At 45.0% G+C, this 959400-nt stretch overlaps 1 protein-coding gene across 5 annotated transcripts; it reads left to right on the forward strand.

Annotated features, from left to right (window-relative positions):
* Positions 1-14812: 14812 nt before the first annotated feature.
* ARMH3 (armadillo like helical domain containing 3) lies at positions 14813-806425 on the forward strand. Of its 5 annotated transcripts, none has more exons than XM_029610203.1 (26): positions 14813-15032; positions 32575-32691; positions 44386-44442; positions 58524-58670; positions 73660-73767; positions 95179-95271; positions 117932-118006; positions 138143-138229; positions 169663-169719; positions 209794-209837; positions 246745-246805; positions 247339-247385; positions 270809-270884; positions 271684-271777; positions 280883-280984; positions 297517-297575; positions 369550-369615; positions 381631-381700; positions 397139-397199; positions 440409-440497; positions 539211-539293; positions 564922-565048; positions 586926-587001; positions 702940-703018; positions 797321-797437; positions 798633-806425. In XM_029610203.1, the coding sequence occupies exons 1-26, from the start codon at positions 14961-14963 to the stop codon at positions 798723-798725; spliced, it is 2157 nt and encodes a 718-aa protein (XP_029466063.1). In that variant the 5' UTR covers positions 14813-14960; the 3' UTR covers positions 798726-806425. The 5 variants fall into 5 exon arrangements, with proteins under 5 accessions (XP_029466063.1, XP_029466064.1, XP_029466065.1 ...); XM_029610204.1 differs by lacking the exon at positions 14813-15032 and adding an exon at positions 17468-17883; XM_029610205.1 differs by lacking the exon at positions 14813-15032 and adding an exon at positions 17468-17831.
* The last annotated feature ends 152975 nt before the right edge of the window (positions 806426-959400 follow it).

Genomic DNA, 959400 nt, shown 5'->3' on the forward strand with positions numbered 1-959400 from the left:
TTTTGCCCAGGATGATATTACAAACACTTCTTTGATTTAAGATTACAAAGTGAAGACATTTGCTAACATTAGCATTCCTAAATGGCCTGGGAATCCTAACTAACCTTGAAGACATGCATTTTTTACAACTCTTCATGTGATACCTAAAACTACAAAGAGATACATTTGTCTTTTCATTATCTAAATGTGAGACAGTTTCAGAGACAGTTTCAAGTTCTAGCAATGCTTCCTGGAGCTCTCTCTCTGGTACTTTACCATTGAATAGATGCCTCTAATAAATTTTATTATTTCAGTATGTACAAAACAAACCCATTTGGCGAAATTGCCCCAAGAGAGAACTGATATTTTTATGCAAGAAACCCCATTTTTTAAACCTCTAGGGCAGTGATTCTCAACCGGTGTGTTGCGACACACCAGTGTGTCGCCAAGCACTGGCAGGTGTGTCGCGGCACCTGCCGTCCCCCTTGCCCCAGGTGTGCTTCCCTTCTCCTCGGGGCGGGGCGGAATGGCTTATCAGGGGATCGCTCATCCCCCGGTGGGCTGATGCATTAATAGCAGAGTTATGCTGCATGCCAGCCACGGAGGCCCAGCCAGTGGGGCCTGAAAAGCGGAGAGATGTGTGCAGCCCCCGCCGGAGGCCAGGCCAGCGGCAGCTGAAGAGCGGAGAGACCCTGCAGAGCATGAAAAGTGGAGTGATGCTGCATGCCGCCACCAGAGGCCAGGCCAGCGGCAGCTGAAGAGCGGAGGCCAGGCTTATTGGGCCCAAACAATGAGAAGAGGTGCCACGTGAGAGAGGAAACTTGCTTGTTTGGGTATGTGAGTGGCAGCTTTGTGTGTGTGGTAGAATGGGTGCCTGAATGACAGCTTTGTGTGTGTGTTTGGTAGAATGGGTGCGTGAGTGGCAGCTTTGTGTGTGTGTGCGTGTGGTAGAATGGGAGCAAGAGCATTTGTGTGTGATTGAGATTTTGTATGTGAGTGAGAGAGCATGTGTATGATTGAGAGAGAGACTGGTCAGAGGTGATGTGTTTTTGTGAGAGAGTGAGAGACTGCTCAGGGAGGTGATGTATTTCTCTGTGTGAGACAGCGACTGGTCAGGAAGGTGACGTGTGTGTGTGTGAGGAAGACAGACTAGTTAGGGAGGTTACTGGTGTGTGTGAGACAAAGACTGTGTGTGAGTGACTGGTTGTGGGCACTAAGGAAGAGGATTGTGAGGATGGAGCTTCAGCAGGCCCTGTTGCTTCTGGTGAGTGCTATTGGCCTGCAAGGGAAAGGAGTAGGAGAGTTACTGGAGAGGGTAAGTAAAGGTGGCTTTTAAAGTTTATTTTTCTTGATTGACTGCCATTTTAGTTATTGGATATTATGTGATGTCTGCTGTTTTGAAATAGTTTATTGATATTTGGACAATTTTTAATAATTTTTTAGTTTTTAATTGGTGGATGTTCTATTCAGCTGTTTTGTAAGATTTATTAGTATAGCTTTACAATTATTTCTGTGTGGGGATCTATAGCAGTTTGGCTTGTTCTGTTTTGAGAATAGGAGGTGTATTAGTGTTTAGGGCCTGATTTAATATTTGTAGTGTTGCCTTTTCATATACAGGTTTGTTACTGTTTGTGTTCTATAATCCAGGTGTAACTTTGTGCAGATTAGTTTGTGTGCATTATTGCAGATCCTGGGACTGTTAGGTGCTCTTTCCATTTCTCCAGGTTTGCACTGTATGCAGAGTGGCTTTTTTTTGTTTTCCATTCCAGTTTGTCTCCATATTTATAATTTGTGGTCTTTCTGTACTTGGTGAAGGTCAGTTCTGTGTGTGTGACCGAGGTGAGGTATTTTACTAGCATGACGGCATTTATATCAATCTTATTTGTTGTGTTTTCTCAATAGGCTATGCATTAGTGGTAAATTACTGTCTTTTCATAAAGAGGGGTATTGTGCCTGCCAGTAAAGAGAGTTTGTTTTGCTTTTACTGAGATGTCATCAGAACCAGAATATCTTTTTAGTAATGTCCTAGATCTGCTCTGCACTCATTGCTAGGGGTTGAGGGTGTTTCTGAGGATGCAAAACGTATGTTTACATTTAGTCCTGTGACGGCACATATTCAGTGTGTCACGCATGTGAGAACCATCTGTCTCGGCACTTGGATTGACCCCGAGTTAAATTTTAAAAAACATATAACAATTAAGATTAAAGAAGGTTACAGTAAATTAGTAATGCTAAAGCGCCTTAAATGACTTTTACATCCTAATGTCTTCAGAACAATTCTACAATCACTATTTTTCACTGGCACTAACTACTGTAACTCCCTCATGTTAGGCTTACCCACATCCACGATCCGACCTCTACAGATTCTTCAAAATGCTGCCGCTAGAATACTAACTGGATGCAGAAAAACAGAACACATCACCCCCATTCTAAAATCATTACATTGGTTACCAATCGAAAAACACATTGAGTATAAGGTACTCTGCCATAAATTGTTTTATGCAAAATGCAATCAAGTAGAATGGCTGAACACTGGTACGATTCCATATACCGCAACGCAACCTTAGATCGGCTAACAAAGGGCTTCAATCACCCTCAATATCTACAGCACGACTCTCACTACAGTTAGAGAGAGAGCAATCTCGCTAGCAGGACCTGGACTGTGAAACACTTCCAGCAAACCTGAGGTTACAGAGTGACTTAAAATTGTTCAGAAAACATCTTAAAACTTGGCTTTTCGAGCAAGCGTACAACGAAAGCATTGGCTAAAGTTCTAATTTTATTTCATCTGCACTGCACCATTTTATGATGTTTATTTGGATTATTTTGACCACCTTTAATTGTTTTTAGTGTTTTGATTACTTTATTTATTCTTAATAAGTACTTAAAATAATTACAAAGAGAAAAATGACAATTCTATCAGGTTTTTTATGATTTAGATGGCTTGTTCTTACAGGCCGATACAGTAAAAGTCACGGGAGAGCAGGTGAATGCCCGCTCTCCCGGCGCACGCACAAGCCACTCTCCTGTGCGCATGATTCACTAAATTTAATTTATTTAAATTAGGCCCGCGGCAAAAAGAGGTGCTAGGGACACTAGCGCGTCCCTAGCGCCTCTTTTTGGACAGGAGCGGCGGCTGTCAGTGGGTTTGACAGCCGATGCTCAATTTTGCCAGCGTCGGTTCTCGAGCCCACTGACAGCTATGGGTTCGGAAACCGGATGCCGGCAAAATTGAGCGTCCAGTTTTCAACCCACGAGCTGCTGGCCCATTTCAAAAATTTTTTTTTTTAATTTTTAACTTTTTTTTAACTTTGGGGGCCTCCGACTTAATATCGCCATGATATTAAGTCGGAGGGTGCACAGAAAAGCAGTTTTTACAGCTTTTATTTATTTAATTTTATTTATTTAAAATTCTTATATACCGCATGAGTAGGCAGGTATTTGCCCATCTAGGCGGTTTACAACATTACATTCATAAAATAGGGACAAAAACAATCAATTAAATACAATAGGTACATCAAATCTGGTACATGATTCAGCAATAGTAGATTACCGGTTATAGAATGCTTTGTTAAACAAATAGGTTTTCAGTTTTTTCTGTGCACTTCCCCGGTGCCAGCAGAAATTAACGCCTACCTTTGGGTAGGCGCAAATTTCTTAAAGTAAAATGTGCGGCTTGGCTGCACATTTTACTTACTGAATCACGCGGGAATACCTAATAGGGCCATCAACATGCATTTGCATGTTGCGGGCGCTATTAGGTTTGGGGAGTTGGACGCGAGTTTTCGATGCGCTATTACCCCTTACTGAATAAGGGGTAAAAACTAGTGCGTCCAAAACGCCTGTCCAATCGCAGGTTAACTGCGCTCCGCCAGAGTGCACTGTACTGTATCGGCCTGTTAGTTATTTAATTATTTAAGTACTCTCTTAAGCATTTTATGTTATATCCTTAGACCCCAATGTTTAATTATTTTTATTGAATTGTAATAGCATTTTTATTATTTTACAGTTTTACCATTTTCTATTTTTATTTTTCTTGCTTGTAAAACGTTGTGACAGCATGTTCCAAACAACTGTATATAAATGTTTATAAATAAATAACTTTGTGCAGGTTAGTTTGTGTGCATTATTGCAGATCCTGGGACTATGTTAGGTGCTATATTTCTCTTCCCATTTCTCCAGGTTTGCAATGCAAGCAGTGTGGCTTTTTGGTTTTCCATTCCAGTTAGTCTCCATATTTATAATTTGTAGTCTTTCTGAACCTGGTGGAGGTCAGTTCTGTGTGTATGACCGAGGTGAGGATATCAATCACACATACACACTCTTTCACACAAACAGGTTTTCAATCATACACTTACATTCATACGTTCTCTCACACACAGGCACTCAGTTACCGTACACTTATACTCTCTTTCACATATACAGGCTCTCAATCATTCACATACATGCTATCACACACACACACACACACACACACACAGGATCTCAAACACGTAAGCTTGCTCATCCACTCTCCCCCCTCCCCCGAACTAGCGGCAGCAGCAGCTTCCTCCAAAGGCAGCAGCAACCTCCTTCACTTTCAATCCTCGCGGAGAAAGGACGCCCATCGGCCACGATTGTTGACGTTGTTCCTCATTTTACTCCGAGCTTCGCTGCTCATCCTTCAGGCTGTGCCTCTCTTTTCTTCGGGCTGAGCTGCCCACACTAGCATGATCTCTTCTTCCCACGCACGCACCTGCTGTTTACCATTTCCTCTTTCAGGGCACGGGAAGAAGAGAGCATGCCGGTGTTGCTGACTCCAGCTCTCCTTCCGCGTTCCGCCTGGGCTATCAGCATTTTAAGCCCAGGTGGAGGACCTATTTCACTTGGGTAGGGGGAGCAGCTGGGTCAGCGGGGGACCGGGAAGTGTGGCGACACACCTGCGTGTTTTTGGCGATACACTGGTGTGTTGCAACACACCGGTTGAGAACTGCTGCCTTAAAGGATTAATCCCAGGGGTCCCTCAAACACCTTAATCTGGGACCAGACCCTTGAGACCAGTCCTTTTTATCTTAAGACAAGGCATTTTGGATGCAGGATGGTTTGCCTGGTCAAGAATATAGCTTAGGCTCAGAGGACAGCAAAGGGAGACCCTGGGAAGCAGGAGAAAACAGTTCCTACTACTATAACAGAGCTGTGCCACAGCCTACCTTATTTATTTATTTAAAATCTTTTCTATACCGTCGCTAAGTTATATACCATTGCAATGGTTTACATGTAGGCACATAATTAATGTAGGTAAAAGCGTACTATAGTACATTCTAACAGGTGCCGCCAAAGGTTCAGTTACAATATATCATTTAAGACAATCAATTGTTTAGTGAAGTAGGTCATGACAGAGTGTACCAGTAAGGTACTGTTCACGGGTAAAATTCATATTCATAGTGTTTACAATTATGTTTATTGTGATATAGAGTTCATAGACTATTTTACTGCACATTCTTGGAATAGTGCTGTGTGCTGGTGCTCTTCTGCCTGTTCCTGTATATTTCCTATTCTCTGGTCTCTTTATAAAATGCTTGTTTAAAAAGCCATGTTTTTAAACTTTTCTTAAATGTTTTGAGATCTCTATGTAATCTGATCTCTGGAGGCATTGTGTTCCAGAGTGTGGGGCCTGCTAATGATAAGGCCCTTTCTCTCACTTGGCTTAGTCTCGCTGTCTTTACTGAGGGAATGGTTAAGAGTGCTTTATTTGCTGATCGAAGGTTTCTGTGTGGGACGTGTACTCATAATGCTGTGTTTAGCCAGTCCGATTTCTCATCATGTATTAGTTTGTGTATGGTACACAGGGTTTTGTATTTAATTCTGTGTTCAGGGTTTGTTATATTTACCAATGCTTACAATCTTTCCTGCTTTCCTCATTTGGACCTGTTTTCTTTTTCCTGAAAAATGTCCTTTTGGCTTTGAATGCCATTGTCACCTCTCCCATTCCCCCCCCCCTCCCCCCATGCTGGCTCCAGAGTGACTGCAGCTGTTTCTGGGCTCTGATTATCCTGAATGCCCTTTGTAGGACAGGAAGCTGATTTCAAGCCACAATACCAATGTAACCCCATCTCCAGGAAAGAGCTCTGCTCCAGTAGGGCCATAAAAGAATTATGTCTCTTTGGGGCAGGAACCTTGGTTAGCTGGCCTCTGTCTCTCTTCCTTCTCAAGACATGAGTTCTTTATTGGGTGGGGAGAAGGTTTCCTTTCCTCTCCCTGAATGCTAAGGATGTTTTTCAGATCTGTATATCCCTGACAGAGGAGTACACAATCTTACGGTTCCACTGTGGACTATGTGTGCCAGAACAAAGCACCCTAGACTCTGTAGTGGTGTCAAAAATAAAGTTTACTGGCAGATACGTAGTTGGATATGGCACAAATGATTCAGTTCTCAGCCTTGCATTTAAGCCATTCAATTTACAGTTCTTTCTCTCATCCCTCACAGGGTCCTGAGGTATCTTCACTTTTCAAGGAGTGAAAGGTACAGCTTCGCTACTTGCTAACTTAATGGAGTCACCCTGGTCCTTCTGTTATCTGAAAGAGTAATAACCCATTCATATTTACCCATTAAAGTCCTTTCATGATTTTGTAGACTTCTGTCATATCCTCAGCTGTCTCTTCTCCAAACTGAATAGCCTTAACCTCTTTAGCCTTTCCTCATAGGGTAGCTGCTCCATGGCCTTTATCATTTTGGTCGCCCTTGCTTATAGGTTTATATGGCCAGCAGACAAAATCTTTTCTTGTCAGTCCGTGCTAGATGTGGATTCTTGCAGGTTCAGGATCACAAAGAGCTGAACCTTTCCTTTAGTGTAACATCCTCAGGACAAACTGCTTTAGCAACAAGGTTCCTTCACATAAGCTCATATACAGTACTTGTGAATAAGAAATAAACGCACTAACTGCATTACAAATAAAATATTTTGAAGTTTCTACTTTTTTTCTTCATAAGCTTCAGGCCAAACTGCAATGGTGATTGTTTCAAACGTTATTTTGCATTATTAATTAGAATGTCACAAATTACTAAGGAAGAGCACAATCCAACCCCCCCCCACCCGCCCCCCCAAAAAAGAGAATGTATGGAGTTTTAAGGTAGAGAGGAAGCAGTCTGAACACTTTTCTACTACAGTAGAGTACTTTAACAGTAGAAATATACTCTAAATGAATTCATCTTTGTAAATTCTTGACATGGATAAGGATTGAGATTACAGGAACGATCCTTTTTATGTATGCAGGTCTGTGGTCCCTTTTCCCTGCAAGGCAGTCTTCTCTCCGAATCCCCATAACGAAAATCCTTTCTCCAAAACACTGAAGAAATCTCTCAGATAGATGAGGAGTATGGGACTATGGCCCTCTGTGAGACCTTGGTGCTGGTTCTCTGGAATATCTCAGAAGTCTGCTAATAGATCCCCTAAGAAAAATCTCCCTTCGCCTAAGGACCTAGGAGCTCCACCCTCATGTCTACCACTCTTTCAGGACAGGACCCAGGAAGGAACTGGACTGAAAGGAACCCAGCGCCAAGTAGACTCATGAGTGTTGTTAAATCACGCAGCAGAATAACATCTCCCATTAGGTAGTATCAGACACATGTTTAAAGATTTAAAACATACCCTACCCTCTCCTATAGTTCTATCTGCATGAACAAGCATGGAACAGGGGGTTTCCCTTAAAAACAGGTTCCTGCAGGGTAATGGCCATGGAATAGTCTTTTGCCAAAAACTGCCAAGAGTGAATCACTCTCCTAAACTCCACTTCTAATCATCAAGCTGCTCTTCCAAGTTCCATTTAATGACCAAAATTATACAAATTTCTGCAAACACAGTTGTTAGGGTTCAGATTATTTTTTATTTTTACGATACTTGTAAAAGAAAGTCATACCCTCTTTATATCATGTAGTATTTAATACAAACAACACACCCCTTCTCTCCCCTGCCTTCTAATTCAGCATCTTTTACAAATTTTAGTAAATCATTTTTTTTTTAAATTCTTCGAGCTGCTTTGCTTACTTTCAGGAGTAGCATCAGTTAAAAATGGCTCCTCCCTAGTACTTGAAAAGTTAAGTCTGTGTTGTATAAAATATGCCTTTTTTTTTTTGACACTCTTCACCTACATAGTTGAGGGGATGTTAATAGGACTTGATGAATACATTTCTCTCTGCACACCTATTTTCCACTAGCACCTGAATTGTTTTCTTATTTTCCACCACTCTAAACAAGTTGAAGACATGCATGGTTTTTTTTTAATTTAAATATTTCCAAAAGTTAAACCAGTACAACAATGACCAATATAACAAAGAACCATGTAGTTGAAACATTGTGCCATGTAAGATGTGATATTTACATACATACCGTCAATCACTATGGGGGTCATTTTCTAAGCCTTTTTGCGTGCGATAACTTGCCGGGGGCAGAGTCTGGGTGGGCAGGGGAGGAGTTGGGGCGGTGAGGAGGCAGATGCGGCGCTATCTTCCCTGGCAGCGATAAGGTAAGCACCGTTATCACCACCAGTAGTGTGCCCAATAGCACCACCTTTCACAGTGGCGCTATTGGGTGTGAAAGCCGGCAGTGATAACACCGCGGTGGTGCGACCGCTGCCGGCTTTCGCAGGCCCGCCCCCCCGCTTAACGCTGGGATTTACCACTAAATGATCAGGGTACCACACAAAGTAATGATCTCTGAGCTGCATATGAGCATAATGAGAGAGACCTGAAAGTAAATAATCTAAACACTTCAAGGTGAGACACCTGATCTACACGCCCCAAATTCCCCTTGAGCCTGTTCCTCAAACCATCTAATATAGGGTTCCCATATTGCATGAAATGGTTTCATACGCTCATGATGTACTGCAGTGAGACGTTCCAATTGGTATATACTGTGTAATCGATGAAAGCTTGAGCAAGACTTGGGAGCGTTACACTTTTTCCAATGTACTGCACTTTCAATCCTAGTGACAATAAATACCTGTTGTATAAACCTCTGTGTAGTTTTATTCAAAGATGCTATAGGCAAAGTTAACAAGGCATGCCATGGCTTTACCTCTAAGGGTACTTGGATGATATAGAAGAGCCACTTAAAGACATGCATGTTTCTAGTGTAACAGAAGGAAGCCGAGCATCCTCTTCTCATACAGTCGGGCAAATGCATGGATGCCTCCACTCTCCTGAGAGCCCTCTTCTTGGATTGATTTAGCTGAAATTTGGTAAGCATGTTGGTACCTCACCAAGTGACTCTGTTACCACCCTAATGCAGCAAGGGAGAGGGCATGTGACATAAGTGGACAGACACGGCAATAGCAAGAGGTTCTTTGAACTGAGAAAACATACCTGAAAACTGGCAAGATATTAAGGTAAATGTAACTTGCAGGAGCAGAATAAAAAAACACTACAATGTTTACTGAATTTATTTCCCATATTTATTGTACAGGTCTATATTGTTAATGGTCAAGATTATATCATCACCATCCAGCTGCTTATTGACAATACCAATTTTTATGTTAAAAGAAGAGGATGAACTTTGTGATTGCTGCAAACAAATTATTTCCAGAAACAAAACAATGTAGCACTACCTCTTCCCTGGAAGACTAGAAGAATTCTGTGTGGCACAAAGAAAATAATGAAAAAGGTATCCTAATGCATAAAAATAACCCCCAATTTAATACTGTGTATATACAAATATGTACAGAACCAGTACATTAAGATACCTGAGATTAAACACTTTGTACAATATGGTTTTGCACCCTGATAAAATCCTGCCAACCTTACCTAAGTTTGCAGACTGACGGTTCAATCTACATCAGCCAACAGAGGATTTGAAATGTGTAGATGCTAAACTACTTCTGCTGCATTCACCACTACTGGAACTGTCCCAACAGCAACTTATTATAAAATGTGCAGAGATAGCAAACAAACAAAAAAAAGTATCAAACTGCCTGCAGTGTCGAGCTGGTTGCAACTTCAACATGCTACCAAGTTGATGCCTTTTAATGGGTTGTGAAAAGGGGGGAATTTGCTGCAGAACTTTTTTTTTTTTTTTTTAATTTTGTGTAGCATAAGATCTTTTCCTTGGAATGTAAACTGTGACTCATGGATAAACTTCATATAGGCACCTTTCTTGTGCTGGTGCACAAGCTGACGTTCAGTGCTTTCCACTACATGAGAAAAAAAAGCATTACGTAGTTACACACATACTCATGAACAGCATTACTGCTCTTACAGCACAGCTACTTAATTGTACTAAAAAAATACATTTTAAAACTAAACAGACAAAAGTGGAAAAAAATAAAATGTGTATTGAATCCCCACTGGAAGCATTAAACAGAGGCTGAGGGAACACAAAACCCAATTGGCCGGATTTTAAAAGGGTTACGTGCATAAGTTATGCACGTAACCCTTTTAAAACGCCCCTGCGTGCATAGGCTCGGCGGCGTGCGCGTAAGTCCCGGAGCTTTGCACGGGGGGCATGCCGGGTGGGTGGTGCGATTTTTGGGCCATTCTGTGGGGGCGTGGTGCCGGTCCGGGGGCATGGTCGAGGCCTCCGGGTCGGGTGATGGTGCGTGCAGAGTTATGCCGGCCTCTGGCTGGTGTAACTTTGCCAACAAAGGTAGGGGGAAGGGTTAGATAGGGCCGGGGGGGGGGGGGGGGGGGGTGGTAGAAGGAAAGTTCCCTCTGAGGCCACTCCAATTTCAGAGCGGCCTCGGAGGGAACGGGCAGCGTGCGCAGGGCTCAGCGTGCGCAAGTTGCACAAATGTGCACCCCCTTTGCATGCACCAACCCCGCAGTTTATAAGATACGCGCGGCTACACGCATATCTTATAAAATCCGGCATAGATTTAGAAAATCTACACCAATGGTTGTGCAGTGGGAACTACTGCAACAGTCCTGACAAGAAAGATGCGTGGAAAATTTACCTGTCTTTTACTCTAAGGCAGTGGTTCCCAAATCTGTCCTGGAGCACCCCCAACCAGTCTGGTTTTCAGGATATCCAGAATGAATATGCATGAGATAAATCTGCATGCAAATTTTATTTCATGCACATTGGGGATAAGTTGAAAACCCGACTGAGTGGGGGTCCTCCAGGAAATAAGAGCCTCTGCTCTAAGCCTTAAACAGCCAACGTTTTTTGTTTTTTTTAAGTTTAAACTAGTTTTGTTATATTAGTCCAGACGCTTAATCACCCAAAAAGGAGGAGATGTCCTGGAAAGAAAATCAAAACTGCCCTCTGCCACTTGCACTCTTTGATCCTGCGCAAGTCCATTTATGTCCACATTCATGACAATCAGGAATTACCAACATCGATCCTTCTCTCTCTCTTTTGGATGATTACATGAAATCCAAGCACCAGGCATGTACTGCCAAAGAAGCCAAGGCTGCATGGAAGCGTCTGAAGTACTAAAAACTCCAAAGCAAGTTTCCATCCTGCTTGAATGGAAGGCACTTGATAAAGCCATCTAATCAGTTCAGCCATGTTTTAATAAGAATGACTAAAAGGTGAACACGATACACCCCTTTTTTTTGGTTCATTAGTCAAATTACAGTATTTACGGAGTGAGAGGAAAAAGGGGCAGGTGGTGGGAAGAGGGGAGGAAAGAATGGGTGCTGTACTCCTGAAAGGGGCTTGCAGCAATGTGTCTTCACCCAGTTTCCCAGCAAAACCAAAACACAAAGCTATCTCGCTCTCACTTTTAACTGGGATGCACACACATAAGGCAATTCTATCCGATTACACCATCTCTTTCCAGCACTGAATTAAATGTTCCAGGCTCAACTAGTTGAAATGATTTTGAAGCTTTGGAGCAAGCATCCTCTCTTTATCAATAGTCCAGAGCCCCTGTCCACGACATACGGAGCCCCTCAATCTTGTGCTTATAGCAAGAATTCTTTATGCTCTAAAAATAAGGAAGTTGTATTTTATTTTCTCAGCTCCCAGCAGCTTCTCACAAACCAATGCACAATACTGAATCTATTTGATAGATGGTGACAAGTAACAGTGCCATGGATACTTGAGCACTCCCAATATCAGATCTGCCTCATCTCTTCAATCCCAGCTCCTGGCGCCAACTGCGAGCAGAGGAGAAAGGCAGATCTGATAGTAGGGTATTCAAGTACCCACACAGATAGAGGAGATTGGATTATGTCAGGCTGAAGACAAGAAAGGGAGCATTCCAACAGCCAACCGCTGCACAAATAAAAAGTGTAGGGGGTTTTTTTGGTGTTCACTTTCATCCAGTTATTTATTTTCTTAATTGGAGGAACAGATTTTTTAAGAAATACAAACCTGAGTGAAAAACAGACCTTTGGCTTGTATGTTTGAGTTTTTGAGCAACTATTCTAAAATTTGTGTTAATACTGAATCCCAGTGTTTTTATTTGCCATTGCAAAGCTTTCTTTTCTTCGGGACAGCAAACCTAGCTGCCTGCCTAATTGCAAGAAAGCAGGAAGACAATTAAACATTAATAAGCAATAAGTAATTTTAGCAGGAGACCTAAACAGGCATATTCAAGTAATTCCCCAACCCGTTCTCGGCTGTAAGTGTCTGACTTTTAACATGGTTAATACGTCTGTGGCAGGCCCAGCTTCCGTTCCAGAGCGAGGTCCTGGTTCTTGAGCCGGCAGGGGTTGCCCTTATTGCATAGGCAGAATTCAGTGTCTGAAGCAGGCACCGAGTTAGAGCAGTCGGCATAGAATGCACTAGGGAAATGCAGTGCATGCCTCTCAGCCAAGGCCAAGAGCCGGGGCAGGGAAAGTGGTGGCACCCAAAAGAATTAAAAATAATCACAATACCTCGTGGGTGAAGGTGTAAGATGGTGGAAAAGCTGCAGGAGCCACAAACCCAAAACTCAGCGGCCGTGATAAAGAGAATAAATATTGACTTTACAAGTTCAAAACAAGCTATTTGGCATGTTAAAAATGCTTCAAACAGTGCACTGTATTATTTGTTAAATCAGTGAGATTTCTAGCTGTTTGGTGTGAACTGAACTGAAAGTCCATCATCAGTTTATTCCTAATTAAACAAGTCTTCTTACTAAAGTGTCATATGTGAGTCAGCAGCAATGAAAATTTAACACACAGCAATAATAATGTAGTCAGGCTAATGGGGAAAAAACAACACACAGCATACCGCACTTAAATGTCAATTAAAAACAATTTTTAGGTAAAAAAAACAGTATATGAAAAATGTTCAGATAATCTGCGGTCCCCATTAACATAATATATAGGATACTGCCACATCCCTATCCATTCCATTGTTAATGTTATTATGTTTGTTTTATTTGTAATCCGTCTTGAACATATTGGAAATGATGGAATAGAAATCTATAAATAAATAAAATAATTTGACACATGCAATACCAAATACCTCTGGTCACCACACAATTCCTAAACTCTAGACTTAGTTACTCAAAACACTGTTCTTAAAAAAAAAATAAAAAATTTCTGACATAATGAAAAGAATTAGAATATAATAATGAAGTCATCTCGTTCAGTACCGTGTACATAAAATGCACACACATCTGAAAATAAAAAGGAAAGTTATGCTGTTACGTTCTGTACTAAACTCAGCAATTTTAAGCATAGAACTCACCCTGCCAAGGACCAGGTATGGCACAATCAAAATAAAATATCAATTAGGGTTCAGTAAAACCGGACAGTGAGGAATGGGTTTGTCCACCTGCTTATCTTGTTACAGACACAAGGAGAGCCCGGTATAGCAAAGTGAGGGGTCAATATCCAGTTATCAGTTAACAAGTGTACTCTCTGATAAAAGATTCACAGCATTTCCAACAGATGATCTACTACCCAGGTCTTAAGATCTTGAAATGAGACCCAAACCACGTCTGTCTTTCAAAGCAAATGGCTTTTGTTTAACCATCAAGCAAATGGATAATTTAATCTCTGCTTTTAAAATGTTCCAGTGTAATGGTGAATTCTTTTCTGTAGCTGTTAACTGGAAAGTAATTCTTGTTTTTACATTTCAGAAGATTTTTCTAGCTACGTTATTCTATTACACAGATTAACGAGAGTGCACAAGGCATAAATGAAAAAGGGTATGTATCCATATCATTCATGGTTTCTAACCCTTTATATAGCTATAGAAATGCTAGAGATTAAGCCACATGCATGTTTTAAAAAAGGCTCTGCCATTTTAACCCACCTCCAATTATTTGTTTTGAAAGTTGAGAACAGTTTGAAACAAAAAATGCACTCATTTCTTGATACAAAATAAGGCAATTAGGAACACTGAAATGTAATACTGAACACATTTTAGAAAAGAAAGCATTACTTTGTATAAATACTTTAAAGATAAGAAAGTTGTCAAAATGATGCTGAATCCGAATAGAAACAAATCACTGATAATGTGATAATACATTCCTAAGGATTCAGTGTTGCTCATTTATTGGTAACAAGGCTCAGATTCATGTCAAGTCAGGACAACTTAACTGGTTGTTGAAGACAGTTGTTTTCTGGGCAAACACAATCTTCAGTTCCAGACAGACTTTGCCTAACTGGTAAACATGATGTGTACACAGCTGCTAGCAACAAGTGGATTTCATGCTTCTGTGTGTGGAAAACAGTATACAGCAGTTTCACTCTACAGTTAGTTCTTGCCTGGCTATTTAAATACATACATATTTGTACAATAGATGCATTTGTATGATTTTCCTCTCACGTGTGGGACTGTATCTTGCCTATTTTATTTCATGTTTGACAGAGAAGTCGTCCTTTGGATTAATTCATGTTGGCCAACTGTATGAAAAGCAGGGTCACTATTAACTTTTATGATTGGCCTTTGCTCCCTTGGTGGGGTGGGGGGAGGAAAAGATGAAGCCTGTACAATGTCTACATATATTTCATCTGATTTAGAATGATATTGAAGCACTCTGTTTAGTAGTGGTTTAAGCAATCCAACAGTCAGCTGGTTTTCACTATTGCTTGGAAATGGATTGGAGTCTTCCTCTGATTTTGGGACATGCTGCAAGACAATATTAAGGATGGTGGTTACTGTCATATCTCTAGGACAGATCTCCCACAGCTTGCCAAGGTAAGGATCCAGTTCCCTGTGCTGGGCAAACTGTGTCAAAAGAGGAATGAAGATGTCTTTATTAACCACTGGGCTTAACTTGGAATGCTTCTGTGCAGCTTCAATAACTCGTTCCCATTGCCTGGAATTAATCAATATATTTACAGCTTGCATTATGGCTTTAGGTCTCTCACTGCAAAGCAGAAGTTCAATCTCTAAGTCAACATCATTATCAACTGTAGTGTTGTCACTTCTCTTTGTTAGGATTGAGAGTGCCCTTTTGTACAACGGAACATTTTCAGAGCTCTCTTTGCTACCATAATTCCAACTAAAACTGATTTGTTGATGAGTCAGTTCTGCTACAAAACTGGGCAGCCACATTGGTTTAAACTTGTGCAAGGACCGGCATATCAGCTCAAATAGTGGAAGCACTCCATTTAGAGTGGTGTCTTGTGACATGGAAGTGAATGGACCCAAAATTTTCTTCCACACGTCAGGTACAGCTCTGGCCACAAGTTTGCCATCTCCATTCCACTGGAGCTGCAAGTTCCTTTTTATAGATTTCCAAGCTGCTTTAGGGAAAGTATTAAAAATAGTGTTGATATAAATCAGGTTCTCTCTGTCCACATCTGAATTAAGAAGCCGATTTATCTCCTGGTCTACCAAATCCTCACAATACTGCTGGCTGACTCTTTCTGATGCTTCAATGATTTGTGACTTAAGGAGCTCCAGACTTAAGTAGCTCTGAAGCTCACTGCTCAGAGTACTCAATAAATTTGTATAAGGCTCCTGAAGACGATTCTTGGCATTTTTTTCCTTTGTACAACTTTGTAAAATGGATGCTAATGCAATGGGAGCCTGGAACATACCTCCCCTTTTCAGATTATCCACAGTGAGTTTTGTATTACTAAGGCTTCTCCTCTGATAATACTTACACGCCTCCTCAAATATCATCTCCACCAACGCAGGTTCAGATTTGCGGTGATCCCCTTGAGTTCCAGCACCATCACTGGACAAACCGATATTGTAAATGCCAGATTTTGTGATGATTTGGATATCATCCTCTTTTAAGGGATCCATGAATAATATCTCCTCCGTGTTCAAGATCGTCTTCTCCATCAGTCTCCCAGTGTTTACATCAATGAGGTATAAAATTCTATCCAGCACACAGGCCAAAGTATCGCCGTAGATCTGCATCTGGACCTCCTCTTCGGCAGCGAGGGAGAGCCCCCCGAAGTCATACACGCGCCTCACAGCCCCGGTCCCATGCAGTAAATCCACAGCACCTTGTTTGCCAATCAACAAAAGCCTCCCGCAGTGGGAGAGCGAAAAACTCTGGATGTCGGTGGCTTCTATAGAAGGCAGGAGCCCCGCGCACTCCGACAGGAGCTTCTTGAAATCCGACTCGCCCGGGGCTAAACTCGTGCTATGGACGAAGCCTCTGGAGGGGGCGGCGATGGTAACTCGCTCGTCTCTGGGCGACCAGACAAGCAGGAGTTTGGAGAGGCCGCCCCAGGAGGAGACGGCGGTGGCAGCCGGCACCAAGAAGACGTCGCAGGGAGAAGCCAGGAGCCGGTACTGCGGGCAGTGGTGCAGGACGATGTTCACGGGGCCCAGGGTCACGTCGCGGTCCTGCACGGCCAGCGTCCGGCGACAGACGCAGTAGCGGAAGCCGCTAGCCCGGGCCGCGGCGGCGGCCAGGCTGACTTCGGACGGAGGCCTTTCCTCGCACCAGACGATGCTCCTCGCCTGACAGCAGACGGAGGCGACCCGGGCGCGGGCGCTGCTGCACAGCTCTAGGGTCTGCAGCTGGCCCCAGCCGCCGGCCGCGGTCTGCCCGTACCGCCACACCTCCGCCCGGCCGCTCTCCCAGACAATCACCAGCGCCCAAGGCGAGTCCCGCGGCCGCACCGCGCCGCCACCCGCTCCTCCCCCGGCTTCCACGAAGAGCAGCCCGGCGATGGGCAGCTGCAGCGGCGGCCACCTCCTATCCAGGCAGCCGGGGGCCTGCAGGCAAAGCGTCGCCCGCGGGAGGCGGTCAAAGGAGAGCAGCCTCCGCTCTGCCGCCAGCAGCAGCAGGAGGTGCTGTCCGTCCGGGCTGGTTCGGAGCAGCCTCAACGGCTCGGGTTGGTCTTGCAGAGCCTCTCGTAGTTGCTGGGAGCGGCTGAAATCGCTGAAATCCGATAGCTGCTCCGGCGCCCCGAACTTCTTCATGGCTGGAGGCGGCCACTTCCCATAGGGCCGACATCTAAGGGTAACGAGGCGAGTGGACACTTTCTGAATTATCCTGCTTGCCCGCTCAACCCTGGGAAAGTCCCATCAGTCTTATTTACCCCGTCCTTTCCTTGCCCGCAGGCCCTCCTCCTCGCGTCACGAGGATTCCTAGGCCCGGACGTCAATTTATTTATTTATATCTGGGTTTTTTTTTTTAAATTAAACTGGGAGAAAGCAGAATATTACTTCCGTCCCTATAAAATGAGGTCAGCAATCAGCGCCGAAGCCGCAAAGTGGGCGGAAGGGTTTGCGTGTTTAGAAGAAGAGCGCCAACAATTATTACTGTAGACCGGAGCAGCACGGGGCGGGACCTAAGACAAGGGAAGGATTTTTTTCGGTTGTTTATTTAAAAATAGAAGGAGAAACTGTGGCGTCAGAGACGAGACAGCTCGCGCCTTATGTTTCCCCTGGAAGCCCTTCCTACCGTGGTTAGATCGGTATGTGCCGGAGCTTCCGACTAGCTCTTGCTGGGAAGGGGGCGTGGCTTTGGGCGGAGCGTTCGAGTGACGGCTGCTAGCTTGTGGGCTGACCCCCTCGCGTGCTGAGGTGAGTGGCGGTGCGCGCGAGGCTGTTTACCTCAGGCTCACTTGCGAGTGAGGTAAGTAAAACTTGAGAGGGGGGGGCCTAAGATTCCCCCCCCCCTTCTCCGGTCCCTCCCGCGAAATAACAAAATCTAGCTGTTCAGGGCTAAAGAAAACAAACCCTACCCGCACCGTTTCCTGTCAGTGCCCAGGGTTCACATCCTCCCCGGCCTCCGGGAAGACTTCCTGGCTTCACCTCGGTCTCTCTGCAGCTTTACAGCGCAGAATGAAGTGACTGGGAAGGGGCCGCCGGCGGGAGATGGAGAGTCACTGGTTAGTCAAAGGTGGAAATGCCGGAGGTGGTTGGTTGTAGGCCAGAGCCGGTGGCATCATGATGAAGAAAGTAGCAGAGCTGGTGACCCAAGCTCCCCTCTCAGGGGCCTTATTTAACATGAGAGAGTGGAGAAGAATTTGTGCTTCTGAACTCGCAGAACCTGGTTTGTAAGGGGAAACTCTGGAAATACTCTTGAGTACCCGAGTCAGAGATGCATATGAGCTCTTTAGGGTGCGTACTTGTTGTTTTCACTGCCAAACGATCATATTACTTCGAAGGCCTTGGATTCTGAATCTCTGATTTCTCAGCTTCATGTTTGTTTTGCTAAATAGGGGTGTAAATATAACAGACTGTCAATCGTCTTGCTGAATTCGGCCAGCTTTCTTTTTCATGTTAAAACATTTTTATTGAAAAACACCAAAACAATAGTTGACTTTCTTCTTGAGGGTGCCACATCCTCATGAATTTTGGCTGTGGGAAGTTACCTCTGGTGAAGGGTATTGTGGAAATAGTCCTTTCTTCTAGTATTGACTTGCTGAGGAAAACTGTATAGAAATGTTTTAATGTTGTACTTTGAAAATAAAGGTGAATACATCGTTAAGCAACCATAATGAGAAACATTGATTTTGTTTACAGTAACATTTTTCAAACACCAAATAATATAAAATACAAAGTACTATGAACAAAGCTATAGTGTTATTTTGTAGCTCCTTTATTCCATAAAATAATTCAACTTCTATTTCATTTATGATATTAGTTGAATCTTCTAATGGCTTTATAATCTTGCAGCTTAAATTTTCTTATTTATGTTTTAACTTTTTTACTGATTTTCACAAAGATAACATGATACAACTTAATGGGATGAGGGGAGGGTGGTATGTCTTCACACTTCCTGAAATGCTGCCACAACATTACAACTAGACAGACCTCAACAATTTTCCCTATCCCCATCCCTCCCCCTCCCAGCACAGGTAATATGTCTAAAATATGTAACCCCTGTGATGCTTGAACCTGGATAATATTTCCAGAGGCCATTTCTCACATTTCTATTAAGTTGGACACTGTTCTTATTCCATTAGATTTACTTTCCAGGGTTTTCTGCGTGGAGGGAAAGTTTCCTTTCAAGGCCCTTACATTGCTCTTTACTTTTTTCATTGTTAAGTCTCTTGCACACAGCACTGATAATCTCAGCATAGATGATAACAAAGTCACTACTCAATAAGACACATGAGAGTTGTTTGATTCCTAACATTTCTCTTTTTACTGATAAGATGCAATGATGAATTAAAGTCTTTACAACTGTATACTTCATTTCAGGTTGATACAGGTTAAAGGCTGGGGAGCCCGATCCCCCACTGCTGCCATTAACATCGGGCCTCTATTTTTATGCCGGATAAGGTGGGGGGTAGGTGTGCTGCACCTCAGAGACCGTTGCAGCATTTGTAAATATCTTTGAAATGCTGCATGGTTATTGGCCCTGAGGGCAGCGCGGGGTTTTTTCCTCAGCGATATTGGGCTTCAGAGTGTAGTGCAGCAGGGACAGGTGGCAGGCAGCAATCTTTCCCTTCTTCCCTAATTTGTGTTCTGTGATTGATTATTTTAGTGCGGGTGTTATGTCGCAGTCTGGAGGTGGAAACCCAAGCCCAAATTATCAATTGTTAATGATTGTGCTGATAAGAGGTACAGGTTGGGGGGGCTACTACACGAGATGGCTGGTGAGCAGTGGGGAGTTGCTGCTCGGGCTGTAGATTTACCCTCACTGGGATGAGGCGAGAAATAATGAAGGACTGTTTAACTCTGTATTCCCCTGGAGCATGGTGGTATGTGGTTGGGGGTGGGGTGGGCTGATGAGGATTTAATTTATGATGACTTACGTTCAGGCACGGGTTATATTTTGTTGCATAATAAACTGTAGCCTTTTGTAAAGCCAAACAGTGTTTATTGTTTTGTTTTGTGTGGGGAAAGGGGAGAAAGTAAATGTGCATGATTTCCTGTCGATAGCTTCGCCCCGCCTACCTCTCTCGGCTCCTCCCGCTCACCTTGGACTGATGGCCGCTGCAGCATCTGCTTGCCGTTCTCTCCGGACGAGCTTTGGTGCTGCCTCCCGCCATTCTCCTTCAAGGTACCTCTAGGGCGCGTGCGCGCACGCTGCCCTCATCTTTAACTCTATGTTGGCGTGAACCTCAGGGGCGTCCCCCTGTTCTGACGTCACGTCTTCCGGGTATATCTGCCTACAGTATTTACTAGCTTGTTGAGTTAGCAACAGGATTCGTACGGATGGGATTCGCTCTCCGTTCCTAAGCTACTCTGCCACTCCAGCATTATCTGGAACTCTTACTACCATTTGGGGTCTCTAACGGGGTAACATAAGAAATTGCCATGCTGGGTCAGACCAAGGGTCCATCAAGCCCAGCATCCCGTTTCCAACAGAGGCCAAAACCAGGCCACAAGAACCTGGCAATTACCCAAACACTAAGAAGAACCCATGCTACTGGTGCAATTAATAGCAGTGGCTATTCCCTAAGTATAATTGATTAATAGCCATTAATGGACTTCTCCTCCAAGAACTTATCCAAACCTTTTTTGAACCCAGCTACACTAACTGCACTAACCACATCCTCTGGCAATATATTCCAGAGCTTTATTGTGCGTTGAGTGAAAAAGAATTTTCTCCGATTAGTCTTAAATGTGCTACTTGCTAACTTCATGGAATGCCCCCTAGTCCTTCTATTATTCGAAAGTGTAAATCACCAAGTCACATCTACTCGTTCAAGACCTCTCATGATCTTAAAGACCTCTATCATATCCCCCCTCAGCCATCTCTTCTCCAAGCTGAAAAGTCCTAACCTCTTTAGTCTTTCCTCATAGGGGAGCTGTTCCATTCCCCATACCCGCTCCTTGGGGGCCTCTTTGCTTCTTACAGGTGCTATCAGGAAACCTGTACTCGCTTCTCGAGGGCCCATGTTCCCTGTGTCGCTGCCTGCACCCTCTACCCTTCTACTTGGAAGAACTAACTTACAGTTATCATCAGTGAGTACAGAAACCATCTCTCTCCGCAGTACTTCTTCACTGGAATCAGGTACTCGCTCTCCGCTCCGGTGCCAGACCTCTCATCTCGTGGAATCTGTTACTACTAAGTGAGTACAATGCTACCGAGTCTCTCTGCTCTAAGGGATCAGGTACTCGCTCCTCGAGGGCCTGCTCTCCCTGTCTTGGAGTTTCTCCTATTTTTACATTGGGACTCTGAATGTTAACCTTATTGTGTGCTCATAACTCTCAGTCTCTTTCCACTACAGCACTGCCTTGCAGAGGATCCGCTGTTCCAGCGTTCTGTGTGAGACGTACCCAGCCGGGCTGTACACCACTGTTCACTACTGCCACCTCTGGTGGCCATTCACACTGTCTAATAAAAGATTCAAATCTGAGTTTGTCTGTCTGGAGTCTAGCCTGACACCGTGGTCACTCACGGGACTGCCCCCCATGAGCGTGGTCAGCTGCCACAGTGACCAAGGATCCACCCAAATACCATTAACCATAACAGTTTCGCATGTGGGGTTTTTTTTTTCTCCTCTTCTCATCTCAACTTTTAAAGATTTTTTGGCACCGCGATGGCTCAGAAGCCATCAGGTTTCAAATATTGCCAATGTGGCAAGGTTATGTCCATAACAGATGGACATAAATATTGCTACATTTGCCTGGGGCCGGACCATGACCAAGCCTCCTGCCGAGACTGTGGTCGTATATCCCCCTGGGCCCAAAGGCAATGCGTAGAGAAAATGGCGTGATTGAGAACAACTACTTCGACTCAATCCTCGCCGGGACCGGCGAAGACAACAAAGAAAACACCGTCAAAAAGAGCCATCTCATTGGAGCTGGGGGATTATCTCCGCACCGGGTCCAGGCGTGGAAAACCAACAGTGCTCGAAAAAAAAGAGTCGGGGCGCCGACTCAACTCCCTCCTTGGGATAAAAGACCCCCCCATGAGTCGATCGGGATACAGGGACCTATTCCCGATCAACTCCGCTCCTCGGCGCCTAAGCCATCGTTGCATACAACATCGAAGTGTCCGAAACCGTCGACGCACGACTCACCTTCACATATGAAGCGCCAGCAGACTATGGTGCATTCGAAGCATGATGCATCTTCGACGCACAAGACACATGCGAAGCACGTGAAGCAAAATACTCGGCGCATTCACTCATTCCACGTGCCCGGCGCAAACCCCGACGCATGTGATGCATGTTTTGATGCAGACTGTGCTTCAGGGGCACAAGGAACACCTTAAGAAAACAGACAAGACAAAACATATACACAGAGCCCCGTCTACACACTCAGAGCTCTCTAGCCGTTCCATCACATCCAAGTGTCCAAGTACAAACTTTGATGTAGAAGTAGAACTCTTGTCTGATCATGATTCTATGTCCTCAAGAGAGGCTTCAGTTAGTGGAGGATCTTTCTAGGGATTATCATCGATATCCCGTAGCAGACAATATTCCCCTCAAATGCAGATGCGTCTTCATAAAAGGTACAAGCCATCTCCTCTTGTTACTTCAACTTCACAAATGCAACATATGACCCCTCAAGATCTTTTTTTGGCAGCACTACCTCCAAGATCAATCCCATTGCTTGGTCCATCGCATCCACAGCCGGAACATCTAGCATCCAAGGCTATGCTATAAACCTCTCAAGCCTCCAAAGTCGTCTCTTCAATCTTCTCCACCTACATCACCTCAGTTTATATCAGCTAACCAGCCAAAATTATCATCACCAACTCGCCCATACAGCCCTGATTCTCAGCTGAAATCATCTTCACCAAGTTCCTCCACTGGCATGCTTTCCGACCCACCGGAGCGTCTGCCAGAACCGTATTCACCACCGGAATGGTGAATAAAATGGAAAATGTCATAATGTCTCTGTATCGCTCCATGGTGAGACCGCATCTTGAATACTGTGTACAATTTTGGTCGCCGCATCTCAAAAAAGATAGAATTGCAATAGAGAAGGTACAGAGAAGGGCGACCAAAATGATAAAGGGAATGGAACAGCTCCCCTATGAGGAAAGACTAAAGAGGTTAGGACTTTTCAGCTTGGAGAAGAGACGGCAGAGGGGGGATATGATAGAGGTGTTTAAAATCATGAGAGGTCTAGAACGGGTAGATGTGAATCGGGTTTTTACTCTTTCGGATAATAGAAAGACTAGGGGGCACTCCATGAAGTTAGATGTGGCACATTTAAAACTAATCGGAGAAAGTTCTTCTTTACTCCATACACAATTAAACTCTGGAATTTGTTGCCAGAAGATGTGGTTAGTGCAGTTAGTATAGCTGTGTTTAAAAAAGGATTGGATAAGTTCTTGGAGGAGAAGTCCATTACCTGCTATTAATGAAGTTGACTTAGATAATAACCACCGCTATTACTAGCAACGGTAACATGGAATAGACTTAGTTTTTGGGTACTTGCTAGGTTCATATGGCCTGGATTGGCAACTGTTGGAAACAGGATGCTGGGCTTGATGGACCCTTGGTCTGACCCAGTATGGCATATTCTTATGTTCTTAAGTTCATAGAAAAGGTGGGGAATCTGCTGAACGTGGAAATGGGAAAGATTCCAGATCCCAGGTCAGAGATACTAGGTATCCTAAAAATGTTGAGATGCCATCAGAACCAACAGCCTTACCCCCTCATTCGGTTTTGGATGGCTTCCTCCACAAGATGTGGGAAAACCCCTTTTCCACTATAGCCACATCTAGAAAAACGGACTTCAAATACAGAATGCGCAATTCAACCATCTATGATTCTACCCAATTGACTCACAACTCCATTGTGGTGGAGTCTGCACTGGCAAAGGCAAATCGATCCAAGCTTCATGCCAACTCACCTCCAGGAAAAGAACACAAGTCCATGGATGACTTCGGCTGCAAGGTATATCACTCCTCCATGTTGACAACCAAAATACAACATCACCAGTTTTATATGACTCTATACTTGTTTGAATGTCTTCAAAAATTGCATCCTGGTTGTCTAGCTGCTGATAACACCTTGCCGCAGGCCTTCCTGGATATGGAAGAGGGACTTCGCCACTTGCTTAGGTCAGTTTACGAGTCTTTTGAATCCACTGCAAGATCTTCTGCGACAGCTATAGCGGCACGGAGCATGGCTTGGTTAAGAGCAAGTGCAATTCATGAAGACGTTCATGACAAGATGGCAGATATCCCTTGCATTGGGGATAACTTGTTTGGGGATAAGTTTGGAGAAACCATAACTCATCTAGAACAGCAAAGTACAGCAGTACTGTCTCTCACATCTCATTCTAAGTCTCATCCAGCCTCTCGAAAATTTTACCCTTCTTATAGGAGAAGATCCCATCCAAGAGGATCTTTCAAACCTTTCAGTACATACTGTTCTCAACACTATGGTCAACCAGGACCTTCTTCTCAACCTCACCAATCACGTGGATGCCCACGCCAACCGCGACCACATAAACGAACCATAGCTCCACAGAAGCAACCGCTGGCTTTTTGAGCTACCTCGAGCCACCCCCACCACCACCACCATGCATAGGAGGTCGCCTTCAACATTTTTACGACAATTGGGAGGCGATCACCTCAGATCGTTGGGTGCTCGACATCATTTATTTAATTCCTTTCTATACCGGTATTAGTGGTTACATCATCCTTTACATCCGAACTGAAGGTAGAAAGTACATCAAACAGGGACAGAGGAAGGGACAACAAGGAACAGGAGAGAAGGGTAGCCGAAAATTGGCAAACAAGATCAGAATAAAGAGATAAGATGATAAACAATGTAACATAACTTAACAACATTCAGGTCGATACAGTAACGTTGAGTTAAAGATTCCCCGTCTGTAACGTGCTGGGAGCGCACAATACAGACGAGTAAGGCCATCCAGCGATACAGTCTCCAGTTTCACGCGTCCTTAGCTCTTCCTAAACCCTTTCCTAAACCCTTTCCGCACCCAGCATGTAAATGAACGAAAAAGCTGTATAATGAAGGAATTAGCTATTCCCCATGTAACGGGCGCTGATATTATCTCCTCCGTAACCCGCTGTTCTGCTGCGGCCTTAACCTGCTAGTTTACCGCCTCCCCCTAGTAGGAGTTAGTGTAGTGTAGTGTAAAAACATTGCTTACCCGCCCTGGTCCCGTCCGGTCTCCTGCAGCCCCGTCCGGTCCCCTCCTCCCGAAGCAAAAAAAAAAAAACAAACGAAAAAGTAGCAAGGCTCGGGCCTGCTACGGTAAGTGTAAAAAGTGTAAAAAACAAAAAACCTGTGTGTTATATAAAAAAATAAAACAATTTTAAATACCTGTCGGAGGGTCGTGGGTCCAGGCGGCCGGTGGGCGGCGGGCAGCCATCAGCGGCATCCGGTAGTCCCTTCTCCCTTCCTCCCGATTTCGCACGGGCATTCATCCAGGCAGAGGGAGCCGACGGCGAACGACCTCCGGCTCCCCCTGCCTGGATGAGCGCCAAAATCGCACGGGCGGGGGGGGGGCGGCAGCAGGATCCGGGAGCGGCGGGTAGGCAGCAGCGGGGTCCGGGGGGCAGCGGCAGCAGGATCCAGGGGCGGCAGTGGCAGCGAGATCCGGGGGGCGAGTAGCGGCAGCGTGTTCGATCGGGCAGGTAGGTGGGAAAAAAAGATGGCCGCCTGCACGGGGGAAAGCTGCAATTGGCCGCTGAAGACGTGACGTCACACCCCGTGACGCCAAACGTCGTGACGTCACGTCTTCAGCGGCCAATTGCACGCTTTTCCCGTGCAGGCGGCCATCTTTTTTTTGCCACTTACCTGCCTGCCCGATCGAACACGCTGCCGCTACTCGCTCCCCGGATCTCGCTGCCGCCCCTGGATCCTGCTGCCGCTGCCCCCCCGGACCCCGCTGCGGCCCCCCCCGCTGCCGACCCACCCGTGCGATTTTGGGAGAAGGGACTACCGGATGCCGCTGATGGCTGCCCGCCGCCCACCGGCCGCCTGGACCCACAGCCCTCAGACAGGTATTTAAAATTTTTTTATATAACACACAGGTTTTTTGTTTTTTACACTTTTTACACTTTTTTACACTTCCTGGTGCCTGTCATTTCAAATGTCATTTGAAATGACAGGTACCAGCGCACCCAGGTTACTGTATAGACGCTGTTACAGCGCGGGCATAACCCTTCCCTAACGCTTCACAGCCGCGGCATGCATTTGCATGCGATTAGAAGAGAGAATCAGGCGTTAGGTCAGGAGAACTGTGCGTGCGGGGAGGAAGGGTGCGCCTGACACTGCCGCACTGTTTTTACCGCGGCCTTACTGTATCGAGCCGTAAGTTCAAGAAATGTACTGATGCAGCAGGGGCGTAGAGGCGCAGGGGATCTAATCAGGGTAAGCCTGTTTGAAAAGCCAGGTCTTTAACTTATTTTTGAATTTGATGGTTCAAGGGAATTTTGATGGTGCAGGGAAGGTTATCGCCTGAACTTTATGAATCTTCCATCCCTTCCTCATGTACCACCTCTTCAACGTACATCGACCCACTTACCATCCCTCCAAGAAGAAATTACGAACCTACAAATTCAAAGATCTATTCAGAGAATCCCACCCCAACAACAGAATCAAGGATTCTATTCCCATTACTTTCTCATCCCAAAAAAGTCCAGAGTCCTTCGCCCCATCCTAAATTTACAAAACCTCAACAAACACATCCAAAGAAAAAAGTTCAAGATGACCTCTCTCAAGAGCATCCTACCTCTCCTACAACCCGACTGGCTATGTTCTATAGACCTCAATGATGCATACTCCCATATACCCATGCACCCCTCTTCCTGGCGCTACCTTTGTTTTCGAGTTCAAAGCAGGCACCATCAATACAAGGTTCTACCCTTTGGCCTGTCTTCTGCCCCGAGAGTATTCACGAAATGTTTAGCAGTGGTGGTGGCTCATCTCAGACAACTATCGATCCATATTTTTCCTTATCTGGACGACTGGCTATTAGTGGCCTCAGATCAGACTACTCTATGAGCACACACGGTGCGCACAATCAACTGTCTTCAAACAGTAAATTACGAAAAATCACATCTACAACCTACCCTAACACTGCAGTTCATAGGAGCTCTCATCAACACATTGGAGGAGAGAGCCTACTTCCACAAGACAGGATGCAAACTCTCTCAAGCCTAGCGCAAAGATTATACAGTCAATCTCAAGTCCTTCAGCTGCTGGGTCATATGGCGATGGCTATCCATGTGGTCCCCCACACGAGACTACACATGCAATGGGGTCTCAAAACTCAATGGTCACAGTTCCTGCAACCTCTCTCCTCCAGTATAAGACTTACCATACCATTGCTCACAGACATTCAATGGTGGATCTCTCCCACCAACCTGTCCTCAGAGGCTCCCTTTCGGGTGCCTCCACATCAGTGACGCTCACGACAGATGCCTCCAGGAAGGGTTGTGGAGCCCATCTTGCCGATATCAAAACTCAAGGTGTATGGTCTTCCCAGGAGTCCATGTACCAGATCAACCTCCTGGAACTCCGTGCAATCTGGAGAGCGCTACAGACATTCTCTTCTCAAGTTCAAGGAAAACGCCTCATGGTGTACACAGACAATTAGGTCGCCATGTTCTACATAAACAAAGAAGAAGGGTCCAGTTCATGGACAATCTGTCGGGAAGCTCTTCAGATACTGCTTCGGGCGAACGTAAAGAAAGTATCACTTCATCTGCCAGGTCTGGACAACGTCACAGCAGATCGCCTCAGCAGAATTTTTCACTCACACGAATGGACTTTAAATCGGGATGTAGCCCTCAACATATTCCGACAGTGGGGCTTTCCAGCAATAGATCTCTTTGCCATGGAAAACAATCGACAGACACAAGCCTTTTGCTCCATTTACCCCAGCAAACTTCGATACGCTCCAGATGCCTTCCTCATTCTATGGATGGAGGACTTACTGTACGCCTACCCCCCCCATACTGCTGATATCAAGGACAATTCAGAAATGTATTCAAGACATAGCGGACATGATTCTCATAGCTCCAGCATGGCCGAGACAACCATGGTATGCGTATCTCATTCGACTTTCCATACACCCACCAAATGTTATTAACTCAAGACGGAGGCTCCCTCCTCCATCCAATGCATCACTCCCTCCATCTGATGGCGTGGAGATTGAAAGGCAAATATTGAACCTCCTGGGCCTTCCTTCGCAACTGGAAGATATACTTATCGCATCCAGGAAGTCTTCAACCAGACATAACTATGCAGGAAAATGGCATTGTTACACCGAATGGTGCAAACCACGGAACCTAGATCCTTTCTCATCTATAGCCATAAAACTACTAGAGTATCTCCATACTCTCTACCAAGCTGGTCTAGCTGCCATGTCAGTTCGAGTACATATCAGTGCTATTGCAGCTTTTCATCATTCTCATAATGGCCTTCCCATTTCTAATCATCTTTTGGTTTCCAGATTCATGCGAGGCATGACACATCTGCGACTGCCGGTAACAAAGCCACCTGTACCATGCGATCTAAATGTCATCCTAGAACAGCTAATGATGTCTGTCTACGAACGTTTAGATTTATTTATCTATCTATCTATTTATTTATTTATTTATTTATTTATTTGTGTGTTTTTATATACTGAAGTTTGGTACAAGCCTTCACTCCGGTTTACAAATATAACAACTTCTTATATTAAAGGTCATAACATATAATATTATATATTAACAGATAGACTTTGTTAACATTTATCTTTTCTAACGGTAGCATGGTAACATTTAACTTTACTAACAGGCATGGTACCTAGTAGTTAATGTTAAGCATTTTAATATTTACTTGCCGAATTTTAGGTGAAAATCATTTCATATCTTGACATGTATAGTTGGAGGGAAAGGGCTGGTTTTCGGAAGGGTATAATGAAGTTTGAAGATGGAGGGAAATGTGGATCATTGGGTCTGGAGGGTGTGTGGTTCAGTTTTCGGGTGTGGGGGAAGGTGGACGTCATGAATCAGTTCTCACGATTGTTTGTGAGGAGTTTATTAACCAAAGCCGTCTTTGTACGTTTGTTGAAATAGCCATGTTTTGAGGAGTTTTTTTGAATAGTTTAGAGTTGTTTTGTAACCTTAGGTTTTCAGGTAATGAGTTCCATAGGCAAGGTCCAGCTATTGAAGTTGCTCTTTCTCTGACTGTTGTGAGGCTAGCAGTTGGGACTGATGAAAAAAGAGGGAGAGATGGTGGAAGCAGGACTGAAAAGGGTGGGTGAGTGAGAGTAGGTGGAGAGGTAGAGAAAGAGAATATACATTTTAGTGCCATATTAAATAAAGACTTTTTTACATAGGTAAAATTTTGGAAAATCCTTCTTTAATAAAGTTCGTCAGGGGCATTATGAAACTGAAGAGGGAAGACAGGTTTGCAGGGGAAGAATGGGAGAGGGAGGAAGAAAGTCATACAAAGACACAATGGAGAGAGGAAAATAGTTTTCAAAAAAAATCTCATGATTTTTTTAGTATGTATTTTGTGTAAATGATAAAATATTGAGGATGGCATCTTATGAAGCCAAAGGATTAATTTTCTTTACCATCTCTAATCTGCTACAGGCCTTCTTGCATTTGTGATGCCAGATAAAATAGAACTGCTAGGTCATCAGTATTGTGGAGTCTGGATTCCGTTTGCATTTCTCCTGGCTACAATCTCTTTCACATCGCTCGATTCTTAATCCAGATATATATATATTTTTTCCAAGCTGTAACCCCTCCAATCATAACACTATTCCCCTTCTCCCTCCCTCTTCTCTTCCTTTGTCATGATTCCTATGGAATACAAACTACACCTCTAAGAAGCTTGCCTTTATTCATGAACTTTTTACCTCTCGTTCTCTTCATCTCATTGCCTTAACAGAGACCTGGCTTTTTGTAAACCAGAGTGAAGGCTTGTACCAAACTTCAGTATATAAAAACACACAAATAAATAAAAATGAATCTAAAGGTTCGTAGGCAGACATCATTAGCTGTTCTAGGATGACATTTAGATCCCATGGTACAGGTGGCTTTGTTACAGGCAGTCGCAGATGTGTCATGCCTCGCATGAATCTGGAAACCAAAGGATCATTAGAAATGATTAAACACTTTCTCCTGCTTATATGCCCTTCTCTCCAGTTAGAAATTGTTTTAACCTATCCTCTTCTAACAGCCTAGTTCCACTTTCCCTGTTATAATGTAACTTCTTGCTTTCTTTGTTAACTGGTTCCCCCTAGTTTATTGTAAACCGGTACGATAAGACCTTGTCTTGAGTATCGGTATATTAAAAGAATTTAAATAAATAAAATAAATAAATAAATGCTCTTTGTCATGGAGGTTATCTTTTTTCCCACACACCTCGCCCGGTAGGCCATGGTGGTGGTGTTAGACTGCTGCTCTCCCTCTTCTGCAGATTTCAGCCCCTTCTCCCACCTCAATCCCACTCTTCTTTTTTTTCTTCCTTTGAAGCCCATTCCATTTGCTTATTCACTCCAGGTAGCTGTTGGTCTGACCCAGTGTGGCAGTTCTTATGTTTTCTTATATTTATTTAAAATTATTTATAGTCTACATTTCCTAAATAATCAAAATGTGTAAGAAAAATAACATGTATAAAACTATCAAGTAAATAAAAAAAACAGATAAAGCACAGCAAACAACCTGTCTGGCCCTAGATGAAACAATATTGTCTCCAAGCCCATAAATTTTTCAAGGCCCACCCAGCTAGTGCTGTTATCATATTAAGCCTGCTCTCATACCTAGAGTCATTACATAGCTGTGTTCATCTTGGACTGCCCTATTGGCTATTCTCTCTTTAGAAATGGAACACCTCTATGCAACATGTGAGCTAAGTGACTTTAAATGTCCTCAGAGCATGTCTAAGGTTATCTGGAAGGGTATACCTGGATAACTTTAGCTTTAACCAGCTATATTCAAATTTTATAGCCAGTAAAGTGACCTAACTAAAAACCAAAAATCCTAATTGGCCTACTGACCCGATCCCTCACTCCTACTAAAAAGGCAATATTAATATGGGCCATTGAATCTGAATCCCTTCCTGCTCCCCTCCCCCAAGCTCTCCAAAAGAGACAAAATAAATTGCGGACGTATAGCCTGAGAAGCCTTTCCACCTTCCATCCCCTGAATTTGCAAAATAAATCCTGAATCCAGCCCCCTCCTCAAGCATACCTTCACCCTCCCCCTGTAAGCCTGACCTAAACCCCCCCAAATTCATCACAGCTGCTAGGAGCTCAGTTCAAGTGCTGGGAGCTGGATAATTGAGCTTCCAGTGGCTGTGGAAGTGTTTGGATTGGGCTTTGGGGAGGGAGGGTAGACCTGAGGATAGAGCCTTGATTCAGAATTTATTTTGCAAATTAGCAGGCCGATACAGTAAAGTCCGCGGGAGAGTGGGCTTTACTTTTTTTTTTTTACTTCTTTCCCGGTGCCGGAAGAAATTAGCGCCGACCTTTGGGTTGGTGCTAATTTCTGAAAGTAAAATGTGCGGCTTGGCTGCACATTTTACTTTCAGCATGGGATATACTTCATTTTTGAGTACTTTCCAGGTACTTGTAGCCTGGATTGGGCACTGTTGGAAACAATGCTGGGTTTGATGGACCCTTGATCTGACCCAGTATTTATGTTCTTATATCTGGAGAAGGGAGAGGATACAAATGGGGGTTGGGCAGTACACAACTTGCCCCTCTTACCTCAGTCCTCCTGTTCCCCCCTCCCTCAGGCTTGCCTACTCATATCAGTGGCTCTACCTGCAAGCAGTGTGTCTTGAAGCTGCCAAGAAAAAATGTTGCACTATATGTATGTTTTGGTCAAGATTTGCTTTTACAAGATAAAAGGTCTGATTCACTAAGCTTTTTTTCCCCATAGAGACAGAATGAGAGAAGTTTTAGTTAATCAGGCTAAAAATGTGATTTAGTTAATGAAATTGCATTGTATTTATGTTTTTAATTTTTTGTTTATTATTGACTGTCATATTTCTATTTCTTTTGTAAGAATTAAAAGTTTGATAGTTATATTTGGATTTTGGTGAGCTTTTCATATTTTGGGAGTTTCCAGTGGTCTTTGAAACTTCTTGATTTTGCTTTGTTACTTGGGCTGAAAATGTGCATTTTGCCAACAACTGGTGTATTCTTTAACAAAAACTATTTTGTCTTTCACAGAACTGATGATGTTCTGTATCTTCATAGAGAGACAATACTGCTAAAAATATCGCAATGAAATAACTCCAGTTCTAAGCTTATTGTAGATGCATACAAAAAGTTAATATTGTTTTTGCAGTTGATCTTGAAAAGCAATCACATTCACATCTATCTAAATTCAGCTAGCTAAGTAATGGTCTTTTTATTTCTGGCAGTGAAACAGGTAAATGTAGTATTGTGTATTTAATTTTATTCTTGGTGATTCATATCTTAGGCTGCAGTAAGAACCATGGCACAAGTGGAGAAGAAAGTTGGACTACTTAGAAAATCTTCAGCCTCTAAGAAACCCTTGAAAGAAAAAGTAGTTCTGATGTATGATGAGATCTTTATGGTAAGCTTTAAAATCTTTCCCATCCTGTAGCAGATGGGTTTTTAAATATTTTTTTTTAATCTCCATGCTTTAATGTGAAATGTTTTGCTAATGTGTTATATTTTCTATATGATATACTAATAGGAAGTCATCTTGTTTATCCCAGGACAAGCAGGATGATAGTCCTCACATATGGTGACATCAGCAGATGGAGCCCTGGTACGGAAAACTTCTGTCAAACGTTTCTAGAAACTTTTGGCTGGCACTCTGGGCCTACTGAGCATGCCCAGCATGCCATGATATTCTCAGCCACAGGGGTCTCCCTTCAGTCTCTTTTTTTTTTCCGCCTTGGGGAATGTTGATCAGGAGCTCCGGAAAAAAATTCCCTCATATTTCTTAAGGGAAGAAAACCTTTTCAGTCACATTTTCAGTCACATTTCTTCATAATTGGGTCTCCCTTCGACATAGTCTTGGTGAGTACATATTTTGGTTAGTTTTTGGTCGATTCCGGTCACCTCACTATCTATTCCCGCCGGTCATCGACCGTTATTAGGCCACAACTTTATCATGGCCTCCGGCTTCAAAAAATGTCCGGATTGTAACCGGACTATGTCCATTACTGACCCACATTATGTATGTGTTCTGTGCCTGGGATCAGGCCACGATGTCTGGGCTTGCTCAACCTGTGCCCAGATGACACCGAAGGGCAGGCGTGCCCGTTTGGATAAGATGGAAGAATTGTTTAAAAAGATTCCATCGTCATCGTCGACGTCGTCCCCAAGGATAACACCTCCCTCGGTAACTAAACATCGAGGTGAGAAATGAACAGATGACCGTCCGTCACTGGCACCATCGACATCTTCGATAGCATCTTCTTCAGCATCGAAGGGTCACCGAGAAAAGAAGTGGTATCGACACCGATCCATCGGATAGCAAAGCATCGACGTCAGGATCGAAATCCATCGAACCGATGCCAAAGAAGGTCAGTAGAGTCAACTCCACTGGCTGTACACGAGGAACAGCGGCGCTCTCCACCGGGCTCGGTGTCATAGGATGTGCCACCACGAATCATCGTGGAAGTGCCAATAGCGCCAGCAGTACCTTCCCCAGTGGCAGTGGACACTGCCCCGGTTTCAAGGGAACCGGATGATTAATTTAGTCCAACAAGCCGTTGTCGAGGCTTTAAGGAATCTATAGCCGCCGACAGTACCATCGGCATTGGACCAGTCAATTTTTCAACCTTTGCTGAATAGACTCGATGCCTTGATTAGGAGCCTTTCCTCCGACACCGACAGCACCGATTCCATTGATACAACCATCGACGCCATCAATGCCGATACACCCACCGATGGCTCCAGCCATCCCGATTCCCGGATCATCGGATGAGAACGGTGGGGACTCCGATTCTGCCCCAGGACCGTCGGGGCTTCATTGGCATCGAGTTCCGAAGAAACCCTCGATGCCTTTCAAGGATCCATTGATGCCAATACATCCAGGTCCATCGGGGGATACACAGAATAGATTTCCACCAATGCCATCGAGGCCCATCGATTCCCCATCGATGCCCTCACTACCAACGATGCCAAAACACATTCCAACAAAAGCTGTGTTTAAATCAAAGCATCTAATACAACCAGAGGACCCTGACTCCCCTTATCATCCTCAATATACTCCTTGGAAGGATGTTGATAAGGATACAGAGTCAGAAGAACTGCAATCAGATCCCTCTCCACAAGAGGAAAGAAAGAAATCTCCTCCAGAAGATTTGTCATTTACAAATTTTATTAAAGAAATGGCAGATACAATTCCCTTTGAATTGATCACAGAGGAGGATACCAGACATAAGGCCCTTGAAGTCCTGCAGTTCGTGGATGCACTGAAGGAAATAATGACTATCCCAATCCATGAAATACTTTTGGAACTACAACAACGAATGTGGGAACATCCCTGCTCGGTCCCAGCAGTAAATCGGAGAACAGATGCCACTTACTTAGTGCAGCATGCTCCAGGGTACCAGAAACCCCAACTACCTCACCATTCGGTAGTTGTAGAATCGGCTCAGAAGAAAGCCGAGAAACAAAAACCTCATTCATCTGTTCCACCAGGGAAGGAGCAACGCTTCTTAGATACCTTAGGGAAGAAAGTCTATCAAGGTTCCATGCTGGTAGCACACATTGCAGCATACCTATTTTATATGACACAATACCAAAGAAACTTGTGGAAACAAGTACAGGGTATTGTGGATAACCTTCCACAACAACATCAACTACCTTTGGCTACATTAGTTGAAAAAGGATTGGAATCTGGCAAACACGAGGTGAGAGCAGCTTATGACGTATTCGAAACATCAACTCGTTTATCAGCCTCTGCAATAAATGCGAGAAGATGGGCCTGGCTCAAGACCTCGGACAGGAAGTCCAGGAAAGGCTAGCAGATCTCCCTTGTGTTGCAGACCATCTTTTCGGAGAAAAGATCCAAGCTACAGTATCTCAGTTGAAAGACCATCATGAGACACTCCGACAGCTCTCAAAATTGCCAGCAGATCAGCCATCCTCCCTAAGATGGCCAACTCGCAGAGACATGGGGTGACCCTTCTATAGACCTAGAAGGTATTACCCATCTGCCTCTTCAGCACGTCAGTACCGTCCCTCACAAAGAGGACATCCACGACAGCTGAAGCAACAAAAGACCCAGCCACCACCCCAAACTGGACCAGTGGCGGGTTTTTGAACAGAGTCAAGAGAACAGCAGCCTCTTTCTAAACCCTATGCCCTCCCTACCAGTCGGAGGTCGACTTCATTATTTCCAACAACAATGGAGTCTCATCACAAAAGGCCAATGGGTATTAGCCATACTAAATCGGGGATATTGCCTAAAATTCAAAACAATACCCCTGCATTCTCCTCCCATTCCACTTTGGAAAAACAGTCAACACACCTCAATTCCAAGTAGAACTCTCTACTTTGCTGACCGCCAAGGCCATCGAACCAGTTCCCCGGTCTCAACAAGGGACAGGGTTCTACTCCTGCTATTTCCTCATTCCAAAGAAAACAGGCGGCCTTCGTCCTATCTTAGATCTCCGCAATCTCAACAAATTTCTTCACAAAGAAAAATTTCGAATGGTATCCCTGGGAACCATTCGAAATCTGTTCTCTGGATCTTCAAGACGCTTATGCACACATACCAATTTCCACACAACATCGCAAGTACTTACAATTCGTTGTGGGAAAGAATCATTACCAGTATCGAGTCCTACCATTCGGACTAGCCTCTGCCCCTAGAGTATTCACAAAATGTCTAGCAGTGGTTGCTGCACATCTAAGAAAAAACAGCATTCATGTTTTTCCATACCTAGACGATTGGTTAAACAGAAGTCCATCCAGACAGGGAGCTCTCTCTGCCTTGGAAACCACAATAACACTATTGCACCTCCTGGGATTTCTCATAAATTATCCAAAATCCCACATCGAGCCATCTCAACTCCTCACATTCATCGGAGCAGACCTCGAGACCACAGTGGCGAAAGCTTCTCTTCCAAGCGGCCGTGCCGACAATCTGGCACGCTTGGCGAACATTATAATTCATCACCAGTTTGCATCCGCCCATCAAATTCTGGTGCTGCTAGGACACATGGCCTCGACAGTACATGTCACTCCTATGGCAAAGTTAGCCATGAGAAGAACCCAATGAACTTTGAAATCTCAATGGCTACAAGCTTTCCAACCACTGTCTTACACAATTCAAATTACCCACCAGCTACGCGTGTCGCTCCACTGGTGGACAAATCAAACAGCATTGAAAGCTGGTCTCCCATTCCAACAGGCAAATCCGCAAGTCATCCTGACTACAATTGCCTCCAACCTGGGATGGGGAGCTCACATCAACAACCTTCAAACACAAGGGATGTGGACTACTCTTGAGAAGCAGTGTCAGATAAACTTCTTGGAACTTCGAGCGATGCGATATGCCCTTTATGCCTTCAAAGACTGCCTCTCAAACAAGACTGTGCTGATACAAACAGACAACACAGTAGCAATGTGGTACATAAACAAACAAGGAGGCACAGGGTCTTATTTATTTTTATTTATTTTTAATTTTTATATACCGAAGTTCTTGTGGGAATTACAAATCACTCCGGTTTACATAAAACGATGAACTGCCCAACAGCGGATGGGGGCTTTACATAGAACTGTAGAACATAAGGAACAATAAAACCGGATGTCAATTTAACATAGTAATAATAAATATAATATAATATAATATGTACATACAATTTAACTATTTAACGTAGTAGAGATGACCTGTCAAATCTACCATATAGATACAATAAGAGTAATATAGTGAACTTATGGATTCAAAAATTGATTGAGCAGTTGTGGAGTCCTGATAGTAGAAATTGGTGAGATGTCGATAATTTAGGGATACTATTATTTAGGAAGTCCTCTTGTCTAAGTATCATTGAGAATCTGGGAAGGCTTGTTGGAAAAGCCAGGTCTTCAGTCTTTTTTTGAACTCTTGATGACTGGGTTCTAGTCTTAGATCTGGGGGGAGAGCGTTCCACTGGTGGGGTCCAGCTGAAGATAATGCTTGTTTGCTCAATGCTGATTTTACTTGTGGGACATGCAGTGTTCCTTTGTATGCGCTTCTAATTGGTCTGGAAGATGTATGCGGTTGAAGTTGAGTGCTTAGCATGATAGGAGCCAGATTGTATATTGCTTTGTGTACTATTGTGAGTATCTTATAGAGTATCCTATATTTGATGGGAAGCCAATGTAAGTTACGAAGGATTGGGGTGATATGGTCTTTTTTGTTAGAACTTGTGAGGATTCTAGCAGCGGAATTCTGTACCATCTGTAATGGTTTGATGGTGTTGAAGGGTAGACCTAGCAGAAGGGAGTTGCAATAGTCGAGCTTTGATAGTATGATGGATTGCAGTACGAGCCTGAAGTCCGAGAAGTAGAGGAGGGGTTTAAGTTTTTTAAGGACTTGCAGTTTGTAAAAGCAGTCCTTAGTGGTAGTGTTTACGAACTTTTTTAGGTTTAGATGGTTGTCTAGCCAGGCTCCAAGGTCTCTGACGTCGGGTGAGAACTTGCTATTTGAGTTATGAGAGAGGTTTGATGAGATTGTAAGGGGATCCTGGGAGACAATGAGCATTTCGGTTTTATTGTCATTCAATATTAGGTTGAGGTTTGAGAGAATGTTTTTAATCGGCTGTAGGCATTCGTTCCAGTATGTGATGGTTTTTTCAAGGGATTCTGAGATCGGGAGAAGGATTTGTATGTCGTCTGCATAGAGGTAGTGTGTAAGCTTGAGGTTTGAGAGTAGGTGGCAGAGAGGGAGGAGGTAGATATTGAAGAGGGTGGGTGAAAGTGAGGAACCTTGTGGGACTCCTAGATCTGTGAGGACTGGATGCGATTCTTTGTTGTTTATTCTAACTTTGTAGAATCTGTTGCTTAAGAAGGACTGGAACCATCTTAGAGCTGTGCCTTTGATCCCTATATTGGCAAGTTGGTCTATAAGTATCGTGTGTTTTACCGTGTCAAACGCAGCAGAAAGATCAAGAAGAACAAGCAGGTACGATTGTTTTTTCTCCAGGTTAATGAGGATGGTGTCAGTGAGAGATAGTAATAGAGATTCGGTGTTTAGGCGTTTTCGGAAACCATATTGAGCCGGGGATAGAATATTATGATCTTCCAGGTATTCTGACAGTTGCTTGTTGACAATTTTCTCCATCAGTTTGACAATGAGTGGTAAGTTAGCGATAGGTCGAAAGTTAGCTGGGTCCGATGGAGAGGCGTTTGGTTTTTGTAGTAGTGGTTTGAGGATTGCCAATTTTAACTGGTTGGGAACTAGACCTTGAGAAAGGGATGAGTTAATAATTTCTGCAATTGGTTTTGAGATGGTGTTTGGTATGGCTATGAGGAGATTAGTTGGTAATGGGTCTGATGGATGGGAGGATGGTTTGAGTTTCTTGAGTGTATTTTCTATCTCCAGTGAAGAAGTGAGCTCGAATGAGTCCAGGCATGTGTTTTGTTGCGGCAGGGCTGTTATCTGCTATGCCAGGAAGCAGTACAGATTTGGGCTTGGGCTCTAGAGCATTCCATACATCTCCGAGCAACTTATCTGGCGGGCATCAAAAACATCCTAGTGGACGATCTCAGTCGACATTTCAATCCCCACGAATGGTTGGTGGACCCACGTGTAGCGAGCAAAATCTTTCAATGCTGGGGTCGCCCAACCATAGACCTCTTTGCGTCCACACTGAACCACAAAGTGGAAAGGTTCTGCTCCCTTCACGGACGTCGACAAACAGTCCCCAGGGACGCATTTGCTCGCCCCTGGAACACAGGTCTTCTATATGCGTATCCTCCAATTCCGCTCATAGCGAAAACTCTCATGAAGCTACAACAGGACAGAGGGACAATGATCCTTATAGCCCCATACTGGCCTCAAAAAGTATGGTTTCCCATACTCCTTGACCTCTCGATCTCACAACCAATCCGTTTGGGCACAGAGCCCACTCTCATAACTCAGAATCAGGGCAAGTTGCTTCATCCCAACCTGACAACTCTTGCCCTAACAGCTTGGATGTTGAAAGCTTAATTCTGCAACCTCTTAATCTTTCAACACAAGTCTCTAAAGTTCTTGTAGTTTCATGAAAGCCTTCCACACGTAAATCCTACCAATTTAAGTGGAATAGATTTACAAAATGGTGCACGCAAAAAGGTATAGAACCTTTCTTCTGCCTCACTTCTTCCTTACTAGATTACCTATACCACCTGTCGGATTCTGGTCTCCAGACATCCTCTGTAAGGGTACACCTAAGCAGCATACCACAAGGGAATAGGGGATGCGCCAATAACAGCACAACCCCTAGTAAGTAGGTTCATGAGAGGATTACTTCACCTTAAGCCTTCCATTCGACCACCGATCACTGAATGGGACCTGAATTTAGTACTAACAAGGCTCATGCGCTCACCGTTCGAGCCTCTACACTCTTGTACAGAAAAATTCCATACATGGAAAGTGCTTTTCTTAGTAGCCATTACATCGGCTAGAAGGGTCAGTGAGTTGCAAGCTCTCGTCACATACTCACCCTACACAAGGTTCCTGCATGACAGAGTAGTCCTTCGCACTCACCCCAAATTCTTACCAAAAGTGGTAACAGACTTTCATATCAATCAGTCAGTAGTCTTACCTACATTCTTTCCAAGACCTCACTCTCACCAGGGAGACAGAGTCTTACACACCTTGGACTGTAAACATGCACTAGCTTTTTACCTGAACCGCACGGTGGTCCATAGGAAATCCACCCAACTCTTTGTTTCTTTTGACAAAAATAAACCAGGAGTTGCGGTAAGAAAACAGACTCTCTCCAACTGGCTAGCAGACTATATTGAATTCTGTTATGAAAAAGCAAACATTCCTCTCCAGGGGTGAGTAAAAGCACATTCAGTAAGGGCTATGTCCACATCAGTAGCACACTATCGTTCAGTGCCCATCCTAGACATATGTATACATATGTATACCCAGGATACTGTATAGGTGCTATACAGCACCTATACAGTATCCTGGGTGCGCTAGAAGCTGTCATTTCAAATGTCATTTCAAATGATGTTTGAAATGACAGATACCAGGAAGTGGATGGTTCTCCTACAGACCCCACTGCCTTGAGCGCCCGGTGCCAGCAAGCCCCAGCAGCCGGCGATCGGAGGCAGGGAGTGCAACAAAGCACCCTCCTTCGGATGGGCAAGAGAGACGAAATTTCACAGTCCCAAACCAAACCAACCCAATCCAAGCCCCAGCAGAGAGAGACGAAATTTCACAGTTCCGGGCAAACTTTCCCCCAGCTCCCGCTCACCTGCCCTGGCCATGGCCACGCAAGCCCACAGCAGCAGCAGTAGAAGGGCGGCGAGAGACGGAGCGGCTTCAGCAGCCCGGGGCGGATCGGGCACTCACCATGCAAGGCGGCTTCCAGCAGCCCCGCTGGCGAAGGTGAATACGTGCACGTCTGTACGTCCAATGTGGGCGCTCAAGGCAGCAGGCGCATGAACGCATGCCTTGACCTGAGCGCCCGGCTGGACGTCTGAGGTCACAGTGTGTGTGTATTCACCTTCGCCGGCGGGGCTGCTGGAAGCCGCCTTGCATGGGGAGCGCCCGATCCGCTGAAGCCGCGCTCTCTCGCCACCCTTCTACTGCTGCTGCTGGGGACTTGCGTGGCCGTGGCCAGGGCAGGTGAGCGGGGGCTGGGGGAAAGTTTGCCCGGGTCTGTGAAATTTCGTCTCTCTCTGCTGGGGCTTGGATTGGGTTGGTTTGGTTTGGTTTGGGACTGTGAAATTTCGTCTCTCTCTGCTGGGGCTTGGATTGGGTTGGTTTAGTCTGGGACTGTGAAATTTCGTCTCTCTCTGCTGGGGCTTGCCTGACGCTTGGATTGGGTTGGTTTGGGACTGTGAAATTTCGTAATTTACCGTCTACCCTGACCCTGGCGTTAGTGTGAAACCACACTAACGCCAGGGTCAGGGTAGGCGGTAAATTAGCAGGTAAAAGACGCGGCAAGATAGGTTAAAAAGGAGATAGTCGGGGCGGGGCGCACATTACTGTATGGGAGGGAATAGCTAATCGGATCGTTTACATACATATACATGCCGCGGGCGGAAAGGGATATGCGTCGAGTAAAAGAAGCGGTAAGGATCGGTAAAAACAGATAGTGAATCGCGGGTTAGACTTACGCGGCCAAATTGTGAGTACACAGCGGGTTAAAAACGGGGTAACTGCGGCCGCGCTTTACTGTATTGGCCTGACAGATAGCTTAATTCTGTCCTTACTCGCAGACACAGGAGTCTGCTTCATCAACTCCAAACTTTTATTAACAGAATAATTAACAGAGTCTTACTGTGCAAAAACTGAAGATTACAATGACCAGTGTAGTCTGGACCACAGAAATAAGGACAGATAAAATGAAAATAATTATGCAGGATTGGCCAGATTAGCTGCTGATTCACATAAGTCTGATCAATACTCACCAGAGACGACTAGAAACCCGCCCCCCCACAAATCAAGAACAACTCCCACATACCCCTGCTTTCAGTTAGTTAACCATTTAGAGCCTGCTGCACTGAATTCAGTAGACTCTGTGAACATGTAGGCTTACACTCTGCAGTTTCTATATTTACTATTATACTGCCAACTGGTGGTTAACGCATGAATAACATACTCCTGGGGGAATTCTGTGCAAAAAATGTAAAATTCTGCGCACAAAAACGCAAAATTCTGCAAACTTTATATTGGTCAAAATAACACAATTTACATAACAGTCTTTAAGTAATCAAAAAACCACAGAAGCACCCTCGTCTTTGTAATAATTATCACACACAGCCACAACAGAGGGAACACTATTCAAATCCACATTGCCAAAGATTTTTGAAGAGAGTAATAAATCATTTCTTTATAAGGAAGACAGTATCAGAAAATTGTGTTTATGATTGTAATCCACTGTCTCTCGCCACGCAATGGGCCACAGGCAGTATCAGCCTTTAAAGCACTATCAATTTTATCATTTACTGTCTCCTTAATAATAATTTCATATATCAAAAAATAGTTAATTATTTATTAGAAAAAAACTCTTGCTCTATTAACTCTATCTATGGCATCTAAATTTTTATTCTTATATTTCTAATCTTGATTTTTTAAGATAAAAAAAGGAATACTTAGCCGAATAAGACGTTCCTATTCATTACAGTTGCACCCACACATTCATGTTCATTACAGTTTTACCCGACATGGGCCATGTTTCGGCTAAAAAGCCTTCATCATGGAAACTTTCTGTATACTGTATTGTACACTTTGAGCCAAATATTCTTTATTCCTAAAAACAAAATGACAAAACATCACTTACTCAGATTGACTCACAAACACACCTTTTAAACCACTTTTAACCAACACTCACATATATATTAATATAAATATATTGCTTTTCTATTACTTCCCACCACCCTAACAGATCGCATAAATATTATTTCAAAGATCAATTATGAAAACTCACCAAAGGGGTGTACACAGTCTCTCACAACTCTGGAGGAGACCATAAATGATAAAATCGATAGTGCTTTAAAGGCTGATACTGCCTGCGGCCCACTGCATGGCGAGAGACAGTGGATTACAATCATAAGCACAATTTTCTGATACTGTCTTCCTTATAAAGAAATGATTTATTACTCTTTTCAAAAATCTTTGGCAATGTGGATTTGAATAGTGTTCCCTCTGTTGTGGTTGTGTGTAGTCTTTAAGTAATTACATTTTAAATTAATACAGAAAAAAGTTATTACTTAAAGATGCAGAATTTTAAATATTTTGAGCAGAATTTCCCTAGAAATTCACTGTAAGAGTGTCCCTTCCACTCGCTCTCCCTACTCCCCTGGCCACTTTGCCCTCTCAGGCCTCAACTTCTCCACCTGCCAGTATCTCTCCCCTCCACCTCTAGGCTCAACCCCTTCCACTCTATTGCCAGTCCCAGAGTTTGACCCTGTTCTCAGTACTGCCCCTCACACAGGCTCCCTCTGTCCCTCCCTCTGTCACACACATGCTCCCTCTCTCTAATACGCATACACACACCCTCATACAGGCTCCCTCACTCTCTCATGCACACACACATCCCCTCATACAGGGCCCTCTTTCTTGCATACACACCCACACAAGCTCCCTTTCTCTCACACTCATACATCCTCTCACAGGCTACCTATGTCTCTCTCTCATGCATCCGTTCACACCGCCTCTGTCTCACACATACACAATCCCTTCACACAGCCTAGCACCCTCACATATAATCCCTTTTTCATACACATGAGCTCCCAATCTCTCACATACACATACACACTCCTTCACAATCTCCTCCTATAGGCTCCCTCTCTCTGAAACCCACACTCAAGCATCTCCCCCCCGCTCTCTTACCTCCCATGCTCTCTCTCGCACCCTCCTACTCTCTCACCCACACACACATTCTCTCTAATCCGGGGCCTTCTATCTTCACCACGAGCGGAGCACATTCCGTTCACGGCACAAGGGGCCTTCCATTTCGCCGCGAATGAAGTGCCTGAGCCTTCATCTTCGCCGCAAACAGAGTGTGGCCTGCGACACATGCGGGACGCACTCAGTTCACGGCATGCCGGGGTCTCCTCTGCTATTTTCTGTGCAGGGGGGAATTCTGCACAAATTCTGCACTCCGCAGTAGCGAAGAATTCCCCCAGGACTAACAACAGTATTAGTAAAAGAAACAGACAAGCTGCTGCGGCATCAGGACAGTGCCTTTGGAGGCAGGACAGTCAGTGCAGTCAAAAAAATAAGACACTAATATGATTTTTCGTGGGTTTCCATTTTTTACTCTGAATTCCAGTACATTTGGTTTTTAACTAGCTTTGTTTCCCAGTACAAGCGAAAGAAAAAGAGAAAATTCCATTGTGTTTTTGCATTGCGGACAGGCAGACATTATTGATAACAAGTTGAGGTATTATATACCTGAAAGAAGGACTGAGTATTGTTAGACAACCAAAATAGTTTCTGTTTTGGGGAATTTTCTGCAAGAATATATAAACAATAGATGCTTTGTGAATCAAATGCAATATTTGTATTGTATATGTGATTTCTTTTTCAGTTTTTGATGGTTTTTAAATTAAATATATATGTAGAGTGGTAAAGTTGGTTATCTGTTCTTTTTTTCAGAGAGAGGATCCAACTAAGTCAAACCCCCGATTTTGGGAAGAGCTTTTCCTTATGAAGGTAATGTAAGTTTGAAGAAGATTCATACGGTCTATTAGGGATGTGTGCACTTACATTTTTTTCATTTCTTGTTTTTTGTTTCGTTTATAGTTTATTTTGTTTCACTTCGTTTATTGGAAATAAACAATATCAATGGGGAGAACCCCCAAAACAAAATAGGACTCCCATTCTACTCTGCTGAAAAAAATTCAGCACCTAAACATTTAAAATAAAATTCAAGATACCCACTCCCCCAGATGCCTCTTACCTCATCATTGGTCAACTCCAACTGGGGCAGGGTGGCCCCTCCTCCCCAATCAATCCTGCCCTGTTGGGTTACCGTTTTGTTGTACAGGTGCTTTTTTTTGTATGTCTATACGACAAAATGGAGCTCACCAGTGAAATTTTAAAATACCAACCTGGCAGGAGAGGAGCAACTCAGGCTTGTTTCTGCCCCATTTGGACTTTAAAGACCAATGATAGGGTAAGTGGTATTCGGGAGTGGGGGTGGGGGTGAGAACAGGCTCAAGGGGGCTTTAAATTTTTAAATTTTTTAGGAAGAGTCAAGGAGTGGTGGGGAGCATAGGCAGGGACTTGTGGCTACACAGTGAGGAAAATGAAACATGAACAACATTGTTTTTCTTTCATTTCATTTTGTCTTTTTTTTCTACTTTCATTTATAAGATTACTGCAGATATATGACCAGAATAGTAATAAAAAAAAAAATTAAACAGGTTTCATAAGTAGAATGCATACCATTGCATGCAATTTGGAATTTTTAAACTATGATGAATCAACCCTACCCAACTTAAATCTCACCAGACCACCCCACACAAACAAGTCAAACTATTATACCAACCAGAGCCACAATCACATCTCAACACACCACAGCATTCACACTATTCAACTCTTGATTAGACATCTACCAAGTGGGATGATATCCTATTTTTATTATTAGATTTAGATTCTGATTTTTTTGGGCACTTCAAATGAATTACATTCAGGTACTGTAGGAATTTCTCTGTCCCCAGAGGGCTTACAATCTAAATCTGTACCTGAGAAAATGGAGAGTGAAGTGACTTGCCCAAGTTCACAAGGAACGGCAATAGGATTTGAACACTAGCTTCCATGGTTTACAGCCCATTGATCTAACCACTAAGCTACTCTTCCACTGTTTTGCACGTACTTTTAATTTATTCCAAAGACGAGTATATCCTTGTCTTCCAAAAGAGTCTGTGATGCATGAGGTCCACTACCTTCACACCAGGCAGGCAAGATTCCAAGCAATCCTTAGGTCTACTAACTGCCCAGCTATCTACATTCCTAATAATCAAATCATCAACCATTGTGGTCGTTCTAACTTTTCCCTCTTGGGCACATGCCCCCAAAGACATATCCTCTGTTTAAGAGAATACTACATCACCTTGAGGTCAGGTCCTAGCTACAGGATTGCTTTCTGCCTCATCAAGCTTGTGATCTCCTTCCAGGTGACCTTTCTCCTCTAAGGCAGCGCAGAGGCTGCCAGATTGGAGGTACTCTACTATGTCCTTGAAGGTCTCCCCTATATATCTCTGTTTCCCTTAGCTCCTCCAGGTCTGCCACTCTAGCATCCAGAGATCGGACTCATTCCCTGAGTGCACACATATAATCTCTTCCCAACTGGGAGATAATAATTTATGGGGCACTCAGTGCAAAAGACTGGATAGCCTCTCTCGCTGCTAGACTGCTATTTGCATCTTAATTTTGTTGATTTGTTATTGAGTTAACATTTCTAAGGGAGTAGGAATGTAAAGCTAATCTAATATACTTTGTTGATTTATATGTGTATTTCAGTGACCCTCAAAACACTATAATTAGTCTACTTATACTAATTTACTCATCTTATTGTCTCTTGTTTTGAATTAAATTCCTTCTATATCAAACTTGTAGTAAATTTATGATAGGTTTTGAGGTGCGTGCATTCCGGTCCTCTTCTACTGCAAGGGATTTGGGGGTTGCTGGAAGCTGGGGCTGTGGATACTGAAGCCTGGATAGCTTTCAGTGACCTCTGGAGTCCTCTCCCAGTGCTGCTGGGTAAGGTATGCATATGAGCCTTCTGGTCCTCTCCACAAAATCAATATATGAGCAATAATACCAGCTTATGTGGAAAGCTAAACTAAGAAAAACTGTCTACTGCATATATTTAGTTCCAAAAGAAAGGGTCATGTCTCTCCAATATAACAAAAGGGAGAGGAAAATATAAAAGAAGAGGAAGAGTTCATAAAATCAATTCATATTACCATCCTTGATTCCATCTTAAGTAAGAACAACGTTGACACCTCATAAACTGAGCACAGGAATACACTCAACAGTCCCCTACAATCTGTGTCATCTTTCTGCAATGCTGTTGACATCTTGAGGTCCAAAAAAATATAGAAAGGAGAAAAAAATTGAATAAACAGTGATGTAGAGTTCTTCTTTTAAACCTCCCAAAAGTCAATTAAAATTGAGAAACAAATAGAATCCGTCACTAGAATCCATTTACAAAGTCAGCGGTTTCTCCTTTAGAAGTAAGCAATGTGGTAGAACCTTGATAAGTAACCTTCATTTTGGTGGGAAATTGCAACTTAAAATGAATTCCTTTCATAAATAGAGTAGTAAGGCATATTCTCCCAACAATCCACAATCACTTTTGTTGAAAAGTCTGAAAACAGAAGAATGCGATTATCTTCGTAGTTGAGATCTCTTTTCTGATTTGCCACCATGATTGCCAGTTTATCAGCAAAATTAAATTTTAGCAATAACTTGCCTAGATTTTGTAGCATTTTCTTTAAAAGCTCCCAGCCTGGGCACTCATTCCGTCAGCATCAAGATCAGTTTGTGAGCAAACCTAGCTGGTCAGGAAGCTACTTTTTGCAGAACTCTTCCAGGCCAGCCTCCTTCACCGATTCTGGAACGCCAACAACTCTGATATTACTTCTCTGAGATCTATTCTTCAAGTCCTCCACTCTTGGTCAGAATGGAATTGCTGTGTAGGAGCTGGGAAATTTGAGCCTGCATATCCGCAGAACTAATTTCTTGTTGGGAGATGTGGTTTTCAGCCACCTGGATTTTGTTGATATGTAATCCAATTCTCATATTCAAATGACTGCATGTTCGAAAGTCTACATAGTAATGATGGCAGAAAAAGACCAAAATGGTCCATCTAGTCTGCTCAGCAAGCTTCCCAAGGTAGTAACTGCTGCTCTGTGCAGGTTACCCCCACGTCTCTGTTAAGGGTAGTAACTGCTGCTCCATGCCGGTTAAGCTTTTCTTATTTATTCCCATCCTCTAGCCTTTAGGGATCCACAGTGTTTATCCCATGCCCCTTTGAAATCCTTCACAGTTTTAGTCTTCACCACTTCCTCCGGAAGGGCATTCCAGGCATCCACCACCTTCTCAGTGAAGAAATATTTCCTGACATTGGTTCTAAGTCTTCCTCCCTAGAGTTTCAAATCGTGACCCCTAGTTCTACTAAATTGTTTCCAATGGAAAAGGTTTGTTGACGACCATGGATCATTAAAACCTTTCAAGTATCTGAAGGTCTGTATCATATCACCCCTGCTTCTCCTCTCCTCCAGGGTATACATATTCAGGTTCTTCAACCTCTCCTTATAAGTCCTTCGATGGCGACCACCCACCATTTTGGTCTCCCTTCTCTGGACCGCCTTCATCCTGTCTCTGTCTCCTTTGAGATGCGGTCTCCAGAACTGAACACAGTACTCCAGGTGAGGCCTCACCAAGGACCTGTACAAGGGAATTATCACTTCCCTTTTCTTACTAGATATTCCTCTCTCTATGCAGCCTAGCATTCTTCTGGCTTTGGCTATCGCCGTGTCACACTGTTTCATTGACTTCAGGTTGTTAAACGCGATTACCCCAAGGTATCTCTCCTGCTCTGTGCACATCAGCCCTTCACCCCCAACGTACATAGTTCTTTCAGATTACGTCACCCCAGATGCATGACTCTGCATTTCTTGGCATTGCATCCCAGCTGCCATATCTTCGACCACGCTTCCAGCTTCCTTAAATCCCGTCTCATTCTCTGTACTCCTTCTGGCGTGTCCACTCTGTTGCAGATCTTAGTTTCACCCGCAAATAGACAAACTTTACCTTCTATCCCTTCCGCAATGTTGCTCACGAAGATGTTGAACAGAACCGATCTCAACACCGATCCCTGTGGCACTCCACTTAATACCATTCTCTCTTCAGAGTAGGTTTCATTTATCATCACCCGTTGTCTTCTATCCATCAACCAGTTTGTAATCCATGCCAACACCTTGGAGCTGACTCCCAAGCTTCTCATTTTGTTGAAGAGTCTTCTATGTGGGACCATATCAAAAGCTTTATTAAAATCCAAGTAAATTACATCGAGCGCTCTTCCCTGATCCAGTTCTCTAGTCAACCAATCAAAGAAATCAGTTAGATTCATCTGACAGGACCTTCCCCTGGTGAATCCATGCTGCTTGTGATCGAGCAACCCACCGGATTGTAGATAGTTCACTATCCTTTCCTTCAGCAGAGTCTCCATTAATTTTCCCACCACCGAGGTGATGCTAACTAGCCTGTAGTTTCTAGCTTCTTCTCTGCTCCCAATCTTGTGAAGCGGGACCACCACTGCTCTTCTCCAGTCACTAGGCACTACACCCTTTTCCAGGGATCTATTGAACAGGTCACACAGTGGACCCGCCAGCACATCTCTGAGTTCCCTCAGTATTCTGGGGTGAACCTCATCAGGCTCATGGCTTTGTCCACTTTCAGTTTTCTTAGCTCTTCCCATACATTATCTTCCATAAATGGAGTTTCATTTACTCTACCCCTTCTACAGTCTTGATAACAAGTGAACGGAAGTATTTGTTTAATATTTCTGCTAATTCATCATCTCTCGCGACCGATTGATCCTTATCCCCTTTCAGTTTCACTATACCACAATGTACCTTTCTCCTTTCTCTGATATATCTGAAAAATGTTTTGTCACCTTGCTTTATGTCCTTGGCAATACTTTCCTCTGCCTGACTTTTTGCTTTCTTGATTACTTTTTTTCATCTCCCTCAGTTCACCAGATAATCTTCCCTAATTTCTACTCTTTGGGATTCTTTATATTTCTTAAAAGCTGCTTTTTTTGCTTTTGTTACATCAGCCACCTCCTTTGTGAACCAGATTGAATTCTTATTTCTATTATTTTTGTTTACTTTTCTAACATACAGATTTGTTGCTTTTGTAATTGCTTCTTTTAGTTTGGCTCATTGTTGTTCGAGCTCTCCTATTTTCTCCCAGTCTTCAAGTTCTGCCTCCAGATATTTTCCCATTTCTACAAAGTCTGGTTTTTTTGAAGTTCAAAACTCAGGTCTTTGTGACACTTCTCCGGATCCTATTTGCAATATCAAACCATACTGTTTGATCACTGGTGCTGAGGTGGGCACCCACCTGGACATTAGAGACATTAGTCCCATTAGTGAGCATTAGGTCAAGTATAACTCCCTCCCTCGTGGGTTCCACTACCATTTGGACAGAGCGCCTTGCAGGGCATCCACTATCACTCTACTTCTTTTAGATTCTGCAGAAGGGATTCTCCAATCCAAGTCCAGCAGATTAAAGTCACCAACAATCAACACATCCCCCGTCTTTCCCACCTTTATAATGTCTTTGATTAGATCTCTGTCTAGTTCTTCTGTTTGAATTGGAGGCTTGTACACCACTCCAGTAGAAATGGATGTACCATCATCTTTTTTTAGGATGGCCCATAATGCTTCTTCTCTACCCTACTTTCCTTGCAGTTCAGTTGCCTGGATATTATTTTTGACATAAAGTGCTACTCCTTCCCCTTTTTTGTCCTTTCTGTCATTCCTTAACAAGTTATAGCCCGGTATGGCCGTATCCCAGTCATGAGAATCCGTGAACCATGTCTCCGTAACGGCAATAATATCCAGGTCTGCCTCCACCATTAAGGCCTGCAGGTCTGGGATTTTATTGGCTAAACAGCGAGCATTTGTAGTCGTAGCTTTCCAATTTTTCTCCCTTGCTATGTTGCACTTCCTAGGAACCTTTTCTGTTTTTTTTGAGCTGATTGATTTTGTTATTTTCACTTCGCATGTCCATCACAGGTCTTATTCTGCCAGAACCTACTGTTATCCAGTTGATTCTTGGTTTTTGAATCCTGGATGACTGAGAACTCTGTGAGAGTGGGGGTTGAGGTACAGGTTGCTGTAAACTTAGGGAAGATGGGTGCCTGATTGTCACTTGTCTAGTTCTACCAGAGCCCACTGTAAAACATTTTTTCCTGGGATTCCGTAACCGCTGTGGGAGATGGGTGACAGATGGATGTTTCAAGGAAGGGGGGGGGTTAATTGAATCCTGGCCAGTTGCTCCCTTAGATGATCAGCTTCATTTTAATTTTAGACAGCTGAAGGCAAAAGGGACGGTTCTCCAAATGATAGGCCTTGGGACATAAGCACCACAATTGTTGCATTGAATTAAAGCCATTCTCTCTGATTAATTAAAATCCTAAAGATAAGGTAAGGTATGGTTAGTCCCTAGCAAAGATTTTTAATAGGTATTCAAACTAAGAACTAAAAGTATGTGTTATCCAGTAAAGATTAATAGGTAGATTATGCAAACCAAATTTTACAAGCAATATCTAGGCTGTAAGGAACTACTAAGTAATTGGGGATGAGGTAATTTAAGCTAATTATTAGGAGACCAGGGAAGAGTATATACGAAAATAAAGCCGGGGTGGATGAGTAGAAGGGCAGGGAGGGAGGGAAATAAACAGTAGCTAGGAGGGCTGGCTATCCTTTTTTTAATTCTTAGCCCTAGAAAGCAGACAAAATAGCTCTCTTTCAGATTTCAATTTCATATCTGCCCCTTTCTAACAGACAAGGCACAATCTTTTGCAAATATAAATCCCTATTACATTAAGCACAGGTAAATAACAAAATAAAATTGCACTTAGTTTCAGCAAGGCTTTGGCTCATGAAGATCCCAGCTCCAAAAAGACCTCCATTGAGATTTCTTTGATGATCTCCTCCTAAGTTGTAATCTTAACCACTGGAGATTCCAAAGCAAGTTTGCCTTATCTGTCAGCATTTTCTTTGACTTTGGTCATTTCAGGAACTCTCCTGATGACGAATTTGTCCATATACTAGGCAATCACATAAAATAGTAGTTCAAGAAAGTAGGGAGGATAAAAAGAAACAAAATAAAAAAGTCTCAAAAAGTAGGTGGTCCAAATTTCAAAAAGAAAACTTAAATGTTGAGGGTCTGCTCAGGATGTCCTCTCACTAGCTAGTCATCACGTCTCCAGGTTCATTTTGTTTTACAAACATGCAGGCTGATCCAGAATGGTGCGCTCGGCCCTGTTTGACCATGCGTTTTACACTCGCTATTATTACACCTTTACTGTAAGGGGTAATAGCGCGTGGAAAATGCGCAGCCAACCCCCCCCCCCCCCCCCCGAAACTAATAGCACTCATCACATGCAAATGCATTAGTTATTCCCGCGGGATACTGAAAGTAAAATGCGCGGCCAACCCCCCCAAAACTAAAAGCGCTCATCACATGCAAATGCATTAGTTATTCCCGCAGGATACTGAAAGTAAAATGTGCGGCCAAGCCGCACATTTTACTCTCAGAAATTAATGCCTGCCCAAAGGCAGGCATTAATTAGGGACAACACCGGGAAAGGTGTACAGAAAAGCAGAAAAAATTTGCCCTCCGGCTGGAAAACAGACACTCAATTTTGCCGGCGTCTGTTTTCCGAACCCATGGCTGTCAGCGGGTTTGACAACAGACACCGGTAAAATTAAGCGTCGGTTGTCAGACCCGCTGACAGCCACTGCTTCCGCTAATATTACTGCGGGCCCTAATTGAAATAAAGAATCGCGCACCCAGGAGAGGTGCCTGGGTGCGCGTCGAGAGCGGGTGCTCGCCTCGGAGCGCCGGCTCTCCTGTGGAGTTTATTGAATCGGCCTGAAAATGAAATGAAACAAAATGTTTTGTTAACATTTCTGTTTGCTTTCAAATGAAAATACATTCCTACTGTTCATGCATGTTAGGAATAAACTGTAATCTAAAACTGGGGATTCAGGTAGTGCTATAATGCATATTTTAATGTCTTTTTGCTTTTTTTTCAAGATATATGTCTAACTTGCATGTGTATTATTGATTCTGAGAAGTACAGGATGTCATAGATAAGCTCCTTATGTGAAAAGGATTTCTTACTGCACCTGTGTGCTGACCATAATACTTTATTATATTAATAATATTAAAAAAATAGGGGCGGATTTTCAGAGCCCTGCTCGCGTAAATCCGCCCAAAACCGGGCGGATTTACGCGAGCAGGGCCCTGCGCGCCGGGAAGCCTATTTTACATAGGCCTCCCGGCGCGCGCACGTCCCGGGGTTCTCGGAGGGGGGCGTGTCGGGGGGCGGGGCCGGAGCGCGCGGCGTTGCGGGGGCGTGTCGGCAGCGTTTTGGGGGCGGGTACGGGGCGTGGCTACGGCCCGGGGGCGTGGCCGCGCCCTCCGTACCCGCCCCCAGGTCGCGGCCCGGCGCGCAGCAGGCCCGCTGGCGCGCGGGGATTTACGTCTCCCTCCGGGAGGCGTAAATCCCCCGACAAAGGTAAGGGGGGGGTGTAGACAGGGCCGGGTGGGTGGGTTAGGTAGGGGAAGGGAGGGTAAGGTGAGGGGAGGGCAAAGGAAAGTTCCCTCCGAGGCCGCTCCGATTTCGGAGCGGCCTTGGAGGGAACGGGGGGAGGCAGCGCGGCTCGGCGCGCGCAGGCTATACAAAATCGATAGCCTTGCGCGCGCCGATCCAGGATTTTAGTGGATACGCGCGGCTCCGCGCGTATCTACTAAAATCCAGCGTACTTTTGCTTGAGTCTGATGCGCAAGCAAAAGTAGGCTGATCGCGCTTCTTTTAAAATCTACCCCATAGTGTTTGGCCTGGCAGTTTCTTTCTGCTCCAGTGGACAAACAGCTTACTTAGAATCAGCCTCTATGTTGGGCTACATGCCATAAGCCTTATGTACAACTACCTTGGCATTTTACCCCTATTGGTATATTTCCTCCTACTTCAGCTATCATAGTGATGATCCTTGATCTCAGGGGCCATGCATTGTGGCTACCTTCGAAATACACAATCGTGGGCCCTCAATCTGGCCATTAGGTGTTTCTGAAGAGTAATGGCTGAGGCTTCCTTTTCTCCTGGGGCTGTAAATCGTGTCTCCATAGTGAACAGTGAACCGGGAAATTAAGAGAAAAAAGGGAGAAGAGGGCTCAGAAACCTGAAAAAATAAAGAGAAGCAGCAGGACCACGTGGTGAGTGATACTGCTCCCACCCCCAACCCAGCCGGTCTAGCCCAGCACTGTTTTCAGGCGTTTAAATTACAGACGCTTCCCTGGGCGTCCCTCTTTCTGCCGCGATCCTTTCTCAATCTCTCTCCTCCTCCACTGCAGGGGCTTGTGCGGTCGGCACAGCCCAGTCGGGGCAAGAGCCCGCTCACCCCTCCCTTCTGTGAGCCAGCAGTGAACCGGGAAATTAAGAGAAAAAAAGGGAGAAGAGGGCTCAGAAACCTGAAAAATAAAGAGAAGCAGCAGAACCACGTGGTGAGTGTTACTGCTCCCACCCCCAACCCAGCCGGTCTAGCCCAGCACTGTTTTCAGCCCCTTAAATTACAGACTCTCCTCGGGGCGTCGCGCACCGGGCGTCGCGCGCCCGAAGGAGCGCGACCTATGGGGCCTAGTCGCGCTCCTTTGTGCAGACCCGGAGGGCAGACTGTATATTTTTTTTCTGACAAGATTTTCCATCCTAATCCAGCATTCAGAAAACATTCAGCTGATTAAGTCCCGCACTCTTCACGCTTGCTTCCAATCAGCGGACCAATTGCCCACACTTCAACCACTGTGCACCCACCCGCTCGTACAGCCTCTAAGGGCCCCACTCAACTTAACTAATCACTTTCCCTCAGAGACAACTATACATAACCTCCATCCTCAATATTTTTTTGGGACCTCAGCCATGCTCATGTTCCCTATTCCAATCATCAAAAACCTCTACAACAACCGGAAAAAACGAGCCGACCCTACTACAGCCGTCCAACACAAATGTCTGATACCAATAATGACAACCCCACTCACTCAATTCCTCGGACTATCCTTATTCTCACTAACACTCTTTAACGCTCAATCAATCTCGAAAAAAACACACATAATCAACGACTATCTCCAGGACACCCAACCGGATATATGTGCTATGACGGAAACCTGGTTGAAACCCACAGACCTAGCTCTAATCAACCAACTACCCCTTCACATCTACGACATCTATTCTATACCCAGACCCAAAAAAAGAGGGGGCGGACTCTGCTTAGCTGCAAAGAAGGAGCTGAGACTATCCCTACAGACCACTATTCACTCCTCTCGACTGGAATTTGCTCTCTTCAGCTCAAAACAACTCCAAATTTGTTTATTATATGCTCCGCCCGGTCTCCTGGATTCGGATCCATCACCACTCATTGAACTCATCGCCAAACACCTAAAAAATGACACCCCAGCAGTCATCCTAGGAGACTTTAACCTTCACACGGACGTGATCCCATTATCCGCCAATTGCGATATGCTACTATCCTCCTTCAAGGATATGGGCTTCTCCCAAATTGTTAAAAGTCCCACGCACAAAGTAGGGCACACTCTGGACCTTATATTCATAAACTCGGGCCTTTCACAATCTTCCCCACCACAATGCTCCCCTATCCCATGGTCAGACCACCTGATGATCACAACTAATCTCTGTATCAAGGACAACCCTGTATCACCTATCACTTAAATCACAATTCATTACAGGAACTCCTGCTCTAGAGAGGACCTCTCCTCTCTCTTATCTTCGGAACTCGCTAATCTTGACCTTTCAGACGCAGAAGCAGCTATCTCGTCATGGCACAACATCACGAACAAGGTGGCAGAAAAACTTTGCCCCCAAAAAACCAAAGAGATCAACCCATCCTGCAAAAACAAAAAACCATGGTTCACGCAGGAACTAAAAACCATCAAATTAGAATTGAGAAAAAAAGAACACGCATGGCGGAAGAATCCGTCCAACGCTACACTAAATGAGTACAAAACCCTCATGCACAGTTACAGAAACAACATCCTTCGCACAAAGAGAGATTTTTATGCCCACAAAATTCACAATTTTTCCTTTGATCCTAAAGCGCTGTTCTCATATGTCTCAGAGCTCACAAAACCCACCTCACCAGCTATCCCAGATGACCAAGCACAATCCAGATGCACAGAACTTGCTCAATTTTTTGAAAACAAAATCCTCAATCTAATGGCTCTTCTGGCAACCAGTAATACAGTACCTCCTTCTATCCACACTCCTTCATGCAACCAGAATACAAACCTAGATTCATTCGAACCTATTTCCTCACTCGAAATCGAAATGACTCTCAAAAAGATGAAACCTTCCACTCATCCGATAGATTCCATCCCATCTAAACTCCTACTCACCATCCCGAACATCATAGCGAAGCCCTTAGCAGAGATCATCAATCGCTCGCTAACCCAAGGCCTAGTACCAGACACACTGAAACTAGCCACCCTCAAACCTCTCCTCAAAAAACCCAACTTGAACCCTGCAGACCCGGCTAATTTTCGCCCCATCGCTAACCTACCATTTGTAGCCAAACTTATGGAGAGGATAGTCAACAAACAGTTATCTGAATACCTAGAAGATCACAAGATCCTCACAACAGCCCAATTCGGATTCCGCAAATCCCTTAGTATGGAATCCCTCCTAACCTCTCTAACTGACAGAGTCCTCGCAGGTCTGGAGAAAAAGACCCCATACCTCCTGATTCTTCTCGACCTATCAGCTGCGTTTGATACCGTAAAACACTCTATCTTAATCGACCGGCTCTCAGACATAGGCATCTCAGGATCAGCCCTGGGATGGTTCAGATCTTTCCTTCATAATAGGACATTCAAGGTCAGAATCAGCAACAAGGATTCCCTCCCGGTCAAGTCCACTTTCGGAGTTCCTCAAGGATCCTCCCTCTCCCCTACCCTTTTTAACATCTATCTTCTCCCCTTATGTCACCTACTCTCAAGTCTTAAGGTCACACACTTCATATACGCAGACGATGTCCAAATTCTGCTGCCAATGACTGACTCTATCTCCAGCACCATCAACTTCTGGAACAATTGTCTACAGTCCATAAACTCACTCCTCTCTAGCCTTAACCTAGTACTTAATACGTCAAAAACGGAACTTTTGCTAATCACTCCAGATGAGAACCTTCAGCCTACCAACAACCTAACCACACCTCCAATGATCAATTCCACTCAAGTAAGAGACCTTGGGGTTACCTTAGACAATAGGCTATTACAAAGAATTTGTCAAGAACACAACGAAAGAATGCTATTACAAACTACACATTCTGAAAAAGTTGAAACCTCTCCTACATTTTCAGGACTTTAGAACAGTCCTCCAAACAATTCTATTTTCTAAAATAGATTACTGCAACTCTCTGCTTATAGGCCTTCCAGCCATCACCACCAAACCTCTACAAATGTTGCAGAACTCCGCTGCCAGGATTCTTACTAACACCAGCAGAGGTGAACACATAACACCCATACTAAAAAACTTACACTGGCTCCCTATCAGATCCAGAATCATTTTCAAAGTGCTAACTATAACACACAAGACCATCCATTCCCAAACATCGCTTGATCTAAGCTGTCCACTTCGTCCACATGCATCATCAAGACCAATCAGAACCAGTTACTTAGGCACCTTATATGTACCTTCAGCCAAGTCCTCACTCAAGAAACGTGCATTCTCGACTGCCAGCCCCCTCCATTGGAATGCCCTCCCCACGGACATTCGTCTTGAAACCTGTACTCGAACATTCAAAAAGAAACTCAAAACCTGGCTCTTTACAAAAGCCTTCACTTAAAGTTTTCGCTCAGAGCCACGTCCCAGAACTAGACTCATTCACGCATTTCATAATCACGTTAACCAGATGTCTGATGCCGCAACTCTTAATTGTATTTCTTGGTCTCATATTCCCAATCGTTAAATTTACAGCATGCTACACCAATACCTTTTAAGTCAGATGTAACCTCAGCTTTGAAGTCTACAAACCTTGAAGATGTAACCGTTAGTTCTTGTAGATTTAAACATTATTCTGAAGATGTAAACTTAGATTTTGAAGACTGTATTCTGTAAGCATTTGTATTTATTGTAAGAATTTGTATGTATTATTTAGCTATTTACATTGATCTGTTACCACTTGGTCCTGTTCTCTCCTTTACCTCAAGTTCTAAGTTCCTACAAAGTTAGCCTTGTTATTTTATACCCACTTGTTTGATGTAATTTTCCAGTATTGGTTCTGTGTAAACCGAAGTGGTATGTACTAGTACATGAACTCCGGTATATAAAAGCCTTTAAATAAATAAATAAATAAATCTTCAGCCATGGGCAGACCTTGGGAGCAGGGTCTTGACCCAGGAATTGAGCCTGGGTCTCCCTAGGCAAGCACCAGGTAGAGTAATTTTAATTGATAGCAGAATGATGGAATCTGATTGTTTCAGGCAACTATAAAATCTGATTTGGTCACTAGTTTGACTCCATAGATGATTGTGTCCAGCAGTGACTATTAGTAATTCAGGCATAATAAATTCCTCTCCCAAACAGCTTATAATCCAAGTGACTAGCTGAAGAATGGGAGATAATGTGAGTTGCCAAAAGCCACAAAGAGTGTCACAGGGGGAACCAGGAACCAAACCATGGTTTCCCTGGTTCTCAACCCTCTGCTCTAACCACTAGCCCACTTAATGAAGGCATTTACTATTCTCAAAACAGCATATAGAATTTTCACTCACTAATGAGTCTAACCTTATTAGTGAGTGAAAAATTAATTTGGCCTCAAGTAGGAGGCCCTGCTGTTTTAAGACTTCTTTGCTTACAAAGTACCCAGAATCTCCTGGTACACATGACAGCTAACAGCATTATTTGGAATGGTGGGTTAAAAAATTCAAAATAAGTAATTTTAAAGAAATTATCATTTCATTTTGCCACTTTGCAGGTGAACCTGGAGTATCTAGAAGCCAAGCTGGAGTCTCTAGATGGTGAAGAATTAGTGAAGATAAAAGAAAACATAAACAGTTTGTTCCAACACTGCATCCAGGCTTTAGGAGAGGAGCACCAGATTAAGGTTGTCAATGCATTACAGGTACTGCATACTTTGACTATTCCTAGGAAACTATATTGTTAATGGTCAGAGACTTCAACATGATATATGAAGCTCATCATTCCTTAGCTTTTCTTTCCTAAGTAGTCATTACAAGCTCACATTTATCAGTGCTAATGATCGTTGGAACAGAACAAACAAGCTATAGGGAGTACAGGAGGAATAAAATACTGTGATAACCACCAGAGTTGCTTTGTTATGCTATGTTTTCTTGTGGGATTATAGGTTTGATTCCTAACCTTTTAGGCTTCATTTATCAGTCTGACAGGGCCTAGAAATGATTTACAATGAAGGTCTTAGAAGACTGGAGGAAAGGTGGGACTATTTTTTGAAGTTCCCCATACTGTGGATTCTCTGAGCAATTAAAGACAGATTATAAAAGAAACACATTGACGCGCTGATTTTATAACATACACGCGCATGTTATAGAATCCACTACCCATTTGCACATACACACCCGATTTTATATTGGCACACGCATTTGCATGTGAGTACCGACTCATGCATGCAAGGGGGGGATTTTCTTAGAAACATGCGACGATGTGATAGGGCATTTCCCCAGTTCCCTCCCAATCCACTCCAATAAAGGAGCAGACTGGGAGGGAACTTACTTAACCCCCTACCTATCCTGCCTCCTTTTTCCCCTCTCTGCCCTGACCTTTAAAACCCCTGTAACTTTGATTTTTTAAATTTACCTGCTCTCCTGAGCAGTAGTAAGTTGCGCATGCAGGCTGGCTGCTGGTGTGCGCTTCACCGGGACAGTGCCTAAAGGTGCAGTCCTGGCTGGCCCCTGCCCCGCCCATACCCCACTCCTTGCACACCCCTCTTTTTTTAATTGGCTTTTCTGCATGTACCAGGAGATACACACCTGGCCGAGCTATGCACATATCTCCGTATTTTTACGTGCGCCAGTGTTTAAAAATTCACCCCTTAGTGTTCTTTGATCAGAAGTGGCTCGTGTCATTGGAGAACATGTCTAGAGATCTCTGGTGAAAACTTCTGTGTATGTGCAGAGAACTTCCCATGTTCCACCAGACCTGCTACTTGTTAGATTTTTTCCTTTCTCTTTGCCAGAGGAGGTCACACTCCTAATCACTGTTACTGATGCTGTTTTTGACTTGCAGACATTTTCTGTGTAATTGCCCGAAATATTTGAACTTTGGCACACACATTTTTTGTAGATGTATGAGACTGGCTATTGTATTCTTACTCTGCTTTGAAATTTGAAAAAAATAAAATAAAAATGTAAAAGTAAAATAACCCAGGAATGTGCAACAGGATTCCATATCCCCTGTTATATTATCTTAGCATCTAAAAGTAATTTCTGAGAGCACTAAGGTGAGGTATAATTGGGTACAATTTCTTTGTGCAACTCTTTTTATCCATACAGATTTCCAATATATTTCACATTTTACTGCTTTAGAAACATACATGCAGCCACTTTTGTGGTACTCTTGGTTGCATGACAGGCTCTGAATTAATGAAGTGAGAAGAAATATTTGTTGTTACTCAATTACAGTTCTGTAAACTGAGGCATCAGGAAATAAATGGGCTTTCCAAAGGTCACAGATAGTCAGCAGTAGAGAGACTTTGTACTTGTCAGGTGTTTTCCTTGCTTCTAGTTTAATGTTCTAAACATTACTCCACATCTCCTTTTACAAATAATATAATGCAAAGCATAGACACAAGACACCTATAGGCATTCATGCCAGACTAAAGTTGTTCATTAGCAATGATACATTGCTACTACCTGGGCCAGGGATGAGGTTAGTGTGGGGTGATGGGCAGCAGGCTGTTGCTGAAAACAAGGGGAAATCCATCTTTCTTTATAATCTGTCTGTGGTAACTCGAGTGTAGTGGGTGAGAACAGTCATAGGAAAAAGGATACAGTCTCTGGCTGTTCCTTCAGTGGCCTTTATTTACAGTGGAAAAACACACATAGAAAATGAAAAGGGCAGCACAACTTAACTTCAAGTCTCAAAACATACCATGCAGTTCACTTTAACCTCAGGTCAAAATCATTTAGCGCAGCTCAGTGCAGTTTACCTTAATTTCAGGTCAAAACATTAGTGCAGTGCAGTTCACCTTAACTCCAGGTCAAAACATATAGTGCAGCTCACCCTTAGGCATAACAGGTTCTGGCGTATGGAATGTCTTTCTTGCTTCCTGGAGCCTGTCTAACCCTTCTAGGCCCTGAGGTCTTATATTCTGGTGATGGGCTCCTCCCTTCACCCAGGATTCCCCACATTGGACTCCTTGTTCCTATTTATCCATAGGAGCAGTTGGTGATCCGTTATGAGCATGAGCTGCCATCCCAGCAGGTAATAGCGCAAGGCCTCTAAGGCCCACTTAACTGCCAAAGCCTCCTTCTCAACTGTTGAGTACCGTCTCTCGCGTGGCATCAGCTTCTGGCTAATGTATGCCACAGGATGTTCTTGGCCATCTTTCTCCTGGACTAAGATGGCTCCCAAGTCGACTTCTGAGGTATCTGTTTGCATCGTGAAGGGTTTGGTGAAGTCTGGGCTTATCGGGACCGATTCAGAGCATATCACCTCCTTTAGGGCTCTGAAGGCCTTCTCTGCTTCCTCTGACCATCGGACCTTCTCTGGTGCTTTCTTTAGCAACAACCTTTTGAGAGGTTCCGCCTTATATGAATAGTTGGGAATAAACTTGTAGTTTCCCTTAAGGCCTAGGAATGCTCTCACTTTTTTTGCGGGACTGGCACCTGCGTGATTGCCTTTATCATCCTGGTCTGTGGATGGACCTTGCCTTTCCCCAGGGTGAAGCCAAGATATTGGACCTCTTGCTCTTCCAGCAAGCACTTCTTAGGGTTAGCTGTTAGCCCTGCTTTCTTCAGACTGGTTAGCACAGCCTAGAGTTGGCTAAGATGTGTCTTCCAGTTGGACCTCTAGACCCCAATATCATTCAAGTAGATGACTGTGTACTCTTGATGTGGGCAGAGCAGGCCATCGACCAATCGTTGAAACATTGCAGGGATACAATGAAGACCAAACGGGAGTACAGTGAACTGGAAATCCCCCCCCCCCCCCCCGGGTGTCAAGAATACAGTCTTCTCTTTTGCCAAAGGCATGAGAGGCACCTGCCAATATCCTTTGATAAGATTGAGGATAAAGATGAACTAGGCCGATCGCAGATGCTCAGTCAGTTCATCCACTCATAGCACTGGATAAGCGTCAAGTTTTGAGACCCTGTTGACTTTTTAAAAGTTGATACAGAACCTGATGCTCCCATCTGGCTCTGGCATACTGGACTCCCATCTGGGAGTCTAGTATGACGAGAATGTAATTATTTCCCTGAGCCAATCTCTCTAGTGGCCCCACAAGATTCATGCCCATTCTTTCAAAGGGGTCTCTATTAGAGGCATTGGTATGAGAGGTGCCACCTGTACTTTGGCAGGTTTTGTGAGCTGGCAGATAGGGCAGGTCTGGCAATACAACTGGACCTGATTATGAAGGCCCAGCAAAAAGAAGTGTGCCAGTATCTTTTCCTGAGTCTCTTTCTCCCCCAGGTGACCCTCTAGAAGATGACTGAGTCAACTTGCATGACCTTTTGATGACAGGGTTTGGGAACCAGGAGTTGTTTTGTCACTTCCCCTTCCACACTTCCCTTTGTGACTCTAAAGTAAATCCCCTTTCATAACAAAATAGGAAGGAACAGGGTCTGCAAGCTGGGCCCCAGGGACTACCTTTCAAACCACCGTTGTACATGCTTGTGGGCCCACTTAAAGGACTCATCCTTCCTCTGAGCACGCCTAAAGTTTCCTGGATCACCTCATGTTTCCCAGTCTGAGGGTAGGTAAGACATTCTGGGTGGGTGATTGTTCTCCCTCCGACTCCAAACCCTCCTCCCGGCTGTCTCTAAATTAGCAGCATAGGAGTATTTGTCCTGTCTGCATTGCTTCCAAGATTTAGGAGTCTGAGTTTTTATGAAAGAGGTCAGGGTCCTCCAATGGAAAGAACTCTGGAAACACCAACTCTTCATGATCGTGGCTGGACAAACTTGTAAGCTGATTCCAAAGAGACTTGAAGGGAGTATTCCTACCTCAACCATATCTTGACTGTCCGGGTCTTTGGACATACTCAGCTTGTTGGTTATTGTCAATGATCCCTGTGTTATAGTTATAGTTAACTTGGTTAATTTGGACTCGCTTTAGCAAGTCCCTTCGAACGAGCATTTTATCCCAGGACAAGCAGGATGATAGTCCTCACTTATGGGTGACGTCACTGGATGGAGCCCTATCATGGAAAACTTTCTGTCAAAGTTTCTAGAAACTTTTGACTGGCACACTGAGCCCACTGAGCATGCCCAGCATGCCATTATCCTTCGAGCCACAGGGGTCTCCCTTCAGTCTTCTTTTTTCCATGTTGCACTTTGCCTCATGGTCAGGAGTCCTGTGTGATTTTCACACAACTTTTCCTCACGGAAAACCAAATAATTTTCCTCAGAAAAATCCCCTCATTGGGGTCTCCCAGTCTCGGATCAATTTTTCTTCAATCGGTGACTAAAACAAATATTTTGTGGTCGATACCGTTCCTTAGTTTCATCGGTGACTGCAGGCTGTCAATGGCTGTCCAGCCTTTCACAATGGCAACTGACTTAAAAAAATGCCCTAATTGCCCCGTACAATGTCAATCACCAATCCCCACATAGAGTGTGTCTTGTGCCTCGGCCCCAGACATAACGTTTCATCATGTCCCCAATGTGACGAGATGACTTCCAAAGGTAGACTGGCCTGTCTAGACAAAATGGAGCACCTTTTTAATATCCAGCTCATCCCATTGTCATTGACGCAGTCATCACCGGCAGGAGTTACAAAAAAGCTAATCCTAAAGACCCGCCGGGTAGTGGGGACTCACTATCCCCAACTCCATCTAAGGCGTCGACGAAATCAGAATTGGTGCTCGAAAAAAGAGAGCACCGTGAAAAAAACCATCATCAGCATCGGGAACCACCCAGTGCCGATTCCGATCCGGGGATGAGTTCCATTGCCGGCGACCCACCCGCTAAGAAGCCTAGGATCGAGGACTCATCGACACCATCGATGCCAGAACAGAGGCAATCCCCATTGATATTGGTGCCGGTTACTGAGCCCCCACAGGGACCTGTGGTGCAGCCAGTTTTGCCGCCTCTGCCACCCTCTATAGCTGCTCTGTCCACATCAGCTATCAGGGAGGAACTGGACGGATTTATCTGCCAGACAGTAGTCTATGCCATCCGCGAACTCCATCCACCACCGACGCCGGAGACATCGATGCTTCAACCGCTACTATCCCGGCTCGATACCTTGATCGGTGCCCTGCTGACTCAACTGGTACTATCGAGGCCGAAGATACCAATTAAGCACCCGAATCAACCGATTCCGATTCCGGACTCTTTGGATGCTGATTCCACTGACTCCGACCGTCACCCATCGACTCCTCAGCCGATGCCAGGGCCATTGGGTCTCTCAGGAATGAGCCGCCCGATTCCAACACCGATTCCATCGATGCCGATATCGATGCCAGGGAAGAAAAAACAGAAATCATCAATGGATCCTTCAAAGACCAAGTCACCATCGATGCCATTCTCCTTTCCTCCTTCTAGTCCACGACCACACACTTTATCAGACACCTGGGAGGATGTGGACTCCGATTCCTCTACTGAGGATATCTTATTGGATCCCTCGCCACCGGAAGAAAGGAGAAAATCACCTCCTGAGGATCTCTCCTTCTCTAATTTTGTGAAGGAGATGTCTGAAACAATTCCTTTTCAGCTGCTTACAGAGGAGGATACCAGACATAAGACTTTAGAAGTCCTACAGTTTGTTGAAGCTCCTAAAGAGATTGTTGCCATACCAGTGCATGAGGTCTTGGTTGATCTCCTACGCCGCCTTTGGGAGCACCCATGCATGGTGCCACCTGTAAATAAAAGAACAGATGCCATCTATTTAGTGCAACACATACTTGGGTTTCAGAAGCCTCAACTCCCACATCAGTCTGTTGTGGTAGAGTCTGCGGAGAAGAGATCAAAAAGGATTAAACCACACTCTTCCACACCTCCTGGAAAGGACCAGAAATTCTTAAACACCTTGGGTTGTAAAATGTTCCAAGGTTCCCTATTACTATCCAGGATTGCCTCCTATCAGTTATATATGACACAGTACCAACGGAATTTATGGAAACAAATGCAGGACTTTTCAGAAACCCTTCCACAACAGCCTCAAGACTCTTTCAACTCCATCATACATAAGGGTCTAGAAGCTGGAAAACATGAAGTCCATGCAGCCTATGATTCATTTGAGACATCATCCAGAATGGCAGCAGCTGGAATCAGTGCCCGAAGATGGGCATGCTCAAAGCATCCGACCTCAGGCCTGAGGTCCAGGAAAAGTTAGCTGATCTTCCTTGCACAGGTGAAAACCTGTTTGGTGGTGATGTGCAAGCGGCAGTTGCACAGCTAAAAGATCACAATGAAACTTTGCGCCAACTCTCCATGATACCTGCGGAAACTCCATCTTCTGCAAGACTGCCTTCCAGAAAGGATACAAGAAAACCTTTCTACAGACCACGCAGGTAGAACATCAAGACCATCACAAAGTGGTCAATCCAGACAAATAAAAATATCCAGGCCTCAGCCTCCTCCTCAGACAGGCCAGGCATCTGGGTTTTGAAGAAATCCCAGGGAATAGCAGACTCTCCAGAAACCCGAATCCAAACTTACTAGTCAGAGGCTGGGTTTCCTATTTTCTACCCAACTGGTCAACCATCACCACAGATCAATGGGTTCTATCCATTATAACACAAGGTTACCATCTGGATGTTCTCACAGTGTCCAGAGACTCTCCTCCAAGGCCTCTTTGGGTACACAAAGATCATACCACTCTTCTACAAACAGAATTATCCACCCTCCTGAAAGCCAGGACCGTGGAACCAGTTCCCCGACCTCAGCAGGGCAGAGGATTCTACTCCCGCTATTTCCTCATTCCAAAGAAAATAGGAGGCCTACGTCCCATCTTAGACCTCTGAAATCTCAACAAATTTCTATGGAAAGAAAAATTCAGGATGGTCTCCTTAGGCACCATGCTTCCCCTTCTTCAAGCAGGAGATTGGCTCTGTTCTCTGGATTTTCAAGATGCTTAAGCTCACATCCCAATATTCTCTCCTCATCGCAAGTTCCTGTGCTTTCTGGTGGGTCATCAACACTTTCAATACCGCATCCTGCCATTCGGACTCACCTCGTCACCCTGAGTATTCACAAAGTGCCTAGTGGTGGCAGCGGCCCATTTTTGCAAGGAAAGCATAGATGTTTTTTCTTATCTGGACGACTGGCTCATCAAAAGCCAATCCAGACAAGGAGCTCTCACCTCTCAAGCACACAGTCAATCTGCTTCACTCGTTGGGATTTCTTATCAACTACCAAAAATCCCACTTCCTACCATCTCATCTTCTACAGTTCATCGGAGCAGAATTGGACACAATCGTATTAAAAGCTTTCCTACCAAAAGACCGCGCAGACACACTCTCCAGATTAGCGAAATCTCTGAATGCAAAGCAAACTGCTACAGCCCATCAGTTCCTCACTCTGTTAGGCCACATGGCTTCCACAGTCCCATGTCACTCCTATGGCCAGATTAGCCATGAGCATAACGCAGTGGACTTTGAGATCACAGTGGCTCCAAGCCATTCATCCACTGTCGTCTCCAATTCAGATAACGCATCAGTTGCGTTCATCTCTCCTCTGGTGGATGGACACGAACAATTTGTTCACCGGCCTACCTTTCCAGCAACCAGTTCTGCAAGTAACCTTGACTACAGATGCATCCACCTTACTTTGGGGAGCCCATATGAACAATCTTCAAACTCAAGGTACTTGGACGAGCCTCGAAGTAACATTTCAAATCAACTTCCTGGAGCTTCGAGCTATACGTTATGCTCTCTGTGAGTTCAAGGACTGCCTTTCACACAAGACTGTTCTAATACAAACAGACAACACAGTTGCCATGTGGTACCTGAACAAACAAGGGGGTAAGGGCTCTTATCTCCTTTGCCAAGAAGCCACACAAAGTTGGGACTGGGCCCTGACACATTCCATGTTTCTCCGTGCCACTTATCTGGCAGGCATACACAACGTAGTTGCAGACTGCCTCAGTCGTCAGTTCCAACCACACGAATGGTCCCTGGATCCTTTAGTAGCGACCAGGATATTCCAACGTTTGGGTCAACCAACAATGGACCTTTTTGCATCCGAGCTGAATCACAAAGTATACAGATTCTGCTTCCTGCACAAACAGAGAAACCAGTTAGCCATGGACGCCTTTTCTCGCCCCTGGAACTCAGGTCTTCTATACGCGTATCCCCCAATACCGCTAATAACCAAAACTCTAGTGAAGCTACAACAGGACAAAGGGTTAATGATACTCATAGCCCCATATTGGCCTCGACAAGTATGATTTCCCATACTCCTCGACCTCTCGATCAGGGAACCAGTTCGCCTGGGCAGAGCACCCACTCTCATAACTCAGGACCAGGGCAGGTTGCGCCATCCCAACCTTCAAACCCTATCCCTCACAGCCTGGATGTTGAAAGCTTGATCCTGCAACCACTCAATCTTTCAACTAATGTCTCTCAAGTGCTTGTAGCTTCACGAAAACCTTCCACACGAAAATCCTATCATTGTAAGTGGAAAAGATTCACCATGTGGTGTATGCAGAAAAGTATTGATCCCTTTTCCTGCCCCACGTCATCTTTATTAGACTATCTCTGGCTCATTTCAGACTCTGGTCTACAGACTTCGTCGGTAAGGGTACACCTGAGTGCTATCTCAGCTTACCACAAGGGAGTAGGGGATGCCCCGATATCAGCGCAACCCCTTGTCAGTAGGTTTATGAGAGGTTTAATTCAACTTAAACCCCCTTTGCGGCCACCAGTCACAGAATGGGACCTTAATGTAGTACCAGCAAGGCTCATGCATTCTCCTTTTGAGCCCATAGATTCATACGATGTTAAATTTCTTACATGGAAAGTTCTCTTCCTAGTAGCTGTTACATCTGCTAGAAGAGTTAGTGAGTTACAAGCACTTGTAACATACTCACCCTATACCAGGTTCCTACATGACCGAGTGGTCCTCCGTACTCGCCCTAAATTCCTTCCCAAGGTGGTTACTGACTTCCACTTGAATCAGTCTATAAATTTGCCCACATTCTTTCCAAGACCTCATTCACATCAAGGCGAAAGAATTTTACACACCTTGGACTGTAAACGCGTGCTAGCATATTATCTAGACTGCACTAAAGTCTATAGAAAATCCACCCAACTCTTTCTTTTGAGAAAAACAAACTGGGTATGGCAGTGGGCAAACAAACTCTACTGGCTAGCAGACTGTATAGACTTCTGTTATGAAAAAGCAGGCCTTTCTCTCCAGGGATGAGAAAGGCACACTCAGAGCAATGGCAACCTCAGTAGCACACTATCGTTCAGTACCGATTGCTGACATCTGCAAAGCTGCAACATGGAGCTCTCTTCACACATTTGCAGCTCATTACTGCCTGGAAAAGGAAGGATGACCAGATTCAGCCTTTGGACAATCTGTCTTAAAGAACTTATTTCCAGTATAATTCCAACTCCTTCCACATCCAACCTGCTGTGATTTCAGGCTGCCTCATTTTTTCCAACAGTACACCAGTTGTTGTGCCTGTTGCACAAGTTGTACGCTGTTGGTCCAAAACAAAGATGACTCAGCCTGTAGCTTGCTAATCACCCATATGTGAGGACTATCATCCTGCTTGTCCTGGGATAAAGCAAAATTGCTTACCTGTAATAGGTGTTATCCCAGGACAGCAGGATGTAGTCCTCACGAAACCCACCTGCCATCCCATGGGGTTGGGTCCGAAACGTTTTATTTTATTTTTTCGCTTACACTTATTGCTACAAACGAGACTGAAGGGAGACCCCTGTGGCTCGAGGGATAATGGCATGCTGGGCATGCTCAGTGTGCCAGTCAAAAGTTTCTAGAAACTTTGACACAGTTTTCCGTGATAGGGCTCCGTCCAGTGACGTCACCTATATGTGAGGACTACATCCTGTTGTCCTGAGAACTCCTATTGCAGGTAAGCAATTTTGCTTTTACACTCCCAGAGTCTACTAACACTTGTGCTGAAACACCATCTAGCTTGACCAGGATCACGAACTTAGAAACTCCCTGGCTGGAGACATTTACAAAGTTACAAGAGTGTGGAGTCACAACTTTAATTTCCACCTGCAAGGACAGTCTATTGTGAAATGGCCCCTTTCTCCACAACTGAAGCATGGCGGTCCAACTGAGGGTTGCAGGTGAGGTGAAAAGTCCAGCTGGACCGGTACTGCTGTCAGTCGAGACCTTAGTGTCTTAGGACTTCACCATTCTCTCTCTGCATTGAGGGGCTTCTCTTGGAAACGTGGCAATTCGGACATGGTCTGGGCTTGATGATAGGCCTCTGCTACTTCCAGAGCCTTTAAGTGAAAGGCTTGGGTGTTGGAAAACCCACTGCCGTAAGTGTGGGTTGAGGCTGTCCTGGAACTTTTCCAGCAGAACTGCTTTGGCTACCTCTACTCCAGTTTTCCCTTCTGGGTGCAGCCACTTCTAGGTGGCATCTTTAAGCCTGTGGAATAGGTTCCTAGGGTTTTCTCCAGCCTGTAGATTTTCCCACCGCATCCCCAATCTTCCTAGAATGGCTGCCTTGACTTCTGGGTAGGTGGCCCTCCTTTCTGGATTAGCTGATTGGTAAGCATCTTGACTAATCCTGGTCAGAAGATTTTATCTATTTATTTAAATGTTTATATACAGTCATACAATGTGAGAATCACTTGTTCATAAAGATTAACAGATAAAACATATAAAATTTAATGTGTTACAAGATGGAAAACATTCATAGAAACAGAGGAAATACAACGGACAATATCAAATATGAAGATAGAGTAGTATTAAAGGGAATTGCAAGGGGGAGGTTATTGTACAAGAAATAGGTTATCTGAGTCACAGGGAACTGGGTGTTTCAGTCAAGTGGAAGGTGTTTTTGAATAGCTGAGTTTTTAAATCACTTTTGAATTTTTTATCTGTTAATGTTCTAAGTTCTTCTGGCACGGAATTCCAAAGTTTTGAGCCAACAATTGAGATCACTCTAAATCTAGTTAGTGTTAGGTGAGTGTCTCTTAAGTTTGGGATTTCGAGGAGGCCTTTTTTCTGTGATCTGAGAGTTTGCCGGGGGTTGTGGGGTTTAAAAGTTATTCCTAGTAGATCATTGTTCAGGTTGATGTCATTGAATATTATTGGTAGAACTTTATAATGAATTCTTGACTATACAGGAAGCCAATGCATAGCCTTCAGTATTGGGGTGATGTCAAATTTTCTTGCTCCAGACAATAGTCTAGCTGTGGCATTTTGCAGAAGTTGCAAGGGTTTTAGGTGACTAGTCGGAAGACCTAGAAGTAATGAATTGCAGTAATCAAGGTTAGAGAAGATAAGAAATTGTAAAACTGTTCTGAAATCAGTACTGTTTAATAGAGGTTTTAATCAGCTCAAAATCCAAAGCTTGTGGAAACCATATTTAATATAGTTTGCTTATGTGGATTTTCATTGATAAATTTTCATCAATTTGGACGTCTAGATTTCTCACTTGAGTTGAAGGTTTTACTTTGCAACTTCCGAGATCTGTCGCTGGGGGTATAGTTTTTTGTGGGTTGCGGCTCAACCAAATTATTTCAGTTTTATTTGGGTTCATCAAGCGTTTCCATTGAGCTAATTTTTCTTTTTTTTTAATCATATAATCAGAGATTAGAGATGTTGCATTTTCAAACAATTTTGTTAGGGGGATATAGAATTGTAGATCTGCATAAAGGAAAAAGATAGGTAGCTCATCTGTCTTCTGGCCAATCTGCCAGTTGTGCTGTGCACTCAAAGGTTTTTCAAGAAGTCATCTGGGTCTTCTGCAGGGTTCATTTTGAGGAATGTCAATGACACTGAAGATGTGCGGGTTATGGCTGTTTGCACAGCATTAGAACCATATGCTGCTGTGTCACTTGCTCACACAATCAGGTCGATACAGTAACATTGAGTTAAAGATTCCCCGTCTGTAACGTGCTGGGAGCACACAATACAGACGAGTAAGGCCATTCAGCGATACAGTCTCCAGTTTCACGCGTCCTTAGCGCTTCCTAAACCCTTTCCTAAACCCTTTCCGCACCCAGCATGTAAATGAACGAAAAGCTGTATAATGAAGGAATTAGCTATTTCACTGCGATACTGTAACGGGCGCTAATATTATCTCCTCCGTAACCCGCTGTTCTGCCGCGGCCTTAACCTGCTAGTTTACCGCCTCCCCCTAGTAGGAGTTAGTGTAGTGCAGTATAGTGTAAAAACATTGCTTACCCGCCCTGGTCCCGTCCGGTCCCCTCCTCCCGAAGCAAAAAAAAAACAAACGAAAAAGTAGCAAGGCTCGGGCCTGCTACGGTAAGTGTAAAAGTGTAAAAAACAAAAAACCTGGGTGCGCTGGTACCTGTCAGGTGTAAAAAAGTGTAAAAAACAAAAAACCTGTGTGTTATATAAAAAAATAAAAAAAATGTTAAATACCTGTCGGAGGGCCGTGGGTCCAGGCGGCCGGTGGGCGGCGGGCAGCCATCAGCGGCATCCGGTAGTCCCTTCTCCCGATTTCGCACGGGCGGGTCGGCAGCGGGGGGGCGGGCAGCCATCAGCGGCATCCGGTAGTCCCTTCTCCCGATTTTGCACGGGCGGGTCGGCAGCGGGGGGGGGGGGGGGGGCGGGCAGCCATCAGCAGCATCCGGTAGTCCCTTCTCCCGATTTCGCACGGGGGGGCGGCAGCAGGATCCGGGAGCGGCGGGTAGGCAGCAGCGGGGTCCGGGGGGCAGCGGCAGCAGGATCCAGCGTGTTCGATCGGGCAGGCAGGTAGGTGGCAAAATAAAGATGGCCGCCTGCACGGGAAAAGCGTGCAATTGGCCGCTGTTACAGCGCCTATACAGTAAAATGGGTTGCGCGGGCATAACCCTTCCCTAATGCTTCACAGCCGCGGCATGCATTTGCATGCGATTAGAGGAGAGTATCGGGGAGTTAGTGAAGAGAACTGTGGGTGCGGGGAGGAAGGGTGCGCCTGACACTGCCGCACTGTTTTTACCGCGGCCTTACTGTATCGAGCCGAATGTCTACTGCTGATTAATTTGCGTTTGCAGGGCATTTTGTAATTGCTGCTGGCTGGTAGCAAGGACATGGAACAATGTCTTCTTTCCTTCAGAAAGAAACTGAAAAATTGGCTATTCTCTCAAGCCTTTCCAGTATGAGATTCCCCCCAACTAACAATGACTTGCAAATCTATATTGTATATAGTTGCCTGTTGCACATTTTCAAAAAAAGTGTTATCTAAATCTAATTCCTTCTACTTTCAATTATCCTGAATTACTCTCCCCTTTCATTGTAACTTTCACTTTTATTATTTATGGTTGTCCCCTGGTTTTATGTAAACCGGTACGATAAGACATGGTCTTGAGCATCGGTATATTAAAAGAATTTAAATAAATAAAATAAATAAATCTTCCCTGCTTAATGTATACCTCCAAGTTTCATACCTCTCCGGGTACAGAAAGCAAAAAAACCCCCAAACAAACATAAAAAAACCCTACTAGTCTATCTAGCCCTTACTTACTACTTGACCCCTGACTATACAGGTGGGGATAGCCCCCTTGGCCTGTTGTGCAAAGCTGGACAATGGAATTGGGAGACCCCCCCCCCCAAAAAAAGAAGAAACTCTGCAGGGTTTTTTTTTCTCTCTTAACTGTGGCTATGCACACTTGTTTGTGGCTTTCCAGTTAGACAAGAGATCCCACTGCATGTGGTAACTCGAGCATAGTGGGTGAGAACAGAGGAAAAAGGATACAGACTCTGGCTGTACCTTCAGTGCACTTTATTTACAGTGGAAAAACACACAGAAAACAAAAAGGGCAGCATAACTTAACTTCAAGTCTCAAAACATACAGTGCAGGTCACCTTAACTTCAGGTCAAAATCATTTAGCGCAGTTCAGTGCAGTTCACCTTACCTCCAGGTCAAAACATATAGTACAGCTCACCTTTAGACATAGCAGGTTCTGGCATATGGTATGTCTCTTTGCTTCCTAGGACCTGTCTAACCCTTCTAGGTCCTGAGGTCTTATACTCTGGTGATGGGCTCCTCCCTTCACCCAGGATTCCCTGCGGGTCGCAAACTTAAGGAGAACCGGGCAGGACAGCTGTGTCTAGTCCCTTAAGGTAGTTTGAGGGAGTTTTCTGTACACTCTCTCACAGTGTCTTGCAGAAAAGCATTTCAACAGTAACATAATAGTAAAAGAAATAACCCCCTTCTCTGTGATAATTGAAATCACATTCCCTAGTAGGATGTAATGACATGATGCTGATTAAGATGTTCATTGTGAGAAATATTTTCAAAGCAATTTACTTGGATTACTAATGTTTTACACGCATTATTCAGGTAACTTGCCCTCCCTTAATGCATCTAAAAGTGTGCATGTTGTTCCACAATAGGCGGGACTTTAGCCACATTGAGAGGAGACTTTCCCAATGTGTACTGAGGTCAGGGGAAGAAAAGCATGTGTGTAGTTGGTATTTTTAAATCTTCATGAATACTTTTCTAGCAAAAATGTACCTGCAGAAAAAGCAGGATCTAGGGACCGTGCATACTTTGTATCAATGATAATTTCCAAAGCGAAAGTATGCATATACTTTTGCTTTGAATATTGGTGCAAAGCCCACGGATAGAAAGTGTGCACAGTCTTTATCCCAATGTGATAGCTTGAAAATTGTTCCTTGTAGGTTTGAATTTTTCAGGAACTGCTGTTTTGGCCATCCATAGATGCTCAATGTATTGATCAGGAAGTAGTAGACCTAAACTTACACTTCGTTTCATCTATATTTTTAATTTATTTTTTTTTTTAGACATTATGTGCCCTTATCCGAGGGGTCCATCAAAAGAACAAATCCACCTCTGGCTTTGACATCATCAACATGCTTATGGGGTTTGATAAAGCAGAGCTACGCATGAAGGTGGGAGATTTAACAATGAAAATATATAGTGTTTCAGAGACATGTCATGCCAGTAAAGAAAGCTATTGTTAAAAAACACAGCTAAAGCTAGTCTGAAAACTGGTGAAAGCAATCCTGTATGTGAAAGTTAGAATAATAGTTTATATTATAGTGACACAAGACCCGTAAATTGGGCTAGATATTGTTTTCAGACAATCTTTATTTTTTTTGCCACAGAATGTGGTTTATGTTGATGGATCATGTGACTTTTCACATGCAATCCTGAAGTTGCCAAGAGAGAACAAATGCTCACTCCAGTCATCAGTTGGTTTTCTTTTATCTCTCCGCAAAGAGCTGTTCCCATTTGTCATACTTTAGTCACTTATTTTAATTTTGCTTTCTATTTCTTTCTCTCTCTAACTGTTGATGAAGAAATTACTGTCTAGCCCTAGGGCACATTCTTCTCTTGGGGTGTGCTCTGGAGAGGCTAGCCCTCTTTTGTTAATCTGGCTAGATTTGTCATATAACTGCATGTTTTCACATAGCATTTGATTTTTTTCCATTCTTTGTTTCTCACATTTCCAAGAGTTAATGATAGGATCCTGTGGATGGTGGATCCATGGGTGCCAGTGGCCTAAGTATCTCTGGTGCTTTACATTTGTTGCACCTCATGCTTGAGTTGGCCACTTTACTGCCTTTATATGTATCTTATATTTGGCGGAAGAAATTCAATGTCCACACGAAGTTCAGTAATATAGTGTTTTCATTTTAAACGGCAACTCCACAGTGTATATTACAGCAGTTTAAGGTGCAAAGCAGGTCCCCTAACACGGACTCGTGTTTCGCTGCGAGGCTGCATCGGGAGGGACAAACGAAACTTTAGTTGTTCTATGTTCAATTCAACATTCAAGTTGCCGTTTAAAATGAAAACACTATATTACTGAACTTCGTGTGGACGTTGAATTTCTTCCTGCACGTTTTCTGTGGTTCGTTGAAATTATTTGCATGCAGTAGTGCGCCTGTTTGTTGTTTGTCTTACAGTTGTGATCAACTACACAGCAAGGAATATAACTTTAAGTTCTTGGTCAAGAGTACAGAGAATAGGTCAGGGGAAATGGTCTCTCAGCAGTGAAGACCTGGTTGGAAAGCCAGTTCTCCTGAAACTAAGTTACGAAGGTTCAAGTCGTAGGGGTAGTGGAATCTTGTTACTACTTTTTGGTACATAACAGCTGGATCTGGACAATCTGGCAGAGACCAGGGAGGAGATGAGAGAAGAGCCATTGAGGAAGACAAGAGATCTCTTATTGGTGTGTTGGAGGAAAGAAGTTGGGAGAAGTTGGGAGAAGTACTCGGCCACTTACTTGTTTATGCACTTGTAAACAAAGCAGAGTTTTGATTGGGAGTCAGTATAGTTGGTGGAGTATTGGTTTTATGTGCTTGTTTGCTTTGGCTCCCACCAGAATTCTAGCAGCAGTACTTTGAAGGAGCTGAAGATACTTTATACTATATTGTGTGATGCAATTGAATAGGGAGCTGTTGTAGTCAATTCGGCTGGTGATTACTACATAGATTACTATAGCAAGGGTGTGTTTATTAAGATAGATGTGCAGTTGGCAGATCTGGCACAGGTACATATTACCTTTGTGATGTGAGATGCAGAAGCCTGAGGCAGCGGTACACAATATTGGGTGAGATGCCATTGTCCATGAAGCAGAAAAGAGAGCAGGGTGGTTATTTCTGATGATTTCAAAGTAGTGAAACAGTGCGACAAGTTGGTGGTCAGAGCTAGAGGGATGCTAGTATAGATAGGGAGAGGCATAACTAGTAGTAAAAAGGAAGTGATTTGTGATTAAACAAGTCCTTGGTGAAACCTCACTTGGTATATTGTCCAGCTCTGAAGGCTGTACCTCTGGAAGGATGTAAATATAGTGGAGCTAGTTCAGAGAAGGGGTAACCAGAATGGTGCAGGGTCTGCATCAAGGTCTATGAAATGAGACTTAAGGATCTAAATATGTAGACCCTAGAGTAGAGGAGAGATAGGGGAGATATAACAGACATTCAAATATCTAAAAGGTATTAATAGTGCATAAACAGTAGCCCTTTTCAGTGGAAAGGAAGTTCTAGAACAGGAGATGATAATATGAGGCTCTAATAGGGTAGACTCAGGAACAATGTCAGGAAATATTTTTTTCACGGAAAGGCTGGAAGATGCCTTGAATGCCCTCCTGGAACAGGTGGCAGAGACTAAAACAGTCAACCTTCAAGAAGGCATGGGTTAATCCCAGAGGATCCTTAGTTGCGAAAAAATGAGGAGAGAGTGGAAGCATGACCTAGTGACAAGTGTTTATGGTGCCCTACCAGAATGATTAAAAAATGAATTTTGGGGCTGCTGGAATGGTGTGTAATATGAAATGTTAGAATTTCTAGTGGAAAATTCAGCAAACTTGCAGCTGGGTCTGTCTGGCAGGCTGCAAGTACAGTAATAACTGGAAGTCCTGAAGGAAACATAGACGTTCACATAGCTGGGTCTGTCTGGCAGGGTACATAGGCCATGGAGACCTAAAAAACTAGTTATGGTCTGGGATAGAGGATAAAGCAGATAGTTGAACATGTGGTATTCTCCCCCATCCTTCCAGTCAAGGGTAAAAGCCCAGGCAGGGGGATGCTTGCATTCTTGAGCTGAATGAATAACTGCATAGAAGGTGTTGATGAGACCATCGGATGATGTTTCAAGGACTGCTGAGCAGAGATGGGGGTTCACCTGTCGAAGAAGGGGCACAGTGTCTTCCAGCACATATAGCAAGCCTGACAAGGAGGGCTTTAAACTAAGATTGTCATGGTTGGGTGAACAAAACCCTGATGTAAGTAAAACATTTTCTCCCAGGACAAGCAGGATGGTAGTCCTCACAAGTGGGTGACATCATCAAATGGAGCCCTGTCATGGAATACTTTTGTCAAAGTTTCTAGAACTTTGACTGGCACACTGAGCATTTTTTTCCGCGCAGCAAGTTGCCTCGTGGGTAGGAGCTCTGAGAAATTCCTCACAGAAACATTTATTTATTTATCTTCTTAAAATCACCCTCACCGGGGTCCCCCGTCACGCTCCATTCCCTCCGACGCTCGGTAAGTGTATCTTCCGCAGTTTGCAGTTGGTTCCCGGTGGCTTACCTCTTGTTACCCAACGGTCACTGACTGCGCACCCGCCAATTTCTTCGGCATGGCGTCCGGCTTTAGGAAATGCACCGAGTGTCCGAGGACCATGTCCATAACGGACCCACACAATGTTTGCATTTTATGCTTAGGCCCCTCGCACGACGTCTGTCGATGCCCCAGTTGTGCACAAATGACCCCCAAAGGCCGGCACGCTCGACTGGACAAGATGGAGCATCTGTTTGCATTGAAACGCTCTGCTCCATCGACTCCAGCTCAAGTGGCTCTGACCGGAGAGGGTCCATCGACTTCGGAGGCGCCCCGCCAGGAACATCGTGGAGCGGGTGATCTCCCGTCACCGACACCCTGGAAGGCATCAGCGTCATCACCCTCTGTACCGGAGAAGGCCTGGACCGAGCACCAAGGGAAACATAGTCACTGGCACCGACGTGCGTCCCCACCCGGTGCCGGCACCAGTATCGCAGCAGCATCGATTCCCATTGAGCCGCCTGCGAAGGGGGCCCAGAGAGAGGAGCCCCCATATTCCTCTAGACCCAGGACCCTAAGGCGTTCCCCACCAATATCAGTGCCGGGTACTGAGTCTCCACAGATTGCTGTGGACCGGCCAGTAACGCCTAGCCTGCCTCCTACCCCAGGCACAGTGCTATCAATGCCAGCCTTCACGGAGGAATTAGACAGACTGGTCCAAGAGGCAGTGCTCAATTCCCTACAGGGTTTCAAGTCTCCACCACTGGCCCCCATACCAGCGCCAGAACCGGCGCCCTCGATGTTCGCACTTCTCCTCAAGTGCTTGGACTCGCTCATCGGTGCTCTACCGACACAGCCCGTGCCATCGGACACACAGGCATCGAGTCGACTATCGAAGCCTCCGCAGGTCACGATTCCCATACTGGGTTCCTCGGAGGATGAAGAGGGGACTTCCGGCCCGATCCCAGCATGGGATCCACTGATGCCGGAGTCCATTCCAGGGCCATCGGGGCTGTCTGTGTCTCATCTGCCTCGGTGCCCTTGAGGCCAGCACCGATTCCTTTGATGCCAGTGCCGCATCCATCGATGCCACCTTGATATCCATAGATGCCTTCTCGCCCTCTAGGCTCTGGCATCCTTCCTTCCTCAGAAATATCAGCAGGTGAGGAAGAAGCTCCCTATGATCCATGGGAGGACGCATCCTCTGACCATTCCTCATCCTCGGAATTGCTCTCAGAGCATCACTCCCGGAAGAAAGGCGTCAATTTCTTCCTAAGGACCTCTCCTTTGCAAGCTTTATCAAGGAGATGTCTGAAACTATCCCATTTCCATTGGTGACGGAGGAAGACGCTCGCCACAAGATGCTGGAGGTCTTACAATTTGTTGATGTTCCAAAAGAGGTGATGGCGATACTAGTACATGAAGTTCTGCTTGACCTCTTGCACTGCTTTTGGGACCATCCAGGTACTGTACCTCCAGTCAATAGAAAGACAGATGCTACGTACCTGGTTCAACAAGCTCCAGGTTTTCAAAAGAGCCAGCTGCCCCACCATTCTATAGTGGTGGAATCAGCTCAAAAGAAGGCTAAAAGATCCCGTCCACACTCCTCTGCTCCTCCTGGTAAAGAACAGAAGGCATCGGATGCATTGGGGCGTAGAGTCTTTCAAGGGTCCATGTTGATAGCACGAATAGCAGCATATCAATTATACATGACCCAATATAACAGAAATCTCTGGAAATAAGTCCTGGAATTTGCAGGGACCTTACCACAGCAACAACAAGAGACCTTGACCTCCACCCTACAAAAAGGATTGGAAGCAGGTAAACACTAGGTCAGAGCTGCTTACGACTCTTTTGAAACAGAATCCAGAGTCTCAGCAACAGGCATTAGTGCTAGGCGCTGGGCCTGGCTCAAGGCTTCAGACTTACGCCCGGAGGTGCAGGACAAACTTGCAGATCTCCCCCGTACAGGAGAAAACCTATTCGGGGATAAGATCCCAGATGCAGTGGCCCAGTTAAAGGACCATCATGAGACCCTGCATCAACTTTCAACTGTCACCTCCAATGCACCCTCCGTAGCCCGCAGGGCCATACGCAGGGACGCCAGGAAACAATTTTATAGACCACGTAGGTACTATCCTCCTGCATCCCGTGCTCGACCAGCTCGGGCCTCTCAGAGAGGACATCCACGCCAAGCGAGGACACTTAGAGCACAGCCAGCTCCACAAGCTGGTCCTGCGACTGGATTTTGACTCCTTTCCAGAGAGCAGCAGCCATCTCCCCTTGATCCCACAATCCACTTTGCCAGTGGGAGGCCGTCTTTGCCACTTTGCAACCAATTGGCACCCAATTACTATGGACCAGTGGGTACTGTCCATCATAACCCATGGCTACCGTTCTAAATTTTTCAATTATACCCACGGACTTCCAGCCCATTCCATCCTAGAGCCGGGACGATCACAATGGACTTCTCGAGTCAGAACTCTCGACCCTTCTGTCGGCCAGAGCCGTAGAACCAGTTCCGTCGAATCAGCAGGGGAACGGGTTCTACTCCAGGTATTTCCTAATTCCAAAAAACACCGGTGGCCTCCGACCTATTCTGGATCTCCGTGCCTTAAACATGTTTCTTCAAAAGGAATGGTTCAGACTGGTGTCCTTGCTCCCTCTACTACAACAAGGGGATTGGCTCTGCTCTCTGTACTTTCAGGTCGCATACGCCCATATTGCAATCTTCCCTCCTCATTGCAAATAACTGCGATTTGTAGTAGGTCACGGGCACTATCATTACAAAGTACTGCCATTTGGGCTTGCCTCGGCGCCCCGAGTGTTCACAAAATGCATGGCAGTCATGGCAGCACAGTTACATCGCAAGGGCGTCCATGTCTTCCCTTACCTGGACGATTGGCTCATAAGCCAATCCAGACAAGGAGCCCTCTACTCCCTCGATTTCACCATATGTCTGCTGCACTCATTAGGGTTTCTGATCAACTATCCGAAATCCCACTTGACACCGTCTCACCATCTCTCCTTTATAGGAGCAGATCTAGACACCAAAGTGGCCAAAGGGTTCTTACCCAGCGGCCGCGCATCCACGCTGTCTAACCTTGCCAGCTTTATCCGCAGTCGACGAACAGCCTCGGCTCGCCAATTACTAACATTACTCGGCCACATGGCATCAACAATCCGTGTCACCCCAATGGCCTGCCTAGCCATGAGAGTGACACAATAGACTCTAAAATCTCAGTGGCACCAAGCCACTCAGCCACTTTCGTCCCTTGTCCACATAACAACCCAGCTTCATCTGTCTCTTGCCTGGTGGATTCTCAAGGCCAACTTACAAAAAGGTCTTTCCTTCCAGCAACTAGCTCTTCAGGTGACCTTAACCACGGACGCCTCCAGCCTAGGTTGGGGAGCCTATGTCGAAGGTCTTCAAACCTAAGGAGCTTGGGCAAAAGCCGAAGCTACCTATCAAATCAACTTTCTAGAGCTTTGAGCGATGCAGTCTGCCCTTTGTGCATTCAGGGACTGCCTATCCAACAAGGTCATGTTGATTCAAACAGACAACCAAGTAGCAATGTGGTACCTGAACAAACAGGGGGGCACGGGCTCTTATCTGCTCTGCCAAGAAGCGGCGCAGATTTGGGCATGGGCCCTGTCGCACTCAAATTCTACTGCGAGCCACTTACCTGGCAGGCACACAGAATGCAGTGGCGGACCACCTCAGCCGGAGTTTCCAGCCCTACGAATGGTCTCTGGATCCCTCTGTGCGAGCAGAATCTTCCACCTCTTTGCATCTAGCCAGAACCGCAAAGTGGACCGATTCTGCTCTCTACACAGGGACCGAAAAGCACCATCCATGGATGCCTTCGCCCTTCCCTGGAACACAGGCCTGCTATATGCGAACCCTCCGATTCTGCTAATAAGCAAGACTCTCGTGAAGCTACAACAGGACCGAGGCTCAATGATACTCATAACCCTGTATTGGCCACGCCAAGTCTGGTTTCCCATACTTCTCGACCTATCTGTCCAGGAACCCATTCGCTTTGGCACATCGCCCAACCTCATAACACAGAAAGCCCTTGATCCCTTTTCTTGCCCCACACCAGCACTCTTGGATTATCTCTGGCACTTCTCTGGCCTACAGACTTCCTCCATAAGAGTACATCTCAGTGCCATCTCTGCTTACTATCAAGGAGTAGTTGATTCATGAGAGGCTTAATACAGCTTAAGCCACCTCTACGACCACCAATTGTGGAATGGGACCTCAACATGGTACTTGCAAGGCTCATGCGTCCTTCTTTTGAGCCACTGCACTCCTGCGAACTCCAATATCTTACATGGAAAGTAATTTTCCTAGTAGCAATCACATCTGCTCGCAGGGTAAGTGAGTTACAGGCTCTTGTGAAATACTCACCCTACAAAGGTTCCTCCATGACCGGGTGGTTCTCCGAACTCACCCTAAATTCCTTCCTAAGGTGGTAGCAGATTTCCACTTAAATCAGTCCATAGTCTTGCCCACCTTTTTTCCAAGGCCTCACACTCGACTGGGTGAGTGAGCTCTGCACACCTTGGACTGTAAGCATGTGCTGGCATTTTATTTAGACCGCACTACAGCCCACAGGAAGTCAACCCAACTCTTTTTGTTTCTTTTGATAAAAACAAACTTGGAGTTGCGGTGGGCAAGCAGACTCTCTCCAACTGGTTGGCAGACTGCATTGAATTCTCCTATCAACAAGCTGGCCTTCAACTTCAGGGACGAGTGAAGGCCCATTCAATCAGGGCCATGGCAACATCAGTAGCACATTACCGTTCAGTACTGATTGCCAACATCTACAGGGCTGCAATATGGAGCTCTCACCACACCTTCGCAGCCCACTACTGTCTTGACAAGGCCATGTGACAAGATTTCGTCTTTGGCCAGTCTGTCCTACGGAACTTATTTCCAGTGTAAATACCCAACTCGTCCTACCTCGACCAGCTGTGAATTTCAGGCTGCCTCATCGTTGCCAACAGCACTCCAGTTGTTGTGCCTGTTGCACATGTTGTGAGCTGCTTGGCCTACTTCATTATGAGTCAGCCTGTAGTTTGCTATTCACCCACATGTGAGGACTACCATCCTGCTTGTCCTGGGAGAAAGCAGAGTTGCTTACCTGTAACAGGTGTTCTCCCAGGACAGCAGGATGTTAGTCCTCACGAAACCCGCCTGCCACCCCGCGGAGTTTGGTTTGATAACATTTTCTTATTTTATTTACTGCTCGTATGTTTTTGCTACAAAAGAGACTGAAGGGGGACCCCGTGTGGCCACAGGGTTAGTGGCATGCTGGGCATGCTCAGTGTGCCAGTCAAAGTTCTAGAAACTTTGACAAAAGTATTCTGTGTCAGGGCTCCATCTGATGATGTCATCCACATGGGAGAACTAACATCCTGCTGTCCTGGGGGAACACCTGTTACATGTAAGCAACTCTGCTAAATACTTGTATAAAAATATGAAAAAAAGGTAACATCTGGAAAGCTTTGTAAATTAATGCTCATAGTATGGGAAATAACATCCTGGATCCAGAAGCAGTCATGGAAGAAGATGACTTAGATGTAGTAGCCGTCACAGAGACGTGGTACACGTAAAATCATGACTGGAATATAATCATAATCCAACAAAGAACTGCGGCACTCGTCTTAACAATCAAAAGCACAGCACAAAAAAGACGAAGTAAAGTAATTTTTACTGCTGTGCACACTCTGATTAAATAAGCTATTTTTAGTTGAGTATAAAACCGCATCAGCAAGCCTGACGGCGGCAGTGCAAACCACTTGCCGCCCGGACTACTCGTCACTTGCGGGGTAGAAGTGTTTGACACAATGTATTAATGGTAGTCTTTAAATGTCAGCTGGTCCCTGCTATTTTAGATAATAAATCCCCGACAGCGGCCGGTGTTTCGCGATGCTGAGATCGCTTCTTCAGGAGAGCTGTATAAAACGTTAATGAGGGCGCTGAGAAACAAAAAATCAAATTACCAAATAGATTCCAAGCCAAAAAACAAAGTTACTTATCTTAAAGTGACATAGCTGCACACCTTCCGTGCGGACGATACCGTCTCAAGCAAAGAATTCAGCAAAACGGGACAGCAGGAGCCTTGAAGACGCCATGACTTTAAAAAGCCCGCGTTTCTGTAACGTAGTGACGTCAATGCGATGCTGGCGTCACTGACGTGTTGTTGCCATGGTCTCAAATAAACATAATTTAAAGGAACACTTGAAGTTCCAAAGAAGAGTTCAGACCTTCAGGTTCCACACATCCAAGTCGATGAATCCAACGTTGTTCGGCGCGAAGAAGCCGAACATTGAAGTCTCCACCTCTCCAACTGGGGGAGAGCTGTTCAAGAACTCAAACTTTGAGATCGTCAAATGTGTGTTGTAGACGAGAGCAGTGAGCGGTAAGCGGAGCTGTCAGCTTGCCTGTGGAAATGCATGACCGATGCTCGATCAAATGGGTCTTCAGTGCTCGTTGTGTTTTGCCCACATACAAAAGGAGACAGGGGCATTGTATGATGTAAATGACCCCTGTAGACCGGCAATCTGTAAATTGTTTAAGAACAAACGTGAAATCCTTTCTGATGAAATGAATAGCTGATGTGTCAATCATCACATGACACAGGGGAATCAGAGGAAGGAACGCAGGCCACAGGAGAGAACTGCACTGAGCTTAGCAGGGACCTCTAACATGGGTTGAGGTTGGTTTGCAGATCTTAACCCTTCAGAAGCATCCAGCCCACAGATGCTTCACAAACACTCTCTCTTAATGAACTGCTGCTCCTGGTAATCCAGCTCTTTTCCTTTTTTTTTGGAATAAGGTTTTTTGCAGGACTTAGCCACAAACAACAGAAGGAGAAGAAAAACAAGAGAGAACAGGGGAAGGGAACTGCCAAATGTTCACTGCTAAACACATGGAATCATCCCAAAGGATGACTGTTGCCCAAGGAGCAAGTCCAGTCTCAGCTCTCATCCAGTCCAAGGCATGAGTCAAGGATTCTGAAAGCCTGGAATCTTGCTGCACCAATCCACACATGTTCATCATCTGTGAGAAACACAAATTACTGGCAAGGGCTAGGGTCAGTCTTAAGGAGCGGAAATCTTTGCCATGGCCAGGGACCCTGAGCTTTCAAAGTGCCCTGCAGGCTGAATTAATTAATTTAACATACAATAGAATGTCTTGACCTGAATCGACGAATTCGATGTATTATCCACTATGACGCCTAGATCTCTTTCCTGCGTGGTAGCTCCTATTATGGAACCTAACATTGTGTAACTATAGCATGAGTTATTTTTCCCTATATGCATCACCTTGCACTTATCCATATTAAATTTCATCTGCCATTTGTATGCCCAATTTTCCAGTCTCTCAAGCTCCTCCTGCAATGTATCACAATCCGCATGTGATTTAATTACTCTGAATAATTTTAAGAACATAAGAAATTGCCATGCTGGGTCAGACCACGGGTCCATCAAGCCCAGCATTCTGTTTCCAACAGAGGCCAAAACCAGGCCATAAGAACCTGGCAATTACCCAAACACTAAGAAGATCCCATGCTACTGATGCAATTAATAGCAGTGGCTATTCCCTAAGTAAAATTGATTAGTAGCCATTAATGGACTTCTCCTCCAAGAACTTATCCAAACCTTTTTTGAACCCAGCTACACTAACTGCACTAACCACATCCTCTGGCAACAAATTCCAGAGCTTTACTGTGCGTTGAGTGAAAAAGAATTTTCTCCGATTAGTCTTAATTGTGCTACTTGCTAACTTCGTGGAATGCCCCCTAGTCCTTCTATTATTCGAAAGTGTAAATAACAGAGTCACATCTACTCGTTCAAGACCTCTCATGATCTTAAAGACCTCTACCATATCCCCCCTCAGCCGTCTCTTCTCCAAGCTGAACAGCCCTAACCTATTCAGCCTTTCCTCATAGGGGAGCTGTTCCATCCCCTTTATCATTTTGGTTGCCCTTCTCTGTACCTTCTCCATCGCAAATATATCTTTTTTGAGATGCGGCGACCAGAATTCTACACAGTATTCAAGGTGCGGACTCACCATGGAGCGATACAGAGGCATGATGACATTTTCCATTCTATTAACCATTCCCTTCCTAATAATTCTTAACATTCTATTTGCTTTTTTGACTGCTGCAGCACACTGAGCCGACGATTTTAAAGTATTATCCACTATGATGCCTAGATCTTTTTCCTGGGTGGTAACTCCTAATATGGAACCTAACATCGTGTAACTACAGCAAGGGTTATTTTTCCCTATATGCAACACATTGCACTTGTCCACATTAAATTTCATCTGCCATTTGGATGCCCAATCTTCCAGTCTTGCAAGGTCCTCCTGTAATGTATCACAATTTGCTTGTGATTTAACTACTCTGAATAATTTTGTATCATCCGCAAATTTGATAACCTCACTCGTCGTATTCCTTTCCAGATCATTTATAAACATATTGAAAAGCACCGGTCCAAGTATAGATCCCTGAGGCACTCCACTGTTTACCCTTTTCCACTGAGAAAATTGACCATTTAATCCTACTCTGTTTCCTGTCCTTTAATCAGTTTGTAATCCACGAAAGGACATAGTCTCCTATCCCATAATTTTTTAGTTTTCTTAGAAGCCTCTCATGAGGGACTTTGTCAAACGCCTTCTGAAAATCCAAATACACTACATCTACCAGTTCAGCTTTATCCACATGTTTATTAATCCCTTCAAAAATATGAAGCAGATTTGTGAGGCAAGAATTCCCTTGGGTAAATCCATGTTGACTGTGTTCCATTAAACCATGTCTTTCTATATGCTCTGTGATTTTGATCTTTAGAATAGTTTCCATTATTTTTCCTGGCACTGAAGTCAGGCTCACTGGTCTATAGTTTCCCGTATTGCCCCTGGAACCTTTTTTTAACTATTGGGGTTATATTGGCCACACTCTAGTCTTCAGGTACAATGGATGATTTTAATGATAGGTTACAAATTGTAACTAATAGGTCTGAAATTTCATTTCTGAGTTCCTTCAGAACCCTAGGATGCATACCATCCAGTCCAGGTTATTGCTACTCTTTAGTTTGTCAATCTGGCCTACTACATCTTCCAGGTTCTCAGTGATTTGGTTCATTTCATCTGATTCATCACTCTTGTAAACCATCTCCGGAACGGATATCTCCCCAACATCCTCAGTAGTAAACACAGAAGCAAAGAATTAATTTAGTCTTTCTGCAATTAAAAAGAAACATATAGAAACATAGAAATGACAACAGAAGAAGACCAAACGGCCCATCCAGTCTGCCCAGCAAGCTATGCACTTTTTTTTTTTCCTCTTACTCGTTACGCTTGGCTCTTAGTACCTTTTAGTTCTATTTCCCTTCCACCCCACCAATAATGTAGAGAGCAATGTTGGAACTGCATCTAATTGAATATGTAGCTTAGTTAGGGGTAGTAACCACCTCAATAAGCAAGCTACACCCATGCTTTTGTTTACTCGACTATGTAATTCAGTCCTTGTTGGTTGTTGTCTATATATAGATCCTCTTTTCTAATTTGCCCCTGCCGTTGAAGCAGAGAGCTATGCTGGATATGCGTTGAAAGTGAAGTAACAGACTTTCTCCCCTGCCGTTGAAGCAGAAAGCTATGCTGGCTATGCGTTGAAAGTGAAGTAACAGACTTTCTCCCCTGCCGTTGAAGGAGAGCGCTATGCTGCCTATGCGTTGAAAGTGAAGTATCAAACTTTCTCCCCTGCCGTTGAAGCAGAGAGCTATGCTAGATATGCATTGAAAGTAAAGTATCAGGCTTATTTGGTTTGGGGGTAGTAACCGCCGTAACAAGCAAGCTACACCCCGCTTTTTTGTGAATGCAAATCCTTTTTTTTTCCCCACATTTCCTCTTACCACTGACGCTTAGAGCAATGTTGGACTCGTATTAACAGTGTGTATGTATATTGAATAAGGGTATTATCTCTAGGTAGTAGCCTTCATTCCCGCGAGCCACCCCCTCTTCATTCATGTCCTCTAGACTTGATGGATCCACAGTGTTTATCCCACGCCCCTTTGAAGCCCTTCACAGTTCTGGTCTTCACCACTTCCTCAGGAAGGGCATTCCAGGCATCCACCACCTTCTCCGTGAAGAAATACTTCCTGACATTGGTTCTGAGTCTTCCTCCCTGGAGCTTCAGCTCGTGACCCCTGGTTCTGCTGATTTTTTTCTGACGGAAAAGGTTTGTCGTTGTCTTTGGATCGTTAAAACCTTTCAAGTATCTGAAAGTTTGAATCATATCACCCCTGCTCCTCCTTTTTTCCAAGGTGTACATATTTAGATTCTTCAATCTCTCCTCATAAGTCATTAGATGAAGACCCTCCACCTTTCTGGTCGCCCTTCTCTATACCGCTTCCATCTTGTCTCTGTCTCTTTGTAGATACGGTCTCCAGAACTGAACACAGTACTCCAGGTGAGGCCTCACCAAGGACCCTGTACAAGGGGATAATCACTTCCCTTTTCTTACTAGATATTCCTCTCTCTATGCAGCCCAGCATTCTTCTGGCTTTTGCTATTGCCTTGTCACATTGTTTCGCCGACTTCAGATCATTAGACACTATCACCCCAGGGTCTCTCTCCTGCTCCGTGCACATCAGCCTTTCCCCCCCCCCCCCCCCCCCCCCCATTGAATACAGTTCATTCGGATTTCCACTCCCAATTGCCTTATTTTCCCTTAGAGTCCCTTTAACCCCTCGATCATCTAACGGTCCAACCAACTCTCTCACAGGTTTCTTGCTTTGGATATATTTTTTAAAGTTTTTATTATAAGTTTTTGCCTCTACGGCCAATTTCATTTCAAATTCTCTCTTCACCTGTCTTATCAATGTTTTACACTTAACCTGACAATGGAAAGAGACACAACAAGTGAGGTGATCAAATTTGCAGATGACACAAAATTATTCAGAGTAGTTAAATCACAAGCAGATTGTGATAAATTGTAGGACCATCTTGTGAGACTGGAAGATTGGGCGTCCAAATGGCAGATGAAATTTACTGTGGGCAAGTGCAAGGTGATGCATATAGGGAAAAATAACCCTTGCTGTAGTTACACGATGTTAAGTACCATATTAGGAGCTACCACCCAGGAAAGAGATCTAGGCGTCATAGATCTAGGTGTCATCACCTCAATATGCTGAGATGGTCAAAAAGCAAACAATGTTAGGAATTATTAGGAAGGGAATGGTTAATAAAATGGAGGATATCATAATGTCTCTGTATCGCTCCATTGTGAGACCGTACATTGAATACTATGTGCAATTCTGGTCACCGCATATCAAAAAAAATATAGTTGCACTAGAGAAAGTACAGAGAAGGACGACCAAAATGATAAGGGACATGGAACGGCTCCCCCTGTGAGGAAAGGCTAAAAAGGTTAGGGTTGTTCAGCTTGGAGAAGAGACTGCTGAGGTGGGATATGATAGAGGTCTACAAAATTATGAAAGGATTGGAATGGGTAAATGTGAATTGGTTATTTACTCTTTCAGATAATAGAAGGACTAGGGTGGCAATCCATGAAGTTAGAAAGCGCATTTAAAACAAATCTGAGAAAATTATTTCACAATGCACAATTAAGCTCTGGAATTCATTGCCAGAGAATGCGGTTAAGGCAGTTAGTGTAGCTGGGTTTAAAAAAAGTTGGATAAGTTCCTGGAGGAGAAGTCCATAAACTGCTATTAATCAATAAGGAATAGCCACTGTTTGTTACCAGCACTAGTAGCTTGGGATCTATTTAATATTTGGGTATTAGTCAGGTACTTGTGACTTGGATTGGCTACTGTTGGAAACAGGATACTGGGCTTCATGGACCCTTGGTCTGACCATGTATGGCATGTCTTATGTTCTGTTTGTTTTTTGAACTGGCCCCGCATAGTGGCCTTTTGTTTGTCTTTCTTTGTTCTAGCGTTTTGTCTGTTCTTGCTCTGTTGGTGCACTCCTTTGTCTTGTCTTTCCATGTGGGCACATTTCTATTCTGGCTTGTTTTATTTGCAGTCCTGCTCTGTCTTTGTGACTGTCTCTTACCAGTCAAGTCCTGCCAGCCACCGTGAGGGAGAAATGGCTGGTACAGGTGAAGATTCTGTACCTGGCCAGTCTCATCCTATTCCTGCCAGTCCAGTTTCTGGGTCCAGTGTACTCCTGCCTGGGGGGGGGGGGGGGGCGTTACCCTAGAATTATCCATTGTGGCCTGACACTCTGTCTAACTCAGTATGGCAATTCTTATGTACTTCCATTTGAATTTTTGCATTCCTGACTACTTTCCCAGCTTCTCTTAGCTTTTCCAGCTATTTCTTGTCTTCCTCTTTCTGCCATCTCTTGTAGTTTATGAATGCTAACCTTCTCTCTCTTACATTGGTTATATTAGTAGCTGGGGCCGTGTTTGGAGCATAAAAGGTTATACTGCAAGAATGGTCTACATTTGTTCTTGCTGGAAAAAGAATGTTAAGGGAGAAATTCAGAGCACACATTATCAGGCATTTAAACCAGAAGGTTAGGGCTGTTCAGCTTGGAGAAGAGACGGCTGAGGGGGGATATGGTAGAGGTCTTTAAGATCATGAGAGGTCTTGAATGAGTAGATGTGACTCTGTTATTTACACTTTCGAATAATAGAAGGACTAGGGGGCATTCCACGAAGTTAGCAAGTAGCACAATTAAGACTAATCGGAGAAAATTCTTTTTCACTCAACGCACAGTAAAGCTCTGGAATTTGTTGCCAGAGGATGTGGTTAGTGCAGTTAGTGTAGCTGGGTTCAAAAAAGGTTTGGATAAGTTCTTGGAGGAGAAGTCCATTAATGGCTACTAATCAATTTTACTTAGGGAATAGCCACTGCTATTAATTGCATCAGTAGCATGGGATCTTCTTAGTGTTTGGGTAATTGCCAGGTTCTTATGGCCTGGTTTTGGCCTCTGTTGGAAACAGAATGCTGGGCTTGATGGACCCGTGGTCTGACCCAGCATGGCAATTTCTTATGTTCTTAAAATTATTCAGAGTAATTAAATCACATGCGGATTGTGATACATTGCAGGAGGAGCTTGAGAGACTGGAAAATTGGGCATACAAATGGCAGATGAAATTTAATATGGATAAGTGCAAGGTGATGCATATAGGGAAAAATAACTCATGCTATAGTTACACAATGTTAGGTTCCATAATAGGAGCTACCACGCAGGAAAGAGATCTAGGCGTCATAGTGGATAATACATCGAATTCGTCGATTCAGGTCAAGACATTCTATTGTATGTTAAATAAATTAATTAAGTGCAGCCTGCAGGGCACTTTGAAAGCTCAGGGTCCCTGGCCATGGCAAAGATTTCCGCTCCTTAAGACTGACCCTAGCCCTTGCCAGTAATTTGTGTTTCTCACAGATGATGAACATGTGTGGATTGGTGCAGCAAGATTCCAGGCTTTCAGAATCCTTGACTCATGCCTTGGACTGGATGAGAGCTGAGACTGGACTTGCTCCTTGGGCAACAGTCATCCTTTGGGATGATTCCATGTGTTTAGCAGTGAACATTTGGCAGTTTCCCTCCCCTGTTCTCTCTTGTTTTTCTTCTCCTTCTGTTGTTTGTGGCTAAGTCCTGCAAAAAACCTTATTCCAAAAAAAAAGGAAAAGAGCTGGATTACCAGGAGCAGCAGTTCATTAAGAGAGAGTGTTTGTGAAGCATCTGTGGGCTGGATGCTTCTGAAGGGTTAAGATCTGCAAACCAACCTCAACCCATGTTAGAGGTCCCTGCTAAGCTCAGTGCAGTTCTCTCCTGTGGCCTGCGTTCCTTCCTCTGATTCCCCTTTTTATTTAAAAAAAAATAAATAATAATAATAATAATAATAAAGAGAGACATTAACTCACTACTATAATGAACCGTGGCTGGAGATGTGTTGTCTGTGGGGCCTGCCATGTTCCTAGCTTGACAGGCTCAAACTGCCCCATATGTGACACTGATATGGGGCCTCCTCCCCTTACCGATTCACTCTTGGACCTTAGAGCTCCTTCATTCCTGCAGGGCAAAGGGAGCGGGCAGCCACGTGTGCAGTAGAGGATGTTGTCAGCTTCATCTCTCTCGTTGTCTGCCATCTTCAGCCCCACCCTCCAAGGCCTCTGCCTCAGAGGGACAGGGATCTCTGGCCCTCTCCCCTGAGGGGAATGGTACCCGGGAATTCCTAGATATGTGGTTATCTCCCTGCTCCCTCAGGGTGAATTTTCCCCAGAGTTTGTGGTGATTATGCACCAGTCCTTTTGCACTTTGCACTGGTCAGAACAATTTTGCACTGATCTTGGGGCTTGGCATGTGTTTCATCCCTTCTGACTCTCATGGCTCTTCTCCAAAGTGACTGAAGGTGGCTCCAAATGCTTTGGATTTCCTGGCTGTCCCAGGATCTACCTAGGATTCCCTAGGTATGAGTAACCAGTCAGACTTAGATAATTTATTGGACTCCCTAGAGGAAGGGGAGTGCCCTTCTGAGGGTGAGGGCTCCTCTGTCTTTAGTCTGTTCAATAAGGAAAGGCTTTCCATTCTCATTAGACAGGTTGTTTCATCACTCAAGATGTCTGACTTTGAGGTAGAGGAATTTACAGAGAAAGGTCTGATTTTGATGGGAATCTTTAAGCCTCTGAAGGCCTTTCTTCTCCATAAAGCCTTGAAACACATGGTACTGCAGAATGGAAATCTTCACAGGGAGTACTTAAAGGGAATATGCTCATGAACAAATTGTACCCCCTTCCTGCGAAGGACAAGGAGAGCCTCCTTAAAGTTCTTTGTAGATGCTCTGGTATTGTCTGTAACACACAAGACTACTATACCAGTAGCAGGTAGTATGGTTCTCAAGGACCCATGGGATAGGAAGGTTGAATCTGTCCTAAAACAGGCCTTCTCAGCAGCATCACTGGTCTTTCAGTCCTCTGTTTGTGGAGGATATGTTGCTTGGTCTTTGGTCAGCTGGATTCAGCAGCTTCCTGAGAGTTTGGCGTCAACACGCTTGAACTGAACATTGCTTTTTTTGTGGACATCATGTATGACCTTGTTAGGTTCTCTTCTCATTCAGTGGCCTCTGTGGTAGTTGCCGAAAGACTTCTGTGGTTGTGTCCATGGAAACCACATGCAAAGCCCTCCTCAGTAAGCTGCCCTTTAAGAGCAAGTTAGTACTTGTTGAAGGACTGGAAAAGCTGGTCAAGAATCTGTGATATTCAAATCCCCAGAGACTTCCTGATTATGGAGCCTGTTTGGGACCTTGGGGTGCCAGATGTTTTGGACATTTCTAGGAATCCAGAAGATTCAGGCCAGAGAAGAAACTCCCCTTACAGGGAAGTCATTTTTGTGGCAGGAATCGCTCCTTTCGTGGGGCTAAGAAGTGAAAGGGATTCAGTAGTTTCCGTCAGAAGTGGGTATAATGAAAAAAAAAAGTTACAAACACCACAAGAGATTGGAAGTTCTTTTACTGTTAACCCTTTATTGATTCATGCGCACATGGGGAACCAGTAAGCAATACTGAATGACTCCAAATTGACATGGCATAAGCAAGATTTAAATACACTTTCTTACCAAGATAAAATGTTAAGATAAGCACATTTAATTAAAGATGAAAAGGGTGAAGACATGCACATTCCTAACCCCTCTCTGGGAAAACTAACCTCCCCGCCAATGTTTTCAAGGTTAGTTTATATTCATAGCCTTCCTTAGTCACACAGAAGAAATGAAACATTTGTTCTTATCTTTGTATCATGCTCTTGCTGTTTTCTGTGTTCCACAATTTGTAAATGCTTGACTCAATATTATATACACTCCGCAGAGAGCCCTAAGATCGAAAAACAAAGGCCTTTTAAAGGTGCCTACAACATGGAGCACACACTTAACACAAATAAGAGACCGAATGTTCTCCCTAACGGGTCCCAAGTTGTGAACTGTCTTCCAGAGTCACTACGTCAGATAACAGAAAGTTTTAAAGGATAATTGAAAACATGGCTCTTTCGAAATGCATATGACCTATCGTAAAATATCAATATTCCATTCTCATTAGACAGGTTGTTTCATCAATCAGGTTGTTACATATTCCACTCGACTTACAAGTCCCTTTCCAAATATACAACTCCTCCAGACCAATTAGAGACACACTCAGAGGATCTCTTCAAGTACCTCCTACTAAAACCACCAGACACATCACTTTAAGAGATCGGGCCCTCTCAACAGCCGGCCCCACCTTATGGAACTCCATCCCTCCCGACCTCAGACAAGAACCTAGCCTCCCAACTTTCAGGAAAAGACTTAAGACCTGGCTGTTTAAACAAGCATTCCCGGACACCAACTAATTCTCACACCATCAACCAAACGTTATCCAGCCAGTCCTACTAGACGTTATCCAACCAGTCCTACCGCCTTCTCCATGTAAATATCTATAGCTTATATTATAGATATTGTAAATATCTTTATCTAATGTAAATATCTTTATCTAATGTTATCCTCTCCTTTTTTTCTTCTCTTCTCCCAGTTTTAATTCCCTTGTTATTTGTAACTGCTCACTTCCACAGGTTACTCTGTTGTTCATTGTACACCCTGTTATATGTAAACCGGCATGATGTGATTGTATCATGAATGCCGGTATATAAAAATCTTAAATAAATAAATAAATAAAATATGCCAGTAACGTCACTGTCAGAACATAAGATTATGATAGTAGTTTGAACAATTAGTATTGACCGATGTAAAGTGTAACAAGACAACATACTGAGTATAACATGAAGAATAATGAATTGAAAATTATAGGTTGTAATCCATCATAGCACGCTAGTTAACTTGCACTTGATATTAATGTGTTGACTTAGAATATGTATTTGCTATTGTGATGAACTAGATTATGTAAAAATATGACCTCAAATATGTATCCACCGTTGTACTGACCTAGAATTTGAATGTTGACCCATTATGGGAATGTTGACCCAGAATCTGAACACTGATTTTGTAAACTGTTGTGATCTCATTTTTGAACAACGGCATATAAAACGCATAAAATAAATAAATGCATAAATATATTTTACCCTGACATCCTTTATGCAAAGACGATCTTAACCATTTTAACTATTTCATGGTTCACCTGTATTATATTTGCTATCACACTGATAGTCTTGCTCATCCTCTAGGATATTGCCATGACTCATGTCTTTTTAATATATGTTGTATTTTCCACGTTTTTATGTACTTGTTAATTTCATTTTCTTGAGTCCTGTTAGATCAGGCCAGGATCCACATGGGAACAAAGCCACTGCACATTTCTCTTTTTCTCTCTACTTGCCTCTCCTTCAGGAGGCATAGGGATTATAGGCCTCTCCTTGGAGGCAGCTGGACCCACTTTTTGTTATGTTCTGTTTTTTCCTCCTTGCTTCTCTCCTCCTATATCGCTCCTTAGTGAGACTGCATCTTGAATACTGTGTGCAATTCTGATTGTCGCATCTCAAAAAAGATATAGTTGCACTGGAGAAAGTGCAGAGAAGGGTGACCAAAATAAGTGGCATGGAATGGCTGCCCTATGAGGAAAGGCTGTTCAGTATGGAGAAGCAATGACTGAGGGGAGGGGGGGGGATGTGATAGAAGTCTACAAAATCATTAAAGGACTTGAACAAGTTAATGTAAATTGGTTATTTACTCTCTCAGATAATAGGACTAGGGGGCATGCCATGAAGTTAGCAACTAGCTTATTTAAAACAAACTGAAGAAAATTCTTTTTCATTCAGCGCATAGTTAAGCTCTGGAATTCATTGTCAGAGGATGTGGTTATGGCAGTTAGTGTTACGGGGTTTAAAAAAGGTTTGGATAAGTTCCTAGAGGAAAATTCCATAAACTGCTATTTATAACAATAATAACTTGAGATTTATTTAATGTTTGGGTACTTGCCAGGTACTTGTGACTTTGATTGGCCACTGTTGGAGACAGGATACTGGGTTTGATGGACCCTTGGTCTGACCCAGTATGGCATATCTTATGTCCTTATGTTCCCTTCCCCTGGCAAGGGTAAAAGTACTATTGGTTTAGGGGTTCGCTCCATTGCTTTGACATAAGGTTACTGGCAAGGGCCAAGGCTGCAGTCCCTTTATTCACTGATGATGATATGGAGAAAAATACATTTTGTCTGTCTCCATCAGCTGGAGGATGAAGTAAATCCCACTTGCAAGGACTGGTCTAGCAGGACTCAAGGATAGGAAATTAACAGGTATGATTACATTTCTCCTTCTCATCCACAGAATCTGATGGAAAGTTTGGATTCACTGCTTTGTGGCGAGAGTTCTGTATTTCTGAAGAGCTTGTGTCTTAAGCTTCTCCTTTGCTTAGTAACTGTAAGTGGCATACTTATTTATTTATTTTTTTAAACTGGTGAGGGGAATGGGATTAGAATATCCCATATCTGTGGATGTTGATGAAATGCCAGTGTTCCACTGGCTATGTGCTGCTGGCATGTAAATAACTTTATACATAACATCAGTAAAATGTTTTGGGAAATTAAGATAAGAAAAAAATGTAGAGCACAATATAGGTTACAGTTTTAAAAAGCATACTTTGTGAGAAAATGATTCAGGCATTTTTCTTGACAATATATCTGTGCTCAACTAGGTAATCTGGTAGCTGTGAAAAATGAAAAATCCTGGCTACCACAGTGTACAGGAATGCAGTATTTCATGTGGTTTGTCCTTACCCAGGTCTGCCCATGAAGTAGTTTTACTAAGCTATTTCACATTTGGGACTCTGGGAGGACCATAAGAAGGCTAAGCAACCTCAGATTATTGCCTGCCTTTGGAGCCCTAGACTTTTTCAATGATTGATTAAAAAGGTAATATTTTCTGGCTTAATTCCTGAAAAGACTGATTTATTTTATTACTAGATTAAAGCAATGCTTGAAGAACAAACTTTTTTTTTTAAACAGACTTGCATTATAAAAGTGAGTTTGCTTACTGTAAAGCTGTTTTCCATAGATAGGATGAATTAGGCTTTACATGCGGGTGACATCATCCAGTGGCACTAAACGGACTCATCTCTTCAAACTAGTATGACTTTGAGCACTATTGAGCATGTATGAGAGTTCCTGTGCAGGCGCTGGCTTCTGAGTCTTCTTAGTTCATACCAGAGCTAATCTCGCCAGGGAGAGGGGTGGGTAAGCCATGACTCATTCAACATGCTATCTATGGAAAACACAGTTTATAGTAAACAAGCAGGATGGTAGTCCTCACATGTGGGTGACGTCACTGGACGGAGTCCTATCACGGAAAACTTTTCTGTCAAAGTTTCTAGAACTTTTGACTGGCACACTGAGCATGCCATAATCCCTATAGCCACAGGGGTCTCCCTTCAGTCTCTTTTTTTCCCGCGCTGCAATTTGCCTTGCAGTTAGGAGCTCTGTGAGAATTTTCTCACTACTTTTCCTCATGGAAAAACTTGGAAGTTTTCTTCACAAAAAGTTCCCTCATAGGGGGTCTCCCATTGCGATATCGTTTTCCTCGATGTTTGGTGAGTAAATTCCACCGTTTTTCGGCCTGTTCTGGCTACCTTACCCTCTGTTTCTGCTGGCCAATGACCATTTTCGTGGCCCTTTTTTGTAACATGGCTACGGGCTTTAGAAAATGCCCGGAGTGTCCACGTACGATGTCAATTACAGACCCACATGATGTCTGTGTGTTGTGCTTCGGCTCAACACACGATGTTCATCGATGCCCAAGCTGTGGACAGATGGACTGAATCAAATCACGGTGAACCTAGAAGATGTGGTAGACCTGATTGACAAACTGAAGAGTAGTAAATCACCTGGACCGGATGATATACACCCCAGAGTTCTGAAGGAACTAAAAAATGAAATTTCAGACCACCTGAGCCCCCTTCTGAGCCCCCTTTCGCAATGTGCTACTTGTCATATCCCTACGACCTTGACTTCCCTCTCTTGAAATGCTCCCTCCTTTAAAGATTTAATACTTCTGCAATCTGCCATGCATTTTTCCTTATTTTTTTCCTTGCCCCTCCATGCATTCACCACACGATTAAGTTCTGTAAATTTTGTACTAGTCGCTGCGCTCTCTAAAGTACTTCCAATAATATCTCTATAAATATGTTTCCTTTAATTAATCATTGTTACTAACCATTTAATGCTAGTTTATTTAGTTAACTCCCCCCCGTTTGCATTATCATTTATTATTCGCCGGACAGGCCCTCCCACCGCGACCTGACGTATGCACGGCGAAGGGCACACAGCTGATCTCACGCGACGCGATCGATCAACAATTTAAAAACAGGCGTGCTCCCAGGCGCCGCGCGCCGAAGGAGCGCAACAAAGGGGCCTGCCCCTTTGTGCGCCCCTTCATGCAGCCCCTTGGAACAGCAAAAGACAACAAAGAAGATCAGCACAAACTTTCCATTACAACCCATCTCTTAAACCTTGCTCCTTTTAATACAACCACCACAACAACAACAAAATCCCGAATAACTCCAAGAATAACGTGCCAAAATCAGTAAGCATCTCTATTAACTTTAGTAATACCTCTAATTTCTTTACTAACCTTCTCCTAATTCTCATAAATCACCACTCAGACTTCTCCAGCATTCAACGAAACACTACTAACAACCATTAAATCAATCACAACACTCATATAAAAAATCTCAAACACGCCTACATACACACAAACACACACCAAAAAACTAACTTCCCCTTATACTCATACAGACTTCACCAACACTATTCCATATATATCCAACTCCACTCAAAACCACTCCAACACTCACCTAAACAAACACTGAACTCCCAAAATAATATTATCCACTCCAACACTCATCCAAATTCTTTACATCATGCACATTTTTGCTATCCCAATCATCCACACCCAACGAAGAAACCTCATAAAAAACCTTAATACTCCCAAACTCCAACAAAAAAGAATTATACCAATCATAACATCACCAATGAACCAACTACTAGGACTTTCACTTCTATCCTTAACCTTACTTAATGCACAATCTCTCCCAAAAAAATCTCATCTCCTTAATGATTATTTAATAGAAACAAATCCAGACTGCTGCGCTATTACAGAATCCTGGCTAAAACCTGAAGACCCGGCACTAATTAACCAACTCCCCATAAACATTTACGACATATTCTCTATTCCCAGACATAAAAAAAAAAAGAGGTGGAGGTCTACTACTAGCAGCAAAAAAAGAACTAGGTCTAACCATTCAACTAACAAACTCTTCAACCTCCCTAGAATTAGCAATATTCAAATCTAAACACCTTCAAATATGCCTGATATATGCACCCCCAGGAAAACTAGAATCAGACCCATCCTCTTTAATTGAACTAATAGCCAAACACATCAACTCAGACACTCCCGCTGTAATAATGGGAGATTTCAACCTCCATGTAGACAAAACCCCTCAATCCTCCAGCTGTAAAACTTTTCTTAACACACTCAAATTTATGGGTTTCAAACAAATCATTAATGACCCGACACATAAGGCAGGTCACACTCTAGATTTAATTTTCATTAATGAAAACCTTATCTCGACTTCATCTACGAACTGCTCTCCAATCCCTTGGTCGGACCACCGATTGATCTCTACAACATTAAAATTCATCCAACCTATCAACCAACTAACACAAAAAACCTCAATACAATATAGGAAATTGTGCAATGCAGAAACTCTCAGCCAACATCTTTCCACAGCACTATTCAAATTAAACCTCTCAGATGCTAATTCTGCTACTACATCATGGAACGAAATAACCAAAAATGTTGCAGACCAAACCTGCCCACTAACCACAAAAACAATCCAATCTAACACGAATAACAGGAAACCATGGTACACCCCTCAACTAAGAACACTAAAACAAGAACTTAGAAAAAAAGAACATGCATGGCGTAAAAGTCCATCACCATCTAACCTGGAAACCCACAAAGCTTTCATGCACCGCTACCGGATTTCCATCCTACAAACAAAAAGAAATTTTTTCTCACAGAAAATTCACCACTTCATATTTGACCCTAGAGCATTATTCACCATCGTCTCATCTCTCACCAAACCCCCCCCTACTACCATCTCAGACGATCAAGCAGCTACCAAAGCTTCAGAACTAGCAAACTACTTCAAGAAAAAAATCTCCGACCTGATCAATCCACTAAAAGCTAAGAATACTCCTATTCCTCCACCAAACCACACCACCTATACTCCACAGAACTCAAGCCTGGAATCCTTTGATTTGACATCATCATTAGAGATTGAATCAGTACTAAAAAAAATAAAACCGGCCTCTCATCCTTCAGATTCAATTCCCCCTAACTTACTCATCTCCATATCGGAAACCAAAGCCAAACCAATCTCTGATTTGATTAATTGCTCACTAATACAAGGAGTAGTTCCAGTCTCTCTAAAACTCGCTATTCTAAAACCACTGTTGAAAAAACCAAACCTATCCCCAGACGACCCAGCCAATTATCGCCCAATTGCTAAACTCCCCTTCATCTCTAAAATTCTAGAAAAAATAGTTAATAAACAACTCTCAGAATACTTGGAAGACAACAATATTCTAGCACATTCACAGTTCGGCTTTCGAAAATCACGAAACACCGAAGCACTATTAATCTCTTTAACAGACACCATCCTCTGGAACCTTAATAAAAAACAACCAGGATTACTCATCCTCCTTGATCTATCAGCCGCGTTCGACACGGTAAACCACGCAATTCTCATGGACAGACTAACCGACATCGGAATCAAAGGCACAGTCTTTAATTGGTTCAAATCTTTCTTGCACAACAGATTCTACAAAGTCAAAATCAACAATTATGAATCACACCCAGTCTGCGCATCTCTAGGAGTTCCCCAAGGCTCTTCACTATCCCCCACCCTTTTCAACATTTATCTTCTTCCACTCTGCCAGCTCCTCTCTAAGCTAAAACTAATATACTACATATATGCAGATGATGTGCAAATTTTCATACCAATTACAGTTTCTCTACAAAATACCCTAGAATTCTGGAACAAATGCCTCCAATCCATCAACAACCTGCTAATGAGCCTTAACCTAATTCTCAATACCAACAAGACGGAAATACTTTTGATAACACAAGACGATAAACCTACGATATCCAACTATAACAACAATCAACCATCCTTTTCAGCTCAAGTCTGAAACCTTGGAGTCATCCTAGACAAACAATTAAATCTAAAAAAATTCATTAATAATACCACAAAAGAAGGGTTCTTTAAACTACAAATACTAAAACGAATCAGACCGCTCCTCTGTTTCCAAGACTATCGTACAGTTCTTCAGGCAATTATCTTCTCAAAAATCGACTACTGTAATTCTCTTCTACTCGGCCTCCCAACTAATACCATTAAACCCTTACAAATGCTCCAAAATGCATCAGCAAGAATTCTATCGAAGACCAAAAAAAGAGAACATATTACACCTTTATTGAAAAATCTACACTGGCTCCCAATTAAATATAGAATCACTTACAAAGTGTTAACTATCATACACAAATCCATACACAACCTCATTCCTCTGGACATCAATATACCTTTTCAACTGCAATTACCATCAAGACCGGTAAGAAAAGCATATAGAAACTCTCTCTTCGCTCCACCAATCAAATCATCTCTAAACAAAAGAGCTTTATCCAAAGCAGGCCCCGCAGAATGGAACTCCATACCATCAGAACTAAGGCAAGAACAATGCCCGAACACTTTCAAAAAGAGACTAAAAACCTGGCTATTCATATATATAGAAACATAGAAATGACGGCAGAAGAAGACCAAATGGCCCATCTAGTCTGCCCAGCAAGCTTCACACATATTTTCTCTCATACTTATCTGTTTCTCTTAGCTCTTGGTTCTATTTCCCTTCCACCCCCACCTTTAATGTAGAGAGCAGTGATGGAGCTGCATCCAAGTGAAATATCTAGCTTGATTCGTTAGGGGTAGTAGCCGCCGCAATAAGCAAGCTGCACCCATGCTTATTTGTTTTACCCAGACTATGTTATTAGCCCTTATTGGTTGTTTTTCTTCTCCCCTGCCGTTGAAGCAGGGAGCTATGCTGGATATGTGTGACGTATAAGTCTTCTCCCATGCCGTTGAAGCAGAGAGCCATGCTGGATGTGCATCGAAAGTGAAGTATCAGGCACATTTGGTTTGGGGTAGTAACCGCCGTAACAAGCCAGCTACTCCCCGCTTTGTGAGTGCGAACCCTCTTTTCTTCTCCCCTGCCGTTGAAGCAGAGAGCTCTGCTGGATGTGTGAAGTATCAGTTTTTCTTCTCCCCTGCCGTTGAATCAGAGAACTTTGCTGTATATGCATTGAAAGTGAAGTATCAGGCTTATTTGATTTGGGGTAGTAACCGCCGTAACAAGCCAGCTACTCCCCTCTTTGTGAGTGTGAATCCTTTTTTCCACATTTCCTCTTGCTGTTGAAGCTTAGAGCGATGTTGGAGTCACCGTAAGCCTGTGTATGTTTATTTAATAAGGGTATTGACTCCAGGCAGTAGCCATCATTCTGGCGAGTCACCCACTCTTCATTGGCAGCCTCTTGACTTTATGGATCCACAGTGTTTATCCCACGCCCCTTTGAAGTCCTTCACAGTTCTGGTCTTCACCACATCCTCCGGAAGGGCATTCCAGGCATCCACCACCCTCTCCGTGAAGAAATACTTCCTGACATTGGTTCTGAATCTTCCTCCCTGGAGCTTCAAATCGTGACCCCTGGTTCTGCTGATTTTTTTCCTTCGGAAAAGGTTTGTTGTTGTCTTTTGATCATTAACACCTTTCAAGTATCTGAAAGTCTGTATCATATCACCTCTGCTCCTCCTTTCCTCCAGGGTGTACATATTTAGATTCTTCAATCTCTCCTCGTACGTCATCCGATGAAGATCCTCCACCTTCCTGGTCGCCCTTCTCTGTACCGCCTCCATCTTGTCTTTGTCTTTTTGAAGGTACGGTCTCCAGAACTGAACACAGTACTCCAGGTGAGGCCTCACCAAGGACCTGTACAAGGGAATAATCACTTCCCTTTTCTTACTCGATATTCCTCTCTCTATGCAGCCCAGCATTCTTCTGGCTTTAGCTATCGCCTTGTCGCATTGTTTCGCCGACTTCAGATCATTAGACACCATCACCCCAAGGTCCCTCTCCTGCTCCGTGCACATCAGCCTTTCCCCCCCCATCGAATACAGTTCATTCGGATTTCCACTCCCCATATGCATGACTTTGCACTTCTTGGCATTGAATCTCAGCTGCAATATCTTTGACCACTCTTCCAGTTTCCTTAGATCCCGTCTCATTCTCTCCACTCCTTCCGGCGTGTCCACTCTGTTGCAGATCTTAGTGTCATCCGCAAAAAGACAAACCTTACCTTCTATCCTGTCCGCAATGTCGCTCACAAAGATATTGAACAGGACCGGTCCCAACACCGATCCTTGCGGTACACCACTTAAAACTGCTCTCTCTTCAGAGAAGGTTCCATTTACCATCACACGTTGTCTTCTGTCCGTCAACCAATTTGCAATCCAGGTCACCACCTCGGCACTCACTCCCAAGCTTCTCGTTTTATTCACCAGTCTCCTGTGCGGAACCGTATCAAAAGCTTTGCTGAAATCCAAGTATATGATATCGAGTGCTCTTCCTCTATCCAATTCCTTGGTTACCCAGTCAAAAAAGTCAATCAGATTTGTCTGACAGGATCTTCCTCTGGTGAATCCATGCTGCCTCTGGTCCATCAATTCTCCGGACTGTAGATAGTTCACTATTCTCTCTTTCAACAGTGACTCCATTACTTTTCCCACCACTGAAGTGAGGCTAACTGGTCTGTAGTTACCAGCCTCCTCTCTGTTCCCATTCTTGTGAAGAGGGACCACCACCGCTCTTCTCCAATCTCTCGGCACCACTCCCGTTTCTAGGGATCTATTGAACAGGTCGCACAGCGGTCCCGCCAGCACATCTCTGAGCTCCCTCAGTATCCTTGGATGAATCCCATCAGGCCCCATGGCTTTGTCCACTTTCAGATTCTTTAGCTCTTCCCATACATTATCTACTGTAAATGGATTTTCCTCTGTTCCGCTTCCCTCCAGTTTCTTGTTGTGTAGAGATGGTCCTTCTCCAGGGTCTTCTTTAGTGAACACAGAGCTGAAGTATTCGTTTAATATTTCTGCCATTTCTTCGTCTCCCTCCACACATTGATCATTTCCACCTTTCAATTTCACTATACCACTTTGGACTTTTCTCTTTTCGCTGATGTATCTGAAAAATGTTTTGTCACCATATTTTATCTCCTTGGCAATCCTCTCTTCTGCTTGACTTTTTGCCAACTTGATTAATTTCTTAGTCTCCCTCAGTTGAATCAGATCATCGACCAAGCATTTGATTAAAATCTAAACAAGTATTTGTTTCCTCATTTCAACATACATCAGATTTTTTCCCCTCTTATCCTAGTTCACTCCCCTGTTGTAATGTAGTTGCATTCGTATATGCTTATTATTGTTTTAATGTAAACCGAAATGATATGTAACTTTGCTACATGAATTGCGGTATATAAAAATGTTAAATAAATGAATTACTCTGTTTTTCGCTTTCTCTTAGCATTGTTATGAAACATTGTTGACTGTCATTCTCCTAAGTTGAACATTAATTGTAAAGCACTGCTGCTAATCTCTGTTTTTCTAGCGTTGATGCGAAACATTGTTAACTGTAAACCGACATGATGTTACTAAACGAATGTCGGTATATAAAAAACTTCAAATAAATAAATAAAGATTAGCAAAAATTTGTAACCTACCATTAAAATCATCCATTGTACCTGAAGACTGGAGGATGGCTAATGTAACCCCAATATTTAAAAAGGGCTCCAGGGGCGATCCGGGAAACTACAGACTGGTTAGCCTGACTTCAGTGCCAGGAAAAATAGTGGAAAGTGTTCTAAACATCAAAATCTCAGAACATATAGAAAGACATGGTTTAATGGAACAAAGTCAGCATGGCTTTACCCAAGGCAAGTCTTGCCTCACAAATCTGCTTCACTTTTTTTGAAGGAGTTGATAAACATGTGGATAGAGGTGAACCGGTAGATATAGTATACTTGGATTTTCAGAAGGCGTTTGACAAAGTTCCTCATGAGAGACTTGTAGGAAAAGTAAAAAGTCATGGGATAGGTGGCGATGTCCTTTCATGGATTGCAAACTGGCTAAAAGACAGGAAACAGAGAGTAAGATTAAATGGACAATTTTCTCAGTGGAAGGGAGTGGGCAGTGGAGTGCCTCAGGGATCTGTATTGGGACCCTTACTTTTTTTTTTTCCAATTTATATTTTATTAGTATTTCAAAAGAGAAACATACAAAATAAAGGTAAACGTAATGAATATGGACATGAACAGCATGAAAGAGTAACCAAACGTAGTAGATACAGCAATGTACATGTACGTGTCATCGATAGTTCCCAAATTATCCCTCTACACCCCCCTCCCCCCTCCTCCATGAGTCCTTCCAAAAACAGCGAAAACCAGAGAAAATAATGAGATAGGGTTGTAAGATGAAGTAGTAAATCAAAAGCCCGTAAGGAGTCACCGTTAGTCCTGGATGAATAATGTATCCCGTTTAGCTCTTTTGGATGCCCATGGCAATCATCATTGTGGGAAAAAAATTATGTTCTAGCTTGTCTTGCTTCCCATTGCAGATAAGGAGACCACACGACTCGGAACTTGGATGAAGAATTATGTAATTCCGCTGTTATGGCTGCCATTTTGCAATAATAATGTACCTTTTGTTGTACCATTGCTAGTGATGGTGTCTTGTCTTGTTTCCAAAAAATCGCAATAGTGAGCCGTGTGGCAATAAAGACTTGTTGGTAAAAAGTTTTGTGTGTCGTCTCCAAGGGTTTATGTGGCAGGTGAAGCAGCATAAAGCCCGGGTCTAGAAGGCCCTGCAGTTCTAATATGTGCTCCGTCCAATTCGCCACTTGCTGCCAGAGAGGATAGATTTTATCACAGAGCCACCACATGTGTAGGAAGGTACCTAAGTGGCTACAGCCTCTCCAGCATCTATCACTGACATCTGTATATCTCAGGTGCAGGGTACTTGGTGTGAGGTACCACCGTGTTATAAGCTTATAACAATTCTCCTGCATGGTGGCAGACACGGAACAGCTGCGAGCTGAGGTATAAATTTGTATCCAGTTTTCAGTACTAATGGTATGTCCCAAGTCTTGTTCCCATTTCAGCATATGACTATAAGGTTGCGGTTCTAATCCCAACAGTAAATCATATAGTTTAGATATCATACCTCTCTTTCTGTCAGCATCCTCACATAAGTGTTCAAACATAGTTTTACCCAATGCTAATGATTTAGAAATGGAAGGCGTCCTCAAAAAGTGAATAATCTGACTTCCCGCTAGAAAATCCTTCCATGGAAGTGTAATCTATCCAGGACATAAGAGAGCCCCCGTAAAATAAATGTTCCACCCTGAGGATACCTTTCTGTCTCCAACCATGGAATGATCTATTGTCTCGTCCCGCTGGGAAAAGAGTATTATAATAAAGAGGAGTAGAATAAAAGTAAGTTCTAGCTCCTACAAGGTGTACTTTCCATTTAGTCCAAATTTTGAGAGTGGTATCTAAAGCCATGGTCAATGTCCGTATAGGAGGCCAAGTGTCACGCGGTTGCCAGAAGATTGCCCTGAGAGGACACCCTCCTAACAAAAATTCTTCAAATTGCACCCACTGTTTCACATACAATGATCTATGTATATCAATGATGGCAGTGAGTTGTACCGCTGCATAATATTTTTCTAAGTTTGGCATTCCTAACCCCCCTCTGAGCTTGGGTTGTTGCAGTACCCGTTTAGTTACCCTAGGTGGTCGCCTCCGCCAAATGAAATCAAACAGGATTTTTTGCCAGGATTTTAACAAAGCACTGCTGTTATAAATGGGTAATGTATTAAACAGGTACAACAATCTGGGCAAGAGGTTCATTTTTACAACAGCTACTTGACCTAGCCAAGAGAAATCTTCTCTGTCCCATTTTTGTATATCACTTTTCATTTTGTCTACCAGGGGTATATAGTTAAGAGTAAATAGCTGTTTTACGTCAGGCCCAATATGCACTCCTAGATATTTAAGAGATTTGTGCGCCACCTTGAATGGATAATTCTTCTTTATCATTTGAATTATGGATGGATCCGCAGATACATTCAGCAATTCAGTTTTATCTAGGTTAATTTTGAAGCCAGACACATTGCTAAAAGCCCTTATTTCAGCCGTGACTTCATGTAAGGATTGAAGAGGATTAGTGAGAGTCATAAGGATGTCGTCTGGGAATAGGGACAATTTGAGGTTAAGGGAGCCAAGCGTAGCACCCTCGATCCCCTCTGTTGTCCGAACTCGAGTAGTAAATGGCTCTAAAAAGAGGGCAAATAAAAGGGGTGACAGTGGACATCCCTGTCTCGTTCCTCGCTGTACAGGAAAAGGGTCCCCATATCCCCATTTACTTTTATCCTAGCCACTGGGTTATGGTAGAGGCATTTAATCCAATTAAGGAATCGAGATCCAAAACGCATTTTGTCTAAAGTGGCAAATAAGAAATCCCAGTGCACAAGATCGAAGGCTTTTTCGGCGTCCACAGCAAGGAGAACCAAGGGGATCTGTTTAGTTTTAGCCCACCATATAATATCAGTAACTTTTCGTACATTGTCAGCTGCTGTACGCTGGGGTATAAAACCAACCTGATCTTTGTGTACCAACTGAGCTAGAATTACATTTAAGCGATTAGCTAAAACTTTAGCAAACAGCTTAAGATCAATATTTAAAAGGGAAATGGGACGATAGGATCCACACTGAGTGGGGTCTCTTCCTGGTTTTGCAATGACTGTGATGCTGGCAACATTGGAGTGAATGGGTAAGTGTTCATTTTCCATTAAACTGTTGAAAAAATCTACTAGGGGTTCAGTAAGTTGCACTTGACATTGTTTATAATAATCCCCTGTGAATCCATCAAGACCTGGAGATTTTCCGCTTTTTAAGTCCTTTATTGCGGTCTGCACTTCCAGCATCGTGATCGGTGCATCCAGAAAATGTTGTTGTGCTTCCGTCAAGGTTGGTAGCGTGATTGGTGAGAGGTAGCGATGTATAGCTTCCAGGGATATATTAGTATCCTTGCTATAGAGGGTGGCGTAAAATTGTGTGAAGCATTTTCTGATGTCACGGCTGTTAGTTTGGATAGTTCCTTGTTTATCCTTGATTTTAGTGATGTTGTTAAGTAGCATGCGTTGTTTTAGCTTTCTGGCCAAAATCCGGCCCGCTTTATTATTGCCCTCTAAATACTGTTGTTTAGTTCTGTCAAGGGCATAAGCAATTTGGGTGGAGTCAATAATGTTTAGTTCTGAGCGAGCTGTCCGAATCTGCTGTAATATTGATGGAGCTTGATTCCTGGCACGTTGGTGCGTTAGAGAGTTAATTAAATGAAGCAGTTCAGTTCGTCGCTTTTCTCGTGTCTTCTTCAGTGCTGCAGAAAGTGCAATGAGACGTCCGCGGATAACCAATTTTGAACATTCCCAGATGGAGCCAGTTGCTGGTACTGATCCCTTGTTAATGTTGAAATAATCACGGAGAGCATCTTGGATAACATGGAGATTGTCTCTAGATTTCAAAAGATCCTCCCTGAGGCGCCAGTAGTGAAGACCTGGGTCAGAATCAGTGATGATCAGTGTAGCCGACACCAGTGCGTGGTCAGACCATGTGATGGTGGCTATGTCCACATCAATCACTGAATTTTGTAGACTTTTGTCAATGAGTAAGTAATCAAGTCTGGAATAAATATTGTGAGGATTAGAGTAAAAAGTGTATGTCCTCTCACTGGGGTGACGTTGTCTCCATATATCCACCAGACTCCAGCTATTCATCAGATGAGAAAGTTCAGAAGAGACTGTCCATCCCCCTGTTGTTCGGTAGCTGGAGGTATCCATCCTCGGGTTCCGTACTAGGTTGTGATCTCCCCCCCCAGATAATATTGCCTTCAGCAAATGTTGTTAATGCCTCATTCACGGATTGTAGAAAGGCCTTCTGGCCGACATTGGGTGCGTAGATATTAACGATAGTAAGTAATGTCTTATCAAACTGTAGTTTTAACAGCTGAAATCGACCCATAGGGTCAGCAAGGTGATCTTTATAGGTAAATGTTACTTTTTGAGCTATTAAGATGCCAACCCCTGCATACTTGGAGTTTTTGGTGATGGCTGCGAGAAATGCGGATGGAAAATTTCTGAATTGTAAGAGATGTTCATGATGTTTACGAACGTGGGTTTCTTGGATTAGGGCAATATCCACATGTTGAAGTAATAAATCTTTAAGTAGGGACTGACGCTTTGTATGTGTATTAAGTCCCTTAACATTAAGGGACCAGATCTTTAAAGCCATATCACATCCATAAAGATGCTAAATAAGCGTCTCCTGTTAGGATTGAACGATGAACAAACCCCGCTCAGAGTCCTCGGGACTTTCCTTTGGAACCCATTAATGGAGTGAAAATCCCCCCTCCCTACCCTTCCCCAAAACATGTGTATCCTCCTTTTGGATACCTCCCATCTCAGGGGTCTTTGTCACCAACGGGAAAGCCGCTATCCCTGCGGCATATTCTAGCCAAAATAAATCACAGATCACAGCCTCGTATCGTAAAGCTGAAACCTTTTAACTTATTAAAAGCGTGAATGCACCCAGTAGTTGTTTTTAGCTATCGCTTGGTGTCCACTCCCATTAGCGATCGGGGAGCACTTGAGATGGTCTGGGTGAGCCTTTCTGGCGTTCTAAACGCTTGGCATTACCTGCTCGCTGCCATCTGGGAGTGTCAGGCACCCTGCCAGATTTTAGCTGGGGGTTTAGGGCTACTTTTGGTTGAGGCAAGTTAGCCTTACAGAATGCGTCATTCGCCTCCTCCCTATCTCTGACCCGGTATGTGACTCCGTTAACCATGAATGAGAGTCCGAAAGGAAATGTCCACCTATAGCGTATGTTATTTTCCTGAAGTATGGAGGTGATAGGACGTAGGTCAAAGCGTTTACGCAGGGTTGAGGCAGCCAGGTCATTAAAGATGTATAGCTTATGGCTTTCCCAGAGCCGCTCCCGCTGTTTCTGAGAAGTATTATAAATAAAAGTTTTTTCTTGAAATGTCTGAAGACAGGTCAAGATGTCTCTGGGTCGTTCAGAAATACGTGGGCCTTGTACCCTGTGGGCTTGTTAAATATGAAAGGCCACGGTTCCCGAGGGTGGGCTTTCACCCGCCTTATCAGCATGGAGAAGAATTGCATTAAATATTTTTGTGACAACGTCTGTGCAGTCAGCATATTCGGGAAGTTCAGGGACACCCCGAATGCGGATGTTATTACGACGGAATCTATTTTCTAGATCCTCTACTTTTTTGTTCAAAAGTTTAATAGCAGCTTGTGACTGACTCGTGTCACCCGCTATTTTGTGCAGTACCTCCTCGTGGTATTCAATTCTAATATCAAGATCATCAACGCGATGCCCTACGGCCGCCAGGTCTTTTCTTACCTTGGAGATAGAGAGCATGAGATCCTGTTTGTGTTGTTTGAGATCCTTCCTTAAATCGATAAACCATTCTCGCAGCTCCGCGCGTGTGGTAAGTTCTGCCAGTGAAGCTGGCGCGGCGTGATCGAGATCATGCTCCGGGGTTTCGGTCGCGGCCTGCTCCTCCGCACTACGCTCAAGGTTCTCATGCGGTTTAATATAGGAGAATTGTGCCAGGTCCGGATTTTTTCATTTAGATGTCATCTCTGCTGTTTGTCACACAATCAGATGGTATGTGCAGCATTGTTTCCGGCGAAAAGAGTGCGATTCGGGCTGTTTAGGTGAGATGCCGCAGGGAGCATTCACTTCAGCCAGCCATTCCTGTTGGTGCCGTCAGCGCGCCCCCCCGGGACCCTTACTTTTTAATATATTTATAAATGATCTGGAAAGAAATACGAGTGAGATAATCAAATTTGCAGATGATACAAAATTGTTCAGAGTAGTTAAATCACAAGCAGATTGTGATAAATTGCAGGAAGACCTTGTAAGACTAGAAAATTGGGCATCAAAAAGGCAGATTAAATTTAATGTGGACAAGTGCAAGGTGATGCATTTAGGGAAAAATAACCCATGCTATAGTTACACAATGTTAGGTTCCATATTAGGTGCTACAACCCAAGAAATAGATCTAGGCGTCATAGTGGATAACACATTGAAATCATCGGTTCAGTGTGCTGCAGCAGTCAAAGAAGCAAACAGAATGTTGGGAATTATTAGAAAGGGAATGGTGAATAAAACAGAAAATGTCATAATGCCTCTGTATCGCTCCATGGTGAGACTGCACCTTGAATACTGTGTACACTTCTGGTCTCCGCATCTCAAAAAAGATATAATTGCGATGGAGAAGATACAGAGAAGGGCTACCAAAATAAGGGGAATGGAACAGCTCCCCTATGAGGAAAGACTAAAGAGGTTAGGACTTTTCAGCTTGGAGAAGAGATGGCTGAGGGGGGATATGATAGAGATGTTTAAAATCATGAGAGGTCTAGAATGGGTAGATGTGAATTGGTTATTACTCTTTCGGATAATAGAAAGACTAGGGGGCACTCCATGAAGTTAGCATGGGGCACATTTAAAACTAATCGGAGAAAGTTCTTTTTTACTCAACGCACAATTAAACTCTGGAATTTGTTGCCAGAGGATGTGGTTAGTGCAGCTAGTATAGCTGTATTTTAAAAAAGGATTGGATAAGTTCTTGGAGGAGAAGTCCATTACCTGCTATTAAGTTCACTTAGAGAATAGCCACTGCCATTAGCAATGGTAACATGGAATAGACTTAGTTTTTGGGTACTTGCCAGGTTCTTATGGCCTGGATTGGCCACTGTTGGAAACAGGATGCTGGGCTTGATGGACCCTTGGTCTGATTCAGTATGGCATTTTCTTATGTTCTTATGCACTGCAGACCATAGGAAATCCATCCAATTCTTTGTTTCTTTTGATTAAAAACAAACCAGGAGTTGCAGTGGGCAAACAAACTCTCTCCAATTGGCTAGCAGACTATATTGAATTCTGCTATGAGAAAGCAGGCCTTCCTCTCCAGGGACGAGTGAAGGCGCACTCAGTGAGAGCCATGGCAACCTAAGTAGCACACTATATCGTTCAGTACCGGTTGCTCAGATCTGTAAAGCTGCAACATGGCGCTCTCTTCACACATTTGCAGCACATTACTGCCTGGACAAGGAATTCCTTATCCATTTGCTGTGATTTTCAGGCTGCCTCATTTTTCCCAACAGTACACCAGTTTATTGTGCCTGTTGCACAAGTTGTATGCTGTTGGTCCAAGTTAAATATGAGTCAGCATGTAGCTTGCTGATCACCCACATGTGAGGACTACCATCCTGCTTGTCTGGGAGAAAGTAGAGTTGCTTACCTATAACAGGTGTTCTCTCAGGAGAGCAGGATGTAGTCCTCACGAAACCCACCCGCCACTCCGCAGAGTTGGGTCCGAAAGGTTTAATTATTTCATTTTACGCTCGGACCTTTTACTACAGAGACTGAAGGGAGACCCCTGTGGCTGCAGGGATTATGGCATGCTGGGCATGCTCAGTGTGCCAGTCAAAAGGTCTAGAAACTTTGTCAGAAAAGTTCTCTGTGATAGGGCTCTGTCCAGTAACATCACCCACATGTGAGGATTACATCCTGCTGTCCTGGGAGAACACCTGTTTACAGGTAAGCAACTCTGCTTTTTCCATTGATTAAGCAGTCTGAATTAGCTGATATATGTGGCGAGTAATGGCTGTAATGGTCTGTTTACTTAGTAAGCAACCTGGCCCTCACTATGGAGAGTGGACTATTGCAAGATCAGACTTTGCAAAACTGTTTGTCCAAATTTAATGTCAGTTTTTGAGATGTTATCAAGACAGTAGTATGATGTAAAGGTATGAGCGGAAGATCAAGTTGCAGTTTTGCAGATCTCTTCAATAGGTACTTCTTGAAGGTGCATAACAGAAGCAGCCATGGTTCTCATTTGATGAGCTTTCACAGAGTTTGTAGTCCTACCCAGTTAGACAAGGTGTGCTTGACAACAGCTACTCCTATTTAGTTGGGATTGTATGAGATGAACAGTTGGGAGGTTTTCTGATGTGGCTGAGTTTGTTTCTTATAATAAGCTAAGGTCCTTTTGTACTGCAGAATATGCAGGGCTTTTTTGCCCTCATGCATTTGGGGCCTAGGAAAGAAGGAAGGAATATGGATGGAATGATATGTAAAGCTGAGGCAACCTTTTTGAGAAACTTTGGGTATGGAGAATCACCCTGCTGTAGAAGAACTGCATATACATAGGATGGTGGATGAGAGCTTGGAGTTCGTTGACTGTACTAGCTGAAGTCACTGCAATGACAAATACCTTCAATTTCAAGTATGTTAGAGAAACTGACTACAGTGGTTCAAAAGCAAGCTTCATTAGTTGGGAAAGGACTATATTCAGGGTCCCACGGAACAGGTGGTTTTTGTACCGGGGGTTTGCATGCCATAAGTCTTTTAAAGAAGCAAGATATCAATGGATAAGTAGAAATCTGTTTACTGTCCAGCGGTTCTCAACCAGTGTGTCGCCAAGCACCGGCTGGTGTGTCGCGTGCTCCCGGTCTCTCCTGCTGCTCTTTCTTCCCTGCTGCCGTTGCCACCGGGCTATCAGCACGTTCAAGCCCAGTGGGAACGACAGCAGTGCAAAAAGAAGCTGTGGCACCCGTGGCTGGCCTTTTCTTCTTCCCACGCCTGCATCCCCCCCGGACCCGGAACAGGAAGTGATACGCGGCGTGGGAAGAAGAAAGAGCTGTGCCACGTGATAAAGTAGCAGCGGCCGCTGCAGCATCGGCCCCCGAGCAATTGAAGCAGCCGGTAATCGAGAAAGGAGACAGCAACATGAGCCTCCCGCGGTTGATGGAATTCTTCCTTCTTGGCCTGCGGGGGCTGGAGGAGGAGGCTGCTGCAGCTACCATTTGTGCTCGGGGCATGGGGGGAGAGAGAGGAAGTGAGTGAGAGAAAGAGAGAGAAGCAGCCAGCCAGCGTGTGAGAGAATGTGTGTGTGATTGAGAGCCTGTGTGTAAGTGAGAGAATGTATTTGATCGAGAGCATGTGTGTGATTGAGAGAAACTGGTCAGAGAGATGATGTATGTGTATATGTGAGAGACAATGAAAGTGACTGCTCAAGGAGATGACTGATGTGTATGTGAGAGTGTGAGACAGTCAGGGATGTGACTGATGTGTGTGTGTGTGTGAGAGAGAAAAAGCATGGAAGTGAGAAATCTGGGTATGTGAGAAAGCATGGGAGTAAGAAGCCTGGTGTTGTGCGGGTGTATGTGAAAGAAAGCATGGGAGTGAGAAGCCTGATTATGTGAGAGAGAGCATGGGAGTGGGAAGCCTGTGTGTGTGTGCATGTATGAGAGAGAGACTGGTTGGTAAGGTGACGGTGTGACTGGTGTGTATGTGAATGTGAGAGAGAGAGAATGTGATTCAGGGAATGAGAAGCCTGTGCATGTGGAGAGCGAGCATGGAAATGAGAGAGAGACTGGTGTGTGTGTGTAACAGAGAGAAAGTGATTATGGGAATGAGAAGCCTGTGCATGTGAAGAGAGTGAGCATGGGAGTGAGAACCTGGGTGTGTGTGAGACACAGCATGGGAGGGAGAAGCCTGTATATGTAAGAACATGGAAATGGGAAGCCTGTGTGTGTGTGTGTGTGTGTGTGTATGCATGAGAGAGATCAGGTGACTGGTGTGTGTGTTTGTGTATGTGTGTGAGAGAAAGAAAGTGATTATGGGAATGAGAAGCCTGTGCATGTGGAGAGAACAAGCATGGGAGTGAGAGACTGGTGAGTGTGTGTGAGAAAGAGAAAGTGATTATGAGAGTGAGAAGCCCATATATGTAAGTGGAACACGGGAGTGGGAAGCCTGTGTGTGTGTATGGCATGAGAGAAACTGTTCAGGAAGGTGACTGGTGTGTTTGTCAAAGACTGTTTGGGAGATGATTGGTGTGTGAGAGACAGAAACAGGTCATGGGGGCATGACTGATATGGTGTGTGTGTGAGAGACATGGGCCCTAAGGAAGAGGACCATGAGTATAGAGCTTAGCCACTACTGCTGCTTCTGGTGTGTGCTACAGCCTGCATGGAAGAGGAGTAGGAGAGTTGCTGGAGGGGGTAAGTAAAGGTGGCTTTTTAAGTTTATTTTTCTTGATTGACTGCCATTTTAATTATTTAATATTATGTGATGTGTCTGCTTTTTTTGAAAAATTTTATTGGTGTTTGGAGAATTTTAATAGTTTTTATGAGTTTTTGATTGTTGGATGTTATTCTGTTCATAGTTGTGAAACATTTATTCTGCTTATTAGTATAGTTTTACAATTATTTCTGTGTGGGGATCTATAGCTGCTTGCTAGTTCTGTTTTCCTAATAAGAGGTGTATTGGTTTTTAGGACCTGATTTAATATTTATAGTGTTGCCTTTTCATAGATAGGGTTGCTCCTGTTTGAGTGTGTTCCATAATACAGGTGTAACTTGTGCGGATTCGTTTATGTGCATTACTACAGATCCTGGGAGTATGTTAGGTAGGTTCTGTGTCTGTTACCGAGATGAGATATTTTACTAGCATGTAAGAGTTTTATCAGTCTTATTTGTTGTGTTTTCTCAAGAGGATATGCATTGGTGGTAAACTGGTGTGTCTTCTGGCCTGGCATAGGTAGTGGAACATCCTCTTCCAAGTCCAGGATGGGCTCCTTCATGAGGGCAAGGTGGCCTGTTAAAAATGAGTGGTAGTGTAGAGGTCATTGGGTCTGTAGTCTTCAGGTGAAGTCCCTCTGCCACTAGTCTAGGCATGGTAAATGCCCTGGTTATTGACAGTGGCAGGGGCAACCTGACCCCCCTCTCCTGTTCTTCAATGTGCTGTGTGCCTCTGGCATTGGTGGAAATTGCAGTGGACAAGTTGATGCACTGTGCATTGCTGATACTGTTGGCGCCAATGAAGGCCACATCAACAGTGTGCTGCGTTCGTGCCTGTTCTCGCCCTTGCTCCACCCTCTCTACCTTTGTGGCGACTCCCTTCGGGTCTGACTGACAGTTGCTGCCGCGGCTTCTCCTCGCCTCTTTGCCCTGGAATCCCCGGGCTGGCCTGATGCTGCAGATCCGCCATGTTCTTGATGACATAAGGGCGCGCGCGCTCCAGACTTTGTACCAGCAAGGGTGCGAACCTCGGGGGCGTCCCCCCGTAGTGACGTCATCCGCTTCCAACTTAAAAGATCTTTGCTTGCAACTATGAATCGAGTTAGCAAGGGGCATTCTTTCTCCTCTGCCTCTACAAACTCTGCCTCTACAAACTTTCCTAGGGGTACCCACTCCTCGGGGGCCCCGCTCTCTCTCTTCTTGATTTCAGATTGCTAAGACGGGATCCGGTACTCACTTCTCGAGGGCCTATGTTTCTGAATGCTCAGAAGACTCCTTACTGCCTGGAAGTGATCGCAGACATGAACACTGTGAGTTCTATTACAGATAGGAACCGGTACTTGCTCTATGAGGGCCCATGTTCCTAAACCCCTTTACAGACTCTCTTCTATCTCAGAAGCTATCACACACCTATATCTTGAATTACTATTACAGATTGGAGATAGGCCCTCGTGGAGCGAGTACCAGTTCCTATGTTCCTAAATCCCTCCAAGACTCTCTTCTATTCCAGAAGCCATCTCATACACAGCTATTGTGAGTTCTTATTTCAGACTGCCTATAGGAACCAGTACTCGCCTATGGCTCCTGTTCCTGAATATACTGAAGACTCTCTGTTGCTTAAGAGGCCATTACAGATATCTACAATTGTGAGTGTATCATCTACTACTGGTTATGTATGCAGCATACCCTGTCTACTCACTACCTATAGTCTCTCTCTACAGCTCAGCAACCCAGAGATCGCAATTCCAGTATCTGAGGGACTTCAGCCCTGCTGGGCACATCAGCTCACTACTGCCACCTCTGGTGGTTCAACTTCCAGTCTAATAAAGAACTATCTGTGCTTGTCTCAATACTCCAGCCTAGCCAGTGGTTCCTCTCAGGATCTCCACCTGGGTGCGCTGTCATCTGCCATCGGCCCAAGGATTCACCATTTCTACTAAGTGTTTATTCCTTACACTACCAGAGCGGTATCATACCGACTGCCACTCTGTGGGAGCCAAACCACATCAGATCGCTAACTCTGCCTACGGAGTATTACATATCGCTAGCTTCTCTCCTTGGGGAAACAGCATTCTACAGAAGACTAACTCCGCCTCCCTGGCGGTCACATCACTAACAGATTGCTACCCCTCTCTTCTCGAGGAGTGATCTACAACAGATTGCTAACGCCTCCCCTCTGAAGGAGCTAAGCCATACGTATTGCTAACTCCGCCCTCCTGGCGGGGTTATCCATAACAGATGCTAGCTCCTCTGTCTACAGGAGTATCCAGTAGCCAGATCGATACCAGATTGCTAACTCCTCCCCTCTGGGGGAGCAGATCAATAACACAGTGCTATAGCTGATGCATTGCACTTATAATGCTTATGTTTTTTAGATGCAGGCTGTGATTGATGCCGCTTTGCCATTTAGGGTGCCTGGTGAAACTCGACTCCACGGCTTCAGCCTGAACAGATAGGGGAATTTTTGAAGAGTTTCTGCTCAACTCCTTACTCAGTAAGACAAACAAGGCTGCACCATGGAACGAGGACCTACTGTGGCTCTGGAGACATTTACACAGTTCCTTGATTCAAAACACCCTGGATCTCTGCGCGTGTAGGGACATCTGTCCGCAGGCCTAGCAGCTCTTTTGGTTGTGATCCGGCCTGAGGCATCTAACACAATTCATAGACATCTTTGAAGGACATCATCTTCCCACAGATACAACTCTTAAAACTGCTCACTATAGTTGATTTCTTCTTCTGCCCGGACAGGGTAGAAGAGATGGGCACATTTTGTCGTTAAGGTTTTTTTTTGTTTAATAGCATTGACAATTACTGTTGTGGGGCTGCAGAGGCAGTGAGGCAACTTAAAGAAGAAATTAAAGTAAAAATATATTAAATGAGGTTTTAGGATTTTTATAGAAAAAATATAGGAGAGAGTGATCATGTCTGTGCTATGACCGTACAAAAAATGACCAAGGAGCAGGGCCAGAGAGAGCAGGAATTAGGCCCGTGCCAGCTATGGAAAGTAGTAGGCCTCTATGTAAGGCCTGATGTGATACTTAATAAGAGAAATCGTTTTCTAAATTTCTCAAATAATTTTTATTTATTTAAGAAGGCTTTATGAGCTTTTTTGTTAGCAAATTCTTCAATTACAATTGAAATTTTTATTTATACATGTTAGAAATAGATATATTTAGCTTTTTTTTTTACATTTTGCCCAACAAAAGTAGGCCCCTTGAACATTGTAGGCCCTAGCCGAATGGCCATGCTGGCACCTCCTCTCTCCTGGAGTGCCAAGGAGACTCACAAGGCACATGCTCAGTAGAACTCAAAGCTCTACTAGCTTGGAGAGAAGTCCATTCAGTGCCACCAAATTATGTCACTCACATCTAATGGCTAATTCAGTCTGCTTATCGATGGAAAAAATGAGGTTACATAGTACTACCAGTCCTATTTAACTGCATTCTATGTAGTAGTATGATCACAATAGAATAAGAGTTAACATTTATCTTCATTTTATTTATTATTTATTTTATTTAAGAGCTTTTTTATACCAAAGTATAGCTAGCTGCCTTCACTCCGGTTTATAGTGCAGGATCAGCAGATCCTTAGAAAAGTGTATATAGGGAACTAAAATCATGCATCTTTAGAGAGATTTTTGCATTTATTAATGTTTGAAAAAGGCTCAGCAAGTTAATAGTTTGTATAATTGAAAGATGATTAGAAATTGTAAAATAGTGCTGACACCAATATGTTTTTATTTCATACAGGTAACAGATAACATCAGCCAGAACACAATCTTAGAATATGTTATGATCAACAGCATATTTGAAGCTATTTTACAGGTAGGAAATATTTGGAATCTTTTTTCCTCAAAAGTATTTACTGCAGTAGTTTGCAAACCTATCTTCATGACTCCACAGCCAGTTGAATGTTCAGGATAAACACAATCAGGCTTTCAGAACACGCACACCCCCCCCTCTCCTGGGCACGTGATACACAGTGCAAATGAGGGGTTGCGCTAAAAGGAGGAGCTAGGGACGATTTTGCATCCCTAGCGCCTCCTTGGTCCAGGAGAGGTGGCTGTCACGGGTTTGGAAAACGGATGCTCAATTTTAGGAGCGTCCGTTTTTTCCTAACCTGTGGCTGTGCACCAGTTAGGAAAACTGACGCTCCTAAAATTGAGCGTTCGTTTCCTAACTTGACCCGCCAGCACTTTGTTTTTTTTTAATTGTTTTTTTGATCTTTATTTTTTTTTTACCTTTTGGTTCCTTTGAATTAATATCGCACCCAACACACACTTTTTAATGCAACAAATTTAAATGCCAGCCCTGGAGCTGGCATTGTCAATCTACGAGTCAAGGACTCAGGAGAAATTAAAAAATGACTGTCCTCTGTGGTTCCTCCTAATAGTATCGTTACGATATTTAAAGCTACTGCTTGCAATGTTTAAGAATAAAAGTATAATGTAATGGCTTGATTGAAAAAAAAAAAAATCTGGATGCACAATAGACACGCTCCAGGACAATTTCGTCCTTTGCTATTGTGCTTGTACATTGGGCGAAATCGACCTGATCCAGGATAAAACGGATGCTCATATTGAGCTCCCGTTGCAATTGTGGGCGCCCAATGCATTTGAGTGCTAGGGACCCACAAATCTTCCCTAACATGTCCTTTTTAACACAGCAGCTCATTTAAATATTGCATCAGGTGCCCAGGAGATGTGCCTGTGCGCACGTTAAGAAAACAGGCACGCAATACGAGTGCCCGTTTTAATGTGCGTCTTATTGCATCGGCCTGCAAGTCTTCGCAACTTGCATTTAGAGTCTCCAGCTTTCAACTTAACACTGTATTCCGGGCCACAGTGGAGTGAGAGGGGTGGGGTGGCTGCCACTCTGACGCCATGTTAAAAATGGCTGAGTGATATTTCGCTCACCAGCCTCTAATTATCATAGTGCCAACCGACATTTGGTCTCTACTACGTGACTGCGTTAAGTGTTGTGTTTATTTGTCCTTGTTATTACTGTTCGTTATTCAGTTGTTCTAATAATTTGATGTCTAAGAGTTCTTTGTGATTTACATCGCTTTGAGAGATTTATTATGATCTGTAAGGCAATTTATAAATGTTCCTAAATAAATATATTTCTAACAGGTAGTTAGAAATTCTAAGCATTTCTGGTTCCCCATGCTGTTGAACTCGCGTGCCAAGTCAGCATCCCAGAGCTGGTTGATCCTGCCTTCAAACAAATGGCGATCCTACTGATATTTGCTTTTAGACTCCCTAGCCATGCTCAGGGCTCTGATTTCATGACGTTGTTCCAGCCCTCCTCCTCTTCTCTAACACTTTCTGGCAGTTTACTTCAACTGGATTAAAGAGAGCCAATCTCTAATCGCCTTCAGCTGGCCTCTCAGCTAAGCATGCCCAAAGACTACAGATCCTATCAGGCTCTTTCTAAATGTGACCTCATTTCATGTCTAGGCTTCAGCAAATCCTCTAAAGTTCCCCTTGGTGCCAAACTGTCCCAGTTTCAAGAAGGGAATGCGCAGTTACTTTTATGGGTCTTTGGTGTATGCAAATTTATGTCATGCCTATTCATCGTGGATATCCTGAAAATCTGACTGGCTCTGCAGGTCATAGGACAGGTTTAGGAACCACTGATTTACAGCATTTTCTATTTAGGGGATTATCCTGTAACTTGACTGTAACAAGGTGCCTGGGAAGGAAATGCAGCAGAGGGGAGACTTAGAAAAATGTTCTGGTTTAACCACTTTTCAGCACATTTTGTTTAGGTAGTAACAGAAGTTGCAGGCCTCTGGTCATTTAATCAACTCTATATTCTCTTTAAGCCAGAGTAAAAAACTGTCTTTGACCTTTGTTACAGGAAATAAGATCCCAAATAACATTATACTGTATAGTAGTCTTCTGCCTTTCAACAGATTGTCTTGCCAAATGGAGCAGAGCTGGTGAGAGCTCCTATAATAAGAAATTTGAAGTGGTAAGAGCCCTATAATGAGAAATTGGTAGCATATCACCAAATCAGAGTGTGGTTAAAAAGGAGTTAGCAGTATCTGTACTTATATGTAACAAGCCTTGTGTTTTTCTGTAAGGACAAGAAAAGTAGTTCATTTAAAATTTGTAAGAGTGTAGATAGTATAAAAGCCTCTATTTTTTTAGGAGCCCATAAATTTTCTCCTATTCCTTTGGTCTTCCAGCTGAACTGGGTGGGGATCTGGTACCATGAGCCTTTATTTGCAACAACCTAGGGATTTGTCCTCTATTTTATATCCCCTCTCAACTCACTCAGTCCAGACATTGCAGTGACAGTTCTCAGCTGAAGACCATACACCAGGTAATAGAAGGACTAGGGGACACTCCATGAAGTTAGCAGGTAGCACATTTTAAGACTAATCAGAGAAAATTCTTTTTCGCTCAATGCACAATTAAGCTCTGGAATTTGTCGCCAGAGGATATGATTAGTGCAGTTAGTGTAGCTGGGTTTAAAAAAGGTTTGGATAAGTTTTTGGAGGAGAAGTCCATTAATAGCAGTTAATCAAATTGACTTAGGGAATGGCCTCTGCTATTACTGGTATCAGTAGCATGGGATCTTCTTAGTGTTTGGGTACTTGCCAGGTTCTTGTAGCCTGGTTTGGCCATTGTTGGAAACAGGATGCTGGACTTGATGGACCCTTAGACTGACCCAGCATGGCGATTCCTTATGTTCTTATGTAGGGCTCCTTCTGGAACCCTGCAGTCAGGAGCTCTAGCTGTCACTGTTGCACAATGACTGGGAGTTCCTTCCCTCCTGGGGGTATGAACACCAGCACTGACCAGCCTGACCTATGAATCAAACCTAGATCCTTTGTATGGTAGTGCACTGCACTGCCAGTGAGCCACCAGACTGTCCCTAAAAGTCTCTATATCAAATTTGTGACATGAGTTTGGCGGAGTATGATGTAAAGGTGCCTTGTCTATTGCTGCATGACATGCCATGGTGTACCTTTAATGGAGAAGCTCCTATAAAAGAGGACAATAAAACACTTAAGAATGAGGTTTATTCCTGTTATGGTATGCACAAACTCATTTGGAGACACTGCCCCTACAGAAATCAGGCCAACAAAACTATTCTCAAAATTTAAAATCTCAGCTGTGGCATAACAACACTTAATTTCATTTAATTTGTGATTTCTGTTCTGCTTTTCATAGTTTGTATGCCACTCCATAGTAGATTATAATGGCGAGAAACTTAGACATTGTGTAATTTACTCTTACATATATATAATCTTGTTTACATTAGAATTGAAGGTTACATCACTTATTATACATCACACACCTTTCATAGAGCTCATAACCAAAGAATTGGGAAATCTTGCAAACTCTCTGGGTTGCTACATCTGTAGTGGCAGCTTTCTGAATCTTCAGCGTCCTCCTCTTTATCAGTCTCTTGTACCACCTCCAGCAAGGGAAGATGGTGATGGACACAAATGTTGTGTGTCATGCAGCTGATTTTCACTGGTGCATGTGAAAGGAAGCCTCTAGTGCAGGGGTTCCCAACCTTTTTGGGAGCATGGATCCCTTTTCAACCTCCCAAATTGTCAAGACCCCCACTTGCTTCCCTTTCATTTTTACCTGCAGTTATGTGCCATATATAGAAAAGTGATTAATGTAATAACAAAGAATTAATTATATGCACACCAGGCTTATTCATAATATATAGAACTTTATTAAATAATGCTTACTGATATAAATGGAATACATACAGTGTAATTGCAAAGCACAGCAGTAAATTTGCAAGAATGTACTTAAATTCAATAACTTACGTAGTGAAACTACAGGCAACCACATAGCTGGATCTGGAGCAACTGTGGGGAATGGACTAGGGGTGGGAGGGAGAGAAAAACAAACTGGTGGAGATGGACTGGTGGAGGAAAAGAGACTGACCAGAATGGACTAGGGGGTGGAGAGAGACTGGCAAGAAAGAAATTGGTGGAAGGAAAGAGATTGAGAGAATGTTGGGGATGGACTGATGGAGGGAGGTAGACTAGTGGAAGGAGTTAGAGAGACGGACTGGTGGAGGGGACGAGAGAGAGAGAGAGAGATTGGGGGCATTCCATGAAATTAGCAAGTAGCACATTTAAGACTAATCGGAGAAAATTCTTTTTCACTCAATGCACAATAAAGCTCTGGAATTTGTTGCCAGAGGATGTGGTTAGTGCAGTTAGTGTAGCTGGATTTAAAAAAGGTTTGGATAAGTTCTTGGAGGAGGAGTCCATTAACGGCTATTAATCAAGTTTACTTAGGGAATAGCCACTGTTATTAATTGCATCAGTAGCATGGGATCTTCTTAGTGTTTGGATATTTGCCAGGTTCTTGTGGCCTGGTTTGGCCGTTTTGGAAACAGGATGCTGGGCTTGATGGACCCTTGGTCTGACCCAGCATGGCAATTTTTTATGTTCACAGGACAAGCAGGATGGTAGTCCTCACATATGGGTGACATCATCAAGGTGGAGCACAATCACGGAAAACTTCTGTCAAAGTTTCCAGAACTTTGACTGGCCCCTACTGGGCATGCCCAGCATGGCACTAACCCTGCAGCCAGCAGGGGTCCTCCTTCAGTCTTCTTTTTTCCGTGCAGCAGTAGCCTCGCAGTTTAGGAGCTCTGAAGAGATTCCTGACAGGAATTTTCCTCACAGAGTTAATTAAAATTAAATTGCCCCACAGGGGTCCCTCCTCTAACTTTTCTCAGGCCACGGTACTCTGGTAAGTTTTTCACCGTTTTTCGTCGATTACCGTCGAGTTTGGCCCTCGCGGCCTACTGGCCGTCGACCGTACCGCGGCTCGACTTTTTCTATGGCCATGGCGTCGGGGTTTCGTCAGTGCCCGGACTGTACTCGCACCATGTCTATCACAGGCCCTCATAGAGTCTGTGTAATGTGTTTAGGCCGTGAGCATGATGTCCTGACTTGCACCAAATGTGCTCTCATGACAACAAAAGGTCGCAAAGCCAGAATGGAGAAAATGGGACTCCTTTTCCGTGCTCACACCCCAACGCTGTCCATCGCATTGATGTCATCGGGACCGGCACCGTCGAAGTCGCACCAGCATCGACATCTGTCCGGTGACCGCCCGCCATTGACGTCTTCACGGCCATCGACTCTCGATTCTCCCCCTCAAGATCGAGGGGATCATAGGGAGAAACATCGCTATCGGCATCGTAAGTCTCGGAACGTCGAGGGAGTGAAATCATCGACTTCGCCACCGTCCGAGCCACCATTGAAGAAGCCCCGTCCAGGAACGGCACCGACCACTCCTGCGACCGGGACATCGAGGCCACCCTCACCCGATCAGGGTTTGGGAGTCACGATTCCACCTGTAAAGGTGGTCCCTCTGACTGTGCCTCAGCCTCCCTCTTCCGTCACGGAGCCGGGGCTGATTGCCCCAAGTCTCCGGGAAGAACTGGACTGGCTGGTCCAGGAGGCCATCGACAAGGCGATGCAACGACTCCAAGTTCCTCCGCCACCGACACCGGCACCGAGAGTGGAACTGGTCACCGACCCGATTCCAGCAGCACTGGCACCGCTGCTCTCCCGGATGGAGGCGCTCATGACTGCCGTTCCACCGGTGATTCCCGGGTCTCCGATGGCTCCGGTGCGCTCCCCGATGACAGCTTCATCGGGAGGAAAAACACCGTTTTGCATTCCTCCTTCGGGGGTATTGCCTCAGCCATCGATGCCATGTCGTCCCTCGCCACCGATTCATAGGGGGCGATACACACATCTGTGCCATCGATGCCGGCACCGATACCCCCCAGGGCGTCCATGGTGCCCCCGGTGATTCCTTCGATTTTCTCGGAGCCTCAGCCGGGTCCTTCGGGAATCCAACCCCCTTCTCATCCTACAGGTCAGCCTGCTGATCCATACGACACCTGGGGTGATGATACTTCCACAGACACCGATGACTTACCTTCACCTCCCTCTCCTACTGAAAGTAGAAAGCGTTCTCCTCCAGAGGACCTCTCTTTCATTAATTTTGTGAAGGAAATGTCGGAATTGGTCCCTTTTCAGCTTCAGACGGAGCAAGATGATAGGCACCAGATGATGGAGCTTCTCCAGTTCCTGGATGCCCCTAAAGTTATCACTTCTATTCCCATTCATCAAGTTCTTCTTGACCTCCTCAAAAGAACTGGGAAAACCCTGGATCCATTGCCCCAGTACACAGAAAGGCTGACACTACCTATCTAGTACAGTCAGCCCCTGGCTTTCAAAAATCTCAGCTCGACCACCACTCAGTTGTGGTAGAATCAGCTCAAAAGAAAGCAAAAAGGACAAAGCCTTACTCCTCTACCCCTCCTGTCAAGGAACACAAGTTCCTAGACAGTATCGGTCGACGAGTGTTCCAAGGGGCGATGCTCATCTCCAGAATTGCTTCTTACCAGCTGTACATGACCCAATACAACAGGGTCATTTTCAAGCAAATACAGGACTTCTCCGAAATCCTGTCTGACCAATTCCAAGAACATGTTCAAATCCTTGTCAACAAGGGTTTTGAGGCAGGAAAGCATGAGATAAGAACAGCTTACGATATTTTCAACACCTCCACTAGAGTGTCTGCAACTGCCATTTCGGCAAGACATTGGGCCTGGCTCAAGTCTTCTGACCTTCGCCCAGAAGTACAAGACAGGCTCTCTGACCTGCCCTGTATAGGAGATAATCTGTTCGGTGAACAGATTCAGCAAATAGTGGCTGAATTAAAGGACCATCATGAGACCCTCAAACAGCTCTCATCGATACCTTCTGACTTCCCTTCTAGACAGCCCTTCAAGAAGGACTCTAAGAAGTCATTCTTCCGCCCAAGGAAGTACTATCCTCCACCATCAAGGTCCTGAGTTACGAGGCCTTATCAAAAATCTCAGCCTTGCCAGCCCCGGAAGCAAAAGCCACAAGCAGCCCCCCAGCCGGGGCCTGCTTCAGGTTTTTTACTTTCCCTTGGAGAGCAGCAGCCTGATTCCTCTGCCAGGCATACCAGTGGGAGGTTGATTGTGCCACTTTCACGGCAGGTGGCAATAAATCACTACCGACCAATGGGTGCTAACAATCATTGCTCAGGGTTACCACCTGAACTTTCTTGCTCTTCCACCGGAATCACCACCTCTACAAGTGTGGAGAGTAACCGACCACTCTGTCCTTGTGGAGCAGGAGGTTTCCCTTCTTCTCCAGTTAAGGGCAATAGAACTCGTTCCTCTTTCGCAAAAAGGCCTAGGGTTCTATTCCCGGTACTTTTTGATCCCCAAAAAATCCGGGGGGCTTCATCCAATTCTGGACCTACATGCCCTCAACAAGTACCTTCACCGGGAAAAGTTCAAGATGGTAACCTTGGGCTCGCTTCTACCTCTTCTGCAAAGAGGAGACTGGCTCTGCTCTCTGGACCTCCAGGACACATACACCCACATTGCGATAGCTCCAGCTTATCGCAAGTACCTCAGGTTTTTAGTAGGCCCAAGGCACTATCAATACCGGGTGCTTCCATTCGGTCTAGCATCAGCACCACGAGTCTTTACCAAATGTCTCGTAGTTGTCGCAACCTTTCTCAGGAAAGAAGGTGATCACGTCTACCCCTATATAGACGACTGGTTAATCAGGGCCCCAACCCAGCAAGCCGCTCGATCGTCCCTGGATTTGACCCTACACACTCTAATTTCTCTAGGATTTCTTGTCAATTACGAGAAATCCTATTTAGTCCCATTTCAAGCCTTGTCGTTCATTGGGGCAGACTTGGACACCTTACAGGCAAAAGCCTTTCTACCTCAACAACGAGTGCAAACCCTCGTGTCCCTCGCTCACCAGTTGCAGTCTCAGTATACAGCAACAGCTCGGCAATTCCTTGTCTTTCTCGGACACATGGCGTCCTCAGTCCATCTCACACCAATGGCCCGCCTGGCCATGAGAGTCATGCATTGGACTCTGAGGTCACAATGGATTCAAGCAACTCAGCCTCTGTCAACCATTGTCCACATCACCGTCGCACTCCGTCTGTCTCTCACCTGGTGGAAAGATCAGAACAACCTCCTCCAGGGACTGCCTTTTCACCTACCAGATCCTCAACTCATTCTCACCACCGACGCTTCCAACCTCGGCTGGGGAGCTCATGTGAACGATCTGCAGTCACAAGGATTTTGGTCTCCAGAGGAAGCCAAACACCAGATAAATTTCCTGGAGCTTCGAGCAATGCGATATGCTCTCAGAGTTTTTCAGGATTGCCTATCGAATCACGTCATTCTGATTCAGATGGACAACCAGGTGGCCATGTGGTACATCAACAAGCAGGGAGGCACAGGCTCCTTCCTTCTGTGTCAGGAAGCTGCGCAGATTTGGGCGGAAACACTCTCCCACTCAATGTACCTCAGGGCCACCTATTTGCTGGGAGTGCACAATGTCTTGGTAGACAAACTGAGTCATGTCTTCCAGCCGCACGAGTGGTCTCTCTCAATCCCTCGGTAGCGACCTCTCTCTTCCAGCAATGGGGTCATCCCCAAATAGACCTCTTTGCGTCCCCTCAGAACCACAAAGTGGACAATTACTGCTCCCTCATTCGGAGTGAGTGCTCTCAGCCCAGAGATGCATTCTCCCTCTCGTGGGCAACCGGTCTGCTTTATGCATTCCCTCCACTTCCTCTTCTCTCGAAGACTCTCGTGAAGCACCGTCAGGACAAGGGAACCATGATCCTGATAGCACCTCACTGGCCACGCCAAGTGTGGTTTCCCATACTCCAGGATCTCTCCATCCGCAGGCACATTCCCTTGGGAAAGCACCCGCTTCTGATCACTCAGAACGACGGATGTCTACGCCATCCCAATCTTCAGGCCTTGTCCCTGACGGCATGGATGTTGAAAGGTTATTCCTTCAACCACTTAACCTTTCAGATTCGGTTTCTCGTGTCCTGATTGCTTCACGGAAGCCTTCCACAAGAAAGTCTTATTCCTATAAATGGAAAAGGTATACATCATGGTGTTCTTCACAATCCCTTGATCCCTTTTCCTGTCCAATCCCAAGGTTTTTGGACTATCTCTGGCACTTATCGGAATCAGGTCTAAAAAACCTCTTCCATCAGAATGCATGTCAGTGCGGTAGCCGCCTTCCATAAAGCTGTCGGGGATGTCCCTATATCAGTACAACCCCTCGTAACACGTTTTCTTAAAGGCTTGCTCCATATCAAGCCACCTTTACGTCCTCCGGCCCCTTCTTGGGACCTTAATCTGGTTCTCGGGCGGCTCATGAAACCACCATTCGAGCCTCTTCACTCCTGTGACCTAAAATATCTCACATGGAAAGTGATTTTCCTTTTGGCTGTCACTTCAGCTCGCAGGGTTAGTGAGTTACAGGCCCTAGTTACCTATCCACCTTACACTAAACTCCTGCAGGACCGGGCGGTACTCCGCACTCACACTAAGTTTTTGCCTAAGGTAGTTTCGGAGTTTCACATTAATCAATCCATCATACTACCTATCTTCTTTCCCAGGCCTCACTCCAACCCAGGGGAACAGGCTTTGCATACCCTTGACTGTAAACGGGCTCTAGCGTTCTACCTAGACCGTACAGTTGCCCACAGGAAGAGCACTCAGTTATTCGTCTCTTTCCATCCTAACAAATTAGGGCAACCTGTGGGTAAGCAGACTCTCTCCTCCTGGTTGGCAGACTGCATATCTTTTTGCTATCAGCAAGCAGGCATTACTTTCCAAGACCGTGTTAAAGCACACTCTGTAAGGGACATGGTGACTTCAGTAGCACACCTACGATTGGTGCCGCTGCCTGATATTTGCAGGGCTGCCACCTGGAGTTCTCGCCACACTTTCGCAGCCCACTATTGCTTGGACAAAGCCGGAAGACAGGATTCCATCTTCGACCAATCTGTCCTGCGTAACCTATTTCCAACGTGACGTACCAACACCCTTCCGCCTGCCCGGTGGGGTTCAGGATGCCCTCTACCAAATTCCACCCCAGTTGTGCCTGTTGCACGCCGTTGGGTACATTTGGTGCATATTCGGATATCCTCAGCTCGGTACTCACCCATATGTGAGGATTACCATCCTGCCTGTCCTGTGAGAAAGCAAATGTTGCTTACTTGTAACAGGTGTTCTCACAGGACAGCAGGATGTTAGTCCTCATGAAACCCACCCGCTGCCCCGCGGTGTTGGGTTCGTAACGTTTTGTTGTTTTATTTTTTCGGCACTGCCTGTAGCTTTGAAACAAGACTGAAGGGGGACCCCTGCTGGCTGCAGGGTTGGTGCCGTGCTGGGCATGCCCAGTAGGGGCCAGTCAAAGTTGTAGAAACTTTGACAGAAGGTTTCCCTGGTTGGGCTCCATCCTCGATGTCACCCATTTGTGAGGACTAACATCCTGCTGTCCTGTGAGAACACCTGTTACAGGTAAGCAACATTTGCTTTCTTATGTTCTTGGTGGGGATGGACTGTGGAGGGGGGAGAGAGAGATTCTTGAAGGATGGACTGGTGGAGAGAGAGAGAGGGGGACTGGTTGGGATGGACCATGAAACAGAGACAGAGTGAGAAGACTAATGGGGAATGGGAAGGAGGGATGTTTGAGATAGGGCCACATCACTAAAAAGGAGAGGTGGATAGAGGTTTGGTACAAATATACCTTCCAATCTCCCCCCCCCCCCCCCCAATGGTTGTATTTATTTATTTATTTTTGAAGAAGATCATCTATGACAGGGAAACCACCCTCTTAGTTCGATCTTGGGGGTCCAGTGCTCTCTCCACACCTGCCTGTTAGCAAATTCCATACTTGCAGAGATAGGACACCCCCATTCCTAAATCAAGAGGCACCACTACAAACATTTTGCACCATTGTCACAAAATGCTGGGCATGTATGTCAGAGGCATCTCTAGACAGAAGATCCTTCTAAGTAACAAAGAAACCCCTGGCCAGTTTTAACCACCACCAAAATTATTCAAACGTATTAATCAATGAAAATTCTTCCCTATAAGAGTAGGAGGACAGAATCCTAATATAAAACCTGTACTTCAAGTTCTACAATACCCTGCATTCATAGAAACTCACCTAACAAAGGGTGCAGAGCAGAACAAGGGTACTTCCCTTTAACATTCAAAAATAATCAAATTCTGATGTCACCTCATTAATAACAACACAAACTCCTTCCATTACCAGGAATATTGTATAAGGGAAGGAGGGATGTTTAATACAAAATCCTGCAAAAAATGTACTTGGGACCTATAGGAAGCCTGCCATACCATAAAACCCTAACTGCCAGACTCAAACAGTAACAGTTCTACCTATGAAAAGGCAATACTGCAAATATTACAACAGGCCCTAAAAACTGAACAAGTCCAGCTTTAGTAGGTCCCTATATAGAAGCTACATGCTAGAAGAATACCTCGCCTAAGTCACACATGCAAAACACTGACAGACCCTTGCCAGGAACAGAATAAAGAGACCATAAAGTATAAATACAAACGCACAGACAACAACGGAATTGGAAACAGCAATGCAATAATAGAAAAACAAAAACATTGCATTCCTCATTAAACAATATAATCAAGAAATATAAATTACCAATAGTAAAACCATACTAATAAAAAGTATATTTCAAAACATCTGATATATAGAACAACCAATAATTAAAATCTAATAAATTATTTTTAAATTTCCCCAAACACCAATAAAATATTTCAAAACATTAGAAATATCAAATAGCCAACAATTAAAAACTAACAAGGATTAAAAAATTCCTCACTCTCCATGCCTGGGAACTTTTGATTTCTAATCACCCTCAGATTGCTGTGGATTAGGAGGGGAATGCACAGTCTGTCTCCTCTCTCTTATACATACACATACACACAATCATTTCTCACTCACACACACATGATGTTGTGTTTGAGGCATTGTGGACCCTTGGTTGCAATGGAGATGACTCCGCCCAAGGGGAGGAGCCCTGTGGGGAACCACTGCGATTGGCTGACACAGATAGTAGACACAGAATGGATAGAGTCTTTATTGTACTGCTGTAAATAGATGGTGAAGCAGGAAGGTAAGGCACTGATCCACGAGGTGCCAATACGCTCAACAGGCTCAGAAGTATAGTCTCACTCAGATGTTCACGATGGGCAGGAGCCCGCAGTGTGGGTAATGCCGCTGCTGGTGGGTGGAGTTGGAGCGCCGGATCATAGAGGTAATCAGAGAGTGAAGGCGTCTTCCTGATGGTAGAATGGTGGGACCGAAGGTCCGTGGTGCAGGATATGAAGTAGATAGGCCTTTGAGGAGCGAGTACCCAGTGGTCCAATATCCTGGAACTGAAATAGAGAGAAAAGACCCCCAAGGAGCGGTTGTCTGGTTAGTGAGGACCCCAAAGGGAAGTTGGAAGCGAGAGACCCCCAAGGATCAGGTGTCCAGAGCTTCTGCTGGAGCGAGGCCCTTAGCGTGAAAGTAGTGTCTAAGAGAGCAGCTTAGAGCAGGCAGAGTAGCAAAGCGAAGACTTTGCTAACTCAAATTGGTAGCAGAAGCAGAGGCTAGATATACCCGGAGGTACTGACGTCATGTGGTGGGGCCGCCCCCCGAGTTTCCCACCATGACGTGTATTTGAGCGTCTGAGATGTGCGCGCTCGTGCCCTAGGAGACCTCGGGAGTGAGCATGGCGGATGGGGACACCCATGCTGGTCTGGAAACGCTGAGGCCCTCGGCACCAGACAGCCATCTTGCCCAAAGAGAGAGAGAGGGGAGAAAAAAGAGGTAAGGCAGAGCAGTCACAGCCGTCTGCGACTGACGGACGCAACACATGATCTCTGTGTCTTTCTCTCTCAAACAACACACAGTCACTTTCTCATAAACGATGCTCATGCATTTAAGCGCTCTCTCATAAATACGCCGTCTCACAGACATGCATGCATTCTCATACACACATGTTTTCATACACGTGCTCTCACACATACACTCTCTCATATGCACATGCTCTCACAGACACACATGCTCTGTCTTATACTGCTGCTCACAGATACTTATGGTGAGGTGAAAGAGGCTATTTTAGCCAAAAGATCTTCATTCAAAAATTGGAAGAAAGATCCAACAGAAGAGAATAGATAAAGCATAAGTGCTGGCAAGTTAAATGTAAGACAATGATAAGACAGGCTAAGAGAGAATTTGAAAAGAAGTTGGCCGTAGAGGCAAAAACTCACAGTAAAAACTTTTTAAAACATATCCGAAGCAGAAAGCCTGCGAGGGAGTCAGTTGGACCATTAGATGATGGGTTAAAGGGGCACTTAGAGAAGATAAGGCCATCGAGGAAAGATTAAACGATTTCTTTGCTTCGGTGTTTACTGAAAAGCATGTTAGGGAGGTACCCATTCCGGAGAAGGTTTTCATGGATAATGATTCAGATGAACTGAACCAAATCACTGTGAACCTAGAAGATGTGGTAGGCCTGATTGACAAACTGAAGAGTAGTAAATCACCTGGACCGGATGGTATGCACCCCAGGGTTCTGAAGGAACTCAATGAAATTTCAGATCTATTAGTTAAGATTTGTAAACTATGATTAAAATCATCCATTGTACCTGAAGACTGGAGGGTGGCTAACGTAACCCCAATATTTAAAAAGGGCTCCAGGGTTGATACGGCAAACTGCAGACCAGTTAGCCTGATGTCAGTGGCAGGAAAAATAGTGGAAAGTGTTCTAAAGATCAAAATCACAGAACATATAGAAAGACATAGTTTAATGGAACAAAGTCAGCATGGCTTTACCCAAGGGAAGTCTTGCCTCACAAATCTGATTCACTTTTTTGAAGGGGTTAATAAACATGTAGATATAGGTGAACTGGTGGATGTAATGTATTTGGATTTTCAGAAGGCATTTGACAAAGTTCCTCATGAGAGGCTTCTAAGAAAAGTAAAAAGTCATGGGATAGGTGGCAACATCCTTTCATGGATTACAAACTGGTTAAAAGACAGGAAACAGAGAGTGGGATTAAATGGACAATTTTCTCAGTGGAGGGGGCTGGGCAGTGGAGTGCCTCAAGGATTTGTACTAGGACCCGTGCTTTTCAATTTATAAATGATCTGGAAAGGAATACGATGAGTGAGGTGATCAAATTTGCAGTTGATACAAAATTATTCAGAGTGGTTAAATCAGAAGCAGATTGTGATAAATTGCAGGAGAGGACCTTGTGAGACTGGAAAATTGGGCATCCAAATGGCAGATGAAATTTAATGTGGATAAGTACAAGATGATGCATATAGGGAAAAATAACCCATGCTGTAGTTACATGATGCTAGGTTCCATATTAGGAGCTACTGCCCAGGAAAGAGATTTAGGCGTCATAGTGGATAATACTTTGAAATCATCGGCTCAGTGTGCTGCGGCAGTCAAAATAGCAAACAGAATGTTAGGAATTATTAGGAAGGGAATAGTGAATAAAACGGAAGATGTCATAATGCCTCTGTATCGCTCCATGGTGAGACCGCACCTTGAATACTGTGTACAATTCTGGTCGCCGCATCTCAAGAAAGATATAATTGCGGTGGAGAAGGTACAGAGAAGTGCGAGAAAAATGATAAAGAGGATGGAACAGCTCTCCAATGAAGAGGTTAGGGCTGTTCAGCTTGGAGAAGAGACTGCTGAGGGGGTGGGATATGATAGAGGTCTTTAAAATCATGAGAGGGGGGGTGTCACGTGGGATGATCTGCTAGGGAGGACGTGCTCTCCCTGAGCTCCGGATGCCATGGACTTAAATTCATCGATATCATCCCCCCTGAAACGGTGAACTGGTGTGCAACGAGCTATTTCTGGTACAGCTCATGTCGATTGTGCACTATATGAGCAAATCACCACAACCGATGGCTGCATGAGGAGGAAAACGCGAAAAAGAAAAAGACAAGCTGAAAACGGCAGATCCCAAAATGGCGGCGAGCCCAGGAGACACAGGCCCTTCGCAGGCAATGCCGCTCACGGTGGAAACCCTGAAAGCCACGCTAGACTCTACGCTGGATGCAAAGTTAGCCAGGATCACTCAACAACTAGAGGAGGTAAAATCCTCACTAGCGGATCTTCATCTGCGGCTCGACGGCTTAGAGGAAAGGATTGTCGGGTTGGAGGAGGGGCTCACCGCCAATGTAGAGAAAACCAGCGTGCAAGACAAGGCCCTCACCGACTGCTTGCAGAAGATGGACGACCTAGAAAATCGGCTCCGCCGAGATAATTTGCGATTCCTGGGGCTGCCAGAGACCGTGGACGATCAAGGTCTGATGGACTTTCTAGAGGACTGGTTACCGGCGGCGGTGGGCCTCCCTGACCTGCAAGGCACGCTAAAAGTTGAAAGAGCGCACAGATTGGGGATACACCGAGATTCGGATAAGCGCCCTCTTATAGCTATTGCGAAGATTCTTAATTCAGCCATTAAGCAAAAAATCTGGCTAGCCTATCTGCGAAACCCGGAGGCGAAATACAAAAACTACAGTGTGAGAATCACACAGGACTACTCAGCTCAGGTCTCACAGCAGTGGAAAACATTTTCAGCGATTTGCTAACAGCTCTTTGAGAAGCGAACAAAATTCGGCCTCCTTTACCCTGCCACGTTAAAGGTTTGGTGGGAAGGGAAAACCCACCTACTTAAAACTCCAGAGGAGGGGGAAAAGACGTGGGACAGTGTTACATCAACAGTGGTACCTACAGGTTGACTATGAGAACCAGGGTTAAGGTTACTGGTACTCTTTCTTTTCTTTTCTTTTCTTTTCACTGTTGTGGGTTATCAGTGGGTGTGTATACATTACCAATAGTGACCAATTGGCCTTTCCACCATGATGCTGTACATGGCGGACCTTTGATGTAATGTTCCCCCTTTCCTCATTTTGCAATGTCTGTTACCTTATGGTTACGAGTGAAAAACAAAACCCAATAAACAGAGTTTACAAAAAAAAAAAAAATCATGAGGTCTACAATGGGTAAATGTGAATCAGTTATTTACTCTTTTTTTTTAATTTTATTTTATTAAAGTGTCAAAGATAATACATGACTTATAAATTGCATTTCTATGGCATATTTAACATTTAGTCTCCATCCATTTGACTTAGATAGCATAATAATAATGATAATAATACCAATACTAATAATAATCATAATAATAATCATAATAAGAGTGATAAACGAGTGAACCACAACAACAGTGTTGATATCATAGAAGTAGTAATCCTAATAGAAGGACTAGGGGGCACTCCATGAAGATAGCATGTAGCACATTTAAAACTTATCGGAGAAAATTATTTTTCACTCAGCGCACAATTAAACTCTGGAATTTGTTGCCAGGGAATGTGGTTAGTGCAGTTAATGTAGCTGGGTTTAAAAAAGGTTTGGATAAGCTCTTGGGGAAGAAGTCCATTACCTGCTGTCAATCAAGTTGACTTAGAAAATAGCCACTGCTATTACTAGCATTTTTAGCGTGAGATATACTTAGTTTTTGGGTACTTGCCAGATACTTGAAGTTTGGATTGGCCACTGTTGGAAACAGGATGCTGGGCTTGATGGACCCTTGGTCTGACCCATTATGGCAATTTCTTATGTTCTTATGCTCTCTCTCTCATACATATGCCCTCACAGATACACATATGCTCTCACAGACACATACACTCCTTCTCTGTCATTCACACAGGCTCTCAAACCCTCACTCTCTCCTGGGCCTCTTCCTCTTTATTTCCTGGAGTCTGCAGGTGGGAGGTCTGTGGCTGCTTCCTCTCTCATGCTGCCAGCAGGTAGGAATGCTGTGGTGGCTGCCCTGTGGCATTTTTCAATCTTCAGTCGTTGGCGGGATGGGTGCGCCGGTGGCTTATGGACCTCTTTCAGTCTTCAGCTGTCAGTGGGATAGATGCGCTGGTAGTTCTGCTGCCTCCTTCAGTCTTCTGTGACTGGGATATGCCAGCGGGCTGTCGGGCCTCTTCTTTGACGGTGCAGGATTTCTTCTTAGGAGTATAGGGGAGAGAGAAAAGGTAGCAAATCCATATCACTTCCCGTGGACCCCCTGTTATGATCTGGCGAAACCCTAGGGTTCTGCGGACCACAGATTGGGAACCCCTGCTCTAGTATAGTCTACTGAATGAAACTAGCTTTTCAGCATCCCATGAGTGCATTCAGTAAGTTGGAGTGATGGGACCTTGAACTGCTCTAGAGGAGGGGGAGGGGAGGGGGGGAGAAATGGACTTTGTATCTCTGAAGACTGAGGGGGATACAGTCCTGCATTTGGAATTGAAGAGGCGAGCAGTTCTTAAGTAAATAATAACTTAAACTCTAGAGCCTGAAAAATGCCTGAGTTACAAGTTACATAAATCACCCAATATTAGGAGATATTCAGCCCATGGTATTTCCTCTCATGCTAGCAAAATCATATTTGGGGGATAGTTTGTTCTGTCTCATGAACATGTACTTCTGTGCCTAATTTTTTGGCCATCTCTATTTCACAGAATAGGAGCGATAGTTGTGTTTGGGGTTTTAGACCCGTTGTTTCTCTCTCTTTATAGCTCTCCTACTCCAGACAGCATACTCAGACCACCGTGAACTCTTATGTATCTTGAATGCTGGATGAAAGTTTTTTTCTGAGATTTGCTCTTAATGCTATTATTTGGCTGGTAAGGGTCACTGCATATCAGCATCTGTCTGAAGCTTGAATGCTGAACTAGAGGTCTAAAATCTGTGAAGCCTCTTGAGCTAGTTTGCCTTTGAAAAAGGGATACAAACTTCTTGTACTTATGAACAGAACTTGTGGTTGAGAGGGTGGCTTTGGTTGAGGTAGAGAAGAGTTTATGATAGCATGAATAAGAGTATCTATCTCCATTAGCAACTAGTGATGTGCACAGTTTATTTCTTGTTAGAATTTGCTGTTTGAAGGCAGCAGATGTTTGGTAAAAGTTCTACTTAGATGCTTGGAATGTGAACACTGATCAGATGCCCATAGTCTGTCATAAAATATAAAAAATTGAAACAGACTAAATTAGTGTTGTCTGAGAATCCCATTTCATAATTGGTTACAAAACAGAAATAGTGCCACGGCTATTATTCACATTTAAATAGTGAATGCTGGCACTGAAGTATTGATGGCAATAATCAGAAACATTTCTGCAGATAAGTGTTTTACCTTCAGAAATGGGCTCTTTGATTATTGAACACAATAAATAAGTTCCTCTCTATCACTTTTGTACTAGAGAAATGCTAAATCTTGGACCTTCATACACATACAGATGGTGTGCTCACAAAGTTCTATTAAAAACTCTACTGAAAGCTAAGTTGGGGAACTTTTAGTACAAATTAATGACTTGTTTTATATGCAGTTGAAAAAGAAAAATTAAGAAAAAATTGACCTTGTTTTAGATACTGATATGGACCAATGATTTCAACTGAGGGCAAAAAGTGAATAAGTATACAGTTTGTTGTAGTTGTGAAAACATACCTCCCTTATGTATATGAAGGTCCAAGATTTAGAGAGGAAGTTAGTTATTGTTTATGATTAATTCCTTGTAGAAGTAGGATTATTGAGCTCTTTGATTATTGCCCACTCTGTATGTGGGTAAAAGTATGCGTGCATTTCAGTAGCATGCATATGTTTGTTTGCATACTATGGAGGTGGTCCTAGGGGAGGGGGGATGATGGAGAATGTAACTATGCACATAGGGGTAGATTTTATAGATCTGCGCGCACACGCGTACTTTTGTGCGCGCACCAGGCGCGAACAAGAGTACGCAGGATTTCAATAGATACGTGCATAGCCGCACATATCCATTAAAATCCGGGGTCGGCGCGCTCAAGGCTGCCCAAAATCGGCAGCCTGCACGCGCCGAGCCGCACAGCCTGTCTCCGTTCCCTCCGAGGCCACTCCGAAATCGGAGCGGCCTTGGAGGGAACTTTCCTTTGGCCTCCCCCCACCGTCCCCTACCTAACCCACCTCCCCGGCCCTATCTAACCCCCCCCCACCTTTGTTGTACAAGTTACGCCCGCTCGAAGCAGGTGTAACTTGCGCGCGTTGGGCCGGCCGCCGGCGCGTCGGGGTCCGGAGGCTGGTCCGGAGGCCACAGCCACGCCCCCGGAACGCCCCCAATGACACGCCAGCCGCGACACGCCCCCCGGAACGCCCCCCCAGCAAAGCCCCGGGACTTACGCGCGTCCTGTGGCTTTGCGTGCCGCCGAGCCTATTCAACATAGGCTCGGGGCGCGTAGGGGGAGTTTGGGCCAGGTTTTCGGGGTACGCGTGTATCCCTTTGAAAATCTGGCCCACAGTTATGAGCCAAAAACTTATGTGCAGAGAAAGCAGGAGCAAATCTGTGTGTGCAATTTTTCCTTAGGCAATAATCAAAGCACAATTACTGGCATAAGTTTGCTTTGATTATTGGTGCAAATCCCTTTGGGGGAAAGTACTTACAAGGGTTTGCACCACAATATACTCAGTTTTAAATGTTTACTCCCTAATTTTATTTGCATGCATTAGCAGAAATATCAGTAAGATATCACAAAGAAATGGCATGGCCTAATTAACTGATTTTTAGTTGTTTATATTATATTAAGTGTTTATGTAACAGTAATATTATAACATGCTCTGAAACTGTAAATTTGTACTTCTGAAATAAAATGGGAACCATGTTTGTAATTTTGCTAACCTTATTTAGGAGTTAAGGATTTTGATCGTTTTCTTGATCTCTCAAATTGAGTTGAATATTTCAGGCTACATAATAGAAATTGACTATGCAAAAGTTTTATTGTATACTGTTATTTTGTGACATGATATTGCACATTTCATATGAAGTTTTATATATAGAAATAAAATACTCAAAATATGAAATATTTTGCACTTTCAGCACAACTGAAGAAATAAAAAGAAAGATTACATCCATTTGTTGATATACTTATAGTAGCTAGGTGACGTTCTCAGTGATCAAGAAACCGTGTGTTCAGCAATATTATTTATTTCTAATGCTTCTTGTAGATTCTTTCCAACCCTCCTACTCGTAGAGAGCATGGTTATGATGCTGTTGTCCTTCTTGCCTTATTGGTCAACTACAGAAAATATGAGGTGAGTTTATATATCTAGTAGGGATGATCTTAACCAACCATTTTTACTGTCATTAATGTCCTTTCCAAAGTCTATGGGGCCAATGCAATATCGCGGGTTGTAGAGGCGCTAATTAATCCCCTTATGCAATAAGGGGATTAGCGCCTCTACAACCCAAATCCAATGCGGAATGAATCTAATAGTGCTAATCACATGCAAATGCATGTGATTGAGGCTATTAGCATTCACTCCAGATGCAAAAAAAAAAAAAAAAAAGTGCATCTAGGACGCACATTTAGTGATCAGCAATTAACGCCTGCCTGGAGCAGGCGTTAATTGCTGAGCACTCCTTAAACCAGTACAGAAAAGTAGAAAAAACTGCTTTTCTTTTTCTTTTTTTTTTTTTTTAAACTTTATTTATTAAATTTTTAAGTCAAATTAACAAGTTAATCTTAACTTGACAAGAAACAGAGTATAGAGAATACATTTATTTATTTATTTGTTCAATTTTATATACCGTCATTCGCTGCAGCCATCACAATGGTTTACAAAAATCAAACAGAGAATATACAATTAAAACATATTTGCATAAATTAACAGTGGGAGAGATGAAGGGAAGGGGGTGAGGTTGGTGGTGAAAAAGGGAGGACAAGGAAATAAAGGGAAAAGGAGGATGGTAATAGTCTTGTTATGTATTCATCTTTGGGATGGACTTCTAGCGTTGTTAATTATAAGTTCACATTGCTGCTACAGTGGTTGATGCCAGGTAAATCAAAAGAAATATTCTGTACTGCCTCCTACTTAATATCATTGTGATATTAAGTAGGAGGAAAAAGTAAACACATTTTAACCAAAAAAAATCCAAAACGCCAGCAGTTGAGTGCAGGAAATGGATGCTCAATTGAGAAGCATCCGTTTTCCTGAACCCCCTGTCTGTGCGGTGTTTAGGGAAACCGACACTGATAAACTCAGCATCGGTTTTCCTAACTGGCAGAGGGCCGACGCACTCGGACTCTCCTTAGCAAGGAGGCGCTAGGGGCACGCAAGCGAACCCTAGCGTCTCCTTGCTAACGCAACCCCCTAATTTAAATATTGCATGGCACCCCCAGGGGGGGCGCATGGGGGCGTGTTAAGAAAGCGGGTGCTAACTGTTCAGTGCCCGCTTTCTGCGCCAAAGTATTGCATCGGCCCCTTTGATTGTTAGTTTAGTTAAGCTTTCTGCTGATAATGTAAGATAAGTACCTCTTAGATCTAACTTTGTGGTTTAATGGTAGCGCCACATGCTGCTGGGTATAAGAACATAATTTGTGTCCTAGTGTTTGAGCCCTAGCACTGTGGTGAGATTGGCGCTGCCCCCCCCCCCCCCCCCCCCACCAACAATAGGCAGACTTGCTAGACCTGTGACCGGGTCTGGACTTTCATTTATATCAGCCCCCTTCCCCTGAAGGTTGAGCCCTTAGATTTGGAGACTGGCAGGGTTAGGTGAAGGTCCTGTGGAGAGTAGATAAATAATATCAAGAAACAGGTCAGATCAGGAACAGGCAGAGATCAGTGCAAGAAACAGGTCAGGGCAGGCAGCAGCAGCAACGTCGAAGTCCAAGCAATGGTTGAGGCAGATGGAGAGCAGGCGGCATCAGAATCCAGGCATGGGTCAGGGCAGGCAGAGATCAGTGCAAGGAAGGGTAAAGCAGGACAGGACAGAGCAAGGAGAAATTGGAACTAGGTAAGGAGAGACAAAAACCGGAACAAGGAAAGACTGAGATGAGGCTGGTGTGTGTTTGTGTGTTCACCGTCTTCTGTATGGATCGTTTACTCCCTCTTCCTTCACCTGTCGCTAAAACACAGTCTTCAACGTGATAGCTTACTTGGATTTTCTTGCATCTGCTCCAAGCAACCGTTCATTAACCAAAAACAGTTTACTCCTTGAGGGAGCAGATGCAAGAAAACCCGAGTCAGCTCTCACGTTGAAGACTTTTTGCTTTAGCGATAAGTGAAGGCCGATGTAGTAAAATATCCATTGGTTACTGAGTGGTCTGTTGAAAAATATGTAAGACATTTTGAGGGAGCGCTGAAGACTCTTCATTTAGCAAAGTTAAAACATTTCAAGATTGTTTCCTCTCTCATTCTTTATATGTTGTTCCATTTAGCTTTCTAAACCATTGTTTACTTAACAATAATACTGCAAATATTAATGGATTAATAACCTGCTTGCCTCATTAGCAAAATTGTTATAGCTTAATGTCTATGAAATATTTCAGTATCACTATGTATTATTCTAATATGTTATAGTCATTTTGACATAGGATGTTTAAGGGCTGGCTATTTAGCTTTTTTTATATTGTTAATTTGTTTTAGATAAAAAAATAAACCAATATAGAAAAAAGTAGAAAAAATACATCTTATATTAAATAGTAATTTTTAAAAACAGTTTATAATAACTATTGTTCCTGAACATACCCAGATCAGTCCAGACCAATGGGTTATACATCCCTACCAGCAGATGGCAGCAGAGAGTACAACTTTGAGGCTGTGCCCTATAAATGAGAGTGCTCCCTGCAGCCCTTCAGAATTTCTCTGCCGCCAGCAGATGGTAGAGGTGCATACCTGCAGTCCTGACTGTTTTGGTGTTCATATTTCTGCTCCTCAAGGTTGCTAGGTCTTGATTTCTCAGACCATCCCTTGGGTTGAGCCAGGCGAACGGGGGGGTTGGACACCCATGGCAGTGCTAGCCTGCTGCTTCAGGGGCCACTGAAAGCCAGGGGACTGGCTCCCTCCATGGCTTCGAGGTCCCCTCCTTTCAACAGCTGCCAGCTCAGGGAAGTATCCCTTTAAGGGTTTTTAAAAAAAAATAAATTTAATTTGTTTAAAAAAAAAAAGAAGTGTTTTTTTTCCTCTTGATTTCTTCTGAGCGCAGCAGCTCTGCTGGTTTAATTGACCTGCTTGGCAGGGTTGCACCAGTCTGGTCGTGTGTGGGGAGTGGGAGACCCGCAGTTTACAGCGGGGTTTTGCTGGTCTTTTTCCGGAGGGGAAAGTAGTGCTCCCGCGCGCGGTGCCTGAGGGAGTATTTTTGGCTCAGCCTCCTGCGCGGCGTCGAAGGCACCGTGGTAGCATGATTCTTATGTGCTTTGCCTCGTTGACAGGCCCGTCTTCAGGAGGGATCCCTGTGTAAAAAAAAAAAAAAAAGGCAGAACCTTATTTTGCCAGCTATGGAAAATTGTAAGACCTGCGGTGCAGTGTCAGTACCTCTCGAGTCCCTCTGCTTGGGTTATGCACGGGCAAGGGAGGGGTTGTCGGCGAAAGACAAGAGAGACAGGGGATCTTCCCATCCAGTAGTGGCTGGGGTGGATTCCAAGGATAGGTCCCCCGGGTTTTCTCTCACGGATGGTCCTAAATGGAGTCAGGCTGGTAAGCAGGTTGTTCACGGCCCGCCCCTCCTTTTCTCCGTGGTTCGGGAGTTGAGGCACAGTCAAGAGGAGGACACTGATTCTTCGAATAATGAGCCTGAGGGGGGGCCCTTATCTTCTAAGGTGTTTTTTTCCTGAATTTATCCTTCTAATGCATGAAGCCTTTCTAGCTAGGGGGTCTTTTAAAAGGCAATCTAAGGATAAGCACGACACCTCCTCAAAAAGGTCCCGGAGGAACCCTTTCAGGAGTCAGCCAAGTGAAAAAGAGCCCAGACTGTATGGGCAGCAGGGAACCGTGAGGATCCGGTGGATTTGGATGACCTACAGGGCGACTGTTCTACCTCTCCAGGGGCAGATCCGGAAGGGGACCCAGATGGGGATCAATTCCCGGATCCAGATCCATCTAAGGAAGATCAGGCCTTTTTGGAGGGGCTGGTCTCGGAGGGTGATGACCCTCGAGCTGTCCATCTCTTCAAGAAAGAAGAGCTGTGTCTACTTATTCGCCAGGTTCTGGAGGTACTGGGGGTCAAAATGTCTCAAGAGGAGTTCGACAGTGAGGGAGTGAACCTGGTCCTGGATGGGCTTTCTGGGACCTTCCAGTGCCTTTCCTAAGATTCAGAAGCTCATTCCCCGTTGATAAGCAGTACTGAATTAGTCACAACCCGTGGGTGATATCATACAGTGACACCAAACTGACCTCTCTCTCATAGCTAGTAGTGCTTTTGCTCCACTACACATATGTGGGAATTCCCACTTCGGCAGTTGCTTCATGAACCCCATCAGATTTTTTTTCTTTTTCAGCCAGGCACTAACATAGATGTATATCCTCTTCTCTCTTTTTTTTAATTAAAAAATGTTCAAAACTTTTATCTTTAAATTTGCCTTGCTGCCTCAGCAGCCCCCTAACAGCACTTTTCAGTGCTACCTTTATAAAAAAAAAAAAATAATATTAATAATAATTTTTTCGTTGGAGTGTCATCCAAGAAAAAAGCCACAGTAAGTGGGTTTGATGACTGTGTTTGTGTTGGAAAATGTCCATGATGGACACGAACTCTGCTACCACTTCCTGAGTCCGGACCACGACCAAGCAAATTGTTACAATTGCAGAAGGGTTTCCCCATGAATGCAATGGTCCAGACTTTAAAATGAAGGAACTGCATAAGTCTCATAGTAGCTGTAGAAAGTCGTCTGCCTGGAGCCAAAATGGCCGACGCATAGGGAGCAGGAGAGAGTTGTTCTGCTGTCCCGATTTCTTTTTGCAATATTTCAGCTAAGAATTGCTTGTTAAAAATGCCGCTTACCAAGTGTAAGGTGAAAGTGAGAGATAATTTACCAGAATTGGAGTTTGGATCAACGGGACAACAGAAGATTGACAGCTTTCTCGTGTCCATGCCACAGATGTAGGAAGCGTGGGCCGCTGAGAGGGAGGACCAGGAGCTTGGATCCCCCACTTTGGCCGAGGAAATCTCGCTTAGCCCGGGAGAACCAGATACGCCCTCCCCATCCCAAGGGTTTTTAAAAAAAAATAAATTTAATTTGTTTAAAAAAAAAAAGAAGTGTTTTTTTTCCTCTTGATTTCTTCTGAGCGCAGCAGCTCTGCTGGTTTAATTGACCTGCTTGGCAGGGTTGCACCAGTCTGGTCGTGTGTGGGGAGTGGGAGACCCGCAGTTTACAGCGGGGTTTTGCTGGTCTTTTTCCGGAGGGGAAAGTAGTGCTCCCGCGCGCGGTGCCTGAGGGAGTATTTTTGGCTCAGCCTCCTGCGCGGCGTCGAAGGCACCGTGGTAGCATGATTCTTATGTGCTTTGCCTCGTTGACAGGCCCGTCTTCAGGAGGGATCCCTGTGTAAAAAAAAAAAAAAAGGCAGAACCTTATTTTGCCAGCTATGGAAAATTGTAAGACCTGCGGTGCAGTGTCAGTACCTCTCGAGTCCCTCTGCTTGGGTTATGCACGGGCAAGGGAGGGGTTGTCGGCGAAAGACAAGAGAGACAGGGGATCTTCCCATCCAGTAGTGGCTGGGGTGGATTCCAAGGATAGGTCCCCCGGGTTTTCTCTCACGGATGGTCCTAAATGGAGTCAGGCTGGTAAGCAGGTTGTTCACGGCCCGCCCCTCCTTTTCTCCGTGGTTCGGGAGTTGAGGCACAGTCAAGAGGAGGACACTGATTCTTCGAATAATGAGCCTGAGGGGGGGCCCTTATCTTCTAAGGTGTTTTTTTCCTGAATTTATCCTTCTAATGCATGAAGCCTTTCTAGCTAGGGGGTCTTTTAAAAGGCAATCTAAGGATAAGCACGACACCTCCTCAAAAAGGTCCCGGAGGAACCCTTTCAGGAGTCAGCCAAGTGAAAAAGAGCCCAGACTGTATGGGCAGCAGGGAACCGTGAGGATCCGGTGGATTTGGATGACCTACAGGGCGACTGTTCTACCTCTCCAGGGGCAGATCCGGAAGGGGACCCAGATGGGGATCAATTCCCGGATCCAGATCCATCTAAGGAAGATCAGGCCTTTTTGGAGGGGCTGGTCTCGGAGGGTGATGACCCTCGAGCTGTCCATCTCTTCAAGAAAGAAGAGCTGTGTCTACTTATTCGCCAGGTTCTGGAGGTACTGGGGGTCAAAATGTCTCAAGAGGAGTTCGACAGTGAGGGAGTGAACCTGGTCCTGGATGGGCTTTCTGGGACCTTCCAGTGCCTTTCCTATCCCAAATAAGATTCAGAAGCTCATTCCCCGTTGATAAGCAGTACTGAATTAGTCACAACCCGTGGGTGATATCATACAGTGACACCAAACTGACCTCTCTCTCATAGCTAGTAGTGCTTTTGCTCCACTACACATATGTGGGAATTCCCACTTCGGCAGTTGCTTCATGAACCCCATCAGATTTTTTTTCTTTTTCAGCCAGGCACTAACATAGATGTATATCCTCTTCTCTCTTTTTTTTAATTAAAAAATGTTCAAAACTTTTATCTTTAAATTTGCCTTGCTGCCTCAGCAGCCCCCTAACAGCACTTTTCAGTGCTACCTTTATAAAAAAAAAAAAAATAATATTAATAATAATTTTTTCGTTGGAGTGTCATCCAAGAAAAAAGCCACAGTAAGTGGGTTTGATGACTGTGTTTGTGTTGGAAAATGTCCATGATGGACACGAACTCTGCTACCACTTCCTGAGTCCGGACCACGACCAAGCAAATTGTTACAATTGCAGAAGGGTTTCCCCATGAATGCAATGGTCCAGACTTTAAAATGAAGGAACTGCATAAGTCTCATAGTAGCTGTAGAAAGTCGTCTGCCTGGAGCCAAAATGGCCGACGCATAGGGAGCAGGAGAGAGTTGTTCTGCTGTCCCGATTTCTTTTTGCAATATTTCAGCTAAGAATTGCTTGTTAAAAATGCCGCTTACCAAGTGTAAGGTGAAAGTGAGAGATAATTTACCAGAATTGGAGTTTGGATCAACGGGACAACAGAAGATTGACAGCTTTCTCGTGTCCATGCCACAGATGTAGGAAGCGTGGGCCGCTGAGAGGGAGGACCAGGAGCTTGGATCCCCCACTTTGGCCGAGGAAATCTCGCTTAGCCCGGGAGAACCAGATACGCCCTCCCCATCGCAAGGTTTCGATGCGGTGGGGGAGGAGGGGCCATCCGAGTCCCCAGGGAGGATTGGCGCTGACCCCAGAACACTGGGTGTGGATGGAGAGGCCTCAGCCTTTCCGTGTGCAGCGTTGGAGGAGGGGAGGGAGACGGCCCTAAGATCAGTGAGGGCAGCTTTGATGCCTGGAGGCACAACGAGGCCTGTGCTCCCAAAGGAGGCTGTACTGGCAGGAGGTAACATCGAAGTATTGAGCCATGGTGACGCCATTTCATTAATACCTGGAAATGTTTTTTCTCTGAAGAAACCAGCTACTGTGACTTTAGATACCATTTGGAATTCCTTGGTATCCATTGAATCAGCAATAACTTCTTTAACTAAAGCATTTCTGGAATCAAATGAAAGAGGAATGGATACTGAGAAAATTGTGCGTTTACAGCAAGAGAGATTAGAAAATATGGAGGAAAGAATTATTCCAATTGAAAAAATTCAAACGAATTTAATTCAATTCGAAAGCTCTTCAATGAAGAAACTTGAGAATATCGAGAATACATTGAGATTTTTGAATCTTAGGATACTTAATTTCCCTATTGTGCATAAAATTCCTGTGGTGGTCTTCTTTAAGTCATACCGTACAGAAAGTCTTAAAATTCCAAGGGAAGCCATGCCTGTGGTAACCAAGGCTTTCTATATACCACGGAAGACTCCGGATTCTAATGGAACAGTGCCATAAGAGCAACAATCTATGAATATAACTGAGCTGTTGGAAATGTCTTCGGAAACAGAAATCTCAGCTAGAGGAACTTTATTTGTTTCATTTGCTTTTGAATATGATCGTAATTTAGCATTGAGGTTCTTCTTTAGAAATAGAACAGCCCACTTTCATGGGCATAAAGTATGGGGTTTCCCAGATATTATGAGATCTACACAAGATCGGAGAAAAAAGTTTCTAGAAATGAGACCGGAGGTGCTAAATTGTGGTGCTAGATTTCTTTTGAAGTACCCTTGTAAATGTTGAATAAGATTTCAAAATGAAAATTATGTATTTTTTGAACCTGTACAATTAAGGTCTTTTCTAGATGCGCATGTCCAGGAAGCTCAGTCTTGAAAGTATGCTGTGGAAATGCTCTATTGTGCCTGATTCTAGGAGGTATCTAGTTTATTTCTTGAGTTGAGCTCTTTTTTTCTTTCTTGGCTCCCCCTCATATTTCTTATAAAAATTTGAGATTGAGAGATTACAGATACATTTCTTTGACTGTTATTGTAATAAGTGATATTTCATTGACAATCTCTGTTACTTTTGAATCGTGATATATTGTTATATATCTGAAAATAAAAAATTATAGAAAAAAAAAAAGAAAGTCGTCTGCCTCGCAGAGAATAGAGTTGAACACAAGCACCTCTAAAATATTTCCCCATTGATAGAACAGGCTGAATCATCAGGGTCAACTAAACATAGCTGCCATGTGTCGAAGAAAAAGACGCCACTTCACAGAACCACCAGAACATCTGGCACCGAAGAAGCGCACAGAAGCTTGACTACACTGGTGCCATCGATGCACAAAGACCCCATTGATGCTGTTGATGTACAAGACATTGTTGTATTGAGCCTTAGAACATCGATCACAGAAGTCTTTGCTCATTAAACCATTTGAAGCATTAATGCCTCGTACTACATATTTTCCTTTGCAACTATATGCTGGTCAGAGAAAGCTCTTCCCTGGAGCAGAAGGGATATGATCCCCCTTCCACACCAATTACTAGAGTAATCTTGCCAATGAAATTGCTGTCACAAGGTCTGCATTTAGAAATACTAGGTCTTGGAGGAAGTGACGTCACTCCTCATATGAGCAGCTTAGCTCTGTTGCTCCCCGAATACCCCGGGCTAATTGCATGTCTTTCCAGCATACTTACGCCTAAAACTTATTAATATCCACTTTGGAATACCCTCTCATCTGCTGGATATGGCCACCAGAAGGAAAACCGCGGATTTAAGCAAGTTCTCTTTCACCTTCGGCGGAGACGATGCCGACCCCTGCCTTTCAAACATGACGTCGGAGGACGCGCTCGCGGCAAATGAGGGAGGTAATGGCGATCAGCAAGATCTGGGCAGAGAATACCCCACCCGTACAGAAATGAGGGTGGTTTGCGGAGCTACAGCAGGACATAAAAACTTATAAGGCAGAGGTGGCTGCTTTGGTAGAAGAGCTGAGAGAAGATAATGCTGCGTTGGGCTGCCGGGTTGATGAGGCTGAGACTCGGCTTGATACTCACAGAGAGGGATGGCTAGCCTTGCAGAAGGACCATCAAATATTGCAGGAAACCTGTCGCAATCTAGCTGAGAAACTAGAAGATGTTGAAAATTGCAGCTGCCATAACAATATTAGAATACGGGGTGTGCCAGAATCCGAGGAGTTCTCAGATTGTGCTGAAGAAGTGGATAAAATCTCACTTTTTCTTCTGAAAGAGAGTACCTCGCTTGAAGATCCCCCTGCTCAGCCTATCCGTATCGATAGGGCTCATAGGACTCTAGGACCTCGTATTGCGAATAAGCCTAGAGACATAGTGGTCTGCTTCCACTCTTATACTCTGAAAGAAAAGATCTTTAACGCTGCTCGGTGGCAGTGCACGTGGCTTTGGGAAGGCCACGAAATTGCTATTTTTGCTGATCTTTCCTCTGCCACTCTGAGAAGACACCAGGAGTTCCGCTGCATCACCTCTAAGCTGAATGAGGCACATATACATTATCGCTGGCTTTTCCCTGGAGGAATATCCTTCCTGGTTCAAGGAGTAACCCACAAGATCAAATCAGTACAGGAAGCTGTTGGGGTGCTGAAGGAGGCAGGTCTCAGCATGGAGATTCCACCGCCATTATCAAAGGCAAGTGGTGCCTTGCTCACAACGGCTATGCAGCAGTCCCGCTGGCAACGGGTTCCTAAAGGCAGACGTCGGCTCCAGAGGAACCCTGAGGATAGCGAGAGTGGAGAGGCTCCGGAGTGATAGACCGTTCTATTTCAGCTTCTGGTTCTGTTAACATGTTCTGTTCTCACAGGGCAAGCAGGATGGTAGTCCTTACATATGGGTGACATCACAGGATGGAGCCCAGTCACGGAACACTTTTGTCAAAGTTTCCAGAACTTTGACTGGCCCTTACTGGGCATGCCCAGTATGGCACTATCCCTGCAGCCAGCAGGGGTCCCCCTTCAGTCTTGTTTAAAAGCTACAGGCAGTGCCGAAAAATAAAATAAGAAAACGTTACGAACCCAAAACCGCGGGGCGGTGGGCGGGTTTCGTGAGGACTAAAATCCTGCTGTCCTGTGAGAACACCTGTTACAGGTAAGCAACATTTGCTTCTCACAGGACAAGCAGGATGGCAGTCCTCACACTATGGTGAGTACCGAGCTGTGGATGTCCGAGTATGCACCAAATGTACCCAGGCGTGCAAGGCACTAGGACTGGGGTGAAGTTTGGCCGAGGACATCCTGAACCCCACCGGGCAGGCGGAAGGGTGTTGGTAAGTCACGTTGTGAATAGGTTACGCAGGACAGATTGGCCAAAGATGGAATCTTGTCTTCCGGCTTTGTCCAAGCAATAGTGGGCTGCAAAGGTGTGGAGAGAACTCCAGGTGGCAGCCCTGCAAATGTCAGGAAGCGGCACCGATAGTAGGTGTGCTACTGAAGTCGCCATGGCCCTCACAGAGTGTGCTTTAACACGGTCTTGAAAAGGAATGCCCGCTTGCTGATAGCAAAAGGATATGCAGTCCGCCAACCAGGAGGAGAGAGTCTGCTTACCCACAATCTGCCCTAACTTGTTAGGATGGAAAGAGACAAACAATTGAGTGCTTTTCCTGTGGGCAGCTGTACGGTCTAGGTAGAATGCTAGAGCCAGTTTACAGTCAAGGGTATGCAGAGCCTGTTCCCCTGGATTGGAATGGGGCCTGGGAAAAAACGTAGGTAGTATAATGGACTGATTGAGATGAAAGTCTGAAACTACCTTAGGCAAGTATTTTTTTTTTTAATTTGCATATTTTATTACATTTTTCAATTTTAAGATACATTCCACAGATGTTAAAAAGAAAATAAAAAAAAGAAAATAAAAAAAAAGGAACTATTATCAACCAACAATCTGTGATATCTTAATCATTACAGTCATAAGAAAAGAAATGAGATAATTGGAGGAATAAATAGACAAAGGAGCAGATTACCACAACATAATCAAAATACACGTTCATGTCAAGTCCCCCACCTACTACTATAATACCAGCACAATAGAGATTTAGGACTGGTTATCAAGATATGATCTTAATTGTTCTGGTTGATGAAAAACATATCTTACTTCCTGATTAAGAATGATGCAACGACACGGGTATCTTAATACAAATTTAGCCCCCCTCTGTAAGACTTCCTCTCTCATCAACAGAAACTTCTTTCTCCTAACTTGTTTCACGGGCAGTGTCCGGAAATATCCTTACATTATGACCGTAAAACTTCACATTCTGATGTCGAAAGTATGTTCTCAATACAGAATCTCTTTCTGATATAAAAGGAAATTGAACAATAAGTGTAGCACGTGCTGTAATATTTGTTTCGAAGGATTTTTCCAAAAATTCAGATAAGTTCAGATTATCATTTTGATTATCCTGACCTTGATTTTGCTGGTTTTCTAATCCAGGATTTTGAGGTATATAATATATCCTAGAGATAGTGTTATGAGCGCGCGCGGTCGTCTCCAGCGGGTGGTGAGCCCTTGGGCCACGGCAGGACTCAAGGAGGAGCCCAAAGCCACACCGTGGGAGGTGAGCTGAGCAGGCATGGGGAGCCAGGCGGGTACAAAAGCAGGGAGTCCGACCCTCAGCCGGACCTGCACGCCCATGGTAGCCAACACTGGGAAGTTGACTGATGAACGGTCCTCCGACTGTTCCCAGCCCTTTCGGACCTGCCGCTGGGGACGGCAATGGGCGGCAGGCCGGACAGAGGCGAGGGCAGACAGAGTCCTTACACTGAAGACATCGTAGACAAGGCAGGTGCAAACAACGAAGATGAGGGCTGGAAGGAAGACATGGCACTGTCCATCAGGGCGCCCTACTCAGCCCACCCATGGGACTGAGTCGCGGACCACCCCGTCCCAGACGCGCCCTACACAGCCCAGGAAGGCTGGTTGCGGACCACGCTGAGGAAAGGAGGGTGCACCAGGAAAGGTCCAGTCGAGAAGGAACTCCGATGCCGGGACCAATGACATCCGAAGCCCCGTCGGCTGGCAGGAACAGAAGCTCAAGAGCCCGGGGGACGAATCCCTCCTGTTGGCCACACCAGGGCCCAACAGGCCAGAAGGCTCTGGAGCCAGACGAGGACATCAAGGAAGAGCAGGAACTGGATCAGACATCAGGTAACACATCAAGGCAGACATCTGTAACATCAGGTAGCGGACATCAAAACAGGACATCAAGGCAGAGACACTGGACAGGGACCCATCAAGGCATAGGCGATCATGGAGGACCTGGATCGGCAAGGTTACAGACAACTGTAGAGCCCGATCCGAAGGCAGACATCAGTAACATCAGGTAGCGGACATCAAGGTAAGACAGGACAAGGAGCCATCAAAACAAGGTAGACCATGGAGGACCTGGATCGAGGAAGAGGTACAGGCAACTGTAGCACTCAATCCAAAGGCCGACATCAGGACAGAGACAGGACAAGGAGCCATCAAAACAAGGTAGACCATGGAGGACCTGGATCGAGGAAGAGGTACAGGCAACTGTAGCACTCAATCCGAAGGCCAGTTGCAAGTGACAAGAAAGTCCTTATATACTGGAGGTTGTAGGCAACTCCCTGGGAGGAGTTTGCCAGGACCGCCCCTCACTGGTCCTATAAGTAAGGTGGAGAGCTGCGGGCCAGCCCCTAGGGAAACGGGCATGGCTGGAAACCAGGAAGTCCAAACAGCCAAGCAAGCCACAGGAACAGCTAGGCCTCTCAGGCCCTGGAGCAAGTCCCGGATGGAACACAGGCGAGGCCCTGGCTTCGGAGCGGCCTCCAGTGGAAGGTGAGAGACCACCTGTAGCGCAGCAACAGGGGAGATCGTATGTGATAGCTGGTATTACATCATTTGTATATTTCAAAATGTTAGTCAGGTAACTTTTAAATAATTCTAACGGGGAGGCCAGGGAAGTTTTGGGAAAGTTCAATATCCTTAAATTATTATTTCTGATCTGGTTCTCAAGTACTTCTAACTTATTCAAATGGATTTTATCTGATTTAATTAAATTTACCTGTACCTTCTCTAATTCAATCATTTTATTCTCAAATAATTTTACTGAACCACCTAATCCTTCTACTTTAGATTGTAAGGCTACATTTTTATTTAAAGCATCATGAACCATAATGGTTAAATTATTGAGAGATTTCTGCATAGAAAGCAACATTACCCCGATTTCTTCAAGAGTAAAAGTCTTAGGTGTTGTTAGAGGCATATCTGTTAAAGATCTCACTTGATAGACTCCACTTCCTCCCTCCATTGGAGCTTTCCCGGACAAATCCACTTGAGAAGAGAACGCACCAATTTGTTCCCTGGAGCCCTGACAGGGGCTCTCTGAGGAAAAAACTCCTCTCTGGTCAGAAAATGGTGAGAAATCAATTCTCAGTTTTGGATCTTCCAAAAGAGGTATCCCTTCTTTCTTTCTGGTAGGTGGCTCGGGTGTTGCTGGTGCTCCAGGGGTTAAGGATGTTTCAATGGTCTGAGGGAACATCCCCTGCTCCCGGTCCATACCCTCTGCGACCTCACTTCCTGGAGAAATTATGGGAGTTTTTGCAAAACAATCAACGATTGTTGGCTGCTTGCCTGATGTAACCGGTGTTGATGATAAATCACGCAGCTTAGCCTTCCTCTTTGTATGCGGCATTACAAAGAGGGAAGGGTTAGCAACCACACTTTAAAAAAAAGCAAGTAATTTAAGATAAAATAAATTTACCATTGATTCCTTGCTAACTTGACACAGTTTCTTCTTTTATCTTCCTTCCAAGAATCTCATGGCAGCTTAGTTGCAAAGATATATCCAATTTATCCACTCAAATCCACTCGAATCCAAGTGAAGCCGAGCAAAGCCGCGCGCCCCTTAGGCTCGTGTGGCTTTGGCGGGGTGCCGGTGGCTGCGGTGTGCCGCTATGACGCTGATTTTATAGGCGCCTCCCTCGTCTCCTCCCTCGAACGTCGGGGTTGCAGGAAATGAAAGACAAAGTAAAGTTCCGGTGTTCACTCCACGGCGAACTCCTACCAGGTAATGGCAGCTGCAATAGGGAGCCGCTATGACGCCGATTTTATAGGCACCTCCCTCGGCTCCTCCCTCGAACGTCGGGGTTGCAGGAAATGAGACAGAGTAAAGTTCCAGTGTTCACTCCACGGCGAACTCCTACCAGGTAATGGCAGCTGCCAGTTTTGGGGGATGTTAATGTTCTTTATGCGATACTGCTGTTACATGTGTTGGGTTCGGTATTTGTTGTCACTCAGCATCCTTACGCGAGGGATTATCAGGATGAGGGGAGGGATGTTTGTTTATGATGGCTACCTTTAAATTTCTCTCCTTGAATGTTAAGGGCCTCAATACCCCCAGAAAGAGGAGCTTGCTGTTCAAAGAACTTGATAGATTGCAAGTAGATGTGGTCCTGCTACAAGAGACTCACTTGAGGAAGTGTTATCAACGTTTGATGTGTAATTCTAAATTTCCACACCAATATTGGGCTGTGGCTACCGTTCAGTGTAAATACTCCGGGGTAGGGATCTTGATACATAAAGATTTACATTTTGAGCTAAAAGAGATGTATGTGGATCCTACTGGTAGATTACTATTGATTAAAATATCTGTGGGGGGGAAACTCTTTTTCTCTAGTCTCTATCTTTGGCCCTACTTCTCATAAGGCTGAATTCTATCAGTCCTGGCCCCAGACTTTATTTCCTAGGCTGGAGGGCCAGTTAATCATGGGGGGTGATTTTAATTTAACTCTTAATCCTGGTTTGGATACTTCTGCAGGTTATAGCTCCGATCCTAAACAGGCCAGACAGGCATTAAAATCTTTCATGCATAGTCAGGGGCTGTTGGATATCTGGAGGTCTAGATTTCCAAAGTCCCGGAACTATACTTTCTTTTCTTCTCCTCATGGTAGTTACTGTAGGATTGATATGATGTTGGGAAGTGCATGTTTATTACTCAGGGTTCGGGCAGTGGATATAGAACCTATTCTGTGGTCAGACCATGCCCCCTTATGGTTTACTCTCCAACTCTGAGATTATGACCAGGGAACCCGATTCTGGAGATTTAACGATTCTCTTCTAGATGACCCTAGCTATGTTGCTCAAGTGGAGTCCAATATCCAGGATTATCTGCTACACAACGATATGGGGGAAGTGAACCCAGTAGTGCTCTGGGAATGTTTGAAGGCATACCTAAGGGGTAAATTTATTGCTAGGGCGACTTACCTCAAAAAGCAACGTGAAGCTACATTGGCCACTCTTTTATTACAACTAAAGGACCTAGAGCGAGCCCATAAGGTCACGACCTCATCCCGGGTCGCTACTGCTAAGATAGATGAATTACGATCCCACATTGCATCTTTGGATGCCTTGACGATTGCCCATCAATTGGAACAGACACAACAAAAATATTTTGAGGGGGGGTAATAAGGCTGGGAAAATGCTGGCCCAAACTTTAAAACGCAGGCAGGCCCAAATCACTATCGTTAAGATAAAAAGCAAAGAGGGAGACATGTTAACTGATAACAAATCTATTCGGCAGCGTTTCCATCAATTTTACTCTGAACTGTATGCGGATGCCGGTATTGACACTGGGGATATCGATACTTATTTGGAGGCCTCTCAAATTTCGGGGTTGGAGGAATCACAGTGCCATTTATTAAATAAGGATATATCCGCGATAGAAATCCTGGCGGCTATCAAATCTTTGAAGCCTGGAAAGTCACCAGGCCTAGATGGGTACACTGGACAATTTTATCAAAAATTTGCTCCTCAATTGGTTCCAGTCTTGGTGCAGTTCTTTCAGGGTTTAAAAGATGGACAAACGGTGTCTGCTGCCGCTAATACAGCTGGTATTACGATACTCGCCAAACCCGGCAGAGACCCTACCGTGTGCGGGTCCTATAGGCCGATTTCTTTAATAAATATCGACCTGAAAATCTTGGCTAAAGTTTTGGCGACCTGATTAAATCGCTTTATTGCTAAAGTAATTCACCCTGACCAGGCAGGTTTTATCCCGGGGCGGCAAGCGAGTGATAATGTCCACAAAATACTGGACTTTGGTGGGTTAAAAAACACAACATACCTGCGTTGGCTCTCTCGGTGGACTGGCCGTATCTTTTTGCCTTACTTCGGAAGTTAAAATTTGGGGACAATTTTATTCAGTGGGTTCAACAGCTATATACTGACCCTCTAGCTTGTATAAAGATAAATGGTGGTTACTCACCTACCTTTCCAGTACAGCGTGGTACTAGGCAGGGTTGTCCCCTGTCCCCGCTGTTGTTCACTATATTCCTAGAGCCCTTTGCAGCCATGATGAGGCATTGACATAGGACACTTTTCTTCAAAGTTGTCCCTTTTTGCGGACGACATTATGATTTTGGTGACGGAACCCAAGTTTTCCCTTACCCATCTGACTATGGCTCTTGAGGAATTTAGCAAGATTTCTGGATTTCGTATTAATTGGGAGAAATCGGAAATCCTCAATGTCAGTACTCCCCAAGACCAAGAGCAACTAGATCCCCAGTATCTCTCTGACTCCAGCAGATGTGAGGAGGGGAACCCGTTGTTCCCCCTACTTAGTGGTTCTACGCTATATATATATTTTATTCTTATCTCTTTCTTTTTGGTGGATCAAGCTATAAAAAAAAAAAAAAAAAGTTTTGTTCCTGTCAGTAGGAAGCCGGTTTGTGCTTGGCTACAGTGCACAACCTGCCATCAGGACTGCCTCTTCCTTTTCCCTTCCTCGCTCACTCATCTGGTGATCGTCAGGGGTAAGCTTGGGGGAGGTTTTATTTTCCTTGTGTTTCATTCATTTTCAGCTCAGGTTCGGCGCAGTAAGAGGTGGATGCTGGTGGTGCCAGCCTCTCCCCTCCTTTCCTCCGCGGTTTCTCACCTCCCCCGCGGCCCTGCGACGTTTCATTCCCTGGGGCCGCAGGCGGCACGGAGGTCCCATTCCCCTGCCGCCCCCGGGGTTGAGGGTGATTTGGCAGTTGAGTGAGGGCAAGGCAAGCCCCCTCCTCCCGCGGCACGATCTCCTGCTTCGCCGCTCTCGGCGTTCTGCGCCCGACTTTGGCCTCGCGCGATGCAATGCGCTCGTTGTCCGTCCTGCGGCGGCCCGGGTCAGGGCGCCTCGAGGGGCGGTCCATGCGGCCGGTGCCTCCCCGGGGGGGGGGAGATGAGCACTGCTCCACCGAAAATTTCGCCGCCGCGCTCGGAGCGCCGCGGGCCTTGGGGGGTAGCCCCACCCCCTTCTTTGGCGGGAGCGGCGGCCATTTTAGAACTAGAAGGCAGCGTGGGCTCAGACGCAGAGGAGCCGACAGAAGATTTCTTGCCACTCGCACCCCCGATCTTGGATTCGGGGCCTCTTTCTTCCACGTCCGGACTCTCCAGGGACCTCTTGCCCCCCCGGCTGGGCCGCTCAGTTTTTCGGCGGATTTCGTGGTGCTCATGCACCAGGCTTATCTACAGAGTTTGAATCCACAGGGGGGGTCAGTCGGCTCTCCTCCTCCCGCTAAGGCTCCCAGGACCTCGGGCACTACGGCTTTGGGACCGGGGGCCGTGGGGGGCAGCCCCAGGTTGCCCCTGAGTATACCTCTATCCCTGGGTGGAACGTCGCCCTCGCCGGACCTGGGGGGTGACCTAGCGTCGCACGTGGACGACGATTCGAGCTTGGCAGCGCACTTAGAATGCGATGACCCACGGGTGCTCCATATTTTTCGCAAAGAGGAATTGGCGGACCTCATTCCCCACGTTCTCCAGGAATTGGACCTCGATCCCCCCATTGAGCCTCCAGGACCCCCAGCCCCCTCCGTAGCCTCCGCTACCACCAAGGGAGATCCCGTCTTGGCGGGCCTGCGTCCCCTGGCAAGGACCTTTCCTATTCACGATTCCTTTCTCCAGCTTCTCGTGAGGGAGTGGGACAACCCGGAGGCGTCCCTTCAGGTTGGCAGGGCTATGGACAAGCTCTATCCTCTACCGGGGGACTTCCTGGACCTTCTCAAGGTCCCCAAGGTTGATTCGGCGGTGTCCGCCGTCACGAAGAGAACTACAATCCCGGTCACAGGGGGGCACTGCGCTTCGGGATATACAGGATAGAAAGCTGGAGGTCGCCCTCAAGAAGATCTTTGAGGTCTCGGCGCTGGGGGTCCGGGCAGCCATCTCCGGTTCTCTTACCCAGAGAGCCGGTCTTCGATGGGTTCAACAGCTCCTCACCTCTCAACAGTTACCACCAGAGGAGGCGGCCCAGGCAGACCGTCTGGAGGCGGTCATTGCTTACGGGGCAGATACGTTGCACGACCTGCTGCGGGTCCTGGCGAGGACCATGGCATCAGCTGTTTCCGCCAGACGCCTTCTGTGGCTCCGGAACTGGGCAGCGGACGCTTCCTCCAAGGCTAGTCTGGGGGCTTTGCCCTTCAAGGGCAGGTTTCTCTTTGGCGAGGACCTCGATCAAATCATCAAGACCCTGGGGGAAAATTCGGTACACAGGTTGCCTGAGGATCGCCAGCGTGGTTTTCGTCCGTCTTCTGGGACTACCAGGACTTGGTACCGCACTCAGAGGCGTTACCGGGGCTCCAGGCCACAAGGCCTAGGACACCATCAACCCGGTCACAAACGTGGACTCGGCCCTTTCGAGGTCGCAGACCCTCCAGGGACTCCTCGACCCAGGGAGCCTCTGGCAAGCCTCCTCAATGATGCCAGGCCAGTCCACTCCTCGCTACCCCGGATTGGAGGTCGCATTGCTTTGTTTCGCAAGGAGTGGACCAACATCACCACGGACCAATGGGTCCTAGACATCCTAAGACACGGTTACGCGTTGGAATTTGTTCGGTCTCCCAGGGACCGGTTCGTCTTCTCTCCTTGCGGGTCAAGTCTCAAGCGCCTGGGGGTACAACACACGCTGGACAGGCTTCTGGACCTGGGAGCCATCTCGCCCGTGTCCCGTCAGGAGAGGTGGGCTCGGGGCACTATTCGATTTACTTCGTGGTTCCCAAAAAGGACTGATCCTTTCGTCCCATTCTGGACCTCAAGGAAGTCAACAAGATGCTCCGGATCTCCAAGTTTCGCATGGAACCGCTCCGCTCTGTCATTGCAGCGGTGCATCAAGGGGAGTTCCTGGCCTCCCTCGATCTCACGGAAGCATACCTGCATATTCCGATCCATCCGGCCCATCAGAGATTCCTTCGCTTCAAAATCTTGGGTCAACATTTTCAGTTCCAGGCGCTGCCCTTAGGGCTGGCGACCGCGCCCAGAACCTTCACCAAGATTATGGTGGTGGTAGCAGCCACACTCCGAAGGGAAGGCATTTTGGTTCACCCTTACTTGGACGACTGGCTCATTCGAGCGAAGTCTCTGCCGCAGGGACGGGCGGCGGTCGACAGAGTAGTGACCTTCTTACAGTCCCTTGGTTGGGTGGTGAACTTCAGCAAGAGCAGCCTGCTGCCAGCCCAACAGTTGGATTTCCTGGGGGCGCGTTTCGACACGGCTCTGGGCAAGATCTTTCTGCGTCCGGACAAGGCTCAATCGCTGCGGGATCAAATCATCCGGTTTGCTTCCCTTCCGGCACACACGGCGTGGGATTATCTCCAGGTCCTGGGCTCCATGGCGTTCGCGATCAGCTTGGTAACCTGGGCCTTTGCACACTTGCGGCCTCTGCAAATGTCACTGCTATCGAGGTGGAAACCAGTCTCTCGGGACTACCAGGCGATTCTGCCGCTTACTCCGACCGCCAGGTCCAGCTTGAGGTGGTGGTTGAATCCCAGGAACCTAGCTCAAGGATGCCCTCTGGAGACACCGGACTGGGTAGTGGTCACTACCGATGCCAGTCTGTCCGGTTGGGGAGCAGTGTGTCTCAGGAGCTCGGCTCAGGGCCAGTGGACGAAGGATCAGTCGACCTGGTCGATCAACCGCCTGGAGACCAGGGCGGTTCGCCTGGCCCTCGTGCAGTTTCTGCCTCTGATCAGGGGTCGAGCGGTTCGAGTCCTCTCGGACAATGCGACTACGGTGGCTTACATCAACCAGCAAGGGGGCACCAGGAGCCGTCTGGTAGCTCTGGAAGCCGCGCACCTGATGGCGTGGGCGGAACGTTTCCTAGATCAGCTGGCGGCATCCCACATCGCCGGGGTGGACAACATCCAAGCAGACTGAGTCGTCAGGTCTTGGATCCCAGGGGATGGTCCCTCTCCGATGAGGCGATGACGCTCATCTCCCGCCGTTGGGGGACGCCCGCGATGGATCTCATGGCATCCGCCTCCAACGCAAAAGCTCCCCGGTTCTTCAGCCGCAGAAGGGAGCGCGGCACGGAAGGCGTCGATGCTCTAGTTCTCCCATGGCCTCCTCAGCTTCTACTCTGTCTTTCCTCCCTGGCCTCTGGTGGGAAAGGTGATACGGAGGATAGAGCAACACCACGGTCGGGTCATCCTAGTGGCTCCGGAATGGCCGCGGCGCCCATGGTTCGCGGATCTCCTCAGCGTGACGGTGGACGGTCCACTTCGGCTCGCGCACCTCCCGCGTCTCCTTCATCAGGGTCCAGTATTTTCGGAGCAGGCGGCACACTTTTGTCTTGCGGCGTGGCTTTTGAAAGGAGGGGCCTCCTGAGCAAAGGCTACGCTATTCCCGTGGTGGATACACTCCTCAAGGCGTGTAAGACTTCAACATCGGTCGCCTATGTGCGGGTATGGAAGGTATTTGAAGTTTGGTGCTCGGCGCGGGGCGCTCTCGCGACCGCAGCTTCCCGCCAACAGATCCTGGCGTTTTTGCAGGAGGGGCTGGAGAAGGGTCTCTCCTACAATTCGCTGAGAGTGCAGGTGTCCGCACTCGCTTCCTTGGCTCGCGCCTCGGGAAGGCCAGTCCCGTCATTCCATCCGGACATATCACGGTTCCTCAGGGGAGTCAAGCAATTGCGGCCGCCGGTGCGTCCTCTTTGTCCGTCCTGGAACCTCAATTTGGTGTTACGACCCCTGGGAGGGCTCCCCTTCGAGCCTTTGCATCAGGCTTCCCTTAAGGACGTCACCCTAAAGACGATTTTCCTGGTTGCTATAGCCTCGGCACGGCGTATCTCAGAACTACAAGCGCTGTCGTGCAGGGAGCCTTTCCTGCGATTCACGGACTCCGGGGTTTACCTACGAACAGTTCCTTCATTCCTGCCTAAGGTGGTTTCCTCGTTTCACATGAACCAGGTAGTGGAACTTCCATCCTTCCCGACGGATGCCCCTTCGGCCCTTAGGCGCCTGGATGTGAAACGGACACTTCTCCGCTATTTGGAGGTGACGAATGAATTTCGGGTCTCCGATCATCTCTTCGTACTCTGGTCCGGAGCTAGAAAGGGCCACCAGGCGTCGAAGACTACTATCGCACGCTGGCTCAAGGAGGCGGTGGCTTCCGCTTACATTGGTTCTGGGAAGGATCCTCCGGCAGGCATCAAGGCCCATTTTCTGCGAGCCCAGGCCACTTCCTGCGCAGAGTCTCAGTTTGTCTCCGCACAGGAAATCTGTCGGGTGGCGACTTGGAAGTCCCTCCACACTTTTTCCAGACACTACCGGCTCCATGTACCGGTAGCGGAGTCTGGATCTTTTGGGGACAGGGTAATTCGAGCAGGGTTCTCAGGGACCCACCCGGTTTAGGGAAGCTTTGGTACATCCCACCGTCTGGACTGATCCTGTACGTACAGGGAAAAGAAAATTACTCTTACCTGCTAATTTTCGTTCCTGTAGTACTAAGGATCAGTCCAGACGCCCACCCTGATTGTGTTAGATCTAGGGGTGAACCTGCTCGGCTATTCTCTCCTGTCCTACTGTTCTCTACTCTTTCCCCTTCAGGGGTTCTTGACTTTTGTGTCTTGTTTCTGTTTGACAGTTCTAATTGCACGTTGCATAATTTTGTTCAAAGTTTGCGTTCTTATGGTTGCGAATATGCTTGATCCATCATCCTTTGTCTGTCCAGGGCTCTGGCTTGGCTTTGATATTCTCGATACTGGGGATCTAGGAGGGTGCACCAGCTTATATACCAGCACCCTCCAAAGTTTACTCTGACTCCATCTGCTGGACGGGGGACATAACCCACCATCTGGACTGATCCTTAGTACTACAGGAACGAAAATTAGCAGGTAAGAAGTAATTTTCTTTTTCGCTTTAAATGGGCTACTAATAAATTAAAGTACTTGGGGGTTTATATCAGTGTCTCCCAGAACTTATTTCAACTGAATTATGATGTTTTGTGGTCCAAAATTGTTAAGGATTTGGAGGAATGGAATAGGTACAGCATATCCTGGCTTGGTAGAATTGCTGCAGTTAAAATGACAGTTTTCCCAAAACTGCTCTATCTTTTTCAGACGTTGCTGATTGATATTCCCCCATACCAGGGCTAGTGCACATTTCCGCCCACCGGCGTCTTTTACTTTTATGTACTACCGCCAATTTGGCTGCCCTATTAAATTGCAATCATGGGGTAACCACTTTTTGTTTAAACCAGCCAAATTGGCGGTAGTACATAAAAGTACTGAGTACTGAGACCGACCAATAGCAGCGGTCGGTCCCAGTGACATAGTGAGGGCAAAGGGCCGTCGGCGCCATTTTGATTACTGGCAGCCGACGGCCCACGCCCAGGAGATCGTTCCCGGACCGCTCCTGGACCCCCGCTGGACCACCAGGGACGTTTGGCAGGTCTTGGGGGGGTCAGGAGGGTGGGGGGTTGCGGTAAATTAAGTCGGCAGGTCTTGGGGGGGTCAGGAGGGTGGGGGGTTGTTAATTTAAAGGGTTGGGATGGGGGTTTTTTTTGGGGGGGAGGGGTTCCCAGAGAAAAAAGTTTTCTGATCTGGGGAGTGGACCGAAATGGCCCTCCCCAGACCCGAAAACAAAATGGGGAGAAAAAAAAAAGCTATGCACTCCCCTAATTTGCTCCATAAGACGCCCAGACGCAGAGCCGGTTTAGCACAATTTTTTTTTTTTTTTTTTTAATTTTCCCCCTCTGAATCCTAGGTGCGTCTTATGGTCAGGTGCGTCTTATGGAGCGAAAAATACGGTACCTATATGCCAATCGGGATTTTACTCCAGGTTATGGGTCTAATGCCTATTGTAGGTGGAAGTCTCGAGGGATACGATCCTGGGAACATCTTCTATTCCCTGATTTACAAACTAAATATGAGTTGCGGAATTCTGATGTCTATCTATATCTACAACTACGTCACTATGCTCAATCCACTCATCTAAGCGGACATGTTCAGCAAGGAAAGTCTGATTTTGAGCAGCTCTGTCAAAAGGCAGATCGATCTACGAAACTGCTCTCGACCCTCTATGCTATGCTACCAACAGAGAAGTTCGCAAAGCCCAATTTTGCAGTAGCTTGGGAATCCGATTTACATATCTCTCTATCTCAGGAGTGGGAAAAGGTTTTTTCATTTACTGGTAAAGGTTTAATTGCATCCCATTTAATTGAAAACTCCATAAAGTTGCTAATGAGATGGCATTTATATCCGGTCAAATTGCATCGCATGATCACCTCTATCTCTGAATTGTGCTGGAGGGGTTGCCACATACCTGGTAGTTTTATCCATATGTGGTGGGAATGCCCAAAGCTTCATGCTTTATGGACATCAATTGAAACATGGTTACATCAGCTGACTGGGGAAGCGGTGCGGATTCTTCCTCAACATGCTTTGTTGGGCCTACCGCTGTTCCAGGGTAAGGACCACTTCAATCGACTGGCAACTTTTATTTTCACGTCTGTTCGACTTGAAATAGCATGGACCTGGAAGTCCCCTGTCTCACCATCGTTAGTTGAGGTACAGACTAAGCTTGGGAAACTCAATCGCCTAGTGGAAATCACTGCGCATTCCAAGAAAAACTTTGGAATTTTCCAGAAAACATGGCAAGTGTATTGCAAATGGAAGAAAGGACTCTGTTAGCCTTAACCTTCCCGGGTCTACTCTGACATGTCTGCTATGATTTGTTTGTTTACCCTCACAGGTCATGTTATACCTCAACTCATTGTATCGTATTCAACTATGTTTTTTTAAAGGCGTATCCTATCAACATCTTTTATGAGCATTCTAATTCTAGGGGGGGGGCGTATTTTGGGGGTATTCTGGTGGTGGAATTAGGCAATGTTAGACACTCAATGACTATGCTACATGGGGTACAAATGTTTTATAGTTTTCATTTATTCTTTGTCTACATATGTTTATCCCAGGACAAGCAGGATGCTAGTCCTCACATATGGGTGACATCGGTAATGGAGCCCTATGTACGGAAAACTTCTTTTAAAAGTTTCTATGAAACTTTTGAATGGCACCGGAGTGCCTACTGAGCATGCCCAGCATGCTATGATATTCCCTGCCACAGGGGTCTCTCTTCAGTCTTCTTTTTTCCGCGAAGCGGTTAGCCTCGCGGTATAATTGGAGTCTGAGGTGAATTTTCATCTCCAAAAAATTCGGAAAATTTCGAAAAATACTAACTTCATCGCAGGGGTTTTTCCCATTAGTTACCGGCGGTAACTTTTTTCTCTCTCGAATCCCGGCTGGGATCGAGATAATTCGGTTTTTCGCCGTCGACGGCCGTCCGGCGTTATGGCCTCCGGGTTTAAAAAGTGCCCGAATTGCAATAGAACAATGTCGATTACCGACCCGCATTTCGAATGTGTTCTTTGCCTAGGCAAGGATCACAACATTCAGACATGTCCATCTTGTGCTGAAATGACCAGTAAGGGTCGGCGACTTAGGGCCGAGAAGATGGAACAGCTTTTTTCAGTTCAGCTGCTTCCAAGACCGTCCACTTCGACTCAGTCGTCTCCATCGGCCTCGGTTCGGCAACTGCTGTTAAAGAAAAAACTTCCAGCTGCGGGGGACGCATCCACTCCATCCCCGTCTATTTCATCGAAGGCATCGACTTCAGGAAGCGACAAGCAGCCCGAGAAGCATCGCCATCGACATCGACGACGGCGGGAATCGGTGGCCGGAGACACTACCACAGGTACGGCCTCTCCGGCTAAGAAAACCCGGACGGAGGCAGAGGCTCCAAGGCCTACTGACGGGCGATCCCCACCGATATCGGTGCTGGGTTCCGAACCTCCTCAGGGCCCTGAGGAGGAGTCAGCATCGCCAACACCGCCTCCCTCCACAGCTGCTCTGTTTTCACCAGCTGTGCGAGTGGAACTTGACTCCCTAATACGTCAAGCGGTGCAACAGGCTCTCCGAGAGGCGATTCCACCATCGATGCCGATTCCACATCCATCGATGCCCATCTCCGCACCAACGATTCCGGGGTCATCGACGATGCCGCGGGAACCGATATCGATTCCAACCCCAGTGCATTCACCGATACCACATACGCCCCCACCGATTCCTTCTTCGGTGCCACCGATGCCCATGCCGGTGCCCTCACCAGGAAGGCCGATTCCAGCACCGATTCCTCAGGAGGATGTTCCCATTCTGCACCCAGTTTTCAACAAATTGGACACACTACTGGGAATCCTGACAAAACAATTACCACAGGATCCACTTCCAGGCCCTTCAGGGGTGCCAGGGCCCCCTAGGCCACATTCACCTGTAAAGACGTCAGTTCCTTATCCAGGGCCACAGGATGAACCGGATGATTCTCATTCTGAATATTCTTCGGAGGAAGATTTATTCTCTGAACCGTCTCCAACTGAGGATCACACAAAGTCTCCACCGGAAGACCTCTCCTTTACAAATTTTGTTAGGGAAATGGCTGATACCATTCCATTCCCTATACAAACAGAGGTGGATCAGCGACAAAAGACTTTGGAAGTCTTACAGTTTGTAGACTCTCCAAAGGAAATGTTGGCAATTCCGGTTCATGAAGTCTTACAAGAACTTCAACACAGGATCTGGGAGCATCCAAGTTCTGTCTTACCGGTTAACAAAAGAGCTGAAGCCACGTATTTGGTACAACCAACTCCAGGATTCCAAAGAACACAACTGCCCCACCAATCAGTGGTGGTAGAATCTGCCCAAAAGAAGGCAAAGAGACAAAAGTCCCATGCTTCAGTGCCGCCTGGGAAGGAAAGTAGGTTGTTAGACAACCTAGGCAGAAAAGTTTTCCAGGGTTCCATGCTGGTATCAAAAATTTCATCTTACCAGCTGTACATGAACCAATACCAAAGAAACCTTTGGAAACAGGTTCAGGAACTTTCTCTTGCTCTTCCGGATCAATATCAAGAGGCATTTCAAACACTTATACATAAAGGCCTTGACTCTGGCAAACACGAAGTCAGAGCAACTTACGACTGTTTTGAAACAGCAGCAAGGTTGTCAGCATCTGCTATAGCGGCAAGACGATGGGCATGGCTGAAGGCCTCGGATCTTCGCCCAGAAGTCCAAGATCATTTGTCCGATCTACCATGCTTAGGGGATAATCTCTTCGGAGACAAAATAAAAGAAGCTGTAGCGACCCTTAAGGACCACTCGGAGACGTTAAAACAATTGTCGTCTCAGCCTCAGGAGTCTCAGGCCTCTTCTAGAAAGTTTCCAAGAAGAGACACTCGACGGCCTTACTATCGCCAACGTAGATACTACCCCCCAGCAAGTAGACAAAGACCTAGCCGCCCAGCACAACGCCAGCAGCCTAGACAAAGACAACCGAGGGCTCAACCACCTCCACAAACGACAGCCACTTCTGGTTTCTGAACATCCCCAGAGAGCAGCAGCCACATCAATCCGTTCCCAGAAACACCTGTAGGAGGTCGCATTCATCACTTCCTCAACAATTGGGCCTCCATCACCACCGACCAGTGGGTGTTATCCATCGCAACTCACGGTTACAGGCTGGATTTCTCAACTACCCCTATAGAGAATCCACCACTTCACTCTCACTCAATAAATCAACACTCCATAATTCTTCAAACAGAATTATCCACCCTTCTGAGAGCCAGGGCCATAGAACCAGTTCCTGGACCTCAAAAGGGCAGAGGATTCTATTCCAGATATTTCCTCATTCCAAAGAAAACAGGAGGCCTTCGTCCTATCCTAGACCTCAGGAATCTCAACAAATTTCTCAAAAAAGAAAAATTCAGAATGGTATCCCTAGGCTCCATTCTACCTCTTCTTCAAAGGGGAGATTGGCTCTGCTCTCTGGATCTTCAAGATGCCTACGCTCACATCCCCATCTATCCTCCTCATCGCCAATACCTGCGATTTCGGGTACTGGATCAACACTTTCAATACAGAGTGCTGCCATTCGGTCTCGCATCAGCACCAAGAGTATTCACGAAATGCTTGGCGGCAGCAGTGGCACACCTACACAAACAAAAAGTGCACGTGTTCCCTTACTTAGACGATTGGCTTATCAAAAGTCAATCAAAAGAAGGAGCTGTCACTTCCCTCAAGCTCACCATCCAAGTCCTTCATTCCTTGGGTTTTCTCATCAACTATCAGAAATCCCATCTGTCACCAACTCATCTACTACAGTTCATAGGTGCAGAACTAAACACTACGCTAGCGACTGCTTTTCTACCAAGAGACCGTGCTCAAACACTTGTCCTCTTAACTCACGATCTTCGCAACCGATTCAAGGTGACAGCTCACCAGTGCCTCATTCTTCTAGGGCACATGGCTTCCACGGTTCATGTAACTCCCATGGCCAGACTGACCATGCGACTTCTACAATGGACACTCAAAACACAGTGGATACAAGCCACTCAACCAATGTCCACTCCTATTTACATCACACCAGAGCTCAGATCTGCACTTCTCTGGTGGACTCTAATGCCCAACCTGCTCAAAGGCCTACCTTTTCAGCAACCAGTTCCACAAGTGACGTTGACTACAGATGCATCCACCTTAGGGTGGGGAGCACACATTGGTCATCTAAAGACACAGGGCAAGTGGACACGACTCGAAGCCACTTTTCAAATAAACTTCCTAGAGCTTCGAGCTATACGCTATGCGCTGCATGCATTCAAAGACTGCCTATCACACAAGACTGTTTTAATCCAAACGGACAACACAGTAGCCATGTGGTACATCAACAAACAAGGAGGGACAGGTTCTTACCTTCTTTGTCAAGAAGCAGCACAGATTTGGGACTGGGCCCTGACACATTCAATTCTTCTACGGGCCACCTACCTAGCGGGCATACACAACACAGTGGCGGATCGCCTCAGTCGTCAGTTCCAACCACACGAATGGTCCTTGGATCCAGCAATAGTATCCAAGATCTTCCAACGCTGGGGACAACCGACGATAGATCTCTTTGCATCCCAGCTCAACTACAAAGTGAACAATTACTGCTCTCTACTCCGACAGCAGAACAGCCTACCAAAGGACGCATTTGCTCGCCATTGGAACTCAGGCCTGTTATACGCGTATCCTCCAATACCACTTATAACCAAAACACTAGTGAAGCTACAACAGGACAAAGGGACAATGATACTCATAGCCCCATACTGGCCTCGACAAGTATGGTTCCCCACACTGCTAGATCTCTCAGTCAGAGATCCGATTCGCCTGGGAGTAGCTCCCAATCTCATAACTCAGGAACAGGGTCAGTTGCGACATCCCAACCTTCAATCCCTGTCCCTGACAGCATGGATGTTGAAAGCTTGATCTTACAGCCACTCAACCTTCCATCCGCTATATCTCAAGTACTTATAGCTGCACGTAAACCTTCCACTAGAAAGAATTATTCCTACAAATGGAAGCGGTTTACGCTGTGGTGCACTCAAAAAGATTTAGATCCTTTCACTTGCCCCACTACCTCGCTACTAGATTACCTTTACCACCTCTCAGACTCTGGTCTTAAGACATCATCTGTAAGGGTACACTTAAGTGCAATCTCAGCTTACCATAACAAGCTGGGAGATGCATCTATCTCCACACAGCCTCTCGTCAGTAAATTCATGAGAGGCCTCACTCGCATTAAACCTCCACTTCATTCCCCAAGCATACAATGGGATCTGAACGTAGTACTCACTAGACTTATGCGTTCTCCTTTTGAACCCATAAATACTTGTGACCTTAAATACCTTACATGGAAAACGGTATTTCTCATAGCCATTACATCTGCCAGAAGGGTCAGTGAACTACAAGCACTAGTCACATATGAACCTTTTACAAAGTTCCTCCATGACAGGGTAGTCCTCCGGACACATCCAAAATTCCTTCCTAAGGTTGTCACGGAATTTCACTTGAACCAATCAATAGTTTTACCTACATTCTTTCCTAGGCCTCACTCTCACCAAGGAGAAAAAGAGCCTTACACACTTTGGACTGTAAGCGTGCATTGTCTTTCTATTTAAACCGCACTACAGCCCAAAGAAAATCCAATCAGCTGTTTGTCTCCTATGATCCAAACAAGCCAGGTAAAGCAGTGGGTAAGCATACTCTGTCAAACTGGCTAGCAGATTGCATACAGCTTTGTTATGAAAAAGCAGGCCTTACTCTTCAAGGGCGAGTAAAAGCACACTCAGTCAGAGCAATGTCAACCTCAGTAGCACACCTTCGCTCTGTACCTATTCTGGACATTTGTAAAGCAGCAACATGGAGTTCCCTTCACACCTTTGCAGCTCACTACTGCTTAGACAAAGAAGGAAGACAAGATTCAGCCTATGGACAATCCGTCTTAAAGAACTTGTTTCCAGTATAATCCCAACTCCTTCTACATCCAACCTGCTGTGATTTCGGCTGATTCATTTCAATAACAATACCTTACGGTTACTTCAGCACAAATGACTCAGCCTCTAGCTTGCTAATCACCCATATGTGAGGACTAGCATCCTGCTTGTCCTGGGATAAAGCAAAATTGCTTACCTTGTAATAGGTGTTATCCCAGGACAGCAGGATGTAGTCCTCACGAAACCCACCTGCCGCCCCTCGGAGTTGGGTCCGATACGTTTTATTATTTTATTTTTGGCTAACGCTTATTGCTACAAAACAAGACTGAAGAGAGACCCCTGTGGCAGGGAATATCATAGCATGCTGGGCATGCTCAGTAGGCACTCCGGTGCCATTCAAAAGTTTCATAGAAACTTTTAAAAGAAGTTTTCCGTACATAGGGCTCCATTACCGATGTCACCCATATGTGAGGACTACATCCTGCTGTCCTGGGATAACACCTATTACAAGGTAAGCAATTTTGCTTTGCGCTTTCGCATCACAATTACTGTAACATACCTGTGCTCTGATTTGACGAGTACCACATGTAAGGTCTTATATGCTTCTATTATAATCTACATGTCATTTGTTACTTTTCTACTGTTCCACCAAATATAATAAAAAATATTTAAAATGGAAAAAAAAAGAAATACTAGGTCTTATTTGCTCTCTGAAATCTCTTATTTCCAATTAGTTTCCAGTACAAATTCTACAAAGCCCAAAAAATGAGTAGTATTCCATTCTAGTATCAAAAGATGATGTTCCACTACATTTAGTCAGAAGGCTCATCAGCCTCTTGACCAAATAGCGAGGTTGGTGAAGGGTTTCTTTACATCATTATCAAAGCATGCCGAAAAGCGAAATTTGGACAAGCAGTTTTGCTCAGGCTGTTCACACAGAACTCTACTCTCCATGGTGGTGTCCAGATTGCTTATTTAGTAAACACTCAGCTGCAACTTTCAGCTAATGTTATGGCTACTTCAGCCCTGCTTATCAATGGAGAAAGCAAGTTTATTGTAAACAATGTTTTCTGTAGATAGGATGAATTAGTCATACTAAATATCTGCCCATCTCCCTGGAAAATTGACTACCTAGCTAGACTTAGCTCTAAATTCAACTGAAGGGGGCTCATGAGGCAATGCCTGAGTGAGAATTCCCGCATATGCTCAGTAGAGTAAAAGCTGTGAGAGAGAAGTGTGTTCAGTGTCACTGGATGATGTCACCCAAATACTATGGCTAATTCATCTTGCTATCTATGGGAAACACTGTTTACAGTAAGCAAGCTAGCTATATGTGTGTGAGAGAGAGATGGAGCATCAAAGGAGGTACTGGGGGACATCTGGAAGGGAGTTATGGGGTTAGCACAAAGTTGTAGTGAATGGAGACAAATGGCATTTCCGCCTCTGACCTTTCTGGCATATAGAAATTATTGTGATTTGGGAGACATAATCAATAAAAAAAAATCTAAACAATATCTTGACAATGTGGTATAGGATAAGTAGTACTGTAAATACAACTTGAAAATAAGAGCTTGACGCAGCAATTTTTTGCTAAGTGAAAATTCATAGTTTTAGCATTTTTGCTGATTAACTGTTGAAGTAAGTAAAATGTTTTATTCTTTTTTTGACAGTCTGTAAATCCTTACATTGTGAAACTATCTATTGTAGATGATGAAACTACTCTTAATGTGAGTATTTAATTTGTTTAACCTTGGTCCTTTGGACTTAATTCTGCATGTTTGTATTTTAATCTATGTGGATTAAATATTGAGTGAAGATTCTTCACAGTAGTCGGCAGTGGTTCAGTGTGGAAATGTGCAGAGTATTGTATGGCATTTTCAGTGTCTGTGAAGTATAACGTATATGCAATTTATTCATTTTTGTTTCATTTTTAAAGAGATAAAAGGGGATTATGTTGAAGTGAGGTTTTGCCAAGTATGGGTGATATAAGAAGGTTTGGCCTTGAACTGATGTGTTATCTAGAACAAAGTAATAGGGTCATTCATCAAAATGCGTTATGGTGTTAATGCCATAACACGTGATAATTGCGTTACCACATGGCACAAATGCAAATGTTTTGAAGGGGTGGGATTGGGGAGGGGTTTGGGCAGGATCAATTAAAATGAGGGCCAATATCACACTGTGCAGTAGCATATCATATGCTATTGCACGTTTTTAACTCGGGAAATAACTAACACCTTTTTTCCTGGCATTAAGCTGTGTGATATGCCCGGCCGTAACACAATTTGTGTTAAAGATTGCAAATTGCATTTCGGCTATTACTCTGCATGTAAAACTGGCCCCTAAATCCTAAACTACCACCAACTCCTCACCTCGAACCATTTGCTGACCCTCCTATAGAGAGATAAATAATTGACTACTATGAAGGCCTTATAAATAGTCTGTCTGTCTCCCTCTCTCTCTCACACCCCATGATACATCCTATGTGAAGCGCAATGTTAGCGCATGGTGCGGTAATTCTAAAATTGCCATAAACATGCCCCTTTTTCTTATGTGGGCATTATCCATGCATTACAGTATTTTGATGAATCTAGGGGTAACTTGGTAATCAGAAACTCTTTAGAGGCAAAGCCAAGATAGCACCATGAATGCAGCACTCCAGAGCAGCTTTGGAAGATTCTTCTTTGATTTTATTTTGATTTAGTTTCCTCAATGATTGGTAGGGAGTTCAAAGGTGGAGGAATAGCCTAGTGGTTAAAGCAGTGGGCTGTGAATCAGGGATATTAAGATCCAAATCCCACTGCCACTCTTTGTGACCTTGGGCAAGTCACTTTACTCTCCATTGCCTCAGGTACAAACTTAGGCCTAGATGCATCAAGCCATGTTTTTTTTGTTCTTTGTTTTTTTTTGCGGGGTGAGGGGGAGGGTGTTACTGCGATAATTGGCCTCTCCCTTGAAAAAACATTGCAGCTGTATGTCGCTTTGTTTTATCTCACGGCCAAACACTGCGGGTCAAAACAACGCGGCTAGCGGCCCTCAAGGGATAGACATCTCCTTATAGAACTGCCCACATAAAAAAATTGCCAACAAAATTGGCAAAGTCAAGCCCTTGGCTCAACCCAGGATTGCCATGCAAAGCAGCCCAGACACTTCAAATTATAAAAATAGAATATAGTCCACAAGCGGCAACGGCTCCCCCGATCCTGTCATCCAAAAATAAAGTTTGCACCCCTTTCCAAATATTTAGATTGTCAGTGGCCCCCCTCCTCACCCCGGTAGGGACCATTTTTTGATGCCAGAGTTGGGAATTGAGGGTGAGCCGTCACTATGTGTGGATTATATTCTATTTTTTACACTTCGGGGTGTTGGGGCTACCTTGCTTGGCAGCCCCAGGTTGATCCATGGGTCAACCCTGACCCCCACTCAACTTTGTCTTTATTCTGCGGAACTTGATCTACTTGCATGCCCCTTTTTATATAATGTGGGAGCCTGGGGACCTGCATTAGGTTCCTGGGGCTCTAAAGTTACATTTAACAAATCCCGAGGAAGTGTTATTTTATTGCAGCTGACCATTTTCTTCGTTGACCGTGACAAAATATTAACATGAAATTGCCTAATAATGAGCTACTTTGCATGCATTTACATTATTCATGCTTGCAAAAGGCAGCTCCTTGTAATAATGGAGGCAACCTGGGCAGGGCCAATCAAAATATTGTATATATTGTGTGATATACGCTGTTTAGCATGCTTTAGAGCCCTACTGCGGCATGATACATTTCTCAGTTAGATTGTAAGTCATCAGAGGACAGGGAAATATGTATCATTACCTGAATATAATCCTCTTTGAAGTACCGAAAATCGGAATATATATCAAATAAATATCCCATGGTTTCCGTTGCACCAGCAGTAGATTCCATTGACAGATTCATTGCCACTAAGGAGAGATTGGCTCTGGGGTACTAGATGGAGCCATCCCCTGATGCTTTTCTAAGTCCAGTGCCATGGTCTCCACTGCCCCCAGTAGGAGGAAGATTTGGTGAAGTCTTTCTTTGTGCTGTTCCACTGGGTGCTGGATCAGTGTGAACCGTTGAGGATACTCTTGCTAAGGATACCTCCAAATTGAGTCTTGAAAGGCATGTTTACATTCCAGGCGCATCGGAAATCACATCAGTTGCATATGCTGAAGGAGAGTGAATGAAGCCAGGGGAGTTACAGTGAGTTGCCATCACTACTGGGGGCTCTGCAGATCGGGGCTTTGAAATCGGTAACCTTTCCCCAAATTCCAGCTGTAGCAACCAGATCTGTTTAACAAACTTGCAGCTATAGCGTCCTATGATTAGAATGGAAAATACCTTTACAGGTACTCTATGCCCAGTAGTGCAGATTTTCTGGGGAACAGAGGCGTACCTAAAGTATGCGACACCTGGGGCAGATAATACTTTTGGAGTTCCCCCCCATACATACACAGCAACACCCAGTTCACTCGCTCTCCCTTCTCCTCTGGATCCCTCATGCAAAACTAGTAAAATCATACTAAGAACATTTCCAGTGAGCTGATGAATAGAATAATATCCAATAAGAGCTCATACAAAATTTTAAAATTTTCTAAAAAGCAAAAAAACTTTTCAAAATGGCAGACATATCAGTTACCCAATAATTAAAACTAATAAGGATGGAAAAATTCCCCACTCTCCATACCTCAGAATGTTTGAATTCCAGTTAACCCTGAGCTTGTCTGGGAAGGGAGGGGTAGCACAAAATTTCTTCACACGCACAAACAATCCCAACAGGCTCCCATTCACTCACACACAACCCAGGGGGAGAGTAGAGAATCTCTCTCTCTCTTTATATCTATCTATATCTATCTATCTATCTAAGTGTATATCTATCTATCTATGTATGTATGTATATATATATATATATATAACTCTCTCTCTATATATCTGTATATGTGTGTGTATATATATATATATCTATATATATATATATATATATATATATATATATATAACTCTCTCTCTCTATATATATATATCTATAACGCTCTCTATATATCTCTCTCTCTCTTTATCTAACTAGATAAACGACGCTTGACCGACGTGCCGCAAATGCGCAGTAGAGAGCAGCTCTACTGCGCATGTGCGGGCGAGCACGTCAGTCTTAGGAAAAAAAAACATGGCGGCGGGCGGCAGCGGTGGTGGTAGAGGTAGCGGCGGCGGCGGGCGGCAGCGGCCAGTAGCGAGGGAGGGAGGAGAGAGAGAGAGAGGGAGGGACGGACTGAGTGGGAGGGACGGAGAGAGAGAGTGGGAGGGAGTGACTGAGTGGGAGGGACTGAGTGAGAGGGAGGGAGGGAGGGATTGAGTGAGGGGGAGAGACTGAGAGGGAGGGATTGAGTGAGGGGGAGGGACTGAGTGAGAGGGAGGGACTGAGTGAGAGGGAGGGACTGAGTGAGAGGGAGGGAGGAGTGGGTGAGTGTGGGAGGGAGGTAGGGGGTGGGGAAGAGTGAGGGGAGAGGGAGAGGTGAGAGTCAGGGATGTAAGTGGAAGGGGGAGAGGGAGAATGTAATGTAGCCCGTTTTAACGGGCTTAACGGCTTGTGTATATATATATATATATATAGATATATATTATATATATATCTATATATATAACCTCCTATACCAAAACACAAAATGCCAGGACTGAATCCTGCTGTTGAAAAGGCAACACTGCAGATATTACACCGGTCTCTTAAGCACTAATGCACCTTCTATTAGGAAAACAGAATTAGCCAGGCTGCTATATATTCCAACACAGAAACTACATGTTAGCACAATGCAGAACAGACACAGACCCTCACCAGAAACACAATAAAGAGACCACAAAATAAAAATATACAGACAAATATTGAACTGGAGACTGCTATAAGCCAGACTCTATATGTGTTACGGTTGAGCGATAGCTAGGTGTAGTGAACACCACCTGCAGGGGTGACTTAGGACAGGAGAATGGGAGCAACAGCAGAATATCTGGTAAGGCTGGTTAGTGTCTCTGGATGATCAGAGTCTCTGGTGCTGGCTGCTGGCTGAGAGGAGTCTCTGGTGATAGCTGGAAGAGTCTCTGGTGCTGGCTGAGAGGAGACTCTGGTGCTGGGTGCTGGCTGAGAGGAGTCTCTGGTGCTGGCTGGAAGAGTCTGTGGTGCTGGCGAGACGAGTCTCTGGAGCAAGGTGCGTGGGGGTAAGGGTGAACATCAGGAAACACTGGAACAGCATGGGGGTACATGTGGGTGTGAGTGCAGGTAAGCGTGGTCTGTATACAGGAACTGAGTGCAGGTATGGGTGGAATCAGGATAGTGTGCAGGTAAGCGTGAGACTGAATGTAGGTAAGTGTGAGCTGGATGAGAGAACCATGGTGAGCAGGACAGATAATGACTGGACTAGACAAACCAAGACAAGACTACACTGAACAGGAACCACAAAGGCCAAAGGCAACGAGGCAAGGAAGCAGGAGGAAGTAGGACAGCAACAAGGAGGGATTCAGGAACAGAGAACAAGGAAGTAGGCAAGGCAGAATGCCTACAGGACCGAATAAGCAGAGGCCCAAGGCCACAGAGCAAGATAGGTAAGCGAGAAGCCCGGAGGCGCACAAGATAAGTAACAGGAGGCTAAAGCAGGGAGCCCAAGGGAACTCGATGCCGAAGCACCGAGGCATGGGCTAGGCAGAGTTAAGTAGGGAGTTCGGGAGATGGAGCAGATAGGCAGGACAGACTGGGCCAGCCAGGGGAGTGTGCTCATGAGGGGCCTCTGGTGGTGAGGAGGCTGCACAGCAGCCATAGTCGTAACAGTATACAGTGCAATGATGAAAAAATAGAATCTCCATTCCTCATAAAATAGTACACGTTCTCACTCTCTCTCTCTCTCACTCTCTCTCTCTCTCACTCACACACACAGTCTCACACACACACACACACACACACACACACACCCCCACACGCTCTCTCAATTATGCTCTTGCTTTCTCATACACAAATACATTCTCGCTCTTTTACACAAACTCTCACACACAACTCACATTCTGTTTCATGCATGGTCTCGCAGTCACACCACCAACACTCTCATTTTCTCTCACATTCCCTCTCATATGCTCTATTACTCACACACGCTGTGAATTGCATTGGGTCTCTTCCTCTCTTCTTTGACTATTGAGAGAAACCCTGAGGGCTGTTCCACTGTTTGGCTGCTAGTGGAGGCTCACTAGGGATGACCTTAGAGGGGTAAATCAGACAGAAAGGGGCCCCTACCCATGATTGAAGGACAAGAGGGGTTTCCTTCCTCAAGACTGAGATTCTACTCTGCAGTCCCCTAAAGACGCATGACACCCATTCCCTTTAAGAACATAAGATGATTGAGGGGTTAAAAGAGCACTTAGAGAAGATAAGACCATCGCAGAAAGATTAAAACAATTAATTTCTTTGCTTCGGTTTAACCCATGCTATAGTTACATAATGTTAGGTTCCATATTAGGTGCTACCACCCAAGAAAGAGATCTAGGCGTCATAGTGGAAAACACATTGAAATTGTTGGTTCAGTGTGTTGTGGCAGTCAAAAAAGCAAACAGAATTGGGAATTATTAGAAAGAGAATGGTGAATAAAACAGAAAATGTCATAATGCCTCTATTGCTCTATGGTGAGACCGCATCTTGAATACTGTGTACAATTCTGAGCGCCGCATCTCAAAAAAGATATAATTGCGATTGAGAAGGTACAGAGAAGGGCGACCAAAATGATAAGGGGAATGGAACAGCTCCCCTATGAGGAAAGACTAAAGAGATTAGGACTTTTCAGCTTGGAGAAGAGACAGCTGAGGGGGGATATTATAGAGGTGTTTAAAATCATGAGAGGTCTAGAACAGGTAGATGTGAATCGGCTATTTACTCTTTCAGATAATAGAAAGACTAGGGGGCACTCCATGAAGTTAGCATGTGGCACATTTAAAACTAATCGGAGAAAGTTCTTTTTCACTCAACGCACAATTAAACTCTGGAATTTGTTGCCAGAGGATGTGGTTAGTGCAGATAGTATAATTGTGTTTAAAAAAGGAGTGGATAAGTTCTTGGAGGAGAAGTCCATTACCTGCTATTAATTAAGTTGACTTAGAAAATAGCCACTGCTATAAAATGGAACATGGAATAGACACTGCTATAACAGTAACATGGAATAGACTTAGTTTTTGGATACTTGCCAGGTTCTTATGGCCTGGATTGGCCACTGTTGGAAACAGGATGCTGTGCTTGATGGACCCTTGGTCTGACCCAGCATGGCATGTTCTTATGATGTTGGGGAGATACCAGTTCCGGAGACGGTTTCCAAGGGTCTCCAAATCATGGTGAACCTGGAAGATGTGTTAGGCCAGACTGACAAACTGAAGAGTAGTAAATCACCTGGACTGGATGATATACACCCCAGGGTTCTGAAAGAACTAAAAAATGAAATTTCAGACCTATTTCAATTAATTTGCAACCTATCATTAAAAGTATCCATTTTACCTGAAGACTGGAAGGTGGCCAATGTAACCCTGATATTTAGAAAGGGCTCTAGGGGTAATCCGGAAAACTATAGATTGGTGAGCCTGAGTTTGGTGCCAGGAAACATCATAGAAACTGTTATAAAGAATAAAATCACAAAACATTTAGATAGGCATGGTTTAATGGGACACAACCAGCATGGATTTACCATAGGGAATTCTTGCCTCACAAATCTCCTACATTTTTTTGAAGGGATGAATAAACATGTGGACAAAGTTGAATTGGTAGATGTGGTGTATTTGGATTTTCAGAAGGCGTTTGACAAAATCCCTCATGAGAGGCTTTTTTTTTTTGTAACTTATTTTTATTGAGTTTTGAACATAGAAATCCAAAATGTAAAATGTACAAGCAACCCACAATAACAGGTCTGTTACAAGAACGACAGACAACGCAATGACACTTGTAACAATGACATAGGATTCTGTAAACCACATGTAGTCAAGAAGCGCCAGCATATCAATAAAGCAAAAGGTTCTAGGTGTGCGGGTTCCAATCTCAAATACTAAATCAACCGATATCATAAAAGAACAAGGCAGACATAATGGGGAAGAATCAGTAGCACACACTTTGGCATTCAAGATAAACAGTTATAAACAGATTAACAGTTCCAACTAATCCCCAATCCCCCCTCCCCTTCCCCTTCCCATCCCCCCCCCCACCCCTGGAACTTGTGTGAGGGATAAGCCATTGTACTGGACTAACACAGCAAATACCTGGATGAGGTACGAAAATGCCCATGGGTGTGTGTCTAGCTATGAGTGCGAATTACTCCACTGAATGATTCCAAGTGCCCACAAAGACCGTTCCCCATCCAGTACCAAATCAGGGTATTATGTTAGGCTTAAGATATAGCTCCAACGGCTTCCAAATATTACCCATAATTTTCTGTCTGTGTTCAGTAGCTGTTTGGGCACAGGTATACTCCAGAGTGAATAGCTTGATCAACAACCTGAACCATAAGTCATGTTGAGGAGGATCTGCGGAAATCCAACAAGCTAAAATGGCCTTTTTCCCAGTCAGGCTTACTCTACGTAAAAATTGCAGCTCATACTTTCCTAGTCCCACAGTGGAAGTCTGCATCAGCCCAAAGAGCCAGAGAATAGGGTCTGCAGGGAGCTCCATGGAGAGCAAAGAACTGCAGGTACCAATAAGTTCCGTCCAAAACAAAGAAATAGCATTACACGACCAAAATTGATGGGTAAAGGTGCCCGTCATTACATTACACTTGGGGCACTTGGCAGAGGACGTAATGTGGGCCAAGAAAGCCCTGTCAGACGCCATATAATACCTTCTCAAAAATTTAAATTGGATCTCCCGATACAGCACATTCGCTGACCATTCCGGGATCTTCTCAAAGCATGATAGAAACTCCTGACTGGTAAGAGTGAATTCAGGCCACTGCACCCATTGTTGCCAGATTGTGGTGACTACATCACTCTGAAGATGTAACAGTAGGGCCTGATTGAAATTCGCAATCGTGAACTTTTGCGGTTTGTGAATAGAGACTACTTTGTGAACCACCCAGAAATGAGGCGTAATCAGCGAGGTCATTTTATGCGTATTACAAAAATCACGCAATTGCCTATAGGCAAAATGGTCTGAAGGCGCCAGGTCGAATAATTGTTGCAAGTCCGAGAAGGGATGAAACTGATCCCCCTCAGAAGAAAAACACTGATACAACCAGGTTAATCCCTTCTCCCTCCATCTGTGAAAGACGGAAGTAGACATCGCTGGAGGAAAAAGTGGGTTACCACAGATCGTTAGGAAAGGTGTAAGTGACGGGGAAAATTTCGCCTGAACGCATAGATACGCCCAGGCCTTCCGACTTGCCCAAATCAGCGGTTGCGTTAGTAACCCCGCAGGCATTTGGGCTCTAGAGAGTTGGAGTAGGGGGTTTAAGGACTGCTGTTGCCACCAAGAACAAAGGAGTGCAAGGGGAGTGTATTGTGACGTATTACCCAGAATATCTTTCACATATCTGAGAAGGCACGCTAGATTATATCTACGTAAATTGGGACATCCCATACCTCCTTTTTTGGGGGGCTGAAATAGAATCGTTAAGGATAAACGAGCTTTACGTCCATTCCAAATGAATTTCCGAAATAGAGCATTTACCCCCCTACAATCCCTCCCCGTCAGCCAGATCGGAGTCATTTGTAGGACGTAAAGCCATCTGGGGAGAATCATCATTTTGAGTAATTGAATTCTTCCAGAGATAGACAAGGGTAAACCTTGCCATTTCCTCAATAAAAACGATGTAGCCTCTAAAAGTGGTTCCACATTCAATCTATGGAAATCCCGCACATCGGACGGTATCTGAATACCAAGATATTTCATATGTGTAGTTACCCATTTAAGAGGAAAAGGGCCTCGCCACATAGGCTTCACTCTACCCCCAACATCCAGAGCTTCCGATTTATCCTTGTTAATACGGAGGCCAGCAAATTCCCCATACTGCTCCAGGATACCCAACAAAGGAGTTATGGACCGCTGTGGTTCCGTAAGGTATATTAATATATCGTCCGCAAAAGCAGCGATAGAGAATGTTTGATGGACTGTGCCATAACCCGGTATGGAGGGAGACCCCGCTATTTTCCTAAGTAAGGGATCAATAGCCAAAATGTACAAAAGGGGTGATAGGGGGCAGCCCTGTCGCACCCCTCGTTGTATAAGTACCTCTCCTGACTTACCACCGTTAGCCGTTATGTGCGATTTGGGCTGAGCATACAACATATGAAGATAGGTCAGAAAGTGTCCCTCGAATCCGTATCTCCGTAATACAGAGAATAAATATGGCCAAGACACTCGATCGAATGCTTTTTCCGAGTCTAGACCAATCACTAAGGCTGGGGAACACTGCGAGAGGGAGGAGCTCATAGCTGAAAGCAATTTAAGAATGTGCTTACAGGCTGGTCTGTTTTTAACAAATCCCACCTGATATTCTGAGATTAATTGCGGGAGTATCACGTTAAGTCTGTTGGCTAAGAGCTTGGCAAGTAACTTTAAATCACAGTTCAGCAGTGAGATAGGGCGGTAAGACGCCGGAAGTAGCGGATCTTTACCGGATTTGGGGAGAACCGTTATATATGCCGTATTGAAAAATGAGGGGAATGCCCCCTTATGGACTGCATCATTAAAAAAATCAGTCAAATGGTTGGCAACATGATGTTGTAGGAGCTTGTAAAAATCAAAAGAAAAGCCGTCAGGACCTGGCGCCTTCCCCAGTTTACTAGTTGAGATGGCAGCTAAAACCTCCAGGGGTATTATAGGTCGGTTAAGGAACGATATCTGAGATTTAGTTAGATTCGGTAACTTAAGATTCACAAAGAATGCTTCTTCTTCTTCTCTGCCTCCTTCTACGTCATCTGTGTATAATTGTTCATAGAACTTACGAAAAACCTCACAGATTTCAGCTCGGGAGGAGACCCTAGTGCCCCCCTCAGTACGCATGGCAGGAATAAAGGTCTTCCCTCTATGAGCTCTAACCAAATTGGCAAGATGTTTCCCCGCTTTGTTACCAAACTTAAAAAAGTTCCTTTCCGCTACTTGAAAGGCCCTTTGTGCCCTCTGATGTAGAACACAGTTCAGATCCCTCAAGACAGCGAAATACGCCCTCTGAGAAGTAGGAGACGGGTGGGAGGCAAACTCCTGTTTTAGCTTACCCAATTTACCTTCCAATTCCAGAATAGTTTTGTTAAGATTTTTCGTTCTAGCCGCTACAAAGGAAATAATTTCACCCCGTATAACGGCTTTAGCTGTTTCCCAAAACAGTTGCGGATTCGAGGTATGTTGGCTATTGTGATTGACAAACTCTTCCCATTTGTTTTGCAAAAAAGTTTTGAAGTGCAAGTCAGAGCGAAGAAACCCAGGAAATCTCCACAGCCTTTCTCCACTGTCACGAGCGTGAAAATGTATATCCACCCAAATTATTGCGTGGTCAGACACCCCCTGTAAGCCAATCACAGCATCAGAAACAAAATGTAGCCCTTCTTTCGGTATCAGGATATAATCTATACGTGATAGGGAGGCATGCACCCTAGAAATGTGGGTAAAATCTTTTTCTGTGGGATGTAACGTCCGCCATATGTCCAGTAAAGAGAACTCAGAACATAAGAATGGGACCCCCTTACCCTCCCTGTTAGGGAGCAAGGCACTCGAAGGCGTCTTGTCTATGCAAGGATCCGCTGGTAGGTTGAAATCCCCCGTCACAATTAAATAACCCTTGGCGTGTTCTACCAGCTGTTCCAATACAAAAATGAAAAAGGGGTGAGAGTAGGCATTAGGAGCGTAGAGAGTGCAGATAGTCACTTCTTGACCATTAAGATGGCCTGACACCAAGAGAAATCTACCTTCCTCATCTCGCACCGTGTTAGAGACAGTAAAAGAAGCAGCTTTATTTACTAAAATAGCTACTCCCCCTTTCTTCCCTTTAGCCTGAGTGTAATAGCAATCACCCACCCAATCCCTTTTGAGTTTACTGCTTTCTAGTGCAGAGAGATGGGTTTCCTGCAAACAAGCAACCGTCGGTTTATGGGATTTAAGTTGTTATGAGAGGCTTTTAAGAAAACTAAAAAGTCATGGGATAGGATTGCAAACTGGTTAAAAGACAGAGTAGGATTAAATGGTCTGTTTTTACAGTGGTAAAAAGTTAAACAGTGGAGGGGGGGATAAGATAGAGGTCTACAAAATCATGAAAGGACTTGAACAGGTTAATGTAAATCGGTTATTTACTCTCTCAGATAATAGGAGGACTAGGGAGCACTCCATGAAGTTAGCAAGCAGCTCATTTAAAACAAATTGAAGAAAATTCTTTTTCACTCAGCGCATAGTTAAGCTCTGTAATTGATTGCCAGAAGATGTGGTTACAGCAGTTAGTGTAACTGGGTTTAAAAAAGGTTTGGATAAGTTCGTAGAGGAAAAATCCATAAATTGCTATTAATTAATAAGCAGTAGTAGATCAAGATCTATTTAATGTTTGGGTACTTGCCAGCTACTTGTGACTTGGATTGGCCACTGTTGGAAACAGGATGCTGGGCTAAGTGGACCCTTAGTCTGACCCAGTATGGCATATCTTCTGTTCTTATGTTCCTATGCCTCCCACTCAAAATATCCCATGAAACCCTTTCCCTTCCAACCAAGATTCTATCAGTAAGCACTCTCCCCCTCCTCCTAGTCCCCAGGAAACACTTCTCCATTCTCCCTAATAATCTCAGGCAGCTTGTTGATGGTGAAAGTCACCTTTAGCCCATGTCAAGCAGGATGCTAGTCGTCACATATGGGTGACGTCACTGAACGGAGCCCAGGCGGGAAAGCTTTCTGTCAAAGTTTCTAGAAACTTTTGACTGGCCCTGAGAGGCCACTGAGCATGCCCAGCATGCTATGATATTCTCTGCCACAGGTGTCTCTCTTCAGTCTTCACTTTTCCGCGCTGCCGTTCGCACCGCGGACCGATAGACCTACCGTTGGGAATCTCTTTTTGACTGAAAAGTCATTTTTTCAATATATTCTCTGTCACGGGGAAGTCTCTGCCACGCCGGCTGGTGAGTACTGTCTTTTAAATAAATTTTCGGCTGAAAATTTTTCACACACACACACACACGTTCGTTTCATCGACTGCCGTCGATCGAAAATGGCGACCAGTTTCAAAAAATGCCCGGTCTGCAACCGAAATATGTCCATCACCGATCCTCATTTGGAATGTGTACTGTGCCTCGGGGAACAACACGATGTCAGTACATGCACCAAATGTGCAGAAATGACGGTCAAGAGACGAAAAGCCAGGCAAGAGAAGATGGAACACCTCTTTTCTCTTCAGCTAATCCCTTCTCCCTCAAAAGCACCGAGGTCGTCTCCGGCTGGAGCAACAAAGAGAGTTTTACTGAAGAAACCGCGTCCGGATGGATCCAGTGATTGTCCGTCCTCGCCATCGTCTGTGATCTCCACAAAGTCGGCAGAACGTTCAAAAACCAAACATTGCCATCGACATCGATCATCGTCCGCATCGGTGTCCCAGGACGAGTCGATGCCAAAGCGGCCTAAACATCAAGATACGTCGGTGGTTGGGCCTTTGCCGTCATCGATGGACATCGCGGCACCGCCACCGCATACACCATCGGTGTCTTCACGCACACCACAGCCAGAATTGTCTACACTTATTAGACAAGCTGTTCTACAAGCTCTACAGGAGCAACAAATTCCGACAGGCCTGTCGATGCCAACCTCAGGGTCGATGCAGATACCCTCGATATCGATGCCGATGCCCCCAGCATCGATGCCGATGACTTTAACATCGATGCCGATGACTCTGTCATCGATGCCGATGTTTTTTCCTTCAACATCGATGCCGGTGATCACACCGATAACTACAATATCTCTCCTTCCAAGATCCTCGACTGGTTTCATCACCACAACACCGAGGCTCCAAACACAATCTACATCGATGTTATCTCAAATTCCATCGATGATTCCAGTGACAGCATCCCTGCCACCACCTGATCAACCACTAGAAATACAAGATGAGGCATTCTACCGTCGCCTCCTACAAAGATACCAGAATGTCATCGACAACTTACCACCTGTCACCCCAAGAACATCATCTGCAGAAATTTTCATCGATGATCCTCAACCTGGGCCTTCAGGACTTCATGTCCCACCAGCACCAACAACCCAGACAACTTATAGGGAAGATTCAGAAGACTCCTGGGATGATGAACCCTCTCATTTCGTAGCGTGTAGCAGATGGACTCAAAACAAGTGGGTATAGTGTGCTCTTGCTAGCAGTTGGAGACGGATCTGACGTCCGCACGGGTACATATACCCCCGCAGGAAGTGCAGCAATTCCGTAATTTCCGTCTCCAAAGCAGTTGGAGCTACCTCACGCTCGCTGAGCGTGTTTCCAAATTCTACACAATTAAATTCATAGAAGAAACCTACCTGAAGACGAGCCCCGCACTCCTGCGGTGATACCAGTCGGTCCCTCACCCAGTTGAGTTTCCCGAGGCGATTTCTGTGGTCCCTCGGAGGTAATCGGTCCGGTGGCCGGCTCGCGGCAGGGACCTAGCCCCCGAGTGAGAAGGGCTCGGGCGCGGCATAGAGGCAGCCTCGGTCCCGGCGTGGACTTGGCCCCCGAGCGAGACGAGTTCGGGCACAGCCCAGAGGCAGCGGGTGCACTTCCTCGAGCGCGGCGGTGACGGTACTCACCCTCTCCCCCCGCAGCCGGAGACCGCCCGGGTCGCAACCGGGAAGCGCCGAAGACAAGGTAAGGCGTACATCTTTACTTGTTGGTCTCCGAGGAAGCGAGGATTCGCAGAGTCTGCCTATGTGGCAATCCGCCACGGAGGTCGCCATTTTCCTGCCTGGTTTGTCACCGCGCGATAGGCGCACGTTGTTAGGCGCGCGTTCATGGGCGCCCGCTGATACGTCCGTTCCCAGGCGCACATGGACCGTAAGAGAGCCCATGCGTCAGCGGAGCCAGCCCCTCCAGCATCAGGCATGAGCCTCTGCTCGGCATGCAACCTCAGAGCCACACAGAGCGAGGAAGCAGACTCCCTATGTGCCCAATGTGAAGAGGCCCTGGGAGTTCCAGGCCAGGACCGGTCGCAGCCCAGTGTACTTGCCAGTTCCTCAGGGAACACCCCGGACCTAGCAGGCAGCAGTGAGCAGCCGGGGACCCCGAGGGACCTGGTACCCCTCAGACCAGATCCTGCTTCGCTCTCCTGGGTGGAATTATTCAAGGGGATTCATGCCTTTGTCACAATGCAGGCTGCTCCCTGAGTGGGTCCATACGTACCGGATGACCCGGCCCCTGGACCGTCACGGCCTAGGCACCGCCACGCGTCACCCGGAACCCCCACTTATTGGGATTCAGATTGCCCTGAGGAAGACGACGAGTCCCCCGAGGAGGGAGAACTGCCCTCGGGGGTTGAACCATATCGGACCATGAGGCGCTTCTTTTTGAAAGGGGATCTCCCAGGCCTGATCTCTCAATGCCTGTCGGAGCTGGCTATTCCGGGCCACGATGCCCCTGAGGAACCTAGAATGAACCCCCTGTTAGAGGGCCTGCGCCAAACGTCTCACCATTTTCCCCTCCTACAAGTAGCTCAGCAGTTAATCGATTTGGAATGGAATACGCCGGAGGCCTCATTCAAAGGGGGTCGGGCCTTGGCTGGCATATACCCCTTAGACCCGGCAACCAAGGAGAAGCTGGCATGCCCCCAGGTAGACGCAATTGTGAAGTGCACCACCATTCCGGTGGAGGGGGGACGGCCCTCAAGGATACACATGACCGGCGCATGGACACCATTCTGAAACAAGCCTTTGAGGTGGCAGCCATGTCCCTACGAATTGCGACCTGCTGCACCGTGGTGACACGTTCCTGTTTATCACAGGCTAGGAACAACACCCCGGGAGAAGAAATGGAATCAGCTCTCTCGTTCCTCACTGATGCAGCCTCCGACTTAGTCCGTACGGCAGCCAAAGGAGTGTCATCCTCACTGGTGGCCAGGAGACAGCTCTGGCTACGTACTTGGTCGGCCGACTCCTCCTCCAAGACACGCCTCACGAGAATGCCCTTTGAGGGATCCCTCCTGTTCGGCAGCGACCTTGAGAAACTGGCCAATAAATGGGGCGCCTCCCCATTACCCTGTCTACCAGAAGACCGGTCAAGGAGGAACCAGCGCCCCTTTCCTAGACCATCCAGAGGTAGAACCTCTCAGCGCTTCAACCCTTACAGGACTCGCTACCAAGCACCTCGTTCGCAGGCTAGGAACCAGTCCTTTCGGCCTAAGCACAACAAGAGGGGAACCGGCTCGGGTTCGGGTCCCGGCCGTACCCCACAATGACAATCAGCCGACCCATCCGGGGGTAGCAGCCATAGGGGGCAGGCTATCCCTCTTCTACCGAAGGTGGGTCGAGATTATCTCGGATCAGTGGGTCCTCGCCATCATCCGAGAAGGCTATTACCTGGATTTTATTTGACTCCCGCCGGACAGGTTTGTGGAATCTCCTTGTTCGCCCATCAAGAGGACGGCCCTAGAGGTTACTTTGCGGAGGCTCCTGTCCCTAAAGACCATAATCCCAGTGCCTGCAAGGGAGATGAATTCTGGGCATTATTCCATTTATTTCATTGTGCCCAAGAAGGAGGGCACTTTCCGGCCCGTCCTGGACCTCAAGTCAGTCAACCGATACCTACGGGTCCCCAGCTTTCGCATGGAAACTCTGAGGTCTGTCAAGAATTCAGTACAGCCAAGGGAGTTTCTCACATCCCTAGATCTGTCGGAAGCCTACCTGCATATCCCAATCCATCGGGATCATCAGCGCTATTTACGCTTCAATGTCCTGGACCAACACTTCCAATTCCAAGCTTCACCCTTCGGGTTAGCCACCGCGCCGCGGACCTTTACCAAGGTCATAGTAGTAGTGGCAGCGTCCCTCAGGAAGGAGGGAATCCTCGTCCATCCCTACCTGGATGATTGGCTGATCCGGGCGAAGTCACCAGAGGAGAGCCACCAGGCAACCAACAGAGTTATAGCTCTTCTGGAAAGCCTAGGGTAGGTTGTAAACTTGAACAAGAGTTCCCTACAGCATTCTCAGTCGCTGGAATACCTAGGAGTCTGATTCGACACCCAGGAAGACAAGGTCAGCCTGACCTCCAAGAGAAGATCAAAGCTCCGGAATCGTCTGCAGGTCCTGCTGAGCGCCACCCGGCCCACAGCTTGGGATTACTTACAGGTCCTCGGCCTTATGGCATCCACTCTGGAGGTGATACCATGGGCGCGGGCTCATATGAGACCATTACAACGCGCCCTCCTATCTCGGTGGAGCCCACGATCACAGAACTACACCACACACCTACCTCTACCAGCCAGAGTGCGGAATCAGATACGGTGGTGGTTGCAGTCCGGCCACATGAGCCGGGGGTCAAGAATGTCCTCCCCAACCTGGACCCTGCTCACTACAGATGCCAGCCTGAGCGGCTGGGGAGCACACTGCAAAGAGCTAACCGCCCAAGGGCGGTGGAGCAAAGAAGAGTCGGGGTGGAACATCAACCAACTAGAGGCACGGGCAGTCAGGCTAGCGTGCCTGCGATTTGCCCACAGACTTCGCAACAGAGCGGTCAGAGTGATGTCAGACAACGCCACCACGGTGGCATACATCAACCGACAGGGCGGAACCAGAAGCCAACAAGTATCCCTAGAAATAGCCCCCCTGGTGACTTGGGCGGAAGCAAATCTCCAGGACATCTCCGCCGTCCACATCGCCGGGAAGGACACCACGGAAGACTTCCTCAGCAGAGAAAGCCTAGATCCAGGGGAATGGCAGCTGTCGCCCACAGCTTTCCAGATGATTGTGGATCAGTGGGGGACGCCGGGCATGGACCTACTAGCGGACAGGTCCAACGCTCAAGTTCCCAAATATTTCAGCCGCAGGCGGGATCCTCTATCCCAGGGGATCGATGCCCTGGTACAGCCATGGCCTCAGGAGATCCTGCTATGTGCCTTTCCTCCATGGCCCCTGCTGGGTGCCATTATACACAAGATCCAGTGGCACAGAGGCCTAGTTCTTCTAGTGGCCCCGGACTGGCCAAGAAGACCCTGGTACGCAGACATGAGAAGACTACTGGCAGGGAATCCACTGCCACTGCCTCCACACAGGGACCTGTTGCGGCAAGGTCCCATCCTCCACGAGGATCCAGCTCAATTCTCTCTTATGGTCTGGCCCTTGAGAGGGCTAGACTGAAGAAAAGAGGATACTCGGGGCTGGTAATAGATACACTCCTCCGAGCACGCAAGTTCTCCACATCCCTAACATATATAAGGATCTGGAGAGTATTTGAAGCCTGGTGCGAAACTCACGGCACCAATCCACATGCCGCTAAGATCTCTATCATTTTGGATTTCCTGCAAGATGGACTTCAGAAGGGTCTGTCCCTCAGTTCCATCAAAGTTCAGGTGGCAGCGCTGTCCTGCTACGGTCCCCGGAGTGACGGCAACAGCATCGCCACACACCCAGACGTTTCACGTTTCCTGAAAGGAGTCAAACACATTCGCCCGCCACTGAAGTGGCCAGTACCCCTGTGGAACCTCAACCTAGTTTTGGAATTTCTAGCGGGACATGCCTTCAGACTGCTTTGAGGCCTGTCCCTCCTTTTGTTAACCTTGGAGATGGTGTTCCTGCTGGCTGTATGCTCAGCACACCGCATCTCGGAGCTACAAGCACTGTCCTGCCGGGATCCGTTTCTCAGAATCACTCCAGAGGCTATCCATCTTCGCACGGTTCCTTCCTTCTTACCCAAAGTAGTCTCACACTTCCACCTCAACCAAACCATATCCTTGCCTACCACGGAAGGTTTGAAGAAGTCGGAAGAAGGTCAAATACTACGCCATCTCGACATCGGCAGGCTGCTGTCCAGATACCTGGACATGTCAGAAGCAGTACGAAAGACGGACCACCTGTTCGTCCTTCACAGCGGGAAGAAGCAAGGGGAAGCGGCCTTACGAGCAACCATCGCCCGCTGGATCAAAGAAGTTATCAAGGCGGCCTACATAGAAGCGGCAAAGCCACCACCTCTACGGGTCAAGGCTCACTCTACCAGAGCGCAAGCGGCCTCTTGGGCAGAAACGAGGATGCTGTCGCCTGCAGAGATCTGCAAAGCGGTGACGTGGTCCTCCCTCCATACCTTCTCCAGATTCTACCGTCTGGATGTCCAGGCCAGGGAGGACACAGCATTCGCGAGGGCTATCCTGAATGGACCTCGGGTAGCCTCCCGCCCAGTCCGGGAGTAGCTTTTGTACATCCCACTTGTTTTGAGCCCATCTGCTACACGCTAGGAAATGTTGAGATTACTTACCTTATAATCTCCTTTTCCTTAGTGTATGCAGATGGACTCAGCATCCCGCCCGGCTGCCGGTATACATGGGGACTCACCGACTCATGGTAAGCCATGTTTTCTGATAATAGGGCATCCACCCTGCCGGGTGTCGACGCCTTCCGGTTGACAACACTGTTGGTCTCCAGCTACTATCAATCGGTCAGGGTAATCCTGTTCATTTAATCGATCGGTCAGTTACACATATATCCATAAAGCTTTTGCAAGGAAAGATTACTGAATTGCTGCACTTCCTGCGGGGGTATATGTACCCGTGCTGACGTCAGATCTGTCTCCAACTGCTAGCACGAGCACACTATACCCACTTGTTTTGAGTCCATCTGCATACACTAAGGAAAAGGAGATTATCAGGTAAGTAATCTCAACAATTTTCTTCAGAGGAGTTCATGTCTAACCCTTCTTCACCTGACCGAAGGAAGAAGTCACCCCCAGAAGATCTTTCCTTCTCATCATTCATACAAACTATGTCTGATTCCATTCCATTTAAGTTGACTGCTAAGGAGGACACAAGAGCACAAACGCTTGAAGTATTACAGTTTGTGGATCCACCCAAACAGGTATTAGCAGTACCTGTACATGAAGTCTTACTGGATCTTCAGAAGAGAATCTGGGAACACCCAGCTTCTATCCCTGCAGTGAACAAAAGAGTGGAAACCACCTACATCGTTCAACCAGCTCCAGGGTACCAAAAACAGCAATTGCCACACCAGTCTGTCGTTGTGGAATCAGCACAGAAAAAATCTAAGCGTGTGCGGCCACATTCCTCCATCCCACCAGGCAGGGAGCACAGGTTCCTGGACACAATGGGTAAGAAGATCTACCAGAGTGCCATGCTGAGCACAAAAATCTCTGCATATCAGCTCTATATAACTCAACACCAGAGAAATCTCTGGAAAGAGATGGAACAATTCATCACTTCCTTACCCACACAATTTCAAGAGCCTGCTCAAGGAATTATATCAAAAGGTCTTGAAGCAGGAAAACACGAAGTAAGAGCAGTGTATGATAACTTTGAAACTGCTTCAAGAACAGCAGCAGCAGGAATCACTGCTCGCCGGTGGGCCTGGCTCAAGGCATCTGACCTCAGGCTTGAGGTCCAAGATAAGCTTGTTGACCTTCCCTGTCTTGGGGACAATCTCTTTGGAGATAAAATTCAAGAGGCTGTACAACAACTAAAAGATCACACTGAGACCCTTAAACAACTGTCTCAAACCCCTCAAGAACCTGCTAACCAACCTTCTCGTCGTCCTCCACGTAGGGATGTGAGGCGGTCTTATTACAGGCCACGCAGGTATTACCAACAAGCAAATAGGGGTAGATCTACCAGGCCAACACAACGATCCCAAACCAGGCAACCCAGACCGGCCCGTCCACAACCTCCTGCACAGACAGGGCCTGCAACAGGCTTTTGAGGACTACACCAGAGGACAAATTCAACCTTGCAATCCCAAGCCAAATCTTCCAGTAGGAGGCAGAATATCCCTTTTTCACACAAATTGGCAATCCATAACCACAGATCAATGGGTTCTTTCCATAGTCGCCAGAGGTTACAAACTAAATTTCACCTCCATTCCTCCAGAGTTTCCACCAACATCCTGTCATCAACAAAACTCTCAACTTCATCAATTACAAACAGAATTATCCACCCTTCTGAGATCCAAGGCCATTCAACCAGTGCCCCGGACACAGAAGGGCAGAGGATTCTACTCCAGATATTTCCTCATTCCAAAGAAAACCGGAGGCCTATGTCCTATCCTAGACCTCAGAAATCTCAACAAATTTCTAAAGAAAGAAAAATTCAGAATGGTTTCTCTAGGCACCATGCTTCCACTTCTCCAAGCAAGAGATTGGCTTTGTTCTCTGGATCTTCAAGACGCTTATGCTCACATTCCAATATATTTATTTATTTATTTCACATTTTTCTATACCGAGCTTCATGGTTGAATACCATATCAGATCGGTTTACATCGAACGAGGGATAGAAACTTGTAACCAAAAAACAGAACAATAAGTTATAATCAGAAAGAGAGCAAGAAAGTTACATTGAACAAGGACTATAAACTTGGAGGCTTTACAGCTTGGAAGTAAATAGAGTAAAAAAGGCCCGAGCAGGGCCGTAACTTAAAACACAAAAGTCATAATGAGCTCAGTTCGAGCAAGATAGTTTAATTGCGGAGGTATTGGATAAGAGGCATCTCACGGAGAGGCATGGTCCCATGGCTCGTGAGTAGGATGGTAGATTATTGTGTGTCTGAAGGATCCGAGAAGGCTAGTTGGAACAGCCAAGTCTTAAGTTTTTTTTTAAAAGTTGGTAGGCATGGTTCCAACCTGAGTTCTGCGGGAAGGCTATTCCAAATGTTTGGACCTGCTAGAGAAAAGGCTTGGACCCTGGTCGAAACTAGGCGAATGGTTTTGGTTGGAGGGGATTGTAACTCTCCTTTGTGGATTTCTCTAATCGGTCTGTTGGATGTATGGAGTTTGAGGGGAAATTCAAGGTCAAGATGAAAATAGTTATGGATGGACTTGTGTATCAGGGTGAGAGATTTGTGAAGGACTCTGTGGTAGACTGGTAACCAGTGAAGGTTTCGGAGAGTGGGTGTAATATGATCTCTTCGGTTGGTACTGGTTAAGATTCTGGCAGCAGCATTCTGTATCATTTGAAGAGGTTTGGTGGTTGAGCTGGGTAGGCCAGTAAGAAGAGCGCTGCAATAATCTATTTTTGAAAAAATTAGGGATTGCAGAACAGTTCTAAAGTCGTGGAGATATAGGAGAGGTTTGAGTCTTCTCAACACCTGTAGCCTGTGGAAACAATCTTTGGTAGTCGAATTGATCATAGTCTTTAGATTAAGGCGGTTGTCTAGAATTACTCCCAGATCTCTTACTTGAGTGTGGGTGAGTTGGAGATTGTGATGGGTTTGTGGAGGATGGATGTCTGGGTTGGAAGAGATAAATAGAAATTCAGTCTTAGCGGAGTTGAGGACCAAATTTAGATTATTGAGGAGATTGTTTATAGATTGAAGGCAAGTTTTCCAAAGTGAGAGAGCTTTAGTGATGGATTCTGTAATGGGAAGCAGAATCTGAACATCGTCAGCATAGATATAATGGATGAGATTGAGACTTGTTAACAGATTACAAAGGGGGAGGAGGTAAATATTGAAAAGGGTGGGAGAAAGGGAGGATCCTTGAGGTACACCAAGAGAAGAATTTGTCGATGGCGATTCTTTGTTGTTGATCCTGACCCTGAATCTTCTGTTATCAAGGAAGGACTTGAACCAGCTGTAGACTGAGCCGGTTATGCCAATGTCAGATAAACGGTCCAGGAGGATGGTGTGGTTGACCGTGTCGAAGGCTGCTGAAATGTCTAGAAGGATTAGAAGAAATGAGTGTCCTTTGTCCATTCCCATAATAATATGGTCTGTTAGTGAGATGAGCAGGGTTTCTGTATTGCGTGATTTGCGGAAACCATATTGGGAAGGGGAAAGAATATTGTGTTCTTCTAAGAAATCTGATAGCTGGGTATTGACTACTTTTTCTGTAATTTTGGCTAGGAATGGAAGATTAGAGATTGGACGGAAATTAGCAAGAATGCTAGGGTCTAAATTGTGTTTTTTCAAGAGGGGTTTAAGGGAAGCATTTTTTAGGCTATCTGGGTACAGACCTTGAGTTAGGCAGCAATTTATGATGTTAGTCAGAGGTCTTGAGATTGTGTCTGGGATGAGTAGCAATAATTTGGAGGGTATGTTATCTGTTGGGTGGCTGGATGGTTTCTGCCTTTTTAAAATGGTTTCGATTTCTTTAATGGAAGTTAATTCGAAGTTGTCGAATTTAGTATCCTTGAGTATGTGGTTGGAAGTGCTTGAATCAGGAGGGTTGGTCTTAGTTGGAAGAAGTGCTATAGTGTTTGAAATCTTCTGCTGAAAGAACAGGGCTAGCTCATTAGCCTTGGATTGAGCATGATCATCTGGTATTGATGGAGGAATTGGCTTTGTGATTTGTGATACATAAGAAAATAAAGCCTTTGCATCATATTGTAGGTCATGGATTTTATTAGCGTAGTATTGTTTTTTTGATTTTAGGATGGATGATCTGTAAAAATGTAAAGTTCCTTTGTATGATGAAAGAGTAGACGGAGAAGGGGCTTTGCGCCATCTGTTTTCTTTGTGGCGTAGATCTTGTTTTATCCGTTTGAGTTCGCTGGTGAACCAAGGTTGGTTACCTTTTTTTGCTGGGTTGATTAATTTCGAGGTTGATGGGCAAAGATTGTTTGCTACCCTTTCCGTGATCTTATGCCAGGATAACACAGCTGAATTGGGGTTGGATGTGTCTAGGTTTGTGAGTTCCTTGGTTAGCTGCTCGCTGAGAATTTCTGAAGCGCAAGATTTCCTGAAGTGAATGGTGGAGAGGTGTTGATCAGTTGAAGATTGTATCTTGGTGGAGAGGGTTGTAGTTATCAGGAAATGGTCTGACCAGGGAATGGGGGCACATGTAGGATCAATAGAGCAGAGGAAATTAGCATTGATGAAAATAAGATCCAATGTGTGTCCTGCTTTGTGAGTTGGATTGTTGATAATCTGGGTGAATCCCGTAGCGCTAAGGGCGGTGAGGAATGCTTCACAATTGGATGAGTGTGGAGAGGCATCAAAGTGTAAGTTAAATCTCCCAAAATTATGGTAGGAAAATCTGTGTTGATGTGTTTCACTATGGTTTCTATAAGGGGTGAGGAGTCTGCTTCTAGGATTCCTGGGGGAGCGTAGACTAGTAGGATTTGAAAGTGATTCGATTTAAAAAATCCAAGTTCAATTGTAGATTTTAACTTGATAGGATGAAGTGTTAGTCTGAATTCTTTCTTTGTGGCTAGGAGCAGGCCACCCCCTCTTTTATTGTGTCTGGGGATTGAGAAGAAATCGTATTTGTGATTGGGTAGTTGGTTAATTAGAGCAATGTCTGAGTTTTTTAGCCAAGTTTCTGTAATGGCGCAGATATCAGGGTTACAGTCCAAGAGGTAGTCGTGAGGATATGCGTCTTTTTTGTCAGAGATTGTGCATTGACCAGTGTTACTGAGAGCATAGTTAGCCCTAGGAACTGTGTTAGAGGAGTGATCATGATTGGAATGAGAGATCTGGGATTTCTAATTGGTAGTTCTTGCACAGGTGACATGTTGTGAAGGAGACGGTGGTGTCTGATAGGGATGTATTGGTTTTGCATTTCTTCTGGGAGTTATTGAAAGAGAAGCCCGGGAGAAAAAATCTTAGAAGCTCAAGCTGGGAGTAGATGCTGTCTATAATGAGATGGATGAGAGAGTTTGGGAGAGAGGAGAGGCTGTAAGGTTTCTGAAGTATCAGCAGGAAGCGGAACTGTTGTTTGTGATAGTTAGGTTTTAAGGTTTGAGCTAATGTGACAATGGACTTCGTGCAGAGGGTGGTTGTATTCTTTCTGCTAGTTCGAGTACCTGTTGGGTTTTTGATGGTCATGTGTTCCTGGATTCGTTGTTGAATTCCTGTCTCTGAATCTTCTGTGGTTGAATAGGTGACATGAGCCGAGTAGCCCTAGGGAGAGCTGAGCGAGAAGGGTGCAGGGCTGCACTGGGGGCTGCACGAAGGGGCAGCCTCCTCATCGCAAATACCTGCGCTTCACAGTGGGCCATCAACATTTCCAATACAAGGTTCTACCATTTGTACTGGCCTCTGCTCCCAGGGTTTTCACCAAATGTCTAGCAGTAATAGTAGGACACTTACACAAAGAAGGTGTCCATGTTTTTCCATATCTAGACGACTGGCTCATAAAGAGTCAATCTCAAAAGGGAGCAATAACTTCTCTCAACCGGACAATTGCTCTACTTCACTCCATGGGGTTTCTCATCAACTATCAAAAATCCCATCTCACTCCAACTCATCTACTTCAATTCATAGGCGCAGAGTTGAACACAAATCTAGAAAAGGCTATTCTACCTATAGAACGAGCAGAGGCCCTCATTCTACTAGCAAAGTCCATTTCCTTACGGACACAAACCACAGCTCATCAGTTTCTGATACTGCTAGGTCATATGGCCTCCACAGTTCATGTTATTCCTATGGCAAGGCTATCCATGTGAGTTACCCAATGGACTTTAAGGTCACAATGGATCCAAGCCATTCAACCACTCCACTCTCCAATTCAAGTGACCCACCAACTAAGATCATCTCTACTTTGGTGGACCAACAAGGACAACCTGTGCAAAGGCCTACCTTTCCAACAACCAGTCTCAGAGATTACTTTAACTACAGATGCATCCACCTTGGGATAGGGAGCTCATGTAGACAATCTCCACACACAAGGGACTTGGACAAAACTCGAAGCAACATATCAAATCAATTTTCTGGAACTTCGAGCAATACGTTATGCACTGCATGCGTTCCAGGACTGCCTTTCACACAAGTCTGTTTCTCATCCAAACAGACAACACAGTTGCCATGTGGTACATCAACAAACAGGGAGGTACGGGCTCGTATCTCCTTTGTCAAGAAGCTGCACAGATTTGGGGCTGGGCCCTGAATCACTCAATGTCCCTACGAGCCACTTATCTGGCAGGCATTCACAATATAGTGGCGGATCGACTCAGTCGTCAATTCCAACCACACGAATGGTCCCTGGATACTACAGTAGCAACCAGGATATTTCAACGTTGGGGGTCAACCAACAATAGACCTCTTTGCGACACATCTGAATCACAAAGTGGACAAGTTCTGTTCTCTACACAAACAGAACAATCAGCCAGCCAAGGACGCCTTTGCTCGCCCTTGGAACTCAGGCCTACTATACGCGTATCCTCCAATACCGCTCATAACCAAAACTCTAGTGAAGCTACAACAGGACAAGGGCACCATGATTCTCATAGCCCCATATTGGCCTCGACAAGTATGGTTCCCCACACTGCTAGGTCTCTCAGTCAGGGATCCCATTCGTCTGGGAGTAGCTCCCACTCTCATAACTCAGGATCAGGGCCGGTTATGACATTCCAACCTTCAGTCCCTATCCCTGACAGCATGGATGTTGAAAGCTTGATATTACAACCACTCAATCTTTCATCTCACATATCTCAAGTGCTTATAGCTTCACGTAAACCTTCCACAAGAAAGAACTATTCTTCTAAATGGAAGAGATTTACTTTCTGGTGCTCAACAAAAGATATAAATCCTTTCACTTGCCCCACAACTTCTCTACTGGAATACTTATACCATCTGTCAGACTCTGGTCTCCAGACTTCATCTGTCAGAGTACATTTAAGTGCAATCTCTGCTTACCATAACAAAATAGGAGATGCACCTATATCCACTCATCCTCTCATAAGTTTATTTATTTATTTATTTATTCTACCCTCCTCCCCTCCACCCACCCATCTCCCCTCCTTCCCTCTTAGACTCTCCTCTCCCTCCTCTCCTAGTGTCTCTGTACTACTATAGAAAACGGGGTCAACTATTCAGGCTAAAAGCCTGTTCGAATAGCCAGGTTTTTATCTGCTTCCTAAAGCTGTTAATGTCCTCCTCTGTCCGAATCTCAGCGGGTAAGGAATTCCACATTTTTGGCCCTGCTAAAGATAAGGACCTCTCTCTCACTGAACTAAGGTGAGCCAGCTTGGGCGATGGAATGGTCAACAAGGCCTGCCCAAGGGACCTCAAATTTCGTGATGGGACATGGATACGTAAGGAGGCATTCAGCCATTCCGAATTCGTGCCATATATTGCTTTATGTATTAAAGTTAGGCACTTGTATTGTATACGGAACTGAACCGGCAACCAATGTAAACCCATCAGAACTGGGGAAACATGATCAAATTTTTTGTGTCAGATATTAGCCGTGCAGCGGCATTCTGCAACAATTGCAGCGGACGGATAGTCGATGAGGGCAAACCCAACCATAGGGCATTACAATAATCTAACTTGGGTAGAATTAATGCCTGGACTACAATCCGGAAATCATTTGAGTGCAATAGTGGTTTTAATCTCCTTAACACTCTTAATTTGTGAAAAACGTCTTTTAGGATAGCCTTCACAGAAGATTTCATTTTAAGCTCAGAGTCTAGCATACACCCTAAATCTCTTACCTCAGATTGAATTTTATATAAAGGGAGACAGTTAAGGATGTCCTTTTCTACTTTCTCTGTTACCTTGTTACCGATAAAGAGTATTTCGGTTTTTGAATTGTTTAGCGCTAATGACATATGCGTAAGAAGTTGGTTTATTGATTGATAATAGACATCCCAGAGTTTCAATGTAGCTGACAAAGAATCTTTTATGGGTATCAATATCTGGATATCGTCCGCAAAAACGTAGTGTACCAGCCCCAGACCCGCTAAGAATCTACATAATGGGGCCATATAAATATTAAATAAAGTTGGTGAGAGGGAAGAACCCTGAGGGACTCCAGTATGAAGATCAATTACCTCGGATTCAGCTGTTCCCAATTTAACAACATATGATCTATTGGCCAGAAACGATTTAAACCAATCTAATGTTTTGTCTTGAAGACCCACTTCGCTCAATCTAGAAATAAGTACTTCATGATTGATGGTGTCAAACGCCGCTGATATATCCAACAGAATCAACAGATAGGAGGTATTCTGGTCGAAACCTCTTTGTATGGTATCAAGTAGTGAGATTAGCAGGGTCTCTGTATTCTGAGCTTTCCGAAAACCATATTGGGCCGGGAAAAGCAGCTGATGTTCTTCTAGGTGGTCCATTAACTGTCGGTTGACCACTTTTTCAATCAATTTGGCCACGAATGGAAGAATTGAAATTGGTCTGTAGTTTGTCAAGATTTCTGGATCCAGATTAGTTTTCTTCAAAATAGGTTTCACCATTGCACATTTCAGACTGTCAGGAAATGTGCCTTCTTCTAGTGATAGATTGACAATATCAGCTAGTGGTTTGGCTATAATATCTCGCACTACCTTCAAGTGATTGATCGGCATTTTGTCCATGGAGTGATTAGCCGGTGTCATTTTTTTATTAAATTCGCTATTTCTAGCGATGAAATGGAATCAAATGTTGACCAATTCACAGATGGATTACTAGGTAGAACAATATTTTGTAAGGTCTGTGTATTGAGATTTTTTAATACGATTTGAATTTTTTCCTTGAAAAAGGCGGCAAATTCATTGCTCTTGTTTTTTAAGTTAATTCCCCCAATTAGCTACGTTGCCTCTAATATTGGTCAGTTCTGATACATATTGAAACAAACTCCTAGGATTAAACTGAAATTTATGTATCCTATCCAAATAAAAATTGCGTTTGGCCGTGTTAATTGCTTCTCTATAGTTATGTAAGGCCATTCTATAGTTTACTTGTGACACTTCGTCTCGGTAGATTTATGAGAGGTCTAACTCACCTTAAACCACCAATTCGAAAACCCGTCCCAAGCTGGGACCTGAATTTGGTACTAACAAGACTCATGCGCTCTCCTTTCGAACCCATTGACTCTTGTAATCTTAAATTTCTCACATGGAAGACTATCTTCCTCATAGCCATTACCTCAGCTAGAAGGGTTAGTGAGTTACAAGCACTTGTCACATACGAACCTTATACAAAATTCCTGCATGACAGAGTGGTTCTCCGTACACATCCAAAATTCCTTCCCAAGGTAGTTACGGAATTCCACTTGAACCAATCCATAAATTTACCCACATTTTTTCCAAGGCCTCATTCCATCCGGGAGAAACAGCCTTACACACCCTGGACTGTAAGCGTACACTTGCTTTCTACTTAAATTGTACTGCAGTCCACAGAAAATCCACTCAGCTTTTTGTTTCTTATGATCCAAACAAACCGGGTAAAGCAGTGGGTAAACATACCCTTTCCAATTGGATAGCAGATTGCCTAGAGTTCTGCTATGAACAAGCAGGCCTTCCTCTTCAAGGGCGAGTAAAGGCACATTCAGTAAGAACAATGTCAACTTCAGTAGCACATTTTCATTCAGTGCCAATCCTAGACATATGCAGAGCAGCAACATGGAGTTCTTTTCACACTTTTGCAGCCCACTACTGCTTGGACAAAGAAGGAAGACAAGATTCAGCCTATGGACAATCTGTCTTAAAGAACTTGTTTCCAGTTTAATCCCAACTCCTTCTACATCCAATGTTCTGTGATCTTCGGCTGATTCACTCAACAACAATACTTCACTGTTGCCTCAATACAACATGACTCAGCCTCTAGCTCGCTATTCACCCATATGTGAGGACTAGCATCCTGCTTGTCCTGGGATAAAGCAAAATTGCTTACCTTGTAATAGGTGTTATCCCAGGACAGCAGGATGTAGTCCTCACAGAACCCACCCGCCACCCCGCAGAGTTGGGCCTCTCATACCTTTATTATTTTATTTTTGCTAACGCTTTATGCTATATAACAGAGTGAAGAGAGACACCTGTGGCAGAGAATATCATAGCATGCTGGGCATGCTCAGTGGCCTCTCAGGGCCAGTGAAAAGTTTCCAGAAACTTTGACAGAAAGCTTTCCCGCCTGGGCTCCGTTCAGTGACGTCACCCATATGTTAGGACGACATCCTGCTGTCCTGGGATGACACCTATTACAAGGTAAGCAGTTTTGCTTTTCCTGACTACCATTGATTCCCCTGTATTGTACAGGAAGATACAAATAAACGGCACCACCCCTTCTTTTGTGCCAGCAGACACATGCTGCTGACACTTTCTACCAACATGCATAGACACTATTGGAGCTATTGGAGTCCTTCCTCCAGCACAAGATGGTGTCTGCTGGGAACTGCTAAAGCATGGCTTCTGGCACAGTCACCTCAGTTCACCATTTGTCCACATCAATGTTCCCTCTAAGGATTAGGTAGCTGTGTGCACAAACCTTTGCTCGTGAGCAAAAATTTTTGGTTTTATTACTCTGTGAGTACTACTTTCTTTGATGCAAAAAGCTTATCAATTTTATGCTCACAGCAACTCAGACCTTAGAGGAAACATTGACATTGGCATTGGCAGGACTGTTGGTTTCGTCGGTGGATAGGGGTGCCAGAGACTGATCGTTGTCGTTCTCCTCTGGGCCGAGGATGTCAGGTTCCTCATCATCATCATCGGCCTTGGTACCCAGGGAAAGACTGGGCCGAGTATCGAGGGAAGCTGAAGAACCATCGGCACTGGTCCCCATCAGTGCACAGTGCCGGGCAAGGGGATGCACCGGCTTTTCCTGCAATGCCCTTGAAGCGATCTCGTGGCAAGGATTGCCAATTCTCCATCGATGCTGGGGGGGTCCATGAGGGTCTCCACCGGTCCTGATCCCAGTCACAAATCCATCTTGTGGGTCCGAAGAGTATCTGGTTACCCCTCTTTCCTCCCAGTCTGTGTTGGCATCGGCAACATTTGAGGCAGAGCTGGGGCACAGAGTCTAGCTGGCGGTTGACCGAGCGCTGCAAAATTTTGGTCCTGTGGTACAGTTGGCACCGGACCCAGTGCCGCCCGTCCTTGTACTGCTTCTGTAGAAGCTCAGTGCGCTCATCGGTGCTTTACCAACCCAGCTGGTGCTGGTTCCCAGGACAGCATCAGTGCCTGGTGGAGCACTGAAGCCTCCTCCTACCGATTAAGATGATTGTTGCCGGTTCCTCTGAGGAGGAAGCTCCACTGAGGCCGACAGAGATGCCGTCCACTTCTACTGGTGCCTGCATCCTGGTGAAAGGCCGTGCACCGAGGGACCCATCCCCTGTGGCTTACAGTGAGGATGAGGAACCCTATGACCCATGGGGGGATGATGCCTTGGGGTCCTCCTCAAAGACTCAGAGGGTCTTCCTTCAGAGAAGCGAAGGAAGTCTCTGCCTGAGGACTTGACCTTTGCAGATTTTGTGAGGGTGATGGTGTAATCCATCCCGTTTCAGTTATTGACAAAGAAGGATGCCAGGCACAAAATGCTTCAGGTTCTCCAGTTCGTGGAGCCTCCTAAGGAGATTGTGGTGGCCCGGTACACGAGATCCTTAAGGAGTTGCTGCTGAGGATATGAGAACACCCCCTCAAAGTGCCTCCTGTTAATAAGAAAGCAGATGGGGTCTACCTGTTCAGAAGGCTGCTGGATTTGATAAGCGTCATCTGCCCCACCAGTCGGTGGTGGTTGAATCTGCCCTCGAGGTGCCAAGCACTCTTGGACTCATTCCTCAGCCTCTCCAGGAAAGGACCATAGAGCGATGGAGTCCAGTTTGCTGGCTGCAGACCCATCTGTCTTGCAGCATCTGGATATTATCTTCCTGCTTCATCTGGTGCTTGGCCTTTCAGTGCCAGAAGTTGGCAGATGTGCTTCAAGAAAGCTGTTTTAAAACTGAAACGTAAAACATTGTTTTAAGCATAAGTGAGAAATGCCTAATATGTAGAGGTTGAATGGAAAGAGGAAGCCAAATCCTGTGAAAGAAGTGAAAAGATAAACAAGCTAGCAAGTGCCTTTTAAAGATCCCACTAAACTTCATGTGTTACCTTCTGAGTCAGTAATTATTTTCTTAATTATTTTGCACACGTTCCCTATGCTTAAACACAGATCCATGATTGTCTTGTCTTATCTTATATTTCTGTGGTGTTTTATTAGCTGGAGCACTGAACCAGGAAACAGAAGGTTCAGAAAATGTTATTTAAGTTAGAAATGTTACTGCAACTTCATTCAGATTTCCTGTGTTACTGATTTTGGATGGATTTGGCCATTAGTCACACATTTTGAAGTGACACGAAAGGTTTTACTTCTTATAGCTTCTGGAGTGCTATTTGACATGTACATTGCACACAGGTTTTCTGGATGATGTATAGAGAATTGGGTTTCTTCTAGGACAAGCAGGATGGTAGTCCTCACACATAGGTGACATCATCGGATGGAGCCTGGCACTGAAAACATATGCCACTATCCACGCGGGGTCCCTCTTCAGTCTCTTCTTTTCCGCGGAGCTGTCGTCTCGTGGTTGTGGAGGTCATGCTCCTTTTGTTGGGAAAATGTTTTTTTTCTTATGCTGGGTCCCTCTCCATCCCCCGGCTTTAGTTAGAAGGGTGGTGCAGTAAGTTTTTCCCTTCTGTGTGGTCGATTCCAGGTAAGGTGTCCTTCGGGATCTGCCTGTCATCGACTGCTTGCTGGCCATTTTTTGTAATGGGGTCGTCTGGTTTCCACCGGTGCCCTCGGACGATGTCCGTCACAGATCCACACGAGGTGTGTATCCTTTGCCTGGGGGACATCACACGAAGTCCGGTGGTGTCGTTTTTGCAACCAAATGATCCTCAAGGACTGGTGTGCCTGCCTGGATAAGATGGAGAAGCTGTTTCGATAAGGTTGGGGGGAGCCGATAGACACTGATCCCTCGGTGTCCTCTATGCCACCGGGGCTTCAAGTGGAGAGGGGGGCTGGGGATTGGCTGGCATCAATTTCCTCTCACTCGAAGACTTCTGGATCATCTCCTTCCTCTGTGCTGGGGAAAGACCAGGCTGAGCACCGTGGGAAATCCCGGAAACATTGCAGTCTGTCTCCGTCTTCACACAGTACCGAGCTCGAGTTGGCACCGGCTCCGAGGGAGATCCGGTTACACTGCTACCTCCTCAGTCTGTCCTATCATCGTCTGCTGTCGAGGAGCAACTGGAGCGCAGGGAGCAATTGGCAGTTGTTTAGGCCTTGCAGGGCATCGAGCTGCCAGCTTCGCCTGTGCCTCCACCGGTGTCAGAGCCTGCACCTTTGATGTTGGCTCCGCTGCTGGAACACCTCAACGTTCTTCTTGGTGTCCTTCCTACGCAGCCATTGCCAGTGGCTCGGGTACCGTTGATGCCCCAGTGGCCACTGTTGCCTCCTCCTTCTGGTACAATACCCATTGCAGGTTCCTCTGAGGAGGAAGGTCCTTCGAGGCCAAAGACACATTCAAGGTCCCTAGTTCCACAGCCAATGTTGTCTGGACCGATTTCATGGCCCTTGATGCCCTCTGTGCCCAAGATGTTGGGCTGAGGAGGGCCCCCACCATGGACGGCTGTGGGTGATCATAGTGATGACGATACCCTTACGACCCATGGGGGGATGATTCAACTGAGTCTTCCTCCGATGAATCCGGGGACCTCTCCTCGACCCATCTCTGTGCCTTTGTGGAATAGGAAGGCTGATGCTGTTTATCTGGTACAGCATGCCTTGGGGGGGGGGGGGGGGGGGTTTGAGATGTGTAAAGTCCTGCACCAGTCTATTGTACAGTCTGCCCTCAAAAAGGCCAAGCGTTCCCGCACCCATGCATCCGCCCCTCCGGGTCGGGAGCACAGGGCACTGGATGCGCTGAGTAGTAAGGTGTTTCAGGGCGCCATGCTGATTACCTGTATTGCTTCCTACTAGCTGCACATGACACAATACTCTCGGAACCTCTGGCAGCAGGTCCAGCAATTGTCCGAGCACCTGCCCCAGCAACAGCAGGATGCTTCTGGGGCTGTCATTCAATAGGGCCTGGAATGTGTCAAACACGAGGTGCGCTATACCTATGACATGTTTGAAATGGCAGGTAGGGAGACAGCAATGGACACTGGTGCCTGCAGGATGGCCTGGCTCCAAGCCCCTGATCTCCGGCCGGAGGTCCAGGAGAAACTCACGGACTTGCCGTGTACTGGTGAGAAACTCCTTTTGTGACAAAGTGAGGGATGCTGTGGCTCAGTTGAAGGATCACCATGAGACACTTCAGCATCTCTCTACCAGCATGACAGACCCTCCATGCTCTGCCAGGAAATCCTCCCAAAAGGGCCCAAGGAGGTTTTTTTATCGCCAGAAGTATTATCCTCCCGCCTCTCGTGCCCGTTCTCAGCCTGTGGGCTCTTGGGGCCAATTCAAACAGCAGCGGGGCCCCTAGCCTCAGCCGGTGCCCAAGCCAAGCCACACTACGGGATTTTGACTGGCTGCAAGGGAAATTTGTAACCTATCATTAAAATCATCCATTGTACCTGAAGACTGGAGGGTGGCCAATGTAACCCCAATATTTAAAATGGGCTCCAGGGGCGATCCGGGTTATTATAGACCAGTGAGCCTGATGTCAGTGCCGGGAAAAATAGTGGAAACTATTCTAAAGATCAAAATCGTAGAGCATATAGAAAGACATGGTTCAATGGAACACAGTCAACATGGATTTACCCAAGGGAGGTCTTGTCTAACAAATCTGCTTCATTTTTTTGAAGGGGTTAATAAACATGTGGATAAAGGTAAACTGGTAGATGTAGTGTATTTGGATTTTCAGAAGGCGTTTGACAAATTCCCTCATGAGAGGCTTCTAAGAAAACTAAAAAGTCATGGGATAGGAGGCGATGTCCTTTCGCGGATTACAAACTGGTAAATTTTCTCAGTGGAAAAGGGTAAACAGTGGAGTGCCTCAGGGATCTGTGCTTGGACTGGTGCTTTTCAATCTATATAAATAAAAATGTTAAATAGTTTGGACAAAATCGCTAATCTCAGAAACCACTGAACAAATTGCTTTCAAATTTGGACACAACCTTCATTTCGCATACAGGAAGGTTCTTCTGTACCTGCATTACAGATATGTCACACCTGTGACAGGTAAAATAGGTTTAAAGATTTTTTTCCAGAAAACAGCGACATCTGCTGGATGTAAGCGCCATCTGTTATACCTTACACTAACACACGCTACACTAATCATTTCGCCAGTCCAGGTCCACATTTCACTTCCATTTTAACACATTCGCGCACTTTTTTCACTGGAAGATAACTATTTCCTTTACAGATAAAATACACCCACCACCCTCCTCACCCCCCCCCCACACACACATGCCAAATTTATTTACTTCCCAGGCCCTCACAACACACACAAAACCTGACAGAAGTCCGGGAGGCTCCAGTGGGGGGCCAGGACCGGTCCGGGACACATCTCCTGCACTACGGCCGTCGGCTGCCAGCAATCAACATGGCGCCGACGGCCCTTTTCCTTATTATGCCACTCGGGGACACCATTGGCGGCAGTAGACCATGTGACATAGTAAGGGCGAGGGCCCCTCAGTGCCATTTTCAGGATTGGCAGCCGGCGGCCCTTTGCCCTTACTATGTCAGAGGACCTACCGCTGCCATTGCTCCATCCCACTGACATAGTAAGGGCAAAGGGCCATCGGAACCAGTTTCAGTGCTCGCAGCCGACGGACCAACACCAATACATCGCTCCCAGACTGCTCCTGAACGCCCGCTCCACCGACTGACATTTTTATCAGGTCTCAGGGGGTCTGGAGGGTGGGGGGTGGTAATGAATTTATTGCGAATATCTTAGGGAGGGTCACAAGGGGGGGGCCGGTTTCATTCTTCGGCAACTGGGGGGGCAGGGGTGTGGGCTACTTTTTTTCGCAGGGCTGGGGGGGGGGGGCAGGAGAGTGTGGGGTGGTTAGTTTAAGAGAACGTTTCTCATAGGGTTGTTTTTTGGGGGAAGGGGGAGGTTCACACACAAATACATACACTAAACTTGCACGATCTCGGGAACGCACCAAAATAGCCCTCCCCAGACCACAAAACAAATTTGGGAGTGCAAATTTGGTTAGGCACTCCCCTATTTGGCTACATAATGCGCACAGACGCCCAGGGACAGATCACATGTAGCACCAACAATTTTAATTTCCCAGGTCTTGGGGGGGGGGGGGCAGGAGGGTGATTTAAAGGGTTGGGATTGGGTTTTTTTTGGGGGTGGGGGGTTCCCACAGAAATAGAAAGACATAAGTTTTCTGATCTGCAGGGTAGGCAATAGGCGGGGGGAGGTGACAGTGAGGGGAGTGAGAATGAGGGGGGAGGTGAGTGTCAGGGGAGGGAGAATGAGGGGAGAGGTAGTGTGAGGGGAGAGAGTTGGAGTGGGGTCAGGGGAGGGAAGGGGGGGGTGAGTGACCAAGGGGGAGGAGGATGAGTGACTGAGGTAAATGAGCAAGGGGAAGTGGGAGGGAGGGAAAAGAACCTGACTCTGCCACTGCAACACGTGGCAGGGTACCGCTAGTATATATATATAAATGATCTGGAAAGGAATACGACGAGTGAGGTTATCAAATTTGTGGACGATACAAAATTATTCAGAGTAGTTAAATCACAAGCGGATTGTGATACATTACAGGAGGACCTTGCAAGACTGGAAGATTGGGCATCCAAATGGCAGATGAAATTTAATGTGGAGAAGTGCAAGGTGTTGCGTATAGGGAAAAACAACCCTTGCTGTAGTTACACAATGTTAGGTTCCATATTAGGAGCTACCATCCAGGAAAATGATCTAGGCATCATAGTGGATAATACTTTAAAATCGTCAGCTCAGTGTGCTGCAGCAGTCAAAAAAGCAAACAGAATGTTAGGAATTATTAGGAAGGGAATGGCTAATAAAACCAAAAATGTCATAATGCCTCTGTATTGTTCCATGGTGAGACCGCACCTTGAATACTGTGTACAGTTCTGGTCACTGCATCTCAAAAAAGATATAGTTGCGATGGAGAGGGTACAGAGAAGGGCAACCAAAATGATAAAGGGGATGAAACAGCTCCCCTATGAGGAAAGGCTGAAGAGGTTAGGGCTGTTGAGCTTGGAGAAGAGACGGCTGAGGGGGGATATGATAGAGGTCTTTAAGATCATGAGAGGTCATGAACGAGTAGATGTGAATCGGTTATTTACACTTTCGTATAATAGAAGGACTAGGGGGCATTCCATGAAGTTAACAAGTAGCACATTTAAAACTAATCAGAGAAAATTCTTTTTCACTCAGCGCACAATTAAGCTCTGGAATTTGTTGCCAGAGGATGTGGTTAGTGCAGTTAGTTAGCTGGGTTCAAAAATGGTTTGGATAAGTTCTTGGAGGAGAAGTCCATTAACTGCTATTAATCAAGTTTACTTAAGTAAAAGCCACAGCTATTAATTGCATCAATAGCATGGGGTCTTCTTAGTGTTTGGGTAATTGCCAGGTTCTTGTGGCCTGGTTTGGCCTCTGTTGGAAACAGGATGCTGGGCTTGATGGACCCTTGGTCTGACCCAGCATGGCAAATTCTTATGTTCTTATAAGTCAATCGACCGTACCCTTGATGGCGGGCCCTTCTATGGGAGTTCAGCAGTGGTGCTTCATGGACTGCTGGCCCAGTGTCACCTCAGACTGGTGGGTTCTGTCCATCCTTCTTTGAGGGTATCGGTTAAATTTCCTGAATGTCCCCTCGGACTCTCCCCCATGACCCTCATGGGGGTCTGTCCTCTCTTCTGGAAATACTCTTGATGGTGGTCTCTGCCCTCATAATGGTCAGAGCAGTCGAGCCCATTCCGCTGCAACAGCAAGGGCAGGGGTTCTACTCTTGTTATTTCCTGATTCCAAAGAGAACAGGAGGATTTTGCCTGATTTTAGCCCTGAGAGCTTTGACCAAATTTTTAAGAAGAGAAAAGTTCAAAATGGTCTCTCTGAGTTCCCTGATTTCCCCTCCTGCAAAGAGGGGACTGGCTTTGCTCCCTTGATCTAAAAGATGCATATGCCCACATCAAGATCTCCTCTGCTCACAGGAGGTGTTTTCGATTCATCATGGGCGAGAGGCATTTCCAGTACAGGGTGATGCCTTTTGGCCTCACTTCGGTCCCACGTATCTTCACCAAGTGTCTGGCAGTAGTGGCTGCACACCTCCACCAACTGGGGGTGCAGGTGTTTCCCTACTTGAACGATGGTTGGTCAAGCGCGCCACCCAGGAGGGAGCACTTCGGTCCCTGCACTTGACCATTCGGGTGTTGGAGTCCCTAGGGTTTGTTACCAACTACCCGAAGTTCCAACTCACCCTGTCGCCTCAGTTGAACTTTACCGGTGCCTGGCTAGATATTGCTCAATCCAGATCCTATCTTCCTCACGATTGGACACTCACACTGGCATCCCTTGCAGGAGTGGTTCACCGGAGCTGGCAGTTCTCAGGCCGCCACTTTCTCCAACTACTGGATCACATGGCTGCAACTGACTGTTACTCCCTTGGCTCGCTTACATATGCGCAGAGTTCAGTGGACCTTGCGGTCCCAGTGGCAGCAGGCCACCCAGGACCTCCACATACGCAAGCGCATTACTCTGCCTCTCCAGACCTCCTTGTCTTCGTGGGAGAGCCTGGCCAGTTTGGAGAAGGAAGTTCCTTTTCAGTCTCCCCCCTACCCAAGTTGTGCTTACCACGAATGCATCAAACCTGGGGTGGGGCACCCATGTGGAGGGGCTCTGCATGGAGAGTCTGTGGTCTGCCTAGGAAGCTCAATGCCAGATCAACTTCCTGGAGCTTCGAGCGATCCATTACATGCTTTGGGCGTGCAGGGATTGCCTGTCCAGCAAAGGGGTCCTGATCCAGACTGATAATCAAGTGGCGATGTGGTATATCAACAAGCAGGAAGGTATAAGGTCGTTCTTTCTGTGCCAGGAGGCAGTCCAGATTTGGTCATGGGTTTGGTCCCAGGGTCTGAACCATGTATCTTGCCGGGACGGAGAATATGGTTGCAGACCGACTGAGTCGAGCCTTCCAACCCCACGAGTGGTCCCTGGATCAGGAAGTGGCAGAACGGATCTTCCGTCTCTGGGAAACCTTGGACGTGGATCTCTTTGCCTCCCCCCTGCAACAGCAAGGTGAGACAATTCTTCCTGTACAGGGTGGATGGCAAACCATCCTCAGATGCCTTTGCCTGTCATTGGGGTAAGGGCCTTCTGCATGCGTATCCTCCGTTTCCTCTGGTGATGAAGACTCTCCTGAAGCTGTGACAGGACAGGGGGACCATGATCTTCATAGCCCCTTATTGGCCAAGGCAGATCTGGTTCCTGCTCCTACGGGATCTATCTGTTCAGGAACCGATCGGTCTGGGGACTTCCCCTGACCTCGTCACACAGGATCAGGGCAGACTGCGCCATCCCAACCTTAGGGCATTGTCGCTCATGGCCTGGATGTTGAGAGGCTAATTCTGTAGCCCCTTGACCTGTCAGACAGTGTGTCCCGAGTCCTGGTGGTTTCCAGTAAGCCTTCCACTAGGAAGTCTTACGGCCTGAAGAGGAGGAGGTTTTCTGTGTGGTGTGAGCATCATGGCCTATATCCGTTCTCTTGCTCTACATCGAAACTGCTTGATTATCTACTGCACCTCTCGGATGCTGGCTTGAAAACCAATTTCGGCAGGGTACACGTGAGTGCCTTCGGTGCCTATGACCAGGGTGTAGATGGTTCGTCCATTTCTGTGCAGTCCATAGTGGGGTGTTTTATTCAGGGTCTGCTTCAGTTGAAGCTTCCCCTGTGGTCTCCTGTTGTGTCCTGGGATCTCAATGTGGTGCTGGCTCAACTCATGAAAGATCCGTTTGAGCCACTGCGCTCCTGTGACCTGAAGTACCTGACCTGGAAGTTCATGTTTTTGGTTGCGGTCACTTCAGCGCGCAGAGTCAGTGGACTTCAGACTTTGGTGACATATCCACCATACACGAAGTTGTTTCATGACAGGTTGGTTCGGCGTACGCACCCTAAATTCCTCTCTAAGGTGGTGATGGACTTCCATCTTAACCAGTTTATTGTCCTACCCACCTTTTTTACTAAGCTCAATTGCACCTGGACAGGAAATCCACGCAGCTCTTCATCTCCTTTGACAGGAATAGATTAGGAGTGGCTGTTGCCAAATAGACCCTGTCTAATTGGCTGGTGAATTGTATTTCCTTCTGCTATGTGTAAGCGGGACTGCAGCTTGTGGGCCATGTCAAGGCTCATTCTGTCAGAGCTGTGGCGGCTTCAGTAGCCCACTTAAGAGCGATCCCCGTGGCCAAGAATTGCCAGGCTGCAACATGGAGTTCTCTACACACTTTACCAGCCACATCAGTGTTGTTGTGCCAATTGGCACCTGGTTAGATGCTGGTTGATCTTGCTATTATTTGGGAACAGTCTGTAGATAGAGATTCACCCATGTGTGAGGACTACCATCCTGCTTGTCCTAGGAGAAGGCAGAGTTGCTTACCTGTAACATGTGTTCTCCTAGAATAGCAGGATGCTTGTCTTCACAAAACCTACCCGCCACCTCGCGGAGTTGGGTTTCTCCTATGTTTATTTTATTTTTTCTTAATTCTATGTTACAAGATTGAAGAGGGACTGTGCATGGACACGTGGATAGTGATGTCACCCATGTGTGAGAACTAACATCCTGCTGTCCTAGGAGACCACCTGTTACAGGTAAGCAACTCTGCTATATTAGTTGTTTTTATTTCTGTTTTCCTAGTTATTTGAGCCCATAAGATATCTTTCGTCAGTTTAGCCTGAGGACAGTGCTGCTGTTTCTTGCTCCAGTTTTTGTTAATTGCATGTTCAAAGCCCCATACACCAAAATTTAAGTTTACACCAGTATTTTAAATCAATCCTTTATGTGATTCTAATATATTTTTTTGTTTTGTGTTTATTCAGGGAATGGGGGTGGTGATAACTCAAGCTTTGTTTGAGTATAACAGGTATGTTTACTTTCAGATTTTGATTTAGACAAGTTTCTGACTCCTAGAAATGCATTTTATAGAGATTGTGGCAAGAGGCCCATTGGGAATACTATATGTGTATGTGTATGGCCTGCTGGTGCTGGGAGAAAATCTGGCTCTCCCCTGCATGCTTGCCATCTGGACATGGAACGATGCACAGCATGTACTTCAGACCTTAAGATTTGCTCAGACCAAAAAGCACATACTCTTAAATTTTGCCCTGACAGGATATAATGCAAGTGGTAGGGCAACTGGGGTGTTTTTAATATAGTATCAGTAAATATTTTAATTTCTACATCTCTTCTTCTCTCCTATAGCAAGAAACAAGATTCACGTGCTCTAAACAAGACCCTCTTATTCACTACATCCTGGATTTTAAATGCCCTGTGAGCATAAAATCTGGGCTTTACGCGCGTGGCCGTGCCTTGTGTGCACTGAGCCAATTTTTGAAGGGGCCTGGCCACGCGTGTAAAACCTGGTATGTGCACAAGTATCTGGCTGCTTTGAAGGGGCGGGCTGGGGCGTGTTATGGGTGGGGGGCGGACCAGGACAGCTCCATTGTTTGCTGTCCTGAAGACCTGGCTGCTGGCGCACGCAACTTACTTCAGCTCGGGAGCTGAAGTAAGTTGTGAAACAACAAAAAGAAAAAGGTAGGTTTTAGGGGGTGGGGAGGAGAGGGGAAGGGGAAGAGAGGTTAGGTAGGCGGGTAGTAGAAAATCAGTGCGTCCATGTGTGCACGCCGGGAAGCGCACGCGCAAAGTGGAAAATCTATCCCTAAGAGAGCTTCTCCCTATGAATCTGGACAAGATAGTAAGTTGGTGTGTTGAAGCCTGGAATTGGGCTTTTCCAACAACTTATATAACAACTTAGTTCCAGAAAACTGCTATTGTATGAGGAACAAAAATGCTTCCCCATTGTTCATGGAAAAATTGCTGGAAGAAAAGGTTCACTGCTTCTTTGTGGGTGATCACAAAGCACAAATGTTAAGGGTGTGTGTATGGTATCCCAAGGGACCCTATTTTCTCTAGAATTATGTAATACTTATTTGAAATCATTAGCATCCTTGATCAAAGGACATGGGGTAGCTTTTCAGTTCTTTGCAGATGACATCTAGCTGCACATTCCTTGGGCTCTAGTAAATCTGTTTCTCAGTGGAATTGCAGGCTGCTTGCATGCAATTCCAGACTTAAGCTTAACCCTTTAAAGAGTGAGTTGGAAAGAGAGGATGTGCTCTGGAATCCATGCATTATGATTGATGTCATTATTCTAGTGAAGGATCAGATCCTCAGCTTGGGAGTCGTCATTGCCTCAGGACTTCGCTTAAAGGCCCACGTGTCGGGTGTGGTAAAGAGCTGTTGATGGGCTCTGTCGATTGCACCAGTTAGTTCTGCTATTTGATGAGGCAAATTTGTTAATATTGTGTAAGACACCCTGACAGCATGGTTAAATTATTGTAATGTGGAGGAAGTGACATCACTCTCCATGTAAGCAGTACTCCTGAACTGCTCCTCGAGCCTCTGGGACCTTTTGCCAGATTACTCGCTACAAACTAGCCCAAAATCGAACCTGACGACTGCTGAGTGCCTCTTAACAGCTTGTGAGATGGCCACAAAAAAAAAAAAACGCCCGACCTACGCAAGTTTTCCTTTGTCCGCGGCGACGATAATTTGGACCCGGGAAAATTAAAGACTGCGGCGGCGGAATCACTCCACGAAACGGAGGGGGAGAGTGACGATCAGTCAGCTTCAGAGGATCTCCTGCCAATCCGAACGGAGATGAGACGGTGGTTTGGGGAGCTCTGGCAAGACCTTAAATCTTACAAATCTGAGATCGCAGCACTGCTGGCCGAGATGAAGGAAGAAACGGCAGAGCTGGGCCGTCGTGTGGAGGAAGCAGAGCTCAGACTCGACATGCAGGGAGAAAGCTGGGACACCTTGTGGAGGGAACATGTGCAATTACAGCAGTCCTACAGCTCTCTATCAGAGAAATTAGACCTAGAGAACCGAAACCGGAGGTGCAACATTCGGATCCGGGGGGGTTCCTGAGACTGAAGATTTCACTGACTGTATAAAGGTTGTAGAAAAATTTCTTCCTTTTTTCTTGACATGGACGCCTCCAAGGGGGAGCTCTCTGCTGCTGCTGCTGCTGCTGCTGCTGCTGCTATCAAAGTGGAAAGGGCCCATAGGACCTTGGGACCCAAAGTTGCAAATAAACCACGAGACATTGTGGTCTGTTACCATTCCTACACTCAGAAAGAAAAAATTTTTAATACCGCCAGAAGGCAGAGAACGTGGCAATGGGAAGGCCATGAAATAGCTATATTTGCAGATCTCTCCACTGCTACATTGAAGAAGAGGCAGGAGTTCTGTTGTATAACTGTGAAGCTCAATGAGGCCAACATCAGATACCAATGGCTATACCCTGGAGGACTGGCGTTCACGATTCAGGGCACTACTCACCGGGCCAAGTCCGTGCAGGAGGCCGCTGATCTTTTGAATGCTGAGGGAATGCTGATTGAGACTCCACTGGCTAAGTCTGGGGAACAGAGCGGTCTAACAACACGGAGGGCTCCTCAACCCCGTTGGCAAAGGGTATCTAAGGGTCGGTGGAGACTCCAACGCAATTCGACTGAAGGTGGCACTGTGGAAGATCCTGCCTGAAAGACCGGCCGGCCATCATCCGTTGAATTCTGACTTTCGTCAAGTTGAGCCACGATAGAGCTATGGCTGTGGTCAGAGACTTACTAAGAATTATACTACTGTTCCTATTGTTTCACAGTTGTCAGGACATACAGGACTGGACTTTCTCTTTGTTGTTCAGGCTACTTTGTTCACATGAAAAGCTTGCCCAGAGGCGGAGTGTCATGCGGAGTGCTATTTGTCTTCCTCCATGAGATTCTGGAACACCATGGTTGGGCTCCAGGTGGTACTGGGAAGGGTTGGGGGAGGGGGGTTGGGGGTGGGGGACATTGGGCATGGCAGGGAAGGTGGGTGTACATACCGTTTTGAGTTGGAGGTTCAAAGCAGAGGAGGGTGTTTTCTCATGAGCTGGGAGGGAAAGTATGAGTGTCAGTCTGATGGCTACCTTTAAATTTCTCTCGCTGAATGTGAAAGGGTTAAATACCCCGCGAAAGAGGAAGCTGTTGTTTAAAGAGCTTGATAGAATGAATGTGGATGTTGTAATGTTACAAGAGACGCATCTCCGGAAGAGATATTAAAGTCTGATGGGTCATTCTCAATATCTGCATCAATACTGGGCTGCTGCTACGGTAGCTTCTAAATACTCAGGGGTGGGAATCATGATCCATAAAGACTTCATTTTCGAATTGAAGGAGACCTACGAGGACTCTAAGGGACGATTTTTGTTAGTGAAGATATTAATAGGGGGGGAATTATATACTTTGGTATCAATTTATGGCCCCACTACCCACAAGGCGGATTTTTATCACTCTGTAAATCAGGTTTTGACTTCCAGGGCTGAAGGCTCCTTGCTGCTGGGCGGGGACTTTAACTTGACTCTTAACCCTCGCATTGACACCTCACAGGGTTGTAGTTCTGACTCCAAAACAGCTAGGAGAGCTCTGAAAACTTTCTGTCACGGAATCCGGGAAGTGTGGAGGTATAAGTACCCAACCTTGAGAAATTATATTTTTTCCTCTGCCCCACATACTAGTTATTCCCGAATAGATATGTTTTTAGGTAGTGCGGGTTTGCTCCCACGAGTTGATAAGGTCGACATTGAACCGATTCTATGGTCTGATCATGCTCCTATTTGGCTTACGATACAACTCCGGGACTATGATCGGGGAACTAGATTTTGGAGGCTAAATGACTCTTTTTGAAGATCCCGCCTATGTGTCACAGGTAGAATCAGATATTCAGGAATATCTGAAACTAAACGACAATGGGGAAGTTAATCCGGTAGTACTCTGGGAATGCTTAAAGGCGGTACTCCGGGGGAAATTTATTGCCCGATCGTCCCAGCTCAAGAAACAGCGGGAGAAAGATAGGACTCAGCTCCTTCTTAAGCATTCCGCTTCCTCCTCGGGAACTTATGCCCAATTGAACGATATCAGGACTCGTATTGCTTCCCTCGATGCGGCATTTATAGCCCATCAATTACAAGTGTCTCAGCAAAAATATTTTGAGGGAGGGAACAAAGCTGGGAAGATGCTGGCTAATGTTTTGAAGAGATGGCAAGCGCAAACTACCATCATTAAGATAAAAAGTAAAGAGGGATGTATGTTGACGGACAACAAAGCTATTAGGCAGCGATTCCACCAATTCTATCCCGAATTATATTCGATGGATAGGGATATCTGCTCAGAGGACATTGATAACTATTTAGAGGCTTCCACGGTTCCTGTCCTAGAAGAGTCTCAACAGCGCATCCTGAATAAAGACATATCGGAGCAAGAGATTCTATTTGCTATCTGATCCCTCAAACCAGGGAAATCACCGGGAATTGATGGTTATATGGGGCGCTTTTATCAAACGTTCGCTTCATGTTTAGCCCCTTTGTTAGTTAAGTTCTTTGTAGCTCTAAAAGATGGGACACCACTCTCTGCAGCTGCTAACACTGCTGGTATTACGATATTGGCAAAACCCGGGAGGGACCCGACCGTATGTGGCTCTTATAGGCCGATATCCCTCATAAACATTGATTTAAAGATCCTCGCCAAAATCTTAGCAACAAGGCTAAACAGTTTTATTGCCCAAATTATTCACTCTGATCAAGCAGGGTCGTCAAGCCAGTGACAATGTACACAAAATCATTGACATGTTTTGGTGGGTAAAGAAGCATGATATCCTGGCAGTGGCTCTCTCGGTTGATGCCGAGAAAGCTTTTGATATGGTGCACTGGCCCTATCTTTTTGCACTGCTACGGAAACTGCAGTTTGGGGACCATTTTATACAATGGATTCAGCAATTATACACTAACCCCTTAGCTGTATTAAAATAAATGGGGGTTACTCATCTACCTTCCCGGTGAGAAGGGGTACAAGGCAGGGATGTCCTCTTGTCACCTCTTTTGTTTGCAATATTCTTAGAGCCATTTGCCAACCTAGTGCGGACTCACCCGGGTATTAAGGGTGTGGAGGTGGGTTCCTTCTCCTCAAAATTGTCTCTATTTGCGGATGACATCTTAATCCTGGTTACTGACTCTGAAACGTCTCTGCCCCATCTGACTGCAGCCATGGAAGGGTTTAGCCGGGTCTCTGGTTTTCGGCTTAACTGGGAAAAGTCGGAGATTTTAAACATTAATGTCTCACATTCTTCTGAATTGCAGCTTAAGACACGGTTTTGTTTTAAGTGGGCCCAGCATAAATTAAAATATTTGGGGGTGTATATCAGTGCCTCACAAGACCTGTTTCAATTGAACTATGGCAGATTGTGGTCCACGATTCTCAAAGACTTGGAGGAGTGGAACAGATACAGCATATCTTGATTAGGCAGAATTGCTGCTGTTAAAATGACAATCATCCCCAAATTGCTGTATCTGTTTCAGACCTTACCGATTGATATCCCCAGACAACGACTAGCTCAATGGCAGAAGAGACTAATGCTATACATATGGGGTGGTAAACGCCCCAGGATTGCTAGGCGTATCCTTTATAAGCCTCGAGTGCAGGGTGGCTTGGGAGTACCAAATTTAGAACGATACTTTCTAGCTGCACGTTTTAAAACGATTGTGGACTGGCATAAACAGACCAACCCAAAGCCTTGGTTTCTATTTAGTCAGCAGTTGGTCGGTGAAATACCTTTATGTAGTTTATTCTGGCAGCCCAAGCACACCTGGCTTGTACATGCCGAGGGGATTCTTCCTCTGACTATGCAGCTATCTCTTAGGACCTGGTCTGCCAGTAAACACTTACTTTTGGGGAATCGAGAATACCACCACTCCACTTATCTTTATGCTAATAAGGATTTCACACCCGGCTATGAAAATTTGGCTTTCTTGAGATGGAAAAAGAGGGGGATTAGCACTTGGGCACATATTCTGGGGTCTGGAGGACTTCTTCCCTATCCAGACTTGCAATCGAGATATGGTCTTGAAGGGTCTGATATCTTTTTATATTTACAGATTCGTCATTTTGCACAGGCTTCCCTGCTTAGAGGGCACTTTCAGATGGGGCAATCTGATTTTGAGAAAATATGTCAAAAAGCAGATTTCACCGTTAAACTGTTGTCAGTGATATATTCCCTGTTGGGGGGAGATGCATTTGTAAAATCCACAGCTATGCTGGCTTGGGAACATGATCTACATGTTACTTTCTCGCAACGTGAGTGGGAAAAGATTTTCAGAGGCTTGGGTAAAGGGCTCATTTCCACTTCACTAATTGAAAACTCTTTAAAGCTACTGTATAGATGGCATTATTATCCACAACGTTTACATCGTATGCTGCCGCATGTTTCAGAACAATGCTGGAGGGGTTGCCTCTAGGTGGGCAGCTATTTTCATATGTGGTGGGATTGTCCTTTAATTCGTCCACTGTGGAAGACCATAGAAACGTGGATTCAGCAGATGTGCGGGGTCTCAGTGGGGCTGCTACCACAGCATGCATTATTGGGAACAGATATGATCCCGGGCAAGGAGGGATCAAATAGATTAATAAATTATGTTTGTACAGCTACTTGGATCGAAATTGCAAGGAAATGGAAGCTCGCTCAAACGCCGACACTGGCTGAAGTACAAGTTAAACTGGGACACCTGTATGTTATGTCAGAGATCACTGCAAGGCTTAAGAAACAGCTTAAACGGTTTCAGGACGTTTGGACAGGGTACTCCACATGGAAGATGCAATTCTGTTGTGCTGGAGAGTGTTGAGGTGTATCCTGCTTGTTTTCCAGTTTTGTCTGACTAGCTTCACCCTCTTATCACTTGACACTGTATGACTTACTCACCGTTCTATCCTTATCAGTATCATTAACAGCCTACGGGGGGGGGGGGGGGTATAATGCATATCACAAATACATTATGAGACATGGAATATGAAAATGTCTTTTTTGTTAGGTGATGCTGAGTTTACAATAGCATTAAGGTATTGTTTGTTGCCTCGAGTTCGGTATCCTGTTTACTACTTTGTATTTGCTTGGGGCCTCGACCCTTGTTTCCATATGTCCTATTTTGTTGTCAATAAAAATATTTCAATTAAAAAAAAAATTATTGTAATGTGCTATTTTTGGGATATCCAGGAAATATACTGCAGCATTGTATTTTTAATGTTTGTGAATGTTTTTAAATCCTTTTATGATATTTTTATTGATTTAGGGTTTGTTCCTCACTGAAAGCTTTATTGATTGAGCATGTAATCAAGTGCAAATAATCTTCCTCCAATTCAACTTGAGTTGATTGGAGTTGCATGACGTTTGTTGACCCAGTTACAGACTAGAAATCTATTTTCAGATCTCTCTTAACCTTTACTTCTAATTCTCCATAAATCTCAGTCATCTGAAAGAACTATTCATTCATTTATGTTATTTCAATGTATATACCATTTTTTTAAATACCACAAAAAGTTTTATAACATGGATAAAAAGTGGCAATTGAAACTATAAAAAATATAAAACATTTAACATAACTTATTATATATATTCTAAATAACATAATACAAATACTACATTATCATTGAACACTATGATTATCAGTGAACCCCAGTACTCAAACATTCTCATATACCTCTCCTCGATGGTGACTGACACCCTCTAACAAAACCGGACTCCAATCCAGCTCTTGTATATTCAAAATTGAATCTATACTTCACTGATAAGCTCTAATAAAATCAGTCTCCCATCTAGCTCCTGGCTAACCAGAAATATATCTGCATTTGATAATTCCCCTTCAAAACAGTCAGGTCTTCAGTGTATATCTAAAACACAACACCTCTTTGTTGGAACTACACGTGAAACATCGATTTCTAAATCTTTATACTTTCTCTCTTCAGGTTATAGTTCAGCTAAACCCTCATGTTGAAAACATAGAGATAGATGGGAACATACCCAGCCAGTTTATCCTTCAAATATTTAGGGCTTACAATATGAAGTGACTTAAAAGCCAGAGTGAGAGCTTTAAATTTGATCCTTACTACAATAGGTAACCACTCGAGCTCATACTGGACTATAGATGTATGTTGGTGCAAATATACTCCCTTTACCAGATGCACTGCAGAATTTTGAATAAGTTGCAGATTTTATTCCTTTCCTCATACAGCAGACTCTAATCAAAACTGATTACCCCCAACCCTGTCATAATATATCAGGCAAAAAGTTATCTAACCATCCCCGCGATGGCAGCAAGACCTCATTCACTGAGGAAACTTGAGAAAAAGCCAAGTTTTTACATTTTTTTCCAAAATTCTGACAATTTTGTTCTAACTGCAGCTCTTTTGGTATCAAATTCCATATAGAGGATCCAAAGAAAGCAAAAGATCTTCTGCTTTGTAGTGGTCAATCTCACATCTGCTAGCCCAGCAGGCTCTGATGCTGAGAGATCTAATTGTGCTATAAACCAGTAGACCAGCCAGATATTTGGTGCATAGCTGTAAAAACAGTGCACAGAACTTTAAACAATATCCTTTTATCTGTGGTATATAAGAAACTGGAAATAAATAAAATTAAAAATACAGGTGTTAACCAATGCATCACAAAAAGTAAAGGGGTAACACGATCATGAACCTTCTTTCCCAATAGCAGTCTCGCTGAAGTATTTTACACAACTTGCAAACACTTAGGAGCATCTTTAGTAACCTCTGATACAATGTATTACAATAATCTATATTATTACAAACTAAAGCATGGACCACAATCCATCAACTCCTAGGCCTGGGCATGGGAGTAATCAGCTGTGGCTGATGATAAATACTGCCAAGCCCTGAAGACATTGGGTGCCAATGCACTGATGGGAACTGATATCGAGTGTTATTGCGCCAATGGAATAGATGGGTGCAGTGGCGCCAATGTTAGGCATCACGGTACGAACAGTGTCAATGGAAATTGTCAACTGCTGCTGCGCTAATAGAAATTGATGTTTGGCACTACTGCACAGTTAGGAATTGCTGTTGAGTGCTGTGTGCTGATGAATGAACTAATGGAAATGGGCACTATTGCAACTTGGAATGAGTAAGATCCTGCCTACTCCTGGTCGGGCTATCTAGACCGGATGGGATTATCAGGGGTGGGACTGTGGTTCAGAGTCCTGATTCACCTCCTTCCTCTGAAAGCTTGTGACCTTGGTTCCTATTGCTGAGGAGCTCCCAGGAGTTATACTATCATAGAAACATAGAAATGACGGCAGAAGAAGACCAAATGGGCCATCCAGTCTGCCCAGCAAGCTTCACACATTTTTTCTCTCATACTTATCTGTTTCTCTTAGCTCTTGGTTCTATTTCCCTTCCACCCCCACCTTTAATTTAGAGAGCAGTGATGGAGCTGCATCCAAGTGAAATATCTAGCTTGATTAGTTAGAATCCTGAGTTCTCTGGGGAGAAAGCTCTATTACTAGGGGCTATGCCTGATGGTGGCACAACATATGGTCAGCCAAGGGGTTGTCAGAGCAGCTCTTCTGGGATCACTAGGGTATAAAGGGCTGCAAAGAGGAACTCTGGGTTTGTTAGAGACCTAGTGTTTTTAGTACAAGTTACTGGTGAGCTCTTGTTGGAGAGCAGTGGTGGCTTAGTGTTAATATTACCACATGTCCTCTCCACTATTACTACAGCCCCACTATCCATAGCCGGGGACTCATGGGTGAGGCATAGTAGAGAGTGTTTCTCGCTCATGTGAAAGAATAGAGGGCACAAAGATTACAGTGTAGCCCAACTTTCTCCCAGGACAAGCAGGATGATGGTAGTCCTCACATATGGGTGACGTCATCAGGCGGAGCCCTTTTACGGAACACTTTTGTCAAAGTTTCTAGAAACTTTGACTGGCACACTGAGCATGCCCAGCATGCCATGATCCCTGTGTCCACAGGGGTCTCCTTTTAGTCTCTTTTTTTTCCTCGCTGTAGTTTCCCTCGTGTTTAGAATCTCTGTGAGATTTTTCTCACAACTTTTCCTCATGGAAACACTTGAAGTTTTACGTCACAAATAATTTCCCTACATGGGTCTCCCTTCGCGCACATTTCATCAACGCTCGGTGACTACTATGCCCTGTTCTCCGGTCGGTTCCTGTCACTTCACTATCAGTTCCCCCGGGTTACCAACTGAATTGCAGCCCTCTTTCTCCCTATATCACCCTCGGTCCGCCCCATGATGCCCGCGAGTGTCCTTGCTGCGATCTCCCACCGGGTCCATCGAGGCTAGAGGGATTGGAAGATCCACGGTTCCCATTGCGGGGGCCGCCATTGAGGCCATTGGTGCCTCAGAGGCCCCCGTCGAGGCCATTGGTGCCTCCATCGAGGCCATCGGTACTTCCGTCGATACTATCGAAGCTGCCATAGACGCCTCCATCGATGCCCTCGACTAAGGAAAATGCTCCATATTTCGGGTTCTCAACCAGAGCCCCATGCAATCCTTGGGCAAGAAACAATGCCTCTGGGCACTACAGTCGCAACGATCTTCCTGCCCAACAACCGCGCAGACATCCTATCAAATTGTCCACATCTCTGCGCGCATGCAACATAGCCTCAGCCCATCAATTCTTCCATTGCTGGGCCACATGGTTTCCATGATCCACGTCACTCCTATGGACAGACTAGCCATGAGAAAATCTCAGTGGATTTTAATATTTCAGTGGCTCTAAGCCGTTCAACCACTTTCGTCCCTGATCCATATCACCAATCCAGTAACCAAATCCTCAGATGATTTTGGCCATGGTCGCATCCAACTTGGATTGGAGAGCTCGTGTCAACACCCTCCAAACCCAAAATGTGTCGACGCTGCTCCATGAAAAGTCTCAGTTCAACTTCTTGGAGCTTTGAGCCATGCGTTATGCCCTTTATGCCTTCAAACACTGCCTTTCGCACAAAACTTTGTGCATACAGACAGACAACGTAGTGGCAATGTGGTACTCGAACAAACAGGGACACACAGACTCTTACCTGCTCTGCCAGGAAGCCGCGCAGTTCTGGGCCTGGGCCCTTGCACACTCCATGCATCTCCGGGCCACTTATCTAACAGGCATACCGAACATACTAACAGACCATCTCAATCAATGTCTCCATCCGCACACGTGGTCTCTGAATCCATGTGTAGCGAGTAAAATCTTCTAGCGCTGAGGTCAACCAACTATCGACCTCTTGCGTCCGAATCGAACCACAGATTGGACAGATTCTGCTTCCTACACAGATTTCGAAATGCGTTAGCCAAGGACACCTTTGTTCGCACCTGCAACAAAGGCCTCCTATATGTGTCTCTTCCGATACCACTCATAGCCAAAACTCTCGAACGTACAGCAGTACAGGTTTTCAATGATTCTCATAACCCTGTACTGGCCTTGACAAGTATGCTTCCCCATACTTCTCAACCTATCACTCCAGGAACCAATTCACCTGCCCACAGGTCAACCTCACAGACTCACTGATATTCTCAGGTACTTGTAACTTCACGAAAACCTTCCATGCGTAAATCTTACCATCCGAAATCGGCAAGATTTATCAAATAGAATGCAGAAAAAGGTATTGGCCCCTTTTTCCTGCCCCACTGCATCTCTATTAGGCTATCTAGGATACCTTTCGGATTCTGGTCCCCAGACAATCCTCTGCATGGGTACACCTCAGTTCCATCTCAGCGTACCACCAGGGAGTAGGGGATGCCCTGTTAATGGCTCAACCCCTTATGAGTCAGCTTATCATGGGTTTTCTACGACTTAAGCCTCCTCTACGATCACTGGTTACAGAATGGGGCCTAAATGTAGTGCTTACAAGGCTCATGCGTTCCCCATTCGAGCCTTTGTATTTTCACGTAGATAAGCAGCTGAATTAGCCATGCTGTATGGGTATGTCCTCCGTGCCACTAGGTGGCGGAACTCTCTAAGACTAGCAAAGTCTTTTAGCTAGGTGCTCCCTCCCTACTGTATCCTGACAGGATTACCTCAGGCTCCTCAGTCTAAAATTTTCCACGCAACAGAGTTTGTGGAGCTCTCTACTTCTCCTCACTAAAAAAAAAAATAAATCTGAGAAAAGAAAACATCAAAATCTAAACTGATTCTAACAAGGAGGAAGAAAGAAGATTAAACCCCCCCCCCCCCCCCAAAAAAAAACCAAAAACCCGCTTCAAGAGCCTTGCCCTTACCAGACTTATAACATCTCGGGGCATTCCCCTCCTCCCCCCTTCACACTGACTGCTGCCTTCATCTTCATCTCCTTCATTACCCCCCACCCCTGTTTTTTTCTGGGCTGGCACCAAGTAGAGACTGGGGGAGGGAAGTCCTTGCAGCTGCTGATTCACTCACCGATCTGCTGACAAAAACAGCACCCAAATCACCGCAGGCGTCGATGCTAGTGCCACAGTGCCGAAGCATCCACACGAGCGCCGGCGCGCCAACAGATTCCAGCATATTGGGCTCCCCGAAGCATCGACGCAGAGTAGCATTGATAATGAAACCCTGTTGCTAACTCAATCCGTTAGCAATTTCTGAGACTTTTTATATTGGAAGTGGATGATGTCAGTTCAGGGGGACGCCCCCGAGGTTTGCGCCCTTGCTGGTACATCATTCGGAGCGCGTGCGTGCATCCTACATCATCAGGAACAAGGCGGATCCACAGTGTCGTGCCGCTCCGGGGACGCCGGAGGAAGACGGAAAGAAGACGCCGCGGCAGCAAGCTGTCCATCAGGCCTAGAGGGAGTCGCCACAGTGGTAAGGAGGGCAGAGTGAGGGCGTTGAGCAGTGACGGACGTAACAACATGAAAAGAGAGAAAAAACTGATGGCATAATAAAATGTTTGTTTGAAGGCATCTCCTATGTCATTGTTCCTGGCATCAAGAAAGAAGAATTGCTTACCTGTAACAGGTGTTCTCACAGGACAGCAGGATGAGGATCAAAAAAAAAAAGAAGAAAAAGCTTAAGCCTCATTCCTATTATAAGCCTCCGTCTCACTAACCATCGAGACAACACACTACTCAACAACAGGTATCATGTCAGCATGCTACCACAACTCGCCAGCTGCTGCAGCCGCCGAATCCTCAACAAAACAAATTGGTTTTTTGCAATCATAAGGCCACCATCACCACATCTGGGATGACGATTGCCCACTTGTCTTTCAGCGTGAAATCGCATTACATCGACTTCCATTGTCGTCTTAAGACTACACTTGTGCCTAACAAGAGACATATCCTGTAAGAACTACAGATACTACAAACCCCCCCCCCCCAAAACCAAAGGGGGAATTTTTCGAAATGACTTCTCTCAAGTCCATTCTTCCATTTCTTCAGTCCCAGGGCTTGCAATGGCAAAAAAAAAAGGGGGAGGCATATGCTCGCATATTCATACACCCTAGTTCCTAGTGTTTCCCTCTGTTCTTCTGAGCGGACAACCATCACTTCCAATCCAAGGTTTTACTTTTGCCCCAGGGGTTTCAACGAATGCATAGCAGTAGCGAATGCGCTCCTTCATCGACAGGTGGTATCTCGACGATTACTCCTACTAGCCACCAATCCAACACACCTACGACACAATTTTCTTCACACGATTCTTGCTTGAAAACTCTGGGTCTGCTGATCACCTTCGAAAACTCGAAGCTGGAACCATTCAAACTTTGCAGTTAATAAGAGCTTTCATCGCTACCATTAAGGACAGGGCTTTCCTACCTTATCCGAGAGCTTCGCTCTCTCCATACTATCGACAATTCTGTGTCAGTACCATAATACCAGCTCGCCAAGTTCTACCTGTTCTAAGACACATGTTGGCAACCATTACGTAGGTCTCCATATGCGCCTACATGTGCGCTGCCTATCATAGGGTCTCAAACACAATGAGCTCATTCTCTTCATCCATTGTCCACACCTATTCCTTCAACAGCATCATAGACGGGAACCTGAAATGATGGCTACTCCCGTTCACACTATCGACGGCTCGCCTCTCCGACCCTTCGACATCATGTGATGCTCACCACAAATGCATCCCCAATGGAATGGGCAGCTCAATTTGAACAAATTGCAAACAAGGCCCATGAACCTCGTTAAAGCATAAACTGCATATAATTCTTCTGAAGCTCAAAGAAGTAGACACACCCTTAGAGCCTTCAAGGAGTTCCCACACAGGAAGTTCATCATACTTTACATGGATAACTACCTGTCATCTTTCTCTATACGCCAGAATAATTTTTCGCCCCAACGAACTACACCTGACTCCGAAGATGACTCAAGATCTTTCTCAATTTGGAGCCTCCCTACATCAGATCTCGTGGCAACAGAGAACAAGGGGATAATAGAGACCTTTTACTCGGTTTAACCGAGCCCATTAGTCTGGCTCCAGATGCCTTTCTCATCTAGGGGTACACACACTCTACTCTGTGCATTCCCTCCGATACCACTCATCTTTCACACACTCCAGAGATGCATACCAGCCCGAGTGGCTCTGCACCTATCCCACCCACAGGGCCACGACAACCATGGTGTTGATAACCTACTATACCTACTAATCCACAACCCAATTTCCCTGACCGACAGCCCACGGCTTCTTACCCAGGACAAGAGAACACTGCTACCTCCCCTTCACTCCTCCCTTTGGTGGAGTCGCTTAACAGCGCTTACATCTTTTCTTCTGCCCTTCAAGACATATATAACTGTCATCGAAGACACTGTCAACTAGACTCAATTACCAGGCGCAGTGGTTCTGTTGCACTTCCTGGTGTACATCAATCAGTCTCAACACATTCACTTACCGCCTGAATGGCTTCTCTCCTTTTTTCCATCTATTTTCAGCAAGGGCCTTGCTACGTCCTCGCTATGAGTTCATTTAAGTGCGTCAACACCGTATCACATCCATCTAAACGGAGATCCTGTTTCATGTCCTTCCTTACTATCCACATTCATAAAAGGAGTATTGCACCTATGTCCACCTTTGCAAAGCCACAGGTGCCGTAATGCATTAATGTATTTCTCGACCAGCTGATGCTTTCACCTTTGAACCTTTGGATACTTGTGTTGTGTCCGTCACTGTCCGACGTCTCTGCTCCGCCACCTACCTAGTTGGCGACTCCCTTCGGGGTTGATGGAAGGCTAGCTGCTGCGACGTCTCCATTCCATCCTCCTCCGGCGTTCCCGGACTGGCTCGACGCTGCAAGCCGCCATGTTGACCAGATGCCTAAGGGCGCGTGTGGCCCGACTGATGTACCAACGTTGGTGCAAACCTCAGGGGCGTCCCCCTGCGATGACATCACTAGCTCTAGATATTTAAAGTCTCCGTTTTCGCTAACAAGATGAGTTAGCAAGGGGTTCGCTTCCTCCTGGTCCCTGCGGATGGGATTCGCTCTTTGCAAACGCAGCTACTCTGCCTCCTTGGACTTCACTAGAGGTACCCACTCCTCGGGGACCTCTCTCTTTCTCTTTTCTTTTCAGGTCGCAGTCCAGAACTGGTACTCGCTCCTTGAGGGCCCATGTCCCTGACATGCCCCTGGATATCACTTCTGCTAAGAAGTCATCGCTGCTTACAACATCAGTGAGTTTACATCTATCTCTCAGAGCTTTCCCTGGGACCAGGTACTCGCTCCTCGAGGGCCTAATGCATACCATCTCCTGGGCTGCCTTAAGAGACTTTTGTGTGAGTGTTACCAACAAGAACTTGTTTCAGAACTCTGCATATCCTACCTACTCACTTTCTTGGTTTTCTACAGCTGAGCTACCTGGGGATCGCTGTTCCAGTACCTGAGGGTCTACAGCCCAGCCGGGTGCTTCCAGCTCACTATTGCCACCTTTGGTGGCTTAACATATTGCTTACTAAGAAGTCTTTATTGCTTAACATCAGTGAGTCTATATTTATCTCTCAGAGCTTTCCCTGAAACCAGGTACTCGCTCCTCGAGGGCCTAATGCATACCATCTCCTGGGCTGCCTTAAGAGACTATTGTGTGAATGTTACCATCAAGGACTTGTTCCAGAACTCTGCATATACTGCCTGCTCACTTTCTTAGTTTCTCTGCAGCTCAGCCACCTGGGGATCGCTGTTCCAGTACCTGAGGGACTACAGCCCAGCCGGGCGCTTCCAGCTCACTACTTCCACCTCTGGTGGTTTACTATATTGTCTAATAAAGGAACTAGTTTGTGTCTGTCTCCTACACTAAGCCTGACCAGTGGTCCCTCTCGGGATTTCCCCGAGGGCGTAGTCATCTGCCACTGGTCCAAGGATCCACCCACAACTATTCTAAATAACAACAGATAGCTCATCACAGAGCTTTCTGACAGATTACTAACTCCTATCAGAAAGCCTAACAGATTGCTAACTCCTATCTGATTGCTCCTCCCATCAGATAGATTCACTACAGATTGCTAACTCCATAGATCCGGCTTTACTACATGATTCCAGGGTTCCGGTTAATTTAATGGATCCAGCTTGACTACATGACTCCAGGGTTCCGGCTAACTCTAAGGATCCAGCTTGACTCCAGGGTTCCAGCTTGACTACGTGATTCCAGGGTTCCGGTTAACTTCATGGATCTGGTGGTCTCCAAGGTTCTGGTTAACTCCTAGGATCCAGCTTGAAAAGGATTCGGCTTGACTCCAGAGTTCGGGTAACTACATGGATCCAGCACAACTCAATGCTTTGCAGGCTATACCGGGCCTGGCTCAGCGCATTGCAGAACAACAAGACGCCTTGGAAAAACTTACTTCAGCTTTTCATCAGCTACACACACAGAAGGTTCAAAGTACTGCTTCTAACCATGAAACTCAGTTACAGGAAGTAAATTTAAAGACTGCTGTACCACTGGCGGCTCCGATTCGCTTCTCTGGAGAGATACAGAAGACTCGGGGTTTTTTAAACCAGTGCTGCATGCACTTTACCTTACAACCATCTTTATTTCCTACTGCTTTCTCCAAGACTACCTACATCCTTTCTTACTTGGATGGTAGGGCCTTGTCTTGGGAATCTACCTTGTGGGAGCACAAGGACCCTATTTTGCAGGACATAGAAGGGTTTATGGACTTATTTAAATCCGTTTTTGATGACCCTGCTCGAAATTCTGTAGTCTGTTTTGCTTTGGTGGATTTGAAGCAAGGCAACAGATCATTGGCTGAGTTTGCCATAGAGTTTAAAACTCTTGTGGCAGAATTTTGCTGGGACCCCAAATGTCTCAAGACTCTTTTGCAGAGGCCTGGATACCCGTTTAAAAGACGAGCTGACTGCTCGTGAAACACCTGACTCACTGGACGAATTAGTAGCCTTAGCTACTCTGATAATTGGCTCCGGGACAAGGTGAAGGAACTCCAGCCTAGGATGTTATCTGGGTTGAATCAGGCTAACTCGATACCTGCATCTCAGAAGGTTCCAGTAATGTTTGCTGCTGATAAAGATGAACTGATGCAGCTTGGTCGTGGACATTTGACTTCTAAAGAGAGAAGATTTCGGAAGAAGCGCGGCCTCTGCATGTACTGCGGTCGTCTTGGCCATGATGGCTCCATTCGTACGGGAAACGGACGGGCCTAAGTCCTGCAGGAGGACTGTTCTTGGGCCTTACTGCATCTTCTCCTCCACATTCTCTTCCAGTCTCTTTGACCTGTGGACCGGGTTCGGTTCGGACTCCTGCCCTGGTGGACTCAGGGAAAGGAGGCAACCTTATTTCTCAAACTCTAGTGGAATATCTGAAGAGTCCTCTCGCCAGTTCAGAAGATCCACTATTGCACTACAGCTTGAAGTGGGCTTTGGATGTTTTCTCAACACCACCACTTCTATTGAAGAACACTATGACGTCCCAGCAGCCCTTTCCATTGCTGCTGATATTCAACACGCCTTCACCGTTCACTGTGGCTCGAAGACGCTCAACATCAATACCGTATTCACGGATTCTATACCGTAGAGTATTTCTGTTACGCTCTTTTCCATTCGGAGGATGTGCCTGATGAGCCTCAGCACATATTATTCCCGAAGAAGATACTCTTGGTAACTTCCCAGTCCGTATCCGCTGGCAACATCATCAATTCTCATCCAGCTATTTGTTCTGGACTGTCATCTTTGAAGTGGTTTTTTGGACGTTCCCTAACATCGCCACTTCCACTGAAGTTTCAGTGATGTCCCAAGCAGCTTAACCACTGCTGATGAATTCCATGGACTGTGGCTTCAGTCCAAGGACTTGCTCATTTAAGTGAGTGACCGTGCTAAGAAGTACTATTATGCACTCCTTGCGCAGGCTTCAGTCTTCAAGCCAGGAGACAAGGTCTGGTTGTCAACCAAGCACCTCTGATTCATCTACTCTCCTTCGGATTGTTCCTCGCTACATGAGTCCATTCCCAGTTCTTCATCTTATTGGCAAGTCACCTACTGTCTGAAGCTACTACCTGGTCAATTTCCATAACGCATTCTACGTTTCATCTGAAACCGCTCATTTTCAGCGAATTGTCTTCAAATTTCAAGATTCACCTGTCATCTTGCAGAAGAAGACTAGAGATCAAAATCAAGAGATATTGGATGTTCATATTGAGACAAGAAATTTTGAATACCTTCTAGATGGGAAGGGTTCTGCCCCAAAGTATACACTTGGGAGTCTCAGACCATTATCGTGAATAAGTGATGCTTCGTCGATACCATCTCACGCATCCTTTAAAACCTGGTACCCGAAGAGGAGATAGCCCTTTGAAGGGGGGTACTGTTGTGTCCGTCGCTGTCCGACGTCTCTGCTCCGCCCATTTACCTAGTTGGCGACTCCCTTCGGGGTTGATGGAAGGCTAGCTGCTGCGGCGTCTCCATGCTGTCCTCCGGCGTTCCCGGACTGGCTCGATGCTGCAAGCTGCCATGTTGACCAGATGCCTAAGGGACTTGTTCCAGAATTCTGCATATACTGCCTACTCACTTTCTTAGTTTCTCTACAGCTCATCCACCTGGGGATCGCTGTTCCAGTACCTGTTATCCCAGGACAAGCAGGATGCTAGTCCTCACATATGGGTGACATCACTGACGGAGCCCTATCACGGAAAACTTTCTGTCAAAGTTTCTAGAAACTTTTGACTGGCACTCGGAGGCCACTGAGCATGCCCAGCATGCTATAATTCCCTGATCCACAGGGGTCTCCCTTCAGTCTTCTTTTTTCTGCGCTGCTATTAGCCTCGCGGATCAGGAGCCCTGTGTGGTAGCCATGAGGGTCACTCAATGGACATTGAAAGCGCAGTGGCTACAAGCCATTCAACCACTGTCATCTCCAATTCAAATAACTCAACAACTACCTTCCTCTCTCCTCTGGTGGGAGAACATGGACAACTTGCTCACAGGAGTACCCTTCCAACAGCCAATTCCGCAAGTAACTTTGACTACCGATGCGTCCACCTTAGGGTGGGGAGCGCACATAGGAAATCTCCAAACTCAAGGTACTTGGACGAAACTTGAAGCAACATTTCAAATCAATTTCCTAGAGCTTCGAGCTATACGTTATGCGCTGCATGCGTTCAAGGACTGCCTTTCTCACAAGACTGTTTTGATACAGACAGACAACACAGTAACCATGTGGTACCTGAACAAACAGGGAGGTACAGGCTCGTATCTCCTTTGTCAAGAAGCAGCTCAGATTTGGGAATGGGCCCTGACACATTCCATGTTTCTCCGGGTCACTTATCTGGCAGGAATTCACAACGTAGTAGCAGACTTTCTCAGTCGTCAATTCCAACCTCACGGACCCCTTGGTAGCAACCAGGATTTTTCAAAGTTGGGGTCAACCAACAGTGGACCTCTTTGCATCCGAACTGAATCACAAAGTGGACAGATTCTGCTCCCTGCACCAGCGGAGAAACCAGTTAGCCAAGGACGCCTTTGCTTGCCCCTGGAATTCAGGCCTTCTATACGCGTATCTCCCGATATCGCTAATAACCAAGACTCTAGTGAAGCTACAACAGGACAAAGGGTCCATGATACTCATAGCCCCGTATTGGCCTCGACAAGTATGGTTTCCAATACTCCTCGATCAGAGAACCAATTCGCCTGGGCACAGCACCCACTCTCATAACTCAGGATCAGGGCAGGTTGTGTCATCCCAACCTTTAATCCCTCTCTCTAGCAGCCTGGATGTTGAAAGCTTGATCTTTCAACCACTCAATTTTTCAACCACTGTTTCTCAAGTGCTTATAGCTTCACGTAAGCCTTCCATACAAAAAAACTATTGCTCTAAGTGGAAAAGATTCACCGTGTGGTGTGCACAGAAAACTATTGACCATTTTTCCTGTCCCACATCATCTTTATTAGACTATCTATGGCACCTTTCAGACACAGGTCTCCAGACCTCGTCAGTAAGAGTACATCGCAGTGCAATCTCAACGTACCATAATACAATAGGGGATGCACCAATATCAGTACAACCCCTTGTTAGTAGATTTATGAGAGGTTTAATTCATCTTAAGCCCCCCTATATGACCACAGGTCACAGAATGGGACCTTAATGTAGTACTCTCAAGACTCATGCGTTCTCCTTTTGAACCCATGGATTCCTGTGATGTTAAATTTCTCACATGGAAGACTATTTCCTTAATAGCCATTACATCTGCTAGAAGAGTTAGTGAGTTACAAGCACTTGTCACATACTCACCCTCTACGAAGTTCCTACATGACAGAGTAGTACTCCTTACACACCCAAAATTCCTTTCCAAGGTAGTTACAGAATTCCATTTGAATCAATTCATAGTCTTGCCCACATTCTTCCCAAGACCGCACTCTCACCAAGGGGAGAGGTCTTTGCACACCTTGGACTGTAAACGTGCACTTGCATTTTACTTAGACCGCACTGCAGTCCATAGGAAATCCACTCAACTCTTTTTGTTTCTTTTGATCCAAACAAACCAGGTAAAGCAGTGGGCAAACAAACTCTCTTGAACTGGCTAGCAGATTGTATAGAGTTCTGCTATGAAAAAGCAGGCCTTCCTCTCCAAGGGCGAGTAAAGACGCATTCAGTAAGAGCAATGTCAACCTCAGTAGCACACTATCGTTCAGTGCCAATAGCTGACATATGTAAAGCTGCAGCATGGAGTTCTCTTCACACCTTTGCAGCTCATTACTGTTTAGACAAAGAAGGAAGACAAGATTCAGCCTACGGACAGTCTGTCTTAAAGAACTTGTTTCCAACTTAATCCCAACTCCTTCTACATCCAACCTGCTGTGATTCCAGGCTGCCTCAATTTTCCCCAACAGTACACCAGTTGTTGTGCCTATTGGACAAGTTATACGCTGTTAGTTCACTAAACATTGATTCAGCCTATAGCTTGCTAATCACCCATATGTGAGGATTAGCATCTTGCTTGTCCTGGGATAAAGCAAAATTGCTTTCCTTGTAATAGGTGTTATCGCAGGGCAGCAGGATGTAGTCCTCACGAAACCCACCCACCACCCTGCAGAGTTGGGTCTGAAACGTTTTATTATTTTATTTTTGGCTAAAGCTTATTGCTACAAACGAGACTGAAGTGAGACCCATGTGGATCAGGGAATTATAGCATGCTGGGCATGCTCAGTGGCCTCCGAGTGCCAGTCAAAAGTTTCTAGAAACTTTGACAGAAAGTTTTCTGTGATAGGGCTCCGTCAATGACGTCACCCCTATGTGAGGACTACATCCTGCTGTCCTGGGATAACACTCTGCTGAGCCTAGCTCAGGGTTTTGACTGGATTTTGGGAACATTGCCTAGATCCCAGTGTTACCACTGTAATACCTCCTAGTCCAGGGGAGGATGAGAGTTTAACTAAAACCCTCGGAGTGAGGAAATTCACTCAAAGATGAGATTTGTGCAATGTTCTCTCAACCTAGTTTGATGGACTCTCTACCTGGGTAATATCAAATCTTCACAAGAGAGCACTGTTCTGTTTGTACGTCTCACTTTGAATGTCAAAGTGGTCCCTAACCCCTACACTAATACCTAAACCTCACTTCGAGGTACTAGGTGGGCCTCCCATAGAGATATAAATACCTATCTAAATTTGGGGCATTATGGCTAGTCTCTCTTTCTCTCTCCCTCTCATCTCTCTCTCTCTCTCTCTCTGTGGATCTGATAGTAAACATGATCCCCCCAGTGGTTGTATGTAGGAAATGCCACACTTCTGGCACTTATCTCAGTGCGAAAAAGTTATTGCAATTTGCGGTAACTTATCTCTTTGCGTAGGTATTAGCACAAATTGCGATAAACTGCCTATTACCATAAAACACGCCACTTTTTCTATCGCATGCGGTATTTAGTGCATTTTGATAAATCCAGGTCTAAGAGTCATATAAGTTTTATGCTTTTACTGTTTCTTTTAAGTAATGAATTTAGATATCTTTTAGTTGTATTTTATTTTTATTGGATGGTTTATGTAATTTTTATTCTAACTCAATATTTTTATTTATATTATTAACATGTACACCGTGGAGATAGAAACTTGTTTTCAGTATAACAGTATAGAAAAGTTGTATAAATAAATAAAAATACATAAACAAGCAGGGAGGCACAGGCTCCTTACTGCTTTTCCTGGAGGTGGTACAGATTTGGGCCCGGGTCCTGTCCAAGGACATGCTGTTGCAAGCAGTTTACCTTGCAGGGATAGAGAATGTGGTGGCAGACCACCTGAGTTGGACATTCCACCCCCATGAGTGGTCACTCAACCCGACAGTTGCGGACAGAGTCTTCCAACTGTGGGGCATTCCGGACGTGGATCTCTTTGCCTCCCCCCGGAATTACAAAGTGATCCGCTTCTAATCCCTGTGCAGGGAGGACGGAGAACCTTCCTCTGATGCCTTTGCCCGATTTTGGGGCAAGGGCTTACTATACCCATATCCTCAGCTCCCGCTGATGGGGAAGACTCTTGTGAAGCTCCAGCAAGACAAGGGCATCATGATGTCTGGTTGCACCATACTGGCCGCGACAAGTCTGGTTCCCAATCCTGTGCGACCTATTGATCCATACATCTGGGCACCTCCCTTCTATCATGCAGGATCAAACCAGATTGCGCCAAACCTCCAGTCGCTGGCCCTCACTGCCTGGATATTGAAAGGGTAGTCTTGCAGTCCCTCGACCTCTCTGATACTGTGTCGCAAGTACTGGTGGCTTCCCGAAAGTCTTCCACCAGGAAGTCTTACTGGTTGAAGTGGAGGAGGTTCTCTGTCTGGTGTGAGTGGAAAGGCCTAGACCTTTTCTCATGCCCCATTCTGCGACTATTGGACTATTTGCGGTCCCCCCACCTTGATCAGAGTTCACCTGAGTGCTATCAGCACTTATCACCAGGGGATAAGTGGTACCCCCATTTCTCACAGGACAAGCAGGATGGTAGTCCTCACATATGAGTGACGTCAGTGGACGGAGCCCTGTTACGGAAAACTTTTCGTCAAAGTTTCTATAAAGCTTTGACTGACACTGGCACACTGAGTGCACTGAGCATCCTCAGCCTGGAATTATACCTGTGACCACAGGTGTCTCCCCTCAGTCTTCTTTTTTCCGTTCTGCAGTAAGCATAGTGTTAAGAGCTCTGTGAGAAATTCTCACAATTTTTCCTCATGGAAACACTTAAACTTTTACTTCACAAACGCTTTTTCCCTGCATGGGTCTCCTTTCGTGTACATTTAATTGAAGCTCGGTGAGTACTATGCCCTGTTTTTTGGTCGGTTCCTGTCACCTCACTACGGTTTCCCCGGCCTACCAACCGAATTGCGGCCTTCCTTCTCCCTATGTTTTCACAGTTGGCCCCAAATAGCCTTTGAGTGTCCTTCTGTGACCCTCTGCCTGGTTATTAGTGCTAGTGGGATAGGGACTTCCACGCTTACCGTTTCCGCCAGGGCCTCTGTCGAATTAATGCCTCCATTGATTACCTTGTTACTTTCGTGCAGTCGATGCCCCCATTACTACCATCGGTAGCCCCATCCAGGCCGATGCCATTATAGAAACATAGAAACATAGAAATGACGGCAGAAGAAGACCAAATGGCCCATCCAGTCTGCCCAGCAAGCTTCACACATTTTTTCTCTCATACTTATCTGTTTCTCTTAGCTCTTGGTTCTATTTCCCTTCCACCCCCACCTTTAATGTAGAGAGCAGTGATGGAGCTGCATCCAAGTGAAATATCTAGCTTGATTAGTTAGGGGTAGTAGCCGCCGCAATAAGCAAGCTACACCCATGCTTATTTGTTTTACCCAGACTATGTTATACAGCCCTTATTGGTTGTTTTTCTTCTCCCCTGCCGTTGAAGCAGGGAGCTATGCTGGATATGCGTGAAGTATCAGTTTTCTTTTTTTTTTCTCCCCTGCCGTTGAAGCAGAGAGCTATGCTGGATATGCGTGAAGTATCAGTCTTCTCCCATGCTGTTGAAGCAGAGAGCCATGCTGGATATGCATCAAAAGTGAAGTATCAGGCACATTTGGTTTGGGGTAGTAACCGCCGTAACAAGCCAGCTACTCCCCGCTTTGTGAGTGCGAACCCTCTTTTCTTCTCCCCTGCCGTTGAAGCAGAGAGCTCTGCTGGATGTGTGAAGTATCAGTTTTTCTTCTCCCCTGCCGTTGAAGCAGAGAACTATGCTGTATATGCATTGAAAGTGAAGTATCAGGCTTATTTGATTTGGGGTAGTAACCACCGTAACAAGCCAGCTACTCCCCTCTTTGTGAGTGTGAATCCTTTTTTCCACATTTCCTCTTGCTGTTGAAGCTTAGAGCGATGTTGGAGTCACAGTAAGCATGTGTATGTTTACTTAATAAGGGTATTGTCTCCAGGCAGTAGCCATCATTCTGGCGAGTCACCCACTCTTCATTGGCGGCCTCTTGACTTTATGGATCCACAGTGTTTATCCCACGCCCCTTTGAAGTCCTTCACAGTTCTGGTCTTCACCACATCCTCCGGAAGGGCATTCCAGGCATCCACCACCCTCTCCGTGAAGAAATACTTCCTGACATTGGTTCTGAATCTTCTTCCCTGGAGCTTCAAATCGTGACCCCTGGTTCTGCTGATTTTTTTCCTACGGAAAAAAATGTCTACACATTGACACCCCTCCCCCCGCGGTCCGTCAATGCCATCGATCCCCGCATTGATTCTTTCAGTGCCATCAATGTTTTCATCCATGGTGCTGATTTTTTCCATCGATGCACACATTGGTGTCGTCGGTGACATCGATGCCCGGGTCAATGGCACCGATGGGCATCGATGCCCGTGGCCAGGCCACCGATGCTGTCTGTGCCCGTCTCCATCCTGTCAATGCCGTCGACGCCCACGTCGTTTCCATCAGTGTCCTCGTCGTTCCTATCGATGCAGCCATCGATTCCGTCGATGCCAGTTTCAATTTCCCGATGCCATCAATGTCTATTTGATTCTTTGATGCCACATCATTTCCATCGATACCTATGCCGATGCCGTCGGTGCCTCAGTCACTGTTATTGTTGCTCAGCCCGGGACGTCGATGTTTTTTTCATCTATATTTTTGATGATCCCTCCAGGCCGCTTCTATGCCGCTATCGATACGTCAATACTGACATAGCACCTACACACAATGCCCTCGCCTAAACACAGTGCTCCATGCTTTAAGTTCTTAACTAAAGCCACGTATCAGCCTACGACACTACATAGTGCCAGGAGCAGTGCAGGCATGCTGACAGTCCGTCATCATTCGCCATCCAAGACAGCAAGGGCATCCATGTCGGCGCTGGGGAAAGACCGGGCAGAGCACAGTGGCACTCATTGTCACCGGCACGGTAACCGTCCCCCACCGACGCCATCCAAGACATTGGTGCTATCCTACTCGGTGCTGGAGAATGCCTGGGCCGAGCAACATTGCTACTGCAACCGCCACTGTTCCACACAGTACTGGCAGTCCTCGGTGCTGCAGAATGACCGGACCGAGTTCTGAGGAATTCTGCACTGGCGTCACGATACATCGAGCTGCTGCAAAGAGGACCGGGTTCATGAGTCATAATGGCTCCCCTGTACCCGAGGCGTTCCCCACCGACACTGGTACGGGGTTCTGACCCTCCACAAATTACTGTGGTAGCACCAGACATGCTCAGCCTGTCTCCTCTGTACCTGCGCTACCATACCAGATTACAGAGTTGAGTCAGACGTTTACGTCCTTCAGGCTGTTTCACGATGCCTCCTGAAATCCATGGAGCCATCGATCTTCACCGGCTCGTCCTTCTGTGATCCACGATGGATGGTAAGTACTCTAATCCCACTTCAGCGACAATCCCATTGAGATCTGTTCTCTAAATCGGGCCACATGGTTCGAAAGGTTCTAGGTCGTCTTGTCTTCCAAGAACCATATTAGTGTCACATATCGCTATTGCCAGTTATGTCGTACACAATACCAAGAGAACCTCTCTACCAATCATTTGGGATTGCATCAGGACATCCTCCCGTTGTCAGCAACGGGACTCTGTACTGATTAATACTCTGGCTTCTGGTTCCTAATTAAGGACCGAAATCCCAGATGCATTCGCTGATCTGATAGACACAAGATCCAGCAAACACTGCCTCCATTGCAAATCCACCTCGAGGCCTGGCGACAGGTCTTGACATTTTCTTGTACAGCACACAGAAATGCGGGTAAGACTTTTACTGCTCACACTCCCGTGGGAGATTACATGATATCCAGATTATATCAGCCCTGCCAGTTGGACACCTCCTGGTCTCTCAACTTGCCGGATATCAGAGCGGCCACCCCACTTGGTACCAAGGTTCAGGGTACAGTCCCCCGGACGCTACAGAGCGCGGGGGGGGGGGGGAGTTTTAATCTCACTATTCTTTCTTTCAACAGAAAGTAGTTGCTCTCCGCCCATCCTGGACCTCAGAAATATCAACTTTCTTCAGAAAGGACAGGTAAAATGGTGTCTCTGTCACCATACTTCCATACTGCAGTAAGTAGGTTGCCTTTCTCCTCTAATCTTTCTATATGCTTCATGGTGAGTCAACAATATTATAATCCCAAGCTCTGTTGGTTGCTCCAGCTTCAGCAACTTGGGTATTTCATTAAATCACTAGCAGTGACTGCTTTTTCTCTATGGAGTAAAACATCATTCATGCTTTTCCTTGCATGGACAGCTGCATAACAACAGTCAATCCAAGCAAGGAGCTCTATCTTCTTCATGACTCACTATAAATCTACTACCTGGGATTGCTGTTAACTACCATAAATCCCATATAGAACACTTCTGGACACCACAGTCACAACGAACTTCCTGTCCAACAACCGCGCAGACATTCTGACAAATTCCTATATATCTCTGCGCGCATACAACATAACCTCAGCCCCTCAATTCTTTCATTGCTGGGCCACAGGATTTTTTCACCTTGCACTTTACTCATAGGTCCAGATTTGCTATGTGTAAGATTCAGTGAAATTTCAATTATCAGTGGATCTAAGCTGTTAACCGCTTTCGTCCCTGATCCATATTGCAGATCTAGAATCAAATCCTCAGCTGGTCCTGCTCATGCTTGCATTTACTCGGGGTTGCAGATTTCGAACTAACATCTTCTCAACCCAATATGCATCTATTCCGCTCCATGCGGAGTTTCACATCAACTTCCTGGAGCTTCGAGCCATGAGTTATGCCTTTATGCCTTACATTACTGCCTTTGCAACAAACCTTTGTGCATACAGACAGACAGCACAGTGACAATGTGGTATTTCCAACACACAAGCACGCACAACCTCTTAGCTGCTCTGCTAGGAAGCTGCGCAGTTCTACCCTTGGCCCTTGCTCACTCCATGCATCTCCGGGCCACTTATCTAACAGACTTACTGAACGCACTAGCAGACCTTCTCCATATAGGTTTCCATCCTCTCGGATGGTCTCAGACTACATGTGTAGCGAGAAAAATCTTCTAGCGCTGAGGTCAACCGACCTTGCCCTCTGCGTCTGAATCGAACTTATACGGTGGACAGATTCTACTCCCTACACATGTCTCGAAAGCATTCCCATGGACACCTTTGCTGCAACAAAGGCCTCTTATAAGTGTCTCTTTCGATGCCTCTCATAGCCAGCACTCTTATTATGCTGCACCGGGACGGGATTCACTATTTCTCAGACTCACGTCCTGGCCGAGACCAGTATGCTTTCCCATACTTCTCAGTCTATCACACCAGTAACCAATTCGCCTTCTCACAGGTCAGTCTCATATCATGGACTCACTGATGTTCTCAGGTACTGGTAGCGTCACAAAAACCTTCCACACATAAATCTTACCATTCAAAATGGCATGATTTACCACATGGCGCATACAAAAGGGTATTACCCCCTTTTTTTCTACACCACTCTTTTCTCTTACTCCCTCAGATTCTGCTCCCCATATATCCTCCACATGGGTACACCTCGGTTCCAATTGGCGTACCACTTGGGAGTGGGGATACCCGATTAACGGTTCAACCCCTTCTGAGTCAGCTTACCATGGGTTATCCACTGATTAAGCCGCCTCTATTTTTACTGGTTATGGAATGGGGCATATATTTAGTGCTTACAAGACTCATACGTTCCCCGTTCGAGCCTTTACATTCCTATCACTTAACAGTCTAGCATGGAAAATTATTTCCTTCATAGTCATCACTTCTGCCAACAGGGTCAGTGAGTTCCACACCTTGTTGTATACTCACCTGACCCTGCGTTCCTCCATGACCAAGTGATCTTATGTATTCAACTTCATATCCTCTTAAGGTAGATGCAGCATCTCACCTTACTCAGAATATACTCTGCCCACTTTTTCCCAACACCTCTCTCTCACCAAGGCGAGAGGATTCTCTATTCCTTGGACTGTAAAAGTGCACTTGCATTCTATCTAGACCACACTACACTCCATAGGAATTACACCTAACTCTTTCTTCTGTGGCAAAAGCCAAGCTGCGAGTTCCAGTGGGCAAACATACCTTTTCCTCCTAATTGACTGTCTGTATCTCTTTTTCCTACCAACATGCAGACATTTCACTACAACACTGTGTGTAACCACACTCTGTTAGGGCCGTACCAGCCTCAATAGCTCACCTTCGGCTGGTGCCGCTTGTATATATTTGTAAGGCTGTGACCTGGAGCTCTCTCTATACCTTCGCAGCCCATTATTGCTTAGGTAAGACTGGCCGGCATGCTTCCATGTTTGGCCAGTCTGTCTACTCATCTTCTTTTCGGTTTAACTACCCAACATCCTTCCACCAACCCGTTAAGGGTTTCAGGATGCGATCCTTACCAAATTCCACCCCCGATGTTGCGCCTTTTGCACGTCTTTGGGTGCATTTGATGCACTCTCGGGCATCATCAGCTTGGTACTCACCCATATGTGAGGACTACCATCCTGCTTGTCCTGTGAGAAAGCAAATGTTGCTTACCTGTAACAGGTGTTCTCACAGGACAGCAGGATGTTAGTCCTCACGAAACCCACCCGCCACCCCACGGAGTTCGATCTTCATACGTTTTATTATTTTAGTTTCGCTTGCACTTTTTGCTATAAGACGAGACTGAGGGGAGACACCTGTGGTCACAGGGATAATTGCAGGCTGAGCATGCTCAGTGCACTCAGTGTGCCAGTGTCAGTCAAAGCTTTATAGAAACTTTGACAGAAAAGTTTTCCGTAACAGGGCTCCGTCCACTGACATCACCCATATGTGAGGACTAACATCCTGCAGTCCTGTGAGAACACCTGTTTACAGGTAAGCAACATTTGCTTTCTGTGCAGTCCTTGGTGGGGCGCTTCATGAGGGGCCTGTTGCAACTAAAGCCCTCTCTGCATCCTCCTGTTGTGTCCTGGGACCTCAACGTGGTACTAGCGTGGCTCATGCAGTCTTCTTTTGAGCCTATGCGCTCCTGCGAGCTTAAACATCTCACCTGGAAAGTCATTTTCTAGGTTGCAGTCACCTCCGCTTGCAGGGTGAGTGAGCTTCAGGCATTAGTGACATATCCGCCCTATACGAAATTCTTTCATGACAGGGTGGTTCTTCGCATTCACCCTAAGTTCCTGCTTAAGTGGTGAATGATTTCCATCTCAATCAGTCCATCGTTTTGCCCACCTTCTTTCCAAGGCCCTATTCCCACCAGGGTGAAGGGCTCTGCATAGCCTGGATGCAAGCGTGCACTTGCCTTTTATCTTGAGCGCACAGCGGCCCACAGGCAATCCATGCAACTCTTTGTCTCCTTTGATAAAAACTGCCAACCTTCTATTAAATTAGTGAGTTCAGGGAGTTCAGGCAAACAGACCCTGTCCAACTGGTTGGTGGACTGTATATCATTCTGCTACAAGCAGGCAGGCCTTCTGCTTGGAGGCCACGTTAAAGCGCACTCAGTTAGGTCCATGGCAGCATCGATGGCGCACTTTCGTGTGGTCCCCATCGCTGAGATCTGCAAGGCTGCGACGTGGAGCACCCTACACGTGTTCACTGCCCATTACTGTTTGGACAAGGATGATCGACATGACAGTACCTTTGACCAATCTGTCCTTCGTAATCTTTTCCAAGCATAAGAACCCAACTCTCCCTACCTAGGGCCCAGTATCTGGTTCATGCTGCCTCCTGTTCTCACCCTCAGCACTTCTGTTGTTGTGCACGTTGGCACGTGGTTAAGTGCTGTAAGTTCTGTTAACTTATTCACCCATTTGTGAGGACTTCCATCCTGCTTGTCCTAGGAGAAAGCAGAGTTGCTTACCTATAACAGGTGTTCTCGTAGGACAGCAGAATGTTAGTCCTCAGGAAACCCACCTGCCAACCCATGGATTTGGGTTCTCCGTTGGTTTTATTATTTTTATTTTTTTCGCTTGTCTTTTTTCGCTAAGATACGAGACTGAAAAGGGACCCCACTTGGCCACGCAGATCGTGGTATGCTGGGCATGCTCAGTGTGCCAGTCAAAGTTTCAATAAACTTTGACAAAAGTTTTCCATGCTGGGCTCCATCTGATGATATCACCCATCTGTGAGGACTAAAATCTTGCTGTCCTAGGAGAACACCTGTTACAGGTAAGCAATTCTGCTTAACCTGTGGCTGGTACCTTGCCTGGCTGTCTGGAATGCCCCCTAGGCAATGGGGTTGTCAGTTTTGCTGAATTGGAAGTGGCTGTGCCACCACTGACCAATGCAAGGTAACTAATCAGCATACAAAGTTTTGCACTGACTTTGACTAATTTAAGAAAATATGGCTAAACAAATGTGTCAAAAGTTAAGTGTGAGAACAGTAAACTGATCTGCATTGTAAATTTCACATCTCTAGCTCATTTGCATGTTTCATAATTGGGTGCCAAGGATGGTTATTTTTAACATAGTGCATTTACACATGCAAATGATGCTTGTTTTTGGGACTATAATTCTGACCAAAGCAAGGCTTGGGTCCAAGACGAAACAGGGTGATTTTTGTAGCAAAAACGGTGCTTTTTCAAATGACATTAGAAAGAGAAAACAATTAAAAACTACACAGTAGAGGTATTTGTACCCCAAAATGGCCACAATTTGCATCAAAAGGTGACAAGTCTTTATGTAACTGTACCTTTGCTTCCAGTAGGCTGCAAAGCCTCCTAGTGCAAATCCTAGATGTAAGTCATGGACCATGACTACTGATCCAGTTACGGCCTGATTCAAAGTATACATCAGGAGCAATGAAGAGTCAAAGTAGGCCTTAAATTTATTTTGTAAAATTTTTCACGTAGTTTGCTGGCCCATAAAAAGGGTGGCAAGCTCATGTTAGGTTCCAAACTTTGCATAGGAACTTAGCACCAGAGGTTGTAATAATCTAAAAAATTTCAGGCCCCTAATAGGGCTTGTTTGTTTGCAGTGCCCTGTGTTGCATGGAGCACAATACTCTGAGTGACCTTCATTCAGCTGCTTCTAGCTCTTGAATCAATAGAGATCCAGCCAAAAAAGTTTGCATAGTTTTTGAGGCCCTAGTGAACATGCACACAAAATTTTATTCAATTTGAAGGAGGTCAAACATGGATGATTTTCTAAACTGGTCCATTTGACATGGAATGTCCCTCTTGGATAACAGGCATAACTAGACCTTGTGGCCTAGCATACCCACCACATTTTGACATTTAATACATATGTTAGAGTGGGTAAGCCTCAATAAACATTCCCATTTTTTAGAATAATAGAACCTCATAAAAAAAACATATTGAGTTTCCTGTAAAAGACTGCTTGTTGTCAGGGAATGGATCCTAAAAAAAAATAAATGCAAGTTTGGGAAGTCAATTCTGGTCCCAATTTCTACTGCCAATCTTTATTAAATTAGTGAGTTCAGGGAGCCCTTCCTCCTAAGACTTTTGTATAGAGAAGAGATAGTGTTCCTTACCATATCCTCATGAACAAAAAGATCTGACAGTAAGTCCCTATTTTTATATCATAACTCCTGTATATCTAAAGAAAGAACATAATGCCTGAACTGTAGGAAGCCAAAGAACTGCCTGAACTGTGAGATATTGAATTATTGTTGAAGATCCCAAAAAGAAGGCATGCCACCCTCCTCATTAAGTAAATTAGATACTGTTTGAAGATTCTTCTCCTACCACTCAGCAAACAGACTGGAGCAAAGACCGGGGGGGGGGGGGCAGGGAATGTATTCCTTTTAATGGGCAGCTTTAATTTAATCATAGCCACTTCCAAGCTTTCAAATTATCTATTTATCTATCTATCTCTATTTATTTATATTCTGCTTTTCGGCACTTCAGAGTGGATTACATTCAGGTATTGAAGGTATTTCCCTGTCCCAGAGGGTTTGCAATTTAGTTTGTACCTGAGGCAGTGGAGGGTGAAGTGACTTGAACAAAGAGCGGCAGTGGGAGAACTAGAATACAATTTTGTAGATGAACAGGGAGCAATCAGGGAGTAGCATGTATTATATGGCGAAGTTCAAAGCGGAAAAGCAAGTCTCTTTCCAGCAAAAGTGGAGTGTAAAAAATTAGCTTCCATGAGCCAGTCCCCCAAGTGACGGAAAAGACATGCTATGTTGTCTAGTTTTAAATCAGAGAGAACCATACCTCCCTTATCCCACAGCTTCATTATAGTGAAAAGAGGAATATATAATTTCCTCACCAGTTCTGTCCTTTTCCTGAATCCAGCATAGACTACTGACCCAAAGAGATGGACAGAATTCCTATTCAGGAGGAAAGAAAGCAGCTCTCCAGCATATCCCAGACATGTTTGTTTTAAGCATCTAGTACAGTTATTCATCAGCCCTCCAGTCTTTCTTGGATCATATTCATTCTTATTAACTCAAGAAGAGGGAAGTCTGTTTCATCTGAACCTTTCCACCATTAACCTGATGGCTTGGATGTTGAGTGCTCAATGATCACCAAATTATCCTTACCCAAGGAGGTTGAAGACATAATAGTGTCTGCCAGAAAACCATCAACTAGAAGATCCTACAGTTTTAAATGGAAAATCATGAAAGGACTTGAACAAGTTAATGTAAATAGACTATTTACTCTCTCAAATAATAGAAGGACCAGGGGGCACTCCATGAAGTTAGCAAGTAGCTCATTTAAAACAAATCGAAGAAAATTATTTTTCACTCAGTGCATAGTTAATCTCTGGAATTCATTGCTAGAGGATGTGGTTACAGCAGTTAGTGTAACTGGGTTTAAAAAAGGTTTGGATAAGTTTCTTGAGGATAAATCCATAAACTGCTATTAAGGTAATTAATAAGCAATAGTAGCTTGTGATCTATCTAATAGTTGTGTACTTCCAGGTACTTGCGACTTGGAAACAGGATACTGGGCTTGATGGATCCTTGGTCTGACCCAGTATGGCATTTCTTAAGATTCCTCACATGATGTCAGTGCAATACTTTGGATGGGATTGCATGCAAACCCAAAGAATTACTGAGCTATTTTCTCTATCTTTCTGCTTTAGGACTTAACACCTCATCAGTAAGTGTACATTTTAGTGCCATAGCAGCTTACCATTCTCAAATTGAGGATAAGCCTATTTGTACTCATTTGTCAGTTTCCAGGTTCATGAAAGGCTTATGACATTCTAAACCTCCAGTTATGAAACCACTTGATCCATGGAACCTTAATGTGGTTTTGGCACAACTGATGAAGCCAGCATTTGAACTATTGGTGTTAGCTTCTCTCAAGTTTCTAACATAGAATGTAATATTCCTTGTAGTATAAATGTCAGCCAGAAGAGTCTGCGAGCTTCAGGCTTATAGTTCATTATCTGCCTTATCTGCAATTCTTCCACAATTGGGTAGTGCTCTGCACTCACCTGGAATTTCTACAAAAAATAGTATTAGCTTTCCATATCAATCAAGCCATTGTGTTACTTACCTTCTTCCCAAGACCACTTGTACATGAAGGTGTGAGAAAACCTTTTATACACTAAACAGTAAAGGAAGGACTCGGCCCCATTCTCAGATTTTGCAACTATTCTTCTTTTATGTTCCTAACATACTGGGCATAGCAGTGATCAAATGTACAATGTCCACCTGGCTAGCAGACTGTATCAAGTTAAAGCTATAGCTGCATTAGTGGCTCATCTATGAGCCGTGCCGCAACATCTGCAAAGCTGCAAGTTGGTCATCAGTACACACCTTTGCATTCTACTACTGTCTGGATATCTTCTCACTATTGTACTAAATCTGAGCTACAACTTCATAGCACATCTTTGCTCTGCTTCAGTTCAAAAAATCTGTAAAGCAGCCACTTGGTCCTCAGTCCACACCTTTGTTAAACATTACTGCCTCGAAAATGACTCCTATAGGAATAGTAACTTTGGCCAAATGATACTTAAAAGCTTTTTAAAATAATTACTTCAACTCTTCCTCCATCCTCTCTACTATAAGGTTGCAATTCTACCATTACTGGCCAAAAATAAATGTTATGTTAAAACCCTCAGCTTGGGAATCCCCACTTGTGTGGCTGAATTGAGTCCTGCTTGTCCACAGAGAAAGTGGAGTTGCTTATCTGTAACAGATGTTCTCCATAGACAGCAGGATAATTCAGCCACACAATCCCACCTTTCTCCTTGTAGTTGAAACTTAGCTTGTGAAATGACTAAGGAAACTCATGCATTGATGGTTTCATTGGAATATCATAGCATGCTCAGAAAGACTTATAGGTCTTTATGAACTCGAGAGAGCACGTTCTGCATTGATGTCGTTCATTGATGTTAGTCACTGTGTGACTAAATTGTCCTGCTGTCTATGGAGAATACCTGTTGCAAGTAAGCAGCTTCACTTCTGCAGATTTTCTAAGATAGTGGGGAGATTTCAAGATTTTAATCGGTATTGGTCTACCCATTCCAATGAGGCTAAATCATGGGAATCCTGTATGGGCTCTTGAGTAGTGCCCAAGGAAAACTCAGAAGGCTTACAGACCACAGCAACTCTGAGAAAAATCTTAGGGGGAAGTGTGTGAAGAATAGGGATGTTCAGGCCAAATAAATTCATGTTTTTTCATTTCAGGTTTTTAAACTTTTTTTTAGTTCATTAAATGTTTATTTAGATTCTCTTTATTTCCTCAACCAAACTAAATATTAACAAACAAACAAAAAAAAGGAAACAGATACTTTCTGAGGCCCTCCAACCCCTGTCCCATCCTCCAGCAAACCTGCAATGCCTGGTCTTCCTGGCTGCACTAAGTCAAGTTGGGGGTCTCCTTAGGTTGCTTCTGCCCCCAAAGAAAGCTGCAGGGCTTAGACATACCTGACTGGGTTGAGCTGGGCTCCTGTGAGCCCTTCCTCCTAGACCCTGAGAAATATGCCAGGCCGGGGATCTCACTGGTCCCCACTTACCCTTCCGATAGAAGTCCTTGCTGAAGAAATGGTTAGGAGTGATGCATATTCACTCCTGTTCTGGTGCATATTTTTTTTAAAATGGCATCGCCTGGTACCCTGCGATGTCAAAATGATGCTAGTCTCAGGTTAGGCCAGCGCCATTTTCTTGTTTGGCCATATATGATACTTGATAGAGTAGTTCTGAGGTGTTCTCTTGACAAACTGTAGCTCACTGCCAAGTCTTGTAATTTCCTTTTTTAAGACAATTTTGCACAGATGACATCACAAAGAAATATTTTTAAGTTTGTGCTTCAGAATTGGCTATAGACACTTATGAGGTCTATATTCGGCCACTGTCCAGCTAAGCAAGTTAGCCGGATAAACATATGTGGCTACTTGGCCAAAATATTCAATGGCATGTTTGTGTTGCTGAATATATGCAGCTATCTAATAGATGGATAATTCTAACTAGCTTACTTTAGACCTGCTCAATAGCAGGTCTGATTTATCTGGCTGATTTAGCTGGATAAGGCTGAATATTGGCACATACTTGGCTAAGGGGGTTATTTTACAACCCGCGAAAGGCCATTATCGCGGGTCGTTATCGCGACGGCAACATTCAAATTAGGTGGTCTGGAGGAGTTGGGGAGGACTTAGGGAGGGGATTAGGGAATTAGACTGGCAGCACCTTTACGGTGGCGCTATGCCCGCAATAGTGTGCAGCAACAGGGTTTATTTTTGGTTTTTTTTAGTCTTACCTAGAGATAGATTTTAGGAAATTGGAAAATTCTTGGACTTGGACACCTCTGATCCTTTTTCAGCTTCTCGAAAGCGTATATTTACTAAAACGTGCATTAACGCACGTTGTTTGTAAATAGACCTCATTGAGATTAATGGGGCCTGCAGGTAAACAATGCATGTTAGTGTACAACACATTCCAATAAATATGGCCTGAAGTATGGAATTGACATAGAAACTATTCTGCACAATTTCTCTCATGCTTTCTTTGTCAGGATGTTACCTTTTTTCTGCCTAACCAACAATGTAATGACTAATTCTTGCCATGTTTTCAGGTGATGTATGTTTTTGTTTATGAGCATTACTATGATTTACATAAATTTATATGTTCTTTTTTCCTTTTTTTCAGGCAGTACAGAGATAAAGAGGAGGAAAACCAGAGTGGCTTTTTCTCAGCCTTAACCAATATGGTAAAACAGGACAGCATATCTCTTATGTACGGGTTTTGAAAAAGAATAGGGTTTCTGTTCTGGTGATTTCTTTAATAATTGTTTATGTGGCAGTATTACTGTGCATAGTTCTTTACAAGGTAATTTATATGGTTTGGTACACCACCACTAAAGAGTTTATAGTCTAAATTTGAGAACCGGTATCTTTAGCAACTTGTTTAAGAACACACAGAGTCTCCAGGTTTGCAGTGACCACTACACTATATATAATGCTAATATGACCAATATAATAATGGAGAAAGAAGAAATGTTATTTACAGGATGATATAAATAATTGGATTATATCTCTATTCCTTTATAGCCCTTTCAGTTTAGAGAACACAGAGACCTATAGTTACATAATCAGGTTAATGGACATTAAAGTAAGACTGAAATTCTGATGGTATATTTTGTTAGAAATTAATGTAATTTATAATGCCTAGTTTTTGATGGATTTCAGTAGAAATATATCATAAAACAATGCCTAAAATACTGCAATGTTGTTACAACCACAGGTGGGCAGTATGTTCATAGCTGATGCAGATGAGAAAATATCAATACAGTAAGTGATTTAAAATACCACAAGTCTAACCTCAGCAGGTAACTGGAGGCAGAATTTTGAAATTCTAATTTTGTTGTCAATTAGTATATTGTCCGTATAGTTTGAGTTATAATCAACATTTTTGTAAGCTTGTGTCAAAGCTGAATAGTAATCTGCATCAAGTTTTTGCCACTCTTTGTTTTTAAATATGAAGAAGACTTGTACCTTGAGGATGCTACAAAAATCTCAGGTCTTGCACAGTGTCAAAATGGTGGCTCTGAGGATTTTCTGTCATTTACATTTTTATTGGACTATTTTTTGAGAGCAAATACATACATTTTCAAATGAAACATAGAAACATAGAAATGACGGCAGAAGAAGACCGAATGGCCCATCCAGTCTGCCCAGCAAGCCTCACACATTTTTTCTCTCATACTTATCTGTTTCTCTTAGCTCTTTGTTCTATTCCCCTTCCACCCCCACCATTAATGTAGAGAGCAGTGATGGAGCTGCATCCAAGTGAAATATCTAGCTTGATTAGTTAGGGGTAGTAGGGGCAGTAACCGCCGCGATAAGCAAGCTACACCCATGCTTATTTGTTTTACCTAGACTATGTTGTACAGCACTTGTTGGTTTTTTTCTTCTCCCCTGCCGTTGAAGCAGGGAGCTATGCTGGACATGCGTGAAGTATCAGTTTTTTTCTCCCCTGCCGTTGAAGCAGAGAGCCATGCTGGATATGCATTGAAAGTGAAGTATCAGGCACATTTGGTTTGGGGTAGTAACCGCCGTAACAAGCCAGCTACTCCTCGCTTTGTGATTGCGAATCCTTTTTTTCTTCACCCCTGTCGTTGAAGCTATGCAGGATATGCGTGAAGCATCAGTTTTTTGTTTTTGTTTTTTTTTCCCCTGCTGTTGAAGCAGAGAGCCATGCTGGAAATGCGTGATGTATCAGTCTTTCTCCCATGCCGATGAAGCAGAGAACCATGCTGGATATGCATGGAAAGTGAAGTATCAGGCACATTTGGTTTGGGGTAGTAACCGCCGTAACAAGCCAGCTACTCCCCGCTTTTTGAGTGCGAACCCTTTTTCTTCTCCCTTGCCGTTGTAGCAGAGAGCTCTGTTGGATGTGTGAAGTATCAGTTATTCTTCTCCCCTGTCATTGAAGCAGAGAGCTATGCTGTATATGCATTGAAAGTGAAGTATCAGGCATATTTGGTTTGGGGTAGTAACCGCCGTAACAAGCCAGCTACTCCCCTCTTTGTGAGTGCAAATCCTTTTTTCCATTACCTCTTGCTGTTGAAGCTTAGAGCGATGTTGGAGTCACAGTAAGCATGTGTATGTTTATTTAATAAGGGTATTGTGTCAATAGCCATCATTCTGGCGAGTCACCCACTCTTCATTGGCGGCCTCTTGACTTTATGGATCCGCAGTGTTTATCCCACGCCCCTTTGAAGTCTTTCACAGTTCTGGTCTTCACCACTTCCTCTGGAAGGGCATTCCAGGAATCCACCACCCTCTCCGTGAAAAATTACTTCCTGACATTGGTTCTGAATCTTCCTCCCTGGAGCCTCAAATCGTGACCCCTGGTTCTGCTGATTATTTTCCTACGGAAGAGGTTTGTCGTTGTTTTTGGATCATTAAAACCTTTCAAGTATCTGAAAGTCTGTATCATATCACCTCTGCTCCTCCTTTCCTCCAGGGTGTACATATTTAGATTCTTCAATCTCTCCTCGTACGTCATCCGATGAAGATCCTCCACCTTCCTGGTCGCCCTTCTCTGTACCGCTTCCATCTTGACTTTGTCTTTTTGTAGATACGGTCTCCAGAACTGAACACAGTACTCCAGGTGAGGCCTCACCAAGGACCTGTACAAGGGAATAATCACTTCCCTTTTCTTACTCAATATTCCTCTCTCTATGCAGCCCAGCATTCTTCTGGCTTTTGCTATCGCCTTGTCGCATTGTTTCGCTGTCTTCACATCATTAGACACTATCACCCCAAGGTCCCTCTCCTGCTCCGTGCACATCAGCCTTTCCCCCCCCCATCGAGTACAGTTCATTTCGATTTCCACTCCCCATATGCATGACTTTGCACTTCTTGGCATTGAATCTCAGCTGCCATATCTTCGACCACTCTTCCAGTTTCCTTAGATCCCGTCTCATTCTCTCCACTCCTTCCGGCGTGTCCACTCTGTTGCAGATCTTAGTGTCATCCGCAAAAAGACAAACCTTACCTTCTATCCCGTCCGCAATGTCGCTCACAAAGATATTGAACAGGACCGGTCCCAACACCGATCCTTGCGGTACACCACTTAAAACCGCTCTCTCTTCAGAGAAGGCTCCATTTACCATCACACATTGTCTTCTGTCCGTCAACCAATTTGCAATTCAGGTCACCACCTCGGCACTCACTCCCAAGCTTCTCGTTTTATTCACCAGTCTCCTGTGCGGAACCGTATCAAAAGCTTTGCTGAAATCCAAGTAGATGACATCTAGTGCTCTTCCTTGATCCAATTCCTTGGTTACCCAGTCAAAAAAGTCAATCAAATTTGTCTGACAGGATCTTCCCCTGGTGAATCCATGCTGCCTCTGGTCCATCAATTCTCCAGACTGTAGATAGTTCACTATTCTCTCTTTCAGCAGTGACTCCATTACTTTTCCCACCACCGAAGTGAGGCTAACCGGTCTGTAGTTGCCTGCCTCTTGCCTGTTCCCACTCTTGTGAAGCGGGATCACCACCGCTCTTCTCCAATCACTCGGCACCACTCCCGTTTCTAGGGATCCATTGAACAGGTCACACAGCGGACCCGCCAGAACATCTCTGAGCTCCCTCAATATCCTTGGATGAATCCCATCAGACCCCATGGCTTTGTCCACTTTCAGGTTCTTTAGTTCTTCCCACACATTTTCTACTGTAAAAGGATTTTCATCTATTCCCCTTCCCTCCAGTTTCTTGTTGTTTAGAGATGGTCCTTCTCCAGGGTCTTCTTTAGTGAACACAGAGCTGAAGTATTCGTTTAATATTTCTGCCATTTCTTCGTCTCTCTCCACACATTGATCATTACCACCTTTCAATTTCACTATACCACTTTGGACCTTTCTCTTTTCGCTGATGTATCTGAAAAATGTTTTGTCACCATTTTTTATCTCCTTGGCAATCCTCTCTTCTGCTTGACTCTTGTGCCAACTTGATTAATTTCTTTGTCTCCCTCAGTTGATACAAATATTCTTCTTTGTGCTCCTCCCTTTGGGATCCTTTATATTTCTTGAATGCTGTTTTTTTTAGCTTTAATTTTGTCAGCCACCTCCTTTGAGAACCAGATAGGTTTCAGTTTTCTTTTGCTTTTCTTTACATTTCTAACATATAGAGCAGTTGCCTTGGTGATTGCTCCTTTTAGATTTGTCCACTGCTGATCCACATCTCTCTCGTTCTCCCATCCTTTAAGTTCTTCCTCCAGGTAGTTCCCCATTTCCTCAAAGTCTGTGTTTTTGAACTGTAAAACTCGGGTCTTTGTGGTTCTTTTCCCTATTCTTTTAGTGATATTAAACCATACCGTTTGATGATCACTGCTGCTGAGGTGGGCGCCCACCTGGACATCTGAGACATTATCTGCATTAGTGAGCACTAAGTCGAGTATAGCTCCTTCTCTCGTGGGTTCCAACACCATTTGTTTGAACAAAGATACTTGCATGGCATCCACTATCGCTCTACTATTTTTAGTTTCTGCAGATGGGATTTTCCAGTCTACATCTGGCATATTAAAGTCACCCACGATCACCACTTCTCCCTTCTTACCTATCTTATGGATGTCTTCAACCAGATCTCTGTCCAGCTCTTCCTTTTGGTTTGGAGGCCTGTAAACCACTCCAATATAAATGGACGCTCCAGTCATCTTTTTTTAGGTCGACCCATAGAGCTTCTTCAATACCCCAACTTCCTTGTAGCTCAGTTGCTTGGATGTTGTTTCTGACATAAAGAGCCACACCTCCCCCTTTTCTATCCTCTCTGTCCTTCCTTAACAAGTTGTAGCCTGGTATTGTTGTATCCCATTCATGAGATTCTGTGAACCATGTTTCTGTGATAGCAACAATGTCCAATTCTGCGTCAGCCATTAGGGCCTGCAGATCTGGGATTTTATTTCCCAAACTATGAGCATTTGTGGTCATAGTCTTCCAGGTACTCTCTTTACGGTTATTGCATTTCCTGGACTCCTTGTGAGATATTTGTTGAGATTTGTTATTCACTTCACTATTTCTTTTTGCGGTAGTGCCACTGTTGACAGAGTTATCCATCTAAATTAGATTTTTCTTTTGCTTATGGATCTTGAAATACTGCATGCATTGTGTTTTCTCTCTCTTTTCTGGTAATACTGCAATGCTTTTCTCAAGAACTTCTTCAGTTTTTATTTTAGAGAAGGCTTGTTGTTCTTTTTGCATTTGGTACATTGTGTGTCTCCTCATCACAGGTCTAATTCTACCAGAGCCAACTGTATTCCTGGTTTTTAAAGAATTTCCTAATGACCTGTTTGAGTGGGGGGGTATACCTGTTGGCTGCTCTTCTGTCAAGAATGGGTGACTGTGGGTCCTATCTGAGCCTAATGGATCTCCTTTTCTTGACTCCTGGTTTGTTTGTGGTATTGGGGAATTATTTTCTGAGTAATGCAATGTGGGTGTAATTCTTTTAATTGAAGCTAATTGATCTTTAATCACAGTCAGCTCCATTTTCAAGGAAGAGAGTTGTGCACAAATTAGGCAAGCTCTAAGTTTCCAGATGCTTTCCTTCAGAATAAAGGCTCCACAGCAGTTACATTGGATAGTCCTCATCTTGGTAATTTGTGACTTTATTTCCTTGACTGTAACCAATGTACTAATTTATCTTGCTGCCAATGGTAATCTAGGCAGTCTTATTAGAAACAAGCCCTAGGGGTGGGAGGGAGTCAAACAGTTTAGCCTGGGACAAGCTGGGTAAAGCAGGGCACTACTGGACTGTTGTCTTTGCGTTTTGGTCAATTCTTTTTTAAAAAACAGTCTTTATGCCCCAGTTTTTTAGTTTGTGCCAGCTAACCCCAAACTAGAGAGATTTTACCAGTTTAAAAGCTGATAGCTTTGCAGACAGGAAATAATCACAGAAGCTTTCTACACAAGCTTTCTACACAAAATGAAACAGACTATAAAGAAGTTAAAACACAGGCAGGAAATAATCACAGAAGCTTTCTACACAAGCTTTCTACACAACTTCAGATCAATAAGCAAAAATAAGTAAAAATAAGCAGAAAATACTTAGCCACAATGAAGATTTCGCAATGCAGTAAACAGTTCCACCAGAGAAATCCCTTTAGCATGTGCTCAGGACAACAATGGCTAACAATGGCCATCTAACAATGAGTTAGATATGTAAATCAAACACTATTGTAGCAAGTTTCAAAAGCCATTTACCCACATTAAATGCACTTAAAGGTGAATTTTAAAAGCCCTACTCGCACCAAAACCAGGAGATAAGAACATAAGAAATTGCCATGCTGGGTCAAACCAAGGGTCCATCAAGCCCAGCATCCTGTTTCCAACAGAGGCCAAACCAGGACACAAGAACCTGGCAATTACCCAAACACTAAGAAGATCCCTTGCTACTGATGCAATTAATAGCAATGGCTACTCCTTAAGTAAACTTGATTAATAGCCGTTAATGGACTTCTCCTCCAAGAACTTATCCAAACCTTTTTTGAACCCAGCTACACTAACTGCACTAACCACATCCTCTGGCAACAAATTCCAGAGCTTTATTGTGCGTTGAGTGAAAAAGAATTTTCTCCGATTAGTCTTAATTGTGTTACTTGCTAACTTCATGGAATGCCCCCTAGTCCTTCTATTATTTGAAAGTGTAAATAACCGATTCACATCTACTCGTTCAAGACCTCTCATGATCTTAAAAGACCTCTATCATATCCCCCCCTCATCCGTCTCTTCTCCAAGCTGAACAGCCCTAAACTCTTCAGCCTTTCCTCATAGGGGAGCTGTTCCATCCCCTTTATCATTTTGGTAGACCTTTTCTGTACCTTCTCTATCGCAACTATACCTTTTTTTAGATGCGGCGACCAGAATTGTACACAGTTTTCAAGGTGCGGTCTCGCCACGGAGCGATATAGAGGCATTATGACATTTTTCGTTTTATTAACCATTCCCTTCCTAATAATTCCAAACATTCTGTTTGCTTTTTTGACTGCTGCAGCACACTGAGCCGACGGTTTTAAAGTATTATCCGCTATGATGCCTAGATCTTTTTCCTGGGTGGTAGCTCCTAATATGGAATCTAACATCGTGTAACTGCAGCAAGGGTTATTTTTCCCTATATGCAACACCTTACACTTGTCCACATTAAATTTCATCTGCCATTTGGATGCCCAATCTTCCAGTCTTGCAAGGTCCTCCTGTAATGTATCACAATTCGCTTGTGATTTAACTACTCTGAATAATTTTGTATCATCTGCAAATTTGATAACCTCACTCGTCGTATTCCTTTCCAGATCATATATATTTTGAAAAGCACCGGTCCAAGTACAGATCCCTGAGGCACTCCACTGTTTACCCTTTTCCAATGAGAAAATTGACCATTTAATCCTACTCTCTGTTTCCTGTGTTTTAACCAGTTTGTAATCCACGAAAGGACATCGCCTCCTATCCCATGACTTTTTAGTTTTCTTAGAAGTCTCTCATGAGGGACTTTGTCAAACGCCTTCTGAAAATCCATATACACTACATCTACCAGCTCACCTTTATCCACATGTTTATTAACCTCTTCAAAAAAATGAAGCAGATTTGTTAGGCAACACTTCCCTTGGGTAAATCAGTGTTGACTGTGTTCTATTAAACCATATCTTTCTATATGCTCTTCGATTTTGATCTTGAGAATAGTTTCCACTATTTTTCCCGGCACTGAAATCAGGCTCACTGGTCTATAGTTACCCGGATCACCCCTGGAGCCCTTTTTAAATATTGGGGTTACATTGACCACCCTCCAGTCTTCAGGTACAATGGATGATTTTAATGATAGGTTACAAATTTTAACTAATAGATCAGAAATTTCATTTTTGAATTCCTTCAGTACCCTAGGATGCATACCCATCCGGTCAGGTGATTTGCTACTCTTTAGTTTGTCAATCTGGCCTACTACATCTTCCAGGTTCACAGTGATTTTGTTCAGTTCGTCTGACTCATCGCCCCTGAATACCATCTCTGGAACTGGTATCTCCCCAGCATCCTCATTAGTAAACACGGAAGCAAAGAATTCATTTAGTCTTTCTGCAATGAGATAGGCTTAGAAGTCGGGCTGGCGTGCGCTGCACAGATTTTAAAAAGTGCGCGAGTGACGAACATATCTCCCGGTATGCGCATAGAAATGTTTGTGCAAAAAAGGGGTGGGGTCGTGGGCATTCCTAGATTTCTCAATGAAATCTATGCATAAGTATTTACATGCACAAGAGCACGCTGGGGTCCAGTACTGTGTAAGTTGACTTCTGCTGTGAATGGCATGTAAGTCCTGAAACAAAAAAACTAAAGAAGTTAGTGGTGTTTTAAGGGTTGGGGCTAACAGGGTAAAAGGGAGGGTAGTTAATTAGGGGGGGTTAGGAAGTTGTATCTTTTATCTGGGTGAACTGGGAACAAACTTGGGAAACTGGTAATTGCATCAGTGTGCTTGTCTTCTAAAATCTCCCCACTTAAATGGTAAATACGGCATTTGTGCAGGTCTACATAAAATTATGTGCACATGTATGCGCACGCAATCTTTTATATTATATGCGCATATATGCGCGCATATTATAAAATGGCGGCATCTATAAGAAATCATAACATAAGAAATTGTAATACTGGGTCAGACCAAGGGTCCATCAAGCCCAGCAACCTGTTTCCAAAAATGGCCTATCCAGGCTACAAATACCTGGCAAGTATCCAAACACTAAATAGATCCCATGTTACAGATGTCAGCAGTGGCTATTCCCTAAGTCACCTTGAGTAATAGCAGTTAATGGACTTCACCTCCAAGAACTTATCCAAACCTTTTTTAAACCCAGCTACACTAACTGCACTAAGCACATCCTCTGGCAACAAATTCCAGAGCTTAATTGTGCGTTGAGTGAAAAAGAATTTTCTCCGATTAGTTTTAAATGTGCTACTAGCTAACTTCATGGAGGACCCTCTAGTCCTTCTGTTATCCGAAGGAGTAAATAACCAATTCACATTTACGTGTTCTAACCTCTCATGATTTTAAAGACCTCTCTCATATCCCACCTCAGCTGTTTCTTCTCCAAGCTGAACAGCCCTATCCTCTTTAGGCTTTCCTCAGAAGGTAGCTGTTCCATCCCCTTTATTATTTTGGTCGCCCTGCTCTGTACCTTCTCCAGTGCAACTATATATTTTTTGAGAGGTGGTGACCAGAATTATACACAGTACTGAAGGTGTGGTCTCACCAAGGAGCGATGCAGTGGCATTATGACATTTTTAGTTTTGTTGCACTTGTCCACATTAAATTTCATGTGCCATTTGGATGCCCAGCCTTCTAGTTTTGCAAGGTCCTCTGAATAATTTTGTGTCATCTGAAAATTTGATCACCTCGCTCGTATTCCTTTCCAGATCATTTATTGTTGCGATCGTCGCTGCCCGATGTCTCCGCTACGCCCACCTTATCTCTTTGGCGACCCCTCTTTGCCTGTTGGAAGTTTGGCTGCCGCGGCGCCATCATGCCGTTCCCCCTCTGGTGTCCCTGGACCAGCTAGATGCTGCAATCCGCCATGTTTCCCAGCAGCCTAAGGGCGTGCGCGTGGCGCGGCCACGATTCAAGAACCAGCAATGGCGCGAACCTCAGGGGCTTCCCCCTGAGATGATGTCATCTTCATCGGATATTTAAGGTCTCTGAAATCACTAACGAATCGAGTTAGCAAGGGTTTACTCTCCTAGCTACTCTGCCTCCTCGGACTTACGAGAGGTACCCGCTCCTCGGGGGCCTCGCTTTCTCTTTGCTTTTCAGATCACAGTCTGGAACCGGTACTCGCTCCTCGAGGGCCCACGTTCCCTGACTTGTTCCTGAATACCACTTCTGCCTGGAGGTCATCGCTGCCTACAACACCAGTGAGTTACCATCTCTCTCTGAGAGCTTTCCCTGGAACCAGGTACTCTCTCCTCGAGGGCCTACTTCATTCCAGCTCCTGGGCTGCTTCTAAGAGACTATTGTGTGAATGTTACCATCAAGGGTTCTGTTCCTGAACTCTGCATACCCTGCCTACTCACTATCTTCAGTTTCTCTACAGCTCAGTTATCCAGGATCGCTGTTCCAGTATCTGAGGGACTACAGCCCAGCTGGGCACTTCCAGCTCACTACTGCCACCTCTGGTGGTTCCATATACTGTTTAATAAAAGAACTAGTGTGTGTCTGTCTCCATACTCTGAGCCTGACCAGTGGTCCCTCTCGGGATCTTCCCCCGGGGGCGTGGTCATCTGTCACCGGCCCAAGGATCCACCCACAACTACCACGAACACTAACATTTATAAATATATTGAAAAGTATTGGTCCAAATACAGATCTCTGAGGCACTCCACTTTTTACCCTTTTCCATTGAGAAAATTGACCATTGAATCCTACTCTGTTTCCTGTCTTCTAACCAGTTTGTAATCCATGAAATGACATCGCCTCCTATCCCATGACTTTAGTTTTCGTAGAAGCCTTTCATGAGGGTCTTTATCAAACGCACTACATCTACTGGTTCATCTCTATCCACGTGTTTTATTAACCCCTTCAAAAAAAATTAAGCAAGTTTGTGACGCAAGATTTCCCTTGAGTGAATCCATGCTGACCATGTTCCATTAAACCATGTCTTTCTATATGCTCTGTTATTTTGATCTTTAGAATAGTTTCCACTATTTTGTCTGGCACTGAAATATAGTTTCCTGGATCGCCCCTGGAGCCCTTTTTAAGTATTGTTGTTACGTTGGCCACCCTCCTGTCATCAGGTATAATGGATGATTTTAATGATAGGTTACAAATTTTAACTAATAGATCTGAAATTTCAATTTTTTGGTTCCTTCAGAACCCTGAGGTGCATACCATCCGGTCCAGGTGATTTGCTACTCTTTAGCTTGTCAATCTGGCTTACTTACATCTTCCCGGTTCACAGTGATTTGGTTCAGTTCATCTGACTCATCACCCTTGAAAACCATCTCTGGAATTGGTATCTCCCTAACATCCTCATTAGTAAACACAGAAGCAAACAATTCATTTTGTCTTTCTGCAATGGCCTTATGTTCCCTAAGAGCCCCTTTAACCCTTCTGTTATCTAATGTTCCATCCAACTCACTCCGACTTCGGATATATTTAAAAAAAGTTTTCATTATGAGTTTTTGCCTCTATGGCCAACTTCATTTCAAATTTTCTCTTAGACTGCCTTATCAATGTTTTACACTTAACTTGACAATGCTTATGCTTTTCCCTATTTTCTTCAGATACAAGCCGGCATACGTGTATACATGTGTGCCTGCGCAGCTGTTTCAAGGTTACCATCCCCACGTGTTGACAATTCAATAGTATATGTTGTAGCAAATTTCGAAAGCCCACTTACATAGGTAAAGGACATTTACACATCTAAAATGGTTTTAAGTGTGTAAATGCTTTTGAAATTTAGACCCTTACTATTTGTGTAAGAATAAAACAATTGATCATATAGAGGAGATAATATACAAGGTAAGATGTATAGAAAAGATGTAGCTCTCTCTGCCTGCGTATATATAAACTGTGCAATATATAAATAAAAAAAAAATCAAATTGGATATAATGACCCACTGTTATTGAATCATAACAATAGGCAACAAGAGGGAAGATGAAAAATATGTTAGGATTACCAAATAGACCAATGATTCTATGGAAAATGTATAAAGTGGTTGGAATGTTAAGTGTTGTGTAATTAAAATTGAGTTATGGATTTTTGGTTTAACATATGAGATCTGACCAGCCTGAGCAGAAAAACAAAAATTAAACTAAATTGTGTAAATTCTTGGCAGGTCTAGATTTATCTCACTATACATACGCGGATGATGTGCAGATCCTAATTCCAGTCATTGATTCTATTGAAAAAACATTTAAACTTTGGGAAATTTATTTAGCTGCCATTAAGCGTCTACTTGCACAACTCTATCTTTAAATCTGGCAAAAACAGAGTTCCTGATTATTCGCCCCAAAGTAAATGATCCCATTACTCTGCATATTTCTACATCCTCTAATAATAACCTTACGATTTTACATGAAATTAGAGACTTAGGAGTAATCCTGGACTGTGAGCTCAATTGCAAAAAATGGATTAATAACCTCATCAGAGACGGATATTTTAAACTCCACGTTTTAAAAAAACGTAAACCTTTACTACATAGTCATGATTTTAGAACTGTTTTACAAGCATTTACTGTTTTCTAAGTTAGACTATTGTAACACTCTTCTTTTAGGCCTCCCAGCATCCACCACAAGGCCCTTCCAGTTGTTACAAAATTCAGCAGCCAGAATCCTCACAAACATAAAACTTTCCGAGCACATAACCCCGGCCTTAAAAAAACCTACACTGGCTCCCCATAACCCACCGTGCTCAGTACAAAACATAAACTTTAATCCTTAAAACTTTATATAACGACAGTATTGAATGGCTTACCGGAGCACTTTATTTCCATACACCTCACAGAAACAGCAGATTGGTCAGCAATGGTACATTACCCATTCCCTCCCCAAAATCAGCTCACCTCAACTCTGTCAGACAGAGCTTTGTCTATAGCAGGTCCACAAGTGTGGAACTCGATGCCACTTGAACTTAGAATAGCACCTAATACTAAAATATTTAAAAAAGGTATCAAAACGTGGCTTTTTAAACAAGCTTTCACTTAGTATCTTATTAATTTACCTTTTTTAATCTTGTTTATAGTTTATTTTATTTCATTTTATTTGATTACCAATATGCTAGGAATTTTATGCACTTTCATTTAGTTTTTTAATATTTTAAATATATCTTAGTTAATTAATTTTACAGGTCGTGATGACAAATGACCTTTTAGTTGTTATAGATGTATGCATTAGAATTTCTATGATGTTCTATTATTTCATATTGTTTTATATTTATGTTCTTGATCCCTGTACTGCTTTTATTCAATGTTTGTTTTACTTTATTTTATATTGTCATGTATTTCTAAACGTCTGTATATAAAAATGAACAAATAAATAATTTGAAAGCAAATGTTTATAATTTAGAAATATGTGAAGAAATCAAGCAAGTATATAGCTGAGCTATGGTCAGCATGGACCTACTCATTGAAATATAGGTTTAAGTTATCATCTGGCTCCTTCAAGCCAGTTGTTAACCAAGACAACCTTCTGGCCAGTAATCACCTACATAAATATCCATCCTGACAGTAAAAGGTCTAGTTTCTTGTTTATTAGTTTTTTTTATATACCATCGCATCAGTAAAACCTTCACAACGGTTTACAATAAAATGAAAGTAAGAAAAATACAATAAATCATTAATAGAATCAAAATTCAGGTAAATAGATAACTATAAAATAATAAATAATTTAGAGCCAGTACAAATACTAAAAAATCGTAAAATCATAAAAAGGCACAGCTACAATATTTTATTTATTTACCAGGTTTTTTTATACAGTCATTAAGATAAATCCATCAAAACGGTTTACATAATATTCATAAAGAGTAAAATAATTAAAACATAGAGTAAAATCATAAATACAGTATAACAATATTTCTTCATAGATTAATAAATTGTAAAAGTTAAATAAAATATATCAGATGAAAATAATAATCACATGCATTAAATAGTGCTAAAAAAAGTACGATGAATAAATAAGCTAAGAGCCAAATAAAATAAATGAATAAAATAAGTAGATAAAAAACATAAATAACTCTGCTGTTTCTTACTGCTATGTTTTATCTTGTGCTGTTATTCCACAAAGCATATCAGAGTATGCTTTGTGGAATAACCATGTTTTAAGTTCTTTTTTGAAATCACAAATATTATTCTGTAGTCTTAGGTTTTCGGGTAGGTCATTCCACATTTTAGGTCCGGCTATGGAGATCGCCTGGGTGCAGATCCGTCTCTGATATCTCAGAAAAACGGTCAACTGCATCACCCGAACCTCCAGACCCTGTCCCTGACAGCTTGGATATTGAAAGGTGAATTCTGCAACCATTAAACCTCTTGGACGATGTCTCTGTTATGGCCGCCGGTTGTGGCAGACCGCGACCGGGGCCAGACACTCACCGATGCGGCAGACCGCCGAAACGCTGACTGCATGCAGGCATCAGCTGGGTCCCCTCGTGGCGATTCCTGCTGCCGTCAATCATGGCTGCAGCGTCTGCTGCCTTCCTGTTCCTCCTCTGACTCCTCCCCTGCCGGGCCTCCCTAGAGCCGCGCGCGGCAGAAGCTATTTCTTAAAGGAGCCACGACAGGATATGGATTGGCCCCTTCCTGATATCAGACTTTGCCTTGGCTTCTTGGCTCTTGTGCTGTGTTCCGTTCCTGTGTTCTGTTCCTGTTTCGCTGTTTGGATTTCTGGTACTTGACTCCTGGACTGGCTGCTGATTTTCCTCTGGTATTGACCCCAGATTGGCTGCTGAATTTCCTTTGGTATTGACCTCTAGACTGGCTGCGGAGTACCCTTTGGTCTTGACCCTTGGACTGGCTGCGGACTATCCTTTGGTTTGGACCAGTGGACCGGCTATTGACCCCGCTTTGGCTTTGACCCTGGGACCGGCTTTGACTTCTCTCGAGCTTGATTTAGAGCAGCACACGACATGCTGGAGGCGCCAGCCATCTGGATTACACGACCTGCTGGAGGCGCCAGCCATCTGGATCACACGACCTGCAGGAGGTGCCAGCTATCTGGACCACACGACCTGCAGGAGGCGCCTGCATCCAGATTCTCCTCCTTAACTTCACAATATCTTCTGAGTTCAGCCTTGCTTTCCGACGGTAGGAACTTGGGAGGGTTTTTACTCTCTTAAGTAGTGCCAACTCTACCTCGGACCAAGGGTCCACCTTCTGGATCATAACAGTCTCCCATGTCCTCATAGCTACACGAAAGCCTTCCACCAGGAGATCTTATCGTTCCAAATGCAAAAGGTTTTCCTTGTGGTGCACGTCAAAGAAAATAGATTCTTTTACCTGCCCTATAACGAAGTTCCTTGACTACCTCTTGTCCTTGTCAAAGTCTGGTCTACAAACTTCGTCCATTCGAGTACATTTAGCGCCATAGCCACTTATCATAAAGGCATAGGGGAGATGTCGATTTCAACACAACCCCTCATATCACGCTTTATGAGAGGTTTGCTACATCTAAAGCCCCCACTATGTCCTCCGGCCCCTGCTTGGGACCTCAATGTAGTGTTATCACGGCTCATGAAACCTCTGTTTGAACCTCTGCATTCCTGCGAGCTACGTCATCTTACTTGGAAAGTACTCTTTCTCCTTGCTATAACATCAGCTCGCAGAGTAAGTGAGCTACAGGTGCTTGTTACATACCCACCTTACACGAAATTTCTCCATGACCGTGTGGTGCTTCGCATTCATCCAAAATTTTTACCAAAGGTAGTATTGGAGTTTCATTTAAATCAATCCATTATACTACCTACTTTCTTTCCAAGACCCCACTCACATCCAGGTGAGCGAGCTCTGCATTCCTTGGAACACAAACATGTACTAGCCTTTTATTTGGAACACACTACAGCCCATAGGAAGTCCACCCAGCTATTTGTCTCGTTCGATAAAACCAAACTGGGAATTCCGGTGTGCAAGCAGACCATGTCCTCTTGGCTGGCAGACTGCATTTCCTTCTGCTACCAACAAGCAGGCCTTCCACTCCAGGGACGCATTAAAGTGCACTCTATCAGTGCGATGGCAACGTCAGTAGCACACCTTCGTGCTGTCCCTCTTGCCGACATTTGCAGGGCTGCTACATGGAGTTCTCTCCATACCTTTGCAGCTCATTATTGTCTGGACAAGGCTGGCAGGCAAGATTCTATCTTCGGCCAGTCTGTTCTGTGCAATTTATTCTCAGCTTAATACCCCAACTCCTTTCAGCGACCCAGTGGGGAATTTAGGCTGTCCGTCTAACCAAGGCACCCCTATTTTCTGCCTATTGTATGTCATTGGGGGCTTTTGGTACATTACTCGGGCATCCTCAGCTCGCTATTCACCCAAATGTGAGGACTACCATCCTGCTTGTCCTGTGAGAAAGCAGAGTTGCTTACCTGTAACAGGTGTTCTCACAGGACAGCAGGATGTTAGTCACCCCACGGAGTTGGGCTCATTCACGATTTATTTTATTTTTTGCTCGTATTTTACTATACAAGGGACCGAAGGGGGGGACCCCTGCTTGGATGCAGGGTTGGTGGCATTCTGGGCATGTTCAGTGTGCCAAGTCAAAGTTCTAGAAACTTTGACAAAAGTGTTCCGTGATAGGGCTCCATCCTGATGATGTCCTGGTCCTGCTGTCCTGTGAGAACACCTGTTACAGGTAAGCAACTCTGCTTTGCAGTAAGTTTGAGAGTGGATTCGATTTATGAAGTAATCAGGATGAGAATTTGGATGTCATCGGCATATATAAAGTAGGTTAAACCAAGACCGCTTAAAAAAATGAAAAATTGGTATCATATATATGTTAAATGATATAGCTGATAATGAGGATCCTTGTGGTACTCTGGTGATTAATTCAAGTTTATCTGAGGTCTTATTTTTAATTTTAACTTGGAAATGTCTATTTTTGTAAGTAGGAGGATAACCATTTTAATGTATTATTTGTTAATCCTATTTCAGTTAACCGATCTAATAGAATATGGTGGTCAACAATATTGAATGCAACCGAAAGGTCCAATATAAAACTTTGACCATTATCAAAGCCTCTCATGATGGTATCGATTAATGCTATCAGCAGAGTTTCTGTACTATAATATTTTCTGAAGCCGTGTTGTGATGGAAATAGTATATTATTTGATTCTAGGTGATTGGTTAGTTGAATTTGGACCTCTTTTTTGATTATTTATTTATTTATTTATTTATTTAAAATCTCTTCTATACCGATAGCCGTTCGCACATCGTATCGGTTCACAAAAAACAGAAACTTTTGGGAAGTGCCCTTACAAGTAACCGAAAAATACAATTAACAGGGGGAGAAGAAAATATTGTAAGGCAAAGCAAATACAAAAACTATGTATAACAACTATAACATCAATAACAATGTACACTGATCAACGGTCATACAGCATTCTTAGTCAGACATCGGTGGCTGATTCACAGAGGAATTTTAGGTAGTGGGAGGTGACATGGGGTAGGCTTGCCGGAATAGCCAGGTTTTAAGTTTTTTTTTTAATTTGGGAGTGGAGGTCTCCGTGCGTATATCATGCGGCAAGGAGTTCCATATGGTGGGGCCGGCGAGTGAAAAGGCTCTGCTTATAGTGGAGGAGAGTTTGAAAGCTTTGATGGATTGTGAACGTAGGGTTCCTTGGAGGGTTGGGCGTGTGGGTCTATCAGAAGTACGGGGGAGGAAAGGGGGGTTGATCCAATTGAGGTTTGAATTTAACATACTTTTATGTATGAGGGAGAGTGCTTTATAAAGTATTCGTGAGTGTATTGGGAGTCAATGTAGTTCGATGAGTGTGGGAGTGATATGGTCCCTTTTTTTAGAATTTGATAGTATACGAGCGGCGGCATTTTGTAATAGTTGTAACGGCTTGGTGTGTGTTGCGGGGATGCCAAGAAGGAGTGCGTTACAGTAGTCTATTTTAGACAGAATAATAGACTGAAGTACTGTACGGAAATCAGAGAAGTGTAGCAGGGGTCTGAGTTTTTTTTATTGTTTGTAGCTTAAAATAGCATTCCTTTAAGATAGATTTAATGAATGGTTTAAAAGTAAGGTGATTATCAATGAGGACACCTAAATTGCGAATGTGCGCGGGGAAAGAGGTGGAAGAGTATGCAATTGGGATGGCTGGAAGCGGCTGCTTATTGGAGATGATTAATAGCTCAGTCATTTTGGCTAAGAAAGATAGATTGGAAATGGGACGATAATTAATAGGTAGATTTGGGTCTAGTGATGGTTTTTTTAATATAGGTTTTACGGAAGCGGTTTTAAGAATTTGGGGAAAGTGGCCTTGAGTTAGAGATAGATTAATTATAGATGCTATGGTGTTTGAAATTAAGTGAGCAGTAGCTTTCGAGCAGTAATAGGTATTTTATCTAATGGGTGTGACACAGGATTCAGTTTTTTTTAATCAATTTTTCAGCTTGAAAGGCAGATATTTCTTCGAATGTTTCCCATTTACAAACATTAAAAGAAAAGTAAGCCGAGAAAATAAGTTTCTAGCTAAAGATCTAAAGAAAATCATTAATTTAGTAATTCTTTAATTAAAGTAAACACCAGACTAATTCTGCTGAGAATTAACAACTATTACTTCATGGGAAACAAAACAAAATACATGTAATCATAATGTTTTTCTTAACCCACGAAGGTAAACATTTCTAAGGGGGACTGATGCATTGGTATTATGCAGTTTTGTAGCATCTATCATTAAATTTATGAAACTCGGTATGCTTGGACATTTTACTCTGGGCATGTTAGAAGTGATCCTTCTAACACAGCCCAGGAGAGGAATCAACTGTTTCCAGAGCAGATAAGCCACTGAGTGCTAAAAATTGAAATTATTATATTGTAGAAGCTTTCTGTGTATAAATACTGCTCTGTGCTATCCATTATCCCCTCTCTACTAGTGCTCTGTGTTTCATTATATTTGGGCTCTCTGTGTATAAATACTGCTCTGTGCTTACATTATACCTTTCTCTAGGTCTGGTTATTGTATATTATTTTGTTTGGTTCCTTGCTAATTGTTTGCTTTAAGATTCAGTAAACCTGCATCTCTCTTATTGTATAGCTGTCTTTAATAATCTGTTTAATATTGGCACATAAATGCTGTGGGATCATTTAATAGCTAAAGGACTAGTAAAGTTCCAGGAAGTGTCCTGCTCTAACCAGATTGACCTAGGTTTAAACTGTTTGACTCCCTCCCACCCTACCCCTCTACCCACCCACCCCTAGGTTTGTTTTTCTTATGTAGACTGCCGAACTTAAAATTAGCATCAAGATAAATTAGTACATTGGTATTTCCTTAGGTGTTAACAATCAAATAATTTACCAAAATGAGGACTATCCAATGTAACTATTGTGGAGCCTTTATTCTGAGGGAAAGCATCTGGAAACTTAGAGCTTGCCCCATTTGTGAACAACTCTCTTCCTTGAAAAAGGAGCTGGCTGAAGTTAAAGCTCAATTAGCTTCAATAAAGAGAATTTCACCCACATTACAGTACTCAGAAAATAATTCCCCAGTGCCACAGAAAAACCAGGAGTCAAGAAAAAAGAGAGATACAGTAGGCTCAGGTAGGTTAACCCATGTGACCCACAGTCACCCATTCTTGACAGAAGGGCAGCCCACAAGTATACCCCCCCACTCAAACAGGACATTAAGGAACTCATTAAAAACCAGGATTACAGTGGGCTCTGGTAGAATTAGACCTGTGATGAGGAGACACACACTGTATCAAGTGCAACAAGAACAAAAAGCCTTCTCTATATTAAACACTGAAGAAGTTCTTGAGAAAAACATTGAAGTGTTACCAGAAAAGAGAAAAAAAACCCAATGCAAGCAGAAATTCAAAATCCATAACCAAAAGAAAAAGCACATTGAGATGGATGACTCTGTCATCAGTGGCACAACTGCAAAGGGAAAGAGTGAAGTGAATAGCAAATCTCAACTAAAGTCTCAAAAGGAGTCAAGGAAAAGCAGTAACCTTAACGGGAAAACCTGGAAAGCTATGACTCAAATGCTCATAGTTTGGGAAATAAAATCCCAGATCTGCAAGCCCTAATGGTGGAGGCGGACTTGGACGTTGTTGCTATCACAGAGACATGGTTCACAGAATCTCATGATTGGGTTACAGCAATACCTGGCTATAACTTGTTAAGGAAGGACAGAGTGGATAGAAAAGGGGGAGGTGTGGCTCTTTGTCAGAAACCACATCCAAGCATCTGAGCTGCAAGGAAGATGGGGCAATGAAGAAGCACTATGGGCCGACCTAAAAAAAGATGACGGGGCGTCCATTTATATTGGAGTGGTTTACAGGCCTCCAAACCAAAAGGAAGAGTTGGACAGAGATCTGGTTGAAAACAGCCAAAAGATAGGAAAGAAGGGAGAGGTGGTGATCGTTGGGAGACTTTAATATGCCAGATGTAGACTGGAAAATCCCATCTGCAGAATCTAAAAATAGTAGAGTGATAGTGGATGCCCTGCAAGTAGCTTTGTTCAAACAAATGGTAATGGAACCCATGAGAGAAGGAGCTATACTCGACTTAGTGCTCACTAATGGAGATAATGTCTCTGATGTCCAGGTGGGCGCCCACCTCAGCACCAGTGATCATCAAATGGTATGGTTTAATATCACAAAAAGGATACAGAAAAGAAACACAAAGACCCAAGTTTTGCAGTTCAAAAACACGGACTTTGAGGAAATGGGGAAGTACCTGGAGGAAGAACTAAAAGGCTGGGAGAACGAAAGAGATGTGGATCAGCAGTGGACTAATCTAAAAGGAGCAATTACCAAGGCAACTACTCTATGTGTTAGAAAAGTAAAGAAAAGAAAAATGAAACCTATCTGGTTCTCAAAGGAGGTGGCTGACAAAATAAAGGCCAAAAGAACAGCATTCAAGAAATATAAAACATCCCAAAGGGAGGACCACAAAGAAGAATATTTGATTGAACTGAGGGAGACGAAGAAATTAATCAAGATGGCACAAAGTCAAGCAGAAGAGAGGATTGCCAAGGAGATAAAGAATGGTGACAAAACATTTTTCAGATACATCAGCGAAAAGAGAAAAGTTCAAAGTGGTATAGTGAAATTGAAAGAAAGGATCAATGTGTGGAGAGTGACGAAGAAATGGAAGAAATATTAAATGAATACTTCAGTTCTGTGTTCACTAAAGAAGACCCTGGAGAAGGACCATCTCTATTTAACAAGAAACTGGAGGGGAGTGGAGTAGATGAAAATCCATTTACAGTAGAAAATGTATGGGAAGAGCTGAAGAATCTGAAAGTGGACAAAGCCATGGGACCTGATGAGGTTCATCCCAGAATACTGAGGGAGCTCAGAGATGTGCTGGCGGGTCCACTGTGTGACCTGTTCAATAGATCCCTAGAAACGGGAGTGGTGCCGAGTGATTGGAGAAGAGCGGTGGTGGTCCCACTTCACAAGAGTGGGAACAGAGAAAAGGCTGGTAACCACAGACCGGTTAGCCTCACTTCGGTGGTGGGGAAAAGTAATGGAGTCACTGTTGAAAGAGAGAATAGCGAACTATCTACAGTCTGGAGAATTGCTGGACCAGAGGCAGCATGGATTCACCAGGGGAAGATCCTGTCAGACAAATCTGATTGACTTTTTTGACTGGGTAACCAAGGTATTGGATCAAGGAAGAGCGCTCGATGTCATCTACTTGGATTTCAGCAAAGCTTTTGATATGGTTCCGCACAGGAGACTGGTGAATAAAATGAGAAGCTTAGGAGTGAGTGCGAGGTGGTGGCCTGGATTGCAAACTGGTTGACGGACAGAAGACAATGTGTGATGGTAAATGGAACTCTCGCTGAAGAGAGAGCGGTTTTAAGCGATGTACCGCAAGGATCGGTGTTGGGACCGGTCCTGTTCAATATCTTTGTGAGCGACATTGCAGACGGGATAGAAGGTAAGGTTTGTCTATTTGCGGACAACACTAAGATCTGCAACAGAGTGGACACGCCGGAAGGAGTGGAGAGAATGAGACGGGATTTAAGGAAGCTGGAAGAGTGGTCGAAGATCTGGCAGCTGAGATTCAATGCCAAGAAGTGCAAAGTCATGCAAATGGGGAGTGGAAATCCGAATGAACTGTATTCGATGGTGGGGGGGAAAGGCTAATGTGCACAGAGCAGGAGAGAGACCTTGGGGTGATAGTGTCTAATGATCTGAAGTCGGCGAAACAATGTGACAAGGCGATAGCAAAAGCCAGAAGAATGCTGGGCTGCATAGAGAGAGGAATATCGAGTAAGAAAAGGGAAGTGATTATCCCCTTGTTACAGGTCCTTGGTGAGGCCTCACCTGGAGTACTGTGTTCAGTTCTGGAGACCGTATCTACAAAGAGACAAGATGGAAGCGGTACAGAGAAGGGCGACCAGAAAGGTGGAGGGTCTTCATCGAATGACATACGAGGAGAGATTGAAGAATCTAAATATGTACACCCTGGAAGAGAGGAGGAGCAGGGGTGATATGATTCAAACTTTCAGATACTTGAAAGGTTTTAACGATCCAAAGACAACGACAAACCTTTTCTGTCAAAAAAAAAAAAATCAGAACCAGGGGTCACGAGCTGAAGTTCCAGGGAGGAAGACTCAGAACCAATGTCAGGAAGTATTTCTTCACGGTGAGGGTGGTGGATGCCTGGAATGCCCTTCCGGAGGAAGTGGTGAAGACCAGAACTGTGAAGGACTTCAAAGGGGCATGGGATAAACACTGTGGATCCATCAAGTCTAGAGGACGTGAATGAAGAGGGGGTGGCTTGCGGGAGTGAAGAAGCACTATGGGCCGACCTAAAAAAAAGGCTACTACCTGGAGATAATACCCTTATTCAATATACATACACACGGTTAATGCGACTCCAACATTGCTCTAAGCTTCAATGGTAAGAGGAATTGTGGAAAAAAAAAAGAAGGATTTGCATTCACAAAAAAGCGGGGTGTAGCTTGCTTGTTACGGCAGTTACTACCCCCAAACCAAATAAGCCTGATACTTTACTTTCAATGCATATCTAGCATAGCACTCTGCTTCAACGGCAGGGGAGAAAGGCTGATACTTCACTTTCAATGCATAACCAGCATAGCTCTCTGCTTCAACGGCAGGGGAGAAAGTCTGATACTTCACTTTCAAAGCATAGCCAACATAGCTCTCTGCTTCAACGGCAGGGGAGAAAGTCTGATACTGATACTTCACTTTCAACGCATTTCCAGCATAGCTCTCTGCTTCAACAGCAGGGGAGAAAGTCTGTTACTTCACTTTCAAAGCATAGCCAACATAGCTCTCTGCTTCAACGGCAGGGGAGAAAGTCTGTTACTTCACCTTCAACGCATAGCCAGCATAGCTCTCTGCTTCAACGGCAGGGGCAACGTAGAAAAAGAGTATATATATAAACAACCACCAACAAGGACTAAATTACATAGTCGAGTAAACAAAAGCATGGGTGTAGCTTGCTTATTGAGGCGGTTACTACCCCTAACTAAGCTACATATTCAATTATTCATTATGAGTTTAAATGTATAATATCCAAGTTCTTTATTTCCTGTTCTCTGTAAGACTCAAGTCAATAGTTGTATGTAAACCGAAGTGCTTAGTGATTTTGTCTCTAGAACCTCGGTATATAAAAAATGTTAAACAAACAAATAAATAAATAAATTAGATGCAGTTCCAACACTGCTCTCTATATTAATGGTGGGTGGAAGGGAATTAAAACTAAAAAGTACTAAGAGCCAAGCGTAACAAATAAGAGGAAAAAAAAAAGTGCATAGCTTGCTGGGCAGACTGGATGGGCCGTTTGGTCTTCTTCTGCTGTCATTTCTCTGTTTCTATGATCCCTTTTTATTTTATAACCTAGTGCATGCTTAGGATACAAAACCACTCAAGGTTCCTGAAGCAAATAAACTTATCAGCTAATGCTCCTATTCTTATCTCCGTGTGATTCATGCAGCTCATTGTAAGGGTCCTAGTGTCTTTAACCCATACTTTTCTGTCATAAAATTGACTTGGTGCTTGGGGTGTACTATTGTGAAAACTGTTTTGCGACATTACTGTTCAATAACTAAAAATGGCCCTACAGTTTTAAATAATTTTTATTATACCAGGTATACAGAGGCTTGGGGTCTGCTTTGCAGTGAACAAATATATGAGGACTTTATGAGGTTGGGGCGACTTTCATCAAGCTGGGAAATTTTCCGTTTATAGTGTGTATTTTCAGTGTGGTTGGTTATAAAAAGTATTACTATTATTATTATTATTATTATGCTGTTTATTATATTTTAACTGCATCCATTTCCCTAGTGAGAGTAGGTAGTAGGGTCTAGTTGTTAGTGTTTTATGAATTGTTTATGAATTATACTTAATATTTTACATGTAATTTATATTTTATATTTTTTATTATGAATTTTATTTTGTTAAGTGAATTGTATTTTAAGACAATTTGAGCATTTCCATTGGGTTTTGTTAAGATGGAATACAAGTCCATATCTAAATGGAAACAAATTTTGAAGTTGCATCCCTATTAACCGATATCTTTTTATTTTCTTTTTCTAGGACTAATGAGGCTATCTTGCTGGCACTTTATGAGGCAGTGCATTTAAATAGGAACTTCATTACAGTTTTAGCACAGGTTGATCTCATTTTTTTTCTTCTTTTTATCTTTGCTTGACCTTTGTTAGAAATAACCTCCTTGTATGTTAGCAAGTTTGTGCTCAGTCAGAACCATGACTGACATCAGGTGCCATGAGCCTTCATAGCTACCCCAGGGATTTTCCCCGTAATTTATATCCCTAGTAGACTGGGGGGAAAGTCTGGGTCTGGAGGCTAAGTACCAGAGCTACTTCTGGAACCTTGCAATTATGGGGGGAAAGGGATAGTCTGGGTCAGGAGGCTATGTACCAGAGCTACTTCTGGAACCCTGCAATTATGGGGGGAAAGGGATAGTCTGGGTCAGGAGGCTTTGTACCAGAGCTACTTCTGGAACCCTGAAATTATGGGGGGAAAGGGATAGTCTGGGTCAGGATGCTATGTACCAGAGCTACTTTGGGAACCCTGCAATTATGGGCCTTGAATATAGCCAGCAGGTATTGCACTCGAGCAATGACCATGGCTTCCTTCTGGGGGCTTTGCATCCTCCTCCTGCAGAATCCCCAGCAGAAGAGACAACTCGGGGGATTGAACTGGAGACCTTCCACATGACTATGCACAGCACTTGCCACCTGAGTCACTGGGCCAGCCCTAGTGGTGTTTTCTAAGACCTGGCTCTTATTCTCTTCTTCTGTTGTGTTGATATTGACTGTAAATTGTATTGATTATCTACTATTTGTAAGCTTGGTTATTTTAAATAATTTATAAAAGTGCATATTCATTCCCATTCTTAAATGTTTGTATTGCCAAATGGTTACCTACAATTGCTTCTGTATCTCCAGAGTCATCCTGAAATGGGATTGGTTACAGTACCAGTCAGCCCAATTCCAACAACACCAACTACACCACTTGGGACCACTCCACCTTCTTCAGATGGTAGGGCATTTTGCCTACTTTCAATATCTGTAGAACTAAAATGATTTTGAAATAATCTGATTTTGGCTTTTATTTTCAAATTTGGAACCAAAAATTAGGTAAGAGTCTTTTTGCAAGTTAAGTTTTGTAAATATAGAATTTTACTGTGTGGCTAGCAATGTTTTAAAGGGGGGAAGCACCATTAATGTCAAAGGATAAAAATAAAAACACTCATCCTGTACTTTGTGTCTCAGATTCTTTAAAAGTTTTCAGCTGCGGAGTGGGGCAAGATGGCCGCCAGATAGGACGCACGGGAAGCGAGCTCCGTGGCGTTTTTTCCTTTTACAACTTAAACATAGAAAATACCTCATACTAAACGTAAGGGGAAAATCCGGGGAGCATTGACAAGCTCACCGGTAGTTGACCGTTACCAGCCACGTATTGAGGGCTTCCTGGCTGGAGCAATCGGGACGCCAGTCGGACAAGTCGCTGGAGGGGAGCAGGTTGAACGAGTGCGCTCCCCCATGATCCCGGATGTTACCTTGAGCCCTGGTGAGCCGATCAGGCCCACACACCCAGCGCACACTGTAGAGGAGGGGAAGGGAGGTCACAAACTTTCTCCTTCCTCATACACACACACATTCATCCTCATGCTCACACTGACATACATAAACACTCTTTCAAAAATCACACATGCTCATAGACACACAAAAGCTGGTTAGCTCCCTCTGTATCAGGCTCTCACACACACATGGGCTCGCTCTCTCCCTCTCTTCCACACACACATACACCGGTTCCATATCCTCTCCTCCACATAGACACATGCTCCATTCCCTCTTCTCCATGCACACACAGGCTGGCTCCATTCCCTCTCCTTCACATATGTTGGCTCCACTCCTTCTCCTTTACACACATACGCAGGATTTACTCCTTCTCCTATACAGACACATGCTGGCTCCACTCCCTCTCCTTCAATCACAAACTGGGTCCACTCCCTCTCCTACACACCACACACCTCCCTCTCCTTTACTCTCTCTCACACTCTCACACACACACACACACACACACACACCTCCCTCTCCTTTACTCTCACACACACACACACACACACACACACACCTCCCTCTCCTTTACTCTCACACACACACACACACACACACACACACCTCCCTCTCCTTTACTCTCACACACACACACACACACACACACACACACCTCCCTCTCCTTTACTCTCTCACACACACACACACACACACACACACCTCCCTCTCCTTTACTCTCACACACACACACACACACACACACCTCCCTCTCCTTTACTCTCACACACACACACACACACACACACACACACACACACACACACACACACACCACTCTCTCTCCTTTACTCACACACACACAGACACACACACACACTCCACTCCCTCTCCTTTACTCTCTCTCTCACACACGCTCCACTCCCTCTCCTTTACTCACACACACACACACACACGCTCCACTCCCTCTCCTTTACTCACACACACACACTCCACTCCCTCTCCTTTACTCACACACACACACTCCACTCCCTCTCCTTTACTCACACACACACACTCCACTCCCTCTCCTTTACTCACACACACACACTCCACTCCCTCTCCTTTACTCACACACACACAGACACACACACGCTCCACTCCCTCTCCTTTACTCTCTCTCTCTCACACACACACACACGCTCCACTCCCTCTCCTTTACTCATACACACACACACACACACACACACACACACACACACGCTCCACTCCCTCTCCTTTACTCTCACACACACACACACACACCACTCCCTCTCCTTTACGCTCTCTCACACACACCACTCCCTCTCCTTTACTCACATACACACACACACACGCTCCACTCCCTCTCCTTTACTCACACACACACATGCTCCACTCCCTCTCCTTTACTCTCTCTCTCACACACACACACACGCTCCACTCCCTCTCCTTTACTCTCTCTCTCTCTCACACACACACACACACACACACACACGCTCCACTCCCTCTCCTTTACTCTCTCTCTCTCTCTCACACACACACACACGCTCCACTCCCTCTCCTTTACTCTCTCTCTCACACACACACACGCTCCACTCCCTCTCCTTTACTCTCTCTCTCTCACACACACACACACACACACGAGCTCCACTCTCTCTCCTTTACTCTCACACACACACACACGGGCTGGTTCCACTCCCTCTCCTCCATATACACACTAGTCTTGGGGGAATTCTGCGCTACTGTAGAGCGCAGAATTTGTACAGAATTCCCCCCCAGTGCAGAAAATGGCAGAGGAGACCCAGCGTGCCGCGAACGGAGCGCACGAAGATGAAGGCCTCCAGCATGCCGTTCGAGGCAAAGATGAAGGCCCCTTTGTGCCTCAGGATGCGCTCCGCTCGCAGCGAAAATGAGAAGGCCCAGGCGTGCCGTTTGCGGTGAAGATGAAGGCCCCTGTGTGCCGTGGAGTGTGCGCCGTTTGCAGTGAAGATGAAGGCCCCCTCGTGCCACGGAACGCTGTCCACTTGCGGCGAAGATGAAGGCCCTGGTGAGAGTGAATGTGTGTGTGAAAGAGGGGAGGGGTGTGAGAGGAGGGGAGGGGGGAGAGGTGAGAGGGGGGATGGGAGGGTCAGAGAGAGAGAGAGAGAGAGCAGGGGGTAGCAGGAGGATGTGAGAGAGAACCAGGGGTGGGGGGGGGTGGGGATGCTTGAGTGTGGGTGCCAGAGAGACGGAGCCTATATGATGAGATTGGGAATGATTGTGTATGTGTGTGAGAGATTGAGAGTTCATGTATATGAAAAAGAGATCACGTGTATGTGAGGGTGCTAGCCTGTGTGAAGGGATTGTGTATGTGTGAGACAGAGCCTGTGTGAAGGGGTGCATGAGAGACATTGGCCTGTGTGAGGATGTATGTGTGAGAGAGAAAGGGAGCTTGTGTGGGTGTGTATGTAAGAGAGAGGGACCCTGTATGAGGGGATGTGTGTGTGTGTGCGCGAGAGAATGAGGGACCCTCTATGCGGGTGTGTGTATGTGTACTAGAGAGAGGGAGCATGTGTGTGAAAGAGGGAGGGACAGAGGGAGTCTGTGTGAGGGACAGTACTGAGAACGGGGTCAAACTCTGGGACTGGTGATAGAGTGGAAGGGGTTGAGCCTAGAGGTAGAGTGGAGAGATACTGGCAGGTGGTAGAGTTGGGGCCTGAGAGGGCAAAGTGGCCAGGGGAGTAGAGAGAGCGAGTGGAAGGGACACTCTTACAGTGAATTTCTAGTGAAATTCTGCTCAAAATATTTAAAATTCTGCATCTCTAAGTAATAACTTTTTCTGTATTAATTTAAAATGTAATTACTTAAAGATTGTCATGTAAATTGTGTTATTTTGACCAATATAAAGTTTGCAGAATTTTATGTTTTTGTGTGCAGAATTTTATGTTTTTTTGTGCAGAATTCCCCCAGGAGTAGCACACAGGCTGGCTTCATTCCCTCTCCTTCCTACATACACACATGCTGATTCCATTCCCTCTCCTTCATATATACATACATGCTGGCTTCACTCCCTTACCTTCACACACACTCTCACACTCTGGCTCCAGTCCCTCTCCTTCAGTTAGGCCTCCTCTGCTGCTGGGCAGGATGGGTTCCCCTGGTGGCCACAGGCCATTGCCTCTTCTGCCGTTGGGCGGCATAGGTGCCCTCCGGTGGTCATAGAGCCTTTTCTTCTTTTGGCAGTATGGGAGCCCCTGCCCCCTTGGCGCCCCCCCTCCACAGCCTGGTGCCCAGGGGCCTTGGCTTCCCTGGCCCCCACTCGCTATGCCACTGATGCCCACGTACCTAATAGTTAGAAAAGTGTATGCTCTCTGGAGAAGGCAACACAAGCTCCACAGTAAGGAGTTTCCTGTTTGGCTGTTGCTGCTCTGCATTGGAAACATACTATGAGCTTTGCTTTTTAAGGCCTAGGCCACATGGTCTTGCATGTGAGAAATTTGCCAAGTTGGAATAGACAGTAGCACTCTTGCATGCAAAGTCATGTGGGTCCCAAACCTCTATCCTAGTGAAACCTTAAGAAAGAAACCATACAATAAAAAAAATACAACCAGAAAGTAAAGTTTCAAAATATGTGACATCTTTATTAAACAACGTTTGTAGTCACAGCATTCAAAGCAATTCAACATCTTTGGTAATCACATTCTGTAAGGACAAGATCTCAAATAGTACATGACACTGTAACTGAAAAAACAGCACATTTTGTGGATAATGTACATACATTGTTACAAATGACAACACTACATCAGAACAATTATCTGATCCTTCAGCAAAATGATGATTACAGCAAAGAACCTAGTAAGTGGAAGTGGCAACCCAATTTCTACAGCTCTAATGTTAGAGCTGAAGCCAGCACAACTATATGATGGTAAGAGAGAGCCCCCAACAGTTCATGTTGAAAGAGTGCACTGAAATGGAAGAACTAAGGGCCATGGCAGCAAAGTTCAAGAGAAGGTCTCTAACAGTCCATGTTGAAAGAATCTACTCAAATGGGAGAGCTAAGGACCATGGCAGCAACATTGTTGTAGCAGGACCAGGACTGGAGAGCACAGCATGGAGGCAGCAGCAAGATGAGATGAGACTACAGCAGGACCAGCAAATAAGATGAAATGAGACATGATGAGAAGAGACACCAGTGGGACTGTGACTGGAGACTGAATCAAGGAGACAGGACTACAGATAGAACATAGAGGAGGACATAAGAAGGAAGCCATAGGACAACACTGGCAGACAGTAGACCATCCACATCGGCAAGCTGTCACAGGAATTCTGTAGACAAGATGGGCCCAGCAAGCTTCTTTCATTTAACTGGCACAGGAACTGTACAGAGGACAGGCCTGTCTTTATTGGAACTGTCATCTTTAAGTGTCATTTATAAGGGCTGGTTGGCACCAGGTGGCTTCATGGACCTTTTCCTTCTGAGGACTTGGTGCTGGCTAGGGGTGGCATTTGTTTTGGAGGCCTACCCCTGGGCCATCCTGAGAGCCAGGGACTGCTTTTAAGAGTGGACCCCTATGAGGATGGTGATGGCAGGCTCTGGCAAACACTGAATGAGCTGTATGATGGCTATTGTTAAATTATTAATGGAGGTTGAGATGGTGGTTAAGCCCTTTGTAAGAGCTGCTGTCTGCTGCTGCACAGCCTGGGTATGGGCGACTTGAGCCCTCCTCAAGCAGGTCACCTCTACCCTTATATGATGAAGTTGCAGCCCATGCCTCCTCTCAGTGCGGTCTAGCGTGACCTGCACGGTTGGATCCACTGCTGGTGCTGCAGGTAGTGGAATTGGTTGCTGAGGTGCTGTCTATGGCTCCAATGCTGACATCACAGGGTTCATGGGATGAGCTGGCTGACTGGCTGTCTTCTACATCCCACTGGTCATGCTGGAGGCCGGTGGTGACTGGGTTGCTTCCTCCCATGGCAGGGCACTTCCCTCCATATACCTGGAGAGATTTAGGCTGGCGTCAAGAGGTAGGAGCGAGCCAAGGGGTTGAAGTAGCAGCTGCTACTACAGCTGCTACTCTTCTTCCTCGCTCTACTGCATCTTTGCATCCAATTGAAAGGGGCTGCTGAGACCCTGGGCCTTCATGACTGGGACCGGGGGTTTCCTGGGCGAGAGGGGGGATATGATAGAGGTCTATAAAATCATGAAAGGACTTGAACAAGTTAATGCAAATCGGTTATTTACTTTCTCAGATTATAGAAGGACCAGGGGCATTCCATGAAGTTAGCAAGTAGCTCATTTAAAACAAATCAAAGAAAATTCTTTTTCGCTCAGCACATAGTTAAGCTCTGGAATTCATTGCCAAAGAATGTGGTTTCGGCAGTTAGTGTAACTGGGTTTAAAAAAGGTTTGGATAAGTTCCTAGAGGAAAAATCCATAAACTGCTATTAATTAATAAGCAATAGTAGCTTGTGATTTATCTAATGTTTGGGTACTTGCCAGGTACTTGTGATTTTGATTGGCCACTGTTGGAAACAGGATACTAGGCTTGATGGACTCTTGGTCTGATCCAGTATGGCATATCTTATGTTCTTATGTCAGGACGATTGGGTAAGAGGCAGCTCCTGTCTGGCGCATGTATTTGTTCCTGCTTGTCACCTTATTCTTTAACTGTGCCTTCATTTGCCTGTAGTGGCGAGCCACCTGCTCTCCAGTCCAGTTGATGCCGCTGTGTCGCGATATCACCTGTGCGATAGTCTGCCATATCTGGCCTTTGAAAACCCTGGAGGTCATCTCAGCCTGGTTGCTGAACAGCAGGTGGTAATTCTAAAGGATGCCAGCAGTGAGCTGCTCATTGTCCTCCAGGCTAGTTGCATAGATGTGGCTGAGCTGCTGCCTGGCTGTTGGAGGATTGGGTTGCCACTTCCACTCTGGAGAGGTGTCACTGTCCTCACTCTTGGCTTCTACTCCCTGCTCCCCTCCCTCCCCCTCCTGCCCTCTCTGTCTTGCCCTACCCTTCCATCCTTCTCCAGCCAGACTCACCTGCCTAGCCCCTTCCCTATCCCGCTGCCTCCTATCCCTTCCCTCCTCCTTATCTCTATTCCTACTGTCCCTCTCCTCCCTCCTCCTCTCCCTCCTCTCCTCATGCCTCTCCTCCTCTCTCCACGTGCCTTCCATGCTCCTCGCCGCTCCTCTCCTCACCATTCCTCCACCACTCCTCCACATAAAGGGACAAATAGACAAACAAAAAACCCCACAAAAACTTCCTCACACAGAAAGACAAGAGACAAAGGTAAAGGAAAACATGAGAATACCAAACAGGGCAACTCACTCAGGTAATAGGAAAAACTCCTAAACTCCAACTAACCACTAGCCACCAACTCATCTCCTCTCCAGTTTCTCCAATGTCTGACACACCCTCAGAGAGGCAGCTGCAGGAAGCTGATATATATAAGCGAAGAAAATGACAGACGAGACATTAAATGATGCGTGATGCGTAAAAATATTGCACGACACAATATTTATATACACGATGCAGTATGTTGTTAATTTTCCTATCTATGTCCATCTTTTTTTGCAGGATGCTAATGCGCCATATTTCTGCTATATTTACCACCATTTGATGAATGTAGGCCTTAGGTTGATAGGAAGATAGACAGATCTGGCAGTTTCCTTCTGCTGCTTTGGGCTTTCAGCTCAGTTGGAACCATAGCTGGAATCTGTCACCTGCCTGAGGATTTATTTCCTATTTTATATCCCCTCACAATTTATTTTAGTCCAGTCATTGCAGTGACAGTCCTCGGTTGGGACCGTGCACCTGGGCTCCTTCTGGAACCCTGCAATCATGGGCCTTAAATCTGGTCACAAGATATAGCCATTGCATGATGACTGATTCTTCCTACCCCAGGGGCTGTGACTAATATGTTTAGGTTCTCCTCGACAGCCACAGGTTAACCCTTGGAGGTTTCAAGGGTGTTCAAACCTGCTAAACTCACTGTTTCCATAAGTTGCAGTCTAGATTTAGACATCTTTTATTTCAACTACAGAAGAGACTGAAATATCCAAACTTCTGGGGTTCATCTCAAAAGCTAAGCTAAGAAAAGGTATAAAGCCTCAGTGGGCAGAGAAGCCCTTGATGCATCTTCCCTAGTGTAGATTTCTGGTACTCTGGCATTGGGACCCCTTCAATCTCATTGTATACTACTTCACCATTGTCATCATTTTGGATGCTATCATCATTTAGGTGCCTCATTTTGGAGTAATATTCATTGTGTTTTTATTCCATCTCCTCCCATCTTGTAGCACATCTTCAGAAAGGGTCAAAAGTATAGAAATTACAGCAACTCTCTGCTTGCCACTGTAGCCTTCTTCTACACACACGATGTAGCATTTCACTTTTTTTGCCTTTGTGTGTACTGTTCCAATTTTAAGCAGGAAGAGAATGACAAGAAATCTGTCAACATATTTCTGTTTTCGTATTCAGAATCCAAATAGGTAATGGTAGCGACAAAAGTAATTTGTGTTTGGCTGATAGAAAAATAAATAAAGACTGAGGGAGCTTGATTCCACCACAAGCTTTGAGGCCAGCCCCCTTTTTCATTTGAAATTCAGGTCAATTAAATATCTCTACTTAAAGACAATTCATCTTTTGAGAATGAAACCTGTCATGTTGTGATGGTTATCGAAAGCTTCTTGTGCAGAGAAATCTGTAAAACCTTTCCCTGTCAAACTGTTCACTGCTGATGGTATCTCCCACGCAGCTCATTATATAATTGCCAAAAATGTTTGCTTACCCATATTTATTCTTTTTTCCCCTCTAAAAATAAAGCAGCCTTCATTTAAACAGTGGAAGTAGAAAGCAATGTGCTTTCTGATCCTTTCTATTGAGCCTGAAGAAAGGGAGAAGCAGTGTGAACTGTGATAGCTGTGGTCACACAAAGGCTTTCTACTTTTTTCTCCTCTGACTGTAATAAAGAATTGGGCTTGAGTGTGTTGGTAGTGTTTTTAATAACAAGATGCTGATTGTTATCTGTGGGTTCTTCTTTCAAGAATATAAGCATAAGTTTCATGTGCCATTTGAAAAGCTATAAAGATATAGATAGGGAGGGCAATTTTCAGACTATCTGCTGGGGATAAAGTCTGCAGGTATTTTTTATCTGCAGCCTTTGCTCCAAGTTTCAAAGAGAAAGTATGTGTGTTCTTTCCCTTTAAAACTTGCCACAATTTCAGAGTACCCATGAACTTTTGCACTTTGTGAGTGTGTAGAATTTGTAATGAAAATATCTCATGGAGACTTTAAAGTGCAATCCACTTAATGTTTTCCATTTCTGTCCAAAATATGCCCCTGGGAATGTCTTCCCTATGGAAGGAGGGCAATTTTTCAGACAGCCAATTTATGCACATCAATCTCTGTTTAGCTACTGAAATGACTCTGGAAAATTGTCCTTCCCATAAATAGTCTGACACTTTTCATTTCTTGAAACTTCACTTCAGATGTAAATGAGAAGCTTTTCAGTGATTGGGATGTAACTGGGAAATCTGTTTCTCTGAGCTGATATTGTTACATCTGAGGTGCAGAAATAAAGCTGATCTTATCTGTTTCTTTTTCAGTAATGAGTTCTGCAGAACTGCCTTTGGATGCTGATGTGCAAAGCAGCAACCTGCTGATAACCTTCTTAAAATACAGCTCCATTGTCATGCAAGACACTAAAGGTAAATAGGTAATCATAATGAGCAAAGGGCATTTTTTTTATCATGTTGTCAGTTTTAATGTACACACTTCTTGAAGTTACTTGCAGGCTCTTTGAATATCTTTGATGCTTCATGCTATAAATATTTCCCGAGCACTCTGTTTTTGGATTTTCTTGTTTGAAGCTGAGATTTGGATTTGTTCATTGCTGCTGATATTAAAATGTCTTTTATCCAACTTCTGCCATTTTCATACCTTTGATCTCATCAATTTTGTAACAGGAAAGGAAGCGTGCTAGTTTGGGTTACAGCTGCATTACTTGTAATCATTTTCAAGTTTTACAGCCATTCTCACTGGATAAAACAGAAATGTGCTAGTTTCCATGCTTAGTTTTCTAGTTCAAAGTCTAGATGTAGATAGCATAAAAAGCTCTGTTTGTGTCTGAAAGCTGAAGAGAGATGCCAGAAGTCTGATGACACAGCCCTCTCCAAATTCTCTGTATTATAGCTGTTAACATGCCTTTGTTTTTGTGTATACACTGGATCCTTGGCTGTAATTTCAAGAGTATTTACTGAAGAGGGAAGCTTGAGAAATTCTTTCTGCTCCTTGAGTGATTTTGTTGCTAGGATAACAAAATGTCTGTGACAGACTGTATTTCAGGACCTCTTTCTAAGGCAGGAAACTAGAAGAGATGCTCCCTGACATCCTCTTCTCAGGAGAGCTACAGCCTGAAGTTTTTAACTTTGGCCATGCAAGAGGGAAACTAAGCTAAAAAGGTCAAAATTTGAATTTTTTTGCACGGATGAATTTATATACTTGCTGAGGAAGAAAAACCAATTAGAACTGAAAATTCTATGAAGAGGAATCTTTTATGTTATCATAGTTCTTCAGGACTTTGAAACAATTAGTTTCTAACACCATTATATCATCAAATGGGCTAAATGGCCATTGATCAGGAAGACCTTTCAATATGATAATGCTGAACTATGAAGTAGGATTACTCTACAAGAAACTCAGAATCAATAAAGGATTAAAAAATACCAAAGTCTGTTAGGATAGATATTTTTGTTTTAAAAACAAATTGTGAGACCTTTCTTTTCAATGAGTGTCCTTTGACTTCTATCCCACTGTTCTAAGTTTCTTTATTACCAGGTAGCCTATCAGTCTCCTTCCCATTTGTGCAGCCAGTGACTAGAAAAGCGGGCAGGTAGGCTAAAGTGTATCTGTATTGTTACGCTGACTGCTCACCTGCATAGCTCCTCAGCGAGTCCCGGGACGACCTCCCTCGCGGTAGTTGCTATCCCAGCTAGGCCCCGGTGTCCCACGGCCGGGTCTTCCACTGCATGCCAGGCCTCACGCTGAGGTCTGGCATCTCCTACCATGCTAGCCACACCCCTACCTTTGTGCGTGGACCGCCCGGACACTTGTAGGGCCGAGGGCAGGTCTTGGTTCTGCGGCGCGCCCTGAATGATCTAACTATATAAGGAAGTTCCTGTCTCCCTTCATGCCTTGGCAATCGGGTCGGCTTGTATGCTAGATTGTCTCTGCGCTTGTTCCTGCTTGTTCCTAGTCTCGTTCCAGGATCCTTCTGTTCCAGTTCCGTTCCTGACTTGTTCCTCCATCCTCGTTCCTGAGTCCTGCCTTTTCCTGTGTTCGTCTGCCTGTCTACCCAGGTAGTACCCTCAGACTTCTTTCTGGTACTGACCTCAGCTTGCTCCAGACCTGCCTGTCTGCCGCCTGCCTATTACCTCAGCTTCTTCCTGACTTGTCTGTCTGCTGACTGCCTCAAGACCTCAGCCTGTTCCAGACCTGCTCGCCTGACTGCTGCCTGCCTCAAGATCTCTGCTTGCCTCTGACTTCGTCTGACCTCCGGTATCTGACCCTTGCTTCGTTGACCACTCCTTGGACCAACTTATGGACATTGACCTTTCTCCTGCCTGACCTCGTCTCCAGATTCTGGCTCTGTTCCTCGTCATCACCAACTCTGTTCTGGTTCTCCCTGTTCCAGCTCGAACCCAACTGCGCTCCTTCTGTGTCTGTGGGCATGCCGGACTTTCATTCTCCCAGGAGACCCTGCGAGGCCCACCTAAGTCCAAGCGGCCCGGGTCCCTACGGGCTCCTCCTGGGGGGATCTCGGGCTTCCAGTGGTGAAGCTCTTCCTAGCCTCTATCTCCTCCAGTGCTCCGCCCCCTGGGGGCAATTACCTCCTGTTCCCTTTCAGGAGCCATTCCATCCCTGCCCCAGGACAAGGGTCCACCCCCGAGCGCAACAGGTTGCCAAGGCCATGGACTCGGCGGAGTCTCCCTCCTCCAGGGCCCTACCAAGACTGGCCACCACGGTAAAGCAACATCATCAAGCTTTAGAGATGCTGGCCTCTTCGGTAGAAGAACTGCATTCTCAATTACAAGATGCAGCAATGGCCAATCCGGTGGGCCTTTTGGCCACTATGCTTCCCAAAGCAATTTTGGCACTTCATGCACCCCCCAGGTACAATGGGGATCCACGCTCCTGTCGTGGCTTCCTTAATCAGTGCTTTATGCAGTTCGCACTACAACCCTCATTGTTTTTGAAGGAGATTACCAAAGTCACCTTCATTCTGTCCCGGTTGGCAGGGAAGGCTCTGGCATGGGCCTCTCCCTTATGGGAACGTTCTGACCCCATCCTTTCCAAGTTATCTGATTTTGTTACTCTGTTCAAGCAGACCTTCGGAGACCCAGGTTATATGGCTGTTGCCAGTCATAGTTTACTCCATCTCTGTCGAGGGTCAAGGACCCTCTCCAAATATACAGTGGAGTTTCGGACTTTGGCCACAGAACTTGGGTGGCAAGAAGATTGTCTGCAAGCCATCTTCCTAGATGGACTCTCTAGTGCTCTAAAGGATGAGCTTGCTGTCTGTTAGAGGACCTGATCTCTCTTGCTGGTAGGATTGATCATCGCCTCTGATAAAGATGTCTAGAAGTAAAGGCTCCATGCCCTCCAGCCGCCCACCCCTCAAATGCATCAAGCTCTCCAGTGAAGACCCCGGTCTTACCACTTTCCTCTACCATGGAACCTATGGAGGTGAATCATGGACGATTATCCCTGACCGATAATCTCCATCGGAGAAAGGAGGGGCTTTGCCTTTACTGTGTCACTTCTGGACATCATCTGCAGTGTTGCCCCGTCCGTCTGGGAAACTGCAACACCTACGCCTGAGCCCGACGGGGGTCCCGAGCTTGGGCGCGACTGTTTCTGGCCCTCAACTCTTGCTTCCTGTAACCTTGGGCATTAAGGCCCACACCGTCTCGACCACTGCACTCATCGATACCGGAGCGAGCGGTAGCTTCATTACGGACGACATTGTCAAACTTCTGAAAATACCTCTTCAACCCCTTGAGGTGAGTCTTCGTATCCCCTCCATCCAGGGTGAACATCTTCCAGGTCTCATTTCTTACCAGACGGTGGCAATCTATCTCACCGTAGGTACGCTTAGAAGGAGGAAGAAACCTCCTATGTCCTAAAATGCTCTACTCATCTGGTGATCCTGGGGCTTCCCTGGCTCCAGGCCCACGAACCTCAGTTCGATTGGCAGTCCCTGCAGTTGGTACAGTGGGGCCCAAAATGCCAAAAGATTTGTCTGCATCCAGTATCCCCCGTGATACCTGTCTTGAAATCGGTTACGCTTCCAGGTTTACCTCTGCAGTACTCTGACTTCAGTGATGTGTTCTCTAAGCAGAAAGCGAATACCTTACCCCCATTACATAAGTTCAACTGTCCTATTGAACTCCTGCCGGGGACCACGCCTCCCAAAGGCAGAACCTACCCATTGTCTCAGCCTGAGACCCAGGCCATGTCGGAATATATTAGAGAATCTTGAAAAAGGCTTCATTCGTCCATCTGATTCCCCCGCAAGAGCGGGGTTCTTCTTTGTGAAGAAGGACGGTGAACTCCATCCCTGTATTAATTACAGAGGCCTCAAAGCGATAACCAGTAAGGATCGCTACCAGTTACCCCTTATCAGCAAATTGTTCGATCGCCTTGAAGGGGCATGGATCTTCAATCGCCTTGAAGGGGCATGAATCTGAGAGGTGCATACAATTTGGTACGCATTCAACCTGATAATATCTGGAAGACTGCGTTTAAAACCAGAGACTGCCACTATGAATACATGGTAATGCCTTTTGGGCTATGTAACGCTCCAGATGTCTTTCAGCGCCTCATGAATGAAATCTTCTGAGATCTCCTGTACAATTTTGTGATTGTCTACCTCGACGACATCCTGATTTTTTCTAAGGATATAGAGTCACACCGTGAACATGTCCGCATTGTTCTCCAACATCTGAGGGAGAATCACCTGTATACAAATCTAGAAAAATGTTTGTTTGAGCGGAACCGCTTACCTTTCTTGGGATACATCATCTATGATCGTGGATTCTCGATGGACCCAGAGAAGCTTCAGGGAATCTGCGACTGGCCTCAGCCAATAGGCCTCCGGGCATTACAACGCTTCCTAGGATTCACTAATTATTACTGGAGCTTCATTGCGAACTACTCATCGATAGTTGCCCCACTCACTGCTATGACTAGGAAGGGGGCCAACACCCGAGTTTGGACGTCTAAAGCAATTGCTGCCTTTCAGAGAATTAAAGAGGCTTTCAGCTCCGGCCCCTGTCTTGTCCACCCTGATCCCAGACGTCCATTCATTGTGAAAGTCGATGCCTCAGCGTTCGGCGCCGGTGCCGTCTTGAGTCAACATTCTCCCACAGGCAAGCTAGTACCCTGCTAGTTTTACTCTCATAAGTTTTCTCCCATGGAGCAACGTTACACTGTCTGTGACTGCGAACTTCTTGCAGTCAAATTGGCACTTCAGGAGTGGCACCCCTAGTTGGAAGGGGTGCCACTCCTGGTTAGAAGGGGTGCAACATCTTCACGGACCACAAGAATCTCTAACATCTCAAAGAAGCTCAACTTCTGAATCCCCGTCAGGCCCGGTGGGCTTTGTTCTTCGAGAGGTTTAACTTCAACCTTTGCTTCCGTCCTGGTTCTAAGAACTTGCGCGCTGATGTGCTCTCCAGATCCTTTGAGCCCGATGACGTTCCAGAGACCCCCAGCTTCATTATTGACCCTGCTTGTATTTCCCTGGCTGCGACTACCACAGTCCCAGTTGGGAAGACAGTCGTTCCCCGCCGATTATGTGAGCGTGTTTTAAGGTGGGCTCACGATTCCAAACTGGCAGGCCACCCCGGTCGTGCCCGGACCTTGGAAATGCTGAGAAGGCATTATTGGTGGCCTACTATGATACAAGATTCCCGAAACTACGTGGACTTATGTCCCACTTGTGCTCAGCAAAAACTGCCTATGGGAAAGCCTTGGGGCTTGCTTCAGCCTCTCCCAGCATCTACTGAATCATGGTCCATCATTTCTACAGATTTTATTACGGATCTGCCTGCTTCCCAGAATAACACAGTGATATGGGTCATCATCGACCAATTCTCGAAAATGTGACACGTTATCCCGCTGCTGGATCTTCCTTCAGCCCCGGAACTTGCCAGACTTTTTCTGAAGAATATCTTTCGTCTTCACGGAATCCCCAAGGAGATTATATCCGACTGGGGACCACAGTCTGCCGCCAAGTATTGGCGTTTCTTGTGCTAAAAGTTTAATATTACCCTGAATTATACATCAGCCTACCATCCTCAGGCTAATGGGCAGGCCGAGAGGACCAATCGGATCTTGAAGACATTTCTACATTCCTACGTTAATGATCAGCAAGACAATTGGTCAGAGCTCCTCCCCTGGGCCGAGCTGTTGCACAACACTCATGTCGCAGCAGCCACCGACACATCTCCGTTTGCAGTAGTCTTCGGACGGGAGCCCCAACTGCCTCTTCCTGTACCTTGGAAGGTTCCATCTCCAGCAGCTCAATCCATGGCTCAAACCATTCGCCACGTGTGGACCCGAGTAAAGGAGCGACTGGCGCAAGCTGCGGAATTCACCAAGCGCACCTCTGATCTTCATAGACGACCTGCTCCACTCTTTCATCCAGGCCAGAAAGTATGGTTGAATGCTCGACACATTCACCTAAGGCTCCCCTCTCGCTGTCTGGCTCCCAAATACATACGACCGTTTCCAGTAATCAGAAGAGTGGGAGCTGTTTCGTATCAACTCCAGTTACCTCGTTCATTGGGTATCCACAACACGTTCCATGTGTCCCTGTTGAAGCCATTGGTTCTCTCCTGGCCTTCTCGTAAAGACCCTCCTGCTCCGCGTGTCTCTGCATATCTCTCCAGGTAAGAGAGGTCCTCTACGTCCAGTGACGCCAAGGCAAGTGGGACTATCTCTTAGCCTGGGAGGGCTATAGGGCCGAGGAGAATTTGTGGGAAACATCCCAAAACATTCTCGATAAGGATCTTCTGAGGACCTTCCATAGAATGCACCCTTAGAAACCACAGCCATGTAGGGGGAGGCCTAGAAGGGGGGGGGGGGGGTACTGTTATGCGCCCCGCGCACAGGACCGCTCATCTGCATAGTTCCTCAGCGGGTCTCAGGACGACCTCATTTGCGGTAGTTTCTAGCCCAGCTAGGCCCTGGCGTCCCATGGCGGCGGTCATCGGGCCTTCCAGTGCGCGCCAGGCCTCACGCCGAGGTCCGGCGTCTCCTACCATGCTAGCCACGCCCCTACGTGCGCACACACGCGGACCACCTGGATACTTGTAGGGCCGAGGGCGTGTCTTGGTTCCGCGGCGCGCCCTGATTGATCTAACTATATGAGGAAGTTCCTGTCTCCACTTCCTTGCCTTGGCAGTCGTGTCGGCTTGTATGCTAGATTGTCTCTGCGCTTGTTCTTGCTTGTTCCTAGTCTCGTTCCAGGATCCTTCTGTTCCAGTTCCGTTCCTGACTTGTTCCTGCATCCTCGTTCCTGAGTCCTGCCTGTACCTGTGTTCATTTGTCTATCTACCCAGGTAGTACCCTCGGACTGACTATCTGGTACTGACCTCAGCTTGCTCCGGACCTGCCTGCCTGCCGCCTGTCTACGACCTCAGCTTGTTCCTGACTTGCCTGTCTGTCTGCTGCCTGCCTCAAGACCTCAGCCTATTCCAGACCTGCTCGCCTGACTGCCGCCTGCCTCAAGACCTCTGCTTGCTTCTGACTTCATCTGACCTCCGGTATCTGACCCTTGCTTCATTGACCACTCCTCGGACCGACTTATGGACATTCACCTTTCGCCTGCCTGACCTCGTTTCCAGATTCTGGCTCTATTCCTCGCCTTGTTATCACCAACTCTGTTCTGGTTCTCCCTGTTCCAGCTCGAACCTGACCGCGCTCCTGTGTCTGTGGGCACGCCAGACTTCCATTCTCCCAGGAGCCCCTGCGAGGCCCACCTTAGTCCAAGCGGCCCGGGTCCCTAGGGGCTCCTTCCGGGGGGATCTCGGGCTTCCCTTTCAGGAGTCATTCCATTTCTACCCCAGGACAAGGATCCACCCCTGACCGCAACATGTATGTCACTCCTGAGTTAAACAGGTTGCCTCCTTTGAGGCCAACAATATTACTATGATGATAGATGAGATGTGGTTAGTGCAGTTAGTATAGCTGTGTTTAAAAAAGGATTGGATAAGTTCTTGGAGGAGAAGTCCATTACCTGCTATTAAGTTCACTTAGAGAATAGCTACTGCCATTAGCAATGGTAACATGGAATAGACTTAGTTTTTGGGTACTTGCCAGGTTCTTATGGCCTGGATTGGCCACTGTTGGAAACAGGATGCTGGGCTTGATGGACCCTTGGTCTGACCCAGTATGGCATTTTCTTATGTTCTTATGTTCTTAACAGCTGTCAGTTGAATGGAGGAAAGGAGCTTGTAGTATAATTTGGTCTGTGTACATATTTAATCTGGATTTTTTTTTTTTAACTCTTGAAACACCTCTCCTACAGTAAATACAAGCACACATTTCAGGACACATCTTGAATTTGGTATTCTTGGCTTCATTCTTTTTAGAGAGGTCCAGCCATGCATGCTTTAACACCTTAAAACAATCCTGACACTGGCTTTATCCCAGGACAAGCAGGATGATAGTTCTCACATTTGGGTGACATCATCAGATGGAGCCCTGGTACGGAAAACTTCTGTCAAAGGTTTCTAGAAACTTTTGGCTGGTACTCTGAGCCTACTGAGCATGCCCAGCATGCCATGATATTCTCAGCCACAGGGGTCTCCCTTCAGTCTCTTTTTTTCCGCCTTGCTGTAAGCAAAGCAGATCAGGAGCTCTGGAAAACTTTCCCTCATATTTCCTTAAGGGAAGAAAACTTTTTTTCTGTCACATTTTCTTCATAATTGGGTCTCTCTTCGACATAGTCTTGGTGAGTACATTTTTTGGTTAGCTCTCGGTCGATTCTGGTTACTTCACTATGGATTCCCTCCGGTCATTGACCGTTATCAGGCCACAACTTTTATCATGGCCTCCGGCTTCAAAAAATGTCCGGATTGTAACCGGACTATGTCCATTACTGACCCACATTATGTATGTGTTCTGTGCCTGGGATCAGGCCACGATGTCCGGGCTTGTTCAACCTGTGCCCAGATGACACCGAAGGGCAGGCGTGCCCGTTCGGATAAGATGGAAGAATTGTTTTAAAAGAATTCCATCATTGACGTCGTCCCCAAGGGTAACACATCCCTCGGTTACTAAACATCGAGGTGAAAAAAGAACCGATGACCGTCCGTCACCGGCACCGTCGATATCCTCCATAGTGTCTTCTTCAGCATCGAAGGGTCATTGAGACAAGAAGCGGCATCGCCACTGATCCATCGGATAACAAGGCATCGACGTCAGCATCGAAATCCATCGAACTGATGCCAAAGAAGGTCCGTGTACTAGAGCCATCTCCTCCGGCTGTACACAAGGAACTGCGGCGCTCTCCACCGGGCTCGGTGTCAGAGGATGTCCCATCACGAATCATCGTGGAAATGCCAATAGCGCCAGCAGTACCTTTCCCAGTGACAGTGGACACTGACCCAGTTTCAAGGGAAGAGGTGACTAATTTAGTCCAACAAGCTGTCGTCGAGGCTTTACGGAATCTACAGCCTCCGACAGTACCATTGGCACCAGCATCGGCATTGGACCAGTCAATTTTTCAGCCTTTGCTGAAAAGACTCGATGCCTTGATAGGAGCCTTTCCTCTGACACTGACAGCACAGATTCCATCGATACAACCATCGACGCCATCGATGCCGATACACCCACCGATGGCTCCAGCCATCCCAATTCCTGGATCATCGGATGAGGATGGTGGGGACTCTGATTCCGTCCCAGGACCATCGGGCCTTCATCGGCATAGAGTCCCGAAGAAACCCTCGATGCCATTCAAGGATCCATCGATGCCAATACATCCAGGTCCATCGGGGGATATCCGGAATTGATTTCCACCGATGCCATTGAGGCCCATCGATTCCCCATCGATGCCCTCATTACCAACGATGCCAAAACACATACCAGCAAAAGCTGTGTTTAAATCAAAGCATCATATACAGCCAGAGGACCCTGACTCCCCTTATACTCCTTATACCCTGACTCCCCTCAATATACTCCTTGGAAGGATGTTGATACGGACACGGAGTCAGAGGAATTGCAATCAGAGCCCTCTCCACCAGAGGAGAGAGAGAAATCCCCTCCTGAAGATTTGTCATTTACAAATTTTATTAAAGAAATGGCAGACACAATTCCTTTTGAATTGATCACAGAGGAGGATACCAGACATAAGGCCCTAGAAGTCCTTCAATTCGTGGATGCTCCTAAAGAAATAATGGCAATCCCAATCCATGAAGTACTTTTAGAACTACAACAACGGATGTGGGAACATCCTTGCTCGGTCCCAGCAGTAAATCGGAGAACAGATGCCACTTACTTAGTACAACATGCTCCAGGGTACCAGAAACCCCAACTACCTCACCATTCGGTAGTTGTAGAATTGGCTCAGAAGAAAGCTCGAAAACAAATACCTCACTCATCTGTTCCACCAGGGAAGGAGCAACGCTTCTTAGACACCTTAGGAAAGAAAATCTATCAAGGTTGCATGCTGGTAGCACGCATTGCAGCATACCAGCTGTATATGACACAATACCAAAGAAACTTGTGGAAACAAGTACAGGGTATTGTGGATAACCTCCCACAGCAACAACAACTAGCTTTGGCTACATTAGTTGAAAAAGGATTGGAATCTGGCAAACACGAGGTGAGAGCAGCTTATGACGTGTTCGAAACATCAACTTGTCTATCAGCCTCTGCAATAAATGTGAGAAGATGGGCCTGGCTCAAGGCCTCGGACCTCAGGCAGGAAGTCCAGGAACGGCTAGCAGATCTCCCTTGTGTTGGAGACAATCTTTTCGGAGAAAAGATCCAAGCTACAATATCTCAGTTGAAAGACCATCATGAGACACTCCGACAGCTCTCCAAATTACCAGCAGATCAGCCATCCTCCCTAAGACGGCCAACTCGCAGGGACACGAGGCGACCCTTCTATAGACCTAGAAGGTATTATCCACCTGCCTCTTCAGCACATCAGTACCGTCCATCACAAAGAGAACGTCTACGTCAACCAAAACAACAAAAAACCCAGCCACCACTCCAAACTGGACCATGTACATAATTTTGTGTACACAGGGACAGGGCAATCAGAACACTTCGATTCAGAAAAAGATTTTAAAATATAATTTATTCAGCTGTTTATAAGAAAGTCCAAGACAAGTGTTCTGGGAGATGCAATATAACTGCCCTCTATCTGTAATAACTTGCATCTCAGTGAATCTCTGACATGCCCTGACTTATATAATCAAAATACAACATTCCCGAAGCTTCCAGAATGAATGACGTAACTGCCCAAAGATTTTCTTACAAAAAATACCTTATGCTGTTGTCATGACAATCTATCATGTATAGGAAATGCTTGTGATGACACCTCCCATTCAATTGTAAAAATCATTCTATACTAGTCTTCCCTGAACCATCCTCCCATCATACAAGTTCCTGTATCACTCTGGCTTTGATGCAATGTATTCTTCGGTTCTTCTTTTGTTGTGTAAACAAATCGCAGTCTGGGTCTTGAATAGGAGCTAGGCTTGAATTCCATTTCTTGGCACCAGGGTTTAATTAAAAACTGTCACCTCACAGGATCTTCTTTTCAAATTGGTTTCTGTCCGTTGAAACCATGCATCTGCAAGACAAAAGATTGCATCCTGGACCCAGTTTCTCTGTATTGTGAAGTAAATGCTGCCATTAAATAGGCCTCTGTCCTGTTGTTGCCAGCAAATCTGTCTCAGAGATTTTCTGCAAGTCATGCTCAGAAAAGCACTCAAAGTTCATTCACCTCTGACAGGCCACAGTACAGCAGAGGCATCTGGGAATTCTTGGTTATCTGCTCGGCCTATTCTTCAACCAGGAGTGGGTTTTTGAACCGAGTCAAGAAAACAGAAGCCTCTTTCTCAACCCTATGCCCTCCCTACCAGTTGGAGGTCGACTTCATTATTTCCAACACCAAAGGAATCTCATCACAAAAGACCAATGGGTATTAGCCATACTAAATCGGGGATATCGCCTAAAATTCAAAGCAATACCCCCGCATTCTCCTCCCATTCCACTTTGGACAAACATAGTCATCACATCTCAACTCCAAGTAGAACTCTCTATTTTGCTGACTGCCGGGGCCATCGAACCAGTTCCCCGGTCTCAACAAGGAAAAGGGTTCTATTCCCGCTATTTCCTAATTCCAAAGAAATTAGAAATTAGACCTCTGCAATCTCAACAAATTTCTTCACAAAGAAAAATTTCAGATGGTATCTCTGGGAACCATCCTTCCATTGCTTCAACGGGGAGATTGGCTCTGTTCTCTGGATCTTCAAGACGCTTATGCACACATACCAATTTCCACACAACATCGCAAGTACCTACGATTCGTCGTGGGAAAGAATCATTACCAGTATTGAGTCCTATCGTTCGGACTGGCCTCTGCCCCTCGAGTATTCACAAAATGCCTAGCAGTGGTGGCCGCACATCTAAGAAAAAACAGTATTCATGTTTTTCCATACCTAGATGATTGGCTCATCAGAAGTCCATCTAGGCAGGGAGCTCTCTCTGCCTTGGAAACCACAATAACACTATTGCACCTCCTGGATTTTCTCATCAATAATCCAAAATCCCACATCGAGCCGTCTCAACTCCTCACATTTATCGGAGCAGACCTCGACACCACAGTGGCGAAAGCTTCTCTTCCAAGCGACCGTGCCGACAATCTGGCATGCTTGGCAAACATTATAATTCATCACCAGTTCGCATCCGCCCATCAAATTCTTGTTCTCCTAGGACACGTGGCCTCGACAGTTCATGTTACACCTATGGCAAAGCTAGCCATGAGAAGAACTCAATGGACTTTGAAATCTCAATGGCTACAAGCTTTCCAACCACTGTTGTACACAGTTCAAATCACCGACCAGTTTCGTCTATCGCTTCACTGGTGGACAAATCAAACAGCACTACAAGCGGGTCTCCCATTCCAACAGGCAAATCCGCAAGTTATCCTGACTACAGATCCCGCCAACCTTGGATGGGGAGCTCACATCAACAACCTTCAAACACAAGGGACATGGACTACGCTCGAAAAGCAGTGTCAGATAAACTTCTTGGAACTTCGAGCGATGCGATATGCCCTTTATGCCTTCAAAGACTGCCTCTCAAACAAGACTGTGCTGATACAAACAGACAACACAGTAGCAATGTGGTACATAAACAAACAAGGAGGCACAGGCTCTTATCTGCTATGCCAGGAAGCAGTACAGATTTGGGCTTGGGCTCTAGAGCATTCCATACATCTCCGAGCAACTTATCTGGCGGGCATAAAAAACATCCTAGTGGACGATCTCAGTCGACTTTTCAATCCCCACGAATGGTTGGTGGACCCACGTGTAGCGAGCAAAATCTTTCAACGCTGGGGTCGCCCAACCATAGACCTCTTTGCGTCCAAACTGAACCACAAAGTGGAAAGGTTCTGCTCCCTCCATGGACGTCGACAAACAGTCCCCAGGGACGCATTTGCTTGCCCCTGGAACACAAGTCTTCTATATGCGTATCCTCCAATTCCGCTCATTGCGAAAACTCTCGTGAAGCTACAACAGGACAGAGGGACAATGATCCTCATAGCCCCGTACTGGCCTTGACAAGTATGGTTTCCAATACTCCTTGACCTCTCGATCTCACAACCAATCCGCCTGGGCACAGAGCCCACTCTTATAACTCAGAATCAAGGCAAGTTGCATCATCCCAACTTGACAACTCTTGCCCTATCAGCTTGAATGTTGAAAGCTTAGTTCTGCAACCACTTAATCTTTCAACACAAGTCTCTCAAGTTCTAGTAGCTTCATGAAAGCCTTCCACACGTAAATCCTACCACCTTAAGTGGACTAGATTTACAAAATGGTGCACACAAAAAGGTATAGACCCTTTCTCCTGCCCCACTTCTTCTTTACTAGATTACCTATACCACCTGTCAGATTCTGGTCTCCAGACATCCTCTGTAAGGGTACACCTAAGCGCCATAGCGGCATACCACAAGGGAATAGGGGATGCGCCAATAACAGCACAACCCCTAGTAAGTCTGTTCCTGAGAGGCTTACTTCACCTTAAGCCTCCCATTCGACCACCGGTCACTGAATGGGACCTGAATTTAGTACTAACAAGGCTCATGCTCTCACCGTTCGAGCCTCTACACTCTTGTGAAAGTGCTTACATGGAAAGTGCTTTTCTTAGTAGCCATTACATCGGCTAGAAGGGTCAGTGAGTTGCAAGCTCTCGTCACATACTCACCCTACACAAGGTTCCTGCATGACAGAGTAGTCCTTCGCACTCACCCCAAATTCTTACCAAAAGTGGTAACAGACTTTCATATAAATCAGTCAATAGTCTTGCCTACTTTCTTTCCAAGACCTCACTCTCACCAGGGAGAGAGAGTCTTACACACCTTAGACTGTAAACGTGCACTAGCTTTTTACCTGAACCGCATGGCGGTCCATAGGAAATCCACTCAACTCTTTGTTTCTTTCGACAAAAATAAACCAGGAGTTGCGGTAGGAAAACAGACTCTCTCCAACTGGCTAGCAGACTGCATTGAATTCTGTTATGAAAAAGCAAAGATTCCTCTCCAGGGGTGAGTAAAAGCACATTCAGTAAGGGCTATGTCCACATCAGTAGCACACTATCGTTCAGTGTGCCCATCCTAGACATATGTAAAGCTGCAACATGGAGTTCCCTTCACACCTTTGCAGCTCATTATTGTCTGGACAAAGAAGGACGACAAAATTCAGCCTTTGGACAATCTGTCTTAAAGAACTTATTTCCAGTATAACTCCAACTCCTTCTACAAACCTGAATGTAATCCACTTTGAAGTGCTGAAAGTGCGAAAAGCGGAATATATAAATAAATTAATACATCCATCCTGCTGTGATTTTCAGGCTGCCTCATTTTTTCCAACAGTGCACCAGTTGTTGTGCTTGTTGCACAAGTTGTATGCTGTTGGTATACTGTAAGGATGACTTAGCCTGTAGCTTGCTAATCACCCATATGTGAGGACTATCATCCTGCTTGTCCTGGGATAAAGCAAAATTGCTTACCTTGTAATAGGTGTTATCCCAGGACAGCAGGATGTAGTCCTCACAGAACCCACCCATCTTCCCGCGGAGTTGGGTCCAATACGTTTTATTATTTTATTTTTTTAGTTCACGCATATTGCTACAAACGAGACTGAAGGGAGACCCCTATGGCTGAGAATATCATGGCATGCTGGGCATGCTCAGTAGGCTCAGAGTGCCAGCCAAATTTTTCTAGAAACTTTTGACAGAAGTTTTCCGTACCAGTGCTCCGTCTGATGATGTCACCCATATGTGAGGACTACATCCTGCTGTCCTGGGATAACACCTATTACAAGGTAAGCAATTTTGCTTTATCACTATCATATATTTATTTTTAAAGGCACTGCATTTTTGTATGAAAATTCTCTTTTTTTTTTAGTTAACTTATTTTAATCTGTGTAGCCACCTTTATTTTAAACTTCATTCCTTGCTGGTAAACTCACAACAGCACAGATAATGTCTGAAAGTCTTAGGTAATTCTTCCACCTCATTTCTGATGGCTTGAGAAAGAACATATCTTCTCTTGGGTAACAACAGCAAAAAATGAAAGTGCACATACAAAACAATCAATTGTGATGCCCTGATTCTGTTAACTGGACATATTGTCTAATAATGAAGAAAAGGAAAGTGAGAAACAGTAGAACTAGGGGTCATGAAATGAAACTCCAAGGGGGAAGACTCAGAACCAACGTAAGGAAATTCTATTTCACAAGGGGGGTGGTGGATGCCTGGAATGCTCTTCCGTAAGTATGGTGAGAACGAAAACAGTAAATGAATTAAAAAGGGCACGGGATAAACACTGGATCCATAAAGGCTTGTGGATGATGATGAAGAAAAAGGTGTATGGGGGTAACCTGTGTGGCGTGGTAGTTAGTACCCTTAACAGAAGGCATGGGGGATTACTACCCTTAACCAATTAGCCTTGATGCTTTGATAGTGGGGAGAGGAGTATTGGATTTTGAAGACAGCCAACACTGGGTCCTGACTTTTACGGTCTGGGGTATTGATATGATGACATTAGGCCAAGTCCAAAAGCAAAGCACATTTAAGCAGCATTGTCTGAATTATCAGGAAGGCTGCTCACCACATAAAAATTTTGCTAGCAGTAATTGTTATAGGTTTGACAGTTGCTTGGCTTTAATTGTATTACTATCCTTAACTTAAGGTGTGGGGGTAACCTACACAGAGCGGCAGTTACTACCCTTAACAGTCACATAGGGGGTAACCTGCACGGAGCAGCAATTACTCCATAAGAAACTTGTTGGGAAGACTGGATGACCATTTGGTCTTTTTTTTTTCTGCCAACAATACGATATTCCTATGTTATAAATACGTTAAGTAGTTCCCCTTTCAGATGTCTAACAAATTCACCTACCATTTTCATGTCCCTCAAAGTGTGTTAGCTACAGCGCATCAAAGAGGATAATTTCTCTTTGACAACTCTAAAATAAGGCAGCATTTCATTAATAGTTAAGTGTAGCTAGGTTTAAAAGATGTTTGGACAAGTTCCTGGAGAGAAAAGTCCATAAACTGTAAATAACCAGGTAGATTTGGGGAAAGCCACTGCTTATGCCTGGGTGTAAGCAGCATAGAATATATCTACTGTTTAGGATCCTGCTGGGTACTTGTGACCTGGATTGGACACAGTTGGAAACTGGATTGGGCTTGATAGACCCTTGGTTTGATCACTATAGCAGTTCTTATGTTCTTAAGCATTGGGTATCTCGGACCTATTTTCAAAAGGTTTGCCAAATTTTAAACAGATTTGAGAATCCAGTCTCTCTTGTTCTGTGATGTACATTTATTTAATTGATTTTGTGTGTTTTTTTTTTCTGCTTTGTTTGGTATCTGCTTATTCATATTAATGAGAGCCCAGGTTAAAGGACTTTTATTTTTATTTTTGCAGATGAACACAGACTTAATAGTGGCAAACTCTGCTTAATTATCCTTACTTGTATAGCAGAGGTAAGTCTCCTTGTATAGTTTATAGAACTAGTTTGCATAAGTCAAATATAAATTGCATTCATTTTAAGTTGTTTTATGGTAGGTGCTGTTGGTGGTCAGAGGATTATATTGTTTGTTTCCAGAGAGATGTCTGAAGCTCAATACTGATACAAAATCATCTCTCTTGACTTTTATGAAGTAGTGCACAAAAGTAAAATACTGTACACTTATATCAGACATACTAAGAGAAAATTTGGGTTAGTGGATTTGCAGAGGGTAAGTTCATTTCTAATTCTGATCTGTAGCTGCTACAATGCTCAGTCCAGTTTCCAGATATTGATGTCACAAAAAGCAGTTCACTGCTGATAGTAATTAGTGTCTTCATCAAATAAAAGCAAGTTTGCTTACCGTAAACGATGTTTCCGTAGATAGCAGGATGAATTAGCCATGCTGTCATGGGATCTGTCAATCAGGCCCGGGAGGCGGAGCTTGTCAAAGCAGAGAACAGAGCTTTGCTCTCTGCGGCTGCGCGTGTGTTCCCGCGCAGGAAAGTAACGGTATCTCCTCAGTCTGTAATAAAGCTGTAGTATAGTCGAAGACTTGGTGACTGCCAGGGAGGAGGGTGGGTCAGCATGGCTAATTCATCCTGCTATCTACGGAAACATCGTTTACGGTAAGCAAACTTGCTTTTTCCCGTCGATAGCAGGGCTGAATTAGCCATGCTGTCATGGGAGTCCAAAGCTCCCGATCACGTCATTTATGACATATATGGTTGGACGTGATCTTTGACAGTGTGGCAGTCACCGAGGACAGGAGGATAGAGATTGCAGTATTGCTTGCCCTATCTTCGCATCCGTGGCTGCTTGTTGGTCAAGGCAGTAATGAGATGTGAAGGTATGCAGTGATGACCATGTAGCTGCCTTGCAAATGTCTATGGGTTGCACATTCTTTAGGTGTGCTAAGGATGTTGCTACTGCTCTGACTTGGTGAGCTTTAGGAGTAGACTGTAAATGTAAATTCTGTTTGTCACAGCAGAATTTGATGCACTGTGCTATCCAACTGGAGATGGTGCGTTTAGCCACTGGCAGTCCAGGTGCCTTTGGGTCAAAGGAGACAAAGAGTTGAGAAACACGGGAGTCCGAGTTCGTCCTTTCTTTGTAGTGTGTTAAAGCTCTCTTACAATCCAGTGTGTGCAGTAGCTTTTCCCTATCGTTTGCATGAGGTTTAGGGAAAAATATTGGTAATTCCATTGTCTGATTGAGATGGAATGGGGTAACTACTTTCGGTAGGAAGGATGGGTGAGTTCGTAGAACTACCTTCTGTTGATGAAATTGCAAGTATGGAGGATAATGGACCAAAGCTTGTAACTCACTAACTCTTCGTGCTGATGTTACCGCAACCAGGAATACCACCTTCCAAGCGAGGTATTTAATGCGTGCTGAGTCCATAGGTTCAAATGGAGAAAGCATGAGCTGTTCCAGAACTATGTTGAGGTTCCATGGAACTGGAGGTTTAGATACCGGAGGACGAATGTGTGTTAAACCCTTTATGAAACGAGTCAGTAATGGGTGATTGGATATAGGAATGTCATTGATTGGTCTATGATAGGCGCCTATGGCGCTGAGGTGAACTCTGATGGATGATGTTGCTAGACCAGCTACATATAGTGTATGAAGATAATCAATGAGCAATTCCGGGGAACAGTCCAATGGTGGTACACCTTTGGAAGAGCACCAGGCAGAGTAGCGTTTCCATTTATAGCTATAATTTTTCCTGGTCGAGAGTTTCCTTGATTGTAACAAAATGAATTGTGCTGAAGTGGAAACTCCTTGTTCTGTTAGAAGGAGCCTTTCAATCTCCAAGCTGTCAAGTGTAGAGATGAGTGTAGCGGGTGTAGGAGTATTCCTTGATCTTGGCTGAGAAGATCTTGACGATTCGGTAATAGAATTGGATCCTTGATGGATAGTCGAAGCAGGAAACTGTACCATGGCTGCCTCGGCCAGGCCGGGGCTATGAGTATCAGTTGAGCTTTGTCCACTATACACTTCTGAATTGTTCTCGTTATGAGAGGTATGGGAGGAAAGGCATAGAGAAGGCCTGTCGTCCACGGAATGAGGAAGGCATCTTGGGCAATCCTGAATTGGCTTGGTCGTATGGAGCAGAAGTTGGGAACCTGTGCATTGGTCTCTGTTGCAAAGAGATCTATCGAAGGTGTTCCCCACTGCAGAAATATGTCCTGGACTATTTCTGTATTGAGTGTCCATTCGTGAGGATGAAAGATGCGGCTTAGTCTGTCCGCTCTTGTGTTTGCAATTCCAGGTAGGTAAGTTGCTTGGAGATGTATGCAATTCTTGTGAGCATGTTCGAAGATTGTCAGGGTCTCTTTGCAGAGGGACCATGAACCGGACCCTCCTTGTTTGTTGATGTAGAACATCGCTACTTGGTTGTCTGTGTAGATCATGACCCTGCGCCCTTTCAGGTGGTCTTGGAAGACTCGCAGTGCATTGCGAATCGCTCTGAGTTCCAGTAGATTTATTTGTAGATTATGTTCCGATATCGTCCATAACCCTTGGGTTTCGTAAATCTCGAGGTGTGCACCCCATCCCTTGCGAGACGCATCTGTGGTTAGGACTGCATTGTGAGGAGGGGGGCTGAACAATGCTCCCTTGGATAAGGTGGAGTCTAGGAGCCACCATGCTATATCTTTTTTCATTTCTGCGGTCAGCAATACCTTTTCCGTCAATGGTTGTGAATGCTGTTTCCATTGTCGTTTTAGACCCCATTGTAGGCGTCTCATGTGTAGCCTGGTGTTGGGAACCATGAAATTCGCCGCTGCCATGTGGCCCAGAATTACCAGGACTTGTCTTGCTGACGGCCTCTGAGTATGTTTCAAGGTGTGCAGAAGTTGACGGAAATGTGATATTCTGTCGTCTGGGAGGTATGCCCTGTTGCACGTAGTGTCCAGGCATGCGCCTATGAACTGTAACTGCTGTGTTGGTTGTAGATGTGATTTCTGAAAATTTATCACCAACCCTAGTTCTTGTAAGCAATGTATCACCCGATTGAGGTGATCCTGTAAGATGTTTGGAGTTGAGGCGATTATGAGCCAGTCGTCCAGATATGGAAAGATGGTTATACCTTGTTTCCTGAGATGAGCCACCACCACTATCATGCATTTGGTGAAAACTCTGGGTGCAGCCGATAGTCCAAAGGGAAGAACTTTGTACTGGTAGTGTTGATGTCTGTAGCGAAAGCACAGGTAACGCCACGAGGATGGATGGATTGGAATGTGCATGTAAGCATCCTTCAGATTGATGGAGCACATCCAATCGTTGGTTTGAATGAGAGGAAAAATTGACTTCAACGATACCATTTTGAATTTCTCCTTGGTGAGAAATTTGTTCAACTCCCTTAGGTCTAGTATGGGGCGAAGGCCTCCAGACTTCTTGGGTATAAGGAAGTACGGGGAATAAAATGCTGCTAAATTGGGGTGTGGGTGGATTTGTCGAATTGCTTGTTGCTTGCGAAGTAAAGCAATTTCCTCCCCCAGTTGTGGATGGGAATTGTAGATCTTGAGTGTGGAAAGATGAGGCAAGATGGGTTTTGTTACAAATTGGAGTTGGTAGCCTTGACGTACTATCTCCAGAACCCATTGATCTGAGGTTATGCTTTCCCAGACATTCAGGCAAGCACGAATTCTGCCTGGAGGAGCTTGATGTTGTGGTGGCGGCTGAGTAACTAAAAAGATGACGTTGGTTTTACTGCAGTAGTCGGCTGTTGTGCCTGTTGCCTCTGGTTACGTGGTTTACCTCTTCGTTGATTTGAGGTATTGTTTTGTGGAGCAGGACGTTGGTAGGCAGGGTATGGCTGCGTACGAAAAGATTGATAAGATCTATAGGGTCTTCTGGCATATGATTGTCTACGGGTAGACCCCACATAACGACGTGTAGTCGAATAAATAGGATGCGATGCTAGCGATTGTACTGCTAGAGCTTCGTCTTTTAATTTACTTACTGCTTCCTGGAATTTTTCTCCGAACAGGTTATCTCCTGTGCATGGGAGGTTTGTTAGTTTCTCGTGCAAGTCATCCCGTATGGAACTTGAACGTAACCATGCTAGTCTGTGGGCTGCAATAGCTGCTGCAGATGCTCTAGATGATGTTTCATGTGCCTCATAGATTGATCTCAAGAGGTGTCGAGAACATTCTTCCATGTCATGAAGAGGCTGAGGTATTTGTTCAGCTACTGAGGAGTGTATACCTTTCATAGCTTGCATACACTCATATAAATATTGTACCATGTAGAACTGATTTTGCATAATTCTTGCGGTTAACATCGAGTTATGGAATATTTTCCTACCAAATTCATCTAAATATTTGTTGTCTTTCCCCGGTGGGAAAGTAGTGTGCAACTTTGTTTTCCTGAACCTTTGCATTGCCGACTCTACTACGATGGATGCGTGAGGCAATTGTGGTAGAGTGTATAGTGATGCTTTCTTCATACGAAATTTCATGTCTGTTTTCCTGGAAACAGCTGTCGTTGTATAAGGCATTTCCCAGGATTTTTGTAAGACGGAATGCAGGATTTCTTGTGGTGGAAGAGATGTTGGTTCCACCTGAGTATCAAATATCTTTAGAAGTCCAAGGGTTTCCGCTCTAGGGTCTGTTTCTTTTTGGACCTCTAGGTGTAGAATGGTACCCATTTTTTCTATAAATTTTGGGTATGTAAGGTCTTCAGGAGGGGAATATGGCTCCTGTAGTTGGTCCTGCGTATCTGACAGACATCCCACCGATGATGATGGGGATGTTTGTAATGAAGGAGAATCAAAAGATGTATCCTGTATGTGAGTAGGCGAGGTTGGTTGGTTTATCCTGGGAGATGTCGGTGGTTCTGCCGACTGCTCCTCATTAGACTGTGCTTTATGTTTTGTAGCATTGTCCTGAGAAGTATTAGTTATTTTAAATGATGATTGAAGCGTCTCGTAAAATCCTGCTAGAGACTGCAACAATTGAAAAAATGCTTCTCTTGTATGAGAGGGCATTACCATACGATTGTCTTGTTGATGTGAGATAGTTGTTGTAGGCGAAGTTGCAGGAACTTCCCTATCTCTCTGTGTCTTAGTGATGATTGGAGTATGTTTTAAATCTTCCGAATCTGAAGAAGTAGTAGATGAAGGAATTTGTACCAGTTCTCTTAATGAGCCCGTAGTAGATGGAACTTTATGAGATGATTTAGAAGTCGAAGGACTCATCTCCCATGTAGCACTCCTCTTTTTTAATCTTCTAGAATGGGAGTGATGTGAGTACTTATGATAGTCCTCAGATGAAGATTCAGTATCTGTGACTTCAGCCTCTGAAGAAGAGCTGTGTGAAGGGTATCGTTTTCGCTTCAACTCTCTCTTTAACTTTTGAGGCGAGTAATTTTTTTTTCTACGCGCAGATCTTGATCTATGCGCTGGTTTAGATTTATGCGCGTATGTATATTTACGCGCAGATGTAGAGGTATGCGCAGGTATGCGTGTATGCGCGACTGTAGACTCATGCGCGGTTGAATTTCTGTGCGCGGAAGTAGAACTGTGCGCGGTTGTAGTTTTATGCGCATATTTCTTTGATCCCGAGCGCACAGGGTTTTTCGGCGCCGTGCACATAAGTTTTCTTATAGTCGGCGCCGTGCGCGCAGGTGTCTCCGGCGCCATGCGCATAGGTGTTTCCGGCGCCGTGCGCGTAAGTGTTTCCAGCGCCATGCGCCTAGGTGTTTCCGGCGCCGTGCACATATCTGGTCGGCGCGGTGGTCTTTTCTGCGCCATGCGCACCGGAAGCACTAAGTTGTGCGCAGACTCTGTCTTTGGTGCCGGTGTATGCGCATTTGGCGCCATAGGCATAGAAGTCTTCTGCGCCGAGGTCTCCTTCTCCGATGAGGTATGTTGCGGCTCTTTAGGCACTGAGGATTTCTGAGAATCCATTGGCCTTCGTCTTTTTGGCTTTCCATTTCGTCCTAAATTGGAGGATTTAGGATCTGACGAGACAGTTTTCTTTTTTGTTGGAGCCGAAGAAGTTAACGGGCCCGGCGATGAGTGAGCCTCCGACGGATCCCATGAGGCAAACAGTTCTTGAAGCCTATAGGCTCTTTGTTTTAATGCTCTAGGTGACATTTTTGAGCAATACTCACAATTTGCTGGATTGTGGTGTGGTCCGAGACATTTATAACATTGATCGTGTCCGTCAGTGACCGACATTCTTTTTCCACACGGACAGGGTTTAAACCCCGGTTTTGACTTTTTTTTTTTAAACTGAGGAGAGATCAGCTCCGCGTGCGATCCCGCTCGCGGAAAAAACAGACTGAGGAGATACCGTTACTTTCCTGCGCAGGAACACACACGCAGCCGCAGAGAGCAAAGCTCTGTTCTCTGCTTTGACAAGCTCCGCCTCCCGGGCCTGATTGACAGATCCCATGACAGCATGGCTAATTCAGCCCTGCTATCGACGGGAAAACTAAGACATGACTAGACCTTGAAAGCAATCAGCAATCCCTGGGGCTGAACATTGCCTCCTTTCCCACCCCTGTGGCTAAATCTAGCTCCTGAGTTTTTCAGCTAGATTTAGCCAGAGGAAAAAAGATTGTTCTCAGGAGTGGTAACACTTCCACGTTAATTTTAATGCTCTATTTACTAAGGGGGCAGTTTTTAAAGTGTATGGTGGACTTGCAGTCCCACAGTTCCTTGACTGCAAACACAATTTCAAAGGTAGTTTCCCTTTGAAAATCCAGTTGTTAACACGCTGTGAGTACTTCAGTATCTGCCTACATTTGTACCTGTGGGAAGGATGCTGGGGGCTTTGAAAGCCCTGCATGTATTTTCCTAATCATGCTTCCTCCTCGCTTGTTTTTAATATGGGTAATAGCATGGGTACTTTTATCTGCAGTGAGGGGGGGGGGGGTGGTGGTGGTAATTTTTTTAAGATCTCACTTCTGTGGGTAAAACGCTGTTTTACCTGCAGAAATGGCTTTTAACATTGCCCTCTGAGGGGGTAGCTTTTTTTTTTTTTTTAAACTACTTCTTTAATTTTACAAGTCAACAAAAACTGAAATCTAAAGAAATATTCCAAAATTATAAATAATAAACATTCTCATATATAACTATATATAGATACAATAGATCACAAACATGAGGGGCATTAATAAAAAAATATAATAACAGAAGAAAACCAGTATTAATGAGCCCATGATATTAGCTAATCACTATTGCTGGTTAACCTTTGTGTCCACAGACTTTTAACTAATTGCTGAAGGCAACTCTCTATTTGATAGGAAACCTTTCAACTAACTAGGATCATAGAAAACATGTTTGTTGCTATTCCATGTAACTTGGCACTTATAGGAAAATTGTAAGCTAAATATGGCACCAAGGGCAGAAATCCTCTATTGCATCACAGTAAACAATTTGCATCTATGTTGAGAGGTTCTAGCAACATCAGGAGAAATAAAAAACTCTTTATCCTAAAGAAACAAAACTTAATATGAAAGAACACTTTTAATGACCATTCCTTGTCAGGTTCTAGGACAAAAACCACTAATAGGATTGCCCGAGTCTTAACTTCAAGTTGAGAGTTCTGCAAAGGAGTAGTTAGATCCACACTATATCTGTAGGATTATCAGTAACACATTATTACAAATTCCTCGTTCTGTAACCTTATCTGGAAGATAAAATACCTTAGATACAGGTGGAAAAGATTCTGAAGGTATTTTCAAAATTTCCAAAAAAAGCCTTTTTAATATATCAAGATATCAAATCCACTTATGGAAAATTAAATCTAAAATTTTATCTCCTAGAATAATTATCCAGATTTTCAAGTTGATGACACATCCATTCCTTATCCTTAATCATTGACACTTGACAATCCTGCATTTCTTAGCCTCCAGACAGATGAATCCAGAACCAGTGTGTTATGCACCTCTACCAGCAGATGGAGATGGAGCAGAGCTGATATCATATATATCTCTGCAGTGACATCAGCCCACCAGTATTCTCCGTTTCTAGCAGATGGTGGACGTGCATCTCCCTACTTGGGGATTGCTTTAAGTTTTATAAGGAGAAAGAAGAAGGAAATTTAATTTGCGGTGATACCAAATGGTTCCTCCCCCAGTTGAGAATCCCTGAGGTAATTTCCGTGGTCCTTCAGATGAGTGCGTTCGTCTGGTAGCTGGTTTTTCAGCCGGCATGGTCTTAGCTGTTAAAACAGCGGGTGAGGAAGCTGAGGGCGACAGTGACTGTATAAGCCCTCTTCCCCCGCAGCCGGAGGCAGACTCTATTCTCAGCTGGGACGGGCTGAGCCCAGGTAAAGCTTAAAAAAAGAAAAGAGAACAAAGGAGGGATTTTGTAGGGTTTCTTCCGGTTTCCGTGCTTGGCGCACCGATCTGATATTCTTTCCCACCTCCAAGGGAGTTTAAGGGACGTGGACAGGTTGAGCAGCCCACTCTTAGGCTTTTCTCTGTGCGCTGTGTGGTAGGCCGCAGCAGCGTTTTTGTGCATTTTCTTGCGCATTAGGCTGCCCTTTTCAGGAATGTCAGTTTGTGCAAGTGCATCCAGTTGTGTACCCAATTTTTGGACGCTAAGTTGGACACTTGCATGGGCGTTCATTTGGTAGTGGCGTCTAATTTAGGAGCACGCTTTCCTGTATGTACAATCTGGGCGGCATTGAAGGGTGCTCAGTGTTTGAGTGCTCATTGAGGCACAGAGTTGTACGCTTAAATTTTGGACGTCTATTTTTTACAGCCCAAATTCAGCTGGATGCACACCATCTGTTAAGCATATTGACAGACTGATGGCGCCTATAGCTAAGAAACCTAAGCGCCTTACTGTCTTTGCTGCTTTTCATATTCGGGCATCTTAGCCTGGCATTCCCTCTAACTTGTGCCAGCGCTGCTAGGAGACTCGGGTAGAATTGCCTTTGTCTGATTTTACTAAGCCCAGTTCTTCCCAGCCTGATGAGGGCCTGGGTAAAGACGTGTTTGAAGGGGCGCCTGACCTTGGATCTCCCTTAACTGGTTCATCAGCGGGAGAAGTTAGTTCAGTGGGCACAGATCAGGTGCCTTCTGGTTTTTGGGTGGAGTTTTTTCAAGGATTGCAATCCTTTCTTCAGGTGTAGTCCTCAACACCGCGCAATCTTAACAGGTCAGAATCGCAGGTGGTGACCTCCCGCATGTTGGGTGCTGCGGATAAGCATCAAAGTAAACCTAGATCAGCAGCCGGTCTTCCCGATAGGGGCCTAGATGACACAGATGGACCCAGATGGCACAGATGATTCTTACTCCCTGGAGGATGGGGAAATTCCTCTGGGATTGGAACCTTATAGGACTAAGTTGCATTTTTTTCATAGAGATGAGTTACCGGCTTTGATTTCCCAGACATTAAAGATGCTGGAGATCACTGGGACTAAATCTGTCTGAGCCAAAGCAAAATCCCATTTTGGTTTCTTTGCGTAAAGCCTCTTGTTTTTTTCCCTGTTATGGAGGCCATTCAAGAATTGATTGATCTTGAGTGGGGCCCCCCCCAGAGGTTAATTTCAAAGGAGGCAGAGTCTTGGAAGGCCTGTACCCCTTGGATCCAGTGGCGAGAGAGTGGTTGCGTTTTCCGAAAGTGGATGTGCTTATGTGTGCCATCACCAAGTGGACCACTGTCCCCATGGAGGGAGGAGAGGACTTGAAGGATGTGCATAATAGTAGGATTGAAGCCATCCATAAGCAAGCATTTGAAGCAGTGGCAATGACTTTGCAGACAGCTTCTTATTGTTCCTTGGTGGTTTACTCCTCTGTACTTCTCAATCAGGAGGTTGATGAATCTGGTGTGAGTTTCAGAGCAGTGATGGAACCAGCCACCTTTTTGGCGGATGCAGGCTGTGATTTGGTCCGCACCTCAGCCAGATGGGGGTGGCTTCAGTAGTAGTGGTCAGGTGTCAGTGATGGCTGAGAAATTGGTCAGCCAATGCGACCTCCAAGCCTAACCTTAAGAAGTTGCCCTTTAAAGGCTCACTCTTGTTTGGGAGTGAGTTGGAAAAATGGCCAATACATGGGGCAAGTCCCCGGTTCCTTGAGTGCTGGAGGATAAGAACCAGGTGCCGCGTTGTTCAGCATGAGCAGTTATGCTATGGGATCCAAGTGTTTTTGACCCTCCAAAGGAGCAGTCTTTCAGAAGACTGGACCTTTCAGTAGATCTCAGACCTTTCGTCCCAGACAGCCCAGAAGGGGCACAGGCTTGAGGAGTGGAGCCCTCCCCCCCTGAGCCTCCCAGTGAAGGTGTGCCGACCTACCCCCAGGAACAGGAGATAGGGGGACCGCCTCTCTTTTATCAGAGATGGGACGAGATCATGTCAGATCAGTGGGTGTTGGAGGTGATACAAGAAGGATATGCGCTGGAGTTTCGCGCTGTGCCTCGGGATGTGTTCATGGTGACTCCTTGCCACTACCCGCAGAAGAGGCAGGCAGTGGAGTGTACATTGTGAGTCTAAGGGCTGTGGTTCCAGTGCCCACATCTCAAGAAAATACTCGCTGATATTACATTTATTTCATTGTGTCCAAGAAGGAGAGCTCTTTTCGTCCTATCCTGGATCTCAAAGGGGTCAACTGTCATTTGTGAGTGACTCATTTTTGCATGGAAACCTTGCACTCAGTGATAATGGCTGAGCAGTTAGGGGAGTTCTAACCTGATTTTTGCATGGAAACCTTGCACTCAGTGATAATGGCTGAGCAGTTAGGGGAGTTTCTAACCTCACTGGATCTGTCTGAGGCGTACCTGCTTATTCCCATCCCATCCCACCCAACATTTTCTGCGATTCGTGGTTTTGGGACGTCATGATCAGCTTCAGGTGCTGCCTTTTGGTCTGGCCACTGCACCCAGAACTTTTTCCAAGATTATGTTGGTGGTGGTGGTGGCAGAGTTGAGAGAGGATGGGATTCTGGTACACCCGTACTTGGATGACTGGCTGATTCAAGCCAAGTCTCTCAAAGAGAGCCTCCTGGTATCGTGCAAGTTGATCTCAGGAGCTCAGTTGTGTGGTGAATTTAGTCAAGAGCAGTCTTCAGCTATCCCAGTCGCTAGAGTATTTCAGTGTTCGGTTCGACACGAAGCCAGGCAGGGTTGATGACGCAGGTGCATCTGTTGATGAACACAATATGCCCAACAGTGTGGTCTTATCTGCAGGTGCTCAGATTTATGGATGTGACCTTGGAAGTGGTGTCATGAGTGAGGGCGCATATGCATTCTCTTCAGCAGTCCCTGCTGTCTTATTGGAGCCCTCAGTCTCAGGACTATTCAATTCAGCTCTACCTGCCAATGGAGGTCTGCTCTCAACTACAGTGGTGGGTTTTTTTTCTCTCCCTCACTACCCACGTTGGACTTCTTAGTGTGCACTATGTTTCTTCTGATGCGTAACCTTTCCTTGTGGTTACTGAACTTGAAAATGGTGTTTCTTTTGGTGATTTCTTCTGCGCATAGAATATCCGAGCTGCAGGCCTTGTCTTGTTGGGAGCCGTTCCTTCGAGTGACTCCAGGGGCAATACAGCTGAGTACTATTCCTTCCTTTTTGCCAAAAGTGGTCTCAGATTTTCACTTGAATGAGTCCATTTCCCTGCCATCTCTGGAAAGGGAGAGAGATGAGGAGGAATATTGACCTGTTGAGACCCTTGGATGTTAAGCGACATATTGTGAGGTATCTGGAGTTTTCTAGACCTCTGGGGAAGACGGATCACCTGTTTGTCCTCCATGGTGGAAGTAAACAGGGCAAGCCAGCTTCATGGACTACAATAGCTCACCGGATTAAGGAGGTAATCATGGCCGCGTATGTAGTTGCTGAGCAGCTGTTACCTAGTCAGGTTAAGGCTTATTCCACTAGGGCTCAGGCAGTGTCATGGGTGGAAGTTAGATTCCCCAACCTCTTCCCTTAATTCAACATTTACTGAGCTGTGACATGGGCCTCTTTACACACCTTTACAAGATATTATCATCTGGATGTGCAGGCCTGAGAGGACATAGCCTTTGCACGTGTGGTTTTGACTGGACCACGGGCCACCCTATTCGGGAGTAGCTTGGTTCTGGATTCATCTGTCTGAACGCTAAGAAATGAGAAATTACTACTTATCTGATAATTTCCTTTTCTTTAGGACAGACAGATGAATCTAGCTTCCCATCCTTGGATATGCTATGGTCCTCCTGCGTGGCTACGTATTCCAGGGAGTACTGGTAAGTGTTAATCCAGTCCCTAGACTAGTGTTAATACATTCTTTGTCTGAGCTCAGTGTTTCCTGTTGGCTGAGTACTGTTATTAATCAAGTTTTTGTTAGTCTGTCCACAGTTGGCTTTTGCAGAGGATACTGGTGGGCTGATGTCACTGCAGGGGTATATATACTGTGATGTCATCTTTGCTCTGTCTCCATCTACTGGTAGAGGTGCATAACTCGCTGGTTCTGGATTCATCTGTCTGTCCTAAAGAAAAGGAAATGATCAGATAAGAAGTAATTTCTCATTTCCTTATATCAATTTTCTCATTATCCCAGGACAAGCAGGATGCTAGTCCTCACATATGGGTGACGTCACTGACGGAGCCCTATTGCGGGAAAACTTTCTGTCAAAATTTCTAGAAACTTTTAATTGGCACTGTGAGGCCACTGAGCATGCCCAGCATGCCATGATATTCTCTGCCACAGGGGTCTCACTCTAGTCTTCGTTTTTCAGCGCTGCTGTAAGCATCGCGGAGATAGGAGCCCTGTGAGTTTACTCACAAGTTACTGACTGAAAAGTCATTATTTTCAAAAAATTTCTCCCATAAGGAATCTCACTCTCTTTTTCCACCGGACGGTGAGAAATTGGTATCGTTTTTACTGTAAGTAGAAACAATTTTTCTCTCACAAAATTTCCCCCGTTTTTTCATCGACTGCTGTCGGTGAAAAAAATGGCTTCAGGCTTTAAAAAATGTCCAATTTGCAATTGGACTATGTCTATCACAGACCCACACCTTCAGTGTGTTCTCTGCTTAGGCGAAAAACATGATGTTTCAGCCTGCCAACAGTGTGCAGAAATGACTCCAAAAGAAAGGAAGCTTAGGCAGGAAAAAATGGAACACCTTTTTCACCTCCAACTCCTTCCTTCTCCTTCGACGTCGATGAAATCGTCCCCAGCAGGAGTTACCAAAAAAGTTCTGCTGAAAAAATGTCGTTTGGAGGGATTGGGTGATTAGGCATCACCAACACCGTCGATAAAGTCTGTAATCGAGCAAAAGCCTAAACATAAGCATCAACACCGACATGCCCCAACACCAACGTTAACTCCCTCCCCGGGAGAACCGATCGCAAAGCGGCAAAAACATAAGGAAACACCGCCACCGTTAGGGCCTACATCGATGGAACCCATACAACCATCGCATGAAGTAGTATCCACTACTCCACCGCCACAGACTATCCCAGCTGGATCACAGGACTTGTCCATGTTAATCAAGCAAGCAGTGATGCAGGCCCCGAAGGAACAAATTCTGGCGACCATGCCGATGCCGGTGATACTGCCGATGCCGGTGACATCATCGATGATGGAGGGACTACTGATACCAGTGACATCACCGATGCCGGGGACAACCCTGATGCCAGTGACAACACCGATTCGAGTAACAACTTCGATGCCACTATCGATACCAATGTCGGTGCCTTTGTTTTTGCTGGTCACCGCGCTGATGTCGATGACCCTATCGGTTCTGTCACCGACGCCAATCTTTACGCTTGCGCCGATGCCAGGCATTAAAGACAAGACCACTACGGTGACTTTGAAGAGATCATTGAGGACACTAGTCCCATCTTCGATCCCGAAGCCCTCATCAACTGTGCCACTTCGTCCTGGGAATTCAGGACACCCAGAGTCAGCACTACATCAAATTCTAATGAAAAGGTATCAAAATCTACTGGATTCTCTCCCTTCTAATCCAAGGGAAGAACATCTGGAAGAGTTATATCCTGAAGATCCATTACCAGGACCTTCTGGCATTCCTCCTCCACCTAAGGCTTCAGCAACTCCTCAACACATCCAAGAATATGACACTTGGAGTGACACAAATTCAGAAACGTCATCTGAGGATTTTATGTCTGAACCATCACCACCAGATCCACGAAAGAAATCTCCTCCAGAGGATTTTACTTTCACAACTTTTGTCCAAGAAATGGCTGACTCCATTCCTTTCAAATTAGTCACTGAGTAGGACACCAGACAGCAAACCTTGGAGGTACTTCAGTTTGTCGACCCTCCAAAACAAGTGGTAACCATACCAGTACATGATGTTCTCCTAGAATTGCAACATCATCTGTGGGAACATCCCTGCTCCATTCCAGCTGTCAACAAGAGAATGGACAGTACATATCTAGTACAATCTTCTCCTGGGTATCAGAAGTTGCAGCTCCCTCACCACTCAGTAGTGGTGGAGTCCGCACAAAAAAGATCAAAAAGAATCAGAACACATTCATCAAATCCCCCAGGTAAAGGCCACTGGTTTTTGGATTCCCTGGGTCGTAAAGTGTATCAAGGGGCCATGTTGAACTCAAGAATCTCGTCATACCAGCTCTACATGACCCAATATCAACGAGATTTATGGAAACAAATGCAAGATTTTGTTTCATCTCTTCCAACTCAGTATCAGGAGGCTGCCCAGGCCATCATCCACAAGGGTCTGGAGGCCGGAAAACATGAGGTCCGTGTGGCTTATGATGGATTTGAAACAGCTTCTAGGGTAGCTGCATCAGGGATCAGTGTCAGAAGATGGGCATGGCTTAAGGCCTCAGACCTTAGACCCGAGGTTCAAGAAAAATTAGTGGATCTCCCTTGCTTGGGAGATAACCTTTTTGGATCCAAGGTCCAAGATGCAGTGACTCAATTGAAGGAGCACACTGAAACACTGAGGCAGCTTTCTTCCCTTCCACAAGATCCCCCTACGCACTCTGGGCATAGGCCCCAGCGAAAAGAAGCTAGAAGACCTTTTTACAGACAAAGGAGGTATTACCCTCCTGCATCTCGAGCCAGGCCTTCTAGAACTCAACAAAGACCGCAACGAAGACAGTCGAGGGCAGCTAGGCCTCAACCTGCTCCGCAGACAGGACCTGCTGCTGGTTTATGAAACCACTCCAGAGAAGTCAGCTACTTCTCCAATCCTCAGCCAGAACTTCCAGTGGGAGGCCGCATATCCAAATTTTACAACAATTGGATGCCAATAACATCAGACCAATGGGTTCTGGCCATAATATCTCGAGGATACCAACTCGATTTCCTCTCAGTTCCCACGTATTTTCCTCAGAGTCATTTTCATCTCAGCGAAAATCACATGCTCCAACTACAAGTAGAATTATCCACCCTTCTGAAAACCAGGGCTGTAGAGCCGGTGCCGTGGCCTCAGAGAGGCAGAGGATTCTATTCCCATTATTTCCTCATTCCAAAGAAACCCGGAGGTCTTCGTCCCATCCTAGACTTCAGAAATCTCAACAAATTTCTGAAGAAAGAAAAGTTCAGGATGGTTTCTCTAGGCACCATGCTTCCACTTCTTCAAACAGGAGATTGGCTTTGTTCTCTGGATCTTCAAGACGCTTACGCTCACATTCCAATATGCCCCCCTCATCGCAAGTATCTGCGCTTCATGGTGGGTCATCAACATTTCCAATACAGAGTACTGCCATTCGGACTTGCTTCTGCTCCCAGAGTATTCACCAAATGTCTGGCAGTAGTAGCAGCAAACTTGCACAAGCAAGGTGTCCATGTCTTTCCCTACTTAGACGACTGGCTCATCAGAAGTCAATCTCAACAAGGAGCTCTGACTTTTCTCAGTCGAACAATTACTGTACTTCACTTCATGGGCTTTCTCATCAATTATCAAAAGTCCCATCTTACTCCATCTCACCTGCTTCAATTCATAGGAGCAAAATTGAACACCATCCTTTCAAAGGCCTTTCTACCCGAAGATCGTGTAGAAACACTTTCCTTGTTGGCAAACTCAATTCACTCAAAGAAACAAGCAACAGCTCATCAGTTTCTAACCTTACTAGGCCACATGGCCTCCACAGTTCGTCACTCCTATGGCAAGGCTCGCCATGAGAGTAACACAATGGACTCTAAGATCACAATGGATCCAAGCTATTCAACCACTGCATTCTCCAATTCAAGTAACCCACCAGCTATGCTCATCTCTACTTTGGTGGGTGAACAAAGACAATTTGCGCAAGGGCCTACCCTTCCAACAACCAGTCCCACAGATAAGGTTAACTACAGATGCATCCACCTTGGGTTGGGGAGCTCACATAGACATCCTCCAAACCCAAGGTACTTGGACAAAGCTTGAAGCAACATTTCAAATCAATTTCCTGGAGCTACGAGCTATACGTTATGCACTACATGTGTTCAAGGACTGCCTTTCACACAAGACTGTTCTCATCCAAACGGACAACACAGTTGCCATGTGGTACATCAACAAACAGGGAGGTACAGGATCGTCAAGAAGCTGCACAGATTTGGGGCTGGGCCCTGAACCACTCAATGTTTCTCCGGGCCACTTATCTGGCAGGCATTCACAACGTAGTGGCAGATTGACTCAGTCGTCAGTTCCAACCACACGAATGGTCCCTGGATCCCGCATTTGCAACCAGAATATTTCAATGTTGGGGACAACCAACAATAGACCTCTTTGCATCACATCTGAATCACAAAGTGGACAACTTCTGTTCCCTACACAAACAGAAGAACCAGCCAGCCAAGGACGCCTTTGCTTTCCCTTGGAACTCAGGCCTTCTATACGCGTATCCTCCAATACCGCTCATAACCAAAACTCTAGTGAAGCTACAATAGGACAAGGGGACCATGATTCTCATAGCCCCGTATTGGCCTCGACAAGTATGGTTTCCCACACTTCTAGACCCCTCGATCAGGGATCCCATTCGCCTGGGAGTAGCTCCCACTCTCATAACTCAGGATCAGGGTCTGTTGCGCCATCCCAACCTTCAATCCCTATCCCTGACAGCATGGATGTTGAAAGCTTGATCTTACAACCACTCAGTCTTTCAACCAATGTATCTCAAGTGCTTATAGCTTCACATAAGCCTTCAACACGAAAGAATTATTCTTCCAAATGGAAAAGGTTTACTTTGTGGTGCAAACAGGATATTGATCCTTTCACCTGCCCCACTACCTCTCTACTAGACTACTTATACCATCTTTCAGACTCTGGTCTCCAGACTGCATCTGTAAGAGTCCATTGAAGTGCAATCTCAGCTTACCATAACAAGATGGGAGATGCACCAATATCCATACAACTTCTTGTCAGCAGGTTTATGAGAGGTTTAACTCACCTTAAACCACCAATTCGGCCGCCAGTCACAGAATGGGACCTGAATCTGGTCTTAACAAGACTCATGCGTTCTCCTTTTGAACCCATGACCTCCTGTGATGTTAAATTTCTCACATGGAAGACTATCTTCCTCATAGCCATTACATCAGCTAGAAGGGTTAGTGAGTTACAAGCACTTGTCACGTACTCACCCTATACAAAGTTCCTACATGACAGAGTGGTTCTCCATACACATCCAAAATTCCTTCCCAAGGTAGTTACGGAATTCCACTTGAACCAATCCATAGTTTTACCCACATTCTTTCCAAGACCTCATTCTCACCAAGGAGAACGGGCCTTACATAACCTTGGACTGTAAGCATGCACTAGCATTTTACCTAGACCGCACTGCAGTCCACAGGATATCCACTCAGCTCTTTGTATCTTATGATCCAAACAAACCGGGTAAAGCAGTGGGTAAACTTACTCTATCCAACCGGTTAGAAGATTGCATACAGTTTTGCTATGAAAAAGCAGGCCTTCCTCTCCAAGGGCGAGTAAAGGCACATTCAGTAAGAGCAATGTCAACCTCAGTAGCACACTATCGTTCAGTGCCAATCCTTGACATATGTAAAGCAGCAACATGGAGTTCTCTTCACACCTTTGCAGCTCATTACTGTTTGGACAAAGAAGGACGACAAGATTCAGCCTACGGACAATCTGTCTTAAAGAACTTGTTCCCAGTTTAATCCCAACTCCTTCTACATCCAACCTACTGTGATCTTCGGCCGACTCATTTTCAACAACAATACTTCACTGTTGCTTCACTACCAAATGACTCAGCCTCTAGCTTGCTAATCACCCATATGTGAGGACTAGCATTCTGCTTGTCCTGGGATAAAGCAAAATTGCTTACCTTGTAATAGGTGTTATCCCAGGACAGCAGGATGTAGTCCTCACGAAACCCAACCACCCCGCAGAGTTGGCTCTCATACCTTTTATTTTAGTTTTTGCTAAAGCTTATTGCTACATATGAGACTAGAGTGAGATCCCTGTGGCATAGAATATCATGGCATGCTGGGCATGCTCAGTGGCCTCACAGTGCCAGTCAAAAGTTTCTAGAAACTTTGACAGAAAGTTTTCCCGCAATAGGGCTCCGTCAGTGACGTCACCCATATATGAGGACTACATCCTGCTGTCCTGGGATAACACCTATTACAAGGTAAGCAATTTTGCTTTATATGCCTTAAAAGTCTGTTCATAAGAGGCTATATGTTGCTTAAGAACATCATATTTTGATAACAGAGAATCAATTTTTCGAGACAGTGAGGTGCCTAAACCTATTATAGCAGACTATAAAGAGTCCATAGTAATCGCAGCCGGCTTAGCTAAATGAAAATCAGAAATGGTAACCTGAGACACTGGGGTTGATGTAATAACTCCACCGACAGCACCATGGGTGATCTGACTGGCCCCCAAAGACTTCCCATCACCAGGGACAGGGATAAAAAATACCTCATTAGATGATGTATTTCTGCCCTCAATCTGGGGCATAGAATTAAGTCCAGGTGGTATCCGAGCATAGACTGAGTCCTCACTTGAAGCTGCACTAAAAGTGCCAAGCTGATTTGCTCTGACTTGTTCACTCATGGGTATCATAAAACTCAAAATAGCTTAGTCATAGACAGAGGAACAACAGGGCCGGATGAGATAGACCTTCCTCTTCTTCCCCATATAGCCATCCCAAAGAGAAATATGTCAGAGAGAGAAGAGAAACTTGTGATCCTAGGAGACTTCAGAACAATTCAAAATACGCTCCATAAGGGGTGTGCCCGTTTGGCACATGACTTTGGCTGAGTGCTGCAGATCCTGCTCTTTAATGGCTACTTCAGACGTTGCCCGATGACATCACACAGCAGCCTGTGCAGTGAGGAAGGCAAGAGATGTCTAGCATCTCCTCTCATGTCGGTTTCCAATGGACTCATCACAGGTCCTTCTCTTTTACGGCCACTTCTGATACCACCCAATGACATCACTCAGCAACATGTGCAATGAGAGAGAGAAAAAGCCCTTGCACATGCAGGCAAGAGATGTCCACATCTTCTCTCATGTCAGCTCCCCCCCTTCCCCTCCTGGGGTAATTTTTTTTTTTTTTTTTTTTTTAACATTGAGCATGTTGCACCATTTTTCAAAATAGAATTATGCATATAAATCTGCTTATTAGCCCACCAAATTTACCCTTAATACACTTATACTGTTATTATTTGTGTGGAAAGATTTTGGGAAAATTTACATGCATACATTTTGAATTTTCAGATGTATGCGCATAAGTCCAGACCTTTCCCTAGCTCTGCACCCAGGAATGCGCCCACTCAGTCTGGGAAAACATACATACGAACAGGATATACGCACAAGCATGATAATACCAACCAAATAAATGGGTGATGTCATCTGATGATGTTGAGATGGAAAAAGCTCTTTCAGACCTCAGAACAAATCAGAAATGTATCTGAGCATGCACAGACTTTCCCACACAGCTACCTACTGCTCAGTTTTAATTTCTGCTGATGCAAAAACATGTGGCTTACTCTCTTTTATCCACTTGGAGTTTTTCGGTGTTTTATTGTTACTTGGTTATTTTTAAATAACTTGCTTTTTTTAATTTCTTTTTCCAGTCTCCCTAAAAAATAACTAATATTTTTGGAGGGTCTTAATTTTTTTGTTATTTATATTTTATTGAATTTTAACAAAACACTTTAATAAAATTCAATGTAAACATAGTGGAATCTGAAATTATTATCAACACATTTTCACATTGAATAAGTATATATAGAATTCCAATAGACAAGTCCCCATTTTGGGAGGCTAAAATGGAAACAGATTAAAGAAAAAACAACTGCAATAATTACAGCATAAGGAGAGACTATTCTAATTAGTTTACCATTTATACCCCACACATTACATTATAAACCACTTAACAAGTCTGCTTATTCACAATAAACGTCTCTAGTGGGCCGATACAGTACAGTGCGCTCCGATGGAGCGGCCTGTTAACCCGCCATTGGACGCACATTTTCCCTTACCCTTTGTTCAGTAAGGGGATGAAAACGCGTGACCAATCCCCCGAACCTAATAGTGCCATCAACATGCAAATGCATGTTGATGGCCGTATTAGGTATTCCCGCGCGATTCAGAAAACAAAATGTGCAGCCAAGCCGCACATTTTGCTTTCAGAAATTAGCGCCTACCCAAAGGTAGGCGCTAATTTCTTCAGGCACCATGGCGAAATTGTCGGAGGTCCCAAAGGGTAAAAAAAAAAAAAAATTTTTGAAGTCGGCCCGCGGCTGTTGGATCGAAAACCGGATGCTCAATTTTGCCGGTTTCCGAGCCCGCGGCTGTCAGCGGGCTTGAGAACCGACGCCGGCAAAATTGAGCGTCTGCTGTCAAACCCGCTGACAGCCGCCGCTCTGGTCCAAAAGGAGGCGCTAGGGACGCGCTAGTGTCCCTAGCGCCTCCTTTTACCCGTTTTTACCGCTGGACCTCATTTAAATACAGAATCGCGCGCACAGGAGAGTGGCCTGTATGCCCGGCGTTCGCTCGCTCTCCCGCATTTTTACTGTATCGGCCCGTAGGTGAGAAGGGTCTTGAAATATAAACCTATTTTTCTGATAAATTACCAGACACTTACATGGGAATTTTAGAAAGAAAACCACCCCTAGGGATAAAACTCTTGGTTTTAACAAAATTAATTTTCCTCCTCATTTGAGTGTTTCTAGAAACATCAGGAAATACCTGAATTTTTTTTACCACAAAAGGAAACATCTTTATTTTTAAAATATTTCTGAAATACCAAATTTTTATCCTGCTTACTACAAAAGGATACCAAGAGTACAGAACCTTAATGGCACCTGTGTAATTTGATATATTTTAGCATCATTTTTATGTGCCTTACTGTAAACCGTTGTGACGGTATAGAAAAACGTTAAAATAAAAATAAATAAATAAAGACGCCTCCAAAAAGGAGGTCAAATTAGGACTATCCCCCTGCAAGATGTCTATCTCCTCTTCCCGACCTATTGAACTCACCTTAAAACGAGGAATATAATATATTTTAGATATAGCCATTTCGTTCACAGGTGATATGGATAATACTTCACCTATATATTTTCTAAACTGTTCAGTAGCTGAAAGTAATCATGAAACTGGAAAATTTAGAAAACAAAAATTCCTCATTCAGATCTCATTCTCCAGATTTTCCAATTGTTTTTGTGACATTAGACTATCTTTAATAAAAGCAGTACTAGATGACTGAAAAGAAGTAATTTGAGATGTTGTAGACCTAGAAATTACTTCTAAATTATTTAAACATGATCCATGATCTTCCAAAGTATTCTTAATTTCACTTCACCAATTTACCAAACTGAGATGTTGAAAAAGAGTTGAAAAAGAGTGATTTTTTTCCATAAGAACATAAGAAATTGCCATGTTGGGTCAGACCAAGGGCCCATCAAGCCCAGCATCCTGTTTCCAACAGAGGCCAAACCAGGCCACAAGAACCTGGCAATTACCCAAACACTAAGAAGATCCCATGCCACTGATGCAATTAATAGCAGTGGCTATTCCCTAAGTACATTTGATCTTCTTAGTGTTTGGGTAATTACCAGGTTCTTGTGGCCTGGTTTGGCCTCTGTTGGAAACAGGATGCTGGGCTTGATGGACCCTTGGTCTGACCCAGCATGGCAATTTCTTATGTTTTTATGAAAGTCCACCTGGGAATGCAACTTATTAATAGATACAAAGTACTATCAATTTTAGTAGATAAGGACTGTTCCATACCCACAATAGTCATCCGTAATGTCTTCAAAGTTATCACAACTGGCTTTGCTGGAAGGGCAATAATAACTTGAACACCCTGAGAGATAGATCTCTCAAGTTCTCCTAATCTCGGTGTTGAGGGCTCAGCAGAAAACTTTCCATCTAAGGAGTCAGAGCCATTTCCAACTTTGGACTGTGGCCCAGATGCCAAAGTTCCTGTGATAATACCATTTCCAGATCTAAGGAGAAGTGTGAACATCAGGGCTATGGAAGATCACTGTCTCATTAAGGACAGCAACAGGAACACTTAGCCCATTCACCCCTGCTGAGATGTCTTGAGATGAGGGGACCAAAAAACCTTCAATTTTCTATTGAGCCATAAAAGAGGGTAGAGCTGGTCCAGATTGGATTGCCCACACAAACCCTTTCCTCTTTTTTGCCCATGTACAATCCTACCCTAACCAATCGAAAGAGATCCCAGAATTAGAAAAAGCTGCAATGAGAGAGTAACTTACAATTTGCTGCACAGTCCTACTTATGCTCCCCTGGTGTGCCTTTATCTGAGCATCTTGAGCTGTTCGCTTGCGGCTGTGTATCACAGGCCGTGGATTTTATTTCAGTCAGGGGCATGACTTGATAATGCCTGCCACTTGATCTGATGTCCATCCCTCAACAAGAGCAGCACCTCCTGGAACAAGATAGTAAACAGCCTCCCTCACTTCTGCAGTTATCCCCCATTCATTTCTGTTTTAATGCTTCCTTTCCCTCTTACCTTTTTCTTTTGCCTCTTCCCTTCCTTCCTCCTTTTTCCTGCTCTTCATTTCTGCTCTCTTTTCTGCCATAGAGCCACAATTTTGAGCATTATGTGCTGTTCGTGTGCATTGCTAGAGTTTAGAGGGCAAATATGTTAAACTGAAGTAAGGGGATAAGATCAGGATATTATAAATTGGTATGCATTGTCCATCTCACCCTAAAATTGGTATTGAAGGAATTTAAAGATTCATTTATTTAAATTAGCTTTTGAGGGCATGTAAAGCACATACAGTGTATGGCAGACTATTACATTAATGTTCATCCTTTGATTTATTTTTTTTTATACTTTGTTTTTAATATGTATGTTCAACTGTAATCCGCTATGCAAACAAGAAATTGATTTTAAATAAATAAATGTCACTATGTTGCCATAATGGAGGTAGGGTTTCATAAAACAGTGTTTGCCTGCAGAAATATATATTTTTTAATATTTTAGTGAGAATGCAAGGAATACCTTGTTAGACCTATGCAACTCTTAAGTTTTCTTAAAAGAGCGTTGTCACTCATTCAGCAGCTCTGTTCATTTAGAACTGAATGAATGTTTATCCTTGCTACCTACTCATTGTAGACGTTATAGTCCTTAAGTACTGAAGTATTGAACATGAAAAAATATTCAGCCAAATAATATTGCTGTCAGTTTTTTATGAATTATTGAGTAAATAATACAATTATAATTTGTTAAATACTTGTGTTCTCATGAAAGAAGAGATTTAAAATGTGCCGGAAAAACAGGGCAAGTGGGGCCATTAGGCAGGCTAAGGAGCAGCTTCAGAAGAGCGTTGGTGCTGGAGGTGGGTTGGGCACCGTAGCGCAACTTGAGGGCGGCAGTTTTTAAATTGAACTAGGCTGGAGAGGCAGCGCAGAGGAGTTCGCTTATGTGAAGGGAGGTTGGTAGGTAATCAATCTACAATGAGAGCGAGAGGGACGTAGTGACGCCGTCACTGCCTAGGGTGGCTGGACACACTTCTACTGGCCCTGAGGAAAAATGTAATTTTAAGCTTTAGAAAGACTCAAATATTATTAAGAGTCGCACCTTGACAGAGGCAAATGATTTCTGTATATATATTTTATAAACATATGTTGCATTCTATGCTGAACAAAACAAAGAGCACTCAGAGGTCCTGTGATAATGAATAATAACCAAAGAAGGCACCTTTTATATGTTTTTCATTGTCGTGGCTCGGGAAAAATATATAATAGGTGTAATGAAAAGACAGAACACCCAGCGGTTGTATAAACGCCGCATCAGCAAGCCTACTGACGTGTTCAATCTAAAGGACCTGAACCATCCGGTCTAACCGGTTATACAACCGCTGGGTGTTCTGTCTTTTCATTACACCTATTATATATTTTTCCCGAGCCACGACATTAAAAAACATATAAGAGGTGTCTTTTTTTATTTAGCATTCTATGCTGAAACATTTTGTAATATATTGTTTTCAAGTAGAAGCTATCCTTTGCACTATTGTTTTCTGAATTCCTGAATAATTTGTGCTGTGTAAAAACATTAATTTCAGTATTAGCATGTATTTGATTGCAACACAAAAGTGGTACCTTAAGGCAATAGATAATGAAAACTGTTTAATTTCATTCAGCATTAACCTAAGTATAATAATAGTTCCTCTAATTGACAGACATTTTTATGCAAGTTGTTGCTGTGGTACTAAGGCACAGGTAGCAAATCATCAATTTTTTGTTGCCTAGAAAGGAGTTAGTTTTTTGCTTGGACAACGTTCTGTTTGCTTCAGAAGATTGGAAGCCTAGATAATTGTTCTCCCTCTGCATATAACTGAATATATTGTTTTTCATCAGTGTGATTGAAAACTTACAATTATACTCTTTTTAAAATTATTATCCAATGTAGAAAGGCATGTGCAAAGATACAGGGATAATATCTTGCATTTACATATTGAGCTGAAACACATATTTAGATTCAGTAATCTCAGAAAGGACAGAAAGAAAAGAAAAGGGGAAGAGGATAAAAAAGAGAGAAGATCGCTAAATATTTAGGTAACACTTTCCTTATTGGGGTTGTGAAGCTCCATAATAGATTACAGGCCAGTCATCCATTCTTTAAAAATAACTTTTCTCTAGTGCCTTCTGCTCTCCAAGTGTGTCTACAGAACCCTTCCAATTACCAGCAAACAAATTCACATTCTTCTCCTGAGCCCAGCATTCCAGAAAGCAATGGAGTAGGTTGGCCTTTTGTGCACTACATTTATTGCCATTTTGCTGAGTTGTTATCCCCATTCTTTGTGCACTTTTAAGGGTGATACAGTATATCTATAGAAGCTGTAAACGGACTCCCTATAGTAATTTGACATTGAATATTTAATAGCATATTGAAAATATCTGCTAAATATGTATTCAGAAATTACTTCCTGTTCTTGTTGCCATTCTCTTGCTAATTTTTCAATGTCTCTCTGCTTCTTCCCTAAGAAGAAATTTATAAACAGCTGATACAGATATCCTATTCAACTGTAGGATATCTATGTATCAATGTATCAAGTGGTTGCCCTTCACTGCTGATTTATCTTCCTTCAGCAAGGAAGAGATATGGAGTACATTTTCAAAGTTATCTAGTCATGTAAATAAACATTTAGCTGGCTAGATCAAAGCCTTTGAAAATGTATCAGGCCTTTGTGGTTCGTTTTTACAGCTCAAAAAATGGGCAGGGCTAGATCAGATGGGGGTGGGGAGGGGATTTTCAGCGCTGGCCATCTATCTTGGCCAGCCAAAGCTAGGCATAGAGATAGCTGGCTATCCATGTACTTCCCTGTTGCTGTAAAATAAAACTTGCAATCTGATGCCCTCTCAATGCCTTCCCTTCTCTAAACCCAAAAGGCAGTACCAGAGCAATTGTGGACACTGAGCCAGTAGATAGTTTTCCATCTCTTCCTGGTGTTTCAGCATTGGAAGCTTTTTGGAAGTTCAGGGTTTTTGTGAGGTAGGCGGGATAGTGAGAGGAGATCAGGCTGCTATTTTTGTTAATATTGGGTAGAAAGGAGGGGGCTTGAGCCTCAAGGATTTTTTTTAAATCATCTTATTTATTTTTTTATATTGTGTAAAAAGGAGGGGATTCAGGCCACAGGTTTCTTTCCATATCAGGGGAGGAGGGATGCCAACTTTTTCATGGAGCAGGACTGGACACTTGGGGGGGCAGGGGGCCAGCTACAGCCACAGCCACGACACCTTTTTTCCAATACAAGTTTAGCATTGATTGTCTCCTAGGCAGATTCTGCCTGCCTGTCTTTGAGGCTCAGGTTCAACTCTCTCTTCCTCTGCGACTCCCAGGAGGACAGCATGGAGCACAGCTGTGGGAGAGGCAGAGGAGGAGGAGAGTCAAACCGAGCCCCAAAAACAGGCAGGTGGCGCTGCCAGGCTGCCACCACTGATTGGTCCCTGGCCTTGCCTGACTGGGGTTTACAGTATCCGGTTACCCATCCAAAAGGTTGAATGGAATTTCACCAAATTTGGCGTACAGGAAGAAAATGTGAATATCTTGGATCAGATTAGTATATTCAGAGAACCAAGACTAAAAAACAAAATCCTCATTGCTTTCAATAGGAAATTGTTAGAATGCTGGCCAGCACTCTAATGCAAATGCATCCCCCCTCATCCTATCCAGACTTTGTCACAGAGCAACATAGGCAGAGAGAGACAGAGATGGGAAATAATCGAGGCAACTGACAAATGATGGCACAAAAAGGTGCTTCCAAAGTCCACACACAGAATGCACTATTGGGATTCGTGGGTTTCGTGGACCCTTGGCCTGAGGTGAAGGTTGATACAGCCTGAGGGGTGGAGCCCCACAGGCTGTATCAACCTGTATCAACAGCTGACCTCACCATCGGGAGGTGAGGTCAGCTGCAGCAGGGGACATGACTGTAGTTCGGTAGAACGAGAATGTCCTGCGTCACTGCCATGTGACCGCAGGTATCTTCACTGAGATGTACTGAGAGGCACCCCGAGGAGCGGGATGAGGAGGCGCAGTTCAGTGGAGTTACAGTACTCAGGCAGGACTGAAGGTACAAGTATCAGAGCAGGAACCTCCGACAGAGGAGCGCTAGGCAGGCCCTGAGGAGTGGGGAGCGCGAAGACAGGATCTTCTGGAGATGATATGCAGAGACTGGCCCGATGGGCGGGACAGCATAGACAGTCTCTGGTGCGATGACGTAGGAGCTGCCCTGAGGAGCGGGGAAGCGCTGAGTCGAGTCTCCGATGAAGTTACAGCCCCAAGGAGCAGAAATGTGTAGAGTAAGGTCACTGGTGTAGAGATGTAGGCACTGCCCCAAGGAGCGGGGAAATGTAGAGTACAGACACTGGTGTAGAGACGCACCAGTGAGGAAGTGCAGAGTCGAGTCTCCAATGTAGTAAGGTAGACACTATCCCAAGGAGCGGGGAAGCTCAGAGAAAGGGATCTCCGATAGGCAGTTCACGTGAGGCAACACCGAGGAGCAGGGAAGCCAGCAGGCAGGACTTCTGGAGAGGCACAGGGACTACCCCGAGGAGCGGGGAAGCCTGGAGACCAAGTCTCCCACAGGAAGTGCAACAGGCCCCCGAGGAGCGGGTACCCGAGCTATAGACCAAAGCAGGAGGTTGAGATCCAAGGCACAGGTCCGAGGAGATAGGAACAAGCACCAGTAGAGGCGAAGGAACTCTTTGCCAAGTCAGCTAGCGAAGGCCAAGGGGAGGTGCTTATGAATCCCCAGCTTGTGATGTCATCAGTCGGGGACGCCCCTGAGGTTCCCGCCATAGTGCCTTTAAAGTGAGACCCGGTGGCGCACGCACGCCTAGGAAGGTCCAGAGTCGGCATGGAGGTTGGCGGCGTCCCAGCCGCCATGAGGAGTCTTGAGAGCTAGCTGGTACACGGCGGTAGCAGCTAGCCAAAGCCGCGAGTTCACCCGGAGAGGACAGCGGGGCAATACATTTATTTATTTATTTATAATTTTTTTTTTATACCGAAGTTCAGGTAACAGAATTACTTATCACTCCGGTTTACATTATAACAAGTAGAAAACAATGACAACATATGTCTTACAATGAACAAGGGAGTGAACAACTTGGATAATATAACATAACTAGGAACAGTAGCAGTATGCACTATTAGAGCGAGACTATTAGAGCGAGACAACTCACATGATGTGAGTTGGGTCAGCTGCGGCCGCCCGCGGCCGACTGTCATAATTTATTATTATTATTATTTAAAATTTTTTATATACCGATGTTCATTAGTAGCATCACATTGGTTTCCATAAAACAGAAATGCAGCAAGAGGCTTTACAATTAAACTGATATTAAATAGGGGGGAGGGGCTACTAGATAACAGGAGCTAGGAAGCAGGGGGAAGGGTAAGCTATAAATATGAAGGGGGATATTACAATTAATGGTAACAATGATAATAATTATGTACAAACATTAAATATGCGATGATGTTGTTACAGGGGGGTAGAAGGTGCAAATAACATGCTGGAGATATGAGATGGCATAAGGGAAAAACATTTTGAATTGGGATATTAAAATATTATGCGTTAGGATAATAAAACATTGTAAACAAGTTAAATCAGGAGGTTCAGAATTGAATAGGTAGTAATACGATATTAGAAGGGTAATTTACATTTTACAGGTGAGACAGAAATTTCAGAGCTTTGTATGGTACAGAAAGATAAGGTGGGAAATGAGATATGTGCAAGAGAGTGGGTCTCAAGGGTAAGCTTGCTTGAACAACCAGGTTTTAAGTTTTTGCTTAAATTTTTTAGGACAGCGTTCTTGGCATAAATTGGTGGGCATGGAATTCCATAGCGCTGGTCCTGCTATGGATAGTGAATGTTCTTTGGTGGAAGTGGGTTGGGTGAGTTTAGGGGAAGGTGTTTGTAGTGTTGCAAGATACTGTGTTCTGGTAGGTCTGGTGGAGGAACGAAACTGTAAGGAGTTGTTGAACATCCACACTCACACACATCCACACCCTCACACATCCCCACACACTCACATTTTGGATATTCATCCCCACACTTGTCCAATACATTCCTACAGCCCCTCACACACATCACATACACAAAACCTGTTGTCGACACACTCGTACCCATCCATACATTCACCCCTGGCAGAGATAATGAAAATAGTTGACACAGCTTCATAGCTTATCCCCTACACCTATACAAGCATACCTCAGAATTCCACTTACATACACAATCCTGCCATACATTATACCCCAGAGAACTCCCTCAACTCACCAAACTACCCAAATACAACCATCCTCAAACACATACCCCAATGCCTACACATACCTATTTACATACCCCCTTCCACATAGTCATACATACGCATATCTCCAGATACCTCCATGCACGCAACCCCGCCACATCCATTTAATGTATACATAATCTTCAGGTCCACCCTCACAACTACATCTGCTTCCTATAAACACACAGCCATAAACCCATACACACAATTCCAATGTAAAAGTATGCACATAGTTTTTGCTGTGAAATGTAGCTGCACAAATTAACAGGTGCAAATGTGTGCTAGTAATTTTCAAAGTGAAAATATGTGCATACTTTCACTTTGAAAATTAGTGTAAAGGATGCAGGTAAAACATTCCCACAGACTTTGCATTTATGCGGACAGTCTTAAAATTATGCCCATTGTTGTCAAAATTCAGAGAGCTGGCAAGTGGCAAATTTATCCAGGTAAAGATATATGCATAACTTTTGATGGATATTTAGTGGGACTTACCAGGTAAGTCTGCTGCTGAATATGTACGGATAAAGGTATGATGGTGATTCTTCCAATCAGACTTGCATATGTAACTTTAGATGGAAAGCTGTCAATATGTGCACTCACTACTAAAGTTTACTCCCGCTCTTGGAGCACCACCATTGAAGCCCATTTTTGGTGCATACTTCTTGTGTGGGCATTGAGTTCTGCACATAAATTTATACAGTCAGCAGGGGGAGATATTTGAACATCAGGTTTTGTTTGGTTAACTCCAAAAGTTACCTGCACAAAGGCTTTGAATAGCAACTTTATAATGTCTAACTTATTAATATCTGAATGTGTCCCTCTGTCAGCTCAAACTTTTCCATAAGTTGTTTAAAGTCTATTTCTGTTATATGGTGTCCATCCAAGATTTCAGATATGGTTCTAATACCTTTCTTATAATATTTACTAAAAGCAGAATCATTGCAGTCTGCTTGGAAACTGAGGATCCCTATCAAAGAGAGAAAAGAATTTCTAGGGCTTGACTTACATAGAAACATATAGAAGTGACGGCAGAAGAAGACCAAATGGCCCATCCAGTCTGCCCAGCAAGCTTTCACACCTATTTGTTTTCATACTTATCTGTTACTCTGACCACTGAGGTCAGGGCCCCTATTGGTAACTTTTTGGTTTCAATTCCCTTCCACCCCCACCATCGATGCAGACAGCAGTGCTGGAGCTGCATCTAAGTGAAGTATCTAGCTAATTGGTTTGGGGTAGTAACCGCCGTAATAAGCAAGCTACTCCTGTTTGTTTACCCTGCCTGTGCAATTCAGTCCTTGTTGGTTGTCTGAATATAAATCCTCTTTACTTCATTCCCCCCTGTTGTTGAAGCAGTGAGCTGCGCTGGATATGTATTCCAAGTGAAGTATGCTTAATTGATTCAGGGCAGTAGCCCCCGCAACAAGCAAGCTACACCCATGCTTATTTGTTTACCCAGACTATGTAATTCATTCTTTGTAGGTTGATGCTGAATATAAATCATCTTTTCTTCATTCTCTCTGCCATTGAAGCAGAGAGCTATGCTGGATGTGCATTGAAAGTGAAGTATCAGGTTTATTTGGTTTGGGATAGTAACCGCCGTAACAAGCATTCCAAGTGAAGTATCAGGCTTAATTGATTTGGGGTAGTAACCGCTGTAATAAGCAAGCTACACCCATGCTTATTTGTTTACCCAAGACTATGTAATTCATTCCTTATTGGTTGATGCTGAATATAAATCATCTTTTCTTCATTTTCCCTGCCATTGAAGCAGAGTGCTATGCTGGATGTGCATTGAAAGTGAAGTATCAGGTTTATTTGGTTTGGGGTAGTAACCGCTGTAACAAGCAAGCTACTCCCCTGCTTTTTTGTGGATGCAAATCCTTTTTTCCACATTTCCTCTTGCCATTGAAGCATAGAGCAATGTTGGAGTCGCATTAACTGTGTGTATGTTTATTGAATAAGGATATTAATCTCCAGGTAGTTGCTGTCATTCCCGCAAGCAAGCCACCCCCTTGCCTCTTCTCTTCATTCACATCCTCTAGACTTTATGGATCCACAGTGTTTACCCCACGCCCCTTTGAAATCCTTCACAGTTTTGGTCTTCACCACTTCCTCCGGAAGGGCACTCCAGGCATCCACCACCCTCTCCGTGAAGAAATACTTCCTGACATTGGTTCTGAGTCTTCCTCCCTGGAGCTTCAGCTCGTGACCCCTGGTTCTGCTGATTTTTTCTGACGGAAAAGGTTTGTCGTTGTCTTTGGATCATTAAAACCTTTCAAGTATCTGAAAGTTTGAATCATATCATCCCTGCTCCTCCTTTCCTCCAGGGTGTACATATTTAGATCTTCAATCTCTCTTCATAAGTCATTCGATGAAGACCCTCCACCTATTTGGTCGCCCTTCTCTGGACCGCCTCCATCCTGTCTCTGTCCCATCGGAGATACGGTCTCCAGAACTGAACACAGTACTCCAGGTGAGGCCTCACCAAGGACCTGTACAAGGGGATTATCACTTCCCTTTTCTTACTCGATATTCCTCTCTCTATGCAGCCCAGCATTCTTCTGGCTTTAGCTATCGCCTTGTCACATTGTTTCGCCGACTTCAGATCATTAGAGACTAAAATATGTTTTAGTAGTCTGCATCTATGCCATAAGTACTGGCCTAAATAGATAGTTATTTTTAATTATTGAGGGGGTCTTTCCCATAGAGAAGTGCCAAGTGTCCATCTTGAGGTCATTTTCTTTTTCATTTTCAGATGCCATAAATTGATTAATCTTTCAGCCAATTGAAAGTGAATTTTGAAAAATTTGAAATTTCACCTGATAGACATTACCTTTATTTACACACAAGAAATTCACCGTAAAGCTGAGGAACAAATTTTGTTCTCCATGAAACCCAAAAATGTTAGAGAGGTTTTCAAGTGATCTTGAGTTGAAAGATGAGAAGATATCCCATATCTACAGGTGCTTTCTTGACACGAACAGATCCTCTAAGGATCCAGTTTTCTAAATAACTGGAATGGTGAGTTTACAGGAAGATCTTGATGAATATAACTGAATCATAATATAGCAGTCTGCATATTCAGTCTCCATCTGCTGCAGGAAGGTACAATTGATGGTGTAACATCTCCAGCACGTAATCAGATGCCCATTATATTTTACAAAGTTTTCCAGGACAGCTTCACCTCTGTGATGGCAGGGGTGTGGATTTTCCAGGTTGCATATATGGTGGTACTGCCCCAAGGTTCTTCGATTTAGGGGTGAAATTGAATTGGAGATTAATAAAATTTCTGATGGCAATATTTCCTTACTGCTGACTCTGTGGCTACTGGGAAACTGGAAAGATATTGATATTTCAGAAAAAATAAGAAGCTTATTACCATTTTCATTCATGCCACTAGATATACCATTGTTTTATTATGGAAGGAGACTCTGAGCATAATACAATGGAAAAAGCTATTTGAAATAGCATTGATAGAAAAATTACTTATATTCTTAAGGGAGAACTTGATGCATACAACAAAATATGGAATAAAGTCCAGCATAAAAAGCAACACCCTTATTAACGGAAGATTTGCTCTGAAAGCACACTCTCTAATCATTAAGTTGCTTGAAGGTCTTGTGCGACTATTTGAGGTTACTTAATTCTGTATATGAGATATATATATCTTATAAATATGCAAATGTTCAATAGCCTGTGTATTCTGTCAAGATGTATCTCATGGATGCATAAATTTCCAAGAAACTGGGTTGTCTGTTAGAAAGAAAGGGGCAGATTTTATAAATCTGCGCACACGCGTACTTTTGTTCGCGCACCAGGCACGAACAAGAGTATGCGGGATTTCAATAGATAGCGCGTAGCCATTAAAATCCGGGGTTGGCGCGCAGCCTGACTCCGTTCCCTCCGAGGCCGCTCTGAAATCGGAGCGGCCTCAGAGGGAACTTTCCTTCACCCTCCCCCCACCTTCCCCTAACTAACCCACCCCCCTGGCCCCATCTAAACCCCCCCCCCACCTCTATCATGAAAGTTATGCCTGCCGTGCCGGCTGCCGCGCTCCATGTTCCAGTCCGGGGGCTGGTCCGGAGGCCGCGGCCATCCCCCCCGGAACGCCCCTGGGCCGAAACCACGCCCGTGGTGCCACCCCTGGATGATGCGCTGAATGCGCCACGCCCCCTCGACACCCCCCCTATGACACGCGTATCGCGACCCGCGGCTTTGCGCGCGCCGGAAGTCTATGCAACATAGGCTCGGCACGCACAGGGGGTGTTTGGGCCAGGTCTTTGGGGGGTACGCGCGTATCCCTTTGAAAATCTGGCCCAAAATGAATCTCAGTTGTGCAGCCGTGGTATACATTTTCTGGTTTGGGAAAGAATTCTCCTCTTGTCCATTGGCTAGCTTAAATTTTGTTTTGAGAGTCCTGCCTTCTTTCCTTTCTGAAGAAACTTGGAAGTAGACTTATTTAGTATCTTAATATTAATATTCTTAAGTAAAGTACGTGGGCAAAATAGCCATTTTAATCAAATAGGATTTGCCTATTAAAGAAAGAAATTGTTTTAATGATATTTTCTCTTAACCTAAAACAATGCATAAAGTATATTATCCATATATAAATCCCTAAGGTTATTTAAGAAGAAAAGCCCAAAATATTTAGTTTTATTATTTATCTATTCCAAACTTATTTGATCTTTTATAGGTAATGTTTTTGAGTTATCAAAATTGAATTTCTTGTATATTACTGATAAAGACCAGCATGTCATCAGCAGAGTGCTAATTTGCAGGACAATTTTGAAACTAATCGCTAGGCTTACATTGTACCTGTGGAACTGCAAGCTTATTTTCAAAAGGAAACCTTGCATGAGATTTCCCTTTAAAAAATTATGTGGTCGCAGACAATGGATATGATGTACCCAAGTATATTTGCAACTGCTTTGAAGTTACCTGTAATGTTGGCAAAGAATCAGGTGATGGTAAACCCTTGGTGCCGAGAGGTGATTGGTGCAGCCTAGCAGGCGAACCCACTAGGCCCATCCCTTCAGCTGGTGGACACATCATGAGGTAGGACAGACTGGAGCTTCATCAGTATCAACCGCCTTCCCTGCAGGTTGAGCCCTTGGGTTCCGGTGGCCGGCAAGCCTTAATTGGGTCCCCAAGGCTGTGGCAAGGACAAGAGTTCAAAAGCCAGGTTGAGGGCAGGCAACAGACATGGAGAATCACTAGTCAGGCCAGAGGTCAGGTCAGGCAGCAGACAAGAATGGTCAAAGGTCAGAATCGAGGTCAGAATCCAGGAAGTCAGGCTGAGAGAGGGACAGACAAGATGAGACAGAACGATAAAAGACTGGGCAAGGCAAGGACTCAGTAATAAGACAGGAGACAATGGTAGGAGACAGGGCCGAAAGTCAGGAAATCAGAACAAGCAGGAACTTAGGAACAAGGCAACACGCACTGACGAGCAAGGCATATCAGGAGACCTGTTGCTGAGGCGAGGAGCTATTGCGGGAACATGTCTTAAATAGGCAGGAGGCTGTTATCAGGAAGCGCCGTTCAGGTTCTTCCTGCCACTGTGTGCATATTATGTGCTCTCCGTATGCGCACACATGCGCCTAGGGGGAGACTGGGCGCAGCAGCGTTCCTACCATGTGAAGACTGGTTGATTGCCATGAATCTTAATATTACTCTCAGAAAATTTCTGAAGCTTCCAACATATTTTCCATCCCCCGATCTCCCTCTGTCCCACCTCAGCCCCTTTTAATGGCGGATAAAAATAGTCATGCTGTTTATTCATGTAAAAATCTTTGAAAATTACTTTCTTAATTTGCCAGCTTGTATGTTCTTGAAGTTATGTATTTCTCTGAGCTTGACTGAAATATACATGGCAGTGTTGCTTTGGGTTTATTATAAAGATGTGTAATGCATGGCAGTGCATTCCCTGAAAGGCCTAATATACCTCAGATTTCTAACATATTTCAGTGACACCACTCTAAACATTTTTTCTGGATCAAGGCAACAATCACGGTATCAGTTTTGTTCTTTTGGGATTAACTACCTGGAGATTAATATCCTTATTCAATAAACATACACGCAGTTAATGCGACTCCAACATTGCTCTATGCATCAACGGCAAAAGGAAATGTGGAAAAAAGGATTTGCATCCACAAAAAAGCAGGGGAGTAGCTTGCTTGTTATGGCATTTACTACTCCAAACCAAATAAGCCTGATACGTCACTTGGAATACATATCCAGCATAGCTCTCTGCTTCAGCGGCGGGGAGAATGAAGAAAAGATGATTTATATATCAGACAACAACCAACAAGGAATGAATTACATAGTCTGAGTAAACAAATAAGCATGGGTGTAGCTTGCTTGTTATGGCAGTTACTACCCCGAATCAATTAAGCCTGATACTTCATTTGGAATACATATCCAGCGCAGCTCACTGCTTCAACGGCAGGGGGGAATGAAGAAAAGCTGATTTATATTCAGACAACCAACAAGGACTAAATTGCACAGGCAGGGTAAACAAGCGTGGGAGTAGCTTACTTATTACGGTGGTTACTACCCCAAACCAATTAGCTAGATACTTCACTTAGATGCAGCTCTAGCACTGCTGACTGCATCGTTGGTGGAGGTGGAAGGGAATTGGAACCAAAAAGTTACAAATAAGGGCCCTAACCTCAGCGGTCAGAGTAACAGATAAGTATGAAAAAAATAGGTGTGAAAGCTTGCTGGGCAGACTGGATGGGCCGTTTGGTCTTCTTCTGCCATCACTTCTATGTTTCTATAATTTGAAATGGTAGCTAGTGATGTGTTGATGTATTAATACTGGGTGTTTGGAATAAAACCTATTTGAGCCATACGGATTAATCTAGAAAGGTATTTTTTAATTTGATCAGTCACGTTTTGCTGTAGTTTGTCATGGTTGAGTAATAAGCCAGTCTTTATTTAATTGGTTTATATTCCAACTTTCAGTTACTTCAGAGTGAATCATATTCAGATACTGTAGGTTTTTCCCTATCCCCAGGGGGTTCACAATCTAAGTACTTGATTCCCTAAGGGTTTTTCTCATAGACACAAAATGGGAGAAAAGCCTTAATGAATCTGGCCCTAAGGGCCCTGTTTACTAAACATTTTTCCCATAGACATAAAATCAGAGAAGAGCTTTAGTAAATAGGGCCCTCTACATCAATTAGGAGGTATTCAAGTAGGGCACAAGGAGACATGTCTATCCTCAAAGAAGGCATTGTTCCCTGCCCCTTTATCTCTATCAGCAACAGAGGCCTCACTCTCAACTCCAACAACAGAAGACTCCTAAGTTAAAACCTGGGATGGTGTTTTCATTGGATCCAGGAAAACATAGCCAGTATTCCGGTATATATTTCAGAGAATCTACCTACGGGAAGAAGGCTGACGTTTTATGGAAACCATTAACCCAGCATAAATTCAGACAGCTGGGTTCTCAATATAATTCAGAACAGACACAGATTACTTTGATTGGAAACCCCATCAGATTGCCCACTGAGGGGCTAGTGGTCTACCTTTCAGCATCAGGAATTTCTTTTAAAGGAGCTCTTCTTCCTCTTGGAGGCCAAAGTGGTTGAACCTGTTTCACACAATACAATGAAGGTACAAATTGTGTTTTCACACATACAGATATAATAGATACACCAAAAGAGAAAATAGTCCTTTAAATACTTAAACATCAATTTTAATTGTTAATCAAATGTGTGTAATCATGCAATACAAATTCAAATATTTTCATCCTTATACACATTAAAACTCCTGTCATACATTACCCACACTCATTACAAACCCTATATTACATTCACTCCTTCACACACACTATTAAAAGGCCAATATCGATCTTACAAAGTTATTATAACAATGTTAAAATGTAGCTTGTGCTTCAATCTAATTCAAACAAAATCAACAAGTCAAATATAATATAAAGTTCTTCAGGAGGTATTGACTATCAATATATGCAAAATACACCAAATTTTCTGATAGAAAATTTTTTATAACCAAAAAATATATACATCGGATCACTTCTAAGTTCATACACCAAATTTTTCATATGCTTAATTTTCCGCTTATTCGTGTCAGACTCTCTTCTTTTTTATGTTAATCCCATTAGGGTAATCCTCCACTGAGACTCTCTATTCATTCATTCATTCATTCATTCATTCATTCATTCAGACTCCCATTAATCCCAACAAAGAATTCTTCCTTTTACCCTAATGAGGGCGTCATCAGGGGAAATTTTAAATTTCTTATCTCGATTTACCTACGTTGTGGTCTCTTTCTCATAAAACACTCAGTGGCTTCTAAGTAAAGCGAAAACCTCGATCATCAATTAAATACCTCCCGAAATATTTGTAAATGTTCTTAAACTGCTCCATTCTTCAAATCCAATGAAGTTTTTAAACTTCAAACCGGAAGTAACCATAAACATGTGTGAAGGAGTAAATGTCATATAGGGTTTGTAATGAGTGTGGGTAATGGTGGTAAAGACAGGAGTTTTTAATTGAACCTGCTGATCTTCCAATAAAATTGGCCCAAAGAAGATAGAAGGACTCCTTTCTGTCATAGACTAAGAACCGTGAACAACTTTCTAATAAAGGAAATATTTGATGGTTTTCCTAGGCACCTTAATCCCTTTCCTGGAAAAAGGAGACTCCTTTGTTCCCTGGATTCAAAGGATGCTTATATCCTTATAGAAATATTTCCAGGAAATATCTCAGATTTCTATTAGGAAAACACCATCTCCAGTGTTGCGTTTGCCATTTGATGTAACATCAGCACCACATGTATTTATGAAATGCTTAATTGTGTTGGAGGTGGCTATACGACTTCACATATTGGGAATACAAATAGTTCCCTATCTGTATGATTGGTTGATCAAGAGCACATCTCAAGGAGATGCCATAAAATCAGTGAGCAAAACCAACCCAAAATGCTATTTAAGTACCTGATTCACTAAAGGTTTTTCCTATAGACACAAAATGGAAGTGTTGCGCTCGCCACTTGTGGGGTCCATCCCGCAAGCAGCCTTACTCACCTACCTAGCCCGACGCCAGCCCTGCTGCTTTTCGTGGCTGTGAGCCGCTGCTATTGGCTGCTTCCTTGCGGCCTGGATGCCGCCGATGCCGCTGTCCATCCCGCAGCCCGACGCCGCCTGCCACTGTTGCCTGACAGCTGTGTGCCAGTCTTGGTCTCCTGCATGGCTGGGGGGCTGCCGCCGACGCTGCTCTCTGCGGCAAGGAGAGGGCCACCATTGATTCCAGTCCTTTCTGGCAGGGACGCCGCTGACACTGCTACTCCTGCCTGTTCTTGGGCTCCTGCAAAGGTGCGCATGCACCTCTCTTCAAGATTTAAAGGGCCAGCTGTGGGAAAAGACCCGTGGCCATAACAGATGATATATCGCCTCACCCTGCCTACAGACCAATATAAGGGCTCTTTGTCAGTTCCTTGGGGCCTTTGCATCAGATCCTCATGGTTGTCCATGGTCTCTTTGTCTTGCAAGGTCCTCCATTGTCTATTTCTGTCTAGATGATTCTGTGTTCTTTGTTGGACTGTTCCTGTGCCAATCCCGGTTCCTGCCTTCCTTGTCCCTTTGGAGCCCTGTCATGTTGCCTGCTCTGATTTCCTGGTCGTCTCTTGGTCCCTTGTCCAGTTTTCTTAATCTTTGTCTCATCCGACTCTTCTATCAAGCTCCTGATATTCCAGTCTTCTGGATTTTCCCTCATCCTTTTTCCAGGTGTGCCAGCGTCGTGGTCTGCGACCAGCCATGAGCAGCTGTGTAGGGCGCTTCCTGGTACAGGGCCTGTTTTTCAAATTTCTTCTTCACTGGATCAAGAACCCATCCTTGTTTAGAGTTCCAAGTTTCAAATTCCAAGTTCCAAGTCAAATCTCGAGTTCCTGTTCGTGTTCCTTGTTCTGGGCTTATGGAGCTTGTCCATCCAGCAGATCTCCTTGTTCCTCGTTCCAAGTGATGTTCTGACTTCTGTCCTTCTCTGAGTCTCACTTCTGAGCTTGTCCCACTCCCCATGTGGTCCACGACTAATCTGTGGCGAATTGTGTAGGGAGTGCAGTGGGACAGCGTGGTCCGCGACCAGCCCACGAGAGGCTGTGTAGAGTGCACTGTGGTACAGTGTTCCGGGAGGTTGGACTCCTCTAGTTCCTGTCTCCGTTTCTAGTTCCGAGTCTCCAGGGTCTCTGTTTCTAGTTCCGAGTCTCCAGGGTCTCCGTCTCTAGTTCCATGTCTGAGTTCCATGTCATGCCGTGTCCTGTCCTCGGCCTTCGCCTGTCCTGACACACTAGCCGTTCCCAAGTGCAGGTCCGAAAGGGCTATCGAGTGGCCAGAAGGCTACCCCTGAGGCCAGCATTGCATTGTTGGGTTACACTCTGTGCGTTCAGGGTCAATGGAGGTCAGAGTAAGACTCTTTCCAAGCTCCCAGCTATGTTCCAAGAATCTAGCTGTGTTCCAAGACCTAAGTTATATTTCAAGACTCAGCTACGTTCCAAAATCCAAGCTACATTCCAAGTTCCGAGTCCAGCGTGTGCCTGAACTGCTTGCCCCCCACGGTGCCTTCCTGGGAATCTCGCTCTGGGGTCATGCCGTGGTTTATGGGCCCACTTTCCTCGAGCAAGCGACCACATCCCCCGTATTCGCAACAGGATGTGAAGGCCATGAACTCGGTGAGCATGTTCCTGTGACGGGCTCAAGTTTCCTGGATTTTTTGATATCCTGTCCCCTAGCCAAGATTTTTTTTTGGTTGATGTAGCTGAATCATTTGACAACCCACAGGAGGCGCCTGCATCCAGATCTACCTCAAGTTCAGTCCGATCCTGGAGCTCTTCTTGACCTGCAGGAGATGCCTGCAATTGTTCCAGGGACAATTTCTGCTCTGTCCATATGAGATACCTGCATTCTCTCCTGGGTTCCATACGACCTGCAGGAAGCACCTGCACCCAGGTTTCAACTTTGTAGTTGTTTCAAGTCTCCTTGTTCCTCTATCAAGTACAGTCGGTCTTCAGGAGCATATATCCACTTAAATTAGAGATTCTACAGTAGCTCCAGGTCCTTTGGGTTTGTACAACCTGCAGGAGGCACCTGCATTCAAGGCCTGGTTTCATTTTTCAGTCAAGATCCCGACTCTACACCAGTTGTGGCTCTTGCCATTGGTATTGTTTCAGGCTTCCAGCTACATTTTTTGAGTTTACTATTTCATGATATTGTTGTGGAAAGTTGTTTGAAATTTTTAAGAACCTGCAAGCCACCAGCCAAAGAATTTAATAGCCATCTTCTGTCTTGTCTGGTAGGGTTACATGGTCCTTCTGCTCCATGTTCTTCAAGAAGGACCCATTACTATCCATCTGAGGACCCTGTTGTTAACTATTTTCTCTAGAACTGTTTTTGGGATTTAGCACCACTAAATATGGATCAACTTAGTGGTGTTGCTGTCATCTTCTCCTTGAGCTTCATTTCTTCTGTGCTTCGGGGAGCTGACCATCGATTTTGAATCTTGAAGATCAGTTTTAGGAGAATGAGACTGCCCTTCAGGAAGGACCAAGAATTTCTCCAGTCCCTCAGCGTGTTCTACTTTAAATCTGAAACGCTGTCCCTATGAGGATTCGTATTGCCATCCACTGCATATAAGATTTGCTTGGGAATCCCCTCAATTAAGGATCAAGATGGGTATCCTTCTACGACAGTGGAAGAGAATGTGATACTTGCACTAGAATTGCATAAAGCAAGTCATTTCCTATTCTAGAGCCTCTCGCTTGGGAGACAGGAATTCTCCCAAGAGAGAGTCAGCCAATAAATTGATGGTTCAATTTCCCTTTCTTGTGATTGGAAGCCTACTCGCTCTGTTTAAGCTCATACCGACGTGTTGGTGGGAAGTTAAGGACTAATACCTCTTTCAGTTCGCCTATTATCAGGTTTCCCAATTAGTCAAGAGTTATTATGGTATACAAGTCACTTAACATGTGGATTGTCAACCGAAGAATCTAATTGTCCTCTTGCCTTTTATCAATTAGGCCATTCCATCTATCTGTGCTGCTAAGCCTGCTGTTGGTAACCCTAAGTTCCACCTTACCTGTCAACCTTAAATTCATACAGCATCTGCCATTAATGATGCTTTTTCAAGATCAGCCTACCATCATCTGATTATTGTCCATTACAGTTTCTAGCTACACTGTCTTGCTTCTAACACCAGTGGCTATCCAAGAGCTAGTCTGTGGTAATCTGCAGGTTTGGCCATTCATTTTCCTGGTATAACACTTCCACTATGTTAAGTGCACCAAACACGCTTAAGGCACTTCTCCACGGACACAAGGATACCACACCAAAATTTTGAAGAAACAAATTTCAATTTTTTATTGTATATTAATAAGCAATATAGGCATCCCTGGGAGATAGAGGATCACAGCAGTTCTCTGGCAAGACGCTCATGAGAAGCACTACTCTCTGTCTCTCTTTGTACATCAGCTAATTCTTCTTTTATAGGTGAAATAGGCAATCTCAAGTAAGTAAAATACCTACAGTACCTGAATGTAATCTACTTTGAAGTGCTGAAAAAAGTGTGAAAAGTGGAATATATAAAATCAAATAAATAAAAAATAAATCCCTAAATTGCATAAACCTATGGGAGTATCACGTACACAGTTTCTCAAGTCAAAAAGAATATAAATTAGACCTATATTACCCTGATCCCCTTCCCAAATTGGGGCCTACTTGCCTGGTGTTCACATCAATCTTCTGTTAGTCCTTTGTCCTGTCATTTTTTCACCCTCAGGGAGATCTTCATGGCTTAGGCTGTTTTTACAGGTGCCACTGTAATTGAAATTCTAGCCTGAGATTCTTATCTATTCCTTCTGCTGTTGTGACCCTATGACCATTCATCACAAGTTTTAGACAGCTCTGGCTGTTGTCCAGATGTCTCCTGGAATTTCTCCAAATCAGGTTCAACAGGGCATTTAGGGTTCATATGGCCAGAACTGCAAGCAGGCCAAGGCAGCAAAGGATTCTGGGTCAATCAGTCTCCATGTTAGTCTCAGACTCAGACACACATATCAACTACTAAGAATTTAGTAATGATGCTCCAAGTTATCTACCTCCGCCATGGCTAATACTTCTGTCTCAACCAAGTAAGAACCTAAAGAACTGGACTAATATTCCAAGATGCTACTACTACACCTGCGCCTTCAGTTAAATCTGGGTCATGCCTCCTTCTGTTTTTTTGGGGTTTTTTTTTTTTGTGTCCAGTCTTCAGTATGTTCCAAATGTTTCTTTGCTTCAGCTCCTTTCCAAGCATCTTTAGATCCTGTGTTTGGACCCCCATATTCCCCAGCTGGTATAGAAGATAAAACTTCTTGTCATCAGCTGAAGAGAAAAAGCTGAAGAGGGGGACTTTGAAGAGGGGGTGCTGTTGCGCTCACCGCTCGCAGGGTCCATCCCGCAAGCAGCCTCACTCACCTCCCTATCTCGACACTGGTCCTGCTGCTTTCTGTGGCTGTGGGTGCCGCTATTGGCCGCTCCCATGTGGCCTGGATGCCACCAAACCTGCTGCCAATCCTGTGGTCCGATGCCGGCTGCTGACTGTGTGCCAGTCCTGGTCTCCTGCGTAGCTAGGGGGCTGCTGTCGCCACTGCTCTTTGCGGCGTGGAGTGCCGCCACCACCTTTGTCTCCTGTGTGGTTGGGGAGCTGCCGCCATTGCTGCTCTCTGCGGCAGGGAGGGCTGCCGTTGATTCCACTCCTTTGAGGTAGTGATGCTGCCGACGCTGTTTCTCCTGCCTGTCCTTGGGCTCCTGCATAGGTGGGTGCGCTTCTCTTCAAGATTTAAAGGGCCAGTGGCGGGAAAATCCTCGCGGCCCCAACAGATGATGTCATTGCCTCACCTGCTTACAGCTCTATACAAGGACTCTTCGGCAGTACCTTGGGGCCTTCACATCGGATCCTCATGGTTGTCCATGATCTCTTCGTCCTGCAAGGTCTCCTTGGTCTACTTCTGTCTAGATGGTTCTGTATTCTTCGTTGGATGTTCCTGATCCTCCTGTTCCTGTGCCAGTCCTGGTTCCTGCCTTATTTGTCCCTTCGGAGCCCCGTTATGTTTCCCGTTCTGTGTTCCTGGTCTCCTGTTGGTCCTTCGTCCAGTCTTCTGAACCTCAGTCTCATCTGACTCTTCAGTCAAGCTCCTGATGTTCCGGTCTCCTGGATTTTCCCTCGTCTTTTCTCCAGGTGTACAAGTGTCGTGGTCCGCGACCAGCCAAGGGCAGCTGTGTAGAGCAATTCCTGGCACAGGGCCTGTTTTCAAGTTCGTCTTCACTGGATCAGGTCCTCTGAGTCTATCCTTGTTTAGAGTTTCAAGTTCCAAATCAAGTCTCGAGTTCCTGTTTGTGTTCCTAGTTATGGGCTCATGGAGCTTGTCCATCCAGTGGATCTGACTTATTTATTTATTTCTGACTTATTTATTTATTTATTTGAAGCTTTTATATACCGACATTCGAAGAACATCACATCGGTTTACATGTAACAAGTAGAAAAATACAATTTAATCGATTTAAACTTTTTAAACATTTACAAGGAACATGAAGTAAATAGAAAAATGAACTTGATTATGCATGAGAGAAGGGTGGTACAAGAATAAAAAGTTAATATTTAAACAAGGTGCGTAAATTTAATAAATTAAACATGGTGTGGAAGGAGAAAGCAGAGGGATTTGTACAGGAGGATTGAAGGGGGTGCAGTGAGAAAGGACGAAGGAACGGGGAGGTGGATTATGCAAAGGCCTATTTGAAGAGCCAGGTTTTTAGTTGTTTTTTTTAATTTGTGGGAGCAAGGTTCCAGACGAAGCTCAGGGGGCATTTCGTTCCAGTTTGAGGGGCCTGCTATAGAAAGTGCTCTTTCTTTCGTGGAGGTATGATGGTAAGTTTAGGTGAGGGTATGTATAAGGTACCAATGTAGGCAGATCTGGTGGGTCTATTGGAGGTATGGAAGTGTAGGGAGTCGTTTAACCAGTGTATATCTTGGTTGTGTAGTGTCTTGTGTATGATAGAGAGACTCTTATAGAGACTTCTGAAGGAGATTGGGAGCCAGTGGAGGTCTCTGAGGATAGGAGTGATATGATCCTTTCTGCAAGTATTGGTGAGTACTCTAGTAGCAGCATTTTGTAACGTTTGGAGGGGTTTGATGGTAGATGAGGGGAGGCCTAGCAGAAGGGAGTTGCAGTAGTCAGTTTTGGAGAGTATTATGGCCTGATGGACAGTACGGAAGTCGTTAACGTGAAGGGGAGGGGTTTTAGTTTTTTTAGAGTATGAAGTTTGTAGTAAAACCTTCTTTCATAGTAGAGTTTATGAATTTTTTTTTAGGTTCAGTTGATTATCTAAGATAACGCCAAGATCTTGTACATGTTGAATTGAAGGGGGAATGGAGTTGATGTCAATGGTGGTCATGGTATTGTGGTTGTTGATATGATAAGGAGTTCAGTTTTGGAGGTATTGAGGGCGAGGTTAAGATTTGTGAGGAGATGGTTAATTGAAGTGAGACAATTTTCTCAGGTCTTAAGGGATTTGGAAATGGATTCTGTAATGTAGATAAGGATTTGGACATTGTCCGTGTAGATGAAATGAGTGAGACCTAGAAGGACTTCTGTCCTTCTCTGAGTCTCACTTCTGAGCTTGTCCCACTCCCTGCGTGGTCCGTGACCAACCTGTTTCAGGTTGTGTAGGGTGCACAGTGGGGCAGTGTCCTGGGATGTTGGACTCCTCTAGTTCCTGTCTCCGTCCCTAGTTCCAAGTCTCCGTGTCAAGTTCCATATCTTCCGAGTCTTCTGAGTCTTTGTCCAAGTTCCATGTCATGCCAAGTCCTGTCCTCTGCCTTTGTCTGTTCTGACACACTAGCCATTCCCAAGCAGCAGGTCCAAAAGGACTATCGAGTGGCCGGAGACCAACATTGCATTGTTGGGTTTCACTCTCTGCATTCAGAGTCAGTGGAGGTCCGAGTAGGACTCGTTCCAAGCTCCCAGCTATGTTCCAAGATTCAAGCTATATTCCAAGATCCTAGATTTGTTTCAAGTTCTGAGTCCAGCCATGCCCGAACCACTCACCTTCCATGATGCCTTCCTTGGAGTCTTGCTCTGGGGTCATGCTGTGGTTCAAGGGCTCACTTTCCTCGAGCAATCGACCACATCCCCCGCGTTCACAACAGGAAGAAAAGCCTTAATGAATCTGGTCCTCAGTTTATCATCTGAATTGGAGTTCACAGGAGCTCTGCAATTATATGACTCTGCAAAAACCTTCCTTCCACAAGAAAGACTAAACAACTTGGTATTCTTAGTAAAAGGAATTAAAAAAAAAAATCTGCAGACATCAACATGGGACATGTTGGGGATGTATGGCCTTATGGCATCAACAGCATGCAGTTTATCTCCACGTGAGACAAGCCCATGTAAGATATTTGAGATAGCAGCCAAATCACTGAGCAGCTCAGAGATTCACTGTTCTCATGGCTAGACCAAGAAAATTTGGGGGTATCTTTAAATTCCACCTTCCCAAATTACCATAACAGATGAGACCAGCCTGGATTTTGAGAGAGTGTGTGTGTAGATGGGCTCTGCACTTAGGGTCTATGTCTGCTCAGGAGAAATTTAACCACATAAATCTGCTATAGTTGTGGGTGATCTGATATGCTTTAAAGGCTTTCAGAGATTGTTTGGCTAACAAAAGTTTTCTAACTCAGATAAAGTATCAAGTGGCCATGTTTTATTAAACAAGCAGGGATTGCTTCTTCCTCCTGTGTCAGGAGTCTGTCAGAATTTGGTTTTTGGCCACCTATCTGGTGCTACCTATTTGGTGGGCTGGAACAGTATCTTTGTGGACAAACTGAGTCAAATGGCTCTTGAACAGTGAAGTGGGTTTGCAATTCCAATATTCTGTGAGTGGGGAACACCTGTGATCTGTTTTGTAACCCCTCCGAACAGAAAGGTTTCTCACTTCTGTTCCAGGAAAGGATCATAGGAAAAACATGCATCGGAAACCTTATTGCTAAATTGGGGATATGGTCTTCTGTAGGTATATCCTCTGATTCCTCCAGTGAGAAAGACCTTGCTGAAACTCAAGAACTAAAAAATTATGATATTTATAGACCCTTATTGGCTGAGACTGATTTGGTTCCCTCTCCTGTAGGAGTTATTCATCAGAGAACTACTCAGGTTGGAGAATTCTACTGCTCTCATCACATAAAATCAGGTAATGTTGATAAACTCCAACATTATGACCCTACACTTCTTAGTCTAGTGATTGTGAGGATAGTTTTGGATTCCCTAAACTTACCAGAAGATGTGTCTAATATTCGCTTGGCTTCTAGAACAACTTTCAATAGAAGGACTTATGGTTTTAAAGATTTGCCTTATGGTGTGAGGAAAGACCCTAAATCAATTTTCCTGTCTCACACAAAAACAGTTTGAATACCTTTTACATCTTTCAGAGTCTGGTTTGAAAACTAATTCTGTTTACTTTAGTGCAGTTGGCATTTATCATCACCATGTAGAAGGTAAACCCATCTTTGTTCAATATATGCAGGTTGCTTCTAATGAATCCTTTTAACAAGCCTCCAGCTGTGTCATGAGACCTAATTTTGGTTCTGATCCACCTGATGAAAGCCATTAAACTCTTATTAGCTGAAGTACCTGACCTGGAAGGTCATATTTTTTATGGCAGTTCTTTTTGCATGCAGAGACAGTGAACTGCAGGCACTAATGACTTATCCACTCTGCACAAAGTTTTAACGTAATAGTGTGGTTCTCTGCATGTATCTTAAATTCCTGCCTAAGAGGTGAATTTTAAGACCCGCACATGTGTGCACCTGGATGTGGCAATTTTATAACTTACGCATCCCTGTTATAAAAATTTTATATTGATGCGCATGTGTGCGCAAATACCGCCTCAATTACGTAAGTGAAGGTGAATTTAGGTGATACACCTGCTAAAGAAATTACCTGTTTCCTCAATTTGTTTCCAATTCACCCCAATAAAGGCGAGGACTTTCTAAATCCCCTAGCTAACTTGCCTCCCTTTTATCATATTAGCCCTGACCCTTAAAACCCTGCTGACTAGCCTAATATATTTTATTTTAATACTTACACACCGTCCATAGCAGAAGTAAAGTTACACGTAGGGGACCCTGGCTCATGCTTGTGTACGTAAATACTTACAAGCAGGGGATCCAAGATGGCTGCACGTCATGAGTAGGAGCTGAGAGAGGTCCTGCTGCTTGTGCAAACTTTTCTATTATCCTTTCTAGCTTATGCCTCCAAAAAGGAAGGGGAAGTTAGGGTTTATCCCTCAATACCCCCACCATCTTCGGCAATGCAGCAAGAAATCATTTGGTTTCTTAACTCACCAGCTTCAGGAATCCCAGCGGTCGAGGAACCCTTGGAGCAGGGGACTGAGGGAGAAGTTCCCACTCTGGATGAGACAATGCTGAGCAGAGATCTCAGACTAGCCCCAACACAAAGCTCAGGGCTCATGTTCCAGCACGACGCGCTGAACGAGAGGATCCCTTCCGGGTTGCTAGCAGCGAATTCATCTGACACTGCGGCCTTTCAGGCTGTTCCAGCAATTGTGGTGGCAACGAGAGTGCCGAACAGCGTGGGGACATCAAGAATCGAGCGGGAAGAAGGGGCAGTAGGGGTAAGTCCTATCGGTAACAACCTGCAATTACTGCAAGAGACTACCCCAGAATTTAAGCCCCTAAGGATTCCTGAATGCCCTGAGATTGTTACAATGGCTGCCTTATGGGACTTGATGGTGGGGGTTGCTACAACGATGAATAATCTTAACAATAAAGTTGAGTATTTGGCATCTCAAAATACTCAAAATTCTCATGAGCTTCAGAAGAAAGTTGATTTGATTTCAACACAAATTTCAACTTTACAGGAGAAGGAACGTGAGAACTTAACATTAAAAGCTGCAGTCGTTAAAGATAGACTATTTCTTACCAGAAGAGTGGAAGTGCTTGAAAATGCTACCAATATCTAAATATAAGGATCTTAAATTTTCCTCGAATTTTGGGAGAAATCCCTTATGTTTCCTTAAAAAGATTCCTTCAAGAGGTCCTTGGTTTTGAGGAAGGGAATTTACCTGCAATAAACAAATGCTATTTCCTACCTAAAACTTCTGCAAATTCTAATAGATTAAATCTGCAGAACAATCTGACTGAAATATTAGAAAGCTCAATTCTAGAGCTGGATAGAGCCACCCTTTTGGTGTCATTAATAACGATTGCAGATGTGCAGAATATTATGAAAAATTACTTCAGGAAATTCCCAACTTCATTTATAAATGGAAATGTAAAAATTTTCCCAGACCTTTCCTCCATAACACAAGAGAGGCGTAGGGGGTTTCTAGCCCTATGCCCTGAAATAATTTCTCTGGGTTATAATTTCATGTTGAAATTTCCATGTAAATGCGTGTTAAAGAGGGGGGTGGAATTAAATGTTTTCTTTACAGTTGAAAAATTGAAGGCTTTTCTTCAAGCGAAAACCCCCACTACTTCATCTCCCATAAACTTGTAATAGAAATGTGAAGCTGGTAGATGTGCATGCTATTATCCTACGAAGATTGTTTGTTTATGGTCTCTCTTTAAGTTTCAGACCCTTGCAATTAGTACTATATTGGTTTATGGTCTATAATGGAGGCTAATTTCTTTAAATTTTGATTAATATGTGTTCAATGAAAATCAATGTTCAGTTATCCATTTGTTTTTCATATTTTGCAAATTAAGTTTTATAAATTTAAAAATTGATAAAGAATAAAAAAAAAACAACTTACAAGTAGACTTCATGTTACAGACTCTACCTACCCATCCCCTGCTCATGTCCTGTCCAGACCCCACCCATGCCCCACCTCTTTTTGAACTTTATGATTTGTACATGTACTTGGGCACGTTTTAAAATCCATGCAGTGCATGTCGGGCCAAGTCACGCACGTATCTACCGGCTTTGGTGCACGTAGAGCTTTTAAAATAGACCAGAAAGATAGTGTTGGATTCCCACTTTAAACAATCATTTGTCCTTCCAATATTTTTCCTTAGGCCACATGTCTACAAAACTGAACAAGATTTTGCATAGTTTGGATTGCAAAAGAGCCTTATCCTATCTAGATTGGACTGAACTCCTTAGAAAGTCTATCCAGTTTGATTCCAGTAGACCTGGAATTGCCATAGCCAAATGCACAGTCTGATTGGATAGCAGATTACATCTCTCTCTTACTTATGCCCAGGCAGATCTGACTCTAGATGGGCATAAGAACATAAGATGTTGCCTTATTGGGTCAGACCAAGGATCCATCAAGCCCAGCTTTCTGTTTCCAACAGTGGCCCATCCAGGTTACAAGTACCTGGCAAGTACCCTAAACATTAAATAGATCCCATGCTACTGATGCCAGTAATTAGTAGTAGCTGTTCTCCCAGGACAAGCAGGATGGTAGTCCTCACATGTGGGTAACATCACTGAACGGAGCCCTATCACGGAAAACTTTTCTGTCAAAGTTTGTAGAACTTTTGACTGGCATACTGAGCATGCCCAGCATGCCATAATCCCTGTAGCCACAGGGGTCTCCCTTCAGTCTCTTTTTTTCCACGCTACAGTTTGCCTCACGGTTAGAAGCTCTGTGGGAACTCTCACAAAATTTTCCTCACGTAAAAAACTTGAAGATTACTTCATTAAAAAGTTCCCGCATAGAGGTCTCCCATCGTGATATTGTTTTCATTGCTTGGTAAGTAAAGATTCACCGTCTCCGGTCGGTTCCTGCCCCCACCTTTTTTCGGTGTCCGCAGGCCATAGATCGTTTTTGGGCCTCAACGTCTGCCATCATGGCAACAGGTTTCAGAAAATGTCCAGAGTGCCCCTGTACCATGTCAATTACCGACCCACATGATGTCTGTGTGCTGCACCTCTGCTCATCACACGACGTTTCTCACTGCCCAAGTTGTGCCCAGATAACTCCGAAAGGTAGGCGGGCTCGCCTCGACAAGATGGAGACCCTGTTTAAAATCAAGCTGACTCCATCGACGTCCACCCAATTGTCACTGGCAGGAGCATCGAAGAAACTGGTCATCAAACCTCACCAGGAGCACCAGGGCAGCGTTGACCGCCCATCACCGATTCCATCTAAGGCATCTGTATTATCTTCCTCTGTGCTGGAGAAAGACCGGACCTAGCACAGAGGGAGGTACCGACACCGGCACGAACGCGAGTCTACTCCCGCTGCCGACACCGCATCGGCCTCGATGGCTATCAAGCCGATTGCGAAGAGGACACGGGTAGAGGAGCCTTTCACCCCCTCTCCACCTGAGAGACCAAGGCGTGATCCCCACCGATATCGGTGCCGGGTACTGAGCCCCCACAAGTTCCTATGGAGGTGCCAATAGCGCCTAGCCTGCCTCCCCCTGTAGCTGCGATATCTACACCAGCTTTCAGGAAGGAACTGGACGGTTTCATCCACCAGGCAGTGCTCGATGCTCTCCAAGACTTACAGCCATCGATGCCGGCTCCCATACCGACACAGATACCGAAGCCATCGATATTTACACCATTGCTAACCCGATTGGATACACTCATTGGTGCCCTTCTGACACAACCCGGGCCACTGATGCCAAAGCAACCCGCAAAGTCTCTGAAAGCCCCGATTCCTATTCCAGGGTCCTCAGAAGACAAAGACTTGGACTCCAGTCCCCTTTCAACACCGATTCCAACGATGCCAGAACCTAAATGGTCCATCAGGGCTCTCGCGACTGAGAGGCCCATGTTTCCCCTCGATTCTTTTGGTGCCACAGAAATCCAAATCAGTGCCACCGCATCTTCCATAGAGGCCATCGAAGGATCCATCGGTGCCAACATATCCTACACTACCAACATTCTTCCTTCCCTCAGGATCTCGACTAGAGACCCTTTCTAATACGTGGGAAGATGTTGACACCGACACATCCACGGAGGACATCTTATCAGAACCATCTCCTCCGGAAGAAAGGACAAAATCTCCCCCAGAAGACCTCTCCTTTGCTAATTTTGTAAGGGAGATTTCAGAGTCAGTCCCCTTTGACCTGATTACAGAGGAGGACACACGCCATAAAACATTGGAAGTTCTCCAATTTGTTGATGCTCCGAAAGAAGTTATGGCTATCCCTGTCCACGAAGTGCTAGTTGATCTCCAGCATTGTCTCTGGGAGTATCCTTGTATTGTCCAGCCAGTGAATAAGAGGACAGATGCAACTTATCTGGCCCAACATATTCCTGGATTCCAAAAGCCACAACTACCCCATATACCTGGATTCCAAAAGCCACAACTACCCCATCAGTTGGTGATAGTTGAGTCCGCACAGAAGAAGGCCAGAAGACTGAGCCCTCACTCTTCAACACCTCCTGGCAAAGACCAAAATTTCCTTGATATTTTGGGTCGCAAGATGTCTCAGGGCTCTATGCTAGTGTCACGCGTAGTTGCATACCAACTTTACATGACACAATATCAAAGGAATCTCTGGAAGCAGGTTCAGGGAATAGCCGACTCTCTTCCCCAACAACAGCAAGATAGTCTCAACGCCATACTATGGAAAGGCCGTTAGGCTGGGAAACATGAGGATCGTGCTGCTTACGACTCGTTTGAAACAGCTTCTTGCTTGTCGGCGATGGGCATCAGCACCAGGAGGTGGGCCTGGCTGAAAGCATCTGACTTGAGACCTGAAGTCCAAGACAAACTTGCTGATTTGCCATGTACCAGTGAAAACCTATTCGGAGGGTTGGGCTCAGGGATGGAGATAAGTGCGGCGGTCCGCATCCCCATGCATCGAACTACTGAGCACAACATTACCCAGTCAATACTGAGGAAATTGAAATCTCCCATTATTACTGCACTACCAAATTGGTTAGCTTCCCTAATTCTCTCTTAGCTTTTCATCATCCATCTTATCATTTTGGGCAGGTGGACGGTAGAATACTCCTATTGTTATACTCTTCCCCAAAACAAATGGGAATTCTACCCTTAAAGATTTACTGTGTATTTAGTGTCTTGCAGGATATTTATCATGTTGGACTCTATGCAATCCCGGATATATGACGCCACCCCATCCCACCAATTTGGCATATAAAGGCACATAGTTTCAGAGCCAGGGAAACCTAGGTAGCCCACTTAAAATCAACTTCCATGAAAGAGATCTGTAAAGCAGAGATGTAGATTTCTGTTCACAATCCAAGGCACATTACTGTTTGGATAGAGTTTCCTGATGCAACAGTAGTCTTGGTAATTTTGTCTTGCATGGCGTATTTAGGGTTTAAAATCCAACTCCATCACACTCAACATATATAGACAGTTGCACTTTTTCATGTGGGTTTTAATGATACCGATATCTGTATTAAATGTCAGATAAAGGTTCATGTAAGCATAGTTTTTTCATTTGTGCCAAGCTAGAGATATTTTGGAAAGAGATAATTACAGAAGTTCATAGGTTGTTCAAAGAAAATATTCAGTCTGGTAGTGTAAGAGCCTTATTAGGTCTTACAGAAATGGAAAGTATTGTGTCTATTGTAAACAAGAATATGATAGGTCTTTCCCTAATAATCGCAAGGAAAGATATCAATTGTGCCTGCTTATTCTAATTATTATTGTTGTTGATTTGCTCTCACTGTTTATGTAATAATTTGTCATTGTACAATCTTCTGTGACAATAGTCATTTAAAAAAAATAAAAATCCATCCTTTTAGGGCCTATTCTTTAATTTTCATAAGAACATAAGAAATTGCCATGCTGGGTCAGACCAAGGGTCCATCAAGCCCAGCATCCTGTTTCCAACAGAGGCCAAACCAGGCCACAAGAACCTGGCAATTACCCAAACACTAAGAAGATCCTATGCTACTGATGCAATTAATAGCCGTGGCTATTCCCTAAGTAAACTTGATTAATAACCATTAATGGACTTCTCCAAGAACCCAGCTACACTAACTGCACTAACCACATCCTCTGGCAACAAATTCCAGAGCTTCACTGTGCGTTGAGTGAAAAAGAATTTTCTCTGATTAGTCTTAAATGTGCTACTTGCTAACTTCATGGAATGCCCCCTAGTCATTTTATTATTCGAAAGTGTAAATAACCGAGTCACATCTACTCGTTCAAGACCTCTCATGATTTTAAAAACCTCTATCATATCCCCCCTCAGCCGTCTCTTCTCCAAGCTGAACAGCCCTAACCTCTTCAGCCTTTCCTCATAAGGGAGCTGTTCCATCCCCTTTATCATTTTGGTTGCCCTTCTCTGTACTTTCTCCATTGCAGCTATATCTTTTTTGAGATGCGGCGACCAGAATTGTACACAGTATTCAAGGTGCGGTCTCACCATGGAGCGATATAGAGGCATTATGACATTTTCCATTTTATTAACATAGAAACATAGAAATGACGGCAGAAGAAGGCCAAACGGCCCATCCAGTCTGCTCAACAAGCTACGCACTTTATCCATTTTTTTCCCCTTTTTCTCTCTCCCACCTGTTACTATTGGCTTCCAGTACCCTCCAGCCCTAATTCCCCTCCACCCCACCACCAATTTAGAGAGCAGCTCCGTATCTGCATCCAAATGACATCCAGCTAAATTATGGGTAGCAACTGCTGTAACAAGCAGGCCACACCCGTGCCTGCTTGTTTTTATTTTTTTGTTTGTTTTTTTTCTTTTTTTCTTTTGGAGATAGCAGTCCTCTATCCTTCCACTCCGTGAAGGTGGAACACTAACTACTGGCCACTGGCATCCCGCTCCGTGAATGCCTCTGTGGCTACTGCCGCTCCGTGCAGTGTTTGAATGCCTCTGTGGCTACTGCCGCTCTGTGCAGTGTTTTACTGCCTCCACTTTATTCACGCCCTCTAGACTTGATGGATCCACAGTGTTTATCCCACGCCCCTTTGAAGTCGTTCACAGTTTTAGACTTCACCACTTCCTCCGGAAGGGCATTCCAGGCATCCACCACCCTTTCCGTGAAGAAATACTTCCTGACATTGGTTCTTAGTCTTCCTCCCTGGAGCCTCAGCTCGTGACCTCTGGTTCTGCTGATTTTTTTCTGACGGAAAAGTTTTGTCGTTGTCTTTGGATCGTTAAAGTTTTTCAAGTATCTGAAAGTCTGAATCATATCACCCCTGCCCCTCCTTTCCTTCAGGGAGTACATATTTAGAAATTTTCAATCTCTCCTCGTATGTCATCTGATGAAGACCCTCCACCTTCCTGGTCGCCCTTCTCTGTATCGCTTCCATCTTGTCCTTGTCTCTTTGTAGATACGGTCTCCAGAACTGAACACAGAACTCCAGGTGAGGCCTCACCAAGGACCTGTACAAGGGGATAATCACTTCCCTTTTCTTACTCGATATTCCTCTCTCTATGCATCCCAGCATTCTTCTGGCTTTTGCTATCGCCTTGTCGCATTGTTTCGCAGACTTCATATCATTAGACACTATCACCCCAAGGTTTCTCTCCTGCTCTGTGCACATCAGCCTTCCCCCCCCCCCCCCCCCATCGAATACAGTTCATTCGGATTTCCACTCCCCATATGCATCACTTTGCACTTCTTGGCATTGAATCTCAGCTGCCATATCTTCGACCACTCTTCCAGTTTCCTTAAATCCTGTCTCATTCTCTCCACTCCTTCCGGCGTGTCCACTCTGTTGCAGATCTTAGTGTCATCCGCAAAAAGACAAACCTTACCTTCTATCCCGTCTGCAATGTCGCTCACAAAGATATTGAACAGGACCGGTCCCAACACCGATCCTTGCGGTACACCGCTTAAAACCGCTCTCTCTTCAGAGAAAGTTCCATTTACCATCACTCATTGTCTTCTGTCCGTCAACCAGTTTTCAATCCAGGTCACCACCTCGGCACTCACTCCTAAGCTTCTCGTTTTATTCACCAGTCTCCTGTGCAGAACCGTATCAAAAGCTTTGCTGAAATCCAAGTAGATGACATCGAGCGCTCTTCCTTGATCCAATTCCTTGGTTACCCAGTCAAAAAAGTCAATCAGATTTGTCTGACAGGATCTTCCTCTGGTGAATCCATGCTGCCTCTGGTCCATCAATTCTCTGGACTGTAGATAGTTCACTATTCTCTCTTTCAACAGTGACTCCATTACTTATCCCACCACCGAAGTGAGGCTAACCGGTCTGTAGTTACCAGCCTCCTCTCTGTTCCCACTCTTGTGAAGCGGGACCACCACCGCTCTTCTCCAATCACTCGGCACCACTCCCGTTTCTAGGGATCTATTGAACAGGTCGCACAGCGGACCCGCCAGCACATCTCTGAGCTCCCTCAGTATCCTTGGATGAATCCCATCAGGCCCCATGGCTTTGTCCACTTTCAGATTCTTTAGCTCTTCCCATACATTATCTACTGTAAAAGGATTTTCATCTATTCCACTTCCCTCCAGTTTCTTGTTGTGTAGAGATCCAGGGTCTTCTTTAGTGAACACAGAGCTGAAGTATTTGTTTAATATTTCTGCCATTTCTTCGTCTCTCTCCACACATTGATCATTTCCACCTTTCAATTTCACTATTCCACTTTGGACTTTTCTCTTTTCGCTGATGTATCTGAAAAATGTTTTGTCACCATTTTTTATCTCCTTGGCAATCCTCTCTTCCGCTTGACTTTTTGCCAACTTGATTAATTTCTTCATCTCCCTCAGTTGAATCAAATATTCTTCTTTGTGCTCCTCCCTTTGGGATCTTTTATATTTCTTGAATGCTGTTCTTTTAGCTGTAATTTTGTCAGCCATCTCCTTTGAGAACCAGATAGGTTTCATTTTTCTTTTGCTTTTCTTTACATTTCTAACATATAGAGCAGTTGCCTTGGTGATTGCTCCTTTTAGATTGGTCCACTGCTGATCCACATCTCTCTCATTCTCCCATCCATTTAGTTCTTCCTCTAGGTACATCCCCATTTCCTCAAAGTCCGTGTTTTTGAACTGTAAAACTCTGGTCTTTGTGCTTCTTTTCCATATTCTTTTAGTGATATTAAACCATACTGTTTGATGATCACTGGTGCTGAGGTGGGCGCCGACCTTGACATCAGAGACATTATCTCCATGAGTGAGCACTAAGTCAAGTATAGTTCCTTCTCTCGTGGGTTCCAATACCATTTGTTTGAACAAAGTTACTTGCATGGCATCCACTATCGCTCTACTATTTTTAGATTCTGCAGATGGGATTTTCCAGTCTACATCTGGCATATTAAAGTCACCAACGATCACCACTTCCCCCTTCTTACCTATCTTATGGATGTCTTCAACCAGATATCTGTCCAGCTCTTCCTTTTGGTTTCGAGGGAATTAATCATTCCCTTCCTAATAATTCCTAACATTCTGTTTGCTTTTTTGACTGCTGCAGCATACTGAGCTGACGATTTTAAAGTATTATCCTCTATGATGCCTAGATCTTTTTCCTGGGTGGTAGCTCCTAATATGGAACCTAACATCGTGTAACTACAGCAAGGGTTATTTTTCCCTATATGCAACACTTTGCCCTTGTCCACATTAAATTTCATCTGCCATTTGGATGCCCAATCTTCCAGTCTTGCAGTACACAGTCCGCTTGTGTTTTAACTACTCTAAATAATTTTGTATCATCCACAAATTTGATAACCTCACTTGTCGTATTCCTTTCCAGATCATTTATATATATATTGAAAAGCATTGGTCCAAGTACAGATCCCTGAGGCACTCCACTGTTTACCCTTTTCCACTGAGAAAATTGACCATTTAATCCTACTCTCTTTTTCCTGTCTTTTAACCAGTTTGTAATCCACGAAAGGACATCGCCTCCTATCGCATGACTTTTTAGTTTTCGTAGAAGCCTCTCATGAGGGACTTTGTCAAACGCCTTCTGAAAATCCAGATACACTACATCTACCGGTTCACCTTTATCCGCATGTTTATTATCCCCTTCAAAAAAATGAAGCAGATTTGTTAGGCAAGACTTCCCTTGGGTAAATCCATGTTGACTGTGTTCCATTAAACCATGTCTTTTTATATGCTCTACGATTTTGATCTTGAGAATAGTTTCCATTATTTTTCCCAGCACTGAAGACAGGCTCACTGGTCTATAGTTACCCAGATCGCCTCTGGAACCTTTTTTAAATATTGGGGTTACATTGGCCACCCTCCAGTCTTCAGGTTCAATGGATGATTTTAATGAAAGGTTACACATTTTAACTAATAGATCAGAAATTTCATTTTTTAGTTCCTTCAGTACCCTAGGATACATACCATCCGGTCCAGGTGATTTGCTACTCTTTAGTTTGTCAATCTGCCGTACCACATCTTACATGTTCACAGTGATTTCATTCAGTTCATCTGACTCATCACCCCTGAAAACCATCTCCGGAACTGGTATCTCCCCAACATCCTCATTAGTAAACACGGAAGCAAAGAATTCATTTAGTCTTTCTGCAATAGCCTTATCTTCCCTAAGAGCCCCTTTAACCCCTCGGTCATCTAATGGTCCAGCTGACTCCCTCACAGGTTTCTTGCTTCAGATATATTTTAAAACGTTTTTATTATGAGTTTTTGCCTCTATGGCCAACTTCATTTCAAATTCTCTCTTCGCCTGTCTTATCAATGTTTTATACTTAACTTGACAATGCTTATGTTTTATCCTATTTTCTTCAGATGGATCCTTCTTCCAATTTTTGAAGGATGTTTTTTTGGCTCAAAAAAAATAAAAGGGAAAAATTTACAAAATGGCCTGTTGCCAACAAAAAATATGTTGCTTGCGCATTGGCATTTTTGCATTTCCCCTTTTTATTTAGGGCCAAATTGTAGCTAGGGATTCTCATGTGTCAGAACTAATGTATCCTGCTTGTCCTCGGAGAAAGCAGAATTGCTTATTTTGTAATAGGTGTTCTCTGAGGACAGCAGTTTATATAGTCCTCATAATCCTCCCCTCATCCTCTAAGAGTTGGTTCTAACACTGTATAGCTTTATACCAAATTGAGAGAGGCCCCATGCACACTCCACTGATGCGGGAAATTCCACATATGCTTAAAGGTGAATTTTCAAAGGTTGCATTTATGTAAAATAGCATATACATGAATATATGCTATTTCAGAAACTTCAACCTAAATGCGTAAATCTTGGGTCTGTGAGTAACTTTGCACATATAATAAAGGGGCAGGACAGGGCATTCTGAAACAGTGCCAGCATTTACGTGCGTAAGTTGCTATTTTATAAGCAATTTGCACATGTAAATTAGGCAGCTTCTGTGTGTATATTTATCTGGCAAATTCCAATTTATCCGGCTAAGTAGCAGCAAAGCTGCTATTTAGGAGAACTCTTACAGAAAGGGGAGCGGGAGAAGGATCCTGAGCGCACGATCCTATATTTAAATGAGGGGTCGTACTAAAAGGAGGTACTAAGGACGATTATGTGCCCCTAGCACCTCCTTGGCCCAGGAGAGGTGGCTCTGTCAGCGAGTTCAGGAAACCGATGCTCAATTTTACGAGCTTTGGTTTTCTGAACCCGTTGACAGCCATCAGTTAGGAAAATGGACGCCAGTAAAATTGAGCATCCGTTCTCCTAACTGGACTGGCCGATAGATTTTTTTTTCTTTGGTTCCTTCAACTTAATATCGCTAGGATATTAAGCCGGAGGGTGTACAGAAAAGCAGTATTTTCTGCTTTTCTGCACACTTTTCCGGGCTGCTCATAAATAAACGCCTGCTCAAGGACAGGCATTAATTTATGAGCGTAAAATGTGCGGAGTGGCCTCACATTTTACCTTCTGAATCCCAGGTGACCAACTAATAGTCTTATCAGCATGCATTTGCATGTGATGAGTGTGATTAATTTTCAGGAGGTTTAGGTGCGTGTTTTCAAGATGCTAAACCCCTTACGGTATAAGGGGTAATCGAAACCCCTCGAAAACACGTGGCCAAACCCGTGTTAAACAGTGCACACCACCAAGCGTACTTTACAGAATTGGCCTGTTAAAGCGCTATTTATCTGGCTAAGTCAGATGGCCAGATAAGTCTAAAAAGCATTACTTATCTGGCAATCTGATTTAGCCAGATAAGTAGCACTTTTTAGACTTATCTGGCTAAGCAGGGGCTTTGCTGCTTCCTAGCCAGATAACTTGGAGTTTATCTGGATTAGTTAAGAAATGTATTTGCATGTTTTTTTACTTGTTTATGCATGTTCCTGGGTACATTTATGCCTATCCTGAACACATCATAAACATGCAGGTTATATAATATGGAGCAGTTTTGTGTGTGCCCATATATATATGTGTATATGGGCATGCATGTTATAAAGTTATCCTCCCTGTGCGCAGTTTTATTAAAAAAAAAAATAAAAAAGTGTTGAGCTTGATGGGTGATTGATGTCACCCATCTGTGAGGACTATATATATCCTGCAGTCTTCAGAGAACACCTATTACAGGTAAGCAATTCTGCTTTATCGACATATAGAAGTGTTTTGATTATTGGCCCCACTCTCCTGGTTGAGCAGAAGTACGCACACCATTCTTAGCACATGCACTATTACCCATACAAAAAAGGGGTGGAGCAGGTCAAAGAAGTGAAAGCATATGTGGAGATTCTGTGTTGTGCATATTGCCTGGAGTTTCTTAGGGAAACTGCGAGGAGCTTGCAGTATTGTATGTGGAAACTTCCCATAGAGATTCAAAATTGCTCTCTAAATCTTGTCTCCACATTGGGTGGAGCTGTGTCAACAATTTTGGTGCAGCTTCTTGTTGTGCAGTGTCTCTGGGGTTTACTGGTTTCTGAAAATTGTTTTTTTAACAAATCTTTATATTGATTTTTAAAGTTACAAAATACAAATAAAAAAATGTATAAAATAAAAAGCAAAGTATACCAATAACAAGAAAGAGAGAGAGGTATCTGTGTATTTATTGTAACAACCTATTAGTGAAAGACAGATATTGTGTAGAGACTGATCACATTATATCACATGCATTTCCTGAAATCTGCATACAGTCCCTCCATTCTTTCCAAATATTAAGATGCCTGGCTATACTTTGCCTATTAAGATATACCACCTTCTCTCTGGGTATTGTATTCATGAATCTGCAGGCCACACCTCTCTAGTTGGAGCAGTCTGATCTTTCCAGTGTAAAGACAGCCTTTAGCAGGCCATTGCTATTACTACTCTGAGATTAGCAATAGCAGAATTAGTAGGGACCGTAGTTTTCAGTTTTTATTTTATTTTGCCAAGGAATTTCAATACTAGAACAATAAAGAAATCAATGAAAACATGGTGTTTCCACTAATTTTTCTCGAGTATGTTATATATCATTTTTTCCATTGACTTCTTTATTATAACATTGAAATTTCCAGGTAAAGTTAAATAGAAACTGAAAATGAAGGTCCTTAAAAATTAGGAAGCATAACAGTAGTATAGCCCAGTAGGTATACCACCAAAAAAGGAGGAATTTTGAGCTCATAGGTTCTATACTAGAATTAATGTATCGCAGTCCATTAATCAGATATCGATAGACAGCTCCTTGTTTTTATTTATTTATTTTATTAAGATTTATAAATCGCCTATCCACAGTGGACTAAGTGACCAATGCATCTTAAAAAGTCAAACCATTGTATATATCCAGTGAATAAACTTAAAGTGAGTAAACCTAAGATTTTGATTAACTGATATTGTTCTTGGAGATTCAGCTACAGCAGTCCACTTAATACCAGTCATCTCATTATCATTCAATGCTCATTTATCTTTCACCAGCGATTAGGGTTGCCAACTGGCTGGTTTTGGACTGGACAGCTAGGTTTTCAGATATGCTATACAGTGTCCAGTCAGAAGTACTGATCAGGCACTGATAATCCAGATATTGCAGGAGGCTGTTCCTCTTTCCCACAGCTTCTTGGTTACAGGGAAAGACAAAGCTGAGAGCTGAGCTGTGTTCCTGCTCTCTTGCCTCCTTTCCTGTGTTGTGATTGGGTGAGATGGGGAGAAGAGGCAGGGCACAGCACAGCCCTCAGTTCCCAGTGGCTCCACAGATCTCTGCAGTAATGGCTCTCTGGGTCCCTCCCTCTCCCTCACTGTGTGCTAGGCCAAAACCCGAGAGAGGGGCTGCAGCAAGCTAGCTGAGAGATACAGGAACAGAGGAGGGAAAGTGGAGAAAGAGAGTCACAGGATGAGGAAAGGGAAGAGATGGAGGGGAGAACATAGAAAAGGGGAGGGAAATGAAGGTAGATATATGGGGAGCAGGGAGGAAAGAGACACAGAGTGGGTAAGGAAGGAAGGTCACAGGGAAGGAGAGAGGCACAACGGGAGCATGAGGGAAGGAGGGAGATGGGGGAAAGAGGAAGAGATGAGGTACAAAGGAGACAGGGGAACACAGGAGGAAAAGGAGATAGAAGAAGGCACTGGGGAGGAGAAGGAGACAGGAGGGAGAGAAAGACAAGCATGGAAAGGGGACTGGAGACCAGGAGGGCAGCACAGAGGAAGGGGAGGGCATACTGAGAGATGTGGCACTGGGAGACAGATGAAAGGCTGGGAATGTTTTAAGGAAAGGGAGAGCAAAGCACCTGTGTCTGAGAGAGGAGGTTGTATGTTTGGGAGTGTGCATGTGTGTATGAGAGAGGAAGCTGGGTGTGTGTATGGGAGAGGAGGTTGTGCATTGGGGAGTGTGCATGTATGTATGAGAGTGGAGGCTGTGTGTATATAAGATAGGAGGCTGTATGCTTATGGGGAAGTATGGAGGTGGGTGTGTATTAGGCTTTAGTTGTGATAGCAAAACTGCATAAGAGGCTGCGGGTGATGTATTTATGAGAGTGGCTGAAATAACTTGTTATAAACAAAGTATACTGAGGGGGGTGCTTGAAAGCCAAGTAAGGAGTGGATCAATAACTGGCAGTAATCTAACACCTCCCCCCCACCCCCCCAAAGCATGAGGTTTAGTGGGTTGTATAGTTAAGGTCCATGATAAAGTTTGCCACTCTAACAGCAAAAAAACCAAGTCCTTGGAGTAAGTTATTATCCTGTAAAGCACTCTCACATTTTGGTCTGGAGTTCACAATGACCTTACTACTTGGCGACAACACGGAACTTTCTTAATAGACCCATTATAGTACAAAAGGACATGCCTGCATTGTAAGTATTTGAAGAAATAAGTATCTAGAATTTCATATTACCCTTTAATTTGTTGAAAGGATTTTAAATTATCGTCATTATATAATTATGCAGGGATAACTATACTTTCTCCCAGGACAAGCAGGATGGTAGTCCTCACATATGGGTGACGACAGTGGATGGAGCCCTATCAGGGAAAACTTTCTGTTAAAGTTTCTAAAAAGCTTTGACTGGCACACTGAGTGCACTGAGCATGCCCAGCATGCCATTATCCCTGTGTCCACAGGGGTCTCTCTTCACTCTCTTTTTTTCTGCGCTGCAGTTAGCATCGCTTCAGGAGCTCTGTGAGAAATTTCTCACAACTTTCCTCATGGAAACACTTGAAGTTTTACTTCACAAATAAATTTTCCCTTCACGGGTCTCCCTTTGCGTACATTTAATCGGTGCTCGGTGAGTACTGTGCCCTGTTTTTCGATCGGTTCCTGTCACCTCACTAACGGTTTCCCCGGCTTACCAACCAAATTGCGGCCTCTCTTTTCCCTATGTTTTCATCCTCAGTTAGCCCCACAAAGCCTGCGAGTGTCCTGCGATCCTCCACTGGGTTATTAGGGCTAGAGGGATAGGGACGTCCACAGTTACCGTTGGTACCAGGGCAGCTATCAATACTCTCATTCCATTGAATCCCTCGGTACCTTCGTTGTGGTCGATGCCATCGATCCTCCCCCTCGGTCCATCGATGCCATCAATCCCCACATCGATTCTGTCAGTGCCATCAATGTTTACATCCATGACACTGATCTCTCCATTGATGCCATCGATGCCTGGATCAATTCCATTGATGCCATCGATGCCTGGATCAATTCCATCGATGCCATCGATGCCCAGGTCGATGCCATCGATGGCAGTGTCGATTTTGTCCAAGCCATTGATGCCCACGTCGTTTCCATCGGCGCCGTCGATGCCCACGTCGTTTCCATCGGCGCCGTCGATGCCCACGTCGTTTCCATCGGCGCCGTCGATGCCCACGTCGTTTCCATCGGCGCCGTCGATGCCCACGTCGTTTCCATCGGCGCCGTCGACGCCTTCAATGTTTCTACCGGTGCTGTCTATGCCCTCGTCGATTCCACCGGTGCTGTCGATGCCCTCATCGATTTTGTCGATGCCGTCGATACCTACGCCGATGCCATCGGTGCGTCCGTCGATGCTTTCAATGATACCCTCGAGGCCGCCTTCCATGCCGTTATCGATACCGTCAATACTACTGTAGCACCTAAACACAATGCCCTTGACTAAACAAAATGCTCCATACTTCGGGTTCTTAACCAAAGCCCCATATCATTCTAGGGCACTAGACTGTGCCAGGAGCAATGCAGGCATGCTGACAGTCCGTCACCACTCGCCATCCAAGACAGCGAGGGCATCCACCTCGGCGCTGGGGAAAGACCGGGCTGAGCACAGTGGCAATCATCGTCACTGGCCCGGTGACCATCCGCCACCGACGCAATCCAAGACATCAGTACTATCTTACTCAGTGCTGGAGAATGACCGGGCCTAGCGCCGAGGGAGACATCGCCACTGTTCCGCACATCGGTGGCAGTTCCTCGGTGCTGGAGAATGACTGGGCCGAGCTCCGAGGGATACCTATTCCACACCGGCATCAATGTACATTGAGCCAGTTGCAAAGCGGGCCCGGGTTCATGAGTCATGTACTCCTCTGCCCCCGAGGTGCCGAGGCATCCCCCACCGACACCGGTGCGGGGTTCTGAGCCACCACAAAATAATGTGGAAGTGCCAGACATGCCTACCCTGTCTCCTCTGTTGCTGTGCTACCATACCAGATTATAGAGTTGAGCCAGACATTTACATCCTTCAGGCTGTCCTCGATGCCTCCCAAAATCCACAGAGCCATCGATATTCACCAACTCGTCCTTCTGCGATCCACCACGAAGGACAGTAAGTACTCTAATCCTGCTTCAGCAACAATCCCATCGAGACCTGGTCACTAAATCGGGCCACATGGTTTCGGAAGGTTCTAGGTCGTGTTATCTTCCAAGAACCGTATTAGTGTCACATATCGCTATTGCCAGCTATGTTTCACACAACACCAAGCAAACCTCTCTACCAATAATTTGGGATTGCATCGAGACATCCTCCCGTTGTCAGCAACGGGACTCCGTACTTGATAATACTCTGGCTTCTGGTTCTTAATTAAGGTCCAAAGTCCCATATACATTAGCTGGTCTGCTAGACACAAGATCCAGCAGACACTGCCTCAATTGCAAGCCCACCTCTAGACCTAGCGACAGCTCTCGATGTTTTCTTGCAAAGCAGACAGAGATGCGGGTAAGACTTTTACCGCTCCCGTGGCAGACCAGCTGATATCCAGATTACATCAGCTCCACCAGTTGGACATCTCCTGGTCTCTCAACTTGCCGGATATCGAAGCAGCCGTTCCACTTAGTACCAGGGCTTGGGGTACAGTCCCCCAGATGCTACAATGTGCGAGGGGTGGGGGTGGGGGCGGAGTTTTTAATCCCACTATTCCGTCTTTCAACAGAAAGCAGATGCTCTCCGCCCATCCTGGACCTCAGAAATGTCGTCAACTTTCTTCAGAAGGGACAGGTAAAATGGTGTCTCTCATCACCGTGCTTCCCTTACCACAGTAAGTGGGTTGCCTATCTCCTCTAGTCTTTCTATGTGCTTCATAGTGAGTCAACAATGTTCCAATGCCAAGTTCTGCCAGTTGCACTAGCTTCGATAACTTGTGTATTTCACCAAATGCCTAGTAGTGACTGCTGTTTCTTTATGGAGTAAAACATCATTCACGCTTTTCCTTGCATGGACAACTGCCTACCAGCAGTTAATCCAAGCAAGGAGCTCTAAATTCTCCACGACTCACTATAAATCTACTACCTGGGATTGCTGTTAACTACCATAAATCCCATATGGAGCCGTTCTGGACACTACAGTCGCAACAAACTTCCTGCTCAACAACTGCGCAGACATACTGTCAAATTCCTACACATCTCTGCGCGCATGCAATGTAACCTCAGCCCCTCAATTCTTTCAATGCTGGGCCACAGGGTTTTTTCACTATCCACTTTACTCATCTGCCCAGATTGGCTATGAGTAAGATTCAGTGGAATTTCAAATATCAGTGGCTCTAAGCTGTTCAACCGCTTTCGTCCCTGAGCCATATTACCAATCTAGATCCAAATCCTCAGATGGTCCTGGTCACGGTTGCATTTACTTAGGGTTGAAGAGTTCGAATCCACATCTTCCCAACCCAATATGCGTCTATTCCGCTCCATATAGAGTTTCACATCAACTTCTGGAGCTTCGAGCCATGAGTTATGCCTTTTATGCCTTAAGATACTGCCTCTGCAACAAACCTTTGTGCACACAGACAGCATACAACACACAAGCATGCACAACCTCTTAGCTACTCTGCTAGGAAGCTGCACAGCTCTAGCCTTTGGCCCTTGCACAGTCCATGCATTCCTGGGCCACTTATCTAACAGACTTACCAAATGCACTGGCAGACCACCTCCATAGATGTTTCCATCCTCTCGAATGATCTCTGACTATATGTGTAACGAGCAAAATCTTCTAGCGCTGAGGTCAACCAACCTTGCCCTCTGCGTCCAAATCGAACCATATGGTGGACAGATTCTACTCCCTACACATGTATCGGAATGCGTTCCCATAGACGCCTTTGCTCGCTCTGCAACAAAGGCCTCTTATATGTGTCTCTTTCAATGCCTCTCATAGCCAAAACTCTCATTATGCTACTACAAGACGGGGCTCACTGTTTCTCAGACCCATGTCCTGATTGCGACAAGTATGCTTTCCCATACTTCTCAACCTATCACGCCAGTAACTAATTCGCCTGCTCACAGGTCAGTCTCATATCACAGACTCACTGATGTTCTCAGGTACTGGTAGCGTCCCAACAGCCTTCCACACGTAAATCTTACCATTCAAAATGGCATGATTTACCACATGGTGCATAAAAAAGGGTATTAGCCCCTTTTTTCTACACCACTCCTTTTCTCTTACTCCCTCGGATTCTGCTCCCCAGACATCCTCCGCATGGGTACACCTCGGTTCCAATTCGGCTTACCACTTGGGAGTGGGGATGCCCGATTAACGGTTCAACCCCTTCTGAGTCAGCTTACCATGGGTTATCCACTGATTAAGCCGCCTCTATGTTCACTGGTTACTGAATGGGGCCTACATTTAGTGCTTACAAGACTCATACATTCCCCGTTCGAGCCTTTACATTCCCATAACTTAACAGTCTGGCATGGGAACTTCTTTCCCTCGTAGTCATCACTTCTGCCAATAGGGTCTGTGAGTTACACACCTTGTTGCATACTCACCCTACCCTGGGTTCCTCCGTGACCGAGTGGTCCTACGTACTCATCCTAATATTCTTCTTAATTTAGACGCAGCCTCTCACCTTATCAGAATATACTCTGCCCACTTTTTCCCAATGCCTCTCTCCCACCAGGGCGAGAGGGTTTTCCACTCTTTGGACTGTAAGAGTGCACTTGCATTCTATCTAGACCGCACTACACTCCATAGGAATTACAGCTAAGTCTTTCCTTCTTTGACAAAGATAAACTGCGAGTTCAAGTGGGCACACAGACTCTCTCCAACTGACTAGCACAGTGGTTCTCAACCTTTTTTTGGCCGGGACACACCTGACAAATGGTTCTCATATGCGTGACACACTGAACATGTGACCATCACGGGGCTAAGTGTAAACATGCACTCTGCATCCACAGGAATCCCCTCAACCCTCAGCAATGAGTGCAGAGCAGATCTAGGGCATAACCCGTACAACTCACCATACAAAAAAAAGATATTCTGGTTCTGATGACATCTCAGTAAAAGCAAAACAAACTCCCTTTACTACCAGGCACAATAGCCTTCCTTATGAAAAGACAGTAATTTACCACTAATGCATATCCTATTGAGAAAACACATCAAATAAGATTGATACAAATGCCTACATGCTAGTAAAATACCTCACTTTGGTCACACACCCAGAACTGACCTTCACCAAGTACAGAAAAAACACAAATTATAAATATGGAGGCAGAAACTGGAACGAAAAACCAAAAAAGCCACTCTGCATACAGTGCGAACCTGGAGAAATGGAAAGAGAAATATAGCACCTAACAGACTCAGGATTTGCAATAATGCACACAAACTAACCTGCACAAAGTTACACCTGTATTACAGAACACACGCAAACAGTAACAACCCTATCTAAGAAATACAACTATTAAACCAGGCCCTAAACACTAAAACATTTCCTATTGGGAAAACAGAATAAGCCAAGCTGCTACAGAGCCCCACACAGAAATCATTGTAAAGTTATACCAAAAATGTTACAAAGCAGCTGCTGAACAAAATAATATTCAATTAAATACTCATAAAAATTATTAAAACATGTCCAAATATCAATAAAATATTTCAAAACAGCAGACATCGCATAATACCCAATAATTAAAATGGCAGTCAATCAAGAAAAATAAATTTAAAAAGCCACCTTTACTTACCTTCTCCAGCAACTCTCCTACTCCTTTCCCTTCCAGGCCAATAGCACTAACCAGAAGCAGCAAGGGCTGCTGAAGCCCTGTCCTCAATCTTCTTCCTTAGCACCCACAACCAGTCACTCACAACACACACCCCCCCAATTAAACCCCACGACCAGTCTCGGTCTCTTTCACACCAGTCATCTTCCTGACCAGTTTCTCTCTCTCACACAGAAACACATCACTTCCCTGACCAGTCTCGCTCTCTCAATCACACTCATGTTCTCTTATATACAAGCTCTCAATCACACACAAAAGCTCTTACACCCATTCACACCAGCTCTCACCCAGGCTTCCATTCACACCCCTACACACAAGCTCTCACCCAAGCACCCATTCACACCCAATGACACAAGCTCTCACCCAGGTACCCATTCACACCCACAGACACAAGCTCTCACCCAAGTACCCATTCACACCCTCCGACTCAAGCTCTCCCCCAGGCACCCATTCACACCCACAGACACATGCTCTCACCCAGGCACCCATTCACACCCACAGACACAAGCTCTCACCCAAGTACCCATTCACACCCTCCGACACAAGCTCTCCCCCAGGCACCCATTCACACCCACAGACACAAGCTCTCCCCCAGGCACCCATTCACACCCACAGACACAAGCTCTCATCCAGGCACCCATTCACACCCACAGACACAAGCTCTCACCCAGGCACCCATTCACACCCACAGACACAAGCTCTCACCCAGGCACCCATTCACACCCACAGACACAAGCTCTCACCCAGGCACCCATTCACACCCTCAGACACAAGCTCTCACCCAGGCACCCATTCACACCCTCAGACACAAGCTCTCACCCAGGCACCCATTCACACCCTCAGACACAAGCTCTCACCCAGGCATTCATTCATACACAAGCTCTCACCCAGGCCCCCATTCACACACAAGCTCTCACCCAGGCCCCCCATTCACACACAGACACACCAGCTCTCACCAAAAATAACTTCTTCCTTCATTGCAGGGATGGGCTCCGGTTCCGCCGTTGCTTTAATCCGGCGGGCCTTCTTTTTTCGGCGCCACGGGGATGGGCGCCTCAGTCAGAGGTCGGGTTTTTCTCTTCACCGCTACGGGGCTGGGCTCCCTTAGCGGCCTTGCACCGTCGGGGTCGGGTTTTCTCTTCACCGCTAGGGGGGATGGGCTCCCGTAGCGGCCTTGCACCGTCGGGGTCGGGTTTTCCTCTTCACCGCTACGGGGCTGGGCTCCCGTAGCGGCCTTGCACCGTTGGGGTCGGGTTTTCTCTTCACCGCTACGGGGCTGGGCTCCCGTAGCGGCCTTGCACCGTCGGGGTCGGGTTTTCCTCTTCACCGCTACGGGGATGGGCTCCCGTAGCGGCCTTGCACTGTCGGGGTCGGGTTTTCTCTTCACCGCTACGGGGCTGGGCTCCCGTAGCGGCCTTGCATCGTCGGGGTCGGGTTTTCCTCTTCACTGCTACGGGGCTGGGCTCCCGTAGCGGCCTTGCACTGTCGGGGTCGGGTTTTCTCGTCACCGCTACGGGGATGGGCTCCCGTAGCGGCCTTGCTTCGTCGGGGTTCTACACTGCTATTCCTCCCACACCACTCCCGGGCAGTGCCATGCCTGCCTTACCGGCCAATCAAAGGCTTCCTCCCTTCTTCCTACTCCCACTGGCAGGTGGCAGGGAGGAGGCTTCCGATTGGCCTGCGCGGGGGAAGGCAAAATGAAGGAGGCTTCCCATTGGGCAGTGGGGGTAGGAAGAAAGGAGGCTTTCAATTGGACCGCGGGGGCTGGAAAAAGGGAGAAGGAAAGAACAATGGGGCAGTGGGACACCGGGAGACACGACACACCTGCCGGTGTTTGGCGACACACTAGTGTGTTGCGACACACCGGTTGAGAAGCCCTGGACTAGCAGATTGTATCAAATTCTGCTATGACGCACCAGGCCTTCCTCTCTAAGTGTGAGTACAGGCACATTCTATAACGGCCATGACAACATCAGTACCACACTATCGTTCAGTACCAATGGCCACTATTTCCTAGGCTGTGACTTGTAACTATCTTCACACATTCGCAGCCCCCTTCTATTTATCAATGAAAGTTTGTTAAGACTCTGCCTTTGGCCAACCTGTCTTGTAAGCTTTCTTCCATGATAATCCCCAACTCCTTCCACAACCACCTGCTGTGATGTCAGGCTGCCTCATCTTTACCAATAGCATCCCAATTATTGTGCCTCCGCAAGAGTTGTCTGCTATTGGCCTGTTATGATACAAGTCAGCCTGTAGCTTGCTAATCACCTATATGTGAGGACTACCATCCTGCTTGTCCTGAGAGAAAGCAGAGTTGCTTACCTGTAACAGGTGTTCTCCCTGGACAGCAGGATGTTAGTCCTCACGGAACCCACCTGCCACCCCGTGGAGTTGGGTCCGCTAACTTTAATTATTTTTCGCTCGCACTTTTTGCTACAAACGAGACTGAAGGGAGACCCCTGTGGACACAGGGATAATGGCAGGCTGGGCATGCTCAGTGCACTCAGTGTGCCAGTCAAAGCTTTTTAGAAACTTTGACAGAAAGTTTTCCGTGATAGGGCTCTGTCCACTGACGTTACCCATATTTGAGGACTAACATCCTGCTGTCCTGGGAGAACACCTGTTATAGGTAAGCAACTCTGCTTTTCAGCTTTCACAGTTTAAATCCTTCCAAAGCACATAAATCCAGAAATCTGTTATTTCTCCATAACAGAATCATCAAAGGAAGTTCCCATTCTTTTCCCAGATATTTATGTACTGTTTTTCAGATTACAATTGATAGTCGTATGAGACAGATAGCACAGCTATCCTCCTCCTCCCATCCAAACATGCCTGTCTGCCGGTTTCTGAAATTGACCTCCTGTGCCCTCAACTATTTTGGGCTTGCAAGCTCATTTTTAAATGCAAATTGTTTGCAGAGTTTACCTTCGAAAATATGGGTCAGCAGGGGAACCCACCTTCTGCTGAGTTTGTGCATGAAAGTACATGTGGAAATTCCTAAACTAAATCTTTGTGCATGCTTTTGTTCCCCTGATCTGCTCCACCCCTTTTTTCAAGCAGGGATAAGTGTGCATGCTGTTCATAGCACACTTACTTTTACCCACACTGAGGGAAGGGGGAAGCAATATTCAAACAATGTTTTTATGCATTTACCTGCATAAAAACCTTTGATTATCGCCCCATGCCCCATTGTGTTCATCTGCTTTAAGGAGTCAATTTTAAACTCCCCACCTAGGTGCAAATCATTGTGAACCTTGAACCTAATTATTGAAAGCAAAGTACATACGTACTTTCCTTTTGAAAATTGCTATGGATACAAAGTACTTGTAGATTTTTGCACCTGTTTTTTGTGCAGGTAAAATTGAAATGGAAAATAATGCATGTGTGTTTAAAAATACATGCTGTATATTATTTTCTAATCTTGCCTAAAATACGCCCCAGAGAGTGCCTCCTGAATGCAGCTAAATGTATTCATATTGTAAAACAGCTTGCCTACTATTAGCTGCTTAGAGGGGGGCAATTTTCAGACAGCCAATTTACCTGTGTGAATGGCTTTGAAGATTGCCCTCCCCTTAGAACAATGTGCAAATTAATCTGCTTGTTTTTCACCAATTACAGATATTCTATTAGTGTGTGCCTCTGACAGAGGCACTGATTGTGTTCACCTTTTGCCTTTACCCAAATAATGGCCCCTCATGATGCCATGGCAACAGCATAACCCTTTTCAATTTATAGGAAAGACTAAAATAAGAAGCACAGGCAGGACAACTGACTCATACATTGTAAATAGAATACTGTCATTTAAAGAACTTCCAGCTGAATTCTTTACAAATAAAGATGAGATGTACAGTACCTGTAAAATGTATAGTAAAGTAAAATCGTTTGTAACTGGTAACTGCTTTTCTTGTTTGTAGCAAAATGGTTACAATATCCATAATTTCTTGAAGCTGCTATTTTAAACAGTAGCTAAACACTAACCCAGAGAAATACCAGTTATCCAGGAATTGAGGGAAAAATCTTCTAAATGAAATAATCTGTTATATTTCCTAACCATTATCATTTTTTTAAATAGGATCAGTATGCAAATGCATTTTTACATGATGACAACATGAATTTCCGAGTAAACCTGCACAGAATGGTAGGTATTCCTGACTTATCTCCACAGGTGTTTTAATGTTTGTTTGCTGTTCTCCTGTTTTCATAGTACCTGCTTCCACAACAGCTTGCCTGTTTCTCTTGCTAATGCTGTTGTTCATGCTTTACTCTGCATTGTTTCTTTGCTTACTATTATACTGTTAGCTGGTGTTTAGCCTGCACATTAACAGCTTCTGCTTTATTCAGTGCAGCTGGCTCTAAAGCAGTGTTTTCCAACCTTTTCAAGCCCAAGGCAAATTTACATTAAGTAAAATGTAGCCTCCATGGAGCAAGCAATGTAGAAGAAGACTTATATGGTCAAAAGAAGAGTTAGGGATGAAGTGAAGGCCCATAAGTATCTCTTCCAAATTTTAAAATTAAAGGAGAGAAGCAACAGACACACATGAAATTGTCTCAGTGGATCAGTTCCCTATATATATACAAGTAGTAGGAGAAGAGAGCAGTTGGTATGATGTGGGCAGCCAACTCGGTTAATTACTTTCGGGCCGATACAGTACAGTGCGCTCCGACGGAGCACACTGTTAACCCACCATTGGACACGCGTTTTCGACGTGCTAGCGTTACCCCTTATTCAGTAAGGGGCCGAAAACACGTGTCCAACCCGCCGAACCTAATAACGCCCACAACATGCAAATGCATGTTGATGGCCCTATTAGGTATCCCTGCGCGATTCAGAAAACAAAATGTGCAACCAAGCCGCACATTTTGCTTTCAGAAATTAGCGCCTACCCAAAGGTAGGCGCTAATTTCTTCTGGCATCGGGAAAGTGCACAGAACAATAAAAACTGCTTTTCTGTGCACCCTCCGACTTAATATCATGGCGATATTAAGTCGGAGGTCCTGAAAGTTTCGAAAAGTAAAAAAATAAAATAAAATTTGAAGTCAGCCCACGGCTGTCGGGTCGAAAACCGGATGCTCAATTTTGCTGGCGTCCGGTTTCTGAGCCTGTGGCTGTCAGTGGGCTCGAGAACCGACGCCAGCAAAATTGAGCGTCGGCTGTCAAACCTGCCTACAGCCGCCACTCCGGTCCAAAAGGAGGTGCTAGGGATGCGCTAGTATCCCTAATGCCTCCTTTTGCCTGTTTTTACTGCCGTGCCTCATTTGAATAGAGAATCGCGCGCACAGGAGGTTCGCCCGCTCTCCCGCGGACTTTACTGTATCGGCCCGTTTGGCTTTTCAGTGTGGCTGCCAGAGCTCCTCACTGCCTCTGCTTCAAACATTCAGAATGAGTTACATCCACCGCTCAGTACACACGCTTCCCATCTCCCTTAAAGGCCAATGCAATTGTTAGTGATCGTTCACTTAGTTAATTTAGATTTGGGATATGTTCTCCAAGCCCCTTCAGCTAGTCTTTCCAAAGAACTAGCCCACCATGTTTTACTGACTCCTCTACGCTGGACATGGAAATCTCTTATGATGAGGTTACAAATTTTGACAACATGAATTTCGTTTTTACTTATTCACTTTCCAGCCAGGCTTGTCTTCTCGTTGTTTCTTATTTTGGAAAGAGAGGGGAGTTACACAGCTTCAGCATGTTCTATCAGGGGGAGAGGGGAATTATTTTCCCTTTTCAGATTCTACAAACTAGTTATGGCCTAAAACTTAGATTTTTTTTTTCTTATTTCCAACTGTGCTATTATACTAACTCCCTAAGATCTGTGGATTTACTCTCTTCAGTCATAGATAAAATAGATACCTTTTTTGGTGTGGAAAGGAGGAAACTCTCTTTGTCTCTGATTAATAAAGAACTGCAGCAATTTAGCTAAGTTGGGTGAAAGCATTCCCTTTGGGAACATTGGAGAATGGAGGGTGGGTTTTTAATAGATTGCAATCCTTTGTCAGGTTGCTTTCAGGCTGTGCGGAGTTTATCTACTAATAGTTACTTAAGAGAAATGCAATTCAAATTCTTACATAGGGCTTTTTTTTTTTTTCCCAGCAAATGGATTTTAAGGCACAAATGTCATCTACAGTGCTGGGTCTGAAATGTGACTCAGAAATGGGTTCCCTTACCCATGCTTTCTGGGGATGCCCTATTATTTCTCATTTTTGAAAGAAAATATTGTCTTAGATAAATAACCTGTTGGGATGTGATTTGCCCTTGCAGCCCAAAATAAAACTGTTTGAAATGTGTTTATCCACATATATTAGGAAGTCAGGTGAGAGGATTCTTGCAAGGAAATTATTGGCTCAGGGGAAGTTCTCAGTCTTGCTAGTTTGGAAGGAAAATAGCTTTCCTTATTGGCAATGGCACAATGCAGTACATTCCATGATGTATATGGAGTCTTTGGCGGCTCATTCGTCTTTTAGATCCAAGACCAGATTTTTGGGTGTATGGGATCTGCATATCCAAAATCTTTCAAGCAGAGTCAGGAGCTTAATTTTGAATACTTTGTAGAGAACATTGGTTATGCACACACTTGGAGGCAGAATTATGGGGGGGAGGGAGCAGGGAGAGGGAGTTGGGGGACTGGAAGGGTAGGGGTTTGAGTAGGGTCAGATGTGCAAGAACAAAGGCGTCTGACTGGTTTGGTGAAATTTAATTTAACTGGTAGGTGGGGTGGTGGGTTGAGATGCAGGGAACCAGAAGGGAGTCAGGAAGTTTATATTTACATTTGCATGAACAGTCTTGCTTTAGAGCTGGTTTGTTAGCATACTGGGTTAATATGGTTTTCAGTGCACATTTGTACACCAAGATTATTATTTTTTTAAATCCTGATGCAGTAAGCTAATGATATGCTAATGGATGGGAAGTTAAAAAACCATGTAAAGCTGTAAAATGTGCATTTGGCACAGTTTGAATGCACATTTTAACTAGAGAAGGGGGTAGAAGCATCCCAAACAGATTATTTATTTTATTTATTTATTATTTTTATATACCGACATTCGATCTCAATCAAGATATCACACTGGTTTACATTCAGGTACTGTAGGTATTTCTCTATCCTACAGAGGGCTTACAATCTAAGTTTGTACCTGAGGCAATGGAGGGTAAAGTGACTTGCCCAAGGTCACAAGGAGTGACAGCAGGACTCAAACCCTGGTCTCCTGGTTCATAGTCTGCTACTCTAGCCACTAGGCTATTCCTCCTCCCTTATCAAGGTAAGTGGCGGCAACCGATGCCACTATTTATCTGGATAAATTCTGATTTATCCTTCTATCTGGCAGTGGGAAGCAGCCACCAGGTAGATGCATACATCAGTACTTGTATGGCTATCTGCTGCATGTCGCCACTATTTAGCCGGATAAGTACTTTAGCCATCTAAGTAACAGCGAACCGCACCAAATAGCCATGTAAGTACTGACTTGTGTAGATATCTGGTCTGCCAGATAGATACATCAGTATTTATCCAGGTAAGTGGCAGCAGCGACTGCCACCACTTACCCGGATAAGTCAGCACTTAAGCGAGTAAGTGCTGGCTGCTGCCGCCACTTAGCCAGAGAGTTTTTTAAACTTTTTAAAAACTTTTAAAATCTTATTTTCATAGTGCTGGAAACTTAACTCCAGCTCTAACCAGGGATTAAGTTTCCAGCTCTAAAAAAAAAAAAAAAAAAAAAAAAAAAAAGGTGCGTTGGCCAGATGCGGTCTCTCTGCATCGGGGAGTACTGCTTAATGCCCTCATTTACATAGGATTTCCATGCGAGGGTGGACATGCACATTTTCTCTCTGCATAACTCCTTACTGCATTCTCAGTAAGTTTTGCACGCCGAAAATGCATGTTGAAGTGCACGCAGAAAGGTGCGTACAACTGAATGCACCTTTCTGCATCAACTTGTTAGCCTGGAGATAAAGAGAGAGGCTGGAAGAAGTCAAAAGAGGAAGCTCAATAAAGGGAAGATGAAGAGATACTGTGTGCACTGTATGTGCTGCATAAAGGGGGCCCCATCTATCCAAGGCCTGAATGCTGCCCGTTAATTATCGCACTGTAGGGCTCATACTGTAGTTAGGAAGCAAAAGTATGCATGATTAACGTTCTCAGAAAGGAGCTCCTACATGTTTAAGAACCACGACTGGTGATTGTTGATGCTGTGAGGTACTGAGAGGAGAGCTCAGGTGCTGGTCTGGATCTGAACATCAGGCAATGGTGACTTTTCTATGGCACCCCTGATCAGGTCTGAAGGCAAACCAATGTGCCATGGCACATTGATTGGGAAACAATGCACTAAAGAGTTAACTTCTGATTTGGAACAGAGGTTTCTGGGTGTTTTTACTCATATTTTTGATCAGCTCTGTCCAGCATGTGTGATTCAGCATCTAATCTGGCCAGCCCTGAAAAATAATCCTAATTTTACCTGTCTTTATTGCGTGGCCCAGACTGCTGTGATTACTGTTCTCTTGTTTTATGCACAGTAAGACTTTGTTTGCTTGTTTTATCTGTTAATAAAGTTTGGAGTTGAAGAAGCAGTCTCCTCTGTCTGTGAGTAAAGACTGAGTTAAGCTATATGTGTAAGTTGTGCATAGGAAATGCATAGCGGAAACAGAGCATATTTATGACTTGTTTGAAACCGTGCTAGGACAAGGGGGTGGGGTGCCAGCTGGACACATGTCCTGGGCATCATGGCATAAGGGCTGACATCAAGTTGCTCATGGGGACCATAGCAGAAGCCACTAGTAACTCATGGGGGTGAGAGGAGGTAAATCTAAATATCTGCCCCAGGTGCTGAAAAAGCTGGTCCTGGAACTGTTTGAAAAGGCTTTTATTGCAAAAACAATTCCCAATAGATGCTGGCTTGCTGTGAGAAAGCATCCCATTTTCACAAACAGATTTAAGCTTGCTTTTTTGTAAAAGGGTGGTTTTAAGGTGAAAGGAAGAGACGTTCAGGGTGAGTGAGAAAGGAGCTACCACCCAAGAAAGAGATCTAGGTATCTTAGTGGATAACACATTGAAATTGTCTGTTCAGTGTGCTGCGGCAGTCAAAAAAGCAAATAGAATGTTGGGAATTATTAGAAAGGGAATGGTGAATAAAACGGAAAATGTCATAATGCCTCTATCACTCCATGGTGAGAATGCACCTTGAATACTGTGTACAATTCTGGTCACCACATCTCAAAAAAGATATAGTTGCGATGAAGAAGGTACAGAGAAGGGCGACCAAAATGATAAAGGGGATGGGACAGCCCCCCTATGAGGAAAGACTAAAGAGGTTAAGACTGTTCAGCTTGGAGAATAGACGGCTGAGGGGAGATATGATAAAGGTGTTTAAAATCATGAGAGGTCTAGAACGGGTAAATGTGAATCGGTTATTTACTTTTTCGGATAATAGGACTAGGGGGCACTCCATGAAGTTAGCAAGTGGCACATGTAAAACTAATCAGAGAAAGTTCTTTTTCACGCAACACACAGTTAAACTCTGGAATTTGTTGCCAGGGGATGTGGTTAGTGCGGTTAGTGTAGCTGTGTTTAAAAAAGAATTGGATAAGTTCTTGGAGGAGAAGTCCATTACCTGCTATTAATTAAGTTGACTTAGAAAATAGCTACAGCTATTACTAGCATCAGTAGCAAGGGATAGACTTAGTTTTTGGGTACTTGCCAGGTTCTTATGGCCTGGATTGGCCACTGTTGGAAACAGGATGCTGGGCTTGATGGACCCTTGGTCTGACCCAAAATGGCATTTCTTATGTTCTTATGGGGAGAGGGGCGGAATCAGGTTAGTTTTAATTGTGCATCTAGGCTGACATTAGGGAAGATTCCTTTCTCACAGGACAAGCAGGATGGTAGTCCTCACATCAAAGGATGGAGCCCAATCAAGGAACACTTTTGTCAAAGTTTCTAGAACTTTGACTGGCACCTACTGGGCATGCCCAGCATGGCACTAAACCTGCAGCCAGCAGGGGTCCCCTTCAGACTTCTTTTTTCCTCGCAGCAGTAGCCACGCGGGTTAAGGAGCTCCACAGAGATTCCTGACAGGAATTTTCCTCATGGAATTACTAAAAACTTTCATACCCCACAGGGGTCCCTCCTTTGAATTTTTGACTCCGTGGTATTCCGGTAAGTTTTTACCCGTTTTTGGTGGATTCCTGTCGAGTTTGGCCCTCGCGGCCTACTGGCCGTCGACCGTACCGCAGCTAAATTTTTCAAAGGCCATGGCGTCTGGATTCCGTCGGTGCCCAGACTGTACTCGCACCATGTGCATAACAGACCCGCATAAAGTCTATGTAATGTGTCTCGGGTGCGAGCATGATGTCCTGACTTAATAACACCTTAATAACACCAAAAGGTCGCAAGGCCAGAATGGAGAAAATGGAACTTCTCTTCCGTTCTCAAAATCCGACACCTTCTATTGCATCAACGTCATCTGAACTGGCACCGTCCACTTCACACCAGTATCGGCCACCGGCCGGTGACAGATACGGCATCGACGACTTCTCGGCCTTCGACTACCTCTACTCCCCCTCAGGACCGAGGGGATCGTAGAGAAAAACATCGGCATCGACACCGGAAGTCTCGGACTATCGATGAAGGAAAATCATCGCCATCGTCCGAGCCGCCATCGAAAAACCCCGTCCAGAAAAGGCACCGATCCTTTCTGCGACCGGGTCACCGAGGCAACCCTCACCCAGATGGGTATCGGGAGCCGCAACTCCACCTTTAACGGTGGTCCCTCCGGCTATGCCTCTGCCTCCTTCTTCCCTTCCAGAGCCGGGGCTGCTTGCTCCAGGTCTCCGTGAAGAACTGGACCAGATGGTTCAGGAGGCCATCGATAAGGCGATGCACAGACTCCAAGGTCCCCTGGCGCCGAAATTGGTGCCGGTCGCGGAACTGACCATCAATCCCATTCCGGCAGCATTGGCACCACTGCTCTCGAAGATGGAAGCGCTCATAGCCACTTTTCCACCAATGGATCCTGGGTCACCGATGGCTCCGGTGCCTTCCCCACTTACCCTGTCATCGGGAGGGGAAACACCGTTCCACATTCCTCCATCGGGAGTCCTTCCGATGCCTCCACCATCGATGCCGATGCGCCCATCAGTGCCACCAATCCATCCATCGATGCCTTCATCAGTGCCTCCAGTACTTCCATCGATGCCTTCAGATCCTAGACCATGACCTTCAGGAATACCATTGTCCCATCCTTCTCAGGTTCCTACAGGGACAGGTGCTGATCCCTATGACACCTGGACTGACGATTCATTTCAAGACACCGATGATTTACCATCGCCACCTTCTCCTACTGAAAGTTGGAAGGGTTCTCCTCCAGTGGACTTGTCCTTCATAAATTTTGTGAAGGAAATGTCTGAATTGGTTCCCTTCCAATTACAGACTGAGCAAGATGATAGGCACCAAATGTTGGAGCTGTTACAATTCCTGGATGCTCCCAAGGAAATAACCTCCATTCCTATTCACCAGGTTCTTTTGGATCTCCTCAAAAGGAACTGGGAACACCCTGGTTCTTTTGCTCCAGTCAACAGAAAAGCTGATACCACTTATTTGGTCCAGTCAGCCCCCAGGATTCCAGAAACGTCAGCTGGATCACCAATCTGTGGTTGTAGAATCTGCCCAAAAGAGGGCAAAACGATCAAAACCCCACTCTTCCTTTCCCCCAGGTATGAACAGAAATTCCTGGATGCCATTGGCCTGCGTGTCTTCCAGGGATCGATGCTTATCTTTCGGATCGCCTCCTACCAGCTGTATATGACCCAGTACAACAGGGTCTTATTCAAGTAGAAACAGGACTTTGCAGAGTCCCTGCCTCAGCAATTCCAGGAACAGCTTCAAACCGTGGTACAGAAGGGTTTTGAGGCAGGGAAGCATGAAATAAGATCCTCTTATGATATCTTCGACACCGCTTCCAGGGTATCTGCAGCTGCTATTTCGGCAAGAAGATGGGCCTGGCTTAAGTCTTCGGACTTGCGCCCTGAAGTACAAGATAGATTATCTGATCTGCCCTGCATAGGAGACAATCTGTTTGGCGAACAGATTCAGCAGACGGTGGCGGAACTCAAGGACCATCATGAGACCCTTCGCCAGCTCTCTCTGATGCCCTCTGAGTATTCCTCCAAACAGCCTTTCAGGAAGGATACTAAAAAGTCAATCTTCCATCCAAAGAAGTCCTATCCACTTCCGTCTAGAACTCGTTCCACAAGACCTTTCCAAAAGGCACAGTCTCGTCAATTGCGGAAACAAAAGCCGCAGGCAGTTCCTCAGCTGGGCCCTGCTTCCGGCTTTTGACTCCTGCATAGAGAGCAGCAGCCAGTTTCCACTGCCTGAGATACCAGTGGGAGGTCGATTGTGCCATTTCAACAACAGGTGGCACATGATCACCTCAGACCAGTGGGTCCTTGCCATAATCTCGCAAGGTTATCACCTGAACTTTCTCTCCATCCCATCGGACTCCCGACCTCTACAGACGTGGAGAACATCCGACTACTCACTTCTCCTGGAGCAGGAGATCTCCCTCCTCCTTCAGTCCAGAGCAATAGAGCCAGTGCCCTACTCCCAACAAGGCCTAGGATTCTATTCCCGGTACTTTCTAATCCCCAAAAAATCAGGCGGCATTCGTCCAATTCTGGACCTATGCGCCCTCACAAGTACCTCCACCGAGAAAAGTTCAAGATGGTGACCTTGGGTTCCCTCCTTCCTCTTCCGCAAAGAGGAGACTTGCTCTGCTCTCTCTATCTCCAAGACGCGTACACACACATTGCGATAAATCCATCTCATCGCAGGTTCCTGAGATTTCTGGTAGGCCCCAAACATTATCAGTACTGAGTGCTACCATTCGGCCTGGCATCTGCACCACGAGTCTTCACCAAGTGCCTCGTAGTAGTAGCAGCCTTCCTCGGGACTCAAGGTGTTCACGTCTACCCCTAACTAGACGATTGGTTGATGAGGGCTCCCACTCAGCAAGCTGCTCTGTCGTCCCTACGTCTTACCTTACACACTCTGATTTCTCTAGGATTTCTCGTCAACTATGCGAAATCCTGCTTAGTCCCATCTCAAACTTTATCATTCATAGGGGCAGACTTGGACACCTTCTAGGCAAAGGCATTTCTACCTCGACAGCGAGCTCTCACTCTCATCTCTCTCGCACACCAGCTACAGTCTCAGCACCGCATGACTGCACGCCACTTCCTCTTCCTGCTAGGACACATGGTGTCCTCAGTACAGGTTACCCCAATGGCCCGCTTGGCCATGAGAGTCATGTAGTGGACTCTAAGGTCACAATGGACTCAGTCCGTCCAATCTCTATCGACCACTGTCCACATCACCGACTCACTTCATCAGTCTCTAGCCTGGTGGCAAAATCAGATCAATCTCCTCCAAGGCCTGCCCTTCCAGGCTCCAGACTCACAAATAATTCTCACCACCGATTCTTCCTACCTTGGCTGGAGAGCCCATGTCGCCGATTTGCAGACACAAGGAACTTGGTCTCCAGAGGAAGCCAAAAACCAAATCAATTTCCTGGAGCTGCGAGCAATCAGATATGCTCTCAGGGTATTTCAGGATCACCTTTCCAACCAGGTCATTCTCATTCAAACGGACAACTAGGTGGCCATGTGGTACATCAACAAACAGGGAGGGACTGGCTCCTACCTACTGTGTCAGGAGGCTGCACAGATATGGGCAGAGGCCCTCTCCCATTCGATGTACCTCAGGGCCACCTACTTGCCGGGAGTGGACAATGTGTTGGCGGACAAGCTGAGTCACGCCTTTCAACCGCACGAGTGGTCCCTCAACTCCACTGTAGTGGACTCAATATTCCAACATTGGGGTTACCTCCACATAGACCTCTTTGCATCACCTCAGAACCGCAAAGTAGAGAACTTTTTGCTCTCTCACTCGCAGCCAACACTCGAAACCAAGAGATACGTTCTCCCTCTCATGGGCAACCAGTCTCCTATATGCTTTCCCTCCACTTCCACTTCTATCAAAGACTCTCGTGAAGTTACGTCAGGACAAAGGATGCATGATCCTCATAGCACCTCACTGGCCTCGCCAAGTGTGGTTTCCAGTACTTCAGGATCTCTCCATTCACAGGCACATTCCCTTGGGAACGGACTTGCTTCTGATCACTCAGAACGATGGGTGCCTATGCCACCCTAATCTTCAAGCTTTGTCCCTGACGGCTTGGATGTTGAAAGGTTAATTCTTCAGCCACTTAACCTTTCGGAGCCAGTTTCCCGTGTCCTGATTGCTTCACGGAAGCCTTCCACGAGAAAGTCTTACCTCTACAAATGGAACAGGTTTAAGTCATGGTGTTCTTCGCAATCCCTTGATCCCTTTATCTGTTCTACCACAAAGTTTCTAGACTATCTATGGCACTTGTCAGAATCAGGTCTAAAAACTTTCTCCAACAGAATGCATGTCAGTGCGGTGGCCGCCTTCCATAAAGGTGTCGGGGACGTTCCTATTTCGGTACAACCCCTCGTAACACGTTTTCTGAAAGGCTTGCTTCACCTCAAGCCTCCACTGCGTCCTCCGGCCCCTTCTTGGGACCTCAATCTGGTTTTGGGTCGGCTCATGAAACCACCATTCGAACCTTTCCAATCCTGTGATCTTCGCTATCTCACATGGAAAGTGATTTTTCTTTTGGCAGTCACATCTGCTCGCAGTTAGTGAGTTACAGGCCCTAGTTACCTATCCACCTTACACTAAACTTCAGCAGGACCAGGCAGTACTCCGCACTTACCCTAAGTTCTTACCTAAGGTAGTATCGAAGTTTCACATTAATCAATCCATTATACTACCTACCTTCTTTCCCAGGCCCCACTCCAATCCAGGAGAACAGGCTCTGCATACCCTTGATTGTAAACGGGCTCTAGCATTCTATCTAGACCGTACAGCTGCCCACAGGAAAAACGCTCAATTGTTCGTCTCTTTCCATTCCATCAAATTGGGGAAGCCTGTGCGTAAGCAGACTGTCCTCCTGGTTAGCGGACTGCATATCCTTTTGCTATCAGCAAGCAGGCATTCCGCTTCAAGACCGTGTTAAAGCATACTCTGTGAGGGCCATGGCGATTTCAGTAGCACACCTACGCTCGGTACCGCTTCCTGACATTTGCAGGGCTGCTACCTGGAGTTCTCTCCATACCTTTACACCCCATTAATGCTTAGACAACGCCGGAAGACAAGATTCCATTTTCAGCCAATCTGTCTTGCGCAACCTTTTTACAACTTGACGTACCAACACCCTTCCGCCTGTCCATTAGGGTTCAGGATGTCCTCTACCAAATTCCGCCCCAGTCCTTGTGCTTATTGCACATCTTGGGTACATTTGGTGCATTTCTCGGACATCCTCAGCTCGGTACTCACCCATATGTGAGGACTGCCATCTTGCTTGTCCTGTGAGAAAGCAAATGTTGCTTACCTGTAACAGGTGTCCTCACAGGACAGCAGGATGTTAGTCCTCACGAAACCCGCCCACCACCCCACAGTGTTGGGTTCGTTTTCTTATTTTATTTTTCTGCACTTCCTGTAGCTTTAAACAAGACTGAAGGGGGACCCCTGCTGGCTGCAGGTTTAGTACCATGCTGGGCATGCCCAGTAGGTGCCAGTCAAAGTTCTAGAAACTTTGACAAAAGTGTTCTGTGATTGGGCTCCATCCTGTGATGTCACCCATATGTGTGGACTAACATCCTGCTGTCCTATGAGAACACCTGTTACAGGTAAGCAACATTTGCTTTCCCTTCTGTTTCCTGTGAATTGAGGCTGCTCAAAATAGATGATGAAATCCACAAGAAAAAATAATATAAATAATGTTAAAAGATGAACGGATGGAAAAAAAAACCCCACAAGGAATATTTTCTTATCCATCACTTTAATCTTGCTGTTATTATGAATATAGCAAATGAAACAAAGGAAACAGCCCTATGTACAGAAGAAAACCCTTTCTGACTGTGATAAGAAATTGGAAGCCATTTTCTTTTCTTCATGCTATATTTAGACGCATTCAGAGGCACATTATAGAGAGGGAACCTGCTGTGGTGATGCATTTTACATGAATTTGATTAGATGATTTAAGGGTGTTCAGTGATTTCCTTTTTGTCTTTTTGTATTTGAAGCCTATGAGACACAGGAAGAAAGCAGCAGACAAGAACCTTCCGTGTCGACCCCTGGTGTGTGCTGTGCTGGGTGAGTGAGTATCAATTGAACTGGTATTTTCAGGGAACAGCCATTATACTCATAACTTGACAGATAAAGACAGAGAAAGTTAAACTGTTTTTTAACGTTTTCAAGCAGTTCCTGCAATCCCCTGCTTTTCAACTTAATCCATACTTAGTAAGATTTCTCCTCTGATTTGTCAGGGTGAACTTGATAAGCCTCTATACTCATGAAAATGAGGATCTTATAACAATGTATAATCTCAAATTTTGTAAGCACAGGGTTATTCACATAGTTTAGCTCTGACACATTTTCTTTTTATGGAAAGAAATAAACACTACAGTCTTCCATTTTTGATGGGTTTATTTATTTATTTATTTAAAAACTTTTTTATACCGGCATTCGTAGGACACATCATGTCGGTTTACAAAAAACTGAGAAGGAAAGGAAATTACAATGAACAGGGGAGGGGTAACTGGAAGATATACATAAGTACAGGAGAGGAGAGTCAACAGGCAGCATTACAACTATTTGCATTGGATTAGGATTATATATGCAAATGAACTAATATACAATGTTAAGTGGCATGTGCACTTGATACACTTAGTATATGAAGGTTATTTACATTAATACAGGTGCAAGTAATACAGTAATACAGGAGCGTGCAAGAGCGATAAGAGGCTGGTGATGGGGGGAGGGGAGGGGAGGGGGAGTGAGGAGAAGAGGGGGTGGAGTGGGGGGAGGGAGGGAAGGGGGTACAGGGGGCACTGGGGGAGGGAGCCGGGGGGGGAGTGGGGATGGTAGGCGGGGGGGTGTGGGGTAGGGGGAAGGGGAGGGAGCGGGGAGGGTACTGGAATGGTGGATTGAGGTCAGGGAAAAGGATATGGGCTGGGAAGGGACTGAGGTGGATCAAGGATCCACCTCAGTCCCTTCCCTTCCCTTCATATCCTAGAACCCAGGTTCTAGGATATGAACTGTGTCAAATCAGCCATTGTGTAATGTTCTGGAATGTAGGACAAAATATGTAGAGACTAATTTACCCATCACATCTGTGACCTAACATAATTCTGTATTCTCTGATAGCAAGCAGGAAAACAATCCATGTGGATGGGTCATACAATGTGTCCAGCTGGAAGACTCTTGTAGAGATTTCTAGGAAAAGATTGAGCTAGGGTGGAAGGCTTCTGCGTGATGCCAAATCTGCAGCTCCTCAGTTTTCTTCTGACCATTGAATATTCTGCTGGCACACTGTCATCACCACTTTAAGCCTTCAGCTGTGTTTTTTCATAGATTCTTGGGTTCTTCAGCATTCTGTGCAAAAGTTGTTGTTTGTGTTGGGGTCGTTTTTTTTTTTAATAAAGTTTGAGGGAATAGAAAGAATAAGAAGTGATTTAAGGAAGATGGAAGACTGGTTGTCAGCTAAATTTCAATACAAAAAAATGCAGAGTTATACATTTGGGCATAGAAATCAAAGCAAATTTAGGCACATAATTCTGCTTTGAAAATTTGCAGGGAAGGGGACAAGTACTCACTGAGATTCAGTCATGAAAGTTACATTTCCTCTTTCGAGGATGTTACTTACATGTACACTTGTGTGCATATTTTTTAAAATTAAAAAAGTATGTGTGCAAGTGCCAACTCTGCCGCCCAGAATGCCTCTGTTCAGTACATTTAAAAGAATGCACAAAACTGGTTACACACGCGTTTATATGAGCAGAACTCTGGCAGATTTTGTAATGCCAGTTACGTGCATAAAACCAGGTTTATACACATAAGTAGCTTTGAAAATTACCCCAAAAGGCTAAAGTAAATCCAGTGATGCTAGTTATTAGTGCCATTGATGTTAAAGGTTGAATGGGGGGGAGGGGAGGGGGAGGAGGTTGAAAGAGTGACTATTGGGATGGGGATTTAAAGATAGTGTAACCGCTGGGATGGTGGGTGGAAAGAGAGGGAGTGACTATTGAGGATGGGGATTGAGAGGAAGTGACTGCTGAAGATGGGGGATTGAGAGAGAGGAAGACAATGCAAGTGACTGCTGGGGATGAGGAGGCATTAGAGAGAGAGGGAGTGATTGTAGAGGATGGAGGGTCAGAGAGAGTGTGATTGCTGGTGGTGAGGGGGACAGAGTGAAAACGAGAGAGAGTGATTGTTGAAAGTGAGAGAGATAGTAACTGAGGGTGATTTGAGAGAAGGAGTGCCTGGTTGGGTTATGGAGGGGCTTATAGAAGAAGTGACTGAAGGGACTGAAGGAGTTAGAGAGTGTGATTGCTGGGCATGAGGAGGATTGAGAGAGAAAGACGGAGACTGTAATAGATGGGGGGAGATGGAGGCAATGTACATGAGTGTCTTATTTACGACAGAATTGCAGCTCTCATACTATTTTTGAAAAAAATAAATGGCTCTTCTGTTTTGAAAAGATTGCAGGCCTTTACATTATTTCTCAGGCTGGGTGTGTGTTGTGTCATCAGATTCCCATATAGAGGGAATCGTATTCAGATAGCTGGCGCATGGTAAATTCATCCAGGTAAAATTACCTGCGTATCCTTTCATAGATATTTAGTAGGACTTACCTGGATAAGTCTGCTGCTGAATCTATGCGGATATAGGTACATAAGTAACTTTACCTGGAAAAAGATACACTTTTTCTGACCAGACTTATGTGCCTAACTTCAGCTGGAAAGTGCTCAGTGGCTAAAGTTTATCCCCGCCCGCAGAATCCTCTTTTTGTGCACAGACTTTGTGTGTGCAGGGGGAGATATTCAAACATCAGTTTTTTTATGGGTAAACTCAGCTACATAAGTCTGATCAGAAAATTCACTGTCCTAAAGTTACCCATGATAAAGTGACTTGCCCAAGGTCCCAGTGAGCAGAAGTGGAATATGAACCCTGGTTCTCTGCACGCTGTTCCAACCACTGGGCTATTCCTCCACTTCATCTAGGTACATTCAGTGGACTACTTATCCAGGTATGTTCCACTGGTATTATTTCCATAATTTAATCAAATATTGTCAGAGACTCACTCAGCTCCCCCTATCTCCAGCAGTCTCTTTCTTCTTGTCTCAGACCCCCCCATCCCCAAAAGTCATCCTTTCTTTCAATACCCCCCTCTCAGGCAGTCATTCTCTCAATCCCCCATCCCCAGCAGTCACTTCGTTTTTCAATTCCTTCTATCCCAAGTAATCTCTCTCTTGAGGTGTCTCTCTTCAACTAACCCATACATGAGCACAGTCCTTCCAGCAGGTAGTGGGCATTTCATGAATTGGCAGCTGGTACTTTAGCAGTTTACCTCCTCCCATAGATCCACTATCCATAACAGTTCACCTTTTACCCCCATGAGCTAAATATATTGCTTTCTTTCCTTTTCACCCCTGAATGCTGATGAAGCAAACCCAGGTCTCCCCCTTCCACAGTCTCACACCAGCACCGGCCAAAGACACCTCTTCCTTCTCCCTTTACCCTCACAATTGATGCTGCTCTCAGGCCTCCACCCAGGGAAGCACTAGGGTGGGCAGAAGACATAACCTCCTGACTTCTATTCAATGCTAGCCAATAATGCTGCCTCTTTTTTTTTTTTTTTTAGTTTTAACATCTTCATTGAGAATTTTTTAAAAACTTTTTATTTAACATGCCAAACATTACAAACAGCCATACACAAAAGAAAATAAGATACATGGGAACAAACTCGTTAACAGAATAACATATCCCTACAATGGTGAATTCCTACATGCATTGTACAAATTCCAGTATAACCCCTGTACAGGCTCACCAGGTGGAGTTGCGCTGCTGGAGCTTCTTCCGCTGGTTCCTCACTGCAGTATCCCTTCATTTTCCCCGAGATCTGGCACTGGATTCAAACTCAGGTGAAACCACACCCACACGGGTTGTAAACAAAATTGGTTAGTCAGGCTCTGGACTCCCCAAGTACAGCCTGCCCAGGGGGTTCAAACATAGTCCTGTCAGTCCGGCTTAGTCCTGGCACTATGGTGCCACCAAATTCACATCCCCAGGCTGTGCCTGTCCCAGCGCAACAGCCTGTAGCAGAAAAGACTTTTAAAGTTTGTCCCGAACGCTTAGCTTGGCCCTGATAACACCGGCTTCTTTAACCCAGTTCAGTCCTGGTTGTGCCCATCACCCCCCCCCCCCCACACACACACACACCCCTTCACTGCTTATACCCCAAAGCCTTTAAAGGCAGTCCCACACGGCTGCTTCTGCTTTCAGGGATCCCACGCACCACAATCCGTAAGATTCTCTTTGCCCCAGCCCAGGTGACTCTCTGGAGCTGGGGTGAATTGCCACCGCCCCTTCAGTAGGAAAACCAACACTGAAAAAGTCAGGTTCAAACAAATACAGGTATTTCAACGTTTTCCTACTCCGCCCCATGGCAATTCCCTAAGGGTCCTTTGTTCAGTTAGTATCAGCTGCTTCCACCTTCGCTGTCCTTGTCCTCCTGTCATTCCCACCAGTCTTGTGTGTCGGTCTCCTCTCTTTTAATCCGCTCTACACCTGGTTCCCAGCCATGCTCAACTTCCTCTCCCTTCAGGTGCTCAGCGTCCTTTCCCTCGGCCCTCTGGGAGTTGTAGTCCTCCCCTCCCCCAACTGAGCTTTTGGTCCATTCAGCCCTGGTTTGCATTCCCCTCCTGTTCAGCTGTCGTAATGGGACGTATCTCCCATTACATACCTCCACCCCTTTTTTCAGGGGTCCCCGACCCTCCTCCTCCTTTTCGGGGGGAAAGGATTGCGTCCCGGGATAAGAAGTCCGCATTGCTATGCTCTTTCCCTGCCCGGTGTTGTATTGAGAATCTAAAGGGTTTTGTAGGGCCATGTACCACCTCATCAGTCGAGTATTAGTGGACCGCATTTGGTTGAGCCACTTCAGGGGCGCACGGTCTGTGGCCAAGGTGAAACACCTTCCCAGGAGATAGTACTGGAGACTCTCCACGTCCCACTTAATGGCCAGAGATTCCGTCTCGATCATGGCATAATGCTTTTCATTTGGGTTCAGCTTCCTGCTAAGACAGAGGACTGGGTGTTCCTCCTCACCCACCCTCTGGGACAGAACAACCCCCAGCCCTACATCTGACGCATCCGTCTGTAATACAAAAGGGTGCTGGAAGTCCACGCTATGTAGCACCGGGTATTGGCATAACTTCCGTTTTATTTCTACAAAGGCATTTTCAGTCCATTGGTCCCATCGGACTTGATTGGGTTGATCTTTCTTTAGTAACTCGGTTAAAGGAGTTATCAGATTGGCAAAATTGGGGATAAACCTCCGATAGTACCCTTCTTTCCTGCTTTTATTTCCTTTCTCATCTTCCAATCTTTTTTTCAGTTTGCCAATGACTCTATCTGCTTTCCGTTCTTCCCCGAAATGGGGTAGCTTCTGAAATATCTCCGGGGCAAGCCTTATACCCTCTCCATCTTGCCCTGGCCGGTTCCCTCTATTCTTTAGGGGGGTTCTCCCCATGTACTGGGATCGGGCTGCAATACGAACCCGTGGGGTTTCCACGATATCTGTGTTAACAAATGGAAAAATATTCCCCAGGTCTTTCGGGTCTCCCCACACTGGCTGAACCTGACTGGGGTTAGGGTTGGCCCTAGTGGCTAAACAGGCATTCTGCCCCGGTAGCTGTTCCCCCAATCCCTCCCAGTCTTTTCCCGGGATCAAAGGAAAAGGCAGTCTCTCAACTACCGCTAATCTTAGGGCTACAACCCTCTTTCCCCATGCTAGGGGGATCTCTACAGAATGGCAAATTCGGGTGTCTCTATGCACATACCTCACCCAAGTCCTTCCGACCACTCTGTTGCCGGGGCCTATAAGCCTGAAGCTCCTTGCCAGGAGCCCGGAGATAAGCGACTGATTACTTCCAGTGTCTTAAGATATCTCTTACCTGGGTGCCCCCCACGTGCATGTTGCTTAGGTATCGATTCTCCTGCACCCCTGCCCGTTTGTTTTTGACCTTTCCCCAGTCAGAGAAAGAGCAGTCCATGTAGGGACAGTCTCTTTTAAAGTGGTCCTCTTCCCCTTAGGTAAAACACCATAGAGGACCCTGTGTCGACTGTGTGGGGAATCTCCCTACCTTCCCCGGAGGCATTCTCTCCTCCCTCCCTGACCCGGGGCCCAAATTTGCATCCCCTGGGTCCTTCCCTTTGGTAGGGGAGCCTCTCCAGCTTGCTTCCGCGCCTATAGGGCTCTCCCCAAGTAACCCCCGAATCCTACTTTCCTTGGCTGGGTGCCTGTCCGGGACCGCTGCCTCATCGATGTCTAGGAATCCTTTGCTGTACTGTACAGCCCCCCCTAAATCTCGGGGTCCTTGGTGTCCCACCCAAGTTCGCATGGGGGTTGGTAAAATATTCATATACTGTTCTAATACTATTGGCCCCACTGCTTCCTAACTAGTTCGAACTGCTGGACAAAGCCATCAGGTTGCTAGGTCCTTGAGCTTCTGTGCTGTCAACCAGGGTCTCTCTCCTCTACCTACCCTGAGAGACCTAAAACGTCTCCGGGAGGCTTCTGGGTTATGACCCAGCCGGTCCACAATGGCAGCCTTCACGGCCTCATAGTCTCTTGCCTGGTCCTTATCTAGGGTCCGGTAAGTGACCTGGGCCTTGCTGGTCAGCTGAGAGGCTAACCGGATTGCCCACTGCTCTTTTGGCCACCCAGCTACTTCAGCGACCCTCTCAAAGGTTACTAGGAAAGCCTCTGGATCATCATCCGGTCCCAGTTTCGAAAGATTGAGGCCCCTTGCCAGTCCCACCAGTCCCTTCTCGGCCTCTCCGGGTACTCCCAGCCAATCTCCCACCTCGCCTGAGGAGAACAGCCGCTGCTGTTGGCGTATCAAGGTCTGAGTTTCTTTAATCTGTTCCTCCACAAGCTTTAGTAGCGGTTGCAATTGTTCATTCTGCCGCTGTAGCGTCACCTGGAGGAGCTGATGAGTAGTCTCCTGCTGCTTCTGCATCTGCTCAACCATCCATTTCAGCATGTTCTCCATCTCCATCCTTGTGGTACCTTCAGGAACAAACAAAGCAAACAAAACCAAGTGCAGTCTCCCAGCCGCCTCTAAGTTCACTCCCTACCAGAGCCCAGCCCAACGCCCACTTTACAATCAAACTAGTGCTGCTCCCTTCCTCTTCCTTATCCAGTTATCCTCCCCTCAGAGCCCAGGTAATTACCTCCGTTCTCACAGGACAAGCAGGATGGTAGTCCTCACATATGGGTGACATCATCAGGATGGAGCCCAATCACAGAACACTTTTGTCAAAATGTCTAGAACTTTGTCTGGCACCTACTAGGCATGCCCAGCATGGCACTAACCCTGCATCCAGCAGGGGTCCCCCTTCAGTCTCGTGTATAGCAAAACGTACGTGCGAAAAATAAACTAACAAATCGCAAGCGAACCCAACTCCGAGGGGTGGCGGGTGGGTTTCGAGAGGACTAACATCCTACTGTCCAACAAGTCGTCGTCTATGTAGGACACGCAGCAGGTCGAACGGCAGATGCCTTGTATGACTTGATACACACTTCCTCTCAGTCGAGGTCTGCAGATTCTGCCCGAAGGTGGCTTTGGTTAAGGAACTGGGATGCGGATGTTTGGTCTAAGTCCTAGTTGGGGTCTGTTCCTTCTAAGGGAAAGTTGCTTTTTGGAGAGGACTTAGAGCAGCTAGTCAAGCTACTCATGGAGATTAAAGGGCACAAGTTGCCAGAGGGACAAACTGAGGCTCAGCAGAAGTTTCTCCTTGACACGGTCTCGTTTCCGGTGGAGCTGGCATTCCTGCCCGTCTTGTCCTCTGGCTGGGAGTCAGAGGCAGGGGGCTGGAAGGCAGCAGTATTGGAACCAATCCTTTCAAAGCCAGAGACCGGTTAGAAATGGTTCTGTTTAAGGGGCCTCTGGTGTCAAATCCTCCCAATGAAGCGGGCTGGGCCCATTCGTCGGCTCCACACATCGGAGATAAGTTAACATTATTTCTCGAGGAGTGGGCCAAAATCACGTCGACCGATGGGTCCTAAGTGTGATAGAACATGGTTACGCATTAGAATTTGCTCGGCCGTTAAAAGATTTGTTTATGAAATCCCCTTGCACTTTTGAGCAGAAGCAGTGAATGGAAACCATCAGTCATCTCTGTCTCTTAGGGGCCCATAGTACAACTGCCGGTCAAGGAAAGAGGTTAAGGAAGGTATTCCATTTATTTTGTGGTCCCAAAGAAGGACGGCGCCTTTCGTCTAATTCTGGGTTTAAAGAAGGTGAATCTGGTGCTCAGGGTGCCCCGTTTTTGGATGGAAATGCTGAGGTCGGTGATTGCTGCGGTGCACAAGGGGGAGTTTTTGGCTTCTCTGGATTTGACCGAGGCCTATCTTCACATTCCCATTCATCTGGACCATCAAAGGTGCCTCAGGTTCATGATCCTCAGGGATCACTTTCAGTTTTGTGTCCTGCCATTCAGATTGGCGATGGCGCCAAGGACTTTTACAAAGGTGATTGTGGTGGTAGCGGCAGCAGGGTGTTCTGTATGTATTTCCGCCATGGCTGCTGGTGGGCAAGGTCTTGTGAAGAGCAGAGCTTCATCCAGGGCAGGTGATTCTGGTGGCTCTGGAATGGCAACTTCTGCTATGGTTCATGGATCTAATCAATTTTGCCGTGGATGACCCGCTTCATCTGGCTCACCTTCCCAATGTGCTTCACTAAGGGCCTATATTTTTGGATCAGGCGGATCGCGTCTCTCTCAAGGCTTGGCTTTTGAGAGGAGGCGGCTAAGAGATAAGGGTTATCCTGATGACGTGGTTACCACTCTGTTGAAAGCAAGGAAGAAGTCCACCTCCCTGGCTTACGTGCAGGTTTGGAAGGTGTTTGAGATTTGGTGCAGGGAGTATAGTGTAGATCCCTTTCGGGCTTCAGTGGCACATGTTTTATCTTTTTTACAGCAGGGGTTAACGAAAGGTTTAACGAAAAGCCCAGGTGGCTGCTTTGGATTGCCTTAGGGAAGGAGATACGGTGTGTCTTTGGCTGCTCACCCGGACGTGATACGTTTTTTGCGAGGGGCCAAACATTTGCGCTTCCTGGTACAGAAGGCTTTTCCCTCACGGCGCTTGAACTTGGTTCTTAAAGCTTTGTGTGGGGTGCCGTTCGAACCACTGCGCAGAACAACGATAAAGGACCTTACCTTAAAGGTCGTTTTTCTGGTGGCAACTTCTGACCTACAGGCACTGTCATGTAGAGATCCTTTTCTCAGGTTTTTGGACTCTGGTGTTTCTTTGCGTACAGTGTCCTCTTTTCTGCCAAAGGTTGTTTCCTCCTTTCATTTGAACCAGACAGTGGAGTTACCGGCTTTTGCAAATGTGGATAGGGCGGTACCTTTGGATAAGGAGTTGAGGTGTCTGGACATGAATCGGGCGCTATTCCAGTATCTGGAAGTCACTAACAGTTTCCAGGTTTCCGAACATCTGTTCCTTCTCTGGAGTGGCATGAAGAAGGGGCAAAAAGCTTCGAAAGTGACCATAGCACGATGGTCTATTTTGTATGGGTCCCACAAAGCAGACCGGAAGATGGTCTGTCAAAGCCAGAAGGCAAAACAGGAGTAAGACAGACCAGTCACCTTAGCTTAGAAATATTTATTCGCACGTATTTTCAAATAAAAGTTGCCCAACTCTGGCCGAGTTTCACACAGTGGCTGCGTCAGGGGCTTTTGGTTGAAAAACTTTGGTATGAATTGATTTTACTAGGTGCCAATTCTGATCTATTAAAAGAATTGTAGGGTTAAGACCAAGAAAGTACTTTGATGGTGTGCTGTATCTAAAAGTATTGCTGAGGAGATTATGCGCAGTCATGTATTACCTCCACCATAGTTTTTTCTGTACAGAATAATGAGAGGCAAAACTAATAATCTTGCCTCTCCACATAGGTTTTAAGGTTTCCCAAAGAAAAACCAGAGAATAATCACCTCTGTTATGGATCTCAAAAAATTATTTGTCGCTTTCCACATTATAGCACCAAAAGGTTGATAACGAAGCAGAGCAGCATTAAGCCACCAGCAACAACCCGTCTCAGAGTGCATTGTTATACACCATGGCAAAAAGATAGGACTATGATCCGAGACAAAACTGGGCAAAATGTCCGCCATCCCACTGAGGGCATTAAAGACCCCGAATGCAGAAAAAAGTCAATATGACTATAGGTCTTGTGACACAAAGTAGCATGTATAATCTCTCCCAGATGGGTTTTGAGCTCTCCAGACACCCACGAATCTCAAGTGCTTCATCATAAACTTAAGGTAGTCAACCGGACCCTCAGATTGACCTGCAGAGGTTCTATCTAATCATGCGCACAAGCAAACATTTAAACCGCCTCCAAAACCATGGGAAGTGAGGAAAAAGCTTCCACCGTTTCCAGTTCCCACCCGTAAAAGGCTTTCTGAGAAACATTAGGACTGTACACACAGGCAAGCATAAATCCCATTCCATGAAGTGAACACTCCAGCATAACAAGTTTACCCTCTGTATCCTGATATACTTTATTAACTCTCAAGGGCAATGACCTATGTATCAAAATACATACTTCCCTACTTTTAGAGTTATAGGAAGCATATTCCACCCACCCCATCCCCGGACCAGTTTGTCATGCTCCCTATCAGTAAGGTACATTTCCTGCAATAAGGTAACCTGAGCTTCCTTCTTTTTGAGATAACCCAGAATTCTACGCCTTTTTATTGGGGATCCAATTCCCCACACATTGTGAGATTATATTAACAACAGGATTAGTCATAATCCCCATTCAATTCAATAACTATCAATACAATAAAATCCTCATCCCGATCAAAGACTCTCTTCAAAAAACTTTTAACCTCTGGACTACCTACCCGCAAGAAATTAACCAACTACTTTCCACGCTCAACCTGGTCCTAAACAGCGACAAAACCGAGATGCTTATCTCAAAGGAAATCCTCACCAAACCTCCAACGCCACCACCCCCCTCTCATTTGGTCAACTCAACGATTAAATCATCTCCTTTCGTCAGAGATCTAGGCATGATCCTAGATAATCAGTTCAACCTAAAGAACTTTGTGAACACCACCGCGAAAGATTGTTTCTTCAAATTACAAGTTCTCAGAAACTTAAAACCTCTCCTTCACCTCCAAGATTTCAGACTAGTACTGCAATCCATCATCCTTTCAAAACTGGACTATTGCAACTCCCTCTTGCTCGAGCTCCCAACCAACACCATAAAACCTCTTCAAATGGTTCAAAACTCAGCAGCCAGGATCCTCACCAACACCAAAAAAAGAGATCATATCACCCCCACTCTTCAGCACCTCCACTGGCTACCCGTCAAGTTCAGGATCCTCTTCAAAGTCCTCACAATCATTCGTAAAGCCAAACACAACCTCACATCCATCGACACCACTATTCAATTCACACCATATACCTCATCCAGACCAATTAGAAGCGCCTATAAAGACACCCTGTTTGCCCCACAAGCAAAATCAGCCCTAAGAAAGAGGGCCCTTTCGACAGCAGGACCTCATCAATGGAATGCATTACCATCGGACCTCAGGCAAGAGCATTGTCCATCTTCTTTCAAAAAAAGACTTAAAACATGGCTATTCAGCCTAGCCTTCCCTGACTCTTAATGCTATTCTTCCCATACTCCAGACTCTAGCCTTCACAAACTCCTAATTCTCGCAACCTCAGACCGTTAATTCCTCCTCTCTCTCTACCGAAATTCGCTCCTACCATGTTTCTTAGCCACTTCTCCAACGCATTCTGCTAAGACGCCATTTTATGTTATAAAAAAAGAAAATCTCAGATCAAGTTATGTTGTCTCAGTCATCTCATCTATTTACGAGATGTTAAGTTATACGATAGGATAAGTTACAGTTTACGATATGTTAAGTTATAATTCATTTCATATTTATATGCCTTCATTGTTCTATGTAACGCTCCTAAGCGAATTTTGTTGTTAAAATGTAAACCGGTGTGATTTGTATTCTTACAGGAACATTGGTATAGAAAAATAAATAAATAAATAAATACCTAATAGAGGGGAAAAAAAAGATAGGAAAATATTCCCATATACCACACAGACCAAATAACCGCAATGCATGCCCGGCTTTTTATAAAGAAAACCCCCACAACCAACCACAAACTAAACCCCCAACTCTCCACCCTAACTAAACACCCCAGATCCCAACATAGATGACAGCAATATCTCAGAGACTGATCCTCAGCCCCAAGAGAATCACTAGTCCCAAAGTCCACTAAACACCCCACTGCCCAACAAACCAGAAGCGGGGATCGAGTGGGAGAACACCCAAGACCTGTTTGCTCCTCCAAAAATCAATCCCCCAAACAGCCCACCCAACCCACCCCTCCCGCTCCCTGAAACCAAACCCCCCAGCTCCCCTCCCCCATATCTATATACACACACGAGTCCAAATATTCAGTCCATAAAAGAGTCCGCCACTCCAGGCATATTCCCATTGCTGAACTGCCAACACTGTCATTGGAAGTTCAAAATCATTCACCCATTGAATTTTCTCTCCATTCTCAGTGGACTGACTGCTGTTCCTTACCCAACACCCGCCCACACTAGGGTGCTGGTACCACATATAGATATCTGAATAACAGATGACAGGAAAAACCATTCCACAAGTGTCCCCTTCTTCTCACTCTCTACCCCCTCACTGCTTTTTCAACCTACCTCTCCTAATCTCACTGTTGACAACCCAGCCCCCTCCTGCCCCGACCCAAACCTCTTCACTCTACATGAAGTAAAAAGAAAAAATAACTAACCCCGTGCCCAGAAAGAGAAATCGACAACATAAATAAATCACAAGTAAAAAGCAAGATAAAGGATATCCATTGTCGAGCAAACTCGGGGCACTGCTTCTGGAGTCTCTTCCTGTATCTTCTTCAGGAAGGCCTGCACCTCTTTGACTGACCCAGATTCAGCAACTTTACCAATGTGAACAACCTGCAGCCTGGCAGGATAAAGCATAGCATATACCAAGTCTCTATACTGCAACTTGTGCTTCACCTCCGCATACTCCAGTCGGCGATGCTGAACTTCAGTAGAATAGTCCTGAAAAATGGGGACTTGCTGCCCCATGTAGTGCAGCTCTTTTTGCTGCTGCATGCCTCCACCACATGACATTTGTCACCAAAATTGTGCACGTGGAGAATAAGTGCTCTTGGTTGCCCGTTCTCTTGTAGAGGCAGTGATAATGCCTTTTGGGCCTGATTGAGTTTGATCCTATTATTTTTGAAAGACAAATTCAGAAGCTCAGGAAGCCAGGTTGATAGAAATTTTATTGCATCTGCTCCCTCAACCTTTTCCAGGAGACCAGTGATTCTTAGATTGTTTCATCTATATCTATTTCTATTTTCTAAATCATCCTGCTTCTCCTGCGTATGCTTATGCAAGTGCTTCAAAATCTCCAGATATTGCCTCGTGGCAGTCAGTGATAGCTCAAGCTCTTTCATCTGTTCTGTGACCCTATCAAGATGGGCAGTTGTTTCATCCACAGTCAAAACCAGTTCGATCACATGGTCAACCACCGATGCCAGTTTTGTATCAATACTAGTATGAATTTTTTCCCCAAGCTGACTCATTGCTGTTTTTCCACTTCAGCAATGTCTGCGGGAAGAGCCATGTCCACCATGTTCTTCTCATCAGATGCTTTCTCCTTGCTGCAGGCCACTTTCTCTGTTGCTGTTTTACACACTTTGGAATTCCCTCCCCGTCCACCTCTGCCTAGAACCATCCCTGAGCCACTTCAAAAAAGGAATCAAAACATGGCTCCTTAGACAGGCATACCCCAACTCCTCTCAATCCTAATTTTGTCCTACGAACCACCTCAGCTCACACTCAGCCTTTATACCACCCCTTCCTGTTTCCTTCCCTTGCACTCCTAGCCCCCCTTTACCCCTCCCTCTCACCCCCTAGCAACCCCTCCCTCAAAGTACCCGTGCCTTACTGTACCCGTCTTCACTCTACCCCACCCGCCCCTCTCCCCCTGCTCCCTCCTTCCTTTCTCCCCCCCCACTAGCTTTTAACTATACATATGTGCACTTGCTTCCTCTTACTGTAAATAAGCCCTCATATGCTAATTTCTCAAGTGTACATGCCTCGCTTAATTTGTTTATAAGTTCTTTTGCATATTTAACCCTAACTTGAATGCAAAAAGTTGTAATTCTGCTGTTGACTCTCTTCCTTTGTATTTTGCATATTACCCAGTTAGCCCCTCCCTTGTTCATTGTAATTTCCCTTCTCAGTTACTTGTAAACCGACATGATGTGTCCTACGAATGCCGGTATAAAAAAAGTGTTAAATAAATAAATAAATAAGTTCTCTTCGCCCAGATTCTTTTTCCCCCCATATCATGGGCAGCAACATCTTAGCTGCCTTTATTCAAGACTCCAAAAAATTCACTTGGAATGGGGGTAGGGCCCAACACAAAAACTCAGGGTTGGGAGCAGCGGAGATCAGTGTCTGCTCAGCCCTGATGCATCACACGACCCCCCTTTATTGAGAATTTTGAAAAAGAGAGCAAGAAAGCAAAGCTTCCAAGAACAAGTATAGTAAGAAAAATAGCAATACAATTAAACACCATCGTATGCAAATAAACAATAACATTATAATGATACAATGAAGATTTGAACAGAAATGAACAAGCAAAGAAAACTCTTGTATGAGAGAATTAGGGAATTTTTGGGGACGATATCAAAGACTGGGAAAGTAATGGTGTCCCGACCTCCACATTGCTACCCAGCTAGTGATATGATGATATTGCATTGCCACCAAAAAGTAAGATTTAAATTAGCAAGCTTCTTCCAATTAAGCAAAATCATTTTAAGTGCGATGGACACCAAAAAATCTATCAGTTTCCTTGGTTGAGGAGGCAGGGAGGGGAGATTGGAAGAGATTTGAGTATAATAATATAAGATAAGGAACAAGATAGATTAAGCATTTGTGATATCATGTTCCAAACATCATACCAGAAAGCATTCGTTAAAGGACAATGATATAAGAGATGAGATAAGGTGGCCTTAGGAGATCCACAAGTCCAACAAACATTTGACATGGATAGACCAGCCTTATGCTTACTCCATGGAGTCAATGATGCCTCTTTCAACTGGGACCTGTGATACAGATGACCACCTTCCTTCCCCTGCAGCATAATCTTCAGCCAGGGCTGCACGTGCTGATGATGAGGTCATCTCCTGAACCTGTGTGGCAGAGGACTCTGCCTCCTGCAGCATGTGCCTTGGGGTCTGATGGCAGCTTCTCCTCCTGCAGTTCACATGCCTAGTGATTCTGCTCCCATCAGCTGGGGCTATACAAGTCCAATGAGGTGTCTTCCCATGCAGCTAGTGTGGGTTGCTGATGCCAGCAACGAAAAGCTGCTGTTTGTAACTGAAAAAGCCGTGAGTTGCTGAACCATGCCTTAACTCTTTTTTATTAATTTTCTTTCTAGATCTGGTGGTTGAGTTCATTGTGACACATATGATGAAAGAGTTTCCAATGGACCTCTATGTGTAAGTACTGCCTCAAGCTGCCCAGCTTTCAGGATAATATGCTTCAGAATTTGAGTGTAATTTCACTTACAACTCTTCATTTCACAACTAACCTTTCTCATTTTATTGAGCATTCTTTCCCAATTCCAACAAATTTCAAGTGCACAAAATACCTTTACGTTGTTAACTGGGTAAAAGTAATTAAATTGTTGGTAGTTCTTACAGTGATAAAGACTATCATTCATAATGAGAAGAAATCAGAAAGAATAAAAAAAAATAGACCAACAGTAGTACAAAATGTATTTCTGAGACAAGAAAAAACAAATTCTCCCAGGACAAGCAGGATGGTAGTCCTCACATTTGGGTGACATCATCGGATGGAGCCCTGTCACGGAACACATTTGTCAAAGTTTCTAGGACATTTGACTGGCACACTGAGCATGCCCAGCATGCCACTAACCCTGTAGCGACCAGGGGTCCCCCTTCAGTCTCTCTTTTTTTCTGTGCAGCAGTTGCCTGGCGGTTCTTAGGAGCTCTGTGAGACTTTCTTACAATTTTTCCTCACGGAACTTTTTCGAATATTTCTTTAAAAGTTTTCTCCATCCCAGGGGTCCCCCATTGTCTACCAACCTCCACTAACGTTCCGGTAAGTTTACCACGTTTGTTGTGGTTGGTCCCCGGCAATGTTCTTATCTGTGCCCGACGGCCACCGACCGCACACCGCCTTCTTTTTCACTATGGCGACCGGGTTTCAGAAGTGCCCCGAGTGTCCGAGGACTATGTCCATAACGGACCCTCACGATGTCTGCGTTTTATGCCTTGGGCCTTCCCATGACGTCCAAGTTGTGCTCAAATGACCCCTAAAGGCCGCTGTGCCTGCCTGGAGAAGATGGAGCACTTGTTTCCCTCAAAGCGCTCGTCTCCATCGATTCCAGGTAAAAGCGCACCAAGTCATAAGATTTTCTCGTCCAGATGATCAGGCCCTTCGGGTCTTAGTCACCAATGGCGCCGGCCCTCATACCGACGCCCAATCTGATGCCTGTTATTTTGGCTCCGCTCCTCGAGCGTTTGGACACCCTGATCGGTGCCCTTCCATCGGTGCCCATACCTTCGGGTTCATCTGCGCCTTCCCAGCCATCAATTCCTCCTCCGACATCAATCCCAATTCCTGTGTCTTCGGACGATGATGCAGATCGTGGCTTCTCTCCTCTCTGGGAATCACAGATGCCGGAGCCGATTCCTAGACCATCAGGCTTAGCTGTCCCTCGATGTCCATCGAAGACACTGCCATCAGGCCAACGCCACCGTCCTTGGTGCTGCCACCACCGATCTCGGTGCCTAGTCATTTTCCATTGGTGCCACCTTCTCATCCAACTGGACTTGGACTTCTGCCTCCATCTGAAGGGCTGCAGGGTAAAGGAGACCCACCATATGACCCTTGAGGAGATGAGTCCTCTGACTCCCAAGCTTCTGAAGACCTTATGTCAGAGCCTTCACCCTGGAAGAAAGACGCCGCTCCCCTCCGGAGGACCTCTCCTTCGCTAGTTTTATCAAGGAGATGTGTGAAACCATTCCTTTTAAATTGCAGATGGAGGAGGATGCCAGACATAAAATGCTGGAGGTGGTTCAATTCGTGGATGCCCCTAAAGAGGACATGGCAATTCTGGTCCACAAAGTTCTGCTTGACCTCTTATACCACATCTGGGAGCACCCTGTAACTGTGCCTCCAGTCAACAGGAAAGCTGATGCCACATACCTGGCCAGGAAGCCCCGGGTTTTCAAAAGAGCCAATTAACCCACCAATCCATAGTGGTGGAATCCACCCAGAAGAAGGTTAAGAGGCTTTAGGCCGCAGAGTTTTCCAGGAATCCAAGCTGATGGCCCGTATTGCAGCCTACCAGCTTTACATGACACAATATACCAGAAATCTCTGGAAAAAAGTCCAAGACTTCTCAGAAACCCTACCTGAAGAAATCCAGGAAGGATTGTCCTCTATCCTCCAAAAGGGATTTGAAGCTGGAAAACATGAAGTCAGGGCAGCATATGATGCCTTCGACACTGCTTCCATAGTATCAGCAGCCGGAATTAGCACCAGGCACTGGGCTTGGCTTAAAGCTTCTGACTTACGCCAGGAAGTTCAGGATATGTTAGCAGACCTTCTCTGCACAGGGGACAATTTGTTTGGTGACAAAATTCAAGAGGCAGTGGCGCAACTCAAAGACCACCATGAAACCTTGTGCCAATTGTCCACTGTCCCCTCAGATTTCTTGTCCACAGCCAAAAGAGGATTCAGACGAGACACCAGAAACTGACCTATAGGCCACATAGGTACTACCCTCCTCTATCCTGTGCTAGACCGACCAGACCCTCTCACAGAGGCCAGCCTCGTCATTACGGACCCCTAAGGCTCAACCAACCCCCCAGACTGGTCCTGCAGCAGGTTTTTGACTCCCATCTCAAGAGCAGCAGTCAACCCTCCCCCCCAACCACTTTTCTCGTGGGAGGCCACCTGTGCCACTTTGCCACCAAATGGCACACATTCACCACCAACCAATGGGTTCTTTCTGTAGTAGCCCATGGTTCCCATCTGAATTTCCTTACACTACTCTCAGACTCTCCACCACATCCGGCGTGAAGTCTAACCAACCACACTCCATTCCTCGAGGCACAGCTCTCTATCCTCCTGCAGTCCAAAGCCGTGGAACCGGTTCCTCGAATGCAGCGAGAAGAGATTCTACTCTTGATATTTTCTGATTCCAAAAACATCTGGTGGCATACATCCCATCTTGGACCTCCGCACCCTAAACAAACATCTTCGCAAGGAGAAATTCAGGATGGTTACCTTGGGCTCCATACTCCCTCTCCTGCAAAAGGGAGATTGCTTCTGCTCTCTAAATCTTCAGGAGGCTTATGCCCATATAGCAATGTCCCCTCCTCATCGAAAATATCTCAAATTCATAGTAGGTCACAGACATTTCCAATATAGAGTGCTGCTGTTCGGCCTGGCATCAGCACCCCAAGTATTCATGAAATGTCTGGCAGTCGTGGCAGCTTACTTGAGACAGCACAGTATCCATGTCTCCCCATATTTAGACAACTGGCTACTCAGTCCATTCAGGGAAGGAGTGCTTCAATCCCTCCGTCTTACCATACAACTGCTACAGTCATTGGGATTTCTCATAAACTACCCCAAATCTCATCTGACTCCATCACACACCCTCTCGTTCATCGGAGCAGATATAAACACCATTCAAGCCAGAGCATTCCTCCCAAAGGACCGAGCACGCACACTGTCAACCTTGGCCAAAGCAGTACAGACTCGTCAGACAACTTCAGCTCGTCAACTGCTAACCTTGCTGGGACACATAGCATCTACAGTTCGTTACCCCAATGGCTCAACTAGCCATGAGAGTAACACAATGGACTTTAAAGTCCCAGTGGTCCCAATCAAATCAAGATCTGTCATAGATTGTCCACGTAACCAGCCAGCTTCGCCACTCACTAGCTTGGTGGATACAGGAGTCTAATCTCCAGATAAGACTACTCTTCCAACCACCAAATTCTCAGATTACATTGACTACAGATGCCTCGAACCTAGGTTGAGGAGCCCATGTCAACCAATTACAAACCCAGGGAACCTGGACCCAGGGCGGAAGCAAACCACCAGATAAACTTTCTGGAGCTCTGGGCGATACGGTATGCCCTATTCGCATATCAGGATTGCCTATCCAACAGGGTAATCCTAATTCAATCAGTAAACCAGGTAGCAATGTGGTATATCAACAAGCAAGGGGGCACAGTCTCTTACCTGCTATGCCAAGAGGCAGCACAGATCTGGGCCTGGGCTCTCTCACATTCCGTGCTGCTGAGAGCAACCTACCTGGCAGGCATAAACAATGTGATGGCAGACCGTCTCAGCCGGACCTTTCATCTCCACAAATGGGCCCTAGATACCACTGTAGCGAACATAATTTTCCACCAGTGGGGTCGTCCGCACATCAACCTCTTTGCGTCATTTCACAACCGCAAAGTAGACTGCTTCTACTCTCTACACCGCAGCCGCAAGACACCACCAATGGATGTCTTTGCCCACTCGTGGAGTACGGGTCTTCTATATGCATACCTTCCTATTCCGCTCATCAGCAAGACTCTCGTGAAGTTACAACAAGACCGAGGCACAATGATCCTCATAGCCTCTTACTGGCTGCGACAAGTTTGATTTCCCATTCTACGCGACCTCTCAGTCCAGCAACCAATTCACCTGGGCACAGCACCAACTCTAATAATGCAGAACGATGGACTGTTGCATCATCCAAATCTCCAGTCTCTATCTCTGGCGGCATGGATGTTGAAAGGTTGATTCTGCAATCCCTTAACCTTTCTAATGATGTGTCCACGTCCTCGTAACTTCACGGAAGCCTTCTACTAGGAAATCTTACCGTTCAAAGTGGAACAGATTCTCCTTGTGGTGCATGACAAAGGGAATAGATCCTTTTTCCTGCCCCACAACAAGGTTTCTGGACTACCTCTGGCACCTCTCAGAGTCTGGCCTACAAGCTTCCTCCATCCGGATACATGTAAGTGCCATAGCCGCTTACCATAAAGTTATAGGAGATGCCCCAATTTAGGCGCAACCCCTTGTAGGGCACTTTCTGAGAGGCTTGCTAAAACTGAAGCCTCCACTGCGTCCCCCAATTGCGGCATGGGCCCTCAATGTTGTGCTAGCATGGCTCATGCGATCTCCGTTCGAGCCACTACACTCCTGCTAGCTTAGACATCTTACTTGGAAAGTGATCTTTCTAGTGGTTATAACATCAGCTCGCAGAGTCGGTGAGCTACAGGCCCTGGTAACATACCCACCTTATACAAGATTTCTCCACGACCGTTTGGTGCTCCGCACTCACCCTAATTTCCTGCCAAAGGTAGTGTCTGATTTCCACTTAAATCAATCCATAATACTACCCACCTTTTTTCCAAAACCTCACCCAAAGGTGAGCGGGACCTTGCTTTCCTGGACTGTAAGCGTGCGCTCGCCTTTTATTTAGGCCACACTGCAGCCCATAGGAAGTCCACCCAACTCTTTGTCTCCTTTGATAATACCAAATTGGGAGTTGCGGTGGGCAAGCAGACCCTGTCCACCTGGCTGGCAGACTGTATTTCCTTCTGCTACCGACAAGTAGGCGTTCTGCTACAGGGACACGTGAAAGCGCATTCGGTTAGAGCCATGGCAACGTCAGTAGTGCACCTCCGTTCGGTACCTATTGCTGATATCTGTAGGACTGCTACTTGGAGCTCTTTCCATAGTTTTGCAGCTCATTACTGTCTCGACAAGGCTGGCAGGCAAGATTCGACTTTGGCCAGTCTGTATTACGTAATTTGTTTCCAGTTTAATAACCCAACTCTTCCTACATACAGCCCACTGTGAAATTTAGGGCTGCCCGACATAACCAACAGCACCCCTGTTGGTTGTGCCTGTTGCACATTGTTGGGTGCTGCTTGGTTGACTCTGTTCAGGCATCCTGTAGCTCGCTATTCACCCATATGTGAGGACTACCATCCTGCTTGTCCTGGAAGAAAGCAGAGTTGGCTTACCTGTAACAGGTGTTCTTCCAGGACAGCAGGATGTTAATCTTCACAAACCCACCTGCCACCCTGCAGAGTTTGGTTCGCTTACGTTTTATTATTTTATTTTTCGCTCGTACTTTCTGCTACAAATGAGACTGAAGGGGGACCCCTGGTGGCTACAGGGTTAGTGGCATGCTGGGCATGCTCGGTGTGCCAGTCAATGTTCTAGAAACTTTGACAAAAGTGTTCAGTGACAGGGCTCCATCCGATGATGTCACCCTATGTGAGGACTAACATCCTGCTGTCCTGGGAGAAACACCTGTTACAGGTAAGCAACTCTACTTTCTAAGGCAGTGGTTCTCAACCGGTGTGTCGCGACACACTAGTGTGTCGCCAAGCACCGGCTGCTGTGTCGCGTGCTCCCGGTCTCTCCCGCTGCTCTTTCTTCCCTGCTGCCGTTGCCGCTGGGCTATCAACACGTTCAAGCCCAGTGGGAACGGCAGCAGTGCAAAAAAAGCTGTGGCACTTGTGGCTGGCCTTTTCTTCTTCCCGCACCTGCCCCCCCCCCCCCCCCGTGACCCGAACAGGAAGTGATACGCGGTGCGTGGGAAGGAGAAAGAGCAGTGCCGCGTGATAAAGTAGCAGCGGCGGCTGCAGCATCGGCCCTCGAGCAATTGAAGCAGCCGGTAATCGGGAAAGGAGATAGCAGCATGAGCCTCCTGTGGCCGGGAGTCTTCTTTCTTGGCTTGCGGGGGCTGGAGGAGGAGGCTGCTGCAGCTACCATTTATACTCTGGGAGGGGCGGGGAAGAGGAAGTGAGTGAGAGAAAGAAGCAGCCAGCCTGCGTGTGATTGAGAGCATGTGTGTGAGTGAGAGAAACTGGTCAGAGAGCTGATGTATGTGTATATGTGAGAGACAATGAAAGTGACTGCTCAAGGAGATGACTGATGTGTATGTGAGAGTGTGAGACATTAGTCAGGGAGGTGACTGATGTGTGTGTGTGTGTGTGTGAGTGAGAGAGAGAAAAAGCATTGAAGTGAGAATCTGGGTATGTGAGAAAGCATGGGCGTAAGAAGCCTGCTGTTGGGGGGGGGGGGGGGGTGGATGTGTGTGAAAGAAAGCATGGGAGTGAGAAGCCTGATTATTTAAGTTTTATTTATTTAAGTTTTTTTTATATACCAACATTCAAGACGATAGTCCCATCATGCTGGTTCACAAGAAACAGGGGTGCAATTAAAATAAACTTTACAATTTGAACAATAGTGCAGAAAAGCAGTTACATGTAACAGGGAATCAATAACTTGGAGTAAGAAGGAAAATGAAGATCAGATAATTATAAATATATATAATAACATTAAAGGGGTGGCTATTAATGCTATACTAGCGAAGTATGTTGATTGAAGGGAGTTAAGTAATGTGGAGTTAGCAAAGGCCTGCGTGAACAGCCACGTCTTGAGTCTTTTCTTGAATGTTGAGATGCTGGGTTCCATTCTAAGATCCGGGGGAATGGAGTTCCATAAAGTTGGACCAGCTGTGGAGAAGGCCCGATCTCTAAGCGTGATGTGTCTGGTAGTTTTGGCTGGAGGTACTTGAAGTGATCCTTTGTAAGCATCTCTTGTCGGTCTTGTTATCAAGCCGAACCCCTAAGTCTCTGACCGAGGAGGAGTGGTTGATGAATGTTTTTGCGAATTGAGCTGCGCTTTGTGAGTTAAGGGGATTGTGGGTATCATCTGGTGAGATGATGAGAATTTCTGTCTTATTAGAGTTAAGGATGAGGTTCAGGCTGGTGAGCAGGCTATTGATAGATTGTAGACAGCAGTTTGACATCTCTGTGAGGAGAACGGTCAGCATATCCTGTCTCTGAAATCGTATGGCCAGGTGTACCAGAGTGTAGCCCACATCAAAAGCAGAAGGTCGATTCAGTAGGCGAACTTCATCTGCAGATAGCTGGCGAGCAATATCACCTCCAGAGGACTTGTATGCTTCAACTGCAGACAAATCTCCTTCTACAACACCAACACACGCATTCAGGAAGAGCCAATCCCTCTTTCGCAAGCGGTTTTTTATTTGCTTTAATTTTTTAAAATCAACTTCAAGTTCCTCTTTGCTACCAACAGCTCCAGCCAGTTCAATCCTCTGAAAATCCATTTTCATTTCCGATTCACGTTTGGAAGTGGTAGGAGATCTTCTTTGGCTGTTGCTACTGCCAGAGCTCCCCCTCCAGCGAGCACGGTCTTGTTCATTAATAATTGAGGAAGCTTCTTCTGTTTCGGCCAGTTCTATTGCCTCCATGTTATTTGGCCTGGGGTGATCACATACCATACATTTTTTGGCCTTATGTGAGAGAGCATTGGAGTGGGAAGTCTGTGTGTGTGTGCATGCATGAGAGAGAGAGACTGGTTGGTAAGGTGACGGTGTGTGTGTGAGAGAAAGAGACCGGTGTGTGTGAATGTAAGAGAAAGAATGTGATTCAGGGAATGAGAAGCCTGTGCACATGGAGAACGAGCATGGAAATGAGAGAGAGACTGCTGTGTGTGTGTAACAGAGAAAGTGATTATGGGAATGAGAAGCCTGTGCATGTGAAGAAGAGTGAGCATGGGAGTGAGAAATCTGGGTGTGTGTGAGACACAGCATGGGAAGGAGAAGCCTGATTATGTGAGAGAGAGAGAGCATGGGAGTGGGAAGCCTGTGTGTGTGTGTGTGCATGCATGAGAGCGAGAGACTGGTTGGTAAGGTGATGGTGTGTATGAGAGAAAGAGACTGGTGTGTGTGAATATGAGAGAGAGAATGTGATTCAGGAAATGAGAAGCCTGTGCAGTGGAGAGCGAGCATGAAAATGAGAGAGAGACTGGTGTGTGTGTGTGTGTGTGTATGTATGTGTGTGTAACAGAGAGAACGTGATTATGGGAATGAGAAGCCTGTGCATGTGAAGAGAGTGAGCATGGGAGTGAGAAACCTGTGGGGGTGTGTGAGACACAGCATGTGAGGGAGAAGCCTGTATATGTAAGACAGAACATGGAAGTGGGAAGCCTGTGTGTGTATGCATGAGAGAGATCAGGTGACTGGTGTGTGTGTGTGAGAAAGAAAGTGATTATGGGAATGAGAAACCTGTGCATGTGAAGAGTGAGCATGGGAGTGAGAAACCTGGGTGTGTGTGAGACACAGCATGGGAGTGAGAAGCCTGTATATCTGAAAGAACATGGGAGTGGGAAGCCTGTATGTGTGTATGCATGAGAGAGATCAGGTGACTGGTGTGTGTTTGTGTGTGTGTGAGAGAAAGAAAGTGATTATGGGAATGAGAAGCCTGTACATGTGGAGAGAACAAGCATGGGAGTGAGAGACTGGTGAGTGTGTGTGAGACAGAGAAAGTGATTATGAGAGTGAGAAGCCCGTATATGTAAGTAGAACACGGGAGTGGGAAGCCTGTGTGTGTGTATGGCATGAGAGAAACTGTTCAGGAAGGTGACTGGTGTGTGTGTCAAAGACTGTTTGGGAGATGATTGGTGTGTGAGAGACAGAAACTGGTCATGGGGGCATGACTGGTATGGTGTGTGTGTGTGTGAGAGACATGGGCATTAAGGAAGAGGACCATGAGTATAGAGCTTAGCCTCTACTGCTGCTTCTGCTGTGTGCTACGGCCTGCATGGAAGAGGAGTAGGAGAGCTGCTGGAGGGGGGTAAGTAAAGGTGGCTTTTTAAGTTTATTTTTTTTGATTGACTGACATTTTAATTATTTAATATTATGTGATGTGTCTGCTTTTTTTGAAATATTTTATTGGTGTTTGGAGAATTTTTAATAGTTTTTATGAGTTTTTAATTGTTGGTTGTTATGCTGTTCATAGCTGTTTAGAAACATTTATTCTGCTTATTAGTATAGTTTTACAATTATTTCTGTGTGGGGATCTATAGCTGCTTGCTAGTTCTGTTTTCCTAATAAGAGGTGTATTGGTTTTTAGGACCTGATTTAATATTTATAGTGTTGCCTTTTCATAGATAGGGTTGCTCCTGTTTGAGTGTGTTCCATAATACAGGTGTAACTTGTGCGGATTAGTTTATGTGCATTACTACAGATCCTGGGAGTATGTTAGGTAGGTTCTGTGTCTGTTACCGAGATGAGATATTTTACTAGCATGTAAGAGTTTTATCAGTCTTATTTGTTGTGTTTTCTCAAGAGGATATGCATTGGTGGTAAACTGCTGTCTTTTCATAAGTAGGGCTATTGAGCCTGGAAGTAGAAGGAGTTTGAGTTGCTGTTACTGAGATGACACCAGAACCAGAATATCTTTTTTGTAGGGTGAATTGTATGGGGAATGTCATAATTCTGCTTTACATCCATTATTGTGGGTCAGGGGGGTTCCCGTGGATGCAAACTGTACTTTTACATCTAGCCCCGTGACGATCATGGGTCAGTGTGTCACGCATGTGAGAACCATCTGTCAGGTGTGTCCCGACAGAAAAAAGGTTGAGAACCACTGTTCTAAGGTATAGGATTGGGAGAACACCTATTACAGGTAAGCAACTCTGCTTTCTAAGGTAGAGGGATGGCGGAAATTAATCTAAAAGCATTAAAATGCAGCAGGCCTCAAAACCTTCCCAAATTTAGCAATGTACAGTGGTAGGAATTAAAGTGACAATGCAGGGGGCACTCCATGAAGTTAGCATGTGGCACATTTAAAACTAATTGGAGAGAGTTCTTTTTCACTCAGTGCACAATTAAACTCTGGAATTTGTTGCTAGAGGATATGGTTAGTGCAGTTAGTATAGCTGTGTTTAAAAAAGGATTGGATAAGTTCTTGGAGGAGAAGTCCATTACTTGCTATAACATGGGGAAGAAAGACACTGAGCGCGATTGCTGTCCCATGTAGTCTCCCAATAAACACTCAACAACCTGTTGGCTTTAAAATAGGCCGCAGGTAAATAACAAACTAACCCGAGCCCTTACAGCAACTTTAACAATAATGAAACCATCTCCCCCAAACCCCCTCCTCCCCCACCCTTTCCTTGGCCTCCAATAGTGGAGTTACCCGCCCCCCTTTCCACTTGCTCCGCCTCGTACCAGCGAGAGCAAGCTCCACCATGAACCTTAACCCCACGGTTCTCCGGTCCTCCCGTGTAACAGCCCCCCCCCCAACTACACAGGGCACTCCCCCCCCCCACCAACCAATTCCCCCCCCCCCCTCCCCCGGCATTACAACATAACATGGGCTCGGGTTTACCACCACCCCTGCGGCAAGTATCACTCATTACAGTATTGATTAAACATCCAAACGATATAACAAGGGTGGGCCGGCCAAAAATTTGGGCGCTCCTCTCTCGGTTCGTGCCTTCTAATTCTGCTGCCTTCCTCCTTGACGTCACTGGGCTGATAGCCAATCAGTGCCGCATATTCAAACATTTCCCTCAACTGCTTGCTCCTAATCCCCCCTCCCGTTTCCCTTCCCTACTCGCTCTTCCCGCTTTGCCCTATCTTGCCTTCCCCTCCCCCTTTCAATCCTTGCTGTCCCTCTCGCGTGCTTTTCCCATTTTATGGCCGCTGCGCTGTATGCCACAGCTCTGCTTGTCTTAACATGGGGAAGAAAGACACTGCGCTTGATTGCTGTCCCATGTAGCCCCCCAATAAACACTCAACAACCTGTTGGCTTTAAAATAGGCCACAGTTTAATAACAAACTTAACCCGAGCCCTTACAGCAACTTTAACAATAACAAAACCCCCTCCCCCAAACCCCTCCTCCCCCACCCTTTCCTTGGCCTCCACCACCTTAAACCCCAATAGTGGAGTTTCCCGCCCCCCTTTCCACTTGCTCCGCCTCGTAGCAGCAAGAGCAAGCTCCACCGTGAACCTTAGCCCCAAGGTTCTCCGGTCCTCCCGTGTAGCAACCCCCCAACTACATAGGGCACTCCCCCCCCTCCACCAAACCCCCCCCCCCGCCCGGCATTACAACATAACATGGGCTCAGGTTTACCGCCACTAAGAAGCTGACTGTCGGCTTGTTCCCCCACAGCGGCCCTTTTTACCATCTGCTAATCCCCTTCTCCAGACCCTCTTGCAGCGCATTGTTGAACAAGTCCCTCCCCACTTCTGAGAGATGAACCCCTTCCCCGCCAAATTATCCCACTTCTACTTCCCAAGACCATGAGTGTTTTACCCAGAATCCCCCTTCCCAGCCCATCCACTTCCCCATTTGTCTGTTTAATTTTTTAACACCCGAGTTCTAAATTGCTTCTTCCTTATTCTTCAAACGGACTATAATGTCCGACCACCCTACCCGCACCTGAAGCCACTTGCGCCAGATCCTTCTTTATGCATATAAGCAGGGTGCGGCACGTTTTGGAGTCAACGTCATTGCCTGCCAAGTGGATTAACAAGATATTCGGAATACCCAAATGTCAATCCTTTCTTGTAGAAATGGCAGCAAATCGTCCCAATGCATGCCTCTTCTACTGAACCGTGCCAGCTGCCATCCCAAGCACTCCGGTTCCAGGTTCTCTCCGAAAAGGCGTTTCAAAACTCATCTCTGGGCTCTGCGTATAAACGAATCGCCCACAATCCAGGCACATCCGGTCCCGCGCCTCCGCCCCAAAAATTCTGAAACGAAAGACATACCCATTAGTGCAGCTATTCCTCTTAACCCCCACCCCTCCCACCTGTTCCACCCTTTCAATTATCTTCCCCCATCCGAATGTATTATCTGAAAGCCCTGCACCTCCATCTCCCTATTCTTTGAATCCCCGCCGCTGGTAGCCCTGCCTCTGCCGCTGAAGTCGCTGCACCTATCCTGAATGAATGCGAGCTATTCCTCTGGGCATCTCTGCCGTCCGCACTGACAACCCTACGTAAAACCTGCGCAAACTATCTTGTCAACGCCGATCCATCTGCATGTACTAGGAAAAAACCTTCCACAGCCGGCCGTATCCGTGAATATAATATTGCTGTCTGTACCGGGCATGCCACTGCACTCTCGGCTGGTAAAAGATTGATAAATGTGCCTTTCCCTAATTGATCAGTCTTGGATTTTGGGATAAACAATGTTACTGACTGTGCCTTAATTCGAACGCATTGTACCGTAATTCCTTGTTCATTCGTACTCCTTCGGGACTGGGCTATTAACTCACTAACTCTCATGGCGCCAAAGAAGGCCCATGAAAAGACAATCGAAATAGCACCACTTCAAACCTTGACCAACATACCTGTTCTAACAGTACAGAAAATCGGATCAAGTCGTAATATCTAATATCCGGACGCAGCACTGCCGAGCAGAGGGAGAAAATCGGTGCTGGGCCTGCGCGATCGGCGCCGGAGACCCGCCGGGGTAAGGCCCAACTTATTTCACCTACCCACGGCCGCCTCCGACCCCGACCACGAGGCAGCCCCTGCCATCTTCCCTGAGCCGCAGACGCCGACGACATCCTCCAGCCCTTCCTCCGCCTCCGAGGGGAACGCTGAGCACGCACAGCCAATCAGGGGACAGCCCTGATTGGCCTTTAAATCTGAAAGTCCCGCCGACCGAGCCCTCTTCATCCGGACGCAGCACTGCCGAGCAGAGGGAGAAAATCGGTGCTGGGCCTGCGCGATCGGCGCCGGAGACCCGCCGGGGTAAGGCCCAACTTATTTCACCTACCCACGGCCGCCTCCGACCCCGACCACGAGGCAGCCCCTGCCGTCTTCCCTGAGCCGCAGACGCCGACGACATCCTCCGGCCCTTCCTCCGCCTCCGAGGGGAACGCTGAGCACGCACAGCCAATCAGGGGACAGCCCTGATTGGCCTTTAAATCTGAAAGTCCCGCCGACCGAGCCCTCTTCATCCGGACGCAGCACTGCCGAGCAGAGGGAGAAAATCGGTGCTGGGCCTGCGCGATCGGCGCCGGAGACCTGCCGGGGTAAGGCCCAACTTATTTCACCTACCCACGGCCGCCTCCGACCCCGACCACGAGGCAGCCCCTGCCGTCTTCCCTGAGCCGCAGACGCCGACGACATCCTCCGGCCCTTCCTCCACCTCCGAGGGGAACGCTGAGCACGCACAGCCAATCAGGGGACAGCCCTGATTGGCCTTTAAATCTGAAAGTCCCGCCGACCGAGCCCTCTTCATCCGGACGCAGCACTGCCGAGCAGAGGGAGAAAATCGGTGCTGGGCCTGCGTGATCGGCGCCGGAGACCCGCCGGGGTAAGGCCCAACTTATTTCACCTACCCACGGCCGCCTCCGACCCCGACCACGAGGCAGCCCCTGCCGTCTTCCCTGAGCCGCAGACGCCGACGACATCCTCCGGCCCTTCCTCCGCCTCCGAGGGGAACACTGAGCACGCACAGCCAATCAGGGGACAGCCCTGATTGGCCTTTAAATCTGAAAGTCCCGCCGACCGAGCCCTCTTCATCCGGACGCAGCACTGCCGAGCAGAGGGAGAAAATCGGTGCTGGGCCTGCGCGATCGGCGCCGGAGACCCGCCGGGGTAAGGCCCAACTTATTTCACCTACCCACGGCCGCCTCCGACCCCGACCACGAGGCAGCCCCTGCCGTCTTCCCTGAGCCGCAGACGCCGACGACATCCTCCGGCCCTTCCTCCGCCTCCGAGGGGAACGCTGTGCACGCACAGCCAATCAGGGGACAGCCCTGATTGGCCTTTAAATCTGAAAGTCCCGCCGACCGAGCCCTCTTCATCCGGACGCAGCACTGCCGAGCAGAGGGAGAAAATCGGTGCTGGGCCTGCGCGATCGGCGCCGGAGACCCGCCGGGGTAAGGCCCAACTTATTTCACCTACCCACGGCCGCCTCCGACCCCGACCACGAGGCAGCCCCTGCCGTCTTCCCTGAGCCGCAGACGCCGACGACATCCTCCGGCCCTTCCTCCGCCTCCGAGGGGAACGCTGAGCACGCACAGCCAATCAGGGGACAGCCCTGATTAGACATTAAATTTAAATTGAGAGACACCCAGGCGCCGCGCGCCTAGCGTCGCGCGCCGAAGGAGCACGACAAAGGAGCCTGCTCCTTTGTGCGCTCCTTCGTGCACTCCCTTTGTGCACTCCCTTTATGTTCTACAACCTCGTTAAGTGACTCAATCCTCTTAGACCTCCCCTGAAACCCCCCCACCACCCTAAACCTCCGACCCACCCTCCTCCATCCACCCCTCACCCAATCTCTTGAAATCTTCTATGCACCTCTAAACTAACAAAACTCTCCCCACATCATTATACAGTCACGCAGCAACCAAGCAGGCTCTCTCACACAACAAAAACACACGCCATGGATCTAATACAATGCATTCCCAAACTTCCCCACCACTACAACCAGTACCACCCTCCCAAATTCACTCCCTCCACCAGACGTCTCACCAAAATCCAAACTAACCCTAAAATATACTTTAATACCCTCACACTCATCACTCTACTACTCATCAATGCACAGTCTATCACCAAAAAAATCCCAATCATTCATGACCTGCTCTCAGACTACCAACCAGACATATTCTGCATAACTGAATCATGGCTCAAACACACTGACACAGTCCTACTCAATCAACTGCCCAGAAACACATACAACATATTCTCCATACCTAGGAGCAAAAGAAAGGGAGGTGGACTACTACTCCTAGCCCACAAAAAACTTAAATTCTCCTCTTTCTCCCTAAACCTACCCCCTCCTTTCGAGACTAACCTATTTAAATCGAAACATCTACAAATTCTCCTCCTCTACGCTCCTCCCGGCTGCCTACAACACAACCTCTCCCCCCTGATCGAAGCCATCACAACACACATCAACCTACAAGAACCAGCCATCATACTAGGAGACTTCAATCTCCATATTGACACCCAACCAACATCTCCCACCTGCGACCTCCTCCTATCTTCCATGACAGCTCTCGGATTCTCCCAAATCATTAACACCCCCACTCAGAAATCTGGGCACACCCTTGATTTAATTTTCATTAACAATAAAATATCTGCAACTGAATCACCCACTACAACTCCAACTCCATGGTCCGACCACTACCTCATTCAAGCCAAGCTTCAACATCAATCGAACACAGCAAAAACAGACTCCTGCTTCATTGAATACACCAAACCTTGCTCCAGTGAAGACCTAGCAGAGCTACTCCCGGAAGCACTAAAAACAATCAACCTACATGATGCCAACTCAGCTACAAACTCCTGGATCTCCATCAACGCTGACATAGCCAACACATTATGCCCCACAATAAAAAAGGAAATCAGACCATCTACTAAACAAAATGCTCCTTGGTACACCCCCGAACTGAAAACATCCAAAAGAACGCTGAGACAAACCGAAAAACAATGGAGACGAACACCTACACCAAACCTGAAAGACAAATATAGAACACTTCTACACAAATATACAGCTGACCTCAACATAGCAAAGCGCAATTTCTACACATCCAGAATTCATGAATACCAATTCAACCCGAGGACCCTCTTCTCATACGTCAAAGAACTCACCAACCCAATCCAGAATGACACAACGCCAAACTCCAACAACATCTCCAGTGACAAACTAGCTCAATTCTTCAAGGACAAAGTCGACAACATCATTGCCAAGATTCCCCAATCCCACAACGACTCAACAAACATCCCTCCACCCATCCACATTTGGACCCAATTCACGCCTGTTGCATCTACAGAAATTGAACCCTTCATCAAAAAAACCAAACCAGCATCCCACCCCGTAGACTCCATCCCCATCAAAACACTAAAACTCATTAAAGAGATTATTGCCAAACCTATAACCCAAATCATCAACCTATCCCTCGAACAAGGAATCTTCCCAGACAAACTCAAAAACGCCATCATCAAACCAATCATCAAACCAATCATCAAAAAACCGCAACTCGACAAATCTGATCCCGCAAACTACAGACCAGTCTCCAACCTCCCATTCCTAGCAAAAATCATCGAGAAAACTGTCAACAATCAACTCACAGACCACCTCGACGCCCACAATTTTCTCCATCCAACACAGCACGGCTTCAGAAAATTCTACAGCACAGAAACTCTCCTCCTCTCCCTCACCGACACCATCCTCAGAGGCCGAGACAGTGGCAAGACATTCCTACTGATCCTCCTCGATATATCAGCCGCATTTGACACCATCAACCACAGAATTCTCCTCACCAGACTTAAAGAGATCGGTCTGCAAGACACTACACTCAACTGGTTCAAATCATACCTCTCTAACAGATCCTTCATTGTCAAGACAAACTCTTCTGAATCCTCCCAAATACCCCTCACCCATGGCGTCCCTCAAGGTTCTTCTCTATCCTCGACCCTCTTCAACATCTACCTCCTCCCACTATGCAAATACCTCTCTGATGCCAACCTCACCTACTTCGTTTATGCAGACGACATTCAAATTCTACTCCCCATCACCAAATCCATTGAACTCACCATGGAAAGATGGAACAAACTCAGTTCAAATTTATCTCAACTGCTATCACAACTATCACTCTGCCTCAACCAAGCCAAAACAGAAATCATTCACATCCAGGACGACCGTCCCTCTTCCCCCCTCGAGAGCACCCCCTCAAACAACCCAGGAAGCGCAAACAACACTGGGATGCCAAACTTATCAAGAACCTCACTCACACCATCCACAAAAAACCTAGGAGTAACCATCGACAGCCAACTCAACTTTAAACGACACATCTCCAATATAATCAAAGATGGATTTTTCAAACTTCAAACACTTAAAAAACTCAAACCTCTCCTCCAACCGCATGATTTCCGAACAGTACTGCAATCAATTATTTTCTCAAAACTCGACTACTGCAACTCCCTCCTCCTTGGACTTCCTGAAATCCACATCAAGCCCCTCCAAGTACTACAAAACGCCGCTGCCAGAATTATCACCAATCACAGAAAATCCTCCCACATCACACCTACTCTCAAAGACCTCCACTGGCTGCCCATCACACAAAGAATCCAGTATAAAACCCTCACCCTTCTTCACAAAAAAATAAACAACAACAGAATGGTCTGGCTAAACAACACCATCCAACCATATATCACACAAAGAAATCTCAGATCCTCCAACTCAGGTCTCCTCTCCATCCCAACTCTTAAAAATGCTCACCTCAATACAACACGCAAACGAGCCATTACAATAGCTGGCCCTACCCTGTGGAACTCCCTCCCCCCTCAGCTCAGAAACGAACCCTCACCGCAAGTCTTTAAAAAACAGCTCAAAACATGGCTGTTCTTGAAAGCATTCCCTCCTGAACCCCAACATCCCAAAATAAACGCTCTTGAAAGCCTTACCGCATAACTTCTACCCTGCACGAACTCATAACCCCTCCTCCCCCTCTCTATCCTCCCTTTTTCCCTGTCCCCCACCCTACTCGTAACCAAGTCATATTGTACATATTGTATATAGGCTATATGCCACTTCTATATACCCACATTTAATATTTAATTTTAATTGTATCCATATGTTACAATGTTCCTTATATTAATTGTTTAATCAACTGTTATCTTGTTACAATGTAAAAATAGGGCAGTTCCGGCTCTATTCAACCTGTTATCTGGAAACCGATGTGATATCTCGATCGAATGTCGGTATACAAAAGAAATAAATAATAATAATAATAATCTAATAGGTAACCTTTTATCCCTGTGTCTTCCCACCCTTTTTTGCCAACCCTCTAGAACCTTTCACAACCAAAAACTTTGCATAGGATTTCCCCATCCCTTCAGCTTTTGAAAAAATGAGAAACCAGCCAATTGAGCTCTAACAGTGGCCACTGAATAACCTGCTTGTTTTGCCCACATCACAAAACCAACCAACAATCCATCGGACACCTTTCCCTCTACCCACCCCCAATACTGCAGATAATTCGCCAAGGCTGCGCTTCCTTTTAAGTATGTCGTCCACATGCTAGGGGCCACTGAGCCCTGTATTAACTCCCATTCGTCTTCATAATTTGTCTCCCGTAAATATCCACCTTCTTTCCTGTGCCTGGAGTCCATGGAACCTTACATGAAAAAAAGAAATCGTCAACTACCTGCGTGCTTGTTGATCTCTACTGACCCCCCACCCCCCCTTTTCCCGCCCTCTGTGCAGACCTGCACCCATTATCCTTATATCATTATTATTATTTTTTTTTGAAGGACGTTGTGACTCATAACCCTTACTCTGCACCTTTCCCTACCATCACAACCCCTGCTGCCCGCTCCCCTCTCCTGCTGCCCTGTCCACACCGGAACACCGTCCCCCCCGTCCCCCCCCCCCCCCCCCTTCCCCGCCTTACACCTGTCCTTGCCTCTATGGACCCACCTCGCCCACCAGCCACCCCTAACCGTGTCCCAAACCCATATTCCTTATGGCATACTAAGGTTTTATACCCTTCATGAGTACTTTGGCATTGGCCTGGGTGCATTTTGTACTGGGGTGAGTGCCGTTGCACGCCGCGCAAGCATGTCTAAACTTACACTCAGGAAATAGGCAAGTGGCCCTGTTAAATCTCCAGCAAACATCACTACTTGCCATCACCGCTTTTAACTCTCTGCCCCCTTGGCTACCACCTCCTGTCCCCTTGTCCGCCCAGGAGTTGCCGCCTGTACCCCCCATTCCTCCCATTAACCCTCCAGCTGTCCCCGCCCCTGTCTTTCCTAACCTTGCACTCTTGTTAGTCATCTGTGTAAGCCAAAGGTTAATGTCCTGCGTGCCCCAGGACATGAATTTGTTGCCTGCCATCTTTTCCCGGAATTTTTCATTGTAGTTGAGCCAGGCCCAACCTTCGTAATCCTTAAAAGCCCCGAGAATACTGTCGCAATATGCTAATAACGCCTCATGTTGTTCCGGCTTGTAATACTCTACTACGCTGGCTAAGCGGAGGAAACCCCTCTTCCCTGTACGTACCTGGATCAGTCCAGACAGTGGGTTATATCCCCCGACCAGCAGATGGAGTCAGAACAGAGTTTGAGAGCGTCAGCATATAGAGTAGTGCACCCTCTGCTGGAGCTCAGTATTCTTCTGACTCCAGCAGATGTGAGTGGGGGGATCCACTAGCTCCCCCAGATTGACAGGGTTTCTTCATTTTTGGTTATTTCTTTCTTTTTCTCCACAGTATTTCCCTGTCTTATGTTTCTCTTCATTTTGGATCCTTAAAATTAAAAAAAAAAAAAAAAAAAAAGACTTTTCAATTTTTGAGGAGGCATGTGTCTGTGGCTCTGCCTTCTCTATTCTGTACTCCTTTCCTCTTCCGTTGGGGTAAGTGGAAGTTTTTTGAGTTTCTTCTCCACAGGTTTGCTTCTTTTTGGTGGTGCCCCGTGGATGCCGGTGGTTCCGGCCGCTCCACGCGTCGTTTGTGGGTCCCGCGGTTCGCAAGCTCCGCCCGCGGGTGTGTGCTCAACTGAAACGGGGGTTTTCCCCCGCAGTTCCTGGACCCCTTCGGCGGGTTGTTAGGGCCATTCCAGGCCCCCCCGCGGCACTAGCTCGTTTTTGGCCCCCCCCCCCCCGAGGCTTTTTTCCCGGTGCTGACATGCCGCGGTCCTCGAGGTGTAAGGCCTGCGGCGAACCGGGGAATCAATTTCTGAGGGAGGGGCTTTGTGAGCGGTGCTTCCCCGACGGGGAAGGCACCCTGCAGTCCTCCGGTGCGATTTCGGACCTGCCTCCTCTTCAGCCCGGGCGGCTGCCGTTCCCGCCTTTGGCGGGAACGGCAGCCATTTTAGGGGGACAGTGTGAGACGGACTCGCTCCCAGATGCAGACAGGATTGGTTGCACTGGCTCTCAACAGGCTTTGCCCCCGGCGGGGGGTTTGCCCGACCGGGGCTCCCAGGACGGTCCCCCCCAGGGATTCCAATCAGCTCCCCGTTTTTCTCACCTGATTTTATTCTGGCAATGCACATGGCTTATTTGCAGGGTATGGGAGCGCAGGCGCCGAATCCCCTGGGGGCCCCTCCCCCCAAGGTTCCTAAACTTGCTGTTGGTCTCACCGTCTCGCCCGTTATGCCTGGATCCCTGCCGGGTCCTTCTCCCGTGCCACCCCGGCGTACCACGGGGGCGGCTTCGCCGGTGAGAGAAGACTCCCCGGAACCCCCGGAGGCGCATCCGGATGGACATACGGAGGGGGACGACCCTTGAGCCCTACGGATTTTTCAAAAAGAAGAGCTGGATGAACTCATCCACCATATTATTCAGGAGCTGGACCTCGACCCACCTCCAGATCCGCCGATCCCTGTGGCTCCTGCCGTCGCCACCTCTTCTCGCAAAGGGGATCCAGTACTTGCCGCCCTCCGTCCTAGGGCAAGGGCTTTCCCTATCCATGAGTCCTTCCTACAGCTTCTCACCAGGGAGTGGGACACTCCCGAGGCGTCCTTGAAAGTCACACACGCCATGGAAAAGCTATACCCGCTCCCTGAGGATTTTTTGGATCTTATCAAGGTGCCCAAGGTGGATTCAGCGGTGTCGGCAGTGACCAAGAGGACGACCATCCGGGTCACGGGTGGAACGGCCCTGCGGGATACGCAGGACCGTAAACTAGAAACCTTCCTCAAGAGGGTCTTCGAAGTCTCCGCCCTAGGTATGCGGGCCGTGATGTGCAGTTCGCTCGCGCAAAGGGCCAGCTTACTCTGGGTACAGCAGCTTCTCACCTCTCAGGAGTTGCCCCCCGAAGAGGCCGCCCAGGCGGACCGTCTGGAATCTGCCATAGCATAAGGGGCGGACGCCTTGTATGATCTCTTTTGCGTAATGGCACGGTCCATGGTTTCGGTTGTAGCAGCCCGACGGCTCTTGTGGCTTCGCAACTGGGCGGCGGATGCTTCCTCCAAGTCGAGCCTTGGCTCCCTCCCCTTTCGGGGGAAGTTTTTATTTGGAGAGGACCTGGATCAGATCATCAAGTCACTGGGGGAAAATTCGGTGCATCGGCTGCCGGAGGATAGACAGCGTTCCTTCAGGTCATTTTCTTCCGGTAGAACCAGGGCCAGGGCACAGCGACGTTATAGGTCTTACCGGCAGTCCGGTTCCCGGACCAGCCGACAAGATCCCAGCCTTGGTCTCGTTCCTTTCGTGGGCGGAGGCCCGCGAGAGAGGGTCCAGGGCAGGGAATTCCGCCCACAAAGTCCTCCCAATGATGCCAAAGGAGCTCACTTCTCACCTCCCCGGATCGGAGGCCGCCTCATGGACTTCTACGAGGAGTGGGCAGTTATCTCCACGGACCAGTGGGTGCTGGACACCATAAGAGACGGTTACGCCTTGGAGTTTGTCCGCCCCCCGAGGGACCGGTTCGTCTTCTCCCCCTGCGGTTCGGATCTCAAGAGGATAGCGGTTCAACAAACACTAGACCGACTGCAGGAAATAGGGGCCATCGTTCCTGTCCCCTTCAACGAGGTGGGCTTGGGCCACTATTCCATTCACTTCATCGTTCCCAAAAAGGACGGTTCCTTTCGGCCCATCCTGGACTTGAAGGAGGTAAACAAGGCCCTCAGGGTCAGCCGGTTCTGCATGGAGACTCTTCGATCAGTGATTGCCGCAGTGCACAAGGGAGAATTCCTCGCTTCACTGGATCTCTCGGAAGCATACTTGCACATTCCCATCCTGCAGGCTCACCGGTGGTATCTTCGCTTCCAGATTCTCGGTCAACACTTTCAGTTCAAGGCGCTTCCCTTCGGTCTAGGTACATCCGTACCTAGACGACTGGCTGATTCGAGCGAAGTCCTTCTCACATGGTCAGACCTCAGTGGCCAGAGTAGTACAATTCCTACGCTCTCTGGGCTGGGTGGTGAACCTTCCAAAGAATTCCCTTGTGCCCTCGCAACACCTGGATTTCTTAGGAGCGAGCTTCGATACCCGGCGGGGTATGGTGTTCCTGCGCCAGGACAAGGCGCAAGCCCTGAGGGAGCACGTGTCTCGGTTTTCGGCTTTGGAAGAACCAACCGCCTGGAATTATCTGCAGCTCCTGGGAGTAATGGCCTCCACCATCGACATGGTACCCTGGGCGTTTGCACACCTGCGTCCACTGCAGGCGTCCCTGCTATCCCGTTGGAAACCAGTCTCCCAGGAGTATCAGGTGATCCTGCCGCTTCCACCATTAGCCAGGAAAAGCCTGGATTGGTGGCTTGTCCCCTCGCATCTGGCTCGGGGAGTCTCGCTCGAGGTTCCCAATTGGGTGGTGGTGACCACCAATGCCAGCCTCGCAGGATGGGGCGCCGTCTGCGAAAGTAGCGCCACGCAGGGGACTTGGACGCCAGAGGAGGCAAAGTGGCCGATCAATCGCCTGGAAACGAGAGCCGTGCGTTTCGCTCTCCAGCGTTTTCTTCCCCTGGTGCGACACAGAGAGGTGAGGATCCTCTCGGACAACGCCACCACCGTGGCCTACATCAATCGTCATGGGGGGACAAGAAGCAAGCATGTCTCCCTCAAGTCAACTCCCCTGATGGAGTGGGCGGAGAGCAATCTCGTCCGGATAGCGGCCTCTCACATCGCCGGGGTGGACAACGTTCAGGCGGACTTCCTGAGTCGTCAACAGCTAGACCCCGGCGAGTGGGCTCTCTCCGACGAGGCAATGCATCTCATCGTCTGTCGTTGGGGGACTCCACGCCTCGATCTAATGGCGACCTTTCTCAACGCCAAGGCTCCACGCTTCTTCAGCCGCAGAAGAGAGCGCGTTGCGGAGGGGGTGGATGCCCTCGCCCTTCCGTGTTCGTCGGATCAACTGCTCTATGTGTTTCCTCCTTGGCCTCTGGTCGGCAAGGTTCTCCGCAGGTTGGAACATCATCGAGGGACTGTAATTCTCGTCGCCCCGGAATGGCCCCGTCGGCCATGGTTCACAGATCTACTTCAGATGACGGTGGACGGCCCACTTCACCTGTCCCATCTTCCTCATCTTCTGCGTCAGGGGCCGGTATTTTTTGAGCAGGCAGAACTCTTCTGTCTTGCGGCCTGGCTTTTGAACGGCGCCGTCTCCGCCACAGAGGCTACCCGGAGACAGTGATCTCAACGATGCTTCGTTCCCGCAAGCCTTCGACCTCCGTCGCTTACGTTCGAGTTTGGAAGGTCTTCGAAGCCTGGTGCTCCGACCACGGGGTCCAAACCATGGAGGCGACTGTCCCGCTGATCCTTCATTTCCTACAGGATGGTCTGGATAAGGGTCTCGCCTATAATTCGCTCCCGGTTCAGGTGGCGGCCTTGAATGTCTTGGTACAGAAGGACTGCTCTCTACCCCTTCAGCCGGATATCGCACGTTTTCTGAAGGGTGCCAAACACCTACGGCCACCGGTCAGGGATCCTTTCCCTTCTTGGAGCCTCAACTTGGTGCTGCGAACGCTGTCGGGCCCTCCTTTTGAACCCCTGAGGGGGTCCTCCCTCAAGGACCTGATCCTCAAGACGGTTTTCCTGGTAGCTATCTCTTCTGCTCGCCGAATCTCAGAGCTCCAAGCCTTGTCCTGCCGGGACCCTTATCTGCGTTTCTCCGACTCCGGGGTTTCCCTTCGTACGGTGCCATCCTTCCTACCAAAGGTGGTCTCGGCCTTCCACGTCAATCCAACGGTGGAGCTTCCAGCGTTCGCTCCAGAGGAACCCTGGTCTCTCCGGCTCCTGGACGTCAAGCGTGTGCTGCTCCGTTACCTGGAGGTTACCAATGACTTCCGGGTATCCGATCATTTGTTTGTCCTCTGGTCAGGACCGAGGAGAGGTTCTCAGGCATCCAAGATGACTATTGCGCGCGGGATAAAGGACGCCATCTCATCGGCTTACATTGCGGCGGGGCGGGTGCCGCCTCGCAGCATTTTGGCTCATTCCACGCAATCCCAAGCGGCGTCCCTGGGCGGAATCTCGCTCCGTTTCCTCCCAGGAAATCTGCCGTGCAGCGACGTGGAAGTCGTTGCACACTTTTTCCAGACATTACAGACTACACCTGGCGCCTCAGTACACGGGTTCTTTTGGCGATCAAGTTCTCCGAGCAGGTCTCTCAGGACCCCACCCGGTTTAGGGAAGCTTGGGTACATCCCACTGTCTGGACTGATCCAGGTACGTACAGGGAAAAGAAAATTATTCCTTACCTGCTAATTTTCGTTCCTGTAGTACCATGGATCAGTCCAGACGCCCACCACTAGGGGTTTCATTAGGTCCTGCTCGGATTCTTCCAGGTAACTTTCATTCTGTTTGTCTCTGATTATTGTTACTGTTCACAGCTCCTCACAAGTTGACTGTTGGTGGTCCCGTTGACCGTTTGTTTACTTATATCTTTCTCTGTTCCTTTTTGGGGACGGATCTGGATCCAAAATGTTGTGTTTTGCTTTTGGGCTTTGCTATGCGTAATACTGAGCTCCAGCAGAGGGTGCACTACTCTATATGCTGACGCTCTCAAACTCTGTTCTGACTCCATCTGCTGGTCGGGGGATATAACCCACTGTCTGGACTGATCCATGGTACTACAGGAACGAAAATTAGCAGGTAAGGAATAATTTTCTTATCCAATTTAGGATGCTCTTGGGCACTTTGGTCCTTGTCTCCCTCTCACCCTTCCTCTTGCTGCCCTTTCTCTGTCATCTCTTGCCGCCCCTCCTTCAAGTCCAATATCTGGAAAATGTTAACATATCTTCTCCGTCTAATTCTACTGCGCAATTTGTCTGGTATCCCTTCCCACAATTCTGTTAAGGATGCCAACGCTGGGTGACCCATGTCCTGATCTGGCCCTAAACCACTAGCCTGCTCCACTCTCTCTTTGGAGCTGGAGTCCATAGAAGACTCTGTCGAGGAACTGCTATCCATGGAACTTGAAGAAGTATCCCTCCTTCGTTTTGCCCTGTTTTTGTTCCCTTTCTTGTTATCTCCATCCCTCTCTTTACCTTCTTCCATACCAGGCATCCTGTTCCTGGCTGCTTCCCTGGCGGCTCTGTCCTGACGACTCGCCTGCTGCATGTCCCTTCCGGTGTACTCCGTCTGCCTCACCCGCCTCTCATCGCTCCTCGAAGTGCCTGGATACGCTTGTTCCTTTGTACCTGGAATAACAAAAAGACTGGCCACAGTGCCTATCTCCAAAACCCTTTGCTGTTCCGCTTCATACTGCTCTGTGCTCTGTCTCCTTTCCCCTTCAGGCACACCGACGAAAACCCTGTCTACCCTACTTCTTGTCTCGTCTGGCCTCTGCCTCACTGTCGTAGAACTCCCACCCCCTCCCATGGACCATGCAGGCCAAGCCCCGAAACCCCAAGTTCCTGACAGATGCCATGGGTGGGGGGGGGGGTCACCCCGTACATCCTGACTTAAACTCCATGTTTCCCTACCCCTCTTCCTCTCTCTTTGCATCCTGCCGCACTCACCGCACACGTCTGCCGTCTCCTCTCCTGCTTGAGCTCCTCCTCCGCTTATCCTCCGATCAGCTCTTTGCGGGCCTCTGCCCCTTCCTCTGCCTTCCTCCCTGGTCTCTGTGCTTGCATCTTCTCCCTTCTGCCTCTCTCTCTGCCCGCTGCTGGCACTAGGGCCTCGCCGCACTGTAGGCCTTGTCCCTCGCCGCTCTGTCCTCTTCCTCACCGCACTACCTCTCTCGACCTCCGTCAGGCTCCCTGGCTTCCGGCTGGGCGCCCGCCCTATGCACTGCTTGTATCGGTTCGCTGGCCTCAGCTGATCCCATGCTTCTCTCTGCCATGCTGGACCTGCTCGACTCCTTCTCCGGCCCTTGCAGCAGTTCAGTGTCTGACTCTGAAGCATGCAGTGACAAATCAAGCGGGAGGTCTGCCCCTCATCCTGCTGCCTGCTTCGTATCCCGACCGACCCCTGAACCTGCTTCAGGGCCGCTTTCACCCGAACTGGCTGCATAGGTTCTTTCCAACGACGCTTCTGGGGCGGGGGGAGGGGAGCTGCTTCGGTCCCACGCTGGTCTGACAAATCGTGCTGTGACAGTGCCCCATTGTCCCCGTTTTTTGATCACCCGCCCTTTTAGTCCCGACCTACCACCTCTATCTCCGTTCCGCCTCATGTCCCCAGACCGAAATAAAGGCAATATGCCGCTTATTCTACTACTCCTGTGAGACAAAAATTCGGGCGCTCCTCTCTCAGTTCGTGCCTTCTAATTCTGCTGCCTGCCTCCTTGACGTCACTGGGCTGATAGCCAATCAGTGCCACGTATTCAAACGTTTCCCTCAACTGCTTGCTCCTAATCCCCCCTCCCTTTTCCCTTCCCTACTCGCTCTTCCCGCCTTGCCCTATCTTGCATTCCCCTCCCCCTTTCACTCCTTCCTGTCCCTCTCGCGCGCTTTTCCCATGTTATGGCCGTTGCACTGATGCCATAGCACTGCTTGTCTTTAATTAAGTTGACTTAGAAAATAGCCACTGCTATTACTAGCAACAGTAACATGGAATAGACTTAGTTTTTGGGTACTTGCCAGGTTCATATGGCCTTGATTGGCCACTGTTGGAAACAGGATGCTGGGCTTGATGGACCTTTGGTCTGACCCAGTATGGCATGTTCTTCTTATGTTCTTATTTTCAGTTAATAACTAACATTGATAGGGTGCTATCAGTTCACTCTGTAAGGTAATGGTTATGTTCTTCGGAGCAGTTCAAGTATGGCTATCCAGTTATAGTCCTGGTCATGTAAAAAATCCCTTTTGATTAGTCCCACAATATTTTAGTAAGAAGAAAGCAGCACTCGTACAATTTTTTGCAGCTAATTCAGTTGTCAGTTAAAACAAACTGTAACTAAAGTTTGCTTTTTTCAGACTGGTTTTCTACAGGGAAACTGGCCGTATAAAGATAATCATGTCTGCCTGTGTGTCTTCCCCTGTAAGCATGCCTCTTTTCTAACAAGGTTTGCAGTTTTGTGAAGGAACTGTCCCCACTTATGTCTCATTTTCCAGTTATACTCAGTCAGCAGTCCATAAGTTAGTGCCTGGCCTGGTTTTCTGCTGCTTGAGAAGATGCTGCTTCTAATACAACTGCCTCTTCGATGTTGCTGAAGCATTGTGTTACCTAGAGTGCTGCTGAATCACTACAGTCAATAAGCTGGTGTTTTCCGGTTTCTGCAATGCTGAAACACAACGCTACTCTAGAAACCGTGACAGGAACACTAAATTTATTTATTTATTTTTATATACCGGTGTTCGATTTTACATATCACATCGGTTTACATTTAAACAAAATTTGCAGGAACTTATGCGTTACCTTTGTCAAAAACATTAAACATTTAAATATGGGGATTGTTAACAAGGGATATAAAAGAACATGGGGAATGGCTAACATGGGATGCACGAAGGGATGCACAAAGGGGAGCGCTGTTTAACGTCCGTCACAGTCCTCAGTGACATCAATAAAGTCAATAAGTTGGAGACACTCTCAAGTCAATATTCAGTGATGTGGCAAATTTATCTGGAGAAGTTTTATGTGTGTAATTTGGCCCACATATTCAGTGGGACTCGTGCACACAAGTCTCCTGCTGATTATACTTGGATAAAGTTATGATTACTCTTTTTCCAAACTGACTTCTGTGGGTAGCTTTAGCTGGAGAATGCTCAATTTGTGCACTCACTAACTATAGTTTAAAGCCAACCCTGAAACACCTGCATTGACACTCTTTTCTGTCCAGATAAATCCATAAATGTGAATATAAAATATATATAAAAATAAATAAAGCTACCCTGCTACTGGTTAGTAGTCATAGCCATATGCAAATTTCCATACCAAAGAAAAAATTAGGCATCATGAAATGTTTACATATTTCTTTGTTGTTAATTTGCATGTTTCTCCCATGAAGATAATGTTGGAAATCTTTTAGATCTCTCCCTATAAGCTTGAATCCATGCAGGCTCTCGTTAGAATCTCATGTAGACATCATATTGATACACACAAAATATGGAGCGAGAATGAGATTTTTAATGAAACTCTTCTAAAAATTGTCTAAAAATATTCCAGGACCAGAAAAAGAAAGAATGCTGTCAAGAAACTGGCAAGACATTATATATCAATAGCAGCATGACAAAACAAAATTGTTGTCTCTCCCCATTTTTGCTTTGATTTTTAAATTTCTAGAAAACATTCATTTTTCAAGTTGCTGAAATTTCATAAGAACAAAAGATATGCCATACTGGGTCAGACCAAGGGTCCATCAAGCTCAGTATCCTGTTTCCAACAGTGGCCAATCCAGGCCACAAGTACCTGGCAAGTACACAAACATTAGATAGATCACAAGCTACTGTTGCTTATTAATTACTGTCATGGCTGTTTATGGATTTATCCTCTAGGAACTTATCCAAACCTTTTTTAAACTCAGTTACACTAACTGCTGTAATCACATCCTCTGGCAATGAATTCCAGAGCTTAACTATGCACTGAGTGAAAACACATTTTTTTTCCAATTTGTTTTAAATGAGCTACTTGCTATCTTCATGGAGTGCCTCCTGGTCCTTCTATTATCTGAGAGAGTAAATAACCGATTTGCATTAACTTGTTCAAGTCCTTTCATGATTTTGTAGACTTCTGTCATATTCCCCCTCAGTCGTCTTTTCTCCAAACTGAGCAGTCCTAACTTCTTTAGCCTTTCCTCATAGGGCAACCATTCCATGCCCCTTATCATTTTGGTCACCCTTCTCTGCACTTTGTCCAGTGCAGCTTATATCCTTTTTGAATGTGGTGACCAGAACTGCACACAGTATTCAAGGTGCAGTCTCACCATAGAGCGATACAGAGGCATTATGACATCCTCTGTTTTATTTTCCATTCCCTTCTTAATAATTCCTAACATTCTGTTTGCTTTTTTGATCACCACAGCACACTAGGCTGACGATTTCAGTGTATTATCCACTATGAAGCCTAGATCTTTCTTGGCTGGTAATTCCTAAAATAGAACCTAACTGTTATGACCGTCAGTGGCAGATGGCTGCGACCGCTATTACTCACTTCGTGTGTTGCTGCCCTCTCTCCTTTGGGAAGACTTGTGGCTGTGGCTAGCCGCTTCCAACACTCATGGCTCCGTTCCAGGACTTCCCAGGGCAGCGAGGACACCGCCGACAGCCATGTCTCTTCTGGGCCTTCCTAGGTGCGTGCACGTGCCCCATGGCCCTCCTTTAAGGATGCCAGGGTGGGAACCTCAGGGGCATCTCCCCTTGATGACATCACTAGCCCTGGACTGTTAAGCACCATCGGGGCCTGGCTCTAATCGACTTGGCAACGAGTTCCCTCCTTGCTGAATCCTGCTGATCTCGCTACAGACACTGGTTTCTGATTCCTGCTCCCTGGCGTAATACACTCTCGGGTACCTGCTCCTTGGGGGCCCTGTTCCTGTCTCTGGCTATCCGCTCCTCGGAGGGCCCTGCGCCTCGGATGCTGTTTGCCATCTTCCCCACTCCTCTGGAATGCTCCAAGAACTTCTCTACCCGTGAGCCTCTACATCGGTGTACCCCGCTCTGCGGACCATTGCTGTTCTACTCTGCTTCGTGGAGACTCAGCGTGGTGTACCCCACTCTGTAGACCATTGCCATACGACTCTACTACTTGGAGACCAACATAGGTGTACCCCACCCTGCAGGCCATTGCCTCACTACTCTGCTTCGTGGAGATCAACGTAAGTGTACCCCGACCTGTGGGCCATTGCCTCACTACTCTGCTTTGTGGAGACCTAGCGCTGGTGTACCCCGCTCCGCGGGCCATTGCCTTCACTTGTGACTGCCGCCCCCCTGCTCCTCCGGGTAGAGCATTGTGAACTTGGGGCAGCGCCTTGTATTTTATTACCATGTTCTGCTCCCTGATCCTCAGGGTAGCGTCCTGCCTATCTCTGAGACTGTACTGCACTCCCCCGCTCTTCAGGGTAGTGTCCTCTTACACTGCCAGAGACCCCTGGGCTTCCCCGCTTCTCGGGTAAACCTTCGTCATACTTCCCGTGCTGACACTCTCGGTGGCTCCCCCCCTGGGGTTGCCCTCGCAAGCATTCCACCTTACTCTGCCTGCATTCCCTGCTCCTCGGGGCCTGCTCAGCACTCCATTGCTCCATTGTGTCACCTACTGCTCAGACCTCGCCTCCCGAGGTCTGAGCAATAGGTGACACAGCCCAGCGAGTATAGGGAGAGCAGGAGGCTGGGGTGTGTATGTGGTTGCCAGAATAGATCCCCCTAGTGATGGAGTGCTGAGCAGGCCCTGAGGTGCAGGGAATGCAGGCAGAGTAAGGAGGAGTGTTTGCGAGGGTGACCCCAGGGGGTGGAGCCACCCCAGGTGTAAAAATACAGCTTGAACCGTCATGGAAGGAGTATTTTAAAATTAGGCTTTGTGACCATGATAAAATATGTATGCTTACTAAATAAGAAGTTGGAGAAGTGTATATGCTTCTAGCACAATACAAAATAGGTGCATGTCAAGGTGTTTTTGGTTCAGTATTTTTATTAATTTTCCAGTCATCTAAAAAAATACAGTACATGGGGTAGGCAAAGTCCCTGTTTGAATGGGAAGGACTAGCAGTATTATGACATCAGCAGGGTATAAACAACTTTTAGGAGCTTTGGGACTTACTAGAATCAGTATATTCACTACTTTAAATACACAAAAAATAAAGATACATTTTCTGAACAAATATGGTCTCATTTGGTTTCCTACTTTCCTACTAGTTTATTTTACCAAAAGTGTTACAAATTTATTGTAAAACATTCAGAAAAATGACTATAAAAGGATAGACAGACAAAATGTAAATGAAATACACCTAAATAGGATAAAACAAATGTAAGACATCAAGAGGTCAGTATTCAAAAGCCATTTAGATGAATAACTTAAAAGTTATCAGTCTAAATGGCAAAACCTGCACTAACCACATCCTCTGGCAACAAATTCCAGAGTTTAATTGTGCGTTGAGTAAAAAAGAACTTTCTCCGATTAGTTTTAAATGTGCCCCATGCTAACTTCATGGAGTGCCCCCTAGTCTTTCTACTATCTGAAAGAGTAAATAACCGATTCACATCTACCCGTTCTAGACCTCTCATGATTTTAAACATCTCTATCATATCCCCCCCTCAGCCGTCTCTTCTCCAAGCTGAAAAGTCCTAACTTCTTTAGTCTTTCCTCATAGGGGTGCTGTTTGGTCTTCCTTACTCTTCAATTTGTCTTCTCTGACTACTCCAGAATTTTGTTGCCTGGCTGTTGTACAGAAAACCTTATTTCCCCCACATCTCTTAGCTTCTCATCATTGATTTCTTGTAAATTTCTACTTGATGCTTAAACTACTGGCATTTGCTTTGAAATGCATAGATGGTCAGGTACCACCCTATCTCTCAACTCTGAGTTATTGTTACTCTCCTTGTTCTCTTTGCTCCCAGTTATTCACCCTCCTTAGTGTCTCCTGTACCAGTCAAGCCATCTTGCACTTCTCTGCTTCCTCTTTTCTTTGAAAGAAATTACTCACTGAGTTCGAAGATGCTTCATCACTATCTTCAAGGTCAAAAACCCATTTTTTAAAACTCTTATATCTTAATACCTAATTTCTCAGGTAGTTAATTCATTTATCTTGCCTCCTAAATTCTAAATTCTTTCTGCTGCCCGACCTGCACCGGCCGCTGCCTCCTTGTGCGATCGGCACAGACCCACCAGGGTCAAAAAGAGCGCTCGCACCCCTGAGCCACGCGGCCCTCCTCGCTCTCACCTGCCTTCCTGCCTGCCTGCCTGCCACTCGTAAGTGCACCAAACCCCGCCCCCCGAATCGTCATCAGCAAGGGGGCCGGGAACTTTAAATTCAGGGCACCATCACAGGCGTCGCGCGCCGAAGGAGCACGACTAAGGGGCCTGCCCCTTAGTGCGCCCCTTTGTGCCGCCCCATTGCCCCCCATTGGCAAACAACTGTGACTTTCACTGTACCACGTTGCTTAATATTGAATATCTGTGTTTATTTTTTCGCTCATTACCGAATGTTATCCTCTCCCTCTAAGCTTAGTGCAACCTGAACCAGTCTCTTCCCTCTCCCCTCACACATCAGACCACATAGATGCCTACTACTGTGGCTACCTACCACTGTTAGCCCTTAGCAGCCTCCCCCCTAAACCCCAGCTGCTTCCTCACTCTTTTCGGAGCCTCCTCATAACCTCCTCTCCTCACCTTATACCCCCCCCCCCCATTTTTTTTTTAAACCTGAGGCCCCACTCCCCATATTCTGTTTCACCGCATCAGACATGTGTATCCTATCTATCCCCACTTTATACCTCCCTCACCTGTGCAAACCCAGTGCATCCCATCCTCACATTTCTAACCCACGGAACTCACTGGTACCCATCATGATCTCACCCCTCACCCAATTCCTTGGCTTAGCCACACTCACCTTAACCCTTCTCAATGCACAATCCATCCTCAAAAAAGCACCCATCATCCACAACCTGCTCACGGACAACAATCCTGACTTATGTGCAATTACTGAATCATGGCTCAAAGAATCAGACCATGTCTAGCTAATCCAGCTCCCCGAAAACCAATACGACATTTTCTCCATCCGAAGACCTAAAAAGAGAGGTGGCGGGCTACTCTTGGCCGCAAAAAAGCACCTTAACCTCAAACCCCAATCCTCCTGCCCCCCCCCCCCCCCCCCAAGGCTAGAAATCGGGCTCTTCAAATCACCTGCCCTGCAGATATGCCTCATCTATGCCCCACCTAACCTACTTGAACACGACTCTTCCCCCCTCATTGAATTTATTGTAGACAACCTCAAAACAGACACCCCCGCAGTCATCCTCGGAGATTTTAACCTCCACGTGGACTCCATCCCCCGTACCCCCGCCTGTGAAACCTTTCTAACCACTTTCGAAGCCCTAGGCTTCAGACAGCTCATTGCCTCCCCCATGCATAAGGCAGGCCATACCCTCGACCTCCTCTTTGTCAACTCCCACCTTTCAGTACCCAACACTCCTGTAGCCACCCCCATACCCTGGTCCGACCATTACATCATCGATGCCCAGATCTGTCTCAATTCCCCCTCCATGACATCACGAACCCAAAAAAAACTATCTCCTTCCGTAAACCCTGCTCCTCAGAAGGCATGACTACAGCACTCGACAAAGCAGTAAAGAACCTTGACTTATCAAATCCAGATGCAGCCCTTCACTCTTGGAATCACATCACCAAATCCATAGCCAATGAACTCTGTCCCATGATGCATAAAGAAATCCCCCTCCTACAGAACAAAAAAAAAACCTTGGTACACTAACGAACTACAAAAATTAAAGCAGGACCTTAGGTCAAAAGAACGCCTGTGGCACCACCAAGCCACCCCCCAACACAAAACAGTGTATAAACAATCACTGTACCGCTACCGTCAAGCCACCATCAATGCCAAAAGGGACTTCCATGCATCAAAAATTCACGACCTACAATTCAACGCCCTCTTTTCTTATGTCGCAGACCTCACAAAGTCCCCCCACCCCACCATCCATGAAGAACACTCCAAGGATAGATGCGAGGAGCTTGCTAAATACTTCCAACATAAAATAACCAGCATCCTCCTACGCTTCCCCCACAACCCCACGACCACCTCCCCCCACCAAATCACAGTAGCACCAGCATCAGATCCTTTGACCTCACATCTACCCTTGAAATTGAGTCCATCCTCAAAAAGATGAAACCGGCCACACATTTCGCAGACGCAATCCCCTCCAAAATCCTCCTCACCATTCCCACCACCATCGCCAAACCCTTGGCTGATATCAATTGCTCTCTCACCTTCGGCAAAGTCCCAGATCCCCTCAAACTAGCCGTTGTGAAGCCTCTCCTTAAAAAACCCTCCATGGATCCCTCCGATCCTGCAAGTTAACGGCCTATCTCCAACCTTCCCTTCCTTGCTAAAGTCCTCGAGAAAGTAGTCAATACCCAGCTCACCGACTACCTCGAGGAACACAACCTCCTGCACCCATCACAATTTGGATTCCGGAAAGGCCGAAACACCGAGAATCTCCTTTTAGCTATCACTGACACCATACTTATTGGTTTAGACCAAGGAAACTCTTTCCTACTTGCCTTACTGGATATATCGGCAGCCTTTGACACTGTCAATCATCATATCCTTCTCGCCCGCTTGGCAGAGATAGGCATTGCCGACACAGCACTTGACTGGTTCGCCTCTTACCTTACAAACAGAGAATACCTTATAAAACTTGATAACTTTGAATCTGCTCACGTGCCCCTCATGCAAGGCGTCCCCCAGGGATCTTCCCTATCCTCCACCCTATTCAATATCTACCTCCTCCCCCTCTGCAACCTACTCTTGGACCTAGGCCTGGACTTTTTCTTATATGCTGACGATGTGCAAATTCTCATCCCCATCCAAAAAACGCTCAATGAAACCATCCTTTTCTGGGAATCCTGCCTAGTCAGTATCAACTCCCTATTAGCCAATCTACACCTTGCACTTAATGCAACCAAAACCGAATTACTCCTCATATCCAAGCAACCTGAACACGCCTCCTCCTCCACATCCCCCCTTTCCACCATTACCCAGGCCCTACCCTCCTCCGTAAGAGACCTGGGAGTCACCCTCGACCAACACCTCAACTTCAAGCCACACATCAAGTCCCTGCTTAAAGCGGGTTTCTACAAACTCCAGATCCTTAAAAAGCTCAGACCACTACTCCATACACAAGACCTCCGTTTAGTCCTGCAGTCCACCATATTTTCCAAAGTGGACTACTGCAACGCCCTGTTGCTAGGCCTCCCATACTCCACCATCAAACCGCTACAAACATTACAGAACGCCATGGCATGAATCCTAACTAACACACGCAAAAGAGAGCATATTACACCCATTCTTGTAGATCTGCATTGGCTGCCCATCCATTTCCGCACCCAATATAAAACTTTAACCATACTTCACAACATTCTCTACAAAAGCAACTCTGCCTGGCTTAAGGAAATGCCCCACTTTCACATTTCCCATTGCCCCACAAGATCCACTCTTGCAGGCACCCTTCACACCCCCCCCCCCTCAAGACAGCACACCTCTCCACCACCAGGGAAAGAGCTTTCACCATCGCAGGCCCTGCCCTCTGGAACTCCCTCCCCACACACCTCCGTCTTGAGCCATCCCTGCCCAATTTCAAAAAAGGCATCAAGACCTGGCTTTTCAGACAAGCCTACCCTGAAACCAACCCCCCGTAGTCAATCCCCCCCCCCCCCTGAAATCACCCCCCTAGACACCCCCCCCTCTTCCCCCCCCACCTACCACAATACTTGTACGCTTCCATGGATCCCCCTCCAGCATGCTACCTAATAGCTTGCCATAAGCCAATTGTATCATTCACCCTGGTGTAAATAAGTTATAATGTATAACCTGCTGTAAATAAGTTATATTGTATAACCTGTTCTAAACTTTCACACCTCTGCAGTCATTCTGCTGTAAATATCTCCCCCTATAAATACCTCCTCCACATTTTTAGTTACTCTCCTCTACTTTCTCAGCTTCTGTACATTCCTCCTATCTATCCCCCCACTCCCGCCCCTCTTTTCACACCTGCTCCCTTACCCTCTCCCTCTTTTTTGTAATTTTCCTCCTTTCTCAAGTTTTATTGTAAACCGGCGTGATGTGCCACACGAATAAATAAATAAATAAATTTATACTGCCTTTTGTTTCACTTTTATTTTCTTGGAGAATATAATATAAACTAGGGGTAGGCAACTTTTTTGAAGTAGTATGCCAAGATTTAAATCGGGGATACGTAACTCTGGTCCTTGAATGCCACACGCTGGTCGACACCCTGATCCAGCAGATTTTTTTCATAGAACTCTTGAATATTAATTTCAAATCAAAATATTCAAGAGTTATGTAAGATTATGATTGAAACGGATATGTTTTTCCTCATGTAAAAACAAAATTATAAAAAAGAGAAGAGAAATATGTCTCCTACTCACTCCCTCCTCCTCACCAATACATTCTCTATTAGGAAAACAGAACAGGCCAGACTGCTGTAGATCCCTATTCAGAAACTACATGCTAGCTAGCAGAATACCTCACCTCATTCACATATGCAGAACCTCACCAAATAGAATAAAGTGACCATAAAAAAGTATAAATAGAAACATCTAGTCAAAAACTGACTGAAAACTTAACAAGCCCAAACTCCTGTATGCGGTACAACTTGGAAAAGCAGAAACATTGCGATAGCTCATAAAACATCAAACACAAAATTCTGAAATGTAAAACATCAAACATAATAGCTAAACCATACCAATAAAAATATTGGAAACTATTCTCAAGATCAAAATCGTAGAGCATATAGAAAGACATGATTTAATGGGACACAGTCAACATGGATTTACCCAAGGGAAGTCTTGCCTAACAAATCTGCTTCATTTTTTGAAGGGGTTAATAAACATGTGGATAAAGGTGAACCGGTAGATGTAGTGTATTTGGATTTTCAGAAGGCGTTTGACAAAGTCCCTCATGAAAGGTTTCTACGAAAACTAAAAAGTCATGGGATAGGAGGCGATGTCCTTTCGTGGATTACAAACTGGTTAAAAGACAGGAAACAGAGAGTAGGATTAAATGGTCAATTTTCTCAGTGGAAAAGGGTAAACAGTGGAGTGCCTCAGGGATCTGTACTTGGACCGGTGCTTTTCAATATATATATAAATTGATCTGGAAAGGAATACGACGAGTGAGGTTATCAAATTTGCGGATGATACAAAATTATTCAGAGTAGTTAAATCACAAGCGGATTGTGATACATTACAGGAGGACCTTGCAAGACTGGAAGATTGGGCATCCAAATGGCAGATGAAATTTAATGTGGACAAGTGCAAAGTGTTGCATATAGGGAAAAATAACCCTTGCTGTAGTTACACGATGTTAGGTTCCATATTAGGAGCTACCACCCAGGAAAAAGATCTAGGTATCAAGGTGGATAATACTTTAAAATTGTCGGCTCAGTGTGCTGCATCAGTCAAAAAAGCAAATAGAATGTTAGGAATTATTAGGAAGGGAATGGTTAATAGAACGGAAAATATCATAATGCCTCTGTATCGCTCCATGGTGAGACCGCACCTTGAATACTGTGTACAATTCTGGTCGCCGCATCTCAAAAAAGATATAGTTGCGATGGAGAAGGTACAGAGAAGGGCAACCAAAATGATAAAGGGGATGGAACAGCTCCCCTATGAGGAAAGGCTGAAGAGGTTAGGGCTGTTCAGCTTGGAGAAGAGGCGGCTGAGGGGGGATATGATAGAGGTCTTTAAGATCATGAGAGGTCTTGAACGAGTAGATGTGACTCGGTTATTTACACTTTCAAATAATAGAAGGACTAGGGGGCATTCCATGAAGTTAGCAAGTAACACATTTAAGACTAATCAGAGAAAATTCTTTTTCACTCAACGCACAATAAAGCTCTGGAATTTGTTGCCAGAGTAGGTGGTTAGTGCAGTTAATGTAGCTGGGTTAAAAAAAGGTTTGGATAAGTTCTTGGAGGAGAAGTCCATTAATGGCTATTAATCAATTATACTTAGGGAATAGCCACTGCTATTAATTGCATCAGTAGCATGGGTTCTTCTTAGTGTTTGGGTAATTGCCGGGTTCTTGTGGCCTGGTTTTGGCCTCTGTTGGAAACAGGATGCTGGGCTTGATGGACCCTTGGTCTGACCCAGCATGGCAATTTCTTATGTTCTTAAAACAGCTGACAAATAGAATAGCATTCAATAATTAAAAACTCATACACAAATGTTTTAAAATTTTCCAAACACTAATAAAATATTTCAAAACAGCAGACACATCAAATAACACCCAATAATTAAAACTTCTATGAATCAAAATAGCTTGCTCTCCATACCTGGAAACGTTTGATTTTTAGTCACCTTGAGATTATCATAAATTAGTTGGGACGGGGAAAGGTGCACACAAACATTCTCCCCTCTCTCTCACATATACACATTCTCCAACAAACACACAATCTCTATCTCTCTCTCTCACATACACACACTCTCCAACAAACACCCAATCTCTCACATACACACACTCTCCAACAAACACCCAAACTCTCTCTTTCTCTCTCTCACATACACACACTCTCCAACAAACACACACTCTCTCTCTCTCTCATACACACACTCTCCAACAAACACACAATCTCTCTGACATGCAAACACACAAGCTCTCACACATGCAGTCATATACATTCATGCTCACTCTCTCTCCCACATGCAATCTCAAATGCACCCTCTCTCCCACATGTAATCACACACTCTCTCTCTTTCTCCCACATGTAATCACACACATACAAGCTCTTTCGCACATGCATCATACACATTCATGCTTGCTGTCTCTCCCACATGCAATCACACAAACACATGCAGGCTCACACACACAGACTCTCACCCACCCACCCAAATGGTTCAGGAACCAACGAGAGAAGGAGCAATTTTAGATCTAATTCTCAGTGGAGCACAGGATTTGGTGAGAGCGGTAATGGTGGTGGGGCCGCTTGGCAATAGTGATTATAATATGATCAAATTTGAATTAATGACTGGAAGGGGGACAGTAAGCAAATCCACGGCTCTCTTGCTAAACTTTCAAAAGGGAAACTTTGATAAAATGAGAAAAATAGAAAAAAAACTGAAAGGAGCAGCTACAAAAGTAAAAAGTGTGCAAGAGGCGTGGTCATTGTTAAAAACCAGCCTAGAAGCACAGTCCAGATGTATTCCATACATTAAGAAAGGTGGAAAGAAGGCAAAACGATTACCAGCATGGTTAAAAGGGGAGGTGAAAGAAGCTATTTTAGCCAAAAGATCTTCATTCAAAAATTGGAAGAAGGATCCAACAGAAGAAAATAGGATAATGCATAAATGTTGGCAAGTTAAATGTAAGACATTGATAAGAAAGGCTAAGAGAGAATTTGAAAAGAAGTTGGACATAGAGGCAAAAACTCACAGTAAAAACTTTTAAAAATATATTCAAAGCAGAAAGCCTGTGAGGGAGTCAGTTGGACTGTTAGATGATCGAGGGGGTTTAAGGGGCACTTAGAGAAGATAAGGCCATCGCGGAAAGATTAAATAATTTCTTTGCTTCGGTGTTTACTGAAGAGGATGTTGGGGAGGTACCCGTACTGGAGAAGGTTTTCATGTGTAATGATTCAGATGGACTGAACCAAATCACGGTGAACCTAGAAGATGTGGTAGACCTGATTGACAAACTGAAGAGTAGTAAATCACCTGGACCAGATGGTATACATCTGAAGGAACTAAAAAATGAAATTTCAGACCTATTAGTAAAAATTTGTAACTTATTATTAAAATCATCCATCGTACCTGAAGACTGGAGGATAGCTAATGTAACCCCAATATTTAAAAAGGACTCCAGGGGCGATCCAGGAAACTACAGACCAGTTAGCCTGACTTCAGTGCCAGGAAAAATAGTGGAAAGTGTTCTAAACATCAAAATCACAGAACATATAGAAAGACATTGTTTAATGGAACAAAGTCAGCATGGCTTTACCCAAGGCAAATTTTGTCTCACAAATCTTCACTTTTTTGAAGGAGTTATTAAACATGTGGATAAAGGTGAATCGGTAGATGTAGTATACTTGGATTTTCAGAAGGCGTTTGACAAAGTTCCTCAAGAGAGGCTTCTAGGAAAAGTAAAAGGTCATGGGATAGGTGGCGATGTCCTTTCGTCTATTACAAACTGGCTAAAAGATAGGAAACAGAGAGTAGGATTAAATGGACAATTTTCTCAGTGGAAGGGAGTGGGCAGTGGATTGCCTCAGGGATCTGTATTGGGACCCTTACTTTTCAATATATTTATAAATGATCTGGAAAGAAATACAAGTGAGTTAATCAAATCTGCAGATGATACAAAATTGTTCAGAGTAGTTAAATCACAAGCAGATTGTGATAAATTGCAGGAAGAACTTGTGAGACTGGAAAATTGGGCATCCAAATGGCAGATGAAATTTAATGTGGATAAGTGCAGGGTGATGTATATAGGGAAAAATAACCCATGCTATAGTTACACTCTGGGGCGGATTTTAAAAGCCCTGCTCGCCGGTGCGCCTATGTTTCTTAGGCCTACCGGCGCGCGCAGAGCCCCGGGACTCGCGTAAGTCCCGGGGTTTTTCGAGGGGGGCGTGTCGGGGGCGGGGCCGATCGGCGAGGCGTTTTGGGGGCAGGACGCGGCGTTTCGGGGGCGTGGTTTCGGCCCGGGGTGGTCCGGGGGCGTGGCCGCGCCCTCCGGAACCGCCCCCAGGTCGCGTCTCGGCGCGCTAGCGGCCCGCTGGCACGCGGGGATTTACTTCTCCCTCCGGGAGGCGTAAATCCCCCGACAAAGGTAGGGGAGGGGTTTAGATAGGGCCGGGGGGGTGGGTTAGAGGAAGGGAGGGGAAGGTGAGGGGAGGGCGAAAGCGAGTTCCCTCCGAGGCCGCTCCGATTTCGGAGCGGCCTTGGAGGGAATGGCGGCAGGCTGTGCGGCTCGGCACGCGCTGGCTACACGAAATCGGCAGCCTTGCGCGCGCCGATCCAGGATTTTAGCAGATACGCGCGGCTACGCGCGTATCTACTAAAATCCAGCGTACTTTTGTTTGCGCCTGATGCGCCAACAAAAGTACGTGAAGACGTGCTTTTTTAAAACCTACCCCAATGTTAGGTTCCGTATTAGGTGCTACAACCCAAGAAAGAGATCTAGGCGTCATAGTGGATAACACATTGAAATCGTCGGTTCAGTGTGCTGCGGCAGTCAAACAAGCAAACAGAATGTTGGGAATTATTAGAAAAGGAATGGTGAATAAAAAGGAAAATGTCATAATGCCTCTGTATCGCTCCATGGTGAGACCTCACCTTGAATACTGTGTACAATTCTGGTCGCCACATCTCAAAAAGGATATAATTGTGATGGAGAAGTACAGAGAAGGGCTACCAAAATGATAAGGGGAATGGAACAGCTCCCCTATGAGGAAAGACTAAAGAGGTTAGGACTTTTCAGCTTGGAGAAGAGATGGCTGAGGGGGGATATGATAGAGGTGTTTAAAATCATGAGAGGTCTAGAACGGGTAGATGTGAATCGGTTATTTACTCTTTTGGATAATAAAAAGACTAGGGGGCACGCCATGAAGTTAGCATGTGGCACATTTAAAACTAATCAGAGAAAGTTCTTTTTCTCTCAACACACAATTAAACTCTGGAGTTTGTTGCCAGAAGATGTGGTTAGTGCAGTTAGTATAGCTTGGTTTAAAAAAGGAATGGATAAGTTCTTGGAGGAGAAGTCCATTACCTGCTATTAATTAATTTGACTTAGAAATTAGCCACTGCTATTACTAGAAACGGTAACATGGAATAGACTTAGTTTTTGGGTATTTGCCAGGTTCTTATGGCCTGGATTGGCCACTGTTGGAAACAGGATGCTGGGCTTGATGGACCCTTGGTCTGACCCAGTATGGCATGTTCTTATAGTCACACCCAGGCAGACAGCTACCCATCCACACCAGCTCACAACACACACACAGGCTCACATACCCACCCACAGGTTCACACATACACTCTCAGGGCCTGGGCCTCTTCTTCATTGCCAGTGGCTGCTGGCCCCTCCCTCTCTATTTGTCTGCTGTAGGATGAGCTCTGAGGTGGTCTTCCAGGACTCTTAGTCTTCAGCTGCCAGCGGGATGAGGTGTGCTGGTGGGCCGGTTGGTCCCCTCTCTCTCTCTCTCTCCCTCCCTCTCATCGCCACAGCATGGGCTTCATCGTGGCCTGCCGGATCATGGGATGTGCCCCAGCAGGAGTCACATTTAACCATCATTCATTATCTTTTGCCGTGGAGCCAGTTTTGTGATAAAAGCTGTGAGACTGTCCCTGCGGCAGCAAGAGCTGATATTCAATTAAAAGTGACAACTGTTGCCGGTGTGGACGTATGTATTACCAACCTAAAGTGATGCATCTGCAGGTCGGGGCTATCTGCTTGCATCAGTTGCAGCAGCAGCAACCAGTCTCCACTCAGCTGCTATTCCATGCTGTTTGATGCTGCCATTGACACTGCCGAGCCTGAGTGGCATGCATGCCATAGTTTGCCAATCCCTGATATAAACAATAAAAAGTAAATAAACATATTTAGCATATTTTTCATAGATGTTCAGACATCCTATTTCATGTCCAAGTTGTAATGCATTTCCCAATTTCTTGGAAATATGTTTTATTATTTATTTTATTGTAAATATAATCCATCTTGTATGTTAACCAAAGGCAGATAATCAAATCTTAGTAAATAAAAGAGTTGTTACACATTTCTTTAAAGGCAAAAATAAGCCTTTAAAATCTTGATTCAGATCCCCCATCTTATAAGGGTTATTTGGGCATGGGTGTGCAATACAGATGATATAATAAGTCCTTGGGCAGGAAGAAAGATCACTATTGCAACTGTAGTGATTCCTGCTTGCTAGTGAGAAGTGCTTGAAGATATGGTGCTGAGGAGGCAGACCTTATACGATCCGGTCATTCCCCACTTCTGGGAAGGGGCTGGGTGTCGAAGAAGGGCAATAAAGAGGGAAAAGGCAAAAAGAAAAAAATTAAGGCAAAACAAAAAAGTCCCCTTAAAATGAGAATAACTGGGATATAGCTTTTACCCTTTAGAATAAGATTTCCCCATGTTTATGAGTACAATTTTAACCCTATGCAAAACAAATCTAAAGCATGTTTCCTACAACATAGACTCTGAATTCTAGAGTTTCTGCTTCAATAGAATAAACTGCTATAAAAGTGTGAACATACTTTATCATGTGCTTCTTTTTTCTGTGTATTTTTTTATATAGCCGGTGTATCCAGATAGTGCATAAGCTGCTGTGTTATCAAAAGAAATGTAGAGTGAGGCTGCACTATACCTGGAGAGATCTCTGGTCAGGTAATCATGTAAGATGTCATTGCTTTACTGTCCTCTCTTTTCATGCTTTTTTTTTGTTTACCGTAGTTATTTCATAAAAGTAGTGTTAGCCAAATGTAAAATTAATTATTTTGCAAAATAGTAGTATAGAAATGATACCTTATTAAGCCAATGAATGTTTTAAGATCTTGTTTTTTCACACTACTAAGGGCATTTACCTCAGTTAAAAGCATTAAGAAATCCTTAAAGCTTGCATGTTCAAGTTATTTTCTCATTTGTAAATATCTTTTGAAAACAACATGTCACAAACAAATATCTCCAATGTGAATAATACATGTTGAGCTATATTCAAATACAAAGAAGTGCAGATGAGCTGCAGTCATTTGATAAAAATATTGGTTTGAAGTGACTATTAGAAAATGACAGCTTTTTAGGCCTGGTGGCTCAGTGGAAGGTCCCTGCTTTGATCCCTGGCTTCTGCCTGGGTTGGCCGGGGATGGGGATGCAGTACAGGTAGTGTTTATAGCCCCTGGTAGGAAGTGGACCAAGCAATGATAGTCATGCAATGGTAACGCCTAATGGCCCATGATTGCAGGGTTCAGGAAGGAGCCTTAGTACATGGTAATCCAGCTTTGGACTGTCACTGCAGTGACGAGTCTCGATATATTGGGGGCATTATAAAATAGGGGAAAAATCTTTAGGTCTTAAAGACCCAAAGTCGCAGAAGAGAACTTCCAGGTAAGAAAAAAAAGAAACAGAAAATAGCAATATATGAAAAGTGATGATCCAACTTTTAATATCAAAATGTTTCTCTGGCATATTGAACTCTATTTATTTGTTTATTTGTATAAACTTCTTGTTCAATGCTGCTCCCCCAAGGGGGGAGGAGCTAGCAATTTATAATACTCCGTAGGCGGAGTTAATGATCTATTGTGGGTTGGCTCCCACAGAGTGGCAGTCTGTATGATACTGCTCTAGTAGTGTAAGGAATAAACACTTAATGGAAATTGGTGAATCCCTGGACTGATGGCAGATGACAGCGCCCCCAGGAGGATACCCTGAGAGGGACCACCAGCTAGGCTGGAGTATGGAGACAACACAGATAGTTCTTTATTAGACAGGAACTAGAACCACCAGAGGTGGCAGTAGTGAGCTGATGTGCCCGGCAGGGCTGAAGTCCCTCAGATACTGGAATTGCGGTCTCTGGGTTGCTGAGCTGTAGAGAGAGACTATAGGTAGTGAGTAGACAGGGTATGCAGGATACATAACCAGTAGTAGATGATACACTCACAATTGTATATATTAGTAATGGCTTCTATGCAACAGAGAGTCTTCAGTATATTCAGGAACAGGAGCTGTAGGCGAGTACTGGTTCCTATATGCAGTCTGAAATAAGAACTCACAATATCTGTGTATGAGATGGCTTCTGGAATAGAAGAGAGTCTTTGGACGGTTTTAGGAACATAGGCCCTCGTGGAGCAAGTACCGGTTCCTATCTGTAATAGAACTCACAATGTTCACGACTGCGATCGCTTCCAGGCAGTAAGGAGTCTTCTGAGCATTCAGGGACGTAGGCCCTCAAGGAGTGAGTACCGGATCCCGTTTTAGCAATCTGAAATCAAGAAGAGAGAGTGGGGCCCCCGAGGAGCGGGTACCCCTTGGTAAGTTTGTGGAGGCAGAGCAGCAGAGAAAGAATTCCCCCTTGCTAACTCGATTCGTAGTTGCAAGCAAAGACCTTTTAAGTTGGAAGCGGATGATGTCACTACGGGGGGACGCCATGCTGGGTCAGACCAAGGGTCCATCAAGCCCAGCATCCTGTTTCCAACAGAGGCCAAACCAGGCCACAAGAACCTGGCAAGTACCCAAACACCAAGAAGATCTCATGCTACTGATGCCAGTAATAGCAGAAGTCATTCCCTAAGTCAACTTGATTAATAGCAGTTAATGGATTTCTCCTCCAAGAACTTACCCAAACCTTTTTTGAACCCAGCTACACTAACTGCATTAACCACATCCTCTGGCAACAAATTCCAGATCTTAATTGTGCATTGAGTGAAAAAGAATTTTCTACGATTAGTCTTAAATGGGCTACTTGCTAACTTCATGGAGTGCCCCCTAGTCCTTCTATTATCCAAAAGTGTAAATAACCGATTCACATCTACTCGTTCAAGACCTCTCATGATCTTAAAGACCTCTATCGTATCCCCCTCTCAGCTGTCTCTTCTCCAAGCTGAACTGCCCTAACCACTTCATTTATCATTTTGGTTGCCGTTCTCTGTACCTTCTCCATCGCAACTATATCTTTTCTGAGATTCGGCGACCAGATTTGTACACAGTATTCAAGGTGCGGTCTCACCATGGAGCGATACAGAGGCATTATGACATTTTCCGTTTTATTAACCATTCCCTTCCAAATTATTCCTAACATTCTGTTTGCATTTTTTTGACTGCTGCAGCACACTGAGCCGATGATTTCAAAGTAGTATTCACTATGATGCCTAGATGTTTTTCCTTGGTGGTAGCTCCCAATATGAAACCTAACATTGTGTAACTACAGCAAGGGTTATTTTTCCCTATATGCAACACCTTGCACTTGTCCACATTAAATTTTAACTGCCATTTGGATGCCCAATCTTCCAGTCTTGCAAGGTCCTCCTGTAATGTATCACAATCCGCGTGTGATTTAACTTCTCCGAATAATTTAGTATCATCCGCAAATTTGATAACCTCACTCATTGTATTCATTTCCAGATCATTTATAAATATATTGAAAAGCACCAGTCCAAGTACAGATCCCTGAGGTACTCCACTGTTTACCCTTTTCCACTGAGAAAATTGACCATTTAATCCTACTCTGTTTCCTGTCTTTTAACCAGTTTGTAATCCACGAAAGGACATCACCTCCTATCCCATGACGTTTTAGTTTTCATAGAAGCCTCTCATGACATGAAGGACTTTGTCAAACGCCTTCTGAAAATGCAAATACACTACATCTACCGGTTCATCTTTATCCACATAGCCAGAGACAAGGAAACGGCCTCCGAGGAGCGGGTACCAAGAGCATCGCACGCCGAAGAGGCAGCAACAGGAACGGGAAGTCCGTAGTGAGCGAAGCGGATTCAGCAATGAGGGAACTCGTTGCCAAGTCATCGGTAGGCAGGGCCAGCCAGCTTAAGTGTCCTGGTGGAATGTCGTCATCCGGAGGGGACGCCCCCGAGGTTCCCTCCATGACGTGCTTAAGACTGGCCCATGTGTGCGCGCCTAAGGGATTCTGAGGGCAAGATGGCGGTCATAAGCGTCCGTGCTGTCCAGGGAGGCCTGGGAGTGGTAGGCAGGCCGGCGATATCTGGCGGAGGCCGCAAGTCTACTCAATTGAGTCAATGCTGTAAAGAAAGAGGTGAGCAAGAGCGGTCTTGCAAGGTCTCCATTCACTTCTCATGTAGGCCCGCAACCCATCTTCAAACCCCTATCCAGATCATGTGGGAAGGAGTCCATGTTCTCTATAAGAACCTCCAGATTTCTGGGATGACAAATCACAGTTTCTCTGAGCCTCGAGGCCGCCCTTGCCTATCCGATGCCAATTCGATTGTTCTGATGTCATTTGGCCTCCGGGCCTCTTCTCCACTGATGGAATAGACAGGCCTGCCACATGGAGGATCATATGTGCCTCCCTTTCTGTTTTAACTCTGGATGTCACCCTGTTGATCGAAAACACCATCCCCTTGGGGTACAGCCAATGATATTGTATATTCTCGCACCGTGCCGTCATTCCATGCAGCTACCTTTTCCGTTTTAAAGTTGCTGGTGAGAGATCATTGTAGATGGCAATACTGTGTCCTTCCCAGGAAAAAGTGCCAGCCTTCACAGCAGCCCACAAGATCTTCTCTTATCAAATAGCTGTGAAAACATGCTATAACTTTAGGCGTATTTCGTGGGGTGGGTGGGGGGGTAAAGCATCTAATGCTCGATGCGCCCGTTCAGCTACTATGTCCACATCATCTCGCTGTTCATGAACATCAACAAAATCTTTTGTTTCAGGTAGGCCTCAGATCCGAATATTGGAGCACCCTGAATGATTCTCTAAATCTTCAACATTAAGAGAGTTCCTCATTTAATTTGTATAAATCGGTCACCTCTGATTTCAGCTTTTTCACTTGCGTGCCTTATTCTTCCACTTGCAGTTCCGCGTCCTCCACGCATTTACCAAAATCTAATAGACAGGAACGGCGTTCAGACACAGTCTCTCGTATCTCCAAATGTCTATTTGTATTTCTTTAAACTAGGTTTGAAAGTCCTGTTTGTAAGTGAATCTCCCTTACCAACTTCATTTCGACTGCTGCCTTCAGGCAGGCCAGATTCGGGCTCGCACCCATCCATGTTTTCTGATGCGGTGCTCAGGGCCTCGAGAATCTAGATCCTCCTGCATCAAAGGAAAAGTGTTCGAGATCAATAGATTTTTAGCAGCTTGCCATGATCTCCACTTGGCAGCCTTTCTTTCAAGGATGAATGGGTAAAAAAATACGTTGAAGAGCGAGGAAGGATGAGGAGCAAATGATTCAAGCATCCATCCTACTCAATGATGTCACTTCCTCTTATTTTTAAATTAATTTGCACAAATTTCTACAAACCTAATTTCGCTTTGTCATTATGGGGTATTGTGTGTAGACTGAGGAGGGAAAAATTGCACATTATCCATTTTAGAATAAGGATGTAACGTTACAAAATGTGGAAAAACTGAAAGAGGTCTGAATACTTACTGAATGCACTGTAAAAGCAAGGCCCCTGGTTTAATGTGACATTTAATGAATAGGTTTAGAAAGACAGTTTCAGAGATTGTGGCAAGTCTGTAGAACATATGCATATATTAACGTGGTTTTATATTGTTAGATACAATTCTTTGTTATGGAATTTATTATTTACTTTTCATTCTTTTCTTTTTTCATTTCAGTTTCTGCTGCCTTTTTTTCTATTTTCTTTTTATTTCTATTTCTCATTCCTCTTTTGGTTTATTTCTTCCTCATTTCTCTTCCCCTAACCTCTCTCACATCTGTTGAGGTGCCTTTTTTTCTCCTTTACCTAACTCCACTACCCCAATCAGTAAAATACCTATTGTTTAGGCCAAAATAAAATAAAGCATATACAATAAGTGGTCCCGTGGCATTAAATGCACACATGGAGGATGAACAGGGGCCGAAACAATTAGTAAAATACTTAATGAATTGGTTTATTAATAAGGTGGCTGATGAAACAGAAGAGGAGAGTTGTAAAAGAACATCTTGAAAGTGCGAAAGTAGAAATGCAAAAAATTGATTAGCATATAGGAGGAGATCAAGGGGCGGATAATAGACATTGGAATTGCCTGACATGGAAAGGAAACATAACGGACGTTACAGTGAGGTTAGTTTCCAACCACGTCCGACTGAACACATTGGAATAAGATAGAAAGCTCTGAGAGCGGTTCCCCTTCAGGTCCGCCTACAGAAAAAAGGCACCCAAGGGTGCTCTGAGCCTTGTTTCAGACTGGACACTGGTGATTGGCCAAGAATGGGTTAAAAATACGCGGGGTAGAGACGAACACTGGATTCAAAGATGAAGGTGTCACTCACACAAGAAGGCTTGTACAACGAATAGTAAATACGATATTTCCCCTCATAGCTATGGCAATTATAACATGGATTTTAATTGTATAGTTGATTATGTCTTTTAAAGAAAAATTAACATGCTTTAGGAAGAGTGGACCCGCGTAGCGGACACAAGAGTGAACTCTCCCAAGATACCTGAAGCAGGCAGCACTCTGCGAAACACAGCCGATGTCCAGGAGTGGTAATAACCAAATGACAATATGAAGAATTTATGAATAACTGTTCAGCCAAGTGGGAAAGCCCCAGGCGGGTCGGACAAACAGCCGGGGAGTAGAAATAAAGCACAAAAAAAGCTAAAATAAAAAAAAATAAAAAATAGGTTGATTTAAGCAAATAAAGAATAAAATATGGGAGCTATAAAGTGGGACAGCCGCAGAGTGGTTGCCCTAAAGATAGCGACCGCACAAGGCTATGCAGCAGGGGGTTTCCTTGAACAATGGTTGTTGAGGATCTTTTACACAAGGGAGCAAGGTTGGTAGTTGTGTAGAGGTTGTAGTTATGGCAGTTAGAGTAACTGGGTTTAAAAAGGCTTTGATAAGTCCCTAGAGGAGAAATCCATAAACTGCTATTAATCAATAAGGAATAGTAGCTTGGGTCTATTTAATGTTTGGGTACTTTCCAGGTACTTATGACTTGGATTGGCCACTGTTGGAAACAGGATGCTGGCCTTGATGGACCCTTGGTCTGACCCAGTATGGCATGTCTTATGTTCTTATACGGTGTAACTGGCAATGGGACAAGCAGCGGGTACTGAACTGACTGATAATAGCGAGAGGAGAGATTGCTTCCTGGTTATGATAGTGCAGATGGATCCTTTGGAAATTTAAGCTTTGCTGTATAGACAGATAGATAGATGTGTATGTGTCTGAGTGTACATATGTAGATATGCTCTTCAGTATTATCTACTTTTACTTATTCCCTGTTCTATCCTCTTATTGCTTAAATAAGACCATCAGAAATACCTGGAACCTCATTGTACTGAGTCAGGATATATGTGTCAGTATTTGTGTGGTAAATAAGTTCCTGGGCTGAAGCCCTCAGGTGTAACCCTCATTAATTGTGTATGTGTGTGGGGCGGTGTTAACACTGGATAAGCTCCCAAGATATAGTCCTGCTGGTGTGCAGGCAGAAGCTCCTTGTGTAAAATTCAGTGTTTGCAGTCAGAAACCAGAACAGCTACTGCTACTAGTTTTTTGAAGAGTCCCTTGCTATGAGGATTTTTACTGAGGCAGATAGAAGGGTCCTTATTTGCCAGAGACACCAGGGAGAAGCAGAAAAGTTTGCCTTGGACTAGTTTGGGACAAATTCAGAAGGGAATCCCAGGATTTTCCTGACAGCATATGAACAAAGATTTTGGGAAGAAGAGACTTCACCCAAACCAGCTTCTATTGCAGCTCCCACAAGGAAACTGGCACCCATTACCAGTGATATCCAGACTGTGCCTCAATACCCTGAGCCTTTCGATGGTGCCAGAGGGAAACTGCAATGATACCTAAACCAGTGCCATGCCTGGATACTACAAACCCCACTTGACTTCGGACATAAGACTACCAAAGTGAAGTCTGAGTTTCCTACTCACAGGGCAAGGTCTACAATAGTGGTGGCCATTAAAAGACTGCCTGACTTTATACATCTTTCAAGGATATTTCTCAGCCTTGGTTCAAAGGTTTGGGGACTCAAAGGAGATAACTATTCCTACCTTTGAACCCTACTTTTGCCAGCCTGCTAGAAACCCATCTTCAGGGCCAAGTATTATACCAGCTTACCAACCTGATCCTGACTTCAGGCTGAATCCAGCTAAAAGCCTTTTGCTAAAGCCAGTGCCTGTGTTACAGCACTGAAGCTATACCCAGAAAGGATACCCTTGACCTACCAGGAATCAATGACCAAGTAAAATGTAGCATGCAGGAGGACCAAAGGCTGTTGAGCAGGATCAGTACCCCCTACCAGTCTTATAAAACTTGCAGCTACTGGAATGGACTCTTTACCTGCCATGCTGAACCCTGTCCCCAAGAAGGGTGCTGAAGCTGATGAGACTAACCATGTGCCAGAGCAGGGTGTTTCAGCTAGTGCTCCAGATGCATTGCACCCAGTGCCAGAGTGGGGAGTGCTTTATCCAGTGCTCCAGATGTACTGTACCCAGTGCCTAAAGAAGTTTTAACCAGTGCTCCAGACACATTAGACCCTGGGCTTGATGGGGGCACTTTACTCAATGCTCCAGGCACAGCGGACTATGATCTATTGCCAGAACCAGATAGGAGTCCTATAACTCACATTCCAGGATACATTTTTATTCCTAATTGTAAAGGCCCTGGTTTCAGTTACCCAGGCTCAGATATTGAATGCATAACATGGTCAGACCATGCTCCGGTATGGTGGGAGATGGATATTAGAGATGATGGAATATGCAGACGTTTCTGGAAGTTAGACTGCTTGATCAAGGAAAAAGGAGGAAGTGACAAAATGAAATGCTGTATTGAAGAGTACTTAGCTCTTAAAGACCAGAGGACATGTCTCCTATCATTGTGTGGGACTATCTCAAAGCCAAGCTTTGGGGAAGTTTGATAGCTATGGGCACCCATAATAAAAAAGAGAAGCAATTATTGCTTCAGGAATTAAGGGGTTTAGAGCAAAAGCATAAAGCAAATCCAGGGCTATAGAGTTGGGGAGGTTGGATGATATCAATCATAGAATAAGCTTATTAGATACATATAATATTACCTTTAAACTAGATCAGGTGAAACATACTTGCTCTCATGAAACTTCAGTATATAAAAATTAATAATAAATAAATAAATACTTATTATGAGTATGGAAATAAAGTGTTCAAGCTGCTGGCCTTGAAACTGAAAGATAAGGTGAGCCAATCCCTCATTGGACGAATTAAGGATATGGGGGGAATCTGTTATTGGAAACCAGAGATATTAAATCTAGGTTTGTTCAATTTTATGAATAACTTTATTTAGTAGAGACTACAGTAACTGAGGAGGATATGAATTCCTACCTAGATAAGTTGGATATATCGAAAGTGGGACTTGATGTGGAGGAAAACTTTGACAGACCTATATCAGCACTTGAGGTGCTGGAGGCCATCAAAGGTCTTAAATTTGGGAAAAGCAACAAGTATACGCTTTAAAAGCTATACGCTTTAAAAAAAAAATGTAAGAAGATCATAGTACCTCCATTGGTTAAGATGTTCAATGCTTTAAGAGAGGGGGAATGTCTTTTAACATCAGCGAATGTAGGGGGGATTGCAATACTAACTAAACCTGGAAGGGATTCTTCGCTTTGTAGCTCCTACAGATCAGTATCGCTGATAAATATAGATTTGAAATTGTTGGCTCGGATCTTGGCTCAAAGATTGTGGTTAATGGTGGGACGAATAATTCAGACTGATCAAGCTGGTTTTATGCAAGGGAGAACGACTGGGGACAACGTGCAGAAGATTGATTTGATTCACATGGCCAAGGATGGAAAAATATCTTCTGTACTTTTTGTTGTCAAGGCCGAAAAAGCATTTGACAGGGTACATTCACTATTCCTGTTCTTAGTAATGGAAAAAATGGGGTTAAGGGACCATTTCTAATGTGGGTAAAAGAGCTTTATAGGAATTCTGAGGTTTGTCTAAAAATAAATGTGGGTTATACAGATAATTTTGTGGTGTAGAGGGGGACAAGGCAAGGTTGCCCTCTCTCCCCATTATTATTTGCTATCACTGTTGAACTCTTGGCAGAGGCTATACGTAGATCAACAGATATAGCGGGTATTAGAATGGGGGATAATCGATATAAAATATTGTATGCAGAAGATATTATGTCCATGTTGTCAATTCCAGAGGTCTTCCTTAAGGCGGTAGTACATGAATTGCAGGAGTTTGGATTGGTTTCCGGATTTAAAGTAAATATGGATAAATCTGAAATTCTTCCTATTTGCTTAACCGAATCTCAGTGCCACTCGTTGAAGAGGAGTCATCCTTTCAAATGGAGTATAGTTAAGCTATGATATCTGGGAGTAAATAGCCCAGAATATAGGGATTTATTCATGCTGAATTATTCACCCTTTTTAAGTACATTGACCCAAGATCTAGACAAGTGGGGGAGGTTTAGAATGTCTTGGTTAGGCAGAGTGGCTGCAATAAAAATGAATTTTCTTCCCAGAATATGTTATTTATTCAAGACCTTGGCCTGTACTGATTCTGATGTTCACCTTTAAAATCTCAAAAATAGTTTCTTGTGTTCATTTGGAAGCGGAGACCCCTAGGGTGGCAAAATGTTTTGTTTCGTTCTAAGAAGGAGGGAGGTTTGGGAGCCCCTAATTTTGTGAAGTATTTTGTGGTTTCACAATTGAAATCCGTGGTAGAGAGCATGTTGATATCAGTAGGAAACAATGGGTAGACATTGAACAGACTTAGTAGGCTCGATACCTATTCAGTAAGTTTTTTAGGTTGGAGGAGTGTCTAGCAAAGATCTGGCCCTGAAGTCTCCATGTTTGGGTTGTACTTTTCAAATCTGGCTCAAATGGAGGAAAAGTATCACCGGGAAAATGGATTTTTTCTTTCTAATTCCTAGTAGATTTAATAAATCTTTTACCGTTGGACTTGAATATGGGGATTTTCATAACTAGGAAAAGAAGGGATTGTGTAGACTGGGGCAGTTGTGGGATGGGAGGGATATAGTAAAGTTTCCAGACTTAAGGGATCTCTGTGGAATTGACTGGCCCGATTTCTTGGCCTGTGCACAATTACGCCATTTTATAAATATGCCTAAAGTGAAGAGCAGTCTCTTATTGGGCTCTTCTCCATTTGAAGGTTATTGTGTTCAGGCCAATAAGTTAATAGGGGTGATTTCCAAAATTTGTTATATTAAATAAAGATGACCCACTTGTTGCTAAGCACCTCCAAGCATGGGAGGCAGATTTGGGAGCCAGATGGGACAAGGAGCAATATGAGGAGTGCTTTTGGGAGGTAAGTCAGAGTTCTGTCTCTTACTCCTAGTAGAGAACGGGTATAAAATGTTATTCCGCTAGCATTTATATCCTCAGAAGCTGCATAGGATATATCCGGCTTGTAGTAATATATGCTGTAGGAATTGTCATATAGTTGGCTCCTTTATGCATATGTGGTGGCTATTCCCTAAAGTTCGTCAGTTTTGGGAGGGTGTGAAGAATATGGCTGAAGGGCTTATCGGGATCTGAGTTTCTTTCAATCCAGAATGCTCGTTACTAAATGTCAGGGATGAGAATCTTTCATTACCTCACCAAAAATTGTTGATCTTCATTGCTATAGTAGGTAGGTGTAGAGCTGCAGCATGGTGGAAATGGGCTGATGTTCCTCATGTATACCTGGTTATAAGGAAATTGAGTATTGCACTATATGGAGAAGTTTAACAGTCATGCGAAAGGATAGAATGCTGAAATTTAGAGAAATCTGGGAACCATTTGACAGTTGGGATATAGTGCATAAAACAATGTAAGCCGCCTTCGTGTGTGTGTTGGTTGGCACATAGGTGAGGGATGGGATTGGGCTTAGAGATCGGTGGGTTATTGGATTTGCGGGGGTGGGAAAATAAGGGGGAAAGGAATAAAATGCTTTTGAATTGGGATGGTATTGTAGACATTAATATCAATGCTGTTAGCTGTTATTTATTGTTGAGTTTCTGTATGGATTGGTATTAGTATGCTGATGGAAAGGTAATATATTTATTTAAAAAAAAAAACTGAAATATCACGTTTACATAAGTATTCAGACCCTTTATTCAGTACTTTGTTGAGGCACATTTTGCAGTGATTATAGCCTCAAGTCATCATGGGTATGTTCTGTTAGGAGTTAGCAGTCTGCTAGGGAGTTAGCAATCTGTTGTTATTTAGGAGAGTTGTGGGTGGATCCTTGGACCAGTGGCAGATGACCACGCCCCCGGGGGAAAGATCCTGAGAGGGACCACCAGTCAGGCTCAGAGTATGGAGACAGACACACATTAGTTCTTTTATTAGACAGTATACTGAACTACCAGAGGTGGCAGTAGTGAGCTGGAATGCCCGGCTGGGCTGTAGTCCCTCAGATATTGGAACAGCGATCCTTGGAGGCTGAGCTGTAGAGAAACTGAAATATAGTGCGTAGGCAGGGTATGCAGAGTTCATGTTCCGAACCTGATGGTAACACTTACACAATGTCTCATAGAAGCCCAAGAGCTGGAATGTATAGGCCCTCGAGGAGCGAGTACCTGGTTCCAGGGAAAACTCTGAGAGAGCGATGGTAACTCACTGATGTAGTTGGCAGTGATGACTTCCAGGCAGAAGAGAATATGGAGCAAGTCTGGGAACGAGGGCCCTCGAGGAGCGAGTACCGGTTCCAGACTGTCACTTGAAAAACAAAGGAGAAAGTGAGGCCCCCGAGGAGCGGGTGCCCCTGGTACGTCCGAGGAGGCAGAGTAGCTTAGGTAGAGTAACCCGAACTCTTGCTAACTCAATCTGTTAGCAAATTCTAAGACCTTATATATCCGTCGCAGGTGACATCATCTCAGGGGGACACCCCTGAGGTTCGCGCCATCGCCGGTACTTCAGTCGGGGCCATGCGCGCAACCCTAGGCCTCCAGGAAACATGGCGGGTTGCAGCGTTTAGCCGGTCCGGGGACGCAGAGGACCTCGGCAGAAGGACGCCGTGGCAGCCAATCTTCCCGTGGGCGAAGAGGAAGGCGCCAAAGAGATAAGGAGGGCGGAGAGAGGGCGTTGGGTACCGACGGACACAACAGGGTATGATGCTACAATCTTGACACACCTGGATTTGGGGATTTTCTCCCATTCTTCTCTGCAGATTCTCTCAAGTGCTGTCAGGTTGAAAGGGGAGCGTCAATGCACAGGTATTTTTAGGCTTCTTCAGAGATATTTGATCAGATTCAAGTTCGGGCTCTGGCTGGGCCCACTCAAGGACATTCAGACTTGTCCCGAATCCACTTCTGCATTGTTATGGCTATGTGCTTAGGGTCATTGTCCTGTTGGAAGGTGAGTTGTCATCCCAGTCTGAAGTCCAGGGCACTCTGGAGCAGGTTTTCATCAAAGATTGCTCTGTATTTTGCTCCATTCATCTTTTTCTCAATCTTGAGTAGTCTTCCAGTTCCTGCAGCTGAAAAACATCCCCGAAGCATGATGCTGCCACCATCATGCTTCACCATAAGAATGGTATTTGCTAGGTGGTGAGTGGTGCCTGGTTTCCTCCAGACATGACGCTTGGCATTGAGGCCAAAGAGTTATTCTTGTTTTCATCAGACCAGAGGCTTTGAAAGTCCTTTAAATGCCTTTTGGCAAACTCCAAGCGGGCTGTCATGTGCTTTTTACTGAGGAGTGGCTTCCATCTGGCCATTCTACCATAAAGGCCTGATTGGTGGAGTGCTGCAGAGATGGTTGTCCTTCTGGAAGGTTCTCCCGTCTCCACAGTGGAACTCTGTCAGAGTGACTATCAGGATCTTGGTCACCTCTCTGACCAAGGCCCTTCTCCCCCGATTGCTCAGTTTGGGTGGGTGGCCAACTCTAGGAATAGTCCTGGTGGTTCTGAATTTCTTCCATTTAAGACTAATAGAGGCCCCTCTGTTCCTCGGGACCTTCAATACGGCAACATTTTTTTTTTGTACCACTCCACATATCTGTGCCTTGACACAAGCAGGTCTGCAGGCAATTTCTTTGATTTCATGGTTTTAATTTTGCTCTGACATGCACTGTCAACTATGGGACCTTATATAGACTGGTGTATGCCTTTCCAAATCATGTCCAATCAATTGAATTTACCACAGGTGGACTCCAGTCAAGTTGGAGAAACATCTCAAGGTTGATCAATAGAAACAGGATGCACCTGAAGTCAACTTGGGGTGTCATAGCAAAGGGTCTGAATACTTATGTATATGTGATATTTCAGGTTTTTTACAATTTAATTTGCAAAAATTTCTACAAACCTGATTTTGCTTTGTCATTATGGCTATTGTGTATATACTGAGGAGGGAAAAAATGCATATCCATTTTAGAACAAGGCTGTAATGTAACAGGTCTAAATACTTTCTGACTGCACTGTGGTTTGTCTTGTTTGAAAATATCTTTATGCCATTCTTTAAAGTAGCATGACTTGTTTAAATCATTTGCAAAATCACCATCTACCTGTAAAAATGGCTTTGAAAACTACCCTCAAAATGCACAGTGTGAGAAAGTGGATATTTCATAGGATGTATGGTATGAAAAATTATTACCAAATACAGTCAGTTGTTAAACAGGTGTGCTATTTTCTACACACACAATTTGAGATACAGGGCTGTATATACAGAAGTTTTTTTTTTGTTGTTTTTTTTATTTTATATTTATTGAACTTACAATCAATTTAAGCATAACTTTCTTAAATTAAATCACAGGTTAATAAACCATTTTGGATTTAACAGTAATAAAAAGATATATTACCAACAATTCTCAGTATAATTGACCAGATAATACACTTAGAAATATACTTTCTTAATAATCTATATATATAATATATACCATTTTACTTAATTATTTGATCAATTAATTTCAGGCATTTTAAACATTTAAACTCAATTTCATTGTTTTATCTACCTGTGTCTAGCCCACATTGAAACCAAGGTACACCTTTCCAAACATTCATTAATATTAATATTTAAGGCACATCTAACTGGGATTACTTTAACCTTTTGGAGAGAATCACTTCATATCGTTTATGACTAGGCTAATCAGGTTTTGGGGTGGAGCTGATGGTACAAGAAGTTTTACTCTGAATATATTGTGTTAATTGATCCACCTGTGAAAAAATGTACATATTACCTTCACTTTTTATGAGGCACTTACATGGATATTTCAGAATAAATAACATTCCCATCTGAACTACTTGTGACTTCAATGCTATAAATTGTTTTCTACATCTTTGTGTTGCAGGTGCCAGATCGGGAAATAATTGCACCTTGCACCCCATAAATTCCTTAGATCTATTTAGAAAGAATTTTTTAAAAATCCAATCTTTGTCTGTTTCTAACATAAAGGATGCTATTGGAGTAGATGGTGTAACAGATTCTATATTTGATTTTTCTAACATTTCTGTTACTTTACTTTATTTACTTTACTTCCACTTTTACTTTATTTACTTTATTTCCACTTTTACTTTATTTAATTAGATTTTTGTTACCATGAGGTATATACCAGTTATTGTATTTTTAATTTTATTTTATTTTTATCTTTAATTTTTAACTCTATTTATTTTATTTTCATTTTACAATGTAAACCGTTTTGACAAAAAAACCTTGTTTTGAAAAACGGTATATAAATACTTTTAAATAAATAAATAAAATAAATATATTGAGATCGTTATTTTGAGGTGTAACATTATTAACTAACTCTTCTATTTTTAAGTTTCCAATTTCTCTAAAGATCGTTGACTTTTTCATTGATGGTAGATAAAACAGTTTAGACATTATAGGTAGGGTAGCTTCTGGGATATTTAAATTTTCCATCAAATATTTTCTCCAAAGAAATATTTTCTCCAAAGAAACAATGGAGTCAGAGTAGAAGATTTTGGAAAATTAATACATCTTATATTCTTCACCCTAGCTGCATTCTCTAGATTTTCCATTTTTAATTGTAATAATTCAAATCATGGTGATGAAAGAAAATGTATCTCCCTAGATTTTCCGATTTCTTCTTTTACTTTCTTTAAATCACTTTTAACTGTTATATTTTCTATTTCTATTTCTTCAATATTTTTATTCGTTAACAGAACAATTTTTAATAATGCAGACATTTGATCCCCCATATTTTTATTTACTTCATTTATAGCCTCCCAAATGTTTTCTAAAGAAAAATCTTGTGGTTTAGCTAAAGGTTTAATCTGAATAATACAAGCCCTATCCTTTCCCCCCTCATTACCCTCTACCTCTGTCCCGATTGAAGCTTGCCCGGTTCCAATGTTGTTACTTGAATCTGAGGTATTGTCCATCTGATCTCCTTGCCTCATGGGGGGGCTAGCACCAGCTTCATCGGCAAGGTGTTGTCCCCCTGGTATCAGATGTACCCGCTCAGCAGGATTCCCAGGCGGAGTTCTCTCTCTAGGGGAGAATGATGTTGATAGATCTAGGAGTGCGGAGAGCTCTTCTTCTCTCCTCCTTTCACTCAGCGATCTTTCTTCCCCTTGTTGTAATCCGCGTCGCACATGCATATCCATGGGACCAACTCTAGAGATAGGCTCCATTGCGTCTGAGGCCTGGCGCTCTCTTGCCCTTCTCTTTCGCGCTGAATGTGGCATTTAACAATAATAACTATAGAATATGGTGCGAACAAGTTAGATGTTTTACCTTGGTTCCAACACAAAATGGCAGTTCCAGCAATGAGTGACAATCCTTTAATCAAAAAATTTTACCGAAGAATCTGAAGAAGCTGAAAAAGCTGCGCGCGCCTCTTTGGCAGCGCGCCGGCGTCGACTGCGCGCCGCCAAGGAGCAGGTTTTAAGCCCCTTCCGTCTCGCAGCAATGATGTCACAAATTATCTCAGCTGTTGTCCGTCGGGGCCGTCCGAACACCGCACCCCCGGTAGGAGAAATGAACACCACAGTCACTCACAAATGCTGGCGCTGCCATATACAGATGTTTTATCTCTCTCTTATACAGATTTAAACTCTAGTATGCTTTTTTTCATTGGGGTATACACTAAAATGAACTAGGCTATAATTGTTTGACTAGATTAATGAAACTTATATATAGGACTGGTAATAGGCTGCCTCGTTGCAGCTCTTTCTTGGAAATATCAGAGAGAAGCAAGCTTTTTAAAAGATAACCATTCAGGATTATGGGATCCTTTCTTAAGACATTCTGAATTTAGCCATGAATGTTTTTCTTTGATAGCTGCAGTGTGGCTAGATGAAGAATGACTACAAAGTGAACCCAATTATTTATGATTAATTTTTCTCATGTGGCAGGTGTTTTCTAAGTGCACATTAAAAGCTTTCTAAGTTTAGCTCTGCACAGTATCAAGTGGATAGTTTTTATTAACTGGCCAGAAAGGTTTTTATTCATTACTGAAAATTATTTCCCTTTCAAGATCACATCTGTAAATATTGAGGTTTCATTGACTAAGGTAACAAGGTAACCCCAAGTTTAGGCATCTGCAGCTTACCTGATTGATAACATTTTGAATAGGAGAAATCCTTTAAAGTGTCACTGAATGAAAAAGAAAGCTATATGAAGCCTCTGGGCTAAGGTCTTCACTGAGGAGTCCAATTCCAAGGGCTTAAGATGCCCAAAATACCTATACTTTTCTTAAACACACTACTTTCCAGGATTCCCTGTAAGAGAGGAGAATAATCTCCAAGGCCCTGAGCATTGTTTTAACAGTCTTTAAGATACAGAGTAATAATTACGCTGGACAATGAATGTGTTTCCAACATAACTTTACTGATAATTGATTGTAATGTGAAATGAATAACAATTTGCAAGTCCTTGTTCCATACACTCCAGTCCTTGTTCCATACACTCCAGTCCAGTAAATCTGTAATGATGGTTTTATTTAATCTTTTTTTTCACATCCCAACCCAATTTCAGGGGCAGTTTTGGAGCTTCCTCCCAAATTGGTAGACATGATACTTGAATTTAATCTAGATGGCATAACTCAGTGTTATGTTTGGAAGGCCTTGCATGCTGTTATGTTAGGACTGCTAGGAGAGCGATACCATTTGAGGGGGTTGTGTGCCCTTGGGCCTCGGCATGACCCCAGAAGAATCCAAGACAGCACCGAGGGTTGGCGAGGCGTGCCCCACCATGGGCGAAGACAAAGTCTAACCCTCTGCCGGACCTGCATGCTTCTGGAAAGCCAACAACATTATGTTGGTTATTGAACAGTCCTCAGACTGTTCCCAGCCCTTTCGGACCTGCCGCTGAGTATCGACAAGAAGCAGCAGGCTGGACCGAGGATGAGGGCAGATGGAGGCCTTGTGACACAGAAGACTCAAGACGAGAAGACTCTGGATGTGAACCAGGAACTTGGAAGACTCTAGACGAGACACGTAACTTGGAAGAGTCTGGACGAGACGAAAAGCTTGGACGGTTCGGACATTGGCACTGTCTCTCACAGCGCCCTACACAGCCCACCGAAACGGGTGGACCCAATGGGCTGGTCATGGACCACGCGGAGAGTGGGACAAGCGCAGGAAGGGAATCCAGCTGAGATGAAACTCCAATGACGAAAACAGGAACCAATGAGACGGATTTACCCCAACAAGGTGTCATCTGGAGAACCAAAGGAGCTGGAGGGTCAGGAGGACTCGGAACGAGCGAAGGAGAAGTGGAACCTCGGAACATCAGGAAACCTGGACTGGGAACCTCAAAACATGAAGACATGGAACATCAGGAAACCACAAGAAGCAACGAAGTCTCAGGAAGCAAGACGAGATATGGAGCTCCAACGAAGAATGAAGACCTGACGGAGCACTGGAAGACGAGACTTCCAGAGACTGGAATCTCCAATGCAAGGCAACACAGGAGTGCAGGAGAAGCCCTCTTATAGGGCTGAACTAAGAAACCATCATCAGGTGGGTCCCAGGGCATATCCGGCCATGGGCCCTTTAAATCTGGTAAGGAGGAGCGGCCACGCGCCTACAGAGGCAGGCAGAAGCAGGGAGAGCCCGATAGCGGCGTCCCTGCCACAAGGGAAAGTTCAGGGGTGGCCCCAGGCCACTAGCAAGGCCGAGGCAGGCTCGCGGCTCTCTGCCACTGAAGATAACGCTGAGACTCGTGGCCTCCTGCCGTGAGGAACAAGGGGAGAGCTCTGGTTGCCGCGGAACGCAGCTTTGATGTCGGCGGCTTCGGCCACATGGGTGGTCGGCAGCGTGGCTTCGGGCCGCGCAGAGACGGCAGTAATGGCGGCCTCCTGGCCGTGTGGAAGCAAGCAGGGTGCATGGCTCCTGCCGCGATAAAGGCCCAGCGTCAGCAGTATCCAGCCACGAGGGAGACAGCGCAGCAGGTGAGAGTCCTGCTCGCGAGGAATAGCTCTGCAGGCAGGAATCATAACACTCAAGTCTCCTTTCTCATACCTTGATTCAGATGTCAACAATAAGCTCCTTTTTTCTTATATAGCTTCCTCCTGATGATATTGTAGTTGTTAACACCTGATAGATGTCGCTGTTCTCCTCTCTTCCTGTTCTCTTCTCCTTCCAGGAATAAATGAGAATACATTCTTTTACATGACCTCGGAAGGGTCACTGGATCTCTCTGGGTGAGAGACTCCTCTGAAAAAACTTCTCTTCCAATGAGGGTAACTAAATTCCTATGCCATGGGGAATTTAGTTAGCTGGCAAAAATAAAAAAAAAACAGTCTTCAACATTCAAACAAAAAGAAAGGAAGGCCAGGCAAAAACTTCCTTCAAAAAAAAATAAATCCTGGCACACAAGACTAGAAGGAAATAATATTCCTTATTTATTTATTTATTTATTTATTTTTGGTTTTTATATACCGGAAATTCCTGTATAGTTTAAAATTAATTTAAATTAATTTAAATTAAATTAATTAAAATTTAAAATTAAAATTAAATTTAAACTTAAAATTGGAATAAGAAGCACCTAGTCTATCTTTCCATTCAAAGGCCTTAATCCATAAGACCCAAAGGCTCCCCCCTCCCCAAAATAAAAGATAGGGGCAGGAACAGCCTCCTGGAAAATATAACTAAAAATCCACACCCTCTCTAGATATTTCCCTTTTTATAACAGTTCGAAGTAGCTAACTCAGCAGCTCATGTGCAGGAGCTATAAATCACTTGGAATACTTTATCTCTTCCTACCCCAATGGTATGGTCCTCTTAGTAGAGACCCAATAGGGCACGCTCTATATATTTTTCTTCAAAGGATATTTTTGACCTCAGTTTTTGAATGACTGTTTCTTACAGGTCAAGCAGGATGGTAGTCCTCACATATGGGTGAAATCATCAGGATGGAGCCCAATCACGGAAAACTTCTGTCAAAGTTTCCAGAACTTTGACTGGCCCCTATTGGGCATGCCCAGCATGGCACCAACCCTGCAGCCAGCAGGGGTCCCCTTCAGTCTTCTTTTTTCCGCGCAGCAGTAGCCTCACGGTTTAGGAGCTCTGAAGAGATTCCTGACAGGAATTTTCCTCACGGAGTTAATTAAAATTAGATTGCCCCACAGGGGTCCCTCCTCTAACTTTCTCAGGCCGCGGTACTCCGGTAAGTCTTTTGACCGTCTTTCGTCGATTACCGTCGAGTTTGGCCCTCGCGGCCTACTGGCCGTCGACCATACCGTGGCTCGATTTTTTTCGATGGCCATGGCGTCGGGGTTTCGTCGGTGCCCAGACTGTACTCGTACCATGTCTATCACAGACCCTCATAGGGTCTGTGTAATGTGTTTAGGCCGTGAGCATGATGTCCTGACTTGCATCAAATGTGCCCTCATGACACCAAAAGGTCGCAAAGCCAGAATGGAGAAAATGGGACTCCTCTTCCATGCTCACACCCCGACGCCGTCCATCACATCAATGTCATCGGAACCGGTACCGTCGAAGTCGCACCAGCATCGACAACCATCCGGTGACCGCCCGCCATCAACGTCTTCACGGCCATCGACTCCCGTTTCTCCCCCTCAAGATCGAGGGGATTGTAGGGAGAAATATCACCATCGGCATCGTAGGTCTCGGACCGTCGAGGGAGCGAAATCATCCACCTCGCCACTGTCCGAGCCACCATCGAAGAAGCCCCGTTCAGGAACGGCACCGGCCATTCCTGCGACTGGGACATCGAGGCCACCCTCACCCGATTGGAGTTTGGGAGTCGCGATTCCGCCTAAGGTGGTCCCTCTGACTGTGCCTCATCCTCCCTCTTCCGTCACGGAGCTGGAGCTGATTGCCCCAGGTCTCCGGGAAGAACTGGACCGACTGGTCCAGGAGGCCATCGACAAGGCGATGCAACGACTCTAGGTTCCTCCGACACCGGCACCGAGAGTGGAACCAGTCACCGACCCGATTCCAGCAGCGCTGACACCGCTGTTATCCCGGATGGAGGTGCTCATGACCGCCCTTCCACCGGTGATTCCCGGGTCTCCGATGGCTCCAGTGCGCTCCCCGATGACAGCTTCATTGGGAGGATAAACACTGGTCCGCATTCCTCCTTCAGGGGTATTGCCTCAGCCATCGATGCCATGTCGTCCCTCGCCACCGATTCATTCATCAGGAGTGATACGCACATCGGCGCCATCGATACCTTTGTCTAATTTTGGGACTCATAGCTTAGGGCACAAGAACACTGCAATTCAGCAAGAGGTTTTAAAATTTAGTTTATTTTGGCTTTTTTCAAAAGACATGCAAAGACAAGTGTTCTTGTGAGATGCAATCTGCCCTCTATCTGTAATAAGTAGCATCTCAATGAATTTCTGCCCTGCTCTGACTTATATAATTAAAATCCAACATTCTCGAAGCTTCCAGAAAAGTGTAACCGCCCACAAACACATGATACTGTTTGTCATGACATTCTATCCTGTATAGGAAATGCTTGTGAGGACCTCCCTCAACTAAGAATTCTTCTAACCCTGTTCCTCCTCCCAATGTAAACAAGTTCCTGTATCATACTGGCTTTGATGCAAGTATTCTCTTCTTGTCTTCTGTTGTTCTTCTTTGTTTATTGTAAACACCTCCCAGTCTGGGTCTTGAATAGAGCTTGGCACCAGGATTCATTCAAATTGGTTTCAGGTCATTGAAACCAATATCTGCAAGATAAAGGCTTGCATCCTGGTTTCCCTGCAGAACGAGTATCCCTGCATTGTGAAGTAAATGTGACCATTGAAATAGGCCTCTCTCCTTTTGTTGCCAGCAAATCTGTCTCAGAGATTCTCTGCAAGTCATTGATGCCTTCCTGGCCTGTAATTATAAGCTTTGCAGGATTTACCAGTTTCCCAACTCTTCTGCATCCTTTGAATCTGTGATAGTCAGAAAGTCTCTCAAAGTTCATTCACCTCTGACAGGCTAGTACAGCAGAGGAGTCTGGGTATTCTTGGTTATCTTACTCAGACATATTCTTCATTTCCCTCTATGGGACACCTTAAAATGGATAGGTGTCACATCAATCAGTCTTCGATGAAAAGCCATGACAGAGGAACTTAAAAGTGTAACCTAACCCCTAACCTTGGTATTTATCAGGTGTAGTGCATAGGTGTGTGTCCCTCTAGATTCCTAATTAATATGAATGATACTCTCACAAGCATTCACTAGTTAATCAAAAAAATAACATAGAAGAAAACCAAGAATCTATAGAAAAACTCATACTGTGTTGTGCATACATGATGTAAAAGTGTTGCAAAGCATAAGACATATTCTAGTCATATGCTGTAGTGATGGAAGATCAAATACAAAACATATGCATGATAGACAAAGGCATAGCAAAAGTCTGAAACATCATACTAATTCTGTAGGGTATGTATAGTACTATCCAGTATTATGACAATAAACTGTAGCAGTGAAAGCACTCACTGTATGGACTGTCCTAATTCACTTGTAGCAGTCATATATCCAAGAGATAATACAGCTGTGTAGGGCAAGTATTAATTATTAAGGTAAATGATGGCTAGTAATACTGCTTCGTCTTCAGATACTTCTAGGGGAAATGGGGCTCATACCCTTCTCAAATGATAGTAAGTCTAAATATATTGGGGATAATCATAAAAATAAATGAAAGCTAACTCTGTGAGAAAGTCTTTAACATATTATGTGAACCATCAGTGTAAGATTTTACACAGGGAAGGAAGGAATGTCATATAAATAAAAGACAGAAATAAGGAAAATTATATCTTCCCCTTTGGAATCCTAAATAGAAACCCACTAGCTTATAAGTCACAGATAGAGTTTATAATGAAAGGACCAAAATAAAAAGAAAAGAACAATGAGCAATTAATATGCCGAAAGATATAGTAATAGAATGTTGCAAATCCCTATAGCAGAGCTCCTCATGTGTAAGGTATGTATTTGTTTCAAGAAGAAAAGAAATCTTTGTGAAAGAAAGTAAAACAGTCATTAGGTAAAATCTAGTAAATAGTGTCATAGGAAAAGATATTCAAAGAAGGGTTCAGCGAAAACATTAGAATAAGAGATAGAATATTGAGATATTAAAGATCAGCAAAGTGATTACCCTAAGTGCAAGCTGCAAAACAAAAGAATAGAAATAGCTTATAACTTAGGCTGGTGTGAAAGAGAAATATAAAGAGATCTCCCTCTTGAACCCTGAATTATCCTATTTGAATCACAGTGAAACACATCACCCTCTATGTGATCAAAGCAGCTTCCATAGATAAAGATAGGAAAACCTAGTACATATGCATTTAACTGAGTCTGCATATAAGTATTATAAAGTCTAAGACTGGAAAATACTACTTAACTTGGAACATACAAACTAATAAAAACAGCATCACTTCAAATAATATTATTAACTTGAACACCTAAGTGCTGACAGAGAATGAAAAAACCTAAATTCTGCATAAAGTCATTCCCACAAAACATAGAAAAAAGCAAATATCAGGTATAAATTGTAAGCCTTGCAGTCCATATAATATGTAAGAAAGTCTGTGACCATAATTTCTGCATTCAGGGCGTATATAGTTCGTTTAGTAGGATTCAGTGATGATGTCAAGGCAGAATCTCTTAGCTCCTTAGATTAGATGCATGTGTATGAATTCAAACCTAAATAAAAGTGCAACAAATCCGATTAAGTAGTAAGAAAATACTTTTATGTCACGTACTCCCTATATTTAATTCGCCAAATAATCCCCACATTATTTCAAAACATCATGCAATGGTCCAAACATAAATACTCAGACTATACATTAAAACATATATGTCACAGCACTGACCACATAATACATTCATTCATTCATTCCTCCTTGTACACATGTAACATAGAACAGACAACATGTCAAACGTTTGAGCTCAAAAAAGAAAAACGTATTTTAAAAAATATAAAAGAATTGGATCGATCCACAAAAGAAAACAAAAACTCAGAATGAAAATTAAAATAGATCTATTCCAAAATTGAAAAGGAATCAAACTGAAAAAAACTGATCTTCATCTCCCATAGCATAGAGACAGATGCGCTTTGTGCTTTAGTACCCTGGAAAGAAATCTAATATATAACAGTTAATATAATGATTAAAATGAAAATTAAAAATGACATTACATGTTCTTTAAAAGTCAAACTACTGTTATACCTTAATTCAGCAAAAAACAGTCATAAAGCTACTTTCCTTTCTCTGATGGTCCACCCCTAGGAGGCGCTGTCCCCTGTGATAAGAGCTACTTCCTTTTACAAATCTAAAATCTCTTTTTGTTTTCCTATGCTTGTAAACTCCTAACTCGCCTAAAGAAAAACTTAAAACAAACAACTTTACACTTAATTAGAAGTCATTCTATTTCCATCCAATATACATATGTTCCACAAAGTTCTTACTACCAAATCCTGCAAATACCCTAAATAGAAATACGAATCATTTCCAAAAGCACAGACATATCAGCTAGGAGTCCAGAAGTCTGCAAAATAAAAGGATGGCACAGACTAATATGCATTAACCAAAAGTTTTTCTTACTGGCATATAAATAGATAATAGGCATTGCTGCTTAACTCTCTGCTGTTCACCGTCTCACAATCTTTCTCCTTTACATATCATCTAACCAGTCCACAATACAAACATGTAATACCTGAACTCCCATCAAAATAAACCACCTAATTCATTCCCTTACGTCTAAAAGTTAGCAGCTAGTGAGATATAATCAAAACTAAGAACTAACGTACTTAACACATATTGCCGCAGAAAGGTCATGCATATTAGTGCCGTCCGTTTATTTCTGACCTGTGTTTAATTTAAATTAAATCATATCTTCACACAATTTTAATGCAACCTACTTATATCTTTTCTCTCCTTTTACCCAAAACAGTCTAAATTTCTCAGCATACAGCCTTCTGCATATTCCTTAATCTCTTCCCTCTTTAACATTACGTCATCTCTCATCCCTAATATTCACTTTCCCCATACTTTCAACACAAATTTCTGTTTTCACATTAAACAGATCAATTCATTAGTCCCTCTTCTATCACCTTTGCACTTTGTCCTATAACATACTTAAACCTCAAACCTTTCAGCAGAACTGTAAAATCCATTTTAAAAGTGACTCACTCCCAGGTTTTTTTTTCCTTTCTTCTCAACCACATTCCTAAAGGGGGGTCACCTCCTCTCCCGCCAAACAACTGTTACCCTCAATGAATAGGTTTGTTAAGTGATAAAACCCTTAAACAAATCATTTCATTAAAATAAAGTTGCTCTCTTGTAGTATATCTATAGATTGTTTTCCTTTCTATCTCTCTGCCTATACCCCTGACCAAAGAAAAAACCATACATCCCTCTCCAATGATAAATCAAATCTAATTATAAATGACTTTAAATAAACACAAGTTCATGCTTTTGTTCCTACCAAATGAAATGAAACACAATGCACAATAAACTCTCGGTAATCACACAATTCTAAAAACTTAGATGCAAATATGAGCATCTCTGCATTAATGGTAGGAAATAAAACCAAAAACTAAAAAGCTTACTGGGCTGGTTATTCTTTTTCTACGTTTACAGTGAACATAAGAGTCCTTGTGGCCAGCCATGGCTACATCAGTCAGCTCTGTACCTTGAGGGGGAGAGGGGAGAAGCAAAACACCAAAAAACTGAAAAACTTCATTTCTCTGGTTAATGATACCCTAACAGCAATCACGCATTAACTCCAAAGCAAACTTAAATATGAACTGATAACAATAAATCTCATAGACTAAAATAAACTGGAGACATTTATGTACCTCTAATCACAGACAGCTATAAACTATAATATCCAGCCATGCAGTTTCTAGTTTTAAAAGCACCGCATTTGTTTTTGTTTAACAACTAAACTTTGGTAAAAATCCACTAAACGAAAAACACCTTATCATACTAATTATAAAACTTTCAACGTACCAATTGTATCTTATTCCCTCTTTCTCCTTCTGAATCTACACACTTACAACAGCCGCTCCCCCGATATAAAGTGAAAGTGAAAGTGAAACTGCTTGAGCGCAAGCCATGCGGTCTAAGAACAAAAGACCCCAGACTGACTAGTGCTGGCTACCCCTCTGTTTTTCAACTGTTCAATCTGAAAATACCAGAACTTAAGTTAGATTTTAATCAAATCATCAACTCATGTCCTGTCTCCCTAACATATATTAAAGAACAATTTGCAAAAAGTATTCTAAACCTGATATAACACACAAGCTATATACACTGTACAACAAATAAAATAAAAACATTGCTACTTACAGATTTTTCCTTTTTTTTTTTTTTTTTTTCTTGTTACATACTCACAAAATAGATCCAACTTCATTCCACATCTGCTCTGAACTCATAATTCTCCGGGATAAGCCTCCAGTGTACCTGGGTAACTCAATCTTTGAACGGCAAGCCAAATTTTACCCTTCAAGAACCTAGTGATAGGTTGTCCACCAACCATAACACTACAGCTTATTAATAATTAATAATTATAATAACAACAGCTATTAGTGTCCCATCTGGGGTGCCAAAATGTCTAATTTTGGGACTCATAGCTTAGGGCACAAGAACACTGCAATTCAGCAAGAGGTTTTAAAATTTAGTTTATTTTGGCTTTTTCAAAAGACATGCAAAGACAAGTGTTCTTGTGAGATGCAATCTGCCCTCTATCTGTAATAAGTAGCATCTCAATGAATTTCTGCCCTGCTCTGACTTATATAATTAAAATCCAACATTCTCGAAGCTTCCAGAAAAGTGTAACCGCCCACAAACACATGATACTGTTTGTCATGACATTCTATCCTGTATAGGAAATGCTTGTGAGGACCTCCCTCAACTAAGAATTCTTCTAACCCTGTTCCTCCTCCCAATGTAAACAAGTTCCTGTATCATACTGGCTTTGATGCAAGTATTCTCTTCTTGTCTTCTGTTGTTCTTCTTTGTTTATTGTAAACACCTCCCAGTCTGGGTCTTGAATAGAGCTTGGCACCAGGATTCATTCAAATTGGTTTCAGGTCATTGAAACCAATATCTGCAAGATAAAGGCTTGCATCCTGGTTTCCTGCAGAACGAGTATCCCTGCATTGTGAAGTAAATGTGACCATTAAAATAGGCCTCTCTCCTTTTGTTGCCAGCAAATCTGTCTCAGAGATTCTCTGCAAGTCATTGATGCCTTCCTGGCCTGTAATTATAAGCTTTGCAGGATTTACCAGTTTCCCAACTCTTCTGCATCCTTTGAATCTGTGATAGTCAGAAAGTCTCTCAAAGTTCATTCACCTCTGACAGGCTAGTACAGCAGAGGAGTCTGGGTATTCTTGGTTATCTTACTCAGACATATTCTTCACCTTCGATGCTGGCACCGATACCCCACACGGTGTCCACGGTGCCCCCGGTGATTCCTTCGATTTTCTCAGAGCCTCAACCAGGCCCTTCGGGTATCCAACCCCCTTCTCATCCTACAGGTCAGCCTGCTGATCCTTATGACACCTGGGGTGATGATACTTCCACAGACACCGATGACTTACCTTCACCTCTCTCTCCTACTGAAAGTAGAAAGCATTCTCCTCCAGAGGACCTTCCTTTCATTAATTTTATGAAGGAAATGTCGGAATTTTTCCCTTTTCAGCTTCAGACGGAGCAAGATGATAGGCACCAGATGATGGAGCTTCTCCAGTTCCTGGATGCCCCTAAAGTGATAACTTCTATTCCCATTCATCAAGTTCTTCTTGACCTCCTCAAAAAGAACTGGGAAAACCCTGGATCCATTGCCCCAGTACACAGAAAGGCTGACACTACCTATCTAGTACAGTCAGCCCCTGGCTTTCCAAAATCTTAGCTCGACCACCACTCAGTTGTGGTAGAATCAGCTCAAAAGAAAGCAAAAGGGACGAAGCCTCACTTCTCTACCCCTCCTGTTAAGGAACACAGTTCCTAGTAGACAATATTGGTCTACGAGTGTTCCAAGGGGCCATGAGAGAAAAAATGTGTGAGGCTTGCTGGGCAGACTGGATGGGCCGTTTGGTCTTCTTCTGCCGTCATTTCTATGTTTCTATATGCTCATCTCCAGAATTGCGTCTTACCAACTGTACATGACCCAATACAACAGGGTCATTTTCAAGCAAATACAGGACTTCTCTGAAACCCTGCTTGACCAATTCCAAGAACATCTTCAAATCCTTGTCAACAAGGGCTTTGAGGCAGGAAAGCATGAGATAAGAACAGCTTACGATATCTACGACACCTTCACTAGAGTGTCTGCAACTGCCATTTCGGCAAGACGCTGGGCCTGGCTCAAGAATTCTGACCTTCGCCCAGAAATACAAGACAGGCTTTCTGACCTGCTCTGTATAGGAGATAATCTGTTCGGTGAACAGATTCAGTAAATAGTGGCTGAATTAAAGGGCCATCATGAGATTCTCAAACAGCTCTCATCGATACCTTCTGACTTCCCCTCTAGACAGCCCTTCAAGAAGGACTCTAAGAAGTCATTCTTCCGACCAAGGAAGTACTATCCTCCACCAGCAAGGTCCCGAATTACGAGGCCCTATCAAAAATCTCAGCATCGCCAGCCCCGGAAACAAAAGCCACAAACAGCTCCCCAGCCGGGGCCTGCTTCAGGTTTTTGACTTTCCCTTGGAGAGCAGCAGCCTGATTCCTCTGCCAAGCATACCAGTGGGAGGTCGATTGTGCCACTTTCACGGCATGTGGCAATCAATCACAACTGGCCAATGGGTGCTAGCAATCATTGCTCAGGGTTACCACCTAAACTTTCTTGCTCTTCCACCGGACTCACCACCTCTACAAGCGTGGAGAGTAACCGACCACTCTGTCCTTCTGGAGCAGGAGGTTTCCCTTCTTCTCCAGTTAAGAGCAATAGAACCCGTCCCTCTTTCGCAACAAGGCCTAGGGTTCTATTCCAGGTACTTTTTGATCCCCAAAAAATCCGGGGGGCTTCGTCCAATTCTGGACCTACGTGCCCTCAACAAGTACCTCCAGCGGGAAAAGTTCAAGATGGTAACCTTGGGCTCGCTTCTACTTCTTCTACAAAGAGGAGACTGGCTCTGCTCTCTGGACCTCCAGGACATATACACCCACGTTGCGATATCTCCAGCTCATCGCAAGTACCTCAGGTTTTTAGTAGGCCCAAAGCACTATCAATACTGAGTGCTTCCATTCGGCCTAGCATCGGCACCAAGAGTCTTTACCAAATGTCTCGTAGTTGTCGCAGCCTTTCTCAGGAAAGAAGGTGTTCACGTCTACCCCTATCTAGACGACTGGTTAATCAGGGCCCCAGCCTAGCAAGCCGCTCGATCGTCCCTGGATTTGACCCTACACACTCTAATTTCTCTAGGATTTCTCGTCAATTACGAGAAATCCTATTTAGTCCCATCTCAAACCTTGTCGTTCATTGGGGCAGACTTGGACACCTTGCAGGCAAAAGCCTTTCTACCTCAACAACAAGTGCAAACCCTCGTGTCCCTCGCTCACCAGTTGCAGTCTCAGTATACTGCAACAGCTCGGCAATTCCTTGTCCTTCTCGGACACATGGTGTCCTCAGTCCATCTCACACCAATGGCCCACCTGGCCATGAGGCTCATGCATTGGACTCTGAGGTCACAATGGATTCAAGCAACTCAGCCTCTGTCAACCAATGTCCACATCACCGACGCACTCCATCTGTCTCTTGCCTGGTGGAAAGATCAGAACAATCTCCTCCAGGGACTGCCTTTTCATCTACCAGATCCTCAACTCATTCTCAACACCAACGCCTCCAACCTCGGGTGGGGAGCTCATGTGAACGATGTACAGACACAAGGATCTTGGTCTCCAGAGGAAGCCAAACACCATATACATTTCCTGGAGCTTCGAGCAATGCGATATGCTCTCAGAGCTTTTCAGGAATGCCTATCAAATCACGTCATCTTGATTCAGATGTACAACCAGGTGGCCATGTGGTACATCAACAAGCAGGGAGGCACAGGCTCCTTCCTTCTGTGTCAGGAAGCTGTGCAGATTTGGGTGGAAGCGCTCTCCCACTCGATGTACCTCAGGGCCACCAACTTGCTGGGAGTGCACAATGTCTTGGCAGACAAACTGAGTCGTGTCTTCCAACCGCACAAGTGATTTCTCAACCCCTCGGTAGCGACCTTCCTCTTCCAGCAATGGGGTTATCCCCAAATAGACCTCTTTGCGTCCCCTCAGAACCACAAACTGGACAATTACTGCTCCCTCGTTCGGAGCGAGCGCTCTCAGCCCAGAGATGCATTCTCCCTCTCGTGGGCAGCCGGTCTGCTTTATGCATTCCCTCCACTTCCTCTTCTTTTGAAGACTCTCATGAAGCTCTGTCAGGACAAGGGAACCATGATCCTGATAGCACCTCACTGGCCACGCCAAGTGTGGTTTCCCATACTCCAGGATCTTTCCATCCGCAGGCACATTCCCTTGGGAACGTACCCGCATCTGATCACTCAGAACGACGGATGTCTACGCCATCCCAATCTTCAGGCCTTGTCACTGACGGCATGGATGTTGAAAGGTTAATCCTTCAACCACTTAACCTTTCAGATTCGGTTTCTCGTGTCCTGATTGCTTCACGGAAGCCTTCCACATGAAAGTCATATTCCTATAAATGGAAAAGGTATACATCATGGTGTTCTTCGCAATCCCTTGATCCATTTTCCTGTCCAATCCCAAGGTTTTTGGACTATCTCTGGCATTTATCGGAATCAGGCCTAAAGACCTCTTCCATCAGAATGCATGTTAGTGTGGTAGCCGCCTTCCATAAAGGTGTCGGGGATGTCCCTATATCGGTACAACCCCTTGTAACACGTTTTCTGAAAGGCTTGCTCCATATCAAGCCACCTTTATGTCCTCCGGCCCCTTCTTGGGACCTTAATCTGGTTCTCAGGCGGCTCATGTAACCACCATTCGAACCTCTTCACTCCTGTGACCTAAAACATCTCACATGGAAAGTGATTTTCCTTTTGGCTATCACTTCAGCTCGCAGGGTTAGTGAGTTACAGGCCCTAGTTACCTATCCGCCTTACACTAAACTCCTGCAGGACGGGCGGTACTCCGCACTCACCCTAAGTTTTTGCCTAAGGTAGTTTCGGAGTTTCACATTAATCAATCCATCATACTACCTATCTTCTTTCCCAGGCCCCACTCCAGCCCAGGGGAACAGGCTCTGCATACCCTTGACTGTAAAAGGGCTCTAGGATTCTACCTAGACCGTACATTTGCCCACAGGAAGAGCACTCAGTTATTCGTCTCTTTCCATCCCAACAAATTAAGGCAACCTGTGGGTAAGCAGACTCTCCTCCTGGTTGGCGGACTGCATATCCTATTGCTATTGGCAAGCAGGCATTCCCTTTCAAGACTGTGTTAAAGCACACTCTGTGAGGGCCATGACGACTTCAGTAGCACACCTACTATCGGTGCCGCTTCCTGACATTTGCAGGGCTGCCACCTGGAGTTCTCTCCACACTTTCGCAGCCCACTATTGCTTAGACAAAGCTGGAAGACAAGATTCCATCTTTGGCCAATCTGGCCTGCTTAACCTATTTACAACGTGACGTACCAACACCCTTCCGCCTGCCTGGTGGGGTTCAGGATGCCCTCTACCAAATTCCACCCCAGTTGTTGTGCCTGTTGCACGCCGTTGGGTACATTTGGTACATGTTCGGACATCCTCAACTCGGTACTCACCCATATGTGAGGACTACCATCCTGCTTGTCCTGTGAGAAAGCAAGTGTTGCTTACCTGTAACAGGTGTTCTCACAGGACAGCAGGATGTTAGTCCTCACGAAACCAGCCCGCCGCCCCACGGTGTTGGGTTTGTAACGTTTTGTTGTTTTATTTTTTCGGCACTGCCTGTAGCTATAAAATAAGACTGAAGGGGGACCCCTGCTGGCTGCAGGGTTAGTGGTTGGTGCCATGCTGGGCATGCCCAGTAGGGGCCAGTCAAAGTTCTGGAAACTTTGACAGAAGTTTTCCGTGATTGGGCTCCATCCTGATGATGTCACCCATATGTGAGGACTAACATCCTGCTGTCCTGTGAGAACACCTGTTACAGGTAAGCAACACTTGCTAAGTGTACAATTTGAATTTCAAGTCCTTACTATTGCCAGATAAGTTATTGTTAGCAACTCCCTCTGTAAAAAACAATATCCCTTCTCCCCTAATGGAATTCATTGTCGACTGGATAAAACCTGACATCCCCTCCTTCATTCTGGGAGATTTTAACCTCCATGTTGACTCCCTCCCTCACACCGTTTCATGCGAATCCTTACTACAGTCCCTACATGCTTTAGGATTCCAGCAAATCATAACATCCCCCACTCACAAAGCCGGACACACTTTAGACTTAATGTTTGTCAACTCAACTGTCCGTGCTACCAACCAGCCAACCTCCACCCCCATACCATGGTCTGACCACTTCCTGATAGAAGGCCTTTTCTCTATCAACACCCCTCTCCCCAGCAACAACAACAACAACAGTAAGACCATAATATTCAGAAAACTCTGCCCTAGTTCTGACCTAGCGACAGCATTAACCACCTCACTATCCAATTTAAACTGCTCAGATCCGGATACAGCACTAGCATCCTGGAATAATCTCACAGGAGTCATCGCCAATAAACTCTGCCCAGTCTCCAAAAAAGTTATAAGGAACTCCTCAAAACCTACCAACCCATGGTACACTCCAGAACTTAGAACCTTAAAAACTACTCTAAGGCAAAAGGAGAGACAATGGCGCAAAGACCAGACCCCTCAAAACTCCTCCATCTACAAATCAGCTCTGCACAGCTACAGACTCTCCACCCAAAAACATAAACGAGATTATTACGCCGAAAAAATCCATGATTTTAGATTCAACCCCAAAATACTCTTCTCCTATGTCTCAAGTCTTACCACTCCTATCCCTCCTACTATACCTGACTACGATGCCTCCGCCAAATGCGAGGAACTAGCCAACTACTTCTTCAACAAAATCGCAACCCTCCTAAAGAGATTCCCCCCCTCGTTGAACAGTCCCTCACCCACCTTGCCTGCTCCTTCCACCTCCACCCAACCCTCAATGCCCGCTCTAGAAATCCAATCTATCCTCAAAAAGCTCAAACCTTCTTCCCATCCTGAAGACCTTATACCCTCCAAAGCACTACTAGCTATACCTGACGCAATAGTCAAAGCCATAGCAGATATCATCAACTGCTCTATTGCGCATGGGTCTGTCCCAGATGCACTCAAGCACGCAGTAGTCAGACCCCTTCTCAAGAAACCCTCACTTGACCCTAAAGATCCCTCTAATTTCCGCCCAATCTCCAACCTCCCCTTCATTGCCAAGCTATTGGAAAGAGTTGTCAACTCACAACTCATGGACTATCTTGAAGACCATCTGATCCTCCACCCGTCACAATTTGGATTCCGGAAACACTTCAACACTGAAACCTTACTTCTCTCCCTCTCTGACCATCTCCTTCGGGGCATGGGTCAAGGCCACAGCTACCTCCTTGCCCTCCTCGACATTTCATCAGCCTTCGACACCATTAGCCACCATCATCTATTAACACGCCTGGAAAATATCGGCATCTCAGATCTGGCTCTTGCCTGGTTTAAATCCTTCCTCTCTAACAGAAAGTTCTCCGTTAAAATCGGGAACTCCACATCCACCCCACAGCCCCTCCAGCAGGGAGTCCCCCAAGGCTCATCACTTTCTTCCACCCTCTTCAACATTTACATCACCCCCCTATGCCAACTCCTTTCTGACCTCAAACTTAAGTTCTACCTTTACGCTGATGATGTTCAGATCATCATCCCTATACAGAACTCTATCTCTGACGCCCTAGAACATTGGGAGAAATGCCTCTCAGCCATTAACTCCCTTCTCACTAGCCTCCATCTTGCCCTCAATACGAACAAAACTGAACTTCTACTCATCTCCCCTCACTCCTCTTCTTCCCCTTTTCCGTCTAATTCCACCAAACTCAACCTCCCCTCAGCACAACCCTTTGTGAGGGACCTTGGAGTTCTCCTTGACCATCAATTAAGTATGAAGAACTACGTAAACTCCATACTCATAGCCTGCTTTTTCAAACTTAATGTGCTTAAAAAACTCAGACCTCTCCTACACACCCAAGATTTCCGTACAGTTATCCAGGCCACCATCACATCCAAATTAGACTACTGCAATGCTTTACTCATAGGTCTCCCCTACTCTACCATTAAACCTCTACAAATGTTACAACATGCTACAGCGAGACTCATTGCAAACTCCCGCAAATATGACCATATCACTCCCATCCTCAGAGACCTACACTGGCTCCCCATAGCCTCACGTATTATCTACAAAACCCTCACCATAATTCACAAAGCAATTCACACACACAACTCCAATTGGTTAGACTTCCCTTTCACAACTCCTAACTCCAGTCGACCCACCAGAACGGCCAAATCAGGCACCCTACTTGTGCCCTTCCTGAAAACAGCCCATCTCTCCTCTACACGTGACTGTGCTCTTTCGATTGCAGGTCCAACGCATTGGAACACACTACCGCCTGACCTACTCCTCGAACCATGTATGAACAACTTCAAAAAGAAATTGAAAACATGGTTGTTCAAACAAGCGTACCCAGAATAAAAGGCTTTCACACTGTTTCTAATAGGAGACCACATTGCGTCTACTCTTTTTCCTCACATTGAGGAACTATATTTGTTATACTCGCTATCCTCATCTTGAGGAACCACGTTTTGTTATCCTGTCTTTTCTCAACTACCTCTTGTTACCCCATCTCCCAGTTTTGATTTCCCTGTTAAAATGTAATTTCCAAGCTTAACCCGTTTACTGTAAACTGGCATGATGTCCACAACTAATGCCGGTATTTAAAAATGTTTAAATAAATAAATAAATAAAATATTGAATGCAGATCACTCGATCAAGGGCCTTTTAATTTGTAGGCCCTGTATTGTGGAAAAGTTTGCCACATGCCCTCATAGATAGGAGTCTGACATAGTGCTATGCAGAAAAATCTAAAAGCTCATTTATTTGCTGAAACATTCTTTCTAAGGAATTAAGTAGGATCTTTGAGTTGCTGAGGCTTATAAAACTGATTTTATTTATTTTTATTGTATCGTATTATTTTTTGTCTGATGTCTATGTTGTATATATTATTCCTCACTTTGATCCTTGAAGAGTACTTGTAAAAAAATCTTTTTTAATAAATAAAATATCTCGATGTTTGATGTTTTAATAAAAATTCTGCAGGAAACAAAATGCAATGTTGAATGTTTATGGCTAGAAATTCCAGGTGAAAAGGGAAATAAAATAGTAGTGGAGGTGTAACACTGTCCACCTGGTCAGAATGAGCTGACAGACAATGAATTCCCAAAAAAATTTAGGGAAGCTAACAAAGTCAGCAGCACAGTAATGGTGATTTCAATTATCCCAGTATTGGCTGGATGAACGTTACATCAGGACATTCTAGAGAGGTGTAAAGTTCCCTAAATGAAATAAATGACTGCTTCATGAAGCAACTGGTCCAAGAGGGGAAACTGTTTTAGACCTAGTCCTTAGTGGAACACAGGATTTGGTGTGAGAGGTAACAGTGATGGTGCTGCTTGGCAATAGTGCACTACAGCACCAAGAATCTCACTTCCCGCCCCCCCCCTCAGCCGTCCCCTCCCTCCCTCCCTCCCTGCCCCCAAGCCTCTCCTCCCTCCCTGCACCCCCAAATCCTCTCCTCCCTCCCTGCACTTGGCAATAGTACACAACAGCACTTAGAATCTCACTACCCCCCAAGCCCTCTCCTTCCTCCTTGCACCCCCCTCCAGCCCTTCCACTCACTCCCTCCCTCTCTCCCCCTCTCCACCCTGATGCCAGCAAAAAATAGAGACCGCCAACTGTAAATACTTTAAAATACTTGCTGCCTGCCAACTGTAATTTTTGTAAATAATTGTTGCCTTGTTATTATCTTAAGCCCTGCCATTCCCCCTCCTAGTTGCATTTCCCCTGTTCTATGTACTTTCTCTCTTGTTAAAAGTTATATGTAAACCGATATGATGTCACCACAAATACCGGTATATCAAAACGTTAAATAAAATAAATAAATTATCAAATTTGACTTAACTGGAGGGAGTGCACTAAAGAAATCCACTGTGACAGCATTTACCGTATTTTTCGCTCCATAAGACGCACTTTTTTTCCCCCAAAAGTGGGGGGAAAATGTATGTGCGTCTTATGGAGCGAATATAAAAAACAAACAAACAAAAATCAAACAACCCCCCCTCCTGACCCCCCCAAGACCTGCCGACTTAATTTACTGCAACCCCCCACCCTCCTGACCCCCCCAAGACCTGCCAAACGTCCCTGGTGGTCCAGGAGCGGTCCGGGAACGATCTCCTCGGCTTCGGCCGTCGGCTGCCAGTAAACAAAATGGCGCCGACGGCCCTTTGCCCTCACTATGTCACTGAGACCGACCAATAGCAGCGGTCGGTCCCAGTGACATAGTGAGGGCAAAGGGCCGTCGGCGCCATTTTGATTACTGGCAGCCGACGGCTGAAGCCGAGGAGATCGTTCCCGGACCGCTCCTGGACCCCCGCTGGACCACCAGGGACGTTTGGCAGGTCTTGGGGGGGTCAGGAGGGTGGGGGGTTGCAGTAAATTAAGTCGGCAGGTCTTGGGGGGGGGGTCAGGAGGGTGGGGGGTTGCAGTAAATTAAGTCGGCAGGTCTTGGGGGAGTCAGGAGGGTGGGGGGTTGCAGTAAATTAAGTCGGCAGGTCTTGGGGGGGTCAGGAGGGTGGGGGTTTGCAGTAAATTAAGTCGGCAGGTCTTGGGGGGGTCAGGAGGGTGGGGGTTTGCAGTAAATTAAGTCGGCAGGTCTTGGGGGGGTCAGGAGGGTGGGGGTTATTAATTTTAAGGGTTGGGATGGGGGGGTTTTTTTGGGGGGGGGAGGGGTTCCCAGAGAAAGAAACGTTTTCTGATCTGGGGAGTGGACTGAAATGGCCCTCCCCAGACCCGAAAACAAAATGGGGAGAAAAAAAAAAGCTATGCACTCCCCTAATTTGCTCCATAAGACGCCCAGACGCAGAGCCGGTTTAGCACAATTTTTTTTTTTTTTATTTTCCCCCTCTGAATCCTAGGTGCGTCTTATGGTCAGGTGCGTCTTATGGAGCGAAAAATACGGTAACTTTCAAAAAGGTGACTATGAAAAAATGATGAAAATGGTTAGGAAAAAACTGAAAGGAACAACTGCAAAGGTTAAGGGGTAGATTTTAAAAAGGTGTGTGCGCTACCCAGCGAGCGCACATGTACACCTGATTTTATAACTTTCATGCGCAGGTGCGCACAAGTTATACAATCAGGGGTCAGCGCGTGCAAGTGGGTGCACAATTGTGTACCTTGTGCGCACTGAGCCATGCTGCCTTCCCCCATTCCCTTCCCCCTAACCTGACCTTCCCACCCCTTCCCCTAACCTTTCCCCCCCAGCCCTACTCTAACCCCCTCGTTCCTTTGTCTTACCTTTTGCACCTACCTCTGGGCAGGCGGCCAGCACGAGATCCTCCGACACAGCGGCAATGGCCACTTTGTCAGAGGCCTCTGGCCCTGTCCCTGCCCCTGGACCGCCCCTTTTGTAAAGCCCTGGGACGTATGCGCGTCCCGGGGCTTTACGCTCATCGCCGGGCCTTTCTAAAATAGGCCTGGTGTGCGTAACCTTTTTAAAATCCGGCCCTAAGAGTTTAGCTCAGGCATGGACGTTGTTTAAAAATACCATCTTGGAAGACAAGACCAAATGAATTCCACACATTAGAAAAGGTGGTAGAAAGGCAGTAGTTGTTTAGCCATGGCTAAAATGTGAGGTGAGAGAGGCTATAATATCTAAAAGAAAATCTTTCAAGAAACGAAAAAGGGATCTGAATGAAAAAAACAAACAGGAAACAGCATAACCACTGGCAAATCAGACACAAAGCATTGATAAGGAAGGCAAAAAGAATTTGAAAAGAAGCCTGATGTGGAAGCTAAAACTTATAATAAAAAGTTCTTCAGGTACATTTAAGGTAAAAAGCCTGCAAGGGAGTCAATTGGACCATTAGATGATCAAGGGGTAAAAGGGGTACTTAGGGACAACAAAGCCATAGCAGAGAGACTAAATGAATTCCTTGCTTCAGTATTTACTGAGGAAGAAGTAAGTGATATTACCCATGCCAAAAATGATATTCAAATATGATGATTCAGAGGAACTGAAACAAATCTCGGTGAACCTGGAAGATGTACTAGGCAAATTGACAAACAAAAGAGTAGCAAATCACCTGGGCCAGATGGTATACATACCAGAACTAAAAGAACTGAGAATTGAAATTGCAGACCTGCTGTTGGAAATTGGTAAACTATCAGTGACATCATGCATGGTACCTGAAGACTGGAGGGTTGCCAGTGTACTGCCAATTTTTAAAAAGGGATCAAGGGGTGATCCCTTGATTTGTCATGATGAAAAAACATTAATAAGGTGCTGTATTTAGTGTACTCTTTACATTTTAGATTTCTGCTCTAAAAAGAAAAATTAAGATGCTGTGAAAAATCCAACAAAAATAGATTTTCATTGTTTATTTGCTTTAAACATACAGCCTTGCCTCCACATTAATTTTCATTTCATTTTTTCATTCATTCATTCATTCATTTATTTATTTATATTCGCCTTTCAGACTGTGTTGAATTGATAACATAGGCTTGTGGAATAGGAATGTGATGGTCCACATTTTACAGTTTTGTTCAAGGGACCTGTTACCAACATATAAAAATATTACGCAAGCATACTGCTGCATCCTGTTAAGTTAGATTACTCTTGTCAGTTCAGTTTGTTTTAGCTTTAGCATTTTCTGGAGAATGTAAGAGAGACTACTAACGTCAGTAGTAGTAGTTGAAGCTTGCCAGTTCCTAGAGGATTTGTATGCCGCTGAATCTTTTGGTAATAGTTTTTGAGCTGTTGACCCATTTACTGTACATATGTACATTGATCTGGGTTATTTCTGTACATTGATTTATGTGGCTGAGCAGTTTTTAGAATCTACTTGCAATATAAAATCAGTTAATTAAAAACTGTTTCAGGCTGTGTAGCAGTTTGATGTGAGAGTCTTAAATCAAACCCTTTTGCTCTTGCAGTCATTTTCAATACCGTCAGAATTCTTCTTAATTGCTGTAGTACTAATGAACAGAAGGACAAAGGAGACATTTGCATTGTTAATGATTTCAAAATATTTATGTCCATGGCTTAAGAAGTGTAACTGTGGAGTGGGGTTGGGAGGGAGCAGGACCAGGGCTGGGTATGACTTGTGAGGGTGGGGGGGGGGGGTACATTTTTTTTGAGATGCATACATGAACACAATTTTCATACTGTTCCTCCTCCTTATCCCAGTTTTCCGCCATTTCCAACCACTAGCTAGCCTTTCCCCACTAGTTCTAGATGGAGCTCTACTCTCCTCCTTCTCATTGCCCAAGTGTTCTTGCTCCTCCATCGCTAGCCCACCCACTTCCCCATGAGTCCTCTAGTGGTCCTTATTCCCCTCCCCCACCCAATAATCTTGGAACCCCCCAATCCTCAACCTTTGTCAGGGTAACACCCTAACAATAGCTTGAACTGCTGTCAGCTCCAGATATCTGGGCACCTGAAGTAGGTAGAAACAGTAGGAAAGAAGACTGGTTCCAAAAGCCCTTTAGATCACACCCTTGGCAGCAAGATTGACTGGATGTCAGCTAAAAGGAGTTGCTAGGAAGTAGGAAGCTGTTTGCAGTCACCCAAAAGTTCACCCGCCTCCTGCCATAGAACCTGTTACTTCAAGCTCTGATCTGCAAGTCCAGTTTAATACTCAAGCCTACTTCATTGTGAACTTGTTCCTGACTCCTATTCTCTGAGGATGGGCTGGTGGCATCTGTGAAAAGAGAGAAATGTGTGTGATCAATGACCAGATGTTGTGAAAAAAGATGTAATCTGGAGGTACATAAAAGATGTCAGTGTGTGGGTTTATTGGAGGACATGAGGTTAGGGAATGTGAAGGAAGTGGTGGGGTACCCTTCATTGGTGTGAAGGGTTGCAAGGCAGTTCCTAAATATTGGCAGAAACAGAGGTTTCTGTAAGGCAGGCAAAAACAACATAGTGGTTGAGGTAAGTTGCATGGCCCTAGTGAGGCTGGTTCAAATGCCTTGGCTTCTGTGGTGATGATTTACGCCATGGTTACATGATTAAAGTGGCAAGAGCCCCCCTAGACACCAAGAATACTCAATGAGTTGAGCAGTGGCTGTAGTTAGAGGGGTGCCTCTCGGAAAGGTTATCGATGTGTATTAGCTGCCATTCTCCTGAATGGTGGTCTGTGGGTACAGTGTGAGTTGACCAGATGTGGCTGAATGGAAAGTTATAGTTGCAGCCTTGGCCAGAGGTGGAATGGCTTAATGGGCACTAGTGGCAAGGTGATGGAAGTTACACAAGGATAGACAATGCTGAAACATCCCAGATGTGAGTTAGGTGTTCTTACCACTGGCCCATTCCTGCTTCACACACAGCTGCTGTAGCCACTCATCCTCTAATTGGTGCATCTACTGGGCCGCCTTCTTGAGATCTCTTATCTGTTGTGATAGGAAGATTGGAAGATATGATGATAGATTCCTTATATAGCTTAAGGGCCATCCACAATGGTGCATTCCTTTAGGTGAACTTTACTCTAGATCCCCATAACTGTAGTTTTTTCATACCTTTTTTAGGCACCTGTAATGTGATTTTCCGAAATCGGAGCAGCCTCGGAGGGAACTTTCCTTCCACCCCCCGCGCCTTCCCCTCCCTTCCCTCGACCTAACCCACCCCCCCTACCTTTATCGCACAAGTTACGCCTGCTCAAAACAGGCGTAACTCGCGCGCGCCGATGGCCCGCTGCCACGCCATCGCCTGACCCTGGGGCTGGTCCGGAGGCCTCGGTCACGCCCCCCGGAACGCTCCTGGGCCGGCACCACGCTCCCCGGAACGCCCTGAACATCGCACCGCCCCCCGACACGCCCTCCTAGCAAAGCCCCGGGACTTACGCACATCCCGAGGCTTGCACGCGCCGCCGAGCCTATGCAAAATAGGCTCGGCGCGCGCAGGGTTTTTTTTTAAGGGTTTTGCGCTTAACTTAAGCGCGTAAGCCTTTTAAAATCCGGCCCAATATGTGGAGACATTCCTGGGAGGATTTGAAACTATACACATGCCTTTGAATTTTCATAAATATTTGCCTAATTTTTGAGGAACATAAAATATGCCATACTGGGTCAGACCAAGGGTCCATCAAGCCCAGTGTCTTCTTTTCAACAGTGGCCAATCCAAGTCACAAGGTTAAAGTACCCGTACAAATTAGCAGGCGTAAATATCTGCAAGTATTTTTCCTTAGGCTATTTTCAAAGTGAAAGCATGTGAATGGTGAAATGAGAGCTATGTTCCATTTTCCCAGGGAGATCACAGAAAAGGCTTGTCTAGGCCAAATAAGACACTCTTCAAAGCAGAAGCAGGAATAATAGGGACAAAAAGACCACAACTCGCAGAAATCCAAGGGGTTCTGGAGGGAAGGAGGTTCATGAGATCAGGGAGGATGGGAACCTCTCAAGCCCTAGTACCAGGTTGGTAATTAAGGAAGGGATGGGACCACAAGGATTTGAGCAGCTGGAAGCAGGCAGTGGAGAGGATACCTGTGGAAACGAACCATGTATCTGAGAGTAGCAGCCAAGCAAACAAGAGGTAAAAGTATCTTACATTTGAATGTACAATTTGGAAGAAGTTTACTGCTGGTGAAAGAGTTGTTGGATAAGGCTGAGAGCATTATTCAGAGGTCTAAACCAAGTCCTTTCTTACAAGTGGGGAGTGGTAGTTAATTCCAGACAAACTTAGAGTAGAAACAGTGCAGGTTATAGAAGAATGAACTGAAGCAGATACAGCTAGTTATAGAGCCAAGGCATTGCTGGAGTTTATTAAAAGCCATGCTATCTGAAATGATTGAGTTAGGAAAAGCCTAGGCACTTCTGGAGTTTGAGGCTTTGCTATCTGAACTGGCAGAGCTGGAATAAACTCATGGGGGTGAATTTTCAAAGAGGAATCAGGAAGGAAAATTGTAAAGCAAGGGGATTGAGTCAGACCAATCTCAGGAAGTATTTCTTCACGTAGAGAGTGGTGGATGTATGGAATCTCCTCCCAGAGGAGGTTGTGAGGACAAAAACTGCAATAAAATTCAAAAGAGCATGTGATAAACACAGAGAATTCTTAGTGGCTAAATGATGGTGTCGAAGAAAGGGTTGACTGGGGTAACCTGCACAGAGCAACAATTATCATAAGAATAAACAAAGATTGCTGGGAAGACTGGATGAACCACGTGGGTCTTTTTCTGCCGATATTTACTATGCTACTTACACGTGTATATTTGGTAACTTACGTAATTTTACACCTGCTAATTATCTTGCAAAATTGATATCAGACTTATTTATTGTGTATTATTGGTTGGGTGGGAGATCTGAGTATACTGGGGGAGTTCAGGTTGAAGAACCAGGAGGGTTTCAACCTGGAAAAGGACTGGGGAAACAGGTGGAATAATTGATAAACTGGTAATTTCAATTATGCATGCATGTTTTAAAATATGCTGACCTACGCATGTAAATCGGGTTTTATAGTAGTTCTTTTTATTTTCACATTTAAAATATATATACATATATTTTAAAAATAGGTAGGAAAAGTATGCTTGTGGTATATTGCATGTATTCACACTTAAGCATAAGAACATAAGAAAATGCCATACTGGGTCAGACCAAGGGTCCATCAAGCCCAGCATCCTGTTTCCAACAGTGGCCAATCCAGGCCATAGAACCTGGCAAGCACCCAAAAACTAAGTCTATTCCATGTAACCATTGCTAATGGCAGTGGCTATTCTCTAAGTGAACTTAATAGCAGGTAATGGACTTCACCTCCAAGAACTTATCCAATCCTTTTTTAAACACAGCTATACTAACTGCACGAACCACATTCTCTGGCAACAAATTCCAGAGTTTAATTGTGCGTTGAGTAAAAAAGAACTTTCTCCGATTAGTTTTAAATGTGCCCCATGCTAACTTCATGGAGTGTCCCCTAGTCCTTCTACTATCCGAAAGAGTAAATAACCGATTCACATCTACCCGTTCTAGACCTCTCATGATTTTAAACACCTCTATCATATCCCCCCTCAGTCGTCTCTTCTCCAAGCTGAAAAGTCCTAACCTCTTTAGTCTTTCCTCATAGGGGAGTTGTTCCATTCCCCTTATCATTTTGGTAGCCCTTCTCTGTACCTTCTCCATCGCAATTATATCTTTTTTGAGATGCGGCGACCAGAATTGTACACAGTATTCAAGGTGCGGTCTCACCATGGAGCGATACAGAGGCATTATGACATTTTCCGTTTTATTCATCATTCCTTTTCTAATAATTCCCAACATTCTGTTTGCTTTTTTGATTGCCGCAGCACACTGAACCAACGATTTCAATGTGTTATCCACTATGACACCTAGATCTCTTTCTTGGGTTGTAGCACCTAATATGGAACCCAACATCGTGTAATTATAGCATGGGTTATTTTTCCCTATATGCATCACCTTGCACTTATCCACATTAAATTTCATCTGCCATTTGGATGCCCAATTTTCCAGTCTCACAAGGTCTTCCTGAAATTTATCACAATCTGCTTGTGATTTAACTACTCTGCACAATTTTGTGTCATCTGCAAATTTGATTATCTCACTCGTCGTATTTCTTTCCAGATCATTTATAAATATATTGAACAGTAAGGGTCCCAACACAGAACCCTGAGGTACTCCACTGTCCACTCCCTTCCACTGAGAAAATTGCCCATTTAATCCTACTCTCTGTTTCCTGTCTTTTAGCCAGTTTGCAATCCACGAAAGGACATCGCCACCTATCCCATGACTTTTTACTTTTCCTAGAAGCCTCTCATGAGGAACTTTGTCAAACGCCTTCTGAAAATCCAAGTATACTATATCTACCGGTTCACCTTTATCCACATGTTTATTAACTCCTTCAAAAAAGTGAAGCAGATTTGTGAGGCAAGACTTGCCCTGGGTAAAGCCATGCTGACTTTGTTCCATTAAACCATGTCTTTCTATATGTTCTGTGATTTTGATGTTTATAACACTTTCCACTATTTTTCCTGGCACTGAAGTCAGGCTAACCGGTCTGTAGTTTCCCGGATCGCCCCTGGAGCCCTTTTTAAATATTGGGGTTACATTTGCTATCCTCCAGTCTTCAGGTACAATGGATGATTTTAATGATAAGTTACAAATTTTTACTAATAGGTCTGAAATTTCATTTTTTAGTTCCTTCAGAACTCTGGGGTGTATACCATCCGGTCCAGGTGATTTACTACTCTTCAGTTTGTCAATCAGGCCTACCACATCTTCTAGGTTCACCGTGATTTGATTCAGTCCATCTGAATCATTACCCATGAAAACCTTCTCCAATACGGGTACCTCCCCAACATCCTCTTCAGTAAACACCGAAGCAAAGAAATCATTTAATCTTTCCGCGATGGCCTTATCTTCTCTAAGTGCCCCTTTAACCCCTCGATCATCTAACGGTCCAACTGACTCCCTCACAGGCTTTCTGCTTCGGATATATTTAAAAAAGTTTTTACTGTGAGTTTTTGCCTCTACAGCCAACTTCTTTTCAAATTCTCTCTTAGCCTGTCTTATCAATGTCTTACATTTAACTTGCCAATGTTTATGCTTTATCCTATTTTCTTCTGTTGGATCCTTCTTCCAATTTTTGAATGAAGATCTTTTGGCTAAAATAGCTTCTTTCACCTCCCCTTTTAACCATGCCGGTAATCGTTTTGCCTTCTTTCCACCTTTCTTAATGTGTGGAATACATCTGGACTGTGCTTCTAGAATGGTATTTTTTAACAATGACCACGCCTCTTGGACATTTTTTACTTTTGTAGCTGCTCCTTTCAGTTTTTTTCTAACAATTTTTCTCATTTTATCAAAGTTTCTCTTTTGATAGTTTAGCACCAGAGCCTTGGATTTGCACACTGTTCCTTTTCCAGTCATTAAATCAAATTTGATCATATTATGATCACTATTGCCAAGTGGCCCCACCACCGTTACCTCTCTCACCAAGTCCTGTGCTCCACTGAGAATTAGATCTAAAATTGCTCCCTCTCTCGTCGGTTCCTGAACCAATTGCTCCATAAAGCTATCATTTATTCCATCCAGGAACGTTATCTCTCTAGCGTGACCCGATGATACATTTACCCAGTCTATATTGGGGTAATTGAAGTCTCCCATTATTACTGCACTACCAATTTGGTTAGCTTCCCTAAGCAAATATATATATGAATGTATGTCACGGGGTAGAGATATGCATCTTTTATTTTTTAAAAATTGCTGTCGTAGATGTATGCATGATCATGTGTTCTGCGTTCAGGACACACACACTTGCACACTGAGTCAGTATACCAGGATCCAGGTATTGATGTTAAGTTTATTTGAGCACTTGCTAAGCAAAAAGATAACAGCAAGCACTAGAGAGTTGATTACAAGCAAATAATAAGCTTGAAGAATGGTTAATGCCTTGGCAGCTGGGATTCAATGCCAGGAAGTACAGAGTCATTCATCTGGGGTACGATAATCCAAAAGAGCTGTTTGTGATGGGGGATGAAAGACTGATGTGCATGGACCAAGAGAAGGATCTGGGGGTAATAGTGTCTGGAGATATCTTTAGATGGTGAAGCAATGTGACAAAGCAATAGCTAAAGCCAGAAGAATGTTGGGCTGCATAGAGAGAGGAATAACCAGTAAGAAAAAGGAAGTGAAAATGCTCTTGTACAGGTCCTTGGTGAAGCCTCACTTGGAGTACTGTGTTCACTTCTGGGGTTCTTATCTCAAAAGGCACAAAGACCTGAAAGTTTTAATGATACACAATCGACAAACCTTTTCTGGTGAAAAGAAATCAATAGAACTAGGGGTCACGAAATGAAACTCCAGGGAGGACAACTCAGAACCAACATCAGGAAATATTTCTTTATGGAGAGGGTGGTGGATGCCTAGAATGTCTTTCCAGAGAAGGTGGTGAAGACAAAAACAGTGAAAGAATTCAAAATGGCATGGGATAAACACTGTGGATCCCTAAAGACTACAGATGGAAATGAAGAAATGAGTGCATGAGGGTAACTTGCTGGTGTGGCGATTACCACCTTTAATCAATAATCTGTTAATGCAACTCGATTATCGCGCTCTGCTTCAACAGCAGGGGGAAAGGGGAATTGGATTTAGACAGCAACCAACAAGGGCCCCGACTTCTACAGTCTGGAAAAACAAATAAGCATGGGGGTAACTTGCTAATGCAGCGGTTACTCTCCTTAACCAATACAACTGATACTTTTGATATAACTTAGCATTGCTCTCTGCTTCAATGGCAAGGGGTAACTGGGAATTGGATTCAAACTGCAACCAACGAGAGCCTGACTTTTACAGTTTGAGAATCTGTTAAGCATGGGAGTAACCTGCATAACGCATTATACGTTTTTCCTTAAGATGAACTGCATGTTTCACTGTAAATAGATGACCAAGGCTCCCTTAGCCTGGGGACTTTTAGTTCTATAGGGGTGGTATTTGGAGCCCTTGTTAGCCTAAGTAGCAAGAATTACATCTGGAAATTGAACTGGGTCTCCTGCATGGCAACCTGCTGGGCCATTATCATGAGGTTTGTCTAACCTGGCTTCTGATTTGTCTTAGTAAAAAGTTATTAGGGTGCTTGCTTTGCTTTATTTTCTGTTTTCCCCAGCAGATATGAATATTTGCCTGACAGACACCCCTTTGTTTTGAGAGATTTGACGTTGTCCTCTTAAAAGAACTCTGCCTTGAATTTCACCAGCTGTCCGGCTGATTGACAGTAAGGCTGTCGTTTCGTTGGCTGAGTACAGTATTTACTTGCCATATACATATATGCTGGGATAGGCTATAGTTTAGTGTGCCTCAGGGAACTTTGTTGTATTAGTGTATGTAATAATGAGTAACTATTTCTAGGACATGAATAACAATCCCTAAAACACAGCAGTGAGTGATTTTCTTTTCTTTTCTGCCATTCATGCTCTAGTAGTAATATTCATCTCTCCTACTGAGGATGGTTGACCCATTTGTTGCTGAGTTTCAATTTAAGATCACATGAGTTCAAGCAAACATGCCTGAAGCTACCATCTCTGCATAAAAAAATCTTACTATCCATGGTGAAGGCAGTTTTTTCAGAAGATTTTAATTACCCAGGTAAAAATTGTGGGCTGAAAATCGCTCTCGCCATCTGCAAGCAAAAGTACATGTGCTGTCTCAAAGCACGGGTACTTTTAACTGTGTTGCAATGGGGCAGAACCATGCGCGGGGGGGGGGTTGAAGGGAACAGGTGAGTTTGCATGCCAGTAGCAGCATGCATATAAACTTTCTCACATACACACATATACAGCACAGTGTTCACTCTCATAGTCTTTCACACACACATATGCTCATTCTGAAACATACACATTCACTCTCATTCATCCACAGACTCACGCACATGCACACTCAGTTCTCCCCCTTTTTCACACACACAGGCTCTCACTCTCATACGCTGTCTCCATCAGGCGCACACACATACAGGGTCTCACTCTCACACATTCCTATCACACAAACACACAGGCTCTCATTCTCACACGCTATCTCTATCACACACACAGGTTCTCACTCTCACATGCTATTTCTATCTTGCAAACACACATTCAGGCTCTCACAGCAATAGTAATACCAATAACTGCACCAACCCAACCACTTCTTTGATTTACCTGAAGGCCCCCTACCCATCGTGCTTACCTAATAGACAACGAGGAATCTGTAGATCAATGATACCACCAACAACCTATACCTCGAGCAAAAGTTGTTACGCATCCTTTCTGTCTCGCCTTGCCTAGCCTTTTCATACAGCTGTAGGGCACACACGTCCAGGTTTCGGTGCAGCACATGCAAGGCTCCACAATGTTTGACACCCCCAGCAATTTGAGGCTGGACTGCACGTTTCCCAACTCTCATTGGTCAAGGAAAGAAAAACCAGAAGAGTGCTAACAGATGGGAAGAAAAAACCAATTCCTGCTTAAACTGTCAACCGCCACCGACCTACAGTTATGGGAAATCTGTGGTTCTTACCTAGAATGAAGGAATGGTAGTCATTTTCCTTGCGTGGCCTTCTGCTGCTGCTGTTGGAGGCTACAATCATTCCCGACTTTGCCATGCCAGCTAAAGGATGGCACTGCATACGCGTTGATGGTGGCCCCAGCATTCAGCCGCACATGGGATTGGAGCAGAGTGGAGACCTAGAGCAGCACATGGGAAAACTAGCGAAGCATCTACACCCATCAGTCCGGAGATTTTATGGTCTTGCCCGGAGAGCCGGTAAAATGTCTAAATATCTGGAGTCTCCAGACTAAATCTGGAGAGTTCCCAGGTATGGGCAGATCCAGCAGACAATTCATAGAGAAATACACACATCACTCCACCCAACCTCTCATAAACTCTCTGATCATTCCTCCCCTACCCTCCCCTGTGCTGATTGGATTGGCAGTAGGAGAAGGTGAGCAGCAGTGTCTTAGGCCACATACTCTACCTCTGCTGCCTGGTACCGATTGCTGTTTTGAACTGTACAGTGCCTCACAAATCAGCAGCCCAAAGCACTGCTGCTTTCCTCCTCCTCCTCCCCCAGTCAGTACCGGGGGGAGGGGGGGGATTGGTTGGTGAAAAGGGGAGAGATTTGCAAACATGCCACTGGCCATCCACCACCAATTCTGCTTGGCCCCCAATCTCCCATGGTGATTCCATAGGGACCCGCCACGTTTATAGCCCTGGTTGGATTTTGCTGTCGTGGAAGCCAGGGGCACTGATTATATGTAAGTAATAAGGCTGCAGCTGAGTAATACGTCATCAGGCCTAATAAGTCCCGCCTTGTAGAAAGTGCAGGTTAAAAATCATTTTAAATTAAAAAAAAAAAAAAAAAGGCGGTGGAAAAGGGAGAGAATTTACCTGAGCTGAGGCTAATTCCAGCAGTATCCCCGGGGGTCTTTCAGGCCCCGACGGCTGGTACCAAGCACAGCTGAACCTTTTCTGACGTCATCTCAAAAGGACCGATTGAGGACTATAAAATTCCGTTTATCTGCTGTGTTCTCCGCGGTGGAAAAGGGAGAGAATTTACCTGAACTGAGGCTAATTCCAGCGGTATCCCCGGGGGTCTTTCAGGCCCCGACAGCTAGTACCGAGCACAGCTGAACCTTTTCTGACGTCATCTCAAAAGGACCGATTGAGGACTATAAAACCCCGCCCATTAGCGGCGCGCAGCAGAGCTGGCGCGCTGCCTAAGCCACGGGCGCCGAAGGGGCGCGCGACTTTGAAATTGATTGCCTGGATTTTTGATCCGAACGATGAAAATTTGGGGACTTTGAATCTCTCCCATGAATTTCCACCAGCCCGGGTTTAACCTGTGCAACAGATCCAAGACTTTCAGAAGCTATCGGTGTGGAGTGAGTAGTGCCTGTTGGCTTAAATTTTTTATGCCTCATTCCGTTAGGAAAAGGAGGGCCAAAGAAAAAGAGGCCCTGCCGGGACCACAAAATGTTATTGGCCCAATGGACGCACACATACACCGTGATACTGAGAAACCGGGTGAAGTCTCGCTGAGGGTGGGAAAGGAGAAAGATTTACCTGACCCCTGTCCTGAGTTATGTATTTATTTATTTATTTAGCATTTTTATATACCGATTTTCAAGTAACAGAGTTACCAATCAAGTCGGTTTACATTCTAACAATAACCATGACAAGAGAAAGTCTTACAATAAACAGGATAATCGAACTTGGATGCTAAGTAGCTAGGATTAACAACATAAATAAAAAAGGTAGGAGTCTAATTCTGGCTGGAGTTAAGAACAGAGGTTTATAGAAGAGCAAGGTTTTAAGATTTAACTACGTCGAGATACATAGGATGAGCGTCCTCTTCAGGGAGTTACCAAGACTGAGATGACTGTTTGGAGTTCTAATAAGATATTGAAGTTAGGAGAAGGCTTGGTTGAACAACCAGGTCTTAAGTCTTTTTTTTAAAGGTGATTGGGCATTGTACTAGTCTGAGGTCTGGTGGAAGAGAGTTCCAGTGCTTAGGGCCGGCTGTGGAGAAAGCTCTTTTACTTAATGCTGTTTTTATCTGTGGGGCCCGTAGGTTGTCTCTATATGCTTGTCTCACCGGTCTGGAGGAGGTGCGAGGTTGAAAAGGGATCGTAAGCTCGAGAGGGGTGATATTATGTATCGCTTTGTGGATTGATGATAGAACTTTGAACAGAATTCTGTATTTGATTGGGAGCCAGTGCAGGTTCTTTAGAATGGGTGTTATATGGTCTCTTTTGTTGGTTTTGGTTAGAATCCTTGCTGAAGCGTTTTGCAACATCTGTAAAGGTTTTATGGAGTTAGCGGGGAGGCCGAGTAGCAGTGAATTGCAGTAGTCAATTTTAGCGAAAATTATTGCTTGTAAAACTGATCGGAAATCTTGGAAGTGGAGGAGGGGTCTCAATCTTTTTAAGACTTGAAGTTTGAAGAAGCCATCCTTTACGGTGTTATTGATGAAGGTAATCAATAATACCGGGGAAAGGGTAGAGTTGTACACTACCCTTTCCCCGGTAGTGCGGAGTCCACCAAGCAATCCTGCTGAGACAAGGCCTGAGACCCCAATGATGGACCACTTGGAAGTAGGAGAAATCCGAACTCCGGGTGCTCAGGGGAGTGAAACATCACAGGCTTATGTTAGTCTCCCCATCTTTCGTGAATTGCAAACTGGCTAAAAGACAGGAAACAGAGAGTAGGATTAAATGGGCAATTTTCTCAGTGGAAGGGAGTGGACAGTGGAGTGCCTCAGGGATCTGTATTGGGACCCTTACTGTTCAATATATTTATAAATGATCTGTAAAGAAATACGAGTGAGAGAATCAAATTTGCAGATGACACAACATTGTTCAGAGTAGTTAAATCACAAGCAGATTGTGATAAATTGCAGGAAGACCTTGTGAGACTGGAAAATTGGGCATCCAAATGGCAGATGAAATTTAATGTGGATAAGTGCAAGGTGATGCATATAGGGAAAAATAACCCATGCTATAATTACACAATGTTGGGTTCCATATTAGGTGCTACAACCCAAGAAAGAGATCTAGGTGTCATAGTGGATAACACATTGAAATCGTCGGTACAGTGTTCTGCGGCAGTCAAAAAAGCAAACAGAATGTTGGGAATTATTAGAAAAGGAATGGTGGATAAAACGGAAAATGTCATAATGCCTCTGTATCGCTCCATGGTGAGACTGCACCTTGAATACTGTGTACAATTCTGGTCGCCGCATCTCAAAAAAGATATAATTGCGATGGAGAAGGTACAGAGAAGGGCTACCAAAATGATAAGGGGAATGGAGCAACTCCCCTATGAGGAAAGACTAAAGAGGTTAGGACTTTTCAGCTTGGAGAAGAGACGACTGAGGGGGGATATGATAGAGGTGTTTAAAATCATGAGAGGTCTAGAACGGGTAGATGTGAATCGGTTATTTACTCTTTCGGATAGTAGAAAGACTAGGGGGCACTCCATGAAGTTAGCATGGGGCACATTTAAAACTAATCGGAGAAAGTTCTTTTTTACTCAACGCACAATTAAACTCTGGAATTTGTTGCCAGAGAATGTGGTTAGTGCAGTTAGTATAGCTGTGTTTAAAAAAGGATTGGATAAGTTCTTGGAGGAGAAGTCCATTACCTGCTATTAAGTTCACTGAGAGAATAGCCACTGCCATTAGCAATGGTAACATGGAATAGACTTAGTTTTTGGGTACTTGCCAGGTTCTTATGGCCTGGATTGGCCACTGTTGGAAACAGGATGCTGGGCTTGATGGACCCTTGGTCTGACCCAGTATGGCTTTTTCTTATGTTCTTATGTTCTTACCATCTAATGCTGGAGGTAGAAATGATATCTCATCGGAGAGGAATATTGGGGAGAAATATGTGCTTCCTCAGTTAACGAAATTAGAATTACTGAAACCAACTAATATTTCTCTTGAATCAATCTGGGACGCTATACAGGCATTGAATCTCAATATTTATAATCAGATAGCTCCAGTTTATTTATATATAGGGAAAATGGAAATAAGTATTGAAAAGTTTGAAAAAAATTGTAATAGAGAGAGAATGTATTTCAAATATAAATGTAGATTTGGGAAATACTGTAGGGATCTAAAATGCCCTAATGAAAGAAAATAATATCTTAAATTCTAGATTAGAAAATATGGAAAATGTTTTAAGGGGCAGGAATCTTCAGTTTATTAATTTTCCTAAGAGTCAGTTCATATCTGCTAAGGAGATGTGGAAGAAATACATGATAGAAATATTGAAGATTTCTGAACAGGCTATTCCTGTGACAGCTAGGATTTATTATATACCATCTACTATAAGTAAGAATTATGTAAATGACAAAGAGAAAAAAAGAACATCTAATTCAGACCCATTACAATTAAATTTAACTGAAATACTGGAGACATCATTAAAAGATCAGGTTACCCCTGCCACTTTGGTGGTAACTTATCTGCTTGAGGCAGATAAGGAGTGGACATTAAAGATGTTCTTTAGACATAGAACAGAAAAATTCCTAGGTCTTAAAATAAATGTTTTTCCTGATTTATCAAAGCCACTAAAAAAAGAAGGAAACGGTTCCTTCTTTTAAGACCTAGAGTATTGGAAATTGGGGCTATGTTTTTGATAAAATATCCCTGTAAATGTCTCATAAAATATCAAGGGTTGTCATATGTTTTTTTATCAACCTAATCAACTTACTGCTTTTTTAGTGGGGAAAACTATTTTACCTGAAACTTCCTCTCCAATAGAATGAATATCAGGTCCGCCAAAGAGTAAAATACATATCTAGATCCATCTTATAGCTTCCTTTTCCTCGATATAAATTGTAAGTAACAATTTGTTTTTTCCTTAGGTAGCAGTCTTGTGATCTGGTAATTGTGGACTTTGGATTGAGAATAAGATGTTTATTTTTCTTTAAAAATAGTTATATTCCTTTTTCTTAAGTTGATGTATTTCTCTATTTTCAAACAAGAATTTTTTTCTTGAAAAATTTGTTAAACTTATAAAATATAAAATTTAAAAAAAAATGTATTTCCTCATATATTTTGAACACTTACATCACTGAAAATTCTGTTGTGAACGGCCACTAATAAGAATGCTATTATCTAATGAGGCAACATGTGTTGCGATCCTGCCCGCGAGGAGCGCGGGCAGGCTCTTACCTTCGCGGCCAGTCGGGCCGCTGACGCTGCTGCTTCACCTGAATCAGCTGGGGCCGTCCCCGCAGCTGTTTCCATGCTGCCGGGAGCTCCTCCATGCAGCCGGGACTGCTGCTGTTGGTCCAGCTCTCCCCCGATGTCCTGCTTCACTGTCGGGGTCTTCAGCCGGCAGGGAGACTGTCTAATTCAGACCCTGCCGGTGCCTGCAGCCTGCTACAGCTCTCTACTCTGCCTGCAGTCTTACCTCTCTTCCTGGGGCTGTCTTCACGGCATGGAACCGTTCCTGCAGCCAGCCCTTCCTGCAGCCAGCCCTTCTTCTCTTCCTGCCTTCCTGCTTCAGTCTTCACGGCTGGAAGCCGCTCCAGCAGCCTGCCACCTCTCCAGCTTCAGGGCAGGGCTGCTCCGCTGCCTGCCTGACTTCCTTGGGCCCTCCATGTGGCTGAGGACGCCACCAGCTTCCAGCTCTCTTCTCTCCAGCTTCCTAGGGCGCGGGTGCGTGCCTCTCTCCTCCTCTTCTAGGGCCAGCCAGGTGTGGCCCCCTGCTGACCCCTCCCTGGGCGTTGTCCTCATCAGCCCTACAAAAGGGCTCAGCGTCCAGTCTAACTTTGCCTTCGCAAGGAGTTGGTCACTCCTGAGATCCTTCGCTCCAGGAGTCGTCCGTGTTCCAGCACTTCTACAAGGTCCTGTGTTTCCTGTTACTTGTTGGAGCTCCTCGTCTTGTCCTGATGTCCGCCTTCTGTTCCAGTCCTGATGTCCGCCTGCTGTTTCAGTCCCAAGGTCTGTCTCTTGATCCAGTATCCGTGTTCCAGTCCTGATGTTACCTGCTGTTCCAGATGTCCATGTTCCAGCCCCGAGGTCTGTCTCTTGTTCCAGTATCCTTAGTGTTTGTTCCTGACCCTGATGCTTTTACCTGCCATAAGCTGCCAGTGTGCAGCAATCTTGCTTTCGGCTGCCAGGAGTGCAGCACCAGCTTTCGGCTGCCAGGAGTGCAGCAACTTGCCTCGACTGCCAGGAGTGCAGTAAACCATCGCTTCCTCTTCCCTGTGCTCTCCCGTTCTCAGAGTGGTCCGTGACCAGCCTTCCAGGGCAGTGTAGGGCGCGCATGGGACAGGGTGGTTCGTGACTCAGTCCCGCGGGTGGCCTGAGTAGGGCGCCCTGAGGGATAGTGCCCATGTTTTCCTTCAGCTCTCGTTCCTGAGTCCACCTCTTTGCATCCAGTACCTCGTCCTGAGTCCACGTCTGTGCCTGAGTCCACCTCTGTGCATCCAGTACCTCATCCTGAGTCCACATCTATGCATCCAGCACATCGTTCCTGAGTCCACGTCTATGCCTGAGTCTACGTCGTTCCTGAAGTCTCGTCAGTATCTCAACGTTCCAGTCTTCGCTGCCCTGGCCTCCATCCGGCCTGCCGCTTCGTGCCGTACCCTGTGGCAGGTCCGAAAGGGCTGGGAACGGTCGGAGGACTGTTCATAAGACCAACATTGCGTTGTTGGGTCTTCCGAAGCGTGCAGGTCCAGAGGAGGGCATGTCTTCCCAGTCACCACTCCAGCCTCGTTCCTGTCAAGCCCATGCTCGGGCATGCCATGCCTACCACGGCGCCTCCTCAGTGTTCTGCTGGGGTCGAGCCGTGGCCCAAGGACACACATCTCCTGGGAAGTGGGACTGCTCTCCTGGCGCTCCCAAACAGATTGCGAAGGCCGTGTGTTCGGCGTTCATGTCCTTGTGATGGGCCTGTGCCAAGTCCCAAATTTTCTTTGCCAAAGGAATTTTTTTTTTTTTTTTTAAGGAAAAAAACTTCAGTCCCAGTTTTTTTGCTGTGCTTTACTGACCTGCTGTAGGCGCCAGCTTACTTGAACTTTTGTTTTCCCATGCCGCTAGAGGCCTAGCACCCGTTTTCACCAAGTGCCTTCTTGGGACTTTTGCTTAGCCTGGGTACACTTGCTGTACGACCTGCAGGAGGCGCCTGCACCCAGGTTCACCACCATCTTCCACGCAGCAGCATCTGGTTCCTGTGCTGCATGACTATCTAGTCCAGAATTTTTATTTTTTCCCTCCGAGAATGCTTGTTCACCAGCAAGAGGTACCTGCTCTGAAGAGCTTAATCTGCTGGAATTCATGCGCATCTCGCTCACTGAATTCACCATCCTACAAGAGATGCCTACTACATGCCAGCTTGTGGTACACCTCTCCAGACGACCTGCAGGAGGCGCCTGCACTCCATCTGTGGTCATCTTTCCAATGGGGCCTGGAGTGTAAGTCATCTCTTCCAGCTGAACCAGCAGATGTCTTCCCTCTTCCCGCTCAGCCTCTACAGTACTTGTTACCACATGCTTGTCTCGCTCACCACCCCGAGCGCGAGTCCAGCAGCCTCTTCGGGGATCCGCTGCAAGCTTCACCATCCTAGCAAAGGTACCGGTCCAAGTGTGCCTTTCCAAGTAACCTACTACCAGCTTGCTCTCAAGCAATCCTGAGGATGTCCATCTCTACCATCAGCCTAGGACCACTCGTGTGTGAGTGTCAACTAACCAAGCACCGTAAGATTCCGCCCTGCCTTGGGCCCACTCCTACGGGAGTTACAGAACTTTTGTGCCTACAAAACTTCTGCGCTGCCCCCAGTCACTTTAACTACCTGTTCAACCAGCCTGGACATCGGCCATACGCTAACTCTGAGGAATCCTATTACCAACCGAAGAACCTCAGCTTACATGCTTTGCCAAGCATATTTCCATCTGTGACCACCAGCAGTGACTAGCAGTCCATCTGCCCTCTTGCATCTACACCTCAAGGGAAATCACACTCTCTCGTACTGCATATCTTCTAAAGACTGCCAAGTCATCCGGTCACCAGGGCTCTTCAACCCTGACCCTCGAACTATTGAGTAGTACCCAACTCCGAGCGTGCCACCATACTTTTAAGCCAACTTGAACCAACCGGGGAATGTCTTCCATCTTCTAGTGAAACCAAGATCATTTCTCGCCACGTCTTGCATTGCTACCTTGACACCTTGCTTCAGCTCTTCCACCTTGTGTCACTGGAGTCCCAAGTCTCTGGAACCATTAATCAGCATCTAATCTCCACCCTGCACTACTGCTTCAGCCTTAAGTCTCAGAACCTCCATTCAAGTCGAGTCTTGGAGGTAGTCTTACCTCTGCCACTTGATCCTTGAACCAAGATGCCATCTTGCGGTTCAGCATCCTGCCTGACCTACGCCTTCAGCATTCCGTGTTCTATGTTTGTCTTGCCTGGACCTTGACCACTTCTGCCTTGTCTTCTGCTCTAGTATTCTTCCCGCTACAGCTACTCACCAAGACGTTCCAGCCTTGACCTTGGATCCTTGATTGCCCCTGATGGTATTTGGAATACCGCCTTCTTCTCAAGCTGTTGACAAGAGGCTTGAGGGGGGGCTTTGAGGAGGGGGTACTGTTGCGATCGCGGGCAGGCTCTTACCTTCGCGGCCAGTCGGGCCGCTGATGCTGCTGCTTCCTCTGAATCAGCTGGGGCCATCCCCGCAGCTGTTTCTATGATGCCGGGAGCTCTTCCATGCAGCCGGGACTGCTGCTGTTGCTCCAGCTCTCCCCCGATGTCCTGCTTCACTGCGGGGGTCTTCAGCTGGCAGGGAGACCGTCCCTGCCGGTGCCTGCTTCAGCCCGGGTCCTCGCCCGGCAGGGAAGCCGTCCCTGCCGGTGCCTGCAGCCTGCTACAGCTCTCTACTCTGCCTGCAGTCTTACCTCTCTTCCTGGGGCTGTCTTCACGGCATGGAGCCGTTCCTGCAGCCAGCCCTTCTTCTCTTCCTGCCTTCCTGCTTCAGTCTTCACAGCTGGAAGCCGCTCCAGCAGCCTGCCACCTCTCCAGCTTCAGGGCAGGGCTGCTCCGCTGCCTGCCTGACTTCCTTGGGCCCTCCACGTGGCTGAGGACGCCACCAGCTTCCAGCTCTCTTCTCTCCAGCTTCCTAGGGCGCGGGCGCGTGCCTCTCTCCTCCTCTTCTAGGGCCAGCCAGGTGTGGGCCCCTGCTGACCCCTCCCTGGGCGTTGTCCTCATCAGCCCTACAAAAGGGCTCAGCGTCCAGTCTAACTTTGCCTTCGCAAGGAGTTGGTCACTCCTGAGATCCTTCGCTCCAGGAGTCGTCTGTGTTCCAGCACTTCTGCAAGGTCCTGTGTTTCCTGTTACTTGTTGGAGCTCCTCGTCTTGTCCTGATGTCCGCCTTCTGTTCCAGTCCTGATGTCCGCCTGCTGTTCCAGTCCCAAGGTCTGTCTCTTGATCCAGTATCCGTGTTCCAGTCCTGATGTTACCTGCTGTTCCAGATGTCCATGTTCCAGCCCCGAGGTCTGTCTCTTGTTCCAGTATCCTTAGTGTTTGTTCCTGACCCTGATGCTTTTACCTGCCTTAAGCTGCCAGTGTGCAGCAATCTTGCTTTCGGCTGCCAGGCATGCAGCAACTTGCCTCGACTGCCAGGAGTGCAGTAAACCACCGCTTCCTCTTCCCTGTGCTCTCCCGTTCTCAGTGTGGTCCGCGACCAGCCTTCCAGGGCTGTGTAGGGCGCACATGGGACAGGGTGGTCCGCGACTCAGTCCCGCGGGTGGCCTGAGTAGGGCGCCCTGAGGGACAGTGCCCATGTTTTCCTTCAGCCCTCGTTCCTGAGTCCATCTCTGTGCATTCAGTACCTCGTCCTGAGTCCACGTCTGTGCCTGAGTCCACCTCTGTGCATCCAGTACCTCGTCCTGAGTCCACGTTTGTGCCTGAGTCCACGTCTGTGCATCCAGCACCTCGTTCCTGAGTCCACGTCTATGCCTGAATCTTCATCGTTCCTGAAGTCTCGTCAGTATCTCAATGTTCCAGTCTTCGCTGCCCTGGCCTCCATCCGGCCCGCCGCTTCGTGCCATACCCTGCGGCAGGTCCGAAAGGGCTGGGAACGGTCGGAGGACTGTTCATAAGACCAACATTGCGTTGTTGGGTCTTCCAAAGCATGCAGGTCCGGAGAAGGGCCTGTCTTCCCAGTCACCACTCCAGCCTCGTTCCTGTCAAGCCCATGCTCGGGCATGCCACGCCTACCACGGCGCCTCCTCAGAGTTCTGCTGGGGTCGAGCCGTGGCCCAAGGACACACATCTCCTGGGAAGTGGGACCGCTCTTCTAGCGCTCCCCAATTACATGAGTCATGTTAATGCTAGCTTTAATGATTTTAAATTTAAATTGTGGTATAAGAAACTAAGCAGTTGGTGAAATGACTGCAGTGGCAGTGCCACCTTTACTATATTATTCATTTAATTTTGTTTGTACTTCATTTCAACTGTATAACTGGAATGAAAATTATACACATAAATGTGTGTATGTCCAACATTTATTTTTTATTTTCTCTACCTCTTTTCTAGTAGTGTCTTGCCATCACAACAGAGCATACAAGCTTTTATTGTGCCAGCAAGACATTTTTTGCTCCATTTATGTACTACCATTTCTGAGTAAGTTTAAATAGTCATTGTTGAATGCTGCACTTGTATATTTATGAGCACTGTATATGAAATTGCCATATTGCATACGAACTAGCAAGTTCCTAGAATTGGATATCTCAGTATAAGTCACTGATTGATTACATACCTCTACATAGGGCTTCTTAGTCAACATATATACCAGCTTTTGGAGATGAGGGACTTTCTGAATCCAGTTCTGTGCTCAGAAGCACTTGTATGTCAGATATCATCACAGTACCCTTCCAGCTTGTAACCTGTTTTGACTTTTATGTTTGAATTTGAAGAAGATCCCAATTGAGAAGTTTATCATTAGGCTGTAGACCAGGAGCTCCTAAAGCATCAAGCACAGCAAGCATCAAAGTTGGTGTTCTCTGTTTTTTTTCCATTCCACCAAAAGATGGAAACGTTCACAAAGTACTAGATGAAACGTAAATGTCTTTCAAATATCACAGAAGTCTGGGAGGATCACAGTTTCTCTTGAACAGGAAATTCAAAGCTGGATTCTATAGGATTAGGCATTGTTAAAAAGTCCCTCGATAATGTTTCTGCATTAGAAGGTTTCTCAACAAAATGATTACTTATTGTAGTTTGTTGATTTAAATTATGCTTTCTCACAGGACAAGCAGGATGGTTGTCCTCACAAATGGGTGACATCGAGGATGGAGCCCACCACGGAAAACTTCTGTCAAAGTTTAAACAGAACTTTGACTGGCCCCTACTGGGCATGCCCAGCAAGGCACTGACCCTGCAGCCAGCAGGGGTCTCCCTTCAGTCTTCTTTTTTCCGCGCAGCAGTTGCCACGCGGTGAAAGGAGCTCTCTAACCACGTTCCTGACAGGAATCTGGAAATTAATTTCCTAAGAAAATTTGCCCCTCAGGGGTCTCCCTTCGACAAATTTTTTAGTCATCTTTCGGAACCCGGTAAGTTTTTTGCCTTCTTCCATCGACTGCCGTCGATTTTGGCCCTTGAGGCCTGTTGGCACTTACCGATCCCCAGCCTAAATTTTGGCTTCCAGCCATGGCAACGGGGTTCCGCCGTTGTCCGGATTGTACCCGGACTATGTCCATCACAGACCCCCACAGGGTTTGTGTAATGTGTTTGGGTAGTGAGCATGATGTCCTGACTTGCACCAAATGTGCCTAATGACACCCAAGGGTCGCAAAGCCAGGATGGAGAAGATGGGGCTCCTCTTCCATGCACCCACCCCAACGCCATCGATAGCATCGACGTCATCGGAACCGGCACCGTCGAAGTTGTACCATCATCGCCAACCCTCCGGTGACCGTCCGCCATCGATCGCTTCTCGGCCGTCGACTCCCGTCCCTTCCCCGGATGGGCGAGGGGATCGGAAAGAAAAGCATCGCCATCGACGGCACAAGTCTCGGCCTGTCGAGGATCCACAGCCATTGACCTCTGTTCAAGCCGAGCCACCGACAAAGAAGCCGCGAACAGACCGGACACCCTCCACGTCTCGTTCGCCGGCATCGAGGAAACCCTCACCCTCCCGGGGTGCGGGGGCCGTGATCCCACCGGTTACGGTGGTCCTTCCGGCCCTGCCTCAGCCTCCCTCTCCCGTTGAGCCGGGTATAGTTACCCCTGGTCTCCGGGCAGAACTGGACCGGCTGGTCCAGGAGGCCATCGAGAAAGCGATGAAGAAATTACAACCTCCATCGGCACCGTCTCCGGCACCGGTTCCAGTGCCGCCCCCAGCACCGACACCGGCACCGGCTTCGCCACCGAGGAGGGAACCGACCACCGAGCCGTTGGTACAAGCGTTAGCACCGCTACTCAGCCGTATGGAGGCGCTCATGACGGCCCTTCCATCGGTGATTCCAGTGCCATCGACAACACCACCGTCTCCGACTGGATTCTCATCGGCAGGAGAAACACCGTTTCGGATTCCCCCTTCCGGGGTGGTTCCATCGGTACCTCCTGGCATATCTCCACCGATATATCCTTCGGCTCCATCGATTCCGCACCAGGCACCGATTCCATCGGCAGCACCGAAGCCATCGATGCCATTTCTGATTCCACCTACGGCACCGATTCCACCTCGGTTTCCATCGATGCCCTCAGAACCTCAGCCAGGTCCATCGGGGCTACAAGCCCCACATGATCCCTACGATACCTGGGGTGATGATGATGATACATCTTCTGACACAGATTTGCCTTCGCCGCCATCTCCTACAGAGAGTAGAAAAAGATCTCCTCCTGAGGATCTCTCTTTCATTAATTTTGTAAAAGAGATGTCAGAAGTTGTACCTTTTCAGTTACAATCTGAAGCCGATGATAGACACCAGATGATGGAACTACTTCAATTTCTGGATGCTCCAAAAATCATCGCTTCCATCCCTATACACCAGGTGTTTTTGGATCTGCTCAAGAAAAACTGGGAATCTCCTTCATCGGTGTCTCCAGTTAATAAGAAAGCTGACTCCACATACCTTGTCCAGTCAGCACCAGGTTTCCAAAAGCCTCAACTGGATCATCGCTCTGTTGTAGTTGAGTCTGCGCAGAAGAAGGCCAAGCGTCTTAAGCCACACTCTTCTACCCCACCTACCAGGGACAACAAGTTCCTGGATAGTGTGGGACGAAAAGTGTACCATGGAGCTATGTTGATTTCACGCATAGCTTCATATCAGCTCTATATGACTCAATACAACAGAGCTATCCTTAAGCAGATGCAAGACTACGCTGACACGTTACCGGACCAGTACCAACCGCAACTTCAAGCCCTTCTTCACAAGGGATTTGAGGCAGGGAAGCACGAGATTAGGACTGCCTACGATATATTCGATGCTTCCACGAAGGTTTCAGCCACAGCCATCTCAGCCAGACGTTGGGCTTGGTTAAAGTCATCCAACCTTCGCCCAGAGGTCCAAGATCGTCTTGCTGATTTACCCTGCTTAGGCGACAATTTGTTTGGAGAACAAATTCAACAGATTGTGGCAGAGTTAAAAGACCACCATGAGACGTTGAAACAACTCTCGTCTATCCCACCTGAGGTGACCTCCAAGCAACCGCAAAAGAAGGACTCTAAAAAGTCGTTCTTTCGACCACGTCGCTACTACCCTCCGTCAACTAGGGCTCGTCCTGTACGGTCCTCTAACAGGCCTCAGCCTCGTCAGCCGCGAAAGCAAAGGCCTACTGTAGCCCCACCTCCTGGGCCTGCGGCGGGCCTTTGACTTCCCTGTATTGAGCACAAGCCAACTCCCTCTTCCACACATCCCTGTGGGAGGTCGTCTGTACCACTTCTTACACCGTTGGAAACAGATCACCTCAGATCAGTGGGTGCTAGCAATTATCGCACAGGGTTACCACCTCAACTTTATAACACTTCCGCCAGACTCCCCGCCCCTTCAGGCATGGAGTCTAACCAGCCATTTGACTCAATTACAACAAGAAGTATTCCTTCTTCTACAATCAAATGCTATAGAACCCATTCCCTCCTTGTCAACAAGGGAAAGGATTCTATTCCAGATACTTCCTAATACCAAAGAAATCAGGGGGGCTTCGTCCAATTCTGGACCTTCGAGCCCTCAACAAGTATCTGCAAAAAGAAAAGTTCAAGATGGTAACCCTGGGCGCCTTGCTCCCTCTGTTGCAAAAGGGGGATTGGCTGTGCTCTCTCGACCTCAAGGACGCTTATACCCACATTGCGATAACACAATCTCATCGCAAGTATCTGCGTTTTCTGATAGGCCACGACCATTATCAATACCGGGTACTACATTTCGGTCTGGCATCTGCTCCACGAGTCTTTACCAAGTGTCTCGTAGTAGTAGCAGCATTTCTCAGGAAGGAAGGTGTCCACGTCTACCCCTATCTGGACGATTGGCTCATCAGGGCCTCTACCCCTCAGTTTGCTCAATCCTCCCTAAAATTGACAATTCACACACTCCTTTCCTTAGGGTTTCTTGTCAATTACGAGAAATCTTGCTTGGTCCCATCTCAGACCTTATCCTTCATTGGGGCAGACTTGGACACCTTACAGGCAAAAGCCTACCTTCCAATTCAACGAGTCCACACTCTCATGTCCTTAGCTCGCCAGCTCCAGTCGCAACACACTGCCAAGGCTCGCCAGTTCCTCATTCTCCTAGGACACATGGCATCCTCGGTTCAAGTCACTCTCATGACCCGACTAGCCATGAGAGTAACGCAATGGACTCTACGACACCAATGGATTCAAGCTTTTCAGCCTCTGTCCTCCATTATCACAGTCACACAGGCGCTACGCCTATCCTTAACCTGGTGGACGACTCGGGTCAACCTCCTTCAGGGCTTACCCTTTCTTCCACCGGATCCACAAGTAATCCTAACCACCGACGCTTCTCACATCGGTTGGGGAGCCCATGTGGACGACTTCCAAACCCAAGGGTTATGGTCCAAAGAGGAAGCCGAACACCAGATCAATTTCCTGGAACTTCGAGCAATCCGCTATGCGCTCCGAACTTTCAAAGATCATCTATTCCATCAGATAATCTTAATCCAGACGGACAACCAAGTGGCCATGTGGTACATAAACAAGCAGGGAGGCACAGGCTCCTTCCTTCTGTGTCAGGAAGCTGCGCAGATCTGGGCGGAAGCCCTCTCCCACTCCATGTACCTCAGGGCCACTTACTTGCCGGGAGTAGACAATGTATTGGCAGACCAGCTGAGCCGTGTCTTCCAACCACACGAGTGGTCACTCGATCCTCTGGTAGCGACCTCTCTGTTTCACAAGTGGGGTTCTCCCCGCATAGACCTCTTTGCGTCCCCTCAGAACCACAAAGTGGACGATTACTGCTCTCTCATTCGGAGCCAGCACTCTCGGCCGAGGGATGCATTCTCCCTCAAGTGGACAACCGGTCTACTCTATGCATTCCCTCCACTTCCTCTTGTGTCAAAGACTCTCGTGAAGCTACGCCAGGACGGAGGAACCATGATCCTGATAGCACCTTACTGGCCACGCCAAGTATGGTTTCCAATACTCCAGGATCTCTCCATCCGCAGGCACATTCCTCTGGGAATGGACCCGCATCTTCTCACTCAAAACGACGGATGCCTCCTCCATCCCAACCTCCAAGCCTTGTCCCTGACGGCATGGATGTTGAAAGGTTAGTCCTTCAACCATTTAACCTTTCGGATTCAGTTTCTCGGGTCCTGATAGCTTCACGAAAGCCTTCCACAAGAAAGTCTTACTCATACAAATGGAAAAGGTACACATCATGGTGCACTTCTCAGTCCCTTGATCCCCTTTCCTGTCCACTCTCCAAATTCTTGGACTATTTATGGCATCTCTCTGAATCAGGTCTTAAAACCTCTTCTATCAGAATGCATGTCAGTGCGGTAGCCGCCTTCCATAAAGGTATTGGGGGTACTCCTATTTCAGTACAACCCCTAGTAACACGCTTTCTTAAGGGCTTACTCCATCTGAAGCCACCCTTACGTCCTCCGGCCCCATCTTGGGACCTTAATCTGGTTCTTGGTCGTCTTATGAAACCACCTTTCGAACCTCTGCACTCCTGTGAATTGAAGTATCTCACATGGAAAGTATTATTCCTGTTGGCTATTACTTCAGCTCGCAGGGTTAGTGAGTTACAGGCCTTAGTCACCTATCCGCCTTACACTAAACTCCTGCAGGACAGGGCGGTACTCCGCACTCACCCTAAATTTTTACCCAAGGTAGTTTCTGAATTTCATATCAATCAATCCATCATACTACCTATCTTTTTTCCCAGGCCCCATTCCAACTCTGGGGAACAGACTCTGCATACCCTAGACTGTAAACGAGCTCTAGCGTTTTATCTAGACCGTACAGTTGCTCACAGAAAGAGCACTCAATTGTTTGTCTCCTTCCATCCTAACAAGTTAGGACAACCTGTGGGTAAGCAGGCTCTTTCCTCCTGGTTGGCGGACTGCATTTCCTTCTGTTATCAGCAAGCTGGCATTCCTTTCCAAGACCGTGTCAAAGCACACTCTGTGAGGGCCATGGCGACTTCAGTAGCACACCTTCGATCGGTGCCGCTTCCTCACATCTGTAAGGCTGCAACCTGGAGTTCTCTCCATACCTTTGCAGCCCATTATTGTTTGGACAAAGCTGGAAGACAAGACTCCATCTTTGGCCAATCTGTCTTGCGTAACCTTTTTCCAACATGATGTACCAACACCCTTCCACCTTCCCGGTAGGGTGCGGATGCCCTTTCCCAAATTCCACCCCAGTTGTTGTGCCTGTTGCACATCGTTGGGTACATTTGGTGCAGGTCAGGACATCCTCAGCTCGGTACTCACCCATTTGTGAGGACAACCATCCTGCTTGTCCTGTGAGAAAGCAAATGTTGCTTACCTGATGTAACAGGTGTTCTCACAGGACAGCAGGATGTTAGTCCTCACGAAACCCACCCGCCACCCCGCGGTGTTGGGTTCGTTTTGTTTTTACTTTTTAGGCACTGCCTGTAGCTTTGAAAACCAGACTGAAGGGAGACCCCTGCTGGCTGCAGGGTCAGTGCCTTGCTGGGCATGCCCAGTAGGGGCCAGTCAAAGTTCTGTTTAAACTTTGACAGAAGTTTTCCGTGGTGGGCTCCATCCTCGATGTCACCCATTTGTGAGGACTAACATCCTGCTGTCCTGTGAGAACACCTGTTACATCAGGTAAGCAACATTTGCTATATCCTTGCAAGAGAGGAAAAGGGAGAGAAGTTAAGCCCTATTCATGTGTAGGGAGCGGGTTGATATAAAATTGTAATCTGTCTTTTTTGCAGATTAATTCTTTTGTATACCTGTGCTGTCATGCTTTCTGGCATGAATATGTGTTAACTTTTCTTATTCCTAATAAATTGTTTTTAAAAAATCAGCAGTTTCTCCCTTGCAGTACTCCATCACAATTTTTATTTCTACTGTCAAGATACTTAGTTCATCTGTCAAATGTAATATGTAATATGGCCCAATAGCATTACTTCTAGTTTTCTAAGAACAACTTCTCTTGCCTCCCCACCTCTAGCAGTCTTGTTAATTGTTACTGGATGGATGACAGCCACAGCTTTGCCTTGGGCAAATCAGGCTTGCTAACAGGCAATGAATTCTGAGCATGAATTCTACATTCTGCTTACTCCGGTAGTAATTATATTGTTTCTGTCCATCTTATTCTGTGTAGCACATATCATACAAACAGAATAACACTTCATATTGACACTGTAGCAATTCAAAAGTTTTGTTAGAGTATACTATTTTTGTTTAGTAAAAAGAGCCCATACTGCTAAAGTATCAGTGCTAATAATAGAGTTTGATTGGAGGATGTTGTAATATGATGATTCCTTTTCCACAAAGCCATATATATATATTTTTATTGTGACATGGACATAAGTAATTGGGGAACTGGAAAAAGGTCTAAAGATGACAGCTACCCAAACATGCAGTTTACTGAACACCATGGGATATATAATTTAAATTGGCATCTCAGAAAATATAGCCTTCTGAACCATGTTGCTCATGATTCTTAGCCAGGAAATAAAACAGATACCAGAAGGGTTCAAATGTTTCTCCTCCTGTGTATCTTCTTATCCAGGCTCAAAACACTGCCTCCAGAGTAATACTTCATTTTTGGATGAAGTCAGGGAGGGAGGCAAGAGGGCTTGGGGTAAAGTCTGTAAATGTGCTGAGGGAATTTGAGGGAAAGCCAACAAATAAGTCTGGATCCAAGGTGGATAGGAGAAGAAGTGAGTGGGTCTGGGGTTATTGGGAGAAGGCAATGAGTAGATTGAGAAAGATTGGAGAAGATCAGCGAGGGAGTCAGGACGGGGATAAAGGAGCGATCGAACAGGCTGCATAGGTACAAACGGTATTCCTGTGTTTTGTATATTGAAATTATCTGGGATGGGGATGCATGTGGATAAACAGAGTAATTGGATAGCGCTCCCACAAAGGGGAGGCCCATGCCAACCCCTTACCATGCAAAAGAGACAAAATAAAGGTCATTTTGACCAAATTGTTGAGGAGCAATATCGCTTGGAGAGTAAAATGCATATGGCATTGATTTAAGAATCCCCGACACCGTTTGGGAACCCCTGAGTAACGAGGCGGGGCCGGCAGAGGCATGACCGCCCGGCCAGGGTCAGGTGCCGGTACGGAGGCCACTGGGGAATGTGATGGGGTGTTTAAATGAGTTAGGGAGTCTTGTCAGGTAGCAAGACGGTTCACATCCGTCACCACCTGTTCCAAGGTTGCCTGGAGATTTTGAACTGTGTTCACATAACTCATTTTGTAATTGAAACATTGACAACGAACTATAAGCTGTATTTGTGTTACTATTGGGAGTATTAAAAGTTTGTATACTTAACATAGTAACATGGCAAATAAAGACCAATGGCCCATCCAGTGTGCTCAGTTGTCTTCATCTCTGGTTCTCTACTGCTTTCAGTTGAGCATATACATTTTTATACTTAAACACCAGCAACCTCCATGTCTTATACCCAATCTCTCAACCCTATTCCTACCGCTGCCCTCTATATCTGCCCCAGTATGCTTACATTTTATTACAATGCTGGCCTCCACTACCTAGTAGGTTATTTTAGGCCTTGTCAGCTTTCTGTTTGGTTCTTTTTTCCCAAACTTAATCCAACCCCAAACCTTCTCCTATGTCTTTCCATGAAATTTTGTAATAAGATTAGAATAATCTTTTTCACAGACTCCTATTAGTCATTGTCCCCCTGTAAAAATAATTATGGAAGTAAAATAATGTAAAATCTTTAGGCTATAGTACACTATATCTTAAATCAGAAGTTAAGTCAGTGTTGCTGTGTAGAAAACAAAGATTTAAGTTCCAGGTCTAGCCTCTACTGTTTGGATGCAGCATGGCTTGGGATGCTGCAGAGACAGGTGTTCCAGTTCCCAGGAGGAAAGAAGTCTCAGCCATTGCTTAGCAGTGACATCTACTGACTGGCTCAAAAATACTTATGCTGGGTTCAGGAGGGAACCATAGTCCATGCCTCGCAAACAGAGGACTGCCACTGCAAAGGCCTAGAAATGTAGGAGAGGGATGAGAAATAGGTGAAATCAATGAGTAGCTCTGGGTTAAAACCTACTATTCATCAGTATTGAATGTGCACAGATGGGGCAGGTTCCAAATTGGCTGGAAACCCAAGTTCTTTGGAAGAGGACTCAAAGGACTTGGAAAACTTGAGTCAGGTTAGCTCATGCTCTGTATTTTGTTTTGGATAAAAACTTCTGAACATCTGTATCAAGCTTTAGTAAATGAGAAGTATTCTCATTTACTAAAATAACAGGTGGGACAGCTAACATGTCCCACCTGTTATTTTTGTTTGTTATGGTGTTAGCAAGTGCAGTGGAACGGAGGTTGGACCATTCAACTATGGTCTGTGAGAAAATCTTTCTTGCAGCCCCCCCTCCCCAATAAATATTTATTACGAAGCACCTACAAATATAAAATTCATAGGTACTTTATAGTGAGTTAATAGATATGGCTGCCAGGGTCTTACTGTTTAAGATTGTCACCACACACATTTAGCTTATCATTACTACTTGCCTTGTTCCACAAGTCTTGTAATCATCATGCTTAAGCTTTTCCTTTTACAGGCTTAAACTGCAAGATGTTCTGCCAGCAGCCCATGCTAACTTATGGTTGGGTATATAATTGTTTTCTATCTGCAAATGTTCATATACAGCTGATGGCTTCATTTAGTGACATATGCAATGGCCATTTATAATTGAGGAAAAGAGAGAAAGGGGTGCAAGGGTGAAATTGAATTATATAGATATGCAAATTCCTTGGAGAAATAAGTAGTAAACATTATCGAAATTGTTTTGTTTGCACATGACTGCATTTTTAAAGCTTTCTGTTCTCTAACGTGTTAAGTCAGCCGGCCGCAGAACTCGGGACAGGCCCTCCTTACCTAGCCTGCCTCTCTGCTGCTCCTTCGGGCCCAAAACGCAGCCAAGATGCCACCGACGGGCCAACCACGGCAGACACACCGCCACCGTCGGCCTCTTCTCATCTGGGTTCCCCAGGTTGCACGCGCGTGCCTCTTTGATCGATTTAAAGGGCCCGTCCTGCAAAATTCATGTGCCAGGACCTATTTAAGGCAAGTTCCGACAGTCAGAGCTTGCCTTTGCAACAGGTTCCTTTGCTCCTAGTTGCCTTCTGGCCTTTCTTCAAGTTCCTGATTCCTGCTACTATTGGACTGCCTCCTCGAGCGTTGACATCTGCTTTGCCTGACCACGCCGTTGACTCCAGACCCAGACCTCTGCATCGCCTGACCACACCGTTGACTCTCTCCAAGCCCGGACCTCTGCATTGCGATGACTACGTCGTTGTCTCTCTCCAGACCCAGACCTCAGCATTGTTTGACTACGCTTGACTACCTCCGTGATCAGACCTCAGCCTTGCTTGCCACTGTTTATAGATTGCCGCCAACCCTGACTCACGCCTGTTCTTCGACGCCTCTTCAGCCTACTCCCTGGAGTTGGTCTATTCAGGCTTCGGCCTGCACTTGCTCGGGCGCCCCCTGTCTACCTTCGTTCCTTTGGCACCCAAGTCTCCAGGACACTACCTTGTCCAGTGAAGGCTGTACCATCTCCCTTCTGCTGTCTCTGGGCGGATCTCGATCTCCTCGATGATGACATACTGAGGCCCATCTAAGTCCAGTCGGCCCCGGCACCCAAAGGCTCAACCCGCGGGGAACGAGGGCTGGTATAGGTGAAGCACCAGCTGGCCTCCGTTCATCAGCCCACTCCGCCTGCCGATGGTGGGGACCCGTAGGTCCCTCCCTAACAGGTAGGGTTGCATCAACCCCACCTTGGCCTAAGCGTCCACCTCAGGTGCAACAGGTTGCAAAGGCCATGGACTCTGTGGAGCCGTGTGCCCTCCAGGCCATCCCTGGTCTGGCATCCAAGGTACAGGAGCAGCAACGATTTCTTGAGGCTTTGGCTGCCTCCCTAGTGCGTCTGCATGCCTGACTGGATTCCTACCCGGTGGATCTGGCGGCACTGAAGTCCATTCCCGGGCTCGTTGTGAAGCTTCAAAATCTCCAGGCAACCTTGGAACACGTGGTGATGGATGTGAACCGTCTTGCTACCTGACAGGACTCCCTGACTCATCTAAATGCCCCACCGCATTCCCTAGTGGCCTCCGTACCGGCACCTGACCCTGGCCGTGCGGTCATTCCTCTGCCAGCCCCGCCTCGTTACTCAGGGGTTCCCAAATGGTGTTGGGGATTCTTAAATCAATACCATATGCATTTTACTCTCCAAGCGATATTGCTCCCAAACGATTTGATCAAAATGATCTTTATTTTGTCTTTTGCATGGTAAGGCATTGGCATGGGCCTCCCCTTTGTGGGAGCGCTCCGACCCTATGCTTTCCAGTCTTCCGCAATTTGTATTAGCCTTCAAGCAGGTATTCGAGGAACCTGGTAGGCTTCCTGTCATGGGTTCTTATCTTTTGCAGTTACACCAAGGAACTCGCTCGCTAACTGATTATGCAATAGTATTCTCTACCCTGGCCACGGAATTGAATTGGCAGGGGGACAGTCTGCACGCTATCTTCCTGGAGGGATTGGCTCCCTGAATTAAAGATGAACTTGTGGCGAGGGAGCTTCCCACATCCCTTGAAGGCCTCATTGATTTAATAGGGAAGATTGACAGGCGACTCCAAGAACGGTCCCTGGAGAACCGTTCCACTCCGAAAAACCGCCCCAAGGAATTTCTTCCCAGCGATCACTCTTAGCTGTCCGGAAACTCATCAGAGGAAACCATATAATTGGATCATTCCCACATCACAGAGGAGGAAAATCTCATCTCCGTCAACTAGGCCTCTGCCTATACTGTGGGAACCCGGATCATCTGCTTCCCCAATGTCCCAAGAAAGGTGTTGCCCCACGCCAAGAAGCTTCAGGCTCAATAGCTCTTGGTCTCACCACGGCATCGCCTCTGTTTCTCTTGTCAGCTACCCTGGAACAATCCTCTACCTGTTTTTCCACCCAAGTTCTAGTGGACTCGGGCGCCGGGGGAAGTTTCATTCAACAGGATCTCGTGGACCAGTACCAGATATCCACATGTCCTCTGACACCCCCGCTTGCCCTTTCCTCCGTCCACAGAGATTATCTTCCTGGTCTGGTGACCCAAACCATTTGTCCTCTCATGATGAAGATTGGGCCAGATCATGCAGAATTTATTTCTTTCTATGTCCTCCCTAAGGCTGTAAAACCAGTTATTCTGGGTCTACCCGGGCTACAGAAGCATCAACCACAGTTTGATTGGGCCTCGACCGATCTCATCCACTGGGGTCCACAGTACTCGGAATCTTGTGTAGAACCAGTAGAGTTTCCTCATTCATTGGTTGTGGCCACCACTCTTCCTAAACTCTCTCTTCTTCATAAAAAAATCTCAGGGAACTCAGACCAGCCCTTGCTCTCTCCGAGGGAAACGTCTTAAAGGCAGTCTTCACGCATTCAAGGGATCAGTTACTACAAAGTATAGCCGAGAATGAAGCCTTTGTAAAGAAACATAACCGAGTCATGAAAGGATTAATTTCCCTCCTGACCTTCAAGGAGGAGGAGATCCAGAGATTGTATGCCCTTCTGCCACTAGAGAAGAAAGAAGGGCTTTTCTCTACTTCGTCGAGGGCCCCAGTTGTTCCTTGAAGCAGTTCCGGAATGGTTCTCCCTCAGTGCCTCGTGGGATCCCAGCCCACAATTCCGCAAGTGTTGGGAAATGATGGGTGCACAGGCTATTCTGACCTTCGGAGGGAGGGGGGGGGTCTTAGAGGAGGGGGTACTGTTACGTCGGCCGGCTGCGGAATTCACAACCGGCCCTCCTTACCTAGCCCACCGCTCTGTCGGGGGCGGGCCTCGGCCTCTTCGCTGCTCCTTCAGGCCCAAGACTCGACCGTCGGGCCACACTGTGGCAGAGCCGCCGCCACCGTCGGATTTAAAGGGCCCGCAGCACGCTAAGGCTGCCGGCCCTTCCTGCAAATGTCAAGTGCCAGGACCTATTTAAGGCAAGCTCTGACAGTCAGAGCTTGCCTTTGCAACAGGTTCCCTTGCTCCTATTTGCTTTCTGGTCTTTCTTCAAATTCCTGATTCCTGCTACTATTGGACTGCCTCCTCAAGCGTTGACCTCTGCTTTGCCTGACCATGTCATTGACTCTCTCCAGACCCAGACCTCTGCATTGCCTGACTACGTCCCTCTCTCCAGACCCAAACCTCTGCATTGCATGACTACGTTGTTGCCTCTCTCTAGACCCAGACCTCAGCATCGTTTGACTATGCTTGGCTACATTTGACCTCAGCCTTTCTTGCCACTGTTTGATTGCCGCCAGCCCTGACTCAAGCCTGTTTCTCGACGCCTCTTCAGCCTACTTCCTGGATTTGGTCTATTTAGGCTTCAACCTGCTCTTGCTCGGTGCCCCCTGTCTGCCTCCGTTCCTTTGGCGCCCAAGTCTCCAAGACATTAACTTGTCCACTGTAAGACTGTACCATCTCCCTCCTGCTGTCTCTGGACTGATCTCGATCTCCTCGATGACAACATACGGAGGCCCACCTAAGTCCAGCCGGCGCCCCGGCACCCAAAGGCTCAACCCGTGGGGAGCGATGGCTGATATTGGTGAAGCATCAGCTGGCCTCTGTTCATCAGCCCACTCCGCCTGCCGACGGTGGGGACCCTACAGGTTGCGTCAATCCCACCTCAGCCCAAGGGTCCACCTCCGGCGTAACAACATGCTTGTGCTATCTTTAGTATTTCAGGCACAATATAGCACACTCCAAAGGTTACCACCTCAAAATGAAATCCTGATAGTTTATTTTGTTTATATTATCTTTCTAGAATGAAATGTAAATAATTAGCACTTATTTTCATTTCTTTCAGAAATGTACTAAAAGATCAAAATGGTCCAACTAGACTGACCAATTGAGATACATCCTCTTTTGGTAGATCTGCATATAAAATTCCCATATACAACCTAACATTAACTCCCGACTTTGGTCTTCCACCTGAGTTTTAAACCCTCCTGTCATCTGTCCTACTGTTTTTGTCTCTGTCACCTCCTCCAGAAGGATATTCCAGACATCCACCACCCTTTCTGTAAAAAACAAAAAAAAAAATGTCCTTTTATTTCCTGAGTTGTCCTCCAGGGAGAACAACTCAGAATCAACATCAGGAAATATTTCTTCATGGAGATGGTGGTGGATGCCTGGAATGCCCTTCCGGAGGAGGTGTTCTGATACAAACAGACAATACAATAGCCATGTGGTACATAAACAAGCAGGGAGGTACAGGCTCGTATCTCCTTTGTCAAGAAGCAGCACAGATTTGGGACTGGGCCCTAACACACTCAATGCTTTTACGAGCCACTTATCTGGTAGGAATTCACAATGTAGTGGCGGATCGCCTCAGTCATCAATTCCAACCTCACGAGTGGTCTCTGGATCCAGATGTGGCGACCAAAATCTTCCACAGTTGGGGCCAACCAACAGTAGACCTCTTTGCATCACAAGTGAATTACAAAGTGGACAATTATTGCTCCCTGTTCAAGCAGAACAACCACTTACCCAGGGATGCCTTTGCTCGCCACTGGAACTCAGGCCTTCTGTATGTGTATCCTCAGATACCGCTAATAACCAAAACTCTAGTGAAGCTACAACAGGACAAAGGGTCCATGATTCTCATAGCCCCATATTGGCCTCGACAAGTATGTTTTCCAATACTCCTCGATCTCTCGATCAGAGACCCAATTTGCCTGGGCACAGCACCCACTCTCATAACTCAGGATCAGGGCAGGTTGCGCCATCCCAACCTTCAATCCCTATCCCTCACAGCGTGGATGTTGAAAGCTTAATCTTACAACCACTCAATCTTTCCACTAATGTCTCTCAAGTGCTTGTTGCTTCACATAAACCCTCCACACGAAAGAACTATCGTGCTAAATGGAAAAGGTTCACCACGTGGTGCACACAAAACAGTGTTGACCCTTTTTCCTGCACTACATCATCTTTATTAGACTATCTCTGGCACCTCTCAGACTGTGGTCTCCAGACATCATCTGTAAGGGTACATTTAAGTGCAATCTCAGCTTATCACAATACCGTTGGGGATGCACCAATATCAGTACAACCCCTCATTAGTAGATTTATGAGAGGTTTAATTCAACTTAAACCTCCACACTGACCACCGGTCACACAATGGGACCTTAATGTGGTCTTAACGAGGCTCATGTGTTCTCCTTTTGAACCCATGGATTCCTGTGATGTTAAATTTCTCACTTGGAAGACTATCTTCTTAATAGCCATCACATCTGCAAGAAGGGTTAGTGAGTTACAAGCACTTGTCACATACTCACCCTACACAAAATTCCTACATGATCGAGTGGTACTCTGTACACACCCAAAATTTCTCCCAAAGGTAGTTATGAAATTCCATTTGAATCAATCTATTATTTTGCCTACTTTCTTCCCAAGACCACACTCTCATCAAGGAGAGAGGGCTTTACACACCTTGGACTGTAAGCGTGCACTTGTGTACTACTTAGATCACACTACAGCCCATAGAACCAGCTCTTTGTTTCTTTTGACCCAAACAAACCTGGAAAAGCAAGCAAACTCTGTCCAGTTGGCTAGCAGATTGCATACTGTTTTGCTATGAAAAGCAGGCCTTCCTCTCCAAGGGTGAGTAAAGGCGCACTCAGTAAGAGCAATGTCAACCTCAGTAGCACACTATCGTTCAGTGCAGATAGCTGACATATAACATGGAGTTCCCTTCACACCTTTGTGGCTCACTACTGTCTCGACAAGGAAGGATGACAAGACTCAGCTTATGGACAATCTGTCTTAAGGAACTTGTTTCCAGTATAATCCCAACTCCTTCCTCATCCAACGTTTCGTGATTTCAGGCTGCCTCATTTTTTCCCAACAGTACACCAGTTGTTGTGCCTGTTGCACAAGTTGTAACCTGTTGGTCCAATACAAGGATGACTCAGCTTGTAGCTTGCTAATCACCCATATGTGTGGACTAGCATCCTGCTTGTCCTGGGATAAAGCAAAATTGCTTACCTTGTAATAGGTGTTATCCCAGGACAGCAGGATGTAGTCCTCACGAAACCCACCCGCCACCCTGAGAAGTTGGGTCCGATACGATTTATTATTTTCTTTTTGGCTAACGCTTATTGCTACAAACGAGACTGAAGGGAGACCCCTGTGGCTGAGAATATCATGGCATGCTGAGCATGCTCAGTGGGCACACTGTGCCAGTCAAATGTTTCTAGAAAATTTGACAGAAGTTTTTCCGTATAGGGCTCCATTACTGATGTCACCCATATGTGAGGACTACATCCTGCTGTCCTGGGATAACACATATTACAAGGTAAGCAATTTTGCTTTCTCCCAGAACAAGCAGGATGGTAGTCCTCACATGTGGGTGACATCATCGGATGGAGCCCTATCACGGAACACTTTTGTCAAAGTTTCTAGAACTTTGACTGGCACACTGAGCATGCCCAGTGTGCCAGTCAACCCTGCATCCAGCAGGGGTCCCCCTTCAGTCTCTTTTTATCTGCACAGCAGTAGCCTCGCATCCAGCAGGGGTCCCCCTTCAGTCTCTTTTTATCTGCACAGCAGTAGCCTCGCAGTTTTCAGGAGCTCTGTGAGAATTCCTCACAATTTTTTCCTCACAGAAACTTTCTTTAAAATTTTCAAACTTTTTCCCCATCCCGGGGCCCCCACCTACCTCTGTCTATGCCGGTAAGTTTTACTTCGTGTTTTGCGGTCGATTCCACCGACTGCGCACCATCCTTCTTTTTTGAAAAATGGCGACTGGGTTTCGAAAATGCCCCAAGTGCCCGAGGACCATGTCCATTGTGGACTCTCATGACGTTTGTGTCTTGTGCTTGGGACTCACTCACGACATCCAATGGTGCACTAGCTGTGCCCAGAGTACATCAGGTCAAAAGCCTACATCTTCATCGACTCCATCGCCATCGACATCTCAGTGCCATCGAGACACCGATGACCGTCCTTCACCGGCTTCTTCATGTTCGAAGGCATCGACATCTTCCTTCTCGGTGCCGGAGAAGGACCGGACCGAGCATCAGGAAAAGCACATCACTGCCATTGATGTGAGCCTTCTTCCAATGCCGGCACTGACAAGCCATCAGCATCGACAGAGCCACTGGCCAAGAAGTCCCGGGGAGAAGGGGGCCCCATCCCCCTCTGGCGTTCCCCACCGGCACTGGTGTTGGGAGCCGAGACTTCACTGATAAAGGTGGACTCTCTGGCAACGGCTTCTGAGTGTTGTGGTTTTGAGGTGTTGGAGTGGATTCTTGGGTACTACGGTGATGGTCACGCCCATGGGGAGCCCCGTGAGGAGTTGCAGTACTAGGCTATACTGTATACACGCAAACACAGAGAATTTGTATTTATTATATACCTCGGTGGTACTGCCCAGGAGGGGCAGCAGTGAGATGACTTAGTAGAAGCAGTCCGAGGGTCCTCAGCAGAGGAGACCAATCCCACACTCGAGTAGATGGTAGGCAGAACAAGGTAGTAGAGGAAAGTCCCGGATGCAGACTCTGAGCGCTGAAACTGGAGGTGAAACAGACTGATAAGGTTAGTTACTCACTGAAGTAGATAGCTGTATTGATGAAGATCCTGGCAGGCAGAAGTAGATCAGTAAGGCACCAGAGTAGGAAGAGCAGGCCCTCGAGGAGTGAATACCCGATATCCCAGAGGGGGTACCTGTAAGAGAGCATAAGGGCCCCCGAGGAGCGGGTACCCAGGTTAGCGATGAATTACCCCGAAGGGCAGAGAGAAGGCTTTCTGCGGCAGCAGGGAAGCGGCAGAGCAGCTTAGACCGGAGGCAGTCCAGTCCAATCCTTGCTAACTCTGTTTCAGGCGGTGGAGAGCACTGTTAACCAGCATTTGGACGTGCGTTTTCGACACGCTAGCTTTACCCTTTATTCAGTAAGGGGTAATAGCGCGTCGAAAACACACGTCCAACCCCCCCGAGACTAATAGCGCCCGCAAAATCAAATGCATGTTGATGGCCCTATTAGTCATTCCCACGCGATACAGTAAGTAAAATGTGCAGCCAAGCCACACATTTTACATTATGAAATTAGCGCCTACCCAAAGGTAGGCGTTAATTTCTGCCGGTGCCGGGGAAGTACACAGAAAAGCAGTAAAGACTGCTTTTCTGTGCACCCTCCGACTTAATATCATGGCGATATTAAGTCGGAGGTCCCAAAAGTTAAAAAAAAGTAAAAATAAATTAAAAAAAATAAATTTAAAAGCAGCTCGCGGGTTGAAAACTGGACGCTCAATTTTGCCGGCGTCCGGTTTCCAAACCCGTGGCTGTCAGCGGACTCGAGAACAGACACCGGCAAAATTGAGCGTCGGCTGTCAAACCCGCTGACAGCCGCCGCTCCTGTCGAAAAAGAGGCACTAGGGACGCGCTAGTGTCCCTAGCACCTCTTTTTACTGCGGGCCCTAATTTAAATATTTTAGTTTACTGAATCGCGCGCAAAGGACATTGGCACTCGCCCGCTGTCCCGCGAACTTTACTGTATCGGCCCTTCTGTTAGCAAACGAAGGGCAGGCTAAATACCCAGATGTCGTGACATCACTCAGAAGGGACGCCCCCAAGGTTCCCGCCATGACGTGGATAAAGACGTGCGTGGCCTGCGCGCGTGCACCCTAGGAGGCCCTCAGGAAATACATGGCGAACACCGTCGCCGTTGCCATTCCGGGGACGCCGGAGAGAGCGGCATGAAGACACGGCAGCAGCCATCTTCCCAAGGCTTGAGGAGAGAGAAAGAAGAAAGGTGAGGCACAGAGGTCGAAGCCATCTGAGACCGACGGACACAACACTGAGCCTCCAACAGAAGCCTTCCAGGAGGATTTGGACCGGCTGGTCCAAGAGGCAGTACTTCAGGCACTTCAGGTAGGCACCGGCTCCCATGCCGACACCCGATCCGATGCCTACCATGCTCCACTCCTCGAGCGCCTGGATACACTGATCAGGCCATCAACACCGATCCCCATTCCATTATCCTCAGATAAGGAATACATTTTACCGATGCCAGAGCCAATTCCAGGACCATCGGGTCTATTGCCACCCCGACGCCCACCAAAAGCGCCGATTCCATTGATGCCATCACATCCTCTGTACCTGCGTCGGTACCTCTGTGCCACCTCCAGATCTGGCTTGATTTGGACCCTTACCTCCATCTGAAGACCCACATGTTGCTGGGGATACACCATATGATCTCTGGGGTGATTATTCCTCTGACACTCAGGACTCCGATGAACTCCTGTCAGAGCCTTCACTCCCAGAAGAACACCACCAGTCCCCTCCTGAAGACCTCACATTTGCCAACTTCATTAAAGAGATGTCTAATACCATCCCTTTTAAACTACAAACAGAGGAGGATGCCAGGCACAAGATGCTTTTGAGGTATTGCAAATGTGGATGCCCCTAAAGAAGTGATGGCATTTCCAGTACATGAAGTGCTCCTTGACCTGTTACAACGCACCTGGGAGCACCCTGGCACAGTTGCACCAGTGAACAGAAAAACTGATGCCACCTATCTGGTTCAATCAGCTCCAGGGTTTCACAAAAGCCAATTGCCTCATCAATCTGTAGTCATTGAGTCTGCCCAGATGAAAGCCAAGAGATCACAGCCTCATTCTTCTGCCCCTCCAAGTAAAGAACAGAAATCCTTGGATGCCTTCAGACGAAGGGTGTTCCACGGTTCTATGCTGATAGCACATATAGCAGCCTCTCAATCACAATAACCGCCCAATACCTAACGTATTCCAGAAACCCTCAAAAAGTGCAAACACTCACAAATCACAATAGGTTTCACTGGTCAAATTTATTCAATTTAGATTATAGCCACATATCCAGTAAACTCTCATATATGCTTTGTAGGACCCGCACTCAATGAGTTTGTCTTTATATCAAACTCATAATTATGGTTGTTGGTCCATTTGCTTTATTTAATTGATAACTAATTTTATAGGGTTTTTTGTTTTTTATCACAAGGTTTTCTTAAAACCAACTGAAGCTAACACCCTCCGATATTGATCCCGCCAAGGGTGTATCAATGGAGAGCGAACAATGGAGCAAAATATTTGTAATCCGTACGCAAAACTTTGCAATATGTTGAAAACAATCCCGTATAAATAGTCATATGAGAATCTCAAAAACAATACTCATCTGTACTTGATGAAGCAAAACAGTCCTGACACGATCGTGCTTCGGACCACTCGATCCTGCTTCAGGGGAAACCGCTCTTCAAAAACAAAACTCCATCTCCTGTAACGACTTCAGTTAAATACCATTTATTTCAAAGACTTGCATCCGTGGCTAAACCAACAAGTTGTCAGCGCGGTCTGCACTCAGTACCGCCATTTCACAAAAAACATGGCGGAACCTCTGGCTATTTATCCTAAAACCAGAAGTACATACGTCACATCTTAGTCCTCAATTAGGTTGTATCAACAAGAGCTGAAAAAACTAATTTTTATCTCTAAACTGACATCCAATCTAATGCACAAACATTATCATATATGTGTGGCCAACAAAAACCAAACAGCATCGGTAAATTTTAGTTAATTCTGAAGCCGAAAAATGTTTCTGATGTCCAAAACCAAATTGAGAAAATGAGAGACATAGACATGGATGTCAATCAGGTCCGGATAAAGGATTAACACTGAAGAATCAAAACACTCCATGTTTATCAGCAGTTCTCAATCAGGTCCACAAGAAACCCCCAAGGAAGGCAGATACAAACAGTATATCCACCCTCTAGATTAACGAGTACCAGTTGATTTTCTCGTTTAAACCTTGGGGACACACAGAACCAAGTTTAAAAATCCAGAAATGCTCACGTCTATTAAGACGTGCTTGAATGTCTCCTCCTCTGGTATTCGTCTGAAGTTTTTCAAAATAGACCATCGCAAATCCAAAAAGTTATGTTTGGCATCTAAACAATGCTGAACAAGAGGAGCTGTGAGCTTGGAGGTCTTAATACAGCTTCTATGCTCTATGAGTCCCGTCCAAATTCTCCTCTTGGTACGCCCCACATATATCTTGTCACAGGAGCATTGGATCACATAAACCACACAGTCAGAGTCACAATTAGTTAATACCACCTGTTTCACTGTGATCCCTGATTTGGGACATACCCATCGGTTACCCGTGAGAGCCAGGGCACACAATGTCACATTTGCCACAAATTTGATGGCCACCTGTTGTTAAATCATCATATGTGGAATCAAATGCCGATCTCACCACCAACTCTCTGATGTTAGACGCCCGGGAAAAAGCAAATCTGGGGACCATCTGAAAGGCACTGTGCAGGGATAACACCTGCCAATGAGATCTCACAATATTGACCACCTCATTACTCAAAGCAGAATATCTCAGAACACACGTCAATTTCTGAGAATAAGGTTTCTGTTTGTATTGGAGTAGAAGGTCCGTATTGGCAAACAGAGTGCGTTTCAAAGATTTTTTAATCACAGATTTAGGATAACCTTTCTGGAGAAACCGTTCGCATAGCTCTGCTGCTTGTTTCTGAAATTCAGCCGTGCTCGAGCAAATTCTTCTCAACTGTAAGAATTGCGAGATAGGGAGACCATCTTTCAACTTTTTTGGATGATAACTCGAATAACGGAGAAAATGATTGCGTCTGTTTCTTTTCTGAATAACGTAGTCTCAATCTCACCACCCTCACGCTGAATCAAAATATCCAAAAACGCCACAGTATGCTGATGATATTGAGCCGTGAATTGTAGATGGGGATTTTGCTCATTCAACCATTGAAGGAAATGAAGGAGATCCTCTTGTGAGGCTGTCCAAATACAAAGCACATCATCAATGTACCGTCGCCACAGTAGAATGTTAGTAAACCACCTGGATGGATATAGTGGGGTCAAGGGTTCTACTCTCGGTATTTTCTAATTCCAAAAAAGTCAGGCGGCATTCGTCCTGTTCTGGATCTACGCACCCTAAACAAACATCTCCACAAAGAAAAGTTCAGAATGGTAGCACTGGGCACCATGCTTCCTCGCCTGCAACGGGGAGATTGGCTCTGCTCTCTAGATCTTCAGGAGGCTTATGCCCATATTGCCATATACCCTCCTCATCGAAAATACCTCAGATTTATAGTTGGCCACAATCATTTCCAATATCGAGTGTTGCCATTCTGCCTAGCATCTGCACCCTGAGTATTTACTAAATGCCTGGCAGTAGTCGCAGCTCACTTGTGACAACGCAACATCCACATCTATCCGTATCTAGACGATTGGCTCCTCAGAGGTCCATCCCAAGAGGTGTAGTGCTCCACTCCCTCCATTTCACCATCAACCTACTGCAATCCTTGGGGTTCCTAATAAACTATCTCAAGTCACATCTGACTCCATCACACACCCTCTCATTCATCAGAGCAGATCTAAACACTGTCCAGGCCAAAGCATTTCTCCCAAAGCACCAAGCACATGCACTATCAAAGTCCCAGTGGTCCCAACTAAATCAACACATGTCCCACATTGTCCACATCACCAGCCAGCTTCATCTCTCACTTGCTTGGTGGATACAGGAGTCCAATCTTCAGATAGGACTACGCTTCCAACTTCCGCAACCTCGAATTACTCTGACAACAAATGCATCCAACCTGGGTTGGGGAGCCCATGTCAACAACCTCCAAACCCAGGGAACCTGGACCACACAGGAAGCAAAGCACCAGATAAATTTTCTGGAGCTCCGGGCAATTCGATATGCCCTCTTTGCTTTTTGGGATTGCCTCTCCAACAAGGTAATCCTAATTCAAACAGACAACCAGATAGTAATGTGGAACCTCAACAAGCAAGGGGGCACAGGCTCCTACCTGCTATGCCAGGAAGCGGTGCAGATCTGGGCCTGGGCTCTCTCCCATTCCATGCTACTGAGAGTGACCTACCTGGCAGGTGTGGACAATGTGATGGTGGGCAACTTCAGCCGGACCTTTCATCTCCACGAATGGTCCCAAGATCCCACTGTAGCAAACCGAATATTTCACCAGTGGGGTCACCCGCACATAGACCTCTTTGCGTCAATTCACAACCGCAAAGTGGAGAATTTCTGCTATCTACACCGCAGCCACAACACACCACCACAAGATGCCTTCGCCCACTTGTGGACAACGGGTCTTATATATGTCTACCCTCCACTTCCACTAAGAAACTCAGGCTGCCCTCCTACCCAAAACCACCCCAGTTGTTGTGCCTGTTGCACATCATTGGGTGTTTTTGGTTCATTCTGTTCGGGCAACCTGTAGCTTGCTATTCACTTACATGTGAGGACTACCATCTTGCTTGTCCTGGGAGAATGCAGAGTTCCTTACCTGTAACAGGTATTCTCCCAGGACAGCAGGATGTTAGGCCTCACGAAACCTGCCCACCACCCCTCAGAGTTGGGTTCACTTACGTTTTATTATTTTATTTTTTGCTCACACTTTTGCTACAAACGAGACTGAAGAGGGACCCCTGCTGGATGCAGGGTTGGTGGCATGCTGGGCATGCTCAGTGTGCCAGTCAAAGTTCTGGAAACTTTGACAAAAGTGTTCCGTGATATGGCTCCATCCGATGATGTCATCCACATGTGAGGACTAACATCCTGCTGTCCTTGAAAAACACCTGTTACAGGTAAACAACTCTGCTTTTTGGTTTGGTAGTCTTATTTTTGCCTTCCAGTTCATTTGGAGCCAATGCTGGGATCCTAGTGACATGAACCTTCATTTGCAACCACCTCGGTATTTTTCCTTTATTTTAATGGACTCTTATCATTAGTCCTAATCTGGCTAATGTTGCAGTGGTCCTTAGGTTGGGAGCTACGCATCAGGGCTCCTTCCAGAACGCATTATCATGGGCTTTGAATCCAGCTACCAGGTATTGCTCTTAATAGTGACTATCTCTTGTTCCTTCCAAGGGTTGTGAATAATGCCTCCACAGCATCCCCAGATAATCCAGAGTGTAAAAGACTTGATTCAAGAACTGAACCAAGGACTTTCCACAGGGAAATGCAGAATACTGGTCACTAAGCTACCAAATGGCCCATATCTTCCAAATGTAAACAAGATAGCACTTTTACACTAAAAGAGACATCTCATGCTTGATATATTGACTTTTTAAAAGCCATCTATTAAGTTCAAATTTGTAGATGATTTATTAAATTCTGTTCAAGAAAAGATGGAGAAACAAACATCCCTTTGTGCATAGGAAGGCAATTTTAAAAATCATTTCTATGGGTAAAACTGTTCTTTAGCCATGGAAATGTCCTTCTCTACATATGGGTAAAATTACACACACAGGGACTGTATGCACTTACTTTTTCCCACAATATGAAGAGGTATTTTTATGGACAGGGTTTGTAATTACACACATTGATGAACTAGAGTAACAAGTCACCGGGATCAGATGGTATTCACTGCAGAGTTCTGAAAGAACTCAAAAATGAAATTGCAGGCTTATTACTAATAATCTCTAATTTTTCATTCAAATTGGCTCTAATACCGGCAGAGGAAGTATTACCCTCCGGCCGCTCGAGCTTGCATGCTCCAAACCGGTTCCAGAGGTTTCCCCCTCCAGCAGCCGGCCCCCAGACCCCAACCGACACCCCAGCAAGCCCCGGCCACGGGCTTTTGACTGGCGGCAAGGGAGCATACATCATCTGGAAGTTCTCCTGGCGTCCGATCCCCCTTCAGCGGCAAGCTCCTCAGCTTCGCCCGGCACTGGGAAGAGATCACGTCGGTCTGCTGGGTCCTCTCCATCGTCTGCCAGGGGTACCATCTGCACTTCAGCTGGCTCCCAGAGGCCTCTTCCCCATGTCCTTTGTGGGGTTCATCCGCCCATTTGTTCTTCACGCAGAACTCTCCACCCCCCTTGCAGCAGGCGCAGTTGAACTAGTCCCTCGGAAACAACAGGGCCAAGGGGTTCTACTCAAGGTATTTTCTTCATCCCAAAAAGGAATGGTGGCTTGCGCCCTATTCTCAACCTCAGGGCACTGAACAAGTTTCTCATAAGAGAAAATTTCAAGATGGTCTCTCTGGGCATGCTGATCCCCCTTCTCCGAAGAGGAGACTGGCTTTGCTTCCTTGACTTGAAGAAGGCATACGCACACATTGCAATTGTCCCCAACCACAGGAAGTACCTCCGCTTCATGGTGGGGAATGAACATTTTCAATATAGAAAGCTACCCTTTGGGCTGGCATCAGCGTCTTGGCCAAATGCTTGGCGGTGGTGGCTACCTCCCTCAGGCGTCGCTCAGTCCATGTGTTCCCATGTCTGGACGACTGGCTGGTCAGGAGCGACTCCCACTCCAGAGCCTTGCAAGCTCTGGCCCTGACAGTTCAGACCCTGCAAACTATGGGGTTCGTTATCAACTTACCCAAGTCGCACCTTTGTCCATCCCTGGAGCTAGATTTCATAGGTGCCAGGTTGGAAACGGCATAAGTGAAGGCTTTCCTGCCCAAGGACTGGACAATTGCCCTCGCCTCGCTGGCCATCCTCATCTGCAACAGCAGGAGGGTGCCAGCCCATCTCCTGCTCTACCTGCTGAGCCACATGGCGGCCTCTGTCCATGTGACTCCCTTAGCCCGCCTCCGGATAAGGAGCCCTCGGTGGGCCTTGCAGTCCCAGTGACAGCAGACATCTCAGGATCTAGAGGCTCCGATCATGGTCACAGACCCTCTCAAGCTATCTTTGACCTGGTGGGAAGCCCTCCCCACTCTAGAGGACAGATTTCCCTTCCAGCCCGTGCCGCCCCAGGTGACCCTCACCAATGATGCTTGTCCACAAGGATGGGGAGCCCACACAAACAGCCCACGCACTCAGGCCTTTGGACCGCCGCTGAAGCACGTTGCCAGATAAATTTTCTGAGCTTCGGGGCATTCTGGGATCAATTGTCGTCCAAGGAAGTTCTGATCAGGAGGACAACCAGGTTGCGATGAGGTACATCAACTAGCAGGGTGGCACGAACAGGGTGGGACGAACTGGGCCCTCTCCCAAAGGATGTCTCTGCGGGCGACCTACCTGCCAGGCCACCTCAACATGCTGGCAGACTGCCTCAGCTGGTCCTTCCAGCTATACGAGTGGTCCCTCAACCTTGCGGTAGCAGCTGGCCTATTCCTCCGCTGGGGTATGTCGGATGTGGACCTGTTCACCTCCCCTCTCAATCACAAGGTGAGCAGATTCTGTTCCCTAGTAGTGGGGAACGGCCATGCGGCCTGCGATGCCTTTTCCCTTCACCGGGGGCAGGGCTTCCTGTATGCGTACCCACCTCTCCCGTTCCTCTCAAAGTCTCTGTCGAAGCTTCAGGAGGACGGGGGGACCATGATTCTCGTGGCACCCTCCTGGCCTCAGCAGGTTTAGTTCCCACTTCTCCAGGACCTGTCTGTGCATGCACCCATCTTGCTAGGGACGGCACCTGACCTCATATCACAGAACCAAGGCACTCTGCGCCACCCGAACCTCTGGGCACTGGCCCTCACGGCTTGGATGTTGAGCGTATAATCCTCCTGCCTTTACACTCTCGGATGGTGTTTCTCGGGTCCTGATTGAATCCCGGAAACCTTCTACCAGGAAGTCCTACAGCTCAAAATGGAAACGTTTTTCCATCTGGTGCGGAGAGCATGAGTTGGACCCTTTCTCGATCTCTCTCCCCCAGCTGCTGGACTACCTGTAGCACTTGTCTGAGTCTGGGCTCAAGACCAGCTCCGTCAGAGTGCACCTTAGCCTGTCCGCGTGTACCACCAGGATGTCGCTGGTATGCCCGTTTTGGTCCAGCTCCTCGTTGGCCGTTTCATGCGGGGTCTCCTCTAATTGAAGCCCCCTCTTCGGCCTCCGGCAGCATCCTGGGACCTCAGCATTGTCTTGACAAGACTGATACATCCTCCCTTTGAGCCTCTGCAGTCCTGTGACCTGAAGTTCCTCACTTGGAAAGTCATGTTCCTGATGGTGATCACTTCCGCTCGCAGGGTCAGTGAGCTTCAGGCCCTGGTTACATATGCATCATCCACAAAGTTCTTCCACGATCATGTGGTCCTGCTTATGCATCCTAAGTGCCTGCCCAAGATGGTGACTGATGTCTACATCAATCAGTCAATTGTTTTACCCACCTTCTTTCCAAGGCCACATTCCCACCCTGGGGAACGTGCTCTCCACACCGTGGACTGTAAACAGGTGCTAGCCTTCTACTTAGATTGCACGGTGAGCCACAGATATTCCACCCAGCTCTTCTTATCATTTGACCCCCAACAAGCTGGATCAGTGGTGGGTAAGCAAACCCTATCGAACTGGCTGGCAGATTGCATTGCCTTCTGCTATGCGCAGCTGGCCTTCAGCTAGCCCACTCTGTGCGGGCCATGGCAGCATCAGTGGCCCATTTGCGTGCAGTCCCCATTGCAGAAATTTACCGGACTGCAATCTGGATTTCTCTCCACACGTTTGCATCTCACTACTGCCTTGACAGGGATAACCGTCAGGACAGTGCCTTTGTTCAGTCCGTACTGTACAACCTGTTCCAGACCTGAACTCAGCTGTCTCTTCTCGTGCTCCTTGTGGGACCAGACCACCCCTATTTTCCCCACAGCGCTGCAGTTGTATTGTGCCCATTGGCACCTTGTTCGGACGCTGTTGGTTTCTCTGGTTGCATAGGGCAGTCTGGAGCTCTGTACTTTCCCACATGTGAGGACTACCATCCTGCTTGTCCTAGGAGAAAGCGCAGTTGCTTACTTGTAATCTTCCGATCATTGCCAAAATCCTGGAAAGAATAGTCAACAAACAGCTCTCTGAATTTCTTGAAAATAACAACATCCTCTCCCCGGCTCAATTAGGCTTTCGCAAATCCCGCAGTACCGAAACTCTTCTTTTATCTCTGTCAGACAACATTCTCATGAATCTAGAAAACAAACATCCCTGCTTGCTCATCCTCCTTGATCTTTCGGCCGCCTTTGACACGGTCAACCATGATTATCTCATTGAAAGACTATCTGAGATCGGCATCAAAAACAAAGCTCTAAACTGGTTCAAATCTTTCCTCCAGAACAGATACTACAAAGTTAAGATCAATAGCAAAGAGTCACCACCGTTCAGTTCCACATTAGGGGTCCCTCAAGGCTCTTCGCTATCTCCTACGTTATTCAATATCTATCTTCTCCCGCTTTATCATCTCCTTTCCAATCTAAAGTTAACCCATTACTTATCTGCATATGACTTCCAAATCCTTATTCCTATCACCGAATCACTTCAAAAGACCGTACTTTTTTGGAACTCCTGCCTCCTCTCCATTAACAAACTCCTGTCTAACCTTAACCTGATACTCAACACTGACAAGACAGAATTCCTCCTGATCACTCAAGATGGCACCCTTCCATTGAATAGCTCTCACCTTACGCCGCTCCCAATTCTCTCCCCACGGGTCAGAAACCTTGGGGTGGTTATGGATAACCATCTGAGCTTTTCTGATTTCATCAACACTACGGTTAAAGAGTGCTACTACAAACTCCAAGTTCTAAAAAGGCTTCGACCCCTCCTTCATTTTCACGATTTCAGGTCAGTGTTACAATCCATCATCTTCTTGAAAATGGACTACTGTAATTCACTGCTTCACGGTCTCCCAGTCTACACCCTAAAGCCTCTTCAACTGTTACAGAACGCTACAGCAAGGTGTCTCACTAAATCCAACAAAAGAGATCATATAACACCAATTCTAAAGAAGCTCCACTGGCTCCCAGTCAAATCTCGAATCCTGTTTAAACTTCTATCAATCACCCACAAAGCCGTATTCAACAACACTCCACTGGACCTCAGAATCCCTCTTCAGCTTCACACCTCTTCCCGACCGCTAAGATTAGCACAAAGAGGAACTCTACATGCACCTCCCATGAAAACATCTTTAAGTAAAAGAGCTCTATCCACAGCAGGCCCCAAACAGTGGAATCTGCTTCCTCCGGAGCTAAGGCTGATACATTGCCCCAACACGTTCAAAAAAAGACTCAAGACGACTATTCGGTCAAGCATTCCCTTAACTTACTTAGTCTTCCACAGCTCCCATAGACTGTTTTCAAACTGTTGACGTCCAGAACCTATGCTCATGTTTTTACTCATCAATAAGAAATTTCTCCCTCCTCCCCCCCTCCACGAATAACCTTCCTTCCCCCTCCCCCCCATTAGCAAACCTCCCTCCCCATGCGCTAGTTTCGCTCTAATAGTGCATACTGCTACTGTTCCTAGTTATGTTATGTTATATTATCCAAGTTGTTCACTCCCTTGTTCATTGTAAGACATATGTTGTCATTGTTTTCTACTTGTTATAATGTAAACCGGAGTGATAAGTAATTCTGTTACCTGAACTTCGGTATAAAAAAAGTTATAAATAAATAAATAAATAAAGGAAAATTGGTTCTTATCTGCTAATTTTTGTTCCTGAAGTTCCACGGATCAGTCCAGACTCCTGGGTTTTGTCTCCCCTCCAGCAGATGGAGACAGAGAAGTTTTGACTGACCCTGTCCTATACCCTGAGGTGGTAAAAAAAGAAATACATGCCTCACAGCTTTTATAGATCCGCCTACCTTTTTGTTTTGTGGGCCTATACCCTGAGGTGCTCCCTACAGTCCATCAGTATTACACTGTATTCAAGCATATTGATTAAAATCAGCATAAACAATTAATTTGACCCCCTCATATGCCAAGGGAGGAGAAACCTTGCAAAGTCAAAAACACTCTGCTCACATTTGAAAACCCCAAGTGGGAACAGAACCTGTTATAACTTTGAGAAGCAATCTGCAGAGAAAACAAATTTAAAACGTACTGAACAAGTGGACTCTCTGTTACCCCAATGCTGAAATGGGCAAGACTCTGGACTGATCCGTGGTACTACAGGAATAAAAATTAGCAGGTAAGAACCAATTTTCCTTTCCCTGTATGTACCCGGATCAGTCCAGACTCCTGGGATGTACCAAAGCTTCCCTGCATGGGGTGGGACCTTGAGAGTCCCGCTCGAAGCACATCTTCTCTGAAAGTCCCCGAACCTGGGGCCTGGACATCCAACTGATAATGCTTTGCGAAGGTGTGCAAAGACTTCCAAGTAGCCTCCTTACAAATCTGCGGCGAAATTTGCTGACACTCAGCCCATGAGACTGCTTGCGACCGTGTAGAATGCACCCGAAGACCGACCGGAACCGGACGACCGTGAACTAAATATGCCGAACCTATAGCCTCTTTCAACCAGCGGGCAATAGTAGCCCTAGCCGCCTTATGCCCCTTTCTAGGGCTACTCCACAGTTCAAAAAGAGAAAAAGAAAAAAAAGGGCAACAACGACGTCCAAAACAACAAGGAGGGGGGAAACAGACTCAGGCTGGACAGTAAGAGGAAAAAATGTCAATTTCAATTTTTTTTTTCAAACCTGACTTCACTGGGACACCGGGTCCTGTTCCCTGCAGGGTGAGTGAACCGGGCTCCCCAGTATCACCCTGAACGCCATCAGCAGGGAGGGCAGCAGGGTCCCCGACCCTGAGCTCCACACAGTCTAGAATACCAGGAGGGATGGTCCCACCAGAACCTGTCAACCCCCTGGGGAGGCTAAGAATACTCTTCTTTCTAGAATTGAAAACCTATTACAGACTGTAGGATTTTGCACCTCCACCATCTGCTGGAGACAGAGAAATACTGGTGGACTGTAGGTGGCACCTCAGGGTATAGGACAGGGTCAGTCAAAACATCTCTGTCTCCATCTGCTGGAGGGGAGGCAAAACCCAGGAGTCTGGACTGATCCGGGTACGTAAAGGGAACTGGTGTTCTCCTAGGCAGCAGGATATTAGTCCTCAAGAATCCTGCCTGCCTATGATGTTGGGTTCACCTCCAGTTTCTTTGTTTCATTTTTCGCTCATATTTTTGCTATGTTACAAGACTGAAGGGGGACCTCGCATGAACGCATGGATAGTATCAGGCTGGGCATGCTCAGTCTGCTGGCCAAAGTTTGTAGAAACTTTGACAAAAGTTTTCCGTGCCTGGCTCCATCAGATGATGTCACCCACATGTGAGGACTAATATCCTGCTGTCCTAGGACACCTGTTACAGGTAAGCAACTGTGCTTTTCATAAGGTGTTTGACAGTCTTTCATTAGAGACCCATCTTGAAATTAAAAAGACATGAGATAGGAGGAAATATTGAATTGTGAATTGGTAACTGGGAAAAGGATAGGAAACGGACAGGACTGAATGCTTAATTTTCTCAATGGAGAAACGTAAATAATGGAGTGTTTCAGAGACCTGTGCTGAGACTGGTGCTTTAGTATGTCTTAAAGTAAGGATGGTGCACTTTGATCTTTGAGTGCTACAGACAACAACTTTCAGAATAACATAAATATGTAAAACACATCTAGGAGTACATTTTTATAAGCTTTGTTTGAACTTAGGTAAAATAAGGATGATTTTGTATAATTATACCTCCAGTTGTATTGTTCCTTGTATTGATATAAACTTCTTTGAAATAAGGGAAAAAAAAGTTACACAATAAGATGCCCAGATGTAACAGATTTTCATCCACATAAAATTACATGCATTAAGTTCAAGGTGTTCATAAAGTTGGCCTCATAAGAGGCATCCTTTAATTGGGGGAAGAGACATTTCAGGAGTGTTACGAATTTATGCGCATTAACTTAAATTTTCACAAGTTATGCACATCGGTAGCATGCAGTTTACATGCATAATTTACACCCTTTAAAATTATGAATTCAACTTTGCAGGTAGGCACATTACAGGAAAATTAGGTTCTTACCTTTGCTAATTTTCGTTCCCGTAGTACCATGGATCAGTCCAGACAGCTGGGTTATGCCTCCCCTCCAGCAGATGGAGTCAGAGAGAAAACTGAAAGCACCCCCTAGATATACTGGTGTGCCACCTGCGATCCCTCAGTATATGTGATATCAAAGCAGAAGCAAGTAATGAATCACCTTCAACTGTACCCCCAAGAGAATGTCAAAAATTGTTATCTATATCATAACCTAAATGACCAGATCAAGTAGAAACCTCCTCGAGAACAGGGAAAACCAGAAATAACAACTAGGACACCACAGAGCGAACAATAAAACACGAGGAAAGGAGACACTTCACCTCGAAACTGTGGCATCTATTACAAATACAAACTGTAATGGAAGAAAAAACAGAAATGGAACACGAGCGGACTCCCAGAAGTACTGAGGGCGGGCGTCTGGACTGATCCATGGTACTACGGGAACGAAAATTAGCAAAGGTAAGAACCTAATTTTCCTTTCCCTGTACGTACCAGGATCAGTCCAGACAGCTGGGATGTACCCAAGCCGCCTTAACTGGGGTGGGACCCTGAGAGTCCCGCTCGAATTACACTGCTCCCAAAGGACTCTGCAGGAGGACCACGGACATCCAGGCGATAATGCCTGGCAAAAGTATGCCAGGATTTCCACGTGGCCGCCCTGCATATCTCTTGGCAAGAGACCAAGTGATTCTCTGCCCATGAAGTCGCTTGAGATCGCAGAGAATGAGCCTTAAGCCCAGCAGGAACAGGCTTACCACATCCAACATACGTGGCCGCAATAGCACCCTTTAACCAGCGTGCAATCGTAGCTTTGGACGCCTGAAGACCCTTCCTGGGTCCATTCCACAACACGAAAAGGTGATCTGACTTTCTAAAGTCATTGGTAACCTCCAAATAGCGTAAAAGAATCCGACGGACATCCAGACGCCTCAAGTCCCTACCGTGAGAAGACTGTAGGTCCTCGTCCGAAAAGGAAGGTAATTCCACCGTTTGGTTGACATGAAACGCGGAGACCACCTTGGGTAGGAAGGAAGGAAGGAACAGTTCGTAGGGAAACCCCTGACGCCGAAATGCGCAAAAACGGTTCCCTGCAAGAGAGAGCCTGAAGCTCCGACACCCGACGAGCCGAGGAAATGGCCACAAGGAAGACAGCCTTGAGAGTCAGATCCTTCAAGGAAGCCGCCTTAATAGGTTCAAACGGAGCCGCACACAAGCCACGGAGTACCAAGTTCAAGTTCCAAGACGGACAGGGAAGCCTGACGGGAGGACGCAAGTTTCTAACCCCTCGCAAAAAACGTGCCACATCTGGATGACTCGCAAGGGAAGAACCTTCGACCTTACCTCGCAAGCAGCCCAAAGCCGCCACCTGAACTCGTAGCGAATTATACGCTAACCCCTTCTTCAATCCATCCTGTAAGAACATAAGGATATCCGCCACGGACGAACGTCTGGCCGAAGTACCCACCGTGTCACACCAATCATGGAAAACCTTCCAAACCCTCGCGTAGGCGAGCGTAGTGGACGACCGACGGGCCCGAAGGAGAGTAGACACCACCGCGTCCGAAAACCCTCTCTTCTTCAACTGCTTCCTTTCATAAGCCAAGCCGCCAGACAAAAACGATCCGCCAGATCGAAAAATACTGGACCCTGACGAAGAAGATTGGGAAGATGACCGAGGCGTAGTGGGCCGTCGACTGCCAAGTTGACCAGATCCTCGAACCACGGACGCCGCAGCCATTCCGTAGCCACGAGGATCACCGGACCGTGATGGGACTCTATGCGTCTTAGCACTTTCCCTACCAGAGGCCACGGAGGGAACACATAAAGAAGAATGTGACGAGGCCACGGAAGTGCTAGCGCGTCCACCCCTTCTGACGCGTGCTCTCTCCTCCGACTGAAGAAGCGAACCGCCTTTGCATTTTGACGGGTCGCCATGAGGTCCAAGCGCGGAGTCCCCCAACGCCGCGCGATGAGAGCCATCGCCTCCAACGAGATCTCCCATTCTCCTGGATCTAGGTGCTGCCGGCTGAGGTAATCCGCTTGAACGTTGTCCACGCCGGCAATGTGGGTGGCCGCGAGACGCTCTATGTGCCTTTCCGCCCAGGACATCAACAGCGCCGCCTCGGTCGCTACCGCCCTGCTTTTTGTGCCTCCTTGTCGATTTATGTACGCCACTGTGGTCGCATTGTCCGACAGAACTCTTACTGCTCGTCCGCGTACCAGTGGAAGGAGACAACGCAAGGCCAGGCGGACCGCTCTGGTCTCCAATCGGTTGATGGACCAAGTCGCTTGGAGTGCTGACCCAGGTGCCCTGGACTGCACGGGACTGGCAGACCGCTCCCCAGCCCGACAGGCTGGCATCCGTTGTCACCACCAACCAAGGCGGGGGTTCGAGGTCCACCCCTGTAGGAGATTGTCTGGAGTCAGCCACCAAGAGAGACTGGAGCAAGCCGGCTCCAGCAAAGGCAATTCTATCCCGTACTCCTCCGAGCGGGGATCCCAGCGAGATAGAAGTGCTCTTTGTAACGGACGCATATGCGCAAAAGCCCATTGTACCATTTCCATAGTAGACACCATATGACCAATGACTTGTAAATAATCCCAGACCGTGGGAATCTCGAGCTCCAACAGGCGCCGTACCTGAGTCATGAGATTGAGCATGCGTTGCTGCGGAAGAAAAACCTTGCCCACCAAGGTGTCGAATCGAGCTCCCAGGAACTCCAGCTGTTGGGTCGGCTCGAGTCTGCTCTTCGTGAAGTTGACTACCCAACCCAACTCCTGCAGCTGGTGCACCACTAAGGAGACCGCCCGGGTGCAAGCCGCCTGCGACTTTGCTCGAATGAGTCAATCGTCGAGATAGGGATGCACAAGGACGCCTTGACGGCGGAGGGAAGCCGCTACCACCACGAGAACTTTGGTGAACACCCTCGGCGCGGTGGCCAACCCGAAGGGGAGGGCGCAAAACTGGTAGTGGTCCCCCATCACCATGAACCTCAAGTACCGTTGATGCCGTTCTCTTATTCCGATGTGAAGATAGGCCTCTGTCAGGTCTAAAGAAGCCAAGAATTCTCCTTTGTGGACGGCCGCAATAACAGACCGGAGGGTCTCCATCCGGAAGCGGGGCACACGCAACGCCTTGTTTACTCCTTTGAGATCCAGAATGGGTCGGAAGGTGCCCTCCTTCTTGGGAACCAGGAAGTATATGGAATACCAACCCGTCCGTAGCTGGTCCCGCGGAACCAGAACCACCGCCCCCAGAGCCTGTAGATGGGCGACCGTTTGGGCGATAGCTACCTGTTTTTCTACCGGGCCGCAAGGCGATACCAGAAAGAGATCCCGGGGGGGACGTACAAAATCCAACTCGTAGCCGTACCGAACCACGTCGAGGACCCATTGATCCGAAGTGATCTTGACCCACTCCTCCCAGAACCGGGACAGCCGACCCCCGATAACGGGAACGGAGGAGTGGGCCCGCGCACCTTCATTGTGCGGGCTTGATGGCAGGAAAGCCTTGGGAAGAGCCTCCGCGTAGAGGCCTCCTGCCGCGAAAGGAAGAAGAAGACCAGGCCTGGGATCTTGTCGCCTGCTGCCGCTGGGGAAGGGAACCCCCTCTTCCCCCACGGAAACGCCGTTGCCCCCGAAAGCGAGCCCTAGCGTTACCAAACGACCGAAGTTGCCGAGGCTTATCCTCAGGCAACTTGTAAACTTTGTTGTCACCCAGGTCCTTAATGAGCTGATCCAGCTCCTCGCCGAACAGCAACTTGCCCTTAAAGGGGAAGGAACCTAATCTCGCCTTGGAGTTGGCATCCGCCGACCAACGACGGAGCCACAGCAACCTCCTGGCTGAGACCGCCGAGGACATAATGCGAGCCGATGTGCGCAACAAGTCATACAGGGCATCCGCAGTATAAGCGACCGCCGCCTCAACACAATTTGCCTGTTCAGCCTCTCCCGGAGGGAGCTCCTGCATGGTCAGCAGCTGCTGAACCCAGCGGATGTTGGCCCTCTGCACAAGGCTGCTGCAAGCCGCCGCTCGGACCCCCAGAGCCGCCACGTCAAAAATACGCTTTACCAAGACCTCAAGCTTGCGGTCTTGGAGGTCCTTCAACGCTATACCCCCGTCACAGGGATAGTCGTATGCTTCACCACAGCCGTGACAGCCGAATCTACCGCGGGCGTCTTCAAGAGCTCCAATGACTCCTTGGGTAAGGGATATAGCCTTTCCATGGCCCGATTCACCCGCAGGGACGCCTCTGGGAGGTCCCATTCCTTTGAAACGATCTGTAAGACCTTGTGGTGAAAGGGAAAGGTCTGCGGGGGAGCTCTAATCCCTGCCATTGCAATATCCCCTGTAGACGTGTCCGCCTCCTGCGGCGGAGTCGTTAACTCTAGCTCCTGTAACACGTGGAGAATAAGGGAGCTTAATTCCTCCTTTCCAAACAAACGGAGCACCTGGGGATCATCCCCTTCTACGGCCCCCTGAGTATCCGCCGTCAGCAAGTCCGGAGCACCCGGGGACTCCGGCACGGCTCCTGAGTCCTCCGGGTCCTCAGCTCCCCCCCCCCCCCCCCCCGCGGACTGGGACCCTGGCCCCCGGAGGACCCCGCGCCTGTCGGGGTCCCCTGGGGCAAGGCAGTGGTCCTGGGGACCTTCGGGGGAGCGGGCGCCTCTGCCTCCCAGCCGGATTCTGCCTGCAAAAAGGCTTTGTGCATTAGGAGCACAAAATCAGAAGAAAAGGGGACCGCCCTTTTCAAACCTTTCTTCGGGGCATCTATAGAGGGGGGGGCTCGAGGAGTCCCCAAATTGGGCTGGAAGCGAGCGCTCTGTGCACCAGGAGAGGGAGGAGGGGAGATTTCCTCCTCCTCCGACGCTGACGACTCAGCCTGCCTCGTGGCCAAGATGGCCGCCGCACTCCTCCCCGAGGGAGGAGGGGCCGGAGCACAACTGCCTGCAGCGCTGCGATGCCGGGACGGAGAGGGGAGAGGAGACCTGCTGCGGGCAGCGCTCGGCCCCCGAGAGGATCCCTCGTCCCCGGGAAAACATCGGGGACAGAGACCCTCTCGGGAGAGTCGCGCCCCCGCCCCCCCACAGGACACGCAGAGCGACGACCGCGGCATCAGAGAAGAGAACGGAGCTGCAACACAAAAACGGCGCCAAAAGCAAGGTGAGGAAAGAGCCTCACAGATACAGCGCGCCGGGTGAACTAGCCACCCCCTCCGGGTCCAAGAAAACGCTGGCAGGCCGGGGTTAAGGGAAAAAAATAGCTCACTGCCTGTCCCCAACAGGACTTAAGTGGCTCAGCTAGCCCAAGTTAAAAAAACTTTTAATTTCTTTTTTTTTTTTTTTTTTGCAAACCCCCTTCAGGGCTGAATCCCCTGGAATTGGGGGGAGGGTGACCGGCCCACCGGTAAGCTCTCCCCCAGTTTCAAGGACACTGTAATCCGGGAAATTAAGGAGGACACTGCCCTCCTGCCTGCCCACAATGAGCTCCAACCGCGCTGCGCCAGACACTAAAAACACAGACAGACAAACGATAGGAGGGAAGAAACCAATTGATTTTGTCCTTTTTTTTTTTTTTTTAAATGTTTCCCAGTACCGATAAACTGACCAGACCAGGACCGCAGGTTATGCCTCTCAATCTGCTGGAGTCAGAGAATATACTGAGGGATCGCAGGTGGCACACCAGTATATCTAGGGTGTGCTTTCAGTTTTCTCTCTGACTCCATCTGCTGGAGGGGAGGCATAACCCAGCTGTCTGGACTGATCCTGGTACGTACAGGGAATAATGTTTTACTCCTACATAAATATTTATTTTAGGTATTCCTCAAAATTGGACCCATTTGTGTTTCCTGAAGATTGGAATTAGTTACCTCCCTCTCATTAAATCTGTTTTCCCTCAGCATTAACAATGATATAAAAAATGACACATCAAATTGTTCTTGTGTGTGCTTACTTTTACTATTTTTTTTTATTGAAAGGAGCCACCTGCAGCCAAAGAGATAGTTGAAAGATAAAACCTGTGACAGCTCACACTGGTTTGGGGTTTTGGGGTTGGGTTTTTTTGCATCATATCTGTTATTTCATTGTTTCAAAATTTTAAAATTAAGTTAAAGTAAATAGGGTTTAACCTGTTGAACAAGGTGTACCCCGTGAAGCTCCTGTGGTTGAAGTTTTTTTAAAATTTAATTTTTATTAAATTTTCATAAATCTTTCAGAAACTTTAAGAAAAACATAAGCATATTCATCACAAACCGAAAGGAAATTATCAGAATCTTAAGCTATCTATTAATATATTCATGTGCAAGTCCACATTTCCAAGGGGAGAATAAACCAGAAAAAAAAATTACACAAATAAAAGAAATAGCGATATAGGAGAGTTATGGGTAGATTAACTAACATCTACTCTTCCCTTTATTCATACCAGATATATTTCTAGCTCTTATCAGAAATGAAGGTTTCCAAATGTTGTAGATTGTAAAATACAAATTTGTTATTTTGGAAAGAAATCGGACACTTGCAAGAGAATTTTAGGAAAAAAGTTGCCCTTAGGGATAACACCTTCTGCTTCAAGGACAGAAATTGCCTCCTCCTTTCTTGCATTTCTCTATAGACATCAGGAAAACATGTATTTTATTTCACAAAAAGAGAAATCCTTATTCTGGCAATACTTTTGGAAAACCACATCCCTTTCTTTCTCTAAATTGAAGGATACTACTAAAGTAGTCCTAGTAGGCACTATATCTATAGAGGCTTCCAAAAAAGATGATTATGTTAGGACTAACCTGTTCAGAAGATAATACTCCATCTTCCATATTTAAAACTCTTTGCTTAGGTAGATAACAGATTTTTTAAATACTAAGAAGTTGATTGTCTTCAGCGCGTAGAATCTTCTTAAGATACTTTTTGAACATTTCAATAGGAGACAAGAGTCTCATAACTGGAAAGTTCAAAAACCAAAGATTCTTTGATCACAAATTCTCTAAAGCTTCCAGATGTTTGTGAACAATTATTTTTTTTATAGAAGAAGCCCCAGCATTTTTCACAGATAATATAGTGGCATTCAATGTAGTTATAATATTCCCTAAAGAACTTAAATGTTAATCCTGCTCCTCAAATTTAGCCCTGGTTTCAATAAAGAAATCAGAGAGCTGACAGTCTGGGTCAGGGTTTGGTCCAGCTTGGCAAACATCTTCGAAATATCTTTCAATGTAACATATTTCTATAGTCACTCACTGAGCAAGATATAATTGGTAGAGGACTTCACTGTACTGCATTGAGAGGATCCATCCAAACATTCAACTGTACTCAAAGAAAAATCTACATTTGTGGTAACAACTTGTTCGACATTACCAGCTGTTGAGGCAGGTCCACCCAAAAAGGAATCAGGTTGAAATTCAGGGGCCATAGACTGTCCTGAATGTTGAAGGGGAGCCTGGACACTGCCTGGACTTAACAAAACCTCAAGAGATGAGTTTCAGTACTACTGTCCAGTAAATGCAACTCACGCAATCGCCTTATATGATTATCCATTGGTCCTCGAATAACACCAGATGCAGGAGAGGAGGTCTGGATCTTAATTTTTCTCTTTTTCCCCATCGGACATAAATGGCACACCCCTTTGGCATATGGCTTCGGCTGTGCCCCAGAAGCTGTGCACCACTGCATCCGTGCTTATTAACTTGAAGGACGATGCAAACTGATGACATTACAACAGTGGGGGAGGGGGACGCGGAGCAGAGCATTAGCCAGCAACGTAACAAGTACCACAGTTCTTCCAGACTCTGGGCAGGTACCTCGGCGCTCCCTCCTTCTTTCTCTTCACCTCCAATCTCTCTCCTGAATCACATGCCGCTGCATCCGCACTTATGAACTTCAAGGGTGCTACAAACAAATGACATCATGACGGGCAGGGGAGGGGGACCTGGAGCAAAGCATTAGCCAGCAATGCTACAAGTGCCACAGTTCTTCCAGACTCCGGGCAGGTACTTCTACACTCCTCCTCCAGTCTTTCCCCCCACTGTGATTTGAAGATTTTGACTGTTTAACCAACTGTGCTGATTTATTTTGCTGCTGTTTATGGTGAATTAGGTAGATAAACTCTGCATTCTAAAATCACAATAATGACTGCAAATGGAGGTAGTGAAGCCATTTATAAGATTTTCTTAATTGTACTGAATACTGTGTGAATGTACCTTGCTTCATATTTCTTGCCTTAAGAAATCTATCCGGCCCTATTTGAATGCAGGCGTAATGTGTTTTCTACCACATTCTTCGGTAGATCATTTCACAGACTCACTGTGTGTGAAGAACACTGCATTCTAATTCCCTTCCTGCAGAAATATCATCTCTGTTTTGTTCTTTTCCAGCTTTGATAAATCTGTTGAAGTTTCTTATGTCTAATGAGACCGTGTTATTGGCAAAACATAACATCTTCACTTTAGCCCTTATGGTAAGTATAAAGAAAACTGAAATTTGTTTTAGCATAAAGTAAACCTGGTAATACAATTTGTAAGTGGAATTATATTGGAAGGAATAGTTTATTGAATTGCACACTCCCACCCTCCCTTCAGCTCTACATAAAATAAAAAAATTTGAATGTAGAATGTCTCAGACTAGAAAATGGAAAAAATGGAAAAACTTTAAGCCAATGGTAAAATGATTTTAGTTTGATATCATGGGGTAATTTTTCAAACTGCCTGCATTGGTGCAAAGTCAGAAGGTACTTTTACCCTAGGGCTTTGCAGCAGTAATCAAAGGGAAAATAGAAGCAAACCCTTTGAAAATTTCCCCAGGAAAAAAAGGACCTACAGAGATTTGCACCTGCTTATTCTGCGGGTGCCTTTTCCCTTGAAAATAATCACATTTTTGAAAATGTAACCTATGATGCTATTGCCCTCCCTGACCTAAACTTGTCCCCAGGCCTGCCTACTTTTTACCAGGCTAAAAGGGTGTATGTTGTCAATCTCCATTCATACTTTTAGTCAGATAAGAGCTGGGCAATTTTCAGACAGCCAAAATACCTAAGTGAATCCCTGTAAATGTAACTCTTCAGAAAATGTTATTTAAAGTACTTGCTTAAAAATCACAGAGAATTGCTGAGATGGGAATGAAATATTGATTTATCGAGGTAAATTGACAGTCTGAAAATAGCCCCACCCATATTTTGTATTGCATTGTTGTCTTCACAACAGAAAACCTGAAATGTTAGAGCCAGCCAGTATGCACAAAAGAAAATTAATTAAAGTCTGATTAAGCTAAAGATTTTCTGGGCATCACTAAGAGCCCTATTTACTGAAGTACCTTAGCAATAATATAGGAAATGAACATATATTAAAATATGTTAATGGGTTTGTGTTAATGCTAATGGACAGCTTTTTCTATTAACTTATAAAATATTTAAATAAGCTGCTAAAATTCTAAATCATGCAAAGCAGCTAATGTAAATATAGCACATCTTAGGTTAATGTGCATATCTGCATTAACACAGCTATTAACACAAAACTGTAAGTACACATCTAGAGGTGCAAAGAGTTTTGCAGTGCAAAGAGTTTTGTACCACAAGCTCATGTTAACACTAAACAAACACTATTCATTAAAGGCTTTCTTCTTCCTAAGCCCTTTAATGAATTTTTGAAACATACTGTAATAATGCATGCTTTTCGTGCACTTTGCTAAATTTGCTGTAGGATTTTATTTTTTCTTACAGAATCCTCTTTTGTCTATAACTTTCATATCAAAATACAGATGACTTTGAACATGAGTTTTTTACTCAAGTTTTGCAAAGCATTGCTGCACAAGAAGAATTTTGTGTTGTATTGAGTATGAAGCAAGTTTAAATTGATGATAAAATTAAATATTTTTCAAACTTTTTTGGCCTGTCTGACTCTGCTCTTATTTTCTATTTTATTCTCTTTTAATTCATTGTTTTTTAATAAAACTCCTATCTTGATTTACCCTGGTTTTATTCCTTCCTCTTCCTTTGTTTTGTATTTTTCTATCCATTTGTATTCTCCTTCTGCATTTGTTTCATTCTTCACCCTAGTGCTTCCTTGTTTCCTTTTCTGCTTGCCTTTTCCTTCATATCATTCTTTTGCCTTTTTTCTCCCTTCCTTCCTTTGGCAGTATTGACATTTTTCTCCTCTGTGCATACTTTCCAGGGCTGTTAGTGAGCCGAAGCTGTTGCCATAGGGATCCCTTAGTGTAGGAGCCTCATCTAAACCCCTGGCATCCTCTGCATCTCTAAATGACAGTAGGCTAAGAAAGGATGTGCTATTTCTACTGCATTACCTTTTCTTCTACGAGTGCCTCCTGCTGGCAGGATGACTGCACTAATCTAAATATGACATTTTCAATGACATCCTCTGCTGTTAGCAGAATCGGCAGAAGGAAGTGAGAAAAAAAAAGATGCTGAGGAGTGAATGCTGTGCCAACTTGGTATTGTTTGATTTGTTTTAGGGATTGGGAAGTAGTGGTTGGTAAATTGCTCTTTTAAATGTGTCAGAATGAAAATGAGCAAATGTTTAGAATAGAGAATTGTGAGATCTGAAAACCTATATTTCATTCCTATCTCAGCTTATAATGCTCTGTACTTTTAAGCAAGTACTTTAGAGAACATTTTGTGAAGCCTTCCATTTAATTTACATATATTATTAATTATAATACAACATTTTTTTAAATAAAAATTTGGATTTTTAGCCCACCTTTCCAAATAATGCTCTGGGCAGCTTACAGCATTGTTAATAATTCAGGTACAATGAAAGATTACAATCTAAAAGAGTATCTGAGATGTTTCATTTGACTGTCTGTTTTGTTTGCTGACTGTACTCTACTGAGGGTAATTACTGTAGGATCCATGAATTCTAAGCATTTTTAAATGAATAATTAAATAAATATACTTGCCTAAAGTTACAAGGATTGTCAGTGAGGGGAAGTGTGATTTGAACCCCAGTTTCCCTGGTTCTCAGCCCACTGCGCTAAAGCGATTAACATTTCAAATAGATTTCTATTCTCTTTTTTTTCTCTTGCATTTTCTGCCTTTTGCTGCCCTGTTTTGATCAACTTCTAAATGATGTGTGCCCTAACTTAGATAGAGGTCATATTATCTCTCGGGCCATTGTTGATTGACTGTCTTTTGAAGAAGTCATTGACCTGAAAGAAAATTATTTCAGGGAGACAGAAGCAGTCATTACTGTCATTGGCAGTATCATTGAAGTATCTTTTGCAGTGTCATAGATTAATCCCTGCACCAAATTAATCAGTCAGATGCTCTTTTTTTATTTCTGATAATTATATAATTCTTGTCCATCTTTGTGCAAAGTAACATCAGTAGCAGCAGTACTGGGATTTTGAACATGATGCTGTGCAACTTTTCCCATTTCATTCCAGTATAAATGTAAAATATTTTGACAAATGATGACTCAAAATATCATCAAAATACTTGCATGACCTAAATTGGAAAAAGAGGATTTTTGCTTATAAGAACATGTTTTATAATTTGTATGACTTTTGTTTTAACTTCCTCCTACTTATCACAGATTGTTTTTGAAGATGTTCATGCTTATTCTTCGAAGGCTAATCTGGTTATACATTCTTAGAAACAAAGCACAGGCAGCAGTTAGTATTAGCTTTTGTTATTGCAGACATGACGGAGATAAGTACTGCACCATCATCGGGCACCGGCCGGATTCCGACCAGCATCGACGACTCCACAGCCATCGACACCCTCTGTTCCCCCTCATGAAAAGGACAGAGGTGACCGTCGAGAAAAGCATCGGCATCGACTTTGCAGGTCTCAGACTGTCGACGCAGGCAAGGCCTCGACGTCGTCATCGTCTGAACCGCCATCGAAGAAAGCCCATCCAGAAAAGGCACCATCCCTATCTGGTTCAGGGTCACCGAGGCAACCTTCATCGGGACCGGTGATAGGAGCCGCGCTTCCACCTCCAACGGTGGTCCCTCCGGCTATATCTCCGCCTCCTCCTCCTCCGGCATCGGGGCTCTATGCTCCAGGTTTCAGGGAGGAACTGGATCAGATGATTCAGGAGGCCATCAGCAGAGCGATGCAAGCCTTCAAGGTTTTATCGACGCCGATACCGGTACCGATGCCTGAAACGGTAGCCGATCCCATTCCAGCAGCGCTAGCACTGTTACAAGAATGGAAGCGCTGATCGCTGCTTTTCCTCCGAGGGATCCGACGACTCCAATGGACCTGGTGCCTTCCTCTCCGATTCCTCTTTCATCGACAGAAGAAGGAGAAACACCATTCCTTCCACCATCGGGAGTCCTTCCGATGCCTAGATCATCGGTTTCACCGATTGCATCTTTGTTTCCATCGGTGCCACCAACCCGTCCATCGATGCCCTTGGTGCCACCACTGGTGACACCATCGATGCCTTCGGTACCTCACCCGGGATCTTCAGGTATACCAATTTTTCGTACCTCCAAGGATACTAGGGGTGCTGTAGATGATCCCTACGATACCTGGACTGACAATTCATGCCAGGATACTGATGACTTGCCATCGCCACCCTCTCCTGCTGAAAGCAGGAAGCGTTCTCCGCCAGAAGACTTGTCCTTCATTAATTTTGTGAAGGAAATGGCTGAAGTGGTTCCTTTTCAACTTCAGACAGAACAAGATGATAGACATCAGATGATGGAGCTTCTTCAATTTTTAGATGCTCCTAAAGAACTAACATCTATTCCCATCCATGATGTCCTCCTGGATCTTCTCAAAAGAAATTGGGAACATCTTGGTTCTGTGGCACCAGTCAATCGGAAAGCTGACACTACATACCTAGTCCAGTCAACTCCTGGTTTCCAGAAGTCCCAATTGAACCAACATTCAGTGGTGGTTGAGTCAGCCCAAAAGAAAGCTTTAAGATCCAAGCCTCATTCTTCCTATCCTCCAAGAAAGGAACAAAAATTCCTGGATGCTATAGGTCGCCGTATCTTTCAAGGGGCTATGCTTATATCCCGCATCGCCTCCTATCAACTTTATATGACCCAGTACAACAGGGTCCTCTTTAAACAAATACAGGACTTTGCTGAGTCCCTACCTCAACAGTCTCAAGACCAATTGCACGCCCTAGCTCAAAAGGGTTTAGAAGCGGGCAAGCATAAGATAAGATCCGCCTATGACATTTTTGGCACAGCTTCCAGGGTTTCAGCAACAGCCATTTCTGCAAGGTGATGGGCCTGGCTAAAGTTGTCCAGGATAGACGCTTTTGTGAATTCCAGAACTGCCATTGTATAATACACCGTTTTTCCCTGTTCCCTACCCTGCATAGCTTTAATCCTTGCCCCCTTTGGAGTATGTAACTTACCATTTGCCGTTTGAACTCATTTTATCCCTCTAAATATTTATTTTTATTTATTTATTTATATTCTTTTTTATACCGAAGTATAGCAGAGTGCCTTCACCCCGGTTTACAGTGAAACAACTTCATACAATGAACAGGTTATAAATTATAACACAATATACACTTAGTTATAACATCTCGGCAGCAGCAGAGAATAACATGTTAGAGTGAGACAGTTTAAGGTTTAATTTAGAAGAAACTTATTAAAGGAGTATTAGAGTTCAAGATGAAGGTTGATATTTATATATACATTGATCATATCAGACTGTGAATGATTGTCTAAACAACCATGTTTTTAGTTCTTTTTTGAATGACTTGGAATCTTTGATGGCACTTAGGTATCCTGGGATAGAGTTCCATTCTGTTGGACCAGCTATAGAGAAGGCTCTGTTTCTGGTAGAGGATAGTTTCGCAGATGAGAGAGGAGGAATGATTAGCAGTAATTTGTCGGAAGACCTTGAAGGGCAGGGAGATTTATGAATTGCAATCATGTTGTTCAGAGATGAATTGTTGTCTTTGTAAATTTCATTATGTATGATGGATAAGGATTTGTATTTAATTCTCTGTGAAATTGGTAGCCAATGAAGGTTTTTTAGGGTTGGGGAGATGTGATCAAACTTCCTTTTGCCGGTGAGCACTCGTGCAGCAGCATTTTGAAGTAATTGTAGTGGTTTTAGGGAGGATTTAGGTAGTCCTAAGAAAATAGCGTTGCAATAATCTAGGCTTGAGAAAATGAGGGTTTGAAGAATTGTTCTGAAGTCATTTGGGTACAGTAATGGTTTGAGATGTTTGAGGATCTGGAGTTTATGAAAGCCTTCTCTCGTTTTTAAAGCTATACAATTCTTAAGACTCAGATCATAATCAATCCAGATGCCAAGGTCTTTTATTGGATTTTTCATTTGAATGTTGGAGTTGTCGATTTGAATGTAGGGAATTTGAGAAGAATGAGTTGAGAAGATTCTTTTTATTAAGATCCATTTGGTTTTGTTCATATTTAAGCATAATTTTAGTTGGTTGAGAAAAGTTTTGATTGAATTGAGGTATTTTACTGTGAGGTAAATTGCATCTTCAATGGTAGATGTTATGGGGATAAGTATTTGAATATCGTCAGCATAAAGAAAGAATGTGATGCCAAGGTTGGAGATGAAGTGACATAGTGGTAGAAGATAAATATTAAAGAGGATGGCAGATAAGGCAGATCCTTGTGGCACTCCTGTATCTAGATATAGTTATTTATATATATATAGTTGCTCTTCATTTGTTGTTGAATCTATTTAACCGATGTTTACATTCCTATATTTTCTTACCTCTGCTTTAGTTATTCTCTTCAGTCATCTTCCTTTTACCCTGTTATAATGTATTTCCCTCGCTTTTGTTAATATGTGAACCGGCATGATGTGCCTTTCTAATGTCGGTATATAAAAATTACTAAATAGAAAGAGATCACGTGACCTGCTGACGGGAGAGGATGTGATCCCCCGTCGCTGCGCTCGGCCCTCGCCTTCGTCCTTATCCCTCGCCATCCGCCGCCGCCAAAATTGTGCCTGACCTGACTCTTCCCGCCGGTAACGATACGCTGCTGCCCCATTCCGATGGTGACGCGTGGGGGCAAAAAGGATAAAGAAAAGGATCGCGAGAAGGCGCGCATGGCGGACGGCAACCCGGAAATGCCGGGGGGGATGCAGGAACAGGGCGCTCCTGCGCCGGCCGCAACGGCGGAGCTGACCGCGGCGGTTCTTGCGGCACTTACCCCGGAGTTCAATAAAATTTCAGAGCAGCTGAAGGAGCTCGGTTCGGGGCTGGCCGCGTTTGATCGCCGTTTTGAAGAGTTGGAAACGCGAGTCTCGGGAAACCAAGATGGCCTCCACGCGGCCACTGCAGAGATCACTGCCCTGAAGGCGGAGCTGGGTAAGCAGACCCTCAGACTTGAAGACCTTGAAAATCGCTCCCGACGAGCAAATATTCGCCTAGTGGGGCTGCCAGAAAGCTTGCCTGACTACCAACTGCCCACCTTTCTCGAGGGATGGCTTCCTCAGGTGTTGAAGCTGTCGGGGCTGTCGGGGCCCCTGCGGGTGGAACGGGCCCATCGCCTGGGCCCCAAGCGTGGTAATTGCCAAGATCCTGAATTACTCCCACAAGGCTGCTATCATTAAGGCTTTTCAGCAAGGCACTAAACCCAGCTATGAGAATCAACCAGTCCTGATTTTTCAGGATTTTTCTCAGGCGGTGTCTCAACAGCGCAGGGCGATGGCGCCGTATTGTTCACAGCTCTTTCAAAGGGGCATCCGTGCGATCCTGGTTTACCCGGCAAAACTGCGGATCCAAACAGACCAGGGGGTGCGCTGGTTTACCGAGGTAGCAGCAATCCAGCAATTTATTCAAGCCTTGCCCCAGCCTGCAGCGTCGGTCACTTGATGGAGGGCTGCGTACGCTGTGCGCACTACTACGACTCGAGCACCCCAGGCGCCTTTCTGTTCCCCGGCGAACTCACGTGGTTTTCTTGGACACCCCGAGTTCCATGTGGGATGTTTTGTTTCCCGGAGCGGCCCTGGAACCCTGATGCAGTATTTATATACAGCTCAAGGCCTACTGACATTTTCATCTGGCTGGCTACAGCGACCAGTGGACTGTGTTGGACCCGATTGTTCCTGGCAGGAGGGGGAGAAGCCCTCAGGTTGGCCGTTAGCTTTGGGCACTAATTCCACGAAGAGGGCAGAGATTCTCCGGTGGCAAAGTGTGAGCGCACCTTTCAAGACTGGCACGGACTACTTACCATTTTGATTGTTATGGTTTCTCTGCAAGTTTACATGTTCTTGGTTATTTGGGTTTGTAGAGTGATTGGCGGGGATGGCTGGGGATGTGGGGGGGAGGGGGCTGAGCCTAGGGTTGGTGTGATCTTGGACTGGGGGTATTGGCTACGGGGTGTGTGAGGGGTGGGGTTTGGAGGGGTGGGGTGGGGGGGAAGGGTAGGGGACTAGGGGTAGAGACCATGTTTAGGTTCCACGGGGGAACCTACCTTACACTTCCATTACTCTCTTGTCCAGGTATGAGGGGGACGCTATGCTGGGAGGTGTGTCCCCTCTTCAATGTGACTCGGTTATGTCTTTTTTCATTATTTTAGTACTGATTACACTGGACCATGAGTAGTTTTCGTTACGTTTCTTGGAACGTAGGAGGTATAAATTCTCCCATTAAAAGAACCAAAATTCTGCAGCTATTGCATAAAAAGAAGACAGATGTGGCCTTCCTGCAGGAGACCCCATCTGTCGGATGTTGAGCATGAGAAGTTGAAACAAAGGTGGGTGGGCTCGGTATATTATGCCACTGCCAATTCTCACTCGGCTGGCGTAGCCATTTTGATTCGGAAGTCATTCCCTCTCCAGATTACTAAGGAAATCAAGGACCCTAGTGGTCGATATATTGTGCTTTTGGGGGAATTATATCATATGCCGGTGATACTGTGTAACTTATATGCCCCCAATGTGTATCGAGCCTCCTTTTTTCATGAGCTTTGTGCACTCCTTTTACCGCATATCGATGATATGCTTATTGTGGGCGGGGATTTTAATGCAGTCAAGGACCCTTTATTAGATTCGGCCACCCCTGCTAAGACTCTAAGGTCCCCTAGTAAGGGGCTTGCCCTTTTGGAACACTCTTTACATCTCACTGATGTGTGGCGTACGCTACACCTACTAGACAAAGAATTTACCCATGTTTCCAGGGCCCATGCAACCCACTCCCGCCTGGACTATTTGTTGTTGAGTACTAATCATTTTAGCAAGGTGGTGGGGGCTGGGATTGAGGATATTCTTGTTTCCGATCACGCCCCAATTTGGCTTGAGCTGACGAATCCGCTAGCTTCCCACACCACTTTTATCTGGAGATATCCCTATTTTTTAGCGGAGGATGTCGCTTTTCAAGCCTATTTAAAAGAGCGCTGGGCGTTGTTTGAACACTCAAATGCCCAACATAAAGTTGATCCAGTACTTTTTTGGCATACAGCCAAATCAGTGCTTAGAGGAGATATTATCTCATATGTGGCTCATAGAAAGAAATCTCAAGATCAGCAACTCCTCCGGCTCACGCTCAGTTTCACAAAGCGCGTCGGGCGCTTGCGTGTCGACATTCCTTGGAAAATAGGGAAAATTACCTAACGTTACAAACGGCCATTAATTCCCTTATTCATCAACGTACAAATAAAAGTATACTGTTTTATCGATATCAGCTATTCCAATTTGGGCAAAAGTCCGGTAAGCTGATGGCGTCTCTCATTAAGTCGGCTAGAGGGAGTCGGCATATCCCTGTGATTAAGAACTCACAACAAGTAGTTCATGATGTTGGTAAAATCCGCCAAATTTTCACAGATTACTTTTCCCAGCTCTATAGCTCAGAGGGTTGGGATGCGTCCAAATGGGAGGCCTTTGGGGATTGCATTCAACTTCCGACCTTGACTTTGGAATATTCCCAATATTTGAATGAACCTATTCGGGAGGAAGAAGTGCACCGGGTCATTATGAAAGCGAGTAAGCTGAAAACCCCGGGCCCTGATGGCTATGGCTCTGAATTTTATAAATGTTTGGTTGATCCGCTCTCTAAATTGCTTCCTATGGTGTTTCATTCCTTGATTGGACAGGGGTACTTTCCCCCGGGGGGCAACCAGGCATATATTACACTAATACCTAAGCCAGGAAAGGACCCGCTACTGCCTATGTCTTATCGGCCCATTTCCTTGTTGAATATGGATCATAAGATTCTGGCAAAGATTCTAGCGGAGCGTTTGGGGAATGTTCTGCCTTCTTTGATACAATCGGGACAAGTGGGCTTTATCAAAGGACGATATGCATTACGCAATATTCGTCAAATTGTAACTGCAATGGCGCTCTGTCAGAGGGTAGGAGATCCTTATTTGGTGGTGAGTCTTGACGCCGAAAAGGCCTTTGACAGGGTGGAGTGGGGCTATATGTTTCATGTGTTAACACTAATGGGGTTCGGCGGTTATTTTTCCCAAGCGGTCGAACTCCTGTATGCCACCCCGGAAGCGCGTATATTAGTTAATGGGGGACTGACTGATTCATTTGTGGTATCCAGGGGCACCAGACAAGGTTGCCCGCTATCCCCCTTACTTTTCCTTCTTGTTTTGGAACCTTTTTTGTTGGCTATACAGGCTACGCCGGCAATTAGAGGTATACAATTCCAGGGTGGGGGACAGACAGAGATCTTCAAATATACAGCCTTCGCTGACGATGTGCTGTTATTTCTTACATCCCCGCATAGGTCTCTACGGATGCTTTTGGAAGTGTTTACCACCTTTGCCACCTTGTCTGGCATGCGTATTAATTGGGACAAGTCCGAGGCCCTGGCTTTTCCAGATTCACTTAAGGAGCGTTGGGGGGAGCCCTTTCCTCTTCAGTGGGCGCCAGGTTCTCTTAAGTATTTGGGGATCTTCCTGGCGAATGATTTATCCCAAATTTATCACCTTAACATAATTCGGTTGTTACATATTACTCAGGAAAAACTGAGCACTTGGCACACCTTGCCGCTCTCTCTAGCTGGGCGGGTTAATCTGTTTAAAATGGTGATACTGCCCAAGTGGCTGTATGTTTTCCAAAATTTCCCTTTGTTACTTTCCGCCAGCCATTTGAAACGCATAGATCAGTTACTTCGACGATTCATCTGGCGGGGAAGAAGGCCAGGATTCCATTGTCATGGTTACGGTATCCTTGGCATAGCGGTGGTTTGAGAGTTCCGAACCTTTATACTTATGGGCTGGCGGCCAGTTTCCGTATACTCTGGGGCTGGCTTCTTGGGAAATCTGCTTATATTAATTATGTGGCTGAAGCCACCTTGACCAGGCCTCTGGCCTTACCTTATATTCTTATGAGCCAAAGTCCTGACATTCCCCCAGGGTTGATTACTCATCCGCTCATCGCGCCAATCAGGAAAACATGGGTCCGTCTGACACGTCAATTAGGGGTTCCCCGCCACTGTACGTTATTGCTACCCATTCGTGACAACTTGGATTTTACCCCCGGGTACACGACAGCCCACTTTCGGCAGTGGTATCAAAAAGGTATCTTATATCTGGGCCATGCTATGGAGGAGGATGGCAGTCTCCTGCCGTTTGATCGTCTGCAAGAACTATATGATCTTCCTGGGTCTCACCTTTTTGGATATGCGCAGCTCACTCATTATTTCAAGTCCTTGGGTTCCCGGGCCCTGCACTTAGCAGCCTTTAAATCTTTAAATGAGTTTTTTCATTTTGACCAGTCTGCAGAGCTGTCCCTCTCGATTTACTATAAGCGGTTCCACCGTAGGCTTTCTAGCGATTTTTATCAAGTCCCTGTGGACCACTGGACTCGAGATGGCGTTTTTGTTCTAACACTCCCTATTTTTAAGTCCAGTGTGAGAAGTATTCTTACTATCACTGGAAACATGTACTTTAGGGAAATGCATTTAAAATTTTTACATAGGACCTATGTTTCGCCCCATATTGCCTTTAAGGCTGGTCTTGCTCAGGCTGCTGGGTGTGTGTGCTGTGGGAAGCAGAAGGGGACTCTGTCTCATGTTTTCTGGGAGTGTCCCCCGTTGCAACGGTATTGGCATTGCATTGGGGAATATTTGGAATCATTGGGAGGGGTGCGCCTGCCATTCTCTCCATATCTTTGGCTGTTTCACTGTGTCACTTCCCACTTGGTGCGCCCCCGGGTTTCCGGAATTTGCTTAAAAAGGCTGGACTGGTGGGGAAAAAGGTGTTGCTTCTCCATTGGTGCGATGAGGAGCCGCCCTCTTTTTGGACATGGCGGATTCATTTTCATAAACTTATGCAGATGGAACAGCTTTACGCCCGGGGGTCGCCAAAACGGAGGAGGCTGCGCAGATATGGGCGGAGGCCCTCTCCCACTCGATGTACCTTAGGGCCACCTACTTGCTGGGAGTGGACAGTGTGTTGGCAGACAAGCTGAGTCGCACCTTTCGACCACACGAGTGGTCTCTCAACCCCACAGTAGCGGACTCGATATTCCAAAGTTGGGGTTACCCTCACATAGACCTCTTTGCGTCACCTCAAAACCGCAAAGTAGAGAACTATTGCTCTCTTACTCGCAGCCAACACTCACAGCCAAGAGATGCATTCTCCCTCTCATGGGACGCCGGTCTCCTATATGCATTCCCTCCATTTCCACTTCTCTTGAAGACTCTCGTGAAGCTACGTCAGAACAAGGGAAGCATGATCCTGATAGCACCTCACTGGCCACGTCAAGTGTGGTTTCGGATTCTTCAGGACCTCTCCATTCGCAGGCACATTCCCCTGAGGAAGGACCCGCTTCTGATCATGCAGAACAACGGGTGCCTATGCCACCCCAATCTTCAGGCCTTGTCCCTGAAGTCCTGGATGTTGAAAGGTTAATCCTGCAGCCTAACCTTTTGGAGCCAGTTTTCCCTGTCCTGATTGCTTCACGGAAGCCTTCCACAAGAAAATCTTATCTTTACAAATGGAACAGGTTTAAATCATGGTGTTCTTCTCAGTCCCTTGATCCCTTTACCTGTTCCACTATGAAGTTTCTAGACTATCTCTGGCACGTGTCAGAATCAGGTCTAAAAACTTCTTCCATCAGAATGCATGTCAGTGCGGTGGCTGCCTTCCATAAAGGTGTCGGGGACGTTCCTATTTCGGTACAACCCCTCGTAACACATTTTCTGAAAGGCTTGCTTCACCTCAAGCCTCCACTGCATCCTCCGGCCCCTTCTTGAGACCTCAATCTGGTTTTGGGTCGGCTCATGAAACCACCATTCGAGCCTCTCCAATCCTGTGATCTTCACTTTCTCACATGGAAAGTGATATTCCTATTGGCTATAACATCTGCTTGCAGAATTGGTGAGTTACAGGCCCTAGTTACCTATCCGCCTTACATTAAACTTCTGCAGGATCGGGCAGCGCTCCGCACTCACCCTAAGTTCTTACCTAAGGTAGTATCGGAGTTTCACATTAATCAATCCATTATACTACCCACCTTCTTTCCCAGGCCCCATTCTAATCCAGGAGAGCAGGCTTTGCATATCCTCGACTGCAAACGGGCTCTAGCATTCTACCTAGACCGTACAGCTGCCCACAGGCAAAGTAATCAATTGTTTGTTTCCTTTGCTTCCATCAGATTGGGTCAACCTATGGGTAAGCAGACTCTCTCCTCCTGGCTAATGGACTGCATTTCCTTTTGCTATCAGCAAGCAGGCATTCCACTTCAGGACCGTGTTAAAGCACACTCGGTCAGGGTCATGGCAACTTCTGTAGCGCACCTTCACTCGGTGCCCCTTCCTGATATTTGTAGGGCTGCTATCTGGAGTTTTCTCCATACCTTTACAGCCCATTATTGTCTAGACAAGGCTGTAAGACAAGATTCCATCTTTGGCCAATCTGTCTTGTGCAACCTTTTTGCAACTTGATGTACCAACACCCTTTTGCCTACCCATTAGGGTTCAGGATGCCCTCTACCAAATTCCACCCCAGTTGTTGTGCCTGTTGCACGTCTTTGGGTACATTTGGTGCATGTCCGGGCATCTTCAGCTCGGTACTCACCCATATGTGAGGACTACCATCCTGCTTGACCTGTGAGAAAGCAAAATGTTGCTTACCTGTATCAGGTGTTCTCACAGAACAGCAGGATGTTAGTCCTCACGAAACCCGCCCGCCACCCCGCAGTGTTGGGTTCATTACGTTTACTTATTTTTATTTTTGGCCCTTACTTTAGCTTTCAAACAAGACTGAAGGAGGACCCCTGCTGGCTGCAGGGTTAGTGCCATGCTGGACATGCCCAGTAGGTGCCACTCAAAGTTCTAGAAACTTTGACAAAAGTGTTCCGTGATTGGGCTCCATCCTGTGATGTCACCCATATGTGAGGACTAACATCCTGCTGTCCTGTGAGAACACCTGTTACAGATAAGCAACATTTTGCTTTTTTGAAAATACTCCCGGGGGAGGGGGAGGGGTGGGAATCATGTGCATAAAAGTACAAGTGGAAGCAATTTTATATGCACTTGAAAGAAGCATTCCGGGGGTGGGAAAACCATTTCCATGCATACTTTTGATTTGCGAAAGTATGTATGTAAATCCATGCCTATATATTTACACCTGTTCCCAAGCAGGATTCTGCTTAAAGCCATCAATTTTCAAAGTGGAGTTGCGCGTGCAGGTCCACTTTCAAATTTCAGGATGAAGTCTGTTTGTATTTTCTGTATGTAGACTTCAGTCCTATATGTGCTGTTCTAAAATTACCCTCACTGTGCTTGTCAAATTATCTATCTATGGCTATAGTATTTCCTAAAACTATGTATAGCCCCCATCCCAGTCAGCAATTGGGCACGGACCACACAAATTTCCAAGAATTCCTGGGCTTCTTGGATAGGGGAAAAAAATTCCGTTAGGTTTTCCTTTCACTCTAGGTCTCTTCTGCAAACCAGTCAGTCACACTAAAAATCACTCTTCTCTCCAGTTCTGTTGCTCAAAATAAAGGGGGGTAATTTTCATAAGAATTTAAATGCTTAAAACTGGGTTTTACATGTGTAAATGGACTTTATGCATGTAAGTGGACTTTTGAAACTTGCTACAATCATATGTTACATTTACATGTGTAATTCCTTTGAAAAATACCTAAAAAGTCTTTACTGAAATTAGTGGCAGGAAAAATATAAAATCCAGAGAACATTACTTCAGTTGTTAGTGCACCACACCATACACAAAAATCTAAAAATACAAAAAATAGGTCTCAGCCTCTTTCATATTCTCCTTCTTACAAAGGGGAATGTACCCTTCCACCCTGGGCCCTCCAGTTACCTTGTGGGTATTACAGATCATCTCAGCTCCTTTCTTTCTCTTTAGTGAGCTTCTGGCTGACTTGTTGGCTTAACCAACACTCTATGGATTTTCCCAGGCAAACTGTTCTTCCTTAGGGTTCCCTCATATACTAATTCAAGATTCTGTAGAATTTCCTTCTCTTGGGTCTCCTCAGGAACACTTCTTCCAAAAAGTCTGGAGACCCAGTACTCTACCCTTCCTGGGCTCTGGAACTTCTTTCCCCTTTCAGGCTCCTAGCCCAAGGGATATCACTTCTTTAGGTTCTGTCTCTGTGAAGGAATAGACCCCCCCTCCCCCCCCCCCCCCCCCAAAAAAATGTATTCTGCAAGAAGAGACACCTGCACACCTTCATCCCTGTTCTACATATAGAAACATAGAAATGATGGCAGAAAAAGACCAATCGGCCCATCCAGTTTGCCCAGCAAACTCCCACACCTATTTTCCCATACGTATCTGTTTCATCAACCACCAATTTCAGGACCTTTGTTGGTAACTGATTCAAGTTTCCTGCCATCCTCTGCCATTGTTGCAGAGAGTAATGTTGAAGTTGCATCAAATGTGAGCATAAGGCTTAATGGTTAAGAATAGTAACCGCCGCATCAAGCAAGTTACCCTGATGCTTGTTTACCCAGTCTGCACAGATCATTGCCTTGTTGGATGTTGTCTGAATGTAAATCCTGTTTTCCACATTTCCCCCCTGCCGTTGAAACAGAGAGCAACGTTGTATATCAGGGGTGGGCAGTTCCGGTCCTCGAGGGCCACAAACCAGTCTGCTTTTCAGGATATCCCTAATGAATATGCATGAGAGAGATTTGCATGCACTCTGCCTCCGTTGTATGCAAATCTATTTCATGCATATTCATTAGGATATCCTAAAACCTCGACAGGTTTGTGGCCCTCGAGGACTGGAATTGCCCACCCCTGCTGTATATGCATTCAAAGTGATGTATCAGGCTTAATTGGTTTATGGTAATAAAGCAAGCTACCCCCACGCTTATTTGTTTATCCAGATTGTGAAGTTAGTCCTTGTTGGATGTTGTCTGAATGCAAATCCTCTTTTCCACATTTCCCCTTACCGTTGAAGTAGAGAACAATGTTGGAGTTGCATTAACCTTGCGAAGGCTTATTGAGTAAGGGTAGTAATCACCAGGTAGTAGCCTCCACTCCAATAATCCACCCCCATGGCTCTTCTCTTCATTCCCATCCTCTAGGCTTTATGGATCCAGTGTTTATCCCATGCCCCTTTGAAGTCCTTCACAGTTTTAGTTTTCATCACTTCCTCCGGAAGGGCATTCCAGGCATCCACCACCCTTTCCGTGAAGAAGAAATAATTTCTGACATTGGTTCTTCCTCCCTGGAGCTTCAAGTCATGACCCCTAGTTCTATTGATTTTTTTCCAACGTAAAAGGTTTGTTGTTGACCATGGATCATTAAAACCTTTCAAGTATCTGAAAGTCTGTATCATATCACCTCTGCTCCTTCTCTCCTCCAGGGTATACATATTTAGGTTCTTCAATCTCTCCTCATAAGTAATTTTATGAAGACCATCCACCTTTTTGGTCGCCCTTCTCTGGACTGCCTCCATCCTGTCCTTGTCCCTTTGGAGATACGGTCTCCAGAACTGAACACAGTACTCCAGGTGAGGCCTCACCAAGGGCCCTGTACAAGGGGATCATCACTTCCTTTCTCTTACTAGATATTCCTCTCTCTATGCAGCCCAGCATTCTTCTGGCTTTAGCTATCGCCTTGTCACATTGTTTCGCCGACTTTAGATCATTAGACACTTATCACCCCAAGGTCTCTCTCCTGCTTCATGCACATCAGCCCTTCACCTCCCCCCAATAAAATACAGTTCTGTTTTGGATTTCCACACCCCATATGCATGATTGCACTTCTTGGCATTGAATCTGAGCTGCCATATCTTCAACCATTCTTCCAGCTTCCTTAAATCCCATCTCATTCTCTCCACTCCTTCCGTCGTGTCCACTCTATTGCAGATCTTAGTATCATCCATTAAAAGACAAACCTTACCTTCTATCCCATCCGCAATGTCGCTCACAAAGATATTGAACAGGACCGGTTCCAACACCGATCCTTGCGGCACTCCACTTAACACCGCTCTGTCTTCAAAGTAAGTTCCATTTACCATCACACATTGTCTTCTGTCCGTCAGCCAGTTTGCAATCTAGGCCACAACCTTGGCACTCACTCCTAAGCGTCTCATTTTATTCACAAGCTTCCTGTGCGGGACCGTATCAAAAGCTTTGCTGAAATCCAAGTAGATGACATCGAGCGCTCTTCCTCAATCCAATTCCCTAGTCACCCAATCAAAAAAGTCATTCAGATTTGTCTGACAGGATTCCCCTGGTGAATCCATGCTTCCTCTAGTCCAGCAATTCTTCTGACTGTAGATAGTTCACTATTCTTTTTTTCAGCAGCGACTCCATTACTTTTCCTACCACCGAGGTGAGGCTAACTGGCCTGTCGTTTCCAGCCTCCTCTCTGCTCCCACTCTTGTGAAGTGGGACCACCACTGGCTCTGACCTTCCAAGTCCTCTTACATCACATGGGTATAGGGGTTTTCTCCTAGGACAGGCAGAATGGTAGTCCTCACATATGGGTGACGTCACTGGATGGAGCCCTATCACGGAAAACATTTCTGTCAAAGTTTCTAGAAAGTTTGACTGGCACACTGAGCATGCCCAACATGCCATGATCCCTGTGTCCACAGAGGTCTCCCTTCAGTCTCTTTTTTTCCTTTCTGCAGCTTGCCTCATGTTTAGGAGCACGGAAACACTTGAAGTTTTACTTCACAAATAATTTCCCCACACAGGTCTCCCTTCGCGTACATTTCATCGATGCTCGGTGAGTACTATGCCCTGTTCTCTGGTCAGTTCCTGTCACCTCACTATCGGTTACCCCGGGTTACCAACTGAATTGCAGCCCTCTTTTCTCCCTATGTTTATCACCCTCGGTCTGCCCCACGATGCCCGCGAGTGTCCTAGCTGCGATATTCCACCGGGTTCATCGGGGCTAGAGGGATTACGATGTCCACGGTTCCCGTTGCGGTCACAGCTGATGCTGTCGTCGATGCCGGCGATACTATCGAAGCCGCCATCGATACCTCATCATGCCCTCGACTAAAGAAAACGCTCCATACTTCAGGTTCTCAACTAGAGCCCCATGTAATCCTTGGGTGAGAAACAATGCCAGGAGCAGTAGAGGCACAGTGACCATCCATCACCAATACCATCCATGACATCGGTGTCATCTTCCTCTGTGCTGGAGAATGACCAGGCCGAGCACCAAGGGAAACATTTACTGCCACAGTAACTGTCCATCACTGACGCCATTCTGGACATCTGTGGCAGCTTCCTCAGTGCTGGAGAATGACCAGGCCAAGCACTGAGGGAAACATAGTCACTGCCACGGTTACCGACAGTCACCGGTGCCATTCTGGAACTTGGTGGCAGTTTCCTCAGTGCTGGAGAATGACCGGGCCGAGCACCGAGGGCAACATCATCACCAGCACCGACGTGGTTCCATGTTTGGTGCCGGCACTGATACCGCACCAGCATCAATGTCCATTGAGCCAGTTGCGAAGCTGGCCCAGGTACAAGAGTCTCCATGCTCCTCTGCACCCAAGACGTTCCCCACCGACACCGGTGCTGGGTACTGAGCCACCACAGATTCATGTGGAAGTACCAGTAATGCCTAGCCTGTTTTCCCCTGTAGCTGTGCTACCTATAACAGCTTCCAGGGAGGAGCTAGATGTCCTCGTCCATCAGGCTGTCCTCTATGCCTTCTGGAATCTACTAACACCAGAGCCATCGATATTCGCACCGCCTCATTGTGGCCCTACCAACGACAGCCTAAGCCATCGACGCCGATTCGTCCTTATGAGCCTCCACGGACCCCTACACCAATCCCGGGATCTTCAAAGGGCGATGGGCATTCTAATCCTGCTTCGGCACTGATCCCATCGAGACCTAAGCAAAGGATGCGTCTGAAACCATCCCTTTCGACCTGGTCACTAAAAAGGACCAGAAGTTTTTGGGAGGGTCTAGGTCGTAACATCTTCCAAGAACCATATTGGTGTCACATATTGCTATTTACCAGCTATGTTTGACACAACACCAAGGGAACCTCTCTGCCATCCACATGAAATTCAAGCAGCATGTGATGGAAGCCAAATTTAGGATTTTAGGTAGGAAGCTGAAATCCAGAACCTCCAGGGTGGCATTCTCTGAAATGCTTCCTGTTCCACGTGCAGGTCCCCAGAGGCAGGCAGAGCTCCAGAGTTTCAATGCATGGATGAGACGATGGTGCAGGGAAGAGGGATTCAGTTTTGTAAGGAACTGGGGAAACTTTTGGGGAAAGGGGAGACTTTTCCGAAAGGATGTGCTCCACCTTAAACAGAGTGGAACCAAGCTGCTGGCACTAACTTTCAAAAAGGAGATAGAGCAGCTTTTAAACTAGAACAAGGGGGAAAGCCGACAGTCACTCAGCAGTTCATGGTTTGGAGAAATGTATCCTTGATGGATACTAATGAAACAGGAGAGTTAGGGCATCCCAACAGAGAGGTTCCATTAAATGCAAACATAGTTCATATACCTATATGTAAAAAATCACCGAAGCTAATGATTTCCGAATTATCCCAAACAACTGAAAAGCAGGTTGTTAAAACAAGCAAAAAACACACTTTGAAATGTCTATAAGCCAATGCCAGATGTCTAAGTAGTAAGATGGGAGAGTTAGAGTGTATAGCAGCAAATGATGAGATTGACATAATTGGCATCACAGAGACTTGGTGGAAGGAGGATAACCAATGGGACAGTGCTATATCAGGGTACAAATTATATCGCAATGATAGGGAGGATCAACTTGGTGGGGGTGTGGCACTTTATGTCCGGGAGGGTATAGAGTCCAACAGGATAAAGATCATACAAGAGATTAAATGCTCAGTAGAATCTATATGGGTAGAAATCCCATGTGTGTTAGGTAAGAGTATAGTGATAGGAGTATACTACCGTCCACCTGGACAAAATGGTCAGACAGATGATGAAATGCTAAGAGAAATCAGGGAAGCAAACCAATTTGGCAGTGCAATAATAATGGGAGATTTCAATTACCCCAATATTGACTGGGTAAATGTAACATCAGGACTTTCTATAAAGTTCCTGGATGTAATAAATGATTGCTTCATAGAGCAATTGGTTCAGGAACCAACAAGAGAGGGAGCTATTTTAGATTTAATTCTTAGTGGAATGCAAGATTTGGTGAGAGAAGTAACGGTGGTGGGGCCACTTGGCAACAGTGATCATAACATGATCAAATTTAAACTAATAACTGGAAGGGGGACAATAAGTAAATCTGCAGCTCTAACACTAAATTTTAAAAAGGGAAACTTCGATAAAATGAGAAAAATAGTTAGAAAAAAACTGAAAGGTGCAGCTCCAAAGGTTAAAAGTGTTCAACAGGCATGGACATTGTTTAAAAATACAATCCTAGAGGCGCAGTCCATATGTATTCCACGCATTAAGAAAGGTGGAAGGAAGGAAAAACGATTACCGTCATGGTTAAAAGGTGAGGTGAAAGAGGCTATTTTAGCCAAAAAAAATCCTTCAAAAACTGGAAGAAGGATCCATCTGAAGAAAATAGGATAAAACATAAGCATTGTCAAGCTAAGTGTAAAACATTGATAAGACAGGCGAAGAGAGAATTTGAAATGAAATTGGCCATAGAGGCAAAATCTCATAACAAAAACTTTTTAGAATATATCCAAAGCAAGAAACCTGTGAGGGAGTCCAGATCACACCAGCTCCGCCAGTCGGGCAGGCTCCTGGATTTTTCAACCTTGCCAGAGAACAGAACTGTCCATCCCACTGAGGACCAGGGCTCGGGATACTGTTCCCCAGACACAATAAGGCAGAGGATTTTAATCCCACTATTTCCTACTTTCAAAGAAAACAGGCGACCTCTGCCCATCCTGGACCTCAGAAATCTAACAAATTTCTTCAGAAAGAAAAGTTCAGAATGGTGTCTCTCGGCACCATGCTTCGCTTACTACAACAAGGGGGTTGCCTCTATTCTCTGGACTTTCTGTACGCTTCATAGTGAGTCAAAACATTTTCAATACCAAGTTCTGCCATTCGAACTAGCTTCGACAACTTCTGTTTTTCACCAAATGCCTAGCAGTGACTGCCACTCATCTACAAAGAACAACCGCATTCATACGTTTCCTTACCTGGACGATTGCCTATAAGGAGGCAATCCAAACAAGGAGCTCTAAATTCTCTAAGACTCACTATAAATCTACTAAATTTGGCTGGGATTTCTGATTTAACTACCATAAATCCCATAGGGCGCAGATTTAGGCACTACAGTCGCAACGGCCTTCCTGCCCAACAACTACGCAGACGTCCTATCAAATTGTCCACATCTCTGCGCGCATGCAACATAGCCTCAGCCTATCAATTCTTCCATTGCTGAGCCACATGGTTTCCACAATCCACGTCACTCCTAGGCCAGACTAGCCATGAGAAAAACTCAGTGGATTTTAAAATTTCAGTGCTGTAAGCCGTTCAACCGCTTTCGTCCCTGATCCATATCACTGATCCAGTAACCAAATCCTCAGATGATCTTGGCCACGGTCGCATCCAGTTTGGGTTGGAGAGCTCGTATCAACACCCTCCAAACCCATAATGTGTCGACTCTGCTCCATGAAAAGTCTCAGATCAACTTCCTGGAGCTTCAAGCCATGCATTATGCCCTTTATGCCTTCAAACACTGCCTCTTACACAAAACTTTGTGGATACAGACAGACAATATAGTGGCAATGTGGTATTCGAACAAACAGAGATGCACAGTCTCTTATCTGCAGTGCCAGGAAGCCGCGCAGTTCTGAGCCTGGGCTCTTGCACACTCCATGCATCTCCGGGCCACTTATCTTAACAGCCATACCGAACGTACTAGCAGACCATTTCAATCGATGTCTCCATCCTCACGAGTGGTCTCTGAATGCATGTGTAGCAAGCAAAATCTTCTAGCGCTGAGCTCAACCAACCATCGACCTCTTTGCGCTGAATTGAACCACAAAGTGGACAGATTCTGCTCCCTACAGGCATCAAAATGGATTAGCCATGGACGCCTTTGCTCGCCCCTGCAACAAAGGCCACCTATATGTGTCTCTTCCGATACCTCTCATAGCCAAAACTTTCGTGAAGCTACAGCAGGACAGGTCTTTTCATAACCCCGTACTGACCTCGACAAGTATACTTCCCTATACTTCTCAACCTATCACTCCAGGAACTAATTCGCCTGCCCACAGGTCAATCTCATAACACAGACACTGATATTCTCAGGTATTTGTAGCTTCACGAAAACCTTCCACACTTAAATCTTACCATTCGAAATGGGCAAGATTTACCAAATGGTGTGCACAAAAATGTATTGGCCCCTTTTTCCTGCCCCACTCCATCTCTATTAGGCTATCTAAGATACCTTTCGGGTTCTGGTCCCCAGACATCCTCCGCACGGGTACACCTCAGTTCCATCTCAGCGTACCCTCAGGGAGTAGGGGATACCCTCTTAATGGCTCAACCCCTTATGAGTCGGCTTATCATGGGTTTTCTACAAATTAAGCCTCCTCTACGATCACCGGTTACGGAATGGGGCCTAAATGTAGTGCTTGCAAGGCTCATACGTTCCCCGTTCGTCTTTGCATTCCTATAACATTAAAATTGTAACATGGAAAATTCTTTTCCTCATAGCCATCACCTCTGCTAAAAGGGTCAGTGAGTTACAAGCCTTTGTTGCATACTCACCTGACACTAGGTTCCTCCATGACCGACTGGTCCTCCTTACTCACCCTAAATTTCTTCTTAAGGTGGACACAGCCTCTCACCTTATACAGTCTATAGTCTGCCTACTCTTTCCCAAGGCCTCACTCTCACCAGGGTGAGATGGTGTTGATTACCTTGGACTGTAAGCATGCACTTGCATTCTGTCTAGACTGCACTGCACTCCATAGGAAATCCACCAACTCTTTGATTCTTGACAAAGACAAGCTTCGAGTTCCAGTGGGCAAACAAACTCTCTCCAACTAGCTAGCAGACAGTATCAAATTCTGCTATGAGAAAGCAGGCCTTCCTCTCCAGGGAATACGACACCAAGATCTAATCTCCCTCTCCATGGACTTGTTTCGCTCCAATAGTTTGTAATGTTCTTGTTCCCAGTTATGTTATCCAAGTTGTTCTCTCCCTTGTTCTATGTAAGACACTTGTCATTGTTTAATATCTGTTGCAATGTAAACCGGAGTGATAAGTAACTCTGTTACCTGAACTTTGATATAGAAAAAGTTATAAATAAATTAATTAAATAAATACATTTTGTAAGGGCGATGGCAATATCGGTAGCACACTATCGTTCAGTACCAATTGCCAACATCTACTAGGCTGCGACATGGAGCTCTCTTCACACATTCACAGCCCTCTACTGCTTAGATAAGGAAGTCCGTCAAGGCTCTGCCTTTGGCCAATCTGTCTTGCAAAACTTTGTTCTAGTATAATCCCCAACTCCTTCCACAACCACCTGCTGTGATTTCAGGCTGCCTCATCATTGCCAATAGCACCCCAATTATTGTGCCTGCTGCACGAGTTGTCTGCTATTGGCCTGTTGTAATATGAGTCAGCCTGTAGCTTGCTAATCACCCATATGTGAGGACTACCATCCTGCTTGTCCTGGGAGAAAGCAGAGTTGCTTACCTGTAACAGTGTTCTCCCAGGACAGCAGGATGTAGTCCTCACAAACCCAACCGCCACCCTGCGGAGTTGGGTCCACTTACGTTTATTATTTTATTTTTTGCGTGCACTTTTTGCTACAAACGAGACTGAAGAGAGACCCCTGTGGACACAGGGATCATGGCATGCTAGGCATGCTCAGTGTGCCAGTCAAAGTTTCCCGTGATAGGGCTCCGTCCAGTGTTGTCACCCATATGTGGGGTCTACATCCTGCTGTCCTGGGAGAACACCTGTTACAGGTAAGCAACTCTGCTTTATTAGAGCTCAAACCCTTCCCAATGGGGAATGGTACACTACACTAACACACCTCAGTAAACTGACTTTATACATTGGGCAGGGTCTGGATGGAGACCTTTGACTCATACTGCTGTTAAGTGGATATGTTGAGACCAGTAATGCCATACCACTAATAGATAACCACTACCAGAAAGAGGCAAAATTGGGCACTTCCAATCTTTTCAAGCCCAAGGCATTCCTACATTAATCAAAGTGTATGGCACGCCACCCTCTGCGGAGCAGGCAATGCACAGATGGCGCGGACTCATATGGACGAAAAAAGACTAGGGAAGCACTGAAGTCTCACCAGTTTCTCTTCCAAATTTTAAAACAAAGAGAGAGAGAGGCCATTGACACACGTGAACCTGTCACAATGGGCCAGTTCCTTCTATATACAAGTTCAGAAGAGAAAAGTTGGAGTGGCATGGGCAGCAGGCTCAGTTGTCACATGTGACTGCCAGAGTTTATCTATTGCTGCTGCTTCCAATGTTTAGTCACATGCTTAGTGCACATACTCCTGTCTTGCTCAGCTAGGAATAAGACAGAGGCTGAAAGGACTCAGAGGAGGCTCAGAAGGAAGAAGAGGAGGAGGAGGTACTATGTACAGTATAAAACAGGATCCAGCTATCCGTGCCCTGAATACTGCTCATGAATTCTCTCACTCTGAGGCTCATGCTGTAGCTAGGAATGCATAAATACACATGTTCTTAGAAAAGAGCTCCTGCCTGAGTAAAAGCCACCACTGATGTCTCTTGTTGCTGAGAGCTGCTGAAAGTATACCCCTGGTGCTGGTCTGGATCTGAGCATCAGAATGTGATGACTTTTCCGTGACACACCTAATCAGGTCTGATGGCACACACCATTTGGGAAATGCTGGCCTAAAAATCTGAAGAGGTTTACCTTTTCAATATTCACAGTTAAAAACTGGAGAAAAAATTTAAACTGCTCTAAACTGATTTAATTTGGTGATAATAAGTTTGGTGATTTTGTTAGCTTATAAGTTGGTTTCAATAGCAAAGGTGCAGAGTATGCATACAGTATGTTCCTGACAGTCTGATGCATCACATGTGAGTCCATTAATATCATGACTTTTATACTGTCCTCCTCCAAATGCATATATTGTCTCCATTGCTGGACAGCATCTGCTATGTAGATGATTCTTATTTTCCTAGTATTCTATTGTAGTTTATACCATAAATTCAACCTGTAGTTCTAAAATTCTTTATATTCAAGTACATTAATATTTGAAATATACAATTGCTACCAATTACAAGTGAGGCAAATTATGCACTGCTGATGTATAACTATGAACATGAATGATGTTAATGCTTGTGTATGGTACCATTTCCATTATTTTATTCATCAAAATGAATCTCAAATATATTTTGGTTTTTTTTTAGTTTGGTACTTATTGAATTAAATTTTATTGTATATGGTGATCCATTTTCAGCCAATGTGTGGCTTGGCAAGTTAGCCAGATATACCTGCTACTCCCTTTGTCTTCATGTATTAAACTCAATATCTAAGCTTTGATCTCCAGGACGGTCCACTACTTTGTATATAATTACTCCCATTAAGTTATTATTATTTATTTTTTCCAAGTTCTATTTACCCTGTTCATTGTAAGACATTATTCTTTATACTGTCAATCTATTGTTGTAATGTAAACCGAAGTGATTAGTAACTTTGTTACCAGAACTTCGGTATATAAAACTGTTAAATAAATAAATAAATGTAGTGTTATAATAGCCCTTGGATACATGCACCCATCTCTAATCTTGAGTTTATTTTCTAGATAGTAAATTTGTTCAACATGTTCATCACATATGGAGATACCTTCCTTCCGACTCCAAGCAGCTATGATGAGCTATACTATGAGATTATCCGTATGCATCAGATTTTTGATAACCTCTACTCCATGGGTGAGTAATACATACAGTTAAGGCCAAGTAGAGAAAGCAAATCTGAATTGTGTGCATACATCCTGAAAGCAAGTTTGGGATTGCAGGATCCTTGCTGCTACAGGACACTTCCAGTTGCCCTCCCACCTTACATCATGATCCTAAGCCAGGAAAAAGATAATGTGTTCTCCTCAGAAATAGACTTTTATTTATCAGACTTGGCAGGATTTAGCATTTAGAAAATAACAATTCCTGTCTCTAACATCCTGGCCACTAAGCATCAGTTTTCCTTAAAGAAAGTTCTGTACCATGGGTGGTTTCAGACCTGCCATAAACCTTAGCCTGCTTAACATATTAATACTTATGACTAACTTATTTACCCCTGGTTCCAACTTCAGGTGATTGTTCACCTCTGAAGCAGATGCTAGCTGGAGGTCTGGAGAACATGTGCAGGGAAGGAGACTGGCTTCCTGGGTTTGGTACTGCAGAGTTGGCAGGAAGTCCGGGAAAGAGACTGGCTTCTGGCACTGATACTTGCCAGGCTGTCTTTCTCTGGTACTTGGATTAAACCCACTGTCTTTTTCTTGCACTGCGGCTAAAGAAGCTTCTGCTTCTGCTTCGCATTAGATGTGAAGCAGAAGCTTCTTTAGCTGCAGTACAAGACCAATGTGATGTCTGAGTTGAAGGTCCAATAAACACATCACATTGACAAGATTATGAATTACGAATAAAATAAAAAGAATCATTGTTACAGCGGATTACACTTGGATTAACAAGAATACAGTTGCTTCAAACTGAGTCCAAATATACTTGAGCCCCTGAGGCAGCCGTTCAACGGCGAAACTTGGCCAGAGTGGGCTTTAAGAATATATACGTCTCCACTTCAATAAAGTTTTGAAAAAGACAGTGGCGTCTAATCCTTGTTTTTCTTCCTGACAGCTTTCTTAGACCGCCTACCTTCGTGCTTTTTGGAACCTTGCTCTGGTACTTGCCAGGCTGTCTGGGGCTTGCTTTCACCCCTCACTGTCTCAGGCTCTGTGTCACTCCCTGAACCTGAGCAGTGTGTCTCCTCTCTCTAGTCTCCTGCCCCGGTCTCCTGGCCACACCTAGTCTTCTCCTTCCTCGATAGAGGGGGTGCTGGTCTGCTTCGGGCTCCCCTTTCGCTCTTCTGGTTCTTTTTCTTTCAGAGGTCCCTTCTCTGGTTTCAGGGTCGCTCTCAGGGCTTCTTTTCTGGTTTTGCTTCCTTTCTCTTATTTTACCCCTGTCTTATACTTTCTAGCACTTAAATATGCATAAGTTCATGCATAATCAAGTGTTGGGTGGAGGGTCTTTGCCACATTGCAGGTATTTTCCCCCCTCCCTATTTCTTCGGGGGAGTGGGGGTTCTGCCACTTCTGTATGCCAAGCTATTATTCCAGAGTGCTTTTCTGTGTGTCAGACTGCCCCCCCTTCTTCAAAGGGTGAGGGTCTTTCTGATCTTTGGACTTGTTTTCCCGGTACATGTATCTTGCTTATGAGTTTAAGTTGTTGCTTTGTCTCTCTGCCTTAGTTATTTACTCAGGCACTTACAAACAGGCAGATCTGTTCAGAGTAAAGTTCTCATCAGGGCAAGGTCTTTCGTTTTTCCACTGAGACAATGTTTTAGCCTGTCAGTATTTGGTCTGCATATTTCTTGGGTATTATGATTCAGCCCGGACGTATTATGATTCAGCCCGGACGTACCTGGACGAGGGGGAGACCTTGAAGCAGTGCAGGGCCTGCGCAATCGGCGCCGGAGACCCGCCTGAGTAAGGCCTATTTAATTCGCACTTACCCACGACCGCCTCCGTCGCCGACCACGAGGCAGCCCCTTCCTCCCTCCGCAGACGCCATCCAGCCTGTCCTCCGCTTCCCTGCTACGTCAGCCAGCACACGCAGACCAGCCAATCAGGGGACAGCCCTGATCGGCCTTTAAATCTGCGTGGCTCCCGGACAGAGCCCTTTCAGCCTGGATGTACCTGGACGAGGGGGAGACCTTGAAGCAGTGTAGGGCCTGCGCGATCGGCGCCGGAGACCTGCCGGGGTAAGGCCTATTTAATTCGCACTTACCCACGACCGCCTCCGTCGCCGACCACGAGGCAGCCCCTTCCTCCCTCCGCAGACGCCATCCAGCCTGTCCTCCGCTTCCCTGCGATATCAGCCAGCACACACAGACCAGCCAATCAGGGGACAGCCCTGATCGGCCTTTAAATCCGAGCGGCTCCTGGGCGTCGCGCGCCCAGCGTCGCGTGCCGAAGGAGCGCAACAAAGGGGCCCGCCCCTTTGTGCGCTCCTTAGTGCAGCCCCTGCCGGGCATCCCCTCCGGGAAACTATCTAGTCGGACCTTACGACGTATAGACTTGTTGGTGACGACCAGCGAGGCAAAAGGAAGCCAGGTAAGAGCCCTTTAAACCTCGGGCTCTAACTCCCGGCGTACGCCCTTTCGTACAGCTCCTGAGGTAAGCCTCTGCTAACGCTCAGACTCGGCTTTACCCTGAGAACCCATTTTCAACGTTTGCTGCCCCCTATCTTCTCTCATAGCACCCCTCCACAACTCAACTATTTATCACCCTTGGATCCTCCCTCCCCGTCTAAATACCGTCACACCTTAGTCTGCACCTTACAGGCATGCTCTACTCTGCCATCCCAATCATTCACAGTCATAGGAGAAACTCTGCCACTATACTTGGACAAACACCCCTACATCAGCAACAACAACAAAATAGACTCATCCCCATCATGATTTCACCCCTGAACCAACTATTGGGCCTCACCCTATTCTCCTTAACTCTATTGAATGCCCAATCACTCTCAAAAAACCCCCACCTCGTATATGACTACCTCACTGATGAGCAGCCAGATCTGTGCGCCACCACAGAAACATGGCTCAAACCAGAAGACACTGTCTTCCTGAATCAATTCCCCCTACATTCCTTCGACTTTTTCTCCATCCCCAGACTGAAGAAAAGAGGAGGAGGGCTGCTACTTGCAGCAAAAAAAGAATTAGGATTGTCCCTCCACGTGGTGGCCTCTCAACATACTCTGGAATTCGCAGTCTTCAAATCACCACAGCTACAGATTGGTCTCACCTACGCCCCCCCCAAGAACGCCTTGATTCTGACCCATCTCCTTTAATTGAATTGATAGTTAAACATATCAACACTGATACGCCAGCTATACTGCTAGGAGATATCAATCTCCATGTGGATGCCAACCCTCGCTCCCCTAACTGTGAATCCTTCCTTAACACCCTCCTCTGCATGGGATTCAATCAACTCATTCAAGAACCTACTCATAAAGCAGGGCATACCCTGGATCTAATTTTTATCAACCAAGGCGTAACCCAATCTTCGCGCATTGCCTGCCAGCCAATCCCCTGGTCTGACCACAAGCTAATCTCCACCACCTTACTATACCAACAGCCAAACCACACAGCAACTCAGAAAGCCACAGTCAAATTCAGAAAACTCTGCAACCAGGAAACGCTCATTTCCCAGCTCTCACAGGAACTAAACCAACTTGACCTCACCGACGCTAACACGGCCTTAGCTTCTTGGATCAAAATTTCAAACAAAGTGGCTGACAAGACCTGCCCTCTTATTACCAAAGTTATTAACTCCAAAAAAGGCAATAAAAAACCATGGTTCACTCCAGAATTAAAAACCAAGAAGCGTGAACTCAGAAAAATGGAACAGAATTGGCGCAAGAACCCTTCACCTTCAAACCTTTTGGTCTTTAAATCTCTCATGCACCAATACAGAATAATCATTCTGCAAGCAAAAAGAAACTTCTGTTCTCAGAAAATTCACCATTTCATCTTTGACCCTAAAGCTCTCTTCTCCCTGGTATCATCCCTTACCAAACCTCCGACATCAGAAATCCCAGATGACAAAGCATCTTACAAAGCCACTGAACTTACCACTTATTTCAGGAACAAGATAGCTAACTTAGTCGCCTCCCGTACAGATAAGAATGCTCCTACCCAACCACATCTGGTCTCCACCTCTCAGCCCCATTCCCACCCAACTTCTCATTGACTTATCGCCACAGACAGCAACCCTAGAGGATTTTGAATCCACTTCAACCTTAGAAATAGAAATTCTATTAAAGAAACTAAAACCAGCCTCCCACCCACTTGACCCGATTCCTGCTAACCTATTGATAGCTTCTGCCCAAAACTTCGCCAAGCCTTTCGCTCAGATCATCAACGCCTCCCTATCCCAGGGTCACGTCCCAGACTCTCTCAAACTTGCCATCTTGAAACCTCTACTAAAAAAACCCAACCTCTCCACAGACAACCCAGCAAATTTTCGCCCTATTGCAAATCTCCCAATCATCGCCAAGGTCCTCGAAAGAATAATTAACAAACAGCTCTCCGAATTCCTGGATAACATCCTCTCTCCGGCGCAACTTGGTTTCCGCAAAGCCCGAAATACGGAATCTCACCTATTATCACTGTCGGACAACATCCTCATGAACCTTGAAAAAAACCAGCCCTGCCTGCTCATCCTCCTGGACTTAACTGCCGCATTCGATACAGTTAACCACGAATGTCTCATTGACAGATTAACTGAGATCGGTATCAAAAACACAGCCTTAAATTGGTTTAAATCCTTCCTCCAAAACAGGTTTTACAAAGTCAAGATCAACAGCAAAGAATCGGCTCCTTTCAGTTCCACCCTCGGAGTCCCTCAAGGCTCTTCATTATCACCTACATTATTCAACATCTATCTACTCCCGCTTTGCAAACTCCTATCTGAGCTGAAGTTAACACATTATGTGTATGCAGACGACGTCCAAATCCTCTTACCTCTAACCGACACCCTGGACAACACTCTACGCCGTTGGAATTCTTGCCTCTGCTCCATTAATAACCTCCTTTCAAATCTCAACTTGATACTTAACACCGACAAGACAGAGTTCCTTCTAATCACACAGGATGGTAATTTAACTCTAAACAACTCTCTCCTTACAGCGCTCCCAACTACCTCTACCAGGGTCAGAAACCTTGGTGTAGTCATGGACAATCAACTGAGCTACACAGGTTTCATAAATAACACGGTAAAGGAGTGCTACTTCAAACTCCAAGTTTTAAAAAGATTAAGACCCCTCCTTCATTTTCACGACTTCAGGTCAGTCTTACAAGCTATCATTTTCTCAAAAATCGATTATTGCAATGCACTTCTACACAGCCTGCCAGACAACTCTATTAAGCCTCTCCAGTTGCTTCAAAATGCAACTGCAAGGATTCTCACAAAGTCAAACAAAAGGGACCATATAACACCGATCCTAAAGAAGCTTCATTGGCTCCCAGTCAAATTTATGATCCTCTACAAGTTTTTATCAATCACCCAAAAAGCCATTTTTAACATATCTCCGCTGGACCTCTCGACCCCCCTGCAACTTCATACCTCAGCCCGACCTCTGAGATTAGCGCAGAGAGGCACTCTTCAAGCACCTATAATCAAAACTTCTTTAAGTAAAAGAGCTCTTTCCTCCGCGGAACCCAAACAGTGGAATTTGCTCACACCGGACCTTAGGCTGGAACAGTGTCCGATTACTTTCAAGAAGAAACTTAAGACTCTTCTGTTCAGACAAGCTTTCCCATAAGCTACGCGTCCCCGCCACAATCGCCATGGACCATCTCTTCCCCAGCTTTTCCTCCTAAATATATTTTTCCTAAGCAGATTTTTCACTGCCTAGGCTTTTAATTCATGCATTTGTCTTCCTATAAAGCTCCAGTAACCTCCTTCCCTCACCCCCCCCCCCCCCCCCCACCTTTCAACCTCCCTTTCCCAGTTGGCCCACTACCTCAATAATCCTGTTCTTACTAGTTTTGTTACTTTGTTTTTTTCCCCTTGCTTAAGTTATCCAAGTTTATTTCCTCCTTGTTTCATTCTAAGACAATTATTTGTTACTGTCTATTTTATGGTTGATATGTAAACCGTAGTGATAAGTAACTCTGTTATTTGAACTTCGGTATAGAAAAGTTATAAATAAATAAATAAATATTTGTGCTTTCAGTGGTAAAACATGGGATATCTCCCTACAATCCTATGTGGGTGTGAATGCACTAAGGACACATGGTGAAATGAACTGATCTGTACAATGAAAGTTATTATATATAAAGCAGACTTAGTATGCATGGTGTTTAGAATAATGCTGAGAACGTTACTTATTTTCTCACAGGACAAGCAGGATGGTAGTTCTCACATATGGGTGACATCACAGGATGGAGCCCAATCGCGGAACACTTTTGTCAAAGTTTCCAGAACTTTGACTGGCCCCTACTGGGCATGCCCAGCATGGCATTAACCCTGCAGCCAGCAGAGGTCCCCCTTCAGTCTTCTTCTTTCCGCACAGCAGTAGCCTCGAGGTTAAGGAGCTCTGCAAAGATTCCTGACAGGAATTTTCCTCACAGAATTACTAAGTTAAGTTGCCCCACACTGGCCCCTTCTTCAACTTTTTCAAGCCGCGGGACTCCAGTAAGTTTTTTACCGGTTCTACGTCGATTACCGTCAAGTTTGCCCCTCACGGCCTACTGGCCGTCGACCGTACCGTGGCTCAATTTTTGCCATGGCATCGGGGTTCCGTCGGTGCCCGGACTGTAATCGCACCATGTCCATCACAGACCCCCATAAAGTCTGTGTAATGTGTCTTGGATGAGAGCAAGATGTCTTGACCTGCACCAAATGTGCCCTAATGACACCAAAATGTCACAAAGCCAGAATGAAGAAGATGGAACTTCTCTTCCATGCTCAAACCCTGACTCCGTCCATTGCATCGACGTCAGAACCAGCTCTGTCAACTTCACTCCAGCATCGACCACTGGCCGGTGACCGTCCGGCATCAATGATATCTCTCCTTTCGACACCCTCTACTCCCCCCTCAGGACCAAGGGGATCGCAGAGACAAACATCAACATCGAAAGTCTCGGACCATCAAGGGAGCGAAATCATCGACCTCGCCATCGTTCGAGCTGCCATCGAAGAAACCCCGTCCAGAAAAGGCACCGACCTTTTCGGTGACCGGGTCACCAAGGCAACTCTCACCCGACAGGTATCGGGAGCCGCGACTCCGACTTTAACGGTGGTTCCTCCGGCTATGCCTCTGCCTCCTTCTTCTGTTCTGGAGCTAGGGCTCCTTGCTCCAGGTCACCGAGAAGAACTGGACCGGATGGTTCAGGAGGCCATCGACAAGGCGATGTAAAGACTCCAGGTTCCTCCGACACTGGTACCGATTGTGGAACCGACCACTGACCCGATTCCGGCAGTGTTGGCACCGCTGCTCTCCAGGAATAAAGCGCTCATTGCCGCTTTTCCACCGATGGACCCTGGGTCGCCAATGGCTCCGGTGCCCTCCCCGCTTACTCTGTCATCGGGAGGAGAAACACCGTTCCGCATCCCTCCATCGGGAGTTCTACCTCAGCCTTAGATGCCGATATGTCCATCGCCACCGGTCCAACCATCGGTGCCAATACGCCTGTCGGCGCCACCGAGCCATCTATCCATGCCCTCGATGCCTGCGCTGGTGTCTTCAATGCCTTCATCTGTACCTCCAATTATTCCTTTGATTCCTTCGCAGCCTAGACCAGGACCCTCGGGTATCCCACCACTCCGTCCTCCTCTAGTTCCTAGAGGGGCAGGTGCTGATCCCTATGATACCTGGACTGATGATTCCTCCCCAGACACCGATGATTTGCCTTCACCACCTTCACCCACTGAGAGTAGAAAGCATTCTCCTCCAGAGGACCTTTCCTTTATAAATTTTGTGAAGGAAATGTCTGAATTGGTTCCCTTCCAATTTCAGACTGAAGAGGATGATAGCATCAGATGATGGAGTTGCTACAATTCCTGGATGCTCCCAAGGAAATAACCTCCATCCCTATCCACCAAGTTCTTCTGGATCTCCTCAAGAAGAACTGGGAACATCCTGGCTCCATTGCTCCAGTCCACAGAAAAGCTGACACTACCTATTTGGTGCAGTCAGCTCCGGGTTTTCAGAAAACTCAATTGGATCACAAATCTGTAGTGGTAGAATATGCACAGAAAAGAGCAAAGAGATCAAAGCCTCACACTTCTTTTCCCCCTTGCAAGGAACAGAAGTTTCTAGATGCCATTGGTCGCCGTGTCTTCCAAGGATCAATGCTCATCTCCCGAATTGCCGCTTATCAGCTCTATATGACCCAATATAATAGGGTCATTTTTAAGCAGATACAAGATTTCACAGACTCCCTGCCTCAGCAATTTCAAGATCAGCTCCAAACCCTAGTAAACAAGGGTTTTGAAGCAGGCAAGCATGAGATCAGATCATCTTATGATATCTTTGACACTGCTACGAGGGTATCTGCTGCTGCTGTTTCGGCAAGAAGGTGGGCCTGGCTCAAGTCTTCCGACCTTCGCCCTGAGGTACAAGACAGGTTATCCGACCTGCCCTGTGTAGGAGACAATCTGTTTGGCGAACAGATTCAAAGAACGGTGGCGGAACTTAAGGACCATCATGAGACCCTAAGACAGCTCTCTCTGATGCCTTCTGACTACTCTTCAAAACAGCCCTTCCGAAAGGACTCTAAGAAATCATTCTTCCGCCCAAAGAAGTCCTACCCGCCACCAACCAGATCCCGTTCCACGAGACCTTTTCAAAAAGCCCAGTCTCGTCTGACATGGAAACAAAAACTGCAAGCAGCTCCTCAACCAGGTCCTGCTTCAGGTTTTTGACTTCTACCTAGAGAGCAGCAGCCAGCTTCCATTGCCTCACATACCAGTGGGAGGTAGACTGTGCCACTTCAACAACATATGGCACTCAATCACCTCAGACCAATGGGTACTGGTGATAATTGCTCAGGGTTACCATCTGAACTTTCTCTCCGTGCCACCGGACTCACCACCTCTACCGACATGGAAAACATCCGATCACTCCATCCTTCTGGATCAGGAGGTCTCTCTCCTTCTCCAGTCCAAGGCAATAGAACCCTTACCCTACTCTCAGCACGGCCTAGGTTTCTATTCCCGGTACTTTCTAATTCCCAAAACATCGGGAGGCATTCGTCCTATTCTGGACCTACGGGCCCTCAACAAGTACCTCCAGCGAGAGAAATTCAAAATGGTAACCTTAGGCTCGCTTCTTTCTCTTCTACAAAGAGGAGACTGGCTCTGCTCTCTGGACCTCCAGGACGCATACACTCATATTGCAATAACTCCTTCTCATTGCAAATACCTGAGGTTTCTAGTAGACCCCAAGCACTATCAGTACCGAGTGCTTCCATTCGGCCTAGCGTCTGCACCTCGAATCTTCACGAAATGCCTTGTAGTAGTTGCAGCCTTCCTCAGGACTCAAGGTGTTCACGTCTACCCCTATCCAGACGATTGGTTAATCAGGGCTTCCACTCAGCAAGCTGCTCTGTCGTCCCTCAATCTAACCTTACACACTCTAATTTCATTAGGATTTCTCGTCAACTACGACAAATCCTCCTTAGTCCCATCTCAAACCTTGTCGTTCATTGGGGCAGGCTTGGACACCTTGCAGACAAAGGCTTTTCTGCCTCGACAGCGAGCTCTCACCCTCGTATCTCTTGCACACCAGCTGCAGTCTCAGCACTCTGCGACTGCACGCCACTTTCTCATCCTTCTGGGACATATGGCGTCCTCAGTTCAGGTCACACCAATGGCCCGTTTGACCATGAGAGTCATGCAGTGGACTCTAAGGTCTCAATGGACTCAAAGCATTCAGCCCCTGTCGACCATGGTCCACATAACCGACTCACTCCGTCAGTCTCTTGCCTGGTGGAAAAATCAGATCAGTCTCCTCCAAGGCATGCCCTTTCAGGCTCCAGACCCTCAATTAACTCTCACCACCAATGCTTCCAACCTTGGCTAGGGAGCCCATGTGGCCAATCTGCAGACACAAGGATCTTGGTCTCCAGAGGAAGCCAAACACCAAATAAATTTCCTGGAGCTTCGAGCAATCAGATATGCTCTCAGGGCATTTCAGGATCACCTTTCAAATCAAGTTATCCTGATCCAGACGGACAGCCAGGTGGCCATGTGGTACATCAAAAAACAGGGAGGGAAGGGCTCCTACCTTCTGTGTAAGGAAGCTGCACAGATATGGGCGGAAGCTCTCTCCCATTTGATGTACATCAGGGCCACCTACTTGCCGGGAGTGGGCAATGTGTTAGCAGACAAGCTGAGTCGCATCGTTCAACCGCACGAGTAGTCTCTCAAACCCTCAGTAGCGAACGCAATCTTCCAACAATGGGGATATCCTCAGATAGACCTCTTTGCGTCTCCTCAAAACCGCAAAGTAGAGAAATTCTGCTCTCTCTTTCGCAGCAAACACTCTCAGCCCAAAGACTGATTCTCCCTCTCGTGGGCAACCGGTATACTTTATGCATTCCCTCCACTTCCTCTTCTCTCGAAGACTCTCGTGAAGTTACGTCAGGACAAGGGAACCATGATCCTGATAGCACCTCACTGGCCACGCCCGGTGTGGTTTCCAATACTTCAGGATCTCTCCATTCGCAGGCACATTCCCGTAGGAAAGGACCCCCTTCTGATCATTCAAAACGACGGATGCCTCCGCCACCCCAATCTTCAAGCCCTTGTCCCTGACGGCATGGATGTTGAAAGGTTAATCCTTCAGCCACTTAACCTTTCTGAACCAGTTTCCCGTTTCCTGATTGCTTCACGGAAGCCTTCCGTGAGAAAATCTTACTCTTACAAATGGAACAGGTTTGCGTCATGGTGCTCTTCTCAGTCCCTTGACCCCTTTACCTGTCCAATCACAAAGTTTTTGGACTATCTCTGGCACTTATCAGAGTCAGGTCTAAAAACTTCTTCCATCAGAATGCATGTCAGTGCAGTAGCCGCCTTCCATAAAAGTGTCGGGGATGTACCCATATCAGTACAACCCCTTGTAACACGTTTTCTGAAGGGCTTGCTTCACCTCAAGCCTCCACTGCGTCCTCCGGCCCTTTCTTGGGACCTCAATCTGGTTTTGGGTCGGCTCATGAAATCACCATTCGAGCCTCTTCAATCCTATGATCTTCGCTATCTCACATGGAAAGTGATTTTCCTACTGGCAATCACTTCAGCTTGCAGAATTAGTGAATTACAGGCTCTAGTTACCTATCCGCCTTGCACTAAACGTCTGCATGACCGGGCAGTACTCCACACTCACCCTAAATTTTTGCTTAAGGTAGTTTCGGACTTTCATCTCAATCAATCCATTATACTACCTACCTTTTTTCCCAGGCCCCATTCCAATCCAGGAGAACAGGCTCTGCATACCCTTGTCTGTAAATGGGCTCTAGCATTCTACCTAGACCGTACAGCTGCCCACAGGGAAAGCACTCAACTGTTTGTCTCTTTCCATCCTAACAAGTTAGGGCAGCCTGTGGGTAAGCAGACTCTCTCCTCCTGGTTGGCGGACTGCATATCCTTTTGCTATCAGCAAGCGGGCATTCCATTTCAAGACCGTGTTAAAGCATAGTCTGTGAGGGCCATGGCGACTTCAGTAGCACATCTACGAACGGTGCCGCTTCCTGACATTTGCAGGGCTGCCACCTGGAGTTCTCTCCACACCTTTGTAGCCCTCTACTGCTTGGACAAGTCTGGAAGACAAGATTCCATCTTCGGCCAGTCTGTCCTTCGTAACCTATTTACAACGTGACGTACCAACACCCTTCTGCCTGCCCGTTAGGGTTCAGGATGCCCTCGGCCAAATTTTTATCCCAGTCCTAGTGCCTTGCACACCTGGGTACATTTGGTGCATTTCTCAGACATCCTCAGCTCGGTACTCACCCATATGTGAGGATTACCATCCTGCTTGTCCTGTGAGAAAGCAAATGTTGCTTATCTGTAACAGGTGTTCTCACAGGACAGCAGGATGTTAGTCCTCACGAAACCCGCCCACCGCCCCACGATGTTGGGTTCATAACGTTTCCTTATTTTATTTTTCAGCACTACCTGTAGTTTTTAAACAAGACTGAAGGGGGACCCCTGCTGGCTGCAGGGTTAGTGCCATGCTGGGCATGCCCAGTAGGGGCCAGTCAAAGTTCTGGAAACTTTGACAAAAGTGTTCCGTGATTGGGCTCCATCCTGTGATGTCACCCATATGTGAGGACTAACATCCTGCTGACCTGTGAGAACACCTGTTACAGGTAAGCAACATTTGCTTTATAAATGCATGTGAAATTTTATTGCTATCCTATTTTTTATATATGTAGTTTGTATTACAGGTATTATAACATCTTTAGATCAGGGTTTCCCAAATTCAGCCCTCAGGATCCTCAACTAGGTCTGTTTTTTAAATTACCAAAAATGTGCAAATGAATTTCTTCTAAGCTAAATATATTCAAAGAATCAAGAATATTTATGTGAATATCCTAAAAACCAGGTTTGTGAAACACTACTGTAGATCAGTTCTATGTGTGAAGAAGTTAATTTGAGAGAAAGTCCTTGCAGACATGATTTGACTTAGAAGAAAATTTTGCTTCCAGTTTATTACATAATATTTCAAAGTAGTGAAGAGATAGCAGAAGCACAAACTAGCAATACCTCAGATCATGGGAAAAGCCAGGTGGCTACCAGCAGGCAGCAACTTGAGAATAAGGATGAAAAGAAAAAGAGACAGTAACTGAGTTGGTGTTGCAGACTACAAGTTAGGGGGCTGGCTGAGCTGTCTGACAGGTAGACTGTATCAGGTATGTCTGGCAGACTGTATAGAACTAGTACTAATTTACAAATTAGTGCATCAGCTGGATGTGCCTGGCAAGCCTGCTACAGCCAGGTCTGTCTGACAGGCTGAATAAAACTAGTGGTAATCAACAGGGATAGACTGTGTAGAATCAACAATGACGAAAAAGAATGGGTTCCTGACTGCTATATATACAAGTGTAATATGACTTCTAATGTTGTGGTTATTATCAACAATTATTCAATCTGCAATTTTGTAAATAAAGTTACTACTCTCCATAGACCAGCCAGGTCGCTGCAGGAAGGTTTCTGGGATGCTGTCCGGAAAGACCATGGAGATCCAGGGGGCTGGATGTCAAGGGGCAGCCATGCTGGTATTGGTGGCTGTTGGACATAGAAAGGGAGGGGTAGGTGAAGTAAATAGAGGATCTTGTATGCTCATCTACCCAACATGGTAGTGTACAAAGTGGTAAAATAAAATCTGTCTTAGATAAGGAGTGATAGCTTCAAAATGGCCATGCTGGAAGCTGAGATACATCCTAAGCAGTGTGGGCAGATTGGATGGGCAGGTTGTTCATTTTCTGATGTCTTCTACTATATTGTTACATATTGTTAAACTAGATGTAGCAGGTGTATTTTGTATCAGTTGAAGTTCTTTTCAAAATCCTTATGGCAGCTGAGTTCCCTTATATCTAGGGCTCTTCATTTTAATTTTACTTTTCTTGTGAATATCAATGTTAAAACAAAAATCAATGGAAAAATGACTTTGTTATAAAACATAGGAGAAAAATCAGTGGAAAAGTTATTTTTCACCAGATATTTTTTTGTTATAACATTGAAATTCCCAGGAAAAAAAAAAAACTGAAAATGAAAGTCCCTTCTTATCCTAGGAGTGATTTTTGTTGGACAGTTATACATACTGTATCTAATTTCCTTGACCCATTGCTATAACAATATTTGTATCTTCAAACTTAGTATGGGCTAATGTGTGATATTATATGTTACACTTCTAAATATGGATACTTGTTGAAATTCAAGTAATATCTTCAGTAAAATTAGTACATGGGATGGTTGGCATTCAAAGGCATTTAGACAGATAACCTGTGAGTTATCTAGCTAAAAGGCTAATTTATGAATATTTTGAGCACTTAATCTGGCAAAATTTTAATTGGATTACTTAGGATTTGGCTAAATTTTAGATGGATTACTCAGGATACAGCTAATAGTTAGCAGGATAACATAGCATTCTGGGAATGCCCTAAGGTGGAGTTAAGTTAGCTTACTAAGTTATCCAGGGAATTCCAATATTCAGAGTTAGCAAGATAACTTATCCGGCTAACTTTATTCATGCCATCCTAAAGTTAGCCGGTCCTAAAGTTAGCAGGATAAAAGTATCTGGCTAACTTTAAGATAGTCGGGTACTAATACTACTTAACACTTTCATAGCATTACTCGACATTTGTGATGGTGACGGTGGAAGCCATCCCATTTCAGTTATTGATGGAGGAGGATGCCAGGCATAAAATGCCTGAGATCCTCCATTTCGTGGAGCCTCCTAATGAAATTGTGGTGGACCCAGTACATGAGATCCTTAAGGAGTTTCTGCTGTCGATATGAGAACACCCCCTCACAGAGCCTCGTCTTAATAAGAAGGCAGACGGGGTCTACCTTGATAAGCGTCAACTGCCTCACCAGTCGGTGGTGGTCGAATCCTCCCTCAAGAGGGCCAAGTGCGCTCAGAATCATTCCTTGGCACCCCTGAGGAAGGACCATAGATCGATGGATGCTCTTGGGAGGAAGGTGTTTCAAGGCATCATGCTCATTGCCCGCATCGCTGCCTACCATCTCTACTTGAGCCAGTACTCACGGGTCATCTGGAACAGATGCAGGAGGTGGCCAAGCAGCTGCCTCAACAGCAGGAGGACACCCTCATCTCGCTGGTGCATAAGGGCCTGGAGTGCAGAAAACACAAAGTCTGTGAAACATTCGATGCCGTTTTGAAAACATTGTGAGTCTCTGCAGCGTGAATCAGCACCCACAGAATGGTATGGCTGAGGACCTTGGATCTCCAACCAGAGGTACAGGAACAACTCTGACGTGCCGTGTACTGGAGAGAATCTCTTTGGAGATAGGGCGGGGAACGTTTTGGCCCTGCTTTGCGACCGCCATGAAACTCTTCAATAACTCTCCGCCAGTATTCCAGAACCATCCTCCTCTTCTAGGAGGCCGACGTGACCGGGGCCAAGGAAATCTTTCTTTCGCCAAAGGAAATACTGTCCTCTGCCCCCTCGCTTCCGTCAGTACCTTCAGGGCTCCTGTGACTGTCCTAGCCAGCAGAGAATCCCCAAGCCCCAGCTGGCCCCTCAGTCAACACCGGGGACGGGGTTTTGACTGCGTCATAGGGAACATATGCCAGTTGCCTGTACCTGGGACAATGAGCCCTCTGGTCAGGGGAAGGTTGTGGTTCTTTGCGAACCAGTGGCCCAGTATAACCTTGGACCACAGGATTCTGTCCATTGTCCGTCAGGGATACAAATTGAACCCATTGGGTGTCCTGCCAAATTACTCTCCGTGCCCGTTTTGGGGCCGGTAGCACATCAGGGAGGTACTACTTGTGGAGCTCTCCTCTCTCTTAACAGCCAGAGCAGTCGAGCCTGTACCACCATGGCAAAGAGGACAGGGATTCTACTTCAGGTATCTCCTGATTCCAAAGAGAACAGGAGGACTCCATCCCATCCTGGACCTAAGTGCCTTGAACAAGTTTCTAAGAAAAGATGGGTTCCCTGGGCACCTTGATCCCCCTTTTTCAAAAAGGGGACTGGCTATGCTCATTCGACCTAAAGGATGCATACACTCATATCAAGATCTTCCCCGGTCACAGGAAGTATCTCCAATTGTCGTTGGAAAACAGCACTTCCAGTACTGAGTGTTGCCCTTCGGGCTTGCGTCAGTCTCACAGGTCTTCACAAAATGCTTGGTCGTGATGGTGACGCATCTCTGCAAACTGGGAGTGTATGTTTTCCCATACCTGGATGATTGACTGGTCAAGAGCATGTCTCAGGCAGGGGCCACCAGGTCCATGCGCTTGACCATCATTCTCAACTACCCAAAGTCCCATCTCAGCCTGTCACGTCAGTTGGATTTTATAGGAGCTCTGCTAGACACGGCTCAGGCCAAGGCCGTCTTACCTCGCCAAAGGGCCGTCGCCTTGATGACCATCGTGGCAGAGATCCAACAGAGCCAGCAGGCCTGGCAGATGTTAAGGTTGTTGGGCCATGTGGCCGCAACCATCCATGTCACTCCTTTGGTACGTTTACACATGCACAGAGCCCAATGGAACCCGAGGTTGCAGTGGCGCCAGGCCACTCAGAGCCTCCAGGATTGCATCTGAGTCACCCTGTCTCCAGGACTCATTGTCCTGGTGGTGGGAACTTTCAAATCTGGAACAGGGGATCTCGTTTTGAAGTTCCCAAATTGTCCTACACATGGATGCTTCCACCCTGGGGTGGGGGGTTCATGTAGATGTGCTCACCACTCAGGGTCTCTGGTTCGCCCAGGGAACACTCTTGTGAAATCAGTTTCCTGGAGTTTCAGGCGATCAGATATGCACTATGGGCTTTGAGATCGGCTGTCCAACAAAGTTGTCCTGATCCACACTCACAACCAAGTAGCTATGTGGTATGTCAATAACGAGGGAGGCACAGGATTGTACCTCCTTTGTCAGGAAGCAGTCCAGATTTGGTTGTAGGTCCTGCCCCATGGGATGGTGCTCAGGGCCATGTACCTGGCTGGGAAAGAGAACATGGTAGCAGACAGGCTGAGTCGAGCCTTCAGAACCCACAAGTGATCCCTGGACCAGGGAGTAGCGAATCAGATATTCTGCCTCTGGGGGAGCACGGACATAGATCTATTTGCGTCCACCTGCAGCAGGAAGGTGCCTCAGTTATGCTCCCTGTACAGGTCAGACAGCAAACCAGCCTCAGATGCCCTCTCCCATCATTGGGGCAAGGGTCTTCTATATGCGTATCCTTCTATTCCCTTAGTGGCGAAGACTCTTTTAGCTTCGCGAGGACAGGGGGATTATGATCCTCGTAGCCCCTCATTGGCTGAGACAGGTCTGGTTTTCACTCCTATGGGAGTTGTCGATCCGGAGACCGATCAGTCTGGGGACTTCCCCAGATTTTAATCACACAACATCAAGGCCGGCTAAAGCATCCCAACCTCCAGGTCCTGACACTTGCAGCCTGGATGTTGAGAGGTTTATCCTGCAGCCGCTTGATCTTTCAGAGGATGTGTCTCATGTCCTGGTGGCTTCTAGAAAGCCTTCCATTAGAAAGTCCTATGGACTGAAGCGGAGGGGGTTTTCTGTATGGTGTGAGCAGAAAGGCCCTAGATCCTTTCTCCTGCCCCACTCAAAGACTGCTTGACTACCTCCTATACTTATCGGAGGCTGACTTAAGGACCAACCCTGTTAGAGTTCATCTCAGTACAATTGGTGCATACCACCACGATGTAGATGTTACACTCATCTCTGTACAGTCTATAGTTGTATATTTCATGTGGGGCCTGCTTCAATTGAAACCTCACTTAAGGCCTCCCGCTGTGTCTTAGGACCTCAACACGGTGTTAGCTCAGCTGATAAAAGCACCTTTTGAACCGCTGTACACCTGTGACCTGAAGTACCTGATCTGGAAGGTCATATTTTTGGTGGCGGTCACCTCAGTATGCAAGGTTAGTGACTTATCCACCTTACACTGGTTTATCATGGCAGGATGGTCTTGCGTACGAACCCTAAGTTCCTGCCTAAAGTGGTAATAGACGTCCATCTTAACAAGTCAATCGCCTTGCCAACATTCTTTCCCAGGCCCCATTCACACCAAGGTGAACGAGCACTGCACAGTTTGGACTGCAAGAGAGCCTTAGCCTTCTGTCTGGAGTGAACAGAAGCCCATAGACAGTCCACCCAACTTTTTATTTCTTTTGATAGGAATAGGTTGGGCGTTGCCATTGCCAAACAGACACTATCAAACTGGCTAGCAGATTGCATTTCCTTCTGTTATACCCAGGCAGGACTGCATCTTGGGAGTCATGTCTTGGCTCATTCTGTTAGAGCCATGGCAGCATCAGTGGTCCACTTGCAAGTAGTTCCCGTGGAGGAAATCTGCAAGGCTGCAATGTGGAGTTCTCATTCACATCTCATTACTGTCTGGATAGGGATGGCCGATGTGACAATAGGTTCGGCTAGTCTGTCCTTCAGAACTTGTTCGAGGTGTAGAACCCAACTCTCCCACCTAGGGCCCGTTGTTTGGGTTCAGGCTGTTTCCTCTGTAACCAACAGCACTGGTGTAGGGACTACTATCCTGCTTGTCTTCTGAGAAAGCAGAGTTGCTTCACTGTAACAAGTGTTCTCCGAGGACAGCAGAATGTTAGTCCTCACGAAACCCGCCTGCCACTGCATGGGTTTGTTCTATTTTTTGTTTTAATTATAATTCTATGTTACAAGACTGGAGAGGGAACCCGAGTGGACCCGTAGTATAGGGCATGCTGGGCATGCTCAGTGTGCTTAGTCAATGTTCTAGAAACTTTGACATAAGTTTTCTGTATCAGGGCTCCATCTGATAATGTCACCGATGTGTGAGAACTTAACATCCTGCTGTCTCCAGAGAACACCTGTTACAGGTAAGCAACTCTGTCTTCCCCACGTATGTATGCTCCTAATTTTAAGCAGTTACAGGAGGAAACATTATTCGCGTATCTTTCATTAGGACTTGTCTGATTTTTCATGCCAAGTGAGCACATTTTAAAACATGGGTGCAGTTTGAGCACTTAGTCCACTAGTTTGCCCAGTCTATCTCTAAGTCATCAAGACTCCTCTGCATCTTCAGCCTGCACTCCCCTCTAGTTTAGCCAGACTCTTCATTCAGTCAATTTTTGGCTATAATTAGTTTTATTCTGATTTACACCTGGAAAAGAGCAGAAGTAAATATGTACAGGTAACAGCCCGCCATGCGCTGCATTCGCTGGTTTTAAAGTTAGTATTTACATGCATAAATGTTGGCCCCACTCTGGAACACCCCTGCCGACCCCAAGCCCCTTTTCTTCACATGAGTTTTGTTACCAGCTCACAGGCATATACGTGCGTAATTTGCTGATTTCAAAATGAGTTACTTGCACTCGGCCCATATACTCACATATATGGGCTTTTTAATGTGAGCAACTCTTTTAAAATTCACCCCTATGTGCACAACTTGGTAAATTAAGAGATCATCATACCATAGAGTTCAGTGCCAACTGTTTTCAGGTAAATAAAACTCAAAAATATAATCCTAGGTCTCCTTATTTTTCATAGAAGCTCATTTAAAAACCACAGAGCACTTAGAAGTTTGTGAATACAGTGGGCCCTCGAGTTACAAACAACTCAGGTTACGACCAACTTTTCAGGTTTTGAGTTATGACCAAATTTCTAGTTACCACTAAAATTTCCGGTTTTGAGTTACGACCAAATTTCGAGTTATGACCCATGCCGCGTGCAGTTTTGTTTTTTTTTTCGCGGATTGGTTGTAATTGGCCCTTTGTTACTGCCTATCGCACTCTTTTGGTCTTGGAAAGCGGGACTTCCACAGAGATTGGCTGGCTAGTGTTGCTGCTGCTACCAATGGGACCTGTTCATCCTAGCCGCATGTGGGCAGAACCGGCACGGAATTGCAGCAAACATCAGCATCAGGGGACAGCATTCAGCTGGCAAGGTACAGTAGTTGTGCTCAGAAGTGGTGTGGAGGGGGAAATGAGTTTCTGGAGGGCCAGAGATGTGCTTAGAAGTGGAGGGGGAGGGGGAAAAGAGTGTCTGGGGTTGGTGGTTTTTTTGGTTGTACACCTTTTTAGATGTGTTCAAAATGGTCCCAAAGATAAAGAAAGCAATCACAATTGAAAAGAAGAAGGAAATTAAGGAAATCCTGAAAAAATGGACAGAGCTACAAACATTTGTAGAGAAGACCCACCCAGACAGAGGAAAAGCCAAACATTGCATTCATTTGCTTAATGATGTCATGTCATACTACAGAACAGTGTTGAAGAAAAGACAGAAACAGACAACCTTAGACCAGATTTTAGTTGCGAAAGGGTTGAGACCAAGAGATCCAGAAGCAGGTCCTAGTGGGCTGCAGACTCCCCCCAAGGAGAGAAAGGATACCAGAGAGCCAGATTCCAGATGTTCTTATGGAATGGGACTCTCATTCCGAACAATAACCACCTTCCATTTCGTCCTCCTCCCTCCTCCCTGTTGCGTCCGTCAGTCTCAGACGGCTTCTCCCCGTATGCCTCACCTTGTTCTTGGCTCCTCCCACTTACCTTGGGAAAATGGCTACCGCCACATCTGCAAGCCACCCTCTCCAGCGTCCCTGGAACGGCTATGGTGTTGCCTTCCGCCATGTTCCTCCCAAGGGCCTATTAGGGTGCGCGCGCACGCACTACCCATGTCTTTATTCCAGCAATGGAGCGAACCTCGGGGGCATCCCCCTCAAGTGACGTCACACCATCCGGGTATATAGCCTGTACTTGTTTGCTAGCTCGTTGAGTTAGCAAGTACTGGATTTCGGATTGGTCTCGGCCGGTCTAAGCTACTCTGCCGCTTCCGTGCTGTCGCTGGAAGCTCTCTCTCTGCCCTTTGGGGTATTGACTAACCTGGGTACCTGCTCCTCGGGGGCCCTCTGCTTTATTTCAGGTGCCTTACTGGGATCAGGTACTCGCTCCTCGAGGGCCTGCTCTCACTGCCTCGATGCCTGTACCATCTACTTCAACCTGGTGGAATCGCCAACCTACAGCTACCATCTAGTGAGTAATCTAACTCTGTCTGTCTCATCTACCGCATTACCTTGCCTGGGAAATCCACCCAAACACCGCTAAACCATAACACTCCCTTCCTGCAAACCAAAGATGTCAACTTTTATATAAATAAATAAAAAATAAACTTGAATTGTTGTTTCTGGTAGGCTAAGCACATTTTATAACTTTTTGGTGAGTACGCTAGGGAAGTATTGGTGTTTTTGATAATTACAGACTTTATACAACCATTTTTTACTATAGAAATGGTTAGATAAGGGATGCTTTTGGGAGGTTTGGAACGCATTATGGGTTTTTCCATTATTTCCTATGGAAAAAATAGTTTTGACTTACAACCAACTTGAGTTACAACCAGCCCTCTGGAACCAATTGAGTTCATAAGTCAAGGGTCCACTGTACTTATCACAACATGCAACATCAGATCCAGACCCAACATAGGCAACATAGAAATGACAGCAGAAGACCAAACGGTCCATCCAGTCTGCCCAGCAAGTTTTGCACCTTTTTTTTTTTCCTCATACTTATGTTACTCTTGGCTCTTAGTAACCTTTTGGTTCTATTTCCCTTCCACCGCCACCATTAATGAGAGAGCAGTGTTGGAACTGCCTCTAAGTGAAATATCTAGCCCAATTAGGGTAGCAATCGCCACAAAAAACAAGCCACACCCACGCCCACCTGCCCACCCAGACTAAATAATTCAGTCCTTGTTGGTTGTTGTCTGTATATAGATCCACCTTGCTTCATTCCCCCTGCCGTTGAAGCAGAGAGCTATGCTGGATATGCGTGAAGTATCAGTCTTTCTCCCCTGCCGTTGAAGCAGAGAGCTATGCTGGATATGCATTGAAAGTGAGGTATCAGACTTTCTCCCCTGCCGTTGAAGCAGAGAGCTATGCTGGATATGCTTGAAGTATTAGTCTTTCTCCCCTGCCGTTGAAGCAGAGAGCTATGCTGGATATGCATTGAAAGTGAAGTATCAGGTTTATTTGGTTTGGGTAGTAGCCGCTGTAACAAGCAAGCTACTCCCCAACTGCTTTGCTCTGGCCGACGTGACTATTATAAATGGATACTTCCATAGTATTGGATGTGTGGGGCATGTGATGGAAGATTGATTGGGTTACATTTTCTTTTAAGTTTAGCAATTTGTAGAATTTGTATTTTTTTAAATTGAATTGTAATCATCTTTGAGGGTTAATGAAAAGCAGGTAATCAAGTAAATCTAAATACATTTATTTTTTACTATGTATATTTGTATAATCTAAAATATATTATTACCTAGAATGATTTTTTTGTGTTTTATTTTGTGCATTTTAGGGGAACTTAACACATTGTTTCTTTTCTTGTTTTAGTTCTGAGACTTTCTACTAATGCAGGCCAGTGGAAAGAGCCAGCTAGCAAGGTTACCCATGGACTTGTTAATATTAGGTAAGGATAAAATGAGGGCATTTTCAAAACTTAACACATTTATTTTTGTAAGTAGTTGGCCTTACTTTGTGTTTGTACTTCCTCTTTTATAAAATGCAGATTCTACTTACATCTAATTAATAGACTAATATGTTTTATTGTAGCACTGGAAAGGATGCTTAGTGCAATATGTATGTAAATTGTACACACCTTTTGCATACTTGCAGGTGGTCTTTATATTATGTAGACATATCTTCTAATAGTCTCCTATTTTCCTACCTGGTGTCCTTACAATAAGTGATTAATTCCTTTCTGAAGTTTTGACTCTCTCCATTCATCTGCTAATAGAAACATAGAAACATAGAAATGACGGCAGAAGAAGACCAAATGGCCCATCCAGTCTGCCCAGCAAGCTTCACACATTTTTTCTCTCATACTTATCTGTTTCTCTTAGCTCTTGGTTCTATTTCCCTTCCACCCCCACCTTTAATGTAGAGAGCAGTGATGGAGCTGCATCCAAGTGAAATATCTAGCTTGATTCGTTAGGGGTAGTAGCCGCCGCAATAAGCAAGCTACACCCATGCTTATTTGTTTTACCCAGACTATGTTATACAGCCCTTATTGGTTGTTTTTCTTCTCCCCTGCCGTTGAAGCAGGGAGCTATGCTGGATATGCGTGAAGTATCAGTCTTCTCCCATGCTGTTGAAGCAGAGAGCCATGCTGGATGTGCATCGAAAGTGAAGTATCAGGCACATTTGGTTTGGGGTAGTAACCGCCGTAACAAGCCAGCTACTCCCCGCTTTGTGAGTGCGAACCCTCTTTTCTTCTCCCCTGCCGTTGAAGCAGAGAGCTCTGCTGGATGTGTGAAGTATCAGTTTTTCTTCTCCCCTGCCGTTGAAGCAGAGAACTATGCTGTATATGCATTGAAAGTGAAGTTTCAGGCTTTTTTGATTTGGGGTAGTAACCGCCGTAACAAGCCAGCTACTCCCCTCTTTGTGAGTGCAAATCCTTTTTTCCACATTTCCTCTTGTTGTTGAAGCTTAGAGCGATGTTGGAGTCACAGTAAGCATGTGTATGTTTATTTAATAAGGGTATTGACTCCAGGCAGTAGCCATCATTCTGGCGAGTCACCCACTCTTCATTGGCAATGTGTGTGTTTCTTTACGAACTAATATATTACTAATATGTTTTCTTGGATATTCTGACTCTTACTTTCTCCCAAATATGATCATGTAACTCTTAAAATTAGTATTGACCTGTGTATAAGCCAAAGGAAAAAAAGTCTCTTTGAGACTACATATCTATTAAACATATCAAACAGTAGGAGACTTGCAAGTCATGGATGGAGACTGCACAAAAGTTCTGTGTATGAAGATTTCCAGACACTTTACTATATCATGTGAATAAATGAAATCTACTGGTTCATGTTGCATTTTACAAAGGGGAATGTCAATAGGCATAGATCTTCAGGGGCTTGGTCTTTTATTTCTAGCTTGTTTTGACAGGCAATGTGGGTGATTTCATTCATGTCTACATTTAAAGTAGTCAAATGACCTGTGTATAAGAGCATAAGAAGTTGCCATACTGGGTCAGACCGGGGGTCCATCAAGCCCAGCATCTTGTTTCCAACAATGGCCAATCCAGGTTGCAAGTACCTGGCAAATACCCAAACATTAAGTAGATTCCATGTTACTAATGCCAGTAATAGCAGTGGCTATTCTCCTCCAAGAACTTATCCAAACCTTTTATAAACCCAGTTACAGAAACTGCCCTAACTACATCCTATGGCAACAAATTCCAGAACTTAATTGTGCACTGAGTGAAAAAGAATTTTCTCCAATTTTTTTTTTTTTTTTTAAATGTGCCACTTGCTAACTTCATGGAGTGCCCCCTAGTCCTTCTATTATCCAAAAGAGTAAATAACCGATTCACATTTACCCATTATCATGATTTTATAGACCTGTATCATATCCCTCCTCAGCTGTCTCTTCTCCAAACTGAACAGCCCTAACGTCTAGCCTTTCTCCCCAATATCCTCATTATCCTCATTATCTATCTCCCCAACATCCTAATTAGTGAACACAGAAGAAAAGAATTCATTTAGCCTTTCCGCAATGGCTTTATCTTCCCTAAGAGCCCTTTTAACTCCGCGGTCCAACCAACTCCCTTTCAGGTTTCCTGCTTTGGATATATTTTAAAATGTTTTTATTATGAGTTTTTGTCTCTATGGCCAACTTCATTTCAAATTGTCTCAGCCTGTCTTATCAATGTTTTACACTTAACTTGACAATGCTAATGCTTTTTCCTATTTTCTTCAGATGGATCCTTAGTCTAATTTTTGAAGGACTTTTTTTTAGCTATAATAGCCTGTTTCACCTCCCCTTATAACCATGTGGTAATCATTTGGCCTTCCTTCCACCTTTCTTAATTTGTGGAATACATCTGGACTGTGCTTCTAAGATGGTATTTTTAAACAATGTCCACACCTTTAGTGCCCATTTAACCTTAGCAGCTGCACCTTTTAATTTTTTTCTATTTTCCTCATTTTATCAAAGTTATCCTTTTGAAAATTTAGAGTGTGAGCCGTACATTTACATGTCTCCCTTTCAGTCATTTGTTCAAATTTGATCATGTTATGATCACTATTGCCAAGTGGCCCCACCACCGTTACCACTAAATCGTGCACTCCACTAAGAGTTAGATCTAAAATAGCTCCCTCTTTCGTCAGTTCCTGAACCAATTGCTCCATGAAGCAGATGTTTATTCCATCCAGGAACTTTACGTCTCTAGCATGTCCTGCTGTTACATTTACCCAGTCAACAATGGAGTAGTTGAAATCTCCCATTATTATTGCACTACCAAATTTGTTAGCTTTACTGATTTCTCTTAGTATTTCATCATCCATCTCATCATTTTGGCCAGGTAGACGGTAGTATAATCCTATCACTATACTCTTAGCCAACACACATGAGATTTCTACCCATATAGATTCTACTGTACATTTAGTCTCTTGTATGATCTTTATCCTGTTGGATTCTGTGCCCTCCTGGACATAAAGTACCACGCGCCCCCCCCCCCCCCCCAAGTTGATCCTCCTTATGATTGCGATATAATTTGTACCCTGATATAGCACTGTCCCATTGTTTATTCTCCTTCCACCAGGTTTCTGATATGCCAATTATGTCTCTCATCATTCAGTGTTATATACTCTAACTCTCCCATCTTACTTCTTAGACTTCTGGCATTGACATACAGACATTTTGAAGTGTAGTTTTTGTTTGTATTAACAATCTGCTTTTCAGTTGATAGGGATAATTTGGTCTCCTTTAGCTCAGGTGATCCTTTACTTATACGCATATGGACTACTTTTGCTTTAATTGGAACCTCTCTGTTGGGATGCCCTAACTCTCTTGTTTCATTAGTATCCTTCGAAGATACCTCCCTCCAAACCATGCACTGCTGAACAACTGTTGACTTTCTCCCTTGTTCTACCTCAAAAGCTGCTCTATCTCCTTTTTAAATGTTAACACCAACAGCCTGGTTCCACTCTGGTAAGGTGGAGCCCATCCTTTCAGAAAAGACTCCCCCTTCCCCAAAAGGTTGCCCAGTTCCTTACAAAACTGAATCCCTCTTCTGGGCACCATTATCACATCCATGCATTGGGACTCCAGAGCTCTGCCTGCCTTTGGGGACCTGCACATGGAATAGGGAGTATTTCAGAGAACGCCACCCTGGAGTTTCTGGCTTTCAGCTTTCTACCTACAATCCTAATTTTGGTTTCCTTAACCTCCCTTCTACATTTTCCTGTCATTGTTGCCCACATGTACCATGATAGCCAGCTCCTTCCCAGCATTGTCCAAAATCCTATCTATGTGATGCTTGAGGTCCGCCACCTTCACACTAGGCAGGTAAGTTACCAGGCGGTCCTCACGTCCACCAGCCACCCAGCTATTTACATTTCTAATAATTGAATCACCAGCTAATATGGCCTACCTAACCCTTCCCTCCTAGGCTTTAGCCCTGGGAGACTTGACTTTGGTGTGAGAGGACAATGCATTATCTGGAGAGCAGGTACTTGCTACAGGGTTACTTCCTGCTATGCCAGGGTGAAGCTTTCCAACCAGGGGACCTGTCTGATCCAAGACAGCACCAGGGCTGCCAAACTGGAGTTGGGACTTGGCTACTATGTCCCTGAAGGTCTCATCTATATACCTCTCTGTCTATCTCAGTTCCCAGGTCTGCCACTCTAGCCTCCAGAGATCTGACTCTTTATCTAAGAGCCAGGAGCTCTTTGTACCGGGTGCACACATACAACTCCTCACCTGCGGGTAAAAAATCATACATGTGACACTCGATGCAATAGACTAGAAGGACCCCCTCTTGCTGTTGGATTGCTTCTTTCATCTTAATTTTGTTGAATTCCTAGTTAAGTTTAGGTTGCTACGGGAGTACAAATGAGGTTGGCCCAAAGCCCTACAGCTCTGGGACAACCACCTCTCCTCCATCAAGCAACTCCTCAACCAAATGCAACTAGCACTCAACACCAACAAAACTGAAATGCTATTAATAAACCACAAATCCGCTGATTATAAGCATCACCGAAACCTCCCTCCAACAAACACATCCCCTCCTCATAAAAGAGGTCAGAAACCTTGGCGTCATAATAGACAATGAATTAAAGCTTAAAAAATTCATAAACACAACCATAAAAGACAGCTTCTACAAACTCCATGTACTAAAAAAACACAGACCCCTCCTTCATCTACAGGACTTCAGAAGAGTCCTCCAGGCACTCATACTACCCAAAATAGACTATTGCAATTCCCTACTTTTAGGTCTCCCAGCAACCTTACTAAAGCCCCTACAAATGCTCCAAAATGCCACCGCCCGAATCCTCCTAAACACAAAAAAAAACTGAACACATCACCCCCATCCTAAAAAACCTACACTGGCTTCCTTGTACAATGCAGAATTCACTTGAAAAGCCTCTCCCTAGAACACAAAACCCTACACAACCAACATATAAACTGGTTCAACACCTCCTTCCACTTCCAACTCCCCGAAGATCCACAAGATCCGCCAATAACAGCACGCTACCCATAACCTCCCTGAAACTCACAAACCTCATCTCCACAAAAGAACGTGCCTTCTCTCTTGCATGCCCTACCTTCTGGAGCACAATGCCCCCAGACTTAAGGCTGGAACCCAACACTCAAACCTTCAAAAAAACCCTGAAAACCTGGCTCTTCAAGCAAGCCTACCAATAACCCCCCTGTCCCTTCAAACACTCAATCCCTTCCCCCCCTCAAGCACTTTTCTGTAAATAATATGCCGCCTATACCTTACAGTCACAATCAGGCCGATACAGTAAGGAGCGGTAGGAAGAGGTGCGTTAGTGCTGGGCGCACCCGCGTTTGCCGCACGCACAGTTCGGATCACCTACCACTCGATACTGTATTTAAATAGCATGCAAATGAAAGCCGCGTCCAAGAAGCGTCCGTGAAGCGTTAGGCCCGCGCAATCCATTTTACTGTATAGAGCGCTATACAGCGCCTATATAGTATCCTGGGTGCGCTGGTACCTGTCATTTCAAATGTCATTTCAAATGACGTTTAAAATGACAGGTACCAGGAAGTGGATGGTTCTCCTACGCTCGGGCATCGGGGATTGTGAGTCCTCTCTCCCCCCTCCCGAAGCAAGGCGCAGGGCGAAAATTAAAACAAAAGTGAATAAAGTGTAATAAAAGTAAACTTACTGCATGTGAATTTTCTTTGAACAGTCCTCTCTCTCCTCCTCCCGAGGCACGCACCGCGGCTCCCCTGCCTCCCCGGGGACAGCCGGCGGTGAAAGCGGCTTCCAGCAGCCCCCGCCGGCGAAGGTGAATGAATGTGCGCCTGTGCGTACAATTTGGGCGCTCAAGGCATGAAATCACGACGTTTGGCGTCACGGCGTGTGACGTCGGCGTTCGCTAATGCACTGCCTTGAGCGCCCAAATTGCATTCATTCACCTTCGCCGGCGGGGGCTGCTGGAAGCCGCTTTGGCTCCCCTGCCCCCGCCGGCAAAGGTGAATGAATGTACGCCTGTGTGTGCAATTTGGGCGCTCAAGGCAGTGCATTAGCGAACGCCGACGTCACACGCCGTGAAGTCAAACGTCGTGACGTCACGGCTTGAGCGCCCAAATTGCACGCACAGGCGTACACAGGCGTGCATTCATTCACCGCCGGCAGGGGCTGCTGGAAGCCGCTTTCGCCGCCGACTCCCTCCGCCTGGATGAATGCACGCCCGCCGTCTCCCTCCGCCTGGATGAATGCACTGTATCAGCCTGAATGTTATAGTTATTCGTCACATTGTTATAGTTACTTGTTCCTATCTACTCCTAATCTCTTGCATTCCTACCTCCTTCCTGCCACCTAACTACATAGCAATTACTGATTGTTATTGTTAAGTTTGTTAATCAATTTGTTACGATGTAATTTCCCTTCCTCCTTCCTAAGTTATACTGTAAACCGATGTGATGTGTCAAACGAATGTCAGTATATAAAAGCGTAAAATAAATAAATAAATAGAATTAGTCCTTTAATTTATAGGTGTATTCACTATTAATCTGTTAGTGGCCTACAAGGGAATGATTAAACTCTCATAAGAACATAAGAACATGCCATACTGGGTCAGACCAAGGGTCCATCAAGCCCAGCATCCTGTTTCCAACAGTGGCCAATCCAGTCCATAAGAACCTGGCTAGTACCCAAAAACTAAGTCTATTTCATGTTACCGTTGCTAGTAATAGCAGTGGCTATTTTCTAAGTCAACTTAATTAATAGCAGGTAATGGACTTCTCCTCCAAGAACTTATCCAATCCTTTTTTAAACACAGCTATACTAACTGAATTAACCACGTCCTCTGGCAACAAATTCCATAGTTTAATTGTGCGTTGAGTGAAGAAGAACTTTCTCCGATTAGTTTTAAATGTGTCACATGCTAACTTCATGGAGTGCCCCCTAGTCTTTCTATTATCTGAAAGAGTAAATAACCGATTCACATCTACCCATTCTAGACCTCTCATGATTTTAAACACCTCTATCATATCCCCCCTCAGCCGTCTCTTCTCCAAGCTGAAAAGTCATAACCTCTTTAGTCTTTCCTCATAGGGGAGCTGTTCCATTCCCTTTATCATTTTGGTCGCCCTTCTCTGTACCTTCTCTATCGCAATTATATCTTTTTTGAGGGCTGGTGCAATACTATGATTTAGATAGGAGCCTGATTGATTTTTAATGAAAAAGTGTCTCTTGCCTATAAATCAAAGGATGAACTAGGTGTGGGTGGGAGGGAAAGAAGACACTAGAATTAACTCCATCTGGCTTGCTTATTATCTTAGACACACACAAACCCTAAAGAATATACTTCACTATTTCATCTCTTTCCAAATTTTTAAAGTCCTAAGATTTCCCAACACAATACTTACCAATCCATTTCAGCCACCAGCAGGATGATCTTCTCTCAATGCTGCCACTGGATTGAGAGATTTGAGTTTCGCGTGCCATTTTGGTCCTTCTCTTCTGCAAGGGGTGCGGGGTCCCTGGAAGCTGGGGCTGTGGAGTTCGAAGCCTGGATCGCTCGATCTGATCTCTGGAGTCCTCTCCCGGAGGTTTCTGGGAAAAGTATGCAGATGAGCCTTCCAGGCCTCTTCTACTACCCATATAGTAATGATGTAATTTTAAAATTAGGTAAAATGTATTGGCTTATATGCACGTATGTATGTTAGATATTCAAAAATTATCATTTTCCAACTGCAGCTTCTTTATGATACATTTGACTGTATTTGGTTTTGTTTTTTTTTTTAATTCTAGTATGCTCAAATTATCACAGACACCCAAATGGCTAAGTAGAATACTGTGCCTTTAGGATTTTGGGATGTTGATTCAGTAAATGTTTTTTCTTGAATTGTGGTAAGTGAAGTAGATCCTTAGTACGAATTCTTTACTTTTCAGCACTGTAGTGTTTCCCAGTTGCTACACTGTTCTAGACAGGATAGTCAAGCTAGGGCTATGGGAAGCAAAGTTGATGGTATTGTGGATCGAAGTAATAGTATTGAGGATTCAGGAGTCATACTGTTGAAGAGATATGCACTTCATTGTTTTATACAGAGCTGAGAGCATGATGAAAACTAGCTTAGTCTGAAATATTTTACCTCACCTCAAGTATTCCTGGCCTTCCAGGGTAGGTATGCTCAATCATTTTACATCATGATGAAGGCTCTATCAGTTTATCGAACCATCTCTTCACATACTGGACATATCCTCACATACTCTTTTTTGTAAATCTGGTCAGCTGATCATCTTATTCATAGTCCAGATCTTGACTGGTCATTTTTTCATCTAACATAACTTGTCCTATGGTCAAGAAATTTTTTGTAATACTTGAAATTAGTCTCAGAAACAGAAGTACAGAAAGATATAGATTGCCATGGGATTATATTTTTGTATAAGGCAAGCTTAATTTTAGATTCTAAAATTAAGCAATCATAGTGCTGTTCTCGTGTAGTTCAACAATCCATTTTGGGGCTGCTAGAACATATAGCAAAAGGGGCAAAGTGAAATGTTAGAAATTTGTTGCGCATAGCCCATTTCGTACAAGCTGGTGACTGAGAGGCTTTACAGTCAGTTAAATATAATATAGGAAGTTTTTCAGTGGTGACATGTTACTAAAGGATTGAATCTAATTTTCAAAAGGTTTTTTAAAATTATTTTTTTGTGCAATAGATTTTGAATAAAGACACAGATAAAATATAGGATGGTAGGTTAGAAATGGTTAAATGATATAAGCTGTATTGCTTTCGCATGAAACAGTTTGTAGACCATAGCGAGCAAGAGACTGCAGACTGATGATTAAGCACATGCAGAGACTGATACCAATTCCTGCAGATTTATAAATATTAAGCTATATATTTGTGTGGTTTGCACCTTTATGTACACCTGTACATAACATTTCCATAAAAGTGTTGCGACCGTCGCTGCCCGACGTCTCCACTCCACCCATCTTACCTCTTTGGTGACTCCCTCTTTTGTTGATGAAAGTTTGGCTGCCGCGGCATCATCTTGCCAACCTCTTCTGGCGTCCCCAGACCGGCTAGACGCTGCCTTCCGCCATGTTCTCCTGAGGCCTAAGGGCGCGCGCACGGTGCGGCCCCGACTCAAGTACCAGCTGTGGCGCGAACCTCAGGGGCGTCCCCCTGAGATGACGTCATCATCACCAGATATTTAAGTTCTCTCGTTTTGCTAGCTAATCGAGTTAGCAAAGGGTTTCCTACCTAGCTGCCTCCAGGTATCGCTGCGGTTGGGATTCGCTCTCCGCTTACCTTGCTACTCTGCCTCCTCGGACTTTACCAGGGGTACCCGCTCCTCGGGGGCCTCGCTCTCTCTCTCTTGCTTTTCAGGTCGCAGTCTGGAAACCGGTACTCGCTCCTCGAGAGCCCATGTTCCCGGACCTGCTACCGAATATAACTTCTGCCAGGAAGTCACCGCTGCTTACAATACCAGTGAGTTACCATCTCTCTCTCAGAGCTTTCCCTGGAACCAGGTACTCGCTCCTCGAGGGCCTACTTCATTCCAGCTCCTGGGCTTTTCCAAGAGACTATTGTGTGAGTGTTACCATCAAGGTTCTGTTCCTGAACTCTGCATACTCTGCCTACTCACTATCTCAGTTTCTCTACAGCTCAGCCATCCTGGGATCACTGTTCCAGTGCCTGAGGGACTACAGCCCAGCCTCTGGTGGTTCTCTAAAACGGTTTAATAAAAGAAGTAGTGTGTGTCTGTCTCCCAACTCTGAGCCTGACCGGTGGTCCCTCTCGGGATCGTCCCCTGTGGGCGTGGTCATCTGCCACCGGCCCAAAGATCCACCCACAATTATCACAAATAATAACAAAAAGCTTGCAAATTATATGTGATCTCATACATTTTTTGAATTGGGATTGTAATGTATATGTGAAATTTATCCAAAAAGATCACACATCCAAAATCATCAAAATGTTATTTGTCTGTTCCTAAGAGTTATTTCCTGATCATGCATGCCAGAGCAGTCCAGATAAGTGGATTATGTCCTCCTGACAGCAGATGGAGACAGAAACTAAAAGCTCACAGCTGACTTCACCCCCCTTAGAAAGGTTTGGTGCTGCCTTCAGCGCTCTAGTATTTGTCTCTTGCAGATAGTGCAAAAGTGTTGTAGCTAGGAGTAGGCTGCTCCCAGGAAAGCTTTAGACCCAAGTTCTGGTGGAGTATAGGCTGAGTCCTGGGCATTCTGCAGGCAATGGTCCTGTTAGATTGATTCTCCTTTCCCCTTGAGAAATGACTCAGTTGGGGGTCTAAGTTCCCACACCAGTGGGTCAAGTACCAGGTAGTCCCTACTGATTTTGTTCCTTGGTGAGTAGGCAACAGAGTCTACAGACAGGGCTCCAATGATTTCCCAGATAAAGTAGGCTCCTATATTATCAGTCTTCAATAGTCTTCAGACTGATTTCCCTGGTAGAGCGGGGCCCTAGGGCAACAGTCTTCAGACTGATTTCCCTGGCAGAGTGGGAGTAGAAAAGAGGAGAAAAGAAGGATGGCACCCTACCTTAAGCAAAACTGGGTGGGTTCCCCAGTTCAAGCCCTGGCCCACCAGTCTTCCCACCACTGTGGGGGGAAGACAGTGCTATGGTGCTCATGGAACAGGGCCTGATCAGTGTGCTGACTCTGCAACCACCTTTTCTCCTTGCATGTGCTGCTAGGAAGCCAGTCAACTTTTTGATCCAGCTTCAGATAACAGATGGTTGCAATAATTAACTGTACAAATTCTGGAATCATCACAGCTGTGATGAGTTTCTATGGTGATAATTGAGTTTAGTGAAGCAAACTGCAAGTGTCTTAGAAGCTGGAGTTCAAACTACAAATGGTAAGAAACAATGCCTTTCTCTGGAATTTATGTATAAAGGATATATAAGGAGTAGCTAGCTTGCTGATTGTCTCTTTTCAACTTAAATCCCTCCAAGCAATGAATTGTCCCAAGTTGATTTGGATCAAAGAGACCAATTTAAAAGAAAAGGAAGAAATACTCAGAGAATAAAAACTAGAACCGGCAATGTCCAATCAGAAGTTCAAAGCAATCAAACAGCCACGCTAATGATCTATTAGAGAAAAGGTCTCATGTCCTGCAGAAAATCTAAGCTAAACGATATTTCAACAGGTCACTGGGTGGCAGTGTAATAAGGGAAACATAAAAAATGCTGTGAAAACAGAACAGTCCGTGTTCCTGTTTTGGCAGGATTAGCAACCAGTTTACTGCTACTTTGGGCTAAAAAAAAAGGATATTTATATAAATAAGGCAAACATGGCAGACCCTTTACTTCTCTCTTCCCTCCAATAGTGGAAGGGAGAAGTGTCATGGAGGGAGCCACAGATTTCCCCTCAGGCATGGTGAAGTCTGAACAGCTCCAGTTGGCTATAGAATTGTTATTATAGCAGGTGCCCTCCAGACATGTTGGAGCTTATCTCGCCGATCCTCTCTGATAGTGGAATGATTGAGATAATGGCCTGTAGAACCAGCTCTCTTCCCCTTTACATAAAAGAGGCTTCCTAGATGGGTTGGTAAATCCAAACTAAGCTTGTGCTGCTGTGAATTTATTATTTATTTATTTAAAATATTTGTATACCGCATATCAACATTTCTATGTGGTTTATTATAAATACAGTTATAATTGGCTCGACAGACAAACCATGGGAACATAATATAAGAAATATAAAAAAGAATAAAAATAAAAGAATAACATTTAAAAAAAAATAAAATAAACTTAAATTACTTAGTGACTGTAGCTTGTTTTAAAAAAAAAAAAAAAATCTCAGGGTGTTTCTGCTTGTGCAGCATCTTTGGATTTCTCCTTGAACGCTTCTCAGGTTCCCTCATGGAAGAAGCTCCTTAGTGTGGGACACCTGATTCCAGTCTTAAGGTAGCCAACACTATGAGGGATTTATACACCCCTTCCTAGGGAAGAGAAGGATAGGGTATGGGATTGCCAGAGGGGAGTTGCTCTCATTTTTTAAGACCTCAGTTGGTGGAGAAAAGCAAAATGTTCAGGAAGCCCTATGACAGAAAGGGGTTCCGCTTCAACAGTCTTTTTATTTTTCCCCTCTAAAATGTGTCCCTCCAGGCTGCTATGTTCAATGCCCTTATGACTCAAATCCTCCTGCATTAGAGTCAGCATCTCTCATTCCCTGTATGTACCAGGATCAGGCCAGACGGTGGGTTATGTCCCCCGTCCAGCAGATGGAGTCAGAGCAAACTTCAGAGGGTGCTGGCATATAAGCTGGTGCAACCCTCCTAGATCCTCAGTATCTCTCTGACTCCAGCAGATGTGAGGAGGGGAACCCGTTGCTTCCCCTAGCTAGTGGCTTTGTTCCACATTTTTTCCTTATTCTTCTTAGTATTTTCATCTCAGGTTGGATCAAGCAGTTAAAAAAAAAAAAAAAAAAAGGAAAGGCTTTATTATTTAGTAGAGAGGAGGTTTGGGCTTGCCGCCCTAATTCTTCTTGCCATCAGGACTGCCTCTTCATTATTTTTCCTCTCTTCTCCTTCCTGTGCTTTCCCTCCACGACTCTTCAGTCTCCTCGGGGGAAAGTTTGTTTGGTGAGTTTCTGTGTTATTTTTTTTTCCCTTGGCAGCTTTGGATTTAGCTGTGAGGAGGTGGATGCTGGTGGTGCCAGCCGCTCCCCTACCCTCGGTCGCGGTCTCTTCTCCCCCCCCCCCCCCCCCCCGCGGCCCCGCGACGCGCCAATTCCCTGGGGTCGAAGCGGCACGGAGGCTTTCTTTCCCCTGCCGCTCCTGGGGGGAGGACTTTGAGTAGAGCGAGGGCGAGGCAGGTCTGCTCCTCCCGCGGCGCGACTCCCAGCATCGCTGCTTCAGTACCTCGTTCCCGCCCCCGGGCCCTTCGCGATGCAGCGCGCTCGCTGCCCGTCCTGCGGTGGCCCGGGACAGGGCGGCTCACGGGAAGGTCCCTGCGGGGGGGAGCAGTGCTTGTCTCCCCCCCGGGGAGACAAGCACTGCTCCCCCGACGATTTCGCCGCCGCGCTCAGAGCGCCGCGCTCCTCAGGGAGGAGCCCCGCCCCCTCCTTTGGCGGGAGCGGCGGCCATCTTAGAATTGGAGAGCAGCGTGGGATCCGACCCGGAGGAGACTCAGGATGAACTTTTGTTTCTGGCACCGCCGATCCCAGATCCGGGTCCGCTCCCATCCACCTCCGGACCCCCCAGGGACCCTCTAATTCCCCCTCCCCCAGTGCCTCTAGGATTTTCAGCTGACTTTGTGGTGCTCATGCACCAGGCCTATCTCCAAAGTCTTCACCCTACGGGGGGGGGGGGGGGGTCAGCTGCGGTTCCCTCGCCGGCCAAGTCCCCAAGGATCACAGGTGCTGCGGCGGCGGTACCAGGGGTCGCGGTGGGGGGACCCAGGGTGCCCCTGGGCCTTCCGTTGTCCCTGGGTGGGACGTCTCCCTTGCCGGACCCAGGGGGGGACCCGGCATCGCAGGGGGATGATGAGGCGACCTTGGCAGCCCACCTGGAATGTGACGACCCTCGGGTGCTCCGGATTTTTCGCAAAGAGGAGTTGGCGGAGCTCATTCCCCATGTTCTTCAGGAATTGGACCTCGATCCCCCCGTTAAGCCACCGGCTCCCCCGGTCCCCTCTGTAGCTTCCTCCACCAAGAAGGGGGATCCAGTGCTGGCGGGCCTGTGTCCCCTGGCCAGGACCTTTCCTATTCATGATTCGTTTCTCCAGCTTCTCGTGAGAGAGTGGGACACTCCGGAGGCGTCCCTCCGGGTCGGCAGAGCTATGGACAAGCTCTATCCTCTCCCTGGTGACTTCCTGGATCTCCTTAAGGTTCCTAAGGTTGACTCAGCGGTGTCCGCTGTCACGAAGAGAACCACGATCCCGGTCACAGGGGGTACAGCTCTTAGGGATCTACAGGACAGGAAGTCAAGCATCTGCGGCCGCCGTTGCGTCAGCTTTGCCCTTCCTGGAACCTCAATCTGGTGTTGCAGGCTCTCGCGGGACCCCCCTTTCGATCCCCTGCATCAGTCCTCTCTCAAGGACATCACTCTGAAAGCGATTTTCTTGGTGGCCATAGCCTCGGCGAGGCGCATCTCTGAGCTCCAAGCTCTTTCATGCAGAGAACCCTTCCTTCGGTTCTCGGACTCGGGGGTCTACATCCGGACAGTCCCTTCGTTCCTGCCCAAGGTGGTTTCGGCGTTCCATTTGAACCAGGTGGTGGAACTACCGTCCTTTCCACCAGACGCCCCTAAATCTGTCAGGCGTCTAGACGTGAAGCGAGTTCTCTTACGTTATTTGGAAGTGACAAACGAATTTCGCATCTCCGATCATCTCTTCGTCCTCTGGTCCGGGAATAGAAAGGGCCACCAAGCGTCAAAGACTACCGTTGCGCGCTGGCTCAAGGAGGCGGTGGCCTCGGCATACATCGGCTCCGGGAGGGATCCTCCGGTAGGAATCAAGGCCCATTCCCTGCGAGCCCAGGCCACCTCCTATGCGGAGTCTCAGCATGTCTCCGTTCAGGAAATCTGTAGGGCAGCGACCTGGAAATCCTTGCACACGTTTTCCAGACACTACCGGCTCCATTCGCCGGCAGCGGAATCAGGCTCTTTTGGGAACAGGGTTATCCGAGCAGGGTTCTCAGGGACCCACCCGGTTTAGGGAAGCTTTGGCACATCCCACCATCTGGACTGATCCTGGTACATACAGGGAAAAGAAAATTATTCCTTACCTGCTAATTTTCGTTCCTGTAGTACTAAGGATCAGTCCAGACGCCCGCCCTGGTCGTGTTCGGATCTGGGGGTATACCTGCTCGAATTCTCTCTCTCCTGTCCTATTGTTCAGCCTTCTCCTTCTGGACTATTTATCTGTGTGTGTTTTGTATCAGTTGTCAGTTCTCTTTGCAAGTTGCATAGTTGTTGTTGCTCACAGTTTTATAGTTTGACATTGTGGATATGCTTGATCCATCCTCCTCGGTCTGTCCAGTTTTTCTGACTTGGCTTTGATATTCTCGATACTGAGGATCTAGGAGGGTTGCACCAGCTTATATGCCAGCACCCTCTGAAGTTTGCTCTGACTCCATCTGCTGGACGGGGGACATAACCCACCGTCTGGACTGATCCTTAGTACTACAGGAATGAAAATTAGCAGGTAAGGAATAATTTTCTTGTAGAGGCCATGATGACCTTTCCTGCAGGTAACAGTGTGCAGGAGGGAGGTCTCTGTCCTTCCTACTCAGGGACCAACAGCTCTCGGACGGATTCACATCTGATGAGTCACACACAAAATGGAGGTAAGTGATGCTGGGAGTTCCTTTTCTAGATCCACTATCCAGCCAGGTCAGTGCCAGTTCAAGATGGAGCCACAGAGTTTACAGCTCTGCCTCTCGGGAAACTCCCCTCAGAGTGACAGCCACTGCAATCTTGACCTTGTTCAGTTTTATCCTCTCTAAAAACGGTCTTGTGGAGTGGTTCTGGAAGTTTAGGGATCAAAATTCAGAGGTAAGCTAGAAGTAAATATCAGAAGGTTCTCCACCTCTCACCCTCCAACCAAGACCTGTTCTGGTTGGGGCCATTTCAGAAGCTAAAAGTAATCTGCTGAGACAGCTTGCGCTCCTTCTCAGGTAAGTATTCCAGGACATTGAATTTGACTGGGACATTTGCCTCCTTTTTGTGGGCTGCTGGGTTCTAGGTATGTTCCTTCATGGAAACACTTGAAGTCTTCTGCACTGGGTGCTGCAACACCACTAGGGGGACTTCCCTGCCCCCTCAATATAGGCCTCATGGACAACAGTATTAAACTGGTTTGGTCAGTCACAGGTTTTGGGGTACCATCTCTTCCTTGAAAAGAGGTCAGGGGCGTCATACTATGATTTTCAGAACTTCTAACTGAGGCGATGAATTATCTTATTCTTGTGGTCCCCATAAAGAATGGCAGACCTTTTCTTAGGTGGTTCCTACAGGGGCATTCCCTTTTATTCCCTCCAGGGCTTACTACCAGATGTTTATCAGATGCTGTATCCTGGATCTCTCACTGGCAGCTATGAGGCTCTCCCCTTGTGTTAACCAGGACTCCAGAAATCTGTTGATCAAGGAGTAGTAAAGGCCTCCCTTTGCATGGAAGGAATCTTGTACTTACTTTAGTCAGATATCTGACTATTCAGGGCTGAGGTGGAGTAGGAAAGCCCTGGATTATGCAGCTACAGAAGCCCTTTGCTAACTGCTGATTATCTCAACTAGCAATTAGTCCTATAGTCCTCTGCAGTAAGGGAAACCTTTATGTCTCCAAAGAAGAAAGATGACCTTAAGGCTTTGGATATCATGGGCTCAAAACTTCACTTTTGTCCAGTTCTTCCATTCCACATACACCCTGAGCAGGGTCTGTTGTGCAGGTCCTAGACTCCCAGGCAGTGGATCTGAATATAGTACTTTAGGTACAGACCCGTGTGCACCTCATGTAATTTGCTCTCCTCTCAGGGGTGATATTCAGCAGCCAAGCATCACATGACTATTTTTCCTCCCTCTAGGGAGGTTATAAGGAGCTTAAGCAGGTGAGTTTTCACAGTTCCGGCAGGGTCTATATCTTGAGTTTTCTTCATGGTTCTTTTACGCTGTAGGCATGAGCCTTATAGGTGAAAAGGGGAGTTATGATCAGGGCAGCAGAAGCAGGGACAGGAATCCTAGTCAGACCAGTGGGTCAAGATCTAGGCAGAGGGCCAGAGCCAGCCATCTGGCATTCCAGAAATCATGACTTCTAGCTCAGAAAGCAGTCCAGGCAGTAACAGTAAATGTAACGCCATTATTGAAGTGAACAAACTGAGGGAATCTAGTAGCCCTCAGGTTCCCTGATAAATGAGTCAGATTTGGTCCCGTAAAAGACCTAGCAGCAGTTTTTACAGTCAACAGCATCATCGTACAGACAAATGTTTTGAGTTGACATTTTGGAGACCCTGAAGTGAAGGACCAGAGGAAGTGGCTTTGGCCCTACCTTCAGTCAGGTGGTGCGCTTCCATGAGGGTATTTCAGATCAGCCTCATGAAGCTCCAAGATAAGCAAGTTCTTCAACTGAAAAAGGAAAGCAGGAACCAGGAGGGTTGGATATCCTGGTAGAACCATGACTAGCATTCAGTCTTTGTCATGGATTTCCACCAGAAATCTGGACATTCCCTGGACTGAGTTCTGAAGGTGCAAGCAGGGGTATTACTTCACCTTTTCACCCAGTCAGAAGATTCTTCCCTAGAAAATCTCTTCCATTTCTTTTACAATCTTGGTTGTTAAGAGAACTAGGCTACATTACAAAGATACTTAAAGTTGGGGATTACAGCCTTCCATGGTGTGAAAGCGAACCACATAGCAGAACTGAGAGTTTGGAGCAACTGCGAGATCAGTTTACAGAGATAATATTTTATGTTGAGGGGCCATCTCTTCATTCTTGTCTTTCCACCAAAAGAGATTGTGATGAAGGCATATCTCACAAATTCTGCAAAGAGCAGAGACTCACTCTGGCTTGCTGCAAGTGATGCAGGCATGGAAACTCGCTCACTACTCTCTCAGGTTAGATACTTTCTTCTGAGGATTCAAGAACACAAGGGGAGGTCTCCTCGACTTGGAAGTGAGCTTAGTTTTAAAAGGATTTCTTTATTTAGATTTTTTTATATTCTGCTTTTCATCACTTCAAAGCAGCTTACATATAGGTACTGTAGGCATTTCCCTGTCCCCCAGGGGGCTCACAATTTAATTTTTGTACCTGAGGCAATGGAGGGTTAAGTGACTTGCCCAAGGTAACAAGGTCCGGCATCTCTTCCTTTCAAGTTTTGTAGGGTGAGTCTTTTTGTTGGTTAGGTTCCTAGTGGCCTTTGCTAATTTTAAAGGAAAGGGTATCTGTGTACCCTTTTTTGGAGGGCAGTGTTTCACTGTTGTCAGAATCAGGCTTTTCTTACTTATGAGGGTAAGAATGTCAGGATGTAGGAGAAGATAGCCTTTTTAAATCCATTGTAGGTTACCTTTGAGATGTTTGTAGGTGATCAGGTTCTTCTCAGATAGGCCTTTGGTCTATTGATTTGTCCTTTTAAAGAATAGTGGTTTCTAAGACATCAATTTCAGGAGTAATTCAGGAGATGAGCATGCTGGCCCACTCCAGCAAGTATTTGCAGGTCTCAGTGACCCTGCTCAATGAAGATGTAGGAGTCCTCATAGGCAGGTATTTCCAGAAGATAATGGTGGGGCAGTGCCCTTGTCCCGTTGCATCCCTGTTGTAAGACCTCAGTATGGGCGTGCAGACAGTAGGAGAGGCTATGCCTTGGATACAGGAGTTCTGAGAACTATGGTGGCTTCTTCCCACCTAGACTGGGTAGAGTTTTGTACATCCCACTGGTCTGGAATGGATGATAAGGAAGGTAACATTTTAAATTGAATGTTAATTTCCTTTAGTTCTGCCAGATCAGTCCAGAAACCATCCAGAGAAGCTGTGTTATCAAGTACTTTTAGTCTGATAAGGTTAGTAATCTAACAGCAAGTATGTTTTGTTGCCCATGCTGAAGGCAGCAGGCCTAATTGTGAGCTTGGTGTACAGATTCTTATTCCTGGGTAAATAACCATGAAGTGAAAGTTTTGGGCTTTATCAGGTTTTGGTTGTGATGGTGATTGAGAATCCAAAACAAACAATTGCTTTTGGTTGACTTAGCTTTGATATAGGACATTGAAGAGCTGAAGCAGCAGCAGGAGGAGTGAAATCAGCTTTAAACTTTTTTCTCTTTCTCCATCTGTTGGCAGGAGGACAGAACCCACTTATCTGGACTAAAGGAAAGGAAATTAACAGGTAAGTTAAAATTTTGCCATCTCACCTTATTCTTTACCTGGAGAATATATTTTGAAACTCCAGTAAGGAATCCCTTTGAGAGGCTCTTCTCAAATAAATAATAATGGAACCCACAAGGGAAGGGGGTGATACTGAATCTGGAACTTATAAATAAAGAAAACATTTCTAAGATCCAGTAGATGGCCACCCGAGCACCAGGGATCATCAAACTATATGTTTTGATATAACAGTGCATAAAGGAGTTGCACAAAAGTTCAAACCCTGGATTTCAAACATGTCATCTTTGGTAAAATGTTATGGTTTTGGGCTGTAGCCTGGCGTGTTGAACACCACCTGCAGGAGTGACACAGGACAGGAGGACGGGAGCAATAACATGTAATCTGATGAGGCTGGGTAGAGTCTCCGGAGCCGGATGATAAGAAGACTCTCTGGAACTGGGTGCTGGCTGAGAAGAGTCTCTGGAGCTGGATGCTGGCTGAGAAGGGTATTTGGTGCTGGCTGAAAAGGGTCTCTGGTGCTGGGTGCTGGCCGAGTGGAGTCTCTGGAGTTGAGAGCATGGTGGTAAGGGGGAACTTCAGGAAACACTGGAAAAGCAAGTGGGTATGCGTGGACGTGAATGCAGGTAAGCGTGAACTGTTACACTGGAACCCAGTGCAAGTATAGGTGAAATCAGAATAGCATGCAGGCAAGCATGGGACTGGATGCAGGTAAGCGTGAGCTGGAGGAAGGGAACCCAGAGCAAGGGAAACAGACAATGACAGGAGTAGACAAACCAGGACAAGGACTACACTGAATATGTAAACACAAAATGCCCAAAGGCAGCAAGGCCTTGAAGTCCAAAGGAAGTAGGTGGAAGGAAGGCAAAACGATTACTGGCATGATTAAAAGGTGAGGTGAAAGAGGTTTCATTCAAAAATTGGAAGAAGGATCCAACAGAAGAAAATAGGATAAAGCATAAGCGTTGGCAAGTTAAATGTAAGACAATGATAAGACAGGCTAAAAGAGAATCTGAAAAGAAGTTGGCCTTAGAGGCAAAAACTCACAGCAAAAACTTTTTAAAATATATCCGAAGCAGAAAGCCTGCAAGGGAATCAGTTGGACTGTTAAATGATCATGGGGTTAAAGGGGCACTTAGAAAAGACAAGGCCATCGCAGAAAGATTAAATGATTTCTTTGCTTCTGTGTTTACTGAAGAGGATGTTGCTGAGAAACCCATTCCAAAGAAGGTTTTCATGGTAATGATTCAGATGAACTGAACCAAATCACAGTGAACCTAGAAGATGTGGTAGGTCTGATTGACAAACTGAAGAGTAGTAAATCACCTGGACCTGATGGTATGCCAAATTTATCAGTATCCATTTTCCTAAACGGAACTGAAGGAACTCAACAATGAAATTTCAGATCTATTAGTAAAAATTTGTAATCTATCATTAAAATCATCCATTGTACCTGAAGACTTGGAGGGTGGCTAATGAAACCCCAATATTTAAAAAGGGCTCCAGGGGCGATCCGGGAAACTACAGACAGTTAGCCTGACTTCAGTGCCAGGAAAAATAGTGGAAAGTGTTCTAAATATCAAAATCACAGAACATATAGAAAGACATGGTTTAATGGACCAAAGGCAGCATGGCTTTACCCAAGGCAAGTCTTGCCTCACAAATCTGCTTCACTTTTTTGAAGGGGTTAATAAACATGTAGATAAAGGTGAACCAGTAGATGTAGTGTATTGATTTTCAGAAGACTTTTGACAAAGTTCCTCATGAGAGGCTTCTAGGAAAAGTAAAAAGTAATGGGATAGGTGGTGATGTCCTTTTGTGGATTACAAACTGGCTAAAAGACAGGAAACAGAGAGTAGGATTAAATGAACAATTTTCTCAGTGGAGGGGAGTGGGCAGTGGAGTGCCTCAGGGATCTGTACTGGGACCCGTGCTTTTCAATGTATTTATAAATGATCTGGAAAGGAACACGACGAGTGAGGTAATCAAATTTGCAGATGATATAAAATTATTCAGAGTAGTTAAATCACAAGTGGATTGTGATAAATTGCAGTAAGACCTTGTGAGACTGGAAAACTGGGCATCCAAATGGCAGATGAAATTTAATGTAGACAAGTGCAAGGTGATGCATATAGGGAAAAATAATCCATGATATAGTTACACAATGTTAGGTTCCATATTAGGAGCTACCGCCCAAGAAAGAGATCTAGGCGTCATAGTGGATAACACATTGAAATCGTCGGTTCAGTATGCTGCGGCAATCAAAAAAGCAAACAGAATGTTGGGAATTATTAGAAAGGGAATGGTGAATAAAACGGAAAATGTCATAATGCCTCTGTATTGCTCTATGGTAAGACCACACCTTGAATACTGTTTACAATTCTGGTCACCGCATCTCAAAAAAGATATAGTTGCGATGGAGAAGGTACAGAGAAGGGCGACCAAAATGCTAAAGGGGATGGAACAGCTCCCATATGAGAAAAGACTAAAGAGGTAAGGACTGTTCAACTTGGAGAAGAGACGGCTAAGGGGGGATATGATAGAGGTGTTTAAAATCATGAGAGGTCTAGAACAGGTAAATGTGAATCGGTTATCTACTCTTTTGGATAATAAAAGGACCAGGGGGCTCTCCATGAAGTTAGCATGTGGCACATTTAAAACTAATCGGAGAAAGTTCTTTTTCACCCAACGTACAATTAAACTCTTGAATTTGTTGCCAGGGGATGTGGTTAGTGTAGTTAGTGTAGCTGGGTTTAAAAAAGGATTGGATAAGTTCTTGGAGGAGAAGTCCATTACCTGCTATTAATTAAATTGACTTAGAAAATAGCCACTGCTATTACTAGCATCGGTAGCATGGGATAAACTTCGTTTTTGGGTACTTGCCAGGTTCTTATGGCCTGGATTGGCCACCGTTGGAAACAGGATGCTGGGCTTGATGGACCCTTGGTCTGACCCAGTATGGCATGTTCTTATGGAGAAGCAGAAGAGCAATAGCAGTTACAAAGTGATTCAGGGAGAGATGGGACAAGAAGACAGGCAAGAACTGGAATGCCTGGAGACTGCAGAGCAAGATCAGCAAAAGCCCATAGGCACAGAGTAAGGCAGGAAAGCAGGATGCCCGAAGGCGTGCAAGGCAAGGACCAGATGGCTAAAGCAGGGAGCCCAAAGGAACTCTGTGCTGAAGCACTGAGGCATGGGCTCGGTGGGGTTAAATATAGAGTTCTGGACATGGAGCAAGAAGGCCAGGCCAGCCAGGGGAGTGTACTCATGGGGGGGGGGGGGGGGGGCGCGCTCTGTGGTCAGTAGGCTGTATAGCAGCCAGAGTCGCAACATAAAATAGGTAAGTGTGTTAAGAAGCTGCTAGCAGGGTGGGAGAATGTAGGTGAACTGGAGGAACAGTGAACTAAATTTATCTAAACGATAGCTATATCAATAAATTATGGGGCCGACCTGCAGTTGGACATTGGTTGTATATTTTATTTTTATTTATTTTTGTTTTTATATACCGACATTCGATTGAAATATCACATCGGTTTACATGTAACTGAACATAAATAAGGCAGAAGCTGCTTATTTTACATTGTAACATTGTAACTTAAATAATAACTTAGAAAGATAGATTTACATAACTTAGGTTAATTTACATAGTAACTTTGAGAAATAATATTTAACATGTGACTTGGAGAAGAAAGAGAGAGGGATGGGGTAGCATAGAGGATTAAATATGTACAGTTATTTTACAAGGTAAACCACAGGGGTGGTTGACGGCGGACTGGGGAAGATTCATTTCAGAGCAGGGGAGGGGTGCCTGGGCAAGGGTCTACGTTTCTGGCGGGAAGGCTTTTAAGAAGAGCCAGGTTTTGAGGTGTTTTTTTAAGATGCTACCTAATCCACTTACGCAATTAGGGGATTAGCACCTCTTCAACGCGTGTCCAGTGTGGAGCGAAATTAATAGCTTTCATCACATGCAAATGCATGTGAATGAGGCTATTAGCTATTCACTCTGAATGCAAAAAAAAAAAATGATGCACATTTATGTTCCGGGCAGGCGTTAATTGCTGAGCACTCCCAAAAGTTGCACAGAAAAGCAGAAAAAACTGCTTTTCTGTACATCGTCCTACTTACTATCGCTGCAATATTAAGTAGGGATTTTCAGCCCGCCTCTGGAAATTTTGTATTTCCTGCGGTTCGGGCCTTTAAAATTCGGGGAGACCTGAATTTCGGTTTAGTGCGCACTAAAACAAATTTTTCCCAAAATTTCCCCTAATATTAAGTAGGAGGAACAAATCTTTTAAAAAAGTAAAAAAAATAAAATAAAAAGCGCCGGCAGTCGGGTTCAGGAACCCCTGGCTGTGCGCCGTTTAGGAAAATGGATACTGATAAATTTGGCATCCATTTTCCTAACCGGCAGACAGCTGACACGGCCTCCTCGATAACGCGACCCCTATTTTATATATTGCATGGCACCCCCAGAAGGGGTGCCTGCAGGTATGACATAAAAGCGGGTGCTGAGTTTTCAGCACCCACATTCAGCGCACATTTATTGCCTCGACCCCTATGTTGTTAATAAAGAGGTCAGTATTCACAGCCAGCTGAACAAATAGGGTAATTGGCTAACAGCTGAAAATTCAGATAAATCTAGCTGGTCAAAATTAAACTTGCTAGCTGTAGTACTCATGGGTTTCCCTGCAAAACTTAGCTGGTTAATGCTGAAAATCAGGTGCTAACCAGCTCAGTCTTTTTAAAGAACACAACAACCCGGAGAGCCTGCCCTCCCCCTTCTTCCATTCCCCATCTGCAAAAATGAAAGAAACCCCTGGCATCTTTTCCCCCTTTCTCTCTCTCTAAATTTGTTTTCACATGCCAGCTGGCAGCAAGGATTCTCTCTTCCTTCCTCTCTCTCTGCACTGTCAGGGCATAAAAAAGTTATAAACCTAAGCTGCTCCACTATATCACTTACGATCAAAAAATATGAGTTACTAGCCAGGGTTCAAATCCTGTTTCTTCTACTGGTGCTTCTTGTGTCTATGATCAAGCCACTTAACCCTCCATTGCCTGTTTACTTCAGGTTTTCTCCCATTCTGTATCTATGGGAAAAATGCGTAGTAAATGACTCCCATAAGGGTAAATTTAAGAGTTCGGTGCATGCCAAAGCCAGGAGATATATACGTCTCTTGGGCCAGCATGTGCCGTGTGGATTTTTTTAAAATGCGTGAGTAGCGCACAAACATTTTTTGGGGAAAAGGGGGTGGGTATGGGCATGGTCTAGATGGGATGTGTATGTTCCCGGATTTTAGCAGTAAAACAGCACGTAACTATTTACGTGCATAAGCACACACCTGGGTCACTATCTGCATATCTTTATTTTTGCTATGGATGATGTGTAACTAGTATAATAAAAAAAAAACAAACGATGCTAGTTAGCGAGAATTGAAGGGTTGGAGCTAAAAGGGTAAATGGGAGGAAGGGTAATTAGGAAGATTAGGAAGGCCTAGCCTTTACCTGGGTAAACTGGTAATTCCGTCTGCGCACATATTTAATAAAATCCCCCCATTTTCGTAGTAGAACTGGCATTTGCGCACAAATGTGCATGCCCATATTAAATTGCACGTACTGCTGATTTTATACCATGAGCGCATATACACACGTATATTATAAAATGGCCACATCCATTCGCGTGAGACAGCATACACGCATACATATATTCCTGCGCAGCTATTTGAAAGTTACCATTTTAGAATGTAAGCTCTCTGCAGCAGGGAGCTATCTACTAAACCTGTTTGTAACTCGCCTTGAGCTTAGATTTGGAAAGATAAGTAATAAAATCTAAAATCCAAATTAAAAAAAGGATAGTGCAGGCTCACGGGATCCTCCCCTCCCCATCCCATGGAAGAAGAAATTGAAGCACCCTTCTGATTCTTGGTGAGGGTATGTATAGTGTTATGATTAGCGGCTCGCGGGATAGCTCCACGAACCTCCACACTTACCTCTAATGCCGCCAGACAGACCTGAGGCCAAGATGCCGCCTCCTATGAGGACCACGCCACATGGTAGGAAATACCGCCAGCCACCATACCCCATGTCCTTTCCTAAGCGCGCATGCATCCAAGCATTCCCTTAAAGGGACTACAGTGAGAACAGGGCTGCGGCGCCCACTGATGATATCTGTGTTGTAGCTCACCCCGCCAGGAGAGCGGAGATATCAATCTGTTAGAGTTTCTGCTAGGAGTTAGCAGTCTGTTATAGATTAGGACTGCTGCGTAGCAATCTGTTGTAGGAGCTGCTATGGAGTTGCTCTCCAGAGGGGAGAGGTCAGCAACCATCTAAGATCTGTTCTTCCAGAGAGGAGGAGTTAGTATCTGTTATGGATCTCCGCACAGAGTGGCAACCTGATATACGAGAGTTCCCCTGAAGGGAGGTGTTAGCCATCTGTATGGTTCCTGCTAAGAAGTAGCAATTGGCTATGATACAGTTCCTGAGGAAGAAGATGTTAGCAACAGTTGAGGGTAGACTGCAAGGTAGCAGTTTGTTGTACTCATCTCTTGAAGTGTGAGAGATGAGCACTCTAATGTAGAATGGTGAATCCTTGGGCCGATGGCAGATGACAGCGCCCTCAGCAGGATGTCATGAGAGGGACCACCGACTAGGCTGGAGTATGGAGACAGACACAGATAGTTCTTTATTAGACAGCTAGTAGAACCACCAATGGTGGCAGTAGTGAGCTGATGTGCCCGGCAGGGCTGAAGTCCCTCAGATCCTGGAACTGCTATCTCTGGGTTTGCTGAGCTATAGAGAGAGACTCATAGTGAGTAGACAGGGTATGCTGGATACATAACCAGAAGTAGATGATACACTCACATAGATTAATAAGAAGGCTCAGTAGCTGGAGAGAGTTAGGCCCTCAAGGAGCAAGTGCCAGGGACAGCTCTGAGAGAGCGATGGTGACTCAGTTATCTATCTCTGTAATGGTTTCTAGGCAATGGAGAATAGTTAGTATATTCAGGAACAGGAGCCTTTAGGCGAGTACTGGTTCCTATATGCAAACTGAAATAAGAACTCACAATATTTATTTTATTTATTTATTTTATATACCGACATTCGATCGAAATATCACATCGGTTTACAGGAAACTGGGAGATAGGGGGGGGTCCGCCCTATTTTACATTATAACATGGTATATTAACTATTTAACATTATAACATGGAAACAAAATACAAAATAACATGGGAACATTCCGTTATGGCTTAAGTAACAAGAGTGGTTAAAATTTGAAGAGAAGAAGGCGGTATAGGTAGTTTAACATAGAATGTATCTATATACAGGTATCAGGAATGCTAGTAGGTGGTATAAATAGTTTAACATAAATAGTATAGTTTAACATAAATAGTATATATATACAGGTTTCAGGAATGCTAGGAGGCTAGGGGGTGGGCAAATGTAAGGGTGGGAGGTGGGGGTGAGTAGGGTCAGGGTGCAGGGGTGGGGGGGAAGGGGGTGTGTGGGTGGGTCTGGGGGAGGGATGATGGCTGCAGTGAGGCAGGGTGAGGTGCGTTCGGGCAGGTTAGGAGTCTGGTGGGAAGGCTTTAATAAACAGCCATGTTTTGAGATGTTTTTTAAAGACTTGCGATGAGGGTTCATTTCTGAGTTGGGGTGGGAGGGAATTCCACAGGGTGGGGCCCGCTATCGATATGGCTCGTTTGCGGGTTGCGTTGAGGTGTGCAGTTTTGCAATTGGGGACAGATAGAAGGCCAGTGTTGGAGGACCTGAGATTTCTTTGTGTGGGGTATGGGCGAATTGCAGTGTTTAGCCAGTTCATTTCGTTGTTGTTTATTTTTTTGTGTATGAGGGTGAGGGTTTTATATTGGATTCTTTGTGTGATGGGGAGCCAGTGGAGTTCTTTGAGGGTGGGTGTGATATGGGAGGATTTTCTGCTGTTAGTGATGATTCTGGCGGCAGCGTTTTGTAGAACTTGGAGGGGTTTGATGTGGATTTCTGGAAGGCCAAGGAGGAGGGAGTTGCAGTAGTCGAGTTTTGAGAAAATAATAGATTGAAGGACTGTTCGGAAATCGTGCGCTTGGAGTAGGGGTTTAAGTTTTTTAAGTGTTTGAAGCTTGAAGAATCCATCCTTAATTGTATTGGAGATGTGGCGTTTGAGGTTAAGTTGGTTGTCGATGGTTACGCCTAGGTTTCTTGTGGCTGGCGTGAGTGAGCTTCCTGGGATGTATGGGACCGCTGGGTTGTTTGAGTTTCCTGATTTATTTGAGTTTCCTGAGTAGTTTGGGGGGGTGATGTTGAGGGGGGATGTGGGACGGTCATCGTGGATGTGAAGGATTTCTGTTTTGGCTTGGTTGAGGCAGAGAGATAGTTGAGATAGCAGGTGTGATAGTTTTGAGCTGAGTTTGCTCCATCTTTCCATGGTGTGTTCAATGGACTTGCTTATGGGGAGTAATATTTGTATGTCGTCTACATAAACAAAGTAGGTGAGGTTTGCATCTGAGAGGTATTTGCAGAGAGGAAGGAGGTATATGTTGAAGAGGGTTGAGGATAGAGAAGATCCTTGAGGAACACCATGTGTGAGGGGTACTTGGGTGGATTCTGATGTGTTGTCTTGACGCTGTAAGATCTGTTTGAGAGGTAGGACTTGAACCATTTGATTGTAGTGTCTCGTAGACCAATTTCTTTGAGTCTGGTGATGAGGGTTCTGTGGTTGATGGTGTCAAAGGCGGCTGATATATCAAGGAGTATCAGGAGGAAAGATTGGCCTTTGTCGCGTCCTCTGAGGATGGTATCGGTGAGAGAGAGGAGAAGGGTTTCAGTGCTGAAGAATTTCCTGAAACCATGTTGTGTTGGCTGGAGAACATTATGAGCGTCAAGGTGATCTGTCAGTTGGTTGTTGACTGTTTTTTCGATGATTTTTGCTAAGAATGGGAGGTTGGAGACTGGTCTGTAGTTTGCTGGGTCAGTTTTGTCAAGTTGAGGTTTTTTGATGATTGGTTTGATGATGGCGTTTTTGAGTTTGTCTGGGAAGATTCCTTGCTCAAGTGATAGGTTGATGATGTAGGTGATTGGTTTGACAATAATCTCTCTAATTAGTTTTAGGGTTTTGATCGGGATGGGGTCTAAGGGGTGGGATGCTGGGTTGGTTTTTTTGATGATGGGTTCAATTTCTGTAGATGCAACGGGGGTGAATTGTGACCATGTGTGGATGGGAGGGAGGATGTCCGTTGAGTCGGTGTGGATTTGTGGAATCTTGGGAATGATGTTGTCGACTTTGTCCTTGAAGAATTGAGCTAGTTTTTCACTGGAGATGTTACTGGAGTTTGGCGTTGTGTCGTTCTGGATAGGGTTGGTTAGGTCTTTGACGTAGGCAAAGAGGGTCCTCGGGTTGAATTGAAATTCATGAATTCTTGTAGTGTAGAAGTTGCGCTTTGCTGTGTTGAGGTCAGCTGTATAGTTGTGTAGAAGCGTTCTGTATTTGTCCTGCAGGTTTGGGGTAGGAGTTCGTCTCCACTGCTTTTCGGTTTGTCTCAGTGTTCGCTTTGATATTTTCAATTCTGGGGTGTACCATGGAGATTTTTGCTTTGTTGATGGTTTGATTTCCTTTCTTATCGTGGGGCATATTGTATTGGCTATGTCTGCATTGATGGATATCCAGGAGTTTGTGGCGGAGTTGGCATCATTTAGGTTAATTGACTTTAGGGCTTCGGGTAACATTTCAGCGAGGTCTTCCCTGGAGCATGGTTTGGTGAATTCAATGAAGCGGATATCTGTTTTCATTGGGGTAGATTGGAGCTGAAGCTTGGCTTGGATGAGGCTGTGGTCGGACCAAGGGGTGGGGGTTACAGTGGGTGGTCCTGTTGCGGATATTTTGTCGTTTAGGAAGATTAAGTCTAGGGTGTGGCCAGATTTTTGCGTGGGAGTGTTGATGATTTGGGAGAAACCAATGGCGGACATAGTAGATAGGAGTAGTTCACTGGTGGGAGATAGTGGGTTGATTTCCATATGGAGATTGAAGTCTCCTAGTATGATGGCGGGCTCCTGTAAGTTGATGTGGGATGTAATGGTTTCAATCAGGGTGGAAAGGTTGTGCTGTAGGCAACCTGGGGGGCGTAGAGGAGAAGTATTTGGAGGTTTTTCGATTTGAATAAGTTGGTCTCAAAAAGGGGTGGTAAGTTTAGGGAGTGGGAGGAAAATTTGTGTTTTTTGTGAGCAAGGAATAATAGACCTCCTCCTTTTCTTTTGCATCTGGGAATGGAAAATATATTGTATGTGTTTTTGGGCAGTTGATTTAGTAGGACTGTGTCGGTATGTTTCAGCCAGGATTCTGTAATACAGAATATGTCTGGTATGGAGTCAGTGAGCAGGTCATGGATGATTGGAATTTTTTTGGTGATCGACTGTGCGTTGATGAGGAGGAGAGTGATGAACGTGAGTGTAGTATGGGGTATGTTATGGTTGGTGTGGATTTTGGTGAGGCGTCTGGTGTTGGGTGGGGTTTTGGGGGTGTGGTGTCGGTTGTAGTGGTGGGGTAGTTTGGGAATGTAGTGTGCTGTAGCCATTGTGTGTAGTTGTCGTGTGAGCGAGGTTGTCTGGTGGGGGGGAAAGGGAGGGGGGAGGCACACAGAGAGGCACAAGGGGAGGCACGAAGGGGCGCACTAAGGGGCATGCTCCTTAGTCGCGCTCCTTCGGCGCGAGACGCCTGTATGGAAGTTCAAATTTATAGAACCAGGTGAGGGCGGATGTGAGGTAGGCGATGGTGCGGGTCGATTGCCGCGGGAAGGTTCGTTCCGGGCCTGTTGCCGCAGGCCTCTCTGTGCTCGGACCCCGATGGGTCTAGGGCGCCGACCGCACCAAGCCAGACGGGAGCGATGGCGGGCTTGGAAGAGGGCGAGTCGTCGCAGGATTCTTACTTTTAAAGTTCCCCCCAGCCGGATGTGAGGTAGGCGATGGGGCGGGTCGATTGCCGCGGGAGGGTTCGTTCTGGGCCTGTTGCTGCAGGCCTCGCTGTGCTCGGACCCCGATGGGTCTAGGGCGCCGACTGCACCGAGCCAGACGGGAGCGATGGCGGGCTTGGATCTGTATATGAAATAACTTCTGTATAACTATCTGTATATGAAATAACTTCTGAAATAGAAGAGAGTCTTCGGAGGGTTTTAGGAACATTGGCCCTCGAGGAGCGAGTACCGATTCCTATCTGCAATCTGTAATAACTTACGATCTCCGTACCTGCGATAGCGTCTTAGAAGAGAATCTTCAGAGTTCTAGGAACATGGGCCCTCGAGGAGCGAGTACCGGTTCCTATATGCAACTGGAATAGAAACTCACAATGTTCATGTCTGTGATCGCTTCCAGGCAGTAGGGAGTCTTCTGAGCGTTCAGGGACGTAGGCCCTCGAGGAGCGAGTACCGGATCCCGTCTTAGCAATCTGAAAACAAGAGGAGAGAGCAGGGCCTCCGAGGAGTGGGTACCCCTGGTAAGTACGAAGAGGCAGAGCAGTGGAGAATGAAGCGGGTAGAGATGATCCCTGCAAACAATCCCTTGCTAACTCGATTCATAAGCGTAAGCAAAGACCTTTTATGTTGGGAGCGGATGACGTCACTACGGGGGGACGCCCCTGAGGTTCGCACCCTTGCTGGTACAAACTTTGGAGCACGCGCGCCCTACGTCATCAGGAACATGGCGGATCCGCAGCATCAGGCCAGCCCGGGGACTCCGGGAAGAAACGGCGAGGAGAAGCCGCGGCAGCAACTGTCCATCAGACCCAAAAGGAGTCGCCTCAGAGGTAGAGAGGGTGGAGCAAGGGCAAGAGCAGGCACGAACGCAACAATCTCCAACTTTAGCCCTTATAAGGGCTTTTCTGTCAGCCTTTCCTTGCCTCAACAACAGGTCCTCTGATGCCCTTGTGTTCCAGTGTGTGCTGCTTGCCTTTTCTTGTACCTTGCCTTGTTATTCCTGCCTTGCCCTGTCTGTCTCCTTCTCGTTGCCTGTGTGTTGCTCCCATCTTCTCTGTGCTACATTGCCTAGTCCTGTTAGTCGGGTGTGTCTTGTTCCTTGTCTGTCCTTGTCTTGACTTCCTAGTATTGACCTTGGCTTGGATTCAGACCTTCCTTGATTGATACCTGGCCTTGACACTTCACTTTGGAACCAACCTCGCTCTGTTTGCCATCTGCCCTGATCTCCATTTCCGCTGTCTGCTGCCTGCCTCGACCTCTGGCCCATTTTCAGTTTCTGTTGTCTGCTGCCTGCCCTGACCTTCACCTGGGCTTGGACTTTTGTTCTTTGACTGCCCTAGGGACCCACCTAAGACCTGCATGCCGCCAGAACCCAAGAGCTCAACCTGCGGAAGGGGCGGCTGGTATAGGCAGCAGTAACCACACCCCAGCACTAGGGGTCCACACATCCGGCGAGCATTGCATATAGTAACAGGTTAAATGCCCTGCCATTTATAAAAGAGAGGGTTTATGTGGCCTTTCTCCAACAGTGGTTATTGAACAGATCCTTCTCAATGGTTGTTCCAAGAATGTAGAAAAATTTGCTACAAGATTTGAAGGAGGAAAGGGATCTTTTGAAGTTTCATAAGAAACTAAAAATATGGCTTATGTCTACATCTTGTAATTGATTACAGGGAAGGTGATTTTGTAGAGCTTACTGCTATTGCAATTGTTTTATTTTTGTTTTAAATGCTATGTTGTTTGATTTTATGATGTCATGTGGCGATGTAAATCACTTTGGGAGATATTAGTAAAAAGATAAATAATTTCAAATAAATAAACCATAAAAACAAAGCCATGCAGCTGGACAGGATACATCTTAGGATATTAAGGAGGTCAGAGAGATTCTGGTGAGTCCATTGAAAGACCTGTTCAGTAGATCTTTGGAGACAGGAATGGTTCTATAGGATTTGAGAAGGGTGGAAGTTGTCCCATTTTATAAAATGGTAATAGGAAAAAGATTGTAAATTATAGGCCGATTAGTCTGACTTTGGTGGTGGTAAAATTAATGGAGTCTGTTTGGAAGGAAAAGACAGCGAAACATCTCAGACTCGGTTGCAGAATTTGAGGCAGCACAATTTTTCTAGGTGTTGATCACATCAGACAAATCTTATTGATGTCTTTGGGTGACCAGGGAATTAGATTGGAGCAGGTACTGGATGTAGTGTACTTGGATTTAAGCAAACCTTTTGATACTGTTCCACCTGTCTATTATAAATAAACCGAGCAGTCTAGGAGTGGAATCTAACTAAAATGGACTGTATTCTAAAATGGTTGAAGGATAGACAATAGTGCATTCGGAAGAAGGGAAGGTGAAGAGTAGAGTTCCTCAGAGATGAGTCCTGGAGGTGGTTCTGGTCATTATCTTTGAGAGCGATATTGTGAAGGGCATAGAAGGAAAGTTTACCTTTTGTGGATGGCACACAGACCTGCAACAGAGTAGACATGCCTGAGGGAGTGAATGGTATAAGATGTAATCCTAGAAAGCATGATGAATGATCAACAACTTGGCAGCTAACTTTCAGTACTAAAAAATGTAGAGTTATATACATGATGGTGGATAACATACTGATGTCCAAAGAGTAGGCAAGACACCTCAGTTTGATTATATCTGATAGTTTCAATATGGGAAAACAATGCAACAAGGAAGTGATTATAGCTGGAGGGATCCTAGAGTGTATCAGGAAAGACAGAATTAGAAGGAAAAAAGGAAGTGATTATGCTATTGTACAGTTTGCTATTGAGACATTATTTGAAGTATTGTGTACATTTCTGAACAGATAGACAGGTTAAAGGAGATCCAAAGAAGGGATATCAAAACTGTGCAAGATCTGCACCAAAAGTCCTATGAAATGATACATAAGGATCTAAATATGTATACACTACATGAGAGGAGATAACAGGGGAGATATGATGGAGAATTTAAGATACCTGAAAGGTTTAATAATCACAAGTAGTAAATCCTTTTCAAAGGAAAGGAAGCTCTAGAACAGTGATGGCTAACCTATGACACGCGTGTCAGAGGTGACACGCCGAGACTTTTTGCTGACATGCGCAGCGTTTTGTGGACTATCGGGAATTTATTTTTTTTTATCGGCTGCGCAGAGCCTTTTTTTTAATCGGCTGCGCCAACCCTTTAAAACTAGTTTTTTATTAACCCCCCCAATGCCCCCCGGGCACAGCGACAGGCAGATTGGCAAGGCCAAGAAAAAGATCGCGTTTAAACGCGCTGATGCTCCTCCTCCTTCCTGCCTGTGCGTCCCCGGAAGTAAACGTTGCCGGAGCCGCGTGGGCAGGAAGGAGGGGAAGCATCAGCGCGTGCAGAAGTGGAGCAGTACTTGCGTTTACAGGCCGCCGCGAATCTCAAGTCGCAGCGGCCCGAGAAGAAGAAGAGGCCCGGTAGCAGGGCCACCGCAGAGCCCATCCTGCGGCGACCCGCGAAGAGGAGGCCCAGAGGTGAGAGAGAGGCTGAGGGTCTGTAGAGTGTGTGTGTGTGTGTGTGTGTGTGCATGTATGAGATGAGTTGAGAGATTGTGTGTGAGAGTGAGGACCTGAATGTTTGCAGAGACAGCATGTGAGAGCCTCTGTGTGTGTGAGAGAGACAGCATGTGACAGTGAGAGCCTGTGCTTGAGCAAGACAGCATGTGGGAGTGAGAGACTGAGTGTATGAATGATTGTATGAGACACAGCATGTGAGAGTGAGAGCCTGTGTGTGTGTGTGTGAGAGAGAGAGAGAAATGCATGTGAGAATGAGAACCTGTGTGTTTGAGGGAAGAAGATGGAGAGAAAAGAAATAGAAAAAAAGACAATATAAAAGGAATTGGCAAAAAAAAATAAGAAAGGGAAGGTGGGAAAAAAAGCCTGTGACCAACCAATTAGAAAACGAAGATCAGACAGCAAATGTAAAAAAACAAAATAAATTACTTTTTACTGATTGGCACGTGTAATCTTTGGGAATGGGCAAGAATAGCACTTTCTCTATGCGGATCTGACAATGTACGAGATCAGCATGGAGGATGTGGAAGCCCACGGGGCCTGCACAGAGGAGGCAGCAGAATGGGCTTCAGTGCCAGCAGCAGCAATCGGCTCCTCCCCAATAGGCATGCCGCAGCAGTGACAGTGGCAGCAGAGGAATGAGAGAGGCTCCGAGGTTGCTGGCAAAAGAAAGAGAGGAGGGTCTGCCTTTAAGTGTGTGCATGTGTATGAATGGGAGTCTGCCTGGGGGTGTATGTGTGAATGCATAGGTGCCTGCCTGGGGGTCTGTGTGTGTGAGAATGAACTGGTGCCTGCCTGGAGGATGGAGCGGGAGTGGTGTGAGAATGACTGGGAGCCTGCCTGGGTGTGTGTGTTTGTGTGTATATGAGGGGTGAGGGAGCCAGTGAGTGTGAGAGCATGAGTGTGTATGAGAAAATCCAGGGGAGTAAGAGTTTGGGGGGGAGGGGTGGAGGGGGAGAGAGTGTTTTAATTGAAGATTTAGCCAATGAAATTCAGCAACAAAAAAGTCACTAAGCAGGTAAGGTAAAGAATTATTTGTTTTTGCTTTATTAATAAATACAGAACATATATTAAAATTATAACTTTTTGTTATTAATATTAGAGCTACAAATATCACAAAATTATGGATTTTTCTAGAAGTGACACACCACCCGAGTTATGCTCGTTTTTTTTTTTTAATTTTGACACACTGAGCGCAGAAGGTTGGCCATCACTGCTCTAGAACAAGGGGTTATGATATGAGACTAACATTTTTTCATGGAAAGGATGGTAGATGCATGGATTTGCTACCAAAGTGGTTAGTGGAGGCTAAAACAATAGACTTTAAGGAAGTAATTTTCAAAAGGATTTAAATGCATAAACCCTGGTTTATATATGTAAATCACCTTCTGAAAATCAATCATGACGTCATATGGGAAAAGTACACATGAAACATGATTTTGCATGTAGTTTTCCCAGCACTCACAGTAGGCATCTTGGGAGTAGAATTGGAGTAAGGAAGGCATTTATGCTCATACTTTTGATTTTCAAAAGTATGCACATAAATATACATGCAGGAAGTTACACCTGCTTTGAAGCAGGTATAACTTTCTGCACATGTGTACTGGCACAACCCAGGAATTTTCAAAGCGGACTTAAGCACATAAATTTGCTTTGAATATTCTGCTCAAGTCTTTGAACCCAACTACTTTAGCCCTATTTGAGCTGCTGAATATTACCTTCTCTGAGGGCATGGGATAAGTAAAGGATCCTTAGTTGCAAAAGGTGACTGAGATAGCAGAAATATGACCTAGCGGCACAAATTTAAAGAGCCTAGTCCAACAATTCAACAACTAGTGTTGGGGACAGTTTGCCAGAATGAATGGTTATGAAATGTCAGAAGTCCTGTTGGAAATGCTTGTACAGACCTTCAAAAACCTGAAAGGTTTTAATGATACACATTCAACAAACCTTTTCCATTGGAAATGGAAATGAAACTCCAGGGAGGATAACTCAGAACCAACGTCAGGAAATATTTCTTCACGGTGAGGTAGTGGATGTCTGGAATGCCCTTCCGGAGGAGTTGGTGAAGATGAAAACAGTGAAAGAATTCAAAGGACATGGGATAAATGCTATAGATCCCTAAATGTTAGAGGATGGAAATGAAGAAAAGATTACATGGGGGTAATTTGCTGGTGCGGCAGTTACTACCCTTAACCAATAAATCTTCATACTGTTGATGCAACTCTATCATGGCTCTCTGCTTCAACAGAACGGGGAAAAGGGGAATTAGATTTGAATAGCAACCAACGAGGGCTCAAACTTGTCCAGTCTGGAGTAACAAATAATTATGGGGGTAACTTGCTGACGCGGCGATTACCACCCTTAAACAATAAACCTGATATTTTGATGCAATTCCAACAATGCTTTCTGCTTCAACAGCAAGGCATATCAGGGAATTGGATTCAAACAGCAAACAATGAAGGCCCTGACTTTTACGATCTAGGAAACAGATAAGTATGGGGTAACCTGCATGACACAGCAAATGCTACCATAAGCTTGCTGGGCAGGCTAGATGGAGCATTTGGTCCTTTTCTGCCTTCATTTCTATGTTTCTATGCTTCTATAACACTATAGCCAGATCTATTTGGCAAACTATACAGGAGACATAATAGGCTGGATATTTTGGCAACAGCCACATTCATATTGGAATTTAGGCTTGTGCGTAGACATGGGAAAGGAGGATTGTTGGATTCAAGCTAAGTGGGTGATCTTATATGCTCACCTTCGAAGATGGTAGAGTGCAAGGGAGAAAGTCGATAAACGGTTCTGGATAAGGAGCAATATCTTGCAAGCAGTTATGCTTATAGCTGGCAGTTGGGGTATATCATTGGCAGTTTAGACAGCAGGCAGACGAGATGTGCCAGTTGGTCTTTTTTGTAATCAGATATGTTACTAAAAAGTTATTAAAGTTAAACAGCATTTTATAAACCATACTGTTCTTGTTCTATCTAGATTCATCATGTATTTATCCATGCAGTTTCTCACTTACATAATCCATCAGTGAAGCTCTCTCCATTGTGTTCTAAGGAATGACATTTTTGAAAAAAATAAATCTCTTCAAAATTGACTGTTTTGCCAGTTAATGGAAGGCAGCAAATGCTCAATTCACCGTAATTTTTATTTTAAAGAAGCAGTACTACAAATTATTCAAAGAATATTAATGTAAATAACACATCACTTACCATAAGAGACAGTTATTGTAACACCCTCAGTAATGGTGGACCCTTGGTGCTCTGGTGTAGGTGGTGCAGCTTAGCGAGCAAGCCCACTGGGCCCATACTGACACAGCTGGTGGATGAGCCCATTGCGGGACCAACTGGAGCTTTGCTTATACCAGCCACTGTTAGGAGTTAGCAATCTGTTAGGAGTTAGCAGTCTGCTAGGGAGTTAGCAATCTGTTGTTATTTAGGAGAGTTGTGGGTGGATCCTTGGACCAGTGGCAGATGACCACGCCCCCGGGAGGGACCACCGGTCAGGCTCAGAGTTAGGAGACACACTAGTTCTATTATTAGACAGTATACTGAACCACCAGAGGTGGCAGTAGTGAGGTAATCTGGATGTAGCAGTCTCAGGACCCTCAGCAGAGGGGACCCTTCTCACCCTGTTGGTAATGGGGGGATTCCGGTGTGGATTTCCCAGCAAGGCAGTACTGTGGATGAGATAGACTGAGAGTTAGATTACTCACAAGATGCTTGCTGTTGGTATGTGATTCCACCAGGTTGAAGAGGTTGGTAGCGGCACCAAGGCAGGGAGAGGAGGCCCTTGAAGAGCGAGTACCTGATCCCTGTAAGGCACCTGAAATAAAGCAGAGGGTCCCCGAGGAGCGGGTACCCAGGTTAAAAATACCCCGAAGGGCAGAGAGAGAGCTTCCAACGGCAGCAAGGAAGCGTCAGAGTAGCTTAGACCAGCCGAGATGAAGTCCTTGCTAACTCAATGAGCTAGCAACATAGTACAGGCTATATACCCGGATGGCGTGATGTCAGTAGAGGGGAACGCCCCCGAGGTTCGCGCCATAGCTGGAATAAAGACGTGGGAGGTGAGCGCGCGCACCCTAGTAGGCCCTTGGGAGGAGCATGGCGGGAGGCTGCACCATAGCCATTCCGGGGATGCCGGAGAGGTCGGCTTGTAGACGAGACGGTAGCCATTTTCCCTAGGGATGCAGGAGGAGCCGTGAACAAGGTGAGGCAAAAGGGGCGAAGCCGCCTAGCACCGACGGACGCAACAAAGACAACTTGGGCTAGGCAGGGCAAGATGAACCAGGACTGGACAAGACAAGGACATAGGAATGCGGAAACACAGGAACAGAAGCAGGAACATCGGAGTAAGAGAACAGGAACAAAGCAAGGACAAGCAACATGCTCTGAAAGCCAAAGAACTCCAGAATACTTGTGGTTGAGGCATCGATGGAGTGCCCAACCTGGTCTTAAATAGAGGGAGGCTTCTGATGTTATCAAAGGGCACCGCAGTGATTCGCCCTCCACAGGCCCTTTATGTGCCCACACTTTGGGTGCACATGTGCCTAAGAGATTCTGGGAGGTGTGGCAGCGAGACTCTTGCACCTGTCGGTCGCAGACGGCTGCGACCTCTCATGCTCACCTCTTTTCTTGCTACTTCGTCAATTCTCGGAAGAATGGCAGCCTCCGCCAGCGAACTCCGACCTCCCTGGCGTCCCCGGGATGGCGTGGGCAATGTCAACAACCATCTTGTTCCTGGAGTCACCTAGCACGTGCACGGGCCATCTTTGGTACACGTCATGGTGGGAACCTCGGGGGCATCCCCTCCGCATGATGTCATCGCCTTGCTGTATTTAAGCTGACTGGCCCAACTCTCAGACGAGTTAGCAAGGAGTTCTTCTCGTTGCTGAATCCACTTCTCCTTGGAGTTCCGGTTCCTACTTCCTGTCTTGCTGGGTGAACGCTCTGAGTACCTGCTCCTCGGGGGCTCTTCCTCGTTCACAAGCTATCCGCTCCTCGGAGGGCCTTCTTGCCTGAATTCTTGGAACCTACCCTTGTGAGTATTTCTACTTCATCTTATTCAGTTTTGCTGAGATCTCCCGCGGAATACCCCAGACCTCAGGCCACTACCGCATCTTCACCAGCAGTAGCCGCTATACTCTACCCTGCGCTGCAGGATATTTGCTCATCGTTCTCAAAACATCTCTTGAGCTCCAGACCCTCAGACTACCTCAGCATCTTCATGTCCGTGCAAGTCATCTTCGGTGTACCTCGCGCTGCGGGCCACTACCGGGCCGGTATACCTGAGGTACTCTCTACTGGGAAGACTATCCGGCGTGCCCCACTCTGTGGGCCACTACCGGACTGGGACCGTCCTTTCTGGAGTACTACTTTGGATATTTCTCTCAGCTCAATAACTGTACTTTCCTGGCGTGTAGCCAGATGGACTCAGTACAAATGGGATAGTATCCGCGTGCTAGCAGTTGGAGACGGATCTGACGTCAGCACGGGGTATATAGCCCCACAGGAAGCGTAGCTATTCAGTAATTTCCGTCTCCAAAGCAGTTTGGAGTGCCTGCACGCTAGTTGAGCGTGCTTTCCAAGACTACTTTAATTTTTCTCTTTTCTTATCGTTCTAGATTCTACGTTGTTTTTCCTCTCTTCAACCTTAGAGCCCCGCGCTCCTGCGGTAGATACCCGAGGGTTCCTCCCCCAGTTGAGCTCCCGGGGTGATTGCCATGCTCCCCTGGCGGTGGAAGTCCTCGGTCCTGCCGAAGCGCGGCAGTGACACAGCCCCCGGGCAAGGTTCGGGTGCGGCATACGAGGCCCTCAGTCCCGGCGTGGACGAGGTAGCGGGTGCATATCCTCCATTGCGGCGGTGAGGAGGTCCCTCCCCCCCGCGGCCGGAGACCGCCTGCGTTCCAACCGGGAAGCGCCGAAGCTGGTACGGTTTACATCTCTTCCTACGGGTCTCCGAAGCGCAGAGGATTGGCGGCGTGGCACGCCGTGGAGGACGCCATTTTGGGGCCTTGTTCAGGTATTCCGCGCCCGTGATAGGCGCGGCTTTCTTCCTCCTTGGTTACTGTGGATGCCACTGAGCGTATATCGCTAGCCGCATATTGCTGAAAGCCTATTGCATGCCATTGAGCGTATATTGCTGACTCCATATTACTGAAAGCCTATTGCATGCCATTGAGTGTATATTGCTGACTGCATATTACTGACGGCCTATTGAAGGCCATTGTGCGTATATTGCTCATTGCATATTGCTGAAAGCCTATTGCATGCCATTGGGAGTATATTTGCTGACTGCATATTACTGAAAGCCTATTGAGGGCCATTGGGCATATATTGCTGACTGCATATTACTGAAAGCCTATTGAGGGCCATTGGGCATATATTGCTGACTGCATATTACTGAAAGCCTATTGAGGGCCATTGGGCATATATTGCTGACTGCATATTACTGAAAGCCTATTGCATGCCATTGAGCGTATATTGCTGACTGCATATTACTGAAAGTCTACTGAAGGCCATTGCGCGTATATTACTGAATGCGTATTGCTGAACGCCTATTGAATGCCATTGAGAGTATATTGCTGATTGGATATTGCGGAAGGCCTATGGAATGCTATTAAGCGTATATTGCTAACTGCATATTGATAAGTGCCTATTGCATACCATTGCGCTGGTCTCTTGGTCGCCTATGTTATATTAAGCGCCTTTTGCCGCCGCATACTATTCTTGAGCGCCTGTTGTATTAAGCGCCTTTTGCTGCCGCATACTATTATTAGGCGCCTGTTATATTAAGCGCCTTTTGCTGCCGCATACTATTATTCAGCACCTGTTGTATTAGCGCCTTTTGCTGCCGCATACTATTATTGAGCGCCTGTTGTATTAAGTGCCTTTTGCTGCCGCATACTATTATTAAGCACCTGTTGTATTAAGCGCCTTATTGCTGCCGCATACTATTATTAAGCGCCTGTTGTATTAAGCGCCTTTTGCTGCTGCATACTATTATTAAGCGCCTGTTGTATTAAGCGCCTTTTGCTGTCGCATACTATTCTTGAGCACCGGTTGTTCCATGGATCAGAACACAGCAGCGTCTTCAGCGGCGGCGCCACCTGCTTCGGGCATTGCTGCCCTTGGCCTCTGCTCTGCATGCCAGCTTCGGGCTACGCGCAGTGATGAGCCAGACTCCCTATGTGCTCAATGTGAGGAGACTGTGCGACCCTCAGGCCAGGACCAGTCTCAGCCACGATTTGTTGACAGTTCCCCAGGGGCTACCCCAGATTTAGGGAGCGGTCTCGACCAATCAGGACTCCCGGGGGAGCTTGTACCCCGGCGATTCGAGACGGCTTCAATTTCCTGGGTGGATCTCTTTAAGGGAATCCATGCCTTCGTACAGATGCAAAAGGCTTCCCATCCAGGCCCTGTGGCTTCGGCTGTTCCTGTGGGCCCTGCGGTGGCTGCAACTGCAGCGGCTGCTGCTGCTGCAGTGGCGGCTCCTGCGGATCCTGTTCCTGGTCCCTCGCACTCTTATCGTGAGCGGGATCTCCCGCTGTTGGATAGTCCAGATCAATCAGACCAGGAGGTTTCACCGGACGAGTCAGAGCTCCCAGACGAGGGAGACCTCCCCCCGGGAATTGCGCCATATAGAACCATGAGGCAGTTCTTCCCTAAGGAGGACCTCTCTGACCTGGTGTCTCAATGCCTGACGGAGTTGGATATTACAGGTCCCAGCGCTTCGGTGCCCTCTGCGCAGAACCCTCTGTTGGAAGGTCTTCGTCCTACAGCCCGCCACTTTCCATTCTTGCAAGCGGCACAACAATTGATCGATTTGGAATGGGCGGCTCCGGCGGCTTCTTTTAAAGGGGGCCGGGCCCTAAGGGGCATGTACCCATTGGCACCGGCTCTCCAGGACCTGCTGGCGTGCCCTCAGGTGGCCGCCTTGATTAGCGCGGTGGTCAAGCGCACTACCATTCCTGTTGAAGGGGGGGACGGCCCTCAAGGAACCTCATGACCGGCGGATGGACGCCATTCTAAAACAGACCTTTGAGGTTACAGCGCTTTCTTTACGGATCGCGGCCTGCTGCACAGTGGTGACACGCGCTTGTTTGTCACAGGTCAGAAACAACGCTCCGGCGGCTGACATGGAATCTGCTCTTTCATTCCTCACGGATGCAGCATCAGATTTGGTCAGGACCACAGCTAAGGGGATTTCGTCCTCCGTAGCCGCCAGGAGGCAGCTATGGATCCAGAAATGGTCAGCTGATGCGCCTTCCAAGACATGCCTCACCAGATTGCCCTTTAAGGGCTCCTTGCTGTTTGGCAGTGACCTTGATAGACTGGCCACTACTTGGGGTGCCTCCCCTGTGCCTAGACTGCCGGAAGATCGGTCCAGAAGGGGCCAGCGCACCTTTCCAAGGCCCTCCAGGGGCAGGAGTTCACAGCGCTTTGTTCCTTACAGGGGTCGATATCAGGCACCACGTTCTCAGGCCAGGAATCAGTCCTTTCGATCCAGGCAGCGCAAGAGGGGGGCTGGTCCAGGCTCGGGGCCTGGCCGCGCCCCACAATGAGAATTTGCCGATTCATCCGGGGGATGGAGCCATAGGGGGCAGGTTGACCCTCTTCTACCCCAGATGGGTCGCGATCATGTCGGACCAGTGGGTCCTCGCCATTATCAGGGAAGGATATTTTCTGGACTTTCATCATCTCCCTCCGGACAAGTTTGTGGAATCGTCATGTCCCATACACAAGAAAGCAGCATTGGAAGCTACCTTGGCGAGGCTCCTGTCCTTGAAAACCATCATCCCAGTACCTGCCTGGGAAATGAATTCTGGACGCTATTCCATTTATTTCATGGTCCCCAAGAAAGGGGGTACCTTTCGACCTGTCCTGGACCTCAAGTCCGTCAATCAATACTTACGGGTACCGAGGTTTCGCATGGAAACTCTACGCTCCGTCAAGGCAGCAGTACAGCCCGGAGAATTCCTCACAGCATTAGACCTGTCAGAGGCATACCTGCATATCCCGATCCATCCGGATCATCAGCGCTACCTACGCTTCAAGGTTCTAGGCCGCCACTTCCAGTTTCGGGCTCTGCCCTTCGGGTTGGCAACGTCGCCACGGACGTTTACCAAGGTGGTAGTAGTGGTAGCGGCGGCACTCAGGCGGGAAGGAATTCTGGTCCATACCTACCTAGACGACTGGCTGATCAGGGCGAAATCTCGAGAGGAGAGCCTTCGGACAACCGACAGAGTAATCGCCTTTCTGGAAAGCTTGGGCTGGGTAATCAACCTCAGCAAGAGCTGCCTACAGCCTTCCCAGTCACTGGAATACCTGGGAGTACAGTTCGACACCCGGGCAGACACAGTCAGTCTCACAACCAAGAAAAAGATGAAACTTCAGCAGCATATCCAGTATTTGATGGCAGCCAGTCGGCCCATAGCCTGGGATTATCTGCAGGTTCTTGGTCTCATGGCATCCACCCTGGAAGTGGTGCCCTGGGCGAGGGCCCATATGAGACCTCTCCAACACGCCCTGCTCTCTCGCTGGAGCCCCCGTCTACGGACCTATTCCACGCACCTACCTCTGCCAGCCAGGGTGCGGACCCAGTTGCGGTGGTGGTTGCAGTCCAACCACATGAGCAGGGGGTCAAAGATGTCCTCACCCACGTGGATCTTGCTCACCACAGATGCCAGCCTGAGCGGCTGGGGAGCACGCTGCGAAGAACTCACTGCACAAGGGCGGTGGAACAGAGAGGAGTCGGCGTGGAACATCAACCGTCTAGAGGCCCGGGCAGTCCGATTGGCATGCCTTCAATTCGCTCACAGACTGAAGAACAGAGCAGTCAGAGTGATGTCCGACAACGCCACCACGGTGGCATACATCAACCGTCAGGGCGGAACCAGAAGCCGACAGGTATCTCTGGAGATCGCCCCTCTGATGACTTGGGCAGAGGTGAATCTTCAGGACATCTCCGCCGTCCACATTGCTGGGAAAGACAATACCACAGCAGACTTCCTCAGCAGAGAAAGCCTAAATCCAGGAGAGTGGCAGCGGTCACCCACAGCATTCCAGATGATTGTGGATCATTGGGGAATTCTGGACATGGATTTACTGGCGGACAAGTCCAATGCTGAAGTGCCCAGATACTTCAGCCGCAAGCGCGACCCATTCTCGCACGGAATCGATGCCCTGGTTCAGCCATGGCCTCCAGGGACTCTACTGTACGCCTTTCCTCCATGGCCTCTGCTAGGCGCGGTCATCCGCAAGATTCAGAGACACCGGGGCCTAGTTCTTCTAGTGGCGCCAGACTGGCCAAGAAAACCCTGGTACGCGGACATGAGAAGACTACTGGCGGGGGAGCCTCTTCCCCTGCCTCCTTTCCGGGACCTTCTACATCATGGTCCCATTCTTCACGAGGATCCGGCTCAATTCTCTCTTATGGTATGGCCCTTGAGAGGGCTAGATTGAAGAAGAGGGGTTACTCGGAGCCCGTGATTGATATCCTCCTCCGAGCTCACAAGTTTTCCACATCCCTCACATACATCCGGATCTGGAGAGTTTTTGAAGCATGGTGCGACACTCATGGCACCAATCCACATGCAACCACAATCCCTATTGTGTTGGATTTCCTGCAGGATGGACTTCAGAAGGGCCTCTCCCTTAGCTCCATCAAGGTTCAGGTGGCTGCGCTGTCTTGCTATGGTCCCAGGAGGGATGGCAAGACCATCACTAAGCACCCAGATGTTTCTCGCTTCCTGCGAGGAGTCAAGCATATTCGTCCGCCATTGAAGTGGCCTGTGCCTTTGTGGAACCTCAACCTTGTTTTGGATTTCCTCGCGGATTCCACCTTCAGACCCCTTCGGGGCCTGTCTCTCCGTTCTCTAACATTGAAGATGGTGTTCTTGCTGGCTGTATGTTCAGCCCGCCGCATCTCAGAGCTACAGGCACTGTCCTGCCGTGATCCCTTTCTCAGAATCACTCCGGAGGCTATCCATCTTCGTACGGTTCCCTCCTTTCTTCCTAAGGTGGTGTCACAGTTTCATCTTAATCAAACCATATCCTTGCCTACCACGGCGGGTCTGAAGAAATCTGAAGAAGGGCGTTTATTACGCCATCTCGACATTAGCAGATTGCTGCCCAGATATTTGGAACTTACACAAGACCTACGAAAGACGGACCATCTGTTCGTCCTGCACAGCGGGAAGAAGCAAGGTGAAGCGGCCTCGCGGCCCACCATCGCCCGCTGGATTAAAGAAGTTGTCAAAGCAGCATACGTAGAGGCTGGGAAGTCTCCACCTCTACAAGTCAAGGCTCATTCTACCAGAGCTCAAGCGGCATCCTGGGCGGAATCCAAGATGCTATCGCATGCGGAAATATGTAAAGCAGTGACATGGTCCTCCCTCCATACCTTTTCCAGATTCTACCGTCTGGATGTCCAGGCCAGGGAGGACTCCGCATTTGCCAGGGCGGTATTACACGGTCCTCAGGCAGCCTCCCACCCAGGTGGGGAGTAAAGCTTTGGTACATCCCATTTGTACTGAGTCCATCTGGCTACACGCCAGGAAATGTTGAGATTACTACCTGATAATCTCCTTTTCCGTAGTGTAGACAGATGGACTCAGCATCCCGCCCAGCTGCCTGTGTACATGGGTTTCCCCGATGCAAGGTAAGCCAGGTCCTCTCTTGCTATACGAGGATGCACTATACCAGGTATCAACGCCTTCCGGTTCGGTCTGCTGGCGGTCTCCAGCTCCTATCAATCGGTCAGGGGAATCCTGTTTTCACTTTTTCTCTGAGCGTCAGTACACACATCTATAACAGCTTTTGCAAGGAAGATTACTGAATAGCTACGCTTCCTGTGGGGCTATATACCCCGTGCTGACGTCGGATCCGTCTCCAACTGCTAGCACGCAGATACTATCCCATTTGTACTGAGTCCATCTGTCTACACTAAGGAAAAGGAGATTATCAGGTAGTAATCTCAACATTTGACAGCATTTCCCGCTTCACAGGTTCTGCTCAGAACTGCACCTTATTGCATTCCCCGCTTCTTGGGTTATTCTTCCTTTCTCTCTCCTTCATAATAAAGTCTGATTTACAGCTGTGTCCTGATACTGAGACCGCGCCTACCGACAGTGAGACTCACAGGGCTTCTCCCTGTGGGTGGAGTCATCCCTCACCTCGGCCCAGGGTTCACATCCAGACCAAAACATAACAGAGACAGGAGGGGAGCTGCGCAGAGCAGCCATTGTTTTGCTGACCGATGTCCCAGCCACTGAAGGCCTCCAGCGACATTGAGGGTGAGTAGGGTGGCTCGTGAGGCCATCCTGTGAGCACCAAATGTAACAATTATTTTAGAAATCCCATTTTCTTAAAAATTGGTCCTTTTTTATGGGCAGAATTTTCAAAGTCCTTTACATATATAACCCAGTTTTGTTACGTACGTAAACCGAAGAAAGGTGTTCTGGGGCAGAGTTGGAACTTATATGCTAACAGATGAATTTTCAAAGGAGTTCTGTATGTAAATGTAACATGCTATTGTAGCAGTTTTCAAAAGTCATTTACCTGTGTTAAGTGTACTTAATGCAGGTAAAACCTATTGACTATGTAATGGCATATATTGCAGCAATTTTCAAAAGCCCATTTACATGGGCAACGTGCATTTACATATGTAAAACCCATTTTTAAGCCTGATTATGCTTTGGAAAATCAGGCCCATAGAGGATAATTTTCAAACAACTGCACGTGGCAGCATATACGTACGTGTATGGCCACTCGCAGATTTACAACAGTTTTTTTTTATAATCCGCTCACATTTAATAAATTATGCATATCGTTACCCTGCAACATATGCGCATATGTGTGCTTATACATGAATGTATTCGATGCATTGGAAGCAAGTATTTCAGTGTACTGAATGCATGTACTTTTCCTACCTATTTTAAAAATTATATAAAATAGGACTTGTGTAAATTGGGATTTATGCACATAAGTCAGTATATTTTAAAACACACATGTGTAATTGAAATTTCCAGTTTTACGAATTACTCCTCCAGTTCGCTCAGTCCAGGTCATCCAGACCCTTCTGGTTCTTCAGCTTAAACTCCCCACAGTTCACCCAGACCTCCTACCCGACCAATAGTACGCAATAAACATGTATAATATCACTTATGCAAAATAATTAGTAGGTGTGACATTATGCAGGTAAGTTGGAAAATCTACATTTGTAAGTGTATTTTAAAATAGCAACTTACGGATGTAAATTTTAGCCCATTCCTGGAGTTCCCCTAGACCACTTCCTTTTTACACATGTATATGGGTTTGCGATAGCAAAAATACGTATGTGTGTTTCATGTTTATAAAATAGCATGCAGGTGAGTAGATGCTATTTTTTACACGTATAACTCTTTTAAAATTCACCCCATAATTTTTTATTTTAAAAAGTGTGCGTGTAAGTTAACTCACACAAGTTACCTCCTGCAAAGAATAGGTATAATTTTATGTGAGTTCTTCTGTGTGCATACCTGTCAATTAACCACAAACTTTCAAAGCAATCTCATGCACCTAAGTTTGCTGTAAAAATTCAGGATAAAGTCTGCATGTAAAAGGTTCAGACTTTACCTGACTGTGCAGTTCTAAAATTAGCCTCCCTGTTTTTAATGTACTGAGGTAGTGGATCATCATAGTTCCTTAGGCAATGAAATAATAACTCTTCAGTTCTCCTTCACTTCCGTCTAGCACAGTTGGAAACCCTAAATCTATAATTTAGGATTCCCTGAGCTGTTTTCCAAAGATTCACTTTTAAATGCATTTTCTCTTATCACATTTGACAGCTGTGATAGTTACCTTCTTTAGTGTTGATTCCTCTGCTCAGTATTTTTATGTCACTCATGAGAACAATCAACATTGATGAGAAAAGTCCTTTCTCAGGGTCAGTGATTATGGACTGCCTGATAAAATGATCCCCCACATCTGCTGTCTATGGAATGTATTGCATAGTAAATGACTGTTCATTCCATTTTTTGACATGTCACAAATAAGTAATTGTAGAGGACTAGAAATTAGATCAGCATATTTGTTTCTCAAATGTTCTAGGTCATAGGTTCTGTAGGTCGAGGCCATCTCCATCAGTGAAAATGTAACCCATTCAAATATATTTTCCATAATTAAGGGCATGTAGTTAGGGTGACTCATGGCTGGTGAAGTTCCTGAATTCCAGTAGTCAAAAAGAAGGTACAGAACTGGGGCCAGCCATGGAAACAGAGGGAGAAGCGACAGATAGATCTTTTGTAACAGGGACAGACAGTAACTTTTAAACCAACACTGGGGCACGCATGTGCGCGCATTTGTCGGCCCACACCCAGGGACGTGGCCATTTTATAACATACGTGTGTATATGTACACATTTTATAAAATAGCCTGACTGTGCACACAATTTTAAGTGGACATAAAACATTTAAATAAATAAATAAATTTAATACAGTGTCTGTACAACACATGCTCATTGTCCTTAAGTGCTGGGGGAATTCTGGTGCCAACTGGTGAGAGGAGTCCATAATGGGTCCGGGTGCTCATCTTAGTCCTCAGTGAAATCTCCACAATTGGGAGAGTCCCTGTTCCATTTATAATGCATCTACATGCAAAACAGCATTATCTTTAGTTATGGGTGCCAGCATTCCTCTAAGAATACTCAGCCAAAGGACAAACACATCTAAGGCTCTTGTTTTCAGTACAAATAGGCAGTGATCATGCACTGTGTTTACTGTGTATGACTTATTCTTGTGGTATGTGCTGGGAGTCTCTGAAGACAAACAACGAGTTCACACAAAGTTCAATTTATCACATTCCAGGGGTGGATTTAGAGGATCCCAGACATTCCATGGGTAAATATTAAGTCTATATTTCAGTTTTAGGTACAGTAGCATTTGAAGGAGGAGATGTTTGGTGATATATTACATTAGTATAAAAACAGTTTACTTTATTCTGATAGAGAGATACAATATATTGGCAGCTTAAGCAGAGAGTTAAGCATAATACTAGTATTATTGCTATGATCCCCAGTATAACCAATGAGTTCCTTCCCAAAACTGATACTAAGAAAAACCCAATCTGTCGTGTCCAAAATAGGAATATGAACCTGTTGAGCTAAGTCATGCAAATTGTAAGGACTTGCTGTATTTTCCTCAAATTATGTATATTTGTACAGTAGGATATGTTAACAAACTGGCTTATCCCTCCCCTCTCTGGTAAGATAATGTCTAGAGCCATTCTATTATTCATAAAAATTTCCAATAATAATTGTTGTGTTTTTCTTGTAATTTACTTATTCCTGATTTAGTTTCATTTGCTAATGTTTTGATAATGGCTGAAACATTTCAAACTGCATTTTCTAAATCATACATTTTTATATTTGGAAACCAAATCCTAATGAGGTTAATATTCAAAGCCATTTAGACAGATAACTCACAAATTATCCATCTAAATGGTAAGGCTTTGAATATGGAACCACTTATCTAGCTAGATTAAGAACATAAGACGTGCCATGCTGGGTCAGACTTGTTGCGCTGGAGGTGGACCCTTGGCCTGGTGCAGGATTGGTACGGCCCTCTGGTCGGACCCAGAGAGCGCCTGCCACCAGGAGCCAGAGCACACAAGGAGACAGAAGCTAGCTGGAGCTTCACCAATAACAGTCCAGGGTTTCCGCAGGTTGTGCCCTTGGGAACCTGGACCGCCTGGACTTAGGTGGACCTCAGGTATTCGCCCGGAGAGGTAACAGAGGGGTGTGCCCACCACGAGCAAGGTGCAGAGAGGATGGACCAGACCTGAACTGGAAGCTCCAGAGATCTCAGGAAGGTAACAGTTCAGGAAGGCTCTCCAGGCGAGACAGGCAGCGTCTGTGGGCCTGGTCGGGTGAAGGCCGTGGATGGAATCTAAGCAGGTTGGTCTGGTTGTCATGGAAGGCCAGAAGAGAGTGTCCAAGTGAAGCGCAAGGGTCAAAGCCAGAGTATCCATCCAGAAGTGGTCAGCCAAAGCAGGGTCAATACCAGGGTCAGTCCGAGCATAGTCAAGGCAAGCAAGGGTCAGTTCCAGGCAGTGATCAGTTCCAGGCAGCAGACGAAGAGAGTAGTCAGACAGGCCGAGGTCAGTACCAGAGATCAGTCCGAGAAGGTACTACCCGAGTAAGGACACAGGAAGGAACACAGGGTGCAGGAACACTGGAACACACGGAGATGCTGGAACAAGGAAATGCTGGAACCCGGAATAGGCAAACTAGTACACCACCATGTTGACCCGATGCAGTGCTCGATGGACATCATGCTGGACCAGGACTCCAGCCACCGAGGGATTTGGATACTGGACGGAACGGCATTACTAAAGGAGACGGTTGACTGGTGCGAGGCCCGGAGCGAGCATCTGAGCAGGACAGAATGACCCGATTGCCATGGCGAGGGCCTTGGGACAGGGCCTTGCCTTAAATAGGAAGTTCATGTGACTTCACTGGGCAGAGGCCGAGCTTCCCAAGCTGGGACCTTTAACAGGAGTGACGTCAGCCACAGACACGCCTAGGGGCGGGACCGAGGCGACCGAAGACATGGAGCCCCGACAGGAGCTCCGCTGTGAGGCCTGCAGCGTGGAGGAAGCTGGAGAGGGCCTCGGTGAGCATCGGGGATGCCGGGAGCTGGCAGTAGTGGCAAGACCGGAGCTAGTGGAGGGCAGCGTGAGGTGAGCAGGCCTGGTCGCGGCACCCACGCAGCCCGGAATGTGCAACAAGACCAAGGTCCATCTAGCCCGGCATTCTGTCTCCAACAGTAGCTAAACTGGTTCACCCATTAGATCCCCAGTAGTTGAGCTGTTTCTTATTTTTAGCTCCCAAGGATAAGTGCCAGCTTTCTGCATATTCCTGGCTAATAATTGGTTATGGACTTTTCCTTTGGGAACTTCTCCAGCCCTCTTTTGAATCCCACTATGTTACTTACCTTGACCACGTTCTCCGGGAACAGGTTCCATATCTTGATTGTGCACTGAGTGAAAAAATACTTCCTACCATTTGTTTTAAATTTGCCTGTTGCTACTTTCATGGATTGTCCCCTACAACTAGTATTATTTGAAAGGGTAAATAACCATTCCCTATTTACTTGTTTCACTCCATTCCATTCATATCTCTTCTCAGTCATCTCTTTTCCAAGCTAAAGAGCCTTTGTTTCCAGTGCAAACAAGGCAGTGATCTGTGTTTACTGTGTAAAACTTGCTCCCATGGCAAGTGCTGGGAGATTCTAAAGACAAAAGAGTTCACACACAGTTCCATTTATCACAAGTGGGAATCCCACTAATCACCAAAAAGGATAGGAAACACTTGGTGTTGCAGAGATGAGAAACATGAGAGAGAAGCAATTGGAGGGGGAAAGTGGCGCAGGGAAAGGAGGATGAGAGGATCGAACATGACAGGCAAACAATAGGAACAGAGTCTATACAAACAATAAGGAGAATGTTCTTCTGTTTCTCCCTCTCTTTTTCTCTTCTTCACTTTACTTTCTCCCCATCCCTAGTCCCCATTGTTCATTCTTATTGTGTGTGCTCACTGTATCCCTATCTCTTGTTTCAAGCTTCCTGCTGCTACTGCATCTGCTATGACCCTTGGGGAAAAAAAGAATATTTATTTATTTATTTATTTTATATACCGACATTCGTCGGAACATCATGCCGGTTTACATTGTAACTGATTATAACAAAAGAGCGAAAATACAATAAACGTGGGGGGGGGGGGGGGGAGGGAGCAGCGAATGAAAGAGGAGAGAAGACAGCAGTAGGAAGGACAGGGAAAGAGAGAAACTGATAGGAACCTTCGAAGCATATAAATTAACTAGAGACAATATAGATACAAATTAGCTGGGAATGCCAGACCATTGATGGCAGGGACTGGGAGAGGTAAGGGGGAGGGGGGCAAGGGGGAGGAGAGGAATTATAATCCTTTATAGAGATATAAATGTTAAAAGAGAGTAACCAGAATGGGAGAAGGGAGGGGAAAGCAGGACCCTTGGAGGGAGAAAGAAGAGAACATGAATGGGGAAAGAGGGGGAGAGATAGAAAAGAGGGTGGGGAGAAACCTGAAGGGGGAAGGAGAGGAGAGGGGAACTTAGGCAGAGTTAAGGGGAAGAGAATAACTTGAAGCAAAAGAGATGGTGAAGAAGAAGAATCTAAAGGGGCAGCAGATATGTGACAATGGAGGGAGGGGGATATTTTGGATTAAGGGAAGGTATGGGGCTGAAAGGTGGGTTGGGAAGAAGGAAGAGAGGAAAGTGGACTGAGATGAGAGATAATTGAACAGTTGATGAAGGAAAGAGAAAAAGTGAAAGATATGGGTGGAGCATTGAATGGGTGATGAGCAAGGAAGGACAGAGATTAGAGGGCTAGAAAGGAGGGAGAATACCCTATTTTTCCCTCACTTTTGATCCCTTTTAGATCACCAACATACTGACAGTAACTCTGCAGACAAACTCAATCTTTTCCATTCAATGTGTCATCTTTACAATGAGCTGAGCTTCGGAGAATTACTTCATGTTTTTCTAACCACAGATTTTGAATACTTGCTTTGTTTAATCTTGTGATTTTGTAAAAAACAAAAAAACCACTTGATATGATATGGAGTCAGTATTCATAACCCTTGGGAAGGGAAAAGAGTTCCAGCCATCACACAGTGGTGACACCTAACAGCCAAATTCTGGGTGCACATGCACTTGATTCCAGAGGAAGCTGGAGTCTGTGGCTCTTGGGTGAGGGCTGTCACAGCAATGGCTGTGCTCAACTGGACACAAAGGTGAGCAAGATAAAATTGGAGAAAAATCCCTGGATGTTTGCTGCAAGGGAAGTCTTATGGTATTGTAACCGCAGTAGAAACATTTTCCAGTTTAGCTGGAAGCCCAGAGGAGCAGGATGAAATTCCTGGGCCCAAAAAAGTTGCATGGGGCTCCATGGGTTGAATATCATTGTGATGATAGTAAAAGCCTGTCCAAGGACAAGGAAATACTGTGAAGTATAGGAAATGCATAATTAACATATGTGGCAATAGAGAATGCACGCTGAGGTCAGTTGTACTGTGTAGTAGTAGAGAGTGGATTGACTATTTAAAGGGGAGGGGGGATTTCTGGCGAGTACAGCTAGAGAGGGGCAGAACTCAATTTCCATATGTGGTTGTAGGGAGTGGCTTGGATAATACAGAGAAAGCATAGCAGGGCTGAAGAATACAGTGAAAGAGAGCACTGGAGCTAAATTCCCATACAGAGAGAAGAGGGGTGGAGCTAGAGAATATAAGGAAGAAAAGGGGTATAGCTCAATTTATTTATTTATTTATTTAAAATTTTTATATAATTTTTATATACCGTCATACCGACATACCGACATTCATCCAGCTGTGCAGGTGTGGGGCAGCTTTCTTCTTTATTATAGTTAGATGTTCTAAGTTTTTCTATAGAATAAGGTTCCTGTAATATGTTTTGCCTTTTATATGGAATAAGGTTTGTGACATATCCTTGTGTATGTTCTTATTGAAATTCTATGTGAATTTACATGTTTGTAATTTTAAGTGTCTCAGTTTTGCTTTTCTTATTGTGTAATTGTATGCTTTTATTATTTATAAGCAAATTGTAAAAATTCATAGAAATAAAGGTCAACATGCAATTTGCAGGTTATTGTGTGCTAACCTTTATTTGTATGAATTTACGTGAACTAATACAAATACAGTAGTCCATATAAAAATCCATGAAATCACTTCCTCATATTGGATAAAAGTCTGCTTTCTTTTATAAATACATTTTGAATGTCTTCTGTAAAATACAGAAACAAGGGAACAAATTGCAAATAATACAAATTATAGATGATAAATGGAATGACCTTAAAAGAAATTTCATTTTGTGTGGTGTTCCAGTGATTGATTGCCAGACTAAATTATCCCAGTGAAATACATAGCATATTATTAAATTTTTCTTCATGGTGATTAATTAGGTATAATAATCTTTCCCTTGGTAATTACACACTTATTTTTCACTCCTTCTTCTTAAAAGATCACTTACTAGTTCATATTTTACTATGTCTGTGCTGATAGGAGGCTTTACGGGAAGAGAGTTGAAAGGAGACGTGTACAGGAAAAGAAACCGTACATGATTTTTGAACAGTTTTGTTTACTTCCATGATCACTAAAGTAAAAGATTTGGACATTGATGTTGTGAAAGATGTACATGTAACATTCTGCTATAATATGTTGACATTTTTCCATTTTGTTCACATACATTTTTTAAATGGCCTCTATATAAATGTATTTTAGCAGATATTCATGCATTAGTGAGAAGTGCAGCTTTTCATTGCATTTCACAATATCATCAGGCATTTAAACTAAAGGATGGGGTGGCAGAAGGAAGTCAATGAAATTGAATTATCATCCCAATACATACAAATGCAGGAAGTGGTTGGAGATAAGAACAAAATTAGTCCACATTTAGACAAAAGCACAGAAAAGGTGTCTAAGAAGAGCAGCGAGCCAAGGTTAAAAAAGCTCAAAAGCTATGTGCACAAATACTCGCAGTCTGAGGAGCAAAGTTCCAGATTTGCAAGCCCTAATGGTGGAAGCAGACTTGGATATTGTAGCTATCACAGAGGTATGGTTCAGTGAGCCTCATGAATGGGATATGGCCATCCTGGGCTAAAAACTGAGAGGGCAAAAAAGGAGGATTAGCTCTTTATGTCAAAAACAATATCTTAGTAACTGAAATGAGGGGATGTGGGAAAAGGAAGAAGCACTGTGGGCTGTCTTAAAAAAAAATATGATGACACTTCCATAAGAACAAAAGACATTTATTTATTTATTTATTTATAATTTTTATATACCGACATTCTTACATTAAAATGCATGGCATATTGGTTCAGACCAAGGGACCATCAAGCCCAGCATCCTGTTTCCAACAGTGGCCAATCCAAGTCACAAGTACTTGGCAAGTACCCAAACATTAAACAGATCCCAAGCTACTATTCCTTATTGATTAATAGCAGTTTATGGACTTCTCCTCTAGGAACTTATCTGAATCTTTTTTAAACCCTGTTACACTAACTGCCATAACCACATCCTCTGGCAATGAATTCCAGAGCTTAATTATGATTTGCTAACTTCATGGAGTGCCCCCTAATCCTTTTATTGTCTGAGAGAGTAAATAACCGATTTACATTTATCTATTCAAGTCCTTTCATGATTTTGAAGACTTCTATCATCCCCCCCCCCAGCCATCTCTTCAAGCTGAGCAGCCGTAACCACTTTAGCCTTTCCTGATAGGGAACCGTTCCATCCCCTTTATCATTTTGGTCACCTTTCTTTGTACTTTCTCCAGTGCAACTATATCTTTTTTGAAATGCGACGACCAGAATTACACACATTTTTCAAGGTGCAGTCTCACCATGGAGTGATAGAGGCATTATGACATCCATTTTATTTGCCATTCCCTTCCTAATAATTCCTAATATTCTGTTTGCTTTTTTGACTGCCACAGCACACTGAGCTGACGATTTCAAAGTATTATCCACTATGATGCCTAGATCTTTCCTGGGTGGTAATTCCTAATATGCAGCCTGACATCGTGTAACTATAAGAAGGGTTATTTTTCCCTATATGCATCATCTTGCACTTGTCTACATTGGGCATTCAAATGGCAGATGAAATGTCATCTTCCATCCTCACAAGGTCCTGCAGTTTCACAATCCGCTTGAGATTTAACTACTCTGCATTTTTGTCATCGGCAAATTAGATCACCTCATTCGTCATACCCCTTTCCAGATCATTTATAAATATATTAAAAAGCACCAGTCCAAGTACAGATCCCTGAGACACACCACTGTTTAACTTCTTCCACTGTGAAAACTGTCCCTTTAATCCTACTCTCTGTTTCCTGTCTTTTAACCAGTTTGTAATCCACAAAGGACATCTCCTGCTATCCCATGACTTTTTAGTTTTCTTAGAAGCCTCTCATGAGGGACTTTGTCAAACACCTTCTGAAAATCCAAATACACCACATCTACTGGTTCACCTTTGCCACATGTTTATTCACGCCTTCAAAATAATTTAGGAGATATGTGAGGCAAGACTTCCCTTGGGTAAATCTATGCTGGCTGTGTCCTATTAAACCATGTCTATCTAAATGTTCTGTGATTTTGTGCTTTATAACATTTACACTGGTGTGGTCTAGAGGCCTTTAAATCAGACAGAAGAATTACACAGAGATTTGGCCAAAGACATCCAAAGATGGGAAAGAAGGGAGAAGTGTTGCCAAAGATTTTAATCTGCTCGATGTGGATTGGAGCCTCTCCTACTGCAGAATCTGTAAGGAATAGTGAGAGTGTGAATAACTTATAAAGGGGCTCAGCTTGGACAAATGGTGATGGAACCCACAGGGGAGGAGTGATACTGGACCTGGTGCTAACAAATAGAGATAGCATCTCCAGTGGCCGGGTAAGGGCCTATCTCAGCACTAGTGATCGTCAAACAGTATGGTTTGCTTATAGAGGCCAAGATGGAGAGAAGTCACATAAAGATCAACGTCATGGATTTCAGAAATACAGACTTTGTTAAAATAGGGAAATGCCTTGAGGAGGAGCTAGAAGGCTGGGAGGAAACAGGAGAAGTAGATCAACAGTGGGCAAAATTCAAAGAAGCTATAACAAAGGCAACAAATATTAATTTAAGAAAAGTGAATAAAAGCAAGAGAAAAGGGAAACTGATATGGTTTTCTAAAGAGGTGGCTACAAATTAAAGGCAAAAAGATGGGCTTTCAAAAAGTAGAAAGGAACACAGAAAGAGACTCACAGGGAAGAATATCTGGTGAAGCTGAAAGATACGAGAAAATTAATCAGGATGCCACAAGTTTGAGTGGAAGTGTTGCATCCCTCGGTCTCAGACGGCTTCGCGCGACATGCCTCACCTCTATTTCAGCCTTCTCCACCAGCCTCTGGAGAATGGCGTCTGTAGCGTCTCCTTGCCACACCCCCTGGCTTCCCCGGAGCAACTCTGGTGCAGCGTCCCGCCATGTTGACCTGAGGCCTCCTAGGGCGCGTGCCTCACATCTTGTAGCAGTGTTGGCGTGAACCTCAGGGGCGTCCCCCTCTAGTGACGTCACTGCTTCCGCATTCAAAAGGTTGTCCATTTGCTGACTCTTGCCGAGATAGCAACAGATTGGATTCGTTCTGGTCTGAAGCTGCTCTGCCACTTCTACTCTACTGGAAGCTACCTTCACCCTCCAGGGTTCTACTAACCTGGGTACCTGCTCCTCGGGGGCCCTTTGCTTATTTCCAGGTACCTATCCTAAATACAGGTACTCGCTCCTCGAGGGCCTGTGTGTCTATCCTGGTGCCTGCTGCCAATTCTTCAACTGTGGGAACTCTATCTACTCAGCTACAAGGGAATGTATTATAACATCTGCCACTCTGTCTCTCCTACAGTGCCTTACTGGACATCTGCATCGGGGCCTTACACCATCATTGTGGGACGGGTCTCCTACGCCAAGGATCACAGACTGTTGTTACCTAATCTATACTCTTTACTGCCACATCTGGTGGCCCACACTAGCTGTATAATAAAAGATATTCTCTGTGTTTGTGCATCTGAGTCTAGCCTGGTGCTTCAGTTCCCTACGGGGCTCCTCCCTGTAGGAGATATCATAACTGTTGCCCCTGAGAATCCACCAAACACCTCGATATCATAACAGGAAGAAAGGATTGCCAAAAAGGTAAACCAAGATGGCAAAACATTTTTCAGATATATCAAAGAAAAGAGGCAAGTCAGAGGTGATGGTGTAAGATTGAAAGGAGACAAAGGTCATTGTGTGAAGAAAGACGAGGAAAAAGCAAACACAGTAAACAAACACTTCATCACACTGTTGACTAAAAAATACCTTGGAGAAGGATCATTGATAGTTGGTCAGAACCCGGATGGGAATAGGGTAAATACTACAATTATAGAAGAGAGTGTTTGGGTGTAACTAGCAAAACTGGAAGTGGACAAGGTCATGGGGCTGGATGAGATACATCCCAGGATACTGAAGGAGCTCAGAGAGGTGCTGGTGGGTCCACCATGGCCCATGCATCTATCCTGTTCTGATGCCTATGAACTGCAGGACCGGGGACAACAAGAAAGATGCCCCATGTGATGGGAAGAAAAGTCATGGGTCAGAGGAAGTTAGGGGTGAAGAGGCAGCAAGAAAGAGGACAGATGCAGCAGGAAGGAAGAAAGATTAGTGTAGAGATGGGGGACAAGGCTAGCATTGGTCTGAGGAAGTAGGAACATTATTTTCTTACCACTTTTTACTCCAAAAATCAAAGTGGCTGTTTCTTCCATGGACAGTTATATGTATCACTCACTAGAGTTGGCTAATGGGAGAAGTCAAATATATTCTCCCAGGACAGGCAGGATGGTAGTCCTCACATGTGGGTGACATCAGCAGATGGAGCCCTGTCACGGAAAACTTTTCTGTCAACGTTTCTAGAACTTTTGACTGGCATACTGAGCGTGCCCAGCATGCCATAATCCTTGTAGCCACAGGGGTCTCCCTTCAGTCTCTTTTTTTCCACACTGCAGTTTGCCTCGTGGTTAGGAGCTCTGTGAGAATTCTCTCACTATATTTCCTCACGGAAAAACTTGAAGTTTACTTCACAAAAAAGTTCCCTCATAGGGGTCTCCCATCGTGACATCGTTTTTCGTTGCTCGGTGAGTAAAATTCCACCGTCTTCGGTCAGTTCCTGCTCCCCTTCCCTCGGTGTTCACAGGCCATCGACAGTTTTTGAGGCCCCTTTTTTCCATCATGGCAACGGGTTTTAGAAAATGCCCAGAGTATCCCCGTACCATGTCGATTACCAACCCGTATGATGTCTGTGTGCTGTGCCTCGGCTCATCACATTGATGTCCAAGCTATGCTCAAATGACCCTGAAGGGCAGGCGGGCCCGCCTAGACAAGATGGAGTCCCTTTTCAAAATTAATATAACTCAGTCGATGTCCACCCAGTCGTCACCGGCAGGAACATCAAAGAAATCCATCGACAAACCTTGCCGGGAGCATCAAGGCAGTGGTGACCATCCGTCACCACAACATCTAAGGCATCGGCATTGTCTTCCTTGGTGCCAGAGAAAGACCGGACCAAGCGTCGAGGGAAATATAGTCACCGGCATCGACACGATTCTATTCCCAGTGCCGGCACCAACACCGCATCGGCCTCGATGGCTATTGAGCCGACTGTGAAGAGGACACGGGTAGAGGAGCCTCCAACCTCCTCTTCACCCGAGATACTGAGGTGATCCCCACCGATATCAGTGCCGGGTACTGAGCCCCCAGAAACTCCTGTGGAGGTGCCAGTAGCGCCTAGCCTGCCTCCCCCTGTAGCTGTGTTACAGATACCAGCTTCCAGAGAGGAGCTGGACATGCTTGTCCGACAGGCAGTCCTCAATGCCCTGCAGAACCTACAGCCGCCATCAATGCCGGTACCCATACTGGCGCTGACACCGGAGCCATCGATATTTACACCGCTTCTCGACTGTCTGGACACACTCATCGGTGCCCTACCCAAACCAGCCTGGTCCGCCGATGCCAAAACAACCTATAGAGTCTCTGAAACCCCCGATACCCATTCCGGGGTCCTCAGAAAACGAAGGCATGGACTGCAGTCCTCTTCCAGCACTACTTCCACCGATGCCGGAACCAGTTCCTGGTCCATCGGGGCTCTCTGGACCAAGACGCCCATGATTCCCCTCTGTGCCACCGCATCCTCAGTCGAGGCCATCGAGGGATCCGTCGATGCCAACACGTCCTGCAGTACCAGCTTTGTTCCCTCCCTCAGGATCTCAGCCAGAGACCCCGTATGATCCATGGGAGGATGTCGACACCGACACGTCTACAGAGGACATACTATCAGAACCATCTCCTCCGGAAGAAAGGAGACGGTCTCCCCCAGAAGATCTCTCCTTTGCTAATTTCGTAAAGGAAATGTCAGAGACAATCCCTTTAGACCTGGTCACAGAGGAAGACACACGTCATAAAACATTGGAAGTCCTCCAATTTGTTGATGCTCCCAAAGAAATTATGGCTATTCCCGTCCACGAGGTTGCCAGAGGATGTGGTTAGTGCAGTTAGTATAGCTATGTTTAAAAAAGGATTGGATAAGTTCTTGGAGAAGAAGTCCATTACCTGCTATTAATTAAGTTGACAGCCACTGCTATTACTAGCAACAGTAACATGGAATAGACTTAGACCATTAACGGCTATTAATCAAGTTTACTTAGGGAATAGCCACTGCTATTAATTGCATCAGTAGCATGGGATCTTCTTAGTGTTTGGGTAATTGCAATGTTCTTGTGGCCTGGTTTGGCCTCTGTTGGAAACAGGATGCTGGGCTTCATGGTCCCTTGGTCTGATCCAGCATGGCAATTTCTTATGTTCTTACTCTCATCGGAGAAGATTTGGACACCACAGTCGCAAAGGCCTTCCTACCCAACGACCGCGCAAACACACTCTCCAAGCTAGCTTCTTCTCTACGCACAAAAGAGACAGCCTCAGCCCATCAAGACCTAATATTGCTGGGCCACATGTCTTCCTCGGTGCACGTCACTCCTATGGCCAGAATGGCCATGAGAATAACTCAATGGACATTAAAATCTCAGTTGCTCCAAGCCACTCAACCTCTTTCATCCCAGATTCATATAATCCACCAGCTACGTCTATGGCTTCTCTGGTGGACAAACAAAGCAAACTTGCTGACAGGTCTACCCTTCCAGCAACCACTTCCATAAGTAACCTTAACCACAGATGCATCCAACTTGGGTTGGGGAGCTCATGTGAACAATCTTCAAACTCAAGGCACTTAGACACAGCTGGAAGCACATTTCAGATCAACTTCCTAGAGCTTCGAGCTATACGTTGTGCTCTATATGCGTTCAAGTACTGCCTTTCGCACAAGACTGTTCTCAATCAAACAGACAACACAGTTTCAATATGGTACTTAAACAAGCAGGGCGGCACAGACTCTTATCTTCTCTGCAAAGAAGCTGCGCAGATCTGGGCCTGGGCCCTTGCACACTCCATGCATCTAAGGGCCACTTATTTGGCAGGCATACAGAACGTGGTAGCAGATCGCCTCAGTCGACAGCTCAATCCTCACGAGTGGTCTCTGGATCCTGTGGTAACGAGGAGAATCTTCCAGCGTTGGGGTCAACCAACAAGTGACCTCTTTGCATCAGAACTGATTCACAAAGTGGACAGATTCTACTCCCTGCACAGGCATCAAAATATGTTAGCCATGGACGCCTTTGCTCGCCCCTGGAACACAGGCCTCCTATACGCGTATCGCCCAATACTGCTAATAGCCAAAACTCTCATGAAACTACAACAGGACAAAGGGTCAATGATTCTCATAGCCCTGCATTGGCCTTGACAAGTATGGTTTCCCATGCTTCTCGACCTCTCAATCAGAGAACCCATTCACCTGGGCACAGCACCCACTCTCATAACTCAGAACCAAGGCATGTTACGCCATCCGAACCTTCAGACCCTGTCCCTCACAGCCTGGATGTTGAAAGCTTGAACCTGGAACCGCTCAACTGATGTCTCTCAAGTGCTTGTAGCTTCACGAAAGCCTTCCACACAAAAATCCTATCATTCTAAATGGAATAGATTTACCACATGGTGCACGCAAAAAGGTATCAACCCTTTTTCCTGCCCCACTTCATTTCTTTTAAACTATCTCTGGCACCTTTCAGACTCTGGTCTCCAGACTTCATCAGTGAGGGTTCACCTGAATGCCATCTCAGCATACCACAAGGTAGAGGGGGATGCTCTGGTAACAGCGCAACCCCTTGTGAGTCGATTTATGAGGGGCCTGCTGCAACTTAAGCCCCCTCTACAGCCACTAGTTACCGAATGGAACCTAAACATAGTATTTGCAAGACTCATGCTTTCCCCATTTCAGCCTCTGCACTCCTGCGATGTTAAATTTCTTACATGGAAAGTTCTGTTCCTAGTAGCCATTACATCCGCTCGAAAGGTTAATGAGTTACAAGCACTTGTCACATACTCGCCCTATACAAGGTTCCTACATGACCGAGTGGTCCTACGTTCTCACCCTAAATTCCTTCCCAAGGTAGTTACTGACTTCACTTGAATTAGTCTATAGTCTTGCCCACCTTTTTCCCAAGGCCTCACTCTCACCAGGGCGAGAGGGTTTTACACACCTTGGACTGTAAACGTTCACTAGCTTTTTACCTCAACCGTACTGCAGTCCATAGGAAATCCACCCAACTCAGTTTCTTTCGATAAAAGCAAACTGGGAGTTGCAGTGGGCAAACAAACACTCTCCAGCTGGCTTGCAGACTGTATCGAATTCTGCTATGAAAAAGCAGGCCTTCCTCTCCAGGGATGAGTGAAGGTGCACTCAGTAAGAGCCATGGCAACCTCAGCAGCACACTATCGTTCAGTACCGATTGCTGAGATCTGTAAAGGTGCAACAGAGAGCTCTCTTCATACATTTGCAGCAAATTACTGCCTGGACAAGGAAGGACATCAGAACTCTGCCTGTGGCCAATCCGTCTTGAAGAATTTATTTCCAGTATAATCCCAATTCCTTCCACATCCATCTGCTGAGATTTTCAGGCTGCCTCATTTTTCCGAACAGTACACTAGTTGTTGTGCCTGTTGCACAAGTTGTACGCTGTTGGTCCACATAAATATGAGTCAGCCTGTAGCTTGCTAATCACCCACTTGTGAGGACTACCATCCTGCTTGTCCTGGGAGAAAGCAGAGTTGCTTACCTATACCAGGTGTTCTCCCAGGACAGCAGGATGTAGTCCTCACAAAACCCACCCACCACCCCGCGGAGTTGGGTCTGATACAGTTTTATTATTTTATTTTTTCGCTCGCACCTTTTGCTACAAACAAGACTGATGGGAGACCCTATGGCTACAGGGATTATGGCATGCTGGCCATGCTCAGTGTGCCAGTCAAACATTCTAGAAACTTTGACAGAAAAGTTTTCCGTGATAGGGCTCTGTCTGCTGACATCTCCCACATGTGAGGACTACATCCTGCTGTCCTGGGAGAGCACCTGTTACAGGTAAGCAACTCTGCTTTCTTACTGCCAGACAACAAGACTGTCAATGGAGTTTATGGAGAAGTTCTCTAAGTTTTAATATGCTTTGTGTTAATTAGTTAATGAAATGAATAATATTTACCTTTTTCACTTTTATTTGCTTTTAATTTTTAAATGAGTTATACACCAGACAACCTGTGGCGTAGCCACGGGTGGACCTGAGTGGGCAGTTGCCCACCCAATTTAGACCCAGGCCCACCCAACCGGAAGAGGCCTGTTAGAGCAGTGCCATTGCAGGATCCCATCCCTGCGACGGCGAAGGGGAGTGCCAGAACTGCAAAGCCGCCACGGGATCCCATCCCCGTGATGGCGAAGAGGAGCGCCGGAGCTGCAAGGCCACCGCGGGATCCCATCCCCGTGATGGCAAAGAGGAGAGTTGGAGCTGCAAGCCCAGGCCCAGTGTGACTGGGTGTGCATGGCAGCAGGAGTGGTCGGAGGGCACCAGCAGAGCTTAACCAGCCAGCGGCCTGTGGCCTTGCTGGCTGCTATTATGGTTGTGGACCCTGGATCGTAGTGAGAGTTGACTCCACCCACAGGGAGGAGCCCTGTGGGGACGCACCGCGATAGGCATGGCCTCAGCTGAGACGGACACAGATAGTAATGAGACTTTATTAGACTGGAACATAGATGAAGTACCTACCAAGTGGGAGAAGAGACACAGTCCAGAGTAGTAAGGTTGCCCAGTGACGATATCCCCGGTAGTGGTCCGCGGAGCAGGGTACGCTGGGGAACTCCTCCTCCAGATAGTACACCTCTCAGGTAGATCCGGTAGTGGCCCGCAGCGCGGGGTACGCCGAGAATCACACTGTCGTTGGTAAGAGAAGTGCAGGAGGTCAGCAGAGCTGGGTAGATGATGGTACTCACTCTGAAGTGTAGAAGGAGGTTTGATGAGGTGAGCACGGGGCACCGGAGGTTCTGTCAGCAGATGATAGCGTACTCACAATGCTGAGCAAGGCTGTGTCCCGATCAGGTGTAGATGGTATCTCCAGGCAGGAAGGCCCTCCGAGGAGCGGATAGCCAGAACGTGACAAAGCCACCGAGGAGCGGGTACCTAAGACGTTCAAGTCCCAGAATCAGGAACAAGTTCAGTGTAGCAATAGCGAAGTGTCTCCAAGTGGAGTGGAATTCAGCAGGAAGGAAGTCCTTGCTAACTCGTAGGAAGCATAAGCCGGATAGCTTAAATATACTGGTGGTTGACGTCATGCGGAGGGGACGCCCCCGAGGTTCCCGCCATGATGTGTATAAGGAGGGTCCAAAGAAACAAACCGGAAACCGATCCAATATTGCCCAGTTTGTAAAGATTGTGATAATAAAGAATCCCTGGTGTTTTTACTGATCCAGTACTCGGTCGCTACATGTATAAGGAGGGGCCTGGCGCACGTGTGTGCCCTAGGTAATCCCCGATTCAAGATGGTGGACGGGATCGCACACGCCGTCCCGTGAATGCCGAGGAAGGTGTATTTGCAAGCGGAGGCCGCCATTCTTCCAAGAATCACTGGTGCAGGAAAAAAGGAGGTGGGCAACAGAGGTCACAGACATCTGCGACCGACAGGCACAACAGCTGCCATACAGCCCAAAGAAAGCAGGAGGCCCTCGGGGCCATGGTGGAGCTCATTTCACCACGGCCCAATAATAATAGGAGACCATGATGTGTGTGTGAGCTTGTATGTATGTGTGAATGAGTGAGAGCTTGTGTGTGTCTGAGAGCCTGTTTGTGTGAGATCCTATGTGTGTGCATGTGTGTGTGAGAGCCTGTGTGGGTGGGTGGGTCAGAATAGGAGCTTAAATGTGTGGGTGGATGAGTGAGAATGGGTGTATGTGTGGGTGAGAATGGGAGCTGGAATGTGTGTGTATGTCTGGATGAGAATGGGAGCTTGAATGTGTGTATATATGGGTGTGAATGGGAGCTTGAATGTGTGTATGTGGGTGAAAATGGGTGCCTGGGTATGGGTCTGCGTGTACATAAGAATGGGAGGTGAAGAGAGTGAGAGAATGTGAGTTTGGGGGGGAGGGGGATAGAGCATATGAGAGTGAGAGCTTGTGTATGTGAGGGAGTCTGTGAGAGAAAGTGAGTGAGTAAGTGTGAGGGAGGAAGGGAACAATTCAAGAGAAGACACTGAAAAGGAATTAGGAAATGAGCGACAAGGAAAAAATGGGAAAAAGAGACCAGGACCAACTGATTAGAAAAATACAAAGATCAGACAACAAAGATTAAAAAAAAATATTTTGATTTTAACAATTTGAATATGCCATCTTTGGAAATGTGCATTTCATATATTTCTGTTTTTTGCTCTTTCTTAGGTATTCCACTGTTCAGGGACTAGTTTCTCAGGCTTTCTGTTTTTTTTTTATCTGCATGTTTCTGTTTCTAATTTGTAATCGCTTATTTCTATATTAGGTAAAGTTTGGTCTCTTTTGCCTATGTGTATGTGACTGAAGTGCACTATTTCTGCTCGCATGTAGTTTTTCTGTAGTAGTCCAGCTTGTTCAGTTATTCCAGTAGGTGATATATTAATGTTCTAGAGCCTGGTGTAGTTTTTGCATTGCTGCTTTTTCATAAGGTTGCTGTTATTTGAATCCTGAGAGTCAGTGCTGTGACTATAAGGTATGGCAAGGCTCTAGATTTCTCTTTCTTTGCAGGAGTTTGTGTTACTTCACAAAATAGCAGTGGAGGGATATTTTTTTGCTGAGGTGTCACCAGAATTTCAATATATTTTTTTTCATGTATGTTATAATGTGAATTGTTCTAGCTCTGCTATGCACCTGTTTTGATGATTAGTGAAATTTCATTGTTGTTATGATGATTTCTGGCTTTCTGCAGAGACGATTCATGAAAGAATACATTATTTTTTGTTTTATTACATGATTGATTGGATCTGATTGTTTTCTTTGCTTTTTACATGATATACTTGTGCATTTATAAACTGCAATAAATATAACAAATTAATATATATTAATAAGGAATTTTTAATGCTGGTAAGTGCTTGAAATAATTGAGGTAAAATATTTTAAAGTTTCATGAATGATGCATAATGGCTGTTGCAAACTACTTAGAAAGCCATTGTAGGGTGGAGTATACAGCATTTTATCCCAGGACAAGCAGGATGCTAGTCCTCACATATGGGTGACGTCACTGACGGAGCCCTATTGCGGGAAAAACTTCTGTCAAAGTGTTTAGAAACTTTTGACTGGCAGCCTGAGGCTACTGAGCGTGCCCAGCATGCCATGATATTCTCTGCCACAGGGGTCTCACTCTAGTCCTCGTTTTTCCGCGCTGCCCTCAGCATCATGGTGACAGGAGCCCTGTGAGATCTTCTTACTAAATTTGACTGAAAAAGTCACTTTTTTCTCCATTTGGGGTCTCACAAAATCTCATTTGTCACCGGACGGTGACAAAAACAATTATATTGGATTTTCTTCTCTTCTCAGGATTTCTCTTCTCTTCTCAGAAATTTTCCATCGACGGCTGTCGATAGAAACATGGCTTCAGGCTTCAAAAAATGCCCAGTCTGTAACGGGACCATGTCTATAACAGATCCACATCTTGAATGTGTAATCTGTTTAGGAGAGAAACATGAAATCTCTCATGTGTACAATGCCAGGAAATGACCCCGAAAGGCAGAAAGCTGAGGCAGGAGAAAATGTCACAGCTTTTCCACCTCCAATCAGTGCCTTCACCGTCTACTTCGACGAAATCATCACCAACAGGGGTCACTAAGAAAATTCTTCTTAAAAAACGGCGAATCGAGGGATCCGGCGATGCTCCGTCACCAGTACTGTCGACATCATCGACCAGGTCAGTATCGGAATCGAGGCCTAAACACAAGCACCGACGTCATCAATCCTCGGTGTCTCCGTCGCTCCCTCCCCCGGGGGAACCGACTGCAAAGTGGCACAAGTCATCCAAACCTCCGTTGACCTCCGTGTCCTCGATTCCCTCGCCGACACCATCGATATCGACGTCGGCATTGACATCCCAGGCACTACCATCGAAGCCAGACTTAATCAGCCTAACAAGACAGATGGTAAGGGAGGCCTTCCAGGCTCAGATGCCGGCGGTCGCACTGATGCCGGCGGTTACGTCGATGCTGGCGGCTGCATTGCCACCTCCAGCCGTGCCAATGCCGGTGGTTCCACCGATACCAACCTCGATGCCGCAGATGACGATGCTGTCGGAGCCATCGATGTCGATTCCTCTTTCGACTGTACAAGTTCCATCGATGCTACAACCCTCGATGCCACTGATGCTTTCGGTGACTGTTCCAATCTCGTTGTTTTCTTTTCTCCATACATCGACTTTGACCGTCCCTTCTACCTCACAGCTGAAGTCGGTTTACACGACGGCACCCACCTTACCTCCTCCTCACAAGGCATCGGCATCGAGACATAAGTCATCGACAAAATTAAGACACTCGATGCCAAAACACCCACCTGCATCTTCTGAAGCTCCAAGTGCAGAAGCAGCAATGCACGGTATCCTGACTAAAAGGTACCAAGAATTACTTGCTTCCTTGCCTGCTAATCCGGTGGAGGAGGACGTAGAGGACATTGTATCTGAAAACTCTCTACCTGGACCCTCAGGCACACCTCCAATTCCTAGGACTACACCTACTCAGCAACCTTCTGGATATGATACTTGATCGGACACTACATCAGAGGTCTCATCAGAAGACTTCATGTCTGATCCCTCCCCACCTCAGGCCAGAAAACAATCGCCTCCAAAGGATTTCTCTTTTTCTACCTTTGTCCAAGAAATGGCGGATTCTATCCTGTGCAACTTGCAGGCAGAAAAGGATGACAGACAGCAAACTCTGGAAATACTCGAGTTTGTAGATCCTCCCAAACACAATCTCGCAATTCCTATCCATGAGGTGCTCTTACAGTTACAACAACGCATCTGGGATCATCCCTGCACAGTTCCTGCAGTGAACAAAAGAGTAGATTCTACGTACCTTGTGCAATCGGCACCAGGATATCAAAAACCTCAACTTCCCCATCACTCAGTGGTCGTAGAATCTGCGCAGAAGCATTCCAGACGTACAAGAACCCATTTCCTAGCTTGTAGCAGATGGACTCATTACAAATGGATATAGTGTGCTCGTGCTAGCAGTTGGAGACGGATCTGACGTCAGCACGTGGTACATATACCCCTGCAGGAAGTGCAGCAACTCGGTAATTTCCGTCTCCAAAGCAGTTTGGAGCTACCTTACGCTCGCTGAGCGTTTTTCCAAATTATATCGACTAAATTCTTAGAAGAAATCCTGAAGACGAGCCCCACACTCCTGTGGTGATACCCTCGGGTCCCTCCCCCAGTTGAGTTTCCCGAGGTGATTTCCGTGGTCCCTCGGAGGTAAGCGCCTCGGTCCGGTGGCCGGATCGCGGCAGGGCCCTAGCCCCCGAGTGAGAAGGGCTCGGGCGCGGCATAGAGGCAGCCTCGGTCCCGGTGAGGACTTAGCCCCCGAGCGAGACGAGTTTGGGCGCGGCTCAGAGGCAGCGGGTGCACTTCCTTGAGCGCAGCGGTGACGGTATCTACCCTCTCCCCCCGCAGCCGGAGACCGCCCGGGTCGCAGCCGGGAAGCGCCGAAGATCAGGTAAGGCGTACATCTTTACTTTACTTGTCTCCGAAGAGCGAGGATTAGCAGGATCTGCCTACGTGGCAGCCCGCCAAGGAGGTCGCCATTTTGCCTGCCTGCTCGCCGTCGCCAGCCCTGGTTCGCCGCCTCGATCTAAGCGGGGCGACGGGCGCGTATGTTAGGCGCCCGAAAAAGATTTGGGCGCCCATTGTTTGAGATAGGCGCACGTTACTAAGCGCACGCTGATAGGCGCACGTTACTAAGCGCACGCTGATAGGCGCACGTTACTAAGCGCACGCCGATAGGCGCGCGTTAATAGGCGCACGCCGATAGGCGCGCGTTGATAGGCGCACGCTGATAGGCGCGCGTTGATAGGCGCGCATTGATAGGCGCACGCTGATACGCGCACGTTCCTACGCGCACGCTGATAGGCACACGTTGAGAGGCGCACGTTGATAGGCGCACATTCATAGGCGCTCATTGATAGGAGATCAGACGCGATGGAGCGTATGAGAGCCCATGCGGCCGCAGAGCCGGCACCTCCAGAATCAGGCATAAGAGCTCTAGGCCTCTGCTCAGCATGCCACCTCAGAGCCACACAGAGCGAGGAAGCAGACTCCCAATGTGCCCAATGTGAGGAGGCCCTGGGAGTTCCAGGCCAGGGCCGGTCTCAGCCTAGTTTGACTGCCAGTTCCTCAGGGAACACCCCGAACCTGGCAGGCCGCGGTGAGCAGCTAGGGAACCCCACAGACCTGGTGCCCCTACGGCTAGAACCTGCTTCCCTCTCCTGGGTGGAATTATTCAAGGGGATTCATGCCTTTGTCAAGATGCAGTCTGATCCCCGACCGGACCCATACGTACCGGATGACCCTGCCCCGGGACCCTCAAGACCTACGCATGGCCACCCGCCACCCGGAAGCCCCACTTATGGGGACTCGGATTACTCTGAGGAAGATGGCGAGCCCCCTGAGGAGGGGGAACTCCCCTCGGGGATAGAACCGTATCGAACCATGAGACGCTTCTTTCCTAAGGAGGATCTTCCAGACCTGGTCTCTCAATGCCTGTCGGAGCTGGCTATCCCGGGCCAGGGCACCCCAGGGGAACCTAGAATGAACCCCCTGCTAGAGGGCCTGCGTCAAACGACTCCCCATTTTCCCCTTCTACAAGCTGCACAGCAGTTAATTGATCTGGAGTGGAATGCGCCGGAGGCTTCATTCAAAGGGGGTCGGGCTTTGTCTAGCATGTACCCCCTAGACCCGGCAACCAAGGAGCTGCTGGCGTGCCCGATGGTAGACGCCATAGTTAGCGCAATTGTGAAGCGCACCACCATTCCGGTGGAGGGAGGGGCGGCCCTCAAGGATGCACATGACCGGCGCATGGACGCCATTCTGAAACAAGCCTTTGAGGTGGCAGCCATGTCCCTACGAATTGCGACCTACTGCACCGTGGTGACGCGCTCCTGCTTATCACAAGCCAGGAACAACACCCCGGGAGAAGACATGGAATCAGCCCTCTCGTTCCTCACTGATGCTGCCTCTGACCTAGTCCGTACAGCAGCCAAGGGAGTGTCATCCTCAGTGGCAGCCAGAAGACACCTCTGGCTACGAAATTGGTCGGCCGACTCCTCCTCCAAGACTCGCCTTACAAGAATGCCCTTTAAGGGATCCCTCCTGTTCGGCAGCAACCTCGAGAAACTGGCTAATAAATGGGGCACATCTCCATTACCCCGTCTACCGGAAGACAGGCCAAAGAGGACCCAGCGCCCTTTTCCTAGACCATCCAGAGTTAGAAGCTCTCAACGCTTCAATCCTTACAGGGCTCGCTACCAAGCTCCTCGTTCTCAAACCAGCAACCAGTCCTTTCGGACCAGGCACAACAAGAGGGGAACCGGCTTGGGGTCGGGTCCCAGCCGCACCCCACAATGAGAATCAGCCGACCCATCTGGGGGAAGAAGCCATAGGGGGCAGGCTAACCCTATTTTACCGCAGGTGGGTCGAGATTACTTCGGACCAGTGGGTCCTCGCCATTGTCCGGGAAGGGTATTACCTGGGCTTCCTTCATCTCCCTCCGGACAAGTTTGTGGAATCGCCTTGTCCGCCCCTCAAGAGGGCGGCGCTGGCGGCTACCTTGGAGAGACTCCTGTCCCTAAAAGCCATAATCCCAGTGCCTGCATGGGACATAAATTCTGGGCATTACTCCATTTATTTCATTGTCCCCAAGAAGGGGGGCACCTTCAGACCCGTCCTGGACCTCAAGTCAGTCAACCGGCACTTACGGGTCCCAGGATTTCGCATGGAAACTCTGCGGTCAGTCCGAAGTGCAATACAGCCAGGGGAGTATCTCACATCCCTGGATCTCTCAGAGGCCTATTTCCATATCCCAATTCTTCGGGATCCACCAGCGTTACTTACGCTTCAAAGTCCTGGATCAGCACTTTCAATTCCGGGCTCTACCCTTCGGGTTAGCCACCGCACCACGGACCTTTACCAAGGTAATAGTAGTGGTGGCGGCGTCCCTCAGGAAGGAAGGCATTCTCGTCCATCCCTACCTACACGATTGGCTGATCAGGGCAAAGTCACCGGAGGAGAGCCACCGGGCATCCAACAGAGTTATATCTCTTCTGGAAAGTCTAGGATGGGTAGTCAACATAAACAAGAGTTCCCTACAGCCTTCGCAGTCGCTGGAATACCTAGGAGTCCGATTCGACACCCAGGAAGACAAGATCAGCCTGACCTCCAAGAGGAAATCAAAGCTCTGGGATCGCTTGCAGAACCTGCTGAGCTCCACTCGGCCCACAGCTTGGGATTACCTGCAGGTCCTCGGCCTAATGGCCTCCACTCTGGAAGTGATACCATGGGCACGGGCTCATATGAGACCGTTACAGCGCGCCCTCCTATCTCGGTGGCGCCCACGATTACAGAACTACTCCGTGCATCTACCTCTACCGGCCAGAGTACGGAATCAGTTACGGTGGTGGCTGCAGCCCGAACACATGAGCCGGGGGTCGAGGATGTCCTCCCCAACCTGGACCCTGCTCACTACAGATGCCAGCCTGAGCGGCTGGGGAGCACACTGTGAAGAGCTAATCGCCCAGGTGCAGTGGAACAGAGAAGAATCGGGGTGGAACATCAACCGACTAGAGGCACGGGCAGTCAGGTTAGCCTGCCTGCGATTTGCCCACAGACTTCGAAACAGAGCAGTCAGAGTGATGTCGGACAACGCCACCACAGTGGCATACATCAACCGACAGGGCGGAACCAGAAGCCGACAAGTATCCTTAGAAATAGCCCCCCTGATGGCTTGGGCGGAAGCAAATCTCCAGGACATCTCCGCCGTCCACATTGCCGGGAAGGACAACGCCACGGCAGACTTCCTCAGCAGAGAAAGCCTAAACCCGGGGGAATGGCAGCTGTCACCCACGGCCTTCCAGATGATTGTGGATCAGTGGGGGACCCCGAGCATGGACCTACTAGCGGACAGGTCCAACGCTCAAGTACCCAGATACTTCAGTCACAGGCGAGATCCTCTATCCCACGGGATCGACGCCCTGGTGCAGCCATGGCCTCCGGGGATCCTGCTATATGCCTTTCTCCCATGGCCCCTGCTGGGTGCCATTATACACAAGATTCAGCGGCACAGAGGCCTAGTTCTTCTGGTGGCCCCGGATTGACCAAGAAGATCCTGGTACGCAGACATGAGAAGAATACTGGCAGGGGATCGTCTACCCCTGCCCCCTCACAGGGACCTGCTGCGACAGGATCCCATCCTCCACGAGAATCCGGCTCAATTCTCTCTTACGGTCTGGCCATTGAGAGGGCTAGACTGAAGAAAAGGGGATACTCGGGGCCGGTAATAGACACACTCCTCCGAGCACGCAAGTTCTCTACATCACTAACTTATATAAGGATCTGGAGAGTATTTGAAGCCTGGTGCGAAACTCGCAGCACCAATCCGCATGCCGCTAAAATCCCCATCATTCTGGATTTCCTGCAAGATGGACTTCAGAAGAGTCTGTCCCTCAGTTCAATCAAGGTTCAGGTGGCAGCGCTATCCTGCTATGGCCCCAGGAGTGCCGGCAACAGCATTGCCACGCACAGACGTTTCACGTTTCCTGAAAGGAGTCAAACACATTCGCCCGCCACTGAAGTGGCCAGTGCCCCTGTGGAACCTCAACCTAGAGTTGGAATTCCTAGCGGGACCCGCCTTCAGACCCCTCCGGGGCCTGTCCCTCCATTTGTTAACCTTGAAGATGGTGTTCTTGCTGGCCGTATGCTCAGCACGCCGCATCTCCGAGCTACAAGCGCTGTCCTGCCACGATCCGTTTCTCAGAATCACTCCAGGGGCTATCCATTTTCGCACAGTTCCTTCCTTCTTACCCAAAGTAGTCTCACACTTCCACCTCAACCAAACCATATCCTTGACAACCACGGAAGGTTTGAAGAAGTCAGAAGAAGGTCGAAGACTGCGCCATCTTGACATCTGCAGGCTGCTGTCCAGATACCTGGAAATGTCGGAAACAGTACGAAAGACGGACCACCTGTTCGTCCTTCACAGTGGGAAGAAGCAAGGAGAAGCGGCCTCACGGGCGACTATTGCTCGCTGGATCAAGGAAGTTATCAAGGCGGCCTACGTAGAAGCGGGAAAACCACCACCTCTACGGGTCAAGGCTCACTCTACCAGAGCCCAAGCGGCCTCCTGGGCAGAAACTAGGATGCTGTCGCCTGCAGAGATATGTAAAGCGGCAACGTGGTCCTCCCTCCATACCTTCTCCAGATTCTACCGTCTGGACGTCCAGGCCAGGGAGGATACAGCATTTGCAAGGGCAATCTTGAACGGACCTCGGGCAGCCTCCCACCCAGTCCGGGAGTAGCTTTTGTACATCCCATTTGTAATGAGTCCATCTGCTACACGCTAGGAAATGGAGAGATTACTTACCTGATAATCTCGTTTTCCTTAGTGTAGGCAGATGGACTCAGCATCCCGCCCGGCTGCCGATAGACATGGGGTTTCACCAATTCGAGGTAAGCCATGTTTTTCTTACATAGGGCATCCACCCTACAGGGTGTCGACGCCTTCCGGTTGAGAACACTGGCGGTCTCCAGCTACTATCAATCGGTCAGGTTAATCATGTTTGGTTAATCAATTGGTCAGTCATACATATATCCCTGAAGCTTTTGCAAGGAAGATTACTGAGTTGCTGCACTTCCTGCAGGGGTATATGTACCACGTGCTGACGTCAGATCTGTCTCCAACTGCTAGCACGAGTACACTATACCCATTTGTAATGAGTCCATCTGCCTACACTAAGGAAAACGAGATTATCAGGTAAGTAATCTCTCCATTCATCTATCCCTCCAGGCAAGGATAATAGATTTCTGGATCAAATGGGTCGAAAAATCTTTCAAGGAGCAATGCTGACCTCCAGGATTTCAGCATACCACCTCTACATGACCCAGTACCAGAGGAACCTCTGGAAACAAATGGAAGAGTTTGTGCCATCCCTGCCTGCACAATATCAAGAGGCAGCACAAAACATCATTAACAAGGGGTTAGACACAGGGAAACATGAGGTCCGAGCCGCCTATGATGCCTATGAGACGGCTTCGAGAGTTGCTGCATCCGGCATTAGTGCCAGAAGATGGGCCTGGCTCAAAGCCTCCGACTTAAGACCAGAGATGCAGGATAAGCTCGTTGACCTTCCTTGCCTTGGGGATAATTTGTTTGGCTCCAAGGTACAAGACGCAGTTTCACAACTACGTGAACACACTGAGACCCTGCGACAATTATCTTCTCTTCCGCATGATCCATCAACACATGCTAGCCGCAGGCCCCCACGAAGGGACACTAGGCGCCCATTCTATAGACAAAGGAGATATTATCCTCCTTCATCCAGACCGAGGCCTCCCAGGTCCCAACAGCGACCACAACAGAGGCAACAAAGAACAACTAGGCCTCAACCAGCTCCACAAACCGGACCTGCCACTGGATTTTGAGATCATATCCAGAGAACAAGGCCTCTACTCCAATCCTCGACCAACACTGCCAGTGGGAGGAAGACTGTCCACTTTTTACAATACTTGGACGTCAATAACATCGGACCAATGGGTCCTCTCAATTATACACTGAGGATATCAACTCAACTTCATAACCATTCCTCAAGATTTTCCACTGAGTTCCTCTCATCTCAGCAAAAATAATTTGCTTCACCTAAAAACAGAATTATCCACTCTCCTGAAAGCCAGGGCTGTAGAGTTGGTGCCCCGGCTTCAGCAGGGCAGAGGATTCTATTCCCGTTATTTCCTCATTCCAAAGAAAACCGGAGGCCTACGACCAATCCTAGATCTCAGAAATCTCAACAAATTTCTAAAAAAAGAAATATTCAGGATGGTCTCTCTAGGCACCATGCTTCCCCTTCTTCAAGCAGGAGATTGCCTTTGTTCTCTGGATCTTCAAGACGCTTACGCTCACATTCCAATATTCCCTCCTCATCACAAGTACCTGCGCTTCATGGTGGGTCATCAACATTTCCAATACAGAGTACTGCCATTCGGACTTGCCTCTGCTCCCAGAGTTTTCACAAAATGTCTGGCACTAATAGCAGCCCACTTACACAAGCAAGGTGACCATGTCTTCCCCCTATCTAGACGATTGGCTCATCAGAAGTCAATCTCAACAAGGAGCTCTCACTTCTCTCAATCACACAATTACTCTACATCACTCCACGGGTTTTCTCATCAATTACCAAAAGTCCCATCTTACTCCATCTCAACTGCTCCAATTCATAGGAGCAGAACTGAACACCATCCTTGCAAGAGCATTTCTACCCGAAGATTGGGCGGAAACACTATCCTCATTAGCAAACTCGATTCACTCCGGACATCAGGCAACAGCCCATCAGTTTCTCACCTTACTAGGCCATATGGCCTCCACAATTCATGTCACTCCTATGGCACGGCTTGCCATGCGAATTACCCAATGGACTCTAAGGTCACAATGGATACAAGCCATTCAACCGCTTCCTTATCCAATTCAAGTAACCCACCAACTAAGATCATCTCTGCTTTGGTGAGCAAACATGGACAACTTGCGCAAGGGCCTACCCTTCCAGCAACCAGTCCCACAGATAACGTTAACTACAGATGCATCCACCTTGGGTTGGGGAGCTCACATACACAATCTCCAAACCCAGGGTACTTGGACAAAGCTCGAAGCAACTTTTCAAATCAATTTCCTGGAGCTTCGAGCTATACATTATGCGTTACATGCGTTCAAGGACTGCCTTTCACACAAGACTGTTCTCATCCAAACGGACAACACAGTTGCCATGTGGTACATCAACAAACAGGGAGGTACGGGCTCGTATCTCCTTTGTCAAGAAACTGCACAGATTTGGGCTTGGGCCCTGAAACACTCAATGTTCCTCCGGGCCACTTACCTGGCAGGCATTCACAATGTAGTGGCGGATCAACTCAGTTGTCAGTTCCAACCACACGAGTGGTCCCTGGATCCCTCAGTAGCAACCAGGATATTCCAACGTTGGGGACAACCAACAATAGATCTCTTTGCGTCACATCTGAATCACAAAGTGGACAATTTCTGTTTTCTACACACGCACAAGAATCAGTCAGCCAAGGACGCCTTTGCTCGCCCTTGGAACTCAGTCCTACTATACGTGTATCCTCCGATACCGCTCATAACCTAGACTCTAGTGAAGCTACAGCAGGACAAAAGGGTCCATGATACTCATAGCCCCGTATTGGCCTCGACAAGTGTGGTTTCCCACACTCCTAGACCTCTCAATCAGGGATCCAATTTGTCTGGGAGTAGCTCCCACTCTCATAACTCAGGATCAGGGTCAGTTGCGCCATCCCAACCTCCAATCCCTATCCCTGACAGCATGGATGTTGAAAGCTTGATTTTACAACCACTCAATCTTTCAACCAATGTATCTCAAGTGCTTCTAGCTTCACGCAGACCTTCCACACGAAAGAATTACTCTTCCAAATGGAAAGGATTTACTATGTGGTGCAGACAAAAGAATACAGACCCTTTCACCTGCCCCACAACCTCTCTGTTAGACTACTTATACCATCTATCAGAATCTGGTCTCCAGACTTCATCTGTAAGAGTCCATTTAAGTGCAATCTCAGCTTACCATAACAAGATGGGAGATGCACCAATATCCACACAACCTCTTGTCAGCAGGTTTATGAGAGGTTTAACTCACCTTAAACTACCAATTCGGCCACCAGTCACAGAATGGGACCTGAATTTGGTATTAACAAGACTCATGCGTTCTCCTTTCGAACCCATAGATTCTTGTGATGTTAAATTTCTCACATGGAAGAGACTATCTTCCTCATAGCCATTATATCAGCTAGAAGGGTTAGTGAGTTACAAGCACTTGTCACGTACGCACCCTATACAAGGTTCCTACCTGACAGAGTGGTTCTTCGTACACATCCACAATTCCTCCCTAAAGTAGTTACAGAATTCCACTTGAACTAATCCATAGTTTTACCCACATTCTTTCCAAGGCCTCATTCTCACCAAGGCGAACGGGCTTTACATACTTTGGATTGTAAGCGTGCTCTATCTTTCTACTTAAACCGCACTACATTCCACAGGAAATCAAATCAACTCTTTGTTTCCTATGATCCAAACAAACTAGGGAAAAGCAGTGGGTAAACATACTCTACCCAATTGGCTAGCAGATTGTATACAGTTTTGCTATGAAAAAGCAGGCCTTTCTCTCCAAGGGCGAGTAAAGGCACACTCAGTAAGAGCAATGTCAACTTCAGTAGCACACTGTCATTCGGTACCAATCCTTGACATATGTAAAGCAGCAACATGGAGTTCTCTTCACACCTTTGCAGCTCATTACTGTTTGGACAAACAAGGCCGACAGGATTCAGCCTATGGACAATCTGTCTTAAAGAACTTGTTTCCAGTTTAAACCCAACTCCTTCTGCATCCAACCTGCTGTGATCTTCGGCTGACTCATTTCAACAACAATACTTCACTGTTGCCTCACTACAAAATGACTCAGCCTCTAGCTTGCTAATCACCCATATGTGAGGACTAGCATCCTGCTTGTCCTGGGATAAAGCAAAATTGCTTACCTTGTAATAGGTGTTATCCCAGGACAGCAGGATGTAGTCCTCACGAAACCCACCCGCCACCCCGTGGAGTTGGGTCTCACACCTTTTATTATTTTATTTTTTGCTAAAGCTTATTGCTACATACGAGACTAGAGTGAGACCCCTGTGGCAGAGAATATCATGGCATGCTGGGCATGCTCAGTAGCCTCAGGCTGCCAGTCAAAAGTTTCTAGAAACTTTGACAGAAGTTTTTCCTAGGGCTCCGTCAGTGACGTCACCCATATGTGAGGACTACATCCTGCTGTCCTGGGATAACACCTATTACAAGGTAAGCAATTTTGCTATTTATCAGTAAGAATGCAACTAGTAGGTCTCAGACCTGCATGCTTACAGCCCACCCATGTTAACCTCGTGCTCACCCTAAAAGTCAATTCTGGCTATGCCACTGCAGACAACTTGGGCTGTTTTGGCTAGTAGCTATCTCTCTCTCTCTCTCTCTCGCTATATATATGTTTTATGTGGAGTTGTTACTGTGTATCCATTGTTGCACTGCATACAGAGTCTGGCTTGTTGCAATTTCCAGTTCAGTTTTTGTCTGCACATTTCAGTTTATACTTTATGGTATCTTTATTCTGTATTTGATGAGGGTCTGTCTGTGTTCGGCCTGTATCAGACCGAGGTGAGGTAAGCGTATGAGTGAGTCAGATACCCTGTAGGCTGGTTTTGAAAAAATCCCCCCGGTTGATATTTTCCTGCAATCTGCCCCTGCTAGCTAGCAATTTCAACTGTAAAAAATATTGTTGAGAAATAGAAGCTGCAATATCTTGTGGGATTGTGGCTGAACAGTTCATTTTTTTTCATCAGTCCAAAGCACTTGGTTCGAAAAATTTTCAAGTGTATTAAGATTGTTTTGCATACTTTAAACCATGGCTTTTACAATGAAGTAGTAGAAAAAGTTCCTTCTAACAATTTTCCCACACAGATCCTTGTGTGAGCAATTCTGTACTGTGCACCTGTGAACAGCAACTCCAGTGTCAGCTAAACCTTTCAGTATGTTTGCATTGATTTGTGGGTTCTGTTTCGCAGATCTGACCAGTTTTCGGGCAGTTATATCAGAGAGTTTTCTTGGTTTCCCAGATTTTACCTTGACCTGGATTGGCCACTGTTGGAAACAGGATGCTGGGCTTGATGGACCCTTGGTCTGACCCAGTATGGCATGTTCTTATGTTCAACAGTTCCATGTAACTTCCATTTTTTAACAGTGTATCTGACAGTTGAAATTGCTAGAAGGAAATGTATAGATATTTTTATTAGCCTTCCCCTGTTTTGTAAGAGTTAATTATCTTCATTTTCAGATGCTCAGACTGCTGCTGCTTAAAGGAGTTTAAATTAGATAAAACAACAATTGCAGCCTGATAGGTTTGAAAGGTCAGAGTATTTGTTCAATCATGGAATTGTCTTCATCTGAGTAATTGAAGGCCTAGTGATTCAATCAACTTTTTGGGCCTTATTAAACATTAAAAAAAAAAAGTAGTAATGAATCAACTGGAAGGGTGTCCATACTTTTGCACATGCCTTATTCACTGTTTAATTCTTTTCAATCTGGTAAAATTAGCAAATAGTAATTTTGCATTAAAAAACTGCAAAAAGATGTCATGTTTAACTTTGTACAATGTAGCAGTTGGGTCAGCTTCTGTTTACTTAGGTATTCATTGAAACACAACAAATTGGGGTACCTAAACTTTTACATATAACTAAACATATACCCATAATCAATCTCCAAGATAATTAGACCCAAACTTTTTCTAGGCCCTGATTGTTAGACATAGGGCCGGATTTTCAAAAGATTACGCGCGCCGGGCCGCATGTAAGTCCCAGGGCTTGCAGAAAGGGGAGGGGGCAGGGCGGGGTCAGAGGCTCTCGGCACAGGGGCCATTTGCACCCATGTACCTGCATAAATGGGCGGATGCAAGCAGTTTTCAAAATTGGGCTCTTAGTGTCTGTAGTTTGAATCTATCCTCTGTCTCTGCTTGCCCTTGGCTTTCTCTTTGTTTCCTCTCTGCCTCCTCATACATTATATTCTGGTCTTTCTCGCACGTCGGCAGTTGGCCAGCACACACAACTTACTTCAGCCCCAGGGCAAGTAAGTTTTAAAACAAAAGGAAAAAAAAGAAAAAGTTAGGGGGAAAGGGTGGGGGAGGGAAGGGAAGGTGGGAGGATAGGAAACGGGGGAAGGCAGTGTGGCTTGGCGTGGACTCTGCGCGCGCAAGGTGCACAATTGTACAGCCATTTGCACGCGCCGATCCGCAATTTTATAACATGCGCGCGCCTGTTTGCGCATGTTATAAAATCGGGCATACCTCTGAAAATCTACCCTATAATGAGGCCAATATTAAAAGAAACTGAAAATGGATAATTTATCTGTCTCAATTTAGCCGAATAAGTTATCAGGGATATTCAGCCAGATAAACATCCTGCTGAATATCCCTGAATAAAGTTATCCAGGTAACCATAGATGGATAACTTTAATCCTGTCTATTTTTGAATATCGCTGGTCAGGTTTAAAGTTATCCAGCTTTGGTTAACTAAATAACATTAGACTTAACTGACTATATTCAAAAGAATACAGCTGGTTAAGTCCTGAGCTGCAGGATTAAAAAAAAATCAAGGGCCTAGTGCCCTGTTACAAGCTCCCTTGCCCTTCCACCCTCACTACAAATGATCAGCCCTGTGGGGCCCAGCTTGAAATCTCCCCCCCCCCCCCCCCAATCCCCTCCTCCTCTGATAATAAAATATGGTGCCGGTCTCCTGTGCCTCCAGCCCTGCCCTGCTCCCCCCGCCTGCCTGCTCCCAGGTCAAGAAATGTATTTTTAAAAGTTGCCTCCAGGGTCCCCCCATCCTTCCATCTCCCATTCCAACCTTTACCTTACCACACTCCCAGTACTTTCTGTCTGAACATTCTTCAGCCCAGTTCATGGTAGCAGCCTACTGCGACCTGAGCCTGATGCTTTTGCAGTTGTTAAGGGAAATACCCTGGAAGGTTTGGCAGCTGGGATTCAATGACAAGTGCAGAGTCATGGGAGCTATATGAGATAGTAGACAAAAGACTGATATGCATGGACCAGGAAAGAGACCTCAGGATATGTGCCTTACGATCTGAAGGCAATGAAGCAATGTGACAAAGTGGAGGTTAAGCCCAGAGGGATGCTGGGCTGCTTAGAAAGAGAGGTATAACCAGCAGGAAAAAGGAGGTGATTATGCCCTTATACAGATCTTTAGTGAGGCCTCACCTGGAGTAATGTGTTCAGTTTTGGAGACCTTATCTCAAAAAGGATAGAGATAAGCTATAAGTGGAAGGCAACCAATATAGTATGGGTTCTACATCAAAAGCCAAATGAAATGAGACTGAAGGACCTTAATGTGGAGGAGAGGAGTGGCAGGGGCTATATGATTCAGACTTTTTAATCTTTATTCAATTTTCATTCAAAACTTTTGAAACAAAAATATCACGTAAGTAACTGATACAATATATCAAACAAGATAATTATTCATACCCAAAAGAAATCAATTTGTATCATAATTACAACCCATAAACTGGGGGAGAAAACATATTTTTGCATTTAAACAAACAAAAATATAAAAAGGAAACATAAGAAGAGAGAGGATTCGGAATTTTTAACCATCTACAATATCTTCCACTTTATTTTTATCTTGTAAAAATGTCTCCAAATGTAGTGGGTCCAAAAAACTATATTTATTTCCCTGAAAGGTAACATAACAAATACTAGGATATTTTTAAAAAAAACTAGCCCCAATTGCTAGCAATTTTCCTTTCAAGGATAGGAAATGTCTCCTCTTGGCCTGTGTGGCTCTTGAGACATCAGGAAAAATGTATATTTTTTGACCGCAAAAATTCAGATCTTTGTGTTTGAGAGAGTCTCTAAACATCCTGTCTTTGTCAGATTCAAACTGTAAGGATACAAATAAAGTAGCTCTCTTCTGTATGATGTCTATAGATTCCTCTAGTAACGTTGAGACACCAATAGATGAGGCCTCAATATTCTCTCCTTTCTGTTCCACTAGTTTATCAGGGAAATAAAAGATTTTAGAAATTAGTGGGAAGTCTTTTTCTTCATATTGCAGTATATCTCTCATATACTTTTTGATCATCTCTATTGGGGATAATAATCTCGTATGTGGGAAATTATTTATTCGTAAATTTCTAATTCTCATCATATTTTCTAATTTCTCTATCTCCCTGTGGATAGTTAAACTATCCCTTATATGTGCTGTCCCAGTATCCTCCAACAATTTTATTTTCGTTGTTACCTTCCCCATATCTTCCCTTAAACTAGAGACACCTTGTTTTTGTTCCTCTATTTGCAACTTATTAATATTCACAGTAGCTGACACAGACTTATTCATTTGTATAACATTTTCGTTCATTTTTGCCATCATTTTCCAAATGTCTCTTAATGATACATCGTCCGGAGGTTCAATGGGCCATTAATATGGCTCTACTGCTTCCCCTTCAGATTTGTTAAAAATCCCAATAACACCAGAAGCACAACCATCACCATCTTTAGGTGAACTGGCAGTCTCTAGGTGAAGAAATCCATCTGGTAATGGTGGCAAAGGTTTTGTGGGAGACGATGGTCCAGAGCCAGGGCTCAGGGAGGCTGAAAACTGCCCTCCTGAACTATTCCCCTGTGGCAATTCAACCTGTCTAAAGACATGGTTGTCCATTGGGCCCCTAGGTGTTATAGGGGATATGGGGAAGCTCTTTACCTTTCTTTTCCTCCCCATAATGAGTTGTACTAAGAATACAGGAAAAAAGCCTCCACAATCCACAAGTGGTGTTGGAACTCACCAGCTGCTTCCTTCCTTCGATCTTCCTCTGGTCTGTCTCCACTCTTCCGGTCTTCTCCGGGCTAAGCCGGGCAAAGCCGCGCGCCCCTTCGAAGCGTGCGGCTTAGGCGTGCGCCGCTGTTCTCACGTTTTTAAAGGGAGTCTCTCCCCGATGACGTCACTGGTCCCGCCCCTCAGATCGGGGCTCAGGTGTTTCACTCAGCGGGGATACTCAGCAAAACAGTCCGGTTTGGTTCCAGACCTCTGGGGGCCTCTCCTCTCTCCTCTCAGCCAGCTCCCCAGGTAAAACGCCGCTGTTCTCACGTTTTTAAAGGGAGTCTCTCCCCGATGACGTCACTGGTCCCGCCCCTCAGATCGGGGCTCGGGTGTTTCACTCAGCGGGGATACTCAGCAAAACAGTCCGGTTTGGTTCCAGACCTCTGGGGGCCTCTCCTCTCAGCCAGCTCCCCAGGTAAAACGCCGCTGTTCTCACGTTTTTAAAGGGAGTCTCTCCCCGATGACGTCACTGGTCCCGCCCCTCAGATCGGGGCTCAGATGTTTCACTCAGCGGGGATACTCAGCAAAACAGTCCGGTTTGGTTCCAGACCTCTGGGGGCCTCTCCTCTCTCCTCTCAGCCAGCTCCCCAGCTAAAACGCCGCTGTTCTCACGTTTTTAAAGGGAGTCTCTCCCCGATGACGTCACTGGTCCCGCCCCTCAGATCGGGGCTCAGATGTTTCACTCAGCGGGGATACTCAGCAAAACAGTCCGGTTTGGTTCCAGACCTCTGGGGGCCTCTCCTCTCTCCTCTCAGCCAGCTCCCCCTGATTCAGACTTTTTAAATACCTGAAACGAGGTAATGATGCACAAGAATCAAGCCTTTTCCAATAAAAAGAATGCTGTAAAACTAGGGAGTCATGATATGAAACTCCAAGCATATATCAGGAACAATGTCAGGAAATATTTCTTCACAGAAAGGATGGTCGATGCATGGAACTCCCTCTCAGAAGAGGTAGTGAAGACAGGAATGGTAATATAATTCAAAAGACTGTGGGATAGACACAGAGCCTAGCGGCTAAAGAATGGAAATGGTTAACCTAAGTTAACTGAAGTAACCTGCACAGAGGAAAAATTACTATCCTTTAAAAAAAAAAAATTGCTAGGCAGACTGGATGGACTACTTGGGCTTTCTGCTAGGAGGTAGATTAATTTTTCAGGAGGTAAAGGTTTATTACTTTATGTAGGCATTTGGTTTTGACATCCAATATTATTTGCAATCACATAGTAATTTTTGGTTAGTGAGACATCTGGAACACACAGTTGGAGTGACTTAGATTATATATTTTCCATTTTTATTTATTTGCTTTTATCAGATATTTTGTCCAGTTTTATTAATTTTGTAATTGGTTTAGATATGTTATGTTTTGTCACATTTTGCTTTGTGTAGATTTGTATTCTATATTTTTATTGTACTTATTTGTGGAATAATGTTTATTTTTAAACACAGCCTAACCTGTTCTGTACTGTAAGCCAGTATAGTGCCTTACTACTACTTAACATTTCTATAGTGCTACTTGATGTACGCAGCACTATATAAAACACATAAGACTTCAGACATAGGTGCCAGCACTGTGAGTGTTTGAGTACCCCCAATATTGTCTCTTGTACTCCTTTAGATTAGGAGCTGAGAATTCCATGCTGCAGGGCTTTGTTGGGGGGAAGGGGTCAGGCAATAAATGCTTCTGTCTCCCTTTTACTGTTCCTGCAGCCTGTTGGTTGGCTTTGTAATGTCTGACCAATGGGCTGCTTGGGAGGGCAAGAGGATGCTTGTGTCTCCTTTGATACTGTTCCTGCCTTCCTTTGCAGTTGTGGAATATCTGACCAGTGGACTGCTCTTTTTCAAAGGGGACCAAACAGCAGCAGCAGTTTAGGGCAGACAGGCTTTCTGAGGTGCAGTGATCATGAGGCAAGCTGCTGATAGAGGGACAAGAAAAAGGGACAGAGGGACAGAGGAGCTATAAGGAGGGGCTGAGAGAATTGCTGGGAGATGGAGTGAGGAAGAGAAGTAATGCAGGCTAGGAGATGGGAAGACTGACTCTAAAAGGAGATAGTGATTGGGAGAGAGAACACTGCTGTGAGGGTCTGGGAGAAAAGCTGAAAAGGAATTCTGGCTGGGAGAGGAGGAGGAGTGCTGAGGGAGAGAAATAGACATGGGCCGGAAGGGTAGCAGAGTGTCACAGTCGCACTGGCCAGTTGTTAGGGGTAACCCCAGGATAGGAGTGGCAAGCAGGTTGGATTCAGGGACAAGATAGGAAGGTATCTTCACCTGTACCAGCCACCACTCCCTTGGGTTAAGCCCTTGGGTTCTGGTGGCTGGCAGGTCTTCAAATGGAGGTGCATTGGGGACAGGGAACAGGAGGGCAACCACTAGAGCAGAACAAACCTGCAGAAACATGGGAGGATCAGAAAGGTGCCCACAAACACAAGACAAGACACAGAAGTGCACCACAAAATAGAACACAAGAACAAGGCAAAAAGAAACAGAACAGAAGGCCACACAAACTGAGGTCACACAAAGAACAGCAAAAGCTAAGGTCTGAGGCCAGAGTCAGAATGGCCACAACAAGGAGTGAAAGAGAGTTCAAGCTGAGGCAAGGAGCTTACTGTGAGTCAGGCTTAAATGGAAGTGGCAGTGCTGCGTCACTGCCAACATAGCTGCCAGAAGGACTTCCAAGCCATAGGAGCTTGGAGGACTGAGGCAGCATGGAAAATAGCCTACTGAGGGCCCCTGCTGGCAGAAGAGCCAAGCTGAAGTCAGGATACTCAGAGAGAGGGCTGAGAGTGGGGACATGGGTTTTGAGAAGGGAAACGTAGCTGAGAGAAGGGAAAAATGAATACAAGCTGGAGTGAGGACATGGGCTCTGATAAGAGCCAGAGGTGAGTGATTAGGTGAAGGGGACTTTAAGAGGAAAAGGGAGGTGAAGAGGATTGGGAAAAGAACTATATGGACAGAGAGCTGATAGGGGAGGTAAACCAAGAGAAGGGTTTTGATGAGAGATGATCATGAAGGAGGGACAAGGCATCAAGGGGGAGGAGAGAGATGGAAGTGGCAGGCTAAGATGAGACTAAGAAGAAAAGATAATGAGCTAGGGAGACAGCCAGTGGATAGAATGAGATATACATATGGGGAAAAAATAACAATAAGTAAGAGAAAGACCAGAATATAATGTATGAGGAGGCAGAGAGGAAACAAAGAGAAAGCCAAGAGCAAGCAGAGACAGAGGATAGATTCAAACTACAGACACTAAGAACCCAATTTTGAAAACTGCTTGCATCCGCCCATTTATGCAGGTACATGGGTGCTCGTAAATTTGCTACTTTATTTTATAAGCAGCGCGGTAAGGTTATAAAATATGAGCACGTATGCGCACACAAATGCTCACGTATGTAAAACCACAAGTTGAGGCTTATCTGAATAAATGCTGATTTATCCAGCTAAGTAGCAGCATGTAGCCAGATAAGTTCAAAAAGCACTACTTAGATGGACAAGTAGTGATTTCCAGACTTACCCAGTTATGTAGGCCTGCTGCTACTTAGCCAGATAAATTATAATATAGCTAGATAAGTGCCACTATTTATATGAATAAGTTCAAATTTGTCCAAGAGCAGGAAAGGCACTACTTAGCCAAATAAGTTGGAAATTAGCCAGATATGTGTATGCACCTCATATACCCGTATATTTATACTTCCAGTTTTACAAGGATATACATGTAGATTTTTATCACGTTAATTCGATGCTTTTACCCTTCATAAGTCAGCTTTTACACACATAAATCAGGGTATTTTATAACATGCACATGGCAATGAAAGAACCAGTTCGCCTAATCCATCTGCAGCTCGTGAAGACCTTCCTTGTTCTTCAGCCTAAAGTTCCCCCATTGCACCCAGACCCTCTACTCAGTCATTTTTTTTAATTTAACGATGTTTACGATCACTTACACCAGATATTGAGCAGAAGTAAATATACGCGAGCAAAAAATGTACACGTGTCACTTTGGCAAGTTTTAAAATTGCAAATTATTTGTATAATTAGTGGCCCCACACTGGCACGCCCCTTTCTTACACGCACAAAGTTGTTCAAGGACCTCAATTTCCATGTGTAATTCAGAGTTTTGAAAATAATATGAATTGGCGTATGTGCTATCTTATGAAAGTAAGTGCTAATTTTTGCATGCGCAATGTTTGAAAATTCACTTATTAGGTTGGAAAATTGTTTATCGAAGTTTGGTGAAGATTTCTGTGCTAGCTGGGCAGGTTCGGGGGGGGGGGGGGGGGGGAGGTGGTATCTGCTGTTTTCTTTCAGCCCTGCAGTCACCAGGGTAAATAAGGTATTTTACTGGAAAGATGGAAAGGGGAGGAGGTTGTGGTGGCTTGCGATATCATAGGCTCAAACATCATTCCCCTTATTCACTAAAATAAAAAAAATTCCCCCGTTATATTCAAAACTAGACAGTAATTATCTCTAAGATTTCCAAATTGAGGGCAGAGAGCTCCATATGCAGCTGTGGCTCTAGGGCTGGGGAGATACTGATTGCTGAGCTGCTAGGGCTCAGGACATGCAGGTGGTGGAGTGCCTTATGTGGGCTTTGCAGGCTTCAGATTGCCTCTGGCTTGGAATTTGTGAGTACCGAGAGAAATGCTGCAGGGGATGGGGAGCCAGGATCAGTTCCAGGAGAAGGAAAATTTCCTGGCCTCAGGGATTGCAGAGCAGGGAAGTGATCCAAGGCTGTGGAGGGGAGGGATCACAAATTACATAGTAACATAGTAATGACGGCACAAAAAGACCAACATAGTCCATCTAGTCTGCCCAGCAAGCTTCCCAAGGTAGTAACTGCCGCTCCGTGCAGGTTACCCTCATGTTTCTCTTAAGGGTAATAACTGGTGCTCCGTGCAGGTTACCCCCATGTTTCTCTTAAGGGTAGTAACTGCTGCTCCGTGCAGGTTACCCTCATGTTTCTCTTAAGGGTAATAACTGGTGCTCCGTGCAGGTTACCCCCATGTTTCTCTTAAGGGTAGTAACTGCTGCTCCGTGCAGGTTACCCCCATGTTTCTCTTAAGGGTAGTAACTGCCGCTCCGTGCTGGTGAAGCTATTTTATTTATTCCCATCCTCTAGCCTTTTAGCGATCCATAGTGTTTATCCTATGCCCCTTTGAAATCCTTCACAGTTTTAGTCTTCACCACTTCCTCTGGAAGGGCATTCTAGGCATTCACCACCCTCTCAGTGAAGAAATATTTCCTGACATTGGTTCTAAGTCTTCCTCCCTGGAGTTTCAAATCGTGACACCTAGTTCTACTAAATTGTTTCCAATGGAAAAGGTTTGTTGACGACCATGGATCATTAAAACCTTTCAAGTATCTGAAGGTCTGTATCATATCACCCCTTCTCCTCCTCTCCTCCAGGGTATACATATTCAGGTTCTTCAATCTCTCCTCATAAGTCATTCGATGAAAACCACCCACCATTTTGATCGCCCTTCTCTGGACCGCCTCATTCCTGTCTCTGTCTCCTTTGAGATACGGTCTCCAGAACTGAGCACAGTACTCCAGGTGAGGCCTCACCAAGGACCTGTACAAGGGGATTATCACTTCCCTTTTCTTACTAGATAATCCTCTCTCTATTCAGCCCAGAATTCTGGCTTTGGTTATCACCGTGTCACACTGCTTCGTCAACTTCAGGTCATTAGACACTATCACCCCAAGGTCTATCTCCTGCTCCGTGCACATCAGCCCTTCACCCCCCAATGCAAATTTGAGAGTTGCGCTGAGCCTGCCAATGAAGGGAACCTTAATATGCTGATGAGGGGTGGGAAACAATGAAAGGATGGGTGAACCAAGCCTGCAGAGCAGGGAAGTTAACTAAGGAGGGGTGAGTACAAACTTGCTGGGGAGTGGAGGGATGGAAAGAGGAACTGGGAGGGGAACACAGAAGGTCAGATGAGTGATAAATAGGGAGCAGAGCAAGCTAAGAGTTTACACATGGAAGAGGGGTATTTAACCTCCTACCTCAGATTAAAAAAAAAAAATTCAAAGTAGGCCCATGCAGGAGCTGCAAAATTAAGAGTGCAGAGATTAAGGAAGGGAGGAAGAAAAGATGGGAAGAGAATGAGAGGAAAGGTGGGTTGAGAGACAGTGGTGGTGACAGGTGAGGGTAGGGGACGAGACTATGGTGTGGATGGGCTGGTGGGGAATGGAGCAGGAGGGAGGAGACTAGTAGTAATGAATTGGTGTTGGGGAGAAGAATGACTGATGGGACTAGTGTGAAAAGGGGTATTCTTTGATATGCATCTGGCTGTCACCATTTTCCTTTAGATTACATAAGGCCCTGAGTATAGAGAGCTCTCTGTGTCCCACTAGGCCATCATGAATTTTGAAAGTTAGCCTGGGAGGGGTACGGGTCAGATGAGGGGGTCCTATTGCTGTTGGGGGAGGTGATGGTTTGAAAGCCAGGGGAGGGGATTTTGATGTTAAAGGGGCGGAATGGGATGGGGGCAGTGGCCACCCTCAGTACACAACATTTATTACCTATTTTTCTTATTTAAGCCCTGTGGGCCACCTCCAGAAGTGGTAGAAGAATGGGATGGTGTCCCATAAGAACCCTGGTGGGGATTTTAAGATGGAGGGGGGGAGTTGCTTAGGGCTACTGCTGGCCCTTTAAGAAGATAGTGGCCTGAGCGAAGGGGAACATATTTGTGCTATTTTTCTGTCATTTCCCCATGGTATTTTTTCCTGATGAATTTTACTATATGTTACTATGATAATTTGTCAATACTGGAACCAGGGCAGTCGCCGGACAAATGGCATCCTGAGCAAGGGTTGCTTTTGGCACCCTTCTTCCCTTTTGAACTCATAGACTGACTCAGAAAGATAGCATGGTATCCCTTCCTCCTCTGGCTTGGTGCCCAGGGCACTTGCCTTTCTTGCCCACCCTTTGTGGTGGCTCTAACTGGGACCTGTGAATAGATATAAAAAACTGTTTTGTGAGGAAAGCTTTATTAATAGCAAAAAGGTTATTTTAATATATTGGAGAATAGAAGAAGCTCCATTCCTCAAACAATAGAGAACAGTATTACATAATTTAATATTTATGGAAATCTCAATGGCAAAATTGGAAATTCTTCAAAGAGAGGAATTTTTGTATACCTATTTCAAGGTCAACTGGGTTGAATCTGCCGCGGTCTTGGGAGTTTCAGGTGGTTAATCTGTCACAGAGCTACAGAAGCTGCTGGCTCTCCAGGGAATCCTAGTATTTTTATCCTCTATACTATGGAGAGCTAAACATGCCTCTGCAGTAGTCCGATTAGTGCAACATGGGGTGTGCCCTAATTGACACCAACATTTAAGGCATGTTCAGAGGTCACACAGTGCTGGTCCAACTATCCTTCTCAGTATCCACCCCACAGAAGCACCATCCATCTGGCTTCTGATCCTGACACTGTTTAAAATATTCCTGTCCAGTGATCTTATTTCCAGTATTCCTGCCTAGTAATCCTGCTCCTGTATCCTGACTCCTTTCCAACCCCTCTGCTCCACCATCGTGCCTCAGCCTTGCCTCTCTAGGTATCCAGCTTCCTTCTGGGGTGACCTTTGATCGCCAAGTTCTTATAGCCCTGACAACTTGGAAAGTTTATATTCGATTCTTACCACATAGGGTAAGAAGTGATGTGCATAATACCAGAGTTAGGGACCTATGCAATAAAATTTAGCATTCATGTTAAACTCCTCTTGTGCTAAAAATAGCAAACTATGTAGGGGGGGGGGGGCTGTACCATACATGTGAAAGGGATTCTAGATACAAGATGTTAATATAAGCATACAAAAATTTGTGAGCCAATGCATGTAAAGGAAAGAATATCATATGCAACATTTAGCAAACTCATGCTAAATAATCTGGTATACTTACTCTTCATGCTGTTTAGTGAGAGCTCAGTAACTAGCTCCTGTTTAATACCTGCCTCACACCGGTGTTTAGTACAAGCCTGTTATTTACCATTTTGGAAACCCCTTGGAAGCATATTGGGACTGTCTTGTCATTTTTTTGGCTGGTTGTAAGTAACTATCTTCATGTGCTCTTTTGACTAATGTTGTTTTATATTTATTTATTTATTTACAATTATTTCTATTCCACCTAATTGCTTGACACTGTTCTAAGCGGATTATAAGACATAGAACATATAATATCAAACAAAATAAAAACAAAACAGTAAACATATCCATATAAAAATGATTGTGTTAGTTTCTTGTAGCATCTTAGGAGCATCTTGTGACTTTTGGAATTATTTCTTGGTTGTACTTGTTTGACTGCTGTTTTAAACATTTGCTGCATTTTAATTTTGTTCTGTTTTATTATTTTCTGTTTGTAAGTCTGTGTTATGATTGTTTTTTTCTTATTTTATTTTGCCGTTTGTATTTTTCTGTTTTAATTGAGACCTTTATTAGTTCTTATTAATGTATTTGAGATAATTCATTTTTATTTGACTTTTAAGATTTTGTGTTTGTCCTGGAAATTCTACTCTTGTGAAGCATACTGTAGTAAAGCAAGCCAAGAGATTAGGTGGGTATGGATAGATAGAAATATAATGGGACAAAAGTCCCTTATTGTAGGAATGCAGCGTGCTCTAAACTCTATTCATTTCTTGTAATAAACTTGTTGGGACTCTATCAAGTGATAAGGCAAATTCCCAGTTTTTCTTAGAATATTCTTATTAAATGTGTAATTCTTATCCAGAAAAATATCTACTGTGTATGATCTCATGCTGGAAGAATTGAAGGATGTGCTTTTTATTACAGAAAGATGGACTGGAGTAATGGGTGTTATTTTTTTTAAATCTGTCCACCTGGTTTCTCTGTACTATACTAATCACGTCAAAGAAAAGAGGTGGTGGGACAGCATTGTTTGTTTGAGATATTATTTCTACTGCTAAGATACCATTGTTTAGCCGCTTGCAGTTTAAAGCATTTTATACAAAATGGAAGTATTTTAGTACTTTATCATACTCCTCAAATCTGGAATTGTATGGGTTTCCTCAACTCTCTTGGCATTTCCTCATCTGTTAATTGTCAGAGATTTCAGTGTATATGCAGAATCTCTAACAGGACGATTCAGAAAAACGCGCGGGAGAGCTAGCAAGCGCCCGCTCTCCCGGCTTGCGCACAGGCCACTCTCCTGGGCGCGCGATTCAGGAGGGTGGCCTATGCAAATTAGGGCCCGCAGTAAAGGAGGCGCGAGGGACACTAGCGTGTTCCTAGCGCCTCCTTTTTGATAGGAGCAGCGGCGGTTTGACAGCCGATGCTCAATTTTGCCGGCGTCCGTTTGAGAACGGACGCCGGCATAATTGAGTGTGTCTTTCGACCCGCGGGCCGCAGGCCGATTTTTACTTTTTTTTTACTTTTGGGGCCTCCGACTTAATATCGCCATGATATTAAGTCGGAGGGTGCACAGAAAAGCAGTTTTTACTGCTTTTCTGTGCACTTCCCTGGCACTGGCAGAAATTAACGCCAGCCTTTGGGCAGGCGTTAATTTCTGAAAGTAAAATGTGCAGCTTGGCTGCACATTTTACTTTCTGTATCGCGCGGGAATTACTAATAGGGCCATCAACATGCATTTGCATGTTGCGGGCACTATTAGTTTCGGGGGGGGGGGGGGGGGGGGGTTGGACATGCGTTTTCGATGTGCTATTACCCCTTACTGAATAAGGGGTAAAGCTAGCGTGTCGAAAACGCGCATCCAAATGCGGGTTAATAGTGGGCTCCACCGGATCGCACTGTACTGTATCAGCCTGATAGTGAGGTTTTAGATATTGTGCAGGTGGTGGTGTGTTTTTTTGGGTTTTTTTGAATTGGTAAATAGCCCTATACATCAAGCTAGCCATACACTGGATTTAATATTTTTCCTGATGAAGAGAATGACATTCTTAGACTGGATGATATTAAAATCGCACCTATTTCCTGGTCTGGTCACTAGTTAATGAAGTTTAACCTTACTTATTCTCCTTCAGTGAGTGAACAAAATACTAAGCATTTTTTTAGGTATATGTATTCTAAAGCTAAAATGACCCTAGAAAATGTTTCATTTGTATATGCACTCGTTATTTCTCTTGATATACAGGGGAAATCAGCAGATGAGGTTGTAAAGGATTGGAATAGAGAGACCCATCAAGCTATAGACTTGATAGCTATTCTCAGAAAACACAATATTAAATTAAACCTGCTCTGTGGTACACTAGTGATTTACGCAAATTAAAGTAGCTGGGCTGGAGACTAGAAAAGCATTGGCATAAGTTTAAATAAGAATCAGATAAATTAAATTGTAAATCTCACTTACAATAATGCAGTAGACTTGGCAGAAAAAGACAATTTTATGTCTTTGATCTAGTCTTCACAAAATTCTGCAAAGGAGTTTTTTGGGTTTTTTTTAGCATAGGCTTATCAGTAGAATAACCTCAGCTTATGCTCCTGTTCTTTCATCAGATGAGTGATTTTTCAGTTTCCCATTTCAAGGAATTTGCTAAATATTTTTCTGATAAAATTTCAAACATCAGGGGCCTACTAGATGTAAAAATCAATGATGCTTATGATAAATCTGAATTATTTCCCCATTTCATCCTTTGATCATTTCATTTTAGTAAGTAATGAGGTTCATAAAATTTTGTGGGGATTTAAAAGTGTACTACATGTCCCCATGACCTTTGCCTGTCGTGGCTAATTAAATAAGCCTCTCATGGCTTATTATCACAGATTAAGCATATAATAAATCGGGTTTTTTTTCAGAAGGAACAGGTCCTAAAACATTGAAAGAAGCCATTATTAGGCCTCTTGTTGAATGTCAGTGATTTTGCAAACTACAGGCCTGTATCTAACTTCTTTGTTCTAGGCAAATTAATGGAAAAGGCAGCTGTTCTTCAATTATTGGACTATGTTGAGAAGGCTGAGAGTTTAAACGTTTATCAATCTGGATTCTGTCCGAATTGTACTGGGACTGCTTTTGTAGCAACTTTGAATGACCTGTACCAGGTGTGAGATAAAGGATTTAGCTCTCTACAGGTCCTTTAGGACCTGTATGCTGTGTTTGGTACAATTAATCATATTTTATTGACTTAACCATCTGCCATAGGGATTGGTGGAAAAGCATGGCTATGGCCCATCAACTTCCTTAAAGGAAGATCTCAGAGAGTTATTTTGGGCAACTCATCTACTCGTCAATCTTTATAATATAACCTAACCTAGGGCTCTCTTTTGGCCAATGTATTATTCCAACTACAATTCCATTGGATCATATAATTGGGAAATATGCAGTTCATTTTCAAGGGTATGCAGACAATGTACAGCTTTGTTTCTGACGAAGGGGATCTGATCAAAGAGATAAAATGTTTGAATTCTTGCTTAGTGTAAGGGTCCTTTGGTTTCCCCTTATAAAAAAGAGTGTACCATTAAGCTGGGGAGATCCAATAGGAAGCAATTGCGAGAGGTTTGGGTTTTGCATCTCCATGTGGGAACTGGCAGGTGGTCCTATACGTGTGGATTTTTAGTTGAACTTTCAAGCTGTCAGAAACTTGCTGTTTCCTTTGTGTAATTTTTCTCCTAATTTAAGGGAAAGGAGTAAGGAAGTTCTCATTTAGGGATCAGCCTCCCGTTGACTACCTGCCTTTATACTTGTTTTAACTCTTTTAAACCAATTTTTGAGATTTCCTATCCCCCTTGTTGCAGTGGATTGGAGCTTCCCTGTGTTCAAGGATGGATGTGGAGTAAGGAAGGCCTGCTTGTGCTAGGTTTCCTACCAAGCATACACAGTGACAGTGACCTGCTGCTGAGAGGGATAAAGCCCTCTCATCCATCAACTGTCTACTCACACAACTCAACCTAGCCCTAAATCCTAATAAAACAGAACTTATGATCATTTCACCCCAACCCATCAATCCTCTACCCACCTCCTCAGCCACCTCCTCAGCCAACTCCCCCCTTGCTCCCCCAGTCCTCTCGCAAGCCGTAAGAGACCTAGGAGTTATTCTTGACCCTCAATTCAGCTTACAGAAATTCATCTCCTCCACCCTCAAAGACTGTTACTATAAATTACACACCCTCAGAAAACTTAAACCCATCCTGCACTTCAACGACTTTAGAACAGCCTTACAAGCCCTAATATTATCTAAAATTGACTACTCAAATGCCCTACTCCTAGGTCTCCCGAAAAACAGCCTTGCCCCCCTGCAGTTGCTGCAAAACGCAGCTGCACGCGTATTGACAGGCACCCGTAGAAAAGAACATATTACACCCATTCTGAAGCAACTTCACTGGCTCCCCATCACTGCTAGAATTCAATTTAAAACCCTTACCCTTATCCACAAAGCTATACACAATCCTGACATGCATTGGTTCCCTGACAGCTTACACCTCCGTGCCTCTTCCAGACCCACCAGAACGCCCTACACCACAAACATTCACACTCCTTCTCCCAAACTCTTCCATCTCACAGCCACTAAACAACGTGCAATATCCCTAGCTGGTCCATCTTTATGGAACGCCATGCCCACCCACCTACGCCTTGAGAAATGCCCTAAAACATTCAGACAGAATCTCAAGACCTGGCTGTTCACACGAGCCTACGCATGAGCCACACTTCCCTTCTCTGCTATTCTCCCATGCCTATTCTTTCGCCACCCCTACTGAATTCCCCCCTCAATTCTCTCCTCCCAGTATACTATTATACTTTTTCTTGTATTTAAGCATGATATTTTGTATGTAAATATTTGTACAGTTTAAAATTAGTTTCCCTTACCCCTCCACCCCCTCCACATCCCCTCCCTTAATATCTCCCCAGTTTCTATGTAAAACCTCCTCCCTCCACCCCGTCCCCCCCTTTTTGCCCCCCTCCCCCCTAGTTCTTTTATCAGTTACACTGTGAAGCCCTGTTGGCCAGTTTGTTGTTCTATGGAAACCGATGTGATGTTTTCTAAACGAATGTCGGTATATAAAAAACTTTAAATAATAAATAACTGTTTTGAGCTATTCTTTTTGTTGGAGGCAAGGAAGTTTTATTCCATCCTTCCTGCTTCTTGCTTGATTTTTCCCCTTTTTTGGTTTTGGTAATATTTTTTCCACTTAGAGCTGATAACCCATCATACCTGGAAGTTAGTATACCAAATCTTTGGAAGAGGGGAAGTCTTTCATTCAGAAAGATACAGAGATATTAGAAATTCCATTTCAAGCAAGGGATCCTAGTAAAGTGCTCTGTCAGGAGAAACAAAGAAGATACAACAGAAAGGTAACAAGATCTTTGTTGCTATTAATGGAAGTATTACATAAAGGGGTGAGAAGTGCCCACAGGCACTGCATAAGGTGTTAAAAGAATCAGGAAAGAGAGTGAAGTACTCTTCTGGTTCTGTCTGAGGAGTTAAACAATGTCTAAAGGATTTCTTGGAAGACATTACATCTGGGACTAAGTTCTGATTAAATATAAGGTTTAAGGTTTATTAGTACTTATATACCGTTGTCTCGGCATAGCCTTCACAGCGGTTAACATGGGACTGTATACTTTCTAACCACTTTCAGTGGGATTAAATTGGGTGGTGAAGGAGAATTGAACCAATTTCAGTCTACATAATGTGAGGAATTTGAGTAAGTGGGAGAAGAAGAAATTTCAATGTAAATAAGGAGTGCTTCCAAAGTGATTAACAGACTTTGCTAGAAGATATGAAGTCACAAGTTTATGCTATTTGCAGTCTTATTTATTGCTCTACTCTATCAAAAAAGAAATGTAAATATTATTCAGTCATCTGATCAAACTATCAGTAAAGAAGTTAGAAACCACCATTCATCTCCTATGTGTTGTTGTGTTAGTATCCTGCCTGCTATGCAGCCTCTCTGCCATTAGAGGTCCCCATGGAGCTACACCTGCTCTCGCTCCAGCCATAGTCTTCATGGCTCTTGATTCAGCAAGGTTTGACCTATTTAGCCCTGCCTCCTTTAATACTTGATGCCTTGTCATCAAGTCTACTAGGCTCCCTGCTGACCCCATTTTACCTTGTATTGCTTCTTTGGCCTCATAGCACTGTCTTGCTTAGCCTCTGTGTCCTTCTCAGGCCTTCTGCCTAGCTTATTATTCACACAGAATTAATCAAATATTTCCTAAAAAGGACAAAACCTTTCTGATACAAATGAAATTAACTGATCAGACTACAGAAAAATATTTCTCAGGCAGCTGCAACAGTCTTCCAAGCTCTAAATCAGTGTTTTGAGGATTGAGTCCCATTATAAATCCGCAAAAAGTATTGTCTGTAGACTTGTGTAAGCTTGATCCAAAGGCAATCCCACTCAAAATTTGATTATTTGGCTTGTCAGCTATTGACAAACCAAATGACAGCTACTTGCGCTCTCTCATTTGCAGAATTATAGGCAAGAAGGGAGCCACTGAAGTTACAATGAAGATGGCAGGGACTCTTTCTTGATAACCCATGGAAATTTAAGAGTGGGGACAAATACGGTATGCTGGGAAGGCCAGAACATGCAGCGTTTTGAATGGGGACAGTGATATTGATGCCATTTCCTTTCAGCAGAAACAGTCTGCTTATGTCAGCAGCTTAACCAAAGCTTCCAGTGTTCACAATCTTGGCAGGATATTTGCCTTCTCTTCCTTGGTTCCTCCCTGGGCCTTCTTGTTAATGCCCCTATTTATGGCCACAGCCTGCTTCCTGAGGTTCCCCTTGGTTCCTGTGTATTAAGGTGGACCAGGCTAAATGTTTGGTCCTGGTCTTTTAAGGGGACCTTAATATACACTCCTTCATATACCTACCCCCTCAGTGTGACCTTCACAGGTCAAGCGCCTGCCCCTACTAAGGTTACCTCCCTGGAACGGAAATCGTTTTCTGGCTTTCCCTTCGCTACCCGATGCTTTACCCCTTTCTTTATTATAAATAAAGAGTAAATTGGATTTATGGCCCTTGGACTTAGGGACTGACTAGTGTCTACCTTTTATTACCGGGCAGAATTGACTGGCCCATCTTCCTTTTGAGTACGCCTGAAACTATCTGGTATACTCTCCCCATCCTCTTCTGTCAGGACTATGGAGTGTTTGGAGAACCTCCTATACCCCAGGTGGAAGTCTGTCCATGCCTATTTCTAAATACTGAAACCGAGTTTTCTTCTCTAGCATTGCTGTTGTGGTTGATCTGTCATCTCTTTAATAGCACCCTCTAGATAAGAATCTTTACATTGCCCAAGTCTACCAGTTCTTCTGTGGAAATCCTGTCCAGCTCCACTGGAATCATGCAGGTAGAGAAACCCAATTGGGAACTGTTCACAAAGTTGCAAATATGTAGGGTCCTCCCATTGATATCTAATTGGTCACCGCTTGCACAAGGACAGTTATGGGCAAAGTGCTATCTATCTTCACAGGTGAAGCAGAGTGCCAGACCTAGATCCCATGACTGGTGTCTTGTTTTCGGACTCCAACATCTCGGTCCCCATGGTGGCAGTCTCAGGTGTCCTGGGGTAACCTGGCACTGATGGAAAGCATCTGCTGCTTCTAAGGCTGTCTCTGTGGTAATCTTCTGGTGCTGGCATACTCATTGTCGCATAGGCAGGTACAAGCCATCCACAAACTGCGCATGTAAAGTCAGTATGGCTACTTTAGCACCTTTCTTCCTCTCAGGCTGTAGTCATTTCCAGCCTATATCATTTTAGTGAGTAGAAAAGGCTTCATATACTCTCCCTGGGTTGAAGGACTTCTCACCGAAAGTGTTGCCGGTACATTTCTAGGGTGCACCCAGCTCTCTCAAGTATGGCAGCTTTAACTTCTGCATAGCTGGCCCTTCCATCAGGGTTTGCAGTTTGAAAGGCAGCCTGACTGCTGCTTGCCAGTAGATTCCATAAGTATGTGCTCCATGTGGACTCTGGCTATTCTAACAGCTGGACAGTTTGCTAAAAATTGACTAGAAATCAGTCTGGATCCTCACCTGGAGCTGTCTTAAATACCCCAGGAGATAGTGGGGTATGCTGTGCTTTAGTGGCTTGTACAGCTTGTGCTAATTGTGAAAATTGTTCTTGTAGCATCTGCTGTTGGGCATGATGATTTTTTACAATCGTTTGTAACTGCTGTTTCTCCTCTATGAGGACTTGGAGTAATCACTCCATGCTGGCTTGAACATTTTTTTTCCTAAGCCGGAGCCTTTCTGTCTTAAGTACCACTATTTCACTGAAGTCATAGAGATAAGAAAAATAAAAACATTTTCTCCTTTATTCTCCCCCTCCCCCCAAAAAATCTCTTCCAGTTCAGCTCAAACTCACTTACTTCCCTATTTGTCAAGGCAGGGCGTTCCCTCTTAGCCTGCTGTACTTAACCTCTGACTGCCACTGCAGCGAGGCCTCCAAAAAAAAGTTTCCTCTTCTTTTTTTTGGCATTGCTCTCTGTTCTGTGCTGGCCCTTAAGAGCAGAAATTCCACTTCTTATACCATATGTGATGCCACGTGAACAGTCTTTGGTTTTAGAAGGGCCTGGAGACGGAGCAGTCTGGACTCCAGCCTTTCTCCACTGAAAATACTTCATTCACAATGCAACAGAACAATAGCAGAAACAGCCTGCTTACCTCAGCAGCTTAAACCAAAATTTCCAATGTGCACAGTCTTGGCAGGCTATATACCTACTCCTCTACCCCAGAGCCTTCTTTGTCCCTCCTAGACTTGTTCTTTATTTGTCCTCCTTAAGACCATATCCTGTTGCCTGAAGTTCCTGGCCTTTAGGTGGACCAAGCTAAATGTCTGGTCCTGGTCTTTTATGGGGGTCTTGATATATATTCCTTTTACAGACATTTAAAACCTTACTTGTCAGCTTGAAGGTCTTGTGTTATAAATTATCTTTTGACATCACAAGTTGTATTTTTATTCAAATTATGCAAGTTGCAGTCTAGACTATTAAGAGAAAAAAAGTGTGATTTAGAAATGAGTTTTGTGACAATGCTTTTAGCAAGGAGAATAGTTGCATATAGACTAGAATCCATGACAGCTTAGCTTGGCTGGTTCATTATAAGCAGGCTATAAATGTTTTTAATAAATAATAAATCAATAAATGACAGCTATTTTATTGTATAAAAAGGAGATGGTAGGTTATATTACACCAAAAAATTTAATGCAAGGCTCAAGAGCTGGTATAATAAAAAGATTTTGGATTTCTTGGATATCTTGAGAAAGATACAGGATTTGTACAGGGAAGATGGCCTGAATCTGCCAGAGAAAGGAACCAGGATCCCAGCTGAAAGGTTTAGATCACACGTCGTCAAGAATTTAAATTAGACTAATGGGGTGGCAGATGCAAGCTGATTAAATTGAGCTGTTGCCCCCCAACACATAAACAAAATTAATGGTGAAAAACACAAGCATGTCTGTCTCACAAGGTTTCCTGTAAAGAATGAATATGGGGGGGGGGGGGGGAAGAACAAGGATAAGCAGAGAAGCTCAATGAAAGAAATATTTAGAAGGCTATAAACATAAATGCTTGTAGTCTAGGGAATAATATTCCAGACTTGCAAGGCATAATTGCAGAGACATATCTAGATATTGTGGCTGTTACAGAAACATGGTTGAATGACTCCCGTGACTGGGATATATCCTTACTCTGCTATAATCTTTTCAGGAAAGATGTGGTAGGCAGAAAAAGAGGAGGAGGAGTACTTTACATAAACAATAATATTAAAGTAACAGAAATGCTGGGTATATGGGAAAAGGAGGTGCTGTGAATTATCTTGGAAAGAGAAAATGGTACTTCCATCTACATTGGAGTGATCTACAGACCTATGGCAGAGACATACCAGAAGTTGCAGTGAACAGGAAGGTGCAGCTGGTTGGAGATATTAATCTCCCATATGTGGATTGGACCATCCCAGCTACAGAATCAGTTAGAAGTAGAGAGATCTGGATTCCCTTCAAAGGGCTTTCTATAGGGAATTATCATGGAATCCACAAGGAAGGAGGCAATACTAGATCTGGTGCTTACAAATGGAGAAGATGTTTTGAATGTCCAGATTGGTGGTCTCCTGAATGCAGGTAATCAGGGACATAGTAGTCAAGTCCCAACTTCAGACTGGCAGCCCTGGTGCTGCCTTGGAGGAAGAAGGTCTCATGATGGGAGAGCACCAACCAGGTGTAGCAGGAAAGGATCGTGTAGCAAGGACCTGCTCTCCAGGTGATGCATTATCCTTTCGCACTGAGGATATCTCCCCAAGGCCTACTGCCCAGGAGGGAAGGGTTAGGTCGGCCGTCATAGTTGGTGATTCGATTATTAGGAATGTAGATGGCTGGTGGGCATGAGGATCGCCTGGTAACATGCCTACCTGGTGCAAAGGTGGCGTACCTCACGCGTCACCTAGATAGGATTTTAGACAGTGCTGGGGAGGAGCCGGCTGTCGTGGTACATGTGGGCACCAACGACATAGGAAAATGTGGGAGGGAGGTTCTGGAAGCCAAATTTAGGCTCTTAGGTAGAAAGCTTAAATCCAGAACCTCCAGGGTAGCATTCTGTGAAATGCTCCCTGTTCCACGTGTAGGTCACCAGAGGCAGGCAGAGCTCCGGAGTCTCAATGCGTGGATGAGACGATGGTGCGAGGAAGAGGGATTCAGTTTTGTTAGGAACTGGGGAACCTTTTGGGGAAGGGGGAGTCTCTTCCGAAGGGATGGGCTGCACCTTAACCAGGGTGGAACCAGACTGCTGGCGCTAACCTTTAAAAAGGAGATAGAGCAGCTTTTAAACTAGAACAAAGGGGAAAGCCGACAATCGCTCAGCAGGGCATGGTTCGGAGAGAGGTATCTTTAAAGGATACTAATGATGCATTAGAATTAGGGCATCCCGACAGTGAGGTTCCAATAATTAGAAAAGTAGTCCAAGTGCCTGTAACTAAAAACTCACCTGAGCTAAAAAATTCGAACTTATCCCTATCAATTAAAAAGCAGAATGAAAATACAAACAAAAAACAAACTTTGAAATGTTTGTATGCTAATGCCAGAAGTCTACGAAGTAAGATGGGAGAATTAGAATGTATAGCAGTAAATGATGACATAGACTTAATTGGCATCTCAGAGACATGGTGGAAAGAGGATAACCAATGGGACAGTGCTATACCGGGGTACAAATTATATCGCAATGACAGAGAGGAGCACTCGGGAGGAGGTGTGGCACTTTATGTCCGGGGTGGCATAGAGTCCAACAGGATAAACATCCTGCATGAGACTAAATACAAAATTGAATCTTTATGGGTAGAAATCCCTTGTGTGTCGGGTAAGACTATAGTGATAGGGGTATACTACCGTCCACCTGGTCAAGATGGTGAGACGGACAGTGAAATGCTAAGGAAATTAGGGAAGCTAACCAAATTGGTAGTGCAGTAATAATGGGAGACTTCAATTACCTCAATATAGACTGGGTAAATGTATCATCGGGTCACGCTAGAGAGATAACGTTCCTGGATGGAATAAATGATAGCTTTATGGAGCAATTGGTTCAGGAACCGACGAGAGAGGGAGCATTTTTAGATCTAATTCTCAGTGGAGCACAGGACTTGGTGAGAGAGGTAACGGTGGTGGGGCCGCTTGGCAATAGTGATCATAATATGATCAAATTTGATTTAATGACTGGAAAAGGAACAGTGTGCAAATCCAAGGCTCTCGTGCTAAACTTTCAAAAGGGAAACTTTGATAAAATGAGAAAAATTGTTAGAAAAAAACTGAAAGGAGCAGCTACAAAAGTAAAAAATGTCCAAGAGGCGTGATCATTGTTAAAAAATACCATTCTAGAAGCACAGTCCAGATGTATTCCACACATTAAGAAAGGTGGAAAGAAGGCAAGACGATTACTGGCATGGTTAAAAGGGGAGGTGAAAGACGCTATTTTAGCCAAAAGATCTTCATTCAAGAATTGGAAGAAGGATCCAACAGAAGAAAATAGGATAAAGCATAAACATTGGCGAGTTAAAAGTAAGACATTGATAAGACAGGCTAAGAGAGAATTTGAAAAGAAGTTGGCTGTAGAGGCAAAAACTCACAGTAAAAACTTTTTAAAATATATCTGAAGCAGAAAGCCTGTGAGGGAGTCAGTTGGACCATTAGATGATCGAGGGGTTAAAGGGGCACTTAGAGAAGATAAGGCCATTGCGGAAAGATTAAATGATTTCTTTGCTTCGGTGTTTACTGAAGAGGATGTTGGGGAGGTACCGTTAATGGAGAAGGTTTTCATGGGCAATGATTCAAATGGATTGAATCAAATCACGGTGAACCTAGAAGATGTGGTAGGCCTGATTGACAAACTGAAGAGTAGTAAATCACCTGAACTGGATGGTATACACCCCAGAGTTCTGAAGGAACTAAAAAATGAAATTTCAGACCTATTAGTAAAAATTTGTAACTTATCATTAAAATCATCCATTGTACCTGAAGACTGGAGGATAGCAAATGTAACCCCAATATTTAAAAAGGGCTCCAGGGGCGATCCGGGAAACTACAGACCGGTTAGCCTGACTTCAGTGCCAGGAAAAAAAGTGGAAAGTGTTCTAAACATCAAAATCACAGAACATATAGAAAGACATGGTTTAATGGAACAAAGTCAGCATGGCTTTACCCAGGGCAAGTGTTGCCTCACAAATCTGCTTCACTTTTTTGAAGGAGTTAATAAACATGTGGATAAAGGTGAACCGGTAGATATACTTGGATTTTCAGAAGGCGTTTGACAAAGTTCCTCAAGAGAGGCTTCTAGGAAAAGTAAAAAGTCATGGGATAGGTGGCGATGTCCTTTCGTGGATTGCAAACTGGCTAAAAGACAGGAAACAGAGAGTAGGATTAAATGGGCAATTTTCTCAGTGGAAGGGAGTGGACAGTGGAGTGCCTCAGGGATCTGTATTGGGACCCTTACTTTTCAATATATTTATAAATGATTTTATTTATTTATTTATTTATTTAACATTTTTCTATACCGACCTTCATAAAAAAATTCATATCAGATCGGTTTACATGTAACAAAGGGTATAACTTAAACAAGAACAATTCACTAGAAGCGGAAGTTACATATAACAGGGGCAGATAACTTGGGGCTAGGCTAGTCAGAGGTAAAGGACAGTGTAACTGAGGAGAACTAGAAAAGGCAATGAAACAAAAGAAATGGCGGCTTAATTATAATGTCTAAACATGGCGAGGCATTAGCCGGTAAAGCAGAGTCCTGTCCGGTTGACAATTAATGACTTAGAAAGTTAGGGGAAGGCCTGGAGGAAAGATGATCTGGAAAGAAATACGACGAGTGAGATAATCAAATTTGCAGATGACACAAAATTGTTCAGAGTAGTTAAATCACAAGCAGATTGTGATAAATTGCAGGAAGACCTTGTGAGACTGGAAAATTGGGCATCCAAATGGCAGATGAAATTTAATGTGGATAAGTGCAAGGTGATGCATATAGGGAAAAATAACCCATGCTATAATTACACAATGTTGGATTCCATATTAGGTGCTACAACCCAAGAAAGAGATCTTGGTGTCATAGTGTATAACACATTGAAATTGTCGGTACAGTGTGCTGCGGCAGTCAAAAAAGCAAACAGAATGTTGGGAATTATTAGAAAGGGAATGGTGAATAAAACGGAAAATGTCATAATGCCTCTGTATCGCTCCATGGTGAGACCGCACCTTGAATACTGTGTACAATTCTGGTCGCCACATCTCAAAAAAGATATAATTGCGATGGAGAAGGTACAGAGAAGGGCTACCAAAATGATAAGGGGAATGGAACAACTCCCCTATGAGGAAAGACTAAAGAGGTTAGGACTTTTCAGCTTGGAGAAGAGACGACTGAAGGGGGATATGATAGAGGTGTTTAAAATCATGAGAGGTCTAGAACGGGTAGATGTGAATCGGTTATTTACTCTTTCGGATAGTAGAAAGACTAGGGGGCACTCCATGAAGTTAGCATGGGGCACATTTAGAACTAATCGGAGAAAGTTCTTTTTTACTCAACGCACAATTAAACTCTGGAATTTGTTGCCAGAGGATGTGGTTAGTGCATTTAGTATAGCTGTGTTTAAAAAAGGATTGGATAAGTTCTTGGAGGAGAAGTCCATTACCTGCTATTAAGTTCACTTAGAGAATAGCCACTGCCATTAGCAGTGGTAACATGGAATAGAGTTAGTTTTTGGGTACTTGCCAGGTTCTTATGGCCTGGATTGGCCACTGTTGGAAACAGGATGCTGGGCTTGATGGACCCTTGGTCTGACCCAGTATGGCATTTTCTTATGTTCTTATGACATGGTTTATTATAAGAGTCAAAACAGAGAAGGATCATGCAAAAGTCAAATGTCATGGTTACTAAGAACTGGGTATACCACCCCAGGAGCTGTGCAGAACTACAAGGCAGGACACTGGGCTAGACAAGGGCTGATCTTCCACCTAGCCAACCCCCTCCCCTGCAGGTTGAGCCCTTGGGTTCTGGGTGCTGGCAAGTCTTTGCTGCAGTGACAGTACATAATGATGAGTCCGGGCAGGCTGGACGAGGGAAGGCAGGCATTGTGGACAGAGACAGATGAAGCAGAGGTCTGGGTATTAGCATAGGCAGGGAGCTGAGTATCAGATACTGAAACAGGCTGGACAGAGTACAGAGCAGGGACTGAGACAGGATACAGATACTTTAGCAAGGCAGGGAATGGATGCTAGGAACTGGGATGGACAGGGAAAGACCAGACCAGACAAGGGCAGGACAGGACCAGGCAAGGACTAGGCAAGAGAACAAAGAACATAAAAACCCAAAGGCAGCAAGGTTGGAGGCCACTAGTGTACTAGGCTGTAGACCCAAAGGCCCCTAGGTACTAAAAGGCCTGGAAAGGCCAAAGGCAGGATACAAGATAAGGGTGGGCCCTGAAGCCCAAAGACAAGGTAGGAAACAAGACTAGAGCAGGCACGGAGGCCTCTAGGTAAGGTATAAGGCTAGAATGGCCATGAAGAGGCAAAATAGTTCTGGCAAGGCTGGGTTACGTAGGGCTGAGATCTGAGCATGGTGACAGCAGCGAGGAGGAGCTTAGCAAGGCTGGTGGTGAGGTTGCTGTAGGCCTCTGCAGGTGAGGAGTCGTCATAGCAGGCAGGACCAGGGCATGGAGAGGCTACATGGCAGGCAAAACCATGAAGGTACCTTCAGGACTTCCTCCAGGATCCTGTTTTCTGTGGGGGCTATGACAAGCAGGAACTTGATTCAGAAGTGCTAGACTGGTGTTTCTTTGGACCTGTACTTGACAACTCAGGATGTTTCCATGGATGGATGAGAGAAGGATGGACGTCCAGAATAGTGTCCCCCTCAGGGCACTTGACTTCAGAAATAGTACCCCCTCTGGGCACTCAGTCTTTTTTAAGGCTGTATTATAAAGGTTCAGGGTCTCTCCGAGGTCGGACTATTGACATAGAATTACCAGACAACTGGATCGCTGGCTCAGGATTACTTGAGAACTGGACCGCTGGCTCAGGGTTGCATGAGAAATAGACATCAAGCAGAGCGCCCCCTTCTGGTGTTCAGTGTCAGGAATGGCGCCCGCTCCTGATCATTTGGTGTCATGAATAGTGCCTCCCTCTGGGAGTTCTTTGTCTGGAACCAGCACCTGTCTGGGTGCTCTCTTCCCCATAGGATTAAAGGACTGGAGTCCCTTGGAGGTAAAGGTAGAGGGCTGGTCGAGGCAGGCTCCCACTGGAAAAGGCTGTGTCTGCTGTTGCGTCCGGTCCTAGACGGCTTCGCCCAGTTTGCCTCATCTTATTCACGGCTCCTCCCGCTTACCTGGGAAAGATGGCTACTGTCGCATCTACAAGCTGACCTCTCTGGCGTCCCCAGAATGGCTATGGTGCAGCCTCCCGCCATTGCTCCTCCCAGGTACCTACTAGGGTGCGCACGCACAACCCACGTCTTTGTACCAACCTTGGCGCGAACATCGAGGGCATTCCCTCATGCTGACGTCACGCCATCCGGGTATATTACCTTCACTAATTTGCTAGCTCGTTGATTTAGCAAGGACTCGGATTTAGCAAGCTCGTTGATTTAATTTAATTTTAATTACCTTCACTAATTTGCTAGCTCGTTGATTTAGCAAGGACTCGGAGCACAGGAAGAGCAAAAGTAGCCACATGAAACACAGCGCATCGGCGCAACGACGCACAGCGCATCGCAAGGCGCATCTCACGGCGCATCAACGCCTCGACTAGCTCAAGGCGCGGATTTGAAACCTGGTGCTTCAGATGCTGCTTCAGGGAGAACTGCTTCGCTATCTGGGTCATCCCATCAAACATTCACAAAAGAAAACATGTTCGCCATCACAATCATGGTAAAGCGTACAAAACATCATGACCCACCTATAGCTCCACTTCTCACCTCTCCCCAAAATGCATCTCAATAGGAGCACCATGTCAAACAAAAGGCCAAGACAAAACATCTCCAAATAGCTAATTCACCATGTACAGATTCTGAGGTGGAAATAGTTTCATCAGAGGGGGGGAGAGTTCTCAATCTGATTGGTCCTCTTCCTTGAGATCTCAGTCAAGTCGCCATATGGAACCAAGTCGCCCTTCTCAAGATTTCTCTCTGGGGGCACCACCCCCTCCTTCAGAACCATTTCCTACGCCTTCACATCATACATTAGCTCTTGCTTTGTCGTCTTTTTTCCATGATCTTGATGAGATACATCCAAGGGATCCGGGTTCTCAATCTCCAATTTCTACTCCACATATCCCAACGGTCCCGCCAGCAAAGCAAAGAGAAAAATCAATTCCAGTTCCGGATCGACCAGATTCTCCACATTCACAATGGTCTACGTCGTCCCCTTCGTCATCTACGGGGTTTCCATCAGACCCGCCCGAGGGTCTTCCCGAACCATATTCTCCTCCCGAGGATCTATCCCACACTAAATTTATAGAAAAAGTAGGATCTCTACTAAACATCGAAACAGGAAAACTTCCTGACCCTCGGGCGGAAGTTCTCAGCATCCTGAAGATATTTGAAATGCCGCTTGAACCAACTGCCTTACCACCACATGCGGTGTTGGATGCGGTTTTACATAAGATGTGGGAGAAACCTTTTTCTACCTCGGCGGCCTCAAGGAAAACAGATTTAAAATACAGGATGCGCAATTCCACAATATATGACTCCACCCAGTTACCTCATAATTCGGTAGTGGTGGAATCGGCATTGTTACGGGCCAAAAGATCAAAACTCCATGCAAATTCACCACCAGGGAAGGATCATAAATCCCTGGATGATTTTGGCCGTAAGGTCTATCACTCCTCCATGCTGGCCACGAAGATACAACACCATCAGTTTTATGTAATACAGTATCTCTTCGAATGTTTGCAGAGATTATGTCCAATATGTGTGGCAGAGGATAATTCTTTACCACAACCATGGTACATCAAAGGCATATCTACCACATGACAGGATACAAACTCTGTTCTCTCTGGCTCAACGTCTGTTCAATCAATCACAGGCATCGGCACGACAAATTCTTCAACTGTTGGGTCATATGGCAGCAGCCATCCATGTAGTCCCATACACAAGACTCCACATGCGTCACTTACAATGGGGTCTCAAGAACCAGTGGTCACAGTTCTGGCAACCACTGTCAACCAGAATACGCCTCACCAGACAAATGCGAACAGACATTCAATGGTGGATGAATATAAACTACCTGAACTCAGGAGCACCGTTCCAGCGACCTCCTTATCAAGTCACTCTCACTACGGATGCCTCACGGAAAGGCTGGGGAGCCCATCTAAGCAACTTAAAGACTCAGGGCCATTGGTCTCTATGGGAGTCCAATTTTCAAATCAATCTCCTCGAACTTCGAGCCATTTGGAAAGCACTTCAAACCTTCTCAACCACTCTTCGGGGAAAATATATCATGGTGTACATGGACAACCAAGTAGCCAAGTTTTATATAAACAAAGAAGGAGGGTCAGGTTCCTGGATCCTCTGTCAAGAAATGCTTCGCATTCTGATGTGGGCAGTATCCATTCAAGTCTCAATACAAGCCACCTACTTTCCCGGTCTCGACAATGTAACAGCGGATTGCCTTAGCAGAATTTTCCATCCACACGAATGGACTATGAACCGGGATGTAGTGGCCAACATATTCCATCAGTGGGGATTTCCAACAATAGATCTGTTTGCCACAGAGAACAACCGACAAACTCGGACATTTTGCTCCATCTACCACAGCAAACTTCGTTACACTCCAGATGCTTTCCTCATTTCATGGAGGGAGGGCCTACTTTACGCTTACCCTCCCATTCCACTAATTTCCAGAACAATACAAAAATGCATCACAGATGCAGCGGACATGATACTAATAGCCCCATCTTGGCCGAGGCAACCATGGTATCCATATCTCAAGCGACTATCCATTCGCCCACCGATTCTGCTAGAAAACCATCCCCAACTCCTAACTCAGGAGGGGGGATCCCTTCTTCATCCAATGCATCAATCCCTCCATCTGACAGCATGGAGATTGAAGGGCATGTACTAAACTACCTGGGACTCTCATCTCAACTTGAAGATGTTCTCACTGAATCCAGAAAGCTATCCACCAGGCGCAACTATGCGGGAAAATGGCGTCTGTATGCAGAATGGTGCAGACCAAAAAACCTAGACCCTTTCTCTACAAAGATAGCACATCTTCTAGAATATCTCCATACTCTGTTCGCAGCGGGTCTCGCATACGCCTCCATTAGAGTACATGTTAGCGCAATTGCAGCTTTTCACAATACTCAAAACGGACTACCTATTTCCAACCACCCTTTAATCTCCAGATTCTTGCGTGGTATTCTACATCTGAGACCACCGGTCACAAAGCCGCCGGTACCATGGAATCTCAATATCATGCTCGAACAACTAATGTTACCTCCTTTCGAACCTCTAGAAGCCTGTCATATCAAATACCTCACTTGGAAAACAGTTTTCTTAGTAGCAGTAACATCAGCAAGGAGAGTACGCGAATTACAAGCCCTAGTTCACTACTCCCCGTATTTACAATTCTTTCATAATGAAGTCACACTTCATCCTCATCCCACCTTCCTCCCGAAAGTGGTATCGGCGTTTCATATCAATCAGACCATTACGCTACCGATTTTCAAGCCAAAACCTCATCAGAATGACAGAGATAAACTTCTCCACACCTTAGACTGTAAAAGGGCATTGTCTTATTACAAACAAAGAAATCATTCGGAATCCAGACCATCTCAGTTATTCCTCTCTTTTAACCCAAACTCTCTTAACCAACCAGTCTCAAAAAGGACTTTAGCTAGTTGGCTGTCCCAATGCATTACCTTTTGCTACAATAAGCGTAATCTACCACTACAAACGACACCAAAGGCACACCAAATAAGAGCAACTGCAACACAACTGCAACATCAGTCGCCCATTACAGAAACGTTTCACTGATAGACATCTGCAAAGCGGCAACTTGGTCTTCTTTACATACTTTCACTGTACACTACTGCTTACAACAGCAAAGCGCTTCTGATGCAGCCATGGGCTCAGCAATCCTGTTCTTCTTATGTTCTTATGTCATCCATGACACAAAAATAAGACTGTCTACTGTATAAACACTTATGGGTGGCGTCCTAACCTACAAACAAACATCTAGACACCACCCGGGAGCTTGGGACTCCCAGACAGCATGGCTAATTCAGCCTGCTATCACCGGGAAAAAGCAAGTTTGCTTACCATAAACGGTGTTTCCGTAGATAGCAGGATGAATTAGCCATGTGATCCCTCCCACCTCCCTAGACAATCTTCACAAATACACAAAAATACTTTTACGTTTTATATTCTTCTCCCTTTGAAACAAGAGACTGAGGTAAACTAAGCAATCGCGCGGGAACCTCACCGCACAGAGTTCAAAACTCTGCACTCTAGGAGAAGCTCCTCCTGCCGGATGCGCGACGACGCTCCCAGACAGCATGGCTAATTCATCCTGCTATCTACGGAAACACCGTTTACGGTAAGCAAACTTGCTTTTATTTTTACAGATATAAGATATTCCAGTGGGTTATTAAGTAGAGGAATGACAGACTGTAAGAAAATTAGAAATGTATTTTTGAAAATAAGAAGTCAATGTGTAATTTGTGTTTTTATAGAATTATACATGTTAATTATATGCCATCTTGGGCCATTTTTTATTAAATCAGGGAGGCGGGCTATAAATATTTTAAATAAATAAATAAGGCCATAAAAGAGGCCAGGTTGAAAACAGGTAGTCCCCAGACCATGGTAGGGGTGACGGAGAGGCTTTAAAGGAGGTCAGATTAAATGTTTACCCAGGCCATGGTAAGGATGGTCTGGGGAAGGCTGCAAGGGCAGCCAGGGAAAAATGAGGTGACAGCACACTGCACAGAACGAATGTTGCCACACGCCCAGGCCAGCGATATTCATGGAGCAGAATTTAGCTGGCTTACCAATTTTCACAAAGCAGAAGATTGAAAGGCAGCCGCTTCACTAGTATTGTTGGTTAATGTTGTTGGTTGGTAACTGGGGTCTGTGTTTTAGTTGCTATCTTATAACAAAGCTTCTATAGGACAGTGAGGGGTGGGGAAGCTAGTGTTCTATATGTATCTGATATAAATTATGGTATATTTCATGTTGAAGAAAGAGTGTGTCCATGTTTATCTATTCAATAAAAGTTCAATTATAAATGTTTGTGAATGTATTATTAATGAGTAATGAGAGGGGGCAAGAGGGGTGGGGATGGGAATGGGGCAGAAGGAAGGACATGGATAGGAAAGTTATGGCATGCCTTAGTCTATTCAACTCTTCCATCCCTAAAAGCATGGATACTGTCTAGTACCTTTTCAGTCCTCCTAAAAGATCATTTTAAGAAGTACCCTGCATTGGTTGGTGCTTGAAGACTGCATTCCTCTGTATTTTAAAATGGAGAACTTCTGTTGACTCTGAGATAAAGCAAAGGCGTTTCTGACTTATAAGCACAATTATATTCACAGAGAAGAGAGAGTTTACTAAATGGATAACAGCACCAATTAAGGTTAAAAACATGAGGTAGATTGTAGGTAATCATCTGTATTGTAGCATAACATGTAGAAGATAACAGAATATAAAAATGAGTGCAAGAGCATAGCTCTGCCCCCCCCCCCCCTTCCTTGCTCCTCCACTAGATCCACACGTCCTGCCCTCCAAGGAACACTCCGTTCCCCTTCTATCAAACCCTACAAGCTAATCTATACAATGAATAGAGCATTCTCCCTCGCCGCCCCCACTCTTTGGAACTCCCTCCTTCCAGATCTCCGCACAGAAACATCCACCCCAAAATTCAAAAAGAAACTAAAAACATTGCTCTTTCAACAAGCCTACCCCCCCTCTACTCCCTCCACATGATGTATGAAAACCATTTGTCCATATGACTGTTGACTCTCTTGTAAATATATTGTACATTAGTTCACAATTATTATTAATTTGTTTACTTTGTCTCTTGTAATACCTGTTAACTTTAATTTTATAGTTACTGTTCCATGTAAAGGCTCCGCCTATTAGTTCTGAGTTAAATGTACACCGATACGATGTGCAAACGGTTGTCGGTATATAAAAAATATTAAATAAATAAATGTATATTCATCATCACAGACAGGCTTCTGGAAAGAGCATAGCATGGAGTCTGCCTTACTTGCTTTGTCTAATGATATCAGAGTTCAGGTCGACGGTGGCAGGGATACCCTTATTGTCCTACTGGACTTGTGTGCGTCCTTTGACACTGTCTACCATGAACAACTCCTCTTGTGATTAGGGAATATTGGATTGTCTGATACTGTCTTGTCTTGGTTTGTTGCTGTCTCCACAAGCAATCATTGTATATTGAATGGAATATGCAACTTTCTGATCGTATTGTCTTTCTGGAGTCACTCAAGATTCTGTTTTGGCACCTTTACTCTTCAATATTTTTCTTGCCCCACTAGCTACATTGATCCAGGATCTTGGATTTAGACTGTCTATGCAGATGACATCAAGATGACAGCTTTTATTAACAATGAAACTTATTTCTCTTTAAGTACATCTAACAATTGCCTTGATCAAATGGCGAGTTGGCTTACTGATCTCAGGCTGAAGGTTAAACCTTCAAAATCTGAAGCCCTTTGAATTAGTCATTGAGATATTGATCTGTCTATCGTTCCAATTATGATCAGAACCCCTAAAAATGTTGAGTCTACACTTGACGTACTGTTTGATTGTAAACTCTCAATGATACTATACATTGCTAATATAGTTCAGAAATCTTTCTTCTTTTTCCGTTATATTTGCTATTTGTACTCATTGCTTGAATCTAATGACCTACAACTTTTTATTCATTATTTCTAGAATTGGCTACTGCAATTCCTTCTTTCTTGGATTCCCAAATTATCATCTCGGGCATCTTCAGTTACTTCAAAATACTGCTGAAAGGTCAATTGTACCCTGAAGAAATTTGATCATATATCTTCAGTATTGCAAGTGTTGCATTGGCTGTCTATGTTCCTTGCAGAAAGTTCTCCTGTATCTTCCTCTCTCCCCCATCTCTTACATAGAAACATAGAAATGACGGCAGAAGAAGACCAAACAGCCCATCCAGTCTTCCCAGCAAGCTTTCACACTTATTTTTTTTCTCATACTTATCTGATACTCTTGGCCTTTATTAGTAACTTTTTGGTTCTATTTACCTTCCACCCCCGCCATTGATGTAGAGAGCAGTGCTGGAGCTGCATCTAAGTGAAGTATCTAGCTTAATTGGTATGGGGTAGTAACTGCGTAATAAGCAAGCTACTCCCACGCTTGCGTATTGCGGCAGAGAAAGTTGTTTTTCACTCAATGCACAATTAAACTCTGGAATTTGTTGCCAGAGGATAAGGTTACTAGTACAGTTAGTGTAGCTGTGTTTAAAAAAGGATTGGATAAGTTCTTGGAGGAGAAGCCCATTACCTGCTATTAATTAAGTTGACTTAGAAAATAGCCATTGCTATTACTAGCAACAGTAACGTGGAATAGACTTAGGTTTTGGGTACTTGCCAGGTTCTTATGGCCTGGATTGGCCACTGTTGGAAACAGGATGCTGGGCTTGATGGACCCTTGGTCTGATCCAGTATGGCAATTTCTTATGTTTCTTAGTATGCTTGTACTTTCCTTTTGAGAACTGGTGCAAAGTTCACGGCTAAACAAACTAGACAAGCATAAATATATATATGTATATATATATTTTTTTAATTATTTATATTCCATCTTTTGGGATACTTCAAAGTAAGTTATATCCAGGTACTATAGGTATTCCCCTAACCCTGTCTAGCTGGACTCATCTTTCTCAGGGGTAACCATGTTCCTGTGATATTCCTTCCTCCCATCTCCCCCCCACCCACTCCCCTTAGGTACTTCCCACCTAACTGAGTCACACAGACGCAGGTTATGGTAAGCACATGGCCATAACTTTATTATTTAAATCTATCCTCATTTTACACAGCTGGGGTTCATCTGGACTTTATTATTCATGGATCACCACCTTGACATGGGAGATTCTGTTGATCACCACCTTGACATGGGAGATACCCTTATGGCTCATTCAGGAGCTAGGAGTGGGCCTGACCCCTCCCCCTTACTTTCAAAGGGGTGATGTTAGCCTTGCAGGTCAATAGGCCCCATCCACTTGTGCAAGCTGAGATTGTCCAAACTTCCCCCTTTCAAACCTTTCATGTAAGTATGAAGGCTCCACCCCTGAATGAGAACAAGTGGAGGCCAGACTTTCTGACCCAAATTAAAAATTGGTTTGTTCACTTCAGTTGTTCATTGAGGGCCCATCCCTGCTATAAAAGCATGTAAATGGGCCATCTTTGCCATACGTTGTCATAAGTAAACTGGGACAACTTTATTGGAACTTAACACAAAAACAATAAATACCAATGACAGACATGTCCAGATGTATGTCATTGGTATTCCAGAAAAGCTGTGGCAAGGAAGGTTCTATTCCCCCCCCCCCCTTCCCACTCCTGCTTCTATCCCCCAGGCCATACCTATTCTAGTCCTGTCTCAGCCCTCCCATCAAAAAACTGGGTTGGTAGGACATGCTGGCAGCAAGGAGCGCAGAAAGAGGCCAGGTATGGGACTCTGGCCACTTTTGAACTCACTGCCAGACTCACCCCAACCCACTTCCTCTGCAACCATTGGTTGACCAGGGTTACCCAGCCTCACATCCCTGAGCCCATGCTAAGGAGACTGGGCTGGAATTAGAGGCCAGGCTCCCCACCCCCAATAGCTCTCCATGTTATTCCTTCAACTGCATGGTAGGAGCAGCAGTCTTGAGGCTCTCTCCAGTGGGTTTACATTCTAAAGGCCTGATTTACTAAGGATTTTCTCCTATTCTGTGTCTATGGGGAAAATGCTTAGTAAATGAAGCCTCAAGTATGTACCTGAGGCAATGGAGGATGAAGTGACTTGCCCAAGGTCACAAGGAGTGCCAGTGAATTTGAACTCTGGCTTCCCTGGTTTTCAACCCACTGCTCTAAGCACTAGGCTACTCCTCCAATCCCAATATTTGGGCAGTTTTAAAATCAGATTTTAATTTTAAAACAATTTCAAATTTGTGACCTGAAATAAGATTTCATTTAATAAAATGTTAATCTGAAAATCATTGCAGAAAAACTATCTTTAACTTAACCAATTTGTTCCTTTCTAATAGCACAATATTTCAGCTTTAAGAAAAAAATCTTACATTGTTCAAAGTTCTCAATAAAGTTTTAAGAATTGAAAGATTCCACAGGGCAGTGATCACAGGTTTTTCATTTTAATCCCTTGTCCTTACTTTATCTGCAGTTTATATCTCGTTTGTGAAAAGCATACAGACTGAATCTGTTGTAGGTACTTTTTGTGTTAACTAACAGGCAGACCGATACAGTACAGTGTGCTCCGATGGAGCGCACTGTTAGCCTGCTCTTGGACGCGCGTTTTCCCTTATCCCTTATTCAGTAAGGGGAGGAAAACGCGCATCCAACCCGCGGCACCTAATAGCGCCTTCAACATGCAAATGCATGTTGATGGCGCTATTACGAATGTGCGCGGGATACAGAAAGTAAAATGTGCAGCCAAGCCGCACATTTTACTTTCAGAAATTAGTGCCGACCAATTTCTTCCGGCGCCGGGAAAGTGCACAGAAAAGCAGTAAAAACTGCTTTTCTGTGCACCCTCCGACTTAATATCATAGCGATATTAAGTCGGAGGTCCCAAAAAGTAAAAAAAAGTTTAAAAAAAAAAAAATTGAATTCGGCCCGCGGCTGTTGGGCCGAAAACCGGACACTCAATTTTGCCAGCGTCCGGTTTCCGAGCCCGTGGCTGTCAGCGGGCTCGAGAACCGACGCCGGCAAAATTGAGCGTCGGCTGTCAAACCCGCTGACAGCCGCCGCTCCTGTCAAAAAGGAAGAGCTAGGGACGCGCTAGTGTCCCTAGTGCCTCCTTTTCCCCGTTTTTACCGTGTCACCTAATTTAAATACAGAATTGCGCGCACCGGCAAAGGGCCGGTGCGCACGCCGGGAGAGCAGGCGTTCGTCCGCTCTCCCGCGGACTTTACTGTATCAGCCCGAGGATTATTACATCCTCCATTTTTAAGCTTTTCATACCTCAAAGCATTGTGCATCTTCCCTGAGCAAAAATGGAGAAAATCATGCTGCAGAGAATTGACTAAAATCTTCAGATCCCATTGGTTAATTTCCAGTTAGGAAATCACTCTTAATGCTTTCCTATGAGAAATGAAGCAGAATCCATTTTAGCAACAGCTGCCACAGTGAATTTGATGAACATGACTAAATTGGCTTTTAAATTTACACATTGTTCTTTCAGAGCCATTATCAACCATTTTAACCCCAAGATCGAGTCTTATGCTGCAGTGAATCACATATCTCAGCTGTCAGAGGAGCAGGTAAGCTATGGGAACATAGATTTACTTTTTTGTGGGCATTGTTTCATGGCATTAGAATGATGCCTGATGCATTCTGAGGTAAATTTTCAAAGGCTTAGTCAGAAATTACTTGGTTAAAAACAAAGTTTATGCATCTAGAATACATCTAAATGAAACTGTGTGCTTGCTTTAGCCACAGTAAAAAGAGGCATTGCTAGGTATGTACTTTGAGGGAGAAAATTATGCACATACATTAAAATTAAAAAAATGTATGTGTGCACCTACCATGTTAACTTTACACCATCATTTTCGATGTTATAAGTTTATGCATGCAGGTTTAGCCACATAAGCTGATATTCGATCACAAAATATTCAGGTATCTTGTGTTTGAATATTTCATTCCGTTTCCATTTATTCATTTCTATATCGCCACTACCGAAACCCAAGATGGTGTACAATATAACATCCATAAGTACTGAAGAAGAATGCAATGAGATGCTCCACTGAATATTTGCCGTTATATAAAAGATGATTGTAAAGTTTATTAAACAAGCCTTTGATTCTTAAGTGTCAACAATCATTCTTTCTCAGTGTACAGTATTCGGCTTATGGTTAGTTCATTTTAGACTGAGCATAGATATATCCACATGGATTAGGACATGATATTTGAATTCTGAACTTTTGAGCACACAGATATAGAGAATTCCCTTTGTCAATAATAGAAATGCTATTAATTGCAAGAGGTTGGTGTAGAGAATAAACCCACAAATCCCTAAGAATATATATCTTGTAGTTTTATTTATTTACTGGATTGAAACTCTGAGTAAAGATTTATTCGATTTGGCAAGATTTAAAGTGAGTTGTTAGTTTTATTAATTAAAATATATTGGATGAATAAAACAATTGTTTCAGTAATTTAAACAGTTGGATGAACTTTCACAGTTTCTAAACATTGGGAAAAATCTTAGAGAAATGTTTCCTTTCTCAATTGGTGGATTATCTTGATTATAATAATATATTAGATGCACAATAGTATGGTTTCCAAAAACATCATGAAACAGAGACACTCTTACCTTCTCTAATTGATCAGAGAGACTCAGGAATCTTAGTCCAACTAGATCTGATAGCAGCATTTGATACTATGAATCATACTCTTTTGCTGCAATGACTGGCTCAGATTGTTATGTTCAGAATTGGTTTAGGTCCTTCTTATTAAATAGGCAAAAGCATGTGCAAATACATGACGATTACTCCTGGCGAGCCCTAAGTACTGGGGTCCCTCAGAGATCCACCTTATCTTCTGTTTTTTTAATTTGTATTTTCATAGCATGTAGCCAAATGGTCTCAGGACCAATGGGTATAATTTACTCCTGATAGCAGATGGGAGACGGAGTCAGATTTCAAAGCTGATGTCAGCCTACATATACCCGTGCAGGAAGTTTAGCTCTTCAGAATTTCTCCGTCTCCTAAGCAGATAGGGACACTACACACCCTAGAATAGTGTTAGAAATTTTAAACCAAAGAAGAAAGAAAACGTACCTCTAGAAGACGAGCCCCGCTCTCCTGCGGTGATACCTAACTGTCCCTCCCCCAGTCGAGAATTCCTGAGGTGATTTCCGAGATCCCTCAGAGGCAAGCTTCAGTCCGGTAGCCGACTCCTAGTGTGGACTTAGCTCCCAGGGCGGCTGAGAGGCAGCAGGTGTAGAATTGAGTGTGGCGGTGAAGGTAATTCCCTCTCCCCCGCAGCCGGAGACCGCCCGGCATGAGACTGGGAAACACCGAGACCAGGTAAGGTAGAAACCTCTCTTAAGTCTCCGGTCTCCGAGGCTCGAATAGCCGCACAGATTCTCCCTTCCGGCCTCTGTTTAAATCGGGTTGAGCAGACCCGTCTGGGCTAGACCCCGATCCGGTGCGAGGGTCCATACACATGAAGACCCTCTGAGGAGGTCGCCATCTTGTCCGTGTGGTCGTCTGCGCCATTTCCCCCCTTGACTGCCATATTGCCCGCTCAACTGAGCTGTGCGCACAACTGTGCCGTGCGCACAGCGGCATGCACAACGGTGCCGGGCACATAGCAGCCCGCACAAATGGCCCGAGCACACAGATAGGCCTGTGCGCACAGTGGCGCGCGCATCTTAGCCAGGCACACAAATTAGTAGCCTGTGCATACATCTTGCACATCCCGCACGCACATTGTCGACGCAACCGGAGCACACAACTAAGCCTCCCAGTGCATGTACCAACATGCATAGATGAGTTTTGAGTTACTCCACGCGCAGAATTCATGGCATCGCTGGCCAAGAAAGCCAAGGGACAAGCCCTCTGCCCAGCCTGCCACCTGAGAGCTGCGCAACCTGAAGTGGTCTCCACCCTATGCCAGCAGTGCGAAGACGCTCAGGGGGAACTTAAGCAAGGTCTCCCACAGCCATTAGAGGGATCCGGATCCACTAATGATAGTACCCCGGACCTCTGTATCTCCGACTCAGCACCTACACAGGAGGGCACCTCAGGGGTCTCCACCATAACCCCACCTGGATTCAATATGGACCCAGGAATCTTTTCCTGGGTGGAATTCTTCAAAGGGCTGCAAACCTTTGTCCGGGCGCAATCAGTACCACCTGCGACACAGTCCCAGTCTCCACCAGAAGCACAAGACCTTCCAAGCACCTCTCGAATATCTCGAGACATGCCCCATCTAAGCAAGAGCCTCCCTTCAGGGGATACAGACACCTCGGGAGACGAAACTGACTCCCTGGAAGAAGGGGAAATCCCCCCAGGGATGGAACTATACCAAACCATGCTGCGATTCTTCTCCAAAGATGAGTTACCAGCTCTCGTGTCCCTGTCCCTGAAGACGCTGACCATTCCAGGCATGAGTACCACAGCAGAGCCAAAGGCGAACCCCGTCTTGGTGTCCGTCTGTCAGGCCTCATGCTATTTCCCAATGTTGCAGGCCGTACAACAACTGATTGACCTGGAATGGAATGCCCCGGAGACCAGCTTCAAAGGAGGACGGGCCTTAGAAGCCCTATACCCCCTGGAACCCACGGCCAAGGAACTCCTACGGTTCCCAAAAGTGGACGCCATGGTCTGCGCAGTCTCAAAATGCACAACCATCCCAGTTGAAGGTGGAGCGGCACTCAAGGATGCCCAGGACAGACATCAGGAATCCATCCTTAAACAGTCCTTTGATGTAGCGGCAGTGACCCTGCAGATCACTTCCTGCTGCGCCATAGTGACACATACCTGCTTGCTTCTCTCCAGGGACGCAACCACGCCCGCTGAAACATTGGAACCAGCAATATCCTTCCTCACGGATGCGACCTCAGAACTAGTTCGCACCTCAGCCAGAAGACAACTATGGCTCTGAAATTGGTCAGCCGATGCGACCTCCAAAGCGAACCTCACGAGAATGCCTTTTAAAGGATCCCTCTTGTTTAGAAGCGAATTGGAGAAGTTAGCCAACAAATGGGGCAAATCTCCAGTACCTCGTCTACCAGAGGAGAGGAACAAAAGAAACCAGTGCTCCTCTCCCTGAAGAACCAAGGGCAGAGGAGCCCAGCGTTTTAGACCATACAAGAATACATCCAGATGTTTCCCGTTTCCTGAGAGGGGTCAAACAAATCCGACCACCCCTAAAGTGACCGGTGCCCCTATGGAATCTCAATCTAGTAATAGACTTCCTCGCGGGAACTTACTTCAGACCAATACGTGGTCTGTCACTACGGCTCCTGACCTTGAAGACTGCATTCCTAGTGGCAATATGTTCAGCCCGTCGCATCTCTGAGCTTCAAACGCTTTCCTGTCAGGAACCGTTCCTCAGGTTCACACCGGGAGCCATACAGCCACGCACTGTCCCCTCCTTCCTACCGAAAGTGGTTTCTCAATTTCATCTAAACCAAACCAAACCATCTCGCTGCCATCTCCAGACGAACATAAGGACATGGAAGACTCACGCCTTCTTCGCCATCTTAGCGTCGGCAGACTCCTAGTCCGATACCTGGAAAGATTGGAATCTGTGCAAAAGATGGACCACCTATTTGTCCTTCACAGCGGGAAGAAACAGGGGGAAGCGGCCTTGCAGGCAACCATAGCCCGCTGGATCAAAGTAATAATCAAGGCGGCCTATGTAGAGGCAGGGAAGCCTTCACCTCTGCGAGTCAAGGTCCATTTAACCAAGGGCCCAGGCAGTGTCCTGGGCGGAAACCAAGATGCTGTCACCCGCCGAGATCTGCAGGGTGGCAACATGGTCCTCCATACACACCTTCTCCATGTTCTACCGCCTGGATGTCCAGGCCCAGGAGGGCACAACCTTTGCAAGGGCAGTACTAAGTGGGCCACGGGCAGCCTCCCGCCCTGTTCGGGAGTAGCTTTTGTACTTCCCATTGGTCCTGAGTCCATCTGGCTGCACACTAGGAAATGGAGAAATTACTTACCTGATAATTTTGTTTTCCTTAGTGTAGACAGATGGACTCAGCATCCCGCCCACGGCTGCCCCGAAATCTGGAAAACTCGGGTGACAAGCACGGGTAAGCCAGATATTACCCCTAATTCAAGACACCCTAGTTGCTGGGTGTCGGCGTTATTTGATTGAGTGCACTGGCGGTCTCCAATTGGAAATCATTTGAACCAGTCCTAGTTAATCAAGTTAACCAAGTTAATCAAGTTATTATTTATTTATTTATTTTATTTATTTAAGGTTTTTTTATACCGGCATTCATGAACTCGTTCACATCATGTCGGTTTACAGAAAACAGGGGTGCGGATAATACAACCAAAAAACATAAATAACGTGATGAAGAGAAGCAGTTACAATTAACAAGGGCTAATGAACTGGGAATGTAAGAAATAGAAAGAGATAGAGGAGAATAATTATGTACAAAAGTTCAATATAAATATGGTGTCTCATATGTACAGTCTCTGAGTAGAGAGTTTGTTTATGGTGCATATTAGGTAGAGTTCGAGAAGGCTTGCCTGAAAAGCCATGTCTTGAGTCTTTTCCTAAAGGTTAGGAGACATGGTTCATTTCTGAGTTCTGGAGGGATGGAGTTCCATAACTGTGGGCCTGCGGTGGAAAGGGCTCGGTCTCTTAAGGTGCTGTGATTAGTGGTTTTCGTGGGTGGAACAATGAGGCATCCTCTGTAGGCTTCCCTGGTCGGTCTTGTGGATTTGTGGAAGCGGGGAGGAATTTGTAGATCGATTGTGGTATGTTGGTGAATGATTTTGTATATCAAGGTGATGGATTTATAAATGACTCTGAAATGAATTGGTAACCAGTGGAGGTCTTGTAGCACTGGGGAGATATGGTCTCTTTTCTTAGTGTTTGTCAGTAGACGGGCTGCTGCGTTTTGGACCATTTGGAGCGGTTTTGTGTATGAGGAGGGGAGGCCAAGTAAAGTGGAGCAGCAGTAGTCCAATTTTGAGAAAATGAGGGCTTGGAGGATGGTTCTGAAGTCTTTGGCATGGAAGAGTGGTCTTATCCTTTTTAAAACTTGCAGTTTATAGAAACAGTCTTTGGTGGTTTTATTGATGTGGGCTTTGAAGTTTAGTTTATTGTCGATTAGCACACCTAGATCTCTTACATGAGTGGTTTGTAGGTTGTTTGGCAGAGAGGTTGTGAGATTGTTATCAGGAGTTATGAGTAATACTTCAGTTTTGGCGGAGTTTAGTACCAGATTGAGGCTGTTGAGGAGGTTTTTGATTTCTAGGTGACAGGATTCCCAGTATTCAAGGGTTTTTGAGTATGATTCTTTGATGGGGATCAGGATCTGGATGTCATCTGCATAGAGAAAGTGTATTAACTTGAGGTTGATGAGGAGTTGACATAGTGGTAGGAGGTAAATATTAAAGAGTGTAGGGGATAAAGAGGAACCTTGTGGGACTCCGATGGTCGAGTCGTGGCGTGATGATTCTTTATTCTGGATTTTTACCTTGTAGCCTCTGTTGGTTAGGAACGATTTGAACCAGGAGAGCGCTAAACCAGAGATTCCTATCGCAGCTAGCAGTTTGATGAGGATAGCGTGATTTACGGTATCGAAAGCTGCTGAGAGGTCCAAAAGGATCAATAGAAAGGATTGACCTTTGTCTGTACCTAAGATGAGTAGGTCTGTTAGGGAGGTAAGTAGGGATTCTGTGCCCCTATTTTTGCGGAATCCATGCTGTGAGGCGGATAGAATTTTGTTGTCTTCGATGAAGTCCGATAGTTGGGCGTTCACAAGCCTTTCCATAATCTTAGCTATGATAGGGAGATTAGCTATTGGACGGTAGTTGTTGGGGTCTTTTAGGTCCAGGTTGGGTTTTTTAAAAGAGGTTTGAGTGAGGCTTGTTTGAGGTCTTCTGGGAAGGAACCTTGGGATAGCGAGCAGTTGATGATGTCTGCTAATGTTTTGGATATGGTGTCTGGTATTGAGAGGAGAAGTTTTGAGGGAATATGGTCCGCTGGGTGCGAAGATGGTTTCATTCTTTTAAGGATGGTTTGGATTTCGGAAGACGAAGTGGGTTCAAACATTTCAAGATGAATGTTTTTGATGTGAGGCATTAGGGCTGGAGTTAGAGGGATGATATTGGAGGGAAGTTGAGTAAGAAGATTTGTGATTTTGTTTTGAAAGAAGATGGCGAGTTCATCTGCTTTAGCTTGAGCTTGGTTACTAGGGCATTCTGGTGAGGGTACTTGGGTTAGGGAGGAAACATAGGAGAATAGAGCTTTTGCATCAAAGACTAAGTTGTGGATTTTGGAGGCAAAAAAGTCTCTTTTTGATTTGGAGGTGCTGGCCTTGTATTGTTGTAGCGAGCGTTTGTAGGCTGAGAGTGTGCTAGCAGTAGGACTTTTCCGCCAGTTGGATTCCATTTGTCTTAATTTTTGTTTTAGCCTTCTAAGATCGTCGGTGAACCATGGTTGTTTTTTGGAGGCGTCTGGGTGGGATTTTTTTGTTGTTAGAGGGCAGAGCTTATTGGCTATGGATTCTGTGATGGAGTTCCATGATCGTAAGGCCGTATTGGGATCGGTGAGAACAATAGCGGGAAGGTGTTTGGTCAGCTGATTGGTGAGGTCGTCGGGGTGACAAGGTTTCCTGTAATTAAAGGAGGGAGTAGGTGGATGAGGAGCAGTAGATTTTTCCAATGCGAATGAGGTAGAAATCAGGGAGTGATCCAACCAGGGTATCTTCGTATTTTTTGGTGGGGAAGATGATTTTATGCCTTTGTTGATAAAGATCAGGTCCAACGTATGTCCTGCTTTATGTGTCGGGTTATTGACTATTTGGGTAAAGCCCATCGCTGAGAATGCTAGAAGGAGAGTTTGGCAGCTAGTTGAGAGAGCTGAGTTATCCATGTGGAGATTGAAATCTCCTAGTATTATTGCTGGGGCGTCCAGGTTTAGGAAGGTTGTGGTTATTTCGATGATGGGTGAGACGTCGGCTTCTAAGAGTCCTGGGGGGGCATAGATGAGAAGTATTTGAAGTTGGTGTGATGTGAAGAATCCAATTTCAAGTTTGGTATCGGAGTGGATCGGATGTTGTGAGAATTTGAGGTCTTTTTTAGTTGCAAGTAGGATTCCTCCTCCCCTCTTTTTCAGTCTAGGCAGGGAGAAGATGTCGTAGGTTAGCGTCGGTAGTTGGTTTAATATTGCAGTATCTGAGGGTTTCAACCATGTTTCAGTTATTGCGCAAATATCTGGTTTATCGTCAGTGAGGTAGTCGTTGAGGATTAGTGATTTTTTGGTTATAGATTGCGCATTGAATAGCGATAGGGTGAATAGGGAGAGGCCTAGTAGTTGGGTTATCGGAGCTATTAGGATTGGTGTGAGTGTTTTAAGGTTGCGAAGGTTTGCTTGTCTGGTTGGATTTCTTTTCTGTGAGAAATAGTGAGGTGTGATTGGGATTGCAAATGTTGGATGCATTTTAGAGGCTAGGTCCATTTTAATTGTGGGTGTTGTTATAGAAGATGCTGTGTTTGTTTGAGTGGAGTTGTTGAGTGGAGTGGCGTTGTTGAGCGGATGCTGGAGTCCTGGAGTGGACACATATATCCACAATATATAGCACACATATATCCACAATTATCCACATATATCCACAATCCACATATATCCACAATATAAGCACACATATATCCACAATTGCTTTTCGAGGAGAATACTGAAGAGCTAAGCTTCCTGCACGGGTATATGTAGGCTGACATCAGCTTTGAAATCTGACTCCATCTCACATCTGCTATCAGGAGTACACTATACCCATTGGTCCTGAGTCCATCTGTCTACACTAAGGAAAACGAAATTATCAGGTAAGTAATTTCTCCATTTCTATCCCTCTGCTCTGTTCTTCAAAGGTTAAATGTTATATATTTTCTTTATGCGAACAATATTCAATTCTATGTTCCTAGCTCTAATGTTGCTTTTCCTATAAAATGGAAGGCAGGTCAGATTCATCCTGGGCTGCCAAATATAATTTGGGCCCCAGGTGAGCCAGTAACGTGAACACTCCTCCCATCTTTTTCTTTTAATTGACCTTTGGTCAATTTAAATTTAAAAAAACCCCCCAAAAACCTACCTTTCCTTCCCGAGGCTCTTTGTGCATCACCAGGACAACAGATTAATATCAATCCCGGTTGGCTGCGTCACAAGTGGACCTCTTTTCAAATTCTGCTCCTCCCTTCCACTCTTATTTATATTTGGATGTCCCCCACGCTTTCCTTCACAACCTGTACAACTGTTCCTGCCCTTCACTCTATTGTTTTTCAGTGGTTGTTAATATACTATTATTGGTTGCATTTTGTTGTTTGTTTGTCTACATGGTATTTTATCTCAGTGAACGGGGTACCCGAGCAGGAAATGTAAACTTGGTATGATTTGGAGTTTCTTGGAGTTGTATTGTTCTGTGGGTGACTGGCTCCTAGCTGGCTGTGGCAGGAGCCTGTGGTCAAGTGGCCTACAGGTCAAGTTGCCTGGGAGTAGTGTCAATTTGCTGTGCTGTGGTTGTTGACCTACCAGGGCTGGTATGTTGGGAGTGTTTTCTGCTGATTATATATAATGATTATGTTGTTTGACTTGGGTACTTGATTGAATTAAAGCTGTGGCCTTTGACCTCCCAGACTTGTGTTTTTATAGAGTTATTTATGTGTGTGAGAGATGGGATATGAGCGAGAGAGGTGAGTCCCAGGTGTCTTCATATTATGCTTTCAACAATGTATGGTTAACTTTAATGATTGGTTAACAGTCATTCCCTGTACGTACCCGGATCAGTCCAGACTGTGGGTTGAGCCTCCTTTCCAGCAGGTGGAGACAGACTAAAACTTGAAGGATGCCCTATATCAGGACAGAGCCTATCCTCTGACCCTTCAGTATTCGTCTGTCTCCAGCAGGTGCAGCAGCTCACCCTTCGTTCTCTGCTCTAGGCTGGTCAGCCTTTTCCTTCTTCTTTTCCTTACGGATCAAGCAAGTACTTATTCCTTATGGATTTTGTGATTTGTTCTTCCTGTTTTAATCATATTGGCAGGTTAGTTAGAAAGTCTGCAGAATTTTTCTTCAGGAGACGGCTCCGTCTTCTGGCTCTTGCCAGGCTCAGGGGGGCTTTGCCCCTTTTGCACTGCATAGCCTGAGTCCGTGTACGCTTCCAGGTGTGGGGACTGAGGCTCTCGGGGTCTCGTTCCCCCTCTGGCTGCCGAGAGGGTTTTTGAACCCGCTGCTGCGCTCAGTAAAATAAAATTTAAAAAAAAAAAAGTTTTAAACTTCAATAAGTTGCAGGTACTCACCTACCTCTAACTTATTTGCAGCAGTTGACCAGCATTTTTTCATTTTTCTGGTCATAGCAGGCCTTGAACCTGCAGCCAGACAGGCAGGAGGCAGCAGGTTTCCCTCCTGCTCTCTCCGGCCCTGCAGGCTGTCAATCATGTTTCTCTCTGCAGCCTTTTTTCTCCTCAGAGCGGCTCTATTTTTGCCACGGGCAGGCAGCCTGCCTCTTTTCTGCCAGCCCCCATCGAATTTTTGCCATGGGGAGTTCCTTCTATGCCTCCCTGCTGGGTGGGGAAGGTCCCTCCTCGGCAGGGAAGGCAAATTTAGCCCGGGGATCCTCTCCCCAGAGCTTGGCCAGGCCGTTTTCGGGTCGGGCAGCCCGGGAACGGTGGCCATTTTGGATTTTTTATCGACTCTGTTTCCGGAGCTCCCTGGGGCTGGGGGGGGGGGCAGATTGTTTTGCAGCTACCCCCCGATTTGAGCCCCCCAGCCCCCCAGGGAGGTTTTTTTGTCACCCCTCCACCCACCCACCCCCCCCCCCCCACCGGGGATTTTTGGGGTCGTTTTTTCTGTGGTTTTTTCCCTCCTCCTGCGTAAATTCCCTTTAGTGAGCATGCAGGAGGAGGTGGAAGGTCGTCCCGTTCCCCCCCCCCCCCCCCCCCGGGACAAATCAATTTTAAAAATAATTAATTAATTAATGTAATTAATTAAACTAAAATTTCCCCGCTCTGTGCCGTTGCTAGTTCGGCCGGTTGCTGAGCCCCCGGGGTCCCTTGGGGCACGGGTGGTACCGGAGGTGCCCCCTCCCTGTTCCCCGACGGATCCCGGTACTCCCGGATCCTATAGCCAACCCGGGTGCGTTAGCTAATCTTCCTGGTGCCGCCTCTTCTCCACACGGATGTGGCCCCGGTCCTAGCGGGATCCTGGTTTTCTCAGGCGCCTTCTCCTTCCTTTCCCGCCCAGTTGTGCCTGCGGTTTCGCAGGCTCCCCGGTCGGGCTGTGCCCTGAACGAGCTCCCCTCTAGGTGGCATGCTTTGTTTAAAAAAAAAACAAAAAACCCATAAACACTCCATGGACTCCTTCTGTGGTCGCGTTTCAGGAGGGGTTTTCCAGTTTTTAAGCGGCCCCGGTCTGCCTGCTGACCACGATTCCCAAGGCTCTTTGAAGCGCACTCTGATGTTTTAGCGCCGTGGATGTGTTCCACTATTTGCTGCAGTTCCTGCTGTGCACAGGTCTCTCATGGGGTCAACGGCACAATCCTCTGTGCCCGGGACCTCCCGTGGCCAGAGGCTGCGCATTCGACCCTTCGCCGCCTCTAGCCGGAGGCGATTGCCTCAGAGATGTCCGCCACACGGCTCCTGTAGCTGCGCCACTGGTCGGCCGCTTCGGCCTCCTCCGCCCAGTGGGGTACGTTGCCATTCAGAGGTAAGCTGTTCCTTGTCCAGGACCTTGAGAGACTTTGGATTCTTTAGGGGACGGTAGGGGCCATCAGCTGCCGGTGGCCCGTCTGCAACCATCCTGGTCCTTTATACCCTCTAGTCCATCCTGGTCCTTTATACCCTCTAGTCCATGCTTCGGGGCCAGAGTTGGTATACCCCACGTGGGCACGGTTCCCCTCAGGGGGGTTTGTCTTTCGTGATCACAGTTTTTTGTCGCAGCATTCTGTTGGATGCCTTCTCTTGCGCGAGGGTTAGCCCACGCTCTCAATCCTTACGCCTGCACATACTCCGGAATATCTTTGCCTCTCCCTCTTCTCCGCGGACTGGGTCGGGCTCCGGTCGGACCAGGGGGTCCTCGACATTCTCGGACATGGGCACGTCTTCGCCTTCCTCGTGTTTGGCTGGATCTTTTTTCTGTTTCCCCTGGTGGTCGGTCCCTGCGACATACGGTGCAGCTACCCCCGCCAAGCTCCTGTGTCTGGGCACGGAGGCCTCGGCCCCAGCCAGCGTACTTGTCGCAGGCCACTATCCTATTTGCTTCGTTCACTCTTAGACCTCACAAGAGTTCCCGGGCTCTCAGTTCCCGCTTCTCCACAAGCACACCCTGTGAACATACTCGTGCCGTCCTCCCCCCGGGGCATCCCTCGGCCCACTCGTTTCTCTCAGTGGCATATTCCATTTTCCGTTTCATCATGGCTGCCATAGTCTCTTCGTGTTCGAGTCCTCCGCCGGGTCTCCGAGTTCTGGACGCTTCCCTTTGATCTCGCGATGGAACCTTGCATCTTCACCAATGTTTGAGTGTTGATGGCCGCAGCTCTCCGCCGGGCAGGACTCCTCGCCTACTCTTATCTAGGCCACTGGCGCGTCAGGGCCAAGGCAGAGGTTCTTTGTCGGCAGTCGGTGTATCACGGGCTACCTTTCTTTGCGTCCCTGGGGTGGATACTGTATTTCTCTTAGAGCAATCTTACGCCCTTCCCGGAGTTAGAGTACCTGAGACTCCACTTCGTCACCTGGGTAGGCAAGGTTTTTCTTGCCTTGTGTGCGGGCCCTCAAGTTGTTTGGCTGGTCTCAGAGTCTGCCCTTGCTCCCTTCTTGACGGCTTGTGTCTGCCTGTAGATCTCGAGCTCCTCGGCTCCTACCCTCGCCCTTGTCCCTTGGGCCCTTGCTACAATACGACTGTTCTAGATAACTTTGCTGTCCCGTTGGCAACCACTGGCAGAACAGTCTCACACAGTTTTCCCGTTCTTGGGCTCTACCGTCGCCGTCTCACAGGGGTGGATCCCCCCTGCTTTTTCTTTTGATACTGGGCCTACCGCTCCAAGTTCCCCAGTGGACGATAGTGCCCATGGATGCTAGATGTTCGGGCTGAGGTGTGGTCGGCCTCTCCTAGTATGCCCAAGGGACCTGGCCAGTGTCTCTGTCTCGCTGGCACATTACGGAGTCTTGGGCAATGTTCCTGGCTCTTCTGGAGTTTTTTCCTCTCATACGTGGCAAGGCGCTATGGGTCTTGCCCGACAACTCCACCACTGTGGATTGCTTCCATCGCCCAGGGGGTGCTCGCAGTCCGTGGGTGGCCCTGGACACCAGCCTTCTCTTCCCCTGGGCAAAGCGACACCTACAGTGCCTGGCGGCCTCCCACTCCACGGGCTAGGGGGAATGTTCAGGTTGCTTTCTCCATCGTCAGTCGCTGGATCCCGGGGAGTGGGGACTCTTGGCTCAACCATGGTTTCCTCATCGACAGGTGGTCCCCTCCCACCTGGGCCCCATGGCGACTCTTCTCATACCATGGTAGATTGGTTCTTCCGCTGGAGGGACCACGGCTCGGCGGGCATAACTGCCTTGGTTCTCCCTCGGCCGGCAGAATGTCTTTTTCTACACACACACACTCCCGTGGTCTCTGGTCGGGAAAGTTCTTAGACAGATAGTTCTCCTCCGGTGTTCCATGGTTCTAGTACCGCCCGAGGGGCCGATTCAGGCCTTGGCTCACAATTTTTCTCAACCTAGCGACGGTCGGACCCCTGCGGCCACGCCACCTTCCTCGGCTCCTTAGTCAGGGCCCTGTATTTTTTTCGACCAGGCCGTTCACGATTGTCTAGCGCCCTGCCTTCTTGAACGGCGATATCTCCGGTGTGAGGGTTTTTCGGAGTAGGCCGTCTTCACCTTCCTTCGGGCCCGGAAACGGTCGACTCCCTGGCTTACGTGCGCATCTGGAACGTGCTTGGGTTTGTTTGTGCGAAGTCAGGTTTTCAGCGTACTCCGCACCAATCTCCTTAGTCTTTTCTTCTCTGAGGCAGTCTCTCTGAGGATCCTTCCTTCGTTCTCGGCGCGTACCAGTCTACCCCCTCTGCTCTCCTGGGTCGAGTGGCAGGTCATCCCTGAGTGGCCACCCATGTGCAACTACTTTCAGGGGCGTCGGGCATCTACATCCATCTTCTCGCCCACTTGTCCGTTGTAAACTTTTCACTCGGAGGTGCGGACCCCTCTGTACGGCTCTATTCGACCCTCTCCGTCGCGTCACCCTGCAGGCCCTTATGCTTAAGACTGTCTTCTGGTCTTCTCTCCGCTGCTTGTCGGATCCAAGCACTGTCCTGGCAGGATCCCCTCTTTGCGAATTTCCGACTTCAGGGTAGCCCTCGTACGGGTTCTTCCTTTTTTTGTGTAGTTTCGTCTAATTTCTTTGTCCTTCGGTCGACGGAGCTCCCCGCCTTACTCCTGCGTCTGGTGACGGTCTCCATTCTCTTGGTGCCATATGGGTCTTCGTTGCCTCGCTTCCATACGAGTTCTCTTGCTCTATTTCCTGGTCCCCAATGGCTTCGTGCATCTGTCCATCTTCCTGTTCCCTGGAGTGGGTCCAATCGGGTAAGCCGGCTTCTGAGTCCACTATAGAGCGCTAGTTGCAGGAAGTGATCTCTCGGTTGTTCTTTGTCATGGCCTGGCGGTTCCCCGAGGGTCTTCCGACTCATTCTTTGCGTTCTCGAGTTCTTTATTGGGCGAACATTCTTTGTTCTCTCCGTGGACGATTTGCACAGTTCATACTTGGGCGTCCTTATCTCTTTTTGCTCGACACTATCACCTAGCTGTGTAAGCTCTGCTTCGGTTCTTTTGGGCTACCAGTGCTTCGAGTGGGACTGTCTTGATCCCACCCGTTTTAGGGAAGCTTTGGTACATCCCACAGTCTGGACTGATCCAGGTACGTACAGGGAAAGGAAAATTAGTTCTTACCTATTAATTTTCATTCCTGTAGTACCACGGATCAGTCCAGACGCCCTTCCCTGTTTGTCTTTTTCTGTCCTCTCGAAGCTGGTTTTGTTTCTTGCAGTTCTGCAGACTCTATCTCATTTTTGTACAAAAATACTGAGCAAAAACACTGGAAGCCTTGGTTGTTCTCATGCCAAGAATATGCAAGAGCAGGTAGTTAGGCCATGTTCCTTACATTTTTCTACAGTTGCTCCATTTGAGCTTTATGGCTACTTGCTTGATCCTACTTTGATCCTACTTTGGTCTTCTTGTTTTCTGCTTTGACATACGGTATACTGAAGGGTTAGAGCAGAGCTTTCCAAACTTTTCATGTTGGTGACACACTTTTTAGACAAACATAATTTCGGGACACAGTAATTCAGTCTACTAGCAAACCAGAGGTTAAAGGTTAAATGAACGAAATGTATTTCGACAATTTATGTATGTTTCCTTAAATATATACATAATAAAATGATTCACGACACAACCTATCTTGTGAAAACCTTTCATTTATATTAAAAATATATAATATTCCAAGATTAATGTTATTGTTATAATTTATGAATAACAATAATAAAACAAAGTTATTGTGTTATTCAATTTACCTCTTTAATGAGATATATGAGCTTGATGGGATGAACACAGCTTTTGAATATTTGGTGTTAATAAGAAAGTCCAAAGGGTCTTCTGCGTAATTTTAAAAAGCTGGCCAGTTTCACACTATATAATTATTTGATAGCCTCATTCAACTAATTCTATATGGCTATGAGAGTGAAGTCTGGAATTTATAGGAAGGGACAGAATGTCAATATAAATCCTGCACCTCCAGTTCTGTAACTCTGTGCATCCACTGAAATTCCCCCAAATAATGGAGCTTGGATGTTTCCCTTACAGCTCATCATACTAAAAGATATTTTCAAATTCTGGTGTCACCTCACAGTAACAGCAGCACAAACACCTTCCACTGCCAGGCATATTGTGAACTAATACAAAACCTCGCAAAAAAGACACTCAAAATCTAAACTGCAATCCCATTGTAACACAACAGAAAAAACACCAAGGACTCAAACAACAATAACCCTACCTGTGAAAAAGCAAGGGTAAATATTACACTGGGTCCTAGAATACCAATACACCACCTACTGAAGAAACAAAACAAACCAGATTGCTATAGATCCCTATGCTAGCAGAATCTCTCATCATGGTCACACACACAAGGAGCAGAGACAGACCCTCACCAAATACAGAATACAAAATAAAGGAGCACAAATTAGACAAAAACTAACCAGACTCTGTGTATTACCAATGGAAAAACAGAACCACCATTCCTCATAAGACAAATAAAATCAAGAAACATAAAGCATCAGTTATAATAGTAAAACCATACTAATAAAGAATATTTTAAAACTACTGATAAATAGAATTTCTATTAATTAAAATCATATACATTTTTTACAATTTCCCAAACACCAATAAAATATTTCAAAACAGCACATATATCAAATAACACCCAATAATTAAAACTAATAAGGATTTTAAAAAGCCCCTGCTGTCCATACGTGGGAGCTCTTGATTTCCAGACACCCTGATATTGTCGAGGATTAGGAGGTTATCCTCTCTCTCTCACACATACTCACATGTCCATTCTCTCTCACGCATACACTGTCACATACATACACATTCATGCTCTTATACCCACCATAACCTCTCGCTCTCACAGACACTGACACACTCTCAGGCTCTAAGACACTCTCTCCCCCTCCACACACACCCCCCACACAAACTCTTACTCCCCTGGATTTTCTCATACACACTCATGCTCTCACACTCTCTGGCTCCCTCACATACACACAAACACACACACACACACCCAGGCAAGTTCCCAATCATTCTCACACAAACACACACACCCAGGCAAGCTCCCAGTCATTCGCACACACTGAAACTGACCCCCAGGCAGGCTCCCATTCATTTTCACACCACTCACTCACTATCCCCCAGGCATGCACACATTCATTCTCACACACACAGACCCCAGGCAGGCACCAATTCATTCTCACACACACACATACACCACACACAAGCAGGCACCTATTCTCACACATACAAACCCCAGGAAGACACCCATACATTCTCATACACAGACACACCCTCAGGCAGGCAACCATGCATTCACACACATACACCCCCAGGCAGACTCCCATTCATACACTTGCACACACGAAAGGCAGACCCCCTCTCTTTCTTTTGCCAGCAACCTCGGAGCCTCTCTCATTCCTCTGCTGCCACTGTCACTGCTGCCGCGTGGCTATTGGGGAGGCGCTGATTGCTGCTATTGGCACTGAAGCCCATTCTGCTGCCTCCTCTGTGCAGGCCCCGTGGGTTTCCACTTCCTCCATGTTGATCTCGTACATTGTAAGATCCACATAGAGAAAGTGCTACTCTTGCACATTACCAAAGATTACATGTGCCAATCAGTAAAAAGTAATTTTTTTTTCTTTTACCTTTGCTGTCTGATCTTAGTTTTCTAATTGGTTGGTCACAGGCTTTTTTGTTCCACCTCCCCTTTCTTATTTTTTTGCCAATTCCTTTCATATTGTCTTTTTTTTCTATTTCTTTTCTCTCCATCTATCTTCTTCCCTCAAACATACAGTCAGGTTCTCATTCTCACATGCTTTCTCTCTCTCTCTCTCTCACACACAGGCTCTCACTCACACATGCTCTCTCTCATACAATCATTCATACAGTCTCTCTCTTGCACATGCTGTCTGACTCTCACACACCCAGGCTCTCTCTCACTCCCACATGCTGTCTTGCTCAAGCACAGGCTCTCACTGTCACATGCTCTCTCTCATAAAATCATTCATACACACAGGCTCTCACTGTCACATGCTGTCTCTCTCACAGACACACAGGCTCTCACATGCTGTCTCTGCAAACATTCAGGTCCTCACTCCCATACACAATCTCTCAACTCATCTCATACAAGCACACAATCTCTCAACTCATCTCATACATGCACAGACACACAATCTCTCAACTCATCTCATACACGCACAGACACACAATCTCTCAACTCATCTCATACACGCATTCTACAGGCCCTCAGTCTCTCTCTTACCTCTGGGCATCCTCTTCACGGGTCGCTGCAGGATGGGCTCTGCAGCGGCTCTGATCTTCACGAGCCGATCCGCGGCAGCGGCGGCCCTGATCTTCGCGTGCCAATCCACGATGGGGACCCTGCGACCGGGCCTCCTCCTCCTCTTCTCAGTCCGCTGCTCCTCTTCTGCACGCGGCAGATGCTCCACTTCCTTCCTGCCCGTGCGGCTCCGGCAACATTTGTCTTCCGGGGCCGCGTGGGCAGGAAGGAGGAGGAGCACCTGCACGTTTAGACGTGACTTTTTCTTCGGGCCGTGGTGACGTGAGCTTCACCAGGCCCTTCCGATCTTCCTGCTGTGCGTCCTCGGCACAGCCCAGCCCAGCCGAGCAAAACGTCACTGCTCAGCCGCCAGTGGGATGAGGTCCACCGGCGGCCGCATTGGCTCCCACTTGCCGGTGTGTCACGTGCACCGGGCTTGCGCGACACACCGGCACACTGCAGGCGACACACCAAAGTGTCGCGACACACACTTTGGAAAGCTCTGGGTTAGAGGATAGGCTATGTCCTGATATAGGGCATCCTTCAAGTTTTAGTCTGTCTCCACCTGCTGGAAAGGAGGCTCAACCCACAGTCTGGACTGATCCGTGGTACTACAGGAACGAAAATTAACAGGTAAGAACTAATTTTCCTATAAGTTGACTCTCAATATTCTTAAAACTACAATTTAAGGATAGGTAAAACCTCTCCTCCAGATGTTGATCTCTGATTGTTTTTAGCTAGAATATAACTCCAGATTATTACAGAAGCTAGGAATTTAGGAATAATAATGGACTTCAAATTAACATTTATTTCACAGATTAAGCAAGAAATGAAGCGAATGTTTTATAAACTAAAGATGTTAAAACCCTTAAAATATGTTACTATCTGATTTGTTTCAATTGGTTGTACAGGCTCTTTTATTTGGTCAATTAGACTATTGCAGTATTCTCTGTTGTGGCCTGCCAAAGAAATATTTATGAGCTCTACAATTATTGCAGCATGCTGCAGCACTGGCTGCCTGTTAATTTTAGATTATAGTTTAAAATGTTGGTGATCATTTTTAAACTATTGTACAGTGATGCTCCCTGTGCATTGGTAATTAAATTTAAAAAGTACTCTCCAATGTGGGCTTTGCGATCACAGGATGTAAATTTCTTATGTATTCCATCTGTGCAGACTTGCAAGTTACAAACCACAAGAGCTAGGGCTTTTACCTTTTTGGCTCCAATTCTGTGGAATGCTTTGCCTATTCAATTACAAAACATGATGTAAATCAAAATTTTCCGGAAACAGGTCAAGGCTTTTTTTTAACACTGCTTTTAACATTTAAAGTTGCTTTTTTATGATTTGCTGTTTATTCAGTATTTCTCACAGGACGAGCAGGATGGTAGTCCTCACATATGGGTGACATCGCAGGATGGAGCCCAATCACGGAACACTTTTGTCAAAGTTTCTAGAACTTTGACTGGCCCCTACTGGGCATGCCCAGCATGGCACTAACCCTGCAGCCAGCAGGGGACCCTCTTCAGTCTTCTTTTTTCCGCGCAGCAGTAGCCACGCGGTTAAGGAGCTCTGCAAGTATTCCTGACAGGAATATTCCTCACGGAATTATTTAAAGTTAAATTGCCCCACAGGGGTCCCTCCGTTAACTTTTTTCAGTCCACAGTACTCCGGTAAGTTTTTACCCGTTTTCCGTCGATTACCGTCGAGTTTGGCCCTCGCGGCCTACTGGCCGTCGACCGTACCACGGCTCGATTTTTCTATGGCCATGACGTCGGGGTTCTGTCGGTGTCCGGACTGTACTCGTACCATGACCATTACAGACCCGCATAAAGTCTGTGTAATGTGTCTTGGATGAGAGCACGATGTCTTGACCTGCACCAAATGTGTCCTAATGACACCAAAAGGTCGCAAGGCCAGAATGGAGAAGATGGGACTTCTCTTCCATGCTCAAACCCCGACTCCATCCATTGCATCGATGTCATCGGAACCGGCACCGTCAACGTCGCGCCAGCATCGTCCACCGACCAGTGACCGCCCGGCGTCGATCACGTCCCAGCCTTCGACACCCTCTTCTCCCCCTCAGGACCGAGGGGATCATAAGGAGAAACATCGCCATCGGCACCGAATGTCTCGGACCATCGAGGCATCGAAACCATCGACCTCGCCATCGTCTGCGCCGCCGCCGAAGAAACCCCGTCCAGAAAAGGCACCGACCTTTTCAGCGACCGCGTCACCGAGGCAATCCTCACCCGACAGGACGTCGGGAGCCGCGACTCCGCCTTTAATGGTGGTCCCTCCAGCTATGCCTCTGCCTCCTTCTTCTGTTCCGGAGCCGGGGCTGCTTGGTCCAGGTCTCCGAGAAGAACTGGACCAGATGGTTCAGGAGGCCATCGACAAGGTGATGCATCGACTCCAGGTTCCCCCGGTACCGATAGTGGAACCGAGCACCGACCCGATTCCAGCAGCATTGCCACCGCTGCTATCAAAGATAGAAGCGCTTATTGCCGCTTTTCCGCCGGTGGATCCCAGATCACCGATGGCTCCAGTGCCCTCCCCGTTGACTTTATCATCGGGAGGAGAAATACCTTTCCGCATCCCTCCTTCGGGAGTTCTGCCTCAGCCATCGAGATCGACACCGATACCCCAATCGGCGCCATCAAGCCATCCACCGATGCCATCGATGCCTGCGCCAGGGCCTTCATTACTTTCATCGGTGCCTCTGGTTATTCCTCCGATGCCTTCGGAGCCTAAACTGGGACCATCAGGTATCCAATTACCCTGTCCCTCTACAGTTCCTAGAGAGACAGATGCTGATCCTTATGATAGCTGGACCGATGATTCTTCACCAGACACCGATGACTTACCCTCACCACCTTCACCCACTGAAAGTAGAAAGCGTTCTCCTCCAGAGGACCTTTCTTTCATAAACTTTGTGAAGCATGTTTGAATTGGTCCCCTTCCAGTTACTGATGGAACAGGACGACAGACATCAGATGATGGAGTTGCTTCAATTCCTGGATGCGCCCAAGGAAATCACCTCCATCCCCATCCATCAAGTTCTTCTTGACCTTCTCAAAAAGACCTGGGAGCACCCTGGCTCCATTGCACCAGTCCACAGGAAAACTGACTCTACCTACTTGGTGCAGTCAGCTCCAGGTTTTCAAAAGCCTCAATTGGATCACCAGTCTGTGGTGGTTGAATCTGCACAAAAGAAAGCAAAAAGGTCCAAAACTCATACTTCCTTTCCCCCTGGCAAGGAACAGAAGTTTTTGGATACCATTGGTCACAGAGTCTTTCAAGGATTCAATGCTGATCCTTTGAATTGCTACTTACCAGCTATATATGACCCAATATAATAGTCATTTTTGAGCAACTACAAGACTTGACAACCTCCATGCCATGAATTTAAGCATAGATTCATATGTGTTAAAACTTGTTTGATGGCGGAGAGATAGACGTTCCATACTTTTAATGAATTTTCAATAGAATATTTAATATAGAGGTCTGCCCGGTCCCAAAATGACATTAGAGATGATAAAATTTTAGTCAGTATCCAAACTTTTTGTTTCAGAGTGGCGGCAGTGCCAAGGATATGTTTTATAACCTAGGCATTCTTTTTGCAAGGATTCAACAATCATGGAACAACAAGTTTCCAAATGATACAAGAGAATAAACTAGTTGAAAAATTCTAATATGCTTGCCCAGAATCTCATTAACAATTGTTTAAATAATCAAAACTGTTAAAAGATTTCTTTTTTATTTCAATTCAAATAATTACCTTTTTTTAATTATTTAATTTTTAATAAAAGGAAGGCCTTGGTACTGGCACTAGATCTGATAAATTCAGAAACTGTCAAGCCAGTTATTTCAGTCACCGGTCTTAACCCTTTCTTTTTCTTTTTTGTATTTTTACCTAAAATATTCTACTGAACAGCAATTCTATTTTTTACTGGATTTGTATATAGCAGCATCCGGATGTGGAAGAGCACTTTGTTCTGTCCCCAACAGTGGGTACATGTTTGAATCTGTATATACTGTAGTTTAACTGTGTTTAGTGCAGTCCTCCCTTCTGAGGATTTTTGATACTGAAACATTATGATAAAAATCTGTGAGCCTTTCCCTTTAAGAGGAGCCTTTGCCCTTAAGAGAAGCTCCCTCCCCCTTCCACTTTCTCTCACTATCAGAAGAGCTTGAATGCCCCTCAATCTAACTTGTCTTCCTAGGTGCCTTATAGACTCAAGGGACTGCCCTTCATACTCACCCTGTTTCACATGGTTCTTAGGCTCGCTGCCATTGGACCTTTCCCCCCTGCCCCTAGCTTGTGGAGGCATTTCCTCTGGCAGCTCTCGATGAGAGTTCAGTCTTGCCCAAGCTTTCTTCTGAGCCAGCAGCGCTCTGTAAAACCCTGTGAAATGATCGGGTTTTTACTTTTTCTCTTACTGCCTTCGTCTGAAGACTAAATCAGCCTCATATCCCTCAAGCTTCCTACCTCTACCATAAACTAACTCCTGCAACACAAAGACCTCCTTCTCCCTCCTGCTACCCTGTCTCCAGTTACCAAAGATCTTTGCCTTGGGGCTTACATTTGAGATGCAACAATTGTAAGTAGAATTTACCTGTACAATAAATAATTTCAAACTTAAAGAATCTTTGTCTTGAGGACTGATTGGAGAAAAAGTTTAGCTGCCTGGATGGCAAACTCGGATGTCTGCCTGATCCAGAACAGTAAAAACCCGTATCAAACAGGAAGATAGTAAAAGTGAAAAGCCAGTGAACTGAAAGCATTTTTAAAAGAACTGCGTACAGTGCAATGAAATAGGAACTTCATCCCCAAAGCACAGTGTGACAGGGAAGTCTGCATTGAGTAGAAATCGTTAAAGACCTGAATAAGCCTTCCACACCTTCAGCTATGGTGAGAGGCCAGGGAATCAAATATAAAAACCCTAAGATCATGAAGATTTATACTTTCGGAACTGACTTTGAGTCTGCAAAGCATTAAAGAAGCAAACGCAGATGTAAAATGAGCCTATACTGCAAGCAAGGAATACAAAGAGTTGCAAAGAAAGCATTTTAACTCCTTGCAACTGGCACCAGAATTCAAACTCTAGACAAAGGACTTAACAACAGTACTTAAGCCCATTCAAGATTCCTTCTTGCCGAGCAAGGAATTTCTCACCTGTAAGCAGCTCTCCCCTCCCTTTGCTACGCTCCTACAGACTAGAAGCAGAGAGCAATTAGTTGCCATAGATACCAGATCTGCTGTCTCTACAGACAGGACAGCGAGAAGATTGAAAGGAAAGTGAATGCGAAAGCTGCTCTGCCCCTCCCCCATCCCTCTGGTACACATTACCCGCCAAAGATTGCTATAGATACCAGATTTCTGCTGACTCAAGGGACAGGTAACAGAAATCCCGAAGGCAAACCTTCCTGAGGTGTCAGCTGGCTTGTCCCCCTGCATCTAAAGCAATTCAAAGTTTATTCCATTTAACTTAGTGGCTGAAAGAAGTGTTTGCTGTTGACATGGCTAAAGCAGCAATACAGGTAGACAAAGACACTTTGAAACAGCTAGCTGAAGCCATTGAATTAAGAGATGGCACAGAGCAAAAAGGGGAATGAAAGCAATAATTTGAAGAGATTATCTAAACCAACAGAGAAAGCTGCGCAGAGATATGAGAAAAGGAGACAGAGGCATGAACACAGGATAGAAAAAGAGTGGCATTACATCGAGTAGGAAAGGGAGAAGGTCTCAGAAAGACCCACCAATCTTAAGTACCATATAGAACAGCTGCAGCTTCGTTCCCAAACCTATTGGCCTATCACAGAAGAGTATCTCAAGTTCTTAACACAAACTAACACTACAGAAAGCCTTGAAGAAAAAGGCCGCCAACAGAATTTATGCCAAATACGCCAGAGAATGGTAATGGATGCCATTAACAGTGCAGAAGTAAGCGACTCAATAAGCGAGGTCGACTCTCAGCACTCTTACACCTCTAAGTATACAATGGGGTCCGTATGGTCAAGATACTCGAACCATTCTCAACTCAGGTCAGTCGTCCTCCAAAAGAAAGCAGATTCTCGAGCAGCCATAACACGCATACAGTATACTGAACAAGCAGCAGCCCTTCAAAGAGAAGGGCTCAGAATAGAACAACAGAAAGCCGCCGAAGCATGCAGATATGCTGAACTAGATATCACCCTGGACTTGTTGCGGCAGAAAGGAGAAGCAGCAGCCCTTGAAGCTGAAATTAAGGTATTTGCGGCCCTGGACCAAGGCGATGGGGGGGACCCACTCAGCTCCATGACACAGCAGGACACGGCCATTGGAAGCTTGAGTATGTCACAGTTCACCCTCCAACTCACGCCAGCGCCAAAATGCCGCTTCCCTCAGAGCAACCCACGCATCATGGGAGAACACACTCACCCTCACAAATGGCTGGCTTCACCAAAGATATTGGACCTGAAGCGCAAAATGCTATGAACACTAAATGCCATGGCAGCGATCCACCAGCTCTAAATCACACGGATGCATGGCAGTTATCTCACGTGCCAAGCACGCGCCCCAAGGAAAACACTTCTGTGCAACCATGGATCCAGGCGTCCCGTGGGGACTGGGAACGAGAAAGATCTAAGCAACTACACTCAAGAAGAGCTCCAAATGCGTACCCTGTGCCAAAACAGGAGACAATTGATCAACCATGGCCCAAGCCGATGTACACAGTCAACCACAAGACACCCGCCCATCAAGACCTACTGCCTTCCAGAATGAGTCTTCAGAAAGAGAAGACCTAGCAAGGTACACGACCCTCCAAGAATTCATAATCGCAGGGCTTTACAAGTTCAATGACTGCCCTGAGAGTTACAGGGTATGGCAATCTGACTTCCAAGATGCCGTGAAGGATATGAGATTGAATCCGAAGGAAGAGATAAACTTGTTAGTAAAATGGTTGGAACGTGAATTGGTCAAACACGTGAAAGGATTAAAAAATGTCTACCCGTGTGATCCCTTTAAAGCGCTAAAAGAGGTATGGGAGAGACTTGAGCGATATTATGGGGCCCCAGTTGCCATAGAGAATGCATTGTTCGAGAAAATGGAAAACTTTCCAGAAATATCCAGTAGAGATAACCGAAAGTTGCAAGAATTGGGAGATCTCCTCCAAGAGGTGGAGACAGCTAAGGCTGAGCTCATTTATCCGAGTCTCAACCTTCTGGACACACTACGAGGCACAAACACCATCATAAACAAACTGCCATGTGATATACAAGACAAATGGGCATCTCATAGTGCACGGTACAAAGAAGACCACAAAGAGTATCCACCTTTCCACGTCTTCACAAAGTTCATACAAGATTTAGCAAAGTATAGGAACGACCCTAGCTTCTCATTCAGTACACATGAAATACACAGAATCAGCCACCGAGTGGGCGAGAGGCCAACCAATAAGCATAGCAGCAGAAGGAAGCCCATTTCTGTGCACAAAATGGAAGTGTCGCCTGCAGCACCTACATCAGATCAACTTCCTAGTATGTATAGAGTAGAGGATCCAGACCGACAGTGTCCAATACACAAGAAACCTCATCCACTCAGAAAGTGTCAAGGATTCAAAGGGAAACCTTTGAAAGAGCTCAAAGAACTGTTAAAAAATTACAGAATTTGCTACCAGTGCTGTTCTTCATTTAACCACATGGCTAAAGACTGTAAAATAGCCATTAAGTGTTCAGAGTGCGGGAGTGACCAACATGATAGCGCCCTGCACCCTGACGGAGCAAACCTTCATCCTTTGGGAACCTCACACCCTAGTTCAAACCACGGCGAAGAGGAAAGGGCAGAACAAACGCCAGAACCTGAAGTAATCCCCAAATGCACACAAGTGTGCGGGAGAAATAACGGGAAATCCTGCACAAAAATATGCTTGGCTAGAGTGTATCCCAAAGAGCAACCTGAGAAGGCAGTCAAAATGTATGTCATCCTAGATGAGCAGAGCAACAGATCCCTGGCAAGGACAGAATTCTTTGACTTGTTTGATATCCATGACCACTACTCTCCATACACCCTTGAAACCTGCTCAGGGGTTACCTTAGTGACAGGGAGGAGAGCAAGCGTATATGTAATAGAGGCGATAGACGGCAGCAACAAGTCAAACTTGCCCACGCTCATCGAGTGCGACCAGATGCCTGACAACAGAGATGAGATTTCTACACCAGAAGCTGCTCGGAACCATTCTCATCTAAAGTCCATACTGCATCAGCTCCCACCACTAGATCCAGAAGCAGAAATCCTGCTGTTACTGGGCAGAGACACACCAGCACTGATCAAGGTCCTGGAGATATGTGATGGCCCACCAACCGCTCCCTATGCTTACCGACTCACCTTGGGATGGGTGATAGTCAGCGATGTCTGCTTGAATCGAACGAGGAGATCAGGCATTCATGCATATGTTACGAGTGTCTTAGAGAATGGACGTCCTACTCTATTTGAACCATGTCCTACCATCTAAGCACCAAGGAGATCTTAAGCTGCGAGGAACCGAATCTCAATTCAGCTACCAGTCATATCACCTCCCCATCAGATGTAGAAAAACATCTAGGTGACTCAGTGTTTCAAGTCACCAAGGATGACGACAAACCTACTCTCTCTGTAGAAGACAAAGAATTCTTAAGAATTATGAATAAAGAGTTCTTTACAGATGAACCAAATAGCTGGGTAGCTCCTCTACCATTCCGGACACCCAGACCTCGACGCCCTAACAGAGAACAAGCACTCTCACGACTTATGTCACTGCGAAGAACTCTGGAAAGGAAACCGGAGATGAAACAACACTTCATTAATTTCATGAACGACATGTTGGACAATAGCCACGCAGAGCTAGCTCCACCCTTGAGGGATAATGAAGAGTGTTGGTACTTGCCTACCTTTGGTGTATACCATCAGCAGAAACCGGGCCAGATCCGGATCGTCTTAGATTCTAGTGCGCAGTTTCATGGAATCTCACTCAACAATGTGCTTCTCACGGGACCTGACATGATCAATAAGTTGTTAGGAATAGTGATCCACTTCAGAAAAGAAGCAGTCGCTGTGATAGCTGACATCCAACAGATGTTCTACTGCTTTGTCGTGCACCAAGACTACAGAAATTACCTAAGATTCCTGTGGTACCGTGACAACGACATCAATAAGGAGATTGTGGAATACCGGATGTGAGTGCACATCTTCGGTAATAGTCCATCACCTGCCGTAGCCACATACGGGCTCAGAAGGACAGCCCAAGAAGGAGAAAAAGAGTACAGCACAGATGCCAGACACTTTGTGGAAAGGAACTTCTATGTAGATAACGAACTAAAGTCTTTACCTACTGCAGAGGAAGCAATCAATTTAATAAGGACGACACAAGCAATGCTGGCAGGCGCCAATCTAAGGCTCTACAAAATAGCCTCCAATAGTTCTGAAGTAATGAGAGCATTTCCTTCAGACAATCATGCCAAAGACTTAAAGAACTTGGACCTGAGAGTGGACACACCTCCTCTCCAATGAAGCCTTGGATTAAATTGGGATCTAAAGAGAGACGTCTTCACATTCCAAGTCTCAACCCAAGATAAACTGTATACTCGCCGAGGTGTTTTGTCCATAGTCAACAGTCTGTATGATCCACTGGGGTTTGTGGCACAGGTCACGATACAAGGAAGAGCCTTGTTAAAAGAACTCTCCTCAAGTACTATCCAGTGGGACACCCCACCACCTCAAGCAATGAAGCCAGAATGGGAAAAATGGAAGAGCTCCCTAAAAGTGCTCGAACAGTTCCACATACCACGCACTTATGTCCCAATACCACTCAATACAACCAGCCGCAAAGAGATCTGCGTTTTCTCTGATGCATCTGTGAAGGCCATAGCTGCGGTAGCCTTTTTGAGAGTGACAGACGCAGAAGGAATAATGTGTGTGGGCTTTGTCTTCGGCAAAGCCAAGCTAGCACCACAGCCTAACCACACCATACCACGTCTAGAATTGTGCGGAGCGGTGCTAGCAGTGGAAATAGTGGAGTTAATAATAGCTGAAATGGACATGCAAATTGATGCTACCTGCCTTTACACGGACAGCAAAGTAGTACTGGGCTACATCTACAACCAGACAAAGAAGGTTCCATGTATACACTCAACTCTGGGATTCAGCCACTCAGATCCGCTCTGACTGCAGAACTAACTTCGCAGGAACCTGCAAAAAGCTGAACATTGCAGCTGTTAAAATTGACTATCCTACGTTAAAGGTACCTCTGTGATCAGAAATGTACGTGGATATTCAATCCGCCCCATTCTTCACACATGGGAGGATCGTGGGAGCCATGATAACAGAAACCAAGCCAACTCGACTCACCCATGAAGTCTTAACCATCCGTCTGGCAGAAGTGGTAGCCATCATAAATGCAAGATCGCTAGTTCCAGTGTCATTTGACCCTGAATCGCCATTGATCCTAACTCCAACCATGCCTTTAACGCAAAAGACTATCAACATTCCTGTGCCACATGGAGATTTTGACTGCAAAGAGCTCTACAAGCGTCAATGGAAACAAGTCCAACAGCTTGCCAACTCCTTTTGGAATCGTTGGAAGAAAGTGTACTTGCCAACTCTCCAGTATCGAAGCAAGTGGCAGTCCAACAAGCCCAATATCCGAGAAGGTGACCTCATCCTTCTCAAAAACAGTCAAGCCCAACACAACAGCTGGCCTCTGGGACGCGTCGTCAGACTTACCCCGGAAACGATGGACGTGTTCGCAAGATTGAAGTAAAGACTGTGAACCAAGGGACAGCCAAGATCTTCTACAGGCCCATCAACGAGGTGGTGCTCCTCATGCCGCATGAAGAAACTTCAACTCCATGGACCGCTGTCCACCCCAGAGACTCTTTCTCTGTCTCTCGTTTCAGCTTGGTGAAACCCTCTGAAGAAGACATCGCCTGGATGACTGAGAGACCGAGATGATCATGAACCTCCCTGAACGTCGAAAGATCCAGTTATAATGAACTTTGCACTGTTGCATAATGATACAACAACTGATATAATGGTATCTTGTGGTACCAGACGGGGAGTGTTCTGTCCCCAGCAGTGGGTACATGTTTGAATCTGTATATACCGTAGTTTAACTGTGTTTAGTGCAGTCCTCCCTTCTGAGGATTTTTGATACTGAAACATTATTTGTAACCCATGATAAAAATCTGTGAGCCTTTGCCTTTAAGAGGAGCCTTTGCCCTTAAGAGAAGCTCCCTCCCCCTCCACTTTCTCTCACTATCGGAAGAGCTTGAATGTCCATCAATCTAACTTATTTATTTATTTATTTAAAATTTTTATATACCGACGTTCATCAATGATATCACATCGGTTCACAGTGTAAAGCAAACAGGCGCCTGGGGTAGCGCTTTACATCGAACAAAAGTAACATGTTAACAAGAGTGTAATTTAGGGGGGGGGAGATATATAGGGGAATATAGCATTAAATGTTGTAAACAAGATTTGCAAGTATATACAATATGTACATTAATAGGAGAAAACATAAAATATAAATTTAGGCAGAATTTGAAATGGGAAGGGGGGTGAAAGGAAAAATGAGAAGGGAGTGAAAGGAGGGGGGCAGCGCAGGGGAGAGGTGGAGAGGGAATGGAGAAGTTAGGTGTATGCTTTAGTGAAAAGCCAGGTCTTAAGCTTCCGTTTGAAGGTTTTTAGGCATTCTTCTTGCCGTAGTTCAACTGGCATTGTGTTCCAGAGGGTCGGCCCGGCGATCGAGAGCGCACGGGCTCTCGTGGAAGTGAGTTTGTAGAGTTTGGGAGAGTGAATGGGCATGGTAGCGAGGTGTGGGTGTCTAGTGGGCTTATTAGATTGGTGGAAGCGGAAAGAATCGTTAAACCAGTTCATTTCAGGATTGTATAAGGCCTTGTGGACGAGAGAGAGAGCCTTATATTGTATGCGGGATGTTATTGGGAGCCAATGCAGATCTTTTAGCACGGGTGTGATATGGTCGTGTCTGCGTGAATTGGTCAAAATCCGGGCTGTTGTGTTTTGCAGTATTTGAATGGGGTGGATGGCGTTGTTCGGTAGGCCGAGGAGGAGGGAATTACAGTAATCGGTTTTGGCAAAAATGGTGGTTTGTAGTACTGTACGGAAGTCAGGGGGATGTAGTAGGGGTTTAAGTTGTCTTCCTAGGTGCTATATAGGTTCAAGGGACTGCCCTTCATGCTCACCCTATGTCACATGGTTCTTAGGCTCGCTGCCGTTGGACCTTGCCCCCCTGCCTCTAGCTTGCGAAGGCGTTTCCTCTAGCAGCTCTCGAGAGCTCAGTCTTGCCCATGTTTTCTCCTGAGCCAGCAGCGCTCTGTAAAACCCCGTGAAACGATCGACTTTTTAACTTCTCTCTTACTGCCTTCGTCTGAAGACTAAATCACCCTCATATCCCTCAAACTTCCTACCTCTACCATAAACTAACTCCTGCAACACAAAGACCTCCTTCTCCTTCCTGCTACCCTGTCTCCAGTTACCAAAGATCTTTGCCTTTGGGCTTACGTTTGAGATGCAACAATTGTAAGTAGAATTTACCTGTACAATAAATAATTTCAAACTTAAAGAATCTTTGTCTTGAGGACTGATTGGAGAAAAGGTTTTACTGCCTGGATAGCAAACTCGGAATCTGCCTGATCCAGAACACACTTTAATGTCATTTACTGTTTGTTTTCACAAAGGAAAACTTCTTCCCACGCTGCCATGCACTTCAGTTACTTTTAAAGTCTTCAGCTGGACTCCTTATGGTTTTATAACAACCAGTATTTTAAACGGAAAGCCTAATATGTCTTATTGCTGAGAACGGGAAAACCTCATTCATTCAATAGCATGTCGGTACTGTAAAACGTATCCCGACATATATAACAGCAAGAGGCACTTATCTCACTACTTGTTGTAGATATTCTGTTTTCTGTTAACAAGTGTGCGCCTTCAACAGCCACTGAATTTTATTTGGCCACCGCCAATGTTATCAACGTTTCGCTTAAACGCTGCATCAGGGCAGACTCTATGGTGCAAAAGCAAACAAGTTAACAGCGCTCTTATTTTGAAGATATATTACAAATTTAGGTAATGACTGTAGTTGGCAGTACTTACAGTTACTGTTTCTACCTTCCATCTTAATAGTCGGGCTTGGTTTTAACTCTGCAAACATGGCTGCTTAATTTAAACTACAAACTTAACTTGAGATATAACCAATCAGGACTCACGTTCTGACATGTCATGCCGTTATGACATAACAATTTAAATGTCACTTTCTATACCACTTGTTACCCTTATCTGAGAGTGTCGCTGTAATTTTGACAAACTCAATTTATCAAACTGTTCCACTCGATTTTACTATTAAGACAGTTGGGTTCTTCAGAAAATAATCTAAAAATACATTCTTGTTCCCTCCGATAGAACCATTTCTCCCTGTTGCCTCCCCTTGGATCTTGTTTAACATGATCTGTTATGAACCAACGTAGATCTTCCATGTTGTGATTTTCTGAAATACAATGTGTAACAATAGGCGCTGTTTCTCTCTTATTTTTAATGCAGCTTTTATGTTCCCCAATATGAAGTTTCAACAATCTGGTAGTTTGACCAACGTAAATTTTGTTACACGGACGTTTTATAATGTAAATCACAAAATCAGTTTGACAGGCAGTGAAATCATTCAGTTTATAAGTGTATTGAGTGTATGAACAAGTTAATTCTTTTAATTCCAATGTTTGCATATTTTACAGTGTCCACATTTATAATGTCCTGTGGGTGTTGTGTCATCTATGGCTCTCATTCTATCAATTTTTTCAGGCAACATGGACGGACTTAAAATTTCTTTTAAGTTTTTACTTCTAGAAAAAGCTACTCTGAATTCCAAGTTCTGCATTCCAGGAATCATCTTAATGAGAAACCGATGACTGCGCATCGATTGAATTATTTTACATGAAAAAGGGAAATATTTTGTTACACAAATAATCAAATTTTTCTCTTCCTTTTTTTGCCTGGGGGTCAACAAAGCATCTTGATTGTAATACAGTGCCCTTTTAAAAGCATTTTTTATGCATTTCGGAGGATAACCTCTCTGTTTAAATCCCTAGCAGGACCTATAATATGGAACACCATGCCGGTGGAAATCAGATTGGAAAGAGACATCAAAACATTCAGAAAAAAATTAAAAACATGGCTATTTAAGCAAGCATACCACAAAGAGAATCGAGAGTAGACCCCAGGGAAATGTTAGTTGTGGTCAGGCAAACACCCACACACACACACCTTTCTTCTTAAAGCGTGTCTTCTCTTCTATATTCTAAATTCTTTTTATTTTAAACAACAAAGAACTAGAGTTAAGTAACACCAATCTTATAGCGGAGTTAGAAAAACTGGACATGACTTATAACACTCAACAAATAGTATTTATTATGATATTATGTTACAGTATTTTTGATGGCACCTGTTTAAGAGTTAGAATTCTAGACACTTTATACAACATAGTTTTTGTGCCCTATTGTGAACCGTTGTGATAGCACCCGCTTAACGACTGTATAGAAAAGATTTTAAATAAATAAATAAAATCTTGCATTAGTTTTTCAGATTGTTGTCTATAAATATGATTGTTAGAACAGTTCCATGTATATCTCAAAAACTGAGAAAAAGGTAAGCTGTTTTAAAGCGGCAGTGGGTGTGCACTCTCAAAATGAAGCATGGGGTTTCGGTCAGCTGCTTTTTTGAAAAATCTGGTGGTTATTTCTCCTGATTTTGTTTTTTCCAATAAAATATCCAAAAATGATATTTCCCAAAAATTGTAATGCATTACAAACTGAATCTTATCATCACAAGTGTTGATCCAATGTTCAAATGACTTCAACTCCTTTTCATTGCCACCCCATAAAATAAAAATGTTGTCAATATATCTTTTATAAAAGAAAATGTTTTGCAAGAATGGAGAGTTGTTAATCCACTCACTTTCAAATTCAGACATAAATAAATTGGCAATGGTCGGAGCCATTGTCGCTCCCATCGCTGTACCAGAAATTTGTTGGTATTACAATTTGCATTACAATTTTTGGGAAATATCATTTTTGGATATTTTGTTGGAAAAAAACAAAATCAGGAGAAATAACCACAAGAGTTTTCAAAAAAGTAACTGTCCGAAACACCATGCTTCATTTTGAGAGTGCACACCCGCTGCCACTTTAAAACAGCTTACCTTTTTCTCAGTTTTTGAAATATAAACGGAACTGTTCCAACAATTTATGTATTTATTTATTTATTCGTTTTTATATACCGTCATTCGGTTTAGCCATCACAACAGTGTACAGAATCAAAACAACAATCAGATAAATTTTACATAGTTGCAAAAGAAGAAAACAATAACAATAGTGAAATGATAGGTAGAGGAGGATGGGGTGAAAGAGGGGGAGAAGGGAAAGATGTAAAAAGGAAAGTAACAAAAATAGTATTAATTCACCTTAAAGGAGGGCTTCATATTAAATTTCTGAAATTGTAATACTTAAGGTTGATGCCAGTTGTAGTTACTGTTTTTTTCTTGTTTGGGTTTGAATGGTTGAATTGATTGTAGATGGATTGTTGTTAAGGATGATCATTGACGTAGACTGTATGGAAGAGGAAAGTTTTTAGGTCCTTCTTGAACTTTTTGATGTTAGATTGGGTTCTTAAATAAGGCGGTAGAGAGTTCCATTTTTTGGGGGAAGCAATGGAGAATGCTGTATTTCTAGTAGTTGATAGTCGAGCATCTTTAATGGGAGGAATTTTTAGACAAGAAGTGTTGTTAGATCGAAGATTTGTTCTGGTAATTTGTGGAGTGATTTTTAAACCAGTATGTTTATGATGATCAGTATGTATTAATTTGTGAGTGATGATCAGGATCTTATAATCTATTCGAGATTTAATAGGAAGCCAATGAAGCGACATTAGTATTGGGGTGATGTGAACATATTTTTTTGTTCCTGTTAAAATTCTAGCTGCTGAATTCTGAAGAATCTGCAGAGGTTTGATGCTTGTTGATGGAAGGCCAATCAGAAGAGAATTACAATAGTCTATTGTTGAGAAAATTATAAGTTGCAAGACGGTTCTGAAGTCCATTGAATTTAAAAAAGGTTTTAAATGTCTGAGAACTAGGAGCTTATAATATCCTTCTTTGATTTTAGTTGTTATATGTATATTGTAGTATAGGTTCCTATCCATGATAATTCCAAGATTTCTGGCGTGATTGACAGGGAAAATAAAGTTGATTTGATTGTTAGTGGTGAATTGAGGTGGTGGAATTATGTTGGGTTTTTTGTTCTTGATAATTCAGTTTTATCAATATTGATTATTAGTTTTAAATTTGAAAGGAGTTGTTTTAGTGCATCAAGAATCATGGAAGTATCTTTGTATGTTTCATCAATGGATTTTTTTATAGGAATAAGAAGTTGTATATCATCTGCATAGAGGTAGTATGTTATTTGAAGATCATCTAGTAGTTGGCAGTTTGGTAAAAGGTAAATATTAAAGAGAGTGGCAGATAATGCAGATCCTTGTGGTACTCCAGTTTTGAGGTCAATTTTCTTTGATACGTTATTATTGAATGAGACTTGGTAGCTCCTTGTGTTAAGAAATGATGTGAACCATTGTAGAGTATTGCCAGCTAGACCAATTTCTGATAATCGATCTAGAAGTATTTGATGATTTATAGTATCGAATGCTGCAGAGAGGTCAAGTAATACAAGTAAGTATTGTTTTTCATTGTCAAAACCTCTTAATATGCTATCATTTAATGAAAGAAGGAGCGTCTCAGTATTGAGATTTTTTCTAAAACCATATTGGTTTGGAGATAATATATTGTTTGATTCAAGGTATTCATCAAGTTGTGAGTGAACTACTTTTTCTATTATTTTGGCAATGAAGGGAAGGTCTGAAATTGGGCGGTAATTTGATAGTGCATTTTTGTCAAGGTTGGTCTTTTTTAGGATAGGTTTTATTATAGACATAATCATATTTATAGACAACAATCTGAAAAACTAATGCAAGATTTTAAACAGAGAGGTTATCCTCTGAAATGCATAAAAAATGCTTTTAGAAGGGCACTGTATTACAATCGAGATGCTTTGTTGACCCCCAGGCAAAAAAATGAAGAGCAAAATTTGATTTCTTGTGTAACAAAATATTCCCCTTCGTCATGTAAAATAATTCAATCGATGCGCAGTCATTGGTTTCTCATTAAAATGATTCCTGGAATGCAGAACTTGGAATTCAGAGTAGCTTTTTCTAAAAGTAAAAACTTAAAAGAAATTTTAAGTCCATCCATGTTGCCTCAAAAAAATGATTGCATGAGAACCATAGATGGCACAACACCCACAGGACATTATAAGTGAGGTCACTGTAAAATATGCAACCAAATATTGGAATTAAAAGAATTAACTTGCTCATATACACAATAAACTTATAAATGCAATCATTTCATTACCTGTCAAACCGATTTTGTAATTTACATTATAAAATGTCCGTGTAACAAAATTTACGTGGGTCAAACTACCAGATCGTTAAAACTTCGTATTGGGGAACATAAAAGCTGCATTAAAAATAATAGAGAAACGGCGCCTATTGTTGCACATTGCATTTCAGAAAATCACAACATAGAAGATCTACGTTGGTTCGTAATAGATCGTGTTAAACAAGATCCAAGGGGAGGCAACAGGGAGAAATGGTTGTATCGGAGGGAACAAGAATGGATTTTTAGATTATTTTCTGAAGAACCCAATGGTCTTAATAGTAAAATCAAGTGGAACAGTTTGATAAATTGATTTTGTCAAAATTACAGAGACTCTCTCAGATAAGGGTAACAAGTGGTATAGAAAGTGACATGAAAATTGTTACGTCATAGCAGCATGACACATCAGAACGTGAGTCCTGATTGGATACATCTCAAGTAAGTTTGTAGTTTAAATTAAGCAACCATGTTTGCAGAGTTAAAACCAAGCCCGACTATTAAGATGGAAGGTAGAAACAGTAACTGTAAATACTGCCGACTACAGCGATTAGCTAAATTTGTAATATATCTTCAAAATAAGAGCGCTGTTTACTTTTGTTTTTGCACCATAGAGCCCGCCCTGATGCAGCGTTTAAGCGGTGGCCAAATAAAATTCAGTGGTTGTTGAAGGCGCACACTTGTTAACAGAAAACAGAATATCTACAAGTAATATATATGTCGGGATATGTTTTACAATACCAACATGCTATTGAATGAATGAGGTTTTCCCGTTCTCAGCAATAAGACATATTGGGCTATCCGGTTAAAATACTGGTTGTTATAAAATCATAAGGAGTCCAGTTGAAGACTTTAAAAGTAATTGAAGTGCATGGCAGCGTGGGAAGAAGTTTTCCTTTGTGAAAACAAACAGTAAACGACATTAAAGTGCTCTTCCACATCCGCACGTTGCAATATACAAATCCAGTATAAAATAGAATTGCTGTTCAGTAGAACATTTTAGGTAAAAATACAAAAAAGAAAAAGAAAGGGTTAAGACCGGTGACTGAAATAACTGGCTTGACAGTTTCTGAATTTATCAGATCTAGTGCCAGTACTGAGGTTTTCCTTTTATTAAAAATTAAATAATTAAGAAAGGTAATTATTTGAATTGAAATAAAAAAGAAATCTTTTAACAGTTTTGATTATTTAAACAATTGTTAATGAGACTCTGGGCAAGCATATTAGAATTTTTCAACTAGTTTATTCTCTTGTATTCTTTTTGCAAGGCCTACATTTCTCAGTTCTGGCTCATATAGAAGAATATCCATAATGCTTTGCTGCCCTTCTTCCATTTTTGGTTGGTTCAGAGAGAACAAGCTCCTTTAAGATATACTCTGAAAGTGGTGGCCTAAATTGTCCCTATATAGGCAGTCTGCTAGTTTGACACAGTAGGTTAAAGTTTTTCATAACAGGAAGGTTCAAATAAAATTATATTCAAATTTAGTTGTATTTAATATAGTTTTATAGGCAGTTAAATAGTCATTTGAATTTTTGATTATTTGAAGCAAGAACTAGGGAATGGTGACATTGCCAATTAGTGTGTCTCTGGAGCCGATTTAACTTGAAGCACTGGAACTCATTAAAACATGCATTGCTTGATGCATAATGTATTGAAGGGCTGAACCTAGCGTGATCTGAATTTAATTTATATATTTTTTTTTCAATGGTATTGCTCTGATGAGGATAGCTATTTGTTTTTGTTTTTTTTTAGAATTTTCTTTTAAACAAAGATTCCTGACATCTTTAGTTTGCAATACAGTGATTGTTTTTAGTATCTGGAATTAAAGAGGATTTCTGTAAGGAAAGCTTTAGAAGAAATGTAAAGTTACACTGTGCCATGTAATTTTGCATTGTACTAGCTTATTCCATAGGATTACTAGAGGAAAAGAGGAGGATAACCTGGCTCAAAAGAAAACTCCACTTGCTGTTCTGGGGGGTGTACTGTGATTGAAAGTAGCAATATTCTATGCATCAGGAATGGCTTCTGGGATAAGGAAATACGTATCTGTAGCTCAGGTGGTGTTGGTTAAGTATATGTATAAAATAAGATGGAAGCCAGATGCTTAAAAAATCCAATTTTATTTCTTGAGAAGAAATTTAAAGTGCTGTTTCATTTGGAGTAGGAAGTTCATTAGATTCTCTTGAAGCCAAATGTAGGAACACTGCTGTGAACACCTGCCTTGTATTGAACCTTGAAATAACTTAAAAATGTGCACAGTAGAAGCCAATTCAGATAGTTGCTGAAGAGCAGTAAGGTATGCTATATAGTTTAAAAAAAAAGATGTCAATCTGCTGCTATCCAGCTTGTGATTTAATCTTTGGTTTGAGTGAGAAAAACAGGATTTTCAATCACCACCTACTTACACAGGTGCATGTTTAATTCTTTGTTTCTAGGCCAACCATACAAGGTACTTATCAAAACTAGTTTGCAAACATGGATTTATACAAAAGGATATTTCACAGCCAGAACTGGTTTGTAAAACCTGTAGCACAATATAGAATTTCTGTCATACACATATCTGTAGGAGCTCTGATGTATTGACAAAAAATCAAATTAATTAGAACACCATCATTTACTAATGTTGTGGTCAGGAGCGGCTCAATGCAATCTGCTGCCTGAGGCAAGGGAAGAGATGGTGCTCCCCTCTCCGGCATGGTACAGGCCAAATCACCGAACAGGCCGATTGGGAGAGGCTGGCCCCCCTTGAAAGCTGGCCCTTTCATTGATTTCAAATGCTTAGGAAGGGGAGAGGCAGGGCCCAGGGTTCCCAGAAGAATGGCAGACTGTCACACACACATAGGGGTGGAATTTCAAAGGGTTACGCGCGTATATTATGCTCATAACCCCGAAAACCTGCTCCTGCACACGCCGAGCCTATTTTGTATAGGCTCAGCGACGAGCGCAAGCCCCAGGATGCACGTATGACCCAGGGCTTTGAAAAAGGGGCAGGGTTGGAGCCTTCAGGCACAGCGGCCATTTGCTGCTGTGCCCGGGATCGCGGGCCGGCCATTGGCCGGCGCACGCAATCTACGCCTGCCCAGAGGCAGGCGCAACTTATAGGACAAAGGTAAGGGGGGGTTTTAGGTAGGGCTGGGAGGCGGGTTAGGTAGGGGAAGGGAGGAGAAGGTGGGGGGGAGGGGCGGAAGGAAAGTTCCCTCCGAGGCCACTTCGATTTCGTAGTGGCCTCGAAGGAAACAGAGGAAGGCTGCGCGGCTTGGCGCACGCAAGTTGCACAATTGTGCACCCCCTTGCGCGTGCCAACCCTGGATTTTATAACATGTGCACAGCTGCACGCACATGTTATAAAATCGGGCGTAGATTTTAAAATCTGGCCCTAATTCTAAGAAGCTGACAACCCCGCCACGCTCCTAAGAATCCTACCACTTCCATTCTACCCTTCCCCAACATTTGCCCCCGAGTGAAGTGGGAGATAGATGAATGGTGGAGGTCTCTGTGTGATGCACATTGTTAGGGCCAGTGCAAGGTTATTAGACGCCCTAGATGAACTTTACAGCCTTGACCCCCCCCCCAAGCTCTCACACACAATTAAAACTTACGCATTTATAGTAATAGGTTTTACATGAAAAAAAGACAAAGTATAGTTTTCTGAGGTAAAAATATCACTTATAACAGCATGTATATAACATTTATGTGCAGTACTGGTGTGCCAGTGAGGAAATCCTGCAAAAAAGACTCTTGGAACTCATATAGTATTAGGCTTATTGTAAAGTGCATTGGATATGGGTTTGGCGCTCAGAAAGCTATGAATTCAACTTTGTGTGCACTTGGATGCTGGATGGGCTCCGCCACACATGGCGCACGCATGTCGGAACTTGCAATCTGGGAACAAACAAGTGGCATTGTTAAATCTCCAGCATACATTCGACCCTCTGACTGCCACTTTGACCCCCATCCTTGCTTTAATATTACTCCCCGCCGCCCGAAAGGAGCTTGTCCCTCCTCCCCTGCTACCTGCATTTGCCGTCGCGATGAGCCCTGCACCACCACTCCCTGCCCCCTTTGCGCCACCTGAGCTCTTGTTGGTCATCTGAGTAAGCCACAGATGAATCTCCTGCGTACCCCACGACATATGGCAATTCCCTGCCATTTTGTCCGTGAACGTCTCATCATAGTTGAATCATGCCCAACCTTCGTAGTCCTTAAAAGCTCCTAGTATGCTATCCGCAAGTGCCAATAACGGCCCGTACTGTGATGGCTCAAAGTGACCCACTACACTTGCCAAATGCAAGAACCCCCTGACCCAATTCAAAATATTCTTTGACACCTTGGGACCCACTGCTTCCTCTTTTCCCCTTTTCTTACTTTTCTTTTTGTCCTTCCTTCTTCCCCATCTGCCCTCCAATAATTTGAAAATATTGACGTACTTACACTTTCGAATACGCCTCCACAGCTTCCTAGGTACTTCCTCCCATAGTTCCGTCAACGACGCTAATGTGGGATGCCCCATGTCCTGCCAAGGATCCTCTCCTGGCTCCACTCGCCTATCCACCTCCGATTCGCTTGAGGTGGATATTGAAGACGATACCGAGCTGGTATCGGACTCAGAACTAGGCTGACATGCCCTTTTTCTCTTTTTCTCCTTACCCGCCATCCTCTGCTCCCCAGTAGGCTCCAACTCACCAGCTCCTGCTCCCGAAAAACTGCCGCCTGCCGCCTCGGGTGCTCTGTCCAAAGCTGGCGAACCTCGATGCTCCCATCTTTCCATGGGCCGCGAGAACGCCCTTTCTCTCCAGGCCTCCTGCTGGGTCGTGCCGGGATAAGCTGGACCCGCCGGATCTGTAGAAACAGACATACAGCCCGCAGACCTGCCCCGGACCTGTAATCCGGGTGTCCTTTCGCACCCCGCCCTCTGCCACTGGCCACTGGAACCCCAGCTGGAGCTTCCGCACCCTCGCCCTCCCCACCCCACCAGCCCTGCAATGCGTGCCTGCTCTAGCAATGCTCCCATAGAAGCCATCCCCGTACCACATTGGCCAACCTCCAAAACCTCCCCATCCCCAGTAACCCCTGCCCGCTGTCGGGAAGGGAGGGCTCCCTCTGGACTGCATACCTGGAAAGCTGAAAGAATCCCCTGTCGTAGTGAAGGGAATCCGCTCAACCCTCTCTGTGATGCCCTGATGAGTGTAGTGCTATGTCCTTCTGCACCGCCTCCCACTGAGTCACTGGGCACACTACCTGTCAGCCCCGACGCCTGCCTTTTGCTTTTTTGGGTGGCACTGCGTGCACCTGTACTGCGGTGCGGAGTGTTACCACGAGGGGGGGTGCCTACAAGTATATAACCCAGGGCCTGCCCCTCAGCTGCAGATACCACCTGACCCCTGCCGCTTTTTCTGGGCACTGGGGCTTTACCCTTGCTCCTGCCGTGGCTAGGTGCCCCCCCTGCGGGACACAACACTGCCTCCCAGGTGGGAGGAGGAGGACCAAGGAGGGTGGGGAACAAAGGGGGGGGGAGGGTTATAGGAAAATTTGGCCCCGGAGGCATCCAGGGAAACATCTGGGTAGCATTCTATCCCAGGGCTGAGGGGGGGGGGGAAGGAGGGGGTGGGGAGGACCGACCTCCAGGCTGCTCTCTCCCGAACTGGAAAGGGGGGAAAGGGGGCGGGGTGGAACACTTGCCTTCGCTGCGGAGAGGTCTGCGGAGGCTGGAGAAGGCAGGGGCCTGCCCTGAGATCCTGACCTGCGGTTGCCTGAATGAGGTAGTGCCGGGTGGGCTCAGGTTATTTGGGGGGGGGGGGGTCACGATCACGTCCGCGCTTTTGCATGCTCGGTGAGCTTTGCAGTTTCCCTAATACCTACTTTTACTTTTTTTTTTTTTTTTTAATGGCCTAACCCATGCTTTTTTTTTTTTTTAAGAAAATACAGAAAACGTGCTCGCAGCCTGCCTCTGCAGCTAACCCGGTCCATCTGGCATAGAACCTGCCACGTCACAGGCTGGCTGCCTGCTGCAACCAATAGCGGTGCAGCGATTTGAATCGCTACACTTGCCGGCCGTTGTGCGCTCCATTCGCTCTGCCCCCTCCCCCTTCTCTGCTTCCCGCTGTCACATGCTTTACCCTATTTATGTTCTGCGGCGCAAGACGAGCCTGTGCCTCCATTCATATATTTCAAAACAGCAGAACATTAAATATTTCTTCACAGAGAGGGTGATGAATTCCTGGAATGCCCTCCCGGAAGAGGTACTGAGGACAAAAACAGTAAACAAATTCAAAAAGGCATGGGATAAACACTGAATCCCTAAATGCTAGAGGTTGGAAATGAAGAAAAGAGTGCATGACGGTAACCTCCATTGAGCAGCAGTTACTGCCCTTAGCAGAAGACATGGGGCTTACCATCCTTAACTAATTAGCCTTGATTATTTTGACGGTACTGCAACATCACTTTCTGCTTCTACAGCGGTAGGGGAAGGAAAAAAGGAGAATTGGATTCACATGACAGCCAATGCTGGGCCTCAACTACTACAGTCCAAGGTACTGATACATAGACATTAGGAAAACAATACAGGAATGCTTCAATGGCCAAGTCCAAAAGCAAAGCACGTTGAAGCAGAGTTGTCTAATTTATCAAGAAGGTTGCTCGCCTCGTAAAAATGTTGCTAGCAGTAATTTTGTTCTGACTTTGACAGTTGCTTGGTTTTGATTGTAAATATTATTACTCTTAATATAAGGCTTGGGAGTAGCCAACCCGCCTTTGCTCCTACCAGGTGAAAAATGGCACTGTGAGGTAGGAGCAAAGGCTGGTTGGTGCCATTTTGGAAAATGACACTGAACATGGATAAGGGGTGCCCTGGGCCATCCTACTGGCCACCAATGATTATTTTAAAGGTAAGGGGTGTCCTGGGGGAGGGTCTGGGGTAGTCCCACTAGATAATGTTTGGGGGGTGGGAGGCCCTTCCAGCCTGTACTTTATATGGAAAGGGGAGAGGTTGCAGGACTCTGATCGGACCACGTGACACAAGATGGCGGCATAGCGGGTTGCTTGGGCGTCTTGCTCTCTTACCTGATTCTTTTTTCCTCACAAATATGCCCCGGAGACATCCTCACCTCAAGTGTAGGCGCGGTTGATGGATGCCCACGTGAATCGGGTCAGAGAAACCATGGAGGGCTCACTGGGAATGGAGCAGGGAGAAGAAGAGCCTGCAACCTCCCCTAAGCTGATGACAACTTTATCTCCAGTTGTAAGATCACCGCCCAGGAATCCAGCAGAGGCCCGGCCCCGACATCGTCGGAGGGATCGGAAGTCGGTGCCCTGGGTGAGACTCTTGTTCTGGAGTCCTCGCTGTTGATGGGAGAGGCCTCTTTGTATCCTGGTGAAAATGCTGCTCCAATTGCTTTAATTCAGGGCTGTGAGATAGAACCCAAATATCCTCCATTTCAGTTAACGGAGTTGGTGAGGCCTTCGGAGTTTAGCCTTGAAACGATTTGGGAAGCAATTAATATATTGAACAGTAATGTTTCTTCGCAAGTTACCAATATTTCTAAAATGGTAAAAGAAGTGGATAAAAGACTGGGACTAGCAGAAAAAGATTCGGGTGAAGTTAAAAAGATTCAAGATTCACAAAATACAAAAATTGAAAGTATAATACTTACCCAACAAGAAATCATAAAAGAAAATAATTCATTCAATTTCAAGTTGGAGGATCTAGAAAATATGCTAAGAATATACGCTGCATAAATTTTCCAAAGATTCCAAGTATTTCTCCTAAGGAAACTGGGAAAAGATATCTAATAGAATCTTTAAAGATTCCAGAAGAAACACTTCCTATAGTTGCTAAAGTATATTACATGCCAACAACTAAGAAGGTTACAGCTCAGGAAGAAGATAAGGCTCAAGTGAGTTACCAAAGATGAATATATCTGATTTATTGGAACAGTCAGATGAAGAAACAGCAGTGCCATCTACCTTGATTGTTACGTTTTTACTTGATTCAGACAAGGAATGGATTTTCAAAAGTATTTTCAACATCGAAAGAAACTTGTTTTGAAATGTAAAATTCTGATGTTCCCGGGTCTATCCAGGCAAACGCAGAAGCACAGGCGCCAATTCCTGCTATTAAGACCTAGAGTACAGCAATTGGGAGCATTATATGTTCTTAAATTTCCATATAAATGCTTGTTAAAATATCAAGGGGTTTCATACCAATTTTTTCTTCCCTCTCAATTAGTAAATTTCCTTAGTAATAAGGGGGAGGATTTGGGCCAGCTTCCAGTATCCGGTTAAAGAAGTATTATGGAGCGCAAATTGATCTTGAAATAATGAAACTGACCGCTAAATTTCTTGAGTTATTTCCTTTGGATTCTGGATATCAGGAGTCATGATTGGTCCCTATAGTGGTATAAAATTTTCCATTTTGATGTGAAATTTATGCCTGAAAATGTTTTTGCATTTCAAGTGTGTTTGCTTGAAAAATATTGTAAAATGATTGATAAATAAAAAAATTTTTTAAAAAAAGGGGAGAGGTTGGGGTGAGGGGGGACTAATGGACCCGGGGGGAGTCGGCTTGATTGGGGAGGAATTTGGGCGGTGGGGCAGTATCCCCCAATGGTGTGCTTTATTCTATTTTTAAACTTTTTTTTTTTTTTTTTGCAGAGTTGCCTTGAATGGCAGCCCCAGGGTTGGTGGGTGAGGGGTTCTAGTAAGAACCCTAGTGACTTTTTTTAAACTTTTGGGGAGAACTTACTTGGGCTGCATGGCCCTTTAATTCTACCATGGAAGCATTAGGACCTGTATTAGTCTCATTGCTCCTGTGGTAGAATAGCAATTCTGGCAAAGGTGTAGATAAAATAACATGGCTGAAAAATGTCTAAGTCAGCCATGTTATTTTATTTACAAAGTAGTAAGTATGCATGAGATGCTTTGCATGGGTGTGCAAATCCCATGCAAAGCAGCTTGTAAGAAGGATGGCGCCCAAACATTTCGATATATTGCCGTGATAGGGCAATATCACGTGATTTACAGCTTTGCCATGTGATATATGCTGTTTAATACATAAGAAATTGCCATGCTGGGTCGGACCAAGGGTCCATCAAGCCTAGCATCCTGTTTCCAACACAGGCCAAACCAGGCCACAAGAACCTGGCAATTATCCAAACACTAAGAAGATCCCATGCCACTGATGCAATTAATAGCAGTGGCTATTCCCTAAGTAAATTTGATTAATAGCCGTTAATGGACTTCTCCAAGAACGTATCCAACTTTTTTATTTATTTATAGTTTATTAGAGTTTTTACAAATTATACAAATTGCAAAAAACAAGAAACAAATTTTGGTATAACATCTTATAAATCCACTTAATGTTTACAGGAACATTTTTCAATACCTCAATCTATAGTCCACTACATGGGAGGAATCCTTTTCAAGCAAAAACACAAAGGAAAATGTATTTCTATCAGATTACATAAGCAGGATTACTTTATTTATGCAGTCAATCCTAATTCAACCTCTTTCTTTATCTACCAAAAAAGTTTCTAAATGAGATGAGTCCTTGTTATATGTAACTGCTTTTCTGCACTATTGTTCAAATTGTAAAGTTTGTTATATGCACCCCTGTTTCTTGTGAACCAGCATGATGGGACTACCGTCTTGAATGTTGGTATATAAAAAAACTTAAATAAAATAAATAAATAAAACTTATTCTTCTGGTACACTATTACACATTTGCAGGGGAATTTAAGAAAATATGTTGCCCCGATGGACACTACTCTAGGTTTCAACATAAGAAATTGCTTCCTCCTGTACTGAGTAGAATGTGATACATCAGGAAATACCTGGACTTTATAACCACAGAACAAAAATTCTTTATTCCTAAAATATTTTTCAAGAATATTAACCTTATCCTTCTCTCTGCAAAAAGTCACAAGAAGTGTGGCTCTTTGTGGTAAGTGGGTGATGGAACAAGAATTTGTTCCATCACCCACTTATGTAAACAAATTTTTCCATATTTTTCATGCATAGTATCTATTAAAGAGGTTGGCTCCTTGCCCCCCTCTTTTGTATATAGTATTTATTTATTTTTTTCGTTCACCCCCTCTTTATTTCTTACTCCAAGTTAAGGCATCCTTGTAATAATGTAACTTTTATGCTCCTTTATCTCTTGTTGATTGGTTAATTATATTTTCTGCTTAGTTCATTGTAAACCGAGTTGATTTGATTTGTATCAAGAAAGTCGGTATATAAAAGCCTTTAATTAATAAATAAATAAAATAAATCTATTGATGACTCCAGAAGGGAGGTTAAATTAGGGGACTTTTGTTGGATACTGTCCATACCTTCCTCTCCTTCCTGTCTCTTTATTCTAGAACTCAAAACATAATATATTTTTGAGATAGATTGATCATCCATATTTAGTATGAACAAATGTTCTTTTAAATATTTCTTCAACAACTCAGTGGCTGAAAGGAGTCTGGTCATTGGGAAATTCAAAAACCTCAAGTTCCTAACCCTATTTTCATTTTCCAGTCTCTCAATTTGCTGCTGAGTTGTTAGGGAATCCTTAATAAAGGAATTATTTGCAGTTTGGAGGGCTGCTAGCTGCACTGTAGCCCCCCTGCCTGCTTCCTCTAATTGTTTTAAACGGTTATCATGTGACTCTATATCATTTTTTAACTCTAGGTTTCCTTTATTAGTCTGAGCCATAAATCCAGTCATTACTTTTTGCAAATCATTAATTGCTCTCCATACATCCACCTGGGTTATATTCTGAGGATCTATGGTTACAGGACTAGATATCTGTAGTCCAAGTCCCTCATTAGATCCCAGTTCCACCACCTCCCCAATATCTGTGGGGAGAGGTGCATCATTATCCATAGTACTCTCTTCCATCCTTAAAACTGGTTGGATAGGGACATTAAAGTCCAGGTGGGGTTGAATTTGTAACTGCTGGCTCGGGCTGTCTGAAGCTCCTGAGGAAAAAGATATTTCAGGAATTGTATTGCAGGCAGCGTGACTTACCCGCCTTACAATTTGTTGGTCTATCGGCCCTCTAGCCTCCGTAGTCGCTGGAGATGAAGTCCAAACTTTTGGTTTCCTTTTCCTGCCCATATGGTTAGGTAAAGTAGAGAACATTTTCGCCCAGGGGTGCGCCCCTTTGGCGCGCGGCTTCGGCTGCGCGCCGCTGCTCTCCTGAATTTATCCCAGCGATTCTGGCCCCTCCCGATGACGTCACTTAGGGGGCGTGGCTGCAGGGCGGCACGATGGAACGGCTCAGTAGGTGAAAAAAGAGATTGTAACCTGCCCTTCTCTGCCGACCTCTCAGAGAGAGGTTCCCAGCTGAAAGTCCTCCAAAAGTCGCCGCTACTCTCCTGAATTTATCCCAGCGATTCTGGCCCCTCCCGATGACGTCACTTAGGGGGCGTGGCTGCAGGGCGGCACAATGGAACGGCTCAGTAGGTGAAAAAAAGAGCTTGTAACCTGCCCTTCTCTGCCGACCTCTCAGAGAGAGGTTCCCAGCTGAAAGTCCTCCCATCCAAACCTTTTTTGAACCCAGCTACACTAACTGCACTAACCATATCCTCTGGCAACAAATTCCAGAGCTTTATTGTACGTTGAATGAAAAAGAATTTTCTCCAATTAGTCTTAAATGTGCTACTTGCTAACTTCATGGAATGCCCCCTAGTCCTTCTATTATTCGAAAGTGTAAATAACCGATTCACATCTACTCATTCAAGACCTCTCATGATCTTAAAGACCTCTATCATATCCCCCCTCAACCGTCTCTTCTCCAAGCTGAACAGCCCTAACCTCTTCAGCCTTTCCTCATAGGGAATCTGTTCCATCCCCTTTATCATTTTGGTTGCCCTTCTCTGTACCTTCTCCATCGCAACTATATCTTTTTTGAGATGCGGTGACCAGAATTGTACACAGTATTCCAGGTGCGGTCTCACCATGGAGCGATTATAGAGGCATTATAACATTTTCCTAACCATTCCCTTCCTAATAATTCCTAACATTTTGTTTGCTTTTTTGACTGCTGCAGCACACTGAGTCGACGATTTTAAAGTATTATCCTCTATGATGCCTAGATCTTTTTCCTGGGTGGTAGCTCCTAATATGGAACCTAACATCGTGTAACTACAGCAAGGGTTATTTTTCCCTTTATGCAACACCTTGCACTTGTCCACATTAAATTTCATCTGCCATTTGGATGCCCAATCTTCCAGTCTTGCAAGGTCCTCCTGTAATGTATCACAATCCGCTTGTGATTTAACTACTCTGAATAATTTTGTATCATCCGCAAATTTGATAACCTTACTCATACGAGTTATAGCCCTATTGCAGCTTTATAAATCTCCCTGTAAGATGATAGTATACAAATGAGGAAGATAACAAAAACTGTCCTGGATAAGGAAAGATATCTTACAAATGGTTATGCTCTATGACTGGCAATTTGGATAAATCTTGGCAGTGTGGACAGGAGTAAATGAGCAGCCTGAATGGGTTAGTTGCTCTTTTTTTGCTGTCATCTACTATGTTGCTGTGTTAAGATACTTGTAGTTTCTGCCCTTTTAGTTTTTTTTTTTTGTTACAGAATTGCTTATTACTTAGTGTTTTATTTAGTGCAGATAATAACATAGAAACAAAACAGCAGAAAAAGACCATATGGTCCTTCCAGTCTGCCTGTCCATCCAATTAATTTCGCATTATAATTCTAGTCATTTCCTTAGAGATCCCCTGTATTTATTCCATGCTTTCTTGAATTCAGATACTGGTTTTGTCTCTACCATTTCCACTGAGAGGCTGTTCCAGGCATTCACCACCCTCTCTGTAAAGAAATATTTCCTAAGATTATTCCTTAGTCTACCCCTTTTCATCCTCATCTCATGATCTCTCATTCTAAAGCCTCCTTTCCATTGAAAAAAGCTTACCTCCTGTGCATTGCAACTTCTTATTTCCTAGCGTGTAGCCAGATGGACTCAGAACAAGTGGGTATAGTGTGCTCGTGCTAGCAGTTGGAGACAGATCTGACGTCAACACGGGTACATATACCCCCACAGGAAGTGAAGCACTTCAGTAATTTCCATTTCCAAAGCAGTTTGGAGAGCCTGCACGCTCGCTAAGCGTGTTTTCCAATACTACTTTTCTATTCTTTACTTTCTATATTCTACTTACTAAATTTCTCAGGAACATCGAGCCCCGCACTCCTGCGGTGATACCCTCGGGTCCCTCCCCCAGTTGAGTTTCCCGGGATGATTTCCGTGATCCCTCGGAGGTCTAGGCCTCGGTCCGGTGGCCGAATCGCGGCAGGGATCTAGCCCCCGAGCGTGAAGGGCTTGGGTCGGGCTAAGAGGCACCTCTGTCCCGGCGTGGACCTAGAGGCAGCGGGTGCATTTCCTCAGAAACGACGGTGAAGGTATTTCCCCTCTCCCCCCTTCCAGCCGGGAAGCGCCGAGGATCAGGTAAGGCGTACATCTCTTATATTTGGTCTCCGAGGTACGAGGATCGGCGGCGTTGCCTGTATGCGGCACGCCGTAGAGGTCGCCATTTTGTCGGCCTTGTTCAGGTATTGAGCGCCCATGATAGGCGCCTGTATACTGTTGAGCGTATATTGCTGACCGCATATTATTGTGCGTATATTGTACATCATTGAGCGTATATTGCTGACCGCATAATATTGTGCGTATATTGTACATCATTGAGCGTATATTGCTGACCGCATATTATTGTGCGTATATTGTATATCATTGAACGTATATTGCTGTTGCAAATTATTGAGCGCATATTGTGTTAAACGTATATTATTGAGCGCATATTATTGAGCGCATATTATTGAGCGCATATTATTGAGCGCATATTGTATTAAGCGTATATTGCTGTCGCATATTATTGAGCGCATATTGGATTAAGCGTATATTGCTGCCGCATATTATAAAGCGCATATTATTGAGCGCATATTGTATTAAGCATATATTGCTGCCGCATATTATTGAGCGCATAGTATTGAGCACATATTATATTAAGCGTATATCCTTCGCAAGCCGCGATGGAACATTCGAACGCCCCGGCGTCTCCTGCGGCAGCGCCTCCTGATTCCGGTGTGAAAGCTCTAAGCCTCTGCTCAGCATGCCAGCTTAGAGCCACGCACAGCGAGGAGCCAGACTCCCTTTGTGCCCAATGTGAGGAGGCAGTGGGAGCCTCGGGCCAGGACCAGTCTCAACCGAGGTTTGCTGACAGTTCCCCAGGGGCCACCCCGGATCTAGCGGGCAGTCTCGAACAACCTGGGATCCTGGGGGACCTGGTACCCCGACGACTAGAGACCGCTTCCATTTCCTGGGTGGATCTCTTTAAGGGGATCCATGCCTTTGTACAGATGCAATCAGCTTCCCGTCCAGGCCCTGCTGCTGCTGCTCCAGCTGATCCTGCCCCAGCTGATCCTGCCCCTGGACCTTCGCGCCCTTATCGTGGGCACCCGCCTCCGGGCAGTCCGGCCCAGACGGACCCTGATGTCTCGGAGGACGAGTCCGAACCCCCCGAGGAGGGGGAACTTCCCTCGGGGATTGAGCCATATCGTACCATGAGGCGGTTCTTTCCCAAGGAAGATCTCTCCGACCTGGTATCTCAGTGCCTGGTGGAGTTGGCTATTACAGGCCCCAGCGCTACGGTGCCATCTACGCAGAACCCTCTGCTGGAAGGTCTTCGTCCTACAGCCCGCCATTTTCCCTTCTTGCAAGCAGCACAGCAACTGATAGATTTGGAATGGGCTGCACCAGCGGCCGCATTCAAAGGGGGTCGGGCCCTGACGGGCATGTACCCCCTGGACCCGGCAATCAAGGAGATGCTGGCGTGCCCTCAGGTGGACGCCTTGGTGAGCGCTGTGGTCAAGCACACTACCATTCCAGTTGAGGGGGGGGCGGCCCTCAAGGAGCCTCATGACCGGCGACTGGACGCCATCCTGAAACAGACCTTTGAGGTGGCAGCTCTAGCTTTGCGGATCGCAACCTGCTGCACAGTGGTGACACGTTCCTGTTTGTCACAGGTCAGGAACAATGCTCCGGCAGCGGACATGGAGTCAGCTCTCTCGTTCCTCACGGATGCCGCATCCGATCTAGTCCGTACAACAGCCAAGGGGGTCTCATCCTCTGTTGCTGCCAGGAGACAGCTCTGGATATGGAATTGGTCAGCCGATGCTCCTTCGAAGACACGCCTCACCAGAATGCCCTTTAGGGGTTCTCTCCTGTTCGGCAGTGACCTTGATAAACTGGCCAGCACCTGGGGTGCCTCTCCAATACCTCGCCTGCCGGAAGATAGGTTCAAGAGGAACCAGCGCGCCTTTCCGAGGCCTTCCAGAGGCAGAAGCTTCCAACTCTTCACTCCCTATAGGAGTCGCTACCAAGCACCCCGTCCTCAGGCCAGGAACCAGTCCTTTCGGACCAAGCAGCACAAGAGAGGAGCCGGCTCGGATTCAGGGCCCGGCCGCACCTCCTAATGAGAATCAGCCGATCCATCCGGGGGACGGAGCCATAGGGGGCAGGTTAACCCTCTTCTACCCCAGATGGGTCGAGATTACGTCGGATCAGTGGGTCCTCGCCATCATCCGAGAGGGGTATTTTCTGGACTTCCATCATCTCCCTCCGGACAGGTTTGTGGAATCTCCGTGTCCAATCCACAAGAAGGCAGCATTGGAAGCTACCCTGGCGAGGCTCCTGTCCTTGAAAGCCATAATCCCAGTACCTGCATGGCAAATGGATTCTGGGCATCTTTCCATTTATTTCATGGTACCCAAGAAAGAGGGCACTTTCCGGCCCGTATTGGACCTCAAGTCAGTCAACCGATACTTAAGGGTCCCGAGGTTTCGCATGGAAACTCTGCGCTCAGTCAAGACCGCAGTACAGCCAGGGGAATTCCTCACGGCCTTAGACTTGTCAGAAGCCTACCTGCATATCCCGATCCATCCGGATCATCAGTGCTACCTACGCTTCAAGGTTCTGGGACGACACTTCCAATTCCGGGCTTTGCCCTTCAGGTTAGCCACGGCGCCGCGGACCTTCACCAAGGTGATCGTAGTGGTAGCAGTGGCGCTCAGACGGAAAGGAATCCTGGTCCATCCCTACCTAGACGATTGGCTGATCAGGGCGAAATCATGAGAGGAGAGCCATCGGGCAACCAACAGAGTGATCGCTCTTCTGGAAAGCCTGGGATGGGTAGTCAACCTAAACAAGAGTTGCCTACAGCCTTCCCAATCACTGGAATACCTGGGAGTCCAGTTCGACACCCAGGCAGACAAAGTCAGTCTCACCACCAAGAGAAGGTTAAAACTTCAGACGTGTCTCCGGTCCTTGATGGGAGCCAGCCGGCCCATAGCTTGGGATTATCTGCAGGTTCTCGGCCTCATGGCATCTACCCTGGAAGTGGTACCCTGGGCAAGGGCCCATATGAGACCTCTACAACGCTCCCTGCTCTCTCGATGGAGCCCCTCTTCCGGAATTATTCTGTGCCTCTACCTCTATCAGCCAGAGTGCGGACCCAGTTACGGTGGTGGTTGCAGTCCAACCACACGAGCAGGGGGTTGAAGATGTCCTCCCCCACGTGGATTCTGCTCACCACAGATGCCAGCCTGAGCGGATGGGGAGCACACTGCAAAGAACTCACCGCACAAGGGCGGTGGAACAGAGAAGAGTCGGGGTGGAACATCAACCGCCTAGAGGCACGGGCAGTCCAGTTAGCCTGCTGCGATTTGCTCACAGACTGAGGAACAGAGCAGTCAGAGTGATGTCCGACAACGCCACCACGGTGGCATACATCAACCGACAGGGCGGAACCAGAAGCCAACAGGTGTCCCTAGAGATAGCCCCGCTGATGGCTTGGGCAGAGGAGAATCTCCAGGACATCTCCGCCGTTCACATTGCCGGAAGGGACAACACCGCGGCAGACTTCCTCAGCAGAGAAAGCCTAAATCCGGGGGAATGGCAGCTGTCGCCCACAGCTTTCCAGATGATTGTGGATCAGTGGGGGATTCCGGACATGGACCTACTAGCGGACAGGTCCAATGCTCAAGTACCCAGATACTTCAGCCGAAAGCGAGATCCGTTCTCTCACGGGATCGACGCCCTGGTTCAGCCATGGCCTCCAGGGACCCTGCTATACGCTTTTCCTCCGTGGCCCCTGCTGGGCACCCTTATCCACAAGATTCAGAAGCACCGGGGCCTAGTTCTTCTAGTGGCACCAGACTGGCCAAGAAGACCCTGGTACGCGGACATGAGAAGACTGCTGGCAGGGCAGCCTCTTCCTCTGCCTCCTCTCCGGGACCTTCTACGTCAAGGTCCCATCCTCCACGAGGATCCGGCTCAATTCTCTCTTATGGTCTGGCCATTGAGAGGGCTAGGCTGAAGAAAAGAGGTTACTCGGAGCCGGTGATAGATACACTCCTCCGAGCTCGCAAGTTTTCCACATCCCTCACCTACGTAAGGATCTGGAGAGTATTTGAAGCTTGGTGTGACACTCATGGCACCAATCCACATGCGACCACAATCCCTATTGTTTTGGATTTCTTGCAGGATGGACTTCAGAAGGGTCTCTCCCTCAGCTCCATCAAGGTTCAAGTGGCTGCTCTGTCTTGCTACGGTCCCCGGAGGGACGGCAAGACCATTGCCACGCACCCAGATGTTTCTCGCTTCCTGAAAGGAGTCAAGCATATTCGTCCGCCGCTGAAGTGGCCAGTGCCTCTGTGGAACCTCAACATAGTTTTGGATTTCCTCGCGGGATCCAACTTCAGACCCCTTCGGGGCCTGTCTCTCCGTTCTCTAACTTTGAAGATGGTGTTCTTGCTGGCCGTATGTTCAGCACGCCGTATCTCGGAGCTACAGGCGCTGTCGTGCCGTGACCCCTTTCTCAGGATCACTCCAGAGGCTATCCATCTTCGCATGGTTCCATCCTTCTTGCCTAAGGTAGTCGCACAATTTCACCTCAACCAAACCATATCCTTGCCAATCACGGCAGGTTTGAAGAAATCAGAAGAAGGGCGTTTACTACGCCATCTCGACATCGGCAGATTGCTGCCCAGATATCTGGAAATGACAGAAGCCGTACGAAAGACGGACCATCTGTTCGTCCTTCACAGCGGGAAAAGACAAGGAGAAGCGGCCTCTCGGCCCACCATCGCCCGCTGGATTAAAGAAGTTATCAGAGCGGCCTACGTAGGGGCCGGGAAGTCACCACCTCTACAAGTCAAGGCTCATTCTACCAGAGCGCAAGCAGCATCTTGGGCAGAGTCTAGGATGCTGTCGCCCACAGAAATATGTAAAGCGGCGACATGGTCCTCCCTCCATACCTTCTCCAGGTTTTACCGTCTGGATGGTCCAGGCCAGGGAGGACACAGCATTTGCGAGGGCAGTCCTACGCGGTCCTCAGGCAGCCTCCCGCCCAGTCCGGGAGTAAAGCTTTTGTACATCCCACTTGTTCTGAGTCCATCTGGCTACACGCTAGGAAATGTGGAGATTACTTACCTGATAATCTCGTTTTCCTTAGTGTAGACAGATGGACTCAGCATCCCGCCCGGCTGCCAGTATACATGGGTTTCACCGATTCAAGGTAAGCCATGTCATTTTCTTACATAAGAGCGTCCCCTTTGCCAGGTGTCGACGCCTTCCGGTTGGGAACGCTGGCGGTCTCCAGCTACTATCAATCGGTCAGGGGAATCCTGTTTCACCATTTCATTGATTGTCAATACACATATATCCATAACAGCTTTTGCAAGGAAGATTACTGAAGTGCTTCACTTCCTGTGGGGGTATATGTACCCGTGCTGACGTCAGATCCGTCTCCAACTGCTAGCACGAGCACACTATACCCACTTGTTCTGAGTCCATCTGTCTACACTAAGGAAAACGAGATTATCAGGTAAGTAATCTCCACATTATATCTCATCTATCTCACCTTTCCTCTAGGGCAGGGGTGCTCAAAACCGGTCCTAAGAGGCTCCCCTAGCCAGTCGGATTTTCAGGATATCCCTAATGAATATGCATAAGAAATATTTGATACACAAGAGGTAGTGCATACAAATAAATCTCATGCATATTCATTAGGGAAATCTTGAAAACCCAACTGTCTGGGGGCGTAGGACCTGTTTGAGCATGCCTGCTCTAGGGTATACATGTTCGATCTTTAAGCCTATCCCCATATGCTTTAGAACAAAGACCACTGAGCCCCTGTAGGGGAGGCATTTATCATCAATAAAAGTAACACGTGTCTATATAAAGCCCATGATAGAGGGTTCTTCTAAGGCACTTTAGAGATATAATACACAATTATCTGCAGTGACGTTTTTCTGTAATACATGGACCTAATTTTACTACCGTTGTTACCAAGGGTGCAGTAGAATTAGCAACAGGTTGCCACAGTTTGTTTTAACAACTCCTCAGTCGCTCATCAGATATTTCTTTGTATTGCCTTTGCACTGTTAGAAAAATTACAAGTTTACCCTTTGTAAATTTTGGGCCTTATTTTCAGACATTTCTGAAGCATACTTTTCAACATCAGTGAATATGCACTTATAAAATAAGCATTCTTTTTCTTCTCGTATTTATCCATCAAAAACATTTCTTTCCATTTATAAGCACATTTGAGAACTCATGAGCTGGCCTCACAAGATCTGTCTTCAAGCAACAGGCAGATCAAAAGATGTTGTATGATCTGCTTGTCACCACAGTTGTAGGTCTCTGGTCTAATAGAGTATCCCCATGTTGACCCTTGACCTGCCAGCTTGGATACAGAGGTGCATTAGGGCTTTTCCAAGAGGTCCATTCTTCCTCTGCTCCTGCAGAAAGCTGCTCATTTGCTCTATTATCCATCCTGATCCCAGCGGCAAGATAGGCATTCATAGTAATAGAGGAGTATATGTTGACTCATAAGGAACATTTGACCCACCTAGTCTACCTGGTTTCTATCATTTGAAAGTATTTAAGATGTATTGTGCCTGCCATGTTCAATGTATAATTTATATTTGGTGCATATTCGGTACCAAGCATATAAGGAATGAGGTAATTATTCTAATGTTTTAAAACTTGCAGTTTTGTTTTGTTTTTCAGTTATTTTTACATGTTTCCAAAAATAGCTGAGAGTAGATAACAAATAAGCTGTAAAAAGAACATACAATATTTCAAGATAAAATATAATAAAGAAAATGAATACAAAATAAACAGTATTATAAAATATAGTACATTATGAATAGAATATCAACATTGATACATATACATAGAAACATAGAAATGACGGCAGAAGAAGACCAAATGGCCAATCTAGTCTGCCCAGCAAGCTTCACACATATTTTCTCTCATACTTATCTGTTTCTCTTAGCTCTTGGTTCTATTTCCCTTCCACCCCCACCTTTAATGTAGAGAGCAGTGATGGAGCTGCATCCAAGTGAAATATCTAGCTTGATTCGTTAGGGGTAGTAGCCGCCGCAATAAGCAAGCTGCACCCATGCTTATTTGTTTTACCCAGACTATGTTATTAGCCCTTATTGGTTGTTTTTCTTCTCCCCTGCCGTTGAAGCAGGGAGCTATGCTGGATATGCGTGACGTATAAGTCTTCTCCCATGCCGTTGAAGCAGAGAGCCATGCTGGATGTGCATCGAAAGTGAAGTATCAGGCACATTTGGTTTGGGGTAGTAACCGCCATAACAAGCCAGCTACTCCCCTCTTTGTGAGTGCGAACCCTCTTTTCTTCTCCCCTGCCGTTGAAGCAGAGAGCTCTGCTGGATGTGTGAAGTATCAGTTTTTCTTCTCCCCTGCCGTTGAATCAGAGAACTTTGCTGTATATGCATTGAAAGTGAAGTATCAGGCTTATTTGATTTGGGGTAGTAACCGCCGTAACAAGCCAGCTACTCCCCTCTTTGTGAGTGTGAATCCTTTTTTCCACATTTCCTCTTGCTGTTGAAGCTTAGAGCGATGTTGGAGTCACCGTAAGCCTGTGTATGTTTATTTAATAAGGGTATTGACTCCAGGCAGTAGCCATCATTCTGGCGAGTCACCCACTCTTCATTGGCAGCCTCTTGACTTTATGGATCCACAGTGTTTATCCCACGCCCCTTTGAAGTCCTTCACAGTTCTGGTCTTCACCACATCCTCCGGAAGGGCATTCCAGGCATCCACCACCCTCTCCGTGAAGAAATACTTCCTGACATTGGTTCTGAATCTTCCTCCCTGGAGCTTCAAATCGTGACCCCTGGTTCTGCTGATTTTTTTCCTTCGGAAAAGGTTTGTTGTTGTCTTTTGATCATTAACACCTTTCAAGTATCTGAAAGTCTGTATCATATCACCTCTGCTCCTCCTTTCCTCCAGGGTGTACAGACCATCATTGTTGAACCTGCTTATAAATGTAAAACTTATTTTATTTTCCTTTTATAAAATGAATATGTTATCAGTGTTTAAAATTGATTTTATGCTGTTATACTATGAAATGTGACTCTATAAACTGCCCGATCAATATTTCTTGAAGGGTGCGGTATATAAAGCGTTCAAATAAATAAATATCAAATATAATAAATTAATAAAAATAAAGAAATGGTTCATAAAAACTTAAAAATCACAAACCTTGCATCAGGAAAATTCAAGAGTAAAGAGATTTGCTTTATATTGCTTCTCCTAAATAAAAGCAAATCAGATGTGAAACATACTTCTCTTGAAAGGGCATTCCAAAAAATGGAAGCTAGAATGAAAAAGTTTCTTATCAGGTTCAAGAACAAATTAAATATTAAAGTCTCTTCTTTGAATCTTTTCAACCAATGAAAACTCCAGCTCTTGTGTTACAGTAATCTTAATTCATAAACTGCCTTAACTATAGGAGGTAAAGTCTCATGAGTAAATTGTAGACGTTTAACCAAATACCTCTTAAATAATTCCAGACAAGAGGTAGAAGCACTATTTGGAAAGTTAATTAGTTGAATATTCCTCTTCTGAGTATAGTTCTGGAAGTGTCCCTTCTGGATGTAGATAAACTGCCCTTAGTAACAGAGAAATTGCTTTCATTACATATTCTTGAAAAGCCACTTTCTCACCTCAGCATTGCAGCAACAACCTTTTACTGAGGCTCACATACTAGTGCTTTCTCTGTAACCCTGCAGTCATGATCCCTAAATCCAGCCACTAGGTGACATCATTGTATAATGACTGACTCCCTTCCCCCAGAGTCTGTGATTGCTTCCTCTGCAGCATCCCAACCGTGAATAATCTGGGGAAAAGAAAACCTGAGCTGGGAATTGAACCCATGTCTCTCTCAGCATGTCATTGCACAGCACTGTTACCAAGTCACCACCCAGACTAGACTCTACTTCATATGATTTTTATACCTCAGAGAGTTAATAGAAGCATTCATTAACTGCTTAATGCAGCAGTTGATCAAGTTTAAAATCTGTCCTTCCTTTCCATGACTACCTGCCATTTCTACTTTTGAAGAAACATTGCTCAATGGCTTCAAGCCAACTGTTCCAGTTAGTTCATAGATTATTTAAAAGCATAGTTCTGTGAGTTTTGAATGTCTGTCTCTCTTTTTACTCTTCAAAGGAAATGATAATACTTTATATCTCTGATTTTACAAGAATAAAAATTATTTCACCCTTGTACTAAAAGAATAAAAAAAATTAAGTGTATCTGAACATTGTAAAGATAGGATTTTTTATTTTATATTTTTAAATCATTTTTGAAAGATAAAGACATGTAAAACAAACTTCTGCCCTGCTGTTAACCGAGGAGCTGAATCAACTGCAGGTCAGCACCAATACTTTTTACAAGACCATGAATCTTTCAGACATTTTTTTAAATTATGTATTGTATTTAGACTTGTGCTAGATAAGTAAAAGTAAAATTTCATGTATGTGAACAATGGATGGTAGATTATGGGATTCCAGAGTCTTACCCTTATGAAACACCATGCAACAGCTGTTTTGAAAAATAGGTAGATTCAGATAATAGGAAGTATATATGCACTGGAGATGCATGTGTGCAAATCAAATTTAAGAACAAGTTAACTTTGTAGTTTAAGATAAGTATACTCGACAGCTTTCTGTAACAACTACTATTACCGGGTACATTCTGCTTTTCTAAGCATTTATTGTAATGCATGATTTCCAGTTCCTGATGTTTATAGACATTTTTTTATTGTACTGATGATTAGGATTTTTACTCTGTAGACAAACAGGACTAATATCTAAATAAAGAAATAATACAGCCACACAGGTGGGATCATGTCATTGACTGCAGCAATGTGAAATATGCTCTGTCAGAGCTCAGAAAGAGCTAGACGTTTTACTGAGTCTGCTCAGGTGTTCACTCGCAGCCACCTCATGCAGGTCTCCTCTGTCAGTCCCAGGGATCTTCCAGTGGGTGGAAGACTGATATTTTTTCACCTTCAATGTCTCATATCACCACAGACCGTTGGATTCTCTAAATAATTAAAAAAGGATATCTGAATTTTCAAACTCCCCCTCCCCCCTCATTATAATCATATCTCCACAGACCAACTCCACATTTTAACGCAGGAAATAACTGCCCTATTGTTCATGCTATACAACCAGTTCCGGAATCAGAAAAAGGAAGAGGTTCTTATTCAAGATATTTCTTAATTCCAAAGAAATCAGTGGGACTTCGATCAATTCTGGATTCAAAATCCTCAAGAGAGGAAAGTTCAAAATGCCCTTGGCACCACCATTTTTCCCTGCCTAAAAGACATAGGGGTAGAGTTTCAAAGGGGTACGCTCGTAGGATACGCGCGTACCCCCCGAAAACCTACCCCAAACCCTCCCTGCGTGCGCCGAGCTTATTTTGCATAGGCTCGGCGGCACGCGCAAGCCCTGGGACGAGCGTAAGTCCCGGGGCTTGCATGGAGAGGCGTGTCAGGGGCGTGGCGGTCGTGACGTGGTGTTTCGGGGGCGTGGCATGGGTGACGCGACGTTTCGGGGCGGCGCCGCAGGCGTGGTTTCAGCCCGGGGCGTTCCGGGGGCGTGGCCGCACCCTCCGGAACAGCCCCCGGGTCAGGTGATGGCGCGCCAGCAGCCCGCTGGGGCACGCAGATTTACGTCTGCCTCTGGCAGGTGTAAATCCGGCGATAAAGGTAGGGGGGGTTTAGATAGGGCCGGGGGGATGGGTTAGGTAGGGGAAGGGAACGGAGGCAGGCTGCGCGGCTCGGCGCGCGCAGGCTGTCCAAAATTGGCAGCCTTGCACGCGCCGATCCCAGATTTTAATGGATATGCGTGGCTACGCACGTATCTATTGAAATCCGGCGTACTCTTGTTCGTGCCTGGTGCGCGAACAAAAGTACGCGTTTGCGCTAAATTATAAAATCTACCCCATAGACTGGCTGACTACTTTAGATCTCAAAGATGCATGTACGCACATCTTTATACATTCAAACCACAGGTAATATCTATGTTTCTCAGTAGCAGGAGAGCAGCTGGTGCAGCTCTGAGAGTCTTTACCAAATGCCTAGCATTTCCATGTCAGGAAAAACAATGTCATCGTTTTTCCATATTTAAACAATTAATATCAAGTAGATCTTCAGAAGAAGCACTCAGGACATCTTCTCACAAAATTCATATACTTATCTCCCTGGGATTCGTTCTGAACTGTTTGTTGTTTGTCGCTAGTCAAATGGCTACCCGACCGCAAGGGACCACAGCGGAAGGTGCCCGGCGCCTATAAAAAAAAGAAAATGAAGGGAAAAGAAATAAAAAGAGAAGGGCAGGTGCCCCAAACAGAGACCCAATTGGGAGGCCCGCCCCCAACGTCATCAGCACAGGCGCCGACCTAAAAAAAAGAGAAGAGACCTGACCAGCAGGAGTCGCTAGTCAAATGGCTACCCCACCGCAAGGGACCACAGCGGAAGGTGCCCGGCGCCTGCAAAAAAGAAAATGAAGGGAAAAGAAATAAAAAGAGAAGGGCAGGAGCCCCAAACAGAGACCCAATTGGGAGGCCCGCCCCCAACATCATCAGCACAGGCGCCGACCTAAAAAAAGAGAAGAGACCCGACCAGCAGGAGTCGCTAGTCAAACGGCTACCCCACCGCAAGGGACCACAGCGGAAGGTGCCCAGCGCCTATAAAAAAGAAAATGAAGGGAAAAGAAATAAAAAGAGAAGGGCAGGAGCCCCAAACAGAGACCCGATTGGGAGGCCCCCCCCCCCGACGTCATCAGCACAGGCACTGACCCACAAGTGAATCTCTCGCTTCATAAAGAAACGCGATACCCAGGCGTCGCGCGCCTAAGGTGTAGACAAAGGGGCATTCCCCTTTGTGCATCCCTTAGTGCAAGCCTTAGTGCTAGCACAAAAGCTCTACAAACCTTAAAATACTTTCTTTTCAAACTATTCCAATCTACACAAGAAATGACAAACCCTCAACCCCTAAATACAGCAAAAAGCACAGAAAAGACCTGAACTTAGTTAATAAACAAAATGAGAGAAGCAAGAAAACAAAGAAGAACCACAAATACCAACACTCTACCTTAATTCACAACAACACAAAAACATACACCAGCTACTTAGCACTATCATTCATGCTATTTAATGCACAATCCATAATAAAGAAAATACACATCATCACCGACCTTCTTCAAGATGGCAAGCCGGATTTCATAGCAATCACGGAAACATGGATAAAAAAAACTGACACAGTACTAATCAACCAAATCAACAACCCTCTCTACAGAGCTTTCTCAATCCCCAGACCAAAAAAGAAAGGTGGAGGACTAATGCTACTCAAAAAAAAAAACCTACAAATGAAATTACTCCCAACTAACAACTACAGCCCACTGGAAATTGCACTATTTGACTCACCAAAACTTCAAATCTGTCTGATATACTGCCCCCCCCCCCCCCCCCAATATTCTGGATCGGAACTGCTCACTACTTATTGAATTCTTCTTGACCAAAATATCTATAAACAAACATGTAATCATATTAGGTGACTTCAACATACATATAGATCCCATCCCCCACTCCCCCACATGTTCCTCAATCATTGATGTGCTCTCATCACTAGGCCTTAATCAAATCATCAATGGCCCAACGCACTAAGCAGGTCACACACTTGACCTCGTCTTCTTAAATACTGACATATGGACAAACCACCAAACAAAAATCACGAAGATACCCTGGTCGGACCACTCTATAATCCACGCAAATTTATTTTCAAACCGTAACTTTAATACAATAAAAAAACCACCTAAATCCTTCTGATACCAACCACCTTTTCACACCGAAACACTTCAAGAAAATTTACAAACAGAACTAACAAACATAGACCTTTCAAATGCAGAGAATGCAACTTCGTCCTGGCTCATTATCACTAAAACAGTAGCAGATAAGATAAACCCCATCATAAAGAAAACAATAAAAAACCCAAAACAGACGTGAACTCAGAAAAAAAGAAAAAACCTGGAGGAACAAAAATACATCAACCTCACTACAGAATGCATACAGAGCACAACTAGCAGAATACAAAAAACTCATCCACAAAACAAAAAAAGACTTCTACTCAAATAAAATAAACAAATACCAACATAACCCAAAGATGCTGTTCAATATAGTAAAAAGCCTAACCAAATCATTCAATGATGACCAATTATCATCGTCCAAGATCACAAGTTACGACTTCGCAGAATTCTTTAACGAAAAAATAAAAAACCTCATAAATAACAACCTCAACAACAAATCACAAGTCCAAAAAATACAAAACTTTCAAACATTAAGTTGGTCCAACTTTAAGACAGCGCCTCACTGGAAATCCAAATGATGATAAAAAAAAATGAACCCAACGAAACACCCTATTGACTCCATTCCCATAACAATGATAAAAATATTGAACCATCAATAACTAAAACAATAACTGAAATCATGAAACTATCCCTCACCGAAGGAAACTACCCAGAATGCCTACAATCTGCAATTATCAAACCCATACTGAAGAAAAACAACCTGGATCCAGAAAACCCACTGAACTACCGACCCATATCAAACCTACCCTTTATTGTCAAATCATTGAGAAAATCGTCCACTCCCATCTCAGTGACCACCTTGTAGAAAACTGCTTCCTACTACCCACACAATTTGGCTTCAGGAAACAACTGAACACAGAGACACTACTACTATCATTAAACGACACCATACTCAAAGGTTTTGAAAATGGACAAAGCTACCTTCTAGTCCTACTCGACCTATCAGCAGCTTTTGACACGGTAAACCACTCTATCATGATTGAACGACTATCTGAAATTGATGCAAAAGAAAAAACCCTACAATGGTTCACATCATACCTATCACAAAGATTCTACCAAGTATTGATTGATACCCTTTCAAAAAAAATAAACTTAGACACCAGAGTCCCCCAAGGCTCCGCTCTATCAACATTTACCTGCTTCCGATATGCCACTTCCTCTCAAACCTTAATCTGACCCACTTCATATACGCAAATGACATTCAAATATTAATCCCAAGAAACCTACAAAAAAACAGCCACTTACCTAAACAAAATAAAACTACTAACCAACATGAAACTCATACTAAATTTCGATAAGACTGAAATAATAATCCTGAACAGAAAAAAAAATTCCCCTCAACTACCACCACTCAACCTAATGAACCAAAAAGGGACTATCTCTCCGGTCAATCATGCACGCAATCTTGGAGTCATAATTGACAGAGAACTCTCCTTCAAGAACCACATCACAACTAAAATGTTATGGCTGCCGGCCGCAACAGACCGCGACCGGGGCCGGTCACTCACCGGGACGGCTGGGCCAACCGCCGATGCGGAGGCCGGCGTGCCTTTTCCGCGGCAGTGCCACTGTCTCCAGCATGGCCGCGGCGTTCTCTCCGTGCGGCTAGCCCCGCCCCCTGAAGCTCCATAGAGTCGCGCGGGCGGCAGTAACCAGGACTTAAAGGAGCCTCTACAGGAAGTAGGGTGAGTTCCTTCCTGCAGGCTCCATCTTCAGGGAGCTATTTAAGGCAAGGTCTGAGCCTTCAGACCTTGCCTTGGCTCTTGTGGTTGTTCCTGTTTGTTATTCCTGATTTGACCCTCCGTGTGTGATCTCTGGACTGGCTGCGGTACTTTCTGGCGTTCGACCCCTGGACTGGCTGAGGAGAACTCTCTGGTACCGGATCTCTGGATTGTCTGGGGACATTCCTCTTGCTTGGATTTCTGAACTGTGTTTGTCTGTTCTCACGACCTGCTGGAGGCACCAGCTTCTGTTCTCACGACCTGCTGGAGGCGCCAGCTATCTGGATTATACGACCTGCAGGAGGCGCCTGCATCCAGATCTTCACCTATCACCGCCAGTGACCCTCGGGATTGGCCTTGCCTTTCGACGGTGGTGTAGCGGCGCAGGGAAAGAAGAGTCACGTCAGACAGGAGTCTTAGGGAAGCAAGCATCCTCTGATGATTCTCTGATGATCATTCCAGACTGAGGATGTTGTTTTTTATTATATCGAGTTACAGAATTCCACAGCAACTACTATACAGTATATGATTGGCTAATACATCCTACGTGCTAATACAACATGTTGCCTGCGTGCATGCCTACGTAGCTATGGCTACAATCTCTCATGCTGTGCCGGTTTCTATGTCAAGCGATCTGTGTAAAAGGTAAAAGGTTGTTTATGCTGAGCTTAAGAAATGCAGACTTTGTGTCTGTTCAGAACGAGATAGGCAAAATGCTGAGAATGTTTATGCAAACTCAGCGAACAGTGTTAAGGTAGGCCTTTCAGTGAGGAGTGCTGATGCAGGCCCTTCAGCCTCTGTGGTTTGCCAACAGAAGAGAAAGTGTTTGCATAGCAACAGGTGGGACTTACGTTCACTGCCGGACCAAGGGTCCACCTCTCAATTCGTAACAGTAAGCCAAGGCCATGGACCCGGCAGAGGCTTCCGCACTGCGCGCCATTCCCGGCTTAGCTCAGAAAATCATGGAGAAACAGAATATGCTAGAATCCATGGCGGCGTCCATGGAGTGTCTCAATGCTCGACTGGACGCAGTAGTTGCTACACACCCCAGTACTCCAGCCGCAACTCCTCCACCTGCATCGGTTCCATCCGCAGCACAAGGTTGTCCTCGCCCGGTTCTTCCTCTACCAGCTCCACCACGATACGCCGGAGATCCTCGTCTCTGTTTGGGGTTCCTGGATAAGTGTAATATGCATTTTCGCCTACAATCCCCCTTCTTTCCAGACGATATAACCAAAACCACCTATATCTTATCATTATTGGAAGGAAAGGCCCTTGCCTGGGCTTCTCCGCTGTGGCAGCGCTCAGATCCAGTACTCTAGGACTTTCCACGGTTTATAGAACTATTCCGGACTATCTTCGAAGAACCAGGGAAACAAGCCGCCGCCGCTACTGACTTGCTTCATCTCCGTCAAGGAGGGCGCTCTCTCACGGATTACAATATTGATTTTCGTACTTTCTCTAACGAACTTCATTGGGAGGAGAATGTCCTTCAGACCATTTACCTGGAAGGATTATCAGCCAAGATTAAGGACGAGCTGGCCACTCGGGAACTTCCATCCTCCTTAAATAGCCTCATTGAGTTAGCAACTAGAATCGACTGCCGGCTGCAAGAAAGGACCCGAGAGAGCATAAGTTGGAGGAGACGGCCAGCTATCTCCCATTTTCCTCAATCTACCTCTGCAACCCCCCGAGAAACCTCCACCAGTGAAGGGTCTGAGGAGGAACCCATGCAGCTTGGAAGGGGTCCCTTATCTCCGGAGGAACGCCTGAGACGTCGCAAATCAGGTCTATGTTTGTACTGTGGAGGGTCCAGACATCAACTAGTTAACTGCCCTATTCGTCCAGGAAACTACAAGGCCTAGGAACCTTGGGGGGTGTTTCCCTAGGCCTCACATCTCCTAAACCCCCACTCACCTTACCATTGACCCTTCGCACCGAAGGACAGGAATTTACTACTCTGGCTTTAGTGGATTCGGGAGCCGGAGGGGACTTCATCTTACAAGAAATAGTGGATAAACTTCAGATCCCAACCCGACTCTGTCAAAAGCCATTAATCATTTCTTCCATTCACGGGGAACCCTTACCAGGAAGAATAACCCATCACACGGAACCTCTGGACTGCTACATTGCGCCCGACCACACTGAACAAATTACCTTTTACATCCTCGAGAGAGCCATTCATCCGGTGGTTCTTGGTATACCCTGGTTGCAGCACCACAATCCCCAATTCGATTCGTCTTCCCTACGACTTATTCATTGGGGATCAGAATGCCGTACGACTTGTTTGAAGGGAACAACTCCTGCTTCCGGTTTCATCTGTACTTCAGTCTTGAAGGAGTTACCTGGTCCGTACAAACAATTTGCAGATGTATTTTCTAAGAAGGCCGCTGACACATTGCCCCCACATCATGCTTTCGACTGCGCTATTAAGTTGATTCCAGGATCCACACCGCCGCGAGGGCGCGTCTACCCCTTATCTGCAGCTGAGACCCAGGCTATGTCTGAATATATTCAGAACAATCTGCAAAAAGGTTTTATTCGATGATCCACCTCTCCTGCGGGGGCCGGGTTTTGTTTTTTTTTGTTAACAAGAAATATGGGACATTACGCCCTTGCATCGATTATCGTGGGCTTAATGCTATCACTATCAAGGACCAATATCCTCTGCCTCTTATTGCGGAACTGTTTGACCGCCCACAAGAAGCCCGAATATTTTCCAAACTGGACCTACGAGGAGCCTACAATTTGGTCCGGATTCGGGAGGGGGATGAGTGGAAAACTGCTTTTAACACCAGAGATGGACTCTATGAATACCTTGTTATGCCGTTTGGGTTAACCAATGCTCCTGCTGTTTTTCAAAATTTTGTTAACGAAATTTTTAGAGACCTGTTATATATCTGTGTTGTGGTATATCTTGATGATATTTTGATTTTTTCCAAGGATCTACAGACTCATCGCCAAGTTATACAAGTGTTGCAATGACTAAGGGAACACCAGTTATATGCCAAACTAGAAAAATGTGTTTTCGAAACTGAATCCTTACCTTTCTTGCGTTACATTATTTCCAAACAGGAATTCCAAATGGACCCGACTAAAGTCAAATGTATACAAGAGTGGCCTCAACCTAACGGGCTACGGGCACTTCAACGGTTTCTTGGATTTGCTAATTATTATCGACATTTCATCAAAGATTTCTCCAAGTTGTCCGCACCACTCACCGCACTCACACGAAAAGGAGCTAATGTCAAAACTTGGCCTGCAGTGGCGGTAGAAGCATTTCAAGCCCTAAAAGACTCCTTTCTACAAAAACCCTGCCTTCGTCACCCTGATCCTAGACGCCCATTTACTGTAGAAGTCGATGCATCCACTGAGGGGGTTGGAGCAGTGTTGAGCCAGAATGACGTAAGAGGAACATCCCATCCATGCTCCTAATTTTCGAGGAAGTTTTCACCTGCAGAGCGCAATTATTCTATTGGCGACAAAGAATTATTGGCCATCAAACTTGCCTTCAAAGAGTGGCGACAATGGCTAGAGGGGGCCCAACATAGAATTACAGTTTTTACAGATCACAAAAATTTAATTTATCTACAGCAAGCTCAACGACTGAACCCACGTCAAGCCCGTTGGGCATTATTCTTTACACGTTTTGACTTTGAGCTAAGATATCGACCAGCAAACAAGAATATCAAAGCTGACGCATTGTCTCACTTTTTTGTCAGTGAAGATGGAGAGGAGCCTCTACAGAACAGTATTGATCCAGCCCGCATCATTCTCTGAGCTACCTTTTCTGTTCCAGTCGGGAAAACCGTGGTACCCAGTAGACTCCGCAATAAGGTACTGAAGTGGGGGCACAATTTTCAGTTTGCTGGGCACCCAGGACGTAAGTGAACACAAGATCTCCTTCAACAATTTTACTGGTGGCCTGGGATGTGCAAGGACATTCGTGCATACGTGGACTCCTGCCCTGTTTGTGCACAGCATAAGAATCCTGTGGGGAGACCGTGGGGGCAGTTACAGCCGCTTCCGGCACCGATGAAGCCATGGACTCACATCTCCACCGACTTTGTTGTTGATTTGCCTGCTTCAGAGGGCTGTACTGTTATTTGGGTGGTGGTCGATCGGTTCTCCAAAATGGATCACTTTACACCCCTACCCGCCCTCCCTTCTGCTCCCCGTTTTGGCTCAATTATTTATGTCCCATGTGTTCCGGCTTCATGGTCTACCCCAGCACATCACATCTGACCGAGGATCGCAGTTCACAGCTAGATACTGGCAGAACCTCTGTGCCAAGTTCCATATTGCTTTAGACTTCACCACCGCTTTTCACCCTCAGGCCAATGGGCAGGTAGAACGGACTAATCTTACTTTAAAACAGTTCTTGCGCTTCTATGTTAACGCTCGACAGGATGACTGGGCAGCATTGTTGCCCTGGGCGGAATTCTCTCATAACTTCCACACCTGTACCTCGACTGGATCTTCTCCTTTTCAAATTGTCTTTGGTCGACAACCTACACAACAGGTGCCTCTACCCCTATCTGTTCCCTCTGCAGCAGCTCAGCTTACTGCCACACAGTTAAAGCAACTTTGGATACACACCCGACAGATGCTACAGAGGGCCGCACATACTGCTAAAAGATTCGCGGACCGACATCGGACACCCGCACCCCAATTTTGTATAGGAGAAAAGGTGTGGCTCAGCACCAGAAATATCCGTTTGAGGGTCCCATCGATGAGACTGGCTCCCCGCTATATTGGCCCTTTTCCTGTAACTAAGCAAATAGGTCCTGTGACCTTCCAACTATGTCTACCCGCCTCACTACGTATCCACAATGCCTTTCACGTATCCTTGTTGAAACCTTTGCTTCTCAAATGGCCCTCTCGGAAGGTTCCTGTTTCTCCACAATTGCAACTGGAGGAAGACACAACTTATCAAGTCCGGGAAGTTCTCGATGTCCGGAGACGAGGTCGTAGATGGGAGTATCTTCTAGCTTGGGAGGGATTTGGGCCAGAAGAGAATTCTTGGGAGCCCGCTACTAACATCTTGGACAAGGATCTTCTCAAGAACTTTCACATCACTCACCCAGGGAAACCCAAGCCTTCTAGGGGGAGGCCTAAAGGAGGGGGTACTGTTATGGCCGCCGGCTGCGGCAGACCGCGACCGGGGCCGGTTACTCACCGGGATGGCGGGGCCAACCGCCGATGCTGAGGCCGGCGTCGGCGAGCCTTTTCCGCGGCAGTGCCGCTGTCTCCAACATGGCCGCGGCGTTCTCTCCGCGCAGCTAGCCCCGCCCCCTGAAGCTCCATAGGGCAGCGCGGGCGGCAGTAACCAGGACTTTGATAAAATGAGGAAAATAGTTAGAAAAAAAAACTGAAAGGTGCAGCTGCAAAGGTTAAAAGTGTTCAACAAGCATGGACATTGTTTAAAAATACAATCCTAGATGCGCAGTCCAGATGTATTCCACGCATTAAGAAAGGTGGAAGGAAGGCAAAACGATTACCGGCATGGTTAAAAGGTGAGAGAAAAGAGGCTATTTTAGCCAAAAAAAAATCCTTCAAAAATTGGAAGAAGGATCCATCTGAAGAAAATAGGATACAGCATAAGCATTGTCAAGTTAAGTGTAAAACATTGATAAGACAGGCAAAGAGAGAATTGGAAATGAAGTTGATCGTAGAGGCAAAAACTCATAATAAAAACTTTTTAAAATATATCCGAAGCAGGAAAGCTGTGAGGGAGTTGGTTGGACCATTAGATAACCAAGGGGTTAAAGGGGCTCTAGATAAGGCCATTACAGAAAGACTAAATGAATTCTTTGCTTCCGTGTTTACAATGAGGATGTTGGGGAGATACCAGTTCTGGAGATGGTTTTCAAGGGTGATGAGTCAAACGAACTGAACCAAATCACTGTGAACCTGGAAGATGTTGTAGGCCAGATTGACAGACTGAAGAGTAGCAAATCACCTGGACCGGATGGTATGCATCCTAGGGTACTGAAGGAACTCAAAAATGAAATTTCTGATATATTTGTTAAAATTTGTAACCTATCATTAAAATCATCTATTGTAACTGTAGAGTGGAGGGTAGCCAATGTAATCCCAATATTTAAAAAGGCTCCAGGGGCAATCTGGGAAACTATAGACCAGTGAGCCTGACTTCTGTGCTGGGAAAAATAGTGAAAACTTTTCTCAAGATCAAAATTGTAGAGCATACAGAAAGACATGGTTTAATGGAGCACAGTCAACATGGATTTACCCAAGGAAGTCTTGCCAAACAAATCTGCTTCATTTTTTTGAAGGGGTTAATAAACATGTGGATAAAGGTGAACCGGTAGATGGATTTTCAGAAGGCGTTTGACAAAGTCCCTCATGAGAGGCTTCTAAGAAAACTAAAAAATCATGGGATAGGAGGCGATGTCCTTTCATGGATTACAAACTGGTTAAAAGACAGGAAACAGAGAGTAGGATTAAATGGTCAATTTTCTCAGTGGAAAAGGGAAAACAGTGGAGTGCCTCAGGGATCTGTACTTGGACCGGAGCTTTTCAATATATTTATAAATGATCTGGAAAGGAATACGACAAGTGAGCTTATCAAATTTGCAGATGATACAAAATTATTCAGAGTAGTTAAATTACAAGCAGATTGTGATAAATTGCAGGAGGACCGTGCGAAACTGGAAGATTGGGCATCCAAATGGCAGATGAAAGTTAATGTGGACAAGTGCAAGATGATGTATATAGGGAAAAATAATCCACGCTGTAGTTTCACAATGTTAGGTTCCATATTAGGAGCTACCACCCAAGAAAAATATCTATGCATCATAGTGGATAATACTTTGAAATCGTTGGCTCAGTGTGCTGCAGCAGTCAAAAAAGCAAACAGAATGTTAGGAATTATTAGGAAGGGAATGGTTAATAAAACGGAAAATGTCATAATGCCTCTGTATCGCTCCATGGTGAGAATGCATCTTGAATACTGTGTACAATTCTGGTCGCCGCATCTCTAAAAAGATATACCGTATTTCCACGACAATAACCCGCCCACGTATATAACCCGCCCACACACATAACCCGCAGGTTTTCAAGATTTATGAAAAAAAGTTTTAATATACCCCGCCTCCTCATATAACCCGCAATTCAAAAAAAAATAAATTTTTAAATACCTGTCGGAGGGCCGCGTGGGTCCAGGCGGGCGGCGGGAGCCGGGTGGTCGCGTGTTAAATCTAGGCCGCGGGCGGGTGGGCGCTTGTTCCAGGCGGGGGCGGGTGGACGCGCGTTAGTTCGAGACGGCCGGCGGGTGGTCGCGTGTTAAATCTAGGCCGGGTCGCACAGGCGCGCATTCATTCACTGCCGGTGGGGGCAGCCCCCACCGGCAGTGAATGAATGCGCGCCGAAAGCAGCTTGTTCCAGGCGGCGGTGGCGGGTGGACGCGCGTTAGTTCGAGGCGGGTGGTCGCGTGTTAAATCTAGGCCGGGTCGCTCAAGGCAATCTAGGCCGGGTCGCTCAAGGCAGTCACATGCCGTGACGTCACGGCATGTGACTGCCTTGAGCATCGAATCGCAGGGGTCGCATTCATTCATCCAGGCGGAGGAGCCGGCTGCTTTCGCCGCTACTGCCTTGAGCGCCGAAAGCAGCCGGCAGCGGCAGCTGAAAGCAGCCGGCTCCTCCGCCTGGATGAATGAATTCATTCACTGCCGGTGGGGGCTGCCCCAGCCCCCACCGGCAGTGAATGAATGCGACCCCTGCGATTCGATGCTCAAGGCAGTCACATGCCGTGACGTCACGGCATGTGACTGCCTTGAGCGACCCGGCCTAGATTGCCTTGAGCGACCCGGCCTAGATTTAACACGCGACCACCCGCCTCGAACTAACGCGCGTCCACCCGCCACCGCCGCCTGGAACAAGCTGCTTTCGGCGCGCATTCATTCACTGCCGGTGGGGGCTGCCCCCACCGGCAGTGAATGAATGCGCGCCTGTGCGACCCGGCCTAGATTTAACACGCGACCACCCGCCGGCCGTCTCGAACTAACGCGCGTCCACCCGCCCCCGCCGCCGCCTGGAACAAGCGCCCACCCGCCTGCGGCCTAGATTTAACACGCGACCAATCAGGAAGCGGCCGGGCGCAGGGATAGGACGGACTCCTCTCAGCTGCAGCCTATTCAGAGTCGGGAAACTTTATTGGTTGTAAAATTTTTTCTGGATAACCCGCCCACGTTTATACCCCGCGGGGGGCATGCGGGGTAGGTAAAAACGCACATTACCCGCGGGTTATATGCGTGGAAATACGGTAGTTGTGATGGAGAAGGGCGACAATCGGTGGTAGTTGAATCTGCACAAAAGAAGGCCAGAACACTGCGGCCACATTCTTTAACACGTCTTGGCAAGGACCAAAAATTCCTTGACATCTTGAGTCGCAAGATGTTTCAAGGTTCTATGCTAGTGTCACGCATAGCTGCATACCAACTTTACATGACACAGTATCAAAGGAATCTCTGGAAGCAGGTTCAAGGAATAACGGACTCTCTTCCCCAACAGCAACAAGATAGTCTCAACGCCATACTACATAAAGGCCTTGAGGCTGGTAAACATGAGGTTCATGCTGCGTATGACTCCTTTGAGACAGCTTCTCGCATGTCAGTGACAGGAATCAGCGCCAGGAGGTGGGCCTGGCTAAAATCCTCTGAGACCTGAAGTCCAAGACAAACTTGCCGATTTACCATGTACCAGTGAAAACCTATTCGGTGACAAAATACAAGACACAGTAGCTCAATTAAAAGACCATAATGAGACCCTGCGGCAATTTATCAGCAGTGACTACCGAGGCCCTTTCTTCTGTAAGAAGATCCATTAGAAGGGACCCTAGAAAACAATTTTATCGCCCATTCAAATACTACCCACCTACATCTCGTGTGAGACCTACTAAGCTGTCTCAGAGAACATATCCTCGACAACTCAAAACATCCAGGCCTCAGCCACCACCACAAACAGGCCAGGCCTCTGGATTTTGAAACATACTCAGAGAACAGTAGTCACTCCACAAATCTAAAACCAGATTTGCCAGTAGGAGGTTGAATTCTCCACTTCATAACCAACTGGCTCAACATTACCACAGACCAATGAGTTATAACCATCATAACCCAGGGCTACCATCTAAATTTTCTCATGGTACCCCCGGACTTACCACCCAATCCTCTTTGGATGCAAAAAGATCACACAAGTCTTCTAGAGTCAGAGCTGTCCACCCTTCTGGGCGCCAGGGCTGTGGAAACTGTTCCCCGGGCACAGCACATATATGATTAGAAAAACTGCACCTATAAAAACCCATGTAACATGTGGAATTAAAGGGGCAGATTTTTAAAATTACGCGCGGGGGATACATTTGTGTGCGCTACCCGGCGCGCACAAATGTACACCCAATTTTATAACATGCGCGTGCTACCGCGCGCATGTTATAAAATCCAGGGTCAGCGCGCGCAAGGGGATGGCAAGCGTAACTTGCGCGCGCCTGCTGTCTGCCAGCGCGGCAGGCCCCAATACATGCCACTGTGTCGGGGCACTCGGCCACGCCCCGGACCACCACCACACCCCCGGGCACGCCCACGGCCCCACCCACGGCACGCCCGTTTTTGCAAGCCCTGGGGCATACCCACGTCCCGGGGCTTGTGCGCGCCGCCGAGCCTATGCAAAATACATTGTTTCTTTCTATTGTTTTCAGCTACAGGGGTATTCATAAAAGAAAGCTATGCAAAATAGGCTCGGCGTGCGCAGGGGGGGAATTTAAGGGTTACGCGCGTAACGTACGCCCCAAAGTGTATGTGAAGAAATATAGACTAATATAATGAGAAGTATAGCAATATATGTATTGGATCCTAGAAATGGAGGTCTTTCTGTGATCAAGCTAAATCTAATACATTGTAACCTATGATTACTTATTGAAATGGTTTATTCCAGCACTTCTATGTGACTGTTTCTGATGGTTTGATCTTTTTTTTTTTGTTCTGAGCGTGCTCCAGTTTTGAAGATTTCTGGTAAGAGGTCGCAAACTGGGTGGAATGTTTAATCAGCATGCAGCCCTAATGGATTTAGCTCCCTGTAGAGCATTTGCAAACACCAGGGAGGTTATATCATTTAATCTAGATGGATCTCTCCTTAATTGGGGATCTGTGTCAAGTCATTTCTGTAGTGAGTACCATCAGTTGCACTAGCCTAATAATGTTTAATCTCAACTAATCATGAGAGCAAAATGCCTGAGTTGGATAGTGCATAGTACCAGGTTACATTTTTTTTTCTTTATTAAATTTTTTCGATGTTACAAAATTTGCAAATATTCAAAGAAAAATTAGTGAAATACAGTCAAATTTTATCAACCACTTAATTATAACTCTGAAAATAAAATACTGCTATCTCACAATACTTAGCCCTCAATAAAGCCCGGGAGATCCCACACAGGAGATGTCTTTAACTAATAGGAAATTAATGTTACCATTTACCACCTCCAACATTCTGAAAGCATTATGATAATAGGCAGTTTATTGCAATTTGCGCTAATTTATTTATTTATTATTATTTATTTATTATTTTTTCTATATACCGACCTTTGATCTCAATCAAGATATCACACCGGTTCACACCCCGACACCGTCCATCGCATTGACATCATCGGAACCGGCACAGTCGACGTCGCACCAGCATCGACCACCATCCGGTGACAGTCCTCCATCGACGTCTTCACGGCCATCGGCGCCCGTTACTCCCCCTCAAGATCGAGGGGATCGTAGGGAGAAACATCGCCATCAGCATTGTAAGACTCGGACCGTCGAGGGAGCGAAATCATCGACCGAGCCACCGTCTGAGCCACCGTCGAAGAAGCCCTGTCCAGGAAAGGCACCAACCATTCCTGCGACCAGGTCATCGAGACTACCCTCACCCGATCGGGGTTTGGGAGCCGCGATTCCGCCTGTAAAGGTGGTCCCTCCGGCTATGCCTCTGCCTGCCTCTTCTGTTCCGGAGGCGGGGCTGCTTGCTCCAGGTCTCCGAGAAGAACTGGACCGGCTGGTCCAGGAGGCCATCGACAAGGTGATGCAACAACTCCAGGTCCCTTCGGCACCTAGACCGGCACCGATTGTGGAACCAGTCATCGACCCGATTCCAGCAGCACTGGCACCGCTGCTATCCCGGATGGAGGCTCTCATAACTGCCCTTCCACCGGTGATTCCCGGGTCTCCGATGGCTCCAGTGCGCTCCCCGTTGACAGCTTCATCGGGAGGAGAAACACCGTTCCGCATCCCTCCTTCGGGAGTTTTGCCTCAGCCATCGATGCCAACTCGTCCCTCACCACCGATCCATTCATCGGGGGTGATACATACGTCGGCGCCATCGATGCCTTCGATAGCGGCACTGATGCCTCCAGGCCATCCATGGTGCCCCCGGCGATTCCTTCGATTTTCTCAGAGCCTCGGCCGGGGCCTTCGGGTATCCAACCCCCTTCTCATCCTACAGGTCAGTCTGCTGATCCTTATGACACCTGGGGTGATGATACTTCTTCAGACACCGATGACTTACCTTCACCTCCCTCTCCTACTGAAAGTAGAAAGCGTTCTCTTCCAGAGGACCTTTCTTTCATTAATTTTGTGAAGGAAATGTCTGAGTTGGTCCCTTTTCAGCTTCAGATGGAGCAGGATGATAGGCACCAGATGATGGAGTTGCTTCAGTTCCTGGATGCCCCTAAAGTGATCACTTCCATTCCCATTCATCAAGTTCTTCTTGACCTCCTCAAAAAGAACTGGGAAAACCCTGGATCCATTGCCCCAGTCCATAGAAAAGCTGACACTACCTATTTAGTGCAGTCAGGCCCCGGCTTTCAAAAATCTCAGCTCGACCACCACTCAGTTGTGGTAGAATTGGCTCAAAAGAAAGCAAAAAGGACAAAGCCTCACTCATCTACCCCTCCTGTTAAGGAACATAAGTTCCTAGACAATATTGGTCGACGAGTGTTCCAAGGGGCCATGCTCATCTCCAGAATTGCTGCTTACCAGCTGTATATGACCCAATACAATAGGGTCATCTTCAAACCGATAGAGGACTTCTCTAAAACCCTGCCTGAACAATTCCAAGACTAGCTTCAAATCCTTATCAACAAGGGGTTTGAAGCAGGAAAGCATTAGATAAGAACAGCTTACAATATCTTCGACACCTCTACTAGAGTGTCTGCAGCTGCTATTTCGGCAAGACAATGGGCCTGGCTCAAATCTTCTGACCTTCGCCCAGAAGTACAAGACAGGCTATCTGACCTATCATGTGTAGGAGACAATCTGTTCGGTGAGCAGATCCAGCAAATAGTGGCTGAATTAAAGGACCATCATGAGACCCTTAAACAGCTCTCATCGATTCCTTCCAACTTCCCCTTAAGACAGCCCTTCAGGAAGGACTCAAAGAAGTCATTCTTCCGTCCAAGGAAGTACTATCCTCCACCAGCAAGGTCCCGAACTACGAGACCTTATCATAAGCCTCAGCCTCGCCAGGCCCGAAAGCAAAAGCCACAAGCAGCTCCCCAGCCGGGGCCTGCTTCCGGTTTTTGACTTTCACTTGGAGAGCAGCAGTCTGATTCCTCTGCCAAGCATACCAGTGGGAGATCAATTGTGCCACTTTCACATCATGTGGCAATCAATCACAACCGACCAATGGGTGCTAGCAATCATTGCTCAGGGTTACTACCTAAACTTTCTTACTCTTCCACTGGACTCACCACCTCTGCAGGCGTGGAGAGTATCCGACCATTCTGTCCTTCTGGAGCAGGAGGTTTCCCTTCTTCTCCAGTTAAGAACAATAGAACCCGTCCCACTCTCGCAGCAAGGCCTAGGGTTCTATTCCTGGTACTTTTTGATCCCCAAAAAATTCAGGGGGCTTCGTCCAATTCTGGACCTACGTGCTCTCAACAAGTACCTCCAGCGGGAAAAGTTCAAGATGGTAACCTTGGGCTCGCTTCTACAAAGAGGAGACTAGCTCTGCTCTCTAGACCTCCAGGACGCATACACACACATTGCGATCACTCCAGCTCATCGCAAGTACCTCAGGTTTTTAGTAGGCCCAAAGCACTATCAATATCGAGTGCTTCCTTTCGGCCTATCGAGTGCTTCCTTTCGGCCTAGCGTCTGCACCACGAGTCTTCACCAAATGTCTCGTAGTTGTAGCAGCTTTCCTCAGGAAAGAAGGTGTGCACGTCTACCCCTATCTGGACGACTGGTTAATCAGGGCTCCAACCCAGCAAGCCGCTCGGTCGTCCCTCGATTTCACTCTACACACTTTAATTTCTCTAGGATTTCTTGTCAATTACGGGAAATCCTATTTAACCCCATCTCAAAACTTGTTGTTCATTGGGGCAGACTTGGACACTTTACAGGCAAAAGCCTTTCTACCTCGCCAACGAGCGCTAACACTCGTGGCCCTCGCTCACCAGTTGCAGTCTCAACATACAGCAACTGCTCGCCAATTCCTTGTCCTGTTAGGACACATGGCGTCCTCCGTCCATGTTAGTCCAATGGCCCGCCTGGCCATGAGACTCATGCATTGGACTCTGAGGTCACAATGGATTCAAGCTGTTCAGCCTCCGTCGACCATTGTCCACATCACCTACTCACTCGGTCTGTCTCTCGCCTGGTGGAAAGATCAGACCAAACGCCTCCAGGGACTGCCTTTTCAAGTGCCAGATCCTCAACTCATTCTCACCACTGACGCTTCCAACCTCGGGTGGGGAGCCTACGTGGACAATCTACAGACACAAGGATCTTGGTCTCCACAGGAAGCCAAACATCAAATAAACTTCCAAGAACTTCGAGCAATGCGATATGCTCGCAGGGCTTTTCAGGAACGCCTATCAAATCACGTCATCCTGATTCAGACGGACAACCAGGTGGCCATGTGGTACTTCAACAAACAGGGAAGCAAGGCTCCTTCTTCCTCTGTCAGGAAGCTGCGCGGATTTGGGCGGAAGCGCTCTCCCATTCGATGTACCTCAGGGCCACCTACTTGCCGGGAGTGGACAGTGTCTTGGCAGACAAACTGTGTCGCTTCTTCCAGCCACATGAGTGGTCTCTCAACCCCTCGGTAGCGACCTCCATCTTTCGCCAATGGGGACACCCCCAGACAGACCTCTTTGCGTCCCTCAGAACCACAAAGTGGACAATTACTGCTCCCTCATTCGGAGTGAGCACTTTCAGCCCAGAGATGCATTCTCCCTCTCGTGGGCAACCGGTCTGCTCTATGCATTCCCTCCACTTCCTCTTCTTTCGAAGACTCTTGTGAAGCTACGTCAGGACAAAGGAACCATGATTCTGATAGCACCTCACTGGCCATGCTAAGCATGGTTTCCCATACTCCAGGATCTCTCCATCCGCAGGCACATTCCCTTGAGAACGGACCCGCATCTGATCACTCAAAACGACGGATGCATACGCCATCCCAATCTTCAGGCCTTGTCCCTGATGGCATTGATGTTGAAAGGTTAATCCTTCAACCACTTAACCTTTCAGATTCGGTTTCTCGTGTCCTGATTGCTTCACGGAAGCCTTCCACAAGAAAATCTTATTCCTATAAATGGAATGCAATTCACAGTTCCTTGATCCCTTTTCTTGTCCAATCCCAAGGTTTTGGACTATCTCTGGCATTTGTCAGAGTCAAGTCTAAAAACCTCTTCCAACAGAATGCATGTCAGTGCGGTAGCTGCCTTCCATAAAGGTGTCTGGGATGTCCCTATATCAGTACAACCCCTCATAACACGATTTTTAAAGGGCTTGCTCCATATCAAGCCACCTTTACGTCCTCCGGCCCCTTCTTGGGACCTTAACCTGGTTCTTGGTTGACTCAAGAAACCACCATTCAAGCCTCTTCACTCCTGTGACCTAAAATATCTCACATGGAAAGTGATTTTCCTTTTAGCTATCACTTCAGCTCGCAGGGTTAGTGAGTTACAGGCCCTAGTTACCTATCTGCCTTACACTAAACTCGTGCAGGACCAGGCGGTACGCCGCACTCACCCTAAGTTTTTACCCAAGGTAGTTTCAGAGTTTCACATTAATCAATCCATCATACTACCTACCTTTTTTCCCAGGCCCCATTCCAATCCAGGAGAACAGGCTCTGCATACCCTTGACTGTAAACGGGCTCTAGCTTTCTATCTAGACCATACACTTGCCCACAGGAAGAGCACTCAGTTATTCGTCTCCATCCCGACAAATTAGGGCAACCTGTGGGTAAGCAGACTCTCTCCTCCTGGTTGGCGGACTGCATATCCTTTTGCTATCAGCAAGCGGGCATTCCTTTTCAAGACCGTGTTAAAGCACACTCTGTGAGGGCCATGGCGACTTCAGTAGCACACCTAAGATTGGTGCCGCTTCCTGACATTTGCAGGGCTGCCACCTGGAGCTCTCTCCATACCTTCGCAGCCCACTATTGCTTGGACAAAGCCAGAAGTCAAGATTCCATCTTCGGCCAATCTGTCCTGCGTAACCTATTTCCAACGTGACGTACCAACACCCTTCCGCCTGCCCGGTGGGGTTCAGGATGCCCTCTACCAAATTCCACCCCAGTTGTTGTGCCTGTTGCACGCCGTTGGGTACATTTGGTGCATGTTCGGACATCCTCAGCTCGGTATTCACCCATATGTGAGGACTACCATCCTGCTTGTCCTGTGAGAAAGCAAGTGTTGCTTCCCTGTAACAGGTGTTCTCACAGGACAGCAGGATGTAAGTCCTCACGAAACCCACCCGCCGCCCCGCGGTGTTGGGTTCATAATGTTTTGTTGTTTTATTTTTTCGGCACTGCCTGTAGCTATCAAATAAGACTGAAGGGGGACCCCTGCTGGCTGCAGGGTTAGTGCCATGCTGGGCATGCCCAGTAGGGGCCAGTCAAAGTTCTGGAAACTTTGATAGAAGTTTTCCGTGATTGGGCTCCATCCTGATGATGTCACCCATATGTGAGGACTAACATCCTGCTGTCCTGTGAGAACACCTGTTACAGGTAAGCAACACTTGCTTTACTATCAGGGCCACTGAGAGGGGGGGGGGGGGAGAGAGAGAGAGAGAGCCTTACCGCAAGCTATCGCACGGTGTAACGCTACTGAAAAAGGTAAACCCAGCCCACTCCCACCCCTAACTCTTTCTCTTTTCGGATTTGCATCGCATCATACGATATGGTGCTATTGCATGCGTTAAAGGCGTTTTCGCATGCGTTAACGGTGCTTTTCGCATGCGAAAACGCCTTAGCGCATTTTGATAAATGACCCTATTTGTCCACATTTCTGTTGGAGTTACGAAATTTTCTTGGGGAAATTGATCATTTTCAAATTTTGAATTGTTGATTTTCCAATTTCCTCAGTATGTACAAATTATCTTTAATCATACATTGGTTTAATTTTTTCATTTTCCCCATTTCAGCTTTCAATTGAATAACCTCCCGTTTGTTATCTGTAATTTTCTCTTTTATTTTCTGTAATTATACCTCGGTCTGTCCAATTTTTCTTAGTATCGGTTTAAATTGTGCTAGCATATTGTTGTTCATTGCTTCAATTGCCATCCATATTGACTTAAGAGAAAAAGTCTCTGGCCTTACCAGTGGTGTTAATTCGGGATATAGTTCCTGCAATTCTTTCTCTGTAGGTTCAGCAACTTGCCAGAAAATTATATCTTTGAACGCCTGCTTCTCTCCTCCATCAGGTATTTCACCCTCTAGCCCAGCAGTTCCTGGAATCGCCGTCCTTCTGGAGCTATCTCCGGCTCCAGTTCTTGGCGGTTCCTCCTCCCTTGTACAATCCAGAAGAAACTCCTGGTGGTTGAGGATAGCTGTCCGACTGGCTGCTGGGTTTCCGGGGGCTGTTCTTTTATCCAGGGAGAGAGATAGTAATGAGTGGAAGAGGACGCCGGCTGTTTCAGCGTCTCCACAGCCTTCCCCCAGCGACTCCTCACCCGGTGTTTCCATTCCTCTGAGGAGGTGAGCATCCATCGGCCCCCATATCGCACCAACTGGGGATTCCAAAATCAGCCTCTCTCTGGCCCTTCACCCAGAGTGGTACATGAGGAAATCTTTCAAACACAAATTGGTCGAGATGGGAGAGAGAGACGTTACACATCCTCACTTTAAATCACCATCTTGGATCTCACCAGGTTACATTTTAACCACATTATGGTGCACTGGCAGTTCAGGATCTGATGTTTTGAAATGAAACTACTACCTCTTTCTGGTAAAATACTGATTTCGTGTTATGAGGAAGTGGTGAAGACTAAAACTGTGAAGGATTTCAAAGGGGCGTGGGATAAACACTGCGGCTTCATAGAATCTAGAGGATGTGAATGCAGTGAAGAGGCATGGGGGTGGCTTGCAGGAATGATAGATACTACCTGGTGATTAATACCCTTTTTCATCAAACATACACAAGGTTAATGCGACTCCAACATTGCTCTATGCTTCAACGGCAAGAGGAAATGTGGAAAAAAGGATTTTCCATTCAAAAATAAGCGTGGGAGTAGCTTGCTTGTTGTGGCGGTTACTACCCAAATCAATTAAGCCTGATACTTCACTTTGAATACATATCCAGCGCAGCTCACTGCTTTAACGGCAGGGAGGAATGAAGAAAAGAGGATTTATATTCAGACAACAACCGACAAGGACTGAATTGCACAGGCTGGGTAAACAAATAAGCATGGGAGTAGCTTGCTTATTGCGGCAGTTACTACCCCAAACCAATTAAACTTGATACTTCACTTTGATGCAGATCCAACACTGCTCTCTACATCAATGGTGGGGCTGGAAGGAAATTAGAACCATAAAGTTACCAATAGGGCCCTGAACTCAGCAGTCAGAGAAACAGATAAGTATGAGAAAAATAAGTGTGAAAGCTTGCTGGGCAGACTGGATGGGCCTTTTGGTCTTCTTCTGCCATCATTTCTATGTTTCTATGTGTTCATGTCAAACAAGCTGGTTAGACTCAGATGAAGTGTCCCCAATGGTGCTTGAAGTGCACATGTATTTGTAGTACAGTGGAAGGCAGTGAGAGGGAGAATGCCTCGGACCCTCCCCCTCAGAGAATGCCAGCTCAGTAGAAATTAGGAAGATACAGGTTTCAGCATCAACAGTATTTTTTCCATTATTGCTTAGTGATAGTCAATATATTCTCACAGGACAAGCAGGATGGTAGTCCTCACATATGAGTGACATCATCAGGATGGAGCCCAATCACAGAACACTTTTGTCAAAGTTTCTATAACTTTGACTGGCACCAACTGGGCATGCCCAGCATGGCAATAACCCTGCATCCAGCAGGGGTCTCCCTTCAGTCTCTTTTTTTCCATGCAGCTTTTGCCATGCGGATTAGGAGCTCTCTCACGAGTTCCTGACAGGAATTTTTTCTTCAGGAATTCTTGCGAATTTTGCAAAGGCTTCTACCCCCTTGGGGTCTCCCTTCTCCGCCGTCAATAGCCGCGTCTGCATGGTAGGTTTTACCCCGTTTTTCGGTTGGTTCCCATCGAAAACCTGTATAGGCCTCATTGGCACCGACCGCGTCCGGTGTAAATTTTCGATGGCACCGATGGTGACGTGTTTTCGTCGGTGCCCTGATTGTCCTAGGACAATGTCTATCACAGACCCTCACCAGGTCTGTGTACTTTATCTGGGCCCGACACACAATGAAAAGTCGTGTACCAACTGCGCCCAATTGACCCCGAAGGGCCACCGGGCGCATCTGGAGAAAATGGCGCTCTTATACTACACGAAGCAGCACCTGCCATCTCAGACTTCATCGGCACCGTCTCCTCTAAGCTGCGCCATCGAGCCGATACCGATGACTCTCAGTCGGTGTCGAAGTCTTTGGTGTCCCCGTCTTCGGTGCCGGACACAGGTAAGGCTGAGCACCAAGAGAAGCATAGGCATCTGAAATCTATGCCGTCGGCATCGGAGACACCGGTGGCTTCAACATCTGGAATCGAGCCACTGAAGAAGAAGGCCCGGGCTGAGGAGCCTAAAACCTCCTCTAAGCCAGATGCACCGAGGCGTTCTCCGCCTTCTGTAGGTGCGGCAGCCGAGACTCCACTTATAAAATCCAGCATACTTTTGTTCGCGCCTGCTGCGCGAACAAAAGTATGCGCTCGCGCAAGTATTTAAAATCTGCCCCAGAATGCACTGGCGGGACTGCCTTAGCCAACGTTTCCAGCCCCACGAATGGTCTCTGGATCCCTCGGCTGCGAGCAGAATCTGCCACCAGTGGGGTCATCCGACTATCGATCTCTTTGCGTCCAGTCAGAACCACAAAGTGGAAAGCTTCTGCTCCCTGCACAGGGACTGGCATGCACCAGTCAGTGATGCCTTCACCTGTTCCTGGAGCAAAGGCCTGCTTTGTGTATCCTCCGATTCCGCTAATAAGCAAGACTCTTGTGAAGCTACATCAGGACCAGGGCTTAATGATTCTCATAGCCCCATACTGGCTGCACCAAATTTGGTTTCCATGCTTCATGATCTTTCTGTCCAGGACCCCATTCACCTGGATATGTCGCCCAACCTCATAACACACAATCACAGCAAGTTACGCCACCCGAACCTCCAGGCCCTCTCTCTGACAGTCTTGATATTGAAAGGCTGATACAGCCCTTCAAGTTACGAATCTCATGTCCTAGTAGCTTCATGGAAGCCTTCCACGCGGAAATCCTACCGCACTAAATGGAAGAGATTTACCTTGTAGTGCACACAAAAAGGCTTGGATCCTTTTTCTTGCACCACTTCGAGTCTGTTTGATTATCTCTGGCACCTCTCGGAATCTGGTCTCCAGACATCATCTATCCGAGTGCACCTTAGTGCCATCTCTGCTTACCATCAAGGAATAGGGGATGCCCCGATAATGGCTCAACTCCTGGTGAGTCGCTTCATGAGAGGCTTAGTACAACTTAAGCCTCCTCTACGGCCACCGGTCATGGCATGGGACCTCAATGTCGTACTTGCACAACTCATGCACACTCCTTTTGAGCCCTTGCACTCCTGCAAACTCAGATACCTTACATGGAAAGATCTTTTCCTAGTAGCCATTACATCTGCTTGCTAGCAGGTCAATCCAGTAACAAGTGGTAGGAAGAGCTGCGTTAGTGCCCGGCGCACCCACGGTTGCCGCACGCACAGTCCAGCTCACCTACCGCTCGATCCTGTATGTAAATAGCTTGCAAATGCAAGCTGCATCTAAGAAGCGTCCGTGAAGCGTTAGGCCCGCGCAACCCATTTTACTGTATAGAGCGCTATACAGCGCCTATACAGTAACCTGGGTACGCGGGCCTAACGCTTCACGGACACACTGGTATCTGTCATTTCAAATGTCATTTGAAATGACAGGTACCAGGAAGTGGACGGTTCTCTGTTTTTTTGCAGCCCCCCTCCGGAGACGGACATCTGCGAAGACGACCGCGGCACCCCTGCCTCCAGCTGCCCGCGAACATGGACGCACGGGCGAAAGTGGCCCCTGTGCGTGCAATTGGGCCGCTCAAGACGTGACGTCACATGCCATGACGCCAAACGTAGTGACGTCACGCTTGAGCGGCCCAATTGCACAGCAGGAGCCACTTTTGCCCGTGCAGGCGTCCATCTTCGCGGGCAGCTGGAGGCAGGGGAGCCGTGGTCGTCCTCGCCGATGTCCGTCTCCGGAGGGGGGCTGCAAAAAAAGTAAGTCGCTTCGTCGCTTTACACTGCCAGTCCTCTCTCCCCTCCTCCCGGAGCAAGGCTGTTTTTCGCGCCTTGCTTCGGGAGGAGAGGAGAGAGGACTGGCAATCCCGAGCATAGGATTGCCCGTCCTCTCTCCTGCAACTTTTTTTTTCGCTTTTTTTTTTTCACTTTTTCGATTTTTTTCGCTTTTGTTGCTTCGGGAGGAGGGGAGAGGACTGGGGCTGCCCCGGAGACCAGCACCCATGGACGCGGCCAGGGAAGGTGAGCGGGGGCTGGGGGAAAGTTTGCCGCCTACCCTTACCCCTGCCTCTAACACAGGGGTAAGGGTAGGCGGTAAGTTAGCAGGTTAAACGCGCGGCAAAACGGCAGGGTAAAAAAGCGATAGTCGGGGCGCGCGTTACTGGATGGTTGGGAATAGCTAATTCGATCATTTGCATGTAATATACATGCCACGTGCGGAAGGGGTTACCCGGGGATTTAAGGACGCGTTAAGAGTAGGTTAAAGGGGATTTTGGATTGCAGGAAGGACTAACACGGCCGGAAAGTGAGTAGAAAGCGGGTTAGGAGCGGGGTAAACGCGGCCGCACTTTACTGGATTGACCTGAGAGTGAGTGAGTTACAGGCCCTTGTGACCTACTCACCCTACACAAGGTTCCTCCATGACCGGGTGGTTCTCCGCACTCACCCTAAATTCCTTCCTAAGGTGGTAACTGATTTCCATTTAAATCAGTCTATAGTCTTGCCCACTTTCTTTCCAAGACCTCACGCTTACCCAGGTGAGCGAGCTCTCCACACCTTGGACTGTAAGCGTACTCTTGCGTTTTACTTAGACTGCACTACAGCCCGCAGGAAGTCCACCCAACTCTGTCTCTTTTGATAAGAACAAACTTGGGAATGCGGTGGGCAAGCAAACACTGTCAAACTGGTTGGCAGACTGCATCGCATTCTGTTACCAGCAAGCAGGCCCTTCCACTACAGGGAAGAGTAAAGGCACACTTAGAGCAATGGCAACGTCAGTAGCACACTACCGTTCAGTACCGATTGCTGACATCTGCAAGGCTGCGACATGGAGCTCTCTCCACAGCTTTGCAGCTCACTACTGCCTGGACAAGGATGGGCGACAGGATTCCGACTTTGGCCAGTCTGTCCTAAGAAATTTGTTTCCAGTGTAGGAATCCAACTCATCCTACCTCAACCTACTGTGAGTTTTAGGCCGCCTCATCCTTGCCAACAGCACCCCAGTTGTTGTGCCTGTTGTACATGTTCGGTGCTGCTTGGCCTCATACGAATGACTCCGCCTGTAGCTTGCTATTCACCCATATGTGAGGACTACCATCCTGCTTGTCCTCGGAGAAAGCAGAGTTGCTTATCTGTAACAGGTGTTCTCCCAGGACAGCAGGATGTAGTCCTCACGAAACCCACCCGCCACCCCGCTGAGTTGGGTTCGCTCACGTTTTATTATTTTATTTTTCGTTCGTATTTTTGCTACAAACGAGACTGAAGGGGGACCCCTGCTGGCTGCAGGGTTAGTGGCATGCTGGGCATGTTCAGTGTGCCAGTCAAAGTTCTAGAAACTTTGACAAAAGTGTTCAGTGATAGGGCTCCATCCAATGATGTCACCCATATGTGAGGACTACATCCTGCTGTCCTGGGAGAACACCTGTTACAGATAAGCAACTCTGCTATCTGGAGAATGCTGGTTGGAAAATAGCAAAAAACAAAAAAAAACTAGCATGCAGAGTGGGTGCCAAATTTTCCATCCCCCCTCCCCTGATCCTTACCTTAAAAAATGGTGTTGGCCAAATCCCCACTCCAGTCCCTGAATTCTCAAAAGTGACCTCATAGACAGAATATTAAGTTCAATAGAACTGATCATTTCTGGCACATTAATGTTTATTCAATTCACTTTAACTGAAAAGATTGGTTATTTCACTGACAGCTGAGTAATCTGAACTGGCCAAAGTTAACCAAATAATTTTATCTTCCTAACCTTAACACCAATTAAAATTATTCAGTTCTGGTCATTTCAACTGGAATGAAATGAATAAATTAATACTAATGTGCCGGGAGCAGTTAGATGTATGGCACTCAATATTCAATCCTGGGAGCCACTTTTGGAGGTTTGGGGGGGGGGGGGGGTGATGGTTGGGGTAGAAGTGGGTCTAGGGATTTGGCCAAAACAATTTTTAAGACAGTAGATAAGTGAATCATGGCAGCCATACTATTTTATATTTCCTGGAGTTGCCATCTTTTGAATTCTGACCTGTAGAAGAGAGTATTATCTCTCGAAAGCTAGTCATGAAATGCATGATTGGTCTAATAAAAGGTATCATCTTGGAGAGACTGGATGTTATAGTCCACAAGCATAAAGTCACTGAGCATTATGTGACAGTGTGGAAGCAATCTTTCAATTTCTTACCACAAAATATGGAGCAGCATCTGACTGATTTGAGGTATTCAGTGGATTGACAAAATTCAACATCTCCTGCTGGCAGGGGAATCTTGGGCCAATTGAAATCAATACTAATGTTGCAAAATTCTTTTAGTGGGCGGAATGAGTGATTGTATGAGTGTGAGTCCTGGATGGAGAGTGTTAAGCACTACAAGGGGGAATGGGTGCTGGGAATGTGAGTTTGGACTGGATGTTTAGATGTGCCCATATAAAAGGTTTTTGAGTGGGTGAGTGATGAATGGGTAAATAGAATATGGCTTGAAACAAAAACACTGTGGCTATGCAAGGCATTTCAGTGTTTCCTGTTCACACCTTGTTGATGCACATTATAGTATTTATTACGTTCAGTGTTGGTATACTAATATACTTCATGTGTTATATTGTATTGTGCGGATGCAGAATAAAGATTATATTTAGAAAGTATAATATTTCATATAACGTTTATTGGCACAAGGTATAGTGTGGATTGACAGGTGTTACACACACAGTCAATACATGAGAAGCTCCAGTAGAGACAGCAGTTCAAATAGTGTGCAGTCAGGGACTGCACGCTGTTTGAACTGTTGTCTCTTATTAGAATTTCTTTTGAATAAAGCAAAAATTTTCAGCTGAAACAGCTTGAAGTTTTGGTTACATTCTTTCCTCATGTAACTATTATTGGCATCCAAATTGTTTTAGTAAAAGCGGTAACTACATTATTCATTCATGTAGACTCTTAAGGCTCGATTTTAAAGGGGCAGCGCACATAAAAACGGGGGGTTACATATGTGGCTGGGCCTTTCGCGCATTTTTGGAAGGGCCCGGCCACGCGAATAACCCCTGTTAAGCGCCGAAATGCCGGATCTCTCAAAAGGCAGGCTGGGGGGCGTGGTCTGGGCGGAGACAGGCCAGGACAGCACAATTAGCCGCTATCCCGGGGAAGCGCGCGCAGGCAACCCGCCAGTGTGTGGAGGTTACTTCAACACAAAAGTTGAAGTAAGTATTAAAACAGAAAAAAAAAAACTAATAAGGAGGGATAGGAGGTCGGGGAGGAGAGGGGAAAAGGTAGGAAAGTTAGGGTGTTGTGTTTGAGGCATTGCGGACCCTTGGTCGCAATGGAGATGACTCCGCCCATGGGGAGGAGCCCCGTGGGGAACCACTGCAATTGGCTGACACAGATAGCAGACACAGAATGGATAGAGTCTTTCTCACAGGACAAGCAGGATGGTAGTCCTCACAAATGGGTGACATCGAGGATGGAGCCCTGTACGGAAAACTTTTCTGTCAAAGTTTCAATAAGCTTTGACTGACACTGGCACACTGGGTGCACTGAGCATGCCCAGCCTGCAATTATCCCTGTGAGCCACAGGTGTCTCCCTCAGTCTTCTTTTTTCCGCTCTGCAGTCAGCATAGCGGTTGGAGCTCTGTGAGGATTTTTTAACTAATTACCTCATGGAAACACTTAACTTTTCACTTCAAAAAACACTTTTCCCTGCACAGGTCTCCCTCCGCGTACGTTTTTACGACGCTCGGTGAGTACTAATTCTTATTTTTCGGTCGGTTCCTGTCACTATCTTAAGGCTGTTAACTGACTGAAGCCTTCCCTTCCCCCATTTTTCAGTTAGCTTTAAACAGCTTGCGAGTATCTCTGTGACACTCTGCTTGCTTATGCTAGTGGGGTAGGGATTTTTTTCCTTAACTTTAGGACCTCTGTAGCTTCAAGTCCTTCGTTCCCTGGTACCCTCACGCAGTCGATACCCTATCGCTACACCGGGACCCTCCTAAACCGCCCTGGGCTTTTATATGTCATCAGCGCCCCTCCCCCCACGGTGCCCTGATGCCTTTATCCATGTTTTTTGCTTTTCAGTGCTACCAGGCTTTTTCCTCCTACGCACTGTTTTTTTTCCTTGGGCTTCCTCGGTGCCGTCCCTACCCGGATGCATGCCATTGACGCACACGCTGTTAGTCACTGCCATGCATACTCGGGTCGCCGCCACCGCTGCCCGAGACACTTTTTAACGATCCCAGGGTCACTTCATCGATGCCACCCCCCCTTTTGGGGATGCCATCGATGCCCCATCCTCCCCACCGATGTCCAGCCCTTTTCCATCGGTGGGCATCGGTGCCACATCGATTCGTCGGTGGGCATCGATGCCGGATGGTCCCCATTGGTGGACATCGGTGCCGGATGGCTTGTCCGTCGATGGCATTGGTGCCGGATGGCCGTCCGTCGATGGCATCGGTGCCAGGTCCTTTTGCATCGATGGACACCGATGCCCAGGTGTTTCATCCATGGGCATCTATGTTAGAATGCATCCATCGAGGGCAGTCGATGCCAGGCTGCTCCCATCGGTGAAATTCGATGCCCAGGTGGGTCCCATCGGTGGGTATCCATGCCGGCTCGATTCCGTGGATGGGCATTGATGCCAATGCCAGCCTTATGGCTGGCATCGATGCCCATGCCGATTCCAGGGCTGGCGTTGATGCCGGGATGGAATTCATTGACTGGGAGATCCATGCCATCGATTCCATACGTGTCCATATCGATGCCACCGACACACGTGTCTGGGGCACCGATGCCATGTACACTTGGAAATCTGAGTCTGTCCAAATCGATACCGTCAACGTCTGTGGCCCTATAGTTGATGCCCGTGGCCATGCCACAAACGGCATAAATGCCCGCCTCCATGCATCGATGCCCTCGACACCTCCGTTTTCCTTCGGTGTCCTTGACGCCCTATTGATTCGACGTCGACTCAGTCGATGCCGGTATCTTTTTCAATAACGGCAATGTTTTTCGATTATTCGATTCCACATCATTTCAAAGATACCTATGCCACTGCTGTCAGTGCCCGTCACTGTCATCATTCTCCTGGCCAGTCATCGACGATTTTTCATACCCATTTTGATGATATCCTCGAAGCCCCTTAGGTTGCCTTCAATATCGTCAATACCGACATAGCACCGCCACATAATACCCTCGCCTCCTCACATTGCTCCACGCTTTGGGTTCTTTTTTAAGCCCCGTATTAGCTTAAGACACTCCATTGTGTCAGGAGCAGAGCAGGCGTGCTGACAGTTCGTCATCGATCGCCTTCCAGGACGACGAGGGCTTCCATCTTGGCGCTGGGGAAAGACCGGGCCGAGCACCGTGGCACCCATCATCGCCGACATCGTGATCATCCGCCGCTGACGCCATCCAGCACATCGGTGCCATCCTTCTCCAGGCTGGACAACGCTCGGGCAGAGCGACATCACTACTGCCATCAGCACTGTTCCTACAGTTTTGGCAGTCCTTGGTGATCCAGAACTTCCGGATCCAGGTCCGACAGCTTCTGCATTGGCGTCACGACACATCGAGCCGCTGTGACGAGGGAAGGGAACATGAGTTCCGTTAGGGCTCCTCTGTTCCTGGCGTGCCCCACCGTCAAGTGGTGTGGGACTATGGCCATCTGTTACACTTAGCAGTCTAAACGCCACTCACGCCTGGCCTGTCTCCTCTGTACCTGTGCCACCATACCGGGTTTCAGAGCGAGATGGACGTTTACGTCCCCGGCCTTACCCTCGAGGACTCCGGAGACCGTCGGAGTCAACAATCTTCACCGGCTCGTCTTGCGGCGATCCACGTCGGATGGTAAGTACCCGCTTCGGCGGCATTCCCATAGAGTTGTGTTCTCCCATTCGGACCGTGGTTCGAAAAGTTCTGGGTCATGTGCCTTTTAGAACTGTATTAGTGTCACATATCGCTATGTTAGCCACAATATCAGGAGAACCCCTCTATCTTCTTGGGATTGCAGCAGGGCTTCTTCTCTTGTCAGTAACAAGTCCCTGTGCCGACCAATGCTCTGACTCTTGGTTCCCTCCCAACCAAGGTCCAGCTGCATTGGCTGATCTGCTAAACATGAGATTCAGCAACCATTGCCCCATGTACAAGTCCACCTTGAGGCCTGGCCACAGGTCTCAGTGTCTCCTTGTACAGCATACAGAAATGCGGGTACCACTTACCGCTCACACACCTGCAGGAGCCTACATGATATCCTCCATTGGGACACCTCCTGGTCTCCCATCTGGTCAGATATCAGAGCGGCCACCCCACCTTGTACCAAAGTCCCGGTACACTCCCCCAGGCGCTACGAAGTGCAGAGGGGAGAAGGGAGGGGGGTTGGGGAGTTTTAATTGCACTATTCTTTCTTTTAACAGAAAATAGTTACTCTCCGCACATCCTGGACCTAAGAAAATCCAACTTTCTTTAGACGTCACAGGTACAATGGTATCTTTGGTTACCATCACTCCATACTGCAGTAAGTACATTATTTTAATGTTTCTATGTGCTTTATGGTGAGTCAACATTACAACCCCAAGCTCTGCCGCTGGCACCAGCTTCGGTAAGTGAACTGTCTCTTGCATCACTGTTGGTGAATGCTGTTTTCTCTGCGGAGTGTAACATCATTTACTTTCCTTGCATAGACTACTGCTAACCACTTTCAGTACATGCAAGGAGCTCTCACTTTTTTCAGGACTCACTATACATTTACTAACTGGGATTACTGTCACTGCCATAAATCCCTTCTGTAACACTTCTGGACACCACAGTCTTAAGACCCTCTTGTCCAGCATGCGCACAGACATTCTGATACATTGTTATATGTCCCTGCGCATATTTTCCATAACCTCAGCCTTTCAACTTTTCATGGTTGGGCTATGGGGTTTCTTCCCACTATGCATTTTTCTCATAATTCAAAACTGCTATGGGTTATATTCAGTGACATTCTATACTCAATGGACCTAAGTGGTTTCATTGCTATCGTCCCTGATTCTTATCCCAGTTCGAACTAGGACCTAGTCTCCTTCGACTCATGCTCGCAATTCCTTAGGGTTATAAAGTTTCTCCTGAAAGCTGTCAACCCATTATGCATCTATTGCACTCCAGCATAGTTTCTCATAAACTTCCTGGACGTTGCACCCATGAGTTATGCCCTTATGCCTTCCAATACTGCTTTTGCAACAATTCTTTGTGCATACAGACAGACAGCATAGGGACAATGTGCTTTCCAACTCATAAGCACGCATTACCTCTTAGCTGCTCTGCTAGACAGCTGCGCAGCTCTACCCTTGGCCCTTGTTCACTTCATGCGTCCTTGGGCCACATATCTAAGAGATTTAATGAACGCTCTATCAGACCTTCTCCACGTAGGTTCTATCCTCTCGAATGGTCTCAATTACATGTGTACAGGGCAAATCTTTTAACGCTGAGTTTAACTAAACTTTCCTCGGCGTCTGCATCATTCCATACGATGCACAGGTTCTGCTCCCTGCACATGTTTCCTATGCGTTCCCTTAGATGCCTTTTCTTCCATCAAAGGCCTCTTCAATATATCTCTTCTGCTGCCTCTCGTAGCCAGCATTCTTCTAATGTTGAACTGGGATGGGGTTCAGTATTCTTTTCCCCACTCCCTGACTGAGATCAGTATGCTTTCCCATACTTCTCAATCCATCATATCAGTAACCTTTTATTCTCTCACCAGTCAGTCCCAAATCATAGACTTACTGATGTTCTTAGGTTCTGGTAGCGTCACAAAACCTTCTAAACATAAATCTTGCCGTTTAATATGGCAGGCTTTACCTCCTGACGCTAAAAAAAAAAAAAAAAAAAAAGAAGAGGTATTACCCCTTTTACTTTTCCACCATTTTTTCTTACTCCCTCGGATTCTGTTCTCCAGACATCCTCCACATAGATACACATTTCTCTTAGGAGGTGTATCGTTTTGGGAGTTGGGTTCCCGTTTTCGGTAATCCTCTCTGAGTCGGCTTACCATGGATTATCCACTGATCAAGCCGCCTCTATTTCTCTAATCACGGAATGAACATATATATTCTCCTTATAAGTCTCATACATTCTACGTTTGAGCCTTTCCATTCCTCTCTTCCACAGTTTGGCAAGGGAACTTCTTTCCCTCTTAATGTCATTCCTGCCAGCAGGGTCCGTGAGTTATGCACTCTTTCCATACTCACCTGACTCCGTTCCTCTGCCACTGAGTACTTCTACGCATTCAACTTTCTATCCTTTTCAGGTAGATGTTGTATCTCCTTTCCTCAGGAAATACTCTATTAATTTTTCCTAACCTCTCTCTCTCGCCCTAGGGAGAGACTGGGTTTTCCACATTCCTGGACAGTAATGCTGCGCTTACATTCTATCTACATTGCACTGCATTCCATGTGAATTCCACTTGACTCTTTCCTTCATGCAAGGGTCAAGCTGCTACTTCCAGTGGCCACACAGACCTAATCCTTCTGATTAAGTGGTCTATATTTCCTTTCCTACCAACAAGCAGACATTTCACTACAACACTGTGGGTATCCACATACTGTTGTGTCCGTCTTAGCCTTAACAGCTTCCCTTTGGTTACTGCTGCTTGTACTTTTTTATCAGGTTGCAGCCTGGAGTCCTCTCCATACCTTCGCAGCCTATTATTGCTTACATTTGACTAGCCGGCATGCTCCATGTTTGGCCAGTCCGCCTACTCTTACTTTTTTCAATTCACTACCCAACATCCTTCCACGAACCCATTATGGTGTTGCGGATGCCCTCCGTTCCCATTTCCACCTCAGTCGTTACGCCTTTGCGCATCTACGGTGTATCTGGTGCATTCCCGGGCATCCTCAGCTCGGTACTCACCCATTTGTGAGGACTACCATCCTGCTTGTCCTGTGAGAAAGCAAATGTTGCTTACCTGATGTAACAGGTGTTCTCACAGGACAGCAGGATGGTAGTCCTCACGAAACCCGCCCGCCACCCCGCGGAGTTGGGTCTGTATACTTTTATTTTAGTTTCGCTTGCGCTTTTTAGCTATAAGACGAGACTGAGGGAGACACCTGTGGCTCACAGGGATAATTGCAGGCTGGGCATGCTCAGTGCACCCAGTGTGCCAGTGTCAGTCAAAGCTTGTTGAAACTTTGACAGAAAAGTTTTCCGTACAGGGCTCCATCCTCGATGTCACCCATTTGTGAGGACTAACATCCTGCTGTCCTGTGAGAACACCTGTTACATCAGATAAGCAACATTTGCTTTATACTGCTGTAGATGGATGGTGAAAGCAGGAAGGTAAGGCACTGATCCACAAAGTGCCAGTACGTTCAACAGGCTCAGAAATATAGTCTTACCCAGATGTTCACGAAAGGCGGGAGCCCAGAGTGCGGGTAACGCCGCAGCTGGTGGGTGGAGTTAGAGCGCCGGATCATAGAGGTACTCACAGAATGAAGGCGTCTTCCTGGTGGTAGAAAGGTGGGACCGAAGGTCCGTGGTGCAGGATATAAAAGTAGATAGGTCCTCGAGAAGCGAGTATCTAATGGTCCAATATCCTGAAATAGAATAGAGAGAAGACTCCCGAGGAGCGGTTGTCTTAGTTAGTGAGGAACCCTGAAGGGAGGTTGGAAGCGAGAGACCCCCGAGGAGCGGGTGTCTAGAGCTTCTACTGGAGCAAGGCCCTTGGCGTGAAAGTGGCGTCTAAGCGTGCAGCTTAGAGCAGTCAGAGTAGCGAAGTGAAGTCTTTGCTAACTCAAAGTGGAGGCGGAGGCTAGATATACCCAGAGGTACTGATGTTATGCGGTGGGGCCGCCCCCGAGATTCCCGCCATGACATGTATTTGAGAGTAGGAGATGTGCATGCTCGCGCCCTAGGAGGCCACGGGAGTGGGCATGGCAGCCAGATAGGGATGCCCATGCTGGTTTGGAAGTGCCGAGGCCCTCGGCACTCTGCACGGAGGCAGCCATCTTGCCCAAAGAGAGAGAAAGGGGAGAAAAAGAGGTAAGGCAGAGCAGTCGCAACATAGGGGTGTAGGGAAATTCCCTCTCAGACTGCTTCTTAATTGGAATGGACTGATAGGGAACTGGGGAAGGCCTAATTCATCGCCGCACGTTGGTTTAGAAAATTACCCCCCTGTACGCGCAAGTGCCGACCCGCCCGCACATGCACACGAGAATTTTTAAATCAGCATGTTTTATAACATGTGCACACCGACACACGCATGTTATAAAATGATGGTATCCATGTGCGCGCACTAGGAACCGTGTGCACATGGATGCACAAGCGGACTTTATAAAATCTACCTGTTAGATACATAATTTCCTAGGTTTCCATAAACAGTATCCCATAACTGTCTGCTTCAATTGCTTTTTCCAGGTTTTGGAAGTTGTACGTTCCAATTATGACACCCTGACCCTGAAACTTCAAGATGGTCTGGATCAGTATGAACGATACTCAGAACAACACAAAGAGGCTGCCTTCTTCAAGGAGCTGGTAAGTCAGACCATCTTCTTAAAACTGAAGAAAATTTTCTTTGCAATCTTAAATCAATGAATTGGATTTATTGGTAAAATGAATTTTGATTTCTGTACTATTGTTTTCATTGGCATATGTAGCCCCCTTTTGGGGCACATAAAATGAAAGCATATCTGCCTGTTTATGAGCTAAACACCAATCTCATGGGTTTACAGAAAATAAAATTGTTGAATGGATGTTATAGTGGACTTGGCACAGAAGTAAGAGTAGTATTTAAGAAGCAGAATAGGGAAAAACTCCACAAAAATATTGTGACCTCTCTGACCCCAATTTCTTACATGGGCTGATACCTCTCTCGAACCCACAACTTGGGATAAAGGAGGGTCTCACACCAAAAAGTATCTTCAACAAAACATTTTTTATTTGTGGGGTTTCCAGCAGTTAGAGCTAAATAATACCAAAATTCACCAAATTAATCAGAGTTCACAGGCTGTTACAGCATTGATGAGCAGCAGCAACAACAATAAATCATTCTTCCTCCAACAAAGAAATGGTTTTTAGTACTCATAATCCTACATAGAATTCTTCTCAGTGCTAATCCCATCTGAACAATTCACTTCCTTTGCAAAAAGCGTCCCAGGGCTATTGTGATCCATATTTGTCCCTGGTTGTCACTGGACCCCACCCAGGAGCCCAGTAATGAATGGTTCACTGACCCCCATGCCTGGTACCGTTGGACTAAGCAGACCAGCTACTCTCCTAGGAGCTATGAAGTTCCCCACTCCCCAACTACGCTACAAGTCAAATCCTCAGCAGAAAATCACACATTCTTAACGCAAAGGAAGCTCTCCTTGTCTTCCTCACACCATCACTTAAAGCAATATACCAACTCCCCTTAATAAACTTCAGCAACCATGATTCATCACAATAACCTACAAGTAGAGGTTAAGAGAAATCCCTGAACATTTCTTCCAGGAGCAAATCTCTAGTGACTAGGACCTGATGTAGGGACCCAGTCACACATGCATTTTTGCTTTTTTCTAAATTAATTGCCACTCACAGAAGAGTTACTTGGTAATAATGGTTGAGAAATTTTGAAAGCGTGGGCAAAAGTAGCTAAGAAGAAAAATATGCAGTCTTCACTGTTATCGAATGGGAATAGGGAACACTGGAATCCCAGTCCATATAAGCCTTTGTATTTTTTTTCTTTCAGGTTCGATCTATTAGCATCAATGTACGGAAGAACCTTGCTTTTAACACTCTAAGCCAGGAAGTTCTACTGAAAGAATTCTCTACCATTTCATGAAACTGGCATGTAGTTTGAGGAGGGGCCTCTGTTCCAAGCCTATCTGGTAGTAGCAGCTCTCATACAACAGTGTAAAACTACCGTATTGTGGTCATTATTACTGTCCAGCTCAGCCCAGCCCATAGAACTGACTACTGACTTTCTGTGAAGGGAATCACGGCTGAGACTTTACTTCTACAATGTGCATTTTCAAATTCACTATGTAGGCAAAAAAAGAGCCAAACGTTACATTAGTTTTGTTATTTTCCCATGTGTGATTTGACCATGTATAGAAATCTGATCGAAGTAGATTTTAAAAAATGAAACAAAAAGCCTTGGTTTTGTTGCAGTGACTGAAGTTGTATATGTGTGTGGGGGGCAGGGGGAGGCGACTGAGAAGGAGGAGGAGGGCAAAACAAGGAGAATGTGCTGTTTTTCCTGCAGTACTATACATTGATACTGGTTTCTGTTTGCTGGCATTATCAGGACAGTTATTGGATTTTCAATTGGGGGAATATTTGTATAATTTGGAGTGCTGGCATAGAACACATGGTGACGCCATTAAGTCTCTCTGGTTCTGAGTATCATTTGTGCTGATGCGAGAAAAGTGTGAGTGTGGGGATGATCACCCTTCAGGGTCCTCCCACCCCCCTTTTTTTATAATGCAAGTTTTGTTTGCTTTTATACTCAGAAAGTAATGTTTTTAAAAAATATATGGCTAGGGAAAAACATAATTTCAATATTTTTTCTTTAATTAATACCCCCAAAAGATGTGGAGAGGGATTTTCCAACAATTTTACCTCAGTAGGTAAACAGTTACTCAGGTAAAATCAGCAGCTGAAAATTGTCCTTCCACTCTGCAAGTTTCTCAGTGTTGGTGCTTCTATTCTTGCCACAAAGAGATGATGGGAGGGCAGGGCTGGCAAGCAACATTCAGGGATTTCATTTTGATCTCCAACTATATTGCTTTATGGTGACAGGTGCAAAGTCTATGGGATGTAGAGGTACCCTTGGCGCCAGCCGGCCTGTTAATTTTTAACAGGAAAATGCAAGGAATTTCCCTTTTGAAAATGTACTTGCTTTCCAAGTTCGGGTCTTGCGCTCCCCAGGTTGGCCAGGGCTGGGGATGCTGTGGAGTCATGGTTATTACCTTACAAGTAACACCTAATGACTGGATTCAGGGTCACAGAAGGAATGCTGATGCATGGCCCCCAGCCCTAGACCATCATTGCAATGACTGGATTAAATATAAGTTGGGAGAGAATATAAAATAGGGGAAAAGGTCCATGGAGAGTTGTGAATGAAGGCTCATGGTGGTAGATCCAAGCCTTGGTTCTGACTAAGCTGGAAGTATAAAGAAGCAGGAGGAAACTGCCAGGTCAAAAAAGAGATCTTGCATGCAAGCAATGCAGGGATTTTTAATATTGCCCCAAAATAAAGAAGAGTATAGTGTATATAAAATATATCACAAGAGGCTGTCATTCTTTATATTTCACAACAGATAGTGTTGCAGCTGTGCTGTAAAAGTGATGGCATGGGAGTAGGTGTTGCATCTGTTTTCAGAAACACAAAAATGACTGGTTGCCGTGCAAATTAATTTAAATCTGTGTATACATACAGTATATATGTTAGTTTTATGTTGAGACTCAATTGCATCATTTGTGATACTTTTTTGTTATATTTCATTTATTTACATTTATATACTGTCAGTGCACAAAACTCTAGGCAGCTGTCTACTTTTTATGCCATGACTATATAGGTTCAATAGCCAACACACAAAGCCTTTTTTAGGCAATCATTAATTAAATGTCCAGGAATCATTATGAATATTTATTCAACTAATTTTAATGTATCTATTATTCGACCTTTAAGCATTGTGCGAGAATTGATATGTACCTGTGTACTGGGCTACTCAGGCTCAGGAGATGTGAATGACATCACAGAACTGACTGTTTCCACAGTGCTTAGTGGCATCACAAAGGCACTCTGTCAGTTACACTGGAGCAAACATAGCCTAAGCAGTTACATTATGAGGCAATCTTTCTCAATATACTGCTATTCATGTACCAATTTGTTGTAGGACCTCCTCCCCTGCCTCATGAGCAGCGAGGGAAACAAAAACTTTTATCAGTCAGGCCATACTATATATGAATGGCATTCTATTTTCAAATATGTTAAATTAACTTGTCTTGCTGATCTCTCAGTCTGGCTTGGTTTGACTGTAACTGCTAAAGTGCCTTTGTGTTTCATTCACTGCCATGAAAGTCATTACTTCTCTGATTGCAGAGCTGCATTCCAGTTCCAGGGCATGCTGGTTTAAAATTCTAAAAACAAATAATGGAATTTTTGTGTTAGTTCCTGGAAGCTTGATTAAAGTTTTCTTAAAGCTTAGGTAGAGGTTGTTCTAATAGAGATTTTCATGTTTACTGAGCCCACATATCTGTTCTAAGTAATATGTTGTACTTCAACAAATGTCTTACCAGTACTGAGTTTAGTGTTTCTTCACTCTGACCCCATAGATCATTTTGCACAGTACCATTGCCTAGCTATTCATTTCCCGTTTTATATTTGAACATTTGATTTATCCTTGTATTTTATTCTATTTATTACTGACCATTTCGCCAAAAGATCAAGATTTTCCTCAGGGCTACTCCTAACTTAGTAGCAGCAGCAGCAAAGTTTAAAGGTATGCTCTTTATTCATCCACTGTATTGTTAAAAAAAAATTATTGGAACCAGGACCCGACTCCCTGCAGAACACTTACTATGTCCTCCTATATAGACATTAATCCATTAATAGCTTCTGTTTGCATTCAATTTTCTTCCCTTGGTATGACAGTTTTGTCCTCCAAAGAAAATGAGCATCAGTGGTATGTAAAGGAGCACAGATATGTGCTGTCATAAAAATCTTTGAGCTCTGGGGCAAATCACATTAGCCTGTCAGTGCAGCCCAGATTTATCTTTAGCACTGCTTTGCCAGAAAAAAATAACTGGCTTCCATCATATTTATGTAGTTGGCTACTGCAGGTAAACTGCAAGTATACCATTAGTGTTCCAACTGGATGATAAAAACCCATTAAAGTTGCAGCTTCAGTTTGTCTCTGCACAAGCAAATATGACAGACATAGGGTAGAAACAATTGACAAGATTTCAGAATACATTTGACTTTTCTTTTCAAAGTACAAGAAAATGACTACTTTTTAACATAAAATGCATTGCAGTTCCCAGATTTACCATATGCTCCTTGAACCTACAGGGGCTGGGAGTGCTGCAGTGCTACTGGTCATCTCAAGGACGCATATATACAGGATTTAAAAGAGAAGCTGGGGTCCATGACCCCCTAATCTGGGGGATTATTTCAGAGGTAGGTGAAAGAAAGAAAACCCAGCTGCTGAGAATGAAGGCAAATAGCACCTCAGTTTTTTATGCCCTTGGCATAAAAGTCAATGAACAAGGTTAAAACAAGATCCAATGAGTTGGAGGTGACTAACTGCTTTAAAAAGTAAAAAGAGACAAAAATTGAGTTATTCCTGAGGCTAAGCAGCGGCAGTGTTAGACATGCGACTCTGGTTCTGGTCCTCTGTCTTACTTCTAAACAGGTAAAAGACTCTGAATTCCTGTGCTTCTTTTTTGAACTATGCAGTCTCTGGGGAAAATGCCTGTTAATATTGTACAATTACTTATTTACAGGTTATTTATCCTTTTTGCATTATTACATTTTTCCCTGCTAATGTTATATTGATTTTGTTTCTGGCTTCAAAGTTAAAGTAAACATATTTAGAAATTGGATGGATTAGGACTAGAACTGATCGAAGACACATGGAGAGGATCAAGCTCTCTATTGCAAAAGGGAAGAAAGAAAAAAGTGTTTTTGCCTAGCACCTCTTAAGTGTCTGATCATGGGAGATGCCTTTTAATTCAGAGTCTATTGCAACCATCAGTTTCTTCCATCACAGTTTCCCTGCTGTTAACCATCAGACCTTTACACTCTATCCAGAAAAGTAAAATATATGCCCTCAGCACATTTTTCTATAATACGTTTTGAAAAAAGTAGAGTGTTACCTAAAAATATCACAAATAGGTAGAGATCATGATTGCGACTTTCAGATTGTGTCAAAGTTTCTGTAGAATGGAAAGAGACTCTCAAGCTTACCATTAAATTTTATTCTCCTCCATCCTTGTTTGATCCTCAGCTGGCACTATGCTTAAGTCAATGCACTGAATTATGTACGTAACACAAATAGGTCCTGATTTACACATTTTTTCTAATGAGTATAAAATGGAGTAAAACCTTTTATATATCAGACCCATGATGTGATACTGTATTTTATGATTCAAAAGTGGTTTTCTTAGTTCTCTCTCATGAAAATGCTGAAAATGATTCTATTTAATATTAATGTGGATGCTAAGAATGGCACATTTTATCCCCAGAATAAATACAGCTTGGGAAGAGGCACTGAAAGCTTCCCTTCCCTACCTTATTTAATATGCTTTGACTCTTTCCTTCAGGGACCACTTTTGGTGATGAGACTAATTCTGTCTCTATGCCTGTTCACTGCGTGGCCTCTCTGCTTAGATTGTCAACCAAGTAATTTGAACCAGGTGTTCTAGTAGTTTTAATAATATGCCACTGGGAGCTGGACGGAGGCCAGCAACTCATTTCACAAGCTAGCCAGCTGACGGTAATGACACTTTCTGTCACTAGCTCCCTTTCTCTTGTTTTGCTGCCAAGCTTTCGATTCTTTACTCAGAGATACAAGGCTTGGTGCTTCTCTTTCTCTGCTTTTGGGCTATCTTTATTTTCCTCCTGCTCTTCCTCTTCCCTCCAATCTCTTTTCGTTTCCATCACTTTTCTAATTCTGTGCTCTCTTATCCTTTCCATTTTTCTGACTCTTCATTTTTCTTTTTATAACTAGGTCATCTCACTCTTTTCTACCAGGCCCTCCTTCTCTTATGATACTTTTCTATTTTCCAAGAAAATCCCTTGTGCAAGAACAATAGCATTCTGTCAGCAGTTTCACAGGAGGGGAGCAGAGCACCTTGAAGATGTGGCTGTGCTGTCCATATTTTTAGAATTACTTTCAGAGTTACTGTTCTTTGATCACTTTATACTGTGAAATCTTTTATAAAATCCTAGTTTCCTGATAGAATGTAACTACTTTCAGGTTTATTTCTGTTTGCTTCTTAGAAATAAGACATCAGTATTATTATTATTTTGGCATTTATATAGCATTCTAATCCAGTTTGTTTATAAGCTAATGCTACATTATATCTAAGTTTGGCATACAAGTAAACTAAGGGGGATTATCTAATGATTAATAAGCACCACGGTGAGAAAAGGAATGAAGAAAATCCCAGACAGTGTGTAGTATATGATGATGCCATTCTGGAAGTTATTGTCTTTCTGAATTTTAGAGAATGCCCTATAAACAATCTCCAAATTAATATAGTAACATAGTTTATAATGGCAGAAATAGACTAACTGTGTCATCCATTTGTGAAGGGAGCACGTAAGGAACTCCCTCAGAATACCTTAAAGGACCGGGTACAGCTATCTGTACCGGTCCTCCTTAACTCTCAAGCCTGAAAGGGATTCTGGAATAGGGTGGAGCCTTGCAAGCAAGCATAAAATGACAGGGCCAGAGGGATGAAGGAGACCCGGGGGAGAGACAGAAACCTCAACAATATGAACTGTAAGTTATGATTGTTTTTATTGAAGTGCTCGAACCAGCTGTTTTGTTTATTATTGCTTAACAATAAAGATACTTATAAAGATTATTGCCAGAGTCTAGCCTGAAGTCTGTTCTCTGGCTAGACCTGACTGCTTGGCATCACACCATTCTGCCCAATTATTCTGGGCCAGCTTGCTAAGGATATATTCTAGGTGCCTCATTGCCTGTAGAATATCGTTACTGTCCAAATGAGTTTTTGTTGTTTTCCTCTTTGGATTGCCTCCATTTTGGGCAGATAGGCATACAAATTCCCAAACCTAACCCAACACTCATCAGCCCCCTTTCACCCTGTCTCACCACTAAGTATTGCAACATTGCAAACAACTATCAAAACCAGTGAGGTTACTACCCAAGCATCTAGCTATCTAGACCAGTGTGGCCTTCCTGGATGGTATAGAGGCATAGAAACATGAAAGCAGAAAAAGACAATATGGTCTATCTAGTCTGCCCATCTGCCCAACTAATTTATCTTTACAATTCCAATCAGTCCCTCAGAGATCTTCTGTGTTTATCCCATGCATTCCACTGGGAGGCTTTTCCACATATCCACTACCCTCTCTGTAAAGAAATATTTCCTTAGATAACTCCTGAGTTTACTCCCTTTCACTATCCTCCTATGACCCTTTGTTCTAGAACCTCCTTTTCAATGAAAGAGGCTCATCTCCTGTGCATAGAAATCTTTGAGATATTCAAATGTCTCTGTCATATCTCCCCTGACTCTTCTTTCTTCTAGGGTGTACATATTTAGATCTTTAAGTCTATCCCCAGTCACCACCAACTGGCCAGCAGCAACTCAAGTTTGTTTCTGGGGAGTTGTAATCTGCTGGTACCAGCCTGGCTACTCCATGATCTGTGTGTATTGTGGCTAGTTCATGCTTATTCACCCCCTTGTTTTTTCCTTATCACCTTGCTGGACAGTACTTGGTTATCAAGCTACTGGCACCAACCCAGTTGGTTTCTGGAGAGCTGTGGACTGGGGTACCAACCAGTTACCCCAAGACCTCCTGTGTCACTAGCAATGTTTTGTATCTGTGGAGCCTTAGGCTAAGGCAGGATTGATCCTACCTACATGGAAGAGCCTGCAGGTTACCACCGTTGGCAAGTGGACCCAGGTGAACCAGAGACCCATCAGTACCTTCACCTATACCAACCCATGTTCCCTTTGGGTTGAACCTTTGGGTACCAGGGCTGGCAGGACTTAGGTGGAGTCTCTGCTGATGGAAGAAGAGAAGGTCTGTGGTAGTTAGGGTCTTTGGCAGGCAGCAATCAAGCATACCTGAGGTCCAGGCAATGGTCAGAGGCAAGTGGCAGACAATGGTCAGCGGCAGATGGCAGTCAGGTATATCTGGGGTCTGAGCTGAGGGCAAAATCAGGTATCCATCCAAGTGAGGTGAAGAGGGGATAGATAGGTAGGATGAGAAGGCTAGGATAAGAACAAGCAAGCAGTGTGGTATGAACTGGAACAAAAACAAGACAACCTGAAGACAGCAGCACGAAGATGAAGGCAAGCTGGAATGAAGACTGAAGACAAGGCTGGAACGAAGATTGGAATGCTGGGAAGCAACATGCTCTACTAAGAAGTAGCTGGACCTGTTGCTGAGGTGAGTTGCTGCTGGGAAGCTACCCTTTTATAGGGCAGCACTGGTAATGTCATCTCTTGAGTCCACAGGGGCTTTCCTGCCACAGTCCTATTAAAAACTGCAGAGTGACAGGAGTCAGCAGCATCCTGCTGCATGAGGGGCCAGCTGCCTCTCACCTTGTCTGAGAGCAACATCCTGCTGCGTGGAGGGACTTCTCCACATCAGGGCTTCTCCACATTAGGGGGTGGTGTGGCCAGCCTAGGACGGAAGGTGAGGGTGGCAGTTCACAGGATTAGCCCATGGACTGCTGAACATAACACAATGTATCCTGTAAGCTGTGAGTGTGTGCATGTGCACACAGATCATGGGCTAAGTATTAGAGATGTGAATCGTGTCCTCGATCGTCTTAACGATCGATTTCGGCTGGGAGGGGGAGGGAATCGTATTGTTGCCGTTTGGGTGTGTAAAGTATCGTGAAAATCGTTAAAATCGTGAGCCGGCACACTAAAACCCCCTAAAACCCACCCCCGACCCTTTAAATTAAATCCCCCACCCTCCCGAACCCCCCCCCCCAAATGCTTTAAATTACCCTGGGGTCCAGCGGCGGTCCGTAGCTAAATCGGGGGAAGGGGGAGGGCAGGAAAACCGGCACACTAAAACCCCCTAAAACCCACCCCCGACCCTTTAAATTAAATCCCCCCCCCCCCCAAATGCCTTAAATTACCCTGGGGTAATTTGCGGTGGCCATTTTGCAAAATGGCGCCGGCTGAAGACGACGCGATTCAATAGCAGGAGGCCGTTTCGGACCGCCGCTCTACCCCAGGGTAATTTAAGGCATTTGGGGGGGTTCGGGAGGGTGGGGGATTTAATTTAAAGGGTCGGGGTGGGTTTTAGGGGGTTTTAGTGTGCCGGTTTTCCTGCCCTCCCCCTTCCCCCGATTTACGATTTTTTGACGATAAATCGGGGGAATTGGTATTGTATCGTGGCCCTAACGGTTTTTGACGATTTAAAATATATCGGACGATATTTTAAATCGTTAAAAAACGATTCACATCCCTACTAAGTATATCCCTTGACTGTATTTTGTATTATTTTGTGCCTTGGGGGGGGGGTTCTTTTACTTGTGAACAAAAGGGTAAAGAGTATTTTGTGACTGAAAAAGAAAAAAAAAGTCCCAAAAGTTTTATCAGTGTCTCTAGGGGGAAGGGCTCTTTTTAGAATTCATTTGCCTGGAGACCAGTATTTTGCAGCAGAAGTTAGCATTTGTCTGCATGTATTCTTGTGTGAGGCAACTACAAGCTAAGTGGAAGAGTTATTTCCAGCAAGTAATCTTAACTGTATAGTTCCCTCTCTCCCTACCCCTCTCGCCATCCATCCCTGATATTACTTTTCTTATATAGTCTTCCCTGGACTCCTACTTAATTATCTTCAATTACTTCATCTCCCATTACATAGTAGTTCCTTGCAGCTCAGATAATAGAAACTTAAACTGTCTTATTGCTTATAAAATTTGGTTTTCAGATTCTGCCTATTAATCTTTACTGGCTTGTGTTTAATACTTTTACTTTTTATTTCAAATACCTATTAAAATTTCTTTGCTAGAGTCTAAATTTTACCATACCTTATTTATAGGATTTTAAGGGACTAGTGATGATTAACAAATGTCTTTCATTCAATGCAACAATTGTAGTGCTTATGTCCCAAGGCATATGATTTGGAGAATCAGAAGTTGTCCATTTTGCCTTCAGCTATCTGCGATGAAAATGGAGCTGACTCATCTGAGATAGGAATTGTCCGGGTTTCAATTAACCTCCCCTTCCTTGAACTATCCAGTATCTCTCAACCATCTCACACAGAGGATTCAGAAATCCAGGAAAAATGGTTTACAGTGAGCTCTGGTAGAACATGACATATGACAAAGAGATACCCAATTTCCCCAACTTTGCTGCATCCTGTGTATCAACTCCCACTCCCACAGAGATATCAGACATCTAGGATTCAGAAACCCAGGAATAATTGGATAACACTGGGGTCTGGCATGTAATGAAGAGACACCCACTCTCCCCACTATTACCCCTACATAATGCCTTTTCTACATTGGAAAATGAAGAAACCCCAGCAATAGAATTTGAAGTGATAGCTGAAAGAGAAGACACCCAATGTACCCAGAAACCCTTCAATGGGATCAAATATCATAAAAGAAAGCTTCTGCTGGGAGACTCAGTCATCAGAGGAACCAATATGAGAACTAATTTTGGTGTTGCCACTACAGTTAAATGCCTTCTAGGATCCTTATCTAGTAGAAATGCAAACCAGATAGTCAAAGCCATTGTAGAAGAAAGTAGGAATTTTGATATCATTTTGATGTCTGGGGACCAACAACTTCGCTAGAAATAGTATCCATGAAGTACAGAAAGATTTCCAAAATCTAGAGAAGATAAGACACATGGAAAAAACTATTGCCTTTTCGGACGTGTTACCTGTTCACGGAAAGGGAAAAGAAGGGCTATGCCGTATAGATAAATTCAAGTCCTGGTTCAAAACCTGGTGTACAGAAAGTGGTTTTGGATATATTGGAGGCTGGGGCCATGTATGGAGCAGGAAACATAGAAATGACGGCAGAAGAAGACCAAACGGCCCATCCAGTCTGCCCAGCAAGCTTTCGCACTTTTTTTTTCTCATACTTATCTGTTACTCTTTGCCCTTAGTAACCTTTTGGTTCTATTTCCCTTCCACCCCCGCCATTACTGTAGAGAGCAGTGTTGGAACTGCATCTAAGTGAAATAGCTGAATTAGGGGTCAAATGGTGGTCAAAGCCCCATTCTTCCTTCCCTCCAGGCAAGGAGCAGAAATTCCTGGATGCCATTGGTAGGCGTGTCTTCTAGGGATCAATGCTTATCTCTCGGATCGCATCTTACCAGCTTTATATGACCCAGTACAAAAGAGTCCTATTCAAGCAAATACAGGACTTTGCGGAGTCTCTCCCTCAGCAATTCCAGGAACAGCTGGAAGCCCTTGTTCACAAAGGTTTTGAAGCAGGGAAACATGAAATAAGGTCCTCTTATGACATCTTCGACACCGCTTCCAGGGTTTCTGCAGCTGCTATTTCTGCAAGAAGATGGGCCTGGCTTAAGTTTTCGGACTTGCGCCCTGAAGTCCAGGACTGATTGTCCGATCTGCCTTGCATCGGAGACAATCTGTTTGGTGAACAGATCCAGCAAACAGTGGCACAACTCAAGGAGCATCATGAGACCCTTCGCCAACTCTCTCTGACGCCTTCTGAATATTCGAACAAACAACCATATAGAAAGGACTCCAAAAAGTCATTCTATCGTCCAAAGAAGTCCTATCCACCACCGTCTAGATGTCGCTCTACAAGGTCTTTCCAAAAGGCCCAGTCCAGATAGCCTCATAAGCAAAAACCAAAAGCAGCTCCTCAGCCGGGCCCTGCTTCCGGTTTTTGACTCCTGCATAGAGAGCAGCAGCCAGCTTTCACTGCTGCATGTACCAGTGGGAGGTCGATTGTGTCATTTCAACAACATATGGCTCACAATCACCTCGGACCAGTGGGTTGTAGCCATAATCTTTCAAGGGTATCACCTGAACTTTATCTCCGTCCCACCGGATTCCCCACCTCGGCTGAGGTGGGGAACATCAGACCATTCATTACTCCTGGATCAGGAAGTCTCCCTCCTCCTTCAATCCAGAGCAATCGAACCAGTGCCCTACTCCCAACAGGGCATCGGGTTCTATTCCTGGTACTTTCTAATCCCCAAAAAGTCGGGCGGCGTTTGTCAAATTCTGGACCTGCATGCCCTCAACAAGTACTTCCAACGAGAAAAGTTCAAGATGGTAACCTTGGGTTCCCTCCTTCCTCTTCTGCAAAGAGAAGACTGGCTCTGCTCTCTAGACCTCCAGGACGCTTACACACATATCGCAATAACTCCGTCTCATCGCAAATTTCTGCGATTCCTGATAGGCCCACAGCACTATCAATACCGAGTGCTTCCATTCGGCCTGGCATCTGCTCCACGAGTCTTCACCAAGTGCCTCGTAGTAGTAGCAGCATTCCTCAGGACTCAAGGTGTCCAGGTCTACCCCTATCTCGACGATTGGTTGATCAGGGCTCCCACTCAGCAAGCTGCTCTGTCGTCCCTATGTCTTACTTTACACACTCTGATTTTGCTAGGATTTCTCGTCAACTACACAAAATCCTGCTTCGTCCCATCTCAAACTTTATCATTCATTGGGGCAGACTTGTACACCTTGCAAGCAAAGGCATTTCTGCCTCAACAACGAGCTCTCACTCTCATTTATCTCGCACACCAGCTACAGTCTCAACATCGCTCAACCGCACGCCATTTCCTCATTCTGCTAGGACACATAGCGTCCTCGGTACATGTTACCCCAATGGCAGGCTTGACCATGAGACTCATGCAGTGGACCCTAAGGTCACAATGGACTCAATGCGTTCAACCACTATCGACCATTATCCACATCACCGACCCTCTTCCTCAGTCTCTAGCTTGGTGGAAAAATCAGATCAATCTCCTCCAAGGCCTGCCCTTCCAGGCCCCAAATCCTCAAATAACTCTTACCACCAATGCTTCCAACCTTGGTTGGGGAGCGCATGTTGCCAATTTGCAAACCCAAGGAGCTTGGTCTCCAGAGGAAGCCAAACACCAAATAAATTTCCTGGAGCTTCGAGCAATCAGATATGCTCTCAGGGTGTTTCGGGATCACCTGTCCAACCAGGTCCAGACAGACAACCAAGTGGCCATGTGGTACATCAACAAGCAGGGAGGAACGGGCTCCTACCTACTGTGTCAGGAAGCAGCACAGATATGGGCGGAGGCTCTTTCCCACTCGATGTACCTCAGGGCCACCTACTTGCTGGGAGTGGACAATGTGTTGGTAGACAAGCTGAGTCGCATCTTTCAGCCGCACGAGTGGTCTCTCAACCCCACAGTAGCGAACTCAATATTCCAACGTTGGGGTTATCCTCACGTAGACCTCTTTGCGTCACCTCTAAACCACAAAGTAGAGAACTTTTGCTCTCTCACTCGCAGCCAATACTCACAACCAAGAGATGAATTCTCCCTTCATGGGCCACCGGTCTCCTATATGCATTCTCTCCACTTCCACTTCTCTCGAAGACTCTCGTGAAGTTATGTCAGGACAAGGAACCATGATCCTCATAGCTCCTCACTGGCCACGCCAAGTGTGGTTTCCGATTCTTCAGGGCCTCTCCATTCACAGGCACATTCCCCTGGGGAAGGATCTGCTTCTGATCACCCAGAACGATGGGTGCCTTCGACACCCCAATCTTCAGGCCTTGTCCCTGACTGCCTGGATGTTGAAAGGCTAATTCTTCAGCTACTCAACTTTTCAGAGCCAATTCCCGTGTCCTGATTGCTTCGCGGAAGCCTTCCACAAGAAAATCTTATTTTTACAAATGGAACAGATTTACATCATGGTGTTCCTCACTATCACTTGATCCTTTTACCTGTTCCACCACGAAGTTTCTAGACTATCTCTGGTACTTATCAGAATCAGATCTAAAAACTTCTTCCATCAGGATGCATGTCAGTGTGGTAGCCACCTTCCATAAAGGTGTTGAGGATGTACCCATTTCTGTACAACCCCTTGTGACACGCTTTTTGAAAGGCTTGCTCCACCTCAAACCTCCACTGCGCCCTCCAACCCCTTCTTGGAACCTCAACCTGGTTTTGGGTCGGCTCATGAAACCACTATTCGAGCCTCTCCAATCCTGTGATCTTCGATATCTCACATGGAAAGTGATTTTTCTTTTGGCAATTACATCCGCTCACAGAGTTAGTGAGTTACAGGCACTAGTTACCTATCCGCCTTACACTAAACTTCTGCATGACCAGGTAGTACTCCGCACTCACCCTAATTTTTTGCCTAAGGTAGTATCGGAGTTTCACATTAATCAATCCATTATACTACCAACCTTCTTTCCTAGGCCCCATTCCAATCCAGGAACATAAGAACATAAGAAAATGCCATACTGAGTCAGACCAAGGGTCCATCAAGCCCAGCATCCTGTTTCCAACAGTGGCCAATCCAGGCCATAAGAACCTGGCAAGTACCCAAACACTAAGGAGAGCAGGCAAGTACCCAAACACTAAGGAGAGCAAACAAGTACCCAAACACTAAGGAGAGCAGGCTCTGCATACCCTTGACTGTAAACAGGCTCTAGCGTTCTACCTAGACCGTACATCTGCCCACAGGAAAAGCACTCAATTGTTTGTCTCTTTCCATTCCATCAAATTGGGGCAGCCTGTGGGTAAGCAGACTCTCTCCTCCTGGTTAGCGAACTGCATATCCTTTTGCTATCAGCAAGCAGGCATTCCACTTCAAGACTGTGTTAAAGCTCACTCTGTGAGGGCCATGGCGACTTCAGTAGCACACCTACGCTCAGTACCGCTTCCTGACATTTGCAGGGCTGCCACCTGGAATTCTCTCCATACCTTTACAGCCCACTATTGCTTGGACAAGGCCGGAAGACAAGATTCCATCTTCGGCCAATCTGTCCTGCGTAATCTATTCACAACTTGACGTACCAACACCCTTCCGCCTGCCCGGTAGGGCTCAGGATGCCCTCGGCCAAATTTCACCCCAGCCCCAGCCTTGCACACCTGTGTACATTTGGTGCATACTCGGACATCCTCAGCTCGGTACTCACCCATATATGAAGATTACCATCCTGCTTGTCCTGTGAGAAAACAAATGTTGCTTACCTGTAACAGGTGTTCTCACAGGACAGCAGGATGTTAGTCCTCACGAAACCCGCCCGCCACCCTGCATTGTTGGGTTCGTTACGTTTCTTATTTTATTTTTCGGCACTTCCTGTAGCTTTTTAAACAAGACTGAAGGGGGACCCCTGCTGGCTGCAGGGTTGGTGCCATGCTGGGCATGCCCAGTAGGGGCCAATCAAAGTTCTAGAAACTTTGACAAAAGTGTTCCGTGATTGGGCTCCATCCAATGATGTCACCCATATGTGAGGACTAACATCCTGCTGACCTGTGAGAACACCTGTTACAGGTAAGCAACATTTGCTTTCTCCCATGCCGTTGAGGCAGAGAAATACGGTGGATATGCATTGAAAGTGAAGTATCAGGCTTATTTGGTTTGGGGTAGTAATCACCGTAATAAGCAAGCTACTCCCTGCTTTTTTATGAATGCAGATCTTTTTTTCCACATTTCCTCTTGCCGTTGAAGCTTAGAGCAATGTTGGAGTCGCATTAACCGTGTGTATGTTTATTGAATAAGGGTATTATCTCCAGTTAGTAGCCGTCATTCCCATGAGCCACCCACTCCACATTCACATCCTCTAGACTTTATGGATCCACAGTGTTTATCCCATGCCTCTTTGAAGTCCTTCACAGTTCTGGTCTTCACCACTTCCTCCGGAAGGACATTCCAGGCATCCATCACCCTCTCCATGAAGAAATACTTCCTGACATTGGTTCTGAGTGTTCCTCCCTGGAGTTTTAAATTGTGACCCTTGGTTCTTCTGATTTTTTTCCAACAGAAAAGGTTTGTCATTATCTTTGGATCATTAAAACCTTTCAAGTATCTGAAAGTCTGTATCGTATCACCTCTGCTCCTCCTTTCCTCCAAGGTGTACATATTTAGATTCTTCAATCTCTCCTCATAAGTCATTCCATGAAGACCATCCACCTTTTTGGTCGCCCTTCTCTGGACCACCTCCATCCTCTCTTTGTCCCTTTGGAGCAGGGGTGGGCAATTCCGGTCCTCGAGGGCTGCAAACCAGTCGGGTTTTCAGGATATCCTTAATGAATAGGCATGAGAGAGACCTGCATACACACTGCCTCAGTTGTATGCAAATCTATTTCATGCATATTCATTAGGGGTATCCTGAAAACCCGACTGGTTTGCGGCCCTAGAGGACCGGACTTGCCCACCCCTGCTTTGGAGATACGGTCTCCAGAACTGAGCACAGTACTCCCCAAAGACTATATGGTAAGGATGGCCTTTATTTGTCTGTAACAGAAAGGAAGATGCTAAGTGAGAAATTCAAATCATGTATTAGACATTTAAACTAGAGAATGAGGGTAGCAGGAGGTGGCCAATTAAATTGGCATGTCACCCCAAATGATATAGGAAGTGGGAGGAGAAAATAAAATCAGTCAGATCAGAAAAGTTAACTAGGAAGTGCAGCAAATCAAGGGAGAAAAATTGGAAAGCTAAATACTTGTAGTTTGGGCAATAAAATCCCAGATCTGCAAGCCCTAATGGTGGAGGCAGACATGGACATTTTTGATGTTATGGAGACATGGTTCACTTATTCTCATGATTTGGATATGGCCATTCTGGGTTATAACTTAAGAAAGAACAGAGAGGACAGTAAAGGGGAAGGAGTAGCTATTTAGGTCAAAAACTATCCAAGCAACTGAACTGCAAGGGAAATGGGGTAGAGAAGAAGCATTATAGGCCGTCCTAAAAAAAGATGATTGTGCATCTATGTTTACTGGTGTGGTCTACAGGCCTTCAACTCAAACAGAAGAACTAGACAGAGATCTGGTTGAAGACATCTGAAAGATGGGAAAGAAGGGAGAAGTAGTACTCATTGGAGATTTTAATCTGCCGGATATAGACTGGAGAATAGATTCTGCGGAATCTATGAGAAGTAGAGAGATGATAGATGCCCTTCAAGGAGCTCTGCTCACACAAATGGTAATGGAACCCATGAGGGACCTGGTGCTCACTAATGGGGGTAATATCTCTAAAGTCTGGGTTGGAGCTCACCTGAGCACTAGTGATCATCAAACAATATGGTTTAATATTGCAAATAGGACACAGAGAAGTCACACAAAGACCCAAGTTTTGAATTTCAAAAACACGGACTTTGTCAAAATGGGGATGTTCCTGGAGGAAGAACTAGAAGACTGGGAGAAAATGGGGGAGGTGGAACAGGAGGCCAAATTAAAAGGATCTATTACAAAGGCAACAAATCTATATGTTACAAAAGTAAACACAAATAAGAGGAATAAGAAACGTATCTGGTTCTCAAAGGTGGTGGATGAAAAAATAAAAGCAAAAAGAACAACATTCAAGAAGTATAAAGGATCCAAAAAAGAGGAACACAGGGAAGGATACCTGATGAAACTGAGAGAGACAAACAAAGAAATCAAGAAAGCAAAAGGTCAAGCAGAAGAAAGCATTGCCAAAGAGATAAACGAGTTGACAAGACATTTTTCAGATATATCAAAGAAAGAAGGAAGGCCCAAAGTGGTATAGTGAAATTGATGGGTGACAAGGAGCAATGTGTAAATGGAAGTAATTTTAAACAAATATTTCAGTTTGGTGTTCACCAAAGAAGAACCTGGAGAAGGACCGTTGCTGATTGACAAGAATGTAGATGGAGGTGGAGTAGATGAAACTTCGTTTACAGAAGAAAATATATAGCAAGAGTTAAGGAAACTGAAAGTGTACAAGGCCATGGGGCTTGTTGAGGTACATCCTAGGATACAGAGGTAGCTCAAGAGATGTGGTGGCTGGTCTGCTGAAAGACATGTTTAATAGATCCCTGGAAATGGGAGTGGTGCCAAAAAAATTGGAGAAGAGAGGTGGTTGTCCTGTAGGGAGATATCCCATGTTTTACCACTGAAAGCACCAAATATGAATCAGTATAGCCAAGAAATATGCAGATCAAATACTGACAGGCCAAGACACTGTCTCAGTGGAAAAAGAAGAGACCTTGCCCTGATGAGAACTTTACATTGAAGGATACTTCATCTAGATCTGCCTGTTTGTAAGTGCCTCTGTAAATAAACAAGACAGAGAGACAATGCAACAACTTAAGCTCATAAGCAGGAGTCACGGACCAGCCAAGCAAATCCAGAGGTCAGAAAGATTCCCACCCTTGGAAGAGAGGTTGGGGGGCATACAGCTTGGCATACAGACATGGTAGTTCTCCCCCCAAAGAAATGGGAGGAGGGAAGAGATCTGCACCGTGGCAGGGCACCCCCCCCCCCTCCAAAGAAACGGGGAGGGGGGAAAAGACCTGAAATGCAGCAAAGACCCTCCACCCACCACGTGATTATGCATGAGCTTATGTATATTTATCATCTGGAAAGTATAAGACATGGGAACAAAGAGAGAAAGGAGCGAAACCAGAAGCAAACCCTGAGAGCAATCCTGAAACCAGAGAAGGGACCCCTGAAAGAAAAGGAGCCAGAAGAGTGAAAGGGGAATCGAAAACACCCCCTGCTATTGAAGAGGGAGAAGACTAGGTGTGGCCAGGAGACCAGGGAGAGGCGACACCCTGCTCAGATTCAGAGAATGACATGGAGTCTGAGATAGTGAGGGGTGAGAGCAAGCCCCAGACAGCCCGGCAAGTACCCAAATCAGAAGCTTGTCTCCTTCCTGGACTGTCTGCCAGCTCTGCCAGTACCAAACCCAAGAAGCCAGAATCCTTCCCTGCACATGTTCTCCAAACCTCCAGCCAGTGTCTGCTTCAGAGGTGAACAGATATTCCCTAAGTTGGGACCAAGGGTAAGTAAGTTAGCCATAAGTGTTAATATGTTAAGTAGGCTAAGGTTTATGGCATGTTTGTAACCCCCCAGGGTCAGAACTTTCTTTAGGGTAATCTGGTGCTTAGTGGCCCAGATGTTAGAGACATCTAAATGCTAAGTCCTGCCAGATCTAATAAATAAGTCTATTTCTGAGGAGAGCATGTCTTTTTCCTGACTTAGGATCGTGAAGTAAGGTGGGAGGACCACTGGAAGTTTCCTGTAGCAGACAGTTCCTGCACTCCTAAACTTGCTTGCAGTCCCACTTCACAAGAGTGGAAACAGAGATGAGGCTAGAAACTACAGGCCGGTTAGCCTCACTTTAGTATTGGGAAAATTAATGGAGGCTCTGCTGAAGGAAAGGATAGTGAACTATCTATAATCCAGTAGGATGCTGGACCCAAGGCAGCATGGTTTCACCAGGGGAAGGTCCTGTCAGCAAACCTGATTGATTTTTTTGATTCAGTGACTAGAGAATTGGATAGAGGAAGAGCACTAAATGTGATTTACTTGGATCGCAGCAAACGTCTGATACGGTCCTGCATAGGAGATTAGTGAACAAAATGAAAAGTTTGGGACTGGGTGCCAAGATAGTGGCATGGATTGCAAACTGGTTGACTGATAGGAGACAGCATATAATGGTAAATGGAACCTACTCTGAAGAAAGAACAGTGTTAAGCAGAATGCCACATAGATCGGTTTTGGGTCCAGCTCTGTTCAATATCTTTGTGAGTGACACTGTGAAAGGGTTAGAAGGTAAAGTTTATCTATTTGCAGATAATGCTAAGATTTGCAACAGAGTGGACACATCTGAAGGAGCAGAGAGAATGAAAAGTGATTTAAGAAAGCTTGAAGACTTGTCAAGGATTTTGCAGCTGGGGTTCAATGCCAAGAAGTGCAGAGACATGCATCAAGTTTACGATAATCCAAAACAACTGGGGGCTGAAAGATTGATGTGCACGGACTGGGAGAGGGACTTTGAGGTGATAGTGTCTGCCGATCTGAAGATGGCGATGCAATTTAATAAGGAGGTAGCTAAAGCCAGAAGAATGCTAGGCTGCATAGAGAGAGGAATAACCAGTAAGAAAATGTAGGTAGTGATGTCTTTGGCAAGGCCACTCCTGGAGTACTGTATTCGGTACTAGAGCCCATATTTCAAAAATGATAAAGACAGGATGGAGGCAGTCCAAATAAGAGCAACAGAATGGTGTGGGGTCTATATCAGAAGACTTATGAGGAGAGGCTGAAGGATCTGAATATGTATACCCTGGAAGAGAGGAGATGCAAGGTGGATATGATACAGAGCTTCAGATATCTAAAAGGATTTAATGATATGAAAACATTTGAAGCCTTTTCGTTGGAAAGGAAACAGTAGAACCTAGGGGTCACAAAATGAAAATCCAGGGGGAAAGTCTCAGAACCAACATAAGGAAATATTTTTTCATTGATAGTGTGGTGGATGTCTGGAATGCCTTTCCGGAAGAGGTGATGATGACTAAAACAGTAAACAAATTCCAAAGGGCATGGGATAAACACTGGATCCCTAAAGGCTTGAGGATGATAATGAAGAAAAGAGTGCATGGGGGTAACCTGCACAGAATGGCAGTTGGTATCTTTAACCAGAAGGCATGGGTGATTACTACCCTTAACCAGTTAGCCTTGATGTTTTAGACACAACTGCAACATTGCTCTAGACTTTGACGATGGAGTGGGGAAAAAGGGCATTGGATTCTGAAGACAGCCAACAATGGGCCCTGACTTTTATAGTCTGGGTTACTGATATGCTGACAATGGGGATAAAGCTTCTAGGGCCAAGTCCATAAGCAAAGAACATTAAAGCAGCATTGTCTGAATTATCAGGCAGGCTTATCACCACATAAAAAATCACCACTTAGACAAGAACCTTGCATACTGACATTCAGAAAGAAACTCAAGACATGGCTATTTCTTCAAGCCTTCCCTGATCTATAATCGCCCCAACTATAATAACTCACCATGGTTTTCCAGTTGACGTACCACATCCCTGACTTGGCTTCTGACTATACATTATAGACAATGTTCCTAGGTAACACAAATGAATATGCAATAATTTCATCTTGTTTTTCATTTTTCTTGTGTATAAATGCGATGTGCATATAGATTGTGTGTATCTTTTTAAAAATGAAAAGTTCAATAAAAATAAAATTAAAAAAAAAAAAAAAAGAAAAAGAAACTAGTTGAGTGGGAGGCGATAAAAGGAAGAGGTAAATTAAGCTCAATCCACATGATGTGCCGCAGGGATCTGTCCTTGGACCAGTTTTTTTCAACAGTTTCATAAATGATGTGGAAAGATGGTCAGAAAAGGTTTGTCTTATTATGGATGGTACCAGAATCTGCAACAGGATAGACACCCTGGAAGGATAGCATGAGAAAGGGTCTAGAAAAGCTTGAGGGAATGGTCAAGTGTTTGGCAGCTAAGATTTAATACTAAAAAAAATGCAGTCATGCATTTGGGCTGCAAAAAAACAAAGGGAGCAGTACAGTCTAGTGAGTGAAATTCATCTATGCATGAAACAAGAGCAGGATCTGGGGGATGATCTTATCTAATGAGATCAAGGTGACCAAATAGGTGGATAAGACAACAGTAAAAGCCTGAAAGGTGCTTGAGTACATAGGGAGAGAAATAGTCAGCAGAAAAAGGAAGGTGATATTGTCCCTGTACAAGTCTCTAGTGAGACCTCATTTGGAATACTGTGTGCACTTCTGGAGACCACACCTTCAAAAGGATGGAGATAGTCCAGAGGATGGCTACTAGAATGGTCAATGATCCTCATTGTATAGCGTATGGGGACAAACTTAAAGATCTAAACAATAAACATGTTTCTCTGAAAACAAGTAGGATGGCAGTCCTCACAAGTGGGTGACATCATAGGGATCCATGATGGATATAACTCTGGTACATTGGGGGCATTGTTGGAAGCCAGTGGTTTGCTTATCCATGACCAGATAAATTTAAGGGAAGCAAAATCAAACTTGATGACTACATGTAGCTAGCATACCAATCAGGCATAAGGAATCGAAAGGAAATTTGGAAAAACAACCAAAAAACCTGCCTAAGACATACGGACGGTAACTTTCAAACTGGTGCATATACACACGTGTGTGTCGGTGCAAGCCCAGAGACGGCCATTTTATAACATGTGCACACATTTTATAAAATAGCCTAGGCTTGCATATATGTTCGCCTAATTTTAAGCTTGTGCGCATTCAACAGCGTAAGTCAGGTTATAGATGCCAACTGACTGTATTTTAAAACAGACACTTGTCCAGCCAAGGACTAGTTTCGTCAGTTCATCTACCAGTTCGTTCAGCATTCTCCTAGGTCCTTCCAAACCCTCTGGTTATACAGCTTGCACTCCCCCCAGTTGCCCCATATCCCTCAAACCCCTCACAGATTCCTATATTTTTTTCAGACTTGCACCTCCTCCATAGCAGAAGTAATTACTCGGCACTGGACCTGGGCACATGTCCAGGTGCAGGTACTTATGTGCATATCTCTTGGCCCCTCCCTGGAATGCCCACACCATGTACCTTTTTCTTCTGATGCGAGATGTGCACGATTTGACACTTGTGCATACATTTTGCTTTATAAAATAGGGTGGACATGCACTAGTGTGAGATGTGCACACTCATCTTGCGATTTCGACCATGGAGCCCTATGACAAGCTGCCAATCTTTTGGTGAAAATAACTGAGGAGAGTGAGGAGGAACATGTGTGCACATTTTATAAAATAGCCTAGGCTTGCATATATGTGCTCCTAATTTTAAGTTTGTGCGCACTCAACAGTATAAGTCAGTGTAACCCCTGTGGGCTTCACAGAAAACAGATTGAATGGGCCCCCATGTGAATGCATGACATACTGGTATGTTGGGCATGCCCAGTGAGGCAAAGTCAAAGTTCTAGAAATTATGACAAAAATGTTCCTGGCTGGGCTCCATTGGATGATATCACCTTCTTGTGAAGACTGACATCCTGATGTCCCCTGAGAACATCTGTTAAAGATAAGCAATTCTGCTATATTCTAGAGGAAAGACAAGATGGAGATATAATAGAGGCTTTTTAAAAACTCAGAGGTATCAATGCACAAGAGGAGGGTCTATTTCAGTGGAACAGAGACTCTGGAATGAGGGGATCATGGTATGAGGGTGAAAAGGGTAGACTCATGAGTAATCAAAGGAAATATCTCTTTATAGAAAGGGTAGTGGATGTATGGAATAGCCTCCCTGTGTAAATGTTGGTGAAAAGGACAGTATCTGAATTCAAGAGAGCATGAGAGAAGCGCAAATGATCTCTGTAGGAGAGGCAGGGATTGTTGAGTTGAGCAGTTGTGTGAATGGGCAGGCTACATAAGCCATATGGTCTTTTCCTGCTGTCATTTTCTATTTTAAGACTAATCAGCATTTCCACTGGCAAGGCCTCAGAAGACTGTTTGAACCAGCAAAGGTGTGTCAGGTGAGGACTCTTTTATCCAGCCTTCAATCTGGGGACACACCCTGTGCTGGTCCAGGTACGAGCTTCCAGGGGTATGGCAGCTTCCACCAAGATGACTAGATGATTACTACTGAAGTGTTCTAAGATCAGCCAGTCTTGTGGCTAAATCCAAATGTCTGAGCTGCATTGGTCACTGGTTCCTGATATCAGTCTATTCCAGGCATTGTCATCTTCCTCTTTGATTCTTACAGTCCCATATTAATTCAGTATCCAGGCCCTCTTCCATTTCATATCACCAAATTCTGTAACATCCAAACAGCCATCAAAACTAAGAAAGCAATTGTCCAAAAAGTCTTGACCTCCCCCTGCTTATTGATGTTTGGGATTTAACCATGGTTTCTCCTTGTGGATTTACCAGTTTTCTTGGAAGCTTGATGCAGCTGTACCACTGCTGTTAGGATTGTAACTAAGACCACTTGAGCTACTGCAGCCTCCTTGGAAGCCTGATGCTGCTGCTGTTAGGGTGGTCAGTGCTGCTTGGTGCGAGCTACCCTAGCCGTTTTGTAAGCCTGATGAAACCATACCATGTCTTTTAGGGTTGTAACCGCCACTCCATGCAGGTTACCCTTGCCTGATGAATGCCTAATGCAGTTGTACCACTGTTGTTACAGTTGTAACTGTTGCTTCTTGTAAGTTACCTCAGGATAGTTAAGATTTAACCATGGCAACCTGATGCAGCATTTCACTGTTAGGGTTTAACCAAGCCTGATTCAGCTGTACCTCCACTCTGACCAGTAGCTCATGTTTCCCTCTTTTTGGACCTCCAAGTTTCATACGCTTGAGCAGACACTCCCCCCTCCTTCATTTTTTCCATTTGTCATTCCCTCTCCATTTGTATTGCCTGTTACCTACCCTTACCACTGTGCTGTTTGTCTGCCCCAAGCATGTTTAAATTGTCATAGTTTTGATTTTTTTGGCTTCTTCTTAAAATAGGAAACAAATATGACAATGGCCTAATATTTTTTAAATTCTTCATCCCTGTAATTCCTTCTAACCACCCTTACATATTAGGGGACGGATTTTAAGAGCCCTGCTCGCCTAAATCCGCCCAAATCCGGGCGGATTTAGGCAAGCAGGGCCCTGCGCGCCGGTGAGCCTATTTTACATAGGCCTACCGGCGCGCGCAGAGCCCCGGGACTCGCGTAAGTCCCGGGGTTTTCTGAGGGGGGCGTGTCGGGGGCGGGCCGGGTCGGCGCAGCGTTTCGGGGGCGTGTCGGGAGAGTTTCGGGGGCGGGTCCGGGGCGTGGTTACGGCCCGGGGAGGTCCGGGGGCGTGGCCGCGCCCTCCGGACCTGCCCCCAGGTTGCGTCCCGGCGCGCGGGGATTTACGCCTCCCTCCGGGAGGCGTAAATCCCCCGACAAAGGTAAGGATGGGGTTTAGACAGGGCCAGGCGGGTGGGTTAGGTAGGGGAAGGGAGGGGAAGGTGAGGGGAGGGCAAAAGAAAGTTCCCTCCGAGGCCGCTCCGATTTCAGAGCGGCCTCGGAGGGAAAGGAGGTAGGCTGCGCGGCTCGGCGCGCGCCGGCTATACAGAATCCATAGCCTTGCGCGCGCCGATCCCGGATTTTAGCGGATACGCGCGGCTCCGCGCGTATCTACTAAAATCCAGCATACTTTTGCTTGCGCCTGATGCGCCAGCAAAAGTACGCCAAATCGTGCGGTTTGAAAATCTACCCCTATATAAAAAATGATGTCTTTAAAAATTGAGATTTTCACCCCTTAAGAAATTTTTCATACAGTTGCTAGCTTATCAGTTTGAACAAAATCTAAAATTAGGCAGCGTACACATCTTGAAATTGCTCTGAGATAATTTGTCTATAAAGGGCTAAAATGACAGTACTCTAGCTTCTAAGATTTTTTTTATTTGAGATTATTGGCTGAGATCCTAATTCTGCTGGCTATTTAATAACTTGGCTGAACTCATACATGGGCAACAGGGCTTCAAATACCAAGCTGTCAAGATTCTGTCTTTTTCTAATACTTTTCTGTATCTATATAGCACAAAAAACAAGATTACTACGGAAGGGAGAATACTGAAAATGTATTTTTTTTTAGAGCTTAACCTTCTGGGTTATTTATTTCTGAAGATTATTCTGTTTAACATGTTTTAAGGATGAATCATGGACCAGAAAAAAATAGAAAGATTAGAGTGCACATATATTCAATAGTTTGCACAGCAAAGGGACCGTAATCTGATCAGCACTGGTTTAAAAAAATATTATTCTGACCAGATACCAAACATCAAATACCATTTTCACAACACAGACACTGGCTATGAATAATGAATGAGTATGTCACTTTTGGCTTTACCTATTGATTCTCTGCTGATTTCCTACACTAACTTATACACCATTAAAGCATGTCAAAAATAATGTTGATTCACGTCATAAACCATGTTGTGTAGCAGGCCAGACTTGGGGAGGTCTAGGTGACATTTCTCTTTCAAACTTTCGTTTGGCATAGCTGATCTGGTTGATAGCAGCCTGAAGGAAAAATTAACTGCTTTTACTGGGCATAACTGAAGAGCTATCCATTTGAATGTCAACACTAATGCTTCTTGGTTATTTATTCTAATTTACTGTAGTACGAGCACAGTGCTCTCTTGCTTTGTTTAACTATATTATAGAATGTTCTCCTTTATTCAGCCTGAATTGCTATGTTCTCTATAGAGGCACATATGTTATATATCTTTCTCACAATCTGACACCTGGTCTCAGGCAGCTCAGTGGAAGTGTTGTGACCCTCGCTGCCTGACGTCTCCACTCCGCCCTCCTTACCTCTTTGGCGACTCCCTCCTGGGTTGATGGAAGTTTGGCTGCTGCGGCGTCATCTTGCCCACCTCCTCCGGCGTTCCCGGACCGGCTAGATGCTGCCTTCCACCATGTTCTCCTGAGGCCTAAGGGTGCGCGTGCGGCACGGCCCCGACTCAAGTACCAGCAGTGGCGTGAACCTGAGGGGCATCCCCCTGAAATGATGTCATCATCTTCGGATATTTAAAGGTCTTTCTTTTCGCTAACTAATCGAGTTAGCAAAGGGTTTCCTACCTAGCTGCCTCCAGGTATTGCTGTGGATGGGATTTGCTCTCCGCATACCTTGCTACTTTGCCTCCTCGGACTTTACCAGGGGTACCCGCTTCTCGGGGGCCTCGCTCTCTTACTTTACAGGTTGCAGTCTGGAACCGGTACTCGCTCCTCGAGGGCCCACGTTCCCAGACCTGCTACTGAATATAACTTCTGCCAGGAAGTCACCGCTGCCTACAACACCAGTGAGTTACCATCTCTCTCTCAGAGCTTTCCCTGGAACCAGGTACTCGCTCCTCAAGGGCCTACTTCATTCCAGCTCCTGGACTATTCTAAGAGACTACATTGTGAGTGTTACCGTCAAGGTTCTGTTCCTGAACTCTACATACTCTGCCTACTCACTATCTCAGTTTCTCTACAGCTCAGCTTTCGTGGGACCGCTGTTCCAGTGCCTGAGGGACTACAGCCCAGCCGGGCTCTTCCAGCTTACTACTGCCACCTCTGGTAGTTCTCAAAAACTGTTTAATAAAAGAACTTGTGTATGTCTGTCTCCCAACTCTGAGCCTGACCGGTGGTCACTCTCGGGATCTTCCCCCGAGGGCGTGGTCATCTGCCACCGGCCCAAGGATCCACCCACAACTATCACAAATAATAACAGGAAGTAGATAGTGCACTACGGTGTTTGTGCTAACATATCAAATAATGTGGCACTGAAGTACAAATATAACCCATAGCCAGAGCATCAGATGTGTTCATTTTTCAGATTGCATGTTAATTTTGTACTTTTAAACTAATGGGACAGAAGCCTTTAAAAACAAAGTATTACTTCAATGAATCAGCTGTGAAGTTCATCAAAGTGAACTAATCACAACTGAAGCTGTGCTTCTGGAGGGGTACATTTCTGTGATCCTAATCCCGTGTTCACTATTGCAGTGCTTTAGTTTTTAGTTCATGTCATGACACACTTGGCACTGGATTCATTTTCTCATGGCACCCCATTACCTTCCCTCCCCTCCTCCCATCCACTAACATCATCACCTTCCCTTCCTTCTTCCCCACCATACCCCTGGCATCATCACCTCCCTTCTCACTCCCCTGGCATCAGCATCTTCCTTCCCACTCCACCCCTTGGCATTGCCACTTTCACTTCTCTCCCAGCTCTCTAGCTTCACTATCTTGTCTTAGCTAGCTTCCCTTCACCGGTATAATCAGTATTTTATATATTTCTTGAGAAAAATGTTTTAAACATCATTAAGATTAAAACACTTACAATCCAGTTCAATCATTAATCGTTCATAAATTCATCCTAGTTTATATTAGCAATTTCAAAACATGGAATATTTCATAAATCTAAAATACAGAATGAATATATGAGATGACTTGTTTGATGAGTGGAGTGCATGAGGAGAAGTATAGAAAGAGAGGAGAGGTGAGAAGATTCAGAGTGAAGGCATTTGTAGGTGAGTTAGAGGAGCTTGAACTATATGCGGGAACAGACAGCCAATGCTGCTAAGGCCCAGGGTTAAATAGTGGCTTTCCCCAAGTCTTTATGATTAATATTTATTTTATTTATTTATTTGTAAGCTTTTATATACCGAAGTTTAGCAAAAGGCCCTCACTCCGGTTTACAGTTATAACAACATATTACAGGCGTAACACAATTGGTATAACATCAGATACAACTAGGTTATAGCATCAGATACAGCTAGGTTATAACATCAGATACAAATAGGTTATATATAACCACTTGTATAGCATCAGTTACAAAAAGATTAACTACCGCAAACATAACTGGGAGGTGACATGGGTTTTCCTTCCGGAGAAACATTACAGAAACATTACTGAGAACATATGTTTATAGGGGTAGAAATGAGGAAAGGTAGGAGACTGTAGGGTGTGCTAAAGCTAGAGACAGGATGATAACAGTTTATGGACTTCTCCAGGAATAACAGTTTATGGACTTCTCCAAGAATGTGTCCAAGCCTTTTTTTAATCCCAGCTATTCTAACTGCCTTTACCAATCCTCCAACAATGAATTCCAGAACTTAATTGTGCATTCAGCAAAAATGAAATTTTTTTTGATTGGTTTTAAATATGCTACTTACTTACTTCATGGTGTGTCTCATAGATTTTGTGTTTTGAAAAAATAAATGGCTGATTCACGTTTACCCGCTCTATTGCAGTCATGATTATATAGACCAGGTGTGGGCAAACTATGACCCATCTGCCACCCGGGAGTTTTTCCAGCTCTCCTTTCTATCAAATTTCCCCATTGTAACCGGTCTGCCGCTGCCTTGCATCGATGTCATCAACAATGGCCTTATATAAACAAAAACTGATTCGATATGATGTATATTCAGACAATGAACTCACTATTTATTTATTTATTTATTTATTTAAAGGCTTTTATATACCGGAGTTCATGCACTAGTGCATACCACTTCGGTTTACAAGGAACAAGGAACAGAAAATTACATCAAACAGATTGAACAATTAAACAAATATACAATTACATCCAACAATTGGGTATAAATAACATGGCTAACTTAGTAGGAACTTAGAGTTAGAGGTGAAGGAGAGAAATAGTACCAAGTGGTAATAGAACAATGTTAATAGCTGAATAATAAATATAAATAGTAAATACAAGTTCTTATAATAAATACAGGTGTTTACAGATTACAGTCTTCATGAAAAGTTTACGTCTACAGAATAGGGTTAAGTAAATAAGAACTGGCGGTTATTTCTATAGGAATGAAGACTTCAAAAACTAAGGTTACATCTGGATTAAGAGGTATTGGTGTAGCATGTTCAAATATTTAATGATTTGGAATTGTGAGACCAAGGATAAAATTAGGAGTTGTTTGATATGATTATAAAAGCGAGAATGATTCAAGTTCTGGGATGTGGTTCTGAGCTAGACCTTTAAGTGTAGGCTTTTGTAAAGAGCCAGGTCTTGAGTTTCTTTTTGAATGTTCGAGTACACGTTTCGAGGCGAATGTCCGTGGGGAGGGCATTCCAATGAAGGGGGCTGGCAGTCGAGAATGCACGTTTCTTGAGTGAGGACTTGGCTGAAGGTACGTGTAAGGTGCCTAAGTATTTGTTTCTGATTGGTCGTGAAGACTCGTGTAGGCGAAGTGGAAGGCTTAGATCTAGCGACGTTTGTGAATGGATGTTCTTGTGTGTTATAGTTAGCACTTTGAAAATGATTCTGGATCTGATGGGGAGCCAGTGTAAGTGTTTTAGTATGGGTGTTATGTGTTCACTTCTGCTGGTGTTAGTAAGAATCCTTGCGGCGGAGTTCTGCAACATTTGTAGAGATGTTATAGAACATTTGTAGAGATGTTATAGAATGGTGTTATAGAACATTTGTGTTCTATAACACCATTTACATAAGCTGAAAAATTATTTATTTATTTATTTATAATTTTTATATACCGACATTCTTACATTAAAATGCAAATCATACCGGTTTACATAAAACAGAAAAAGCAGGAAAAAATATTTCCGTAGTCAAATACAGAGAACATTTATAATAAAATTGTTAACAAAGGCATAAGGTAGGAACTTGAAAAAAAGGTTACTTAACAAAAAACGTAAAAGAAAAAATATTAAATGAAGCACAAAGAGTTGCACGAAGGGGTGCACAAAGGGGAGAGCCCCTTTTATCGCGCCCCTTCGGCGCGCGACGAACGGCACACAGCGCCTGATGGTGAGGCGCTTTTCAACCGCCGCCTGAGCTCACAGTGACGTCGGGGGAGGGGCGTGGTCACACATCGCAGTCACCTATTTCCCCTCACCTCCTGATGATAGTTCTGTTTCTTTTTTATTATTTAAGATGGTGTTCACTTCTTGCAGGGGCCCAGGATGGAGGGTGGCCTCCCCGCTCCCTGGCGCCTGGTGGTGAGGCGCTTTTCAACCGCCGCCGGAGCTCACAGTGACGTCAGGGGAGGGGCGTGGTCACACATCGCAGTCACCCATTTCCCCTCACCTCCTGATGATAGTTCCATTTCTTTTTTATTATTTAAGATGGTGTTCACTTCTTGCGGGGGCCCAGGATGGAGGGTGGCCTCCCCGCTCGCTGGCGCCTGATGGTGAGGCGCTTTTCAACCGCCGGCTGAGCTCACAGTGATAATAATAATAATAAAATAATATATTTTAATCGTGTGGACACCTCATAAATTTACGTGGGCTTATCACTGAATACCTCAAGTTAAGGTTGTGCAGCATTTTGAAGGCTGCTATGCACGTCTATTAACTTTACTTAGACTGTGCCCTTAATATATAATCATTGATGACCACAATTCATTTATACCTCCACCTGGTTTTCCAATATCCCATTTTGGGTGTGTTACATAGATGACATTATTTTTTTGGACCGCGGAAAGATCTGCTCTGAATGAATTCAGTCAGTGGATTAACAGCTTGAACAATAACTTGCAATTTACAATGCAATTCAGTCATGAATATATCGCATTTTTGGATATACAGATTCATAAGCAAGGAGTTAAGCTATATACAACTGTCCATCGCAAATCCACTGATAGAAATAATTTACTAATGTACAACAGTTTTCACCCTCGTACCTTCAAAAACGGTTTCCCGGTTAGTCAATTTTTTAGAATTCACAGATTGTGCTCCACCGACTATGAGTTCAAAAATCAAGCATTAATACTTGCCAAAACATTCTTCGATCATGGCTATCCATATTCAATAGTGCTTAAAGCCTATAGACGAGCATATTATTCTCCCCGTGAGGCATTGTTACAATACCAATCTAAGTCACCTGTCACAGCAAGTATTTGTGTGCTCCAGCACACGGACAAATCTTATCTAATAGCCCAAAGCATTAAAAAACACTGGCATGTGTTACAACTCCATCCAACATTTGAGGAAATGCCATTAATAGCATATCAGAGAAGTAAGAACATCCGTGATCATGTAGTGCGGGCTTCCCTCACGCCGAGTAATCCAACACAGTTTAATGGGACACATAAACAATGCGGAAAATGTGATATGTGCAACACCACTCTTGAAGGGAATAAATGGAGTCACCCTATTACAGAACACACTTACAAGAAAAACAACGATACCACATGTGAATCAGCTCAAGTTGTTTATTTGATAATGTGTCCTTGTCCACTTCTGTACGTTGGTCGTACCAGTAGGGCAATTAAAATCCGCCTACGTGAACATAGAAGCCGTATCAACACCGGTAATGTGGAAGCTCCCATTGTGAATCACTGCCTGCAAATGCGTCATTCTTTTGAAGAGCTTAAATGGACAGTATTGGAACAAATAAGCAGGGATGATCACAGTGGTGATCTCAGTTATCAACTCAATTACCGTGAACAATGGTGGATCTTCACTCTGGCCATTGAAGCACCAGAAGGACTAAACGACAGTGTTGAATGGTCTTCTCTGATTTAGAAATTGATTGGCAGTTGTAGCCACTCCCCCAGAACAGATTGGCCAACCCTGTACTTCCGGCTTAGTTTAAAAAGACAGGTAAGAGTAATGGTGGGTCGCTGCTAGTTTAAAGCTGAAACCGAGTAGCAGTGCATGCAGAAAGACAGAGACAGAACGTATGTCAGCTTGCATAAAGTCTTGGAATGTTTTTCAAATTTATCAAAAAGATAAGTATAATGTCTTGTTTTTTGTATTATAGACACCTCATATGTTTTCCACCCCTGATGAAGCCCACAAAACACGTATCGTGTTGGGTTGGGTCGGTGTTGTCAAATACTGTTCAAGCAATGCTCAGATAAGTGTCCAGTTTTTTCTGCAAAACAAATATGAGTTAAAATTCAAAAACAAAAAGACAAAGATAGTGTGGTCATCAATGATTATATATTAAGGGCACAGTCTAAGTAAAGTTAATAGACGTGCATAGCAGCCTTCAAAAAGCTGCACAACCTTAACGTGAGGTATTCAGTGATAAGCCCACGTAAATTTATGTGGTATCCACACGATTAAAATACATTATTTTTCAGCTTATTTATATGGTGTTATAGTGAGTTAAACAACAATGGACTGACATCACAGGGTGTCAGTGGCTGGCTTTGACATCCCCCTCAATATTAGCAGAGCATGGTAGCCGGCGGGCAGGAAAAGGAGGAGCATCGCAGCAGGAAGAATAGAAATGTCAGGTATCCAGCGGAATTGACTGCCCAGCTGGTAGAAGAGGAGCATCGTGTCCCCAGCAGAATTGGCTGCGTGGCTGACGGGGCAGGAAGAAGAGCATTATGTCCCCAGAATTGCCTGTGGGGCCTTAGAAGAAGAGCCTTGTTTTCTGCTGGCGAGGAAGAAGAGAGAACATATGTGTGTGTGTGTGTGGGTGAGAGAGAGCATTATGGGTGAGTGAGAGCATTGTGTGTATGGGAGGGTGAGGGAGAGTATGTGTAAATGTATATAGATGGGTGAGAGCATGTGTATATGGGTATGTAAGAAAGCATATGCATGTTTATGGGTGGGTGAGAGCATTGTTTGTGAGTGTGTATGGTGGGTGAGAGTATGTGTGTGGGTGAGAGAAAGCACATATATTTGCAACAGCTCTTCCTTTCTGTCTGTGCAGCTAATCCACGTTAAGCTCCGGGCCTCTGGAAATCAAAAGTTCCCAAGTATAGAGAGTGGGGAATTTTTTAAAATCCTTAATAATTAAAATAAGTGAGTATTATTTGATGTGTCTGTGTTAAAATATTTTATGAATGTTTGGAACATTTTTATATGAGTTTTGAACTATCTAGATGTCGTTCTTTTTAACTGGTTTGAATTAATCTTATTAGTATGGTTGCTGCTTTGGTCCTCACTGTGCGGTGTATTTGCCACCGTCATGCCTGCCATCACCAGCTCCCTACCTCCACCTCTGCTCATGGAGTTCTAAGGGGGACCTGACCTCCAGTCCCAATAAGCACCAGTAATGTGGTCCTGTTTAAAGGCCCACCCCTGATATAGACCTCTATCATATCCCCCCTTAGCCATCTCTTCTCCAAGTTGAACAGTCCTAATCTCTTTAGCTTTTCCTCATAAGAGAGCCATTCATCCCCTTTATCATTTTGGTTGCCCTTCCAGTTCAACTATATCTTTTTTGAGATGTGACCAGAAGCATCACAGTGCAGCAAAAGAGTAGCCTAGTGGTTAGAGCAGAGGACTATGAACCAGGAGACCAGGGTTCAAGTCCTTATGGCCTTGGGCAAGGCACTTTACCCTCCATTGCCTCAGGTACAAACTTAGATTGTAAGATTGCTGAAAAAAAAAAGTGCAAAACAGAATATAAAAATCTAAATAAATACTACTACTTATTATTTCTATAGTCTACTGGATGTTTACTGCACGAAACAGATCCATGCCAGTCCATGCTCCATGGAGCTTTTATCTTGCTTGATGAGGCAGTAATAATTTTGCCAAATGCCAAATGTTCTGCTTAGAAGTTTGATTTGTTAAACACTGATAAAGGAAGAAATTATTGATTTGGAACATAATTTTCTAATGTAATATTGGAGAAAAGATTTACTGGAGTCATTACTTTGACGTTTCTTCTAAAATGTCAGTGTTCAGTGATTTATGGCAGCACCTGCAGAACAGATGGGAGATTTTGAAGCAAGCTTATAGACACTGTAAATTGTTGGCATTAGTTTCTTGCTGTTCTAGGCAGAAGGCAATGTGCCACTTTGAACGTCGCATAAGATCTTGATTATAGATGGATTCCCACATGTGGGTCACGTGACTTGTGTTGCAGCAGAAGCTTGGGATACCACTTGAGCAGGTGTGGGAAAGTGTATCAGGAATGAAAATATAGAAATTTAAAAAAAGAAAAAGGGGGGAGAGGGGTACTGGGACAAGTAGCTGCTTCAGTATCTTTAAGTGGAGCTGGTAGCTGGGCTAAGAAAGCCCATGGCTGTGAAATGATATATAAGAAAAAGCATATAGCAGGTAAACAAATGACAGACTTGAGAAGATTTGGCAAGGATTAGAAGTCACTGCCCAGAAAATAATCACAGCAGCAGTTCTTTAAGAGAAGTGTAAGGAGCAAAGAGGCTGATGACTGAATTGTCCATTTTAACTTACCTGCAAACATTTATTGCCTGGGACAGAGATGCTGGGAGATCTAAGGATTCTCTTATAAAGGAGACAGGTCCTGAGAAACAAAATCAATAAGGGGAATTATTAATCCTTTTCCTGTGATAATGTTAAGAGTTGGGAAAAACGTTGGGAGTATATGTGTGAGAAAACCTGAACTGGCTATGCTGAGTCCTTGCTGAAGCAGACAACAGGGGAATCCAGAAGGGCTAAAGCCAGAACTTTTAACAGAAACTAACATGCCTGCTTTAGTAAAGTTGCTGAATTGTGACAGAATATGGGGAAAGTGGAGCTTGCTGGAGTAGTTACTGAAAAAGGACCTACCAAAAGAATAATGTTTTTTTAATATGAATGACTGTAAATGGAGATAAGGTAACCATCAACGACATTGAGACTGTTCCCTCTCACTTAGACTATGAGACATATTCCAGTGCACAATACAAACTGCTATGATTTGAAGGTATAGAGAGGCAGGTAATTGCTGGAAGACAGAGTAACAGGATCAAGAGGGGCTGAGAAAGCCCGCATCAAGGTACCTGCTTCACCTCATGTGTATCTGAGTGTGGGACCATCTTCAACTGGGTCTCCTCCAAGTAATTGTCAGCTCTTGACACATACTTCATGAGACCAAAAATTCTGATCAGAATTTTATTGCTTTGGGTAAATCACATTAACATGTCTGATGTAAACTGAGTTGCTATAAGTTTTTTCTAGATCACAGTATTCTTCTGTTGATGTTCATGTGTGTTGTATAATCTGTGCTGTAAAGAGAAACAGGGAAAGAAAGGAAATATAACTACGAGAGTTAAGCCTGAGGTACAAAACTGGAAAGGATAGGTGACTACAAGGGGGAAAAAAAAAAGAAACTTTCCTGCTTGAAGTTGTGTTTGTAAGGAAACAGAAGTATACTTGTGAACAGAAAAAAAAAATGTTTTAGTGTATGTGAAGACACATCTGAAAGTTTTAATGATTTAATTGTTTTACAAATTTCGTACTTCTAGTAATAGCCACTCTTCTTTCTTAACAGAAGAAAAGAAATAAAAGTTGCATAGATCAAAAGTCTTGGGACAGTTTTATGGTTTTGGTGTACCCTCCAAGCTACCTGGAATGAAATAACCTTTTAGCTTTACATCTCAGCCTCTGAACATGTGGGTTTTTCCATTATACATGGTAGGGAGGTGGGCTGGCAGGGTTCAAATAGGGGCCCCATTTCATGTAAATCCCTGGGAAGGCAGTGAGGACTGATTCCATCTAGTAACATCAGAAGGTGCTTGGAGTCACCGTGACTTGGATAACTTGCAAGAGGGACCCAAATAATGTATGCTGGCCCTCAGCTGGTTTACAAAAGGACCCATGCAACACTAGACTAAGGATGTGCATTTGTTTAAAATGAAACTGCAAAAGGCGATGAATAAGGCTAGTTCATTTCATTTGGGTGGGCCCTGAAACGAATCAGGGGTCCCCTGAATGAAACAAATTTTATTAGTTTGTTTCATTTTAAACTAATGATTTGGGCATAGGCCAAGGCCCGAGCATGACACTGGGGTCTTGGCGGAGGCATGGATCAACGCCAGAGCCTCGATCAAGACCCCCAAAACTTAAACAAAAAAATGAACCTTATCCATCAGGTATCTGACGAAGGCTGTGTCCTGATGCCAGGACCTAGGCCCTGACCAAGACTCGACCAGAGGCTGGGTCCTGACCTGTACCTCGGCAGCTTTTCTGTGTCCTCTTCTTTTTTGGCATTTACAAGCCAAATGATGCTATCCATTGAGGTCGTACCGAAGTTAAACTCTGGTGCATTCACCCCAGCAGATGGCACCATTTTGACATACGGCAATGCCATACATCATAGCTCTGGCACAACCCCAGTGGACAGCATCATTTGACTTGCAAGTACTGAAGGAAGAAGAGGAAGAAAAGGCTCCAAGGCCTGGGCCTGACTCTGGGCCAAGTACCAGGCATTGGGACCCAGCCTCCAGGCCAAGGCCCCAGCATCAGGACCTGGTCTCTGGGTCCTGATGCTGGGGCCTTGGCCTGGGTCCAGGCGTCGGTTTGCGGGGTTGAGCCTGGGTCTGGGCCAAGGCCCCGGCATCGGGACCTGGTCTCCTGGTTGGGTCGTAACATCAGGCCTGGGTCTGGGCCCCAGCCTAGGCCAAGGTCCTGGCATTGCTTGGGCCTGGGTCTGGGCTGAGGCCGCAGCATCGAGATTCAGCCTCCTGGTCAGGCCAAAGCCTCAGCCTTGAGTGGACCAAGGTCACGGTGACCTACTGCTTCCTTGGCCTAAGCCGGCGGATCTCCACTGGGTAAGTGGGGGCCGGGGGGATCCTGGCCCCGGCATTTTTCGGGTGGGCGGGAGGCCTCAATTTTGGGTTTTTTGGTGCTTGGGGGGGGGGGGTGTTAAATTGTTTGATTCATTTTTTTCTCATGAATGGCAACAAATCAAACAATCCAGGAACCCAAAAACAAATTTTTTTTCTCCTGCACATCCCTACACTAGACCAGTTGATGCTGTTTTTATTTCATTCACCATCGGAGGAGGAGCATCCTGTCAGACTTCTACTGTTTTTATATTGTTGCTGTGCAGAATTGTTAGGCTACAGGCAATAGAGATATTTGCCATCTCTACTAATTGTATTAAATGTAAATGCTTTTAGAATCTGATGAAAGATCAAGAAGAATAAGTTCAAAACGTTAAGAGTAATACTGAATTGATTGAATGTTATTGTTTTGGCATGGATTAAAAAAGTAATTTTCTTACAATCCAGCTCGAGGGTAACAGCAGCTCACTTGTTTCCATTTGTTTTCCAGTTATTACAGCACATCTCTTTTATTGTCCTCTGATTTTCTTAGCATTTCAATTCTAGTGTTCTCCCCTATATTGCTGCCTTGTTTCCTGTCATGTTTATAATCAAATGAATCTTAAAAAGTTCAAAAATAAAAAAATGTTTATTATTAAATTAATTTACAGTTAAAAACCTGTGCATGCCTAATTTTGTTGGAGGTACACTGTAGTTCACATAAGAAAAATGGATCAGAATGGGAGAACCATGCAGATTATATTACTAGGCAGCTACAACTTGCATAGAGAATTGCTTTGTGTAATGTTACCGGCACACAACCTTCTAGGTAAACATTATATTTGATTGCTTGTGCTTGTAAGTTGGTCTTTCTCAAGAAGTTCTGTTCCAGCCCATATCCTTGTAGCCAGTCTTTCATTTTACCTGGAGGCGTAAATCCAGCGATAAAGGTAGGGGGGGGGGTTTAGATAGGTCCGGGGGGTGGGTTAGGTAGGGGAAGGGAGGGGAAGGGAAGGTGAGGGGAGGGCGAAAGAAAGTTCCCTCCGAGGCCGCTCCGATTTCGGAGCGGCCTCGGAGGGAACGCGGGCAGGCTGCCCAAAATCAGCAGCCTTGCGCGTGCTTATCCCGGATTTTAATGGATACCCGCGGCTACGCACGTATCTATTGAAATCCCGCGTACTCTTGTTCGCGCCTGGTGCACGAACAAAAGTACGCGCTCGCACAAAATTATAAAATCTACCCCTATATGTTGTAAAACTTAAGCAATGCCAGTAAGTAAATAAAAAGCACATTTGTAAATAGATGGAACCAAGGGCAGATTCCTGATGATGACCGGCCCGGGCCGCCCCAGGAGATACCATGTGGTCTGTCGAGCGCAGCTCTGTCACAGCCGCGCTCAGCAGACCACGTGACTAGAGCAACCGGCCCACCGGGTGATGCCCGATCCCCCGAAAGGGCAATCTGCCCCTGGATGGAACAGGCGGACATAGCAAAAGACTGAGTTAGGAAACTGTGAGGATTAAGCTGACCTGAACCACCCACTTACCCTATAATTCTGATGTAGTCTGACAGTGTGGTTCTGTAAAGTATGATGGGTGCATACAGTAACTCAGTTTTCTAGGGCAGGGGTTTTTATTGTATCTGTATTTGTTACAGGACACCATATAAATGCTGAAATAAACTCAACTGAATAGAACACAAGAGTTTTCAATAGTTCAAACACTGTTATTTTGTAATACATTTTGACTCTCTGCTCTGTTGTTTAGTCCTTGCTGATCCTGTTATTCTGTAACATGCTTTGAGCTCACTCACTGAAAGAGCATGTGATAAATAAACGATGATGATGAGGGGTGGAGCATATCCAGCTCAAGCTCTAAATCATATGCAGTTCTGAATAACAGTGGCAGGAATATAATATTTCCAAGACAGATCAGGTATATAAAAAGGTCTGAATACTAGAACATTTTATTTCAGTTGTTAAACAGAGTCAGCACAGAGATCACAGACAATACTAACTCAGTAGGTTTTGCAGCGAGAACTGCTTACACAGGTCTATTTATCAGTCAGCGCCATAGCCAGGCAGTTTGTCACATATGGCAAGTGAAAGGTACAAGTGAAAAAGTATACTTTCATCCAGTGCACAACATGTGACACCATGAGCTAGAATAGATTCTATTAATATTTTTTTATTTTGAAAATGTAAAACAGCACTATCACTATTATAATCTATAAATAGACACGTGTGACCTTGGTCCCAAAAGTTGCCAGGCCCTAAAACACCAATACTACTACTATTATGAAAACAGAATGCGATAGATCTTTACACAGAAAACTATACATTAGCAGAATAGCTTACCTCAGTCCAATGTGCAGAACACAGAGATCATAAAGTATAAATAGAAATGTGCACACAAAAACTGAGCTAGAAATTGTGACAAGCCAGGCAGTGCCACAATGGAAAAACATGCCGTACATCACTGTTCCTCATAGAACATTAAAAAATAAAATCATGAAATATAAAACATCAATCATAATAGTAAAACCATACTAATAAAAGACATTTTAAAAGAACTGATGAATAGAGCAGTAGCACTGAGAGGAGAGACAATCCAGCAGGAGCACTGAGAGGAGAGGATCACCTTGCTGGTGGCTGAACAGAATCAGTAAGTTTTGCATGGGAAAAGTTTTTTTAAAGTATTGGGGAGAAATAAACTATTGGGGTATATTATTTAGTGTGTTTATGGTTTGTGCTTTTAATAGTAAGGCAGCTAATAAGCATAAGTTAGTGAGTTTGTATTTCCAAACCCACCCACCCCTAGCTCATCCTTTAATTTATAGGCAGGTGCCACTTTCACACTAAAAAAGAAAAAAAAAATCAGCCTTTTAACTTCACGAATTCCCCACACCTTATTGAGAGTTTGATCATTCCCCTGTAGGCCAACCACTTTGAAATGTTTGTTTGTTAATGCCAGAAATCTAGGAAATAAGATGTGAGAATTAGAATGTATAGCAGGGAATGATGACATAGACTTAATTGGCATCTCAGAGACATGGTGGAAGGAGAATGACCAATGGGACAGTACTATACTGGGGTAAAAATTATATCGCAATGACAGAGATGAACATCTGGGAGCTGGGGTGGCGCTTTATGTCCGGGATGGCATAGAGTCCAACAGAATAAAGATCCTGCATGAGACTAAATGCATGATTGAATCTTTATGGGTAGAAATCCCTTATGTGTTGGGAAGAGTATAGTGATCGGAATATACTATCATCCACCTGGCCAAGATGGTGAGACGGACAGTGAAATTCTAAGAGAAATTAGGGAAGCTAACCAAATTGGTAGTGCAGTAATAATGGGAGATTTCAATTACCCCAATATTGACTGGGTAAATGTAACATCAGGACATGCTAGAGAGATAAAGTTCCTGGTTGGAATAAATGACAGTTTTATGGAGCAATTGGTTCAGGAACCAATGAGAGAGGGTGCAATTTTAGATCTAATTCTCAGTGGAGCACAGGACTTGGTGAGAGAGGTAATGGTGGTGATGCCGCTTGGCAATAGTGATCATAATATGATTAAATTTGAATTAATTGCTGGAAGGAGGACAGTAAGCAAATCCACAGCTCTAGTGCTAAACTTTCAAAAGGGAAACTTCGTTAAAATGAGAAAAATAGAAAAAAACTGGAAGGAGCAGCTACATAGGTAAAAAGTGTGCAAGAGGCGTGGACATTGTTAAAAGATACCATACTGGAAGCACAGTCCAGTTGTATTCCACCCATTAAGAAAGGTGGAAGGAAGGCAATAAGATTACCGGCATGGTTAAAAGGGGAGGTGAAAGAAGTTATTTTAGCCAAAAGATCTTCATTCAAAAATTGGAAGAAGGATCCAACAGAAGAAATTAGTATAAAGCATAAGTGTTGGCAAGTTAAATGTAAGGCATTGATAAGACAGGCTAAGAGAGAATTTGAAAAGAAGTTGGCCGTAGAGGCAAAAACGCACAGTAAAAACTTTTTAAAATATATCTGAAGCAGAAAGAATGCGAGGGAGTCAGTTGGACAGTTAGATGATCAAAGGGTTAAAGGGGCACTTAGAAAATATAAAGCCATTGCGGAAAGATTAAATGATTTCTTTGCTTCAGTGTTTACTGAAGAGGATGTTGGGGAGATACCTGTTCCGGAGAAGGTTTTCATGAGAAATGATTCAGATGGACTGAACCAAATCACGATAAACCTAGAAGATGTGGTAGACCTGATTGATAAACAGTAGTAAATCACCTGAACTAGATGGTATACACCCCAGGGTTTTGAAGGACTCAAAAATGAAATTTAGATCTATTAGTAAAAATTTGTAACCTATCCATCAAGTCTAGAGGACGTGAATGACGAGGGGGTGGCTCACAGGAATGAAGGCTACTACCTGGAGATAATACCCTTATTCAATATACATACACACGGTTAATGCGACTCCAACATTGCTCTAAGCTTCAACGGTAAGAGGAAATGTGGAAAAAAAAAGGATTTGCATTCACAAAAAAGCGGGGTGTAGCTTGCTTGTTACGGCGGTTACTACCCCCAAACCAAATAAGCCTGATACTTTACTTTCGATGCATATCTAGCATAGCTCTCTGCTTCAGTGGCAGGGGAGAAAGTCTGATACTTCACTTCCAACGCATAGCCAGCATAGCTCTCTGCTTCAACGGCAGGGGAGAAAGTCTGATACTTCACTTTCAACGCATATCCAGCATAGCTCTCTGCCTCACCGGCAGGGGAGAAAGTCTGTTACTTCACTTTCAACGCATATCCAGCACAGCTCTCTGCTTCAATGGCAGGGGAGAAAGTCTGATACTGATACTTCACTTTCAATGCATATCCAGCATAGCTCTCTGCTTCAACGGCAGGGGAGAAAGTCTGTTACTTCACTTTCAACGCATATCCAGCACAGCTCTCTGCTTCAACAGCAGGGGGGAAAGTCTGATACTGATACTTCACTTTCAGCGCATATCCAGCACAGCTCTCTGCTTCAACGGCAGGGGGGAAAGTCTGATACTGATACTTCACTTTCAGTGCATATCCAGCATAGCTCTCTGCTTCAATGGCAGGGGAGAAAGTCTGTTACTTCACTTTCAAAGCATAGCCAGCATAGCTCCCTGCTTCAATGGCAGGGGAGAAAGTCTGTTACTTCACTTTCAACGCATAGCTCTCTGCTTCAACAGCAGGGGAGAAAGTCTGATACTTCACTTTCAGCGCATATCCAGCATAGCTCTCTGCTTCAACTGCAGGGGAGAAAGTCTGATACTTCACTTTCAATGCATAGCTCTCTACTTCAACGGCAGGGGAGAAAGTCTGTTACTTCACTTTCAATGCATAGCCAGCATAGTTCTCTGCTTCAACGGCAGGGGAGAAAGTCTGTTACTTCATCTTCAACACATAGCCAGCATAGCTCTCTGCTTCAACGGCAAGGGCAATGTAGAAAAGAGTATCTATATATATATAGACAACAACCAACAAGGACTAAATTATGTAGTTGAGTAAACAAAAGCATGGGTGTAGCTTTCTTATTGAGGCGGTTACCACCCCTAACTAAGCTACCTATTCAATTAGATGCAGTTCCAACACTGCTCTCTACATTAATGGTGGGGTGGAAGGGAAATAAAACTCAAAGGTACTAAGAGCCAAGCATAACAAGTAAGAGGGGATAAAAAAAAGTGCATAGCTTGCTGGGCAGACTGGATGGGCCATTTGGTCTTCTGCCGTCATTTCTATGTTTCTATCATTAAAATCATCCATTGTACCTGAAGACTGGAGGGTGGCTAATGTAACCCCAATATTTAAAAAGGGCTCCAGGGCTGATCTGAGAAACTACAGACCAGTTAGCCTGACTTCAGTGCAAGGAAAAATAGTGGAAAGTGTTCTAAAGATCAAAATCACAGATCATATAGAAAGGCATGGTTTAATGGAACAACGTCAGCATGGCCTTACCCAAGGCAAGTTTTGCCTCACAAATCTGCTTCACTTTTTTGAAGCGGTTAATAAATATGTAGATAAAGGTGAACCAGTAGTTGTAGTATAGTTGGATTTTCAGAAGGCATTTGACAAAGTTACTCATGAGAGCCTCCTAGGAAAAGTAAAAAGTCATGGGATAGGCGGTGATGTCCTTTCGTGGTTTACAAACTGATTAAAAGACAGGAAAAAGATTAAATGGACAGTTTTCTCAGTGGAGGGGGGATGGGCAATGGAGTGCCTCAGGGATCTGTACTGGAATCCATGCTTTTCAATCTACCTTATAAATGGGCTCTGACCGACGACCCGCAAATGCGCAGTAGAGAGCAGCTCTACCGCGCATGCGAGCACGTCGGTCAGAGCCGAGCGTGCCCGAAAAAAAAATGGCGCTGGGGCCGCAGGAGCGGCGGCGGCGAGAAGCAGGGGCGGCGGCAAGAAGCAGGAGCGGCGGCGGCGAGGAGCAGGAGTGGGAGGAGCAGTAGCAGCGGCAGCAATGACAAGCAGGAGCGGGAGGAGGAGTAGCGGCGTTGCGCGCGTGGGAGGGACACCCCCCCCGGAGATCTTTGTCTGCCAGTTGTGGATGAGCTGAAAGGGGAGGGGATTGAGAGAGGGGGAGTGACTGAGGGGAGGGAGGGAGGAGAGAGTGAGGGGAGGGGAGGAGGGGAGAGGAGGAGAATAGAGGGGGAGGGGGGAGAGTGAGGTGGGGGGAGAGGGAGGGAGAGAGTGAGGTGGGGGAGGGGAGAGGGAGGGAGAATAGAGGGGAGGGAGGGGAGCGGGAGGGAGAATAGAGGGGAGGGGGAGAGAGTGAGGGGAGAGGGAGGGAGAATGGAGGGGGAGAGAGTGAGGTGGGGGGAGGGGGGAAGTGAGAGGGAGGGGGGAGGGAGAATAGAGAGAGGAGGGAGAATGAGGGGGAGGGGGGAGAGGGGAGGAGGGAGAATGAGGGGGAGGGAGTGGGAAGGAAATGGACCGAAAACATTTTTTGTAAATGTAGCCCGTTGTTACAGGCTTAACGGCTAGTATATTAATAAATGATCTGGAAAGGAATATGATGAGTGAGGTAATCAAATTTGCAGATGATACAAAATTTTTCAGAGTAGTTGAATCACAAGCAGATTGTGATAAATTGCAGGAGGACCTTGTGAGACTGGAAAACTGGGCATCCAAATGGCAGATGAAATTTAATGTGGATAAGTGCAAGGTGATGCATATAGAGAAAAATAACCCAGGCTATAGTTATACAATGTTAGGTTCAATATTAGGAGCTACCACCCAGGAAAGAGATCTAGGCATCATAGTGGATAATACATTGAAATTGTCGGCTCAGTCTGCTGCAGCAGTCAAAAAAGCAAATGGAATGTTAGGAATTATTAGGAAGGGAATGGTGAATAAAATGGAAAATGCCATAATATTTCTGTATCACTCCATGGTGAGACCGCACCTTGAATACTGTGTACAATTCTGGTCGCCACATCTCAAAAAAGATATAGTTGAGTTGGAGAAGGTACAGAGAAGGGTGACCAAAATGATAAAGGGGATGAAACAGCTCCCCTATGAGGAAAGACTAAAGAAGTTAGAGCTGTTCAGTTTGGAGTAGAGACAACTGAGGGTGGATATGAAAGAAGTGTTTAAAATCATGAGAGGACTAGAACGGGTAAATGTGAATCGGTTATTTACTCTTTTGGACAATAGAAGGACTAGGGGGCACTCCATGAAGTTAGCATGTGGCACATTTAAAACTAATCAGAGAAAGTTCTTTTTCACTCAATGCACAAATAAACTCTGCAATTTGTTGCCAGGGGATGTGGTTAGTGCAGTTAGTGTAGTTGGGTTTAAAAAAGGTTTGGATAAGTTCTTGGAGGAGAACTCCATTACCTGCTTTTAATCAAGTTGACTTAGAAAATAGCCACTGCTATTACTAGCATCGGTAGCATGGGATAGACTTAGTTTTTGGGTACTTGCCAGCTACTTATAGCCTGGATTGGCCACTGTTGGAAACAGGATGCTGGGCTTGATGGACCCTTGGTCTGACTCAGTATGGCATGTTCTTATGTTCTTAACGCAAATTCCAATAATTAAAAATTAATATAAAACTTTACCAAACACCCATAAATATTTCAAAAAGGCAGACACATCAAATAACGCCCCAGTAAGTAATACTATTCAGGATGGAAAAAAAAATCCCCTGCTCTCCATACCTGAGAACTTTTGATTTCCAGATGACCTAAGATTGTCGTCAATTAGCAGGGGAAGAAGAGAAGATTGTCCTATACAAACTTACCCTCTCTTTCTCATACACATACATGGATATATACACACACATATGCTTTTTCACTCATACATATACATGCTCTCATTCATACACATGCTGTCTCACACATGCACCTGCTCTCTTTCACATGCTCAATCACACACATACGTTCTCTGATTCTCACACACATGCTCGCATTCTCTCACACATGTGCTCTGACGTGCTCATTCATATACACATGCTCTCTCTCACATGCGTATTCAGTCATGCATCTGCTCTTTGATATTTCCCTCCTCTGAAGTCATGCTGCTTCTCCTGCTCTTGACCACTGGGAGTGGAAGCAGGAGGCTGATGCTGCTTCTTCTGGACCAGTGGGCCGAGCTGCTCCACACTGATTCTTCTGGCCCCACAGGCCACGCTATTTAGCCTGCTCCTGAGTGCTGGGGGAGGTCAATGCTGCTTCTTTCTTTCAGGTCGGCCATGCTGCTCCTGACTTCAGGGAAAGGAGATGGATACTTTTTCTGGGCCCCTGCCTTGCCACAATACCCTTTCCTGGTCTTGACTGCCAGGAAGAGGTGGAGAAGAAGCCAATGCTTCTGCCCCAGTGGGCTGTACTGCTCCTGGACTGGGGGGAATGATGATGTTCCTTCTGGCTTTGTGGGCCTCGGGACACATCATTCCTCCTTTTCCTGATCATGTTAAGATCAGATGGCTTCTTCCAGCCACACTGCCCCTTCTCCTGTTCCTGGCGGCAGTAGCCATGGCACAGATCCATGCAATATCACTTTCTTGGGCAGGAAGAAGGAAGTGCCATCACAGACTATCCCCAGGAGTCCCCCATGAGAGACATCACAGGAAATTACAAAGTGATGGGATAGGAGGCAGTGTTCTATTGTGAATTGGTAACTGATTAAAAGGCCAGAAATAGAGGTTAGGACTAATTTGTTTTCCAAATGGAGAAAGGCCATATCGGTACTGGTGGTGCTGTTTAACATATTCATAAATGATCTGAAAAAGGGAATGATGAATGAAGTGGTCAAATTTGCAGATGACACAAAATTATTCAAATCTGTTAAATTGATAGCAGATTGCAAGGAACTGCAGAAGGACCTTGTAAGATTAGAAGACCAGACAACTGGGTGCCAGATGAAATTTAATGTAGAAAAGCACAAAGTGATGCTCATAAGTAAAAATAATCCCAGCTACAGATACATGATGCTGAATTCTTTATTGGGATTCACTCCCCAGGAAAAGGACCCTGGAGTTCTTGTGGACAATATGTTGAAATCCTCGGCTGAGTGCATGATAGCAGTTGATAAAGGAAATAGATTGTTAGGAATGATTGGAAAAGAAATTGAGAATAAAATGGAAAATATATTTCCTCTGTATTGAGCCATGGTACGACCGCACTGAGTATTGTGTGCAGTTCTGGTTTCTCCATCTCAAGAAAGACATAACAGAACTGGAACATGTGCAGAGAAGGGTGACAAAAATGATAAGAGGATGGAACATTTCTCCTATGATGAGAGAGTATGCAAGCTTAGAGCTCTTCACTTAGGAAAAGAGATGGCTGAGAGGGGACATGATAGAAGTTTATAAAATTATGTGTGGGGTGGAACAGATAAATAAAGGATGGTTAGTTATCCTTTCAAACAATACTTGTTGAGGTAGTGTGATTAGGTTTGAATAGAGAACAACATTTGTTAATCAAGGGAGCTGTGAGTCACTCAGGCTGACTAACTAAAGTTAGACTGTTTGTAATTCCCAACCCTCCCACCCCTCGCCCACCCACCCCAAGCTCATCCCTTAATTTATAGGCAGGTGCCACTTGCACAAAAAAAAAAACCCCCAAAAAAAAAAACCCCATCAACAAAAACTTTATTGAGAATTCGATCAGACCCCAGTAGGCCACTACCAGACATATAGTGAATTCACTAATACATTTAAAGGAACTTAGACACATTCCTACTCCCATAGCAACCTAAAACTTAACTAGGAACTGATCAAAATTGAGATGAAGGCAGCAGTCCAGCAGCAAGAGGGGGGCTTCCCAGTCTTTTGCATCGAGTGTCACATGTATGATTTTTTACCCACCGGTGAGAAGTTGTACATGTGCATGCGATGCAAAGAGCTCCTGGCTCTCAGGGAACGAGTCCGATCTCTGGAGGCTAGAGTGGCAGACCTGGAGGAGCTGAGGGAGACAGAGAGGTATATAGATGAGACCTTCAGGGACATAGTAGTCCAGTCCCAACTTCAGACTGGCAGCCCTGGTGCTGCCTTGGAGGAAGAAGGTCTCATAATGGGAGAGCACCAACAAGATGTAGCAGGAAAGGATCCTGTAGCAAGGACCTGCTCTCTAGGTGATGCATTGTCCTTTCGCACTGAGGATATCTCCCCAAGGCCTACTGCCCAGGAGGGAAGGGTTAGGTCGGCCGTCATAGTTGGTGATTCGATTATTAGGAATGTAGATAGCTGGGTGGCGGGTGGGCGTGAGGATCGCCTGGTAACATGCCTACCTGGTGCGAAGGTGGCGGACCTCACGCGTCACCTAGATAGGATTTTAGACAGTGCTGGGGAGGAGCCGGCTGTCGTACACGTGGGCACCAACGACATAGGAAAATGTGGGAGGGAGGTTCTGGAAGCCAAATTTAGGCTCTTAGGTAGAAAGATTAAATCCAGAACCTCCAGGGTAGCATTCTCTGAAATGCTCCCTGTTCCACGCGCAGGTCACCAGAGGCAGGCAGAGCTCCGGAGTCTCAATGCGTGGATGAGACGATGGTGCAAGGAAGAGGGATTCAGTTTTGTTAGGAACTGGGGAACCTTTTGGGGAAGGGGGAGTCTCTTCCGAAGGGATGGGCTCCACCTTAACCAGGGTGGAACCAGACTGCTGGCGCAAACCTTTAAAAAGGAGATAGAGCAGCTTTTAAACTAGAACAAAGGGGAAAGCCGACAGTCGCTCAGCAGCGCATGGTTCGGAGAGATGTATCTTTAAAGGATACTAATGATGCATTAGAATTAGGGCATCCCGACAGTGAGGTTCCAATAATTAGAAAAGTAGTCCAAGTGCCTGTAACTAAAAACTCACCTGAGCTAAAAAATTGTAACTTATCCCTATCAATTAAAAAGCAGAATAAAAATACAATCAAAAAACAAACTTTGAAATGTTTGTATGCTAATGCCAGAAGTCTAAGAAGTAAGATGGGAGAACTAGAATGTATAGCAGTAAATGATGACATAGACTTAATTGGCATCTCAGAGACATGGTGGAAAGAGGACAACCAATGGGACAGTGCTATACCGGGGTACAAATTATATCGCAATGACAGAGAGGAGCAGTCGGGAGGAGGTGTGGCGCTTTATGTCCGGGATGGCATAGAGTCCAACAGGATAAACATCCTGCATGAGACTAAATACAAAATTGAATCTTTATGGGTAGAAATCCCTTGTGTATCAGGGAAGACTACAGTGATAGGGGTATACTACCGTCCACCTGGTCAAGATGGTGAGATGGACAGTGAAATGCTAAGAGAAATTAGGGAAGCTAACCAAATTGGTAGTGCAGTAATAATGGGAGACTTCAATTACCCCAATATAGACTGGGTAAATGTATCATCGGGTCACGCTAGAGAGATAACGTTCCTGGATGGAATAAATGATAGCTTTATGGAGCAATTGGTTCAGGAACCGACGAGAGAGGGAGCAATTTTAGATCTAATTCTCAGTGGAGCACAGGACTTGGTGAGAGAGGTAACGGTGGTGGGGCCACTTGGCAATAGTGATCATAATATGATCAAATTTGATTTAATGACTGGAAAAGGAACAGTGTGCAAATCCAAGGCTCTCGTGCTAAACTTTCAAAAGGGAAACTTTGATAAAATGAGAAAAATTGTTAGAAAAAAACTGAAAGGAGCAGCTACAAAAGTAAAAAATGTCCAAGAGGCGTGGTCATTGTTAAAAAATACCATTCTAGAAGCACAGTCCAGATGTATTCCACACATTAAGAAAGGTGGAAAGAAGGCAAAACGATTACCGGCATGGTTAAAAGGGGAGGTGAAAGAAGCTATTTTAGCCAAAAGATCTTCATTCAAAAATTGGAAGAAGGATCCAACAGAAGAAAATAGGATAAAGCATAAACATTGGCAAGTTAAATGTAAGACATTGATAAGACAGGCTAAAAGAGAATTTGAAAAGAAGTTGGCTGTAGAGGCAAAAACTCACAGTAAAAACTTTTTTAAATATATCCGAAGCAGAAAGCCTGTGAGGGAGTCAGTTGGACCGTTAGATGATCGAGGGGTTAAAGGGGCACTTAGAGAAGATAAGGCCATCGCGGAAAGATTAAATGATTTCTTTGCTTCGGTGTTTACTGAAGAGGATGTTGGGGAGGTACCCGTAATGGAGAAGGTTTTCATGGGTAATGATTCAGATGGACTGAATCAAATCACGGTGAACCTAGAAGATGTGGTAGGCCTGATTGACAAACTGAAGAGTAGTAAATCACCTGGACCGGATGGTATACACCCCAGAGTTCTGAAGGAACTAAAAAATGAAATTTCAGACCTATTAGTAAAAATTTGTAACTTATCATTAAAATCATCCATTGTACCTGAAGACTGGAGGATAGCAAATGTAACCCCAATATTTAAAAAGGGCTCCAGGGGCGATCCGGGAAACTACAGACCGGTTAGCCTGACTTCAGTGCCAGGAAAAATAGTGGAAAGTGTTATAAACATCAAAATCACAGAACATATAGAAAGACATGGTTTAATGGAACAAAGTCAGCATGGCTTTACCCAGGGCAAGTCTTGCCTCACAAATCTGCTTCACTTTTTTGAAGGAGTTAATAAACATGTGGATAAAGGTGAACCGGTAGATATAGTATACTTGGATTTTCAGAAGGCGTTTGACAAAGTTCCTCATGAGAGGCTTCTAGGAAAAGTAAAAAATCATGGGATAGGTGGCGATGTCCTTTCGTGGATTGCAAACTGGCTAAAAGACAGGAAACAGAGAGTAGGATTAAATGGGCAATTTTCTCAGTGGAAGGGAGTGGACAGTGGAGTACCTCAGGGTTCTGTGTTGGGACCCTTACTGTTCAATATATTTATAAATGATCTGGAAAGAAATACGACGAGTGAGATAATCAAATTTGCAGATGACACAAAATTGTGCAGAGTAGTTAAATCACAAGCAGATTGTGATAAATTGCAGGAAGACCTTGTGAGACTGGAAAATTGGGCATCCAAATGGCAGATGAAATTTAATGTGGATAAGTGCAAGGTGATGCATATAGGGAAAAATAACCCATGCTATAATTACACGATGTTGGGTTCCATATTAGGTGCTACAACCCAAGAAAGAGATCTAGGTGTCATAGTGGATAACACATTGAAATCGTCGGTTCAGTGTGCTGCGGCAGTCAAAAAAGCAAACAGAATGTTGGGAATTATTAGAAAAGGAATGATGAATAAAACGGAAAATGTCATAATGCCTCTGTATCGCTCCATGGTGAGACCGCACCTTGAATACTGTGTACAATTCTGGTCGCCGCATCTCAAAAAAGATATAATTGCGATGGAGAAGGTACAGAGAAGGGCTACCAAAATGATAAGGGGAATGGAACAACTCCCCTATGAGGAAAGACTAAAGAGGTTAGGACTTTTCAGCTTGGAGAAGAGACGACTGAGGGGGGATATGATAGAGGTGTTTAAAATCATGAGAGGTCGAGAACGGGTAGATGTGAATCGGTTATTTACTCTTTCGGATAGTAGAAGGACTAGGGGACACTCCATGAAGTTAGCATGGGGCACATTTAAAACTAATCGGAGAAAGTTCTTTTTTACTCAACGCACAATTAAACTCTGGAATTTGTTGCCAGAGAATGTGGTTCGTGCAGTTAGTATAGCTGTGTTTAAAAAAGGATTGGATAAGTTCTTGGAGGAGAAGTCCATTACCTGCTATTAAGTTCACTTAGAGAATAGCCACTGCCATTAGCAATGGTTACATGGAATAGACTTAGTTTTTGGGTACTTGCCAGGTTCTTGTGGCCTGGATTGGCCACTGTTGGAAACAGGATGCTGGGCTTGATGGACCCTTGGTCTGACCCAGTATGGCATTTTCTTATGTTCTTATGTTCTTATGTACTAAAACAAGGGAACACTCAAGGAACTAACAACTAGCAGATTCAAAACAAATCGGAGAAAGCACGTTTTCATTCAGCGCATGATCAAGCTGTGGAATCTGTTGCTAGAGGCCGTGCTCAAGGGGACTAGCACAGTGGGGTTAGAGGTTTGAACAAGTTCCTGGAGGAAAAGTCCATATACATTATTAGCCAGAAGACAAAAGAAAGCTATTGCTGGGCGTGAGTAACAGGAATTCGATCTATTTTATGGGATATACCAGGACCTGAAATAGCCATTGTCAGAGACCAGATGCTGGGCTTGATGGATCTTGGTCTGACTCTGCATGCCAATTCTTACACTTATATGAATGTGGTGCTCTCTCTGGCAGCCTGCCTAGAGGTACCTCCAGCCCTCTCAAAGCCATCTCCTCAGCACTTCTGAAGCCACACGTGCACACACAGCTCACAGAGACAAGGAAAATAACTGACATACACCTTACATCCCCTCTTCAAGCAACAACCCCACACAACCTCTACCTACTCAAATATACACACATAGCTTTATACCCTTAAACACACTTCCACACACCCCAAAAAACATAATCACAACTCCTGCTCCGCCCCACCCCCCCCCCCCACCACCACACACACTAACTGGTAGATTTTTAAACCCCTAAGAGCGCCGAAGCTGGGAGATATGTATGTGACTCGGCACCTGCCGTGCAGATTTTAAAACCCACGCGGGCACGCTTGTATCTCCCAGTACATGCACAAAAATCATTTTTGACAAAAGGGGCAGGGTGAGGGTGTATTCTGGGCAGGGCATGGACAGGACATGGGTGGGCCGGAACTGCACCATGAAGTGTAATGGTTTGTGGGTTTGTGGACCCTTGGCCCGAGGTGGGAGTTGTTACCACCGGTGGGGAGGAGCCCCACAGGTCCACACCATCAGGAAGCGAGGTCAGGTACAGCAGGAGCTCTGGGTGAGAATCTGTGGGGAGGTCCTGAGGAGCGGGATAAGAGACACAGCAAGGAGAGGGACCCCCACAGTAAGCAGATAGGTTGGAGATCAGTACCTGAGCAGAGGCCTCCAAGGGGGGTGGCGCTAGGCAGACCCGAAGAGCAAGAAGCGCGAGAAAAGATGTGCAGGAGGTATACTTCATAACATGAAGTTTGCACATAGGTCTTTACGTGCACAAGCATGTGCCAGGATCCCCTATCACGTAACTTTACTTCTGCTATTGATGGCGTGTAAATAATATAATAAAGAAAAATATGGTAGTCAGCAGGGTTTTAAAACTTGGGGCTAAAATGTTAAAAATGAGGTGAGTTAGCTGGGGGGGGGATGGGTTAAGAAGTCCAATCCTTTACTAGGGGGACCTGGGAACAAACTGGGAAAAGAGATAATTGCATCTGCGTGTGTGCCTAGTAAAATCCCCCCACTTATGCGAGCAAGGTGGCATTTGCACGTGGCATTATGAAATCGTGCACACATACAAGCGAATAGCTGATTTTAAAACGCAAGCATATACACATGTATGTTTTAAAGTTGCCGCGTCCACATGCTCACACTGGCAAATATGTGTGCACATGTGCGCATGCGTGCGGCTCTTAAAATTTACTTCTAAATGTTCTCCCACTGAGCATTTTAGCATGATACCCTGTATTATATAGTTCCTCGTATTTAACATATAGTTATTTTACTGTTCCTCTTATCATATAATTGTTACTGTTCCATGTAAGGGCCACGCCCAAAGGTTCCTAGTTATTTGTAAACCGATACGATGTGCAAATGGCTATCGGTATAGAAGAAATTCTAAATAAATAAATACTGACACACTTGTACTATGCTTCTACAAATCTATGTCGGAAAGCATCTCAAAGCCATGCATCTGTATGCTTGTCTTTAAACTTATTTGTAAGCATTTGATATTCCACCTTTTCCTAAAGATACGCCCAAGGAAAAGTAATGAGGCACTGAGTACATAAATAATGGGCACATACAGATATGATATACAGATATGAGGTAGATTGGGGAGATCCAAGATGGCATTGCCATGAGAGGAGTTGGTTTTAGGAGCTCCTAATTCGTTTGTCTCTCGGTTCTTTTTTCTTCTTACCTGAGCATTGGGGAAAACGATGCCTCACACGAAATGAAAAGGCAAGGTTAGACAGGACGTCTCGACTCCTGCGAGACCCATGCTGGTTCAGGCAATGCTACCAGGCTTCTACCCACATGCAGAGCCTTTGACCCCGGAGAATCCTGCGAGAGTGACTGGTAGTGAGCAAGTCCCAGGGCCCCAACTATGCCTTTACCTCCTATGAGCGTCGCAACGACCATGGACCCAGACTCACTACACCGACGGAAGGCGTCCCTGGAAGTGAGCCCGATCGAGGAGGGACCAGCAGTGGATATGGCGGCACGAGGAGCGGTAGAAGGTCTGACAACCTCCTCCCCTCTGGTGGAGAGCTTTCTTGGTGAAAGCCGAGTCTTTAGCGGCAGAGAAACAGCTTCTGCTGCAGAAAGGAAGCCGGCTCAGTTTATGGGGACCCACAACCTGCAGGGGCAATCTATGCCTCAACCGGTTACTTTTTTGCCTTCTTTACTGACTGAGAAACCTAAGACCATTACACTGGATGTGCTATGGCAAGCAATTGTTTCGTTACAAAATAATATAATGAATCTGAATGTGAATATAAAAGAAATGCAAACAGCTTTATATAATCTGAATCCAACTGTGACTCAACATACAGAGACTTTAGAAAAAGTTGAACAAGAAATAAGTCATATTAAAAAAGTACAGCTATCGATTATTCAAGGAGAATCTTTGTTAAATAGGAAAGTTGAAAACCTAGAAAATGTTACTAGATACACAAATCTTAGGTTTATAAACTTTCCGAAATGTAAATTAGTCTCTCCAAAACAGCAATTGAAGAACTACTTTTGGGAGGTGTTACAAATACAATCTGAACATTTACCATCGGTATCAAATGCATACTTTCTTTCATGGAAAAATGAAAGACAAGAAGAAAATCAATCAAGGGATAAAGTTTCATTAAATGTCACAGAATTAATTGAGTCTTCAGTTCTCAGGTTGAAAAGAGAGATACTCTTTTGGTTAAATTAGATAGAGATAAAGTTCTAAAATTGTATTTGCTGAATAGAACCTCTCAATACTTGGGACAACAACTTTGGATCTATCCGGATGTTTCTAAAGACACTCAGATCAGACGTAAAAGGTTTCTGGGTTTAGCGAACCAAACAAGAACTTTTGGCATACAATTGGTGATCAGGTTTCCCTGTAAGTGTATAATGTGAGTTGATAGCATAAGATATGTCTATTATGAGCCAGATCATCGGAAGCTCGTCGGAATCAAGGAACTGAGCCTGGAACATCAGTTCCTGAATAGTTGGATTTAGAATTAACTCTGCAACCTCTCATGTATTTTTGAGTGAAAATGTTTGAGTTTGCATTTGAATTGCTCTAGTAATTGGATCTCCCTCACATTGTTTTGTAATAAGGAATGCAAGGAATAATTATATTTTGATTGTAACTTTGAGAATTGTAAAATCAAAGTTTGTATTTCCTTTCTTTTTGCATTCAATGTAAATTGAATAATTATATTAATATGGAAAAAAAAAATAATAAAAAAAGATATGAGGTAGATTGCATGTAAATAGTTGCTTGTCACTAGTAACAATGTTCACTCAAATATGCGTAGAGGGGGGTGCCATTTTCTGTCTCTAAGAAAATATCCCTGCCCCTAACAACAGTATGTAAGACGTAGCTTTAGCTGGTCTGAGTACCCTCAGTTTTTCTGGGATTTCAACAGACTCGACTCTTTTTTTGATGTCAGACAGAGTCAGTGTGTTAGGAAGGAGCGCAGCGCCCCATTGGAAGTGGTAAAGTGCTGGTATAAAAAAAATCTGTGCTCCCACATGAGTAGCAGTTGAGAGTGATCTATTAATGGGACATGATTAATAATTTTGGAGGAGTTTGGGGGATGGGGGGGAGCATGACCCTACAGGGCCTTATATGAACAAAAGAGAGATCGGACTGCAGGCCCATTGACATTATTTTGGGGAGGTGTCTATACAGCACTATCGGGAAATCTTTTGAAGATATTCAGATAAGTAGAAAGTTATCCGTCCACACAGGCTTGAAAACCTATATGGCTAAATTCAAACTTAGCTAGTTGGGTTTTTGGGTTGTGTGGCTATATGGTTAGATATAGCTGGAAAACCTTAAGCAAGTACATTCAATGGGATGATTATCCATGGGACAAGTTATCCTACAAACTTTAGCCTGGCTATTTGAATATCAGCCTGATTATATTTATATGCATTGCTGTGGTGCCAACGAGAAAACCCTACAAAAGAAACACTTGGAGCCTGTATGGTATTAGGTCTATGATGTGATGTGCGTTGGGTTTAACATTGGCCTCATACACCCATGAATAAACTGAACTACAATTACAATATAGTAAATCTCCCATCCAAAACTGCACTAACTGCCAGTACTTAAACAGTAAGAACCCTACCCATGACAATTCAGTATTGCAAATATTACACCAGGCACTAAAACACCAATACATCTCTTATTAAGAAAACAGAACAACAGATGCTGAAAGCTTTTAGTATAGCTGGGTTTAAAAAAGGTTTGGACAAGTTCCTGGAAAGAAAAGTCCATAAACCTTTTTTAAGGTGGATTTGGGGAAAACTAATGTTTATCCTTGGGATAAGCGGCATGGAATCTATTGACTGTTTGGGATCCTGCCAGGTACTTGTGATCTGGATTGGCCACTGTTGGAAACAGGACACTGGCTTGATGGACATTTAGTCTGACCTAGTATGGCAATCTTATGTTCTTATGTGTACCTAGAGCCCTCTCCCCCAGAAATGCTCTATAGAGCCTATCTCCCATTGAGCAGGTCCTAGAGAGATTTAAGATGAGAATAGTTCCAGGATGGAAGTTCCTGGGAGTTCAGGAAAGAGAGAGAAGAATTTCTAAAAGAGTTTGGTGGATCAATGTGTTAGAAGGTGCCAGGAGAAAGGGTAATCTGTCTAGGAAAGTCACCAGTCGAAGATTGATACAGCTAACATCAGCCTGAGAACCTCAATAGAATAAGCTGAAGAGAAAAGGACATTGAAGAATCATATTACATCTGCCAAACAGATACTGGGAGGGCCCTGGGTAGCAGAGGGGATCTTTCCAGAAGAGCTGACCTGTTTGAGGGAGAGTTGGAAAGAGACTGTGATTGTGGTGCAGCTGTAGTGCACTATGCTATGTGTTACTGTAGTTGGACTTGTGTTTTGCCACCAGTTTTTTTTGAGTAAAGACTTTGTTTTGAACAACACGCTGCAAGTGAAAACTGATTTTTAGTGTGGCTCACTGGTGTGCAGAAGAGCACCCAATAGAGAAAACCCTAACCCTGAGTTCCCTCTACCCCCATGCAGGAATTTTGGAGGCATTATGGTGCCTTGCATGGTCCATGGGCCTTCCCTTGTGCCCCTGTGCTTAAGAGCTGACTGGGATGGGGGCAGAGGGTTCATTTCATTTTTTTCCCCTTCTTGTTTTATTTTTTTTTTCTCCCTATATATTATGCATCTTTCAAATCTCTAATATTTTGCTGACATTTTTAGCACTCATGAATCCATTTAAATGTATTTGTATATTTGGTCAAATCAACAGTGCTCCAGAGAAAGAGTTTCCTCTTTTTCAATGCATCTGTCTCTCAGCCTCTTTTGTCTAAACCCTAAACTGTCTCTTCCTTTTTCCTCCTGTTTCCCAATGATTTCTTAACTTACCCACTCTGCCTGTCCTTCAGGCTCTCTCTTTGTCCCCATCCTATCCTCTCTTTCTGTCCTGCTCTTAACAAATATCTCACTTCTCTCATCTAAGTCTCTCTGGTTATGTGCATCTGTTCCCTCCTCCTCAAATCTCTCACTTTCCCTTCTCCAAACTACAATGTCTTAGTTTCTTTCCCCTCTTTGACTCCCACCTGTTTCTCCCCCCTCCCAACAGTGCTTTTATCTTCCCTCTCTCCTCCCACAGCCTGTGGTCGCCAGCCCTCTTTCTTCTCTCCCCCCATGACTACCCCCATGGTCTGTTTCCCTAGTTTGCTGCTTGGGCCCATGCAGTTCCTGTAGTGCCAGAAGTCAAATGATTCCTTGAGTCACGGCTCAAAGTTATTTTTCTATCTAGTATGTGGTTTTAAGTGTAAGTAGATCTTTTAAGTAGCCAAACAGGTTTGTTTTTTTTTAACAATTGGGTCCTAAAACATGAGCTTCTGCAAGGCTTCTCCCCGAGATAGGAAGGTCCTCTAAATTCAACACAGAAAATATTTAATTCCAATATTACTTTTTTCATGCCAGATGCTTAAGTCATAGGGACAAAGGGGTGAAACTTAGCTATTCTGATTGTTATGTTTCTGAGACTGTGTAATAGAAAAACCTATGGCCATGGAAGAGTGTTTCTCAATATTGTTTAAAAAACAATACTTCCAGTCTGAACTTACTTTACTTTTCTTTTGTAATCTTTGGACTTGTATATTCATTATAAACTTTCTGTGGTAGGATATTATTACTATAGATGGCTGTCTACCTATTATTTTACCATATTTATTACTAAAGCTTGAAGTGTCAAAACCAGATAGAGAGAACCTCAAGAGTAATTTAGTTTAGAAATCAGTGCAGCATAACAAGATTTGAGTAATACTGGAAGCATAATTTTGTCTTAAACCTTCCTTTATATTCTATGAACTCAGGTGTCTTTCTAATTGATGATTCTATTTATTCCAGAGTGGATCACTTTGTCGAGAGGATGCTTTGGACAGATAGTTAAATTGCCTTATAAAATGTCAGAGGGGTAACTTGTCAATACTGTGATTTGCATATTCATCTCTGTAATACTGTTTGTGATACTGAAGCTGAGAGCCACAAATAGTGAGGCAAGAAAAAAAGAGCATGAGAATCACCTTATTTCAGATCTTAGATCCTTGTATGATATGTAGGTAGTCTAAGTTATCTTGTCCCTTAGATCAGCAAAGAGAGGGGATTGGTGCTGGTTGTATATGAAGGTAATCTTTAAGAAAAATACTGTATGTTGTAACTACAAATGTGCATTCAGATGATCCAAAAGTGCTTTGGGTCATCCAAACCAAATTGGTACACTCCTCCAAAAAATCTGAATCCTTTTCAGCTCATTTGGTTCTCTCTCATTAAAGTCTATAGGGGAAGAAATAAAATACATTGTTTGGACTTGAAGTGGAGTCAGTTGGGAAGGGACAGAGGAAGGACAGGACCAGGACCAATCAGCCTATCCCAGCGGGCAGTTCCATGTTATGACGTCATCATTATTTTTAGGTGAAAGTGAAACTAAGAGCACTTTGAGCAGTGACCATTTTGTCCTCCATCATTCCTCTTCAGAACAGAGTGAAAGGAAGATTTAGAAAAAAGATAATTTATAGGAGAAAGCAAAGGGGCAGATTATAAAAGGGTTATGCGCGTAACCCTTAAAAAAAAACCATGCGCGCGCCGAGCCTATTTTGCATAGGCTCGGCAGTGCGCACAAGCCCCGGGACGCGCAAAAATGGGCAGGGCCACGGTCCGGGGGCGTGTCCGGGGCGTGGTGGCGGTCCAGGGGCATGGCCAAGTGCCCCAACACAGTAGCCTATGTCAGGGCCTGCCGCGCCGGCAAACAGCCGGCGAGCGCAAGTTACACCTGCCAGAGGCAGGCGTAACTCAACAAAATAAGGTGGGTGGGATTTAGGTAGGGCTGGGGGATGGGTTAGATATGGGAAGGGAGGGAAAGGTGGGGGGGAACAAATAAAGTTCCCTCCAAGACCGCTCCGATTTCGGAGCAGCCTTGGAGGGAATGGGGAAAGTCATCGGGCCTCCCCTAGGGCTTGGCACGCGCAAGGTGCACATGTGTGCACCCCCTTGTGTGCGCCAACCCCGGATTTTATAACATGCACGCGGTAGCGCACACATGTTATAAAATCAGGTGTACATTTGTGCGCGCCGGTAGCATGCACAAATGTACCTCCCGCGCATAATTTTAAAAATCTGCCCCAAAGTGTGCTTGCTGTTAGTCACTCACCGACTCTACGCCTACCTGTGGTTTGGGGTGTTACCTAGTAGTAGGAGAGAGAATTATCTTCTACAGCAAATTTTTAACAATGGTGCCAGACTCAGGTCAGCAGTGCAATTGTCTACTCCTACACCAAAGGGGAAGGAGCAATTAGGATTGCTCCTGCCCAACGAAGATTGAAGAACTGGAGTAAGAGGCTAGGGTGGAGTTTTTGGGGATTGGGAGAGTTTCAGGATGATGGTAAGGAAGGGGTCACAGGGTTCACATTTTTTTTATATTTTATTGTTTTTCATTAATTTTCTTTTTAATTTGTTTGGATTTTTTTTTTTTAATTTTAAACAAACCAAAAAAATGAAATAGAAACCAAAAACATGATAAAACAAAATTAGAAAACAAATAAATAATTCTGTGCGCACTTCTTCTACATTCTACATTCACTTCTTCTACATTCACTCTCCAGCCACTTCTGCATTCAGTTCAAGCTTCTGTTATTCACCTACAACTGCATTAAATATAGAAACATAAAATAATATGCCATGCTGACAGTGACCAATCCAGGTCACAAGTAACCCAACAGATCCCAAAGAGTAGGTCCATTTCTTGTTGCTTACTCCCAGGGATAAATGTTGGCTTTCCCAAATCAATCTGGCTAATAGGAATGCCAGTGATATTGTCTGTATCATTTTTTAAAAGAAATGATAGAAAAAAATTCTTTTTTAAATTTTCTATTGTTTTTAGTATGTACTATTTCTGAATAGTTCATGCTATTCACTAACGGTCGGATTTTAAATTGGCCACGCGCGTAGAAATTGCCACTTACGCGTGTGGCCGGGCCCTGCGTGCATTTTAAAAAAGGCCCGGCCACGTGCATAAGTGGCAATATGCACATTAGTGCCGAGCTCTCACAAATGGGCAGGGCGGGGGGGGTGGGGATGGGTGGTCCAGGGGCGGAGTGGGGTGGGCTGGGAGGAGCGATCCGGGACAATGCCATTCATCGCTGTCTTGGAGCTTTGAATGCCGGCTGGCTGCCGGCGCGCGCAAGTTACTTCAGGGCCCAACCTGAAGTAACTTGTAGAATAAAAGGTACCAAAAAAAAAAAGGCGATTTAGAGGGTGGGGAAGAGAGGGGAAGGGGAAGGGTGGTTAGGGTAGGGGGTAGGAACGTTCTCTCCCAGTCCACTCCTAAATTGGAACGGACTGGGAGCGAACTGGTGGAGCCCCGATCTCGTCGCCGTGTACATTTGCATATGTTTACCCCCCCCTTATGCATGTGGATTATAAAATCCTGTGCGTATGTGCGCGTAGCCCACGTATTTTATAACATGCGCGTGCCACCGGGTAGGGCGTGCACATGGACACGTGCGCGCGTGTTTTAAAATCTACCCTTGATAGTGTGTGCTATTTTAAAATAATGTGTGCTATTTAGAAATAGTGCACGCTATAAGGGGAATTTTAAAAGCCCGATGTGTGCCAAAATCAGAAGATACACGAATATGTCAGGCCAGCACACGCCAAGCTGATTTTAAAAGCCACCTGAGTATGCATGTATCTCCCGCTGCGTGCACAAATGAAAAGATTCAAAAAAGGGGCCGGGTGTGGGCGGGAAATGGGTGTCCCTGGCTTTCAACTTCAAATTAGTGCATAAATACATACATGCAGAGCCATGCGCCGGAGTCCCCTGCTGCGTAACTTTACTTCTGCTATGGAAGGTGTGTAAGGAATAAAATAAAGATAAATAAATAGATTGGCAGGGTTTTAATGGTTGGGGCTAACAGGGGAGAAGGAAAGCTTTTAAACTAGGGGGGGGGGGGGGGTGGAAGTCCTATCTATTACCTGGGTAAATTGGGAATGAACAGGGAAATCTGGTAATGGCGTTGGTGTGTGTGTCTATTAAAATTCCCCCACTTACATGGTAGAAACAGCATTTACACGCATAGGCATTCGTCCACTTAAAATTGCACACATTCAGGCAATTTTATAACATGCGCACATAAATGCATGTATGTTATGAAATGGCCACATCCCTGGGCATGGGCCCACAAACATGAACCTGTTTAAAAGTTACCGTCTATTTCTGAATTGAGTGCACTGTTTGCCAAAATGAAAAAAAAAATGAAAAATTCCCTGAAAATAGCCCCCAACAAAACAAAACTGAGATCATTTTCCCCCAATGAATCGACACAACATGAACTGATGATATTTGGCCTGCACACCTAGGGTGGCCAAGTTGATTCCAGATTTTCAGGACAGGTTGATCGGAGTCTGGTTTTATTCCATTGCATGCAGGAGCTTCTTTTGTTTTACTTAAGGAATGCATAGTTAAATCAGAACTGCATGTCCCTGAATGCAATGGGGTAAAACTAGACCTGGATCAACCTGTCCTGAGAATATAGAGCCGCTTGGCCAACCCCATGCACACCTTTAGCTATTAATGGTTAATAGACTTTTCCAAAAACTAGTCCATACCCCTTTTAAACCAAGCTATATGCTCAATGCCTTCACCAAGTTCTGCAGGCAACACATTCTATAGCTTGATTGTGGGTTGAGTGAGCAAATACTTTTCCTGATTTGTTTAAATCTGCTACCTTTTAGTATCATGGAGTGTCCCCTGGTTTTAGTACGTCTTGAAATGTTAAATAACTGGCCCTTATTTGCCTGTTCCACCCTGCTCATGATTTTATAAAGCTCTATAATATCCCCTCTTAGTTGTTTCTTCGCTAAGCTGAAGAATCCTAACCTGTTTAATCTTTCTTCGTATGGGAGTCATTTCATTCTGGATATCATTTTTGTTGCTCTTTTCTGTACTGTTTCTAGTACCTTTTATCTTTTTTGAGATGGGGCGACCAGAACTGCACACAGTACTAAAGGTGTGCCTGTGTGGTTGCATCATAGATCAATACAGAGGTATTATAATATTATCCATTGAATTTTCCATTCCTTTCTGAATAATTCCTGATATTCCATTTGCTTTTTTTTATTTAATTTTTATTGGCCTTTAAATCATTCTATTTTGCTTTTTTTATTATTTAATTTTAATTTGCCTTTAAATAATTCTATTTGCTTTTTTGACTGCTGCCACACACTGAGCTGAGGATTTCAATGTCTTGTCTACAATGACATCAGGATCCTTTGCCTAGGCGGTGACTCCTAATACAGAACCAAGCATTGTGTACCTATAATTAGGATTTTTCCTGCTGCATGCATCTCTTTGCACTTATCCATATTAAATATCATCTTTAGATGTCCAGTCCTCAATCTCCAAGGTCCCTCTACAATTCCTTGCAATCCATTCATGTTTTAATGAATGTGAATAATTTTGAATCATCTGGAAATTTGATCACCTCACTCATTGCTTCTTCTTACAGATTACTTATCAATACATTCAACAGCATTTGTCCTAGTACAGATCTCTAGGAAAGTGTACTATTTACCTTTCTCTGTTGAGAAAATGGCTCTCTCTGTTTCCTGTCTTTTAACCATAATAAGACATTGTCTCATGACTTTTTGATTTCCTGAGGAGTCTTTCAAGAGAGACTTTGCAAAATACGTTCTGAAAATCCAGGTACAGAATATCGACTGGCTCACCCTTTTCCACACATTTATTAACACCTTCAAAAAAATCCAGTAGATTTAGAAGGCAAGACTTCCCTTTGCTAAACCCATTTTATCTCTTCCACATCAAGCCAGTTTATCCATGGCTATGGCTAGTAGTGTTGTTTTTAAGAATACCGTCTATCATTTTGCCAGGTACTGACATCAGGCTCACTAAAAATTGTCATTATATTGGCCACCTTCCAGTCTCCAGGTACTATAGCTGCTTTTAGTGATAGGTTACAGATTATTAGTAACACGTGTGCAGTTTCAGATTTGAGTTCTTTCAGTACTCTGGGTTAAATACCATCGAGAGAGAGAGAAAGGTGACATGATGCGGTGATGATGTCACCATCTAGGGCAGCTGGACACCCTTACATAAGCTTTGCCACACTGGGTCAGACCAATGGTCCATCAAGCCCAGTATCCTGTTTCCAACAGTGGCCAATCCAGGCCATAAGAACCTGGCAAGAACCCAAACATTAGATAGATCACAAGCTACTATTGCTTATTAATTCCCTTCATAGCAGTTTATCAATTTATCCTCTAGGAATTTATCCAAACCTTTTTTAAAGCAGTTACACTAACTGATGTAACCATATCCTCTGGCAATGAATTCCAGAGCTTAACTATGTGCTGAGTGAAAAAGAATTTTCTTCGATTTGTTTTAAATGAGCTACTTGCTAACTTCACGGAGTGCCCCCTGGTTCTTCTAGTATCTGAAAGAGTAAATAACCGATTTACATTAACTTGTTCAAATCCTTTCATGATTTTGTAGACTTCTATCATATCCCCCCTCAGTTGTCTCTTCTCCAAACTGAACAGCCCTAACTTCTTTAGCCTTTCCTGATAGGGCAGCCATTCCATGCTGCTCATCATTTTGGTTGCCCTTCTCTGCACGTTCTCCAGTGCAGCTATATCCTTTTTGAGATACAGTGACCAGAACTGCACACAGTATTCAAGGTGTGGTCTCACCATGGAGCGATACAGAGGCATTATGACATCTTCTGTTTTATTTTCCATTCCCTTCTTAATAATTCCTAATATTCTGCTTGCTTTTTTGATCACCACAGCACACTGGGCTGATGATTTCAATGTATTATCCACTATAACGCCTAGATCTCTTTCCTGGGTGGTAACTCCTAATATAGAAACTAACATTGGGGTACATTTTCAAAAACAGTGTGCGCGCGTACTTTTGTTCGCACACCATGCGCGAACAAAAGTACGCTGGATTTTATAAGATACGCGCGTAGCCTATAAAATCCGGGGTCGGCGCGCACAAGGAGAGGTGCACATTTGTGCAACCTGCGCGCGCCGAGCCTGGCGCGCGCTGCCTGTTCCCTCCGAGGCCGCTCAGAAATCGGAGCGGCCTCGGAGGGAACTTTCCTTCCGCCTTCCCTCACCTTCCCCTCCCTTCCCCTAGCTAACCCACCCCCCTGGCCCTATCTAAAACCCCCCTACCTTTGTCGGCAGATTTACGCCTTCCCGAGGCAGGTGTAAATCTGCGCACGCCAGCGGGCTGCTGGCACGCCATCAACTGACCAGGGGGCTGGTCCAGAGGCCTCGGCCACGCCCCCGGGCTGGTGCCATGCCCCCGGACCCGCCCCGAAATGCCCCCTGACCCTGGACACGCCCCCTGACCCCGGACATGCCCCCTCCCGCCCTTTTTACGAAGCCCCGGGACTTATGAGCGACCCAGGGCTATGCGCATGCCGGCGGCCTATGCAAAATAGGCGCACCGGCGCGCGAGTGCCCTGCGCGCGTAAATCCATCCGGATTTAGATGCGCAGGGCTTTTAAAATCTGGCCCATTGTGTAACTACAGTAAGGGTTATTTTTCCCTATATGCATCACTTTGCACTTGTCCACGTTAAATTTCATCTGCCATTTGGAAGCACTGACTTCAGTTCCTCTAAATAATCACCATCAAAGAACATTTCCTGTGTGGGTTTTTTTCCAACATCCTCTTCAGTAAAGACCACAGCAAAGAATTTGCTATGGCCTTCTCATCCCTGAGTGTTCCTTTTGTACCTCATCATCTAGTGATCCAACTGACTTTCTCACAGGCTTCTTGCTTCCAATGTATTTGAAAAAGAAGTTATTAGTTTTTGCCTCTATGGCAAGCTTCTTTCCAATTTCACGCTGGACTTGCCTGTATTAATGTTTTACATCTAACTTGCCAATGCTTTTACTCTTTCCTATTTTCTTCATTGGGATCTGCTTTCTTTTTTATGAAACATGTCCCTTTGGTTTTAACTGACTTTTTCACCTCACCATTTAAGAACATAAGAACATAAGAAATTGCCATGCTGGGGTCAGACCAAGGGTCCATCAAGCCCAGCATCCTGTTTCCAACACAGGCCAAAACCAGGCCACAAGAACCTGGCAATTACCCAAACACTAAGAAGATCCCATGCCACTGATGCAATTAATAGCAGTGGCTATTCCCTAAGTAAACTTGATTAATAGCCGCTAATGGACTTCTCCTCCAAGAACTTATCCAAATCTTTTTTGAACCCAGCTACACTAACTGCACTAACCACATCCTCTGGCAACAAATTCCAGAGCTTTATTGTTCATTGAGTGAAAAAGAATTTTCTCCGATCAGTCTTAAATGTGCTACTTCCTAACTTCATGGAATGCCCCCTAGTCCTTCTATTATTCGAAAGTGTAAATAACCGAGTCACATCTACTCGTTCAAGACCTCTCATGATCTTAAAGACCTCTATCATATCCCCCCTCAGCCGTCTCTTCTCCCTAACCTCTTCAGCCTTTCCTCATAGGGGAGCTGTTCCATCCCCTTTAACATTTTGGTTGCCCTTCTCTGTACCTTTTCCATCGCAACTATATCTTTTTTGAGATGCGGCGACCAGAATTGTACACAGTATTCAAGGTGCGGTCTCACTATGGAGCGATATACCGGCATTATGACATTTTTCTTTTTATTATTCCCTTCCTAATAATTCCTAACATCCTGTTTGCATTTTTGACTGCTGCAGCACACTGAGCTGATGATTTTAAAGTATTATCCTGGGTGGTAGCTCCTAATATGGAACCTAACATCATGTAACTACAGCAAGGGTTATTTTTCCCCATATGTAACACCTTGCACTTGTCCACATTAAATTTCATCTGACATTTGGATGCCCAATCTTCCAGTCTTGCAAGGTCCTCCTGTAATGTTTCACAGTCCACTTGTGATTTAACTATGAATAATTTTGTATCATCCGCAAATTTGTTAAGCTTACTCGTCGCATTCCTTTCCAGATCATTTATGTATATATTGAAAAGCACCGGTCCAAGTAGAGATCCCTGAGGCACTCCACTGTTTACCCTTTTCCACTGAGAAAATTGACCATTTAATCCTACTCTCTGTTTCCTGTCTTTTAACCAGTTTGTAATCCACGAAAGGACATCACCTCCTATCCCATGACTTTTTAGTTTTCGTAGAAGCCTCTCATGAGGGACTTTGTCAAATGCCTTCTGAAAATCCAAATTCACTACATCTACTGGTTCACCTTTATCCACATGTTTATTAACCCCTTCAAAAAAATGAAGCAGATTTGTTAGGCAAGACTTCCCTTGGGTAAATCCATGTTGACTGTGTTCCATTAAACCATGTCTTTTATATGCTCTAAGATTTTGATCTGGAGAATAGTTTCCACTATTTTTCCCGGCACTGAAGTCAAGCTTACTGGTCTATAGTTACCCGGATCACCCCTGGAGCCTTTTTTAAATATGGGGGTTACATTGGCCACCCTCCAGTCTTCAGGTACAATGGATGATTTTAATGATAGGTTACAAATTTGAACTAATAGATCAAAAATTTCATTTTTTAGTTCCTTCAGTACCCTAGAATACTACGTCTTCCAGGTTCACAGTGATTTTGTTCAGTTCATCTGACTCATCACCCCTGAAAACCATCTCCGGAACTGGTATCTCCCCAACATCCTCATTAGTAAACACGGACGCAAAGAATTAATTTATTCTTTCTGCAATGGCCTTATCTTCCCTAAGAGCCCCTTTAACCCCTTGGTCATCTAATGATCCAACTGATTCCCTCACAGGTTTCTTGCTTTGGATATATATTTAAAAAGTTTTTATTATGAGTTTTTGCCTCTATGTCCATGCTGACAATCATTTGGTCTTCTTTTGGCCTTTTTTAATACAAGAAATATATTTTATCCGGGCTTCCAATATGGTATTTTTAAACAATATCCATGCCTCATGCAAACTTTTAATCTTTGGGGCATAAATGGAGGAAGGATCTGATGGTGGAAAATCTAAACAAATGCAAGAATCATGCAGGCTATCATGGAGACCTAAAAATAACTTATATCTAGGTAACTTTAATCAGCTAATAAGCCTAGGAAATTGGCACAGTTTGTAGAATGCTTCTCACAGTCCATAGAGTTGAATGTTGCTGAATTTTTGAGCATTACAGCAGAGGAGTTTACTCAATTTTTTATTTTAAAAAATTGTTGACATTTGGGTTTTTACTGAAAGTCTCTTTGATGTCGATAAGCCAAAACCAAGGACCAACTGATGTCATTTACTAAATGTTTGGATTGTGGCTTTGGTGATGGATTCATCACTCATTTTACACTCAAGGTCAGTGTAAGGGTAGTAAGTACCCTAACCAAAACCTACAGACTTGCAACTCCTGGCCCCGCCCTCCCAACACATAATTAAAATTGTGATTTTATAATAGATTTTACATGAAAAGGGACATTCAAACTACAGTTTTCAGAGGTTCAAAAAATCACAACAAAATGCATATTATATTTACTTGCACTCCTGTGATGCCAATGAGAAAACCCTGCAGAAAAGCAAAAATGACACTTGGAACCCACATGGTATTAGGCCTATTGTAACACATCTTGGACATGGTTTTAACCCTGAGAAAGCTATGAGTAAGCTGAATTACAATTGCAATATAGTAAACTCTCCCATATCAAAACAGTATTAATTGCCAGCAAACAATAACAACCCTACTTATGAAAAGGCAACAATGCAAATATTACACCAAGCCCTAAGACACCAATAAACCTCCTACACTTTTTGGGCTGTGAAGATCCCTACACAGAAACTACATGCTACGAGAATACCTCACTTCAGCCATACATACAGAACACAGACAAACCCTTACAAAATATAGAATAAAAAGATCATCAATTATAAACAGAAATGTGCAGACAAAAATTGAATTGGAAACAGCAACAAGCCAGATTGTGTAGGTAGTGCAACAATGGAAAAACAAAAACATCAAGTCATGCTAATTAGTAAATCCATGTAATAAAAAGAATACATATTTAAAAACACCTAACAAATAGAATAACATCTAAAACTCACATAATATTCATTACAATTTTTCCAAACACCAATAAAATATTTCATGTTAAGAGACACATCAAATAGCATCCAATAATTAAAACAATTAATGAAAAATATATCCTTTACTCTTCATATCTAAAAATGTTTGATTTCTAGATGCCATGAGATTGTTGTGAATTAGTGGAGAGTGGGGGGAGGGTTGTTTTACACAAATGTTTTCCTCTCTCTCTCTCATATACAGACACATGCTCACTCACCTACATGCTCTCTCACACTCACACCCCCTCACACATGCTCTCTCTCATTCACAAACACACAAATATTCACTCACAAGCTCACTTTCACTTACACAATCCCTCACTCGCATATGCCTTCTCTCACACATACTCTCATATACTTCCTTTCACTCACACATACATTCTTTCTCTCATTCACTCACACACATGCTCTCTGTGTCACAAACACATACACACATATCTTACTCTTCTTCCCCTCTGGAGCCACAAGCAGCAGCAGCCTCCTTCTTCAGTCCAAATGGCTGACTGGACTATGCCTCTTTCTTCGGGATGAACAGGCTGAAACTGCTCCTGCTCCTGCCTGATGCTGCTCTGCCTCCTACTCCTTCTTCTTTCTTTGGCCATGCAGGATGACTGTGCTCTGACTCCGACTCCTCCTTTTGACCATGAAGGCTGATGCTGTTCCTCCTCCTTTTGGCTCATGTGCCAATGCTGCTCTGCCTCCTGCTCATTCCAGTTGCAATGATGACATCTCCTTCTTCCTACCTTTTTGAATCCACACAACATTACTTTCTCTTCCAGGCATATGTGGGCAGAAAGGAGGAGATGTCATCACCACACCAGCCCCCAAAATGGTGGCAATCTAGGCACCCACCTAGTGCTTCCACTGGCTTGAAACCACAGCTGAGAATATGGATAATCTGAAAAAGATGAAGGTGGAATATTGTTCTCTGGATCCTTTGCCCTCTAGATTTGTTAGGGAAGGATGGGATATATATTTGTCCCAATTTTGGCTCACATTATCAACTAAGGATGTGCATTCATTTTAAATGAATGCAAAAAATGCAATGAATGAGGACAAAAATAGCCTGTGATGAAAATACCCAAAAGGGTTTGGGTATTTTTGTATTTGTTGCATTTTAAAAAGAAAAAAAATAGTACTCTTGTAGTCTGGCCTAGCCCCAAGAAGGCGGGGGTCTTTATCAAGTGCTGGGACTGGGGAGCTTGCATCCCGGCCCCCTGTATCCCCCTTCCTGTATCCAGCAGTAAAATGAGCAGGAGCGATGCCCAGTCATTCCTGCTCGATTCCTGATGCTTTAAAAATGGCACCATCTGCATGGGGACAGTGCTGAAGTGCCATCACTTTGGTGCTTTCCACCAGTGTGGCCTCTCCACCTGGTACTTGGCTCAGGACAGTTTTTTGTCCTATGAAAGTCAGCCAAGGCTGCTGGAGGCCTGATTTTTATGTTGTTTTGTTGTTCTGTTTGACAATGAACTGAACCACAAAAAAACCCAAACCATTAAACAAACCAAATAAAAATGAAAAAAGGAATCACACAAACATTTTTGGGGCTGCATTTCCCTAATATCAGCATGTCCCTTGAAAGAGGTGAAATTCTTAAATTTTTGAAACAGGCAGTTATAAAACAGATTTTAAAGAAGGGTGATTTAGATCCCTCTATACTTTCCCATTATCATCTGGTATAGAATTTGCCATTTGTGGGGAAGGTATGACAGAGGCATCCTTCCTTCTACCATTTCAATTGGGGTTTTGGCATGGGCACAGGACAGCAGCAGTCCTGGTATGCAGGGTAAGTAAGATAAGGATGGTAGTCAACGGAGGTGAGAACTATTTGTTGAGTTTGATAAAGTGGATCATGCGCTGTTACTTTTCTAGTTGGAGGAAATGGGGATGGTGGTATTGCTCTAGAAAGGGTTTGGCTTAGCATTCTTTGTTAACTGAGTTCGGCTTTAGTTTGAGATGCCCTGCGATGTTCTGTTCACTCTTCTGCTCTTTTTAATTTTTTTTTTTTGGTGTTTATCATTTTTATTGAGGATTTTACATCAAATATCAAAATCAAGGTTACATACATTTTCAATGGATACCACAAATTACAAACAAACCAAGTACAACTAAACATTTGCTCTCCTGCTTTTACGGTATAGAACAAGAAAAGTTACAAAGTCTGAGGTAGCCACTACCAAGACATAGTCAAAACTAGATGTTTCACCCTCCCTATATCCCCCAACCTATCCCTCCCTCTCCTGTTCCCAACATCCGGACATTATTGCCAGGTTTTGTGTTGTATTATCTATCCAGGTTCAGAAAAGGTTGTATTTTTTTTATTTCATATAGAGGTGCAAAACTATATCCGTACTAAATATCAGTAATATGCCTGTCTTTAAGGCTAAATTTTTGGTAGATAATATAGAAATCGAAACATGATGAGTGTTAATGTTAAAAATGAGTAGGTGCGTAAATAAGTAAGTAGGAGGATGTATTTGGTAGTGGGAGCCTAGGAGCCATACTCAAATCACATCCAAGCTGGCCTCTGCTCGCCCAACCAGCTATAGAATTACAGTGAGAAAATCTCAAGTTGAGCCCCATCTTAACAGAATCATGAGAAATTGTGACATGAACCCATGGTATGGTTAATAAGCTGCTGCTCAGACGAATTAGGTTCCGCCCTGCAACTTCCACAAATGACTTAAATTTTAACTTAAATTCAACTCCAAAATTAAATTTAAAATTAAATTAAATTCAAAATAAATTCATAATCAAATTTGAGGAAGGCTCTTTCTAGTTTTGGCCAGTAGGGCATTTTGGAAGGGGAGCCAGGATAAACGTGTTCTCTCTTTCAGTTTAACAGAAGATAGAGTAGCTGACATGTATTCCATGGTTAGTAGCTTAATCATTTTCCTTTCCCATGCTGTGTATGAAGGGGGAAGTGGGCCTATCCAGCACGCAAGAATAGATTGTTTTGCTGCCAGTCTAGCCTTATCCAGTAGTATGTTTGTTACCTTGGGCCAAGCGGGGGAGCCTGCCAAGGCCCTTCCAAATAGCCAGAAGTGCATATCTAGAGGGATTGTCGTCGAAACGATAGTGGAAAGTTTCTTGCACATGGACTGCCAAAAGATCTGTATGTGTGGCCATGTCCAGAAACTGTGTAAATAATCATTAATAGATAGGGTGCACTTTTCACATATTGGAGATGTGCAACTTTTCCATTTGAACACCAGAGACTGGAATGTAGATTTGCCAGATAAATTTATATTGTAGTTCCCGTAACAAAGTGTTCTCAGAGACTTTTGGGATTTGTAGAAAGAATGTTTGAATCTCGGGGAGCAATAGTTCTATGTTGGGCCATCTGGACCAGCGTGTTAGAACTAATGGCATATGCGAGGAGGGGGGGAGATTTCTAAAAGCCTTCTAGCAAAAGAAGCACAGGAGGGTTTTTGGGAGTTAGCGAAATGGAAAAAAGAAGAAAGAGCTCCATTGTTTCCCAGATTCGGGTTGTCTACAAGTAAGTTGGTGATGTAGTGGTGAATCTACAGGTATGCGAAGAAGTCAGAACGAGAGATTTGGTACAAGTTTTGCAACTCTACGAAACTAGACATTGCATTGGAGTTAGGCCCAAAGAATTGATGAATATAAACGAAGCTCAAACGTTGCCAACGTAAAAAAAACCCCTGTGAGCACCCTGGGGGGAAATCAGGATTGGCACATATTTCCATAAGGGCAGTGCATTTTGTCTTGAGATACATTCTTGTACGTAGTGCTGACCATGCCTTTCAGCAGGTATAAAGGATGATGAAGGCTGAAGAAAGAGAAGATATAGATTTGTCGGAGCATTGGAGTAGGATCGAAAGGGCGAAGCCACCAAGCCAGGCTCTGGTTAGTTCGTATGGAGAAAATATGGACGATTTGTAGAGCCAGTCAAGAATAATACGCAGCATGCAGGCTAAATTATAGTGTCACAGGTCCGGGCAACTTAGACCTCCTTTAGTCCAAGGGGCTTGGAGTATGGGGATTGGAAGTCGGGCTTTCTTCCCTCACCATAAAAATCTCGTGAATTCTCTTTTGACAGCCCGTATATCTTTACGAAAGAGCCATTTAGGGGCCATTTGCAGTAAATAAAGCCATTTAGGGAGTTCAATCATTTTTAAAAGGTAGATTCTGCCCATTAGAGAAAGTGGTAGATTCATCCATTTTTTAATGTTTTTACGTAGGGCCATATATAACGGTTGGACGTTTGCTTTATAGAATTGGGAGGGTTGTGTGGGGATATGAATGCCTAAGTATTTCATTGTGGAAAAGACCCACTTTAGAGGGAAGGAGCTCAGCCAAGTCTGATGGAGTTTACCTGTGACATCTAATGCTTCCGACTTGTCCTGGTTAATTCTGAGACTGGCAAAACTGCCAAAGAGTAATTGGTGGTTTAGGACTTTCTGTAGAGAACAGGTAGGATTTGTTAAGTAGATGAGGACGTCGTCAGCAAACACAGCAACCTTGAAAGATGTGGCCTGGAGCTCTAGCCCATAAATAGAGACATCTTCTGCTATCTTTCAGAGAAGCGGATCAAAGGAAAGAAGATAAAGAAGAAGAGACAATGGGCATCCCTGTCTTACTCCCCAACCCACCAGGAATGGATCTGATCTACCTCCGTTTGCCAGAATATATGATTTGGGGAAATTATACAGAAGAGCAATATTGCTAACAAAGTCTCCCGAAAATCCAAATCTGTCGAGAACCGAGAACATATATGGCCATGAGACTCTGTCGAAGGCTTTTTCAGAGTCAAAACTGACTGTCAAGGCTGGGATACCTATTTTTATAGAATATTGCATAGCTGTGATGAGTTTGATGATATGGGATCTAGCTGACCTGCCTTATACAAAGCCCACCTGATGATGTGAAATAATTGAGGGGAGAATGAGGTTTAATCGGTTAGCTAGTATTTTAGCGAAAAGCTTTAGGTTGCAATTTAATAAAGAGATTGGTCGGTATGAGGCAGGAAGAGTGGTATCTTTCCCAGGTTTTGGTAGAATTGTAATCTAGGCGTCTGTAAAGTTTTTGGGAAAGCTACCATTCGAAAGAACCTGCTGATAGAAAGCTTGTAGGGGACCCACGAGTTTTTCTTTTAAAAGTTTATAATTGTCAAAGGGGAAGCCATCCAGGCCCGGTGCTTTTCCTAGTTTGCTATCATTAATAGCACACAAGATTTCATGTGTTTGAATGGGACTATTTAAGAAGACTGATTGTTGTGAGGAGATGCAAGGGAGGTTACAAATTGTGAAAGAAAGCTTTCTCCTCTGCAGTGGAACCCAACCTATCTTCCCTATAGTGTTTGGTGTAGAAGTCTTTGAAGGAATTGCAAATGTCGTTAGGCTGGGTAGCCCAACTTCCTTGTAGCATTTTTAATTTCTCAATATATGATTTCCCCTTAGCAACCCTGACTGAATTTGCTAAGATTCTGCCAGCCTTGTTTCCGAATCTAAAAAACCTGTGTTCATAGTGTCTTAAATTAAGCTGTATTCTTTGGTGAAAATAGGTATTTAAAGAAATAAGAGTGGTGAAGTAGGCCGACCTAGTTTCGGGATTTAATGTTCGGATCATTTTAAGTTTGGCTTCTCTCAGTTCCGATTCTAGATCTAGAATGGCTTTATTGATCTTTTTGTTTCTGGCTTTGACATAGGCTATAATTTCACCTCTTAGAACTAATTTACTGCAGCCCAAAATAATGAAGGATTAGAGACGTGTATGTTGTTATGATGGGCATAAGCTTCCCATTTATCTGTCAGGAATTGTTTAAAAACTTTATCAGCTTGCAAAGAGGCTGGAAATCTCTATTTTCTGAACATTTTAGTATTGTCTGAAAGAATGAGGTCGACCCATATGAGAGAATGGTCTGAAATAGCCATCAGGCCTACCTCCGCTCTAACAACATGGGAAAAGAAACACCTGGATCCTAATAGGTAGTCAATTCGAAACAATGAGTTGTGGGCCCTGGATGTGTGCATAAAATCCTTGGAGGTAGGGTGGAGACTCATCCAATAATCTAGTACCTGTAGTTGTTAAGAACTGAATGCCTCTAGGGGAACTGACAGATTGTGGGATAGTCTGTGCTGGAAGCCTGTCCAGTGACGGGTTGGCAACACAATTAAAATCACCTGCCAAGAATAGCCATCCCTGCTGGTGGGTTAAGACAGTTTGAGTTAAGTTTTCAAAAAAATCATGTTGATAATTATTCAGTCCATAAGCGTTACACAAAATAATCATACAACCATTGATAGATCCAACCAAAATGATGAAACGACCCATCGGATTTTGACTTCTTTAGACAAAGTTAACAAGAAGGATTTATGAGCCACACCCGCTTTTCTGCCCTGCGCATTTGAAAAGAAACATGAACCAACCCATTCTCTTTTTAATTTTCTATGTTCCACTTCTGAGAGATGGGTTTCCTGGAGGCACACTAAGGGGCGGATTTTAAAAGCCCTGCTCGCGTAAATCCACCCGGATTTACGCGAGCAGGGCCTTGCGCGCCGGCGCGCCTATTTTCCATAGGCCTGCCGGCGCGCGCAGAGCCCCGGGACTCGCGTAAGTCCCGGGGTTTTTTGTCGGGGGCGTGTCAGGGGCGGGGCCGATCGACGTGGCGTTTTGGGGGCGGGACGCGGCGTTTCGGGGGCGGGACGCGGTGTTTCGGGGGCAGGCCCGGGGGCGTGGTTTCGGCCCGGGGCGGTCCAGGGGCGTGGCCACGCCTTCCGGAACCGCCCCTGGGTTGCGTCTCGGCATGCCAGCGGCCCACTGGCACGCGTGGATTTGCTTCTCCCTCCGGGAGGCGTAAATCCGTGGACAAAGGTAGGGTGGGGGTTTTGATAGGGCCGGGGGGGTGGGTTAGGTAGAGGAAAGGAGGGGAAGGTGAGGGGAGGGCGAAAGAGAGTTCCCTCCGAGGCCGCTCCGATTTCGGAGCGGCCTCGGAGGGAACGGAGGCAGGCTGCGCGCCGATCCTGGATTTTAGAAGATACGCGCAGCTACGCGCGTATCTACTAAAATCCAGCGTACTTTTGTTTGCAACTGGTGCGCCAACAAAAGTACGCGAACGCACATTTTTTAAAAATCTACCCCTAATTGTGCTTTTTGCCTTTTCAAAAACTGTAAAATATTTGCTCTTTTAATTGGTGACCCCAGGCCATTAACATTCAGGGATGCCACTCGTAAGGGGTCACCCATTGTCATTTGTCAAGATCGATGGACCGCCCAGAAAGCTTGGACATACCCAACCCTGAGTTTCCCAGCCCAAACTCAGGGGTAAACAGGACATGTAACTGAAAAAATAAAGATCATGGATTGCTTTATCTGATGAATAGGTGCATCCAAACTGTAAAGAAGTACCTTTTTCTGAACCATAATGAAATAACAGAGTGCCAGGAACTCTACCCGCCCTCACTCCCCACTTTCTTCCCTCCTTCTCTCCCCCCTCCCCATCCCGTTTAAGCCGCTTCTCTATGGGCTGTGAAAAACCGATAGAAAGGGGAGGTGATTCTCTAATGTGTGAGCATCAACACACCTAAGGTATTAAACAATACGCCAAAGACTCGTTCCAGCTTTGCGCTTTTTGTATTTTTTTTTTTAAGATAATGCAATATATCTACACAATGCCATTCTCCATAGTAGACCTGGTCCCAAAGGGAAAAATAGCCAAATTGTTGCGATCCTGCTCGCAGCCCCGCTGCTCGCAGGCTCTTACCTTTTCCTCGGCGGGCCTGGCCCGACCCCCAACGTCGTCACCAGCACGGCAGGAGCCGTGCCGGGGTTTCTTGTAGCGGCAGGAGGCCGCCATTGTGCCGGGGCGGCAGGAGCCGTGCCGAGGCTTTCCCTCGCGGCTTGTGTCATCTTGTGCAGTCTGGAGGCCACCGATGCATTGCACACATGGCAGGAGCCGCGCTTCTACCTCCCTTGCGGCCCGGAGGCCGCCCTTGCCTTCCTTTGCGGCATGGAGCTGCCTACAAAGCCCTCATGCGACCTGGAGGTCACTAACCTTACCATGGGCCCTCCGTGGAAGAGGGCCATCATCTCCGGTCTTGCCTGCGTCCTGAAACCGCCTCCAGTGCTTTCCCTGTGGCTTGGGAGTAGCTGACAGCCCTAGGCCTGGGTTGAGGCTTACTTCTTTAGCTCTGCAGCCTCCCCTGCAGCAGGGCTGCTGTCCAGGGTCCTGCACTGCTTCCTGCTTCCTCCTAGGGGGAAAGGCCGGCTCTCTCTTCAGTATTTAAAGGTATCTCCAGTATAAAAAGCTTCAATCTTCATTCCAGCTTTGCCTTCGCAAGGAGTAAATCCTCCTTAGGACTCCACGTCTGCTTCTCCTCCTAGGCACTCTGTTCCATGTGGGATCCCATGTCATCGCCTTGTTCCATGTGCCGGTCTCTGCATTTCCTTGATGTTCCTGATGTACAGATGTCCGCCTGTTCCAGATGTCTTAAGTTCCACCTGACCCATCCCTCGTGGTCCGTGACCAGCCCGGCTGGGGTGTTTAGGGTGCTGGTGGGCCTTTCCATCAGACGGTGCCGAGGAGTCATCTCTTCCCTCATCAGTCTGCCTTGATGTCGATAACCTTGATTTCTGCCTTGCCTTGATGTTCTTGCCTGATGTGTCTTTCCCTGGACAGGTCCTGTCCTGCAGTGTGGTCCGCGACCAGTCCGGCTGGACTGTGTAGGGCGCCTGAGGGACTGGGTTGCCTGCCTGTTCCTGTCCTTGGATTTCCGTGGCTCTGATGCCTTCTCGTGTGGTCCGCGACTCTGCCCTGCTGGGCTGAGTAGGGCACCAGAATGGACATTGTCTGCCTGGAGGTTCTGAACTTTTAACCATTGGTTTTAGTCTTGCCTTGTCAAGCCTTGTCTTGCCTTGCCTTGCCCCGTCCTGCCTTGCCTTGCCTGTCCGTACCTTGCCATGCCTTGAGTCTTCATCTGCCCTACAACGTCCTGAGTCTTCATCTGCCTTGCCAAGCCCAATATCTTCGTCTGCCTTTCCACACCTGATGTCTTCGTCTGCCTTGTCCTCTGTCTGGCCTGCTGCTTCCCGCCGCTCCCTAGCAGCAGTTCGAAAGGGCTTGGAACGGTCGGAGGACCATTCAGAGACCACCATTGTGTTGGTGGTCTCAAGGAAGTGTGCAGGTTCGGTCGAGGCTCAGGGGTAGGACGTTTCATCGCAAGGGCACACATCTCTCGTCCCGCGCTGGAGAGCGCCCCCTGGAGCTCTCTCCCATCCACAGCACAACACAAATCATGATTCAACACCGTGGGAGCGGGGGGATACCAAAGACAACTCTTCCGATCTAGACATACGTGCTACCAGCTATCTTGCGGGCTTGTGATGACATCAGACTGCCATGAAACCGCTGCCAATCAGCTAAGGAGATGTTGCTGCCTAATAGTCTACAAAGAAAGATTGATTTCTTCACCCTGGTTAATATTGTTTCTTCCAGCAGACTGCCTCCTTGGTTGCCAGGGCCAGCCAGTGCGTGTATATCCCCTGTGGTAGATACCGTTGAGTCATGCTGCGTAGGTTCGGAGGTCAGGACCTTCCTGACCTGGAAAAGTATAAAATGATGTGAGCCCATGCTCAAAAGTGCCCGTGACCTCAGTTGATCCAGATAGATTGGAGTCCCTGAGAAGAATTTCCCGCTCCAGTGATACTGGTATAATCAAGTAAAGTTCCTGCGTCTCATTTTCCCGGTCCATGGTGACATCTGCAGTTCACATAACGATGAGGTAGGGGGTGATGTCATTGAAGGACCCAACAAACTTTATTAAAACATCCTGATCCAAACAGTTGGGTATTTTATTAACCAAACGCATTTTCCACAAAATAACAAAACAAAACCAGTAGACCTGAATGAAGCTTAATATTAGAACATACTTGTATCCTAGCTAGTACACAGTCCAAGCCCGATGCACTTCAAGCCAGGCCTTCCAAAATGTTTGCACTTGTGCAGGTTCTTCAAAGAAGTGGATAGAGTTAACATGCCATACCTTTAATTTTGCTGGGAACTGAAGCGCAAACCTGACTTGCTTTGCCACTAAGGCAGAGCAGACTGGAGAGAACAATTTGTGACTTTGGGAGACTGAAAAAGCCTCACCGGAGTGCCCTGGTAATTGAGCTCTCGTCGCTGACGGTAAGATTTTAAAATGTCTTGTTTATGGGCTCCATTTAAAAACCGGGCAATGACAACTCGGGGTCTAGAATCCTCTGACCTTTTGTTACCCAGTCGGTGTGCTCTCTCTAATTGTATAGGTGTTCCATGTGGGGCTGTCTCCAGAGCCTCGGGGAGCCATTTTTCCAGCACTTCAACTAGGTTGGCTTCAGCAATAGATTCTGGCAGACCATTAAATCTTAAACTGTTGCGCCGTGATCTGTTTTCCAGATCATCAATTTTGTCGCAGTATGATTTGACTTGCATTTCCAGCACTGCTAGTTGCCTTGTTACCGAGTTTGAATCATCTTCCAGGATGGAGACCTAGCCTTCTATAGGATCTATTCTCGGGGATAATTCATTCATCGAGTTTTGTAACACAGATATCTGGAACAAGATGTTATCAAATTTAGCATCCAAAGCAGCCACTACTGCCGCCGTAACTTTTTCTTAAGGGCTTCCAGTGTGGCTGGTGAGGGGCTTGCTTCTCCTTTATCTCCATTCTCCAAAGCGGGTCTCTCTGGTGCAGGCCTCAGTTTTTATTTTTCTTTCTTTCCTCCTTTAAGAGCCATAACGGATGGTGATTTGTGCATATATTTGTCTATGGACATAAGCATAGTAATTTTTAAAGAAAGTCAGAGTTATATTGTCACGGATGGCTTTGATTAAAGCAGATTGAAGATGGCTGGTGCCCAGAGCTCAGGAAAGCACGTCTTCTCAGCTCATCGCATCGTGTAACCTCCCTCTTTTTAATATTTATCATAGTCCACTTGTCCCTACTATTTTGGAGCATGAACTGGGGTGCCATCTCTCTGCCAATGACATCCATTTACTGGTTACTATCCTGGAGAATCAGGTTGCCAAAATTGTGAAAAGTGACCACTGTTTATCCGCTGTTGCAGATTGGCAGAGTTTTAGCAAGCTTAAATTCCCATAAAAATGGAACTATTGTGGTTGGGTAGGAAGGTTAGAGTTGTCTTTGTTTTACCATCTACTGAAGAGGGAGGATATGATACTACAATCTAAAGGACTTCTTAGAAGTATAGGGGTTTTACTTGACTTCATTCTTTTAATGCAAAAGCAAATCACTGGCATGATTCAGAATGTTTTCTTGGTTTGTTCAAGATTAGTGCCATTCAATCACTTCTGCAGGAAAATTATCTTGGTTTTCAGTAAACTGGATTACTGTAATGCACTGTGATAGGGGTTGTCAAAGAATGCCATTAGGAATTTGCAAGTGGTGCAGAATACTGCAGGAAGATTGCTTCTAAAAAATACAATTTCAGATCATGTAGCCCCTTTACTTTGCCAGCTGCATGGACAGGATCGGTGTAATAGTATTTGGTGCCCTAGGAGAACCTTTGGTCATATACCCCCTTCCCCAACATAAGAACATAAATATTGCCATGCTGGGTCAGACCAAGGGTCCATCAAGCCCAGCATCCTGTTTTCAACAGGGGCCAATCCAGGTCACAAGTACCTAGCAGGATTCCTAAGTTTAATAGATTCCAAGCTGCTTATCCCAGGGCAAGCAGTGAATTTCTCCAAGTCCACCTTAATAATGGTTTATGGACCTTTCTTCCAGGAACTTGTCCAAACATTTTTTAAACCCAGCTACACTATCATCTTTTACCACATCCTCTGGCAATGAATTCCAGAGTTTAATTATGCATTGAGTAAAAAAGTATTATCCTATTTGTCTTCATTGCATGCCCCCTAGTCTTTGTACTCTTTCAAAGCATAAACAACTGATTTACGTTTACCTGTTCCAATCCACTCATTAGTTTATAGACCTCTGTCATATCTCCCCTCAGTCATCTCTCCTTTAAGCTGAAGAGCTCTAACCTCTTTAGCCTTTCCATATAGGGGAATCGTTTCATCCTTTTATAATGTTGCCCTTCTCTGTACCTTTTCTAATTCTGCTATATTTTTTTTGAGATGCAGTGACAATAACTGCATACAATACTCAAGATACGGTCATACCATGGAGTGATGTGATACAGAGGCATTATGATATTCTCTATCTTATTCTCCATTCCTTTCCTAATAATTCTTAGCATTCTATTTGCTTTCTTGGCCACTGCCGCATACTGGGCAGAGGATTTCAACATATTATCCATGATGAAGCCTATATCTATTTTCTGAATGATGACTGCCAATGTAGAATCTTGCATCATGTAACTATAGTTTGGGTTCCTCTTCCATGTTAAATGCCAACTGCCATTTGGATGCCCAGTCTCCCAGTCTTACAAGGTCCTTTTGCAATTTTACACTTCCTCTTCTGATTTAATAGATTTGAATAATTTTATATCGTCAGCAAATTTGACCATCTTACTCATTATTCCCATCTCAAGATAATTTACAAATGTGTTAAACAGCAGCAGTCCCAGTATAGATAACTGGGGCATTCTGCTAATCACTTTTCCCCAATAAGAAAATTAACCATTGATCCCTACTCTCTGTTTTCTATCTTAGAACATTGCCTCATATCCCATGACTTTTTAATTTTCTCATGACTCTCTCATGAAGTACTTTGTTAAATGCTTTCTGGCTCACCTTTGTCCACAGGTTTATTCACACCTTCAAAAAAATGAGGCAGATTAGTGAGGCAAGACTTCAGTTGGCTAAATCATGTTGGGCTTGTCCCATTAAACTATGATATAATCAACAATTTTGTTCATTATAATAGTTTCAATCATTTTTCATGGCACTGTCATCAGCCTTACTGGTCTGTATTTTCCTGGATTACCTCTAGAATCTTTTTAAAAAATTGGCATTACATTGGCCACCCTCCAGTCTTCAGGTACTGTAGCTGATTTTAAGGTTTCAGATTAATAATAATAGGTCTGCAGTTTCATTTTTCAGTTCTTTCAGTACTCTGGGATGTATACCATCCAGTCCAGGTGATTTGCTACTTTTAAATTGTCAATTTGCCCTATTAAATCTTCCAGGTTCACTGAGATTTGTTTCATTTCTTCTGAATCATCACCTTTAAATACAATTTCTGGCATGGGTATCTGCCTTACATCCTCCTCAATAAAAACTGAAGCAAAAAAAAAAACCTATTTAATCTCTCTGCTATGACCTTGATCTCTTTTAGTGCACTTTTTACTTTTGATCATCTAATGATCCAACTGACTCCCTTGCAGGCTTTTTTGCTTCAAATGTACCTGAAAAAGTTTTTATTATAAATTTTTGCTTCTTCAGTAGCTTCTTTTCAAATTTTGTCTTAGTCTTCCTTATCAATGCTGTGCATCTAACTTGCAAGTGCTTATGCTGTTTCCTGTTTTCTTCATTTGGATTCCTTTTCCATTTTTTGAAAGATGTTCTTTTTGCTCTAATAGCCTCTCTCATTTCACCTTTAAACCTTGCCAGCGGCCTTTCTTCTACCTTTTTTTAATGCATGGAATACAGCTCATTTGGGTTTTTAAGATTATATTCTTTAACAGCATCCATGCCTGCTGTAAAGTCTTAACCTTTGCAGTGTAGATTACCTTAATGTCCTCCCTCCAGTTATCAAATCAAATTTTATCATGTTTTGATCACTATTGCCAAGAGGCCCCAACATTATTACATCTCACATCAAATCATGTGTTCCAGTAATGACTGAATCTAAAACAACTCCCCCCTCTTCTCGGTTCTTGTACTGGCTGCTCCATAAAACAGTCATTTATTTCATCTAGAAACTTTACTTCCTTGGCATGTCCTGATGTGACATTTACTCATTCAATGCCAGGGTAATTGAAATCACCCATTATTACTGTGTTGCTACTTTTGTTAACTCAAGCATATATCTCCCTTCTTTGACGGTACTGGTTCTAGCACAACACTCCTCTTGGCTTCATGCTGGTGGAATTTTACCATCTCCAAAATGTTGGTGCTCTAGGTAATAACCTAGTTTGCCTAATGGAAGTACTGGCTTGGGGATCCCATGCAGGTGTGAGATTGCCTGGCCAACTTCCTCTTGACCTTGGCAAAAGAAGCACTCTTCCTTGTGGGCAGAGCACTTCCACATCAGGTCCATGGAGGAGATCACACACCTGTGGGCATGAACAGTGCCTACTCTTCATCCCTTTGAATTTTTCTCTTGTTTTAAATATGTAGGTCCTTTTTTTTTTTGTTTGTGCAGTGGGAAGACCTGACATGTCTGTATGGGGATAGTGCAATGACCCCTCTCCCCTACTATCTGCGAGTCTCAGAATTGCATTTTGGGCATGTGAGAGCAACCTAAGCCTGCCCTGCCAGGGACATAATGCCTGCCCCTGCCCTTGTGTTCTCACCATCCCTTTCCCTTCCCTTCCTTTTTAGGCCACTTACGTTTATATGGGTGTTTTCCCTTGATGCGAGTGCCCATAGTTTCCTGAAGGATCTTCTTCCATGTTGGGCTTCCATAGTCATATTAGGCACATATGGTGCCCATCCTTATTTAAGTCTGGAAACTTGTGGCATCCAGAGAAGGTGCAAGTCCACAAAGGTTTTTCTGTGTGCCAGGGTCACTGGGATCTTTGTCCTTTGCCACTTTGGGTGTTGGTTTAAAAAGAATCTTTGCAGATCTGCTCTCTGCTGCACAAGTTACCCAATCCTTGACCAGAGCTCAGCCAATTTAGGAAGGAGATTATGTTCCTGCAGGCAATCACAAATGAACAGGTTACATAACGTCACCAGATAATAGGCTGGCAGAGGAAAGCAGGAGAAAAAGAATGAGAAAGTTTCATCTTTTCTGAGCTGGCTCTCTCCCCTTCCCCACCTGTGCTCTCTGGCCCAACTTTCTTTCCTCTGTTCTGTAACCCCCCTGGGTTTTTTTTTCCTAGACAGAGGAGATGAACTGGCTGCGTTACCTGCAGCTCATCTTTCAACTGTGCTCCTCAGCGCTCAATCTCCATGGCCCGGATTTGAGGTCCTGCTGCCTCCAATAGCCCAGTACGCTGCTTCTGCTGCAAACGGTCTCTGTACTCAGCTTCCCTTGCGCTAGATCTGCTCGGTTGGTGGGGGCAGGGCTCCTCTTCCTCTTTCCCAGGCACCCCCTGCTCTTGCTCGATTCTTCTTCCATTGCACATGCAGCAGATAGCATGAGCTTCGCTGCTGCATATGCACTCGGGCATTTCCTGCCCACCTTCCAGGCTCGCCATGATGACGGAGATTGCTGAGTGTGCACGGGGGGGAGGGGAGGCCACCTCTCTTCATTTCGAGCACATCGGCCCAATTAATGTTGGGCTGCCTTGCCGCCGCCCCCAGAATGGTGGCACTTCAGGCAGCCATCTAGCCTGCCTAGTGCTTCCACCGGCCCTGTGCATGGAGCGCCAGATTTTGTTTCAAACGCTCTCTCTCTCTCTCCCAAATCGCACAGAACGCAGCTCTGTTCGCACACGTGATCTCTCACACATCCATGTCACCGCACCTGCCTCTCCAGCCTCATTCCAAATCAAGCATGTCGCCCTCGCCTCAGACTAATGGTCCCACTGGCCCTGGGCTTTAGCCTTTTTTCGATCAAACTATGGGAAACTCAATCCCAGTTGAGTTATGGTCAGAAATGAATTGTTTGACCTTCTGTAAGAAACTTAACGCTTTTTTTTTGTGTGCAGGCTTTTTCATTGAATGGGAAGGCTTTCATCTATGTGGGTTGCAGTTAGTGTACCTCTATTACAGGCCGATACTGAATGGTGTGTTCGGCCGAGAGCACCGTTTAGCCCCATTTGACTGCGCATTTTACACACGCTATTATTACCCCTTATACTGTTAGGGGTAATAGCGCGTGGAAAACGCGCGGCCAACTTCCCCCCCTCCCCCCGAAACTAATAGCACTCATCACATGCAAATGCCCAAAGGCAGGCGTTAATCAGGGACAACACCAGGAAAGGTGTACAGAAAAGCAGAAAAAACTGCTTTTCTGTACACCCTCCGACTTAATATCGTGGTGATATTAAGTCGGAGGTTCCCAAAAAAAAAAAACTTTAAAAAAAAAGCTGTCCGCCTGGCCCGTGGGTTGGAAAACGGACACTCAATTTTGCCGGCGTCCGTTTTCCGAACCCACGGCTGACAGCCACCGCTTCCGCTAATAAGGAGGTGCTAGGGACATGCTAGTGCACCGGCTCTCCCGCGGAGTTTATTGAATTGGTCTGTTAGGTCCATAATCATTGGAGGATAAAACTTGTTTTTGGGGAAGGGGGATAGTTTTATTGGGTAGTTTTACTGGTTGTATTAGTTGATTGTGTGTGATCATTCCCATGCCTTTTGGGATTGGGTGTGTACCTGTCTTAGAGCTACTTTTGAAGGATCAAGTAACAAAGTTGAAAGAAATAATCTTTTTTTTTTTAATTAAAGATCTGTAGTGTCCTTTATTTTATTTTATTTTTTTAATACATGTTTTGTTTGAATTGTTCCATCCTTATGATTCTGTTATGCCTACTCAGCCCAGGCTGGAAGAAAAAAATGTGAAACCGTCAACTCTTCTTCCGGGAGGCACAACAGGACCTCTCCTTGAGATTACTGGGTGATATGAAGTGAGTCTCTTTGCAATGAACTCCTGTTAGACAACTGAGGTGCTAGCGAACAGTTAATTAATTTAGACAGTGAAGATATGTGTGGAGCACATTTTACAATACTAAACAGCTCTTATTTATTTATTTATTTATTTATTTATTTATTTTTAAGAGCTCTTATCTGTGCACATTTTCATCCATACCTTCTCCAGACTCCCATCATTATTTTCATCCTAACAAACTGGAAATTGGCCCCTTCTCCCTTTCCTGCCTTGAGTTGGGAGTCTTTGCTAGGATTGTTCTTTATGTTTAATGGAATTGTAATGTTCTTCAGTGAATGGAGAAAGCTGCTCGTCAGTTTTCCCATCTTCCGTTCCTGCTCAGTATTCAGAAGCTGGCTTTGCCTCTCATTGGCTGAACTTTGCAGCACTCTCATACACAATTCCTCTAGGGCTAATTGAATAAAGTGCATGGAAATTGAATCCAATTGAATAGATTAAATGAAGCTGGGCTTGTTTCAGTGTAAAACTCAGTACCTCAGCAGTTTATTATATATGAGGAACTGCACAGGAGTTACAAACAGCCCAGAAAGTCAATGAAGCAATCAGCAGGAAAAAGACGCCCACTGTTCACTACAGAAGAGAGTCGTACGTACTAAAGGGCGTTAGCGTTAACATTCACATTTAACAGAAGTCAACAGCAGCCATTACCTAATGACCATGTACAACACACAGTTTTTGCATGCACATTAACATTGCTGTGCAGAAACATGATACCCATGGCAATGAGCTGATCGAAAGAAAACGTTTTGCTAACTGGCTCAATAAGTATTCTGGAAGGAAGTATTAAAACTGGATAGTACTCCCCCTCTCAGAGTCTCCCCCCCCGTCCCCCCCGAAAATCCTACAGTGACTGGTGCTCAGGGTAAACACGCAGGGCTTCCAAAATGAAGTTCCCATGTGTAGTTCACTAGGCCTGTCAGAACCCTCTACCCCCTCCCACCAGCACCCCCCTCCCCCCCTTTAACCCCATTGGGGAAAGTATGCATTGCGCTGTACAGCATAAATGGGATCAGCAATTTTTAAAGTTTTTTTTTCTGCTAGTAAACTCTCATTCGCCCGCAGAAATCCCTTTGAAAATTGCCCCCTCTATGTATACATTTATAATGTAGCTCTCTCAACTTGACAGTGAAGCCAGGGTTCAAATCCCACTGCCTTGTGACCTTGGGCAATTCACTTCACTCTCCATTGCCTCAGGTACAAACTTAGGGGCTCATTTACCATAAATATTTTTCCCATAAACACAAAATGGGAGGAAATCTTTAGTAAATAGCCCTCTTAGATTTGAAACCCTCTGGGGATAGAGAAATGCCTACGGTACCTGAATACTTTGAAATGTCTGAAAGGCAGAATATAAATCAAATAAAAAAATACATAAATAAATAACTTTTGAGCATAAAAGTACTTTTAAAGAACCTGTAGTAATTTCCAAACCTGTGTTATGTTGTCACTTTTCTGTCAGATCTATAAGCGAGCCTACTGTGTAACTGTGGATTAATCTCTTGTGCAAATAAGAAAGTAATACCGAGGTATGAGAGTAACCTGAAATGTCATTGTCAAATGAAGTTACTGCAAAGATTATATCATCCCCTCCTCCCCTCCCCAAAGCAATAACCCCTTATAATGCCTCATCTGAAGGAAATCTTTGGGATAGATTTTCAAACACTTATGCGCATAACTCATGTTAGCGCGCACTAACAAAAACCATTACTTTTTGTTACTTTTTGTTAGTGCGCACTAACAGGAGTTAGCGCGCACTAACGGGGAGTTAGCGCGCACTGACTCCCGTTAGTGTGCACTAATCGGAAAAACGAATTTTTGCCAAAAAATGGGAAAATCCTGATTTTTTTCGGGCTCCCTGAAACATGCCGAATTGGACAATTTCGTTGCAATTTTCCAATTCGGCAAAAACGAATGCACATCTCTAATATGCATAAGTGTGAATTCCAGTTCAACTCCATCACTCCCCTCTCAAAACACACTGCTCAGTTCATGTAAAGCAGGGGTAGGCAACTCCAATCCTCAAGTGCCGCAAACAAGTCTGGTTTTTAAGGATTTTGACAACTAAGATGCATGAGATACATTTGCATGCATTACCTGCATTGCATGAGAATATATCTCATGTATGTTCATTGTGGATATCCTGAAAACCAGACCTATTTGCGGCACTCTAGGACCGTAGTTGCCTACCCCTGGCATAAACGTATGTGCAAAACTGGGTTACACATGCACTTTAACATAAGCAGAGCCCTGGCTGATTTTTCAACAGTCATTTACATGCATAGAACAAGATTTTATGTGCATAAATGATTTGAAAATTACCTCCTTTACTGCAGAGATCATAGGCCTATCTTAGTTTTTGAAAAGATCTAATAGTTCTCTTGGCCTCAAAGAGAAATTGTGCTATTGATGCAAGTCCTACACTTTCCCAGTTAAAGATTACTTTACAATTTAATCCTGGATGTAAAGCAAAATTGCTTTTAAAGGCAAGATACATAGATACTATAGGAGGAATCTTATATTTTTCCCTTGCTACTACCCAGACCCAGTAAACTGCTCTCCCTAATTTTAGTGGTAAGACCGTCTGGTATGGCCTGCAATACACGTCATAAATGTAGTACTTTAACCACCGTTCTCTCTCTCTAGTTCTGTCAGTGTTTCCCAACCTTTTCATGCTCAAGGCACACCTACATTAACAAAATTGTTATGTGGCACACCAACTTCCACGGAGAAGACATAGGGCCAGATTTTCAAAGGGTTACCCGTGTCAAGCCTATTTTGCATAGGCCCGGCAATGCGTGCAAGCCCCAGGACGCGCGTATGTTCCGGGGCTTTGTGAAAAGGGAGGGGCAGGCAGGGGGTGGGACTGAGGCCTCCGGCACAGCGGCCGTGCCGGGGGATTGCACGCCGGCACTCGGCTGGCGCGCACAACCTACGCCTTCCCAGAGGCAGGCACAACTTATTAAACAAAGGTTAGGGGGTTTAGATAGAGCTGGGGGGAGGGTTAGGTAGGGGAAGGGAGGGGAAGGTGGGGGGGGCGGAAGACGGAGGGAACGGGAAAAGCCATCGGGGCTCCCCTAGGGCTCGGCGCGCACAACGTGCACTAGTGTGCACCCCCTTGCGCGCGCCAACCCTGGATTTTATAACATGCGCACGATTTCGGAGCGGCCTCGGAGGGAACCGAGGCAGGCTGCACGGCTCGGCACGCGCAGGCTGCCGATTTTGGGCAGCCTTGCGCGTATCTATTAAAATCCCGCGTACTCTTGTTCGTGCCTGGTGCGCGAACAAAAGTACGCGTGTGCGCAGATTTATAAAATCTGCCCCTCTGTGAACTAGGCAGCTGCCGGAAGTGCCACAGGTTTGGGGATGGCTGCCCACTGCTTCCACCGACCCTGCTCAGAATTGTGGAAGCAACACTGGTGGCAGCCTCAGGACTGCAGCAATCGGGCCTCTTTCTTCCTGTCCGCAGAAGCTGGAAGAAGAAATATATTGTGGGCTTGCACAGGCAAAAAGGAGGCCCGATTATTGCAGCCAGAAGGAGTAATAGATATGAACCTCACGGGGCTGGAAGTAAAGACTCTGAAGTCACGACTGGGCAGAAGCAGAAGCAGCATTGGCAGGCCCCTCCTCCTGTCTGAAAAGCGCTAGTTCAGCAGCAGACCAGGCCGCATGGCTGAAGAGCGGTGGAGCACCAGCAAGGCAGACTGCATGGCTGAAGAGAGGAGGAGCAGGACCCAAGCCATACGGCTGAAGAGAGGAGGAGCAGGGCTGGGCGGTAAGAGAGGAGGAGCCACGTTAATGCCATAATGAAGAAAGAAGAGACCTTTTGATGCCATAGAGGCTGAAGAAAAAAGCTGCCTCCACATTTTGGGGAGAGGAAAAAAAGAGTGTGTGTGAGCATGTGAGAATACATGTATGAGTGTATATGAGCATGTGATAGAATGTGGAGGAGAGAGAGATCATGTGTGTGTGATCATGTGGGAGAGAGAGCATGTGTGTGTATATGTGTGTATGATCCTGGGGAGAGGGAGAAAATGTATTTGTGTGTGTGAGATCATAGGGAAGAGAGTGTATGTGTGTGTTTATGAGATCATGTGAAGGAGAGAGAGAGAGAGCATGTGTTTGTCTGAGATGGGGAGAGATGTGCGTAAGATGTCTGTGATATGTGGGGGAGAGAGTGCGAACATGTGTGTGATATTTTGTATGGCATTTCATATAGTTTAATGCAGAATAGCTATTGTGGATGAGGAATTTTAGATTATCATTTAAAAAGGGAGGGATGGCAGGTGGGTTGGATTATTTTTTTTGTATTTATTCTATTATGTATATGTAGTATATCTGTTTGATGTAAACCGCATCCTCATTTGTTTATATGTTACTTCGTTATATCTGTTCGATGTAAAACGCCTTCCCAGGCGCCAATTTCAGTTACACTGTAAACCGATGTGATATCCCTGATGAACGTCGGTATATAAAATTTTAAATAAATAAAATAAATAAATAAATAGTATATTTCTTATTATATTGCGTATTTGTTGTATGATGCTGGAAAGGAGAATGCTTGTCATTTTGTATTGTTTTATGATTTGGCTTGATAATTGTTAGTTTATATAAACTTTTGTCTTTTGTTTTTATTATTGTAGTAATGTAAACCTCTTTCTAACAGTGGCCAATCCAAGTCAAAAGTACCTGGCAAGATCCCAAAAGGTCGATAAATTCCATGCTGAATTTCTCAAGGGAATTTCCTTATATCCACCTTAATAATAGTTTATGGGCTCTTTAGGAGCTTTTCCAACCTTTTTAAAACTCAACTACACTAACAACTTTTACCACATCCTCTGGCAACAAATTCCACAGTTTAATTATGCTTTCATTCAAAAATATTTCCTTCTATTTGTTTTAAATATATTATCTAGCATCTTAATTGCATATCCCCTAGTCTTTACTTTTTAAAAGAATAAACAACTGGTTCATATCTACCCATTTCACTCCACTCATTATTTTATAGACCTCTCTCATATCTCATCTCTGCCATCTCTTCTTCCAACTGAAGAGCCCTAACCTCATTAGCCTTTCCTAGAAGGGAGATTGTTGCATCCCATTTAGCATTTTGGTTATCCTTCTATGTACCTTTTCTAATTCTACTTTATCTTTTTTGACATGAGTTGACCAGAATTGCACACAATACTCAAGGTGTGGTCATGAAGCAATATAGACGCATTATGATGTTCTCTGTTTTATTCTCCATTCACTTCCTAATAATTCCTAGCATTCTATTTTCTTTCTTGACCATCGCTGAACACTGAACAGAGGATTTCAACATGTTATTCATGATTACACCTAGATCCTATTCTTGGGTGGTGACTGCCAATATGGAACCTTGCATTGTGCATCTATAATTTGAGTTGCTCTTCCCTACATGCATGACTTTGCACTTGTCCACATTTAAAGGTCAATTTCAAAGGAGTTGCATGCATAAATGTAACATACTATCATAGCAATTTTCAAAAGCCATTTATATGAGTAAAGTGTACTTACGCGAGAAAATCCTCTGGACAATTCAATGGCATATATTGTAGCAATTTTCAAAAGCCCACTTACATGGGTAAAGAGAATCTACATGTGTAAAACCCAATTTATGCATGTAAATGCTTTTGAAAATCAGCCTCTAAATATCATCTGCCATTTAAATGCCCAGTCTCCCAGTCTCAAAAATTTTTTTTCATTTTTCAGTTTGTTTTTGAGAGTTTTTTCCCCCACAAATTTTGGCTCATGGAATATTTGATTCATTCACGTGAAAAAAAATGAATCAAACATAATCCCCCGAAAAAAAAGAAAAAAAAAAAAGAAAAAGGGGCCTCCCACCCACTCAAAAAATGCCAGGGCCAGGATCCCCCCTGGCCCCCACTTACCTAGTCCCATGGGGATCCACCATACATCAAAATGGCACTGTCTACCAGGGGGAATATGCCAGAGTCAATTAAAGCTGACATGTTGCCAACATACGACGTCAGTTGGCATTCAAAAGCCAAAGAAACAAGACGAAGAAGAGGACCTCCAAGACCTGGGCTCTGAGGCCTAGGCCTGACCTGGCCCTATGTCCAAGCATCAGGACCCAGCCTTCGTGCTGGGTCCTGGTGTTGGGCTGGGGTCCAGGCTAGGCCCCAGTATTGGACCTCAGTCTAGGCCCTGGCTAGGCTGGACCAGGTAAGTGTTTTATATTTTCTGGGGTCTAGGTCAAGATCCCAGTGTCACACTCAGGTCTAGGCCGCAGCCTCTGATTTAGGCCTCGGCTTATACCCTAAGTGAGGCCCTGGCTTCAGGCCTAGGCCCGATGCCTTCTTTTAAAACAAATGAACTGAATAAAATGTGTTTCATTCAGAGGTCCCCAATTCATTTTGGGGGGCCCCCAATGAAACAAATTGCCCTTATTCCTCACATTTTGCACATTCATTTTAAACTAATGCCACATCTCTATTAAAGAGCAGTAGTCCCAGTACAGATCCCTGAGGCATTCCACTATTTATCTTTCTCCATTGAGAAAATTGACCATTTAGACCTACCCTCTATTTTCTATCTTTTAACCTGTTCTCAGTCCACAATAGAACATTGCCTCCTATTCCATGACTTTTTAATTTTCTCAAGACTGTCTCATGAGGTACTTTGTCAAATGCTTTTTAACAATCCAAATACATTATTTCAACTGGCTCACCTAATCCATATGTCTATTCATGCCTTAAAAAAATGTATAATGTAAAACATTGGTGAAGCAAGACCTCCCTTGACTAAATCCATGTTGGCTTTGTCATATTAAGCTATGACTATCTATATGTTCAGTATTTTTGTCTTTATTATACAGCACTGACATCAGGCTCACCAGCCTGGATCATCCCTGAAACCCTTTTTTAAAAAATTGGTATTATGTTGGCCATCATCCAGTCATCAGGTACTGTAGAGAAAAGAGCTGTGAGCTCCAACCCCACCTCCTTTTATGTATGTACTTACTATTTACCAGTGACTCTCCTGTTTGTTTCTTAGAAAATACCCAAGTGTCTAAAGAATAACAAATCTCCTTTATTGCTAAGTTACACAGAGCTAAGTTTAACACTTTGTCAGGCAACACGCAGGCAATTAGGGACACAGACTATAATAAAAGCAATAGTTACAAAAGCATATTTGATATCCAGCATTTATCAGATTAAAATTAATTAATGCCAACCCCACATCTCTGTAGCTGTGTAGTATAGAAGAATACTAATGAGCTCTACCTTCCTGTCCCACAGACTTGGGAAGAAAAGTAACAGTTCTTATCACAGGGGCCGGCAGCTGAACCCTCTCTCCAGATCTTCAGCTGGCTTATCTCTCCCTGACCGTGACTCAGGAGTCTGAGGTGGCAGGGTCTATTCCCCAGACCAGGACATCCTGAGCTGAGAAGGGCTTCACTTTTTCCACTTTCTAGCAGCAAGATGTACTCAGCTCCTCTACTCAGGGATACCTGGAAGTGGCCCAGTCTTTTCTTTCTCCAGTGGTGTGGGGAGCTCAGCCAGGTTGGAGGCAACAGCACTCAGGTGGATTGCCATCTTCTCTTTGAATGTTAACAATTGGATAACGATGGATGGCCAAGAGTGCTGGCAGCCGGCTTCTATTCAAGGGCTCACCTATGCATAATTCAGTAGCTCATGCATAGTCAGGTGAATGCATAATTAAGGCTTTTAATTAGCAGTTTTTCCCACTCTTTGCCCAGTCCTTTGTTTGTTGGCACAGTTCAACAAGCGGTCAGTATAACAAATGACAAATTGTCCAGGTTTGACAGGGCTCTGATAAACTCTGATCCCATATAGGGAAAGAGGACCATAAAGAGAGGCCACAGTGTTATTTCAGAACCAATTCATATAGTACTAGATGGTCCAAATGTTGCTTTTGGCCTCTTTTAGGCATCACTGGGCTAGAAAGGGCCCATAAACCTATTGTCTTAATCAAGTACACAGCACTGCAGTATCCCTTATTTTCCCTGTATAGCTTTATATAGCCTGCATAGGCCTATGTACATTTATGCTGACGTCAAAGGGTCCATCTTAGCTGCTTGTCCTTGTTAGAAGGAATTGGGATTTTCCTACAGCACTGTAGCTAATTTTAATGATAGTTTACAGATTATTAATAGTAGGTCTGCTATTTCATTTTTCAGCTTTTTCAGCACTCTGGGATGAATACCATCTGATTCAGATGATTTGCACCTCTTTAGTTTGTCAATTTGCCCTATTATATCTTCCAGGTTTACTGAGATTTATTTTAGTTCCTCTGAATCATCACCTTTGTTTGTCACTTCTGGCATGGTTATCTGCCATATAACTTCTTCCGTAAAGGCCAAAGCACAGAATTAATTTAATCTCTCTGCTATGACATTGTCCTCTTTTAGTGTCCATTTTATTCCTCTATCATCTAATGGTCCACCTGACTCCCTACAGGCTTTTTAATTTGAATGTACCTAAAAAAGCTTTTATTATGAGTTTTTGCTTCCACAGCAAGCTTCTTTTCAAATTCTGTCTTTGTCTTCCATATCAGTGCTTTGAATCTAACTTTCCAGTGCTTATGCTATTTCCTGTTTTCTTCATTTGAATCCCTTTTCCATTTTTTTAACATAGACTCTCTTACCTCACCTTTTAAACAAGTTGATCATCGTTTGACTCTCCTTCCACCTTCTTAAATGTGTGGAATATATTTGACCTGGGCTTCCAAGATGGTATTTTTAAATAATGTCCATGCCTGATATAACTCTTAATCTTTGCAATTGCTCCTTTCAATTTTTCCTAACCATTTCCTAACTAGCTAGTAATTCTAACACAGGCAAACATTCTAACACTAGCAAACAAATACCATTGTTTACTAGCTCAGAGTTTCAGTCTAATTTTCCATAACACAAACAAATATAAACTTTTACTAGTTAAGAGAATCAAAGTATAGTGTCCCATTATGTAGACAATACTAATACTGGCAAACAATACTAACCTCACAACTAGCAGATAATATATATAAGCCAGTAATAGTTTTAACCCTTCAAGAATTATTATTTTATATTTTGCCTTAACAGTAAGTGTTCCTTCCCAGCAAATCCAAACTTACCTCCAGCAAATTAAAGTTCTGCTGTCAGCACTCTCTCTGAACCATCAGTACTCCCTCTGCAGTTGGTTTGTCTTCATCACATCTTCAGTGCATATTGGTTCTTTCACTTTATGATGCATACTATTGCAATAAGACTTTTCCTTTGGTTTAAGTACATCTATCAGTGGGTCCTGATTTACACGTTCAGTGACGTAGTTCTTGCTTGTCTTGTTGTTTCTGTTCTTGTTCTAATGAGATTTTACCATGCCAGAGATCATGCAAGTTCATATGACGACTCTGTTTCATTGTCAAAAACCTTCAGGGCTGGTGCAAGGGTATTAGGCGCCCTAAGCAAAATGTATAGCCTGCACCCCCCCCCCCCCAATCACACCCTCCCCATACACATTTAAAAATTATGCATTTATAATAGATTTTACATGAACAAGAACATTTAAATTAAAGTCTTTTGAGGTAAAAATATCACATGAATATTATACTTACAAGCAGTGCTGCAAAACCCTGCAAATAAAGTAAAAAAAGACCCTTGGATTTGGAATTAGGTCTATTGTAATGTGTGTTGGGTATAGGCTTGACCTCAGAAAGACACAAGTAAATTGAATTACAATTTCAGTATAATAAATCCCCCATCCAAAACTTCAATAACTTTCAGCACTCAAAAACTAACATCCCTACTTATAAATAGGCAGTACTGCAATTATTACACCAGGCCCTAAAACAACAATACACCTACTATGAGGAAAACAGAAAAAGCCAATCTGCTATAGATCCCTTCACAGAACCTATTCACTAGCAGAATACATCAACTTTGTCACACTTGTCTATATTAAATTCCATTTGCCACTTGGTTGCAAATGTTCTCAATTTTCTAGATCATTCTACAGTTTTAAACAATCTTTTTGTGTTTTAACTACTCTACATAGTTTGGTATTGTCCATGAATTTTGTAACCTCATTCCACTGGTCTATTAAGCCCAGTATCCTGTCTCAAACAGTTTGGGGTAATTGGAGTACCCATCAGATTCCGAATAGGAAAGCACATTTCCTGTTGCTCATTCCCAGAAGTGGGAGATGAAGATACCTAAGGCTATCCAATAAATAATGGTTAATGGACCTGTCATCCAATAAATAATGGTTAATGGATCTGTCCTCTAGAAACGTATCCAAATCTTTTTAAACTCAGCTTTATTATTAGAGGGTAACTTTCAAAATTGCTCATGTTCGCCTATTTACGTGTATGTATAGGTGCATGGCAAAATTGCTACTGTATTTTATAGCCAGCACAGAAATGTTATACAATACGAGTACATATGTGTGCACTACTTAGATTGACAAGTAGCGCTTTTCAGACTTATCCACCTATACAATATTAGAATATAGTCTGATAAGTGCTGATACTTATTTGAATAACTTTAAATTTGTCCAGCTAAGTAGTGGGAAAGGCGCTACTTAACAAAATAAGTTGCAAATCAGCTGGATAATGTGGGGTGCAACTCATATACCCATACATTTCTACTTCCAATTTTACAAGGTTATGAGTGTAGATCTTTAGCATATTAATTTGATGCTTTTACAGGCATAAATCAGGGTATTTTATAACATGCACGCGGAAATAAAATAACCAGTTTTTCCATTTAGTCTACCAGTTCATTTAGTCCATCTGCGGCTCATGAAGACTCTCCTGCTTTTCAGCCTGAAATCCCACCATTTCACCCAGACCCTCTATTCAGCCATTTTTTCACTTTAACGATGTTTACAATCATTTACTCCAAATATTGAGCAGAAGTAAATAAAAAAGCAAATAAAAGACACATGCACTTCACTTTGGCAAGTTTTAAAATGACAACTTATTTGCATAAATGTTGGCCCCACCCCAGACACCCTTGGCACACCCCTTTCTTTCATTACTCACAGACCCAGATTTATTCACATAAGTTGCTGTTTTGAAAATAGCATGTATTCGTATATGTGCTATTTTATGTGCACAGGTGAAAATTTTTACTCTCGCAACATTTGAAAATTCACCTGTTAGGATTGATGTCATTTTCTGACAGTAACTTCCATAGTTTAATTATGCATTGACTGAAAAATACTTTTTAGAATTTTTAAAATGTGCTTCTAGTTAGTTTAACGGCATGTCCCCTAGTCTTAGTGTCATGGTTTTGCCTGTTACACAGTCTCTCCTTGCCAAGGTTCAGCCTGCAGTACAGCTTTTCCTCCACCAGGGGTCCTCAGCAAGCATCACCTATAGCCTGGCCAAGTACCTCCTTGTTGATCACACTACGCCCAAGTCTCAACCCTACTTAATCCATAAGAACATAAGAAAATGCCATACTGGGTCAGACCAAGGGTCCATCAAGCCCTGCATCCTGTTTCCAACAGTGGCCAATCCAGGCCATAAGAACCTGGCAAGTATATTCCATGTTACCATTGCTAATGGCAGTGGCTATTCTCTAAGGGGCGGATTTTAAAAGGCGCGCAAATAGCCTACTTTTGTTTGCGCTCCAGGGGCAAACAAAAGTACGCTGGATTTTAGTAGATACGCGCGGAGCCGCGCGTATCTGCTAAAAACCTGGATCGGCGCGCACAAGGCTATGGATTTTGTATAGCCGGCGCGCGCCGAGCCGCGCAGCCTACCCCCGTTCCCTCCAAGGCCGCTCCGAAATCGGAGCGGCCTCGGAGGGAACTTTCCTTTGCCCTCCCCTCACCTTCCCCTCCCTTCCCCTACCTAACCCACCCGCCCGGCCCTGTCTAAAACCCCCCCCCCTTACCTTTGTCGGGGGATTACGGCCTCCCAGAGGGAGGCGTAAATCCCCGCGCGCCAGCGGGCCCCTGCGCGCCGGGCCGCGACCTGGGGGTGGGTACGGAGGGTGAGGGCCACGCCCCCGGACCGCCCCGGCCGTAGCCACGCCCCCGTACCCCCGCCCCAAAACGCTGCCGACACGCCCCCGAAACGCCGCGACGACCGGGCCCGCCCCCGACACGCCCCCCTCGGAGAACCCCGGGACTTACGCGAGTCCCGGGGCTCTGCGCGCGCCGGGAGGCCTATGTAAAATAGGCTTCCCGGCGCGCAGGGCCCTGCTCGCGTAAATCCGCCCGGTTTTGGGCGGATTTACGCGAGCAGGGCTCTGAAAATCCGCGCCCTAAGTGAACTTATCCAGACTGCTCAAAGCCTCCCTGCCTCTTTATAGAGTCACCCTTGGCTCTCTGACCTGGCCACTCTTATCGTAGTAACTGGTTCCTTGCTCTGTAGCCCCCGGGCCTACTCTTAACTGGTATCTTGTCTTCTGGCCTACTTAGGCCTTTCCTTGCTCTGTGGCCTCCGGGCCTGCTCTTACCTGGTACCTTGTCGTGTGTCTTACTCAGGCCTTTCCTGGCCTTGTGGCCTCTGGGCCTTCTGCCTCAATTAGTGGCCTCTGGACCTTAAGCATAGTATCCTACAGGCCTTCCACTTTTTGGCCTTCAGGCCCTCTGTGTTCTGTGTTTTGTGTTGTCCTTGCCTAGTCCTTGTTTCGTCCTGTACATATCTGCCTTGTCTTCAGTATCTTGCCTCAGGCTGTGTAGGTATCCAGCCCCAGTCCTTGCTCTGTATCCTACTACCAGCCTGTTCCAGTATCCAGTCCTCGGCTTTCAACCTGTGTTTGCCATCAGTGTCTGCCATCAGTGTCTGCCTGTCTTTGTCTTTGGCCCTGCCCAGTCTATATCCAGTCCAGCCCAGTCTGACTTGTTCCAGTACAGCCTGCCTAGCATCTGTTCCAGCTCAGCCTGGCCTGTACCAGCTCCAGCCCAGTCTGCCCTACATTGGTATCCTGTCCTCAGTGTTCATCAGGTCCTGCCTTGTCCTGCCTACTTAGCCTTGTCCAGCCTGCCCAGCCTCGTCCAAACTGTCCCTCCTTGCCTAGCCTGCCTTACCTTGCAACCATGATGTTCAGCAGAAGACAAGCCCTATTGGCTCCCAGAACCCAAGGGCTCAACCTGCAGTGGAGGGGGGCTGGCTAGGCAGACGACCAGCCTAAGCCCAACCCAGCAGTCCCTGCACTGCTCCTGAGAGTGTATTCCCTGAGTCAGCCTGCACCCACATGACTCTTAGTAATATTGGAAAGAGTAAATAGCTATCACTATTTACCTGTTCCATCCCATTCATGGTTTTATAAACCTCTATTGTATCTCTCTAAGTCACCTCCAAGCTGAAGAGCCCTAAACTCAGAAGGAAGCAGCCTAAGGTCCTTTCAAGATCACAATCCTCCTACTCTTAAACATGTGGGCAGACCTGAAGAAAACTGCAGCAGCACAGTAATGACGAATCCATGGAGTTCCCACTCTCGACGGGCTGAAGTAAACCTCAGCGATGCCAAAGAGGTGCCAGCAGGCTAGAAGAGGTAAAAGGACTAAGGTGGAAAGGGAAGGGAGGGAGAGTGAGAATTACTCACTCCCCCAACTCCTCTTTCCTTCCCAGAGCTGCATCAAGAGCTGCCTTCTCTTGGAGATCCAGGCCTGTCTGTTCCTGTCTGGGCCTATGCCCTTATTTCTGCTCTTAAGGGACATGCCCACAGAGCTACCTGCATGTCTAACTTTTAAGGTGGACCAGGCTAGATGCCTGGTCCAATACTGTTTAAGGAGGGGTTTTAGGGATACTCCTTCACATACCCTCTCCCTCAGCTTGGATTTATTAAGTTGAGCGTCCTTACCCACCCTGAATACCTTCCAGGGAGGTAACCCATCTCTCCCATTGGGGGGCCAAAACAAAGCAAGCCCTTTGGCATCTGACATTACTTTCAAATTTATATGTTTTCTATGGAATTTTTCGGACCTTTTGCCCAGTAAACCCAGAGGGCTACAATGTCTCTGCTTTCGCTTCCTGCTAGGGTTACCCCTAAAAGTGCACACAATTTCACCACTGCCCAATGTGCTCTTTGACCAGTGTCCCCACATTTTATTTTACATGAGTCCTATATAAGCTTCGAGATCCAATTCTCTTCCTCAAGGCAGATTATTTCAGGCATCCCTTCCAAGAGGACTCACTTTTACTCTTTGAGGAATTGCGCTGTCTCAGGAAAAATCACAGTCCTTCCTCTGCTTCTAGGTTGTATTTTCTCCTTCTCACACTCCGTGATGTGTATTTTTTCATTTTCCACTGTTACAGGTTCTACTCCTGTTCCAGTCTTTGTCATGGTCTCTTCAGGCCCCTTTACAACACCTCTAGTAGGCCTTTCTATAGCCTCTACTTTACCATGAAACAGTTCCTCCTGAATACCAAGGCTAATCTCAATCTCTTTTCTCTCTGCACTTTGGATTTGTGGCTCTTCAGGGTGGACTTGTTGCTCTCCACTTTTCAGTGAGACCCAAACCACAAGGCCCCACCTTGGGTTTTCTTGTACATGAACCACAGTCACTATAGGTTTCCTTCACCTGGCTTCCACCCTCTTTCTCTGCAATCATCTGTATTGGTCCTTGTAGTTCTGTATTCACTTCCAATATCTGCTCCATCGGTGCCTTCACTGGCTTCTCTAGTGTTTTGCCATGCTTCCTGCTAGCGTCATCCCCAGGCCACTCTCTGAAATGATCCTGGTTGACCTTGGCCAAGCAGTCCTTCTTTAGTGTAGTGATCTCTTTGACGAGTTGTATCACCTTGCTCTCTACCTGGGCGACTTGCATAGCAATCTTCTGAACCTCCACAGAGCAATTCACGCCTTTGTTTGGTCTGCCCTTCTGAGGTTATGTTCTCTGGCTCCTCTACACTAGCCGGCTTTTCTGACTGAATCATCTTCCTAGCTTTTCCCCATTCCAGTAGCAAAGGAGGAGGAAGCAGCCCAAAGTACTGCTAGGCTGCGATCCTCTTACTCTTTCAGTGTCTGGAGGATGAGTGAGGGGATGAGGGCAGGGGCAGCAATAGTGGTGGTGACTACCACCAGGGGAGGCAGGGGTTGCAGAAATTTTGGATGGGCAGTGGCCACTGCAGCCCCCCCTGTTCTGGTGCCTATGGAGGAAACCCAGAAAAAAATACCAGCAAGCCAGAAACTGAGAACTGGGGAGTCTTTCTGTGGCCTCACCTCAGGCTGGGTGCAGGCAGGAATACATTGAGGAGACTGTCAATTGAAGAGGAGATCAGATAAGTGAAATTTGGTGTTCAGCAAGTATTGGGAGAAAGAGAAATTGTTTTATAGCTTAATACCCCAAAGCCCCAAAAAAGAATAAGACTTTAAACCCATTGTTACTCTGCTAGAAACCTTGCTGATTGTTTGCTTTCCCTGGAGGTCAGAATTTGACCAGGAGCTTTAGAAAGGAGTTGCACTACAGCCTGTTTCTTCCTAAGTTACAGGGTTTTGATCTGTCCACAGAAACATTTGGATTCGTTCACTTTTATTGGGGTTTTTTTTTCATAATAAAAGGCCCCATTATTACTATTTAAGGGGAGCACTTCTATAGTACTAATGCCTGTCCATTGCCTAGTTCAATGACCTACTGCAAATCTTATATCTGCAGTATACTCTGTTATTATCCATTGTGTTGTTTTACAATGCCTATGTGTGCATGAGAAATTCCTTGATATCAAATGCCTTTTAATATTCTGTGTTTGTTTGTCTCTTTGAACATATTGATTTACACTCAGTTATTAGTAAAATCATCAATTGTTCTTAACTGATGGGTGATTGCCTGGGTTATATTATGCAACAGGAAAACAAAGGGCACTTGAAGTAGTATTAGGGGTAGAGGACACTGTCTTGAATCTCCTCAGGTTATGAACCCACAGGTATATATAGTTGTTCTTTTTCTTGTCATATGACATCTCTCCCCCTTGGCATAGGGGAAAATTACATACCTCATAAAGAGAGAGAGGGCCATAAAGAGAGAGAGGATCACACTAGTATGGGATGTGATTAAATAATAAAGTCTTGAAAATAAACAAAATCTGAATAAAGAGTGTGGATTATAGAAGAAGAGTGACCATAAAATGTAGATGTAAAAAATAGTTTTAAATATATTTAATTACATGCATAAGTGTTAATAAATGTTGAAGGGTGCTATATGTTTTTACATGGCATGAATATAGTATGTGTGGGATAGTTAGATTTTAATTGTCTAGATAGGTTTTGATATGCACGTTTTGCTTAAATAAATATTTTGTAAAAATAATATTGAAAAGTATATATTTTCTGTGTGCGTGCACTTACTAACTCAGAAATTAGCCATCTAAATGAATATTTGGGCACTTATCAGCTAAATTCTACCTGTCTAATCAGATAGTCATCTAGAATTTAGACAAAAAAAGTTAGGAGTGTTCCAGGGGCGTAACTGGGAGGAGCTGAGTTAAGCTGGTTATGTTAACTGTCTAAGGCCTGGATTCTCTAAGGTTGCAGACCTTAGAGAATCTGGCGGTGTGATCGCTGCCGGCTTTCGCTGCCGGCTTTCGGCGCGAAACTGGCGGCGATAAGGAATCTTACCTTTCGCCGCCAGCGATCTGCCCGCAGTGTCGACCCCGGTGCCGCCCCGACTCCTCCTCTTCCAGGGCCGACTCCGCCCCGAGCTAGCTATCGCACATGAAAAGGGAATGACCCCTCTAAATCTGATATTCAGAGTTAGTAGGTTAACATTGCTGGCTAAGTCTAGTGAGGCCAAAGAGCTGTCTTAATGTTAACCGCTTAACAATTAGCTGGCTAACTTTAAGATAGCCGGTTATATTCAGTAGTGCGGCTGCGTTATTGGTTAACCCTGCTATCCTGACTGTGTCTGAATATGGACCTCTGTATGTTTCTTAAAAGATAAATATTCAGTCAAACTTCAAAAGTAAATATTCTTTACTGGTTATGCCTCTCCCTATAGAGCTTAGCATCTCTCTGGTTCTAGCTATTGCCTTATCACACTGTTTCACTACTTTGTGATCAATAGACATTATCACCCTGAAGACTCTTTTTGGTTTAACTAACAAGAAGTAATATTATCCCTGTACAGATCTCTGATAAGAACCCTCACCTTGAATACCATGTCTGACTCTGGAACCCACATCTATAAAACAACATTGAGAAGGTAATGGTGATACAAAAGTAGGAAAGCAAATTGTGCATGGCCTGCATTATAGCCTTTGGGGCAGATTTTAAAAGCCCTACGCGCACTGAGCCTATTTTGCATAGGCCCTGCGACACGCGTAAGCCCCGGGGCTTGAAAAAAGGGGCGGGGTGGGGGTGGTCCGGGGTGTGGTGGGGGCGTGGCCAGAGGCCTCCGTAGGGCCTCTAGGCCGGGGCATCGCGCACCGGCACTTGGCCAGCGCACGCAACATACGCCTGCTCAGAGCCAGGCGCAACTTGCAAAACAAAGGTTAGGGGGGTTTTTAGGTAGGGCTGGGGGGCGGGTTAGGTAGGGGAAGGGAGGGGAAGGGAGGGGAAGGTGGGGGGAGGGAACATGGAAAGTCATCGGGGCTCCCCTAGGGCTCGGCACGCGCAAGGTGCACAAGTGTGCACCCCCTTGCGCGCGCCGACCCTGGATTTAATAACATGCGTGCTGCTGCGCGTGCATGTTATAAAATTGGGCGTAGATTTGTGCGCGCCGGGTTGTGCGCACAAATCTACGCCCGTGCGTAGGTATTAAAATCTGCCCCTATATGTGGAGGGATTTAAGAAGCTAAATATATATTCTATAGAAAAAAAGCAAAGGGGAGATATGATAAAAACATTCAAATATTTAAAAGACCTCTGCAAGATATTAGAAGGTAGCATTTTCTTCAGAATACGATGCTCAGAAACAAGAAGTTACCATATAGAGTTGGAGAGAGGTTTGAATGGAATGCAAGAGAATATTTCTTTACTGAAAGGGCAGTAGACACATGGAAGAGACTTTCAGAAGAGGTGGAAAGGGCCATAAACAGTGAATTCAAACATGCCTGGGACAAATAAAGGACCCTAGTAGCAGAACCAGGGAAGGAGAAAACCAGGAAATGAGTGGTGTCTGTGGCAGTGCAACAGGTAGAAACTAATCGGCAGCCTGAGTCTACTAAGCCATCACAATTGTTTCCGTATAGGTAGCATAGCTTTATTTAAACACAAACAAATGCTCGTTTCTCTAAGTAATTTATACCTCATTAGGTAGTGCAGAATGTTTTAGTATCATCTTCCTAGACTTAATTGTTTTGGTCTGTGAACCTGATTTCTGCTCCAACAACTCAGGAAATGTTAGAACAGTTTGTATAAATAAACCAACAAATGCAGTCTTTCTTTGTGTTAAAAAAAAGTAATTTTCTTTTTTATTTTACATTTAAAGCTGAATGCAGATGTTTTCTATACATATTGTCTTATCCAGCATTAAGTCTTTCCGATTGGCTGTTGAGTTTCTAAAGCCTAAATTAATTTTTATAACTGTGCTGGACAGATTGGCAGTCATGTCTTCTAGCACACAAATAACAATAAAATGCTCATTAGCCCAAGGACACACAGACGCTTCCTATTCATAACAAGGCTCGGGGTGTCTCTGTCAGAACGTATAATGACCTTTTCAAGAAAGTAAAGGTATTTGACTGTTTTCCATCTTTGTAATCACCCTCCAATGCTTTATTGTTAATTAAACCATTTATAGTTTCTTTTCTGAATGGTACAAATGTACACCAGATGGCAATAGGAAAGGAGAATAACTTAACTGGGGTATTTTCTTTACTTTTTAATGTGTTTGTTTGTTTTTTTAAACTATGCTCTTTCTTCTGTGCAGTCTGCACCTGCAGTGCTAGTGGAAGCACTTGGTAAACTAGGTGGCTGCCTGGAGAGGTACAGTTCTGGGGGTGCAGCAATGACATCTTCTTCTTCATGGTCCCAGAGGGGAGAGAAAAAGGAGATGGCATCATCGTTGTTGCCACCATGCTGCCAGATGGAGCAGGAGCAGGCTGTAGTATTGGCCTGCGTTGTCTAAAGGAGCAGGAGGTGGAGCAGCTTGGCCAAAAGGAAAAAGGGGCCTATGTGAAGGAGCGTCAGACCATGTGGCCAAAAGGGGGTGTGCAGCGGAAGAAAGGAGCAGGAGCAGGAAGCAGAGCAGAGTCGCCCCTACGGCCCAAATGAAGGAGTCATCTCGTCGTTATGGGAGCTGAAGAAGGTGGCTGCTACTGCTGCCGCGTGTGCTTCCAGAGTGGGACTATGTGAGAATGAAAAAGAGAGAGATCATAAGTGTGTGAGGGAGAATATATGAGTGACAGAATATGTGTGTGTTTGTGTGTGTGCGGGTGAGTAAAAAAGAGAGAATATGTGTGTAATTGAGTGTGTGTGAGTGAGAAGATGTCTAAGGGTGTGTAAGAAGGCATGTGTGAGAGAGAGAGAGCATGTGTATGTGATTAAGCATGTGTGTGAGTGTGTGTGATTGAGCATGTGTAAATGAGAGAGTGAGAGCACTTGTGTGTGTGTCTATGATTGAGCATATATATGTGAGTGGAGTGTATGAGTAAAAGGGAGAATGTATACAAGTGAATATGAGTGAGGATGTGCGTATATATGAGAGAGAAAGGAAAAACTTTGTGTGTAGCAACCCTGCTATCCTTACTAATTCATGACAATTTCAGGGCACAAGAAAATAAAAAATTCCTAGATATGAAGAGTAGGAGATTTTTTTAATCATTATTAGTTTTATTTATTAGTGGTGTTTATAAAGTTTTTAAAACATTTAAATTACTTTTTAATTATTAGATGTTATTCTGTTTGCCAATTATTTTGAAATACTTATTCTTTTTATTGGTATGGTTTTATAATTATTAATTTATATTTCTTGATTTTCTTGATTGATTTGTTTATGAGGAATGGTAATGTTTTTTGTTTTTGTATTGTGCACAGGCTTGTTGCAGTTTCTGGTTCAAATTTGTCTGCATCTTTCTATTTAAATGTTATGGTCTCTTTATTCTGTATTTGGTATGGGTCTGTCAGTGCCTTGCATGTGTAAGGAGAGGTATTTTGCTAGCATGTAGTTTCTGTATAGGGATCTATAGCTGCTTGGCTTGTTTTGTCTTCCTAATAGGAGATGTATTGATGTTTAAGGACCTGTTGTAATATTTGAAGTATTGCTTTTTCATAGGTAGGATTGTTGCGCTTTGAGTGCTGGCAGTTGTTGCTGTTTTGGTATGGGAAGTTTACTATATTTTATTTCATTTACTCATGGCTTTCTGAGGGCCAAGTCCCTACGCAGTATACATTACAATAGGCCTAATACTATATAGTTATTTAAACAAAAACTCAAGACATGGTTATTCACTCAAGCTTACACATGATTCCAATCTCCTCTGCCATAGTTTCCATCTGCCACTCCTCTCATTCTATATCCTGTCTCTCTCACCCTCTCCTCTCTTCACCTTATAACACTAGTTGATCACATAGGTATCCACTTCCCGGGATATCCTTGACACCCAATCCTATTGACGCCCTCATGTTTTCACACTTATCGCCTCCCCTTTTCATGTTACGCCTGTTACAACCTCCCTCTCCCAACTTTTCCTCTCTCTCCTTCTATCCCACTCCCCACCTTTCCTTGTCATACTAATATACATTCACCAATACTAATCTTAAGCTATATGTAATCCTAATTTGTCATATCTATTATTGACCCTTTGCCACGCATATTTAATTTAAGCCTTGATTGCCTCCCCCGCATTATTAAGTTGTTCTCTGTATTAATTTTATTTTATTTTTACATAATTGTTCTATATATAATTCTTTGGCGTATAGTTTTTTAACTCTTACTATCTTGTTCTATGTAGAAAGTTAATGCGTTTTATGTATAAAGCTACGGCGTTCGTTTTATAACGCCAAGGCGTATGTTAATATGTTCTCTGTACACCAACGTGATATCTTGATAAACGGCGGTATATAAAAACCAATACATAAATATATATATATTTCCAAGTGCCTTCTCTGCTTTTTTGTAAGGTTTCTAAGTGGCACTCAGCAGTGTATGTAAATGTAATATGCATGTTGTAAGTAACATTTTTACCTCATGAGATTATACTTTCAATGTCCTTTTCCATGTAAAATCTATCAAAAATTCATAATTTTCAATTGTGTGAGGAAGGGGGAGGTAGGAGGAGAGGGAGATGGCGCAAGGCTGTAAGGTTCACTTTGGGTGCCAATACCCTTGCACAGGCCCTGTGCACCTGTTTATAACTTTCTGGTTCAAAGTAGTTCTGCCCATGCAATGCATCATTTAAACAATGTTCAGGGGAAACAAATTTGTAAAGATTATTCTGATCCTTTTTTACTTTTCACTATGCAGTTGCTGTCTTCTCCTGATTATGAAATTACTCTACAATGATGGGCATGAATGGAGCTTTCTGATTAGATGTCATTGAAATCAGACCCATTTCAATAAACACAGGAGTGAGTATACTTTTCTTCAATTGGATTTTAGATCTGTTTAAGTCAGTGTTTTCTAAGATATTAATGTTCTTCTTTAAGAACATAAGAAGTGCCATGCTGAAACCAAGAGTTTATCAAGCCCAACATCCTCTCTCAGGCAGTGGCCAATCCAGATCTCTAGGAAATACCTGGCAGATAAAGTTTAGATCCATTCTTTGTTGCCCAATCTCAGGGATAGGCAGTTGTTTCCCCAAGTCTGCCTGGCTGCTACAATTATTTATGGACTTTTTTTAAAACCCTTTTTAAACTCAGCTATGCTAGATCAATTTTTCCCATGCACACTGGTGCGTCTTCAAACCTGATCAGATGTGCCCCAGAAGAGTCACCACTGCCTGATGTGTAGATCCAGACCAGCATCTCATGGCTCTTAAACAGGTAGGAGCTTTTTTTTTGCAATGCACACTTCACCTCCTCATCTTCCTGTGTGCACTGAGCATGACTCATTTTGAGTGTTAGCAGTAGAGGAGCTCTGCCAGTCACATATGGCTGCAAAGATAACTAACTAAGCCCCTCATTCAGAGAGAGAGAGAGAGAGAGAGAGAGAGAGAGAGAGAGAGAGAGAGAGAGAGAGACTGACTAGCCATAATACCATCACCCTAGGTAGGTATTTATATCTCTATGAAAGGCCCACCTAGTAACTCGAGGCGAGGTTTAGGTATTAGTGTAGGGGGTTAGGGGCCACTTTGACATTCAATGTGAGACGTACGAACAGACGTACGTGCTCTCTTGTGAACATTTGATGACCTTCGGAGTGAGGAAACTCACCCAAAGATGAGATTTGTGCAATGTTCTCTTAACCTAGCTTGATGTTACCCAGGTAGAGAGTCCATTTTGGCTAGGTTCTTTCCCTCTCTCATAGTAAACATGGTCCCCCCAGTGGTTATATGTAGGAAATACCACATTCTGGTACTTGTCAAAAAGTGATCACAATTTGCAGTAACTTAGCTCTTCACACAGGTATTAGCACAAATTGCAATAAACTCCTTATTACCATAACACACACCCCTTTTCCCATTTTGATAAATCCAGGCCTGAGTTGGCTGCCCACATCACAAAGAGCAGCGGATACTACCCTTCACAGAAACATGGGGATAACCTGCACAGAGCAGCAGTTACTACCCTTCACAGAAACATGGGGATAACCTGCACAGAGCAGTAGTTTTTAGTTACTACCCTTCACAGAAAAATGGGGGATAACCTGCACGGAGCAGCAGTTACTACCCTTCACAGAAACATGGGGATAACCTGCACGGAGCGGCAGTTACTACCCTTCACAGAAACATGGGGATAACCTGCACGGAGCGGCAGTTACTACCCTTCACAGAAACATGGGGATAACCTGCACGGAGCGGCAGTTGCTACCCTTCACAGAAACATGGGGATAACCTGCACGGAGCGGCAGTTGCTACCCTTCACAGAAACATGGGGATAACCTGCACGGAGCGGCAGTTGCTACCCTTCACAGAAACATGGGGATAACCTGCACGGAGCGGCAGTTGCTACCCTTCACAGAAACATGGGGATAACCTGCACGGAGCGGCAGTTGCTACCCTTCACAGAAACATGGGGATAACCTGCACGGAGCGGCAGTTGCTACCCTTCACAGAAACATGGGGATAATCTGCACGGAGTGGCAGTTGCTACCATAGGAAACTTGCTGGGCAGACTGGATGGACTATTTGGTCTTTACACTGACTTCTCCCTTCTGCACTTGTATATTGAGGAAGTTGGTCCACTGTGACAGGTTCATGTGTGTCTCTGTCCCTTCTCCCTTTGTTTTAAAATTTGGAAGTGAGACTGATGGGACTTTCAGTTCTTTCTTTCCTTGCTCTTCTTTTGGCTATATGAACCTCTCCATATACGCACTGATTACTCTGTGGAGGTTGGTGTATCATGGGCTTGTAAAGGTTGGAAATTAATGTGCTACATGCCTTGACCACATCTTCCAGCAACAAATTCTTAATTTTTAATTCCACGTTGATTGAAAAAAATGGTTTCTCCAAATGTTTTAAATCTGCTACCTGATAGTACAAGGACAAGGGGACACCACATTAAACTATCTGAATGAGTAAATATCCATTTCCTATTTACCTGTTCCAACCCACTCATGATTTTATAAACCTTTATCATATCCCCTCTCAGTTACATTTTCTCCAAGCTAAAGAGCCCTAGCCTGTTTAGCCTTTTTTCATAAGGGAACCATTCCATTCTCTAAATTATTTTTCTCACCCTTTCTAATTCCACTCTATCTTTTTGGAAATGAGATGACCAGAACTACATACGGTACCTTAAGGTGTGGTTGAACCACAGATCTATGCAGGGGCACTATGATATTCTCAGTTTTATTCTCCATTCCTTGATTAGCCCATCGAAAAGATATTTAGCTAAAAGAGAACCAGTAATGTAGCTGGATAGAGAAGATGCTAATCTAGGCTAATGAATGATTAAAGATGCAAGTGTTTAGGACTACTACAGTCCTAGCATTTCCTGGGACTCTCTCAGCCTTAGACTGTATAATTTACAAAGCAGATACAGTTTACTGTTCAAATTACACCTCTCATGCAATCTCTTCAGACCTTCCCACATCTGTCTCATGGTGGTACAGACATGAATATCTATTCATTGATTATCCTCAACAAGAAAAGACATACTTTTTGCATGCATATTTCTGTCATCCCAGACTTCTACATTTTTAGTAGGTTTGTCCTTGTATATCACATCCCATAATTTATCCTTATTCAACAGCATTTCCATTTTAAATTAACATATTCGATTATCACTTGCATTTAGCTTGGTTCCAGTTGCTTTGAGATCTATGCTGAAAGTCATGCTCTCTGCAGTTAATTGCTTTCTTTTATTGTTATGCTCACAGTTTCTTTGTGGTCAGTTTAAAGGTGCCTGCTTATCCGCAGCTTGCTTCAGGCTTGTATCAGCTTTCTGGGCTTGCTGTCCCTTTCAGTGATTCCTTGGCTCCTATCACGGTAATCCTTACAGTCCTACCTCTTCTCATGCAGGCTCAGGTGACACAGCTGGGGCATGTTTACCTCTTGTTGCTGGTCCGGAGGATGACCTTTCGCTATCTGTCGCCAACACTTGGTAACATTAAAATATTCTCAGCTGAATTCCTTCAGGTCCCCCAATTAACATGCAGGTCCACGTGCATAACATCGATGCAATCTCTTCCATAGCCTAACTCTCAACAGGATAGGCTAAATCAAAGAGCCAGGTCTTAAGGCCCTGTTTAAAGAGTCTAAGATCTTGCTCTGAATGCAAATCATTGGGCAGGGCAATAGAGAAAAAGGCCCTGCTTCTTTTCCTTGATAACCTTGCGTTTCTAGTTGCAGGAACCAATAAATGAATTTTAGATGATGATCCCAAGGCTCTCCTAGGGACATATCTGATCACTCATCCCTGTAAATATTTAGGTCCCTGCCCAACTACCGCTTTAAAAGTGAAAAGCAATATTTCAAAATGAATACAAAATGTCACATGCAACCGATGGAGGGATTTCAAACGAGGGCTCCTATGCACTGCTCCCCTAAGGTAAGCATGCGTGAGGCCACGCCGCATTCTTCCAGCAGCTGCACGTGTCAGACCTCACCCTGCGCAGGACCGGGCTGAAGGAGCAGTGGTTGCCTATCCCAGTGGCTGCTGACTGCTCAGATGAATCTGTGCCGGCATGGAGGAGCAACTTCAGGACTCTTGGGCGGTCCTTCTCGCTTCTGATCTTGACAAAGAAGGAAAGTTGGCCACCAGCCTGTAGTTATTTAGATCCTTTGGATGTAATAAGGGCTTTTTTTTTTTAAAGAAATGGATGTGTCTGCAAAATGTGCAAGAAAAATAAGAAAGGTTTATTACAGAATTTTCTCATTCTCCTAAATGTCTAAGACCAACGAGAGGTCCTCTTCTTCAGGACACTGTGATATAATAAACAAGGTTTTTCGTATTGCAAGCATACTTAATTGTGTCCAATGACAAAATATATTACACTAAAACCACTTTCAGTTTTGATTATTTTAATTTAATATCTATAGCTTTAATAATCTGTTCTTGTCCTTTGTGAAAAGTATAAGCGGGGGAGGGGGGTAACTGGAGAGAAAGGGATTGTATGAACTGTAGATCGAAGCTTCTCAGTACAGGAACCCAGGGATTGTACTATAAACAAATCTTTCTAGTTTATTTTCCCTTCTTATCGGTTTCTTTTTCAACTTTATGACAAAATTATTAGCTGCCTCTTTATATATCTGATCTGAAGACAATGCAGGTCTGTCCCATAAAACTGATATCCACAATGTATCTTAATTAGATCTTTTGTCAGTACTTGCTGGGCTAGAAAAATATGCGTGACGGCTATAAATCATTCTACTAACATTTTCTGTTATTTCTTTACAGCTATAAATATCTCTACACTAAAGACATAGGGAGCTTCAAAAATCATTTTACAGAACTGACACTGCAGTATGACTACACAGTAGGTTGCAGGCACATGTTGTTGTACTTATAATAATACTAGCTCCATATATAGTGCTTATGAGAACTCAGTGTATTATAGTGTATAGAAATATTATTGACAAAGTAAAGATTTGTACCGCCTTAACTTTACAATGACATTCAGGACAGAAAATTGACTTTCCAGACATCCCTATAATACTCTTCCGACTTTTAAGGAGCAATAAAAGAAAATATATTGAGACCTGGTTAGGAGTGTTCATTACACCCTCCTTAAAAGTCCAGGACCAAGCATTGAATCTATTTCATCTTAGGGCAGCCAGAAGTGAATCCAGGTGGCAGGGTGTTTCCCCTGGGGAGAGGGATAAGACACCAGGCTCAGAGGGAATAGAGGAGATGGAAGTAGGAGTTTGTTAGAATGGCTTAACTGTGACTCGTGATCTTTTGTTTACCAGCCCTGCTGAAGGTAAGCAGGTTTTCTTTTCTGTTTTGTTGTCTGAACAATAATATATGTTCATGGAGAAAGCTGGAGTCCAGTCTTCACTCTGCTCTATCCTTTGGCAAGCCTAAGACTGCTCATACTGCGCCCCATAAGGTGGCATGCATGGGATATTCCTGGTCTAAGCGACTACACAGATAAGTACCCACACCAGCAGTAAAGCAAAACAAGAAAAAAAGGAAAGGACTTTTTTTGGGAGGGAGAAACCAGTGCTGCTCTAAGCACAGCACAGTGCAACAAGCTGTGTTAAAAAAAAAATGTTTTGACTGGCCTAGCTGTAGTGACAGCTACAAAGGAAATTACTCACAGGCCAAGGGGATAGCCCTGCCTGGACAGACAGGATTTAAAAATAAGTTAGAGCCAAACAGGCAGATTTTTTTTTCCTGCGCTCCCTTTACTTCCTGAGATGGAGTGAGTAATACAAGCCCTCACAGAGGGGCAGCTGCAGCTCCAGAAATAGATTCAAACCCTACACAAAAGATTAAATAGCAACTAGGGGTAATGAATCAGCAACAGTGGGCACTAAACATAGAAACATAATGGCAGAAAAAGACCATATGGCCCATCCATTCTTCCCATCTGTTCAATTAATTTAGCATTATAATTCTCATCACTTCCTTAGCGATCCCCTGTATTTATCTCATGCTTTCTTGAATTCAGATACTGTTTTTGTCTACACCACTTCCACTGGAAGGCTGTTCTTCACATCCACCACCCTCTCTGTAAAGATATATTTCCTAAGATTACTCCTGAGTCTACCCTCTTTCAATCTCATCTCATGATCCCTTGTTCTAGAGCCTCCTTTCCATTGAAAGAGGCTCCCCTCCTGTGCATGGAAACCTTTGAGATATTTAAATGTCTCTATCATATCCCTCCTATCTTGCCTTTCCTCTGGGGTATATATATTTAGATCTTTAAGTATATCCCCATATGTTTTAGAATGAAGACCACTGACCATTTTAGTAGACAGTACGCTGACACATTGCAAGCCACCACAACACAGACAAGCCTCTCGCCTCTTATGTTCATAAGAAGACAGGGGAAGGCCTGGATGTTTTAAGGAATTTTGCAAGGACTGCCCACTTGGCTGGCTTGCCAGAACCCACCTGGACCACCTACCTGGCAAATCTGCTTACACTCAGAAGCCAAGCAGCTTTTCAGGCTGCCAATCCCAATAGGAGAGCCAGCTATTTGTAAATTAAAACCACTATCTTGGAAAGGGTGGGGCACACTACAAAAACATAGTGGCAAAGGTTCCGGTGTGACACCATTCGGTCCAGGAAAACCCCATGGAGTCTTTTTTAATGCCTAAAGGATGTATTAACATATGAACATGGTAATGACGGCAGAAAAAGACCAAAATGGTCTATCCAGTCTGCCCAGCAAGCTTCCCAAGGTAGTAACTGCCTCTGCGTGCAGGTTATCCCCAAGCTTTTTTATTTATTCCCATCCTCTAGCCTTTAGGGATCCACAGTGTTTCTCCCATGCCCCTTTGAAATCCTTCACAGTTTTAGTCTTCACCACTTGCTACGGAAGGGCATTCCAGGCATCCACCACCCTCTCAGTGAAGAAATATATCCTGAAATTGGTTCTAAGTCTTCCTCCCTGTAGTTTCATATCATGACCCCTAGTTCTACTAAATTGTTTCCAATGGAAAAGGTTTGTTGATGACCATGGATCATTAAAACCTTTCAAGTATCTGAAGGTCTGGATCATATCACCCCTGCTCCTCCTCTCCTCCAGGGTATACATATTCAGGGTCTTCAACCTCTCCTCATAAGTCATACGATGGAGACCACTCACCATTTTGGTTGCCCTTCTCTGAATTGCCTCCATCCTGTTTCTGTCTCCTTTGAGATACGGTCTCCAAAACTGAAAACAGTACTTCAGGTGAGGCCTCACCAAGGACCTGTATAAGGGGATTATCACTTCCCTTTTCTTACTAGATATCCCTCTCTCTATGCAACCTAGCATTCTTCTGGCTTTGGCTATCGCCGTGTCACACTGCTTCGCCAACTTCAGGTTGTTAGACACTATCACCCCAAGGTCTCTCTCCTGCTCCGTGCACATCAGTCCTTCACCCCCCAATGTATACAATTCTTTTGGATTACCACACCTCAGATACATGACTCTGCATTTCTTGGCATTGAATCCCAGCTGCCATATCTTCGACCACTCTTCCAGCTTCCTTAAATCCCGTCTCATTCTCTGTATTCCTTTCGGTGTGTACATTCTGTTGCAGATCTTAGTATCATCCGCAAATACACAAACTTTACCTTTTATCCCTTCCGCAATGTTGAACAGAAATGGTCCCAACACCGATCTCTGTGGCACTCCACTTAACACCATTCTCTCTTCAGATTAGGTTCCATTTACCATCACCTGTTGTCTTCTATCCGTCAACCAGTTTGTAATCCACACCAACACCTTGGAGCTGACTCCCAAGCTTCTCATTTTGTTGTTTTATGTGGGACTGTATCAAAAGCTTTACTAAAATCCAAGTAAATTACATTGAGCGCTCTTCCCTGATCCAGTTCTCTAGTCACCCAATCAAAGAAATCAATTAGATTCATCTGACAAGACCTTCCCCTGGTGAATCCATGCTGCTTCTGATCGAGCAACCCACCGGATTGTAGATAGTTCACTATCCTTTCCTTCAGCAGAGTCTCCATTAATTTTCAAACCACCGAGGTGATGCTAATCGGCCTGTAGTTTCCAGCCTCTTCTCTGCTCCCACTCTTGTGAAGTAGGACCACCACCGCTCTTCTCCAGTCATTAGGCACTACACCCTTTTCCAGGGATCTATGGAACAGGTCATACAGTGGACCCGGCAGCACATCTCTGAGTTCCGTCAATATTCTGGGGTGATCTTCATCAGGCCCCATGACTTTGTCCACTTTCAGTTTTATTCCCATCCTCTAGCCTTTAGGGATCCACAGTGTTTCTCCCATGCCCCTTTGAAATCCTTCACAGTTTTAGTCTTCACCACTTGCTACGGAAGGGCATTCCATACATTATCTTCTGTAAATGGAGTTTCATCTACTCCACCCCCTTCTATAGTCTTGTTAACAAGTGACAGTCCTTCTCCAGGGTCTTCCTTAGTGAACACTGAACTGAAATATTTGTTCAATATTTCTGCTAATTCATCATCTCTCCCTCCACCCATTGATCCTTATCCCCTTTCTATTTCACTATACCACTATGTACCTTTCACTTTTCTCTGATATATCTGAAAAATGTTTTGTCACCTCACTTTTTCTCCTTGGCAATTCTTTCCTGTGCCTGACCTTTTGCTTTCTTGATTATTTTTTTCATCTCTCTCAGTTTTACCAGATAATCCTCCTGAGTTCCACTTTTTGGGATTCTTTATATTTCTTAAAAGCTACTTTTTTTGCTTTTATTACATCAGCCACCTCCTTTGTGAACCAGATTGGATTCTTATTTCTCTTACTTTTGTTTACTTTTCTAACATATATATTTGTTGCTTTTGTAATTGCTCCTTTTAGTTTGGCTCACTGTTGTTCGACCTCTCCCATTTTCTCCCGGTCTTCAAGTTCTGCCTCCAGAAATTTCCCCATTTCTAAAAAGTCTGGTTTTTTGAAGTTCAAAACTTGGGACTTTGTGACACTTCTCCGGATCCTATTTGCAATATCAAACCATACTGTTTGATGATCACTGGTGCTGAGGTGGGCACCCACCCGGACGTTAGAGACATTAGTCCCATTAGTGAGCACTAGGTCAAGTATAACTCCCTCCCTCGTGGGTTCCATTACCATTTGTTTGAACAGAGCCCCTTGCAGGCATCCACTATCTCTCTAATTCTGTTAGATTCTGCAGAAGGGATTCTCCAGTCCACTTCTGACATAAGAACATAAGAAAATGCCATACTGGGTCAGACCAAGGGTCCATCAAGCCCAGCATCCTGTTTCCAACAGTGGCCAATCCAGGCCATAAAAACCTGGCAAGTACCCAAAAGCTAAGTCTATTCCATGTTACCATTGCTAATGGCAGTGGTTATTCTCTAAGTGAACTTAATAGCAAATAATGGACTTCTCCTCCAAGAACTTATCCAATCCTTTTTGAAACACAGCTATACTAACTGCACTAACCACATCCTCTGGCAACAAATTCCAGAGTTTAATTGTGCGTTGAGTAAAAAAGAACTTTCTCCGATTAGTTTTAAATGTGCCCCGTGCTAACTTCATGGAGTGCCCCCTGGTCTTTCTATTATCCGAAAGAGTAAATAACTGATTCACATCTACCCGTTCTAGACCTCACATAATTTTAAACACCTCTATCATATCCCCCCTCAGCCGTGTCTTCTCCAAGCTGAAAAGTCCTAACCTCTTTAGTCTTTCCTCATAGGGGAGCTGTTCCATTCCCCTTATCATTTTGGTAGCCCTTCTCTGTACCTTTTCCATCGCAATTATATCTTTTTTTAGATGCGGCGACCAGAATTGTACACAGTATTCAAGGTGCGGTCTCACCATGGAGCGATACAGAGGCATTATGACATTTTCCGCTTTATTCACCATTCCCTTTCTAATAATTCCCAACATTCTGTTTGCTTTTTTGACTGCCGCAGCACACTGAACCGACAATTTCAATGTGTTATCCACTATGACACCTAGATCTCTTTCTTGGGTTGTAGCACCTAATATGGAACCCAACATTGTGTAATTATAGCATGGGTTATTTTTCCCTATATGCATCACCTTGCACTTATCCACATTAAATTTCATCTGCCATTTGAATGCCCAATTTTCCAGTCTCACAAGGTCTTCCTGCAATTTATCACAATCTGCTTGTGATTTAACTACTCTGAACAATTTTGTGTCATCTGCAAATTTAATTATCTCACTCGTCGTATTTCTTTCCAGATCATTTATAAATATATTGAAAAGTAAGGGTCCCAATACAGATCCCTGAGGCACTCCACTGTCCACTCCCTTCCATTGAGAAAATTGTCCATTTAATCCTACTCTCTGTTTCCTGTCTTTTAGCCAGATTGCAATCCACGAAAGGACATTGCCACCTATCCCATGACTTTTTACTTTTCCTAGAAGCCTCTCATGAGGAACTTTGTCAAACGCCTTCTGAAAATCCAAGTATACTACATCTACCGGTTCACCTTTATCCACATGTTTATTGACTCCTTCAAAAAAGTGAAGCAGATTTGTGAGGCAAGACTTGCCTTGGGTAAAGCCATGCTGACTTTGTTCCATTAAACCATGTCTTTCTATATGTTCTGTGATTTTGATGTTTAGAACACTTTCCACTATTTTCCCTGCACTGAAGTCAGGCTAACCGGTCTGTAGTTTCCCGGATCGCCCCTGGAGCCCTTTTTAAATATTGGGGTTACATTTGCTATCCTCCAGTCTTCAGGTACAATGGATGATTTTAAAGATAGGTTACAAATTTTTACTAATAGGTCTGAAATTTCATTTTTTTAGTTCCTTCAGAACTCTTGGGTGTCAATCAAACTCAGTTTGTCAATCAGGCCTACCACATCTTCTAGGTTCACCGTGATTTGATTCAGTCCATCTGAATCATTACCCATGAAAACCTTCTCCATTACGGGTACCTCCCCAACATCCTCTTCAGTAAACACCGAAGCAAAGAAATCATTTAATCTTTCCGCAATGGCCTTATCTTCTCTAAGTGCCCCTTTAACCCCTCGATCATCTAAAGATCCAACTGACTCCCTCACACGCTTTCTGCTTCAGATATATTTTAAAAAGTTTTTACTGTGAGTTTTTGCCTCTACAGCTAACTTCTTTTCAAATTCTCTCTTAGCCTGTCTTATCAATGTCTTACATTTAACTTGCCAATGTTTATGCTTTATCCTATATTCTTCTGTCACCAACAATCAACACTTCCCCCCTTCTTTCCCATCTTTATAATGTCTTTGATCAGTTCTCTGTCTAGTTCTTCCATTTGAGTCAGAGGCTAGTACACCACTCCAGTAAAAATGGATGTATCGTCATCTTTTTTTAGGATGGCCCATAATGCTTCTTCTCTACCCCACTTTCCTTACAGTTCAGTTACTTGGATATTATTTTTTATATAAAGTGCCACTCCTCTCCCTTTTTTGTCCATTTTGTCATTCATTAACAAATTATAGCCCAATATGGCCGTATCCCAGTCATGAGAATCTGTGAAACCATGACTCCGTGACAGCAACAATGTCCAGGTCTGCCTCTACCATTAAGGCCCGCAGGTCTGGGATTTTATTGCCCAAACTGCAAGCATTTGTAGTCATAGCTTTCCAATATTTCTCCCTTGCTATGTTGCACTTCCTAGGAACCTTTTCTGCTTCGGATATATTTTAAAAAGTTTTTACTGTGAGTTTTTGCCTCTACAGCCAACTTCTTTTCAAATTCTCTCTTAGCCTGTCTTATCAATGTCTTACATTTAACTTGCCAATGTTTATGCATTATCCTATTGTCTTCTGTTGGATCCTTCTTCCAATTTTTGAATGAAGATCTTTTGGCTAAAATAGCTTCTTTCACCTCCCCTTTTAACCATGCTGGTAATCGTTTTGCCTTCTTTCCACCTTTCTTAATGTGTGGAATACATCTGGACTGTGCTTCTAGAATGGTATTTTTTTAACAATGACCTCGCCTCTTGCACATTTTTTTACTTTTGTAGCTGCTCCTTTCAGTTTTTTCTAACAATTTTTCTCATTTTATCAAAGTTTCCCTTTTGGAAGTTTAGCACGAGAGCCGTGGATTTGCATACTGTTACTCTTCCAATCATTAATTCAAATTTGGTCATATTATGGTCACTATTGCCAAGCGGCCCCACCACTATTACCTCTCTCACCAAGTCCTGTGCCCCACTGAGAATTAGATCTAAAATTGCTGGCTGTGTCACCAGGCTAACCTATGGAAGTTAGCCTGGTGACACAGCCAGCACCAAAGGCTAAAGTACACATGGGAAAAGGAAAACCACTGAAAGGGGGACTGTTGACAGATCTGAATGGAGAAAGAGTACCTAAGAACATAAGAACATGCCATACTGGGTCAGACCAAGGGTCCATCAAGCCCTGTATCCTGTCTCCAAAGGTGGCCAATCCAGGCCATAAGAACCTGGCAAGTTCCCAAAAACTAAGTCTATCCCATGTTACTGTTGCTTGTAATAGCTAGAGATATGATTCAGCCAAACCTTTCAGTTCGGCCTTCGATATCGGCCCGCTGTAGGAAATTTCGTTTTCCCGCGATTCAGACCGATTTTATTTCATCTGCCCCCAAAATGATGCCAAAACCCACCCCAAACCTTCAGATTAAAAAAAAAATCCAAACCCACCCCAACCCTTCAAATTTAATTAATTGCAACCCCCCACCTTCCCGACCCCCAAGACTTGCCCAATCCCCCCCCCAAGACTTACCGAAAGTCCCTGGAGTTCCAGCGGGGTCCCGGGAGCGATCTCCCCCTCTCGGGCTGTTGGCTGCCACAAATCAAAATGGCGCCAATGGCCCTTTGCCCTTACCGTGTGACAGGGATATCGGTGCCATTGGCCGGCCTCTGTCACACGGTAGGAGCAATGGACGGCCAGTGCCATCTTAAAAAATCTTTAGCGCTGGCTGTGTCACCAGGCTAACCTCCATAGGTTCATTCCCTTCATAGCAGTAGTCTCTGGCCAAATACCCTCTCTTCCCGCAATTAGCACCTTCTCTGGCCTATGCAAACTGACTTGGCAATGAGTTCCTTCGCTAGTGCTTGCTCCTGTCGCCTCGGATCATGGTTCCTGCATCGGACCTGCCTTTGGCTCAGGACTTTAACTTGGGTACCCGCTCCTCGGGGGCCTGCTCGCACTCCAGTTGGGGACTCCATCTCCAGGCTTCCCCGCTCTTCAGGTTAGCTCCTGCGCTTTCAGAGTTCCTTCCTGCTGGCTTCCCTGCTCCTCAGGGTTGCCTCTTGAACCACCTTCCTGCCTGGGAGTCTGCACTCTAAGCTTCCCTGTTCCTCGCGGCAGTGTCTGCCTTCCATAAAAGACTGTGCTCCGTACTTCCCCGCTTCTTGGGGTAGGGCCTTCGTCTTCACCAGTGACTGTACTCAGCAGATCCCTGCTCCTTCTGGCAGTGCCTTGTTTCTCTACAAGCTCCTGTGCATGGTGACAGAGGGAGCTGTGGGGAGTCTGGGGACCCCTAACTGATTTCCCAAGAAAGGGTGAGGGTGGGTAACCCTAAAGAATTTAAGAAAACCCCTTGCAAAATGAGTTCCCTTTAATTGAGCCGAAGGCATGTATGAGTGTTGGAACATAAGATAAACTTGGGCCTAGGAGACAGCACACCGACCCTACCCCCTACCCAGTTCAGGGTAGGAATGGGAAATAAGAATGGTGAATTATTTCCCAAGAGTTAACCAGGGTACAGGCAGACGCTTGATCTGACAAGGTCAAGCTGAGGAGGAGGGTATGTAAATTAGTATATGTTAGACCCTCCTTAAAAGTCCATGACCAGTCATTTAGCTTGATCCACCTTAAGATAACCAAAAGAGAATTCTGGTGGCAGGGTGTTTCCCCTGGGGAGAGGGATAAGACACCAGGGCCCAAAGGGAACAGGGAGGCCGCAGACCAGAGGAGATGGAAGTAGGAGTTTGTTAAAACTGTTTAACTTTGAATCATGTTGTTTTATTGCCAGCCCTGCTGAAGGTAAGCAGGTTTTCTTTTCTGTTTTATTGTCTGAACAATAAAGGATTTTATTTGGAAAAAGCCAGAGACCAGCGAGCTCTATCCTCTGGCAAGCCTAAGACTACTCATGCTGTGCCACAAGGTCAATATTCAGTAAGCTGGTTAGTGGAGAAGTTATTTGGCTAAAGTTAACTAGACAACTTGTTCCAGATATTTAGCAGGATAAACATCCTGCTGACTATACTTGGCTAAAGTTATCCGGCTACACATAGCCAGATAACTTTAAAATCTAATCGGTTATGTCTGAATATAACCAGTTAGGTTTTAATGTTATCTGGTAATGTGCCACGTAATTGTATATATTAAAAAATATCTGGTTAGATGGCAGCAAACAGAAAAAAAAAATTCTCTGGGGCCTTCAGGGCTGATCCTTCAGCCCTCCCCAACCCAACACAGTGAAAGTTAAGTGCTGGCCTATGGCCTAGTGCTGTATAAAGCTGCTTACTGCTTACTGAATTGTGTCCTACTAAGCTTGTATGTCAGTACATGTGAACAGCAAGGACAGCTGCAGGATGCTGATGGTCAGCAAAAAGTGAAGGACTTGGGACATATGTGTGTTCTGTGTGAAAAATATCTAAAAAGGATGTTTTTCCTTAGCAAAAGAAATCAGAAAAAAATGTATATAAACCTTGTAAGAATGAGAGATAAGGAAGGACAAGCAACTTGCTGGGCCTGTGCTTCTCCTTCCCAGACATTTATATTGTGATTGTCAATCATTCATTTACTATAATAAACATTTTACTAAATTTCTAAAATATCTCTGAGTCTCATGGCTGGTATATTGGGTCTAAAACCATACATTTTGGTGAGCCAGATGTGATTACCAGGCATGGCTTGAAAGGTTGCAAAAGCTGTTTTTCTCCGTAAGATGGAAGGACCTTGGAATACTCCGACTGAGACAAACGGGAAGTTCAGTGGAAAGTAAGTGAAGCAATAATGTACGATGACAACTCCATAAGAGATTGTAAGCATAATTTTTCTTTGTTGTTTGCAAGTAAATGATTTTTCTTTGGGTACCTGTAAATTAAGGTGTACTGTTTACTTTGATTTGCCATAGGGATGCCCATTCATTTTTAGGTTCTTTCTAGCATATTTAGTGAAAGCTTATCATAACTGATTCTGGTTCTATTTTGCCCGTAGATTTGGTTTGCGCAGCATTTCCACATAATAAGAAGCTTGTACTGGAACATAATAGAAAGTGGTTCAAAGCAGCAAAATCTTGCCTTTGTTTATGTTGGCTACAGGAAGGCTTCTTGATGGTAGACTTACTTGCGGAGCTCCGAGATTACTTACAGGAGCAAAAGGGAAAGTCTCTTGAAAAGCATTTGCAGGTTTTGGATTTGTGGGAGAATTATTGTCAGACTAGGGAGGGAGAAAAGGATAATCCCCCCACCAAAATTGTTTTGAATCAGGTCTTATGTTTGTCTAATTGCTGCCACGGTGTAACTGTGTTAACGAATTGCAGTGAAGAACTGCTGTCTGCTCAAATCCTGGACTGAGGATCTGCTCTAGGAATCACAGCCCAGTCTCAATTTACACTTGCCTTGGAAGTTTTAGAACTTGAAAGGATACATGGAACTGAAGAGTTAACTGAGTTGGCAGATAAGAGGAAGAGGAGGATATGTAAAACTGAAAATTCTTCTCATACACACATTCAAACGGAGGAGAAAACTCGTTTAAATGAATTGATTTTTTTGTTTAAAAGTTATAAACAAATTGATGGGGAATTAAAGATGTCGAGAAATGTATTGATTTTTGCAGAAAATTAATTTAATTTAGTAAATTGTTTAAGAAAGTCTAGTCTCTTTTGCAGTAAAGTGAGAACTGTAACTTGTCAAAGTGATAGCATGTATACCTCTCTTAATGGCTAGCATTGAATTTCTACAGAAACTAATAACGTATAGTTTCTTTAAATGCTGGATAAATACTTGTATATGAGTTAGATAAGGAGGGTGAATGGTTCCTACCAGGAAATAGAGAGATTATAGCTGTCTTGTCTATTTTCCTTGAGTATAATGTATGTTTTGGCTTACACTTTTTTTTTTATTTCTGTCTTAAGCAGAATTGCCTATTAGTTTGTTGTCTGGTAAGGAAATGCCTTTACGTTTGATGTCCTGCTACAAAAGAAAAAAAAAGTGCATCCTTCTGGTCCTGAATCAGCAGGTGGAAGCCCCTATCTTATGTCTAATTGTGTTCATAAGTTTTTTATTTATTATCTTCATTATATGTAATGAAATATTATATATACTGTTTATTTAGGGGCAGATTTTAAAAGCCCTAAGTGCGCCAAGCCTATTTTGCATAGGTCCGGCGACGCGCGCAAGCCCCGGGACGTGCTTATGTCCCGTGGCTTTGTGAAAAGGGTGGGGCGGGGCGGGGGCGGGACCGATGCCTCTGGCACAGTGACCATGCCAGGGGATCGCGCGCCAGCACTCGGCCTGCGCGTGCAACCTACGCCTGCCCAGAGGCAGGCGCAACTTATGGAACAAAGGTTAGGGGGGTTTAGGTAGGGCTGAGGGGCAGGTTAAGTAGGGGAAGGTGGGGGGTGTGGAAGGAAATTTCCCTCTGAGGCCGCTCTGATTTCGGAGCGGCCTCAGAGGGAACAGGAAAAGCCATCGGGGCTCCCCTAGGGCTCGGCGCGTGTAAGGTGCACAAGTTTGCACCCCCTTGTGTGCGCCGACCCCAGATTTTATAACATGCACGTGCATGTTATAAAATCGTGCGTAGATTTGTGCACACCGGGTTGCACGCACAAATCTACGCCCACGTGTAAGTATTAAAATCCGGCCCTTAGTGAAGGACTCTATATGTTACAACATATATCGCAGAATGAGTTGAAAATGCAATTAATTTTCGGACTGCTTTGATCTTTGAATAAAGCAGATGTGAGATAAGTTTCCTTTTTACTTTTCTGCTTTTTGCTTTTTGGCTTAATAAATCAAAATCATGCATAGGGTCATTCATCAAAATGTGTTATGGCGTTAACATTTGCGATAATACATTAACGCATGTGTTAACGCCATAACACATGTGATAGTTATTGTACAAATGCAAATTTTTCAAAGGGGAGGGATTTGGGTGGGATTAATGAAAATGAGGGGCAATATCTCACATTTTTAATGCCAGAAAATAACTACAAAACCTTTTTCCTGGCTTTAAGCTATGTGATATGCCCTAATTGGCCATAATGCAATTCACAATTGCATTATGGCCATTTCTGGACTTGGGGGAGAGGGGGAAAGAGAGAGAGAGAGAGAGAGAGAAAGCCTCTGGGGGGGGGGGGGGCTTTCACAGTATTCAACTATTTAAGTCACTATAGAAGGGCCAGATAATAACTCAAGGTGAGGGTTTGTTGGTGGTTTAGGGTTTGAGGGCCAGATTGACATGCAGAGTGAGACATACAAACAGCACAATACACTTCAGTGAAGATTTGACACAATTTGAAGTGGGAAAAGTCTCAAAAAGATGAGATTTCTACAATGTTCTCTCACCCTAGCTTGATGGACTCTATAATAGGGTACTATGAAGCTTGGGACATATGTGTGGTCTGTGTGAAAAACAGCTACAAAGGAAAGTGCAGATAGTAAAAAAAGATGATAGATGTCTTTCTACAAGATGTGGGGAGATAGTACAGAAGGAGAACAAACATTTGGATATGAAAGAAAAAAAATAAATGTTGGGTTATAGGGAAAGGAAGCCAGGCTGGAATGACACATTTAGAAGTGGTCAATACTTGGCAAAGGAAATCATAAAAAAATGTATATAAGCCATGTAAGAATGTGAGATAACAAAGGACGAGCTTAAAGGCATCTAGCAACTTGCTGAGCCTGTGCTTCTCCTTCCCAGAGACTTATATTGTGATTGGCAGTCATTTATTTACTATAATCATTGTACTAAATTTCTTAAATATCGCTGAGTCTCATGGCTGGTATATTGGGAATAGAACCATACAGTGCTCAATTCCTCCCCCTTCCCAGCCTCCCACAACCTACCAGATAAAGAATTAGAGGAGCTACTACTGCCCTTTCCAGCCCCCCCATGACATTTTTTTAATTCTAAAATTGTGATCCCTCTTGTCTTACTCCCTAGACCTACTCGCAACTTCTTCTCTACACTCCCGACCCTCTACAGCAGGGGTGGGCAAGTCCGGTCCTCGAGGGCTGCAAACCAGTCGGGTTTTCAGGATACCCCTAATGAATATGCATGAAATAGATTTGCATACAACTGAGGCAGTGTGTGTGCAGGTCTCTCTCATGCATATTCATTAAGGATATCCTGAAAACCCGACTGGTTTGCAGCCCTCGAGGACCAGAATTGCCCACCCCTGTCTACAGGCACCCTTCTCTCCCTGGATCTTGTAACTTGACTTACCCACTCCTGTTGCTTCCAGTGATGGCTCTGACAGCAGCGTTCAGAGTATAAACTAACAGCATTGTAGTCAGAAGAATTTCTACATTGTGACAATTTAACAATGGTTGATATGAGACTTAAGCAATGAACCCCATTGTCTTTGTTCTTGGACCCCTCAAAAAACTGTAGTTTCAGGAAGGTAAAGATCTTCAAGGACTGATGACTGTATATCAGTCATCCATGAATATTTTTTTCACTCAAAACACGTTTCTCACTCTACACCCAATTAAGCTATGAAATTTGTTGCTGGAGGATATGGTCAAGGCATATAGCATAGATGAGTTCTATATTCAACTCTTTATATTGAATTTTTAAAATTCAACACTGCATAATACATAATGGTTCCTTTTTACAGACCATGCCCGGGTCTGTAAACACATAGAAATCCATATTCAAAAGACTTTAGCTGGCTAACCGAGAAGTTACACAAAGCAGGCAGTGTAAACAGCATACACATAAATTGAATATACAACAAAGAAATAATGTGTGGCAAACTATTTTCTGGTCAATATTATTTACAATAAATTTTTTGTAAGTGCATACAATCACAGATGTGTCACACAGTTTTATATTGAATATACATTTATAAAACAATGGTATACACAAGGACCCCGATTGGGTGAACCCACCCGCGGAACTAAATCAGTCAAACTTGCGCACTTAGAGGCATCAACTGGGACCTTTGTCACAACAAGAATATATTAAAATATGAAGGCATGAATGCTAAAGGCTCATTATAGATTTTTTAGTGGAGAAATTTTGACGTTGGGCAGCGATATAGCAGCCCCTGATGCAAAACATGGCCGTGTCGGGGTCCTTGTGTATACCATTGTTTTATAAATGTATATTCAATATAAAACTGTGTGACACATCTGTGATTATATGCACTTACAAAAAATTTATTGTAAATAACTGAGAAGTTAGCCAGCTAAATGAAAATGTAGGCACATATCTGACAAAATTCTAGCCAGCTAATAAGTTATATGGCTAGAATTTAGCCAGATAAGTTAGGAGCATTATGGGGACATAACTGAGAGGAGCTGAGTTAGCCAACTATTTAATCTGCCTAACTCTCAGGTCAATACAGTAAAGTGCGGCCGCGATTACCCTGCTTCTAACCCGCTTTCTACTCACTTTTCGGCCGCGTAAGTCCAACCCGTGATACACTATCCCCTTTAACCCATTTTTACCGCCTCTTTAAATCACCGGGTAACCCCTTTCACCCGCGGCATGTATATTAGATGTAAACGATCGAATTAGCTATTCCCTCCCATACAGTAACGTGCGCCCCGACTATCGCTTTTTTAACCTGCTGTTTTGATGCGCGTTTAACCTGCTAATCTACCGCCTACCCCTACCCCTGCGTTAGAGGCAGGGGTAAGGGTAGACGGCAAACTTTCCCCCAAAAGGAAACCTAAAATCCCCTCCTCCCGAAGCGACTTGACATGTTACCAACTTACTTTTTGTTGCTTTCAGCCCCTTCCCTTCTCTGCCATCCTCCGGAGGGGGCAGCCAGCGGCGAAAGCGGTCCCCCCCGTACAGGTCCCAGTTCTCCTGGCTCAGCTCTCATCTGCTTAAGGAAGATTGTGAAGTCAGGTAAGAGTCCACTGTTCTGTGCCCTCTCCAGTCACGGCGCGAGCGGAGCGAAGCGTACTTTCATTGGCTTGAGTGCTCGTCAATTTGGGCGCTCAAGCCAATGAACGCACATGGACGGGCGTGCGTGACGCACACCGTGACGTCACGCCCGCCCATCCATGTGCTTACATTGGCTTGAGCGCTCGTCAATTTGGGCGCTCAAGCCAATGAAGCACATGGACGGGCGGGTGATGTCACGCCCGCCCATCCATCAGACACCTTACTCATCTTGTCACTTCAAGGCCCTCCATAGCTGAAGCTGTGCCCTCACAAAGCCTTCGCCAGCTCATCTGCCTCCCTTAACCTAGTGGGACTTTGAACCTGCCCACCAGTGACATCATCTCCAGGGTGCTGGGTTAAGATGAACAACAATGCCATAGGCTTCTCTCCACTTTCACTTCTGCGCAATACCTCATCCGCCTTTCTCTCTGCCTTATCTTGTCATCTTGAGAATCTCTATAGTCGTTAGCTGTGCCGTTGCAAAGCCTTCTTTGGTTTATCTGCTCCCTTAACCCAGTGAGACTTTGAACGTGCCCACCAATGACATCATTCTGGGGCACTGGATTAAGATAAGAGTGACACCACTGTAGGCTTCTCTCCACTTTCACTGCTGCTGAAGACCTCAACTGCCTTACCACATGTCTTGTCATCTCGAGGCTCTCTATAGCCGAAGGTGTGCCCTCACAAAGACTTTGCTGGCTCATCTGCTTCCCTTAATCTGGTTGGACTTTGAATCTGCCCATCATCTCCAGTGTGCCAGTTTAAGACAAGAGCATCGACAGTATGCAGCATGCACCACAGGAATGCACTAATGGAGCAGGCCTCTTTGTGCGCCCTTTTATGCCCTTCTTGAGTGCCAAAGCTATTCTTTATCCAGTTTTATTTCCTCCAGCTGAGAAGTGGAAGATCTTCATATGATCCAGTCAATTCAAACAATCACTAGCCAAGGTAGATATGTACATTTAGCCCAATCAGACATTGGAAGTGCAGTCATAAGCTATATTTGTTCTATCCAAATATAATTAATCAATCATCACTTGCTACCTATTGACTTGTAATTTCTGCATTTCTTCTCAATGCTCAATTGATTATGAAAAAGATTTCTCTGATTTATGATATCCTTCAAAGAACAATCCTTCTGTATTTTCTATCACTGAAGCATGGTTAAGAGAAAGTGACAGCATTTTGGTTAACTAGATTGCTTAACGATTATGATGTTCTATCGATATCTAGACCTGGGAGAAGAGATGGTGGTTTAATGATTATTGCCAAAAAGTAACTTAATTGTTCCCTTCCTAATGTTTCTGTTTCACCTCCCTTTGATGATATGTTAGTTAAATCAAAACTTTTTAATCTCTGTTTGGCATACTGTTCCCCGGGTCTCTTAGAATATAACTCTTCACCTCTCATAGAATTGCTGGCAAGTGCCTCCCTTGACCCTTTCTCAACTCTTATTATGGGTCATTTCAGTCTCCATGTAGATGCTTCACATTGTTCCTCAGCATGTCAGTCTTTTCTAGATTCCATGGATGCCTTAGGCTGGGAGCAAATAATTCATGAACCTACACATTAGATCACAACATCTATATTACCATTCCCATATCATTTCAGCACTGAAATATGTTGCAACCCAATGTGAAGTACCCCCTGAAGCAGCTTTTTTTAAGAGCGAAACATGGCCATATCAACAAGACAATGCACAGACAAGTACTGTCTCACTATGCAATCAAGAGATATTTTGACATCAAGTGGGTTGGTTATCAGTGTCCAGTAAATAAACTTGTTACCTTTCCTCAATATAAAGGGCATTTTTAAGAGATTATGTTTAATGATAAAAGAAAAGAAACAGAGACTTTGCTGAAAAGGATTTTTTTCTAGTGAAGACAGTACAGTTATGTACACTATAAGCACTAAGATGGTAAAGAAACAAACTTTCCAGGTAAGTGCTGGTGCTTTCTGAGGTTTTCCTTTTTCTCCATTAGAGATATTAAGTTGGATTTATTCTAAAGATAATTTTTTAATCAGATGAGTTGTGTTAAAAAAATAATAAAAAACAACAGTAATTAAAATGAGGACACCAGTAAGCTATTGGGTCATAGTTGAATTTGCTTATTTTACTGGGAAATTAGCTTTGGGAAATTATACAGTAACCTTGACAGAATCCGAAGCCAGTGTATCTGGCAAAGCACTGGGAAGAGGTGTTCCCTCTTAGAGCGCCCAGAAATTAAGTTACACTGCTGAACTCTGCAACAATTGCAACGCTTTCAACACATTAGCAGGAAGGCCAATATATAGAGCGCTCTAATAATCTACTGTAGACAAAATCAAAATCTGAACGAATGCTCGAAAATTGGCCGAACTAAATAAAAGCTTTAAACTATGCACCAATTGAAGCTTGAAGGACCCAGCGTGAGTAACTGCTTTAATTTGGCGGAATCAATAATCATGCTCTTTACCTGAGAGGAAGATTGCAATGTTATATTATCAACTAGAAAGGAAAGGGGATTACCAGTGGGTCCCCATACTGGAGTACTACCATCTTGTTTTTTTGTGAGGTTCAATGTCATTTTATTATCCTTATAGAAGAATTGGTTGAATGATGCAGTCAATAATGTTAATGGGAGTTTTAATGGGTGCTTAAAACTAGTTAACATATTTTTTTCTAATTGCATAGAAAGTTCTTCGCATTTCTTATTATTGTGTCCTTTATAGCCAATTTAAAGGCAGGAAGCCATGCTGTGGGAGTAGGTGTAATGTCTGGAAATGTCACTTTGGCTTGCCCTCACTCCATCACCCCAAACACTTCTGTTTAGAGATGCCACTGTGAATACTATTTTCTTAGTGATCTAATCTGTGGCACTCTGTGTTTATATACATAATTCTTGTTAAATTCGGTTGCCCCCTCAGCAGTTGACATTCATTCTAGAATCTCCTTCTCTACCAAGTGCAGGTTTTGGTGACATTCCTTCGAGTAATTTGTGTGCACTATTAAACAGCCAGATCTATTGGCCCCTGTCACATACTGTATTTGCTTGTACTACATGCAGAGTTCTTTCTTTCAACATTGCAACAGGGTCATATCCAGCTTTCCCTTTCAAATTCCTTAAGGAATTATTACGATAATTGTTTAACAATCAACTTCAAACTATTTTTTGTTTGTTCATATACAGCGCTCAACTTCTTTTACTTGTCTTAGGCCTGGATTTATCAAAATGCACTAAATATTGCATGCAATAGGAAAAGGGGTGTGTTTTATGGTAATAGGCAGTTTATTGCAATTTGTGCTAATAACTATTGGGGTAGATTTTTAAAAAAAGCGCGTTCGCATACTTTTGTTGGCGCACCAGGTGCAAACAAAAGTACGCTGGAGTTTATAACATACGCGCGTAGCCGCACGTATCTTATAAAATCCTGGATCGGCGTGTGCAAGGCTGCCAATTTTGGGCAGCCGGCGCACGCCGAGCCGCGCAGCCTGCCTCCGTTCCCTCTGAGGCCGCTCCAAAATCGGAGCGGCCTCGGAGGGAACTCTCTTTCGCCCTCCCCTCACCATCCCCTCCCTTCACCATCCCCTCCCTTCCCCTACATAACCCATCCCCCCGGCCCTATCTAAACCCCCCCACACCTTTATCCATGGATTTACGCCTCCTGGAGGGAGACATAAATCCACGCGCGCCAGCGGGCTGCTGGCGCGCCGAGACCCGACCAGGGGGCGGTTCCAGAGGGCGTGGCCATGCCCCTGGAACGCCCCGGCCCAAAACCACGCCCCCGGGCCCGCCCCCGAAACGCTGCAACCCGGCCCCGAAACGCTGCATCGTTCGGCCCTGCCCCCGACACGCCCCCTTCAGAAAACCCCGGGACCTACGCGCATCCCGGGCTCTGCGCGCGCCGGCGGCCTATGGAAAATAGGCGCGCCGGCGAGCAGGGCTTTTAAAATCCGCCCCATTATTATTAGTGAGACGAACAAACAGAACAGTGCTCTCTTGTGAAGATTTGATGTTACCCAGGTAGAGAGTCCATCAAGCTAGGTTGAGAGAACATTGCACAAATCTCATTTGGGTGAGTTTTCCTCACTCCGATGGTCATCAAATCTTCACAAGAGAGCACTGTTCTGTTCGTACGTCTCACTTTGAATGTCAAAGTGGCCCCTAACCCCTACACTAATACCTAAACCTCACCTCGAGTTACTAGGTGGGCCTCCCATTGAGATATAAATACCTACCTAAGGTGAGGGCATTATGGCTAGGTTCTCTCTCTCTCTCTCTCTCTCTCTCTCTCTCTCTCTCTCTCTCTCTCTCTCTCTCTTCTTATTTGCATCGCACCAAGCGTTATGGTGCTTTCACATGCATTAAAGTCGTTTTTGCATGCGAAAACGTCATATAGCACTTTGATAAATGACCTCCTTAATTTGGTATCCAAATTCTCAAGAAATGCCCATGCTACTTCCATTCTTTCAAACATCATTTGTTTCCCTACACGTATTAACCTGCATCTGGCAAGAAACTGCAGAGTGAATTTTTTTCACCACTAGCTGCATGCATTAGGGAGAACATTTTTGTATCTCATAGCTTCTCCCCCTGAATAATTTTGGAATATCAGGATCTTAGTTCTTTCATATTTAAGTTTTCTAGTTTTCATGCAAGCTTGCATAATTGTAGATTTATAGGTAAAGTTTAAGATTCTTGCAATCACCGTTCCCTGTTTTTTGGACTAAGGCTTCTCTGTTTTCCTTTTATCTTTAATTAATGTGACAGTCATGACTTCACCAAGCCCACCAGGTCTGTCACAGCAGTTGATGCTGGGAGGCCTATGAAACGCAACTATTCCTACATGATCATTTCTAAGCCTTACAGTTTCCCTTCATATTTACTTGCCATTCTTTTAAGTATTTCCATGTCTGTTTACAGCTTCTATACTCAGAAATTCTCTATGTAGTTTTTCTCAGTTGCTTTTTTCATATCCCTTCAAATTTTTCATATACCTTTTCAAATTTCCCTTATTCTCGATTTATCTTCCTGCAGCTGCTTTTTTATTTCGGCGATCTGGCCATTTACCCCTTTTGACTTTTTCATATAACCCTGTCAAATTTTCCTATCAGCGCAAGCACCACTGCTGGCACCACTTTACTTATCCAGGGTTCATTAGCAGAAACATGGTTACATAGTAACAAGGTATTGACGGCAGAAAAAGACCAAATGGTCCATCCAGTCTGCCCAGCAAGGTTCTTATGGTAATAACTGCCTCTCTGTGCAGGTTACCCCCACGTTTCTGTTAAGGAAAGTAACTGCAGGTTACCCCCCAAGCCTTATATAATAACAAAGCAACATTTTTACTGGATGAGGAGTCTTCTTGAAAATTCAGACAATGCTCCTTGATTTTGAACTTGGCAGTAGAAGCAGCCCTGTACTTTTCCTCTAACGACTCTGTATCAGTACCCCAGACTATAAAAGTCGGGCTTCATGTTGAATGTCCTCTGAATCCAATTCCCCCCCCCCCCCCCCCCGTCAAAGACGAAAGCAATTGCGTCAAAAGCATCAAGGCAGTAGCCCTTTTTTCTGCGGATCTGCTGTTTTGCTCTTGCCAGGTCTCCCCTTATAAGGATAAGCCGATTTCATGACCATATCACTGTTATACATCTTTGGCGCTTCTTTATTTGCGGAGTGTATGTTTTAACATTAATTGCTGTAGCTGTTACTTATGGTGCACATCTTATCCCTCTCAGCACATGGCATGACTATCAGCATAGCTGGGTTTAAAAGGGGTTTGGACAAGTTTCTAAAAGAAAAGTCCATAAACAAGTATTAGCCAGGTAGACTGGGGGAAGCCATCACTTATCCTTGGGAGTGGGCAACAAGAAATCGATCTGTTCTTTGGGATCTACCTTGTCCTTCTTAGAGATATGGATTGCCCTTGGTCTGACCCAGCATGGCACTTCTTATGTTATGAGCTGTTCATTCAAACCCAGTAGAAATCATTTGATCGTTTTTCCACGGATAGTTGTCTATTAGACTCAAAGGACTATATTTTGAAAAGCTTGTACAGCAGCTATACATCAAAAATCAAAATTTGGATAACTGTCATGTTTAAATCCTATGTCTACTGAGTTTACATACAGTAAGGTTCTGCCTATAACTTTAACTGTTGACATGACTGATCCAGGTCTTTGGTTTTACTTCAGACGCTCAGCTGTAATTTTTGAAACATTGGCCATGTGAATATAATTCCAAATATGTGTTCAGTCTTACACCAATTATTAAAGTATCTAAGTAGTAATGTGGTTTAGCTGGGAGTTTTTCTGTATCTTTTAAACTTTTCTTGCACCAATCTACACCCACTGGGACTAAAATAAATGCTTATGTCGTTTGACTGCATTGGTTTTCAAAAATGCCTATGAATTCTTCAAATGTCTTATTAATTCCCACACACTCTTTGCTATCACACCATTTCATACTGCAAAAATTTTAATTTATGGATTTGATTCACCCAAATTTGAGATTTGAAACATTTCCAGCAGAAAGTTATTTGTCGATTTTGGAGATTAAAAACAAAATTTCCTATATTAAAAAAATACGCCTCAAATGACCAGGATATCTTGTGAAAAGAATAATCCTTTTTTCTACAGCTTTCTCTGCCACACTGGCTTAGAATTGCATAATGCATTATCATCCGCATGTCCCTCATTATCTATTTCTGATATGTAAAGTTACTTTGGAAGTAATGGAAATTTCATAGTTATGGCTTGGCCTTATGCCAGTTTTGAGCAGAAATGCATATATTGAGTTCTTAGAGCTCTGTGAGGTGAATAAAAGGCGTGTGTACATATGGCTGAATTGTACTGTGTGGGTATGTCTGTGGGGTGTGTGGAGGATCATCTATGTTAGCTCCTCCTCTTGGGAGCACCAAGTCTCTTCTTTCAGGACATAAGGAACATCTTTCTTTTTTTAATTAATATCTTTCAAATTATGTTTTTTAGTGATAAGTAATACTCCTGTGAGGTTCCTTAAACTAAAAAATAGACAGTTTGTCAATGCATTTGTATGTATACTAAAGGAAGAAAAGAGTACCTCATTCATCTAGACAACTGTAAGTCACAGTCTACAAGTTGGGAGACAATCCATGAAGTATTTTGTGGTGGAATCAGAGGCGGACTGATCATTTGTGCAAGAGGGCATGGCCCGAGGGACCATAGCACTCTCCCCTAGCCTTGGTTAGGGGCCAATAACTCTTATTGCATAGGGGCCCAGATCACTGTCAGTCCACCCCTGGTTGGAATTAATACAGTACACATCATATCACACAAATGAACTTAGCAAAATAAAATAAGTAAAGCCAGAGGGTGAATTGACATAAGTGTTGCATGCATGAGATATTTGCATGCAACACCTCCATTGTATGCAAATATATCTCATGCATATTCATTAAGAATATCCTGAAATCCAGATCTATTTGTGGGATGGACTGAAGGACTGGAATTGCCTACTATTGTTCTACAATCACAGAAAAAACCCCTAATAAATAATGGGTTCGTGGAGAGGGAGGGGAGGGTCCTAAATGTCCACCTTGAAAATATTTACCTTAAAATAGATTTTTTTTAAAGTCAGATATAAATTTGACAAATGTAGAGCTGGTCTCGTAGCTAAGTGACAGTGCTGCCATGCAAAGGACGTGGATTTGATTCCTGATGGAGCGTGGGATTTTGCAGAGGCATTGATCACAGTCCATGGGGGAGGAGGTTCAAGTCATTATGCAGCATCCACACCTACTGGCAGGACTTAGGGCCTGTGATTTCAGATAGGAGCCCTGGTGTATGGTTACTGGCTAAGGACTGTCGCTGCCATGACCGGATTAAATAAACTAAGCGAACCTAAGAACATAAAAAAATGTCGTGTTGGGTCTGGCCAAGGACCATTGAGCCCAGAATCCTGTCTCTGACAGTAGCCAGTCCAGGTTGTCTGGAAATGCCCAGCTGTTTCCCAATAAGAAAATCTGTTTCTGGCCCAAGATGGCGGCGTGAACGGCTACAAGGAAAAACGCTTTTGCCGGTAACTATTTCCTGACAGAAATGCCTTCTAAGAGAAAAAGTAAAATACGGGTTTTTCCCCCCCGGAACCCATTTTACCTGAAGGACAGAAGCAGATAACATCCTTTGCGCCCCAATGGTGGTAAAAACGGAGGATTTTGTCCCTGCTTCGGTGCCTGGAGAGGGAGCTCTGGCACTGTATGGGGAACTACGCTCAGCCCTCCAGATTGTCGACCTCCACCACCCCCTGTGCCATGGGAGAGCATGCAAGATGCAGCGCTGAATGATGACATCACCCCCTCAGTAGGGGGAAGCCGAGTTGGAGGAAAGGAGCTGGCAACTTTGTTTCTCCTCAAGTATGCTGGCTCCAGCATCAACAAGGGCCATAGAGGAGCTTGAAACATCGCTGTCTCCAGTTGACCCTTGTGATGAAGATAGAAGGATCCTTGGCGGCACAAACGGTGGGACTCTCCAGGGTTGCCAAAAGCCCATGAAGGGGGTGAGTTTTTTCAGTTGCCCCCTAAGCCAGCTATAGTAACCCTGGGATACATTGTGGGACCTGGTTTGCTAGCCTTGGACGGCTAGTTAAGGAATGTGAAAATAAATATGGAAAAATGGAAACTGAGATTCCAAACCCTCAACCGTTACCTAGGTGGACAAATCAAAGACGTTGATAATAGAATTGAAGAGGTGGAACATAAAACTGAGCACGTTCAATCAGTGAATTGTAAATTAATAAAAGATTATGGGATCCAGTCTGAAAGGCTGGAATCCTTGGAAAATTATATTAAACATCTTAACTTAAGATTCTTAATTTCCCCTGGGCTCTGGGAGAAGATACCCAAAGCATGCTAAGAAATGTTTTCCTGGAAAACTTGAAATTTGAAGAATCTAAACTTCCTCTGGTTAACAAGGCATATTTCTTAACAAAGTTAGAAGAAATATTGAAGATAATCGGATGGAAGCTCTTGATAACTTGACACAATTCTAGAAAATTCTGGCTAAGGAGATCTTAGACCAAGGAACATTACTTGTGTCATTTGTGACAGAGAAAGACATTAGTGATGTTATGAGAAAATATTTCCAAAATATTTCTATTGCTTTTTATGGGCAAGTTGTTAAAATATTTCCGGATTTTGCTAGATCCACCCAAACAAGGAGAAGGGAATTTTTGAATATGAGATCACAGATGATAGCTTTCGGTTATACCTTGTATTGAAATTCCCATGCAGGTGTACAATACGGGGAAAAGATTTAAAGTTTTATTTTCACAAAGACAGAACAGCTGAAATCCTTTTTGAATGCCAGGAATTTAAACATCCATCCTGTCTAACAGGTATCCCTAAGATAATCAAGTATTTTGAATACCACTATATCCGTTAAGCCAGTTTTTTTCCTTTAATTTTGTTTCCTATGTACTCCCTAAATTTTTGTGGGCTGAGTCTCCTCATTTTTGATTATTACAACCTCGTTGAAAAGTATTGTAATGGGAATTCTGTATTTTGATGTAATGTTAATTTTGTTTTCTTACATATCTTTTCTTTTTCTGTAAAGTAAGATGTTTGATTACTTTATGAAAACTAATAAAATATGATTATAAAAAAAAAAAAAGAAATCTGTTTCTTGTTGCTTTCTGCAAGAAGAGGAGAGAAAACCAAGGTCTATATGGCTAATAATTTTATGACCTGTCCTCCAGAAACCTGTCCAAACCTTTTTTAACTTAGTTATATTACTAGCTTAACCACATTTTCTGGCAGCAAGTTCCCATAACTTAATTATGAAAAAATTATTTCTTAAATTCTTTTAAATCTTGCTACCTGTTAGCTTCAGTGGTCTCCTAGTCTTGTACTATTTGGTAGTGTAAATAACCGCACACCCATTTACCTGTCCCTCCCCACTCATGATCTTATAACCTCTTTCATATCCCCCCCCTTAGTCATCGCTTCTCCAAGTTAAACTCATAGGGGAGCCGTTCCATCCCAATAACCATTTCTGGTTGCCCTTCTAGTTCTGCTGGGAGAGGATGTATAACAGGGGGAAAACCTCCGGCTGCATATCATGGAGGTCCATGAGGTTGGATCCCATCCTCAGTTTCTCACCGAGCTCGAAACCCAAAAGGAAAAGGAGGAAACTGCCGGGTCAACAAAACAAACTTTAAAAAAAAAATTTTTTTTACCAATGTAAAATGCTTATAAAAAGGCAAAACCAAACCTGGTACATTGTAGGGAGACTGTGCTTTCTATTCCTCTCAATACACTCAAATTTTTGCCCTGCTGTTTCTCAGAAAAGCACAGTGCCAGGAAAACGAGGCATAGGGAGATTATATTATTTGCTTAAGTCTTCACCCCTGGACCTTCCATTTTACAGTTTATGATTTTTGAACCACTAGGGCTACAAATCAATCCAAGAAACTCAACTCGGGACACCACTTCTTCACCCCTGCCGCTCCTTCCACCGTGCTTAAAGCAAATGTAAAACGCAGCGAACAGCTCCATACTTATTAGTAGCGACATATTTACCTTTACTGTTCCTGGCAAACAAGAGAAAAAGGCTTCTTGACCTTTAACAATCTATTTATACACCTCCTTCTGTTTGTATGCCTCTCGGAATGTGGCTTCCACATGAAAGGTTTTTTTATTTTCCTCCCACCTCGCAATACTTTCTGCCTTCTTTTAAATGCATCATATGTTAGTAATGCACAAGCCCTGCAGCTAACTCCTTTATAAAACTTAGACAATTATCTGAAACCACTCAGAATCTTTTGATTTCCCTAACTAGGTGGGGATGTGCATTAAAACAAATGCATTTTTCGAAATGAAAAAGTTGATTTTTCTAATCGTTGCGAATAGAAACATTTTTGGATATTTTTGGTTTGTTGTCAAACATCCCCCAAAAAAGAGAGGGTACCACTCTGGGCTAACTGCCCCTCCTTCCTCCCCCCCCCCCCCCCCCCACCACCCCAGGGCTTCTGGGCGTGACCCGGGCTTCCTGAGCTGCACTGTTCTCCCCAGCACCCCACAAATAAGCCAGGGATTCCCAGATCCACCTCACCACTATGGCCAAACAATGGGGCCCTCCCACTCCCTGCCAATATCCCCATCCCCCACTTACTCTTTTCATGAGATCTCCAGCGAAGAAAGGAGCAGGAATGATCCCCAGTTGTTCCTGTCCTGACCTTTCCGGATGGTCCTTCTGCAATATCACTTATGAAAATGCTGAAAAGGACTGCTCCAAGGACTGATCCCTGTGGAATACCCCTTGGAAGGGGTGAGTGGGTGCCCAGGAGGCTCCAACCCAGGCATGTTTGGGGGGGGGGGCCAGGGGTGGGAGGGTCTGGTTATTTGGTGACAGTGGCAGGGCAGCCCAAATAGGATCTAGCTTATTTGTATGGAGAGGGGAGGGTGGAAGGGACCAAGGAAAGCCCGTCATCCCAGAAGTGGCAGTGGGGAGACTCTGTTTTGTTTTTTTGGGGGGTTTTGGTTGTTTCTTGAGGTTTTTTAAACCAAAATAAATATAGGGAGGATAACTTTAATACATGACCTAGGAGACCTAGGAGCAATCATCGATAACCGCCTAAACCTTAAATCATTCATAAACCAAACAACCAAGGACTGTTTTCACAAGTTATACATCCTCAAAAGAATCAGACCACTGTTCCACTCACAAGACTTTAGAACAATTCTACAAGCAATAATCTTCTCAAAGCTGGATTATTGTAATTCTATTCTACTAGGTCTCCCTGCCGCTCATACAAAACCCCTTCAGATGGTGCAGAACACAGCCGCCAGAATTCTGACCAACTCCAGAAAATTCGACCACATCACCCCCATCTTGAAAACCCTTCATTGGCTTCCCATTCACTACAGAATCATGTACAAATCTATTACCACCATTTTCAAAGTCATACATCAACTCGCACCATTAAATCTACAAATACCCTCAAGAAACACACCTCTGTCAGACCAACTAGAGAACACTACAAAGAATCACTTCATGTTCCAAAAGCCAAAACATTCCAACACAAATCTTTCGAAGACAGAGCTCTATCCACAGCAGGACCGCGCCTATGGAACTCCATCCCTTCAGAGCTTCGCCAGGAACCATGCCTACCTACTTTTAGGAAAAGACTAAAAACCTGGCTTTTCAAAAAAGCCTACCAGAGTTCAGATTGATCCAGGTTCCCTTTCAACCACCATTGTCACCCCTAACCTCCTCTTCCCTCTATCCTAGTGTAAACCCCACATCCCATACCCCCCCTTCCTTGACTCATTTAGCCCTCGACATCCTCTAGACACAGATCCTTTATTGCATACTATGTAAATATTCACTGTAAATGCGTTTTACTATGTAAATATTCCTGTCCCTTTTCTCTTTTTCCTCCTATCCCAGTTGGTAATTTCCTTGTTCATTGTAACTATTATTTTCTGCACCAGTTCAATTACCCTAGTTCTATGTTTATTACACGACTTGTTAAATGTAAACCGACTTGATGCAACCTTTGGTCGTGAAAGCCGGTATAGAAATAATAAATAAATAAATAAATAATAAATGTGTGAGCACTCTGACGACCGCATGTAGGTGTGCATGTGCAATTGCTTGTATTTTGTATCATGTGCGCAAATGTGCGGACACTACGTAAAATATGCTTAAATCTGTCCAACAACATGCTTGCATAAGTGGTCTTTGAGATTTACCCGGCTAAGTGGCAGCAAAGCTGCCACTTCCCAGACAAGTCAAAATATATCCGAATAAGTGGCGCAAATCTCCTGTGTGAAAGGATTTGTGCTCCTAATTTTAATCATTTACATGTGGAGATTTAACTCACGTATTTTCCTTAGCACTTGCCGGCTTTTAATTTATTTATTTAGAATTTTATAGTCTGCTTTTTGGCACTTCAAAGTGTACATCAAAGTGGATTACATTCAGGTACTATAGGTACCTCCCTATCCCCACAGGGCTTACAATCTAATTTTGTATCAAGTGTAAATCATCGCATTTTGTAACAATACGCACATGAAAGAAATTACCAGCTTTACCAGTTAGTCCACCAGTTTGCCCAGGCTCTAGATCATCAGGACCCTCCTGGTTCTTCAGCCTGACCCCTCACCCAGTCAGTATCTAGCAGCAAAGAATTTTAATCTCACTTACACCCGATAATTATCAGATGTAAATATGCTCAGGTAACATACATGCGCTCATTGCTCTGGCAGGTTCTAATGTAGCAACTTACATACGTAAATATTGGCCCCTACCCTGGATCGTCCTCGGACCACCCCTTTTTTATATGTGCACATTTACATTCCCGCATCATTACATGCATGTCTACATCAGTGGTTTATAGAATAGCATTTAATGTAGCACTATGGAAATGTTAAGAAGTAGCAGTAGTAATATGTGCTATTTGTGTGTGCATCTGCTAATTTGTACGCGTGCAACTTTTAAAATTCACCTTTAAATGAACTGAAACCTGAATGAAAAAATAAACCGAAATGAAACTATTCCCCTTGCACATCCCTACACTTATGTGAAAGGTGACATTCCAGACTTTTAAAAGACGAAATACCTGGCACTTATTAGAAACTGCTAAATTTTCTAAACCTTTTTCTTTAAAAAAGATTATAAACTCTCCCTGCACATGGCTAGCACTCTTTTCTTAATTAAAGATCTTTTGCAATATTTCATCAGTTAAGCTACAGTTTCTGATTGATTAAACAGGGATAATTGTTATTATATAAACGCTATCATCTGTAGTATGAGAACAATTTTCAAAGCCATTTAGACAGGCAAATAGTGATTTAAACACATAAATTGGCTATATAAAAATTACCTTTCCTCAATATGTCTTAAAGTACATTGTGAGGATAACTTTCTAAACTGCTAGCGTGCACCCAGATACACTTGAGTTTGGGCGCATGCTAGCAGTAATAATTTACTACCATATTTTACAACCTGTGTGCAAACAATATGCACAGATTAAAAGCTACGAGTACATATGGGTGCATACATGTGTATAAACTGAGAACTGCACAAGTTCGGACTTATCTGGAAAAGCAGCAGCACTTATCCGGATAAGTTCTGATTTATCTGGCTAAGTAGCAGCAGTTAGCCAGTAAGTTTGAAAAGTGCTACTTGTCCATCTAAGTAGCACTTTTCAGACTTATCTGTGTATGTAAGATAGCGAGTAAAGTAAAAAAAAAAAAAAAAGCAATATTTATCTGGATAAGTTCAAATGTATCTGTCCACATAGCAGCAAAGGTGCAACTTAGCTGGATAAGTCAAAATGTAGCTTAATAAGTGTGCAGAAATGATATACCCACGTATTTGTACTTCGAATTTTAAAGGGATATGTGAGTAGATTTTACGCTTGGTATTTAGACACATTTACCTCCATAAGGCAGCTTTTACATGTGTAAGTCAGGGAATTTTCTCACATAGAAATGAAATAACCAGTTTTACCAATTAGTCTATCAGTTTGCACAGTCCATCTGCAGCTCATGAAGATCTTCCTGGTTCTTCAGCCTCAGGTTGCCCCATTTCACTCAGACATCCCCACCCCCACCTGTTAATTTTTTCACTTTTGAGATATTTACAGTCATTTACACCAGATATTGAGCAGGAGAAAATATATGCAAGTAAAAGTTTTACGCATGTCACTTTAGCAGGTTTGTGAGAAAGTGCCCCTAGTTTTTCCCTATAAACCTATGCAGTACAGGCTAGATGCCTGGTCCACCTTAAATCCCCAAAAGGGAGACTGTGGGACCCTGCAGGGCAGGAGGAGTTCAGAGGATGTGACCAGCTAGACGGAAATAAGAATGGAAGCCCATCTGGGATAGAGAGGCTCCATTCCTCCAGGAGTTGGAGCTCCTGAACCACTCTGGGAAGTTGTAAAGAAACTGCAAAGGTAGGCAGTAATTGTAAAGTTTAGTTGCTGTTTGATTTAATAAAGAGAACTTGCATAAGAAAAGGTTAGAATCAACATGCTAACTGCTCCTGCCCAGAGGATATTGTTCAGCCAGTCCTCACATATGGTGTCATTCATAGGATATTTTTCTCTAAACCTGGTACAGAGAAAATCCCAAAGCTTCCAGAAGGAAAGGTGAAAGGTTTGTGTGTGCATAGCCTGCCAGAAGTTTGAAGGCAAACACTGCTGTAGTGTGCACCAGAGCACAGAAAAGTTTGTTTGGAAGAAAGAAATGTTTGTCTGATATGGTGCCTACTAGAAGCAGCTGAAGGCAAAGGATGTGGCTCACAGAGCACACTGAAGTGAAGCAGCAGCACTGCTAGGACTGCAGAGTATAGAGAAAAGAAAAGAGAAGAGTGAAACTGCCTTTACAGCAGAGAACAGTGGTGGGGGCTGGAAAGAAGCAGGTTTAGGTTTTCTGTGGACTAAAGAGACGAGCTCTGTCCAAAGTCAGGAGCTGTATCAAAAGGATAGTAAGAGCTGGTGAGGCAGGTTTTTGTTTTAATTTTTTTCCTTTTTGAAAAAGTGTAGCAGAAAAGAAAAAAAAAAAGCCTACAGTTGTGCATGAGGCTGAATGAAATAGGGCATGGTCTCTCTACAGACTGAAGGGATCACAGTCAGGCCGATTCAGTACGGTGCGCTCAGCTGAGCACACAGTTTAGCACCCGTTTGACAGTGCTTTTCGACACACATCTATTACCCCTTATACTGTAAGATTATACTGTAAGGGGTAATAGCACCTTGAAAACGCATGGCCAAACTCGCGAAAACTAATAGCACTCATCACATGCAAATGCTGTTGATGAGCCTATTAGTTAGTTGCCTAGGATACTGAAAGTAAAATGTCTGGCCAAGCCGCACATTTTACTCTCAGAAATTAATGCCAAAGGCAGGCGTAAAACATAAACAGCACCAGGAAAGCAGAAAAAACTGATTTTCTGTACACTCTCTAACTTACTATCATAGCAATATTAAGTCGGAGGCCCCAAAAATAAAAAAGTTCAAGAAACAATGGGTTCAAAAACTGTTGCTGGTAAAATTAAGCATCAGTTGTCAGACCCACTGACAGCCGGCGCTTCCGCTAATAAGGAGGCGCCAGGGACACGCTAGTGTCCCTAGCACCTCCTTATTAGCGCAGACCCTAATTTAAATACAAAATTGCACACCCAGGAGAGGTGCCTGGGTGCGCGTTGGGAGAGCGGTCGCTCAACACGGAGTGCCGGCTCTCCCGCTCTTTTTAATGAATTGGCCTGTGTGTGTGCACAGGCCTGGTTCTAATAAAATCAGGGTCTGAAGAGAGGGAAAAAAGAGAGAGCAGCACCAGAATGGATGTAATAATGGAATGGATGTAATAAATGATTGCTTCATGGAGCAATTGGTTCAGGAACCAACAAGAGAGGGAGCTATTTTAGATTTAATTCTTAGTGGAACGCAAGATTTGGTGAAAGAAGTAACGGTGGTGGGGCCACTTGGCAACAGTGATCATAACATGATCAAATTTAAACTAATAACTGGAAGGGGGACAATAAGTAAATCTGCAGCTCTAACACTAAATGTTAAAAAGGGAAACTTTGATAAAATGAGGAAAATAGTTAGAAAAAAACTGAAAGGTGCAGCTGCAAAGGTTAAAAGTGTTCAACAGGCTTGGACATTGTTTAAAAATACAATCCTAGAGGCGCAGTCCATATGTATTCCGTGCATTAAGAAAGGTGGAAGGAAGGCAAAACGATTACCGTAATGGTTAAAAGGTGAGGTGAAAGAGGCTATTTTAGCCAAAAAACCATCCTTCAAAAATTGGAAGAAGGATCCATCTGAAGAAAATAGGATAAAACATAAGCATTGTCAAGGTAAGTGTAAAACATTGATAAGACAGGCGAAGAGAGAATTTGAAATGAAGTTGGCCATAGAGGCAAAAACTCATAATAAAAACTTTTTAAAATATATCCAAAGCAAGAAACCTGTGAGGGAGTCAGTTGGACCATTAGATGACAGAGGGGTTAAAGGGGCTCTTAGGGAAGATAAGGCCATTGCAGAAAGACTAAATGAATTATTTGCCTCCGTGTTTACTAATGAGGATGTTGGGGAGATACCAGTTCCAGAGTGGTTTCAGGGGTAATGACTCAGACGAACTGAACGAAATCACTGTGAACCTGCAAGATGTAGTAGGCCAAATTGACAAACTAAAGAGTAGCAAATCACCTGGACCAGATGGTATGCATCCTAGGGTTCTGAAGGAACTCAAAATGAAATTTCTGATCTATTAGTTAAAATTTGTAACCTATCATTAAAATCATCCATTGTACCTGAAGACTGGAGGGTGGCCAATGTAACCCCAATATTTAAAAAAGGCTCCAGGGGCGATCCGGGTAACTATAGAACAGTGAGCCTGACTTCAGTGCCGGGAAAAATAGTGGAAACTATTCTCAAGATCAAAATCGTAGAGCATATAGAAAGACATGATTTAATGGGACACAGTCAACATGGATTTACCCAAGGGAAGTTTTGCCTAACAAATCTGCTTCATTTTTTTTGAAGGGGTTAATAAACATGTGGATAAAGGTGAACCGGTAGATGTAGTGTATTTGGATTTTCAGAAGGCGTTTGACAAAGTCCCTCATGAGAGGCTTCTATGAAAACTAAAAAGTCATGGGATAGAAGGCGATGTCCTTTCGTGGATTACAAACTGGTTAAAAGACAGGAAACAGAGAGTAGGATTAAATGGTCAATTTTCTCAGTGGAAAAGGGTAAACAGTGGAGTGCCTCAGGGATCTGTACTTGGACCGGTGCTTTTCAATACATATATAAATGATCTGGAAAGGAATACGATGAGTGAGGTTATCAAATTTGCGGATGATACAAAATTATTCAGAGTAGTTAAATCACAAGCGGATTGTGATACATTACAGGAGGACCTTGCAAGACTGGAAGATTGGGCATCCAAATGGCAGATGAAATTTAATGTGGACAAGTATAAGGTGTTGCATATAGGGAAAAATAACCCTTGCTGTAGTTACACGATGTTAGGTTCCATATTAGGAGCTACCACCCAGGAAAAAGTTCTAGGCATCATAGTGGATAATACTTTAAAATCGTCAGCTCAGTGTGCTGCAGCAGTCAAAAAAGCAAATAGAATGTTAGGAATTATTAGGAAGGGAATGGTTAATAGAACGGAAAATGTCATAATGCCTCTGTATCGCTCCATGGTGAGACCACACCTTGAATACTGTGTACAATTCTGGTCGCGGCATCTCAAAAAAGATATAGTTGCGATGGAGCAGGTACAGAGAAGGGCGACCAAAATGATAAAGGGGATGGAACAGCTCCCCTATGAGGAAAGGCTGAAGAGGTTAGGGCTGTTCAGCTTGGAGAAGAGACGGCTGGGGGGATATGATAGAGGTCTTTAAGATCATGAGAGGTCTTGAATGAGTAGATGTGACTCGGTTATTTACACTTTCGAATAATAGAAGGACTAGGGGCATTCCATGAAGTTAGCATGTAACACATTTAAGACTAATCGGAGAAAATTCTTTTTCACTCAACGCACAATAAAGCTCTGGAATTTGTTGCCAGAGGAGGTGGTTAGTGCAGTTAGTGTAGCTGGGTTCAAAAAGGTTTGGATAAGTTCTTGGAGGAGAAGTCCATTAATGGCTATTAATCAGTTATACTTAGGGAATAGCCACTGCTATTAATTGCATCAGTAGCATGGGTTCTTCTTAGTGTTTGGGTAATTGCCAGGTTCTTGTGGCCTGGTTTTGGCCTCTGTTGGAAACAGGATGCTGGGCTTGATGGACCCTTGGTCTGACCCAGCATGGCAATTTCTTATGTTCTTATGTTCTTAAGCATGACTGAAGGTGCTTGTAAGTTTGGATTTAGAGCCTCTGCAAAGGAGAAAGGAAGTATCAGGAGATCCTCAGAGAGCCATCTGTCCTGGGATAAGGTTAAAAAGATCCGATAACTGGGGTGGGAGTGGATTATTCTTTACAAATATTCATATAGGGTATGAGAGTATTCGGGGGTGTGAATAAGCACTCATCATTTATCTTGGGGGATTCTGTAACAGAACGATTAGAGCTCCCCTACATAGGTGGGGTTGGGGAGGGAGGGGGGGAATTGGGGAAGTATTCTGTATTATGTATTCATCTTGCTATTGTAATAACTTTGTTACAATGAAAGTTAATAAAAGTATTAATTTAAAAAAAAAAAAAAAAAAAAAAAAAATCCTGGAAGCAAATAATGTTCTTCTTGCCAACTCTTACAAAGGGGAACTTACATGGTCTGGGAGCTTAGAAAGCCACCGCAGATGACCGAGCTCATGCCAAAGCAGACCCTGAGGGGCTTGAGCACACAAAGAAGGCCTAGATCCTGCAGGAACTGTGTTGGGAGAAACAGATAGCTTATGATGGAACTTTATAGCCATACCAGGAAGTGGCAACTCAGAGTGCGCGGAAGGGACAGTATAGAGTGGCCTGAGGGATGCAGTGCTGATTGGCCTAGCGCAGACATGGCATGGAAGCCAGATGGAGCCCATGCACCGAGACCCCAGAAGGAGGTTCTGCTGTAACCCTAGAGCAAGGCGTGGCAAAGGCCCAGCAGGAGATGATGCAAGGAACCCAGAGGGAGACGTGGCAAAGACTCCAGAGGGTGGTGCTGCAGAGAATCTGGAGGAGGAGATCATAGAGAGCCCAGAGGATGTCACTGTGGAGACCCTAGCAAGTGGGGATACAGAGGAGCCAAGAAGTGGCCCTACAAGGGAGACCCATAAAAGAAAAAATGGTGTTCTTTTGAAACTTTAATATACATCACAATAAGTAACTTAAATACATACAACAATACAAATAATCTCACACACTAACCCTAATATTGCACAACCCAACTAGGAATCTATGTGGAACAGTGTCAAATACCTTACTGAAATCCAAGTGCACTACATCTAGTGCTCTCCTCTGATCTAAGTCTCTGGACACCCAGTCAAAGAAATTGATCAGATTCATCTGACAAGACCTCAGATCTTGTAATCCACTAGATTCCAGAAATTGTACTCTCTTCTATTTTAACAGCTATTCCCTTAATTTACTCACCACAGAGGTCAGACTAACAGGTCTGTAGCTCCCAGCCTCCTCTTTACTTCCACTTTTGTGCCAAAGAACTACATCTGTCTATGTCCAGAACTACTCCCAACCTTAAAGAAACATTGAAAAGGTAAGCCAGCTGCTAGAACTTCTCTGAGTTTCCTAAAAACCCTATCACTTTATCTAGATCCTCACAAATTGTTTGAAGTTTACCTCACTTCCAGTCCGTTTTCTGTGTTCCTACTCCTGGGACTTCCTCAGAAATATTTGTTAAGCAACTCTACCTTTTTCTTGTCAGCCTCTATGTATTCTTCCCCTTCACTTTTGAGTCTTACAATGCCACTTTTTCATGTCCTGCTGCCAGACATTGATTCCACACTGGAAGCTTTAATGTTGTCAATCACAAGGAGTCTAGAAAGAACAACTCAAAGATGGTCTCCACTATATTTATCTTGGTGGGGGGAGACTTGAGGCCATCAAAATGGTTCTAGCTGTGCAGATAAATTACATCCCAGGTATGCTCCCTTTCATTTTCCTAAAACATTCTGGGCTCGATATTCAGTGCTAGCCGGGTCAAGGCACTACTTAGCTAGCTAAATTAAATCTGGCTAAGTTAGATGAGCTCTATGGCTGATCTAACTTATCTGATTAACTTAACCGGATAAGAACAAATATCAATACTTATTTGGTTAAGTTAACTGCCCGCCCACAAATTGGCTGACTAAAAGATAACCAGATAAGCCCTTAAGGCAGTCAGTGAATCCCCAGACCTAATCGACTTTTTTTTTTTTTTAGCTGCAGCCTGAGAGGTCCAGTGGGGCCACAGTGGACCCCATTCTTCTGTGACACAAAGAGATGGTGAGAACCTGAGAATGTATGGTGTGAGAGAGAGTCTGTGTGTGCATGTGTGGGTGTGAGTGTGAGGGAGAGAGAGAAGATGATAAAACCTGTATGCATGTGTGATTATGTGTGTTTGAGAGAGGGAGTTTGTGTGAGAGTATGGACGTGTGTTTAACAGAGGAAGTATGTGAGAGATTGAACATGTGTGTGTGTGTGTGTGTGTGTGTGTGTGTGAGGGAGAGTGTGAGAGCCTGTGTATGTGAGAACATAGGTAGTATGAGAGAGAAAGAGAAAGTGCAAAACAGGAACAGATCCAACAGGAAGTTCAGAAGCATTGCAACAGCAACCAACAATAACCAATCAGAAAAGGAGCCCCACTTCCTGCAGAGACTCTAAGCTAAGCAATATCACAAGATGACACAGGGTGGCAATATAATAAACTTATAATACACTCTGGAGACAGACCAAAATCATTTTGATAAGAACTTTTGATATGATCAGTCCTGCCAACATGGATGAGCAACGTCAGTTAACACACCGTAGACTTGATGATTTTGATAATCTCAATATATGTCTCAGATCTTGGCATCTGGCAGGCAGCACACCTTCTGGAAGAGCATGTTTGGTTAGCAGATGGGTGTCTCTGTGCTCTTCAGAAAAGAGTCACCAACCACTGTTACCCTTACGTTCTTGGACCAGTAGTTCTCATCCTTGGGCGGTTTCTCCTACTTCCAGAGCTGCATACCATTTCATCAGCTCGAGTGAATGTGGGGTCGGGATGAAGATTCTATTGGCTTTGTTGCATTTTTATGAAAAAAAAAAGGTCCAGGCTGCACCATCCTTCCAGACCTCTCAGTTCCTAGCTGTCTTGCTGCCCAGCTCCCCAGTGGCTTGCGTAAAGTATTTGGCACCAAGGTAGGTGCCAAATACTTGGGCACCCCCCCCAAGGTTCACTTCTCCATCCCCCCTCATGTGATCTCCGGTTCCCCTCTCCCTCACACAGACTCCCTCTCTCTCTTGCACAAACTCTCACACACCCTGCAAACAGGCTCCCTCCATTTGTCTCTCCCTCTCCCTCACACATATACACCCCTTCACACAGGCTCCCTCTCACCCACATACCTGCACCCTCACACCCATACACACACACCCTTCCCAGTCTCTTACTTACAAACAAACACACCTACTCCCAATCTCTTACATACATACACACTTACACACGCTTTCCTCTCTTAATCACGTAGGTTCATGTGCAGTCATTCTGGCCCTCTCCCTCTTCAGCTGCCTATCTGGCCACTATCTTTACTGTTCCACCGCTCATGGCCCTGTGGGATGGGCTCTGCTCACGGCCACCAACCTTCCTCTCGATGACACTCTCCTCCCGATTGGCACCCCTACGCTGGCTGTCACCCGGGGCGGACCACAACCCCCCTTCGAATGCCACTGTAGTTCCCTCTCTTTTTCACACCCAGCCCAGCAGTCTTGCTCTCCCCCTTTCCCCCTTTCCTCTGTATTAAGGTCAATGATAGTCTAAGAGAGTATGGGAGGCCTCCTGTATTTCTTAGACTATCACTGATCTTAACACTCATACGCTGCCAGAATAATAAGACTACATTAGCAGGCTGTGTCCAGCCAGCAGCACTTAAATAGTAAGAGCTCTAAGATGGAACTACATCTAACATTCACTCATCTTATGCTTCGTTCACAAAGAACTGTGCATTTTGGCTGCAAGCTCCTAAGGACTCACTTTTGCAGAAGAAATGGGAGCAGATACGTAGGGATATTTGATCCCAGTCCATGCACATGCATTATTCAGAGTAAGAAAACCACTAGAAAGTCTGTACCACCTATGAAGGGTTTTGCATGCACAAAAGAGTCCATGCCTTTTGAAGTGGAGGCTGAGAGAGCACAGAGCAGATTATACGGTATATCCTTCCGCATATCCTACCTCCAAGTCCTGTCCTCAGTCCAGTCCTCCAGCACTTTCCGCACAGGGCCACAAACCGCCTCACATTCACTGTGTCTCTCTCTGACTACTTTCAGAAGCTCCCGGCCATCCTGCACTTGCACTCTGCTTTTCACACGTGGAGAAGGCAGGACCTTGCTTTGAGCCAATTCACTGATTCTGCCCGGTGCTGTGCTGCTCGGCATCTTGTTGTGCAAATGTGCTGCTGCCGTACTGATTGGCCCATAGCTCTGAGGATCCCTTCCCAGTTCCTGCACCTCAGGTTTGGCTAATTGGCTTGCTCCAGTGTGCATGCCTCTGTGTCCCGTGCCTCCCCCTCCCTCTCCACCCCTACTATGCATGTAGGGGAAGGGATGCCTGATGATGGATGCTAAGTTCCTCCTCCTATAGACAAGCCACAAGCAGCTCCATGGCTGGAAAAAAAAGGTCAAGGTTGAAGGCTGGGGCCGGGGATTCCCTGAAGCCCTTGAAGGCCCTGACCGCACGCCACTGGTTGGAACAAGGAGTTTTATCATCTTCTCCAATGGTGAGATAGCTAAGCCTGCAGTAATAACATTGGATACATTGTGCACTGCGGCATTGAATCTGGAGTCAGCTCTTACTAAAAGAATTGATTATGTTTTGGGATCCTTGGGGAACTTGACCCTGCAAGTCAGTGACCACTCGCAGAAGATTTCAACACAAGATGAACAACTTGTGAAGGTGACCGAACAGTGCTCCAATTTCCATGATATAAATTCTAACCCCTCAGACACTTTTGGGAAATGACTCGCCCGCTTCAGTAGTAGCAATAGTTAGGGGTGTGCATTCGGATTGACCGCATTAGTAAAACGCAACTCATATTTTTTTTTTACTTAAAAAATTGATTCGACATAAACGATCGGATTTCCCACATATCGAACATAGATATGTTCGATATGTGGGAAATCGCGATTGTTGAGCCAAAATAAAAATATAAACCCCCTCACCCTCCTTAATCCCCCCCCCCCCCGACTTACCACAACTCCCTGGTGATGGAGCGAGGAGTGAGGACGCCATTTCTGCAATCCTTGGCGAGAAGCATGTGACGTCGGCGGCACGTCGAGTGACGCCGGCGTCACGTGATTCCCGGCTCGTTCGCGCCGGACGGCTCGTTCGGCCCAAAAAGAACTTTTGGCCAGCTTGGGGGGGCCTCCTGACCCCCTGAAGCTGGCCAAAAGTTCTTTTTGGGCCGAACGAGCCGTCCGGCGCGAACGAGCCGGGAATCACGTGGCGCCGCGTCACTCAGACGCGACGTCACGTGATTCCCGGCAAGTTCGCGCCGGACGGCTCGTTCGGCCCAAAAAGAACTTTTGGCCAGCTTCAGGGGGTCAGGAGGCCCCCCAAGCTGGCCAAAAGTTCTTTTTGGGCCGAACGAGCCGTCCGGCGCGAACTTGCCGGGAATCACGTGACGTCGCGTCTGAGTGACGCGGCGCCACGTGATTCCCGGCTCGTTCGCGCCGGACGGCTCGTTCGGCCCAAAAAGAACTTTTGGCCAGCTTGGGGGGGTCAGGAGGCCCCCCCAAGCTGGCCAAAAGTTCTTTTTGGGCCGAACGAGCCGTCAGGCGCGAACGAGCCGGGAATCACGTGACGCCGCGTCACTCGACGTGCCACCGACGTCACATGCTTCTCGCCAAGGATTGCAGAAATGACGTCCTCACTCCTCGCTCGATCACCAGGGAGTTGTGGTAAGTCTGGGGGGGGGATTAAGGAGGGTGAGGGGGTTTAATTTTTTTTTTTGCACATATGTACATATACCCAACTCATTGGATTTTTTTATGTCCATATTGGCCGCAAGTGGGACCCCCTTTCGGACATAAAAAATATGAACATAAAATTTTGCTCTGCACATCCCTAGCAATAGTAAGCAATGGGATTTCTGTTGGTAGGTAGTGAGTCACTGTAGGATGTTACCCAAAGTGAAGACTGATAGAGAAAAATATTGTTCTTATTGGATCTTCTCAAAGGAAACAATGGACTGAACCTACACGGGCAGTCTCCCAGGGTTAGAGAGGAAAGATCGAGTCTTGAAAGTAATAATCAAATGGATTACAATTGCATTAAATCTAACTTTAGGTATTCAGTTTTATTTAACATCCTGAAAATACTTGCAGAATTATCAATAAATTTGCATTAACAGTGTCAACATCAACATTTGACACTTTTCTCTTTTGCTTGTATAGGTACCAGTATAAACCTAAGAAAAGAATCAGTTCTTGCAACTAGTTGAAGTATTCATCAGATAAGTACTTGTTACTAAAGAAACTTTAATTTCTCTAAATGCACTTGTTTGACGACTAAACCTTTAAAGAATTTAAGTCTTTGTGTCCATATTTGTTCTCCAGGTCTGTGTAATACTGCTGTTTCTTAGGTGAATGGTATTAAACTGTCTATTCTCCTGTTTGTCTGTGTCTGTGGTTTTTTGACTTTCTTCCTCTCTCGGTCTTTTTTCTGTGCGAGTTCTGCACCACTCCGTACGTGTTTTCTCTCTCCTTTTTTGATGATATTGCAGCAGAACTAGTAGTGGGTGCTGGTATCTCAGTCTCTTTCTTGTACAATGTTTCAGGCTGTGATAGTGTCTGAGCTCTGATTTGGCAGTCTAGCTAGACTGTGAGTTGGTTCCGTGATGTATACACTTAGCTGGATCCACTGCGTTCTCGCTGGTCCTCGTCCCCTCCACCGGAGCTGGCGAAATGCTGGTAGCGAGCGCAGTTTAAGGAACCAAATGGAGCTCCTTCTCCAAGGTCTGCGTGGGGAACATCATCTCCTGGCTTGCTTCTGGACCTGTCTAAACTGTAACTAAAATAATAGAGTGTTCCTCCAATACTCTATCCCCGCTTATCTTCCGAAGATGTACTAGACGGGAGTTCCCTAAATGTATGTCCATGAAGGCTTGTTGGAACTTGGCTAGCTAATTTTGTATATTTAAAAAAAAAAAAAAAAAAACAACCAATAATTATATTTCCCTACTCTCACTAGAGCACAAAGGAAATTTGAGAATCAATGTGAGAGAAATAAAACCCTCCCACTCACACATTTTCCTTTCTACTTACAATTCGGGCGCACTCACTCACTTTGTCTTAACTACTGCAGTTGCTGAATATATGAGGACCATGTGGGGTTTGTAAATGCTCCTTTTGAATGCTCTGCTAGTGGCAGACCTCTGTTGCCAGCTCTCTATGCGGGATGTCACAGAATTGTAAGCACAATCAACATTTTATCCCTTTTCCACACCAGCTGTGCAGTCTCCTCCTTGTTATCCAGGATTATTCTTAGATACAGAATTATTCTAAAATCCACTCTGCAACTTATTACACAGGTTTCAGTATTAAGGAATCTGGCATCAGATTCCTGTGATCCCTTTCACAGAGGTTTCTCCCCTTATTTATGATTTGTTTCCTTTCAGGGACAATTTCTATTTAACCCTTACAGCTGTAAAGTATTTAGGTACAGGATACATCTCAGATTTTATTCCAATGAAAATGAGAGTTTAGCAACAAATCCACCTCATAACAAACTCTCTCTCTGTCTCTCAGTCACTGTCCATCAAAGGCTGACTTCAAGTCTAAAGTGTTGTCCAAACTTATAACCAAGTAATTGGCTTTCCTGAATCAATTTCTTACCATTGACTCCAGTTTAAAAAACACAGTTTTTTTGCTAAACTCCCACATTCACACAAAACTCTTCCACAGAATGATATGCCTGTCCTCTGTGTGCTAAAATCTGTGGTTTTCCGGCACTTTAGAGCAGTCTCCGAGGGAGATAAGGTTTGGCGTCTTCTGCTCCCTCACTTGATCAAAGCCAGACTGACTGACTTCCCAACTGCCATCCTTGAGTGAGATCAGGGCCGGTGCAAGGACATTAGGCACCCTAGGTGGACCTTACAGACTGACACCCCCCACCCCTAATCGACTTCCCCACTGACAGTTTAAAATTATGCATTTATAGCAATAGATTTTACATGAAAAAGGACACTCTAAGGTAAAAATATGCTATACATGTTATTGTGATAATTACATGCACTGCTGTGGTGCCAACAAAAAAACAGGGAAAAAAAGAGACTTGGAACCTATATGGTATTAAGATATTGTAAAATGTTGAGTGTGGGCTTGGTTCTCCCATACCAAAACAGCACTAAATGCCAGCTCTCAGTCAGTGACAGCCCTACCTATGAAAGGCACACTGTAAATATTACAGCAGGCTAAAAAGCACCCATACACCTCCTATCAGATACCTACACAGAAACTACTGTGTAGGTACACCTCACCTCACCGTAGAACACCTCACCTCAGTCACACATGCAAAACACAAACAGACCCTCACCAAATACAGAATAAAGACACCATAAAGTTTAGATAGAAATGTGCAGACAAAAACTGAACTGTAAATCATCACATGGAATGACGGTATAGAAAAGTTAAAATAAATAAATAAAAATAAGCCAGACTATATGGGTGTAACAATAGAAAACAGAAATATCACCATTCCTCATAAAACATCAAACAATAAATCAAGAAATATAAATCATCAATCGTAATTGTAAAATCATACTAATAAAATGATATTTCTAAATAGCTGACAGTGGTGACAATGTACAAACTGCCTCCTCTCTGTTACGTCGGCCGGCCACGGAACTCACGACTGACCGTCCTCACCTAGCCCTCAGCCCTTCTGAGGGCGGGCCCCAGTCTCTCCGTTGCCCCTTTGTGCCCAAGACGTGGCTGAGATGCCGCCACCGGGCCACACCACGGCTGAGACGCCGCCACCATTGGCCTCTTCCCTTCTGGGTTTCTTAGGCACGTACGCGCGCCCTCTGAGTGATTTAAAGGGCTCACGGCGCACTACGGCTGCCGGCCTCTCTCGAAAACGTCACTTGTTAAGACCTATTTAAGGCAAGCTCTGGCAGTCAGAGCTTGCCTTTGGAACGGGTTCCTTCGCTCCTAGTTGCTTCCTGGCCTTTCTTCAAGTACCTGACTACTGCTACTATTGGACTGCCGTCTCAAGTGTTGACCTCTGCTTTGCCTGACCACATCATTGATCCTCTCCAAGCGCTGACCTCTGCTTTGCCAGACTTCGTCATTGGTTCCCTCTACGTCCTAGACTTGGTCTATTCAGGCTTCGGCCTGTTTTTGCTCGGGTTACCCCTGTCTGCCTTCGTTCCTTTGGTGCCCAAGTCTCTGGGACACTACCTTGTCCAGTATAAGACTGTACCATCTCTCCTGCTGTCTCTGGGCTGACTTCAAGCTCCTCCTCGACAACAACATATGGAGGCCCACCTAAGTCCAGCTGGCCCCGGCACCCAAAGGCTCAACCCGCGAGGAACAAGGGCTGGTATTGGTGAAGCACCAGCTGGCTTCCATTCATCAGCCCACTCCGCCTGCCGATAGTGGGGACCCGTAGGTCCTTGCCTATGGGTTGCGTCAACCCCACCTTGGTCCAAGGGTCCACCTCTGGCGCAACACTCTCCTCTCTTACATACACACTCTCCAATACACACACATTCTTATTCACACATGTTCATACATGCACTTTCTCTCTGCCACACCCTCTCTCTTTCCCATATGCTCTCATACACACATGCTCTCTCTCTCCTCCACATGCTGTCCCACACACATGCTCTCCACATAATAACACACAATGCTCTCTCTACCCCATATAATCACACACACAAATACATGCTCTCTTTCCTCCAAATGATCTCACACACAGGCTCTCACACAACCCCTTCTCTCTCCCACATGCTCTCCCACACACATGTTCTCATACACATGCTCTCTCTCTCCCATCACACACACATGCTCGCTCTCTCTAGCCCTCACATGATCACATACACAAATACATGCTCACTTCCCCACATGTTTACAAACATATGCTGTCTCTCCACATACACATGCTCTCTCTCTCTCCTCTACATGCTCACACACACACACTGATACATTAACTTTCATATACTCACACACACACTCTTTTTTTCTCTCCCCAGAATATGAAAGTAGTAGAAGCAGCTTTCTTCTTCACTTCTCACTTCATCAGAAGGTCTCCTCTATTCATTGTGGAGAGGACGTGGCTTTTTTTTTGGCTGGGTCCATGCTTCTCTTTGGCCATGCAGCCCAGCCCCTGCTCTACTTTTGCCATGAGGCCCAACCTACCACTGCTTCACCTCTCTTCAGTTGCGCTGCTCAACCTGCCACTGCTCCTCCTCTCTTTGGCTACTTGGCCCAGACTGCTGCAACTCCACCTCTGTTCAGCTGCGTGGCCCAGCCTGCTGCTGCTCTTCCTCTCTTCAGCCATGAGGCCCAGCCTGCTGCAGCTCCACCACTCTTCAGACATATGGCCTGACCTGCCACTGCTCCTCTTCTTGTCAGTCATGTGGCCCAGCCTGCCACAGCTCCGCTGCTCTTAAGATGCACCTGACTGCTTCTGCTCCTCCTCTATTCAGCCACATGGCCCAGCCTGCTACAGCTCCACTGCTCTTCAGACGCACGGTCTGACCTGCCACTGTTCCTCCTCTCATCAGCCACATGGCCCAGCCTGCCTCAGCTCTGCCGCTCTTAAGATGCACGGCCTGACCTGCTGCTGCTCCTCCTTTCTTCAGCTGTGTGGCCCAGTCTGTCACAGCTCCAGAACTCTTCGGCCGGGCGGCCTTCTCCTACTTCTGGATACCATGGAGGTTTTTTTCTTCTGGCACAGCGGGGCCAGGGAAGAAGGAAGCCCAAACACTGTGGGTCAGTGAAAGCAGTAGGCAGCTGCCCCCAAATCTGTGGTGCCCTAGGCGGCCGCCTAGTTTGTCTGGTACTTCCACCATCCCTGAGTGAGATGACCTTAGCTTAAATAGTTCCCAAGGGCGCTTTAGAGCAAATTTTAAGCTGCATTTGGCTCATAAACACCCCCTTCTTTGTATGAAGTTATATGCTTGTGGGAATTTTTGAGCCTAATTACACATCTGAATAGGATCTGGATTACTTGATTAGTGGAGAACTCAAATGTGCTATTTTACCAGCATCTTTACAGTACCTCTTCAGCATGTGCACACAAGGAGGTGGGGTCTAGCTCATTTACATACACACTGGCGGGAACTTTCCTCAGCATTTCCCAGTGTCACAGGCCCCAACTATAGAAAAAAAAACAAAAAACTTCATATGACACCATAATAAAATGTAACACTTTCTTTACAAATTTCTCCCACAATAAAAATATGTAGAGAGTCCCCCAGTACTCCTTTGGGTTCAGTGGTGTTTTATTACAGAATTCCCTATCTTTTGAGTCCTTTTTCACAGCTTACACACCTTTCAATATTTAAACTCTCTCAACCTCCATTAGTGCCTGCTAGGACTATTTATGAACGGTGGGGCACTCACTGGAAATGAGGCAGTAATTGGGATCCATTCTGGGACCCCAGAACATCATTGGCCACCTATGCCTGACCTTTGTTTTGCCACAATTTTTACTTTTAAGGGAGTTCTGTGCCCTTCATACACCGGATCAGATGACCCGCACCCGAACCCTTCAAAATGATGTGGGGGCGCATGCTGCCTTCCCCCATCCAGAATCAGGGGCTATAATTTAATTTTGCCACTCTGTTCTTTTTATTTTTAGCTTTTAAAATTGCCCCATTCTTATTACGAAACCGGAAGTGCCTCACTGGGTCATTGCCCAGCTCTTTTCAGCGCCAGGGACTTTCCCCACCTGTCCCTAATGCAAGATACTGCCTCCCTTCGGCAGCGGCAGTGTCCCCACTGCTGCCACTGGGACACTGACAGCTCTGAGGCATTCTCCTTCTGCCGTGATGCTCACGGCCTCTCAATGCCACTCAATGCCGGCTTCTCCCAACAACCACGAGGCAGGAAATTCCCATGGCTACTTGAAACAGCTGAGCGCCCGGCTTCCTCCTCTCTTTACCGTGATGATCACGGCACAGCCGTGCAGCTCTTCTCTGCTGGCACTTGCCAGCTGCTGTTCCTGCAAGACTTCAGGGAGCAGGTACTTTATTAAAAAAAAAAAATTATCCCTCCATTCTTCTTTAAATTTTAACCTCTGGTTACAAAATGCTTCCTTGATAAATGACAATCAGTTGCTATACAAGAAAGCTGATATTTTTTTAATTTCCCACATTGTTCATTGATTAATCCTCAAGAGATGATTAGACAATCTATTTAGACTTTCTAAAAATTCCCAAGGAGGCTATTCCTGAGATTGTTAAGGCATATTATCTTTCTGAGCCTAGATCTAAAAATGTTCAGTTGTTAGCTGATCCTGTAGGAAAGTCCAAAGAGTTTTTGGATTTGACTCAATTTTTAGAAAAATCAGATTCAATTGTCCAGGATAGAGCAACTTTGTTGGTAACTTTTGCTCATATGACAAGCAGTGGACATTATGATTATTTTTTCGGTTTAAGGAAACTTCCTTTCTGGGGCACAGGATTGCTATATTTCCTGATGTGGTCAGAGAGAGACAAGCTAGGAGAAGGTTGTTCCTGATTAAAAAATCTAGGATGTTAGCTCTGGGTGCTACTTTTCTTCTGAAATTTCCCTGCAGGTGTCTTACCAATCTGCAGAGAAATAGTTGTAACCTTTTTCTTGAAGGTGAAATCTAACCTTCCAGGGCACACAAAATAATTTGTATACATCTGGGGCTGGGGCGAGTCCTTTCTGGAGGGAAGCTAGTGCTTGTGGCCCAGGTGGTGAGGTGAATCCCTTTTCTGTGTGCAGTTGAGTACTGTGGTGCTGATGCTTGGTGGGGGCAAAGAACACAGGACATAGGCCTGGGTGTTCAAATAATAAAAGTTTACTGATTTCTTCAGATGTAATCAAGTTCAAGGTGAAATAAGTAGCTTTACAGATGAGTGTGTAAGTGCTGGTGACTCAGGTTCCTGGGGAATTCTTAACTCTCCTGGAATGAGAACTTCAGGGTCCCCTACTCTGGAGGGATCCTACACTGCAGTCCTACCTGTGTTCCAGTAGTCTTCAAACAGTTATGCAGCCTGCACATGTGTCCCAGGGGGAAGATCCTGTAGAGAGTCTTCAATACCAGAAATCAGGCACCTTGCCAAATCTCCAAGTGAGAGGAGGGGTGACAAAAAGTCCTCCTCTCAACCAAAAGAGAAGACTTCACTAAACTGCCCAAAACGTTCTGGGCTTATCACTGTCACTGCAGCTCTTCTCTGGCTCTAGAAGGGTGCAGGAAGATCTTCAGTGACCAGGCCTCTAGATCTGCAACCCAGCAAAACAATCCTTAAAGTAGTCAAACATCCTAATAAAGTCTTTCCTCAAACTGGAGGCAGATCCAACCTGGCAGGGAGTGCACAGGAAGGAATAATCCCCCAAAATATACTGAGTGAGGGCTGTAGGCCTCACCGAAAAAGAAACCACGCAAAAAGAGCTCCTCCTCAATCCTCACTCCTCAAACTCTGAACTCAAATGCCTGCCTGATCTAGCCCTAGTCCCTAGTATATAAACATGGTCCACCCACTCAGCGGCCTCAAGAGGCGGAGCTGCCAAATGGTATTCCCTCTAGCTGGTTGTCATCATTAGGGGCTCGGTGACATCTAGTGGCCAACCTGTGTGAGTGCCACATAGTTATTTGTTTTATGATCCCATTCAGGTCGATACAGTAACGTTCAGTTAAAGATTCCCCGTCTGTAACGTGCTGGGAGCGCACAATACAGACGAGTAAGGCGGTCCAGCAATACAGTCTCCAGTTTCACGTGTCCTTAGCGCTTCCTAAAATAAACACATAACCCTTTCCGCACCCAGCATGTAAATGAACGAAAAAGCTGTATAATGAAGGAATTAGCTATTCCCCTCCGATACGGGCGCTGATATTATCTCCTCAGTAACCCACTGTTCTGCCGCGGCCTTAACGTGCTAGTTTACCGCCTCCCCCTAGTAGGAGTTAGTGTAGTGTAGTGTAGTGTAAAAAACATTGCTTACCCGCCCTGGTCCCCGGTCCAGCCGTCCGGTCCAGCCCCTGTCCGGTCTCCTGCAGCCCCGTTCGGTCCCCTCCTCCCAAAGCAAAAAAAAAAACCCAAAAACGAAAAAGTAGCAAGGCTCGGGCCTGCTACGGTAGTCCCTTCTCCCTTCCTCCCGATTTCGCGGGTAAGCGGCAGCGGGGGGGGCAGCGGGATCCGGGGGCAGCAGCGGCAGCGGGGGGGGGGGGCAGCAAAGAAGCAAAAAAAGCGGCATCCGGGATCCGGGGGCAGCGGCAGCGGGGGGGCAGCGGGATCCGGGGGCGGCAGCGGGGGGGGGGGGGCAGCAAAAATGCGGCATCCGGGATCTGGGGGCAGCAGGCAGCGGGGGGGGGCAGCGGGATCCGGGGGCGGCAGCGAGATCCGGGGGGGCGAGTAGGAGGCGGCGTGTTCGATCGGGCGGGTGGGTAGGTGGCAAAAAAAAGATGGCCGCCTGCACGGGGGGAAGCGTGCAATTGGCCGCCAAACGTTGGCGGCCAATTGCACGCTTCCCCCCGGATCCCGCTGCCCCCCCCGCTGTCGCTGCTGCCCCCGGATCCCGCTGCCCCCCCGCTGCCGCTGCTGCCCCCGGATCCCGGATGCCGTTTTTTTGCTTCTCGCTGCTGCCGCCCCTGGATCCTGCTGCCGCTGCCGGACCCCCCGGATCCCGCTGCCGTTCCCCCCTGCTGCCGCTGCTACCTACCCGCCGCTCCCGGATCCTGCTGCCGCCCGGATCCCGCTGCCCCCCCGCTGCCGTGCTGCCCCCGGATCTCGGATGCCGCTTTTTTTGCTTCTCGCCGCCACCTGCCCGCCCGCCCACCGGCCACCTGGACCCACGGCCCTCCGACAGGTATTTAAAAAATTTTTTTATTTTTTATATAACACACAGGTTTTTGGTTTTTGTTTTTTTACACTTTTTACACTTCCTGGTGCCTGTCATTTCAAATGTCATTTGAAATGACAGGTACCAGCGCACCCAGGTTACTGTATAGGCGCTGTATTAAGCGCCTATACAGTAAAATGGGTTGCGCGGGCATAACCCTTCCCTAACGCTTCACAGCCTCGGCATGCATTTGCATGCGATTAGAAGAGAGTATCAGGCGCTAGGTCTAGAGAACTGTGCGTGCGGGGAGGAAGGGTGCGCCTGACACTGCCGCACTGTTTTTACCGCGGCCTTACTGTATCGACCCGTCAGTTAGAAAATTTCTGGCAAAATAGAAGTCTTGCAGGTACTGCTGCCATTGCACAATGATCCTAGGATGAGCCTATATGAGTAATATAAATGTTTTTCTTTTTTGTTATGTATTTCTTTTTTGATTTCTCTTTCTGTAATGTGGTTTGAAATTGATATGGATAGTGTTTTCCTTCTGCTACTTTGTGGTTGTTATTTTTCTTTTTTTCTATCTCTTATGATGGATTTCTTAATTCAAGATTGCTTTCTTGAAATGTTGTTATTATAAACTATTAAAGAAATAAATAAAAAAGAAAAATGATACCAATCACCTGGAAGACTGCGCCAGAGTGACATCACTTCAGCATCTTCCCCTGGAGTAGACAGTGCTAATTTGATGTATGACAGTACATGAAAATGGCAACATCCACACCAGTGGAAGGCAGTGAAGTGGCCTCCAAGTAGATGGCATCATTTTTTCAAGAACAGGAGATGGAGAAGAAGCCTGGAGGCCAGGCCCTAGGCCTTGGTACCATGACCAGACTTCAGAGCCAGGTCTCAGGACAGGCTCTGGTTCCAGAACCAAGCCTCGATGTGCTGGGTCCTAGCACCAGGAATAGGCCTCAATGCCGGGCCTTTATGCTGGGACCAGACCTTGGTGCCAGGCCTAGGCCTCAGTTATGGGCCTGGCTGAGGTCTAGGCCTTGGCACAAGGACCAGGCTTCAGGGCCAGGCCCCTTGCCAGGCCTAGGTCGGTGCTGAGACCAGGCCTTAGAGGCAGGCCCTAGTGCCAGGCTTAGGCTTTGGTGTTGGGACCCTTTTCCCTTCTTTCCTCCAGCAAGTACATTTTGAGTGTCTCAAACCTTTCTTTGTAGCATTTATATTGCAGGTCCACATGGATAATTTTAGTAGCCCTTCTGTGAATCACTTCAATATCATAGAATTTGGCGGGTATTTTTTTGTCATTTACTGTATAAGGAGAGCCAAAGTCTTGCAGAAGACTTCATGAAAGGGCTGAGAATTGAAACTATGCTCTGCTAAAGTCTTGGGACTATACTTCTAGCCACCCTACAATGGGGAGAAATGGGATTAAATTGGGAACTGGTAGAGGACTGAACTATCTTAAATCTGATACATCTGAGTAACTGCAAAAATCCGAGTAGTTGGAGTAACTAGGAAAAGAAGGACGTCAAGTGTTAAGTGTGCTTCCAAAGGAATTAAGAACCTTTGCCAAAAGAGTGAGGTCACAGGTTTATTAAACTTTCTGCTGTCCCATTATTTATTGACTTTATTTAAATGCTGAATTGAGAGCTGTAAATCTTCAGTCATCTAATCAACTATCAGCAAAGAAGCTGGAAACCACATTGCTTCTCAGAGTGCTTTTTGAATATCAGAGACTGTAATTATTATCTATGCTGGTTACAAGGATGAAAAGGGGCTCATACAGTACAGGGACTACTGCGAAAGGACCTTGGAATTATTACCCGTCCACACTGGGAGTCCCAGATCTCAGAATGTAAATGCTATCCATGGCTAGACTGAGGGATTGAAGAGGAACTGTGAGCAGAAGGGTCCATTTCTCTTTCCTATGTGCCCCGGATGCCAGTTA

This window comes from Rhinatrema bivittatum, chromosome 7 (genome assembly GCF_901001135.1).
Source record: "Rhinatrema bivittatum chromosome 7, aRhiBiv1.1, whole genome shotgun sequence".
Taxonomy (NCBI): domain Eukaryota; kingdom Metazoa; phylum Chordata; class Amphibia; order Gymnophiona; family Rhinatrematidae; genus Rhinatrema; species Rhinatrema bivittatum.

Bases quoted from the DNA above. Each gene is read 5' to 3' on its own strand.
- ARMH3 (XM_029610203.1), top strand. From the start codon at position 14,961: ATGCTGCAAGACAATATTAAGGATGGTGGTTACTGTCATATCTCTAGG. The intron at 138,230-169,662 runs GTGAGTTTATAT...TTTTTTTGACAG, and splicing joins TCAACTACAGAAAATATGAG to TCTGTAAATCCTTACATTGT. The intron at 247,386-270,808 runs GTAAGTGATTTA...TTCTTTTTCTAG, and splicing joins GATGAGAAAATATCAATACA to GACTAATGAGGCTATCTTGC.